This window comes from Scyliorhinus torazame, chromosome 3 (genome assembly GCF_047496885.1).
Source record: "Scyliorhinus torazame isolate Kashiwa2021f chromosome 3, sScyTor2.1, whole genome shotgun sequence".
Taxonomy (NCBI): Eukaryota; Metazoa; Chordata; class Chondrichthyes; order Carcharhiniformes; family Scyliorhinidae; genus Scyliorhinus; species Scyliorhinus torazame.
This window is the reverse complement of record NC_092709.1, coordinates 188,479,166-189,517,114: the sequence shown is the minus strand read 5'-3', so window position 1 is coordinate 189,517,114 and position 1,037,949 is coordinate 188,479,166. Positions and strand designations below refer to the sequence as shown.

General features: G+C 47.8%; 3 protein-coding genes and 1 long non-coding RNA gene across 25 annotated transcripts; 2 read left to right on the top strand and 2 right to left on the bottom strand.

Moving 5' to 3' along the window:
* Positions 1 to 73,645: 73,645 nt before the first annotated feature.
* Positions 73,646 to 80,147, bottom strand: uchl1 (ubiquitin carboxyl-terminal esterase L1 (ubiquitin thiolesterase)). 3 transcript variants are annotated; one of them, XM_072496646.1, is made up of 9 exons: positions 80,019 to 80,145; positions 79,920 to 79,931; positions 79,536 to 79,664; positions 77,224 to 77,374; positions 76,895 to 76,980; positions 76,750 to 76,797; positions 74,611 to 74,680; positions 74,306 to 74,364; positions 73,646 to 74,155 (listed from the first exon to the last, which is right to left on the bottom strand). In XM_072496646.1, exons 1-9 carry the CDS (start codon positions 80,049 to 80,051, stop codon positions 74,069 to 74,071), a joined length of 675 nt encoding a protein of 224 aa, XP_072352747.1. In that variant the 5' UTR covers positions 80,052 to 80,145; the 3' UTR covers positions 73,646 to 74,068. The 3 variants fall into 3 exon arrangements, with proteins under 3 accessions (XP_072352747.1, XP_072352746.1, XP_072352748.1); XM_072496645.1 differs by having other exon boundaries at positions 73,904 to 74,155; positions 79,860 to 79,931; positions 80,019 to 80,147; XM_072496647.1 differs by lacking the exon at positions 79,920 to 79,931 and having other exon boundaries at positions 73,904 to 74,155.
* Positions 80,148 to 204,541: 124,394 nt separating this feature from the next.
* On the top strand, positions 204,542 to 671,209 carry LOC140408851 (amyloid beta precursor protein binding family B member 2-like). Of its 13 annotated transcripts, none has more exons than XM_072496627.1 (16): positions 204,543 to 204,780; positions 290,212 to 290,265; positions 319,297 to 319,399; positions 371,500 to 372,300; positions 440,088 to 440,296; positions 464,532 to 464,591; positions 470,815 to 470,900; positions 471,009 to 471,069; positions 532,763 to 532,909; positions 533,318 to 533,445; positions 652,812 to 652,926; positions 657,236 to 657,323; positions 658,473 to 658,556; positions 664,087 to 664,202; positions 664,611 to 664,790; positions 666,967 to 671,209. In XM_072496627.1, exons 3-16 carry the CDS (start codon positions 319,354 to 319,356, stop codon positions 667,132 to 667,134), a joined length of 2,289 nt encoding a protein of 762 aa, XP_072352728.1. In that variant the 5' UTR covers positions 204,543 to 204,780; positions 290,212 to 290,265; positions 319,297 to 319,353; the 3' UTR covers positions 667,135 to 671,209. The 13 variants fall into 13 exon arrangements, with proteins under 13 accessions (XP_072352729.1, XP_072352728.1, XP_072352727.1 ...); XM_072496626.1 differs by lacking the exon at positions 290,212 to 290,265 and adding an exon at positions 280,631 to 280,897; XM_072496631.1 differs by lacking the exon at positions 290,212 to 290,265 and adding an exon at positions 368,830 to 368,905 and having other exon boundaries at positions 204,544 to 204,780.
* LOC140408853 (putative methyltransferase NSUN7) lies at positions 572,463 to 873,362 on the bottom strand. Of its 5 annotated transcripts, none has more exons than XM_072496644.1 (12): positions 873,052 to 873,358; positions 861,265 to 861,633; positions 830,102 to 830,160; positions 792,270 to 792,403; positions 786,457 to 786,609; positions 768,963 to 769,146; positions 768,607 to 768,817; positions 767,378 to 767,521; positions 766,814 to 766,915; positions 752,244 to 752,361; positions 746,657 to 746,780; positions 572,463 to 572,617 (listed from the first exon to the last, which is right to left on the bottom strand). In XM_072496644.1, the coding sequence occupies exons 2-12, from the start codon at positions 861,572 to 861,574 to the stop codon at positions 572,576 to 572,578; spliced, it is 1,581 nt and encodes a 526-aa protein (XP_072352745.1). In that variant the 5' UTR covers positions 861,575 to 861,633; positions 873,052 to 873,358; the 3' UTR covers positions 572,463 to 572,575. The 5 variants fall into 5 exon arrangements, with proteins under 5 accessions (XP_072352745.1, XP_072352743.1, XP_072352740.1 ...); XM_072496642.1 differs by lacking the exon at positions 572,463 to 572,617 and adding an exon at positions 683,686 to 683,807; XM_072496639.1 differs by lacking the exon at positions 572,463 to 572,617 and adding an exon at positions 683,968 to 688,420 and having other exon boundaries at positions 873,052 to 873,362.
* On the top strand, positions 867,073 to 1,036,760 carry LOC140408854 (uncharacterized). 4 transcript variants are annotated; one of them, XR_011940223.1, is made up of 6 exons: positions 867,073 to 867,274; positions 872,605 to 872,765; positions 893,948 to 894,044; positions 929,194 to 929,462; positions 947,131 to 947,216; positions 1,036,658 to 1,036,760. It is a non-coding gene; the product is annotated as an uncharacterized lncRNA (long non-coding RNA). The 4 variants fall into 4 exon arrangements; XR_011940222.1 differs by lacking the exon at positions 1,036,658 to 1,036,760 and adding an exon at positions 1,033,317 to 1,033,551; XR_011940221.1 differs by lacking the exon at positions 1,036,658 to 1,036,760 and adding an exon at positions 947,501 to 947,564.
* The last annotated feature ends 1,189 nt before the right edge of the window (positions 1,036,761 to 1,037,949 follow it).

Genomic DNA, 1,037,949 nt, shown 5'->3' with positions numbered 1-1,037,949 from the left:
CAGGACTTCCATCCCCTCCGACCAAGCACTCAAGGAGCCCGATGGTAATAGCCACGCTCCGGACATGGTACCAGATGAGGCAACATTTCAGCCGAACCAAAATGCCCACCATGGCCCCCATCTGCAACAACCACAGGCTTACTCCCACAATAATGGATGCCACCTTGAAGAGCAAGGACGAGTGGACACTGACGGTTAGGGACATGTACGCGGACAACAGGATGTGGAAGCCATTCACCAACTTGTTCCAAGATCGGTTTGTAGCAGTCAACCAATAGAGTAATCGGGGTGGACGTGGGGGGGGGGGAGGCGGGAGACACAAGTAAGTCATGGGATAAAGATGAAAAGTAAAGGGGGGGGATTATCATAGATTATCATAGAATTTACAGTGCAGAAGTAGGCCATTCGGCCCATCGAGTCTGCACCGGCTCTTGGAAAGAGCACCCTACCCAAGGTCAACACCTCCACCCTATCCCCATAACCTATCACGAAGGGCAATTTTGGACACTAAGGGCAATTTATCATGGCCAATCCACCTAACCTGCACATCTTTGGACTGTGCGAGGAAACCGGAGCACCCGGAGGAAACCCACGCACACACGGGGAGGATGTGCAGACTCTGCACAGACAGTGACCCAAGCCGGAATCGAACCTGGGACCCTGGAGCTGTGAGGACACATAAGGAAATTGAGAGGGGCAAGGGAGTAAAACTAAATACGCGCCTGGGCCAAACTGGGAACGTCAACAAAGGTACATCGTTCAAAGTGGGGACACGGCCACAGGAGGAGGGATAGCAATTGTATGTGAATATCTGAAATTACTTCTGCCTGTCTTTTTTCCTCCTTTTATTTCTTGCTCGTTTTTGTTATGTTTTTTTTTTCTGGTCAGTGCGGTTATGTAAAGTGTAATGAATAACAAATGAGTTGTGAAGTACAAAATGTGAAAACCCAATCAAAACACTTAAAAAAAAATGTCAGCACAATTGGTGCACATAAATCCATTTTCAACTGGATATCAGCCAGTGGATCTCTGCCCTCAATAAAGGGACCCTGGAGCTGCTGTATTTGGGCAGCACGGTAGCAATGTGGATAGCACAATTGCTTCACAGCTCCAGGGTCCCAGGTTCGATTCCGGCTTGGGTCACTGTCTGTGCGGAGTCTGCACATCCTCCCCGTGTGGGTTTCCTCCGGGTGCTCCGGTTTCCTCCCACAGTCCAAAGATGTACAGGTTAGGTGGATTGGCCATCATAAATTGCCCTTAGTGTCCAAAATTGCCCTTCGTGTTGGGTGGGGTTACTGGGTTATGGGGATAGGGTAGAGGTGTTGACCTTGGGTCGGGTGCTCTTTCCAAGAGCCGGTGCAGACTCGATGGGCTGAATGGCCTCCTTCTGCACTGTAAATTCTATGATAAATCAAAAAATGTCATTTTCTTACCTGTCGCTGATCCCTTTGGGCTGCTGATTTTCTGTCTCCTTTCTTCCGCTTCGACCTCTTACCTCTTTACTGCTTCTCCCCACTCTTTCGCTGTCTTTCTCTTGACCTTTATATTGGGATGTGGTGGATGATGCAGTGGGAAAAGCCATCAAGGGCCTCAGGCTACATTTTGGAGTGAAAAACCTACATTTAGTGCGAGCAAGGATCTGGGGAAAATGCAGCTCTCAACTCTACCCTGTTCTCATCCCCTCCCTCAGTCTCACATGCTTCCCTACATCTACTTTGTCCCACTGTATTTCCAATCCCTTTATCTTCCCGCTTCCCCCTCCCCTTCCTATTACTGCCCCTCTCCCATTGCTAACCTAAACTCTGGGTGGAATTTAATGGAACAATTTCTCAGTTCATTTGTGGTGGGTTTTTCAGGGAGGTGCCCAGCAGCTCTGCTGGCAAGTTCGCCACTGGTATCAACCAGCACTATAGTCACTTTTTGGGACCTTGGGGAGTTTCTCATCGGTTTAGCCCACACTTAGAATTTTTTTCAGCTCTGGGGACCTGAACTCAGAGGTCTGGCTGCCATTTTGAAGGGGTGCCCCAATATCTAAGTGAGCTTGTGGGTTCCCCCACACCCCCCAGCCATGGGTAATGTCGCCCCTCCACACACATGGGCACTACTCTACACCGCCCCAAGTGAGGACTCCCCACTATGTGGCCCCAGGGGGTCGCCCCTCTTCAGCTCCCCCCTCCAGAACTCCCACCCATCACCCCCCCCCCCCCAACCTTCCAGAGGCCTCTATGTACCTGCAAAACGCCCTGCCCCCCTTCAAACTCCACCTCCACCTTCACCTCCACCCTCCTTTCATGGGCATGGCTCCCCTTGGCCCTGACCCTTGGCAGTGTCACCTGGGCACCCTTGCACTGCTACCCTGCACTTGGGCAGTGCTCCTGCCAGCTTGACAGTGCCACCTTGGCAGTGCCATGATGGCAGTGCCAAGGTGCCTGCATTACAAGGGGAGGGCCAGAGAGCCACGCTGCACTGTTTTAAGTACTGTTCCGCCTGGTCCACGTTTGTGTGGACCAGAAGTGCAGCTGGTAGATCTCGGGAGGCCGGTAGATATCGGGTGAACTTACCTAAGTAGGTTTAAACCCTACTTAGGTGCACGCCATTTGGTCACACCCCATTTGGGTGTGCTTCAGATCATGACGCCTTGCGGAACTTGGGTAGATCCCGTGAGGCGTGAAGGCTGCCGGAATCCCGCGAGAGGCCTCTCCTGGGATCTACCTGCCACGTTGTGCTCTCACATGAGATCAGCGCAGCCACAAAATCGTGCCCTCTATTTCTTTGAAGGGTCCACCCAAACCTGTGCTCTCCGCTTCCCCTTCCACAACTATTGCATATATCAGCTTTCACTTCTCATCTAATTTCTACACTCCCATGTTCTCCCCAAGGGTGGATGCCAGGAGACCTGACCATCATTTCCCCTCCCACAGTCAATTAGTTTCTCTCATCCCCTGTCCTTTATCCGTTTCTGTTTGTTCCCTCAAAATTTTGTAAAACATTATCAAATAAGAGGGGGAAATTGCATGTCTTTCTCTCTGTTGAGACTCTCTTTGTGTCTGTGTCCCATGAGTGTCAGGAATTATAATTTCTGGCTCACTGCAATAAGCTTTTCAAACTAGCAGGTGGAGATAATTAGTTGTCTTCTGCGTACAACTGGCTTTTTTTTAAATTGAGGGAGCATTAAATGAAGAAACACCTTTTTCCTTTTTCACATTCTTCCCTAGCTCAAACCTTCCTTTCTCACTCTTAATAAGACCATAAGATGTAGGAGCAGAATTAGGCCATTCGGCTCATCAGGCCTGTTCCGCTGATCGATCGTGGGCAGCATGGTAGCACAGTGGTTAGCACTGTTGCTTCACAGCACCAGGGACCCAGGTTTAATTCCTGGCTTGGGTCACAGTTGGTGCGGAGTCTGCACGTTCTCCCTGTGTCTGCGTGGGCTTCCTCCGGGTGCTCCTGTTTCCTCCCACATGTCCCGAAAGACTTGCTCGTTAGGTGAATTGGACATTCTGAATTCTTCCTCAGTGTACCCGAACAGGCGCCGTAGTGTGGCAACTGGGGGATTTTCACAATAACTTAATTGCAGTGTTAATGTGAGCCTACTTGTGACACTAATAAAGCTTATTATTATGGCTGATATGTTCCTCATCCCCATTCTCCTGCCTTCTCCATAACCCCTGATCATCTTATTAATCAACGAATGTCCTTATTGATCAAGAACACCAGATGCCTGCTTGAGGTGCTGTTACCTACAGGGCTGCAGACCAAGAGCTGGAAGATGGAATTAGAAAGAATAGTTCTTTCTTTGAACACAGGCACTCGGAGCAGGAGTAGGCAAGGTTGCCTCTTGAATATGCTCCACCGTTCAATACGATCATGGCTGATCTCATCATTGCCTCAACTCCACCGTCCTGCCCGATCTCTGTAACCCTTCAACCCATTACTAATTATCATAGAATCACAGAATTTACAGTGCAGAAGGAGGTCATTCAGCCCATCGAGTCTGCACCGGCCCTTGGAAAGAGCACCCCATTTAAGCCCACGCCTTCACCCCATCCCTGTAATCCAACAACTCAACCCAACCTAAGGGGTAATGCATCACGGGCCAATCCATCTAACCTGCACATATGTGGACTTTGAATTAAAAATCTATCTAACTCCTCCTTACATTTACTCACTGTCCCAGCATCCACCGCACTTTGGGTAGCAAATTCAACAGATACACGACCTATGGGAACAGTAGTTTCTCCTTTGCTCTGTATTAAATTTGCTACCCCTTATCCTGAGATTGACCTCTCATTCCAGAATGCCTCACAAGAGGAAGCATCTACTTCATCCATGACCTTTTATCATCTTGTGTACCTCAATTTGATTTCCTATCATTCTTCTACACTCAAGGGAGTATAGGCCTAAACTGCTCAATATCTTTCCATAAAACAAACCCCTCATCTCTGGAATCAACCTAGTGAACTCCCTCTAAACTGCCTCCAATGCCACTACATCTTTCCTCAAATAAGAGGACCAAAACTGTGCACAATACTCCAGATGCAGTCTCACCAATGTCTTGTATATTTGCAACAACATTTCCTTCCCTTTATACTCTATTCCTTTAGTTATAAATGTCAATATTCCATTTGCTTTCTTTATTACCTACAGTACCTGCATGTTAGTTTTCTGTGACTCATGCACGAGGACACCCAGATCCCTCTGCACCGGAGCATCCCAAAGTCTCTCCCCATTTAGATAATAAGTCGCCGTTCCATTTTTCCGACCAAAATGGATGACCTCGCACTTATCCATGTTAAACTCCGTCTGCCATATTTTGGCCCCCTCACCTAACCTTTCTATATCCATTTGTAAAGTTCTTATTTCCTCATTGCAGCTTACTATCCCACCTATTTCAGTGTCATCTGCAAATTTGGCTAGAGAACGATCTATCCTTGTATCCAAGTCCGTTAATATAGATTGTAAATTGCTGGGGCCCAAGGACCGAACCTTGTGGCACCCCACTAGTTACATCTTGCCATCAAGAAAAAGACCCATTTCTCCCGACTCTCTGTCTTCAGTCTCCGTTCTGTCTCCCTCTCTCTTGCTTCCTATCTCTCCCTCAAAAATGCAAAACAATACCATGGGCACAATCCAATGCCCACGCTGCTCCCAAAAAGCAGCTCGCTGCAGCGTAGAGTGGCTAATGAAAGCTGGGAGACCCCGCTCCTAGGATCTACCTGGCTCGCCGCGCGAGATTCAACACAACCTTCGCCACAATGGGTGGGATCACCTCTTGGCGAATCTGCATTTTAGAGCAAGGCAGTAAGCCTCACTCTAATGTGCAGATTCCCCAGGTACCTATGGCTTTGGGATTCATCCCCTTCGCTTCAAAGACCTCGGGTCACTGTTCAGCACTGGTGTCCAGATGGAATGGCACTCGTGAGGGTTCCCGAATGGATTGGAGGCCCCGAGCTGCATGCTCTTTTGGCAGCGTGGTGCTCCGGCACTGCTGGTGCTACCTGGGTACCCTGGAAGTGCCACCTGTGTGCCAGGCTGCACTGCTAAGGTGCCCAGGTGGCATTTCCAGCTGGCATGGGAACTGCCAGGGTACCAGATTGGCCTTATAATGGAATTTGCATTGGGCTTGCTTGAATGCTAGTCCCGCCAGCTCTGCTCCTTCCCCCTTTCGGTTTCACAGGAAAGACTTCAATCTTGCTCAGGTTGAGTTTGTAGTCCAAGAAGGCTCCAAACTCTCTCAGAAACTTCATGATCCCTTCCATGCTGTCTTGCAGGTCTGAGATGTAGAGGAGCAGGTCATCCGCAAAAAGAGACACTCTGTGCTCTCTGTCTCCTCTTCGGATTCCCTTCCAGCTTTTCGCCACTCTGAGGGCGAACAGCAACGCCAGGGGAAATAGGAGCGAGGACAGCGGACATCCTTGCCTTGTGCCTCTGTACAGCTGGAAGTATTCAGAGTTGCTGGGCTTGGTCCATGCACTCGCAATAGACAATAGACACAATACTCCAGACTGCATCTGGAGTATTGTGCACAGTTTTGGTCCTCTTATTTGAGGAAAGATGTAGTGGCATTGGAGGCAGTTTAGAGGGAGTTCACTAGGTTGTACCGGAGTTTCACCCATGAGGTGAACTCTGTCCCCAGTCCAAACTACTCGGGTAGCTCGATGAGGTACTTCCACTCGACTCTGTCGAACGCCTTTTCTGCACCCAGGGAGATGATCAATTCTGGTGTTCTCTTCCCGGATGGGGTCATTAACATGTTTAGCAGTTGCCTGATGTTCGTTGTTAACTATCTATCCTTAACAAAGCCCATCTGATCTTCTGCGACCACCTCTAGCCCGCAGTTCTCTAGTCGCTTCGCCAGGATTTTACGAGTATTTCCGCATCCACTTTGAGCAGCGAAATGGGTCTGTAGGATCCACTTTGGTTGCATCTTTGTCTTTCTTGGGTATCAACAATATAATAGCTTGTGTTAGCGTTGGAGCAAGGTGTCCCTTGCTAGTGAATCTACGAACATCTCCCGCAGGTGTGGGGCCAGTGCTGTCGTGAATGATTTGTAGAAGTCCGTCGGGAACCCGTTGGGTCCCAGCGACTTGCCCTTCTACATGCGGCTGATGCTGTCCATGACCTCTCCCAGTTCTAATGGTGCTTTCAACCCCCTCCTCCTATCGTCCCGAATGACTGGCATGTCAAGTCCATCGAGGAACTGTTTCATCCCCTTGTCCCCATCGGGGGGCTCGAAGATTTACAGCCCCCGGTAGAAGTGCCTTGAATGCTTCGTTAATCTTTTTGGGATCGGCTACCAGTCCGCCTTTGCTATCGTTCACCTGTCTGATTTCTCAGCTGGTGAGCCAGCACGTGGCTGGCTTTGTCGCCATGTTTGTAGAAGGTACCACATGTCTGCACTGCTTTCCTAATGGGCAGCAGGTTAAAGTCCATTTGTAGCTTTTTTCTCTCTGCCAGAAGCTCTACGGTCGGGGCCTCAGAGTATCTTCTTTTTCCTCCAGTATGGAGTCGATCAGTTGTTTTTTCTTTATTTTTATTATTGTCACAAGTAGGCTTACGTTAACACTGCAATGGTGTTACTGTGAAAATCCCCTAGTCGCCACACTCTGGCACCTGTTCGGATAAACAGAGGGAGAATTCAAAATGTCCAATTCACCCAACAAGCACATCTTTCAGGGCTTCTGGGAAGAAACCGGAGCACCCAGAAGAAACCCACGCAGACATAGGGAGAATGTGCAGACTCCTCACAGACGGTGACCCAAGCGGAAATCAAACCTGGGACCCTAGCGCTGAGAAGCAACAGTGCTAACCACTGTGCAACCGGGTCGCCGAGTTCCTAGTCGCCCTCTCTTCCCTGTCCATGCGTGCCTTGTAGGTGATAAGCTCTCTTCTGATTATAGCCTGCAGCGCCTCCCAGAAAGTGGTGAGTGAGACGACCTCCCCACTCCGGTTATTAATAATATGCTCATCTATGGCCTGTGATGATTTCTGGCAGAAGACTTTGTCATCCAGGAGGGCTGTGTCCAGGCTCCATGGGGGGTGTTGGGCACGGCCTGTCTTCAACCTCACATCCATGTAGTCTGGAGCATGGGCAGAGATCACGATCGCCGAGTAATTTCGCTCTTACTGTCCCTGGAAGCACCAATATCCGCATTACAAAGCAGCTGATATGTGTATTGACCTTGTGTGCGCGTGAAAAAAATGAGAACTCCTCACCTGGGTGCAGGTCCACCGCTCAAATCTGCTCCAGAAATGTCCCTAGTTCTCTAGCCATGTTTACCGTTTCCCCGTTTTGGGGTTTGACCTGTCCGTCAATGGGTCCTGTCCACAGTTAAAGTTCCCCCCGCCCCATGATCAGTCGGTGTGTATCTATGTTGGGGATTTCCACCATGATCTTTTTAAAAAAATAAATTGAGAGTACCCAATCACTTTTTTTCTCCAATCAAGGGGCAATTTAGCGTGGCCAATCCACCTAACCTGCACATCTTTGGGTTGTGGGGGTGAAACCCAAGCAGACACGGGGAGAATGTGCAAACTCCACACGGACAGTGACCCAGGGCCGGGATTTGAATCTGGGTCCTCAGCGCCGTTACCCAGTGCTAACCACTGCACCACATGCCGCCCCCGCCATGGTCTTCTTTATAAATTCTGTGGCGTTCCATTTTGGAACGTGCATGTTAACAAGGCCACCGGTGCCCCATCTAGGACACCGCTGACCATGACATACCATCTCCCTGGGCCCCATAACCATCTTCACAACGTTAAATACCGTCCTCTTACTCAGTAGTATGGCTACCCCCCTAGCTCTCGTCCCGTCACTTGAATGGTACATCTGTCCCATTCACCCCTTTCTTACCCGCAGTCGGTCCTTCTCCCTCAGGTCTCTTGGATGAAGACTATATTGGCTTTCATACTTTTCAGGTAGGCAAAAACTCTGGATCTATTCACAGGGCCGTTATGTCCCCTGATGTTCCAGGTGACTATTCTGATGGGATGTTTCTGGCCACCCCCTCCTCCGAGATCAACCATACTTACCTTGTGGATGTGCCGCTGCACTCCGGGGTTTCCCTTTGTTAGGGGCCATCCAAAATGGCCACGGTCAACATACTCACCATGAGGCTGGGCCCTGCATTCCAGGATTTCCAAGCCAGCATAGCCACCAGCTGTGTGTACGCCATGTGGATGAGCCCCTGCACTCTGGGGTTTCCCTCTGTTCAGGGACACTCCAAAATGGCTGCTCTGGTGACATCTTTTTCCACGAGTGGCCTGTTGAAGCTCGTCTAGAGACCTTCTCGCCCTATCCTTTTGTTACCTCTGTGGTTTTGTTCCCCCCTCCTTCTGCTACCCCCTCATCCCACTGTTGCCCCCCCCCCTTTCAATCCGTCCCCCACTTGCCCCCTGGGTCCCCCCCCCAATCGCCAGGCGCTCTCTCCCCGGTGGGAGATGTGACCTCCCCCCTCACTCATACCTCCTGGCACTAGCTTTTCCGCTATTGTGGTGGACCCCCTCCTGGGGTCGGTCTGATCCCCTCCTACGATCGTTATGTCGGTTTCCTCCCTATCTCTTCCTTACCCTCTCCTGCGCTCTGCTGCACTCACCCCTCCTTTCTGCAAACTGGTTCCCTGTTCAGAACGAGTTGGTACAGTCCCGCTCAAATTGTTCATTTGTTTTCTCTGCCTCTGTGTCCGCCTCATCGTTGCCACCCTTGCTGCTTATCCAGTCTGCTCTTTTGGACAAACTCGTCTGCATCTGCAGGGGCAGTACAATAATGTTCTCTGTTCTGGTACGTTACTCAGAGCCTGGTTGGGTACAGCATCCGAATTTGATATTGTTCTTATACAGGACCGTCTTCGCCCTGTTAAATTCTGCCCTGTGCTTTACCAGATTGGCCCCAGTGTCTTAATGGACTCTCACCCAGTGTCCCTCCCAGCTGCAGGCCTTTATTTGTCTGGCCCAGCGAAGGATCTTTCCCCGGTCCTGGTGTCTGTGCAACTTGGCAATGATCGCTCTCGGTTGCTCCCCTGCTTTGGGTTTCGGCCGGAGTGACCTGTCAATCTCCGGTGGATTGGGGAAGCTGTCTCTCCCCATTCGGTTCCCCAGCACCTGGGTCACGTAGTCGTTTGGGTCCCTGCCCTCAATTCCTTCTGTCAGGGCCACTATCCTGATGCTCTGTCGTCTTGACCAGTTTTCCTGGTCCTCCACCTTCCCTTTAAGGGTCCGTTGATCGCTACCAACCTCTTTATTTCGGCCTCCTGGGTGATGATCCGGTTGCTCGGATCTGTCGAAGCTTTCTCCAGTTCCTTTAGCGTGTTCCCTGGACCTCCAACCTCTTTCCCATTTTGTCGCGGGCTACCTGCATGGTGACCAATATCTCCATCACTGCCAATTTGATCGCCGCCTTGATTTCTGCCTTTAAGTCCTCTTTCATCTCTTTCAGTTCCCTAGTGAGGGGGGGGGGGATTAGGAATGCCTGTTTCTCGGGACGCTGGTCTCCCTCTCTCAGGTGTGGCCGGGGACCCCTCGTCTTGTGGATCCACTGATCCATTCGCTCGCCGCTCCTGCCCATTGCCGCCGGTTCTGTTGTCTCTGTGGTCTCTGGAACTGCTGCCTCTTGGCATCTTTGCCATTCTTTGTATTGTTGAGGGTGAGGGGATGTTTTAGTCCTGTTTTTGTGGGCTCATTTTGGCAACAAGTGCCTATTTTCTTGTCTTTCGGAGGAGAACCACCTGATGTGCGACTGATCAGCCTATCCCCGTCATCGGCAGTCCGCCTTATCCATTTTGATGATAGAATTCACAGAGGAAGGAGGTGCTGTCTCTTAGTAACCTCAGTGAATACTGCAGCGCGACATGTAGTACGAAAACACAAGAGCAAAATGCTGCAGCTACTGTGAACCAAGGGTAAATGGGGTGAATATTGAGTCCAACAGGAGGTGCATTGATCAAGCTATTTTATCCTGGCTGGAATCGAGTTCTTGAGCATTGTTATAGCTGCACCCATCTAGATGAGTCACACATCTGCATTGAACTGCTTTAGGACACAGTGCGGTCCTAAAGGATACAGAGATGACCTACTCATGACAAACTATTGAGTTTCTGTCATGCTTTTGAAGCCGCAATGTTGATGATTGGGGGGGGGGGGGGCAAGTGATAGTGGTGCCACTGAAGCTTAGGGAGAGATGATTAGCCTGTCTCTGATTTGAGCTGGCCATTCTCTGGCATTTAAGTGGTGTGTCAGCCCAAATCTCAATATGATGCAGTTCTGTTGGATGTGGCCCTGGGCTGCTTCACTATTGGAAGATTTGTAAATGATGTGTAAATTACAAAATTCACTTCAAACTGACCACTGGGGCCTCCCAATTTTCTCCTTTTGCACCAAGAATCATACTGGTACATTTTAATATGACTAATATTCTAAGACATTGCCTTGTGCCTAGGAAATGACAAATTCAAGATTTTACTTCAGAAGGTTGCTACCAAAGTCATAAAAGTCTTTTTACTACTTGACTTCCCCCCCAAAAAAGTTCTGTTTATCTTTGGAGGAAAAACACAAGTTACAACATGTTTGTGCATAACAGCTGTTTTGTATTTGAACAGTGCAGCATAACACAGGTGGAAACGATTGCAACAGGCAGTTCTAGACCTTTCAAGTGGTATTATTTCTGGGGGGATATTGCATTTCCAATGCTAAGTAATGTGATTTCCACTTGCACAGGCCCACTATTAAAATGTCAGCTTTTAATAGGCCTTTAATTAGTAGTTTAATTAGTGTCAAGATATTTGCTCAACTGTCAATAGCATACAAAATGATCTTGCAATGTCACAGTGACAGATGGTAAAGGACAACAACTGACAGCTTCATGACTGCCAGCTGCACTATGATTGGATAACCAACTGTATTATTAGTCACATGCTGGGGATTGATGCCAACATCAGGTAGTTGGGGTAAGGGTAAAAAAATAACAAGAAAAATTGGAATCTGGGGACTAGAGGAGTGCACTGCACTGATGGTTCTCAAATAATCTATATATAATAGTTCATGGGCAGCCAGCCTTGGACTGAGAAGAAATTAAACTTTGTTCAGTAGTGACTGAGTTGACATTGTCCAAATTAATTTTGTGTCGTACACATCAAGCTTGACTAAATTCTAATAAACATCCCAAACATGAAAGGACAGCGTGCTTCCACAGTGCACTAACTAATCCTTAGCTATTTGATCAGATATAGCCAGGCATGCCTACAACATTCAATCTCTTCCATAAGCAAATGATTCAATATTGTTTTCTGGGCGGTTAATCAACATTACATGATTTTTTAATGGGAACTTATTCAACATATCCCATTTCATTTTAGCAATCAAAACTTAGATTATGTTCCTTCTTAGACTTATTTTACTTATTGCCTTTCAGAGATCAGTTGATCTAATTTTGGCAAAATTGGGAGAAAGAAAGGTGGCCAGGACACTTGGAGAACATCTGGCCCCTTTTAAATGGTGAATGATGCAATTAAGATCACATAAGGAATGGAATTCCAGTGGCAGCCATGGAGAGAGTGGTCGCACATTTGGCAGCTCCCTCTCGAGGCAGTTTTTCAAGTCCTTTTCCTCGGTACCAGCAGATGTTTAGGTGAAAAACGCGTAGAGGTGATGGAGGAAAGTTTTACTTCACTGGTAGAGTCAGTGGATGGATTTGTGGACCAGAAATGGGTGGAGAAGGAAGGAGTTGCGAGCATAAGAAACTCTTCCTGCGGCACAGGGGAAGGTGGCGGAGGGTAAAGGATCGGCCCTACCAGCCCAATGGTCGATGGAACAGCTGGTGGACTTCCTGAATGAGAAGTTTAGCCAGCAGAGAAGGGAGGCTCAGGAGGACCTGGCGAAGGTGGTGGATCCGCTGAAAGCAGGGATCGATCGGGTGAAGCTGAGGCTGGAGACCCAGAGCCAGGTGACCCAGAAAGTGGAAGAGGAGACTGGAGCACAAGGAGCAGCTTACCTCATTGGCGGGCGAGATTGGGAGACCCAGAAGCTCCCCCAGACAAAATTTAGGAATTGTTGGGATGCCAGAGGGCATCGAAAGAGCGGACGCTGGCTCATATGTGGCCAAAATGTTGGAGCAGCTGATGGGAGAGAGGGCCTTCAATCAGCCCCGGGTGCATAGGGTGCTGATGAGGAAGCCGCAGGCGATGAGCTGCCGAGGGCGATGGTGGTGAAGCAGATGAGAAGGTGTACCTGGGAAGTTAATGAGCTCTGGGTATACCTGGGCGCGGAACTGGCCAAGAAGAGAGCCAGATTCAACTGAGTCAAGGCTGCCCTCTTCAAGAAGGGGGTGAAGTTCAGAATGTTGCACCTGGCCCGCCTCTGGGTGACTTACAATGGCCACGAGCATTATTTCAGAACACCAGAGGAGGCAGCGGACGTTTTGAGAGACAATGAACTGGCAGGAGGACATTGAACTCTGGAGGAAATGTGAGGCGTTGGGGGTTTTCTCTGTTCGTTCTTGATCTACTGGTTTTTGAGGCGATGGTTAGCGGAGAACCCCTCTTCTTTGAAATGTTTTGGTGGGGTTCTGTGCAGGGACGTTGAAGGAACATGGAGGAGGACTGCACCTTTTTCTTATTTTATTGTTGTTTGCACTCTGGAAGTGTGCGAGTAGGGGGGAAAGGAATCACTGGGGGGTAGGATATGGTTGATCAGCAGGAGGGGGGATGGGGGTGTGGGGCGGGAGGGGGTGGGGTGGGGATGGGAGGGGGGGATGTCCCCCGACCAGGCTGGTCACATGGAACGTGAGAGGGCTGAGTGGGCCAGTCAAACGGTCGTGTGTGTTTGCGCACTTGAGGAGCTTGAAGGCGGACGTGGCCTTGTTGCAAGAAACGCACTTGAAGATCAGGGACTGGATTAGACTGAGGAAAGGGTGGGTAGGGCAAGTCTTCCATTCAGGATTAGATATGAAGACATGGGGGGTGGCGGTGCTGATAAATAAATGGGTAGCGTTTAAGGTGGGGAATATAGTGGCGGATCCGATGGGGAAGGTTTGTGATGGTGAGCAGGAAATTGGCGGGGATGGCAGTGATCCTGGTGAACGTTTATGGCCCAAATTGGGATGATGTTGAATTCATGAGGCAGGTGTTGGGGAAGATTCCGGACCTAGACTCACACCTGTTATGGGCCAGGTTTTTGAGAACCCTAAAGTGTATGATGGAGTTCACCTGACCCACAACATTTACTAGATTGTGGTATGGGGAGCACACAGCCCACTCTACAAGTGTGGTACAGCAGAAATGTAAAAGTATTTTTTAAAGCAAAACAATGTTTATTCTATGAACTCAAGTTAACCTTTTTAAAACAAACAGTGAACATCTTAGCAACCATCAATTCAAATACAATCCCCAAAGAATACAACACTAAGTAATCCTTAATAACTTCCCAAACAACATCCAGAAGACAAAAGAAACACCTTTTAACAGAAGCACATTAGGTTTACATTCACTACTGAGAACATTTATAATTCTGAATTCACCAAATGCTCAAGAGATAGGTGCACATTAGGCACCTGGAAGGACCCTGTGGCGTAAAACTTCAGGGTGTCCGCCACCTTGGTGGCCACCGGAAGTGGAGTCCTCACCCATACCTCCGTGGTGCCATGTGCGCCATGATCTTGCAGATATGTCACAATGTCCCTCTGCTCAGCCAAAGTCTTCGGTGACATGCCTGGTCCGCAGATCTTCGAATGACAGGCACTGCCGGTACACATGAGGCCACATGTGGTGCTAGCTTTCCACCTCCTCCTTGGCCTGATGGGTGGCTGGCTCTCCATCCTCACCGACAGCCTTCTGTCCATCTGGGATATGCTCCGCTTTTGCAGGGTCCTCCTCAAGCAGCTCCTGCTCGTACAGCCTCAGTGTATCCCGCAGGGTGGTCCATGTATTGCCTTGTTGGCTGGTGGTGGCCGGTTGGGGGGAAGGTGGATGAGTGTTGGTGGTTTGGGAATGTGGTGTGCGGGGGGTGCTGGGATGGAGGGTGGGGACTGGAATACGGGGTTGGTGGGGTGGGGTGGGGGCACCCATACGCCTGTGTCACTCTGCGCAACCACGGGTCACGGTGGGCGGTCAGTTGTTGGAGCAATGTTCTTTGATTGGGCTAATGTTGAATTTTGATATTGTAGTGTGAACAAAGAATTAGATGTTGTTTTACACAAAGTTATTTATTACTAACACTACACTAACGAATTACAATAATATCTAAGATTAATACAGTTGGAAGTAATGGCCTAACATTAACTTACACTAAGATACTACAGAGCTACTCTAATATGCAACTGCTACAAGCTCCTTACTAGAGCTTCTCCTGGAACACATGGGGCTGGATTCTCCATTTCAGTGGATAAGTTACGGCAGAAACGGAGAATTCCTGGGTGTTTTCTGACTCCAAAATCAGCGCCAAACCGTAAGAGCTTCTCATGCTCACGCTGTGCTCACCATATTCGTCAGGATAGTGTTGAAAACAAAACACAACAACCATCGGGAGACATTCTCAGCATGCTGCAAGTTTCTTCCAGCTCCGGTTAAAAACAGGCACACAAAGTTGAAACACGGGTTACCATAACATCCGGCCTATTAAAAAGAAACATGGCTGAAACCGGAAGGAAGCAAATTGCAGAAGTAGTAATGGCCATTTTAACTGGGTTATTAACAGACAACATGGGCTGGTGTCTCTTCTTTGGGACAAAGTATATAATGCATTGAACGTTCTTCCCAACCGCGTGATCCGCTACCAACAGTGGCGGGTAAAACTCCCGACTCCCACGCTAAAAACGGCTAGAGCATGGCTGGGTCCGTGGCCGTGCATGCGCACGGCAATGACCTGCAGCGGTCGTGCCGTACAACATGTTGGCGGGTGTGCAAGGACCCGACCTGCCAAATACAGCCGCACTGGCCAACCCCCACCAGTCCCCCAGCCCTCGCGGAAGCCCCCCCGCCCCCCGGCCAGCAGCACGCCTCCCAGCCGACTGTGGCGATGCTGGACACAGTCCGCAGACACAACGCTGGGTTCCCGGGCTCAGACCACACATCAACCCTGCGGTTGTGAGGGCAACACGGTGGCACAGTGGTTAGCATTGCTACCTCACAGTGCTGAGGTGCCAGGTTCAATCCTGGCTCTGGGTCACTGTCCGTGTGGAGTTTGCACATTCTCCCCGTGTTTGTGTGGGTTTCGCCCTCACAATCCAAAGATGTGCAGGGCAGGTGGATTGGCCACGCTAAATTGCCCCTTAATTGGAAAAAATGAATTGGGTATTCTAAAATTATTTTTTAAAACCTGTGGTCGGGAACCCGGCCCATCGGGGGCTAAGCACGGGGGAGGGCCTTCCGATGACACACCAACGCCGTTCCAACAGCAATGCAACGCGCGAAACGATGACGCCATTTCAGAGACTCGAAAATCGGCGTCAAACCAGCACCGCTCCCGATTTCGGCGCGGAAGGGATTCTCTGCCCAATTGCCGATTATGATTTTCTCCGCCGGGTCGGAGAATCGCCGGGGATCGGCGTGAATCCCGCCCCCTGCCGTCCTCCGAATTCTCCGGCCCCCCAAAAACCGCCCCGGCGTGAATCACACCGCCCGCCTCGGAGAATGGCGGGAACCGGCGCGACTCAATGGTCCCCAGGGCCGCCCGAATTCTCCGGCCCGCGATGGGCCGAAGTCCCGCCCGTTCTTTGCCACCGGCATAAATTGGAGTAGGCCCTTACCGGCGGGACCTGGCGCCGCGGGCGGCCTCCAGAGTTCTTGAGGGTATCTGGCCCTGGGAGGTGCCCCCACGGTGGCCTGGTCCACGTTCGGGGCCCACTGATCCGTGCGCGGGCGGGCCTGTGCCGTGGGGGCACTCTATACTTCCACACCGGCGGCTGTGGTGGTCCGCCATTGCCGGTGCGGAAACGAAGCCCTCTGCGCATGCACGGGTATGACGCCAGCATACACTGGCACTCCCGCGCATGCGGCAACTCACGCCAGCCAGCGGAGGCCCTTCAGCGCCGGTTGGCGTGGAGCCAATCCCCTTTCCCGCCGGCCAGCGGGGCACAAACCACTCCAGGGTGGGCCTAGCCCCTGAAGGTGCGGAGGATTCCACACCTTTGGGGCAGCCCGAAGCCGGAGTGGTTCACGCCACTCCTCGGCGCCAGGACCCCTCCCCTCCCGCCGGGTAGAGGAGAATCCCGCTCATGGTGTGTCCGGGTAATGTGCCTGCATACTCACACCACCTGGTGGTCGAATACTGGAACTACAACAGTTTTACATATATTATTACTTACATTCAGATGATAATACCGATGAGAATGTACTTATCATTGCAAGGTGCACAGAAAGATGGCTGCCTTGCGGGCCATGGCAATGTCGGTCCATGCCTAGACACCCAACCCCACGGGCCATCCCCTGGTCACCCCTTGCTGCCTATGTGACTTAAACCCTCATCTAATCATTTGGGTGTCTCAAGGCTCACCTTCTCCAATGTTGTTCTTTCTGGCCACCCAGAAAGTATACCTCATCCAGAATTCTGGTACTGATATCTTATTTAGCACTAACATTTGCATCCAAACATCCTTGGCTCTCACTGACTTCTATTGTTCATATTCTCCATCCTAACAACTTTCAAATCTTTGTTCCTGTTTTTCAATTTTCTGTTGTCTCATTCCATTCAACTTCTTTCTTTTTTCAAACCCTCCATCCCAGCACATAACCATTGCTCTTCTGTTTAAGATTTTCCATTCATCTTATCCCTTTTCATTCTGCTAGCAGAATTCACAGACATTACTGGCCTATACTTATATACTTTCTCGTGGAATGGTCCAGTCCCGCCAGCGATGGGTGTTATAGCGATCGAAGCAGAAAATTTGGAGGGAGGCAAAAATCGGCTTTCCGCCAGTGGGAAAACAAGTCAGAATTTTCCCCTCAATACTATCATGGGGGCCTAATGGCTGGTTGACTGTCGCTCTGCTCCATGCTGGAAATCCCATTTGCGTGCATATCCAGAAAGGTCAGTAAAAAGAAGCTCGCTGGAATCACCATCTCCCTTCTAATTACATGACATGCCAGTGGGAAATTAGACTGATCTGATCCACGACCAGATATCAGTGGAGTGAAGCTGCTAGTTTGGCAGATGCAAACAGAAGTCAGGCTGGCTGTCCCGAGAAACAGTTTGGAGGCAGGCACAGGGGCTGACGAGTGCCAAAGTGAGTTGTTTAAAAGGCCCCACTCGCTAATTTGGAAGGCAGCCCATCAGCTTCCCCACACACACACACACACACATTCCTCATGTTAACCCATACCACCTCATGCCCCACTACTGATTGCCTCGTACTCCCTCTGCCTACCTGGGTCCCTCTACCCACTCCCATGGCCCTTTATAGCCCCTACACCAACTTAGTGCCAGCTAATGCCAACCTATTTATCCTCAAAACCCTTTATAGCCCTGATGCCAATTTAACACCAATTTATGTCAGCCCCTGCCTCCCCCATTCACCACTCTTTTCCCTTAAACCCTCCATGCCACCTCACCCAGTTCTAACTATCTATTACCAACATCACTATATTAATAATACTCACATAAAACCTACTGAATACACTTCAATCCCTTTAAATACTTAATCCCTTATGAAATAAAATTTCCTTCAAGTGCTTAATCCCTACAAAGGCCCAATATTTGTATTCATAGTCCCACATCAAAGGCATGTAGCCACCCAAATTGGCCAACTCCCGATTTAAAATGGCAAACGGCAAAGGCTGATGGGAAAGTCAGCCAACATAGACAGAAACTAGAAGCTGCAGGTTTGCTGTGTATTTACTTCTGCAAAGGCCAGACAACATCGATACCAGCGACCATCAGCATAACAATGTAGCAGCCATCTGCATACTGATGAGCAATCCCCGGGAACAATAAGTAACATTTTGGACACACAAAGCAAAGCCAGACTCCTCGGCGCCAGCAGGAGCCAACACAAAGGAGGTGAACGAGCACCTCAAGACCGCCCATCGATCAGGGAACCGTTCCAGTATTGGAGAAATCGAACCAAGCGATTGGGACAGAGTCCAATCACTTGGGACCAGGTACAGGGTCCACCCCGAAAGGCGGGAAGCCACTGGGGACTATAAGAGTTAAGCCCCAAGTTCAAATCGCTCTCTTCACCTCTTCTTCCTGCCCGGGTTACCCAGCAACACGAACCAACATTGACCGTGACCGGTGCAGTGACCACAGAACAAAGTAAGTCTTAATTCAACGCTCGCTACGAGATAGGCGCTCCTAGCTACCAATCTGTACCAACTTCGAATCCCGCAGACTCAGAACCCGAACAAAAGGCCATTTGTTCCCCTGACCTGGTGGGCCAGTCTGAAGTTAAGTATAGGCCTGTTAGTTGTAGAAGTAGCTTAGACGTAGAAATTGTGCATGAGTAGCGATTACTGTGCATAATAAATGTGCTTTGATTTAAATCTTACTAATCGGTGTATTGGGTTATTGATCATTACTCGGACTTGAACTTCGTGGCGGTATCATAAAGATACCTGGCTACTCGAGAGCAAAGGTAATAAAACAGAGCAATTGAACCAACGAAAAGTTAGCAACAGACAGCTAAGCTTTTATTATTACTTGGAACTGTCAATTGAATTGTGAATTTAAAGAACTCCCCCCCCCTCCCCAGTGATAATTCCAGTTTATGGAAGCAGTCAAGCAACACTCATTCTGTAATGAAAACCCTCAAACAACAGACTGTATATTTTATTTTAAATATAAAGGGTTATAGATTTAAATGACTTGACCGCTTGCCAATTCCCCAGAGATTATCCATTGTTTCCATTATTCATGACTTCCGCTTGGTTTAGATGTTTTCCTCAAATTTGTAAATCCCACAAATCATATTTCTTAAACCTGGGCGGCCAAAATTGCTTCTGTTTGTAAAAAGTTGAATGCCTCTGTGAACTGGGATGTGTGAAATACATCTAACCACTGTTACCCCAGCATAAATGATGGATACTGGCTTTGGGGGTAGGATCTCCAGATTCAGGGCTCCAGTGCCATTTTGGCTAAGGCACGGAGCCCTTTGACTTTACAAACATCCAGACCCTTAATTCTGTTCCTCTTTCCACATTTGCTGCCAGACCTGCTGAATATTTTCAGTTAAAAAAAATTATTTCAGACATCCAGTATCCGTGGTATTTTTCTTTTTAATTAAGTGCAGGACCTTGAAGGAACTCTAAGGCTATGGTCTAGTTCTAAATTAACAAAAGTTATTACAATTTAGAGAAGAACCAAGAAGGAAAAATAGAGCATGAAATCATACTACAGGATGCAAACATAAAAATAGAAAATGAGATATTGGAACTCGCTCTGCTATTTTAACAAAAACATTATCCGTTTCATATTAAACATATTAACGGCTCAGCTAAAATAGTGGAAAGGACGAACATCTTCAACATTCTAGCATTAATATTCCAGGGCATTACAGGATCATACTGTTGTGAAAGATGCAACTTTTCACAGCAATGGATATATTCAACTATAGAAAGGTTCCCACATTGGGTGACATGCCAAATAATCAGAATGGCCAAGACCAAGACTGCTCCGCTGCGCCATGTTGATCAGCGGAAGTGCATTGTGGGATGATCTCAACACCAGTATGGAATATTTGAATTCCCATTGTTTTCAAGAAATAGATATTAAGATAAGGTGCTACATTTCCTGCGTTTTCATGAACATAATAATAATCTTTATTGTCACAAGTAGGCTCACATTAATACTGCTATGACGTTACCGTGAAAAGCCCCTAGTGGCCACAGTCCGGCGCCTGTTCGGGTACACAGAAGGAGAATTCAGAATGTCCAAATTACCTAATAGCACGTCTTTCGGGACTTGTGGGAGGAAACCGGAGCACCCGGAGGAAACTCACGCAGACACGGGGAGAATGTGCAGACTCCGCACGGACAGTGACCCAAGCCGGGAATCGAACCTGGGACCTGGAGCTGTGAAGCCATAGTGCTACCCACTATGCTACCATGCTGCCCCTCCATGTGCCATGGAAAGGGGGTGGAGTGTTGGGGTAATTGAGGAGTGAACTAGGGTGTCACGGAAAGAACGGCCCATCTAGAATGCTAAAAGTGGAGGGGAGGGGAAAATGCTTTTGGTGCTGGCATGACACTGGAGACAGCTGGCAGGGCAGAGGATGGCCTGTTGAACACTGAGGCTGGTAGGGTGGAAAATGAGGGCAAAAGAAACCGTATTATGGATATTAAGAAATGTCCTCACTTTTTCCCTAGTTGTTTGAACTCCACCACCTTCTTGAAGACTACAAAAGAAAACACAGGGGGCATAAAAAGGCCATCAATCCAAAAAATATTGGGAACCTCTGAACTATAGGAACAACTAATTCTAGAACTCATTGCTATTCACACACTCTTCTCCACCTACTTGTCAAAACAGAATGAAATTGTTCAAGACTGATACTGCACAATAGTTCTGTGACATTATAGCTAAGACACTCTAGATTAATTAAATGCAACTTGCCATCGCCTCCTACTGTTTCTATTTTACACACATTCTCTAACATAACATATTACATAACCTGAGCAAAAAGTCCTTCAGGGAGCAAAAAGGAATGTGTTCATTGCAATGAATACAAGTACATGGAGAAATATGCAAAAAGAGACTCAGGCCTATATTTTCCAGTTCTGCCTGCCAAGGGAATCGTCACGGGTGTGATGGTAAATATGGATAAGTAAAAGGTTCTGCCCTTACAACAAATGCTTAGTCCAGTACTTCATCATTAAGATGACAATCAGAGGAGAGGACGGAACCATAAAAGATACAAATAGACTCAAATCAGAGGACCATATATTAGTAAAAAGGTTTTGTGTTGGTTTTGATAACCTTTGCAAGGCCATGATCCCTCTTTGTATTTCTTACTATGTTTAGCACCCTTTGCAATTCTTTGTATGTTCCTCATTTGCCAGGATCTGTGTTATTTTGCGCACATTTGTAATTCTTTTTTATGTCTCTTCCCTTTGATTTGTCTATGCCAGTCATTTGGGGCAAGTTGAGCTCTTCCCTCATATATACTGATTCTGTATCACGCTAAATTCTTTCCTTCCAAAAGTCAGAAAATAATACATTGGTAGGTTAATATGAAAAGGTTTTATTTATAGCTTAAGGAATAGATAGAAGTGAGATTCTGAAACAGCACAATAATTATTTCAAACAATATAATTAGAATCAGTCCATAAGGGGCATTTTGAGACAGTATTGTATGTGGATTATAACAATTTCAGTTTGTTCGTGGAGTTTGAATAATTACCATCGCTAATGACGACTGGAAAATCCCACAGCTCTTATTCAGTTCAACGGCCTCTGAAGTCTACACTGTCAATGACTCAAGATCAAAAGACATATTAAATCAAGGTGTCTGTGTGTAATGCTAATGAGCATTTCAAGCACATTGCCAGGGTTCCAGACACCTCTTCATGTCCCAGCAATAAAGGCCTAAATTTTACATTGATCGTATGGATGCGCGCCAGACCCGGAATCCTGTAAAATTGTGTGAGAAGCTGTTGGGCTCATACCCCGACATCATCGCCCTTGCGAGCAACATTAGAGTCAGCGTGCCCGCCAATAATTAAGCAGCTAATTAAGCCAAGAGGAGGCAATTATCAGCAAGGTTACGTGGTCAGCCCACTTTCATGGCTGGTTGAAGGACCAATCAACCAGGCGGGGCCTTCAAATTTTCGATACAAACCTGATCCAAGTGGGAGAAAATGTCTGGGGGTAAATAAAATGACAGAAGATGTTTGAGGGATGAAGTGATATGAGGTCTGCTGTCAGGTGCTTTAATTTGCAATATTATCAGAGGTTTGAGCACTTCTTTGCACTCATTTCATTTGTACAGTATTGAAGTCTCCTGCGGTAGCTCCACGGCAACTGTCAGCCGTCAGGGAGTTCAGTGTAAGTGTCTGCCTGCACCCTCACCTCTCTCAGCGCCTGCCCTATTCCTAACCCTACCCACACAGCAGGGGGAGTACCCAATTCGTTATTTCCAATTAAGGGGCAATTTAGTGTGGCCAATCCATCTAGCCTACACAACTTTGGGTTGTGGGGGCAAAACCCACGCAAACACGGGGAGAATGTGCAAACTCCACACGGACTGTGACCCAGAGCTGGGATCTCGAACCTGGGACCTCGGCGCCGTGATGCAGCAGTGCTAACCCACTGCGCCACCATGCTGCCCTACGCTGAGCCTTTTTAAGTGCACGTTTTGGGTGCGATTGTCTGGCTACGTTGTGCACGGCACCCTTCCCACTTTATCCGGTAAATAGCAGGAAAACCCCTAAATAGGGTCCGCACTGGGCACCGAACCGATCGCAATGCTCCCAACCCATGGCGTCCGATATGATCTAGCTCGTGCCCAGGCTCGCATATTTTAAAATTAATTTAAATATGTGCAACCCATTGGAGGGCAGGATCTCCCGGCTCCCAGGAGTCACCAGCCCCACCGGAGCAGCGTGAGACTGGCCTGTATCAGTATTGGGGCACAATTCAATGGAAAAAATTCAAAGTCCTTTTTTGGGCGCCTTTGGTGGGGTGTTTCGTGATGGTTGCGTTGGCGAGATTGCAGCCCATATTCAGGGCCACTTAGCGTAAAAAAATAAGCCCCCACGAGAGTCTCGACATTACTTGCTGCCTCGCCATCTGATTCACTCAACCTGCACCTCAGCAGCTCGCTGTTAGCAAGCGGGGGCTGCTTTTAAACACTCCCTCACCACTCACTCCCAGTCAACACACAAGCATGGCAGCACGCAGACCTGCTCCTCACTTTGGAGATCCCGACCTCACAAGGCTTCTCGACACTGTGGATGAGATGTGGGCACCCTGTGCCCCCGAGGGAGTTGGAAGACCAGCAGCAGGGTCAGCAATGCAGCCTGGGAGGCATTAGCTGTCAGTTTGGGCAGCATGACAAGAAGGACCACTGTCCAATATCCGAAACAGACCAATGACCTCTGACAACTTGCAAGGGTAAGTTGCAACCTCTCTCCTGGCATCAGTTCCGCCTTTCATCCCTCAAATTCACAACCCCTCCCCCCCCCCCAATTCACTGGCTGACACCTCACATCCTTCCCACATCTGATATTCATGCTTGTTCCTCAGCACCCCTCGGCACCCACCAGCAAAACCCCTTTGTGTCCAGGTGTGGTGCACACACATGCCAATTGCTCTACACCCCCTGACCCATCTAATATAGTGGCTCACAATGCCCTCTCTGTGTCCCTGAAGATAGCCAATAATAAACAGGAAAGGGCCAATATGGGGGTGGGGGACAAGAGTCTCTCAGTTTCAAGTCCTCACCCTCTTTGAGGAACGGGCCCTGGAAATCTCAGAATTGCCCGAGGAGAGAGCAGTCACTGACACCAAGTTCTGCCTGCGCCAGAGGGGTGAGGGTCCACTGCGTATATTGTAGACTGCCACAGGGATATGTTAATTCTCCAAATCATTTTCAGGCAATAGTCAGGGAACTGATTAAAGACGATTTGGCTTTAGTATATATCGATGATGTATTAATTGGAGATGACGATCAGGACAAACATGTGGAAAGTGTGGCCAGGATTATTAAGACACTTAGTGAAGCAGGCTTTAAAATAGGACTAAAGAAATGTTAAATTGGGAGAAGCGAAGTCAACTATTTAGGTCATTCAGTATCGAAGGAAGGTAGGGAGGCCAGTATTGAAATGAGGAAGAAGGTAGCTGAAATTACTGCGCCCGTCTCGAGAAAAGCGGTTCAAAAAATAATGGGAATGTTGGGATATTTAAGGCCAGTAATGAAGGACTTCAGTCTTTATGCTAAACCCATTTATGAAACGTTGAAAGGGGATTTTATTTGGACCAGCAAGGACCAGAGGGGGTTAGATCAGTTAAAGACAGCAGTTGCAATATCGGGACCATTAGTTGGGAGGCAAGAAGAGGATGATTTAAGCATTAAATTAGACATATATAAAAATGGATATGGTATGGTGCTCGCTAATCATAGCAATCAGACACCTATCAAACATCTGACAGGTAACTGGTCAAGAGCTGAACAAAAATTTTCAGACATCAAGAAATGTCTGGCAGCTATAACAAAAAGAATAGCAGAGATAGAAAACTTGTCAATTGGTCAGAAAATTTATGTCACAACTGAGTTTTTGGAATTAAAAGAGCTAACTAAGACAGATTTGCCAGCAAGGTGCAAATACAGCTCGATGGGAAAGATGGGGAACCATTCTTCTAAACCCTAACTTAATGTTTATTCGTAACATTAAAAAGGGACAGAAACTTGATGAACCAAGTTAGTAAAACGGAGTTGGTGAATGCTTGGGTATTATATACTGATGGTAGTAAAGTCAAGGAGGACGAAGAACATGCCAGATGGGCGTTCATTTTTCAAAATTCAGGAAAGAAAGTAGTGGAGGAACAGGGAATAATCATTGGGTCAGCTCAGACAGCTAAGGTAGAAGGAATATTGCAAGGGTTAAAGGAGTGTCAGCAGAGAAAGCTGCAGGAAGTAACCGTTGTCACCGATAGCTTTTTTGTGCAGCAAGGATTGGAGAAAGAATTTGAGTTTTGGAAACTAAACGGTTGGACGAACGGTAGAAATAAACTACTGGAACAGAAAAAACAGTGGGAAGAGATAGATAAAATTTTAGCAGATATGGAAATCCAGACAATTCATCAAAAAGCACACACAAAAGGAACTGGGGAGCTGTGTAAGGGGAATCAGGAAGTGGATGAATCAGCCAGACTTAGAACGATAATCTTGGGGTCTCTTGGGAACACAGCGGCTGACCTTCAAATGGTAATTAAGCAAATACATGAAGCCACAGGGCATGGAAGTCATGTTGTAGTTGCAAGGGAGTTGAAAAAGTTAGGAATTAAAATAGCCTATTGGAGACAACACTTAACGGCAGTCAGGAGAAAATGTGAAAGTTGTATGGCCTGTGGAGGACAGAGAGGGAATAAAATATATGGGAGCATAAAAACTGAGAAACCAATGCAAACATGGTCATTAGATTATGCAGGACCGCTTTTTCCTCGAAGCAGCAAAGGTAATTTGTACTTTTTAGTCAAAACTGATAGCTGCACAGGAGAAATTGACCTCAGAGCAACCAGCAAAGCAAATGGAACCACTACCAAAAAGGTATTAGCAGAAATGATGATCTCAAGAGGTAGGCCAGAATCGATCCGGATGGACAATGTGTCGCATTTTAGAAATAATACCATTATTAACTTTTGTGCTGACAGAAGAATAGCAATCAATTGGGCTGCGATCCACGCTGAGGATCGAAAGGCGGTTGGCAGGCACGGTAGAGACGCACTCGCGTGTGGTGATGATGCCCACCCGATATGGAGACTCGAGGCAGTCAGTGTGGATCCTGACGATGAGTGGTGTGCCGTCATCACGGTCAACCAGTCTCGCATCCGATTTAATTTGGACACTGGCGCGTCTGCGAACCTCATATCACAGTCTGACCTCGACAGCATCTGACACCAACCTAGCATTCTTCCACCAGCCTGCCAGCTCCTTGACTACAATGGTAATGCCATAGCTGCCAGTGGGTCATGTCAGCTAGGTGTCTCTCACAAGGCAATCAAGGGTCCGTTGGGCTGTCTGGATCAGAATCCTGCATGCCTTGTTGTACACAGCGGACATGTCTGCGCTGCAGCTGGGATCACTGGCTGTTGTTCGGTGGAGCGGACCTGCAGAAGGCCGCGTAGTGGCCAGGCTTTCCACACTGTAGGCATCGCCTGCCTTTGGCTGGACATTGCCGTTCTAAATGGGCGGAGCCACAATTCAGACACATCATGACGCTGACGTCAGCACGTTCTGTGCGCCATCACGCATACGCAGTGCGGTCGGCCGATGTTCGCGCATGCGCCTCAGGGTCTTTGGCCTCATCGTCCACCCGGTTGTGGCGCGCATGCGTGGTGTTATTGAAAATATGGAAAGATGTGTCATTTGAAACATGGAAGTCTGGCAATATCTGGTCTGAGAGAAACATGAGAGGATACAGGGGAAGATCCCACAAAGGATTAACAGCAGCTGCAAAGAGCAGGATTGTAAAATGCAGATATCCTTGGTCAAGTAGGCTTAGCAAACACACAGGATTTTGAATGAAGCCAAAAACAATGGCTCACACCTTCATTGAATTAACTATCTTAGTAAGCAGCTGGAAAGGAAAGGATGAGGTTCAGTTGAATTTGGTGATATTTCTAGGTGTGAAATTTTGCTCATACCAGGCAAATTAAAGAAAATTGGAGACTATCAGTCTACGAGAAACATAATTTAAAGCTAAAATCAAAGTCAAAATTATGAGCTGGGGACACATTTGGAAAATAAAACTATAAAAATGACAGGAACCAAACCAAAATTCACACCTCTTGAAACCAAAGCATTTTTGAATATCACAAAGGAACTTTGAACATCATAAAGGAAACAATGTAATCAGAGACCTGAGCGGTGAGGTCATGTCAAAATGAATACTTAGTTGTATTAGAATGTTTAGATCAAAGATACTTTTTACAATCAAAGAAAATAAGAGTTACTTTACAATAAAGTCATAAAAACTAGATAACTGTTAGAAAAATATATAAACCCGAAGAAAGGGGACAGCAGCCAGAACCAGAACTCAGAGAGAGGCGGAGAAGAAGAGAGGGAACAAGCAGCTCAGAGTCAGAATACAGTCAGCACAGCCATGGGAAAGGGGCAGGGCAAAGCAGCCGAGCTAAAACAGCTAAAACATCTAAGGAAGACTAGAATTTAAAGAGGAGGCAGAGTCAGCTCAGAGACAGCCAGCAGAGCCAGCTCTCATAGCTCAGTACATGTGAAAGATAGGACACAGCAACCGAACTCATCAGCGAATACATCTAAAGAAGACCAGATTTAAAAAAAGATTGATTGTCAAATTGGGCCTGAAGGTCCCTTCAACCAACCAGAAGGATCCAGAAGCAAGATCTTTTTACTTTTCTGTAAAGACAGTAATTGCAGCTTTTAAAAGAAAAAATATAATAATAAAATAACTTAATTTAACCTGAAATAGTGGTTATTCAAAAGTCTACTTTACTTACTTAGTAATGCGGGACCCAGGATCGATGCTACTAAGTGGTAAGTAGATGACATCTTCGGTTAAGGTCTGGGTTATACCGGGGGATAACTTGCAAACATAGTTTGACCTGAATAGCACCCACTGAAGCCTGCATCGGAGTCAGGGAGTGAGAATCCCTGTTCACCATTTAGAATGTCGGCCCTTTTTGGTATAGGGGGGACTTCTAAGAATAGTGGTGTGCTTTCAACAACATGGCGCCCAACGTTTAATTATAACCCTGTTAATTACACCTAGCGGGTTGCTTTATTTTCTACATGGCACCCGACGTGTTAATACCATGTTAATTATGCCCAGCCGGTTGTTTTGCTTTCTCCATGGCACCCAGCGTGGAGGCCTAGAATATTAGAAGTTTCTAGGTAAGGCGAGGCTAGACTATTAGAAGTTTCTAGCTGAGCAGAATTGGGGCTAGGGTGGGGCTAGAATATTAGAAGTTTCTAGTTCCCAAGAAACAGTTGGAATATTAGAAGTTTCTAACCGGCACAAGGGCTAGACTATTAGAGGTTTCTAGTCTATGTGTGAGTCAGACTTTACCTGCTGAGTTTAGTCTGGAAAGTCATGTGTGATTGACTTTTGTAAGGATATTCTGTGGATCAGGTTGGGTGTGAAATCAGCAGACTCGAAGTTGCTGACCCTGAGAAAAAGTCTGCAAGACATCTTGGTGACAGCACTAAAAATCTTGCATCCATTACTGGTAAAAAAGAGGCCAAAAAATAAATCATTCTTAGAGTAAGGCAGATTGTGAGGAGACATCCTAGAGAAATAGGGGCTGCCTAGAATCTTTAGAGACCAATAACCAATCGACCCTTAACTAAAACGGGAAGATAGTGCCTTAGTTAGCCTTGGATAGGGCCCAGAAAGGGTACTTATTCTTAATTTCAGATTGCAACTGAAAGGGACAACCAGGAACAGAACTTAGAATTCCGAAAAATGGCAATTAGAATAATCCTCTTGCTCTGAAACACGGTCAAGAGAGCTGAAGCAATGAAACAAGAGTGGAAGAAATTAACAGAGGCAAAAAACTCCTGCCTAAGTGAGACTTATCAGCACGGAGGGGTCTCGATTTTTGTTAAGCGTAACTAAAACCCTACAGAATAGACGTCCAAGATCTCAGTGGATAAATGAGTGTGTGTTTGATAAGGATTTGTGAAATCCTACAAATTGGAGATCCAAGATTTGAGTGGATGAATGAGTGTGTGTATGTTTAATAAGGAGTTGTAAATTTCCTTTGGTGTTTATATTTTAAAAAAATGTTGTATTTTCCAAAACCGAGTTTCACATCATTTTGGAAATTATAAATGGCAGGTAGAAATGTGATCAGTATTATGAGGTGGTAAATCAGTATGTTCAGAACTGAATTGGTCTCAGAATAAACAGATAAAGGAGTTTGTACTGGGCAGCAGTCGCTGCTTGCAGACTTTGAAACTGAGCGTTGAAATTGACACTGCATAGCTCCGCAGGGTCCTAGTGCCCGATGTTCACAAGAATGTCACTAGGAAAAATAATGATGTTTAGAATGTTAAATACATTGACGATGGAGCTTTAGAGAATAAAGATATTGGATCAAATGTTAGATTAAGAGAATTACTAGCAGTATCAGGAAATGAGAATCTGATGGCAGGAAAAGATTTAATAACAATTGATGCAGGAAAAATTAAGATATTAAAAACAATTGATAATACAGAGGAAATTTGGGTGAAGCTACCAACTAAAACGACAGGCAAAATAATCAGTGAAGCTGTAAAATGTAAAGACAAGATTGTTCAGAATCTGGGTAAACATACAGTTGAATTAGAGAAGCATGGTGTCTGGAGCAAAATAAATTGTATCACAATTAAAACACATGACCCAATTGATTATCATAGAATTTACAGTGCAGAAGGAGGCCATTCGGCCCATCGAGTCTGTACCGGCTCTTGGAAAGAGCACCCTACCCAAGGTCAACATCTCCACCCTATCCCCATAACCCAGTAACCCCACCCAACACTAAGGGCAATTTTGGACACTAAGGGCAATTTATCATGGCCAATCCACCTAACCTGCACATCTTTGGACTGTGGGAGGAAACCGGAGCACCCGGAGGAAACCCACGCACACACGGGGAGGATGTGCAGACTCAGCACAGACAGTGACCCAAGCCGGAATCGAACCTGGGACCCTGGAGCTGTGAAGCAATTGTGCTATCCACAATGCTACCGTGCTGCCCACTGGCAAATTGGTGGGAAGACAGTAAATTAAAACCCGTTAGCAGCATTGATAGGACAGATGATTAAGTTAAAATGTTATGTTTGGAACTTACCTTCATAAAAATCCGGTCGTAATCAAAATAAAGTAATTAAAGTAAATGCAGTAGCAATATCAGGAATGTATCAGGGTAAGGTTTCGACCAGATTGGATCACTGAGTGAGAAAAAAGGGAGGAGTTTGAGATTCTTCAAATCTCACTCAGGGATGCAATGACAGAAGAAGGAGGCTTAACAGGCCTTAATTGTATGATGCACATCAATGATAAGGAAAATAAACCAGTTTAAAAAGAAAAAGGAAAGAAATGGTGGCAAAAGAAATCCGGAAGTCCTGGAGAGGGCATGTCCGGAGAATCCAAATGAAAATAGAAAGTACAAATTAAAGAATAGGGCCCTCTCCACCCTTGACCTGTTCATTTGATTTTGCAGATGGAAAAAATAAATAACAGACAAACCAGTTCACAAGAAAGAAGAGAACTACACTCCAGAGAAGAATGTTTTAGACAGGATTGGGGGGAAACTAATGATACAATTGGCTACATATTTGAGCGAATTAAATGACAGAGCCCGGAGGAAAACTTTACGGGTTAGAAACAAATCAAAATATCAAATTATTACTGAGCAATGAAACCATAGTCAAACATCTCTAACTGGACATCAGCAGATCGATGATCTGCGGTCTCCATGGGGTATGTACTATACGGTGGAGTTATTAAGGGTTTCGGCAGACAGCAGCGACTGACGAGGAACCCCAACATGATAAATGACAATAGTTTAAGAATTTTTCTAGCTTGGTGCCACGGTGGGAAAATTATTACCAATGCAGCAAACAATATTGCATTGAAGAGCTGTAATAGTTATTAAGGAAGAAATGTCATGTAAATTGGTAGGGACTGTTATGTTATGATAATGGGGATATGTGTGCCGTTCAAGAACTTGATCAGCATCTCTAAACTGTGTGAATGTTTTAATAGAGGGGGAATAGTGGTAGTTTAGAGTGTTTTCTTGATTTAACTGCATAGAAGATCACAAATAATATTGATGTTGTTAACACGCTATATTTAGTATGTAATGACTATTGGTCCCAAAGCAACGAAGGGATGTGTCGATATTGTACTTTATTTGTAGTTTTGAAATTGTGATAACAGTTGCACATATGTAAAGTTGTAACACACAGTCTATTTGTGTGGTTAGGTGATGAGTAATGTGTTAACATAAGACTTAATTTTTTTTTACAGTGTATTTAACAATAGGGAGAATTTATTTGGAAAAAGTGACAGTTCGATGTGGTTTTGCGAATACGGTTGGCATATTATATTGCAAATGTTGTAATGGAAAATATACACTTTCATGTTGTAAGGGAAATGATAACAGATGAAAGGGATTTGAAGGAAGTTTGTCAGAAAGATATTCTCTCATGTACACCAGGGGCTGGCAGACATACATGTTTCAGGACAATGTTAGACATTAATGTGAGGCAGTCAGGAATAGAAGCAGGATCAATTGAACTTTTAAAATTAATGAAGCAAGGGAATCAGTGGGTGGTACATGATATCATAATTTACTATTCCAATGAGAAACGGAAAGCAATTTGGATGATAGGAAAATGGGACAATTAACAGCCAGTGATGGACAAAAGACCTTTTTGGTTACTGGTGGACTGAGTTGTGTGCTGTTTCTAAGGGACATGAGGAAGCTTCTATGGTGCTGCTACCCCAAGGAAGTAAAATGCTTTGGAGGTAGTGGAACACACGGATGTAGCTATTGGGTTACCTTCCTGAGCGGCTGCGGCTATGGTTCACGGTAATTACACTTGAGGAAAGAACGAAAGAAGACACTGGTCTTTGATATGGATACATTTACAAATTGATTTCAGTGCACAATTTAAAATCACAAAACTTGTCCATACAAATGAGAAAGATCGGGGATAAATGTTAGTCAGTACAATTAGATGGGGGGATAATTGACCAAATGAAATAGTTATGTTTCAAATGTCAAGATATGGTGTTACTGAAAATATGGAAAGATGTGTCATTTGAAACATGGAAGTCTGGCAATACCTGGTCCGAGAGAAATATGAGAGGATACAGGGAAAGATCCCACAAAGGGTTAACAGCAGCTGCAAAGAGCAGGATTGTAAGATGCAGATATCCTTGGTCAAGCAGACTTAGCAAACACACAGGATTTTGAATGAAGCCAAAAACAATGGCTCACACCTTCATTGAATTAACTATCTCAGTAAGCAGCGGGAAAGGAAAGGATGAGGTTCAGTTGAATTTGGTGACAATTCTAGGTGTGAAATTTTGCTAATACCAGGTAAATTAAAGAAAATTGGAGACTATCAGTCTGCGAGAAACATAATTTAAAGCTAAAATCAAAGTCAAAATTATGAGCTGGGGACACAATTGGAAAATAAAACTATAGAAATGACAGGAACCAAACCAAAATTCACACCTCTTGAATGAGCAAGAGCTACCGATTGCGCGACCTACTCTCCATGGCCACCACCAGAAGTCCAGATGAGAGATTCTTTAACGCTATCTATTTCGAAAATGTTTGAAAGAGCCGGAAATTCTTCTTTTACATGCCGTTTCAACCAATGTCTTCAACGTTGAGTAAATTTGACATCTGATGCAAGCACTAGTTTCCACAATTAATTACGCATCTTCAGGTATTAACATAAGGCTCGCACCATCTACAAAGTTGAAGTTTGCATCTTGAGTAAGCAGAAGAGTTCTGTGATTTAAAAAAAATTCATTGGATCTTCTGTGCATTTTGATCTTCAGATTTCCACTGATTTTGGGGAATTAGTGCCACCACCATAATTATTGCAACAAATTAGATAGAAGTACATTTAATACCAAGGAACAACCGCAGCAATGGAGCAAGTGCCAAACGCTCACTTATATCAAAAACCTGTTTTAAATCTAGGTCTCAAGTCCACAAACAAATATGAATGCTGATATTTTCATCAATATTCACCACTTTACATCAGTATTCACCAAACAGAAGGAATTGGTGGATGTTGAGTCTGGAGAAGGGTGTGCAGATAGCCTGGGTCACATTGAGATCGAAAAAGACGAGGTGTTGGGCGTCTTGAAAAATATTAAGGTAGATAAGCCCCCAGTGCCTGATGGGATCTACCCCAGTATACTGAAGGAGACTAGAGAGGAAATTGCTGAGGCCATGACAGAAATCTTTGGATCCTCACTGTCATAGATCATAGATGATGTCTTCCGGTGATGTCCGGAGGACTGGAGAATAGCCAATGTTATTTCTTTGTTTAAGAAGGGTAGCGGACAGCACAGTGGAGCAGTGGGTTAGCCCTGTTGCCTCACGGCGCCGAGGTCCCAGGTTCGATCCTGGCTCTGGGTCACTGTCCGTGTGGAGTTTGCACATTCTTGCCGTGTTTGCGTGGGTAACGCCCCCACAACCCAAAGATGTGCAGGCTAAGTGGATTGGCCACGCTAAATTGCCCCTTAATTGGAAAAAAATGAATTGGGCACTCTAAATTTAAAAAAAAAAGAAGGGTAGCAAGGATAATCCAGGGAACTACAGGCTGATGAGCCGTACGTCAGTGTTAGGGAAATTACTGGAGAGAATTCTTCGAGATAGGATCTACTCCTATTTGGAAGTAAATGGACGGATTAACGAGCGGCAGCACGGTTTTGTAAAGGGGAGGTCGTGTCTCACTAACTTGATAGAGATTTTCGAGGAGGTCAAAAAGGTGATTGATGCAGGTAGGGCAGTGGATGCTGTCTATATGGACTTCAGTACGGCCTTTGACAAGGTCCCTCATGGCAGACTGGTACAAAAAGTGAAGTCACACAGGATCAGGGGTGAGCTGGCAAGATGGTTATATCTGGCATGTTTAAGCAGTGGGGCAGCACGGTAGCCTTGTGGATAGCACAATTGCTTCACAGCTCCAGGGTCCCAGGTTCGATTCCGGCTTGGGTCACTGTCTGTGCGGAGTCTGCACATCCTCCCCGTGTGTGCGTGGGTTTCCTCCGGGTGCTCCGGTTTCCTCCCACAGTCCAAAGATGTGCGGGTTAGGTGGATTGGCCATGATAAATTGCCCTTAGTGTCCAAAATTGCCCTTAGTGTTGGGTGGGGTTACCGGGTTATGGGGATAGGGCGGAGGTGTTGACCTTGGGTGGGGTGCTCTTTCCAAGAGCCGGTGCAGACTCGATGGGCCCAATAGCCTCCTTCTGCACTGTAAATTCTATTCTATTCTATTCTATTCTATGGATACAGAACTGGCTAGCTCATAGAAGACAGAGAGTAGCAATGAAAGGGTGCTTTTCTGATTGGAGGGCTGTGGCTAGTGATGTTCCACAGGGATCAGTGCTGGGACCTTTTGTTATGGGCGAGGCATTTTCAGAACCCCAAAATGTATCATGGAGTTCAACCAACCTCCCCCTTTAATGTATTTGTTGCTTTTCCTAGCACACGGCTTGTTGCCTAGGTGTGAAATTACAATTATGGACACGTGGGTTTTTAAATACAAAACAATGTTTATTCCATGAACTCAACTTAACATCTTAAATAAACATTGGATCTCTTAACACCCCTTACTTCAAAGATAACTCCGAAAATATTACAACAGTAAATAATTCCTCAAAATGTTCCTTCAAACTTCCAAGAGATTTAACACCTTTAAACAGAATCACACCAGGTTAAAGGCTTTATTATTATGAGTTTAAATCACCCAAATGATCCAGAGATAGTCTTTCATGGCAGAGATCACAGCAAATCCAGCTCACTGCAAAATCACTGACACTCCCCAAGCTCTTTTTCTCCAAACTGAAACTTCAAAATGGCTGCCCTGAGCTCAGCTCCACCCATTCTCTGACATCACTGTTTCCTTAAAGGTACATTGCTTAAACATCCATGTCTTAAAGGTACTCTCACATGACACTTTGCTGTTCATTGTATATATAAATGATTTGGAGGAAAATGTAACTGGTCTGATTAGTAAGTTTGCAGACGACACAAAGGTTGCTGGAATTGCGGATAGCAATGCGGACTGCCAGAGGATACAGCAGGATTTAGATTGTTTGGAAAATTGGGCGGAGAGATGGCAGATGGAGTTTAATCCAGACAAATGTGAGGTAATGCATTTTGGAAGTCCTAATGCAGGTAGGGAATATACAGTGAATGGTAGAACCCTCAAGAGTATTGACAGTCAGAGAGATCTAGGTGTACAGGTCCACAGGTCACTGAAAGGGGCAACACAGGTGGAGAAGGTAGTCAAGAAGGCATACGGCATGCTTGCCTTCATTGGCCAGGGCATTGAGTATAAAAATTGGCAGGTCATGTTGCAGCTGTATAGAACCTTAGTTAGGCCACACTTGGAGTATAGTGTTCAATTCTGGTCGCAACACACCAGAAGGATGTGGAGACTTTAGAGAGGATGCAGAAGAGATTTACCAGGATGTTGCCTGATATGGAGGGCATTAGCTATGAAGAGAGGTTGAATAAACTCGGTTTGCTCTCACAGGAACGACGGAGATTGAGGGGCGACCTGATAGAGGTCTACAAAATTATGAGGGGCATAGACAGAGTGGATAGTCAAAGGCTTTTTCCCAGGGTAGAGGGGTCAATTACTAGGGGGCATAGGTTTAAGGTGTGAGGGGCAAGGTTTAGAGGAGATGAACGAGGCAAGTTTTTTTACACAGAGGGTAGTGGGTGCCTGGAACTCGCTGCCGGAGAAGGTGGTGGAAGCAGGGACGATAGTGATGTTTAAGAGTCATCTTGACAAATACATGAATAGGGTGGGAATAGAGGGATACGGATCCTGGAAGTGTAGAAGATTTTAGTTTAGACGGGCAGCATGGTCGGCACAGGCTTGGAGGGCCAAAGGGCCTGTTCCTGTGCTGTACTTTTCTTTGTTCTTTGTTCTTTTTATTTACTGAGGTTAGGGTTTATAAGGTTTCCATGGTGATTTTACTATTTTACTATTTACTTTACTTTACAAAGCGGAAGGCTTTGTCAATTGCTAAGACTTTTCTGGAAAGAGAAGACTTATCCCGGAGTGATTTGCAACAATTAACCAAGGCAAGATAAATTATATTAACAGAAAGGTTAGAGTAACAAACGGGGCGAGAAAAGCAGTAATAATTGAGGTAATAGCACAGCATCTGGGACTGGAAGATGAAAAATTTAACTCCAATAGCAATTCAGTTGAGTTAGGTCAAATTCAGTTACAAATAAAACAGCTTCAAATAGAAAAAAAAATGAAAATGAAGAAGCTCCAGTTGCAAAAAGAGAAAGAGTGAAAGAAATGGAAGTGCAAAAGCTTAAGCTGGAGTTTCAAAGAAACTCAGAAATCAGATAGTTTGATCTGGCTAGAGAAAAGCTTATGTTACGGAGCGAAAGACGGTCTAGTAGTTCAGATGAGGAAACAAGTCTCATTTGGAGCTTTGATATAGCAAAGAATCTTTAGGAGGGATTCTCTGTTAGCCGACACCAAAATCACAATTGGGCAGAGAATAGCTTCCGACGCCAAAATCGCGGTCGGTGATGATTTGATGCCAAATCGCGATTCTCTGTCCCCTCGAAAACGGCATCAATACGTTTCACTCTGCACGTACAGTAGACACCATTTGCATATCATTAGTGGGCGCGACCCAGTATTCTCTGGGTCCTCTGCGATTCTCCGCCTCCGATGGGCCGAGTTCCCAATGCGCGGTTCACTTGTGATTTTAAAATTGTGAAACTGGCGTGGCGAAAGTATATTTATATTTCAGTCTTTCAGATTATGAGATAGTTAAAGCTATGGGGCTGGATTCTCTGCACCCCCATGCCGAAATTGCGTTCGACGACAGGGCGGAGAATCTGGGGCGAAATTCTCCCCCAACGGCGGGATGCCCGCCAACTGGCGCCAAAGCCGGCGCAAATCAGACGGGCATCGCGCCGGCAAAAAGGTGCGGAAGTCTCCGCATCTTTGGCGGCCTAGCCCCAACATTGAGGGGCTAGGCCGACGCCGGAGGGATTTCCGCCCCGCCAGCTGGCGGAAATGGCGTTTGTTGCCCCGCCAGCTGGCGCGGAAATGCGGCGCATGCGCGGGAGCGTCAGTGGCCGCTGTCAGTTTCCCAGCGCATGCACGGGAGCGTCAGCGGCCGCTGTCAGTTTCCCACGCATGCGCAGTGGGGAGAGTCACTTCCGCCTCCGCCATGGTGGAGACCGTGGCGGAGGCGGAAGGGAAAGAGTGCCCCCACGGCACAGGCCCGCCCGCGGATTGGTGGGCCCCGATCGCGGGCCAGGCCACCGTGGGGGCACCCCCCGGGGTCAGATCGCCCCGCACCCCTCCCCAGGACCCCGGAGCCCGCCCACGCCGCCTGGTCCCGCCGGTAAATACCAGGTTTGATTTACGTCGGCGGGACAGGCAATTCCTGGGCGGGACTTCGGCCCATCCGGGCCGGAGAATCCAGCGGGGGGTCCCGCCAACCGGCGCGGCCGGATTCCCGCCCCCGCCCAATCTCCGGGAGCGGAGACTTCGGCGGGGGCGGGGGCGGGATTCACGGCGGCCAACGGCCATTCTCCGACCCGGCGGGGGGTCGGAGAATGACGCCCCTGTTTCCCGCCGAAATCAGGACCGGCACGGGTTCCGCTATTCTCCGCCCCTCGAAAAGCAGCATACTCAGGGAGTACGCCGTGCCGAGTGTCCACTGTCTCAGGCCATTGCCTGAGGCCCGCCCCGTTATTCTCCATCCCCGACCGGCCACGTTCTTGACGGCGTGGTTCTTAGTATGGTCCTGCCGTTTGGGAATCTTGCGTGGCGGCTGCAGACTCAGTCCGTGGCTGCTACAGTCGGGGGAGGGCTGATCGGAGGGCAGGGCGGGGCGTCATTCGGGACTGGGGGCTATGAGTGCGGGTGAGCAGCCGATGTGGGGTACTATTTCGCCGGTCCATATAGCTATTAACTCACACTTTGAAGACCGTAAGGTTTCCAGTGTACAATAAGTGGCAACTTTGGCTGATTTTTCACACAGACAGTTACATGTGGGTAAATGGTCATAATGGGAATCAACAGAGAAACTGGAGGAACAGGAAAGAATTTAACTTTAAGGGGAAAGCAGAATATGTTCTAGTCAAGAAAAATGATAGTGTAAAGAATAAAAGGGGTGAAAATGACCCCGTGTGTTTTATTGCCATAGAATAGGGCATCTCAAAGTCCATTGTTGGAAGCTAAACAGTAAATGGTGGCAGTTGTAGGGACGCTTAAGGAACCCTCAGAAAAGGCTGCAACAGAAAGGGAAATGAATTTTAAAACCAATGCAGTGGTACAGAGGAAAACTATTGCCTAAAAATCAACTAGAAAGGGGAATATCTGGATAGTCAAGAGAATTCTTCCTTGATGACTGCTAAAGGGAATCAGGCTACTGGAGGTTCTAGGTGTTTGTCTCAGAGGAAGAATTGTTCCCTTTCTCCTCCAACAAAACAAGTAAATAAATTAATACTTTGAAAGACACGGGGGCAGATCAGTCATTGATGGTGCCAGATGAAATTTGTCTTTCAGGTAGTTTAATGAAGGAAAAAGTTGGCTTTACAAAGGGTGATCTGGACTCGAAATGTTAGCTCTTTTCTCTCCCAACAGATGCTGCCAAACCTGCTGAGATTTTCCAGCATTTTCTCTTTGGACTTATGAACCTGTTCCCTTGTGTAAAGTCAATTTACAATGTGACTAAATAAACAGAATTGTTAAAATGGAAATTGTTCTTAGGTTACTTATGGAGAGGGGAGATTTTCTATTGGGTAATGCTTTGACTAACTGAGACAGTAACATGGCGATGACTGGATTGCAGCAGACATTTGATCATGCTGATCTGACCTAACACTAAAAATGGCTGTGGACAAACATGAAAAGCTTATTGCCGAAAACAGCAATTGAAGGAAACACTGGGTGCAAACGTCCAGCCTCGTTACAGTCACGCTCATGCGTAACGAGGCCGGTGAATAGCGGCAACGATCAAAAGCGAGATCTGCGCCAGGCGGCAAACAGTTTGCTTTGCAACCAGTCCGCTCCCATAGGTGAAATCAGGATCTTGCTGTAGTGTGGCGAGAAACCAGTTATCACTACTTAAGCCCATTTCCATATAATCAACAAGAGTGGCCCCCAGTCATTCCTCTGCCTCCCATCATTCATCGGCCTCCCCAGCAAGAGCTCACACTGGCGCCGATTAGTACTCCTGTGGAGGCTTCTGTGGGGAGCCGAGGAAGAGAGTAACAATCTTTTCTCACAGTCAAAGAGCGCGGGTGTGCTGGGCTTGCCTCTCCAGTGCTCGGAGGGGTGAGGGCCCTCCGCAGGGGTGGGCCGCCATGGGAGGGTGGGGAGAGGTGCTGGGGGAGTAACTGGGGGGGAAACGCTCATGGCACCACCATGCCAAAGCCTGGATCACAACCCCATTCCAGAGGCAACACTGCTCGTTTGCCCCACCAATCAGCCATAGCCCCTAATTAACACTGAGGACTCTGGCTATGCGGCTGAAGGCTATCGCTAATAGGGAATTGGCAATTATGGTTAAATGAGCACCAAACACACGCCAAGTGGACTCTGTGGGTAGGCGGCCATGTAGCATGTGGGAGTCATTGCCTAGCATATCAATCACACCTTGATGCCTGACACTGAGCATTAACACTGCAGGAGGCAGTAACACACATGCAAAATCCGAACACCAGGGGATGGGACACAGCTCCGGCGACACGTTCACGGCCGAAGGGTGGGTGAGTGCCACGGCGTGAGGTTGGGGGTGATGCCTGGAGAGATGGGCAAATGGTCCGGGGATCAGCCCCCATTGCAGAAGAAAGTGACAGAGGCATCATAATGATTGTGCAAAAGGTTGTTCAATGTGCTGTACAATACCCCATTCCTGATAGTGCTGCCCCACCAAGCCCCTCAGCCCCCAACCCCACACCCTCCCCCTGCCCGGTTCCCTCAGTGATGCTCAGCATGCCTGGTCCTCCTAGCTCTACCATTACATCTAGGTGTGTCCCCAGGATGCACATCTGAGGTGGAGGCAGCCTGCTGCTTACCTCGTCCCGTGGCCTTCGATGCCCCTGGCGGGCATCCTCTGTGGGCTCTTAGGCCAGATGGCCCCGGCTCACTTGTCGGCACCACATGCACAGCCGTGACACACTGTCCTGTGTGCTGACTACGAGACGCGGCCTCATCTGATGGGTGGAACTCGTGGGAGCTGATCGCTACCATCGCCACCGGGGTAAGTCCGGGTTGGCATCCAGCTCCCCCTCCTCCGATCGGTGCCCATAGGGCCCTGGGGTTCACCTTGGGACAGTGAGGCAGTTGGTTCGAGCCTCGGCTGTCGCTGCATCGTCTGACTCTGCCAACCCTGGCGGTTCCCCATGGTCCGCACCATTGTGTCGCGCTGTAGCCAGTTAAAATGGCTAACTCCCGATTTAAATTGGCTAACTCCCGATTTAAAATGGCGAACGGCAAAGGCTGATGGGAAAGTCAGCCAACAGGACACAAACAAGCAGCTGCAGGTTGAGTGTGTATTTACCTCTGGAAAGGCCAGACAAGATCGATACCAGCAACCATCAGCATAACAAAACACCAGCCATCTGCATACTAATGAGCAATCCCCGGGAACAATAAGCAACATTTAGACACATAAAGCAAAACCAGACTCTTTGGCGCCAGCAGAAGCCTACACAATGGGAGGTGAACGACCACCTCAGGACCGCCCATCGATCAGGGAACCGCTCCAGCATTGGAGAAAATCGAACCAAGTGATTGGGACAAAGTCCAATCACTTGGGACCAGGTACAGGGTCTGCCCCGAAAGGCGGGAAGCCCCTGGGGACTATAAGAATTAAGCCCAAGTTCAAATCGTTCTTCTTGACCGGGTCACTCAGCAACGCGAACCAACCCTTGACAGTGACCGGTTCAGCCGCTGCCGATATCCAGTAAGTCTTAATTCAATGCTCGCTACCAGATAGGCGCTCCTAGCTACCAATCTGTGCCAACTTCGAATCCCGCAGGCTCAGAACCCGAACGAAAGGCCATTCGTTTCCCTGACCTGGTGGGCCAGTTCCAAGTTAGGTATTGGCCTGTTAGCTGTAGAAGTCGCTTAGACGTAGAATTTATGCACGAGTAGTGATTACTGTGTATAATAAATGTGCTTTGATTTAAACCTTACTAATCGGTGTATTAGATTATTGATCATTACTCGGACTTGAACCACGTGGCGGTATCATAAAGATACCTGGCGACTCAAGAGCAAAGGTGATAAAACAGAGCAATTAAACTAAGGCAAAAGTTAGCAACATTATTTTGCGACATCCTGACGGGACCCGATCTAGAAGTGGAAAACCACTCTGGGAGAACCCAGCATTTGAATTCGAGATCCAATTGGAAACAGAAAACCACAAGTGTTCAAGTAGTTCTGATCAATACTCATAATTCGGAAGTGTGTGTATGCATGCGTAACTAACAGGGCGGATAAGGTAAAACTGACAGATTTTTATTGCGTCAAAACTGTCGGAATATTGTATATTGGAACGTAGCGAAAGCCGTACCCGTATTTACAACACCGCCTTAGGTCCCCTGTTCCAAATTTAAAAGAAGCATTCGGATAGGAAAGATGGCAATGCAGGCAATGCAGCGCCTAATGAACCCAGAGGAATTTGCGGTCGCAGCGACCAGCAGCAGTAGAGTGGGACAATGTCCCATTTGGGAGGAAGAGATCAGGAAATATCTCAAAGGGAAAGGATGGCCCCTTTGGAATGAATTCTGTGACAATGAGGAATCTGGGGCGAAATTCTCCGTTATCAGTGCAAAGTCCGCCGATCGGCGCAAAAAACGGCGCAAATCCGACTTGCGTCACGCCACAAAAATCGTCGCGAAGTCTCCAGCCCGAAATGGGCTAGCAGCGACGTGACGGGATCCGCGCTTGCTCACGTGGTTCACGCGTGTATGACGCCGCACGGTGTGACGGCTCACATCGATGAGCTGCACCCCCCCCCACCCGACCGGAAAACCCGACCGGAACACCCGACCGGATGGCCGGCCGCCGCTCAGCCCCGAGGTTCCAGTCACGGGATGTGGAGGCGCTCCTGGACGCAGTGGAGCAGAGGAGGGAGGTCCTGTACCCCGGGCACGGCCGCAGAGTTGCCCCACGCCACAGCTGGCGTCTGTGGAGGGAGGTGGCAGAGGCCGTCACCGCTGCGGCCCTGACACCACGGACAGGCACCCAGTGCCACAAGAAGGTGAACGACCTCGTCAGAGCAGGCAGGGTGAGCCTCCCCCCCCTGCCCGATATCCATATCCCCCCTCCCCCATATCCCCCTCCCCATATCCCCCCTCCCCCATATCCCCCCTCTCCCATATCCCCATATTCTCCTCCCCCATATCCCGCCTCCCCCATGTCCCCCCTCCCCTATATCCCCCATATCCCCCCTCCTCCATATCCCCCCTGCTCCATATCCCCTCTCCCCCATATCCCCCCTCCCCCATATCCCCCCTCCCCATATCCCCCATATCCCCCCTCCCCCATATCCCCCCTCCCCCATATCCCCCCTCCCCCATATCCCCCCTCCCCCATATCCCCCATATCCCCAAGTGAATCCAGCCCTAACCTTAACCTCTGCAATACACGCGCAACCGATGGCGTGCATTCATATACCTGCCTAACACTGTTGCCTTTTACCCCTGCCACCACCACCCCCCTCCCCACCCCCCCCCCCCCCCCCACTCCCGCCAGAGGAGAAGCGCGCACACAACACCAGGGAGCATGTGAGGACTGGAGGAGGGCCCGCTGATGAGAGGCCACTGACCGTACACGAGGAAAGGGCCCTGGAACTGGCTGGCGGACCTGAGGACCGGGAGGTTGCTGATGCAGAGGTCGGGGGCATACTAGCAAGTGAGCCACCGACAGCCCGTCCCCCCATCCCCCCTCCCCCATATCCCCCCTCCCCCATATCCCCCCTCCCCCATATCACCTGATCACTTCCTGCATGTCTAACCATGCATGCTTTATTGTGTATCGCAGGAGCAAATGTCGAGACACCCATCCCCGCAGATGCAGACTGCACGCAAGATTCCCCTCGGAGGCCACGGGAGACGGAGAGACCCGGACCCTCCGGCATGCGACGCCCGCAGGATGTCCCTTGGAGACCACGGGAGACGGAAAGACCTGGAGCAACAGGGAGACGACGCCCCCGTCACGTGCGGGTGCGTCGGCGCAGGCGTGTGCCACCCAGCGACGTGAGGGGCAGCCACAGGCCCCCGTCACAGCCGAGCCAGGACACCACTACCCGGGACACCCCTACCCGGGACAGCACTACCCAGGAAGACGAAATACCGGACAGTGACTCAGAGTGGATGGGTGGAGACGAAACCCCACCCCAAAGTGCCATGGACTCAGAGTGGGATGAAGAACACGACACAACGCCACTGCTGTCACCAACACCCTCCACCATCGCAGAAACACTCACCTCGGTTGGGCACTTTAGTGATGAGGCGTCTGGTACACTCACTGGTGCGCACAACACAGCTGTCCCGGTACAGCAGGTGGAGGTAGGAGCAGCAGAGGGGCCGGGCGGTCGGAGGGCAGGCCAGCCCAAGCGAACATCTGCCGCCCAGATGGATCCCGGGTTCCTGGAGTTACCACACCCACCCATAGATCCGATGCAACCACCGACCCGGAGACGAGCGAAGAGGGTGACGGCCGGCTTGCCGCGGCTGCAGTCGCAGGTGGAGGAGTCCACCCACGTCCAGGAGCCGGGAGTGGTGCCGGTCATCCGTGCCACCCAGGCCGACACCGCACAGGTGGCGTCCGCGGTGGAGGCAATGGGTGCGACGGTGTCAGACATGGGGAACGGTTTGCGAGGCCTGGGGCTTTCCGTGCAGGCGACGTCTGTGGCCCAGGACATGGCTGCCCTCTCACAGGAGGCCATGAGCCAGTGCCAGCGCCAGATGGCAGAGGCTCTCAACGCCATGGCCCAGTCTCTGCAGGCCATGGCCCAGTCTTAGCAGGCCATAGCCCAGTCTCTGCAGGCCATAGCCCAGTCTCAGCAGGCCATCGCTGAGGGCATCGGCGCCATTGGCCATGTGCGAGCCGGCGTCGCACTGTCACAGACAGGGTTTGCCAATCCCCTGGGCTCCATGGCTGCAAACCTGCAGACCCCTGTCGATACCAGCACGGGCCTCCAGGACTGGCACCGCCAGATGTCGGGGGGGCGTCGGATGGCCAGTCCGTTCGCATCCCCCACCCATGTAGAGGCCTGGGGGCCATCGGGCACCCCGAGGGAGGAGGAGGTGGTGTGGTCCGTCCCGGGTCCCCCTGTAGGGGAGGTCCCGGAACACCGCGACACCTCGGACTCCCCCCCTTCCGTCACAGGTGCATCGGGTGGGCAACGGGCAGGACAGGCTGGCAGCTCGCCATCCTAGTCGCCCGGGCTGCAGCCTGGCCCATCTAGGCCAGGACGCCCCAGGAAACGGTCGCCAAAGGGATCCTGTGTCAGAGGGCAGGAATCACAGGAGTCCACCTCCAGTTCTGCTGTACCGTCTGGGGAACCACATAGACGTAGTCAAAGGGCCCACAAGGCCAAACAATTAGACACTGAGTAAGTTGGCACGGGTGCAGGGCACAGATGAGTTTTAGGGGCTAGGTCACGTGCATGAACTCCTTGGTTATTAAAGTCAATGTTACACCTACAGAAGCTGCCTTTGTGCTCTGTCCAAAGCATGCGGGGGTGTCATGTACGTTGAGCGCAAGTGTGTGTGTGAGGGGTGTTCTTACCTCAGCCCTAGGTGAGTCTGCCCCTTCCCCCTGGGCCGCCATCAACATCCCCCGGGCAGAGGACGGGACCGTGCGCTGCAGTGTCACAGCCGCATGCAGGGATGGTCCGGGTGGATGTTGGTACTGTGGCCATGGGTCAGACATAGTCCAACGATGTGGAGCCAGGAGCTCATCGGAGGCGGGTTGTCATCATCCTCCATGGCCTGCGATAGACACGTGTCCACCCGCAACTGTGGGAGCCCGGCCCGTTGTGCCGCCGGTGGATCGGCAATGGGGGGGGGGTGCATGCGGGTGGGGTGGGTGGGGTTGGGGAGGGGGGTGAGGGTGCTGGGTGGGGGGTGTGGGTGGTCGGCTGTTGCCATGGTGTGCGGTCTGTGGCCGTACTACCCGATTCCCGCGCCCATCTAGTCAGTGAAGCGGGCGGCTATCAGCCTGTCCCATGCCCGCTGGGCCAGCCGATAACGGTGTGTCTAGCCCGTCTGCCCTGACCATTGCCCCCATCCCCCTCATCTGGGGAGGACTGCGCCTCTTCCTGCTGCTCCTCCACTCCGCCCTCCTCTGCCTGCGGCACACCGCCCCTCTGCTGGGCTATGTTGTGCAGGACGCAGCACACCACAATGAAGCAGCCGACCCTATCTGACCGATACTGGAGGGCGCCCCCAGAGAGGTCCAGGCACCTGAAACGCATCTTCAGCACGCCAAAGCACCTCTCTATCACTCCCCTTGTCGCTACATGGGCATCATTGTAGCGGTTCTCCGCCTCATTGCATGGCCTCCGTATAGGCGTCATCAGCCACGATCGCAATGGGTAGCCCCCTGTCGCCCAGCAACCAGCCCCTCAGCCGGGGATGGCGTCCTTCGTACATGCCGGGGATGGATGACTGCGACAACACGTATGAGTCGTGTACACTGCCTGGGTAACGGGCGCAGACGTGCAGGATCATCATGCGGTGGTCGCAGACAACCTGTATGTTCATCGAATAGGTCCCCTTCCTATTAGTGAACACGGCCCTGTTATGTGCAGGTGGCCGCACGGGGACGTGCATCCCATCGATCGCGCCCTGGACCATGGAGAACCCGGCCACGGCAGAGAAGCCCACGGCCCGGGCATCTTGGCTGGCCCGGTCCACAGGGAAGCGGATGTAGCGGTGCGCCATGGCATATAGAGCACGTGTCACTGCCCGGATGCACCGATGCACCGATGTCTGCGATATGCCGGACAGGTCCCCACTCGGTGCCTGGAATGACCCCGTTGCATAAAAGTTCAGGGCCACCGTAACCTTGACGGACACGGGGAGCGGGTGTCCCCCGCCAGTGCCACACGGTGACAGGTGTGCCAGCAGGTGGCAGATGTGTGCCACGGTTTCCCGCCTCATCCGGAGTCTCCTCCTGCATTCCCGGTCCGTGAGGTCCTGGTATGACTGCCGGGGCCGGTACACACGGGGTGCCCTCGGGTGCCTCCGTTGCCATGGGGCCGCGACGTCCTCCTCCCCCTCCTCGTCCTGTCGGTCGGGTGTCCCTCCAGCCTGGGTGGCTGCCGCCTGACCCTCTGCGGCAGCATGCGCCGCCTCTCTGGCACGCTCTTCCTCCTCCTCATCCAGGGCAACATAGACATTAGCGGCGGCCGCCACGGCGGCCAACATCGCTGGATGATCGGAAAACATGACGGCCAGGTTGGGGGGGGGGGGGGGGGGGGGGGGGGGGGGGGGTGGGGAACGACGACATGTCATCATTGCCCATATCCCCTCCTCCCCCCAGCCAGGTGGCATGGACCGCATGGGTCCCACTGTTGGAGGGCTGGCACCTGGCCAGGTGGACCAACTCACTTGCCCTCGCATCCCCCCTCCCCGGCACGAGCCCCCCATCCCCCTCCCCCGGCACGGACGCCCCATCCTCCTCCCCGGCACGAGCCCCCCATCCCCCTCCCCGGCACGGACCCCCCATCCTCCTCCCCGGCACGGGACCCCATCCTCCTCCCCGGCGCGGACCCCCCATCCTCCTCCCCGGTACAGGCCCCCCATCCCCCTCCCCGGCACGGACCCCCCATCCTCCTCCCCGACACGGGCCCCCATCCCCCTCCCCGGCACGGACCCCCTCATCCTCCACCCCGGCACGGACCCCACATCCTCCTCCCCGGCACGGACCCCCCATCCTCCTCCCCGACACGGGCCCCCCATCCTCCTCCCCGGCACGGACCCCCCATCCTCCACCCCGGCACGGACCCCCCATCCTCCTCCCCGGCACGGGCCCCCCATCCCCCTCCCCGGCACGGACCCCCCATCCTCCTCCCCGGCACGGGCCCCCCATCCCCCTCCCCGGTACAGGCCCCCCATCCACCTCCCCGGCACGGGCCCCCCTATCCCCCTCCCCGGCACGGACCCCCCAGCCCCCTCCCGGCACGGACCCCCCCATTCTCCTCCCCGGCACGGACCCCCCATCCTCCTCTCCGCACGAGCCCCCCATCGCCCTCCCCGGCACGGACCCCCCATCCTCCTCCCCAGCACGGGCCCCCCATCCTCCTCCCCGGCACGGACCCCCCATCCTCCTCCCCGGCACGGACCCCCCCATCCTCCTCCCCAGCACGGACCCCCCATCCTCATCCCTGACACGGACCCCCCATCCCCCACCCCGGCACGGACTCCCCATCCTCCTCCCCGGCACGGACCCCCCATCCTCCTTCCCGGCACGGACCCCCCATCCTCCTCCCCGGCACAGGCCCCCCATCCCCCTCCCCGGCACGGACCCCCCATCCTCCTCCCCGGCACGGGGCCCCCCCATCCCCCTCCCCAGCACGGACCCCCCATCCTCCTCCCCGGCACGGACCCCCCCATCCTCCTCCCCGGCACTGACCCCCCCATCCTTCCTCCCCGGCATGGGCCCCCCATCCCCCTCACCGGCACGGACCCTCCATCCTCCTCCCCGGCACGGACCCCCCCATCCTCCTCCCCGGCATGGACCCCCCCATCCTCCTCCCCGGCACGGGCCCCCATCACCCTCCCCGGCACGGACTACCCATCCTCCTCCCCGGCACAGGCTCCCCATCCCCCTCCCCGGCACGGACACCCCATCCTCCCCGGCACGGGCCCCCATCCCCCTCCCCGGCACGGACCCCCCCATCCTCCTCCCCGGCACGGACCCCCCATCCTCCTCCCCGGCACGGACCCCCCAACCTCCTCCCCGGCACGGGCCCCCATCCTCCTCCCCGGCACGGACCCCCCATCCTCCTCCCCGGCACGGGGACCCCATCCCCCTGCCCGGCACGGACCCCCCATCCTCCTCCCCGGCACGGGCCCCCCATCCTCCTCCCCGGCACGGGCCCCCAACCCCCTCCCCGGCACGGACCCCCCATCCTCATCCCCGACACGGACCCCCCAACCCCTCCCCGGCACGGACCCCCCCATCATCCTCCCCGGCACGGACCCCCCATCCTCCTCCCCGGCACGGACCCCCCATCCTCCTCCCCGGCACGGGCCCCCATCCTCCTCCCCGGCACGGACCGCCCATCCTCCTCCCCAGCACGGGCCCCCCATCCCCCTCCCCGGCACGGACCCCCCATCCTCCTCCCCGGCACGGGCCCCCCATCCCCCTCCCCGGCACGGATCCCCCATCCTCCTCCCCGGCACGGACCCCCCATCCTCCTCCCCGGCACGGACACCCCATCCTCCTCCCCGGCACGGGCCCCCCATCCCCCCTCCCCGGCACGGGACCCCCCATCCTCCTCCCCGGCACGGGCCCCCCATCCTCTTCCCCGGCACGGGCCCCCCATCCCCCTCCCCAGCACGGACCCCCCCATCCTCCTCCCCGGCACGGGCCCCCCATCCTCCTCCCCGGCACTGACCCCCCACCCGGCACTCCCCCGGAGCCCAGCCCACTCTAACCACCCCCCCCCCCAGCCGCACACACACACACACACAACCCGAGACACACCTCTCCCCACACATTCAGACTGCGGCCACGCCATCGCCTGCCCAGCGGCCAACCCCCCAGGCCGTCACTCACCTCCACGCTGGTCGACGTGAACCTGGAGCACAGGTTTACGCCGATTAAAAGGAGGTTTGATTTACGTTGACGTGACCCGTCATCACGTCGACGGGACTTCGACCCATCCGGACGCTAGAATATCGGCAGGCCCAAAATCGGCTGCCTTGCGCACACCCGTGCCATTCTCCGACGTCTGCGGCGCCATTAACGCCCCACCGACTTTTCTCCGGCACGGACCCCCCACGGACTTTTCTCCCTTTGGAGACTTCGGCAACCGGCGGGGGCGGGATTCACGGCGGCCAACGGCCATTCTCCGACCCGCTGTGGGGGTCGGAGAATGACGCCCCAGGTCCCGGGAGTATTTGCCTTCACCTTTAAAGCACAGCAGTACACGTGGACATGCCTGCCACAAGGATTCCACAACTCCCCCTCCATTTTCCACCGACAGCTGGCAAATGGTTTAGCCAAATTCTCTCGCCCCGAATGTCTGGTTCAGTATGTTGACGACCTGCTACTGCAGATAGACACCAAGGAAGAGCACATTGAGCTTCTGTCCGAACTCCTGGAACTCTTACACTCAATCGGTTGTAAAGTCAACCCCAAAAAGGCCCAGATTTTGGAAGATAAGGTGATATATTTGGGAACAATTATCACACATCATAAACGCGAGATCGAGCATAAAAGGATTGACTCGATTGCTAAATTGCCCCTTCCCAAGAACGTTTCAGCCCTCCGGTCGTTTTTAGGACTGGTTGGCTACTGCCGAAACCACATTGACGGTTTCGCCAGCAAGGCAGCACCCCTCTCAGCCCTCCTGAAGAAAGGAGCTCCCTGGGAAGGGCTTCCGCAGCATATGGATGCTGTGGACTCTTTAAAACAGGCACTCATAGCAGCCCCCGCACTACAAGTTCCAGACCCACTTTCTCCTTATGCCATAGAGGTAGTGACCACAGACTGCACCCTTTCGGCCGTGCTCCTGCAGGAACGGCACGGCCAGTTAAGGCCCGTAGCTTATGCCTCCAGAATTTTAGATGCTGTGGAGCAGGGATTTTCAGCCTGTGAGAGGCACCTGCTCGCAGTATTTTGGGCAGTGCAGTATTTTTCATATATTACCGGACTGAACCCCATCACAATTCTCACCGAAAACACCCCCACCCAACTTTTACTGGATGGACGACTCAAGGACGGTACAGTAAGCCAGATTAGAGCAGCTCGATGGACCCTTCTTTTGCAGGGACGGGACATCACTGTGAAACGGACAAAGACGCACACCTTTTTAGCCGACAACTTACAGTACCCCGGAACCCCCCATGAATGCGAAATTATCTCTCCACACCACAACACAGGCCCCTTTATCGCTAAAACTCCCCCCAGAAAAATAGGTAGTTCAAACCAGAGCCCCCCGCACATGGACACGTGTGAGCCCATAAAGATCTATGTGGATGGATCTTCACAGTCTTGGATGGGAAGCGCATAACAGGTTGCGGTATCTATGTCGAGGACGCGCAGGGACGCGCCCTTGAGGAAATATCGTTAAAACCTCCAGGCCACTTAGGCGCGCAGGCAGCGGCGCTCGCAGCCATCGCGTATATAGTGGAACACCCAGATTCCTTCCCCAGCCCAGCAGACATATACTCGGACAGCCTCTATGTTTGCAACACCCTCACGGAATTTCTGCCCCTGTGGAAAGCAAGAGGATTTGTTTCCGCAGACGGAAAACCCCTCCCCTCAGCCCCATTGCTCCGTCACATTTTAGAGCGAGCCCAGAACAGGACTTTTGGGATCATCAAAGTCTGCAGTCACCATCGTTCCTCCCCCCCTGGAAATGTGAAAGCCGACGCACTGGCGAAAGCAGGTTCCAGGCATGGATATTTTTGGACACCCCCCGAAAGCTCCCAGTGAGTGCAGGTCAGGTTTCACAGACAAAGATCGACGATCTAGTGGAGGCCCAGAAGCAGGACAGCAATCTCAGGGAGATTGTAAAAGGAAACTATCCAGCACCCTATGAGAAGTTTAGAAATGCACTGACCACACATGACGGTGTGGTGTTAAAAGAAACCCTTTATGTGGTTCCTGAAGAGGACAGGAATCAATTGATTTGTTTGTTCCATGACGGTCATGGACATCAGGGAATCGATCCCACTACAGCCCATCTCAAGCAGCTTTGTTGGTGGCCGAATTTAAAGGACGATGTAAACCACTACATCGAGAATTGTCTTATCTGTGCCCAGAATAATCCGGACAGATATGCCAAAAAGGCTCAACTCAGACACACCCGACCCGTTAATGGCCCCTGGACTAATCTCCAGATCGATTTTATAGGACCATTGCCCCCTTGCAGGAATGACTATAAATATGTACTTGTGGTTATTAACACATTTACAAAATGGGTGGAAGCATTCCCAGCCCGCACAAACACTGCAAAAACCACAGCCAAGATTTTGACCCACCACATCTTTACAAGATGGGGACTCCCCCGCAGCATTGAATCTGACCAAGGCTCTCATTTTATGGGACGTGTCATGCAGAACGTCCTCACGACATTTGGCATCACCCAAAAATTCCACATAGCATACCACCCACAGTCGAGTGGTATCGTGGAGCGCATGAATCGGACCCTAAAATCCACCCTCAGAAAAATGGTCCAGAAAAACAACACCACTTGGGACTCAGTCCTCCCTTTTGCGCTGATGTTTTTGCGTAATACAATTTCTACTTCCAAGTGGGGAAAGTGGGTGGACTGAATGAGTGGGTGGGCCTTATCCACGTAGTTTGGGACACACTGGGCATAGTAGGAGAAGAACCCCAGGCAGCGTTTGAGGGCCTTGGGGCATTGGGGGAGGGGAAGCTCCATGAGAGGGCGCATGCGGTCGGGATCTGGCCCCAGAACTCCGCTCTGGACCACATAGTCGAGGATGGCTAGGCGGGTTGTGCTGAACACGCACTTCTCCTTGTTGTAGGTGAGGTTGAGGAGAGTGGCGGTGCGGAGGAATTTAGCAAGGTTGGCAGCGTGGTCTTGCTGATCATGGCCGCAGATGGTGACGTTGTCTAGGTATGGAAAGGTGGCCTGCAAACCATACCGGTCGACCATTCGGTCCATCTCCCTTTGGAAGACCGAGACCCCGTTAGTGACGCCGAAGGGAATCCAGAGGGAGTGATAGAGATGACCATCCGCCTCGAAAGCAGTGTATGGACGGTCCAATTTACGAATGGGGAGCTGGTGGTAGGCGGATTTCAGGTCTATCGTTGAGAAGACCCGGTACTGCACAATCTGATTGACCATATCAGATATGCGTGGGAGGGGGTACGCGTCGAGCTGCGTGTACCGATGAATGGTCTGGCTGTAGTCCACGACCATTCTGTGCTTCTCCCCAGTTTTAACGACTACCACTTGAGCTCTCATGGGGCTGTTGCTGGCCTCGATGATGCCCTCCCGAAGCAGCCGCTGGACTTCGGACCTGATGGAGGTCTTGTCCTGGGTGCTGTACCGTCTGCTCCGGGTGGCAACGGGTTTGCAATCCAATTAGATTGGCAAAGAGGGAGGGTGGGTTGACCTTTAGGGTCGCGAGGCCGCACACAGTGAGGGGTGGTAGGGGCCCGCCGAATTTGAGGGTGAGGCTCTGGAGATTGCACTGGAAGTCCAGGCCAAGTTGTAGTGCAGCGCAGAGATTAGGAAGGACATAGAGGCAGAAGCCGCTGAATTCTACGCCCTGGACCGTGAGAGTGACGGTGCAGAAACTCTGGATCGGGACGGAATGGGATCTGGAGGCCAGGGAGATTCTTTGATTGGCGGGGTGGACCACGAGGGAGCAGCACCTTACTGTATCCGGATGGATGAAGCTTTCGGTGCTCCCGGAGTCCAGCTGGCAAGAGGTCACGTGGCCATTGATTTTCACCATAGTCGAGGCGGTGGCAGGTTGTGTGGACAAGACTGGTCGAGCGTCATTGAGGCGAGCTGCGGTTGGTCGTTGCTGACGTCTGAAGGTGGAGTGCGTGGGGGGCCCAGGTTGTGGAATGTTTTCAGCGTCCATGGCCCTGTGGGGAGGACAAGATGGCACGCCTGAAGTTCCTGTGGGGGACAAAATGACAACGCCCATGAGCCGCACGTTGCGGGGGATGGACACAAGATGGCGGCACCCAAAGGCCGCACGTTGGGGAGCTGGACAAGATGGCGCCCACTGGCCGCTCGTGGCTCCGGGAGGTGAAGATGGTGGCGCCCATGGACTGCACGTGTCGGGGCTGGACAAGATGGCGGCGCCCATGGTCCGCACGTGGACTGCGGGGGGGGGGGAGATGGCGGCGCCAACTGTCCGCTCGCGGCCCCGGGAGGTGAAGATGGCGGTGCCCACTGTGTGTGGGTCAGGGGGGATGGGGCGATAGCGGCGACTGCACGGGCCTGGCACACCGCGGCAAAGTGGCCCTTTTTGCTACAAGCCTTGCAAATGGCAGCGCGGGCTGGGCAGCGTTGGCGAGGGTGCTTCTGCTGGCCGCAGAAGTAACATCGGGGACCCCCGGGGTGTGCGGATTGGCGTGTGGCGCAGGCGTATTGGCTGGGTAAAGCCCCGGCTGGGGCGGCCATTTGTGGGGTCCACGAGGGATAGGAGGGGTGGGCCGCGCAGCCGGAGCGGTTGGCCTGAGCATTACGTGAGGCGACCGTCATGGAGAGTGCTAGCTTCTTAGTCGTCGCTAGGTCGAGCGTGGCCCCTTCATGCAGCCTTTGGCAAATAAGGTCCGACCCAATCCCCGTTACAAAAGCATCGCGCATAAGAAGGTGAGAATGATCGGTGCCCGTTACGGCCTGACAGTCACAGTCCCGGACGAGTGGGATTAGGGCCCGCCAGAAGTCTTCTATGGACTCACCAGGGAGTTGAGAGCGAGAGGCGAGTACGTGCCTGGCGAAGAGTGTGTTCGCTTTCTGTGCGTAGTTTTCTTTGAGGAGCGCCATGGTGTCCGCCTAGTTCGGGGCGACCTGGATCAGCGGAAACATGCTGGAGCTCAACCTTGAGTACAGGATCTGTATCTTCTGAGCCTCTGTCAGAGGGGTGGTCGCTGAGTTGATATAGGCCTCGAAGCAAGCTAGCCAGTGATTAAAGTCCTTTCTGGCATCGCTAGACTGCGGATCCAGCTGCAGGCGATGTGGTTTGATTCGGAGGTCCATCTTCTAGAAAATCTTACTGCAATAAATTGATGCACGATCAATTGTACAAAGACTTAGGTTGGATACAACTGTGCCTTTATTGTAGTAAGATGTGTGGCCTCCCATAGCAGCTGGCAAAATGGCTGCTGAATACAGGACACGCATATTTAGACTCCTCCTACTGGGCGGAGCCAGCAGGCAGGGGCTACCGGCGAACCTGTAGTACAGGTCCTACCTTACATCCCCTAATACAGGGGAAACAGTGGTTTACCACACAAGTAAAACCTGATGAACTTCAAGTATTCAAGGTCTTTCTAAAGTATTGTGAAAAACACCTTGGGTGGGATTCATCGTTTGTCAATGCTGGAATTGCGAAACGCTATTGGGCGGAGAATAGCTTGCGACACCGAAATCGGTGTAGGCGCCGGTTTCACGCCAAATCAGGATGCTCCGGCACACCAAAAGCGACAAAAATGGGTCACTCGCCACGCGGGGTAAAAGTACAGTAGGCACATCATTAGCGGGCCTGACAACCGATGCTCCGGGGCTGCCGCGAGGGGGGGGGGCCTGCCAGGGCTGGGGGGCAGTGGTTAGGGAGGCTAGGGGAGGAGGGAGGGGGAGGGGGGGGGCGGGCCGAGCAGCCGGGGTACCCCCCCCACAGGACTGGGGCGATGCCCAGGTACCGACCACTGTCTTGCTGAACACCCACTGCCCACAGTGACTGCTGTATGGGTGCAACCCCCCTGCCCAACCACGCTCCTCCCTGGTCCCGAACACCCCGCCCAACCGGCAGCCACCCACCGGGGGACCACCCAGGACCACACCCAAGGCAGCCCTCAGTGCGGGCAGTGCCAGCCAACGGTGCCCCTGGCAGCCGGGACGGGCGCCAGAACCTGGGCACCGACGGGGCCGAATACCGACGGGGCAGGGGTGTGGGGGTTGAGGGGGGGAGATGTGTGGGTGGAGCCCACGCTGCCAATCAGGTCCCCTTGTAGCCCATGGTACCTGGATGGGCAGGAGAGTATGCGCCATGCTAACATGTTGGCCTTTGGCCCCCTGCAGACAATGGCATTCGGACACTAACCTAAGATGCTGGCCACTGTGGTGATGGCCGCAGCCTTGAAGGATAGCCTGCGGCCACATAAGCGAAGGACGCTCAGAGAGGAGGGGGAAACTGCAGTAGCGGAACAGGCTGCAGAGGGGCAGGTGGCGGCCACTCATGCTGGGATGCCGGCCGTCCAACAGGCTGAGGAGGAGGTGCCAAGAAGGTGCCGCATCAGGCCCCGCCTGTACCGGAACAGCATGTCGTTCGCAGACCTGCCAGACCCGGCATGCAGATGGAGACTGCGGCTGAGCTGAGGGACTGTGAGACACATCTGCCAGATGGGGGTATGGGAGAGGCCACCAGCTCCTGGTGACCGTCAAGGTGACGGTCGCCCTCAACGTTTGTGTGACCGGGTCCTTCCAGTCGGCGAGTATGGACCTGTCCGGAATCTTGCAGACATCGGTGCACTGGTGCATCCGCGCCATGACCTTCCTGCAAAGGCAGATCAGTACATACAGTTCTATGTGGACAGCACCCACCATGTTTCCCGTGCAGTGGGGTTTGCTTCCATCGCCGGGATGTCCCGGGTCCAGGGGGTGATCGACGGGATGCATGTCGCCCTATGGGCACCTGCAGATAACAGGCTGCTGTACAGATACAGAAAGGGGTTTCACTCCATGAACATACAGCTGGTCCACGATCAACAGAGGCACATCATTCACGTCTGCGCCCGAAACCCGGGCAATGTTCAAGACGCCTTCATCCTGGCACAGTCGGTGATCCCCGACATGTTCGAGGGCACCCTGCCCCCCCCCCCCCCCCCCCCCCCCGCTGTGGGGTTCGGTGCTGGGCGACAGGGGTTACCCATTGCGGTCTCCACATCATATGACAGTGTCTGACTCATGCCCACAGTAGTGTTATGGGCCAGGGTTTAGAATGTATCATGGAGTTCACCTGACCCACAACTTTTAATAAATTGTGGTATGGGGAGCATATGGCCCACTCTACAGGTGTGGTACAGCAGAAATGGAAAAGTATTTTTTAAAAGCAAAACAATGTTTATTCTTTGGATTCAAGTTAACCTTTTTAAAACATACAGTGAACATCTTAGCAACCATCAATTCAAATACAACCCCAAAGAATACAACACTAAGTAATCCTTAATAACTTCCCAAACATCATCCAGAAGACAGAAGAAACACCTTTCAACAGAAGCACATTAGGTTTACATTCACTACTGTCATGTGAGAGTACTTTTAAGACATGGATGTTTAAGCAATGTACCTTTAAGAAAACAGTGATGTCAAAGAGTGGGTGGGGCTGAGGTCAGGTCAGCCATTTAGCAGTTTAGTTTTGCAGGTTTTTAGTTTCAGTTTTGAAAAGAGCTGGTATGTGTCCGTGTTTTGCAGTGAATTGGATACCTGCCAGGAAAGACTATCTCTGGATCATTTGGGTGATGCAAACTTATAATAGTGAAGCCTTTAACCTGATGCGATTTTGTTTAAAGGAGTTAAGTCTTTTGGAAGTTTGAAGGAACATTTTAAGGAATTATTTACTGTTGCAATATTTTCTGAGTTATCTTTGAAGTAAGGGTGTTAAGAGATCCAATGTTTATTGAAGATGTTATGTTGAGTTCATGGAATAAACCGTGTTTTGTGTTTAAAAACCCACGTGTCCATAATTGTAATCCCACACCTACAGAAAAAGCCGTGTGCTAGGAAAAGCAACAAATACATTAATGGGAGAGGTTGGTTGAACTCCATGATACATTTTGGGGTTCTGAAAACGCCTCGCCCATAACAATTGGGGGCTCGAGGGGGATAAAAGTCTATCTATTGGATTGGCTTTTGTGAACTTAAAGACAGTGAAGGATTGTTGCTTTTCCGGTGTGGTATTTTAGTTTAAGTGGGGAGAGTGTTCTGAACAATGGCTCTTTCAGAGGCTCAGAAGTTTTTCAGGGTGGAGAATGTCACACGTAGTACTTTACGGACAGAAACGAAAAGCAGACTGTTAGACTTGGGAAGAACATTGCAGTTAACATTACCTGATAAAATGCGAAAAGATGAGGTAATTATGGCAGTGGTTAAGCATTTAAAGTTGCCTGAGATAGAGTTTGACGCATTGGAAATGGCAAAAATTCAGTTCCAAATTAAACAAATGGAACATGAGAAAGAATTAAAGCAGCTGGAATATGAGAGTGAGAGCGAGGAAAAGGAAAGAGAAAGAGAGAGAGAGGAAAAGAAAGAGAAAGAGAGAGAGAGGAAAAGAAAGAGAAAGAGAGAGAGAGGAAAAGAAAGAGAAAGAGAGAGAGAGGAAAAAGAAAAGGAGAGAGAAGAAAGGAGAAAAGAAAGAATAGCCCTAGCGGAACAAAGAGAAAAAGAAAGGGAGATACAGATCAGGGAAAAAGATAAAGAGAGGGAGTTTGAACTTCAGAAAATGGCCATGAAACATGACAATCAGTTAAAATTGGCAGACGTAAAAGGAAATATACAGTTGGATGATAGTGATAAGGATAGTGAGAAAGAAAGTCATAGTCAAAGGCTTGGTGGGAATCTATTTAAATATGTCCAAGCATTGCCAAGGTTTGACAAGAAGGAAGTGGAAGCCTTTTTCATTTCATTTGAGAAGGTAGCTAAACAAATGAAATGGCTACAGGACATGTGGGTGTTACTGATTCAAACAAAGCTGGTAGGTAGGGCTAGTGGAGTGTTTGCATCACTACCGGAGGAGGTATCTGGAACGTATGAGGAGGTGAAGAAATCCATCTTAAGTGCATATGGCTCGTGCCTGAAGCTTACAGACAAAGGTTTAGAAATTTAAGGAAAGAATTTGGTCAAACACCAATGGAGTTTGAAAGGCTCAAACAGAGTAATTTTGATAGGTGGATAAGGGCTTTGAAAAAAGACCAAACGTATGAAGCTCTCAGAGAAATTATACTTTTGGAGGAGTTTAAAAATTCAATTCCTGATGTAGTGAGAACTCATGTGGAAGAACAGAGGGTTAAAACTGCGAGATTAGCAGCGGAAATGGCAGATGATTAGAAATTAGTTCATGAATCAAAGATTGATTTCCGACATCAGTTTCAGCCGGTGAGGGATAGAAACTGGGGACATGAGAAATACTCAAGTGGTAAAGGTAAAGGTGATCTGATGGGAGACAATAAAGAGAGTGTACCTCAGATCTAGAAAGAAATCCAGGAGGGTGGAAAATAAATGAAAAGTTTCAGATGTTTTCACTTTAATAAACTAGGCCATGTAAAGTCACAGTGTTGGTAGCTGAAGAAAAGCACTGGGAAGACTGATGTGGTAAAACAGGATAAGTGGGGTTTGTTAGAGTGGAAAAGGAAAGCCCAAGGGAAGCGAAGGAGGTGCAAACGATTGTACAGCTTGTTCAAGAAGTAATTGTTAAGAAGGTGTAGATGTCTTTAAAGAATTACTTGTGTGGGTAAAGTTTACTCATGGAGGAGCAGGTAAAGAAGTCACAATTTTAAGAGATACAGGGGCTAGTCAATCTTTAATGGTAAGTGATGAGGAATTATGTAGTTTGGGAAGAATGTTGCCAGAAAAGCTGGTGATATGTGGAATTCCGAGTGAGAGGAGTAGCATTCCATTATATAAGGTAAGGTTGAAAAGTCCAGTGAAGAGTGGTGAAGTGGTAGTAGGAGTAATAGATAAACTATCTTGTCCAGGAATACAGTTTATCTTGGGTAATGATGTAGCTGGATCGCAGGTGGGAATGATGCCTACTATGGTTGGTAAGCCATTGGAAAATCAGTCAACTGAAGTGTTGTAGGACGAATATCCTGGGGTTTTTCCGGATTGTGTAGTAACAAAGTCGCAAAGTCACAGGTTAAGACAAGAGGAGAAATCAAAGAGCAAAGTTGAAGTTGAAGTGCAATTATCGGAAATGATTTTTGATCAGATGGTCGAAAAAGAACAAGAACAGGTGGAGGATGAGGCGGATATTTTTAGTTCAGGAAAATTGGCGGAGTTACAACAAAAAGATGTAGAAATAAAACGGATTAATCAGAAAGCATATACGGAAGAGAAATCTGAGAGTATACCAGAGTGTTATTACCATAAAAATGATGTCTTGATGAGAAAATGGAGACCTGTACATATGCAGGCGGATGAAAAGTGGGTAGAAGTTCATCAAGTAGTATTGCCGGTAGGGTATAGAAAGGAGGTGTTGCGAGTTGCACATGAGGTACCAGTGGGAGATCATTTGGGAATAAGGAAAACTCAAGCTAAAATCCAGAAACATTTTTATTGGCCTGGACTACATAAAGATGTAGTTAAATTTTGTCAATCATGTCACACATGTCAAGTGATAGGGAAACCTCAGGCAGTGATAAAACCCTCACCCTTAATACCCATTCCAGCATTTGAGGAACCTTTTACAAGGGTCCTAATCGATTGTGTAGGACCGCTTCCTAAAACAAAAAGTGGGAATCAATATCTTTTGACTGCAATGGATGTATCTACTAGGTTTCCAGAGGCCATTCCAGTACGTAATATTACAGCTAAAAGGATTGTGGAGGAGTTACTTAAATTCTTTACTAGATATGGACTACCCACAGAAATTCAATCGGATCAAGGAACAAATTTTACTTCAAAGTTATTCAAAGAAGTTATGGATAGCTTAGGAATAAAACAATTTAAATCAACTGCGTACCATCCAGAATCGCAGGGAACGTTAGAAAGGTGGCATCAGACATTAAAGACAATGTTGAGGGCGTATTGTCAAGATTATCCAGAGGATTGGGATAAAGGAATCCCATTCGTATTGATTGCAATTAGGGATGCAGCTAATGAGTCTACCAAATTTAGTCCTTTTGAACTAATTTTTGGTCATGAGGTAAGAGGACCACTTAAATTGATTAAGGAAAAATTGGTGGGTGAGAAATCGGAAATTACACTATTGGATTACGTGTCAAATTTTAGGGAACGATTAAATAGAGCAGGTGAATTGGCTAGACAACATTTGAAAGTTGCACAAAAGATGATACGGGTAGCGGACAAGAAATCCAAAGTTCGTAGTTTTGCCAGTGGGGGTAAAGTGTTAGTGTTGTTACCAATGGTAGGGGAGCCTTTAAAAGCTAGGTTTAGTGGACCGTATCAGATTGAAAGGAAATTAAGTGAGGTGAATTATGTGGTAAAAACACCAGATAGAAGGAAGACTCACCGAGTGTGTCATGTGAATATGCTTAAAAGGTACTTTGAAAGAGGAGAGAAAAAGGAGGTTTTAATGATTCTAACTCAAAGTGACGAACCAAATCCAGATGACTGTGAATTTGACATACCTCAATTTAAATTGGAAAATGAGGATGTTCTTAAAAATTGGGATGAATTGTTAAGTTACCTTCCAGAGGAAAACAAACTGACCTGAAAGAGTTATTGATATCACATGGGCAAGTTTGCAGAGATAAATTGGGAAGTACTAAAATGGCTATACATGATATAGATGTGGGAAATGCTGTTCCTATCAAACAACATCCATATAGACTTAATCCTTTAAAATTGGCTCAGGTTAACAGAGAGATTGAGAGTATGCTGAAAAATGGCATAATTGAAGTGGGTTGCAGCCAATGGAGCTCTCCCATAGTGTTGGTACCTAAACCAGACGGTACCCAATGGTTGTGTGTGGATTAGCGAAAGGTGAATGCAGTTACAAGAACGGACTCTTATCCTATCCCATGTTTGGAGGATTGCATTGAGAAAGTGGGACAATCTGCTTTCATTTTCAACTTCCAGACATCGAAAGAACATTTTAAACATCGTATGGAGTTCTTCGATCGACTTCAGGTGGCGGGTTTGGTGATGAACCTAGGCGAAAGTGAATTTGGAGAAGCCCGAAAAACTTTCCTTGCGGTGTTTCCGATACCCTTAAGACGAAGGGAAATGATGCGATCTCCTGGCATGAATGAATTTGATCGAACAGTTGTGCAAACGTTTTGTGGCGTGATTACTCCACTGATGGAATTGCTGAAGAAACGTTAAAAAGTTCAATGGACAGCGGACTTTCAACAGACATTTGACTGCTTGAAAGCTGTGGTAACCAATGTTCCTGTATTGGAGAATTGCAAGGGACTCTGTGGTCAGATTGAACTAAAGTATCTGATTCTAAAGAGAAATGCCGAGGAGTAGAGGAATGGATGGATCGTGCAGAAACTTTGTTCAAAGAGACTGTCAAGCGAGAAGGATTTTGGTTGGAGGAAGACGAACAAAGAAAAATGGACTATATTATTATACCTGTTTGCATGCGTTGTTTGTTTTTAAAAACGAAAAGGTATATTTACTGTGCATATTTCTTAGTGGATGGTGCAAAAGTGAAAAATGAAACCATCTTGAAGTTGATGGTTTTTTTTTTCTTGGGGAGGAGTAAACCTTGTTTTGTGTTTAAAAACCCACGTGTCCATAATTGTAATCCCACACCTAGGGAACAAGCCATGTGCTAGGAAAAGCAAAATATACATTAAAGGGTGAGGTTGGTTGAACTCCATGATACATTTTGGGGTTCTGAAAACGCCTCGCCCATAACATAGGTATCAGCGAGATTGAGGCCTGTGCTAGTGTGGGTGGCAGTGAGCCCTTGGCCAGCGAGTCTGTGAACATCTCCCGCAGGTGCGGGGCCAGTGCCGTCGCAAATTTTTTGTAGACGTCCGCTGGGAATCCGTCCGGTCCCGGTGCCTTCCCCGCCTGCATGGAGCTTATGCTGTCCATGATCTCTCCCAGTTTAAGTGGTGCTTCCAGGCCCCGTTTTCTACCCTCCCCCACAACTGGTATGTCCAGTCCATCAAGGTACCGTTTCATCCCGGAATCCCCCCTTGGGGGTCTGAGGTGTACAGCCCTTGGTAAAAGGCCCTGAATGCTTCGTTGATCTTTTCTGGCTCTGTTTGTAATGCTCCTCTAGTATCCCTGATTTGTGCAATTTCTCTGGTGGCTGCCTGCTTTCTCAGCTGGTGTGCCAGCAGGCGGCTGGCTTTGTCTCCGTGTTCGTATAGGGTCCCACGTGCTTGGCTGAGTTGAAGCACTGCTTTCCTGGTGGAGAGCAGGTCAAAGTTCCATTGTAGCTCTTTCCTCTCCGCTAGGAGCTCTACGGTCGGGGCCTCGGAGTATTTACAGTCTACCTCCAGTATGGAGTCGACCAGCTGCTGCCTAGCCGCCCTTTCCTCCCTATCTCCTTGCGCTTTGAAAGCGATGATTTCCCCTCTTAGTACGGCCTTTAGTGCTTCCCAGAACGTGGAGGGTGAGACTTCCCCATTCTGATTGTTTTCCGTGTATTCTGCTATGGCCCGCGATATCTTTTCGTTGAAGGCCTTGTCAGCTAGTAGGGCGACATCCAACCTCCATGTGGGGCATTGGGCCCTGCCGGTTTCCAGCCTCACGTCCATGTAGTGTGGAGCGTGGTCTGATATCACAATTGCGGAGTATTCCACTTTGTCTATCCCCGGAAGCACCGTTTTCCCTACCACAAAGAAGTCAATTCTGGTGTATACATTGTGTACTGGGGAGAAGAAGGAAAATTCCTTCTCCCCTGGGTGGGTGAACCTCCAGGGGTCCACCGCTCCCGTCTATTCCATCAAGTGACCGAGTTCCCTTGCCATATTTGAGGTTTTTCCCGTTTTGGGGTTTGATCTGTCAGTCGTTGGGTCCTGTATACAGTTGAAGTCCCCCACCATGATTAATCGGTGCGTCGCTATGTCAGGGATTTCTGCCATGGTCTTCTTGATGAAGTTCGGGTCGTCCCAGTTGGGCGCGTACACGTTAACTAGTACTACCGGTGCCCCATCCAGGGTCCTGCAAACCATGACGTACCGTCCCCCTGGGTCCGTAACCATCTTTGTCGCCCTAAACATTGTCCATTTGCTGATCAGTATGGCCATCCCCCTGGCCTTCGTCCCATAACAGGAATGGTAAGACTGTCCCACCCAGCCCTTACTTACCCGCAGTCGGTCCTGCTCTCTCAGGTGTGTCTCTTGAAGGAAGATTATGTCTGCCTTCATGTTTCTTAGGTGGTTGAGGACTCTGGATCTTTTCACTGGGCCATTGAGTCCCCTTACGTCCCAGGTGACTATCCTGGTGGGGGGCTTCAGTCCCCTCGCTCCTGTGGGATTAACCATATTCACCTGGTGGACGCGCCCCAGCCCTCCGGTGTTCCCGCTTGTTAGGGGGCCGTCCAGGATGGCCACTGTCGCTGCTCTCTCCATGCAGTCGGGCCCCTGCGCTCCGGGGCTTCCCTCCGTCCAGGCTGTGCAGCCGCCACGCGGGTAGCCCCCTTCACTCTAGGGTTTCCCTGCGCCCAGAGGCCATACTGGGTGGATGCTTGCAGCGATTCCTTGTTCCGAGCCCTTAGTTGCGGCACTCTGTAGCCCTATTGCTGTTCCTTTTCTAGTCTTGTTTGTCCCTCCATCCCTGAGTTCCGCCCCCCCGTGCCCCTCCCCCCAGTCTCTCCCTTTCCTCCCCCTTTCTCCCTCTCTCCCGTATATCCCTCCTTTGTCCCTCTTTCCCCTGTTCCTATCCCCATTTGCCCTCCCGCCTCTGTTGAGTGGTCCACCCGCCCTCTGCCTGGCGCTGTCCCCTCTGTTGGGGGCGCGCTGCGGCCCTGCTTTTTTGCATGTCACCGGTGCTAGCTTTCTTGTTAGTGCGGCGACCCTCCTCTAGGGAGTTACTGTCTCGCTCCTCCCCTGCCCAGCCTCTGCGTTTTTTTGCCCACACTGCCCCTGCCCTACCCTGCGCTCCCCCTTTTTGCCCACCCTTCTCCGCTACTCTCGTACCCTTGTGCTGGGGCCTGGTTTCCCACCAATGGCGGTTCGTTGGGTAGTGGTTTGCTTTTTATTCAGGGTACTCTTGCCATGTTGGGGGTGGGGGCGGGGGGGCCTGGCATTGCTTCACCCCTACCCCCCTCCCCGTCGGCGTGTTGTTGCCCCTTACCAGGAGCCCCATGCTTCTACCCTCGCTGTTGGTTTTCCAGCCCGTGTTCTTCGATAAATCTGTTTGCATCGGCGCGGGCTGTAAAGAAATACTCTCTTTCTTGGTATGTGACCCAGAGTTTCGCTGGGTACAGCATACCAAAGTGCACCTTGTTCCTGTGAAGGGCTGCTTTTGCTCTGTTGAATTCGGCCAGCCTCCTTACGAGGTCTGCCCCAATCTCCTCGTACGCTCTAATGAGGTGTCCTTCCCATCTGCAGTTTCTGTTTTGCCTGGCCAAGCGCAGGATTGTTTCCCTGTCTTTGTACCGGTGCAGTTTGGTTATAACTGCCCTCAGGTGTTCCAACGACTTGGGTTTCGGGCGCAGCGACCGGTGCGCTCCGTCCACTTCTGGTGGGTTGGGGAAAGTTTCCCTCCCCACTAAGTTGCGCAGCATCTCGGCCATGTACACCGTGGGGAATCTACCCTCGGTCCCCTCTGGTAGGCCCACTATCCTGACATTTTGTCTTCTTGAGGGGTTTTCCTAGTTGTCCACCCTGCCATTCAGGCTCCCCTACATTGTGCCCAGTCTCGCCACCTCTTTCTCCAGGGCCGTGATCCGGTCGCTCATGTCAGTCGCAGCCCTCTCCAGCTCCTTCATGGTCGCCTTTTGGGTTTCCAGTTTCTCCTCCTGGGCTTCCAGTTTCTTCTCTGCTCTGCCCAGGGCGAGCTGCACCTCCGCCAGGGCCTTGGCCATTGCTGCCTGTACTGCGGCCTCTATGTCTGCTTTGGTCCCTGCGTTGCTTTCTTGCTGGTGTTCCCTCAGCGCCTCGGCAAAGGCTGACTTCCAGGTCCCCTCTGGCCCAGGGGGAAAATGCTCCTCTCTGCCCAGTTCTTTTTGTTGCGGCGAGGCTTCCATTCCGCCGCTTCGTGCGCCGATTAGCTCGCTGAGTGGGCTTGTGTATTGCCCCGTTTACTTTTGGTGCCCTTTCTCCCTCTGCTTTTTTTTTTCCCCCTCTTCCCCTCTTTTTCTCTCTCCACCCCCGCCCCCCCCCCCCCCTCCCCCCCCCCCCCCTCCCTTCTGAAGAGACTCTTTTCAGGCAAGTTTGGTTTTCTTTTTTGAGAAGCGTGGAAAGAGAGAGGGAGTGTTCTGGCCCTTTAACAGTTTTCTTTTTCTAAGTCTTTCTTTTCTTTTTTTTTCTTCCCTCCCCCAAAAAGGAGTTCTTGTTTTCTTTTTCTCCTCCTCACTCACCCTGGAACCAGAGAGAGAGAGAGAAAGGCTTCTCGTCGGGCAGGGAGTCTCCCTTTGTCCCGCCGCTGCCTGCCTCGTGGTGGTTGCCGGCGGAAGACGGGGACGGGGGGCCTCGTTGCTGGCTCGGACTCTGCTTTGGCTCAGGCTGCCGCTAATCCTGCCCCGCGTTTCGCTGGCCCGCGTAGTTGTCCCGTGCCCCGCTGCCACGCGTGGGGGGTGGGGGGGTGGCTCGGTCCCTGCTCCTGTGCTGCTGCTCCTCGGTCGCCCACGTTCTGCTATGCGGGGGGCGGGGGGGGGGGGGGGGGGGGGGCGGTCAGTCGGGCCGGCTCGCAGGCCCTCGCTCTGATGCGCTGTCTCCGTTCTGGGGGGGGCGGCGCGACTCTCTCCGGTCACTTCCTGGTTTCCGGCCCCAGCTCCTCCCACGCACCTTTCCTACCCCCCGGGTCGCAGCTTACCGCTCCAGTCCCTTGCGGCCTCCTCTCCTTCTCCCCGGGGGGCTCTCCCCTCGTGCTTCTGCCACTCGCTCTGCTCCCAAGCGCCCAGGTCTCCAGCCCCGCTGAGTCTGGGTCACTCCTCTTTCTTCGTCCTCTCCCGCCATGCGGGGGCCCAGTCGGCCAGGCTCGCGCACTCGGGCGCACATTCTTCGTGAGGGAACGGGACGCAACTATGTTCCCCCCTCCGGAGCTCCTCTACGCGCGACCGCTCACCTCCGCCGCCGGAATTCGAAATCAAACATTTCTTAAAGTGACATTCCCATGTCAACGGTCACGGCTCTTTGTGTCCTACCTCCTCTCTTTCTCCCTCATCAGCCACGCGCCGGTTTCACGATTTTTAAAAGCACAAGTGTACCTCACCGTTGGAAATCCGGCCCTTTGGAGGCGGAGAATCGCGGAGGCCCTGGAGAATAGTGGGGCAGGCCCGCTAATGATCTGCCAAAGATGTTTACTGTACATGCGTTCCGGAACACATCGACGCCACTGTCGAGGCGACGGAGAATTGCAATTTGGCGTGAAATCGGCACCCACCGCAATTTCGGCGTCGGAACCAATTTTCCACCCAATCGCATTTCCGATTGCAGCGCCAGCCGGCGAATCCCGCCCTTAGTCTCTGAAACGGAGAGTCCCACCGGAGATGTGTGCTGTGGAAGAGCAAATCCAGACTTTTAAAGTAGCTAAGAAAAATGCAAAGAAACAGATTGCGGTTCTGACAAGTGAAATCAAGAAACCTAAAGAGCAGTCTGTAGCCATGGAAGAAAGATTCTGAAATGGGGATTTTAGGTGGCGACATGTAGAAGTAGGTCGCACATAAAGTAGCTCCTGCTAGGGTCCTTAGTTTTTGTTCCTTTTCACCTGGTTCCTGGGGGTGATTGGTGGACAGATTCGTCCCATTTGATAGCCTTTTGTGAGAGAATGTCAAAAGGCGCAAGAAAGAATACTGTGAAGTTGGGGCAGCACGGTGGCGCAGTGGTGAGCATTGCTGCTTCACGGTGCCGAGGACCCAGGTCCAGCCCGGTGTCCATGTGGAGTTTGCACATTCTCCCCGTGTCTGCGTGGGTCTCACCCCCACAACATAAAAAGATGTGCAGTGCAGGCTAGGTGAATTAGCCACGTTAAATTGTCCTTAATTGGAAAAAAAGAATTGTATACTCTACATTTATTTTTTAAAATAATCTTGGGAAGAAAGGTGTGAGCGGTAACCCTTCTGAGGAGCTGAGCAAGGTGTGAAGTCTTGTTGGATTGAAAATGGTGGAGGCAGACTCATCAAGTGGGGTCGTATCTATTATGGTGAATAAGCTGCTGGAAGTAATGGCTGTCTAATTTGAAAGGCAATTCGGCAAGCACTTCGAGAGGCAAGGGAAGGAGTTGCTGGAGACCCTCAAAAGGTCAGTGCTCCCGATAAAAAAGGCATTGGGAAAGACATTGGAGACAATGCGGAAGCATGGTAAGGTGTTGAAGGAGGTGGACGAGACACTGTCGCGACATAGCGGAGGATGGAGGACAGGAATAAGGGTCTGAGGGCTAAGGTCGAAGACCTGGAGAATAGTTTGAGACAGAAGAATCAGGATTGTGGGATTGCCTGTGAGAGTGGAAGGTCCAAGGCCGACTGAATATTTCAAGTCAATGTTTGCGAAGTTGATGGGCGAGGAGGATAAGAGTTGACCCCCCCCCCCCCCAACGAGCTGCATCGGGCCCACAGTTCGCTCCGGGCAAAATCACAGGCGAATGAGCCGCCATGGACAGTGATAGCATGTTTTCACAGCTATCGGATGGAGGAGGGTCGAGGAGAATCAGGAGGTCCATGGAAGGCAGCAGTCTTCCTATATACCAGGATGTCGCGCAGGATTAACAAGGAGACGGGCAGCGTTTAATAAGGTGAAGTCAGCACATTTCAAGAGTGTTGTGCAATTTGGTATGGTGTACCCAGCAAGACTGTGGGTTACAAATAATGGCAAAGACCATGGACTGGATTCTCCATCGGCGGGATCCTCCGCTTTGCCGGCAGTGCACTCATGCCCGCGGATTCCCCGACGGTGTGGGGTTCCCACAATGGGAAACCCCATTGGCCAGCTGCCAGGACAGAGAATCAGAGAATCCCGCACCATTTATTTGAGACGGTGGAGGAAGCGGTGGCTTTTATTAAAGCTCAGACTTAGACTGAACTGAGGGGGAATGGGACTTTGCTGTTGGTTGGGTTTGTATAGGGACGTTGTTGTAAAGTTGTGTGTATTTTCTTGCATTTTCCTTATTCTCCCTCTCCCTTTTTTTCCTTTTTCGTGAAAGGTTGTTGTTAATTGAAATTGCTGAGTTTTGTTTGGGGGATTTTCTTTTTTGTGTTGTTTGTGGGTTGGAGGGAATATTTGGCTTGGCGAAGGGGGAGAGGTGTTGGGCAGTTTCAGGTTTGAAAGAGGGGTGGGAGAGGTTTGGCTCTTGGGTGTGGTGCTTTGGGTTCTGGTTTCTTTCTTTGATTGTTTATTTCTGTGATGTGGGGCTGGATTCTCCGCACCAACGTGTCAGAATCGCGGCCCACGCGGGGGCGGAGAATCCATGTTCCTGCAAGAAATCGGATAATGACCCCGGGGGGGGGGGTGGTACACAAGGTGTCCTTGTACACTGATGATCTTCTTTTGGATGTTACCAATCCAATCCCCATGATGGGTGATATTATGGCATTTTTGAAGCATTTTGGGGGGGGGGGTTTCTGGGCATAAATTGAATTGGGAGCAAAGTGAGTGTTTTCTGGTCACTCCACCGGGAAGGGTAGTAAATCTGGGGGTGTTGCTGTTCCATTTAACTGACTCACATTTTAGTTATTTGGGGATGCAAGTCACTCTGATTGGGCCCGGCTTTGGAAGTTGAATTTTATGAGCTTGGTGAGGAGGGTGAAGGCTGATTTACAGAGGTGGGATAGTCTCCCTCTATCCTTGGCAGGTAAAAATCAGTTGGTAAAGATGAATGTTTTACCACGGTTTCTGTTCCAGTCTTTACCAGGTTTTTTTTTGGAAGGGCGATTTGTGAGCTTGGAGGAGTTGTCGGAGTAATTTGGGCTCTCGCAGTTGGACACATTTAGAAATCTACTGGTTCGCAATTTCACAAAAAACATCTTTCTGATATTCCTTGTGGTGTCGCCATCCTCGTTGTTGGAGAGGGCTTTATGGCTGGCAGGGAGGAAGGAGAGGACTACCTCGGGGATTTATGGTAGGATTATTACAGAAGATGCTGTGTCTGTGGAGGGGGTTAAGGCTGACTGGAGGAGGAGTTGAGGTTGGAGCTAGTGGATGAGGTGTCAGGAACCTTCGAGTGTGCCAGGATGAAGGTGTCGTGCACGCTGCCTAGGTATCGGGTGCAGACATGCATGATGCGCAGCTGATGGTCACATATCAGCTGCACGTTCATCGAGTGAACTCCTTTCAGTTGGTATAGAGCAACCTGTCATCTGCAGGTGCTCGTAGGAGGGTCCCATCGATCATTCCCTGGACCTGGGGCATGTCGGCAATGGCGGTGACGCCGCTGCTCGGGCATCCTGGTGGGCCTGTCCACATCGAAATGGATATATTGAGCTGACTGGGCATATAGAGCTTCCACGACGGTGCGGATGCACCTGTGCACCAAGATCTGTGAGATACCGGACAGATCCCCACTCAGCATCTGGAAGGACCCCGTCGCGTAAAGGTCAAGGGTGACCATCACCTTGATGGCCAACGGGAGCGGGTGTCTTCCCCCATATCCCCACGGTGCCAGGTGTGCCATGAGCAGGCAGATGTCTCCCTGCTCAGCCGGACTCTTTGACGGTATGCCTGGTCCAATAGGTCCTCGTATGACAGGCGGTGCCGGTACATACGAGGCCTCATGTGGTGCTTCCTTTGCACCTCCATGGCCTGTTGGGCAGACGGCTCTACATGCTGAGCGGCTGCCTCCTGTTCTTTTTTTTTTAATAAACAATTTTATTGAGGTATTTTTGGCATATAAAACAATGACATTGTATAGTACTGTACAAAAAGAAAAGCTAATAACGCATAGTACAAACCACAACTCCATTCTCGCAAGGACCTGCCTAAACCACCCCCTACTCTACCCTAGCCCCCCTCCCCCTTGCTGATGATTAATTATCCGCGAAGAAGTCAATGAATGGCTGCCACCTCCGGGCGAATCCCGATAGTGAACCTCTCAAGGCAAACTTAACTTTCTCTAGACCGAGAAAGCTCGCCATGTCCGATAGCCATACTTCGGTCTTCGGGGGCCTCGAGTCCCTCCATGCCAACATATTCGTCGCCGGGCTACCAGGGAAGCAAAGGCCAAGAGGTCGGCCTCCTTCTCCTCCTGGACTCCCGGGTCCTCCGACACCCCAAAGATTGCCACCTCAGGACTCATTTGGCTGCCTCCTGTTCCTCTGTGGTATGCTCCGTTGCTGCACGCTCTGCTGCTGCAGCTTCCTCCTCGAGCAGCTCCAGTTCATCCAGCCGCAGGGCATCGCCCAGGGCTGCAGCAGCTAGGAGGAAGGCCACCCTTGCTAGTTGTATTCCAACAAAGTGCGTAGCCCCATGCCCAACAAGGTCCACTGGACTACATGTTGGCCCTGGTTGGCACTGCAGGCTCTGCCCCCTAATGTTCCCCCCCCGCAATCCCCATCATTGCCCCACACTGTAGGGGCCTCTGGCTCTGGGGCCGGTCCCTGCTGCCAATGCTGCCCAAGCCAGTGGTAGGCTCCATGGCCCCGCCCAATACCCCCGTAAGGTCTGCAGTGGGCATTGCCCTTCAGTGGGCGATGTGATGCCCTGCTGGCGGGTGGCGTCTGGGTGGGGGGGGGGTTGCTAATGGCAGATCGCAGGGTGTGGGGGCACCTGTACGGCCAGTGTCACTCGTCAGAACTAAGGGGCCAAGGTGGATGGTCAGTGAGGTGCGCAATACGATGGCTGCCTTGCAGCCTGTGGCAATGGTGGTCAGTGCCTGGATGACACCCCCCACCAGCCCACAGTCGCACCTCTCTGCATCCGACCTCTCCTCGCTCCCGCATCAGCCACAACGCCGGTTTCACGATTTTGAAAACCCAAGTGAAACGTGCCATTGAGAACTCAGCCCATCGGAGGCAGAGGCCCCAGAGAATACCAGGTCAGGCCCACTAATGATACGCAAATGGTGCTCACTGAATGTGCATTCCAGACAGCATTGACTGCGCTGTTGAGGTGACAAAAGAACTGAGATTTGGTGTCAAATCAGAACCGATTCTCCGCCCTATCGAGTTTCCCCGATTTCAGCATCAGACAACGGAAAATCCCACCCATGGTTATTGAAGAAAGTAACTCCAATTCTCCATCCCGATACACCAATTAACTTTTACATCCTAGGAGGCACCCTAATTCAGCAAGATTAACTGATCTCGACAGCTTTATACTATTAGTTATCAATTCATGCATCAATACAACAATGGCTCCCCATTCAGGCTAATCATTACCTATGGAAAATTATCGTACTAGGCTTGTTTCAGCTGAAATAAAACACTAAGCAAAGTAAAACAAACATTTCTAATTTCCAACCGGTTCAAAGCTAATGGGAGAGGTATTGGGATGAGCAAAAAAACAAAATCTGAATCTATGAGAACGTGCTGAATCAAAGGAGGAGGTGCTTTTATTTCCAACAGATTTTTTTTGCACGGTCATTTCTTTGATAAGGAATTTGTCCTGCACTGGATCATCTAACATGTGTTTAGTCCCTCCAATAGGAGGAGCATCATAGGGGTCTACAGCAGGGCTGTACAATGGCGCAGTGGTTAGCACTACTGCCTCATAAAGCACAGAAAAATTCCTTCGGCCCATCACGTCAGCACTGGTCAAATACAATTGCCTATTCTCATTTTCCTGCTCACGGCCCATAGCCTTAGTATCGCAAGTGCACATATAAACACTAAATGTGGAGGGTCTCGGTCTCCACCACCCTTCTCAGGCAGGGAATTCCAGACTCCCACGACCCACTGGGTGGAACTGTTTTTTCCCCCTTTACATTCCCTCTAAACCTACCTTAAATCTACACCCCTGGTCATTGATCCTTCCACCAAGGGGCCTTCCGGTCTACTATCTATGCTGCTCATGTCCCCCCCAGGCTCCAAGGAAAACAACCCGTCTCTCGTCATAGCTAAAACACTCCAGCCCAGGCAACATCCTGTTAAAACTCTGAACTCTTTCCAGAGCTTTCACATCTCTCCTCTATAACCCTTTCCAGAGCTTTCACATCCAGTGCGCAGAACTGCACGCAATACTCTGGCTCATGGGCAACATGACAAGTAAATTGCTGTTTCATCTATTTCAAATATACTTTTGTTTGGCAAAAGGTCATTTCAGTGCCATAATATGCACTGTAAGGAATAGAGGGATACACACAAGGAGTTACAAGAAATATTATCAGAGCTGAAGGACAATAACAGACAAGGACCTGATAAGGATGTTCGGCTAAACAGGTGATTGAAACAAAGTAGGGGACGATTGCTATTTGGGAAATGTGGGTTGATTAGCATAATGTTTGGGTAGAGGTGACAACACCTGAAGGAGCTGTGCTCCAAAAGCTAGTGATTCCAAACACATACTTGTATATTAACCTGGTGTTGTAAGACTTCTTATTGTGCCCACCCCAGTATCGTCAAGGAAGGGGATTAAGTCCAAGAAGTTTGGAAAAGGGAGGATGAGACCAATTACGAGTGACTACAGTTAATGGCTGAAGTAGTAGAATAGAAGTACCTCGGTGCACATGGGTGACATAGCAACCAGAGGACCAGAGATTTCAGGAACAAATGGCCTCCACAGTAAAGATGAGGGATACAACTAACAGCTGCATGTGAATATAGAAACAAATCAAATCCAGGTCTAGAGGATGATAAAGAATGCCACTTACAAGAGCTAGTGATTCCACAATCAGGATGAAAATAAAATATTTAGCAGAATTAAAAGTCAAAAGGGGGAGGGAGTATGCACAGTAAAAGGGGACAGAACAGACTTGAGAGAACAGCGAAATGAACAGAGAGAACAGCGAAATGAACAATGGAACAAAGAGGGCAAGCGAGCACAAGAGATTTGTAGCAGCAGAGATAATGGGGAAGCAGACAGGAAGCAAAAAAAAAATAATTGTTACGGAGAATTGTGATTAAAATCTGTTTTCTAAACTAAGTCAATCAGTAACTAAGTAACAAATATTTAAAACCAGATTGAATGGTGATGGTCTTGCAGGTAATGTGCTACAACTGTTGCTTGAGAGCACATCTTCAACAACCCTATCTGCAGTGTTTGTACATTAAAGCAGAGCTGTGGAGCTGAACTAACAGAGCATTTTATTAGGCGCCTCCAATCCAGAAAGCAATAGTTATGCTGGCCTGGCTCATGATCATAGAGCTGGTCACTGAGTGTCACACATGTGCAGCACACAGCCCTTAACCAACAGATACAAGTTTCATACTGCCTGTATGGATGGGGACAAAGTTTAGGTTGGTAACATTGACCATGACACAGAAGCTAATAGTGGAGCAAGGAGGACTATGATGTTTGCAGCCACAACAGTTGGGAGGTTGTTGCATTGGTCACCCTGTACAATGTTCAGGAAAATGGTCTTCCCTGAGATGTGGACATCATTGACAAGGTGATCATTTGCTGCCAAAGCTGTAGCTTGCTAGGCCACTTCAGAAGGCAGCCCAGAGTTAGCCACATTGCAGAAGCCAAATTTGTCCCTAGACCTCTTGATTAGACCAAGATGCTGAATGGCTATCCGAGCTATGTGTAAATTGGCCTAGGGACAAGGTTGGGCACCAACACCGGAGGATACTCAACTTGCTAAATCAAGGAGATATTCAAAAGCAGGAGGGGCAGAGAAAGGTCATTTAGAGTGGAGCAGTGAAGTCGAGGCCTGGATTTACACTTCTCTACGCACCAGGAACAGATTGTTCTATTGCAGAAGCTGGGACTGTTCTAGATGGTGCAGTGTTTTGGAATTAGGTTCAACAAAACAAAAAATCCTTGCTGGGACATGGCAGGGAACAAGAAATGAAAAAGTGCCAAATTAAGTCAGATTTGATGACAATTTTGAATCTTTGGTTTATGAAGTGGTGATGCGCACACTTCCAGCCCATCTACAAAACTGTACCAAAAGGATGGTGCAGTTACTGTTGGTTCAGAATGCACAGACAAATGTTGCTTCACCAGTAAATTTTATTTCAGATTACAGCCAACATGTTACAGGAATAGCTGTAAAATATATAGGCACAATGTGGAACTGAACAAACCTCTGTAGTCAAGCCTTCAATTAGCACAATGCTGTGATCTGGTTGCACAATTAGCACAATGCTGTGATCTGGTTGCAATGTAACACAGGATGGACATTAGGAAACAATTTTTTTTTAAATCTAAAGCAAGTACTAGTTTACTGTCCAAGACAGCACAGGAATGTTGCTACAAGGTCTAGTGCAGAAATGCCATCTATTAAAACATCCACACAGCAGTGTTTTTTTGGTGCCCCAATACACAAACTTGTTAAGCAAAGCATTCTGAAAGCTTTCAAACACCACATTTAAGCAGTGTGGTTTTGTGCACTTGGGATGCTGTTTCTGAAAATATTCAAGAGGCTTTGCAAAGGGCCACAGCAGTGAAGCGAACTTCTCCTTGGTCACGTTCCATAAACTGTCGACATATCTTTGCTGAATCCTGGAAATGTGATACCATGAGTTAGCAGATATCCATTAGTTGCATTAAAAAATTAATCTCCAAAGTACATTATGCAAGACTTGACAAGTCCTCCCTCAACAGGAGGGAATAGAACAAACAGTCAATGTAACAGGAACAGTCTAAACAAACCTGTAATAGTCCATCATTTGATGTTTCTCCTTGGTCAATAGGGAATGGCATTCTTCCATCTTAAAAAAAAAGGTTACATCCAGTTTTTAAGATGCACAGGCCTGAAGAAATACATGTGCACAGCAAGTAGGTCTAGTAACCGACAAGATGTGCCATCCAATATTATACTAAACATTAAAACATTTGTAAAGAAAACTTGCACATGAACAAGTACATTTAAGTTACTTTGGAAGGACAGAGGGAGACTTGGGGACTCTTTGGGGAAAAAAAAAAAAGAGTTTGGTATGGCAGTCAAATAGTATTACCTAGTTCATAGAGATGCCCATCCACACCAACAAAGGTGATAAAATGGAAGTTTGTACCATCTTCATGCACCTATAATGAATGAGATGCAAGATTACTTGTACATTTAAAGATTGAAATCAACAAGTTAAAACTACCTAGGTTATGGTTTTAAGTTTCTCTTGATTGAAGTAAAGCTAACAGATGTTTTCCTAACTAATAGTTACCTGCGTCATTGCAAGTGACAGGGAATCCCTTCCTAATGCACCATACAAGTATGTGAATCCAAATTAAGTTACTGGGTTACAGGGATAGGGTGGTGGTGTGGGCTTGGGTAGGGTGCTCTTCCAAGGGCCAGTGCAGACTTCGATGAGCTGAATGGCCTCCTTCTGCTCTGTAAATTATGATTCACGAGTGCGACAGGAATCTTCCATCCATTGCCCAAAGTGAAGTTCAGCAGCCATTGCTTATAGAAAGCTCTCAACCACCCAAAAGGGTGCACGCTCAGGCTTAACCACCTAGACTCTAGGACAGCATGGTGGCTTGGTTGCCCCAGTGATGAGGCCCCAGGTCACTGGAGTCGAGTTTGCACAATCTCCCCTCCCCCTGTCTGCATGGATTTTCCCCTTTCTGGAAAAGAATTGGGTACTCAAACAACTTGGACTCAATAATCAATGGGTCAGTTGTGTGTAGGACTGCTGCAGTAGTGTTTTTAAAAATCCTGGTTTGCAAAGACAGCTAGGCTTGAACCAGAGGTGTAATTAAAGCATTGTATAATTTGTGCTAATGGATCAGGGCTCCCTGTTAGGCAGCATTTAATTCAATAAGATAAGGCAGCATTTAATTCAGTAAGATAATGAGGGGAGCCGGGGGTGAAGCAGAGTGTGTTTGAGTTTGTTATTGACTGGAGGTAAACAGATTTGGCATTATTCCGACAGGGTCAGGTTTTAAGTCTAAATATCTTCTTAAGTGGAGTATTCAAGACAAAGCATTAGTGAATGCTAACTGTATTAAGTGGATTGGGATGAGTGTTGAGAGACAGAAATCACTGGAGCAAGGTTTAATTTCTGGTCTTTTGGTCCATTATCCTAGCCACTATTTGGGTCTGGTGCAGGACTGTAATAAGGTTGACTTAATTGGCAGGGATTGAGACAGGCTTTAGGTCCAAATGTAAAATAAGCAATCAAATGTACAAACTTGGGTGATGATATTTGAAACCTGTCAAATCAACATGCAAAAACTGGTACATTTAGTACCTCAAATTTACTGTTCTTGATTGTGGGAGCAGGTTCACACTACACATCCTAGTTAGGCATGCTGGATGAAGTTAACAGCTTTCTGCGGAGTGAGACTGTAGGATACATTGTGCAAATGGGTCTTGGGAGGTTACCAAGCAAATGGGTCTGTGCATGCATGTTAGGATAAAATCACAAGGACAAGGTAACAGTAAGCACAAGGTATCAGTAAGGTGGCAGCAATACTGCTGGACTAGTAATCTGGAGACCTGGGTTTGAATCCCATCAGATTAATTTGAATTCAATAAAAATCTAAACCATGAGGAAAACCATAAAATTAATTTATAACCATTTAATTGGCATTGAAGATGGCAGAGAATTCTGGCTTTTGTTGGAGCTGTAAATGTCCCATTTAAATAAGTGGTTCATCAGCACCAGATTTTATTTCAATAAAATGGGGCACTTCCCATACAAATGCATTTACTGGTCATTTGTTGCATTGTAGTTCTTGGATCACAAAGTACTATAGCACATACCCCATCAAAATCTAGAGGTCATCCACCCATCAAAATCTAGAGGTCATCCATTGTCCTAGCTGTTCACCCATCCCATGCACAACCTACAATGTCAATCAAAACCTGGATTCTCAAATCCTTTCTACACCAGCAATCTCTTGTTCCACAATCCCAAAGGGATACCTGCATTCTGAATGTGTTCAGCTATGAAATCTTCCCCAAGCCAACCCTTGGAGTTATAAAGTGTCAGTGGTTATACACAGTTGCACAATGATTAGATTCCCCCTGCCTCCAATGCAGTAATGAAAGTATTTTAACCAGTTGATGAACTAAATTGTTTTAAGTCATAGGCGACTAGGCTATACATGTTTAGTCCATACAAAAAAAAAAAAAAAAAAAAAAAAAATCTTACCTGGCACTCCCCCTCCTCTGCAGTAACATCATGTGCTGCACGAATTTTCTGTGACAAAAAAATTAAGTAACCAAGTGGAGTCAAAAAACTGAACACCAAGAACTAATGTTGAGCACAGAACTAAAAAAAGTCAGATTCCACCCACCTCATTTTTCTCCAATTGTTTGGCTCTTTCCTCTGCCGAGAGATGAATGGTCTCATTCAGAAACTTCTTCAATATAGAGCCTTCCACTGCAAGAGAGGACCAAGATCAGTTGTCCAAGGAAAATGCAAATTGTGTGCAGCAACCAATTCTACAAATAAGACATCCACCTGGTCACAATGAATGTTTACCCAAGACTGTTTACCCAAGACTGCAACTGAATTAATTCAGTAGAAAAAAAAAAGAGCAAGTAGATTGGAAATAGCTGCATAAGCAAAATCTCCTTGTAACATTTTATCCTGTTAAAGCAACATTCTATTCAACTTGCTTACCAAAGTCAAGTTTATCTTGATTGTTGGCAATAGTGTTGATAAGTCCAATAGTTCCACAGGAATTTGAAATAGTCTGTCTCAAGAAGTAGATTTTAGAGTCAATACCCTTTCCACTCAGTTTTGATGTTTGACGCTCTCTGTGGGATTCATGCTGTTGGGGAGGGGTATGGAGAAAGAAAAATGAATATGATATGCACCTAAACAATATAGTGCCTTCTTGTAATGGGCTCAATGAAGGAACCCATTTTACACTAGGAAGTTATTGCACATTTTTAAATTGAAATTTTTTATTTTTTTATTTTTTTTTAAATTATCCATGCAATGACCAGGCTACTCTGACAAGTTAATTCCCAAGTTTTGTACTACCTTAGTACACCATAGTCATAATGGAGGGAAGTACTAGGCCCAAGTTTAAACTAGGAAGACTCTTCCTCCATACCCATTTAACACAAGTTGACATCAAGCAATGCAAATCAATTGTGGAGAGTGTCATGCACCAAGGCAAATTCCACTTGTTGCAACAAATGATCAGAGCCAAGGAATAGAACTTAATATGCAACAATTTGTTTTTAAAACCCAAAACACAATCCAGTAAGGTGTTCATTTTGGTCCATGAGGTCATGTGGAAATAAATTGCTGTCCTTGACACTTCAGAAGAGGAAAATGCATTAGGAATAATGAGCAGCAGGAAGGTTTCTACAAAAAAGTTAGAATGGGACAGCAGAGCAGATAAGTAACAAAGGCAAATAGGATTTTAAAAATTGTTTAACCATTGGAGTGCTGTAGAACTTTGTCAAAACGTGTGTTTCACGAGGAGGTGATCCTTTACCTGTTCTAGTTCAAAAAGTTTCAGATCATACTTGCTAATTGAATGAGGGGTGTTCTGCAAAACAGCCATCAGTGTCTGGTCTCCTCAAATTTGAGACCACAATGAGAACACCAAATGGAAAAGTTGCTGCACAAACATAAAGTCCAGACCCAAGTGTACAAAGTGGGCTGCAATTTTAGACCTCACCCCTACTCAGCCTGGTTTAGTTACCATGGTTTATAGCTTGGGTAGTCCCAAAAAAAATTGCCTCAATGTGCTAGCTTTTACTGAAGGAGCCAAAGTGCTCAAATCAGATTGTAGGGGGTGTTCACTTGGGAACCATGGTTAATTGTTCAATTCCAGAAAGGAATGTTCCATTGTACAAGCACTACACATGCTGTTCATTCGAATAATCACTAAGTATTGAACCAATCTGAAACATAATGGCAAATTCAAGGACTTCACATCAGTTACAGCAAGAGAATTTCAGACAGTTTAAAATCGGTTGAGAAAATATTGAAGCCTCAAAATGGTAGAAGTATCCAAAGATAAATTGGGCTTTTGAAACAGCTTAAAATAGCCAATATGTTTCTTGTGTTATGAACAACATAATGCCAAAATAAAAAATAAGTAGGCAGAATTGCAATACAAGTCAGTTAAACCAAAATATAATGCAGGAGGAGTTGGAAACACCAAGTTTAGTACAAAAGGAGCACAGATGCAAAGAGGTCCAGAATAAAAAAGAAATTGCTGTTTGCCAGGCATGTTATTAGAAAAAATGGCAGGCTGAGAACATGGGACACAAGTACAAGACTCAGACAAAAAAGGCCCTTTGGTGGGGCTGGTTAGCTCAGGACACCTATCCCAGCAGAAGTAGTGGAGAAAGCAATGACAAATTGCCAACAGCTCAGCAGGCATCAGCAATAGTTAGTCAGGGACCTGCCTTCAAACACAACACTGATGCCATTATGGATTATTCTGAGATACTACAGAAACTGAAGGTTCTACTGATGCATAATTAAACTGGAAGATGTCATTCAGGTAGCCTGCTCAGCCTTGCCACAAGGGGCAATTCCCTCCCCATTGAGGCAGATAGAAATAAGATTTAACTGTACAGAATTACACTGAGGAAAGTCAAGGGCAGTATAGAGCTTCACCCCAGCTTTATGTAGGAATAATTCTATACCACAAGGTACAATTCCCTCCCCGTTGATAGAAATAACATTCAACTGTACAGAATTAATTCATTTTAAACAGGAAAATTACAGGAGTAAGCATGACAAAATATGCACACCACCATCAAGATTAAGATTAATGCCTCTTTGAGCTTCACATCAGCTACAGCTTTAAAGGGCCCGACCAAAGCGTGATTCAGCATATTTTAATTCACCAGGAAAAGCAAGGATGTGATACAGGTTAACGTTCACTAATCACCATACAGCATCAATTTTGAGCATAGTTTTAAATGGGGTGAGCGTGCTTCGTCAAATGAATAACTCCCTACCTGTTGACTTAGAGGAAACAGCAACATTAAAGCACACACTGGCGATGGCACCATGGACAGGGATTCGTTTTCTAGACCCAGAACATCCACGAACTTCCAGCTCGATGCCACACCCAGACGCGACAGACACTAACAAAAGAGGCAAGGATTTTATTGAAACGCTATCTCTTATATGCGATCATTTAATCCAAGTCAAAGTGTTTAAAAGCTAATGTAATAAGTCTTTAACAGTGCATTAATAAATCGACATAGAGGGGTGTATGGCCACACCCTTAATCTACTTAAAAATAGAACGGGGCTCGCCGGGGCGTAGAGTAACTTAACTCGGGGGACCATCCAAAGAAATATTTGCTGATAAAAGACGAATCGGCGTTGCGCACTTACTTTGTTCAGCATCTGAAACGAAAATAAAAGAGTGGTTAAAATGGGCCAGGAACGACAGCAAAAGGCCGCTTTCAACAACACAAAGGGTGGGGTTACTACCTCGGGGTTGATTTCCATGGCTTTCCATTCCATTGTTGCAGCGTTTCGGATCGTTTGTGTTTGAGACCTGTCTTCAGCCGCACGCTGTCTCCGTGTGTGGAACAGGCGAGTCTGTCAAGGCCGGGCAATAGGCGGGGCTTTATAATCACCCGGGAGTGAATCCACTCTGAAATGGGGGGCGCGGGGTAACCACCAATCCCCTCATTAAACCATCCCCAAAACACCTGGAGCCGCTCCTTCCGTCAGTGAACTTGCGGGTGAATGGGAACTAGAGAGGAAGGATTTCAGTCAAACCCTTAGCTCCATGTTGAACGCTGGGCAAGATTTACAGTAGCACAGTCCAAGTCTCCTGATCCTGCTGGAAGCCGTCAGCAAACCATTTCAGCAGGTTTCAAAACAGAGAAGTACCTCAATTTAAATATGTTGGCCGATTGGGCACAGGTTTCCCAGAGAGAAAGTTGTAATTACTTTTTCTGCCCCCCCCCCCCCCCCCCCCAGATGTTACTACAACGAAATTACGCAATGCGCAATTTATAATCACTGAATTGAAAGATCTGATAACGAAGTGATGCTGACCACTAGTTTTCAAAATACATGGGATTCACAGTGATTAAAAAGGAGCAGTCAAATGCAAAAAAGCCTTCCTTTGTGAATTAACAATCGCCATTTAACATAACCTGCATTGTAGGCTAGATTGCCCTACAAGTTAATTTCTAAAAAAAATGTTTTATTTAAGCTCATTTGCCACTCCACTGCTCTAGATTCAAATATATTTGAGGCAGGCCTTCAGAAGTAAATGCAATACAGTACCTCTATTGCAGTAATTGAGGGAATTTGCCCATAGCCAGCAGCGTTGCCAACCCTATAGGATAACTGGGCGGGAGTCTCTGGGAATTGAAGATCAATTTCCAGGACACTGCTGTATGCAATCCAGGTAGAAAAATCACCAGGATGGCATATTAAAAATGATAGTTTTCTTTTAAAATTCTTTGAACACTTCTCTTTACCAGATGTAAAGGTACTGGAAATTGGAGAAAAAGGCTGTTTAGGTGACGGTCAAACATCATTCTATTTGGTAATGAGTCTTCTCCTTTTCCACTTGGTGCAGGAAGGCCAAACGACACAAGGATGGATGTGTTGACTAATGGCTAGAGTGTGGGGGAAAATCATGCCATGAAACCGCCAGGAATACATCTAATCATAGTTGGCAATCCTAACAGCTGACATTAAAACTGAATGTATTCAAGTAAAAAGCTGTGACCCAAAAATGTCTGTTTCACGGTAAGTGTCATGTGAGAGTACCTTGAAGACATGGACGTTTAAGCAATGTACTTTTAAGAAAACAGTGATGGCAGAGAGTGGGTGGAGCTGAGGTCAGGTCAGCCATTTTTCAGTTTAGTTTTGCAGTTTGAAAAGAGCTTTGGAGTGTCTGTGTTTGAGGTGAGCTGGATCTCTGACATGAAAGACTATCTCTGGATCATTTGGGTGATTTAAACTCATAATAGTAAAGCCTTTAACCTGATGTGATTCTGTTTAAAGGTGTTAAATCTCTTTGAAGGAACATTTTGAGGAATTATTTACTATTGCAATATTTTCTGAGTTATCTTTGAAGTAAGGGGTGTTAAGAGATCCAATGTTTATTTCAGATGTTAAGTTGAGTTCATGGAATAAACATTGTTTTGTGTTTAAAAACCCACGTGTCCATAATTGTAATCCCACACCTAGGGAACAAGCCGAGGGCTTGGAAGAGCAACAAATCCATTAAAGGGAGAGGTTGGTTGAACTCTATGATACATTTTGGGGTTCTGAAAATGCCTCACCTATAACAGTAAGACATAAACTCATTTCCATGTACATTCTCAATTACTGCAGTCTATGATAAAATTGTACTAAACTATTTAAAGCCAATGCTTTTGAAAAATAATCTGATCATTTGATGCTTATACTCATTGAATGTTATTTTTGAAACATAATCATTTTGTTAAAAAGTTACTGTCACCAAAATTGGCATTTCCTAATGTGAATATTATTTGGAAAAGAAACACTGGCCTTGGCCACACATAGCTATTGCTTTGATCTATGACAAAGCAGAATTTCACTCATAGATCATTGTTCAATAAATTTCAAAAATTACATACCCATTACAAAAATTCCTGAAAATGATCAGACTTCAAAGTATTACAATTAGGTTTTTAAAATGTATTCTTTTATGGGATGTGGATGTCATTGGCACAGCCCCCATTTGTTGCCCATCTCTATTTCCCTTGAACTGAGTGGCTTGAAAGGCTAATACAGAGGGCAGTTAAAAATCAATCACATTAGGGTCGCACAGTGGCGCAGTGGTTAGCACTGCTGCATCACGGCACCGAGGACATAGAACATAGAACATAGAAAATACAGCACAGAACAGGCCCTTCGGCCCACGATGTTGTGCCGAACCTTTGTCCTAGATTAATCATAGATTATCATTGAATTTACAGTGCAGAAGGAGGCCATTCGGCCCTTTGAGTCTGCACCAGCTCTTGGAAAGAGCACCCTACCCAAACTCAACACCTCCACCCAACACCAAGGGTAATTTGGACATTAAGGGCAATTTATCATTGGCCAATTCACCTAACCCGCACATCTTTGGACTGTGGGAGGAAACCGGAGCACCCGGAGGAAACCCACGCAGACACGGGGAGGACGTGCAGACTCCGCACAGACAATGACCCAAGCTGGAATCGAACCTGGGACCATGGATCTGTGAAGCAATTGTGCTATCCACAATGCTACCGTGCTGCCCTTAAGAACAAATAAATCTACACTATATCATTTTCCCGTAATCCATGTACCTATCCAACAGCTGCTTGAAGGTCCCTAATGTTTCCGACTCAACTACTTCCACAGGCAGTGCATTCCATGCCCCCACTACTCTCTGGGTAAAGAACCTACCTCTGATATCCCTCCTATATCTTCCACCTTTCACCTTAAATTTATGTCCCCTTGTAATGGTGTGTTCCACCTGGGGAAAAAGGTCTCTGACTGTCTACTCTATCTATTCCCCTGATCATCTTATAAACCTCTATCAAGTCGCCCCTCATCCTTCTCCGCTCTAATGAGAAAAGGCCTAGCACCCTCAACCTTTCCTCGTAAGACCTACTCTCCATTCCAGGCAACATCCTGGTAAATCTTCTTTGAACCTTTTCCAGAGCTTCCACATCCTTCCTAAAATGAGGCGACCAGAACTGTACACAGTACTCCAAATGTGGCCTTACCAAAGTTTTGTACAGCTGCATCATTACCTCATGGCTCTTAAATTCAATCCCTCTGTTAATGAACGCGAGCACACCATAGGCCTTCTTCACAGCTCTATCCACTTGAGTGGCAACTTTCAAAGATGTATGAACATAGACCCCAAGGTCTCTCTGCTCCTCCACAATGCCAAGAACTCTACCGTTAACCCTGTATTCCGCATTCATATTTGTCCTTCCAAAATGGACAACCTCACACTTTTCAGGGTTAAACTCCATCTGCCACTTCTCAGCCCAGCTCTGCATCCTATCTATGTCTCTTTGCAGCCGACAACAGCCCTCCTTACTATCCACAACTCCACCAATCTTCGTATCGTCTGCAAATTTACTGACCCACCCTTCAACTCCCTCATCCAAGTCATTAATGAAAATCACAAACAGCAGAGGACCCAGAACTGATCCCTGCGGTACACCACTGGTAACTGGGATCCAGGCTGAATATTTGCCATCCACCACCACTCTCTGACTTCTATCGGTTAGCCAGTTCGTTATCCAACTGGCCAAATTTCCCACTATCCCATGCCTCCTTACTTTGTGCAGAAGCCTACCATGGGGAACTTTATCAAATGCCTTACTAAAATCCATGTACACTACATCCACTGCTTTACCTTCATCCACATGCTTGGTCACCTCCTCAAAGAATTCAATAAGATTTGTAAGGCAAGACCTACCCCTCACAAATCCGTGCTGACTATCCCTAATCAAGCAGTGTCTTTCCAGATGCTCAGAAATCCTATCCTTCAGTACCCTTTCCATTACTTTGCCTACCACCGAAGTAAGACTAACTGGCCTGTAATTCCCAGGGTTATCCCTAGTTCCTTTTTTGAACAGGGGCACGACATTCGCCACTCTCCAATCCCTTGGTACCACCCCTGTTGACAGTGAGGACGAAAAGATAATTGCCAACGGCTCTGCAATTTCATCTCTTGCTTCCCATAGAATCCTTGGATATATCCCGTCAGGCCCGGGGGACTTGTCTATCCTCAAGTTTTTCTAAATGCCCAACACATCTTCCTTCCTAACAAGTATTTCCTCGAGCTTACCAATCTGTTTCACACTGTCCTCTCCAACAATATCGCCCCTCTCATTTGTAAATACAGAAGAAAAGTACTCATTCAAGACCTCTCCTATCTCTTCAGACTCAATACACAATCTCCCGCTACTGTCCTTGATCGGACCTACCCTCGCTCTAGTCATGCTCATATTTCTCACATATGTGTAAAAGGCCTTGGGGTTTTCCTTGATCCTACCCGCCAAAGATTGTTCATGCCCTCTCTTAGCTCTCCTAATCCCTTTCTTCAGTTCCCTCCTGGCTATCTTGTATCCCTCCAATGCCCTGTCTGAACCTTGTTTCCTCAGCCTTACATAAGTCACCTTTTTCCTCTTAACAAGACATTCAACCTCTCTTGTCAACCATGGTTCCCTCACTCGACCATCTCGTCCCTGCCTGACAGGGACATACATATCAAGGACACGTAGCACCTGTTCCTTGAACAAGTTCCACATTTCACTTGTGTCCTTCCCTGCCAGCCTATGTTCCCAACTTATGCACTTCAATTCTTGTCTGACAACATCGTATTTACCCTTCCCCCAATTGTAAACCTTGCCCTGTTGCACGTACCTATCCCTCCCCATTACTAAAGTGAAAGTCACAGAATTGTGGTCACTATCTCCAAAATGCTCCCCCACTAACAAATCTATCACTTGCCCTGGTTCATTACCCAGTACTAAATCCAATATTGCCCCTCCTCTGGTTGGACAATCTACATACTGTGTTAGAAAAGCTTCCTGGACACACTGCACAAACACCACCCCATCCAAACTATTTGATCTAAAGAGTTTCCACTCAATATTTGGGAAGTTAAAGTCGCCCATGACTACTACCCTATGACTTCTGCACCTTTCCAAAATCTGTTTCCCAATCTGTTCCTCCACATCTCTGCTACTATTGGGGGGCCTATAGAAAACTCCTAACAAGGTGACTGCTCCTTTCCTATTTCTGACTTCAACCCATACTACCTCAATAGGGTGATACTCCTCAAACTGCCTTTCTGCAGCTGTTATACTATCTCCGGGTTCAATTCCGGCCCCGGTCACTGTGTGCAGTTTGCACATTATCCCTGTGTCTGCGTGGGTCTTACCGCCACAACCCAAAGATGTGTATGGAAGATGGATTGGCCATGCTAAATTGCTGCTTAAATAGAAAAAAAAGAAGAATTGGGTACTCAAACTTTATTTTTTTTAAAAGAATCAGCACATTGCTGTGAAACTGGGTGGCACGGTAACACAGTGGTTAGCACTGTTGCTTCACAGCACCAGGGTCCAAGGGTCGATTCCCGGCTTGGGTCACTGCCTGTGCGGAGTCTGCACGCTCTCCCTGTGTCTGCGTGGGTTTCCTCCGATTGCTCCGGTTTCCTCCCACAAGTCCCGAAAGACGTACTTGTTAGGTGAATTGGACATTCTACATTCTCTCTCTGTGTACCCGAACAGGCGCCGGAGTGTGGCAACTAGGAGATTTTCACAGTAACTTCATTACAGTGTTAATGTAAGCCTACTTGTGACACTAATAAAGATTATCACATGTAGGCCTACGTGGGTAAGGATGACAGATAGCCTTCCCTAAAAGACATCAGTGAACCGGATGGGTTTTTATAACAATCAGTGATAGTTTTCGTGGTCACCTTACTGAGATTAGCTTTCAATTCCAGATTTATTAATTGAATTTAAATTCCACCAACTGCCATGGTAGGATTTAACCCATGTCCCCAGAGAATTAGCTTGGGCTTCTGGGTTACTAGTCCAGTGACATGACCACCACAACACCATCGCCAACAGATATGATGACCACACTTCTTTTATACATAAGCAAACTATAAATGGCATGGATGTGCATCTCTTTCAGGAAACTAAATTTTATCAGAACATATTCCAAAAATATAATCAACTGCTCTAAGTCAGATTGTTCACTGTTGTTCACTTTATACACTAATCATCAAAAATGGGCACATATAGATTACAATGAACTGATATTTAGTGTTCAGAAGGAAAAGTATGTGCACAATTGGTAAAAGCAATGTTTATCATACATACGATTTTCATTTAGTTTTACCTTTTTTGGATGAAATGGGATAAACAGTGCCAAATTTTCAGACATCTTTCATTGAGATGTAACTGAAATGCTACAACAAATTGAATAGTGGCCTTGGTAAGTTCTTCCCTTGGTCAAATTTACTTCAGTAGTTAAAGTTTTTTATGTATATTTGACATTAGAAGAATTTACAAAATGTAACTTTTTTCTTGATAATCAATTTTATCTCACATAAGTGATACAGATTTTTATCACCAGTTACCTGAAGCCAATTCTAATAAATTAATAAGCTTGTAGCATTTTAAAAATGCATTTCTAGAGAATTTGTAGATTTTGATCCCTTGCCTGCATTAAAATGATCAGGTAGGCATCACAACAGATATTGTGCTTACTCAAATGTTTTAGACAGGTTAAGATAAGATTTCATTTCATTTCATAAGAGGCATTAGAATCTATGGAATCAGAAAAGAAAATTGTTGGTTTTAACAATTAGAAGAAATAGAATACTGGGGGTTACCGTGATAAGGAAGGAAAGGAGCTTTTTCTACAAAGGACACATAACTTCTGGCTCCTAAGATAGTGGTATGACATTACTTAAAAGGGAATTGGATATAATTTGCCAAGGAAAAATATAAAATAGCTAAAGTTCAGTGAAATGAGATTAAAATAGATAACTTCAGTTGAAAAGCCAACATGGCATAAGAAAGATGGCCTGAATGGCTTTCTTTTGTGCTGTAAATTCTGTTCCTGGTGGCAGTTGCACCTCCTGTCGACGTTCAAATAGAGATGACTAGATTTTGAAGAATCATTTTCTGATATGTTGATAGAATAGTAGTGGAAGACAATCATATCTGCTCTGAAAGAGTTCCTCATGGAGGTCCATTAACCTTTACACTTTAATTTTTTATTTTTAAATTATATATCAATTTCCCATTTAAAAGCTAGTTGTGTTCTGGTTCAACTGTGTTTCTGGTAGGAATTCCACATTCAAGCAATCTTTTGTGTCTAATAAAATTACCTTAACCTTGCCCTTTGTTCTGTTAATAGTCACAGAGTCATAGTCTAGCGGTTTACAGCATTAAAACAGGCCCTTCGGCCCAACTTGTCCATGCCGCCCAGTTTTAGGCGAGTCCCAATTACCCACATTTGACAAATATCTCTTTATTCACATCTTTCCCATTTAACGGTTGATGATTATCTTAAATTTGTATCTCCAGTTCCCAACTCATTGATTAATAGAAATATTTATCTAATTATCAAGACACATCCTAATTTTGAACACCTCAATAGATAGCCATTTAACATTTTTTCTGGAAGAACAAATCTCAGTTTTTCTCTTATCTTTCCTCCAGAAAGCACAGCATAGCTTCAAACCAGAAAAATATCTCCAAATACTTCAGTGAATTTCTTCTGATGGAGTGCAATTACTGCTAATTGGCAAATGTGTTTAGAACAATGGTTTGAACTCATGAACATGATGTCAAAGGCTCCCCTTATACCGAAGCATTAAAAGCTTGTTTTTTTCGCCTTTCATTATGCCACAAAAACTGTTAATATTCTCTGAATATGTTTTAAATGGTCAAAGGCTCAGCAATATAATGGACGCTAAGGTAAGTTCTAGCTCCCATCAGAAATGAATGGTCGAGACGGTGGACCCACGAGTAGAAGAAGCGCTGCATCCTGACACATCTGGGGTTCCTCACAAGGTTCTCTGAGGGTGAACGTGTATTCCTCAGCTCATCTGCAAGTGCCCCAATGTCTCCAGTAGTTGTGACCACAAACAAGAAAACTACAGCTGTGCAGGAGCTGCTCAGTCTGTCAGGGCTCTCCATGCTTCAGGCAGCCAGAGGATGGCTGGCAAGGTTTTCTCAAGCCAAATAACAGTACAATCAGCAGCCTGCTTCTACTTCAGCTGCTGATTCCATGGTCACATTTTAATAGAGCACTCAAAAACACATTGAAAAAAGCACCTAAATGCACCATGTTGTGTTTCAGTATTTGTGCATTGATTTCGGCATCTTTCATGCAGTCATTGGCGTTATTTCATATGCTATAGTCCCTTATACTCTGAAACAGGAGAATATATAATAGAGATCAAGGAAATGGCAGAGCAATTAAACAACTACTTTAGTTCTGTCTTCACAGAGGAAGACACAAATAACTTCCCAGAAATGCTAAGGAATCAAGGATCTAATGAGAATGAGGAATTGAAGGAAATTAGTATTATTAGAAAAACAGGGTTGGAGAAATTAATGGGACTGAAAGCCAATAAATCCCCAGGGCCTGATCATCTACATCGCACAGTAGTAAAGGAGGTGATCATGGAAATAGTATTTGTGTTGGTTGTCATCTTCCAAAATTCTGTAGATTCTGGAACATTCCCAGCAGATTCCAGTGTGGCAAATGTGACCCTGTTATTCAAAAGAGGAGGGAGGGAGAAAACAGGTAATTTCAGACCAGTTACCTTAACACCAGTCGTAGGGAAAATGCTAGAGTCTATTATAAAGGATGTGATAACAGGACACTTAGAAAATATCCACGGGATTAGAAGTCAACATGGATTTAACAAACCTGCTAGAGTTATTGAGGACGAAACTAGTAGAATAAATAAGGGTGAACTAATGGATGTGGTGCATTTGGATTTTCAGAAAGCTTTTGAAAAAGTCCCACATAAGAGGATAGTGTGCAAAATTAAAGTGTCTGGAATTGGGGCTGTTATATTGACTTGGATTGAGAATTGGTTAGAAGACCGGAAACAGAGGAGGAATAAATGTGCCTTTTTCGAAACGGCAGCAGTGACTAGTGGGGTCCTACAGGGATCAGTGCTTCAGCCCCAGCTATTCACAATATACATCATTGATTTGGATGACACAAAACTTGGTAGGAATGTGAGTGGTGAGTAGGATGTTAACAGACTTCAAGGTGGTTCAGACACGCTGAGTGAGTGGGCAGATGCAATATAACGCGGATAAATGTGAAATTATCCACTTTGGATGGAGAAACAGAATGGCAGGATATTATATAAATTGTGATAGATTGGGAAATGTTGAAATACAAAGGGACCTGAGTGCCTTTGTCCACTAGTCACTGAAAGCAAGCAGGCAGGTACAGCAAGCAGTTAGGAAGGCAAATGGTATGTTGGCCTTCATTGCAAGAGGACAGGAGCAGGGATGTCTTACTACAGTTGTACAGGGCCTTGGTGAGACCACATCTGGAATATTGTGTGCAGTTTTGGTCTCCTTATCTAAGAAAGGATATACTTGCCATAGAGGGAGTGCAACAAAGTTCACCAGACTGATTCCTGGGTTGGCAGGACTGTCGTATGAGAAGAGAATGGGTTGAATGGTTATGTATTGACTCGAATTTAGTAGAATGAGAGGGAATCTGATTGAAACGCATAGAATTCTGACAGGCTTGAGCAGACTCGATGCAGGTATGTTGTTTCCTTTGGCTGGGGGTGCAAGAACAAGGCATCACAGCCTCAGGAAACGGGGTATGCCATTTAGGACTGAGATGAGAAGAAACTTCTTCACCCAGAGGGTGGTTAACCTGTTGAATCCTTGACCACAGAAGGCTGTGGTGCCCAAACCACTAAATATATTTAAGAAGAAAATAGATTTCTAGACTCTAAATGCATTAAGGGGTATAGGGGGAGGGCAGGAATATGGGGTGCGATTCTCCGCTCCCGTGACTAAGTGCCCACGCCGTCGTGAACGCCGTCAAGGTTCACGACTGCGCGAAACGGCCCCGATCTCGACCGATTCAGGGCCCGAAAATGGGCTAGGATCGGGGCTGCATAAAAGCGGCGCCGTGTCATCCGCCGCATAACTGCCGTCACTCGCGCATGCGCAGGTTGGCCGACGCCAACTCGCGCATGCGTGGTTGCCGTCCTCCCCGAGGCCGCCCCGCAAGAAGATGTCGGATGGATCTTGCGGGGCGGCGGAGGAAAGGAGGTGCTCCTTCAGCGAGGCCGGCCCACCGATCGCTGGGCACCGATCGTGGGCCAGACCCCTTTTGAGTGCAACCCCGGTGAAAGAATCCCCCTCCCCCCCCCCACAGGCCGCCCCCCCCCCCCCAGCGTTCCCGCGCTGTTCCCGCCGGCAGCGACCAGGTGTGGATGGCGCCGGCGGGAAGCCGTCATTTTGGGCAGGCCGCTCGGCCCATCCAGGCCGGAGAATAGCGGGTGTAGCGGAGAATCGCCATTTTGGGTATCCCGGGCGATTCTCCGGCCTGCGCCGCGCAGCAGTCGACAGTGCCGTTCCCGTCGTTTGGGTGCATCGCGGGAGGGCGTCGGACCGGCGTCGCGGGGAAAAATGGCTCGCCAGGCGATTCTCCAAACCGGCGCGGGAGCGCAGAATCGCGCCAAACATGTTGAGATAAAGCAGGGGTTTCCAAACTGGGGTTCGTGGAAGCTTCAACAGTCACATGCCAAAAGTGCAGTATTTTGTTTAAAACGCCAAAAACGCGCAAACTAAAATGTGTGCAGAAGTCAGTTGGAAAAGCAAAGATTTTTTTAAAAGTGTTTTTATTCAATTTTTAACATTTTAACATTTAAAAAAATATATATATTTATTAAAGTTTTTTAACAACACAATTTTTTCCCCTTACAAACAATAACCCCCCCCCCCCCCCCCCCCACCCGCCGCCCCGTAACAAAATAACACAAAATCGCACTGAGCAAGATATATACATGGCAAAATGGTATATTTACATAGCTTTATACACTGGCTCTCGCCCGCACGTGCCAGTTTCCCCCACCCTCCATGTTATCTCCCACTCATCCATGCCCTCAAACAATCTCTCGTTCCCCCCTCCCCCCCCCCCAGGGCTGCTGCTGCTGCTGACCGACCTTCCTCTAACGCTCCGCGAGGTAGTCTAGGAACGGTTGCCACCGCCTGTAGAACCCCTGCACAGACCCTCTCAATGCAAACTTAATCCTCTCCAGCTTTATGAACCCAGCCATGTCGTTTGTCCAGGCCTCCACGCTGGGGGGCTTCGCCTCCTTCGACATTAGCAAGATCCTTCGCCAGGCTACTAGGGACGCAAAGGCCAGAATGCCGGCCTCTTTCGCCTCCTGCACTCCCGGCTCATCCACTACTCCGAATATTGCTAGCCCCCAGCTTGGCTTGACCCGGACTTTCACCACCTGAGATATTGCTCCCGCCACTCCTCTCCAGAACCCCTCCAGTGCCGGGCATGACCAAAACATGTGGACATGGTGCGCCGGACACTCTGAACACCTTCCACATCTGTCCTCTACCCCAAAGAACCTACTCAACCTCGCCCCCGTCAAGTGCGCTCTGTGGACCACCTTAAATTGTATCAGGCTAAGCCTGGCCCACGAGGAGGAGGAATTAACCCTACCTAGGGCATCAGCTCACAGACCTTTCTCAATCTCCTCCCCCAACTCCTCCTCCCATTTACCCTTCAACTCTTCTGCTAGGGCTTCCCCCTCTTCTTTCATCTCTTGGTGTATTGCCGAAACCTTGCCCTCCCCGACCCATACACCCGAGATCACCCTGTCTTGAATTTCTTGTGCCGGGAGCAACGGGAATTCCCTGACCTGTCGCCTTACAAAAGCCCTCACCTGCATATATCTAAATGCATTTCCCAGGGGTAACTCAAACTTCTCCTCCAGTGCCCCTAGGCTCGCAAATGTCCCGTCAATGAACAGGTCCCCCATTCTTCTATTTCCCGCCCGATGCCAGCCCTGGAACCCCCCGTCCATCTTCCCCGGGACAAATCGGTGGTTACCCCTGATCGGAGACCACACCGAGGCTCCCACTGCACCCCTGTGCCATCTCTACTGGCCCCAGATCCTTAACGTTGCCGCCACCACCGGGCTTGTGGTATACTGTGATGGCGAGAGCGGCAGCGGTGCCGTCACCAACGCCCCCAAGCTCGTTCCTTTACAGGACGCCATCTCCATCCTCTTCCATGCCGCCCCCTCTCCCTCCATAACCCACTTGCGGATCATCGCCACATTTGCTGCCCAGTAGTAGCTCCCTAGGTTTGGCAGCGCCAGCCCTCCTCGGTCCCTACTGCGTTCCAGGAACCCTCTCCTTACCCTCGGGGTCTTATTCGCCCACACAAACCCCATAATACTCCTACCTACTCTCTTGAAAAAGCCCTTGGTGATCACGATGGGAAGGCACTGAAACACAAACAAAAGGACCACCATTTTGACCGACTGCACTCTACCCGCCAACGAGAGCGGCAACATGTCCCATCTTTTGAAGACCACCTCCATTTGGTCCACCAACCTCGTCAGATTCAATTTGTGTAAGGCCCCCCAACTCCTTGCTATCTGGATCCCCAGATACCGAAAGCTCCCCTCCGCCCTCCTCAGCGGTAGGTCCCCTAGCCCTCTTTCTTGGTCCCCTGCCTGTAGTACAAATAGCTCACTCTTCCCTACATTGAGCTTGTAGCCCGGGAACTCCCCAAACTCCCTCAGAGTCTGCATGACCTCCACCATCCCCTCCATTGGGTCCGCCACGTACAGCAGCAGGTCATCCGCGCATAGCGATACCCGATGCTCTTCTCCCCCGCGGACCACTCCCCTCCATTTATTAGACTCCCTCAGTGATATGGCCAAGGGTTCGATCGCCAGTGCAAACAACAGGGGGCACCCCTGCCTCGTTCCTCGGTACAGCCGAAAGTACTCCGACCTCCGCCGGTTCGTCACCACACTCGCCACTGGGGCGCTGTAAAGGAGCTTAACCCAGCTAATAAACCCTCCCCCGAACCCAAACCTACACAACACCTCCCAGAGGTACTCCCACTCTACTCGGTCAAAGGCCTTTTCCGCGTCCATAGCTGCCACTATCTCCCCCTCTCCTCCGATATCATCATTATCACGTTTAAGAGCCGGCGCACATTGGTATTTAATTGCCTGCCCTTTACGAATCCCGTCTGGTCCTCATGAATCACCCCCGGGACACAGTCCTCAATCCTCGTGGCCAGCACTTTTGACAATAACTTAGCGTCCACATTAAGGAGCGAAATCGGCCTGTACGATCCACATTGCAGTGGGTCCTTGTCTCGCTTCAGAATCAAGGAAATTGTCACCTCCGACATTGTCGGGGGCAGGGTCCCCTCCTCTCTTGCTTCATTAAAGGTCCTCACTAGTAGCGGGGCCAACAGGTCCACATACTTCTGTAGAACTCCACCGGGAACCCGTCTGGCCCCGGGGCCTTCCCCGCCTGCATGCTCCCCAAACCCTTACTCAGCTCCTCCAACCCGATTGGTGCCCCCAAACCAGCCACCTCTTGCTCCTCCACCCTCGGGAACCGCAGTTGGTCTAGGAATCGTCTCATCCCCTCTTCCCCCCCTGGGGGCTGGGATGTGTACAGCTCTTCATAGAAGGCCTTGAATACCTTGTTTATTTTCGTTGCACTCTGAACCGTGGCTCCCCTTCCATCTTTGATTCCCCCTATTTCTCTTGCTGCCGCCCTCTTACGGAGCTGGTGTGCCAGCATCCGACTGGCCTTTTCCCCGTACTCGTAGGTCGCCCCCTGCGCCTTCCTCCACTGTGCCTCCGCCTTCCCCGTGGTCAACAGGTCAAACTCCGTCTGGAGCCGTTGCCTTTCCCCAAGTAATCTTTCCTCCGGGGCCTCTGCGTATCTCCTGTCCACTCGCAAAATCTCCCCCACTAACCTCTCCCTTTCCATGCCCTCTGTCTTCTCCCTATGAGCCCTGATGGAGATTAACTCTCCCCTGATCACCGCCTTCAACGCCTCCCATACTATTCCCACCTGCACCTCCCCGTTGTCGTTGGCCTCCAGGTGCCTTTCGATGCACCCCCGTACCCTCCCACACACCACCTCATCTGCCAGCAGCCCCACATCCAACCGCCACAGCGGGCGTTGGTCCCTCTCCTCTCCCAACTCCAGTTCCACCCAGCGCAGGGCATGATCTGAAATGGCTATGGCCGAATACTCCATTCCCTCCGCTTTCGTGATCAGCGCCCTGCCCAGAACAAAAAAATCTATCCATCCGGGAGTAGGCTTTGTGCACGTGGGAGAAAAAAGAAAATTCCCTAGCCTGCGGTCTTGCAAACCTCCATGGGTCCATTCCCCCCATCTGATCCATAAACCCCCTGAGCACCTTGGCCGCCGCCGGCCTCTTTCCCGTCCTTGATCTGGAGCGGTCTAGTACTGGATCCAGCACTGTATTGAAGTCCCCTCCCATTATCAGTCCTCCTACCTCCAGGTCCGGAATGCGCCCCAACATGCGCTTCATGAATCCAGCATCATCCCAGTTCGGGGCGTATACATCACCCCCCCGCCGACTAGCCATCTCCTTTTCTGGGCCAATCCCGTGTTCGCGTCTCCCTCACCCTCCAGTCCCTCAGCCAGGGGACCTCCGTCCCGACCACCTCTTCTAAGTCCCATTCCCTTTCGGCCAGTGCAGCAGCAACCCTTTCCCCCCCCCCCTCTCCCCCCTTCCCCCCTCCCCTCCCCCCGCTAGATCCCTGTCTAGCTTTTTTGCTCCCCCCATATCACTCCCGTAAGTCTGCTGACTCCGGCTTCCCCCGCCGTCCCTTTGACCCCCCCGTGTGGGAGTCTCCCCATCAATATACGTTCCTTCGTTCCCCTTCCCGCACGCGGGAAAAAAAAACCGCGCTTTCCAAAGCCTGCCCCGCCCCCTCTGGCGCAGCTCCTGTCGCGGCCTTGTCTCTCTCCCCCAGCCCATATAACAGTCCCTGTGCGTGATTGCCCCCCTATATACAACAACCATCATACTTCAACCCTCAAACACCCCCCACCCTCACAAACCCTCAATTAGAGTCCAACTTTTCAGTTAGTTTAAAGGTCCACGCCTCTTCGGGCGTTTCGAAGTAGTGGTGTTGGCCATTATGTGTAACCCACAGTCGCACTGGCTGCAACATTCCAAATTTCACTCCTTTCCGATGCAGCACCACTTTGGCCCGGTTGAAACCCGCTCTCCGCTTAACGACCTCCGTGCTCCAGTCCGGGTATATTCTGATCTCAGCATTGTCCCACTTGCTGCTCCGCTCCTTCTTGGCCCATTTCAGGACCCTCTCTCTGTCCGTAAACCGGTAAAATCTCACCACCATCGCCCTTGGCAGCTCATTTGCCTTGGGCTTCCTCGCCAGAACCCGGTGCGCCCCTTCCAGCTCCAGCAACCCCGGGGGGGCCTCCGCACCCATCAGCGTCCCGATCATTGTGCCCGCATTTGCCGCGGCGTCGGCCCCCTCCACTCCTTCTGGGAGACCCAGGATCCTCAGATTATTTCTCCTCGACCTGTTCTCCAGGTCTTCGAGTCTTCCCGCCCACGTCTTGTGTAGCGCCTCGTGCCGCTCCACTTTCACTGCCAGGCCCAAGAGCTCGTCCTCATTCTCACTCACTTTTTCCTGGATCTCCTGGATCTTCACCTCGTGGGCTTTCTGGGTTGCCCCAAGTCCTTCAATTATTGCCAACATAGGCGCCACCATCTCCTTACGCAGCTCCTCGAAGCAGCGCTTGATGAATTCCTGCATCTCCTTTTTTGTCCCCGGCCGCCGCCATTTTGCTTGTTTTCCCTCTCTTCTCCCGCTGCTCCAATGCCACTTTTTTGGCCGTTTCGCTGCGGGTCCGGTCCATGTAAGTTAGTAGGGGACCTCTCTCCTCTCTTCCCCACGGGTTGACTGTAAAAAGAATTCCGTTGGGGCTCTTCTATCGAGCCCGAAAGTCCGTGTTCGCGGGAGCTGCCGAATCGTGTGGCTTAGCTCCGCATAGCCGCAACCGGAAGTCAACATTTTAACATTTTAAACATGCAACACAACAAAATGAAAATCCCCAAAACTCCTCCCATCCTCCAAAACCGCAGTAACTCAAAACAAACACTCCCTCCCCACCACCCCCCAGAAGCTGACAGTAACCAACTCTTTAAATTGTAATATAAACAGACAACATCTTTTGTGGAAACCCCGCCACCCCTCATAATGAATTTGACCGTCTCCAAAGACCGGCGGCGGGATTCTCCGCCCCGCCGAGTCACATTTCTGCCCCGATCCGCCGGCGGGATTCTCCGTTACGCCGGCCGGTCAATGGGGTTTCCCACTGTGGGGCAGCCCCACACCGTTGGGAAACCCCTGGGCTGCCGGCAAAATGGAGCATCCCGCCAGCGGAGGATCCAGCCCAGAACTCCATCAAGTCCCCAGCCATACCGTGGTACGGGGCGGAGAAGTTGACCTCCAACCCAACAGGATCCGCCTGCGAGCAATCAGCGAGGCAAAGGCTAGAACATCTGCACCCCCTCCAGTCTGCAGGTCCAGCAAGTCTGACAGCCCGAATATGGCCCTCACAGGACTGGGCTCCATGCAGGATCGCCGACATGGTGCTGAAAAACGACCTCCAAAATTTCTCCAACTTCAGGCAGGACCAGAACAGATGTACGTGGTTGGCCGGGCCCCTCCCACACATCCCACAAACGTTGCCAACCCCCTCAAACAACTGTCTCACCCTCAGCTTCATCAGGTGCTTCCTCGACTTCGTCCGGTGCGTTCTGTGTACCACCTTTAATCCCAGTCTCCCTCATGAGGTTGAGGCATTCACTCTCTGCAAAACCTCGCACCATAACCCCTCCTCCAGCGCCATCCCCAGCTTCTCCTCCCACTTGGCTCTAACCCCTTCTAATGATGCCTTATCATCCTCCAAAGTCCTCCCATAGATCGCCAAGGTGACCAATCCCATCACCGACAGCACCCCCTCCAACAACGAGGAATGCAGTACCACCAGAAAAAATGGGAAAACCTTCTTCGCAAAGTCTCACACCTGCATATGCCTAAAGGCCTCCCCCCGCGGATCCCCAAACGTCTCCGCCAACTCCTCCAAACTCGCGAACCGCCCTCCTAGAAATAAGCCCTTCATTTCCATCACCCCCTGCTTCTCCCATCCCCGAAACTTAGCATCCAGCCTCACCGGCTCGAACACATGATTCCCTCGGAGCAGCATCAGCTCTAGCCCGCCCCTAACCTAAAGTGCTGCCAAAATTGCTTCCATAATTTCAACGTGGCCATCACCACCAGACTCCCCGAATATTTCGCTGAGGCAAACGGGAGCAACACCGTTGCCAGCACCCGCAACCCCAACCCCCTACAAGAGCCTGTCTCCATCCTCACCCACCTAGCCTCCGGCTCCCTGCTCCAACCCCTCACCTTCTCAGCATTCGGGCGCAATAATAATATAACAGATTTGGAAGGGCCAAACACCCTGACTGCCGCCCTCTCTGAAGCACCGTCTTCCGAATTCTTGCTACTTTACCTGCCCAGACAAACAAAATCAACTGTTCCATCCCCATAAAAAACGCTTTATACAAAAAGACTAGTAAGCACTGAAATAAAAAAATAAAAATAAAAAACGTGGCAAGATATTCATCTTTATCGCCTGCATCTAGCCTGCCAGTGACAGGGAGGTTGTCCCTTCTCAGCCGAATCGCCTTGACCCTACCCACCAGGCTCGTGAAATTCAATTTATGAAGTTGGCTCAGTCCTGAGCCACCTGCACCCCCAAATACCTAAAGTGGATAGTCACCATCAGAATCAGCAACACCCGCAAGCCAGCTCCCGCCTCCGGAGAAGACATCAAAAAGCACTCACTCTTTCCCAGATTCATCTTATACCCTGAAAAAGCACCGAATCTGCTGAGCAGCAACATGATATCCCCCACCGTGGGATCCGGGTTGTACAACCACAAATCAACGACAAACAAAGACACCCTATGCTCCACCCCCCACCCCCACTCACTATCCCCTTCCACTTATCCAAGCACCTCAGCCCAATGGCCAAGTGCTCTATCGCCAACGCAAACTGGAGGGGGGACATGGGGCACCCCTGCCTCGTTCCCAGATGTAACTGAAAATACCCCAGTATTTAAATCCTACCCCAAAATTAACTGATGCGTAACCAAATTTAAGACATAGGAGCAGAATTAGGCCATTCGGCCCATGGACTCCACTCCGCCATTCAATCATGGATCACTTTTTCTCATCCCCATTCTCCTGCCTTCTCCCCATAACCCCTGATCTCCTTATTAATCAGGAACCTTTCTATCTCTGTTTTAAAGACACTCAATGATTTGGCCACCACAGCCTTCTGAGGCAATGAATTCCACAGAATCACCACCTTCTGGCTGAAGAAATTCCTCCTCATCTCAGTTTGAAAGGATTGTCCCTTCAGTCTGAGGCTATGGCCTTGGATTCAACTTGGCGAACATCTCCTCAAAGTACTCCGTTGGCCTCCGGCCCACCAGCCCCTCAGGCAGTCCCACGATCCGCAGATTCTGCCGCTGTAACCTGTTCACCAGGTCCTCCACTTTGGCTCTCAGCTCTCTATTGCTCTCCTCCACTCTCCACAGCACCTCACCCATCAAGATGAACTGGTTGCTGTGCCGCAACAATGCTTCCTCCACCCCCATCAACACCTGTCCTTGCTTCCGCACTGCCATCAACGTCTTTCCAAGAGCCTCCTTTATTGGGGCCAATGTATCAACTGCTCAAGTGAAGCCAACATCTCATTCCCCTGCCGCTCAAAATGCTTGGTGAACTGCCGCTCATCACCTCTGCGAACTTATCCACTGTAATGGGCGCAGCCCCACCCGGTGAGCTTGTTCCCGCCATATTTCCTCCCACATCACTCCCCACCGAACTCGAGCTTGCTGGCGGACTCTTACTCGCTTCGTTTCATCCTGTATTTTTCCATTGGGTTTTCAACATTCCTTAGTTTCTACAACTTTACTGGAGATCAATCATATGAAATTCCTCCCCAAATCTGGATGAAAAGGGCCAAAAAATGAAAGCTCTCACAGGAGCCACCCAATGAGCGCCCTCCACCTACATCTCGTCACCTGGAGAAGCAAAGATTTGAGAAACAGCGAGGGCCACAAATCAAAGAAAATCAAATTGACCAATCAGAGCCTGCCCTCTGAGCATTTGCTTCTGATATGCTGACTCATTATTGGCCAATTTGATTTTTTTTCTGTTGCTGGGTATAAATGTGGCTGAGTAAGTGAAGCAGAAACCTAGGTGCAATGGAATAGCAGCGGAGTACTCCCGCTGAGAGAAATTGTTAGCAAATAATCTAAATGCTATGTGAGGGGGCCATAGATGGGGGGGCTTTGGCAGGGGATTCATATGTGGTGGGCTTTGGGAGGGGATTCATAGAAGGGGAACATAGGACAAGGGCTTTGGCAGGACTTAGGACAAGGGCTTTGGCAGGAGAGTCATTTGAGGGAGCTAAAATGTATCATTGGCATGATCAAACTGTTTTGCATTCCCTGATGTTCTAGGGATGTCACTAGGGGTTCTGCGGCTGGAAACATTTGAGAAAGTCCAAAGGTGTGCGGGTTAGGTGGATTAGCCATGTTACATTGTCCCTTAGAATCCAAAAGACTAGATGTGGGCAATGGGTTTCGGGGATAGTGTGGGGAGTGGGCCTTGGTCGGGTACTCTTTCAGAGGGTCGGTGCAGGCGCAATGGGCCGGATGGCCTCCTTCTGCACTGTAGGCATTCTCTGATTCTATGAAACCCTAAGGTAAAGGATCAGCCATGATTATGTTGAATGATGGAGCAGGCTTGAAGGGCCAAATGACCTACTCCAGCTCCTATTTTCTATGTTTCTATGCTGTGCGAAAACTTACCACTCTCAACTCCCTTTCTCCAGGGTGGAAGATGGAGCCTGTCCTTCTCCATGTGGAGAAGCAAGGCGATGAACTTTGGTTCTTGGTATCGGTTGTCACTTGATTCGAGTATGATGCCTATTCAGGGTTTCAAGTTTCTGTCATGGATCTTCATGTGACTGAACAGGCCCATTTTTGACCCGCAGATCTTTGGGTACATCATACAGAATGTCCCATGAGATAGTGGGATGCAGAGTGAAGGATTGACTCCCTTTAATTATCTTCTCCACTGCATTCCTGCCACATCGTTAAGGCATTTAGACTCAAAGCATAATGCAACTTGATAGATAAGTTGTTGCAATTCTGAAAGATTGGACGCAAGCTCCTCCTACTCATTAATATAATTGCGTTTCTTTGAAGTGTTTTATTTGTCCTTCCCAGAACCTTGGCCATTTGAGAAGTTGAGAAAACAGTACCTGATGGGGGAAACTATTTTTAACCACACAGTACCCAGAGAAGTATCAACATCCTGGGGGTTACCATTGACCAGAAACTGAACTGGATTACCCATATGAATACTGTGGCTACCAGAGAAGATCAAAGGCTAGGAATTTTGCGGTGAGTAACTCCTCTCCTGACGCACCCCCCCCCCCCGCACCCCCCCCCCGCCCACCCTCCCTCCTTCTAAGCCTGTCCACCATTTACAAGGCATAAGTCAGAAGTCAGGAGTGTAATGGAATACTCTCCACTTGCCTGGATGAGTGCAGCTCCAACAAAATTCACGAAGCTTGACATCATCCAGGACAAAGCAGCCCACTTGATTGCTCCTCCTTCCACAATCATTCAATCCTTCTGCCATTGACAAACAGTGACAGCTGTGTATACCATCTACAAGATGCACTGCAGGACTCACCAAAGTTCTTTAGGCAGTACCTTCCAAACCCACGACGATCACCATCTAGAAGGACAAGAGCAGTAGATACCTGGGACCACCACCACCTAGAAGTTCCCCTCCAAGTCACTCACCACCCTGACTTGGAAATATATCACCGCTCCTTCACTGTTACTGGGTCAAAATTCCTAACAGCACTATGGGTGTACCTAACCCCAGGGACTCCAGCGGTTCAAGAAGGCAGCTCATCACCACCTCCTGAAGGGCAACTAGGGATGGGCAATAAATGCTGGCCTAGCCAGTGATGCCCACATCCCGTAAATGAATTAGAAAAAGTCCATCAAAGTTGATTTTGTATGAGTTCTAAAGATGAGTCACGTTGGACACGAAATGTTAACTATGTTTCTCTCTCCACAGATGCTGCCAGACTTGTTGAGCTTTCCCAGCACTTTGTGTTTTTACTTCAGATTGGCAGCATCTGCAGTATTTTGCTTTCATTTTGATTTTTCAGTTAGCTTGAATGCTTCTGGAACTATCTCCAAACAGGACACTCACATTTGTTTATTGCTCTTACCATTGAATCTGGAGGATGCAACAGAGATTTTTTTTAAAATATTTTTATTGCAGACATTATTCATTGTTAAAAAATCAATACACACTAAACAACAAATACATCAAGGTACAATGCATGAATAGCACAATCAATAATTAACAACCCCACTAAACCCAATCCTTCAACATTTCACAAAAAAACAGACTAATACCATCACTTAACTCTCTGAAAAATGAAATGAATGGCTGTCATCTCAAGTAGAACCCTTCTGCCGACCCTCTGATGGTGTACTTAACCTTCTGTAGATATCAGAACTCCATTAGGTCACCCAACCAAGCAAAGGCAGCGGGCAGGGTAGGAGATCTCCACCCCAGCAGAACTTGCCTCCAGGCTATTAACGAGGCAAAGGCGAGGACATCAGCCTGCAGCCCCATCTGCAGCACCGGCGAGTCCAAAACTCTGAAAATGGCCACCAAGGGACAAGTTCCAGCTCGATATCAAGAATCCCCGACATGGTGTGAAAGAAGGAGGCCCAGAAGCTTACAAGTTTAGGACACAACCAGAACATATGCGTATGATTTGCTGCCCCCCCCCCCCCACCCCCCGGAGAGCAATGTTCGCAATTATCCTCCATCTCCGAGAAAAAACTGCATCTTGGTCAGATGTGCCCTGTGCACCACCTTGAACTGAACCAAGCTGAGCCGAGCACAGGAGGAGGTTCAGTTGAACCCTGTGAAGAGCCTCACTCCACACCCCACCAACAAAAACAGGACCCAGCTCACCCTCCCACTTCCTCCTCACCTCAGCTGACAGGATCTGGCCATAAATGTCCAAAATCTTCCCCACACCCAACTCGGCCAGAAATAAGATCGTATTCAAGAGGGAGGGCGAAGGTGCCAAGGGAAATGAAGAAATTGCGAAACTGGAAACACCTGAATAAATTGGACCTCAGGAGTTGGAATTTGTCCGACTTTCCTCAAAACCAACAAACCTATGCTCCACAAACAGGTCTCCAAACCTCTCCAGACTCTCCTTCCCTCATGACTTGAACTTGAAGTCTAAATCCACTGAAGGAAAGTGATGATTTCTACAAATAGAGGTTGACAATGGCATGGAGCCGAGCTTAAAATGTTGTCTAAACTGCCTCCAAATCCTCCCGGACTCGAGGTAAATTTTGCAGGGAAGCAGAAGCAAGGCAGTTCCCAAGGCCTCCAAGCTAGAACGACGATATGGGGACCATAAGCCACCTCAGTACTTTTTCAATTTTAGCTGCCCAGTAATAAAATAACAAATTAGGTAAAGCTAAGCCACCCGACCTTCTTGCTCTCTCTGAAGAAATGCCCTATAAATCCTTGGGGTCTTGCCTGCCCAAATGAAGGAAGCTAACATCTTGTTGACTCTTGTAAAGAACAATTTGGGGAGAAAATTGGGCAGACACTGAAAAAGAAATAAAAACCACAAAAGACATTCATTTTAATAGTCTGAACTCTGCCCGCCAAGGACAGGGGGAATTTATCACACTTCTGCAAGTCAGATTTAACCCCATTCACCAGAATAGCATAATTTAACTTAAGAAACGAGGCCAAATCGTGGGCCACCCAGATTCCCAGATAACGAAAGCTAGATCATAGAATCATAGAAAAATTATAGCACAGACGAGACCATTCAGCCCATCTTGTCTATGCCAGCCCAAGGACACCCATGTTCCCTTTCTAATCCCCCTTTCGGCACCTGGTCGATAGCCGTGCCATTACTTAAAGTGCAGATCCAGATACCTTTTAAAAGAGTTTAGGGCCTCTGCTTCCACCACCATTCGGGCAGCGACTTCCAGACTTCTACTATCCTCTACACATAAAGTTTTTCCTCATGTCCCCTCTACACCTTCTGCCACTTATCTTGAATCTACGTCCCCGGATCGAGAATTCTCCACCAAGGGAAACAATTTAATCCTGTCCACCCTATCTCTTCCTCTCATAATTTTAGTAAGAAGCCTTACAACACCAGGTTAAAGTCCAACAGGTTTGTTTCAAATCACTAGCTTTCGGAGCGCTACTGCTTCCTCAGGTGATTGAAGAGGTATAGCTCTTCATTCACCTGAGGAAGGAGCAGAGCTCCGAAAGCTAGTGACATCGAAACAAACCTGTTGGACTTTAACCTGGTGTTGTAAGACTTCTTACTGTGCTCACCCCAGTCCAACGCCGGCATCTCCACTCTCATAATTTTGTACACCTCAATTAAGTCACACCTCAGCATTCTTTGTTCCAAGGAAATTAACCCCAACCTATCCAATCGCTCCTCGTAGCCACACTTTTCTAGCACTGGCAGCATTCTTGTAAAACTGTTTTCTACAGGATCTGGCAACGCGAAAGGCAACATACCCAAATCAGCTCCCCTCCCTGTGGGGTTCACCAGAAAATATTCTCTCTTATCCAAATTCAACTTATAGCCTGAGAAGGAGCTGAAACTCCTAAGTAGGTTCATTATCTCATCCATGGTGGAGACTTGATCCGTAATACAAAGAAGCAGAATACACCCTATGCTCCCGCCCTCCCTGCTTTATTTTCCCCACTCAGTGGAAGATCTTAACGCTATGGCCAGTGGTTCGATTGGCAAAGCAAACAGAAGCAGAGACAATAGACGGCCCTGCCTCGTACCACTGTTTAACTGAAAGTAACCCAAGCTCAAGGCGTTTGTTCGAATATTTGTGGTGGGAGCCCTATACAAAAGATTAATGATGGATGACTTTGAACTTTGATTGAGGAGAACTGAACTATACTGTGAAAAACTTTGGGTTTATGTTGTGTGGGTTTCTTTTGTTTTTTTTCACCATTTTTGGGCTCTCGTTGGGATTTGGCTGGTATACTGCGCTTTGTTAAGGGATGAGGGGTGGGTTTATGTGTTCGGACCTTGCGAGGGATTGTTTGTTTCTTTTCACTTCTTGCCTTTGTTTTGAATGTTTGCACTAAGAACGGGGGGAGGGGAATCAGTGGGGAGCAGCTGGCTAGGTGCCATGGGCGAGGGCTGCCAGGCAAGCTGGGAAGGCTAGTTCATGGAAGCAAAGTGGGGGCGAGCTGAAGATCGAATTGGGGAGGGATGGGAGAGGGACTGGGAGTGGGGAGGTTGGGTGGAGGGGGGGATTATTACACAGCTGACGGGGGGGGGACTTTCGAAGTGGAGGAGGAGGAGCGTCGATGACGGTAGTAGCCTGAGGGCGGGGCAGGGGAAGTGCGGGACATGGGCTGCAGACTGCCATCGGAGAGGCTATGGTTGATTGGCAGTGGAGGGGGGCTGGCTTCCCACCGACCAGGCTGGTTACGTGGAACTTTTGGGGACTCAATGGGCTAGTCAAAAGGGCCATGTGTTTGTGCACTTGAGGCAACTGAAGGCGGACATGGCTATGTTGCAGGAGACACATCTGAAAGTGGGGATCAGATTAAGTTAAGGAAGAGATGGGTTGGTCAGGTGTTTCATTCGGGGTTAGACTATAAAACGAGGGTGGTGGTAATCTTGGTTAGTAAGCTGGTGGCATTCGAGGGGGGGAATATAGAAGCGGACCCGGGGGGTAGATATATTATGGTTAGTGGGAAGCTGGAGGGCCTCCTTCGCAACTCCGGATCTCCGGCAACCTCGGCTCCAACTGGAAAGTCTTCAAACAAAAGTTCCTCCTGTACATCGAGGCCTCCGACCTCGAGGCAGCATCGGATGCCAGAAAGATTGCGCTGTTCCTGTCGACTGCGGGGGATCACGCCATCCACATCTATAACTCGCTTACATTTGCCGATGGCGAAGACAAGACAAAGTTCAAGACAGTTCTGCTGAAATTCGACAGCCACTGCAACATTGAGGTGAATGAGAGCTTTGAATGGTACATCTTCCAACAAAGGCTTCAGGGTAAGGATGAACCTTTTCAGTCCTTCTTGACTCATCTCCGCATCCTAGCGCAGTCATGTAATTATGACTCGACGACTGATTCCATGATTCGGGATCAGATCGTTTTCGGGGTCCAGTCCGACTCCCTGCGGAGCAACTCCTCACAATCAAACAGTTGACCCTCTCTGTCGCCATCGAAACGTGCGTTGTCCATGAGTATGACAGAAATCGCTACTCCCGCATCAGAGCAGCAGAAACTGCAAAACTGACCTCCCACGAGGCAGAAAGGGTGCAGGCCATAGCAAAAATGCAAGGCCTGAGCATTGAGGAGAGTGGACGCTTCGCGCGCTTTTCTTGGGTCTCCACGCATGCGCGCCACAACCGGGTGGACGATGAGGCCGAAGACCCTGAGGCGCATGCGCGAACGCCGGCCAACCGCACTGCGCAGGCGCGATGGCGCACAGAACGTGCTGACGTCAGCGTCATGACGTGTCCGAATTGTGGCTCCGCCTATTTAAAGCGGCAATGCCCAGCCAAAGGCAGGCAATGTCGACAGTGTGGAAAGCCTGGCCACTACGCGGCCTTCTGCAGGTTTGCTCCACCGAACAACAGCCAGCGATCCCAGCTGCAGCACATACGTGTCCGCTGCGTACAACAAGGCATGCAGGATTCTGATCCAGACAGCCCAACAGACCCCAATGCTGACTGCCTCAAGTCTCCATATCGGGTGGCATCATCACCACATGCGAGTTGGTACCGTGCCTGCCAACCGCCTTTCGATCCTCAGTGTGGATCCTGATGATGAGTGGTGTGCCGTCATCACGGTCAACCAGTCTCGCATCCGATTTAAATTGGACACTGGCGCGTCTGCGAACCTCATAGCACAGTCGGACCTCGACAGCATCCGGCATCAACCTAGCATTCTTCCACCAGCCTGCCAGCTCCTTGACTACAATGGTAATGCCATAGCTGCCAGTGGGTCGTGTCAGCTAGGTGTCTCTCACAAGAAAATCAAGGCGATGTTGAGATTCAAGATCGTCCAGCATGACAAGGCATCCCTGCTCGGTGCTCATGCATGCAAACTCCTAAATCTGATACAGCGAGTTCATGCCATGTCCTCGACACCGGCGACAGCCTCGCGCAATGCGAGTCTCCAGGCTGAGATAGACAACATTCTCACACAATACCACAGTGTGTTTGATGGGATGGGAACGCTCCCATATCGCTACAAGATATTGCTCAAGCCAAATGCCACCCCAGTCATCCATGCACCACGCCGGGTGATGGCTCCTCTCAAGGATCATCTGAAAACGCAGCTACGAGAGCTCAAAGACCAGGGCACCACCTCAAAGGTCACGGAACCCACAGACTGAGTCAGCTCCATGGTCTGCGTCAAGAAACCCTCTGGCGAACTCCGCATTTGTTTGATCCCAAAGACCTGAATCGCAACATCATGCAAGAGCATTACCCGATCCCGAAGTGTGAAGAATTGACCTGTGAGATGGCTCACGCCAAATTCTTTACCAAGCTGGATGCCTCCCGTGGCTTCTGGCAAATTCAGGTGGATGAGTCCAGTCAGAAGCTGTGCACTTTTAACACTCCATTCGGCAGGTATTGCTACAACCGCATGCCTTTTGGTATCATCAGCTTCCGAAGTATTTCATCGCATAATGGAGCAAATGTTGGAGGGCATCGAGGGGGTGCGAGTCTATGTGGACGACGTGATCATCTGGTCCAGGACACCCGAGGATCACATTGCTCGCCTCAAACAGGTTTTCCAGAGGATTCATGAAAATGGCCTCCAGCTCAACAGGGCCAAATGCTCGTTTGGGCGGTCCGCTATCAAGTTTTTAGGTGACCACATTTCACAGAGATTTGGGAGGCCGAGGAGTAAGGAGTTCTCATTCTATTCCCATGTGCATAAGGTGTATTCCCGGATAGACTTCTTTGTGATGTACAAAACGCTGCTGGCTGAGGTGGTAGATGCTGAATGGTGGTGTCAGACCACGCCCCGCACTGGGTGGACTTGCAAGTTAGCAAGGGAAAGGCCCAGCGCCTGCAATGGAGGCTGGATGTGGGGCTATTAGCAGAGGAGGAGTTATGTGAGCGGGTGAGGGAAGCCAGAGGGATCAATGACACGGGTGAGGTTACGGCGGGGGTGGTTTGGGAGGCACTGGAGGCGGTTATTAGAGGGGAATCATCTCAATTCGGGCCCATCAGGAGAAGGCTGAGCGGGCGGAGTTGGAGAGACTGGTCAGCAAAATTTACAGGTGAACAGGAGGTACGCGGAGTCTCCGGATGATGGGCTTTTGAAGGAGCGTCAGAGGCTGCAGCTGGAATTTGGGCTCCTGTCCACAGGTAAGGTGGGGGGACAGCTGAGGAGGGTAAAGGGGACGGGGCATGAATATGGGGGAAAAGCCAGCAGGATGCTGGCGCATCAGCTGAGGAAAGAGGAGGCAGCGAGAGAGATTGGGAAAGTGAGAGATACGTGGGGGAAGATGGTTTTGGATCCGGCGGGGGTAAATGATGTGTTTCGGGAGTTTAATAGTAAATTGTATAAGTCGGAACCCCCAGCCGGGGGAGGAGGGAATGAAGCGATTTCTGCGGGTGCTGGAATTCCCGAGAATAGACGAGGAGTTGGTGGAGGGTTTGGGAGCCCCAATTGGGCTTGGGGAGGTTGTAGACGGGCTGGGGCGATGCAATCGGGTAAAGTCCCGGGACCAGATGGATACCTGTTGAGTTTTATAAGACGTTTCCAGGCTGTTGGGGCCACTCCTGGTAAAGGCTTTTAATGAGTCAAAGGAGCTGGGAGTGCTCCCCACAACGTTTTCACAGGCATCAATTTCCCTTATTTTGAAGCGGGATAAGGATCCGGAGAGCTGTGGCTCATATGGGCCAATCCCTCTGTTAAAAGTAGATGCAAAATTGCTGGCAATTGACTACACACATGGAGGATTATGTTCCAGGGGTAATAGGGGAGGACCAGATGGGATTTGTTAAGGGACGACACCTGACGTCCAACATTAGGCGTCTCCTAAACGTAATAATGATGCCTGCGGAGGGGCACGAGGTCGAAGTGCTGGTGGCCATGGATGCGGAAAAGGCCTTTGATGGAGTGGAGTGGAAGTACTTGCGGGATGTTCTGGGAAGGTTTGGGTTTGGGCAGGGATTTGTGGATTGGGTCCAGTTGTTTCATCAGGCACCGGTGGCGAATGTGAGGGTTCGATCAGAATATTTTAGTTTGTGCAGGGGGACGAGACAGGGGTGTCCACTCTCCCCACTACTGTTTGCCCTGGCCATAGAGCCTTTGGCAATGGCGCTGAGAGCATCGAACATGTGGTGGGGAATAATGAGAGGGGGGCGGGAACATAGGGTCTTGCTCGATGCGGATGATTTGCCCCTTTATATAACAGACCTGTTGGGGTGAATTCCAGGAATTATGGGGATACTGGAGGAATTTGGCCAGTTTTGCGATCCAAGTAAGGGAGCAGGAGAGGAGACTGAGGGAGATGCCGGTCAAAGTGGTGGGAGGGAGTTTTAGGTACCTGGGGATTCAAGTGGCAAGGGACTGGGGTCAGCTTTGTTGCTCTTTTATCTTTATTAATAATAACCACAAGACGCGAGTATGTTCCGTGTATTGAACAAATGACCACACAACCAGTATATTAGTTCAATTATTGTTTATTATTAAACATAGGCTTGGTTCTATGCATAATAATCTACACGCGTCTACACATTAAACTATACCTAACAGCTTAAATGACCTTCACTTAACTTTCAAGTGACTTGCTCTGTACAGATTCGATATGGCCTTTATCTGATTCCCCACATGTGGCGGCTGGAAGTTGTCAGGTACATCTAGGCTGCGGCTCATCCTTCAGGTAGCGATCGTGGGTCCTTGAACTTGGTTGTTTGATGTGCTGCAGTTAGTGGGGCAGAGACCGGTCCCAAAAGAGACAGAATGTTGGTCGCATTGTGTAGCACCGTCAATATGACACGAGGCAGGTTGAGGTAATGTCAATTGAAGGCTTTATTAAGCAGAACTTTATTCCCAGCAGCATGGTTACAGAATGCAGCTGCTGAGGGAAATGGAGGGAAAAGCTGGGTTCTTATACCGGCATTTCTGGGTGGAGTCCAGTAGGTGGCAGATCCTATCAGGACCTGGCATCCCTCCACCAATAGCCTGTCGACACGTGGTGTACCGTATTACCCCTAATACATACCACCACATTCACCCCTTGTTGAAAAAGAACCCGGCGGGATGGTGGTTCGCATGGTGGTAGGGGTTTACAGAGTCGGTACTGTGCCGTAACTTTGAACAAAACACAAAATTATCGCTTCAACTGGGCCAATGGGCCAAACAGGGTCAGCATGATGCCATAACTATAACAAGACACAATAACTGAAAACTGGGCCAACGGGCCAAACAGGGTCGGCATGATGCCATAACTATAACAAGACACAATAACTGAAAACATTGAGAGTTAAAGTGATTCGATGAGCCAGCTGGGCGCCCTGGTCGTCCTTTCCGATCGTCTCAGGCGTGGTGGTGATGGCGCTGGCTCAAGTCCCGTCGACTCTGGGAGCGTAGCGCTGTCCCCTGTGTCCTTACTCCTGGGCGGGTCTGGGAGGAGAACCGAACCCCCCGGGAAGGGGGTGGCTGCGGGATGAACCGGCGGGAGTGAGGAGGTGGTGATTGGCGTTGGGGGGGTGTGGGTAGCTCCAGCGGGCGCCAGGTCTCGCAGGGAGACCGTGTCCTGTCGGCCATCGGGGTACTCCACATAGGCGTATTGCGGGTTGGTGTGAAGGAGATGCACCCGTTCCACCAACGGATCTGATTTGTGTGCCCGCACATGTTTCCGGAGCAGAATGGGTCCCGGAGCTGCTAGCCAGGTCGGCAGTGGCGTTCCAGAGGAGGACTTCCTAGGAAAGAGGAGGAGGCGCTCGTGAGGCGTTTGACTCGTGGTGGTGCACAGCAGGGACCGGATAGAGTGAAGGGCATCCGGGAGGACTTCCTGCCAGCGGGAAATTGGGAGACTCCTAGACCGGAGGGCCAGCAGGACGGCCTTCCAGACCGTTCCATTCTCCCTTTCTACCTGCCCGTTCCCCCGGGGGTTGTAACTGGTCGTCCTGCTCGAGGCTATGCCCTTGCTGAGCAGGAATTGATGCAGTTCGTCACTCATAAAGGAGGGCCCCCTGTCGCTATGGATATAGTCGGGGAAACCGAACAGTGTAAAAATGGTACCGAGGGCTTTAATGACCGTGGACGCTGTCATGTCGGGGCAGGGAATGGCGAAAGGGAAACGGGAGTATTCGTCAACGACGTTCAGGAAGTACACGTTGCGATCGGCGGAGGAGAGGGGGCCTTTGAAATCCAAACTGAGGCGTTCAAAGGGTCGAGAGGCCTTAACCAGGTGCGTTCTATCTGGCCTGAAAAAGTGCGGTTTGCACTCAGCGCAGATCTGGCAGTTTCTCGTGACTGTTCGGACGTCCTCGACGGAGTAAGGGAGGTTGCGGGCCTTAAGGAAGTGGTAGAAACGAGTGACCCCCGGGTGGCAGAGGTCCTCTTGGAGGGCTTGTAGACGGTCCACTTGTACATTGGCACATGTGCCGCGAGATAGGGCATCGGATGGCTCGTTCAGCTTTCCGGGACGGTATAAGATCCCATAATTGAAGGTGGAGAGTTCGATCCTCCACCGCAAGAACTTGTTCTTGATCTTGCCCCGCTGTGCATTATCGAACATGAAGGCAACCAACCGTTGGTCAGTGAGGAGAGTGAATCTCCTACCGGCCAGGTAATGCCTCCAGTGTCGCACAGCTTCCACTATTGCTTGTGCCTCCTTTTCCACTGAGTAGTGGCGGATTTCTGAAGCGTGGAGGGTTCGGGAGAAGAAGGCCACGGGTCTGCCTGCTTGGTTGAGGGTGGCCGCCAGAGCTACATCCGATGCGTCGCTCTCGACCTGGAAGGGGAGGGACTCCTCGATGGCGCGCATCGTGGCCTTTGCGATATCCGCTTTGATGCGGCTAAAGGCCTGCCTCTGTCGACAGGGGAAAAGTAGTTGACTGGATTAGCGCACGGGCCTTGTCGGCGTATTGTGGAACCCACTGGGCGTAATAAGAAAAGAAGCCCAGGACTTCCGGTTGCGGCGATGCACAGCTAAGCTGCACGTTTCGGCAGCTCCCGTTCTAACGGACTTTTGGGCTCTTTTCGGGAGCCCCAACGGAAATTCTTTTGGACCTAACCCAGTGTGGGGTGACGAAGGAAGGAGTCCCACCGGGTGTGTATGGAAAGGAGCGGCGGTAGTGGCCAGATTGCGAAGGATCCTTTGGAGCAGCGGCAGAGAAGAGAAGGGAGAAGCACGATGGCGGTGGATGGAGCTCAGACGGCATGGGGCCCGGACCAGCAGGAATTCCTCCGACGATGTGTGGAGGAACTTAAGAGAGAGGTGCTGGCGCCAATGCTACTGGCAATCGAGGGGCTGAAGGAAACACAAAAGGTCCAGGCGATGGAGCTCCGTGGAGTGAAGGCAAAGGCAACCGAGAACGAAGACGAGATACAGGGCCTGGTGGTAAAAACGGGGACACACGAGGCGCTACACAAGAGGTGCATAGAAAAGCTGGAAGCCCTGGAGAACAGCTCGAGGAGGAAAAACCTATGGATTCTAGGTCTCCCCGAAGGAGCAGAGGGAACTGATGTTGGGGCTTATGTGAGCACGATGCTCCACACGCTAATGGGAGCTGAGGCCCCAACGGGCCCCCTGGAAGTGGAAGGAGCGTACCGGGTCCTCGTGAGAAGACCAAAGGCAGGTGAAATACCAAGGGCAATAGTGGTGAGGTTCCATCGCTACATGGACAAAGAGGTGGTCCTGAGCTGGGCCAAGAAGGTACAGAGTAGCAAGTGGGAGAATGCGGTGATACGTGTGTATCGGGACTGGAGTGCGGAGGTGGTGAGAATGAGGGCGAGCTTCAACCGGGCCAAGGCGGTGCTTCATAGGAAGAAAATAAAATTTGGGATGCTGCAGCCGGCGCGATTGTGGGTCACGCATCAGGGCAAGCACCACTACTTCGAGACAGCAGATGAGGCATGGACATTCATCCAAGAAGAGAAACTGGACTATATTTGAGAGTTTGATGTTGGGAGAGAAGCAGTGAGGTGGTGGTACAGAAATGTAAAGTGGGGAAAGGGGAGGGCTATTGTACAGCAATGTTGGACGGGAAATTTCTCTCCCCCTGATGAGGGGGACGTGAAGAAATGTGGGCGCCGGTGAAAAAGGGACAGGGAGGGGGAACGAGGGAGCTGCGCCATAGGGGGCGGGGCCGAGAGGAAAGGGCGGGTATTTTCCCGCGCTATGGAGATGATAGCGGGAAAATAGGCGCAGGAAGGAAGAGAGCCCCACACGCAGGGAGGTCAAAGAGTGAACGGGGGAAGCCGAGGTCAGCCAGAGTTAGCTGACTTCCGGAAGCAATATGGGGGGAGTAACCAAGCTAGAGGAGGATCTAGCCGGGGGGGGGATTAACTGGGTTGCTGCTGCCGAGTGCAAGGGGGAGCTGGTAAGAGATGAGGTGGTTGGAACGGGAAGGCGCCGCCTGAGGGACAGACGGGTGCGCGGGACCTGGATGGGGAGATGGCCTAGAAAAGGGGATGGCTAGTCGGCGAGGGGGGGGTCGAGTGGCCCCCCAATCCGGCTGATCACGTGGAATGTGAGAGGCTTAAATGGGCCGATTAAGAGGGCACGGGTGTTTGCGCACTTAAAGAGACTGAAGGCGGACATAGTCATGCTCCAGGAGCTGGTCGTGTCCGGCACTGAATGAGTTCTGGGGGGGCGTGGCAAGGGTAATTTCAAAGATGGTGAAGGTCCGGGTCAAGCCAGGCTGGGGGTTAGCTATATTTGGGGTTGCGGAAAAGCCGGGAGAGCAGGAGGCGAAAGAGGCCGATATTTTGGCCTTTGCGTCCCTAGTAGCCCGGCGTAGGATTCTACTCATGTGGAAGGAAGCGAAGCCCCCGGGCGTGGAGACCTGGATAAACGACATGGCAGTGTTCATAAGATTGGAACGAATAAAATTTGCGCTGAGAGGATCGGCTCAGGGGTTCTCCAGACGGTGGTAACCGTTCCTTGACTATCTCGCGGAACGATAATGGAAAGATAGAAAGACAGCAGCAGCAACCCGGGGGGGGGGAGCACTATTTTGTGGTTTTTTTTCGATTTGCTTTTTGTTGTTAGTTCACTATATTATTTAAATAACGTTATTTACTAGTTAATGTATAATTTTATGTTGAGTTGTAAAAACGGGGAAAAATCTTTGTTTGAAAAACTTAATAAAATATATTTTTTTAAAAAGAAAAGAAGCCCAGGCAATGTTTCAGGGCTTTGGCACAGTGGGGGAGAGGGAACTCCATGAGGGGGCGCATGCGTTCAGGGTCGGGGCCTATCACTCCATTACGCACTACGTAGCCCAGGATGGCTAGACGATCGGTGCGGAACACGCATTTTTCTTTGTTGTAAGTGAGGTTCAGGGCGTGAGCGGTCTGGAGGAATTTTTGGAGGTTGGCGTCGTGGTCCTGCTGGTCGTGGCCGCAGATGGTGACGTTGTCGAGATACGGGAACGTGGCCCGTAAACCGTGTTGGTCAACCATTCGGTCCATCTCTCGTTGGAAGACCGGGACTCCGTTCGTGACGCCGAATGGAACCCTTAAAAAGTGGTCTAACCGCCGGTCTGCTTCGAAGGCAGTATAGTTGCGGTCACCGAGACAGTTGGGGAGCAGGTGGTAGGCGGACTTGAGGTCCACGGTGGAAAAGACCTTGTACTGTGCAATCCGATTGACCATGTCGGATATGCGGTGGAGAGGGTACGCATCTAGCTGAGTGTACCTGTTGATGGTCTGACTATAGTCGATGACCATCCTCTGTTTCTCCCCGGTCTTAACGACTACCACCTGGGCTCTCCAGGGACTGTTGCTAGCCTGGATGATGCCTTCCTTCAGCAGCCTCTGGACTTCGGACCGGATAAATGCTCGGTCCTGGGCGCTGTACCGTCTGCTCCTTGTGGCGACGGGTTTGCAATCCGGGGTGAGGTTCGCAAACAAGGAAGGCGGTTCAACCTTGAGGGTCGCGAGGCTGCAGACAGTCAGTGGGGGTATAGGGCCGCCAAATTTAAATGTTAAACTCTGGAGGTTGCATTGGAAGTCCAACCCTAGGAGTGTGGGTGCACAGAGATGGGGGAGGACATAGAGCTGGTAATTTAGGAACTCCCTCCCCTGCACCTTTAGGTTAGCGATGCAGAACCCCGTGATCTGAACGGAGTGGGATCCCGCCGGCAGGAAGATTTTCTGGGTGCTTGGCCGAATTACGAGGGAACAGCGCCTTACCGTGTCCGGATGAATGAAGCTCTCTGTGCTCCCAGAGTCGATAAGACACGGCGTCTCGTAGCCATTCACTAGGACTGTCGTGGTTGCAGTCTGGAGCGTCCGGGGTCGCGACTCGTTGAGAGTCGTCGAAGCCAGATGTGGTTGTTGAAGTTGAGCATCGTAATCAGGCAGTATGTGGCCGTCTGTGTCGGGGTCCTTCAGCCAAGATGGCGGCGTCCATGGATCGAGCGCGGTCGGGGGTGGACAAAATGGCGGCACCCATCTCTCCCTCGTGGTGTCCGGGGTCCAAAATGGCGGCGTCCGTTGGTCGCACGTGGATCGCTGGGGGGGCTGGGTCTGTGGTCCCGTTTCTTCCCCGGAGATAGCGGCGACCCCGCGGGACTTGCACATCGTCGCGTAGTGGCCCTTCCCGCAGCTTTTGCAGGTAGCCGCGCGGGCCGGGCAGCGCTGCCGAGGGTGTTTCGGCTGGCCGCAAAAATAGCAGCGGGGCCCCCCCGGTTGGTCTGGTGTTTTGGCCGCGCAGGTTTGCGGGGGTGGGGGGGTGTCGGAGAGTCGACCACAGCGGGGGTCCACGGAGCCCAAGGGGCTGTAGTGCGGTCGGGGGTGTAGGCGCGGGCGTTACGCGAGGCCACATCGAGGGATGCCGCCAGGGCCCGAGCTTCTGTCAGTCCCAGAGATTCTTTCTCCAGAACCCTCTGGCGGATCTGGGAAGAGGCCAAACCTGCCACATACGCATCGTGGACCAGGAGCTCTGTGTGTTCATGCGCTGTTACCGCCGGGCAGTTGCAGTTTCGACCCAGGATCTGCAGGGCGTTCTAAAACTCGTCCAGCGATTCCCCCGGAAATTGCCGTCGTGTAGCGAGCTGGTAGCGAGCAAAAACCTGGTTGGTGGGCCGGATGTAGATATCCTTCAGCGAAGCGATGGCACTGGTGAAACCGTCCTCGTCCTCGATAAGGGAGTAGACGTCAGGACTCACCCTGGAATAGAGGACTTGCATCTTTTGTTCGTCTGTCGGTGTGCCGGGGGCCGTTCGGAGGTAGCCCTCAAAGCATGCCAGCCAGTGCTTGAAGATAGTGGCCGAGTTAGCTGCTTGGGGTGCGATGCGCAGGCACTCCGGGGTGATTCGGAGCTCCATGTTCCTACGTCGTTTTCTTCAATTTAAATTCTGCTTAATAAATTGTAGCACCGTCAATATACGTGAGGCAGGTTGAGGTAATGTCAATTGAAGGCTTTATTAAGCAGATCTTTATCCCCAGCAGCGTGGTTACAGAATGCAGCTGCTGAGGGAAATGGAGGGAAAAGCTGGGTTCTTATACCGGCATTTCTGGGTGGAGTCCAGTAGGTGGCAGATCCTATCAGGACCTGGCATCCCTCCACCAATAGCCTGTCGACCCGTGGTGTACCGTATTACCCCTAATACATACCACCACACACAGTTCCTCTTATCCTCCGATCTTCGCGCTCTTTTGAGCGGTCCCAACTCGGGATCCAATAGATCGATAGGATTTTGATTACCCTAATCCATTCTGGCCAATTAGGGGTGGGTACCTTGATAGCTGGGCGGATACTAGTTGTTAATGTCCAAGGCACGGATGCACTCCCAAATAAGATGAATAGGTGCCCCCGAGACTGTTACTACTGCTACGTTTCAATCTGAGTCCCATTGTCCTGGCGAGATAAGTGATTGACCTTTAGCAGGTGCAAGTATCTGTGTAGGTCTGGTTTCCTCTTCACAATACACTGGGGTATTGTATCGTCTGTGTCCCAACCCTGACCACAATTCCCATTATCCTTTGCAGGTGGCCATTTTAGATGGCCACATATCCATCCTCTTGATCCTGAACGTGAAGCGTGGTGGATCACAGACTGGAGCCAATACCTGCCCTGTTTTCCCCAGTCACCTGTCGGGTCAATTCAAGTCCTACTCTACTCTATCCTGAATGTATTGCACAGTTTTACCTAAGTCATTATTACATACAGTTCATCAAAAGTTAATTTGTTGACTTCCGGTTGCGGCGATGCGGAGCTAAGCTATTACGGACTTTCAGGCTCTTTAGAGGAGCCCCAACGGGAATTTTTTGAAGATGTTCCGTGTGGGAAGGGAAGAGTGAGGTCTCCCTTCACCTTTTATGGACCGGACCAGAAGCGTAACGGCCAAAAAAGCGGCATTGGAGCAGCGGGAGAAGCGAGGGAAGAAAAACAAAATGGCGGCGGCCGGGGATAAAGTGGAATGCGGGCTGGAGCTGCAGGAGATAACCAAGCGCTGCTTCAAGGAGCTGTGGAAGGAGATGCTGGTGCCTTTGCTGTCGGCAATTGAAGGACTAGGGATGACCCAGAAGGCCCACGAGGTAAAGATCCAGGAGGTGCAGAAAAAAGTCAATGAGAATGAGGACGAGATCTTGGGCCTGGCGGTGAGAGTGGAGGAGCACGAGGTGCTGCACAGAGGTGGGCGGGAAGATTCGAAGACCTGGAGAACAGGTCGAGGAGAAAGAATCTGCGGATCATGGGTCTCCCTGAAGGAGTGGAGGGGGCCGATGCCGGGGCATTTGCGAGCACGATGCTCGAGTCGATGATGGGCGCGGAGGCCCCTTCGAGGCCTTTGGAGCTGGATGGGGCACACCGGGTGCTGGCGAGGAGGCCCAAGGCTAACGAGCCGCCAAGGACGATTGTGGTGAGGTTTCACCGTTTCACGGACAGAGAGAGGGTCTTAAAATGGGCCAAGAAAGAGCGGAGCAGTAGGTGGGACAATGCGGAGATCCGAATATACCCGGACTGGAGCACGGATGTTGCAAAGAGGAGAGCGGTTTTCAACCGGGCCAAGGCGGTGCTGCACCGGAAAGGAGTGAGATTCAGCGCGATTGTGGGTTACATACAAGGATCAGCACCATTATTTCGAAACGCCTGAAGAGGCGTGGACCTTTATTCAAAACCGAAAAGTTGGACTCAAACTGAGGGTTTGTGAGGGTGGGGGGGGGATGTTTGATGTTTGATGGTTGTTGTATATAGTGTGTCAATCACGCGCAGGAAATGTTACACGGGCTGGGGGAGAGAGGGGGATGGCGATGGGGGAAAAGAGACAAGGCCGCGACAGGAGCTGCGCCAGAGGGGGCAGGGTAGGCTTAGGAAAGCGCGGGGTTTTTCACGCGCTAGGGAAGAAGGCGGGAGGGGGAATGGAGGAACGCACACTGATTGGGAGATTCCCACACGGGGAGGTCAACGGGAAGGCGGGGGAAGCCGGGGTCAGCAGGTGTCAGCTGACTTACGGGAGTGTTAGGGGGGGAGCAAAAAAGCTAGACACGGGTCTAGCGGGGGGGAGGTGGGGGGGTGGGGGGGAAGGGGGGGGAAAAGGGTTGCTGCTGCACTGGCCGAAGGGGAATGGGACACAGAAGAGGTGGGCAGGGCGGGGGTCTCCCGGCTGGGGGACTGGAGGGTGAGGGCGGCGCGGACACGGGACTGGCCTAGGAAAGGGGATGGCTAGTCGGCGGGAGGAAGCCCCCCCCAATCCGGCTGATAACGTGGAATGTGAGGGGCCTGAATGGGCCGGTAAAGAGGGCCTGAGTGTTCGCGCACTTAAAGGGAGTGAAGGCAGACGTGGTCATGCTCCAAGTGAGACATTTGAAGGTGACGGATCAGATCAGGTTAAGAAAGGGGTGGGTAGGACAGGTATTCCATTCGGGGCTGGACGCGAAGAACAGAGGGGTGGCAATATTGGTGGGGAAGCGGGTGTCGTTTGAGGCCAAGAATATCGTAGTGGACAACGGAGGGCGATATGTGATGGTGAGCGGTAAGTTGCAGGGGACGTGGGTGGTATTGGTAAATGTATACGCCCCGAACTGGGATGATGCCAGATTCATGAAGCGCATGTTGGGGCGCATTCCGGACCTGGAGGTAGGAAGCCTGATAATGGGTGGGGGTTTTAATACGGTGTTGGACCCAGCACTGGATCGCTCCAGATCTAGGACCGGAAAGAGGCTGGCGGCGGCCAAGGTGCTTAGGGGGTTTATGGATCAGATGGGGGGAGTGGACCCGTGGAGGTTTGCCAGGCCGCAGGCCAGGGAATTTTCTTTTTTCTCCCACGTGCACAAAGCCTACTCCCGGATAGATTTTTTTGTTCTGGTCAGGGCGCTGATCCCGAAAGCGGAGGGAATGGAATATTCGGCCATAGCCATTTCAGATCATGCCCCGCACTGGGTGGAACTGGAGTTGGGAGAGGAGAGGGACCAACGCCCGCTGTGGCGGTTGGATGTGGGACTGCTGGCAGATGAGGTGGTGTGTGGGAGGGTGAGGGGGTGCATCGAAAGGTACTTGGAGGTCAATGACAACGGGGAGGTGCAGGTGGGGCTGGTATGGGAGGTGCTGAAGGCTCATAGGGAGTAGATAGAGGGCATGGAAAGGGAGATGTTAGTGGGGGAGATTTTAAGAGTGGACAGGAGATACGCAGAGACCCCTGAGGAGGGATTACTTGGGGAAAGGCGACGTCTCCAGATGGAGTTTGATCTGTTGACCACAGGGAGTGCAGAGGCACGGTGGAGGAAAGTGCAGGGGGCGACCTACGAGTATGGGGAGAAGGCGAGTCGGATGCTGGCACACCAGCTCCGTAAGAGGATGGCAGCGAGGGAAATAGGTGGAGTCAAGGATGGAAGGGGAGCTACGGTGCGGAGTGCGACGAAAATAAATGAGGCATTCAAGGCCTTCTATGAGGAGCTGTACAGATGCCAGCCCCCAGCGGGGGAAGAGGGGATGAGACGATTCCTAGAGCAATTGAGATTTCCGAGGGTGGAGGAGCAAGAGATGGCTGGTTTGGGGGCACCAATTGGGTTGGAGGAGCTGAGCAAGGGTTTGGGGAGTACGCAGGCAGGGAAGGCCCCGGGACCGGACGGGTTCCCGGTGGAATTCTACAGGAAGTACGTAGACCTGTTGGTCCTGCAGCTAGTGAGGACCGTTAATGAGGCAAGGGAGGGAGGGACCCTGCCCCCGACAATGTCGGAGGCGACGATTTCTTTGATCCTAAAGCGGGACAAGGACCCACTGCAATGTGGATCGTACAGGCCGATCTCGCTCCTCAACGTGGATGCTAAGTTGCTGGCAAAAGTGCTGGCAACGAGGATCGAGGACTGTGTCCTGGGGGTGATTCACGAGGACCAGACGTGATTTGTAAAGGGCAGGCAACTAAACACCAATGTGCGGCGGCTCCTAAACGTGATGATGATGCCATCGGTGCAGGGAGAGGCGGAGATAGTGGCAGCTATGGACGCGGAGAAGGCCTTTGACCGAGTAAAGTGGGAGTACCTCTGGGAAGTGCTGCGTAGGTTTGGGTTCAGGAGAGGGTTTATTAGTTGGGTTAAGCTCCTTTACAGAGCCCCGGTGGCGATTGTGGTTACGAATCGCCGGAGGTCGGAGTATTTTCAACTGTACCGAGGGACGAGGCAGGGGTGCCCCCTGTCCCCCCTGTTGTTTGCATTGGCGATTGAACCCTTGGCCATATCATTGAGGGAATCTGGGAAATGGAAGGGGGGGGGGGGTCCGAGGGGGAGAGGAGCATCGAGTGTCACTTTATGCGGACGACCTGTTGCTGTATGTGGCGGATCCAGTGGAGGGGATGGTGGAGGTCATGCAGACTCTAAGGGAGTTCGGGGATTTTTCGGGCTACAAGCTCAATGTAGGGAAGAGTGAGCTTTTTGTAGTACAGGCAGGTGACCAAGAAAGGGGGATAGGCAATCTACCGCTGAGGAGGGCGGAGGGGAGCTTTCGGTACCTGGGGATCCAGATAGCCAGGAGTTGGGGGGCCCTACATAAACTGAATCTGACGAGACTGGTGGAGCAGATGGAGGAGGACTTCAAAAGATGGGACATGTTACCGCTCTCGCTAGCAGGTAGAGTGCAGTCAATCAAAATGGTGGTCCTTCCGAGGTTTCTCTTTGTGTTTCAGTGCCTTCCCATCGTGATCACCAAGGCCTTTTTTAAGCGAGTAGGCAGGAGCATTATGGGGTTTGTGTGGGCGAATAAGACCCCGAGGGTAAGGAGAGGGTTCCTGGAACGCAGTAGGGACCGAGAAGGGTTGGCGCTGCCAAACCTGGGGAGCTACTACTGGGCAGCAAATGTGGCGATGATCCGTAAGTGGGTGATGGAGGGAGAGGGGGCGGCATGGAAGAGGTTGGAGATGGCGTCCTGCAAAGGAACGAGCCTGGGGGCGCTGGTGACGCTCTCGCCATCAATGTACACCACGGGTCCGGTGGTGGCGGCAACGCTAAAGATCTGGGGCCAGTGGAGACGGCACAGGGGTGCAATGGGAGCCTCGGTGTGGTCCCCGATCAGGAGTAACCACTGGTTTGACCCGGGGAGGATGGACGGGGGGTTTCAGAGCTGGCATCGGGCGGGGATTAGAAGAATGGGGGACCTGTTCATAGATGGGACGTTTGCGAGCCTAGGGGCACTAGAGGAGAAGTTTGGGATACCCCCGGGAAATGCTTTCAGATACATGCAGGTGAGGGCGTTTGTGAGGCGGCAGGTGAGGGAATTCCCGTTGCTCCCGGCACAGGAAATTCAAGACAGGGTGATCTCGGGCTTATGGGTGGGAGAGGGCAAGGTGTCGGCAATATATCAGGAGATGAAAGAAGAGGGGGAGGCGTTGGTAGAGGAGCTGAAGGGCAAATGGGAGGAGGAGCTGGGGAGGAGATTGAGGAGGGGTTATGGGCTGATGCCCTAGGTAGGGTTAATTCCTCCTCCTCGTGTGCCAGACTCAGCCTGATACAATTTAAGCTGGTTCACAGAGCTCACTTGACGGGGGCGAGGCTGAGTAGGTTTTTTGGGGTAGAGGACAGATGTGGGAGGTGCTCAGGAAGTCCGGCGAACCATGTCCATATGTTTTGGTCATGCCCGGCACTGGAGGGGTTCTGGAGGGGAGTGGCGGGAGCAATATCTCAGGTGGTGAACGCCTGGGTCAAGCCAAGCTGGGGGCTAGCAATATTTGGAGTGGTGGCCGAGCCGGGAGTGCAGGAGGCGAAAGAGGCCGGCATTCTGGCCTTTGCGTCCCTAGTAGCCCGGCGAAGGATCTTGCTAATGTGGAAGGAGGCGAAGCCCCCCAGCGTGGAGGCCTGGATAAATGACATGGCTGGGTTCATTAAGCTGGAGAGGATTAAGTTTGCCTTGAGAGGATCTGCTCAGGGGTTCTACAGGCGGTGGCAACCGTTCTTGGGCTATCTCGCGGAGCGTTAGATGAAGGTCGGTCAGCAGCAGCAGCAACCCGGGGGGGGGGGGGGGGTGTCTTGTGAAGGGGGAGGGGGAGAGGGAGGGAGGGGGAAGGGGGGTCTGCCTAGGGGGTATTTGAGCAAGAGAACACATGAAAGATCTGGAAAACTGGCATGTACGGGAGGAACCCAGTGTACAAAGTTCTGTAACATATCGTTTTACCATGTTTATATCTTGCTATGTGCGTTTTCTTTCTATTTTGTTACGGAGGGGGGGGGGGGGGGTTGTTTGTAAGGGTGAAAAATTGTGTTAAAAAACTTTAATAAATTTTTTTTTTAAAGTTAATTTGTGACTAACTACAATTTCAGTTTTAAATCATATTCATTTAAAGACAGTTCACTTCTAAACTAACCTACTCTCATGCTGCTTGCTCATACATTAAAGAACTTATTTACAACACAATATTAAAAACAGCAGCATCATATTCCATTCTACTTATCCTTAACATTAATACAAAGGCACAAATGGCTCAGTTTAACAGCGGTTGTTTACATTCCTTCATGAGGTATAAGTTCCCAGGGTACCTTCTTATTAAATTCCAAAAAGGGGAGCTCGGACCATGTATATCTGTGGGTGGGAGGCTTTTGCCGGCCATTTGCGGAACTGGAATGTGAGCATGACAATGTATATTACTGCAATCAGGAGGAGGGCCTCGACTATGTCGGAGAGGGGGTTCCAATTTGCCATGTCTTCCCACCAGGTGGGGGTTTTGGTGTCTATTACTAACAGTTGTTGGGTGGTATCCTGACTGGTGGTGGTCTTGATTAGTCGGGTGGTGGTGTTTGGGGCTGGCTTATGTCCTCTCCTGATTTTGTACTGGGCCAAGTTACCCTTAGTGAGTGTCCCAGGGCAATTTTGTCCAATTCCCAATCCTTTCCCTGGGCTTTTCCTTAAACATCCAATTTCGGGACACCCTTCATTAGTAAGTTCCCACCAATCCTCTTTTCTGGTTGTGCTGATGTAGCATTCATATGTGGTCCCTTTGGGCCTTTTGAATATTGCCCTTTGATTGTTACACCCAAATAAGATGCTTATATCAGGGTTTATCCATAAAGTACCGTCCTCACATTCCCCTACACTAGGTGGTGCAAACCATAGGTACCCTGAGTGTAAAGGTAACGGGTATAAATTTAAATTATCCTGTAAGTTGAGCCCGGTGGCTCCGATCATAATGTTGATAAGGAGGATCGTGTCTGGATTCATCCTGTAGTTTTGTCATCTTCCGTGTATTCCTAGGAAATCAAGCATAGTATTGTGTTATTATCTTTGTTAAACATCTGTGTTTATTTCTCTTTCTTTCTTATTCCAATTACCCATTATGATTGTCACCATGTGCGACTCCCCCATTTTGTATTAAATAAGTTCAGGAGAGAGAGCAGAAATGCAAAGTAAAGTGCAGGAAATCAAGTACGCGTGTTTCTCACAGCCTGTCTGGTCGAGGCTTGGAGTGGTCGGGCACTTTCTTCGACCGGTCTCCAGCTTACTCACGACCATGGGTGGTTGAGGCTTAGCTTAACCAGCCAAATTTCAGGGTGGCCAGTTTTATAAAGTTTCGTCCCAGGAGCACAGAGGAATTCAGTGTGGCACAGAAGTTCCAACCTTGTAAGGGCTGAGTTCAGGTCAAGAAGTAGGAGGACAGGCTCCATCAGAAATTGGACACCTTAATTCTTAGTAGGCGTCCGCTTATCATCATCTGGGCACCTCAGATATTTGCTTAGAACAGTGCATGCCTCAGCTGTTCTGTTACATTCCCCAGAAGAGGCTCATCTACTGAATCATCTACCTCTTCAGGCCGCCAGACTCGCGTCTGCAGGTTCATAACGTTACCAGGGCTGTTTGCCGCGTGGGTCTGTGAATTGTCTGATCCGTCAGTTCTTACCAATCTGCGACCAGGGTCACGGTACCATAGTGGAGGGTTGGGGTTTTGGCGTAGCAGAGGGTAGTCATGGTCTGGGGTCATGGAGGTGGAAGCGATGCTGCTAGGGGAGTGCGGATAAATGGGTGGTGGACGCAAGGCAGTCATGGGGCCTAAGTGAACCAAGTCGTTGCTCTGGGGAGGGTCAAGCCAATCATTTGTCTCAAGTGGGTTGGGTGGATCGATGTCCTGTAGGGGATCAAGAACGTTGCGAGGGTCGCTGTCCTCAGAGAGATCGAGCAAGTCACTCGGGTTACTATCAAGATCAAGCAGGTCATCATCTGAGTCACGTTCAAGTGTGAAGCCAGCCTCTGTGGGCGGGGCTAAAGGAAGGGTGTCATCATGAGAGGGGAGTGGTTGGTCAGTGGGCGGGGCGTCGTCCTCTCCCAGTGCCAAGGTGACGTGGTGGGCGTGATTACATTGGGCTCCGTACCTTTTGAGTTGATTGATGTGGAACCAACCAGTCTTGCCGTTAGGGTATGCAATCTTGTAAACGGAGGGGCTTACTTTGTCTGAAATGATGTAGGGGCCAGCTAATTTAGGGGATAGGAAGGAGCTTGGGTTGTACAGCGAGATCATAACTTGCTGGCTGGCCGTATATTCTATGGGGTGGACTATTTTGTCAAAGTAGGCTTTACTCTGCCTTTTCCAAGTGCCTTGACGGACAGCAGCAGCCAGTTGTGCTGCTTTAATCTTCTCTGTGACTTGTTGCACTGCTTTTTCGTGGGTGAGGGCGGTTACCTCGGGGTCGGCCAAATCAAGTCCTAACAAATACTCAATTCCTTTCATGGACCTGCCAGTCATAAGTGTGTGAGGGGTAAAGCCTGTGGAGCTGGAAATCGAGTTCCTAATGAACATGAGGGCAAACAGAAATACTGTGTCCCAAGTGGTGTTTTGCTGCACCGTTTTTCTGATAATTGATTTTAAAGTGCAGTTCATGCGCTCGACGATGCCACTGGACTGGGGATGGTATGCTATGTGAAAATTATGTTTTATCCCAAAGATAGCGATTACATTTTGCATTACCCTGCAAAAGTGTGTGAAGTGTGTGCCTTGGTCTGACTCAATGCTGCGTGGCAGACCCCAGCGCATGAATATTTGATGGGTCAGGATTTTAGCTGTAGCTTTTGTTGTGTTGGAACGGGTAGAAAGGCTTCGACCCATTTAGTAAACGTATCAATAATGACCAGAACATATTTGAAACCATTTCTGCAGAGTGGGAGGGGGCCAATGTAATCGATTTGAAGATTTGTCCAGGGGCCCTCTACAGGACTGATGTGTCTTAATTGTCCCTTCTTTGCATAATGATCGGGATTGTTTTGAGCACAAATGAGGCAATTCTCAACATAATGGGTGACGTCGCTTTTCAATTCGGGCCACCAGCACAAAGTTTTTAAATGGGCAATGGTAGTGTCTATTCCCTGAGGTCCGTGTCTGTCATGGAACTGGTATATTAGCTGGTTTCTGTCCTGGGTGGGGACCACATAAATTCCTTCCTTTAAAACCCAGACACCAGTCCAAGTCAGACTGGAAAGATGACATCAAGAATCGCTACCACAAGAATCGAAAAAAAAAGAGTCCAAATCAGACAACGAAGTGATTTGAACATTTGAACACCTCCTGATGACTTCTTGGTTCCTTAAGCACAGGGACAGTGACGGCGTTCACAAGGAAATGACAACATCAACATCGACACTCCAATAACAAAACAAGAAAGCCACTCGACCATATAAATTCATGAACTTTGGACTCATAAATATTATTTGGTATTGTATAATCATCACTGTCATCATGACTTGTACATGTCATCACTTATCTACCTATTTTGTTCAATTTTCTTTAACCAAGTACAGAAAATATGTAACACGAAAAAAGGGGGGATGTGGTGATATGCATCACTGTAAATACACAAGGGGTTAATGTAAATACACTAAGACTAAGTAAACACGAGAGCGAGCACCAGAGACATCATGACATGCAGACATATAGCTAATGAACACACAGAATAGGACATGACCAATGGGCAGTCAAGACACCCAGAGGTGACACTACCACAAGGGGGCATTACACAACCCATATAAAAGGACAGGGCACACATGCTCTGTCTCTTTCCACAGGCGACACTTAGAGCATAGGACAGGGGCAGATCAGAAGCATCACACCCACCACGTGGCTTAGAGCAGACTGGTTAGTTAGACTGAGTTACAATAGTAAGATTAGCAGGGGAGTCGAACTCATAGAGAACTGTGCTAATGGTTCAATAAATCACATTGAACTTACTTCAAAGTCTGGAGTATCTTTTGGTCAAAGCTGCATCGTGTTGCAGCCTGTGTTATCCCAGAGTACATAACACATCACCGAGTTTTCCTCTCCTCCCACTAAGGGGGCTACAGATAAGGTATTGTCTAAAACAGGGGTCAGGGAGAGGAGGGTCTCGGAAATATACAAGGAACTGTTGGAGTGGGAAGGGGTCCCAATCGGGGAGGTGAAGAGGAAGTGGGAGGAAGAGCTGGGAGAGGAGCTGGAAGTCGGGTTATGGGAGAAGGTCCTGAGGAGAGTCAATACATCCTCGTCATGTGCCAAGCTTAGCCTGATCCAGTTCAAGGTGATCCACAGGGCTCATATGACTGTGGCCCGGATGAGTAGGTTTTTTGAGGCGGTGGAGGACAGGTGTGGCGGTGTAGGGGAAGCCCTGGGAAACATGTACATATGTTCTGGGCGTGTCCGAGGCTGCGGGGATTTTGGCAGGGATTTTCAGATGTCATCTCAGAGGTCCTGGAAGGGAGGATGATTCCGAGTCCAGAAATGGCAATATTTGGAGTGTTGGAAGATCCGGGAGCCCAGAGGGCGTGAGAGGCCGACGTTTTGGCCTTTGCCTCCCTGGTGGCCCGGAGACGGATTTTGCTGGGATGGAGGGACTCGGAGCCTCCAAAGTCGGGGGTTTGGGTCAGTGACATGGCAGGGTTTCTTAAGCTAGAGAAAATTAAGTTCGACTTAAGGGGTTTGTTACAGGGGTTCGCTTGGAGGTGGCAGCCGTTCATCGACTTCTTCAAGGAAAATTGACCGTCAGCAGGGGGGGCGGAGTCATGGAAGGGACGGATAAGGGCAGGGAATCTAATGTATGGGTAGTTAAGGTTTAGGGATGGGGGGAGTTGAGTGCGGTATTGTAGGGTTCGTGCGTGTGTTGGATCTCTCTGTTTAAAATGTTAAATATGTTAAAAGTAGAAAATGCCTCAATAAAATATTTTCTAAAATAAATAAATAAATAAAAGCCGCATCATCCCGATTTGGAGCATACACATCAACTAGGACCACCGAGGTGCCAGCCAAAGACCCCACACACACACACACACCCGAGTCAGCTATTTCCACCAAGAGGGATAATCCAGCAACTACTTAAAAAGTACAGGCTCAAACCCTCCATCAAAGCAAATCAAAGAACAAGCTGTACTCGCCATCAGGAAACTATCCATCCCCCCCCATCCCTCTACTGTCTCACAACAATATCACATCCAAATAAACTATCAAACTGCAAAAAGGCGAACAAAGTCCCCTAACCCCTACCTCAATTACCCCTAATCCCAAACAAAACAAAAACCCTCAGTTCATTACCTAAAACTACAACAAAATGAGTTGTAGTTACCCCCACCACTTCATTCCCGTTAGCTAACACATTGGCTAACAGCATGGCACCTGCCAGAAGTAAAGATAAATAAGTAGCCATAACAACCAGCGGACCACCCAACCCTTCTATAGCCTGTCTGGTCCCTGACCTATAAATGAGTCTCCTGCAGAAACACATTGAATAGAAAAACTATTCAAACTTTTCAGGTGAGCAAATATCCGCAACCTGGCTGTCCAACCCCATTACCAAGTAACCAGCTGAATCGGGGGCCTTCCAACCCACGCGCCCCCACACCCGAGTCAGCTATTTCCACCAAGAGGAGACCACTTTGCAGCCTTCTTACACCTTCACAGCCAGTGAGATTCATAGATTCCTTCGCCTGTTCTCCCAATGAGGACTTTTTGAACTGCACTTTGTCTGGCACCTCCCTCTGACCTTGTTGCCATGGTTGGCCCTGCCAGAGTGACATCTCAATGGCTTCACAAAAGGGATACTCAGAGTGAGCAATCCTCAACACATTAAGGTGGTGATCCACAGAAAAGGGTATATAAGGCTGGTATGTATTAACTGTAAGATACAGTGGCAACATGGCTTGGTGTTCTTACGTCAAGAGCATCTTAAGGGCATCCCAAGTGCATCTCAACAGTATTGTAGCTGTGACGGAGTGCTTCAGAGTCTCTATTGTGCATTTCTCCATAACTTTTGCCTCTGGGATGAGCACCTCACCTGCTGTTTTGCCTGATCTGCTACCTCATCCACATCCTCTTCATAAGATAAGGAGTGTGGCTAATCCAAGTTCTCTAGCTGCAGGGCCTTTCCCCGCTGTGAGCTATGTTTTGCAGAGCACAAAAAAAGGCACTGCCAGGGGCACACTGCAATGTACCACTCTTGGCAACGGAATCCCATCCACAGCTACCCAGTTGTCCACTTGACGGAGCCCAGGCCAACTTGTGGCAGGCATTTTACGGTTACTCAGTTGAAATACAAGATTTCCTCACTGGTACCATGAACCGTGGCCAAATTTTAAAAACTGTTTGTACACTCATCAATTGTGTATTTGCACATCTCTTTTCTGTACCGTTAACAGGGCTAAATCGCTGGCTTTGAAAGCAGACTAAGGCAGGCCAGCAGCACGGTTCAATTCCGTAACAGCCTCCCCGAACAGGCGCCGGAATGTGGTGACTAGCGGCTTTTCACAGTAACTTCATTTGAAGCCTACTTGTAACAATACGCGATTTTCATTTCATTTCATGTGTTATTTTGCCAGTACTCAGCCCATCAGTTCATTCTGATTCGAAGGTAAAGCCAATGAAAGCTGCAGTCCAGTAGGGCATTTGAAAATATGGTGCGCAACAATTAAAAATTCCCGATTGTATTACTGATCCTCTTTGTAACTGTTTTTCTCTGGACTTCCACATTTAATATCTACATATAGAACTTCTGCTTGCAGTTTTACGATAAATATAATTTTAACATATAATTGCAATTTCTTGATCCAGCATCACCATAGCTATATAAGTTGCCAGGAGATTAAAATTTCCATGTCTATCATTTTTCTCAGTATGTTTTGACGCCTTTAACCCATTATTATCTCTTAAAACTGTTTAAGTGGAACATTTTCTTCTTCTTTGCTGCTTTAAAATACAATGCTGTACTATGCCAGTTTTTAGAAGTTAATATGGTTTTATTTATTTTGATATTCATGTCGCTAACATTGTCAAAACTTGGTCTCTATAAGGAGATTTTCATGACCTTTGTTTCTCCATTGAAACAATAAAAAAATTTAAAGTAGGAAAGAAGCCTTCCTTTTTTTGTTTTACTGTTTCCATGCATCAAGGAAGCTAAATAAAGCTATGGGATTTATATCAAAATATTCCTTTTGAACTCTTTGGTTCATAATTCTTTTCTTGTTCTCTTCAGTTCTTGGCAGGCATATATAATTCTTAGGAATATGGGCAATGTTAGAAATCATGCATATAGTTAGAAACATAATCTGTAAATTGATTTTAGGACACAGATAATATAACTGATGTATGTAAGAAAGAGAATGTTGTACATGTCCAGTCATCATTCATTATCCTAGGAAAGCATTAAAGACCAGAGCAGATAGCATGTTGCAAAATGGCTGTGTGATGCAGTGACTCAGCAACCATTGCAGTTCAATCATTTTTTAATATATATCTCTGAGCTGTTCTTCCCAAAAATCAGTAAGATAATGATGTATAAGCATTGCTGTTAACTCACTGATCACTGGTGAAGAACCCCTACCCTATAGATAAATGAAATCTGTTTTTTTTTCTGAAGTGTGCTGTGATGAGGGATACACTTAACTATGTACCATTGAACCTTGTGCAGATGTAAGATATTGTACTCCTGCAAATAGCTACATGCAGGAAAGTCTATACTACACATCGTGAAAGATTTGGGTCTGGACTTTTGAAGCCCAGTTTGGGACAGAATGGAGGTGGGTGTTTGGGAAAAATGGTGATGTCGTGCATCTGGATGTCTCACATCCTTTTCCAGCATCACTAATTTTTGGGATGGCAGCAGGGAACGCGGGCCCGTGAATGTGCCTGCGCTCCTAAACAGGCCAAATAATATCATTAAAGGCTTGTTAAAAACCTGTCTCTGCAAAAGTTTCAGGTTTTCCTGGTTGCAGTTGGCATTCAGCTGCTGCCTGCCTCAAACCAGATGAATGCAGGCGAGTACCATGTTGTGGGTGAGTCAATGGAGGCCAGAAAATTTCCAAAAGATAAGTGTGTACATGCTTATTATCGGTTAAAGGGCACACCCCTTTGGAATTAAAGTTGCAGCAACTCATTACAGGTAAGGAGAGAGGCCAGCATTAAGAACTTTGCCAGTTCAAGGAGGCATAACCATCCTGGCATTGTATGGGCATCAAAGCAGTGGGCAAAGCTGTTTGGAGTCTACCTGTGCATCAGTAAAGGTGCAACAGCATGAAATGGGTGCTACACCCTCAGAAATTGAGGCCACTGGAGGTTAGGAGCAGCAGACTGCAGGGAAGGACAGAGCGCTGAGCATCTGGAGGCAAGAGAAGAGGAATGACGAGCATAAAGGAGAAGGAGATACTACCCTGAGCACAGCATGTCCAGGCAGAGGTGAGGCTACCTAGTCATGACTGAACCAATGCTGATGAGACTTGGATTCTCTCTCTTCTTCTTCAGCAGTTCTTCAGGATTGAGGATTATTTTCTGCTACTCCAGTTCACTGTGTTCTGAGATGGCTGATAAATCCAATGCACAATCTGCCTGAAAGGTTGGATAGATGAGTTGCAGGGAGGTTTATGTGTTCTCTCCAATACTTTGACTTCCCTGTGTGTTCACTGTGAGTTCTCTCCATGTGCTTGGTACCTTCCATAATGAACCTTCTCCATTTTGGTCAGTCACAAGCCAGGGACTTCCATGAGTCTTCAGGGATGTTTCTTGAAATGGTCGAGTGCTGCCTTGCAATACCCTCTTGCAGGATTGTTGCTCATTGTGGTTGTCTGCTGTGCTCTCCATAACATGTCCATCCTGACAGATGTGGACCTTGAGGACAGTGGTGCCGCGAAAGAAGACAGGTCATCAGGAGAGGGGCAGGACCCGTTCAGCCCCCGTGGCGGCCATGGAGTGAGTGGTTGCACACAGGGCAGCTCTGGTTTGAAGGTCTGGATCTGAGCTCTATTTACCCGTAAACGGGAGAATTGTGACGGGAAAGTGCAGTTGAATGTGTGGAGGACAAGTTCCCCTGGGGAGTGGCATATCTGCTGGTTATCAGACCCGGCAGAAGAAGGTTAAAGACCTGCCAAAGGAATTCGAAGAGACTGTGGCGCATAAGTAACTGGAACGATGGCGGAGGGGGAAGGGCCGTTGCAGGTTGGATGGCGTTTATTAAAGAGGAGTTTTGTCAACAAAGAAAGGAAATGCAAGAAGACCAATTGAAGGCCATCGAAGGAGCGATTGCACAACTGAAAGGCTTGAAGCAGAGAGTCGAGAAGTGTTTGGAGGCACAGGGGTCGCATATCCAGGAGATGGAGAGGGTTATGTTGGACCACAGGGGAGATGGAGAGGGTTATGTTGGACCACAGTGATCAGGTTGTGGCAATGGAGGCGGAGGTGTGGCTCCTGGGGGGCCTTCACAAGTTGTTAAGAGCAAAGGTGGACGAGCAAAAGAATAGGTTGAGAAGGCAGAACCTGCATATCGTTGGCCTGCCTGAAGGAGTGGAAGACACGAGTGCCATGATTTCAAGGGTGTTGGCAGGGCTGGTGGTGGAGGAGGTGCTGGACAAAGAGGTGGATAGAGTTCCCAGGTCTCTAGGGCAGAAGCCTAGAGCAGGGGAGCTGCCGCGGGCGGTGATTGTAAGGCTCCACAAGTTTGTGGAGAAGGAAATGATCCTGTGGTGGGCTAGGAAGAAACGGAACTGTGAATGGGAGGAAAACAAGGTCTCAATATACCAGGACATTGAAGTGGAGCTGGCAAAAAGGCGGGCTGGGTTCAACAGGGCCAAGGCGGCACTCTATCGATGGCAGATCAGGATTTGGGTGCTGCACCCGGCGAAACTGTGGGTCACATTTGAAGGCCTGGAGTACTATTTTGAAATCCCAGAGGAGACCAATGACTTTAATAAAGAGCGTAAACTGGAGGAGAACTGAACTTTGGGAGACGGAGGAGTTGGCACAGCGGAGTTCAGAGGACACGGGTAGCATGGGGTTTGGAGGGTGGGGGGCTTTTCTTTCTTCTCGTGTGGGGGGATTTCATTGGCATGACCATTTGTTACGGGGGTAATAAGTTTATAAGAGGGCAACTGCCCCCGCTCCTCTCCTGCCGCCTGTGGTGGTGTTTATTTTTTGGAGGAGGTGACCTGTGGTTTTGGATGCATCTTTGCTTGGGTGGGGGAGGGGGAGGACCACAGGGAGCCCCTTGCACAAATCAAGGAGGAAAGGGTGGGGGGAGGGGTGATAGGAGGAGCCTTCAGGCAGGAGCTGCCACACTGGCAGGTAATGCTGGTGAACGGAAATGGGGTGCGGGAGATGGCCGTGAGGGTTGACCGAGGGGGAGGGAGATGCAATGTGGCAGTGTTGGAGAAGAAGCATGGTCATAGCTGGAGAAGGGGGCACCTTAGATGAGCTCGGTTTAGGGGACAATTAAAGGGGACAAAATCGGTCGGGGAGGATGGCAGACAATAGAGGAGAGTGGAGGCGCAAGACTCCGGTAAGGCTCATAACATAGAACGTGCGGGGGCTGAACGGGTCGGTGAAGAGATCTCAGGTCTTTGCACACTTGAGAAGTTTGAAGGCGGGGTTGGTCTTTCTGCAGGAGACGCACCACCAGGTGAGGGATCAGGTTAAGCTGAGAAAGAGATGAGTCGGTCAGGTATTTCACTCCGGGTTTGACTCAAAGTCAGCGGAGTAGCCTTTTTGTTGAGTAAAAAGACTGGATTTGTAAGCGCTAGGGAAGTGCGGGACCCAGGTGGGAGATATGTGATGGTGAGCGGGGTGTTGGAGAGGACCTGTGGTTTTGGATGTGTCTTTGATTAGGTGGGGGAGGGGGAGGTCCGATGGTGCTGGTGAATGTATATGCACCAAATTGGGACGATGTGGGATTCGTGAGGGGGTTGTTGGGAGCAATTCCGGAGTTGGTTGTGGGAGGGAACTTTAATTATGTGCTGGAGCCGGGGGTGGACAGGTCGAGCCCCAGGTCAATGGGAACACTGCGGATGGCGAAGGAGTTGGGAGGGTTTATGGAAAGGATGGGTATGGTGGAGCCGTGGAAATTTTAAGAACCCGTAGGGAACGGAGTACTCCTTCTTCTCGCACGTGTATAAGGTATACACCAGAATAGATTTTTTTGGTGGTGAGCCGTGAGGAGTTGGTGGGGCTGGTGGGAGCAGAGTACGCGTGAATTGTAATCTCGGACCAACCTTCGCACAGGTTAAAGTTGGACTTAGCTCGGGGTGGGAGCAGAGGCTGGGATGGAGGTTAGACCCGGGGCTGTTAGCAGACAGGGGGTTCTGCAATAAGGTGCGGTTGGTGATTAAGGAATACGTGGAGTTGAACCAAAATGGGTAGATATCGCCGGCTACATTCTGGAGGCATTGAAGGCAGTGATTCGGGGGGAGATTAGCTCATTCAAGGTGCACAGTGATAGGAAAAGGAGAGAGGAGTACGAATGATTATTGGGCGAGATAGTCAAGGTGGACAGAGAGTATTCAAGGGCCCACCGTGGGGGGATTGGTGTAGAGAAAGACGTTACATGGACAGTTTGATAGGCTGATGACGAGAAGGGGTGTTGGGCAGCTGCGGAGGGTGAGGGGAGTGCAGTACGAATATGGAGAGAAGGTGAGCCACATGCTAGCCCACCAGCTACGGAGGCAGGCCACGTCCATGAAAATCTTGAGGGTACGGACAGTGAAGGGGGAGGTAGTGTCGGAGCCGGGGAAGTGAAATGAGACATTCAGGGAATATTATGAGGAATTGTACAGGGCCGATCTGGGGAATGAGGAAGGGAACATGGGGCGGATTTTGGATGGGCTGGAATTTCCAAGGTTTGATGAGGAGAGGAGGCAGTGCTAGAGGAGGCTCTAAGGCTGAGAGAGGTAATGGAAGACTTCCGGTTGCGGCGATGCACTGCTAAGCCGCACATTTCGGCAGCTCCCATTCTAGCGGACTTTTGGGCTCTTTTCGGGAGCCCCAACGGAAATTTTTTTGGACAAAACCCAGTGTGGGGTGACGAAGGAAGGAGTCCCCCCAGGTGTGTATGGAAAGGATCGGTGGTAGTGGCCAGATTGCGAAGGATCCTTTGGAGCAGCGGCAGAGAAGATAAGGAAGAAGCAAGATGGCGACGGATGGAGCCCAGACGACATGGGGCCGGACCAGCAGGAATTCCTCCGACGGTGTGTGGAGGAATTAAAGAAGGAGGTGCTGGCGCCAATGTTATTGGCAATCGAAGGGCTAAAAGAAACACAAAAGGCCCAGGCGATAGAGCTCCGTGGGGTGAAGGCAAAGGCATCCGAAAACGAGGATGAGATTCTGGGCCTAGCGGTAAAAATGGAGACGCACGAGGCGCTACATAAGAGGTGTATCGAAAGGCTCGAAGTCTTGGAGTGCAGCTCGAGGAGAAAGAACTTCCGGATTCTGGGTCTCCCCGAAGGAGTGGAGGGAGCTGACGTTGGGACTTATGTGAGCACGATGCTCCATTCGCTAATGGGAGCTGAGGCCCCCTCGGGCCCCCTGGAGGTGGAAGTGGCTCACCGGGTCCTTGTCTGGAGACCAAAGGCTGGAGAACCACCAAGGGCGATAGTGGTGAGATTTCACCGCTTCACCGACAGAGAGGCCGTTTTGAGCTGGGCCAAGAAGGTACGGAGTAGCAGGTGGGAGAATGCGGTGATACGAGTGTATCAGGACTGGAGCGCGGAGGTGGCGAGAAGGAGGGCGAGCTTTAATCGGGCCAAGGCGGTGCTTCACAAGAAGAAAATAAAGTTTGGGATGCTGCAGCCGGTGCGATTGTGGGTCACGCACCAAGGCAAACATCATTACTTTGAAACGTCGGATGAGGCATGGACCTTCATCCAAGAAGAGAAACTGGACCAGAACTGAGGGACTGATGCTGTGGGGGAGACGACGATGTTGATGTATAGAAATGTAAATTGGGGAATGGGAGGTTCACAGTATCGAGACGATAGTCGGGGTTTTTTCTCTTCTTGACGGGGGGACACTGAGAAATGTGGGTGCCGGTGGAAAAAGGGACTGAGGGGGGGATGAGGAATGGGGGAGCTGCGCCATGGGGAGCGGGGCCAATCCAGGAAAGCGCGGGTTTTTTCCCGCGCTAGGGAGATGATGGCGGGAAGATAGGCGCAAGAAGGATGAGAGTTCCACACACACACGGGGGGGGGCGGGGGGGGGGGGGGGGGTCAAGGAGAGAGCGGGGGAAGCCAGGGTCAGTTGGAGTCAGCTGACTTTCGGAAGCATTATGGGGGGAGTAACCATGCAAGATGGGGATCTAACGGGGGGGCGGAGGTCAACTGGGTTGCTGCTGCTGGGAGCGAGAGGGAGCTGGCAAGGGAAGAGGTGGTCGGGATGGGAGGGCCCCGCCTGGGGGACGGGTGGGTGCGCGGGACCCGGACAGGGGACTGGCCTAGAATAGGGGATGGCTAGTCGGCGGGGGGGGGGGGGGGGGGGGGGGGGGGGGGGGGGCGGGCAGCCCCCCAATGCGGCTGATCACGTAGAATGTGAGAGGCCTAAATGGGCCGATTAAGAGGGCCCGAGTGTTCGGCAACTTAAAAGGACTGAAGGCAGATGTGGTCATGCTTCAGGAGACGCATCTGAAGGTGGCGGATCAGGTTAGGTTAAGGAAAGGATGGGTGGGACAGGTGTTCCACTCAGGGTTGGACGCGAAAAATAGAGGGGTGGCGATATTGGTGGGGAAACGGGTGTCGTTCGAGGCTCGGAATATAGTTGTGGACAACGGGGGTAGATATGTGATGGTGAGTGGTAGATTGCAGGGAAAGGCGGTCGTGCTGGTAAATGTATATGCCCCGAACTGGATTTATGAAGCGGATGCTGGGCGTATCCCGGACCTGGAGGTGGGAAGCCTGGTAATGGGGGGGGATTTCAATACTGTGCTGGATCCAGGGTTAGATCGGTCTAGATCCAGGACTGGACGAAGGCCGGCAGTGGCCAAGGTGCTTAGGGGGTTCATGGAGCAAATGGGGGGAGTGGATCCATGGGGATTTGCTAGGCCGTTGGCCAAAGAGTTCTCCTTTTTCTCCCATGTCCATAAGGTATACTCCTGAATAGATTTCTTTGTTTTGAGCAGGGCACTGATTTCGAAGGTGGCAGGAACGGAGTATTCGGCCATAGCCGTTTCAGACCATGCCCCGCACTGGGTGGATCTGGAACTAGGAGAGGAGAGGGAAAGCGCCCACTCTGGCGACTGGATGTGGGACTATTAGCGGATGAGGGGGTCTGTGGAAGGGTGCAGGGATGTATTGAGAGGTACCTGGAGGCCAATGACGATGGTGAGATCCAGGTGGGGGTAGTATGGGAAGCGCTGAAGGCGGTGGTTAGAGGAGAGTTGATCTCCATTAGGGCTTACAAGGAGATAAAAGAGGGCAAAGAAAGGGAGAGATTAGTGGGGGAGATTTTGAGGGTGGATAAAAGATATGCGGAGGCCCCGGACGAAGGACTATATAGAGAGAGGCGAAGACTTCAGACGGAGTTTGACCTGCTGACCACAGGGAAGGCAGAGGCACAGTGGAGGAAGGCACAGGGGATGAGATACGAATATGGGGAAAAGGCGAGCCGGCTGCTGGCCCACCAGCTTCGCAAGAGGATAGCGGCGAGGGAAATTGGGGGAGTCAGGGATGAAACGGGAACTACGGAGCGGAGAGCAGGGAAGGTAAATGAGGTGTTTAAGACCTTTTATGAGAGGCTATATAGGTCCCAACCCCCGGAGGGAAAAGAGGGAATGCAACAGTTTCTGGACCAACTAAGGTTCCCGAGGGTGGAGGAGCAGGAGGTGGCAGGTTTGGGGGCGCCAATTGAGGTGGATCAGGTGACTAAAGGGCTGGGGAACATGCAGGCAGGGAAGGCCCCGGGGACCAGACGGGTTCCCGGTGGAATTTTACAGGAAATATGTGGACTTGTTGGCCCCGCTGCTGGCGAGAACCTTTAACGAGGCCAGAGAAGGGGGGACTCTACCCCTGACAATGTCGGAGGCGACGATATCACTAATCCTGAAGCGGGATAAAGATCTGCTGCAATGCAGGTCATATAGGCCTATCTCGCTCCTGAATGTAGACGCCAAGTTGCTGGCAAAAGTGCTGGCGATGAGGATTGTGTCCCGGGGGTGGTGCATGAAGACCAGACAGGGTTTGTAAAGGGGAGACAACTGAGTGTCAACGTGCGACGACTATTGGGGGAGATAATGATGCCCCCAGCGGAGGGGGAGGCAGAGATAGTGGTAGTGATGGATGCAGAGAAGGCATTCGATATCGATAGGGTAGAGTGGGAGTATCTATGGGAGGTGTTGAGGAGGTTTGGGTTCGGGGAGGGGTTTGTCAGTTGGGTAAAACTCCTATATGGGGCCCCAGTGGCAAGTATAGTCACAAATCAGCAAAGATCAGAGTATTTTCGGTTACATAGGGAAACAAGGCAGGGGTGCCCCATGTCCCCATTACTGTTCTCGTTGGCAATTGAACCACTGGCCATAGCGTTGAGAGACTCTAAGAAATGGAGGGGGGTAGTTAGAGGGGGAGAGGAACATCGAGTGTCACTCTACGGAGATGACCTACTGCTATATGTGGCGGATCCTGTCGAGGGGATGACAGAGGTTATACAGATATTGAGGGAGTTTGGAGATTTTTCGGGATATAGGCTAAATATGGGGAAGAGTGAGCTTTTCGTAGTACACCCTGGGGATCAGGGAAGAGGGATAGACGCCCTGCCGTTAAGGAGAGTGGAAAGGAGCTTCCGATATTTGGGGATTCAGGTAGCCAATAGCTGGGGAACTCTACACAAACTCAATCTGGCGCGGCTGGTGGAGCAGATGGAGGAGGATTTCAAGAGGTGGGATATGCTGCCGCTCTCACTGGCGGGCAGAGTGCAGGCGGTAAAAATGATGGTCCTCCCAAGGTTTCTTTTTGTGTTTCAATGTCTCCCCATTCTGATCACTAAGGCCTTTTTCAAGAAAATAGACAGGAGTGTTATGAGTTTTGTGTGGGCAGGGAAGACCCCGAGGGTAAGGACGGGGTTCCTGCAGCGCAGCAGGGACAGAGGGGGACTGGCGTTGCCGAATCTGGACGACTACTACTGGGCCGCCAATGTGGCGATGGTTTGTAAGTGGATGAGGGAGAGAGAGGGGGCGGCGTGGAAGAGGCTGGAGATAGCGTCCTGTAAAGGAACGAGCCTAAAGGCGCTGGTGACGGCGCCGCTGCCGCTTTCCCCGAAAAGGTATACCACAAACCCAGTGGTGGTGGCAACCTTAAGGATCTGGGGGCAATGGAGGCGACACAGGGGGGTAACGGGTGCCTCGGTGTGGTCCCCGATCAGGAATAACCATAGGTTTGTCCCAGGAAGGATGGACGGAGGGTTCCAGAGCTGGCATCGGGCAGGAATTAGGAGATTGAGAGACTTGTTTATTGATGGGGAGTTTGCGAGCCTGGGAGCACTGGAGGAAAAGTATGAGTTGCCCCCGGGGAATATCTTCAGATATATGCAAGTGAGGGCGTTTACGAGGCAACAGGTGAGGGAATTTCCACTGCTCCCGGCACAGGGGATCCAGGATAGAGTGATTTCGGGGGTACGGGTCGGGGAGGGCAAAGTGTCCGAAATATATCAGGAGATGAGAGACGAGAGGGAGGCGATGATAGAGGAGCTGAAAGGAAAATGGGAAGAAGAGCTGGGGGAGGAGATTGAGGAGGGGCTGTGGGCTGATGCCCTAAGTAGGGTAAATTCCTCTTCCTCGTGTGCCAGGCTTAGCCTGATACAATTCAAGGTTCTACACAGAGCACACATGACGGGAGCAAGATTGAGCAGGTTCTTCGGAGTGGAGGACAGGTGCGGGAGGTGCTTGGGAAGCCCGGCGAACCACACACATGTTCTAGTCGTGTCCGGCACTGGATGAGTACTGGAGGGAAGTGGCAAAGGTGATTTGAAAGGTGGTGAAGGTCCGGGTCAAGCCAGGCTGGGGGTTAGCTATATTTGGGGTAGCGGAAGAGCCGGGAGTGCAGGAGGCAAAAGAGGCCGATATTCTGGCCTTTGCGTCCTTGGTAGCCCGGCGAAGGATCTTACTTGTGTGGAAGAAAGCGAAACCCCCCGGCGTGGAGGCCTGGATAAACGATATGGCAGGGTTCATAAAACTGGAACGAATGAAGTTTGCGCTGAGAGGATCGGCTCAGGGGTTCTCCAGACGGTGGCAAAAGTTCCTTGACTATCTCGCGGAACGTTAAGGGAAAATAGATCGTCAGCAGCAGCAGCCCGGGGGGGGGGGGTCGTGGGGGGGGTGGGGGGGTGGGGGGGTGGGGGGGGGGGGGAATGGGGGAGGGAGCACTATTTTTTGTTACTTTGTTAGTTCACTATTTTATTTAAAAAATAATGTTACTTATTAGCTATTGTGTTATTTTTTATGTTGATTTGTAAAGTGGAAAAATTGTGTTTGAAAACTTTAATAAAATATATATATTTTTTTAAAAGAGAGAGGTAATGGAAAGCATACGAGAGATGAAGGCCCCGGGACCAGACAGTAACCCGGCGGAATTTTATAAGGAGTTTGCAGCGGAGCTAGCACCACACCTATTGGGGCATTTAGCGAGGCGCTGGAGAAAGGGGAGCTGTCGGAGACAATGACAGGTGATGATTACGATAATACCAAAGAAAGGGAAGAACTCGTCATACAGGCCCATATAATAATAATAATCTTTATTGTCACATGTAGGTTTACATTAACACTGCAATGAAGTTACTGTGAAAAGCCCCTAGTTGCCACATTTCGGCGCTTGTTCGGGTACACTGAGGGAGAAGTCAGAATGTCCAATTCACCTAACAGCATGTCTTTCGGGACTTGTGGGAGGAAACTGGAGCACCCGGATGAAACCCACGCAGACACAGGGAAGACATGCAGACTCCGCAGACAGTAGTCCAAGCCGGGAATCGAACCTGGGACCCATATCACTGTTGAATACATGCTTGAAAGTGTTGGCTAAGTTAGTAGCGGGGAGGATGGAAGGATGCATTCTGGGGGTGGTTGCAGAGGATCAAACGGGCTTTGTGAAGGGCAGGAAACTTTCGAGAAATGTAAGGTGACTATTGAATGTGATCATGACTCCGTCGAGAGGATGGGTACCAGAGGTGGTGGTGTCTATGGACGCGGAGAAGGCATTTAATGGGGTGGAGTGGCGGCACCTGTTTGAGGTCCTGGGAACGTTTGGGTTTGGGCCAAAATTTGTTGCATGGGTGCATCTGCTGTGCGTGGCCCCGGTGGCGAGTGTACGGACCAATGAGATGAGCTCACGGAGCTTCGGGTTGCATAGGGGCACGAGGCAGGGGTGCCCACTGTCGCCGCTGATGTTTGCACTAGCGATAGAGCCCTTGGTGATGGCCCTTAGGGGCCAGCAGAGTGGTAGGGGATTAGGAGGGGGAGTAGGGAGCACCGAGTGTCGCTGTACGCAAATTACCTGCTGTTATATGTATCAGACCCGCTGGGGAGGATTATGAGCCTATTAGAGAGGTTCAGGACTTTCTCGGGTTATAGGTTGTACGTGGAGAAAAGCGAGGTATTCACGGTGAACGAGTTGGGTTGGGGAGCTAAATTAAGGGGTTGCCATTTAGGGTAGCTAGGGATAGGTTTAGGTATCTGGATATCCAGGTTATGGGGGAGTGGGCGACATTGCACAAGTGGAACTTAACAAAGTTGGTGGAGGAAATAAAGGAGAACTTTAGGAGATAGCACCTGACCATGGTGGGGAGGGTCCAAGTGGTGAAAATGATTGTCCTGCCAAGGTTCCTATTCGTATTCCAGACATTCCCAATTTTTATTCCGACGGCCTTTTTCCGGAAGCTGGATGCAGTTATTTCAGATTTTATATGGGCGGGGAAGGTGCCAAGTGTGAAGAGGGCCCTGCTAAATAGGCAGAGACAGAAGGGGGGGTTGACATTACCGAACCTGCTGCACTACTATTCAGTAGCGAATGTGGAGAAAGTGAGGCGATGGTGGGAAGGAGAGGGGTCAGAATGGGTTAGGATGGAGGAAGAACAGGGCGGAATGGTGACACAGTGCTTCGCACTGCTGCCTCACGGCACTGAGGACCCGGGTTCAATCCCGGCTCTGGATCACTATCTGTGTGGAGTTTGCACATTCTCCCTGCGTGGGTCTCACCCCCACAACCTAAAAAGATGTGCAGGGTAGGTGAATTGGCCATGCTAAATTGCCCCTTAATTGAAAAAAAGAATTGGATACTCTAAATTTATTCCAAAAAAAGGATGGAGGCAGTGTCTTGCAGGGGGTCTATCCTCAGAGCCATGGTGACAGCGGTGCTACCGCTGGCACCGAGGAGATATACGGAGAGCCCGTTGTGAGTCCATGATTAGGGCATGGAACCAGCTGAGGAGACACTTTTTAGGATGGTGACGATGTTGGTGTTAACACCGTTGTGTGAGATCCACGGGTTTAAACCAGGGGAGACGGATAGTTTGTACAGGGGACAGAGAGGTGAGGTTGATGAGGGCGTGGGATTTGTATTTGGAGGAGAGGTTTGCAAGTCTGGAGGAGCTGCGGGGAAGGGTAGAGCTCCTGAAGGGAAGTGAATTTAGATCTTTACAAGTGAGGAATTTTGCACGGAAGGTGCCAAAAGGGTTTCCCAGGTTGCTGAAGTATGCCCGATTGGAATGTTGCTGCTTCCGGACCTGGAAGGGATGGGTAGGATTGGGGACATATACGGATGGCTGAGGGAGCAAGTGGAGAGGTTGGGGGGGGGGGGGGGGGATGTAGATAGTTTGGAGAGTGTGGAGTGAGGCATTGCACAGGGTGAATTCGACCTCCTCGTGTGCGAGGATGATTTGATACAGTTTAAGGTGATACACAGGGTACACATGACTTGGGCAAGGGTGAGTGGGTCTTCCGGGGGTGGCAGACGAGTGTGAAAAGTGTGGGCGAGGACCAGCAAACCACGCGCATATGTTCTGGGGCCGTGAGAAGTTAGAGAGTTACACTGCGGGGGTGTTCAGGACGCTAGCAAAGATTTTGGATTGGAGGTCAAGCAGGACCCGATGGTGCCGATTTTGGGGATATCGGAAATGCTGTAGCTGATGGAGGGGAGGAAGGCCGATACCGTGGCCTTTTCCTCTCTGGTTGCCCAGCGAAGAATTTTGCTGGAATGGCGGCTGACAATGCCGCCTGGGTGGCGGCATGGCTGGGGGACCTGTATGACTTCCTCACATTGGAGAAGATTAAGTTTGAATTGAGGGGTTCAGCGGAGGGCTTTGAGGCAAGGTAGGGATTGTTCATGGCCATGTTCGAGGAATTGTTCGTTGCGGGAGGGGGGACGGGGCGAAAAAGAGGGAAGACTTGTACAGACTGTAAAATTATGAGTTGGGGAGAGTGTTCCCCAGATTGTTTCTGTTTTTGTATTTTTGAATATGTTTTGAATAAAATTTAAAAAATGTAAGAACGGAGAGGGGCAGGAGCAGGAATTGGAGGTGGAGGGAGATGACGCAGAACAGAGAGGTGCCCCTGCTGTATGATGAGGTGGCGTGTTGCTGCCACCCTCTGGGAACAGGTCCTCCCACCTCTTCCTCTGGGTGCCAGGCTTCTGACTGTCGTGACATCTCACTTCCCTGTGATAGTGGCGAAGGCTTTGGCATAAACTCTCTCCCTCAGAACAACCAGCTGCCTCAGTGATGCCTGCCATGGGATGTCTCAATGGTCCCCCCCCCCCCCCCCATATCAGCTCACCCACCTTCATTCCTGCTCCTACCAGGTTTAATTGGACAGGAAAACCATCTTTCTATCAATTCTGAGTTCACCCCGACAGAAATCGACCTTCAGTCAATTTCACACCGCAGGCGAGTTTCCGACACAGAAACAAAACAAGCTCCTATTCCCTGAATGCTTGGCAAAAATCCAGGCCTCGATCCTGAAAGGTTTTTTTTGAACAATAAAAGATTTCCTGTTGAGTCAGAATATGCCACTGTTACAAATCTGTGTATGAAAGATGTGGGAGCAATTCTTTATTGTTCAACCACTTAGAGTTTGGCTGAAAAGTGTGTAAAATGTAAGAATAGATTTTTAAAATCTGAATCTTTCTTTATATGTGCAACGATACAAAAAAACATTTAAAAATAAATATGTTTAAATTCAAGCTGTTTATTTAGAACCTCCCCACAAATGAATTGGAACATACGGACAGCAATAGGCCAAGCAGGCTTTTGAGCCCATTTAGCCATTCTAGTAGATCGTGGCAGATCTGTACTTCACGTCCATTTATCCCAATTTGATAAAATATCGCTTGATATCTTTCCTCAAAAACAAAGTATCAATCTTCGACTTGAAAATCTCAATTGACCCATCTACAGGTAGGGGGTGAATTCCAGATTTCCATTACCCTAAATGACCTACCTCCTAAAAGAAAAATGTGCAATTGGGGCGAAATTCACCGGTATCGGCGCGATGTCTGCTGACTGGCGCCCAAAACGGCCGGAGAATCGCGCGGGGGGGGGGGGGGGGGGCGCCAACCGGCGCGGCGCGGTTCCCGCCCCCGCCAAATATCCGGTGCCGGAGAATTCGGCAACCGGCGGGGGCGGGATTCACGCCAGCCCCCGGCGATTCTCCGACCCGGCGGGGGGTCGGAGAATCCCGCCCCATAAAACCATAGAATCCCTACAGTGCAGAAGGAGGCCATTCGGCCCATCGGGTCTGTACTCACCCTCTGAAAGAGCACCCTGCGTAGGCCCACTCCGCGGTCTTATCCCCGTAACCCCATAACCTCACCTAACCTGCACATCTTTGGACTTGGATAGCATCTTTCAGAACCACTGGTCATCCCAAAGCAATTTACAGTCACTTAAGTACTTTTAAGGTGTAGTCACTGTTGTGTTGTAGGAAATACAGCAACCACTGCCTATGCTCTCCCTGACTACTCTACCTCTCTCGCCTCCTGCCCACCTGAAACCCCCACTGACTGTCTTTCCCATTGCCCATCCCCTTCACTGACCACCCTGCCACTGACCACACCTCCACTGACCAGCCCTTTTGACCACCTGACCCCCCATTGACCAACACTCCATGCCATCTGACCAGCCCTCCACTGACCAATCCTTTCAACCACCCGATCCCTCCATTAGCCAACCCCACTGACCACCTGAATCCTCCACCGACCACCACTCCCACTGACCACCCCTCCCCCCACAACTTGACCACTCCTTCCCACCCCCATTCCTACCCATTTACCTTACACACTTACCAAAAATCCTGGCTTCTCAAATGGCTGGACCTTTAAACGTAATTTTATTACAGCAGCTAGTGCCATAAAGATGAGGATATGTCCTCCTTACCTCTGACTCAGATGCCCTCAACAGAAAGCCTTGGAAACCCACAGCATTACACTGTTCTTGTCTGGCCTGAGTTGGAGGGTCGGGCGAGAAAGGAACTGCTGGATTCCAATGTAAAAAATTAGGAGCAGGCTGTCACTCCACAAAAGTTGGGCCCAGCATCTTTAACAGTGATGCATTATCTCAGGACTGCATTGATGTTTGTGTTCAAATCCTGTGTTGGGACCTGAGCCACGATCTTGTGACTCAGATCCAACTGAGTTATATCTGATATATGTCCACTTGTTCTGGATTTCCCCCACCATAAACATTTGTATCAAGCCTGTCAAATGCCATTCTCATTTTGAATGCAGTACTCCAAATGGAATCTGACCAGGACAACTGAAGCATTTCCAGATCCACCAAAGCCTACAATTCAATTTGCCTTTTTACTTCCTGTCCCTATGAGCTCGCACCAACAACATGGCTAAACCACAAATATTTTTTAATCTAAAGTTTGCTCCAGCAATCCTGGTCAAGCAATTAATAGTTTGTTCTGCATTTGATCTTCCCAAGACAAGGGGATGACATTGCTCTCATGGAGGTTTTAATAGTCAGGTTTTTAAAAAAAGATTTACTTGATTTAGCTTTTGTACAGTTTTTTTTTGCAATGCTCAAGTTTGACCAGACGTTTGACATTGAACTAAATTTTTAATTTGTTGCTGGTTTTTTGTGATCCTATTTTAATGGTTTGATTAAGATTCCAAATTTGATGGTCTCAAACGTGGAGTGAGAGTTGGATAACTTTACCCTTAATGGCAGAATCGGGGTCATTTGCAGTCATATTTAATTTAGCTTTTAGTACTTGCCTCAATGAAATTGATTGTCTTATCCAAGTATTGCATGTGAAAAATTGGTTGCTTCAGATGGTATCACATGAACATTTTTGCTGACTACATCATCGTGCTTTAAGGTTTGGTGGATTTGATCCAGCTCTGCAGGACGAGGCAGCTTATTAGAAAATATAGACATTGCCAAGCTGGAATCTGCAAGCATCCATTTTAAACCAGCGCTGCCGAATTTTGCTTCCAATTAGCTTTCAGAAAGAACTAATATGTGTTTAATTACTATTTTGGCAGCTACACTGCTTCATGTCTCTTCCCCTTGTGTGCTGATGAATAAATTATTGATCCCATGACTGGAATGTGATTTTTGCCTGAGATTATTTGGCTGTTTGACAATACAGTTCCATTACTCTTCAATAACTAAGGTTTAAAAATAAACAGAATTAAATCACACAGTATTTTCGAGGGTAGATTACCTCTTGCGCTGAGTTTGAGATGATTGAATATATGTCAACTGATCCTGAAGTGGTGCCACATATTGCAAGTCCAAAATTACTTCTAACACAGGTTATTTTTTTTACAAATTAAATTAGTTTCTCTTTCATTATGTTTTCCCATTATGTACCATTTCCTGGGTAAGCAAATAGGCAGATGATCACATCCCCAAGCTTTCGTAAACACTTCTTCTGCAGCCAATAGGAGATACACAAGGATGGCCTAAGAAAACTTGCTGCTTTTCTCTTTGTGGGGAAGCAGTTAAAAAATATTGACATTGTCAGAAGGGATCTTGCTGAAGCGGCACAGAGAAGCACACAACATCCATGCACTACTCCCTTCTCCCACACCCCCACCCACTGCCAATTACCTTTTCTTTCCTTCTGTACTCTAGCATTCTGACCTAGGTCCACAAGAGGCTGGAGAGCCAGGACGGCTCTACCTGACTGGACATCCTCTGGAGCTACACAATTAGTTGCAAGTGGAGATACAACAGCAATTTGTGAGTTCTGGGTTTTTGGGTGTTACTGGGTCTCTGGAAGCAGTACCCATTCTATTGAAAAATTTGCAGGAGTTTTGCCTACACTTCATGATAATTTTTAAAAGACATGTATTTATATAGCATCAGTTTTGACAATAACGCTTTCATGTAATTTTATATCACCTGGTTCACCAGCTTGTTAACTTGTGTGCAGAGAAGACTCCATGGTTTTTATAGTATGAGCCATAGTATTTATTAGGAACTTATGTTTAAATTTAAGACCTGCCTTAAGTTGTTGGTGGGGCTTCTTCCGTTGAGTATTCTGCAATGACCATGCTTTCCATTATAGGCTGCAGCTTAGTCAACTGTCATGCAACTGTGCATCAATGTGAGTTATGAACATCTCCGTAGACACACAAACTGTTTCGGCTGCTCACCCATCTTCTGGTCTTTGTCAAATGTTCCCAATTGCAACCAACTGATCTCACAGTATATTTACATTTGCCAATGTAGAAGTAAATGTTGTAGGATACTGTGAGAACTCATTTAACATTGGACATTAAGTTCTGTCACCTTCTCTTGGCACTCCAAGAGCAAAAGAATATTGCATGTGTTAAAATGCTGATAATAAATTAACACTTGAAACAGAGCTTGAAAGGAAAGACATTAGCCTGTTAGGCTGCCAGTCAATGGTGTGGGAATCTTCTCCATTCTTTCCATTACCTTTAAAACCAGGTGCGAAATTCTCCGTAATCGGCACGATGTCCGCCGACCTGCGGCCAAAACGGCGCAAATTAGTCCGGCATCGTGCTGCCCCAAAGGTGCGGAATCCTCCGCACCTTGACCGGCCGAGCCCTAACCTTGAGGGGCTAGGTCCGCGCCGGACTGATTTCCGCCCCGCCAGCTGGTGGGAAAGGCCTTTGGTGACGCGCCGGCTGGCGCGGAAATGACATTGCTGGGCGGCGCATGCGCAGGAGCGTCAGCGGCCGCTCACGGCATCCCCGCGCATGCGCAGTGGAGGGAGTCTCTTCCGCCTCCGCCATGGTGGAGACCGTGGTGAAGGCGGAAGGAAAAGAGTGCCCCCACGGCACAGGCCCGCCCGCGGATTGGTGGGCCCCGATCGTGGGCCAGGCCACTGTGGGGGCACCCCCCGGGGCCAGATCGCTCCACGCCGCCCCCCCCCCCCCAGGACCCCGGAGCCCGCCCTTGTCCCACCGGTAAGAGAGGTAGTTTAATCCACGCCGGCGAGACAGGCATTCTAGCAGCGGGACTTCGGCCCATCCGGGCCAGAGAATTGCTGGGGGGGGGCCCGCCAACCGGCGCGGCGCGATTCCCGACTCCGCCGAATCTTCGGCAACCGGCGGGGGCGGGATTCACGCCAGCCCCCAGCGATTCTCCGACCCGGCGGGGGCCGGAGAATCTCGCCAATCTATGTTTTTATGTCCTGTGAAGAGATGTGATGATTTTCTTCTGTCCACCTGCACACTTGACCATAATGTAGAGCAATGTAAAATGGACAATAAGAGAATTGGAAGAAGAGAGACATTGAGCGGGATTCTCCGATCCTGGGGCTAAGTGTTGACGCCGTCGTAAATGCTGGAGTGTTTTACGATGGAGTCATCTCGCCCCCAGGAGCAGCGATCCTGCACCGCACAGGGGGCCATGCACGGCAAGGCCGTCGCGAGTCCGCGCATGCACGCCAAGGCCGGTGCGAGTCCGCGCATGCATGCCAAGGCCGGTGCGAGTCCACGCATGCACGCCAATGCCGACGCGGGTCCGTGCATGCACGCCAAGGCCGGCGTGGGTCTGCGCATGCATGCCAAGGCCGGCGTGGGTCTGCGCATGCATGCCAAGGCCGGCGCGGGTCTGCGAATGCATGCCAAGGCCGGCGTGGGTCTGCGCAAGCACGCCAAGGTCGGTGCAGGTCCGCGCATGCACGCCAAGGCCGGTGCGAGTCCACGCATGCACGCCAAGGCCGGTGCGAGTCCACGCATGCACGCCAAGGTCGGTGCAGGTCCGCGCATGCACGCCAAGGCCGGTGCGAGTCCACGCATGCACGCCAAGGCCAGCGCGGGTCCGCGCATGCACGCCAAGGCCAGCGCGGGTCTGTGCATGCACGCCAAGGCCAGCGCGGGTCTGTGCATGCACACCAAGGCCAGCGCGGGTCTGTGCATGCACACCAAGGCCAGCGCGGGTCTGTGCATGCACGCCAAGGCCGGTGCGAGTACACGCATGCACGCCAAGGCCGGTGCGAGTACACGCATGCACGCCAATGCCGACGCGGGTCTGTGCATGCACGCCAAGGCCGGTGCGAGTCCACGCATGCACGCCAAGGCCGGCGTGGGTCTGCGCATGCACGCCAAGGCCGATGCGAGTCCGCGCAAGCACGCCAAGGCCGGTGCGAGTCCGCGCAAGCACGCCAAGGCCGGTGCGAGTCCGCGCATGCACGCCAAGGCCGGTGCGAGTCCACGCATGCACGCCAAGGCCAGCGCGGGTCCGCGCATGCACGCCAAGGCCAGCGCGGGTCTGTGCATGCACGCCAAGGCCGGCGTGGGTCCGCGCATGCACGCCAAGGCCAGCGCGGGTCCGCGCATGCACGCCAAGGCCAGCGCGGGTCCGCGCATGCACGCCAAGGCCAGCGCGGGTCCGCGCATGCACGCCAAGGCCAGCGCGGGTCCGCGCATGCACGCCAAGGCCAGCGCGGGTCTGTGCATGCACGCCAAGGCCAGCGCGGGTCCGCGCATGCACGCCAAGGCCAGCGCGGGTCCGCGCATGCACGCCAAGGCCAGCGCGGGTCCGCGCATGCACGCCAAGGCCAGCGCGGGTCCGCGCATGCACGCCAAGGCCAGCGCGGGTCTGTGCATGCACGCCAAGGCCGGCGTGGGTCCGCGCATGCACGCCAAGGCCAGCGCGGGTCCGCGCATGCACGCCAAGGCCAGCGCGGGTCCGCGCATGCACGCCAAGGCCAGCGCGGGTCCGCGCATGCACGCCAAGGCCAGCGCGGGTCCGCGCATGCACGCCAAGGCCAGCGCGGGTCTGTGCATGCACGCCAAGGCCGGTGCGAGTCTGTGCATGCACGCCAAGGCCGGCGTGGGTCCGCGCATGCACGCCAAGGCCAGCGCGGGTCTGTGCATGCACGCCAAGGCCAGCGCGGGTCTGTGCATGCACGCCAAGGCCAGCGCGGGTCTGTGCATGCACGCCAAGGCCGGTGCGAGTACACGCATGTGCGTGGGTTGCCATCTCCATGCTGGCCCCCGGGCAACATGGCGGAGCCCTACAGGGGCCTGGCATGGAGGAACATAGGCTCCCCCTGGGATTAGCCCGCCCGCCGATCGGTAGGCCTCGATCGCGTGCTTGGCCACCGTGGAGGCCGCCCCTCAGAGTCGGATCCCCCCTCCCCCACACCAGGACGGCCCCCGCAGCATGAACGCCGAGGTCACGCCGGGTAGGACCACACATGAACGACGTCGGCCGGACTCGGCCAAACTCGGCGGGCACTCAGCCCATTGCGTGGGGAGAATTGCGGGGGTGGGGGGCGCTCAACGCGGTCCCCGACTGGCGCCGCGGCGACCGCACCGCGCCATTGGCACAATTGCCGCCGATTCTCCGGTCGCCGGCACTGGGTCGGAGAAACCCGCCCATTGCAATTCATGAGCGGAAAGGTGTCTGAACATATGACATGCGTTTAGCTTGAGGGGATGGGCAATTGATTAAACCCTCACTTGGGGTCAGTGTGCCAGTTTCCAATGCAAAATCGACAACTTCAAAGATTTAAAGGCTGCAATGGAAGGTGCAAAAAGCAACCCATCCAGGTTGCTTAAAATAATTTGATCAGTTAACCTTCTTAAGGAGCTTGTCAGCTCAGTAAAGAACAATTTTGAGTTGTCTTTTAAAGGTGCAGGATAGAAGGCTGTGGCGTGGATGCGGAGAAGGAGTTTGATTGTGTGGAATGGAGCTCTTTGTTTATGGTGTTGGAGAGGTTTGGGATTGGGCCTACGTTTGTGGCATGGGTGAAATTGTTGTATAAAGATCCAATGGCATCTGCGTGCATAAATTAGATGAATTTAGGGTACTTTCCGTTGCGTAGCGGAACGAGGCAGGGGTGCCCCATGTCCCCCCTTCTATTTGTGCTGGCTATAGAGCCCCTGGCCATAGCACTGAGCTGATCGGATAAATAATAATAATCTTTATTAGTGTCACAAATAGACTTACATTTACACTGCAATGAAGTTACTGCGAAAATCCCCCAGTAACCACCTTCTGGCGCCTGTTCAGGTACACTGAGGGAGAATTCAGAATGTCCAATTCACCTAACAAGCACCTCCTTCAGGATTTGTGGGAGGAAACAGGAGCACCTGGAGGAAACCCACGCAGATACGGGGAGAACGTGCAGACTCCACAGACAGTGACCCAAGGCTGGAATCAGGCTACAAGTTAAACTTGGGAAAAAGTGAGTGTTTTGTGGTATCTTCTCCAGGAGCGGGAGTCAGGGTGGGGGGTTGCCATTTTAACACACTTTAGGTGTCTGGTAGAGCAGGTGGCTCGGGTCTGGGCTCGGCTCTGTAAGTTGAACTTCACGCATCTGGTGGACAGGGTCAAGGCAGATTTACTGAGGTGGGATAGCCTTCCCCTATCATTGGCAGGCCGCGTGCAGACGGTTGAGATGAACATTTTTATTTCAGCCCACCAGTCTTTTGCCAGAATCATTTTTTATGAGGGTAGATAGGTTGGTTTTGCCATTTGTGTGGGCAGGTAAGTGGCGAGGATTAGGAGGCCAGTGCTTCAGAGAGGGTGACAGTTGGGGGACCTGGCCATCCCAAACCTGTTATACTATTATTGGGCGGCAAACGCTCTGAAGGTGCAGGGTTGGAGCAAGGAGATGGAGGCTTTGTGGGTGAGGATGGAGACAGGCTCTTGTAAGTGGTCAAGGATGCAGGTGCTGGCAACGGCAGTGCTCCCATTTTCCTCAGGGAAGTACTCCTGTGGTGGTGGACACACTGAAAATGAGGAGGCAATTTTGGCAGTACTTTAAGTTGGGGGCGTGGTTGAAGTTGATGCCGATCCGAGGGAACCATGGGTTTGAGCCAACGAGGATGGATGCGAGGTTTCAGGGCTGGGAGGAACGAGGGGTGATGGAAATTAAGAACTTGTTTTTAGAAGGGCGGTGTGTGAGTTTGGAGGAGTTGGGGGAAACGTTTGGGATCCCACGGGGGGGAGGTTTTCAGATAGATGCAGGTGCGGGGTTTCACGAGAAAGGTTTTTCCTCATTGCTGGAGAGGTTGTTGTCAGTGATGGGGTTGGGGGGGGGTCATCTCGGTGATCTTTGGGTGGATTTTGGAGGTGGAGACGGTGTCTCTGGAGGGAGTGAAGGCTAAGTGAGAGGAGGAGCTGGGGATTGTGCTGGAGGAGGGGTTGTGGTGTGAGGTGCTGCAGAGGGTGAACGCCTCAACCTCATGTGTGAGGCTGGGGTTGATGTAGCTGAAGGTGGTACAGAGAGGAGAACTGGCGAAGTTGAGGATGAGCGGGTTGTTTGAGGGGGTGGAGGATATTTGTGAGTGGTGTGGGTGAGGCCCAGCCAATCACATACGTATGTTCTGGTCCTGCCTGAAGTTGGAGAAATTTTGGAGGTCGTAGAATTCAGCAACTTCAGGCTCTACGTTCTCCCCCACCTCTGCGCTGCCCTGTTACTCGGCCTTGATTTCCAATGCCATCCCCAAAGCCTTACTTTGAAATTCGGTGGACCCGTGCCCCCCCTCACTGTCTGCAGCCTCATGACCCTTAAGATCGATCCACCTTCACTGTTTGCAAACCTCATCCCGGACTGCAAGCCCGTCGCCACTAGGAGCAGACGGTACAGTGCGCAGGACAGGGCCTTTATCAAGTTGGAGGTCCAACGGCTTCTGCGGAAGGGGATCATTGAGGCCAGCAACAGCCCCTGGAGAGCTCAAGTAGTGGTAGTGAAGACTGGGGAGAAGCACAGGATGGTCATTGACTACAGCCAGACCATCAACCGGTACACACAGCTCGACGCGTACACCCTCCCACGCATATCTGACATGGTCAATCAGATTGCGCAGTATCGAGTCTTCTCCACAGGAGACTTGAAGTCCGCCTACCACCAGCTCCCCATCCGCTTGAAGGACCGCCAATACACTGTGTTCGAAGCAGATGGCCGCCTCTATCATTTCCTCAAAGTTACCTTCGGCGTCACCAATGGGGTCTCGGTCTTCCAGCGGGAGATTGACCGAATGGTTGACCAGTACGGGCTGCGGGCCACCTTCCCGTACCTAGATAACATCACCATCTGCGGCCACGATCAGCAGGACCACGACGTAATCCTCCAAAAATTCCTCCATACCGCCAAACTCCTTAACCTCACCTACAATAAGGAGAAATGTGTGTTCCGCACAAACCGCTTAGCCATCCTTGGCTACGTAGTGGAAAATGGAGTCCTAGGGCCCGACCCCGACCGCATGCGCCCCCTCCTGGAACTCGCTCTCCCCCACTGCCCCAAGGCCCTGAAACGATGCCTTTTTCTCCTATTACACTCAGTGGGTCCCTAATTATGCGGACAAGGCCCGCCCACTCATCAAGTCCACAGTTTTTCCCCTGGCGGCTGAGGCCCGCCAGGCCTTCAACCACACCAAGGCGGACATCACCAAGGCCACGATGCCGCGGTCGACAAGTCCCTCCCCTTTCAGGTGGAGAGCGATGCATCAGATGGATCTCTGGCCGCCACCCTCAACCAGGCAGGCATACCAGTGGCTTTCTTTTCCCGCACCCTCCATGCCGCCGAAATTCAGCACTCCTCTATCAAAATGGAGGCCCAAGCCATAGTAGAAGCTGTGCGACATTGGAGGCATTGCCTGGCCGGCAGGAGATTCATTCTCCTCACTGACCAACGGTCGATTGCCCTCATGTTTAACAATACGCAGCGGGGCAAGATCGAAAATGACAAGATCTTGAGGTGGAGGATCGAGCTCTCCCCGATAACTATGAGATCTTGTATTGCCCGGGGAAGCTCAATGAGCCCCCTGATGCCCTATCCTGCGGTACATGTGCCAGCGCACAAGTGGACCGACTCCGGGCTCTCCACTATGACCTCTGCCACCCGGTTCTTCCATTTTGTCAAGGCCCGCAACCTGCCCTACTCCATTGAAGAGGTCAGGACCGTAACCAGAGACTGCCAAGTCTGCGCAGAGTGCAAGCCGCACGTCTACCGGCCAGATAGAGCGCACCTGGTGAAGGCCTCCCGCCCTTTTGAGTGCCTCAGCATGGACTTCAAAGGGCCCCTCCCCTCCACGAACCACAACGTGTACTTCCTCAACGTAATTGACGAGTACTCTCGGTTCCCCTTCGCCATCCCCTGCCCAGACATGACTACTGCCACGGTCATTAAAGCCCTCCACAGAATCTTCACTCTGTTCGGTTTCCCCACCTACATCTTCATTGAACGGGGATCCTTTCATGAGTGATGAGCTGTGTCAGTTCCTGCTCAGCAAGGGCATCCCCTGGAGCAGGATGACCAGCTGCAACCCCCAGGGAAACAGGCAGGTGGAGAGGGAGAATGGGACGGTCTGGAAGGCCGTCCTGCTGGCCCTTCGATCTAGAACTCTCCCGGTCTCCCACTGGTAGGGGGACCTCCCCGACGTGCTGCACTCCATCCGGTCGCTCCTCTGCACCGCCACTAATGAGACCCCTCACGAGCGTGTATTTGCCTTCCCCAGGAAGTCCACCTCCGGGGTCTCGCTCACAACATGGCTGACAGTTCCTGGGCCTGTCCTCCTCCGGAAGCATGTGAGGAGCCATAAATCGGGTCCCTTGGTCGAAAAAGTCCACCTCCTCCATGCAAACCCACAGTGCGCCTACGTGGCACACCCCGACGGGCGCCAGGACATAGTCTCCCTCCGGGACCTGGCACCTGCTGGGTTCCCACACACGACCCATGACCTGACACCGCTCCTCCACCCCACCGGTTGCCTCATTCACCCCTGCGCCACACACCCTCCCTCCAGCGAACCTCACCGCAGCCCCCACCCCAGCAGGATCCGTCCTCCCACTGGATCCACTCAGGGGTGACGAAGACTAGGACAACACGCTCCCGGAGTCTCAGGTGACCACATCGGTGCCCACATCACCACTAGGACTGTGGCGATTGCAGCGGAGGGTAAAAGCCCCCGACAGACTTAATCTATAATGTTTTCGTCACCCCCGCCGGACTCTTTTTAAACAGTGGGTGAATGTGGTAAACACCACTAGTGATATATTACATGTATTACGGCACTGCCCATGTATTACAAGTACTACGGTAAAGCCCTGCCTGCTGGCTGCTCCCAGCAGGCGGCTTAGAAAAGTGTGTGCTCTCCTGCGCTTCTCCCATTCTGGTTCCAGCTGCAGGAGGCTCAACATCTTGTGCAATAAAGCCTCAATTGTTTCACCATTCTCGTCTCGTGGTAGTTGACAGTACATCATTTCCCATGGCTCCAAGTGTCACCGTGGCCTTGCATTTCTTGGAACTGGCTCCTTCTAAGAAACAGCAACAGACAATTGTGGCATCTCACAGGCAGCAGCACATTGCTGCATCACAGAAATAACAGATGCTCTGTTCAAGAAGGTAAGGGCCTACATTAAATTTAAGTTGGATAGCAACACTCATACTCAAAGGGCAGTGGACAATGTCTCCCTTGCAGGATATCCTCAAGTGCAGGGGATCATCGATTGCATCCATGTGATCATCAAGACACCAGCTGACCAGCCTCATCTGGATGAGATTCTCCTTCCTAAACATCAGACTGCCATGCGGCTAAGGCAAACACTTTACGCAGGTGTGGGCATGTTTCCTGAAAGCTGTGATTGCACCTTTATTCTCTGGCACACGCACATGCCGCAGTTTTTTATGAAGCCATTGGAGATCTGTGAATAGGTATTAGTGGATAAAGCTTATCTCTTGTAGAGATGGCTGACTCCAGTGCATCACCCTGCCATGGAGACTGTGAACTTATGCAACTGGTGCCACCTGAACTCGAGGGTCATCAGTGAGCAGGTCACTGTCCTTCTGATGATGAGGCTGAGGCTTGGGTGCATTGACCAGTTGGCAGCAACTAGTCAGTACACTCCCTCCAGGGTCTTGCACTTTGTGGTGGTCTGCTGCACTCTGCTATTACATTTCCCACCAGAGTGATGAAGGAGGGAGAAGCAATGGGAAATCATAGCTCCTCAGAGGAAGAAGAATAGAAGGAGGATGATGAGGAGGCCGAAGGAAAACTGGACCCCTTGCTTTGAAGGAATTCCACCCTGAGAGGCTCAGGAGATAGAGTGCTCATTTGAACGCAGGACACAAGGACCACTCTATTGTAGAGAAATTGGACTTGTGCAAAACAGTCATCAAGAAATTTAGAGAGCAGCCTCTCCTTCAACTGAGCGAGAACCATCATTGATTCATAGCAAATTTTAACAACTTTCCATTGGCATAATCACTGCAAAGCTGTAGAGCCTTCGCCTACCACACTCTACTACATCACGCTCCATTGCTTTAACAACCCCTACCTCCCATTCCCCTGAATCTTGCCATGATGAGATGGAAACTCATAATCTGTCTGAGTGCAATAAATGTCTCAGCATTTTATCACTTACCAGTCACTACTGTTCACATCTTAAACACTCGAGGTGACCCACAGAGTAACATTACTGACGGTGTGACTACACTCATACCCCTCCTTTGAGTTTCCTCCCCTTTGACCTGTATAAAACCATTCTTAAGAGCCCCTTAGCAGTATCATGAGAATACTGAACATGTGGGCCTAATAGGTGTCTCTGGTATCCAGTGTTCAAATCTATCAAATTGCAGCAAATAATTTGAAGGATATTTTACCATTTTAAAAAATTCATTTGTCATAGAATAATGCTCCACCAACCTGCCTGGGCAACAGGAATTAGATGGCATGTAGAAGGAGGCATGGAACAATTATACAGTTAAATCTGCTGATATATCAATGGCGGCCATGACTTTGAAATCTAGGTTAATGCTTCAGGAGAGAAGGGAAGACATTTTGCAACTATATTCTAAAAATGGAAAGTTTACCATGTAATTTGTGGTGTTACATAACACGACTGAAGTCACCTTGAGTGCTTTGTCAATTGAATGGTTTAATAATCCTCTGTAACTTGAATGATATTGTCATGTAACAGCATCGTGTTAAAGTGCCACTGGGTGGCGCTGTGGAGGAAAACCAGAGAATCCCACTCATGCTGTTTATGAGATCTTTCTTTCTGCCCATTTGATTGGGTGATTTTTGGTGACAAAAAATCGTGAGGAGAGAAGAGGGTGGTGGATTCTCCCCAGTGTGGATGACGACGGGCTATCCGACCAGATTAAAATCAGTAAGAGCCCTTGCCCAGGGGTTGGAAGACCCACGTGGCACAGCAGCAGTGGGCAAGATGGTGGAGGGGGATGGGTCATCGTTGACAGCCAATTTGCGGATGGGGCAGTTAATGAGCTTCATCAAGGGGCGGCACGGTGGCACAGTGGTTAGCATTGCTGGCTCACAGCGTCAGGCACCCGACTTCGATTCCGACTTCGAGTGACTTTGTGGCATTTGCACTTTCTCCCCGTATCTGCGCGGGTTTCCTCCAGGTGCTCTGGTTTCCTTGCATAGTCCAACGGTATGCAGCTTAGGTGGATTGGCCATGTTAAATTTGCCCTTAGGGTGGGGTTACAGGAATTGGGTGAGGGATTGGGCCTAGGTCGGGCGATCTGCACCGACTCAATGGGCCGAATGGCCTCCTTCTGCACTGTAGGGATTCTATGATTCTACGAAGGGGAAATTTAGACAACAGCAAAAGGAGATGCAGGCGGACTGGTCGGTGGCAATTGAGGGTGCAGTGGCACCCCTTTGCGGTTCCCTGGAGCGAGTGGAGAAGCGGCCGGAGGCACAGGGGAGACTTTCAAGGAAGAGGAGAGGATGATATCAGATCAGGGAGATCGAATCATCTCATTGGAGGCCGAGGTGGCGATGATGGGGAGATGTGCAAGGTGCTGCGGGTGAGAGTAGATGACCAAGAAAATCGATCAAGGCAGCAGAACTTGCGTATTGTGGGGCCACCAGAGGGAGTGGAAGGAACGAGTGCCACCAGCTATGTGACGAAGATGATTGGGAAGCTGGTAGACGAAAAGGTCTCCGAGAGGGCCCCTGAAGTGGATTGGGCCCAGCGGTCCTTGAGACAGAAGCTCAGGGTGGAGAGCCTCCTTGGGCTGCGAATGCACAAATTCAAGGAGAAGGAGAAGATCCTGAGGTGGGCCAACGTGTCTCGGGACTGTAGCTGGGAGGGGAATCGGGTCGTAGTGTCTCACTATAAAGCAAGACAAAGAAAAACCCCTGGTCGCCGTCAGCATTCTATCTCTCCACCCCCACCCCCGCTCCTGCTCCCCTAACTACCAACCTGACTTCTTAATGGCAAATAGGGATGGGCAACAAATGCTGAGCTTGTCAGTGATGCTTACATCATGTGAAAGAATAAAAATAAATTGATGTGGAGAGGGAATATATTCTGGGAAGTGGGGGAAAAAAAAAAATCATACTGAGGCAGCCTCAAGGGCTGGCTTAAAAAACATTAATGTGCTCGTGCCAGGAAATCATGTCCCAGCAATTGGGAGATGTGAATTTCCCAGCAGTTTTTAAATTAATAGCTTTAATAAGGTGATATGGAAGAAATATTTTCTCTGCTTGAGGTGCAATGATGAGAGGTCATCAGAGGAGTTAGGCGAAATGTACTTACAGAGAGGCATTAGAGTATGAAATGATATACCAGAAGGACTCCTGAAGGCAGAGTGCATTGCTTTTTTAGAGAAAAAAGTGCATAAACATTTGAGGCAGAAAATATGGGGAGAATATCAGCCAGTGAAGTTAGTTTTAGATTGCAGCCACATAGTCAATACAGGCATAATAGGAATAATGTTGAGGTTCTTTGGGTTAATAAGAAATATCAGTCAAACAGGTCCTTTTGGACTTCTGGTGACGGTCATGGAGCGAGTGGTTGCACATAAGGTAGCTCCTGCCTGAGGTTGGATTTCTGGCCGTTTTTGCCCATTTTGCGGGGCTTTGGCAGGTGGAAAAAGTGAGAATTTCAAAGACTTAGGTATTCTCCTTCAGTGGATAATGTTGAAGAATTACCAAACGAGGAGTGCTACAAATAAGGGGCATCATGGCATGGCACAGCCAGACAGGATGCTTTCTATGGTACATCTGTAAAAGTTGATAAGAGTTAATTTGCCTTCATATCTAACCCTGAATGGTGTTTCATTCAGGGTTAGATATGAAGGCAAAGGTGGTGGTGGTACTGATTAGTAAGAGGATGGCCTTTTCAGCTAGCAGCATGGTGGTGATCCTGGGGTAAGTATGTGATGGTAAGTGGGAGGCTGGAGGGTGTTGGGGAACATTTATGCCCCCAACTGGGATGATACAGGTTTTATGAAGAGGGTGTGGTGAAGGTTCTGGACCTTGACATGCACAGGTTGATTCTGGGTGGGAGGGGGGGGGGGGGATTTTAATACTGTTCTGGATCCTAGGATGGATTGATCATGTTCCAAGTCCTTCAAGGTGTCGGCGATGGGGAGGGAATTGTTAGGGTTCATGGAGCAAATGGGGGGAGTGGACCCATGATGATTTGGTAGGCCGAGGGCGAAGGAAGTTTCCTTCTTTTATCATGTACATTGGGTGTATTTCCGGATCGATTTTTTTTTGTCTTGGACAAGACGTTGTTAGCAGGGGTGATCGGGATGGAGTACTTGGCGATCGTGGCGTCGGACCATGCGCCGCCATGTGGACCCATGTGTGGAGAAGGAGGTACCGAGCGGCTACAATGGAAGTTGGATGTGGGGTTGTTGGCTGAGAAGGAGATTTATGAGAAGATAGGGGTTGCCATACACACTTATGCAGAGCTCAATAAAAGTGAGGATGTCTCTGCTGCTGTACTATGGGAGGCACTGAAGGCAGAAATTAGGCCAGATTTGGATTGGATTGGATTTGTTTATTGTCACGTGTACCAAGGTACAGTGAAAAGTATTTTTCTGCGAGCATCTCAAACAGATCATTATGTACATGAAAATAAAATAAAATAAAAATAAAGTACATAATAGGGTAACGCAAGGTACATAATGTAAATACATAGACACCGGCATCGGATGAAGCATACAGGAGTGGAGTATTTTTTGAAATAAATTTAGAGTACCCAATTATTTTTTCTCCAATTAAGGGGCAATTTAGCGTGGCTAATCCACCTAACCTGCACATCTTTGGGTTGTGGGGGTGAAACCCACGCAGACATGGGGAGAATGTGAAAACTCCACACGGAAAGTGGCCCAGGCCGCGATTCGAACCCCAGTCCTAGGAGTGTAGTATTAATCAGGTCAGTCCATAAGAGGGTCGTTTACGAGTCTCGTAACAGTGGGGGAAAAGCTGTTTTTGAATCTGTTTGTGCGTATTCTCAGACTTTAGTATCTCCTGCCTGATGGAAGAAGTTGGAAGAGTGAGTAAGCCGGGTGGGAGGGGTCTTTGATTATGCTGCCCACTTTCCCCAGGCAGCGGGAGGTGTAGATGGCGTCGATGGGAGGCATGTTCGTGTGATGGAATTTATTTCAATTTGGCCATTGAGGCATAAGGTGGAACGGTTGGAGAGGCAGTGATTGATGGAGGTCATCCTGGCGGTGGATCGGCGGTATTAGATGGCCCCTGAGGATGGGTTGCTGAAGGAGATGGAGTTTGAGCTTATGTCTACAGGAAAGGCAGTTTGGGCAGTTACATCAGGTTAGGGGGAGCGCTGTACAAGTGGCAAAAGGTGGTTCTTGGATGGCCTGGACGTTCCAGTGGTGGAGGAAAGGAAGATGCAGCGATTGGGTGCTCCGATTAGGCTGGGGGAAGTGATAAGGTGAGTAGGTTCATTGCAGTTTGGAAAGGTCCCGGGTCCAGACTGGTTCCTAGTGGAATTCTATATGAAGTATGTCACAGAATTAGGGCCGCTTTTATTGGAGATGTTCAACGAGTTGGATGATATGGGGGAGCTTCCGCCTACATTGAAACAGGCATCAATTTCACTCATTTTGAAGAGGAATAAGGACCCAGAGGAGTGTGGATCGTGGCATCCGATATCATTGTTGAATGTGGATGCGAAGCGTTTGGCTGAGGTGCAGGCGACGCACATGGAGAATTGTGTGCTGGAGGTGATAGATGAGGAACAAACGGGGTTTGTGAAGGGGTGACAGCTGTCGGTTAACATTAGAAGGTTGTTAGGGCAACATGGTGGCACAGTGATTAGCACTGCCGCTTTGCGGCGCCGTGGTCCCAGGTTCAATCCCGGCTCTGGGTCACTGTCCGTGTGGAGTTTGCACATTCTCCCCGTGTTTGCGTGTGCTTCGCCCCCACAACCCAAAGATGTGCAGACTAGGTGGATTGACCATGTTAAATTGCCCCTTAATTGGAAAAATGAATTGGGTACTCTAAATTTATTTTTAAAAACATTAGAAGGTTGTTAAATGCAATCACGATGCCCTCGGGGAGGGGGGGAGCGGGGGTGGTGGTGGCGGTGTCCATTGGCGATAGTCTTTGGCAATGGCACTTAGGGCTTCCGGGTTGGTGGAGGTGGGGTGTTGGGGGGGGGGGGGGGATGGGTATTCAGGGGGGCAGGGGATGGATCACTGGTTCTCACTGTATATGGATGACAGACTGTTGTACATCATGGATCCAGCGGAGAGTATGGATAGGATTATGGGGATATTGACAGAGTTTGGGTCGTGTTCGTGGTATTAGCTCAATGTGGGAAAGAGTGAAGTGTTCCCAGTAAATGCTCAGATGCAGGGGAAGGGTTTCGAGAAGATTTGGCTAGTCAAGCCGAGTTTCTGAGGTTTACAGGTGGCGGCATGGTTGGGCCCGACTACATAAGTTGAATTTTGCGAACCTGGTGGAGGGGGTGAAGGAGGATTCCAAGAGATGGGAGATGCTGCAGCTTTTGCTGGCTGGGAGGGTGCGGACAGTGAAGATGACAATTCTACCGAAGTTGCTGTTTATTTTCCAGAACCTCACAATTTTTGTGCCCCAGTTTTTCTTTGGAAGAATGAATATGATGATTTCGGAGTTTATTTGGGCAGGTAAAGTACCCCGGGTTAGGAGGGTGTTTTTGGAGAGGGACAAGAGGAGAGGGGGGTTGGCGCTGCCAAGCGTCTTGAGTTATTAATGGGTGGCAAATGTTGAAAAGGTCAGGAGGTGGGCTGTGAAGGAGAGGTCTGTGTGGCACGGATGGAGGAGGCCTCATGTAGTTTGATGGCATTATTACTGGCACCTCTTCTGTTCCCGCCGGCTAAATACTCCATGAGCCCAGTGGTGGCTTCATCAGTGTGGAATCAGTGCAGGCAACATTTTAAGATGAAGGGTCATTGTGGGCGCCGATCTGTGGCAATCATAGGTTTATCCTGGTATGGCTGGATTTAATGGTCAGGGTGAGGGGGCAATGTTCAGGGTGAGGGGGCAAGTTTGAAGAAATGGGAGAATTGGAGGGAGAATTGGAGGAGGAGTTCCAGTTGCCGAGAGGTAATGGGCAGCACGGTAGCACAAGTGGATAGCACTGTGGCTTCATAGTGCCAGGGTCCCAGGTTCCATTCCCCGCTGGATCACTGTCTGTGCGGAGTCTGCACGTTCTCCCCGTGTCTGCGTGGGTTTCCTCCGGTGCTCCGGTTTCCTCCCACAGTTCAAAAACGTGTAGGCTAGGTGGATTGGCCATGATAAATTGCCCTTAGTGACCAAAAAGGTTAGGAGGGGTTATTGGGTTATGGGAATAGGGTGGAAGTGAGGGCTTAAATGGGTCGGTGCAGACTTGATGGGCTGAATGGTCTCCTTCTGCACTGTATGTTCTATGTCTATGTCTACTTGCAAGTCAGGGATTTCGTGAAGAAGGATGTGGCCTCGTTTCCGAGGTTTCTACTCCCGTTGTTGCATGAAAAAATTCTGTCTGAGGATGAGATAGGGCAGGCTCGGATCTCGGACATCTACAGAGAGTTGATGGAAAGGGAGAGGGCCTCGGTGGAGGATATGAAGCACAAGTGGGAGGAGGAGTTAGGTGGGGTAGTGGAGGCGGGGTTATGGAGTGAGGCCTTCCGAAGGGTAAATTTGACCTCCTCGTGTGCGAGGCGAAGCCTCATTCAGTTTAAAGTGGTGCGCACAGCATACATGACGGTGTCATGGATGAGTCAGTTTTTTCAGGGATAGAGGATAGATGCGGGCAGTGCTCGAGGGGACCCACTAACTACACCCATATGTTCTAGGCTTGCTCGAAGTTGGAGGAGTTCTGGAAGTCTTTTGCGGGGACTATGTCGGAGATTCTGGGGGTGAGGGTGGCCCTGAGCCAATGGGTGGCGATATTTGGGGTGCAGATGGGGATAGAGGCTGATCTTTGCCTCCCTGGTAGCCCGGAGGTGGATTTTGTTAGGGTGACAGGATCCAGAGCCGTCTAAAGTGGGTGAGTGATTTGGTGGCATTCCTTTATTTGGAAAAGATTAAAATTTGCCATTAGAGTGTCAGAGACAGAGGGTTCTTGTTGAGGTGGAGGCTGTTTCGTGTCTTTAAGGAGTGGTAAATGTCATCTGGGGGTGGGGTGGGGTTCGTTTACTGTGTTGTGGGTTATTTCCTCTTGTGTTTTTATTATAATTGGGTTAGTACATGAGGGGGGTTTGTATTTGTGTCATAGTTTGTGGATGATGGTTACTTGTATTCTGTGCTTTGTAAATAATTTGAAAATGCCTTGAATAAAAATATTATTTTAAAAACAGGTCGTTTTGATTTTTTTTCACATAGAATTTGAGGTGAAGCTTTACTCAGAAAGAGGAACAGCACACCCATTAAAAGCATAACCCAGACTTTATATGACTTATACCGGTCTAAATTTAAAGGAACCATTGTGGAAACAAAAATCACGAAAGATGTAAAACAGGCTATTGATTTTCTACCATCTGATTTACACCAGTGCACAAAGTCAAAATCTACCCGGCAGAATTTAATGTACCTCATGAAGCATGCAGGATAAATCATGGAGCTGACACAAATTGTACTTATTTTTAAGCTCACGGTCACTTTGATGAACAGGTATTAGCTTTGAAAGTTGGTTGAACAATACCTTAGTGTTTACAAGCAATAACGAGATTACCACTTGGTGAAATTTGATGAGTTAGCTAACTGTATATTATCTGGATCTGGGCCAATTAATATTATTGTTCTTTTCTTATTAAAAGCCTGCAAACATCTCCCTGCAGCATATCCCAATTGATGCATTAATAAGCTGGCATATGTGCTCCCTTCAAGAACAGTAAAATAGCTATTTTTCCAATAAAAAAGACTTGTCAAAGCTTTACATTTTGCACTCATCAGGATAGAGGAAATAATGCCAAATTTCAAAGGGAACAACAATTTATACTGCGTAAGAAAGGGGGTACCGATTGGTTGGCAAGTTGGGTCTGATTGGCTGAAATATTGCCACTTTGAATGCAATCGATAGAATCACCTCTAACCTCTACTCATAGCATATTTCTGATATGTAGACATCACGTTTGCTATCTTTGAATCTGCAGTTTATTTCGATCCCAAACCAGACCCCAACATTTAATAGAATACCAGACAGGACCCCAATCACTTTTTTTTTAATTTGTAAAACTGTGAGGAAAGGATACTTTGTTCCAGGAGGGATTCCATGCACAAATAGGGATATGGTATATTAAATCAAATGTTATTATTAACACAGTATTAAACCACCTTAATGTCATAGAAATATAGCTTAGAATTGCCATTTAAACAATGCTTAACAATAAAATGAAGCACTTTAACGCCTAACTGATAACTCCTTTATCTCCAATCAAACAAAACCCATCACAGGTCAAAAAACACTTTTAAATAAAGTTATGAAAACACAAGATTGCTTGAAGAGAGTGAGAGCCTTTCAGTAAACAAACTGCAGCACCCTGTCTGTCAGATTAATGTTGAATCTGACAGCTTTCTGTAAAAGCTGTTCTTTAGCTCACAGCTTCCAGAAACTAACTCAAATCTAACTGCTACATACCTGGCTCCTCCCAGAACTACATCATTCCATTACCTAATTATTTAAGTTTAAATACAATGGGTGCAATTTAACATGCAAAAAACAGAGTTCCGCTTTGGGGGCATAGAGCGGAGTCTTTCTCAGTGCCGCACGACCCCGCTATCTAACAGGACTCTATATTTATTTTTGTCGTCGGCAAGGAACACCACACCGAGGCTGCACTTACTTCACTTCCTGCACTGATGACCCCCCTCGGAATCCACACCGTGACCTCCGGACCCCCCCCCCCCCCCCTCCCCGGCCACTGCCTCAACTTACCTCCCAGTGGGTCCTATAGATCCCCTCACCCCACCTAGAACCACCGGGCCCAATCCCTGGCATGGGCAACCTGGCATCCAGGCACCTTGGCACTGTCAACCTGGCACCAAGGCAGTTTGCTGCCAGCCTGGCACTGCCATCTGGCAGCCTGGCACAGCCAGGGCTGCACTGCCAGGGTTCCCAGGTGGTAGCACCAAGGTGTCCAAGTGCTAGCAGAAGTGTCAGGATACCACCCTGCCCAGAGCTCAACCACCCTGGGGTCTCTGATGGTCTGGGAGACACTTCCCCCAGGTGCTGTTACGCCTGGCCCACGTTTATGTGGGCCAGTGCTAAACGGCACCATGGCGCATTCTTCCAGGTGCGGGCGTTAGTTTCCGGGCCCCGGGAGAGTTGGGCACAAACATGTTTTAAATGAACCTAATGGCTTACTTAAATATGTTGATAAAGATCTATCCTAGCAAGGACGTGATCCAGATTGAAATCTCGCAAGGTATTCCGAGAGGTCATCTTGCGAGAGGTCAAGTCTGGTGCGATAATGCCATTAAATCCCGCCCACTGTCTCTAATTATCTACTCCTCAAAAATCATAACAAAAAAACCATGAGGCCTTTCCTTGTAAACATAAGCATGGTTTGAAAGAATGATGATCTCAAAGTTACAACATCTTAATTGCACTTTCTGCAGCCACAAAGTCTGTCTGATTCTTAAACCAGGATTTTAAAACATATTCTTGCAGCGGCACAGTGGCACGGTGGTTAGCACTGTTGTCTCACCGTGCCAGGGGCCCGAGTTCGATTCCGATCTTGGATGACTGTGTGGAGTTTGTACATTCTTCCCATTTGCATAGGTTTCTGGATTTCTCCAAAGGTTTGCAGGTTAGGTGGATTGACTATTCTAGATTGCCCCTAGGTGGGATTGCGGAGATAGGGCGGGAGTGGGTCTGTGTAGGATGCTCTTTCAGAGGGTCTGTGCAGACTCAATGGGCCGAATAACCTCCTACTGCACTCTAGGGATTCTATAATTCTATAATTCTAGCAGATATATGCACACCGCAACCCAGGCATTTAAAACCATTACTGCACCAGTTGCATTTAATACAATATATATACCAATTTCTTACATTCATCACAGATTACATGCAAGAATTTCCTGACGCAAATAAATGCACTCCAGTTGGTGCTCAGATACACCTTTGAAATGGAGCAGTCTAACCAGTTCTCTTTCTTCAATAAGTTAGTTGAGAAATCCATTAATGGGTCTCTACTACTGTCTACCTCAAGCCTAATTTCACTGATCAGTATAGTAAATGCCTTGGAACTCAAAATTTCCTTGTGTGATTCTTCCAGTCACTATCAGTCTTTATTGCGATTGTAATAATGTCTGCAGTACATTTTTTGCGTGCGTTGACACCAATGGCTGAAATGTTAGTGTTTCATATTGTTATTACCTTCACCATGATATTGACAGAGTATTGAAATTGCAAAGGCATGAAACAGATGATTGTGATTTTTCTTTTTATAATATATTTTATTCAACTTTTTCGGCCAAACAAAACAATACAAAGGTTTTTCCCCTTTTTACAACAGCAAAACAATATAAATAACCATGACCGTATTTTAACAAATAAATAAATAATATATAAACTAAATGGCAACTGCCATAACAAAAATAATAGCTCTCCCAAATAATAAAATCAGCAATTCAATATACATAACCAAGTACCAATATCTTTACAAAAACACCCCTGAGGACCCACCGGGGCCCCCCCTCCCCCGGGGACCCCCCCTCCCCCCCCCTCACCCCCCTCCCCCCTCCCCCCTGGGTTGCTGCTGTTACCTTCCCATTTCCTTTATCGTTCTGCGAGGTAGTTATTGAACGGTTGCCACCACCTGGTGAACCCCTGAGCCGAACCCCTTAGTGCAAACTTTATCTGTCCCAGTTTTATAAACCCTGCCATGTCGTTTATCCAGGTCTCCACGCCCGGAGGTTTGGCTTCCTTCCACATAAGCAGTATCCTTCGCCGGGCTACTAGGGACGCAAAGGCCAAAACATCAGCCTCTCTCGCCTCCTGCACTCCCGGCTCTTCTGCAACCCCGAATATAGCCAGCCCCCAGCCTGGCTCGACCCGGACCCCCACCACCTTTGAAAGCACCTTCGCCACCCCCACCCAGAACCCCTGCAGTGCCGGGCATGACCAAAACATGTGGGTGTGGTTTGCTGGGCTTCTAGAGCATCTCCCACACCTATCCTCTACTCCGAAAAATTTACTGAGCCTTGCTCCGGTCATATGTGCCCTGTGCAAAACCTTAAATTGTATCAGGCTAAGCCTGGCACACGAGGACGAAGAGTTTACCCTACGTAGGGCATCTGCCCACAGCCCCTCTTCAATCTCTTCCCCCAGCTCTTCCTCCCATTTTCCCTTCAGCTCATCCACCATGTTCTCCCCCTCGTCTCTCATTTCCTTGTATATATCTGACACCCTACCATCCCCCACCCATGTCCCTGAGATCACTCTATCCTGAATCTCCTGCGTTGGGAGCTGCGGGAATTCCCTCACCTGTTGCCTCGCAAAAGCCCTCAGTTGCATGTATCGAAATTCATTCCCTTGGGGCAACCCATATTTTTCCGTCAGCGCTCCCAGACTCGCAAAGTCCCATCCAGGAACAGATCCCTCAGTTGCACAATCCCAGCTCTCTGCCATGCACCAAATCCCCCATCTATTCTCCCCGGGACAAACCTATGATCGGGGACCGCACCGAGGCTCCCGTCATTCCCCTATGCCGTCTCCACTGCCCCCAAATTTTCACTGTTGCCACCACCACTGGACTTGTGGTGTATTTCTTCGGGGAGAACGGCAGCGGTGCCGTCACCAGTGCTTGTAGGCTGGTTCCTTTGCAGGACGCCATCTCCAATCTCTTCCACGCCGCTCCCTCCCCTTCTCCTATCCACTTACACACCATTGAAATATTGGAGGCCCAATAGTACTCACTTAAGCTCCGTAGTGCCAGTCCCCCCCTCTCCCTGCTATGCTGCAAGAACCCCCTCCTCACTCTCGGGGTCTTCCCAGCCCACACAAAACTCATGACGCTTTTCTCGATCTTCTTGAAAAAAGCCTTCGTGACCATCACCGGGAGGCACTGAAACACAAAAAGGAATCTCGGGAGGACTACCATTTTGACCGCCTGCACCCTCCCCGCCAGTGACAGGGGCACCATGTCCCATCTCTTAAAATCCTCCTCCATCTGTTCCACCAATCGTGTTAAATTAAGCCTATGTAAGGTTCCCCAACTCCTGGCTATCTGGATCCCCAAGTACCGGAAATCCCTTGTTACCCTCCTCAGCGGTAAATCCTCTATTCCCCTACTCTGCTCCCCCGGATGTACCACAAACAACTCACTCTTCCCCATGTTCAATTTGTACCCCGAGAATTCCCCAAACTCCCCGAGCGTCTGCATTATCTCAGGCATCCCCTCCACCGGCTCCGCAACATACAACAGTAAATCATCTGCATACAATGATACCCGGTGTTCTTCTCCTCCCCTGAGTACTCCCCTCCACTTCCTGGAGCCCCTCAGTGCTATGGCCAGGGGCTCAATTACCAATGCAAACAGTAACGGAGACAGGGGCCACCCCTGCCTCGTCCCTCTATAAAGACGGAAGTAGTCAGACCTCTGCCTGTTCGTGATCACACTTGCCACCGGGGCCCTATATAGCAGCTGTACCCATCCAATGAACCCTTCACCAAAACCAAATCTCCTCAACACTTCCCACAGGTAGTCCCACTCCACCCTGTCAAATGCTTTCTCGGCATCCATCGCCACCACTATCTCCGCCTCCCCCTCTGGTGGGGGCATCATCATCACCCCTAGCAGCCTCCGTATGTTCGTGTTCAGCTGTCTCCCCTTAACGAACCCAGTTTGATCCTCATGGACCACCCCCGGGACACAATCCTCTATCCTCGTCGCCATTACCTTGGCCAGGAGCTTAGCATCTACATTCAAAAGGGAAATGGGCCTGTAGGACCCACACTGCAGCGGGTCTTTATCCTTCTTCAAAAGTAACGATATTGTCGCCTCCTACATAGTCGGGGGCAACTTCCCCCTTTCCATGGCCTCATTAAAGGTTCTCGTCAAGAGCGGGGCCAGTAGGTCTATATATTTCCTATAAAATTCCACCGGGAACCCATCCGATCCCGGGGCCTTCCCCGCCTGCATGCTCCCAATCCCCTTTACCACCTCCTCCACATCCATCTGTGCTCCCAGTCCCGCCCTCTCCTGTTCCTCCACCTTCGGGAATTCCAGCTGATCCAGGAAATGCATCATTCCCTCCTTCCCTTCCGGGGGCTGAGCCTTATACAACCTCTCATAGAATGTCTTAAACACCCCATTCACTCTCTCCGCTCCCCGTTCCATCTCTCCCTCCTCATCCCTCACCCCACCTATCTCCCTCGCCGCTCCCCTCTTCCTCAATTGTTGGGCCAGTAACCGACTCGCCTTCTCTCCATACTCATACTGCACTCCCTGTGCCCTCCTCCACTGTGCCTCTGCCTTACCCGTGGTCAGCAGGTCAAATTCCACATGTAACCTTTGTCTTTCCCTGTACAGTCCCTACTCCGGTGCCTCTACATATTGCCTGTCCACCCTCAGACGTTCTCTCAGCAATCGCTCCCTTTCTTTACTCTCTTGCTTCCCTTTATGTGCCCTTATGGATATCAATTCCCCTCTGACCACCGCCTTCAACGCCTCCCAGAACACTCCCACCTGAACCTCTCCATTGTCATTGAGCTCCAAGTACCTTTCGATACACCCCCTCACCCTTAGACATATCCCCTCATCCGCCAACAGGCCCATATCCATTCTCCAGAGTGGGTGCTGTTCCTTTTCCTCTCCTACCTCCAGATCTACCCAGTGTGGAGCGTGGTCCGAGATGGCTATGGCCGTATACTCCGTCCCTGTCACCTTCAGAATCAGTGCCCTTCCCAGGACAAAAAAGTCTATCCGTGAATATACCTTGTGAACATGGGAGAAGAATGAGAACTCCTTACTCCTCGGTCTGATAAATCTCCAAGGATCTACTCCTCCCATCTGCACCATGAAGTCCTTAAGCACCTTGGCCGCTGCCGGCCTCCTCCCGGTCCTGGACCTCGACCGGTCCAGCCCTGGATCAAGCACTGTATTGAAATCTCCCCCCATTACCAACTTTCCCGCCTCCAGGTCCGGGATACGCCCCAACATACGCTTCATGAAGTTTGCATCATCCCAGTTCGGGGCATATACGTTCACCAGGACCACCGCCTCCCCTTGCAGTCTGCCACTCACCATCACGTATCTACCCCCACTGTCCGCCACTATGGTCTTTGCCTCAAACAGTACCCGTTTCCCCACTAAAATAGCCACCCCCCTATTCTTCGCATCCAAACCCGAATGAAACACCTGTCCCACCCATCCTTTACGTAGTCTGACCTGATCTGTCAATTTCAGGTGCGTCTCCTACAACATAACCACATTTGCCTTTCATTTCTTTAGGTGTGCGAGTACCCGCGCCCTTTTAATCGGCCCATTCAGCCCTCTCACGTTCCACGTGATCAGCCGGGTTGGGGGGCTCTTTACCCCCCCCCCCCCTTGTCGACTAGCCATCCCCTTTTTTCTCCCAGCTCCTCACCCGGTTCCCACGTAACCGTATATCCCACCGACGGTGCCCTCCCGCCTCGACCACCCCGCCCCATAACAGCTCCCCCTTCCCCTTAGCAGCAGCACCCAGTTAGCTCCCTCCCCACCCCCTCCTCCGCTAGATCCCCCTCTAGCGTATTTACACCCCCCATGTTGCTCCTAGAAGTCAGCGAACTCTGGCTGACCTCGGCTTCCCCGTTTGCCCTCGGCCTCTCACTGTGCGAGGCCCCCACCTTCCTGCGTCCCTGTTCCCGCCTTAATTACCATAGAGCGGGAACGAGGCCCGCGTTTCCCACTCAGCCCAGCTTTCCTACCCACCGGCGCCCACAGTTCCTCATACTCCCCCACCCCCCCCCCCCCCCCAACGAGGGGAAGAGAGAAAATTGACAGGATTAAAGAGTTAACAATTGAAAAATCATCCCCCCCCCCCACTTCCTCGTCCCACATAGTCACCCCACCACTTTGTCCCAGAAGCTCTTTCTCTCGCCAGACTATTCCAGCTTCTCGTCCACTATGAATGTCCACGCCTCTTCTGCCGTCTCAAAGTAGTGGTGCTTCCCTTGGTATGTGACCCACAGTCTCGCCGGTTGCAGCATTCTAAATTTCACCTTCTTTTTGTGAAGCACCGCCTTAGCCCGATTGAAACTTGCCCTCCTTCTCGCCACCTCCGCACTCCAATCCTGGTATACGCGGATCACCACGTTCTGCCACCTGCAGCTCCGAGTTTTCTTTCCCCATCTTAGGACCATCTCTCTGTCATTATAGCGGTGAAACCTCACCACTATGGCTCGAGGTATTTCTCCTGCCCTTGGTCTTCGCGCCATAACTCGATAAGCTCCCTCCACCTCCAAAGGGCCCGTCGGGGCCTCCGATCCCATTAGCGAGTGAAGCATCATGCTCACATATGCCCCGACGTCCGCCCCCTCTGCGCCCTCGGGAAGACCTAAGACTCTTAGATTCTTCCTCCTCAAATTATTCTCCAGGGCTTCCAACCTCTCCACACACCTCTTGTGCTGCGCCTCGTGCATCTCTGTCTTCACCACCAGGCCCTGAATTTCACCTTCATTTTCAGCAGCCTTTGCCTTCACGACCCGAAGCTCCAGCTCCTGGGTCCTCTGCGCCTCCTTTAGCCCTTCAATCGCCTGTAGCATTGGGGCCAACACCTCCTTCTTCAGCTCTTCCACACAGCGCCGCAGGAACTCTTGTTGCTCCGGGCCCCATATCGAACTGCCACCTTCTGACGCCATCTTGCTTCGAGCTTCCCTTCCTTGCCGCTGCTCCAAAGGATCCACTGCAATCTTGCCACTATCCTCTCCTTTGTCCATCAACGTCCGGGGGGATTCCCTTCTATTTCACCGCACAGTGATTTTGGCCGTTTAAAATTGCCGTTGGGGCTCTTATCAAGAGCCCAAAAGTCCGTTCCAATGGGAGCTGCCGAAACGTGCGGCTTAGCTGGTCATCACCGCACCTGGAAGTCTGATTGTGATTTATGATGCAAAAATAGTATGTGATATCAGAACAAAAATACTGGCATCCTTCTGCATTAAACAGAAACTGTGATGTTATGCCAGCTATAAACCGAAAATAGCACGTCAGGATACAGCAATGATATTATTAGTTCTGCCTCTTTTCAGAATGGCTGTTAGGATTCTCAAAGAATCTTTGTCAAACAGCTGAACCTCCCTATGGGCCGTGTGCAACTATAACAAACAACAAAACTGACTTGGTCCTGAAAATCTGGGTGGTGATTTTAACGCTACTCGTCCGTGGTGAAAACGGGACAGGTGGGCAGTTAAATTGGGAACTTCACCGGATTCACTGGGCAGACAGGAAGGACACTGCTGAAAGCCAGCAGGAAACTTTTCAGTATCTGCCTGTTGGGTGTTGACGCTATAATTGGACCCAACAGCAATACATACTCTGAGACCTGAGCTAGAAATAGTAGACTTTTCTACCAGGGCAACCCAGTGTGGGAAGGGATCGGAGTCAGGAGAACACAGAAAAGGTAACTTTAAATATTTTGAGAATTTCCTCATAGGACAAAGAGGAACAGTGGTGCCACGACCTTGCCCCTCTGCCCATTGAAATGATCCCCATGGGATGTTCCTCAGCAATCTCACAGGTTTGCTGGGCAACCTCCTGGAAATCGCCTGGCAATGTTTAAATGAGATGCTGCGTAAAAATGGCCAGGGTATCTATTTTTGTTTCAGATTTGAAGCTTTGAGCTGGCATCCATTGAAAACTGGCCTCCAGTTAAAGCCAGTACCAATGTCTCAGAATTAGGTGCATGGACGAAGTGCATAAGAGAGCGATGCAGCAACTAGAGATAGAGACAAGGAACACAAGAGATGGAGCTGAATTGCTGGTAGGTAAGTAAAAGTGAAACATAGTGAGTTAAAAGCATCATGATGGAAGATACTCGGAGAGAGACAAAGAGCAATCTAAATCAAGGTGCAAAAGTACAGGCTGAGGGAATAAAAGTTTAAACTGCTTTTTGATACAGATTTATACATTTATTTCCTGTAATTAGTATTTTGCACACCAGAAATTTAATAGTTACCTTGGGCGAAATTCTCCGGTATTGGCGCGATGTCCGCCGACTGGCGCCCAAAACGGCGCAAATCAGTCGGGCATTGCGCCGCCCAAAGGCGTGGAAGGCTCCGCATCTTTCGGGGCCGAGCCCCAACCTTAAGGGGCTAGGCCCGTGCCGGACAAATTTCCGCCCCGCCAGCTGGTGCGGAATTTACAGCGTTAGCGGCCGCTGACGGCATTCCCACGCATGCGCAGTGGAGGGAGTCTCTTCCGCCTCCGCCATGGTGGAGACCGTGGCGAAGGCGGAAGGAAAAGAATGCCCCCACGGCACAGGCCCGCCCGCGGATCGGTGGGCCCCGATCGCGGGCCAGGCCACCGTGGGGGCCCCCAGGACCCCGGAGCCCGCCCGCGCCGCCTTGTCACGCCGGTAAGGTAGGTGGTTTAATCTACATTGGCGGGACAGGCACTTTAGCGGCGGGACTTCGGCCCATTGCCGGGGGGGGGGGGGGTGCGGGCGCCAACCGGCACGGCGCGATTCCTGCCCCCGCAGAATATCCGGTGCCGGAGAATCCCGGCGGGGGGTCGGAGAATCTCGCCCCTTGTTTCCACATTTACATTTATACAGTCACACTCATTCATTAAAGGGAAAGAATTGGCAAAAATAAAGAAAGAAAATATTTTTTAAAAGTCCAAAGAAGGAGAACATAATTACAGGGAAGACAGAAGCTGTTATTTACTTCATAGCTAAAGCAATGGCCTTATATACAGAAAAAAGACAGACTTTTAATTTACCATTCTCTTGACTAAAATAGTCAGTGTATATTCACTTGTATGTCACATGTATGTACGTGCACAGTGTAGGTTTCTGTCAAGTAATAGAATACAGATTAAGCTCTCAGATGACACGAAATGTAGGAGTGATGCATTTCCCATGTCAAAAATAGAGGCTATGTAATAGGGAAGCCTGTAACATCTATTTATAATTTACTGATGAGGATAACATTTTAACTTATAAGCATTGGTTATACATGAGATATACAGTGGGATTGCAGAATTTCTGAAAGAATTATTCCAATTAAGGGGCAATTTTGCGTCGCCAATCCACCTGCCCTGCACATCTTTGGATTGTAGAGGTGGGACCCATGCAGACATGGGGGAGAATTTGCAAACTCTACATGGGCAGTGACCTGTGGCTGGGATTGCACCCAGGTCCGCGGCGCCGTGAGGCATCAGTGCTAGCCACTGCGCCACTGTGCGGCTCAGGATTGCAGAACTAATGCCGTCAGCCCACTTCAACCTGCAAATTGAGTTACATGTCGCAGAGACGTGTTACACCTATTAGAAAGCCAAGATTATCATCCCATTAGTCTGAACTATTTGTAGTTCTCTCCCACAAAAGGCTGTTTTGGTCTATTATTTGATTAGACCATTCTTGAGTCCACCTACACTACATGTCATCTTAAGGATGGTCTGATGGCACCTTTGACTGCATGAAGAGTCCTTTTGCGCTGTAGCTTGTGGAGCTGCTTTGTGAATGTTCAAATGGGCTCAATTTAATCTAAGATCCCTACAGGCAGCAAAGAGAAAAACATTCTCTCCAACAAACTGGATTTTAAACCAAATTTCAGAGGTGACAGGAGCATTTGTTAAATCACTGTATTTCTTTCTGCATTAGTAGATATTGCCCCATAGTTCACCATTCATGCATTTTTATGTTGTGCTTAAATGTGCTTCCAGCAAGTTAATGGTTAATAGAGATGGCTGAGGAAAGGAAAAGTAGGTTTGCCAAGTAACTCTTCTTTATTAATGGAAGCATTCATAAGATCTACATGTACACTTTTTGTCAATATAATTTTGTCGACATGCATGTTTAAATAGAGATAAGGATATATTACTTGCTTTCATAGGAGGAAGAGGAAATGACAGTATTTGTTTCCTGGGGAAACAATAGTATTAATTTCCCCGATGAAATAAGCGACAGAAATCTTGTGCTGCCAAAATAGACAGCTTGACTTGAAAGTTAACAAAATGAAATTAATGATTCACACAAACTGTGCTGCAAAAATGCACAGTTTAGAGAACCATGTCCACATGGTGACCTTTATGGCCTGGAACAAAACAAAAACAGGCCAGTGATTCCTGTTTTGGGTGAGTTTGTCAGCTCTGATGCAACTTGTATTCCCCTGAAACAGCCCAATAACTCTTCCTGAGGTAGTTTGTCCTCTTTTTCACTACCAAGTTCAGGTGAGCAGGACACAGATGAACAAATCAAAAGCAGTTTACAAAATCAAGGGTGGAGAAGGACAGGCTGTCAATCAGTACAACTTAGACAACAACTTACATTAAAGTCACCATATAAATGCAAGTGTCCAAAGATACTTCATGGGGGCATAATGAGACAATATTTCACACCAAGCCACATAGACATATGAGGACAAGGAATACCTTGGTCCAAAAGATAGATTTTGCACAACATAAAAGTGAGGCAGAGGTAGGGTAATTCCAGAGTTGAACACTTATACAACTGAAGGCATGGCCCTTATTCATGGAGTAATTCAAAATCACCAACATGTAAGAGGCAAGAATTGGAGAGATTTCAAAGGGTTGTCTGGCTGGAGGAGGATACAAATGTGAGCCCATGGAGGGATTTGAACACAAGGATAAGTTTAAAATTGCTGTGTTGCTGGACCAGGAGTCAATGTAGATCAGTGAGACAGGTGTGTGAATGAACAGTCTTAGGGTACGTTCATTAGCAGGGATTTGAATGAGCTTAGCTTATAGGGTTCAATGCAAGTCAACAAATGAGATTTGATGCAGGGACTAGGGGCGAAATTCTCCTACCCGCCCCGCCACATTTCTGCTCCGACCGGCCGGTGGGAGTCTCCGTAACACCGGCCGGTCAATGGGGTTTCCCATTGTGGGGCAGCCCCACGCCGTCGGGAAACCCCTGGGCGGCGGCAAAACGGAGACTCCCGCCGGCGGAGAATGACGCCCCACATTCCTTACCTTAACTGCACAGATTCAGTATGACATGCTATATGTTATCCTAAAATTAGATAACTTTCAAACTGGCTCCAGGAAACACAAATCTCTTGAACAGGCTAGAATGAAAGATAAGGGCCTGGATTCTCTGATTTTGAAGTATGTCCGGAGCATGTGTCTAGTCTTACGACCAAAAATTTGGCGCCACTCCCGCACTGATGCTCTGCCCGGTGGAGGGTTAGCAGCCGTGCCACGTAAAGCCCCCGGCTTTACCTGCAGGTACGGATGGAGAATTGCTGTGTCTGTGGCCGCGCAAGCACACGGTGATGACCTGCGGCCGTCTCATCGTACAACATGGTGCCGGCAGTGTGCTGACTCAGCTTGCCAGATAATGCCTCCCTGTAACACCCCCCCCCCCCCCCTCACCACCCCCGGACCACCCCCCACCTGTCCTCCTGCTGAAGCCCCCCGGCCAGCGGAACGGCTCCCCACTCCCGACTGCTGTACACAGTCTGCAGTCGCCACGCGAGGTACTGAGAGCAGATGCGCCTCACGCTGTCGGGACGTCGGCCCATCGGGGGCTGAGCATCAGGGGAGGGCCTTCAGCTGATATCCTGAGGCCGTCCCAACGGCGCGCAGCGTACTCAGCATCTGAAAAACGGCACCGTCCCCGATTTCGGTGTCAAAATGGATTCTCTGGCCAATCGCCGAATGCAATTTTGGCGTTGGCAATCGGAGAATGCCGCCGAAGGGGGGGAGACCCCTCAGTCGAGCTTAAAGAAAGACTGAAAGTGTTTTTAAAATCAGTGCAAATGTTAACAGCAGTGTTTTGACATTTCTCATGTTAAGTCTGAGGAACATTTCTATAACGATAGGAATATTATACACGATATGATCATATAATGAGTGGAGTGTTGCATTTCAATAGATCCTTCCTAATAGATGTAAAAAGGAAAGCTGCATGCTGCTAAGATGGAGTTTTTTTTATCAACTGACCTTACCATGTAACAAAGTGTCATTTCCACTATTGGCAGCCCTCCCTTCAGCTGTTAAGGCCCTCCGTTCTAGATTCACTCCTGAAACCTCCCCACCTTTCAACCTCTTATTTCCCCCATTGAGACACTGTTTAAAACCTATCTCTTGAATTAAGGTTTTGGTCATCTGCCCTGACATTCCCTTAAATTTGTTAATGCTCCTGTGCCGCACCTTATTATGTATTGCTACATTAACGGTGCTAAATAAATGAAAGTTGTTGTAATAAACAGAAATCTAATGAATCTGCTCAACTACTTCTTGCCTTAAGTAAACACTTCCTGAGGTTAATTAGTGACGAATTGCCATTGCTGCTAAAAGGTGGTCTTGTTAACTACCCCACCCCACCTTAAGTATCAATTTCCCTTGCTCCTTAGTGTAATAAATCGCCTAATAATATACATTGACAATTGCTTCTGTGGTAGAACAGCCCCTTTAAGGGGTGATGCTTCATGAGCAACGTGAAAGGCCCAGTGCCTATGTGATTGGAGCGCATGAATGTTAGTCTATCAGGGGTTTGGGCACGGACCTGGCTGTTGGGCTTTGGTCAGAGTTAGGTTGGGAGTGAAGGGAACAAAACCTGTGTAGTAGTTGCACTATTCTGTAAAGTTCTTCTTATTTAAATAAAGAACTCCCTCGTCGTTTGCCTCACAATACATTGGCAAAGAGAATAAATCAATCTAGTCATAGGAAACTTGTCGGAAATTGGAAGGGGGGGAAAGAGTGGCCTCTGAGTCCAGAAAAGGTAATAATAATCTTTATTAGTGTCACAAGTAGGCTTACATTAACACTACAATGAAGTTACTAGGGAAAATCCCCTAGTCGCCATATTCCGGCACATGTTCGGGTACACGGAGGGAGAATTCAGAATGTCCAATTCACCTAACAGCACATCTTTCAGGACATGTGGAGGAAACGGGAGCACCCGGAGGAAACCCATGCAGACACAGGGCGAATGTGCAGACTCCGCACAAACAGTGAACAAAGTGAGTATTGCGTTGTGACGCCTCAGGTTACCATTCACCAGATCAGTCTGGCCGCCGAATTCCTAACTTTGTCACTGCCGTCGTTATCTTCAAATCTTCAGCACTCTTGAACACACCAGGGGCTGGTTTAGCACAGTGGGCTACACAGCTGGCTTGTAATGCAGAACAATGACAGCAGCGCGGGTTCAATTCCCGTACCGGCCTTCCCGAACAGGTGCCAGAATGTGGCGACTAGGGGCTTTTCACAGTAACTTCATTGAAGCCTATTTGTGACAATAAGCGATTGTTGTTATTATAATGTTGTGTTCAGTGTTCGATATCTAGCAAGGAATCTACCAAACTACTTGACCTGTCCAAACCAGGAACTTTATTGAATTACACGTGGTAAGATAGTGATCTGTTACAGAGCAAGCTATCATGGAGTTTCTTTGTACTCCTCTGGAACTACACCTAACACGACTGTTCACCTGTATGTCTTACCACCATCTCCTGCAACCTTTCTGGTGATGGCCGGATGTGCCACACTTATATTAGAGCCCCTGGTCAGATTACCACTGTCTTGAAACCGCATGGTGTGTCTGCACCGCCACCTACTAGTTGGTGGTTGCACACCATCCATCTATGATATTGCTTACAGGCATATCACCACAGGTTGCACATCAGAGGTGGAGGTGGCCTACTACCTTCCATGCCCTGTTGCCTGAGATGTCCTTGGCGGGTGTCCTTTGGAGGGCTGAAGCCCAGAGGGCCTTGTTCTACTTTTGAGTCGCACTCGTTTTGGATCACCCTGTTCTGTCCACTGTGCCTGAGTTCACTGAGGTCTCAGGAAAGGGGGATTCAGATTAGCTGGGCATTCCCTGGGTCTCTTGAGTGAAAGGCTCAGTTGTGCTCTGGTGGATTCTCCTCCCTCCGGGTGCTCATGGACCCCTGGGTTACTTCATGGGATGGAGAGGCAGCTGGAGCACGTTCCAGAAGCCTCAGCGTCATCTGGTATGTCCAGTACTGGAGGCCCTCCATTGGCCCTCCACTCAGCCATGGTCCTCAGGGACTGAGCCATGCTTTGGAGTTCTCCCACCATGGATCTGACTTTGGGCACCAGAACTTCTACTGTGGACACCACTCTTGCTATGTTGGACTGGGCGCCACACATTGCCAGTATCATCGCCTGCAACAGAAGGCTTTGGAACTCCTCCATTTGGCCTTGCAGTCACAGGAGTGTTACTGACAACCCTTCCTAGTATTTCCGGCTCTACCTTTGCATCTCAAGCAGCTGAGGGATTAAGGTGTCCAGGTGCATGGCACCTGGCTTGGGCACAGCTAAGTCCTACAATCTAGAAGACCTCCGGCTGCCTGATCCCTGGAACGTTCCTGCCTCCGCCTGATGTGCATCAGAATCAGTGTAGTGCCAACCAGATAGTGACCCAAAAGCCTACCCACTAAGATCTCCCACCAAGGTGTGTGTCTCTGTGCTGGTGGATAGTGCCCCGAGTCGTGATGCTTCTTCGGTCTCTTTCTCCGATGTCTCCTCAGAGGTCGTGTCGAGGGTTGGCGGTGGGACCCAGTTGGTGGATGGGCCAATCTGATCAGGTGATGTTTCTGCAAGGAATGGAACATGATATTAGTACACGGCCAGGGCAATGGTCTAGGATACACAGAACTCACATGAGTTTGGTCATCTGGATGAACGCGCAGTGAATCCTCACTTTTCTCTCCAACCTCGTTCTCAACACAGGTTCGCTCCTGTTCCTCCCCTCTGAGTTGCAGGGTTCTCTCCTCAAAAGGAGTCAGGATCTTCAGCTCTGCCACCCCATTGCCCGTCTTCATTCGCTCACGACAGTTATGAGTAGGCTTATCCTGCTGGAATGTAAATGGGGATGACAATCGCTGGACGCCTGGCAGGTCAGATGTTGATGAAACCTGGTATGTGTGGAATTGTGAGGAGAGGAGTCCCAGGGTGTGTGAGGAAGCTTGTGGGAGGTCAAGGGCTGGGGCCCCTCTAGGTGGCAGTGATCGAGGTTACATTCCGAGAGGTGACGGCAATGTGGAGTGCAGGGAAGATACAGGGAGCACTTACCTGGCAGAATGGAGTAGGTCGTTCACCTTCTTGCAGCATTGCATTCCTGCCCTCTTGTGACGGGTACTGGCACTGACTCGTGCTACCATCGTCTCCCAGGCTGGGTTTGTTTTCTTGCTGGAGGATCTCCTGCCAACCTGAGGGTAGATTGTTCTCTTTCTCTCCTCTATGGCATCAAGCAGACGGACCCCTCTGCATGAAGCAGAGAGCTTGCTTCTTCACTGTCAACCTATGGCTTGATGTGGAGATGCCGGCATTGGGCTGGGGTGAGAACAGGAAGAAGTCTTACAACACCAGGTTGAAGTCCAACAGTTTTGTTTCGATGTCACCAGCTTTCGGAGCGCTGCTCCTTCCTCAGGTGGCTACCCTATGGCTTGACTGTGAGCAAGTATTGTGGAGGTGAAATGCAGCACCCCAGTGATAGAACTGGTCAGATGATCCCTGGCAAGGGCAAATCAGATGCTTCATATGGGGAATTATTTTTCCAAAAGCACCTGAAAATTGCGCTTGGAACGTGTCACCAGGGCAAACGGGATTCGCACCTGTCTTTGCACCAAAACTGACACTTAGCCGAATTTTGGGAAAATTTGATCCAAATGGTCAGCTAAATGAGGACAATCTTACCCATTCAGTCAATGTGATCAATGCTACAACAGAAACCTACATAGACCACTGGTTTATTTCACTTTATACAATGTCGAGCTAGATCAATGAGCACATGGAAAAGGTCACTTATCGAAATTTCCTACCCAATGTTGATGAGGTCCCTCTTTCAGAGGTCCTACTGTGAAAATTAGTTGCAAGTGATGAAGCACAACAATCTCTCCAAATCCATTTTGTGCATGTATTGCTCTCTTAAAATACTGAAATTCTGAAGCTGATATTTGCTCAAATATATTTAATTTGTTTGAATTTGAAGCAGTGTATTGCAATGCCCGGTGAAGGGATGTCCTATTCATAACTTCAAACATGAATTATATTCCTGGGGGGAAGCTTTTGGTACTGACTTTTATCATTTAAAATGGGCATTCACAAGATGGCTAAAATACCTGCCAAGAGTCAGACGGCCTTTGCAACTTCAACACAATATATCTCAAGCTTCTTGAAAGTTCTAATTGAATCACCCCACGTGGCGGCCTCCCCCTGGAAAGGACATATCAAGGTCAATGTTATCATTGAATTTACATATGCTGTTGCTTGTGACTTTCCCAAAATTTAAAGTTAAGTAGATCTCTAAACTTCTTGGGCGGGATTCTCCGACCCCCCGCCGGGTCGGAGAATTGCCGGGGGGCAGCGTGAATCCCGCCGGCTGCCGAATTCTCCGGCGCCGGAGATTTGGCTTGGGCGGGATCGCGCCGCGCCAGTCGGCGGGCCCCCCCGGGCGATTCTCCGGCCCGTGATGGGCCGAAGTCCCGCCTGTTCTATGCAGGTCCCGCCGGCATAACTTGGAGTTGGTCCCTTACCGGTGGGACCTGGCGGCGCAGGCGGGCTCCGGGGTACTGGGGGGGGCACGGGTGACCTGGCCCCGGGGGGTGCCCCCACGTGGCCTGGCCCGCGATCGGGGCCCACCGAAACGTGGGTGGACCAGTGCCGTGGGGGCACTCCATTCCTAACCACTGTGTCACCATGCTACCCCTGCTGAAGATTAATCTATTCGAGGGAATGCTACCATAATCTTGATAGCCAACTCATCGAACTACAATTCAAGAGTGGAAAAGATCTTCTGTGTCTGAACCCTAAAGACTGCTTTCCTACAATGAGTCAAAGACGTGACCATTTTTATTGGCACGTGTAGAAATGCACAATCTTCCTTATTTATATCTTTCTTGAGTGTGTGGTGTGTGACTGACATAGCCATGTTTTACGGCGCGACCGCTGCAAGTCGACGCTGTCCGCATCCGCGGCCATGGATCCGGCCATTCTCCAGTCGTTTAAAGCGTGGGAGCCAAGAGTTTTACTCGGCGCGGCTGCTAGCCCTCACCAGTCGCAGGATCGCTGAGGGTTCAGCGCCGATTTTGCCTTCGTAAAACACCAGAGTTCCCAAGCCAGCGTCAGCACTCAGCCTCCAAATCAGTGAATCCAACCCAAGATGTTCCCAGTGAGGTAAGAAGACAGGGGTAAGAAGCAAGAACACATAAAGTTAAGAAGAAGAGAAATAGGCTCCAATAATGCATTTGACATGCAAGTTAAAAAAGCTAAGGCTTTCATTGTAAACTTCTTAAAAGAATGAAAATTGTATAAAATGGTGGCTCGATCTGTTTTTAGGAGGTTTTAGGGAACGAAGGCTTTTGCGAGAGGGCAGTTCAGTTGGAGAAAATAGAAGGTGTGCCTCAAAATTTTTAATTGTAAAAATTGTACCATTACATAAAAAACGTTAGAAACCACTGTTACAACGGGCAGTAAGGGAAGGGATTTAGGGTTGGGGGGATGAAGGGTGGAGTTTCAATTTATTACTCCTCCCCTGTAGGTAACAGTATGAATACTGAATGATGGAATTACTGCAGATCTCCAAGTAGACGGCATAAATAAAATAATTAAATATATATGATTTGTTAAATTTTCCAATGTGATGTCAGAAAAATTAAAACATAAAATACTGATCAATGTGGTCGAAAAACTGCATAGGGAGAGCATTTTATCTGAACAGTATAACGTGTTTGATCCATTAGCAAAGGGTAAGTTACCTTTAGAATTGGACACAGGATACACTATTTTTCTAATTTAAAATATGTTTAAAGAAATGCCATCATCAATGCTGTATTGGTGCAACGGAGATCATTTCTTTTGAGTATAGCAGCATTTAATGCCTTTCCTTTCAACAACTTGTATTTATATAACACCTTTAATGTAGTAAGGTGTCCAAAAGCATTTCACAGTAAGGCCATTCAGGTGATAATGGGCACTTAGCCAATGGAAAACATGAAGGATGATGAAATGCCTGAGTAAAGAGATGGCTTTTAATAAAACTCTTAAAGGAGAAGAGGGAAGGGAGAAGCAGAGGGGTTTAGAGAGTGAATTACAGTCATAGCTCATCCTTAGGTAGCTGAAGGTACATTTCCTAATGATGGGATAAAGGGACAGACTTTTAAAAAGAGGAGGAATGGAGAGGCTGGGGTGATGAGGGGATGTTTTGGGATAGAGGTGGTTACGAACATACAAAATAAGAGGAGTCAGTCAATCGGCCCTTCAAGCCTGCTCCGCCATTTAGTAAGATCTTGGCTTATCAGTTTGTGTTGAGTTCCACATTCCCATCTACCCCTGATTACCTTTGGTTTCCTTGGCTAACAAGAGCCCATCTACCTCCGCCTGAAAAATATTCAGTGACCCCGCTTCCACCACCTTTGGAGGTGGAGCGTTCCAAACAACCCTCTAAGAGAAAGAACTTGCCTCATCTCTGTCCAATAAGGACAACCCCTAATTTTAAAACAGTGCCCCTAGTTCTGGACTCACCTACAAGAGGAAACATTCTTTCAAAATCTCTACCTTGACAATACCATTCAGGATGTTAGATACATACTGGAATCCTTTATTATCCCAAGACCCAGGCGGCAATGTGTGGGAGGCCTGATGTTCATCAGGATTCAGAGATGCCAACCACAGAGCTGATAACGAAGATTAGATTTAATTTATTTACATTAATGTGTAATAGTTTTGAACCTTATTTTGCAGCACACTTGTGGGGCCTTCACTGTGCCGCAGCACACCGATTGAGAACCTCTGTGCTATAAATGCTTTGGAAAGTGAGAATGTCCATTTCTAAGCCCACATTAGAGTTTGGTCAATTTAAAGAACCAGTAGCAAACGTTCATTCGTTTAAAAATAAAGACGAGTATTTGTTCACACCCTTACCCCAAGTCAACCCTCATTCTTCTAAACTCCAGTGGAAACAAGCCCAACCTTTTCCAAACTATCCTCTTAAGACAATCCATTTATTCCAGGTATCAATCTAGTGAACATCCTCTGAACTGCCTCCAATGCATTTACATCCTTTGTTAAATAAGGTGCACAGCACTGCACACGACTTCTGCTGATGGTCATGGAATGAGTAGTTGCACACAGGGCAGCTCTGGCTCAAAGGCGTTGGTTTGGGCATTTTATACCCATCAGCTGGGTAGTTCCAGCAGAAAAGTGGTTGGACGGTGTAGAAGGAGAGGTTCTCCCCAAGATTGGTATGTCTAATGGCCACCAGGCCCGGCTAAAGTTAAAGATCTGGCTAAGGAGTTGGAGGGGACCTGTGGCGCAGCAACAATTTTGAGAATGGCCGAGGGGGAAGGGTCATTGTCAATGGGAAAGCCCCAGATGGAGAGTTGATGGCCTTCATCAAGGAGGAATTTCTCCGGGAAAGGAAGGACATGCATGGCATCTGGTCGAATTGAGAGAGCAGTGGCACCTCTGCGAGGATCGCTGGACCATGTGGAGAAGTGCCTCGAGGCGCAAGGGGCAATGATACATGAGGTGGAGAAGGTGGTGTCTGATCAGAGCTATGGGATTTTGTCTTTGGAGGTGGGGATCCTGGGGGATCAATGCAAGTCACTGCGAGTGAAGGTGGAGGAGCAGGAGAACAGGTCCAAGTGGCAGAATTTGCGAATTGTGGGTCTGCCACAGGGCGTGGAAGGAATGAGCGCCACAAAGTATGTGCCGAGTGATGTGTTGGGTGTTCTGGATCACATACAGGTCACCAACACTTGAAGTAGTGCAATACTATTTTACTAAAAGGTTAACTATTTAAACATACTTGAACTGTGGGTAAATACGATTTCAGCTTTAACTAAAGACCTTTGCCTTGTCCTAACCAGTTGATGCACTCAGCACATGGTGAATGTCTGTGTTGCAGGCTGTAAGCTCTGTGCTCCTAGCTAGCTGCTACTCGAATGAGCGGGAACTCTGATGTCCCCTGTCTTTATAGTGCGTGTGCTCTCACTGGTGATTGGCTGCTGTGTTGTGTATGTTAATTGGTCCCACTGTGTGTCCATCAGTGTGTCTGCACCATGATATAGGTGGAGGAGCAGGAAAACAGGTTCAAGTGGCAGAATTTGCGAATTGTGGGTCTGCCAGAAAGTGGAAGGAATGAGCGCCAGAGGTGGACAGGGCCCACAGGTCCTTGAGGCAGAAGCCGAGAGTGGGGTAGCCGCAGCGGGCAGTGAATGTGTAGTTGCACAGGAGAAGGAGAAGATTCTGAGGTGAGCTAGGGAGAAGCGAGACTGCGAATGGGAAATGAAATGAAATGAAAATCGCTTATTGTCACAAGTAGGCTTCAATGAAGTTACTGTGAAAAGCCCCTAGTCGCCACATTCCGAGTTGGCAAAGAGGCATGCGGGATTCAACAGGGCCAAGGCATTGCTGTACCAAAGGAAAATTTGGTTTGGGACATTGTACCTGGTGAAACTTTGGGTTATGTTTAACGGAAGAGAGTACTACTTTGAGACACCAGGGGCGAAATTCTCCATTATCGGCGGAAAGTCCGCCGATCGGCGCAAAAAACGGCGCAAATCCCACTTGCGTCACGTCATAAAAATGGGCCGATATTCTGCGGCCCGAAATGGGCTAGCAGCGGCGTAACGGGATCCGCGCTTGCGCAGTGGTTCACGCCGTGCAGCGTCATACGCGCTGCACGGCGTGACGGCTCATAACGCCGCGCAGCTCCCCCCCACCCGACCGGAACAGCCGACCGCAACACCCGACTTGATGGCTGGCCGTCGCTCAGCCCCGAGGTTCGAGTCACGCGATGTGGAGGCGCTCCTGGATGCGGTGGAGCAGAGGAGGGACGCCCTGTATCCCGGGCACGGCCGCAGAGTTGCACCACGCCACAGCCGGCGTCTGTGGAGGGAGGTGGCAGAGGCCGTCACCGCTGTGGCCCTAACACCACGGACAGGCACCCAGTGCCACAAGAAGGTGAACGACCTCGTCAGAGCAGGCAGGGTGAGCCTCCCCCATATCCCCCATATCCCCCCTCCCCCAAATCCCCCCCTCCCCCATATCCCCCCCTCCCCCATATCCCCCATATTCCCCCCTCCCCCATATCCCCCCTCCCCATATCCCCCATATCCCCCCCTCCCCCATATCCCCCATATTCCCCCCTCCCCCATATCCCCCATATCCCCCCCTCCCCCATATTCCCCCCTCCCCCATATCCCCCCCTCCCCCATATCCCCCCCTCCCCCATATCCCCCATATCCCCAAGTGAATCCAGCCCTAACCTTAACCTCTGCAATGCACGCGCAACCGATGGCGTGCATTCATATACCTGCCTAACACTGTTGCCTTTTACCCCTGCCACCACCCCTCCCCCGCCCCCAGGAGAAGCGCGCACACAACAATAGGGAGCATGTGAGGACTGGAGGAGGGCCCGCTGATGAGAGGCCACTGACCGTACACGAGGAAAGGGCCCTGGAACTGGCTGGCGGACCTGAGGACCGGGAGGTTGCTGATGCAGAGGTCGGGGCCCCACGAGCAAGTGAGCCACCAACGGCCCGTCCCCATATCCCCCCTCCCCTATATCCCCCTCCCCCGTATCACCTGATCACTGCCTGATGTCTAACCATGCATGCTTCATTGTGTATCGCAGGACCAAACGTCCAGGCACCCATCCCCGCAGATGCAGACCGCCCGCAGGATGCCCCTCGGAGACCACAGGAGACGGAGAGACCCGAACCCTCCAGCATGCGACGCCCGCAGGATGCCCCTCGGAGACCACGGGAGACGGAGAGACCCGCACCCTCCAGCATGCGACGCCCGCAGGATGCCCCTCGGAGACCACGGGAGACGGAGAGACCCGAACCCTCCAGCATGCGACGCCCGCAGGATGCCCCTCGGAGACCACGGGAGACGGAGAGACCCGGACCCTCCAGCATGCGACGCCCGCAGGATGCCCCTCGCACACCACGGGAGACGGAGAGACCCGAACCCTCCAGCATGCGACGCCCGCAGGATGCCCCTCGCAGACCACGGGAGACGGAGAGACCTGGAGCAACAGGGAGACGACACCCCCGTCACGTGCGGGAGCGACCACCCAGCGATGAGGGGGGCAGCCACAGGCCCCCGTCACATCCGAGCCAGGACACCACTACCCAGGACACCACTATCCAGGACACCCCTACCCGGGACACCACTACCCAGGACACCCCTACCCGGGACACCACTACCCGGGACAGCACTACCCGGGACAGCACTACCCAGGACACCCCTACCCGGGAAGACGAAATACCGGACAGTGACTCAGAGTGGATGGGTGGAGACGAACCCCCACCCCAAAGTGCCATGGACTCAGAGTGGGACGAAGAGCACGACACAACGCCACTGCTGTCACCAACACCCTCCACCATCGCAGAAACACTCACCACGGTTGGGCACTTTAGTGATGAGGCGTCTGGTACACTCACTGGTGCGCACAACACAGCCGTCCCGGTACAGCAGGTGGAGGTAGGAGCAGCAGAGGGACCGGGCGGTCGGAGGGCAGCCCAGGCCAAGCGAACATCTGCCGCCCAGATGGATCCCGGGTTCCTGCAGTTACCACACCCACACATAGATCCGATGCAACCACTGACACGGAGACGAGCGAATAGGGTGACGGGTGGCTTGCGGCGGCTGCGGTCGCAGGTGGAGGAGTCCACCCGCGTCCAGGAGCTGGGAGTGGTCCCGGTCATGCGTGCCACCCAGGCTGACACCGCACGGGTGGCGTCCGCGGTGGAGGCAATGGGTGCGACGGTGTCAGACATGGGGAACGGTTTGCGAGGCCTGGGGCCTTCCGTGCAGGCGGCGTCTGTGGCCCAGGAAATGGCTGCCCTCTCACAGGAGGCCATGAGCCAGTGCCAGCGCCAGATGGCAGAGGCGCTCAACGCCATAGCCCAGTCTCAGCACGCCATAGCCCAGTCTCAGCAGGCCATGGCCCAGTCTCAGCAGGCCATGGCCCAGTCTCAGCAGGCCATAGCCCAGTCTCTGCAGGCCATGGCCCAGTCTCTGCAGGCCATGGCCCAGTCTCAGCAGGCCATCGCTGAGGGCATCGGCGCCAGTGGCCATGTGCGAGCTGGCGTCGCACTGTCGCAGACAGGGTTCGACAACCCCCTGGGCTCCATGGCTGCAAACCTGCAGACCCCTGTCGATACCAGCACGGGCCTCCAGGACTGGCAGCGCCAGATGTCGGGGGCGCGTCGGATGGCCAGTCCGTTCGCATCCCCCACCCATGTAGAGGCCTGGGGGCCATCGGGCACCCCGAGGGAGGAGGAGGTGGTGTGGTCCGTCCCGGCTCCCTCTGTAGGGGAGGTCCCGGTACACCGCGACACCTCGGACTCCCCCCCTTCCGTCCCAGGTGCATCGGGTGGGCAACGGGCAGGACAGGCTGGCAGCTCGCCATCCCAGTCGCCCGGGCCGCAGCCTGGCCCACCTAGGCCAGGACGCCCCAGGAAACGGCCGCCAAAGGGATCCAGTGTCAGAGGGCAGGAATCACAGGAGTCCACCTCCAGTTCTGCTGTACCGTCTGGGGAACCACGTAGACGTAGTCAAAGGGCCCGTAAGGCCAAACAATTAGACACTGAGTAAGTTGGCACGGGTGCAGGGCACAGATGAGCTTTAGGCGCTAGGGCACGTGCATGAACTCCTTTGGTTATTAAAGTCAATGTTACACCTACCGAAGATGCCTTTGTGCTCTGTCCAAAGTGTGCGGGGGTGTCATGTACGTTGAGCGCAAGTGTGTGTGTGAGGGGTGGTCTTACCTCAGCCCCAGGTGAGTCTGCCCCCTTCCCCCTGGGCCGCCATCAACATCCCCCGGGCAGAGGACGGGACCGTGCGCTGCAGTGTCACAGCCGCATGCAGGGATGGTCCGGGTGGATGGTGGTACTGTGGCCATGGGTCAGACATAGTCCAACGATGTAGAGCCAGGAGCTCATCGCAGGGCGGGTTGTCATCATTCTCCATGGCCTGCGATAGACACGCGTCCACCCGCAACTGGGTGAGCCCGGCCCGTTGTGCCGCCGGTGGATCGGCAATTGGGGGTGGGGGGGTGGTGTGCATGCGGGTGGGGTGTGTGGGGTTGGGGAGGGGGGTGAGGGTGCTGGGTGGGTGGATGGGTGGGGGGTGTGGGTGGTCGGCTGTTGTCATGGTGTGCGGCCTGTGGCCATACTACCCGATTCCCACGCCCATCTAGTCAGTGAAGCGGGCGTCTATCAGTCTGTCCCGTGCCCGCTGGGCCAGCCGGTAACGGTGGACAGCCACCCGTCTGTGTCTACCCCATCTGCCCTGACCATTGCCCCCATCCCCCTCATCTGGGGAGGACTGGGCCTCTTCCTGCTGCTCCTCCACTCCGCCCTCCTCTGCCTGCGGCACATCGCCCCTCTGCTGGGCTATGTTGTGCAGGACGCAGCACACCACAATGATGCGGCCGACCCTATCTGACCGATACTGGAGGGCGCCCCCAGAGAGGTCCAGGCACCTGAAACGCATCTTCAGCACGCCAAAGCACCTCTCGATCACTCCCCTTGTCGCTACATGGGCATCATTGTAGCGGTTCTCCGCCTCATTGCGTGGCCTCCGTATAGGCGTCATCAGCCACGATCGCAATGGGTAGCCCCTGTCGCCCAGCAACCAGCCCCTCAGCCGGGGATGGCGTCCCTCGTACATGCCGGGGATGGATGACCGCGACAACACGAATGAGTCGTGTACACTGCCTGGGTGACGGGCGCAGACGTGCAGGATTATCATGCGGTGGTCGCAGACCACCTGTACGTTCATCGAATAGGTCCCCTTCCTATTAGTGAACACGGCCCTGTTCTCTGCAGGTGGCCGCACGGCGACGTGCATCCCATCGATCGCGCCCTGGACCATGGGGAACCCGGCAACGGCAGAGAAGCCCACGGCCCGGGCATCTTGGCTGGCCCGGTCCACGGGGAAGCGGATGTAGCGGTGCGCCATGGCATAAAGGGCATCTGTCACTGCCCGGATGCACCGGTGCACCGATGTCTGCGATATGCCGGACAGGTCCCCACTCGGTGCCTGGAATGACCCCGTTGCATAAAGGTTCAGGGCCACCGTAACCTTGACGGACACGGGGAGAGGGTGTCCCCCGCCAGTGCCACGCAGTGACAGGTGTGCCAGCAGGTGGCAGATGTGTGCCACGGTTTCCCGGCTCATCCGGAGTCTCCTCCTGCATTCCCGGTCCGTGAGGTCCTGGTATGACTGCCGGGGCCGGTACACACGGGGCGCCCTCGGGTGCCTCCGTTGCCGTGGGGCCGCGACGTCCTCCTCCCCCTCCTCGTCCTGTCGGTCAGGTGTCCCTCCAGCCTGGGCGGCTGCCGCCTGCCCCTCTGCGGCAGCCTGCGCCGCCTCTCTGGCACGCTCCTCCTCCTCCTCCTCCTCCTCCTCCTCATCCAGGGCAACATAGACATGAGCGGCTGCCACCACGGCGGCCAACATCGCTGGATGGTCTGAAAACATGACGGCCTGGTGGGGGGGAGGGGAACGACGACATGTCATCATTGCCCATATCCCCTCCTCCCCCCAGCCAGGTGGCATGGACCGCATGGGTCCAACTGTTGGAGGCTGGCACCTGGCCAGGTGGACCAACTCATTTGCCCTCCCATCACCCACCGCAGCACGGACCCCCTCCCCAACCCCCAACCTCCACCCCGGCACGGACCCCCCCCCCAACCTCCACCCCAGCACGGACCCCCCCCAACCCCCAACCTCCACCCCGGCACGGACCCCCTCCCCAACCTCCACCCCGGCACGGACCCCCCCCCAACCCCCAACCCGGCACGGACCCCCTCCCCAACCTCCACCCCGGCACGGACCCCCTCCCCAACCTCCACCCCAGCACGGACCCCCCCCCCAACCCCCAACCTCCACCCCGGCACGTACCCCCTCCCCAACCTCCACCCCGGCACGGACCCCCTCCCCAACCCCCAACCTCCACCCCGGCACGGACCCCCCCCCCAACCTCCACCCCGGCACGGATCCCCTCCCCAACCCCCAACCTCCACCCCGGCACGGACCCCCCCCCAACCTCCACCCCGGCACGGACCCCCTCCCCAACCCCCAACCTCCACCCCGGCACGGACCCCCCCCCCCCCAACCTCCACCCCGGCACGGACCCCCTCCCCAACCCCCAACCTCCACCCCGGCACGGACCCCCCCCCCCCAACCTCCACCCCGGCACGGACCCCCTCCCCAACCCCCAACCTCCACCCCGGCACGGACCCCCCCCCCAACCTCCACCCCGGCACAGACCCCCTCCCCAACCCCCAACCTCCACCCCGGCACAGACCCCCCCCCCCAACCTCCACCCCGGCACGGACCCCCTCCCCAACCCCCAACCTCCACCCCGGCACGGACCCCCCCCCCAACCTCCACCCCGGCACGGACCCCCTCCCCAACCCCCAACCTCCACCCCGGCATGGACCCCCCCCCAACCTCCACCCCGGCACGGACCCCCTCCCCAACCCCCAACCTCCACCCCGGCACGGACCCCCCCCCGCAACCTCCACCCCGGCACGGAGCCCAGCCTACTCTAACCACCCCCCCCCCCCCCGCCGCACACACACACACACAAGCCGAGACACACCTCTCCTCACGCAATCAGTCTGCGGCCACGCCATTTCCTGCCCAGAGCCAACCCCCCAGGCCGTCACTCACCTCCTCGCTGGTCGGCGTGAGCCTGGAGCACCGGGTCACGCCGATGAAAAGGAGGTTTTATTCACGTCGACGTGAACGGTCATCACGTCGACGGGACTTCGGCCCATCCGGAAGGGAGAATATCGGCAGGCCGAAAATCGGCTGCCTTGCGCAGACCCGTGACATTCTCCGCGGCAGCGGCGCCATTAACGCCCCGCCGACTTTTCTCCCTTCGGAGACTTCGGTGGGGGCGGGATTCACGGCGGCCAACGGCCATTCTCCGACCCGGCGGGGGGTCGGAGAATGACGCCCCAGAAGAGGCAAACAAGTTTATAAGGGATCATAAACTGGGGGAGAACTGACAGTTGGTGTGGCAGTACTGTCCGCCATCAGCCCCCAATGGTTCCACCTCATTTAATACCGCCCTAACCTGGGTCCAATCAAGATGGCCCCCCAGTAAGCCTCCAATAAGAGTCGTGACCTGGAACGTCTGGGGGCTAAATGGACCGATTAAGAGGTCCCGGGTTTTGAGCACCTGAGGAATTTGAAAGCGGAGGTGATTTTTTTCTGCAGGAGACGCACCTCCAGGTGAAGGATCAAGTTAGGATGAAGAAGGGATGGGAGGGACAAGTATTTCACTCAGGGTTTGTTTCAAAATCACAGGGGGTGGCTATTTTGTTGAATAAATGACTGGGTTTGTGGGGGCCAGGGAAGTGCAGTATCCAGTGGGAAGATATGTGACAGTTAGTGGTGTGTTGGAGGAGGTGCCGGTGGTGCTGGTCAACATATATGCACCCAATTGGGACGACGCATGGTTCATAAAGGGGTTAGTGGAAGTGATCCTAGACTTAGTACGCACCAACTGATTATGGATGGAGATTTTAATTGTGTGATGGAGCCAAAAATGGACAGGTCGAGGCCCAAATCAATGGGAACGACGAGGATTGTGAAGGAATTGGGAAGGTTTATGGAACGTATGGGAATGGTTGATCCATGGAGGTTCAGGAACCCGCGGGGGAGGAGGGAGTGCTCATTCTCGAACGTGTATAAGGTGTACTCTAGAATTGATTTCTTTTTGGTGAGTCGCACGGGGGTGATGGGGGCAGAGTATGTGGGGATTGTGATTTTGGGTGGAGGTGTGGGCTTAGTTAGGGTGCTGTTTCAGGGCCGAATGACCTCTTTTTGCACTGTAAATTCTCTGATTGGCTGGATGTTAGACTTAGCTTGAGGTAGGTGCAGAGGCCGGGATGGAGGCTGGATGCGGGTCTTCTGACAGATAAGAGGTCTGTGAAAAGGTGAGGCTGACGATTGAGGATTAGGAGGGGATTATCTTGTTCAAGGCATACAGGGATAAGAGGAGGAGAGAAGAGCATGGACGGCTGCTGGACGAGGTGGTCAAGGTGGACAGGAGATAATTGGGGCTCCCATTAAGGAGATGTTGGCAGAGAGGAAGAGGTTGCAGGGGCTCTTTGATAGGTTGACGACGCAAAAGGCGGTAGGGCAGATATGGAGGGCAAGGGGTTTGCAGAATTAATACAGAGATAAGGCGAATCAAATGCTGGGCCACCAGCTGCGGAGGCAGGCGGCATCTAGGGAAGTTCTAAGGGTGCAGACAGAGAAGGAAGAGAAGGTGTTGGAGCCAGGGAGGGTAAATAAGGTGTTCAGGGGCTATTATGAGAAGCTGTATAGGGCCGAGCCGGGTGGAGAGGAAGGGGATATGGGGCGTTTTTTGGATGGGTTGGCATTCCCAAGGTTGGAGGAAGGGAAGAAGCAGGTGTTGGTGGAGACACTGGAGCTGAGGGAGGTGGTAGATAATATCAGGGTATGCACTCGGGGAAGACCCCAGGGCCAGACAGCTTCCCGGCAGAGTTTTATAAGATGTTTGTGGCAGAGTTGGTACCTCTTTGTTGGGGATATTTAGTGAAGCGTTGGAGAAGGGGGAGTTGCCAGAGACACTGACACAGGCATCGATCACCCCAATCCTGAAGAAGGGGAAGGATCTGGAGTATGGGTCATACAGGCCCATCTCGTTATTGAATACAGATGTGAAAGTATTGGCTAAGGTGTTGGCAGGAGCTTGGAAGGATGTGTGCCAGGGGTGGTTTCTGAGGATCAGTTGGGTTTTGTAAAGGGCCGACAGCTCTCTAGCAATATCAGGAGGCTGTTAAATGTGGTTATGACTGTCAGCGGGGCAGGTGCCAGATGTTATTGTTTCTAAGGATGTGGAGAAGGCCTTTGATCAAGTGGAGTGGAGGTACCTATTTGAAATTCTGCGAAGATTTGGGATTAGGGCAAAGTTTGCAGCGTGGTTGCGTCTTTTGTATGTATCCTGGGTGGCAAGTGTACATAAAAATGAGATGAGTTCACTGAGTTTTGGACAGTACAGGGGAATGAGGCAGCAGTGTCCATTGTCACTGCTGCTGTACATGCTGGCGATTGAACCCTTGGCAATGGCCCTTCGGTGGTCTGTGGACTGGCAAGGGATTGTGAGGGTGGGCAGTCAACACCGACTGTCGGTATACGTGGACAACCTGTCACTGCTTGTGACAGACCCGCTGGAGAGTATGGGTAGGATCTGAGGACTATTGGAGAGGTTTGGGGCCTTCTCCAGGGACGAGCTAAATGTTAGGAAGAGTGAGGTGTTTCCAGTGAATGAGGCAGGGCAGGAGCCAACTTCGAGATGTTGCCGTTTAAGGTAGCTAGGGAAAAGTTTAGATATTTGCAGATTCAGGTGATGAGGGAATGAGCTACGATGCACAACGTTTGTGGAGGAGATTAGGGGGGATTTTAAGGGGTGGGGTACATTGCACCTGTCATTAACATAAGAACATAAGAACTAGGAGCAGGAGAAGGCTATCTGGCCCCGAGGGCCTGCTCCGCCATTCAATGAGATCATGGCTGATCTTTTGTGGACTCAGCTCCACTTTCCGGCCCGAACACCATAACTCTGAATCCCTTTATTCTTCAAAAAACTATCCATCTTTATCTTAAAAACATTTAAAGAAGGAGCCTCAACTGCTACACTGGACAAGGAATTCCATAGATTCACAACCCTTTGGGTGAAGAAGTTCCTCCTAAGCTCAGTCCTAAATCTACTTCCCCTTATTTTGAGGCTATGCCCCCTAGTTCTGCTTTCACCCGCCAGTGGAAACAACCTGCCCGCATCTATCCTATCTATTCCCTTCATAATTGTATATGTTTCTATAAGATCCCTCCACATCCTTCTAAATTCCAACGAGTACAGTCCCAGTCTACTCAACCTCTCCTCGTAATCCAACCCCTTCAGCTCTGGGATTAACCTAGTGAATCTCCTCTGCACACCCTCCAGCGCCTGTACGTCCTTTCTCAGGTATGGAGACCAAAACTGAACACAATACTCTAGGTGTGGCCTCACTAACACCTTATACAATTTCAGCATAACCTCCCTAGTCTTAAACTCCACCCCTCTAGCAATGAAGGACAAAACTCCATTTGCCTTCTTAATCACCTGTTGCACCTGGAAACCAACTTTTTGCGACTCATGCACTAGCACACCCAGGTCTCTCTCCGCAGCAGCATGTTTTAACATTTTATCATTTAAATAATAATCCCTTTTGCTGTTATTCCTACCAAAATGGATAACCTCACATTTGTCAACATTGTATTCCACCTGCCAGACCCTAGCCCATTCACTTAACCTATCCAAATCCCTCTGCAGACTTCCAGTATCCTCTGCACTTTTTGCTTTACCACTCATCCTAGTGTCATCTGCAAACTTGGACACATTGCAATTCCAAATCATCTATGTAAATTGTGAACAATTGTGGGCAACCTTTTGTGTGGCACCTTGTCAAAAGCTTTCTGGAAATCCAGATACACCACATCCATTGGCTCCCCGTTATCTACCGCACTGATAATGTCCTCAAAAAATTCCACTAAATTAGTTAGGCACGACCTGCCCTTTATGAACCCATGCTGTGTCTGCCCAATGAGACAATTTCCATCCAGATGCCTCGCTATTTCTTCCTTGATGATAGATTCCAGCATCTTCCCTACTACCGAAGTTAAGCTAACTGGCCTATAATTACCTGCTTTCTGACTCCCTCCTTTTGTAAATGGTGATGTCACGTTTGCTAATTTCCAATCCGCCGGGACGACCTCAGAGTCTAGTGAATTTTGGTAAATTATCACTAGTGCATTTGCAATTTCCCTAACCATCTCTTTTAGCACTCTGGGATGCATTCCATCAGGGCCAGGAGACTTGGCTACCTTTAGCCTGCCCATCACTACCTCCTTAGTGATAATAATCATCTCAAGATCCTCACCTGTCATAGCCTCATTTCCATCAGTCACTGGCATGTTATTTGTGTCTTCCACTGTGAAGACCGACCCAAAAAACCTGTTCAGTTCCTCAGCCATTTCCTCATATCCCATTATTAAATCTCCCTTCTCATCCTCTAAAGGACCAATATTTACCTTCGCCACTCTTTTTTGTATTATATATTTGTAGAAACTTTTACTATCTGTTTTTATATTCTGCGCAAGTTTACTCTCATAATCTATCTTACTCTTCTTTATAGCTTTTTTAGTAGCTTTCTGTTGCCCCCTAAATATTTCCCAGTCCTCTAGTCGCCCACTAATCTTTGCCACTTTGTATACTTTTTCCTTCAATTTGATACTCTCCCTTATTTCCTCAGATATCCACGGTCAATTTTCCCTCTTTCTACCGTCCTTCCTTTTTGTTGGTATAAACCTTTGCTGAGCACTGCGAAAAATCGTTTGGAAGGTTCTCCACTGTTCCTCAACTGTTTCACCATAAAGTCTTTGCTCCCTGTCTACCTTAGCTAGCTCTTCTCTCATCCCATTGTAATCTCCTTTGTATAAGCACAAAACACTAGTGTTTGATTTTACCTTCTCACCCTCCATCTGTATTTTAAATTCCACCATATTGCGATCGCTCCTTCTGAGAGGATCCCTAACTATGAGACCATTAATCAATCCTGTCTCATTACACAGGACCAGATCTAGGACCGCTTGTTCCCTCGTAGGTTCCATTACATACTGTTCTAGGAAACTATCGTGGATACATTCTATAAACTCCTCCTCAAGGCTGCCTTGACTGACCTGGTTAAACCAATCGACAGGTAGATTAAAATCCCCCATGATAACTGCTGTACCATTTCTTATTGCATCAGTTATTTCTTTGTTTATTGCCTGCCCCACCATAATGTTACTATTTGGTGGCCTATAGACTACTCCTATCAGTGACTTTTTCACCTTACTATTCCTGATTTCCACCCAAATGGATTCAACCTTATCCTCCATAGCACCAATGTCATCCCTTACTATTGCCCGGATGTTATCCTTAAATAACAAGAGCTACACCACCTCCCTTACCATCCACTCTGTCCTTGCGAATAGTTTGATACCCTTGGATATTTAACTCCCAGTTGTGACCACCCTTTAACCATGTTTCAGTAATGGCCACTAAATCATAGTTATTCACGATGATTTGCGCCATCAACTCATTTACCTTATTCTGAATACTTCGAGCATTCAGGTAAAGTACACTTATGTTGGCTTTTATACCTCTATTTTGAATCTTAACACCTTGATCAGTAACCTCTCCTAAGTTATTTTTCCTCTTAACTTTTCTCCTAATTTTCCTTGTCATTGAACCCATATCTTCATGTAGCAACCTGCCACGTGGCTTTCCATTTATGTTTTTACTTCCCGTTTTATTCCTTTTAGTATTACTGGTCCTATTCACTGAGCTCCCCTCAGTCACTGTACCTTGTACTGTCGCCCTTTTAGATTTTTGACTATGGCTTCTCTGCCTTACACTTTCCCCCTTACTGCCTTTTGTTTCTGTCCCTGTTTTACTATCTTCCGACTTCCTGCATTGGTTCCCACCCCCCTGCCACATTAGTTTAAACACTTCCCAACCGCTCTAGCAAATAGGACACCGTAGGACACTAGTTCCAGTCCTGCCCAGGTCTGGGCAGGGAGGGTGCAGGTGGTAATGCCAAGGTTCCGATTTGTTTTCCAGACCCTCCCAATTTTCTCCCTCAGTCCTTCTTCCGGAAGTTGGAGACCGTGATCTCCAAGTTCATATGGGCAGGGAAGGTGCCGAGGGTAAAAAGGGCTCTTTTTCAGGGGCAGAGAATAACAGTCGTTGATGAATGTGGAGAAGGTAAGGCGATGGTGGGGAGTGAGGGGGCAGAGTAGGTGAAGATGGGGGAGGGATCCTGCAGGGGATCCAATCTGAGGGCCATGATGACGGCTCCACTGCCGTTAGCTCCTGGGAACTACACAGGTAGCCTGGTGGTGCAATTGATGGACAGGGAGTGGAATCAGCTGAGGAGACGATGTCGGTGTTGACTCCACTGTGTGTAACCACAAGTTCAAGCCAGGGGAGATGAATGGGATGTATGAGAGATGGAGGGTTAGAGACTTGTACTCGGAAGAAAAGTTTGCAGGTCTGGATGAGTTACGGGAGAAGTTTGAGTTACCCAGGGGCAGTGAGTTTAGATATATGCAGGTTCGGGACTTTGTGCGAAAGGAGGATATTTCCCAGGTTGCCGGAATACACCTTATTGGAGCAACTGCTGTTCCCAGATGGGTTGGTGGAGGATAGGATTGGAGATATGTACAGGTGGTTGGGGGAGCAGAGTGGACGCAAGTGGTGAGGATCAAAAACAAATGGGAGGAGGAGTTGGGAGGAAATAAGCTGGGGACTGTGGTACGAGGCAATGCGGAGGGTGAACTCAACCTCCTTCTGTGCAAGGATGAGTTTGATTCAGTTCAAGGTGGTGCATAGGGGACATATGGCTCGGGTGAGGATGAGTGAGTTCTTGCGGGGGTTGGCCAATGGGTGCAAGAAGTATGGGCCGGGACTGGCGAATTATGCGCATATGTTCTGGGGTTGTGAGAAACTGGAGAGATACTGGGAGGCAGTGTTTGGGACATTATCGAAGATAGTGGGGGTGGAGGTCAGGCGTGACCCTATGGTAATGATTTTTAGAGTATCGGAAGTGCCGGAGTTTCTGGATTGGAAGGGGGCCGATGTTGTGGCCTTCGCCTCTCTAATTGCCTGGTGACGGATCCCGTTAAGTTAGAAGTTGGATACATTGCCGGGGGTGGCGGCCTGGCTGGGGGATTTGTGTGACTTTCTCCGGTTGGAGAGGATTAAGTTAAAGTTGAAAAGGTCAGTGGAGGGCTTCAAGATGTGGTGGGACTTGTTCATGACGCTGTTTGAGGAATTGTTCGTCACGGAGGGAATGGAGGGGGGAGGGGATAAAAGTGGAAAAATTGTACAAACTGTGGGCTGTGATTTTGTGGAGTGTATTTTTTTTGCTGTTTTACACATGTTTGGAATAAAGTACATTTTAAAATAAAACTGCACACAGTATTCATAGAGTTATAGAATTTACAGTGCAGAAGGAGGCCATTCGGCCCATTGAGTCTGCACCGGCTCTTGGAAAGAGCACCCTACACAAGGTCAACACCTCCACCCTATCCCCATAACCCAGTAACCCCACCCAACACTAAGGGCAATTTTGGAAACTAATGGCAATTTATCACGGCCAATCCACCTAATCTGCACATCTTTGGACTGTGGGAGGAAACCGGAGCACCCGGAGGAAACACACGCACACACGGGAAGGATGTGCAGACTCCGCACAGACAGTGACCCAATCCGGAATTGAACCTGGGACCCTGGAGCTGTGAAGCAATTGTGCTAACCACTATGCTACCGTGCTGCCCGCATGGTCTCACCAATGCCCTGTATAAATGAAGCATAACATCCTTACCTTTATGCCTCATAATAAAGGATTCCACTAGCCTTTTAAAAAAAAAAAATGTAGATTACTCAATTATTATTTTTTTCCACATTAAGGGGCAACTTAGCATGGCGAATCCACCTAACCTGCACGTCTTTGGGTTGTGGGGGTGAAATCCACGCAGACACGGGGAGAATGTGCAAACTCCACACGGACAGTGACCAAGGGCTGGGATTCAAACCCGGATCCTCAGCACGGTAGTCCCTGTGCTAACCACTGTGCCACATGCCGCCCTCCTTGATTACATGCTGCACCTGCATGCAACATTTTGTGACTCATGCATGAGAACACCTAGATCCCTCTGCAGCTCGGTATTCTGCAGGCGTTCTCCATTTAAGTAAGACTCTGCTTTTTTATTCTTCCTGGCAAAGTGAACAACATCATATTTTTCCACATTATGTGCCATCTGCCAGATTTCTGCCCACTCACTCAACATACTGCTGACCTTCTTGGTCTCTGTACTTTTACAAGCATTTAAATAGTTTACGTATCAAACAAATGCTCTACACTGTAAGTTATGATTCAACACAATTTTATTATATACTTCAATACTCTATTCATGCAATTCTTATGCCTCACTAATGACTACAATTGTCCTAAGACTCTCAGATTGGATATTTAGATAGATATTACTCGTAAAGGAACTGGCCAGTTTCTCTTCTGCAGGGTCTTCGATCACTGAGCTTCCAACTCAAGGGAGTTGCATCTGCGGGGTTCCTGCCGGCTTACACTACGAAATGCTCTGAGAGCTGGATATTTATGCCCACTGCATGTGCATCGCGAGGGTCATGCCCTTTGATCTCTATCGATACTTCTGCTCCGAGACCACAAAAGGCCAAACGACTCCATTTTCTAACTGCATCGGTTCATCACGCAGTCATTTGTTCCGACTCTCAGATTATGCTTAGACCTGTTGTTTTAGGTGCCTCTTTTAAGGCGAGCCTCGATGATGTCTGTGATCTAGATGCCACTCTGTGCAGCTAAACCATTTCCTATTTTGAACTCTGTTTTGCACTCTTGCAAGCTTGTCTGAATATATCATTTCAAATGCTTGCAAGGACAACTATTTTCCCATCATGCTTTAAGGGATTCTTGTTGTTAGCCATTTTGTATGAGCGGAGCCTTACCGCTACAATACAAACATCGATCGGCAAACTCCGTATGTCTTCTTCACAACATGCATTCCTACCTATCTTTGTGTTGTCTGCAAATTTAGCTACCATGCCTTTGTCCCCCTCATCATTGATGTAAATTGTGAAAAGTTGAGGCTCCTGTGGGACTCCACTCATCACATCCTGCCAATGAGACAAATACCTCTTTCTGCATGCTCCATTTTCTGCCAGCTAATCTGGGCTAACATGTTACCCCTACACCATGAGTTTTTATTTTTTGCAATAACCTTTAATATGGTACCTTATCAAATATTGCCTGGAAATCCAAGTACAGTATGACTTAAGGCTCCCCTCTGTTCACAGCACATGTTACTCCTTCAAAGAACTCGAGTAAATTGGTTTCTCTTTCATTGACTCTTCTCAATAACCTTGATTGATGTCAAAGTGCCCAGCTACAACCTCTTTAATAACTGATTCTAACACCATACCCAGGACAGATGTCAAGCTAACTGGTCGAAAAGTTTCTGTTTTCGGCCTCCCTCCCTTCTTAAATAGAGGCGTTATATTTGCTACTTTCCAATCTGATGGAATCTTTCCAGAATCTAACAAATTTTGGAAAAGTAACAGCAATGCATCTACTACCTAATTAGCAACCTCTTGTAAGACCTGAGGATGAAGTCTGTCAGGACCTGGGGACTTGTCAACCCGTAGCTTCATCAATTTGCTCAGCACTGCTTCCCTGGTGATTGTAATTTCACCAGGTTCCTCTCTTCCCTTCGGCTCCTGATTTACAGCTATTACTGGAATGTTTCTTGTATCCTCTATAGTGAAGACAGAAGAAAATTATTTGTTAATTTCATCCATCATTTCCTTATTGTCTATTTTTAATTCCCCATTCTCATTGTCTGGAGTACCCATTCTGAGTATTCTTTTTAAAAAAATCTATCTATATGCTATTGCAGACTCTTTGTGTCCTCTTCACAACTTGCTTCCCTTTCAGCCTTTGTATTTATAGCTATTTTGGCTACAATGCACTCAGTCCCTTTATCTAAGGAGTCATTAATATCGATTGTAAATATTTGAGGCCCAGCAGTGAACCGTGTGGCACCCAACTAGTTACAGTTTGCCAACCTGAAAATTACTCATTTATCCTGACTCTGTATTCTGTTAGTTAGCCAATCTTCAATCCATACAAACATATTACTGCCAATGCTATCTATGAGCTTTTATTTTGTGTAGTAACCATTTATGTTACACTTTATTGAATGCCTTTTGGAAAATCATATATACGACATCTACTGATTCCGCATGTTACGTCCTCAGATAACTCTAATAAGTTTGTCAAACATAATTTCACATTCATTTTTTAAAATAAATTTAAAGTACCCAATTATGTTTTTTTCCAATTAAGGGGCAATTTAGCATGGCCAATCCACCTAACCCGCACATCTTTTGGGTTGTGGGGTGAAACCCACGCTGAGATGGGGAGAATGTGCAAACTCCCACTGACAGGGCTGGGATTCAAACCCAGATCCTCAGCGCAGTAGTCCCAGTGCTATCGACTGCGCCACCGTGCTGCCCTAATTTCCCATCGATAAAACCATATTAACTCTGCTTGATTGGACTAGAATTTTCCAACTGACCTGCTACCATTTCCTTTGTGGATTTTAGCACTTTCTCAATGGCAGATGTTCGTTGAACTGGCCTATAGACTCCTGCTTTCTGTTTCCCTCTTTTTTTGACGAGCGAGACGTTACATTTGTGGTTTTCCAATCTGCTGGGACTTTCCCAGAATCTCGGGAATTTTGTAAGATTATAACGAATGCTTCTACAATCTATGCAGTCATCAGGCTAAATAGTTTTTCTGTATCTATCCTATCAAATCATTTTATAATTTTGAAGACAGCACTCGAGTGCTCATGTTTCCTTCCACAGTCCAAAGATATGCAGGTTAGGTGGATTGGCCATGCTAAAATTGCCCCTTAGTGTCCAAAGATGTGCAGGTTAGGTGGCGATAAGGCGGAGGAGTGGGCCTAGGCAGGGTGCACTTTTAGAGGGTCAGTGCAGATTTTATGGGCTGAATGGCCTCCTTCTGCACCGTTAGAATTCTATGGGGTCTTGCCAGGGTTTTGTACAACTGACATGATTTCTTCCCTTTTGTATTCCAGACCCATCATAGGCTAATATTCAGAAACAGGACATTCCGCCCAACATGGCCAGGCTTGTTCACTGAAGGAGTGTTCTCTTAGTCCCATTCTCTCTGGTTTAGTCATGCTGTTTTAGCTTCCTCATGCAAGTATTTTACTTTTCGAAGAGCTATTAGGGAATCTACTTCCCTCTTATTTCTGGGAGGAAATTGCATATCCCAACAATCCTGTGGATAATAAAAGGGAAACTTCCCATCATGAATATTTTCAAGCAAACATTAGTTTAATTTTGTAATCCTGATACAAATACTTTCATAAAAGCAAATTACTGCAGATGTTGGAATCTGAAACAAAAACAGAAAATGCTGGACAATCTCAGCAGGTCTGACAGCATCCGTGGAGAGAGAATGGACTCACGTTTTGAGTCTGGTTCACCAGCTAGAGAGAACTGGAAATAGGGTTAGACTCCAGTTTGCGCTGGACTTCACTGGAACATTGCTGCAGGTCAAGGACGGACATGTGGACATGAAAGCAGGACGGTGAGTTGAAATGGCAAATGACAGGGACGTCTGGGGCCCTGGTTGTTGAAAGCATTCTGCAAAGTGGTCACCCAGTCTGCGTTTAGTCTCTCCAATGTAGAGTAGACTGCATTGGGAGCAGCGAGTGCAATAGACCAGATGGAAGGAGGTGCAGGTGAAGCGCTGCCTCACTTTAAGAGTGTTTGGGCCCTTGGATGGTGAACAGGGAAAAGGCAAAGAGATAGGTGGTAAGTTGCTGTAGGAAAGGATGAGGTGTTGGGGTGCTGGAAGAGTGGACCAGGTATCCTGGAGGGAACAGTCCCTGTGGAATGCTGACAGACGAGCGAAGGGAAGAGGTGTTTGGTGGGACTGGGGAGTGAGGAGTGAAGGGAAGAGGTGTTTGGTGGGACTGGGGAGTGAGAAGATGTGCTTGGTGGGAGAGGAGGAGTGAGGGAGGGGGAGTAAGGGAATGATGTGTTTAGTTGGAAAGGGGAGTGAGGGGAAGATATGTTTGGTGGGACAGTGGGAGTGGGGGGGGGGGGGGGGGGAGATGTGTTTGGTGGGAGAGGGGGAGTGAAGGAACGATGTGTTTGGTGGGAGAGGGGGAGTGAAGGAACGATGTGTTTGGTGGGAGAGGGGGAATGATGTGTTTGGTGGGAGAGGGGGAGTGAGGGAATGATGTGTTTGGTGGGAGAGGGGGAGTGAGGGAATGATGAGTTTGGTGGGAGAGAGTGAATGATGTGTTTGGTGGGTGAGGGGGAGTGAGGGAATGATGTGTTTGGTGGGTGAGGGAATGATGTGTTTGGTGGGAATTTCATGTTCACTGTTGAATCTGTTTCTGTAGAATGAGGATGAAATAATGGTCATAAAAGAAAAAAAGACGCCGAATTGTTAGTTAAAAACAGTTAGCTCAGCGTTGTGTGTTTTAGTTAAATAAGCGGTAGTGATTTCTATTTGGAAGAAAACTGCCCAAACTCCCTGGCGACGAGTCGCTAGTATAGGGCAAAGATGTGGCTGATACCTCCACGTGTCTCTAGCCGCCCAGCTCCATAAACACACACGCTCGGTCGCCGCTATTCCCTGCAAATTCTTTCCCACCGTTTACGCAATCCCAGGGAAAGGGTCACTTCCGCCGGATTGCGCATTGGTTTGGAGGAGGAGGCGGCGGCGGGGGGAGGTGAGTGGAGTCTTGGAGGCGGGGGAATCTCTTCCGGGATTGCGGTGATTTGATTTGGGAGGGAGGCAGAGCAGTGCTGGCGTCAGGAATGTGAGGAATTGTGTGTGCTGGGATTGGGAGCAGGGCGGGGCTGGACTGGTGCAGGAGGTGTCGGGCGGGGCGGGGCGGGGCGGGGCTGCTCACAGCGCGGCGGGAGAGACACAGGGACTGGCACCGGGCTGCTGCTGCTCCCGGGCATCCTCGCCACCGCCTCACAGGGAACAACATCAGCCGGGGACAACCGGGCAAAGGGATTGCGGCAAGAAGGCTGGAGGCGGACCCAGAGACGTGAGTGACTGCGGCTTGCGGTGGGCAGAGTGGTTTGGAGAGCTGACAGAGAGGACCCGCGGAGAGAGCAACGGGAAAGAGTGAGTGCAAAATAGCGGCGGCGGTGTTAATAATAACCCCGGGTGCCGAAGGGAAGGAGATGCAGCGGGAAAGGCAGCAAAACCCTCCCGGAGCAAAACGTTAGTTTACAAAAGGGCCAGAATGCAGCGCTGGGTTTAAACGCTCGCATTGCAGTGTGAAGGTGTTGAATAACACCCAGCGGTACTGCGCCACTTTAAACACTGCATCGATAGCAATCTCACCGATCGGAAAACAGCAGCAGATAGCGGCGAGTCCACAGGCTGATTCCGCACAGCTGACCCAATGGAGAGAGGGAGAGAGAGTGCCGATAACTGGAGTGTGTGTCGGAGACGGAGTTGGCGATGCTGTGGTTCAATAACATTGAGAATGTCAACGCGCCTCCAGCCCCAGCGCTTCCCTCACACCGCCCAGTGCGGCTGCAACCTTGCAGAGTTGGCTGCCGTCTGAAAGATGGGGCCATTAAAAAAAATAATAAAGTTCGGCATCAGGAGGAAGGTTGTCAACTCCATTTAACGGGGAAGGCGAGGCAGTCCGTGCTACGTCGGTTCACCTTGGTTTGGGGCAGACTGGAGCCGGCTCGACAGTTTAGACCGTGTGAACAGATGTGTGCAGAAAGCAGTGGGCTGAATATTTACACCGTGCAGCACGGAGCCAGCAGAGATCTTGTGAGTCCTTCTGGCTCGTTGGTCTCTGCTCGCAATTCGCTCTGTGCTCCTCGGTCTGCTCCAGCCTGATGATCTGTCCCTGCACCTTTTGGGTGGATGGTTTTGTGTTTACCGTCCAAATAACGGATCCATCTGCCTTTGGCTCTGTTAGTCGTTAAGTGCCCCCCTATTCGGTTTAGAGTCTCAGGTTGTCGTGAGGTCTGGTCTATTTTATTACGGCCGCTTGGGTGTTTGTCATTTCTGCACAGTTACAAAGCAACTTGCACCTCTCCTTCTGTTAAAGCCTGAAAATAACGGTGCCCAATACCTTTTCCATCTTTATTGCTCGGGTGGATGAGTGATTCATTTGAAATGTCCGTGTAAATAGTTACGGAAACGGGTCTGAGTTATCTTTTCATTTCTCGTCAATACGCCTTTTCAATGTAGATTTCAGCCTGCGGTAGATGGGTTATTTTCAGATCAGCGCCAATCGGCACTATAATAGTTTGTGTATGTGTGTTTTTTTGTGTGGCCAGAGCTCGAGTTCATTTCATCAACTTAGATTGAAAATCTGATCAGATTTAATTTTGTTCCCCAATACTGAGTGTGTTGCCTCCAATCCGAATGAGCCCCCGCTTCTTTCTACAGCACGGTCATTCTCCATCGCGCGTTCAGACTCCAGATGTCATTGATCTGTGTGAAATTACCTCGCCGGCTCAACTGTAGTAACATTTCGCTTGATTTGAATATCCTTTTATCCACGGCTTTGCAGTAACAAGCCAACGAATTCGGTCATTGCCAAGTTTTACTTTGTGGTGCCTCTTCAGCATTGTAAAATAAACTAAGTTTTGTTCACAGTGATCTGTTTCTTTGGCTTCCTTGTACAGTTAGTAGTGAGAAGTTGGATTTAACACAGTGAATTTGTAAATATCTGTGAGGAGTAAGTACATTTGTAAATGTGGTGAAAACGAAACGTTTTAACCAGTAACTTCGAATCCTATAGAGAGATTTATTGAAAAGCACTGACAATTAGAAGTGGGAATTAAATCCTGCAACAAACCCTGAAATTACAGTAATTGCTTGGAAATTAGCAATGGGAAGCTAGTAAAAAGAAACAATGTGCCCTGTTTGAAAATGTATCATCAGGCTACGATCTGAACACATGTCTGTTAACCAGATCGTAAGTCCTTTCTATCTGCAAAGCCGAAATCAGGATGCTGGAGAGCTAAAACAAAAACTGAAAATGTTGGAAACTGCCTCTCTCCACAGATGCTGTCAGACCTGCTGAGGATTCCCAGCATTTTCTGTTTTTTATTTCCTTTCTATCTATGTTTTTCTTTTGAGTCATTCATAAAATTATTATAGTTATTTCTCAATCTATATCTTTTTGGTATCTTTTATATTACTGAAAAGCCAAATTAATAAAGTTGATAATGGATGGTTAATAGCCTTAATTCGGCTACTCCTGTTCCTGTCTCCCCCCCCCCCCCCCCCCAAACCCCTCAATAAATTATTTGCTTGTGTTGTTTGTGACTTCAGCACAAAACTGGGTGAAACCTCTGTTTGTAAATTGAGAAAACTGGGTTCAGGGGGAGGGGTAGGATTGAATTATTGTATTTCAATTTCATCCAGTTTTTTTTTTGACCAGTGTGTTTTTACAGAATGTGTTTCTTCATTTGCGAGGTTTGAGATCATGCACATCTTACTGTTCTGAATGTCATTCAGTAATCCAGCATGGGCTGTTGGATTGCTGTTTTAGATCAACTAGCTGAGTCTGATCTGGGACTCAACTCTTCTGTGTGGGAGTCAAGTGGTGAACCATTTCAGTTACTGGGATGTCTTTTGCTTTTTTTAAAAGCATTTGTAAAGAGATAATAAGTATTCTGAATTATAATCCGACTATATAAGAGTGAAATGCTGCTGAGTTAGGAATTCTGGTATTTGACCAAACGTTGGTTAGCTAGGTAAATTTCCACGCTGGGCTTGGGTATCCAAAATTAGTACAGAAACTCTAGGATTATGAAAGAACCGTACAATGCAACGTACAGATACTGAGTTTGAATTTGGGACCAGGATAAGCAATTTATTCAAAAATGCAGTAGTTCATGTAAAACAACAGCTATATTTATAGTGCACCTTTAACGTAATCATCCCCAGGCAATATAGTGAATAAAGTAAAGCCGCCATAGTCCCATATGGCCAGAGGCTGCTTTCCCCTTTGAGGAGGGAGAGCTGACTGGTGGTGATTTAATCTGAGGATCACCACACCTCCGGTGAGGGGCAAGGTTGAGAAGGCAAGCCTTTATGAATAGCCAAGACATTATAAGGCTAAACTGCCACATAAGATGACATTGGGGCGGGCAGCCAAAAGCTTGTTCAAAGCGTTAGGTTTTGAGTAGTGTCTTAAAAGAAGAAGGAGAATTAGAGGCTCTGAGAGATTTAGGGAGGGAATTCCAGACCTAGGCAGCTCGAAGCACAGCCACCAATGGTGGAGCTATTAAAATTGGGGATGCTCAAGAGGTTAGAATTACATGAGAGCAGATATCTCTGAGGGTTATGAGGCTGGAGAGATGGGGTGGGGTGAGGCCATGGAGGGTTTTGAAAACCAGGTTGAGAATTTGTGAAATAAGCAGACTGATAATTAGACAGTGGTGGTGAAAACTAATTGGGTGAAGTCACTGAAGAGCAGAATGCAGGGGGCTGAGCAAGATCCTTGGAGGACAGCAGAGATAATGGGTGTGTGAGCATAATCTCTAGCTTCTGCAGAGCTTGTAGTTGGTTGGGTCATCAAATTGGTTTTCTGCTCTGTTCTTTCATCTCGAGTTTGTTCAATGTTTCATTTGAGAATCAACATTCAGTTTAACTTGAATTCCACTAAAAATGAAATGGCTGAGCCCACTGTTTATTAAGGCAGATCCATGTTTATTCTCAAGGACAGTTAGGGATGGGCAATAAATGCTGACCAAGCCAGCAACGCCACATCCCCTGAACGAATAAAACAACATTGACCTGTTTTTGTTCAATGTAAACAGCCAAATATAGGGGAAAATAGGCCAGGAGTTGATCTGAGTTTGCTTTGCTTGATCCTCCTCTTGGATTGATGTGGCAAATGACATATATTTTTATCCTCGAGTCTTTTAGGTGTATCTTGTTTTATGTGGCCCCCTCCTTCTAACAACTCTCACCGCCACGCCCAGAAAAGGGGAATGCATATCCTAAAACGGATATTGCACACTCTTAGTCATGGACACAGTGCGGTCATTACTCTGGAGGCATATCTTGCAATTTTAGATGAGAATGATTTGTGAGTATATTGAAGTGTCGAAAAAGGATAATGAAATCTGAGAATGCAGTTGGTAAAGGTCTGTACTTCATTATGGCAGGATGACCTTCCTGTCTGTTGCCTTTAGCAGTGGTGATTGAAAGCTGAGCAGATAGAAAGTGCCTAAAGGATTTGCCTTTGCATGCTTTAAGTCACACTGGCATGCAGGATTTCAGGCAAAGGAGTTAACTATTGTAAATTCCAGCGATATTGACAGTACTTATGGCTGTGAAATCCAATTAGTGTGAAATCTTCGTTGCCTGAGCATCTTTAAACCAAATGCTAGCATTCCGCTCCGAATCCACAATATTGTTAATTATTTTCCTTTTAATTAAAAACATTTATTTATTCTATCTCCCCCTGTTAAATAATGCTTCCTATTCTTTTTTTTAATCAGAATGTGATGATAGGCAAAATAAAACCTGAAGAACTGAATGCGACCTTGTCTATGCTTTCGTTAGCTTTCGGCTAGAGTATTTCACTCCTGGCCAGCCAGCCACCTTCCACCCTCCTTAAATTTGAAGCCAAATCTGCTGCCTGTATCCTCACACCCACCGCCTTCACATACCTCTGTGCTACATTCGCTATCGGTTAAGCGCCATCTAAATTTTAAAATTTGCATCCCTGTTTTTAAATCCTCACTTCCCTATCACTGTAATCTCCACAAACCCAACAAGCATCTAGGATGCCTGTGCTTCTCTAATTCTGGCCACTCTTTCAATTCTGATTTTAAATGCTTCATTATTGGTGGCTATACCATCATCTGTCAAGGTTGTAAGTACAATAACTTACTCCTGGGACCTCTCTGATTCTTCCCTTTCCTCCTTTAAAACTCCCCATAAAGTCCAACATTTTGATCATTTGCCCCAACACCTCCTTATGTAGCTTGGTGTCAAATTTTGTTTGCTCCGGTAAAGCACCATGTCACACTTTACCAAATTAAAGGCTCAATGTAAATACAAGGCAGTCTCTACAGGACAAGTAAGCACGTTGCTATATCAGGATGGCGCCGGAGCGAGGCGACTCTCTGCAAGCTCTCCCAAACAGATCCACTTTTTACTTAACCTATACTCGTTCTAATCTTTTAAAAATTAATTCTAAAACTAACATTATTACTAACCTCTCTCTCTTATATGTTGTGTTGCCCTATTATGTATTTTCTTTTATTCCCTTTTCTTCTCATGTACTTAATGATCTGTTGAGCTGCTCGCAGAAAAATACTTTTCACTGTACCTCGGTACACGTGACAATAAACAAATCCAATCCAATCTAATTCAATCCAGTACCTTCACCCACCCCTCCAACAGTGACTTCATACATAATATTTACAATTAGAACTGCAAATCCAGATTTGGTTTGACATCACCTCTGAGATGATGCCAGCCTTGATGGTAAGGAACTGGTCTTGTGGAACACTCTTTCATCAAAATGACTGGAAAATCCATGAATAAGTTGCTGATTATTTAACATATATGCTCTACTATCAAACTACAGTTCCACTACGTTTTCTCATTGGTGGGAAAATGATACCTGTGGAATCGTAGATATAAAGGGCTGGTAAACTTCTATCCTCATGTAAAAAGAAGAGTCTGGATATTTAGGAATTCTTTGCCTTGATTTTGCCTAAATTAACCTTCTGTTTCTGCCCCTGTCTCTGCTAATCTGCTACTGAAAACCTAATCTTTGTTGTTATCATTGCCACACTAGTCATTTCCTTTTTTTTGCCTGGAAGACTACCCATCTGTCACCCTATGTAAACCAGTTGATCAAAAACTCTATTCATATATCTTGTTCCATAGCAAGACCTGCTCACCCAAGAGCCATGCCCTCACTGTTTTACACGGGCTTCCAGTCCTTCACATGCTTCAAACTTCAAAATGATCATCCTTGCATTTAAATTCTTTCATGGCCTCACTCCACCCTATTCCTGGAATACCCTGAAACTCTGAAAACCTATCCCCATGCCTCCAAACTCTTCATTTCTCTGACTCTGGTCTCCTATCTGTCCCCCTTCCTTTTTCCCAATCATTCTTGAATCCATATTTTGAAATTTGTCCTCTAATACCTGACATTTCTCCACTTTTGTTTTCTCACTTGAGCCTTTCTTTAAAGCATACTCTTTCATTACGTGAGGCTCCCCACCCGCAAAAGAGTTGTAAGATCTATCACAAAGGTACTTCAACTTTGCAATGAAAATTAAAAATCAGAGATCCAGCTATCCTTGTGTACCTTGGGTTCTATGGCGTTGTGTTAACACAAGGGCCAATATAACTTAGTTTCTCCCTATCTTCATGTCCCAGCTCTAGGTGAGAAGGGCACACATTTGTATCTTGCTTAATGTTGCTGGCTTATTGTTTGCAACTGTTGCTTAGCATTCAACAGCAACTTGCATTGTGTTTTTAACTTGGGTAAATGTCCCACTGAGCTTCATTAGGGTTCTATCTATCAAACTAAATTTGATAGATAGAAAACTATCAAGCAGAGCAACACCAGCAAATTTTGGGGCAGGTGACCTTTGGTCAAAAAGGTAGGTTTTCAGGAATGTCGTCAATGAGGATCGAGAAGTAGAGATGTTTAGCGAGGTAATTTCAGAGCTTGGGACAACAGCAGTAGGAGAGTGATGAAAATCCAGCATGAGCAAGGGTCCTGATTTGAAGGAGTACAGAGACTTTGGAGAGTTCAGGGCCGGAGGAAGCTACAGGCAGTGTTGAGACCATGGAGTAATTTGAAAACAATGGTGAGAATTGTAAATTTGGGGCATTGTTGTAGTGGGAACCAATGTAGGTTGTTGAGCACAGGGGTCATGAGTGAATGGGACATAGTGTGAGTTAGGCAATAGGCAGCAGAGATTTGAATTTTGCCAAGCTTTAAGCAAGGTGGGATGTCAGCTAGGAGACATTGGAATAGTCAAATCTCAAAGTAACAAAGGGATGAACAAGGGCTTCAGCTGCAAACCTGATAAGGCGGGGATGGAGCTGAGTGATGTTATTAAGTTGGTTGTGAGTGGATTTGGTGATGGAGAGGTTATGGGGTCAGAAGTGAAGCTCAGGAATAAGTAGGACATTAAGGTTGAGTAGTCTGGTTTTGGATAGTGGCTGAGAGAGGGATTGTGTTCCGAGTGGTGAGGCCCGAAGGCAATGAGCCAAATTTAAAAAAGATATATATTTTTTCCTCCTTTATCACATTTTCTCCCAAATTTGCACCCATAAACAATAAGCAGTAATGAATATAATGTCAATCCGCATATCAACAACAACATTCCCATCCTCCCACCAACCCCCAAACAACTGCCCGCATGTTAACATAAACAAATAACAGAAAGGAATCTGGAATCACCCATAGTCACCATTAACACATACAGGCCCCACCTCCCCAACTAATGTTTGATGTTATCCAATTCTTGAAAGTACATAATGAATAACGTCCACAAATTGTAGAACCCCTCCATCCTTCCCCTCCGTTTAAACTTCACCTTCTCAAGAATTCCAACAGGTCCCCCTGCCACGCCAGGACAGAGGGTGGAGAGGTTGCTCTCCATCCCAACAGGATCTGCCTTCGGGCGATCAACGAGGCGAAGGCTACAAGATTTGCCTCCACACCCGTTTCCAATCTCGGCTGGTCCGACACCCCGAATATGGCCTCCCGAGGGCCCGGGTGCAGTTTCATGTGCACCACTTTAGAATTGCCCTAAAAACCTCCTCCCAGTAATCCTCCAGCTTTGGACAGGACCAAAACATATGAACATGATTTGCGGGGGGCCCCTTCCCTGCAACGTTCACACACACCTTCTACCCCCTCAAAGAGCCGGCTCACCCTCACCCTTGTGAGGTGTGCTCTAAATACCACCTTCAGCTGTATCAGCCCCAATCTCGCGCACGAGGTGGAGGCGTTCACTCTCCGGAGCACCTCACACCAGAACTGGGGGGGTCCAAAATTTTTTAATGGCCATGGAAGGAAGTCCAGGGGCAGAAGGCTCATAATTTCCTCCTGCTGGCTGCCTCCCATTGTTTTGCCTCTAGATCACTTTCAATCTGTGGGGTGGGGGGGAGCTGTCCACTGGAATGGTTGTCATTCTACAATGATGGCTTGCCAGCTTCAGCACTACTTACATGAAAATTATCACTTCAGAGGGCATCTCCACCTTGAAGCATCTTGCCTTTCTTACCTGCATTAGTAGCTCCCACATCTGATGGTTGGGCTGTCAACTAAATACTAATGGGCCTCCCATTGGCCTCCAGCCTGGGCAATCGGATGGGGAATTTGGCTGCCTCCTGAAAAATTGCCTTCTGGATCAGGATAATGATGTGTGTGTTCCTGCTACGCAGTTCCTTCTGATGGCAGTATTGGGGCCCACAAATGAAAATTCTGCCTTGTCACTTGGTTTTCTCAGTATTTAATTCGAGGAAAGTTTTGACAATTTGTATGACAAACTGGAGATAGTGGAGAGGTCAAGAGAAGTGCTGGGAATATAGAGTTGCTGACTTCATATGTATGGAACCCAACATGTTTTTGGGTGAGGTTCACAATGCCATGTTATCAGCAATGGTGTTACAGAGTGGCACAAAAGCAAGAAAAGATGTGTTTGGTCTGATTTGCAGTTTGCTGGGGGAGTGAGGATGGCGCACGAGGTAAATTAAAGTAGAAAATCCAGTGGAGCTACTGGTTCACCATTAAGCAAGGATGGTCTTATAATGGGAACGGGTTTAATGGCAGAATGCACGGTGTAATTGTCCATTATCCCCTCATCTCTGTTCAACCACTGTAGTGGTATCATTAACTGCAAAATAATTTGAACTGTCTCTGCAGATTTCCGTTGATGAAATGTATTGTGCTTTCAGACATTAACCATTGCTGCATTGACTTGGTTGTGTGTTGAATTGATTCTACAGAAGTTGCAATCTGAAAAATGATCTCTCGGTGTATTCTTTACATTCCTTAATTCAAATAACTTGATAATTCAATGTTTTTGCTCAAGATACAGCTAATTATCAGTTAATCTTGTAATTACTTTCTTAAGGTTACTCTATGACTATTATATAGATGTACACCAATGGCTGTTTACATGTTCCACAAAGCAATTAAATAGCTTATTAATCTGTGATTGGTGATCTTAGTTGAGAGGGAAATTTTGGTCAGGGTGCAAGGAAAACTAACTGCTCTTCTTTGAATATGCTGGAAATGGACAGAAATTGGTGCAATAATTTGGGTGGGACACATACATATTACGGTAGTTTTACTGGCTATATATGTTTTTAAAAAAAGATGCTTCGTTTACTGGAATCGCTGTCGGCATTCTCCTATCTGCGTAAGATGATTGACATGCAGCAAATAAATCCATTGGGGATGGGGTGGCTTCACATAGTGCATATTTGCTGATGGCTGAAGAGGCTGATGTGTGAGAAGGCAGGTTCTGCCGCAAATGCCACGTATGAAATGATTATCAGGTGGCATTGTGGGTTGTTGTTTTGGTGTCGATGCCTGTTGCCAAGCCGCTGTAGCCATTGCTTGCCATTGTGGTGCATGTTGGCCCCCAGGTGATGTTTCAATTTCCCTCTTGATGTGGGCTAGTGTCTCCCAGGTGTGACAATTGATGTTTAGTGCCATTCACAAGAATGGCCTATTCTAACACATGTTCTAAGTATTTCTTTATGGTACAGGCATACAAAGATGGAATGTGAATGAACAAATCCTTTGCATTTCTCTTAACACTCTGATGTTTGTCTTTGAATCCTGTATCTTTGACACAGCAAGTAGAAGTGGTTTGTTTGGTCACATCTGTCTCAGTCACATTGCCGTCTGTATTATTTGTAACCTACCTGTTTTCTGGTCTCCTGTGATTTTAGTTTCCTTTAAATGTTGCATTGACTGGAATTAATTTTTTTTTGAGCTTCTAAGGAACTTGTGACTTTAATGAGAGGGGTGGCTCCAATTTCCCTGCTGTCTCTTTAACAATGTTTGGCACTCTGGAAATGACTTGATTTAATTTGAACTCCTCAAACCAGCCTTCACCCTGGTTGATTAAAACTTAAGGAAATGGAAAACTTTCATTTCATTAGTGTAGTCTCCTATTGTAATTCCTGATTTTGGTTTATCAAATTTTTTAATTCTAAGTGACTCAGATGCTGTGAGAATTAAATCTAATGGGAACAGATGTTATATCAAAATGGTGTTCACAGAGCTCACTTTGGAGTGGTTCTATTCTGTTTGACAGGCTGTGTTGAGTCAACCATTAGTCAACCTCCTTCCTTCTGCGGTTTACAATGACATGCTTTGAGAAAGCACGCGACACTTGATAGTGGAGCATATGGAACAGACTTTATTCATGCACAGTATAGGTGACCAATCTAGTACAAAATAATAGCCTTGGGCTTCCCTCTCTTTTCAGCTTTCCAGCGTTCTAAAAAAACAACTTGCATACCTCAAAGACACATTTCACAGATAAGACCTCATCATTTATCTGTTCATGGGTTCCTTCAAGAACAGCTTATTTACCCAAACATCCAGTCTGTACCGTGGTTATTTGATTCCCCTGCCTATTTTAATTACACTGGTCACCAAAGTTATCATGGTTCATGTTGCAGTCATGTAAGCCTCTCACCATTTCCCTAGATACGTTAGAAAGCCTGTTGCTCTATGACCAGTTATAGTTATGCAGATAAATCTGATTGTTAACCCGTATCTCTCCAGTATGTCAAATAGGTTGCATCTCCTGGTCATGGACACACTATTGAGCAGTTGACTCTGACCAATGGAAGGCTGTTGAATTTCTGTCATGGCCAGGGATTTAATCCACATTTTAATGGGAGGTGATTGCATCTGTCCTTCCTCGGCAGAATTTTGTACTCCATTTATAGTACACTCCGCATCAAGACAAAATTTGATATTCCATTAATTTTCCAGAAACACTTTCAACAGAAGCAGTTTCATAATAAATAGTGATTCTCTTGCTGCTGAATTCTCACCTACAGCAGGATTTTAGCGACCGAAGCAAGGTTTTGTGTTAGTGAGACCAGCTTTCAGCGAATGGTGCAGCAGGAAAAGATAACAGACTGAAACAGAAATTGCTGTAAATACACAGCAGTTTGATGAACATCTGAAAGGTAAATCTGGGCATTATTTTGGGTTTATCAGACTACAGTAGCTCTTGACAGGCTGATCCTTTAAAAATAATTAAGCGATGAAGAATAATTAGTTTACCTGAAGTATGCTGGAGGTTAGCAAAAATGGGTGGTAGAATAGCATAGTAAGAACAGATTTACTCACCTCCTGCTGAACTACACAAATCCACAGGATGACTCTATGTGCTCTGTCAAACAGATGACATTTAAAAAGTTTTACATTCCTCTGACTCACTGAAATGGTACCAGGTCCAAGACCAAGAGATGGAGCCTGCCAAATAGAGTGCAATAATTCAGAAAGAATTCCACAGGCTGGGAAACAATTTTTGAAACTGCTCAGTTGTAGTTGTTCCCAGGCATTTTGAATTGATGCAACACATTAAAACTTAACTATGGCAGCTTGTATTCCTGGCATAAACATAGCCCAGAGCACCACTAACAACAGCTTTCCTTACAGTGCCCAATTCTTTTTTTTTCTTAATTAAGGGGCCAATCCACCTATCTTGCACATCTTTGGGTTGTGGGTTGAGACCCGTGCAGACACTGGGAAAATGTGCAAGCTCCACACCGACAGTGACCCGGGGCCGGGATTGAACCCATGTTTGCATTGATATCCAGCTCTACTTCGCCACCACCCCTCTCCGGTCCTTTACTGCCTCTCTGCTATCAAATTCATTTTTCAGCCTTGAGTGAGTTGCAGTTGCCTCTAGCTAAACATTATAAAGAATGCAGCCAAAGTCTTGTGCTTCCAACACGGTCAGATCACCCTCACCAATGGCTTCATCCTTCTGGTCATGATCTCGGGCTGAACCAGATTTTTCACAATCTCTCGGCCCAGGTTGGCTCTGACTTAACGTTTTGATCCTACGTTTACAATCTACATCATGAAGGCGTACTTCTACATCTGCAACCTCGCCCATCTTCATCCATTCCATAGCTCCATCTCCTGTCGAAACCATCTGTCAAACTTGAATACTTCAGTGCTCTCCTGATTCCCCTCCCATCCCCGACCCTGTTCAGTAAGCTCTGGACTTCCCTCCCTAAACTCCTCTAATTCTCCACTTTCATTAAAAAAAATATATATATATTTTAAACTTGTTTTGTTATCAGAATTTGCAGTTAATTCCTTACTGTTTTGCTGCAACATAGATAAAGTTGCCGTATTCCCAGATGTCCATTGGCTGCTTTCCCCTTTTGGGGGAGAGAGCTGACTGGGAGTGATTTAACATGAGGATCACCACATCTCAGGCGAGGGGCAAAGTTGAGAAAGTGGTATGAATAACCTGTGCAATATAGAGGAGGAACGACTGCCAGTAATTTATTTTCTCCTGACGTGACTTCAGTGGAAACCCCAGAGAAGCGGCGTGAATGACCACTTTACTCTAAGGGTTACACTGGTCTTTTGTCAATATTCTGTCAGGAGATTCCGGAACGGCCGTAAAAATGTTACCCCAAGAAATTAATAACTTGGTACTGTTATAGAAGGACAGATATGAAATGTTACAATAAGATTTATTTCTGGAATTCGGGGGTGGGGGTGGGTGGGGGGGGGGGGGGGGGTGGTTAACCTACCTATACCTGCACTTCAAGGCTTCACATTGGGAGGATGCAGTAATTGTCTGTCATACAGGGCAATTTGTTTCCAACTGGACCAGCCTTTGGATTGAGTTCAATGGATTTTCCACCAATTGTTTGTAATAGGTTGTAGATCAATGCTGCTGCACATTTTGGTGTTGACCTTTTTCGTAATCAATTTATTTAAGAAAATTGACATTTCATCCTTCAGTCTTCTCGTCATCTCCAATGCTTTCATTCTCTCCACGCCAGCCAACTAAGAAATGCCACAATGTCCTGTTCAAGTATCTTTTAATGCATGCAATTTTTATTTGGTTTTATGGCTCTAAATTACCATTACTAGTCTGAGCCTTGATGGTGTGTACAACAGTACTTTAATTTAAATAAAGCAAGTAAAGGGCAGCATGGTAGCATTGTGGATAGCACAATTGCTTCACAGCTCCAGGGTCCCAGGTTCGATTCCGGCTTGGGTCACTGTCTGTGCGGAGTCTGCACATCCTCCCCGTGTGTGTGTGGGTTTCCTCCGGGTGCTCGGGTTTCCTCCCACAGTCCAAAGATGTGCAGGTTAGGTGGATTGGCCATGATAAATTGCCCTTAGTGTTGGGTGGGGTTACTGGGATAGGGTGGAGGTGTTGACCTTGGGTAGGGTGCTCTTTCCAAGAGCCGGTGCAGACTCGATGGGCCGAATGGCCTCCTTCTGCACTGTAAATTCTATGATAATCTTGCCCTTGCACAAAGTCGAAGAGTAGGAATCCTAATCCAGGGTGCTGAAGCCAATTGTAGCATCACTACTCCCAACCTGGGACATTCTTCTGAGCATGGCCTGGCTACTCAGTGGCCAAACATGCCGAACCAGTAAGAGAACTTTGATTTACTGTTTTAAATTGAAGTTCAGAATCAATGATATCTTTTGTTTTTGATTTATTTAGCATGAGAAAATTGAGCTAATATTTAGCTGTACTATCTATGACTATAGCGGAATCTGGCTTGTTTGTATGTACATGACTGCTTGCTTGCCAGCTCTGAGCAGTGCTCAATTACTGGATATTGCAATATAAGTTCTCGAAGTGTGATGAAACTTCTGAGCATTTGACGCTTAATTTCCAGGAGCTTTAAGGTGGTCCATTTCTTGACCATTCTGACAACTTCCTCTGGACCTGATTCCTGATTCATTTCCAGTCATTAACCATTGATGAAAACACTTGAAGAAATCTTTTGTTGCCTGTTGACAACAAAATAAGTCTTGGTTTATATAGTGCCTTTCACAACTTCAGGATGTCCCAAAGCGTTTCCATTGAAGTGTTTCTGAAATATAATCACGGCTGTAATCTAAGGAACACACAGTCCATTGGTGCAAAACGCCTTCAAGCAGCAATATGATATTGGGATAGCCCAGAAATAGAAACTTACCTGATTTTGTTCAGGGGAGTTCAGGAACTCGAGTTCCAACATGCCCCGGTTGGTTTCACACTTGCGTGAATTGGGAGTGGGCTGTGCACGCACAGTTCAGTATTGTAAGACCTTCAGGCTGAGGACAGGTGTCCAATTGGCTTGTGTGGGGAAGAAAACTGCGCAAAATCCTGATCACGGGACCCAGGAGTGGGCTTTATAACAAGAGGAGTCCTGGGTAGGGGACAGGGAGAGATCGTAGAGGGGTAAAGGGAACCCAGGAAGAGGTCCCAGAGAGAGAGAAAGGCCAAGGAATGAGCCACTAGAAGGAGGAGACAACTGGTAGGAATGACTGGAGGGAGAAACATGGGGAAGTGAACAAAGGAAGAGGCTCCAAGCCTCCAACGGCCTGCAAGTAGCGAGGGTGCGGGAGAAGCCTCAGCGTAAAAAAACAGTGAAAGATAGGTGACCATGCTGTGGGCTGTTGGGACAAATCCTTTGTAGTGTTCTGTTTGCATGGCTGAAGAGCTGGCGACGGTGCTGGAGCGAAGACTTTGGAACCCAGGGAAACATGGTCATTGAAGACGTGATTAAAACCTTGGGGTTTGAGCAATCGTTGAGGCAGTCTGCGTAGGAGAGGCTTTGAGGGAATTCAAAGACTCGATTTTATAAAGTGAAAAGTTTGGAATTCCTCATGAGGGAGATGGACACTGATGTTTGGGTGGGTTTGAGAAATTTGTGGGATTTGCCTTGGTTGCATCGGCCATGTATTTTGCAGTGTAGTGTGTTCATCCACAGTTTGCCTGTTAATTCACAACAGCTCGTGTCAATTCTGAATGTTGGGGTACAAGATCAATATTATAAATTGTTTTGCTTTTCCGGCATTGTACGGCTAAGTTTATTTTGTTTGTTCAGAAACCTCGGAATCCTGTGGCTTTATTCTCTTGGTAAATACCTTGGATCTCAAACTTTGTCTACTTTAAACAAAAAGTTACTGGTCCCTAACTGGGTCATACTAGATCTCATGACATCCTTAGCATAAACATAGACAAGAGAGCTGAGGTGAGATACCCTAAATATCAAAGCAACATTTAACGAGTGTGAGACACCAAGAAGCCGGAATAAAATTGAAGTCTGTGTGAGTTCAGAGAAATTGCTCCATTGTGTGGAATCATACCTGTCACAAAGGAAGATGATGGTGATTGTTGGCGGCCAGCCATCTCAGCCCAAGGACATCAACTACAGGAGTTCCTTAAGGTAGGACCCTAAGCCCAATTATCCTTAGTTGCTTTAATGTCCTTCTTTCCCTCCTTTATAAGATCAAAAGTGCAAATGATTGCACATTACTCATTCCCATTTGCAACTCCTTGGATAATGAATGATTGGGGCGGCACGGTGGTGCAGTGGTTAGCACTGCTGCATCACAACGCAGGTTCAATTCGGGCCTTGGCTGACTATGTGGAGTTGGCACGTTCTCCCCATTTATGCACTGTAGGGACTCTAAGAAGCAATCTGTATCCTCATGCAGCAAAAGCAGGACAACATGCAGGCTGAACAGCTAGTTGGCAAGTAACATATGCAGATGGAGTAGGCCATTCTGTCCCAAGAGCCTACTCTACCATTTAATAAGATCATGGCTGATCTGATAGTAACTTCAAATATGCATTTCGCCTGCCCCAGCTAACGTATCACCTACCTATGTCCAAGAATCTAATCACCTCTGCCATGTGTGCTACATGTCAGGCAATTGCCATCTCCAATATTATAGAGTGTAACCTCCTCACCCTTGACATTTCTCTCTCCCCCTCTCTCTCTCTCTCTCTCTCTCTCTTCCCCCCCCCATTATACTCTATTATTCACGATTGGATCTGGTTGGATTGCAGAATTCTGATCTGATGAGTTGGTTGCGTTGTGGGATCAATTGGCTCTGTCTACAATCTGCTGCTTTTGCTGTTTAACTTGCATGAGTTCCTGTGTTGCAGCTTTGCCACATTGACACCTAATTAAGCGCACCTGGTGCTATTTCTGTCACGCTCTCCTGTTGACTTGGCTCGACAATGATGGAGTGAGGGATATGCCGGGCCATGCTGTTTTATTTGTGTTGATAAAATATAATAGGAACACTGCCTATAGTAGGAAGCTCTAAACTGACAAACAGTACTTATTTACTAATTTATTTTCCCTTTAAAATTTCTCTTCATTCCTTTGTACTATTGATGTTTTTTCAACCAATCAGATAAAGTGTAGTATTGGTATTCTCAACCCCTCCCCCCCCCCCCCCCCCCCCCCCCACCCCAGGACAGGGATGAATAAAACTCACTTGACAATCATTTGATCAGAAGCACAATTTTCCCCAGGAGGTTATATTGGAAAGAACAACTCTCACAAGAGTTAATCATGCTCTTTGCATACATAAATCAAATGCTGAAACCTGTGTCTATGGGGATGCGAGCTAAATATCGCATCATAGCACCAGGCTTTTCAAAGGACCTCTTTACATAATTAAGGTTACTGGCTTGTTTCCTACTGGAAATTGCTGTGTTTTGCCACTCAACTGTATGTGACCAGATCACTGCATTGTGCGATCTTTACTGTATTTTTCTGATACACATACACACCCAAAACTGAAATGCCATCAACTAGATTTTCACGTACGAAGGTGTGCAGGTTAGGTGGATTGGCCATACTAAATTGCCCCTTAGTGTCCAGGGATGTGCAGGTTAGGTTACAGGGTACATCGAACATACAGTGCAGAACAAGGCCATTCGGCCCATCGAGTCTGCACTGAACCACTTAAGCCCTCACTTCCACACTATCCCCGTAACCCCAAAACCCCTCCTAACTTTTTTGGACACTAAGGGCAATTTAGCATGGCCAATCCACCTAACCTGTATGTCTTTGGACTCTGGGAGGAAACCGGAGCACCCGGAGGAAACCCACGCAGACAAGAGGAGAACGTGCAGACTCCGCACAGACAGTGTCCTAGCGGGGAATTGAACCTGGGACTCTGGCGCTGTGAAGCCACAGTGCTAGCCACTTGTGCTACTGTGCTCTTTCAGAGGGTCGGTGCAGACCCAATGTGCCGAATGGCCTCCTTCTGCACTGTAGAGATTCTATGATTCCCTGGTGTTGTTCCAAGAGAATGATAATTGCTGTTGAATTATATTCAGCATGAATGATATTTATCACTTGCACTGCTTTTGTTTTGCAATTGTACTGTAGTGATTGACAATATCTAAAACCTTCATTCAAAGATATTGTAGTTGTCTTTCTGGGATATTCAAAATGAAAGATGAGGTGCTAGATATGTGTACATTATTATAGCATTAGTAGCACTTGACACTTTCTCATTTCTTATTTCAAAAGTGGTATCATTCTGTCATTGTTCTGGTTGGTTATGCTCCATTGTGCAAGATAATGCACATTTAATCCTCAAGGATTGTGGTAGAGGGAATCAGGTGGAGGTTGGGTTTACAGTCTGCCTTTTACAGATGGATTTTGTTTTTGCCTCTGATTACAATGCCTTCATCAAAAAATGGAGAGAAAAGGAACTGAAATTGACATGGTGAGAGATGTTGCAATAGAATACCTAAAAGTGATGAGACACATTTCTGAACTGACATCATGATACAGATTTCGAATACTGCACTAATCGGTTGTGACTCAGAATCTTAAAGCAGATTCCTACGCGTTAATTTAAAAAAAAAGTTATTTGTAGAGTCTTTGTTTTGCTTGGAAATGGAGACCATTGTGATTTAGTTAGATAAGTATTTTTTCATGTTTTTGTTGCTGCTTTGAACCCTCAGCACCACAGCACAAAAACAGCCAAACAGCAGCTGTGTTGTATAAATTAAAATGTTTAAAGATGTATATATTTTTGGGGACTTCCGGTGGCAGCCATGGTGTGACTGGTCGCACATTTGGCAGCTCCTGCTCGAGGCTGTCTTTTTGGACTTTCCCCGTTTGTAGGGTGGATATTTTGCGGGAAAAAAAGGTGTAGGGAGTGACTGGAGGAAAGTTTAACTCGGCTGGTGGATGTATCTACGGACCAGAAATGTGTCGAGAAGAAGGGGGCAGTTGGAGCAAGAGAATCCTCATGCGCCGCAGGTCAAGATGGCAGAGGGTAAAGGGTCTGCCCGTTGGTCGATGGAGCAACTGGTGAACATTTCTGCTAACTGGGCAGGCTAGTTAACGGCAGTGCAGTGGGAGGGTGATAAGGTGGTTAGTGCAGCAGAGGGGGATGGTGTAGTTTTGTTTAAGTGAAGGGGGGGGGTGTGGTGTGTGCTGCTGAAAAAGGTGGTGTTGCTGTGGCGTTATATGGGAGGGAGTGGTGACGGTGGTTATCTGAAGGTGTGCCTGAAGGGTCGCGTGGCATGGGCCGGGGGCTGCAGTAAGAAAGGATATGGTTGATCGGCAGGGAAGGGGGGCAGGGTGCCCTCCGACCCGGCTGCTCACATGGAATGTGAGGGGCTGAATTGGCCTGTTAACCAGTCGCATGTTTTCACGCACCTGAGGAGCTTGAAAGTGGATGTGGCCTTTTTTTACAAGAAACACACTCGAAGATCGGGGATCAGACAAGGTTAAGGAAAGGGTGGGTAGGGCAAGTCTTCCATTCGGGATTAGAAATGAAGACGCGGGGAGTGGCAGTGCTGGTAAATGAACGGGTGGTATTTGAGGCGGGGTATATAGTAGCAGATCCGGGGGGTGGGGAGGGGGTTTGTGATGGTGAGTGGGAAGTTGGAGGGGATCCCAGTGGTCCTGGTAAATGTTTATGTCCCAAATTGGGGCGATGTGGAGTTTGAGGCGAGTGTTCGGGAAGATCCTGGACCTGGACTGGCTGATTATTTGGGGGGGGGGGGCGGCAAAGCAGCTGAAGGAATTTGTGGGGGCTGTGGACCCTTGGAAGTTTGGGAGGCCGAGGGCGAAGGGGTTTTTGTACCTTGGGTTGATTTTCTTTTGTGGTGGGTAAGACGTTATTGGCGGGGTGGTGGGTAAGACGTTATTGGCGGGGTGGTCGACTCAGGTACTCGACTGCAGTGAAGTTACTGTGAAAATCCCCTAGTTGCCAGATTCCGGCGCCTGTCCGGACACACTGACGGAGAATTCAGAATGTCCAAATTACCTAACAGTACATTTTTTGGGACACGAGGAGAATGTGCAGACACTGCACAGAGTGACCCAAACTGGGAATCGAACCTAGGACCCTGGTGCTGAGCTAACCACTGTACTACCGTGCCGCCCATTTCAAAGGCCTTCTTTAGGAAGATCAATACATTGATTTTGGGGGTTTGTGTGGGCAGGGAAAGCCTCTCGGGTGAAGAAGGTGCTGTTTGAGCTGGGAGGTGGGGGCGGGGGCGGGCTTTGCCAAACTTAATGAAGTATTACTGGGTGACAAATATAGCCATGGTACGGGAGTGGGCAGTGGGGGAGGGGTCGGTATGGGAGCGGATGAAGGCAGCCTCGTGTAAGGGCACTAGTTTGGGAGCACTGTTGATGGCACCTCTGCCGTTCTTGCTGGCCAGGTACTCCACAGGTCCGGTAGTGGTGGCAGCCCTGAGTGTGTGGGGACAGTAGCGGCAGCACCTGAGTCTGGAGGGGCCTTGGTTTGGACTCAGATTTGTGGGAATCACTGGTATGTTCCGGGGTGGTTGGGCGCGGGGTTCTGGGGGTTGAGTGGAGGGCCTCCTTCCACGCCTTGTCGTCTATTATGGGCTCCAGCTCCTCCTCCCACCTCGTCATAACCCCCTCCACTGACACAAAATCTTCTGACAAAATCTGTCCATAAATATCAGAAGTGCTCCCCTCCACTGACCCTGCGAGTGAAAGAACCCCCTCCATTAGAGATGTTGGCGGTGCCACAGGGAATGACGGGGAAAATCCGTTTTACAAAGTTGCGAACTTGAAGATATCTGAATAAATCTGAACCCAAGAGCTCAAACTGTTCCGTAAATTCCTCTAGATTGGCAAATCGCCCACTCTCTCCAGCCCCTGCCCTTCCCACCCTTCGAATATAGCATGTCATCTCGCAGGCTCGGACAGATGGTTAGCCCTACAGATGGGAGCCAGCTTCGACACTGACCCCAATTTAAAATGCTGTTAGAATTGTTTCCATATCTTCAAAGTGGGAACAACCACTGGATTTGACGAATACCTTGTCAGTGAGAACGGGAGTGGGGCCATCACTAATGCCCCAGACCAGACCCCCGATATAACTTTGATTCTAACTGCACCCACGTAGCTCTGGATAATTACACCAACCCAATACCTTCTCTGCCTCAGGCGTCGAATAATAAAGTATCAGGTTCGGCACGGCCAGGTCCCCTGACGGTCTATATCTTTGAAGGTCTTGCCCACAGATATAAAGGATGACATCAACTTCTCAACTTTCCCAAAAGAAAGATCTAGGAAGTAAACCGGGCAGACACTGGAACACATGGCAAAATGTTCATCTTGATCGACTGGCCCCTGCCCGCTATCACGTAAAATAAAAGGTCATTAGTATATAGGGACACACTGTGCTCCACCCCTCCCCATATTATCCATTTCCACTTACCCAAAGCCCTCAAAAGAATGACCAAGGGCTGTATTGCCAATGCAAACAAGAGGGGAGAAATTGGGCACACCTGTCTCATACTACAATTTAATTGAAAGTGCCCTGAGTTCGTGGTATTGGTGTGGACATTAGCCGTTTTGGACAACAGGCGTATCCAAGGCATAAACTAGGACTCCAACCCAAACTTCTCCAAAACTGCGAAAAGATACATCCCATTCTACCCTACCAAATGCCTTTTCGGTGTCTAGTGAGACGAATATTCCTGGATCGGGCCCCTCAGACGGAGAAAGCACCACATTTAACATTTGCTGCACTTGACGATAATTGCCGGCCTTTGACAAATCCCACCTGATCTTCTCCAATCACCTGAGGAAGACAAGGTTCCAAACTTAGCACTAGCACCTTGGCCAATATCTTGCCGTCCACATTAAGTAATGAAATAGGACGGTATGACCCATGGGGCCCTTGTCCTTTTTAAATAGAAGTGAAATGGATACCTGCATCAGTGTCACTGAGAAAGAGCCCTGCATTTTAGAGTCTTCAAACATCCCTACCAATAATGGCACCAGCTGTCCAGCAAGGTTCTTGTAAAACTACACAGGGAATCCGTCTGGCCCTGGGGTCTTGGCTGTTTGCATCCACTCTATTTCTGCCTAGACCTCCTCTGGATCTAACAGCTCCTCACACTCTTCCTCCTGTAGTTTTTGGAAATTCTAACCCTCCAAAAACTCCATGTCTGCCCCCGCTCCCCCCCCCCACCCCCCCCCCCCTCCCCCGCCTTTTCCTGCGGGGTTGGGTCATTCGAATACTTGCAGTCCATTTCCAAAATGTCATCCACCAACTTTTGGCGTTCCTCTCTAGCCTCCCTATCTATCTGCGCTTTGCAAATGATCTCTCCTTTAATCACTGCTTTCAGGACCTCTCATAGAATGGAGGGTGAGACAGACCCAGATCCATTAAACCCCATGTACTTATCTATGTCCCTCAATGTCCGTCCACAGAACCCCATGTCTGCTGATAACCCCACATCCAGCCTCCATGCCGGGCGTTGATCTGAACCTACTTTGAATACCAAATGCACTAAGTGTAGAGCATGGTCTGAGATGACTATCACTGAGAACTCAGCTTTCCTCTCCCAAGGAAGAAGAGACCTTCCCATCAGGAATAAATCTATCTTCCAATATACTTTTATATACTGGGGGAAAAAAAATGAAAATTCCATATCCCTCGGCTACGGTTCTGTCCCCCAGTCTCCTCCATAAACGGCAACTACACCTTTGTCACCTCAGAAGGGGCCAACAACTTTGGCTTTGACCGGTCAAGTTTTGGTTTCAAAACGTCATTCAAATCTCTTTTTTACCCCCCTCTCTCTCTCTAAATCTGTGTTTTAGAAAGTGAATTTTTTGATGATACAAGATTAGTGATGTGATTGTTATATTTGGATCTAAAGCTTTAATACAAATCATCTTTGTATCATTTGGACAAAAATCAGGCATTAAAACCTTCCCAATTTTCAAGGATTCAAATTGCCTGCTCTAAGAAAATTAGGGGAAAAAAAGGGTAAAAAAAAACCATAAGGCCTATCCAGGTTTACTGCAGACACTAGATGTAAACTGTGTGTAGAAAAAAAAGACAAAAGAAAACTGACCATGTTTTTCTTAATTTATTTGCCCTTGATGTATGAGGTGAACAAAACTATACTCATTGCTTGAGAAGGTGATGGTGGAATGTCTTGAGCTGTTGCGGTCCCAGTGTGAATCCAGAATGGTCGATGGATTATGAATACCAGGGTTTTGAACCAGCGAGGGCAATATATTTCCAAGTCAGAGTGTTCTGTGACTTGGAAAGGAACTTTGAGTTTGTGGTGTTCTTGGGAAATTGCTGCTCTTGTTTTTGGTGGTGCATGCTACAAGGCTTGAGAGTGCTGTTGTAGTAAGCTGGATGATTGCCATAGTGCATCCTGTGTAGTGTACATGCTGCAGCCAAAATATATCGGGTGTGAATATTGAGTCCAGTGGCAAGAGTGCCAAATTATTGAATGGTACATTAAAGGAGGACATTTTGCCCATTGTTCCTCTGCTGGCATCTTGAAAGAGCTGCCCAATTAGTCCCGCTCCCCTGCACCTTCAGCCTAGTCCCACTCCCCTGTACCTTCAGCCTAGTCCCGCTCCCCTGCCCCATTGGCCGAGTCCCGCTCCCCTGCCCCATTGGCCGAGTCCCGCTCCCCTGCCCCATTGGCCGAGTCCCGCTCCCCTGCCCCATTGGCCGAGTCCCGCTCCCCTGCCCCTTTGGCCGAGTCCCGCTCCCCTGCCCCTTTGGCCGAGTCCCGCTCCCCTGCCCCTTTGGCCGAGTCCCGCTCCCCTGCCCCTTCGGCCGGGTCCCGCTCCCCTGCCCCTTTGGCCGGGTCCCGCTCCCCTGCCCCTTTGGCCGGGTCCCGCTCCCCTGCCCCTTTGGCCGGGTCCCGCTCCCCTGCCCCTTTGGCCGGGTCCCGCTCCCCTGCCCCTTTGGCCGGGTCCCGCTCCCCTGCCCCTTTGGCCGGGTCCCGCTCCCCTGCCCCTTTGGCCGGGTCCCGCTCCCCTGCCCCTTTGGCCGGGTCCCGCTCCCCTGCCCCTTTGGCCGGGTCCCGCTCCCCTGCCCCTTTGGCCGGGTCCCGCTCCCCTGCCCCTTTGGCCGGGTCCCGCTCCCCTGCCCCTTTGGCCGGGTCCCGCTCCCCTGCCCCTTTGGCCGGGTCCCGCTCCCCTGCCCCTTTGGCCGGGTCCCGCTCCCCTGCCCCTTTGGCCGGGTCCCGCTCCCCTGCCCCTTTGGCCGGGTCCCGCTCCCCTGCCCCTTTGGCCGGGTCCCGCTCCCCTGCCCCTTTGGCCGGGTCCCGCTCCCCTGCCCCTTTGGCCGGGTCCCGCTCCCCTGCCCCTTTGGCCGGGTCCCGCTCCCCTGCCCCTTTGGCCGGGTCCCGCTCCCCTGCCCCTTTGGCCGGGTCCCGCTCCCCTGCCCCTTTGGCCGGGTCCCGCTCCCCTGCCCCTTTGGCCGGGTCCCGCTCCCCTGCCCCTTTGGCCGGGTCCCGCTCCCCTGCCCCTTTGGCCGGGTCCCGCTCCCCTGCCCCTTTGGCCGGGTCCCGCTCCCCTGCCCCTTTGGCCGGGTCCCGCTCCCCTGCCCCTTTGGCCGGGTCCCGCTCCCCTGCCCCTTTGGCCGGGTCCCGCTCCCCTGCCCCTTTGGCCGGGTCCCGCTCCCCTGCCCCTTTGGCCGGGTCCCGCTCCCCTGCCCCTTTGGCCGGGTCCCGCTCCCCTGCCCCTTTGGCCGGGTCCCGCTCCCCTGCCCCTTTGGCCGGGTCCCGCTCCCCTGCCCCTTTGGCCGGGTCCCGCTCCCCTGCCCCTTTGGCCGGGTCCCCGCTCCCCTGCCCCTTTGGCCGGGTCCCGCTCCCCTGCCCCTTTGGCCGGGTCCCGCTCCCCTGCCCCTTTGGCCGGGTCCCGCTCCCCTGCCCCTTTGGCCGGGTCCCGCTCCCCTGCCCCTTTGGCCGGGTCCCGCTCCCCTGCCCCTTTGGCCGGGTCCCGCTCCCCTGCCCCTTTGGCCGGGTCCCGCTCCCCTGCCCCTTTGGCCGGGTCCCGCTCCCCTGCCCCTTTGGCCGGGTCCCGCTCCCCTGCCCCTTTGGCCGGGTCCCGCTCCCCTGCCCCTTTGGCCGGGTCCCGCTCCCCTGCCCCTTTGGCCGGGTCCCGCTCCCCTGCCCCTTTGGCCGGGTCCCGCTCCCCTGCCCCTTTGGCCGGGTCCCGCTCCCCTGCCCCTTTGGCCGGGTCCCGCTCCCCTGCCCCTTTGGCCGGGTCCCGCTCCCCTGCCCCTTTGGCCGGGTCCCGCTCCCCTGCCCCTTTGGCCGGGTCCCGCTCCCCTGCCCCTTTGGCCGGGTCCCGCTCCCCTGCCCCTTTGGCCGGGTCCCGCTCCCCTGCCCCTTTGGCCGGGTCCCGCTCCCCTGCCCCTTTGGCCGGGTCCCGCTCCCCTGCCCCTTTGGCCGGGTCCCGCTCCCCTGCCCCTTTGGCCGGGTCCCGCTCCCCTGCCCCTTTGGCCGGGTCCCGCTCCCCTGCCCCTTTGGCCGGGTCCCGCTCCCCTGCCCCTTTGGCCGGGTCCCGCTCCCCTGCCCCTTTGGCCGGGTCCCGCTCCCCTGCCCCTTTGGCCGGGTCCCGCTCCCCTGCCCCTTTGGCCGGGTCCCGCTCCCCTGCCCCTTTGGCCGGGTCCCGCTCCCCTGCCCCTTTGGCCGGGTCCCGCTCCCCTGCCCCTTTGGCCGGGTCCCGCTCCCCTGCCCCTTTGGCCGGGTCCCGCTCCCCTGCCCCTTTGGCCGGGTCCCGCTCCCCTGCCCCTTTGGCCGGGTCCCGCTCCCCTGCCCCTTTGGCCGGGTCCCGCTCCCCTGCCCCTTTGGCCGGGTCCCGCTCCCCTGCCCCTTTGGCCGGGTCCCGCTCCCCTGCCCCTTTGGCCGGGTCCCGCTCCCCTGCCCCTTTGGCCGGGTCCCGCTCCCCTGCCCCTTTGGCCGGGTCCCGCTCCCCTGCCCCTTTGGCCGGGTCCCGCTCCCCTGCCCCTTTGGCCGGGTCCCGCTCCCCTGCCCCTTTGGCCGGGTCCCGCTCCCCTGCCCCTTTGGCCGGGTCCCGCTCCCCTGCCCCTTTGGCCGGGTCCCGCTCCCCTGCCCCTTTGGCCGGGTCCCGCTCCCCTGCCCCTTTGGCCGGGTCCCGCTCCCCTGCCCCTTTGGCCGGGTCCCGCTCCCCTGCCCCTTTGGCCGGGTCCCGCTCCCCTGCCCCTTTGGCCGGGTCCCGCTCCCCTGCCCCTTTGGCCGGGTCCCGCTCCCCTGCCCCTTTGGCCGGGTCCCGCTCCCCTGCCCCTTCGGCCGGGTCCCGCTCCCCTGCCCCTTTGGCCGGGTCCCGCTCCCCTGCCCCTTCGGCCGGGTCCCGCTCCCCTGCACCTTCAGAACAGGTAAGCGTTCTCTAAGGCGGCCTTCAGGACGCGTGTAAATGCAGAATCAGCGAGCAGAAAATTTTAGCCAAGTTCCGCACACATGAGTACGGCCTCAACCGGGACCTTGGATTCATGTTGCGTTACATTCACCCCCCACCATCTGGCCTGGGCTTGCAAAATCCTACCAACTGTCCTGGCTTGAGACAATTCCCTCTCCCTTGAGATTATCCCTCTCTCCCGTTGCTCCGTCTGGATCTGTAGACTTAATTACCTGCAAAGACTCTCATTCAAAGTATCGTATTGCATCTTTGACTCTGTCCATACATATGTTTCTGGAACCCACCTCTTCATTCACCTGAGGAAGGAGCTGAGCTCCGAAAGCTAGTGATTCGAAACAAACCTGTTGGACTTTACCCTGGTGTTGTAAGACTTCTTACTGTGTTCACCCCAGTCCAACGCCGGCATCTCCACATCACTTTACTGACAATCGAGAGTAGACTGATGGGGTCCTAATTGGTCCTTCATGGACAGGACCTAGCTGGGCAATTTTCCACATTGCCAGGTAGATGCCACGTTGTTGATGTCTTGGAACAACTTGGATGGGGTCGCAGCAAAGAATGGGGTGCTCTTGTTACAATCTCACTGAGATGAACTGGGATTGAGGGACAGGATTGAAGGTGAGCAATAGTGCTGTAACAGCAACTCTGTCAAAGAATATTTTTAGCAGCAGAAGCTCATCACTACACAGCATCCAGATGTGGTGTAGAAACTAAAATATTTCAACATGCTTTCACTTCCTTCAATGGGGCCTCTTGCCGCATATCTTGATGGAGCTGAGCTACAGTTTTTGTTGAGACTTTTTTTTCCAGACAGGATTTTCAACTTTGACATACTTATGGATTGTGCCAGACAGAATCTAGAATGCCGTTCTTGGTCAAATGGGCTGCCACAGCCCACTCATATCCATCTTATTAAAACCTGTCATCTGATGAAGATGCTCCATAATTTTGCTCCATTTCTGTGGTTAATTCCCATGTGACAATGGAAGTGTAATGGAGAAGGCTCTGCTAAACTCCATGTTTGGATTTATTTTAGATATCTGACTGAGACTTTTCAGCTATAAAAGATTTGTATATTAGCAACGCACAGCCTGTTCACAAAGGCTGATTTACTACTCAATAGGTGTAATTTGAAGTTACATCTGCCAATGGCCACCTCGTTTTGAGAACAGAAGTCGACACCAAAAACAATCACCCACAACAATACCCGATAACCATCTCACTATGATTCTATGAACCTTCCTCTCTGGGATTGGCCTCTTCCGCCATCAGCAAAAGTGCACCATATGAATCTATCCCATCCCCAATGGATATGCTGCATGTCCACCATGCTACATAGATGGAAGGATGTTGCTGCCTCTGACATCTGTCAGGTGTTTGAAACGTTCGATGGTTCTATTGTTCAGATCCAAATTAACCCAACTAAAGAGACTTTTTATATTGACATAGCTTTAGGCCCGATTCTGAGAGGCAGTTTGTGCACCAGCTTCGAGCGATTGCGGTGTCAAATTTGGGTCCCTTATACGGGAGCAGATGTGTATGCTCAGTTCTCTAATTTTTCAACTTAATGTTGCTGGAATAAAGAGACCGCATATAAACATAGCCTTGGGAAGGGGTGTTTGCTGGAGGGAGCAGGAAAGAGAATGTGCTCCACTTCCAGCTTTTGGTATTCTGCCTTCCGATCTGCACATGAACATATGAATGATCATAGAACCCCTACTGTGCAGAAGGAGGCCATTTAGCCCATTGCGTCTGCACCGACCCTTCGAAAGAGCACCCTAACCTAAGCACACTCCCACTTTACCCCCCCTAACCCCACCTAAACTTTTGGACCGTAAGGGACAATTTTATCATGGTCAATCCACCTAACTTGCACATTTCTGGACTGTGGGAGGAAACCAGGTCACTCGGAGAACTCTGCAGGAATTGAACCCTGGTGCTTTGAGGCAGCAGTGCTAACCATTGTGACACCATGCTGCATGCCATTGGAGTGTGATTAGGCCATTTGACCCCTCTAATCTGCTCCGCCATTCAATAAAATCATGGCTAATCTGTGTGCAGCCTCAGCTCCACATTCCTGCCCACCGCTGGCAATCTTTGACTCCCTTTTTAATTGAGAATCTATTGATTTCTCCCTTAAAAATAATTCAATAACCCTGTCCCCTCCTCTGGGGAAGAGGGTTCTGAAGACTCACGATCCTCCGAGAGAATAAAATTATTTTCACCTCTGTGTTAAATGTGTGTCTCCTAGTTCAAGTCTCACCCACAATGGGAAATGTCCTTTCAACATCCACCCTATCAAGTTCCCTCAGCATCCTGGGGTATGACTCAAGTGAACCTTCTCTGAACTGCTTCCAATGCATCTGCTTCTTGAATAAAGAAAATAAAACAGTACACCGTACTCCAGATGTGGTTGTGCGCAACCTTAGCAAAACAACCCTACATTTGTATTCCATTGCTCTTGTAATAAACAACAATATTGTATTTGCCTTCATAATCACTTGCTGCACCTGTATACTGAGTTTTTGTGATTCATGTGCCAGGATGCCTAAATCCCCCTGCAACTCACTCCCTCTTCATTTCAATAATATGCTGCTTTTCTGTCCTTCCTGCCAAGTGGACAAGTTTACATTTCCCCACATTATACTTCATCTGCCAATTTTTCTGCCCATTCACTTAACCTATCTATGTCCCTTTGCAGACTTCTTATTTCCTCTTCGCAACTTACTTTCCTACCTATCTTGTGTCATCAACAAATTTAGCAGCTCCCGACACAGGGGATACAGGACAGGGTGCTTTCAGGGGTGTGGGTCGGAGAGGGCAAGGTGTCAGAGATTTACCGAGAGATGAGGGAAGAGGGGGAGGAGTCGGTGGGCGAACTAAAAGGAAAGTGGGAAGAAGAACTAGGGGAGGAGATAGAGGAGGGTATGTGGGCTGATGCCCTAAGCAGGGTAAATTCCTCTTCCTCATGCGCCAGGCTTAGCCTGATTCAATTTAAGGTGCTACATAGAGCACACATAACGGGAGCAAGATTGAGCAGGTTCTTTGGAGTGGAGGACAAATGTGGGAGGTGTGGCGGGAGCCCGGCAAACCACGCACATATGTTTTGGGCATGCCCGGCACTGGAAGGGTATTGGAAGGGAGTGACGGGAGTGATTTCGCGGGTGGTGAAGGCCCGGGTCAAACCAGGCTGGGGGTTAGCTCTATTTGGAGTTGCGGAAGAGCCGGGAGTGCAGGAGGCGAAAGAGGCCGACGTTGTGGCCTTTGCGTCCCTAGTAGCCCGGCGCAGGATCCTACTCATGTGGAAGGAGGCGAAACCCCCCGGACTGGAGGCCTGGGTAAATGATATGGCGGGGTTCATTAAACTGGAGCAGATAAAGTTTGCCCTGAGAGGATCGGCTCAAGGGTTCACCAGGCGGTGGCAGCCATTTCTCGACTACCTAGGGGAACGTTAGAGGGAAGACAGATGACCAGCAGCAGCAACCCAGGGGGAGGGGGGGGGGGGGGGGGGGAGGGGGGGTTTAGTTTAGGTCAAAGATAAAGGGGTTTTGTTACTTGTGTATTCTTTAAAATTTCTGTATTGTTATTGTTGCGTTTGCTTTGTAAGAGGGGAAAAATTGTTGTTTGGGAAAAAATTTTCAATAAAACATTTATAAAAAAAAAAAAAAAAAAAAAAAAAAAAAATTTAGCAGCCATACATTTGGTCCCTTCATCCAAGTCCTTGATATAAATCCTAAGTTGTTGAGGGCCCAACATTGATCCAGTTGTCATACCTTGCCAATCTGAAAATGGCACATTTGTACCTACTGGGGTGGCACAGTGGTTAGCACTGCTGCCTCATAGCACCAGGGACCCGGGTTCAATTCTGGCCTTGGGTGACTGTTTCTGTGGAGTTTGCACTTTTCCCCCGTGTCTGCGTGGGTTTCCTCCGGGTGCTCCGGTTTCCTCCCACAGTCCAAAGATGTGCAGTTTAGGTGGATTGGCCATAATCCGTTGCTTTTAGGTTAGGTGGAGTTACTGGGTTAAGGGGATGGGGGGGGGGGGGGAGGGGGGTGCTGACCCGAGGTAGAGTACCCTTTCAGAGGGTTGGTGTAGACTTCTTTTAAAAAAAAAAAAACAATTTAGAGTACCCAATTAATTTTTCCAATTAAGGGGCAATTTAGCATGACCAATCCACCGAGCCTGCACATCTTTGAGTTGTGGGGGCGAAACCCATGCAAACACTGGGAGAATGTGCAAACTTCACACGGCCAGTGACCAGAGCCGGGATCGAACCTGGGACCTCGGCGCTGTGAGGCAGCAGGGCTAACCCACTGCACCACCCAGCTGCCACGGGTTGGTGTAGACTTGATGGGCCAAATGGCCTCCTTCTGCACTGTAGTGATTCTATGATTCTACTGTCTGCTTCTAATTGTTAACTAATGCTTTATCCATGCTAATATGTTACCCTCTATAGCATGAGCTCTTATTTTGCACAGCAATCTTTGATGTGGCATCTTGTCATATGCCGCCTGGAAAACAAAGCACAGCACATCCGCAGGTTCCCCTTTTTTCATGTTGTTTGTTTTGTGAACAAAGAACTCCAGTAAATTAGTCAAACATGATTTCCCTTTCACAAAATCTCTGCTGATTCATTGAGATTTTCTAAGTGCCCCGCTATAACCTCCTCAATAATAGGTTGTGGCAATTTTGCTCCTGAACACTCATAGGAATTTTGTTACACTGGTAATAGAGACTTCCGTTACATATTCCACATGCAATCCTATGTTGCTTAAGATTGCATCAGAGGTTTGGGCAATTGTTTTGATCATCGGGAGCATCACAACCAAGCTCAATCTAGTTTTTAAAAAAAAACACACAATATTGCAAATGCTGCAAGTCTGAAATAGAAAATGCTGGAAATACTCAGCAGTCTGGAAGCAACTATTCTGATGAAAGGTCACAGACCTTGAAACTTTAACTGTATCTCTCTCCACATGCTACCAGACCTGTTGAATATTTCCAGCATTTTCTGATTTTATTTCAAACCAGTTCTTTCTTTTTTTTTAATAAACATTTTATTGAGGAATGTTTTGGTATTATAACAACAACACAATAAACAATGTACATGAAACTATAAACATAATGCAAAAGCCGTCTCCCTCCCTTACAGGTCCCACCTTTATTAACCCCTTACTCTAAGCTAAACTAACCCCCCCCCCCTACTGCTGACAATTTTCCGCGAAGAAATCGGCGAACGGTTGCCACCTCCGGGCGAACCCTAACAGTGACCCTCTCAAGGCGAACTTGATTTTCTCCAAGCAGAGAAAGTTAGCCATGTCCGATAGCCAGGTCTCCAACCTCGGGGTCTTTGGGTCCCTCAAAGCTAATAGTATCCATATCCGGGCTACCAGGGAAGTAAAGGCCAGAACGCCTGCCTCTTTCTCCTCCTGGATTCCCGGGTCTTCCGACACCCCGAAAATCGATACCTCTGGACTCAGTGCCTCCCTTGTTTTTAACACCGTGGGCATGATATCTGCAAACCCCTGCCAAAATCCCCTAAGCTTCGGACATGCCCAGAACATGTGGACATGGTTCGCTGGTCCTCCCGCACATTTTGCACACCTGTCTTCCACCCCAAAGAATCTGCTCATCCGGGCCACTGTCATGTGAGCCCGGTGATCGACCTTAAATTGTATCAGGGTGAGCCTGGCACATGTTGCGGACACGTGAACTCTACTCAACGTGTCCGCCAATAGACCAATCCAGTTCTTTCTTGACCAGGGAATGCATACATACTCTCAAGCACGAATCTTTAGATAAAGGTTTGGAGCAAGAATTTGTCTGTTGTCCTTCAACATTTTCCTTTTGTTAGAAATGTCCCTAACCGTTTGTGAATAGTGATCATGTGTGTATGCATGAATACAAAGTTCTGCTTCCCTTGAATTTAAAGGGGCGAGCAGGAAGTAGAACGGTGATTGGATTTTCACCCCATTGTCCAGAAAACCTCCAGGTATTGTTACCATGGCACTTTGACAGCACGGTAGCACAAGTGGATAGCACTGTGGCTTCACAGCACCAGGGTCCCAGGTTCGATTCCCTGCTGGGTCACTGTCTGTGCGGCGTGTGCACGTTCTCCCCGTGTCTGCGTGGGGTTCTTCTGGGTGCTCCAGTTTCCTCCCACAGTCCAAAGACGTGCAGGTTAGGTGGATTGGCCATGATAAATTGCCCTTGGTACCAAAAAGGTTAGGAGGGGTTATTGGGTTACGGGGATAGGGTGGAAGTGAGGGCTTAAGTGGGTCGGTGCAGACGCAATGGGCCGAATGACGACCTCCTGCACTGTATGTTCTATGTACTATCTATGTACTATGTACTTTGTGGAAATTAATTACTGAAGCTAGTATTTAAATTGTTCAATTTGCTTTGAGAAAATTAATTTGGTACACGATGATAGTGGCATTGCCACTGGCTTGTCAACACACACAAGTTCAAAATTGTATCAAATTAATTCCCTACAAAGAAAAGTATAATAGTGCATCACAAAAATAAAGTTGCAAACCAGTCAAATAATTAAGATGATGCTTTTGAACCCTCCAAGGTTTGTTGACTTAGTCAAAACCCTTGACCAGATTTAGTCTTTGCAATTAGTACAATATAAGTTAACATATGGGGTGTGTAGATCAGGTGATTAAATATTGGTAAGGGGAAGATTGGGGTTTTATTAATTGAAGTTGAATGGATGTCTTTTTAAAATATATAACAATATAGTTTGTTAACAAACCTGGCAAAATCAGTTTGTTGTAAATTGGAACATCTGCCACCTTCCAGATCTTTGTACCTTATCCATCTGGACAGGGTTTTGTTGAAGTCCATGCCATTAGCATTTGCCTTGTCTACTTTTCCGCTTCAGTAGCTGTTTTGATCTCTTTGTGCAGTGCTATAAATCTTTGCTTATGTTGTTGCACCTCTAAACTAAGGCAAAGTAATAATTTCCATGACAAAAGAGATGTAATTTTTTTATAAGTGTGAAGCATAACTATGATAATTTTGATCGCTGTACTCAAACACAATTTACTTGGTAATTATAGCCTTCATTTCTTTTATTGTTTGTGGTTCTAATTTGGCATGAAATATTTCTGACTCGGCTCACTAATTACTGCCCTTCTTAATGAATGTCCTTTCTAAACAAACAAGATTCCATTTTTTAATGGGGGAGGGGAAGATTTTGGAAGGATTTACTATAACAATGTGGAAAAGTGCTGTTGCAAAATAAAACGAACCTAGACTATTTGTCATATGGGGAATGTAGTTCACCAATATAAAAAGTAAAAAATTACATTGGCAGTTTAGACCCAAGCCGAAATAACTTGTTGAATAATCTTGTTTTTCATGAAAAGCTAGCAGGGAATGCTTTTGCTTTTTTGCATTGTTGCCAGTGATGTCCCAAAACCCTATTCTGTTATCAACAACTTCCTTGTTACGGACTGTTGATGGACAGTGCGCGCACTTTTAGTTTGACCAAAAAATCTGGATAAGAAACTATCTTCCTTATTTCCCCATAAACTTTAATTTGGTGAATGTTCAACCTTTACTTGTAGAAAGGGTACTGCAGTAACTGCCAAGCTGGCTTGGTGTGATGAACGGTTACTGCCTTATCATCATGTAAGGTGATGTCCCCTTTAAGACCAGGCTTGGAACCCTGGGGACTCCGCCTCTGGCTCCGCCCATCTGGGAGCCATACATAAAGGCCTGTCTCATGGTCTGTATAGCAGTCAGCTCTCGTCCATATCTGTAGCACAGTTATTATCCTAATAAAGCCTTCTTTACAGTTTAATCTCTAGGCATCATTATTGAGGGTACCTCAATTTATTAGGCTAAACTAGATTCAGGATGGACGCAGGCCTAAAACCAGAGAAGCTCAATCTGGAAGCACGAACGCCGGAGGCAAAGGAAATTTTTAAATACTGGCTGCGGTGCTTCGAGGCCTACCTGGACTCCGCAGAGACTCCCATCCTGGGGCCACGCAAGCTGCGTCTACTCCACGCCCGGGTGAGTCACAGAATCTCCGCCACGCTCGAAAAGGCAACGACTTATGAGGAAGCGATTGAGTTGCTTCGCAAGCGGTTTGTCAAACCCGTCGATGAGGTGCACGCCCGGCATCTGCTCTCTACCTGCCGGCAGCGCTCGGGGGAATCGCTCGACGAGTTTGTTGAGAAACTCACCGCGCTGGCCAGGGACTGTGACCATCAGGATGTGACAGGGGAAGTCCATATGAACCTGCACATCAGAGATTCTTTCGTGTCCGGCATCCGCTCGACCTACATCCGGCAGCGACTGCTCGAAAACGGGGCAAAAGACCTCCAGGAGACGCTAACGCTCGCCTCCTCGCTGGAGGTGGCCCGACGTAACTTGGGTACGTACCCCGCGGACTCTGCCAGCCCCCCCCGGACTTCCTCAGACTCGCCCGTATTACAGGCCTGCGCCACGCGGCGACCCGCTCACCATGGGGGCACACCTTGCTACTTCTGCGGGCAGGGCCAGCACCCACGCCCACGCTGCCCAGCCCGCTCCGCGATCTGCAGCGACTGCGGGAAGAAAGGGCACTTTGCGAGGGTCTGCCTGGCCAGACCCACGGGCCAGCAAAACAAAGAACAGCCGGCCCGAAAATCAGGCTCTCAGGCCCGCAGGCTTCGCAATGCTGCTGCGCACCGACCCGACACGTCCTCTTCTGACGCGTCATCAGCCTCGTGCGAATCATGGGAGCGGCCATCTGGTCGGCGGCCATCTTCTCGACCCGACACGTGCGACCAACGGCAGCGGCCATTTTACGACTCCGACTACCCGTGACTGGGTACGATCACCCTCGATCAAACTCGGCCAAAACACCTGCAGAACTCCATGATGCAGGTCCAGGTCAACGGGCACGACACTGCATGCCTCTTCGACTCCGGGAGCGCGGAGAGCTTTATCCACCCCGAAACGGTAAGGCGCTGCTCCCTACGCACTCAGCCCACATCCCAAACCATAGCCCTCGCATCTGGGTCCCACTCGATCCAGGGTGCCAAATACACCCGTTTCAAATTTTATATCCTCCCTCACCTCTGTGCCCCCCTGCTGCTCGGACTGGATTTCCAGTGCAGCCACCGAAGCCTGACACTGAAGTTCAGCGGACCCTTGCCCCCCCTCACGGTGTGCTGCCTTGCGACACTGAAAGTCGCACCCCCCTCGCTATTCGCTAACCTCACTCCCGACTGTAAGCCCGTCGCCACCAGGAGCCGGCGCTACAGTGCCCAAGATATGGCTTTTATCAAGTCAGAGGTCCAGCGTTTACTGGGAAAGGGGGTCATCGAGGCTAGCAACAGCCCTTGGAGAGCGCAAGTGGTGGTAGTCCGGTCCAGGGAGAAGAAACGGATGGTCGTGGATTATAGCCAGACCATAAACCGATTCACGCAGCTTGATGCGTACCCCCTTCCTCGCATCGCGGAAATGGTAAATCGGATCGCCCAATACCGAGTCTTTTCCACGGTCGACTTCAAATCTGCCTACCACCAGCTCCCCATCCGACCAAAAGACCGCCCTGCCTTCGAAGCAGCCGGCCGGCTCTTCCACTTCCTCAGGGTCCCCTTTGGTGTCACAAATGGGGTCTCCGTCTTTCAAAGGGCGATGGACCAAATGGTGGACCAGTACGGTTTGCGGGCTACATACCCGTACTTGGACAATGTCACCATCTGCGGCCATGATCAGCAGGACCATGACGCTAACCTCAAAGTTCCTCCAGACCGCCCGAGCCCTTAACCTGACCTATAACGAGGGCAAATGCGTTTTCCACACCACCCGGCTGGCCATCCTCGACTATGTTGTGGAAGACGGGGTCCTAGGTCCCGACCCCGACCGCATGCGCCCCCTTCAGGAACTCCCTCTCCCCCGCAACCTCAAGGCCCTCAAACGGTGCTTGGGGCTTTTCTCCTATTACGCCCAGTGGGTCCCCAAGTATGCGGACAAAGCCCGCCCACTCCTAAAGACCACCACTTTTCCCCTCTCGGCTGAGGCTCAATTGGCCTTCAACCGCATCAAGGCCGACATCATCAAGGCCGCCATGCACGCGGTGGACGAAACCATCCCTTTCCAGGTAGAGAGCGATGCATCAGACATCGCCCTGGCTGCTACCCTCAATCAAGGAGGCAGACCAGTAGCGTTCTTCTCCCGAACCCTCACCGCCTCCGAGATTTGACACTCTGCAGTCGAAAAGGAGGCACAAGCCATTGTGGAGGCTGTGCGGTGCTGGAGACACTACCTCGCCGGTAGGAGGTTTACCCTCGTCACCGACCAACGGTCGGTCGCCTATATGTTCGATAACACGCAACGGGGCAAAATAAAAAACAATAAAATTTTGAGGTGGAGGATCGAACTCTCCACCTACTCGTACGATATCAAGTATCGTCCAGGGGAGCTCAACGAGCCCCCAGATGCCCTGTCCCGCGGCACATGCGCCAACGCGCAGGAGGACCGCCTGCAAGCCATCCACAATGACCTCTGCCACCCGGGGGTTACCCGGCTCGTCCATTTCATCAAGTCCCACAACCTACCTTACTCAACCAAGGAGGTCAAGGCCATTGTCAGGGTCTGCCAGGTCTGTGCGGAGTGCAAACCGCACTTCTATCGGCCAGACAAGGTTCGGCTCGTGAAGGCCTTGGGCCCCTTTGAGCGACTGAGTGTGGACTTCAAGGGGCCCCTCCCGTCCACCAACCGTTATGCCTATTTCCTCACCGTGATCGATGAGTTCTCCCGTTTCCCATTCGCCATTCCCTGCACCGACATGACCTCAGCCACAGTGATTACGGCACTGCACAGCATCTTCACCCTGTTCGGTTTCCCTGCTTATATCCACAGCGACCGGGGTACATCGTTCATGAGCGATGAACTGCGTCAGTATCTGCTCAGCAAAGGCATCGCCTCGAGCAGAACGACCAGCTATAACCCACGGGGAAACGGGCAGGTGGAGAGGGAGAGCGCAACAGTGTGGAAGGCTGTCCTTCTGGCCCTGCGGTCGAGAAATCTCCCAACCACCCACTGGCAGGAGGTCCTACCCGATGCCCTACACTCCATTAGGTCACTCCTCTGCACGGCCACAAATGAGACCCCTCATGACCGATTGTTTCTCTTCCCCAGGAAGTCTACCTCCGGGGTCTCGCTTCCACCTTAGCTGATGGCTCCGGGACCTGTTCTTCTCCGGAGGCACGCGAGGAGCCATAAAACGGACCCCCTAGTTGAAAAGGTCCGACTGCTCCACGCCAACCCCAGTTACGCCTACGTGGAGTACTCCGACGGCAGGCAAGATACGGTTTCCCTCCGGGATCTGGCACCCGCTGGATCCTCCACCACAGACGCCCCTTCCCACGCCGCTCCCCTGCAGGACCCGTCGCCCCCTACAACACACCCCCTTCCGGCCCTACCACCCGTTGGTGAGCTCCTACCGTGCGCCCCCCCCTTGCGCCCCCCCTTTACACACCCCGCCAGCGCCGGCTCTGCTACCCCCGGCCCTGCCTAGTTCCTCTGCCCCGGACCGAAGCTCCGACCGCTGTGCTCCCGGAGGTGCCCTCAACCGGGACGTCCGTGCCTGCCGCACCACCGTCCGAATTGAGGAGATCGAGGAGGACGATCCGGCCGCCGAGACGGATGGACCTATGATGGCACTTCACCCCCGCCGGACTCCTTTTTAAACGGGGGGTGAATGTGATGAACGGTTACTGCCTTATCATCATGTAAGGTGATGTCCCCTTTAAGACCAGGCTTGGAACCCTGGGGACTCCGCCTCTGGTTCCGCCCATCTGGGAGCCATACATAAAGGCCTGCCTCATGGTCTGTATAGCAGTCAGCTCTCGTCCATATCTGTAGCACAGTTATTAGCCTAATAAAGCCTTCTTTACAGTTTAATCTCGAAGCATCATTATTGAGGGTACCTCACTTGGATATCAGGAAGCATGAGAAGAAGCCATTAGTTTCATTATGGCTGAGCTCAGCTGCTAATTTGAGGTGCGTTGAAGCTCATCTTTGGATATTTTTTGATAATACAGATTCACACCAAAGCCATTGAATATGGCTGGAATAAATGTTCATTTACTATCATGCAGATGTTTTTAAAAGCAGATTTTACTGTGATGTGCGCAGGTATTCTATGGGCAACTTTAAAAAATTCAAACCTTGGTTAGAATTTTAATTTTATAGATTCCTTTGATTTTCTGCACCAGATCAAAAATTACAGCTAATAAATTGTGATGTAGTTTGGTACAAATGTGGCAGAATAATTTCTGAAGAATTAATGCGAGCACTTGAATCATTTTTAATATCTATTGTATCTGTAAAAACAAAAGTGAGTTAATAGTTTTGGAGACACAGAAATAGGTCAATGCGGTGTTGAAAGATTACCCTTGATTGTAGTGGTCAGAAAAAAATGTATGAAGCAATTAGTACATTCCAGAGAACAAGTTTATGCTTCAAACCACAAACTGGCAAGGAAATTAATTGCTGAAGTATAAATTGTTCACAGCAAGTTTAATGCAGAAATATCTTTCATGGTCAATGTTTAGAATCCAATGGCTGTATTTGATCCAGATTTTTTTGTTTTGGACAGATGCTAGTATTCATCTCTGTTCACATGATAACATTTGAAAGGTTGTGAAAAGTAACCAAATATAGGTCTTTTGAAAGCCTGTTTTTGATTTGATACCTCTTTGAGGTACAGTACCAATGGACAAATTGACCATCCCAAACTACTTCACTGATCAACTCTTAGTTTGCTTTTCCTATATAAAATGAAAAGGAATTCAGATGTAACGCATGGGAAGAAGTATCATTTAATAAGGTTATATACTGGCCTTTGAAGTATAGTGAAGTGGAGTGACCTAATCATTTAAAATATCATCAAGAGCAGGCAATAAGCAGATAAATTATGTTCGTATCATAAGACTAAAACCATGAAATCTATTGTCACCTGAAATGTGAACCTATGGTTGTGGCAATACTTTGCTGGTACAGATACGTTTTGCCTGGTGTTTTGTGAACTACAGTGATTTTATTATGGATACTTCAGCTAGTCTAAGAAATTATATGGTGATTTTGAAAGTTCAAAAAATATACTGTTTTGCTATGGGCTAACAGCTGTATGATGAGGATGTTTAATTTTGTCAAGACGTTTGGAAACACTTCTTTCTATAGCATTCATCACGGATGTCTTAGAGAGCTTTACAAGGGAGGGAAGTGACCATGGAAGCATGAATTTGAAGAAATTTAGCGATACATGGTAAAGAAGTGGTTAAAGAAAGATTCTTCAGATGGTTTTAGATAAGTTTTGGAAGAGTTTTCTTGGTGGTTAGTGGCTGAACGATAGATTACCTGTGATGATGCAGTGTGAACAAGGAACATATAATGATCTTGAGTTGAAGATTAGGATGGAAGAAGAGTTTCCAATTAAGGTGCTGCATGGCCATGAAGGATTTGAAGACGAGGATGGGAATTTTGAAATGGTTTGAGTCGGGTGTAGGGAGACTGGAATTTGGTAGCAGTGGGGTGATTGCACGTGTGGGTGGTTGGGGAGTTTGCGTTGGCATGAAAGGTATAAAGGAATGAAGCGAGAGGGGCATAATGTCTTCAACACAACTGGTACGAAGTCCCAGAAAACAGAGGTTGGCCTTCCACACAGTCCACCGTGGCACTCTCCCACAAATAAGGTGGCCACTGACTCTCTGCTTCCTGGGTTGGTGGGCCCAACTCCATCCCGAATTAGCCTTCCATCCACCCCGGAAAAAGGTGTGTCTCAGGCACATTTTACTGAGGTGGGTCCTTTAAGTTTAAGTTATCTGTCTCGGTGGTCAAAATCCAACCTCAACACTTAAGAATGGCTTAGATAGGTCATTGAAGAAGGAAGGGGATTTGCGAATAAGGATGTGCATGGCATTTGTGTTACTGCTCCTGCAGAAGATAAATGCTAACACTGATTAAATGGGTTGCATTTTGATATTTTCATTTTAAGTAGTAACATGATCATTTAGCAAAAATTAAAATTCTCTCAAATGAAGCGTTGCCAATGTTTGGAAAGACCAAGTTTAAGTAGATTACCGTCAACAGCAAGATTAAAGTAAACAGTGATCAAGTAATTTCTGAAGCACCAGAATTCTCTTTCCGAGGAAATTTTGAGAGTTGTTCCACCTGCAGTGTATTACCAGTGGCAAATATAAACAGCTGTCATAGCTAAACAATATTATCTTTTGGCATTTGTTGACTTCTGATGCTTTCTCTTCCATTGGGGAAGGTCCTGCCAGATTGACAAACACATGTACGTGAAGTATGACTTTATGTCTAAATGTCAAATACATGTTGCTGAATCTCCCTTCCTGTGCTTGAGAAAGGAAAGTTGTCTGTTTGGGTTTGTAGAGTTTGTAAAGTAACCAGGAAAATCCCCTTAGTCACCAAGTTAGCATCAAACATTTAAAATGGTGACCTCTCTGCAATGCATACTGCAGGCATTATAGACTTTTGGTTAGGTATACAATAGTTAGCAGTTGTGTTTCGTGCATCACGTTTGGTTGTTTTCATTTTTCATAAAGGACATAGACTGGGTCTGCCACAGGTGGTGAGGGAACCAACAAGGGGGAGAAAACATACTTGACTTCATCATCACCAACCTGCCTGCTGCAGACGCAGAGTCTCGCCTTCACATTGAGGCGACCTTCGATTGCGTTTTGTGGCACAACCACTGTGCTAAATGGGATAAATTTTGAACAGATCTAGCAAAGCAAGACTGGGCAACCAAGAGATGCTGTAGGCCATCAGCAGCAGAATTTTTTAAAAATATGGTTTTATTGGGTTTTCACACCTTATTTGTGGGATTGTTCACGCCAACGGGAAATTTTGGTCCCACGCCGGCACATGGGTTACCCGGCGACGAGGGGTGCTGTCAATGGGAAATCCTGTTGACAATGGTGGAACGGTAGATCCCTCCTGGCGGGCTGTCTCCCCTATCGAAAAACACACGGCAGGATGGTTGATAAATCCCACCCTATATTTCATGGCTCAAGTTACATGTTACAAAACCGCTCAAAAAAGGAAACTAAAAGAGACAAACAGAAATCAGCACATATATTTGCCTGCAATTGTCTTCTCTCCTGTTGTGCCCATGGCCTCCCTTTGTTCTGCATACATCTGTTACAATCCCCCGTTTGTCCAGAGCATTAAAAGTGTCTATTTACAGTTTAGTTTGGGCTTCAGATTGCCCTTTGACTAGTCCACTGCGGTTTTGTCCCTTCTTCCTCTCATTTTCTTAGCAATCCGTCGCCCCCTCCCCCTCTTCTTTTCCTCTTTGTCCCGTGGCTCGTTTGTGCTCCCCATACCCCACCCCCACTTCCCTTTCTCCACTGGTTGCCTGCCACAAACAGATCTTGGAACAAGTTGGTGAACGGCTTCCACATCCTGGAAATTCTCTTCTGACCCGCAGATGACAAATTTTATTTTCTCCAGCCGGAGAAATTCCGCCAAGTCGGCCAGCCAGTTTGTACCTTTGGGTGATGCTGCCGATCGCCAGCTGAGCAGGATTCACCAGCGGACTATCCGGGAGGGAAAGCCGTAGGCCTCCCTCCCCATAAAAGAGTTCTGACTGTTCTGAGACCCCAAAGACAGCCACTTTCGGGCATGATTCCACACTCACTCCCACAACCCTGGATATCGCCTCGATAAAGGTCTTCCAGTACCTGACCAAAACGGGCAGGCCCAGAACATGTGCGTGTGGTTGTCTGGGCCTCCCTGGCATCGGTCACATTTGTCATCCACCTGAGGAAAGAACCCACTCATTCTCGTTGGGTGCGCCCTGTGTAACACTTTTCCTGTGTTTGGCTCAGCCCTGCGCATGTGGAGGTGGAGTTTGTCATGATATTCAGATACACACACAATGATATACAGACAAGCAGCTAATGGACACAGAGAACAGGACATGACCAATAAGCAGGCAGGACACTCAGGGGTGGGATATGACTATAAAAGACACGAGGCACTCACACTCCGCCTCTTTCCACTGATGAACATTGAGAGAGTCAGTCAAGGGTGTTGTTACAATCTCACACCTTCACCACGTGGCTAAGAGCTAGTCTGGTTCAGTCAGACAGAGTAACCACACTTAGGTTAGCAGAGAGTCGAACTCACAGAGAACTGTGCTAACTGTGCTATTAGTTCAATAAACCTGATTGAACTAACTTCAAGGTCTGGAGTATCTTTCTGATCTAAGCTGTGTCCAGTGTACCTAACATGACAGAGTTCACCCTGTGCAGTGCTTCGATCCGGGTCCTCTCCCTATGTCTAAAACTAGTTCCTCCTCCCATTTTTTCCTTGTTTTGTCCAGGGAGGGAGTGTACCTCCTCCAGCAGTCACCCATCTAGGTCTACACAGTTTCCTTTCCCTAGGTCGCCCGTGTCCAGCAGATCTTCTACGAATGAGTGTCCTGGTATCTGGGGCTACGTCGTTGTTTCCTTGTGGAGGACGTTTTTGACCTGAATGTATCTCGGGTTGTTTCCTCTTGGTAATTGGAACCTCTCCATGTGTTCCCCCAGGGTTGCTACTCTATCATTCTTGTACATGTCCCTAACCATCAGTGTCCCCTTGTCCTGACTCCACCTTTTGAAGGTGGTGTCCATTATTGCGGAAGTAGACATGTGGTTATTGCAGATGGCGGGGGGGCATGGTGGACATTTAGGTTAGACCCAAATGCTGCCTTAATTGGTACCATGTCTGGAGTGTGGCTACTACCATTGTGCTCCTAGAAGGTTTGGCCATGGGAGATGGGAGACTGGCTATGGCTCGGGCCCGGAGGTATGTCCCTATGCAGGAACTCTCCTTACCTTCACCCACTCTGCTCCTGGTTCCTTCACCCATCCCTTCAATGTGGTAGAATTGTAGGTTTGGGAGGGCCAGGCCACTCATTTATTTTCCTATGTCGGACCATCTTTTGGATCCTCTGGTTCTTCGCCCTGCACACAAACACCATGATCAATTTGTCGACTGTGTTGAAAAATGCCATGGGGATGTAGATCGGGGGAGATGTAAACAGGAACATGGGCAGAAAGTTCATTTTGATTGTCTGTACGTTCTCTGCTCGGGAGAGTGGGAGAATGTCCTTTTGACTTCCTCCATTGGATCGTTAGGTTCCATTTGTGGATCCGTGTCCAGTCATAGGCTGTTTGGATCCCCAGGTAGCAGAATCCCTGATGCGGATACCACAACATACTCGCTTATACCTCGAAAATGCCCCAAAACATTTTGGCAAACCCATTATATCCCCCACTGCGGAGCCCGGCTCTGAATTGTATAACAACAAATCATCAAATCATCTGCGTACAAGGGCACCCTCTGCTCCCCCCCCCGGCCCACACCCTCATTATCCCCTTCCACAACTCCGAACTCCTCAGCGCAATGGCCAAGGGGTTCTATCACTAAGGCAAACAGAAGGGGGGACATGGGGAGTCCCTGCCTTGTTCCCCAATGCAGTGGAAAATACCCTGAATTCATATCGTTCATGCGCACACACGCCATCGGGTACTTGTAGAGCAGTTGCACCCATGCCACAAACTTCGGCCCAATCTTAAACTTCTCCAACATTGCAATCAAAAATCTCCACTCCATGCGAACAAACGCCTTGGTCCGCATCCAATGCCATCACAACCTCCACCTCCCTTCCCTCTGCTGGAGAAAGCACCACATTCAGCAGCCGCCGCACATTTGCCGACAACTGTCTACCCTTTACGAACTCTGTCTGATCCTCCCCAATCACCCTCCGAAGGCACATCTCCAGCTTTTGCGGCAACACCTTTGCCAGTATCTTAACATCTCCATTCAGCAGAGATATGGGCCTGAGTGACCCACACGTCACCGGGTCCTTTTCCTTTAGCAGCAAAGATATGGAGGCACGTCCTGTCGTTTTCGGCAAAACTCCCCTGACCATTGCATCCTCGAACATCTCCACCAACACTGGTGTCAACTTGTACATAAACTTCATATAGAATTTCACCTGGAAATCATCCAGCCCCGCCACCTTCCCCGTCTGCATCTTTCCAATTTCCGCCTTCATCTCCTCTACGGCCACCGCTTCCTCCAACCCTGCCCTCTCTATTTCTCCCATCTTAGTGCACTCTAACCTCCCCAGAAACTCCCTCATCTCCCTCTCATTCTCTGGTGGCTCCAACTCCTCATATAGGTCCCTGTAAAACTCCTCAAGCACCTTATAAATCCACTCCAAGGCCACCACCAGCTTGCCCGCCCTATCCCTAACCCAAGCTGTTTTCCTCACTGCTGCTTGCCTACGGAGCTGTCCTGCCAACATATGGCCAACCTTCTCCCCATACTCATAGCAGCCACCTTAGTCCTGACGCACCGTTTTTCCCATGGACAACAGATCAAACCTCGCCTGCAACTCCTCCCTCTTCACCAAGAGATCCAGATCCCCTGCATACCTATGTCCACATCCAGAATCTCCTGCATCAACTGTGGGTATCCAGATTCGGAATGTCAGCCAGCATTTTCTTCACGAAACCTCGTCATCCCAATTGGGGACATATATGCTAACCAGAGCCACCAACCTCCCCTCCAACGCACCCACTACAACCTAGCCTCCTGATCTATCACCACCTTCTCCACCTGAAACCGTAGCCGCTTACCCACCAAAATCGCCACCCCAATGGGGCCTATCAAAACCTGAATGAAAGACCGAGCTCACCCAACCCTTCCTAAGAGTCTTATCTGGATTTCACCGTCAGGTGAGTCTCCTGTAACATCAGCTTTCAAGCTCTTCATGTACGAGAAAATTCTCACCCTCCTCACCACCCCACTCCCCCTTCCAACCCTCGCACGTTCCATGTCACTTACCTGACCAGGGGCCTCTCACCAAGCCTGATCCCTTCTATTGACCATTGTCACTGCTCCAGGCCCCAGCCAGCCTTTAGACACTGTTAACCCCCTCCCCCTTCCCAGAATCCTCCCCCCCCCCCCCCCCAAACCCCCAACCACCACCACTTCCTCTTGCAAACACCTCACTCAGTATCGGTTCCTTCACTATTCACACCTCCCAGGTCCATCAAAAGCTGCCCAGCCAGCTCCAACGACCGCAGCCCCTTCCCCCACCACACTTCCTTCACCAGCCAACCTTCGTTCGCTAGTGCGGTGATCCCTGCAGGAGCTCCTTCCTCCTCCCAGAAACACACTCAACCTGACCCACACTCCCACCAACAGTAAACTTCAACCTCCCAGCCATCCAACCAGAATGGGGAGAATAAATTAACAAAGAAAAAACACCAGAAACAAAAGAAAGGAATCGATCAAAAACCAGTGAAAAAACATCAAAGAAAAAATTATCCCAGTCCACATCATCTGAGTCCAAGTGCCAAACCCATCTCAGTCCCAGTCCTTCAACCTTTATGAATACCTCTGCGTCTGAAAATACAAGTCCTTTGAGTTGTGTGTCACCCTCAGCCTCACCAGGGTAGACCACTCCAAACTGCACACAGTTGCTGTACAATGCCGTCTTCGCCCAACCAAAGGCCGCCCGCCTCCTCGCCATAAGATCTTGGTATATATGTAGACTCACTCCTTCCCACTTTGACTCACTCTTCTGCTTCGATAAACTCAAAACTTTCTCCTCCAGCTGGCAGCTGTGGAAGCAGACTCCAACTGCCCTCGGTGGCTCATTCGTTCTAGGCTTCAGCCGGAGCGACCGATGAGCCCTGCCCAACTCCCAATAGGAGAGCTTTTCCCCCTTCGCCCATCAACTTTACGAATATGTCCGCAAAATACTCGGTCGGACTCTGGCCCTCCACCTCCTTGAGCAAGCCCACGATCATTAAGTTCTGTCTCTTCAACCTTTTCTCCAAGTCCCCGAGCTTTGTCCTCAGACCTTTATTGACCTCCACCCTCCACAGCTCCTCGCCCATTGAGGCAAACTGGTCGCTATGCTGCGACGATGCCTCCTCCACCTCCTTTATCTTTTCTGCTTGCTCCTACACCTCCGTCAACGTCTTTGTCAAAGCCACCTTTATTGGGGCTAGCGTCTCCTCAACCCACACCTCGAGCGAGGTCATCATCTCTCTCCGATGCACCTTTCAATGCTTGGCGAACAGCCTTTCAAACTCCCCTGACACCACCACCGTCAAAGCTTCAACCGTAATGAGTGGCCCCACCTGACGACCACACCTGCTATCTTCCCTCCTGTTGGACTCTCAGCAGCACTCGCCAGCAGACGTTTGCTGGCCCTTTCCTCCCCGATCTTTCTTCAGAACTTCAGCATACCACCAATTCTTCAAAACTTTCCACACAGCTCATCCACAAAGTACACTTGAGACTGGGCTTAAAAGTCCAAAATATGAAGACTCCCGAGCAGAAGCCACCCAATGTGCTACCTCCACCTACATGCCGCCACCGGAAATCTCTTTGTAGTAATTTAACAGGAGTGGGGAGGATTGAATTTTTAACACGCTAGTACCGATGTAATATTTTCTGGAATTGATTGCATTAAATTATCCTGAAAATCTAATTGGGTTGTATTACCAAAACATGAACAAATTGTAATCCCAAGAAACATAATTTTGATGGCTTTGTTCCTGTCAGTGTATTAATCAGCTGCTGCTGTAATTGGACTTTTGTATATTACTGGTAATATTAAGCAGTGTGGCCCCTGAGGTAGTGACTGTACTTGCTATATTTGAATGTTCACTAATGAATTATAAAACAGCTCCATAATTAGAATGTGATATGATTTCATCGGTGAAAATGTGCCAATGGTTACTTTTGTTTTGAAATGGAACTTATTTTCCTTTTAAACAGCTGATATGCCCCAAATTGATTTTGTCAATTTACTAAATTTAAAAAAAGTGAATTCATGGGAATGAAAATGAATTAATGGGACATAGTTGGGCCAACATTTATTGCCCTTGAGGGAATGTAAAGGTTAATGACATTGCTGTGGGTTTGCAGTCACATGTAGGCCAGACCAGGTAAGGATGACAGATTTCTTCCAATAAGTGAACACTAGCGAACCAGATGAACAATCATTTCATGGTCATTATTCGACTTTTAATTCCAGATGTTAATTGAATTCAAATTTTACCATCTTGGTGGGGTTTGAACCCAGGTCCCCAGAGCATTATCCTGGGTCTCTGGATTCCTAACACACTGACAATGCCACCATGCCTCCACCTCCCCGTACCTCTTTATTTTTACAATTAGAAAAACAATTCCAGCACTTTCTGCTGAACCTTTAAATGGGGAATCAACGAAGAATGGTAAACTTCAGGGTGTTGGTTAAGTAGCCATTCTTCGTGTTAGTCCAATGTGAATGTTGACAGACTATTCACTCTGGAATGAATTATAGGTGACCTGACCTGATTTGTTTCTATTCTAATACCTGCATACGTATACATCCCAGCAGCGAGCCACTGGATGGCGATTGGGAATGGAAAGTGCTGCTTTATTTTTCCCCATTGACCAATTTGAGTGCCACAACTGGTTCCATAGTTGAGGTCAATGAACATGGGAGAGTTATTGTGCAACTTGTATTTATCTCTGATCCATCTTTTTCTTTAAATTCCACTTCCTCCATTTGGAACCAAGGGTAGACATTTTACTCCCAAGGTTTGACTAAATACTCTTAGCAGTTGCTTAGCAGAGAGACAGTGCACAGTGCCTCTTGTTCCCCTGATGTCTCACTTTTGAGGACAGAGAAAGATATATTTTCTGAGACTAAATTTGACAAATACGGAATGAAACAAAACCTCTACTGGTTTTGTATACTTAGTGTCTGTCTTTAATTTGTCAGTGGTTTATCGAGAATATACTGTCAAGTGCGAAAATATCCCTGTGGACTGCACAGAAGTATCACCATGATTTGCTGACTCTTGGAAAATAATTCCAAATAAGGGATAATTTAGTGTGGCCAATCCACCTAGCCTGCACATCTTTCAGTTGTGCGGGTGAGACCCACACACAGACGGACGAATGTGCAAACTGCACACGTACAGTGACCCGCGGTGGGGCTCGAACCCGGGTCCTCGGCGCCGTGCGGCAGCAGTGCCAGCCACCATTGGGCAACCGTGTGCTCACACTTGTTGACTTTGGGTGTAGTTGATCTTTCTATGGTTCTGATATGAGTTCTTTTGTTCAATTTCTTCTTTGAAGTAATGAATGGACATTCCTGGATATTAATATTTACCTGGGTATTAATCAAATTAGCTTGATAAATATGCTTAGCATCATGCTTATTGAACTCCGATTACTCTCACTATTCAGACAATGCATTCGAAGATGCAGCACAGCATCTTTAATATTGTGCCGCACTGAATATTTGATCACCGGTGCCTGCCTTTTACATATCGTTAATCCCTGTTGTAAACTGATAATTATCCCTGTTTTTTTACAAGAGCTGATTAAACTGCTTTTGCTCTTGTATAAGAAAGTATACTTCTGCTGTTCCCTAATCTTGTTGGCGATCTGTTCATTTTGTTGTTCCTTTGTTATGTTTTATTCTTTGATGGGCTGTGTCACTGACAAGACCAGCATTTATTGCTCATCCCTAATTGCCCTCTAGAAGGTGGTGGTGAGCTGCTTATGATGCTGTTGGGATGGAAGCTCCAGGATTTTGACCCAGCGATAGTGCTGGAGTAGTTGTGTAATTCTAAGCCACGATGGTTTGTGGTTTTGAGGTAATTTCACATGTGGTGGTGTTCCATGCATCTTCTATCCTTGTACTAGGTTGTAGCGGTTGCAGATTTGGAAGTACTGTTGAAGGAACCTTGGTAAGTTACTGTAGTGCAGCTTGTACATGGTATGCATAGCTGCCATTGTGTGTTATTGGTGGAGGAATCTTAATGACTGATGATGCCAATCAAGCAGGCTGCTTTATCCTGGATTGTGTTGAGTTTTTTTGAATGTTGTTAGAGCTGCACTCATCCAGGCAAGTGGAAAGCATTCCATCATATTCGAACGAACCAATCAAACAGAAAAATACATGATACAAAGACCTGTAGAGGGACAGGTAGTATTGAGGAAGCAGGGGGGCTGGCTGTAGAAGGATTTGGACAGGCTAAGAGAGTCGGCAAAGAAGTTGCAGATGGAATACAATGTGGGAAAGTGTGAGGCTATGCACTTTGGAAGGAAGAATGGAGGCAGAGACTATTTTCTAAATGGGGAAATGCTTTGGAAATCAGAAGCACAAAGGGACTTGAGAGTCCTTGTTCATGTTTCTCTTCAGGTTAACATGCAGGTTCAGTCAGCAGTTAGGAAGGCAAATGCAATGTTAGCACTCATGTCGAGAGGGCTGGAACTGTGTTCTTCAAACTTTTTTTCCGGGGACCCATTTTTACCAACTGGCCAACCTTTGGGACCTAACCCGGCCGACTTTCGGGACCGCCCGACCTTCACGACCCACACCGGCTGACCTTCGCGACTGACGCCGGCCGACCTGAGCGACCCACCATTTTCTCTCGCCTTGTTTGCTGCTGATAAAAATGGAGGAAATGGTTTTGCGTCCCTTTGGCCCTCGTACACGCTCCTCTAATGGAACCTTTTGGATGAAGGTGGAGCCTTCCGGTGTCGGAAAGTATGGAGTCTCCATCTGTCCAAAGTTCTGCATTTTCTTCCGTAAAATTTTATTAAATAAAACCCGCCCGGACTTGTAAAATGTTTTTTTTTTTAAATGAATAAAATAAATGAAAAAAAATTACATGAATAAAATAAATGAATAACCCCCCCCCCCCCGAACTTGTAGTTAAAAAATGAATAAAATAAATGAAAAAAATAAAAATTAAATGAATAAAATAAATGAATAAAAAACACCCCGAACTTGTAAAACAAAAAGCTGTGACTGTTTAAAAAAAATAGCAGCCGCACTGCGCATGCGCGCCCGATCATTGGCGCGCATGCCCATAGTTTTGCGCATGCGCACTGATGATCGTGCCACACTGCGGGAAAATTTTTTTTACACGTCCGTGGCCATTTTAAAGGCCTCTTGCAGCCGGCGTTATTAAAAGCCGGCTGCTACACGGGGATTTGCACGATCGGGAGCGCTGCGAAGGACGGCTCCCGACACCCGCCCGCGAACCACCCGCGGGTCGCACCCCCGAGTTTGAAGAACACTGGGCTAGAATACAAGACCACGGATATATTTCTGAGGCTATATAAGGCTCTGTCAGACCCCATTTGAAGTATTGTGAGCAGTTTAGGGCCCCGAATCTAAGGAAGGACGTGCTGGCCTTGGAAAGGGTCCAGAGGAAATTCACAAGAATGATCCCTGGAATGAACAGCTTGTCGTAGGAATGGTTGAGGATTCTGGGTCTGTACTCGTTGGAGTTTAGAAGGATGGGGGGGGGGGGGGGGGGGGGGGGGAACTTATTGAAACTTACAGGATGTCGAGAGGCCTGGATAGAGTAAACATGGAGAGGATGTTTCCACTTGTAGGATAAACTAGAATCAGAGGACACAATCTCAGACAAAAGGGACAATCTTTAAAACAGAGATGAGGAGAAATCTCTTCAGCCAGAGGGCGGTGAATCTGTGGGACTCTTTGCCGCAGAAGGCTGTGGAGGTGAAATCACTGAGTGTCTTTAAAACAGAGATAGATAGGTTCTTGATTAATAAGGGGTCAGGGGTTATTGTAGAAGGCAGGAGAATGGGGATGAGAAAAATATCAGCCATGATTGAATGGCAGAGCAGACTCGATGGGCCGAGTGGCCAAATTCTGCTCCTCTTATGATGTTATGGTCTTAAGATGTTAATGGGCATTTTAATATGAGAGAAGATCTCGTCAGTACGAAGGATAAAGCTCAGTATGAAGGATAGTGCTGAAACAAAGCAATAAAGAATTGGAAATGCACAGAATTGCAAAGAAACCGTGCAGGGTAAATGTGAAGAAAGAAATATAATATTGGTATTTGAAAGTTGCCAAGTTACTTTTGACTTGCAAAAGGCTTGACAGTGATTCATCAACGGTGTTCCCTCCATCATAAGATAAGTGGGACGTTTGCTAATGATGACGTAGTGCATAGTACCATTTGAGAGTCCTCAGATGCTGAAGCAATCCATGTCTATATGCAGCATGTCCTGGACAACATTCAGGCTTGCTTGAGTTGATTGTGGCATGTATTATTTGTACCAACAAGTGTCAGGCAAGGATAATTTCCAACAAGAGAGAATCTAACCACCTCTCCTTGACACTCAATGGCATTACCATCACTGTATTTTCCACTACCAATATCCTGAAGTTACTATTGATCAGAAACTCAATAGAACAGCCACATATAGTGGCTGCAAGAGCAGATCAGAGGCCGGGAACTCTGCAGAGAGTAACTCACCTCCTGAATCCCCAAAGACTGTCCATCATGTACAAGGCACAAGCCTTGTATGTTTGCACAGCACTAGTGTAAAGCAGTGTTACATCATGGCGCCAAACTGTCCAACTTGGCAAGACTGCATCTGAAGACCAAAGCGTGCAATGTCCTCACCTGTAGTTGCGGTTTGCTGACGACATCGCACTCCCATCTCGCACTGAAGATCAAACGCAACAGTTTGTAGACTGGTTCTCCCAGGCGTGCGAGGGGTTTGGACTGACAATCAGCATCAGGAAGACCAAAGTTACAGGGCAGGACTTCGAGAGTTCAGTTCCTTCTTCTAGAATGTATGTTGTGAAAAGTTGTGGTCCCAGCACCGACCCCTGAGGCACATCACAAGTCACTGGCTGCCATCCTGAAAAAGACCCCTTAATCCCCACTTTCTGCCTTCTGCCAGTCAGCCAATCCTCTAACCATGGCATGATCTTACCCTTAACACCATGGGCTCTTAACTTATTTAACAGTCTCCTATGTAGCACCTTGTCAACGGCCTTCTGGAAATCTAAATAAATCACACCCACTGGTTCTCCTTTGTCTAACTTCCTTATTACTTACTCAAAGAACTCTAACAGATTTGTCAGACATGACCTCCCTTTGACAAAGCAGTGCTGACTCTGACCTATTTTATCATGCACTTCCAAGTACTCCGCAATCCCATCTTTAATAATAGATTCTAAAATCTTACCAATGACCGAAGTCAGGCTAACCGGCCTATTATTTCCCGTCTTCTGTCTCCCTCCCTTCTTAAACTGCGGTGTTACATTAGTCTTAAAATGACTAGCTTTCTTTGGTTCAAGTTCAGGTTGGCATGAGACATATACATTTTTAGTCCTTCTGGTTTCAAGTAGCTAGTAACTCTTAGTACTAACATAGGACATGGTTGAGGCCAATTTGTGAGTGGCAGTCCCTTCTGCAGCTGGTTCAGATGAATGATGTTGGCCTGAATCCGACTGATTTTTTTCCTTCCAATGGTCTCTCTTCCACCATCCAGTCATTTCCTTTGTCCTCTTATGTTTTGCATGTCCTTCCTGACTGCATGTCTCCAGGAACTCTGGTCAGCAACAAGTACTTACCACATATTGACTCTGGATCTGGTCAACTTGAGGTCCCATTTCGAAGCAACTTGTTGGTCTTGTGCCGACAGCAAGTTCCCCACGGAGCATGTCTTTGCAGAGGTGGCCGTCATTCATTCAGCTCACATGACTCTGCCATCTGAGTTGCTGCTGCTCCAAGAAACCAAATACGCTGGGGACTGCTGATGCACTTCCATTTGTGGCACTCTATCCTGCCAGAAGATGTCCAAGATTCATCTGAGGCAGCGAAGATGGAAGCTGTTCAGCTGCTTTTCTTGGCTTGCATAGGTCGTAGGTGCTTCATTATTGTAAAAGAGGGTGATGAGAACAGAAGCCTGCTACACAGAGATTAGTAGTTTTGGTTAATTTGCTGTTGGTCCACACTTGACCTCTTAACTTTGACATGACAGCTATAGCCTTGGCAATCCTGGTCCTGATTTCAGCATCAAGGGACAGTTTTCTGGTGTTTGTTTATCCAAGGTATATGAAGCTGTCGATGACCTCCGGGTTGTCCATGTTGGCCACCAGCAGACATGGATCCAAATCTACACTTGAGTGTAAACTGAATCAGATTCCGCCGCGCACATGAAGGCATGGAGTTGGCCTCCCCAGCTCCCCTGATAGAGCAAAAGATTGAAGCTTGGAACAATCCCTTCGAGGGTCCAAGCTTCCATTCAGGTCCCCACCTAAAATAAGCTGATGAGAGGCCAGCAGGGTATTAATAAAATTTGTATTAACCTAGTTGGGGGCATAAATGTGAACCATGACAACCGGGATGCCCACCACGAAGCCACAGACCATATATAATGCATCAACAGTTGGGGTCAGCTATAATCTTGAGGCCAAAAATGGAACCATTTTATTAAAATCACTGCACCCCTGACCCTACCAGCGAAACCCGGATGATAGACATGCACTAATCACCTCTTGCACAGCTGAGATTGGTCTCTGATCTGCAAATGGGTCTTTTACAAAACACCTTGTAGGAGTTTAAACTCTTAAGGTGAACAAATGCCCCTTTTCACTGGGCCATTCAAACCCCTAATGTTCCAGGTGACCAGATGAATTGGAGGTCTCCCATTCCCCCCTTCAATGTAGAGTGAGCCATTCCCACCAAGAGAGATTATTGAAGGGATACTTGAAAGGTACAGCAAACAAATCCGCTCAAGGTGGCCACCAAACTAAGTCAAAAGAATGGACACAGAAAAATCTACAGACACCATCAGCAAACCCCTCGTACCCCCACCCCCCTCCCCTCAATGCCACCACCCTTGATTGCAAGCACACCCAAGTACAGATAGTTTAACACACCCAAACAAAAGAAAAACTCTAAGTTCATTATTTAAAAAGCTACCAGAATGAGTTGCAGCGAACCCTACAAAACCGCTCCCGTTAACAAACTCTTTAGTTAGCAGGAGGTCCATGACTGGAGAAAAAGAAAAATAGATGGAAACAACAAAATATCAAAACTCCATGTACCTTGTGCACCGAATGGTAGCTCTATATTATCACAATAAACAAAACAACACATAGTGTAAAACCCTAAATCTAACTCAACCCCAATCAGAACAAGAAAAAAGCAGAACAAACATGAAACCTCAACAATGTAAGAATTCAACACGCCCGTCGACAGAACTGAAAACCCAATTACAAAGCACCCAACTTGTATCTTTTATTGAATGTGTCTGCCTCTCCCGGCTCTCCAAAGAAATAGTCTTCTCCTTCGGAAGTAGCTCTGAGCTGAGCTGGGTCGACCAAACCAACCCGGACTCCACTCTTCTCCAGGGCGGCCTTGACTCCATTGAATGTGGCTCTCTTCTTTGCTAGCTCTGCACCTATGTTCTGATAAAACCTGATGGAGTGGCCTTCCCACTTGAAGTCACGGTGCTCCTTTGCCCACCGCAAAACCTTCTCCTCAAAGCTGTGGAACATCGCTTATCACCACAAACAGTGGGTCTTCAGGACGAGGCCTCGGCCAAAGTGTATGATGGGCTTGGTCCAATTCAGGAGAGGATGTGAATCCACCCTTGCCCTCCATCTTGCTGAGCATGCCTGAGAAGTACTCTGTAGGTGCTGGGCCTGCCATTCCCTCTGGCAACATATGAATTCCGATTCTAATGGCAACCTCACAATTTGAATATGTTGCCTCCTGGATCTATTTTCCAGGTCATTCATCTTGGCTCTCAACTATGGGCAGCACGGTAGCACAAGTGGCTAGCACTGTGGCTTCACAACGCCAGCGTCCCAGGTTTGATTCCCCGCTGGGACACTGTCTGTGCAGAGTCTGCACGTTCTCCCTGTGTCTGCGTGGGTTACCTCCGGGTGCTCCAGTTTGCTCCCACAGTCCAAAGACGTGCAGGTTAGGTGGATTGGTCATGCTAAATTGCCCTTAGTGTCCCAAAAAGGTTCGGAGGGGTTATTGGGTTACGGGGATCGGGTGAAAGTGGGGGCTTCAGTGGGTCGGTGCAGACTCGATGGGCCGAATGGCCTCCTTCTACACTGTATGTTCTATCTATTCGTTTTGATCACCGAAGACGATTCCGATTCCTGCAAGGCAATCCAATCACTGTGGCCTGACAAGACCACCTCCATATCTGTGATCGTGGTGCCCTGGGATTCAACGGCCTGATTAGTTTTCCCCAGAAACGCTCAAATGGGGGCCAAGGCCTCTTCAATTAATTTTGTGAGGTCTTCCGACACAATTCGTCGGTGCTTTTTGAATTCCTTCGCCAAGGCAGTAGTAAGCACCTCAGCCATTAGTGGAGTGAACGGAGCACCAGAAACTGACATTTTATTTGCCGATGAGCTCCGAGAAGCCTCAGACTCCGGCGAGTTTCTGCTTCCAGCTTTCTTTTCTCTGATTTCCTTTGGGCATTTCCCCCATACGCAGCCTTTATTACAATAACTATGTGGGTTTCCGAGAGTAAACAACCTGTGGGACTAAGAAAAGGGGCAAGAAGTACAGCACTCCAGCGGGAGCCACATGGTGCACATCTTCCCCCTACACCACTAGAAGTCCTGTCAGCTGATATTTTTTGTAACCGTTTAGAGTGAGTCTTTCTCTTCTGAGGAGATAGAAGGTATTGGGGAGTTCTAGGATGGCAATTCAGAGTGGTTGAAGCCGTAACTGCCAAAGGAGAAGACCATGTTCACTGTTAAATACCAGCTCTGAACCTCAACTGGGACTCATGGTAGATGTGTGATGCCAGGGTCTGTGATCTGCTCAGAGTAAAGTGAGCAAGGACCTTCCCTACGATACATAACAAGGAGATGCCTTGGTAATTGCTGCAGTCACTGTGATCCCCATCATTTTTGTGCAAGGTATTGATACACGATATTTACAGCACACACATCGTGAGGCACAAAGGTCTCTGTTTCCAGGAGATGCAAAGGGCAGAGCTGGTTTTCCACATTTGATGAGTTCAGGTGGAATGCCATTGTTTCCTGGGGTTTTATCAGTAGCAAGACCGTCCATAGCTGTGTTGAGCTCTGCTATAGTGAGCTTGCTGTCCAGCTTTTCCATGACTGAAAAGTCTAGAATGGCGCTCAAGAGTTTCTCCAGTGACGGTGTTGTCTATTGCATCGAGCTCGAGATGGTGCTCCACCCACCTTTCCATCTGCTGACTATGTTCAATGATAATCATTCCTGTTTTTGTCTTCAAGGGGGGGCTAGTTTAGTTGCTGCTGCCTGTTTCCTTCACCCATACCTCTAGCATCCCCAGATTCAGTAGCAGATTGTATACTATTTCAGAGTTTCAACCATTGTTGATTGGTGCAGTGCTGAGCAGCCGATTGAGACTTGATTCTGGCAGCTTTGAAAGCATCTAGATTTTGTTTTCTGGAGACTTGCCTGTATTTCATGATGTGTTTCCTCTTATTGCAGTAGCTGACTTCATTTCAGTCAAATAAAGCTCAAACAAGTCAACATTCCTCTCTTTTCCCATACGCAGTAAGTGCTGAGTGATAAATGGTGTTGTGCAGATGATCTAATTTTGACACCACACTCTGGTTCGGGCATTGTCTGATAGAGCCTGACTGAGGATGGAATGTTGAGGAACTCCTGGGTCCTTTATAGGTCAGTGATATAGCAAGTATTGATCGGAGGACAACCTTTCTTCTTGAGAGTGGGATAGTGTCCTTGGCCGAAGCCTGACCTTGCTGCAGAGTGTTGTCAGTGTCACAGTCAGTGCTGCGATAACGATGAGTGACGAGGACACCCTTGAGGCTGGGATGCCTGGTGATGATTTGGCTGGTACCAGTGTTGTCAGTACGCTTCAGACACTTCAACTACTTAACTTAAACTCGTTTACCCAGGTGCCCTTACTCTTGAGACAAGCAAAGGACAAGAGCAGATTCGTAAATCAACCCGAATTTATTACTGAACCTAATGATCCAAGCTCTCTTCACACAACAAACTCTAAATCCTTAAATTAACGTATAAATGCTACAGTCTAGCTGAGACTTATACACTACATGTGCAGTTGAACTTGGGCAGGCTAATTCGTTGGGTATGACTCTTCACTTTGCTCTGATGATTCCAATAAGCCTGCTTCTTGAACTTGGGTCCTTTGTCGCGAAGGTGGGTCTCGCACGCCGTCTTCTGTTGCCGTGGCTTCTCTTTGCCAGGGGTAGCGTCTTCCCTCAAGGTGGCTTCCAGGTGTATCTCCAATGAACTTACTGGAGAGGAGGATGGAGCAGCCAAAGGGATTACTGATTCTATATATGGGAGACATCAGGAGCCCCCTTGGGGTCTATTCTCGGGTGTATGGAGCGCATGTAGCCCTTTCCATATATGGTGTTGAGCTGTTGAGTCTGATACTTGACCTGAAGTGCCTGAGAGTCTGGCCAATACCAGCCAGTACACAGAACGCTGGCCTTAATTGGCCAAGGTCTCCAATGCCGACTTCCCCCCCAGGACAAGTTCAGACTTGCCTCTATTTGCCTCTGATTAGTTGCTGTGTTCATCAGGCCTGGTGATTCAAGCTGTTGGCTGCTGTTTGATTGTCCAATTCTGTATCTGGCTTAGCTTTCTAGGCTGCTGGCAATTTTGTCACACCAGTGATGCGATCTAGGATATCTCCAGCACACCTTGTGGCATGGCTTGGTTTGGAAATAGTTTCTTGCCACAAAGTTCATGGTAACAGCATAGTTCCAGCAGCTATCCATTTTTGTTCACCTTGCGAATTCCTTGATTTCCTATGCACATTGGTCAAGCTGTGTAGTTGGTCCCCAGTCTTGCATTGAAGACCCTGAGAAGGACCATTCCTTTGGTGCTGGGAATCCTGCTGATTGCAGCTTTGTGTGCCTCATAAAGTTGTTCCTTGACATTGAGGGTGGAAGTGAGTGCCAGGGCATAGATGGACATAAGGTGAACTGGGCCTGTGCTTGTTGACCAGTGAAGGGTAAGAGTTCTCTCTCTGCCTTTTCTGCAGGGGTTCAATCATTGCAAGTGGAGTGGTTTTTTTTTTACTGCAAAACCCACTTCATGCTCATCTGTTGCCTCTTAGGGTTTCCCTTGCCAGAGGAATGTGTAGTATATCTCCTGAAGGGATTCACTTGAAGGGAGCAAGCCCAGCTTCTTGTAGCACTGCAATGTCCACTTTGAGCTTTGTAAGTTTGTTGTTCATCACAGCTGGCTTGCTTGCATCCTCAACCTGCAAAAGATCATCGGTAAGGTCCTTACAGATCCAACTTGCAGTGTGAAAGACTGGTGTCGCGTTTGTTGTGTCTGGTGCATATTTTAGCAACCGCCTATCGAGAGATGCCCCTTTAAGGTCCAAGCACTTGTTTGAAGCCAGAAGGACAGGGCAGGACAGCACCTAACTGACTGGTAGCTCTGCAACATAAGGCAGATGGTAGCTATCCAATGAGATGCATTAGTAGAGAAATGGTGGTGGGAAAATTGATGGGATCGAAAGTGGATAAATCCCCAGGGCCTGAGAATTTGCATCCCAGAGTGCTTAAGGAGGTGGCTCTGGAAATAGTGGATGCACTGGTGGTCATTTTCCAGGATTCTATAGACTCTGGAACTGTCCCTGCAGATTGGAGGGTAGCTCGCATCACTTCGATAGTCAAAAAGGGAGGTAGAACCGAGAAATATGGGTTGCCCCAAGGGAATGCATTCCGGTATATGCAACTGAGGGCTTTTGCGAGGCAGCAGGTGAGGGAATTCCCGCAGCTCCCGACGCATGAGGTGCAGGACAGAGTAATCTCAAAGACATGGGTGGGGGACGGTAAGGTGTCAGATATATATAGGGAAATGAGGGACGAGGGGGAGATTATGGTAGATGAGCTGAAAGGGAAATGGGAAGAAGAGCTGGGGGAGGAGATTGAGGAGGGGCTGTGGGCGGATGCCCTAAGTAGGGTAAACTCATCGTCCTCGTGTGCCAGGCTAAGCCTGATTCAGTTTAAGGTATTACACAGGGCGCATATGACTGGAGCACGGCTCAGTAAATTTTTTGGGGTAGAGGATAGGTGTGTGAGATGCTCGAGAAGCCCAGCGAATCACACCCACATGTTCTGGTCATGTCCGGCACTACAGGGGTTCTGGGTGGGGGTGACAAAGGTGCTTTCGAAAGTAGTGGGGGTCCAGGTCGAACCAAGCTGGGGGTTGGCTATATTTGGGGTTGCAGAAGAGCCGGGAGTGCAGGAGGCGAGAGAGGCCGATGTTTTGGCCTTTGCGTCCCTAGTAGCCTGGCGCAGGATACTGTTGATGTGGAAGGAAGCCAAGCCCCCGGGGGTGGAGACCTGGATAAATGACATGGCAGGGTTTATAAAGCTGGAACGGATTAAGTTCGTCCTAAGGGGATCGGCTCAAGGGTTCACCAGGCGGTGGCAACCGTTCGTCGAATACCTCACAGAAAGATAGAGGGAATGGAAAAGAAGAAGGCAGCAGCAGCAGCCCGGGGGGGGGGGGGGGGAAGGAACCAGAAGGAGTCTCAGGGTTACTAATATATATGTATAATATGTATAGGTCGTTGCTATAAATAATTGCATATTGGACTGTTAAATCATATTTTTGGAGAGTGTTTATCTGAGACAAGGCAGTTGCCATTTAGTTTTAGTTTTCGTTTTTGTTAGATATTATTTATTCTTTGTTTATAAAACAGGTCATTGTTATTTATACTGTTATATTATTGTGTAAAGGATACACAATGTACTGTGATGGTTGACCAAAAATGTTCAATAAAATATTTTTTTTTTTAAAAAAGGAAGGTAGAGAGAAAGCAGGGAATTATAGACCAGTAAGCCGAACATCGGTAGTGGGGAAAATGCTTGAATTCATGATCCAGGACTTTATAACTTTAGAGCGGAACGTTTAGAAAGCAGTGGCAGGATCGGTCAGAGTCAGCATGGATTTATGAAGGGAAAATAATGCTTGACAAATCTGTTGGAATTCTTTGAAGATGTAACCAGTACAGTTGATGAGGGGGAGCCAGTCGATGTGGTATATTTGGACTTTCAGAAGGCGTTTGACAAAATCCCGCAGAAGAGATTATTGTGCAAAATTAAAGTGCATGGGATTGGGAGCATTGTATTGAAGTGGATAGAAAACTGGTTGGCAGGGAGGAAACAAGGCGTACGGATTAATGGGTCCTTTTCAAATTGGCAGGCGGTAACTAGTGGGGTACCACAGGGATCGATGCTGGGACTCCAGCTATTTACAATATATATTAATGATTTGGATGAGGGAACAAAATGTAACATCACAAAATTTGCAGATGATACCAAGTTAGGTGCGAGGGTGAATTGTGACAAGGATGCAGGGACCCTGCAGCATGATCTGGACAGGTTGGGCGAGTGGGCAAATCAATGGCAGTTGCAGTATAATTTGGTTAAGTGTGACGTTATTCACTTTGGAAGCAAAAACAGGAAGGCAGATTACTACCTGAATGGTGGTAAATTGGGAGAGGGGAGTGTGCAGCGGGACCTGGGTGTCCTTGTGCACCAGGACCTGGGTGTCCTTGTGCACCAGTCGCTGAAGGTAAGCATGCAGGTGCAGCAGGCGGTAAAGAAGGCTAATGGTATGTTAGCCTTCATTGCGAGAGGTTTTGAGTCTAGAAACAAGGATGTGTTGCTGCAATTATACAGGGCCTTGGTGAAGGCCACACCTGGAGTATTGTGTGCAGTTTTGGTCTTCTTTTCTGAAGGAGTGCAGTGAAAGCTTGCCAGACTGATTTCAGGGTTGGCGGGCTGTCATAGGAGAGATTGACTAGGTTGGGATTGTTCTCGTGGGAGTTCAGAAGAATGAGGGGGGATTTCATAGAGACTTATAACATTTTAATGGGACTAGACAGGGTAGATGCAGGGAAGATGTTGCCAGTGATGGGTCTGTCCAGAACCAGAGGTCACAGTCTGAGGATTCAGGGTAAACCATTTTGGACGGATCTAAGGAGACATTTCTTCACCCAGAGAGTGGTGAGCCTGTGGAATTCATTACCACAGGAAGTAGTTGATGCTATTATATTCGAGAGGTGGCTTGATATAGCACTTGGGGAGATGGGATCAAAGGCTATGGGGAGAAAGGAGGATTAAGCTATTGAGTTGGATGATCAGCCATGATGGTGATGAATGGCAGAGCAGGCTCGAAGGGCCAAAAGGCCTTCTCCTGCTCTTATCTTCCATGTATCTATGTATGTATCTATGATCTCTCCCACCGGTGGAAGTAACCCCTAGCACTCGTGTTTTTGTGTCAATCCAGCGTGAGCCCAAGAAAAGGAATGTTTAAGAGATTTTTTTGGGAGCAGCTTGTGACAGAGCCTTCCAGGGAACCGGCAATTCTGGATTTGGTGATGTGTAATGAGGCAGACTTGATTAGGGAACTTAAGGTGAAGGAACCCTTAGGGAGCAGTGACCACAATATGGTAGAATTTACCCTGCAGTTTGAGAGGGAGAAACTGCAGTCAGATGTAACGGTGTTACAATTAAATAAGAGTAACTACAAAGATATGAGGGAGGAGCTGGCCAGAGTTGATTGGAAAAGGAGCTTCGCAGAGAAGACAGTGGAACAGCAATGGCAGGAGTTTTGGCGGGTTATTCGGGAGGCACTACAGAAATTCATCCCAAGGAGGAGAAAACATGCAAAGGGGAGGACAAGGCATCCATGGCTGACGAGGGAAGTCAAGGACAGCATAAAAGCTAAAGAAAAAGCATACATAGTGGTGAGGATTAGTGGGAAGCCAGAGGATTGGGAATCCTTTAAAGGCGAGTGGAGGACAACTAAAAAAGCAATAAGGGGGAGAAGGTGAAGTATGAGTGCAAGCTAGCTAGTAATATAAAGGAAGATAGAAAGAGTTTTTTTCAATATATAAAAGGCAAGAGAGAGGCAAAAATAGGCATTGGACCACTTGAAAATGTGGCTGGAGAAATAATAATAAGAAACCAAGAAATGGCAGACAAACTGAATAGTTACTTTGCATCAGTCTTCAAAGTGGAAGACACCAGTGGGATGCCAGAGCTCCAGGAGAACCAGGGGGCAGAAGCGAGTGCAGTGACCATTACTAAGGAGAAGGTTCTGGGGAAGCTGAAAGGTCTGAAGGTGGATAATTCACCTGGACCAGATGGACTACACCCCAGGGTTCTAAAAGAATAGCTGAGGAGATTGTGGCAGCATTGGTGATGATCTTTCAGGAATCACTGGAGGCAGGAAGGGTCCCAGAGGACTGGAAAGTGGCTAATGTAACACCGCTGTTGAAGAAGGAAGGAAGGCAGAAGATGGAAAATTATAGGCCGGTTAGCCTCACTTCGGTCATTGGTAAGATTAAAGAGTCCATTATGAAAGATGCGATCGCGGAGTACTTGGAAATGCATGATGAAATAGGACTGAGTCAGCACGGCTTCGTCAAGGGGAGGTCATGTCTGACAAATCGGTTAAAGTTCTTTGAGGCAGTAACGAGGAAGTTAGACAAAGGGGAACTAGTGGACGTGATTTATTTAGATTTCCAGAAGTCCTTTGACAAGGTGCCGCATCGGAAACTGTTAACGTATTTAAGAGCCCATGGTGTTCAAGGTAAGATCGTGGCATGAATAGAGGATTGGCTGACTGGCAGAAGGCAGAGAGTGGGGATAAAGGGGTCTTTTTCAGGATGGCAGCCGGTGACTAGTGGTGTACCTCAGGGGTCTGTGCTGGGGCAACAACATTTCACAATATACAGTAATGATCTGGAAGAAGGAACTGAAGTCACTGTTGCTAGGTTTGCAGATGATACAAAGATCTGTAAAGGGACAGGTAGTGTTGAGGAAGCAGGCGGGCTGCAGAAAGACTTGGACAGGCTAGGAGAGAGGGCAAAGTAGTGGCAGCTGGAAGACAATGTGGAAAAGTGTGAGGTTATGCACTTTGGATGGAGAAATCGAGACACAGACTATTTTCTAAATGGGAGGATGCTTAGGAAATCAGAAGCACAAAGGGACTTGGGAGTCCTTGTTCAAGATTCTCTTAAGGTTAACGTGCAGGTTCAGTCGGCATTTAGGAAGGCAAATGCAAGTTTAGCATTCGTGTCGAGAGGGCTAAAATACAAGACCAGGGATGTACTTCTGAGGCTATACAAGGCTCTGGACAGACCCCATTTGGAGTATTGTGTGCAGTATTGGGTCTCATATCTAAGGAAGGATGTGCTGGTCTTGGGTCCAGAGGAGGTTCACAAAAATGATCCCTGGAATGAAGAACTTGTCATTGAGGAACGTTTGAGGACTCTGGGTCTGTACTCATTGGAGTTTAGAAGGATGAGAGGGGATCTTATCGAAACTTACAAGATACTACGAGGCCTGGATAGAGTGGACGTGGAGAGGATGTTTCCACTTGTAGGAAAAACTAGAACCAGAGGGGACAATCTCAGGCTAAAGGGACGATCCTTTAAAACCGAGATGAGGACGAATTTCTTCAGCCAGAGGGTGGTGAATCTGTGGAGCTGTTTCTTGCAGAAGGCTGTGGAGGCCAAATCACTGAGTGTCTTTAAGACAAAGATAGATAGGCTTTTGATCAATGACAGAATCGGGGGTTATGGGGAGAAGGCAGAAGAATGGGGATGAGAAAATTATCAGCCATGATTGAATGGCGGAGCAGACTTGATGGGCCGAGTGGCCTAATTCTGCTTCGATGTCTTATGGTCTTGTGGAGCTTAGAACTGGTAGCGCTTCCCTCCTATGTTGTGTCATCTAAACCATAAAGCTGGAGTGTACTCTCCAGTGTGCAAGCCCGGGCAAATATTATGAAGACTCTGTGCTGCCCAAGCATCAGGATACCTTTCTTAGCATTGCTGGTATTGTCCAAAGGAAACAATTAAACCATTAACCCCATGATGTTTGGCACTGGCTTTGGCACAGGAATTGCCTGATAGCTGAAGGACCACCAGCTGTGGGACTAGTACTCTGGATTTCCTGTCAGGGCTTACTCCCTTAGCTGCCTTTTCTCTCTCAACACTTGCGGCAGAGGGACTATTTACCCATAGCCGGGGGTCTGTTTCATAGGCACCAGGATGTACCACCCATGTGGGATTGCATGCCTAAGGGCGGCACCTGGCACAGTGGTTAGCACTGCTGTTTACAGTGCTGAGGACCCAGTTTAGAATCCCGGCAATGGTTCACTCTGTGTGGAGTTCGCACATTCTTCCCGTGTCTGTGTGTTTCGCCCCCACAACCCAAAGATGTGCAGGTTAGGTGAATTGGCCAGACTAAATTGCCCTTTAATTGGAAAAAAAATAGTTGTGTACTCTTTTTAAAACCAAAAAAATAAATTTAACAAGTGATTGTATGCGTCTGTGGGACAGGCCTCATAAACAGTTTCTTCCCCGTTGTTACCAGACTCCTAAACGACCCTCTTATGGACTGACCTGATTAACACTACACCCCTGTATGCTTCACCCGATGCCGTTGTCTATGTATTTACACTGTGTACCTTGTGTTGCCCTATTATGTATTTTCTTTTCATGTACTTAATGATCTGTTGATCTGCGAGCAGAAAAATACTTTTCACTGGACTTCGGTACATGTGACAATAAACAAATCCATCCAACCTGTGTCCCCTGTAATTTGCTTGAATCTGCGAGATGCCCAGTTTACATGTTGCTACGGGGAGGTACTACATAGGGCTTGCTAATAAAGAGGCTCTGTACTGGTGGGAGGGGCTTTGGCACTTGGCTCACTTTTTGCAATAGCCAGTGGTGAGAGCTGAAATCGAGCAGCGACGAGCAGACTACTACACAGCAGCCACGAAGGTAACACACTTGACACACCACATCAACTGGAGTTACAGACGCCTGTCATAGTCGTTGGGTAAAACATTTTGATGTGGCATCATGTCTCTTAAAGTTTTCAGAGACCGAGTAGAGAAAAATGCTGTGTTTTTGCCAGAGCTCATAGATTGTACAGTTTTACAGATGAGACAATAAATTGTGTAACATTTATGTATTTTCATTTTTTTTCTTGCCATAAATGGGAGTTGTGCGACTGAGAAATTACTTTTTATGACTTGGCTTCGGTCTACCAGCATCTTTAAAATATCTCATTGACTTCAAAAAATGTTACTATCCCAGAGGAACGGTTATAGTAAAAATGATTGTACTCAATAGAACCATTGGGGATTATTTGTTTGTTTTGTTAAGTGTCGATTGAGCTGCGTTGCAGTTTGTGGACACCTGCCCCTTTGTTTCATTAAAAAGTAGGGACAGAAATAATAAATGTATCCCCTTTTCTCTTTTCTAAGGTTTGACAAGATTATCCAAGGTATAGCTGAGTCATTAATAATACAGAGAGTCCAGGCTTTGAATCCTAGTTTTTATTGAATTAACTGATCCCATTTGGGCTGATATCCGTTGAGTTGTACCCCAACAACTCAATTCAATTCCATGAGGAGGAGAGAAGCATTGATGAGGAATAAGGGCAGATCTCTTGGTCAAGTTTAGTGCTGTGGCAAATCAACTGTTTTCTGAAGACTGGTGATTCTTCCCACTCAGCTGTAAACAATGTTTATTTTTAGGCCCAAAGCCCAAGTGTATTGCATGTTACTTTGCTGCCAGAAGCAGGCAACTTGTTTTGATCCATGATTTTTATTTGATTCCTCTGATTTACTTGGCCTGGTTTTACTTTAAATGTTCATCACTTAGACTTGGGTGTAAAGGGCACAATTTTAAAATGTGCAGATGACATCAAACTTGGAAATATTTTGTGAACTGTGTTGGATTTCAAAAGGAAATGGCAGAAACATGGCAGATGAAATTTAATGTGGAGAAGTGTGAAATTATACCGTTGGTGGGAAGAATTGGTAAGGTGGGAAGAACAAGGTGAGGCAATGTAAAATAATGGACACAATTCTAAAGGGGGTGCTGGGTATCCTGGGGGTACATGTTCACTAATCATTGAACGTGGCAGGGCAGGCTGAAAAATGGTTAAAAGGCGATCAGTATCATGGACTTTATCTATTTGGCATGAATCTGTGATCAACTTTAATTAAACATTTGTTGAGTCTCAACTAGATTACTGTGTTCAATTCTGGTGCTACATTTTAGACAGGATGTGATGGCTTTAAAGAGGGTGTAGAAAAGGTTTACGTGAATGGTTCTGGGCATAAAGGACTTCAACTAGATGGATAGATCGGAGAGGCTGGAGTTTTTCTCCATGACAAACATTGAAAGGGGACGTGACAGAAGCGTTCAAAATCATAGAAACACAGAAAATAAGAGCAGGACTACATCATTCAGCCCTTCGAGCCTGCTCCACCCTTCTACCTGAACACCATACTCCTGTGCTCTACACATATTCCTTGATACTTCAGAGTTTAGAAATCTATTTCTTCTTAAATATATTCAGTGACTTGGCCTCCACAGCTTTCTGTGGAAAAGAATTCTACAAGTTCACCACCTGAGTGAAGAGTTTTTCTTCACCTCAGTCCTAAATGGCCAATCAATATCCTGAGGCTGTGACCCGATTGTTCTAGATCCCTTCTGGCCAGAGGAAACAACATTTCAGCATCCAGTCTGTCCAGTGCTGTCTGAATTTTATACATTTCAATGGGATGCACTCTCACTCATATAAATTCCAGTGAATACAGGCCCAAGGTGAGATGACCAGATTGTTGTTGAGGAGAGATTGGTTCAAACCAATTGGTTCAAACCAGTCTCTCAACAACAATTCGGTCATCCTGCGTTGGTCTAATGAACCTTCGCTGCACTCCCTCTGTGCCAAATATATCCTTTCTTGGATAAGGAGGCCAGCATTGCACACCGTACTCCAGGTGTGGTCTTACCAAGCCCCTGTCCAGCTGCATTAAGACATCCTTCAATGCTGCTGTACTCCAGACCTCTTGCAATGAAGACCAATGTACCATTTGCCTTGCTTGCTGTAACTGCGTGCTTGCTTTGAGTGACTGGTGTACAATGACATCCAAGACCCTTTGAACATCATCAATTTACAATCTAATTGAATTCAATCTATCATAAAGGGTTCAGATAGAGTAGCTGGAGATCAATTGTTCTGATTGGTGGAAGGGTTGCGAACAAGCGAACCCAGATTTAAGAGCCAAAGGTGTCATGTAAAACTGTTGCCTGGTTAGGATTTCAAATGCATTGCCAAAGAGTGCAGTGGAGGCAGATTCAGTCTTGCCTCTCAGAAGAGAATTGGATAAGTACCTGTAGAGGGAACATTTGCAAAGCTACAGGAAAAGAGAGGGGAAGTGGACTCAATTGTTAGAGAGCTGACATGGATGTGAAGGGGCCAAATGGCTGCCTCCTGTGCTGTAACAAGTGTATGGTTCTATGAGTCTATAGTTTTCAATTAAGTAAACTGATTTTTAAGTTGAAAAGGCCACATTATGATTTAGCTTCCAACAATACGGGCAGTAGTTCTGTTGCAGGACTTTTACAACATTGTTCAGTTTTTTTGGAGCAGCAGGAGGAGACTAAAATTCTGAAGCTCAGGGTAAAGTGAGAACAGCATGTGCTGATGAGGAAATGTAAGGTGTGAAAAGATGTCCAGTTTCTAGCAGCAAGACACTAAATGAATCATCTACAAATGTTCGGTCAAAGTCTTAATTCAGTCACTGAGCATGCAAATCACCTCCAGATGGAGGATGCAAACCACCAATGTTAGAGATGGGTGGTGGAAAACAGCAGGAACCTCTCGGGAACCATACACGGGTAGATACGCTAAAAAACAGAACCACCAGTTTATATCGGCAGACTCTTTTGTTTTCTCTCTGTCCTTCTCCTTGTCCTCAAACAAGGCTTTGGAAACCAAAAATAGAATTGATTAAACCAGCATTGAATCCATGCTACATACCCAGTGTCTTGCCAGCACTGTTCACACAAAGCATGCTTCACAGAATGATGTTGATGCTTATATAGTCTGTGTCATGTTGTAAACACTTTCCAGTTTAAAACCGAAATTGTCCCCACTGTTGATTGTCAGAAAAACCCATCTGGTTCACTTAAGTCCTTTGCGGAAGGGAATCTGGCCTACATGTGACTCCAGCAATGTGGTTGACTCTCAGTGGGTAATTCGATGGGCAATAAATGCTGGCCCAGCCAACGGTGCCCACTTCCCATAAAATGACAAGGTTGTCTTGCTCTAATAGTTTTCGCTCTTTCCCGAGCTGCTTTTGCCTTGCAGATCCACAGTCCTCCTGAAAATCTATTGTGTGTGTGTGTCTTCACTGCTTCTTCTACTGGATTGTTTATATGGTCATCTGACCTCCTGCTTCTACTGGATTGTGTCCTCCATCTTGAAAGGAAATGAAAATCGCTTATTGTCACAAGTAGGCTTCAAATGAAGTTACTGTGAAAAGCCCCTAGTCGCCACATTCTGGCGCCTGTTTGGGGAGGCTGGTACAGGAATTGAACAGTGCTGCGCGGCCTGCCTTGGTCTGCTTTAAAAGCCAGTGATTTAGCACAGTGTGCTAAACCAGCCACACCCTTCTCTCCAACCTCTTCTACAGGACATCCCTTGTCCCTTATTTAAGCATATAAACCATGGCATTCAGTTAAAGGTGTTAGGCAAATTAAGCTCTTGTTCTAGATAGTCAAAATTATTTTTGCTTTTAAATTGTGGTCTAGAAACTAGTCAATAGTGAGTGTGTGATACAATCGGAAGTTCTTGTAATAGTCAACAGATCTGGAAACATCCGTGTTGACAGAAACGTTTAAAATCATCAACAGTTCTGTTGAAAGGTCACAGAACTGAAGCATTGGGTGGAATTTAAAGCCCTCCCCTGACGTGAGTTTGGGGTGGAGGTCATTTAATCAGACGCAAGGGTGCTTTCTTGCCTCTTCGATTTAGGTCAGAGGTGCCCTGTCTCCTATAAAGACCAGTTTAGAACCTCTTCCTGCTGCTGCTAGTATTCACCTGAGTGTAGGTAGGGTCTCACCATGTGGGAAGCAGAAAAAGCAAACCTTTTGGGGGTTAAGTGCCAGAATAGCAGCTAATTTGGTGGAACTTCTTGAAAGGACATGACCCGAGACTTCTACCAGCTATTGAACCAGGGAGCAAGACCCTGTAACGGCGGAATAACTAAATAATCACTCAGCACACCGTGGGTCTTCAGTCAGAGTTCAAGTCTCTTTATTCGCACCAGTGGGGAGAACACCCAACTCGTCACACCAGTCTGTTTTCTCACTGATAACTTTTGTTGCTTAGCCCTGATCTTGGGCTTTCTTTTTTCATCCTGCATGCTCTACAGGTGGCAATTTCCTTCGCTGAAGCTGCGATAAAACAGTAGTACTGCCAGTACATGTGAGATTATTCAAATCAACGAGTGAATATTCACGTTTAGTCCCCAATCCCATATTTTTTCGTACCATGTCCTAGGTCTTAGATCGGCTGTAGCATCCTGAATTATCTTATCCACTTCTTGTTGGAGTACGTGGTAATGATGAATTATGTCCCGCATGTCAGTTTTGAGATTTTTCAAATTCTCTGGGAGGTGTGGAATGGGAGCTTCCCCTGATTCCTCATGGTGTTTGAGGGTGTCACATATTTCATCCATTGCGTTGATGACTGCAGGTTCCCGTTTGTCTGTATCAACCAGTCGGGCAAGATTAATTGCTACCAGTATCTTAGGCATAAAACCAAATTTTGGGTTGGTGATATTACACCAACGATCCCTGTGTCAGTATGACTTTTCGATCTACCCTCCTTGTATAAGCCCTTATGGACTGTTTCTAACATGCATCCCACTATTGTATTGAACCCGCATTGGTGCATATCACTCACCCGATTGGATGAGGGCATATGGTGATAATTCCCTCCAGCCACCATAATTGCATATATTCTTATGGACTGCATATGTTTTGACAGGGTAATATCAGAGGAATTTGTTGCCCCAATCAGGCCAATGTTTTCTCCCTGGTATTGTTGGTAGGATCTGGTGTCATTGGTCAATGCAGGCATAGTAAGCAGTAGGCCCATAACGTGTATTCCTTCCATCCTGCATTTCTGTGCTACAGGATACACCTGGGTCATGCCTTTTAGGGTACAAGCATCTGTTTTGCCTGGATGCTGGGCCATGGATCCCAACATGGTATTAATTCAACCTGGTGCCTTCCCTTATTGAATAATTCCACGTGGAGGCTCGACCGGGCCTACTTCAAGATCCGGCCCCAGGAGCGCCCAGGGAGGGAACAGACCACGGGACCCAGCCCAACCTGCTTCAGGAAGCCCCTGCCCACGACCCAGGACCCCCAAAACGGCGGAGACCGCGCACGAGGACCCAAACGCGCTGCAAGGTATTCCCACGCCCGCAGAATGCCGGGACCCATCCAGATCGCAAACATGCCCCTCTAGCAACCCTTCTACCTCATCCAGTGCCCGGGACCCTGCCAGACGCGACCCCAGATACGCAAACAGCGCCCTGGTCCCCGCCAGCGCCCTGGACCCAACCAGACGCAACCACCTACCTTCCACAAGAGCTGACATCGGCCATCGGATCCCAGGATCATCCAGCAGCAGCCACCGACCGAGGAAGCGAGGGAAACGCGGCGGTCTGCAGGTTAGACTGAAGCAACTCGGTTTCAAGACCCCTCTCCCCAGCATACTCCTAGCAAATGTCCAAGCGATCGAAAACAAGCTGGATGAACTTAACGCCAGACTTACCTCGGAGGGAAGTAAGAGACTGCTGTGTGCTCTGTTTCACAGAGACATGGCTCACCCCTGCCTCACCGGACTGTGCCATACAACCTGAAGGCTTCTCAATTCACCGAGCGGACCGCACGGCATCATCAGGCAAAGCGAAGGGTGGAGGGGTTTGCCTCCTCATCAACTCCTCCTGGTGCTTGGATGTGGCGACTCTGGCGACCTACTGCTCCCCAGACCTGGAATACCTGACCGTGAAGTGCCGCCCATGTTATCTTCCACGTGAGTTCACTTCAGCCATTATCACAGCGGTCTACATCCCACCCCAGGCAGTAGTGAGGAAGGTGCTGGACGAACTATACACAGTAATAAACAACTACGAAACAGAACACCCGGAGGCCTTGTTCATCGTGACCGGAGACTTCAACAAGGCCAACCTCGAGTGTACTGCCAAAATTCCACCAGCACATCTCCTGTCCCACCAGGGGCGACAACACTCTTGACCACTGCTACTCAAAAATCAAGGGCGCCTACCGTTCCATCCTCCGACCGCACTTTGGGAAATCAGGCCATAAGACGGTGCTCCTTCTCCCGGCATACAAGCAGAAACTCAAGCGGGAGAATCCAGCTAAGAAGGTTGTGCAGTGCTGGCCCGAGGAGACAGAAGAGCTCTTGCGTGATTGCTTAGAGACAGTGGACTGGTCCATATTTAAGAACTCAGTGACCAACTTAAATGAGTATGCCACCACCGTCACAGACTTCATCAGCAAATGTGTGGACGACTGCGTGCCAAAGAAAGCAGTACGTGCGTTCCCCAACCGGAAACCATGGCTCAATCGCGAGTATGACTCCCTACTGAAGGACAGATCTGAGGCGTTCAAGGCAGACGACCCTGACCTATACAAGAAATCCAGGTACGACTTCCGCAAAGCCATCCGGAATGCCAAGAGAGAATATCAAACCAAGCTAGAGTCACAGACAGACTCTCGGCGGTTGTGGCAAGGACTAAACAACATAACGGGCTACAAAGCGAAGCCGAACAGTATCTCTGGCAGCAGCGCACCCCTCCCCGATAAACTCAATGCATTCTATGCTCGGTTCGAGCAGGTAACCAACAATCCGCTGGCGAGTGTCCCAGCAGCCCATAATTCACCCATACCCACCATCACCGCTTCCAAAGTCAGATTGGCCTTCCTGAAAGTGAACCCTCGGAAGGCGACGGGCCCAGACGGGATCCCTGGTCGTGCACTAAGAGCCTGCGCGGACCAGCTGGCAGAGGTATTCACGGACATCTTTAACCTGTCCCTACTCCACTCCGAGGTCCCCACCTGCTTCAAGAAGACCACCATCATACCGGTACCAAAGAAGAACCAGGCAACGTGCCTCAATGACTACCGACCAGTGGCCCTGACTTCAGTCGTAATGAAATGCTTCGAGAGGTTGATCATGAAGCGCATCACCTCCATACTCCCAGAACGCCTTGATCCACTGCAATTCGCATACCGCTGCAACCGGTCCTCATCAGACACCATTTCCCTGGCCTTGCACTCATCCCTAGAGCATCTCGAAAACAAGGACTCCTACATTAGACTCCTATTTATTGACTACAGCTCCGCCTTCAACACCATAATCCCAGCCAAGCTCATATAAAAGCTCCAAAACCTAGGACTTGGCTCCCCACTCTGCAACTGGATCCTCGATTAACACTACACCCTGTATGCTTCATCCGATGCCAGTGCTTTTGTAGTTACATTGTATATGTTGTGTTGCCCTATTATGTATTTTCTTTTATTCCCTTTTCCTCTCATGTACTTTATGATCTGTTGAGCTGCTCGCAGAAAAATACTTTTCACTGTACCTCGGTACACGTGACAATAAACAAATCCAAATCCAAGAGTTGGGTTGTGTCGGAGCTCCCCAATCACCCATTGTCCATATGGCTGGCTTAGTTCCTCCCTTTGGATGGTGTGACTTTGTTCCCTATTCCTGTCTTATCAGGACATTGATCGTTTTGGCATGTGTTTAAATAACCTGGATGCCTTTTAGCATTGTGGAACTGAATCGCTGGCCTATAATTTCCCACTTTTAGTGGCTTCCTCTGATCTTGATATTAAGTTTCTTATCACTCTCTTCTGGGTCTCCATGCTAGAGTTAACCATTTCTATGCCAAGGGCATTAACCACAGATCCCTGTATGTACCCCGGCGAGGAAGTCAATGATTATGCTCCTATTCTGTCTTTTCATGATTCCCTTTTCCCTAAATCTACATATTCCCATTGCATTTGCAATGTGTCGTTATCTGTCTAGCGATAATACAGTATAGAGCGACTGTCCTTGTCAAGTTACTGCAATTAGTTAAATTAACAATTACTGGTACCAGTTCATGTTCCACATTATCATACAATTGTTACCCCTTTGTATATAACATCAGTCAGTTTGTTCATCTCAAAGTTGTTTCTGGACATTGCAATGTCCTAGGTGGGGTCATCATGGGTTGGGATGTCATTGCTGTGGTTGTAATTTTGGGTGTCTTGGGTTACCAGGGAGGAGGGTCCTGATTGCAACGACAATAGCCCATCTCAGAATATTGTCACTGCATTGCATGTTATATTCTTCATGTATGTGGCCTATTGCCTATGGGTGCCTCTTGCACGTTATCATACCGATGGCATGAGCCACCTCACATGGCCCGCATGATTGTGGGTTCAGGTTTACCCATGTATTATTGCACACACCATGCTCCTTAGGGATGTCTTGCTGCAGTTATACAGGGCCTTGGTGAGGCCACACCTTGAGTAATGTGTGCAGTTTTGGTCTCCTAGTTTGAGGAAGGACATTCGTGCTATTTGGGGTATCCAGCGAAGATTCACCAGACTAATTCCAGGGATGGCAGGACTGACATATGAAGAAAAAATGAATTTACTGGGCTTGTACTCACTGGAGTTTATAAGAATGAGAGGGTATCTCATAGAAATGTATAAAATCCTGATGGGACTGGCCAGGCTAGAAGCAGAATAATGTTCCTGATGTTGGGGACGTCCAGAACTAGGTCACAGCTTAAGAATAAGGGGTAAGCCATTCAGGGCTGAGATGAGGAGGAAGGTCTTCTCTCAGAGTTATGAACTTGTGGAATTCTCTACCACAGAAAGCTGTTGGGGCCAGTTTGTTGGATATATTCAAGAGGGAGCTGGTCGTGGCCCTTGCGGCTAAAGGGATCAAGGGGTATGGAAAGAAAGCTGGAGTAGGATATTGAATTTACATGATCAGTCATGATATTGAATGGTGATGCAGGCTCAAAGGGTTGAATGACCTACTCCTGCACCTATTTTCTATGTTTTCTTCACATTCATAGCTTTTAGACGGGGTGAATCCAACTTCGAGTCACCATCCAGGGAGTGTAACTTGCATTCTCGATTGTTCTACTTTACTGGTGCTCCCTGTGCATTGTCTTGTTGTCCTTTTATGGATGGTGCGATTTTGGTTGATTGCAATCGTAATCCTATCATTAGGTTCAGTAGCACGAGCGCCTTCATGATGGTTAATGGGAGCACATTCCTTCCGGATCTGTTTGGGTTATTTGTTGTCAGTGGTGCGGTGTGTTACTTAGACTGATCATTACTTGCACTAAAGCAGACATGATACTCTATAGATTTAATTCTATGAAGACCCCAATGTCTTACCCAAACCCTTTTTAAGACTACTTCAACTCTGACCAGACCATTTTAGTTCAGATACCTGGCCGGAGAATACTTTGATGGTTCAACCTTGGCCTATCTATGTCTGGAATATTTAATGTATTTCACCTCTACTTGATTTCCCCGTTCGAGCTCGCCCTCCATTAGTATCCTGCCGACTACGTCAATTTATACGGGTGGAATGACTAAATAATCACTCAGCACATCTTGGGTTTTCAGAGCTCAAGCAGTCTTTGTTTGCACCAGTGGTTTTCCAGCCGGTTTTCTCCCTGGTACATTATTTTGGTGGCCTTTTATACATTTCTGAACAACACAAATAAATCAATCGCGAGTGAACGTATGAGTTGCAGCTTTCAATCTTATCTTGAGCCATGTGAGTACAACTCTTAATCACATCCTGTTATTTACAATGTGGTCTTGCTTGAACTGCCTTTTTTGCATGCCACCAATTTGCTTAACCTAGGGCGGCACGTGGCATGATGGTTAGCATTGCTGCCTATGGCACTGAGGTACCAGGTTCGATCCCGGCTCTGGGTCACTGTCCATATGGAGTTTGCACATTCTCCCCGTGTCTGCGTGGGTTTCACCCCCACAACCCAAAAATGTGCAGGTTAGGTGGATTGGTCACGCTAAATTGCCCCTTAATTGGAAAAACATTTGGGTACTCTAAATTAAAAAAATATATACATATTGTTTAACCTGGAGCTTCTTCGACCCCCTCTTTCAACTCTATCAGCACCATTAAATATCACCTAAAACCTCAGTTGCCCTCTTCACAGGAGTTGCCAGACCTGCTGAGTATTTCTTGCATTTTCTCCTTCATTTCCATCATGCGCAATATTTTACTTTTGTATCAATACTGTATGTCTCTTACCGTTCAAATTAAATTTACAAAAAACTCCCAATCACTAAGATGCTCATTTTTGTTTCTGAAGTGTTTCCTGTTTATACTGTGTGGTCCTGCAGCTAATGTGAATGTTGTAGTTAGAAAGATGATGAAGTTATGTGTGGCATACTTCGAGCAATTATTAATAAAGTTCCCACAGAATCCGTTGCTATTTGTGACCCTTACTCACATAACCACCCAAAGACATTGGCTGAAAGCGTTGTTTCATCAATAATTGTGTTGAATTCTCGTTTGCTTAATCATGTATTAATACTAATGATTTTTGATTTTATTCAAGTGACCTGTCAAGTGAGAGCTGAAGAATAATGCCAGCCTATAAATACCATCTTTAAAACAACAAAAAAAGCCTGTAATTTATGTTTAAAAGCTTTCATCCTTTCAATCCCCACCCATATAAAAGCACTGAACGTCTGTGTAATTCCAAGCTGCACTAGATTAAGTGGACTGGTTACTTCGCTTTCATGGTACTTCATTTTGGTTTTTGAAGTCCTCTATTTCTTGACTTATAAACAGCGGGTGATACCTTGTTAAGCAAATCCCTCAGAATTTTTAAACCATTGTCATTCCACCGGAAAGAATTTGATTGAGAGGCTTTAATGTGATTTAAGTGGACAAAATGTTATGAATCAAGTGATTTGTAACCGTCGTCTAGGTCCCATTATAATGTTATCTCCTTGATGTAAATTCAAGGAGGATACATTTTCTTTTACTCTTTTGAAATTCACTGGACTAGTCGAGGGAAAGCTTTGTCTTTTACCAATGTCATTTATTATGGCGGCCACTGACATACAGCTTGATGACCTCCAGACTGAAAGATTAATGTTTCTGATTTAATTACTGCAAGTTTATTGAATGATAATCAATGATTGTGTAACAGGAAATAAATATAGTCTGTACATTTAACTTACTAGTTAATAATACAGGCTGCAGGTTAAGTTATCAATATATTGCCTTAATAATGAAGAAAAGCTCCAGAGATTTCAGTGTCATCTGGACACTGCAATGTCCTGTGTCCTTGAAGCACGCGCATAACTGCATCTTTTATGAATTCGGTATATACCAATAAGTTCATTGGCTGATATTGTGATTAAATTGCATTGTTTGAACTGTGTTGATTTTGGGCTTTATTTCATTGCATTTCAGAGGCGAATGGCAGAAACCATGCATCGTGTATTGTAATATCATTGGAAATGCATTCAGACCCTTTCTTTACCTGAAGATAACTGCTAGCTGAAGTTGCATGGAAAATGGACAGAATTATTTATTACAGACTGCAGTGAATGATGTGGCATTCGGATATACATGTGTACCTGTGCATCATGACAAAATGGTTCCCAAATAATTTTGGAGCAAAACAATAACAACACCCCTCGTTCTTTTTCTTTAAAAATGCCACTCTAATGATTAAAGGTAATATTGACATTTTTTTACAATCAACCTCTGTAACTAAACGTATCACTTTTATAGCGAGCGGAATTTAATGGAAACATTTCTAAGACAGTGGAACAGCAATGGCAGGAGTTTTGGGGGGTTATTCGGGAGGCACAACAGAAATTCATCCCAAGGAGGAGGAAACATGCTAAGGGGAGGACAAGGCATCCATGGCTGACGAGGGAAGTCAAGGACAATGAAAAAGCATACAAAGTGGATTAAGAGGATTAGTGGGAAGCCAGAGGATTGGGAAACTTTTAAAAGCGAGTAGAGGACAACTAAAAAAGCAATAAAGGGGAAGAAGATGAAATATGAGTGCAAGCTGGCTAGTAATCTAAAAGAAGATGGAAGAGCTTTTTTCATTATATAAATGGTAAGAGAGAGACAAAAATAGACATTGGACCACGGGAAAAGGTGGCTGGAGAAGTAATAATAGGAAACAAAGATATGACCGAGGAACTGAACAGTTGCTTTGCGTCAGTCTTCATGGTGGAATACACCAATGGGATGCCAGAGTTCCAGGAGAATTGGGGGGGCAGAGGTGAGTGCAATGGCCATCACTAAGGAGAAGGTTCTGGGGAAACTGAAGGGTCTGAAGGTGGATAAATCACCTCGACCAGATGGACTAAACCCCAGGGTTCTAAAAGAGATAGCTGAGGAGATTGTGGAGGCATTGGGGTGGTGATCTTTCATTATTCACTGGAAGCAGAGAGGGACCCAGAGGACTGGAAAGTGGCTAATGTAACACCGCTGTTGAAGAAGGGAGGGAGGCAGAAGATGGGAAATTATAGGCCGGTTAGCCTACTTCGGTCATTGGTAAGATTTTAGAATCTATTATTAAAGATGAGATCGCGGAGTACTTGGAAGTGCATGATAAAATAGGACTGAGTTAGCACAGCTTCGTCAAGGGGAGGTCATGTCTGGCAAATCTGTTAGAATTCTTTGAGGAAGTAACAACGAAGTTAGACAAAGGAAAACTAGTGGACGTGATTTATTTAGATTTCCAGAAGGCCATTGACAAGGTGACGTATAGGAGACTGCTAAATAAGCTAAGCGCCCATGGGTTAAGGGTAAGATCCTGCCATGGATAGAGGATTGGCTGACTGGCAGAAGGCAGAGAGTGGGGATAAAGGAGTCTTTTTCAGGATGGCAGCTGGTGACTAGTGGTGTACCTCAGGGGTCGGTGCTAGGACCACAATTTTTCACAATATACATTAATGATCTGGAAGAAGGAACTGAAGTCACTGTTGCTAGGTTCGCAGAGGATACAAAGATTTGTAGAGGGACAGGTAGTATTGAGGAAGCAGGCGGGCTGCAGAAGGACTTGGACAGGCTAGGAGAGTGGGTAATGAAGTGGCAGATGGAATACAATGTGGAAAAGTGTGAGGTTATGCACTTTAGAAGGAAGAATGGAGGCATAGACATTGGGGAAATGCTTAAGAAATCAGAAGCACAAAGGGACTTGGGAGTCCTTGTTCACGATTCTCTTAAGATTAATGTGCAGATTCAGTCAGCAGTTAGGAAGGCAAATGCAGTGTTAGCTTTCATGTTGAGAGGGCTGGAATACAAGACCAGGGATCTACTTCGGAGGCTGTATAAGGCTCCATTTGGAGTATTGTGAGCAGTTTTGTGCCCCGTGTATCTAAGGAAGGATGTGCTGGCCTTGGAAAGGGTCCAAGGGCCCAGAGGAGGTTCACAAGAATGATCCCTGGAATGAAGAGCTTGTCGTATAAGGAACAGCCAGAGGCCCCTAGCTGTTATGCAACGCTCCACCCTCCTTTCATGGACTTGGCCCCCGCCTCGGCCCTGACCCATGGCAGTGCCACCCTGACACCTGGGCACCCGTACATTGCCAATCTGGCACCTGGGTAGTGCTGCTGCCGCCTTGACCGAGCTAACTGAGCACCTTGTGCCAAGGTGCCCTCATTCCAGGGGGTGGGCGAGGAAGCCACCCTGCACTATCCCTGACCATGCAAGGGCCTCCGATGGCTGAAGAGACCCCCCAGATGTTGTTTCACTTGTCCGCGTTTGTGTGGACCAGTATTTAATGGCGTCCAACTGCTGCCTCCCTGGGGAGGCTGGTAGATCCTGGGTAAGCGCCTAAGTGTAGGTTTAAAACCTACTAGGGTGAGTGCGGTTTGGTTACGCCCCTTTTGGCATGATCCTGATTCCGACACCTCGTGGGACTTGGGTAGATCCCGTGAGACTTGAAGGCTGCTGGGATGCCCGTGAGAGGCTTCTCTCAGCATCTACTGTGTTCTCAATAGATCGTGCCCGGCTTGTTTGCTTTTCTCAGCAAACTTTAGACATGGTACTGTTCAGCTAGTTAGATGTGCCTCCGTCTCATGGTAGTCATCGCTCTAAATTGTGAGATGTCATGCTGTTCTATGAGTGTTGCTTCTGGTGCTCGGGGCTATGCTAGATTGCTATTTTGGTGTCACAAGTTAATGTTGACCTAGCATTGCTTGTTGGTGATGCTGTTGATGTTTCACTTGTTAGTGATGTGGCTGATGTAGCTGATTACCTTTTTCCGCTTTTCCGATTCACCAGCGGTTAGGTTTGGATCCTTCTGACCCTCACTGACCCAGTGCCACTGGCTACTGACTTGGGTGTAGCCGTTACACCTCACCCCACCATCATCCAGCAATACCCTCAGCCCGGTGACATTTCGCCATCGGATGCCGGGCCCGGTGACACTTCTGCGCAGGCCCCTGTGGGTGGCGGTACGGAGGTGCGTGACCTAGAACCAGAGGGTGCTCTGTCCCAGCCACAAATTCCGGAGAGAATTGAGGGACAAGGAGTCAGCCTGGAGGGGCCTCCGGAGATAGAGGTCTCCCCGGCGTGTGACCTTCTCCCCCGCAAACTGCATCACTCCAGGTTCTTTTCCATAGATGGCACCCCAGTCCCCGAAAGAAAAGAGGCAGGGGGATAGTGAGGAAATCCCTGCAGCTGTCGCTGTCCCCCGAGCAGGGTGCTTCGGGGTCGGACGGGACCCTAGAGGGCCCGTTCCACCCAGTACAATTTAGCGCCCCGGACTTCTTCACTTTCTCAGGGGAGGGGATCAGCGATAAACCCCTGCTTCTTAGCGGGTTATAGTTTGGAAGACCCTCTGTCCCAGCCGCTGTCTTCGGGCATCTGCCACCATCCCGGATCTGTTTCCGGAGTTATTTTCGGGGCCTTCCGGTGACCCTGCGGCAGGGGCGAAGCAAGTATCTGCACCACCGCCTCTCACCGACCCGGGACCCCGGGAGGAGCCTGAGGAGATTCCGCCTGTCGATGATCCCTGGGTTGGTTGGTGGGCCCGTGTCGCCTGCCGCACTGAGTGTGGTGGAGGATTCGAGCCCGGACGGCGACTGACCGAAAGCTGTCAACCACCCAGTGTCTGGAGTGGAGGGAGCACATGAGGCTCTCTGCAGTGGGGTGCAGGTCTTACTCGTGCCTGACAGTGTCGCCCCTCACCCCCTCTGGGGGACTCCCGGAATTTGTCACCTAATAATTGAAGGTTCTTTTGTTTTTCTGCCTCCGGAGATGGTTCAGGCAGTGTCCTATTGGGCCCCCCTCCACCAACACCCCGACTCCCTCCCTCCCCATAACCCTCCTTTCCCTTCTGTTGGTACAGAGGCAAAGGTATCTGATCTCTCCAGCGCAAAGTTTAGTGCTTGTACCATTTGTTTTTTTGTAGAAATATATTGTGAACTGTTTTAATAATCAGAGTATCCACCCCTCCTCCCCGTACATTGGTATTGAGGGGTGGGTACCCTGTTTTCTCAACACAAAATTAGTGTTTGTACCGTTTGGCCTTGTATATATTTTTATTGTTTCAATAAAAAGATATATAAGTGGAATATAACTCTCTCCCTAATTTGCTGACCAGTTTCACTGTTGAAGATGTATGACCTTGGGAGTCAACTTCAACAACTTTTGCTGAGTTCGAGGCATTCACGATTGGATTCTATATGTGCACAGTTTGTTCCCTCAAGAACTTGGGAACTGTTTGGAATGCTTGTTAAGTATTAACTTACTTGTGCATCAGGGTTTGTTGTCTGTCTTCTGCCTGGCCATTTGGAAGATGTATCTTGCTTGAACGAGTTGTATTGTATTTTATACATTGCATATCTCTGGAGGTGATTTTATGTCCGCTTTGAGAGGTGTAGCTTGGTGCGACAGTAAGACAAGATTGGGGCTTTTCTTTGTTGTCACTTTGAGAGTGGGGAGGTGTCCTGAGAATAGCTCTGCTGGGAGAAACCGTGGCAGTTGTACCAACCACCCAGTCATGATGCTTTTCAGAATACAGCTTGTTTCTGAATCTTCTTGGATTTCCACAGCCGAATGGAAGTGTTTAAGAAATTACTAAAGTGACTGCAGCTTTTGCCTTGGGGAATATTATTGGATTTTTATAGTTAAACATCTGTAAGGGAATTGTTACCAAGAAGGTAGTACTTCTCTGGTCTGACCAACCTTTTTGGAGGGATTGGGGGATATTAATCCAAAAAAGCTTGAATGTATTCTTTTTTCTGCAGAGGGCTGGTCCCTGTGTGTGAATGTATGTAACTTCTTGCGGGCATAAGTGAGTCACTGGGTTTGACGGATTATCTTAAAATTGATTGTTAGTGTAGCTATTAGTGCATTCAGCATTGTTCAGCAAATGCTGCCCAATCACAGAATCACATCTGTCAGAAGATGTAATATTTTGGGTTTTGTAAGCACAGGCTGGTCGAGTACGATCAAGCAAAGAAATATGCAGTTTGATTTGACCAGCCAATCTTTGGAATGTACTGCCTATATAGCTCGCATCGCACCTGCATTGAAACTCGTACACAATGTTTCTCAATTGTGTGGTTAGTAGAATGTCTTTTTTTACTGATGGCAGTATGCTGTTCATGGAAAATACCACTCACGTGGCCACTGCATAGTAATAGTGTGAACAAAGAACAGTGCAGCAGGGGAACAGGCCCTTCGGCCCTCCAAGCCTGCTCCGACTATAGTAACTGCCTAAACTAAAACCGTATGTACTTACGGAGTCGGTATCTTTCCATTCTCGCCCTATTCATATATTTGTCTAGATGCCCCTTAAATGCTGCTGTCGTATCTGCTCCCACTGCCTCCCCAGACAGCGTGTTCCATATATTTACCATCCTCTGTGTAAAAAAAACTTGCCTCGCACATCTGTTCTAAACTTTTCCCCACGCACTTTAAGCCTATGTCCCCTAGTACGTGACTCTCCTACCCGAGGAAAGAGCATCTGACTATCTATTCTGTCCATGTCACTCATAATCTTGTAGACCTCTTTCAGGTTGCCTCTCAACCTCCATGGTTCCAGTGAGAACAGACCGCGTTTTTCTAACCTCTCCTCATAACCAATGCCCTCCATACCTCTTCTGTACCCTCTCCAAAGCATCCACATCCTTGTGGTGGTGTGGCGACCAGAATTGTACACAATATTCCAATTGTGAACGAACTAAAGTCCTGTACAGCTGTAACATGAAATGGCTTGTTTGACTTGTTCAAACTTTTGAGATTCTTTTGTTTTCCAGAGTAAGTTAAGGTAGGCCAGGTATTTTTCAGTCCCAAAAGTGGTGGCTTTTGACTAATTTGCAAATTTGTGCAATACACGATGAGAAGTCATCTGATCAGGACAGCCATTCCTGCAGGGAAGCTTTGATACAATGTATTTCTGTGTCAAGTTTGGAAGGTGAGCAAATGGTTAGGGTCCTATTTTTAAGATTCTGATTAAGCCAATCTTCTAACACGTGGCGCTATCATAAGTGCTTTAATAGCTACATTAACAAATTTAAGTTAATCAATCACGCCCATAATGTGGCTCATTTACACTTGCTAGAAGTGACATTTATTGACAGGGATCTACTTTCCGCAAACAAAAGGAACATTCTCAAGCCTTGCACCTTTTTTTGAATTGCCGGAAGCTTGGGGAACCTATTGTTCCCTCTTGCTTTCTCCATGGCAACAAATTGGTCAGTCGACTTTCCAACAAATCAATTAACATTGATTCTCTAGCTTTCCATGCTCAATGGGAACTTAACAATAAGTACTGATGGAAGACTATTTAACCATGGATAACTCCACAGCTGAACATCCTTTGTCAGGAATCTGTGTGGATTTTTAAATTGATTAACTTTTATGTTTGTGTGTTCGTTATTTTACGTAAACTTAAGGTTACATTTTAAGATCCTGATTTAGATCAGGTTTATCAACTTTTTGGGGATTTGCTCATTGTTTTTTGACTTAATTTGAAACCAAGCTTAAACTAACATAATTAGTAGCCTGATGCCAACTGCTAACTGTTTTCCTTTAGGGGCAGGAGAGTGCTGGTGTCGTGTGAGGTAAACTGGGAATTCAGAAGCATGTCAACTCTGACAAATTCAGTAATCTGATACCTAGATGAGGCAAGTTTGCAGTGCCCCTGGGCACCATTAATGATTGATCTGCTTGCCCTTCTCATTAATGAAACCTCAATGGTAAAATAATACCGATTGGAAAAGCTCATTGTACTTGTAGATTTCTCAGCTGGTTTAATAAAAGACTCTTTATCATGGTGATAACTTTTCATGCACGTCACATAACCACAGGCCAGAAATAAGCTACATCCCACAAGTGGCATATTTAGAGATATTCTTAAAATACTTTTTCCTTCATGAACTAAAATATTATAACCACAGTTGGTGAAACAGTGAAAATGATATTATGGTGTGGTTGGGCTCATTTGGTTTAATTGTTGAAGGGGACATGGAAAACTTGTTCAAAAATAAATTTAATCAAGGAATCTGGATTTGTGACACTTGACCTGTACATGTATTTTTAGATTCAAAGAAATATAAAAACAATATTTAAGGGGCAATATGATTTTTCTCAGTTATAAAATCTGAGTTGAGAAAAACAGTTATTAATGTAATAGGTACTGTACTGGAAATACAAAATGGTTAACTGAATTGCCTTTGCAGTTAGGACCTTAACAACTGATCATCTAGTTTAGGAAGACGATTGGATCAAAAATGACATTGTATTTAATTGATTTGTGTTCTCAGTTTTATATGATTAATTAATATGGGTAAGTAGAAATAGCTGTTTTTATCTGTTTATAATATTCAATATGCATTTCATGTCCCCTTAGTATCTATTGCTCCTTTAGGTTGAGCTCAATAGACATAAAATTGAAGCTGTTAGTTTATGAAATCCACAATAGGGAGTTCCAGGATTTTGCCCCAGTGACAGTGAAGGAACGGCAATATATTTCCAAGTCAGGGTGGTGAGTGACTTGGAAGGGAACCTCCAGGTGGTGGGGGTTCCAGGTATCTGCTGCTCTTGCCCTTCTAGATGGTAGTGGTCGTGGGTTTGGAAGGTGTTGTTTAAGGAACCTTGGTGAGTTACTGTGGTGCATCTTGTACACTGCTGCCACTGTTCATCGGTGGTGGAGAGTTTGAATGTTTGTGGAAAGGGGAGCAATCAAGCGGATGCTTTGTCCTGGATGGTGTCGACCTTCTTGAGTGTTGTTGGAGCTGCCCTCATTCAGGCAAGTGGCGAGTATTCCATTACACCTGTGCCTTGTAGATGGTGGACAGGCTTTGGCAGGGGTCAGGAGGCGAGTTACTCGCCATAGAATTCCTATCCTTTGACCTGCCCTGGTAGCCACAGTATTAATGTGGCTAGCCCAGTTCAGTTTCTGATCAATGGTTGTCCCCAGGATGTTGATTGTGGGGGATTCAGCAATGGTAATGCCATTGAATGTCAAGGGGCGATGGTTAGATCCTCTCTTGTAAGAGATGGTCATTGCCTGGCACTTGTGTGGTGCGAATGTAACTTGCAAATTGTCAGCCAAAGCCTGGATATTGTCCAGGCCTTGTTGCATTTGGACATGAACTGCTTCATTATAAAGTGTACATCACTTTATGGCAGTGCAATCTCCATCAACAGATTCCCAATCGCTCAAAATATTTTTAATTTGCCATTTTTTGTTCTTATTAATTAAATATCTTAAGCCGAAAATAATGGGCCGTAACCTCCTTGGAGACGGATTGCAACTCTGTTTCAACTTAACTCTGCTCAAATTCTAAAGTGCCTGTCTCGCCTGACCTTCCTGGCATGGGCCTGGTGAGACTTGGGCAACAAAGCCCGTCCCTGGCTCCAGTAACCAAGTAAAAGGAGCGGATGGAAAGAGGGCACGCCTCCTTTTTACAGCACTAGCTGTCGTAAAGCAGGTTAGTTTGGTTGTCTCTGAAAATAACAGGTCATGGAGGAGGTAAGTTTCTAAGTAACGTGAATGGGATGTGGGAGCACAGGTTCAGACACGGGTGGGGGTGTGGGAGTCAGGCACTGGGGTGGGTTGTCGGATATTTTGGGGAGTGAGGGGGGAGAGTCGGGCATTGGGGGTGTGGGTGTCAGACATTTGGGGGGGGTGGGGGTGGTCTTCAGACATTGGGGTGGGTTGTCGGATATTTTGGATGGTGGGGGGGGTGGGGGGGGTAAGTCAGACACGTGCAGGGATTGGGGCTGGGGAGGTGGAGCTGGGCATTGGAGGGGGGAGTGAGACTTCAGGATGGTGCTGGTCAGATGGGGATCACTCTGGGGTCAGGTCCAGTTGGAGTGGGCAGGTTAAGGGTGGGAATCTTGTGTGGGTGGGGCACACCATGGGGTTGAGGTGGCGGAAGGAAGTTGGGGGTCCCCTGGGGGAATCGGGTATGTGGGGCCTCTCTTGTGTGGGGCTGGTTCTGCATCTTTAAAATTGTTACACTAAAGTTCGAAGTGCTTTTAACACTCTACGAGTGTAAAACCGGCAGAACAATCCAAATTTGGCGATTTAAATTGCTTTGTCGAATGGTTCCTAGAGCAGCCCAATTGTCCTGGGTGCAATGTTCTCTGTTTTCTTGGTATGGTTGGCTTTGATGAGTAGTGTTCAACAAAGAACATCAAGCTATGTTAATTAACAAACCTAATTTATTAGCACTACTTAAACTAGATTTGAATGTTTTCCGAAGTACAAAGGTTGCTAAATAAACTATGTCATAACTCTATCTACAGAACTCACCAATATACCAACAACTCTCCCCCATACAATATCCATATTAGCGGTACGGTAGCACAGTGGTTAGCACTGTTGTTTCACAGCCCCAGGGTCCCAGGTTCGATTCCCGGCTTGGGTCACCGTCTGTGCGGAGGCTGCACATTCCCCCGTGTCTGTGTGGGCTTCCTCCGGGCGCTCTGGTCCTCCCACAAGTCCTGAAAGAAATGCTGTCAGGTGAAATGGACATTCTGAATTCTCCCTCTCTGTACCCGAACAGGTGGCGGAATGTGGCGACTAGGGGATTTCACAATAACGTCATTGCAGTGTTAAGGTAAGCATACTTGTGGCAATAATAAAGATTATTTATTATTATATTGCTACACCGGGGAAGTTGGCGCTTCTGGATAATTTCCGGGTAAACCATTGACTAGAAACTTCCAAGAGGGACTCCCTAGCACCACTTTGGGGTACTCACAAATCCAATACTGGGGAGCCAGGAATACTTGAGGAACTTTTTTTTAAAAAAAAACATATTTCACAATAATTTTGTGCCATTTTTTTCAAATATGCCATTTTCTGTCTTCTTTATAGTTTTACTTGAAAGCCTCAGCCCCTCTAAAAATCTTAAGCTTCAACTTGATATTTTGGGAAAGAGCTGTAACTGTGCTGAAGCTGGATTATATAGTTTTGGATTATATTAGTCCCTTGTGCCTAATTTTGCAGATTTCATCAGTGTTGCTCAGCCAATTGTGCTGTTGGAGTTTTTATCTTTAGCTTCTAATCAGTTGTTCATCTTCAAATAGTTTTGTAAAATAAAGGAAATGTTAAAAGCTTTGTTGTGGTAAAATTTGAGGGTGTGTGCACCTATTATGAAAACTTGTACTTTGTAATTGAACATTGTAAATTGTGTTCTTCACAAAATACATTAAACTAAATCTTGATTTAACTTTCAAGAAACACCCACGCTAATTACATTTTAAAATCAGTTGCTTATTTTTATTTTACTTTGTTGACAATTTAGAAAGATAATTGTTAACTATTGCTTATGAGAGCGAGCAAAAAACTTGATGTTAATTCAATTTTTGAGCAAATAATTACTTCACCGATGTGTGGGAGGAAGTTTTAGGAAATAAATGCCGAGATTTTGTCAACACCGTGTCGTTCCTAGCGTTGTAACTGGAACTGTGTGCCTTTTAGGCTGTCACTTTTTCCCATTCCCCATGCGATTGCACTTAAAATTCTAAATTCCAGCAGTGTCCATGAAAAACTCCTCTGATTCAGCAGTGTTGAATCCACCGTCAACACTTCTGAATCCACCGTCAACTGAAGATGCAGCAGGTACAGGTGGGCTATAGAAGAGCCTCCTGTGCAAACCGAGAGAATCTGCATCATGGCCATATATTTCCTGTCCAACTACAGTTCCATTAACAATACAACTTTTGAGGACACAAAGATGTCACTGGTGTTTTTTCACATACATTTGAAAATATTTCACAATCCATTGGTTTTATTTCATTCATTTGTACATCATGGTTATTTGCTGGGACTAGCTTATTCGGAGATCTAAATGCACTGCCACACCCCATGGTTGGTATACGCTGATGATTATAGGAGATTTAGGGACATTTCCCTTATTGTGGAAGAAACAGTGTTGTGCTTTTGCTCACACTTTATTCGATGCTCATAAAATAAAAAATGAAATGAAAATTGCTTATTGTCATAAGTAGGCTTCAAATGAAGTTACTGTGAAAAGCCCCTAGTCATCACATTCCAGCGCCTGTTCGGAAAGGCTGGTACGGGAATTGAACCGTGCTGCTGGCCTGCTTTCAAAGCCAGCGATTTAGCCCTGTGCTAAACTAGCCCCTAATGTTTGTGTCTTACATGGCTGAGTTTGCAGGCTCAGTGGGCCCTGCTTTGGTAAACTGTAAAGGAGCTTATTAGAGAACACTCTCAGTTGGGATAATTGTGATATTGTAGGTGGGTTCAAAGCCCTGTAAGGACATTGCAAGCCAACACCTTGAGATGGACGTACATTTGGACAGTACCGACATTGCCCTTTAGGCCTCACCTTTTCTTACCTTGACTGCCTTTCCCACCACACACCCAGGGCACTAGGTCCTCCCCACTTCTCCATGCCCCTGACGTACCCTTTGTCCTGCCTTGGTTCCCTCCTCTACTTCTCCATGTCTCAGCCCCCTTCCACAACTTCCCCACACCACTGACTTGACTCTTGCTCATCCTGAGCCTCCATGCAAGCTGCCATTCTCCTGCTCCCCTTCTTTGTGCTGGTGAGTGAAACAAGGCAAACCACGAAACGTATACATTACTGTACAAAGGTTTCTGGTACACCCCTCCTTTAAATGACCATGAACTTGGTGCAAGCGATTCTCGTACACCACTGACTTTATCCCAAGCGCAGAACATTATTTAAAATGTGGGAAGAGAAGAAAAATGACAGATGCAGGAGAGGAGAAACACAGGGAAACCGAAAAAGAGAAGGCTGGGGCAAATGTGACAGTTTCCATGTTCTGCGACTATGGAATGTCTATATACCGAACCCCAGATTGAGTAGCGTTTCATTACTATCAGTATATCTGTTCATTTCTTGAAAAATCCAGTCAGATTCAGTTGTGGGGGGTGGGTGGGAGGTGGAAGAGAGAGTCAGCCACAGGGGGGGAGGGGGGAAGTTGGCCATGGACGGGGGAGCGACGGGGACGGGGAGGCAGAGCGGCGGGGGCGCAGAGCGGCGGGGGCGGTCTCCCACAGAGGGGTTAAAAACTTTGCTGATGTTAAGTGTGAGAGTGTCCCAAAACCCATAAAGGTAACTCGGATCACCGGTTCCTCGTGATGAACCACTGCAGTTCTAATGCACGTGGTGCTGGTGTTTGCCAAGGATTCCAAGATATTGACACAGTATTGTCCACTAAGCATTGGATCAAGGAGTTTCCAATGCAAATATTATTGTTCAAACTCCTCATGTATTAAATTTAAATCCTGGTGCAGTAAAACTCATTGAATTCATTTGTTCAGAGCACTGATTTTGTGAGAGTTGTGCTTTGCCTTACGATAGCTTGTGATCTGAACTGAGACTAGAATCCAGCAAGTTAATTATTCCTGAATATGTAATGGCATTTACCTGATAAGTACTGGCTACGTTGTACACAATTAAAATTTTATGATTTTATGGTTTCTATTCATTTTAATTCAACATCATCTAGCTGTGCATTGTTCCTGACTTCAGAGCTGTGATATGGAATTTAAAAAAAAAAAGAAAATTGGTAACTGTGCTGCAATATAACAGATTAGTCACATTCAGGTTTCATTTATGGGACGACTGTATACGTAGACACTACTGCAGATGTTCCGCACAACAGAGTCCCTTCCCCTCTGGAGGTTTTATTGCAGACCAATGACTCCGCGTAGGCGTTTATGGGGTCGGGGGAGCTGTTGGGAGAGTATTTGTTTTTTAATTTAGAGTACCCAATTAATTTTTTCCAATTAAGGGGCAATTTAGCATGACCAATCCACCTACCCTGCACATCTTTGGGTTGTGGGGGTGAAACCCACGCAGACACGGGGAGAATGTGCAAACTCCACACGGACAGTGACCCAGAGCCGGAATCGAATCTGGGGCCTCTGCGCTGTGAGGCATCAGGGCTAACCCACTGCGCCACCGTGCTGCCCGGGGAGAGTGCTTTAATGCAGAACTTTAATCATTAATTCATTATTTTATGCTCTCTGTTGTTGGACTATTGGGACGAGGAGTCCATTGTGCATATGCACTTTGACACAGGGAAGGAAGGTTGTGCGTTGATTTAACTTGGACAGCTCCTGTTCATGACCAGGCGGCTAGCTACGGTACAGTGCTGAGATCTGGGACAAAATCACCTACATTTTGTGTCCGGCATTGGTTTTCTAAAGAAGAGAAAGGAAAACAGATGATGAATGGGCATGGAATGTTTTTCAAAAAATGCAACCCTAAATCTAATGCCTGACTTTGAAAATGAATTGAAATTGCAAATTCTGTAGAATATGTTTTCCTCTGTCCACTAACATTAATCAAAAAACAGATATGAGTATAAATTGATGTTCCCTGTCTGTGTACTCATTTACATTATTTTGCTAGAATTAATTAACAAGAAAAATGTAGTTTATTTTATGGCATTTAAGTCTCTTGGCTTTTCATTTGTGGGAAGTAGGACAGGATAATTGTGCAGTATTATAACTATTTGTTGTAACTTCATGTGTTGTGATTCATTTTTTTGTGTTGTGAAGTAGTTGTTGACCAGCATACTTGTATTTTTATCTGATAAAGCATCGTCTATTGGTCTCATTTACAAGAATGTTTGTTGTCGTTGGAATTTTCTTACATGCTCTTTTTTGAGTTTCTATCAAGCTTAAACAGAGCCAAAGCTACAGCAGGCAGGTATGTGATGTATGTATAGATAATGCTCGGTGCCATGACCGAGATTTTATCGTGTGGTTTTGTGTGTCTGCTCATCTGATTAGACAATTCACTTATTTCAGTTGTGTGTGTGACAGGATCTTAGTGCAGTGTGCTTGTCTCCTTTATCTCAGGAAGCCTGTTAAAAGGTGAAAATTTGATTATGTTATAAAAGTTGGGATAAATTTGGAATTAACTTGACACAATTGTACTCATCAAAGTAAGGAACTGCAGTACACTTATTGTTTACATTTGTAGACATGTAGCGTTTATAGGTCAGGTACATGGAGCACAACAACTGCAAAATGAAGCTGTTTTTATTCTGCTCCAACACCATGTCAGATTACCGTGTGCTGCTGCAACATTACTATTTTCTCCATTTCCCACACCAAACATTCTTGGCACACTTGCAAACCTAGAAAAAGAACAAAATGCTAACCAACATTTTGAATCTTGCATTCTAGTTAATCTTAAAGACTTAATCATTCACAATGGATAACATTTTAATCTTTTTAAAAACAAGGAAAAGCAAAATGAAAATTAAATTATCAACATACCATAATTTCTGTGAAATCCACCTCAAAACACAGTGGTCCATATTTAAGCCCCCTGCCCCTGTTCACAGCAACATCCTGTTTTTGGGCGCTGGTAAGAGGACATTGCCCCCCCTGCACGGGCTTTTCACACTTTTTGTCTGCTGTAAATCAACTTCAGGCTGGAACTCTTCCTCCATGTGCACTTCCCCCTTGCCCCAATCCAGTTCAAACTGACACTCTTCGACCCAGCCCACTCACACGGTCTCTCCTCCCACTGCTCCCACTTTCATATCTCCTCACTTGAGCCCAATTCATTTTTTTCCCAATTGAGGGGCAATTTAGCGTGGCCAATCCACCTACCCTGCACATCTTTGGGTTGTGAGGGCGAAACCCACGCAAACACGGGCAGTGACCCAGGGCCAGGATCGAACCTGGGACCTCGGCGCTGTGAGGCTGCAGGGCTATCCCACTGCGCCACTGTGTTGCCCCTATATCTCCTCACTTCTAACTATTCTGCCCTTCACCTCAAACTGACATGTTTTTTTCCTACTCCAACTCTACACTCTTTGCCCAGCCTGAATCCTGGCACCCTGCCCCCACTACCTTTCAGTTAAAACCTGCATTCTTCATCCTTTCCTACATTTATATAGTAGCTTCAATGTAATAAATATGTCCTGGGACTTCACTAAGGCATTATCAAACAAACTTTGACACTGAGCTGCATATTTTCACAATTTGTGTGTGTATTCCACTTACCTTTGCTAATACAAGCGATTCCAGCTGAAGAGACTTGGGGCACAATTCTCCGGTCTCCTTGCACTCTTGCTCAAGCGAAACGAGGCCGGTGAATAGTGGGAGAGGCAACAAACTAGAACGGTGTCAGGCGCCAAATAGTTTGCGATGCAACGGCCCGCTCCCATAGGAAAAATCGGAATCTTACCATAGTGTGGCTAGAAAGCAATTATTACCACTTAAGCTCCATTACCATACAACTAACGAGAGCCACCCCATAGCCAAAGGCCTCCCGTCATTCAGCGGCCTCCACAGCAAGTGGTCACACTAATGCCGATTAGTACTCCTTTTGAAAAATGTGAACTTGATGCAAGAGCTCTGAGGGGAGTAGCCATATTTTCTCACAGGCAAAGAGCCTAGGGATGCTGGGTTTGCCACCCCAGTGCGTGGTGGTGGGTGGGGGAACCATCTGCTGAGGTGGGGGACTCGCCACAGGGGTGGGCCACCACGAGAGGGTGGGGGGGTACGCTGGGAAGGCAACCGGGGGGGGGGGGGCAATCGCTCGCAACACCACCATACCAACTCCTGGATCGTGTGTACGCATTCCTGGGGCAACCCTTGTTCTTGCCTGTCTGCTCCACCGACCACCCATAACCCCCACCAACTGCTGAGTCCTCTGGCCATTCGGCTGAAGGCTATTGCTAATAGGGAATTGGCAATCCTGGCTACATGAGCACTTCACACAATCCAAGTGGATTCCCGTGGGTAGGCGGGGCACGTGGCATGTGGGAGTCATTGCCTAGCATTCCAAGCAAACTTTGATGCCTGAACACTGCGGGACGCAACACTGCACAAGCAACAGCCAACATACAAACACCCAGGGGATGGAACACAGCTCCAGGATCATGTCCATGGCCGGAGGGTGGGTGAGTGCCTTGGGGAGGGGGAGATGCCTGGAGAGATGGGCCAAGGATTTGGAGGTCAGCCTGCATTGTGGAAGACAGTGACAGAGGCATCATACTGGTTGTGCACAAAGGTGTTTATTGTGTTTGACAATTCCGCCCCTTCACCCCCACCTAACACCCCTCCCATGGTGACCTCAGTGATCGTCGATGTGCTTTGCCCACCTAGCTCTACCACTATATCTACGTGTGTCTCCAGGGTGCACTTCTGAGGTGGAGGCAGCCTCAGATGACAGACACCATCCCCACTCCATGAGACGGATCTGGGTTGGTACCCCCCCCCCCCCCGTCAGTGTCCACAGGGCCCTGGTTCCACTTGGGACGGAGGGGCAGCTGGTTCGAGCACCAGCTGCCCCTGATTCATCTGGCTCTGCCAGCCCTGGCAGCTCCCCGATGCCTGCACCATCGTGGCAATGCCCTTGCCGATGTACCTCAGTGACTGACTGGGACAAGCTCTGCAGCTCCTCAGCCATTCCCACCTGAGAGCAGGACATGTCTCGCAGAACCTCATCAAGGTCAGCCTGGTACTGGGTCACAGCGAGGCGGACATTGTGTCGCACCCTCAGCCATGGCCATTACCGACTTCACGATGCCTTGGACACCTTCACTAATGGTGTTGATATCGTACATCAGCCTTTCCACTGCGGTCGCTACCCTAGCAGTGTTGGTTTCAGTGCCACGCATTGCCGGCGACATCTCCTGCACCTGCAACCTCTCGGACTCCTCCAATTGGCTATGGATCTGCTGGAGTGTCGCTGACATCTCTCTCTGAAAATCCCGGCCAGTCCCCATCGTCTCCATCAGCTCCAGGTAACCCTGTTCCACAGTCTTAGCATCAGGCTGGGTCGTGGGATTCAGCAGGTCTTGGAATGATGTCTCGCCTGGGGGCTCCTGCATCACCAGATTGTGTCACAGAAGCCTGACCACTAAAGGTGTGTGTATCTGCACTGGTGGATGGTGGTGTGATAGCTGTGCTGTGTCTATTATGGTGCCATCCTTGGACACCTCCTCCTCCGAGGTCTCCTGAGAGGCTTAAGCAGGTGCTGCCTGTGATGGGCCGGCGCCATCAGCTGAAGGACGTGCGGGAGAATGGACATGTGGTCAGTGGGAGGGATGGGTCAGTCTGTATGGCATCAACAACTCACATGTGACGGGTCCTTCGGGTGAGGCCGGGTGGTTCCTCACCACTGCGGCGTCCACCACCCTCCGCATTGGTGACCGCTCTGCCCTCGGCCACCCCAGTCACCTCCAGGGCATGTTCCTCGAAGGCCATGAGGATTCTGATGTCCGGCACACCACTGCCAGTCTGGGCCCTCTCTCGGCGATTGTGGGAGATCTTTTCCTGAGGAGACACAGAGAGGGCATTGTTGGCCACGTGTGTTTACAGTGGTTGGGGGTGAGGGTTATGTGTGTGCAGGAGGGGTTGAAGCGGGAAGGGTTTGTGCTCCTGTGGAGACGTGGGGTCGGAAAGGTGTGTGTGGGGTTGGGGGGGGGGGGGGGGGGGGGGGCTTTGGTGTCTACTCACTTGTGCTGCCCAGTTTGGTCATTGACCTTCTTCCTGCACTGGAGGGGAGTCCTCCTGGTCACACTACCTGAGCTCAGTGCCGCCTCCACCTCATCCCAGGCAGCACTGGCTGCCCTGTGACTCACCCTCCTGGACCCTCGGGGGAACAGGATGCCCCTCCTCCTCTCTACAGCGTCTAGCGGCCTCCCCAGGCCAGCCTCCCCGAATCTTGGGGCTAGTCTCCTCGGCTATTGTTGTGAGCTGGCTGGGATTGGCTGAGTAAGTGCTGTAAATCTTTGTTGCAGTATGCATGGTCAGAATCATTCTCTGAGCAGTTGAACTCTGGACGCTATGGTGATGGAATAATGGCAAATGGGGACACATGCACTGGGCCCTCAGAATGCTGCCTGGCAAAATGAAATGGTGGAAATTTCTCGCAGATTGGTTTCATTTTTGGCAAATTTCGGAAGTTTCGTGCGATTAGCCTTCAGTTGTTTGTCTCTGACCGCTGAAATAGTTTAATTTGCCCCCACCCTCCAACAACAGAGAGGAAGTAAACAAAATAGAAAATGCTGGAAAATCTCAGCAGGTCTGGCAGCATCTGTAGGGAGAGAAAGGAGCTAACATTTTGAGTCCAATGACTCTGTCAAAGTCATTGGACTCGCAACGTTAGCTCTTTTCTCTCCCTACAGATGCTGTCAGACCTGCTGAGATTTTCCAGCATTTTCTCTTTCGTTTCAGATTCCAGCATCCGCAGTCATTTACTTTTATAGCGAGGAAGTAAAATGCCGCCTAGCACTTTAACCTGGGATAGAGTTCGGACCCAGTTTCAAGAGGAAGAAGGGTGTTGGCTGTTGTTTAATGCATAATTTCCCGTTGTCGTCAAAATGTAGTTTCCTAATAAACATCCCTGTTTTGGAGCCGCAAAATAATTATCCACGGTGCCTCTGTTTACTTATTTAAACTCCCAAAGTGAATTCGAGATTACGAGAATGAATTGGAGCCTTAGCTGGAGACTTGCATCGTTTTGGATAAATGTGGCAAGATTGTTGGCCTAATCTAATATTTTCTTGCTTGCTTATCGATTCCTTTTTTGTTTTTGCCTCATGGAGGTTCTGACGACGTTGGGTATTGCAGGCAAGTTACTAGTGTCTTAACTGAGGATGTTAACTCCTGGATATATTTAAGATCGTGGGGGAGGGATTTGTTAAAATACAAACTCTACCACCATTTCTGACACTTTAATGGATTAAGATGTTTTGATTCAGCAATTGTTATGCAGTCTTTCTACGCCCCTTTTTCTGTTACTGACAACCTGAACTAGGACATCTCATGGCTCAGTTGATTTTTGTTTTGCAGCTTAAGGCACCTAATCCCTTTAACAAATCACTTGATTTGTAATAACCTATGAATGCATTGTCATGTGAATACAATAAGAATAGAAATATATACAATGAGAGTGCAATTGTTAATCAGTGGAAACTGATCTTTTCACACCTGTTTTCAGCATGTCTGGAAATGTTGGCTCCCTTTCATTGTACATCCATGTGGAACACCTGTCTTCTCATCTAAGCAAAATACTTATTGTGGCGGTTAAATTATGCATTTTGCTTCCAGGCAAACATTGAGATCGTCTCATCCGAATCTCAAAAGATCACAGCTGCAATCAACCTTTTATGGCTGCCCCATTTTAGTTGATATTTTAACAAAAATGATTGAAACATTGAGTGCTGAAGATAGGGCCATCAGCATGGCGTTACTGAGCCTGATTTTTAGGGAGTAAATTTAACGTTGGGGATAGTTTGAGGATGATTAAGCATCATTTATATAAAGCAGTTTAAATCCTATTCTTCCTGCTTTGCCAGAACAAACTGTCTAATGCTGGGAGGCTGTACTGCAATATTCTAGCATTCTTGTGTAGGTGGCCATTTATGTTGTTTTTCTACCTCCTTCTGTCAATTGCCTTATCCTTTGCTGAAGGTATTAACTTTCTGGAGCATGACCAATTGCCCATTCTTCACATATGTAGAAAAATGGTTCTCAAAGTTCTTTGATTGAAGAACGTCTTTTCAAATGAATTGGCAGTGACAGACCCCCATCTACATTTTAACTAATAATACTCATAATATGGAAGTATTGCCTGTAAAGAGTATTTTAATCATTTAAAAAAAAACTTGCAGATGTCAGTTGATGTGTTGGGTGCACTGGATCTGTGGAACACATACACCAACTCTTAAAATAGTACAACACTATTTTATTAAGTCAGAAACTGTTGAACATACTTTCACTGTGGGTTAACATGATGTTAGATTAAACTAAAGACCTATGCCTGTCCGAACCAGTCTGTGCACTCAGCACATGGTGAGGATCTGTGCTGTAAACTGTAAGCTCTGTCCTTTGTAGGAGGCTGCATCCCGAATGAGCGGGAACTCTGATGCCCCCTGTCTTTATAGTGAGTGTGCTCTAACTGGTGATTGGCTGTGGTGTTGTGTGTGTTGATTGGTCTTGCTGTGTGTCCATCAGTGTGTGTATCTGCACCATGATATACTGGTGTATATAATGACACCCCCCCCCCCCCTTTTTTAAAAGAATGTATGTGTGTGGCAATAAATAATGTATGGTGAGAATGTTCCTAACTACGTGTGGGGTGCAAAGACATATTTACAGGACTACATACATGAGAACTAAGCTATTTACATGGGAAGGTGCCTGGTGCAGAGAAGCAGTATGCAACAAGATCAACACTATATACAAACCAGGGAAACGATCAAACAAAGCAACGAAACAATTCAGAGAGTCTATAAGTTCGCAAAGTTCATAAATTAAGTCTCTGAGGTGGGCGATTAATTCTGGTTCACCGCCGCAAGGGTGGGTCGAGAGCCGCCGGTTCAGGAGCGGGCTGGACTGCGTCAGAGTCAGGGGGATGCAGAGTGACAGGGAGCTCTGCATAGTCCGTGGCAGAGTCAGCAGGAGAGCGAGGCAACAGTGGAGGATCACGTGGCGAGCATGGAACGAGACGAAGGGCGCGTCGATTGCGGTGCAGAATAGAGCCATCCGGTAGACGAACCAGGAACGAGCGGGGGGGCCACCTGCCGAAGGACAACAGCGGTTGCAGACCAGCCCCCATCCGGAAGATGGACACTGACGTTGTCATCTGGAGCCAGAGCAGGGAGATCAGCTGCACTGGAGTCATGAGCCGTCTTGTGCTGTGCACGAGACATCTGCATCCGGCGAAGGACCGGAACGTGGTCGAGGTCTGGGATATGGATGGACAGCACCGTCGCCCTCCGGGTACGACCCATGATTAACTGGGCTGACGACAGGCCAGTGGACAGCGGGGCGGAGCGATAGGCCAGCAAGGCAAGGTAGAAATCGGACCCAGCATCGGCAGCCTTGCATAGGAGCCATTTGACTATTCTCCGCTTTGCTGTTGGATTGGGGGTACAGGGGACTGGATGTCACATGGGCAAAATTGTACCACCTGGCAAAGTTGGACCATTCCTGGCTGGCGAAGCAGGGGCCATTGTCCGACATAACCGTGAATGGGATGCCGTGTCGAGCAAATGTTTGTTTACATGCACGAATGACTGCAGACGAAGTGATGTCGTGCAACCGTATCACCTCCGGGTAATTCGAAAAGTAGTCCACGATCAGAACATAGTCTCTACCCAGCGCATGGAACAGGTCGATGCCCACCTTGGTCCATGGTGACGTGACCAATTCATGGGGCTGCAGGGTCTCACGTGGTTGGGCCAGCTGGAAGCGCTGCCAAGTGGGGCAGTTGAGCACTGTGTTGGCTATGTCCTCATTAATGCCGGGCCAGTACATTGCCTCTCGGGCCCGTCGGCGGCACTTTTCCACACCAAGGTGGCCCTCGTGTAGCTGTTCCAGGAAAAGTTGGCGCATGCTATGCGGGATGGCAATGCGGTCCAGTTTTAGAAGAACCCCGTCTACTACCGCCAGATCATCTCTGATATTATAGAACTGAGGGCATTGGCCTTGAGCCACCCGTCCGTTAGGTGGTGCATGACACGCTGTAGCAAGGGGTCAGCCGCCGTCTCGCGGCAAATTTGGACGAGGCGTTCATCCGAGGCAGGTAGATTGGAGGCTGCAAATGCCACATGGGCGTCAACCTGGCAGACAAACCTCGTTGGGTCACATGGATTGTTGACAGCCCTGGAGAGAGCGTCAGCACTGGTGAGGTCTTTGCCTGGGGTGTATATCAGCTGGAAGTCATATCACCGGAGCTTGAGAAGAATACGCTGGAGGAGAGGCGTCATATCGTTCAAGTCTTTCTGTATTATATTGACCAGCGGGCGATGGTCGGTCTCGACGGTGAATTGAGGAAGTCCATAGACTTAATCGGGAAACTTAACCACACCGATCAGAAGGCCCAGGCACTCCTTTTCTATCTGCGCGTAGCGCTGCTCCGTGGGGATCATCGCACGTGACGCATATGCAACAGGGGCCCATGAATAGGCCTCATCACGTTGAAGGAGCACTGCCCCAATGCCGGATTGACTGGCATCGATTGAAATTTTGGTCTCCTTTGCTGGATCAAAGGAAGCTAAGACCGGGGCCATGGTCAGCTTTGCTTTGAGTTCTCTCCATTCGCGCTCGTGGGCAGGGAGCCATTGGAAGTCTGTCGTCTTCCTGACCAGGTTCCTGAGAGCCGTGGTATGAGAGGCGAGGTTAGGGATACATTTCCCTAAAAAATTGACCATGCCCAGAAATCGGAGGACCGCCTTCTTGTCCTCTGGTGTTTTCATCGCTGTGATAGCAGCTACCTTGTCCGCATCCGGCTGCACATCCAATTGGGAGATGTGGTCCCCGAGGAACTTGAGTTCCGTCTGACCAAAAGAGCATTTGGCCCTGTTGAGGCGGAGGCCATGCTCCATGTATACTTCTGAATACACGCTGGAGGCGACTGAATACACGCTGGAGGCGGGGTGGTGGACCAAATGATTATGTCATCGACATAGACGCGAACACCTTCAATGCCTTCCATCATTTGTTCCATAATCCTATGGAACACTTATGATGCAGATATGATCCCGAACGGCATCCTGTTGTAACAATATCTGCCAAAGGGGGTATTAAATGTGCAAAGTTTCCTGCTGGATTTATCGAGCTGGATTTGCCAGAATCCTTTTGAGGCATCGAGTTTGGTGAAGAGCTTGGCGCGAGCCATCTCACATGTGAGCTCCTCACGCTTGGGAATTGGATAATGCTCCCTCATGATATTGCGATTTAGATCCTTGGGATCAATGCAAATTCGCAATTCGCCAGAAGGCTTTTTTACACATACCATGGAACTGACCCAGTCGGTCGGTTCCGTGACTTTGGAAATCACTCCTTGGTTCTGGAGGTCCTGCAGCTGCTGCTTGAGGCGGCCCTTAAGGGGTGCTGGGACCCTGCAAGGTGCGTGCACCACGGGCATGGCATTCGGTTTTAATAAGATCTTGTAGGTGTATGGGAGCGTGCCCGTGCCCTCGAAGACGTCGTGGTGCTGGTTGATAATGGCGTTGAGTTGCGCCCTGAAGTCGGTGTCCTGCAAGGCAGACGCATCAGCAGGAGAGAGAGAGACAGTGAACTCTCTGAACTAAGTTCAACAGCTTGCATGCCTGCGCGCCAAGCAGGGAGGCTTTCGAGGAGCCCACTATTTCAAAGGGAAGGATGGCTTTGCGTGACCTGTGCATCACTTCAAGTTGATACGAGCCGCTGGCAGCAATGGCATTGCCATTATAATCTAATAGCTGGCAGGCTGATGTGAGGATGGCTGGTTTGACACAAAGGCTCTAGAGGTCAGACCGTGCAATGAGATTGGCAGAGGCACCAGTGTCCAGGCGGAATCGTATTTGGGACCGGTTGACCGTAAGGTGGCACACCACTCATCGTCTGGATCGATGCTGTATACCGGTAGAGGCCTGGGTATACCTTTGCTTCGGGGTATACCTTCGAAGTATACCTTTGCTTCGGGGACACCCTGTTTTTTGTAACTATACCGACTCGAAAAGGTGCCTCTGGGTCCTCGGTGTCAATATTGGGTAGTAGGTCCGCATCGGACTCGGTGACCGTGGGTTGAATGGCCCGGACATTCCTGCGAGGCTGGCTGGAGCGACGACAGTTGGCAGGCTGAGCTGATCTGCATAAAGCAGCATAGAGGCCAAGTTTGCCACAGCTCCGGCATTGTTGGGATTTAGCAGGGCATTGCCACTTTAAGTGGGCGGAGCCACAGTTGCCGCACATTGTAGCGTCAGTATATTTGTGGCACCACCGCCCATGCGAGGTGCGGCCGTACGTGGTGCGCGCCTGCGCAGTACGTTTGTCGACGTCCCCTCGTTCGGCGCGCACAAGCGTGGGAGTCCGCAAAAAGCGCGCAAAATGGCCGCCCTCATCCAGGCTGAGGCCCTGGAGTTGCTCGATTGCTTGAACCCGTTCTGCCTCGTGGGGACCTTGCCGCGCCGTTTCAGCCGCTTGGATGTGGGAATACCGACTAGTGGCGTGTTCGTGTCGCACGCAGGTCTCGATGGCGGTTGCTAGGGTGAGCCGCTTTACCTTGAGGAGCTGCTGGCGTAGGGGGTCCGACTGAACTCCTAAAACGATCTGGTCGCGTATCATGGAGTCGGAGGTAGGCCCGTAATTACAGGACTGCGCAAGGATGCGGAGGTGGGTGAGAAAGGACTGGAAAGGTTCATCCTTACCCTGCAAACGATGTTGGAATACATAGTGCTCGAAACTTTCATTCACCTCTATGTTGCAGTGAGTGTCAAACTTGAGGAGGACCGTCTTGAATTTTGATTTATCTTCTTCATCAGCAAAGGTGAGAGAATTGAAAATGTGGATGGCATGTTCCCCGGCCGTGGATAGGAAGAGAGCGATCTTCCTAGTGTCTGAGGCAACTTCCCGGTCTGTGGCTTCAAGGTAGAGCTGGAAGCGTTGTTTGAATATCTTCCAGTTGGCCCCCAGGTTACCGGTGATGCGGAGTGGCGGTGGCAGGCGGGCGCTGTCCATTTTGCAGGATGACTGTATGCTGGTGGAAGGCAGATCACTTGCAGGTCGGTCTAAGAAATTCTAATATCCCTCAACTCCTGGTATCATGATGTGTTGGGTGCTCTGGATCCGTGGAAAACATACAGGCCACCAACACTTAAAATAGTGCAACACTATTTTATTAAGTTAGAAACTGTTGAACATACTTTCACTGTGGGTTAACATGATGTTAGATTAAACTAAAGACCTATGCCTGTCCGAACCAGTCTATGCACTCAGCACATGGTGAGGATCTGTGCTGTAAGCTCTGTCCTTGTAGGAGGCTGCATTCTGAATGAGTGGCAACTCTGATGCCCCCTGTCTTTATAGTGTGCTCTAACTGGTGATTGGCTGCGGTGTTGTGTGTGTTGATTGGTCTTGCTGTGTGTCCATCAGTGTGTGTATCTGCACCATGTTATACTGGTGTATATTATGACATCAGTGAGGAGGGTGTGCCTGTTTTTCACTGTGGAATCCGTCTGTCCATTTGCACTATCCCTTCTTAGTGAAACAGCCAGCCCACTCTGCACTGCATGTATGGTGGTCTCACTTGGCTCTCTTCTTGCTGCTTCCATTTCACATTTTACTGGGGACCCCTTGATAGTCCCCACGTGAGCCCAGAGAAACTTAATTTGAGAAACATTGCCAAGAAAGTGACCAAAGAGGACATTATATTAGGGACGGAGTAGCCCTGGCTCGGTGGTGGCATTCTTTCCTCCCGAGTCAGAATGTGCTGGGTCCAAACCTGCTAGATTTGAGCATATAATGCAGACTGACACTTCATCATTGGAGTCCTGAAGGAATGTTGCATTGTTGGTGATGCTATCTTTGGAGGGTTTAAACCAAAAACCTCTCTTTGGAGGTTCTTGCTTTCTGTGCAGGAGAGCAGATTGGTCGATATTCAGACACAGACAAATACAGCCCGAGAATCAAAGTTGGGACTCTTCTAGCCTGTATCATGTCTCCGTACCACACCAGGCAGGATATGTACTTGAGTCATCAATGGCATGCTGAAATCCCCAGCATATGGTGTAATATTACCTTTTTGTGCTGTAGCCAGTATTTATTTTTCAGTTTTTCATTTATTTGGAAGGTTTCAAATCTTGCTGTGTATTTTTAAAAATCCAGAAAACTTATAGAAACCTGAATGAACAGGTCAACAATAGTTGACTCTAAAGGCGTGAGAGTTTTGCAGTCTTTTAGCTCTGTTTCTGGCCTGTCCATTTCTTACATTTTGATTAATGTCATGTACTTGGAAATGCGCAAAGTGATGCTCAGTAAATGGTTTACTTACACCAAAGCATAATGATCACTTTTGCATCCCAGATTATAAATTGAAGAAAACTGTTGTTAATATTAAGCCACACTCCCATGGGCACATTGCTGATTCAGAAAACAGAGAACCATTTTTGCACATTTTTTTCAAATTGGTCTTTTTGGAAGGCAGTAATTCAGCACCTGTGAAAGTAGAGTGGTCAGAGATTGGTTTGGCATCACTCTCCAAAACCTTGGGATAAAAGTGGTATGATGTGTAAGTGTTGTCTGGCTGACCAATCTTTTGCGTTTTTGCACAGCATTTCTAACCTTATTGATGGAGTGGCTGCTGGATTGTATACTCCTGCGGTTTTGGTTACTTGATTCACATTCATATACTATAGACTATTAATGATTCATATATGAATGCACAGTTGGCCATCAGTCCAAATGTCAACATTCTGAACGTTCACCATACCAGAAGGATGCTAGATGTGAAAAAAGATTGTGGAAATCATTGTTTCCTGCATTGTTGGTGACTGCAGCTGCTCTGTACCAGTGTGAATGTACATGAGTGTTGTTGTGTAAATCCTTCCAGACAGTAGACCAAAATAGCTCAGTTGGCTCGATGGCTGGTTCGTGATGCGGAGCGACGCCAATAGCATGGGTTCAATTCCTGTACTGGCTGTGGTTATCCATGAAGGCCCTGCCTTCTGAACCTTACCCCTCATCTGAGGTGTCGTGAGCCTCAGGTTAAATGATCACCAGTCAGCTCTCTCTCATAGGAGAGAGCAGCCTATGTTACTCTGGGACTGTGGCAAAATTTACATTTATTAACCTGTAAACATGCATATTTATAAATGTTATTAAATTTCTTCTCGCAAAATTAATTCCGAATAGAATTTTATTTTATATTGGGTTAAGTACAATGTTGGTGCCAAAGCAAAAATGTTTTGCTGGCAAAAAGGAGCTCGTGACACTTCCTGCAAATCCTGTACAGTATAGAATGAATTGTACATCATTACACGTGGTGCATTCCTGTTCTTATGGTGTATATCCAATTGTGTATTAACTGAGTCACTAACTCTGTGTGTAGTAAAATCACATTGTACAATTGGTGCCGCTTTCTTTATAAAGTGCAGTGAGGAGGTTCTATGTGTATGGATGTTACGGAGAGGCACAAATTATTATTTTTCTCACGTAGAAGCTCGATATTTATGTGATTAAAACCATGTCATCCTTCAGTTTTCACAGTTTGGTTAAGTAGAACTAATGGTATGGGGGAGGGGCGCTTTGCAGTTTCAAGGAGCTCCTCCTTTAAGATGCTCCTTAAAACCGACATCTTTGATCACACCTGTCCCACTGTCTCGCTTTTGAACTCAGCATCACTTTTTGACTGATTAATCTCCTGCGAAGCACCTTGGGATGATTTACTATATTGAAACCACCTTATAAATGTGAATTGTTGGTTGCCTGTCACCAGGTGTAGTCAGTGCTTTGGTTGGTTTCATTGGCAAATAACCACACTGCGTACAATGATCAGAGTGAAAATGGGAAAGATTGTTTCACATGATTTATTTTCTGCTTATCTTTATGGACATGAGGAGCCAATGAGAAGGAAGCAAATTGGCTGAACAATTGAGGGCATGCTCACCAGACATGAGAAATTTGATTACATAGATATGGGAGTTGGTGCTTAGATTTTCTGATTTATTTAGCAAAAAGCTTTTAAAAATGAGAGTCCTGCTACAAAGCACAATTAATTCATGCAAAATACTTGCATTTCTACCGTTCAAATTAGCTATGACTGGATGTCTGAGCCTTAAATCCTGTTAATATGTGAGTTGGTGCAAATGAAAGAGTCTCTAAGCTTTGATTTTTTTTTAAATCACAAGGGAATCCTGTGGGAAACCCAGCCTTGGCTTCCTGTGTTTGTATTCTGCACTTCTGCTTTTCTCCATTGTTTTCCCCTCTTTAAGCATGAAAACAATGTTCTATATAACAGTAGATATTTTACTTTGACTTCATTATTTGTATGCAATTCTCAAACAATTGTGACACAATAAATGTCCGTTTATACCAGCCTCCTTTTCACCACAGAATAGGTAAGTTGCCGAGCACTGTAGCAACTCTCTCTCTCTCTCTCTCTCTCTCTCTCTCTCACACAGACATTTGTCTTTTGCTCAAGATTAAACCATTTGCCAGCTGAGAATGAATCCGCATTTGGAGGCTTTTGTTGATTGAGCAGATTTCTTAATTTCCTCTGTTTTGATTTTAAAACGTTTCTTCTCATCCAAGGTGCATTTAAGGATGGAATCAGATGTACTTAATGGAAACCCTACTTCAGCATCAAAAATTGAACTTTCTGTAACCTACCCATGATTGCATCAGTGATTTTTCCATTTCTATAATGCGCTTCCTTACACCCTTGTGACTGACATAGTAAGATTAAATGCACTGTGGGTATCTTGTGAACAGGCAGTAACAACAACTTGTATTTATGTAGCATCTTTAAAACATCCCAAGGTACAAGAGTACATCATGAAACGAAATATAACACCAAACCACATAAGGAGATATTAGGGCAGATGACTAAAAGCTTGGTCAGAGGTGGGTTTCAAGGAGGATTTTAAACGAGGAAAGAGAGATAGCGAGGGAGGGAATTAGAGAACTTAGCCCTTAGGCAGTTGAAGGGTACAGCCACCAGTGATGGAGTGATTAAAATCAGGGACACTCATGAGGCCAGAATTAGAAGAGTGCAGATATCTTGGAAGACTGTGGGGCTGCAGGATGTTAGAGATATAGCGTGAGGAGGCTAGAGTAGCACTGTGGTTAGCACAGTTGCTTCACCGCTCCAGGGTCCCAGGTTCGATTCCTGGCATGGGTCACTGTCTGTGCGGTGTCTGCACGTTCTCCCTGTGTCTGAGCAGGTTTCTTCCAGGGGCTCTGGTTTCCTCCCACAGTCCAAAGATATGAAGGTTAGGTGGATTGGCAATGCTAAATTGCCCTTGGTGTTCAAAAAGTTTAGGTGGGGTTACTGGGTTACAGGGATAAAGGGGATAGGCTGGAGGTGTGGGGCTTGAGTGGGGTGCTCTTTTCAAAGGCCGGTGCAGACTTGATTGGCCGAATGGCCTCCTCCTGCAATGTAAATTCTATGTAATGTGAAGTAGAGCTGGGTGTCATCAGCATACTTAAGGATACTGATGCTGTATTTTCAGAAGATGGCAAAGAGCAGAATGCAGTTGAGCAATAGAGGCTCGTGGGCAGATCCTTGGGGTCACCCAAGATCATGTTGCAGGAATAGGAGGAGAAGGCATTGCAGATTTGTCTCTGAATAGGATGGTTAGTTAGGAATAGACGTGGCTAGATGACAGTTGAGATGCATTGCAGGGGGATGGTGTAATCAACAATGTCAATGGCTGCAGACAGACTCACTTTGTTTCACCCCTCTCTCCTGTCCTTAAAATCATCATTGGCTTCCATCACCTCAAGCCCGAACAGAGTTTCTTTCTAAGTCGGCCTTTCTCTTTTCCTTCCTTAAACTCCGTATTGAGTGATTCCTCGTCCTTGGTGATTTCCATTTGTCTCGGCTCTCCACCTCTTTGAATTTTTTCCCTCCAGTTCAAAGGACATGGATTTTACTGTAGCTGACACACGACTAGTTTAGCCATCAGATCTGGTTTGACTAAAGTATTGGGCTTCATTCTCGAGCAAAACCATCCATGACTAGAGGATTATCATGGCGAACATAGATAACACTCTGTCTTGAACTCCTCTCTTCACCCCCTTTCACCCTCGCCTCCATCCCTTCCTCATTGTGAAGATGGAGACCATTTGTTTAATTGTTTCTGCCATTTCCTTAAATCTTCACCTGCCCTAACCCTGAATTCACACATCTCCAATTCCTATCTCTCTTCATGCATCCCATCTCCCTTGTACCGTCTCTGAGCATATCTCACCTGAGACCCACACCTGCTATATGCTATATTGATCTTGTTCCCTTTAAATTGCTGACCATCAAAGGTATTAGTTGACATTGGAAATGATTTAATCCTCTCTGGTCGTGTAACCCTATCTTTCCGAGCTAATGCTATCCATCACGCTGATCCTCACTGACCCATTCAATGTCTCAAATTTAAAATTCTCATCCCTACCGATACATTCCTTTGTGCCTTCACTGTTCCCTATCTTTCTGATCTCCTCCAGCCTGCAGCTCCTCCCCTCACTGTTCATTTGACTTTCTGTGCATTCCTTGTATTTATGTCCCATTATTAGAAGCTATATCTTCAATCAGCCTTCACTGATTCCTCTTTTCAAACCATATTTAGTATCCATCTCCTTGACCAAGATTCTGGTTACCTCATCGAATATCTCCTTATTTGACTCTGTGTTCTGGACAATTCCACAGAGCTGGGAACCATTCAACAGAAGCGACTTAAGTTTCTAACTTTGGATGGTTCTGCTAGTTTTATCCTGATAGTTACTTAAAGAGTAACTCCCGACCCAACTCCCCTCTGACCCAACCACCTCTTTGGTCCAATCCGAAATAATATCTTTCCCCACACGTTTTTTTATTTCTGTAATTGTGAATTGCTGAAATTAGTGTCTTGTGCCAAATGGTTTGTGCTGTACTGTGTTTACTGATAATTGGTGTTCGCAATTAAATAATCCACTTGCAGGCTGTGAAATAACATAGTACACAGTGATTAACTGCACTAGGAGGAAGATATAACCTACTTGTAAGCCGTTAATTAATGGTACTTCTAAGATAGCCTTGTTCAGGGTGGCAAATGAAATTTAGGCATAGTGCCAGCAGTGTAGAATTTGATGCGATCCGGTAGCTCTCGAGGACTTCCGGTTGCGGCTATGCGGAGCTAAGTCGGACGTTTGGCAGCTCCCGCTAAAAACAGACTTTTGGGCTCTTTTTAGGGCCCGCAACGGCGCTTGTTCGACGTTTCCCGGTATGGGAAGGGGACAGCAACATTCCCCCAATAGTGTATGGAGTGGACCAGGAGTGGGGCATTTATAAAAAAAAAAAAAGTGGCATTGAAGCAAAGAAAGGTGCGAGGAAGGAGGACCAAGATGGCGGCGGGCGGAGACCAGACAGCGTGGAGGCAGTGGGCGCAAGAGCAGCAGGAGCTTCTCCAGCGCTGTTTTAAGGAACTGAAAGCAGAGCTGCTGGAGCCAATGAAGGCTTCAATCGATAAGCTGCTGGAGACACAGACGGCCCAAGGGGCGGGGATCCGGGAGGTCCGGCAGAAGGTCCCGGAGAATGAGGTTGAGATCCTGGGCCTGGCTGTGAAGGTGGAGGTGCAAGAGGCGCTCCATTGGCAGGCGAGGTTCGAGGAGATGGCGAACCGGTCGAGGCGGAAAAACCTACGGATCCTGGGTCTCCCGGAGGGGCTGGAGGGATCGGACATGGGGGCCTACATGGTCACCAAGCTGAATACGCTAATGGGAGCGGGGGCCTTTCAGGGGCCCTTGGAGCTGGAGGAGGCCCAAGCCCAGCGAGCCGCCGCGGGTGGTGCTGATGCGGTTCCACCGGTTTGCTGATCGAGAGTGTGTGTTAAGGTGGGCCAAAAAGGAGCGGAGCAGCAGGTGGGAGAACGCCGAGGTCCGGATCTATCAGGATTGGAGCGTGGAGATGGCGAAGAAGAGGGCCGGTTACAACTGGGCGAAGGCAGTGCTGCACAGGAAGGGGGTGAAGTTCGGTATGCTGCAGCCAGCACGTCTGTGGGTCACATATAAGGATCAACACCACTATATCGAAGTTGCACACTGGGGGGGGGGGGGGGGGGTCGATGGAACGGCGGGAGTGGCCGGGGAGCCCCCTGATCCGGCTGATAACCTGGAATGTAAGGGGACTGAATGGGTCGGTCAAACGGGCCCGAGTGTTCGCGCACCTGAAGGGGCTGAAGGCGGATGTGGCCATACTTCAGGAGACGCACCTGAGGGTGGCGGATCAGGTAAGGTTGAGAAAGGGGTGGGTAGGGCAGGTGTTTCATTCGGGTTTGGATGCAGAAAATCGGGGTGTGGCGATCTTGGTGGGGAAGAGAGTGTCGTTCGAGGCGTCGAGCATTGTGGCAGACAATGGCGGTAGGCATGTGATGGTAAGTGGCAGGCTGCAGGGGAGCGGGCGGTGTTGGTCAATGTATATGCCCTGAATTGGGATGATGCGGGGTTCATGCGGCGTATTGGGGCCGGATTCCGGACCTGGAGACGGGGGGGCCTGATAATGGGGGGGATTTCAACACGGTGCTGGATCCAACACTGGATCGCTCTAGATCTAGGACGGGCAGGAGGCCGGCGGCGGCCAAGGTGCTGAGGGGGTTCATGGACCAGATGGGAGGGGTGGATCCATGGAGGTTTGCGAGGCCGGGGGCCAGGGAATTTTCATTCTTCCATGTTCACAAGGCCTACTCCCGGATTGACTTTTTTGTCATGAGCAAGGCGCTGATTCCGAGGGGTGGAGGATACGGAGTACTCGGCGATAGCCATTTCTGATCATGCTCCGCACTGGGTGGACCTCGAGTTGGGGGAGGAGAGGGACCAGCGACCGCTGTGGCGCCGAGAGGTGGGGTTGCTAGCAGACGAGGAGGTGAGCGGGCGGGTCCGGAAGTGTATAGAGAGGTACCTGGAGGCTAATGACAATGGGGAGGTGCAAGTAGGGGTGGTCTGGGAGGCGCTGAAGGCGGTGGTCGGAGGAGAGCTGATCTCCATTCGGGCACACGAGAGGGGGGAAAGGAGAGAGAGGGAGAGGTTGGTGGGGGAGATGGTGAGGGTGGATTGGAGGTACGTGTAGGCCCCGGAGGAGGGAGTGCTTGGGGAGCGGCGTAGCCTCCAGGCTGAGTTTGATTTGTTGACCACCAGGAAGGTGGAGGCGCAGTGGAGGAAGGCGCAGGGGGCGGTATATGAAAACGGAGAAAAGGCGAGCCGTATGCTGGCACACCAGCTTCGGAAGAGAGAGGCCGCTAGGGAGATCGGGGGAGTTAGGGATGGAGGAGGGAGCACGGTGCGAAGTGCGGTGGGTATCAGTGGGGTCTTCAGGGACTTCTACGAGGAACTGTACCGGTCTGAGCCCCCACTGGGAGAGGGAGGGATGGGTCGCTTCCTGGACCGGCTGTGGTTTCCGAGGGTGGAGGAGGGGCAGGTGGCGGGGTTGGGGGCGCCGGTTGGGTTGGAGGAGTTGGTCAAAGGGATAGGGAACATGCAGGTGGGGAAGGCACTGGGGCCGGATGGGTTCCCGGTTGAATTTTATAAGAAGTATGCGGACCTGCTGGGCCCGCTGTTGGTAAGGACCTTTAACAAGGGAAGGGGGGGCTCTGCCCCCGACGATGTCTTGAGCACTGAATTCCCTGATCCTGAAGCGGGACAAGGATCCCCTACAGTGTGGGTCATACAGGCCGATCTCACTCTTAAATGTAGACGCAAAGTTGCTGGCAAAGATTTTGGCCATGAGAATAGAGGACTGTGTGCCGCAGGTCATACACGAGGATCAGACGGGGTTCGTGAAAGGGAGGCAGTTGAATACCAATGTACGGAGGTTCTTGAATGTTAGAATTATACCGGCGATGGAAGGGGAGGCGGAGATAGTGGCGGCAATGGATGCGGAGAAGGCCTTTGATAGGGTGTTCTCCGTTTTACGTCGGGAGTTGGCCAACCCAGGTGGCTACACAGTCAGTTGAAATGACGGTGCTCCTGAGGTTTTTGTTCCTGTTCCAGTGCCTCCCCATCCTGATCCCTAGGGCCTTCTTCAGGTTGGTTAACAGGAGCGTTATGGGGTTTGTCTGGGCGCAGAAGACCTCGAGGGTGAGAAGGGTGTTCCTGGAGCGGTGCAGGGATGGAGGGGGGGTTGGCGCTGCCTAATCTTTGTGGGTATTATTGGGCCGCCAACGTGGCAATGGTGCGTAAGTGGGTGATGGAGGGGGATGAGGCATGGAAGAGGCTGGAGATGGCATCCTGTGTGGGCACGAGACTGGAGGCGCTGGTGACGGCGCCGCTGCCGCTTCCTCCAGCGAGGTATACCACGAGCCCGGTGGTGGCGGCTACCCTCAAAATGTGGGGGCAATGGAGACATCACAGGGGGGAGGTGGGGGCCTCGGTGTGGTCCCCGATTCAGGGGAACCACCGGTTTGTCCCGGGGAGGATGGATGGAGGGTTTCTGAGCTGGCACAGGTTAGGCATTAGAAGGATGGGGAACCTGTTTGTGGATGGGGAGTTCGCGAGCCTGGGTGAGCTGGAGGAGAAATGTGGGCTCCCCCTGGGGAACACCTTCAGATATATGCAGGTAAGGGCGTTTGTTCGGCGGCAGGTGGTGGAGTTCCCACTGTTGCCGCCACGCGGTGCTGTCGGGGTTTGGGTTGGAGAGGGAAGGATTTCGGCAACATATCAGGTGATGCAGGAGGAGGAGGAAGCCTCGGTGGAGGAGCTAAAGAGTAAGTGGGAGTAGGAGTTGGGTGAGGAAATTGATGAGGGGATGTGGGCGGATGCCCTGGGGAGAGTGAACTCTTCCTCCTCTTGCGCGAGGCTCAGCCTCATACAATTTAAGGTGCTGCACAGGGCTCACATGACCGGGGCAAGGATATGCCGGTTTTTTGGGTGCGAGGACAGGTGTGCTAGGTGCTCAGGAAGCCCAGCAAATCACACCCACATGTTCTGGGCCTGCCCAGCGCTGGAGGACGTTTGGAAGGGTGTAGCGAGGATGGTGTCGAGGGTGGTAGGTTCCAGGGTCAAGCCGGGCTGCGGGCTCACAATATTTGGGGTGGCAGAGGAGCTGGGAGTGCAGGAGGCGAAAGAGGCCGGTATTCTGGCCTTTGTGTCCCTGGTAGCCCGGCGAAGGATTCTTCTTCAGTGGAAGGATACGAGGCCCCCAAGTGTGGAATCCTGGATCAGCGATATGGCGGGGTTTATTAAATTGGAGAGGGTGAAATTCGCCTGAAGGAGATTGGTACAAGGGTTCTTGAGGCGGTGACAACTGTTCCTAGGCTTCCTGGCAGAACGATAGACATTGGTCAATGGCAGCAGCAACTGGGGGGGGGGTTGTTTTTCTTGAGTGGGTGTGTATTTTTGCCTTGTGTTGATGAAGGCTGTTAATTTATTATTTATGTATATGGGGGGGGGGGGGGAGGGCGTTGCTTTTTTTCTTTCTGTATTTTGTGAAAATTTGAATAAAAATTATTTTAAAAAAAAAAAAGAATTTAATGCGATCCTTATGCATGTTATGTACAGAATGCGCAGCAAAGTTAATAACTGGAAACTAGCAGGAGCACCTTGAGATAGAGTATGGTACCTTATTTGTAATTTACAGTGTATATTGGCATTATGGATGCTTGTGTCGGGGTGGGGTACTTTGAGCTCATGTTGGCTATCGGCAAAATGAAAATACAGCGAGAAGCGGAAAACTCGATTCTCACTGTGAGATGGAGTTTCCCCGATTTTCCAGGCCTCTTGCCGATCGCATAACGAGAATCCTGAGAATCTCATTTAAATATATTTTATCATTAACGAGCCCTCCCACTAGGACCGCCCCAACTGAATATTCAGCGGTTGCTGACGTGACGAATTGCAACAGCTGTATAAAAATGCGAACCTGGCGACCTCACCCCCGTACGGGATATTTGAGGCGAGTGCACAGGTTGCCTTTACCCTCCAGGTGCTATTCGCAGTGGGGCCAGCAGAGAGGATGCGGGACTCTGATAAGTTCAACTTTGGGCTGGTGGGGGATGCATGGCGGTGGAGGGGGTGGGATGGCCTGGGTTCAGTATTGGCATCCGGAGGGTCTGGGTTTGCTCACAGACTTCAGCAGCCTTTCGCATCTGGAAGCCTCTAAGTTTAAAGGGATCAGGCGGCTGGTTTACAGGCATCGCCTCCCATGTCCTTGCTGGGTTTGAGTTGATACATCTGCTGAGGGATTGCCCTTCCACAGTGGCAGCTGGAAAGTGGGTAGGAGCAGGTGGATCCAAAGGTCAGCACTGGGGGTACTAGTAGTGGTGTTTGGGGTATCGGAGCAGCCAGAGCTCTTTACGGGAAGAGGGGCAGAAGCCATAGCCTTTGACTCCCTAATCAACTGCCAAAGACACCTGCCCGGCTGGCGGTCGGCAGCTCCACCCAAGGCTGCAGGCTGGCTGTCCGATCTCACAGAATTTCTCAAATTAGAAAAGATAAAATATGCCATTCGGGGATCGGCGGAAGGCTTCACGACTCGTGGAGGCTATTCACCAGTCTGTTCCAAAACCTGTTCGTGAATAGCAGCCAATAATAAAAGTGGGGGGGGGGGGGGGGGGGGGGGGGGGAGAGAACAAGACGGGCAACAAAAGGGAGAGAGGAATGGAGGGTGATAGGGGACAGGCAGGATAGAGGGAGGGAGAGGGAAGGAAAGAAGGGGGGGCCAAAAATGTGTGGGGGGGTGGACAAAACACAGGGCAAGTAGGGAGCCAAAGGGGGAAAGAAGTGGGGATGCACACAACCTCGACCACAACAGCAACGCCAAGGCGGAAGCCAAACATGACTCCCCCGGTATGTTCTCGTACCAGGGGGTGTCAGGGACGTAACCAAAATATTGCTGTTACACTAACTGACCACCAGGGGCACGGAAATAGGAGGCGGGATTCGCCCATCCCACGGCAGAGTGTCCACACCGTCGTAAACGCCGATCCCGGCGTGAACTGTGCGCCGTGGGATCCGCGCATGTGCAGTGGCGCCGGCGCCAACGCGCGCATGCTCAACACGCCGGCCCCGACGCAACATGATACAGGAGTACAGGGGACGGCACGGAAGAAAAGAGGCCCGGGGACAGAGAGGCAGACCCGCTGATCGGTGGGCCCCGATCGCGGGCCAGGCTGCATCGGGGGCCTCCCACCCCCCCCTGGGGTTCTGAGCCCCCCAGGCAGCTACCCGACCCTTCCACGCAGAGTTCCCGCCGGCTGTGAGAAGGTGTGGACAGTGCTGGCGGGACTCCGCATTTTCACTACGGCCGCTCGGTTCATCCTGGGCCGAGAATCGGTGGGCTGGCTGCGTAGAGCGACCGGCGCCGCGCCAACCATGCCAGCGCCAATGGTGCTGATTTTCCGCTCTGCAGAGAATCGCATTACGGCGTCGGGGGCGGGTGGCCCGGTCGCGGGGATTCTCTGGCCCGGCCCTGGGCTGAGAGAATCCCGTCCAGGGACCCCCACACCTGTACATAGATTATTCATTTGTTGTGTAATTTTGGTTCCTTTTGTTTGTTTTCCTTCTTGTATACCCACTTTATTTAAGTTCTTCTGTAGTCTAGTGTGGTAACCCTGGAGAAGGGCACAAAGTATAAAAGCAAAATCAATAAAAATATTATATTAAAAAGACAAAAACCAAGGTAGCCAGAAGGAGCATATTGGACAAACTCGAGCGAAGCTTAAGTGGGCAGTTTCACGCTCGAACAAGTAGGTAAATTTGTCTATTTAGGGCAAGTGATAACAGAAATGGGAATGTGGTGCAGAAGTTAGAAGCAGGATAGAGCTAGCTAGAAGGAATTTTATGAAGATGAAGGATGTGTTAGAAACAAGAGAACATCAAACAAATAATGAGGAGAAAATACAAGTTACTGCAGCCTATCTGTTTTCCTGTATGCTTCAGAAACCTAGAGAATTAGGAAAAACCTGTGGCAGAAAATAGTGGCTTTGAAGTGTGAATGCTAAGATAATATATTTTAAAATCCATATAGAGACCAAAAGGCAAATGAAGGTACTTGAAATATCAATTGTGAAAGAAATCGAAAAATTAACACCCAGAAAAGAAAATGTCAGTATGTTGGCCATTTGATCAGAGCTGAAAAGTTACAGAGATCTCTTCTCGTGAGCAAAGTGGAGGACAGCAGAAAGGGCGGGTCGACTGAGGTACAGTTGGATGATAGATGTTACAGAATGCTTGCAGGCAAGCTACAGTGGATGTGTGAGACAGATGAGTGTGGCATACCATGACAGCACTCTCCAGACAGAGTAGCTACAGGCAGCAGCAGTACAATCTTGAAATTGTTTATTTTTAAAGGGAAAAATGAAACTGTATAGAATGTGGACAAAATCTTAATATTTCCCCTCTGTATTCAGTCAATTCAAATTTCTGTCTATCTAAAAATTCGATTTCTGGTGCCCTAAGATCTTAATTTGTTGTGCTATCTTTGTTCATTGATCTAATTATTGATCAATTCCAATGTTTTTTAATGCAAAATTTGACTTTGAATGTTCCACTCGAGACTGTACTAATTTATCGGTACTCCTTGTCTGTGAGTAATTGGTAATGGCGTAAAATTGCATATCTTACAGATTGAAAGGCAGTTTTATAGTGCCCCAAGTGCTTCCCAGGTTTAACTAAATGAACAGCGACCATAGATTGAACCCAAGATCTTTCTGTTGTGCAGTGATAAGTATTTTAAGAGATCTGTCCATTAAGACACAAAGAAAATTCACAATATGTCTTAATCACTGTTTATACTCAAGAATGGCCTTAAAAATGTAGTGTTGTGCCTCTGCAGAATATTTAACTAAACCTGTGAAGTATAGTTCTTTTTTACCTGACGGAACATGTTCTCAATTGCAATGGTATTGACTGATCCTGACGTTTATGTCCAGTGGATTTGAACTTGAAAGTAGCAATGGCTGTAAATGCTATTGCTCTCCAAGAGAAAAAGCTTGAATTGAAGTTAAATTCATTGCTTAGTCTAACATTCTACTGTTTCAGACTCCTGTCAATTTTGCCATCTATATAAAGATGTATGGTGCTTCTCGGATCATAACTCAGTTAATGCTTGAAATGGCATAACTAATTGCGTCTACGTTTATTTATCCCTTGTGTTGCAGAGATCATTAATATTTTAATGGAGGGAGTCTAGTGATTTGTAGTAAATCTTAAATTCATTTTGTTTTTTCAGGCCTGAAATGTGCTTGAGCAGTGCTTCCAAGATGCTGTAATGTGCTGACTGGTCACTATGGGCAGAAGATACCCAGGGGAATATCATCGTCCAAATATCATATGTAAGTATGGGTAAAACAGTTCATTTTTTTTGTTCCAGTAGCTTAATTGTGGGCAATCTAGAGGTAAATATATAGACGATTTTACTGCATTTTGGAGTTTGGTTATTGAAATACATTAAAAAATTTAAAGAGCAAAATCTAAAGCTAATGTCAATCATTTGTATCTCAAGCTCATGACTTGGAATTGAAGGTTGTGAGCCTAATGGAATTCGCTTTGCAAGAGAACGGTAGAGGGGGGTCATTGAATATTTTTAAGGCTACCTTAAATGGTATAATTGCAGCAGCTATGTTCTTTGAGTTTGAATTCACTTTTCTATGAGGAGCATCACATTAAAATACAGCACATTTGCTGCAGGCGACATTAATGGTGCTGGCACCCAATGAATTGTACAGAGAAATCATACATAATTGCTGAGTTTGCAAAGAGCTTCATAGTTTAGCTCTAGTGACAGGCTTTGCCAAATACTGATGTTAGGTGTCACATCTTGGTGCTTGGGATAGGTCTGCAAGAATGTGCAGATGTGTCATCACTCCAGTTAACTATGCATCAATCCTCAGTTTGCTTCTCTTACCTTCTGATGGTGATGTCTCATCATGGACAAGAATGGGGAGCTCATAATCCCTATTATGCTCATCCCATTTACCAAGAGGAGATAAGTTCTGCATAATCGGCTGTTACCGTTGTGGCTTTTTTCCCTGTCCTCGCCATTGTGCTGCAACCAGTTTCTCACCTGTAATTGCACGAGTTTAAACATTGTGCTCCAACAGTCGTTTTTTATATCAATAGCAAAATATTGTTTGAAGAATTTTGGAGCACAGCACAAATTAGTATAATCAAAAATTTGTGTTTGGTCATGCCTGTTTCCAAATCGGTCTCTTCCTGTAGCTCCATGTTTGACCCCTCCAGCTGTTTTTTCACCTCTGTTACAGCATTAAAATGGCCTATTTCAAAATTGCAAATGACATTCAATGTGACTGTAACAAAGCTGTAGTATCCCTCCTTATCCTTCTCGACCTGTCTGTAGCCATCGACAGAGTTGACCACACCTTCTCCTTCAATGTGTCTGCATCTGTGGCCAGCTGGGTGGGACTGTCAGTTCCTGGTTGCATTTCTAGCTGCCTAGTTATAGAAAGATGTAGAAAGAAAGCATTTAGATGAGCATTTAATGCCATAGCATACGAGGCTATGAGCCAAATTCTGGAAAATGGGATTAGAGTATATAGGTGCTTGATGGCTGATGCAGACACGATGGGCCGAAGGGCCACCTTCTGTGCTGTAAAACCTCTATGACTGTGTAAAGAATGGAAAGATTGATTTGCATGGTGTCTTTCATGGCCATAGGACACTCCAAAGCACTTTACTTTTTTAAATCTTATTTAAATGCAGTTATTGCTTTAATACAGGAAATACAGCAGACAATTTGTAAACAGCAAATGACTAGCTAATTTGTTTTTGTGATGTTCAGTAAGAGGTCAGTATTGGTAGAACCAAACTTTCGCAACTGAGGCGTCATATTTGGCCCTAAGGTGATGGTAAAGCTCCTCTTTCTGCAATGTTTTGGCCAGCTGCATGTACCCTTGCCTCAGTCCATCTGCTGCTGAAACCCCTATCCGTGCCTTTGTTATACACCTAGATTTTTATGTACTTGGTTCTATATATATATAAAACCTATTATAAAGCTTGTATTTAAATTATTGTATTCTGAAGTCTCTGGATGTCGCAACAATCAAAATACTGTATTTTCCATTTCTGGTCCGGATTCAAGTTGTACCACTGGGCTGAAATTTTCAACGACAATAGTTTGTATTTATGTTGCATCTTCAGCATTGTAAATATTTCGTGGCACCTCACGGGAGCCTATCAAACAAAATCTGACACCAATCCTAATAATGAGATATTAGGGCTAATGACCAAAAGCTTGGTCAAAGAGTTCTATTTTAAGAAAGTTCTTGGGTAGGAGGAAAGGGAGGATCATATTGAATTAAGGAGTAGGATCGAGGGACCAAAAGGTCTGTGACTGCTCCTATTTCTTATATTTAGAAGCAAGGAGGAGGGTTTCAGTAGAAGATGAGCTGAGGCAGGGGTGTAGTCAGGTGACGTTCCAGAGATAGAGGTAGTTGATCTTCACAATCTATATCAATGATTTAGAAATGGGGATTAAATGTAATATTTCCAATTTTGCAGATGACACAAAACTAGGTGGAAGTATGAGTTGTGAGGAGGATGTAAAGAAACTTCAAGGAGAATCTTGCCAGAATATGACAAAGTATCAGGCTACACCCAAAAGTGACATGGGCCTCTCCAGTTCCACAGGCCAGTACTCTGACGGAATCTTGAACCACTTTACCAACAAAAACTAAGTGGGCGTGGTTTACACTGTCACTCAGATTGGGTGGGGCTTGTTGGAATCGGGAGTTGGATCGCTGCCAAAGAGATTGGGGCTCCATCTTTAAAGGGGGCATCCACCCCCAAAAAATCTATCACCGTCATTGCCCCCTTACCCCAAAGTTTGCTTCTGGCATTTTCACCCACCAACAATCATCACCTGACCACCTACCACACATCAAAGCCCCCCCCCCCCACCACCCGCTGCCCAATTTGTCTCCCACTAGGGTCTGCCCCTAGCACTGCCCCCCAAGCATGTCGCCCTAGGTAGCAGTGCGACCATGATCTCATTGTATAATGGAGCAGGCTAGAAGGTCTGAAAGGCCTGCTCATTTTTTACCTTGGTGAACCGCATCTGGCACAAATGTAATGCACAGATTGCAGATAGTATGTTTCTGCCTGGGCAGCACGGTGGCACAGTGGTTAGCAGTGTTGCCTACAGCGTTGAGGACCCAGGCTCGATCCCAGCCCTGGGTCACTGTCCGTGTGGAGTTTGCACATTCTCCCCATGTGTGCGTGGGTTTCACCCCCACAACCCAAAGATGTGCAGGTTAGGTGGATTGGCCATGCTAAATTGCCCTTTAATTGGGAAAAAAATAATTCTAAATTTTTTTTTTTTAAAAAAAGTATACGCCTGTCTTAGACAGTTGCCAGGGAAAGTTTGAATCTGTGGTTAGGGAGCAGAGTTTGTGACAAAGTTGAAGATAATGGCTTCAATCTTCCCAATATTTAGTTGGAGGAAATTTCTACTAGTCCAACACTGTATATCAGGTAAGCAGTCTAATAATTTGAAATAGTGGTGGAGTTGAGAGTTTATAGTGAGGCATACATGTGGAAACTAATGCTATGCTTTTGGATGTTGTTGCTAAGGAATGGCATGTAGGTGAGAAATGGGACGGGACCACGGACGACAGTTCCTTGGAGGCTGCCAGAGGTAATGGTGCAGTAAGAGAAATCATAGTTTTTTTCCTGGTTATCACTGGATAGAATGCAGCCTCACCTATGTGGATGACTATTAAAAGGTGTTCGAGCAGAATGTCCTGGTTAGCCATGTGAAAGGCTGAAGGCCGGTCGGGAAGGATGAGGAGGGGTAGTTTATCTCTGTCACAGTCACATCGGATGTTACTTCTGACTTTGAGGACCATGTTGCTGCACTGGCAGGGACAGAAACTTTATTTTGCGGGATTCTGACAAGAGTTCCAGGAAAGATGGGTATGGATTTGAGTAATAGTATGTGTTCAGGGATTTTGGTTTAGAATGGGAATTTGGAGATACGTCAGTAGTTTGGAAAGAGGGACGAACCTTTTTTTTTCAGGCAAGGAATGAATGCAGCAGATGTGAAGGCGAGGGGCAGTATCTGAAGACCGAGAACTTTCAACAATATCAGTTAACGCGAAAGCCTGGAAGGGACATTGGGTGGTAAGAGGCTAATGGGCATAGGAAGGTGGGTCTTGTGGATACAATGAGTTCAGCGATGTCATGGAAGAGCAAAATTGGAGAAGTATGCAATTTCAGAGCTAGGACAGGGGGAACTCAAAGGTAGTTAAGGTCAGGGAGGAAAGTGGCAGAGGCAGCTGACCAGATGGTCTCAGTCTTAATGACAAAGAAGACCATGAACCTCTTACCTGAAAGTGATGGTGGAGGAGATAGGGAAAGATGGATGACTTTAAGAGGATTGTTTGCAGTATAGAAAAGAAGCTGGGGGTTATCTTTGCATTCCTGGGTGAGCTTGAAATAGGCTTTTGACAGATGAGAGCAGGAATCAATGGATGGGCTTGTCCGGCCACGCTTGCCCGGCGATCGGAAAATCCTGCCCGATGTCAATGGACCTTTACATGGTCCGCGTCCCACCCGTGGCTACCTTGCGGTGGGTGGACCAGGTGGAATATTGAAAGTGAAGGTGTAAGAATTGGGAGAGAATTTCTTCCAGATACAGATGGAAGTGGTCTTGGGAGAGGTAAGCGGTAGCACAGTGGTTAGCACTGTTGTTTCACAGCGCCAGGTTCGATTCTTGCCTGGGTCACTATCTATGCAGAGTCTGAACTTTCTCCCTGTGTTGTTGCTAACTTTCCGGTTGGTTCAATTGCTCTGTTTTATTACCTTTGCTCTCGAGTCGCCAGGTATCTTTATGATACCGCCACGAGGTTCAAGTCCAAGTAAATACACCGATTCGTAAGATTCAAATCAAAGCACATTTATTATACACAGTAATCGCTACTCATGCACAAATTCTACGTCTAAGCTACTTCTACAACTAACAGGCCTATACTTAACTTCGGACTGGCCCACCAGGTCAGGGGAACAAATGGCCTTTCGTTCGGGTTCTGAGTCTGTGGGATTCGAAGTTGGTACGGATTGGTAGCTAGGAGCGCCTATCTCGTAGCGAGCGTTGAATTAAGACTTACTTCTTTTGGTCACTGCACCGGTCACGGTCAAGGTTGGTTCGCGTTGCTGGGTGACCCGAGCAGGACGAAGAGAGCGATTTGAACTTGGGGCTTAACATTATAGTCCCCAGGGGCTTCCCGCCTTTCGGGGTGGACCCTGTACCTGGTTCTAGGTGATTGGACTTTGTTCCAGTCGCTTGGTTCGATTTCTCCAGTACTGGTTCCCTGATCGATGGGCGGCCTTGAGGTGTTCGTTAACCTCTTTTGTGTTGGCTCCTGCTGGCGCCGGGGAGTCTGGCTTAGTTTTGTGTGTCCCAAATGTTGCTATTGTTCCCGGGGATTGCTCATTAGTATGTAGATGGCTGCTACATTGTTATGCTGATGGTCGCTGGTATCGATGCTGTCTGGGCTTTTGCAGAGTTAAATATACAGCAACCCGGCACCTGCTGGTTTCTGCCTGTGTTGGCTGACTTTCCCATCAGCCTTTCCCGTTTGCCATTTTAAATCAGGGGTTGGCCAATTTAGGTGGCCACAGTGTCTGCGTAGGTTTCCTCCGGGTGCTTCAGTTTCCTCCCACAAGTCTCGAAAGACATGTTCGTTAGGTAAATTGGACATCCTGAATTCTCCCTCTGTGTACCCAAACAGGTGCAGGAATGTGGCGACTAGGGGATTTTCACAGTAACTTCATTGCAGTGTTAATGTAAGCCTACTTGTGACAATAATAAAGAGTATTACTAAGGGGGATATATGGATGTAAAACAATACAAAAGAAGTGACCTGAGATGGTTTTAACTGATTGATCAGTAAAGTGAGTTTCAAATTCGCAATTTAGTTTCAACTGGACATATTTTTAAATGCATGGGCCCTGTACTTAAGTCTGAGTTTGCAAAGACTGAGGTGTTTATACTTTGCATTCAACACAGAGGAACATAGGAATTAAGAGCAGAAGTAGGCAATTCAGCCCTTCAAGCCTGCGCCACCATTCTATCAGATCATGACTGATCTCTTCCTGGTCTCAAATCCATCTCCCTACCTGTTTCCCATATCCCTTTAACCTGTTGTTTTTTTAAAAATCAGATGTATATCTATCTCCTTCTTGAAACCATTTAATGAGTCCGATTCCACCGCACTATGGGGCAGCGAGTTCCACATCCTCTGCGAGAAGTAGTTCATCCTCATCTCATTCCAAATCTATCACACCTCAACCTATATCTGTGACCTCTCATTCTAGGTTGCCCTATAAGGGAGAACATTTGGTCTATATTTGCTTTATCAATCCTATTTAGTATATTATACACGTCAATCAGATCCCCTCTCATCCTTCTAAACCCCAGCGAGTATAAACTGTTTAATCTCTCCCTATACGTCAACCCTTTCACCCCCAGAATCAATCTGGTGAACCTCCTCTGAATTGCCTCCAATGCCACCACATCCTTCCTCAAATAAGGAGATCAAAACTGGACACAATATCCATATGTCGCTCCACCAATACCCTATACAATTGCAACAACGCTTCTCTACATTTATATTCCTGTCCTTTTGCTATAAACGCTAACATTCCATTTGCCTTTTTAATTACATGCTGTACCTGCATACTGACTTCCTGCAATTCATGAACAAAGACACCCAAATCCCTCTGCCCAGATGCATTTTGAATCTGCTTTCCATTTGGATAATTAGCTTTTCTTTTTTGGGGGCCAAAATGGATAACCTCACACTTATCTACACTAAACTTCATCTGCCAAATTTTGGCCCAATTTCCTAGCCTATCTATATCCATCTGTAAATTTTTTATCTCCTTCACTGCCTGCTTTCCCAACTATTTTAGTATCATTTTGCTTTATTACACTCTGTCCCTGCTTGCAGATCATTTATATAGATTGTAAACAGTTGGGAACGGAGGACTGAACCCTGCAGCACCCCACTAGTTACAATTCGCCAGCCAGAGAAGGACCCATTTATCCCGATTCTCTGCTTTTTGTCAGTCAGCCAATCCTCAATCCAATCTAGTCCTCTACCCTGAATCCACTGGGATCTCACCTTCTGGGTCAGTCTTTTATGCGGCACCTTGTCAAATGCCTTCTGGAGGACTAGATATACCACATCCACAGGTTCCCATTATCCACCTTGCTGGTTCCATCCTCAAAGAACTCAAGCAAGTTTGTCAAGCATGACTTTCCCTTCATAAAACCATGCTCACAATGGTAGATTGAGCTTTTGTCTTCCTCCCACTGTCCCTCCCCCCTCATCCCTCCTCCCTCTTCCCTCCTCCCCATCACAGAGTTCAAGCTAACTGGTCCATAGTTTCCTACTTTTGCCTCTCTCCCTTTTAGAATTGGGGGGGTCCCATTATTGTGTTTCCAATCCACTGGGACCCTTCCAGATTCCAGGGAATTCTGAAATACCATAACCAATGCATCCACTATCTCAGCTGCCACCTCCCTTAATACCTTAGGGTGCAGGCCATCAGGTCCCGGAGACTTATCTGCCTTTAATCCCATTGGTTTATTCAATACCGCCTCCCTAGTGATGGTTAATGCACTACGTTCCTTTGCATCCTATACCTTCATTCGGATATACTTGATAATGATACTGTTAAATGGTTACATTATAGTCACAGACATCTGATTTCTTGTGAAAAAATACTTTAAATTTATTAAATCTGTTAAGAAAGGATACTATATTAATAAATTAAGATACGTGCAGTCATCAATTTAAATTCCTGATCCAGATTCTTACACAACTACTTTTAAATTTAGAACTGAGGCAACTTTTATAAAATTATAAATTTCAAATCCTTTGCTTCCGATTACTTTACTTTTCTCTTTCTAAACTATTCTATAATGTCACTGTGTTTCTAGTAACTGACACAGAAAAGTAACGTTTCTGATGAGATTGGTGCACAGTGGGACATCTATCTGACTGTTGACACACTGCTGTGTGTCACTCCTAGGTTTGGAGGTAATTAAATATTCACTTCAAGCTGTTGCCCACACACAGGGTTGGCTGTGGGAGTGTGCATTCCTGGGGTTGCAGAATTGTTGCAGTAGAAAAGTGAAGGTTGTTTCCTATTTACTTCAATCCACAACTAGACTATCTGACTTTATACTTTGCATAAATTATCAGGACTAAATTCTAATTTTCTGTCGAGCGAAGTAAAAAGGTGGTGATTAAAGTTGCAGATAACTTAGAACATCATAGAATATGCAGAAGGAGGCAATTCAACCCATCAGGCTTTCACCAACTCTTTGAAAGAGCGCTCTACCCATGGCTACTCGCCCGTCTACCCCACCGTATCCCCATAACCTAACCTACACACTAAGGGGCAATTAGCGTGGTCAATCCACCTAACCTGCATATCTTTGGACTGTGGCAAGAAACCGGAGCACCTGGAGGAAACTCGCACAGACACAAGGAGAACGTGCAAACTCCACACAGACAGTGACCCCTAAAGCCGGGATTGTACCAGGGTCCCTGACGCTGCTAGTCAGCAATGCTAACCACTGCCACCATGCCGCCCACTTCTCACCAGTGGGAAAGGTTAAAAAGCGTCACGGACATTCCGTAAGGCAGGGACTCACTTTAGATACCTGGGGGTGCAGGTTGCTCGAGATTGGAGGAGGCTCCGTAGGTACAACATTTCTAGTTTGGTGGGGAGAGTGAAAGCTGATCTGGCAAGGTAGGATGGTCTCCCTCTGTCATTGGCGGTCGGGTACAGGCGGTTAAAATGAATGTGCTGCCGCGATTCCTGGTTATTTTTCATGCCTGCCGATTTTCCTGCCAAAAGCATTTTTTAGAGAGATTGAAGGGATGATTACCTCGTTTATATGGGGAGGGAAGGTTGTCAGAATTAAAACGTTGCTACTACAGACAGGAAGGCAGGCAGGGGGTTTGGGTCTTCCACATCTGATGTATTATTACTGGGCGGCGAATGTGGAGAAGGTACGGAGCTGGGTCAGAGGGGTTGATTCCCAATGGGTCAGAATGGTGGAGAGTTTATGCAGGGGGTTGGGATTGAAGGCGCCAGCAACAGTACCGCTCCCAACTGCCCCGGGGAGATACTCGGGGAGTCCATTAGTAATAGCTTCGTTGAGAATTTGGAGGCAGGTTCGACAGCACTTCGGGTTCGGGGCAGGGTCAAGGGAAATGCCGATTCGGGGGAACCATAGATTTGAGCCAGGGAAGTGGGATGGAAATTTTCAGAGATGGGAGGAGAAAGGAATTGGAACACGAAAAGACTTGTTTCTTGGGGGTCGTTTTAAGAACATAGAACTTAAGAACTAGGAGCAGGATTGGCCATATGGCCCCTCGAGCCTGCTCCGCCATTCAATGAGATCATGGCTGATCTTTTGTGGACTCAGCTCCACTTTCCGGCCCGAACACCATAACCCTTAATCCGTTTATTCTTCAAAAAACTATCTATCTTTATATTAAAAACATTTAATGAAAGAGCCTCAACTGCTTCACTGGGCAAGGAATTCCATAGATTCACAACCCTTTGGGTGAAGAAGTTCCTCCTAAACTCAGTCCTAAGATTGTGTGATTAAAGGAGCTGGGAGCGAAGTATGGGCTGGAGCAGTGGGAAATATAAAGATACATGCAGGTTCGAGACTTTGCCAGAAAGGAGATACAGAACTTCCCAGTAGAGCCGGCTTCCACATTGCTGGAGGAGGTGCTGACGACAGGGAGACTGGAGAAGGGGGTAGTATCGGCGGTTTACGGGGCTATTTTGGAGGAGGAGAAGGCGCCACTAGAAGGGATCAAGGCAAAGTGGGAGGAAGAGTTAGGAGAGGGTATGGAGGAGAGGTTCTGGTGTGAGGTGCTCCGGAAGGTGAACACCTCCACCTCGCGTGCAAGGTTGGGGCTGATACAGCTGAATGTGGTGTATAGAACCCACCTTACAAGGGCGAGGATGAGCCGACTCTTTGAGGGGGTAGAAAATGCGTGTGAACGTTGCGTGGGAGGTACCACAAACCACGTTCATATATTTTGGTGCTGTCCAAAGCTGGAGGATTACTGGAAGGAGGTGTTTAGGGTAATCTCTAAAGCGGTGCACGTGAAACTGGACCCGGACCCTCGGGAGGCCATATTCGGGGTGTCGGACCAGCCGGGGTTGGAAACGGGCTTTGCAAATACATTTGTTTTGTATTCGGTTTATCTTGCTTTGTTGAAAATTCCATTGCTGAAATATCGGGATAATTGGAATGCTGAATTCCATCTCTTAAAGTATGCATCTGCCACTTAGTTCACTTTTTGGCTATCTTCTGCACTTCTGTATTATCTCATCCTTGTTGCTACTCTGATTTTTCAAATGGCATATTTCTTCAATAGTTATGGTATTCATGTTGTAGCCTTTGCCTCGTTGATCGCCCGAAGGCGGATCCTGTTAGGGTGGAGATCAACCTCTCCACCCTATGCCCTGGCGTGGCGGCGGGACCTGCTGGAATTCTTGACGCTTGAGAAGGTCAAATTTGAACTGAAGGGAAGGATGGAGGGGTTCTACAATTCATGGGCGTTATTCATTATGCACTTTTGAGAATTGGATCACATCGAACATTAGGGGGGTTGGGGGCTGGGAAGATTGGGGGCAGGGGGACTATGTGTGTTAATGGTGACTATGGGTGATTCCTGATTCCTTTTTGGCATTTGTTTATGTTATGAGGGCCAATGTCTGTGGTTTGGTGGGAGGATGGGATCGTTGTTATTGATATGGGGATTGACATTACATTCGTTACTGATTATTGTTTATTGTTGGGTGTACATTTGGGAGAAAATGTGAAAAAGGAGGAGAATAAAACTTTTTTTTTTTTTAAAAAGCGTCACAGACAAATTTATAGATAATGCCCTTGAAATACAGAAGTTTGGTGTCCAGGAACATCTTCTCCAGGGAAAAGTTGACTAACGTTGTTGACAGGGTGACTATGTCCTGGTTGAAAATGTGGACGATGGAGGTGAAGAGTGAAAAGGTAGCAAGCTAATGATACCTAAACAGATGTGCAAGTTGTGGGTGGTAGAACAGGAACTATCTGACTGGATGATCGTGGTGCAGATATTAATAACCCAGTACGCCAGGCGATGCAGTAAGAGGTTGGAATTGGCCACTTGCTGCTGCCATTCTAATGTTATTTGAAGAACAGCTAACAGACTAGCCCTGTGAAATAGTGCATCAACTACTTGTTTAGCACATCTGTGGCGCTGCATTGGTTGAAAACTATGATACCTTGCAGAGGCAGAAAATTTGAAGTGATGTTGAACTGGCACAGGCAGCACTGATCTTGTGTTTTGCGGCTGACGATACAAGTCCACAGCTGCCTCCCAACTGAGGAGACCTAAATCTGCAGCTGATGATTCTGCTTAATGACAGGCAGGGACAATCTTTGTTTGGTCTTTCTGGCATGATGTTCTTCATCTTGCCTTCAATTGAGATTTTGTGATGGGAAGCACAGAAAGCAATCCCTAAGTGTTGCATCAGAGGAGTGGATTTTAGAAAATGACTGGACACGGCTCAATTCTTTAATGAAATGAAAATCGCTTATTGTCACGAGTAGGCTTCAATGAAGTTACTGTGAAAAGCCCCTAGTCGCCACATTCCGGCGCCTGTTCGGGGAGGCTGGTACGGGAATTGAACCGTGCTGCGGCCTGCCTTGGTCTGCTTTCAAAGCCAGGGATTTAGCCCCGTGAGCTAAACCAGCCCTTTAGTCCGTATGCCTGCTGGCTATTGGTGAGACACTGAACCGCGCATGCTTTTAAAAGGATTTGTGTTAGCTACTGCAAGAATTGCCTTATCTACATCTGTCACATAAATTGCATATGGAATTTTTTTGTGGTAATTACATCTTGTGAGCAGATGGAATAAGTAAAGGCATTAAAGCTGACATTTGTTTTGTATTGGGTTTATCTTGCTTTGTTGAAAATTCCATTGCTGAAATAACTGGATAATTGGAATGCTGAATTCCATCTCTTAAAGTATGCATCTGCAGTTAGTTCACTTTTTGGCTATCTTCTGCACTTCTGTATTATCTCAACCTTGTTGCTACTCTGATTTTTTTAAATGGCATATTTCTTCAATAGTTATGGTATTCATGTTTTGGTTGAACATGTTGCGCACATTCAGGAATAGTGAGGGGTCCAGCTATGGTCCAAGGATTGTTTTTCAACTCCGGGGGGGACATTATTCATTTGCGAGCTGTTAGTATCACTGGCAAAATCTGGTATTTATTGCCCCTGAACCACTGCAGTCCATGTGGTGTGAAGGTACACCCAAAGTGCTGTTAGGGAGGGAGTTCCAGGATTTTCACCCAGCAGCAGTGAAGGACTGACGATACAGATCAAAGTCAGGATGGTGTGAGAATTGGAGGAGAACTTGCCTGTGGTGGTTTTAGCATACGTTTGCTGCCCTCGGCCGTCCAGGTGGTGGATTTAGGAGGTGTTTTTGAAGGAGCTTTGATGAGTTGCTCCAGTCCATCTTGTATATTGGACAGACTGCTGCCACTGTCTGCCGGTATAGGATCCCTACAGTGCAGAAGGAGACCATTCGGCCCATTGTGTCCTTATCGACCCTCTGAAAGAGCACCCTACCCAGGCCCACTCCCCATCCCCTGTAACACCATCTAAACTTTGGACACTAAGGGCTAATTTAGCATGGCCAATTAACCTAACCTGCACATCTTTGGACTGTGGGTGGAAACCAGAGCACCCAGAGGAAACCCACGCAGACACGAGGGAAACTTTCAAATTACAGTCACCCAAGGTCGGAAGGGAGTGAATATTTAAGATGATGCATGGGGTAATGATTGAACAGGTTGTTTTGTCTTCGGTGGTGTTGTGCTTTTTAGAGTACCCAATTGTTTTTCCAATTAAGGGCAATTTAGCGTGGCCAATCCACCTAACCTGTACATCTTTGGGTTGTGGAGGTGAAACCCACGCAGATATGGGGAGAATGTGCAAACCCGACACGGACAGTGATCCAGGGCCGGGATTTAAACCCGGGTCCTCAGCACCGTAGTCCAAGTGCTAACCACTGCGCCACGTGCCGCCGCAGTGTTGTGCTTCTTGAGCATTGTTGCAAAGTTGCACTCATCCAGGCAAGTGGAGACTATCGATAATACTCGTGGCCTATGTCTTGTAGATTGTGGGTAGGATTTAGTGAGTCAAGAGATGAGCAACTTCCAGCAGGGAACATATCACAGCTGTGACGAGGGAGGATATCTTGGCGGGACCCTGCACTGAGGCATTATGGGTAGAGCTTACAAATAGGAATGGTGCAATCACAATGTTGGGGTTGTAACATAGGCCTTCCAACAGCCAGATGGTTGAGAGGAACAGATATGTAGTCAGATTCTGGAAAGATGTGAAAATAGCAGTGTTGTGGTAGATGATTTTTATTCCCTCCATATTAACTGGGACTCCCTTAGTGCCAGAGGTTTGGCTGGAGAGCAATTTGTTAGGTGTGTCCCAGAGGGTTTTTGAAACAGTATGCTAACAGTCCAACTAGAGAGAGGGCCTCCAATATACCTAATATTGGGAAGAGAACTCGGCCAGTTGACCAAATTTTCAGTTGGGGAGCACTTTGGGAAGAGTGATCATAATTTTTTTAATTTTCGAATATTCATAGATAAGGACAAGAGTGTTCCTTGAGTGAGGGTGCTAAATTGGGGGAAAGCCGACTACAACAGAATTCGGCAAGAGCTGAAGAATGTGAATTGGGAGCGGCTGTTTGAGGGTAAATTCACATTTGATATGTGGGAGTCTTCGAGACCAATTGATTAGAGTGCAGGACAGGCATGTCCCTGCGAAAATGAAGGACAGAAATGGCAGGATTAGGGAACCATGGATGACGGGGAAAATTGTGAGACTAGTCGAGAAGAAAAAGGAAGCATACATAAGGTCGAGGCAACAAAACACTGATCAAGCTTTTGAAGAATATAGGGACAGGATGAACAAACTCAAATGGGGAGTGAGTAGGGCTAAAAGCGGCCATGAAATGTCATTGGCAAGCGGGGTCAAGGAAAATCCCGTGGCCTTTTATACATATATAAGGTGCAAGAGAGTAGCTAGGGAAGAGTAGGCCCACTCGAGGACAAAGGAGGGAAGGTATGCCTGGAGTCAGAGGAAGTGGGTGAGATCCGTAATGAGTACTTTTGCATTGGTATTTATCAAAGAGAGGGACATGACAGATGTTGTGGTTAGGGATGGGTGTGTAAGTACTCTCGGACATGTCAGCATAATGAAGGAGGAAGTGTTGGATATCTTAAAATGCATTAAGGTAGACAAGTCCCCTGGGCCGGAAGGATATATCCCAGGCTACTGTGGGAGGCCCGGATGGGATATATCCCAGGCTACTGTTGGGAGGCAAGAGAGGAAATTGCTGGGGCCTTAACAGATATTTTTGCATCATCGTTGACCACAGGCAAGGTTCCAGAGGACTGGAGTATAGCCAGTGTTGTCCCTTTGTTTAAGAAGGAAAGCGGGGATAAGCCAGGTAATTGTAGGCTGTTGAGCCTGAACCAGTGGTGGGGAAGCTGTTGGAGAAGACGCTGAGGGACAAGATTTATTCACATTTGGAAGCAAATGGACTTGTTACTGATGGGCAACAGGGTTTTGTGCGGGGAAGGTCATGTCTTACCAACTTGCTATGTGACAAAATTAATTGATGAGGGAAAGACTGTGGATGTCGTCTACATGGACTTTGTCAGGGTCCCTCATGGCAGAATGGTACAAAAGGTAAGTCAGATGGGATTTGGGGTGTGCTAGCTAGATGGATAAAGAACTGGCTTGCCAACAAGTCACAGAGTAACAGTGGAAGGCAGTTTTTCAGAATGGAGATCTATAACGAGTGGTGTTCCACAGGGATCAGTTCTGGGACCACTGTTGTTTATAATATATAGAAATAATCTGGTGGAAAATGTAGTTGGTCTGATTGGCAAGTTTGCAGATGGCACTAAGGTGGAGCTGCAGATAGTGAAGGGGATTGTCAGAGAATACAGCAGAATATAGATAGATTGGAGAGTTGGGCAGAGAAATGGCAAATGGAGTTCAATCTGGACATGTGTGAGGTGATGCATTTTGGAAGATCACGTGAATTAGACAGTAAATGTCAGAACCCTTAGGAGCATTGACATACAGAGGGATCTGGGCGTTCAGGTCCATTGTTCCATGAAAGTGGCAGCACAGGTGGATAAGGTGGTCAAGAAGGCATAGGGCATTCTTGCTTTCATCAGCCAGGGCATTGAGTACAAGAATTGGCTGGTCATGTTGCAGCTGTACAAAACTTTAGTTAGGCTACATTTGCAATGTTGCGTGCAGTTCTGGTCACCACACTATCAGAAGGATGTGGATGCTTTGGAGAGAGTGCAAAGACCAGGATGTTGCCTGGTCTGGAGGGTATTAGCTATGAGGAGAGGTCGAATAAATTCTGATTGTTTTCGTTGGAAAGACGGAGGCTAAGAGGAGACCTGACTGAGGTCTACAAAATGACGAGAGGTATAGACAGACTGAATAGTCGGAAGCTTTTCCCCAGGGTGAAAGGCTCAATTACAAGGGGGCACAAGTTCAACATGAGAGGGGGAAAGTTTAGGGGAGATTGTGGGGAAAGATTTTCACGCAGAAGGTGGTGGGTGCCTGAAACGCTTTGCCATTGGAGGTGGTGGAGGCAGGCACGATAGCAACGTTTAAGATGTATCTTGACAGACACATGAATGGGTGGGGAAAGAAGGGATGCACGTTGTTTGGGCAATAAATAGTAGGTATAAATAAGGAATCTGGATCGGCACAGGCTTGGTGGGCCGAAGGGCATGTTCCTGTGTTGCAACGTTCTTTGTTCAGAATTCACAGCTGTGAACCTGCTCTTGTGGCCATGGTATTTATATGACTGATCCAGTTCAGTTTCTGGTCAAAGGTGACCCCCAGAATGTTGGTTGTGAGAATTCAGGGCTGGTAATCATGTTGAATGTCCAGTGAGAGAGGTAGATTCTTTCTTGGTCATGGTCATTGTCTGACACATATGTGACTCAAGTGATTTGCCACTTGTCAGCCTGAGCTGGGCTTTTGTCCTGGTCTTGCTGTACGTGGACATGACCGACAACAGCATCTGATGAGTCATGAATGGTATTGAACAGTGTAATCATCAGCAAATGTCCTCACTTATCTCCGTGTGTTGGAGGGAAGGTCATTGATCAAACGGTTGAAGATAGCTGGGCCTCGGACACTACTCTGAAGAACTCTTGCAGTGATCTCCTAGAGCTGAGGTGATTGGCCTCCAATAAGCACAACCAACTCTCTTTATGCTAGGTATACTTGATGGGAATTGGGAGCTGTGAAGAGGATGTTCAGAGGCTTCAAGGTGATATAGACCAGTTGAATGAGTGGGCAAATATGTGGCAGATTCAGTGTAACGTGGATAAATGTTTAGTTATGCATTTCAGATAGATAAACCGAATGGCAGAGAACTATTTAATTGGTGATAGATCGAGAAATGCTGACATAAAAAGAGACCTGGGTTTCTTAGTACACCAGTCACTGAAAGCAAGCATGCAGGTTGAGCAAGCAGTTAGGAATACAAATGGTATGTTGGCCTTCATTGCAGGAGGACTTGAGAACAAGAGCAATGATGTCTTACTGTGGATGTACAGGGCCTTGGTGAGACCAGACCTAGAGTATTCTGTGCAGTTTTGATCTCCTTACCTCAGGAAGAATATAGTTGCCATAGAGGGAGTGCAGTGAAGGTTCACCAGACTGATTCCTGGGTTGGCAGAATTGATTGTTGTATGAGGGGCAGAACGGTGGCGCAGTGGTTAGCATTGCTGCCTCACGGCGCCGAGGTCCCAGGTTCGACCCCGGCTCTGGGTCATTGTCCGTGTGGAGTTTGCCCATTCCCCCTGTGTTTGCGTGGGTTTCGCCACCAGAACCCAAAAATGTGCAGGGTAGGTGGATTGGCCATGCCAAATTGCCCCTTAATTGGAAAAAATGAATTGGATACTCTAAATTTATTTTTAAAAAGAAAAAAAGGATTGTTGTATGAGGAGAGTATGAGGGTCAACTGTGCCTGAATTCATTGGAACTTAGAAGAATGAGAGGGGATCTAAATGAAACATATAAAATGTTGCCAAGATTGAACAGACTGGATGCATGGATGTTGTTTCCTGTAGCTGGGGGAGGTGGGGTGGTGGTGTTTAGAACAAGGGGGTCACTATCTTAGGCTATGGGGTAGGCCACTTACGATTGATATGAAGTGAAACCTTCACCCAGAGGGTGATGAACCTGTGGAATCCTTTACCACAGAAGGCTATGGAAGCCAAGTTATTGAATGTATTTAAGAAGGAAATAGATTTCTAGACTCAAAAGGCATCAAGGGGTATGGGGAGAGCGCGGGAGTATGGTGTTGAGATAGAGGATCAGCTACGCCATTGAACGGCAGAGCAGGCTCGAAGAGCGAAATGGCTTACTCCTATTTTCTGTTTCTATGTGTGACTTGAGCCAGTGAAGAGTTTCCCCCTGATTCTCATTGGCTCCAGTTTTCTGGGGCTTTTGATGCTATACTCTAGATCAGTCATTCACGCCTCACCTCTTGAGTTCAGCTCTTTTGTCCATGGTTGGACCAAGGCTGTAATGAGATCAAGAGCCACATTGCCCTGCTGGAGCCCAAAGTGGGAAACAGAGAGCAGATTATTGCCATGTAAGGGCCGCTTGAAAGCATCTTTTATGACACCATCCATTACTTTGCTGATGATGGCGAGTAGATTGATGGGTGGTGAGTGGCCAGATTTAATTTGTCCTGCTTTTTAATGGATGTTCCATGTTGTTGGGTAGATGCCAGTTTTGAAACTGTACTGGAACAACTTAGTTATGACTGGACTAAAGTATCTGCCAGGTCACGAGGTTATCGATTGTGGTTGAATAAAATTCTGCTGCAGATGGCCCACAGTGCCTCATGTATGCCTAGTTTTAAGTTGTTATATTTGTTTTAAATCTATCCCATTTAACACTGTGTTAGTGCCACACAACATGATGAAGAGTAACATCAATGTGAAGACGGGACTTGTCTCCACAAGGACTGTGCAGTGGCTAATCCATCCACTGCTGTCATGGACAGATGCATCTGCAACAGGTAGATTGGTAAGGATGAGGCTAAGTAGGCTTTTCCCTCTTGTTAGTTCTCTTACCACCTGACATACCCTCCAGTCTACCAGCTATGTCCTTACCTGACTCAGCTGGCCAAGTCCTAATGTTGTTGCTATTGAGCCACTCTTTGGTGATGGACATTGAAGTTCCCTCCCAGAGTATATTCTGTCCCCTTGCCACTCTCAGTTCTTCTTCCTCTTCGGTGTTCAATGTGGAGGTGTCCTGTTTCATCAGTTCTCCTATACTGCTCATTGAACCAGGCTTTGGTACCTGGCTTTAAGGTAACATGTCAGGCCTGAGATTACAGATTGTAGTCCGATACAATTTTGCTGCTTCTGGCTATCTCGTGGGTGCCTTGGTTTGAGTCGCCAAAGCTGTTCTGAATCTGTTACGTTTAACATGTGGTCGTGCCACACCGCTCAATGGAGGGTGTTCTCGGTGCAAAGACAGGACTTTGCCTCTACCAGGACTGTACAGTGGCCTTTCCTATTAATACCATTGTGGTCAGATGTGTCTACGACAGACAACTTGGTGACGCTGAGGTCAAATAAGGTTTTTTCTCTCGCCGCCTGTAGGCAAAATCTGGCAGATATGTCATGCAGAACCCGGCCAGCTTGGTCAATATTGTTGTATCGAGCCACTCTTGGATGATGGACATTGAAGTCCACTCGCCTAGAGTATATTCGTGCGCTTGCTACCTTTGGTTTTTCTTCAACTTGGTGTTGAACATGGGGAGTACTGCTTCATCACCTGAGGGAGAGTAATAATCAGCAGGTGCTCTCCTTGTCTTTGTTGGACTTGATGCCATGAGACAGCATGGGGTCTGGTGTCAGTGACGAGTACTTCCAGACCCACTCCACTGTCCTGTCACCTCTGGTGAGTCTGTCCTGATTGTGGATGTTGATCGAGGGGTTTGGGACTTTGGCTGTACAGTATGAATCAGTGAGTAACACTTTGTCAGGTAGTTGCTTGATTAGTCTGTGGGACAAATCTCCCAGTGTTGGCGCAACTGTCTAAATTTTGGGCTGACTTTTTTGGGTTGTGCCGTTGTTGTTTCCAGGGCCTAGATTGATGCTAGGAAATCCATCTTGTTATTGTTTAACTTTTCAGTCACGGATAGATACTGATTTGCTTGCCAAGCTAAACTATTTTGGAGAATTGTTAAGAGTTGGTCAGGTTGTTGTGGGTTTAGAGTAACGTAGACCAGAGTAGATAAGGACGGCAGATTTTCTTCTCTGAAGAAAATCAGTGAACCAGATGACTTTATAAAATTGTAATATGACATAGAAAAGGATAACGTGGAACTAGGTACAGTACGGCCCACAAAGTGATGTCAGAGAACACATGACCCGAGTCTAGAGGGCAATCTTGTACGGGACAGTCGTGTGTCGAGGACATGGAGACAGCTCCTAGTCGAGACCTTACACTGTATATATGCATATAGTTACTAGTACGTAATAAACACTGTTAAACTATACTAAACTCTGAATCTCGTCATGAGACCTATGAACTATTCACAACATCCTGCGAAATTTCTGACAATCAGTTTCATGATCATTTCTGAGAATAGTTTTTATTCCAAATTGATTGATTATAAAACTCCACAAGCTGCTGAGTTGGAACTGGAATAAAATGAAAATCGCTTGTCACAAGTAGGCTTCAAATGAAGTTACTGTGAAAAGCCCCTAGTCGCCACATTCTGGCGCCTGTTTGGGAAGGCTGGTACGGAATTAAACCGTGCTGCTGGCCTGCCTTGGTCTGCTTTAAAAGCCAGCTCTTTAGCCCTGTGCTAAACCAGCCCCTTGAGAGCATAAACTCAGTATTAATCCAGGCCTCTGGGTTGCTAGTCCAGTAACATTACTCCTGACCCCCAGATGCTCACTGGTATTTCTACTGTGCTAAGCTATTAGGCAGAAAAATGCTGCATTTGTTGAAGTGTGACGTTAGAGGTCTTAATTGGGCTGTAACAATGAGAGGTGGTAATTCGACTAACTAGTCCAATAAATGCCTTTTACCGGTTTAATGTAAATTTGGAGTACTTGATAAAAAGCAGTCAGTTGCAGGAGAATAGATCTTGGTCACATTAAATGAATAACGAGGCAGCTCTATATGAATGTGACTATTCCCTTCATTCGAATGAAAGCTTACTTTTTGGAAATGCCGTGGGCCCGTTTTGCCTGAGCTGTACAAGTAGCAGTAAGTTTGTGTGGGGTGGTGGGAATCAATGTGCTTATGCTTGGGAAGGTGAAAAGTTGACCAGAATTTCTGATACTGAACACAGTACAGCAATCCCTAATGGATGTACATGTGTGTGAATAGCAGGTGAATTCAGTTATAGGTGCAGTAATTGAGTAATCTCCTGAGACTTATGATCCATGCCAGTACAAGAAGAATCGTCACTTCGACATAGCACTGTGGGTTGCTGTAATTACCTGTGGAATTATAGACTGGTCAGAATTTGTAACATAAAATATATTGAAGGGGTAATTATGAAGAATTAAGAGGAAGTGGTGACCTTAAGGTATGGTAATATTTTTTGCTCCAAGGCATAGAATGATTCCCTTCTCTTCCCATGTCCCCTCTGCCACAAGTGATGATCTAAATTTTCACTCTAGTTGAGTGCGCGGTGCCATATTCTGAAGAGTGTGATTGGTACTCTGTGTGACCATGTAAGGGCTGGTTCAACCACAGGGAAGGTCATCGCAAGAATCCTCCTTCATTGCCTTCTCCCTGTGACTGAAGATCTCCTCCCTTCTGCCCACCATGCAGCTCAATGGACATGATCTTCATGGCATGACAATGACAAGAGAAATGCAGGGAACAGCACCACCTTATGCAGCCTTGTTTGACCTCACAAAGGCCTTCGACACTGTCAACTGCAAGGGATTATGGCGTGTTCTCCATTTCAATTCCCCCCAAAGGTTTGTCACCATCCTCTGCCTGCTCCACAATGACATGCAAGCTGTGATCCATTGGACCCACCACAGAACCAATTCGTGGCCTGACTGGGATGAAGCAAGGCTGTGTCATCACACCGACACTCTTCTTGATCTTCCTTGCTGTAATGTCCATTCTTGCCCTCCCTGTGGGAGTGAAGCTAAACTACAGAACAAACTGAAATCTATTCAAACTTTACCGCCTTTAGGCTAGATCCAAGGTCATCCCATCCTCTGTCATTGAACTACACTGTGCATACACTACTTGTACCTCCACACAACAGGCCAAGCTTCAAGCCATCATCAACACCTTCACTGAGGGATACGAGAGCATATGGCCTTAAGTAAGGTCAACGTCCTCTACCTCTCCCACCCCTGCTACAGAGCAATACCTCCTGGTCGTCAAAATACACAATGAGGCCTTGGACAACGTGGACCACTTTCCAACCTTGAGAGCCTACTCTCAACAAGTGAAGATATGGACAGTAAGGTTCAATACCGCCTTCATTATGCCAACACAGTCTTCAGTCGCCTGAGAAAGAGTGATTGAAGACCAGGATCTCGACCCAGCACCAGATTAATGGTAAACAAAACCATTAAGAGACCTACCCTCTTACCTGGCTCAGAGGCATGGACTGCGTACAGCAGGTACCTCAAAACCCTGGAGACGTGCCACCAATGCTGTCTCAGCAAGATCTTGCAAACTCATTGGCAGGACAGGCACACCAATGTCAACGTGTTCTCTCAGGAGGCCAACATCCCAAGCATTGAAACATTCGCCATTCTTGATCAGCTTCACTCGATGGGCCACATTGTCCGCATGCCTAACACAAGACTTTTGAAACAAGTACTCTATTTGGAGCTTCGACACAACAAGCAAGCCCCAAGAAGGCAGAGGAAACGCTTCAAGGACACTCTCAAAGTCCTGTGATGTAGACAATTGGATATAAAGATTCTGCTATATCATCTCTGCCCTACTTTACTCATGACCTTGCTGTCTGAACTTGTCTTGCTGCCGCTGTGATCTGCAAAGCCAATCAAAGAGGATTGATTCTGGCTTTCCTGCCCTGTGTTAATATCATGACGGGGTTCTGGATCTCTTCAATAGAAGAGAGCTGAAAATCCTGCTGTTGCTAGCTAGTGAACATTTATCGACTATTTACACTACGCACAGAGATGGACTTTAGAAGGACTCCGTTAGAATCAGCTTCCTTTCGTCTCCAGTTACATGTGGTCTGGCATGATTTAACGTCACTGATGATGCTCTCTGCGCATAATATATATTAACTTTACACTACACCTCCCCCAAGTCTTTCATTCTCGTCAACTATTTACATGTTATCCTTCTCATACTCTCCCCCCCCCCCCCCCCCCCCCCCCCCCCCGAGTGGCTTGACTTATCTGCCTGACAGTGTCTTAGTTTCTGTTGGGGGGGTTGGTAGGAACACAGGAGTCCTGAGTAGACGGTGGCGTAGTGGTATTGGCACTATACCAGTGAACCAGAAACCCAGGGGAATGCTCTGGGGACCCAGGTTCCAATGCCACCACTGCACATGGTGAAATTTGAATTCAATAAAAATCTGGAATTAAAAAAGTCTGAGGATGACCATGAAACCATTATCGATTGTTGGAAAAACCCATCTGATTCACTAATGTCCTTTATTGATGCAAGTCTGCTGTCCTTACCTGGTCTGGCCGACATGTGACTCCCGACCCACAGCAATGTGGTTGACTCTTAACTGCCCCCCCCCCCTTCAAGGGCAATTAGGGATGGGCAATAAGTGCTGCCACAGGTCCCATGAGCGAATTTAAAAAAAAAAATCCTGCGAAGGAGGATGTGAATAATCCCTTGAGGTGGTTGGAACAGCTTCCTTTTGTCTGGATCGTCAATTTAGGCCTGTAAAGGACGCCTGCTGATAGGGACCAACACCAATCTGCTGTGTATGAGGACACCAACGTCGGTGTTGACTAAGTCAGAACAAGGACAAACCAAGGGACTCAAAACTCAGCCAGGACGATTCTAAGTCCCTATCCATACAGACTCCCCAGGGCGGAGAGCTGGCCATTCCTGCACCTTATTTATGTAGGGCATTAAAGGTCATAGACTGGCTTGCATGATAGTGATCATCCTCCTTTTCATTTTTCATTTCATTTCCTGCCAGATTGGATGCACCTCATTTTCTGTGAAACCTGGTCAAAGAGTATGCAGGAGAATCTGGAGCCAAGCTTGTAACTTTCTGCCCATTTGGAGCTCCGAAAGAGCCAGACTGTTACACAAAAGTTGCGGACTGGGAACTAAGTAAGGCCAGGTTGATGTTATCTTTTACAGGGCCGTGACTATCTGGAACCCCCCCCCTATTGTGCCTCACCATTGGCATGTGGGTATCTATGGGTAGTGTTACGATCCTTTGGATTTTCTGATCTCTGCTAAAAAATAGTGGTTGATACTAGATACAGGGCAACACGGTAGCACAAGTGGATAGCACTGTGGCTTCACAGTGCCAGGGTCCCAGGTTTGATTCCCCGCTGGGTCACTGTCTGTGCGGAGTCTGCACGTTCTCCCCGTGTCTGCGTGGGTTTCCTCCGGGTGCTCCGGTTTCTTCCCACAGTCCAAAGATGTGCAGGTTGGGTGGATTGGCCATGATAAATTGCCCTTAGTGACCAAAAAGGGTAGGTAGGGTTATGGCGATAGGGTGAAAGTGAGGGCTTAAGTGGGTCGGTGCAGACTCGATGGGTCGAATGGCCTCCTTCTGCACTGTATATTCTATGTAAGCATTTTCTCATGCTTTCAAAGCTGGTGTTGGGAGTAGTGTGCCTTTAGACTTTTGACCTGGGGCTGAAGGTTATTTTTGCAGCAAACTGTTTGGCAGGAGCAGCACTCTGTATTAATAGCTGGACAGGTGTGGCTTCACTGATTGATTCCTGCCACAATGGAAATATCTAACAATGGCTGAGACTGTGCCCTGTCTCTCCCCACTCTTGTTGGCCAACGAGCACTCTGGATAATCTTTATTATTGTCACAAGTAGGCTTACATTAACACTGTAATGAAGTTACTGTGAAAATCCCCTAGTCGCCACACTCTGGCGCCTGTTCAGGTACACACAGGGAGAAATTAGAATGTCCAAATGGCCTAACAGCACGTCTTTTGGGACTTGTGGGAGGAAACCGGAGCGCCCGGAGGAAATCCACGCAGACACGGGGAGAATGTGCAGACTCCGAACAGACAGTGACCCAAGCGGGAATTGAACCTGGGACCCTGGATTCCCAGTCATATCCCCTGTGAACTGGCAGGTGATGACAATGATTTTGGAAGGAATCAGTACTTTGGTTAGCTCTGTTGAACATTTCCCAGACTGTGCCAGAATGGGGTAGCACAGTGGTTAGCACTGCAGCCTCACAGCTCCAGGGTTCAATTCCAGCCTCAGGTGAATGTCTGTGTGGAGTTTGCACTTTCTCCCCGCAGAACAATACTTTTCACTGTACCTCGGTACAGGCGACAATAAATCCAAATCCATGCCTTGACCAGGCACTGGATCAATTGACTTCCACTGCTACAGCACCAATTCCAGATTCACAGAGAAATCAGATATGGATCTGGTGAGTCTGCTGCTATACACAATCAGCAGAGGAGCCCAAGACATTTTAATACAACCGTGGATCAACAAGGAACCCACTGGAAACACAGAAGTGCCTTTGACTCCTCCTTTGGCTTGAAACGTGATAGAATCTATGTGGTAGAATCATAGAATTTACGGTGCAGAAGGAGGCCATTCGGCCCATCGAGTCTGCACCGGTCCTTGGAAAGAGCACCCTACTTATGCCCACGCTTCCACCCTATCCCCGTAACCCAGTAACCCCACCTTACCGTTTGACACTAAGGAGCAATTTAGCTTGGCCAATCCACCTAACCTGCACGTCTTTAGACTGAGGGAGGAAACTGGAGCACCCGGAGTAAACCCACGCAGACATTGGAAGAAAGTGAAAACTCCACGCAGACAGTCGCCCGAGATTGGAATCAAACCTGGCTCTCTGGTGTTGTGAGGCAGCAGTGATAACCACTGTGCCAACATGCCGCCCGTGAATGTAGACCATGCAGTTGAAAACTTTTTGGCTTCTAAACCTGTCCAGAGGCTTGGAAAAGTTAAAGGGGAATGAAATTGACTGTGAAAAAAATACTTCAAAGGTTTTCCAACTTCCATTAAAGGGAAGACTTTCACTATCTGGCAGATAATTGAGATTGCCATGCTGAGAGAGACATCAAAGTGTTTCAAGGCTACAGAGGGTAAACTTTAAACAACAATGCGACATGCTGAAATACAATTTAATGACTTTCAAAGCTACAGAGCAAGGACCTGCCACACGATTCCAATCCTGGGAAACAGCCCCCCGGTTTAACCCAAGCCCCCTGACCCCCATCACCCCTGAAGGACCCACCTCGGCACCCTGGGGACAAGTGTAGAGAGGGTACTCACCCCTTTGTCTCTCTTCCCCCACCCCCTCCAATGGAACCCAAGGTGCCAAGTAGGTACAGCTAATGGTGGATCGTGGGTGGGGGGGGGGGGGGGGAGAGAGAGAGAGTTATAAGGGCGCCCTGATATCTTGTGGGTGGCACCTGTCCACGAGCCTCACCCTGACCCTTTCAAGAAAAGGTTTCTAAGTGCCACGGAACGGCACCTGAGGAGCGCTACCAGCACCAGCAATAAACACTCCCGATTCCCGGCTGGTGGCAACAAACAGTGAATTCGGGAGAATGGCACCCAGTATCATTTGAACCTTCCCAATGGCAGGAGAATTCATTTTTAAAAATATTTTTTATTCTCCTTTTTCATATTTTCTCCCAAATTTGCACCTACCAACAATAAACAATAATTAGTAACAAATATGTCAATCCCCATATCAATAACAATGATCCCATCCTCCCACCAAGCCCCAAATATTAGCCCGCATGTTCACACAAACAAATGACAAAAAGGAATTGGGGATCACCCATAGTCGCCATTAACACACACACTCCCCCCAACCCTCCCACCCACACGCCCCAACTAATGTTCGATGTTATCCAGTTCTTGAAAGTGCATAATGAATAATGCCCATGAATTGTAGAACCCCTCCATCCTTCCCCTCAATCCAAACTTAACCTTCTCAACAGGTCCCCCCCACCTCGCCAGGGCACAGGATGGAGAGGTTGCTCTCAAACCTATCAGGATCCTCCTCCGAGCAATCAACGAGGCGAAGGCTACAACATCTGCCCCCGCACCCGGTTCCAATCCTGGCTGGTCCGACACCCTGAATATGGCCTCCCGGGGGCGTGGGTCCAGTTTCACGTGCACCACTTTCGAAATTACCCTAAAAACCACCTTCCAGTAATCCTCTAGCTTTGAAAAGGACCAAAACATATGAACGTGATTAGCGCCCCCCCCTCACTCAATGTTCACACACATCTTCTACTCCTTCAAAGAATCGGCTCATCCTCGCCCTTGTGAGGTGTGCTCTGTATACCACCTTCAGCCGTATCAGCCCCAACCTCGCACATTAGGTGGAGGCATTTACTCTCCGGAGCACCTCACACCAGAACCCCTCCTCCATCCCCTCTCCCAAATCTTCCTCCCACTTTGCTTTGATCCCTTCCAGTGGTGCCTTCTCCTCTTCCAAAATAGCTCTGTAAACCGCTGACGCTACCCTCTTCTCCAGTCCCCCTGTCGTCAGCACCTCCTCCAGCAATGTGGAGGCCGGCTCCACCGGGAAGCTCTGTATCTCCTTTCTGGCAAAATCTCGAACCTGCAGGTATCTAAACATTGCCCCCTGCACCAGCCCATATTTCGCTTCCAGCTCCTTCAATCTTGCAAACCGACCCCTAAGAAACAAATCATTCCGTGTCTTAATCCCCTTCCCCTCCCATTTCCGAAAATTCCCTGGCTCAAATCTGTGGTTCCCCCGAATCGGCATTTCCCTTGACCCTGCCCCCAACCCGAAGTGTTGGTGAAACTGCCTCCAAATTCTCAATGAAGCTATTATTACCGGACTCCCTGAGTATTTCCCCGGGGCTATTGGGAGCGGCGCTGTTGCCCGTGCTTTCAATCCCGACCCCTGCACAAACTCTCCTCAATTCTGACCCACTGGGAATCAACCCCTCTTTCCCAGCTCCGCACCTTCTCCACATTCGCCGCCCAGTAGTAATACATCAGGTTCGGAAGGCCCAAACCCCCTGCCTGCCTTTCCCTCTGTAGCAGTACCTTTCTAACTCTGGCTACCTTCCCTCCCCATATGAACGACGTAATCCTTCCCTCAATCTCTCTGAAAAAAGCCTTTGGCAGGAAAATCGGCAGGCATTGAAAAATAAACAGAAATCGTGGCAACATATTCATTTTAACCGCCTGTACCCGACCCGCCAGTGACAGAGGGAGCCCACGCCTGTCAACCTGCACCCCCAGGTACCTAAAGTGAGTCCCTGCCCTATGGAATGGCAGGCCGAGACACAAAATGCTCACTCTTGTCTAGATTTAGTTTGTACCCCGAGAAAGATCCAAACACTCTAAGCAGCTCCAATATTCCCCCTATCGACACACTCGGTTCCGACATGTATAACAGCAAGTCATCGGCATATAAGGGCACCCTTTACTCTTGCCCCCTCTTACCCCCCCCCCCCCACCACTGCAGTATTAATTTCCATACCCCCAAACTTCTTAATGCGATGGCCAACGGCTCAATCGCGAGTGCAAATAGCAGAGGGGTCATAGGACATCCCTGCCTAGTCCCACGGTGGAGAGAAAATTATCTCGAGCTGATGTTGTTTGTGCGGACACTCGCCCTCGGCTCCTTATATAGTAGCTTTACCTTCCCCGACTGCAGGCAGGAGAATTCATGATAGAATTACAGTGCAGAAGGAGGGCAGCACGGTAGCACAAGGGGATAGCACCTTGGCTTCACAGCGCCAGGGTCCAAGGTTCGATTCCCTGCTGGGTCACTGTCTCTGCGGCGTCTGCACATTCTCCCCATGTTTGCGTGGGTTTCCTCCGGGTGCTCCGGTTTCCTCCCACAGTCCAAAGATGTACAGGTTAGGTGGATTGGCCATGATAAATTGCCCTTAGTGACCAAAAAGGTTAGGAGGGCTTATTGGTTTACGGGGATAGGGTGGAAGTGAGCTCTAAGTGGGTCGGTGCAGACTCAATGGGCCGAATGGCCTCCGTCTGCACTGTATGTTCTCTGTACTATGTACATTCGGCTATTCGAGTCTGTACCGGCCCGTGGCAAGAGCACCCTACCTAAGCCCAGGCCTCCACCCTATCCTTGTAACCCAGTAATCCCACCCAGAAAAATACTTTTCACTGTACCTCGGTACACGTGACAATAAACAAATCCAATCCAACCCAAACGTTTTTAGACACCAAGGGCAATTTAGCATGGCCAATCCACCTAACCCACACATCTTTGGACTGTGGGAGGAAACCGGAGCACCCGGAGGAAACCCACGCAGACACTGGGAGAACGTGCAGACTCCGCACAGACAGTGACCAAGCAGGAATCGAACCTGGGACCCTGGCACTGTGAAACATCAGTGCTAACCATTGTGCTACCAAACTGGGCCTTCCATTGCTGTAACTTTCCTCTAATTCTCTGCACCTCTGTTAAATTACATCTTCAACAAAATTTCCTCTCAAGTCAGTTATTTCACTGCACAAGGTCAAAGCAGTTGGTTATAAATAGCTAGATTAATGAGTTGACCGTAGAAGACTTGCAACTTGAAGGCATTTTTAGATTTTTTAATTTTTTGCTGCATAGGCCTTTCGCATTACCTGAGTGGAACGCAGAGATTAAAATTGGGCAGCCAGACCATATGCTCTTGAGGAGACCTGCTCCATTGAAATTAATAGATTCAGCTTTATCTGAAAGGTACTGAACTAACTGAATGTTGCTTAATTTGCAGACAGAGCTAGCCGTTAGATAGTCACATATTTGAGTAGCTCTGTACAGTACACTAGAATATCTTGGTGTAAGTTAGAGTCAGACATTTATTTCTAACTGTATTCATCTTAGATATTTAAGTTATTCATTAGTGTAGTGTTCGCAATAAATAACTTTGTTTAAAAAACAAAGTTGAATGTTCCTTACTTGCATGGCAATATAGAGATTCCACCTCAGCCCAATCAAGGCAATTACATGGTATCTTGGACTGGATGGCGAAAGATAACAATTAGGAAAAGACGTCGAGAAGCCACGAGAACAATCGGAGACTCTGAGAAAACCAGCTGTAAAACAAAATACTACTAGGATCATCGAAGCAAGATGGAAGCATTGAAGACTCTCAGCCAACTGCTCACGACTGGTAATGTAGATGCGATCTGCCGTGCTTTCAAGCAACAGTTCACTTTTTACATGCAAGCTCTTGGTCTCGAAGAAGTTTCGGATGAGAGAAAAATGGAACCCCTAATGACAGTAGCCAGTCCCCAAGCAATTGATCTGTATAATACTTTTCATTTTGCTTCGGAGGAAGACTAGAAGAGCTACTCAAAAATAATCGAGCAATTCAATAACTATTGCCATCCGCAAAAGAACGCAATCGTCGAGCATTATGTATTTCGGATGAGACTGCAAAAATCGGGCGAAATATTTGACTGTTTTGTCAAAGATCTTCGTCTTAAAGCGCAATCCTGAAATTTTGCAGACCTCCATAAAAGACCAAATGTATACGGTTTACAATGTGATAAATTACACGAGCGATTGCTGAGGGAAAGCAATTTAAAATTAGCAGATGCCAATAAAACCTGCAAGGCCAAGTGAGATGGCACAAAAGCAGGTCACTGAGATCCAGACCCGAGAATTTGGCGGGAAAAGAGAGGGTGCGAATGACGCCATCTTTGCTGTGTCGCAGCAAAATCAGAAATGTGGCCTGGGTGGTGGCCATTTAAAAACATTTTCAGAGTATGCCATTTTGTGCCGGAGGGGCAGCAGAACACATGGTCCAAGAAAATGCCCTGCATTTGGCAAAACTTGTGCCAGATGTGCCACAAAAAATTTTTATTTTGCGCAGCAATGCCTGTTCAATGAAAGAAGATGGCAACCAAAGAGCGTGAATGTAATAGCCAAGTCTACAAAAACTAGCGATTCATCAATTATGCAAAGTGCAGCCTTGAACAGTCAACATGAACCAATTGGCACTAAAAATTCAGATGGTGAAAACAGCGGATGAGTGGACTACACTGCTCAAAATAAACTAGACCATTGTAAAAGTTAAGTTAGGCACCTGGGCTACGCAAAACTTAAAATTAACAAAGCCAATTTGATGAAGTTGAAAGTAAAACCGAATATCCAAAACACAGGACCCAGGTTCGATCCCGGCCTCAGGTCACTGTCCGTGTGGAGTTTGCACATTTCTCTGTGTCTGCGTGGGTCTCACCCCACAACCCAAAGATGTGCAGGTTAGGTGGATTGGTCTCTTAATTGGAAAAAAATAAATAATTTTAGAAATGGCAGATGGAATTTAACCCGGACAAAAGCGAGGTGATGCATTTTGTTAGATCCAGTTCAGGTGGGAGCTATAAAATAAATGGCAGATCCATCAGGAGCAGAGAGACACAGAGAGATCTGGGCATGAAGGTCCACAGAACCTTAGTGGCAGCACATATGGAAATTATGGTAAAGAAAGCAGGCAGCATAACCAAAGATCCCTCCCACCCGGCTTCCTCACTCTTCCAACTTCTTCCATTGGGCAGAAGATACAAATGTCTGAGAACTCGAATGAACAGACTCAAAAATGCTTTCCCCCCGCTGTTACCAGACTCCTAAACGACCTCTTATGGACTGACCTGATTAATACTACACTCCTGTAGTATGCTTCACCCGATGCCGGTGTCTATGTATTTGCATTGTGGACCTTGTGTTGCCCTACTTTGTGTTTTCTTTTTTTTTCTTTTCATGTCCTAAATGAGCTGTTTGAGTTGCTCGCAGAAAGATACTTTTCACTGTACCTTGGTGCATGTGACAATAAACAAATTCAATCCAACCCTCCAGAAGCTCTGGAAGCAATATTCACTGCCTGTGATGGTTCATTTGGCCATGGTTTCTGCCGGAGCGCCCAAATTATTAATTCATCCCCAACTTCGCCTCAAAAACAGTGCACATCAGGAATTTAATAAGGAAGGCTGTTCCTTTTGAATGGACTGACAGTCAGAAAGAGTGGTCTAACCTGAAAAATGCTTTGACCACCATATCGGTTTCAGCGTTCTTTGACCCTGCGAAGAACACCGATATCGACTGATGCCAGCCAGAATGGGCAAGGAGCTGTTTTGCTATAAGAAAACGCTGACGAGACATGCAGCTGATAGCATATGCATCCAGGGCAATGACAGAAACCGAGAAATTGTATGCCCTAACCAAGAAAGAATGACTCGGACTAGTGGCGGAAATTTAAAAATTCCACAACTACGTTTACAGCCTGCTAACGTTCACTGTGGAGACTGATCATAGACCAATAGTGTCCATTATTTGAAAGAACCTAAGTGAGATGTCACTTCGAATCCAGGGGCTAATCGTGAAGTACGACTTTGACCTTGTGTATTTGCCGGGCAAATACATAGTGATTGCGGATGCAATCCAGAGTAACCAACAATAAGGAGCGGCCAGACACATCTGAATTATTACAGGGACAGGTTGATCTGGTGATGGAAACCCTGCCTGGGTCCCCTTTGAGGACCGTCTTCTGGGGCGACTGGGCCCGGCTGCTGCTTGGGTGCCCCAGGTGGTGTGGTGCCGCTCTGTTCTGCCCACCACATGTGCCGGGAACGTGTCTGTGTCTGTGCCATGTCGGTCAGTGCCTGGGAAATGCCGCTGATGCTCTCAGCCATGGCCCGCTATGACTGGGCCACACTCTGGTGCCACTGCAATGTCCAGATGACTCTGGCACATGGTTGCCTGTGAGACGGCAGCCCTGACCTGGGCCTCGGCCACCACCTGCACAGAGTGCCCCAGGTCTTGGATATGCTGTTCCATGGCCGAAACCTTCGCCTCCAAGGCCTCCACACCGGACATCACCCATGTGTTGTTGGCTTAGGTGGCACACATGGTCTGCACCAGCTCCTCCTGCACGTGGTTGACTCCTCCACCTGCAGCTGCAGGTGCTGGATGCTCGCTGACGACCCTTCATGTTGTCCCTTGCACTGCGACTGCATCTCCACAATCAATGGCACTGTCCGTTCCAGAAGCCGGAAACCCTTCTGGGCACTAGTTAGTCCCTGAGGTCGTCCTGCCCTCCGACGTCCGCCCCTTTGGGAGTTCCTACCTCCACCTGATGTACCGGAGCCACTGTATGGTGAGCACCAGATAGTGTCTCAGGAGCCTCTTCATTAAAGTGCCCAAACGAGGTGAGTGTCTCTGGGATGGTGGAGGGTGTTGGAGACACTGTTACAGGAATTCTGTGTTATCCTCAGACTCTAGCTCCAGGGTGTCCTAGGTCTCTGGTCGAGGGCTCCCGGCTGTGTTGGTGGGGGTTCAGGCTGTTGCTGGGGTCAAGGGACACCAGAATGACCCACCTCATCACCAGCAGCTCCTGCAAGACACCAGACTCATTGTTTTGGGGAAGGAGGTGTGTTTAAAAGGGGGGAGTAGGGGTGGTGGCGATGGTGGAGCGGTTGTGTGGGGGTGGTCTTCACACGTGTCACAGGGATCCTCAACTTAGCGGGGTCTCACTTCCTCGCCCAATGTTTACTTCCACCCTGGCGACTGCCCTTTCCTCGGGGCCCGCCGATCACGTCCAGGGCCCACTGCTCTGCCAGGGTGAAGGGACGCAGGTTCGGCGGTTCCCCTCCAGCCTTGACCCGCTCCCGTCGGTTATGGGCGGCCTTCTCCTGGGGGGAACAGTAAACGCACAGTGTAAGACCGACCGACGCATGCAGCCCAAGGGGTGTGTATCTGATAGTGTCAGTGGCCAGGGCACCCAGCCATGGCGGCCAGTATGGGTGCTGGCATGTGGTGCAGGGTGAGTTTGGCCGCCCTCCTGCGGGATGGGGGGGGGGGGGGGGGGGTTTGGGTTATGGATGTGTTGGTTGGGGGTTGGTGCCAGGAGCACAGTGCTGCCTACTCACCCTGCCCGCCCTGAGGATGTTGCGCAGATGCTTCCGCCACTGTTGCTCGGTCTGGATGGTGTTGCACTCAGCGCGGACGCTCAGGCACGAGAACAGCAGCGGCTGGCAGCCTCCTTCCCAGACGGGGGTATAGGGTTGTCTGCCTCTCTTCCATGGCATCATAAGGGTCTCGTGCTCAGTATCCATAAAATGGGGTGCCCCTCTCCTCACTGCCATCTTGTTGGCTGGGATGGTGTGTGTGGGGAGTGAAGTGTGTATGCGGCAGCAGCTTGTTTGCCTCCTGAGCGTCAATCCAGAATCCGGCAAATCCCGCACCGTTTCTCAGTGGAAGCAATTGTATAGCATGTAGCACCAGTGTTAGCTCCTTAACAGTCGTTGAGTCGGTCTAGTTTTGCTGCTTAGAAGTCCACGAGTCCTGCCCCGGTGTCAACACTTAATCTCGGAACAGAATTCCGCCATTTATCTTTTGACTTCGATTTCTGACCTCTACATTGAGTTCAACAAATTCAGATCATAACATTGTTCTATGTGTCTTGTTTCTGACTTTTATTTGTTTTGCTGGGTCAGTCCTCGTCTTGTTTCTTTGATTATCCCTTAATGTTGCATTCAGATGTTTTTTATGTGGCAATTCACACCTCATTTTACCACTCTCTTGGCTTGCTGTCAGCTTTTTTTTGGTCTTTTATTCTTTAACTGGCTTACGAATCCTCTTTTGACATTTCTGCCCTTTTTTATCTTTCCCAAGTGACAATATAGTTGGGGAGTGGGCTGCATGATTTCAACTAGTGAGGATGGGCTCAATGACATGAAGCTCAATTCTTGCCCTGTTTCTCATGTGTTTGTATGATATGAACAACCTTTTACGGTTAGGCACTGTAGAAATCTTGTTCTTTGGATGATGTATGGTTCCTCTGAGAAAACGTGAACTGGCTGTTGGGCGGAAACTGGATATCCGTCTTGGATGTCAGACTGCTGCGGCAACCTTTATTGTGTTCAAAAGCACAATTTGCGCATTAAGCTTGATTTAAGAATTGACATTTCTATTTCCTGTACTTTGTAACAGGAAGTAAAATACAGAACCGCTGTGGGAAAATTTTTAGAGAGGGAGAAAAGCCAATTCACAAACAAACTTTCAATTTCTGAAAGAACCACCATACATGCTACTTGGTTCAGCCGGTGAAATTATCCTACCATACAATCAAACGGCATAAATGTTCTACTTTTATTTTTTGAAAATATTTTTAAGGCATTTATAAATTTTAAACAATTTTCAAGAGGAAAAACAACAAAGTAAGTAACACCCACCCAACCAACAACCACATCCAGCCAAAATGGCTTACATACGCAGTTCCCCAGTCCTGCTCCCCCACTAACTATTCCCCCCTCAACCCCCCCCCCCCCCCACCACCACCACCACCACCACCACCTCCCTCCCTCCCTTAACCCCCCCCCCCCCCCCCCTTTTGTATCTGCTGACAGCGAAATTTTCCCCAAAGAAGCCGATAAACGGCTGCCACCTCTGGGTGAACCCTAACGTCTATCCTCTCAGGGCGAACTTGATCTTCTCAAGCCTGACAAACCCGGCCATGCCACTAACCATTACCCCTGATTTTGGGGGCTCCGAGTCCCTCTATACCAATAAAATCAGGCTACCAGGGAGGCAAAGGCCAAAACATCAGCCTCTCTCGTCCCCTGGACTCCCGGGTCTTCCAACACACCAAACATCGCCACCTCTGGACTCCGAACCACCCACACCTTTAATACCGTGGATATGACATCTGCCAATCCTTGCCAGAATCCCCTAAGCTTCGGACTTGCCCAAAACATGTGGACATGATTTGCGGGTCCTCCGCACACCGCCCGCACCTATCCTCCACCCCATTAAAGAACCTGCTCTTACGGGCCACAGTCATATGCGCCCTGTGGACCACCTTGAATTGTATCAGCCTAAGCCTGGCACACGACGAGGACGTGTTAACCCTATGTGGTAGTATGCATTAGGGGTCATGTGGGACTGTGAAGCCGTGATGTCATTGGCTGACAGATCCCGGGTACTGGTTGGCTGTTGATCTCTAGCTCCGCCCTGAAGGCGGAGTATAAGAACCAGGAATTCTCCCCGCAGCTCCAGTCTGTTGCTGAACTGCGGGGAACGAGTCACGCTTAATAAAGCCTCATCGACTTCACCTCTATTCGTCTCTCGGGAGTCTTTGTGCGCTACACCCTACTCACGGCATCCTCCCACAATACCAGCTCTAATTCCTTGCCCAACTCTTCCTCCCATTTTCGCTTTACCTCTCCTATCGGGGTTCCCTCTTATTCCATGAGCAGAGGTGCCCTTACCAGCGCCCCTGAACTTGTGCCCCTACATGATGCAGCCTCCAACTGCTCCCACACCAACCCACCCCCCATTACCAACTTCCTGATCGTTGCTATGTTTGCCACCCAATAGTAGTTCCTAAAATTCGGCCAGGCCCCCCACCCCCCCCTCGACCCCACTCCAGCAGCACCTTCTTTGCCCGTACATACGAACCCAGAGATCGCAGTGTTCACCCTCTTTAAAAACAAAAAGCCTTCGGGATTAAAATAGGCAGGCACTGAAATACAACCAAAAACCTCGGGAGAACCATCATCTTTACCGTTTGCACCCTCCCCACCAGTGACAATGGGAGACTATCCCACCTTCAAAAGTCCTCCTTCAACTGCTCCACTAACCAAGCCAAATTCAACTTGTGTAGCTGCTCCCACTTCCATACCCCTGGATTCCCAAATACCGAAAACTCCCTCCCACCACCTTGAACGGCATTTCCCCTTAATCTCCCTAACTCTAATAACCCTAACTGCCCAGCACCTCCCACAGATGCTCCCACTCCACCCAATCAAAGGCCTTCTCCACATCCATGTCAACCACCACCTCCATTCCATTGGAGGGCATCATAATCACATTTAGCAGCCTTCTGATGTTAGCCGTTAGCTGCCTCCCTTTCACAAACCCCGACTGATCCTCCCCTATCACCCCTGGCACACAATCCTCTATTTTCGAGGCCAAGATCTTGGCCAGCAACTTGCCGTCTACATTTAGAGGGGGAGATTGACATAGAGTCTCGCTGTATGCGGACGACCTTGTCTTATACGTATCGGATCCAGGGGCAGGAATGGGCGAAATTATGGCTATTTTGGGGGAATTTGGCTGGTTTTCGGGGTAAAAATTGAATATGACAAAGAGTGAGATGTTTGTAATCCAGGCGAGGGGTCAGGAGGGTCGGCTGAGGGAGCTGCTGTTTAGGTTGGTAGGGGACAGTTTCAGGTACTTAGGGATACACGTGGCGCGCGACTGGGGCCGGATACACAAGTTGAACTTGTCCTGGTTGGTTGAACAGATGAGGGGTGAGTTTCGGAGATGGGATGCGCTCCCGCTGTCGTTATATGGGAGAGTGCAGACGGTTAAAATGACGGTCCTACCGAGATTTCTGTTTGTGTTTCAGTGTCTCCCAATTTTCATCCCGCGATCCTTTTTTAAGAGGGTTAATAAAATCATCCTGGGCTTTGTGTGGGCGGGTAAGTCCCCGCGAGTGAAGAAGGTGATGCTCGAGCGGAATCGGGGGGAGGGTGGGCTTGCGCTGCCCAATTTTAGTAATTATTACTGGGCGGCTAACATAGCCATGATAAGGAAGTGGGTGGTGGGGGCGGGGTCGGTTTGGGAGCGGATGGAGGCAGCTTCATGTAGGCACCAGTCTGGGGGCGCTGATAACGGCACCTCTGCCGTTCCTGCCGGCGAGGTACTCCACCAGCCCAGTAGTGGTGGCAGCCCTGAGAATCTGGGGTCAGTGGAGGAGGTACGCTGGAGCAGTGGGAGCATCGGTCTGGTCCCCAATATGTGACAATCACCAGTTTGCCCCGGCGAGCTTGGATGGGGGGTTCCGAGTATGGTGAAGGGCGGGAATTGAGAAGATGGGGACCTGTTTTTAGAGGGGAGCTTCCCTAGCTTGAGGGCGCTGGAGGAGAAGTTTGGGTTGGCAAGGGGGAACAAATTTAGATATTTACAGGTGCGGGACTTTCTGCGCAGGCAGGTATCATCCTTCCCACTCCTGCCACTAAGGGGGATCCAGGATAGGGTAGTGTCTAGGGGATGGGTGGGAGAGCGGAGCATCTCGGACATCTACAAAGAACTCATGGGGGCGGAGGAGACGCGGACCGAGGAGCTGAAGCATAAGTGGGAGGAGGAGCTTGGTGGTGTGATGGAGGATGGCTTATGGGCGGATGTGTTGAGCAGAATCAACGCGACCACAACATGCGCCAGGCTCAGCTTGATCCAATTCAAGGTGGTCCACCGGGCCCACATGACAGTGGCCCGGTGAGTAGATTCTTTAGGGTGGAGGACAGGTGTGTAAAATGTGCGGGAGGACCAGCAAACCATGTTCACATGTTCTGGGTGTGTCCAAAACTTAGAGGATATCGGCAGGGGTTTGCGGACGTCATGTCCAGGGTATTGAAGACAAGGGTGGCAATGAGTCCAGAGGTGGCGATTTTCGGGGTGTCAGATGACCCGGGAATCCAGGCGGTGAAAGAGGCAGATGTTCTGGCCTTTGCTTCCCTGGTAGCCCGGAAACGGATACTGCTAGCTTGGAAGGACTCAAAGCCCCCGAAGTCGGAGACCTGGCTAACTGACATGGCGAGCTGTCTCGGACTAGAGAAGGTTAAGTTCACCTTGAGAGGGTCACTGTTAGGGTTCACCCGGAGGTGGCAACCATTCATCGACTTCTTTGCGGAGAATTAATCGTCAGGGGGGGATAGGGGTCAATTAGGCGGGTCTTGGCGGGTTGGGAGTCGGTGATTGCACTAGGTTTATTGTTCTTTGTACATTGTTTTTATACTGTTGCTGTTTGTAATGCCAAAAGTACCTCATTAAAATTGTTTATTAAAAGAAGGGGAGATTGGCCTGTATGACCCGCATTGTTCCGGGTTCTTAACCCGTTTCAGGATGAGAGAGATCGAGGCCTGTGAGTACCCCTCACTCCCTAGCCTCATTAAACGCCCAGCACTCCTGGAAATGTTTTAAAACTCCACCGGATACCCATCTGGACCCGGAGCCTTGCCCAACTGCATAGCCTCCAGCCTCTCCACCACTTCAAACAGCCCAATCGAGGTGCTTAGGCCCTCCACCTGCTCTTCTTCCACCCTCGGAAACTCCAGTCTCTCCAAAAACCGCCTCATCCCCTCCACCCCGACTGGGGGTTCAGACTCGTACAACCTACTATAAAAGTCCCTAAACACCCTGTTCACCCCCACCCGGTCCAAGGTCTTATTCCCCCCTCTATCCTTCACTTTCCCTATCTTCCTAGCCGCCTCCCATTTCCTTAGCTGGTGTGCTAGCACCCTGCTAGCCTTCTCCCCATAGTCATACATCGCCCCTCTCGTCTTTCTGAACTGCCCCATGGCCTTCCCTGTAGCTAACAACCAAAACTCCGCCTGCAGCTTCTGCTGCTCCACAACCCCACCTCCGGGGCCTACAAATACCTCCTGTCTACCTGGAGGATCTCCCTCACTAATCTGTCCATCTCCGTCTGCTCCGTCTTCTCCCCGCGTGCCCGTATCGAGATAAACTCCCCCCTCACCACTGCCTTCACCCCCCCGCCCCCCCCCCCCCCCCCCCCCAATACTGTAGCTCCTGAAACCCCCCGTATCGTATATCTCTGAATGGCCTCCCTCACCCGCATACACACCTCCTTCTCCACTGATAGTCCTACATCTAATCTCCAGTGCGGGTGCTGGCCCCCTCCCCCCCCCCTCCTTGCTCATCCGTAAATCCACCCAGTGTGGGGCATGAACCGACACTACTATCGGCGAGTACTCGGTATCCACCACACCCGCCAACAACGTCCTATCTGTGACGGAAAAGTCAATCCAGGAGTACACATTGTGTACATGGTGTGGGGGGGGGGGGGGGGGAGTACTCCTTCGTTCTCGGCACCCAAACCTCCACAGATGTACCCCATCTGTTCCATAAACCCCTTTAGTTCCTTTGCAGCTGCTGACACCCTCCCAGTTTTCGAACTCGACTGATCCAGCCTTGGATCCATAACTGTATTAAAGTCTCTTTTCCCCCCCCCCCCCAATAATCAGCCAATACAAGTCCAGATCAGGGATCTTCCCCAGTACCCGCCTCACAAACTCCACATCGTCCCAGTTCGGTGCATAAATGTCCACCAACACCACCGGCATCCCATCCAATTTCCCGCTCACCATAACGTACCTGCCCTCCCCTGAGTCCAGAACTATACCTTCCACTTCAAACACCACCCGCTTATTAATCAGAATCGCCACTCCCCTTGTTTTAGAATCTAGCCCCAGATGGAATACCTGCCCTATCCACCCCTTCCTCAGCCTAATCTGATTCACCACCCTCGGATGCGTCTGCTGTGTCATTGCCACGCTCGCCGTTAAACTTTTCAGATGGGCGAACACACGGGCCCTCTTGACTGACCTATTCAGCCCTCTCACATTCCATGTGATCAGCCTCACCAGGGTGCATTCCCCCACCCCCCCCCACCCTCCCGTGCCGATCAACCATAGCCATTCCCAGGTCAGCCTCCAGCCTACGTCTTCAGGCCTGCCCTTGGGCGCCCACCGTAATCGACCCTCACGCTGTCACCTTTTGTCCAGTCCCTCCCCTGTCAGCAGACTCTACCCCTCCTCCCCCATCCCATAACAAAATAACAGTCCAAACCCCACATCAACACACTCACCACCTGCTCGCCCCCCCACTGCGCTTCTGTGAACTAGCCCGCCCAGCTAGCCTGGTAGCCCCACCCATGCTGCCAAGCACCCTACTCCCTGCTGGTTTCCACCCCCCCTCCCGCCCGCTTGACCATCCTCTCAGTGCAAACTTTACAAACCCCACCGAACACAAAGAAAAGAGCAACCCGCCATACCCCCATCAAGAACGAAACAAACCCAAAACAGAGCAGCGGCCCCTAACCCTGTGCAAAAATGGTTCATACAACCCAGAAGAAAACCAAAATACAAAATATGAACAGCCCCTCCAGAGTTCAATGTCCTCATTCTCCTGCCAGTCTATTGTCTCTAATAAATTCCATTGCCTCCTCTGGCGACCCAAAGTAGAGTTCCCGTCCTTCGTACGTTATCCACAGTTGCACTGGGTATAATATGCCAAACGTCACCCCCTTCTTAAAGAGGGCCAACTTCACCTTGTCGGAGCTCGCTCTCCTTTTGGCCAGTTCCGTACCAAGGTCTTGATAGACACGCAGCTCGCTGCCTTCCCATGTATAGCGCCTTGTCTGCCTGGCCCATCTCAAAGTCCATTCCTTATCCAGGAACCGGTACAGTCTCACCACCATCGCTTCTCTGCGGCTTCCTCATTGGAAAAAAAAACATATTTTGTTACAAACTTGTATCAAAGCAGGTTACAGCAAATAAACACCCCGGGAAACATGAAGGCCATGACATCGGCCTTCATCCTCTCCATGAGCTCCGGTTTCTCTAAAACCCCAAATATCGCCACCAAAGGGTCCGCATCCATCTCCTCTCCCACTATCCTGGCTAAGACCGCGAATACTGCTGCCCAGAATCTTCCCAGTTTTTTTTTGCAACCCCAAAACATGTGCACGTGATTCGTTGGCCCCCGCCCACACCTCTCGCACTCCTCTGCTACCCCCTGAAAGAACCCACTCACTCTCGCCCGAGTCATATGCACCCTGTGCACCACCTTAAACTGTATCAGGCTCATCCTTGCACAAGAGGAGGTCCCATTTACCCTTCGCAGTGCCTCACTCCATACTCTCCAATTGATCTCCATTCCCAACTCCGCTTCCCATTTCTCCTTGACATTCACCACCCGCTCACCTCCCTGCTTCCCCAGCCACTTGTATATATCCCCAATTTTTCCCTCAACTTCCACATCCGGAAGCAACAGTTGCTCCAGCAGGGTGTATCCTGGCAACCTAAGGAACCCCGTCTAGACCTTTTGTGTAGCACAAGTGGCTAGCACTGTGGCTTCACAGCACCAGGGTCCCAGGTTCAAATCCCCGCTGGGTCACTGTCTGTGCAGAGTCTGCACATTCTCCCCGTGTCTGCGTGGGTTTCCTCCAGGTGCTCCGGTTTCCTCCACAGTCCAAAGACGTGTAGGTTAGGTGGATTGGCCATGATAAATTGCCCTTAGTGACCACAAAAGGTTAGGTGGGGTTATTGGGTTATGGGGATAGGGTGGAAGTGAGCGCTTAAGTGGGTCTGTCCAGACCCGATGGGCCAAATGGCCTCCTTCTGCGCTGCACGTTCTATGTTATGTCTGTGTTAAAGTCCCTAACCTGCAGATACCTGAACTCACTACCCCTCGGCAGTTCTACCGTCTCCCTTAGCTCCTCCAGACTGGCGAACCCTTCCTCTAAATACAAATCCCTCACCTTGACCAGCCCCACTTCCCTCCACCTCCTATGTACATTATCCATCCTCCCCGGCTCAAACCCATGATTCTCGCACAGCGGCGTTAGCACCGACATCCTTTCCACCCTAAAATGCCTCCTCAGCTAATTCCATATCTTCACCGTGAACTGCACCACTGGGCTCCCTGAATATCTACTCGGAGCCATTGCAATGCTGCCGTCACCATAGCCCTCAAACTAGACCCGTGACAAGATTCCTCCTCCATCCTAACCCACTCTACCCCTTCTCCTTCCCACCACCGCTGCACCTTGTCCACATTCGCCGCCCAATAATAATGAAGCAAGTTTGGCAACGCCAACCCCCCCCTGCTGCCTCTGTTCTGAACCTCCGCAGTATATTAATTTTCACCACTTGGACCCTCCCCGCCAATGTTAAGTGCAGTGTATCCCACCTCCTAAGATCCTCCCTGGTCTCCTCCACCAACTTCGTTAAGTTCCACTTATGGAGCCCCGTCCATTCCCTCGCTATCTGAATCCCCAAATACCTAAACCTATGCCTCGCTACCGTAAATGACATCCCTCCTAAATTAGCCCACTGTGCCAGTTCATTCATCGGGAATACCTCGCTTTTCCCTACATTCAGCTTGTACACCGAGAACCCTCCAAACCTCCTCAACAGGCCCATAATGCTTCCCATACTCTCCAACGGATCTGAAACATACAGCAAGAGGTCATCGGCATAGCGTGACACCCGATGCTCTCTCTGTCTCCTCATTATCCCCCGCCACTCTACCGACCCCCTGAGAGCCATCACCAATGGCTCTATGGCCAGCGCAAACAGCAGCAGCGACAGCGGGCACCCCTGCCTCATAGCCCTGTGTAAGTCAAAGCTTTGTGAGCTCATATCATTTGTCCTCACCAAGGACAAATTTGGACTGTGGTGAAAATTAATATTCTGTGGAGGTTCTTGTTCATCTTTCAGGCTCTCCCAATCTTTATACCAAAAGTCTTTTTTCGGAAAGTGGACACGATCATCTCGGACTTTGTATGGGTGGGGAGGACCCTGCTACAGATGGCGTTGCTAAACTTGCGTCCTCACCGTCGCTCTTGGCGCCACATATAGCAACCACACCCATGCCACAAATCTCGGCCAAACCTTCCCAAAACCTTGAACAAGTACCATCACTCCACCCAATCAAGTGCCTTCTCCGCGTCCATGGACACCACCACCTCCGGTACCAGAGCTCCCGAGGGATTCATCACCACATTCAACAGCCGTCTTAATATTACTCGTGAGCTGCCTGCCATTCATGAAGGCTGTTTGATCTTCTGCAACCACCCCAGGGACATAGTCCTCCATCCTCCCCGCCAACTACTCAGCCAATACTTTCACATCCATATTCAATAGTGATATACGACCCACATTCCATCGGATCCTTCCCTTTTTTGGGGATTAGTGTGATTACTGCCTGTGTCATCGTCTCCTGCAATGACCGCCTTTGGTGGAGAGAGCTCGTCAGCACATCGGCTCACACTAGAACAGATGTTTCAGAACATTAAGCAAGAATATAACTGCTTCCAATGTAGGAGACAGTTAGAAGGAAGTCTTAATCAAAGTGCTTCATTAAACTCCCCCAACAGAAGTGGTGCCAAGTCCGCCGCAAATTCCTTATAAAATTTCACCGGGTACCCATCCGGCCCAGGGGCCTTCCTCAACTTCATACTGTGGCTTCCTCATAAGCACCCTGTGTGCCCGATCCACCTCCAAGGACCGAGCAAACGCTCCTTCACCCAACAGCTTCTTGAGCATCCGCGCCACATATGCACCGGTCCGGCAGGCCCACAATCCTCAAGTTCTGCCTGTGCGACCTATTCTCCAGGTCCTCCACTTTATCCTGCTAGCCTCTTCTGTTGATATCCTATCAACCTCATCCACCGCCTCCTCCACCTTCCGAATCGCCTGGCTCAGGTCATCCAACCACATTTCCATGCGGTCGATCCCCGCCTTTATAGGATCCACCACCCTGGCCAGTGTCATAATATACACCAGTATATCATGGTGCAGACACACACACACACTGATGGACATGCAGTGGGACAAATCAGCATACACAACACCGCAGCCAATCACCAGTGAGAGCACACGCACTATAAAGGCAGGGGACAGGAGAGTTCCCGCTCATTCTAGTAGCAGCCAGCTCGGAGCACCGAGCTCACAGCCTGCAACACAGACATTCACCATGTGCTCAGTGCATCACCCGGTTAGGACTAGGCAAGGGTCAACAATTAAAGCTGGTATTGCATTTACCCACAGTTCAAGTATGTTAATATAGTTAACCTTATAATAAAATAGAGGTGCATCACTTCCAGTGTTGGTGACCTGTTTGTGATCCAGAATACCCAACACATCAGCTAGGTCATCCAACTTCTCCTTCCTCTGCTGGGCAAACTTCTCATAGAGAAAGTTCACTAACTGCTCTGTCGACCACTGGGCAGGCAGGCTCGGACCCTGATCCTCCGCCATCTTCCTCTGTGTAACAGGTTCCACACCAGCTTTCAACAGTTGTTCCCTTCTTTCTCGACCACTTCTGGTCCATGAATCCATAAACCGATGGGATACTCTCTTCTTCCACCTCTCCTGCACCTTATGCCATCACTCAGCTCCGCCGTTAGCCGGGGAAAAGATCCAAAAAGTCCACCACAAGCGGGAGCCACCATAAATGTTCTACTTTAAAACTGCCTCATGTTCTCATTTTGTTTTACAAATAAGTGAAGCAGGCTTTGTATGCAAACTTTTAATGTTGTACATTATGTGCCGAAGAAAAGTACATTTATAGTTCAAGTAAAATACTTCCTTCCAGGGACTTCGGTGATGTCATGTAAGAGCAAGTCGCACGAAAGGTGGCTCCCGCTAGGGCCGTTGTTTTTGATCCCTTTTGTCCATTGTTTGGGGTTTTTTGTGTGTATACCCAGCTAGCCAAAGTGGGTAACAGTTAGTCGATGGAGCTATGTTGAAAGTCTCATCGAAGAAGCCCTCTGGAAAGAAATCCCAGGTTGGTAGTCCAGTGAGGGAATCATAGAACATAACAGCGCAGTACAGGCCCTTCGGCCCACGATGTTGCGCCGACCTGTGAAACCACTCTAAAGCCCATCTACACTATTCCCTTATCGTCCATATGTCTATCCAATGACCATTTGAATGCCCTTCGTGTTGGCGAGTCCACCACTGTTGCAGGCAGGGCATTCCACACCCTTACTACTCTCTGAGTAAAGAACCTACCTCTGACATCTGTCTTATATCTATCTCCCCTCAATTTAAAGCTATGTCCCCTCGTGCTAGACATCACCATCCGAGGAAAAAGGCTCTCACTGTCCACCCTATCCAATCCTCTGATCACCTTGTATGCCTCAATTAAGTCACCTCTTAACCTTCTTCTCTCTAACGAAAACAACCTCAAGTCCCTCAGCCTTTCCTCATAAGATCGTCCCTCCATACCAGGCAACATTCTGGTAAATCTCCTCTGCACCCTTTCCAATGCTTTCACATCCTTCCTATAATGCGGCGACCAGGATTGCACGCAATACTCCAAATGCGGCCGCACCAGAGCTTTGTACAGCTGCAACATGACCTCATGGCTCCGAAACTCAATCCCTCTACCAATAAAAGCTAACACACCGTACGCCTTCTTAACGTTTGATAAGGTTCCCCACGGTAGGCTATTGCAGAAAATACGGAGGCTGGGGATTGAGGGTGATTTAGAGATGTGGATCAGAAATTGGCTAGCTGAAAGAAGACAGAGGGTGGTGGTTGATGGGAAACGTTCAGAATCCCTGAAAGTTGCCACCCAGGTTGATAGGGTTGTGAAGAAGGCCTATGGAGTGTTGGCCTTTATTGGTAGAGGGATTGAGTTCCGGAGTCGGGAGGTCATGTTGCAGCTGTACAGAACTCTGGTACGGCCGCATTTGGACAGTTCTGGTCACCGCATTATAGGAAGGACGTGGAGGCTTTGGAGCGGGTGCAGAGGAGATTTACCAGGATGTTGCCTGGTATGGAGGGAAAATCTTATGAGGAAAGGCTGATGGACTTGAGGTTGTTTTCGTTGGAGAGAAGAAGGTTAAGAGGAGACTTAATAGAGGCATACAAAATGATCAGGGGGTTGGATAGGGTGGACAGTGAGAGCCTTCTCCCGCGGATGGAAATGGCTGGCACGAGGGGACATAACTTTAAACTGAGGGGTAATAGATATAGGACAGAGGTCAGAGGTAGGTTCTTTACGCAAAGAGTAGTGAGGCCGTGGAATGCCCTACCTGCTACAGTAGTGAACTCGCCAACATTGAGGGCATTTAAAAGTTTATTGGATAAACATATGGATGATAATGGCATAGTGTAGGTTAGATGGATTTTGTTTCGGTGCAACATCGTGGGCCGAAGGGCCTGTACTGCGCTGTATTGTTCTATGTTCTATATGTTCTATGTTAACAACCCTCTCAACCTGAGTGGCAACTTTCAGGGATCTATATACATGGACACCAAGATCTCTCTGCTCATCCACACTGTCAAGAATCTTACCATTAGCCCAGTACTCTGTCTTCCTGTTATTCCTTCCAAAATGAATCAGCTCTCGCTTTTCTGCATTAAACTCCATTTTCCACCTCTCAGCCCAGCGCTGCAGCTTATCTGTGAGAGAGAAGATGGCTGAGGCAGCCGCGCCTATCACAGTAGACACGCTAGCTCTGGTGATGTCGCAGGAGCTATAGAAGTTTGGGTAGCAGATGGACAGAAAGTTTGATCGGCAAGTTAGAGTTGAAGGAGTCTTTCAAAGTCCCCGTTGAGGAGCCATTGGGCCCAATCCGAGAGCAGCTGGGTAACACTTTGAAAGCTGTGCAGGAGCAAGGCGAGATTTAAAGGGCTTGGAGGAGGCCTTGTCGCGGCATGAGGGGCAGCTCGCCTTGCTAGAAAGAGATGCTGTTTGTGGCAGAGAGCAACAAGGGCCAGAAGGCAAATGTTGTGGACTTGGAAAACAGGTCGAGGCAATTCATGCTCTGGGCGATGGGGTTGCCGCAGGGAGCGGAGGGCCGAGGCCAACTGAGTACTTCTCGGAGATACTCTCTTGGCTGATTAGGTGGGGGGGGGGGCGGATGAATGTTCATCTCTCCAGATTTGGATAGGGCTCATTGGGCACTCCGGCAGAAGCCATGGCCAAATGAACAATCACAGTTAGTGATTATTGCTTCTGGAGGATTGGATTGGATTTGTTTACTGTCGAGTGTACCGAGGTACAATGAAAAGTATTTTTCTGCGAGCAGCTCAACCGATCATTAAGTACGTGAAAAGGAAATAAAATAAAATAAAATACATAATAGGGCAACACAAGGTACACAATGTAAATGCATCGACACCGGCATCGGGTGAAGCATACAGGGGAGTAGTGTTAATCAAGTCAGTCCATAAGAGGGTCATTTAGGAGTCTGGTGACAGTGGGGAAGAAGCTGTTTTTGAGTCTGTTTGTGCGTGTTCTCAGACTTTTGTATCTCCTGCCCGATAGAAGAAGTTGGAAGAGTGAGTAAGCCGGGTGGGAGGGGTCTTTGATTATGCTGCCCGCTTTCCCCAGGCAGCAGGAGGTGTAGATGGAGTCAATAGATGGGAGGCAGGTTCGCGTGATGGACTGTGAAGGAGCAGGTCCTGGAGTGGGCCAAGAATAACCGCAATATTGACTGGGACAAATACAGTTCGGAACCACCAAGACATTGGGACCAAGCTGGCAAAGAGGTATGCGGCCTTTAACAAGGAGAAGGTGGTGTTCTACATCGATCCTGGCCCCGGGCCACTGTCCAGGTGGAGTTTGCACATTCTCCCCGTGTCTGCGGTTCGGTCTCACCTCCACAGCCCAAAAAGATGTGCAGGGCGGTTGAATTGGCCATGCTAAATTGCTCTGTAATTGGGGGAAAAAAAGAATTGATAATATAAATTTTTTTTAAAGTTCGGTTCGGGGTGGTGTATCCAGAGAGATTGAGAGTCCGGATGAACTCGAAAGACCATTACTGGAGCAGGCAGAGGCCTTAATTAAATGGAAAGGACTGGGATGACGAGAGGCGATGGAGGCTTTGTATGTGAGGGATGGGTTTGTTGAAGGTGTAGTATACTGTGTTAAGTCTCTGTTTTTCTAGATGTCGGGAGGGGGCTTTTTCTTAGTGAGGGGAAAGGAGGGACATAGTAAGGACGCTGGAGTTCGGGCATTTGGGTGGGGAGGATGAGCCGGGGGGGATTGTGTCTTTGCATTTTGTTGTCTTTTTGGGCTAAGACCCTGGGTGGGGGCTACCTCACTAGCAAAAAGGAGTAAGCTAGTGAACAGGAGTGGAGTGGGGGGAGGGACTGTGACTTCTTGGGCCAGTTTTTGCAAGGCACAATGAGTCTAGTTCGTTTGTTTAGTAGGGGGAAGGGGATAGCCGAGGCAGCATATTAAACTTTTATCATTTTAACCCCCAAAAAATACAAAGTACAAAAATTACAAACAACAACAGTAAACCAGATTATAAGAACAGTAACCTAGTAAACCCCATCCTGCTAACAGTGACCAAGTACAATATGAACAGTTGCCATCTACGGTGGAACCCTGCAATTGACCGGCGCAAGGTATATTTGTACTTTCTGAGGTGTAAAAACTCCATTAAGTCACCTAACCACGCTGAGGTGCTAGGTGATGTCACATGGGTCTAACTCCGAAGGATGCACCTCCGAGCAATCAATGAGGCGAATGCCAGGGCATCTGCTCCTGCCCCCATCCGCAGATCTGATACCCCGAATAAACCATGAAAAAAGCGATCCAAAAACCCTCCAGTTTGGGGCAGGACCAGAATATGTGCCTGTGGTTCGCAGGCCCTTTCGAACAGCATTCACACCTATCGTCAACCCCTTCCAAAAAACTACTCATTCTGGCCTTGGTGAGGGCACACTAAACACAAGCTTGAGCTAGAGCAGATTCAGCCTCGCACAGGATGACCTCGTGTTCACCCTGCGGAGGGACTGACTCCACACCTCCTCCAGTGTGGGTCACAGCCCCTCCTCCTATTTGGTCTTCACCTTCTCCACTGAGACCAACTCTTTCCTCTCCCCCCTCCCCCCTTCCAAATCCGTCCATGTATACAGGACGAGCTCCCCTCTTCCGACCCCAAGCAGGAAAAAATCCTATCCACTAAGGTTGAAGATGGTGCCAGATGAACATCTTACTGAGGTTCTTGTTCCTATTTCGGTGTCTTCCGGTATTTCTACACAAGTTATTTTTCCGAGGGGGTTGAGTGACTTCATATGGATGGGGTAAACTCCAAGGTTTCGGAGGGGTGTTGTACAGAGGGATAGACAAATGGGTGGGGGGGGTGGGGGAGCCTTGTGCTGCCAAATCTGATATTTTATTACTGGACTGCCAACGCAGAGAAGGTGGTGGGGTGGGGTGGTGTGGGGACCCAGGGTTTACCTGAGTGAGGGTGGAGTCTGAGTCATGTAGAGGGTCCAGTTTGGGGCTGCGTCTCTGCCATTTGCTCCGGTAAAGTACTCGTCAAACCCGGTTGTTGTCACCAAAGATGGGGAGAAGCTTGATTTATCAGTGAGTCAGTGTAAGCTTGTTGTTTTCTGTGAAAGCAGTTGTATTGTTTATTTTGTTCCTGGACAAAGCATTATGGTTACCCTCATATTTAATAAGTTAATCCAGTCCCAGATGGTTCTGTAACAAATACCTTTCTAAATATTTGGAGTCATTGTCTGGTTCACTGTTGTGAATGGTGCTTCCAAATGTTATAATTGTTCATCAAATTCTCAATACCACAGGGACAGAAAATGCACCCAGGATTTACAAGTTGTAAAAATATAAATGAAACCTCCATTACAACTTGTGAATGGATATCATGCTGCTACACAAATTTTGTATTATTTGCTGAACACGTTTATACTACCTTGAGCATGGAAATATCAGTTTTGACTTTTTTTGGTGTTAACAGATATTCAGCTGTCTGCATGTTTTTTGAGTTACACCCTAATGCAATGAAGCTTGTGATTTGGTGCTTATTTTGGCGCCTTTGTTTCTGTGTCTTTTTTTTTGGATTGGTTTTGTTTAATTGAATGATCCCTCTTTCCAGATTTCATATAACCCATATTCCAGTATCCTCATTGTTGAAGCCCTGTGATCCTTATCAGAAGTGCTCCCAAGTCAAAGTAAGATTATTTTCTTTAGAGAGTATTTGACAGAAATGTTCTCGATTGTGAATTTCTAGATGAACCTCTCAAAGGGAGATAAATCATGACACATGGCCGATTTCAACTTATGGGAATTAGTTTGATGGCACAAACAATATTACTAATAAATACAAGCTTTCGGGCTTCAAATGTATAGGATTTATTACCTGGGCTTGCTCTTTATTTAATGCCAAACCTTTCCTAATTGCTGTGCTTCCACTATTAGTGTTTTCTGTTTATATTTCTTTCACTACCATTAACAGTTTCCATGTTTTTATAAATGTTATGCAGTCTCCTATTTTTTTAAAAAAAAGTACTGTTTAGCTTCTCCCAGAACATGCACTCCGACTGTCTGAGAGAATTGGACAGGCAATTTGTCCAATTGTTACTCTCTCCACAATAATTAGGAGTGCGTGACTCAGAGTAACCTCTACAATCACCACCTCCTGTCACACAATATCTGAGGAGAAGTTGAACAATTGGTGAATTGTAGACACGAGTCTATATTGAATAAGCTGTTCCACCGACAGCTTACGACTTCATTGTTGCAATTTAACTGTGCAAGTACTCCACAGCATAGCGCTGTTCTTTGAATTTTCAAGATAGAATGGTGGAACTTATTAGCAGGGCAAATAATTTAGAAGATTGAGGAGAAAAAAGAAACTTGTAGTTTTACTAAGCTAATTGAATAATCAAACCAAAACAACTTTGTGATTCCAACAATTTAAACCGAATCACTGAATGAGTCAGCGCCCCAGTAGAATATTTTAATTTTCTGATGCTGATTTAAGTTAATATGTCACATTGCATTTCTGCAAAAATGATTTCATTATTGGGCTTTTTAAAAATACTTTTTACATTGTGCTGTTACCTGTGGTCATTTCAATTCCTTTCGTAGCACATTGCTACAATAATTCCATTGTTTGGTGTAAGGACTCTGGTCTAGGTTACAAAAAAACCTTTAATAATTTCTTGTAAAGATTTTTAAGGAGGCTGAAGGTCAGTCGTCTTAGCTCCGATTCTAGTCTGTGCATTCCCAGTACAGTGTATACGTATGTACCTTTGTGGAACATTGTGGAATTTGTTGTTGTGATGAATTGTACTTCATATGTGAGAATTTGTTACCTTGAAGAGATGATAGATATCTAATACATTAGAATTCTTATTTTAATTCGCTACACTATACAATGGTAAATTGAAACATTTTAATTTTAATTCATAGAATCCCTTCAGTGCAGAAGGAGGCCATTTGGCCCATCAAGTCTGCACCTATCCTTGGAAAGAGTACCCTACCTAGGCTCAAGCCCCGACCCTATCCCCATAGCCCAGTAACCCCACCTAACCTTTTGGATACGAAGGGGGAATTTAGCATGGCCAATCCACCTGACCTGCACATCTTTGGGCTGTGGGACGAAACCGGAGCACCTGGAGGAAACCCACACAGACACTTGGAGAACATACAAACTCCACACAGATGGTCACCCGAGGCCGGAATTGAACCCAGGTCCTTGGTGCCGTGAGGCAGCAATGCTAACTAACCAGTGTGCCACCGTGCTGTTAATATTTGGATTTTATAACAATTAATATTCCTCAGCTTACACAACACAAATGGCTAGTCCTTGAGACAAAATTAAGATGCAAAAAGGTAAATTTCTTTGTTTGCTTTAAAATGCCATCTTTTAGTGTTCATGTTAGAAATTTCCTCCAATTAAATATTGGGAAGATGTTGCCATCGTCCTCGATCCCTGCTCAACTCCTTTCCCTAACTACTGACTCTAACTGGCAACTGTCTGAGACAACGATTGCAGTGTTGGTATCGTATCTGACCCCAATTAGCCAGACCATTGCTAAGACCATCTATTTCTACCTGTATAACATTGCTTGGCATTTCCCCTGACTCAGCTCATCTGTTGCTGAAACCTTGACTTTACATTATTTTTGAGCCTAGCCTTTGTGTATAGTATTCCAGCCACTCTTGGCTAGTCTGCTACATTCTACCGTTTGTCAATTTGGACATCCTCCAAAACTCTGCTACCCGTGCCCTGGTACCAACTTTGGTTCACCTGGCACCCCCTATGCTTGCTGACCCACATTTGCTCTGGCCAAGCAATGCTTTGATTTTAAAATTCTCATCATTTTCAAATTCCTGCATGGTATTGCGTCTTCCTATCTCGGTAATCCCCTCCAGCCCCACTGCCCTCGAGATATCGGCACACATCAAAGTCTTGACTTCTTGAGCATCCCTGATTTTAATTGATTCGCCATTGGTGGCCGTGCCTTCAGCTGCATAGGCCCTAAACTCTGGGTGGTGCCCTCACTCGTACTCCCATCAGTGGCCACTGGACAATGATTGGTACAGGAACACATCCACTTTACCCTTCTCTCTGATTGACCAGCATTGGGGCCAACTGGAATGACCATACTGCTACCTTGATTTGAGGTCAAATAATCTAATACAGATGTCAAATCACGATTGGGATCTTGTTATTACGTAGTAATGTTATAGTCCAGGATTACTATAAGGAAATTTTCATTTTACTATTGACTTAATTTTTGTTTCCTCCTTTCTGCAGCCGACTCCATTGTGGACACTATGTCAGTGTTCCTTGCAACCACCAACAGCCAAACCGATGTAGTGAATCGCAACAGTTCAGCTACGCCACCAAATACACTTAACCTTCGTTCCTCCCACAACAAATTGGTAAACTCGGAAATAAAGAGCACCGAAATCAAGAACAACACTCCTCCAAAGTGCAGGAAGAAATATGCCTTGACTAATATCCAGGCTGCAATGGGCCTGGGAGAGACAACCGCATCACCAGTTATAGTGAATAACGCCAATTCAAAACTGGCGAAGAACGGAGAAAATCAGCTGCGGAAAGCCGCAGAACAGGGCCAACAGATCATGAACAAAAACATCAGTGCAAATGTTGTTAAAAATATAATCTCAGAAAAATTGGAGGGCAAGGAACCAATCTTGCAAGACACGTCTTGCATTGAGCCTTTGACGTCACAACCGAGGAAGAGTAAGAGCTTCCTGAATTACTATGCAGACCTGGAATCATCCACTCGTGAGTCAGACCAAAATGGTGGCAATAATCCTGTTGATAGTGAGGAAAATGCTGACCTGTCCCACGATAAAACTGCAGCGAATGATGAAGCAACCAGTGACGAGAGTGTGTCTGCTAGTCCTGAAGATTGCCAAATGGCCACAATTTCCTCCAGTCCTGAAATAAAGAAAGACCCACCCAGATTGGGAGGGAAAACTGACACTGCATTAAGTAAAATGCAGAACATGGCTCCCAGTGATGAAGATTCAAGCTGGACCACACTGTCACAGGATAGTGCTTCACTAACTTCACCTGAAGAAACAGGTATGAAAATTGCAAACTTTTCACACATTAGTATCTCAGTTGTGCAGGATTTGGCATTTTATTGTAGACCTTCTTTAAAAAGTAAAACTTTTTTTTACAAATTGCTTTTCAGAAGGAAATAACTGTTTATTGGGAATACTGGGTCGTTTTAAATGGAGACATGTAGTCCCAAAATTCCAGAGGAATAAATGGAGAATGGTGCATGTGGACATTTTATGCTTTAATTCGTCACTTACTGTCGAAGCACTTCTGCATTATATTTGGTTTTACAGCGCTGTAGAGGCAGGCCCGTTAGGTTGCAGCACAAAGTTTCCACAAGACCAACAGCGTGATGAAGCAGCTTGTGACTCTCAATTTCTTTTCATGTTCCCAAAATACTCGGGGATAAGCTGTAAACTCAATAATGTAAAAATCATGCTTGTAGACTTCAAGTGTTCATCCTGTTCACATCTAAGGGTGATAGCTGCAATTTTATCTTTGCTGCTGACAGTATTCTCTCTGGAAGGGCCATTTAAAAAAAAATCTTTCTTGTGTTTATTGGTTTCTTCAGCAGCCATGGTGTCACTGCACACATGTTAAGATGTTGTTGCCCAAGCCAAGGGTTCCATTGGTAGCCTCACTATAAAGCTAAAGGAATATAACCACCTTCTTCCGTCCATTTCGCACAGTGAAAAGCTGTTTTGATCAACTTTTTAAAAACAATTTCTAGGCCTTTTCATATAAACAAACGAAAGCAGAAGAGCAACCAAACTACACATCGGCCTGATCCCCTTCAGGACGAACCTGACCTTCTCCAGCCTCAGGAATTCCGCCAGGTCGTCACTAGGTCGCTGATTGGGAGGTTCTGAAACATGAACAGAAACCTCGGCTGCACCATCATTTTTACTGTCTGCATCTGCCCCACCAGCACCAGCACCTCTTAAAGTCCCCCTTCATTTGCTCCGCCAGCCGAGTCAAGTTCAGCTTGTGCAGCTGCGCACAGCCCCCTGTCTCCTGGATGCCCAGGTATCTAAAACCCACCCCCACTTCCCTGAACAGCAGCTCCCCCAATCTCCTCTCCTGCCCTCTAGTCTCAATCGGGAACACCTCGCTCTTTCCCATACTGAGCTTGTACCGGGAGAACCAGCCAAAATCCCCATTGCCAGTGGTTCTATTGCCAAAGCAAAGAGCAACGCGGAGAGCGGTCACCCCTGCCTCGTCCCCCGATGCAGCCCAAAATATGCCGAACTCACTCGGCTCCTCCATACACTTGCAACCGGTGCCTTGTACAGCAACCGGATCCAGTCCACAAAGTGCGCCAGCACTTCCCACAGGTACTCCGACTCCACCCGATCAAATGCCTTTTCTGCATCCACTGCCACTGCCACCTCCACCTCCTCCCCTCCGAAGGCAGCATAATTACCTTAAGCAGCCTCCTCAGATTCACTGACAATTGCCTCCCCTTCGCAAACTCGTCTGGTACTTGCCTATCCACCCTGGGACGCAACCCTGAAATCGCGAGGCCAACATCTTCGCACATATGTTCAGTAATGATACTGGGCGGTACGACCCATGCTGCTCTGGATCCTTGTCCTTTTTCATATCGGGGAGATGGAAGCCTGCGACAATGTAGGAGGGAGATCCCCCTCTCCCTTGTCTCATTACACGTCCTCACCAGCAGCGGCCCCAGGTCTCTTTCTTCTCTCTCCTTTCTCTTCCCCCCCCCCCCCCCCCCCACACACACACACACACACACACACACACACACACACACACACACACAAGCTTTTTATAGAACTCCACTGGGAACCCGTCCTGACCCGGGGCCTTGCCTGTCTGCATCGCCCCATACTGTTCTACAGCTCCTTCAACCCAATTGGGGCTCCCAATTCCAGAACCAGCTCCTCCTGTTCCTTGGGAAAAACCAGCTTGTCTAACCCCCCCGCCCCCGGCCACAAACACCCGGGTCAGGGGATTCAACTTGCATAACCTTTTATAAGCACATTAAACACGCCATTTGCCCACCCCCTCCGGGCCAACAACACCACCCTACCCATATCATCCTTTACTCTGCCAATCCCCCTTGCTGCCTCTTGCTTCCTCACATAGTGGGCCAGCATCCTGCTCGCCTTCTCATCGTGCTCATATACTGCCCTTCTGGCCCTCTGTAACTGCCCCACCACCTTCCTCGTGGACACTAACCCAAAATCCATCTGGAGCCTCTGCCTCTCCTTCAACAATCCTGCTTCCGGGGCCTCCGAATACCTCCTATCCACCCTCAAGATCTCATCTACCAGCCTTGCCATCTCCGCCCGCTCCACTTTCTCCCTCTGCGCCCCAATTAAGATAACTTCCCCCCTAACTAGAGCCTTAAGTGCCTCCCTCAGCGTGGCAACCATGACCTCCCCCGTGTCATTTAGCTCCACGTACCCCCGAATGACAGCGCTCTCTCCCTCGCACACTTCCTCATCCGCCAACAGTCCAGCATCCAGCCTCCAGTTCTCTCCCCCCCCCCCCCCCCCCCCCTCCCTCCCCCACTTGCAAATCCACCCAGTGCAGCACATGGTCGGCGAAAACTCTGAGGCAACTACCCCCACCAGCAATGCATTGTCCAACATGAAAAAATCGATGCAGGAGTACACCTGGTGCACGTGGGAGAAGTATGAAAATTCCTTCACCCTCAGTCCCTGAACCTCCATGGGTTCATCCCCTGTCCCTATATGCTCCATAAAGCCCTTCAGCCCCTTGTCCACTGCCGACACCTTCATCGACCTCGGGCTCTGCCAGGCGCACTTCCTAGTCCCCTCACCCATCGGAGGACCTTCTCCTTATCCAGAAAGAGGTGCAACCATACCACCATTGCCCTTGGCGGCTCACCCACCTGCAGCCTCATCAATGCCCTGTGTGCTTAGTCGGCCTCCAGGGGCCAGTCAAAGGCCCTCTTTCCCCCTTCAGCTTCTTCACCATTTTGACCACGTACGTGCCAGCCTCCGTACCTTTGATGCCTTCGGGCATCCCAATAATCCTGCAGTTTTGTCTTCTGGAGTCATTCTCCAGATCCTCCATCTTCTCCTTCAGCCTCTTTTGAGTCTCCCGCATCACCCCACCTCGGCCAGCTGCTCCTCGTGCTCCCCCACCGCCTCCTCCGCTTTCTGGATCGTTTAACCCTGGGACTCCAGTTTCTGTTCCACTCTCTCGATCCCTGCTTTGATCAGTTCTACCACTTTGGCCAGGTCTTCCAGGCCTCCTTCGTCTGGTGATAGAACTTTGCATTTAGGAACTCTATTCGCTGCTCCATTGACCACTGGGCGGGCAGGACAGCTCCCTTGCCCTCTGCCATCTTATCTTGCTGCGCAGCGCGAAGATTTACCTGCTCCAGCATTTCTTTCCTTCTTGTCCCACTCGTAGTTCGTGGATCCATCCACCAGCCATACCAGAGGAGTAAAACTTACCCAGGCACTCCTGCACATCTTGCTGTCAAATACTTCACCCGTTGGGTGGGGAAAAGACCAAAAAATATCTCCTTGAGCAGGAGCCACCAAATGTGCGACCGCTCACTCCATGGCTGCCACTGGAAGTTGTTTTCATCAATTTTATCACTGGGCAGACAAATGAGAAGTAAAATGTAATCCTGCAAAATGGGTTGTTGCCCTCTGATGAGGAAAAAGATTGATATAAATGTTATGATATATCTTTCAGAATAACCTAATAGGTAATGAAATGAAATGAAAATCGCTTATTGTCACAAGTAGGCTTCAAATGAAGTTACTGTGAAAAGCCCCTAGTCGCCACATTCCGGCGCCTGTTCGGGGATGCTGGTACGGGAATTGAACCGTGCTGCTGGCCTGCCTTGGTCTGCTTTAAAAGCCAGCTATTTACCCCTGTGCTAAACCAGCCCCTAGACAATATCAAGCCACTGCGGTGTTCGAAATGCAGTTTGATGCTATGTTGGATGAATTAAAGTTATGGAGAGACCAGCTTCAATTTCACCCTTTCTCGTGTTTTTACCTCTGGTTCAACTGCTAAATTGTTGCAACAAAGTACATTTTTGTGTGAAATATTGAATTGATTTGAATTCCTTATTGCTAGTAATAGTACCCACAGAGTTGCTTACAACCTCTGGGGGTTACTACAATGTACTGGAGGTGCGTGCTTCTTTCAGATAGGTAAAGTTGATCCTATTCCTTTTGAATATTTGGTTAATATCGTAACTATTTCAATAGTCAAGTTCATTTCAAAGTTTTTAAACTGCTGCAGTTTCCAAGCTTATTCAGCAAAATATTAACTGATTTGTGCAAGATAAAGAAGTTGATTTAAGGACTTTGAAACAGGGTTTTTGAAGCAGGTTGGTCAAGGAATCTGGTACATATTAATGAAACAAGCCAGCCAGGGTGATAATTCTTTGACAGATTGGGGGAAAGGACATGGGCTGAACCAGCTGAACTGGGCAGAGCCAGTGAAGTTTGTACTTCATTTTGCTGAAAACCTCTATGGCCAAATGTTCAAATTGCAAGTTTCTATTGAGCTGTCTGCACTTAGTTTATTGGTCTACAGTCAGTTTTCAGCCTACAGAAAGTCTGACCAGTTTGATTCAGTGGTTGTGTTTCACTATATGAGAACTGAGGAAATCGTTTCAGGGACCTGGTTTGGTTGAAATGGTACTCAAGGTAAGTGTCTTTGATATGCCGTGAAGGACCATGTAAGTTGTATGTCTGATGCAGAATGCTGTTTATTGACTTGGTTTAGTTAAACAATCCACTGTTGCTTCGCCATAGCCTCAGTCTGGTAGAATTTATGTTTAATCCACTTACTCCACCTACTGAAGAAAGAAGATTTATGTAGCAGGTCATGTTAAATTTAAGTGCAGTAGCAGTTCTGTGTTTATTCCTCAGACTCAATATTGTTTCCTTGAATATTGAGCAGACAAAAATACACTAATCAGAGAAAATGCAAGACAACTTAAAAAATGATTGGTGAAGTAGTCTAGGTTATCTCAAGAAAGATCCAACAATGTAAACTATTCTGCTAATTGATGCTATCCATTTGTATTTCCATCCTTGGTGTTTGGGAGACAAATGAAACCCTTTGAGAAGTGATTTTCAGCCATTCACGTTATTTCTCTGGGGGTTTCTCTGATCACCGGCAGGAGACTCCTCCCCCCCCCCCCCCCACCACACACACACACACACACGCGAGGAAAACCAGACTCTGTACTTTTAATCTTTAACCAGGCTCCCTGAAACTCGATTTTTAATGTACACTGTACGTATTAGAAAAGTTTCATTATTCTTTTCCCTGTCCCTTTTCTCAAGTTCTGACGATTAGATATATAGTAAGAAGTCTTACAACACCAGGTTAAAGTCCAACAGATTTGTTTCGATGTCACTAGCTTTCGGAGCGCTGCTCCTTCCTCAGGTGAATGAAGAGGTATGTTCCAGAAACATACAGATATATATATATATATATATGTTTCTGGAACATACCTCTTCATTCACCTGAGGATGGAGCAGCGCTCCGAAAGCTGGTGACATCGAAACAAACCTGTTGGACTTTAACCTGGTGTTGTAAGACTTCTTACTGTGCTCACCCCAGTCCAACGCCAGCATCTCCACATCATGATTAGATAAATGCCAGGGCTGGAGACTGAACCATACTGCTACTGTGAGTGACTTCAGCCATTCAGATTCCTGCACCAGGTTGCACTGAGTGTAATACAGCCTGTGTTGATCGGTTTCCATCTTTTGTTGCTGGTGTTTTCATTTGAGATCTCATAAATGCTGCACTGGTTCACTCTTAATTATATATTTTGAAAGTTCTTTGATTGCTGTTGTTATGGGCCAGGGTTTAGAGAACCCATTTCTTAAAGGTACTGTCAGATGACACTGTATATACCTGCATGAAGCTGAATTTTGAAGACATTTTTTTAGGAAAACATTCAAGGGTGGTCTTTTACATGGGTATATCCGATATGTAATTTGAATCCCTTTCAACCTTATTGTAGCATCTGCCTGAAATTTGCTCACAAGCGAATAGATAAGTGTACATGATATTTTCTTTAAAGTCCTTTCTTTTTGTTGTTGTTTTATAACCTTGCAATTAATCATTGGCGAATACAGCAACTGGGCAATTGGTAAGTTTGGCTTGATTGACATTACTCTTGGGTTCGGTTTGAATTATTGATCAGAAAGCAGGAAAGGTCTTCGTGTTGAGAGTAGCACTCTAGCTAATAGAAATCTCCCACTAAATCAATTTATACTAGAATTGAAGTGCACCTACAGGGAGCTGAAGGTTAGAAACCCAAGCAGGAATTCTATCCTGCAAGATTAGTGGTTGGCAGTCTCAGAAATTTAGCTGATTCATTCAATTCTACATTTGATTTAAGTGACTAAGAGTGAGCGGTGAGCATTTTTTTCTACCAGAGCTTACTCTTTTATGTCGAAATGCATTGCAGTGACTGATAAATGAATGCCAGTAGTCAAGACGGACAATTTCAAAACGTCAACTCCTCAACAAAATCGGCCATTAAATACGTTATTGTTTTCCTAGTCGGGGATGATACCATACTGACTGCATTATATGGATGCCGTGCTGTTATTTCTACATGGCTGTCTTCTGTCTTATTTAGTGGAATGGAATAGTGTTAATGTTGTGGACAATTGTGTTGTTTTAGGTTTCAAAGCAGCAAGATCTGGTAGAGAGTAATTTTGCGCAGGGCATTTCTGTATAACATTAATTGAGTGAGTCCCTGTTGTGTGTGGTTGGTTACTGTGTATTTTGATGGATGATTTGATGGCAATAATGTAGAATATGGAGTTACTGGGACATGTGTAGACTTAGGTTGAAGGATGCTGGTAGTAGATCAGCAAAAGCTAAACTGGGGAGAAGCAGTTGATAATGGTAAGTACAGTACAGATTATTCCAGTTCATGCTATTGTGCATTACTTCTGACCGAACACGGATATGCCAGGTGCTTTTTGATATGCTATATTCATTAAAACATAAAAGTGTTGATATTATACTATTTTCAAATTATTTTCTTAATATCACATTGAAATTAAACAATGTGCAGCCAAAAGATTTGAACTGTATTGAGAAGCAGATACATTAAGGCAATTTAAATAAAAGTAGAGAATTGCAGCTTAAAAAATAGAGAATCTATTATTTTTCTACTGTGTAAGTAGTTGGATATCTCCTTTTCATTGAAAAATGTGTAACTGCTTTCGCAAATCTATTTTGTCGGGTAAACAATTTTTATACAATGCAGCCAGGTTGATATCATTTCCCATATTTTCTCTGAATGCATTTTGTATGAAATAATCCATTCTCCGTTTTTAAATGAATATTAATGTGTGGTAGCTGAGTGAATCTTTGTGACATTGCCAAGTCGCCAAGTCGCACCGGGGGAGCCCGCTGCTATTTCTGCGGCCAGGCGAAACACCCCCGGCAGCGCTGCCCGGCCCGCGCAGCGATCTGTAAGAGCTGCGGGGAAAAGGGCCATTTCACGGCTGTGTGCCGGTCCCGGGAGGTCGCCGCGGTCCCAGGAGAACAGGGAGCCCTGCACGCCTTTTACGCTCCCCAACCCCCCCAGCGCCCCATGTACGACCCGCAGGCGCAACCACCTTGGGTCCCGGCCACCGCTGTCCCCAGAGAAGAGGGAGTCCTGCGTGTTCCCAACGCTCCCCAACCCCCCCAGCGCCCCATGTGCGACCCACAGGCGCCGCCATTTTGGGTCCCGGCCACCACGAGGGGAGGAGGGGCGCCGCCATCTTGGACCACCCCAGACCTGTACGATGCATGGGGGCGACCATTTTGTCCACCCCCGCCGCCATCTTGTGACGCCCCAGCCATGTGCGATGCATGGGGGCAGCCATCTTGTTCACCCCCGACGCCATCTTGGACGGCAACAACGGACCCCAGCGTCGACGGCTCCACGGGGTTCGAAGAAGACGCTCAACCATTACAACCACGGCTGGCTTCAATGACACTGGACCAAGCACGGCCCCGGACGCTCCAGACGACGACGACAACGACAACGGTGCTGATAAACGGGCACGAGACACCATGCCTGGTCGACTCCGGGAGCACGGAGAGCTTTATCCACCCCGACACGGTAAGACGCTGTTCTTTGACCATCCGTCCCAGCGCACAAAAGATTTCCCTAGCTGCAGGATCCCACTCCGTACAGATCAAAGGCTTCTGCATAGTTACCCTAACGGTGCAAGGGAGGGAGTTCAAAAACTACAGGCTCTACGTCCTTCCCCAACTCTGCGCCCCCACATTACTGGGATTAGACTTCCAGTGCAATCTACAGAGCCTAACCTTCAAATTCGGCGGCCCAATACCCCCACTCACTATCTGCGGCCTCGCAACCCTCAAGGTTCAGCCCCCATCCTTGTTTGCAAACCTCACCCTGGATTGCAAACCCGTCGCCACTAGGAGCAGACGGTACAGCACCCAGGACCGGACCTTCATTCGGTCCGAAGTCCAGCGGCGACTGAAGGAAGGCATAATCCAGGCCAGCAATAGTCCCTGGCGAGCACAGGTGGTAGTAGTAAAGACAGGGGAGAAGCAAAGGATGGTCATAGACTATAGCCAGACCATCAACAGGTACACACAACTAGACGCGTACCCTCTCCCCCGCATATCCGACATGGTCAATCGGATTGCCCAATATAAGGTCTTCTCCACCGTGGACCTCAAGTCCGCCTACCATCAGCTCCCCATCCGCCCAAGTGACCGAAAGTACACAGCCTTCGAGGCAGACGGGCGATTATACCATTTCCTAAGGGTCCCATTTGGCGTCACAAACGGGGTCTCAGTCTTCCAACGAGAGATGGACCGAATGGTTGATCAACACGGGTTGCGGGCCACATTCCCGTATCTCGACAATGTAACCATCTGGGGCCACGATCAGCAGGACCACGACGCCAACCTCCAAAAATTCCTCCAGACCGCTAAAGCCTTGAACCTCAAGTACAACGAGGACAAGTGCGTTTTTAGCACCAACCGGCTAGCCATCCTGGGCTACGTAGTGCGCAATGGGATAATAGGCCCCGACCCCGAACGTATGCGCTCCCTCATGGAATTTCCCCTCCCGCACTGCTCAAAAGCCCTAAAACTCTGCCTGGGGTTCTTTTCATACTACGCCCAGTGGGTCCCCCAGTATGCAGACAAGGCCCGCCCCCTAATACAGACCACGACCTTCCCTCTGTCGACAGAGGCTTGCCAGGCCTTCAGCCGCATCAAAGCGGATATCGCAAAGGCCACGATGCGCGCCATCGACGAGTCCCTCCCCTTCCAGGTCGAGAGCGACGCCTCCGACGTAGCTCTAGCGGCCACCCTTAACCAAGCGGGCAGACCCGTGGCCTTTTTCTCCCGAACCCTCCACGCTTCAGAAATCCGCCACTCCTCAGTGGAAAAGGAAGCCCAAGCCATAGTGGAAGCGGTGCGACATTGGAGGCATTACCTGGCCGGCAGGAGATTCACTCTCCTCACGGACCAACGGTCGGTAGCCTTCATGTTCGATAATGCACAGCGGGGCAAAATCAAAAACGACAAGATCTTAAGGTGGAGGATCGAGCTCTCCACCTTCAACTATGAGATCTTGTATCGTCCCGGAAAGCTGAACGAGCCGTCCGATGCCCTATCCCGCGGCACATGTGCCAACGCACAAATTAACCGCCTCCAAACCCTCCACGAGGACCTCTGCCACCCGGGGGTCACTCGGTTCTACCACTTTATTAAGTCCCGCAACCTCCCATACTCTTTGGAGGAGGTCCGTACAGTCACAAGGAACTGCCACATCTGCGCAGAGTGCAAACCGCATTTTTTCAGGCCGGATGGTGCGCACCTGATTAAGGCTTCCCGCCCCTTTGAATGCCTTAGTCTGGATTTCAAAGGACCCCTCCCCTCCACCGACCGCAGCACATACTTCCTTAATGTGGTGGACGAGTACGCCCGCTTCCCATTCGCCATCCCCTGCCCTGACATGACCGCGGCCACAGTCATTAAAGCCCTGAACACCATATTCACACTGTTCAGTTGCCCCGCATACGTCCACAGCGACAGGGGGTCCTCCTTCATGAGTGACGAGCTGCGCCAGTTCCTGCTCAGCAAGGGTATAGCCTCGAGCAGGACGACCAGCTACAACCCCCGGAGGAACGGGCAAGTAGAGAGAGAGAACGGCACGGTCTGGAAGACCGTCTTACTGGCCCTACGGTCCAGGGACCTCCCGGTTTCATGGTGGCAGGAGGTTCTCCCGGACGCCCTCCACTCCATCCGGTCACTACTGTGTACTAGCACAAACCAAACGCCTCATGAGCGCCTCCTTGTCTTCCCCAGGAAGTCCTCCTCTGGAACGTTGCTGCCGACCAGGCTGGCGGCCCCAGGACCCACCTTGCTCCGAAAACATGTGCGGGCGCACAAGTCGGACCCGTTGGTCGAAAGGGTTCACCTCCTTCACGCGAACCCGCAGTACGCTTACGTGGAGTACCCCGACGGCCGACAGGACACGGCCTCCCTGCGAGATCTGGCGCCCGCCGGCAACACACACACCCCCCCCGACACCAATCACCCTCTTCCTGCCACCGCCGCACCCCGCGACCGCCCCCTTCCCAGGAGGATCGGTCCTCCTCCCAGGCCTGACCAGGAGTGAAGCCCAAGCTGAAACCGTAAGGCTCCCGGAGACGACAACACCGGAACAAGCACCACCACCACCACCGGGGCCGAGGCGATCGACACGGACGACCAGACCGCCCGACCGACTCGTGGCGTCGATCTGACACTACAATATGTGGACTTTTAACGAGAACATTTTGTCTTTTTCTCCTGACGATTATTGTAAATAGTTCGAAACAAAAAAAAAACCTTGTACATACTGTAATAACATGCGAAAGTTTTCCTCCCAGGACCAGCCTTGTAAACCCTTACCACCATGCGAAGCATCACCCCGCCGGGTTCATTTTTAACAAGGGGTGAATGTGGTAGTATGCATTAGGGGTCATGTGGGACTGTGAAGCCGTGATGTCATTGGCTGACAGATCCCGGGTCCTGGTTGGCCGTTGACCTCATACTCCGCCTTCAGGGCGGAGCTAAAGAACCAGGAGTCCTCCCCCGCAGGCAGTCTACTGAACTGCGGGGGAACAGTCACGCTTAATAAAGCCTCATCGACTTCACTCTATTCGTCTCGCGGAGTCTTTGTGCGCTACACCGGCGCTGTTAAGGTACACTGAGGGAGAATTCAGAATGCCTAATTCACCTAACAAGCACGTCTTTCAGGACTTGTGGGAGGAAACCAGAGCACCCGGAGGAAACCCACGCAGACACGGGGAGAACGTGCAGAATCTGCAAAGAAAGGGTTGAAGTGGAGGGAGGGGGAGGAGGGTAGAAGCTCCTGTGGGGCAGAAATGTTGGGGTAGTGGGGGGCCGTTGGGTGTCTACGCACTTGTGCTAACCAGTTTAGGTCATGGACCTTCTTCCTGCGCTGGAGGCCAGTCTTCCTGGTCACACTCCCCGAGTTCACTGCTGCCGCCACCTCATCCCAGGCAGCACTGGCTGCCCTATGGCTAACCCTCCTGGACCCTCGGGAGAACAGGACATCCCTCCTGGTCTCCGGTGCGACTTGCAGCCTCCGCAGGTCTGCGTCCCCGAATCTTAGGGCTGGTCTCCTTGGCGCCATTGTTTTGAATTGACTGGGGTTGGCTGAGCAAGTGCGGCTCAGCGTTGTTAGTAGGCCGCTGATGAGCGCGGTGCCGGCGAGTCTGCTGGCGTGCCTTCATTTGGGGTGAAAAGCCAGTGAGGTCTTGTTGAGTGGACCATTCAATAGTGTTGCCAGCCTCGCTGGGCCGAGCACCGGGAAACTTGCGGCAATTCCTGCTCGCTACAACACTTCGAAATCTTTCCAGTGATTCGTGGCCTTTATTTTTTTGAAGCTCTCTCAATGCCCATGATATGAAAACAACAAAACTGCAGTTTTATCCACCAAGCAAGATGACAGCTTGACCCCTCTGCAACTTCCACCCACAGATGCATCTCATTGGACTGGATGACTGTTCTACTTGGACACTGCCATCCTTTAAAGTACCTCCTTTTTATCTATTTTTATCCTGTCCATTTTCTATACTACCGTCTCCTTTACTATGAAATTCACAACATCTCTTACTTTAGTTAAGTCACAGCCAAAGTACTCATTTATTATCTCGGCCTATTGTCTATCTCCACAGTAAAATCTTCATTTTGGCCTGGAATTGGCCCTGCTCTTCCTTTGTCTGTTTTTTCACTGTTTTAATGTTTATGAAATATTTTTAGGTTCCCTTTTATGTTACTAATTAATCGTGTACAGTCTGTCTACACCCGTATTTCATTTTTCAGTTCTCCGCTTTACTTGTACTCCCCTTTGTTCTTTACTTAGAAAAAAACAGGCTCATGATAAATGTTAAGATCATAGAACTGTTTCATTTTAATTTATATCATTAGTCATTGAGGGCACTTGAACGTTGGATGCCCTGCTTGCAGACCCAAACACTTCTCTTTGAAGACCTCCCATTGTTCATCTACTCTTTTACCTACAAATCTGATTTAAGTCGGCTTGTGCCAAATCCTACCTTGACTCACTGAAATTAGTGCTCCTCCAGTTGAGTATTTTTGCATTTTATTTTTCCCCTCCCCTTTTCATGATGCAATGAACACTTTTTTCCAAATGCGCTCCTACTGAAGCATTTTCCCGGAACTTGATCCAGCAATCCATCCTTCCTCCTTGGGCTGGAAACACTGATTAAGGAAGCTTTCTAGTGCATATTTCAATAACGTCTTCCCCCATTTTGCCCATTACAGTGTTATTTTTCCAGTATATGTCAGGAGATTGAAGCCCTCCGTTGTCACTACATTGCAGTTGTTTCATTTTCCTGAAATTTGCTGGCAAATTTGCTGCCCTGTTCCTTTCCCACTGTTGGTGGCTTATAGTATATACCCAGGAACTTAATAACCTCCTGTTATTTATTTCTAGCTAAATAAATACTGTATATGAACCCTAAAGTCCCTTTCTAATAGTGTTACAATGCTCTGGTCAGTCAATTGCAGCCCCACGTGCTCTGGAGTCACAACACCAGTGAATTAACCAATAATCCTTATGAAAATACCCAAGGCCTTTGGCCCTTGGCTGCCAAATAGTCACAGTCACCAGGTTTGTTAATGTAAATGCAGTTACCGTTTATTTATAACACTAACTATCGTGAAGTATGCATGAAATATAACTGGTTATCGACAAGCTAATACCTAATGTGCTCTTTAACTTGCTCCCACACTGTATGCACATACACACAAGACAGACGAACAGAGGGGTGGAAAGGGGTAAAAAAATCATAAGTGAAGGGAAGAAAGAGTCTTTGGGCAGAATTGAATGGAAACGTTTCTAAGTTCATTTGTGGTGGTGTTTTCAGGGAGTTCCCCACCACTATCCAATGACATTTAGTCACTTTTTTTGGGCCCTGGAAGTTTCTCACCAGTTTAGCCGACACTTACAATTCTTTTCATTACTGGGGAGCTGAACTCTGAGATCAGGTCGTCATTTTGAAAGGGTGCCTGATCTCTAAGTGTGCTTGTGGGTCCCCCAGACCCCCCACCCATGGACAATGTCACCCCCACACACATGGGCACTACTCCACATCTCTTTCTTCCCCCCCCCCCCCCCCCCCGCCTTACAGCACCCAACCTCTTAGATGCCCCTACTTAGCTGCCCTGCACAAATCCACCTTTCAAACCTCCCCTCCTTTCATGGGCATGGCCCCCCTCGCGCCCTGATCCTTGGCAGTGGCACCCAGGCACCCTTGCACTGCCACGCAGTCAGTCCTGCCAGCTTAGCAGTGCCACCCAGGCACCTTGGCAGTGCCAGAGTGTGAGTGCCTAGTTGCCAGCTGGGTGGTGCCAAGGCTCCCACATTCCAGGAGGAGGGCCAGGGGCCACCCTGCATTATCCCTGACTACCCAAGGGGCTCCATTGGCCTGAGAGACCCTCTGGGTGCCGTTCCACATGGCCCTCGTTCTTGTGGGCCAGTACTGATCGGCGCCTGGCTGCAGCCTCCCATGGGAGGCTGGTGGATCCTGGGGAGGTACGTATTATGCAGGTTTAAGACCTACTGGCCTACACTAGTGAGCGCTGTTTGGTTCCGTCCCTTTTGGGCATAGTTCCAATTCCGACACCTCGTGGGACTTGGGTAGATCCCGTGAGGTGCGAATGCTGCCGGGAGACCCGCTGGGAAGGCCATCCTGGGATTTACCGGCCGCGTTGTGCTCTCGCTCGAACAGAACGAGGCCACTGGATCGCATTTTGTTTCAGATATGGTCTTTAGCACACTTTTCTTCACAGCAAGCTTGCAGATTAAAACTTTGGTTTATAGCCTGTGATGATCTTCTTTGTAAATTCATTCATTCAGTCAGGTTCTCTGTAGTTTAGAAATGCATTACTCAGAGCTTTTCCTGGAGAGGCACCTTATTTCTCGTCAAACTGTGCTTTCAGTTTGCGGATTGTGATCAAGCCTCTCATCTCAGGAAAACATCACCCACTAGGCTTTCTGAAGAGAGAGTCAGCCCTCACGGTAGCCTTCTGGGAAGAGTTATCTGAATCTCTTTACCAGGCTGCCAGAATCAAAACTGAACCAAACTCAAACCTTGGACTCACAGTGGGATCAGGTCCAATTACCACATGTTACCAGGCAGAGCACAGCCTTTTGGGCCAATACATTAACCACCACCTAATCAATCAAACCAAGTCCCATCTCTCTGCCACCGATGCCAGACAGTCTGCAGCTTTTGTTTAAACCAGCACAGCCTTCTGGATTCTTCCTGCTTGTATTAAGGATATGTCCAATAATCATCCATGGATCAAAAATGCAACGACAAAAAGAAAGGGGAAATAACGGAATAAACAGGAAGGACCCTTGCAGTACGCAACATTGTCTTTGATCAACACTGCTAAGTCTCCCCCTACCCTTTTGTTCCCCTTGTTATCTTTCCTGAATATATGGTAGCCAGGAAAATTAAGTGCATATTCCTGCCTTAGTTTAGCCAGATCTTCCATCATTGCCGGTATAGCATTAAACCTTGTGGCTGCTTGTGCCTTCAACTCACAAACCTTATTTGCTGTGTTCAGTGTGTTTCCTCACAAATCCATCTTAGTCTGCCTCACATTTTCCCTGTTTGAGCCAACCTGTTTCTAAATTGTTCTGCATTCTATTGCTGTTTGTTTCTTCCAGTGTTAGGGGCTGTTTAGCAAGGGCTAAATCGCTGGCTTTGAAAGCAGACCAAGGCAGGCCAGCAGCACCGGTTCAATTCCCGTACCAGCCTCCCCGAACAGGCGCCGGAATGTGGCGACTAGGGGCTTTTCACAGTAACTTCATTGAAGCCTACTTGTGACAATAAGCGATTTTCATTTCATTCATTTTGTTTTATATCCTCTCTAATGCTTCATCCCAGTGACCCTCCCCAGGGTACTGGTTAACACTGGTTTCAGTTCAGTTAAGGTCCAATCAGTTTATCTTGTACAGGTCTCTACTGCCCCAGAACTGGTTCTAATTGTTTTATTCATTTATGGGATGTTTGTGTAACTGGCAAGGCCAATATTTGTTGCCCAACCCGAATTGCCCTTGAAAAGGTGGTGGTGAATCGCCTTCATGAATGCAGCTGAATGGCTCGCTAGGCCAGTTCAGAGGCCAGAGTTAAAAGTTAACTACATTGCTGATGTGTGGAATCGGATGGGATTTGAAGTTGTGTCTCTGGCCTTTAGATGTAATCTAATATCCAGAAATCTGAAACCTCCCTGCTGCACACTTTCTGCAGTATCATGCAGACATGTCTTATCTAACTGCTCCTATACTTACTGGCCCATGCTACTGGAGCAATCAGGAGATTACTACCTTTGCAGAGATGACTACTAACTTTCTCCCTCATGAAACCTCACTTGGGCCACCTGTTCCCTGTTCCCAGTTGCCCATTGACACACTGCTCACCTTTGTTCTGCTGTTAACACATTCCAATCTCTTTATGCACCCTTAGCCTTAATCGCCTCCATTTACATTCCCTTTGTCTTTCTGTCCATGACATCTTTGTCAATGCCCATCTATCGCTGGCCCTCTATCCAGCCCCACTGGAACATAGAACATACAGTGCAGAAGGAGGCCATTCGGCCCATCGGGTCTGCACCGACCCACTTAAGCCGCATCCCCATAACTCAATAACCCCTCCTAAGCTTTTTTTGGTCACTAAGGGCAATTTATCATGGCCAGTCCATCTGACCTGCACGTCTTTGGACTGTGGGAGGAAACTGGAACACCCGGAAGAAACCCACGCAGACTCGGGGAGAACGTGCAGACTCCGCAGACGGTGACCCAGTGGGGAATCGAACCTGGGACCCTGGCGTTCTGAAGCCACAATGCTATCCACTTGTGCTACTATGCTGCCCATCTCTCCCCCACACCCCACTACAGTATAAATCTGACCCTATTTCCAGTACTCTCAGACAAAGATTCATCCAGACTCAAAATGTTAGCTCCCTTCTCTCTCCACAAACATCTCCAGCAAGTTCTATATTCTAGTCCATCCCTAAGTATTCTTGAGAAGAAAGTTTCTGAGTCACTTGATAGTATTGTCAATGACACCTTCTAACATTCTGCTGACTGAGAACAGCAGTGTTATATGCAGTAATTGGTGGGATTGGACTAGTTTTGCTTTATGTAATCAGGATATATCTGGGCAATTTTCACTTTGGTGGATGCCAATGTTGCAGCTGCACTGGAACAGCTGGGCAAGGGGTGTGGCTAGTCTGAGCACAGATTTTCGGTACTACCATTGGGACGTTGTCGGGGCCTGTAGCCTTTGTAGTATTCAGTGCCTTCAGCCATTACTTGATATGTGGAGTAAATCGAATTAGATGAAGACTGGCATCTGCTCAGAAACTCAGGAGGAGGCTGAGATGCATTATGCACTCGGCACTTATGGGTGAAGGTGGTTGCAACTGCTTCAGCTTTTGCCCTGTGCACCAATGTGCTGGGCTACTCCATCTTTGAGGCAATGATATTTATGAAGCCGCTCCTCCAGTTAGTTTTAAATTGTTTACCGTCGTTTGCGACTGGATGTGGCAGGACTGAAGAGCTTTGATCTGTTAGTTGTGGGATTGCTTAGCTCCATCTACCACATGCTTCTGATGTTTGGAGTTGTTATGACACTCTGGACTAGTGCGTGGTCAATTCCAGCCTCACTTGACCCAGAGTCGCAACACAGGTGAGATTAGATTTTATATTAATACCCATGGCTTTGGTTGAATTAAATTGACTGCAGTCGCCAGGTTTGTAAAATGTAAACACAACTAACCTTTTATTATTCACAGTAATTATAATTAAACAGGCAAAGAAAATACAACTGTCTATCTATCTATCTACCCATCCATCTATCACAGAAAAGGGTGGTTTAGAAATGAAGAAAATACTAATAAAATAAAAAGATAGAGAATCCTTGATGCAGATGTATGTCTTCTAGTTAATCTCTTTCTCAAGGTTAAGCCTTCAGTTTGGTACTTTTGTTTCTTTTACTTTGTAATGATCTTTACTGCAGACACTCTGATACAGCAGCAGAGAGAGGGAGAAACACAGCTCCTCTTCCTCGGAGTGCCAAAAGGCTTCTGGCAGGTTCTCTCCAAAAAACCACATGGCAGGAACAAATCGCTGACGGTTGTCAGGAAGAACAGTGTCCCTGGCCAACCCACTGGTTGCCAGTTGGCCAATTAAACAGACTTCTGAGGAGGCAGTCTTCTCCTTCAAGGCACATTCCTATTAAGGGGCTGTTTAGCACAGGGCTAAATCGCTGGCTTTGAAGGCAGACCAAGGCAGGCCAGCAGCACCGGTTCGATTCCCGTAACAGCCTCCCCGAACAGGCGCCGGAATGTGGCGACTAGGGGCTTTTCACAGTAATTTCATTGAAACCTACTTGTGACAATAAGCGATTTTCATTTTCATTTTTCATTTCAAGGGTCCAAGGGCCACATATAGTAAAATAAAAGGAATGGGAACAAAGGAAATATACATTATACAAATAGTCCTCTGTTGCAGCCTTTCAAAGTTCAATACTTAATTTTGAGGATTGTCTGGTGCTGCTCCTGGCATGGCCTGTTGCATTCTTAATTTACCAAGCATTGATTTCCTAGCTTGATTGTTATGGTAGAGTGAGGTATATGAGGTTACGGATTGTCCTGCAGCACATCATGGATGCCCAGTTTTGAACTGCTGAATATCTTTTGAATATTTCTGATTCGGCACAGTGGTAATGTTGTGTGACATGATGGAGGTTATCCTCAACGTGAAGATGGGACTTTGGCTCCAAAAGAATGGAATACTGGTCACTCCTTTCAGTGCTGTCATGGACAGATTAATCTGCGACAGGTAGATTGGTGAGGAAAATGTCCAGTACATTTTCCATCTCTTGGTTGCATCACTATCTGCCTCCATGCCCTTCACAACTTGGCCAGCTCGGTCAATAGTGGGACTATTGAGCAACTCATGGTCATGGATATTTGAGCCGCACACCCAGAGTACATTTTATACCCTTGCCACCCTCCTTGCTTCCTCCAGTTGGTGGTCAACATGGAGGAGTAGTGATTAATTGGCTGCGGGATGCTGTAGGTTATAACCAGCAGGAGGTTTCTTTGCTCCATGTTTCACTTGATGCCATTAGACTTCATGGGGTTTGGAGTCAATGTGGCAGACTCCCAAGACAACTTGCTCTTGACTGTATACCACTGTACTGCCAGCTCTGCTGGACATGTATTTTTAAAAAATATATTTTTATTCCAAACACAGTCAAAAAGACAAACCATTAACAAAAGATACAGCCAAGTTACAAACATTTCCCTCTTTTTCTCCCCTTAACTGGGACAATCTCTTCTCACCACCACCACCACTTGCAGGAAGAGCCTCCATCTGCCATAAAATCCATCTTCTGACCCTCTTTAAGAATGAACTTAATCGTCTCCAGTTGTAAGAAATCTGCCATACCCCCCAACCATGCCTACACCTTCGGCGGTGCTGCCGACCTCACCTCCATCTCAGTAGGATTCACCTCCGGGCTATCAGAGGGGCAACGGCAACAACATCGGCTCCCTTACCCTATAGTAGCTTCAGCAGCTTCGAAACACCAAAAATCACCACCAATGGGCACGGTGCCATCCTGATCCCACAATCTCCTACATTGTCTCAAATCGATACCCAGAATCCCCCCAACTTGGGGAAAGACTAAAACATATGAACACGATTCGCAGGCCCCCTTGCGCACCTCTCATGTTTGTCCTCTACCTCAGGGAAGAACCCATTCATACGAGCTCGAGTCAAACCACCTTAAACAGTATCAGGCTCATCCTGGCATCGGATGATGTTGAAATCTCCCGGTGCATAATTTCACTCCAGATGCCTCCCCAAACTCTATCTCCAGTTCCCCCTTCCATTTCCATCTTGTCTCCTCCATTGGTGCCTTCCCCACTTTCCAATAACTACCCATAAATATCCACAATCTTCCCTTCCCCTATCTCATCCCGAGTTAGCAACTTATCCAGTAGAGTATACTTTGGCAGCTGAGGGAAGGAAGGGAGTTCCTTTTGAACAAAATCCCGCACTTGCAGGTATCTAAATTCGCTCCCCCTGAGCAGCTCAAACTTCAACCTGCAACTCCTTCAGCCTGCCGAACCTCCCGTCTACGAACAGATTCCTTACCCACTCTACCTATTCCCTATGTCAACTCCTGTACGGCGGTGTCTATCTCGGCGGTATTGGGGCCAGTACTGACATACCTTCAACTCCAAAGGGCCGGCTTAGCTGGCTCCGTGAGGGTCGATACCACGACTGGGCTATTGGTATACCTACCTGGGCAAACATAGATTACATAGAATTTGCAGTGCAGAAGGAGGCCATGCAGCCCATCAAGCCTGCACCGGCCCTTGGAAAGAGCATCCCCATTTTAAGCCCAGAACTCAGCACCATACCTGTAACCCAGCAACCCCACCCAACCCCTTTGGACACTAAGGGCAATTTAGCATGGCCAATCCACCTAACCTGCACATCTTTGGACTGTGGGAGGAAACCGGAGCATCCGGAGAAAACCCACGCAGACGCAGGGAGAACGTGTAGACTCCGCACAGCCAGTGACCCAAGCCGAGAATCGAACCCAGGACCCTGGAGCTGTGAAGCGACAATGCTAACCACTGTGCTACCGTGCCGCCCGTAAACAGGAGGGGGACTGTTGCCAGGGCCCTTAAGCAAACCCCACACAGGAAGTCTCTCCACCTCCATCCATTGATGACCCCCTCTTCTCCATCTCTCTTCCGTCCCCCCCCACAAACTACCTTCTCCACATTTGCCGCCCGATAATGATATAAAAGGTTTGGGAGCTCCAGCCCATCACCTGACGAACTTCTGTGCATACGTGCACATACAAATTCTGAGATTAGTTCACCTACCCTCTGAAAGAATGCCTTTGATAGGAGTATCGGTAGGGACTGGAAATCAAGTGTAAACCTCTTTACGATCTGTACCCTCCCTGCCAAGGAGAGTGGCAGATCATCCCACCTCTTCAAATCCCCTTTTACCCCCTTTACCAAACTGGCCAAGTTCCACTTGTGTGTCGTGGCCCATCATACACATACATCAAAGCCCTATTTTGGCCAGCTTAAACAGAAAGGCTCCCATATTAGCACTCCTATCTTGGGCATTCATCAGGAATACTTCCCTCTTTGCCACATTAAGTTTATACCCAGAAAAAGTGCCAGATTTTCCTCGTAGGCCATTAATTTCCCCATACCTCCAGTGGGTTAGAAACATATAACAGGTCATCTATGTACACGGACACCCTGTGATCCCCCCCCCACTTCAATGCTCTTCCACCCGCTTGGCACCCGGAGCGCAGAAGCCAAAGGCTCAATGAACAACATACACAGCAGTGGGAACAGCAGGCATTCCTGTCTCATGCCCCTATGTAGCTCATGAATCATTGTTGTCTTTTTTTTATTCATTCGTGGGATGTGGGCGTAGCTGGCTGGGTCAGCATTGTTGCAATCCGGATTCACCCTTGTACTGAGTGGCTTTCTGGATCATTTTAGTGGGGGATAGTTAAGAGTCAACCACATCACTCTGTAGGTCTGAACTGACATGTAGGCCAGATCGGGTAAGGACGACATATTTCCTTCCTTGAAGGACAGATGGGTCTTTACGACAATCGGCAATCATAGAATCGCTACAGTGCAGAAGAGTCCATAGTGTCTGCGCCGACCCTTGGAAAGAGCACTCTACCGAGGCCCACACCCCCACCCTATTCCCATAAACCCCACCTGAGCTTTTGGAGCCTAAGGGGCAATTTAGCATGGTCAATCCACCTAACGTGCACATCTTTGGACTGTGGGAGAAAACCGGAGCACCCGGAGGAAACCCACGCAGACACTGGGAGAAAGTGCAAACTCCGCACAGAGATTGATGCCTGTGCCCGCGTGACCGCCAACCCAAGGCTGTAATTGAGTCCGGGTCCCTGGAGCTAGAGACAGCAGTGCTAACCACTGTGCTACATGGTCATCATTAGAATTTTAATTCCAGAATTTTATTGAATTCAAATGCAAATTTCACCAGCTGCCATGTGGGATTTGAACCCAGGACCCCAGAGCATTCCCCTGGGTCGTGGAACAACTTGTCCAGTGATAATACCACTAGCCACTGCCTTGCCATGGGTGTGGCATTCAACAAACCTAACCACAAAATGACCATTGGCCCAAACCCAAACTGCTCCAGGATCTCCGAGGTACCTCCATTCTACCTGGTCAAAAGCCTTCCCCACATCCAATGACATAACCTATGGTGCTTTACTCTTGGACGGAGACATTACCACATTCCGCAGTCTCCTGATATTGCTCGACAACTGCCACTCCTCAACAAAACCTGTCAGATCCTCTGAGACCACCTGCAGCACACACCCATCCTGCTGCCTTGTCAACACCTTAGCCAGCAGCTTCACATCGGTATTTCACAGGGAGATGGGCCGAGATGACCCACACTCTGCTGTGTCCTTGTCCTCCTTCGGGATCAAAGAGATTGATGCCTGTGCCCGCATGACCGCCAACTTCCCCGGCGCTAATGAATCATTTTACATCCCCAAGTGATGGGACTTCAACTCTGCTGAAAACTATTTATAAAATTCTACCAGAAAGCCATTCGGCCCCGGTGCCTTCCCCAACTGCATCAACCCGATGCACTCCATTACCTCCTGCAATCCCAATGGTGCCTCCAATCCCTGCCCCTTCTCCCTCTCCACCTTGGTGAACACCAACCTGTCTAAGAAATGCCTCATCTCTGCATTCTCCCCTCAGGGCTCAGACCTATACAGCCCCTGGTAGAAGGATTTGAATGCCTCATTACATTTCTCCAGTGTCATCACCAATCCTTCTCCCCTCATCCCTCACCTCCCATGTGGCTGCCTGTCGCCTCAGTTGATGGGCTAGCAGTCGACTAACCTTCCCATACTCCTAAATCACACCCCTTGAGCGATGAAGCTGACCCACCTCCTTCCCTGTTATCATTAGATCAAACTCGTCCTGTAGTTTCTTCCATTCTGCTAACAAGCTGGGCAAACCAATAAGGCCGGTCAACTTCTACATTTGCATCCACCAACCTCTGTCTCTCTGTCCTCTCAACCTTGTCCATGTGGGCCTTGTACGATGTAACTTCCCCCTGGACCACCACCTTCAATGCCTCCCAAAACGTGGAGAGTGAGACCTCCCCGTTCCGGTTAAACTTTATCCTTTATCCTCCTTTATCCTCCAGTCCTTTATCCTCCAGGCCGCCTTTTCGCAAAACTTCTTTACTGCCAGGAGCACTGAATCGATCCTCCATGCTGGCCTCGGCCCGTTTCGAACCTGATGTCCACACAATGTAGCACGTTGTTGACAATCACAATCGCTACGTATTCTGCCCCCCACAATCCCGGGAGTATTGACTTCCCCACCACAAAATGTCTATTTGGGAGTATACCTGATGTACATGGGAGAAGAAGGAAAACTCCCTTTCTCTCTGACACCTAAACTTCCACAGATCCAGCCAATGATTTGGGGCGTGACCTATCTCCCTGGTGTCTAACATGCAGTCGAAGTCTTCCCCCATTAGCAGCTGGTGAACCCAAGCACGGGATGGACGCCAACGTCGTCTTAAGAAATTCCGCCTGGTCCCAATTGGGCACGTAGACATTTACTAACACAACCGGCGCCCCAGCTAAGATTAGTTCACCATCACAAACCTCTCTCCCTCACTGACCACCACAAATACGCAGTGGGCCTGTCTTGCCAGATGGTGGCATCTGGTACATTAGCTAAAAGATACTATCCCACGAGTATGACTATATCAAGCTGTTGCATGAGTAGTCTGTGAGATGGCTTGCCCACCTTTGGCATAAGTCCTGGATGTTAGTGAGGAGGGTCTTGAAGGGTCAACGGCGCCAGATTTGACGTTGTTATTTCCAGTGCCCTTAGATGACAGGTTATCTGTCCGATTATTCTTTGTCGACTTTTCTGTAATGATATTGTACAACTGAGAGGTTTGTTAGGCTATTTCAGAGGGCACAGTTGCTAAGTATATTTTTCTTTAACTCCTTACTATTTACTATTTATATGTAACACATTTTAATTTAATGCAATTTAAATCCCTTTAATGTGGTAACTTCTACTTTCCCATTGATCTAATTAATTACTTTGATTATTTCTATACATACTGATTGACCCTTGATTTTAAATTGCTTAACTGCTTCTCCTCTTTGCCCCCCCCCCCCCCCCCCCCACCTCGAATATCCATCCTGCACCAAATTTTCATTGTCATTCTGTTTAACAAATCATTTGCTTAGCAGATTTATCCAACAAACTCTCTCGATGTATTATTGACTTTCACTTTCTGAGCTGCAGCAATTTAGAAATATTGAGCTTTCTTGACTGTTGCTGAGATTAAACTGTTACTCTAATTTGTTCACTCATTTGGCATCTGTGCAAACGGCAGTTGTACCGGCTTGTTCAAAAATCCTGTTTGTACACACATGGTAAGCAATCCTGGCACTTCGAATTGGAGTCTGTCAGCATGCGTTTCCTGTGAGCATTTTAATTCCAAAATAATTTTTGAACTGTTGCTTTTCTTTTCAAAACAAAATAATTCTGACTTAACAGTTGTTTCAATGATACATTAATGATCTAGAAGTGATTTTCACTGGTAAGGTGAACCCAAGACGGTAAAGAATGAAATGTTTGTGTTAATCTAGCAATTTTGCGGACTCTGCACAGCTAATTAAATAACATTTTAGGTGTTTTTGCTGCTGTATTGTAGAAAATATTGTCGTGAGATTCCACAAACAGTGATGAGATAAATGATCTGATGATCCATTTTTTGGTGTTGATTGAGGGATGCATATAGGCAAGGATACCAGAGCACCCTGCTTTTCCTTAAGGCCTTGCACATCCAGATAGCTTAACATCTCTTCCGAAAAGCCACATTTCTGCTGTGCAGCACTCCCTCAGTATAGAGCTGGAATGTTAGTCTACGTTATGTGCTCAACTCACAGGAGCGGATCTTGAATCTAGAAATGTTTGACTCCAAATTGAGAGTTACAACTGAGCCAAGAGTGACATCTAATTACTTTTGGAATGGATATTTGTAATATGGGAAATCGATACGGAAGAGTAATATTGCATTAGGGGCAGCACGGTGGCACAGTGGTTAGCACTGCTGCCTCAGGGCGCAGGGGTCCCAGTTTCGATCCCGGCTCTGGGTCACTGTCCGTGTGGAGTTTGCACATTCTCCCCGTGTTTGTGTGAGTTTTTCCCCCACAACCCAAAGGTGTGCCAGTTAGGTGGATTGGCCACGCTAAATTGCCCCTTAATTGGAAAAAATGAATTGGGCATTCTAAATTAATGAATAAAAAAATATATATATTGCATTGTAACAGAAGAAATGATGTAACTTTGAAGTGTAAGAAGAGACAGCTAGGAGAAGTAGAAGAAGTTACAGCAGGCCAGGGTGGAAAAGAAACTTGGAGGTGTAAAGAAATCACAAAGTGGAGTAAAAGAAAATAAATAACTGTTAAAGAAGTGGAAACAGGACTCCATGAAGATACAGAACAGCACAAAAAGGCAAAGAGGAATGCAAATAAAGTGATTATTCGAGATATCCCTGACTATGAAAGAAATGTCTGAAAGTCTGGATACCTGAGAGGGACAAAATATATATTCAGAATAGTAATGGCTAGAGATAGGTTGACAAAAGAATGTGGGAAATATATGTACAACCATGGATGCAGGTGGAGTATTACGAGTGAAAGGGTATGAAATCAAGGAGAGATGGGGGTCAATACTCTTTTAAAAAAAAAAAAAAACATTCGAGTACCCAATTTTTTTTTTCCCAATTAAGGGGCAATTTAGTGTGGCCAATCCACCTTGTCATGAGAATGTCGCTTTAAGAAATGTTTGGCTGCTCATGTTACTGAAGTGATGTCAGCGTGTGGGTGGAGCTGAGCTCTGGTTCTGCTTTTTAGTTTCAGTTTGAGAAAAGCTTGGGTGTGTCTGTTTTTTTCGGTTTCGTTTTTCAGTTTGTTGCAGCTGAAGTCAGCCAAAGCAACTGTATTGTTGAGCTCTCTGCCATGAAGGACTATCCCTTAATCATTTGGTGAATTCAGAATTAGAAATGTTTTCAGTATTGAATGTATACCCTGATGTGCTTCTGTTTAAAGGTTTGTTAAGTCTTTTGGGTGTAAAAGGACAGCATACATGTTACTTAGTGTATTCTTTGGGGGTTATCTTTGAATTAACGGTTGCTAAGATATTCACTTTGTTTTAAAAAGGTTAACTTGAGTTCATAAAATAAACATTGTTTTGTTTTAAAAAATACTGGTCCATTTCTGCTGTACCATACCTGTAGAGCGAGCTGTGTGCTCCCCATACCACAATCTATTAAAAGTTGTGAGTCAGGTGAACTCCATGATACACTTTGGGATTCTTTAAACCCTGACCCATAAAAACCTACCCTGCACATCTTTGGATTGTGGGGGTGAGACCCATACAAACACTAGAGAGAAAGTTACAAGATTTTTCCCCAGTGACAGGGAAGTATTTCCAAGTCAGGATGGTGTGTGACTTAAGGTTTAATCCTGGCTTGGGTCACTGTCCGTGTGGAGTTTGCACATTCTCTCTGTGTCTGCGTGGGTCTCATCCCCACAACACAAAGATGTGCAGGGTACGTGGATTGGCCATTCTAAAGTGCCCCTTAATTGAGAAAAAAAAAAGAATTGGATACTCTAAAATTATTCTAAAAAAGGATGGCGTGCGACTTGGAGTGATATTTGCAGGAAGCGATGTTCCCAAGAGTTTATTCTTTGCTGTACCAAAAAGAGAAAGAATCAGAGGAGGCACACTTTGAGTTTGTACAACATAATCCAAGGTGTTTATTTACAAAGTGCTGTCCAAGCAGGGTACATTGGTGAACTCCACAAAAACCCGTGAAACGCTCCGACGACATCATTGTGTAACACGTGACATTACACCAGCCAATTGTACTTCTCTGATACATAACACCAAATATCTGCTGCCCTTGTCCTTCTAGGTGTTAGAGGTTGTGAATTTGGAAGCTGAGAGATCGGTTTTGTTATATAGTGCAGGAACTTGGCCAACATCAAGAAGAGAGGAACAATGACATATTAATTGGATGTTGATGCTGTTTTGGAATTGTGGAATAACAAGAAAGGACAAAATCAGCAACCAGCAATCTAGGAGATCATTTGAAGATTAGGGACCATCAAAGAATAAGTGATTGAAATGGACTGGTCAGCTGTTGCAGAGAGAGGAAATGTGGTGAGGCGTGTGATGGAGGTGGGACTGCCAGGAAGAAAGATAAGAGAAAGGTCTAAGTTTAACAGTCTCTCCCCATGCTCCATAAATTGCTTGAATTGACCCACTAATTAAAATGTGAAGTATCAAAATAATATTAGCCCAAATGCACCCTTATTGTTTAAACAATTATCAGATGAGCCGAGTACATTTCTCTGTGAGACTGATTAATGTTGTTGTCCCACTGACTGCGTTTTAACGGATGTTCTCATATTATAGTATTTCGAAACCACAATTTTACAATTTGAATCTGTAACCATTAAATCAAAACTTTGACATTTCGTCAAAGCAACTATGATAGCTGACAACATTTATTCCCCAGAAAATATGCACAAAATACAACTCTTGAATTTAGGCAGTTTGCAAATTTCAGTTAAGAGCAGGGAAATCAGTGGAAATGTCTGCAGCAAATGCTGTTACAGTACATTTAAGGTTCAGTGTGAATGGAAGCTTTATTTATGTTACAGCGCAATGAGTTATATATTGCCTGAGAGAAACTGGATCTCCCTCTTGCCTTTTAAAGCTGCAATTTTTTCTTGAAATATTAACTAGAATATGATTCAGCTGAATTAACTGCCAGTGTTGAATGTCGTTTTGGTTTGGTTATCCAAACCAAATCGTCATGATTCTGTAGCTTCTGATCAAGCTGAATTTCTCAACATCAAATTCAACTTTAAAAAAAACCAAAGTGATATTCTCTTTCTATCCATGTCACATGCCTTTCGTTACCTACAAATTAAATATTTTGTTCAGTGAGATGTGAATGTTTGTTGAAGTCTTAACCATTCAGAAATACATCAAGCCACTGCACTTTGGGAAGGTCCAGGAAATTTGTGCCTGTGTGAAAGACCGATGTAAACACTGAAAAATATCTTGTTTTGAACATATTGAACACGGTAGAATCATGGTTTTATTTTTTTTAAAATTGTACATACTGAAAATGTGAAATGTAGAAGAAAACACTTTGTTTTCCCCTCCTGTTGATTGTTTGTTATGGCTTGCACTACAGCAGGAAGCTCGCTTGTATTTGTGTTGCAATTTTGAGGTACATTTTCAACTTGCTGCCGAGGTGTAAACTGGTGACGTGGAGCTGGTTTAGCACAGGGCTAAATCGCTGGCTTTTAAAGCAGACCAAAGTAGGCCAGCAGCACGGTTCAATTCCCGTAGCAGCCTCCCCGAACAGGCGCTGGAATGTGGCGACTAGGGACTTTTCGCAGTAACTTCATTTGAAGCCTACTTGTGACAATAAGCGATTTTCATTTCATTTAATTTGGATCTGTTGGCCCCTTGTAGAAGCCACCTGATTTTCATTCCTATTGAATGTGTCCTCAGTTTGTAATAGTGTTTGGTTTATATTACAAACATATGATGTGAATTTGATTTTTGAGTGCAATTTCAGGACCTGGACTCCTTTTCACTTGCTTTGCGGCTTTGTGTGTAACCATTTGTTATTGTGGTACCAGATGTAGAATCTGGTGTGGATCAATGCTATTCATCCCATGCTAATGAACAGTGACAATGCAGTCACCATCACTATCCATCTTCAGCATAATTGAATTTTTAAGGTTGATGATCAGTAATGCTGCAATCTTGCAATGAAGTTTATCACAGCGTGAATAATACTGGTGATATTCATTGTGCTAAAGGACTTTCTAATTAATTGATAAGGTAGTGCTATTGTATGTTGTCAGGCTTTTTCCTTAATTAGGTACCAGTCAATTCCCATGATTTTGCTTTTAGATGAGTCTGGATCGTGAGGATAGTTTAGATTCTTTATGTGGTCTTGTGGCCGTGTCTGTAACAGCAATAAATTTACCCAACATTCTAATATAGAACTAACACTGAAGCTTAAATATCCTATAATAACAGTTGCTGGAAAAATTTCAGCAAATTTACTTGACTGCCACGGTAAAAATACAACTAAGGTTGTCGACACTGAAAGCTAGATTTAAGGCCTGACGATATACTATTAATCTGCCATTTTAGAAATCTTCCTTGAGATGCAAATAACTTTGCTTTATCTTCCCTCTTCCCAATTAATTTTCATTTTCAAGATAAATACTTTTGTCCTACTGTCCATAATGGTTTCAGGGTATCATGATGATAGCTGACTGTGTGTGTGGATTTGAATATTAGATAATTGCATAAGATATTATAAGGTACATCCTGTACTATATATGAGCTGACCTGACCTAGGGGAACTTGAAAGTCAGATAGCGCATGTTGAAAATGAAAAATGAAAATCGCTTATTGTCACAAGTAGGCTTCAAATGAAGTTACTGTGAAAAGCCCCTAGTCGCCACATTCCGGCACCTGTTCGGTAAGGCTGGTACGGGAATTGAACCGTGCTGCTGGCCTGCCTTTGTCTGCTTTCAAAGCCAGCTCTTTAGCCCTGTGCTAAACAGCCCATTAGGGAGTTAGGCAACATAGCAGATTAAATTATGTTGTCCCTGCAGTTAAATTTGTGACTTTGAGAGTTGTTCTTACAGCCTGAGATGTGACATTGATGAGGAGGATAGATATGGCGATATGTAATATTGTGTCATGGTATTGGCTGCAGCTGATATGACTGCAATCCGATAAATTGAGCCAATGGGTGTCAGCCCAGCCAATGTGAAATGGAAAGCCTGGCTAGAGGCGCTCGAATGGTATGCTGACAGTCATGTTCTGTCTTTGGACAGGGCTACGTTGATGCAGGAAACTCAGCAATGGGTACTTTTTGTTGTTCAGTATGGGAGAATTTCAAGGTATTGCCTGACATGGGGGAAAAAAAGAACATACAGTGAACGCTTTGAAGGACCATTTAATAGCAGAACACTTGGAAAACAGTGGCATGATCAGATGGAGTCAGCACGGATTGACAGGAGGGAAATTATGCTTGATAAACCTACTGGAATTCTTTGAGGATGTAACCAGTAGAGTTGATCAGAGAAGGTCAGAGGGTGTTATTTATTTGGACATTCAGAAGGCTTTCGACAAATTCCCACACAAGAGATCTGTTTGTAAAATTAAAATGCATGGGTTTGGGGGTAGTGTATTGAAATGGTAGAAAACTGGTTGGCAGACAGAAAATAAAGAGTAGGAATAAACAGTCTTTCTTCAAGTGGTCGACAGTGACTAGTAGGGTATCGCAGCAATCAGTGCTAGGACCCCTGCGATTCACAGTGTATATTAATGATTTAGATGAGGCAACTAAATGCAACATCTCCAGATTTTCAGATGACACAACGCTCGATGGTAGGGTGAGCTGTGAGGAGGATGCAGAGATTTGGACATGTTCACTGAGCAGGTAAATGCGAGGTTATTCACTTTATAGCAAAATCAGGCAGGCATATTATGATCTGAATGGCCATAGATTGGTGGAGGGGAATGTGCAATAAGACCTGGGTGTCCTTGTACACTAGTACACCAGTCACCTGCAGGTGCAGCAAGCAGTAAAGAAGGCAAATGGTATGATGGCCTTCATAGTGAGAGGATTGTAGAGCAGGGACGTCTGGCTGCAGTTATACAAGGCCTTGATAGGACCACAGCTGTAATATTGTATGCAGGCTTGGTGACCTTATCTGAGGAAGGATGCTCTTGCTGTGGAGGGAGTGCAGCGAAGGTGTACCAGACTGATTGCTGGGATGGTGGGACTGACTTATGAGAAGAGAATTAGTCAGTTAGAATTATATTTGGTGGAGTTTAGACGAATGAGGTGGGATCTCATAGAACTTATAAAATTCTATTAGGACTAGACAGGAAGGATATTCCCAATGGCAGGAGGGTCCAGAACCGGGGGTCACGGTCTGAGGATACGGGGTAAACCATACAGGACTGAGATGAGAAGAAATCTCTGCACCCTTTGCGTGGTCAGCTTGTGGAATGCACTACTACAGAAAGCAGTTGAGGCCAAAACATTGCATGTTTTCAAAAAGGAGTTAGATATACCTTTTGGGGCTAAAAGGATCAAAGAATTTGATGGTGTGGGATGGAGAGTAGGAACCGGTTACTGAGTTGGATGATCATAATGAACGGCAGAGCAGGCTTCAAAAGCCGATTGGCCTACTCTTATTTTTTTTTGTCTGTGGTTGTGCCAAATGTTACATTCCAAATCCATGTTTTCCATCATATGAGACAGAGAGGGGGAATAATTTGATCAAGTTGTAACTTGTTGGGAGGCAGGCATTGATCAGATGGACGCATTTATGTTGCGGCAGATCTGAATAACCAGATAATGGATCAGGTGGTCCAAAGCTGCAAGTCTGGTAAGTTGAGGTGTAAACTGTTGGGATTAAGAGGTGACTTAACATTGGATGACACTTTACTTCCAATGTAGCTGCTGGTTTCAGTGTATGGGTAATTTCACAGCATGAAACATGGTCCTACCTGATTCCCTCCAGGAGTGATTACATGAAGAAATGGGGATTTGGTATTTTAAAATTAAGTTTTATTAGGAATGGAATATTAAACCCTTTAACTTCACATTCAAAAATAATAATTACAATTAGTCCTTAAACACAAGTACGTAATTCCCCATTAAACAACAAGTAAGGAAACAGTCAGTCCTCAATCCGTCTTAAAATCAACATGGCATTAGAGTTATTGCTTTACGGAATAGATTTGGCTCCTGTTCGAGCCCTTCAGGCTCTGGCTGAATATCTGCAAAAACTGGTTCACCTGGCGTGTTTCAGCATCTTCCTTGTCCTCAGACAAGACTGTTCTGCATTAAATGTTATTTCTCTTTTTCTAACTATCCTACTGTGAGAGAATTGTTGACTCAGTGTCAGATACATCAGACTTCAACTCCTCTCCAAAGCTTTTCCAAATTGTCTCTGCATCCCTTAGCTCCACCCAGCAATGACATCATCTCTCCAAGGTGCAAAACAACTTAACTCTCCAGGCTGAAAGCACATTAACTCCCCAGGGACTTTCCCCAGTCAAACCATTGTGCATTAACCCAGACTGAGAACCACATTCCTCTGGTCAATTTTGTCTTCTGGTTCCTAAAAGCTCGCAGGCCATGCAAAACAAAATCCTTTTCAAAAGCATGGCCACTGCAGTCGAGCACACTATAACCCCAGGCTTTTAACCCTTAAATTGCCCTAATATTTAAAAGGCAATATTCCTAAAACCTTCCATTCGCCACAGCAGCGAGGCTATGTTGGAGCTGTATAAAATGCCCTTTTGGCTACAGCTTGAGTGTTTCAGCTATGAAGAGAGGCTGGTTAGGCTGGAGTTGTTTGCCTCTGAGCAGAGAAAGCTGGGATGGGGGTGGGGAACTTGATCAAGGTGGGCATAGACAGGGTAGATAGGAAGGAACTTTTTCCCCTTACAAAGAATAATACTGCACAGGAACAGGCCCTTCAGCCCTCCAAGCCTGCACCGGTCACGATACAAACCTTTGCTAAAACCCTCAGCACTTCCTTGTGCCATTTCCCTCTATACCCATCCTATCCATGTGTTTGTCAAGATGCCTTTTGAATGCCGTTAATGTATCTGCTTCCACAGCCTCCCCTGGCAATGCGTTCCAGGCACTCTCCATCCTCTGTGTAAAAAGTCTGCCTTGCACATCACCTCTAAACTTTGCCCCATGGACCTTAAACCTATGCCCCTTGGTGACTGACCGCTCCACCCTGGGAAAGAGTGCCTGCCCATCTAGTCTATCCATGCCCCTCATAATCTTGTAGAACCCTGCCACCCCTCAGCCTCCGTCTTTCTAATGAAAACAGTCTGAGTAGAGGGGTCAATAACCAGAGGGCATTGATTTCAGGTAAAAGGCAGGAGATTTCGAGGGGATTTGAGGAAAACTTTTTCACCCAGAGGGTGGTGGGAATCTGAAACTCGCTGCCTGAAAGGGTAGTAGAGGCGGGAACCGTCACCATTTCAGAAGCATTTAGATGAGCACTTGAAATGCGATAGCATACAAGACTACAGATCAAGTGCTGGAAAATGAAGTTCTGAATAGACAGCTGCTTGATGGCCGGCATAGGTACATATTCTGAAGGGCCTCTTTTTGTGCTGTAATACTCTATGACTCTGACGAGGGTGAGGGCACGAATAGCAATCGTGGGCACATGTTTCCTGGCAGTGGGTGCAATCACAAAAACTTGAGTGATTGTTGGTGATATTGAAGTGAGCCTCATTGCAAATTCAGACAGTGGCAGTAATGTCAGCGCCAGAGCACTGTGGGAGGAACTGAAGACAAAGAGAATCAAGTGTACATCTTGAATATGTCAAAAGCCTCTTTCCTTACACATCCTAAAACCCAGCTTCAAACTGTTGGATGCTGACTTGTGACTGTGATAACTGGGGATTAGAATGTAGAGGCAGAGTTTGTCATGATTGAGGAAGATGGTAAGCCTCTTGCTGCCCAAGTCTAAGGGGTGCTGTACATCGGATTAAAAGTGAATCTGTGAAGTCTTATTGAAGCTCACAGAGGAGTTTGGAGGGAGCAATGTGTCAAGGAATTGGGAAGTTATACAATTGCAAAATGAGATTCACCGTTGACAAGAAAAGGAAGCCTGTCGTTCAGTCTATAGCAGAATGAATACCTGTGGTCTGAAGCGCAAGTTGTAAAACAACAAACCTTGATGCAAAGCATGTGCCCGGATGTGAAGTTTTGTGTTTTGATTGTGTTCAAGACAAAATGGGTGTTGACCGAAAGCTGCTCTGGTGATTTTGAAGTTCCTGTTTGTGACATTTGGAAAGACACGAGAAATTCAATTGGATTGGGTCATTCAGCAGTACCAAATTCCGTAAAGTTGATTATCACAAGGGATGCCACAGCGCAATCGTGAAGAGAAATAACGGTTCCGGAAAGTGAAATACTGAAGAAAAGATTGAAACTATATTGGACTATGGAAGGGGAAACTCCAGACTGACCGCTGCAGGCAAATCTAACTGGGTGAGGGCTTAGGCCAGGTACAGTACTGTTCTGGAGATGGGAGTGCATATGAGCTGTGAGTGTGCGATTGCTGCCGGCGAAGCTCTGGGACCAGCAGCTTCCAGGCTAGAAAGGCCAATGGGTCAGGGGAGGTAATGATGGTCAGCAGCTGTGACATCATCTACACACACTCACTCCCTCTCATTCCTCCCCCTCCCTCCTCTCACTCCTCTTTCTCTCACTCCTCTCACCCCTCTCTCTTTCCCTCACTCCTCTCTCTTTCTCTCACTCCTCTCTCTCTCTTTCTCTCACTCCTCTCTCTTTCTCTCACTCCTCTCTCTCTCTTTCTCTCACTCCTCTCTCTCTCTTTCTCTCACTCCTCTCTCTCTTTCTCTCACTCCTCTCTCTCTCTTTCTCTCACTCCTCTCTCTCTCTCTCTCTCTCTTTCATTCACTCCTCTCTCTCTATTTCTCTCACTCCTCTCTCTTTCTCTCACTCCTCTCTCCTTTCTACACTCCTCTCTCCTTTCTCTCACTCCTCTCTCCTTTCTCTCACTCCTCTCTCCTTTCTCTCACTCCTCTCTCCTTTCTCTCACTCCTCTCTCCTTTCTCTTTCTTTCTCTCTCTCACTGCTGGCTCCGAGGGAAGACCCTACTGAAGAGGACCAGATCTGCAGGGCAGGATCAGGGGCCAGAGGCCGCACCACCTGTGCAGGGGGCATGAAGAACCTGAAGAAGACCTAGGGTCTACCAGGCCCCTGTGTCCTTCATGGAGCTGTCCGAGACCTTGTGCCATCAAAGATTCTTATGAAGGAGACTGTGCACCACCTGAACCATGGCCTTGCGGACTTCACACCACGTGATGGTGATGGATACCTGCTCCCTGTGGCCTTCAAGGTCACAGCAGCAGTGAACGTCTTTGCCACCGGGTCCTTCGAGGGTTCAACAGGGACCACTGTGGTATTTCACAGGCATCTGCCCATAAATGCATCTGTGATGGACGGACTGTATACATGCGTTCTGGACTTCATCCACTTGGACCTGGACAGGCCCAACAGGAGGAGAGCGCGACAGGGTTTAGACAGATAGCTGGTATTCCACAGGTGCACAGAGCGATAAACTGCATCCATGTTACTCTCCACGCCACATGGCACCAGGGAGCACCCTTCATCAACACAAGGGGTTCCACTCCCTTGTGTTCAGCTGGTGTGCAAGTACCAGATGCGTTTCATGCAAATGTGTATCAGACTTCAAGGGAGTGTGCATGACCGCTACATTCTTGGCCAGTTATAGATCCCTGGAGTCTTTGAGGGACACATCAGGGTAGAGGGATAATGGATATCCCCTTTGGGACAATGGATATCCCCTCCGGTTGTGGCTAATGACATCAGTGCGGAGGCCACAGATTGCTATGGCGACCAGGTACAATGTGGCATACGGTGCAATCCAAGCTTTCATCAAGTGGTGCATCGGCCCATTGAAGATGCAGGTCCGCTGCCTTGACCACTTGGGTGCAGCGCAGCACAAAGCCTCCGGAGGGTCTCCTACATTGTTGTGGTTTGCTGTGCCCTTCACAACCTGGCTGGGCAGCGGGGCAAGCCTCTTCCTGATAACGATCTCTAGGAGTAACTTGTGTCCTCTGAGGAGGACGTGCAAAAGGGCGTCGAAGAAGGGCCCGCTGAGGATGGAGGCCTGGTGGGGCCGATGGTATGCATGAGCAGAGGGCTAGAGATGTCCTTACCGCCTCTCGGCAGGATGTTGTGACCCCACTGCAACCACTGGATGAAGGTGGCAGATATATCAATCTCCATGCTGGGGCTGGGGTGCCCATGAGTGTCTGCTTCCCATTCAATGCACGAGCATGATGACGACTCACAGTGAAGAATGATATGTAATGCTCCACATTGACTGCTTATGTCTGACTCCTGTTGGTCTGCTGCCAGCACGCTGACTCCCCAACCCATGTCTGAGCGAGGTCCTGTGCTACATTCTTCTGTCCTTTTGCTCTCGAGGAGGATTAGGGGCAAGGGTCTAGGCTTCACTGAATCATGCCCGAGTCCTATCACTGCGAATGAAACATTTGCACTGAGAGGGTCTAACTGTCTGACAGGGATGGAGTCCCAGTGTGGACAGCTGTGGTCTGATGGGGAGAAGTGCCATTTCACTGGGCGATGGATTTAAAGTTTCTAAAGCGTTGAACGTGGTGAGCAACAATAATTTTGAATTTAGTGATACGTCAACATGTAACAAATGACAGTGCCTCCAACTGTTAGTGCCTAACTTCACCTGCGCCCATGCTGTGCCCGCACAATTCTTTAGGCTTGCGTACCCTTCCACTGCGTATAGGTGTGTCCCAGGATGCACATCAGATGTGGAGGTGGCCTGCAGCAAGCGGCTTTGGGACTCCTCCATTTGGCCTTGTCACAGGAGTGTCACTGATGCCCTCTTCTGTCATTCCTGGTGCTGCCAATGCACTTCAAACAGCTGAGGGATGAACATGTCCAGATACATGGCATCTGGATGGGGCACAGCAGAGTCTTGGGATCCAGCAGAACTCCAACTATCCGATCCCTCGGACGTTCCTACCTCCACTTGATGTGCATTAGAAGCATTGTGCTCACCAGGTAGTGATGCAGAAGCCTGCCTGCTAAGGTCACCCACCGAGATGTGCATCTCTGCGCTGGTGGGTGGTGTGGGTGATAGCCGTGACATTTATTCGGTGCCCTCCTTTAACATCTTCTCCAAGACCGTATCGTGGGCGGGCAGGCCAGGCGGATGTGGTTATATTCCTGCAAGCAAACGAACATGATATTAGTACACGGCCAGGGCAATGGTCTATGATACACAGAACTCACACTTGAGTTTCGTCATCTGGATGCACATGCAGTGACTCATTTACTCTTGCAGGCCCACCTTCCTCTCAGTGCAGGCCCGCTCCTGCTCCTCCCCTGCGAGCTTCAGCGGTGTCTCCTCAAAAGGAGTCAGGATCTTGAGCTCAGGCATCCCACTTCACTCACTCACGGTGGTTGTGAGCAAGCTTATCCTGCACAAACACAAATGGTTATGATGTTAGCTGGTTGCCTGGAGGGTCAGATGTTGATGGTACCTGGGATGTGTGGGCATGATGCATGAGCATGGTAGGGTTGTGAGGAGAAGAGTACCATGGATGGTGAGGAAGCTTGTGGGAGACTGGGGCCCTGCTTGTTGACAGCACGAGGGGTTGAGGTTACGTAGTGAGGGGTGACGGCAAGGTGGCGTGCAGAGAAAATACAAGGAGCACTTACCCTGGCAGAATAGAATAGGTTGTTCATCTTCTTGAGGTATTGCACCCCCCCCCCCCCCAACACACACACACACACAGACACACACACACACACAGACACACACAGACACACACACAGACACACACACACACAGACACACACAGACACACACATACACTCATACTTGTGGAGGTTGCTGGCACTGACCAGTGCTTCCACCATCTCCCAGACGAGGTGCATGATCTTGCTGGAGGATCTCCTGCCGGCCTGAAGGTAAATTGTTCCCCTTCTCTCCTCTAGGGCATCAAACCGACAAGTGAGGACCTCCTCCGTGAAGCGGGGAGCAGGCTTCTTGCTGCCATTCTCCTGGCCTGTCTGTGATCCAGTGCTGTGGAGCTGTTTAAATGTAGTGCCCCCTTGATAGAAATGCTCAGATAACCTCCAGGCTGGGCAAATCAAAACCTAGTTCCATAGACATGGCATTTGTCACATGGGGATCTTTGTTTTATGTTCTATGTTCTTTACGCAAAGAGTGGTGAGGCCGTAGAATGCCCTACCTGCAACAGTAGTGAACTCGCCAACATTGAGGGCATTTAAAAGTTTATTGGATAAGCATATGGATGATAATGGCATAGTGTAGGTTAGATGGCTTTTGTTTCGGTGCAACATCGTGGGCCGAAGGGCCTGTACTGCGCTGTATCGTTCTATGTTCTATGTTTTCCCCCAACGTGCCTCATTATTGCAGTCGGAATGCATCAGCGGGATTCGCACCAGTTTTTGCGGCGGAACAGATGCTTAGCCGAATTTTGGGGAAGTTCCGTCCACTGTGTATCTAGTTCTAAAGACTAGTAATAGAAATGTGTTTGTTCCCATTAACTACTCCATAGTAGAGACCAGACTCGAGGTAGCCTACATCAAGATTTAGTGCAAGTCGGTCCTGGGCAGGTGTCAAGAGGGTCGCAACAGCAATTGGTTGCGGTATTCCTGTGGTGGTCTCAATCGTGGGAGAAGTGCCCAACAGTTACTCCCGGCATTTAAATTGAGGATTGTGGCCGCTACCAGCTTTAAAATGAGAGCAAAATTAGGCTATGTGAAGTCTTCTGGCCATAAGTGGCAGCAGTGAGCAGGTCAGTGCGCCCTACACTTGCACTTGACATCAAGCGACCCCTATGTGCATACTTTTGGCACAAAATTACAGAGGAGAGCCTCTTCCATTTTCTAGCTGCTAAGCAATCAAGGAAGAGGACTGTGAAGATGTATCTTTTTGTTATGAGGAATAGACAGCCAGTGAACATACTGGCCAGGATCTCGCATCTGAATCTGCTGTGGAGAGCTGCCCGGGAGAATCCACGGCAGGACAGAGCAGTGCTAATGCTCGTTCTGTGTAAAGCTCCAGGGCCTTTGATTAGCAGCCTACAAAGAAGAAACTTCACTCGGGAACAAAGCAGTATAAAGATGATTTCTTGAGGTATGGTTTTGTCAATTGTACCAATGTAAATAAGGATGCAACACTCATGTGTGTTAAATGCAGGGAATGAGAGGAGAAGTTTCAGATTTTGAAAGAGACGTGGTGGGCGAAAAATTATTTTTGAGATTGAGACCCAAGAATCAGTTATTAATATATAGCTGACTCCAAATGATGAAACTAAGCTGCTGTACCTGACCTGTGACAGCACATTTAAAACACACCAAAAGCCCATGAAGCTGTCAGCATTCTGGAGTAGCCAGTGCTGAGTAAAACAAGCATTTTGTTATTGTCCTTCACAATGACCTACTTGTATGAGGTTGCACTTTTCGTTCTCACTGTGAATCTGATTGGAGTGTACTTGTCAGGACCAAGCAGGCTCCACTTTCATAATAAAGGTAAGCAAACGTGGTCTGGGTCCAAAAGGTCGGCCGGTGTGGCTCCCAAAGGTTGACCGATTGGCAAAAGTGGGTCCTGGGGAAAAAAGTTGAAAAATGCATCTACGTTGTCATTTTTCACTACATTTTCTTTTCTTTTTTAAAAATAATTTTTATTAAAGGGTTTTCATAAAATATCAATAACAAAATGAAAAAGAAACCCAACAGGGTTAAGTACAGAACACAGTTCAGAAAAACAACCCTCCATACCCCCCTCCCCCCCTGTACATAAATAACAAATTAACATTAACACCCCGACTTAATACAAGTTTATACAACCCCTCAGACCCTTCAGTATAAATAACAAAAACAAAAAAGTAAAGTGACCCCCCCCCCCCCCCCCCCGGTGTTGCTGCTGCCATTGACCAATGTCTACCGCTCTGCCAGGAAGTCTTAAGAACGGTTGCCACCGCCTAAAGAACCCTTGTACCGACCCTCTCAAGGCAGATTTCACCCTCTCCAGCTTAATAAACCCCGCCATATCGTTGACCCAGGATTCCACGCTTGGGGGCCTCGCATCCTTCCACTGAAGAAGAATCCTTCGCCGGGCTACCAGCGACGCAAAGGCCAGAATACCGGCATCTTTCGCCTCCTGCACTCCTGGCTCCTCTGCCACCCCAAATATTGCGAGCTCCCAGCCCGGCTTGACCCTGGATCCTACCACCCTCTACACCGTCCTCGCTACACCCTTCCAAAATTCCTCCAGCGCTGGGCATGCCCAGAACATATGGGTGTGGTTTGCTGGGCTCCCTGAGCACCTAACACACCTGTCCTCACTCCCAAAAAACCTACTCCTCCTTGTCCCGGTCATGTGTGCCCTGTGCAGCACATTAAACTGTATGAGGCTGAGCCTTGCGCACGATGAGGAAGAGTTCACCCTCCCCAGGGCGTCTGCCCACGTCCCTTCCTCAATTTCCTCACCCAACTCCTCCCACTTACTTTTTACCTCCACCACCGAGGCCGCTTCCTCCTCCTGCATCACCTGGTAAGTTTCCAAGATCCCCCCCCCCCGGAGAGTACCCTGTCTGTATTGTGTGTGGCCGTAGCCGTGGGAATTCCGTCACCTGCCATCTGGCAAACTCCCTTACCTGTAAGTACCTGAAGGTGTTCCCCGGGGGGAGCCCGTACTTCTCCTCCAGCTCACCCAGGCTCGCGAACCTCCCATCCACAAACAGGTCCCCCAACTTCCGTATCCCTGCCCTGTGCCACCCCGCAAACCCTCCACCTGTTCTTCCTGGGGCGAACTGATGGTTCCCCCATAGTGGGGTCCCCGCCGAGGCCCACAATTCCCCCCCAGTGCCGCCTCCACTGCCCCCAAATTTTGAGGGCAGCCACCACCACCGGGCTTGTGGTATACCTCCTTGGAGGGAGCAGCAGCGGCGCCGTTGCCAGCGCCCCCAGACTCGTACCCACACAAGACGCCGTCTCCAGCCTCTTCCATGCAGCCCCCTCCCCCTCCATCACCCACTTGCGCACCATCGTCGCATTGGCAGCCCAGTAGTATCCACAGAGGTTGGGCAGCGCCAGTCCCAACCCGCTCCGCTCTACTCCGCTCAAGGAGCACCCTTCTCACCCTCGGAGCCCCTCACGCCCACACAAACCCCATTATACTCCTGTTAACCCGCCTGAAAAAAGCCTTGGGGATAAACACGGGGAGGCACTGGAACAGGAACAAAAACCTTGGGAGCGCCGTCATTTTGATTGACTGCACCCTACCCGCCAAGGACAGCGGCAACGCGTCCCACCTCTTGAACTCCTCGTCCATTTGCTCCACCAGCCTTGTAAAGTTAAGCCTATGCAGGGCCCCCCATCTCCTGGCCACCTGGACTCCCAGATACCTGAAGCTCCTCTCCGCCTTTTTTAGTGGGAGCTCGCCAATCCCCCTCTCCTGGTCCCCTGGATGAACTACGAACAGCTCACTCTTCCCCATGTTGAGCTTGTACCCCGAAAAATCCCCAAATTCCCTCAGTATCCTCATTACCTCCGGCATTCCTCCCACCAGGTCCGCCACATACAGCAGCAGGTCGTCCGCATAAAGTGACACCCTATGCTCCTCCCCACCACGCACCAACCCCCTCCAGTTCCTTGACTCCCTCAGTGCCATAACCAGGGGTTCAATAGCCAGTGCGAAGAGCAGGGGGTATAAGGGACACCCCTGTCTCGTCCCTCGGTGCAACCGAAAGTACTCTGACCGCCTCCTGTTTGTGGCCACACTCGCCATCGGGAACTCATACAACAGCCTAACCCACCTGACAAACCCCTCCCCAAACCCGAACCTCTTCAGCACCTCCCACAGGTACCCCCACTCTACCCTATCGAAGGCTTTCTCAGCGTTCACTACATTTTCTAAACATTGGCATGATGCAAGCTGTTGCATTCTGTCTCAATTTGAAGATTATCCATCATATACGTTTTGCTGTTGCTCATGTTCTTCATTTCTTCACCTGTCAAACCATGAATCAATTTTTCATGAAATGCTTTCCGCTCCCAATAGGCTGCAGTGAATTACAAATGTTAATGGTCCTTTATGTGCAGGATTAATGCAACCCAGAATGATCTTTGGATTGCACATATGTCTGTAATTCATCTCACCATTCGTTATTCCGCATAAATGTATTGAGATTTATAACAATTGCCTGGGTTTCAGTGTTCAAACTTGGTTTTTGTGTTGTTAACTGAAGTAAATGTGTAGGATTTCACTTAAATTAAGTGAGATGGCACTGATTATGGCAGTGTACAATTTTACAATTAAAAATGAAATGTAGTGACAGCTGCATTAAATGTGGCTGTGTGTGAACGTTTCTCAGAAAAGCTTACGGTTCTGTGATGGAGCTGTGACGAAGTCTCCAGTGTACTTTGTCCTAATCATGGTTTTCAGACATGACCGTGATTGCAATTTCTGCATATAATGTAGAAATATTGTTTCCGGCTGCTAACTAAAGTGTTAGATTTTGTGTTTAAAATTACGGATAGAGGAGAGAGTGCGCAAAGAATACTTGAAGGTGACTTGGTGCCTCAGGGAGATTTAAAATTTTCAGAAGTATTGTCCTGGTGCTATGAGTAGATGGGTAATAAACGGGCTGCAGCCTTTTACCTCACTTTAATAACTGCCCACCACACTGGACAAGAACCTTTTGTCCTTTGGTGTGTTTGATGTTTGCAAGTATTTCTAGTTAACCAATAAAAATAAATTGCCTCGCAATACTGTATCTCTTAGGTCACGTGATTGTTTTGCTGAGGAACTGCAGGGAGACGATCCTTTTTGGTCGTCATAGCAACGCGAAGTGCTGAGCGGAAAGGAAGGCGGAATGCACCAAATGATCAGTCTCTATCTTGTATAGTCTTATCAAGAATGAGCGGGTTTCACTAGACATAACCCGGAAGTCTGCTCTCTGAGTATTGTCTAACCATGATCTCTTTCACAAGAGTTCCCATTTATTAACTGAACTGCAAGGGAGGGAATTTACTTGTGTGCCTGTTCACGCAATGATGCTGGGGAAAGATTACAAGCTGGCCATCATTATTGTGAATTATGAGGGTAGGTAAAACTTCAGACATCTTGTTCTGCATGCGGAATGATCTAGAGTTTAATTATTTAAAAACCAGGCTATATTTGTGACGGTGCAGCAATGATGTTAAGTGGGGTGTGGGGAGGAGGGGGAGGGGTGCATGATTAGGGTGGAAAGACTCAAATTGTAAAACCACCTTTCGTCTCCTTGTATATTATGTGGATTTTCAATATTTGAAATATAACTGAAGTGTTTTAATACATGAAATGTAACCTAGGATGACTTGTTACCAGTGGACAGTGAGTATGTGGGTGGAATGTAAGCAGCTGAGAGGTATATCACCTGTATTTTCAGCACTGTTGTGAAATGTTTTTATTAATTTTATACATATCTAAAATTAGGGTGTGGTCATGGCCATTCATTGAAACAGAATCATAGAAGATTTATGGCGCAGAAGGAGTACAATTCAGCACTTCTTATTAAAATAAGGCAGGATCTGGCCAAAATAGACTGGGAACAGCTACTTGTGGGGAAATCTACAGCAGAACAGTGGGGGAACGTTCTAAAACGAAATGGGAGAACAGGCCAACATTAGGGCAAAATATAGGAACAGCAAGCCCAGCGAACCCTAGATGTCCAGAAATATTCAGGACTGGATAAGAAAGAAAAGAGGGACTTTTAGCAGTTGCAAAGGGAGCAAGTCAGTGGAGGCTTTAGTGGAGTATAGAAAGTGTGGGGCAAAACTTAAGAAAGCAATTAAGAGAGCAATGAGGGAGCAGGACAAAGCACTGGTGCGTAGGATTAGGGAGAATCCCATGATATTCTATAAGTATATTAAGGGGAAACGGATAACCAGGGAAAGAGTCGGGCCCATTAGGGACCAAGGCGACAAACTGTGCATGGAGCTGGAGGATATTGGTGGGATATTAAATGAAGACTTCACATCTGTCTTCACTACGGAGAAGGAGAGTGCAGGTGCAGAATTCAGAGAGAGGGACAATGATTATTGAACAGTTTGACGTAGCGAGTAAGGAGGTATTGAAGGCTTTGGTGGGTTTAATAGTGGACAAATCCCCAGGTCTGGGTAAGTTGTATCCCAGGCTGCTGTGACGGTCAAGGGAGGAAAATACAGGGGCTCTGACCCAAATTTTTAATTCCCCCCAACCCCTGGGGAGGTGCCAGAGGATTGGAGGACAGCTAATGTGATTCCACTTTTCAGGAAGGGGTGGTAGAGATGAACCAGGGAATTACAGACCAGTGAGTCTCACATCAGTAGTAGGGAAACCTTTGGAGAAAAGTCTGAAGAAGAGGATTAATCTTAACTTGGAGAGGCAAGGTTTTATCAGGGATAGTCAGCATGACTTTATCAGAGGGAGGTCATGTCTAACAAATTTTGAATTTTTCAACAAAGTGATCAGCTGTGTAGATGAGAGTAGTGCAGTTGACGTAGTTGATATAGATTTCAGCAAAGCCCGACTCTTGACATTATCAGGTGTGGCATAGATTATAAGAACTGAGATGTTATGTTGGAGCTGTACAAAACTTTGGTTAGGCCACAGAAGAGAGGTTGGATAGACTCGGTTTGTTTGCTTTAAAGCAGAGAAGGCTGAGGGAGAATCTGATTGAGGTGTATAAGATTATTAGGTGTATGGACACGGTAGATAGGCAGCAACTATTTCCCTCAGGTGAAGGTTCAAAAAAGAGGGGGCATAATTTTAAGGTGAGGGTACAGGGATTAGAGGAAAACTATTTTCACCCAGAGGGTATTGGGAGATTGGAATGCGCTGCCTGGATGAGTAATAGAAACCGGAAACCCCACAACCTTTAATAAGTATGTTGGTGAGTACTTGAAATGTCTGTACTTTCAAAGCTATGACCCAAGTGCTGGAATGTGGGATTAGTGTAGATTTAACATTGTTTGGTTGGTGCACACTTGATGGGCTGAAGGGCCTCTTCAGTACTGTATGACTGTCTGACTCTTGTACATCATGCCTGTGCCAGTCAAAAAGAGCCGCCCAGCTTAATCCCACTTTCCAGATTTTGGTCTGTAGCCCTGCAGGTTACAGCATTCCTGGAGCAAATCCAAGTTTTTTAAAAATGCTTTCAGGAAGTGAGTTCCAGACCCCCGCTACCCTCTAGGTGAAAACATTCCTCCTTAACTCCTCTCTAGTTTATTCACTGTATTTTTTGAAATTTCAAAACAGTTTTGAAGGTTTCTCTTGAGGGCGTTTTTTTTTTACCATGAATTTGATACAGTTCAAAAATTACATGTGAATACTATGTTGTTTAATATAATTCAATAATTGATAATAGTCCCTATGACCGAGCAAGAATTACATTTTGGATTTGGATGATAATTCAAGCAGATTTCTTTTCTTTTTGCAAGGAAATAAATATTTAATTTGTAAATAATAATTTAGAGCTGGGGCTTAATATTTCTATTCACTCCAGGTGTTTGTTTATATTTTATTTTATTTTAGGTGGGTTGTAATGGCAAGGCTAAATTCATAATTTCTGTAGCATTAACAATAAAATCATATTCTTGATCTTTTGTTTAAGTCAAAAGCTGTCGCAATTCTTTTATGTAATAATCTCCTGCCATTCTGTGGTATCTGTATATGTGGAGCTAAACATCCGCATAGATTAGGTGGTCTGAATACCTTGATTCTGTGCTGTAATGTTTAGCTAATATCTATTGCTCTAATAGTTGTAACTTCCTGCACATCTGAATTCAGCTTCACATTTTATTTTTGGAGGTCGTTTAAGGCAGTTTAACTTTTGCTTTGGGTGAAGTGGTGGATGCAGTGGACATGTACAAGATGTATGGATGCATGTTGTTGGTTATGCTTGGCTGATGGGAGGGAAGATTAGTGCAAGGATCCTTTTCAACTGCCTCCTCCCATTGGGCGGGGAACTCCCTCCAGAGTCACAGTGCAGTTTTCTCCCAATGAGAGATACCACTGACATGATCATCACTGCCCAGCAGAGTGAAGGAAAGGCTTAGATTACCTACTGCAAGCACAGTAGTTTAGGAGGTCACATGGCACCATTGATACACATTCAGACTGCTTATATTTTTTTATATAAATGTTTTTTATTGGGTTTTTGAATAAAGTATATTTACCGTAATGTACACAAAATAGAGTACACACATATATACATAGAAGAGAAGGGAACATGCACAAAAAAACAAAACAAACAACAACAAAAAAAGTTAGAATAAAATAACTGGTAAGGTATTATGTGCTAGTTCAACAACAGCCGCTCTGTACAATTGGCTATATTGTTTTTAGCGCACAAGTAGGCATCTGTTTGGTGGGGAGAGAAACTGGGGGGGGGGTACATATGGGTGCCGGGGAAACAAATACAGAACAATTACAGAGGGCAATACGTGAATGGATCTGGTGTTGGTGTTGTCGTTTGCTTCTCCTGGATGGTTTTCGCTGCCGTTGTTGTCTCGCGATCACCTCCGCTTCAGCCGTTCCTGCCGTCTTTCGCCCGGATTTTCCTTGTTCTCTGCTCCTGTAGATGCCAAGTTTGTTATTGTTTCCAGTACTCTCCTTCCGGCTGTCATTCCCTTCCCCCCCCCCCCCCCCCACCTCACTGGTTCCCCTCTATTGTTCCCTGTCTCCTCCCTCTTCCACCCCCTCAGCCCCCCCCCCCCCCCCCTCCCCTTCTCCTTGTGGTTCACCTTTCTTTTCTCTTCGGTGTAGCTGCCATCCCCCCACCCCCCCCCCCCCCCCCCCCCCCCTCGGCTACTTTCCTCTGATTCTTGGCTACCTGGCTATTCTTCTGTTTGTTCGTTGGTCACAAACAGGTCCCGGGCAGACTGTTTATAAATAATCCAGTAATACTGTTTAGGGACGTCAATTTTTCATACACAACCACTTTGCGTCTTCGGAAAATCTTTCTTTGCACCAATGCGGAGTCATTTTTTAAAATACAGATTTATCAATGATTATTGCACTACCTCTGCATTTCAAGAAAACTGACATCGCAACTTTGCTGCTGCTGGTGGAATACACATAAAAGGTTAATCTCTACTGACCATCTTGCAGGCTATGATGATGTAGGTACAACAATTGTTAGCACCTTAATAAAAATGAACTGAAATGACATTCACCACCTAGTGGTGCATTATAAAACTACAAACAAAATGATGGTGCACTGTTTGTATGCATAGTAATACAAAAATATCGCTCTTGATTTTCGCAGTTCCCCCAAAATGTGTATGAGATGGAAATCACAGAAATGTTACGGTGCAGAGGGAGGCCATTCGGCCTATCATTTTTGCACTGGCTTTCCGAATGAGCATTATGACTTAGTGCCATTCCCAAGTAATCGTCTAATGTCCTCTTGAATACATCGATTGGACCTGCCTCCAACACACTTCCAAGGCAGTGCGTTCATTACATTTGCCTACAGACAAAAAATAACCCCCCATCCCAAAGCACACACAAGAAGTTATGCAGCTTGAACTTTTCCATTTGAGTTGCGAGCCCAAGTTCACGGCTGATTTCTGGGTTGCAAGCCCGGATGTGTGGATTGTTAGACGTTAGCCTCCTAGAAGAGGGCTGCCAATTAAACTATCTTCTGGAGCGCCAATCAATCTGGCATGGCTGGCTGTTTGGAATGCAGGAGAGGCAATCAAGAGTGTTCAAAGTGAATCATAGAATCATCATAGAATCATAGAATTTACAGTGCAGAAGGATGCCATTCGTCCCATTGAGTCGGCACCGGCCCTTGGTAAGGGCACCCTACTTAAGCCAACACCTCCACCCTATCCCCGTAACCCAGTAACCCTACCTAACCTTTTTGGACACGAAGGACAATTTATCATGGCCAATCCACCTAACACGCACATCTTTGGACTGTGGGATGAAACCGGAGCACCCGGAGGAAACACATGCACACACGGGGAGAACGTGCAGACTCCACACAGACAGTGACCCAAGCCAGGAATCGGACCTGGGACCCTGGAGCTGTGAAGCAACTGTACTAACCACTATGCTATCGTGCTGCCCTTTAGGGTGGCTGACAGACTCACTCTGAAAACTGTGTGTTGCTGAGGTGGCAGGGAAGGAGAAAGCAACACAAAATGGTGGCGCCATACAGCTGATAGGACTGGTAATTCCTCATGCTTGGTGCTCTCCAGTGGATCTGCCTGCAGGTGACCAGTAAACAGTTGCAAGCATTTGCCTGCAGATATCCTGAGGATTGACGCTTTGGTCAATCTATAAATCTCATGGAAATCGGCCTCCTGTTCTGCTCTTGCATCCTGTCTGTAGAACTGTAGATTTCCAGCTAAATCCGGATTAAAGACTCGTTCATGACGAATGACAAATACTCTTCGTATAGGTGAGTTGATATTTCATGATCAGTACAAAGCGTGATACTTAACAAAAGCAGTGATGTACAGTCCGTTCAGTTGAACATTAGTCCATGGGCTTCTGATCGACTGCAGCACTGTCTCTTGCTGTGCCCAGTTGACCGTCGTGGTCTTGCTCTCTTGAGATGTGCATCCTGGGGTCTAACGAACTTTTTTTTGTACCCTTTTTGACTTTAACCGTGCGTCATATGTGGTGAAACCCGTTTTTAGTCCACTAGATTGGCTCGCAATTACTTAATCATTCATCCATAAATGTTCAACAAGCTTGCATGTTTTTCAAGACCCTCTAAAGGGGCATTTTCTGCCCTTTGTCTTATGCATGAGAGAGTTAACATCATTAGCTGATACAGCCAACTCTGGTCAACTTTCAGCACAAGAAAAAACATGTTCTTTTCAAGTCTTGACATGTTCTGGGCACAGTTAAAATTCATGCCTTGCTTTCCAAAGTAGAAATCATAGATTGCTTCTCAGCATTTCAAAGGCTTAGAAGGCTGTGCTCTTCTGCCGGAGATTAATCACCTCTGATTTGCACTTGTAGTGGGAGTGGGATCCCAGAGGCGATTACCTATCCCTTGGCTATGTAACTTTATGCATGATGGAGATTGCGTGGGACTGCCATTTTGAGTGGGCAGCCTGAGAGAGAAAGAGAGAGATTGGGCAACTTACCAACCCCAAAATGCAACTCTTTCCCCGCCCCCCCCCCCCCAACCGTGGGGTTTGCTGGGTCGCCCTCCGATCCCACCGTGTGAGGGTGACCCCCACCAACACCAGAGACACACACACCCTGTACCAGTGACACTTCCCCTGCCCTAACCAGGGACCTTTCTCCTCACTCCCACCCCCCCCCTCAAACCAGGCACCCATCCCACCCCCACCAGAGGCCCTCCCCACCACCAGAGACCCTCCCCACCACCAGAGACCCTCCCCACCACCAGAGGCCCTCCCCACCACCAGAGACCCTCCCCACCACCAGAGACCCTCCCCACCACCAGAGGACCCTCCCCACCACCAGAGGACCCTCCCCCACCACCAGAGGACCCTCCCCCACCACCAGAGGACCCTCCCCCACCACCAGAGGACCCTCCCCCACCACCAGAGGACCCTCCCCCACCACCAGAGGACCCTCCCCCACCACCAGAGGACCCTCCCCCACCACCAGAGGACCCTCTCCCACCACCAGAGGACCCTCCCCCACCACCAGAGGACCCTCCCCCACCACCAGAGGACCCTCCCCCACCACCAGAGGACCCTCCCCCACCACCAGAGGACCCTCCCCCACCACCAGAGGACCCTCCCCCACCACCAGAGGACCCTCCCCCACCACCAGAGGACCCTCCCCCACCACCAGAGGACCCTCCCCCACCACCAGAGGACCCTCCCCCACCACCAGAGGACCCTCCCCCACCACCAGAGGACCCTCCCCCACCACCAGAGGACCCGCCCCCACCACCAGAGGACCCGCCCCCACCACCAGAGGACCCCGCCCCCCCCCCCCCCAAACCGGAGACCCCCCCCCCAAACCACCAGAGACCCTCCCATTACAGGGCCCCCTGCCTGGAAGCTAGTCCAGACAGAGACAGTGAATATAGCACTGTTTTAAACTTACCTGTGCCCTCCAGCTGCTGGCACAGGCAGAGAAAGCAGTTATAAGTTTCTGGAAAGTGAAAACACCATCAGCAGGGTTTAAACCACTCAGATTATTGATCTGTAATGTTTTCAATCACATCAATTGTAACTTGGTTTTACGAGGCTGCGATTGAATGCTTGCACACGGCCAACTGTCTGGATTGTTTAATTTGATTTCCCTTCAAGGATCTCAAGTAACCTGCTGTGAAACCAACCAAAATGTTTATAAACATCTATCCGCTCTTGACCACATCAAAAGCAGTTAGGTGTGTCCTGCAGAGAAAGAGGAAGTGAGAGCACCTAACTGCTTTTAATTTGGTCCTAGCGCTTTTTTGACAACCCTGGATTCTCTGCCGCCTCTGGAATGTCACTATTGGCAGAGTGGGGATGAGAAACCAACCTGTGTATTTTGAGTATAATTTTGAGTACAGAGTGTTCTTGTAAGCCTTTTTCCTGAGTAATTGTTTTTCTGGTGTCTGTTGAGGAATCTGAGCATGTGATAACTTTGGGGGGCTTTTCAATCTGCAACAGGATGATCTGTAAGCAAGACCTGTTTGACAAATGTCGCTGTTTACATAGTTATTATTGTTGCTACTAAGTTACTGCTATTGTCAAAACGTTGTTATTTATATAAGGGGGAGGCCCACATGGTGACGCAATGGTTAGCTCTGCTGTCTCATGTTGCCAAGGACCCAGGGTCGATCCCGGTCCCAGGTCACTGTCCGTGTGGAGGTTGAACAGTCTTGCCGTCGCAACCGAATGATGTGCAGAATAGATGTATTGGCTACGCTAAATTGCCCCTTTGGGGGGAAAACTAATTGGGCACATTAAATTTATTTTATAAATATATTTATATAACGAAATTCCTTTTAAACAATGCATTGAACCTACCTACTTTGTGGTCTCAAGTTACCACATCTTTTTGGCGACGAGGAGAAAATGGCAAAAATAAACCCCAACGTTTTCCGATGCTCAGCGTGGAACACAAGGTTACATTCAGGGAGTAGCTAGTTTTCATTGTGGGTTTATTGGACAGAATTTCAAGGTAGCAGCTCCATGAACTTATTCAGGGTGGTTGGTGAGTTCAATGAGAATATGTGGATAGGTTGCAGCATTTCTTTTTAGCAAATGGAATAGAAGATTAGGTGAATGGACGCTCAATTGTTCTGTGTGTACGCGGGGTGAAGTTTAGATTTGATGTGGAATCTGGCCATGCCACAGAAGCCATGGCAGATTTAATTGCAGATTTAATTGCTCTGGCCCTGATCACCATAACCCAAAACTCTTGGTGGTTCAAAGATTCAAATGTTATGACCATTTTTGGAAAGCGTATCAATCGGTAGCTAATTTTGAGGTAGAATGATATCAGTTTTCAGAACACTGTGATTTTTCAAAAGTTTTAGAAGATATGCTCAGAGATGGGTTGGTCTGTGGCATTAATCATGACAGCATTCAGCGTCGGTTGTTGGGTGAAGTCACACTGACTTTTAAGAAGGCGATGGAAATTTTGCAGGGCAAGGAAATAGCTGCCACTAATGCTAAAGATATTCAGAAGGCTAATGTTGGTGCCCAGACGGGAGCGATGCATTAAATGAAGAAAGAGGTTGCAAGCAAAACGGTGAACACTGTTGTGTTTTTGGTGTGGTGGACCATACAATGCAAATCACTGCAAATTCAGGGATGCTGTTTATCACCGGCGCAACAAGAAGGGACATTTAATGGAGAAATGCAGAAAGTTTAACTTGGAAGCAGTGTCAATCAGCTACACATCATTTAGCCAGCTTGGAGCAGGCAGAGGAGCAAGCTTGCAGCATGTTTAATGTGAATGAGGCACCAGCAGAACCTATTTTTACTACAGTGGTGGTCGATGACAAAATCAAGGTGGAGTTTCACACAGGAGCCTTTGTATTTGTGTTTAATGAAGAGACGTACAAGTTGACATGGAACTCTAACCAAATGCCAGCCCCTACTCCAGCAGAGATGAATCTTCAGATGTACACCAGAGACCACATACCTTAGCTTGGGGTGGTGGAAGTCTATATTGCATAATGGTCAAGGAGCAAGGGTACGCCTCCTTGTGGTCAAAGGGAGGGGGTCGGGTTTATCAGCGCGGGACTTGCTCAGCAAAATTAAGTTGAAGTGGGGATGAAGTCGAGCATACTAGGGTGACCGAGGATGCTGTCAGAAAGTATCCGGACATGGTCAAGGATGAACTGAGCGCATTGCATGGTACTGCTGTAAAGTTGTATGTAGATCCTTGGGTTACTCACTTTTTCAAGCCCAGGGCAGTGCCCTATGCCATGAGAAGGATTTAGAGGTATTGGAACGGCTGCAAAGGCTTGGAATCATTGGATCTATTCAGCTTTTTTGTGGCCAGCTTCAATCTTTCCTGTCCTTAAAAATAATTGTAAGGTCCATATATGTGGTGACTACAAACTCATTGTTAAACTGATTTCCAAGGTAGATGCTTATCCATTACCCAAGGTGGCAAATTTGTTTGCAAGTTTTATGAGAGGCAAAATGTTTTCAAAACTGGACATGAGCCAGGCATATCATCAACTCTTATTAGAGGAAGATTTGAAGCAGGAAGTGACCATCAACATGCATAAAGGATTGTTCATATAGACTTGATTGCTTTTTGGCGTATACTCCAGTCCAGCGATCTTTCAAAGGACAATGGACAGCCTGTTGCAAGGCACAACGTGGGGGTGGGGAGAAGAGTGTTAGTGTGTTATTTTGAGACATGGATTACTAGTGCTCCTGTTTTTAAAGTTATTACTGTTACTACTGTTCTGCTGTGTTGCTATTATTGTCAAGCATCATTATTTATTTATATAACAAAGCTGCTTCTTTTAAACAATGCATTCAACTACCTACTTTGTGGTCTCAGGATACTACAAAAAAAATGAATGGTGGCTATTCACACCTGCTAATGATAAACTTATCACTCTGTACCTCTCCGTTTGAGTGTTAAACTTGTAGACCTCGAGTCTGGGGGCTGTTGATTTGGTACTCTTTTCAAGGAAAGACATTTCACCCATAGTCATTTAAATTTTAAGAACTTTCCAGAGAACTGAGTTAATTATTTGTGGCTGCAGAAATCACAAAGGTCACTTGACCCGTGGCAGCCATTTTTCCAACACCGTATCCAATTTTTAAAGTCAATTTCAAAGATATCCTTATCAAAAAATCACATTGTATAAAGTCCATATCCTGATCTATATCTCTACTAGACACTAGACTTTTCTGGTGTCTAGAGACTGTTCCAGGACAGGAAGAATCCACTCTTTTTAATAAGAATGTGGGCGCCCAAATAGAGTAAAGTAAGAACGTAATTTTATTTACAAACAGCATACTTATATTCCCCAGTAGATCTCTACTGGGTGGGTGCCTTACTGGTTGACTTCTGACCTTTTATAACCTTGGTAGTTGAGATATTATGCCCCTTAGTGGGAGAGCTCGTACTCCGCAAGGAGCATGGGCAAGACTAGCAATCCCACTGTGTAGGCCTGTGTGGGATATTACACACTCGACTAAAGTAATTTTGCCACAGAGATAGGATTGGTTCTGCCAATCTTTTCTATTTGTGTGTGAAACTGAGGATTCCCAGACATACTTGATTACTTCATCCCGCCTGCTACCGCTTGTAGTGATTATTATGCTTGTGACATTCGATGTACAAAGCTTCCCTGTCACAAATGTGTTCCACTGTTACTTTGTCAACAGTGCATTATCATTTATTGTCGCATTTGAGCATTTATTCTGAAGTAAATCAAAGTGAGGGTTCTTGACAGCGTGAAGAAAAGATTTGTGAAAACGGTTGCAGGGATGAGGGATTTTAGCTCCAAGGTTAGGCTGGAGAAGTTGGGGTTGCTCTCCTAGCGAAGGAGATTGAGGGAAGATTTGATAGAGGTGGACAAGATTATGACCAGCTTGTCTAAGATAGATAAGCAAAAGTTGTTCCCATTGGCTGATGGCTCAAGCACTAGGGGATACAGATTTAAGGTTTCTGGCAAGAGATGCAGGGAAATGTGAGGAAGAGCTCTTGCACAGTGAGTAGTAATGAATTGAAAGATTACCCCCCCCCCCCCCCCCCCCACACACACACCGAGGGGGTAGAAACAAAGGCAATGAATGATCTTGAAAGGAAATTCGATGGGCACTTGAAGGAAATTAACCTGTAGACTCCAGGGATGGAACAAGGAAATGGGTGTGACCTGGATTGCTCCACGGAGAGCGGGCATAGACTCGCTAGGCTGATTGGTTGCCTCCTGTACCCTGAATAATTCTATAATTGCTGGGTCTTCAACCTCAATTGGGGACTGCCCCCTGAAAAAGACGCAAGGACTTTAAGGACAAGAAGGAAACTGATTGACATAAAAATAGGTTTGGGGGGGGGGAAGAATTTGTATCTAATTTTCCACATCTTTTCGCAGGTGTTGCAAAATGTACGTAAAATACTTCGGTACTTGGAGCAGCGATACCTTTACAAAAGAAAGAATAAAGAAGATTTGTACTCTAAAGTGTCTTATTGGTTTCTTCAAAAAACAATATCCCTCAAAATCCACAAGTTTAGTTTGTGCACGCAGACTTCCTTTGCAAACTTTTAAATATCAAACCAAGACAGAAATTAATTTTGAAATGTAGCAGCCGTTTTGCACAAAGCAAAACACCATGAATACCAATTTAATAAGAATCCAGTCAACCTTTTTTTAATATAGTTTTTCAATAATATTGTCGAATCCTTGTCTTCCGGAATCACAAGAACAAATAGATGAAGCTTCAGTTTGACATCTGATCTGAAGGATGGCTGTTCCAGCAAAGCAGTAGAGCACTGACATTTCAGTGCAAAATATGAGGGTCGCCGCATGACCAGTGACCTTCTCACTCAACTAAACCAAGGCCATATTTTAAGGCCATATTTTATTGAACTATTACTGAATAATGATAGACCCGTACAATGACATCTGTCAGGGAGTTGACTTGTTAAGCAACAGTTCTGGGCACTGAACAGTATGTGGTGATGTTGATCGAACACCAAAGCATTTGTGATGTGGCGTGACCTTTTTTAAAAGAGGAAAGCACAGTAAATTTGGCACCAAAATACGATCTTCTGCATTCCTGATATAGTAGAGAGCTTCTCATGAACAAGCTACACAGGTTGTTGTCTTTGAAGAATATGTTGATGAAGGAACTGGCATGGTTTTGTTCATTCATTTTTAGCAAGAGTTCAGTTGAAAAATTTACAATGAATTGTTTAGAATAAAGCAAAGCATTGTGATATTCTCAAATTTTCAGCAATAATTTCGCCCATTGTTTTATTTTTGATTTAGATTGTAATCTGTAAAATATATTGATGATTAGAACATTCCTACAGCTGTTTAAGGTAAATGTATCCATGAATAACCCATAGATTCACTTCCATAACACCCTCCATGAATGATAATGTGTCCCTTTATAGGGAAATGCTCTTTCCAAAATCATGCAGAGTCACTGCCATGCAATAAATAAATCATGCCTGCTGCTGTATCAAAATATTCACTTCAGTTGCACGACATCAGAGTTGTATGATATTAATTCAGCTTTCATTGTTTGTATCTCAAACAGAGAGAGGATTGTATAATTGGTGTTAAAGTTGAGGAATCGTTCTCTTTTTAAATAAAAATCTAGTCTCAACTATGGGCAAAAAGAAAAGGCACCATAATACATTAGGTGACCCATTAGTTATGGAAGACAGATTGAAGATGTCACTGGAAATCCTGGCTCCGAGTGACATTTTGACTCTTGCCTGTGGTAGACATATTTTGTTATTTGGACAAGGTACTGAAAAATTACCGGAAAATGATTCAGTTGGGAATATACCTTGCGCTGTGGAGTTGGTGGATGTGAAGAAAAGAACCATTTTCAAAAACAGTCTCATTTTGGTCAGTATTATGCTTCCCTCTCTTTAGGCTTGTCTAGACAAAAGGGCAGTGGACTTGCTCTTAGGTCAGTACCAAAGCTTTTGCGACAAACAAACTGCTGGCACATGCAGACGGGGAACAATGGATGACTTTTGTTTCACCCTGAATGCGGCACAACGATTGGCAATGTGCCATTTGAAGAATCATAGGCCTGATTTTCTGACCTTAATTCTACATGGCGTTACGCATATACCATATGTAATATATACGCCCTGTGTGCTGTGCTACTCTGCCTCTGCATAAAATGTATTCTGTATTTTCACATTGAAAATATGGTACTCCAATTACTTGGTCTGATGAACCCAAATGTTGCATATGCAATTTGTTTAAATTCGCTGCAGTCAACATTGGTCAGGAGATTTTACACCAAATTCTCTGAGCAATGGTTTGAAAATAAGATGTGTTAATGATAAGTCAGTTGTAAGGGTGGAAGAATCTACATTTGTAACATTTGATTGTATGGCATTTGCTGGAATATCTGCTCCTTTAATTGCAATGACTGGTGTTTGATTTGCCTCCTGTGATTTAATTTATACATGCAGTATAATTGGACACACAAGTGCATAAACAACATATTTGCATAACATATCAACCGTCAGATTTATTCCCACCCACTTCACTAATCTTATCTCCGTTCAGTCTCCTGATCCAGCTGGTACAAATCCAAATCCCTACTGATTTGGCATTTTGTAAGCTAAAAGTGCAGAGATAAATAACTGAAAACCAATTTCTATCCTTATTTTCATATTTGCTACAGTGCTACATTGTTGTGGACATTTAGAATTTTTTACCTAAAGGATTATTAGATGAACCTTTTTTTTTTTTAGAATAAATTCCAATTAAGGGGCATTTTCAGAAGAAAGTTTGTTTGGGCTTTTGAAAGTTGAGAATTTATTGGGAAGAATAATTTTTTTTAAACCTTCAGTTACACAGGCTGATGCTATATAATTAAGAGGGAGAAGTTGTATTTAATTTTTCAGCTTTGTAAAATTGTCAGAAGATTGGAATGTCTTCTATTGATTATCAGTTGATTTTTCGATTCACCTTCTAATCACAAAGCAATTACTTGAGCAGCAAGTTTTCAAATCTGCTGTGCTAATTACATATCCAGTAACAGATTTACTTCATAATATAATGTGATATTCCTGGTAATTAGCTGCAGACTATCGCTCATACATTCAGTGATTCTATCACAGTCATTAACACTGTTGTGCACATCACCATTTGCCAACTGAGTGTTAATATCTGCCAAATTGTCTAATGGCAGTAAAAACTGATGGAGCAAAACTACTCAACTGGTGGATATATTTTAATCAACAAATATATGTGGGATTGCTATATTCAAATCCGCTAAAAGAAGAGGAAACAAACATTTGTATAGTAACATTACATAGGACAATAAGTTATAAGAACATAAGAACTAGGAACAGGAGTAGGCCATCTGGCCCCTCAAGCCTGCTCTGCCATTTAATGAGATCATGGCTGATCTTTGTGGACTCAGCTCCACTCTCCGGCCCGTACACCATATCCCCGAATCCCTTTATTCTTTAGAAAGGTATCTATCTTTTTCTTAAAAACGTTTAAAGAAGGAGCCTCAACTGCGTCACTGGGCAAGGAATTCCAGAGATTCACAACCCTTTGGGTGAAGAAGTTCCTCCTAAACTCGGTCCTAAATCTACTTCCCCTTATTTTGAGGCTATGCCCCCTAGTTCTGCTTTCACCGACCAGTGGAAACAACCTGCCCGCATCTATCCTATCTATTCCCTTCATAATTTTATATGTTTCAATAAGATCCCCCCGCATCCTTCTAAACTCCAATGAGTACAGTCCCAGTCTATCTGTTCTGTTAAATCCTATCTTTGCGTTTCATAGGCTATTAAAAGTATTGCATTTGTGAAATAGCACTACATAATTGTAAATATCAACACCATGTGCACAGGAGGAAGAAAATGACCACTGCAAAGAAAGACTTGGATTATTAGCACCTTTCATAACTTCAGGATGCCCCAATGTAGTTCAGACAATAGAGTATTTTTTGAAGTGCAGTAACTGTTGTAATGTAGGAAATGCAGTAGCCAGTATACTTTCAGCAACCTCCCACAAACAGCAATGTGATAATGACCGTGTAATCGGTTTGTAGTGATAAAATATTGGCTCGTACGTCCCGTGTTCCTCTTCAAAATAATGCAATGGTATCTGAGAAGTCCAGCTGAGAGGACAGATGGGACCTCGTTTTAACACTTTTTTCGAAAGACAGCACCTTCATAATAATAATAATCGCTTATTGTCACAAGTAGGCTTCAATGAAGTTACTGTAAAAAGCCCCTAGTCTCCACATTCCGGCGCCTGTTCGGGGAGGCTGGTATGGGAATTGAACCCGCGCTGTTGGCATTCATCAGGTGTGTTGATCTAAATTTTTACACTCCCGTCTCTGGAGTGAGACTGGAACCCACAACCTTGTGACTCAGGCAAGATTGTTACCAACTGAGTCATGGCTGACCCCTTGTGGACTTACCTGCTTCCTATTTATCTTTTACATCATGCCAAGCTGAATTATTAGTAATGTTTAGCTAAACTGTGGATTAGAAAGTTTTGGTAATTATTGCATTGAGATCTGCTCCGTTGCTGATTCAGACAATGATCCAACGATTGACTTCCTGTGGTGGTATGTAGGGAGTAGGCGCCCACGAGGTGGCTCCCGCCTGGACACTTTGTTTGTATCCCTTTTCGCCCAGTTTATGGTGGGTGTTTGGGTTAAAACTTAACTAGTTTGAAGAAGAAAGATTCCCACACAAGAGAAATGCCCAGAAGATCCAGGTCAAAAGCCAGCAGGTAACAAGTCGCCAACAGACTTGGAAGCCTCCTGACGTTCTGGCAGAGTCCCCTGCCGTGACTCAGGCCACTTCACTGACGGCTGAAATGCTTGCCGGCATCTTGGCAGAGGAATTTAAGAAACAGCGGCAGGCTGTCTCCAAAGACCACCACAAATCAATAGAAATGGCCTTGGCCCCCATTTGATCAGCTCTGGCGAAGATGCATGAGACGGTAAAGGCACATGGCAGAGTGTTAAGGGGTGTGTAGGTGGCTCTCTCGAGGCAGAGCAATCAGATTGTCTCCTTGGATGCTGAGTTGGTGATGTTGGCCGGTGTTAATAAAGCACTGAGGGCCAAGGTGGACTACCTGGAGAATCGATCCAGGACACAGAACCTGAGAATCGCTGGAGTTAGTGGAGGGCACATATCTGACTGAATACATGTTGAAGATGTTGTGAAGGTGGTGGGGGAGGGTGGATCAACGCCCTCTCTCTACTTGGATTGAGTCCGCCAGTCTCTTATGCAGAATCCCTGTTCTGGTGAGCCACAATGGGCAATCATTGTTTGGGTTCCAAAGCTATCAGGAGAAGGAATGAGCCCTGAGGTGGGTGAAACATCACTGAAACTGCAAATGGGAGGGCCATGCCATCAGGCTCTAAACAGGAGGTGGCAGCAGAGCTGGCTAAGAGGCAAGCGGCATTTGACAAGGACAAAATGGCATTGTACAAGAGCAACGTTCAATTTGGAATGGTATACCCTGCACGCCCCTGAGTGACTTATGGTACGAAGGACTATAATATTGATGCGTCCGAGGAGGTGGATGCTTTTGTGAGGAAGCAAGGGCTGGGGCGAGTTAATTGCAATTTGTATTGGACCTTGATATTGTTGGAGAGGGCATGTGGATATGGGGGCTTCTTGTACCAGTTTGTATTTTCTTGTTCTTGTGTGGGATGGGTGTTTTTTCTTTCTTAAAGTTGGTTTTGGGCCAGTTGTTGGTTGTTATTGCTAGTTATTGGCCACCCTGCTAGCTGAAGAAGTTGACTAACGGGAACAAAGTGGTAGGGGTAACTGCAGCTCATTATCTTATTGTAGTTAGACCATAAGACATAGGAGCAGAATTAGGCCATTCGGCCCATTGAGTCTGCTCCGCTATTCAATCATGGCTGATATTTTCTCATCCCCATTCTCCTGCCTTCTCCCCATAGCCTCTGATCCCCTTATTAATCAAGAACTAAGCTTTTTGTTTTGTTTGGGGTTGAGGTAGTAGAGGTAGGGGTTAGGCCTTTGGTTAACTTTTTGGTTATTTGAGGGTTTATTTGGGTGTAGTGCTGTGGGGAGGCTGGGGGGGGGGAGAGGAGGGCTGGTGTAAGGCCCCCAATCAATTTGGTTGGTCACGTGGGATGTAAAAGGATTGAATGGCCCAGTTAAAAGGTCGAGAATATTCGCTCACTTGAAGAATTTGAGTGCCGATGTGGTATTTCTGCAAGAGACCCATTTGCGGGTTAGGGGTCAGACAAGATTACTTAAGGGTTGGGTGGGACAGGTGTTCCATCTGGTTTTGATAGTAGGGCCTGGGAGCTGCAGTTTTGATTAATAAAAGGGTTTATTTTTCGGCTGCGAAGATCCTGTTTGACACACACGGGAGGTATATGATTATAAGTGGGTCTTTGGCAGCCGCCCTGGTGGTCCCAGTTAATGTGTTGGCTAACTTTGGGGGGTGAGGGGTTGCACTTAAATTGTGTTTTAGATCCTTTATTGGAACAATCTCAGCCTAAACCTCTGATTCTATCAGGGATGGCAAAGGCATTCTTGGCTTTTATGGAACAGATGGGGGAGCAGACCCTTGGTGGTTTTTTGCACCAAGTGATAAGGACTTTAGTTTTTTCTCCCATATCCATCATTTATCATTAACATTTTTGTGGTGGATAGGTTTGAAGAGGGTGGGGGTACTTGGCAATTGTTATATCAGGTCATGCCTCACATTTTGTGGATTTGGTGTTGGAGCCAGTTCCTTCCCAGCACTCAGCATGAAGATTGGACACAGCGTGGTTGGAAGGCAAAGGGTTTTGTGAGCACACGTTCACTGCCAATGGGGAGTGCATTACGGGCTCGATTCAGCTAAATGAGAAGAAGGTCCCATCGCGAACGTGTTTAGCCATGTGTTTAACAGCACTCGCAGCGGCGATAAGCACATGGCGCGGCCAAGGCCGCACATAGCCCCGCTTCATACAGTGGGGAGCTCCGCTCGCCGGAACTCCCCAGTGAAGCGAGAGATAGGGATTTTTAAATGTTGTCCCACCCAATTTCCAAGGCCCCCAAAGCGAACACAACATCCCCACCAACACCAACACAGGGCGCTCTCACCCGATCACACGTCTGCAAAAAATGACAGCTTGCACAAAAGGCATGCAGCTGGGGGCCTCCAGTCCCCTGCAAGACCCTCACGAGTACAGTTCCATCTGGTTCCCGTTTTTGGGGACCAATGCTGAACTAGCCCAAAACCTCAAGTACTTCGGGAATCTCCACATTAGAGTGAGACTAGCTGTCTCGCTCTGATATGCAGATTTGCCAAAAAGTGCAGGATTTACATCGCAACGTCTTGCTAGATCGTATTAGATCGCGCGAGGCGTCGCGAGCCCGGTAGATCCATGGAGTGGGGTCTCCCAGCTTTTATCGGCCATGCAGCACCAAGGCGAGCTGCTTTTCTGGCGCAGCGTGGCCATTGGATTGTGGCCTACGTTTAACAAGCGAGTCTATTGCACCATCTCGTTAAAGGAGGCCCTTAAGACGGTATAAGTTGAATTTGGATAAGAGCGAATACTTTCCAGCGAATTTCCCGGGAGGGGCATGTGGGAGCTGATCTGGAGATGTTGCTTTTTTGCCTTGCCAGATCCAGCTTTCATTATCTGGAAATCCAGGTGGCCCACAATTAGACCTCGCTTCATAAATTAAACTATGCTAGCCTGGTTAATGATGCTAAAACTGACTTGCAGAAGTGGGATAATCTCCCCCTGTCCTTGGCAGGCAGGGTTCAGACAGTTAAAATGAAAGTCCTTCGAGGTTTTTATTTCTTTTCAGTGCCTTCCAATTTTCCTCCCCAAATCGTTCTTTGCTAGAATCAACAAGATGATAGCTTCCTTCATTTGGACAGGCAAGACCCCAAGGATTAATAGGGCATCTCTTCAGAGAGACAGTCGGGTGGCTTAGCCTTACCTAATTTGTAATTTTATTACTGGCAGCTAATATTGAGAAAGTGTGGCGTGGATCAAGGATCTGAATTCCAAATGGGGGCAGGTGGAGGTGAGCTCTTGTCCCGGTTCTAACATGGGGGCCTTGATAACTGTCTCGCTTCCGTTTTCCCTGTGAAACCTACCGGGAGTCTGGTCGAGGTGTCCATACTGAGGATTTGGAGGCAGTTTTGACAACATTATAGGCTTGGCACCATGTCATTGTCATAGGCTGTAGAAAGCATCTCTGCACCAGAGGGTTCAGGTCATGGGGGAAGGAGGGGCTGGAGAGATTTGGGGACCTGTTTGTGGAGCGTAGGTTTGTCAGATTTGAAGAATGGTTGGATAAATTCCAACTCCCGAGGCCTAATTTATTCAGGTATTTTCAGGTGAATGATTCCTTGCATAAGGAGATTTCTTTATTTCCCTTGGCACCTTCGCCCTTCCTCTTGAATAGGATCTTATCCCTGGCCGAGATGAGAAAGGGAAAGGTTTTGGACATTTATGACCAGATCCTGTCGGCAGAGCAGACTCTGTTGGCTGAGGTGAGGAGGAAGTGGGAGAGTGAGCTGGGTCTGGTTTTTGATGGTGGGGTGTGGAGTGAGGCACTTCACGGGGTTCAACTGAACCTCATCCTGTTATTGGCTCAGCGTGATTCAGTTCAAGGTGTTGAACAGGGTGCATCTGACCAAAACGAGGATGTAGTCCTTTTTTTTCTCTGAGATGGAGGATAGGCGCGAATATTGTTCTATGGGGGGGGGGGGGGCAGGTGGTTGCTGGTGAAGCTTACCTATATATTCTGGGCGTGTCCTAAACTTCTGGGCCTCCTTTGTTGACACCATGTTAGGGATTCTTGATCTCAAACTGGAGCCTTGTCTGCTGGTGGCCATTTTCTGGATTTCAGAGTCGCCGGTGCTGCAGATCGGGGTGAGGGTGGATGTCCTCGCCTTTGCCTCGTCAAACAGCGCGGAGGGGAGTTCTGTTGGGGTAGAGAGCTCCTACTCCACCCTGTGCCTCGGCCTGGTTGGGTGTTCTAATGGAGCTCCTATAATGGAGCCCCTATATCTAGAGAATGTTAAGTAGACCATAGGGTCGGTAAAAGGGTTCCACCTGAGATGGCAGCCATTCATTTCCTTTTTCAGAGTTAGCCAGCATGAGTTGTAAAGGCGGTTATTCGATTTTGTTAGTTATATGTCGAAGGGTTGGGGTTAGTGGGGTTGATAATTTTTGATTGTGTTATTCATGTATGTATTCCTTTATAGTAAGAAGTCTTACAACACCAGGTTAAAGTCCAACAGGTTTGTTTCGATGTCACTAGCTTTCGGAGCGCTGCTCCTTCCTCAGGTGAATCAAGCTGAATCACCTGAGGAAGGAGCAGCGCTCCGAAAGCTAGTGACATCGAAACAAACCTTTTGGACTTTAACCTGGTGTTGTAAGACTTCTTACTGTGCTAACCCCAGTCCAACGCCGGCATCTCCACATCATATATTCCTTTATGTATTTGTTGGTTAGTGTGGGTTATTTTTGTAATAAGGAAACATTTCTATGATAAAAATATTTCTGAAAATCCAATAATTATTGTTTATAATAACTTATAAATAAATTGAATAATTTCTATCCAACTTTTAATTGTGCTTTTTTTGGAAGAAGCTACCCGCAACATAGCTCTTTTTCACATTGTTCTAAACTAAAGCTAAGAAAGTGGGGAGATGGCTCCAGTGGATCCCTTTTTAATCTTTATTTTAGAATGATGCAAAGGACAGATATATTGAAGATAGGTTTTGTTGAAATTGGCTGAAAGAGGTTCCCGTGCAAAGCAGTCTGCTGGTTATGGCCATATTTCTGCTCCGAATTCCATTACGAGATTGCCATTCTATGTGCTTGGATGAACCCAGTGATTAGATAAGCTAAATAAGTGAAAGCCAGCAAAATGTTTACATTTGTGATGTTTGTTTCATAGCAAATATGCCTTGTGAACTTGTCTTCACAATTGGGTTCCATTATGTGTACGTTCCAGGTGTCACTTTAAAAAAAAAAAACACTTTTAGATCATTATATTTAAGGTCAGTCTATAGATATAATTAAAAATTACTATCATCTGACTTGCTTGTGTGAGCAGAACTTTGAAGCTGCTGTGAAATAGACAATGGTGATGTCTCAATGATTTCATCAGGAAAGAAAACTCAGGGTCCTGTATTATGCAAAATATTTGCATCCTTTTCGCTTAGCCTGAAACAACCCTCCGAGGAATACTGCATTCGAATAAATGTAAAAATTAAACTATTTCTAAGTAGAATGATGTTTGACTTCATTTTAGCTAACTCCAACTTGCCAGCTGCTTTGGTTTGGTTTTAGTTCCGAGTCAGGTCCCCTGTATTTCCAGGTCCTGACACTGCACCCCTGACATGATTTTTGCAGGCTAGCCAATGAGTGTGAGTGTGCTCGCCATCCAGTTAAGAATGACGAGCAGACTGTAGAGGCTCGTGGGCCAGGTCGGAGCTGCCAATGTATGTGTGAGAGAGAGAGTTAGGGTGTGTCACTGTGGAGCCACTCTGAAGATTATCAGGGGGAAGAAAGTTTTATTCCTGTCACCTGAGAATTCCAGCCACCTTAGAACATTGGCCTTAACTAGCCCTTTAGTTGTGCTATCAGCAGTACCTCCCAACCTATTTTCCAATCTGACCCCATTTTAACATTTGAAAGTTATTGTGACTCCACACACCAACAAAAATAAAACAACAATATAGTAGCATACAGCATCTAAATAAAGTTGCTGATACAGATCACATAATATATATCTATGAAAAATGTGTTTTTAAAGTACTTAGTAAGGGTTTTATTATTTTGAGTTTTAAGTTGATTTCAGACTCCATAATCCCCAGGCAGTGAAGCCACTCTTCTGCTTCCTGGCCCAGCATGACTACATGTGCACCCTGCCGCACATTACTCTCTCAACCCAATAAAGATGGCAGGCTTTAAACACTTGTGCCATCCTGGTGTATCTTGGTGCTGTTTCTAATATGCTTCATGGTTTTATAGAACTTACAATGCAGAAGGAGGCCATTTGGCCCATCAAGTCTGCACTGGCCCTTGGAAAGAGCACCCGACTTAAGCCCACACCTCCACCCCATTCCCTGTAACCCAGCAACCCCACCTAACTGTTGGACACTAAGGGGCAGTTTAGCATGGCCAAACCACCTAACCTGCACATCTTTGGACTGTGGGAGGAAACCGGAGGAAACACACACAAACACTGGGAGAAAGTGCAAACTCCACACCGACACCAGGCCGGAATTGAACCTGGGACCCTGGAGCAGTGAGGCAGCAGTGCTACCCACTGTGCTACCGTGCCGCCTTGTGCTCCAATCGGATATAGCCCCAGCATCTGCAGCTGAGGTGGAAGCAAGGTGGAGGCAGGCTGCTGACCATGCTGCCCCATGGCCTGAAATGACCTTTGCAGCCATCCCATGTGTACCTGAGACCTGGAGGGCTCCAGAATGCTGACAGCTGGGTGCTTCCACTGGAGGCAGTTGGACCAAGGCAGGGGATCTAAGGAACAACTGTACATCCTTGGTGTACCTTGACAGAAGCCCCCAGATCATCTCACCTCTCCTGTACTGGAAGTTCCCAGGGCGCGATTCTCTTGCCATGTTGAGCTTAAGCAAGAGTATCCCTGTCGGAGAATCCTGGGAAAGGCCCCCAGCAGACCTCCCGACAGCCACTGCATCTCGCAGGATTCACAAGTCCTGCGAGACGTTGGAGTCAGAATACTGCCCAAAAGGGGCAGGACTAAACGGCGCTCGCTGAAGTAGGTCAGAAACCTACTCACGACCTACCTTTCAGGGATCCACCGGCCTCCGTCGATTCGCCGGCCTCCCCAGGGATGCTGCAGCCAAGCGCCGATCAGTGCAGGTCCACACAAACGTGGACCAGGCAGAACGGCACCTGGGGTGTCTCCTGGTATATTAGAGACCCCTGGGTGGTTAGGGTAAGTGCAGGGTGGCACCCTGGCCCTCCCCCCAGAACGTGGGCATCTTAACCCTGCCTAGCTCGCACATTGGCACTACCAAGGTGCCCAGATGGCACTGCCAAACTAGCAGGAGCACTGCTTAGGTGCCAGGGTGGCAATACAAGAGTGCCCAGGTGCCAGGATGGCAATGCCAAGGGCCAGGGGGCGAGAGCGGCCATGCCCATGAAATGGGGGTGGAGGGGGTAGTTTGAAGGTGCGGGAGTGCATGGCAGGTAAGTCTGGAAGGTTGGAGGGGGTGACGTGTGGGGGTCCTGGAATGGATGGGTGCTGTAGGAGGATTGGGGGGGGCCTATACAAGGGGGAAACCCCAGGGAGCCCATAGCAGGTTGTCCTCACTTGGTGTGCGTGGGGTAGTGCCCATGTATGTGTGGATGGTGACATTTCCCATGGATGGGGGGGGTTAGCTCACTTAGAGTTCGAGGCACTCTTTCAAAATGATGGCTCAATCTCTGCGTTCAGCTCCTCAGTGCATAAAAAACATTCTAAGGGCGCAATCCATCAGCCACGTTATGCTCTCACCCAAGCGCGGTATGGCCAGTGAATGCCAGAAGAGACGTCCCACGGGTTTCCTGGCAGCCTTCCCGCCTCGCGGAATCCACCCAAGCCCCATGAGGCGTCGGAATCAGAAGCATGCCAAAAAGTCGCATGACCAAGCAGCGCGCGCAAAATCCGATTTTACACCGACCGTGGCATTTTACACCGACCTTGGCAAATTTATCTGGGATCTATCGGCCTCCCCAGCGAGGCTGCAGCCAGGCACCTTTCAGAACTGGTCCACATGAAGGTGGCAGACAGAGGTGTAGAAAACAGCAGCTGTTACTTCATAGAAAGCCAAAATCACATCACAAGACTTTAAACCCCCTTCCAGCCTTTGACCTGCAAGGCTCTATTCACTTTCAAAGAGAAAAAGATTTTAGTACTCTGCATTTGACAGGGTAATAGCTTCCAGGCAGCTAGATGCCTGGATTGTTTATTTGTATTTCGCTTGAATGCATCTAATTATCCTGCCTTGAACCTAACCTCAATGTTTCTAAATATCTGGGAGATAAGTGCTTTCACTTCCTCTTTTTCTCAGCAGAAAACAGGAAACTGCTTTTGATATGGTCAGGAGCTGTCATTCATTGCTAGATGGGGGGAGGGACATGATTGCATTGAGGAGGAAGGGGGGGGGCCAGCCGCCGGACGTCGCTATCGGACCGCCTGCTCAAAGTAGTGGCCTGATCGTGGGATTCGGAATGGAATGTCTTGCGCTGCCCGCCATGCATAAATGTACATGACGAGGGAGAGGGAATTGCTTGTGGGCGCTGCTCCTAGCGCCAGCGCAAACCAGAAGCACTTCAGCTCCGGAGGGAGAACATAATCTCTCAAACGGAGAATCCCACCCCATAAGTTTCAATCACACCTTACCAGCTCTTTCAATTCACTTAGATCTTCGGAACTGGTGAAGGTTTCAGTGGAAAGAAGATAAGATGCCGTGTGTAAATTCCCTTAGTGAGGGAGTTTCAGAGAGTGGTTGGGGCAGAGAGCGAGAAGAGGAATACACCACAGACAGAGACAGGAGAGGATACAAAGATGAGAATGATACATAGAGTGCACAAATTGAACGTTTTGGGGCTCAGGGACTTCCCCAACGTGGGTTAACAAAGAAATGGATGTTGGACAAGTGGGCTTAATTTGGGAGGCCAGTGTGACGGGCAGGATAGAATGTGAACCCAGAGCTGAAAGAGGTTTCAGTTGTTGCTAGACTGAGGTAGCACCAGAGGTATTTTGTGGAGGTGGAAGTGAGCAGTAAGCAATTTTGTTGATACCGTAGATGGGATGTCAGATTTGAAGTATCATTTTAAATGCCGAGGTTTTGCTTCAGTTGATCCTGAGGAAATGGCTAGAAAGGAAGTTACGGTTAGCAACCAGGAAGAACTGGTTTTGATGGCAGCCACAAACGGTTGCAGAACATTACGACTTAGCGCATGGAGCTGATTGTGAGGCTGACACATTTTGAGGATGTCAAATTCTGAGGAATGAGAATTTATTTTCAAATATTTTGTCTCTTGTGAGTTGTTTGTGCTCTGAATACATTTGAAGTCCAATTGGACCAGCCAGGTTTAAAGGAATCTTAACACTCATGTGAATAGAGGTGTTTTTTCATTCTGTCGAAGGATCCAAAAAAAGCCCACTCACCACCACCTGTTCTCTGAACTATGACTTTTTTAATAATCAAAAATGCTAGTGTAATCTTCAAAGGATTAAATCAGTGTTTTAATTTGGTTAATGTTTTTATTCAACTCTGCTTCCCAGCAGACATATGGAGTGATCAATCATTTCAGACTGACCCTGACCTCCCACCAGGATGGAAGAAGATCAATGATATTGCTGGCATCTATTATTGGCATATACCAACAGGCACTACGCAGTGGGAGCCGCCAGTATCTACATCAGCAGAAGACACCGACACACGGAAAGGATCATTAAACTCCATTACCCCTTCTCCCGCTCCAGAAAATGAGGTAATGTTTTTTGGATGCTTTTACTTTTTTTGGAACATTATATATTAAGTTATATTTATATATGTACATTACATTATTTATTTGGAACGCTTTCTGAAATCAATTGTGAGTGCAATTGAAGGATAATCATTCTCACTACCCTTCTCTCCCTCCACTGCCATTCTGCATATCACACATGCTATGTCTATTTGAACGGATGATTTGTCTTCTGAATTCTGCTTTTACGGTTTAGAGCTGGTCAACAGGTGCACCAGATTACTGATGCTGGACTGCTCCTTCCCTTCCAAAAATCTCCTCTCTACTTTGCCTGCAGCTGTGACTATTTACAAAGCTAATTCTAATGTTATAACTTTCATTGTTGCTTTTTTTGGTATCAATGTCTCCCTCTTTTGGTTTAATATTTTTCAATGAATCATGGTGCTGTACAAAACAGGGGAGGCCATTCAGCCCAACATGTCTCCTTCTAGTTTAAAAAAAAATCTACTGAGCTTTAGGCCTAGAATCACGAGGTTTGGTTCATGACTTCCTCCCAGTCTGCTGCTGTTGCCTACATTATTGGCTGCCAAAGACCAACACGAGTCTCCCTCTGATTTTTTTTTTTAAATTCAGCCTCCGCAGGATGTAGTTTAGATTGGGATGTGATTTGAGTGGAATTTAAATCTGTACCTTTCGCAAATCTCTGGAATGGGAAATTGCCACTTTTGTTTTTTAAATTTAGAGTACCCAATTCATTTTTTCCAATTAAGGGACAGTTTAGCATGGCCAATCCACCTAGCCTGCATATCTTTGGGTTGTGGGGGCGAAACCCACGCAGACACGGGTTGAATGTGCAAACTCCACATGGACAGTGACCCAGAGCCGGGGTCGAACCTGGGACCTCAGCGCCATGAGGCAGCAGGGCTAACCGCTGCGGCACCGTGCTGCCCAGAAATTGCCACTTTTATTGTGTTGATGTGTCTGTTTATTTTTTTTTTTAAATTACATTTCTATCTTACTAATAAATGAAAGTCAGGCATCAAAAAAGATGCCCTGAAATTAACAATTTAAATAGGATTTATATTTTATTTTGGCTTTGTTGCTTTTTATTTAAGGGGCAATTTTAGTGTGGCCAATCCACCTACCCTGCTCATATTTGGGTTGTAGGGGTGAGGATCAAGCAGACACGGGGAGAATGTGCAAACTCTACGTGGATAGTGACCCAGGGCCAGGATCGAACCCGGGTCCTCGGCACCGTGTGGCAGCAGTGCTAACCACTGCACCATCGTGTCGCCCCTCTCTTGGCTTCATTTCAAAGTAAATCCGTTTTATTCTGCAGTTTAAACTTTAAATGTTTTCCCATATAGAGTTGTTATCATTCTGATATGCAGGGTCTTGACACAAATGTGTCTTTTGCTACTGGGCTAGACTTTGTACAGGCTGCATGTCAAGAAAACCTTGTTCTAAGGAGTGTTTGATCTTTGTTTGTAGCTGTTACATGTTGATTCAGTGCATACAGCGAAGTTATAATATCCGTCCATGTCGCCATTAATCCTCAACATAAGCAAATGGTTTTACGAATACTTACCTTTTCTGTTTCCTTATCTTTATCCTATCTTCCCTCTATCTGATAACCTTGAATATTGACATAGTTTCTGCCTCAACTCCTAATGACTAAACGTGAATGTCACAGCTTTCTGTAAACCATAAGACATCGGAGCAGAATTAGGCCACTCGGCCCATCGAGTCTACTCTGCCATTCAATCATGGCTGATATTTTCTCATCCCCATTCTGCTGCCTTCTCCCCATAACCCCTGATCCCCTTATTTATCATGAACCTATCTATCTCTGTCTTAAAGACACTCAGTGATTTGGCCTCCGCTAGCCTTCTGCGGCAAAGAGTTCCACAGATTCACCACACTCTGGCTGCTGAAATTCCTCCTCATCTCTGTACTAAAGGATCGTCCCTTTAGTCTGAGATGGTGCCCTCTGGTTCTAGTTTCTCCTGCAAGTGGAAACATCCTCTCCACATCCACTCTATCCAGGCCTCGCAGTATCCTGTATGTTTCAATAAGATCCCCCCTCATCCTTCTAAACTCCAACGAGTACAGACCCAGAGTCCTCAACTGTTCCTCATATGCCAAGTTCTTCATTCCAGGGATCATTCTTGTGAACCTCCTCTGGACCCTTTCCAAGGCCAGCATATCCTTCCTTAGATTCGGGGCCTAAAACTGCTCACAATACTCCAAATGGGGTCTGACCAGAGCTGTATACCGCCTCAGAAGTAGACCGCTGGTCTTGTATTCTAGCCCTCTTGACATGAGTGCTAACATTGCATTTGCCTCCTTAACTGCCGACTGAACCTGCACATTAAGAGAATCGTGAACAAGGACTCCCAAGTCCCTTAGTGCTTCTGATTTCCTAAGCATTTCCCCATTTAGAAAATAGTCTATGCCTAAATTCCTCCTTCCAAAGTGCATAACCTCACACTTTTCCACATTGTATTTCATTTGCCACTTCATTGCCCACTCTCCTAGCTTGTCCAATTCCTTCTGCAGCCCCCTGCTTTCCTCAATACTACCTGTCCTTCTACAGATCTTTGTATCATCTGCAAACAGTGTTCTGCTGCCCTCTGTTCCAAATGACTCACATTTAATTTTGCATTTATAGTCTCTTATTTTGGACCTTAGTTTTGACATTTTTGGCACCTTTGACATTAGTTAAAGCCTTCAAGACAGGAGGGCAAATTTGTGGAAGCAGAGGGCTGGTTTTTGAAGAACATGGATCAATAACACAGGGCACTGTGCCATTGACCTGCCATCCCACCCCTGCCCTACCACAATTTTACCAGCGGCAGGGGAAGAATTGGGTGGGTTGCTGGCCCATGCCCCAGTTGTGTTCTTTAATTGGGCAGTTAATGCCCAGTTAAGAGCCTCATCCAACCATGGCATAGATTTAACTTACGACCGGAGCATTTGAAACAAATCCTGCAGGCTCTTTGCCAGTGAAAGGGGGGAGGGGTTGCCAATTGGTGGTCTCCCCCACAGTTTCTCTCCTCATATCCACCCTCCTACCCCTGCCTGACAACATGCTGTGCCTCTCACCTTGCCATAGCCTGCCAGCCAGCCCTGGCATGAATCCGCCATTCAATCATGACTGATATTTTCCCAGACTTACCTGGGGTTTGGAATATCCAGGCTTCTAGCGGTACTGTCAGTGGCCACCAATCCTGCTGGAACTCACAGTACCGCAAAGTCGCCACCTCCAATTGGCTGAAAACTCTTGAGTTGGAGTGTCCTCGTGGAAGATGGCATTGTGCTTACCCCACTGTAATTAAAGAGCCCATTGACTGTAAAATTAAAGCAGGGACAGCTGCTGAGCGGAGGAGGCTCACCCTGACGTTTATGCTGGGGTGGGGTCATGGTGGTTTTAAAATCAAGTCTGCAGGTCTCCGAGATTCAGACAAATGAAGAGATATATTAGAAGGTGTTAACACTACAAGCTGCTGTGTTACACTGCCCGTTCGCCTGCGCAAATGGCTGATGACATTGCGTGACCTCTTAAAGTGCCCCTGTTCGATTGCAAGGCTGCTAGTGACGAAACACTAGAAATACCATGAATACACAACCTTTGCCTCCCTTTTTAAATCAAACACCCCTGACCCAATAATCAGCATAACATTAACAATCGATCAACAACAGCAGTTTAGCACAGGGCTAATAGTTTAGCACTGTAGAATTAAAATACCAGTGAGCATCTGGGGGTCAGGCGTAATGTTATTGGACTAGCAATCCAGAGGCCTGGATTAATACTGAGTTTATGCTCTCAAGGGGCTGGTTTAGCACAGGGCTAAAGAGCTGGCTTTGAAAGCAGACCAAGGCAGGCCAGCAGCACGGTTCAATTCCCGTACCAGCCTCCCCGAACAGGCGCGGGAATATGGCGACTAGGAGCTTTTCACAGTAACTTCATTTGAAGCCTACTTGTGACAAGAAGCGATTTTCATTTAATTTCATACATCGGGTGCTTTGCAGGTCGTCACTCTTTGTGGGGTTGTCGATGAACCTCAGGTCTGCCTTTTAGTGCTTGCTGCAACCTCTAGTCATAGTCACAGCCACAGAGGTCTACAGCACAGAAAAGGCTCTTTGGCCCATTGTGTCTGCATTCGTCAAAAACAGCCACCTAACTACTCTGATCCCTTTTCCCAGCACTTGGTCTATAGCCTTGTATTCCTTAGCAAACTACCCAGTCTTCAGGACAGCGACCACGACACCACACAACCCTGCCATGGCAATCTCTGCAAGATGTGCCAGATCATCGACATGGATACCACTATTACACGTGAGAACACCACCCACCAGGTACGTGGTACATACTCGTGCAACTCGGCCAATGTTGTCTACCTCATACGCTGCAGGAAAGGATGTCCCGAAGCGTGGTACATTGGCGAGACCATGCAGACGCTGCGACAACGAATGAACGGACACCGCGCAACAATCACCAGGCAGGAATGTTCCCTCCCAGTCGGGGAACACTTCAGCAGTCAAGGGCATTCAGCCTCTGATCTCCGGGTAAGCGTTCTCCAAGGCGGCCTTCAGGACGCGCGACAACGCAGAATCGCCGAGCAGAAACCTATAGCCAAGTTCCGTACACATGAGTGTGGCCTCAACCGGGACCTGGGATTCATGTCGCATTACATTCATGTCGCATTACATTCATCCCCCACCATCTGGCCTGCAAAATCCTACCAACTGTCCTGGCTTGACACAATTCACACCTCTTTAACCTGGGGTTACCCCATCTCTGGATCTGTAAAGATTTAATCACCTGCTAATGGTCGCATTCCAAGCATTGTTTGGCATCTTTGAATCTGGCTATATATGTGTTTCTGGAACATACCTCTTCATTCACCTGAGGAAGGAGCAGCGCTCCGAAAGCTAGTGACATCGAAACAAACCTGTTGGACTTTAACCTGGTGTTGTAAGACTTCGTATTGTATTCCTTGGCATCGCAAATGAACATCTAAATACTACCCTTATGAGGGTCTCTGCCTCCACCACTCTTTCAGGCAGTGAGTTTGAGTCCCACCACCCTCTGGGTGAAAAGGGTTTCCCTCACGCCCCTGCTAAACCTCCTACCCCTTATTTAAATCTGTGCCCCCTAGTCATTGATCCCTCCTCTAAGGAGAAATGTTTCGAGCTGCGTACTCTATCTATGCCCCTCATATTTTTATACATCACAAGCATGTCCCCTCGGTCTCCTCTGCCTCAAGGAAAATAATCCCAGTCTATCCAATCTTTCTTCATAGCTAAAACTCTCCAGCCGAGACAACATCATGGTAAATCTCCTCTGCACCCTTCCAGTGCTATCACATCCCTCCTATAATGTGGATTCCAGAACTGCGCACAGTTGTGGCCTAACCAATGTTTTATATAGTTCCTGCATAATCTCCCTGCTCTTAAACTCTATGTCTTGGTTAATAAAAACAGTCATACATAGGTCTTCTTAACCATTGTATCCACTTGCTCTGCTACCTTAAGGGACCGGTGTACTTGCACACCAAGGTCCCTCTGACCATCGGTGCTTAAGGGGTCTTGCTGTTTATCCCTTTCCTTGTTTGTCCTGCCCAAGTGCATCACCTCACATTTATCCAGGCTGAATTCCATTTGTCACTGATCAGCCAGGTTTGGACATCATCCATGGTCGTTTTAACTGGAGTCGACATAGTGTCCTGAGGTTGATTCAGTGTCTGTTTCTCAGCTGAAGTACTGCTTTCCCCAATTGGTTTGATTAGTGTTAGGTTCTCTGGAAGGTCCAGGTCATCTCTTGGCACAGCTTGATTTGGACTCTCAGTTCTTTCTCTCTGGTAGATTGGTTCTTGTCGCCGAAAGTTGATCCGCATGTTTCCTCCGTATTATATTGCCTCAGGTTTGTAAGATGTAGGAGACTGATTCTGTCTGTGCTAAAATAGCGGCAGGTACCCACTTTTCACTTGTGGTATTGTTCCTTGCCAGAACATCTTGACCCTGGCTTAAAACAGGACATTTCACCTTGTTCTCCCACCTGATTCTGCTACTTTTTCTTCACAATTTCTTTTGTCTTGGGTGGTTTTAGTAAATTGACTGCTGCGTGTAGTTGACATCTAACCATTAGTAACGTTGGAGAAAGTTGGATGGTTAAGTGAGCAGTATTTCTGTACGTGAGCAGGAATTGGCTCAAGCATGTAGACAATGAATCTTGTTTTTGAGTCACCGTTAACGAATGTTTTATCGTCTGTAGAAAACGTCCTGCCAGTACGTTTGTGGCAGGATGCTAAGGAGCGGATCAGCTGTCTTGAATTCCATTCTTCTTCAAGTAGTGTACGAGCTCTTGCAAAATAAACTGCGACCCATTGTCGCACACAAGTTGTTCAGGGTAACCAAATCTGTTGAGAGTTATCGTTGTTATTTGCTCCAAAGGCAAGTAGCATATTGTGGTTGGAGACTTCAACCAGGCCAGCCTCCGGAAGGTCCTACCCAAACTCTATCAACATACTTCCTGCCCCACCAGAGGTCCAAACATCCTGGACCACTGCTACACGAGCATCAAAGTTGCCTCCCGCTCCATTCCCCGACCACACTTTGGCAAATTTGACCACAAGGCGATACTCCTACTTCCGGCTTACAAACAGCAACTCAAGCATGCTGAACCAGTCAAGAAAACTGTCCAGTGCTGGTCCGATGCATCAGAGGACATTCTCCGCAATTGCTTGGAGCCTATGACTGGTCCATATTCAAGGCCGCGGCAGCTAACGTGGACGAGTACACAACCGCCATCACAGACTTCATCAGCAAGTGTGTCGAGGGGGCGGCATGTGATGCAGTGGTTAGCACTGGGACTGCGGCGCTAAGGACCCGGGTTCGAATCCCGGCCCTGGATCACTGTCCGTGTGGAGTTTGCACATTCTCCCCATGTCTGCGTGGGTTTCACCCCCACAACCTAAAGATGTGCACGTTAGGTGGATTGGCCATGCTAAATTGCCCCTGAATTTGGAAACAAAAAAATTGGGCACTCTAAATTTATACAAAAAAGCAGTAAGTATGGCGAGGACTGTGTACCAAAGAAGACAATACGGGTGTTCCCCAATCGGAAACCCTGGCTCAACCAAAGGGTCCACTCCATGCTGAAGTTCCGAATTGAGGCGTTCAAGTCTGACACCCTGCCCTATATAAGAAACCCAGGTACGACGTATGGAAAACCACCAGGGATGCCAAAAGACAAAACCGGATCAAACGAGTCCCAGGCCAACAGCACAAACCTACAACATCTATGGCAGGGCTTACACAAGATCACAGGCTACAAAGCAAGGCCAGTTGGACTCTCTGGTGCTGGAGCATCCCTCCCTGATGAACTGAACAAGTTTTATGCCCACTTTGAACAATCAGCCAATACATTAGTGCTACCCACCCCAGCAGCCCTGGACACACCCATACCTACTATTACAGCCTCAGAGGCAAGAGCTGCCTTCTTGAAAGTAAACCTGCGGAAAGCAATGGGCCCCGATGGAGTCCCTGGGCGAGCACTCAGAGCCTGTGCTGACTAGCTGGCGAGTGTTTTCACAGATATCTTCAACACCTCATTTCTCCGCTCCAAGGTCTCCACCTGCTTCAAGAAGACCACCATATTACCAATACCAAAGAAGTGTTATGGGCCAGGGTTTAGAGAACCACCCCAAAGTGTATCAGTAGTTCACCTGACCCACAACTTTTAATGAGTTATGGGGAGCACACGGGCCTACTTTACAGGTGTGGTGCAACAGGGTTAAAGTACTTTTTAAATTAAAACAATGTTTATTTATGAAACCAGTTAACACTTTATAAACCCATTGTAAACATCTTAACAACTGGCAGCACCAATCATCCCCATAGATACAATATTCTATAAGTAACCCTTAATCTTTCCTTACAACATCCATAAGACAAAAAGATCCTTTTTAAAACCGAGGTCAGGTTTAAATTCCCTACAGAGAGCAGTTATCACTTTGAAATCTTCAAATGATCTGGAGACAGTCTTTAGATTGCAGAGAGATCCTTATACAACTGTCCGCTTTGCCTGCAGCTATCCAGCTCTCAAAATGAAACTAAAAACACACTGTAGCTGCCTGCTCAAAAACGCAAGTGAAAGACAGACAGCCCAACTCCACCCACTCTCTGATATCACTGCAGCTATCTGACAAACGCCCATTTCTTAAAGGTACACCCACTATAGCTATTCGATAAACACCCATTTCTTAAAGGTACTCGCACATGACAGAAGAACAAGGTAGCGTGCCTCAACGACTATCGACCAGTGGCCCTGACGTCTGTTATCATGAAATGCTTCGAGCGGCTAGTCATGAGATGGATCAATGCCAGCCTCCCAGATGGTCTCGATCCATTGCAGTTCACCAACCGTGGCAACCGATCCACAGCAGATGCTACCTCTCTGGCCCTACAATCAACACTCAAACATCTCAACAACAAGGACATCCACGTCAGACTGCTGTTCAGAGACTACAGCTCTGCCTTCAACACCATTATCGCGACAAGACTAATAACCAAAGTCTGCAACCTTGGACTTGACCTCTGCCTGTGCAGCTGACTTCCTCACCAACAGACCGCAATCTGTCAGGATAGGTAACAACACCTCCCCAACAATAGTCATCAACACTGGGCCCCGCAAGGATGTGAGCTCAGTGCTCTACTGTACTCCCTATACGCACATGACTGTGAGACAAGATTCAACTCCGATTCAATCTATAAGTTTGCAGACTGTGGTGGGTCGTATCTCAAACAATGACTCCGAAGTGGAGATGGTCGATAGCTCCAAGTTCCTGGGGGTCACCATCCCCAACAGTCTGACCTGATCCACTCACCTTAATGCAACAGTCAAGAAAGCCCAACAATGTCTCTACTTCCTACGGAAGCTAAAGAAATTTGGCATGTCTGCTGCTCTTGTTTGGCCCTTGTTCTGCACTGTAACCAATCACTATTTGTAGATGTACCATTTGTCAATGTATTCTGTCGATTATTCTTTTGTCTACTATGTATGTACTGTGTACGCTCCTTTGGCTGCAGAAAAATACTTTTCACTGTACTTTGGTGCACCTGACAAATATCAATCAATAATGCACATTAGCTGCCAACAGGCTCAGATGTTACATTTACTGCAGAAAGTGTCGTGCTTGTGTTACTGGACCAATAATTCAAAGGTCTGGATTAACATAGATCAGCACTTATAATTCTGGTACAGCAATAGCAACTTGCATTTCTAAGATAAATGCAAATTATTGCAGCTGCTGGAATCTGAAACAAAAATAGAAAATAGTGGACAATCTCAGCAAGTCTGACAGCATCTGTGGAGAGAAAAGGGAGCTAACATTTTGAGTCTGGATGACTCAAAACGTTAGCTCCCTTTGACAAAGAGTCATCCAGACTCTCAATGTTAGCTCCCTTTTCTCTCCACATATGCTGTCTGGCCTGCTGAGATTCTCCAGTTCTTTGCGTTTCTAAAGCACCTTTAACATTTTAAAAAGACATAAAGGACACATTGTAAAACAAAATTGGGCACCAGACCACATGACACTTTAGGGAAGATGGTCAAATGTTTGTCAAAAAGAGACATTTAAGGAGTGTCTCAAAGAGGGAGGTAGAGAGATACTGATATTTCAAAAAGTAATTCCAGAGCTTAGGATCTTGGCAGCTGAAGGGACTGCCACTAATGGTAGAGCATTTAAAATTAGGGATGCACAAAGGGCAAATTTGGACACGTGAAGGTCTGGGAAGATTTATAGGGCCAGATGAGATGCCACAGGAGGAGGGATAGAGACATGGGGTAATTTGAAACTGAGGATGACAGTTTGTGAAGTTTGTTACCAGTGGGCCAATCAGGCAGCTAACACAGGGTAATGAGTGAACTCAACGGAGTGAGCGTTAGGATGCACGCAACAGTATTTTGCTGGATGTCTTATTGTGGTAGTTCTGGATCTGGACTTGCAGACAATGCTGGAGGTGAGACTGTTGGCAAACTCTCTCTTTTAATGAACATCATGCTAATAGTTACACGGTAGACTCTGCATGAGGCTCTACATAACACTAGCCCTCTACATGCTCTATTATCGTGTGATCCTACATTACTGATGACATAGACCATATATTTACATATTTAACATTAACCCTTTATACTGCAGAATACATAAATTTATGAAGGGTGGATTTTAGGAGGCCATCCAGGAAAGCATGAGAATAATCAAATTTAGTGGTAACAAAAGTATGGAGAAGGGTTTCAGCAGCAGGTGGGATGAGACCGAGAAGGAGGTGGGAAAAATGATGGAGGTGGAAGTGGGCAATTTGGAAACGGAGAGTCTGTAGGGCCTGATATTCAGCTTGGGGCCAAACAACACAAAGCTTGCAAACAGGCTGGATTAACCTCAAACACCAGCCAGGGAGAGGAATGGAGTCTGTGGCTAGGGAGAAGATGCACAGTTCATGAGGGGGACTGAAGGCTTTGGTCTTCCCAATATTTAATTGGAGGAAATTTCAACTGCACAATGGTAAAGGCAGAAATGAGAAACTGACAGAAAGCAGCCAGATAATTTCTCTACTTGTGAAAGGAGCTGTCAATGTAACCTTTATCTTCAGAGATTCTCTTTTAGGCACCTCTACTAACCAGAGTGGGTTATTTATGTTCAGTACGACCCTTTAGAAAGGCAATTAAAAGTTACAACGGCACTTGGCCATCTCTGGCACAGCTCAAAGCTGTGGAATTACAACAGGTATTCACACCTATAACACTCTTCCAAAGACCTGAAGAAATACAATTATCCTGCAGAGCAATTGAGGTGGTTGCTTATAATCACCAACCCGAAATAAGGCACAGCCCTGAAATAAGACAGAGTACCATATCGATCCAAACATGAAGAATTCTAGATAAAATAGAAAATACTTAGCAGGTCACACAGGTCTGTGGAGAGAGAAACAGGGTTAATGTTTCAGGTCTGTGACATTCCACCAGAAAGGTTCAGCATAGTGACAGTTTTCACATTTACACTCAGGACACCAGTTGTACCTGACCGCCTCTTCTCTCAACTCCTTCAGTGGTTTTATCCGACTTCGTGTTTGACATCCAGTTAAATATTGGGAAGAGTGCAGCCATTGTTTTTGATCCTTGCTCCAAACTCCGTTCCCTAGGTACCAACTCCATCCCTTTCCATGACAGCATTTGAGATTAAGTAAATCTGTTCACAACCTTGGTGCCACTTTTAATCCCACAAGAGAGTCCGAATTTATGCTGGTGCCCGCCTATTCCACCAGCCTGTCAATGCCCTTTTGAGGTTTTTACTTTCCTATTCACAATACCCAGGTTTTGTGTCATCTGCAAATTTCACAGTTGTGCCCTGAATATCCAAGCCTTGTCATTAATTTACTTCAAGAAAATCAGTGTGCCAGTACCGACCCCTGGGGAACACTTGGGGAATCCCACTCTGCACCCTCCTCCAGTTGGACAAACAATTGTTCATTGCTCTGTTTCTCCTCGCTATCCGCTAACTTTGTATCCATGCTGCGCTGTCTATTTTATTTCACGAGCTTCACCTTTTCTGGCAAGCCCTTTAAATGGCACTATCAAACTTTTTTGGAAGTTCATGTACATCTCACCAACGCTCGTTGATATTCACCAAACAACGTTTAACGCAATTTGCCATTAACAAATCCATGCTGGATTTCCTTAGTTAAGCCACGCTTGTCAAAGTGACTTTATTTGTCCTGGAATATTATGCCTAAAAGCTTTGCCACTACTGGTGTTACACTGACCGGCCTATAGTTGCTGATTTTATCCTCGTATCCTTTTTTTGAACAAGGGTGTAATATTTGCAATTCTCCAATCCATCCCCGTTTCTAAGGAGGATTAGTAGATTCTGGCCTTTGGCTCCACAATTTCGATCCTTATTTTCCTCCGCATCCTCGGATGTATCCCATCCAGTCCTGTGAACTTATCAACTTTAAGTACAGTCTTTCTGATAGCTCGAGCCCATCAGCTCCTCTTTCATTTTCTCTTTGGCTGTATATTCTTCCTTGGTAAAGACAGATGCGAAGTATTCATTTGGTACCCAACCATGCATTCTGCTCCATGTGTCGGTCCATTTTTGGGCACTAATTACCTCTCTTTCCCCCCCCCCCCCATTCCATCTCCTCTTACAGCTTTTGTGCCGAAAGAAGAGTTTCAGATTCCTGTTTGTGTTAGCTGTCAGTGTCAAATTCTCTTTTAGCCTCTAATTTCCCTTTCCCCTTATCTTACAAAATCAGAGGACCTAAGTCTGCAGTGAGCAAAATAAAAACCATTATCAGAATCTCCTGCATATTAAAAGTAAATTTAATCGATTCTTGCTCCTGGCACAAGAGCCTGTCGTTTTAATTGTTGGAAAATTTGTACTGCATCCATTGACCTGATGGTTACAAGTCTTACTCGATGTGGTGCAATGACATTAATTAGGTTGTGCAGTATCACAATAGTTCCCGGCGTCAGCCTGAAACCAGGCATAACATTGTTACACTGTCGGAACACTTTGAGTGGATTCTAATGGAGCTTGCATAGAGCTGTTTTTAATGTGGTGTCTTCATACTGAAGAGAACCTCCTGTCGGAAAGGCCGTCGAGAAGTGAGACCCCTGCAGGAAGCCCCCTGCTTCCTGTGGCAGACAATTCCACAGGCTTACCACTCTGGTGAAGAAATTTCTCCTCACCTCAGACCTAAATGGTTTACCCCATTTCTTTAGATTACCCCTGGTTCTGGACACCCCCACCATTGGGAACATCCTTCCTGCATCTACCCTGTCTAGTCCTGTTAGAGTTATATCGGTTTCTGTGGGACCCCCCCTTCTAAACTCCAGCGAATCTAATCCTAACTGACTTAGCCCCCCATTCCAGGAATCAGCCCGGTCAGCCTTCTCTGCACTGCATCTATTGCAAGAGTATCCTTCCTCAGATAAGGAGCCCAAAACTGCACACGCTATTAGAGTTGTGGTCTCACCAATGCCTTGTATAACTGCAGCAACTCCTCCTTGCTCCTGTACTCGATTCATCTCGCTATGAAGCCCAACATACTATTTGCCGCCTTTACTGCCTGTTGCATTGAATGCTTATTTTCAGTGACAGGTGTACAAGGACACCCAGGTCTCGTTGTACATTCCCTTCTTAAGTTCTAGCCATTCAGATAATTCTCCTCCTTGTTTTTGCTACCAAAGTGGATAACCTAACATTTATCCACATTATACTGCATCTACCATGCATTTGCCCATTCACTCAACTTGTCCAAATTACACTGAAGCATCTCTGCATCCTCCTCACAGCTCACCCTTCCATCCAGCCACGTGTCCAAATCATTAATATGTATTGTAAATAGCTGGGATCCTAGCACTGATCCCTGCGATACCACACTAGTCACTGCCTACCATTCAGAAAAAGATCTGGTTATTCCTACTCTTTGTTTTCTGTCTGTAAACCAGGTTTCTATCCATCCCAATACACTACCCACAATCCCATATACTTTACTTTTACATGCTAATCACTTATGTGGGAATTTTTCGAAAGCCTTCTGAAAGTCCAAATAAACCACATCACTGGCTCCTCCTCGTCAACTCTACCAGTTACATCCCTGAAGAATTCCAGTAGATTTGTTGAGCACCATTTCCCTTTCGTAAATCAATGCTGACTCTGTCCGATTCTACTACTGTTTTCCAAGTGCTCTGCTAGAAAAGCATTGATGATGGACTCTTGCATTTTCCCCACTACTGACGTCAGGCTGACTGGTCTATAATTCCCTGTTTTCTCTCTACCTCCCTTTTTAAATAGTGAGATTACATTAGATAACCCTTCAATCTGTATGAACTGTTCTAGGGTCTATGGAATCTTGGAAGATGACTACCAATGCATTCACTATTTCTAGGGTCACTTCCTTAAGTACTCTGGGATGTAGATGATCAGGCCTTGGGGATTTATTCACCTTCTATCCCATCAAACCCCCCAACACCATTTCTCTACTAATATTGACTTCCTTCAGTTCTTCCTCTTACTAAATCATGTGTTCCCCAACAGTTTTGGTATGTTGTTTGTGTCCTCCTTTGTGGAGACATGACCAAAGTAGAATTTAGTTGGTCAGCCAATTCTTTGTTCCCCATTATAAATTCCCCTGTTTCTGACTGTAAGGGGCTGACATTTATCTTCAATCTTTTTCTCTTCACTTACCTATAGAAACTTTTACAGTCAGTTTTTCTGTTTTCTGCAAGTTTACTCCCGTATTCTAGTTTCCTCTTTTTAATCAATCCATTGGTCCTCCTTTGCTCAATTCCAAACTGCTCCCAATCCTCAGGTCTGTTGTTTCTCCTGGCCAAATTGTATGCCTCTTCCTTGGATCCAATACTATCTCTTGAAACTCATGGTTTGTCCATCTTTCCCGTTTGACTTTCATGCTAGACAATAATTAACAATTGTTGCAGTTCGCCCATGCAATCTTTGAATGTTTAGCCACTGCCCATCCACTGTCATCCCTTTAATGCATCCAATACATCATAGCCAACTCGCTCCTTATACCATCGTAGTTTCCTTTATTAAGATTCAGGACCCTAGTCTCACAGCAACTACATTACTCTTCCATCTTGATGAAACTTTGTGTCATATTATGGTTGCTCATCCCCAGGGTGTCTCGCACAACTAGGTTGCCAATTGTTCCTTTCTGATTGCACAATACCCAGCCTAGGATGGCTTGTTCTTTGTTGGTTCCTCAATGTATTGGTCCAAAAAACCATTCCGTGTACACCGCAGGAATTCCTCCTCTATGGTATTGCCCAATCTATATGAAGATTAAAGTCACCCATGATTACAGATGTTCCCTTATCACATGCGTCTCTAATTCCCTGTTTAATGCCATTCCCAACATCACCACTGCAGTTTGGGGATCTATATACAAACCCCCACTAACGTTTTTTGCCCCTTAGTGTTTCTCAGCATTACCCATACAGATTCCACATCATTTGTGCAAATATCTTTCCTCATTATTACGTTAATTGCCTCTTTAACCAGCAATCCAACTCCCACCGCCTTTTTCTTTTTGTCTGTCCTTTCTAAATACTGAATACCCCTGGATGTTCAGTACCCATCCCTGGTCACCCTGCAGCTATGTCTCCATAATCTCAACTATATCATAACAGCGTACATCTGTCTGTGCGGTTAATTGATCCACTTTATTGCGAATGCTCCTCGCGTTAAGGCACAAAGCCTTCAAGCTTGTCTTTTAAACATTACTTGTCCTTTTCCCACTATTTTTCACTGTGGCACTGTTTGTTTCTGGTCCTTGGTTTCTCTGTCTATACTTTTTCTTCTTCCTCTTTCTGTATTTTGTTCTTGCCCATGTTTCCGCCGCCTCTGACTCCTTGCATAGGTTCCCATCCTCTTGCCATTTTCGTTTCAACCCTCCCCAGCCACCCTAGCAAATACTCCCATGCGGACATCAGTCCCGATCTTGCCCAAGTGTAATGCATCCAGTTTGTACTGGTCCCACCTCTGCCAGAACCAGTCCCAATGTCACAGGAATCTGAAACCCTCCCCCTCGCAGTGTCTCTTCAGCCACACATTCATCTGATACATCATGCTACTTCTACCCTGACTAGCGCATGGCACTGGTAGTAATCTTGAGATCACTACCTTTTAAGGTCTACTTTTCAACTTCCTTCCTAACTCCCTATTTTCTGCATTTAGGACCTCATCCCTTTTTTTTTATACCTAAAACGTTTGTACTAATGCGTACCACAGCTGTTCATCATCTCCAGGATATCCTGTAACTGATCCGAGACATCCTTGACCCCAGCACCAGTGAGGCAACATACAATGCTGGAGTCTCTTTTGTGGCCACAGTAACACCTACCTATTCCCCTTTCAAGTGAATCCTCTTTAACTATTACATTCCCACACTTTTTACTCCTCCCTTTGCAGCAGACCCAACCACAGCACCATGAGTTTGTCTGTTGCTGCTTTCCGCTGAGAGGCCATTCCCCTCAACAGTATCCTAAGCGATCTGTTTTGCAGTGGAATGGCCACAGGAGATTGCTGCCCTGCATGCCTATTCCTCTTGCTTTTCCTGGTGGTCACCCATTCCCTTCCTGCCTTTGGGTCTGAGCCTGCGGTGTGACCACCTCTCTATACATGCTATTCACAATACTCTCCACCCCAGCCGCAGCTGGAGATGCATCCTACACACATGCTGGTTAGAAATGTTCCCACTTCCCACATTCAGCACGAGGAGCACACCATGGCTTTGAACTCCTTGCCATGTTGTTACCCCTTTAAAGTAAACCATTGGAAGATGCTTAATATCAGATAATATCGATGACTCTAGGGCCCTCCTTTCCTGGTCCTCATTACTACAAAATCTAGCCCGTGCAAACTATAAACCACAAAAAGACCTTTAAAAATATAAGCGATAAAAGTAGTTAATACTTACCCGACCTTACCCACTATTTACCAATTAGCTCTCTTCTTTGTAGCTTCTACTGCAGCAGGGTAAGACTGCTCTCTGAAGAATTAAAAAGTTAGAAAGCAAAGAAAAAAATCATAAAACACCACTTTCCCCTCTGCATCAAATTTACATTCATTTAGTCTCTCATTTATCTTTAAGTGGGTGTTGAAACTGGAGTCATATCCTGCATAAAAATCCATTTGCTTTTATAGCTTCCAGTTTGTTCATGAGGACTGCAATAGATGTTAGGTCTAAAGTAAATAAAGGGGAAAACAAATGGGTTCCCCTTAGACTGGCACTGCTGGTTGATCTCCTGTATTATTGTCACCTGTCCTACATGTTTCACATGAGAGAAATCCAGTCTGTTGCAATTAAGAGACGGACCTTGAAAGCCATTGATATCAGTTAGATCTTTCTGCAATTAGCAGGTACTGTCTTTTTATGTGGATAGGAGCCACATCTGTGGGATACGTGCATGTGTGTTTCAAACAAAATCTTAGTCTCCTGCTTCGGAAGGACCGCTCCAAACAATTTATTTTGCATTTGCATACTTTAGATATTTCAGGTACCACCTATATGCTGCTCTACTGAGGTGCTCAGCTTGACTATTTTTTCAGCTTGTCAAATAATAGGATCCCTGTAGGAGCATTGGCTTATTTTTCTGACGCAGGCATTGCAGAGGATGGGATGTGACTTTTGTGATGTAGGATTGTTCTATCCATGATACCTGGATAATTTAGGACCTGCAATTTCAATAAGATCCTTCAGATATCAAATTAAGAGACAACATGCTATAACTTGTACATGACATTCCTCATGCCTCAGGTGCTCAAATCTCCTAATAGACAACAATTGGTTTGATATCTATATCTGTTGCACTGATTGTGTTGTGTGCATGACAAATATTGGTATGAAACTCTCATGACTGGAGGATGCATTTCTAAAACAGGTAGTTTTCCATAGTTTGAATGTGTTAGGCTATTCAGAACTGTGGGTGAGTAACACGTTGGATATTAATGCTAACTTACCACCAGATAGTTGATTTTTTAAAAAGAGCTTTCAAACTCCATTAGCCCACACATTAAGAAAAGAAAAATGAAATTGTGGTCCTGAAAGCTCTCTTTTGACAATAAAAGTTATATGATGTGTCAACAACACAGAACTAGATTAGTTGCATTTTAGAACGTAATTGCCTGGATTTTCTGGTTGTAATGATACCGAAACTTTCCACGTTGTTTGTGAAAATGTCAACTTTCATGTCATTACTCTGTGAAATTGACAGCAACTTGTTCCAACCGCACATGCAAAGCTAAACACTGAAATCCAGAAATTCTACCATGCTGCTGGTCCTGGTACGAGAGGAGGAGGTTGAGGAAGAAAATGGCGCAGGATCTATAACCACTTATATTGTGGAGGGTAATAATATGGGTATCTCAAACATGCGGCACATACAGCCAGAGTGGGCAGATCATGATTCTGTTAATAATCTCTGAGCACAGTCTGGGTATTAAAAGATTTAAAAAGTTGTCAGGACAATGATTGAAAGATATTTTATTTATTGATGCCTTTTTAGAAAAAAGGGCAGATTGAGTGACCACTTTGCGGAACACCTCTACACAGTCCGCGAGAATAAAAAAACGACCTCATAGTAATGTGCCACCAGTCTCTCCAATTGTGTGTTGCAGTTGGTGATGACCTCCCCATCTTTCTTTACAGTGAAGCCATTTTCTTTGCTGACGGATCTGTTCCTTTTTGATCCCTTCATACATGCCCCGAGCCCTGTGTCAATGGATATTTAGGCAATCTGGCCATTGCCTAGCAGTCTTGTGGACTTTACTTCAAGCAGATCTTAATATATTCCATCTTCTCGCTCAGATCTCTTGTAATTAGTGACAAGTTCCATCAAAGTGATGTTAGACTTGAGTGCCAGTCATTATATTTGCACTCTTGCTTCCCTTTCATTGAGAATGCAGTATAGTAAATTGTGTCTTGAAGTATGTTCTGTTCCACTTCTGCGCTCTGTGGGAATACCAGAGGGCGGCTATTCAATCGTTGAAGAACTGCTGTTTTTTATTGGGGTGGGCAGAATGGCTGATATTGATAGCAGGATGCCATTTGTGCTTTGAATGAAAAAAATATTTGAGTGTTGCATCCTAATCCTGGTGCACACCAGTGAGAGATCTGAATCACAACCAATGTTGTAATAGCTGAATGTGTTAAGAATGCTGTTCAGAGTCACATCTGGTGACTATCAGATTCAGCTGGTGCCAGTGCCCTGATCTTTCATGTCTCCAGGACAATTTGTGGCATGATTTGTTCTGAAAGATGTTATCTGCACAAAGCTTGCAGTAGCAGCAAAACAAAACTAGTCCCTCTCCATTCTGATTTATCTTTTCCCTGACCACAGTGTCTGAGGTGGCAAGGCCATGCCTCATGTTCTGCACTATCTCTTGCACTGAAATCCCTCAGTAGCTGAAGATGTCCTGACTTGGGGATCCTGCTGATAGCTGTGACAAGCTCCTTATGGAGCTAATCTTTTACCTCCTTTGTGGAGCACAGCATTGGAGTATAGATACTGATGAAGTTAACTGACACTGATGGAGAGAACACATTCTGAACCATTTGTGGGACTTCTATCATTTGAGAGTACCGAGTTCTTTTCAACCAAGCCCACACCTTCTTCATGCATTTCCTCTCAGCTCTTACCCTGCTGGATTAATGTGTAATGTTTTTCTTTCAGCGATTCACTCTTGGTGAGCCTGGTCTCTTGTAGGGAGACAATGTCAGTGTTCAGCCTATGAAGTTCCATGTCAATCACAGATGTCTTTCCCAAGTTATCTCACTGCAAGTTGTCTGTCAGCCTCGTGCATTTGGCCCTGACATTCCAACTTGTCAATCAAATAGTTGGCATCTTTTTATTAATTTTGCTTGTTTTTCTCGTGGAATAGATTTTGTCCACTTGTTGAGCAGAGGCTCCAAACACCCAATCAAGCAGATGGACCCTGCAGGTCAGCACCTTACTTGTCGGGGGTTGCTCAACTTGTGGGACAAAATGGCCTCTTGCCCCTGCCAGAGACGGCCCATAGCACTCATTCGCTACCCCAATCGAGTTGGACTTATCACTCATAATTGCTGCCTCTCATGTTGTGTTAATGTTCTGCACTCAAACTGGAGTGTCCTGTCCAAGACTCAAGCCCAGGAAAACTTTATGGAGACCCTGGGTTACCAAAATGTCAGGGTCTTCCTCTTGACCTCCCTGCTGGGTCCGAAGGAATAGCGAAGCACTATGTTTGGCATTGCCTTGATTGAAGGAATTACTGGAAAGATGGCATATTTAGACATCAAGCTGCCTTTGGGTTCAAGTCCAGATCTTTTGTCAGGGTTTACTCGCTTTCAACTCTGCCGAGGCATTCACAACACTGGAGCTGGGAGTTTAGTTCATGAGCGCCAGGGTTGTGCACATGTGTACTGCATGGTTGGGTGCCAAATCTCCTCCAAGTTCCCTGGAAGCTTTAGCGTTGAGCCACTTGGAGCCCAGTTTCTGTGCATCACCATGAGGCGGCAAAGATAAATCATAGAATCTACAGTGCAGAAGGAGGTCACTCAACCCATCGGGTCTGCACCAGCCCTTGGAAAGAGCACTGTACCTAAGCCCACCCCTCCACCCTGTCTCTGAAACACAGTAACCCCACCTAACCTCTTTGGACACTAAGGGCAATTTAGCATGGCCAATCCATCTAACCTGCACATCTTTGGACTGTGGGAGGAAACCGGAGCACCCGGAGGAAACATGCAGACATGGGGAGAAGTGCAGATTCCACGCAGACAGTGACCCAAGCCAAGAATTGGACCTGGGACCCGGGAGCTGTGAAGAACTGTGCTAACCACTGTGCTACCGTGCCACCCGTACCAATGGAGAGGCTGCGTACTGACAGGGCGAGGTTTATACATTTCTCTCTCTATTGCTGCAGCCAATGGTGTAGGCTGAAAATGAATAGCAAACTAGTCACAAAAGCGGAAAACATGTTACCGTTCTTCACCCACACACTACTTAAATTACATTGCCCTATTGGCATATTACATCAAACTGTTGGACACACTTTGTTCATGACAGCTTAATGATTTGTGTTCCTGGACTCCCAAAGTCCTTTGTACCTCTACTATTTTGAAAGTACTCTGTTCTGTTATCCGTTTGTGCCAAAGTGGATGACCTCCCATTTGCCTACATTGCAATCCATTTGTCACAGTTTTTTAAAATAAATTTAGAGCGCCCAATTCATTTTTTTCCAATTAAGGGGTAATTTAGCGTGGCCGATCCACCTAGCCTGCACATCTTTGGGTTGTGGGGGCGAAACCCATGCAAACTCGCGGAGAATGTGCAAACTCCACACGGACAGTGACCCAGGGCCGGGATTCGAACCTGGGACCTCGGCGCTGTGAGGCAGCAGGGCTAACCCACTACGCCACCATGTTGCCCGTATTTGTCACAGTTTTTAATCATTCATTTAATCTGTCAATATCTCTTTGCAATCTTATACTCCCATCTATACTGCTTACCATACTGTTCATCTTTGTGGCGCAGGCATATTTGGATATGTTGTTCCTATTGTTATGGGCCAGGGTTTAGAGAACCTCAAAGTATATCATGAAGTTCACCTGACCCACAACTTATAATAGATTGTGGATGGGGAGCACACGGCCCACTCTACAGGTGTGGTACAGCAGAAATGGAAAAGTTTTTTTTTAAAGCGAAACAATGTTAATTCTATGAACTCAAGTTAACCTTTTCAAAACATACAGTGAACATCTTAGCAACCATTAATTCAAATACATCCCCCAAGAATACAACACTAAGTAAACCTTTAAGCTTTCTTTTTTAACATCCATATGACTTAAAACACCTTTTACCAGAAGCACATCAGGTTAAAGTCACTACTGTTATTAGTTTTAAATCACCAGGATCGATTTACAGTCTTTAGATTACAGAGAGAGATTCAAACACCTTCTGGCTGTGACTGCAGCTATCCAGCTCTGAAAACGAAACTAAAACATACCCTGCATACTGCTCAAAACCAAAAGTAAAAAGCTGACAAACAGCCCAGCTCCACCCACTCTCTGACATCACTGCAGTCGTAAACACCCATTTCTTAAAGGTACTCTCACGACAGATATTTATATACATACCCATTTATAAACACCCATTTCTTAAAGGTACTCTCACATGACACTATCCCACCATTTAAGTCAGTGATGGAGATTAGTTGAGGCCCCAACATAGATCTTTACAGTTGTATTTTTATAATGATATAAAGACAGCTATTGCTCATGAGGGATTACATAAACGTGTTGCGAGTTCATCTATTTCGAATAGGCACATGAGAACATATATACATGGATAGAAAGTTTGAAGAGCTGTGTGCGCTATGTTCTGCTCACAGGCTAAAGTGAAACTGAGACTGGATCACATGACTTTCTACTGATGCTATCCCTTTAAGGCATATTGCAACACTTGGGGACATCACTGGTCACTTTCTGTCAATTAGGCTCCCTGCCCATTGTCACAACTCTGTCTACATCCACCCAGTCAGTTTCTTAACTAGATCAATAATTTGCCTTCAATATTCTGAGCTTCACCTTTAGCTAAGTATTTAGTTAGGGACCATGAGGGATTTTATCAAATGCTATTTGGAAGTCCATTTAAATAACTCTTGCCACCACATCAAAAAGGTAAATCAAACTCATCAGGCGTGGGGCAACCTCTACGCTCTCTGACCAGCCGAAAAATTTCAAGGCGACATTAGTGTTCAGTCACATTATTCTTAATTACAGTTTTACTATTTCCCCTGAAACAGATGTTCGGCTCATCAGTCTATCATTCCCTGGTTTCACTTTCTCACCCTTTTCAAACAATGGATCGATGTGTAATTTTTCAATCAAAATGAACCGTAACCATGGAGATGAAAACCATCTGGGATTTGTAATTCTTTCGGGCCGTTGTTTTCTTTGTTACTGTTATTTTGTTCACATTAATTTTAGGGAATTCCTGTTCGAATTCAGCATTATATTATTTGTGACTTTGGCATGCAGACTTCTTCCTCTGCTGTAAATATTGATGCAGAATTACTCAACATGTCAATGAAAATAGGAAATGGCGGACAATGTCAATGTTATTGTGTTTCAAGGTGTCCACTTTGCTCCTGATCTCTCTCTCTCTGCTGAATTGCAAAAAAAAGTTGTATTTGATATCCCTTGCAACTTTTTTATTCCTTCCTTCCATTAGTGATGATTTGTTTTGTCACTTTGTTTTTTGTATCTTTCCCATTTCCAGAATCTGTGCTGTCTTTTGTTTTTTTGCATACTTTTTCGTCTTAGTCTCCCCTTACCTTTTTAGATGTCTGTGCTATTTTTTTTGGCATGTAGAGGTTTTATCCTTTTAAGGATGTAAACTAGTTCCTCATCACATGTTTGTTTTGAACAAATTTGTTTTGAACACCTCCCTTTGACCTGTCACATTAATAGATTTGTCCCATTTGCAGTGGACCGTTTCTGTCTCTTCCCATTAGAATTTGCCTTGCCTCAATTCAGAATTTGCTTCTCTTGCTTCCAAGCATTGGGTTGAACACTGTCATATTATGATTGCTATTAGATAAGTGTTTATGACCCACCAAGCACATTACTGATTGCTATCTAACATGACATGTCTCCTTGTTGATTCAAAGACAGTTTGCTGCAGAAAACCTGGAAACAAACAAGAAACTCAATACCTTTGTGACATTTACTGGTCAGCTTATCTCAATCCAAATGGAAGTTCAAATCCTCCATTAATACTATTCTGCCTTTTGTTATATGTATGTCTAATAAGATGGACATAAGAACAGATATTACTTCACAACTGCCTATATACTTTATTCAGTCGAGTTTTATATCCTTTTCTATTTCTTAACTCTACCAAGAAAGTTCTTAATCTGTTTCTCAGACAGTTCAATGAGATGCTGCTATCAGAATGCCCGATAAATTTAAAAAAAGGTGCAGGCTGGCTTTAATTAGCAGTGGCCTTGCATGAACCTGGGTCCCCTGCTGAGCATGCAGTCACTCAGTGGTGTGTTGAGGGCTGGGCTGCAAGCAACAATTATGGCAGTGAGCAGACAGCACAATGCCTGAGTGCTGCCTGCATTACTTTCAAGGGGCGTGGTTTAATCATATATCACAGCCCTTGTGCCTATTATTAGGCCTTATTGAATTTTTAGCCCAAATAATCACCAGGCATTATTCAAAGTACATGTTCTCTCAGCATCCTTGTGAACATTTCTTTCAACCATCACCACCAAAAATTGATTAACTGGTAATTCTATCATTACTGTTTTTGGATCATGCGGTCTGCAACGTAACCGCCACATCTGCCTCTATAACAAAATTGCTTCACTTCACCATGTGAAACACTAGGAGATGTTCCGAAGAGATGTAGTCAGGTGTATATGAATGCAAGTTTTTGTTCCTTTTCTTTTATTCGTAGTAAATTGCTCTGTTGTATGTGTGTGTTTAGTTTAGAGTTGGTTGCATGAGATTGTAAACATGGTAAGTTGGTAAGTTGTAAACCACAAATCTTTTAAAATGTTTATTAGAAATGTTACTGTAGCATGTAGAAGCTGATCCACTAACTGCTTTTCTGTGCTGACCTTGTCCTTTTTCTATTTTTATGCATATGTGTTTTTTCCTTTGTGATTAATTGTATATCTAGAAACCATGGACTGATTTTGCTGTACTGAATGGTGGAAAGATAAATAGTGACATTTGGAAGGCAAGTATTTTATGAAATATTAACCAGCTAGCATATTTTATAAAGACATTTATTTTTTTATAATTCCAATAGAATTTCATATCCAAATTAACTTGAGTATATGTACTAAGCAGCAGGTAAAGTAACCATTTGACATAGCACTGACGTGCCAACTAAATCAAAATACCAATGTGGTACTTGTAAATTTTCAAACTTTTACTGGATTTAGGTGCATGGAGATGAAATAATGTGTGATAGAAAAATACTTCCGTTTCTTTTGATTTATATAATGCAATCAACTGTTCATTTACACATTCAGTACATGCTGTGATGGCAGCTGTCACCTTGCTGTGCTTTGAATGGGCAAACAAGTTTATACGAATATTAGTGTCTTGTAACTTTTTCATGTGGCTTTCGCAACGAGGATTTGAAGAATTGTGACTGTATTAATTTGCAAAATATTTAACCCGTTCTTTTTCCTGGATGTGTGCTGTGGCAAATGGTTCAAATAAAAAATGATTGGATACCAAAGTGTTATTACAGGTTGGTGTTTAAAATAAGTTGCATGATTTATGCGTGACTGTATCCCCCTGGAGCTTATATAAAATCAATTCTGTAGATTGAAACACCAGAAAAAAAGCAAAAAAGGTTTGTGCATGAGACAGTATAAAACATCTTCAGGGCAGCACAGTGGTTAGCACTGTTGCTTCACAGTGCCTGGATCCCAGGTTCAATTCCCCCCTTGGGTCACTGTCTGTGCGGAGTCTGCAAGTTCTCACTGCGTCTGCGCAGGTTTCCTCTCGATGTTCCGGGTTCCTCCCACAAGTCCCGAAAGACGTGCTGTTAGGTAATTTGGACATTCAGAATTCTTCCTCAGTGTACCCGAACAGGCACCAGAGTGTGGCGACTAGGGGCTTTTCACAGTAAGTTCTTGCAGTGTTAATGTAAGCCTACTTATGACAATAAAGATTATTAATTTTTTTTAAAGTATAAAACAACATGATGAAAGTAGGTTTTGTAAGTAGCTAACTTATGTTTACGATTCTAAGTTGCAAACAATAGTTACCATCATTTTTGTCTGTTGTGTACTAACGTACAGTGTGATTCTCTCCAAAGAGAACAAAATCCTCAAGCGAGCGCATTTAGCCACGTGTATCCTGGCACTCGCAGTGCTGAGAGACACATCCTATTCAATGTGACTCATGTTGAATAAGGGACCTAAATGGTTAACGTGCGGCCGAGGTCACATCCAGCCCCGTTTTGCACAGTGGGAGCTCTGCTCGCCGGAACTCCCCATTGTAGTGAGAGAAAATGGTGTCCTGATCTCCAAGGCCCCCGAAACAATCCCTAACCCCCCCCCCCAAACGCAATATGGTAGGGCCCCCTTCCCCGCACCCCCCAAAACTCATAGTGTCCAGCCTGAATACGCGGATGTGCACAAAATGCTACTTGGGCACCTTGACAATGCCAAGTTGGCACCCTGGCAGTGTCCATGCAAGCTGGCAGTACCACCTGGGCATCTTGGCAGTGCCAGGCTGGCATCCAGGTTGCACTGTCAGTCTGGCACAGCCAGAGTACCCAGTGGCATCAGCAGTGCCAGGGCACCACCCCGCCCAAAGGGCATGCAGATGGGGGCCTCTGATCCGCTGGGAGAACCCCACAAGTGCCGCTCCGTCTGGTCATCGTTTGTGGGGAGCAGTGTTGAAGGGAGCTCATCCGAGGTCTCTGAGGTGAATTGGGTGAATCCGTTGGATCTCGCGAGGCGTTGCAAGCTAGGTAGATCCTGGTGGTGGGATCTCCCAGCTTTCAACCGCCACTCTGAGCCATAGCGAGTTGTTTTTTGGGTGCAGTGTGGCCGTTGGATCAAGCACTTAAAATTCTATACAGTAACAGGTAATGCAGATTGCAAGGAACCATAGACTTCCTACAATACAGAAAGAGGCCATTCGGCCCATCGGGTATCATTGACCCTCTGAAAGAGCACCATAACCTAGGCCCACTCCTCCGCCCTATCCCCAGAACTCCACCTACTCTGTGCACCTTTGGACACCAAAGGAGCAATTTACTATGGCCAATCCACCTACCCTGCAGAGAAGAAACTGGAACACCCGAAGGAAACCCATGCAGACCCTGGGCGAAAGTGCAAACTCTACGCAGTCAGCCAAGGCTGGAATTGAACTCGGGTCCCTGGTGCTGTGAGGCAGCAGTGCTAACCACTGTGCCACCGTGCTGCCCCGAGAGGCTATCTCAAAAGTACAAACCTAAATTGTTATCACTTTCTGAAACATTTTCCAAAACAAAATGGCCTGTATTGTTTATTAATGTTCAGGCTAACTGGGGAATTAATGAATAGTAAAAAATGTTGATTTTGTCTTTCTAGTTGCCGAACTCCACTTTTTGTTTTTCCACAGTTGCAAACACATTGTTCCAATACACTGCAATCTTTACATTTTCCCTTCATAATCATGGTGTTAAAGTCATTCCTTTCTACTACAACTTAATTTTTTGCCATGGCTACAGTGAGTCTTTTACATACTTGGAAATGGTGCTAACGGCATGGGAGTTAGGATGCCTGTTAGGTTTGGGAGTATTTCTGTTTCTACTGTATCAGGAATTAGAGCGGATACACTAAATTCTGCAGAGTGCACAATGCGGATTTCTAGTTACACAAAACTCCGTCTGAACTGAAACAGTGGGTAAAATATAAAGATCAGTGCCTTGATAGATATTTTTAAGCTCCCTTCCATATTTGAAGAGGTTAGTTTTATATTGATTAAATGAGTGGTTTGGATTAAACCGGAGCATTCAATTTCCTAAAGATGTCCCGCTATTATCCAATTCCTAAAATGCTAAGATTTGTGATACTGCATCTAGTTTCATATATTATGGGGAATTGTGCCAAAGTTAACATTTTGTCACAAATTACACATGATTTATGCCACAGATCCTGGAAATTCGATCCAACCTGTCCACGGCAGTGTTTATGCTCTACCCGAGCCTCTTCGTATCATCTCTTCATCCAAATTTATCATCGCAATCATCTATTCCCCTTTCCCTCATATGCTTGTCCCCTTAAATGCATCTGTACGATTTGCTTTAACCACTTCCTATGGTTTCGAGCTCCATATTCCCACCACTTTTTGGGTAAAGAACTTTCCTCTGTATTTCAGATTGGTTTTTTTTGGTGATTATCTTATATTCATAGTGTCTATTTGTGCTTTACCCCATGAGTGGAAACAGTCTCTTGGTCAAAACCTTTTGTGATTTTGAAATGTCTTTTATAGGTCACCCTTCAGCTGCCTTTTTTCAAAAGAAATGAGACTTGACCTTTCAATCCTTTCCTGATAAGTATACCCACATATTTCAGATATCAACCTCGTAAATCTTCTTGCCACTCTCTCTAGTGTCTCTATGACAACTAGAACTGTATGCAGTACTTGGTGTGATCTACCCAGGGTTCGATACAGGTTTAACATATCTTTCCCATTTTATAATCTTATCCGTCTAGAGGTTAAGGATAATGCTTTGCATTTTTTCAGTGGCCTTGCTCATCTGTGGTGCAACTTTTAATGATTGATGTATTTGTGCTCCAGGATACCTTTGTTCCTTGGAGCCCTGATAGCACAGTCGATAAGAGCACTAGATCTTAATCTTGAGGGGTCAGTCCCTGTCTAGATGTTGCTTTTGGCTCAAGGTGTTAACTCCCAAGGAAAGGAGAAAAATCGAGTACTTTCTGATGAATTCAAGGCGAGTGGAAGCGACAGTCGTTCTGTCAACTTGCAAAAAAAACCATCTAGCCTTGTATCTTCCAAGTAATACGTTACCTCCCTATTCTTCCTGCCAAAATGTCATATCTCACATCTTATCTTTTTTGAACTTCACTTGCCAATTGTGTGCCCATTCAGCAAATTAATAATGTCCTCCTGCAATTTTTTGCAATTCTCCTCAGTGTTGATTATCCCCCAGTTTGGTGTCACTGGCAAACTAAGAAATTGCATTTTTGATTCCAAAGTCCAACTGTTGTGTAAATTGTGAGCAGCAGTGGTCGCAACACTGATCCTTGTGGAACACCCCTTCCCACCTTTTGCTGTGCTGAATGCTACAATTCACTTCCATTCTCTGCCATCTGTCTTGAAGCCAACCAGCAAACTCTTCTACCACCTGTCCCCTGATACATTCTCTGACCTCATTGGCCTGTGTGAGACATCTTATCAGAAACCTTTGAAAATGCAGATAAATTGCATTTACTGCTTTACCGCTGTCATTTCTCTCTCTCTCTCTGACCTCTTTCAAAAACCTCAAGCAGGATGTTCTCTTTTGAAACCCTTGCTGACTATTCATTTATATTTCTCTTTTCTAGATGTTCTTCTATTCCCTCCTTTAGAAGGGATTCCATTATTTTTATCACCACTATTGTTAAGCTGACTGGCCTATCACTCCGTAGACATGCTCTGTCCCCCTTATTAAATTTAGGAATTAAATTTAGTCCTCCGGTACTACAACTTTTCTTAACCTATTAAATATTAGTTCTAATGCCTTTCCTTTCTCTTCTTTACATTATTTCAGATTTGTAATTGCAGTCCATCTGTACTAAGGGCTTTGTCCTGTTTGAGTTTGTTTAGTCTGTTCAATATGTTACCCTTTTTTATTTTAATGTTCTTATCTCATTGCTCATCTCATCATTCAATGCCATATCTACCTGTTCTATTTTCCTGGTAAATACCCAAAGTGAAATAGTTGTTTAATATTTTTGCCATTTCTTTTTTTAAATAAATTTAGTGTACCCAATTCATTTTTTTCCAATTAAGGGGCAATTTAGCGTGTTCAATCCACCTAGCCTGCACATCTTTGGGTTGTGGGGGCAAAACCCACTCAAACATGGGGAGAATGTGCAAATTCCACACTGACCCAGAGCCGGGATCGAACCTGGGACCTCGGCGCCATGCGGCAGCAGGGCTAACCCATTGGGCCACTGTGCTGCCCCCAATATTTTGGCCATTTCTGTCATTACTCAGTATTATCCTGTCTATCCATTTGCCATCACAACTGTCCTATTTTATTATTGGGCCTGTAAAGTATTTTGTATTATATTCCTGGATAATTTAATTTCATAGTTCCTCTTTGCCTTCCTACTTACGCTTTAACTTCCCACCTGATCTCATAGCATATTCTCTTATCCTGCACTCCTCTGCTGTCTAGGCACTTTAATCAATGCCTTTTTCCTCGCCCTCAATTGTTCAGAATTAATCTTTACACTGATGTACTTGGTCTGGAAAAAACCCACAATATCTATCTCAGCAGAGTGAATTAACTAGAGCGGAGGAAAAATATTCCAACTGCATCGGTGTGAATTGTTGTGTTTCACGCATTTTTCAGCCTTGGGGCCTCCCTGAATGAGATTTGCCAATTAATGCCAAAGTTATGAGCAGCCTTGTCTCAGAGATTCATTACCACTGGAAGCTGGTTTAATTTGTTAATTCTCCATTTGGTGCTCTATGTGACTGTGCATTTTTCTTGTGAAAACCACATAACCACATCACCACCTTTTCATTCTGAGTTGGGAACTTTTTAAAATAAATTTAAATTTAAAGTGCCAATTCTTTTTTATCCAGTTTAAGGGACAATTTAGCGTGCCCAATCCACCTACCTATCCTGCATATCTTTTGGGTTTTGGGGGTGAGACATTGGGAGAATGTGTAAACTCCACACGGGCAGTGACCCGGGGCCGGTAAGAGAATATAGTACGATTTGCAACAGGGTAACATAGTGGGCTTATTAGACAATTTTTTCATCACTGTGATTCAGATTGGAATCCAATTCCTACCCTTGTTACAGTTGAAGGTCTCCTATAATTGCTGATTGTAAGGCTGTGTAAGATGAGGATCTGTGTGTACCCAGTAACCATGAACCCACAGCATAAAACTCTATTATTTGACCCTAAATTAGCAATCTCATTCAGAGGCCAGAAGGATGACTGATGTGAAAAGCAGAAAAATGTGTTCCTGGTTCAGTAGGAGAAGCCGTTGTCAAGTTTGTTCCTTTGTGATACGTGCTGTGCCTGCTAGTTCTTGATGCTGACTTTGAATATCAAAATTGTAATAAGGGTTCCATTCCCCAATATTAATAACTTTTCTTGGTGAATGTAACTGACCCCAAAATTTCAAAATTATGGTCACAGTTTTCAAATGGCCCAGATTTTTATTAAATTTTTCTTTAAAGTTAAGACCGAGTTCTCTTGTCACAGGATCTCCATGCTGCCTCCGTGAACCCAGACCCAAGTCTGAAAGAGTTTGAGGGAGCAACTCTGCGCTATGCTTCTCTAAAATTGAGGTAAGGAACAATATTCAATTATTAGCTTAATGAAATTTGCAGTGCATTGATATCTTCCTTTTGCATTGTTTTTTGTTTGAATACTGATACTTCCAATTGCCTCCACAGAACAGTACCACAGTCCGAGGAAGATGGTTCCTGTACTATCAACAGTGACCCAGAGGCAAAGGTCAGTGTTGGTTCGAGCCATTTTTGAACTCTTTTTTGACATCAATCTTTGTGCAAATTGATTCTTTGTCAGGACAATTATTGTGCGAAATATTTTGTTTATTGATTGTTTTTTTTAATGGCAACTATGTTCTATATTTAATTCACTACTATTGCACAATGTAGGGATTGCTGTTATTCACTGTTAATGTGTGCAACCAGTAAAGTTCTTCAGCATTTAGTTGCCTACTAATGGTTTGTGCTGTAACATCACTGTAAATTCTATGATAATGAGATGACCGCCTCTAATTTCATTAAAAAACTCGAAAAAGTTGTAAAAGGAGAATGTTGGTGGATTTCAGGGTTCAGTACAATTCAACCTGTTATCCAGAATGCCCCTTTAATCCTCTTTTAAGTATTAAGAGCTGAGATTCAAAAAGTAAATTTTCACTAATTAGACATTTCTCCTGCTCCTATCTTCAGCTATTTTTAAAATGTGGCTTTGAGTTCGAACAAAACTTCTAGAGCCAATCTCCAGAGTTAATGAATCACGTGACATTAAGAAGTAGATGTGTTCGGACTTCCGGTTGCGGCTATGCGAAGCGGAGTCGCACATTCGGCGGCTCCCGCAAAAACGGACGTTTGGGCTCTTTTCAGGGCCCCCAACGGCACTTATTCGACGTTTCCCAGTGTGGGAAGGAGTTTATAACAGCTCCCCGTCAGTATATGGCTTCAACTAGGAGCGGGGCGACAAAAAAGGTGGTGGTGGACCCGAAGAAGGTGCGAGGAAAGAAGAAAAAATTGGGTGGGCGGAGACCAGGCAGCGTGGATGCAGTGAGCAGAGGAGCAGCAGGAGGGTATCCAGCGCTGCCTCAGAGATATTAAAACGGACCTGCTAGAGCCAATGAAGGCTTCTATTGATAAGCTGCTGGAGACACAGACGGCCCAGGGGGTGGCGATCCGCGAGGCTGGACAAAAGATCTCTGACAATGAGGACGAGATCTTAGGCCTGGCAGTAAAGGTGGAGGCGCTCCACAAGAAATGGCAGGAGCGGTTCGAGGAGATGGAGAATCGGTCGAGGCGGAAGAATCTGCGGATTCTGGGCCTCCCGGAGGGGCTGGAGGGGCCGGACGTGGTGGCCTATGTGGTCACCATGTTGAACTCGCTGATGGGAGCGGGGTCCTTTCAGGGGCCCCTGGAGCTGGAAGGGGCCCATAGAGTGCTGGCGAGGAGGCCCAAGGCTAACGAGCCTCCGCGGGGGGTGCTGGTGAGGTTCCATAGGTTCGTCGATCGGGAGTGTGTGCTCAGATGGGCCAAGAAGGAGAGGAACGCGGAGGTTCGAATATACCAGGACTGGAGTGCGGAGGTGGCGAAGAGGAGGGCCAGGTACAGTCGAGCGAAGGCGGTGCTGCACAGGAAGGGGGTGAAGTTTGGCATGTTGCAGCCGGTGCGACTGTGGGTTACCTACAAGGACCGGAACCATTATTTTGAGTCTCCGGAGGAGGCGTGGGCCTTTGTTCAAGCCAAGAAGTTGGACCCAGATTGAGGGTCGGGATGGGCGATTGGGGACTGCGGTGGATATGTTATGTTTATTTTGTTTCGAGGGGGGGTCCTTTGTATTGCTCCGGGTTTCCTTTTCTGTGTTTTTCTCTTTCGCGTCGGTGAGGGTTGTTGGGGCGGGTTGGGCACTGTTTCGGTTGGGTTGGTCGCGGGGGCTCTTGGAGGGGGGTAGGTAAACGGATCCGGGGTGGTGGACGGCGGTGAGATGGGGGCCCCGCGGGGGAGTGGGAGGCCCGAGTCGGGGGTGAGCGGATCGGGCCTGTAAAAGGAGCTGCGTCAGAGGTGGTGCCGCCGGGTAGGTGGAAAGCGCGGGCTTTTTCCCACGCTGAAGACTGGAGGGGGTGGGGCCAAGGCGGGGAAGTGAGGGTTGTTTCCCGTGCTTAGAATGGAAGGGGGAGGGGGAGAGCCTATAGATGGGGAGTGGGAGAGGAGGGTGTGCCACACAATGGGAGGAGTCGAAGGAGAGGTGGGAGTGGCCGGGGTCAGCAGGAGTCAGCTGACTTGCGGAAGTGCAATGGGGGGAATAAATCAGCTAGGTGGGTCCTAGCCGGTGGGGGGGAATCGAGTTGCTGCTGTTATGGTCAAGGAGCAGCTGGAGCGAGTGGGGGGGTTGAGACTGGGGTATGCCGCTGTGGGGAATGGGCCGGGTGTGGGGTGCGGGCGCGTGGCTGGCCGAGGAGGGGTCATGGCTAGTCGGCGGAAAAGGGGGGCGGGTAGCCCCCTGATCCGGCTGATAACCTGGAATGTAAGGGGACTGAATGGGCCGGTTAAGCGGGCCCGCGTGTTCGCGCACCTGAAGGGGCTCAAGGTGGATGTGGTTATGCTCCAGGAGACACGCCTGAAGGTGGCAGACCAGGTAAGACTGAGGAAAGGGTGGGTCGGTCAGGTGTTTCACTCGGGGCTAGATGCCAAAAATCGAGGGGTGGCGATCTTGGTGGGAAAGAAGGTGTCACTCGAGGCGTCGAGCATTGTGGCAGATAATGGCGGTAGGTACATAATGGTAAGCACATCAGCTTTGGATGCGGGACGCAGCTAGGGAAATCGGGGGAGTTAAGGACAGGGGAGGGAGCGTGGTGCGGAGTGGGGTTGGCATCAATGGGGTCTTCAGGAACTTTTACGAGGAATTGTACCGATCCGAGCCCCCACGGGAGGAGGGAGGGATGGGCCGCTTCCTGGACCAAATGAGATTTCCAAAGGTGGAAAGGGGCTGGTGGCGGGATTGGGGGCCCCGATTGGGCTGGAGGATCTGATCAAAGGGATAGGAAGCATGTAGGCGGGGAAGGCACCGGTCGAATTCTATAAAACATATATGGACCTGTCGGGCCCGCTGTTAGTCAGGACCTTCAATGAGGCAAGGGGGGGGTGGGGGGGGGCTTTGCCCCCGACGATGTCCCGGGCACTGATCTCCTTGATCCTGAAGCGGAACAAGGATCCCCTGCAATGTGGGTCTTACAGACCGATTTCCTTGCTAAAGGTAGATGCCAAGGTGCTGGCGAAGGTCTTCGCCACGAGGATTGAGGATTGTGTGCCGCAGATCATCCATGAAGACCAGACGGTTTGTGAAGGGGAGGTAGTTAAACGCAAACGCGCGGAGGCTTTTGAACGTTATCATGATGCCGGCGAAGGAGGGGGAGGCGGAGATAGTGGTGGCGATGGACGCTGAGAAAGCCTTCGATAGGGTAGAGTAGGGGTACCTGTGGGAGGTACTGAAGAGGTTCTGGTTTGGGGAGGGTTTGTCAGGTGGGTTAGGCTGCTGTACGAGGTCCCGATGGCGAGTGTGGCCACAAATAGGAGGAGGTCCGAGTACTTTCGGTTTCACCGAGGAACGAGACCGTGGTGTCCCCTGTCCCTCTGCTATTCGCACTGGCGATTGAACCCCTGGCTACGGCACTGAGGGAGTCGAGGAACTGGAGGGGGTTGGTGCGGGGTGGGGAGGAGCATGGGGACGATCTGCTGCTGTATGTGGCGGACCCGGTGGGAGGAATGCCGGAGGTAATGAGGATTCTTAGGGAATTCGGGGACTTTTCGGGGTACAAGCTCAACATGGGGAAGAGTGAGCTGTTCGTAGTTCATCCAGGGGACCAGGAGAGGGGGATTGGCTCCCACTAAAAAGGGCGGAGAGGTGCTTCAGGTATTTTGGGGTCCAGGTGGCCAGGAGCTGGAGGGGCCCTGCATCGGCTTAACTTTACAAGGCTGGTGGAGCAAATGGAGGAGGAGTTCAAGAGGTGGGACGCGTTGCCGCTGTCCTTCGCGGGTAGGGTGCAGTCAATCAAAATGATGGTGCTCCCAAGGTTTTTGTTCCTGTTCCAGTGCCTCCCCGTGTTTATCCCAAAGGCTTTTTCCAGGCGGGTTAAAGGAGTATAATGGGGTTCGTGCGGGCGCGAGGGACTCCGAGGGTGAGAAGGGTGTTCCTGGAGCAGAGTAGAGATAGGGGTGGGCTGGTGCTGTCCAACCTCTGTGGGTACTACTGGGCCGCCAATGCGACGATGGTGCGCAAATGGGTGAAGGAGGGGGAGGGGGCTGCATGGAAGAGGCTGGAGACGGCGTCTTGTGTGGGTACGAGTCTGGGGGCGCTGGCAACGGCGCCGCTGCCGCTCCCTCCAGTGAGGTCTACCACGAACCCGGTGGTGGCGGCTTCCCTCAAAATCTAGGGGCAGTGGAGGCGGCACAGGGGGGAAGTGGGGGCCTCGGTGTGGACCCCAATACGGAGGAACCACCGGTTCGCCCCAGGAAGTACAGGGTACAGGTGGATGGGTTTCGGGGCGGCACAGGGCAGGGATACGAAAGTTGGGGGACCTGTTTGTGGACAGGAAGTTCGCGAGCCTGGGTGAGCTGGAGGAGAAGTGCGCCCCCCCCCCCCCCCCCCCCCCCCCCCCCGGGGAATACCTTCAGGTACTTACAGGTAAGGGCGTTTGCCAGGCGGCAGGTGGTGGAATTCCTGCGGCTGCTGCCACATACAGTACAAGACACGGTGTTCTCGGGAGGGGGGGGGAGAGATCTCGGAAACGTATCAGGTGATGCAGGAGGAGGAGGTGGTGGAGGTAAAAGGTAAGTGGGAGGAGGGGTTGGGAGAGGAGATTGAGGAAGGGATGTGGGCAGATCCCCTGGGGAGGGTGAACTCTTCCTCATCGTGCGCGAGGCTCAGCCTCATACAGTTTAAGGTGTTGCACAGGGCACACATGACCGGGACAAGGATGAGCAGGTTTTTTGGGGGTGAGGACAGGTGTGTTAGGTGCTCAGTGAGCCCAGCAAATCACACCCATATGTTCTGGGCATGCCCAGCGCTGGAGGAATTTTGGAAGGGCGTAGCGAGGACGGTGTCGAGGGTGGTAGGATCCAGGGTCAAACCGGGCTGGGGGCTCGCAATATTTGGGGTGGCAGAGGAGCCGGGAGTGCAGGAGGCGAAAGACGCCAGAATTCTGGCCTTTGCGTCCCTGGTACCCCGGCGAAGGATTCTTCTTCAGTGGAAAGATACGAGGCCCCCAAGCGTGGAATCCTGGATCAGCGATATGGCAGGGTGCATTTAAATTGGAGAGGGTGAAATCTGCCTTGAGAGGGTCGGTACAAGGGTTCTTTAGGTGGTGGCAACCGTTCGTAGACTTCTTGGCAGAACGGTAGACATTGGTCAAGAGGGGGGGGGGTTTAACTTTACTATTATTTTTGTTATTTACACTGGAAGGCCTGAGGGGGTGTATATACCTGTTGTGTTAAGTCGGGGTGTTAATGTTAATTTATTATTATCTATGTACAGGGGGGGGGATGGAGGATTGCTTTTCTAGATTGTGTCTTGTACTTAACCCTGTTGGGTTTTCTTTTTTTTTCTCTCATTTTGTTATTGATATTTCATGAAAACCTTTAATAAAAATTATTATTTTAAAAAAGAAGTGGATATGTTGCATTGATATTTGGCACATGGCTATATTAATGCCTACTCTTCGTGAATAACCGTACAAAGACAATGCACTCTAGGAATATTTTATTTTGCACTCCAGATGGATAAATTATTGAAGAATTGTATTGTTACATAGATGAATAATAATGTACCCTGAATAAGGGCACATGCACACATCAGAAATCTAACGCCGTGCAAAACAGGATTAAATGATATCCTATCAAATATTTTATCTTCTCTCACTTCTTCAAAAACAATTTATAAGTTTGAAAAGAGCACAACTTGTCTTTTACAAATTTATGGCGACTAGCTCGGATTAGCTGATTTACCTTTAAGTTCTTACTTCAGACCTTTTGGAATGCAATTAATATGAATTGACCTATAATTTTCCAGCCTATTCTAGTCTTTTTTGAGGAGGGGAGTCACATTTGCTGGCATGTTAATTTATTTGCCGGAAGTTTGAGTAACCTCCATTCTATTTGAGTAGTAACCTTTGCTATCTGTTTTATACTAACTTTTCTACAATTTCTATGTTAACTTTTGTGACGCCTGAAGCAAAGTACTTAGCATTCCTGCCATTCTCTCCCCTTCATTCTAAATGTGCTTCCATCATCTCTAAGCAGCCCATCCGTAACTCTGACTAATAATGTGCCTACAGAAAGCCTACTTGTAGCCCTTTTTTTTTTTTGCCTTATATTGCCTTTGGTTTTGGCCCTCTGCTGGAAATACTCAGCAGGTCCAAAGCATCTGTGGAGAGCTAGCATTTTAGGTTGGTGCATAGGTACAGTCCGTACTCAACAATTTGTGGTGCAAAGGAAGAGCTTAACCTCACTGCCTGGACTTGCTGCTCCTCACTAAGTCCTTCCATATTAGCAATTCTGTGGCTAACAAATGTGAGAGACTTGGCTGGTTAGCGACTCTCCTTCCAAACAATTAATGCCGTTTCAAGTGGTGTTTGCAGTCCAATTGTATGCAATTTTCCACTTCTTGCTATTTGGTATGAGACAGCACAGGAATCTTTAAGTGCTATGGTAGGAGAAGCACTGTTCTTCATTTACCTTGCCTTTCCCTTTATACTATAGAGATTTTGATTGCTCAAAGATGAACCGCAGATTTATTCAAAGACGTTTGGTCTCCAAATGGCACTTCAGTATAGCATGAAACAAAGCACACTAAAGAACAAGTTTAGCAGAAAGATCATATTATGAAATCGTAAATGAGAATTCCAAGTCAAAGTTAAAAGGATCATATTTCATTTTCTTCTGTTTGGCTTGACTTATTCCAAACCCAGGATTGATATTGGTATGATCTCCATAGAGAGCAAAAACTAAATTTGAACTTCCAGTTAATAGCTGAAAGAATGACATGACCAGATGTTACATTTAAAAACTTTTACTGTAAAAAGCCACTGATGGCATCATTCTTTTGTAGGCGACTTGCCCTTTGAGCTGCACAACGGAGCATTTCTTTTTTCAAGTAACACAACTAAGACAAGACTTTGTACATATACTTTACACTGTCCTTCAAGTAGACAGTCAATTCTCCCAGCGCCAGTCCAGGGTGATCCTTAGCTCTTGAAGGTTTACTTCAGTTCTTTCCTTTTACTTCAGTCTGGGGGCTTTAATCTCTGAACATTCTTTCACAGCGAGTTATTTTCTCCAGAGATTCTTCCCCTAGTGCAAGCTGAACAGATCTTACAGCCTTGTTTCAACTCTCCAAGAATTTGGTCTTTTCAATCTAAGCACCCCCTCCCCCAATTCCTCCATGGTGATCCATAGCATCTTGCTGTCCATAGTTGTCTCTCTGGATTGGATCCTAGCAGACTAACCTTGTTACGTTTTCAGGGATATTTTAGGCCCATCCCCTCTCAAAGACCATCTCCATGGCAACGTGATTCACATGTAGGTAGCTGGTTTAGCACAGTGGGCTAAATAGCTGGCTTGCAATGCAGAACAATACCAGCGGCGTGGGTTCAATTTCTGTACCGGCCTCCCCGACCAGGCACGGGAATGTGGCAACTAGGGACTTTTCACAGGAACTTCATTGAAGCCTACTTGTGAGAACAGTTATTATTATTATTATTATTATTATTATTATTATTATTATTATTATTATCCTTTTGTCCAGGTACAAATACAGATTATTCTTGTGACTGCAACTCTCTTTTATCTAGAGATAAATGAACAGTTTAATGCACAACTGTTTATAGCCCAACATTCTCAATACTTCTCTGAAAAGTTAGAGACTTGTAGTCTATCTACTGTTAGCACACTGGCTGCTGTCATTTTATCAAAGTGTAAACACCTTGCACCTTCTTCCCAGTAAAATTATTTGGGCTACCTTTAATTTCTTAACAGTTAGAGCACACAGACTTGCTGTCAGGCAGACTTTAGAATAGGTCACATGACCCTCTTCATTTATGCTAAGGTAGACACAATCCCAAAACACAACAATCTTATAAACCTCATAATTGTAACAATATCTTCAACTTCAGTTTTTTAAATCTTTATTAGTGTCACAAGTAGGTTTACATTAACACTGCAATGAAGTTACTGTGAAAATGCCCTAGTCGCCACACTCTGGCGCCTGTCCGGGTACACTGAGGGAAAATCTAGAATGTCCAATTCACCTCACAAGCGCGTCTTTCGGGACCTGTGGGAGGAAACCCACGCAGACACTGGGAGAACGTGTCGACTCCACACAGACAGTGACCCAGGCCTGGAATCGAATCCAGGACCCTGGCGCTGAGAAGAAACGGTGCTAACTACTGTGCTGCTTCCATTTTTTCACATTTAACAAGAACTAAATTAGAACGGAGAAGGATGAGGGGCGACTTGATAGAGGATTATAAGATGATCAGGGGAATAGATAGAGTAGACAGTCAGAGACTTTTTCCCCGAGTGGAACAAACCATTACAAGGGGACATAAATTTAAGGTGAAAGGTGGAAGATATAGGAGGGATATCAGAGGTAGGTTCTTTACCCAGAGAGTAGTGGGGGCATGGAATGCACTGCCTGTGGAAGTAGTTGAGTCGGAAACATTAGGGACCTTCAAGCAGCTATTGGATAGGTACATGGATTACGGTAAAATGATATAGTGTAGATTTATTTGTTCTTAAGGGCAGCACAGTAGCATTGTGGATAGCACAATTGCTTCACAGCTCCAGGGTCCCAGGTTCGATTCCGGCTTGGGTCACTGTCTGTGCGGAGTCTGCACGTCCTCCCCGTGTCTGCGTGGGTTTCCTCCGGGTGCTCCGGTTTCCTCCCACAATCCAAAGATGTGCGGGTTAGGTGAATTGGCCAATGGTAAATTGCCCTTAATGTCCAAATTGCCCTTGGTGTTGGGTGGAGGTGTTGAGTTTGGGTAGGGTGCTCTTTCCAAGAGCCGGTGTAGACTCAAAGGGCCGAATGGCCTCCTTCTGCACTGTAAATTCTATGATAACCTATGATTAATCTAGGACAAAGGTTCGGCACAACATCGTGGGCCGAAGGGCCTGTTCTGTGCTGTATTTTCTATGTTTTCTATGTTAAATGTCATGTTCGAATGGCTGGCATAGCATGAACATATTGGTCAATAATGCTCTGGAGTGTGCACTGGATTTAAGGAGCAAAGCTAATATGTTGCAAAGAAATCTGATCCAGAAGTTGGGCAATATCATGACTTGGCCCAGTTCACTTCAGCGCTGCAATTTTATGAGGGATGGCATTTCAGGGATGTCTTTGGGTGTTTCTAGTCTATTGCAGGAAATCCATGATTAGTAGCTTTGATGAGTTTCAAAGTGGCATCAGTACTTCAAATGAAAGCAGTCAGGGCCGTTTTTTGTGCTCCAGTTTTCTTAAGGTCTGAACATCTCTGGCAAGGCCAGCATTTGTTTCACATCCCTCATCGTCCTTTAGAGTGGTGTTTTGCTTTAAATTCTTTCATGGGATGTGGCTGTCGTTGGCTAGGGCAGTATTTATTGCCCATCCCTAATTACCCTTGAGAAGGTGGTGATGAGCTGCGTTCCTGAGCCGCTGCAGTCCATGTGGTGCCGGAACACCCACTGTGCTATTAAGAAGGACATTCCAGGATTTTGGTCCAGCAATAGTAAGGGATGTCAATATAGTTCCAGGATGGTGTGTGGCTTGGAGAGGGACTTTCAGGTGATGGTGTTCACATGCATCTGGTGCCGTTGCGCTTTAGGGTGGTAGAGGTTGTGGGTTTGGAAGTTGCTATCAAAGCAGCTTTGGTGAGTGACTGCAGTGCACCTTTATAGATGGTTCACTCTGCTGCCACTGTGTGTTGGTAGTGGAGTGAGTGAATGTTAAAGTGGTAGATGGGGTGCCAATCAAGTGGGCTGCTTTGCCCTGAATGGTGTCAAGCATCTAGAGTGCTATTGGAGCTGCGCTCATCCAGGCAAATGGAGAGTATTTCATCACATGTCTAACCTTTTCCTTGTAGTTGGTGGGTAGGCTTTGAAAAGGCAAGCGGTCAGTTACCCTCTACAGAATTCCCAGTCTCTGACCTGCACTTGGCATCACGGTATTAATATGGCTAACCTTGTTCAGTTTACCATCTCCTGGATGTTGATAGAGGAGGATTCAGCAAAGGTTATAGATTATGGTTGTATGTAAATCTATTGCAGTTGTTGGCCCACAGCGCCTCATGGATGCCAAGTTTTGAGTTGCTAGATCGTCTCAAAGTATATCCCATTTAGTACAATGGTAGTGCCACTTAACATGATGACTGGTGTCCTCAATGTGAAGATGGGATTTTATCTCCACAGGGACTGTGCATTGGTCACTCCTACCAATTCTGTCATGGACATGTGGGACGTAGATTAGTGAGGATGAGATGAAGTAGGTTTTTCCGTCTTGTTTGTTCCCTCACCATCTGCTGCAGTCCCAAACTAGCAGCCATGTCCTTTAGGGTCAGTCCTGATGCTACTGAGCCACTCTTGGTGATGGACATTGAAGTCCCCACCTCGAGAACATTCTGCACCCTTGCCACCCTCCATGCTCTGTGGTTTTCAACTTGGAGGAGTACTGATTCAACAGCGGGGGAAGGTTTCGGTAGGTGGCAATCAGCAGGTTACCGTAACCATATTTGAACTGATGAGACTTCATGGGATCCAGAGTTGATGTTGAGAGTTCCAGGGCAACTCCCTCCCAATGGTATATCAGTGCACTGCCTCACCACCTTTGATCGCTCTGTCTGGTCAGTGGGAACGGACATACCCAGGGATGGTGATGATGATACTTGGGACATTTTCTGTAAGGTATGATTCAATGAGTATGGCTGTGTCAGGCTGTTGCTTGACCAATCTATGTGACAGCTCTCCTAATTTTGGCACAAGCTGCCAGATTTTTAACAAGGAGGACTTTGCAGCATTGACAAGACTGGGTTTGCTGTTGTCGTTTTCGGTATCTATATCAATGTTGGGTGAGCTGCACTGTTCATTCCCATTTGTAGATTTTGTAGCAGTTTTGATACAACAGAGTGGTTTTCTAGGCCATTGCAGAGGGAATATAAGAGACTACCATTGCTGTGGGCCCGGAGTCACATGCCTAAAGGAAATTAGTGAACCAGATGGGTTTTTATAACAATCAACATGATCACTATTGCCAAGACCAGCTTTTTAATTCCAAATTTATTAACTGGATTTAGATCTCACCAGCTGGTGGGATTCGAACCCTTGTCCCCAGAGTATTATCTTGGGCCTCTGGGTTACTAGTCCGGCGGTGAGCCGCCATCTTGAACCACTGAAGTCGATCTAGTGTAAATGCACCCATAGGGCTGATGGGAAGGGTGTTGCAGCTTTTTGACTTTGCAACACTTGAAGGAACGGCGGCGACATAGTTCTGAGTCAGGCTGGTATGTCACTCGAAGGGAAACTTGCTGGTGGTTGTGTTCCTTGTCTACTGCCCTGTACTTGTCCTTATAGGTGGTTGAGTTTGTGGGTATGGAATGTGCTGTCAAAGGAGACTTGACAATTCGCTACAGGGCATCTTGTATATGGTACACTCTGCTGACACTGCACTGTTGATGGAGGGGGTGAATGTATAAGATGGTGGATGGGATAGGGATGGTGAGGAAATTAGGGATTCGCGAGAAGCCATGTTTCAGAGCCAGTGCAGAGAAGGATCAGATTCAGGACATGCAAATAGAGTTCCATAAGTTTAATGCAGGATTTCTGCATTACCTTCACTTTTACATCTAGCTATTTTATCTGATATAACTCAAAATCATTTGAGCAGTCAGATGCGAAGTATAAATCATTAAGCCATCAGTTTTGCATTGGTATCCTTAAAATCCATTAATTTTAGCCACATTCCTAAACTTATCCCCGTAGCCCTTACCTTCATCCCTCTCCCAGGCAGCTGCATGAGGCTGATCCCGGCTGGCCACAACTTTGATTTTATATTTGACACTTGAGATGAGCTTCCAACCACTTGCCCGGTCCATGACCCCGAGATGACCTATTTCTATCTCTATATTATCACCTGACTCTGGCCCTGTATCAGCTCACCTGCTGCTGAAACTCTATCAGTGGTTTTGGTACCTCCGGAAATGCCAACTCAATATTCTGCTGGCCAGATTTACACCTTCCACTCTCTGTAAAATCGAGCACATCTAAAACTCTACTGCTCTATCTGAACTCACACTCTAGTCCCATTCGCCCATTATCCTAGTGATTGCTGAATAGCGTGATTTTAAAATGGTGCAGCAATAGCGTGATTTTAAAATTCTCATATTTGTTTTCAATTGCATCTATGAACCCGGTTCTCTCACTTTGTAACCGCCTCAGCTCCACCACCCTTTGAGACCTCTGGGTTCTTTCAATTCTGGCCTTTTGTGCACATCCTTTTTCAGCAATTCCACTATTTCAACCGTCTAGACCCTAAAATCTGGAATTGTCTCCCGAAACCTCATTACTCCCTCTAATATGTCTCTGCTTAAAGACACTGCTTGAAAGCTGCTTCTTTGGCCATGTTTTTGATTGTTTGTCCTATTCTTGCCTTATGTGGTTTGGTATGTAATTTTGGTTTTGTAACACTCATGTAAAGCACCTTGGGATGTTTAGCTGTGTTAAAGGTGTTGCATTAATGCACATTGTTATGTTTTATGTAGCATTTTCAATATAATGTATTGAGACTCCGATATGCTCAACCCCTACAGAAACGTACTGCTGAATCTAATTATTGCTGCCATAAGATTTCCTTGGGATTACCACAGTATTTTGACCTGAAGTGGTGCAGAAATCTAAAGACGCTGGCCACAGCCCACTCTAAATTCAAGCTGATGAAACAGATGGCTTAGGTAAAACGGTAGCATTCACAATGGGCGGTCAGGAGTTAGCCAGCCATTTCTAGTGAAGATCCTTGTCGAGATTAATTAAATTCTGAATACTTATTCAACAGAAAGAGTCAGAACATACAGCATTCCGAGATGACATTCCACATTCCAAACTGACACCAGAGACAAAGAACAGAACAGAATGTAGAATGTGACTTATTGTTCTGCTTCTTTCTCTTGACAGTAACATTCTTAGGTGCATTTATTATGTAGCTATCGGTCTGAGAGTGACAGCTGCGGGATTGGTTCTGGCTCGGCAATGCATTTTTTAAATTAATTCAAGGGATGTGGATGTCATTGGCACTTCAGCATTTTTGTTGTCAATCTTTAACCATAGAATCCTTACAGTGCAGAAGAAGACAATCGGCCAATCAAATCTGAACAAAGAACAAAGAAAAGTACAGCCCTTCGGCCCTCCAAATCTGTGCCGACCATGCTGCCTGTCTAAACTAAAATCTGTGTCCCTCTATTCCCATCCTATTCATGTATTTGTCAAGACCCCCCTTAAACGTCATTATCGTCTCTGCTTCCACCAACCCCTCCGGCAGCGAGTTCCAGGCACCCACAACCCTCGTACATCTCCCCTAAACCTTGTCCCTCACACCTTAAACCTATGCCCCCTAGTAATTGACCCTTCTACCCTGGAAAAAGCCTCTGACTATCCACTCTGTCTATGCCTCTCATAATTTTGTAGACCTCTATCAAGTCGCCCCTCAACCTCTGACGTTCCAGCGAGAACAAACGGAGTTTATTCAACCTCTCCTTATAGCTAATGCCCTCCATACCAGGCAACATCCTGGTAAATCTCTTCTGCACCCTCTCCAAAGCCTCCACATCCTTCTGGTAGTGTGGCGACCAGAATTGAACACTATACTCCAAGTGTGGCCTAGCTAAGGTTCTATACAGCTGCAACATGACTTGCCAATTTTTATACTCAATGCCCCGGCCAATGATGGCAAGCATGCCGTATGCCTTCTTGACTACCTTCTCCACCTGTGTTGTCCCTTTCAGTGACCTGTGGACCTGTACACCTAGATCTCTCTGACTGTCAATACTCTTGAGGGTTCTACCATTCCCTGTATATTCCCTACCTGTATTAGATCTTCCCAAATGCATTGCCTCACATTTGTCCGGATTAAACTCCATCTGCCATCTCCCGCCCAAGTCGTCAAATAATCTAAATCCTGCTGTATCCTCTGACAGTCCTCATTGCTATCCGCAATTCCACCAACCTTTGTGTCGTCCGCAAACTTACTAATCAGACCAGTTACATTTTCCGCCAAATCATTTATATATACTATGAACAGCAAAGGTCCCAACACTGATCCCTGCAGAACACCACTAGTCACAGCCCTCCAATCAGAAAAGCACCCTTCCATTGCTATTCTCTGCCTCCTATGACCTAGCCAGTTCTGTATCTATCTTGTCAGTTCACCTTACTGAAGTCCATAGAGACAACATCCACTGCCCTACCTGCACCAGTCATCTTTGTGACCTCCTCGAAAAACTCTATCAAGTTAGTGAGACACGGCCTCCTCTTCACAAAACCGTGCTGCCTCTCGCTAATATGTCCACTTGCTTCCATATGGGAGCAGATCCTGTCTCAAAGAATTCTCTCCAGTAGTTTCCCTACCACAGATGTAAGGCTCACCGGCCTGTAGTTCCCTGGATTATCCTTGCTACCCTTCTTGAACAAAGGAACAACATTGGCTATTCTCCAGTCCTCCGGGACATCACCTGAAGACAGTGAGGATCCAAAGATTTCTGTCAAGGCCTCAGCAATTTCGTCTCTTGCCGCATTCAGTATTCTGGGGTAGACCCATCAGGCCCTGGAGACTTATCCACCTTAATATTTCTCAAGACACCCAACACCTAGTCTTTTTGGATCTCAATGTGATCCAGGCTATCTACACACCCTTCTCCAGACTCAACACCCACCAATTCCTTCTCTTTGGTGAATACAGATGCAAAGTACTCATTTAGCACCTCACCCATTTCCTCTGGCTCCACACATAGATTCCCTCCCCTGTCCTTCAGTGGGCCCACCCTTTCCCTGGCTACCCTCTTGATTTTTATATAAGTGTAAAAAGCCTTGGGATTTTCATTAACCCTATTTGCCAATGACTTTTTGTGACCCCTATTATAGCCCTCCTAACTCCTTGCTTAAGTTCCTTCCTACTTTCCTTATATTCCACACAGGCTTCGTCTGTTCCCAGCCTCTAGCCCTGACAAATGCCTCCTTTTTCTTTTTGACGAGGCCTACAATATCTCTCGTTATCCAGGGTTCCCGAAATTTGCCATGTTTATCTTTCTTCCTCACAGGAACATGTCAGTCCTGAATTCCTTTCAACTGACATTTGAAAGCCTCCCACATGTCAGATGTTGATTTACCCTCGAACATCCGCCCCCAATTTAGGTTCTTCAGTTCCCACCTAATATCGTTAAAATTAGCCTTCCCCCAATTTAGCACAATCACCCTAGGACCACTCTTAACCTTGTCCACCAGCACTTTAAAACTGACTGAATTGTGGTTCCTGTTCCCGAAATGCTCCCCTACTGAAAGTCCTACCACCTGGCCGGGCTCATTCCCCAATACCAGGTCCAGTACAGCCCCCTCCCTAGTTGGACTATCTACATATTGTTTTAAGAAGCCCTCCTGGATGCTCCTTACAAACTCTGACCCGTCCAAGCCCCTAGCACTAAGTGAGTCCCAGTCAATATTGGGGGAAGTTAAAGTCTCCCATCTCAACAACCCTGTTGCTTTTACTCCTTTCCAAAATCTGTCTACCCATCTGCTCCTCTATCTCCTGCTGGCTGTTGGGAGGCCTGTAGTAAACCCCCAACATTGTGACTGCACTCTGCTTATTCCTGATCTCTACCCATATAGCCTCGCTGCCCTCTGAGGTGTCCACCCGCAGTACAGCTGTGATATTCTCCCTGATCAGTCGCGCAACTCCTCCACCCCTTTTACATCCCCCTCTATCCCGCCTGAAACATCTGAATCCTGGAACGTTTAGCTGCCAATCCTGTCCTTCCCTCAACCAGGTCTCAGTAATGGCAGCATCATAGTTCCAAGTACTAATCCAAGTTCTAAGTTCATCTGCCTTACCTGTTATACTTCTTGCATTAAAACATCTGCACTTCAGGCCACCAGTCCCGCTGTTTTCAGCAACATCTCCCTGTCTGGTCTTCCTCAGAGCCATACCCCCTAGTTCTCCCTCAATTTTTCCACCTTCCGACCTATTGCTCTGGTACCCACCCCCCTGCCGCACTAGTTTAAACCCTCCCTTGTGACATTTGCAAACGTCGCGGCCAGGATATTTATGCCTCTCCAGTTTAGATGCAACCCGTCCTTCTTATACAGGTCACACCTGCCCAGGAAGAGCTCCCAGTGGTCCAGATAACTGAAACCATCCCTCCTGCACCAGCTGTTTATTCACGTGTTTAGCTGCTCTGTCTTCCTATTTCTAGCCTCACTGGCACGTGGCACAGGGAGTAATCCCGAGATTACAACCCTAGAGGTCCTGTCTTTTAACTTTCTGCCTAGCTCCCTGAACTCCTGCTGCAGGACCTCATCCCCCTTCCTGCCTATGTTGTTAGTACCAATATGTACCACGAGCCCTGCCTGTTTGCCCTCCCCCTTCAGGATGCCCGCTACCCGTTCTGAGACATCCTGGACCCTGGCACAAGGGAGGCAACATACCATCCTGGAGTCTCTTTCATGTCCACAGAAGCACCTATCTGTGCCCCTGACTATAGAGTCCCCTATGACTATTGCTCTTTTGCCCTTTAACCCTCCCTGCTGAACATCAGAGCCAGCTGTGGTGCCATGGCTCTGGCTGCTGCTGTTTTCCTCTGATAGGCTATTCCCCCCAAAAGTATGCAAAATACTATATCTGTTCGAGAGGGGACAACCACTGAGGATTCCTGCACTGACTGCCTGCCCCTTCTGGTGGTCACCCATCTCTCTGTCTGCATCTTGGGTGTGACCACATCTATATAACTGCTATCTATGACGCTTTCCGCCACCTGCATGCTCCTAAGTGCATCCAACTGCTGCTCCAATCGAACCATGCGGCCTGTGCGGAGCCCCAGTTGGGTGCACTTTCTGCAGATGTAGCCATCCGGGACTCTGGAAGCCTCCCGGACCTGCCACATCTCACAGTCCGAGCACTGCACCCCTCTAATTGACATTGCGTTAACTAATTAATAAATTAAATTTAAAAATAAATTTTAAAACGTTACTGTTAACTATATGTTTCCTAGCACTAGATTTCTACTATAAATGTAACTACACCGACTCTCTGAAACAGCACTCTACCCAAGCCAACTCGCCCCGCCCTATCCCCATAATCCCATCACCCCACCTAACCTGCACATCTTTGGACACTAATGGGCATGGCCAATCCACCTAACCTGCAGTTCTTTGGACTGTGGGAGGGAGAAAACCAGAGCACTCAGAGGAAACCCATGCAGACATGGGGAGATGATACAAACTCCACACAGGCAGTCACTGGAACTGAACCCGGGTCCCTGGCACTGTGAGGCAGTTGTGCCAATCACTGTGCCATTGTGCTGCCAATGGTGGTGGTAAACCAGTGCTGTGATCCCAGCAGTTTGTGTAGTGTAGATACTCCCTACTTTGTTTCCCAGCTGCAACTGAAATATTGTCAGGCAAGAGCATGCTCTACAAATGTTTGCTTCAAGTCATGCAGAGTTCACCTTGGAGCCATTGCATTCTACATTGTTCCAGCAAATCTTAAAATAAATTATTTGCAAATGTGTTTTAACATCATTTTGGAATTCTATTTTATGCAATTCCCTCATCAATGAATCTAAACGGATTGCTTTGCTCAACATCTCCATTCTGCCTGCAAGTGAAATCTTCAGCTCCGTGTTACGCCACTTCTCCATCCCACATTATTTGAGTGAAGCTGAAGGAATAGTAGTTAATCTTTCCACAAGGCACCTTTTATGAAATGAAATGAAAATCGCTGATTGTCACAAGTAGGCTTCAAATGAAGTTACTGTGAAAAGCCCCTCCACCTATCCTTAATATTGACTTCAACAACTTAATACCTTTACCACAGCTCTCATTTTCTCTCTTGACGGTAGGTGCTGCAAAAATAGTTGAGCACACCAGTCCTTCCGGGGATGTGTGCAGGAGTGGGTTGGTGCTTGGCATTGGGGTTTGCCATCAGTACATCGACAGCAGGGTGGGCTGCACTCCTGATATTGACTTACCTTTTACTTGCACTAGATTATTGGGCCATGAGTGCCTGTTACATTAGACAGATTTTTATGCTTCTTTCTAAAACTAACCTTCAATTATTCAGACGTTTTCTGGACCCAGACCTGGGGAGCCACCTTTTATCTACAGCTGACATCAATGCAGAGGTGCAATATCATATCCAATCTGCAAGCAATTCTTCAGACGCCTAAGGACGAGAGTCTTCGACGACTACGACATCCGTGCTGACACAAGATCCTTGTGTATACATCCTCCCAACTCTTCAATAAGGCTCAGAAACTTGAACTACCACCCAATGCTGTCCAAGATGGATTCTCTGCATCTGATGGGAGGACTGGCACACTAACACCAGTGTCCCTGAAGGGACCAAGAGCAGCAGTATCGCAGTCATGATCATCCAAAACCATCTCCTTTGGGCCATCCATGTGCTTAAGATGTCAGAGTCCCGACTGCCAAAGCAAATATTCGCCCAGCTCACGGAAGGCTCCCAAATAAGGAGGACAAAGGAAGCACTTCAAAGACACCCTGAAGGCTGACCTCAAGAAATGCAACATAGACCTCAATGCCTGGGAGACCCTTGTTCAGAAGACATCTGCTTGGGCGAACCCCTGATTGAAGGGAATAATTCTAAGAGGAAGCCTGGAAAAGGAGTCTGAAAAAGGAATACCAGCAATCTAGAGTCCCAAGGACCAATCCCACCTCCCTACCACATGTGCAGTTGAATATGCGACTCTAGGATGGGGTTCATCAGCCAAACTGGAACCCACAAAACACACAACCCACTCCTGCACACATCCCCGGAAGGACTGGTGTGCTCAACTATTTTTGCAGCACCAACCGTCAAGAGAGAAAATGAGAGCTGTGGTAAAGGTATTAAGTTGTTGAAGTCAATATTAACACAAAACACATAAGAAACATTGAGTTTCTTAGATGGAAAATCCTACTCCGTAGCAAGTGATTGTCGAAGAAGCTATACAAGTGCAAAATAAAGCTAAATACAGTGGGCACTGGAATCCGAAACAGAACTGAGAATGCTGGGAAAGCTCAGTAGGTCTGGCAGCATCTGGAAGGAGAGGAACAGAGTTAATGTTTCGAGTCCTTTTGATTCTCCGTCAGAACCAGAGGGAGAATGTGTTAGATCTTAAAGTGTAGCTGTGAGATGTATTCCTCAATGTAACACCCCCACCACCACCACCACAGAGCAGTTCTTCTGTTCTTAAAGTTACAACATTTTGTTGGACTCTCTCACAGGGTCGGGGGGGGGGGGGGCAGGCAGAGGGAGGGGAAAGGAGGTAGGGGGAACGGAAAGAAGGGGAGAGGGGTTGGGAGAGGAAGGTGGAGGAAGGGGAGGTGAGAGCGAGGGGAGGAGAGAGAGCGGTTAGTGATAGGGAGGGACGGAAAGGTGAGATAGAGAGAGAGAGAGAGGGAGGAGGAGAGGAGTATAGATGGAGGAGTGGGAAGAGAGAGGGAGGAGTAAGAGGAGAGAGAGTGAGATAGACTGAGAAGTACGAGAAGAGAGAGAGGGATAGAGAGGGAGGGTAGATGTAGGGGAAGAGGGAGACGGGTAGAGAGGGGGAAGAGGAGAGGGAGAGGTAGGAGGAGAGGGGGTAGAGAGGGAGGAGATGAGGGGGAGGGGAGGAGGAGAGGGGGGTGGTGTTCGAGAGGGACGGGGATGTGGGGGTAGAGCGAGGAGATAGAGATGGAGGTGAGGAGAGAGGGAGGGAGAGGGGGGGAAGATGAGAAAGGGGTAGAGAGGGAGGGGTAGGAGGAGAGAGGGCATAGAGAGGGAGGGGATAGGGAGGGAGGGGAAGGAGGAGAGAGCTGATGGTGGCAGAAAATAATGGGGAGGGAGAGAAGAGGAGAGAGAGGGGACGATGCGAGGGAGGGGTAAAGGGAGAAGTCGAGGTAGAGAGGGAGGGGAAGAGAAGGGAGGTGGAGGGGAGAAGAAAAGAGGGGTAGAGAGAAAGGGGGTAGGAAGAGGCGAGTGAAGAGAGGGAGGGGGAGGGGTAGAGAGGAAGGGGGTAGGAAAAGGCGAGTGAAGAGGGGGGAGGAGGAGAGAGGAGAGAGGGAGGGGGAGAGGGACCGGGAGATAGGACTAGAGAAGGATGGGGAGCGAGGGGAGAAGATGGGGCAGATGGGGATGTGTAGGACAACTCCACAAGGGCAGGACAAGAAATCTCTGTGGAAACTGGGGGAATTCTGTAAAGACAGCTGGATTGCTTCATTAAAATATACATTAAAAACATTAGGATTTTGGTTGAAAATTTACTAAAACCGGGAAACAATGACAAGGTGTGGTTACTTTATCTGAATTTGCATCTTCCTGTCTCCTCTCACCTGACTGTCAATGAAGCCTCCGCCCAGTCACACATGTAAGCTGAATTCAAATTAATATTAATTTACAAATTTAAATAATGACATTCAAACATTAATATCAAGTAAGCATGTTTTAATGTTAATCCGGCAAATGAAACTGTTTCATACATTGGATCAAAATCGATTGGGAAATGTAAATATAGAAGAGTTGTTGCAAACCTTTTTTTGCTGTTTAAAAGTGCTCTCTTCATGAAGTTACAAACATGAACAAACACGCTTCGTGTACATGGAATTGGTGATGGCTGTTCATCAAAAGTGCTGGTTACCTCGGGTTATGTGATTTTAAACCAACCAAATCTCCTGGGTAATCTCATGATGATGCGGGCGTTGATATCTTGTGAGAGGTGCGGGAGCACGCTAATCAAGTGAGTGGTGCCAAGACAACATGGTGCTGCATCCAAAGATGTGCAGGTTAGGTGGGGTTGCAGGGACAGGGTGGGGGAGCGGACCTAGGTAGGGTGCTCTTTCAGAGGATCAGTGCAGAGTTGATGGGCCGAATGGTGGTCTCCTGCACAAAAGGGATTCTATGCAGAAAAGTGGGAGACTGAGAGCAGAGTGAGGGCAGGCTGGTTTTTTTAGCAGTGTGGGACTGACTGGGGATGAGTATTGGCATAATTTTATCCATTCATTTTCAAAAGTTGTTTATGGTGGTGGTTTTGGGGGATGGGGTGGTTGAGTGGGGGCAGAGATGTTGGGGAGCAAAGCTGAATGTTCACCTCGGGTGCCAGATACCCTTGCAACCAGCCCTGAGAACAGTTACTGTGATCCTATAGTTAGGTTCGGATTCGAGTTGGTGGGAGGCAGTTGGCGGAGGAGCTAAATTAGCAAAGATTCCCACTCCTGATTGCTCGACAGTGATTCCAGGGAAATTTCACAGGGTTTCAAAATCAAGCCAGGATCTGGCATGGTGACGATAATGATGCCACAGCCTGTTGTAGCTCATGGATGGAAAATGGCAACTTGCGCAAATACTGGAAGATTCCCACTGTGAATTCTTCAGAGAACAAGGGAAAGAAATACCAGATTTGTGTCAGCTTGCTGAATGATTTTGCACCAAAAAATGATTCCCTGTGTTTCTTTTGGTCTTGCGTAATGCCAGCAAAAGAAACATAAAAATCAGTTGTTTGCTCCATTTCTGTACAGGTTATATTGAAGCTACATTTTGAGATAAGGAGAGAGACTCGGAAGTTCTCTTCCCATTATGATTGAATAAGAAGTGCAAATAGGTCTGCTTGTTGCACAGCTTATAAATTCAGAAAATTGCCTCCATCTGCTGGAGCAATGAAGCCATTACATCACGGATGCAAAAATAGTTTTTCAATGTGGAAACCAGTGGCTCATATTTTGCTGGAGCAGGGCTAGCAACAATATTTGCTAATAGTTAACATGCCCTTGCAGGTTTAAGTTTTTTAATATTTGCGAGCCAAATTGTTGAAAGTGCAAGCCGATAGTGTCAGAGGAATGAACAGAAAGGGCCAAAAAGGACTATATAAAAAAATTTACATTTTTAGCATCTCCAACAACTAATAATACCTGATGGAAAGAGTCTTCATTGTGGTAATAAATAATTTTCAGTACCAAGGATGTTTGTCGGCAGTAATTAACACTTGCACATCTAGTCATTTGGTCGTACAGACCTTGAGTATTGCTGTAAAAGAGACACGGAAGACATATCAAAGCTTTTCATTTTGCACACATAAGGACACTTCAAGAATACCAGTATTTGTACGGTGAGAAGAGAATGCCAACTGGTTGGCAAGTGGATTCTGATTGGTATGGATGTTGCCATGGAGAATGTACCAGTTAATGATGACTGATAACTGCCAAGGATTGTTTGAAATTTAAGCCACACAGCTTGACCCTGATTGGTCAAGGCAATGCCCTTGGGAATGAATCAATGAATGGCTGTCACTTATTTTATTTAGCTGAATATCTGTACATGTTCTTTCTGTCTTCAAAAAACATTGCCCCTTAGTGTCCAAAGGTGTGCAGGTTAGATGGGATTATGGGGCTAGGATGGGGTGAGGGGGCTAGGTAGGGAGCTCTTTCAAGGTGTTGGGCCGAATGGCCTCCTTCACTGTAGGGATTCTGTAGTTCTGTCAGGGGCTCTCTACTATTGTCCAGTGCAAACCTACCATGTCAATACTTACATTGGGATTCTTAAAGTTCCACATGGTATAAGATTGGTCTCATCAGCAACCTTGTAAGTAGGGTCTGAGCCATTTGTTCACATACAAGCGTGTTGCTGAAAAAGAGCTCAGTCTACCTATAAGTTTTATTTTTTCTTCTATAAATTTAAAGTACCCAATTCATTTTTTTTCCAATTAAGGGGCAATTTAACATGGCCAATCCACCTACCCAGCACATCTTTGGATTGTGGGGGTGAGATCTACACAGACACGGGACGAATGTGCAAACTCCACACGGACGGTGACGCCGGGCGGGGATCGAACCTGGGTCCTCTGTGCATGAGGCAGCAGTGCTACCCACTGCGCCACTGCCACCCACTTCTAAGTTTTCTTTACGTTAAATCATATCTTAGCGGTTTTTTTGGTTAACCACAGATGACAGTCCCTCCCCTGGGAATTTTTTGTATCTCATCGGAATGTGTCTATTCTGTGTATTCTGAAATATCTTTTTAAATGTCTGTCACTGAATCCTATTGACCTATCCCTTAAACACATTTGCCAGTTCACTCTAGCTAACTCCATTCTTATGCTCTCATAAATGCACTTATTTAAATTTAAAATGTTGGTTTTGAACACACTCCTCTCTCCCTCAAACTAAATGTAAAACTCAGTTATATTATGATTGCTGCTACCTGGGGGGGAGCCTTCACTACAAGATCATCAATTAATCTAATTGCACAATACCCTGACCTCTGGTTGGTTGCAAAATGTGCTATTCTAAGAAACTATCCCAAACATTCTATGAACTGGTCATCTCAGCTACCTTTGCCCACCTGATTTTTCCAGTCAATATGTGGATTAAAATCCCCCATGATTATTGCAGTACCTTTCTGGAAATTTCCCATTATCACTTCTTTTATACTCTGTCCTACTGTGTAATAGCAATTAGGGGGCCTGGACATCATTTCCACAAGTGACTTCTTGCCTTTATCATTTTTCATCTCAATCCAACTGCTTCTACATGCTGGTTTCCTGAATTTGGGTCATCCGTCCCCAATGTGCCAATATCATCATTAATTAACAGAGCCACCATCCACTTTTTCTTAATTTCCTGTCTTTCCCAAATATCACATGCCCTTCAATATTAAGTCCCAATTGATGTTATGCTGTAGCTATGTCTCAGTAATGGCTATCAGACCATAATTAATTTATATTTGCGGTTTCAGTTCACCAAGTGCCAGGTGCATTTAGAAAAAGAGTCTTTAGTTTTGTCCTTGTATTATTTTTGTTGTACCTAGCCTTACCTGCTGATTTACTCTTAGGTTTATATTCTCTGTCCCTTCCTGCCAGGGCGTGGAGATGCCGGTGTTGGACTGGGGTGGGCCCAGTAAGAAGTCTTACAACACTAGGTTAAATTCCAACAGGTTTGTTTGGAATCACTTGCTTTGGAGCATAGCTGCTTCATCAGGTGACTCATCCGGATGAAGGAGCTGTGCTCTGAAAGCTAGTGATTCCAAACAAGCTGTTGGACTTTAACCTGCTGTTCTAAGACTTCTTACTGTGCCCTTCCTGCCATGGTTTGCTTATCATTTTCCATATCAATACCTTCCTCTCTTGCCTTGTCTCTACTCTTTGGTAAACCACATTTTCCAAGATGTAATCCTTTGCCCCAAAGTTTCAAACTTTCTCAACTTGCCTAGTTATGTGGCAAGTTGGAACATCAACTTCAGCATGGCTCAAGTGTACACCATCCCAACGGTGCAGATCCCAGTTCCCCAGTACTGGTGTCAGTGCCCCACAAACTGAATCCCACTTCTCCCACACCCCTCACATTACTGTCCCCTCCTGTCATGATATGCAAACATGCAACCAATGAACACTCAGAATAGGACACAACCAATGGGCAGTCAGGACACTCAAAGGTGGCATCACCACAAGGGGGCATGACATAAACATTATAAAAAGAATGAGGCACTCACACCCTGCCTCTTTCCACAGACAGACATCTAGAGAGTTAGACAGGGTTGATCAGCAGCAACACACCCCAGCACATGGCTTAGAGCAAGCTGATACAGTTCGACTGAGTTACTGCAGTTAGATTAGCAGAGAGTCGAACTCATTTGAGAACTGTGTTAATAGTTCAATAAACATGCTGAACTCATTTCAGAGTCTGGAGCATCCTTTAGTTAAGATTGCATCAAGTAGCAGCCTGCGTGTTATCCGAAGCAGCATAACACAACATGAAACCAGGAGTGACCGTTCAATCTATTTAGTTCAACTCAGCAAGATCCGTGACAACCAGCTACTGCATACAGGCACAATGGAAAAGATTCAGGCTCCTCGTCAGCTCAGGACCACCAGCAATCTTAGTGCTAACTGGCGATCATTCAAGCAGAAATTTCAACTATACGTGGAAACATCCAACCTCAATGGCGCGACCGATGCGCGGACGATAGCTCTTCTAATCACCACTGTGGGTGGCCATGCGATAGAGATCTTCAACTCCTTTCACTTTTCCGAAGGGCAGGACAAAACGAAGTACTAAACCATCCTGGACAAATTCGACAACCACTGCGAGGTGGACACCAACAAAATCTTCGAGCGCTACATCTTCAAGCAGAGAATGCAAGGTAAAGACAAATCTTTCACCTCCTAACTAACTAACCTTAGACTGCTAGCGCCATCCTGCAACTTCGGTGATATCACTGACCCCATGATCAGAGACCAAATCATTTTTGGAGTCCACTCTGATCCTCTGCGAGAGCAATTGTTGAAAATCAAGCACATGACCCTGCCAGTCGCGATTGAAACGTGTACTGTGCATGAGCACTCTAAAAATCGCTTTTCACAGTACAAAACGGCAGAAAGTGAAAAACAAGCCTCCCACGAGGTGGGGAGTGTTCAGTCCATCACCCGGATGTAGCGCCTCCACATTGACGAAAGCGGCCATTTTGCGCGCTCAACACAAAACGGCCGAAAACCGCACTGCGCAGGTGCAGACGTCCGAGAACCGCAACGCACATGCGCAACGATGCACTGAGTGTCATGACGCCGACGTCATGATGTGTGCGAACTGCGGCACTGCCCATTTCAAAAAACACTGCCCTGCAAGAGGCAAACGCCATTTAAATTGTGGAAAACCAAACTACTATGCAGCCTTGTACAGATCTACACCACCAGCCAGGAGCCAGTGCTCCCAATTCCGACAGCAGCGCATCAGAAGTGTGCAGGCTCTGATCAGTCCAATCAATCCTGGCCGTGGATTCCGAGGACGAATGGCATGCAGTGATGAAGGTCAACCACTGCCCCATTCAGTTCAAACTGGACACAGGTGCCTCCACCAACCTGATTTCGCAGGTGGACTTCAAGAGAATTAAGAAGCCCCCCAGAATCCTTCCAGCTGCAAACTCCTGGACTACAATGAAAACGCAATCAAGGCACTGGGGTCCTGCCACCTGCAGGTGACCAGCCGACACACACAAGCAAGCTTACGCTTCGAGATTGTTAAACCAGACAGGGCGTCTCTGCTCGGTGCGCACACCTGCAAGCAACTGAACCTCATTCAAAGGGTCTACACCACAACGCCGTCCCATTCGGATCTTCAGGCCAGCATCAACGACATCCTAACCCAGTACTCGGATGTATTTAGCGGGATGGGCACGCTGCCGTATGAGTACAAGGTTCTACTGCGGCCTGATGCCAAGCCAGTGGTCCACGCACCACGACAAGTCCCTGCTCCACTGCGAGAACGCCTGAAGGCAGAGCTACAACAAAAAGGCATCAGCTCCAAGGTTACTGAACCAACTGACTGGGTCAGCTCGATGGTGTGCGTAAAGAAGCCTTCGGGGGACCTACGCATCTGCATTGACCCCAAGGATCTAAACAAAAACATTATGCGGGAACATTACCCCATCCCGAAAAGGAAAGAAATCACGAGTGAGATGGCACACACGCGCTTCTTCACAAAAATGTACGCATCCCAAGGATTTTGGCAAATCCAACTTGAAGAATCCAGCAGAAGGTTCTGCACCTTCAACACACCTTTTGGCAGATTCTGCTATAACCGAATGCCATTTGGCATCATCTTGGCATCAGAGATTTTCCATCGCATCATGGAACAGATGATGGAGGGAATAGAAGGGGGTTGTGTCTACGTTGACGCTATCATAATCTGGTCCAGAACCCCAGAGGAACATGTGTCGTGACTCAAGAAAGTATTCTGACGCATACATGAAAATGGCCTCAAGCTAAACAGGTCCAAGTGCTGTTTTGGGACATCCACGCTGAAGTTCCTGGGCGATCGGATTTCGCAACACGGTGTGCACCCGGACACAGACAAAATTAAAGCCACCGAGGCAATGAAAGTCCCCAAGGACAAGAAGGCAGTACTGTGCTTCCTGGGAATGGTCAATTTCCTTGGCAAGTTCATCCCGAATTTGGCCACACCCACCACGGCCCTATGCAACCTGGTGAAAAAAATCAACTGCCTTTGAGTGGAAGGCGGAGCACCGAACAGAGTGGCTGGAGCTGAAAGCCAAGCTCACCACTGCACCCGTCCTTGCATTCTTTGGCCCAGACCGAGAGACCAAGCTATCCACAGATGCAAGTCAGAATGGCATTGGGGCGGTGTTGCTTCAAAGAAACGACACGTCATCCAGGGTACCAGTAGCATACGCATCACGGGCAATGGCATCCACTGAGACCAAATATGCGCAGATTGAGAAGGAGTGTTTAGGTCTTCTCACTGGCATCCTGAAATTTCATGATTATGTCTATGGCTTGCCAAAATGGGGCAGCACGGTAGTACAAGTGAATAGCACTGTGGCTTCACAGCGCCAGGATCCCAGGTTCGATTCCCTGCTGGGTCACTGTCTGTGCGGAGTCTGCACGTTCTTACCGTGTCTGCGTGGGTTTCCTCCGGCTGCTCCGGTTTCCTCCCACAGTCCAAAGACGTGCAGGTTAGGTGGATTGGCCATGATAAATTGCCCTAGTGACCAAAAAGGTTGGGGGGGTTATTCGGTTATGGGGATGGTGTGAAAGTGAGGGCTTAAGTGGGTCGGTGCAGACTCGATGGGCCGAATGGCCTCCTTCTGCAGTATGTTCTACTGTTGAGACGGATCATCGGCCTCTGGTCCACATCATCCAAAAGTGCCTGAACGACATGACGCCTCGTTTGCAGAGAATTCTGCGCAAACTCCGGAGGTATGATTTCAATTTGGTGTACACACTGGCAAGGAGCTCATCATCGCCGATGCATTGGCCTGCTCCTTCAACTCACCCAGTGAACCATTGGAGATCATCCAGCACATTGATTTGCAGGTACAACTGTGTGCAAGCACTCTCCCGACAACAGATGAGAAGATCGTTCTCATCCGAGAAGAGACGGCCAAAGACCCCCTGTTGCAGCGAGTCATCCACAACCTCAGCAATGGCTGGCAGAAAGGGCAATGCCCTCAATTCTACAACGTCAAGGACAACCTGACGCTGATCGATGGCATCCTGCTCAAGCTGGACAGGATAGTCACCCCGCTACGTCTCCAGAGCATGGTGCTGCGGCAGATTCATGAGGGACACCCGGGCGTAGAAAAGTGCAGATGCAGGGCCCGGCAAGCTGTCTTCTGGCCCGGCATCAACCAGGACATTACGGACATGGTCCTGAACTGCGAAACCTGTCAGAGGTTCCAACCAGCGCAAAGCAAGGAAACACTCCAACCACATGACCTAGAGACCTCTCCGTGGTCCAAGGTTGGCATTGACCTATTCCACGCGAATGGTCGCGACTATATCTTAATCATCGATTACTTTCGAACTATCCTGTGGTGCTGAAGCTGCCAGACCTCCCCTCACGGACCATCATCAAAGCGTGTAGAGAGATATTCTCACGGCATGGCATCCCGAACACCGTCATGAGCGACAATGGCCCGTGCTTCCACAGTCGAGAATGGTCCACGTTTGCCAAGAGCTACAATTGCAGGCATGTCACCTCCAGTCTGCACTCTCCACATTCCAATGGCAAAGTTGAAAAAGGGGTGCACATCGTTAAGCAGCTCACCCGCAAGGCCTCAGACTCCGCTTCCGACATTCACCTTGCACTACTTGCGTACCGGGCTACTCCCTTGTCCACTGGCATGTCACCAGCTCAACTCCTGATGAACAGGGACCTGCAGACGACGCTTCCAGCCATACACCTGCCCAACCTTGATCACCTCCCGGTGCTGCAGAAGATGCAGCAGCTTCGCGACAGCCACAAGCAGGGCTATGACGCACATGCCACCGATCTGGATGTGCTATCCCTGGCAGACACGGTCAGAATCAAGATACCGGATGGTGGGTGGTCTGCTCCGGCTGTCGTTGATTGACAGGCTGCGCCCAAATCCTATGTCGTATGTATGGCTGATGGCTCCATTGTGCAAAGGCATCGAAGGGCACTGCGAAAGGTTGCTTGCCCACAACCACTTTCTGCCACTCCACCAACCTTGGTGTCATCCGTGAACTTACTAATCAGACCAGCTGCGTTTTCCTCCAAATCGTTTGTGTACTAAAAAACAACAGAGGCCCCAGCACAGATCCCTGTGGAATACTACTAGTCACAACCTGTCTTTCAGAAAAACGCCCTTCTACTGCTACCCTTTGCCTTCTGTGACCGAGTCAATTCTGTATCCATCTTACCACCTCACCTCTGACCCCGTGTGACTTCACCTTTTGTACCATCGGGATAGAGTAGAACTTACCCACTTAGCAGATTCTCGGCAAGCAGCTAGCTCTTTTCTCGATAGTAGAGTAAGAGCGAATGCTGAAGGGTGAGAAAGGTGAAAAAAGTGAAGGGAAGCAATCATCTCCTTCCCCTTCCTTCACCAAACTCCCCCATTTATCAAATTCCAAGCTTGCACTCGGTTTTATTGCTGCACTCCATTTAGCAGTACTACCGTACTAAATGGAATATATTCAGACCAGATCTAGCAGCTCAAAGCTGGGCATTCATAAGGTTCTCCAGACCATCAGCAGTAGAATTGTATTCCTCTACAATTTATAACCTCATGCTTATACATATCATAGCATCATAGAATAACTACTGTACAGAAGGATGTCATTCAGCCTGTCAAGTCTGCTCTAGCCTACCGAAAGAGTACCCAACTTAGGCCTAATTCCTCACCCTATCCCCGTTAGACCAACTATGCATAACATCAACAACTTATGCGGTGCATTGTGTAAGGTCATAATAAGTCGGCCAATTGACCCCTCATACCTGCTCCACGGTTTAATAAGATAATAACTGATCTAATTGTGATCCTAACTCCACTTTCCTGCCTGCCCCCGATAGCACTCGATTCGCTGAAAAAGAGTCCCAAAGTCTTTATCAACACACAAGAAAAAAAAATCCTCCTCCTCTCTGCCTAATAGTGGGATCCCAAATTTTAAACTGCGTTCACCTGTCTAGACTCCATTACAAGGGGACATGTTGTCCCAGTGTGTACTGCTTCTCAAGTCCATTCAGAACCGTAAACATTTCAATAAGATCACCTCTCATTCTTTTCTTTTAAACTCCAGTGAATATGAGCCCAACCTGATCAACTTTTTCTTTTAAGACAACCCCTTCATCCAAACAGTCAGCCAAGTCAAACCTCTCCTGAACTGCTTTCAACACAATTGTATATCTGCATCCCAGAGTGCTTAAGGAGGTGGCTCTGGAAATAGTGGACGCATTGGTGGTCATCTTCTGGGATTCTATAGATTCTGGAACAGTCGCTGCAGATTGGAGGGTAGCTCAAGTCACACCAATATTCAAAAAGGGGTAGAGAGAAAGCAGGAAATTATAGACCAGTAAGCCTAACATCGGTAGTGGGGAAAATTCTTGAATCCATTATCAAGGACTTTATAGTGGAACATTTGGAAAGCAGCGGCAGGATCAGTCAGAGCCAGCATGGATTTATGAAGGGAAAATCATGCTTGACATATCTGTTGGAATTCTTTGAATATGTAACCAGTACAGTTGATGAGGGGGAGCCAGTCGATGTGGTATATTTGGACTTTCAGAAGGCGTTTGACAAAATCCCGCATAAGAGATTATTGTGCAAAATTGAAGTGCATGGGATTGGGGGCAATGTATTGAGGTGGATAGAAAATTGGTTGGCAGAGAGGAAACAAAGAGTAGGGATTAATAGGTCCTTTTCAAATTGGCAGGCAGTAACTAGTGGGGTGCCACAGGGACCAGTGCTGGGACCCCAGCTATTCACAATCTGTATCAATGATTTGGATGAGGAAACAAAATGTAACATCTCAAAGTTTGCAGATGATACCAAGTTGGGTGCGAGGGTGAATTGTGACCAGGATGCAGGGATCCTACAGCATGATCTGGACCGGTTGGGCGAGTGGTCAAATCAACGGCAGATGCAGTATAATTTGGATACGTGTGAGGTTATTCACTGTGTTGCTAACTTTTGCCTTAGTTTAATTGCTCTGTTTTATCACCTTTGCTCTTGAGTCACCAGGTATCTTTATGATACCGCCACATGGTTCAAGTCCGAGTACTGATCAATAATCCAATACACCGCTTAGTAAGATTTAAATCAAAGCACATTTATTATACACAGTAATCACTACTCATGTACAAATTCTACGTCTAAGCTACTTCTACAGCTAACAGGCCAATACTTAACTTGGAACTGGCCCACCAGGTCAGGGAAACGAATGGCCTTTCGTTCAGGTTCTGAGCCTGCGGGATTCGAAGTTGGTACAGATTGGTAGCTCGGAGCGCCTATTTCGTAGCGAGCGTTGAAGTAAGACTTACTGGATATCGGCGGCGGCTGAACCGGTCACTGTCAAGGGTTGGTTCTCGTTGCTGAGTGACCCGGTCAAGAAGAACGATTTGAACTTGGGGCTTAATTCTTAGGAGCTTCCCGCCTTTCGGGGCGGACCCTGTACCTGGTCCCAAGTGATTGGACTTTGTCCCAATCACTTGGTTCGATTTTCTCCAATGCTGGAGCGGTTCCCTGATCGATGGGCAGTCTTGAGGTGCTCGTTCTCCTCCTTTTGCGTAGGCTTCTGCTGGCGCCGAAGAGTCTGGTTTTGCTTTGTGTCTAAATGTTGCTCATTGTTCCCAGGGATTGCTCATTAATATGCAGATGGCTGGTGTTTTGTTATGCTGATGGTTGCTGGTATCGATCTTGTCTGGCCTTTCCAGAGGTAAATACACACTCAACCTGCAGCTGCTCGTTTGTGTCCTGTTGGCTGACTTTCCCATCAGCCTTTGCCGTTCGCCATTTTAAATCGGGAGTTAGCCAATTTAAATCGGGAGTTAGCCATTTTAACTGCTACAACTGGGAAGCAAAAACAGGAAGGCAGATTACTACCTGAACGGTTGTAAATTGGCAGAGGGGAGTGTGCAGCAGGACCTGGGTGTCCTTGTGCACCAGTCGCTGAAGGTAAGCATGCAGGTGCAGCAGGCGGTAAAGAAGGCTAATGGTATGTTGGCCTTCATTGTGAGAGGTTTCAAGTATAGAAGTAGGGATGTGTTGCTGCAGTTGAATAGGGCCTTGGTGAGGCCACACCTGGAGTATTGTGTGCAGTTTTGGTCTCCATCTCTGAGGAAGGATGTTCTTGCTCTCGAGGGAGTGCAGCAAAGGTTTCCCAGACTGATTCCTGGGATGGCAGGACTGCCAAATGAGGAGGGATTGACTAGGTTGGGATTGTTCTTGCTGGAGTTCAGAAGAATGAGGGGGGATCTCATAGAGACTTATAAAATTCTAACAGGACTAGAGAGGGTAGATGCAGGGAAGATGTTCCCAATGGTGGGTGTGTCCAGAACCAGGGATCACAGTCTGAGGATGCAGGGTAAAGTATTTCAGACAGAGATGAGGAAACATTTCTTCACCCAAAGAGTGGTGAGCCTGTGGAATTCATTACCACAGGAAGTAGTTGATGCTAAATCATTGAATATATTCAAGAGGCGGCTGGACACAGCACTGGGGGAGAATGGGATCAAAGGTTATGGGGAGAAAGCAGGATTAGGCTATTGAGTTGGATGATCAACCATGAGCGTGATAAATGGCAGAGCAGGCTCGAAGGCCCAAAAGGCCTCTTCCTGCTCCTATCTTCTATGTATGTATCTATGTATATCCCTCCTGAAGTAAGGAGATTAACTGTACATTTTACTCCGGGTGTAGTCTCACTAAGGCCTTCCACTTGCCTTCCCAGTCACATGCTAGCTTTTTTGATTCATGTGCAAGGACACCCAGACCCCTCTTACCACCGATTTCTGCAATTTGTCTCCATTTAAAAGTAATCTGCTTTTCTATTTTTCTTGCCAAAGTGAACAACCTCACATTTTCCAACATTATATTCCATCTATCAAACTATTGCGCACTCACCTAATACCGATATTCCTTTTCAGAGTCTTTATGCCCTTTTCACAGCTTGTTTTCCTACGTATCTTTGTGTCAACAGCCAATTTAGCTACTGTGCCTTCAGTTCCTTCATCCAAATTGTTAATTTGGGTTGTAAATGGTTGAGGCCCCAGCACTAATTGCTGTAACACGCCTATTCCAGTTTACCAACCTGAAAATAATCCATTTACTCTCTCTTTCTCCGTCACCCTCTCCCACCCCCAACTTTCCCCTTAGTGATGTTACATAAGGGGATTTTCAAACCACTGGAATCTTTCCAGAATCAGGGAATTTTGGAAGATAACCGATGCGTTAACTGGGTGTGATTCCCAGGCCGCTTTGCGCTCAAGCAAGAGCATAACGCGGGCAGAGAATCTCGGAATAACCCTCTCGCAGGCTTCCCGGAAGCCTCCGTGCTTCGCAGGATTCACCCAAGTCCCGTGAGGCGTCAATTCAGATCGCCACCCAAAAAGTGTGGGACCAAACGGCGCTCCCGGGAGTAAGTCTTAAACCTACTTAAAACCTACTCACCAGTGTCACCGGCCTCCCTCAATTCTCCAGCCTCTCCAGGGAGGGCGCCGATCAGTGTTGGTCCACAAGAACATGGACCAGGTGCAATGGCACCTGGGGGGGGGGGGTCTCCTGGGCTATTGGAGGCCCCTGGGTGGTCAGGGTCAGTGCAGAGTTGTCCCCTGGCCCTCCCCTTGGAGTGTGGGCACCTCGGCGTTGCCCAACTGACACGTTTGACACTGTCAAGGTGCCCGGATGGCACTGCCAAGCTGGCAGGAGCATGGCCAGGGTGCAGGGCAGCACCACCAAGAGTCAGGGCCTGAGGGTGGAAGGGGTTTTGAAGGGTGGGGGAATGCAGCGTAGGTAAGTAGGGACCTCCGGGAGGTTGGGGAGATGACAGGTGGGGGTCCTGGAAGGAAGGGAATGCTGTAAGGGGGCTTAGGCGTGGCCTGAAGGGGTGGAGCCCCAGGAACCCCATAGTGGGGTGTCTCACTTGGGGGATGTGGGGCAGTGCACGTGTGTGTCTGAGGGTGTGTGTGCTGGTGACACAGCCCGTGTGTGGGGGGGCCCATAAGCTCACTCATCGGGGCACGCTTTCAAAATGGCAGCCCAATCTTGGAGTTCAGCTCCCCAGTGCGAAAAAAAATTCTAAGTGTGGGCCAAACCATTGAGAAACTCCCCAGGGTCCAGAAAAGTGACTAAGCATGGGATTCTCCATCCGCATCCGCTCGGCGACCGGAGAATCCCACCCGAGGTCAATGGACCTTTCCATTGTCTGCGTCTCGCCCATGGCGATCTTGCGGCGGGCTGGGAGGGGCAGAAAATTCCAGCCCTAAGTGTCATTGAATAACGGTGGGGAACCTAACTCCCTGAAAAACCGGCCACAAGTGAACTTAGAAATTTGTGGGGAGAATCGCACCCCCTATCTCTGCAGCCACGACCCTGGAATGCAGTCCCTTTGTCCCAGGGGACCTGTCAGTCACAATAGCTTTCCCAGTACCTTTCCCCGAGTAATTGTGATTGTTTTAAGTTCCTCTTAATTTTCAATACTATTCTTGGGATGCTTCTTGTGGCTTTTTCAATGAAGACAGATGCAAAATACGTTTAGCACTTCCACCATTTCCTTTTTTCTCATGATTAATTCCCCAGGGATTAATACTGGTTTTATTATTTTTAAATATAAATAGAGAGTACGCAATTCTTTTTTTCTTCCAATTAAGGGGCAATTTAGGATGGCCAATCCACCTACCCTTAATATCTTTGGGTTGTGGGGATGAGACATAAACCAACACAGAGAATATACAAACTCCACATGGTCAGTGACCCGGGGTTGGGATCGAACCCGGGTCCTCGGTGCCGTGATGCAGCAATGCTAACCACTGCAGCACCGTGCCGCCCAATTCTCACTTTAGCCACTTTTTTTTCTTTTTTATACGCTTGTAGAACCTTTTATTGTCTATTTTTATATTTCTAGTTTAATCTCATACTTCAATTTCTCTCTCATTATCGTTTTAGTCATTCTTTTGTGGTTTCTGACCTACCACTAATCTTCAGTATTATACATAGAACCATAGAATTCCTACAGCACTGAAGGAGTCCATACGGCCTATCAAGTCTGCACTGAACCTCTAAAAGAGCACCCTCCCAAAGCCCATTCCCCTGCGCTATTCCCCGTAACCCCAGCTGACCTACATATTGTTGGACACTAAGGGGCAATTTAGCATGGCTAATTCACCTAATCTGCACATCTTTGGACTGTGGGAGGAAACTGGAGCACATGGAGGAAATGCACGCAGACATGGAGAGAAAGTGCAAATTCCACACACAAGACAGTCAGCCGAGGCTGGAATTGAACCTGGGTCCCAGGTGCTGTGAGGCAGCAGTGGTAGTCACTTGCAGCCCCATGTTTTCTTTCAATTTGATACTGCATTTCCTTGTTAGCTGCAGATTCATTCTACAGTGCATTCTTCCCTTCTTTCTCATTGGGATATATCTTTGTTGAAAGGTACAAAATTCCATCATATTAAGATCACTGTTACCTAAAGGTTCCTTTACTAGGAGGTCATTAATTAACCATGTTTCATTACACATTACCAAGTCTAAAATGGTCTGTTCACTGGTTGACTCTAGAATTTCTTGCTGTAATAAATGATCCCAAGGGCACTCAATGAACTCCTCGGCTACCACTGCCAATTTAATTCATCCAGTCCATATGAAGATTAAAATCACCCATGACTGTTGCATTATCATGTATACTCTGTCCTACAGTATAACCATTGTTATGGAACATATAAACTTTCACAAGTAACTTCTAACAAAACTACAATACATAGGAAATGAAGGCAACGCTTTGCTCTTTTGAGGTATATAAGGTAACATTACAGTTCATTATAATCAGAACCGATTTCTGTGCTGTATGAATATTCTGCTTCGAAAAGGTAGCCAGATTTAGTCATGTTAATGTTGGAAGCCACCTCATCAACACCAATCGGTCAAAATGCAACTAAAACAGTTTCTGGACATAAAAAGTAACATCCTTCTCACTGCTGCTTCTGGAGCTCAGGTCACCTTGATAGATGTTTTTTTTACTGCAACATGGTAATTACCACACTTCATTCCTCCTCCTGCCTCTTTCTATCTGTCATTTGGATATCTTTTTTGTTCATTTTTGCTGCTTTGCATAGATGAAGCCAGATCTTGATACATGCAGCAATTTCAACTGAGTTGGTTAAAATCTGTTCTTTGCCAATGTGCATTGATTATCATGTGTTAAATGTTCTGTGGATGACAAATGATAGCTCCTGTAACTGAGATAATGCTCCTCCTGCATGTTTATGTTGCAAGCAATGATGTTGAAAACTGATTATCAAAAAAAGATTCCGCTCGTAACTTTCTGTACTTCATTGCTACCACTGTTTTTCAAGGTACTACATTGTCCCTTTTAAGCATCCTTTGTTTGTGACATTGTTTTGGATTGGTGGCTAGAATTGTAACTTGCTTTTTTCAGGATGGTGTTACTCTATTCTGTAACTTTTGAGCCCTCCAGCATTGGATTGGATTCAAACAGATTCCCAAAATATGCACCGGGGAATCCCTCTCGGATATTCACAGTTACGGGTTGGCACAGTGATGCACGATCAATGACCACTAAAGCGAGGTTTTAGTCCAACTGAAGGCTTTAATAAGCTAGATGTTTCCCCCAGCAGGTCAGGTACAGAATGAAGGCTGCTGGGACGGCACGGGCTCTTATACCCCGCCTAGCAGGGCGGAGCTACCATACATCCTGACCAATAGAAAGCATACAGTTTCCACCAATGGTGCTCCAGCATTACCAGGTACCGTAATACCTCTCTACCACATTCACCCTCTGTTAAAAAAGAGTCCGGCGGGGGTGGTGGCCTGATACTACAAACATGGCAACATGGTAGAATTAGTTATGGAGGTACCGTAATACCTCCGCACAGTGTTTTGTAACTATTTACAATTCTGATAGCTATTTACAATTGATGATTTCAGTTTACAATTTAAAATGGAGCAATCAGTTTACAGTTTACAATTTAAAATTAAGCAATCAGTCGATCGGGGGCCCTGGTCGTCCTCTGTGATCACCGCAGCTTCGGTGGTGACTCCGGTGGAGGCTCGGCCGTCTGTGACTCCGGGAGTGTGGCTTTGATCTCCATGGCAGCTTCGGCACCCTTAGACGGCGTTGGTGGGGAAAACGGTTGACCTGGGAAGGGAGCGCCTGCAGGGGGCGTCGGTGGTTGGGGGGGCCAAACGGGGCCGGCGGAAGGACCGATCCTCCTGTAAGGTGCCCCGGTGGAGGGGAGGGTGGGACTGGTGGCTGGGGTGTGCGTGGGGCTCCGGCGGGCGGCAGGTATAATGGGTGACCGTATCTTGTCAGCCGTCGGGGTACACCACGTAGGCGTATGGGGGGTTAGCATGGAGCAGATGGACCCTCTCGACCAACGGGTCCGAATTGTGCGCCCGCACATGTTTTCGGAGCAGGATGGGTCCGGGTGCTGCCAGCCAGGTCGGGAGTGAGGTCCCAGAGAAGGACTTCCTGGGGAAGACAAGGAGATGTTCGTGAGGTGTCTGGTTGGTGGTGGTACAAAGCAGTGACTGGATGGAGTGGAAGGCATCCGGGAGGACTTCCTGCCAGCGGGAGACTGGGAGGCTCCTGGACCGTAGGGCCAGTAGGATGGTCTTCCAGACCATTCCATTCTCCCTCTCTACCTGTCCGTTACCCCGGGGGTTGTAACTGGTTGTCCTGCTCGAGGCGATGCCCTTGCTGAGCAGGAATTGACGCAGTTCATCGCTCATAAAGGAGGACCCCCGATCACTATGTATGTAAGCTGGGAACCCAAACAGTGCAAAGATGCTATGGAGGGCCTTGATGACAGTGGTTGCGGTAATGTCGGGGCAGGGGATGGCGAATGGGATCCGGGAGTACTCATCAATCACTTTCAGGAAGTGCGTGTTGTTAAGTAATGGGTTAAGAGACATTGCAATTAGTTATCTCATTTATGTTAAGTATCCATTAATTGACACTGATATGTAAAGGAGCTTTAGGTGGCCTCTGTCAGGTGATGGATGGTTAGAGTTTTGTGCAAAGGCTGTTGGAATGAAATAAATGTGTTTGTGAAAAAGGAACAGAACTTTAGACTCTTCATATCACAGCAACTAAAACATCTAACACGTGTTGCAGTCGGTGGAGGGGAGGGAGACTTTGAAGTCCATGCTGAGGCATTCAAAGGGACGGGAAGCCTTTATCAGGTGTGCTTACTCTGGCCGGTAGAAGTACGGTTTGCACTCCGCGCAGATTTGGCAGTCCCTGGTGGCTGTCCTGACCTCCTCGATGGAGTAGGGCAGGTTGCGGGTCTTGACAAAATGGAAAAGGCGAATGACCCCCGGGTGGCAGAAGTCCTCGTGGAGGGCTCGGAGGCGGTCCCCTTGTGCGGTGGCACATGGGCCACGGGACAGGGCATCAGGAGGCTCACTTAGCTTCCCGGGACGGTACAAGATCTCGTAGTTGTAGGTGGAGAGTTCGATCCTCCACCGCAAGATCTTGTCGTTTTTTATCTTGCCCCACTGTGCATTATCAAACATGAAGGCAACCGACCGTTGGTCAGTGAGGAGAGTGAATCTCCTGCCGGCCAGGTAATGCCTCCAATGTCGCACAGCTTCTACTATGGCCTGGGCCTCCTTTTCGACTGAGGAGTGGTGGATTTCGGAAGCATGGAGGGTATGTGAGAAGAAGGCCACGGGTCTGCCCGCTTGGTTGAGGGTGGCCGCCAGAGCTACGTCAGATGTATCGCTCTCGTCCTGGAAGGGGAGGGACTCGTCGATGCCGTGCACCGTGGCCTTTGCAATGTCTGCTTTGATGCGGCTGAAGGCCTGGTGGGCCTCTATCGACAAGGAGGAAAAGCTGTGGATTGGATCAGGGGACGTGCCTTGTCCACATAGGTGGGAACCCACTGGGCATAGTAACTGAAAAACCCTAGGCAGCGCTTCAGGGCCTTGGAGCAGTGAGGGAGGGGGAACTCCATAAAGGGGCGCATGCGTTCAGGGTCGGGGCCTATAACTCACATTTCGCACTACGTAGCCGAGGATGGCTAGGTGGTCGGTGCTAAAAACGCACTTATCCTTGTTGTATGTAAGGTTAAGGATTTTTGAGGTCTGGAGGAATTTGCGGTCTGGAGGTTGGTGTCATGGTCCTGCTGGTCGTGGCCGCAGATGGTGACATTATCGACGTACAGGAATGGTGCCCGTAAACCGTACCGGTCAGCCATTTGGTCCATCTCGCGTTGGAAGTACGAGACCCCGTTGGTGACACCGAAGGGAACCCTTAAGAAGTGGTAGAGCCGCCCATCTGCCTCGAAGGCAGTGTATTTGCGGTCACTCGTGTGGATGGGGAGCTGGTGGTAGGCGGACTTGAGATCCACCGTGGAGAAGACCTTATAATGCGCGATCCTGTTTACCAGGTCGGATATATGGGGGAGAGGGTACGCGTCCCGCTGCGTAAACCTGTTGATGGTCTGACTGTAGTCGATGACCATCCTATGCTTCTCCCCGGTCTTTACCACCACTACTTGAGCTCTCCAGGGGCTGTTACTGGCTTCAATGACCCCTTCGATCCGTATCCTTTGGACCTCTGACCTATTAAAGATCTGGTCCTGGGCACTGTACCGTCTGCTCCTGGTGGCGACGTGTTTGCAATCCGGGGTGAGGTTCGCAAACAGGGAGGGCGGGTCGACGTTAAGGGTCGCGAGGCCGCAGACAGCAAGGGGGGGTATAGGGTCGCCAAATTTGAAGTTTAGACTTTGGAGGTTACACTGGAAGTCTAAACCCAGGAGTGTTGCCGCGCAGAGGTGGGGAAGGACGCAGAGACAGAAACTTTTGAACTCCCTTCCCTGGGCTGTGAGGTTTGCTACACAAAACCCCTTTATCTCCACTGAGTGTGAACCGGAGGCCAGGGAGATTTTTTGATTAACAGTGTGGATGAGGAGAGAACAGCGCCTTACCGTGTTGAGGTGTATGAAGCTCTCCATGCTCCCAGAGTCGATTAGGCAGGACGTCTCGTGCTCGTTAATGAATACAGTCGTTGTAGCAGTTGAGTGTGTTCGAGGCCGGGACTGATCCAGGGTCACCGAGGCTAATCGCAGCAGTTGAGAGTTCTCTTCGGGCAGTGCTTGGTCAGCCGAGCTGGGATCCGGGGGTTCATCCAAGATGGCAGCTCCCATTGGTCGCACATGGCTGGGGGTGCACAAAATGGCGGCGCCCATCCCTCTAACGTGGCGTCCGCGGGACAAGATGGCGGCACCCGGGTTCCGCACGTGGCTCTGGAATAGGAAGATGGCAGTGACCGCTGGCCGCACGGGGCCCGTAGAGAAGTTTGTGGTTGCGGTCCGCATTCGCCGCCGGAGACCGCGGCAACCGCATGGGCCTGACATACGCCCACGAAATGGCCCTTTTTGCCGCATCCCTTGCAGGTGGATGCGCGGGCCGGGCAGCGCTGGCGGGGGTGCTTGGCCTGCCTGCAAAAGTAGCAGCAGGGCCCCCCGGGGTTGCCAGGTTGCCTTGCAGTGCAGGCTTGTGGGGGGATGGGGGTTGTCTCGGGGTCGGCCGCGGAGGGGTTCTACGCTGCCCAGGGAGCTGCCACGCGGTCGGGAACGTAAGCGTGGGCATTCCTGGAGGCCACGTCCAGGGAGCCAGCAAGGGCCTGTGCCTCCTTGCGAACCAGAGTGTCTTTCTCTAGCAGTCGCTGGCGAATTTGTGAGGATAGCATACCTGCCACGAAAGCGTCCCGGACCAAGAGTTCCGTGTGTTCGCTCGCCGAAACCTGCGGGCAGCTGCAGTTTCTCCCCAACACCAGGAGTGCACGGTAGAATTCTTCCAGCGATTAACCAAGGGGTTTGTCGCCTTGTTGCAAGCAGGTGCCGGGCGTAGATCTGGTTTACCGGGCGAATATAATGTCCTTTTAGCAGCTCTATTGCTGCATCAAAGTCTTCCGCTTCCTCGATGAGGGTGTAAATCTCCGGGCTCACCCTTGAGTGCAGGACTTGCATTTTCTGCTCTCTGGTGGATGTGTTTCCAGCCGTCCGAGATACCCTTTAAAGCACGCCAGCCAGTGCTTGAAGGTTGCCCCTGAGTTCGCCGCATGGGGGGCTGAGTTGCAGACACTCTGGCTTGATTCAGAGCTCCATCCTTTAAAAAAAAAAAAAAAACTAGCTTCTTAAATTGATGCACGATCAATGACCGCTAAAGCGAGGTTGTAGTCCAACGGAAGGCTTTAATAAGCTAGATGTTTCCCCCAGCAGCTCAGGTACAGAATGAAGGCTGCTGGGGCGGTACGGGCTCTTGTACCCCACCTAGCAGGGCGGAGCTACCATATATCCTAACCAATAGGAAGCATACAGTTTCCACCAATGGTGCTCCAGTCTATCAGGTACCGTAATACCTCTAATACCACACACAGCAAATACCCAGAAGCACAAACTTCCTCTAGGCAATTGCCCTATGCTGTGAAGAATCTGAAAATGCAATTTAAATCGCAAACTTCAGATGGTTCCGGCTGTTTTGGCCATATAGTTACCCAGAAGAAGTTAGAAGAATTAAAATATCTTGTAACTTCTGCGTAACCATTGTAAAGATGCAGACTAACTCCTCCCCCACACACCAGGCAGGGTTCTCTTCCCCCCCCCCCCCCCCCCCCCCCCCCCCCCCCCCAGCTAACCATGCCCATTTTGGTATCCCCCGCTCGGAGTCCGGTTCTTCTCACCCCTGTCCCTCCCTGAAGTCTTGACGACCCCCCTGCGGGCCCTCTCCCAACTCCACCTCCCCAGTCCTCCCATTTCTCCCACTCCCAAGTCCTATCCACTTGGTTTAGACACTTACCTTCCCCTGGTCTGTCAATGGACATTTAAAGCTACATGGTTTACCTCAGCTAGTGCCATAAAAAAGGAGGGGTTCCCTTATTCAATCCGACGGAGCTGGACTTTGATGCTGGGCCTCGAGGTCTGCTGTGTTTCCTGAATCTCGCTCGGTCTTGTCATGATATGTGGACACACACACAATGATATACAGACAAGCAGCTAATGGACACTGAGAAAAGGACATGACCAATAAGCAGGCAGGACACCCCGGGGTGGGATCTGACTATAAAAGACACGAGGCACTCACACTCCACCTCTTTCGACTGATGAACATCTAGAGAGTCAGTCAAGGGTGTTGTTACAATCTCTCACCCCCGTCACGTGGCTAAGAGCTAATCTGGTTCAGTCAGACAGAGTAATCACACTTAAGTTAGCAGAGAGTCGAACACACAGAGAATTGTGCTAACTGCTATTAGTTCAATAAACCTGATTGAACTAACTTCAAGGTCTGGAGTATCTTTTTGATCTATACTGCATCCAGTTGCAGCCAGTGTTAGACCAGTGTACCTAACATGACAGGTCTGATTTAGAACCTCAGGTGAGATGAACATGGAAGAAATTAATTGGACGTGGAGTGACACTGATGCTGATGGCCATTCTGTGGAAGTTATGGCCCCATGTGTTATAAACTGCTGCACTAAACATAAGCTATGAAATAGGTGCACTTAAAATCATCAAATCTTACAGCATAGAAGGAAGTCCGGGACCTTGGATTCATGTCGCGTTACATTCACCCCCCACCATCTGGCCTGGGCTTGCGAAATCCTACCAACTGTCCTGGCTTGAGACAATTCACACCTCTTTAACCTGTGATTATTTCTCTCTCCAGTTGCTCCGCCTGGACCTGTAGACTTAATTACCTGCAAAGACTTGCATTCAAGTATCGTATTGCATCTTTGACTTTGTCTATATATATATATATATATATATATATATATATATATATATATGTATGTTTCTGGAACCCACCGCTTCATTCACCTGAGGAAGGAGCAGTGCTCCTAAAGCTAATGATTCAAAACACACCTGTTGGACTTTAACCTGGTGTTGTAAGACTTCTTACTGTTCAAAATAATTGGTGAAGTATCTGGGGTATACATGGCAACAATATGAATGTTCCGTTTAGAACATGAGGGTACCATCGTTATATCCCTGGATTATGGCATTATATAAGTAGATAGGGTGGCAGAGTGGCGCAGTGCTTAGCCCTGCTGCCTCACAGCATCAGGAATCCGGTTTGATTCCGGTCTTGAGTGACTTTCTGTGTTCTCCCCGTGTCTGTATGGCCTTCTTCCGGGTGCTCCGGTTTCCCCCCTCAGTCCAAAGATGTGCAGGTTAGGTGGATTAACCATGTTAAAATTGCCCCTTGGGTGTCCAAAGATGTAAAGGTAAAGTTAAATTTGCCATAGCCCCAGATGACCATAGGCTGCTTTCCCCTTTGAGGGACAAGGCTGAAAAGGCGGGCCTTCATGAATAGCCTCAGCTGGTACGGGAATTCAACTCTGCCATCTGGTAGTACCACTTGGGCACCTTGTCAGTGCCAGGCTGGCAGTGCCAGAGTTCCCAGGTGGCACCAGCAGTGTCAGGGTACCACACTGCCCAAAGGAAATGCACCTGGAGGCCTTTGATCCCTTAGGAAACTCCACGAGTACCGTTCCATCTGGTCCCCGCTTGTGGAGACTAGTACTGAATGGCGCTCACCCGAGGTCTCCAAGGCAAGGGAGATTGAACCCATACCTTGGGTAACTCTGGAATCTGCACATTAAAGTGAGACAAGCTGTCTCGCTCTAATAAGCAGATTTGCTAAAAAGTGATTGGGTGGGATTGACAATGTGATCTCGCGAGACGTTGCGTGCTGGGTAAATTCTGGGAGTGGGGTCTCCCGGCTTTTATTGGCCATGCTACGCCGTGGTGATCTGCTTTTCGGGTGCAGCGTGGCCATTAAGGGGTAATTTAGGGTGGCCAATCCACCTAGCCTGCACAACATTGGGATGTGGGGTGAGACCCATGCAGACATTGGGAAAATGTGCAAACTCCACACGGACAGTGACCCAGAGTCATGATCGAACCCGGGTCCTAGGTGCCATGAGGCAGCGGTGCTAACGACTGCACCACCGTGCTGCCCTAGAAAATAGATTATAGGGCGGTAGTGGCATATTGCCTGAGTATAAAGGTAGATATGGTTTATTTCTTTTTCCTTTGTGGCAGTGATTCAGAAGTAGTTTTTGCATATTAATACCCCATGAGGTTAGGACAAAATTGGTGGTGAAATGTTGAGTCACATTTACTGAACATCAACAAAGGGGTGTATTTTTGTTACTGCCAGCTCTCCGTCCTTTTGGCTGAAATGTTGCTGCCCAGGACTGCAGTGGTTTACTCAAAGTGTCGGCATCTGCAGCAGAGTTTTGGCTAAGTGCCAACAATAGCATTAAAATGTCTTTGCTGCCTTGGAAAAGGATTGCAGATAAATAATGCAGTACTTATTTACCAATTCATCTTGAGTGCCTTTTACTTTAGAAAATGTCAGAAGTGATGTACTCATGGTTATTTTATACAATTATTAATTTATGTTGTCATTTTCCATTCTTATATATATCCATAATTTTATACCAAATTTGAAAAAAAATTAGAAAATATACCAAATATGTATTTCTAATGAACAGTATCATGGGTTTTGATTTATTATTGGGCATCGGGGTCACTAGTGGCACTTTGCTGGTAGATGGTTCAATTAGTGAGTCGACCATCCTGTCTTCATTTTGTCACCTTTGATTCCCACTTCTTTTGGTTTTAAAAAGGTCAAATATTTCAGTGGATTCAAGCAACCAGTTTCTTTGGGGGAAAAAAAAAAGTTCATTTCCATAACAATTGTACTTGAGCTGTAGAGCAATTGACCTGTATTAAATTATTGTAAAATATAATTTGGCAGTCACAATACATTCTGTTGGAATGAAAGGTGATTGGTTACCGCAAAAGAGAGGTTCTTCATTCATTGTTGACATAATTACATCTATGTTCTTAAAATTGTCTGAATTACCTAGGAATATACAGATATTTCTTCTGAAAGTTTCTACTGAACAGTACCTCAATTGTGTCCGTGAGCTAAGATATTTTAGGATGGCTACATTCCTATTGATCCCCACCCTGCCAAAGGAAACATTTAGCCGAGATGAAAGGTCTGATAACTACCAATAAAAACATGCTCACAAAGAAAGTAAGTTTTAAATGTCCAGTATTTATTCAGGCATTTTTAAAAAAGTGTACAAAATATTTCTGTGCATGCTCCTTTTCGTTCTCGCTGCAAACTTTGTTAAAAACATGAAAGATACCGGAATATATAGTAGCAGATACCTGGGAACACCACCACCTGGAAGTTCCCGTCCAAGCCACTCACCACCCTGACTTGGAAATATAGAACCATAGAATCCCTACATGCAGAAGGAAGCCATTCTCTCCATTGAGTCTGTGCAGGCCTGGGAAAGAACACCCTCCTTAAGCCCACGTCTCCACTCTGTCCCAGTAACCCCACCTAACCTTTTGGGCACTGAGGGGCAATTTAGCATGACCAATCCACCTGACGTGCACTTCTTTGGTCTGTGGGAGGAAACCGGAGCACCCGGAGGAAACCCATGTAGACACGGGGAGAAAGTGCAAACTCCACACAGACAGTCACCCGAAGCTGGAATTGAACGTGGTCCCTGGAGCTGTGAGGCAACAGTACTAACCACTGTGCCACCATGTATATCACCATTCCCTCACTGTCGCTGGGTCAGAATCCTGGGAAAAAAAACTCCCTTCCTTGCAGCACATTGGATGGACCTACATCTCACAGACTGTAGTGGTTCAAAAAGGCAGCTCACCATCACCTTCTCAGGCAGTTAGGGATGGACAATAAAAATGCTGGCCTAGTCCATGAAGCCCAGATCCCTTGAATGAACATAAAGTTGCATTATTCATAATGCAACCTACCATTTGGATCCTTGCTTTTGCACGACCTGAACTAATATGACAGTGATGAATGGTCCCATACCAAGAATTTTTTCATACTATAGAATTGACAAAAGATTCTTATAAAAATGTAATATGGAAATGTCAAAATCCGCAGGCTAGAGTTTTGAAGTCTGATGGGGGTAAGACCGAAGTTTGGCAGGCCCAATATTTCCCATCGCCGGTTCACAAGTTGGTCTGCTAACATGGCTTTGTTTCCAAGTCATTTTTGTAAAGGTCGGGTGGGAAGTATTGGCTGTCCGATGGAAACGGTAGTTAACCAATAAAGGTAATGAATGTATTAAAGTGGCCTATCGAAGCTGCCCTTCCAAATTTCCCAGGAAGCAGGTGGGCCCTCTGTGGTGGCCAAAACATGGCCAGTGAGAAGAGGCATATTCCAGCGCTGACTAAATGGCCAGCACCAGCATTGCAATGGGCTTTTTGTACCATAACCCTACCTCCCCAACCCCCCCGCATGGTATGACAATGGTATAAGCTGCAGCCCCAGACCACCCTGGGAGGGCAAAGGGGACAGCTGGTAGCTATGCTTCTTCCCATTTTTATATTTAAAAAAATGTTTCATAAGGGGCCTCACAATGGACGGGTTTCTCTCTCTTTGGCTGTTAATCTCTCACATCCACACCGCTTGGACAGGGGCCATTTATTGCCTGCATGGGTCAATGGAGCATTTCCCATTGGCCCTCCAGCGTTGGGAGCCAACATCTGCCCTTTATTGGATGGCCAATGCACCTTCTGCGCATTAATTGGCTTGGCACTGAAGAATTTGGTCGGGGCCTGGTTCCGATGCAGTGCAGAGACGGGGCTCAGAATTCCTCCTAATGTGTGTTTACACCTCCAGAAGGAAAGTGCAACCCTAGATCTTTAAGATTAGGCTTGGGGTAGCACAGTGGTTAGCATTGCTGGTTCACGGCGCCGAGGTCCCAGGTTCGATCCTGGCTCGGAGTCCCTGTCCGTGTGGAATTTGGACATTCTTCCCGTGTTTGCGTGGGTTTTGCCCCCACAACCCAAAGATGTGCAGGCTAGGTGGATTGGCCATGCTAAATTGCCCCTTAAATGGAAAAAACGAATCGGGTACTCTAAATTAAAATAAAGAAAAAAGAAAGATTAGCCTTGACCCTCATTGTAACTGACACTGGGTGCTGTTTTCATGTCAAACAAACCTACCATTCATAGATGGAAAAACGTCCCATTTCTCCAAGCTATAATGTAGGAGGCGGTGGCACAGTGGTATTGTCGCTGTAGTAGTAATCCAGAGTCCCAGGATAATCTCGAATCACAGCAGGGTGGAATCTAAACTCCATAAAACATCTGGAATTAAAAGTCAAATGATGACCATGAAACCATTGTCGATTGACGTAAAAACCCATGTGGTTCACTAATGTCATTTAGGGAAGGCAACCTGCTGTAACCTGTTGTCCTTACCTGACCTGTCCTACATGTGACTTCAGATCCACAGCATTGTGGTTGACTTTTAAATGGCCCAGCAAGCCACTGAGTTGTATTCAACTGCTACATAGAAAACACAAAAGAATGAAAGCGGGTGGAATACTGGCATTGACCTAGGGACCGGAAATAATAAAGGCAATCCCAGCCCTGTTGACCCTGCAAAGTCCTCCTTACTAATGACTGGGGGCTTGTGCCGAAGTTGGGAGAGCTGTCTCAGACTAGACAAGCAACATTGTTGTACTCACAGAATCATACCCATCCCAGACACCACCATTACCATTCCAGCACAGAAGTTTACAGTTGGGAGGGTTGCTCTGGGAGTCCTCAACATCGACTCTGGATCTCACGAAGTCTCATGGCACCAGGTCAAACATGGGAAAGGAAATTTTCTGCTGATTACCATGTACCATTCCCCATTCAGCTGATGAATCCGTACTCCTCCATGTTGAACACTACTTGGAGGAAACACTGAGGGTGGCAAGGGCACAGAATATACCTGGGTGGGGGACTTCAGTGTCCATCACCGGGAGTGGCTCGGTAGTGCAGATAAGAGCTGGCTTGGTCTGGAAGCACATAGCTGTTAGACTGAGACTGTAGCAGGTGGTGAGGGAAAAACATACTTGACCTCATCCTCACCAACCTGCCTGCCGCAGATGCATCTGTCCATGACCACTGCACAGTCCTTGTGGAGACAAAGTCCTTTCTTCACAATGAGGAAACCCTCCATCATGTTGCATGGCACTTCCATTCCTAAATGGGGTAGACTTCAAACAGAACTAGTAACTCACGATTGGGCATCCATGAGGTGCTGTAGGCCATCAGCAACAGCAGAATTGTATTCAACCACAATCTGTAACCTCATTGCTTGGCATATCTCCCACTCTACCATTACCACCAAGTCAGGGGATCAATCCTGATTCAATGAAAAGTGCAGGCGGGCATGCCAGGAGCAACACCATCCCTACCGAAAAAAATGAGGTGTCAACCTGGTGAAGCTACAACACAGGACTAATGTGCCCAACAGCATAAGCAGCAAGTAATAGACAAGAGCTAAGTGATCCTGCAACTGGAGGATCAGATCTAAGCTCTGCAGTCTTGCCACATCCAGCCATAAATTGTGATGGACAATTAAACAAGTCACTGGAGGAGGAGATTCTACAAATATCCCCAACCTCAATGTGGAGGAGCCCAGCACATAAGAACATAAGAACTAGGAGCAGGAGTAGGCCATCTGGCCCCTCGAGCCTGCTCCACCATTCAATGAGATCATGGCTGATCTTTTGTGGACTCAGCTCCACTTTCCGGCCCGAACACCATAACCCTTAATCCCTTTATTCTTCAAAAAACTATCTATCTTTATCTTAAAAACATTTAATGAAGGAGCCTCTACTGCTTCACTGGGCAAGGAATTCCATAGATTCACAACCCTTTGGGTGAAGAAGTTCCTCCTAAACTCAGTCCTAAATCTACTTCCCCTTATTTTGAGGCTATGCCCCCTCGTTCTGCTTTCACCCGCCAGTGGAAACAACCTGCCCGCATCTATCCTTTCCTATCTATTTCCTTCATAATCTTATATGTTTCTATAAGATCCCCCCTCATCCTTCTAAATTCCAATGAGTACAGTCCCAGTCTACTCGACCTCTCCTCGTACTCCAACCCCTTCAGGATCAACCTAGTGAATCTGTGCAAAAGGAAAAGCTGAAGCATCGCAAAGATCTTCAGCTGCAAGTGCCGAGTGGATGATCCATCTCTGCCTCCTCTGGAGATCCCTGGCATCACTGAGGTCAGTCTTCAGCCAATGCGAATCACTACATGTTGTATTAAGCAGCACCTGAAGACACTAGATTATACAATGGGCCCGAACATGATTGCGGAAATAGACCTTGTGCTCCAGAACTTGCCACACCCCTAGCCAAGCTGTTACAGTAGAGCTACAGCACTGGCATCTACCTGACAAGGTGGAAAATTGCCCAGGTATGTCCTGTACACAAGAAACAGGACAAATCCAACCTCGCCAATTACTGCCTCAGCAGTCTACTCAGCAAAGTGATGAAAGGGATCATCAACATTGTTATAAAGCAATACTTACTCAGCTCATGGACACTCAGTTTGGGTTCCACAAGGGTCACTGAGCTCCTAACCTCATTACCGCCTTGGTTCGCACATGGACAAAAGAGCTGGCATCCAGAGGTGAGAGTGACTGCCCTTGACATAAAGGCAGTATTTGACCGAGTGTGGCATCAAAGAGCCCTACGTAAAGTGGAATCAATGGGAATCAGGAGGAAAGCTCTCCGCTGGTTGGGTGCCAAATCTAGCCCAGAGGAAGATGGTCCGCTCCAGGACATCACTGCAGGTTTCTCAGCATTGTGTCCTAGGCCCAATCACCTTCAGCTGCTTCATCAATGAACTTGATTCCATCATTAGATCGGAAGTCGGGATGTCAGAGGACCTCTCCTGCATTTGGCTCGACATTAAATTAAATTATTTTTCCCCAATTAAGGGGTGATATAGCGTGGCCAATCCACCTACCCTACACATCTTTGGGTTGTGGGGGTGAGACCCACGCAGACACAAGGAGAATGTGCAAACTCCACACATGACAGTGACCTGAGGCCAGGATCAAACCCGGGTCCTTGGTGTCATGAGGCAGCAGTGCTAACCACTGCGCCCCCGTGCCGTCCATGGATCCACATTAGAGCAGGCCAGCCTATATAATCCTTTACAGGCCCTGTTGTTTTACAGGTATTTAAAGGTGGGGCCTGTCCAGTACGAAAATCCTATAATTATCAATTCTCGTTAAGAGCTTGAAGGATCGTTCATCAGCTTTTGGGGAGATCAAAATTAACTTCCACTCTCTTCCATTCAGGATCACTCGGATTTCTCATGAGGTCTTATAGACCCTGGATTTGATATCTTGAGGTATCTGTAGGTTGGGCGGCATATTTAGTAGTGTTTCCTTGTCATCTTTTGAGCAGCTGTGTCAACAATTTGATATCCCAACCTACTCCTTTTTCAAATATCTGCAACTCCGAGGCTTTATCCTCAATGAGACAACTATGCATATTGACACTTCTTCCTCCCCGGTGGAAACAATCCTGATATCTGCGGAACCTAACCAATTAATCAGCAAGTTTTATGAGACTTTATGTTCTAGATCCGATGTGAGTATATTGGAAACCCTGCAGTCTTGGGAAAAAGACATTGCAGTGAATATTGAAGAGGAGACTTGGTAATTTATGGAAAAAAGCAATAGAATCTCAGTCTGCAATGGAACAAAGGAGACTCAATTCAATATATTATACCATCTGCATATCACACCAAGCTTGAGACACCGGTTTTACCCTTCTATACCCTCGCTGTGTCAAAAATGCAAGGTAGTCGAGGGAGACTACAGGCTGAATTCTCCATCAGTCAACACCGGAATTGCAAACTGCGACCGGGCAGAGAATCACACGTCAGCTGAAAATCGAGGTCCGCGCCGGGCGCCCAGTAAAATACCATGCTCCAGCGCCTCGATTGCGGCGTGAATGCCTTCTACGCTGTGCGTTGCCGTGGGCATGCAGATTTTACAGTAACAGCTGTTAGCATCTCATTAACGGGCCCGAGCAGGTATTCTCCACCAGGCAGAAGTGACGATGGTGAGGTTCATTTGTATTTAAAAATGGGGACCGAGCGCTGTGGCTGATGAGGGAGAGAAGTCAGGTAATTAAAGTTTCCAAAGGCTCAATGGTGGAATGCTAGTTGTGTCACTGGCTTGGGGGGGGGGGGGGGGGGGGGGAGTAGCGTGTGTCGAACAAGAGAAGGGCAGTGGGGTCTGGGTGTCCCACCGGGGGTGGGTGGGCATTGACGGCCTTTGCCACAGCCTGCAAGGCAGCCATCTGACTGTGCACCCCACTGACTGCCCAGCCTGTCCCGTGAATGTGAAGAGCACCACCGGGATTTGGGTGCCCCACGACCAATCTGGCCACCCCCAGGAACCATCCAACACCAGCCGCCCTTTCAACAAGGCGTGCTTGATCAGGGGCAGCCAGTGGCCGCCAGGTGTTGGCACCCATCCGTTGCACTGCCCCACTGTAGGGGATGCAGGAGGGGAGGGGTTGCAGAGTACACCCTGAACAATGGCCGCATGCACCGTGGTCCCTGTCATGCTCCATGGCACACTGCTCCCCCAAGATGGGTGCTCCATCAGTGGCACTACCAGCCAGCCCACCCCACAGGAACACCAGCCGACATCAGGCCCCACCTACACACTGCGCCCCTGCTCCCATCCACTCTGCCCATGGACACATAGCACAATACAGCTCTGGTCCCAACAGGTGCCCAACCTCTGCCTAGCTCCGTCCATGGACCCTGCCTGCATGCATGCCACCATGCATGGTGTGGCCAGTGGCATGCAGTGCCTCCCCCTCTCTTCGCAACCAGATGCCCCCTGCTGGTGGGCAGCACGTGGCCCACCCAAGGTTGGCCCCACAGGAGGGCGCAAGGCAGGGATTGCAGAGCGTGGTGGGGCAGAAGGGAGGGAGGCAGGCAGAGCCAGGAGCACGGTTCAGAGGGAGGGGTGTCGTGGGTAATGGTCGGAGGGTGGGGCCAGGATTGGGAGTGGAGAGGAGAGGGGGACATGTGGGGGCATGGGCTGCAGTGTAACCCATTGGACCTAGTTGGGCACGGGAGCACTCACCATGCTAACATGTCTTTTCCCCCCCTGCAGACAATGGATTTTGGTGTACAGTCGGGTGTGATTGGCCGCCGCAGCCCTCGCAGATGCATTGAGGAGCTGCTTGGGGAGGACCCTGCAGAACAGGAGACTGCCCCAGAAGAGAGCAGGGGCTAGCCGGCGAGGATGGAGAGCCAGCCACCCAACAGGCTGAGGCATAGGTGGGGAAGAGGCATCACATCAGGTCTCATGGGCGAGGACCTTCCAGACCGAGCATGCCGCTGCCGCCTGCAGCTGAGCAGGGGGTCCATCGGTCATCTGTGCTGGGTGGGTCATGGCACACGGGGTCCTGTCTGGGATCTCTCAGACCTCCGTGCACAGGTGCATCCGCGCAGTGACGGGTGACCTATATGCCCAAGCAGCACAATACATTACCTTCGACATGAACCGGGTAACGAGATTCACCACCATCGCTGGCATGCCTCAGGTCCAGGGGGTGATCAACGGGTCACATTTCCCATTTCTCCCTGTGGGCACCAGCATCATAAATCAGAAGGGATTCCACTCCCTTGGCGCACAGTTAGTGTGTGACCACCGGATGTACATCGTGCGCACGATGCATTCGTCTTGGTGAACTTGTGGTTCCCGACACCTTTGAGGCGAACCCATGGGTGCAGGGTAGGCTCTTGGGCTACAGGGGTTATCAACTGTGGCTGATGACTAGGGAGCCTGGCCACTCCTCCCCTCATGGTCGCATACCGCCCCACTCCGAGCCTCCCACCAGCAGCACCATAGGGTAGTGGCCTCTGGGTCACATGCATCAGCAGGTCTGGTCCATGGCCTGGGGGATGATGACTACCCGCTCCGCAATGTCTGACAACATCTGGCACTTGCTGAAACGTTCCGCTGTCCGCCTGGGTGATCCCTGCATGCATGCTAGCCACTCCATCACACTGGTCCACAGACCTTCTGAGGGTGCAGGGGCAGAGGGGGGACTGCAGTGAGCGGTAAGCCCATCATATGGTCCTCGCCAGGTGATTCTACAAGACAAAAGATGAGACACATGGTTAGATCGCGGGTAGGCGTGCTGTTGGGGAGGGTGGGGGAGGTGGTGTGACTGACATGCCATAGGGACATCGCAACGTACTGGAGGCTCACTTGGTTGTGCCATGCTGACCTTCGCCTCAGCAAGTGACCGCTCTCCCATCCCGCCGTCCATGTCCAACGCATTCTGCTCTGCAACGGTGAGGGCCGCAGGTCCGGTGGACCCCCTCCGGTCCTTAACCACTCTCTGCGGTTGGGCCACCTTCTCTTGGCGGGACAGATAATATACAGTGTGAGACACTCGGAAGCAGGCATCACAGGGGTCCGCGGCTGGTGGCCTCTGTGTGCAGGACACCCGGCCATGGTGGCTGGTTATGGATGTTGGCATGTGGTCCCTTGTGGGGTGCAAGGAGGACTGCCGGCAGGTTGGGTGCAGTTGCCTTCTGGGCGGGGGTTGGGGCAGGAGCGTGTGGAATAGAGATTGTGCCGGGGCAGGAGCTGGTGGCTCAGCACATCTGGCCAAGTGGTTGCCCATCGTGGGCCAGCACTGCCTGCTAATCCACCTGCTGGAGGCCGGGGGGGGGGGGGGCACTATGTGACAGATGTGGTGCCAGAGGGCATGGTGGTGGTGACCCACTCTACCCACCATGAGACGGTCATGGAGTTTCTTCTGGCACTGCTGCCCGGTCCTGGCGCTCATGGCCTCTGCCACCTGCGCCCAGACCCAGTTAACGTCGCAGGGTGTCCTACCTCTCCTCCTTGGCATCCAGCAATGTCTCCAGTTCTGCATCTGCGAATCCTGGGGTAACTCTCCGGGGTGGCATCACCTTGGCCGGAATGAGAGTGTTTGGGGAGTAGTGTGCTTATATGCAACTTCAGCTTGTCAAGCTCTCCAGAGCCGAATCCGACACCGGCATCTGTTGGAATTGCACTAGTTCCACGTGACTCACTGGCTGGCCTATTTGCATGTCATGAATTGCTCCGGCAGTCGCGCCCTCATTGTAGAAGTCCCGCACGCAATTCTGACCTGGCGTCAGCACTGAGTCTCTGAAATGGGGAATTCAGCCCTATGTGTGTGTTCCTGTGTCAAAAATTAAATCCTACTGGTCTGGTGTACTTAAAGAACTTGAGAAGATTCTCAATGCAGCTTTAGAATTTGATCCTTTTTTCCTAATTCTGGGGCTCCCAGATAAGAGAAATATTGACGCTAATGAAGAAAGACTATAATATCCTGACTTGGCGATAAATATCCATCAATTCAGAATTTGCATGAAATTATCTCCCAATCGAGTTCCTAACTTACATATACTGTTCCAAATTGAATGCAGTCTGAAATGTATGGGGCCCTTATCTCGTATTTATAGGTTCCATAATGTCTGACTTGCTCCTAAAAGCTTTTCCATAAGTTATGTAACTGTCTTGAACTCGCTACACATGATGGTGGCGACCATTTTGCCATGTTTTCATGGCTTTATCGTCTTCTCTCCCATCCTCCAGCTTATCTATTCATTGTTTCTCATTGTATAAATGGAGGCTGAATCAACTGTGTTGGTGTTCTGCTGTCTTTTTCTGTATTCATGAATGCAGAAGCGTTTATGCTGTGCTGCACCTGTTTTGAGGGTTTGTTGCATTATTTGTAAAAATGGAAAAGCTAGAATAAAAATATATATATTTAAAAAATTGAGCCGGCATCTGCTGTTAAAATAAGTCCGGCGAATGGGAATTACTAAATGATATTGCAACTTTAGGAGACGCGTAGATGGGTAGTAAAATGATAGCACATGAAGGTTGTTGTCTAAGTTGCGTTGCTCTGCTGTTAACGTGGCAAAATCAGCATTTTGTTGCCTACTTCAACATTGACTGACGTGCATTGAATGGCATGATGTTGCACTTGTATTTGCAGGGTAGATAGAACTAAACCTGCAGCAGATATTTGGGGCTAGTAACTTAGTGCAAGTAGCCTTTTAACACTGTAAATGACTGCTAATCATCCTCTGGCACTGAAAATTAACATTGAGTGTGAAGTACCATTCCTTAAGGTTTTTAAATTTTTTAAATGTTTTTCTTTCCTTTCCTTTCTGCCTCTTCTCTCATTCACATAAACCAATCTTTTTTTGCCTCACTTTATTTATCTTTCTGTTACTGATTTGACACTGAATACATTTTATTTATTTCACCTTCCTTCTTGCTCCTCCTCATTTTCAGCCCACTGACTTTATGGTTAAGGAGATGATCTGTATATGTTGCCCTGTTCATTCAGGCCCCAAATGCCCTGGTTCCTTTGCTGCACCATTATCAGATTGTCGTTTCAGCAACTCTGTGGGTAAAAGTCTGTTGAGGTGAGGATTGCCAGGCACAGTATAACTAATAACAGTCTCAAATTAGTTGCCCTTCTACCTCAAAATCTGGCCCATTCATGTCAACCGATACCCACTTGATGGCAGCATTGTGCAGTCAGAATCTCTGCCATTTTATACTGCCTGTATTGTTTCATTTGAACTTGTGCTTGATGTAGCAGTGTATTGTAGTTCAGTATTGATACTGCAGGCTTTTTACTTCTGATGGCTTTAACTTTTGTATCTTTACTAGCATCTTCAGTACCGAAGCTTTGGCATGACACTAAAATCGGAGTGTAAATGCGATTGTAGAGTTTCATATTCAAAGCACATTTCATTTGCTTGCATTAAAATGAGAACATGGCAGTCTGCTGTGCCCAGCTGTTAATCTCTTCAGTGCAATGGGCGCAATGATTAAGTGTATGACTACATCCTGACTGCAGTACTGATGACCTGTGCACCAGAATTAGCCAATTGCTCACTAGCCAAATTATCGTAGTGCACATATGATGCTGTCTACCCAATTTAAATTGATAATTGCCCAGTATCCATAACTAACACAATGCTTTAGGTCGTTCACCACAGTGTCAGTCATTACTTGGCATTCAAATAACATTCTTGCCTTATAAGAAACTACCATCTTGCCCTTCAACAGCAATTCCATTCATGATTACCTTCACCAACAGCATTTAATGGATTACCATTGCCCAGAAATTTCATTGGGCTCGCCGTATGAATACAGTGGCTACAACAGCAGTGCATAGGCTGGTTGCTTTGGCAAAAGGGTTCACCTGACTCCTTAAAACCACTACTGCAATCTCCAAAGCTCAAGGCAGGAGTGTGATGGAATACTCACCGACTCCTCTGGATTGGATCCTTTACCACTCTCAAACAGCTTGATACAATCTGGAACAGAACAGTTTTCCTGATTGATGGCCCTTTCAAAGGACTTATTTCCAACCTCTTCATTATCAGCAGATTCTGACGATGATATATCATATACAGGATGTCCTGTAGCAACTTGCCAAGAATACTTTGACATCGGCCTTTTCTTCTGTGATCCCTACCTCGAAGAGTGCTGTTCCTCTGCCACTGGATCAATATCAACACCAGTATTGACGTGCCAGGTCTGCAGTGATACAGGGAGGCCCACCACACCTCTGGGCAGCTAGAATGGACAATTAATTGTAGCCTTGCCAGTGTCACCCACATTCCAAGAAATGTGTCAAACAATGATGCATATTGGTGATTAATAGATTAACTGGTTCAGTGAAATCCAAGTGTAATCAAATATGAATCCAATTCTGCATAACCATTTACTGTTTTACAATAAGCAACAATAGCTCCACCAATCTATTCTGGAGTAGTAGCTGCACAGTAATTTACAAGTTCCTGTAGAGCATGGTTTTCTTCCCCACCAACTTTCTCACTACTGCTCCCAAGTGGCAGGGTGCTATTTTAGCATTCTGCACACATTTTAATTCATGAATACTCACATTGTGAATTGTGTCGAGCTCTCTCTGAGCCAATGTAAATTAATTCTCCAGCACAGTGAGCTTGAATGATTTGTTCACATGATTTAACGGGCACCTTCATTTTATACAATGGAACGGCACCCGCAGTTACCAGACATCGTTTTGGGAATTGTACTTCCTTAACAGAATTATTTTTGTTACTGCAATTGCAATCGTAAGAGTATTTTCAGATATGCTCCTTTAGAGAGCCAGACAAACACAGTGGGCCAAATGGCCTCTTTTGGTGCTGTAATCATTCTTTGATATTTAGATACATAGCTACATGTCAAATATAAATGTGTTTAACAAGCATATGGTAACTTCCTTTTCATGATGGAGGAGATGTTGGCCTGGCTGATCTAATTCAGCAGAATTCTATAAATGTCTCACTTTCATTCTGATAAAAGGCTCTTTTTAAATTCTACTGTGAACTGCTTGTTAACTTCTTGCAGTCAGCGTTGAGAAACTTTCTTTTTTCTAATGTCTATATTTAATCATATTTCCACTGATTGACAGCATGTAATGGATTTATTTATGCTATTAAATTATTTAAGCTGCTAGTTAACAAGTTACTGCTTCCATTGAAATAGAGCATAAAAAGAATTCCCCACGAAATGCATGTGATGATGAGCATTTTGGGATCTTGGGGAAATTCCAGTGACCCAGTAACACAAGCCAAACTTAGATTTGGACAATATTTTGCTGTTCTTAAAACAAATTAGTTGTGTCCCCTTATGGATTGAACTGATGTCTCCATGTATCTTCTCTACTGTGTAGCTCTACACTCCGTATGCTTCAACTGATGTCTATGTAGTTACATTGTGTACTTATCGTATGTCGTCTGTTTTTCATGTATGAGACGATCTGTCTGGACTGTATGCAGAACAATACTTTTCACTGTACCTCGGTACATGTAACAATACATCTAAATCTAATCTAATCTAAATCTGTGACTATAGTACTATAAATGTGAAACTAATTGGAACTGTTGTGACAAAGGATCTACACCCAAAGTTTCATCTGCCTCCTTTTACGGGTACTGATGAACTGGATGTGTATTTCCAATATTTTTTTATTTTATTAATAGCTATCAAAAAGTTGGAAGCATTAGCAGGTCAACGTTTGGCTATTTTAATGAAGAGAGTGTAATTTGTCTCCATCACAGGTTAATTGTAAAACCTTTCTTGAATAAAGTAATTTGCCTTCGATACGATTTGTTCACAGTAGAATTGTAAATGATATTCTACTATTGATAGTGTGTCAAGGAGTGAGCGAGATAGTGGAGGTGGGCAGGGAATATTCGAGGGTGCCCATCGTGGAGGGATTGGTGAGGAGGAGAAAGCTGCAGGGGCAGTTTGACAGACCGACAACGGGGAGGCTGGTAGGGCAACTGCGTAGGGCAAGAGGGGTGCAATATTAGTATGGGGAGAAGGCTGGCGCATCAGCTGCAGAAGCAGGCTGAGTCCAGGGAAATATTGAAGATACGGACTGGGGCTGAAGATGTGGTGTCGGAGCCAGGGAAGATAAATGAGGCATTTAGAGAGTATTACCAGGGACTTTACGAGGTGGACCCAGGGGGAGAGGAGGGGGACATGGGGCGGTTTCTGGACGAGCTGGAATTTCCCCAGGTGGAGGAAGCAAAGAGGCAGGCATTGGAGAAGCCTCTGGGGTTGAGGGAGGTGCTGGATAGTATCAGGGGTGTGAAGCCGTTGAAGGCCCCTGGGCCAGATGGGTACCCGGCAGAACTTTAGAAGGAATATGCGGCAGACCTGGCACCACATTTGTTGGAGTCGTTTAATGACGCATTGGAGAAGGGGGAGTTGCCGGAGACAATGACGCAGGCAGTAATCACACTAATCCCCCCAAAAAGGGAAGGATCTGGTGGAATGTGGGTCGTATAGACCCATACCACTATTTAACATGGGTGTGAAAGTATTCGCTAAGTTATTGGCGGGGAGGATGAAGGACTGTGTTCCGGGAGTAGTTGCAGAAGATCAAACTGGCTTCGTGAAGGGCAGGCAGCTCGTGAGTAATATAAGATGGCTATTGAATATGGTGATAAATCCCTCGGGGGTTCTGGTACTAGAGGTGGTGGTGACCATGGACACGGAGAAGGCATTTGATCGGGTGGAGTGGAGGTACTTGTTTGAAGTTTTGGGCAAGTTTGGGTTTGGGCCAATATTTGTGGCATGGGTGCGGTTGCTGTATGTGGCGCCAAGAGCGAGGGTGAGGACGAATGATATGAGCTCACGAAGCTTTGACTAATGCAGGGGTGCCTGCTGTCGCCGCTGCTGTTTGCACTGGCCATAGAGCCATTGGCGATGGCTCTCGGGGGGACGGCAGAGTGGCGGGGAATAAAGAGGGGACAGAGGGAGCATCGGGTGTCGTTCTATGCCAATGACCTCTTGCTGTATGTTTCGGATCCTTTGGAGAGATTTGGAAGGTTCTCTGGGTACAAGCTGAATGTAGGGAAAAGTGAGGTATTCCCGGTGAATGAGCTGGGCCAGTGGGCTAATTTAGGGGGGATGCCATTTACGGTAGCAAGGGATAGGTTTAGGTATTTGGTAATTCAGGTAGCAAGGGAATGGATGGGGCTCCATCAGTGGAACTTAACGAAGCTGGTGGAGGAGACCAGGGAGGATCTTAGGAGGTGAGATGCACTGCACTTAACGTTGGCGGGGAGGGTCCAAGTGGTGCAAATGAATATTCAGCTGAGGTTCTTGGTTATCTTTCAGGCTCACCCGATTTTTATACCAAAGGTCTTTTTTCAGAAAGTGGACACGATCATCTTGGATTTTGTATGGGCGGGGAAGGTGCGAGGGTGGGGAGGACCCTGCTACAGAGGCAGAGACTGCAGGGGGGGTTGGCATTGCCGAACTTGCTTCATTATTATTGGCAGCGAATGTGGACAAGGTGTGGCGATGGTGGGAAGGAGAAGGGGTAGAGTGGGTTAGGATGGAGGAGGAATCTTGTAAGGGGTCTAGTTTGAGGGCTATGGTGACAGCAGCATTGCCAATGGCTGTGAGTAGGTATTCAGAGAGCCCAGTGGTGCATTCCACGGTTAAAATATGGAATCAGCTGAGGAGGCATTTTAGGATGGAAGGGTTCCCGGTGCAAACGCCGCTGTGCCGGAATCATGGGTGAGCCGGGGGGGATGGATAGTGTATTTCGGAGGTGGAGGGAAGTGGGGCTAGTCAAGGTGAGGGATTTGTATTTGGAGGAAGGGTTCGCCAGTCTGGAGGAGCTAAAGGAGAGGGTAGAGCTGCCGAGGGGTAGTGAGTTCAGGTATCTGCAGGTTAGGGACTTTGCACGAAAGGTCTGGAGGGGGTTCACTAGGTTGCCGGGATTCACCCTGCTGGAGCGACTGCTGCTTCTGGATGTGGAAGGGGAGGGAAGAATTGGGGATAAATATAAGTGGCTGGGAAGTAGGGAGGTGAGCGGGTGGTGAAGATCAACGGGAGTTGGGAGGGGAGATCAATTGGGGAATATGGAGTGAGGCACTGCGAAGGGTAAACGGGACTCCTCTTGTGCAAGGATGTGCCTGATATAGTTTAAGGTGTTGCACAGGGTGCATATGACTCGGGGGGGAGAATGAGTGGGTTCTTTCAGGGAGTAGCAGATAAGTTTGAGAGGTGTGGGCAAGGGCCAGCGAATCACGCCCACATGTTTTGGGGTTGCGAAAAATTGGGAAGATTCTGGGCGGGAGTGTTCGCAGTCTTAGCCAGGATGGTGGAGGAGGAGGTGGACCCGGACCGTTTGGTGTCGATATTTGGGGTTTCAGAGAAGCCGGATCTTAGGCCTTCGGAGGAAGGCCTATGTTGTTGCTTTCGCCTCTCTGATTGCACGGCGGCGAACTTTGCTGGAGTGGATTGTGTGATCTGTACGACTTCCTGCGGTTAGAGAAGATAAAGTACGAGTTAAGGCGCTCAGCAGGGGAGTTTGAGAAAAGGTGGGGGAGGGGTGAAACGGGAAAAATCTGTCCAGACTGTATAGTTGATTGTTGGGGAGTATGTTTCCCGGGGAGTTTACTTGCTGTAACCTGCTTTGATACATGTTTGTAATAAAATACGTTTTTTTAAAAATAGTGTAAAAATCAAGGTGCAATTTTATTTATTTGAGGATTATAAATTTTTTTAAATCTCATAAAAGGGAATAATCCTGACATTCCAAAATGCCAGTTGCACAGAGACAAATATGATCACTTTGCCAATCAGATTTAGCTCTACACCCGAACAAGGGAATAGGCTGGGACTGGAATAACTAACCAGCTTAAGGGTGTACCGCCCTAACAGTTTTGCTGAAATTGGAAATCATACATTGCACTGCAGTCTGTGCTCTGTGGCTTTTATTCTACTTGATGGGTTGTACAATCAGTTTGTTAACTCTGATTTCATTACCAAGAGATTTCACACACCGTATTTAGGAGTGTTCTATTCTCGAACAGCTTAACAATGATTTTTCCTGACTCTAAAATGTTGAAGTTGTGATCCTTTCCACCAGTCCCCAGTTACATATATACCCCCCCCCTCATGATTTGACTTATTACAAGCTGGTTCTTTTTTCAAACTGAGCAATTTGAGAATTTATTTACAGACCTTGAATGATCGTCATTGACAATCATTCTTCCAGTAAGTGTGCAAGCCTGAACCAGGCTTGATATCGAGTTCGATATGGGGAGTCTTAAACCATAGTGTATTGTATTTGATGAAAAAAGGCAAATTAAATGGTGTCCATTTGTTGCAACCCAGTGAATTTTAATTGTGTTATTGAAAGTATTCAATGTTGTAATCGTGTATTAATAGAATCATAGAACCCCTACATTAATTCCCAATTATTTAATTGCAGTGTTTCGCTGTGCGTTCCTTGGGCTGGGTTGAAATGGCAGAGGAAGACTTGGCACCTGGCAAGAGCAGTGTTGCTGTGAATAACTGCATCCGGCAGCTCTCCTACTGTAAAAATGACATCAGGGACACTGTTGGAATTTGGGGAGAGGTAAGATGATAAAACTAGTAATAGTTTTTAGTTTCTGGTAACACAAATGTAAACATTGTAAAGAATGAAGAGACATGGACCAAGCGTTTAACCATAGAGAAGAGGGTGGTGCAGAACTGGAAGGGCTTATGGAGAAAATTCATGAGCATGTGATCTGTGTGTCTGCTCGTGGCAGGGCGGAGGGTGGGGTGGATGCACAAGAGGCCGGATACATGGGGAAAAAGTACTAGCATATGCATCACGATCCTGAGAAGGGACAAGTGTGGAATAGCTGGTAAACTGGTTTCCAGTAACTTCAATTATAATTTCTAATTGACCGTAATTTAGCTTTATTAGCGATGCAGTGAGATGAACAACCTGAGAAATGGTAATTGGACATCAGTGATTCATATAGGTGTTGCATTTCAGGGTAAAGACATGTATCTCATCCTGGAAAATAACATGTTGAACCTAATTGACCCCATGGATCGCACCGTTCTTCATTCTCAACCAATCGTCAGCATTCGTGTATGGGGAGTGGGCCGTGACAATGGGCGGTAAGTGCTCTATTTTAGAAATTTAACAAATTATTTAATTTAAATGATGTCTTTTCAGTTTTTGGCTGCAGCTGTTGGACTAAACATTGGTGAGAAAAGATTCCAAACATTGTGACTGTGTTGAATTCTGGCTGAGAAAGCTAGTTTATTAGGATTTTTAAGTATTTCCAATGTCAAACTCTTTAAACATGCCTGAGATGAATGCTGGATGGTTTTATTCGGAGTGTTACATCCCCAGGCAAACGTGCATGGCTGTATTCTGCTGTGGTGAGGTTGATTGATGTTTTTTTTAGAAGTCCGGACTCATACTGCCCCATGATGACTTAGTATGTTCCATGTTATTGTTTAGCTCTTGACGATTAAAGATATGCACGTTTTGTACAATGTTGCTGTTTATGCCCATAAACTAAGATTAGTTTATAAAAATGAAACTGCATGATTTATCCACAGGCAGCAATAATCTTGTTCTATTTGTGGAGCCATTTTAGGCTTGGTAATGAACATTTCTTAGCAGAGAAAAACTAAGGCTACCATCTGTTTTCTGGTGTAACTGAGTGTATGCATCATTTTGGGCTTTTGGTTTTACTGTGTTCCTGAAATGTGGGTGTTATAGGTAAGACATATTATTGCCATCCCTAGTTGCCCTGACAAGCTGATGTCTCCTTGAAAACCTTCTCTTAGAAATACTTACACTCCTTTTGGGGTGTGTCTCCCATAATGGAATTAAAACAGAATTCCAGGATACTGATGTTGGAATATATGTTAAAGACAATATTGCAGCTCATAGTCTTTCTCAAGCTGGAGGTCACCGGGGAGGTAGATGATATCAGAATAACCTTGGTGATTTTCTGCACTACTTTCCTTTGATTGTACATGTTGCAGCCATGATGGCAGGGACATCGTGCAGTCAAACTGTTTTGACCTTAATGGTGTTGAGCTTTTTGAGTGTACTTGCAGTTTGCACATCTAGACATGTGGCAAAGTACCTGTCTGTCATACTCCTCATTTGTGATTTGCAGATGGTGGCAAGGTTTTGAGGAGGGGACAGATGGTAAGCCATTTGACCAAACCTCTAACCTTTTATGAATTATGTTGATTTTTGCTTGTCCAGTTCAGCTTCTGGTCAGTGGTGACCTCAGGATGGAGAACTTGATGCTGAATGGTGTTGTGAAGGTTATGGGGAGATAGCTAGGATTTCTCTTGTTCAGGATGGTCATTACCGAATGCTTGGGTATTGCAAATGATACCTAACATTTGCCAGCCTAAGTTTCAATATTATTCAGAAGCTATTGTAGACTGGCACGGGCTGTTACATAAGAACATAAGAACTAGGAACAGGAGTAGGCCATCTGGCCCCTCGAGCCTGCTCTGCCATTTAATGAGATCATGGCTGATCTTTGTGGACTCAGCTCCACTCTCCGGCCCGTACACCATATCCCCGAATCCCTTTATTCTTTAGAAAGGTATCTATCTTTTTCTTAAGAACGTTTAAAGAAGGAGCCTCAACTGCTTCACTGGGCAAAGAATTCCAGAGATTCACAACCCTTTGGGTGAATAAGTTCCTCCTAAACTCGGTCCTAAATCTACTTCCCCTTATTTTGAGGCTATGCCCCCTAGTTCTGCTTTCCCCGACCAGTGGAAACAACCTGCCCATAATCAAGCTTTTGTCCATCTGCCTGAATATTACCTTAACGTGGCTTGATGTTAAACCTTGCCTAATAAAGTTCCTGTGAAACGCCTTGGGACATCTTACTATGTTGAAGGCACCATATAATGGCAAGCGTTTGCAGCCTTTTGTGTATTAAATCTGCATGCTTGTATATCTTATGGTTGATGAATCCTTAATTATTTTACATTGTCACTGGAGATAAGTTTGGATGCACACCATGTTCCCCTGCTACTACTGAAAGTCAAAAATATCATGCTGAAAGCACACTATACAGATGCTAAAACTATTTCCTGAGATTTATTTCTAGTTTAGTTCACTCCTCGAGCAGATGACGCATAACATAGTCAATCAACATTTTTCCAACTGGGAATAATATATAATTTTAAGAACCTAATGCTGAGAGTTTGATTAGCAGAAATACTTATAAATGATCCTGTCATAATTTGTCTTGATAGAACTTGCAAATGCAGCGCATCATATGGATGACGTGAATTCTGGGGCATAATGTTTAAGCCCCATTGGGGGTGGTGGGCAGATGCTAAAAATGAGGCTGGGCTGCATGCCACTTCCCCAGTTTCATCCCACTCCAGGGTATTTTTGCGGATGCGAGACCGGAGGGCAGCAGGGCTACTCTACTTTCCTGCATGCAGTAATTAATTAACATCCTATTAACAGTGGCCAATTGGGATTTTCAGTCAGCTTCCAGGTTCCCACAAGCAGCGAGGACCAATTGAACTGTCTGGAGATTTTAATAGTAGGAATTATTGCATAGAATCCTGAGAAATAGATGCTCACATGCCATCTGAAGTCGGAGTACTTATGACTGCCTTGATCGTGTACAATTCAATTAGTAGGCAATCGAATAACCTTGAATCATGACTCATTTCTGGTTCCAGAACCTGGTCTAGCCCAATAGAAAACTTGTCTGTCGACATTTATTTTGAAATCTAGTAAGGCAAGATAGTTTCTATTTTAAATCTAGCTATTTCAAAGCTGTATTAGGTTGAATATTAAAAGGACAGAGAAATGTGAAAGAAAATGAGACAAAGAGACAGTATGAGAATAGAATGGCAGCTAAAAGGGTGTTCCTGTAGGCATATTAACAGTGAAAGGGTTGTCAGATGATCAGACCAAGGTGGAGATCTATTGGAGGCAAGGGCATGGCTTAAATACGAAATTAGTACTTTGCTTCAGTACCTGGGGTACAAGTGCAACTGGAAATGTAGTACACGGTGAGAAAGTAAATAATAGACTTTGAACGGACATACATGAGCTGGTGCAACAGATAGACATATTGCAGATGAAGATCCGCACAAAAAAGTGTGAGGTGATACATGTTGGGGGAGAGTAAATACATTTAAATGGTACAATTTTAAAGGCATGCAAGAAACGGGAAAGTTGGTGATGATTGTATGCACATCTTTTAAAGATGGAAGAGCAGGTCAAAAAAGCAGTTAGTGGGCAGCACGGTGGCTCAGTGGTTAACACTACTGCCACACGACACCGAGGTCCCAGATTCGGTCCCGGCTCTGGATCACTGTCCGTCTGGAGTTTGCACGTTCTCCCGTGTTTGCGTGGGTTCTGCCCCCACAACCCAAAGATGTGCAGGGTAGGTGGATTGAACAAGCTAAATTGCCCCTTAATTGGAACAAAAAATGAATTGGGTACTCTACATTTTTTTTTAAAGCAGTTAGTAAAGCACATGGAATCCTGTAAACATTAACATTAAACAATCTTTATTGTCACAAGTAGGCTTACATTAACACCGCAATGAAGTTACTGTGAAAAGCCCCAAGTTGCCATATTCCAGCGCATGTTCGGGTACACAGAGGGAGAATTCAAAATTCTCAGCCGGTGCGGGAATTGAACCTTGTTCTGAATCAAAAACCGGCTGTCCAGCTGACTGAGCTAAACCAGCCTAAATAGAGGCATTCAATCCAAAGGACAGGAAGTTATACTCGAGCTAGATGAAGCATGAGTTTGGCTGGAATATTGTGTCCAATTTTGAATACTATTCAGGAAGGACATATGAAGCCTTTGTGAAAATGCTACGTGAGTTTCTGGAATGGTTCCAAGGATAAAAGATCAGAGTCATGTGGATAGATAGTAGTTGAAGTTGAAGGCAAAATAAGAACACATGAACTAGGAGCAGGAGTAGGCCATCTGGCCCCTCGAGCCTGCTCCGCCATTCAATGCGATCATGGCTGATCTTTTTTGGACTCAGCCCCACTTTCCGGCCCGAACACCATAACCCTTAATCCCTTTATTCTTGAATAAAACTATCTATCTTTATCTTAAAAACATTTAATGAAGGAGCCTCAACTGCTTCACTGGGCAAGGAATTCCATAGATTCACAACCCTTTGGGTGAAGAAGTTCCTCCGAAGCTCAGTCCTAAATCTACTTCCCCTTATTTTGAGGCTACGTCCCCTAGTTCTGCTTTCACCCGCCAGTGGAAGCAACCTGCCCGCATCTATCCTATCTATTCCCTTCATAATTTTATATGTTTCTATAAGATCCCCCCGCATCCTTCTAAATTCCAATGAGTACAGTCCGAGTCTACTCAACCTCTCCTCGTAATCCAACCCCTTCAGCTCTGGGATTAACCTAGTGAATCTCCTCTGCACACCCTCCAGTGCCAGTACCTCCATTTCCAGGTAAGGAGACCAAAACTGAACACAATACTCCAGGTGTGGCCTCACTGACACCTTATACAATTGCAGCACAACCTCTCTAGTCTTAAACTCCATCCCTCTAGCAATGAAGGACAAAACTCCATTTGCCTTCTTACTCACCTGTTGAACCTGTAAACCAACTTTTTGCGACTCATGCACTAGCACACCCAGGTCTCTCTGCACAGCGGCATGTTTTAATATTTTATCATTTAAATAATCCCTTTTGCTATTATTCCTACCAAAATGGATAACCTCACATTTGTCAACATTGTATTCCATCTGCCAGACCCTAGCCCATTCACTTAACCTATCCAAATCCCTCTGCAGACTTCCGGTATCCTCTGCACTTGTTGCTTTACCACTCATCTTAGTGTCGTCTGCAAACTAGGACACATTGCACTTGGTCCCCAACTCCAAATCATCTATGTAAATTGTGAACAATTGTGGGCCCAACACTGAACCCTGAGGGACACCACTTGCTACTGATTGCCAACCAGAGAAACACCCATTAATTCCCACTCTTTGCTTTCTATTAATTAACCAATCCTCTATCCATACTACTACTTTACCCTTAATGCCATGCATCTTTATCTTATGCAGCAATCTTTTGTGTGGCACCTTGTCAAAAGCTTTCAGGAAATCCAGATATACAACATCCATTGGCTCCCCGTTATCTACCGCACTGGTAATGCCCTCAAAAGATTCCACTAAATTAGTTACGCACAACCTGCCCTTTATGAACCCATGCTGCGTCTGCCCAATGGGACAATTTCCATCCAGATGCCTCGCTATTTCTTCCTTGATGATAGATTCCAGCATCTTCCCTACGACCGAAGTTAAGCTAACTGAGCCGCTTTCTGCCTACCTCTTTTTTAAAACAGTAGTGTCATGTTTGCTAATTTCCAATCCGCTGGGACCACCCCAGAGTCTAGTGAATTTTGGTAAATTATCACCAGTGCAGTTGCAATTTCCCTAACCATCTCTTTTAGCACTCTGGGATGCATTCCATCAGGGCCAGGAGACTTGTCTACCTTTAGCCCCATTAGCTTGCCCATCACTACTTCCTTAGTGATAACAATCATCTCCAGGTCCTCACCTGTCATAGCCTCACTTCCATCAGTCACTGGCATGTTATTTGTGTCTTCCACTGTGAAGACCGACCCCAAAAACCTGTTCAGTTCCTCAGCCATTTCCTCATCTCCCATTATTAAATCTCCCTTCTCATCCTCTAAAGGACCAATATTTACCATAGCCACTCTTTTTTTTGTTTTATATGTTTGTAGAAACTTTTACTATCTGTTTTTATATTCTGAGCAAGTTTACTCTCATAATCTATCTTACTCTTCTTTATAGCTTTTTTAGAGGCTTTCTGTTGCCCCCTAAAGATTTCCCAGTCCTCTAGTCTCCCACTAATCTTTGCCACTTTGTATGCTTTTTCCTTCAATTTGATACTCTCCCTTATTTCCTTAGATATCCACGGTCGATTTTCCCTCTTTCTACCGTCCTTCCTTTTTGTTGGTAGAAACCTTTCCTAAGCACTGGAAAAATTGCTTGGACGGTTCGCCACTGTTCTTCAACTGTTTCACCATAAAGTCTTTGCTCCCAGTCTACGTTAGCTAGCTCTTCTCTCATCCCATTGTAATCTCCTTTGTTTAAACGTAAAAAACTAGTGTTTGATTTTACCTTCTCACCCTCAGTCTGTATTTTAAATTCCACCATATTATGATCGCTCCTTCCAAGAGGATCCCTAACTATGAGATCATGAATCAATCCTGTCCCATTACACAGGACCAGATCTAGGACCGCTTGTTCCCTCGTAGGTTCCATTACATACTGTTCTCGGAAACTATCGTGGACACATTCTATGAACATTCAAGGCTGCCTTGACCTGATTAAACCAATCAACATGTAGATTAAAATCCCCCATGATAACTGCTGTACCATTTCTTTTTTTTAATAAATATTTTATTGAAAATTTTTGGTCAACCAACACAGTACATTGTGCATCCTTTACACAATATTATAACAACACAAATAACAATGACCTATTTTATAAACAAAAAAAAAAGAATAAATAATAACAAAAATGAAAACTAACCCTAATTGGCAACTGCCTTATCACAAGTAACACTCTCCAAAAATATAATTTAACAGTCCAATATATAATTATCTGTCGCAACGACCTATACATATTATACAGTATATATTAACAACCCTGAGAGTCCTTCTGGTTCCTCCTCTCCCCCCCCCCCCCCCCCCCCCGATCCTGGGCTGCTGCTGCTGCCTTCTTTTTTCCATTCCATCTATCTTTCTGCGAGGTATTCGACGAATGGTTGCCACCGCCTGGTGAACCCTTGAGCCGACCCCCTTAGAACGAACTTAATCCGCTCTAGCTTTATAAACCCTGCCATGTCATTTATCCAGGTCTCCACCCCCGGGGGCCTGGCTTCTTTCCACATTAACAATATCCTGCGCCGGGCTACTAGGGATGCAAAGGCCAAAACATCGGCCTCTCTCGCCTCCTGCACTCCCGGCTCTTGTGCAACCCCAAATATAGCCAACTCCCAGCTTGGTTCGACCCGGACCCCCACTACTTTTGAAAGCACCTTTGTCACCCCCATTCAAAACCCCTGTAGTGCCGGGCATGACCAAAACATATGGGTATGATTCGCTGGGCTTCTCGAGCACCTCGCACACCTATCCTCCACCCCAAAAAATGTACTGAGCCGTGCTCCAGTCATATGCGCCCTGTGTAATACCTTAAACTGAATCAGGCTTAGCCTGGCACACGAGGACGACGAGTTTACCCTGCTTAGGGCATCTGCCCACAGCCCCTCCTCGATCTCCTCCCCCAGCTCTTCTTCCCATTTCCCTTTTAGTTCATCTACCACAGTCTCCCCTTCGTCCCTCATTTCCCTATATATATCTGACACCTTACCATCCCCCACCCATGTCTTTGAGATCACTCTGTCCTGCACCTCTTGTGTCGGGAGCTGCGGGAATTCCCTCACCTGTTGCCTCGCAAAAGCCCTCAGTTGCATATACCTGAATGCATTCCCTTGGGGCAACCCATATTTCTCGGTCAGCGCTCCCAGACTCGCAAACTTCCCATCCACAAACAGATCTTTCAGTTGTGTTATTCCTGCTCTTTGCCACATTCCATATCCCCCATCCATTCCCCCCGGGGCAAACCTATGGTTGTTTCTTATCGGGGACCCCCCCAAGGCTCCAGTCTTTCCCCTATGCCGTCTCCACTGTCCCCAAATCTTCAGCGTAGCCACCACCACCGGGCTTATGGTGTAGTTCCTCGGTGAGAACGGCAATGGGGCTGTCACCATAGCCTGTAGGCTAGTCCCCCTACAGGACGCCCTCTCTAATCTCTTCCACGCCGCTCCCTCCTCCTCTCCCATCCACTTACTCACCATTGAAATATTAGCGGCCCAATAATACTCACTTAGGCTCGGTAGTGCCAGCCCCCCCCCCCTATCCCTGCTACGCTGTAAGAATCCCTTCCTCACTCTCGGGGTCTTCCCGGCCCACACAAAACCCATGATGCTCTTTTCAATCCTTTTAAAAAAAGCCTTCGTGATCACCACCGGGAGGCACTGAAACACAAAGAGGAATCTCGGGAGGACCACCATCTGAACCGCCTGCATCCTCCCTGCCAGTGACAGGGCTACCATATCCCATCTCTTAAAATCCTCCTCCATTTGTTCCACCAACCGCGTTAAATTTAACCTATGCAATGTGCCCCAATTCTTGGCTATCTGGATCCCCAGGTAACGAAAGTCCCCTGTTACCTTCCTCAACGGTAGGTCCTCTATTTCTCTACTCTGCTCCCCTGGATGCACCACAAACAACTCACTTTTCCCCATGTTCAATTTATACCCTGAAAAATCCCCAAACTCCCCAAGTATCCGCATTATTTCTGGCATCCCCTCCGCCGGGTCTGCCACGTATAGTAGCAAATCGTCCGCATACAAAGATACCCGGTGTTCTTCTCCTCCTCTAAGTACTCCCCTCCACTTCTTGGAACCCCTCAACGCTATCGCCAGGGGCTCAATCGCCAGTGCAAACAATAATGGGGACAGAGGGCATCCCTGCCTTGTCCCTCTATGGAGCCGAAAATATGCAGATCCCCATCCATTCGTGACCACGCTCGCCATCGGGCCCCTATACAACAGCTGCACCCATCTAACATACCCCTCTCCAAAACCAAGTCTCCTCAACACCTCCCACAAATAATCCCACTTCACTCTATCAAATGCTTTCTCGGCATCCATCGCCACTACTATCTCCGTTTCCCCCTCTGGTGGGGCCATCATCATTACCCCTAACAGCCTCCGTATATTCGTGCTCAGCTGTTTCCCCTTCACAAACCCAGTTTGGTCCTCGTGGACCACCCCCGGGACACATTCCTCTATTCTCATTGCCATTACCTTGGCCAGGATCTTGGCATCTACATTTAGGAGGGAAATAGGTCTATAGGACCCGCATTGTAGCGGGTCCTTTTCCTTCTTTAAGAGAAGCGATATCGTTGCTTCAGACATAGTCGGGGGCAGTTGTCCCCTTTCCTTTGCCTCATTAAAGGTCCTCGTCAATACCGGGGCGAGCAAGTCCACACATTTTCTACAGAATTCGACTGGGAATCCATCCGGTCCCGGGGCCTTTCCCGCCTGCATGCTCCTAATTCCTTTCACCACTTCTTCTACCTCGATCTGTGCTCCCAGTCCCACCCTTTCCTGCTCTTCCACCTTGGGAAATTCCAGCCGATCCAAGAAGCCCATCATTCTCTCCCTCCCATCCGGGGGTTGAGCTTCATATAATTTTTTATAAAATGTCTCGAACACTCCATTCACTCTCTCCGCTCCCCGCTCCATCTCTCCTTCCTCATCCCTCACTCCCCCTATTTCCCTCGCTGCTCCCCTTTTCCTCAGTTGGTGTGCCAGCAACCTGCTCGCCTTCTCCCCATATTCGTACTGTACACCCTGTGCCTTCCTCCATTGTGCCTCTGCAGTGCCCGTAGTCAGCAAGTCAAATTCTACATGTAGCCTTTGCCTTTCCCTGTACAGTCCCTCCTCCGGTGCTTCCGCACATTGTCTGTCCACCCTCAAAAGTTCTTGCAGCAACCGCTCCCGTTCCTTACTCTCCTGCTTTCCTTTATGTGCCCTTATTGATATCAGCTCCCCTCTAACCACCGCCTTCAACGCCTCCCAGACCACTCCCACCTGGACCTCCCCATTATCATTGAGTTCCAAGTACTTTTCAATGCACCCCCTCACCCTTAGACACTCACCCTCATCTGCCATTAGTCCCATGTCCATTCTCCAGGGTGGGCGCCCTCCTGTTTCCTCCCCTATCTCCAAGTCTACCCAGTGTAGAGCGTGATCCGAAATGGCTATAGCCGTATACTCCGTTCCCCTCACCTTCGGGATCAACGCCCTTCCCAGCACAAAAAAGTCTATTCGCGAGTAGACTTTATGGACATAGGAGAAAAACAAGAACTCCTTACTCCTAGGTCTGCTAAATCTCCACGGGTCTACACCTCCCATCTGCTCCATAAAATCTTTAAGTACCTTGGCTGCTGCCGGCCTCCTTCCAGTCCTGGACTTCGACCTATCCAGCCCTGGTCCCAACACCGTATTAAAATCTCCCCCCATTATCAGCTTTCCCAGCTCTAGGTCCGGAATGCGTCCTAGCATCCGCCTCATAAAATTGGCATCATCCCAGTTCGGGGCATATACGTTTACCAAAACCACGGTCTCCCCCTGTAGTTTGCCACACACCATCACGTATCTGCCCCCATTATCCGCCACTATAGTCTTTGCCTCGAACATTACCCGCTTCCCCACTAATATAGCCACCCCCCTGTTTTTCGCATCTAGCCCCGAATGGAACACCTGCCCCACCCATCCTTTGCGTAGCCTAACCTGGTCTATCAGTTTCAGGTGTGTTTCCTGTAACATAACCACATCTGCCTTAAGTTTCTTAAGGTGTGCGAGTACCCATGCCCTCTTTATCGGCCCGTTCAGCCCTCTCACGTTCCACGTGATCAGCCGGGTTGGGGGGCTTCCTACCCCCGCCCCCCCCTTGTCGATTAGCCATCACCTTTTTCCAGCTCCTCACCCGGTTCCCACGCAGCTGTATCTCCCCCAGGCGGTGCCCCCCCGCCCATCCCCTCCCATACCAGCTCCCCCCTCTCCCCAGCAGCAGCAACCCAGTAATTCCCCCCTCCCACCCCCCCCCCCCGCTAGATCCCCCGCTAGCGTAATTACTCCCCCCATGTTGCTCCCAGAAGTCAGCAAACTCTGGCCGACCTCGGCTTCCCCCCGTGACCTCGGCTCGCACCGTGCGACGCCCCCTCCTTCCTGCTTCTCTATTCCCGCCATAATTATCATAGCGCGGGAACCAAGTCCGCGCTTCTCCCTTGGCACCGCCCCCAATGGCCAACGCCCCATCTCCTCCACCTCCCCCCATCACCACCTGTGGAAGAGAGAAAAGTTACCACATCGCAGGATTAGTACATAAAACTCCTCTTTTCCCCCCCTTTTTAACCCCCCTCTTTGCCCCCCACATTCGCCCTACCACTTTGTTCAAACGTTCTTTTTAATAACCCGCTCATTCCAGTTTTTCTTCCACAATAAAAGTCCACGCTTCATCCGCCGTCTCAAAGTAGTGGTGCCTCCCTCGATATGTGACCCACAGTTTTGCCGGTTGCAGCATTCCAAATTTTATCTTTTTATGAAGCACCGCCTTGGCCCGATTAAAGCTCGCCCTCCTTCTCGCCACCTCCGCACTCCAGTCTTGATAAACGCGGATCACCGCGTTCTCCCATTTACTGCTCCGAGTTTTCTTTGCCCATCTAAGGACCATTTCTGTATCTTTAAAACGGAGGAATCTCACCACTATGGCTCTGGGAATTCCTCCTGCTCTCGGCCCTCGCGCCATCACTCGGTATGCTCCCTCCACCTCCAACGGACCGGCCGGGGCCTCCGCTCCCATTAACGAGTGCAGCATCGTGCTCACATATGCCCCGACGTCCGCTCCCTCCACACCTTCAGGAAGACCAAGAATCCTCAGGTTGTTCCTCCTTGCGTTGTTCTCCAGTGCCTCCAACCTTTCCACACATCGTTTCTGATGTGCCTCATGCGTCTCCGTCTTCACCACCAGGCCCTGTATGTCGTCCTCATTCTCGGCTGCCTTTGCCTTCACGACCCGAAGCTCCCGCTCCTGGGTCTTTTGTTCCTCCTTTAGCCCTTCGATCGCCTGTAGTATCGGGGCCAACAGCTCTTTCTTCATTTCCTTTTTGAGCTCTTCCACACAGCATTTCAAGAACTCTTGTTGTTCAGGGCCCCATGTTAAACTGCCACCTTCCGACGCCATCTTGGTTTTTCTTGCCTTCCTTGCCGCTGTTCTAAAGGATCCACTGCAATCCGGCCACTTTCTCCTCCTTTTTCCATCCGTATCCAGGGGGGATTCCCTTCTGGTTTACCGCACAGTGTTTTTAGCCGTCAAAATTGCTGTTGGGGCTCCTCTCAAGAGCCCAAAAGTCCGTTTCACCGGGAGCTGCCGAAACGTGCGACTCAGCTGGTCATCGCCGCACCCGGAAGTCCTGCTGTACCATTTCTACATGCATCAGTTATTTCTTTGTTTATTGCCTGCCCCACCGTAATGTTACTATTTGGTGGCCTATAGACTACTCCTATCAGTGACTTTTTCGCCTTACTATTCCTGATTTCCACCCAAATGGATTCAACCTTATCCTCTGTAGCACCGAGGTCATCCCTTACTCTTGCCCGGATGTCATCCTTAACTAACAGAGCTACACCACCTCCTTTACCATCCACTCTGTCCTTCCGAATAGTTTGATACCCTTGGATATTTAACTCCCAGTCGTGACCATCCTTTTACCATGTTTCAGTAATGGCCACGAAATCATAGTCATCATAACCATGAGGAATAATATTTTTTAACAGAAAAAGTGGTTACGATTTGAAATGCACTGCCTGATAGTGTGAGAGAAAGAGATTTAATATGAACTTTCAAAATAGAATTGGATAAAAAATTGAAGGAGGAAAAAATTGCAGAAATGTGGAGTAAGTGGGACTACCTGAATTCCTCTTCAAAACATTCGAATGAAATGAAATGAAAATGACTTATTGTCACAAGTAGGCTTCAAATGAAGTTACTGTGAAAAGCCCCTAGTCGCCACATTCCGGCGCCTGGTCGGGGAGGCTGGCACCGGAATTGAACCGTGCTGCTGGCCTGCCTTGGTCTGCTTTCAAAGCCAGCGATTTAGCCCACTGTGCTGAACCAACCCCTTCGGGCACAGATTTGATGGATCGAATGGTTATCTTCTGTGTTGTACTTTTTATTATTCTATGTTTATTTTTTTTTAATAAACATTTTATTGAGGTTTTTTTTTGGCATTGTAACAGCAGCAATATAAACAATGTACATGAAGATATAAACATAGTGCAAATACCACCTCCCTCCCCAACAGGTCCCACCATTAATTAACCCCCATAATCTATGGTAACCTAACCCCCCCGCTGATGATTAATTCTCCGCGAAGAAGTCGATGAATGGTTGCCACCTCCGGGTGAACCCTAACAATGACCCTCTCAAAGCGAACAGAGAAAGCTAGCTATGTTCGATAGCCAGGTCTCCGACTTTGGGGGCTGAGTCCCTCCATGCTAGTAATATCCGCCTTCCGGGCCACCAGGGAAGCAAAGACCAGAACGTCTGCCTCTTTCTCCTCCTGGATTCCCGGATCCTGCGACACCCTGAAAATCGCCACCTCTGGACTCAATGCTACCCTTGTTTTTAATACCTTGGACATGACATCAGCAAATCCCTGCAAAAGTACCCTCAGCTTTGGACATGCCCAGACCATGTGGACATGGTTCGCTGGCCCTGCCGCATACTTTGCACACCTGTCTTCCACCCCAAAGAATCTGCTCATCCGGGCCACTGTCATGTGGGCCCGGTGAACGACCTTGAATTGAATCAGGCCGAGTCTGGCGCAAGTTGCGGTCGCGTTGACTCTACTCAATGCGTCCGCCCAAAGGCCCTCCTCTATCTCACCTCCCAGCTCCTCCTCCCACTTACGCTTCAGCTCCTCAGTCTGCGTCTCCCATCAGTTCCTTATAAAGGTCAGAAACGCTCCCCTCTCCTATCCATCCTCTGGAAACTACCCTGTCCTGAATCCCCCTTAGCGGCAGGAGTGGGAAGGTTGATAACTGTCTACGCAGAAAGTCTCACACCTGCAGATATTGAAATTTGTTTCCCCCCCGCCAATGCAAACTTCTCCTCCTGCATCCTCATACTCGGAAAGCTCCCCTCTATAAACACTTCCCCCTTCCTCTCAATCCCCGCTCTCCGCCAAATTCAGAACCCCCGCCCATCCTCCCCGGGGCAAACCGATGATTATCGCAGATTGTGGACCAGACCGATGCTCCCACATATCTCCTCCATTGCCCCCAGACTCTCAAGGCCGCCACCACGGGGCTGGTGGAGTACCATGCCGGCGGGAACGGCAGAGGTGCAGTTACCAGCGCCCCCAAGCTTGTGCCCTTGCAGGAAGCCGCCTCCATATACACCCACGCCGACCCCCCCCCCCACTCTCCACTTTCCCCGACTCCGCTCCAGCATTACCCTCCTCACTCCCCCATAAGAAGCCCGCAATAACTTTATTGGCCCGCTTCAAAAAGGACCGCGGAATAAAGATGGGGAGACATTGAAATTGTATTTTAATGTCTCCCCATCTTCATTCCGCATCTTCATTTTGTAACAGGAATCTCGGGAGGACTGTCATTTTCACCGTTTGGACTCTCCCAGCTAGAGACAATGGGAGCGCATCCCGTCCGATCCACCAACCGGGCCAAGTTCAATTTATGTTACCGGTCCCAATCCTGCGCCACTTGGATACCTAGGTACCTGAAACTGTCCCCTACCAATCTAAACGGCAGTTCCCCCAGTCGCCTCTCCTGACCTCTCGCCTGGACCACAAACATCTCGCTCTTCCCCATATTAAGCTTACACCTCGAAAATCGGCCGAATTCCCCTAAAATTCCCATGATTTCTTCCATCCCCTCAATTGGATCTGAAACATACAGAAGCAGGTCATCCGCATACAGCAAGACTCTGTGCTTCCCCCCCCCCCCCCCCCCCCCCCCCCCCCCCCCCCACCCACCCCCGGACCAGCCCCTTCCAGCCCCTTGAGGCCCTCGGAGCAATTGCCAGCGGCTCTATAGCCAGCGCAAACAGCAGTGGGGAGAGGAGGCATCCCTGTCTCGTCCTCCGGTGCAGTCTAAAATAGTCCGAAGTCATCCTGTTCATCCGCACGCTTGCCACCGGAGCCTGGTACAGCAACCTGACTCAGTCAATAAAGCCCCTCCCAAATCCGAACTGCCCCAGAACTTCCCATAAATAATCCCACTCAACCCGGTCAAAAGCTTTTTCCGCATCATCGCGACTACTACCTCCCTACTTTCCGGGGGCATCATGATCAGCCTTCTTACATTGGCCACCAGCTGCCTGCCCTTAACGAACCCCATCTGATCCTCCACAATGACACTTGGTACACAATCCTCAATCCTGGAGGACAAAACTTTGGCCAACAGTTTGGCGTCTACGTTCAACAGGGAAATCGGCCTGTAAGACCCACATAGCTCCGGGTTCTTGCCCCGTTTCAGGATAAGCGAAATTGTGGCCTGTGACATCGCCTGGGGCAGAACCCCTTGTTGCCTTGCCTCATTAAACACCTTCATCAGCATCGGTCCCAATATCCCGGAGAACTTTTTGTAGAACTCCACTGGGTGCCCGTCCAGTCCCGGTGCCTTACCCGACTGCATGGCCTTCAAGCCCTCCATTATCTCTTCCAACCCGATCGGGGTCCCCAGTCCTTCTACCAGTTCCCCGTCCACCTTCGGGAAAGTCAGCCCCTCTGGTCCCGCAGGGGATTCTGACCTGTGCAGCATGCTGCAGAAATCCCCGAACGCCTTACTCACCCCTGTCGAGTCCCCAACTAAGTTCCCATCCCCATCAATAACTTTCCCTATTTCTCTAGCTGCCTCCCTCTTTCTGAGCTGTTGTGCAAGCATCCTGCTGGCTTTCTCACCATGTTCGTAGATCGCCCCGCTCGCCTTTCTGAGCTGTTCCACTGCCCTCCCTATGGTTAACAAGATGAACTCCGCCTGTAGCCTCCGCCGTTCCCTTAAAAGCCCTATCTCTGGAGTCTCCGCGTACCTCCTGTCGACTTGTAGAATCTCTTTTACCTGTCCGTCCTGTCCCTGTGAGTCCGGATCGAGATCAGCTCTCCTCTCACCACTGCCATCAACGCTTCCCAGACCACCGCTGCTGAGACCTCCCCCTGCAGGTAATCTTGTATGCATTTCCTCAGCCTCTCGCACACCGCTTCGTCCGCCAAAAACCCTACATCTAACAAAACCGATCCGAGAGTATACCTTATGCACGTGGGAGTAGAAGGAGAACTCCTTCACCCTCGGCTGCCTAAATCTCCAAGGATCCCCCCCCCATCTGCTTCATGAAACCTTTCAGTTCCTTTGTCATTGCTGGCACCCTGCCCGTTTTCAAGCATGACCGATCCAGGCTGGGATCAATAACTGTATTAAAGTCCCCTCCCATGATCAACTTGTGCCAGTTCAGGTCCGGTATCTTCCCCAACATCCTCTTTATAAATTCCACGTCATCCCAATTTGGCACACATACATTAACCAGCACTACCTTCAACCTCTCCAGCTTACCACGAACCATAATATATCGTCCCCCCACATCCGAAACTATTCTACCCACCTCAAATATCACCCGCTTATTAATCAAGATCACAACCCCTCTAGTCTTTGTATCCAGCCCCGAGTGGAAGACCTGACGGACCCAGCCTTTCCTCAATCTAACCTGGTCCACTACGCTAAGGTGCGTCTCCTGCAGCATTACCACGTCCGCCTTCAATCCCCTCAGGTGCGCGATCAAACGTGCCCTCTTAACCGGCCCATTTAACCCTCGAACATTCCAGGTGATCAGCCTAGTTGGGGGGCAAAGTGCCCCCCCCCCCCATCGATCAGCCATCCCCTTTCTTGGGCCCGCTTCCAGCCCATGCGCCGCGCCTCCTCCGGCCTGGCAGCCCCCGCCACCGACCTCCTCTCTGTCCCTCGACCAAAGTCCCTCCCTCGTCAGCAGAACAACTACCCCCCTCCCCCACCTAGCAACACCACTCTGAAATCTAACCCAAACAATAATCTAAACATATGCACTGCGCTTCTGTGAGCTAGCTCACCCAGCTAGCTTGGTGGCCCCCACCCCCGGTGCCAAAAAGTCTCCCACGTATTGTTCACTCACCCCCCCCCCCCCCCGCATACAAACAAATTCCCTCATCTAACAATCACCATACAATCACCCAGCTGAAACAAAAAACACCGAAACCCAAACAAGCACGTCGCCATCCCACAAAAGTGCACATCAAAGAAAAAAACATTGCTAACATCCACCAAAAAGAAAACCCGAAAACCAAAAAACGTTTTCCCCCTTCTTAAACAGAACTCAAAAACAGAAGAGAAAAAAATTAAAAAGACCCAACATAAGCCCACAAGTTGCCTCAAAGTTCGAGAGTTCTCAACCCCCACCAGTCCTTTTCTTTTCGCGAAGTCCAGCGCGTCTTCGGGCGACTCAAAATAATGATGCTGGTCCTCGTATGTGATCGAGATGAGCTGGATACAGCAGTCCAAACTTCACCTGTTTCTTGAACAAGATTGACTTAACTTGATTGAAGCCTGCCCTTTTTCTAGCCACCTCCACACTCAGGTCCTGGTACACCCGCAGGATACTGTTGTCTCATATACAGCTCTGCGTCCGCTTGGGCCACTGAAGAATACATTCCTTGTCCAGGAACCTGTGGAATCTCACCACCATTGCCCTCGGAGGGTCCCCCGTTTGCAGCTTCCTCGCAAGCGCTCTGTACTCCCTGTCCACCTCTAAGGGTCCGGAGAATGTCCCCTCCCCCAGCAACTTTTCAAACATACCCGTTACGTATGCCCCAGCATCAGCTCCCTCAGACCCCTCCGGGAGCCCGACAATTCTTAAGTTCTGCCGACAGGACCTATTCTCCAGAAGCCTTTTCTGCTGGTCCCACAGCATCCCCACCTCCAGCTCCACCGCTGTTTGATGCTCCTCCTGCTCAGCCAGCGCCTTCACAACCTTCTGGAACGCCCAATCCTGGGCATCCAATCTGTGCTCCAGCCGATCAATCGACTCTTTAATCGGGTCCAGACAGTCCCGTTTCTGCTTGGCAAAGCCGTCCTGGATGACCTGCATCAACTGCTCCGTTGATCGCTGAGCAGACACCCCAGGGGCCCGGTCCTCGGCCATGCTGTCTCCTGCTGCAGCTTCAGCCCAGCTCTTGCCTATCTTTCTATTTTTGCCTTTTCGTGCACTTCTGGTTCTTTTCTCCGTACACCGATATGTGGAAACGGTGCCCAATTGCCCCAGCCTTTGAATTTACCGTTTAAAACCGGAAGAAAGTCGGGGGGGGGAAAGGTCCAAACGTCCGACCAGAGCGGGAGCCACCAAATGTGCGACTTACTCCTTCATAGCCACCATCGGAAGTCCATTCTATGTTTATTTTGACAATCAATGTCACTCTCCAAGAACAGCTTGCATTTATATAACACCTTTGATGTTGTCAAATGTCCCAAGATACTTACAAAAGCTTTATCAGACAAAATCTGACAAGGTATCAGGACAGGTGGCTAGAAGCTTGGCTAAAGTGGGATTAGAGGAGCATCTTAACAGAGAGAGGGTAATGAGGGAATTCCATGAGCCTAGAGCCAAGATAGATAAAGGCATGACTTTCAACTGTGGAGCTGTAAGCATTGAGAACATGCAAAGGGTCAGACATGACGAATTGTAGATTTCTCTGAGGTATGTAGGGCAGGATGAGATTGCCGCAATGGTAAAAACTGAGGCCATGCAGAGATTTTTTTAAATGTTCCTGTGGATTTTAAAATTTAATCATTGTCTGACTGGAAGCCCATGGAGGTCAGGTGGGAATTTGGATGGGTTCAAGTTTATGCAGAGTAGAAGTTATTTGAAGACTCTAGTATAGAGGTAATAACAAGATTGATGAGAGTTGCTTAGGGACAGATAGAGTTGGGCATTGTTACAGAGCTGGTAGTAGGCATTCTGGGTGATGGAGCAGTAAAGTTGTTGGAAGCTCAAACAAAAGGCAAACGTTGCAAACTATCTGTTCCAGCCTTGGACAGTGGCTCAAGAAATAGGTTTGTGGCAGGAACTGAAGACAGTGGCTCTGGCATTCCCTGCACTGAGTTGTTACCTGTGCCACGTGCTAGCGAGGTGAGGAATAGGGAGAGAGAAATGGAAAAATGAAATGAAAGTCGTTTATTGTCACAAGTAGGTTTCAAATGAAGTTACTGTGAAAAGCCCCTAGTCGCCACATTCGACGCCTGTTCGGGGAGGCTGGTACGGGAATTGAACCGTGCTGCTGGCCTGCCTTGGTCTGCTTTAAAAGCCAGCTATTTAGCCCAATGTGCTAAACCAGCCCCATAGCAGTTGAGCAGTTGAACACGTGGCTACTGGGATGGTGCAGGAGGGAGGGTTTCAGATACCTGGATAATTGGGGCTCATTCTGGGTAGGTGGGTCTACACCTGGACCAGAGGGGTACCAATATCCTGGTGGGGAAATTTGCTAATGCTCTTCGGGAGGGTTTAAACTAATTCAGCAGGGGGTTGGGAACCTGAATTGTAGCTCCAGTATACAGGAGGTTGAGAGTAGTGAGGTCATGAGTAAGGTTTCAAGGTTGCAGGTGTGTACCAGCAGACAGGAAGGTGGTTTAAAGTGCGTCTACTTCAAAGCCAGGAGCATCCGGAATAAGGTGGGTGAACTTGCAGCATCGGGTTGGTACCTGGGACTTCGATGTTGTGGCCATTTCGGAGACTTGGATAGAGCAGGGACAGGAATAGTTTTTGCAGGTTCCGGGGTTTAGATATTTCAGTAAGCTCAGGGAAGGTGGTAAAAGAGGGGGAGGGGTGGCATTGTTAGTCAAGGACAGTATTACGGTGGCAGAAAGGACGCTTGATGAGGACTCGTCTACTGAGGTCGTTTGGGCTGAGGTTAGAAACCGGAAAGGAGAGGTCACCCTGTTGGGAGTTTTCTATAAGCCTCTGAAAAGTTCCAGAGATGTAAAAGAAAGGATTGCAAAGATGATTCTAGATAGGAGCGAAAGTAACAGGGTAGTTGTTATGGGGGACTATAACTTTCCAAATATTGACTGGAAACTCTATAGTTTAAGTACATTAGATGGGTCCGTTTTTGTCCAATGTGTGCAGGAGGGTTTCCTGACACAGTATGTAGGTAGGTCAACAAGAGGCGAGGCCACATTGGATTTGGTACTGGGTAATGAACCAGGACAGGTGTTAGATTTGGAGGTAGGTGAGCACTTTGGTGATAGTGACCACAATTTGGTTACGTTTACTTTAGCGATGGAAAGGGATAGGTATATACCGCAAGGCAAGTGTTACAGCTGGGGAAAAGGCAATTATGCTACTGCGTGTCCTTGATAAGTATGTACCTGTCAGGCAGGGAGAAAGTGGCCGAGCGAGGGAACCGTGGTTTATTGAAGTAGTTGAATCACTTGTCAAGAGGGAGAAGGAGGCTTATGTAAAGATGAGACGTGAAGGTTCAGTTAGGGCGCTCGAGAGTTACAAGTTAGCTAGGAAGGACCTAAAGAGAGAGCGAAGAAGAGCCAGGAGGGGACATGAGAAGTCTTTGGCAGGTAGGATCAAGGATAACCCTAAAGCTTTCTATAGGTATGTCAGGAATGAAAGAATGACTAGGGTAAGAGTAGGGCCAGTCAAGGACAGTAGTGGGAAGTTGTGTGTGGAGTCCGAGGAGATAGGAGAGGTGCGAAATGAATATTTTTCATCAGTATTCACACAGGAAAAAGACAATGTTGTCGAGGAGAATACTGAGATACAGGCTACTAGACTGGACGGGCTTGAGGTTCAAAAGGAGGAAGTGTTAGCAATTCTGGAAAGTGTGAAAATAGATAAGTCCTCTGGGCTGGATGGAATTTATCCTAGGATTCTCTGGGAAGCTAGGGAGGAGATTGCTGAGCCTTTGGCTTTGATCTTTATGTCGTAATTGTCTACAGGAATAGTGCCAGAAGACTGGAGGATAGCAAATGTTGTCCCCTTGTTCAAGAAGGGGAGTAGAGACAACCCCGGTAACTATAGACCAGTCAGCCTTACGTCTGTTGTGGGCATAGTCTTGGAAAGGTTTATAAGAGATGGGGTGTATAATCACCTAGAAAGGAATAATTTGATTTGGGATAGTCAACACGGTTTTGTGAAGGGTAGGTCATGCCTCACAAACCTTATTGAGTTCTTTGAGAAGGTGACCAAACAGGTGGACGAGGGTAAAGCAGTTGATGTGGTGTATTTGGATTTCAGTAAAGCATTTGATAAGGTTCCCCACGGTAGGCTATTGCAGAAAATACAGAGGCATGGGATTCAGGGTGATTTAGCAGTTTGGATCAGAATTTGGCTAGCTGTAAGAAGACAGAGGGTGGTGGTTGATGGGAAATGTTCAGCCTGGAGTTCAGTTACTAGTGGTGTACCACAAGGATCTGTTTTGGGGCCACTGCTGTTTGTCATATTTATAAAAGACCTGGAGGAGGGCGTAGAAGGATGAGTGAGTAAATTTGCAGATGACACTAAAGTCGGTGGAGTTGTGGACAGTGCGGAAGGTTGTTGCAGGTTACAGAGGGACATAGATAAGCTGCAGAGCTGGGCTGAGAGGTAGCAAATGGAGTTTAATGCAGAAAAGTGTGAGGTGATTCATTTTGGAAGGAGTAACAGGAATACAGAGTAGTGGGCTAATGGTAAGATTCTTGGCTGTGTGAATGAGCAGAGAGATCTCGGTGTCCATACACAGAGATCCCTGAAAGTTACCACCTAGGTTGATGGGGTTGTTAAGAAGTCGTACGGTGTGTTAGCTTTTATTGGTAGAGGGATTGAGTTTCGGAGCCATGTTGCATCTGTACAAAACTCTGGTGTGGCCGCATTTGGAGTATTGCGTGCAGTTCTAGACAGGGTAGACAGGGTAGAATTTACAGTGCAGAAGGAGGCCATTCGGCCCATCGAGTCTGCACCGACTCTTGGAAAGAGCACCCTACCCAAGATCCACACCTCCACCCTATCCCTATAACCCAGTAACCCCACCCAACACTAAGGGCAATTTTTGACACTAAGGGCAATTTATCACGGCCAATCCACCTAACCTGCACATCTTTGGACTGTGGGAGGAAACCGGAGCACCCGGAGGAAACCCACGCACACACGGGGAGGATGTGCAGACTCCGCACAGACAGTGACCCAAGCCGGAATCGAACTTGGGACCCTGGAGCTGTGAAGAAATTGTGCTATCCACCATGCTACCGTGCTGCCCACTGGTCGCCGCATTATAGGAAGGATGTGGAAGCATTGGAAAGGGTGCCTGGTATGGAGGGGAAGATCTTATGAGGAAAGGCTGAGGGACGTGAGGCTGTTTTCGTTAGAGAGAAGATTAAGAGGTGACTTAATTGAGGCATACAAGATGATCAGAGGATTAGATAGGGTGGACAGTGAGAGCCTTTTTCCTCGGATGGTGATGTCTAGCACGAGGGGACATAGCTTTAAATTGAGGGGAGATAGATATAAGACAGATGTCAGAGGTAGGTTCTTTACTCAGAGTAGTAAGGGTGTGGAATGCCCTGCCTGCAACAGTAGTGGACTCGTCAACATGAAGGGCATTTAAATGGTCATTGGATAAACATATGGATGATGAGGGAATAGTGTAGATGGGCTTTAGATTGGTTTTACAGATCGGCGCAACATCGAGGGCCGAAGGGCCTGTACTGCACTGTTATGTTCTAAGTATTTTTCTGTGAGCAGCTGAAACAGATCATTAAGTACATGAAAATAAAAGAAAATACATAATCGGGCAACACAAGGTACATAATGTAAATGCATAGACACTGGCATTGGATGAAGCATACAGGGGTGTAGTATTAATCAGGTCAATCCATAAGAGGGTCATTTAGGAGTCTGGTAACAGCAGGAATAAACTGTTCTAGAGTCTGTTTGTGCGTGTTCTCAGACTTTTATATCTCTTGCCCGATGGAAGAAATTGGAAGAGTGAGTAAGCCGGGTGGGAGGAAGAGTGAGTAAGCCGGGTGGGAGGAAGAGTGAGTAAGCCGGGTGAGAGGGGTCTTTAATTATGAGTCAATGGGTGGGAGAGAGGTTTGTGTGATGGACTGGGCTGTGTTCACGACTCTCTGAAGTTTCTTACGGTCTTGGGTCGAGCAGTTGCCATGCCAGGCTGTGATGCAGCCAGATAGGATGCTTTCCATAATGCATCTGTAATTCAAACTCTGCTAATGCCTGGTATGTGGAAACTCTGCAAAGTAAAAGTTATTTTGTTCAAATTTGTTTGTTGTGGTGCAATGTGAAATGCCTGCTAATGGTTATAGAGCAAGGAGCATAATAACCAAATAAAATTATGCTGTAACCGTATTACACTTGCTGTGAAGTTGGATGTGCAGGTTACTCTCCCAATTGATGAAGCAATAAAAGCTTCCTTAAAAGTCCAGCATTTACACCAGAATTTGCAGTGGATTTTCCCATGATTGCCAGCCAGACAGTGTTCCCCTCATGTGGCTCTGCTACCAACAGAAGGATGCTGATGCATTGGGGATTTATGGAAGTACAACTTTGAGGTTGAGAACTGCCAGGTGTAAAGGGTTTTGAGAGTTGAACTTTTCAGTAAAGAGGTTGGATAGAGACATGATTCAGGTATTTGAAGTGGTTAGAAGAAGGATGCAAGCAGATTATTATTTAAACTTAGACCGAGTGCAAAATGAAGAGACGAGTGTATGATTAGCAAAACTAAGTTGAAATTTTGGAGGAAAATTGATTGCGCTTGTGAGCAAATAAGTGAATCCCAGCTAAATCAATTTAGCCACGTGCTAACAATATTGAATTATATTTTTAAATAGTGTTAAGTATTTGATTAGGTTTGAAGGATGTAAAAGTGTAGACCGATATTATCAGATTGTCTCAAGAATATGATGGTTCCAGAGCTGATGAGGAAGACATGTATTTAAGGCTGATAAAGCAGAAGCTACATAGTCAGAAATTAGACTTCCATTTACCTGTTCAGCAGCAAAAATAGACTTTGCAGAACTTTTCCTCCGACAACTGAACTGGTCGGACACAATTTGTGCATGGTTCGTACATGGCTGAATTACATCTTTTGTTTTCAGACATTCTTATGTTCTTGTGTCACTCTGAATGATTGCAAACAAAGTTTCTCAGGACTGTGGGTGGTGAATTCTGAGAGCAAGAGGTGTGTTGTTTCTTCTATGCTGGTCCACCACTGTCACAGTGACATTTCACATAATGGTCTGAACCTTGGGCAGGATTCTCCCCTACACAGCGGGGCGGGGGGGTCCCGGCGTGATGGAGTGGCGGGAACCACTCCGGCGTCGGGCCGCACCAAAAGTCTCCGCACCCTTAGGGGCCAAGCCCTCACCTTGAGGGGCTAGGCCCGTGCCGGACTGGTTTCCGCTCCAACGGCTGGCGTGGAAGGCCTTTGGCGCCACGCCAGACAGGGCCGAAAGGACTTTGCCGGCCTGTGTAAGTCCACGCATGCGCGGGAGCGTCAGCGGTTGCTGACGTCATCCCCGCGCATACGCAGGGGAGAGGGTCTCTTCCGCCTCTGCATGGTGAAGACCATGGCGAAGGCGGAAGAAAAAGAGTGCCCCCACGGCACAGGCCCGCCCGCGGATCGGTGGGCCCCGATCGCGGGCCAGGCCACCGTGGGGGCACCCCCTGGGGCCAGATCGCCCCGTGACACCCCCAGGACCCCGGAGCCCGCCCGTACCGCCTACTCCCACCGGTAAGGTAGGTGGTTTAATCCACGCCGACGGGAGAGGGTTGACAGCGGCGGGACTTCGGCCCATCGCGGGCCGGAGAATCGCCGGGGGTGGGCCCGCCGACCGGAGCGGTGCGATTCCCGCCCCCGCCGAATCTCTGGTGGTGGAGAATTCGGGGCACGGCAGGGGCGGGATTCACACCAGCCCCCGGAGATTCTCCGACCCTTGTGAGTTCATATTGTGTTGCTCTATTTTCAGTTGGTACTCTATTCCAAACATCTTGGTTTCATAATCATAGAATTTGCAGCGCAGAAGGAGGTCATTTGGCCCATCGAGCCTGCACCGGCCCTTGGAAAGAGCACCCACTTAAGCCCACACCTCCACCCTATTCCGACAATCCAGTGACCCCACCCAATCTTTTTGGACACTATGGACAATTTGACAAGGCTAATCCACCTAACCTGTACATCTTTGGACTGTGGGAGGAAACCGGAGCACCCGAAGGAAACCCACGCAGACATGTGGGGAACGCGCAGATAGTGGCCCAAGCAGGGAATCGAACCTGGTACCCTGACGCTGAAGCAACTGTGCTAACCACGGTGCTACCGTGCTGCCCACTGTTTCCTGTCTGCCAATTAGTTTTCTATCCACCTCGATACATTACCCCAATCTATGCGCTTTAATTTTGCATGCTAATCTCTTAGGTGGGACATTATCAAAAACCTTCTGATAGTCCAAATAAACCACATCCACTGGCTCCCCCTCATCAACTCGACCAGTTGCATCCTCGATTCTACTAGTCACATCTTGAGTATTGCATGTTGTTAGAGATTTTCACCTTGCGATCATCAGGGCAGGCACAAGAATGACAAATTTCAAAGGGAGCAATAATTTACACCATTTGGGAAAAGGGTGCTGATTGGTTGGCAAGCAAACTCAGATTGTTCAGGACATTGCGATGGAGGGCAGCACGGTGGCGTAGTGGTTACCACTGCTGTTTCACGGCACCGAGGTCCCAGGTTCAATCCCGGCTCTTGATCACTGTCTGTGTCGAGTGTCCGTGTGGAGTTTGCACATTCTCCCCGTGTTTGCGTGGGTTTCGCCCCCACAACCCAAAGGTGTGCAAGGTAGGTGGATTGGCCATGGTAAGTTGCCCCTTAATTGGAAAAAATGAATTGGGTCCTCTAAAAATTTTTTTTTTTAAAGTCATTGCGATGGAGAATGCACCAGGGAATCTTTGTTCCCCATGCTTTTGTTTAATTCAAAAAATGTGCAATGACTGGACACAATCCTTTTGTCTGCAGAGGAGAGATCCCTGCATATGAAGATATGTAGCTTCCAGCAAGTGTAAGTGAATCACACTGTGGCATTAAACCACATTATGTACATAAATCTTTAGCCATTTGGGAAGCAGTCAGTTGAAGTGTGAGATTAATCTGCAATACTGGTGTGAGGAGTTGGGAGGTGCAGAGCATCACTCCTGCAGGGTGAATGTAGTTACAGTGATGTAGTTCACTGGATGGTGTCAGGAGAAAACCTTAATTGTAAATTTGGAGAAAGGAATTTCAAATAGGATAAGGTTTAGAACAACATTGAGAAAAAGCGACATAGAAGGTACCATTTTGTAGACCGGGAATGCTTGAAGATATAAGATTTCTAATGTACTACAGATAAATGTAATGAATATCCAGAGTACTTTGAAAACCCAACTCCACATAGGTAATATCAGTGATTTATTTATTTTTTTGCTTTGCATATTATTCACATGATTATTAGCCAGTTTCCACAGTAACCCAAGTTCATTCAACTTTTTTTGCAAAATGATTATTGTCCCAAGAATTCAGTCAAAGAATGTGCAGTAAGATGTGGTTTAGAACTATAAACTCTCTTACGTGCTAATTTTTAAAACAAGTTGAAAATTTTATTACTTGTGTAGAGTAAAATATTAAAGAGTATGTGAATCCTTTGAATAGAACATTTCTCATTTGGGCCCATCTGACAATATTCTTGGATTAATCTGAATTTATAAGATCGTAAGATATAGGAGCAGTAGTAGACCATTTGCCCCATCGACCATTTGATAAGATTGTGGCTGACTTAATTCAGGTCTTAACTCCACTTTCCTATCGGTCCCCATAACCCTTCACTCCCTTGTCAATCAAAAATGTATTTAACTCAACCTTGAATATATTCAGTGTTCCAGCCACCATTGCTCTCTGAGGATGAGAATTTCAAAGAGCAGTGACCATCGAAGACCGATTCCTCCTTGTCTCTGTATTAAATGGGAAATTGTGTATCATTAAACTCTTTCCCCCTAGTTGTAGATTCCCCTAGTTGTAGATTCCCCTAGTTGTAGATTCCTCCAGTTGTAGATTCCCCCAGTTGTAGATTCCCCCAGTTGTAGATTCCCCCAGTTGTAGATTCCCCCTAGTTGTAGATTCCCCCTAGTTGTAGATTCCCCCTAGTTGTAGATTTCCCCTAGTTGTAGATTTCCCCTAGTTGTAGATTTCCCCCTAGTTGTAGATTTCCCCCTAGTTGTAGATTTCCCCCAAGTTGTAGATTTCCCCCTAGTTGTAGATTTCCCCCGAGTTGTAGATTCCCCCTAGTTGTAGATTTCCCCCTAGTTGTAGATTCCCCTAGTTGTAGATTCCCCTAGTTGTAGATTCCCCCTAGTTGTAGATTCCCCCTAGTTGTAGATTCCCCCTAGTTGTAGATTCCCCCTAGTTGGAGATTCCCCTAGTTGTAGATTCCCCCTAGTTGTAGATTCCCCCAGTTGTAGATTTCCCCTAGTTGTAGATTTCCCCTAGTTGTAGATTCCCCCAGTTGGAGATTCCCCCTAGTTGGAGATTCCCCCTAGTTGGAGATTCCCCCTAGTTGGAGATTCCCCCTAGTTGGAGATTCCCCCTAGTTGGAGATTCCCCCTAGTTGTAGATTTCCCCTAGTTGTAGATTTCCCCAGTTGTAGATTCCCCCTAGTTGTAGATACCCCATGAGAGGAAACCGCCTTTCAGCATCTATCCTGTTAAGCCCACTCAGACATGTTTCAAAAAGACCACCTCTCATTCTTCTAAATTCCAATGCATATCAGTCTAGAAAATCCGGCCTTTTCCCATATGACAACCTTTTCATCCCAAGAATCGGCCTAGTGAACCTTCTCTGAACTGCATCCAATGCAAGCAAATCCTTCCGTAAGTAAGGAGACAGGACTTCTGGTGATGTAACGTCGGTAGAAGTTGCGCAGGAGGTGGCTCTCACTAGAGTACTGTACTATTTACCACTTTCCTTAGTATCAGGGATTGTTTAGTCTCAGAAACCCACAAAATTATTGTAATGAAAATCTTGTAGGACTAAAATGCCCCCAGAAAGTTAGGGAAATGAAGCAAAAGCTCATCAATGGAGTCTGAGGTCTCTCCGAGGTCGTCAGCCTGTAAAATGGCAGAGTACGGTACTGGTGCCCCACCCACTCCACTAACGGCTGAGGTGCTTTGACAAAAGAATTTGAAAAACACCAAAGTATTATGCCGGAAGACTTCAGGAAATCAATTGAAGAGGCCTTGGCCTCGTTCGAGCGACTCTGGAGAAAATTAATCAGACCATGGAAGCCAAGGAAACCACAATCAAAGACAGAGAAATGGCCCTGTCGGACCACAGCGATCATATTGCCTTGCTGGAATCAGAGCTGTTTTCGGTTATCGAAGTGAATAAATTGTTGAGGACCAAAACAAATGGCCTAGAAAATAGTACCAGGTGGCAAAATATTTGGATTATGGGACTGCCAGAGGGGATGTAAGGCTCAACGCCCACTGAGTACTTTGCAGGCATGCTCAGCAAGATGATCTATCCCTGTCTGATATGGATCGAGCCCATCGGCTGAGGGCTCGTTCTGATGATCCACCGCACGTGATGCTAGTGAGGTTCCACAGCTTCAAGGGACAGGAGAAGGTTTTGAGATGGGCGAAGGAATGCCTTGACTTTAAGTAGGAAGGCCACTCCATCAGGTTCGATCAAGCCATGGGTGTGGAGCTGGCGAATGAGAGGGCTGTGTTCGATGGAGTCAAGGCCGCCCTGTATAAAAGGAATCCAGTTCCGTTTGGTCTACCCAGCTCGGCTCAGAGTAACTTTGGGGGCGACAAGACTATTTCTTCAATGCGCCGGAGGAAGCGGACTGTTACATTTTTTTTTTAAAAACAAGTGTGGCGCGGTGTAATTGAGATATTGGTTCTGTTGACGGACATGTTGCAGTGTTACGTTGTTGGGGTTTCATGCTTGTTCCTCTTTTTCTTATTGGAGTTGAGTCTTTATAGTTGTTTGGATTTGGGGTTTTGCACTATGTGGGGTTCTATTTGTTACGGTAAAATAGAGCTCCCTTTCGGAGCGCAAGATGCACAGGCTTTTGGGGAAACGTTTCCTAGTTTTAAGGAGTTATTCAAATTTGTGATTTTTCATGCAAAGCTTTGCTCTCCTTTCCTTTGGCGCCACCCTCTTGTCTGTTGAAGAAGATTCTGTATTTGCCTTTGACTCATTGATAGCCCGGACTCACACTTTGCTTGGGTAGAGGCAATACTCCGTCTAGTGCCTTTGCTTGACTGTGTGATCTCATGTAATTTCTGCATTTGGAGAAGGTCAAGTACACCATCCAGACTTCTGGTGACGGGGATGTGCTGAGCAGCCACACGACAGGTGGGTCTTCTCCTGGAAACTCTAAATTAGGCACTTTTAACCCAAAATAGCCCGCTAAAGCTGGGGAAAAAACCTCACCCTCCTCCAACACCGCCACAATGAAAGTAACATGCCAAGCAACAACAACCTGAGGAGCCGAAGGGATGACAGAGGCAGCGAAAGCTGGGAGAGAAAGACTGAGGCGATGGCGAACACGGCACACCTGAACGGGATGGACCGCCAGAACATATGCCGGCCTATCTCCCAATGAACGATTGGAGGAAATTCCTAACACAGGAACTCCAAGAGCTCAGGACGCCATCAAAATTGAGATGATGGTAGGGCAACACGGTGGCACAAAGATTCGCACTGTTGCCTCACGGCGCCGGGGACCTATGTTCAATCCCGGCCCCTGATCACTGTCCGTGTGGAGTTTGCACATTCCCCCGTGTCTACGTGGGTCTCACCCTCACGACCCAAAAAAGAAGTGCAGGGTAGGTGGATTGGCCATGCTAACTTGCCCCATAATTGACGAGTCTGGTGGAGGAAGTCAAAAGGGACCTGCAGAGGTGGGGCCCACTCCCACTCTTCCTGGCAGGGAGAGTGCTGACCATCAAGGTGAACATACTTCCCAGCTTCCTCCTCTTGTTCAGATCCTTCCAGATCTACATCCCCAAGGCCTTTTTAAACACAGTAGACAAATTAATCATGCCCCCCTGACCAAGCATGAGGGGAGCCCAGAGATAGTAGCCATGCTGGAGACATGGTATCAAATGAGGCAACACTTTGGCCTAACCGAAATGTCCACCATGGCACCCATCTGCAACAACCACAGATTTACTCCCACAATAATGGATGCCACCTTCAAAAGGTTGAGACAGAATGAGGAGACATTGACAGTTAGGGGCATGTACACGGATGTCAGCGCAGCGACCCTTGGGAACTCATGGAGAGGTTCCAATTGCCAAACGGAAATGAGCTAAGGCACATACAATCAAAAACTTCCTCTTTAAGGAAACAACAACATATCCCCAGATACCAGGACATTTGTTATTTGAAAAAATGCTGGACGTGTGCAAGCCAGGGAAGGGAGACTGTGGGGCCTGTATGGGCGACTGTTGGATGAGGAACGCTCCACCCTGGATGAGACGAGGGAAAAATAGGAAGAAGAACTAGGCACAGAAATAGGTGGAGGACTCTGGATAGAAGCACTGCACAGGGCGAACTCCACCTCCACACGCACAGGGCTCAGCCTAACACAGTTAGAGGTGGTGCAAAGAGCACACCTAACCAGAGCCCGGATGAGTAGGTTCTTTCCTCACGGTGCTAGGCCAACCACACCCACATGTTCTGGGCCTGCCCCAGACTTTATGTTTTTAAATAATTTTTATTAAGGTTTTCATAAAATATCAATAACAAAATGAAAAAGGAACCCAACAGGGTTAAGTACAAAACACAGTCTAGAAAAGCAACCCTCCATACCCCCTTCCCCCTGTACATAAATAATAAATTGACATTAACACCCCGACTTAACACAACAGATATATACACCCCCTCAGGCCTTCCAGTGTAAATAACAAAAACAAAAATAAAGTTAACCCCCCCCCGAATTGCTGCTGCCATTGACCAATGTCTATCGTTCTGCCAGGAAGTCTAAGAACGGTTGCCACCGCCTAAAGAACCCTTGTACCGACCCTCTCAAGGCGAATTTCACCCTCTCCAATTTAATGAACCCTGCCATATCGCTGATCCAGGATTCCACGCTTGGAGGCCTCTCATCCTTCCACTGAAGAAGAATCCTTCGCCGGGCTACCAGGGACGCAAAGGCCAGAATACCAGCCTCTTTCGCCGCCTGCACTCCCGGCTCTTCTGCGACCCCAAATATTGCGAGCCCCATGCCCGGTTTGACCCTGGATCCTACCACCCTCGACACCGTCCTCGCTACGCCCTTCCAAAATTCCTCCAGCGCTGGGCACGCCCAGAACATATGGGTGTGATTTGCTGGGCTCCCTGAGCACCTAACACACCTGTCCTCACCCCCAAAAAACTGTTCATCCTTGTCCCGGTCATGTGTGCCCTGTGCAGCACCTTAAACTGTATGAGGCTGAGCCTCGCGCACGATGAGGAAGAGTTCACCCTCCCTAGGGCATCTGCCCACGTCCCTTCCTCAATCTCCTCTCCCAACTCCTCCTCCCACTTACCTTTCACCTCCACCACCAAGGCCTCCTCCTCCTCCTGCATCACCTGGTAAGTTTCCGAGATCTTCCCCACTCCCACCCACCCCCCCGAGAGCATCCTGTCCTGTACTGTGTGTGGCAGCAGCCGCGGGAATTCCACCACCTGCCGCCTGGCAAACGCCCTTACCTGTAAGCACCTGAAGGTTTTCCCTGGGGGTAGCCCATACTTCGCCTCCAGCTCACCCAGGCTCGCGAACTTGCCGTCCACAAACAGGTCCCCCAACCTTCATATCCCTGCCCTGTGCCACACCAAAAACCCTCCATCTGTTCTCCCTCGGACGAACCGGTGGTTCCCCTGTATTGTGGTCCACACCGAGGCCCCAACTGCCCCCCTGTGCCGCCTCCACTGCCCCCAGATTTTGAGGGCAGCCGCCACCACCGGGCCCGTGGTATACCTCCTTGGAGGGAACAGCAGCGGCACCGTTGCCAGCGCTCCCAGACTCGTACCCACACAAGACGCCGTCTCCAGCCTCTTCCATGCAGCCCCCTCCCCCTCCATCACCCACTTGCGCACCATCGTCGCATTGGCGGCCCAGTAGTACCCACAGAGGTTGGGCAGCGCCAGCCCCCCCTATCTCTACTCCGCTCCAGGAACACCCATCTCACCCTCTGAGTCCCTCGCGCCCACACAAGCCGCATTATGTTGACCCGCCTAAAGAAGGCCTTCGGGATAAACACGGGGAGGCACTGGAACAGGAACAAAAACCTTGGGAGCACCGTCATTTTGATTGACTGCACCCTACCCGCCAAGGACAGCGGCAACACGTCCCACCTCTTGAACTCCTCCTCCATTAGCTCCACCAGCCTTGTGAAATTAAGCCTATGCAGGGCCCCCCAACTCCTGGCCACCTGGACCCCCAAATATCTGCAGCTCCTCTCTGCCCTTTTTAGTGGGAGCTCGCCAATCCCCCTCTCCTGGTCCCCTGGGTGAACCACGAACAGCTTGCTCTTCCCCTTGTTGAGCTTGTACCCCCAAAAATTCCCGAATTCCCTTAGGATCCTCATTACCTCCGGCATTCCCCCCCACCAAATCCGACACATATAGCAGCAAATCGTCCGCATAGAGCGACACCCTATGCTCCTCCCCACCCCGCACCAACCCCCTCCAGTTCCTCGACTCCCTCAGTGCCATAGCCAGGGATTCAATCGCCAGTGCGAAGAGCAGGGGGGATAGGGGACACCCCTGCCTCGTCCCTCGGTGCAACCGAAAGTACTCGGACCTCCTCCTGTTTGTGGCCACACTTGCCATCGGGACCTCATACAACAGCCGAACCCACCTGACAAACCCCTCCCCAAACCCGAACCTCTTCAGCACCTCCCACAGGTACCCCCACTCTACCCTATCGAAGGCTTTCTCAGCGTCCATCGCCACCACAATTTCCGCCTCCCCCTCATGATAACGTTCAAAAGCCTCCGCACATTCGCGTTCAACTGCCTCCCCTTCACAAACCCCGTCTAGTCTTCTTGGATGATCTGCGGCACACAATCCTCAATCCTCGTGGCTAAGACCTTCGCCAGCACCTTGGCATCTACATTTAGCAAGGAAATCGGTATGTAAGACCCACACTGCAGGGGATCCTTGTCCCGCTTCAGGATCAAGGAGATCAGTGCCCGGGACATCGTCGGGGGCAAAGCACGCCCCCCCCTCCCTTGCCTCATTGATGGTCCTAACTAGCAACGGGCCCAACAGGTCCATATATTTTTTATAGAATTCGACCGGGAAACCGTCCGGCCCCGGTGCCTTCCCCGCCTGCATGCTTCCCATCCCTTTGGTCAGCTCCTCCAGCCCAATCGGGGCCCCCAATCCCGTCACCAGTCCCTCCTCCACCTTCGGAAACCTCAATAGATCCAGGAAGTGGCCCAACCCTCCCTCCCTCCCGTGGGGGCTCGGATCGGTACAATTCCTCGCAAAAGTCCCTGAAGACCCCATTGATGCCAACCCCACTCCGCACCACACTCCCTCCCCTGTCCTTAACTCCCCCGATCTCCCTAGCTGCGTCCCGCTTCCGAAGCTGATGCGCCAGCATCCGGCTTGCCTTTTCCCCATACTCGTAAATCGCCCCCTGGGCCTTCCTCCACTGCACCTCCGCCTTCCTAGTGGTCACCAGGTCGAATTCGGCCTGGAGGCTGCGCCTCTTCGTCAACAATCCTTCCTCGGGCACCTCCGCATACCTCCTGTCTTCCCTCACCATCTCCCCCACCAGCCTCTCCCTCTCCCACTGCTCCCTCCTCTCCTTGTGGGTCCTAATGGAGATCAGCTCTCCCCTAACCACCGCCTTCAGCGCCTCCCATACCATCCCCACTCGGACCTCCCCGTTATTGTTGGCCTCCAGGTACCTCTCTATACTATCTCGGACCCGGTCGCTCACCTCCTCGTCCGCCAACAGCCCCACCTTCAAGCGCCACAACGGGCGTTGGTCCCTCTCCTCCCCCAGCTCTAAGTCCACCCAATGCGGGGCGTGGTCCGAAATGGCAATCGCCGAGTACTCTACTCTCGCTATCAGCGCCCTGCTCAAAATAAAAAAAGTAGATTCAGGAATAAGCCTTATGGACATGTGAGAAGAATGAAAATTCCCTAGCCCCCGGCCTTGCAAATCTCCAAGGGTCCACCCCTCCCATCTGGTCCATAAACCCCCTCAGCACTCTAGCTGCCGCCTGCTTCCTACCCGTCCTAGACCTGGAGCGATCCAGTGCCGGATCCAACACCGTGTTAAAGTCTCCCCCCATTATCAGGCCCCCCACTTCCAAGTCTGGGATCCGACCCAACATGCGCCGCATAAAACCCGCATCGTCCCAATTCGGGGCATACACATTGACCAGTACCACCCTCTCTCCCAGCAGCTTACCACTTACCATAATGTACCTGCCGCCATTATCTGCCACAATGCTCGACGCTTCGAATGACACCTTCTTTCCCACCAAGATCGCCACCTCTCGATTTTTGGCATCCAGCCCCGAATGAAACCCCTGACCTACCCACCCTTTCCTCAATCTTACCTGGTCTGCCACCTTCAGGTGTGTCTCCTGAAGCATAACCACATCCACCTTCAGCCCCGTCAGGTGCGCGAACACGTGGGCCCGCTTGACCGGCCCATTCAGTCCCCTTACATTCCAGGTTATCAGCCGGACCAGGGGGCTACCCACCACCCTCCCCCGCCGACTAGCCATAACCCCTCCTCGGCCAGCCACGCACCCGCACCACACGCCCGGCCCATTCCCCACGGCGGCAGACACCCGTCTCAACCCCTCCCCTACTCGCTCCAGCTCCCCCTTGACCATAGCAGCAGCAACCCGATCTCCCCCCCCCACCCAAAGCTAGGACCCATCCTAGCTGTTTTACTCCCCCCATTGCACTTCCGCAAGTCAGCTGACTCCTGCTGACCCCGGCCACTCCCGCCTCTACTTCGATTCCTCACATTGTGTGACGCACCCTCCTCTTCCATTCCCCATCCACAGGCTCTCCCCCCTCCCCTTTCTATCCTAAGCACGGGAAACAACCCTTGCTGCCCCGCCCCCTCCAGTCTTCAGCGCGGGAAAAAGCCTGCGGTTTCCACCTACCCGGCCCCGCCCCCTCTGACGCAGCTCCTTTTACAGGCCCAGTCCCCTCACCCCTGACTCGGGCCTCCCCCTCCCCCGTGGGGCCCCATCTCACCGCCGGCCATCCACACCTGTTCTATTTGCTTCCCCCCTCCAAGAACCCCCCTGACCAACCCAACCAAAACGGTGCCCAACCCGCCCTAACCACCCTCACCGACCAGAAAGGGAAAAACACACAGAAGAAGAAACCAAGAGCAAAGGACCCCCCCCTCAAAAAGTAACATATCAACCGTAGTCCCCAAATGCCCATCCTGACCCTCAATCTGTGTCCAACTTCTCGGCCGGAACAAAGGCACACGCCTCCTCCGGAGACTCAAAATAATGGTGCCGGTCCTTGTAGATGACCCACAGTCGCGCCGGCTGCAACATGCCAAACTTCACCCCCTTCCTGTGCAGCACCGCCTTCGCTCGATTGTACCCGGCCCTCCTCTTCGCCACCTCCGCACTCCAGTCCTGGTATATTCGAACCTCCCCGTTCTCCCACCTGCTGCTCCTCTCCTTCTTGGCCCACCTCAGCACACACTCCCGATCAGCGAACCGATGGAACCTCACCAGCACCGCCCACGGAGGCTCATTAGCCTTGGGCCTCCTCGCCATCACTCTGTGGGCCCCTTCCAACTCCAGGGGCCCCTGGAAGGACCCCGCTCCCATCAGCAAGTTCAACATGGTGACCACATAGGCCCCCATGTCCGGCCCCTCCAGCCCCTCCGGGAGGCCCAGAATCCACAGATTCTTCCGCCTCGACCGATTCTCCATCTCCTCGAAACCCTCCTGCCATTTCTTGTGGAGTGCCTCGTGCACCTCCACCTTTACCGCCAGGCCTAAGATCTCGTCCTCGTTGTCGGAGATCTTTTGTCAGGCCTCGTGGATCGCCACCCCCTGGGCCGTCTGTGTCTCCAGCAGCTTATCAATAGAAGCCTTCATCGGCTCAAGCAAGTCCACCTTAATCTCTCTGAAGCAGCGCTGGGTACACTCCTGTTGCTCCTGCGCCCACTGCATCAACGTTGCCTGGTCTCTGCCCGCCGCCATTTTGTTCTTCTTCCTTCGCACCTTCTTCAGGTCCACCACCACCTTTTTAGTCGCCCTGCTCCTGGTAAAAGCCATATACTATCGGGAAATTGTTGTAATCTCCTTCCCACACCGGGAAACGTTGAAGAAGTGCCGTTGGGGGCCCTGAAAAGAGCCCAAAAGTCCGTTTTTGCGGGAGCTGCCGAATGTGTGACTTAGCTCCGCATAGCCGCAACCGGAAGTCCGGCCTGCCCCAGACTTGCCAGGTACTGGATGAACTTTTTTGAGTCCATGTCCAGGGTTGCAGGAATGAGGGTGAAGCCATGCAAAAAAGTGGCGGTTTTCAGGGTCTCAGACCAGCCTTTGTGGGGAGGGGGGCGACACCCGCGCGTTTGCCTCCCTGATCGCCCGCCGGAGAATCCTGCTCGGCTGGCATTAGGTAGCACCACCCAAGGCTGCAGGCTAGCTGTCCAACCTTGCGGAATTTGTCAAACTGGCAAAATTAAATTTGCCATCTGGGGGTCAGAAGAGGGCTCCCCAGGACGTGGAACCCGTTCACCAACTTGTTCCAAGATCTTTTTGTAGCCATCAACCAGTAGAGGGAGGGGGAAAACACAAGCGAGTCACGGGATAAAGATGAAAAGGAAAGTGGGGGGGGGGGGAAGAGGAAAGGAGGGGGGTTTGGGTGAGAGGATTGCGGGGGGGGGAGCTTTTGGACACAAAGAAATGGAAAGGGGCAAGGGACTGAAACTGTAGATAGACATCTGTAAATACACGCCCGGGGCAAACTCGGAACGGCAACAAAGGTACGCCATTTAAAGGGGATCATAGCCACAGAATGAGGGAAAGCAATTGTATGTAAATATCTGTACTAACCTCTACCTGTCTTTTTACCTCCTTTTATTTCTTGCTCGTTTTTGCTTTTTCCCCTCTGTTTGTTGCGGGTATGTAAAGTGTAACTACGAGTTGTGAATACTAAATGTGAAAACCCAATAAAAACACGTAAAAAAAATACAAATAATGTACACCATCAAGGTTCTACCTAAGAAGGCAAACATTAATTTCCTTTTTAAAGGAGATAGTCACCATCAGCTGTTTGGGGGGTTTAGGTTAGTTCTTGTGTTAAATTTAACTAAATGTTGTGTATATTTTTGTTTTTTCTCTTTTATTGTGTATTTCGATTTGATTGTTATGATTAGTATGCAAAATGTTTAATTTTTTTTTAAAAGGAGACCAAAACTGTACACAGCCCTCTAGGTTCAGACTCACCAGTGTCCCAGACAGTTGTAGCAAGATTTTCTTTCATCACCTTGAATTTGCCTTCCTAATTATTTGCATTACCTGCAAGCTAACCTTTTATTATTCATGTACAAGGTCAGCCAGATCCTTCTGTACTACAATGTTTGCAGATGTTATGTTTTTTGTTTCTTCCTCTCCAATTGGACAACCTCACATTTTCCCACATTACACTCCATCTACCAATTTTTTGCCCACTCACTTAACCTATCTACATCCCTTTGCAAATTCCTTATGTCCTCTTCTCAATTTACTGTCCTACCTATCTTTGTGTCATCAGCAAATTTGGCCACAAATGCTCATGAATCCAAGTCATTAATATAGATTGTAAATAGTTGCAACCCCAGCACTGATCCCTGTGGCATTCCACTAGTTACGGTTTGCCAACCAAGTTATCCCAACTCTCTGCTGCTGTTAATTAGCCAATCCTCTATCCATGCTAACTTATCAACCTCCAACATCATGAGCTCTTCTAAAAAGCTCTTCACAAGATGTGCACCTTATGAAATGCCTTTTGGAAAACCATATGTACTACACCTACTGGTTTCCCTTTATCCACCGTGTTTGATACATCCTCAAAGATTCTAATAAATTTGTCAGACATGATTTCCCTTCAGAAAACCATGTTGACTGCCTGATTGCATTATGATTTTCTGAATTTCCTGATATAACCTCCTGAATAATGGATTCTAGCATTTTCCCAATGACCGATGTTAGATTAATTTTCTTCAGTTGAACACTGAACAAACTGAAGCCATTTTGTTTGACCCCTGCAATGTATTACTAACACCTGGCTTCATTCCTTTCCTCAGCTGCTCACTCAGGTTTAACCAAGCTTCAGTGTCCTGGAATTAAGTGTTGAAATTCTTTCCGTCAGTATATTTACATGTAATGCAACATTGTTGACGTTCTCCACCCAACCTCATCACTCTCACTGGAACACTTAGTCATACTTTAGTTCATTCATGGCTCAGCTTCTAAAACACCGGACTCATCGTATTCCAGAAATTCCTGCAACAAAAACGGCATCACACTAATTCTCATTCAGCTTTTGTTTGTGCATGGACTTCCTCCCTGTGTACTATTGCACCCATTTGAAAATCCTTCCCCTTGCTTACAGATTTCCTCTTAGTCTTGTCCTATCCTAACTCTGGCAACCTGTGCCCTACAAGTTTTCAACTCAGCTGTCCAGTAAAATTCCCCTGCCCTGCACCCAGGATTACTCATTTAGAGGCAGAACGTTTAGCTGCAACTTCCTCTCAAACTCACTCTTAAACCTCTTCACCTTAACGCTTCACTCCCTACATTTCGAGCTCTCTTTAAAATATACTTAATCAGCTGTTCTTTTATCGAAATCATACAGCTCAGGACGTGGATGTTCTTTGGCCCATCATGCCTGTACCAGCCTTTTGGATGAGAAACCAATTGTCTAACTCTTTCCCTATTGCCCTTCAGGTTTTTGATTTTGTTATATATCCAATTGCCTTTTGAAACTTCCTATTGAACCTGTTTTTACCATCCCAGAGATCATCATAACTCAGAGTAAAAAGCTTTCTCCACGGCTTTCTGTTTTTTGCTCAATTATTTTACATATTTTATCCCATCACCGAGAAGCTCGTAGAATGAACTTGCCCTTCTTGCTGCAGAACCTTTTTTTTTTGCTCTGAATTCCTCCTCTCTGTTACTTGGCCACTTGACTTTTAATCAGAAGTGCGGAATTATCCAAACATTCTCAAAGGTAGCAAATAGGATCCAAGCATACATTTGTTGACCTGTTTTGAGGTGTATGAACAAAGGCTGGGTTGGAGTTGCTGAAATCCTGTAAAGACATTCACTCGCAGGTGCCAGCATTGCACATGAGTCTGGTATCCAGGGTAAAAGCAATAGGCAATGAGGTGGAAACATTCATAAGTGCAGCTGCTGCCTTTTAATATGTTAAAGATGAATATTTTACAATAAAATACAATTGCATTCATAATGGAGGCACTTTAAATGTAAGCTCATAATTGTAGTTCGTCCTTGAATTACATTGCTGTTGTCCATCATTTTTTTACTTGGGTCCGCCCCAAAAAAATCCTTGTGTTCTGCACAAAAGGAAATGGATAATCAAGCATCAGAATGTACAGAAAGGTTTAGGTATCTGCTGTAAAATCAAGGAATAAACATCTATACTAAATTATAGTGGCTTTTCTAATTTGTGAGAACTATTTTGAACAATTTAAGGGTTTAGAATTGCATGGTGAACTGTCCGGGTCACGGAAGTGTGCAGTTCTGGCTGTATCCACCCAAATTGTGAGATTTCTGACTCTGGAGTTGGGTGCAGGATGAAGTCAGGCAGAAGCTTCGCGTAGGCAGCCATGGTGATGGGTGAGCGCCAGCATGGGCTGTTTAGAAACAGCCTCTGTTCCATGAAACTGTGTCCCAGTTGTTTTGGATGAAGTTAGGCCCACTAGCTCTCCACTCCCAGACACCCCTTCACGCCTCCACTCTCTCAGCCACACATCCATCCGTTGGCCCCCATAACCTCCATGTTGCTCATGCCCCACCCATTTCCCCAAGGCCCTTCATACCTTCCATCACGGTAGCACAAGTAGCTAGCACTGTGGCTTCACAGCACCAGGGTCCCAGGTTTGATTCTCCGCTGGGACACTGTGCGCAGTCTGCACGTTCTCCCCGTGTCTGCGCGGATTTCCTCCGGGTGCTCCGGTTTCCCCCCACAGTTCAAAGACGTGCGGGCCATGCTAAAGTGCCCTTGGTGTCCAAAAAGATTAGGTGCGGTTATTGGGTTACGGGGATAGGGTGGAAGTGAGAGCTTAAGTGGGTCGGTGCAGACTCGATGGGCCGAATGGCCTCCTTCTGCACTGTATGTTCTATGTTCATACCAACTCCAAAGCCACTCACCCAATATCCACCATAGACAGACCTCCAGAATCATGTGGAGATTAAATAAAATAAACTTCTAATAAATAAATTGAATATGGCGCTCACTGTGCAGATTTGATGGTGAGAAAAAGCTCCTATTCATGAAAGCGTCAAAGATTTCAGGTCTCCTCAAGTGGTTAATTTCTTATAAAAACATATTTCTCTTTGTACCCCATATCCTTTAATGGCTTTTTTAAGCTGTCGATCAAATTGTGATCTCCAAACTGCTTGCTAAGGTCATTGTAGATCTTAGATCATAGAATTTACAGTGCAGAAATGGCCATTTGGCCCATCGAGTCTGCACCGGCTCTTGGAAAGAGCACCCTACCCAAGGTCAACACCTCCACCCTATCCCCATAACCCAGTAACCCCACCCAACACTAAGGGCAATTTATCATGGCCAATCCACCTAACCTGCACATCTTTGGACTGTGGGAGGAAACCGGAGCACCCGGAGGAAACCCACGCACACACGGGGAGGATGTAGACGCCGCACAGACAGTGCCCCAAGCCGGAATTGAACCTGGGACCCTGGAGCTGTGAAGCAATTGTGCTAACCACAATGCTGCCGTGCTGCCCTTGTAGTTTTTGAAGTATTCATTAAAAAAAGCCCTTAAAAAGGAGTCAACAGAGAACTCTATTGAAACTGTGTCAACCAGATGCTACAGCAACTGGTCTGTCAGTCAAAGAAGTCCAGGAGAGGATTTTTTAAAAATAACCACCGACATCCTCAGCCAGCATTTCTTACAGTTTAGGGGATTTAAAAAAAAACCTTCAGATCATGACAGTTGGCCCCATTTGGATGGCCCTGCTAAGTTTCGCTCTCTGTCCTGTGTGAATTGCATCCTTTCCATTTCCGACAATAAAGGATCTATTGGAAATGGGGGTGGAACTGCGGTATTCAGGACCCACCTAACCTTTTTAAATATCCATGTAGTCTTCCCAATTCCGCAAAACGTCCTCCGTGTTTACTGCTTTTGTTGTGACAAAAATACTACAACTTTGTTATATGGACTATGGTTTGCAATAAAAGTTGGAACCTTTTATTTAATTGCATTGCAAGAAGTGATTTAATGACTCACACTCATAAATAAAAACAGAAAATGCTGGAAACATTGCTCTGGCAGCATCTGTGGAGAGAGAAATGGTTCAGGTCTTTGAAAGTTCATCGGCATGTGCCATTTATTTATATCCCAGCTGTTTGCCTTTTTAAACTAAGAATCTTCTGCTTCCATCTTCTGTTGATGAGCAACAGATGGAACCTTTCATATCGTCTATCAGTGCATTTCCCATGCCCACACTGGAAAAAGCTGCTCATGGACTAACAGTTTCCCGAAGATGATAGTCAGACAAGGTGCAGCAGGCAGGTAGGAAAGCAAATGGTGTGTTGGTGGTGGCTTTCTGCAGCTGTACAGGGCCTTGGCAAGACCAGATCTGGAGTATTGTGTGCAGCTTTGGTCTCCTTTGAGACAGAGGAGCAGCGATGACCATATTGAATGGTGAAGCAGGCACAAAGAGCCCAATGACTTAGTCCTGCCCCACTTTCTATGTTTCTATGAGTAAGCTTATTGCACTGTGTTGTAAATTAAGAGGCCCGTTTATTTTCTTTGATGGGAAGCGGCCACTGTCTTACCAACATTTGTTGCTTATTCCTAATTACCCTTGAGCTGAATGGTGCTGAGCCATTACAGAGGGCAGTGAAGAGTCGGCCATATTGCTGAGAGTCTGGAGTCGCATGTAAATCAGACTAGGTAAGGATGCCAGCTTCCCTTCTCTGAAGGATATTAGCTCACCAGATAGGTTTTTCCAACAATTGCTCATAGTTCCATGGTCACCATTACTGAGACTTGCTTTCAATTCCAGATTTATTAATTGAACGCAGGTCTCCAGAGCATTAGCCTTTGTGGACTAATAATCCAGTGACATTACCAACATGCCATAGTCTCCCCCAAGGTGAGAGTATCCAGCAGGGTTGCCATCAAATTTTGAAACGGATCAACATTGAGCGCTGAGTGCACACCTGCCATTTTTTAGTGATTTGAGCTGAAGTGGTAAAGAAGCATGATTACTGTTTTTGCCATGGCACTGAATCAGTCAAATGCCATGTGCTGAATTTTCTTGTTGAAATTGAAGTGCTCCCACAGGGGCTGAGAGCAGGGGCTGACCCCGCCTAATTGGGCAGTGGGATCCTGGGTGTCCCAACAAGCTGATGGCCCAACCAGAGGACCAGCAGCTCGCAGCCTCAGTAGAACCATCGCCTGTGGTGGCTCGTGCTGAGGTCCAGCGCCAGAGAGAGGGCACCACAATGGCGGGCACCCTCCAAGAGGGATGAGTTAGGCTGGGGAATATCAGGGTCCTCCCCCCCCCCCCCCCCCCCCCCCCCCTCCGACCCAGAACCTGCAGGGAGGCCACCAGGGTTTATGCCGGTCTCCCCATATGACAGCAGGCACTCTCGACATAGACAAAATGCCTACTGAGGCAGGAAGTGACCCTTAATTAGTCATATGAATAGCTACTGCTGTGCACACTTACTGCTGCTGGCAACATGACATAATGACAGGAAGACGTAGTGCTCCCCCTCTGAAGCCTTCACCCACTATATTGTCAGCTCACCCTACCCAGATTTTCTCATTGTATAGTGCGGCACTTTGAGCACATCTGGGAAGCAGCCCACGGAATCGACCAGCCAGGTCCTCAACTCCATCCCCGACAGCAGCACAAAAGCGGGATTCGCAGCCCCTGATAAAAAAGAAACCTCAAACACACCCACACCCTGCACTAATGCAGAGACACACAAACCTCGGTGGAACCTAGTTCTAGAGTAGCCTTGGGTCATGATCTGGTGAGTACATGACTCAATCAGAGCCACAGGAGGTGGAGGCGGGAAGTCCCAGGATACAGGCACTTGAAAGATTGCTGGAGGTCGGGATGCTGCTGAGTCCCAGTCAGGTGACATACCCTTGGACTCTGTCATGCCTCACTTGCTGGAGCTCCAAAGGCAAACTCAGAAAAAGCAGGAAGAGGATATCTGATACACAAAGAACAATACAGCACAGGAACAGGCCCTTCGGCCCTCATAGTCTGCGCCGATCACATGTCCTATCTAGACCAACCGCCTGTAACCTATACCCCATCTGTTCATGTGCTGATCCAAATAAGTCTTAAAGGTCGCTAACGTATCTGCTTCAACCACCTCACTTGGCAGTGCATTCCAGGCCACCACTGCCCTCTGTGTAAAAAAAAAACGTCCGCCGCACATCTCCACTGAACCTATCCCCCCTCACCTTGAACTTTTTAATTCCGCCCTGGGAAAAAGCCTCCAAATGTTCACCCTATCTATACCCCTAATAATTTTATAAACTTCTATCAGGTCGCCCCTCAGCCTCTGTCTCTCTAGGGAGAACAATTCCAATTTATTCAAACTCTCCTCATAGCTAATACCCTCCATACCAGGCAACATCCTTGTAAACCTTTTCTGAACTCTCTCAAAAGCCTCCACGTCCTTCTGGTAGTGTGGTGACCAGAATTGGACACAGCTGTAACATTTTCTCGATACTCTATCCTATGAGGGGAAACATGCCATATGCTTCCTTTACCACCATTTCCACCTGTGCTGCCACTTTTAAGGATCTGTGGACCTGCACGCCCAGATCTCTCTGTCTCTGTGCTCCTGATGGTTCTATCATTTATTTTATAGCTCCCACCTGAATTTGACCTACCAAAATGCATCACCTCGCTTTTGTCCGGGTTAAATTCCATCTGCCATTTCTCTGCCTAATTTTGCAACCTATCTATATTCTGTTTCATTCTCTGACAATCTTCATCACTACCCGCAACTCCTGCAATCTTAGTATCATCCACAAACTTGCTAATCAGACCCGCTATGTTTTCTTCCAAGTCATTTCTATATATTACAAAGAGCAGAGGCCCCAGTCATGATCCCTGCGGAACACCATTAGTTACAGACCTCAATTTGGAAAAACACTCTTCCACTGCTACCCTCTGTCTTCTATGGCCAAGCCAGTTCTGGATCCATCCAGCTAGTTCACCCCTGACCCCATATGATCTAGTTGTTTGCACCAGCCTGCCATGAGGGACTTTATCAAATGCTTTACTAAAGTCCATGGAGACAACATCCACAGCCCTTCCCTCGTCAATCATTTTTGTCACCGCCTCAAAAAACCCAATTAAATTAGTGAGACATGACTTCCCTTGTACAAAACCATGCCATCAGTCACTAATAAGATCATTCACTTCCAAATGTGCATTGGCTCAGATTAAAATGCTGCATGGAGGAGTCTGCCTGCGTTATGTCTGGAATGATTGTACCAACACTCCAACATAGCCAGGAGACTAAGGGTAAAAATGTTGTCCTCTTCCTGTGACTGCCTCAGCTCCAGAGGCCGAGGAGGGTGGCACTGTGCACAGCAGGACCCTGAATGAGGCCGGGTCCTCCAGGTCTCGGCCCTTCAGAGTATGCCTGCCACGATCATCATGGACAACAGGGCATGGCAGAGAGCAGGCTGTCTCAACCTCCATGGGTATGTTGGGGATGCACCAAGGCGCAGCAACAGGGTTAAGAAGCTATAGTTGCACAGTGTGGGCCTTGGTGAAAAGTACACGTACGTAACATTCACCTCTGTAAATAAACTCTCACTAATTGCACACTTTCTGTGGCTCCTTGTTCTGATAGGTTTGTCATGATATGCGGACACACACACAATGATATACAGACAAGCAGCTAATGGACACAGAGAACAGGACATGACCAATAAGCAGGCAGGACACTCCGGGGTGGGATCTGACTATAAAAGACACGAGGCACTCACACTCCGCCTCTTTCCACTGATGAACATTGAGAGAGTCAGTCAAGGGTGTTGTTACAATCTCACACCCCCACCACGTGGCTAAGAGCTAGTCTGGTTCAGTCAGGCAGAGTAACCAGTGTACTTAACATGACAAGGTTGTGTTCCTATAATCCCGATCTAATAACTTGATAGCTGCACAAGTTAAAGGCAGGGTGCTCAGTCCAGGGCTTCCTCTATGTGCTCTGTGCAAGGTTGGGATCTCTTCACACTGATTGAACACATCCGTTACGCCTGCATCTCGTGGGGAATGAGGATGTCTCGCGTCCCATGAACGAATAAAAATAAAAAATTAGACTAAGGGGCCGGTTTAGCACAGGGCTAAATAGCTGGCTTTTAAAGCAGACCATGGCAGGCCAGCAGCGTGGGTTCAATTCCCGTACCAGCCTCTCCGAACAGGTGCCAGAATGTGGCGACTAGGGGCTTTTCACAGTAACTTCATTTGAAGCCTACTTGTGGCAATAAACGATTTTCATTTCATTAACTGAAAGTAAAGTAGAACAGATAATGCAAATTAGCAGTTACTTAACAGGGTAGCACAGTGGTTAGCACAATTGCTTCACCGCTCCAGGGTCTCCGGTTCGATTCCTGGCTTGGATCACTGTCTGTGCGGAGTCTGCACGTTCTCCCCGTGTCTGCGTGGGTTTTCTCCGGTTGCCGGTCCGGTTTCCTCCCGCAGTCTAAAGACGTGCAGATTAGGTGGATTGACCATGATAAATTGCCCTTCGTGTCCAAAACGGTTCGGTGGGGTTATTGGGTTATGGGGATAGGGTGGAGGTGTGGGCTTAAGTGGGGTGCTCTTGCCAAGGGCCGGTGCAGACTCGATGGCCGAATGGCATCCTTCTGCACTGTAAATTCTATGATTCAACAATGTGGAGGGCGAGCATCACTCATTCCAATCATTCTCCATGTGCGCTCTCTGCACCTTTTGGTGTGAGGCTGCCCCCCATCCCATATCCTCAGTCTCTGGTGGTTCAGCTCATGAAGGATGCTGTACGATCAGGAGAGGTGAAACCTTCCCTGCTGAAGTAATTGAGAGTAAGCTAGCTGCCATCAGCCAAACTGGAGTCAGACATTCACAGATGCTCTGCGTGGATCTATACAATGTCCCCACTGCAAGTCGTCATCATCCTCCTGGAATGTAGGGACCCGCTGCATACCCATGCCAGGAGCCTTATCACAGAGTGAGTGCACTGCCATTAGTCACACAGGAGAGCAATGCTCACAGAAGTCATGTGAGGATATAATGGGATATTCTCACTGGATATCCTCATTCCTCCATGAATCAAACTGCAATAAGCGCAGCTCATGCTCATCTGGACATCGCCATTACCTCATGTTGACATCCTCTCGCTCAAGCACCTTCTCATCCTCGTCCCCTTCAACGTCCTCCTGATTGGTGGAAACATTCCACTGCTCCATTCCCCTTCAGGCAGTTCCTTCCCCATTTGCAGCACCAGAATATGTAGGGCACAGCAAGTGACCACCATGCTTGACACCCTCTGCACTGTACTGCAGGACTCCACCAGTCCAGGCACCAAAACCTCCGCTTCAGCAGCCCTATGGTCTACTCTACCAAAGTGCGAGTTGCAGCATGAGCTTCATTGTACCTCTTCTCAGCAGTACCTCCGCACAGCGTCACCCCCACCTTCTCAATGCGTAGCCCTTGTCGTGAGGAGCCAACCCTGCAGCCACTATAGTCCCTGAAACATGTCAGGTATATGCGCACTCCCTGGGAACCGATTCATTTTGTGCGTTTGCAGACCAGCTGAACATTCGGCGAAAAGAAGCCCTTGATGTTCACTGCTTGATGCCCCAGAGGTCTGAATACCACGCAAGTACATTCGATGGCACCCCGAACCTGTGAAAAGCCAGAATTTGCACAAAGCCTATCGCTCTTGTCTCCTGGGTTGCCTGACCCCGGTTGAAATGGACAAAATTGTGCTCTCACGAAGATTGGGTCCATCACCTGCTGGATGCAGTCGTGTATGGAAGCTTGTGAAATCCTACAGAGTTGACCTGTGGCGGCCTGGAAGGAGTCATTGGCGTAAAAATTAAGCAGCACTAATTTTCAGTGACACTGGCAGTGGAATCCCTCCAAGACCCCGTGGTGCCAAATCCTGAAGAAGGTGGCAGATATGACCAACCATTTCCCTGGACATGCGTAGTCTTTAACAACATTGCTTCTCATATCTGCAGGTATGTTAGGTGCCATCTGTAGAGCCTGGGTCTAGCGAGGCAACTTTGTGCAAAGGCTGTATGTGTCTCATTCTCCGAATACGCAGTAGGCCCTGCTATCCCCTCTTTCGTGGTTTTGCTCCTACCTTTGGTGAGCCAGGCACCTCTATTGATGTCTTCTTCTGTCCTGCATCTGAGGGAAAAGAATGACATTGAGCTCACCAGGCTCCCATGTTTCATTCATTCTCCTCACTGCAGTATCAAAGAGAGAGACTTGACCGTTAGCATTTGTCTCTTAAGGACCATTCTTTGCACATTCATCATCTGAAACTGCCTCTCAAAAACCACTGACTCAAATCCTTGCCACCACATCGATACCCGGTCCTTATTTTACATTCCCAGATAGTGTATACCCATGACAGGGACAACTTCAGCTGCTGCCAGTCAGTCCCACCGAACCTCCCCAGGGCAGAGCCCTGTCTGTGGTACTATGGTGATGGTCACTTTAACTCCCCCTGACCATGGTGGCCTCTGGCTGCACAGCTGATGGTTATTGGCATTGTTAGTAACAAGAGCACTTCACAACTCCCAAGTGGATTGCACTACTGCCTAGCATTCCAAGCAGACTGTGAGGCCTGGACAATTTGCCTGAACCCTGGGGGCATCAACACCACGGAGGCAGCAACCAACAACCAAATACCCAAGAGCTAGGCCGCAGCACTGTGGATAACCCTGCGGCCAGAGGGTGAGTGTGTGGTTCGGGGAGGGGACCTGTGCCCTGTCCAAGTAATGTTCCGGATGGGGGTCTGAGGCCTGAGGTCTGGTGCCCAGGGGCCCCTGCAATGACCAAGGGTGGGTACGAAGCACAACCAGCTCATTGGATGGCATCCTGAGAAAAGGCAGGGAATGTAAAGGCGTGGGAAGGGTTGGGGGACACAAGGGTGCCGGGATGGAAGCCCTAACTGATTGTCGGTCTCTCACTCTCTCCAATGCCTTACAGATATCACATTATGGGTGATATTGTGGACCCCGCAGCAGCAGCTCGAGGTGCTGGTGGCAGGCCACGCGGTCAGGTGTAACAGAAGGCAGCGGCAGTCGACGGAGGCTCGAGGTGACAGCCCATGTGCAGGGGCTTTCCCCGCACCCTTAGGGCCCGCCCTTCAGGCCAGGGAGGTCAGCAACGGCCCAAGGTGTACAGGCGTTGCTGGTTGTTTGAGCAGATGTTGGCTATCATGTGCCGTAGGAGGCTCTGCCTCCACAAGGGAATGTTGTGGCACCTGTGTCATAGCCTTGTGGACATGGCACCATGTAGAGGAGAAGGGTCTACAGTCTTGGTGGCCGCCAAGGTCACCGCAACCCTGAACTTTGATGCTTCGGGTTCATGCCAGAGCTCGAGCGAGGACTCGAGTGGCCTTTTCCAACCTGAAATCATGGATGTCCTGTTTGCCCAGGCAGCTGACTGTCTGAACTGTGACCTGGACCAAGCCGATCAAGATGCCCAGGCAGCAGGATTCTCCGCCATCGATGGGATGCCCAGTTCCAGGGGTTAATAGGTGGCATGCATTTTGCCTTGCACGCACTGGGTGGTCTGGAAGCACTCTTCATGAACAGGAAGGGGTTCCACTCCCTGAACATTCAACTCGTGTGCAACCACGTGCACATGTGTGCACACTTCCACGGGAGTGTGCACGCTTCCCCGGGAGAGTGCACGACAGTCGGGCCAGTCGGAGATCCCAGCAGCTTCAAGGGACACCCCAGGATGACCGGTTGGTTCATGGGGGATAAGGGGTACCCACTGAGGTCCTGCCTAATGACGCCAGGACGGAGGGCGGAGATCGATGCAGAGACCCGATATAACGAGCCCCATGTGGCCAACCTGGGTTGTCATTGAGCGATGCATCGGACTGCTTAAAATGCGGTTTGTATGCCTCGACCGATCTGGTGGGGAACTGCCTGGGGAGGAGCCACAGGAGCAGCTAGAGAATGGAGGACAGGCGGCAGGGAGGGTACGACATGCCCAAAGGACCAGGGAGGCCATCATCCTAGCCTGCTTCTCACAGGAGGGGGCTTCATCTGTCATCTCACCCCCTTCCCACCCAGCATCCGTGAACCCCCCCTAACCATTCTCCGAGCCACCCATTCCCCCTCTCCTCTCTCCCCTTCCTCCCCCATCACCCTGTCCCACCCTCCCAGTGTCTGAGATGCATCACTCCAGGGTGATGGGCCTGTGTCAGCACTGTCAGCGGGTCAATATACAAGGCAGGAGAGTGATGAGAACCCACTGTGAGGTGAGCTCTGGTGCTCCTCAATCTATGCCACAGCCTGACTGCTGACAGGGCGCTCATGGTATATCTCGGGGGGAGAGGGTGGTGCCATATCTAGAAGCACCATGCCCAGGGGGCTGGGGCCGGGGGATGGCGCCGGTTGGTGGAAGGTACAGACTGGTCCGCAGCGCAGAATAACGTGACATAGGCGTCACATGTCTCCTGTTTTAATGGTGAACAATCTTGACACTAACTGTCCCTAGCTAGCGATGGTGCTGCCCCCCACCCCCACCCACCTGCAGTGACCTCTCACTGATCCTCAAACAGAGCCCTCTGTGCTCTGCCACTATGTCTAGGTGTGTCTCCAGGATGCACATCGGAGGTGGAGGTAGACTGCTGCTTTCAACACCATATGATCTTTGATGCTTCTGGCAGGGAGCTTTTGGGCACGGTGCAGGTGAATCAGCTGGCGGGGCCAAAGGCTGGTGTTAGATATTGGTCGCGGTCTTGCCAGGTCGGCCATTGGGAAGCACCTGGTAATTCCCGCTTGCTGCCGCACTTCGTGCTTCTCCCGGAAAATCTCACTCATTGTGAGCCAGTTGATCTATTTTAGAAGTATACAGGAAATTATTATTTGATTCACCTGTAGGCTGGTTCAGGCATGTGATCCAACCCCCCCCCCCCCCCCCCCCGGCCCCATGATACTTCCTTGTGTGTGGTGTAGTGACTCACTCATGAGTTGTACTATGGAGCCCAAAACTTCAACCTGCAGGAACCCCCAATTCAACTAATCGATGCAAAATAAACAAAATTAAAAATATAATTCATTTGGTAAAGTTTAATACTTGTGACTTGTCTTAACTTCTTCGTGTTGAGAAGAATGCAAATTAGCTCCTGGCACTCTGGCTGTTTCTTGCTGTAACCCACTTTGCTGGCAATTTTCCAGTAACTGAAAGATTTTAAGACTCAGTGAATTGATTCAATCCCTTTATTTTCTTTTAAGTGAGAAGTTATGCCGAACTTTCTCACGAGCTACATTTCGATTTGTAAAGGTGATCCGCAGTTTTCACAAGGTCTGAACTGTACAGGCTTGTAACTGCGTTGCTTTAGATAAGGTGATGGGGCAGTACAGGTATGAGGTGCAGTAACAAAAATAGGAGATTGTAAACTGATATGGATGGGTGGGTGGAATGTCTTTGAGAGATTGGGAGATCATGCTTAGTAAATTAATCTATTGAAAAGAGCCAACTCAGTTCAGCATATTGGATGCCCTGTAATTTTGATTATTGACTGTAGAGCCAATAATCATTAGATGATGGATGCAGTTGATAATGGTTAATTATAAAACAAATAGTAGTGGGACAAGATGCTCTGTGGATTATGGTACAGCATGCTGATGAGAAAAATGGCCATATGAGGCCAAATCCATGTCAGTCTGTATCGATTTTACGCTAACTTGGTTTCATCATGCCCCTCATAATGCTAGTGCTGTTAACCTTGATAAATATCTGTAGAATAATTGGGGGAAACATGACCACAACTGCACCTGTTAGAAAACTCTGGGTTAAAAGCCAAATATTGAAAATATTTGCATAACATTTATTAATATTTGCATATTCATTACAGTGAAGATACAATGAAAAATGTCAACACTAAAGTTCTGCAGTTAATGGATCAGGGAGTGTTTTCAATATATATGAAAATATAACCCTCTGGGCATGCAGGAGCTCCCAATATACAGTGTTGTAATTTAAGCTGCCGGTACCTCAGAATGATTCATTGCCAGGTCATCACTTATGATGATGCAGCATTGTTGCCTTGTTCAAGGCTGCTCAAAAATATAATTATCAGAGCCCTTACCAGTTACCGACTGAATAGATAGCCAGTAAGCAAATCCACACTAAATGCTAAATAATTTCTATTTTTATTTCCTAAACGTATAAAAACGGAATTTTTTTGCCACAGGATACCTTCTGCTGAGGAGATTGCAACATACAAGAACAGCCGCTCTGTGTACAGCTCAGACATATTGCTGTCTGAAGGCAAGGGTTATTGTTTCCTGATGCACAAGAAAATGTTTCTTTTTTAGAGTGCAGGACGAGTCATCTTTAACACACCCTGAATCTTGATTTGGGGAGTATATTGCTGATCTAACATCAAGTAGCGGCTTTTGTTCTAAAAATCCTTTGTTAAGACAGTGTTCTCTAGCTGTACGTATTTCTCCAGTTCAGTGTATCTCTGTCTGTTCTGGGATAAAGAAGGAGTTTGTGAAATGTGTGCCCTTGGGTGTCCTTCGCAATATTGTACGAGTGTAATGCTCTTTCGCCTCACATGTATGCCACATTTCTATTGGCAAAAAATCAGTCAGAATTGGAAATGTAGTCTACATGAAACCATTCACCTCCTGCACCAACTACAACCTCCAGAGCAACATCTATAGGCGTGTCAATGCCATAAAAGCTGCATTGTGTGTTTTTTTTTGTCAATCTGCACCACCATCAAAACAATAACAACCTGGAGGGTGGTTTCTTTGCCAGTCTGCTATCTTTGATATCAATTTTTGTTACACAAAAGACAGATACATGGATAGGAAAGGTTTAGAGGGGTATGGGCCGAATGCAGGCAAATGGGGTTAGCTTAAATGGGCTTTTTGGTTGGTATGGACAGTTGGGCCGAAGGGCCTGTCTCCATGCCTCAGATTCTATGATTCTATGATTCGTTTTGCCCGAGAGGTGCGATATGTTGCTTTTTGAGCTTGAAGACGCCTGCTTAATTTTAAATTAATAAATGTTTATTTCTAACACTACCTATATTATGTATTCAACAGAAATAATGGGAGAAATAGATTAGGTGGAATTTTTCTCTGCCTCACTCCAGTTGTCTGCGTTTAGGCTGGTCGCAGTTGTCACTTCATAGTCTTGCTGGGAATGTGTTTCTTTCTCCTAATGTCTTTCATTACAACCGTGGCCAAGTTCGAATCCACATCAGATATTTTGGATATTATCGACTCCTGAAGGCTTCACAACCCATTGAAATGGACTTCAAACCATTTGGGTCTGTGATTATACTGTGTTAGCACATTTGCCTTTGGAGATAGGGAAATGGGGCAGGAGAAGACTAATGCTTAGTGGCCTGATGTTGTCTATGAAGGCCATGTAGGGGTGTCCTTACCTTGCTAGATGAGAGATTCTGACACATTTGTGATCTTATTGAACAGTACTGGTTTCAGAGATCAGTGGATTGAAATCAGCTTTTGTCCTTGGTTGCGAAGGTTTAAGCAGGTTCTCTTCCCCAATTCCCTTGTTAATAGAAGTATTCCACTTCAGCCTACCTCTAAATACTAACTGTTTCTTGTTATTTGGCACTGCAGATACATTTGTGATATCTCACTCTTTGGAATGGCGGAATACCTTGATCAAAACAAATTGATTATTTTCTAATCTGAATTACCTTAATCTGCCATCAATTCTATCTTAACTATGTAGTTTTAATGTTCAGTATTAAAGAGTAACTGTGAAACAAAGTGAAGAGCTCATCCAAAATCATCTTTTTGTACAACCTTGAGATAACGGAGAATTCTGACCCCAGTATTAAATTTGCAGCGCTAAGCCAGATGGATTCTGATGAATAAGAGGAAAGATTAGTAACACTTAGCGTGGCATCAATAACTTTGACAGCTATTGGTGGCCATTCCTTCCTGGAGAGCATCAAGTAGGTTCTGATGTGGGTGCTTAATTAAAAACTTGAGAAATAGTTTTTAGCAGGTTAAGATTTCTGGTGGGAATGTGAGACACGCTATTCTCTGGAGTCACTGAATCTAGTAGCATTATTGCATTGAATGTGAAGCTTGGTGCATACATGGGGTAGATGTTGATAGAGTGATATAGAGGCAGGATGGAAGTGGTAATTAGAGTGGGAGGTGTGTATGAATGGAGAGCACGGCAATTGCAAGTTTCGGCGTATGTGTGGTCTGGCACCAGTTGTGCGTGCACAATGCAGCATTTGAGGTTCTTGGGCAGAGGACTGGGGCTCAGTGCACCTATGCAAAAAGAAAAAGGTGTGAAAATCCAGGTCATGTGACCAGGAGCAGGACACCATATTCAGAGAACAGGAGACGGGGAGAAGTCCCAGTTCGGAAGAAAGAGGATTAGAGAAAGAGGTTTCAAGCCTCCCGAAACAGGGCTGGTGATTTCATGCTATGCGGCCTTTGAGACAAAGATACCCCTTTGGATCAGTAGTATTCTGCTTGAGGTGGCCAAATGGTTGAAGCATGTGAGTTGTTTTTTTGAGTGCATGCTTGGGAGGCCAGATTGAAACCCTGCTAGCTGGGCCATCTTTGATGCATCCTGAGTTAGTGACTTTTGGAGAGAATTTCTTGATTAGATTTTGAAGGTGAAGACTGGGATTCCTCATGAGGGAGACAGAGTTTCAATGAGATTGGTTGACTCAGTGTTTACTGGTATCTGGGTGGGTTACTGAGAAATTTGTGGAATCGGTCTTGGTCTCACTTGCTCCTTGTTGTGCAGTGTGATGTGTTTGAGCACAAGTTGCCTGTTAATTCACATGTGCCACATATTAACCCTGAATGTTAAGAGTGTAAGATAGAAATGGGAAATTATTATATCCATCTGAACTTGCACCATAAAGTTTATTTTTGTTCATTCAAAACCTGTAGAATTTTGTGGCTATATTCAATGAGTGAACTTTGTCTACTTTAAACAAAACATTATTGGTCCCTAACGGGATCTTACCAAAAACCTGAGGGTCTGGTCTAGGACCACAGCAAAACATACAAGGAGAAATAGCATTCAGCTCAGACCAGCGCAAGAACAATCCGTAGATTTGACCCGAAGGTGGTTTAAAGCCATACTTGAAAAGGCAGCTGGCAAAGAAGTTGGGATAATTGAGCATATGTAGTTAGAGCCAATCACCACTGTTTCATCCCCTAGCCCCTCTCCATGTATTAGGTAAATTAAGCTTGGATCTGGAAAGTGAAAATTTCTGTTTGACCAAAATATTCCTAGCTTACATTAATGATATAAACCTATATCATTTTAAATAAGCTGCAGCAACACCAGAGATCAACAGGGATAAGCCGAGGGTTTAGAGACATCAAAATTGCAAAATGCACCACAGGGTTTGAACTGCTTAGGAATGAAGGTAAGTGAAGAGTACTACATCTTATGGTGATAGTGACCTCCATAGCCTTATAAATAGGCAGAAGAAAATGATATATTGTCAGTTCTAGGATACTGTAATAAATTAGATGATACAAAATGCAGGTCACACTTCAAGAAGGATTGGAATTTCCACAGCAGTTCTCTTGATTTTCCTCTATACTTTTGGCGGAAGATATTTGGAGGAACTAACAACATTTTCTCCAGCATTTTGCTAGTTCTTCCAAGATTCGGGTGATTGCAGAAAATGTCACCTTAAAGGCATTAGCACTTTGGCTGCCATTGTGTTAAAATTTAACATGTTCATTGTGATTTATTTTTCAAGGTCTCCGCTGCACTTGATGAAACTATTGCTAATGATTTTTGACCAAATAATTTTTTTGAGAGAGGCTGTAATGAAAGATTGATGAATTATAGGTATCTGCTGATAAAAATGTAATCCTGGAGAATGCTTGCCACTTTGCCTGTGGCAGTAATGTCTTCAGTCATAATTCTTGTATGATTTCCTGCCCTCTGTAGACTTTTTTTGATTTGAAATTGTACTGTGTGATATTCATAACAACATATCAACTGGCTTGTATTAAATTCCTTTTTTTATGCTTTAATCAAAGACTTGGGTCATTTGTTTTAAACTGTTCTCTTTAACTCTTCCCCTGTACAAGTATAGAGCAAGAAAAGATTCCATATTAGCACAAGTATCGTGTTAATTGAGTTTTAAACAGACGTCGGAGCATTGGGTGGGAAATCCTGGGGACTGAGAAGGAAGTATTAGGCTGCTGCTGCAATAGAGTTCTGCCAGGGGAATGTGGTAAGTGGGGCAAAAACATTTCTCAAAACGAAATGGGGTGGTGGCAGAGGTAGAGCACCAAGAGGGTGGGAAGGTGAATGCTGATGTGTTATGTACTCTGGGATAACACAGACTGCAACTCGATGCAGCTTTGACCAAAAGATACTCCAGACTTTTAAGTAAGTTCAATGTGATTTATTGAACCATCAGCACAGTTCTCTATGAGTTCGACTCTCCTGCTAATCTTGCTATAGTAACTCAGTCTAACTAACCAGTCTGCTCTAAGCCACGTGGTGGGTGTGATGCTTTCTGATCTGCCCCTGTCCTACTCTCTGAGTGTCGCCTATGGAAAGAGACAGAGCTTGTGTGCCCTGTCCTTTTATATGGGTTGTGTAATGTCCCCTTGTGGTAATGTCACCTCTGGGTGTCTTGACTGCCCATTGGTCATGTCCTATTCTGTGTGTTCATTAGCTATATGTCTGCATTTCATGACATCTCTGGTGCTCCCTCTAGTGTTTACTTAGTTGTAGTGTATTTACATTAACCCCTTGTGTATTTACAGTGATGCATATCACCACATCCCCCCTTTTTTCGTGTTACATATTTTCTGTACTTTGTTAAAGAAAATTGAACAAAATAGGTAGATAAGTGATGACATGTACAAGTCATGATGACAGTGATGATTATACAATACCAAATAATATGTATCAGTCCAAAGTTCATGAATTTATTTGGTCGAGTGGCTTTCTTGTTTTGTTATTGGAGTGTCGATGTTGATGTTGTCATTTCCTTGTGAACGCCGTCAGTGTCCCTGTGCTTAAGGAACCAAGAAGTCATCAGGAGGTGTTCAAATGTTCAAATCACTTCGTTGTCTGATTTGGACTCTTTTTTTTTCGATGCTTGTGGTAGCGATTCTTGATGTCATCTTTCCAGTCTGACCTGGACTGGTGTCTGTGTTTGCGGTATCGATGCTGTATGTCAGCTGCCTTGAAAGCTGGTCTTTTTTTTGTAGTGGAGCAAACGTGAATTTGTAAGATGCGTTATCATGCCATGTATGTCTGCACACTTGCCATTGTCTTGAGCTGTGCTGTCACAGTTCCTGCATTGGCAGAGTCGTGCCATGTTGTTGTTCCAGTGTTGTTTTTGTCATGCTTGTTGACGTTGGTGCCTTTGGTACGCTTCTTGTTGTTGTCGGTGTTGTTGTTTTTGTAGGTTTTGTTGTTGTGCTTGTTGTGCTTAATGACCACACCGAGTGGAGAATTTGAGTCCTTCACAAAGTTACTTGTGTCAGTGTCCTTTGTGGCATCTGCTGTTTCATTGAGCGTGCCGTCTCTGATTCCTCGGCGCTCCCCGTCTGTAGTCATGTCCGGTTCACTTGAATCATCTTTGACTTGTCAATGCTCCCCATCTGGAGCCCTTTCTGGTTCACCTGAATCACCTTTGGTTTCTTGATGCTCCCTGTCGGTTAGATGAGCTGGGTAGACTGTCAGAGTCTTCTTCTGGTGGCTCAAATAATCTGGGTAGACTGTCATGGTCTTTTTGTTGTTCACATGAGCGTGGTAGACTGTCATAGTCGTCTTGCTGTGCACTTGAGCGTGGCAGACTTGCATCGTCTGCTGCTGGTTCCTCAGATAAGGTGGATAGACCTTCATGGTCTTGTTCATGCAAGGACTGCACTCTGGAGTCTTGCGTTGCTTCCATCGTGGAGTCTGTCAACGAGCTCGCTGTGGAGGCTTGTATCACTCTCTCTGTGGAGTCGGGCATCATTCCCTGTGTGGAGTCATGCAGTGGTCTCGATCTGTGCGTTCTCAATGGAGTCGTGCAGTGGTCTTGCTGTGGTGTCTTTCTGTGTTCTCTGTGTGGAGACGTACAGTGGTCTCGCTGCGGAGTCTGTCATCGCTTTCTGTGTGGAGTTGGGGACTCTTCGTGGTCCGTGAACCACTCCCTTGGCGTCAGGCCGCTCTCTGTGGGCTTGTACCGCTCCCTGTCACTTGGCGTCAGGCCACAGCAGAATCCTGTACTCATGGGTCGGGATGTCTATTCTGGGCTGAGGATCCTCAAATCCGAAGAACTCGTCCATGACTGTGTTGGGTGTCCAAATGTACAACACATCTCGTTGCGGTTTGGATTTGGTACTGAGGTTGCCACATCCAATGATGAAATCATCATCTGAGTCGTAGTCTTCAAGGATTAAATCATCTCTTAGGGCGGTGCTAACTGCTTGTTGCAGGGTTCTGCGGACGGTACTTTCAGCTACAGGTCGAAGTTCAGGCATTGTGCTGTCGTCCCAGGTGAAAGAATTGTGTTTTCTGGCTCTATTTTTTTTTTTTTAATTCACTATTTTGGGACATTTCCCCTTTAAGTGGGCATTGTCCGGGGCCTCTGACATCATGATGCTCGTGACGTAAAGTGTAGGAATGGATTGCGCATGCGCAAATTGCTTTTCCTTTACTGTGCGCTCTTCGCAACTGCGCACGCACGGATTCTCGCACATGCGCAAAACACTGTTTTGCCGGTTCGCGTCTTCTGGGGAACTGCGCATGTGCGGCTCCTTGTGCAAGATGGCTGCCAATCAAAACTGCCGTTTGCCTCTGCTGCAAGCCTACCTTTGCCTCGTGGTGAGTATAGGCGCCAGTTTTACCGATTTCTTTTGTGTTCACCTCGCAGTAGTTTTCAAACTTGTCCAGGACTGTCTGGAAGTCTCTCTTGTCCTGCGCTTTGGAGTACTTGAATGAGTTGAAGATTTCTGTTGCACTTTCTCCCACAATGGTGAGTAGAAGATCTATCTTCTCAGCATCGGCCACGCCATCTAGGTCGGAAGCTACCATGTAGATCTCAAATCTCTGCTTGAATGCACGCCAGTTGGCACTGAGATTGCCGTGGTACCTGAGCTGCTGAGGAACCGGAATCTCGATCATCTTGCCTGGGTGCTGTTGCTGGTAGTCCTGGATCTTGCTGAGTTGAACTATATAGATTCAACAGGCACTACTGGTACCATGATGGGTTATGTACTCTGGGATAACACAGGCTGCAACTCAATACAGCTTTAACCAAAAGATACTCCAGACTTTAAAGTAAGTTCAATGTGATTTATTGAACCATTAGCACAGTTCTCTGAGTTCGACTCTCCTGCTAATCTTGCTATAGTAACTCAGTCCAACTAACCAGTCTGCTCTAAGCCACGTGGTGGGTGTGATGCTTTCTGATCTGCCCCTGTCCTACTCTCTGAGTGTCGCCTATGGAAAGAGACAGAGCATGTGTGCCCTGTCCTTTTATATGGGTTGCCCCCTTGTGGTAGTGTCACCTCTGGGTGTCTTGATTGCCCATTGGTCGTGTCCTATTCTAAGTGTTCATTAGCTGTATGTCTGCATGTCATGACATCTCTGGTGCTCCCTCTAGTGTTTACTTAGTTTTAGTGTATTTACATTAACCCCTTGTGTATTTACAGTGATGCATTTCACCACAAATGCTATTGATGCTTGAGGCAGGGAGCACTGGAACAGTGAGCGACGGTTGGAGAATGGTAAACAGTGGTCGTTTGGGATGGATTGGAGTGATGTATGGGTGAAGTAGAATCCTATCCCTTCCTTCCATGGGAGGTTCAAAAAAGCAAAGGGCTTCCTGCACTAACTGAAAATGCCTCTACTTTCCAAATGGCAAATGGAGCTTATAAACTGTAATATTTTTACAGACCATTCGGATAATCGAAGTTTCCAAGTTTAAAATTGGGAATCCCACCCCCCCACATATCCAATGAAACCACAAACTAGTTTTAAGTGGGCTAAGTGCTGTCAGTGCTTCTAAAAGTGGGACAGTTAAACTGCCGCTTAATCACAGCTGGAATATAACATGTTTTAATGTGGTACTGGGGCTCAAGGATCATGTCAGTTTAGGTGATGGCAAACTGGTGTGGCGGCGGCTGTTTCAAGTTGAGAAAGGCGGCAGGTGTCGGAGAGAGTAAAGAAAAGCACAAGACAAGATTTCAATAGGCATCAGGCAGATAATGTTGTTGAGCTCAGTGCTATCAATCTTAAAGTAAATCAAAACCTGGGTGGACTTAGCTGGACTTAGCGGGGCTGGTTTAGCACAGGTTAAATAGCTGGCTTTTAAAGCAGACCAAGGCAGGCCAGCAGCACGGTTCAATTCCCGTGCCAGCCTCTCTGAACAGGCGCTGGAATGTGGCGACTAGGGGCTTTTCACGGTAACTTCATTTGAAGCCTACTTGAGACAGTAAGCGATTTTCTTTTCATTTCATTTCATTTTATTTGGTCGACAGTTGGTAAATGGTACGTATAGTTTTCAACCTGACTGAGACACACCACAGAAGTAATGTAATGGCAATAGAACTGGCAGAAAGTGTTACAGGAAGTCATTTTGAAATGTTATTTATCATATTCAAGATTGGTAGGTTGCATCTCGCACACTTCTGTCCAACCTTCCCAGGTACAGTGAGATTCACTCTATTGTGTGTGTAAAATTAAAAACAAACACACAAGTGTAAAAATATATGCAGTGTACTATATATGCAGATACTATTTGTGTGAGAGAATATTGAATAGGAGGCTTGAGTTCATTGCTCTAATTTCCCTTAAATGAGATCTGGACAGACAGTTTTATGTATTGGAAGGTTGAATAGTTTGCTGCAATTTTTTTTTTTAAAATTATATTGAGTTTCGAGGTGGCAATTTCCACTTCATTCTACAAAGCTTTGCTGCTGACTGTTGTAGTAAGTTCTTTTGAGGGGAAAATGGCTGATGCATGCTACATTGCAGGAAAATTGGAAAAGAGGATAGATTTTCAAGTGGAGATCTGGCGCTGCGCCCTTCAACATGTCTGTCAAAGGAGGGATTTTTCAAAACACCTTCAAGAGTTATTTCAAAGCATAAACAATGTTCCGTTTGGAAACTTGCAATGCAAATTGAAACTAACTTGTTTGGTTTTATTATAGGTAAGTTTACTTCTGAAATTTCATTCATGCAGTCAGCATCAACCCTTTATTTCCACACAGCCGGAGGTACAATACTGAATGGCGACAAGAAGAGTTTAACTTTTAAGCAATCAGAAGAGCAGACAATTTGTAAAATCATTATTTGTCGTCTTATATCTGATTCTCAAAGAAATAAAGAAAGATAAAACTCTACGATAATGGTTTACTTTAAACAAAAGGGAATTGATAGATTAGAATTAGTTTTTCTAGCATATTCTTTTTGTCGGTTTGTGGGAACAAAGGGCAGATAATGACTATTGCAATACTTTTAACCAATTAATTCTTTAGGCTTGAAATATATTTTTAATTATGTGGTATGGGGACAATCTTTCATGTATATTGTATAAGACTTTTATAAGGCTCTATCTGGGGATTTTCTTTTATTTGAGAAGGAGGGTAGAGAAAGGCTTGCTGTGCTCAATCCTTACACCCCAAAATAAAGCCATAATCATTGATCTGTTACTGTATTTTACTTTATATTAATTTTAGACAGTGGGCAAAAACTCCTGCCATTTTGCTGAACGGCTGAAGTACAGTATTAACTGGGAACTGTGGATTAAGATTGATCAGCAAGGATTTGTGACATATTAAAGGTTTTTGAGCTCGATTTAAACAATTATAGTTGTTACAAAAATAGTATGTCCTTAATTTCTTGTGTTCATTCATCATTCTTGTAATTGAAAAGAATAACAAGAAATAAGTTATAATGACCCATCTAGGAAATTGTATAATTTATTTGTAGCAAGGACATTGCATAATGTAACTTGCAAAGAATGTTATAAATCAGAACTATATGTAAAACATATTAAATGTAGCAATACTGTTGCAAAGGCGCCAATTAGAACATTTTTTTCCTCCTGGATTAAACATGTTAATAATAGGAATATCCCTAGTATATTTGAAAGTGACTACTTGGCTTTTAGTGACAGATTGGTGGAAAATGTGTTCTGTAAAGTGCCTGCAGCATTCAGAAAAGGCATTTCTACACTGATGGCAACTGTTTGTAATCAGTAAGACATCTGAGGATGTAACTAGGCTACTGTCTGATGTGCAAGTGCAGAAGGGCTGAAAGAAATTGGATCACCATATTAATAAATGAATAAGCTGTCATTCTCGGGAGGTTTTCCACAGGTCATTGAAGTACACGGCTATATCAGGAGCACTCAGCATCACCTGATGCATACGAAAGCCTGAGGGAATGATTCCAGTCAGCGTGTTGTCTGTAGTGTGAAGGCATCTGACGTGCTCAGCAATTTAATTCCTTTTCGCTGCAGTAATTGAAGGGGGTAAGGAAGGGAAATTAACAGCAATCCAAGCAGCATGCTACATAGACTGTTTTAGTACCTATTTCGATCTTCTGCCAGATGCCCTGTCCTGGAGTGAAATGAAGATTGTGCTTTCTAGCATAAGGAAATATATTTGTAATCCCTTAGGATGGCAGTCTTCTAATGTAAAGATATATATCTGCAATACTGTAAGTACTTGGTGTTTGTTATTTTTCCACATTGAATGGTACTGGCGATTATAGTAATGCATGATGTAGCTCACATACAGTACTTTTAGCCTAAAAGATCGGTAACTTTCTGGCTATGAATGTACTGCTATGGTGAACGTGTACAAAAGGTTGCTTTTGTTGAATACCATGCTGGAGGAGAATGCATTGGTAAATATGCGCATTAATATGCCAAAGGTTAAATTGTACAATTGCAGTAAATGATCTGGAACACAATTGGGGCAATTGCCAGTACTGTGCAGTTATGTTGTGATTATTTGGGCTTTTGGTGCCAGCATTGAAGTTTGTGAGCTTTAATTGCAGTGGATTTATGAGTGAGGATACTGTGTCTAATACATATGGCTCCAGAATGTAGTGTACTGGAGTGAGAGAAACAAAAGGTCATTTCTATGTGAAATGAAAAGTAAACAGAAACCTGGCAGTAATTGCAGTTGGTTCATTATCAATCTGGTATAAAGTGATGCCTTCGTATTACTAAATATTGAGCTGTAGAATAACAGCACTTTTGTCTAAAAATCATTGGTTTCTTGAAGTGGCTCTTTGGTAAAACTTGCCTCTGCAATGATTGTGTCGAAAGTGGGCCAGCAGAATGAAAGGGCAGCTGTTATGTAATTTAAGCTCATTCAACATATGCTGTATCTTGCTTTGTGTTAGCTCGCTTAGTTGTCCTTCTCAAACTAATCTTTTTTTTAAGAGATGCTCACTAGGAGTTGCAAATAGGTATGAGTGGCAAAATATAACTGAATTTACGATTCAAAATTGTATTCCTTTTGTCTAAATGTGAGTGCTCAATACTGACCAAAGAGTTCTTGCAAAACTTGATGTACATATTATTGTATATTTATATTGTTGAGAATTTTGAGTTCTGTTCAGTGTGATGCCTTTGGGAAGTGCCCTGACACCTATTCTAAATGTTCTGCCAGTTGAGTTGAGGCATTGAGACTTGGCAAAATGATGTTTTATGTTAATGTGAATACTATAGCTCTGCACACATGAAATATTTGTGTAGGTATGGACCTGTGCCTGTACTATTGACTGGATCTATAACTGGGTTTAGGTACTGGTAGAACTCTCAAGCTGTGAATTCCATTTTATGCCAATGAATTTAAAAGCTATGGGAGCATTTTCCTACACTCTGTGGTCTATTTTGTATTAACTTGCACCTATGTTACTCGATAGTTTTGTTTTATTAATGTTTTATATTCACCTTTTGTAGAAATATGAGGACCCGGCCTCTTTTGGGAGGACATAAGTAGATTATTTAAAAGAGGCACTGTGTTAGGCTGTAAAGTAGGTTGCAAAAAAAAATAATGAATAGTTTCTTTAGTCGACTTGGTATGAGGTAGATTAGGATTTAGGGATTTGATAATGTATAATTTTAAATTAAATGTTGAACACTATTTCCTCCAGTACTATATTCTTATTTTTGAATGCACCCTGATAGTGTATGTTTCCCCCTATGCACGCATGCTTCTTTTTCTTATAGTTATGATATGCTCCAGTTGCTCTTAATTACCTGGATATTACTAACTTTTTTTGCAAGTTCTCTCCATATCCCTGAAAATGTTGACATGTTGAGGATAGTATTGTCAACTCTCAAGTAGAATGGACTTTTACTCTCTGGAATTTAGAAAACTGAGCGGTGATCCCATTGAAAAAGAAAGATGGCCAGACTTGCATTTATTAGCATCTTTCACGACCTTGGGAAGTCCAAAGTGCTTTCAAGTCAATGAAATCCTTTCAAATTCACAAATAAAAAAATAACAATCTTTCACATCCACATGACAGTGTAATCATGGCCTCAGTTTAATATCTCATCTGAAATAGTGCATCTCTGGCAAAAGGCAAAGTTTGTGCTGCCTACTCTGTTCAATGGTTGCGCATCAGCCCAGCAAGACATGCTATTGCCTGGCTACATGCTTATTTGAGGTGGGGGTGAAGAGGAAGTGAGAGAGAGAGGGTGGGGCAGGTTTGCAAAAAAAGTCATCTTGCAAGGCCATCTATAATCTCTCCCACTGAAAGTCAGCAGCCTTTCACCAGCCTTGTCGCAAAAGCAGATAGCACCGGTGTAGGAGTACTAGGACAGGCAAAGGCACCCACAATACATGCACCAAAGCAATGGACAATGGTGAATAATTTAATGTTGTACTCATTAAATGGAAATGCTGTTGGTTAAGGTTATTATGGGAAGGTGTTTTGTGCACTATTTTCTTTCAGGATTTGGGCCAAGAGAGTGCAATGATGGTCCATAGCAAAGGCATGGAAATGTGACTGATTGTGGAGCAATAGTGATGTAGGGGTGAAATTATTGGGGAACTGGAGCTTGATAGTTTGCTCACAGATAAACTGTCCAAAGTAAAGGGGTCCCAGATGCTCTCTTTCCCTCCCCCGCCTTCTCCTCTTCTCAAAGCCTGGTAGCAAAGACTGTCCCCTCGCGTGAGCCAGATTGTGGCAGATGCAGCAGACACCAGGACTTCGGAAACACATTACAGCATGCACCAGAGGGCTCCGCTCACAAAGCTGTCCAGGCAGTGGAACCATTGGTTTAGAATGCTGATGGCTTGCTCCATCATGTTCCTCGTGGCAGCTTGACGCTCATTGTGCGCATGTTATTCATGTAATCGTGTGGCGGAGTCACGAGTCACATGTAGAATGGGTAAGCCAGCCTTCTGGTTCATTGTGGTGACTCAAATAGTATGGGTGACTGGCACACGATGAACATGTTGTGGCTGCTATCTGGAGAACAGGTATAGGCCTACACAAGCACACACCAATTGCACGTTCAGAGGATGACAGCTACTTGCAACTGAGGTACATTTCCCTCTTAATATGTCGCATCCACAGAGCCATATGCAGTCTGTGGTGCTCGGCATTTCTGGGAACCCTGCTACCCTGATGAAGCCACACTCTTGATCCTCTAACATTCTCTGGTTAGAGAGAAGACCACTACACTCCCTCTCTTATTGTACTTGGCCTCTTATCTCCCTAATATAGCAATGCACAGCAAATTATGATATGCTGACAATGTCACCAACTCCAGCCTGTAAGAATCTACATGCATAAAAATTGAGAGCAATGGTGATCTTCACGGCCACTTGTACGTCATTCTTGGCCTTAGATAGTTCAGTGACCAGCTCCTTGGTGAAGCTTAGCTACCTCAGAAACAGCTCCTGGCTGAGGTGGCAGCAGGAGAAATGTTCTCTGAAGACTAGATTGATAGGCCCGCCTATTCAGAGTCCTCTTTCTCCCTCTTCCATCAGCTTCCCTCCATTGTTGTCTGTGCTCTGTCTCCCTGCTGTGCAGCAGCTGAATAAGGACTGCAATAAAGCTCCTATTAGAGCGAACAGGTTATCTGCTGATAGATCTTCAAAGTGCTCTGCATTCTTTGGATGTGTCCAACATTTCCTCCTGTCACCAACACCTCATCTGAACTTCTCCAGCAACGCTGAACACACCACGTCCACCCATTCTGCAACAACAAAGGAAAGTGAAAGTCCCATGCTAATGCTTTTAAACAGCACTGGTGGGGCCCTCTGGTGCAATGGAGATGAATTTTGTGGCCAAAATCTCATACCGTTCGAATAAACCATCCAAGACAGTTCAGTTGTTGCAAGACTAACTCACATGTTTGTGCAAGTAAATTAAACTATTAATTTTAATAACTGCCATTTTTTGGTTCAATAGAAAACCAGGTCACAGCAGCTTCTAAATTTATTTTATACTTCATTATTTCAAATTTAATTAAAAGGAAAGGCTTCATCCTACACCTATGGGTTGCTATGCAACACATTCACTGTAAAGGAAAGAATCTGAGTAACAATCTGAGTAACAAAATGATTACAGGTACAAGTGTCTCAAAGCCTCAACTAAGTGCCAAATTTTGGATCTTGCTGGTATTCCAGTCGGGCGTTTTGGAATGGGTCGGTTGAAGTTAGTGGTTGTTTGGATCACCCGTACCATGGGAAAAGATAGCCTAATTACTAGTTGGTGTGCCAACATGCCAGTGCAGCTCCAAGCTGAACAAGCCAGCAAGTTATTTTACTCCTCTAATAATAATTAAAATTCATGCATGACATCATACAAAATAGCCCGTTTTTTTGTGCACCTAGATTAGAGACACTACTACCCGTATGAGGCAAAATACTTAAATTATTGCATTGCTTCAAATATGTTAAGGCTTGGCACTATCTGAGCAAGGTAAGATTACACTTTATTCAAGCAAAACTGAAAGCACGATCGAGATTATTTTAAAGACGTTCCCACCTGTGGTTAAAAGAGTTGCAAAATATTTATTGAATCATTGATTTTTTTACCCCTAAAAATTGTGTGGTGAGATTTTCCGGCTGATCATGCTGACGGGATCTTCTGGTTCTGCCGACGGCGCACTGCCACCGTGGGTTTCCTGACAGCATGGAGTGGATTCAATGGGAAATTCCATTGACAGCAGTGGGACCAGAAGATCCCCCCACCAATCAATGGCAGGCCCCCCCCACCACCGGGAAACAGGCCGGGAGGTCAGAGAATCTCACCCCTAATCTGTATTCAGCAAATGATCATTCTCACTTGCAATGATTGAAGGAGATGGATGCAGCTGTGAATTTCTCCTTCTTTCTCGCTCTGTCCGTTAGTGTTCTCTTTTGTTTGTACCTCTCTTGAATTATCTGCCCCTCCACATGGAGAGGCTTACTGTATAAGCCCTCATTTTTGTGATCTTTTACGTTTCAAGATAAAATCAATTAAGGGGATAAAATAGCTTAATTGCTGGTCCCTTCTGTTGCTATTAATTGATTTTCACTGACATGTATAACTACAATCTCAATGAATTAAATATTAAACACATATTGTTCATTTATTAAACTCATTCAATTGCTGGGGTCATTTGAGTTGTCTTGATCACGCTTTTACTGATGGAGTTAAGGGACAGCACCTGGCTGGATTCTGCACTATTGGTGCTTACCCCAATCTCTCTGCTTCCAGATGCAATCAAAACCATGCCATTTCATCATCGGTTCAATGTCCACAACCAGCATTGTTTTAATAAGTAAAAAATAAATTTGCACCAGTGTATTAGAAACAGAAAGTAGGAGCAGGAGTAGGCAATTCAACCCTTCAAGGCTGCTCTGCTGTTCATTATGTTCATGGCTGACCATCTTGCTCAGTTACCTGTTCCTGCTTTTCCCCCCATAGCCTTTGATCCCTCTAGCCCCAAGAGCTATCTCTAACACCTTAAAAACAGCTTTCTGTGATAGCGAATTCCACAGGCTCACCACTCTGGGTGAAGACATTTCTTCTGTCCAAAATGGTTTACCCCCATCCTTAGTCTGTGACCCCCTGTTCTGGACTCGCCGCCATCGGGAACATCTTTCCTGCATCTACCCCGCCTAGACCTGTTAGAATTTTATAGGTTTCTATGAGAACTCCCTCATTCTTCTAAACTCCATAATATTCTTAATATTAATAGAGCTTTAAACTAAATAGTGGGGGGAAGGTTCAGTTGTATGGAAAATTAGAAAATCAAAGTTAAAGGAGAAGGTAGGAGTACAGATTAATAAACTAGTTAAAGGGGCCAAGGGCTTAGGAGAGGTTCGTAAAGTTTCCAGAATAAGTAACAGAATATGGAAAGTGACAGGAATCTAACTTCAGGCACAGCAGGTAAGGGGACAGCTATGAGAAGAGGGGCAGTCAATGCAGGACTGAGGGTGTTGTATCTAAATGTGCACAGTATATGAAACAAAGTAAATGAGCTTGTAACGCACATAGAAATTGGCAGGAAGGAGTTGTGGGTATCAGAGAGACATGTCTGCAAGGGGATCAGGGCTGGGAACTAAATATCCAAGTATATATGTCCTATTGAAAGGATGGGCAGAGGGGGCGGGGTTGCATTGTTAGTAAAAAATTAAATTAAATTGACAGCAAGAAGTGATATAGGGTTGGATAGCGCATATTCTGTTTGGGTAGAGTTGAGGAATCGCAAAGGGAAAAAAACCCTGATAGGAGTTATGTCCAGGCCTAGCAGTAGTCAAGATGAGGGGCAGAAAATAAATCTCGCGATAGAAAAGGCATATAAGAAAGGCAATATTACAATAATCAATATGGAGGTGGATTGGGAAAATCAGGTTGATAGCAGATCCCAAGAAAAGGAATTAGTGGAATGTCTACAAGGTGTTTTTTTGGAGTAGCTTGTGGTAGAGCCCACGAGGGAACAGCAATTCTGGATTTGGTGATGTGTAATGAGGTAGACCTGATTAGGGAACTTCAGGTGAAGGAACCCTTAGGGGGCAGTGACCACAATATGATAGAATTCACACTGTAGTTTGAGAGGGAGAAACTGTAATCAGATGTTACGGTATTACAATTGAATAAAGGTAACCGCAAAGACATGAGGGAGGATAGATTTTATTGGAAGGGGAGCCTAGCAAGGAAAACGGTGGAACAGCAATGGCAGGAGTTTTGGGGGGTTATTTGGGAGGCACAACAGAAATTCATCCCAAGGAGGAGGAAACATGCTAAGGGGTTGACAAGGCAACCATGGCTGACAAGAGAATCAGCGACAGCATAAAAACACAAGAAAATGCATACAATGAATGTGGTGGTGATTAGTGGAAAGCCTTTAAAAAGCAAGCAAAGGACAACTGAAAAAGCAATAAGGGGAAGGAAAATGAAATATGTGTGTAGTGATATAAAAGATTGCAAGAGTTTTTTTTTTTGACAGATAAAAGGTACGAGAGAGGCAAATGGACATTGGACCACTGGAAAATGAGGCTGTACAAAAGGGGAGCAAAGAAATGGCAGAGGAACTGAATAGGTTCATTGCACCAGTCCTCATGGTGGAAGACACCAGTAGGATACCAGAACTCCAAGAATGTTGGGGCAGATGTGAGTGTAGTGGCCATCACTAAGGAGAAGGTGCTGGGGAAATCTGAAAAGTCTGAAGATGGATAAATCACCGGAACCGGATGAACTACACCCCAGGATTCTGAAGGAGAAAGCTGATGAGATTGTAGAGACATTGGTGGTGATCTTTCAGGAATCACTGGAGTCAGGGAGGGTCCCAGGGGACTGGAAAGTGGCTAATGTGCATCCCCGTTTAAGAAGGGAGGGAGGCAGAAGACAGGAAATTATAGCCCCTTTAGTCTGACTTTGATCGTTGGTAAGGTTTTAGAGTCTATTATTAAGGATGAGATTGGAAGTGCATGATAAAATAGGACTGAGTCAGCACGGCTTCGCCAAGGGGCGGTCAGGCAAGGCAAATCTGTTAGGGACGGCATGGTAACACAGTGGTTAGCATGTTGCTTCACAGCGCCAGGGACCCAGCTTCAATTCCCGGCTTGGGTCGCTGTCTGTGCAGAGTCTGCACGTTCTCCCCGTGTCTGCGTGGGTTTCCTCCCACAAGACCCAACAGACGTGCTTGTGAGGTGAATTGGACATTCTGAATTCTCCCTCAGTGTACCCGAACAGGCGCTGGAGTGTGGTGACGAGGGAATTTTCACAATAACTTCATTGCAGTGTTAATGTAAGCCTACTTGCGACACTAATAAAGATAATTATTATTATTAATGAAAGACTTCTTTGAGAGGGTAACAAAGAAGCTTGACAAAGGAGAGCTAGTCGACGTGATCGATTTGGATTTTCAGGAGGTCTTTGACAAGGTGCTGGACAGGTGGGTGCTAAATAAGATGAGTCCATGGTGTTGGGGCAAAGTACTGCCATGGATAGAGGATTGGCTGACTGGCAGAAGGCAGAGAGTGGGGATGAAGGGGTGGTTTTCAGAATGGCAGCCGGTGACTAGTGGTGTCTCGCTGAGGTCAGTGCTGGGACCACAGCTATTCACGATATACATTAACAATCTGGAAGAAGGAACTGAAAGCCTTGTCGCTAATTTTGCAGATGATACAAAGATATGTTGAGGGACAGGTATTGAGGAAGTATGGAGACTGCAGAAGGACTTAGACAGGCTAGGAGAGTGGGCAAAGAAGTGGCAGATACAATACAATGTGGAAAGATGTGAGGTTATGCACTTTGCTGGAAGAGTAGAGGCATAAACTATTTTCTAAATGGAGAAAGGCTTTGGATATGACAAAGTGATGTAGGGGTCCTAGTTCAGGAATCTCTTAAGGTTAACGTGCAGGTTCAGTTGCCAGTTAGGAAGGTAAATGCAATGTTAGCATTCATTTTGAGAGGGCTAGAATACAAGGGCAAGGATGTACTGCTGAGGCTGTAGAAGGCTCTGGTCCGAACCCCCCTGGAATATTATGAGTAGTTTTGGGCTCCGTATCTAAGAATGCATATACTGGCCTTGGACACGGTCCAAAGGCTACCTTTCCTATCTATCGACAAAGGCCCAGGGGCTGGTTTAGCACAGGGCTAAATAGCTGGCTTTTCAAGCAGACCAAGGCAGGCCAGCAGCACGGTTCAATTCCCGTACCAGCCTCCCCGAACAGGGGCCGGAATGTGTTGACTAGGGGCTTTTGACAGTAACTTCATTTGAAGCCTACTTGTGACAATCAGCGATTTTCATTTCATTTAATTTTTAAGGAGGTTCACAAGAATGGGAATGAAGGAGTGGTTGAGCACTCTGGGTCTGTACTCGATGAAGTTTAGAAGGATGAGGGGGGATCTCATTGAAACTTGCAGAATACTGAGAGGCCTAGATAGAGTGGAAGTGGAGAAGATATTTCCATGAGTAGGAGAGATTTGAATCTGAGGGCACAGCCTCAGATTGAAGGAATGATCCTTTAAAACAGAAATGAGGAGGAATTTTTTCAGTCAGAGGGTGGTGAATCTGTGGAACGCTTTGCCGCAGAAGGCTGTGGAGGCCAAGTCACTGAGTGTCTTTAAGACAGAGATAGATGGATTTTTGTTAATAAGGGGATCAGGGGTTATGGGGAGAAGACAGGAGAACAGGGATGAGAAAAATATCAGCCATGATCGAATGGTGGAGCAGACTTGATGGGCCGAATGGCCTAAATCTGCTCCTATATTTAATAAATAAATAAAAATAAAATATTTTATGTTTTTATTTGCAACAAAAAGCTTGAACAAATTTCCTGGGGTTCTAGTCAGCTAAATGTGGATGTGCAGAACTGAGCATCAGCTTTTCCAGAGTTAGTTGCTTTGATCTTTGAAGTTCTTCTAAAGCAGCGAATCTGCCTTACATAAGTGCGTATTCCAAAGCAGCCTTGATTTGAAACCAACATTTCCACTTGACCATTAGTCCACACCAAGCTCGGACCTTCTGTTTAATTGGCTGACATTATCAGAAACAAATATCTATCCTGCCTGGTCTGAAACACAAGACCGCAGTTGTCCTTTTGGGCGCATCGGTCTAGGTTCTCAAAGGATGATCACTTAGTAAAGTACCAAAATATGATTCCAACTGCAAAACTCATACTCCTGATTTGAGTTGTAGCTTCAGAGAAGGACTGAACTGAAATTTTGAATCCAACTTGAGTTTCAACCTCTACTTCAGGGACATAAACAGGTAAGGAAGGCCGACAATTCAGTGCGGTACTGAGGAAATGCCCCACTTGGTGGTGCCGTCTTTCGCGCGAAACATTTAACTGAGGCCCTTTCAGATGCGTACAAAATGTACCATGGAAGAGCAGGGGGGTTCCTACAATGTCCTGGTCAATATTTTTACCTTAGCAGTAATAAAACCTATGTCTGGTTCTTGCTGTCTTTGGGACCTTTCTATGCACAAATTGACTGCCACATTTTCTACTTTATTACATTTTGATGGCACTTCATTTACTGTCAAGTGAATTGGAAAATCCTGAGGTTGTAGAATGGTGCTCTATCAATGCAGGTTCTCTCCTCCTTTCTTGTAATTAGTTAGAACAAAATTGCAAGAGTTGAGACTTCCCTAAAGACCAGAAACTGTCTCTCCCAAATTGAAAGTGCATTTAATAACAGGATTCTAACAGCCATTCTTTCAAGCATTGCTTGAATGCTTTTATCGTGAACAATCCCAAAGTGATCTTCATTTATTAATAAACCTCCGCCATCATACAGAATAACACATTATTGCTTCCTCTCCTCGTATTTTTGACAGTTTTCACTATGAAGCAATTATTTTTTATGTTTTTTGGAGCTATTTGAAAATAAAAAGACCTCTCTATTTAAAACAAAAATACTACAGCTCAAATGTCCTTTACCCGTGCATCCAGAAAAACAAACTTTTTTGAATACCAAGGCATTAATTTGTATGTTAATCAAGCAATGAAATATTATCGTACATGTGTAATAAGTGTCAACAGGTAAGAAGTAGGGTGTGTGAGAGTTATCGACTGGAGAAACACCTAGTATTTGTAGACTCCAGGCTTAAGCTGTTGCAATATAAGTAGGCCTTAGTCAACCACAAAACCAAACAAATCGGAATACCGAAATGCAATCTGCACCAAGGATTTCGGATAAAGGATACTCGCCGAATATAAGTAAAATCTTAATCCTGCACAGGGGTAGAAAATCAAATTACAGTGCCTTAACACTGAGCACGTGAGCATTTTCTTTTTTTCAATAACAGGATACATAACAATGCTATAAGTAGCAACGCCGTTATTCATTCGCATTCTTCGGCCAATTTAAACAATTACTCCATTTAAACGCTGGGAATTTAAGTTGGGGTGGGGGTAGAGGCTGTCATGTTCCAAGGGCTTACATACTGTTGTGAACTATCAATCGTCCTGTCCATTATTTAGAAAAGTTCTTGGAGATCACATTTCCTTGAATGAGAAAAAGAGTTGAGCAAGAATGGTCATGTTCTGTACAATACTGTATGAAAAAGATCCTATGAAAATATTTGGAAAGTAGGAGTGTGAATGTTTCTCGGGTTTACAGGACTGCACCAATACCAGTGGCAAAATGACCCCCTTTTGGGGTCTCCACTCTTCATCTGCATACATATAATCTTCTAGTTCTTTGAATTTAATGCATAATTGGCACAAAACCAGTAATAAGCTTCTCAAATAAATATGATCCAAGATTATGGTACTGCAATAACATGCATAGATGTCATGTGATCCAATCGCATATGGGTAGAATATTGTGTAATCAAACATTCAGAAAGTTGGAGCCCATGAGGATAAGAAATGATTGATTGATTGATTTGATGGGAGAGGAAGTTGACCATTCAGCCCTCAAACTTGTTCCAGCATTCAAGAAGATTATGCCTGAACATCGACACCAATTCTATGAGCGGTATTTTCCGGACCCCCCCTCCCCCCGGCAGTGGAGGCAGCTCTCCATTGGTTAGCGGTGGGATCTTCCAGTCCTGCCGATGTTCACTGGGTTTTGCGAGGCTTGCATATCCCGCCACGGGAGATCACCTTAGGCAGGACCAGGCCACCCCACCGGCGGGAAGGGCTGTAAAATCCTGCCCTACATTTCGCCCAGTCCCCGAAGTAGAAATTTATTTTCTCAGTCAAATTTGATCAATCCCTGATCCTGAGTTCATTCCCTCTAGTTCTGGCCTCTTCAACCGGGAAAAGCAGCCTCTCAGCATCATCCTTGTTAAGCCCTTGCAGAATCTTATATTTTTGAGGTACCATGGCTCAGTTGGTATAATTCACACCTCTGAGTCAGAAGGCTGTGGCTTTAAGCTCCTCTCCAGGTTTCGAGCACAAAGATCTAGGTTTACACATCACAATCCCCACACCTGCTAACAGGACTAATCAAAACTTTAGCCCAAAACATTCCTCACAAATGTGGTCACCACACTTTAAAAGAAGTAACCTCTATTTAAAGTCACTCCAAGAAATAGTTTTAGCATCATGAAAAATACAGATGAAGGCTGAATGGAGCTTACTGAACTTATTGAAGGAGTGGCACAGTGGTTAGCAGGACCCGGGTTCAATTCTGGTCTTGGGTGAGATTTGCACTTTCTCCCCATGTCTGTGTGGGTTTTGTCCAGGTGAAAATGTGCAGGTTAAGTGGATTGGCCAGGCTAAATTGCCCCTTAGTGTCCAAAAAGGTTAGGTGGGTTTTCTGGATTACTAGGATAGGCCCAGGGCTGGGGCCTAGGTAGGGTACTCTTTCCAAGGGTCCGTGCAGACTCGATGGACCGAATGCCCTCCATCTACACCTTAGAGAAGTGGGTAACACTGTTGCTTCACAGCTCCAGGGTCTCGGGTTCGATTCCCGACTTGGGTCACTGTCTGTACGGAGTCTGCACGTTCTCCCTGTGTCTGCATGAGTTTCCTGCGAGTGCTCCAGTTTCCTCCCGCAAGTCCAGAAAGACGTGCTGTTAGGTCATTTGGACATTCGGAATTCTCCCTCTCTGTACCGGAACAGGCGGCTGAATGTGTCGACTAGGGGCTTTTCACAGTAACTTCATTGCAGTGTTAATGTAAACCTACTTGTGGCAATAAAGATTATTTTTATTGTAGAGATCCTATGATTCTAACTTTTGTGTGCTATTGTTTTAAGCAATTTATAACTGTGTTACCACGGATTATTATCTGTAAGTTGTTATTTTCAAATTGCATTATATTTAAGCACCTGTTAAACAATTGCTAGCTGTCCTGGGGCTTTGTAAATTTACCTAATGCATGCCTCCACCATTGGTAACCATGTGTTCAGTTGTCTGGGCCCTAAGCTCTGAAGTCCTTTCCATCAGCTTCTCCCGTTCTCTTCCTCTCCCTGCTCTTTTAATATGCACCTTCAAACCAATCACGTCCTGAGATCTTATTATGTAGCTCGCTGTCAAATGTTGTTTGCCAACGCTCCTGTGAAGTCCCTTGGGACGTTTCACTGTGTTAGAAATGTTGTATAAATGCTAATCATTGTTGCTTTTTTTTAAAAATCATTTTTATTAGGGTTTTCTCAAAATATCAACAACAGAATGGAAAAGAAACCCAATGAAATTAAATGCAGAAAAAATTAAAACAACCCCCGTGCCGCCCCCCCCCCCCCTATACATAAATAATAAATTAACACCCCGAGTTTAACACAAAGCAAACATAGCAGATATGTACATCCCCTCAGATCCCCCAGGGCAAAAAAACAAAAATAAAGTTGAACCCCCCCACCCCGGGTTGCTGCTGCTGCTGACCGTAGAACGATAGACAATCAGGAAGTCCAAGAACGGTTGCCACCGCCTAAAGAACTCTTGTACCGACCCTCTCAAGGCGAATTTCACCCTCTCCAATTTAATAAACCTCGTTGATCCAGGATTCCACGCTTGGGGGCCTCGCAACCCTCCACTGAAGAAGAATCCTTCGCCGGGCTACCAGGGACGCAAAGGCCAGAATACCGGCCTCTTTCGCTTCCTGCACTCCCAGCTCCCCTGCAACCCCAAATATTGCGAGCCCCAGCCCGGTTTGACCCTGGATCCTACCACCCTCGACACCGTCCTTGCTACGCCCTTCCAAAATTCGTCCAGCGCTGGGCATGCCCAAAACATATGGATGTGATTTGCTGGGCTCCCTGAGCACCTAACACACCTGTCCTCTTCCGCCAAAGAACCGGCTCATCCTTGTCCCGGTCATGAGTGCCCTGTGCAGCACCTTAAACTGTATGAGGCTGAGCCTTGCACACGAAGAGGAAGAGTTCACCCTCCCTAGGGCATCTGCCCATGTCCCCTCTTCGATCTCCTCTCCCAACTCCTCCTCCCACTTACCTTTCAACTCCGCCACCGAGGCCTCCTCCTCCTCCTGCATCACCTGGTAAGTTTCCGAGATCTTTCCCACTCCAACCCCACCCCCCCCCGCGAGAGCACCCTATCCTGTACTGTGCGTGGCAGCAGCCGCAGGAGTTCCACCACTTGCCGCCTGGCAAACGCCCTTACCTGTGAATATCTGAAGGTGTTCCCCGGGGGGGAGCCCATACTTCTCCTCCAGTTCACCCAGGCTCGCGAACTTCCCATCCACAAACAGGTCCCCAACCTTCTTATCCCTGCTCTGTGCCACCCCGAAAACCCTCCATCTATTTTCCCTGGGACAAGCCGGTGGTTCCACCGTATTGGGATCCACACCGAGGCCCCAACTTCCCCCCCCTGTGCCGCCGCCACTGCCCCCAGATTTTGAGGTTAGCTGCCACCACCGGGCTCGTGGTATACCTCCTTGGAGGGAACGGCAGCATGCCGTTGCCAGTGCCTCCAGACTCGTACCCTCACAAGACGTCATCTCCAGCCTCTTCCATGCAGCTTCCTCCCCCTCCATCACCCACTTACGCACCATCACCACATTGGCAGCCAAGTAGTACCCACCGAGGTTAGGCAGCGCCAGACCCCCCCCCCCCCCCATCCCTACTCTACTCCAGGAACACCCTTCTCACCCTCGGAGTCCCTCGCGCCCACACAAACCCCGTTATGCTCCTGTTGACCCGCCCAAAGAAGGCCCTCGGGATAAAAATGGGGAGGCACTGGGACAGGAACAAAAACCTTGGGAGCACCATCATCTTAACTGACTGCACCCTACCCGCCAGGGACAGCGGCAGCGCATCCCACCTCTTGAATTCCTCCACCATTTACTCCACTAGCCTCGTGAAATTGAGTCTATGCAGGGCCCCCAGCTCCTGGCCACCTGAACCCCCAAGTACCTGAAGCTTCTCTCCGCCCTTTTTAGTGGGAGCTCACCAATCCCCCTCTCCTGATCCCCTTGGTGAACCACTAACAACTCGCTCTTCCCCATGTTGAACTTGTACCCTGAGAAATCCCCGAACTCCCTGAGGATCCTCATTACCTCCGGCATTCCCCTCACCGGGTCCGCCACATACAGCAGCAAGTCGTCTGCATAGAGCGACACCCTGTGCCCCTCCCCGCCCCGCACCAGCCCCCTCCAGTTCCTCGACTCCCTCAGTGCCATAGCCAGGGGTTCAACAACCTAGCCCACCTAACAAACCACTCCCCAAACCTGAACCTCTTCACCCCCCACAAGTATCCCCACTCTACCCTATCGAAGGCCTTCTCCGCGTCCATCGCCACCACTATCTCCGCCTCCCCCTCCCTCGACGGCATCATAATCACGTTCAGGAGCCTCCGCACATTTGCATTCAACTGCCCCCCCTTCACGAATCCCATCTGGTCTTCGTGGATCAGCTGCGGCACACAATCCTCAATTCTCGTGGCTAAGACCTTCGCCAGCACCTTGGCATCTACATTTAACAGCAAAATCGGCCTGTAAGACCAACACTGCAGGGGATCCTTGTCCCGCTTCAGGATCAAGGAGATCAGTGCCCGGGACATCATGGGGGGGCAAAGCCCCCGCCTCCCTTGCCTCATTGAAGGTCCTAACTAGCAACGGGCCCCTAATCATTGTTGCTAAGCCACACAGGCCAGGATGTTCTTGGGTTGATATGTGGTCTGTGCTGATCTTGTGGACTCCAACTGCATGGTGATATGGCCAATACAATCAGTCCCCTGGATTATAGAGTGTAAAATTAATGAGGATTCTTGATCCTGATTACTATTCAGTGACCTTGCCCAAAAGTGCAAGTGTGCGGATGTTGAGTAAGGGCTAGATGTAACTTTGCAATAATGTCCCACCCAATCAAATAGATGGTTGACATTCATCATGGGGTTTTAATATGTGTAATGGACTCTTGGATGTGACATTGGGTGGCAACTGGGACCCATGAAATATTAACCAGTCCCTTTAGAAGAGGAGATAGAAATTGAGAGAAAGAATGCTATTTTAACATTTCAGACGTTTGAAGAATGCTTTTTTGTTGCCATTTTCATTTGAAGTTATTGTTTAACTGTGGAATAATACATGTGATGAGGTTACAAATTTCATCCCTTGGCACATTTCATGGCTGGGTGTATTAAAGTGTAATTTTTAAAAGTTTGTTGCCCTTGGGAATCACAAACAACTATTTGGCAGTCTCCTACATAACAAAGATAGAGAATTGAGTCTGTGAAAATATAACATCGAGGTGTTGCCATATATCTGCAAACAAAACAAGATCTGTTTAATTCGAAAAGATAATTTAATCATGAATAGAATTAAACTAATTGATAACTTTATTAACGTATCAGTTGTGTGACGAACACCTTATTAATTAATACAGATGGCACCTTATTCCTGACAGTATGAATGGAAGAACCCATTTGTTTTCTAATAAGAATTATTTAGCTCAAATTGAATCATGTTGCAAGTTTATATTCTGACCAAGATATTGGTGAATGCCTCAGCATTGTGAATTTTACAATCCTATTACACTGGACGAGATATTGGCTTCTGAAGGAATCATACTCCAGAATGTTGTGTTGTAAATTTGCTGCTAATTATTATTCGTTTCATGTCAAGATATGTAATTATTTTTAACATCCAGAACAGTCTCGATAACAGGGGTATTGTGGAAAGTATTCCATGATATAATAATGTGACATGACTACAGTTTTTTTGAATGATTTGGAAAAAGAGTTGACATCCAGATGAAAAGTGTTCAGTAAGTAAATAAAAAAGTTTCTCTCTCTCTCTCTCTCTCTCCCCTCTCCCCCCCCCCCCCCCCCCAAAAAAAAAACCTAAATAATACACAACTTGTTAGCTTGATTTGGTCATCAAAAAACATCTCAAACTTATTGGGTGGGGTTCTGCAGCCATTCACAACAGCGGGATTCTCCGAACCCACTGTAGCGAATGGGAGATTTGGCGAGTTCCAAATTCTCCATCCTCGCTGTCATGATATACAAACATGCGACCAATGAACACTCAGAATAGGACACAACCAATGGGCAGTCAGGACACTCAGTGGTGGCACCACCACAAGGGGGCTTGACATAAACACTATAACAGGGATGAGGCACTCACACCCTGCCTCTTTTCACAGACAGACATCTAGAGAGTTAGACAGGGTTGATCAGCAGCATCACACTCCAGCACGTGGCTTAGAGCAAGCTGGTACAGTTAGACTGAGTTACTACAGTTAGATTAGCAGAGAGTCAAACTCATTTGAGAACTGTGTTAACAGTTCAATAAACACGTTGAACTCATTTCAGTCTGGAGCATCCTTTAGTTAAGACTGCATCAAGTAGCAGCCTGTGTTATCCGAAGCAGCATAACACAACACTCGCTGGTAGCGGGGTGGACCGGCAACGGAGAATCCCAGCCACTGTGTTGTAAGATCTTGGTTTGTGAATGGAGGGAGATTTTTTAAAAACAGACAGAGTGAGATGGGCAGCAAGTCAGATTTTTCATAAGATGGTTGCAAGGGCTTACAGAGACTAAGGGCGCGATTCTCCGGCTGCGTCGCACTCGAGCGAGAGCACAACGCAGCCGGAGAATCCATGGAGAGCCCTCTCGCAGGCTTCCTGGCTGCCTCCGCGCCTCACGGGATTCACTCAAGTCCCACGAGACGTCGGAGTTCGAACTCCGCCCAAAAGAGGCAGGACCAAACGGCGCTCCCGGAAGTAGGCCTTAAACATACTTAAGACCTACTCACCCGGGATACACCGGCCTCCATCGATTCACCGGTCTCCCCCGGGAGGCTGAAGCCGGGCGCCAATCAGTGCTGATCCACACAATCGTGGACCAGGCGGAACAGCATCCAGGGGTCTCCTGGGCCATTGGAGACCCAGGGTGGTCAGGGTCAGTGCAGAGTGGCCTCCTGGCCTTCCTGCTGGAACGTGGGCACCTTGCACTGCCGAGCTGGCATGTCCAGGTGCCCGGGTGGCATTGCAAAAGCTGGCAGGTGCACTGCCCGGGTGGCAGTGCAAGAGTAACCAAGTGCCAGGATGACACTACCAAGGGCCAGGAGGGTGGGGGAGGGTGCTTGAAGGATGGGGGTGTGCAGGACAGCTAAATAGTGGCCCCTGGGATGTTAGGGAGACGACGGGCCGGGGCCTGGAAGGGAGGGGTGCTCTCAGGGGGCTTGAGAGGGCCTAAAAAGGGCGGGCCCCAGGGATCCCATAGCAGGGTGTCCTCACTTGGGGACCCACAAGCTCAGTTAGAGATCAGGGCACCCTTTCAAAATGGCAGCCTGATCTCAGAATATCTTTTAGCACTGGGGAGCTGAACTCAAAGTGTGGGCTATACCGGTGAGAAACTGCCTAGAGACAAAAAAGTAACTAAGTGTCATTGAACAGTGGTGGGGAACTCGCTGGCAGAGCTGGCGGGAAACTTCCTGAAAAACCCACCACAAATGAACTTAGAATTTGTTTGGAGAAACATGCCCTAAAAGGTTAGACATGTTGGAGAACAATTGATATTCATCTAAATTGTACAAGGTGACCCTCATGGGCACACAAAGGTGTGCCCTGTTCTTCATTTTGTAATGTTAAAAGATATGTTTTCAGATTGAATGGTGAGCCTGATCAGAAATGTTCTGTTTTTTCTTATTTGGTCATGGAATGTGAACATTGCTGGCAAGGCCAGCATGTTCTGTGCACCACTGATTGCATTGTGTATGTGGTGGTTAGGTCGCAGATCAGCCATGATCTCTTTGAATGTAGAACACTTGAAGGACAAAATGGTCTATCCCTGTTCGTATGGATGGAATCGCAGGTCGGGAGCCAGACACTCGAGTACCGGGCCTTCCAATTCAACCTTCTGGAAGGTGTCCAATTAGGAATCTGTCTCCAAGATCACTCTCCAATTAAGGATGATGGGTGGGATGATGATTCAGGATCACGATTGAAGGAACACGCGTGGCTTTCACAGTATCTGCACTGAGATGTGTGCTGTGGTGATCCGGAGGTGTTACTTCTGAAGAACGTGGAAGGGTGACGAGAAAAGCCTGCAGCCCCATTTGGGTTGTGAAAGTCTCTTGCAGGAACTGCCAGAAATTTCCTTACCAAGACCATTATCGTTAATAACAGCCTCAATGACATGCTCCAGTTCCTAAAACTAACTGTTGATGCAGGGGGAGAATTCGTGGACTTTCACGACAGCAAAACTGGCGCTGAACCTGGACCAATTCAGCGACTGTGGAGGGGCTAGAAACTGCCAATGAAAAACGGTGCGGGATTCACCAGGCCCGTGAGTGACCCTCGGGAGGCTGACGAGCTGCAGCCGCATTTACACATCACACTCCCCACACACACACACATCCCCGTCAACAAGGTGGCCCTCTCTCTCCCTCAGTAGCCTTGACGCTGGTTTTACGATTTTTAAAAGCACAAGTGAACCGCGCCTTCGGGAACTCAGCCCATTGGAGGCGGAGCATCGTGGAGGCCCCAGAGAATACCAGGTTGGGCCTGCTAATGACATGCAAATGGTATTTATTGTACGTGTGTTCCGGACCGCATTGATGCCGCTATCGAGGTGACGGAGTATTGCGATTTGGTGTCAAATTGATGCCCACCGCAATTTGGGTGTTGGAACGCATTCGCCGCCCAGTCGCTGTTCATGATTTTAGCAGCAGCCGACGGAGAATTTCACTGAAGTTACCAGCATGTAGGCAAATGTACTCAGTCGGCCTCGGGCCCGCCACCCCTTTCAGCAGACCCACAATTCTTAAGTTCTGCCGCCTAGACCTATTTTCCAGGTCCTCTACCTTCGCTCTCAAAACTTTGTTGGCCACCATCACTGCAGCTCCTCACCCATTGAGGTGAACTGTGCTGCGACATACCCTCATCCACCCAATTCAGCTTCTCTCCCTGCTCCCGCACTTCGTTTTTGATACCACCGCCTTCACCGGGACAATCGCCTCCTCCATTAATACCTTCATTGCTGCCATAATTTAATTCCTCATCACCTCCATGTTTTTGGCAAACTGCTTCTCAAACTCCCCAGCGATCACCTCTAGTGTGAAGGGCATGGCCCCACTCAGCTATCCAACATCCGCCAGCTTTCCTGCTGCCTGGCTGTCCCACTCGCTCGACGGTGAACCTTTGCTTGCCCCCTTCTTCCCAATGGCTTTCTTCTGGTTTTTTGATATCCCCTCCTTCCTTATGTCTTCCTGCACCTGCTCGTCTAAAAATTGCCCCTGGGACCGGGCATTAAATTCCGAAAAACTGAGCATCGAGTAGGAGCCACCTTCGACTTTCACCTACATGCTGCCACCAGAAATCTCCAAACCTACATTTTAAAGAGGAGCAGAATATTCGATATTGTGAAAGATGGAGATGGAGAAAATAACATTTGCATTGCCTTACATTTTGACATGTCGGGAGGCAGTGGTGTAGTCATCCAGACATGCAGGGTAGTGCCCTGGGAACCCAGGTTCGAATCCCACCGTGACAGCTGGGAAAATTTGAATTCAATAAAAGCATGGAGTTGAAAGACTAATGACCATGAAAGCATTGTCATAATAATTTTTATTGTCACAAGTAGGCTTACATTAACACTGCAATGACGTTACTGTGAAAATCCCCTAGTCGCCACATTCCGGCGCCTGTTCAGGTACACAGAGGGAATTCAGAATGTCTAATTCACCTAACAGCATATCTTTCAGGACTTGTGGGAGGAAACCGACGCAGACACTGATAACGTGCAGACTCTGCACAGGCAGTGACCCAACCCAGGAATCGAACCTGGGACCCTGGCGCTGTGAAGCAATAGTGCTAACCACTGTGCTACTGTGCCACACGTAAAAACCCATCTGGTTCATTAATGCCCTTTAGCGAAGGAAATCTTCCGTCCTTACCTGGTCTGGCCTACCTATGACTCCAGATACACAGTAATGTAGTTGACTCTTAAATGCCCTCTGAAATGGCCACTCTGTTGTACCAAACCACTAAAGAATAAAAAAAGCAATGGAACTGGACAGTGCACCTGGCATCGAACTAGTCACCAGAAATGATAATCGCAAAATCAGCCGTGCCCACCCTGCAAAGTCCTCCCAACTGACATCTGGGGGCTAGTGCCAAAATTTGGACATAGTCATACTCACAGAATCAGACCTGACAGGCAATGTCCCAGACACCACCATCCCTGGGTATGTGCTGTCCCACCAGCAAGACAGACCCAACAGAGATGACAGCACAGTGGTACACAGTTGGGAGGGACTTGCCCTTGGAGTCCTCAACATCGACTCTGGGCCCCATGAAGACTCATGGAATCAGATCAACACTCCTGTTGTTTACCATGTACCATCCGTCTCATCCCCCTCAGCTGATGAATCCGTCCACATTGAACACTACTTCAAGGAAGGACTGAGAGTGGCAAGGGTGCAGAATATGCTCTGGATCGGGGATCAATGTCCATCACCAAGGATGGCTTGGTAATACCGCTACTGACCGAACTGGTCATGTCCTAAAGGACCTAGCTGCTAGGCTGTGTCAGCAGCAGTTGTTGAGTAAACTAACAAGAGGGAAAAGCATGCCTGACCTCAACCCTCGCCCACGTATCCACTGCAGATGCATCTGTCCAGGACAGTATTGGTAGGAGTGACTACTGCACATCCTTGTGTAGACAAAGTTCCGTCTTCATATTGAGGATACCCTCCATCGTATTTTGTGGAACTACTACCGAGCTAAATGGGTTCGGCTTTGAACAAATCTAGCAACTCGACTGGGCAACCAGACCATGGGCCATCAACAGCAGCAGAATTGTAGTCAATCACAATCTTTAACCTCTTGATCTGGCATATCCCCTACTCTACCATTACCACCAATCCAGGGAATCAACCTCTGTTCAATGAAGAGTGCAGGAGAGCATGTCAGGAGCAGTACCAGGCATATCTAACAATGAGGTTCAACCCGGTGAAGCTACAACAAGGCCTACTTGCATGCCAAACAGCAAGTGATAGAGCTAAGCGATCCCACAACCAACATATCAAATCTAAGCTTTCCAGTTCTGCTACACCAGTCATGAATGGCAGTGGACAATTGGGGCTGCATGATGGCAAAGCAGTTAGCACTGCTGCCTCACAGCACCAAGGACCCGGGTTCGATTCTGCCCTTGGGTGACTGTGTGGAGTTTTCACGTTCTCACCGTGTCTGCACAAGTTTCCTCCGGTTGCACTGGTTTCCTCCCAGAGTTCAAAGATGTGCAATTAGGTGGATTGGCCATGCTAAATTGCCCCTTAGCGTCCAGGGATTTTCAGGTTAGGTTACGGGGATAGGATGGGGTAGTGGGCCTAGGTGAGGGTGCTCTTTCGGAGAGTTGGTGCAGACTCGATGAGCCGAATGGCCTCCTTCTGCACTAGGGATTCTATGGGTAACTCACTGGAGGGAGAGGCTCCCAAATAACCCCATCCTTAATGGTGGGGGAGCCCAGCACATCAGTGCAAAAGATAAGGCTGAAGTATTTACAACCATCTTCAGTTGAAGTGACAAGTGGTTGATCCATCTCTGCCTCATCTGGAGGTTCCCAGCATCACAGATGCCAGCCTTCAGTCACTTTGATTCACTCTGTGATATCAAGAAGCGGCTGAAGGCACTAGATACTGCAAAGGCTATGGGCCCTGACAATATTCTGGCGAAAGTACAGACTTGTGCCCTGAAACTTTCCGCACCCCTCGCTAAACTGTTCCAGTACAGCTGCAACACTGACATCTGCCCAGCAAAGTGGAAAATTAACCAAGTATGAAAGACAGTAGCACAGAGGTTAGCACTGTTTCAGCACAGTGCCAGGGACCTGGGTTCGATTCCCGGCTTGGGTCACTGTCTGTGCGGAATCTGCACGTTCTCCTCGTGTCTGCATGGACTTCCTCCGGGTGCTCCGGTTTCCTCCCACAAGTCCCAAAAGACATGCTTTAAGGTGAATTGGACATTCTGAATTCTCCCTCCGTGTACCCGAACAGGCGCCGGAATGTGGCGATTAGGGGATTTTCCCAGTAACTTCATTGCAGTGTTAATGTAAGCCTACTTGTCACACGAATAAAGATTATTATTATTGAATCCAATCCAGCCAATTACTGCCCCATCAGTCTATTTTCAACAACCTTTTTTAAAAAATTAGGTTTACTGAGGTTTTATTTAATAAAATAACAAACATCCAACAAAAATGCTGAGTGCAAGAAATTACAAGCAAATATAAAACCGGTTGGGTGGATTGGCCATGCTAAATTTGGGAGTTTGCACATTTTTCCTGTATCTGCGTGGGTTTCCTCTGAGTGGGCAAGTTTCCTCCCACAGTCCAAAGGTGTGTAGGTTAGGTGGATTGGCCATACCGCTCCACCTCGTGTTTCTGCCTGATTGAGCGATTTAATATTATTTCTCACCTAAGGGAAAATCAAATTCACCATTAGGGCTTCAGTGGAGAGATTTTACCTGAGATGGCAATCATTTACTTCCTTTTTAAAAGCTCCAGACATTGTCCACTGCTAGAGGGTTTAGTTATAATATTTAAGCAAATGATGTGCTTTTAGAATCATAGAATCACTACAGTGCAGGAGAACATTCGGCCCATCAAGTTTGCACCGACCCTCTGAAAGAACACCCTACCTAGGCCCAATCCCCCACTGTATCCCCGTAACCTCACTAAGGGACAATTTAGCATGGCAATCCATCTACCTACACACCGAACCCTGTCCATCATCTACAAGGCACAAGTCAGGAGTGTGGTGGAATACTGTCCACTTGCCTCGCTGAATGCAGCTCCAACAACATTCGAGAAGCTTGACACTATCCAGGGCAAAACAGCCTGCTTGATTGGCACCCCATCCACAAATATTCATTCCATCCATCACCTACGCACAGTGCAGCAGTATGTATCTACAATATGCACTGCTGGAACTCGCCAAATCTCCTGAGACAGCACCTTGCAAACCCACACCCCTGCCATCTAGAAGGACAAGGGCAGCTGACACATGGGAACAGCCCCACCTGGAAGTTCCCCTCCAAGCCATTCACCATCCTGACTTGGAAATATATCACTGTTCCTTCACTGTCTCTGAAGCGCTCTCTCTAACAGCACTGTGGGTGCACATACATCACAGGGACTGGTTGAAGAAAGCAGCTCACCACCACATTCTCAAGGGCAATTGGGGATGAGCAATAAATGTTGGCCTAGCCAATGATGCCCACATCCTATGAATGTATATTAACAAAATGGCCTAAATGGACCATTTATTTACCTACTGTCCCCAAAGGTATCATTCAAAAACGCACAAGGTCCACATATATGCTCACCACCACTCATAGAATTTTTAAAAAAAAATTTATAGTGCAGAAGGAGGCCATCCGGCCCATCGAGTCTGCACCGGCTCTTGGAAAGAGCACCCTACCCAAGCCCACACCGCCACCCTATCCCCATAACCCAGTAACCCCATCCAACACGAAGGGCAATTTTGGACACTAAGAGCAATTTATCATGGCCAATCCACCTAACCTGCACATCTTTGGACTGTGGGAGGAAACTGGAGCACCCGGAGGAAACCCACGCACACACGGGGAGAACATGCAGACTCCACATAGACAGTGACCCAACCTGCGAATCTAACCTAGGACCCTGAAACAATTGTGCTAACCACTATGCTACCGTGCTGCCCATATCTGACTTATCAGACTGCATGTCCTCCATTCAGTACTGGATGAGCAGAAATTTCCTCCAACTAAATATGGAGAAGACTGAAGCCATTTTCTTCAGTCTCTGCCACTGACTCCATTCCATTGCCACTGACTCCGTTCCATAGCCACTGACTCCGTTCCATAGCCACTGACTCCGTTCCATAGCCACTGACTCCGTTCCATAGCCACTGACTCCGTTCCATAGCCACTGACTCCGTTCCATAGCCACTGACTCCGTTCCATAGCCACTGACTCCGTTCCATAGCCACTGACTCCGTTCCATAGCCACTGACTCCGTTCCATAGCCACTGACTCCGTTCCATAGCCACTGACTCCGTTCCATAGCCACTGACTCCGTTCCATAGCCACTGACTCCGTTCCATAGCCACTGACTCCGTTCCATAGCCACTGACTCCGTTCCATAGCCACTGACTCCGTTCCATAGCCACTGACTCCGTTCCATAGCCACTGACTCCGTTCCATAGCCACTGACTCCGTTCCATAGCCACTGACTCCGTTCCATAGCCACTGACTCCGTTCCATAGCCACTGACTCCGTTCCATAGCCACTGACTCCGTTCCATAGCCACTGACTCCGTTCCATAGCCACTGACTCCGTTCCATAGCCACTGACTCCGTTCCATAGCCACTGACTCCGTTCCATAGCCACTGACTCCGTTCCATAGCCACTGACTCCGTTCCATAGCCACTGACTCCGTTCCATAGCCACTGACTCCGTTCCATAGCCACTGACTCCGTCCCATAGCCACTGACTCCGTCCCATAGCCACTGACTCCGTCCCATAGCCACTGACTCCGTCCCATAGCCACTGACTCCGTCCCATAGCCACTGACTCCGTCCCATAGCCACTGACTCCGTCCCATAGCCACTGACTCCGTCCCATAGCCACTGACTCCGTCCCATAGCCACTGACTCCGTCCCATAGCCACTGACTCCGTTCCATAGCCACTGACTCCGTTCCATAGCCACTGACTCCATCCCTCCCTTGTAACTGTCTGAGGCTGAACCAGATTATTTGTATGCTTTCATGTGGTATTTGAGATGAACTTTCAGCCACATCTGCATCACTAAGACAACCTACTTCTACCTCTTTGGACTTACCAATCTCAGCTTATTTACTTCTGAAACCTTCTTTCATGCCTTTGTTGCCAATGGCCTAACTATTCTGATATTCTTCTGACTGACCTCCAGTCTTCAACCTTACAAAGAAACAAGTTCATCCAAAAACTGCTGCGTATACGCTAACTTGCAAGAAGTTCCATTCACCCTCACTTCTGTTCTTGCTGAACCCCATTAGGTCTTAGTCAGGTAATGTCTCTGTTTTAGAATTCACATTCTTGATTTAAGATCCATCCATGGCCTTGCCATTCCCTTCCTCTGTAATCGCCAATGACCCTAAAGCCCTCTGAGATCGCCCCTGCAATTCTGATACCTTGTGAACCTCCGAATTTAATCACTGCATCCTGCCTTCTGCCACCTAGGCTCTAAAGCTAGGATTCCCTCCTAAAAGTGTCTCCATAAACGCTCCATAAGACCTTCCCCTTTCGCCAAGCCTTGGTCTCCAGTTCTAATATCCCTTTATGTGGCTTGATATCAAGTATTGTTTGATGATGCTCCTGGGAAGCACCTTGGGATGTTTTGAAGTGCAAGTTGTTGTTTTGTGTCTCCATAGAATACATGAAGCAGTGACATTTACAATTGTGTGATTGGAGCTAGGTTTTTCAGTACTAAATGAAAAATCTTATGGGCGGATTTTCTGGCCTTTTATGTTGGTGGGATCTTCCAGCCCCGCCGACGGCGTACCCCTGCTATAGATTTTGCTCGGCGAGGGGTGCATTCAACGGGAAACCCTGTTGACGACAGCAGGGCCACAAGATCCCGCTGCCGGCCAGTGGCAGGCCCCCTCCCACTGTCATAAATCACGCCGCAGAGGGGGAGAAAAATCCTGCCCTTGAATTGAGAAGGAAGACACAATGGGGGAACTGTTCTTTTTGTCTTGCCAGCTGTATACTGTCGTCCAACGATTAGTCCATTCTCTTTGGTTTTAACAACTGCTTACTGTAGATAAGGAAATGTCTGAATGTTCCTTTCTGGAGAAAAAGTGAATGCAGCATTGAGAGTAATTTCCATGTCTTGTTTTCATTTTTCCTTCTCCACCCATTGGCATCGGTTCAATATAAATGGCAAAGTTGGATCTTTATCTTTGTCTTTATGATTGTAGTTTTAATATAACTTACAGCATATATTATTGTATTCCAAAATTGCCAGGCAGTTCCAGGCAAAGTGCTTGGTGTCTGTGAAATACAGAATGCAGTGCTTTGAGAATTCAATTTTGAGAAGATAGACATAGAAATTGAAAAAGCATATCTGGAAATATAAAATCAAAATAGATGTTGGAAGTACGCTGCAGACCAATCAACGTTTGAAAAATGAAAGAATCAATTCAGATAGAGACCATTTGTCAGAGCTGCTCGTGTGTGTACTGTTGAATATTCTCCAAGGTTATAACAGGTCTTTGAATACAACCATGCACCTTGCAGTGTTGGTTTAGACAAACATTATTATCCTAAAATGGTGAAATATCCCTATTGATATTGTTTTTCTCTCATTGTAGTATAGTTCCAGGTATTATGATGTAACATGGCACATACAGAGTATTTGATATGATTGCCTGAACATTGGAAGGAGGCAAATTCATAAACAGTGAAGTGCTTAGTACAGGTAGTTGAAATGGAGGTTACATGACTAAACCAGTGAAAGGAGCAGAATGTCCTTTCACTGATGTTTTTAACATGAATATATAAAAACCTAAGTGGATTACATTTCTGCTGTGGGCGGGATCTACAATATAGGTGTAGATTGCACCAAAAACTCACTACTTTTACCAAGTGTTTTCTTTTCCCCCAAGTTTCCACTCGAAAGCTCAGTTGCATGTCACTGATAATAGGTACAATCAGGCAGAGTTTCACAGCACAATTTTTAAAATTGCTTTGATTGTAACATATGGGACGGGATTCTCTGTTAGCAGACGCCGAAATTGGGAAAGGCGATTGAGAGGAGAATCGGTTCCGAAATCATGGCAGGCACCAATTTGACGCCATATCGCAATGCTCCAGCACCTCAACAGGGGCGTCAATGCGTTCCGGAATGCATGTACAGTAAACACCGTTTGCATATAATTAGCGGGCCCGACCCGGTATTCTCCAGGTCCTCCGCGATTCTCCGCCTCCGATGGGCCAAGTTCCCGACGGCGCGGTTCACTTGTGCTTTTACAAATCGTGAAACCGACGTGGTGGCTGCTGAGGGAGAGAGAGGGGGTTCAGAAAGTGTCCAACATCGCCATAGTTTGCTGACAGTTGTGCCGCTGGTCGGGGTGCTTCTGCCAGGGCTGAAGGTAGTAGTGGGGGTGGTCAAGAGGTGGGCTGTGGAGTCGGGGTGGAAAGGCACTGAACACCATTGCAGCAGCCGACAAGGCAGTCATGCAGCTGCGCACACCACTAACAGCTCACTTTGAACCTAGTGCCATGGGTCGTATAGGTGTCCCCCCAGTTAATGTGGACTGGGAGCAACTACTTCTCGGAAGATCCACATCAGAGCAGTGGGAGTCATTCAGAAAGGAAATAGAGAGAGTACAATGTCAACATGTTTCGTAAAGGTAAAGGATGGGGCCGACATGTCAAGAGAAGCCTGTATGTCAAGAGATATACAGCATTGGATAAAGCAAAAAAGGAAGAATGACGGCAGATTCAGGGGGCTCAGAACAGTGGATGCTCTAGAGGAGTACAGAAAATAGTGGGGGATATGGGGCTGCACAGTAGCACAGTGGTTAGGACTGTTGCTTCACAGCGCCAGGGACCCGGGTTCGATTCCCGGTTTGGGTTACTGACTGTGCAGAGTCTGCACATTCTCCCCGTGTGTGCGTAGATTTCCTCCTGGTGCTCTGGTTTCCTCCCACAATAACTTTATTAGGTGAATTGGATATTCTGCTTGTCAGGTGAATTGGACATTCTGAATTCTCCCTTTGTGTACCCGAACAGGCGCCGCAGTGTGGCGACTAGGGGATTTTCACAGTAACTTCATTGCAGTGTTAATGTAAGCCTACTTGTGACACTTATAAAGATTATTTAAAAAACAAATTAGGTGAGTGAAGAGATGGCATGAAAAAGCACTGGTGGACAAAATAAAGGAAAACCCCCAAAGTAGAGGAATGGCAAGAGGGTAAACAGGAAAAAGTAGGGACCTTAGTGGCAACCTCTGTGTGGAGCTGAAAGATGTAGGTGAGGTATTAAATGAGTATTTTGGATCCGTGTTCACTATGGAGAAGGACAATGTAAGTCTAGAAAGTAGGGTATGGGATGGTGATATAATTGAACAAATTAGCATGGAGAGGGAGGAGGTGCCAATGGTTTTAGTGGGATTAAAAGTGAATAAATCCCCAGGCACCGATGAGATGTACCCTTGGCTGCTGCGTGAGGCAAGAGAGGAGATTGCAGGGGTTCTGATGTTAATTTTCAAATCCTCTCTGGCCACAGGTGAGGTGCCAGAGAACTGGAGAACAGCTAATGTGGTGGTACCTTTATTGAAGAAGGATAGTAGGGAATAAGCAGGTAATTACAGGCCAATGAATCTAATATCAGTGGTAGGCAAATTATTGGAAAAATTCTGAGGGCTAGAATTAATCTCCACTTGGAGAGGCAAGGATTAATCAAGGATAGTCAGCATGGCGATGTCAGGGGGAGATCATGTCTAACAAATGTAATTAAATCTTTTGAGGACATATTCAAGTGTGTAGGTTGGAACCCAAATTGATTTAGTGGCAGGAGGCAGAGGGTGTTGGCCGTAGTCTGTTTTTGTGACTGGAAGCCTGTGCCTAGTGGTGTATCGCAGGGATTGGTGCTGGGTCCCATGCTGTTTGTGGTGTACATTAATGATCTAGGTGTGAATGTGGGGGGAATGATCAGTAAGTTTGCAAAAGACACGAGAATTGGTGGTGTGTTAAGTAGCGAGGAGGAAAGTCTTTGATTACAGGGTGATGTAGATGGGCTGGTCAGATGGGTAGAACATTGGCAAATGGAATTTAACTCAAACAGGTGTGAGGTGATGCACTTTGTGAGGACTAACAAGGCAAGTGAATACACAATGAATTAGATGAGCATTTGAAATGCCATAGTATGCAAGGCTATGGACCAAGTGCTGAGAAATGGGATTAGAATAGCTAGGTGTTTGATGGCTGGCACAGACACGATGGGCCCAAGGGCCACTTTCTGTACTGTATAGCTCTATAACCAACTAAATTTTCAGGGCTTCCTCAGAGGCCTGCAGAAAAATGACATTAGTATAAACATGCAACAGTGATTAATGTAGGCTGGAAGGTCCTGTTTTGTGGGCAGGGAGAGTTCTGGCGCAAGTCTTTCAACTTCTGCAAAAGATTGCTGAAACTCCATTTGTGCTGGACATAATTTGCATATGCAATTCCACAGTCTTTTCCGGTTCGGCTGATTTTTGCGCGAATTGTGTTGAAAGAAACAGTGCAACCTAGAGGATATTCAAGGTCAAGAAGATTATGCAATCTAAAAGTGACTGAGTAACAAGATGAGTTTAGAGCAGCTTGCAAAAGGGGTTTCTGAATGTGGTCATTGTGCACTCCACATGTCACAAGTGAATGCGTGAATGTCTAAATTGTGCAAAATCCATTGTCACACATTCTTCAGATTCTGGTAGCTTTTGTGTGGTGAAAGGAAAGTTATGGAACCGTTTTATTCAGTGGTTTGTTTTGACATTCTGGTGATATTTCAGCAACTAACTGCTAAATTGTGGAAACCTAGCATTTTTCTGCACTCATTTTTGTGCTCAGGACAGCTTTTTTGGCACTTCGACTGATGAATGTGTTTATTGTGATCACCTTTTCTGTTATTTACATGTTCTCCTATTGTTCATTGCATTCTTTCTGATTTCTTTCCTCTGCTTTCCTGGACTCAGAGAGAGGTAATTTTTCTTTCTTTCTTGATATGGTTTATGTTGTCAATATAGAGATTGTGTTACAGTTAAGTGTAATTAGATGATTTTTTAAAGTTGTGGTCAAGTACCGTCCCAGCTTGTCCGCCATGGTCCTAATTCAGTGGTTTGACCTGGCTTCAAGACTCTTCATTTCTGTTTGAAGTGCATTGTATTAAATAAATGAACCCCTCTCCACGCCAAAGTTACAGATTAACCTGTTAAAGGCTCAATTCAATTGTTTGGATAGAACCAAATGTTTTAATATTCTGTAACCTCATAATTTGTGTTAGGAACATTTTTAAACAACTTGGAAAAGCACTTTAATTTCATAAAGTTTACAGGAAATACACAAATTACACCATTTTTTGATGGTTAGGACTTTATTTACCATTAGCAGATATTTGGCAATTGGCATGAGAGTTCACTTTATTTCAAATATTTTGACTTCACATTATGAAACCTTGTACGTATTTTCAGATTTTTCGCCACCATGCTTGAAATCATAGATTCCTTTCTGGGATATGTTTCCAGGACGTGTACCTCATCTATCAGACTGTTCATCTGTGTGCCTAGACCAGGAATGTTGATACACAGCTGGCACTGGATTTTATCTTCGGCCAACCTTCACACATGTGCACTTTGAGCATTAATCACTGAACAATGCCTTTCTCCAGGGCCCCAGGTCTTTTTTTTTTTAAATCTAATCTTTCTTACCTTTGACTGATGTCAGTTCTGACTGTACCACTATGCTCATTTTATTTTGGGTCTCATTTGAATTATCACGGTAGTAATGTATAAATTATTACACTTATTATTAAACTTGTTATTAAAAGTTAAACCGTAATAAATAGCTACAAATTCAAAGTACTTACATTTTTAGAAACGCCAACTTTTCTGTCTTAGATTATCATTTTGGAAAATTGACTTTAATTTGATTTAATCAGCTGGAAACTAGATACTGTCCGTGAATTGTCCAGAAAGTGCTAATTCACATAAATTCTGAAATTTCAGATTTTTCCTTTTGTTTCATAGTCGGTGCATTTTCTCAGCAACCATTCAGTAAATTATGCCTAATTATCTGCATAAAATTGTCAGTATTTGGTTAAGCAAGCTTCCTTCCTTAAACTGCATGTTGCCAATGACGTTTTGCTATAATAGGGGGAGCATATAGTAGGGGGAACATATTGGGTTTGAGGCAGAAGGTCAGCTGTGATTGTATTGAATGGAGGAGTTGGATCAAGGCACCATATGATCTACACCACCTATCTCGTCTTAAAAGCATGGAGGAATATTTCAGTAGCAGACGAGCAGAGGCAGGGCTGAGGTCCCATGATGTTTTGAAGAATGAGAACTGACCTCAAACATACAAAATGATTACAGGGTTGATATAGAAGGGATGTTTCCCCTGATTGGGAGAGGTCTAAAACCAGGGGACACGGTCTCAGAATAAGGGGTAGGCCATTTAGGATTGAGATGAGATGGAATTTCTTCACTCAGAGTGCGAGATATTTGGAATTCCCTGCCCCAGAGGGCTGTGGAGGTTCAGTCGTTGAATATGTTTAAGATTGAGATTGATTGATTTGTATATGTTAAAAACATCAATGAAGACAACACAGGGGCAGCACGGTAGCATAGTGGTTAGCACAGCTACTTCACAGCTCCAGGGTCCCAGGTTCGATTCCCGGCTTGGGTCACTGCCTGTGCAGAGTCTGCACATTCTCCCCGTGCGTGGGTTTCCTCCGGGTGCTCCGGTTTCCTCCCACGGTCCAAAGATGTGCGGGTTAGGTGGATTGGCCATGCTAAATTGCCCTTAGTGTCCAAAAAGTTTAAGTGGAGTGGAGTTACTGGGTTACGGGGCTAGGGTGGTGTGGGCTTGGGTAGGGTGCCCTTTCCAAGGGCTGGTGCAGACTCGATGGGCCGAATGGCCTCCTTCAGCACTGTAAAGTCTATGATTCTATGACGAGGATAGTGAAGCAGAACGATGTTGAAGTAAAAGATCAAACATGATCGCAGTGAATGGCAGAGCAAGCTTAAAGGGCTGAATTGGCGGCTACTCCTATTTCTTATGTTCAAACTTTACATTGCATACAATTTTGTTCATTTCCATCTCCCCCAACAGTTTTGTGCTGCAAATTGTAGCAGGATAAAAATAATTCTTCCACCAAAAGTTGAGACATCAAATCAAAAGATAGGTTGATGGGAATTGAAAAATGAAATGAAAATCGCTTATTGTCACAAGTAGGCCTCAAATGAAGTTACTGTAAAAAGCCCCTAGTCGCCACATTCCGGCGCCAGTTAGGGGAGGCTGTTACGGGAATTGAACCGTGCTGCTGGCCTGCCTTGGTCTGCCTTCAAAGCCAGCGATTTAGCCCTGTGCTAAACAGCCCCTATTGAGAGAAAAGTCCTAAAATAAGACATCTGGAAAATTATATTCTCTAATTTGAAGTAGAGCTAGCAGTTACATTTTTGAAATTAGTATATTTAATATTTTTAGGGCTGTGTCAGAATTACAGAGTCACAAAATTGTTACAGTGCAGAAGGGGGCCATTTGGCCCATCGTGTCTGCTCCAACTCTCCGAATGAGCAATGTGGTACTATTCTCCCACCTCCCCTTAACCCTGCATATTCTTCCTCGTCTTATGAGAAAAGTTCAATTTGTCCTATCAGTACAGCATTCAATTAGTTTCCCCAACTAAAATTCTCAATCAGTTATGTCATCAAAGAAACAAACACTTCTTGCAAAATTATAGAAAAAATGTATTGATATAGAAGGATTAGAGGTACCCAGAGTGCTTATGTATTTCTTCATAGAGCTGCAAGATTCATGTTCATGCAATGATTATCATTAGTCTCTAATCAGTCTTGGTTATGCTGTTAGGGAGAGGTGTAAAATAATGGTGAGATGCTTATCCACTGGGAGAGGGTTGCTATGGTCACAGCAAAACAACTGGAGAGGATTCAGAACTTCCAAAACACAAGAGAAGAATCACAACTAGAATACCAGATCTTAGGCTGGAATGTGAGAACAAATTGCATTTACATAGCACGTCCACTGTTTAAAAGCAAATCCTGAGGTACAAGGAACTATGGATGTTTCTGATTACATTTGTAAACTAACCTATAAAAATCACTTGTGAATTTGACTCTTGGGTCACTTATGGAATATTTATCATTTCCCAAATTTAACTTTAGCTTTCCAATGGCTTCAAGTGGTATTTTTAACATCACTGAAATTGGCAGCTTAAGTTACTTTTTTCTAAGCTCCTCTATTTGCCACAAGAGATGACGTTTTGGTTTTAAATAGTTGCATAGATTCTGATGGAATGATTTGCATATTGTTGCTTGCAGTTCAGACTAAATATCTACATGTACAACAGTACATCGGACCATTCCGATTGAGCATACACCAAGATCCATAAACTTCCTTTAGTGTATATTATGTCTCTTGTGTATATTATAAACCATTCAAATCTTCAATTAATATTAACTGATTGCATAAAATAGTAACCCTGATAGCGTTTAACTGCTATTAATATAGTAGGCGATGCAGCATGAATCATATTCTTGACGATAAAAGATGATTGTAAGATCAAAAGGTCATTTGTTTAAATTGGGTGTATTTCTGAATAATTAGTTGATAGGTCAAATCCCCAGTGCTTTCAATTCACTAAAAACATAATATTAAAAGTAAAGTAATGGGTGTTCATGGCTGAATTGAACACCAGTAAGTGCTTGTTTTATGGGCAGTATTTGAAGGTAGAAACTTTACACTATCAACATATTATGTCCTTAACTACACTTTATTCCAGACTGTCTGAGAACAGCAAACTACCAGGAGTATGGTAGACTGTAAATCACCCACAAAGCCCAAGAGTAACATAAGAACATGGTTGACAGGTTCAGAATTATCTGAAATATAGATGATTAAATAGCTTGTAATGTGACCGTCAGTGGCCACAGTATATCTGTACAGTGTTTAATGATGTAATTCTGTGAACACAGTCTATAGTTTATATTTTTTGATTTGCCTGATCAGATGAATGTTTTCTCACAAATGTTTGCTTTTTCAGTTAACACAATGGAGATGGGTTTGCAAAACTGCAAGAAGGGGGCAGCTAAATTATAGCTGCAAATAGAATTTATATTTTATATATATTTTTTTTAATGAAATATTTTATGACCGGAATGTTCATCACCCATTATATACAATGTAATTTTCTCTTCTCGGGTACCATTTGATCATAACAAAGAGGAAATCTGGTTGGGGTGGGGATGAGGGAGGGGGCTGAATAGACTGAAATAAACTTCTGCATTTAGATTTCCTTTGTTTGAAAGTGTTCAGTCCCTGCCCTGTATCATAGTGATAATCCTGATCCATAATTAATTGTATTCAATGTCCTGAAATGGTAGAAGATTACCTTTAAGTTTTGCACAATATGATGGATTACTTTGTTTGATTTAGCAGAGTTCAAATAATTATTTAATCAATTCTGCCCACGGTTTTGTTTAAAGTTACAGTGGCATCTCATTATTATAAACTTTTTCTGTACCCAATGGAAGCAATATTATGTGCATTCTAAGGCAACAGCATCATAGAATTGTTGCAAGGCGCAGTGTATGTAAGGAGGCCATTCAAACCATTCAATCCATCGAGCCTGGGTCAGCTTTCTGCAAGAGCAATCCAGTTTGTCCCACTTCTTGTTCAACCATAAGACCACAAGATATAGGAGCAGAATTGGTCCATTGGGTCTGCTCTGCCATTCGATCATGGTTGATACGTTCCTCATCCCCATTGTCCTGCGTTCTCCCCGTAACCCCTGATCTCCTTATCAATCAAGAGCATCAGATTTGTGCTCGAGTTCCTGTTCCCTCAGGGCTACAGACCAAGAGCTGGAAGGTGGAGTATTAGACAGAATAGTTATTTCTTAGAACATAAGAACTCAGAGCAGCGGTAGGCAATTTAGTCTCTCGAGCTTGCTCCACCATTCAATATGATCATGGCCTACCATCCTGCCTGTTCTCCGTAACCCTTCAGCCCATTATTAATTAGAAATCTGCCTGACTCCTCAAATTTACTGACTCCCAGCATCCACCACACTCTGGGGTAGCAAATTCCACAGATTCAGGATCCTTTGGGAGAAATAGTTTCTCCTCATCTCGGTTTTAAATTTGCTCCCCCTTATCCTGAGACTGGCCTCTCGTTCTAGAATGCCCCACAAGAGGAAGCATTGGCTCCACGTCTACTTTATGCATTTTATCATCTTGTATACCTCAGTTTGATCTCCCCTCATTCTTTAGAGAGTACAGACTTAAACTGCTCAATCTCTCGTCATAAGACAAACCCCTCATCCCTGGAATTAACCTAGTGAACCTTCTCTGAACTGCCTCCAATGCCACTACATATTTCCTCAAATAAGGAGACCAAAACTGTGCACAATACTCCAGGTGCGGTCTCATCAATGCTCTGTACAGTAACAACAACACTTCCTAACTCTCTTTCTTTAGCTATAAATGGCAACATTCCATTCGCTTTCTTCTGTAAAACATTTTATTAAAGTATTTATAATTTTATAATAATAAACAGTACAAATACAAATGTAAACATAGTGCATAAAAACATCTCCATCCCTCGCTAGTCCCACCTACCCTAAATAGAAAATAGCCTAACTCCTCCACCCCCACCCCCCTTTATTGCCTCTGCTGACAGTTTAATTTTCCCCGAAGAAGTCGATAAACGGCTGCCACCTCCAGATGAACCCTAGTGTTGACCCTCCTAAGGCGACCTTAATTTTCTTAAGTCTGAGAAACCCAGCCATGCCGCTAACCCAGATCTCTGATTTCGGACCCTTCGAGTCCCTCCACGCTAGCAATATCCGTCTCCGGGCTACCAAGGAGGCAAAGGCCAAGACGTCAGCCTCTCTCTCCTTCTGGACTCCCGGATCTTCCGACACACCAAAAATCGCCACCTCTGGACTCGGCACCACCCTTGTTTTTAGCACCATGGACATGACGTCCGCAAACCCCTGCCAGAATCCCCTCAGTTTCAGACATGCCCAAAACATATGGACATGGTTTGCTGGCCCTCCCACACAGCTCGCAGACCTGTCCTCTTTCCCAAAGAACTTGCTCATCCGGGCCACCGTCATGTGTGCCCGGTGAACAACCTTGAATTGTATCAGGCTAAGCCTAGCACATGATGAGGACGTGTTGACCCTGCTCAGAGCGTCTGCCCACAGACCCGCTTCTATCTCCCCCCAGCTCATCTTCCCATTTGCGCTTTAGCTCATCTGTCTGAGTTACCTCCCACTCCATATCCAAAACCTTCCCGTCCCCCACCCCCGTTCTAGAAACTACCCTGTCCTGTATCCCCCGTGGTGGTAGGAGCGGAAAGGTCGAAACCTGCCTTCGCACAAAATCCCTTATCTGCAGATATCGGAACCCATTCCCTCCCAGCAATTCAAACTTCTCCTCGAAATCCTCCAAACAGGGAAAGCTCCCATCTATAAATAAATCTTCCCATCCTCTCGATTCCTGCTCTCTGCCACCTCCGGAACACCCCATCCAGCTCACCGGGACAAGCCGGTGATTATTACAAATAATCTTATATGCTTCCTCCACTGCCCCCAGACTCTCGGGGTCGCCACTACCACCGGGCTTGTGGAGTACCAGGCCGGCGAGAGCGGCAGAGATGCCGTTATTAATGTCCCCAGACTTGTGCCCTTACATGATGCCGCCTCCACTTACTCCCCCATGGATTTCCCCCCCCACTACCCACCTCCTAATCATGGCTATGTTCGCCGCCCAGTAATAGTTGCTAAAGTTCGGCAGCGCCAGCCCACCCTCCCCTCAACTACACTCCAGCAACACTTTCTTTACTCGCAGGATTTTACCCGCCAACACAAAACCAGAAATCACCCTATTTACCCGTTTAAAAAAGGCCCTTGGGATAAAGATAGGGAGGCACTGGAAAACTAACAAAAATATCGGGAGGACCATCATTTTCAATGTCTGTACCCTCTCCACTAGTAACAGCGGGAGCATGTCCCATCTCCGAAAGTCCTCCTTCATTTTTTCCACCAGCCGGGTCAAATTTAGTTTATGTAGCAGCTCCCATTCCCATGTAACCTGGATTCCCAAATAGCGGAAACTCCCTCCCACTACTCTGAACGGCAGCTCCCCCAGTCTCCTCTCCTGCCCCCTTGCCTGGATCACAAACATCTCACTTTTACCCATATTCAATTTGTATCCCAAAAGCTGTCCAAATTTCCCTAAGATTCACATAATCTCCCCCATCCCCCCTAGCAGATCAGAAATATACAGGAGCAGGTCGTCCGCATATAGCGAGACCCTGTGTTCCACCAACCCCTCCTCTTCCTCCCCCCACACCCCGGACTATCCCCTTCCAGTCCTTTGATGCTCTTAGCGCCATCGCCAGTGGCTCTATTGCTAAAGTAAACAGCAATGGGGAGAGGGGACATCCTTGCCTTGTCCCTCGGTGCACTTTAAAGTAGCCCAACGTCAGTTGTGCCTGGTACAACATCCAAACCCAGTCAATGAAGCCCTGTCCAAACCCGAACCGTCCCAACACCTCCCACAAATGATTCCACTCCACTCGGTCGAAGGCCTTTTCCGCACCCATAGAGACCACTTCCTCCATGTCCCTTCCCTCGGAGGGCATCATGATCACATTAAGAGCCATCTAACATTGGCCGTTAACTGCCTGCCCTTAACAAACCCCGTCTGGTATTCCCCTATCACCTCCGGGACACAGTCTTCTATCCTTGAGGCCAAGATTTTAGCCAACAGTTTGGCATCGACCTTCAATAGGGAGATTAGCCTGTATGACCGGCATAGCTCTGGGTCCTTCTTCCGCTTCAGGATCAATGAGATCGAGGCCTGTGACATTGTTGGGGGAAGAACACCCCCTCCCTTGCATCATTAAATACCCTCACCAGCAGCGGGCCCACCATCCCAGAAGACTTCTTGTAAAATTCCACTGGGTAGCCGTCCGGTCCCGGGGCCTTGCCCGGCTGCATGGTCTCCAATCCCTCTACTATTTCTTCAATCCCAATTGGGGCTCCCAAACCCTCCACCAACCCTTCCTCCACCTTTGGAAACTCCAACCCATCCAAAAACTGCCTCATCCCCTTCCCCCCCCCCCAGTTGGGGGTTCCGATTCATACAGCCGACTGTACATCGACTCATGCACAAGGACACCCAGATCCCTCTGCACCACAGCACCCCAAAGTTTTTCCCCATTTAGATAATAAGTCACTTTCCCAATTTTCCAACCAAAATGGATGACCTCAAACTTGTCCATGTTAAACTCCATCTACCGTGTTTTGGCTCACTCACCTAACCTATCTATATCCATTTGTAAGGTTCTTATTTCCTCATTGCAACTGTCCCACCTATTTTTGTGTCATCTGCAAGTTTGGCTATAGAACCTAGTGCTGTATCCCTGTATCCAAGTCCGTTAATATAGATTGTAAATAGCTGGGGCCTAAGGACCAAACCCTGTGGCACCCCACTAGTTACATCTTGCCATCCAGAAAAATAGCCAGTTATCCCAACTCCCTGTCTCCTGTCCGTCAGCCAGTCTTCTATCCAAGCTAGTAAATTACCCCTAACCCCATGTGGTCCAACCTTGTATTAACCTTCTGTGTGGCACCATATCAAATGCCTTCCGGAATTCCAGATATACTACATCTACAGGATTTGCATTATCCACTTGGCTCGTTACATCTTTGAAGAACTCTAGCAAATTAGTCAAAATGGTTTCCCCTTCATAAAACCAAGCTAACTCTGATGGATTGCGTTTTAACTTTCCAAATGTCCTGATATTACTTCCTTAATGAGGGGTTCTTACAATTTCCCAACAACAGATGTTAAACTAGCTGGTCTGTCATTTCCTACGTTCCGCCTCCCTCCTTTTTTGTATAAGGGTTTCACATTAGCATTTTCGCAATCCATTGAAACCGTGCCCATTTCCAGGGAATTTTGGAACATTATAATTAATGGATCTTCTATCTCTGCTGCCACTTCCTTTAACACCCTAGGATGAAGGCCATCAGGCTCTGGGGACTGTTGTTTCACTATCAGCTGACTTTTTTTTTCTGCATTTATCTGATTCCCTTTTGAAAGGCTCAGTTTTAAACTTTCTGTACCACTCTTTCAAATCAATGTTTTCCAGATTATAACCACTTGTTGACTAAAAGCCCTTTCCTCATCCTGCCTTTGGCTCTTTTGCCCATCACACCTTAAATTTCTACCTTCTGATCCTTAACCCTTCCTCCATTGGGAACAGTTTCTCCCCATCTACTCTGTCTCGACTCCTTATGTATGATGCTGTACATCTCGATCAAACCTCCTCACAACCTTTTCTACTCTTAAGGAGGACAAACCCAACTATTCCTGTCTCTCCATGTAACTGAAATCCCTCATCCCTGGAATCTAGTAGATGTCTTCTATGCCCTCTCTGAGGCCTTCACTCCTTCCCAATATATGGTGCTCAGAATTGGATACGCTACTCCAGTTGAGCCCAAATGAATATTTTAGGAATGTTGATCAAAACCTCTTTGCTTTAGTACTTTCTGGGTTGGATTTTCATGTTGGAGGTGGGAATAGGGAGATGAGACAGGTTCTCAAGAATACTGACTGGCGGGATCTTCCAAGATTCAAGATCTTATTGCAGGCAGGCTCGAGATGGAAGTGGAGGTGGGCTGAGTCCAGCGCGGGCAGGGTAAAAGGTCCGCCTCATTTCCCAAGAAGCATCATCTTGGTGCTTCTGACGTAATCAACCTATATGCCCTTTGATCACTTTAAACGTCTTTACCACCCCCGCACTCCGGACCCTCTGACACCCCCTTTCCTGGCCACGCTGATATACCTTTACACTTAATTCCATTCCTGAGCTTCTAGCACTTTGTCCTGTCAGATCTAGTGTCCACCACTCCCAGTGGCGCTGCTGGGACTAGAGAGCTGCCAGCCAATCAGGTGGTCAGCGCACCTCTCTGAGGTGGGACTGCCTCCTGAGACGGGGGCGGAAGCTGTGGGGCAGTCATCCAGAGCAGGGGTGTGTTTCCCAACAACCTTTTTTGTTGGTGGAGTGGGAAATGCCACAATCTGAAAAATCCAGTCATTTGTCTCTATCTATAAAGCCCAGGATTCTGTATGCTTTTTTAAATTGCTTTCTCAACCTGCCCTGCTATGTTTAATAATTTGTCCATTATGATGGGCAGGAAGCACCACATACAACATAAATAGAAAGTTCAGTATAATGTGTTTTTGTTGATTTTAACTGATATATTTATAAAAACTTCCTTTATATTAACTTTTCTTTTCACCTCTTCCCTTGCTCTTTTTGCCTTGGCGCTTGCTAAGCTACTCCGATCTCGCTGATAGGCCTTGTGCAGGAGCATCCCAGTGACAGGCAATCTGCTATTTTATTTCTCCATTGTTTAGAGGAACGGTACTTGTCCTCTGCTGTGGGCTTCCATGCTTGTGGTAGCTGCGTGATCTGGAGAATCAGGAGTGTAGTTAGCTCACTCACTTCCCCATCTGTGCCATAATGGTATGGGAGAGGAATACAAAGGTTTGTGTCTCCTTGCAGGAAGAAAAAGAAAATATTCCATATTGCTTTTGTGTACTTTTCCATTTTTTTTTTATAACAATGACAAACGCCTGTGAGTATAGTTGTATGCCAATTGCATTGCTGAGGGCAAGAATTCTCACTTTCTATAAAGCAATTTCCTTAAATGAGAATGTTTATTTTGAAATGAGGGCTTTCTGCTTCTGGCTATGTTTCTTTCAGGAAAAATGGTTCCTTTCATAACAGGTGCATTATTTTTACCACCATGGAATGGATGTCATTGTAACCTAATAACTGAACCAAATATTTTTCTTTCTATTGTCCCAACCTGTCTATATTACAGGTTACTTTAAATAATAGGGATATTAAAGACCCATGGAAAGCAACGTGGCTTGCAATGTTGGTGGAAATCTTTAGCTCTGACTTCCTTTGCAAGTACATACATCGATACATACATAGAACATACAGCGCAGAAGGAGGCCATTCGCCCCATCGAGTCTGCACCGACCCACTTAAGCCCTCACTTCCACCCTATCCCCATAACCCAATAACCCCTCCTAACCTTTTTGGACACTAAGGGCAATTTAGCATGGCCAATCCACCTAACCTGCATGTCTTTAGACTGTGGGAGGAAACCGGAGCACCTGGAGGAAACCCACGCACACACGGGGAGAACGTGCAGACTCCGCACAGACAGTGACTCAGCCGGGAATCGAACCTGGGACCCTGGAGCTGTGAAGCAATTGTGCTAACCACTGTGCTGCCGTGCTGCCCTAAGATAATGCAAGTTTCATAAAGTTGCGGATGCTGTAAATACTAAGGTTGAAAACAATGGCAACAGTTGGAACGTGAGCACATTACACACTTTTACAATCCCATTCACCTGCGTAAAAACTGTTTGAAAACCAATTTTGGATTTTTAGGTAAAGCAAAATGGAATTAAATATTCAAGCTCTAAGCCATACATCTTTCCAAGCTTTCTGAGAAACAGTATATTGCCCTTTTTGGGGGTATATTACAGACAACGCAGCTGAACACGAGGGCTAAGTGAAGGAATTTATAACATGGCAGCAAAAAATGATTCCAAGGGAGATAAAACTGTCTCCTCTGTGGAATATTAAATTATCATGTGATTTGAATAATCAGTAAAATTATATTTAATATGAACACTTGGGTTCAACAGAAAATATAGATCATTGGAATGGTATTTTGATCCCATTCATTTTTTAAATAAATATATTTATTAAGAATTTTTAACAAAATTTTCAACCATACAAAACAACCCCCCCCCCCCCCCCCCCCCCGTAACACAAACGAAAGAAAGCTTGCATAGCAAGACATGAACATGGCAAGGCAATATGATACAAAGCTTTGTACACTGGATTCCTCCCGTACATATCAGTTTCCCGGATCATTCATGAGTTTTCTTGCTCAAATGCCCCCCCAGAAAGGCCCCCCTTCCCCCTCTTTCCCGCCCCCCATAAAAGATGTCCCCAGCTTGGCTTGACCCGGACTTTCATCACTTTAGATACTGTTCCCGCAACTCCCCTCCAGAACCCCTCCAGTGCCGGGCATGACCAAAACATATGGACATGGTTCGCCGGACTTCCTGAGCACCTCCCACATCTGTCCTCCACCCCAAAGAATCTACTCAGCCTCGCCCCCGTCATATGCGCTCTGTGAACTACCTTAAACTGTATCAGGCTAAGCCTGGCACACGAGGAAGAGGAATTGACCCTACTTAGGGCATCAGCCCACAGCCCCTCCTCAATCTCCTCCCCTAGCTCCTCTTCCCATCTACCTTTTAGCTCCTCTACCAAAGCCTCCCCCTCTTCTTTCATCTCCTGGTATGTCACCGACACCTTGCCCTCCCCGACCCATACGCCCGAAATCACCCTGTCTTGAATCCTCTGTGCCGGGAGCAGTGGGAATTCCCTCACCTGCCGCCTCACAAACTCCCTCACTTGCATATACCTGAAAGCATTTCCCGGGGGTAGTCCAAATTTCTCCTCCAGCGCCCCTAAGCTCGCGAACGTTCCGTCGATGAACGGGTCCCCCATTCTTCTAATCCCTGCCCGATGCCAGCTCTGAAACCCTCCGTCCATCCTTCCTGGGACAAACCGATGGTTATCCCTGATCGGGGACCACACCGAGACTCCCATCGCTCCCCTATGTCGTCTCCACTGCCCCCAGATCTTTAACGTTGCCGCCACCACCGGACACGTGGTGTACCTTGTCGGCGAGAGCGGCAACGGTGCCATCACCAGCGCCCCCAGGCTCGTTCCTTTGCAGGACGCCATCTCCAACCTCTTCCACGCCGCCCCCTTTCCCTCCATCACCCACTTACGGATCATCGCCACATTGGCTGCCCAGTAGTAGCCACCCAGATTCGGCAACGCCAACCCTCCTCTATCTCTGCTACGCTCCAGGAACCCCCTCCTTACCCTCGGGGTCTTGCTCCCCCACACAAATCCCATAATGCTCCTGCCTACCCTCTTAAAGAAGGCCTTTGTAACCACAATTGGGAGGCATTGGAATACAAAAAGAAACCTCGGGAGAACCACCATTTTAATCGACTGTACCCTGCCCGCCAGCGAGAGTGGCAACATGTCCCATCTTTTAAAGTCCTCCATCTGTTCCACCAGCCACTTCAAATTAAGTTTGTGCAGTGCCCCCCAGCTCCTAGCTACCTGAATCCCCAAGTATCGAAAGCTCCTTTCCGCCCTCCTCAACGGTAGGTCGTCTATCCCTGATCCCCCATCTGCACCACTAAGAGCTCACTCTTTCCCACATTGAGCTTATAGCCCGAGAAGTCTCCAAACTCCCTTAGGATCTGCATGACCTCAACCATCCCCTCCACTGGATCCGTCACATACAGCAACAGGTCGTCTGCGTACAGCGACACTCGATGTACCTCTCCCCCTCGAACCACCCCCTTCCATTTCCCCAACTCCCTTAACGCCATGGCCAAAGATTCAATTGCTAATGCAAACAGCAGAGGGGACAGGGGGCACCCCTGCCTCGTCCCTCGATACAGCCGGAAATACTCCGACCTCCGCCGGTTCGTGACCACACTCGCCACCGGGGCGCTGTACAGGAGTTTAACCCAACTAATAAACCCTCTCCCCGAATCCAAACCACCTCAACTCTTTCCAGAGATACTCCCACTCTACCCGATCAAAGGCCTTCTCCGCCTCCATGGCTGCCACAATCACTGCCTCTCCCTCCACCGATGGCATCATTATCACATTTAGGAGCCTTTGCACATTGGTGTTTAGTTGCCTACCCTTTACGAATCCCGTCTGGTCCTCGTGAATCACCCCCGGGACACAGTCCTCAATCCTCGTAGCCAACATTTTTGCCAGCAACTTAGCATCTACGTTGAGGAGCGAGATCGGTCTATTCGACCCACATTGCATAGATCCTAAGGGAGTTTGGAGACTTCTCGGGCTATAAGCTCAATGTGGGAAAGAGTGAGCTCTTAGTGGTGCAGATGGGGGATCAGGGATAGACGACCTACCGTTGAGGAGGGCGGAAAGGAGCTTTCGATACTTGGGGATTCAGGTAGCTAGGAGCTGGGGGGCACTGCACAAACTTAATTTGAAGTGGCTGGTGGAACAGATGGAGGACTTTAAAAGATGGGACATGTTGCCACTCTCGCTGGCGGGCAGGGTACAGTCGATTAAAATCCTTTATCCCGCTTCAAGATCAAAGAGATCGTCACCTCCGACATTGTCGGGGGCAGAGTCCCCCCCCCCCCTCCCTTGCTTCATTGAAGGTCCTTACCAGCAACGGGGCCAACAGGTCTACATACTTCCTATCAAACTCCACCAGGAACCCATCCGGCCCCGGGGCCTTCCACGCCTGCATGCTCCCCAGTCCTTTAACCAGCTCCTCCACCCCAATGGGCGCCCCCAAACCAGCCACCTCCTGCTCCTCCACCCTCGGGAACCCCAGTTGGTCCAAGAATCGTCGCATCCCCTCTTTTCCCCCTGGGGGCTGGGACCTATACAGCGCCTCGTAAAAGGCCTTAAATGCCTCATTCACTTGCACCGCACTCCGCACCGTAGTTCCCCTGCCATCCTTGACTCCACCTATTTCCCTCGCTGCCATCCTCTTATGGAGCTGGTGTGCCAGCATCCGGCTCGCCTTCTCCCCATATTCACATATCGCCCCCTGTGCCTTCCTCCACTGTGCCTCTGCCTTCCCTGTGGTCAACAGGTCGAACTCCGTCTGGAGACTTCGTCTCTCCCTGAGTAGTACCTCATCAGGAGCCTCTGCATATCTCCGGTCCACCCTTAAAATCTCCCCCACTAACCTCTCCCTTTCCCTGCCCTCTCTCTTCATCCTATGAGCCCTGATGGAGATTAACTCTCCCCTGACCACCGCCTTCAGCGCCTCCCATACTATTCCCACTGCACCTCCCTGTTGTCGTTGGCCTCCAGGTGCCTTTCGATGCACCCCCGCACCCTCCCACACACTTCCTCGTCTGCCAGCAGTCCCACATCCAACCGCCACAACGGGCGTTGGTCCCTCTCCTCCCCCAGCTCCAGCTCCACCCAATGCGGGGCGTGGTCTGAAATGGCTATGGCCGAATACTCTGTTCCCACCACTTTCGGGATCAATGCTCTGCCCAAAACAAAAAAATCTATCCGGGAGTAGGCCTTATGTACATGGGAGAAAAAAGAAAATTCTCTGGCCAAAGGCCTGGCAAATCTCCACGGATCTACTCCCCCCCCCCCCCCCCCCCCCCCCCCCATCTGATCCATAAACCCCCGAAGCACCTTGGCCGTCGCTGGCCTCTTCCCCGTCCTAGATCTGGAACGATCTAATGCTGGGTCCAGCACCGTGTTGAAATCCCCACTCATTATCAAGCTCCCTACCTCCAAGTCTGGAATACGCCCCAACATCCGTTTCATGAATCCAGCATCGTCCCAGTTCGGGGCGAATGGACGGACCAATACCACCTCCGTCCCCTGCAACCTACCGCTCACCACCACGTATCGGCCTCCATTGTCCACTACTATGTTCTTGGCCTCAAACGACACCCGCTTCCCCTCCAATATTGCCACCCCTCTATTCTTCGCATCCAGCCCCGAATGGAACAATGGAACACCTGTCCTACCCATTCCTTCCTTAACCTGACCTGATCTGCCACCTTCAGATGTGTCTCCTGAAGCATGACCACGTCTGCCTTCAGTCCCTTTAGGTGCGCGAACACTCAGGCCCTCTTAACCGGCCCGTTTAGGCCTCTCACATTCCACGTGATCAGCCGGATTGCGGGGCTACCCCCCCCCCCCCCCCCCGGCCGACTAGCCATCTCCTATCTTGGGCCAGTCCCGTTCCCGCGCCTCCCGCACCCTCCAGTCCCCCCGACGGGGAACCCCCACTCCGACCACCTCTTCCATTTTCAGTTCCCTCTCCGCCCCCCCCTCCCCCCCCCCCTCCCCGCTAGATCCACATCGAGTTCTTTTGCTCCCCCCATACTACTTCCGTGAGTCAGCTGACTTCTGCTGACCCCGGCTTCCCCCGCCTTCCCGTTGATCTCCCCCATGTGGGAGTCTCTCCTCCTCCTTACCTTCCTCCATTCCACCCCCTAGCGCGGGAAAAAGCCTGCGCTTTCCTGAGCCAGCCCCGCCCCCTGTGGCGCAGCTCCTGCTGCGGCCTTATCCCAGTTCCCCCATCCCCGAGTCTCACCTCCCTCCAGCACCGACGCTCACATTTCCCACCTATCTCGTCAACAGAAAAAAAAATGTAACAAGAACTCTTCCCACATCCCCCTCCATCATCCCACCCATGAAACATTCTTTACCCGTATTTACAACCCCGTATACAGTCAACATCCCCCCCCCCCCCCCCCCACAACCACAGCCCCTCAGTTCGAGTCCAATTTTTCCATTGGGATAAAGGTCCAAGCCTCTTCTGGTGTTTCGAAATAGTGGTGTTGGTTGAGATAAGTGACCCACAGTCACGCTGGCTGCAGCATTCCGAACCTGACTCTTTTTTTGTGCAGCACCGCCTTGGCCCGGTTGAAGCCAGCTCTCCTCTTTGCCACCTCCGCACTCCAGTCCTGGTAGACTCGGATCACCACATTCTCCCATCTACTGCTCCGCACCTTCTTGGCCCATCTCCGGACACTTTCTTTGTCCGCAAAGCGATGGAAGCTCGCCACTGTCGCCCTTGGCGGCTCATCAGCCATGGGTCTCCTCGCCAGGACCCGGTGAGCTCCTTCCAGCTCCAGGGGGCTCGGAGAGACCTCTACACCCATCAGCGAATGGAGCATCGTGCTCACGTACGCCCCGGCATCAGCTCCCTCCACTCCTTCGGGGAGATCCAGAATCCGCAGATTCTTCCTCCTTGACCTGTTCTCCAGGACCTCGAGTCTCTTGGCCCACCTCCTGTGCACCGCCTCGTGCGCCTCCATCTTTACCGCCAGGCCCAGGATCCCGTCCTCGTTCTCATTAGTTTTATCTCTCACCTCACGGAGCTCCACCGCCTGGGCCTTCTGGGTCTCCTTCAGCCCCTTGACCGCTAACAGCATTGGCGCCAGCACCTCCTTTTTAAGCTCCTCCACACAGTACCTGAGGAATTCCTGCTGGTCCGGCCCCCATGCTGCTCGATCTCCGCCCTCCGCCATCTTGTTTTTCACTTCCGTTTTTGCTGCTGCTCCAAAGCCTTTTTCTCCGACGCTCCACCGCTAATCCCCGCCATTCACCATAAGGGGACCTTACTTCACCTTCCCACACGGGATTCAATCAAAAAATTTCTGTTGGGGCTCCTCTGGAGAGCCCAAAAGTCCGTGATAGCGGGAGCTGCCGAAATGTGCGGCTTAGCTCCGCATCGCCGCAACCGGAAGTCTTTTGATCCTATTCATGAGAAAGGGATTTATAATTTGCTTAATGCTTATTAGGTACATCACCTTATGGGATGTTTTTCATTAGCCTAATCGCTCTCCTTTACTTGGAGACTAGTGGCCAATAGTACTAATTAAGTCTGCCTAATATATAATTTATATGCCTCCAAACAACAACATATCAGAGAAGTTCTATATTGCTGTCCGATGCTAGGAAGAGTGAGACATTGTCTGAACTACCTTATGTTAATTGTTCTCTCTTTTTTTTTTTGTCTGAAAACATGGCTACAGATTGATATCCTAGTTCATAGATCCAGCAGAATTAGTTAAAATTTTATTTTTGCTAGTCATTTCTGTTCAGTTACCTAATTTTGTTGGTAGTTTTACGTCAGAAATGAATCTTCAACATCAAGCCACGTGTTAACATGTAAGGGGTAATTTTACAAATTTGTGACCTCAGTGCCAAGCTTTCTGCGCTATGAGCACATGCTCGGAGTTTAGATGCACAGTCCCTGGGATTAAACCTGTACTGTCTCTGGTTTATCATAGTGTTGTCCTGCTTACACTGTCGTTCAGTTAAAAGATTATCGGATTGAGCAAAATATTGCCAATGGTTGTTTGACAGCTAGTCTGTACTTATGGTATTTTTCAAAGGATGTGTTTTGATTTTATTTGGGAAGGTTGGGAGATATATTTAAAGTGCTTTTTCTCAAGGAACACATACTTACATTTTTCCACAATAGGTAGCATGAAGGAGAGAAAGCTCTTCAGTAAATTATGATCTACAGTGCATGTCACCCTGTGACGGAACCTGCAAATACAGCGCAATCTGCTACCAGATTTCGACAATTGAAGAAGCCCTGGAAGTGCAATAAGCAGAGCTGAACAATAATGTTTGACTGTAAGAGATGACTTCAGCGCAGAAACAGAGTGCTTTGTGACCCAAGGGCTAGGTCAGGAATTTGCTACAAGTGGGAATTCCGTGCAGGGTGGGAAGGAAGAGCTTGAGTGTGATTTTGTCTCCAAGCTAGGAGGCTGTGACTTGCTATTACTTTACTAAGCTGGTAATGAGGAGAGGCAATGGTGTAGTGGTTGCCATAATATACACCCATGCACATCATGAGGTAAAAGCAGGCAGTGACAGACACCCAGGTGAGCCAATCAACAAACAGAACAGAACACGACCAATCACCAGACAGAACACCAGAGGGGGGACTTCCAACTATAAAACACACGAGGCATCAGCACTCTGCCTCTTTCCACTGGTGATAACTGTAGTGACAGTCGGGGTGCACAAATCATTCAACACCTTCTATACGTGGATCAGAGCTCGCCTGGTCTAGATAGTTAATGTTCGTTTACTTAGAGTAGTAGAGAGTCAACCCACAGGTAGCTGTGTGCTTCGTTACTGAAGTTCAATAAATCTTATTGAACCAACGCCTACGTTTGGTGTATGCTTGATCATTTAACTGCATCGTGTTGCAGTCCGTGTTACCCCAGGGTGAATAAAGCGACAGTGGTATTGTCGCTGGACTAGTAATCCAGGAGCCTAGGGTAATGCTCTGGGGACCCGGGTTCCTTGTTGCCCTCGGGGGTAGGCAATAAATGCTGGCCTAGCCAGCGACTCCCACATCCCATGAATGAATTTTTAAAAACTAGTTAATGTTGTAAGGTTGTATGTAAGGCGAAGTCTAGAGACGTGTATGGTTGAACAATAACTGTTCATAAAAACACAACTATGTACTTATATACATATTTACAGGATTCCGTCCTGACTAGGTGCTATCTTCATGCCGACTCACTGTTACACTGCTACTCCCATTATGACATCATAATGTGGCAGGACAGTTTCCCCAGTCCCGCATTGACCCTTACAGTCCCGAATGCACTAATTCTACACTTTCCGCCTAGTCTTTACCCGAATGTATTTACAAGAATATTTACATTCTTCCCCCCCCCACTCCTCCCAAACACACACACATACACACACACTGCCCCAAGTCTCTGACTTCGAAGATTCAGATGACCTGGAGGCTTTATGGCTCTTTCAAAATCTCATTCTTTTCAACTTTTGAGGAGTAATAGTTTCAATTACTTTGGGCAGACTTTATTGGCCTGGAGTTAAAGTTGTAGTACTTGATGTTTCAAATATTCCAGTGTCTTTTGTGTTTCTCGTGTTTTATTTTACTTTGTTGACCATCTGTCTTCCTTGGTCAGTAACCACGAGCTTATCCCTCCTTCTGGAGGGAATGTTTGCTCTGTTCATTCGTAGAATGGACTTGGGTTTTCTTTATCAGTGGTGTCTGCCGTATTCTTCCTGGAGGTTGAAGGTTTACCTCCCTTATATTTGCATTTTCCCCATCCTTGAGCTTAATCTTCTTCTGTTGCTCCTTTTCCTCTGCATCTTCTGTTTTACGTACATTGGGGCTCATCTGGAGGTTTGGCTAGTCTGACAAAAGAAGAGTATTTTCGACTGTCTACAAAGTAGCTGGAACAATTGCCTCTACCAAGTGTGAGGGCAATTCTGAACTGAATTCCTAGTTGAGATCATCAGCACTGGTGGACCTCTGAGGAGTGTAGTGACTGTGGCGTCTTCTGCCAACACAGACATCTCTGCTTAGGAGAGAAATAGGTTGATTTCGGATGACATACAGGATTTTGATTATTTGTTTGTTGCCATACCGGAATGGCTCTTGAATCTTGCCTATGGCGGGCAACTGGATTCCTCTGGGACCTCATAGGGTGTGTCTATCACCCGCAGCCAGAGATCTTTTAGCCATAGTTCTCCATCTGCCAGGGCCGTCACACTGGCTCCTGTATCCAACTTGAAAATGTGAATCTGGGATCCTTAATTCCCCCCAAGATGCATTGTTGGACTTCTTGGTGTCGCTCATCTATCTCATGGATTTGTTTGGGATCCTCCGCACAGCGAGGTTTTGGACTTGCACATCTTTTCAAAGGGTCCCGCCCAAATCCAGTGAATGCACTGTACAATGATTTCTGAAAACTGTTCCCGTCTCCGAGTTCATTTGGTGCCAGAGTGCTGACATAATCTGGCACCTGTATTTTGCTTGGATATTGCTTTCCTTGCATGGAGTCTCCTTTCACTTTTGTTGTTTTATGAGCTTGATTGTTGGGGTTGCTCTGTACATCCAATCATGGGCAGGAAGAGGTCAGTTTACATTGCACTCATTTCCCTCTCTCTATCAACCCAATATCAGAAATGTTTTAATTTTATTCTGATTAAATTGTGACATATTTTCCCCAACACTAAAATTTGGAAATGTTCCAATCACCTTAATAACTTGCACAGCAAACTACACATAGTTTTGCAATGTCCACCCTTTTGCACTCAAAAGAATAAAAATACAAATATGGGTTTTACATGTGTCCAGAAGCAAAGGTCAACTGGAATGTCCCTTCTGAGGGGAGGTTGGCTGATTGCAGAATGCTCCGTCTTTCCCAGAGCGAGGCTTGCACAATAGGAGAAGGCATGTAAAAAGAGTCAGTCCGGAGGCATGAGTTCCAAGGTTCCCGCAGTTGGCAGGTTTGATGAGTCTCCGAGATCTTTCTGCCACCACAGGCTTGATGATGGACAGCAAGGCTGTTACCTGGAGTTCTGTTCATGTTATACTTCAGACAGTAACAGCTGGAATTCAGTTCCAACAGCCGATATCACAATGCAGTTTGGGGGAGGTCACGTGACTTACCTCCTCAATGTTGGACACAGGAAGACTAGCATCTTAACTTTTAATTGGAGCCGGGATTCCTTTTGACATAGAAGACACTGACATTGAATTAGCCAACTGATGCTTGCTTTGTTGAAACCATTGTGTTAGGACTGCTAATGCTTCAGCCATTAGCACCATTATGGGAGACTAAGACTTGTGAAGGTTTTCCTTCCAGGCTCCCCGTCCCTGCGACCATTGTTACTTTGAAACTGCTGCAAGACATTGGGTGTCCAATGGAAATATGTTGTTAGCTCAGCAATTTTCAATTTTTAACAGCATAGAAAAAGATTACTTTATAATAGTCCAGCTGATGAATATATATTTCCTTTATCTTTCACTTCTCAAACTGATAATCCGAAGGGGTATCATTGGTCTCACTCACCACTATTCGCTTTTTAAGAGCCACAAATTAAGGTCACCATAGTTACATCCTTCGGCCAATCTGTATAACTCATTTATGAAAAAGTTGCTGGGTTCCCCAGGCTTTGAGTCTCTTGTTAAATTGTGTTTGTTCCAAAATGTTATTGCTTGTTATATTAAAGCAAATGTCCGAGGACTTCATGGCGCCTTCAAAGTTATCGGGAGATTAATTTATTCCTTCGCTGGCAATTATGTCACCTATTAGACCTACTGAATATAATGGTGTATTCACTTGTTCAGCCTCTGTTCTCCTATTCAAGCCTGATGCTATCATATGTCTGAAAAGTCTTCTTCTCCATAATATGCTTGGTCTGGCAATGCATCTGCTTTAATTCATCTGGCATTGTTGACTAAACACCCATGACTGCTTTCAGCGCAGGGGATAAAACTTTTTTTTTATAGTGCTGCAGTGATTTTTTTTTTAAAATTCCTGCACTTGTAACAATTTGGCGGGCTGCTGTTGTGATTGTGGGGCCATTTTAAATTTCAGAATTCTGTAGAAAATCTTTTGAACAAATTGTTTTGGTCAACTAGTTGCTTTCCTGAGCTTGGAGAATTGAATTAAAGTTTTATTTTGCTCTGACTTCTCTTTAAATGTTTTATTTTGGAGTTTGCTCTTCCTTTTGCAATCTGGCTAGATCTTTTGACTCTGTTTCAATTCGGTCACTCAGCAGACCTCCCAGTGCACTGGTGGAGTCCTCTTAATGTTGCACAGTGGAACTTTCTTCTGATCTTCGGTCTCTGCGGCTGGAATGGAGCCTCTTAGGTAATCTCCAGCTGTTTATTTGAGGTCTTGGGTAGGGTGTGTGGACAGTCTAGGTCAGGTTCGCATCGGAAAGGAGGAGGTATTAGGTGTTTTAAAAGACATTAAGGTAGAGAAGTCTCCTGGGCCAGATGGGATTTACCGCAGAATACTGAGGGAAGCAAGGGAGGAAATTGTTGGGGCCTTGACTGACATCTTTGTATCCTAATTTGCTGTAGGTGAGATCCCAGAGGACTAGAGAATAGCTAATGTGGTACCGTTGTTTAAGAAAGATAGCGGGGATAATCCAGGAAACTATAGGCACCCGGTGAGCCTCACATCGGTAGTAGGTAAATTATTGGAAAGAATTCTCAGGGACAGGGTTTATACCCATTTGGAAACAAATAGACTCATTAACGATAGAAAGCTTGGTTTTGTGAAGGGGAGGGTCGTGCCTTACTAACATGATGAAGTTTTTTGAGGAGGTGACAAAGATGATTGATTGGGGAGGGCGGTGGGGAGGGCGGTGGATGTTGTTTACATGGACTTCAGTAAAGCCTTTGACAAGGTGCCTCATGGTAGACTGGTACAAAAGGTGAAGTCACACAAGTCACAGAGGTGAGGTGGTAAGATGGATACAGAATTGACTCGGTAACAGAAGGCAAAGGGTGGCAGGAGAAGGGTGTTTTTCTGAAAGACTGGTTGTGACTAGTGGTGTTCCACAGGGATCTGTGCTGGGGCCTCTGTTGTTTGTAGTATACATAAACGATTTGGGGGAAAATGTAGCTGGTCTGATTAGTAAGTTCACGGATGACATCAAGGTTGGTGGAGTGGCAGATAGTGTTGAGGATTGTCAGAGGATACAGCAGGACATAGATAGGTTGGCGACTTGGGCAAATAAATGGCAAATGGAGTTTAATCCAGACAAATGTGTGGTAATACATTTTGGTAGGTCTAACATAGAGGCGAAATATACCATAAAACTCTTAGGAATATAGCAAGTCAGAGAGATCTGGGGGTGCAGGTCCACATATCATTGAAAGTGGCAACATAAGTGGACAAGGTAGTCAAGAAAGCATACGGAATGCTTGCCTTCGTTGGATGGGGCAGTAAGTATAAAAACTGGCAAGTCCTGCTACAGTTGTATATGAATGAAATGAAATGAAAATCGCTTATTGTCACAAGTAGGCTTCAAATGAAGTTACTGTGAAAAGCACCTAGTCGCCACATTCCGGCGCCTGTTCGGGGAGGCTGGTACGGGAATTGAACCGTGCTGCTGGCCTGCCTTGGTCTGCTTTCAAAGCCAGCGATTTAGCCCTGTGCTAAACAGCCCCTTGGTATGGCTGCACTTGAAATATTGCGCACAATTCTGGTCGCCACACTACTTGTGGAGATGTGGAGACCTTGAGAGGGAGCAGAGGAGGTTTACCGGGATGTTGTCTGCTCTGGCGGGTGTTAGCTATGCGGAGAGGCTGAATAGACATGGGCTGCTTTTATCAGAACGATGGAAGCTTTTTAAAAAATGTATTTTATTACAAACATGTATCAAAACCGGTTTCAGCAAATAAACACCCTGGGAAACATACTTCCCAACAATCAACTATACAGTCTGTACAGATTTTTCCCCTTTTTTCACCCCCCCCCCCTCCTCTTCCGCTACGAACAGCCCCTCAAACACGGTCACAAATATCCCCCACCCATTCCTCAAACCCCCCTGAAGAGCCCCTTAACTCATACGTTATCTTCTCTAATCGCAGGAAGTCGTACAGGTCACCCAAGCTGCTACCCCCAATGGCGATGCCGACCGCCACTCTAGCAACATTCGCCGGCGTGCAATCAGAGGGGCAAAGGCCATGACATCAGCCTTCCTCCTCTCCATGAGCTCCGGCTTCTCTGAAACCCCAAATATTGCCACCAAAGGGTCCGGGTCCACCTCCTCCTCCACTATCCTGGCTATGACTGCAAACACTCCCGCCCAGAATCTTCTCAATTTTTACACAACCCCAAAACATGTGATTCGCTGGGCCCCGCCCACACCTCTCGCACTCATCTGCTACCCCCTAAAAGAACCCACTCATTCTCGCCCGAGTCATATGCATCCTGTGCACCACCTTAAACTGTATCAGGCTCATCCTTGCACAAAAGGAGGTCTCATTTACCCTGTGCAGTGCCTCACTCCATACTCCCCAATTGATCTCCCCTCCCAAATCCGCTTGCCATTTCTCCTTGATCTTCACCACCCGCTCGCCTCCCTGCTCCCCCAGCCACTTGTATATATCCCCAATTATTCCCTCCCCTTCCACATCCGAAAGCAGCAGTTGCTCCAGCAGGGTGTATCCCGGCAACCTAGGGAACCCCCTCCAGACCTTTTGCGCAATGTCCCTAACCTGCAGATTCCTGAACTCACTCCCCCTTGGCAGCTCTACCCTCCTTTAGCTCCTCCAGACTGGCGAATCTTTCCTCCAAATACAGATCCCTCACCTTGACCAGTCCCACTTCCCTCCACCTTCTGTATACAGTATCATCCCCCTGGCTCAAACCATGATTCTCGCACAGCGGCGTTAGCACCAACATCCCTTCCACCCTAAAATGCCTCCTCAACTGATTCCATGTCTTCGTTGTGGAAGAATGGCGGAGGTTGAGGGGTGACCTGATAGAGGTCTACAAGATTATGAGGGGCATGGATAGAGTGGATGGGCAGGCACTCTTCACCAGGGTGGAGGAGGCAGTCACCAGGGGGCATAGGTTTAAGGTCCATGGGGCAAAAGTTTAGAGGAGATGTGCAAAGCAGGTTTTTTATACAGAGGATGGTGAGTGTCTGGATCGCGTTGCCAGGGGAGATTGTGGAAGCAGATACATTAACGGCATTCAAAAGGCATCTCATAATGCATGGAGGGATACAGCACTCGGAAGTGCTGAGGGTTTTAGCTAAGGGTGGTGCCATGACCGGTACAGGCTTGGAGGGGCCAAAGGACCGGTTCCTGTGCTGTATTGTTCTTCATTCTTTGTGTCTTCAAGTTAGATACACTTCTCAGATAAGACTGCATTTTCTTTATTTCAGGTCCTTCAGGTTGACGCAACGTTGTACAGTTGTATGTCCTCTTAGGAAGAGGTCTAGAGGCTTGTATAGTTGAACAATAATTGTTTATTACATATATACCGGGTACAGTCCTGGCCAGGCGCTCTCTTGATGACTTCAACAAGATTCACCATTATACTCTACCACTCCCATGTGACTCTCTACATCATAATGTAGGCTGTACTTTGTCTCCGTAACCCTTCCAGGCCCAAACATTCCAATACTATAGTCAACTAATCAAATGAATGAAGAAATAAATGAGCTTAGATAGACATGGTGGTGTGTCAAACTGCAATGTGTAGGAGTTTGCGTAAAGCACTTCTGGACAACTATATCTGCAGCTTGGGTTTCTGACGAAAAGTTATCGACTTGAAATGTTAACCGGATTTCTTTCCACAGATGTTGCCTGACTTTGAGTATTTCCAGCACATTCTGTTTTTATTCGAGAAAGTTAGCATGCAGATACATCATCAATCTGGAAGGGAAATGACATATTCACCTTTATTGCATGGACATTGGCTTAGCAGAATAAGGATGTCTTGGTACACTTGTTCATGGCTTTGGTAAGACGACACTTGGAGTGTTGTGCACAGTTTGGCCTTCATATTTAAGGAATGATATACTTGCATTGGAGGCAGTGCAACAAAGATTCACTAAGTTGGCTCCTGAAGAACTGTGGGTTGCCTTATGATGAAGGGCTGAGTAAATTGGGTCTGTACTCTCTAGAATTTAGATGAATGAAATGTGATCTCATTGAAACATTCAAGATTGTGAAGGGACTTGACGGGGTAGATGCTCAAAAGGTTGTTTCCATTGGTTGGGGGGGTCAAACACATGGGGGCACAGTCTCAGGCTGAGGGGTTGATTATTTAGGACTGAGATGAGAGAAATTTCTTAATTCAAAAGGCTGTGAATCTTAAGATGGACAGATTTTTGGTGCCTCAGAGAATGAGGGATATGGGGTGTAGGTCAGAAAATGGACTTGAAGCTGAAGGCCAGCCATAATCAACTCAACCGTATGATCTAATCTTCCTATTTCTAATGTTCTTGCGTAAGGCAATTCTCTAGTATAGGTGTTTCGAGAACTGTAGGTGATTTATTCTCAACCTCTGAACTCCGAGATTGAAATTCTGTGTTAACTGAGCGGTAAAATAAAAATCCAATAAAAAACATTTATATTTTTAAAAACTGAGCGGTAAATGTTAGTTTATAATTTACCTTAGACATAATTGCCTTTACTGTGTGCTTTGTTCTTGATGCTATTTCAAGATGCCACACACAGTAGCATTGGAATGATTGCTGCCAGGTGTTTTAGCAAAAATCACACCCATTTACATGAAATATTGCAATAAAATATCTGCAAAATACACAATCTGTCTGGTTTATAGTTTCCTGCTCAATAGGCTGTAAATTAATGTTGGCAATGTCAGTAATGGAATACTTCATGCATTCTAACAATGTTTCTCTCTATGCAATTTTAATGGATTGATGCCTCTGCCAAAATAAAATGAAAATTATACAAACACATTAAGCATTGGCCACAGATACCGTGATCAGTTATTTCTAAACTTATGATGCGCCTGAAAATAATTGTACATTTTACTGTACATCAATAAAAGTTAATTATCACCTAATATTTGTATGATGATACTGGCATCATTATCATTTGTGCACAATGCCCTAGTGTTGGAAATAGCACATGCTTCTTCGCCCTCAATTAATGAGAAACGGCTTGTCGAGCACTTGCGGCTTGCTCCAATGGTGCAACAGACAGCTCAGGTAAATAATTGCAGCTAATATCTCGCATTCTTATTTGTGCAGGGATTTTGCCTATGTAGCAAGAGATAAAGATACACGAATCCTAAAATGTCATGTGTTTCGATGTGATACACCAGCGAAAGCCATCGCAACCAGTCTTCACGAAATCTGCTCCAAGGTGAGAGCAAGTATTCATCAGCTCAAGTCTCCAATACAAATAAAAATAACCATTGTTCACTCACCTTGGATGGTGTTCAGAACATGCACAATTTCTCGGTATTTAATAAATTATGCCACTGCAATAATGACCAGGGCTATATCATTCAGCATAAGAATCTTCAGCTACCTTTCATCCTGAGCTACCATTAAAGGTAAAAATGAACTGTTTTTGTTTAAATAAGGCATTTTATTTTCCATATTTATTTTCCATGGTCTAGAGGGAAAGGCATCACCTTTTAATTAAGGTATTTCAATCAGCGGATGTGAAGGGTTGGGGGCAAAGGAAAGTGGGAAGGTATTCACCTGCTTGCATACCCTGCCTGACCCCGAGAATAAATTATGAACTTGGTAAATGATGAAAATGGAAGGTATAAAAATCAGCAGTCATGTTGGAAGCATTGGCGTTGCAATTTTAACTGAATGGCATACAGGTTTGAACTGCAGTTCTACTAGAACTGCAGTGTTGGTGTAACAAACATTGATGACAAGCTTCACAATTCCATTACTCAAAATAACTCCAGCTCTACCAAGGGCAACTTGCAAATCTTGATTTTTAGGAAGCGGTTCAACCCTGGTGAAGAAATGGAAACTGATGAAATAAACAAAAATTGCCCATGATGTTACTCGTAAAATATTGTGGCCTGTCAAAGCACTCCTTCCTTTACACTGATGCTAAGGTTCAACTGTTCAGTCAAGAGCCAGGGAATCCAACCTGATTCTGCAACAAAACTGAGAAAATCTGTAATCTCCCTGTGCTCCAGATTTAATTACAATGTTTACAGTTACAATTTAGTGTTTGTGTTCAGCAAAAACTGTCCTGTGCTGACACTACAAATAGAACGTAAATGCAGCCTTTACAGACAATGGCTACCTGCCAATAATTGCTGAGCTGTAACCTAATCACCTTATCACAGTCGAAGTTTGAGATTGCAGAATGAACCTAATCCAATTCACAACCATTTGAAGCTCAGGATCCCAAGTCCTTTGATGAAAGGGCCTTCATGTATTGTTATGTAGAGACTACTGTCCAACATTGTGACCAGTCATAATATGCAGTGAATGTGGACAAAAATCTGTGATTTTTTTTTAATGCTGAGTTGATTGTGAAATCAAAATAGAACTTTTGCATTCTGAATATAACCAAATTATGAATGGACATGTAAACAATACCTAAAGCTGTTACGCTTGGTATTTGACCTTTTGCTCAAATCTTCAAAAACATTCTTCATCCAAGATTCTGCAGCTTAGTGATTCTGATCTGTGGCATTCAAATGGTTCAGTTGCACAAACGTTGACCGATAAGTCAGTAACATTTCCCCACTCGTACAATTATTCATTTTCCTTTTGGGTTTAGAAATGAAATGCTCTCAAATGTTTTGTAGCCGCACTAATGTCAAATCAGAGTCTTAAAAAAGTGGTGGTTGAATCTTTTGACATTTGGTTGACTTTCTTGTTCAATCCGACTCCCACTATCTAAATTTCCGCCGCTAGAATGGATCAAGGCAAAGTGGTCTTTAGTTAAAGCTAGTATCGTATTAACCCACAGTCTAGGTAAGTTTAAACAGTTAATGATTCAATAAAATAGTGTTGCACTATTTTAAGTGTTGGTGACCTGTATGTGATCCAGAACACCCAACACATCAGGAGCTAATACAGCTGAAGGTGGTGTACAGAGCGCACCTTACAAGGGCGAGGATGAGCCGGCTCTTTGAGGGTATAGAAGATGTGTGTGAGCGTTGCAGGGGGGGCCCCGCAAACCATGTTCATATGTTTTGGTCCTGTCCAAAGCTGGAGGATTACTGGAAGGATGTGTTTAGGGTAATCTCCGAAGTGGTGCACGTGAAACTGCACCCGGGCCCTCGGGAGGGCATATTCGGGGTGTCGGATCAGCCGCGATTGTAAACGGGCACGGAGGCAGATGTTGTAGCCTTCGCTTTGTTGATCACCCAAAGGAGGATCCTGTTAGGGTGGAGATCAACCTCTCCACCCTGTGTCCTGGCGTGGCGGGAGGACTTGCTGGAATTCTTGATGCTTGAAAAGGTCAAATTTGAACTGAGGGGAAGGATGGAGGGGTTCTACAATTCATGGGCTTTATTAATTCTACACTTTCGAGAATTGGATCACATTGAACATTAGGGGGTTTGGGGGCTGGGAGGGTTGGGGGGAGGGGGACTGTATGTGTTAATGGTGACTATGGGTGATTCCTGATTCCTTTTTGTCATTAGTTTATGTTAACGTGGGCTAATGTCTGGGGTTTGGTGGGAGGATGGGACTGTAGTTATTGATAAGGGGATTGAAATTACATTTGTTACTGATTATTGTTTATTATTGGGTGTAAATTTGGGAGAAATTGTGAAAAAGGAGAATAAAAAATATATTTTTTTAAATCTAAATTTCCTTCCTGATCCCCATGTTGGCTGATATTTACAACAATTCCCCCTACTTTCCTCCTTCCCTTCAAATCTGCTGTCATCGCCACCCCCCACATCCTTCCCATTCATGGATTATTGGCTCTGGAGTCTCCAAGGTTCTATTCTTGGCTCCTGCTTGTTTCTGCTGTCCCTTTTGTGTTATCATCTGAAAGGAGATTTTCTATTCAACTCCAGGTTCCTGCAGGTGGCGGGGTCTAGTTTAGATGCGCTGTAGAGAGCACCCTCAATGGAAGACTTGGAGTAGGGATAACACACCAGGCAGGTTTATATGCTTTCCCTCCCTGCTTGAGTGCAGCAGCAGTCACAAGCCCACCTCCAGAGGTATTCCCTCCCTCAGTGGTGGTCTGGCTGCAAAAGCTGTATAATAATTTGCTCCTTAAAATAAGTTACCTTCCATTGCAACCTGCTGCTTTGAAACTGAAAGGCATCTGCGTGATGGCACCACAATTCATATTGAACTCAGATACCTGACCTATTAGGCCATGCGGCCTTTTAAAATTGGGAATGATGAGAAACACCGGCATTAAACCTGCGTGGGGGGGTCCCACTAGATTTCAGATCCATCACCTTAATCACTCAGCCACGACTAGGTAACATTTTTGAATTCCTCCAATTACCATAGTGGAATTTTAACCTGGACCCCTAGATCATTAGCCTGGGCCTCTATTGTTAATCCACTCAGCATAGTGAATGTTACTGGATTGGAATTCCAGCATCCTGCCTGGTGTGTTATCCCTACTCCAAGTCTTCCATTGAGGGTGCTCTCTGCAGCGCATCTAGACTGGACCCCGCCACCTGCGGGAACCTGGAGTTGAATGGAAAATCTCCTTTCAGATGATAACACTAAAGGGACAACAGAAACAGGAGAAATAAGCGGGAGCCAAGAATATAACCTTGGAGACTCCAGAGCCAATAATCCATGAATGGGAAGGATGTGGTGGATGGCGATGACAGCAGATTTGAAGGGGAGGAGGAAAGGAGAGGGAATTGCGGGTAATATCAGCTAACATGGGGGTCAGGAAGGAAATTTAAATAGATTTTTTTTAAAATATTTTTTATTCTCCTTTTTCACATTTTCTCCCAAATTTACACCCAACAATAATCAGTAACAAATGTAATTTTCCTCCGGGTGCTCCGGTTTCCACCCACAGATGTGTGGGTTAGTTGTATTGGCCATGCTAAATTGCCCTTTAGTGTCCAAACGTTAGGTGGGGTTGCGTGGGATTAGGCCTAGGTAGGTGCTCTTTCAGAGACTCAATAGGCCGAATGGTCTCCCTTCTGCACTATAAGTTTTCTATGAAGGTGGAGAGGAGAGAGAGAAGAGGGAGAAAACCAGAAGACGTTCAGAAGAGGGAGAAAACCAGAGAGAGGAGGGATAAATGAGAGCGAGAGAGAGAGTTAACCGGGGGTCTGTAGAAAACAGGAAAGAAGTGAGTGCGCAGACACGTGGACGAGTCAAAAGCTCATCCTGGAGTTAAGTATGAGTTTGCTTACAGTCTGGTTCAGCTTCAGACAGCTGCCAGGTAAAGGGACAGAGTCAGTGACCAGGGTCCAGAGTTTGTGGTGGGTTCCTTCCATGTTGGATAAGCAATCTGATCATTTACGTCAAGGGACGTAGTGATGAGATAAAGCTGGGTGACATCAGTTTGCATGTGGAAACCGACTTTGTTTCCAGATAATGTTGCCAAGGGGCAGCATGTGGATTAATAGAAGACCAAGGATAGATCCTTGGGGAACAACACCAATGGTAATTAGCTGTTAATACTGTAAGTACTAGCCAGTGCGTGAATTGTGTTTCATCAGTTTACAAAGGTAACCTATTTATCATTTTTGCAGATTATGGCAGAACGGAGGAATGCCAAAGCTGTGGCTTGCAGCATTTCCCAGGATCGAGTCAATGTGAACCTCGATGTTCCTCTACAAGGTAACGTTTTTTTGAATAAACAGGTCTAGTCCATTTTACTAGAATATGGCTTTAAAAACAATCTTTAACTTTGTCATGGTTCAGTGGTAGCATTATAGTGTCTGAATCAGGAAGCTATGGGTTCACTACAAGTATTTGAATACCTAATCTAGACTGGCTGTCCATTGCAGTACTGATGGAGTGCTACTCTGTTGGACATACTATAAAAGAAATTAAACAAAGGCCCCACCTGCCATTCTCGGGTGGTTGTAAAATATCCCATGGCACTATTTCCAAGAAGAGCGACGGTGTTTGTCCCTGATGTCTTGGGCAAATATTTATTCTTCAGTTAACATCACCACAACAGATTATCTGGTCATCTATGTTGTTACTATTTATGAGATGCTGCTGTGTGCAGATTGGCTGCCACATTTCCAACACTGACTGTATTTCCGAAGTGCTTCACTGGTTGTAAAGCACTTTGGGATATACTGAGGTCGTGAGAGGTATGATATAATACCGGACACTTACTTTATCTTCCTCTTTATATTGTCCTATGTGTGTGCCTTAATTGTGTTGGTCACATAAACTAGAAAATTACCAAGGGTTGGCCATGAAACTGAACAAATTAAAGTTCAAAATATTTTGACATAAACTGCGTAATTCTGAGTTTCCGAGAAGGTAGAACATTCATGGATTTAAGAAATTAACCCATCTATAACCATACAATTACCAAATCTCCTATCATAACATTATGATGCATTGAACCATGTTTCTAATTGCATTTGCAGTATTGTCAGTACCACTATATTTTTGCAAATTCATATACCTCTATAAATGGAGACAATTCAGTGTTGTGACGGCTTTATAATACATTATTACAATTTTTATATATATATCATTTTTTAAATCTGCAATTACAGTGGTCCAACAGTATGTTGCCTATGCAAATTTAGATTATCGTGTACTTATTTTAATTTATTAGTTTTCCACTGCCAGTGATTTCCTGTCCATCTAAATTAATGGGGAGGAATCATGGGTTGGTGAGCATGCAAGCAGAGAACTTAGATTGTGCCTAAATAAATTATATCAATGTAATAAAATGGATATTACTAATGCATGCAAGAGAAAATGTAATTTGACATGCCTAAATTTGTTTCTGCTCTGTAGTAGATTTCCCAACACCAAAGACGGAACTGGTACAGAAGTTTCACGTTCAGTACCTCGGTGTGCTGCCTGTGGCCAAACCTTTAGGTAAACCAGGGTGGTTAAAAATATTTACCACACAGTTATTGTTTTTATTCTGAATAAAAACAGGCCAAAATACTATAGATAGGCATAATTCTTTAACACAACATGCCACTAATATGTATTGTAAAGGGTAAAAATCATTCTAATGTCCATATAAATGTGTTGGAAGTGATTCTCCGTTTCTGAGACTAAGGGCTGGATTCTCTGATTCTGCGGCTATGTCTGCAGGATCTGTCTGGTATTATGACCAAAAAGTCAGCCCCGCCACCAATGCTCCGCCCAGTGGGGGGCTAGCAGCCGCACCATGTAAAACCCTCGGCTTTACCTGCCAGTGCGGACACAGAATAACCGGTCCGCGGCCATGCGTGGACCCGGCCAGCCAAAGACTGCCCCTCTGTAACCTCCCTCAATACCCCCGAACAATCCCCCCCACCAGTCCCCCCAGACCCCGCCGAAGCTCCTCCTGCCAGCGGATGTGGCAGTCCGCAGCTGCCAGACGAGGTATCTGAAAAGTGAGAGGATACGCGCCCCACGCCATCGGGAACTTGGCCCATTGAGGGAGGGCCTCAGATGATGTCCTGAGGCCGTCCCAATGGCGTGCGGCGTGCTGGAGTACTCAATTTTTGAGGGGGTGGAGCATCGGGAAAACAGCGCTGCCCCCAATTCCAGCGTAAAAATGGATTCTCCAAGCCGATCGCCGAACGCGATTTCGGCGTTGCCGATTGGAGATTCCAGTCTTTAGTGCTGACGCCAAGGCAGAATTTGTGGACTCTCACGACAGAAAAACTGCTGCCACACCTGGACCGATTCCCTACTGCAAAGGGGCTAGCACCGGCGCCACATGGAACACAATCAATTCTAATAAGAAACGGTGCCGTATTCGCCAGTTTCACGATTGACACTCAAATGCTGACGAGCTGCATATACACACTGCACTCACCACACACACCATACCAGCCAACAAGATGACAGCAAGGACAGCAACCCCAAGGTTTACCGATGCCGAGCTGGAGACCCTCTTGGCTGCAGTGGAGCAGCGGATGCCCTTGTACCCTTGTCCGGGAAGGAGGCTCCCAGTTGCCGCTGCTCACTGTGCCTGGGCAGAGGTGGCAAAGGCCGTGAGCGCTGTGGGGAACACAGTCTGGATGGGCCAGTAGTGCCGGAAAAAACAGTACAACCTCCTCGGAGCGGCCAAGGTGAGTAGGCAGCACTGTGCCCCTGGCAGTAACCCACGTCCCACGCACCCGTAACCCCAACCCCCCCCCGGCCGAACTCCCACGTTGCCCCACATGCCAGTACCCATATTGGCTGCCATGGCAGGGTCCCCTGACCACTGAGGCCATCAGCTGCCCTCTCCCTGGGCTGCATGTGTCGGACTGTCTAACGCTGTTGTTTTCTGTGTGCCCCCTCACCCCCGGAGAAGGCCATGCGCAACTGCTGGGAGCGGGAGAAGACAGGAGGGGGACCGCCGGACTGCGGCCTCTCACCGTGGCCGAGCAGAGAGTCCTGGACATGGTCACCAGCCCAGAGGAACGGGAGGTAGCCAAGGTGGAGCTTGGCCGCGGGCAAGGGAGTGAGACCCCGTTCAGTTGCAGTTCCTTGTGACACATGTGGCAATCTTCCCCCCCCCCCCCCCCACTCCTACCTCCACACGACACTCACACCAACACCACCACCTCCCATGGGGGAGATGGCGCAGTCACTGGCTGATGTGACACAAACCCAAAAGGTGGTGGCACAGTCGCAGCGTGATGTGGCCCAGTCCCAGAAGGTGATGGTCCACTCCGGTGCTCTATAGGGCCGCAAGCGTGCGGATCCTGGTCGAGATCAGAGTGGGCCTCCAGGACTGGCAGTGCCGGGTATCGTGTGAGCCTCAGGGGATAGCTCCCCTCGCACCTCCATCCCGTGGATAAGCCCGAGGGCCATTTGGCATCCGGAGGGAAGAGGAGGTGAGGCATCCCGAGGGAGGTGAGGGGGCCCCTGCCGGTGACTCCTGCAGGGGTGGTGCCGGAACATCGCAGCACCTCAGACACCCCACCCAACACCCCACCCCTCCTCCTGTCCTTGGTGCATCTGGTGGGCAGTGAGCAGAGTGGGGTGGCACCATGCCTCCTGCGATGCCCAAACAGCAGCTGGCCCATCCAGGCCCTGTCGCCCCAGAAGACATCCACCAATGGGGATCCAGGTCGCAGGGCATGAATTACAGCAAGCCGCCTCCATTCTGGGTAACCACATAGATGTTGCGTTAGGGTCCGTAAGGCCAGGAAGTTAGACACCAGTTAAGTTGACATAGGTGCAAGGCACAGTTTAGTTATTGGGGCTAAGGCACAAATCTGTATATATTCATTCACATGAAACAACTGTTGCCACCTTTACCACCTGCCTCCATACTCTGTCTGATGGGTGTGAGAGGAAGGCCGGTCTGGACTGGTGGGTGGAATGGGTGAACGTTTGAGGGGGGGGGGGGGAATGTTTGGACCCTGTGGGGGGCCTGGGCTCCCCGACCGTCCCCACCACCCCAGGGATCCCAAGCACTGCCAGTCCTGGAGGCCCACTCTGATCTCGATGTGACCATGTGATGGAATGGGCAGCTCTCCTGCAGGGATCAACCAGGTGGACGGAGGACAGTGCTCCGGTGGGCAGGAGTCAGACATTGTCATATGATGTGGAGCACCAGAGCTCATCACAAAGTGGGTTGTCATCATTCTCCAACCCATGGACCAGACCCGGTGTTACTGCCAACCTAGGGCCCCCACCCCGTAGTGCGGCAGGTATGTATCACTGAGAAAGTTGCAGGCGTAATCAGTGTCCCATGCTCGTTGGCCCTGGCGCACATGTCGTGCGGCCTCCCTTGCGTGCATGGGCTCCGTGTCCTGCCCACCCTTACACTCGCCCACATCCACCTCGTAGGATGAGGCCTGGCGTTCCTCCTCCTCCCAACACCACCCATCTGCTGTGCGATGTTGTGGTGTATGTAGCAGGTTGCCACGATGCGGGTGACCCTCTCAGCATCATACTGGAGGGCCCCTCCAGAGCAGTCCAGGCACCTGAACTGCATCTTCAGGAGGCCGAAGCACCGCTTGACCACGCTCCTGGCCGCTGCATGGGCTCCATTGTAGTGGGTCTCCGCATCGGTCTGTGGGTTCTGGGTAGGCGTCATCAGCCACAACCGCAGTGGATAACCCGTCACCCGGGAGATCTGGAACATGTCAGGAATTGCTGGGTGTGTTAGGATGAAGGAATCATACTGCCCGGGTACCGGGCACAGACGTGTATGATGTGCATCTGAAGGTCACATATCAGCTGCACACTCATCGAGTGGTATCCCTTTCAGTTTGTGTAGAGCGGCCTGTAAGGGGACATGCATCCCACAGCACCTCGGACTCCTCACCACAACTCCCACTCCCTACCCCTCGTCCTGTCCCTGACGCATCTGGTGGGCAGCCCCTGGACCCGGGGCAACCCGCCGATGGCAGCGAACCCCATTGCTCGGGCATCCTGGTGGGCTCGGTCCACATTGAAATGGATGTATTGAGGCGCCTGGGCGTATAGGGTCTCCATGACTTACCCGGATGCACCTGTGCACCGAGTTCTGAGAGATCCCAGACTGGTCCCCACTCGGCGCCTGGAACAACCCCTTCGCGTGAAAGTTCAGGGCAACCGTTACCTTGACAGCCACCAGGAGAGGGTGTCCTCCCCTTTACCCCAAAGTTGCCAGGTGCTCCATCATCTGGCAGATATGTCGCAGTCTCTCTGATCTGCTGGAGTCTTCGACGGCATCCCCTGTCTGGCAGGTCCTCGAATAACAGGTGCTGCCGGTACACACGAGGCCTCATGCGGCAACTCCTCGGCCTGTTGGGCAGCCTGCTCTCCATCCTGGGCGGCTGCCCCTCTGCTGCATGCTCTGCTGCTGCAGCTTCCTCCTCCTCCTTGAGCAGTTCCACCTTGTACAGCCACAGGGCATCCCCCAGGGCTGCGGCGACTAGCAGGAAGGCGACCATTGCTGGTTGAATTCCAATATCTAATGTCTGCAGGGGGTGAAAGGCCAACATGTTAGCATGGTCCGTACCCTCATCCCCAACCAGGTCCACTGGGCTCCATAGGGACCCCGGTTGGCACTGCGGGCTCCTCCCCCGCGTTTGCCTATCCGCACCCCTGGCTCCGTTGGTGGCCGGCACCATGGGGGCCTCTGGCCCTGATGCCAGGAATACCATTGGCTGGCATTGCCCCTGCCAGGAGTATGCACCGCAATCCCCCTAGTGGCTACTGTGGGTGTTGCCCTGGGTGGGCTGCCGGGGGTGGAGGGTTGGGAGGGGTGGAGGGTTTTGGGGGGGGGGGGGGGTTGCCCATACAGCCAGTGTCACTGAAGAACCAGGGGCCAGTGTGAGTGGTTAGTGGGGTGCGCAGTAATGGTGGTCCATGTCTGGACACCGCCCCAGTCCCGTGGGGGGTCACCCCAGCCACTCGGCCTGTTCCACCCCATTTCCCCCCCCCCCCCTCCTCTGGCCCTGGCAGAGCACCCCCCACCCCAGCCAGTGTCCAGCCTGGCAGACAGCAGTCATTCCTCTCCATATCCTACCTCCCCTCCCTCAGCAACCACCATGTCAGTTTCACAATTTCTAAAAGCACAAGTGAACCGCGCCATCGGGAACTCGGCCCATCGGAGGCGGAGGAACGTGGAGGTCCCAGAGAACACTAGGTCGGGACCACTAATGATGTGCAAACAGTGTTTACTGTACATGGCACCACTGTTGAGGTGATGGAGAATCGCAATTTGGAGTCAAATCGGCGCCCAACACGATTTTAATGCGGAACCTATTCTCCGCCCAATCACCTTTTTCCCCCCCCAATCACCTTTCTCAATTTTAGCGTCGGCCAAAGGAGAATCCCGCCCGTTATTTCCAAATAAGTACAAAATGTAAAATAACTGAATTAATGCTATTTCACCTTCTACTTTTAGTATGTGGAGGCCAAGATTCTCCACAATGTCTCTATTGCTGCAAATCTGCCCTCCTTGATGTTACACTTAACCTGGCACTTAGAAACAAATGAACTAGGAGCAGGAGTAGGCCATATGGCCCTTCGAGTCTGCTCCACCGGTCAATATGATCATGGCTGATCCTCTATCACAATGCCATATTGCCACATTTTCCCCATACTTCCTGATGCCATTAAAAGCTAAAAAATATCACTTTCTTGAATACATTCAGTGACATGGCCTCCACAGCCTTGCGAGGAAGATATTTCCACAGGTTCACTACCCTTTGAGTGAAGAGAACTTCTGCTCCTTGTCTTTCTAGCCTGACAGCCATCCACTTATACAGGCTGACCGCCGGGTAGGAAAGCTGGTGAAATACCTTAAAAGATGTTTTGTGTTGCATGTGGGACACATTTTATTTCCATATTTCCCTTCGGAAAATCCTCACCCCCACCCCAAATTCTGCTCTCTTCCCAACTCCAAGTAAATATCAGCCTCTTGTAATTGGAAGAATGTTGACTAATAAATCTTTCACTTTTCTGCTGTGATTGGTAGGTATAGAAATACTGAATGGAGCAATTGAGAGCTTACTGACCACGACCAACAGGGAAGACTGGACATCTGTTATAATGAATGTTGCTGATGCAACTGTTACAGTGATAAGACAGAAGGTGAGTAATGCACTTTTCTGTGTAAGGGTATGAATTCCTCCTTTTCTCTCAGACAACAGCCTTGGAATATTTGGTCAGTCTGTTTTACATTTGAAATACATTGTAAATTGATATAATTAATTTAAAAGAATATATCAATGAAGACAAAGTGACCATGCTTCCATCAAAGGAGAGATTTTCCCACCAAACATTTGAAGGTATTTTCTAATCACTGGCTATTGGAGTGGCTTAATAGTTTTCAATTGATCTCTTGTACCTTTTAATTGCATTAAAATCTGTATTATCCAAATTTTAATCTCTTATTGCTAAAATATTTTCATTTGTCTAAAATTAATAAGGGACAGTAACCCATTATAGTCCTCTGGATGACAACAGTTTCTGTTATTTTTCTTCACTCACCTGGAGCAGGATGAAGATGAGGTTTTGCTGGAGTGCCGTGTTCGTTTCCTATCATTTATAGGAGTGGGGAAAGACATCCATAGCTTTGCCTTTATTATGGACACGGGAAATCAACGTTTTGAGTGTCACGTCTTCTGGTGTGAACCAAATGCAGGAAATGTATCTGAGGCTGTGCAGGCTGCATGTATGGTGTGTACCCTCTGAAGAGAGATCTTACTTTCATAATTGGACACTTTGTTAAATTATATTTAAAAGCTGCAAAGTCCTTTAAATCACAGTTTACAAATAAGGGGTCTCCCATTTAAGATTCTTGACTAACAAGGGAGCCAAAGGTTATCGGGGGTAGAATATGGAGTTGAGGCCACAATCAGATCAGCTATGATCTTGTGGAATGGCAGAGCGGCTCGAGGGATCAAATAAGACCACCCCACCATTGATGAGATCATGGCTGATCATCTACTTCAACACCATTTTCCTGCATTATCCCCGTATCCCTTGACATTTTAATATATAGAAGTCAATGACTAAACATCCAAAGCCTCTAGAGCAGAGAATTCCAAAGATTCACCAGCCTTGAGTGAATAAATTCCTCCTCATCTCAGTCCTAAATGGCCAACCCTTTATTCTGTGTCCCCTGGTTCTGGAACCTCCAACCAAGGAAGATATCATTCTTCCTGTGTCTAACCTGTCCAACCCCATTAGAATTTTGGATATTTCAATGAGATCACCTTTCAAACTTCTAAACTCCAGAGAGGAAAGGTCCAGTCTATTTAAAATCTTTCCTCGTAGGACAATCTCTCCATCCCAGAAATTAGTTTGGCAAACCTTTGTTGAACACCCCATGTGGCAACTATATATTTCCTTTGGCAAGGAGACCAAAGCTGCACAAAAGGTGCGGTCTCATCAAGGCTCTATATAATTAGAGACATTTTTACTCCTACACTCAAATCTGCTTGAGATAACGGCCAACGTACTATTTGTCTTAATTGCTTGCTCTACCTGCGAGTTAGCTTTCAGTGACTCATGAACGGGAACACCCAAGTCTCTTTGAAGTTCACCACTTCCCAGCCTCTCACTATTTAAGAAATATTCAGTGTTTCTGTTTTTCCTACCAAAGTGGGTAAGCTCACATTTGTCCACATTATAATCCATCTGTCAAATTTTTGCTCATCCGCTTAACCTCCCCAAATCCCCTTGAAGGTTCTTTACATCCTCCTCACAACTCACAGTTCCACCTAGTTTTATGTCTTTTGCAAAAATTCTCATATCCAAATTATTGATATAAGGCAGTTCTGGTTGTCACGCCGGTGGGATCTTGTGGTCCTGCCTAGGGTGCACTCATTCAGTAGGTTTCCTGGCGGCGTGGGGTGGAATCAGTGGGATATCCCATTGACCGTGGCAGGACCAGAAAATCCTGCCACCAGCCAACGGCGGGCTGGCTCCCACCGCCGAGAAACATGCCATAGGGAGGCCAGAGAATGTCATCCAGAGATCATAAATAGCTGGGGCCTGAGCACCATCCTGGAGCACCAACTTTCTGTTTTCTGTTTGTTAACCAGTTCTCAAGTCATGCTAGTATATTCCTCCAATCCCACCTGCTCTAATTTTGCTTGTATGGGATCTTATCAAAGGCTTTCTGAAAATGTAAATGTACCACCACATCTGCCAGTTCCCCCTTATCATTTCTGCTAGTTACATCCTTAAAAACTCCCAACAGATTTTTACACATTATTTCCCTGAAATCCACGCTGACTATGCCCAGTCAGATCATGATTGTCCAAGTGTCCATTTATCACATACTTTATAATAGTTTCTAGCATTTTCCCGACAAAGGATATCAGGCTAATAGGTCTGTAGTTCCCTGTTTTCTCACTGCATCCTTAAAAAGTGCCACCTTCCAGTCTGCAGGAGCCATTCCAGAGTTAATGGGTGTGATTTTCTGCGCAGCCCACTGTGTGTTTTGCCGTAGAAGCCTGCCATTGGCCAGTAGATCCCACCATTGTCAACAGGGTTTCCCCTTGAATGCTGCCCCCCCCCCCCCCCCCCCCCAACGCAGGGATGCGCTGTCAGTGGAACCGGAAAGTGTGAACGGCCAGAAAATTCTGGCCTATAGAACTTTGAAAGATGAGCACCAATACACCTACTATCTCTATAGCCATCTCTTTCAACACCAAGATGTAGATCATCTGGTCCAGGGGACATGTTGAGCCCTGCTGTCTCCTAACTGATTAAAATTGAAAAGATTTAAAAAGACGATTTAAATTTTTCCAGAAAATGATTTAAACTGTTTACATTAAAACCTCCAACTTTTCTTGCTAGGCTAATTATCTTAAGATTAATTGCATTCAATGTTTTTTCTGTGCAGCTTCGGTACCAGAAGTGTTTAGTTGCCAGACCTCCTCCTCCAAGGATGTGCTCTTCTGGTCCTCCAACAGACTCTGTGTCAAGGCGTGTCACAACCAGTGTAAAACGTGGAGTTTTGTCTCTCATTGACACTTTGAAACAAAAGCGACCAGTATCTGAATCACCATGAAGAGGATCTGGCAAGATCCCTTTAGACACTAGTCTAGGAATAACTGAGATAAAGCAACATGATCATGCAGATGTTGAGCCTTCAAGTTATATATGCTGATCCTCTTGTCTTCAACATATATTGTTTATTGTCAAATTTAATGTAAGACGAGCATGTTGTCTCATTCTTCATCATGACATTTTGGAGGCGCATGAATAACTTTCTGCTATCAACGTTTGAATTCACTAACCGATGGAAGGTGTCTGGAATTTCTATAAGCCCTGGATTAAATGGTTCCCAAGCAGCTGGGCTCACTGTCCATTCGGGCTGAAATTCTCACAACCAATCTTACACCAGAAGTATTTACTAGTGCACTTATTTTGTCACTAACACTGGTGTAACATAGTGGTGTTTAGACTATAATAGAACTGTTTCCTTTCAGTCAGTAGTATCTTTTTGGCCATTGCAGTTGTGTGATCATGTGTACCCAACTTATAAGGTGATCAAGAGTGATCCCCTGTTGCTCTGCTGTTTGCTATCTGTGAAGGAAGTACTAATCAAAACGACTTAAACTAATGTTGAAACATAGAGACATGCAGCTCACCAGTTTTGTCAGCTTTCATAAGCTCATTTCATAATCATTGTCCTAGCCACAAGATGTACATTTGCCCTGTAACATAGAACAATAAGTAGCCATAAAGCCATACATTTATTAAGTCCTATGAATATTTTTTTAGAAAACAAAATGTTTAATTAATCTTTAGTTACAGTATCAGCTTTTAATCATTTAAATTTTTACATTTTTAATAATCAGGAGTCATGTGTAGTATGTATTCTTTGTTGCTTAGGCCATTCATTGACAAAACCTGCGTTATTGCTTGATGCAGTTTCATTTGGAAATATGCCAAGAATACCTGGGAGTATTTCATCCCATTGTACAGCGGATTGCTGGCTATTTGTGTTCAACACCATGTTTGATTATGCCTAGCTACACTGTATAATCAAGACGCCAGCAGTTTTCTCCTGCTTTGACACAAAAGGGAATGTGAAGGGGTAAGGGTGAGGGAAGAGACCATGAACAGGATACCTTAATAGAATTATGAATTAATCAATGTCTTTTTTAAAACATTCAGCTCACAGAACAAGGGAAGTTGGAATGCCCACATCTCAATTTCCGTAAAAAGCAATCTGTCAAAACTGCTAGATTTTTTAAAAGTTCAACATAAACATTTCAGTGATGCTTTAGTTTTTATTCACAAAAGTAAAGAGTTAAATTTCTCTTTCCATTTTTACTTCAGGATGTAAGAGATGGATTTAAGTTAAAGATTGAAGGTAATTGAGTAAAAACCAAGAGGAAAGTGATAAATTTCTACCATAATTCCCCTAGTGAGCTGGAGGTATGTGAGATGATCAGAGCAGATAGATTTAACCTGAGTAGAAAACTGCTAACAATATTGCACCCAGTTTATGGAGATTATTGCTATTATGGCGATTAGTGGCGGCAGCAACAGTGGGGAATGAAGATTTCTTATAAGTGGGACTATGAACAAATACATAATGAGTAAGTGACCAGGATGAATAAACCCAAAAAGCTAACATTACAGATTTCACTTTACAATTATTTACCTCTCAGAATGGCACAGGTAATGAATGCCCTGTATGTAGCAATGTTGTTTAAGAAATCCCAATCTCACTTCCTGTTTTAAATGTTCTCCAAAAGGTTTTGCCTGGCTTCAAAATCAGTTAACCCCAATATTTGCTTTCTCTAATTTCATAATGCATCTGAACACAATGTAAATATTTCACTGATTTCTAAGAGTAGTTAAGAAAAGCAAAATCAAATTGCGAACTCCCATTTAATACTCTACCTGCATTTTATTGGTGGGAGAAGGAGGTGTCACAGGTACAGTTATAATTGCATTAAATTAAGCGGTTGCAAACTGCAGATATACAAATAGAATCTGCAGGTTATTTGCAAATAGGGGAAATAGAGGCCACAAAAATCAGTACAGTGCTTTCACAAAATATTTAAAACTGATGAACATTACAGCAAAGCCAGGTGTGTGTTTTAAAAAAAATGCAGGTTAGATTTGACCAAATGGTATGTCTTTGGAGGATTTTTTTTTGTCATTTGGTAAAATGCCCATTACCGTAGCCAGATTTTTTCTTTTTAGTGCTATAAAATACAAGACCTGTAGAAGAAAATCAGTTCTTATTTTTATTTTTTTAACAAGTAGGCCAGCTGGTTGTAACTAGATTACAAACATTATCTATGCATCCATTACAGACAAAATTGCTGTGTCCCTGCTTTGCATGCCATATTACTATTTTAAGCAAGACAGCAAGTGAACTTTAAAAAAAAAGCATATTAATGAAAATATTTTTTATTTTATTTATTATATTTTATATTGAAATATCTCGTAATTAAGTTGTATTATGTTCTACAGTCAGTTCTCACATTGTAGCTAGCATTAATTAATCTCTAAATATTGTAGACTGACAAAGTTAATATTTTAGTTTTTCTTATTCTTTGATTACAATGAGCCAAAGTATTGTTGTGATACAGGAACAAAGCCAGTTTAAAGCTGATTTTGTTTATGATAATTGTAGGTGTTGAAGTAAGTGTCAGGAGTCTGCCAGATAAGCTGTCATTCATACATCCTTTTGTGCTTCCCAACAATACCTCTTTTACTTGTTGGTTTAAATATCTGTGGAAATTATCAACTGGCTAAAGTCCGCTGCTTTGGTGTGTGTGGCGGGGGGGGGAGAGAATGTTATTATGCAGGAGCCCTATAGCTTCAAAAATAATTTCAGCTATCCATGTGTACAGTAACTGATGTTCACAATTCTGGTATTTGTGCCTGTTACACCACATGTAATCTTTCTCATTGAAACCAGGTAAATAATGTGGAATGCAGTCATGGACTTTGTGGACATTCCTTTTTTGAGATCTTGTGTAGGATGTAGCAGCTTCTATTCATCTTGCCCTTTACCTTTCAAAGGTTTGCTCACAAGAGACAAATTAATACAAGGGTGATTCAATTATTCTTCACTTTTAATCAGAAGCACGGCATTTCAGTGAGTATGGGGGAGAATCAAGACTACACTTTGTTGAGTCCAGCATCGTCTCCCTAGAAGCATGACCTGCAGCTGTTGAGTGTGGAGGATGGCAGGTTTGGTCCTCATATTCCAAAAATATGATTGGCATAAAACAAGAAATTCTTAAATTGCAAAAGGATTTTGAAATACATATTCAATACTTTGTTTAATATGTCACTCCTAGGTGTAATCTGACATTTACCAGAGTCCACTGGTGATGGTCAGTCTTGGGCCATAAAAGTTCATTGTATCCTTCTTGCAATTAGAGTGAGCAGCAGCAGTCTTAAAATTATAGGAGGTTGCTATCGCACCCGAGTCCGATATTCTTAGAGCAGACATTCACTGTACGTACAAGCAGAGACACATTTTGAATCATAGCTGCTTGGAGTTCTCTCGTTTTGTTGCACCTGAAAGGAGCACCGATGGCGTTGCCTTAGTGAATAAGTGAAGTGCATTTCATTGGCAGGTCGGAATGTTCTAACTATTTTCAGATCATTAGATGGCCTGCTTTTACAAAGTGCAGTGAGAACCCGTTGAATCAACAAGTCCTTTGTATAATGCAGTGTTGGTGCACAGTAACAGTGCAGAGCAAGTGTGACATATGTTTTTCTTTCTCTCCATTTGGAACTCCTTTTTAAAGCCACTGGCATTCTACATTCCAACAGTTATTACTTAGTTGATATGACTTCTGTGGAAATTGCAAATTTAACTTTGATGTCAACAGCCTTCTAACCTGTCTCATCACAAATTAAGTATGTTATGTTGCTAAAAGACTGAGCTGTGCAGCTCAGCAGCCGGTGAGGCTTCTGATATTTTATCTTTTATTTTAATCCTCATAACTATGTACACTTATTGCTATGGAAAACAATCTATGTTCGAGCTGTATAGTGGGCTATTAAGCAGCTGATTTACAGCACAATAGCTGTTCTCTTCTGCTTCCCACTGATTTTACACTTGTAAATGTAATCCATTGTGAGAATAAACTGCATAAAAATTATGTTCAGCTCTGCCTCTGATCTTGTAATTGATCACACCACAAAGAAAAACTCTACATATTGACAATCAGCGGCATTTTTTGTTATTGGTATGACTTTCAGAAGTCATGGTCTCCAACCTGCACCTGCCTGGAGCCATAAATAATGTATGGAAAAATAAAGTCCGCCAACACTTACCAACTTAGACATTATTCATTTTAAAGAACAATATACAATTTTTACTTCTTTGAAATTTGTGTTTTTACATCAAAAATATAAAGTATAGCTTATTACAAAACTGACGGCCTGAAATGATTTTGTATATTTCAGTATCAACAAAAATGTAGTGTGTTTGTGGACTAGTATGACCTAGAGTCTGGGAGGTGATGCACTGAAAAGTAAGTTTGTATGTTGTGAACTTTCTTACTGTGGGTACATTTTTTACTCGCTGCCTGTGTATAGAGCTAATGTTGTGAGTTAACTGTCTGCTATTTTCATTTCCACACGCATCAATTTTGGAACCTGGATGTTGCAATAAGCTCACTGTTTATCCAATATGACTGATTGACAAAGAACTGGCAAAGTCTTATCTATTAACTTTGTAAAGAGCTATCATAATTTTATTGGCGCAATGTTTAGCACTGCTGCCTCACAGCGCCAGGGACCCAGGTTCGAGTCCGACCTTGGGTGACTGTGTGGAATTTGCACATTCTCCCTGTGTCTACGTGGGTTTCCTCCGGGTGCTCATGTGTCCTCCCACAGTCCATAAATGTGCAGGTTAGGTGAATTGCCTATGCTAACGTGTCCTTTAAAAGGTTAGGTGTGGTTGCAGGTTTGAAGAGCAGTGAACATAGGGAGGGTGCTCTTTCAGAGGATCGGTGCCGACTCGATGGGCCAAATGACCACCTTCTGCATTGTAAGGATTGGATGAATTATTCATAAGTGCTGCACCACAATGAAGTGAATGGTGCGCCCTCAATTATCCACATGCAGCCATGAAATAGTATGCTGGGTCTCTATCATAATCAGGAATTTTCACAATGTAATTTCAGTCTGACCTTGTACATCTTTATTAGCTGCTTTCACAACAGCAATTTGTAGAGGGCTATATCTCCCTTGCAAGTGTGGCAAGTAGGAAGAAAATATATTTAAAAGAAATTAATAGCTGCCCTGTCCCTGCTGAATAAGTCTATGAACATGATGCAGGTATACTATAATTTAAAAGTGGCTGAATGGGACCTACTAAAAGTCATAGCAAAATGATTGGCTGCTGCTTGGACAAGGGGCCTATTTTTAATTGTTTAGCAGGATCTAAAGGTACAAGCCCCAAAGTTAGTCCAGCTCTACCATTTTATACAGTGGCTAATTGATATTGTAGATTACTGGGACAGAATTCTTCCTTGGAACCAACATGGCTGCGATCGCACCGCAAAGAAGCACTCCACATATTTCATAAGAGCATAAGAATTAGAAGCAGGAGTTTGCAATTCAACCCCTCGAGCCCGCTCCGTCATTTAATACAATCATGGCTGATCTCCTCTCGGTCTCAAGTCCACTTCCCTGCCCGTTCGCTATAACCCTTCAACCCATTACTAATTCAAAATCTGTCCAACTCCCGAAATTTACTCATCCGCCATCCATTGCATTCTGGGGCAGTGAATTCCACAGATTCACGAGAGTTGGAGAGTAGTAATTTCTCATCTCTGTTTTAAATCTGCTACAGCTTATTCTAAAACAATGAATTCTTGTTATAGATTGCCCCACGAGAGGAAGCATCAGCTCTACGTCTACTTTTTAAATACCTTTTATCACCTTACTGACCGTCAACACTTTTTTTTATTGGTATGACTTTCAGGGGTCATATATTTCTCCTTGTACTCTGCAACACAAACTGCGACCTGCATCTGGAGCCACTCCCAAGTCTCTTTATATCATTTAGTTTATATTGCCTCTCCTAATTCTTCCTACTAAAGCAGCACGGTAGCATTGTGGATAGCACAATTGCTTCACAGCACCAGGGTCCCAGGTTCGATTCCCGGCTTGCGTCACTGTCTGTGTGGAGTCTGCACGTTCTCCCCGAGTCTGCGTGGGTTTCCTCCGGGTGCTGCAGTTTCCTCCCACAGTCCAAAGATGTGCAGGTTAGGTGGATTGGCCATGCTAAATTGCCCTTAGTGTCCAAAATTGCCCTTAGTGTTGGGTGGGGTTACTGGGTTGTGGGGATGGGGTGGAGGTGTTGACCTTGGGTAGGGTGCTCTTTCCAGGAGCCAGTGCGGACTCGATGGGCCGAATGGCCTCCTGCACTGTAAATTCTATGATCTATGAATAACTTCACACTTCTCTTCATTAAATTTAATCTCCCATGTGCCTGACCGTTTTATAAATCTATGCTCTCCTGAAGCTTGTTTAATATCTTGCTCACTGTTTATTGCATTTCCTAGCAAATGCCCTGCATATTCAAGTTTAAGTTATTAACATGCATCTAAAATAGTGACCCCCAACATTGGTCCCTTGGGAAACATCCCTACACTCTCCCCACCCCAGGCTGAAATACAAATGTTCACTTACCACTCTGCTTTCTGTCCCTTAGCCAAACTGGAGTTATTAGGAGCAACTCAAGGGTCATGCAGGATCTGGCCTTGCCCATCCAATCCCACTATATCTGATTTTAGCTCCAAATCCACAAAGATCATGGATTTTCAGTGCCTTTTTCTCTGAGTCACACCATGAAGATTTTCAGAGATAGCTGGTTTCAGGTTGGTAGATGTTGAGATGCGGCATCACTTGAGGGTAAATTCATCAAGGTTTACTGATTCCTGAGATTCCTGAGATACAAGATTCCTGATCATTATACAGTGAACCTGTTAGATGTGTGTCCACAAATACTGGATCAGGGTGAAGATCCAGAGTCACTTATCCTGGCTGACAAAAAGACAGGTTAACTGAAACCATGGATTGTCTATTAACTTTTTTATTTGTTCATGGGACATGGACGTCATTGACTGGCCAGAATTTATTGCCTTTCCCTAATTTCTCTTGAGAGGGTAGTTAAGAGTCAACTACATTGCTATGGGTCTGGAGTCACCTGTAGGCCAGACCAGGTAAGGATGGCAGATGTCCTTCCCTAAAGGACATTCGTGAACCAGATGGGTTTTTACTACAACCAGCAATGGTTACATGGTCATCAATAGATTTTTTAATTCCAGATTTTTTAATTACATTGAAATCTCGCCGTCTGCAGTGGCAGGATTCGAACCTAGGTCACCAGAGCATTACCCTGGGTTTCTGGTTTCTAGTCCAGTGACAACACCACTATGCCACCGCCTCCCCAGGCTTCCTTGGGCAGGAATGCCTTGGAAGTAGGGCCTTCACTGACAGTTTCTGTGAGGTCTCATTTGGATGGAACCAGTATGTACCTGAAACACAATCACCCACATCAGATGGGGGTATAGCCAGGAACAGGTTACTTCCTCCTTCTTGGCCTGTAATCTACCCGACATATTGAACACTGAAAAGAGATGTACCCGCCTGCAAACTAAGGCTTAATCTGAAACACAAATGGTGGAGGCGGTCAGTAATTGGCCCCTTTACAGGGAACATTAAAGTCAAAAGTCTGGGCCTGAGATAGTTGGGTCACCTCAGAGTAGCATTCTTCAGCTGCATGAGCTGCACCCATAGAAATATATCTCCCTTTGACCCCATATACTCCGGAATATTCTAATAGAGTAAACTTCCATGGTGTTTATTGTTGGAGTGAAAGGTATGCATCAATCTGGGTCAAGCACCTACAGGAGAGGAAAAGCAAACTAAGATTTTTTTTAAATGGTTAACAAAGATCAATAATCATGGCCAAAATATTATCAGTGGGCTAAGGTATCAATGACAGGCCAGAAAGCCAGGAGAAATCCCTCTGCCATTTGTGAGAACCGCAACAACAGTCGTCTAGCAACCAATGCATTGCCAGCATTGGTTGGCAATGCCCGTTCTTTTAAAGGACGGGCACCCACCCCCAGGATTGGTGGCAAAAGCTGGGCCTACATCGGACCATAAGACGTAGGTTCGGAAGTAGGCCATTCGGCCAATTGAGTCTGTTTCACCATTCAATGAGATCATGGCTGATCTTGTATAATCAAGAGGGGAGTGTGCAGCGGGATCTGGGTGTCCTTGTGCACCATTCGCTGAAGGTAAGCATGCAGGTGCAGCAGGCGGTAAAGAAGGCTAATGGTATGTTGGCCTTCATTGCAACAGGTTTCGAGTGTAGAAGCACGGATGTGTTGTTGCAATTGTACAGGGCCTTGGTGAGGCCACGCTTGGAGTATTGTGTGCAGTTTTGTTCTCCTCTGAGGAAGGATGTTCTTGCTCTCGATGGAGTGCAACAAAGGTTTACCAGACTGATTCCTGGGATGGCGGGACTGTCATATGAGGAGAGATTGACTAGGTTGGGATTGTTCTCGCTGGAGTTCAGAAGAATGAGGGGGGATCTCATAGAGACTTATAAAATTCTAACAGGACTAGACAGGGTAGATGCAGGGAAGAGATTCCCAATGATGGGTCTGTCCAGAACCAGGGATCACAGTCTGAGGATGCAGGGTAAACCATTTCAGACAGAGATGAGGAGACATTTCTTCACCCAAAGAGTGGTGAGCCTGTGGAATTCATTACCACAGGAAGTAGTTGATGCTAAAACTTTGAATATATTCAAGAGGCGGCTGGATATAGCACTTGTGGAGAATGGGATCAAAGGGTATGGGGAGAAAGCAGAATTAGGCTATTGAGTTGGATGATCAGCCATGATCGTGATGAATGGCGGAGCAGACTCGAAGGGCCAATAGGCCTCTTCCGGCTCCTATCTTCGATATATCTATGTAATCCTTAACTCCACTTTCCCTCCTTATCCCCATAACTCCTGATTCCTTACTGATCTGGAAGAGAAGACCCTGTGGAAGTGGGCTCAATGGGGGAAAGAGGGTTGCCATGGAACTGACCATTGCTGTTGGGAGGCCACAGTGGGTTACAGAGTGCCCCCAAAGTGGCAGTGGGAAGAGGTTTTAACTGCCCACTGAAGTGGCTCAATTGGCCTTTGGACAGGAAAGCAATGCTCCAACTTGCCCACTGCTGACAAAATGGCCGGGAAACAAAAGGTGCTGCAATGCCATCACCGATCCTTCAACACCACTGAGCCTAGCCCAGAGGGCTGGTAAAATTCAGCTTGATATGCTGTGAAAGAAGTATTAATTTTATCTTAAGCCCACATTATATGTATAATTGCTGTTTTTGTATGAAGACTTGTATGTTTAAAACAAACCAGAATACATGCAATCCTAGAAGCACAAGTCTATGATCATTCTTACAGGGGAGTTAAAATTCTTTTGAGGTAGGATCTAGATTAGTGTCATTGTCAAATGTTGAGCTCTTTTACACTACATCAGCAATTAGCAATAGCAATTAGTATAACGGTTTTAACATAGGAAAATGTCCAAAGCTTTTCACAGAAGCAGGATTAACTAAAAAAATAAATTATTCGAATGTGTAAGAAAAGGTTTGGTCAAAGAGGTGGGCTAAGGAGAAAGAGAGGTGCAGAGAAAGAATTCCTAATCTTAGGGCCTAAATGATTGAAGGTATACCAGTCAATATTTGTGGGGGGCAGGATTTCAGACTACATGCAGCCAGAATTGGAGGAATGAAACAAGAATGTTCGAGGCAGGGATGGGTGGAGGACATCTGGTGCGGCATGTAGGGGGAAGTTGCACATTGGGTGGCTCCTGCTCGGGGCTTGATTTTTTGGAATTAATGCTCAGTCCACGGGGCAGTTTTTCAATGAAGAAGTGAAGGAAGACATGAGGAAGGAGGGGGGTATCCATAAACCAGAAGAAAGCCATCATGAAGAAGGGAGCAACTGAAGGTTCGGCGTCGAGCGAAAGGGTCAGCCCGGTAACTGGAAAGATGGCGGAGGAGGGGCCGCACCTTTCACAGCAGAAAAGATGACCGAGGTGATAGCCGTGGAATTTGAAAAGCAATTTGCGAAGCACATGGAGTTGATGAGGAAGGAGATGATGGTGGCAATTAAGGTACTGGTGGAGGAGGCGATTGTCCCGGTGTAGGTGGCGGTGTCTAAAGACATCAGCCGAGGTGCAGGAGCAGTGTGAGAAATTGAAGGGGTGGAGAAAGTTTTATCGCAACACAGCGATCAGCACACCTTGATGTGAGGAGCTGCAGAGGGTGGTGGAGGCCAACATAGAAGGGCAGCAGGGTGGCACAGTGGATAGCACTGGGACTTCGGCGCTGAGGACCTGGGTTCGAATCACGGCCATGGGTCCGTGTGAAGTTTGCACATTCTCCCCGTGTCTGCGTGGGTTTCGCCCCCACGACCCAAAGATGTGCAGGTTAGGTGGACCTGCACCTAACTAAATTGCTTCTTAATTGGAAAAAAAATAATTGGGTACTAAAAATATAGAACATAAAACATAGTGTAGAAGGAGATCATTCGGCCCATCGAGTCTGCACCAACACACTTAAGCCCTCACTTCCACCCTATCCCTGTAACCCAATAACCCCATCTAACCTTTTTGGGCACGAAGGGCAATTTAGCATGGCCAATCCACCTAACCTGTACGTCTTAGGACTGTAGGAGGAAACCGGAGTACCCAGAGGAAACCCACGCAGACACTGGGAGAATGTGAAGACTCCGCACAGACCGTGACCCAGTGGGGAATCGAACCTGGGACTAGGTAGGGGGTAGGGGATTGCGGCCTCAGCAGGGGTCTCCACACTGGCAAGCTCAAGCTGGCTGGTGAACGGGAGTGTGGTGGGGGAGGGGGTGCAGATATTGGAGCCTGGTCGAACAGGTTTCGATTGGCCTAGGAATTGTGAAAAGTGGGGGGAGGGGACTGATACGGTGTTTTTGAGATGAGGTGGATGGGGATTCTGGGAGGGGGAGGAGTTTGATGGCAACAAAGGGACGGGGTGGGCCGGGCCCAGTGGTGAAGGTGGTGAATAGGAGGGGGGGGGGGGGGGGGGGGAGAGACCCCCGTTCAGAATAGTTCCATGGAACCTGAGGGGTTTGGGGAGGGCAGTAAAGAGGTTGAGGGTGTTTGCGCACCTAAAAAGCTTAAAGGGCGATGTTTTCATGCTAAAGGAGACTCCCCTGAAGGTGAAAGACTAGGTGAGGCTCAGGAAGGGCTGGGTGAGCCAAGTATTTCATTCGGGGTTCAACAGTGGGGCGCGGGAAGTAGCGGTTCTGATGAGCGGTAAAAGAGTGAGGTTCCAGATGGAGAAAGTGGTGGCGGACCAGGGGGCAGATATGTGACAGTAACACATGGAGGGAAGGTTAGTGACATTGGCAAGTGTTTATGGCCTTAACTGGGATGATACAAGATTTGTGAGGAAGGTGCTTGGGGCCATTCCAGACTTGGACTTGCACGAGCTGATAGTGGGAGGGGATTGGAATCTGTTTCAAGAGGCAAGGATGGACAGGGCGCAACCGCACTTGCTTGCCCAGTCGGGGGGGGTTGGGACTGGGGGGTGAAGGCGCTGACTGGGCTTATGAGGGAAATAGGAGGGGTAGACATGAGGGTCCTGCACCTCAGGGAGCGGGAGTGTTAGTTTTTCTCTCTGGTTCACAAGGTTTATTCAAGGATAGACTTTTTTGCAGTGGGGAAGGCATTGCTGGCAGAGGTTAGGGGACAGAGGATTCGGCAATAGCGATCTCGGATTTTGTGCCGCATTAGGTCAACATGGTCCTGGAGAAGGGGGTAACGCAGAGACTGGAGTGGAGAATGGATGTGGGGTTGCTGGGGGACCGAAGATTTTGTTAGAAGATTGGGAACGTGATTGAGGAGTTCGTGGGCTTTAAGTGTACAGGGGATGTATCACAGGCTATGCTGTGGGAGGCATTGAAACTGTTAGTGAGGGGGGAGGTGATATCATTTCAGGCCAAGGTACATAAAGAGGAGAGGGAGGAGCATCAAAGGCTGATAGAGGAGATGTTGGAGGTTGACAGAATGTACATGAGGGATGCAGTTCTGGCCCTTTTGGACAGAAGGAGGGAGCTTCAGACTAGTTTTGATCGGTTGTCTAACGGAAAGGCGGTGCGCCAACTGAGGCGTGCGAGGGGAGAGGTTTATGAATATGGGGAGAAGGTGGGGTGCATGCTGGCAGGCCAACTTCGGCGGGAGGCGGCGGCGAGGAAGATAGTCCAGGTGGGAGATAGGACGGGGAAATTGGTGGTGGCTCCGGAGCAGATTAATAAGGTGTTTGATTGCTATGAAAAGCTGTACAGGTCGGAGCCACTGGGGGAAGATCAGAGATGACTGAGTTCCTGGATGGATTGGAGTATCCAAAGCTGGAGGAGGAAGAAAGGGCCAGACTGCAGAAGTCGTGGGGGAATAGGAGGTGGAGGATGCAATTGAGAAAGGTGGCAGGGTCAGATGGGTTCCCAGTGGAGTATAACAAGAAATTTAAAGACAAATTGGCACCGCTGATGGTGGGGATGTTCGAGGAGGAGAAAGGGAAGGGGGTGCTTCCACAAACTTTGCAGCAGGCTTCGATCTCCCTGCTCTTAAAAAAAGATAAGACCTGACGGGAGTGTGGGTCGTATAGGAGCATGTCGCTACTAAATGTAGACGCAAGGTACTAACAACTAGGTTTGGGGGATGCCTCCCAAAGATGATAGGGGGAAGACTAGACAGGGTTCATGAAAGGAAGTCCGCTATTTTCGAATATCAAGCAGTTACTAAATCATGACGCCTGCTGAAGGAAAGGAGACGGATGTGGTGGTTGAGCTAGATGCGGAAAGGCATTTGATCGGGTAGAATGGGGGTACTTGATGGCAGTTCCAGAGAGGTTTGAGATTAGGCCAAGATTTACAGAATGTGTACGGCTATTGTATAAGGAACCAAGGGCGAGTGTCTGCACAAATAACATGAGTTCGGGGTACTTTGCTCTGCACTGGGGTACCAGGCAGGGGCGTCCTATGACCCCTCTGATATTTGCATTAGCGATAGAGCCATTAGCTATCGCTTTAAGGAGCTCAGGACTGTGGAAGGGAATAGTACGGGGGGGATTGGAACATAGGGTATCTTTGTACAAGGACGATTTATTTTTATATATATCTGAGCTGAATACATCAGTGGGGAATATAATTGGATTTCTCTGAAGATTTGGGTCTTTTTCTGCATATAAATTGAACCTGAAGAAGGGTGAATATTTTGTGGTGTCCATGCCAGGAGTGGCGGCACGGTGGAAGGGCTCCCATTTTGTGTACAGACGATTAAAATGAATGTGCTGCTGTGATTTTTATTTTTATTTCAATGCCTGATGGTCTTTTTTGCCAAAGGCATTCATTAAGGAAGTGGACAAAACGGTCACTTCATTTATTTGGGTGGGGGAGGGGGTGTAGCCAGGGTCAGGATTGTGGTCCTCCAGAGAGGGGGTGGGGGGGTGGGGGGAGGGGGGGGGGGGGGCGGCGGTGTTGGGCCTCCAGAATGTATTATATTATTATCGGGAGGCGAATGTGTGAAATGTGAGGAGCATGGTCAGCCGGAGGGGGGGGGGGGGGGAGGGAGTTCTAGTGGGTTAGGATGGAGGAGGGTCTGTTTAGGGGGTCGAGGCAGAGGGCGCTGGCAACGGTCCTGCTCCCGATGGTCCCGGGCAAATACTCTGGGAGCGTGGTGGTGGCAACACTGAAGATTTTGAGGCAGCACTTTCAACTAGGGCTGGGTATGGGGAGATGCCGAATAGGGGCAATCACAGGTTTGAGACAGGGAAGCTGGATAGAAGGTTTCGGAGGGATGTTTTGCGAGGTTGGAAGAGTTGGAGGAGAAATATGGGCTGAGGCAAGGGGAAGGGTCTAGGTACTGTCAGCTCCGAGGCTATGTTAGGAAGGAGGTTCCGAGCTTGCCGATAGTACCAACCTCCTCATTGTTGGACGAGGTGTTGATGGCAGGGGTCATGGAGAAGGGGGTGGTGCCGGTGATTTTTGGGAAGATTTTGGAGGAGGACGGGGTGTCCATGGAGGGGATTAAAGTCAAGTGGAAGAAGAGCTAGGGGAGGTTATGGAAGAAGGCAAGGACGAGGATCAGCCGACTCTTTGAGCGAGTGGAGGACATATGTCAGCGTAATGGGAGGGCCCCCGCAAACCATGTATATATTTTGGTCCTGCCCGAAGCTGGAGAGGTATTGGAGGGAGGTTTTCAGTATCATCTGAGGGGTACTACATGTGAACTTGGAACCAGGTCCCCTAGAAGCCATTTTCGGGGTGTCGGACAGGCCCGAACTTCAGACGGGTGTGGGGGCAGATGATTTAGTCTTCACCTCCCTGATTTTCCGGAGGCGAGTCTTGCTGGGGTGGAGGTCAGCTCCTCCACCCTGTCCCTCTGCTTGGTGGGGGGACCTACTAGAATTTCTGACTCTTGAGAAGGTGACATTTGAGCTGAGGGGGCTGAAGGAGGGGTTCTACAATTCATTTGGACTGTTTATTATGCACTTTCGAGAACTGGTTGCCCTTGAACAGGGGAGAGGGGAAAGGGAGGGGATGTTGGGGTTATTGTTCTATTGTTGCACTGCTTAGTGATTGACTGTTGACTTTTACCTGGGATGCAAGAGTGGATGTTTTGGACTGTATATTGAGGGGGGGTTTGTTTCTGGGGGATTGTATTGCGTTTGGTTTTCTTTTGTTGTTTATTTGATGAAAATGTGGAGAATAAAAAGATTTTTTTTTTGAAAAAGATAGGGAGGGGTGAGGCAGTGAAGGAATTTGAACACAATGATGATTTTAAATCTCAGCTGTGAAAGACTGGGAAAGAGTGAATGGGGTCTGCAGAATAGGCCATGCGCAGTAAAATTTGGTTAAGCTTAAGTTTAAGGAGGGGATAAAATGTGATGCCAACCAGCAGAGTATCGGAATAGTCAAATCTGGAGTAAACAAAAACACAGATGAGAATTTCAGCAGCAGCTGAACTGCTGTGGGGTCAGAGGTAGATGATGTTGAAAAGGAAGGCGGTGGTTTTCGCGATGGAGAGGATATAGGGTTGGACACTCAGCTCATAATTGATGCTGAGGTTGCAAATAGCCTGGTTCACCCTGAGGCTGTCAATGGGGAGGATAATGGAACAGTATATGTGAAAGGGGCTTAAAAAATGTGGTTTCCCAAGGGTTAATTGGAGAAATTTGCAGCTCACACTCGCCTGGTTGTCAGAAAGCAGTCTGCCAAAACAGGCAGTGAATAAAGGTGTCAAGAAAGCTGATGGCGAGGTGCTGTCAGTGTCCATTTGGACCAAATACCATTCCTTTGGGGATGTTGACAAGGGGCATTCCAGATGTGTAAATCCAGAGACGCCATAAGAAGCCAATGTTGTGCTCCAGTGAAGCAGTAGCTTCTGTATCTTTGCAGCATTTAGGGAGCAGGTCAGGGGATTTTGCCGGGTTCCTCCAGGCAGTCCAGCAGAAGTACTTCCCCGTTAAACACTATTCTCGGTCTAGTGAAATCACAACTATCATCAACCCAACTGTAATCAATTCCAATTTGGCCCTACCACACCCGGGAAGTGATTTTTAAAAATTCTGCTGACTCTTTTTCAGCAGCTGGCTTACCTTCTCTCGGTCTCAGTGCAGCTCCAAGTTCCATGCCTGAAAGTCGGGCTCTCATGTTGTACCAGGGCAGGTGCCTACCACCAAGAGCCACTCCTAGGTATTTGGGATGGGGCCATTGACACATCAAATTGAGTGTTGATATTTACTTTTAGAAGATCCTGTAATTTTCATATTCAGTGGTTTTGATTTTGCACTGATGAAAATAAATCATTACATTTACAAGGTTCATTTCTGGCTTTAAGCTGTTTAAATATACACAATTTCAACTGACATAATGGGATTATAAATATGGGAAATATAAATACATATTAAATATAGAAAGCCTTGTGTAAGCATCTGACACTAAGCATGACCTTTTGGAATTGTCAACTGGAGCTAGAACAATACAGAAAATAGATTTGGTGAAAAAAGTCAATGGCACCTCTCGCGTCATCAAAATGTGCTGGGCTCTCATCAGGGCAGCTGGTGGTTTTAAAGGAAATTGTTCTGAGCTTTTTGGCTCTGGAAAGATCCATTTGAGGTGTTGAAAGCCACCTGTAGCATTGGTAAGGTGTTTATTGTAGGAAATCATAGATACGTAACTTGTAACTTTCCAGTCAATAAATTAATGGGCAGAAAATCTTTAAGTGTAAATTCCCACAATGTTCTGTCCAACTGCCACTTCCCACTGGAGGTGAAAGCATGGACCTCAACTTTGTGTGAAGAATGTTCTGATACTGATCCCGGACTAGTGGTTAGTTTGAAGATCTCCTAGCTTTCAATTCTGCTGTTCTTATCTTAAAGATGCTCAACTCTTTACAATTCCAATGCATTCATTTACAGCCTCATTGAATGTTCCACTAAAATCTATTTTCATTCCCTGTTGACAAGTCTATATGCTTAGTGACTGGAAATATTTAATGCACACAGAAAATTCTGGCTTCAAATCTTTTAATGCACAGAGAAAATCCTGCCTTGACGTCCTTCTTGATGCACATACAGTACATTCTGGCTTCAAGTCTTGCCGCTTTGTGTTTCCAGGAACAGCTGTGATACCTACAAGTTATAAATTTCATTTATTCAATTCCAAATTGAAAAGCTTTGTCAAATAGTGACTTATGTGTGTATTGTGGTGCGGAATCCATTTGTGGCACATCATTTTACTGCAGGATCTTGTTAAAACGTTTGTAGAAATAAAAACTACAATGGAATGAGACATTTGTTACAATTTAATTGTAATTGGAACATTGTACAAAGAATACGTAAATAAGTGCAAATCTATTCAAACTACAAGACTAACAACAAATGTGCAGCAACACTAAACTATTGAAGAAATTATGGGCAGAATTCTATTCAGTATGTGCTGCATAATGGCACAATGTGTGGCTTATACTTTTTTTTTTGCTTTGATATGAATAGGTTTATTCCTCAAATCACTAGCAACAGCACGCAGTCATCATTAGTACAACTTCTAAGTGATTTGAAAAAATAAAATTGAGATTGCACCGGCTCTGCCTTGGAGACACTGATGTGACAGGATATACCACCCTCTTTTGATAAATTCTTCATATAGAAGAAACAATGGCCACAAAAGTACATTTGTTTTCAGTGGGATGGGGGTCATATCTAAATTTGAATAACATAAACATTAAACATTTTAGAAGTGACACCGAAGTAAGGGCATAATTGTGTCAGAAGTAGATGCAAATGTTAATTTATATATGCGCTCAGTGCTTTCAAATTGGACCAGCACACAAACAAATGATTTCATACTGAACCAAAATTGACTTGAGTGCTGAAAATGAAACTATAGAAAAGAGATAGAATTCTGCCTTACACTTGTGGTAAAATAACTCTGTCATGGTACATACAAAGTGTACAGAAAACTTGACAAGTTTTAATAAATCAGAACATTTGAATATAAGATATTCAACCACTCAAACTGACTAAAAAGTTCCCCAAGATTTCACCCCACTACAGTATTATAACACTAAAGTTTAGATATAAAACGTTCTCCACCAGTGGTTCATATTTATATATTACTGAATGTAATTTGAAGATTAATATTTGTACTAATAGACCAATTTAATTGTAATGACATTCTACATGCCATTTACATCAGCAAGTAAATATGGCAAATTGGTCTTCTGCAATTTTTGAACACTTTTGTTATTATGGACAGTAATGGCAATGTATCTTTTTCCTATCTATTTTCTTGTACACAAAAGATCCACAATGCACTTATTCAGGAAAGAAGTAACATTGCTTGAACTATTGATACCCCATTTTATTTATAGATTGTGATTGGTAGTTTTTCAGTTTAAAGTAAGATTTACCAATATTAAATCTTTTAACAGCAGTCGTAAATGTATGTGCAATAGTTGGCGTTAAACACCAGTAATTAGAAGCTATTTGCATATAATGGAGGGAATTTAAACAACAAGCCTGCAACATTCTTGATTAGCTATACTCCAAATGCCATGGAAGATCAGCCAGCCCAAGAAACAAATTTGTACATGTTAGTCCTCTTCAACAAATTCAGGCCAGAACCCCACACAATAAAGACCCAATTTCCTGGACACCCATTAAAGTTTTTTCATCTCACAATCACAATATGGCTCAATCATTTATTCAGCACAAAGTTTGCTGTCTTAATTTCTTTCAAAAATTATAAAGAGTTGCTGGTTTTTAACCTTAGACTAGAAAGATCAAATACCACTGTAATTGATACTTCGTTCAGTTTCATTACTAGTAATAATAATCTGTATTAGTGTCACAAGTAGGCTTACATCAATACTGCAATGAAGTTACTGTGAAAATCCCCGAGTTGCCACACTCCGGTGCCTGTTCGGGTACATGGAGGGAGAATTCAGAATGTCCAAATACACCTAACAAGCACATCTTTCGGGACTTGTGGGAGGAAACCGGAGCACCCGGAGAAAACCCACACAGACACGGGGAGAACGTGCAGACTCCACACAGACAGTGACCCAAGCTGGGAATTGAACCTGGGTCCCTGGTGCTGTGAAGCAACAGTGCTAACCACTGTGCTACCGTGCCGCCACATAGTTTAACTTTATTTTTTTCTTGAAAGTAGACATTGGAGGTTTGACTAGAGAAACACGCTAGTTATTGGTCGATAAAATAAATTAAAACGTATATTGGGGTGATTCATGCAGACATTGTAAACCGTAGGCCTATCAACCACAAAACAACAAATCCAGCAAACAGGCCCAACTAGTGAGGCCAAAAATGGAGATCGGAAGAACACTAAACAGTTTTAGTTTTACATGGTTATGGAGGATTATGGGACTGCCCGCCTCACTCCCTGCAAATGCATGTGGTTATCAAGACTCCTAAATAAGGCTAGATCCTTGATATACCAGACTGCCGTCATTATCTGACCTTTATAAAATCATCCAGAACTGTTACAGCTACAGGATTTAAGCCATGCAAAAGGAAGATTTTTATTACAAGAGTTGATGCACGTACAAGATAGAATGGTAAAGGATGTGTTCGGCAAATATGCTGGGTGGGATGCTAAATATTAAATAAAATATGTGGTGGCTGAAGACAGCCATCAAATGGCTGTGATATGGAGAATACAAAAGGAAAAAGATATTACTTGATCAAATGATAATACTTATGTTGAAAAGAATTCCATTTGATATTGATAGAAGTATAAAAGGGCTTCTAATGTAAACAAACTGCATCTAAGATGTTCTCATGTACTATATTCTATACCCTGGAAATGCATGTTTGCCAAGTAGGAGGAAACCCTCAAATCACCAAAGTGTCCATTCAGACACTCCCCTTTTGTACAGCTGATATTGCAACAAAGTCTACTTTTCCCTCTTCCTTTGCTCCCACCACCCTTTCCCAGACTTTAAAGTCAACAAGGGATTAGGATAGGAGGGACTGAAAGCAGCTGATCTGTTGACAATATGGTACTGCTATGGTGGAATTCAGACTTTACTACACACAGTGCAGGCTGCAAAATAAAAGCCAAAGTTACTTAATATCAGAGATCAGATAGATATGCAGCAAAGCACTTGGGAAGCCAAGAACATTCCATACCCTTTTATTTTCCTAAATCTAAATGAAGCAATCATCTACAGGATGTTATGGGATGATTTAATCTTTGAGGCTCCACTGTGCGGATTACTAGTATGTAGAAACAAGTTAAGGTAATTTAATCACTCCATGCTTGGTGTTGTGATTAAGATTTACTGAATACGGGCATATTCCACATACCCTCTCTTCCGATAAGAGTGGCTAATTCTGTGTCATGCTTTCAGAGGAGGGGTGCGGGAATGAATGCCTCTTCGAGATAGGAAGTTGCTAAACAAAGAGTTTTTCTTTTTTTGAATACTTTTCTACATAGCTCTTGAATTGGTTTTGAACTGGTTCTTTTCACCCTTCTTATTAAGGGTCCAAGATCATTGGGGTTGCATGCTCTCCCCGTGTTTGGTTCTTCAGTTGTTAAAATAACAAAGTGGCCTGGGATGATCTAGAAAGGAATGTAGCGTGGTTTTGACTTAACTTAGTTTGATAGATCAGAGTCACTATGATCTTTTGTGCAGGCTGGCTATCTACCCATAATATATAGAATCTAGCTTCTTGCAAGGAGAAAGCATCTGGAAAGAGAAAACTGCTCCCAAAATTTCCTTTTCAAAAGGTTCTTTCTGGGATTTGATCGAATTATATTTTGGCTAGTGACAGCACCCATATTTTTGGCCTTCATTTTCTTGGCAATTGTTTGCTGTTACAATGCATGTCTAGTGAATGATTAAGTGTGTATGCTTAAATGTTATGATTACTGACTGTGTGTTATTTTTTTGATTCTTTTAGATTCTTTTATTGCTATCAGCTAACCCATTGATTATGTTGCTTGTCCAGCAATGAGTTCATAGACATGTACTTCAAACATATATACTGAAATATTTTTAAAACAATTAGATAAAACATCAAAGCAGTACACATTAAAGACGCAATTCAAATTTCAAAGTATTTTCTACATTTCAGCTTTTACCTTAGAGCCAAGGACGTGGTTGCTTGCGCGGAATAGACATACCTGTATCTCTCTGTTTTTTCACACCAAGTGAAGTCACAAATGCATTACGTGAATAGGGGAATGCAGGTTGACTAGTTAATCCATGGTATTGGAAGAGGTAAGGTTGGTTATAACCATGGTTTTGACCCCCACTAGAATTGAGGTATCGTATTGTAACTGGAGGAAGCAACATCTCTACTGGCTTTAAAACCAACTTCATCTCTTGTTTTGTTCCAGTTGAACTTCCTTTCCTACTAGCAATCTTTCCCACTGAAGAAACATTGCTAATATTTCTCTTTACTCTATTGGGCAAGGTAGGAATAGGCACTCGTTGAGGTAATTTGATACTTGACCCAGTTGTACTGGCATCACTTCGAGAAAATTGCTGGGAGACTGTGGAGTTTCCATTAACTGTAACTGATTTCTGTTCATTTAAATATTCAGTGATCCGTGACTGGGCGCCACTGAAAGATCCCAATTTTGGTGTAAAGACTTTGCTTTTCTTTCGCTTTTCTTCCTTTTTTCGAATTCTAGGTGTCTCAACTCCTTCTAGTAGTCCTTTTGCTGCAGCTCGAGCCAAAACATCCTTTACAGATACTGCTCCTGATGGATCTCGCTTTAAATTAAGAAAATTACACAGGTCAGAATCCTACTCAAAAATTAGTTGCTGGCAATTTTCATAAACAAACACAATGGTCTGGATGCCCTTCCAAAAGCGCAGCAAGTAAGAACTTAGGGTATCTAAATTATTTGGACAAATAATCACTGTTCTTTCTCTGTTATTGGGTCACACATCTGGAATTCCAACCTATCAACATAGTAGGAGCACAATTGAGATAACACTGCAGAGTGGTTTAAGGAGAAGGTCCTTAGAAATGAATAATAAATTTGGCCTGCCATAGTAAATTTATCCTAAGTTCGTTTGAACAAACTCTCACTGGTTGAAGTCATACCTAGCACAAAAGAAGATTGTTGTGATTGTTGGAGACCAACCATCTCAGCTCCAGGACGTCGTTGTAGAAGTTCCTCAGGGTAATTTCCTAGGTTCAACCATCTTCAGCTGTTTCATCAATAACCTTCCCTCCATCATAAGATCAGAAGCGGAGATGTTCACTGGAGTGTTCAGTACCATTCATGACTCTTCAGATACTGAAGCAGTCAATGTTCTTGGGCAGCAAGATTGGGGCAATAGTCAGACCTGTGCTGATAAGTGGCAAGGAACATTCACACCACACAAGTGCCAGGCAAAACCCATCTTGCAGAAGAGAGAGCATTTAATCATTTTCCCTTGACATTCAACAGCATTACCATTGCTGAAACTTCCACTATCAATGTCCTAGGGGTTAGTATTAACCAGAAACTTAACTGGACTAGCCATATAAATACAGTGAATACAAGAGCAGAGCTGGAATTTTTGCTGTGAGTAACTCACCTACTGACACCCCAAACACTGTCCACGATCAACAGGCCAGGAGTGCAATGGTATACTCGCCACGTATTTGGATTATTGTGGCTCCAGCAACACACAAGAAGCTTGAGACCATCCAGGACAAAGCAGTCCACTTGATCGGCACTTCCTCCATCACATTCACTGCCCCCACTACTGGCACACAGTAGCAACAGTGCATTTACTCACCAAGCCTCCTTCAACAGCATCTTCTAAATCACAACCTCTTGCACCTAAAAAAATAGAAGACACACAGGAACACTGCCACCTGCAAGTCCCACACAGGAACATTGCCACCTGCAAGTCCCATACAGGAACACTGCCACCTGCAAGTCCCACACTACCCTGGCTTGGAATTAACTCTGTTCCTTCACTCCTGGTCAAAATCCTGGTGCGCTCTTCCTAATGCCACTTTTGGGTGTACCTAAAGTACATGGACTGCAGCTGTTCAAGCCAGTGCCTCGCCATCAACTTTTGAGAACATACTTTTCCAAACTACCTGTTCCTCCAAATTTATTGAAAAGAAAAAGGTATACATAACCAGAGCTACAAAATGATGTTGTTGGTGTGTTATCTGGAATTTCCTGTCCTCCCTTTCTCTAACCTTTAGGTTGGTGCTGCCTTTTCCTGCCTGCCTGACTATAGAGGCTAAGGGCAGAATTTTATGGCCCCATCGCACCAGATGTCCATTGACAGGGCTGTAAAATCCCACCCTACCTGTTAGTCAATTCTCACTATTAAAACTTTAAAGTAAGAGACCGATGAAAGGTGCCTCAGTTTAATTAGAACACCAACTGTTACCATGCAGACTCATAACTTTCTCCAAGGTACTATGATCATGAGATTGGAGAAGTAGGCCATTCAGCCCATTGAGCTTACTCTGCCATTCAATCAGACTTTGTCTGATCTGATTGTGGCATTAACACCAGTTTCCGTGCCTGCCTCCCGTAACCCTCGACTTCCTTGTCGACCAAAAATTTAACACAGCATGGAATCTATTCAGTGACCCAACCTTCACTGCTCGCTGGGGAAGAGAATTCCAAAGACTAAAGACTCTTTGAGAGAAACCATTTCTCTTCATCTCCATCTTAAATGGGAGACTCCTTCGGTGGGATTCTCAGTTCCTGAGACTAAGTGCTGACGCTGGGACAGGATTCGCGGACTTCCACAACAGCAAAATTGGCGCCGCACCTGGACCAATTCAGCGACCGTTGAGGGGTTAGCACTGGCATCACGTGGAACACAATCGATTCCAATGACAAACGGTGCCGGATTCACGATTGACACTCAGGAGGCTGACGAGCTGCAGTCGCATATACACACTTCATTCCCCACACACACCATCCCAGCCAACAAGGTGGCAGCAAGGAGCGAGGCCCAGAATTAATGGAGCTCGAGACCCTACTCGACTCCGTGGAGGAGTGGCGGGTAACCCTGCGCCCCGGTCTGGGAAGGTGACTGCCAGCTGCCGCCGTGCCTGGGCGCAGGTGGCAAAGGACCTCAGCGCCACCAGCAATAGCATCTAGACCGGCCAGTAATGCTAGAAGAAACTGCATAATATCCCTGGGGAGGCCAGGGTGCTTAGGCAGCACAGTGCCCCTGGCATCAATCCCTGTCCCAAACACCCGTAACCCCGCCCCCCAGGGCACGGCCGAACTCCCAATCTGCACCACATGCCGGCACCCATACAGGCCGCCGTGGCCAGCTCTGCTGGCCACAGAAACCACAAAGTTACCCACTTCCAGGGGTGCATGCATTGGACTGTCTAACACTGTGCATTTTCTGTTCCCCCCCCCCCCACCTCCAACCCAAAGGAGAAGGCCGCTCATAACTGCAGGGAGCAGGAGAAAACTGAAGGTGGACCACCGGACCTGCGGCCCCTCACCGCGGCAGAGCAGAGGGCCCTGGATGTGGTCGGCGGGCCCGAGGAAATGGCAGTCGCATGTGTGGAGATCGGCCTTGGGTGAGGTAGTGAGACCTCGCTGAGTTGCGGTTCTGCATGACCCATGTGTCAACCATCCCCCGCCCCTTCCACAACATCCTTACCCCCACACCACCCAGCTCATGATCTACTCATGCGTCTTGTCTCATGTCTTGCAGGAGTTGCTGGTGAAGGGGAGGGTCCTTCGAGTGTCTCCCACCTCCAGCCACACCCAGAACCCCTCCGAGCAGTAATGATGGCACCAACACGAAGGGGACCCATATGTCCGAGACCCAGGAAATCCCGGAGCTCAACTCCGAGGATGACAGGATTTCCCGTCACAGCAGTCTCCAACACCTTCTACCATCCCAGAGACACGCCCCTCAGTTGGGCACTTTCATGGAGAGGTTCCTGGGACATTCTCTGATGTTCACCACTCAGATGTTCCGGTACATCAGGTGGAGGTAGGAACTCCCGAGAGGGTGGACGGTCGGAGGGCAGGCCGACCCCAGGGATTAGCTGCCTTCCAGATGTGTTTCGGGCTTCTGGAATGGACAGTACCATTTATTGTGGAGATGCAGTCGCAGAGCCAGGGACTCCATGAGAGGTTGCCGGTGAGCATCCAGCACCTGCAGATGCAGGTGGAGGAGTCCAACCGCGTGCAGGAGCAGAAGGCGGTGCCGGCAATGCATGCCAGCCAGGCCAATGTCTGCAGTGGAGGCCTTCAGGGAGAGGGATTTGGCTTTCGATCAGTATGTCCAAGGCCTGGGCAGTCTGTGCAGGCGGTGGGCGAGGCCCAGGACAGGGCTGCCCTCCCTGGATATTGCAGTGGCACATCTGAGTATGGCCCAGTCACAGCAGACCATGCCTAGGAGTGTTGACAGCATCGCCCATGCACTGGCCGCGTGGCACTGACGCAGAGGGAGGTGGCCCAGTCCCAGAAGGAGATGGTGCAGTCACTGGCCGATCTGGCACAGACCCAGAAGGTGGTGGCATAGTCGCAGGGTGATGTGGTGCAGTCCAAGATGGAGGTGGTCAACTACCTGTAATCCAGAGCCGCGAGCATGCAGACTCTGGCTGAGACAAGAATGGGTCTCCAGGACTGGCAGTGGCAATTGGCGGGGGGAGCCTCAGAGGATAGCTCTGCACGCATCCCCACCCATGGAGTAGCCCGGGGGCCATCGGACACCCCGAGGGAGGAGAAGGTGATGGGGCCCGTGCTCGTGACTCCCACAGGGGAGGTGCCGGAACGCCGCAGCACCTTGACCCCCCGTCCCTGGCGCATCTGGTGGGCAGCAGGCAGAACAGGGCAGCACCATGCCACCTGGGAAACCCGAGCAGCAGCCGGACCCACCCAAGCCAAGTCATCCCAGAAGACAGCCTCCAATGAGGACACAGATCGCAGGGCGGGAATCACAGCAGGCCACTTCCACTCCTGATGTACCGCCTGGGGACCCACCCAGACATTGCGTTGGGGCCCGTAAGGCCAGAAAGTTAGACACCAGTTTAGTTGGCTTGGGTGCAGGGCACAGTTTAGTTATAGGGGCTAGGGTACAACTCTCTATATATTTGTTCACCTGTTCACAATGTTACACCCTGCCTTGGTGCTCTGTCAGAAGAGTGCGAGGTGGGCTGGTCTGGGTTGGCCAGTGAGGGGGCTTGGGGGGGGGGGGGGGGGGTGGAGGAAAGAGAATGGGCAGACGTTGTGGGTGGGCTGGGCTCAGGGACCGCAGTTCAGCCAGCGCTCACCACTCCAGTGTCCCAGCCAACCCCCCCCCCCAAAACCATCCTCTGCCACCCCAGGGATTCGATGGCACCATGTGATGGAATAGCCTGCTCACATGCAGGGATCCCCCAGGGGGACGGTGGGAAGCGCTACTATGGGCACGAGTCAGACGTTGTCGAATCATGTGGAGCACAGCTCTCATAGACGTTCATGGAACATAGAATGCAGAAGGAGGCCATTCGGCCCATTTAAGCCCTCACTTCCACCCTATCCCCCTAACCCAATAACCCTCTCCTAACCTTTTTGGACACTAAGGGCAATTTAGCATGGCCAATCCACCTAACCTCTCATCGCACAGCAGATTGTCATCGTCTTCCATCCCATGGACCAGACCCGCTGTGACTGCCAACCCAGGGCCCATACTCTGTGGTGTGGCAGATATGTATCTCAAAGGGGTTTGCAGGCAGGAGGGCGGCCAGTAAGGGGGGAGGAGTTGGGGTGGGGGTGGGGGGTTGCAGTGCGGTGTCCGTGCCCCTGGCCAGTCGGTGAACCTGGAGGCAATCAGAGTGGCCCATGAGCGATGGCCCTGGCACACACATCATGCGGTCTCCCATGCCTGCCTAGACCCTTGTCCGGCCCACCCTCCCCATCAGACGAGGACTGACATTCATCCTCCTCCTCCAGCACTTCGCCTCTCTGCTGAAAATGTTGTGGAGGACGCAGCAGGCTGCTGTGATGAGGACGACCTTTCCAAGGGCAATCTGGGGGGGCCCATCCAGAGCGGTCCAGGCCACTGAACCGCATTTTCAGGAGGTCAAAGCACCACTCGTTCACGCTCCTGGTCACAGCATGGGCGTTGTTGTAGCGGATCTCTGTAGCGGGTCTCCGCATCGGTCGGTGGCCTTTGGATAGGTGTCATCAACCACGACCGCAGTTTATAACCACTATCGCCCAGGAGCCAATCCCCCCAGCCGGGGTGGGCACCTCGAAGTGGCCGGAAATTGCCGAGCGTGCCAGGATGAAGGCATTGTGAACAATCTGGGTATCGGGCGCAGACGTGCATGTTGCACATCTCATGGTCACATTTCAACTGCATGCTCATCGCGTGGAACCCCTCTCGGTTGGTGAAGACTAACCTGCTTGTTGGGCGACATCGATCATCCCCTGGACCCAGGGCATGGCGGTAAACCCCGCTGCCCAGGCATCCTGGTGGGCTCCATCCACATTGAAATGGACGTATTGTGCTGACCTGGGCATATAGGGCACCTGTTATGACACGGGTCCACCTGTGCACCGAGCTCTGTGAGATCCCGGACAGGTATCTACTCAGCGCCTGGAAGGATCCCGTGGCGTAAAATTTCAGAGTGATTGTCAACTTGACAGACACTGGGAGCGGATGTCCTCCCCCATACCCCCACGGTGCCAGGTGCGCCATAATCTGGCAGATATGTTGCACTGTCCGCCTGCTCAGCCAGAGTCTTCGACGGCATGCCCGGCCCGGCAGGTCCTCGAATGACGGGCACTACCTGTACACCTAAGGCCTCATGCACCGACTCCTTTGCATCTCCTCCTCTTCGGCCTGTTGGGTAGCTGGCTCTCCATCCTCAGCGGCTGCCAACTGTTCCTCTGGGGCACCCTCCGCTGCTGCAGCTTCCTCCTCCTCGAGCAGCTCCAGCTCATGCAGCCACAGGGCATCCCCCAGGGCTGCGGCGATGAGCAGGAAGGCCACCATTGCTGGTTGAATTCCTATATCTATTGTCTGCAGGGGTGAAAGGCCGACATGTTAGCATGGTGCATACTCCTGTACCCAACCAGGTGCACCGGACTACATCTGCACCTGCATGCACCCCCCCCTTCCTCTCTGCACCCGGGACCCATCGGTGGCCAGAACCGTGGGGGCCTCTGGCCCTGACGCACTTCCCTGCTATCAGGGGTACTGTCAGCTGGCGCTGCCCTTGCCAGTGGTAGAGTCCACAGCCCCCCGTAGAGGTTACATTGGGCGTGCCCTGGGTGGCACCAGTGTTCAGCCCGGCAGTCCACGGTCGTGCTCGGCGTGTTCTACCTTCTCGCTCTCCCTCATCAGCCACGGCACCAGTTTCACGATTTTTAAAAGCACAAGTGACCCTTGTGGTCAGAAGTTCACCCCAGTGGAGGCAGAGAATTACAGAGGCCCTGGAGAATACCGGGTCGGACCTGCTCATGATATGCCAATGGTGTTTACTGTAAGTGCATTCTGGAACGCATTGACGCTATCGATGCGATGGAGTATTGCGATTTGGCGTGAAACCGGTGCCCACCTTGATTTAGGCGTCAAAACCAATTCTCCGTCAAATCGCATTTCCCGATTCCGGCGTCGGCCTACGGCGAAGCCCTTATTTTTAAATTACCCCTCTAGTTCCAGATTCTCCCATAAGAGGAAACATCCTCTCAACATCCGCCCTATCAAGCCCCCATAGCATCATTTATGTTTCAATAAGATCACCTCTCATTCTTCTAAACTCCAATGAAAATCGGCCCAACCTGCCCAACCTTTCCTCATAAGGAAACAGCTTCATCCCATGGAATCAATATAGTGCATCTTCTAGGAACTGCTTCCAATGCAAGTATATGCATCCTTAAGTAAAGAGGTCAGATGAAGCTGACTATCGAGTCTCGAAAAAAGTATCAGCAACATCAAGACTTAGTCCTGGACCTTAAAAAATGAGCAGTTTGAGCAGTCAAGAGCTGGATCTGACCATCCTTTATGTGATCCAGCCAGATCTGGCAGTGGATGGCAAAACCAGTTGTCCACCATATCTGTTCAAGTGTATGTCCCTTGAACTTAAAGGAGCAAATTTGGGGATCCTGCCAGGGCTAACATCCAGGGTGAGAGGCAGCAAATGCATTTAATGGATTTCCAAGCAGAAATCAGGGTATGGTTGAGTGAATCAATAAATCGGGTGGGGATTTATACAGGAAGTGATCAAAGATGACCACATCTGTGATTAACATGGTGGGTGTAGCAAGTCCATGTAAGTGGGAAAGGACAAATGGTTGCTGTGAACATGTGTTTGGAAGTTTAGAGAGAGACATTTTGGGAGCCTGTGAGCTTCAATGGAGAGAGAATATGAAAAATTGAGGTGGAGGTTGAAATCACTGAAGTTGAGAAGTCACTTGATGTAGCAGCTCGAAGTAGAACAGGTGATCAAAATCCTGGTAGGTTTGAAGGAGCATCTTAAAGGAGGAAAAAAAATAGTTGGAGAGACAGGAAATTTAGGGAAGGAATGACAGAGCTTATGACCTAGGTACCTGAAGGTACAGCTGCTAATGGTGGAGCTTGTGGGGGATGCACAAGAGTTGAAAGTTGTGGTAGGACTATAGTAGGAGGATAGAGATAGGACGTTTACGAGAACAGGGGTGATCGGTGAATGGGTTTTAGACTAAGTTAGGATACGGCAGCTCAAGCTATGGAACATTGAAGATGAGAATCTGACCAGGAATTGATTGCAATAGTCAATTCTAAAGTAACAAAAGCTTGGAACAAGCAAGGCAGAGACGTGTGAAATTATGGAGGTGGAGGTAGGTGGCCTTGGTGATGGTGAGGATTTGAATTTGGAATCTCAGTTGAGAATCATGAGGATACCAAGATTGCAATTCCAGACAATGACCAAGAAGTGAGGTGGAATTGATGACTACGGAATAAGGCTTGTGGCAGGGATCGTAAACAATGGCTTTAGTCTTAATGGGAAAACATTATAGTTCATCCAGGACTGGATGTTGCATGAAATCTGACAGCATAGATGTAATGGAGGGGTTGAGAAATACGATGCTGCAGAGCTCTGCGTCAGCAGCATTCGTGTGGGATCTGACTTGCTTTCAGATGTTGTTGCTCAGAAGCAGCTTACAGATGAGAAATGAGACAGGGTCAAGGTAGGCTCATTGGGGAACTCCAGGGGTTATTATAGTTGTATCGAGAGAACCTCCTGAGATGCGTTATCTTCTATTACACCATCCTCCCAACGCAATATAATGTAACCAACCACGCCATAGACTGCAAATATGAGAGCGGATAGTGCATCATGAGCACAGTAACTTTGGACTGTGATTAAAGTTTATCTCTTAAAAGTAAAGTGGAATGGAAAAGAAAATCAGCCAGTGTTTAAAGTGGGCTGATTTGCTAATGCCAATTTTTGCACTTTTGCCGAAGACAAATTTCACTCCCAGATACACTGAGGTTAAAGTGAAATATATTGAGACAAGGAAGAAGATGATAAAATGCTTTGGCACCGTGTACAGTGTGTCAGGACCTGGGAGACGATGCAAGAAATGATGGCATTCTGAGGCCAGATCAATAGTACCATGTACCAGGTTGAGGTTGCAAGACACCAGGCCACAAAATGCTGCACTTTATTTATCCAAATACAGCACTTGGCCATGTGAAACTCTCCCACAACACAATGGCTGTTTCATTATGCACGCTCAGATTTCAGCAGGACAACTTACAATGGAAAGCTTACTCTACATCTCTCCCTCGAGTACAACACATCGAACTTCTGAAACACAACTATGGTCACTTATATATATATTTTTTTAAATTTAGAGTACCCAATTATTTTTTTTCCAATTAAGGGGCAATTTAGCGTGGCCAATCCACCTAACCTGCACATCTTTGGGTTGTGGGGGTGAAACCCATGCAGCCATGGGGAGAATGTGCACACTCCATACAGACAATGACCCAGGGCCAGGATTCAAACCCGGGTCCTCAGCGCCGCAGTCCCAGTGCTATCCACTGAGCCACATGCCGCCACTATGGTCACTTATTTTTAAAAAAATATATTTTATTAAAGTGTTCAAACACAATTTTTCCTCCTTACAAATCAACAAAAACGGTAACATGATAACTAATAGATAACATTGTTTAAATAAAGTAGTGAACTAACAAAGTAACACAAAATAGTGCTCCCCCCCGCCCCTCCACCCCATCTAGAACAAAAACAATTTACCCCCCCCTCCTTCCCTCCCCCCCCCCCCCTCCCCTCTTTTTGGGCTGCTGCTGACGATCTATTTTCCCCCTAACGTTCCGCTAGATAGTCGAGGAACGGTTGCCACCGCCTGGAGAACCCCTGAGCCGATCCTCTCAGCGCAAACTTCATCCGTTCCAGTTTTATGAACCCTGCCATATCATTTATCCAGGCCTCCACGCCGGGGGGTTTCGCTTCCTTCCACGAGTAAAATCCTTCGCCGGGCTACCAGGGACGCAAAGGCCACAATATCGGCCTCTTTCGCCTCCTGCACTCCCGGCTCATCCGCTACCCCAAATATAGCTAACCCCCAGCTTGGCGTGACCCGGACCTTCAGCACCTTCGAGATCACTCCCGTCACTCCCCTCCAGTACTCCTCCAATGCTGGACACGACCAAAACATATGTGTGTGGTTCGCCGGGCGTTCCCCGCACCTCCCGCACCTGTCCTCCACTCCGAAGAACCTGCTCAACCTAGCTCCCGTTATGTGTGCTCTATGTAGCACCTTAAATTGGATCAGGCTAAGCCTGGCACACGAGAAAGAGGAATTTACCGTACTTAGGGCATCAGCCCACAAACCCTCCTCAATCTCCTCCCCGAGCTCTTCTTCCCATTTTCCTTTCAGCTCTTCTACCAGCTCCTCCCCCTCTTCTCTCATCTCCCGGTATATTTCGGACACTTTGCCCTCCCCGACCCACACCCCCGAAAGCACTCTATCCTGGATCCCCTGTGTCGGGAGCAGCGGAAATTCCTTCACCTGTTGTCTCGTGAATGCCCTCACCTGCACATATCTAAAGATATTCCTTGGAGGCAGCTCATACTTTTCCTCTATCGCTCCCAAGCTCGCAAACGTCCCATCTATAAATAATTCTCCTCCTAATTCCTGCCTGGTGCCAGCTCTGGAACCCTCCGTCCAACCTTCCTGGGGCAAACCTATGGTTGTTCCTGATCGGGAATCACACCGAGGCTCCCAATACACCCTTCTGTCACCTTCATTGCCCCCAGATACTTAATGTTGCCGCCACCACTGGGTTCATGGTAAACCTTTTCGGGGAGGCGGTCGCGGCGCTGTCACCAGCGTTTTTAAGCTCGTTCCTTTACAGGATGCCATCTCCAGCCTTTTCCACGCCGCCCCCTCTCCCTCTATCATCCACTTGCGGATCATCGCCACATTGGCGGCCCAGTAATAGTCGCCCAAGTTCGGCAACACCAGTCCCCCTCTGTCCCTGCTACGTTGCAGGAACCCCCTCCTTACCCTCGGGGCCTTCCCTGCCCACACGAAGCTCAGGATGCTCCTATTTATTTTCTTGAAAAAGGCCTTAGTGATCAATATGGGGAGACATTGAAACACAAATAGAAACCTCGGGAGGCCCATCATCTTAATCGCCTGCACTCTGCCCACCAGTGACAGCGGCAGCATATCCTACCTTTTGAAATCCTCTTCCATTTGCTCCACCAGCCGAGTCAGATTGAGTTTGTGTAAGGTTCCCCAGCTCCTGGCTATCTGAATCCCCAGATATCGGAAGTTTCTTTCCACTCTCCTTAGCGGCAGGCCATCTATCCCTCTACTCTGGTCCCCAGGGTGTATTACAAAAAGCTCACTCTTTCCCATGTTAAGCCTATATCCCGAGAAATCTCCAAACTCCCTCAATATCTGCATAACCTCTGTCATCCCCCCCACTGGATCCGCCACATACAGCAGTAGGTCATCTGCGTAGAGTGACACTCGGTGTTCCTCTCCCCCCCCTAACCACCCCTCTCCATTTCCTGGAGTCTCTCAGCGCTATGGCCAGTGGTTCAATTGCCAGCGCGAACAGTAATGGGGACAGAGGGCACCCCTGCCTTGTTCCCCTATGTAACCGAAAATACTCCGATCTTTGCCGATTTGTGACTACACTTGCCATTGGGGCCCCATAGAGGAGTTTAACCCAGCTGACAAACCCCTCCCCAAACCCAAACCTCCTCAGCACCTCCCATAGATACTCCCACTCTACCCTATCGAATGCCTTCTCTGCATCCATCGCTACCACTATCTCTGCCTCCCCCTCTGCTGGGGGCATCATTATCACCCCCAATAGCCGTCGCACGTTGACATTCAATTGTCTCCCCTTTACAAACCCTGTCTGGTCTTCGTGCACCACCCCCGGGACACAATCCTCTATCCTCATTGTCAGCACTTTTGCCAGCAACTTGGCGTCCACATTCAGGAGTGAGATAGGCCTATAGGACCCGCACTGCAGCGGATCTTTATCTCGCTTCAGGATTAGTGATATCGTCGCCTCCGACATTGTCAGGGGTAGAGTCCCCCCTACTCTGGCCTCATTAAAGGTTCTTACCAGCAGCGGGGCCAACAAGTCCACGTATTTCCTGTAAAATTCCACCGGGAACCCGTCAGGTCCCGGGGCCTTCCCTGCCTGCATGTTCCCCAGCCCTTTGGTCACCTCGTCCACCCCAATTGGCACCCCCAGGCCTGCCACCTCCTGCTCCTCCACCCTCGGGAACCTTAGTTGGTCCAGAAACTGCTGCATCCCCTCTTTTCCCTCCGGGGGTTGGGACCTATATAACTTCTCATAAAAGGTCTTAAACACCTCATTTACCTTCCCTGCTCTCCGCACCGTAGTTCCCGTTTCATCCCTAACTCCCCATATTTCCCTCGCCGCTGTCCTCTTACGAAGCTGGTGGGCCAACTGGCGACTCGCCTTTTCCCCATATTCATATCTCATCCCCTGTGCCTTCCTCCATTGTGCCTCTGCCTTCCCTGTGGTCAGCAGGTCAAATTCCGTCTGGAGTCTTCGCCTCTCCCTATATAGTCCTTCGTCCGGGGCCTCCGCATATCTTTTATCCACACTCAAAATCTCCCCCAGTAATCTCTCCCTCTCTTTGGCCTCTGTTTTCCCCTTGTGAGCCCTGATGGAGATCAACTCTCCCCTGACCACCGCCTTCAGCACTTCCCATACTACCCCCACTCGGACCTCCCCATCATCATTGGCCTCCAGGTACCTTTCGATACATCCCCGCACCCTTCCGCAGACTCCCTCATCCGCCAATAATCCCACATCCAGTCGCCAGAGTGGGCGCTGTTCCCTCTCCTCTCCTAGTTCCAGATCCACCCAATGCGGGGCATGGTCTGAAACAGCTATGGCCGAGTACTCCGTTCCTTCCACCCTCGACATCAGTGACCTTCCCAAAATGAAGAAATCTATCCGGGAGTATACCTTATGGACATGGGAGAAAAAGGAGAACTCTTTGGCCAGTGGCCTAGCAAATCTCCACGGATCCACTCCCCCCATTTGGTCCATAAAGCACCCCAAGCACCTTGGCCGCTGCCGGCCTTCTTCCGGTCCTGGATCTAGATCGATCTAACCCTGGGTCTAGCACGGTATTGAAGTTTCCCCCCCCCATTACCAGGTTTCCTACCTCCAGTTCCGGGATACGTCCCAGCATCCGCTTCATAAATCCATCATCATCCCAGTTCGGGGCATATACATTTACCAGCACGACCTCCATTCCCTGCAGTCTGCCACTCACCATCACATATCTGCCCCCGCTGTCCGCTACAATGTTCCTAGCCTCGAACGACACCCGTTTCCCCACCAATATGGCCACCCCTCTATTCTTTGCGTCCAGCCCTGAGTGGAACACCTGTCCCACCCATCCTTTCCTTAACCTAACCTGGTCCGCCACCTTCAGATGCGTCTCTTGAAGCATGGCCACGTCTGCCTTCAGTCCTTTTAAGTGCGCGAACACTCAGGCCCTCTTAATCGGCCCATTTAGGCCTATCACGTTCCACGTGATCAGCCGGACTAGCCATCACCCTTTCTGGGCCAGTCCCACGTCCAGGTCCCACGCACCCACCAGTCCCCCCAGGCGGCGCATTCCCGCCCAGACCACCTCTTCTCTTACCAGCTCCCTTTCAATCCCAGCAGCAGCAACCCAGTTATCCCCCCCCCCGCTAGATCCCCATCTAGCATGGTTACTCCACCCATATTGCTTCCGAAAGTCAGCTGACTTCAACTGGCCCCGGCTTCTCCCGCTCTCTCCTTGACCCCCCCCGTGTGTGGAACTCCCATCCTCCTTGCGCCTATCTTCCCGCCATCATCTCTCTAGCGCGGGAAAAGACCCACGCTTTCCTGGAACCGTCCCATCCCCTATGGCGCAGCTCCCCCTACAGCCACGTTCCCATTCCCCATCCCCCGCCTATGTCTCTTTTTCCCCCCCCACCGGCGCCCACATTTCTCAGTGTCCCCCCCGTCAAAGACCGTCCCGATACAGTGAACCTCCCTTTCCCCAATTTACATTTCTAGACATCAACATTGTCGTTTCCCCTCCAACATCAGTCCCTCAGTGCTGGTCCAGTTTCTCTTTTTGGATGAAGGTCCATGCTTCTTCCGACGTTTCAAAATAGTAATGTCTATCATGGTAGTGACCCATAATCGCGCCGGCTGCAACATCCCGAACTTTACTTTCTTCTTATGCAGCACCTCCTTGGCTCGATTGAAACTCGCCCTCCTTCTCGCCACCTCCGCGCTCCAGTCCTGATACACTCGTATCACCGCATTCTCCCATCTGCTACTTCGTACCTTCTTGGCCCAGCTCAAAACAACCTCTCTGTTATTGAAGCGGTGAAATCTCACGACCATCACCCTTGGTGGTTCTCCAGCCTTTGGTCTCCTCGCAGGGACCCGGTGAGCCCCTTCCACTTCCAAGGGGCCCGAGGGGGCCTCAGCTCCCATTAGCGAATGTAGCATCGTGCTCGCATAAGCCCCGCCGTCAGCTCCTTCCACTCCCTCGGGGATACCCAGGATCCAGAGGTTCTTTCTCCTTGATCTATTTTCCAGGACTTCAATTCTTTCGATGCACTTCTTATGTAGCGCCTCGTGCGTCTCCATTTTGACCGCTAGGCCCAGGATCTCATCCTCGTTTTCAGTTACCTTCTGCTCCACCACACGGAGCTCTATCGCCTGGGCCTTTTGTATCTCTTTGAGCCCCTCGATTGCCAGTAACATCGGGGCCAGCACCTCCTTTTTTAACTCCTCCACACACCGTCTGAGAAATTCATCCTGGTCCGGTCCCCATGTCGCCTGGGTTCCCTCCGACGCCAACTTGTTTCTTTCTTTCCTCTGCCGCTGCCCTCGAGAATCCTCCGTGATCTGACCACCGCCACCGATCTTTTTCTTGCATACTGGGGGGGACTCCTTGTTGCCTCACCCCACACCGGGTTTTGTCGCGAAAATTTCCCGTTGGGGCTCTCAAAAAGAGCCCGAAAGTCTGTCAGAGCTGGAGCCGCCGAAACGTGCGGCTTAGCTGAGCATCGCCGCAACCGGAAGACACTATGGTCACTTATTGATACACAAGACAGACATATGGTTTTGTTGCAGCAGTCAAATAACAATGGACAACAACAGGAAATCAGACCGAAGTAAAGACGACCCAGACATGCACCAGGTATCTGCTTGATTTATACATAACTTATCAGCCAATATTACAGTGCTAACCAACAGTGGACTACCATTAAAATAATTGAGGAAACATTAACCCCATTGTTGCAATTTGTCTGCAAGGGTGCTTGCTGCGGATTGCAACATTATGGACCGGGCACCCAGTTATCCATAGGAAGTTGAGACACTTCTCCTCAATCACTGACAGAAAAAGATTTCCATAAGCCTGTTAATCTCTGACAACCTCTTCGCTCAACCTAACTCACTTGAAAGCTGGAAATCTAGAATCACCGAAAAATACAGTGCAGAAAAGGCCGTTCGGCCCATCGAGTCTGCAGCGCCGCATGAAAGGCACCTGATCTGCCAATTCTAATCCCATTTGCCAGCACTTGGCCCATTGCCTCGAACATGTACCAGGTGCTCATCAAGTGCTTTTTTTCAGGATGTGAGGGAACTTCACCTTTTCTACCCTCCCAGGCAGTGCATTCCAGACCGCCACCAGCCTCTGGGTAAAACAGTTTCTCTCTGAACCTCCCACCCCTCACCTTGAACTTGTGTCCCCTCGTAATCGACACTTCAACTAAGGGGAACAGCTGTTCCCTATCCACCTTGTACATCTTGATCAGATCGCCCCTCAGTCTTCTATGCTCCAGCAAAAACAACCCAAGCCCATACAACCTCTCTTCATAACTAAAATGTTCCATCCCAGGCAGCATCCTGGTGAAACGCCTCTGCACCCGCTCCAGTGCAATCACGTCCTTCCTATAATGTGGTGAGCAGAACTGCACACACTCCAGCCGTGGCCTCACCAATGTTCTATATAACTCCAACATGACTACCTTGCTTTTGTAATCTATGCCACGATTGATAAAGGCAAGTGTACCATATGCCTTTTCTCCAGTCCTCTGGCACCTCTCCCGTGGCCAGGGAAGAATTACAAATTTGGATCAGAGCCCCTGCAATCTCCTCCCTCGCTTCCCACAGCAACATGGGACACAATTCATCCGAACCTGGAGATTTCGCCACTTTCAAGCCTGCCAACACCTCCAATACCTGTTTAAATGTATTGACTGAGATGTTGAGCTGGAGTTTCATTCTGTGTGCTGGACCCTGTCATTGGGAGTACGTTAGGATCTTGACGCCACACTGCATCGGTTTTCGATCCACAATGCAATTTTGAAGAAAAGGCAACTATTGGCCTGATGCTGAGATTTCCATTCAATTAGGGATCGAGGCGGCGCGTGAGTTGTACTGAGCAGGCCAAACTTATAGAAAAATGTTACCTATTATTGTAGTGGTTGCTTATTGCAGAGTGGAGAGAGGACAACAGCAGTGCAGCGCCAGGTCAGGCACACAAACAAGGGAAGCCCTGTGTTTCCCAGATGCCTGCCTTGAGGTTCTTTTGGAGGTGGTGGTTGCAAAGAGATGTGTCCTGCTTCTTCACAGTGGCAGGGGAAGGCCAGCTAGCCAGATGGCTGACGACAGTTTACACTGAGTAGCTGCAAATGTGTAGAGAACATGAGTTCAGTGCTACAAGCTTTTCAGTGATCTTCTTAAGTCTGACAAGGTGAGTGCAATGTGACACCCAGATGAGAAGCCTCCAGTCTAACATACTGAGAAGCTAAGCAGCTTGAGGGCACAAAAATCTTCTGAACAGAGTAAAGATGTGTGCCCAAGAGCATTACTGAACCCTGAGCAAAGTTCATAACTCTAGCACTATTCTGGAGGAGGGAATGCTGGAATCGATTGCTCCACTGGAAGTGGAGTGGAGATTGCCCCTGAAATGGCGATCCTCGCATTGCATCAGGGAGTGGACAAGGAATGATCTGATTCATTCCTGGGCAGCGAAATGATCTCAAAATCTCCAGGTGAAGATGGTGAAGGGTAAGTCTTCCAGGGCGACACAATGCCAACATATCAACAGTAATGTCATGCTTCAGATCTGCAGAAGTATCTCCTAATAGACCAGAATTTTCATGACCACATTTTTATGTCCCACACTGGACCAGTTGTGGAGGGATTGCCAATGGCTGCAAAAGGAATGTCACTAGCATCACCGTAGAGGATGAGACACTAGAGCCTTTGCCATCACATCATTCAAGCATGCTCTTCACCAACGCAGATATATACTCAGCTCAGTGGAACCTCAAGCCATCATGGAACAGGTGCCACTGGGTGAATCACACTTCATAAAATGAAAATGAAAATCGCTTATTGTCACAAGTAGGCTTCAATGAAGTTACTGTGAAAAGCCACTAGTCGCCACATTCCAGCGCCTGTTCGGGGAGGCTGTTACGGGAATTGAACCGTGCTGCTGGCCTGCCTTGGTCTGCTTTAAAAGCCAGCGATTTAGCTCAGTAAATGAACAGGAGGAGGTGAGTTAAACAGAGGTAGCTGTGGACCGCCACCCTCAGAGAATGAAAGGAAAACACAGCCAGTCTCAACTGGAACAGTAGTGTGAGATGTGTGCCTACATGTCAGCGTTCCCTGAAACAATGCGGAGTCATGGGCTGAGAATGGAGTAGTTTATTCATTATATGTTCTCTGCGATATCTCAAACTTTTGAGGGCATAAGCTCTTCCTTTGATAGAATGGGTAACCTCATGGGGTGGCCATATAGGGCATAATGTGCAGACATGCACAGAATATATGCTACTTTCTGTAACATTGACCAGTCAGTGGCACTAATGACACAAAGATACATGGAGTGGGTACCCGTGCAGGTGGTTCCCAGCTGAGGCAGTCACAGATGACAATGTGGGGGCCATCTCTCACAGGGCACCATCATCTTCATCCACCTCCTTACTCGCTCTGAATGAGGAACCATCTATGCAACAAGTCCCTATGTGCAACAGCCTCTGGAGGCTCTGCTCCGGCAAGGGTGACAGCCACGTGCATCTCAGCACCTCATCTGTAGCCACACGGGCAACGCTTTATAGAGCAGAATTAAGTGTGGGATACCAGATTATCCATTGTACTTGTAGTTCACTGGGTAATATGTTTTGTGGTTGTGCTAGGGGCGGTATAATGGACATGTTGCTTGACATGGTGTTTCCATTCTTTAATGGAAATGAGGCAAAAGAGAGAAATCAGGAAGCAATGCAAAGGTCTATGTTCGGGTACAGTACAGCTGGTGGAGACTTGTATTCCATCCAAGATGGGTAACAGTGGAAGTATTCAAAGTTCTGTGTATTACAGATATGTTCTTTCATTCCGAGGGTGAGGGTTCACACCGCCAGCTGTCCTATAGGATGAATAGAGCTTGGGTGAAATGTACCTCCATCAGAGTAGCCCTCATGTCCCTACCATCCTGATGATGCCTCAATTTCTTAGGTGGCCAGGAGCCTTCCTGTAATTTTCCACTGCATCTTCTTCCTCATCCAGTGAGGAAGTGTCATTTCAACACTTCTTCCCCTTCAAGATTCACACCTCTCTGGCCAGCCATGTTATGGAGAGCACAGCAGACCATCACAGTGCATAAAACATTTGAGGAGCCGTATTGGAGGGCACGACTGGACTGGACAAGGAACCGGAACAAAATCTTCTCAAATCTGATGTCCTGATCGCCGACGGTTCTTGCGGCCAGATGGCATTGCTTATAGTGCCTGTTCCTCCATTGCAGGGTTATGTAAAGTTGTCAGAAGTCACTTAAAGGGATATCCCTTATCCACTAGTAGCTAGCCACAGATGCTTGCTGATACCATGAAAAGCTGTTGCACTTGCGACTGGCGGTGGATGAAGGCATCATGGCAACATCTACACATCTACATGAAGCACTTGTGGTTGCAGACAGCTGAACATTTATGGATGAATCTCCCTAACTGCTCACTCAGTGTCTTGTTGGCCACATGGATGTAATCAATGATACCCAACACTTAAGGGAATCCAGGGATGGAGGCAAATCGCTTTGCAGTTTGTGTCTGCTTATTTGTTTGGAATGTACTCCCCTGCCCTTTCAAAGAGGGTATCTATGACCTGCTTTGTGTAATAATATACTGCCATCTGAGAAATGCTGCCACCAAGGTCCACTGCCGATCCCTTTTTTAAAATAAATTTAGAGTTTCCAATTATTTTTTTCCAATTAAGGGGCAATTTAATGTGGCCAATTAACCTACCCTGCCCATCTTTGGGTTGTGGGGGTGAACCCATGCAAACTCCACACGGACAGTGACCCAGAGCTGGGATCGAACCTGGGACCTCGGCCCGTGAGGTAGCAGTGCTAACCACTGCGCCGCTGTGCTGCCTGCCAATCCTTGGTGTGATCCGACGGTGAAGAAGGTCAAAGTCATTCTGATTTTTTTGTACATCTACTGGCAGGGTTGCCCATGGGATCTGGGAGCCCTGGGGTGATCGTAAACGAAGAAAGATGTCAGAAATCATTTGTCTGGATGAGCATAGCTTCCTCTTGCACTGATTATCTAAGTAGCTTATACTTCGATAGTACACTCTATGCTGAGGTTATCACCTTCATTGCACTCCTACCCCTCGTTCCACACTTCTATGGTCCTCTACTGCTGCAGATGCTGCTTTTCATCACTATTCATCCTCATCTTGGAGTAGCTTATTCCATCCTTGTTCACTATCAGCTCAACTGAGAAGTTCCTGGACCCTGCTCTTACACTTCCCTGATCCCTGCAGGCTCACAACTTCCCACAAGTGCCCCTGTATTTGCAGGCCAAATGCTCGATGCTCAGGGAGCTCTGCTTATGTGATGGCAACTATCTGCCAGAGGGCCTCTCTGACCCTCATCCTATTATGCTACCTTATGCTTATCTCCCTCCACCACAACTGGCATCCTGCTATATTGCCGCTCCTCCACATGGCCATACCTGAGAGGCCTTTGTGATTCCTGTGCCTCCTATCCAAAATCACAATCTGGGGCGAAATTCTCCCCCAACGGCGCGATGTCCGCCGACTGGCGCCCAAATTGGCGCCAATCAGATGGGCATCGCGCCGCCCCAAAGGTGCGGAATGCTCCGCATCTTTGGCGGCCTAGCCCCTCAATGTCAGGGCTAGGCCGGCGGCGGAGGGATTTCCGCCCCGCCAGCTGGCGGAAATGGCATTTGTTGCCCCGCCAGCTGGCGCGGAAATGTGGTGCATGCGCGAGAGCGTCAGCGGCCGCTGAAAGTTTCCCGCGCATGCGCAGTGGGGAGAGTCTCTTCCGCCTCCGCCATGGTGGAGGCCGTGGCGGAGGCAGAAGGGAAAGAGTGCCCCCACGGCACAGGCCTGCCCACGGATCGGTGGGCCCCGATCGCGGGCCAGGCCACCGTGGGGGCACCCCCCGGGGTCAGATCGCCCCGCGCTCCCCCCAGGACCCCGGAGCCCGCCCACGCCGCCTGGTCCCGCCGGTAATACCAGGTTTAATTTACGCTAGCGGGACAGGCAATTTCTGGGCGGGACTTCGGCCCATCCGGGCTGGAGAATTGAGCGGGGGTCCCGCCAACCGGCGCGGCCTGATTCCCGCCCCCGCCCAATCTCCAGTACCGGAGACTTCGGCGGGGGTGGGGGCGGGATTCACGGCGGCCAACGGCCATTCTCCGACCCGGCGGGGCGTCGGAGAATGACGCCCCTGATCTCCAAAGAGCTAATAATTAGTACATTTACTTGAACAATTTGTCATCTATCATAGTTAATAATAATCTTTATTGTCACAAGTAGGCTTACATTAACACTGCAAAGTTACTGTGAAAGGCCTCTAGTCATCACATTCCGACATCTGTTCAGGTACAAAGAGGGAGAAATTCAGAATGTCCAATTCACCTAACAGCACGTCTTTCGGAACTTGTGGGAGGAAACCGGAGCACCCGGAGAAAACCCACGCAGACACAGCGAGAAAGTGCAGACTCCGCACAGACAGTGACCCAAGCCACAAATCAAACCTGGGACCCTGGCACTGTGAAGCAACAGTGCGAACCACTGTGCTACCGTGCCGCCCTAGTTGCATAGGTTGCTAGGTCCCACTTCAGTTCCCAAATCATTATGTATTGGTATCCTGTTTTGAAGCCATCAGCACGTTTGGCAGTGGAAAATTGCTGGTCCACACAAATGGACAAGGTTGCCAAGAAAGCATAGTGAATGCTTGCCTTCATTGGACAGGGCATCGAGTATAAAAACTGGCAAGTCATGTTACAGTTGTATTGAACCTTGGTAAGGCCACACTTGGAATATTGCACACAATTCTGGTTGCCACACTACTAGAAGGATGTGGAGGCTTTGGAAAGGGTGCATTTACAAGTAAGTTAACTGATCTGGAGGGTGTTAGCTATTCGGAGAAGCTGAATAGACTCTGACTGTTTTCATTAGAACGACAGAGGTTGAGGGGGCGACCTGATAAGAGGTCTAAAAGGTTATGAGGGGCACGGATAGAATGGATGGGCAGGCACTCTTTCCCAGAGCTGAGGGGTCAGTCACTAGGGGGCATAGTTTAAAGCTCCGTGGGGCAAAATTTAGAGGAGGTTTTTTTTACACAGAGGGTGGTGAGTGCCTGGGACACGTCGCCAGGGGAGGTTATGGAAGCAGATACATTAATGGCATTCAAAAGGCATCTTGACAATTACATGGATAAGATGGGTATAGAGGGATATGACACTAGGAAGTGCTGAGGGTTGAAGCCAAGGGTGGTAGCAAAACCGGTACAGGCTTGGAGGGCCGAAGGGCTTGTTCCTGTGCTGTATTGTTCTTTGTTCATTTCCCTCATTACCACCCCCCATCGCATATTGGAAATGCAGCCCTTTAACTGTGTTTCTCCCTCTACTTACCCTGCTAGATCTGCTGAGTATTTCCAATACTTCACAAACAGAATTTTAGTAACCTTAAACAATTTTCAAACTTACTTTTAAAACTAAGCATTTAAAAAACCTATCTACCCTCACATTTTTCTGAAATAAACATTAAACACTGAAATCACAAAAATATGGGGAAACTTTATACTAAAATGTAAACGTTCAAAACAAAAACAAAGGAAATAATTCCAGCCTAACCAGCCTGGTGGAAAGTGATATAATTAGATCCACTGCCTCTTTTGGATTCCAACAAAGTCAAGTAAAACTGGCAGTCAATCTGATGGTGTTAGTTTCCCACCATGAAGCTTAGGTTAAAAGTATCCCCAAAGGCTTTTAAATTTTAAGCCTGTACCTGGGGAGATTCTCCTGCTTCAGTTTCAAATGGGCACTGAAGGATAAAAGCACATTATGGTGGTTTGTGTTCATTTAATTAGGTCTACATGTAACCTCAGGCTTTAATAAAGTTTATTCATTCTTGTGAGTAAGCAACAATGGCACCACAGTGCTTTCCCGTTGGCTTGAAAGCACAAGTGCCTTAAGATTTTTGCCCCAGATAATGGCAAAAAAGTGACTGCAAGGCAGGACTTGCACTTGGAATATAGCAATTGTTTTGAGTGGAAACTATTGGTGTTTTGATCGCAAACTTCAGATATTCCGGCAATACTGAACCCACTGGCATTTTAGAGCATGCTCCTGCTGGCTAACTATTTAGATACATTATAAAGCAGACAGTCTCTGCTACATCAGAAATAGTGTCAAATGACTTCTGGTGGCGGCCATGGTGTGAGTGGTCGCACATTTGGTGGCTCCCGCTCGTGGTGGAATTTTTTGACCTTTTCCTCGGCTAACGGGTGGATTGTGTGACTGAAAAAGGTGCGGGAGGGGTGGCGTTAGAGAGTGTCCCACCGGTGCATGGATTTGTGGACCAGAAGTGGTTGAAAAAGAACAGGCGGTGAAGGTTAGTGTGGTTCCTGCGACACAGGTGAAGGTGGCAGAGGGGTATCTTGATCAATAAGGGGATCAGGGGTTATGGGGAGAAGGCAGGAGAATGGGGATGAGAAAATATCAGCCATGATTGAATGGCGGAGCAGACTCGATGGGCCGAGTGGCCTAATTCTGCTCCTACGTCTTATGGTCTTATGGCAGTGTCCGACCTTCCCCACTCTGGTCGACAAAGCAGCTGGTGGGCTCTCTGAATGAGACGTTTACCCAGCAGAGGAAGGAGAACTTGGAGGACCTGGCCAGGGTGGTGGACCCGATAAAGGCAGGGATCGACCGCATGGAGACAAGGTTAAAGGCCCAGAGCCAGGCGATCCAGAATCTGGAGGAGGCAGTGGGGGAGCACGAGGAGCAGCTTGCCTCGATGGTAGCCGAGATGGGGGTGATGCAGGACCATCAGAGATGGCTGTAGGAGGAAGTGGAGGACTTGGAGAATCGGTCTCGCAGGCAGAACTTGAGGATCGTGGGCCTGCTGGAGGGCAGTGAGGGAGAAGACGCCTGCGCCTATGTGGCCCTTGGAAGTGGACTGGGCGCACGGGGCGCTAATGAGGACGCCACAGGGGAACGAGCCGCCGTGGGCGATGGTGGTGCGCCTGCACTGATATTTGGATAAAGAACGGATTTTGAGGTGGGCCAGGCAGACAAGGTGCTGCACCTGGGAGGGCAGCGAGCTATGGATGTACCAGGACCTGGGTGCGGAGCTGGCCAAGAGGAGAGCAAGCTTTAATAAGGTGAAGGCGGCTCTCTTTAAGAAGGGGGTCAAATTTGAAATGTTGTACCTGGTGTGCCTGTGGATGACCTATAAAGGCCGTAACTCTATCGGCCGGAGGAGGCGATGGATTTTGTCAGAGACAATGAACTGACAGGAGAAGGAGGATATTTAACTTTGGAGGACATGTTCCCAATCTGTTTCTTTGGGGTTTGTTTGGCTTACGTTTGCACTGTGTTTGGGGCCATTGTTTTGGGTTTGTCTTTACTTGAAGGGGGTTGGGTGGGTTGCTCTTTTATTTGTGTTTGGTGGGGTGGTTAAGGTGCACTGGGAGTTTGTTTGAGCGGGGGGGAGGTAATCAGTGGGGGGGTAGGATGCTAGGTGCCGGGGGTGGGCGCTACCAGGCTAGTAGGGTGGCTAGTTCACATAGCGCAATGGGGCGTGAACAGGTGGTTCGTGTGGTGATGGGGGTTGCAGTTGATATTTTGTGGTGGTGGGGTGGGGGGAGACGGGACGGGACTGCTGGCAGTGGAGTGGTTTCTAGAAGGTGGCATGGGGAGGGGCGATGACGGTGGGTGCCCGAGGGCGGACCTGAGGAGGTCTGAGGCGCGGGCTGGAGGCTGGGTGGCGATTTTGATGAATAAGTGGGTGGTGTTTAATAAGTGGGGAGTATAGTTGCTGATTCTGGGGGAAGATATGTGATGGTGAGTGGGAAATTGGAGGGGATGCCGGTGGTGCTGGTATATTTATGCTCCAAACTGGGATGATGTAGAGTTTATGAGGAAGGTTTTGGGGAAGATCCCCGATCTGGACTCGCACCAGCTGATTATGGGGGGGGTGGATTTTAATACGGTTCTGGATCCAAAGCTGGATCAATCGAGCGCGAGGCCAGGGAGTGTGTCGGTGGCAGCAAAGGAGCTAAGAGGGTTATGGAGCGCATTGGGGGGGGGGGGGGAGAAGAGGAAGAGGGGTGGATCCGTGGAGGTTTTTGGAGGGCAAAGTAATTTTTGTTCTTTTCCCATGTGTACAAAGTGTATTCCCGAATTGACTTTTTTTATTTTAGACGGGACGTCGCAGGCGAGGGTGGTGGATGTTGAGTACTCGGCGATAGTGGTGTCAGATCATGCCCCGCATTGGGTGGACTTGCAGGTGAGTAAGGGGGGGGGGCAGTGTCCATAATGGAGGCTAGATGTGAGGCTGTTGGCAGAAGAGGAGGTGTGTGAGCGGATGAGGGAGGCCATCCGGGGGTATGTGGAGATACATGATAATCGCTTATTGTCACAAGTAGGCTTCAGTGAAGTTACTGTGAAAAGTCCCTAGTCACCACATTCCGGCGCCTGTTCTGGGAGGCTGGTATGGGAATTGAACCCATGCTGCTGGCCTTGTTCTGCATTACAAGCCAGCTGTTTAGCCCACTGTGCTAAACCGGGGGAGGTCTCGGCAGCCATGGCATGGGAAGCATTGAAGGCAGTGGTGAGAGGGGAGTTCACATTGATACGGGTACATGGGGAGAAGGCAGAATGGGTGGTGATGGAAAGGCTAGTGGGGGAGATCCTCCAGGTTGACAGGAGGTACTCAGAAGCCCTAGAGGCGGGGCTCTTGAAGGAGCGGCAGAAGCTGTAGATGGAGTTTGGGTTGTTGTCTACGGGGAAGGCGGTGGAGCAGTTGAGAAGGGCGAGAGGGGCAGTGTATGAATATAGTGAGAAGGCGAGCAGTTTAGGAAGCAGGAGGCAGTGAGGGAGATCGGGAAAGTGAAGGACAGAGGGGGGAACGTGGTTTGGGATCCGGTAGGGGTGAATGGGGTATTTAGGGATTTTTACAGTAGGCTGTATGGGTTGGAACCACCAGCCGGGGTGGAGGGGATGAGGCGGTGTTTGGGAGGGTTGGAGTTCCCGAGGGTGAAACAGGAGCTGATGGAGGATCTGGGGGCCTCAATTGGACTGGTAGATAGAAGTGGTGGAGGGGCTGGAGGCAAGGCCCCGGGTCCAGATGGGTACCCAGTGGAGTTTTATGAAATGTTCTCGGGGGTTCTGGGGCATTTGTTGGTATGGGCGTTTAATGAGGCAAGGGAGCGGTGGGGTGCTCCCCCCGTCCATGTCACAGGCCTCGATCTCTCATTCTGAAGCGGGTAAGGATCTGGAGCAGTGTGGGTTTTACAGCCCTGTTAAATGTGGATGCCAAGTTATTGGCCAAGATCTTGGCCTGGAGAATAGAGGATTGTGTGCAAGGGGTGATAGGGGAGGACCAGACAGGGTTCGTTAAGGGGTGGTACCTGGTGGCAAATATCAGGGGGCTGCTATACGTCATAATGATGCTCTCTGAGGGACAAGAGGTGGAGGTAGTGGTCGCCATGGATGTGGAGAAGGCCTTTGACAGGGTGGCGTGGGACAATTTGTGGGAGGTCCTGGAGCGGTTTGGGTTTGGGCAGGATTTGGTGGACTGGGTCCAGCTGCTGTAGCAGGCACTGGTGGCGAATGTGCGGACGAACAGGGTGAGCTTGGACTATTTCAGGCTGCACTGCGGGATGAGGCCGGGATATCCACTCTCTCCAATGCTCTTTGCCTTGGCTACAGAGCCGCTGGCGATGGCACGGAGAGCGTCGAGGGACCGGGAGGGGATAGTATGGGGGGAGTGGAGCACAAACGACTTGCTATTGTACACGGGAGTGGGAGCAGCTGCATAAGGTGAATTTGGCTCGGTTGGTGGAGCAAATGAAGGGGTACTTCAGGGGGTGAGAAGCTCTCCCGCTGTCACTGGCAGGGAGGGTCCAGATGGTGAAGATGACGGTACTGCTGAGGTTCTTGTTTGTCTTCTAGAGCCTTCCAATTTTTATCCCCAAAGTGTTTTTTAAGAAGGTGATTTCAGGATTTGTGTGGGCGGGTTAAACCCGTTGGTGAAGAAGATGTTGCTGGAGCGGGCAAACCCTTCTGAACTTTATAAATTATTATAGGGCGGCAAACAGATTGATGGATAGGAAGTGTGTAGTGGGGGAGGGGACGGTATGGGAGCAGGTGGAGGCGGCCTAATGTAGGGACACAAGTTTGGGGGCACTGTTAATGGCGCCTCTGCCATTCTCACCGGCCTGGTACTCCACAAGCCCGGTAGTGGAGGTAGCCCTGAGGGTGTGGGGATAGTGGTGGCAGCACATGGGGCTGGAGGGGGCGTCGTTGTGGGCACCAATATGTGGCCATCACCGGTTTGTTCCGGGAGGGGCTGGATGGGGGGTTCTGGGGGTGGCAGCGGGCAAGCATCGAGCAGTTTGGGGATTTGCTTATAGATGGGGGTTTTCCGAGTCAGGAAGAGTTGGAGGAGGAGTTTGAGCTGCCCGGAGGGAATGGGTTCCATTACTTTGAGATGAGGGACTTTGTGGGGAGGCAGGTATCGACTTTTCCGCACCTGCTGCCCCAGGGGCTACAGGATAAGGTGGTGTAAAAAGTGGGAGTAGGGGAGGGAAGGTATCGGAGATTTATAAGGAGCTGATGGAATGGGAGGGAGCCCGATAGGGGAGGTGAAGCGGAAGTGGGAGGAAGAGCTGGGTGGGGAGCTGGAGGCTTGGATGTGGGAGGATGCCCTGAGGCAAGTCAATGCATCTTCGTCTGGTTTAGCACAGGGCTAAATAGCTGGCTTTTAAAGCAGACCAAGGCAGGCCAGCAGCACGGTTCAATTCCCGTTCCAGCCTCCCCGAACAGGCGCCGGAATGTGGCGACTAGGGGCTTTTCACAGTAATTTCATTTGAAGCCTACTTGTGACAATGAACAATTTTCATTTCATTTCAATTTCTTGTGCCAGGCTTAGCCTGATACAATTTAAAGTGGTCCACACGGCGCACATGACTATAGCCCGGATGAGCAGGTTCTTTGAAGGGGTGGAGGATAGGTATGGGAGGTGTGCTGGTGGGCCTGCAAATCATGTCCATATGTTTTGGGCATGTCCAAGACTTCAATGAATGAAAATCGCTTATTGTCACAAGTAGGCTTCAATTAAGTTACTGTGAAAAGCCCCTAGTCGTCACATTCCGGCGCCTGTTCGGGGAGGCTGTTACGGGAATTGAACCGTGCTGCTGGCCTGACTTGGTCTGCTTTAAAAGCCAGCGATTTAGCCCTGTGCTAAACAGCCCCTTAGGGGACTCTGGTAGGGGTTTGCCGACGTCATTGAACATCGAACAGTACAGCACAGTACAGGCCCGTCGATGTTGTGCCGACCATTTATCCTAATCTAAGATCAACCTAACCTACACCCCTTCAATTTACTGCTGTCCAAGAGTCGCTTAAATGTCCCGAATGACTCAGACTCCACCACCTCTGCTGGCAGTGCATTCCACGCACCCACCACTCTATGTGTAAAGAACTTACCTCTGACATCTCCCCTATACCTTCCTCCAATCACCTTAAAATTATGTCCCCTGTGACAGCCTGGGGAAAAGTCTCTGGCTATCCACTCTATCCATGCCTCTCTTTACCTTGTACACCTCTATGAAGTCACCTCTCTCTTTTCTTCGCTCCAGTGAGAAAAGCCCTAGCTCCCTCAACCTTTCTTCATCAGACATGCCCTCCAGTCCAGGCAGCATCCTGGTAAATCTTCTCTGTACCCTCTCCAAAGCATCCACATCCTTCCTATAATGAGGCGACCAGAATTGGACACAATATTCCAAGTGTGGTCTAACCAGGGTTTTATAAAGCTGCAGCAAAACCTCGCGGCTCTTAAACTCAATCCCCCTGTTAATGAAAGCCAACACACCATACACCTTCTTAACAACCCTATCAACCTGGCTGGCAACTTTGAGGGATCTATGTACATGGACCACAAGATCCCTCTGTTCCTCCACACTTCCAAGATTCCTGCCTTTAACCCTGTATTCGGCATTCAAATTCAACCTTCCAAAATTAAACACTTCACATTTATTTAGGTTGAACTCCATCTGCACTTCTCAGCCCAGCTTTGCATCCTGTCAATGTCCTGTTGTAACCTGCAACAGCCCTCGACACTATCTACAACTCCACCAACCTTTGTGTCATCGGCAAACTTACTAATCCACCCTTCCACTTCCTCATCCAAGTCATTAGTAAAGACCACAAAGCGCAGAGGTCCCAGAACAGATCGCTGCGGGATACCACTTGTCACCGACCTCCAGGCGGAATACTTTCCATCCACTACCACTCGGTCTTCTTTCGGCAATCTAGTTCTGTATCCAGACAGCCAAATTTCCCTGTATCCCACGCCCCCTACTTTCTGAATGAGCCTATCATGGAGAACCTTATCAAATGCCTTACTGAAATCCATATACACTACATCCACTGTTGACCTTCATCAATATGTCTCGTCTCATCCTCAAAGAATTCAATGAGGCTTGTGAGGCACGACCTGCCCCTCACAAAGCCATGCTGACGATCTTTAATCAAACTATGTTTTTCTAAATAATCATAAATCCTAACTCTCAGAATCCTTTCCAATATTTTGCTCACCACAGACGTAAGACTGACTGGTCTGTAATTCCCAGGGATTTCCCTATTCCCTTTCTTGAACAGGAGAACAACATTTGCCTCCCTCCAATCATCCAGTATTACTCCAGTGGAGAGTGAGGATGCAAAGATCATCGCTAACGGCGCAACAATCTCCTCCCTCGCTTCCCGTATTAACCTTGGGTATATCCCGTCAGGCCCAGGGGACTTATCTAACTTGATGTTTTTCAAAATTGCCAGGACATCCTCCTTCTTAATATCAACCTGTTTGAGTCTATTAACCTGGTTCACGCTGTTCTGATGAGCAACAAGGTCCCTCTCTCTCGTGAATACTGTAGCAAAATATTCATTTAGGGCCTCCCCTATCTCCTCAGACTCTAGGCACAAGTTCCCTCCATTATCCCTGATCAGCCCTACTCTCACTTTGATCATTCTCTTATTTCTCACATAAGTGTATAATGCCTTGGGGTTTTCCCTAATCCTTCCCGCCAGGACCTTTTCATGCCCCCTTCTAGCTCTCCTAAGTACATTTTTGAGTTCCTTCCTGGCTACCTTGTAACCTTTTAGAATTGTGCCAGATCCTTGCTTCCTCAACTTTACGTAAGTTGCCTTCTTCCTCTTGACACCAAGCTCCATTTCTCTTGTCATCCAAGGCTCCTTCACCTCACCATTCCTTCCTCGTCTCAGTGGGACAAAACTATCCAGCACTCACAGCAAGTGTTCCTTAAACAACCCCCACATTACTGTTGTGCATTTCCCCAAGAACAACTGTTCCCACTTTATGCTCCTCAGCTCCTGTCTAATAGCAGTATAATTTATCCTCCCCCAATTAAATACCTTCCCATACTGTCTGTTCCTATCTCTCTCCATGACTATGGTAAAGGCCAAGGAGTCATGGTCACTGTCACCGAAATGCTCTCGCACCGAGAAATCTGGCAACTGGCCTGGTTCATTGCCAAGCACCAAGTCCAATATGGCCTCCCCCCTAGTCGGCCTATCGACATATTGAGTCAGGAATCCTTCCTGTACACACCTGACAAAATCTGCTCCATCCAAACCATTTGCAGTAAGAAGGTTCCAGTCAATAGTAGGGAAGTTGAAGTCACCCATGACAACTCTATTACTTCTGCACTTTTCCAAGATCTGCCGCCCAATCTCTCCGCTGCTATTGGGGGGTCTACAGAAAACTCCCAATAAAGTGAATGCTCCTTTCTTGTTTCTGACTTCAACCCATACTGACTCAGTAGACAAACCCTCCTCAACTACCTCCTTTTCTCCAGCTGTGATGCACTCCCTAATTAACAGTGCCACTCCCACTCCTCTTTTACCTCTCTCCCTATTCTTCTTAAAACATCTAAACCCCGGAACAACTAACAACCATTCCTACCCCTGTGAAATTCGTGTCTCCGTAATGGTCATATCATCATAGTTCCAAGTACTGATCCATGCTCTAAGTTCACCTTCCTTATTCCTGACACTCCTTGCATTGAAACAGACACACTTTAACCCATTCCACTGAGTGTAAATTTGCCCCATCAACTGTCTATCCTTCCTCACAGACTTGCTGCATACTATTTCTGCCTGTTCAACAGCCACCCTATCCTTTAATCCATAGCTCTGGTTCCCATCATGTCGGAGGTACTGAAGGTAAGGGTGTTCCAAGCCAGAGGTCGCAATCTTTGGTGTTTCAGAAGACCTGGGAGCCCAGGGAGTGAGAGAGGCTGATGTCTTGGCCTTTGCCTCCCTGGTAGCCCGAGACGGGTTTTATTGGCATGGAGGAACTCGGAACCCCAAAGTCGGGAGTGTGGGTCAGTGACATGGCCGGGTTTCTCCGACTCGAGAAGCTTAAGTTCGCCCTGAGGGGATTGATGATAAGCTTCGCCTGGAGGTGGCAGCCGTTTATCGACTGCTTTGGGAAAAATTAAGCTGTCAGCAGTGGAAGGGGGAGGGGGGGGATTTAAAAAGGGGAGGCATGAGGGGTTGCTAAAGTTGGGAAGGTTAGTGGGGAATTGGGATTGGTGAGTTGTTTATGTAAGCCATGTTGACTGGGTTTTGTTGTTGGGTGGGTACATGTTATTCATCTTGCTCTTTTGATATGTTGGTGTTAAAATTGTTAAAATTATAAATGCCTTAATTAAAATATTTTTTAGAAAAGAAATAGTGTCAAACAACAAACACTGTAGCTCAGAACAAGCTACATGGCAAAACTTTGACCATTTGCTGGATTCTGCCAATGTTAAATCTGGAGAATTTCTTGCCGTTTTCTAATTTCACTGCAGAAATTGGCAGGAATGTCTTCTAATTATGTTGTGCCATTGCCCAAAACATTGAAGCTCTACTAAAAGGGCACAGGTGATGGCAAAATTAAAACCTCAATGAACAGTGTATTAAAATCCTTGTAACATGAGGGACTCATTCTGCACCATTACAATTTAGGCACTTACTCTGTGATGACAGGCCTACAGATACTGTTATTAGAATCAGTACCCAATTCTCACACAAAGGACCTATGATTGAGGAATTTCTAGTGATATTTCCTGACTTTCTGTGACATTACTCATCCAGCATTGGATAATACACTTTTACCAGAGTGTGTTCTACCATTTAAGTGCACAATGCCACAATTATTTTGCTGCTTTGTTGATCTACTTGATCTATGTTTAACCGGCTTCTTGTTTAAAGCCATAAAATCTCATTGCTGTAAACATCCTGAGGTCAATTCCAGGTTAACTGCCGGTCGGTGAGAGGTTTTTGCAGACTGAAGAATGCATGTAAATTTCTACCTTTCTCTTCTATTTGTATATATTTTGAAGCAATGAAGTGTGACAAATGATCTCAAAACCATATTGAACCAGATTTGATGGCAAAGTAACAGTGAAAATAATGCTGTTCGTTGTTAATGTTGCACCAATAATACAGCAATTTAAGCTCAGGACAGCTTTAATATACAAAATTTACTGTTCAAGCTTTGTGAAAACAGCATCCACTATCTGTCTCAGATTTGAAAATGCATTGAATGGAGCGCATTTAACACAATCTAAATTAATTGAAGTTGAGTTAAATCGTTTGTAGTCAAAGTGCCTTTTAACAATGTCTAATGTGTTAATTATGGCTATTCGACCTCTCTGTCACTGAAAATGAGCGATTACAAGCATGACACCTCAGATCTTCATGTCTTACTTGTTGGACATTGAGTAAATTTTTACTGCATTTTGATTTTACTTTGTCTTTCCTTCAAACCAATCTTACTTTCCAGTTGGAAGTTGAAGGGGACAGAAAAAGAAAGAAATGGAGTGCAGAGGGGGCTGATGGTTGGAAAGGAGTGCGAGGGAATATAGAGAAAGAAAAGGTGGGGAGAGAGGATATGACAAATTAGGCTGTTATATAAAATTAATTCAGAAGCAAAACATAATTTATACTGGAAACCTCTATTACTGCACCATTTACAGGCATAAAAGATACTGCATTCAAATGTTTGCACTTTTAACATCTGCCCATCGGCAAAGCATAGGAGCTTCGAATGTGACCCACTCATTCGGTGTTACCACCTAATTAAGTTAGTTGCCTTTTTCAGGATACGATTACATAGTTTACTTGGCTTTTTCTTTTACATTTATGAAGTACTTTAACTTTGACTGGTCAAATTGTCAGAAAAACCATACCCAGTCCCACCTCATCTCCACCGCCTCTTAATTTGTCCTGCTGCTTGTTCAACATCTAGTATTGGATGAACAGAAAGTTTCTCCAGAGAAATATTGGTCAGAAATGATGCCTTTGTCGGTTATCTTTACCCAAACCATGACACTGCTCCAATACCTTGTTATTACCTTATGATATACCACATCTCTTCTTGCATGATCCCTTCACCCCACTATTTCTTTAAAGCCCTTTCTACTATCCAAGTTATTTGACTTACCAGAACACAGGCCCTACCATGGTTCAAGTGAAGACCCTCCCAATGGTACAGTTCCACTATCCTTTGTATTGATGCCAGTGGCCCATGAATTGAACTCCATTTCTCCCACACCAGTCTTTGAGCCAGATAATCCAGATTGTCACCTTTCATCCAAAGATTTATACCTTCTTTCTTGGCCAACCTCCCATTTTGAAACTATTTGTAAATTTGAGCTCATCCAAAACACTGCTGTCTGTCTACTAACACCGCCAGGTTCCAATTCATCCATCACTTGCACCAGGTTCTAATTCAACCAACACTCTCTATACTCATTGATCTATTTTGGCTCCCAGTCCAGGAATATTAGATTAAAAAATTCATATCAAGGTGTTCAAATTTCTCCATGATCTTGCCCCTCTATATCCCTATAACATCCTCTTGCCCTGAAACCTGCAGATTTCTGCACTCCAATTTCAGCCTCTTGCTGATCTCTAATTTCCATTGTTTTATAATTGACAATCATTCCTCCACCTGCAAAGTCCCCAAACGTGGGTGTCCCTCACTAAATCTTTCTGCTTAACTATCCCTCTCTCACTCCTCCAAGTCATGGGCAGCACGGTAGCATAGTGGTTAGCACAATTGCTTCACAGCTCCAGGGTCCCAGGTTCGATTCCCGGCTTGGGACACTGTCTGTGCGGAGTCTGCATGTTCTCCCCGTGTGTGCGTGGGTTTCTTCCGGATGCTCCGGTTTCCTCCCGCAGTCCAAAGATGTGCAGGTTAGGTGGATTGGCCATGCTAAATTGCCCTTAGTGTCCAAAATTGCCCTTAGTGTTCGGTGGGGTTACTGGGTTACGGGGATAGGGTGTGGGCTTGAGTAGCGTGCTCTTTCCAAGAGCCGGTGCAGACTCGATGGGCCGAATGGCTTCCTTCACTGTAAATTCTATGATTCATTCCTTAAAAGTCTCTTTGGCTAAAGCGTTGACACCTGTCCTAATGTCTATTTATGCGGCTACATGTCAAATTTTGTCTGGTAACACTGAACCATCTAAGGATGTTTTACTTTGTTCTTTTTAAACAAACATTTTATTAAGGTATTTATGGTTTTATAGCAACAAAAGATACAAATATAAATGTAAACACAATTCAGTGCATTACACCCCCCTCAATCAACAACCATAACCCACCAACTTGGCCTGCATCCACACTCCCCAAGTCCCTCCGTCTTTTCTCGCTGTTCCCGCCTAAACTAATTTAAACTAAACTAACTCCCCCTACCCTCCTTGTTCCCTAACCCTTATTGTATCTGCTAATAGTTTAGTTTCCCCTGAAGAAGTAGATAAACAGCTGCCGCCTCCGAACGAACCCTAACGCTGATCCCCTTAGGGCGAACTTGATTTTCTCAAGCCTGGGAAACCCAACCATGTCGCTAACTCATACCCCCAATTTCGGGGACTCCCAAATCCCTCCACGCTAATAAGATCCGTCTCCGGGATACGAAGGAGGCAAAGGCCAAAACGTCAGCCTCTCTCGCCCCCTGGACTCCCGGATCTTCCGACACTCCAAAAATACCCACCTCTGGACTCTGTGCCACCCTCACTCTTAGCATGACATGACATCTGCAAATCCCTGCCAGAATCCCCTAAGCTTCGGACATGCCCAAAACATGTGGACATGATTTGCAGGCCCTCCTGCACACCCCACACACCTGTCCTCTACCCCAAAAAACCTGCTCATCTGGGCCACCGTCATGTGTGCCCGGTGAACCATCTTGAATTGTATCAGGCCGATCCTGGCACATGATTAGGACATGTTGACTCTGGTCAGGGCATCCTCCCACAGACCCGCCTCCAACTCCTTTCCCAACCCATCCTCCCATTTATGCTTTAACTCCCCTATCTGGGTTCCTTCCCATTGCCTAAGTTCTTTATAGATTTCCGATACCTTCCCCTCCCCTCTCCCGTTCTAGAAACTACCTTGTACTGTGCCCCCTGTGGTGGTAGAAGCGGAAACCTGCCTTCACACAGAATCCCTCACCTGCACATAATGAAACCCATTCCCTCCCGGCAATTCAAATTCCTCCTCCATATCCTGCAAACAAGGAAAGCTCCCATCAATAAACAGAACTCCCAGTCTGTCAATACCTGCCCTCTGCCACCTCCAAAACCCCCCATCCAACCTCCCTGGACAAACCGGTGATTACCACAAATTGGAGCCCACACCGACACTCACTCCACTCCCATATGCTTCCGCCACTGCCCCCAAATTCTCAGAGCCGCCACCACCACCGGGCTTGTAGAGTACCGGGCCGGCGAGTACGGCAGAGGTGCTCGTAAACTTGTGCCCCTACATGATGCCGCCTCTACCCGGTCCCACACTGACCCCTACCCACTACCTGATCATGGCTATATTTGCTACCCAGTAATAGTTACCCCCCCCCCCCCCGCCCGGCTCCGCTCCGCTCCGCTCCAGCAGCACCTCCCTTACTCGCGGAGTTTTACCCGCCCGCACAAACCCAGATATCACCCTATTCACCCGCTAAAAAAGGCCTTAGGTGGAAAAATAGGGAGATCCTGGAAAACAAACAAAAATCTCGGGAGGACCGTCATCTTTATGGTCTGTACCCTCCCCGCCAGTGACAACGGGAGCATGTCCCACCTCTGAAAATCCTCCCTTAATTTGCTCAACTAACCGGGCCAAATTTAATTTATGCAATTGCTCCCATCCCCGTGCCACCTGGATCCCCAAGTATCGAAAATTCCCTCCCACCACTTTATATGGCAATGCCCCAGCCTCCTCTCCTGCCCCCTTGCCTGGATCACAACAACCTCACTCTTACCCATGTTCAATTTATACCCCGAAAACCGGCCAAATTCCCCGACGATCTGCATAATCTTTCCCATCCCCACTAACAGGTCAGAAATATACAGGAGTAGGTCGTCCACATACAACGAGACCCTGCGTTCCCCCCCCCCCCTCCTCTGTGCTCCCCCCCCCCACCCGGATTAGCCCCTTCCAGTCCTTTGAAGCTCTCAGCGCCATCACCAATGCCTCGATAGCCAAGGCAAACAACAGTGGGGAGAGTGGACATCCCTGTGCTGTCCCCCGATGCAGTCTAAAGTAGTCCGAACTCACCTGGTTCGTCCGCACACTCGCCACCGGTGCCTGGTACAGCAATCGGACCCAGTCAACAAAGCCCTGCCCAAACTCAAACCGTCCCAGGACCTCCCACAAATAATTCCACTCCACCAGGTCGAAGGCCTTCTCTGCGTCCATAGCGACCGCTACCTCCATCTCCCTCCCCTCGGAGGGCATCATGATTACATTCAAGAGCCTTATAACGTTGGCCATTAACGGCTTGCCTTTGACAAATCCCGTCTGGTCCTCCCCTAGTACACAATCCTCTATTCTCAAGGCCAAAATCGTGGCCAGCAATTTGGCATCAACATTTGGTAGGGAGATTGGTCTGTATGACCCGCATTGTTCTGGGTCCTTCTCCCGCTTCAGGATCAATGAGATCGAGGCCTGTGACATTGTTGGGAGAAGAACACCCCGCTCCATTGCTTCATTAAACACCCTCACCAGCAGCTGGCCCACCAGCCCAGAAAATCTCTTATAAAATTCCACTGGGTAGCCGTCCGGCCCCGGGGCCTTGCCTGACTTCATGGCCTCCAATCCCTCTACTACTTCTACAATCCCGATCGTGGCTCCCAGCCCTTCCACCAACCCTTCCTCCAACCGTTAGAAACTCCAACCCCTCCAAGAACTGCCTCATCCCATCCATCCCAGATGGGAGCTCTGACCCATACAACCGACTATAAAATTTCTTGAACACCCCATTCACTCTCGCTAGGTCCAAGACCGTGTTCCCATCTCTGACCTTCATTCTTCCTATCTCCCTTTTCCTGAGCTGGTGTGCTAGCATCCTACTGGCCTTCTCCCCATACTCATATATATTGCCCCTCTCGCCTTCTGCAACTGCCCCACTGCCTTCGCTGTGGATATCAGACCAAACTCCATCTGCAACTTCTGCTGCTCCTTCAGCAGCCCAGCCTCCGGGGCTTCCAAATATCTTCTATCCACCTGGAGTATCTCCCTAACCCAGCCTATCCATCTTTGCCCACTCCACCTTCTTCCTATGAGCCCATGCCAAAATCAGCTCCCCCCTAACTACTGCCTTCAGCACCTCCAATAACGTTGCTGCCGAAACTTCCCGTGTCATTTATCTCCAAATAATTCTGGATGGCCTCCCTCACCCGCCCGCACACTTCTTCACCCACTAACAGTCCTACATCCAATTTCCATTGCGGGCGTTGACCCTCCTCCTTGCTCACCCGTAAATCCACCCAGTATGGGGCATGGTCCGACACAATAATCTCAGAAAACCCAGCATCCACCACCCCCGCCAGCAAAGCCCTGTTCAAAATGAAAAAATCAATCCAGGACTACACTTTGTGTACATGGGAGAAAAAAGTAAATTCCTTCGCTCTTGGTCGTCCTAACCTCCATGGATCCATTCCTCCCATCTATTCCATAAACCCCTTTAGTTCCTTCGCTTCCACTGGCACCCTCCCTGTCCTCGAACACGACCGATCCACCCTCGGCTCCATACCGGGTTAAAGTCCCTCCCCCACATGATCAGTCTTGTGAGTCCAGGTCCGGAATCTTCCCCAACATCCGCCTCATAAACTCCACATCGACCCAGTTTGGTACATTGATATTCGCTATTACCACCAGCATCCCCTCCAGCTTGCCACTCACCATAACGTACCTACCCCCCAAGTCCGCCACTATGCTCCCTACCTCGAATGACACCCGCTTAGTGATCAAGATATGTTTTACTTTGTTAATGATATGTAAATGCAAGTTGATGTAACATGGAATTTAGCTTCCACTACTTTACGATATTTAAATTTGAACACTTCATCCAATATTAATAGGATTTTTGCCATAGAAAATAATGAAAGATTCACAAATGAGATTCCAGTTTGAATGATCTGTGAGTAAAAGAAAGACATGTAACGGAAATAAACATTTAAAATAAGTAAATGCAAAATACTGCAGATGCCGAAAACCTGAAAAAAAAGATGGAAAATGCTGGATAAACTCAGCAGATCTCGCAGCATCTGTGGAAAGAGAAGCACAGTTAACATTTCAAGTCCATATACCCCTTCTACAGAACTTGTTGTTTTTATGTAAAATAAGCTGAGTCCTTCAAATTGACAGGCGGAACTATTAGATTGTTAAAAATGATTAATAATGTTAAAAATATTGTTTGCTTAAGAAGTGGTAGTTGTGGCAGTCAACCTCAGAATGGGTATGGAGGTGGGTTGGGTGGAAGGTTTGCCTCTGTGCACCGGCACTGTGTGGAAGTTTCTTAAAAAATATATAATAAAACACAAAATAACAGTTGCCCCTCATGAGCCATTCATGCCAACCCATATCACCTCATATCCGCTGTAACGCCCCCCCCCCCCCCCCCCATGGTCCCTCGTACTCTCCATGCCTTTTATAGCAATATGCTAATTTAGTGCCAACTCATGAACCTCACACACCACCCTTTGTTCTTAGATCTTCTTCATGCCAATTCACTCAGTATCCACAATGGGCAGACCGCAGGTTCCATGCTACAAATAAATAAAGTTTTACGTGTATTTTGTGGACTTTATTTTTAATATTTTCTTATTCATTATATTTACATTGCTTCAACTGCATAATCACATGGAAAAACAAACGTTTGATTCAAGTGCCTAATTCCTTAGAAAAATACGCATTGGAATTCTTGGCCACATTTCAAACAGGCTATATCCACTTGTAGCTGTCAATCAAACTGTGAAATGGCAGATACCCCATTGTGATAATGAAAAGTTGTGAAAGCACAAATCTAGAAATGGTAGCGCTTAGGCTTACGTCAACAGAGAGGAACAACAAGGATTTTTAAAGAACATTCCACACAGTTTCTTTCAAAGACTTAGATTTAAAGGGCAGAGGTTTAAATGGTTTGACGGCTTGATAGTTGCTTTTGACAGCTCCAATGAGCTGGTGCTCCAAAGAGTGATTCAGAGGAATTAATAATGGAAATCAAGAAATGGCAGAGGCGTTGAACAGGTATTCTGTGTCTGTCTTCACTGTAGAAGACTTGGAAAATGACCCAAAGATACTTGAAAATCGGGTGAAAGGGAAGGATAATTTAAAACAATCACCACCACCAGGGAAAAGGTGCTGGGAAAGCATTTAGGCCTGAGGACCTGATGCCTGCATCCTAGGTACTTGAAATAAGTTGTTGCAGATAGAGATATTGGTTTTAATGCTGCAACATTCTGAAATAGTACCAGCAGATTGGAAAGTAGCAAATGATCACTTTTATTCAAGAAAGGAGTAAAACAGAAAGCAGGAAACTAAGGCCAGTTAGTCAAACATCTGTCATAGGGAAATTGCTCGAATCCATTATTAAGATTATAGCAGCATGCTTAGAAAATCATAATGGGAACAGGCAGAGGCAATGTGAATTTGTGAAAGGGAAATTTTGTTCAACTTATTTAAAGCGAATAAAGCAAAATCTGTATATGTGGTATACTTGGAATTCCAAAAGGCTTTTGACAAGGTGCCACATCGAAGGTTACTGCACAAAATAAGAGCTACTGGTGTAAGGCAGAACATATTAGCATGGAGAAAGGATTGGTTAATTAACAGGAAGCAGACAGTAGGGATACATGGGCCTTTGTCGATAGAAAAGGGAGTTGTCCTGAGGAGGAGTCTACAAAGGGATATAGATAGGTTCAGTGAGTGGGCAAAAATTTGACAGATGGAGTATAATGTAAACATGTCCACTTCAGCAGGAAGAATAGGAAAGCAGTATACTATATAAATGGAGAGAGATTGCAGAACTCTGAGATACAGAGGGATCTGAGCATCCTAGTACATGAATCACAAAACGTTAGTATCCAAATACTGCATGTGATTAGGAAGGCAAATGGAATGTTGGTGTTTATTTCAGGCGGAATGGAATACAAAAGTAGGGAAGATTTGCTGCAGCTTGTGGGTCTTAGTGAGACCACATCAGCAGTATTGTGAACAATTTTGGTCTCTTCATTTGAAAAAGGATATAATTGTGTTCAGAGAAGGTTCGCATGACTCATTACTGTAATGACAGGTTTATCTAATGAAGAAAGGTTCAACAGGTTCCGCCTATGCCCAATAAGATCCTGAGGGGACCCCATGAGGATGTATACTGGGAGGATGCTTCCTTTTGTTGGGGGGAAATTAGGAGACTCGGTTTAAGAACAAGAGGTCTCCCTTTTATGATGGAGATGAGGAGAAATGATTTTCTATGAGGGTCTCTTCCTCAGAAGGCAGTGGAGGCTGGGTCACTCAAATTATTTAATGCTGAGTTAGATAAATTTTTGATTGACAAGCCTTTTGGGGGCAGACAGGGAAGTGGAGTTGAGACCATATTCATATCAGCCATGATCTTATCGAATGGCAGAGCAGGCTCAAAGAGAAAAACAATCTACTCCTGCTTCTAAGTTCCTATATCAGACTATTCAAGTAAATAGGCGGGATTCTCCGTTGCGCCGACAGCGCACTCACGCCCGAGGATTTCCCGACACGTGGGGGTGCCCACTCTGGGAAACCTAATTGGCTGGCTGGCGGGACAGAGCATCTTGCTGCCTGCAGGGGCGCGCAGCACCAGAAAATGGGTGTGGCAGGACGGGGGATCCCGCCCATGCTCATTTTTCATCAAACAGAGGGCCTGAACCTTACGCAAAAGTTTACTAACCACAATTTGATTAAATAGGTTGTAAATGCTGATATTATGTCATTTAAATTGTGGAATTAATACAGAAGGAAAGAGAAATAAACTGTGGAAAGTTAGAAACACTGGGGGTCGAGGTACATAGATCATTCAAATGGCATGAACAGATACAGAAAATAAGCAAATGAAATGCTGGCCTTTACATCCAGAGGAATGGAATTCAACGGGATAGAATTCATGATTCAGCTGTACTAGGCTCTGCTCAGATCACACTTGGTGTACTGTGAGCAAACCTGGGGTCACACTTTATGATAGTATATTGGCCTTGGAGGGAGTGCAGCATAGATTTACTAGAATGATGCATAGACTGCATGGGTTGTTAAGCACCAACCTCAACTGCTTCATCAATGGCCTTCTCGCTGTCATAAGGTCACAAGTGGGGGTGTTTGCTGATGATTGCAAAGTATTCAATACCATTCACACTCCCCAAATACTGAAGCAGCCCATGTTCACAATTAGGAAGACTTCGATAACATTCAGGCTTGGGATGAATAGTGGCAAGTAAAATTTATACCACGATTGCCAAATGAAATGAAAATGAAATGAAAATCACTTATTATCACGAGTAGGCTTCAATGAAGTTACTGTGAAAAGCCCCTAGTCGCCACATTCCGGCACCTGTTCGGGGAGGCTGGTACGGGAATCAAACCGTGCTGCTGGCCTGCCTTGGTCTGCTTTAAAAGCCAGCGATTTCTAGCAAGAGAGAATCTAACTTTCTGCTTGACATTCAATGGCACTACCACTACTGAATCCCCACCAAAGAGAAAATGCTGGAAAATCTCAGCAGGTCTGGCAGCTTCTGTCGGGAGCAAAACGTTTTGACAAAGTGTCACCTGGACTCGAAACGTTAGCTCTTTTCTCTCCCTACAGATGCTGCCAGACCTGCTGCGATTTTCCAGCATTTTCTCTTTGGTTTCAGATTCCAGCATCCGCAGTAATTTGCTTTTATACTGAAACCCCATCACCAATTTCCTGTGAGTTATCACCAACCAAAAACTAAACTGGACCAGTCATATAAACACTCTGGTCACTTGGAATTCTGTGGCGAATAATTCACATCCCAGACAAGCACATTTGCAGCATGTGCCTGCGGCTTGAGCAGCTTCAGCTCAGAGTCATTGAGCTGGACGCTGAGCAGCAGACACTGCGATACATCAGGCAAAGCGAGAGTTATCTTGACGCTTTGTACCAGGAGGCAGTCATACCTGTTAGAATGGGATCTTCTGATTTGGAAGGTCGTCAGGGACAGGTGTGTGACTGCAGCTGAGGCAGGTAATCGGACACAGAGGGCAGGAGTGTCAGCCTCTGCAATTGTCCAACAGGTTTAAGGTTCTTTCAGGTTGTTTGGATGCGAAAGGGGCCTGCAGGGTGGATTAGCTGATTGATCATGGTACTGTGCTACAGAATGCCATCCAAATGGAGAGAGCACAAAGCAATGTAGTGGTAGTAGGGGACAGTGTAATAAGGGGGATTGACACTGTTCTCTGCAGCAAATATAGAGAGTCCAAACGACAATGTTGCCTGCCCAGTGGCAGGATTCAGGGGAACAAGCCGCCGAGGGCAATGGTGGTGCATCTGGACAAGGAGTGGATCATGAGGTGGGCCAGGCAGACTTGGCGCTGCACCTGGGAGGGCAGAGAACTTCGAATATATCAGGACCTGCGTGCAGAGCTGGTCAAGAGGAGAGAGAGTTTCAATAAGGCCAAGGCGGCCCTCTTCAAGAAGGGGGTGAAGTTTGGGATGTTGTACCCGGCACATCCGTGGGTGACTTATGAAGGCCGGGAGCTGCACTTTGGGATGACGGAGGAGGCAATGGAATTTATCAGGGACAATGGACTGGCAGGAGAAGGTGGATATTGAACTTTGGTGGAGATGCTTTGGCACTGCGTTTAATTTGTGTTTGGGGCCATTGGTCGGCTTCAGGTTTGTTTTTTGTTCTTTGTTGGAAGATGGGGGGTGACCCCTCCGACCAGGCTGATCGCGTGGAACGTGCGAGGGTTGAATGGGCCGGTCAAGCGGGCTCGTGTGTTCGCACATTTAAAAAGATTAAAGGCGGATGTGGCCAGCTGCAAGAGACTCACCTGAGGGTGGGGGACCAAACTAGATTGAGGAAGGGATGGGGTGGGCAAGTATTTCATTCAGGATTGGATTCTAAGACGAAGGGGGTGGCGATTGTGACCAATAAGCGGGTGGCATCTGAAGTGGGAAGTATAGTGGAGGACTCTGGGGGAAGGTATGTTATGGTGAGCAGGAAACTGGAGGGGAAGCCGGTGGTGTTAGTGAACATCTATGCCCTGCACTGGGAAGATGTTGAATTTATGAGGCGGGTCCTGGGGACAATCCCTGACCTGGACTCTCATCAGTTAATTTTGGGCGGGGACTTCAATACGGTCCTGGATCTGAGATTGGATCGAGGTCGGAGAGGGTGTCGGCAACAGCTAAGGAGCAGCTAATGGAGATCCATGGAGACCCAGTGCGAAATAATTTTCATTCTACTCCCATGTGCACAAGGTGTACTCACGAATAGAATTTTTTGTGCTTGACAAGTCGTTGTTGGCAGGGGTGGTTGATATTGAGTATTCGGCAATAGTGGTGTTGGACCATGTCCTGTACTGGGTGGATCTACGAGTGAGCAAAGGGGGGGCCCAGCACCCACAATGGAGGCTAGATGTGGGACTGTTGGTGGAGGAAGAGGTGTGTGAGCGGGTGAGGAAGGCCATCCGGTAAAATGTGGAGTTTAATGACATGGGGGAGGTCATAGCAGGTCTAGTTTGGGAGGCACTGAAGGCAGTGGTCAGGCGGGAGTTCATTTCGATTCGGGCACATAGAGAGAAGGCGGAGCTGGCAGAGATAGAGAGGCTAGTGGAGGAAATCCTCCAGGTGAACAGGAGATATGCTGAGGCCCCGGAGGCGGGGCTGCTAAAGGAACGGCAGAGGCTGCAGATGGAGTTTGTGCTATTATCTACGGGTAAGGCGGTGGGGCAGTTGAGAAGGATGAGAGGGGCGGTATACGAGTACGGGGAGAAGATGAGCAGGATGCTAGTGCACCAATTCAGGAGGCGGTGAGGAAGATTGGGAAAGTGAAGGACACAGGTAGAAATACGGTCTTGGACCCGGCGGGGATGAACAGGGTGTTTAGGGACTTCTAAAGTAACCAAACGAGTCGGAACCCCCAGCCAGTGAGGAGGGGATGAGGCAGTTTCTGGAGGGTTGGAGTTGGGTTCCGGTATCTGCAAATGAGGGATTTTGTGCGGGGGCAGATTTCGACCTTCCCGCACCTGCCGCACCCGAGGCTACAGGATAAGGTGGTGTCGAGAACAGGAGTTGAAGAGGGGAAGGTTTTCAGAGATCTACAGGGAACTGATGCCGCACTTTCGGAAGCATGGAAGTGGTAACATCCTAAAAGGATAACATAGACAAACATGGGCCCACAAAAGAAGAGCAGGATGCAGGTCTAACACTAAATGAAACGCAAATCATGCCCCTGCCTCGAAGAGGAATGTGATTCTCTCCTTCGACACTGCAAGGAAACTGCTGACTCGGGTGATCACTTGAATCAGTCCTTCGTCTCTGCCTGCTGAGCTAATGGGAAGAGACCACCAGAAATTTGAATTTCACCTATTCCAGCCAAAAATGCTAGAGGCTTCTACACCACCTTGGAGCAGCCCAGCAACCACTAACACCAAGCCAACCATCTGTAAATGCCAACAAAGTAGTGACTCATCCCCTCCATACGGGAAAGGCGCCCCTGGGAAAGAAGTATTAAAACAAATAAAGACTGAGTGGGGAGCCTCGCAAACACATTGCAATTTCAGAGCATGCCCTGAACTGCAGTTGAATTGGACAACGTGCTGCAAAAATAAACTAAGTTCAGGCTGCTCCGACTATGACAACATTCTTCCCGAGTTCCTCAATCACTTTGGCCCACCTGCCTGCTGCTAGGCTCAATTCCTCACAAGGGTTCGCTGAAGGAAGACTGGGGTGGTACGGTGGCACAGTGGTTGACACTGCTGCCTCACAGCACCAGGGACCAGGCTTGGGTCACTGTCTGTGCGGAGTTTGCACTTTCTCTCATGTGTGCGTGTTTCTTCCGGGTGCTTGCTGTGTCCAAAGATTGTCCAAAAGGTTAGGTTAGGCTACGGGGATTGGGTGGGGTTCTTTCAGAGCGTTGATGCAGGCTCGATGGGCCGAATGGCCTCCTTCTGCTCTGTAGGGATTCTATAAACCTTGGCACATGTCCAAAGCCATCGGCTTCCCAAAACAGGAAAAGGCCCAAACTTGCCTTCAAGCTGCCGTCCAAAATTTCTGTTCATTATGGGCTTCCTAGATCGTATCTCATCCAACAGCGGTTACAGACAAGATGGAGAAAACGTGAAAGTTGAACAAGCTGGCTTCCAGTGAGGGTGAAGCACATGCGACCAGGTCCTTGCCCTGACCAACTTCATTGAAATGGCTTTGAAAATAACCTCAAAACAGGTGACATCTTTCTCAATCTCACTGTAGTATACGACATGGTCTGGAACATTGGTCTTCTTGTCAAAACCTCGAGTCCTCCCTCCATGGGTTACAGACCTAATCAATTACTCCGAGATAGATGGTTCAGGGTGCACATGGATGACGAGTCATGAGCCTGGAGGAAACAGTCCAATGGGCTTCCCCAGAGCTCAACGATCTGCCAGCAACCCAGTCTTGGAAGTTCATCTATGCTGACAATACTTGCTGTGCCTCTCAGGCATGGACGTTGAGGCAATGCTGAACAGGGTGGCACAGTGATTAGCGCTGCTGCCTACTGCACTGAGGACCCGGGTTCGATCCCGGCCCCCGGTCACTGTCCGTGTGGAGTTTGCATATTCTCCCCGTGTCTGCCTGGGTCTCACCCCTACAACCAAAGATGTGCAGCTTAGGTTAATTGGCCACACTAAATTGCCACTTAATTGAAAAAAAATAATTGGGTACTCTTTAAAAAAAAAAAATTAAACGCTGAACAATAATGTTTGCAAAGCTAGCCAACTACTGTAGGACATGGCACCTTCAACCCAGCAGCAACAAAATCATCTCTAGTATATGCCATCTCCACAATGCCAAAACCAAGAGGGAACTCAACATCTCCTTGAATGGCAAGAGACTGAATCACAAATAACATCCCATTTATCTTGGTGTTACCTTTGACCAAATACAGACATACAAGAAACACCTGAGCAAGACAGTATCAAAGATCAAACTGTGAAACTTCCTCAGCAAACCTGCTGGCTCGTCATGGGATGCAGATGCTCAAACATTAAGTACCTCAGCTCTTGCGAGTGTCTACTCGACTGCAGAGTATTGTGCACACTATGGTACAACAATCCCATGCCAATCTTGTAGATATCCAGTTCAACACAACAAAGCGTAACATCTCAGGTACCCACCGATCAACTTCTGATCAACTCAACTCCCTTGTCTCCCAGCCTTGAGCAACATTCCATCTCCTCACATAAGGAGGGAGAATGCAACAAGAAAGTCACTGGAAAATGTTTACATCAACCCAAGCATGCTGCTACACAAAGACTGTACCAATCCACCTACTTCTCGCCTCCCATCATGACAGCCTATATGACTAAGACCACTGTGCCAAGGAATTACAACAAAGGTCCTGTGGCAGTAGGAATAGAACCAAATCATTTCAACCTGCCATGCAAACATTGGACACGCCTCAACCATTTCCGCACTGGCCAAGGCCTTTGTGAAGCAAATGTCACAAGTGGGGCCTTGCAGGAAACGTGGATTGCAGCTGTGGAGCACCCCAAATAATGTCTCACATCACCGAAGACTGCCCCCACCAAAATTAAGCGGAGGGCTCAGAGAGCTCCATTTAGCCACTGCGGAAGCTATTGCCGAGCTTGGTAATTACTGCACATGCTAAAGAAATTGAATGAAAAATGTATATTTGCCAAACCCATGATTAAGTTTCTAGGTCACAGAGTAGAAGCCACTGGAATCACAGTTGATCTGCAAAAAACAAAAGTTATGGGAGAATTTCCACAACCCAGGAACATAACTGAGCTTCAAAGATTCCTGGAGACAGTGAACCAAGTAGGCAAGTTCTTACCGAGTTTAGCAGAGGTCACCAAAGCCTTGAGGCAGCTTTATAGACAGGGTCAATAGTGGTGATGGAACATGGGCAATGTTTTTGAAAGCATTAAACATTTTTACATTTCTCATGAAATTTTGGCACATTACGACCCAGACTAACTGAGGATAGTAGCATTATCTACAGGTCTGGGCGTAGTATTATTTCAAATGCAAAAAGGCACCCAAGCATAAAACGGTCTACTATGTCTCAAGGTCAAAGATGGAAACAAACAATGATATGCCACCTTGCAAAAAGAAGCTCAGACAGGAAAATGGCCATATGAACATTTTTCAGACTATGTTATGGGATTACATTTCAAAATCAAAACAAACCAGAAGTCATCCTTCTGAATATGAAAGAAATTGCGAGAATGCCATCCCAAATCCTTCGGCTCAGGTCAAGATTGATGAGATATGACTCTGTCAAAGAGTATATGCAAGAAAATATCAAACAACAGTGGACACACTGTCACCAGTACCATCAGAAGGAACAGAAAAAGAGGTTTTCGACTGCATCAACGAAGTTTAAGCAAATATGTCCTTAATCACTCAGCGCTTACCAGTCACTGCAGGAAAGTCACAGGAAATAAAGCAAGTCCAGAAATGGGATGAAGAGTGTCTTCAAATCTGAGAATATTGTCTGGAAGGATGGCTCTACTAAATCCCCAGTAATCGGATACTACGCTAATAACTTGAACAGTGCAAAAACCTCACTCTTGTTGATGACATAGTAGTTTTCAACAAGAGATTAGTCATGTCAAAAGTCCCACAGCTTGATACTCTTCAAAGGACATTTCCAAGGTCATTTAAGAATTACAAAGTATTGTGTGAGGGTATAACAATCAGTCTGATGACAAGGCAATACTCACTTTAATGAAGAAATTATTTCTGACTGCATTACTTATGCCATTAACAGCCAGGAACAAAAAGACCCACTATTACCTTATCATAGAATTTACAGTGCGGAAGGAGGCCATTCGGCCCATCGAGTCTGCACCGGCTCTTGGAAAGAGCACCCCACCCAAGGTCGACACCTCCACCCTATCCCCATAACCCCATAACCCAGTAACCCCACCCAACACTAAGGGCAATTTTGGACACTAAGGGCAATTTATCATGGCCAATCCACCTAACCTGCACATCTTTGGACTATGGGAGGAAACCGGAGCACCCGGAGGAAACCCACGCACACATGGGGAGGATGTGTAGACTCCGCACAGACAGTGACCCAAGCCGGAATAGAACCTGGGACCCTGGAGCTGTGAAGCAATTGTGCTATCCACAATGCTACCGTGCTGCCCATTATCCTTTCCTATCAAAGCCATGGGAGCGTTTGGGAATGAACTAATTTGACTTGAAGGGGAAAATCTTTTTCGCTGTTGATTATTATTGACGGTGGACTGAAGTAGACAGACTGCCTAGCATCACAGCAGAAGCAGCCAATCACCCCTCAGGAGAATTTATTCAATGCATGGCATTCCATACATTGTAGTGTCTGGAAATCAGTTGCAATTTGCAAATGAATATAGCTTTAGCAGAGTTATTTAGACCCAAAATATTAACTCTGTTTCTCTCCACAGATGCTCCAAACCTGCTGAGTTCATCCAGCATTTTCTATTTTTAATTTCAGATTTCAGATCGTATTTTGCTTTTATTTATTATGGCTTTATGTAACCAGTTCGCCTCATTATCCTCAAGCAAATGGAAATGTCAAGAGAGGGATACGAACCATTAAGGAGTTATTAAAGAACAATGAAGATCTTAACCTAGCTCGAGTTATCGATTCTCATCACGACAAGATGGTTTCTCACCATCAGAGTTCCTAGGAGTAGAAGATTGAGGACAGTTTTCACCTTGACAAAAATTTAAACCCAACATCACCATAAACGCGTAGGCTGAAGGGCCTGTACTGTGCTGTACTGTTCTAAGAAGGTAAAATGATGTGAGGAAGAACAAAGAAACAACCAGGATTGAAACTTTAATCACAGGCATAAAGCACGTGTTACCAGTGTTGAAGCTCAGGGAGGGATTAAGGGTCCAAGACCAACAGTGGGTAGGTGCGATCATTAAAAAAATTCCACAACCGAGATCACACAAGATTGAAACAGGTCAGTGCATTATTAGGAGAAGCCGTAGCACCTTAATATCCTTGAAAAGAAAGCCAATAGAAACTTGGGCTTACTATTCACATCATGAAGAGGATAGACTTACTACAAACTTGTTCCCAACCAAGGCATACAGTGTAGTCTCAGAAAATCTTGCAACGTACTCTCTCCCTTATGCTGTGCCATTGTTCAGTCTTTCTCAAGTCAGAATCAGTTGTAGAATGCCTTCCACCATCTTCTCAAGCCATTCTGTACCTCCATTTTAAGAGGTGCAAGCTGGCTTTCATTAGTGCAGTCTAGCTTTAATTGGTGCTAGCTGCTCATGAATTTCAACCCACTGAATAGTGTTGTTCATGCTGCTCCAGGCTCCAATCATTTAAATTAACTTTGTGTTATCTGCTTCGGAAGCAATGGGCGCAGGTTCGCATCACATGAAGAAGGATGGGAAGAGGCTGTTATGGAGCCGCATAAATCTGCTGAGCCAAGTGGCCTGCAGAAGTGATGTAATCTATGTAATTAGAATAGAACCATAAAACCATAGAATTACTACAGTTCGGGAGATCATACAGCCCATCGAGTCTGCACAGACCCTCTGAAAGAGCACCCTACCTAGGCCCACTCGTCCACCCTATCCCCGTAACCCCACCTAACCATCACATCCCTTGGACACTAAGGGGCAATTTAGCGTAGCCAATACACCTAACCTTCACATCTTTGGACTGTGGGGGGACACCGGAGCACCCGGTGGAAACACACCCAGACACGGGGAATAAGTTCAAACTCCACAGACAGTCACCCGAGGTCGGAGGAACCAGGTTGCCTGGCGCTGTGATGCAGCAGTGCTAACCACTGTGCAACCATGCCGCCCCATGGATTATCTTTTTACTATGAAAAGTCAAAGATTTCAAAATACCACGCGATGTCAATGAATGTGACATGTCCAAATTTACAATACAGAGCAAAATTCAGTTCACGTCAATTTTCAGGCACCAAATTATTGCTATACATACACAGTTTACACCGAATCACATGGGTGCTGTAAAATAGAAAAATAGCTTTCTGTCGTTCAGTTACATTGAAGAGGTAGGCTGCTAGCACTACTTGACTGTTCAATCACAAGGAATGGGATGAGGCGTGTACGGAGTTGAGTCAGTTGAGTCAAATGGCCTGGAAAAGTGATGTAATCTATTCTGGATTTTCTTTTTACTATGATAAACTTGTTCATTGTAGTTTTCCTACTCTGGGCCTGAAAATGATATGCTCCTGATGCTATTTAATAACAGCATGGCATTTTTGCAGCAGAGGATAATTTTGACTACTGAACAATAAAACATACTTGACAGAGCTGTTTTTCCAAAGTTCTCTGATGTACAGAATCCATACAATGCAGAAGGCAGTCTTCGGCCGATCAAGTCTGCACCAACCCTCTTAAAGAGACCCCACCTAGGCCCTCTCCTCCACCCTATCCACCTAACCGGGATATTAGTGGTTTGAGTAATAAATATACTCAACCAGAGAATCAATAAATATAAAAATCAGATTTGTTTTTATTATCTCAAAATATCCCATTTATATGTAAAACCCAATGCAGTGAAGTAATAAAATCAAACCATCAAGTCACTGAAGGAGTGGGTGTCTCTCACTGCCCCACACTTCACTGCCTTCTACTACTATTCACACATTCCACGCCTGCTAACCTCCTCGCTCGTATTTGTTTCACATCTCCACAGCCCTCTCACCTTTCGGATGTCATCTGCTAATTGTTGATGACAAGAACATTGCCAACATTGTCAAAACCTATCATTAGGCTGCCATTAACATACTCCATTCTTTATTTTAGGTGAAGCAGAAATATCACAAGCAAGCCTTATTTTACAAGATCTACCTTCAGTAATGCAACTCCTTGTATCTTCTCTTCACATAACTCTTATCTGTTACAAAGTTTAACTTGGTCACTAGTTATAGGACTATCCATTATTTATAGAACTCCCATGGCAAACAGTTTCAGCTAATGGTGGAATTTGCATACCTACTGGACTTTACAGCACTCTAATGATTCTCAAATATGAAAATATAAAATACAGTTTAAGTTATTATATTGAATACATTACCTGCTATATAATAATCTCATGGAGCATATAAATTGCATGAAGCATCATAATATCTGAATCACTAATCTGTTTTATAACTTTGAAACACACTATTAATCCACTTTATTTTCCTCAAAATTGGCTAATTGGCTTTCCTCATAAACAGAATGTCAGTAAAAAAGAGTTATTGAAAGTAAAAATTACCTTCTTAAATTCACTAGAATTTCTATTTGTTGCATTGGAAGGCAAAAAGCGAAGATATTTTCACCTTCAGTATCTGATTAAAATGATGTAACAAAATCATCAAGGCTGATCCATTTTACAAGAACAACCACTGAAAAGCAGCCAGGAATAAAAACCCATTAGCAGGTTGGAATAACAAAGCAAAGGGGTGATGTTTCAGTTGTACAGAACCTTGGACGAACCCCATCCGGAGTAGCCCAGTTTTGACACCGAACCTCAAAAGGATGTAAAACAAAAACAGAAAATTCTGGAAATGCTCAGCAGGTCATGCAGCATCTGTCGAGGGAAACATTTAGGGCTCGAGCGAGAGAGTGGTGCAGCCAGTAGATGCAGGGAGAGGCTTCCTGGTGGCTTCCCAGCAGCCTTTACACCTCACAAGATCTATCCAAATGTCACGGGGCATTGGAATCGGAATCCAGCCCAAAAGGGCAGTGACCAAATGGTTTAAACGTACTTAGGCAAGCTTACCCAGTATCAACCAGCCTCCAAGCATCTATTGGCCTTCCCAGGGAGGCTGCAGCCGGGGGCCGTTCAGTATTGGTCCACACAAACGTGGATCATGTGGAACGGCACCCGGGGGGTCTCCCAGACCATCGGAGGCCCCTAGGTGGCCAGAGATAGTACAGGGTGGCACCCAGGCCCTTCCCTCTTGAATGTTGGCACCTTAGTACTGCCAGGCTGGCACTCAGGCACTGCCACCTTGGCACTGCTAAGGTGCCCAGGTGGCACTCCCAAGCTGGCACCTTGGGTGATAGTGCAAAGGTGCCCAGGTGCCAGAATGGCACTGCCAAGGGTCGGGGCCCAAGGGGGGGAACCAAGCCCATGAAAGGAGGGTGGAGGGGGGTGTATGGAGGGTGAGGGGTGCAAACCAGGTAAGAAGAGGCCTCTGGAATGTTGGATGGAGTGGTGGTGGGTTGGGATCCTGGAAGGGATTGACAGGTGAGGGTCCTGGAAGTGGGGGCCTGTAATTGGCAGACACCAGGTAGCAGGGTGTCCTCACTTGGGTGGGTGTGGGTTAATGCCCATGTATGTGTGTGTGTGTGTGTGTGGGGGGGGGGAGAGGAGTGGGGGGGAGAGGGGGGGGGGGGGGGAAGGAGGAGGGGGACCCCTACAAACTCACTTAGAGATTGGGGCCCCCTTTCAAAATGATGGCCCAATCTCGGAGTTCAGTTCCCCAATGATTAAAATAATCTAAGTGTGGGTTAAACCAGTGAGAAACTCACCAAGGCCCAAAAAAGTGTTGTTAGATAGCACTTAGAGGGTACTCACTGGAACTCCCAGCAAAACCCACCACAAATCACACTTAGAAACCTTTCCGTTAGATCGCTCCCTTTACATCAGAACTCAGAAAAGTTAGAAATCCAATAGGTTTTGATTAAGTGAATGGGGGAAGATGGAAGAATAATAAAAGGAAAGGCCTGGTGACGGGCAGGACAGATTAAATGTCGAAAAGTTTAAAGTGGTAATGGGACAAGTGAAGAAGCAAATGATGTGCCTAGCAAATGGTGTGAATGGCTGGATAGCAACGATTCAAACACAAAGTGAAGGGATTGAAAGAAATGAGTGAAAACCGAACCCACACAAAAAAAGCACAGAACAAAATTAGGGTAGATATTATGATTTAAAATTGTTGAACTCAAGTCCAGAAGATTTTATGGTGCCCACTTGAAAGATGAGGTACTGTTCCTCAAGCTTCCACTGAACTCCATTGGAACACTGTAGCAGGCCAAGGACAAAAGATCAGATTGGAAGCAAGGCAGAAAATTGAAATGACAGGAAGCACAGAAGCATGCTTGGAGACTGAATGGAGGTGTTTTGCAAAGCGATCACCCAGTCTGTGTTTGGTCTTCCCAATGTAGAAAGGATAAATTGACTTTGGAAGCAGTGTGACAGAGATTCGCCAGATAGACAGTCGGGTTTAAGATGTTAACAGATTAGAACTGATTGCATAAAATCACTTGCATCTCCATGAATTTAGATGGTGGAAATATAAAATAAAATGCTGTTAAGTTATTACTGGAGTTCATTACCTGCACTTCAATATAAAATTTAAACGATAAAAGGAATTCAAATAGCAGATAAAAATAAACTCTTCCCTCAGGAGGAAACATCATTATAAAATTAGTGTCAGACTTTTTAAGCAGTGAAATCAGCAAGGATATTTTAACAAAGAAATCTGGAACTTTCTGGCTGTGAATGTGAGTGTGCTGATATTGCCAAGACTAAAATCAATAGACCTTTGTGAAGGAACATCAAGGGTAATGGGTGCATATGGGCAACTGAAATTGCAGTACGCATCAGTCAAGGCCTAATATGTTGGAACAAGATCAAAGGCCTGAATGGCCTACTCCTTCCTTTAGGCAAACCAGATTCCTTTTCCATTTCCTACCTCAGAGATGCGGAGGCTGATTGCAGCAACCTAAAGCTTCTTTAACTCAGATTAATAAGCAAAAATGAACACCCGAGTCCTTCCTGAAATGCATAAAGCTATAGAATTATAAAATCTTACAGCACATCTTTGTCTCAGCTCTCTTAAAGAGCTATGACATTTAGCGCCACACTCCCACAGCACTCCAGATTAGTTCATCCCAAATGCTTCTTGATAGCTCCTGTGGGGTTGGATATTACACTCCCCCACCAGGGGATTTGAAGGCAGGTGGGGCGTTCAAAATCCAGTGGGCAGTCTGCCCTCCACCTTCTCGCCTCGACTATAATTTTACTAACACCAGGGATAGTGACAGACAACCTGCCTGCCAGTAGACCAATTGAAGCCCTTAAATAGACAATTAATTCCCACTTAAGTAAAGTGCAGGTAATGAACTCCACAATAATTAACAGTATTTCTATTTTATATTTCCATCATCTAAATTCAAGTAGATGCAAGTGAAATGTATGCAATCTGTCCTAATCAGGAGTATAAAAGTAAAGAGGTGTTGCTGCAATTATACAAGGTACTAGTGAGGCTACATTTAGAATGCTGTGCACAGTTTTGGTACCCTTATTTAAGGAAAGACACAGGTTTACTAGAATAATCCCAGCTATCGAGGGACTGTCATATGAAGAAAGATTAAAAAGGTTAGGTCTGTACTCCTTGGAGTTCAGAAGAATGAGTGGTGATTATGACTGAAACAGGTACGATTCTTAGGGGGTTAAACAGGGGAAATGTTGGGAGGATGTTTCAACTCAAGGGAGAGTGTAGGACCAGAGGACATAGTCGCAAAATAAGGGGGTGCTGATTTAAAACGGATTTGACAAAGAATTCCTTCTCTCAAAGAAGGGTGAATCTTTGGAATTCTTGACCCCAGGAAGCTGTGGAGACGGAGTCCTCCATTTTCAACATTTTCAAGGCCGCAATCAATAGCTTTTTAATCAGTAGGGTAATTAAGGGTTACGGAGATACGGCAGGAAAGTGGACTTGGTGACAGTTAGATCAGCCATGACCAATTTGAATAGCAGAGCAGGCTTGAAGGGCTGAATGGCCTACTTCTGTTCCTAATTCTTATGATATTAAGGGCCTTTCCCCTCTTACACCCCCATGAGACACCCCTACCACCAGACTACCACTCGCCCCCACAATGGGTACTCCTCACCCCCATGGGATTCCCCTCTCCAACCCCCCATGAAGCCTTTCCCCACCATCACAGGGTTCTCTCAACCCCCAGAACTCCCCTTCCCCACCACAGGATTTCCTCGACCCCCACACAGAAATCCATGGCTGCACCCCCCCCCCCCAACAAACACTGTGCCTGCATGGGTTTCCTCCGGGTGCTCCAGTTTCCTCCCACAAGTCCCGAAAGATGTGTTGTTAGGTGAATTGGACATTCTGAATTCTCCCTGTGTACCCGAACAGGCGCCGGCAGGTGGCGACTGGGGGATTTTCACAGTAGCTTCATTGCAGTGTTAATGTAAGCCTACTTGTGACAATGAAGATTATTATTATTATTGTACCCCGCAAGACCAGACTCCCACCTCTACTCTGAGGCCCAACCCCCCCAAACACCAGGAAGCCCAAAACAAACCTACGAGCTCCCCCTCAGTCCTGAAATTTAATGCAAATAATTGTGGTGATTTATTTTGGTGGAACAATGCAATGAGACAATATAAAATATTTGTTACAGTTGGAGATACAGGAGCAGAGGAATCTGGGTGCAGATGTGCAGAAATCATTGAAGGTGGCAGGACAGGTTGAGAGAGCAGTTAATAAATCCAATGACATCCTGGGCTTCATTATTACGGGCATAGAGTATAAAAGCAAGGAAGTTATGTTAAACCTATATAAAACACTGGTTTGGCCGTAACATAGTTTGGGCTACCACACTGTTGGAAGGATGTGAACCATTAGAGAGGATGCACAAAGATTCATGAGAATGGTTGCAAGGATGTGGAACCTCGGTTATGTAGAAAGGTTGGAGAAGTTTTTTTAAATTATTTCCGGGATGTGGGCGTCACTGGCTAGGCCAACATTTATTTTCCATCCCTAGTTTCCCTCGAGAAGGTGGCGAGCTGCCTTCTTGAACCAATGTTAGGAAGAGAATTCCAGGATTTCAACCCAGTGACAGTGAAGGAACAGCGATATTTTTCCTAGTCAGGATGGTGACTAACTTGGAGAGGAACTTCCAGGTGGTAGTGTTCCCAGGTATCTGCTGCCTTTGGCCGTGGGTTTGGAAGATGCTGCCTAACGAGCATTGGTGAGTTCCTGCAGTGCATCTAGTAGATGGTATACACGGCTGCCACTGTTCATTGGTGGTGGAGGGTTTGAATGTTTGTGGAAGGGGGAGCAATCAAGCGGACGACTTTGTCCAGGATAGTGTCGAGCTTCTTCAATGTTGTTGGAGCTGTATCATCCAGGCAAGTGGACAGTATTCAATTACACTTCTGGGGCGAAATTCTCCGGAAACGGCGCGATGTCCGCCGACTGACGCCCAAAACGGCGCAAATCAGTCGGGCATCTTTGGAGGCCGAGCCCCAACCTTAAGGGGCTAGGCCGGCGCCGGACGAATTTCCGCCCCGCCAGCTGGCGGAAAAGGCCTTTGGTGCCCCACCAGCTGGCGCGGAAATGACATCTCCGGGCGGCGCATGCGCAGAAGCGTCAGCGGCCGCTGACGGCATTCCCGCGCATGCGCAGTGGAGAGCGTCTCTTCCGCCTCCGCCATGGTGGAGACCGTGGCGGAGGGGGGTCGGAAAGAGTGCCCCCACGGCACAGGCCTGTCCGTGGATTGGTGGGCCCCGATCGCGGGCCAGGCCACCGTGGGGGCACCCCCCGGGGCCAGATCGCCCCGCCGCCCCCCCAGGACCCCGGAGCCCGCTCGCGCCGCCTTGTCCCGCCGGTAAGGTAGGTGGTTTAATCTACGCCGGCGGGACAGGCATTTTAGCGGCGGGACTTCGGCCCATGCGGGCCGGAGAATCGCGGGGGTTGGCCCGCCAACCGGCGCACCGCGATTCCCGCCCCTGCCGAATCTCCGGTGCCGGAGAATTCGGCAACCGGCGGGGGCGTGATTCACGCCAACCCCCGGCGATTCTCCGACCCGTCGGGGCGTCGGAGAATCTCGCCCCAGATTTGTGACTTGTAGATGGTGGACAGGCTTTGGGGACTCAGAAGGTTTCCATCATCTCCACCACCCCTTCATTGCCACAGGATTCCTAGCTTTTGACCTGCTCCTGCAGCCACAGCATTTATATGGCTCGTCCAGTTCAGTTGCTGGTCAACGGTAACCCATAGGATGTTAATAGTGGGGATTCAGTGATGTTAATGCCATTGCACATCATGAGGCGATGCTTTGATCCTCTTGTAGGAGATGGTCATTGTCTGGCACTTGTGTGGCACGAATGTAACTTGCCACTTGTCAGCCCAAGTCTGGATATTGTCTAGGTCTTGCTGCTTTTGGACATGGACTGCTTCATTATCTGAGGAGTGACAAATGGTACTGAACATTGTGTAGTCATCAGCAAGCATCCCCACCTCTAACTTTATGATGGAGGAAGGACATTGATGAAGCAGCTAAAGATGGTTGGGCCTCGGACACTACCCTGAGGAATTCCTGCAGTGATGCCCTGGAGCTGAGATGATTGACCTCCAACAACCACAACCATCTTCCTTTGTGTCAGGTATGGCTCCAACCAGTGGAGAGTTTTCCCTGATTCCCACTGACTCCAATTTTCCTTAGGCTCCTTGATGCCATACACAATCAAATACTGCCTTGATGCCAGGTCCAGGTTGGATTTGTCCTGTTTCTTGTGTACAGGACACACCTGGGCAATTTTCCACATTGCTGGGTAAATGCCAGTGTTGCAGTTGTACTGGAACAGTTTGGCTAGGGACACGGCAAGTTCTAGACTATTGCCGGAATAAGTTGAGACTGTTTTCCTTGGGAGGAAAGAAGATTGAGAGTAAATTTAATAGAGGCATTCAAAAACATGAGGACTCTGGACAGCTGAGGAGAAATGGTTCCCATTGGTGGAAGGATCGGGAACCAGAGGTCACAGACTTAAGGTAATTGGAAAAAAGAAGGATTAGCGACAAGAAAGGTGCATGCAGCAAGTGGTTAGGGTTTGGAATGCACTGCCTGGGAATGTGGTGGAGACTCATTTGAAGCTTTCAAAAATGAATTGAATCATTACCTGAAAAGACTATGGAGAAAAGGCAGAGGAATGGCACAAGGTGAAATGCTCTTTCAGAGGACCGGCAGAGACGATGGGCTGGATTCTCCGCCGGCGGGATGCTCCGTTTTGCCAGCAGCCCGGGGGTTTCCCGATGGCGTGGAGCTGCCCCACAATGAGAAACACCATTGACTGGCCGGTGTAAAATATCCCGCCGGTAGGGTGAACCTGAGATGTGGCACGGCGGGGCGGAGAATCTAGCCCCATGTTTCCACTGTTTAATATTATGCAATTTAGTCCAAAAAAATAAATATTTTGCTAAATACTCAATTTTTAAATGTACGTTATATAATGAATATTATTACAAAGTCTATGGAAAACATCTGTTTCATTAAAATTCAAATACTCCAACAATTAATGTTGCCCTCCACATTTAGATGGTGGGATGTATTTTATTTGGAACTGCAGTTCAGATGAATAGGCAAAAATGTGCGTAATAAAATCTACGTGAACCCACCTCTCGAGTTAATACAGCAATAAAACACCCATTGACTTGTTCAGATGGTTCAATTTTGAAGAACTTGTCAGCTGCGCACGTTATTTCCGATGGACAACATAAGGGAATAACAGGAGCACTTAGCCTGTAAAAAACAAAAATAGGACAGCTTGAAGCTGGTTTTAAAAATTAGAACATTTGGGCATATGTTGAGGCTCTTCTAACTCATTTGTGGCAAATGTTTGTTTGAAAACAAAGAAAAGGCAAGAACATTAACTGAGGGGATTCACCTGTAATAAGATCACTCCTGGGAAACAGATGCTACCTACAAACACTGACTACCCAAAATGACTACAGATTTTAAGAAGATTTTCCATCCGGGAGATTCTCTATGGATATGCACCCATTAAAAGTAGCAAGAGTGGTTAGCACTGTTGCTTCACAGCGCCAGGGTCCCAGGTTCGATTCCCGGCTTGGGCCACTGTCTGTGCGGAGTCTGTACATTCTCCTCGTGTCTGCGTGGGTTTCCTCCGGGTGGTCCAGTTTCCTCCCACAAGTCTCGAAAGACGTGCTGTTAGGTAATTTGGGCATTCTGAATTCTCCCTCTGTATACCTGAACAGGCGCCGGAATATGGCGACTAGGAGCTTTTCACAGGAACTTCATTGCAGAGTACATGTAAGCCTACTTGTGACAATAAAGATTATTATTATAATGACTTATAAGAAGCGGCAGAGATTAATACTGTAGCAAAGGACCCTCACCAGACAGAGGAGCATTTGGAAAGAAGAAACTGGCTGAGGTAAGATGGTACCCTCAAAAACACTTCTTTCTGGGCTGCAAAGGTTGCCCCCTAAAAATCACAAACATCATGGGCGGGATTCTCTGACCCCCCGCCGGGTCGGAGAATACCCAGGGGGCAGCACAAATCCCGCCCCAACGCCGGCTGCCGTATTCTCCGGCGCCGTTTGTCGGGCGGGGGCGGGACTCCCGCCACGCCGGTCAGGGGCCGTTGGCAGCGGCCCATTCGGCGATTCTCCAGGCCCCGATGGGCCAAGTGGCCGTCCATTATTGGCCAGTCCCGCCGGCGTGAATCACTCAACTCACGTACCGGCGGGACCTGGCTAGTGAGTATGCATGGGCGGTCCTCGGGGAGGTGCGGGGGGGATCCGACCACGGGGGGGGAGGAGGGGGGCACGGTGGCCAGGCCTGCAATTGGGACCCACCGATCTACGGGTGGCCTTGTTCCATGGGATCACTTCTTGCTTCCCCACCGGCCATGGCGGAGTCCTACAGGGGCCGGCTCGAACCCCCCGCGAATGCGGCAAAATACGCCGGCTGGTCTGCGCATGCGTGGAATCACGCCGGCCGTTCCGCGCATGTGCAAGATCACGCCGGCCCTTCGGTGCATGCACAAACTCACGCTGTCCCTTCGCCGCCAGCTGGAGCGGCGCCAACCCCTCCGCCGTCCACCTAGCCCCAGAAAATGCAGAGAATTCCGCACTTTCGGGGGCTGTTGACGCCGGAGTGGTCGGTGCCGGTTTTCCCGCCGGAGTGGGGACTTAGTCCCCAGATGAGAGAATCCAGCCCCTTAATTTACGTTAATTATCACAACCATTGGAAAATTTCGTTTTTAATCTTAATAAACTCAATTTTACTGAGCCCTTGTCTGCCTTAGTTAGCCTAATGCTGCCCTGTCAGGAGCAATTACTCTCACCTCTGGTATTCAGCTCATGTTCCATTTTGGATCAAGGCTGTGGCAATATCTGTAAGTGATTCTTGCAGATCCCAAACTGAACACTCATGATCAGGTATTACTACTGACTTCAATCACTTTGCCGATAATGGAAATAGACTGATCAGGAGATAATTGGCCAGGTTAGATGTATCCAGTTTTTTGATTATTGGCACACAGCCATGCAACTTTCCACACCACTTGAAATGCTATTTCCCAAGGCTCCTCATGCCAATTTAATGGAAGTGTTATGGCTGCTATATGACGTGCATTAAATCACAAGAATTGAGTGCAATCTGTTTGACTTATTTTCTGGCACAGTTTGCAAAATTGGCTTGACGTGACACATGGGGCGGAATTCTCCTTCGGCCGATGCCGAAATCGGGAAAGGCGAATGGGTGGAGAATCGGTTTTGACGCCAAAATCGTGGCAAACACAGGGTTCATGCCAAATCGCAATTCTCGCGTGCCTCGACAGCCATGTCAAAGCATTCCAGTCTGCACATACAGTAAATGCCATTTGATATCATTAACTGGTATGACCCGGTATTCTCTGGGGCCTCTGCGATTCTCCGCTTCCACTGGGGGGAATTCCCGACGCCACGGGTCCTTCCAGACACCGAGTGGGGTCCTGTCTGGGATCTCAGATGGCTGCCTTGCAGGCCCTGGCAATGGCAGTACATGCCTGGACATTGCCCAGTCCCGTGGGGGCCAGCTACTGACCATCCAACTTGGCCCCTGGTTCTGCAGAGTGCCACCAGCCATTAGGGGTGCCCCCACATTACCCGCACCCTATCCCCCACCCTTCACCCCTGTACCCACCCTCCGCCCCTATCTCCCACCAAACCGGTGGCCACCTGCCGGCATGGCATCACATGGCCAATGCCCACAGTAACCCCTACAGGGGTGCGCCGGACGGGGGCCTCCGAGCCTACTACTGGGGGATGCACTGCAGCTGTACAAGCTGGAGTTGTTTGAGGAGGGCGAAGCTGCAGCAGCGGAGCCTGTCCCAGAGGAACAGGGGGCAGCCTCTGAGGATGAAGAGCCAGCTGCCCAACAGGCCGAGGAGGAGGAGGTACAAAGGAGGTGCCGCATTAGGCCTCGTGTGTACCGGCAGCGCCCATCATTTGAGGACCTGCTGGACTGGGCATTCCATTGAAGACTCTGGCTCAGTATTGGGACAGTGTGGTGTAGCTGTTAGGCATGGTGCGCCGGGCGAATGGGGCAGGACACCCGCTCCCCGTGGCCGTCAAGGTGACAGTCGCCCTAAACCTTTACGCCACGGCGCCTTCCAGACACCGAGAGGGGTCCTGTCTGAGACCTCAGAGCTCGGTGCACAGATGCATCCGCACCGTCACGGAGGCCCTATATACCCATTCGGCACAGTACATCCATTTCAATGTGGACTGAGCCCACCAAGATGCCCGGGCAGCAGGGTTTGCCACTATCGCCGAGGTCCAGGGGGTGACTGACGGGATGCTTGTCGCTCTACGAGCACCTGCAGGTGACAGGTCGATCTTAATAAACCGCATCCCATTCTCCCCGGCCACCCAGCCGCCTGCAACCCCTCCATGATACATACCTGCCGCCCTGGATTGGGAGCAACAGCGGGTCTGGTCCATGGGATGGAGGATGATGACAACCCGCTCTGTGATGAGCTCTGGTGCTCCGCATCATATGAGGAGGTCTGACTCCTGCCCACGGTAGCACGTTTCACCTTCCACCTGTGTGACCCCCAATGTCTGCCCATTCTTCCCCGCCCCATCCCCACGTACAGCCAGCCCAGGCCACCAAAGCAGGTTGTAACATGTGCACAGATGTTTCATGTGAAAACATATTTACAGATTTGTGCCCTAGCCCCTATTGCTAAAGTGTGCCCTCCACCCCTGCCAACTTAACTGGTGTCTACTTTTCTGGCCTTACGGGCCCTAATGCTACGCCTAGGTGGATCCCCAGACGCTACATCAGGAGTGGAGGTGGCCTTGTGACCTGGGTCCCCTTTGGCAGCCGTCTTCTGTGGAAACCCGGCCTGGATGGGGCCGGTAACTGCTCGGGTGTCCCAGGTGGTGTGGTGTTCCCCTGTTCTGCCTGTTGCCCATGTGATGCGCTAGAGACAGGAGGGGTGGGGGGTCTAAGGTGCTGGGGTGTTCCGGCACCTCCCTTGCGGGAGCCACCGGCACGAGCCCCATCACCTCCTCCTCCCTCGGGGTGCCCGTTGGCTCCAGGGCTACTCCATGGGACGAGGGTGCGAGTGGAGCTAACCGGAGGCTCCCCCGCCACCTGGTGCTGCCAGTCCTGGAGGCCCGCTGCCATCTCGGCCAGAGTCTGCATGCTTGCGGCCATGGAGCACAGGGAATGGACCACCTCCATCTGGAACGGCGCCACATCACGTTGCAACTGTGCCACCACCTTCTGGGTCTGGGTCGCATCAGCCAGTGACTGCTCCATCTCCCTCTGGGACTGGGCCACCTTCCTCTGGGTCTGCGTCATGTCGGCCAGCGCCTGGCCAATGCCAACAATCTCAGCCATGGCCCACTGTGTCAGCGCCACACTCAGGAGTGCCGCTGCAATATCCAGGTGGCCCTGGTACTTGGCTGCCTGTGTGAGGGCAGCCTTGTCCTTGGCCTCGGCCACCACCTGCACAGAGTCCCCCAGGCCTTGGACATACTGGAGCATGTGTCTGGTACACACCAGATAGTGCCCCAGGAGACTCCTCACCAACATTCCCAACCAAGATGAGTGTCTCTGGGATGGTGGAGGCTTTTGGAGACACCTTTAATGGGAAATGTGTGTCGTCCTTGTTCACGAGCTCCGGGGTGTCCTTGGATTTGGGTTGATGGCCCTCGCCCGTGTTGGTATCATTTTCGTCGGCACCTGGGATTCTGGTTGGGAGGTGGGGGGGACAGGAAACACAGTGTTGGACAGTCCGTCGAATGCAGCCCAGGGGGTGGGTGGTTGGTGGCTTCAGTGGCCAGAGAACCTGGCCATGGCGGCCGGTATGGGTGCCGGCATGTGATGCAGGGTGGGGATTCGGCCGCCCTCCAGGTGGAGGGTTGTGGGGTTACGGGTGTGTGGGATGGGGGTTTTTGCCAGGGGCACAGTGCTGCCTACTCACCTTGGCCGCCCTGAATAGATTGTGCTGTTTCTTCTTGCACTGCTGGCCTGTCCGGGTGGTGTTGCTCACGGCGCTGATGACCTCCGCCACCTGCACCAAGCCTGGCCAACGGCAGCGGCTGGCAGCCTCCTTCCCTGGCAAGGCTACAGGGTCGCCTGCCCCCGTTCCACAGCATCTCAAGCTCGGCGTCCGTGAAGCGGGGAGCTGCTCTCCTCGCTACCATCGTGTTGGGTGGGATGGTGCGCGTGGGGAATGAAGTGTGTATATGCGGTTGCAGCTTGTCAGCCTCCCGAGTCTCACTCACGAACCTGGTGAATCTGGCACCATTTCTCATTGGAATGGATTGTGTTCCGCATAGCGCCGGTGCTAGCCCCTTAACGGTTATTGAATCAGTCCAGGTGCAATGCCAGTTTTGCTGTCACAGAAATCCATGAATCCACGAATTTGTCTCAGGAACGGAGTATCCAGCCAAAGGTATTTTACCAAAAAACTATCGACAATGAATCTCAATAAAACATCAGTTATTGTGATAAGTGCTTGTACAATATATACTACACATTCAGTTTGTTCAATGGTTCTTCTGCACCAGTGAGCAACTATTATGCTGGGAAATTAAAAATGCCATATAAAGTCTGATAATTTGATAGCATATATACATATATTATATATAAATATAGATTCTTATTTTTGTTCTGGCATAATATTAGAATGTTTACAATTTTGTTTGTGCGAATGCAGGTGATGTTTTGTATATAGCGTACCTGTAAGGTTGTACTCTGGCTCCTTCTATTTTCCTTCCCAATACTGGCTTGATCACATCCTCATTTTCTTCAGGGTAAACTGAACATGTGGAATACACAATGGCTTGGACCTTCGGAACTATTGAAAGACACATGAGCTTAATTTTAGAAAAAGATCCTGCAAATATAATTCGGCAAAATCATTACTAATTTAAATGTTCTTACATATATTGTGCACCATAGTTCAAATATTTTCTTAAACCTACAGCTAAATATTTGTTTTTCATCTATCTCTGGCTTATGACAAAAATTTTATGTCAATATGAAGATAAATGGAATGTGATGGAAATAGAATAAGTGAGAAATGGCTAAGTAAATATTTCATTTGTTTATTAAATACAATACATTTATTGGAATCTGTCCTAACATAGGAATATGGAAACAGGAGTAGGCTATTTCATCCCTTAACCTTGTTCCACTATTCAATGTGATCATAACGGATCTATGGCTCAACATCACATACCTGTCCTTGCCCCATATCCTTTAGTATCTTTTGTTAACAATAATTCAAAAATCAGTTCATTTGCAGAAGAAAAGTTCCAAATGTCTAAATCCTTGTGTGAGAAGTGATACCGAGGACGCAATCTAACAGAAAGGTTTCTAAGTGTGGGAGCGAGCAGGAACTGCCGCAAGATTCCCAACGATAAACCCGTTGAGGCCATTACCGGTACCTAGTGTTAATTCGTCCACTTAACGAGGCTCCATGGGCTTCATGCCGCAAATGACCGCTGGGTCCATCCTCACCAGACCCGCTAACGAAGGGGAGCGGCACTTCAATCGATCCCGCAAAGGTAGGCCCACATAGCTTTCAGCCGTGAGCCGTGTCACCAAGTAGACCGGCTCCAAGATTCAGGGATGCTGACCTGGCCCGCTTGCTGGACACAGTGGAGTCGCAACCCTGTTCCCCCGAGGGGCTCTGGGAGGAAGTGTCAGCGGCCGTCAGCACGGAGAGCATGGCCCAGAAGACTGGCACACAGTGCTGCAGAAACCTAAATAACCTCCACCAGGCCACATGGCTGAGTTGGTATCGGCCCTGCCTATCAACTGTACCCCCAGGACAACCATGCGCCTGGCACACCCCCTGCCCATGCCACGTCCCACCCCATGCATGTCCAGCAGTGGTGCTCACGAATGCCCACCAATGTGCTGCGTGCCCCCCCCCCCCCCTCTCCCCCCGCACCCCCCGGTGCATTATGCGTCTGGCTCACAATGCCCTCTGTGTCCCGACAGGACAGGCTGGCCCAGAACAGACGGAGAGGGTCCATGCAGGTAGTGGGGTGCCAGTCATAAGAGTCTTCACCCCCTAGGAGGAACTGCCCCTGGAGCATGCGGTGGTGCCGGGGTCAGAACGGCACCAACGGTCAAGATTGGCCTGTGCCGCAGAGGTGAGTGACCAGCAGCCCCCACCCAGAGGACCAGTCACATATGAGTTGCATATACCGGCATGTTGAACCTGCCCTCCACTGGCCACATGTCCACTCTCCCACAGGATCTCCATCCAATCACGCCGGCCCATCTGGGGTGGTGTCCCCCCCCCCAAATGAACACCACTGAGGAGAGCTCCGAGGATGTCACCATAATAGAGGACACCCATCAAGGGCATTAAAGGCCACAGGATGTGGAAGCAGCAGGCTGCTTCCACCTGGGGAAACACCTAGACGTAGTGGCAGGGCATGAAGGTGTAAGCAGGTAGAGAATCACTGAGAGGACACTGGAATGGGTAAGATGGGGAAGGGGTGGGTGGGGGGGGGGACGGGGGGGGGGGGTGTGGAAGCCAGAGAGGCACTATCAGGGGCATGAGGCAGTAGGGAGTCACTATTGTACAACAATAAAAAACGTTGCACCTGTAACATGTGATGCCTCTGGCACGTTAGTCCGCAATGCAGGCTGGCCTTCAACCACCTGCCCCAGCCCCCCCCGGGCATGGTGCTCCTGGATCTGCCCCTCCCAACCCCACCCAAGGCACATCACATACAGGTGATGGGCACGAGCACCACTTGGCAGACAGGAGTCAGACTATGGCATAGTGAGGAGCACCAGTGCACAGCTCACAGCGGGTTATCATCACCCTCCTGGGTGATGGGGGAAAGGATGTGGCAGGACAGTGGGTGGGAGGGGGTGTGATGACAGACTTAGCCATGTCCTATGTGAAGTGGGCGAGGATGAGGACCTCCCTGGCCCTCCAGGCTTGCCGGGCCCTCACCGCTACCGCCTGTCCTCCATTCTCCGGCTGGTCCTGCAGGTCCTCCCCGGGCTAGTCCTCCAGCCCCTCTTGGTCTGGCGCCTCCTCGTCCTCCTCCCCGGAGGTGGTCGCATGTTGTTCCTCCTCCACCTCCAGCACGTCGCCCTGCTGCTGTGCCAGGTTGTGGTGCGGGCGACCCTCTGGGTGGTGTACTGCAGTGCACCACCAGAGTGGTCGAGGCATCGGAACCCCCACCCCTTTCCCATCTTATCCATTAGTGTCCTCTCAGTGCAGTCCAATGCACCGCTCAATAACAGCCCGGATGGCCTCATGGGCCTCGTTATATCGGGTCTCCACATCCATCACCAGCCTTGGCACTGGCATCATTAATCAGGACCTCAGTGGGTACCCCTTATCTCTCAAGTGCCAAACAGTCACCCTGGGGTATCCCTCAAAGATGCCGGGGATCTGAGTGTCCCTGGATGTAGCTATCGTGCACACTCCCAGGAAACGTGCACACACGTGCATGATCTTCATGTGGTGGCCACATACAAGTTGGGCGTTCATGGAGTGAAACCCCTTCCTGTTGATGTAGGTCACTCCCTGACGTCCCGGTGCGCACAAGGTGACATGCATGCCATCTATTACCCCGAGACCTGTGGCATCCCAGCGATGGCGGAGAATCCTGCTGCCCGGGCATCTTGTGGGGCTTGGTCCAGTTCAAAGTTTATAGGGAATCCGTGAATTAACGGATGCACTTGTGGGCTCTTGGTTGGGAGATGCCACACAAGTCCCCGCTTGAAACCTGGAATGATTCTGAGGCGTAAAAGCTCAGGGCCGCAGTGACCTTGACAGCCACTGGGAGTGGGTATCTTCCTTCTCCACCTGGTGCCAAGTCTGCCTGGACATGGCACTGGTGCCACCCCGCTGTTTGTAAAACTGCTAACAGTTTCATATCACACCTGGGACTGTCCAAGCCCATTCAAAAAGGAAACAAAGGGACACCATTTGCATCTGATAAGTTAACCTTGCTGACAGAGTCAGTGGGTCTAGACAATGGCTTCCTGACACCAGACCCTCAATATGGATGGTAACCCTTTCAACCGCTAATGACTGGGACATTTACAGTCCTGAAATCAAAGCCAGTTCCAAACACTGGATAAACATCCTTTTGCAGTGATTGTGGAGAAAGAAGATCATATGACTCGATGACCATTCTGAAATTTCTATATGCCTTTGAGAACTGAAAAATCCTCAGTCTGCTGTTTTAACATCCAACTGGTGAGGCAAGAAGCAGACTCCTTCAGGCAGAACAAGAGTCTGTACCTCAAAATCTGTCTCTGCTGGTACCATCGCTGCAGAACTGACCAAGTTTCTGTTTTCCTCCTTCACCTTGTGGTCAGCACCAACTGAAAAGCAAACATACAATTCCAGTCTTCAGCCGATTGAACTCGAACTCCTATGTAATAGGATTCCTCATTGGACTCTGACTTTGGACTCTGGAAATCACATGGATCAGTCCTGTGGTTCTTGCACTGTAAACCTCATTTTACTATCCCCCCCCCCCTCCACTGTTTGGAGCATAGGGGCTGTGTGCAAGGGCGTGGGAGGGTTGTGTTGTGTATAGTATAGTGTGTGTGTGATGTGGGGTGAATATGAGTGTCATGTGAGAGTACCTTTAAGAAATGGGTGTTTATAAATGGGTGTGTATATAAATATCTGTAGTGAGAGTGGGTGTTTACTACTGCAGTGATGCCAGAGAGTGGGTGGAGCTGGGCTGTCTGTCAGCTTATTACTTTCATTTTAGGCTGTTTGCTGCAGGGTGTGTTTTAGTTTCGTTTTCAGTGTTGGAGCTGAAGCCAGTCAGAGCAGGTGTACTGTTGATCTCTGCCATGAAAAGACTGTCTCTTGATCATTTGGTGAATTCAGAATTATAAATGTTCTCAGTAGTGAATGTAAACCTAATGTGCTTCTGATAAAAGGTGTTTTAAGTTTTATGGATGTTAAAAGGAAAGCTTAAACGATTATGTAGTGTTGTATTCTTTGGGGGATGTATTTGAATTAATGGTTGCTAAGATGTTCACTATGTTTTAAAAAGGTTAACTTGAGTTCATAGAATAAACATTGTTTTGCTTTAAAAAAATACTTTTCCATTTCTGCTGTACCACACCTGTAGAGTGGGCCGTGTGCTCCCTATACCACAATCTATTAAAAGTTGTGGGTCAGGTGAACTTCATGATATACTTTGGTGTTCTCTAATCTCTGGCCCATAACAATGAGTATGGGAGTGTGTGTGTGTGTGTGTGTGCACGTGTAGTGGAGTAGGAGGTTGTGTAGACCCCTCCCCAAGGTTTTTGAATGTGAAATAAACTAATCTTCTGAGTTAATCACATCGCAAGCTACTGTGAGTTTTTGTTCAGAGGTTGTAAAGAACTATTCAGGCACATTTTCTTAGGTTAAACAAAGATATCTCTCAATTTGAATGACAGCTCAAAGTGGTTATTAATGGATACATGTCTTTGATGTGGGGTTACAAATACAATTGTTTGTTTTTATAAGGGACTGAGCAGTCAAAATTATTTAAATGTATTGAATGGGCTTTCATGAATTAATATCTTTTATGTTGTGAAGCCTGTAATAGATATTTAGAGCTTTATTATATTTATAATATGATCTTTATTATTGTCACAAGTAGGCTTACATTAACACTGCGAAAAGCGGGCAGCACGGTAGCATTGTTGATAGCACAATTGCTTCACAGCTCCAGGGTCTGAAGTTCGATTCCGGCTTGGGTCACTGTCTGTGCGGAGTCTGCACATCCTCCCCGTGTGTGCGTGGGTTTCCTCCCACAGTCCAAAGATGTGCGGGTTAGGTGGATTGGTCATGATAAATTGCCCTGAGTGTCCAAAATTGCCCTTAGTGTTGGGTGGGGTTACTGGGTTATGGGGATAGGGTAGAGGTGCTGAACTTGGGTAGGGTGCTCTTTCCAAGAGCTGGTGCAGACTTGATGGGCCGAATGGTCTCCTTCTGCACTGTAAATTCTATGATATGAAAAATCCTCTGGTCGTCATATGCCGGTGCATGTTCGGGTACACTGAGGGAAAATTCAGAATGTCCAATTTACCTAACAAGCACGTCTTTCGGGACTTGTGGGAGGAAACTGGAGCACCCGGAGGAAGCCCACAGAGTCACGGGGAGAACGTGCAAACTCCGCACAGACAGTGACCCAAGCCAGGAATCGAACCTGGGACCCTGGCGCTGTGAAGCAACACTGCTAACCACTGTGCTACCATGTCTCAACATGACAAGTCAGGTCTGCCTTTGATAGATACTGGGTAAGTCGACATGGAGGATGCAAGCACAAAGGGTGGTGGGTGGGGAGTTGGCATTAACTTAGCATAGGGGCTATTGGGCTGGGGGGCATGGAATGGAAGTGTTGGCAACAGGGGCTAGAGGGGTATGTGGGGGGCATGGGTTGTTATGAGTTGGTGAAGGGGTGCAAACGTTGAGTGCCCAATATTTAACAAACATCTGGAAAATAGTCTCAACGAACCGAGACGGGCCTTTGAAACTCTTTGCCTTTGCACTCAGCAGCCACGGACATTGTCTCTGGGAGTGGTGTGCCGGACCCCCCTCCCCCAAGGAAATATCCCAACCCTATGCATCTGCCTCAGGAGTAAAAATCCAGGCCAACATGTTCAGGAACGATCGGGATAGAAATAAAGGACGTGGCAGCAGTTTTCATTGAGGAGAATATTCCATTCAAGGGTCAAAGAGAATCTATTTGGTTAGAACTAAGACGCAATAGAGGTGTAATTTCATTGCCGGGTAGATTCTATAGTCATCGTACAGCGGGAACGATCTAGGAAAATAATCTGCAAGGAAATTACAGCGATTCTATGATTCTAAGATGCAAGCAGAATACAAGTTATAATTGGGGCTATAATTGCCTTAATATCGATTGAGATTGTAACAGTGTAAAGGGAAGAGAGGGGGAAGAAGTTATGAAGTCTATTCAGGAGAATTTTCTAGATTATTATGTTTCTGGCCCAATGAAGAAAGGTGCATTGCTAGTTCTGGGAAATGATGTGGTTCCGGTGGATTAAGGGTCAATTGAGGAACATTTAGGAGACAATCATCAGTGTCATAAAGTTGAATTTTTAACAGAAGGAGTTCACTGATAGATGGAAGAGTCCATGACCTAACTATTGACTCTTCATTTACTAAGTAATCCAAAGATAATTTTTGTCTGTCTTTCGAGGCAAAGGTGGCCATGTTCATCATCGGGAGTGTTTGGTAAAAGATGATGAACATGACTTAATGCTTCAATTTGATTATAGAAGGGCAGAACGGTGGCACAGTGGTTAGCACAGCAACCTACGGCGCTGATGAACCGGTTTTGAATCCTGGCCCTGGGCCACTGTCCATGTGGAGTTTGCACATTCTCCATGTGTCTGCCTGGGTTTCACCCCGACAACCCAAACATGTACAGATAGGTGGATTGGCCACGCTAAATTGCCTCTTAATTGGAAAAAATGTAATTTAAAAAAGAAATTTGATTATAGAAAGGGATGGTTGTGCATCGAGAGCCTCACTCTCTTACCCTGACATATCTTAGTTAGGGGCAAATTAAGTCTAGATGGCTGGAGATAGATCAGATGCTGTGGGTTACCAAAACGTTTTCTGTGTCTGGTCCAGCTCTACACATTTCACAACGATCCCGACCCATGTATTTTATTCCAAACTTATATAAAAAGGTTACAAAACATAAACAATTCGGGAAGCAAACTCCCCAACACACAATTATACAGTTGGTGAAAAATGTTCTCTTTTTCACCCCCTCCTCACCTCCCCCCCCCCCCCCCCCCACCCTCCACACCCACGATGAACAGCTACTCGAACATAGCCACGAGCATCCCCCACCTTGCCTCGAAGCCCACCGCTGAACCCCTTAATTCCTAGCTTGATCTTTTCCAGCCATAGAAAGTCTTATAAGTCCCCCAGCCAGGCCGCCACCCCCGGCAGCGTTGCTGACCGCCACTCCAACAGAATTCTTCACCGGGTAATCAGAGAGGCTAAGGCCACACGTGGCCTTCCTCCCCTCCAACAGCTCCGGCCTTTCCGATATCCCAAAGATCGCCACCAAAGGGTCCGGCTCAACCTTCTCCCCCACTATCCTTGTTAGCGGCGCAAACACTCCCGCCCAGAATCTCTCCAGCTTTTCACAGCCCCAGAACCTATGTGCGTGATTCTCTAGCTCCCGCCCACACTTCTCACGTCTGCCACACCCTGGAAGAACTCACTCATTCTTGCCCGAGTCATTTGTACCCTGTGTACCACCTTGAACTGTATCAGGCTCATCTTTGCGCACGAGGATGTCGCATTTGCACTTTGTAGTGCCTCACTCCGTACTCCCTGGTTTATCTCCCCTCCCAGCTCCCCCTCCCACTTCTCCTCAATCGTCACTTCCTGCTGTCCTAGCCACCCATAAATGTCTCCGATGTTGCCCTCCCCTTCCACATCCGGAAGCAGCAGTCGCTCCAACTGGGTGACCTCGACAACCTGGGGAATATTTTCCAAACCTTCTGCGTAAAGTCCCTTATCTGCAGGTACCTAAACTAACTTCCTCTCGGGAGCTCTACACTCTCCTCCAGTTCCTCTATACTGGCAACCCCCTCTTCAAGGTACAGATCCCTCACCTTAACCAGCCCCACTTCTCTCCACTTCCTATACGTACCATCTATCTCCGCTGGCTCGAAAACATGGTTTTCGCACAGTGGCGCCAGCATCGACACCCCTTCTATCCTGAAATGCTTCTTCAGCTGGTTACAGACCTTTACTGTGGACGGCACCACCGGGCTCTCCGTGCATTTCCTTGGAGCTATTGGCAATGCAGCTGTTACCATAGCCTTCAATTTGTTCCCCATACAGGATTCTTCCTCCATCCTAACCCATTCTGCCCCCTCTCCTCACCGCCACCACCTCACCTTCTCTTCCTCCAACTGTGGAAACTCCAGTTTGTCTAAAAACCGTCCCATGTCCCCCTCTTCACCCCCGGGGTCTGCCCTGTACAGCTCCTTATAATAATCCCTAAACACCTTCTTTATCTTCCCTGCCCAAACACTACATCCCCTGAACTAGTCCGTACCTTCACTATTTCCTTGGACGTGGCCTGCCTTCGTAGCAGCTGTGCTAATATTCGACTCTCCTTCTCCCCGTATTTGTACTGTACACCCCCTTGCCCTATGCAGATGTCCTACCGCCCTCCCCGTCATCAACCTACCGAATTGCCCCTGCAATTTTTCCTCTTCACCAATCCCTCCGTGGTTAGCGCCCTCAAGTACTCCCTATCTATCTCAACTATCTTGTTCATTAGCCGTTCATATTCCTCCCTCCTTTTCCTATCTGCATGTGCCTTGAACGAGATAATCTCCCCCCCGGACCACCATTTTTAGTAATTCCCAAAATGTGACTGCCCACGCCTCCCGGTTTTGGTTCATTTCTACACAATCTTTAACCACAGCCCGCACTTTATCGCAAGACCCTCTGTCTGCCAACAACCCTGAAGTCCCCCAGATGCATGCTCTTGATTTCATGTTCTCTCTTCAACTTTCCACTCTACAGAATGTTCTTTTGATTCACAGTTGGAACTATTTTTACTGACATGACAACAGTGAATGCACTTCAAAAGTAGTTTGTGTTAAGAACTTTTGCACATTTCCAAAATGCACGATAAGCCACAAAATCAAAAATATTCCTTTTTCTCCTGGTTGGAACTTTTGGAAGTGTTACGGTAGGTTTCTCAAGAATCCATCTCTGTAAACTTAAGAACCACATTTTGTCACCACTTAAAATGATTTGTTGCCCAAATGACGATCTTGGGTAAAAGGTAAAAACAAAGTAAAAATTCTGCAAGGATCTGTTAAATACAGAGTAAATTGTTGCAGAAAATACTTCTGTATCCTCCTGAGAGTGATGCAACATGTAACCTTCCAAACCCACGACCGCTACCATCAAAAGGACAAGGACAGCAGACACATGGGAACATCACCACCTGGAGATTCCCCTGCAAATCATTCACCATCCTGACTTGGAAACGTATCGCCATTCCCTCACTGTCGCTGAATCAAAAACCCAGAACTCCCTCCCTAGCAGCACTGTGGGTGTTCTTACACCACATGGATTGCAGCAGTTCATGAAGGCAGCTCACCACCAGCCTCTCAAGGGCAATTCGGGATGGGCAACAAATGCTGGCCTAGCCAGCAAAGTCCACATCCCGTAAAAAATAATAAAAAAAAATAATAGGTACAACTTCACAGAAAAACAGCAGGGGCCTTGTATCGAAAAGCAAAGAAACAAGCGGTTATTGTGAAAAAACAATATTTTGGGTAGATTTGCAATGATACAAGGCACCTTGATGTTTTTACAGATAGAAGTCATAACAACAGAATATAAATGATCTTATTTCATGGTATCCCACAGTTTATAAATTTATGCCTTATGATCATTGTCCTGATTGCTCGCTGCAAACACAATCTGCAATTTATCATCTTTGAGTCTCCACAGAAGTCGAGAGGCTTTCAAAGTCTGACATCAATAAAATAAAGCCAGTTCCTATGTTTCCTTGTTTGCAATTCAATCATTTCCAGGATCACATTGATATTACATCGCCAATGTATTGCCTTTCAGGAGAGAGAGGACATTGAACATCTTTTGATGTATTGAGTAATACAAAGTCAGTTTTCTTTAACACAAAACTGCAAAAAAACAATTGGCTTTGTGGTTGTGCCAATTTACTGAAAGCACAGGTCAGTCACCTTTTCTGATCACAGTAAGAAGTCTTCCAACACCAGGTTAAAGTCCAACAGGTTTGTTTTGATGTCACTAGCTTTCGGAGCGCTGCTCCTTCCTCAGGTGAATGAAGAGGTATGTTCCAGAAACATATATATAGACAGATTCAAAGATGCCAGACAATGCTTGGAATGTGAGCATTAGCAGGTGATTAAATCTTTACAGATCCAGAGATGGGGTAACCCCAGGTTAAAGAGGTGTGAATTCTGTCAAGCCAGGACAGTTGGTAGGATTTCGCAGGCCAGATGGTGGGGGGTGAATGTAATGCGACATGAATCCAAGGTCCCGGTTGAGGCCGCACTCATGTGTGCGGAACTTGGCTATAAATTTCTGCTCGGCGATTCTCCGTTGTCGCGCGTTCTGAAGGCCGCCTTGGAGAACGCTTACCCGGAGATCAGAGGCTGAATGCCCTTGACTGCTGAAGTGTTCCCCGACTGGAAGGGAACATTCCTGCCTGGTGATTGTCGTGCGATGTCCGTTCATTCGTTGTCGCAGCGTCTGCATGGTCTCGCCAATGTACCACGCTTCGGGACATCCTTTCCTGCAGCATATGAAGTAGACAACGTTGGCCGAGTCGCACGAGTGTGTACCGCGTACCTGGTGGGTGGTGTTCTCACGTGTAATGGTGGTACCCATGTCGATGATCTGGCACGTCTTGCAGAGATTGCCATGACAGTGTTGTGTGGTGCTGTGGTCACTGTCCTGAAGGCTGGGTAGTTTGCTGCAAACAATGGTTTGTTTGAGGTTGCGCGGTTGTTTGAAGGCAAGTAGTGGGGGTGTGGGGATGACCTTAGCAAGATGTTCATCTTCATCGATGACGTGTTGAAGGCTGTGAAGAAGATGTCGTAGTTTCTCCGCTCCTCAGAAGACAGACATGGGACACAGCCGACAGAATACCCTTCGTCGTCCAGTACTTTCCCGGAGCGGCGAAACTACGACATCTTCTTCACAGCCTTCAACACGTCATCGATGAAGATGAACATCTTGCCAAGGTCATCACCACACCCCCACTACTTGCCTTCAAACAACCGCGCAACCTCAAACAAACCATTGTTTGCAGCAAACTACCCAGCCTTCAGAACAGTGACCACGACACCACACAACCCTGCCATGGCAATCTCTGCAAGACGTGCCAGATCATCGACATGGATACCACCATTACACGTGAGAACACCACCTACCAGGTACGCGGTACATACTCGTGCGACTCGGCCAACGTTGTCTACCTCATACGCTGCAGGAAAGGATGTCCCGAAGCGTGGTACATGGGCGAGACCATGCAGACGCTGCGACAATGAATGAACGGACATCGCGCGACAATCACCAGGCAGGAATGTTCCCTTCCAGTTGGGGAACACTTCAGCAGTCAAGGGCACTCAGCCTCTGATCTCCGGGTAAGCGTTCTCCAAGGCGGCCTTCAGGACCCGCGACAACGCAGAATCGCCGAGCAGAAACTTATAGCCAAGTTCTGCACACACGAGTGCAGCCTCAACCGGGACCTGGGATTCATGTCGCATTACATTCATCCCCCACCATCTGGCCTACGAAATCCTACCAACTGTCCTGGCTTGACACAATTCGCACCTCTTTAACCTGGGGTTACCCCATCTCTGGATCTGTAAAGATTTAATCACCTGCTAATGCTCGTATTCCAAGCATTGTCTGGCATCTTTGAATCTGCTTATATATATGTTTCTGGAACATACCTCTTCATTCACCTGAGGAAGGAGCAGCGCTCCGAAAGCTAGTGACATCGAAACAAACCTGTTGGACTTTAACCTGGTGTTGTAAGACTTCTTACTGTGCTCACCCCAGTCCAACGCCGGCATCTCCACATCATGACCTTTTCTGATGACATTAGGAAAACTGCTTACTAGCGAGCTGCTAATTTCTTGTTATATTCATAAGGACAGTAATAGCTCATTCTCGTGGCAATGTCATGACATTTAGTTTTGATACTCAACAATACCAATTCTAAGACCTGGACTAAGAGTGACCTTTAGAAATAAAAGTTAATTACTGCAAATGCCGGAATCTGAAACAAAAACATAAAGCACTGGACAATCACAGCAGGTCTAACAGCATCTGTGAAGAGAGAAGGGAGCTAATGTTTCGAGTCTGGATGACTCTTTGTCAAAGCTAGAGAAAACTGGAAATAGGGTCAGATTTATACTGTTGTGGGGGGGGGACGCGGAGCGGTGGGACTGGAAAGGGGGGCAGCAATCGGTGGAGATAGACAAAGATGTCATGGACAGAAAGGAAAAAGGATTAAGGCTAAGAAGGGTGCTGATAGTGGCACATAAAGAGATTAGAATGTGTGAATGGCAGAACCAAGATGAGTAGGTTGTCAAAGGGCAACTAGAACAGATGGCCCAAGTGGGGTGGGGGTGGGAGAACAATGGTGAGGGAAAAACAGATAAATGGAAGAAATGAAAATAAATAGATGGAAATAAAAATGGGTGAATAGGATGTAACACAGCCTTCCGGACATAACATTGAGTTTAACAATTTCAGACTGTGAACTCTCTCTTCCACCTTCACCCCATTTTTATTTCCATCCATTTATTTTCACTTCTTCCATTGAACTTGCTTAACAAGCACGTCAGAGTTGCCAGCCTGCTACTTGAATGTGGGAGAATGGCACTGAACAACTATTGCTATTCAATTCACAATCTTTTGTGTCTGTTAATCCCAGCCAATATGAATGTTTTAGTACCTTTTGCAACATGGTGTTATTGCCACTTTATGAATTACACAGCAGAGATCTCTTAGACATCAATGACAGATCTATAACTCACAAGCAACACTGAGATTAGCAAATGATAATTTAACAAGTGAAATATATTGAGTGACCATCATGGATAAAACAGTGAACCAGTTGCCCAAGTGTAAAAGTGATGTTTTAATCAATGGATAACCAATGGCAAAACAACATCAAGAACATGCTCCAGAGTTATTTATTTTCTTCCTTGAAGTTTGTTCTGTTACTGGTGCCTATAACCAGGTTGTGAAATCCATGACATAGCTTTTTTCTCTCAAAATGGAAAACTAATTTCTGTTTTCCCTCCATACTATACAAACTGCAACAACTGTCATCCATCAAGAGCTGACGCAAGATAAAATGGAACAGCTTATACACACAAGATCCAAACAAAGAATTTGATTCCAAGCACCCTGATTAATGACTCAAAGTCTGTGGTGTGTCATTTATATTGGCTTTTTATGTCTTATCAGAAATTCCAGCTACAGAACATAGACACATTCAAAGTGATACACAATAAAAATGTCACAGTGCCTTAAAGACATTAAATATAACTGCTAAAAGAAACTAATATTGGTCATTTTATGTGTGGTAAATAAATGTAGTTTTGAATGTTCGTCCAATAATTCTAATGTTTTCGGACAGGGTGGAAAGCAAATCACCTTAATTATTGTTTAGTCAAAGAGAAAACGCATAAATTAAACATTTAAAAAATCCTCTCTACTGTAATGTTAAAAATAATATTTTAAGTATTACTTTCTGGAACACATTTGCAGTAAAGTGTTTCTTTCATTATACTATTTATTGCTAACTTGGTTTGAATACAATATTTAAAATATAAACAAAATAACTTTGCTTTTAAACTGTTGCCAAACAAATAGGCAATCTTCAGAACCACTATTAGGGCACAGTAGTCTCCTAGCAACATAAAGATCATCAGTTCAAGTCTCGAAGTTGTGAGTCAACAAGGTGTGAGCATAGGAGGGATCCATTGAACAATGAAACTGACATGCTAGAAAGCTTTGAAAGAATTACGTTGTTAAACTTGTGGCCTCAGTGAAAGGCTTGTGCTTAAAGGATTTGTTCTGAAAGCGTGATTTCACTGCATTCAGAGTCAGTTCCAACCTTTTAGAAATACTTGCAGTTACTTTGGAGTTTACTCACTGTCGTGTTGGGTGTTCCGCTATACAGACGAACCAACACGGTTGCAGATGGTACAACTCTGTTTTATTACTATCAATAACATCTGTAAACTTATGACTGTGGTTCGTTCTTTACCCTTTAACCTGTGGACCCAGCCCTAACACTATCTTAGAGAGGCACTCAGCACATGGTGTATGTCTGAGTGGCTTGCTGTGAGCTCTGTGCCCTGAGCTGTCTCCTGCTGGAATGCGCGGGAACTGTGGTGTTCCCCGTTTTATAGTGCGTGTGCTCTTGCTTGTGATTGGCTGTGATGTTGCATGTGTGTTGATTGGTCCGGTGATCTGTCCATCAGTGTGTATGTGTGTTTGCACCATGATGTTTATCTGAATATCATGACACTCACCTTCTTGTTAACTTTCCTACTGTCAGCCTTCACTGCAGCATGGGAGTTACATTTGCATGTATCTCTGATGAGAGGCATCACTACCAAATTCTGGCCCAGGTAACACTATCTGTTTTTATTGAGGTGATACACAGATAATGTCCCGAGAGGTATTAACTCTTATTTCACTTTCTGTATTTTTAAAAACTTACATTTAATGGCATGCATCAGTTCCTCTGCTTGTTTCTGGGCCAGTGATCTGAGTTTCTCATCTGAGACTTTCCCCTGAGAAAGTTCTTGCAGCAGAGTTGTGTCTAGAAAAAACAATTTAGAATGTACTGTAAAAAGATTGCAAATAAGTTTGATCAAGAAGTTAAGTGTAAATGAGTAATTATAAATGTCCTCCTGATTGCCTGACCTCATAATAGAAAGAAAGATAGACTTGCATTTATATATTTCACCGGATGTCTCAAAGCACTTTACAGCCATGAAGTAACTTTCTTTTTGTAGTCTAGTCACTGTTGGAATGAAGAAATGCAGCAGCCAATTTTGCACACAGCAAACTCCCACAAACAGAAGTGTTTTAGCTTCTAGCATCTTTTATGTCAATCTAGCCTTCATGCCACTCTGCCTATTTGGCATGATTGAAATTTGCAACTCAGTAATGTGTGGAGACTCTCACTGCTTCCTTCTAGTCTTTCGACAGAACGTTGGCCCTCCAATGCATGATACCTTACCAGTGACAGCAACTTAGAAAACCTATAGGTTAAATTTACCTCCACGTTCATTTAAGATAAAATCCACTGGATTGCTGACTCCTGATGCTGAACACTGAGGCACAAGTAGAATAACTTTAACCTTCTGTAATCGTGGATCTATAGGCTCAACATCAGTGAATTTCTGAGGTATCAGCTTTATGTCTGCAAAGCAATTAGATAAGACATACCGGATAAATTACATTTTCACTTTGCAACAAGCAGCAATTAGTTTTATTACTTAACCTTGAAACCATATAATTTCTTTCCATTTTTAAATTTTAATGCTTGTTAAGGTAAGAATTGTTAATGCTGGGGAATGGAACTCTTCCTATTATAGTCACCCATGACTGTCAGGCCATTGCACAACTAATTGCATAACTAAGCTCTCTTTATATTACTCCAGCATGCCTTCGCAGCGATCCAATTAAAGCAGTGTGATATTTTTTCCAACCCAAGCCAGCCAGTTTATGGTCACTGTGTAAGATCCCAAATTAGTGAGATTTGTATTGTGGTCCCGTATCTACTAAGAACTGGATTGACACTCTCCAATTATTTAATGTAAGAGTTTTATAGCTAGTAGAGAGTTTCATGCCATCAGACAGAGCTGCATTTGAACCCAGGTTGCAGGGGTCAACGGCCAGTGTCCAACTCACTCACTAGTCACTCACTCATTTCCTCTTAATTATAATTTTAACTATTTTATTTATGCTGCAAATTTATTTGCATTTTCTGAGTACTTCTTCTGTCTTGGAAAAATATATAAAATACACCATTAAATAAGCATGACCACAAACAAAAGTAAAAATGAAGTTATGCTTCTCATTATATATATTTTATCTTTTGTATATTTCCTGAAATTAGAAATACTATTGTTGTTTTACTGTTTCTCAAATTATCCTACATTATTAACTGAGCAATATAACAGCCAGATGTACACAGCAGGGTCCAAGCTTCAAAGAAAAGTACTCCGTTTTAAAATAAAGCTTGCACTTCAGCCACAAGCAAACCTCATTCAGTTGAAAGGGTTATTGAAACTCAGACTTCATAGAACCAGACAAACAATTGAATTTAATTAGTCTCTTTTGCTGTTCATTCATGCAAACACAGCTACATTGGCCTTTTGGAAGATGGCAACCACTAAAACATATGTTTTGATATTTTATAATGATTTGTTTAATATACATCTAATCTGTTTAATCTGTGATCTAATGTATGGATAATGAGCAGTTAGGCATTTAATCACGCACTTCTACAGCCCATTTTTTCAAACAGGCTCTTCAGTTCAAGTTGTTGCGATTCTGCTTTCACCCCACAGACAAAAACTTTGGACGTGCTCTGGTTTATTAGAACTGACATATGGGCAACGGTCAACCGTGAACCTGCATTGGTAACAACAATATCATCATCCATGTTCATTAAAACCTTCACCGAGTGTGGTGCGAGGCTTCGACCTTTATCCTAGAGGGAAAGAACACAAACTGGAAATTAACATCACTTTTTGACGTGGACAAACAAGACAAGAAAAACTTTTATTGTCTCTTTTTCCAAGGACAAATTGAATTGTATATTTCTATTCTCATGTCCCATCAATTTTTCCGCTTACCTGGATTACCATCTTGTGACTGGTGACAAGTTCCATTTCATAAAGCCTAGCTGTTAGATAAGTTGGAAAAAGTAGCACATCCTGGCAGTGTCGATCCTCACAGAAAGACAAACCCTCAAGCTCACGAGGACATTTCACTTTCGTAAAGCCATCCTTCTCCAGTAAACTGGTCACATCTTCAAGGCTGTCGTCACAATAGGATGATAATGAGTAGCTTTAACCAATCAATAGTTCATAAAGTGTGATACTAGTGATAACCAGATGTGAGAGACCTGGTTCTACATTTAAATACAATTGGAACACATCAGTAAAAATAATCTCAGGCAATATCAGTGCAGAATCAATAATAATAACAATACTTAAGTTTGTCTGTCCACACTGTTTTGATTGGCCAGTTTAAGGGGCACATCTGTTGGTGGGTTTGTTTTGTGGGTGGTGGCTGGTGCGCACAGAGACACATGGGGCACCCAGAGGACTAGAGCACATGACACACACAAACAGCTGCCAACAGTTAGTGGGATCAGGGGTTTGTGGAGAAAATAAATAACTGAAGGAAAGGGGAGCTCAATGACAGTTACCACAGCTGGAGAGATTGTTTCTGAGAGGATGAGATGGTATTGATGGAATGGGAAGAGAGGAATGGGGATGAAAGGCATGGGAAGGTTGGAATGGCATGGGTTAGCGATAGTATAGGAGGGAGGTGATGGCTTGAGGGGTGGATGAGATAATGGAATTAGGTAAGTGTGGTAAAATGGCAGGAAGAAATAGCTGATATAACATATATGAAATCTATTCTTTGTGCTCAAAATGAAGATCCATTTGATTTGAACAGCCAAGTTTTGGAAAAGCGGTCAGGTGAATTAAATGAATATATCGATGCTGATTCTACAGTTTCTACACATTCTAACTCCAATGGGCATGTCAGCACACAAACAGACTGGAGGCAAAAACAGTTGTCATTTTGCTCCAAAACTTGAAGCCTAAACAAGGATTGTCATGGAACAAATGGATGCTGAAATTATGACAGGTAGAGTGTTTATTCTTCAAATAATATTGAGCTCATCAGCTGTAAAATGAAATGAAAATCGCTTATTGTCACAAGTAGGCTTCAAATGAAGTCCAACGCTCCCTCCACCCTCTTGTGTCTCCTCCACTGCCCCAGATCTTCAGTGTCGCCACCACCACCGTCCGAAATATACAGGAGGAGATCAACCGCGTAGAGCGAGACCCGATGCTCCACCCCCCCCCCCCCCCTCCCCCGACCAGCCCCTGCCAGTTCCTTGAAGCTCTCAACGCGATGGCCAGCGGTTCAATGGCTAGAGCACATAATAATGGGGAAAGGGGACACCCTTTGCCTCGTACCCCGGTGCAATTTAAAATACTCCGACCTAAGCCGGTTTGTGTGCACGCTTGCCACAGGCGCCTGGATACAGCAATCGCACCCTCCGGATAAAGCCCTCACCAAACCCAAACCTATCCAGCGCCTCCCACAGGTACTCCCACTCCACCCATCAAAAGCTTTCTCTGCATCCATCGCTGCCACAACCTTTGTTTCCTCCCCTTCCGAGGGCATCATAACAATTTTTAAAAGCCACCACACATTAGCATTAAGTTGCCTGCCCTTAACGAATCCAGTATGGTCTTCCCCTATCACCCCCGGGACACAAACCTCTATCCTCATGGCCAAGATTTTAGCTAAAGCTTGGCATCCACATTTAGCAACGAGATTGGCCTGTAAGACCCACACTGTTCAGGGTCCTTATCCCATTTCAGAATGAGTGAGATCGAGGCCTGTGACATTGTAGGGGGGAGGATTCCCTTCTCTCTCGCCTCATTAAAGGTCCTCATCAATAGTGGGCTCAACAACTCTGAAATTTTTTTAAAAATTCCACCGGGAAGCCATCCGGCCCCGGAGCTTTGCCCGACTGCATGCCCTCCAGCCCTTTACTAATTTCCTCTATCTCGATCGGTGCCCCCAGCCCCTCCACCAGACCCTCCTCCACCCTCGGGAATCTCAACTGGTCCAGAAATTGCCTCATCCCTTCCGCAGCCGCTGGGGGTTCCGACTCATATAGTTTGCTGTAGAATTCCTTACAAACTTTTCCACAAACACCTTTAATGTACTTCAATAGACTCTGCACAAAACTCTAACATCACATCACCTGACACAAAGACCACCTGAAGCCCCTTTACATATCAGTGTCAATTATTGGATACTTAATATAAATGAGACAACTAATTGGAATGTCTCTTAACCCATTACTTAGCGGTCTCCCCTTCCTTGGAGAAAAAAAATAATTAGGTGAAAACAAAATTACAAGAAATCAAAAACACACGCAATGTCCTCCCTTCTTTTTTTTTCATTTTTGGAAGAAGAAAAAACAGTCACAGAAACATTCATTAACAATATCCAAAAGTTTCTGTGAGCTAGCCCCTCATTTTGTAAAACAGTCTGACAATTGATAGCTGCTGTCAACCTATTTAATATGTTATTTCCCCTCTGTCCAACATCTGCTTCAAACTTGCAATGTCTATCCTCAACCTTTTTTCATTGGCACTTTTTGTAGGGTGCACATTTTCCCACAGGGATTTATTGTCAATGTGACATTCAGTAGGTATATTACCCAAATCCCAAAATTTCTGTCAGTATCTGAGATATATAAAAGGTCATATCCACCGCCTCTACAAGCCTTAACGTCTCAGCAGCCAAAGTGCTTTAAAAAATATATTTTTTTATTCTCTATTTTCACATTTTCTTCAAGATTTATACCCCACCAACAAACAGTAAACGGTAATGAATACAATGTCAATCCCCTTAATAACAACGATCCCATCCCCCCCCCCCCCCCCCCAGTGGCCCGCATAACAATATAAGCCTTGAATAAAACAAAACGTCCTAAGGAGGGGAAAAAAAGAAAAAGAAAAAGGAATCAGGAATCGCCTAAGGTCACCATTGACATATATAGTCCACCCCTCCCCTAATATTCAACTCCATCCAATCCCCGAAAGAGTACCGTGAATGACACCCATGAATTGTAGATCCCCCCCCCCCAACCACACACAAATTCCTCCCCTCCACTTCCTCTTGTAAACTCCTCCTCCCAACCTCGGTTCCTCCCCCCAACTTTTCACTCAGGCTAGACTCACCGAAACCTGTTCTACCAGGCTCCGATGGCCGCAGCCCTTCCCCCTCAACTTACTCCAGTTCACTGGCCGACTTAAACCGGCCAGCGTGGAGGCCCCTGCCCGGGTCTTGTCTGGCCCCAGGAAAAAACAAGAAATCCCCTTTCGCACACAACCCAAGCACACCCACCCAAGCCCCAAATAACCATCATTGCAAATGAAAGTCCCAACTCCTCCCTTGTCCAAATATACAGCCGTCGACTCATTTAGTACATACACCAACATGCAGTGAGAAAATAAAGTTACGTGTGGTTACATCGGTACAAGACCCGCTCTCAGTCCCAATTCTCAATTCTGCCATAGTCCTACTGCCTTCGCAAACACCTCCGCCGCTTCCGCCATCCCAAAATAAAAGTCCTTGGATTTGTAGGTCACCCTCAACTTAGCTGGATACACTATGCCTCACTACACCTTGCTGATGTACAGTGCCTTCTTCACCTTGCTGAAGGCCACCTGCCTCCTCGCCAGCTCCACCGTAAAGTCCTGGTATATACGTATACCAGCTCCAGCCCACTGCACCTCCCACTTCTGCTTTGTCCAACACAGGACCTTCTCCTTCATGCTGTACCTACAGAAACAAACAGTTACTACTCTTGGCGGCTCACTCGCCTTTGGTATAGGCCTTCATAACCCATGAGCCCGATCCAGTTCGTATCGAGAGGGATCGTCCCCCTCGCCCAATAGCTCTGCCAACATCGTGGCAAAATACTACGTCGGCCTTGGGCCTTCCACTCCTTCGGGCAAACCCACGATCCTCAGATTCTGCCGCCTGGATCTGTTTTCCAGGTCTTCCATTTTGGCTCGCAGACCCTTGTTGGTCTCTATCACCCTCCGCAGCTCCTTCCCCATCGAGGGGAGTTGATCACTGTGCTGTGATAATGCCTCTTCCACGTCCTTCAGTGTCTCACCTTGCTCCTGCACCTCCGCCACTGCGCTCGATACCGCCGCCCTCACCGGAGTAATCGCCTCCTCCACCAGCACTTTCAATACCACCGCCATCTCCTTCTTCATCGCTTCCATGTGCTTTGTGAACTGTTTATCAAGTTCCACGGCCATCACCTTGTTCATTTCTTCTGCCGTGAGCAATGCGGCCTCCCCTGGTGCCCCAGCCTCCGCTTTCCTTGCAGTCCCCGCGCTGACCTTTTCACTCCACAGCGGACTTGCATTAACCACTTTTTTCGCCATTTTGTTCCCCAACTTGGACATCTCCCCTCACTGTGCCTTCTTACTGCTTTTGCAGTCTCTGTTGCCCCTCGGCGTTAAGACCCTGAAAATTTGGTTCCCAAACGGGACCCCTCCAGTGTACGGCTGCCTCCTGCCTGCCGTCACCGGAAGTTCCCCCTGCAGCCAAAGTGCTTTTGACCACTCTCCTTATTTTCTTTGTTTCACACACAAGAGGGCAACATTTACCATTGTTCCCCAATAGGAAAATTATAAAACCTCCTGCGCTTGAAACCCCATCACATACATTTGCATAGGACGCATCACTATAAACTGAGTTTCAAGTGCCTACAGTCACCTAAAACTGGGAACCTCAAAACACACGCATTTTTAGTTTGACCAACGCTTTATTTGCTCTTATTGTGTCTTCCATTTTGGGATCATTCATTTTTGTACTCAACTCTAAGACATCAAAACTCACGTCCGGTCTAGTCTGTCTACCTAACCAATTCAGTTGCCCAATTAAACTTTGCAGTTGCTCTTTTTCCATCCTTGAAACCATTGCGTCTTTTTGTGAAACCCGGCCACAGCTAATTGCTATTGGGCTGATGCTTTCCAAATAAGATTGCTGACGTAAAGTTGCCCCTAACTTAGTCTGTTCGATTTCCAGTCCAATATATTTAAATGCTCCGGAAGCCTGACTTCCAACCCTGAATTCTTTTCTCAAACCAGAGATTACAATAGCTTCGAAATCACTCGTCCCACCCCACAAAAAATTATCGACATGCATCACAAAGATGCCAGAAAGATTTCCTTTATAGTGCCAGTAAAACATTCCCGGATCTGCTTTCAACTGGCAACAGCCTAACTTTAACAAAACTGACCTTACCGAAAAATACCAGACTCTAGATGCATCATTTAACCCATATACACATTTGTTCAACTTCCAGAGTACCCCTTCTGTGTTAGCTGACTCTTTAGGGGGACGGAGAAAAATGTCTCTCTGGAGCTGATGCCCCTGCAAGAAGGCAGCTCTTATACTAATAGATTTGCATTCCCTTGCCTTTGTGGCTAATAGAGCCAAGAAGATCTTTAAAATAATCTTTCCTGCCGTAGGTGAATCTACCCTTAAATCCTGATATTCTAAGTTTTCTTCAAATCCCCTTGCCACAAGCCTGGCCTTATGCCTTATAAGTTCCATCCGGAAGAACCATTTCCGTGCAAATCCATCTGTGGGATAGAGCTCTTTTTCCCCGATCCAGTACTCCCTTTTAAACCCCAAATTCACTCCAACTGTGCAGTTCTTGCTGTTTGGCATCTTTGATAACTTTTTCATCTAACTTATTGGAAGCCACCAAAATCTCACGTGCATGTGGGCTTCTACTCCTATTGGTATTTGTAGCCTTGACTTCCGTTTGCGGCTATGCGGAGCTAAGTCGCACATTCGGCGGCTCCCGCAAAATACGGACTTTTGGGCTCTTTTCAGGGCCCCCAACGGCATCTTTTCGACGTTTCCCGCTGTGGGAAGGAGAGTACAATAGTTCCCCGACAGTATATGGCTTTGACCAGGAGCGGGGTGACTAAAAAGGTGGTGGTGGACCTGAAGAAGGTGCGAGGGAGAAGAACAAAATGGCGGCGGGCGGGGAACAGGCAGCGTGGATGCAGTGGGCGCAGGAGCAACAGGAGGTTATACAGCGCTGCTTTAGGGAGATTAAAGCGGACCTGCTTGAGCTGAAGAAGGCTTCTATCGATAAGCTGCTGGAGACAGGGCCTCCCGGAGGGACTGGAGGGGCTGGACGTGGGAGCCTATGTGGTCACCATGTTGAACCCGCTGATGGGAGCAGGGTCCTTCCAGGGGCCCCTGGAGCTGGAAGGGGCCCATAGAGTGCTGGCGAGGAGGCCCAAGGTTAACGAGCCTCCGCGGGTGGTGCTGGTGAGGTTCCACCGGTTCGTCGATCGGGAGTATGTGCTCAGGAGGGCCAAGATTGAGAGGAGCAGCAGGTGGGAGAACGCGGAGGTTCGGATATATCAGGACTGGAGTGCGGAGGTGGTGAAGAGGAGGGCTGGGTACAATCGAGCGAAGGGGGTGCTGCACAGGAAGGGGGTGAAGTTTGGCATGCTGCAGCGGGCGCGACTGTGGGTCACCTACAAGGACCGGCACCATTATTTTGAGTCACCGGAGGAGGCGTGGGCCTTTGTTCAGGCCGAGAAGTTGGACACAGATTGAGGGTTGGGATGGGCGTTTGGGGATTGCGGTTGATATGTTACTTTCTGAGGGGGGGTCCTTTGCTCTTGTTTTTTTTTTCTTTCTGGTTGGGTGAGGGTGGTTAGGGCGGGTTGGGCACTGTTTTGGTTGGGTTGGTCGGGGGGGTTCTTGGAGGGGGGTAAGCAAATGGAACAGGGGTGGATGGCTGGCAGTGTGATGGGGCCCCGCGAGGGAGGCCCGAGTCGGGGGTGAGGGGACTGGGCCTGTAAAAGGAGCTGCGTCAGAGGTGGCGGGGCAGGGTAGGTGGTAAGCGCGGGGTTTTTCCCGCGCTGAAGACTGGAGGGGGCGGGGAAGCGAGGGTTGTTTCCCGCGCTTGGGATGGAAGGGGGAGGTGGAGACCCTGCGGATGGGGAATGGAAGAGGAGGGTGTGTCACACAATGGAGGAGTCAAAGGAGAGGCGGGAGTGGCCGGGGTCAGCAGGAGTCAGCTGACTTGCGGTAGTGCAATGGGGGAAGTAGGGTCCTAGCCGGGGGTGTGGGGGGGGGGGTGTGTGGAGGGGAATCGAGTTGCTGCTGCTATGGTCAAGGGAGAGCTGGAGCGAGTGGGGGGGTTGTGACGGGGGCCTGCCGCTGTGGAGAATGGGCCGAGCATGGGGTGCGGGCGCGTGGCTGGCCGAGGAGGGGTTATGGCTAGTCGGCGGGGGGGGGGGGGGGGGGGGAGTCCCCTGATCCAGCTGATAACCTGGAATGTAAGGGGACTGAACGTGCCGGTCAAGCGGGCCTGCGTGTTCGCGCACCTGAAGGGGCCCAAGGCGGATGTGGTCATGATCCAGGCGACACACCTGAAGGTGGCAGACCAGGTAAGATTGAGGAAAGGGTGGGTAGGTCAGGTGTTTCATTCGGGGCTGGATGCCAAAGATCGAGGGGTGGCGATCTTGTTGGGAAAGAAGGGGTCGTTCAAGGCGTCGAGCATTGTGCAGTCAATGGCGGTAGGTACGTAATGGTTAGGGGTAAGCGGCAGGGAGAAAGGGTGGTACTGGTCAATGTGTGTGCCCCGAACTGGGACGATGCGGGTTTTATGCGGCGCATGGTCGGTCGGATCCCAGACTTGGAAGTGGGGGGCCTGATAATGAGGGGGAGACTTTAACACGGTGTTAGCTCCGGCACTCGATCGCTCCAGGTCTAGGACGGGTAGGAGGCCGGCGGCGGCTAGGGTGCTGAGGGGGTTTATGGACCAGATGGGAGGGATGGAGCCTTGGAGATTTGCAAGGCCGGGGGCTAGGGAATTTTCATTCTTCTCACATGTCCATAAGGCTTATTCCCCGATCGACGTTTTTATTTTGAGCAGGGCACTGATAGCGAGAGTAGAGAAAATTGAGTACTCGGCGATAGCCATTTCGGATCATGCCCTGCATTGGGTGGACTTAGAGCTGGGGGAGGAGAGGGACCAGCGCCCGTTGTGGCGTTTGGAGGTGGAGCTGTTGGCGGACGAGGAGGTGAGTGAGCGGGTCCGAGGAAGCATAGAGAGGTACCTGGAGGCCACCGGTAACGGGGAGGTCCGAGTGCGGATGGTATGGGAGGCGCTGAAGGCGGTGGTTAGGGGTGAGCTGATCTCCATTAGGGCCCACAAGGAGAGAAGGGAGCAGAGGGAGAGGGAGAGGCTGGTGGGGGAGATGGTGACGGTAGACAGGAGGTCTGCGGAGGTGCCTGAGGAAGGACTGTTGAGGAAGAGGCGCAGCCTCAAGGCCGAATTCGACCTGGTGACCACCTAAGGCGGAGATGCAGTGGAGGAAGGCCCAGGGGGCGATTTCTGAGTATGGGCAAAAGGCAAGCCGGATGCTGGCGCATCAGGTCCGGACGCGGGACGCAGCTAGAGAGATCGGGGGAGTTAAGGACAGGTGATGGAGTGTGGTGCGGAGTGGGGTTGGCATCAATGGGGTCTTCAGGGACTTTTATGAGGAATTGTATCGGTCCGAGCCCCCACTGGAGGAGGGAGGGATGGGCCACTTTCTGAACCAATTGAGGTTTCCGAAGGTGGAGGAGGGACTGGTGGCGGGATATGGGGCCCCAGTTGGGCTGGAGGAGCTGACCAAAGGGATAGGGAGCATGCAGGCGGGGAAGGCACCGGGGCCGGATGGTTTCCCGGTCGAATTTTACAAAAAATATATGGACCTGTTGGGCCCGTTGCTAGTTAGGACCTTTAATGAGGCAAGGGAGGCGGGGGGCTTTGCCCCCGACGATGTCCCTGGCACTGATCTACTTGATCCTGAAGTGGGACAAGGATCCCCTGCAGTGTGGGTCTTAATGGCGATTTCGCTGCTAAATGTAGATGCCAAGGTGCTGGCGAAGGTCTTAGCCACGAGGATTGAGGATTGTGAGCCACAGGTCATCCACGAAGACCAGATGGGTTTCGTGAAGGGGAGGCAGTTGAACGCGAATGTGTGGAGGCTTCTGAACGTTATCATGATGCCGGCGAGGGAGGGAGAGGCGGAGATAGTGGTGGCGATGGACGCTGAGAAGGCCTTCGATAGGGTAGAGTGGGGGTACCTGTGGGAGATGCTGAAGAGGTTTGGGTTTGGAGAGGGGTTTGTCAGGTGGGTCAGGCTGTTGTATGAGGTCCCGATGGCGAGTGTGGCCACGAACAGGAGGAGGTCTGAGTACTTTTGGTTGCACCGAAAGACGAGGCAGGGGTGTCCCCTGTCTCCCCTGCTCTTCGCACTGGCGATTGAACCCCTGGCTATGGCACTGAGGGAGTCGAGGAACTGGAGGGGGTTGGTGCGGGGTGGGGAGGAGCATAGGGTGTCGCTCTATGCGGACGACTTGCTGCAATATGTGGCGGACCCGGTGGGGGGAATGCCGGAGGTAATGAGGATCCTCAGGGAATTTGGGGATTTCTCGGGGTACAAGCTCAACATGGGGAAGAGCGAGCTGTTCGTGGTTCAGCCAGGGGACCAGGAGAGGGGGACTGGCGAGCTCCCACTAAAAAGGGCGGAGAGGAGCTTCAGGTATTTGGGGATCCAAGATGGCTGGGGGCCCTGCATAGGCTTAATTTCACAAGGCTGGTGGAGCGAATGGAGGAGGAGTTCAAGAGGTGGGACGCGTTGCCGCTGTCCTTAGCGGGTAGGGTGCAGTCAGTCAAAATGATGGTGCTCCCAAGGTTTTTGTTCCTGGTCCAGTGCCTCCCCGTGTTTATCCCGTAGGCCTTTTTTAGGCGGGTGAACAGGAGTATAATGGGGTTTGTGTGGGCGCGAGGGACCCCGAGGGTGAGAAGGGTGTTCCTGGAGCGGAGTAGAGATAGGGAGGGACTGGCGCTGCCCAACCTCTGTGGGTACTACTGGGCCGCCAATGCAACAATGGTGCGTAAATGGGTGATGGAGGGGGAGGGCGCTGCATGGAAGAGGCTGGAGACGGCGTCCTGTGTGGGTACAAGTCTGGGGGCGCTGGCAACGGCGCCGCCGCCGCTCCCTCCAAGGAGGTATACCACGAGCCCGGTAGTGGCGGCTTGCCTCAAAATCTGGGGGCAGTGGAGGCGGCACAGGGGGGAAGTTGGGGCCTCGGTGTGGACCCCAATATGGGGGAACCAGCGGTCCGTCCCAGGGAGGACAGATGGAGGGTTTTCGGGGTGGCACAGGGTAGGGATACGAAGGTTGGGGGACCTGTTTGTGGACGGGAAGTTCGCGAGCCTGGGGTAGTTGGAGGAGAAGTATGGGCTCCCCCCCCGGGGAACACCTTCAGGTACTTACAGGTAAGGGCGTTTGCCAGGCGGCAGGTGGTGGAATTCCCGCGGCTATTGCCACGCACAGTACAGGACAGGGTGTTCTCTGAGGGGGTGGGCGGGTGTGGGAAAGATCTCGGAAACTGACCAGGTGATGCAGGAGGAGGAGGAGGTCTTGGTGGTGGGGGTGAAAGGTAAGTGGGAGGAGGAGTTGGGAGAGGACATATGGGAGGCTTTCAAGTGTCAGTTGAAAGGAATACAGGTCAGGCATGTTCCTGTGAGGAAGAAAGATAAATACGGCAATTTTCGGGAACCTTGGATGACGAGTGATATTGTAGGCCTCGTCAAAAAGAAAAAGGAGGCATTTGTCAGGGCTAAAAGGCTGGGAACAGACGAAGCCTGTGTGGCATATAAGGAAAGTAGGAAGGAACTTAAGCAAGGAGTCAGGAGGGCTAAGGGGTCATGAAAAGTCATTGGCAAATAGGGTTAAGGAAAATCCCAAGGCTTTTTACACGTACATAAAAAGCAAGAGGGTAGCCAGGGAAAGGGTTGGCCCACTGAAGGATAGGCAAGGGAATCTACGTGTGGAGCCAGAGGAAATGGGCGAGGTACTAAATGAATACTTTGCATCAGTATTCACCAAAGAGAAGGAATTGGTAGATGTTGAGTCTGGAGAAGGGGGTGTAGATAGCCTGGGTCACATTGTGATCCAAGAAGACGAGGTGTTGGGTGTCTTAAAAAATATTAAGGTAGATAAGTCCCCAGGGCCTGATGGGATCTACCCCAGAATACTGAAGGAGGCTGGAGAGGAAATTGCTGAGGCCTTGACAGAAATCTTTGGATCCTCGCTGTCTTCAGGGGATGTCCCGGAGGACTGGAGAATAGCCAATGTTGTTCCTCTGTTTAAGAAGGGTAGCAAGGATAATCCCGGGAACTACAGGCCGGTGAGCCTTACTTCAGTGGTAGGGAAATTACTGGAGAGAATTCTTCGAGACAGGATCTACTCCCATTTGGAAGCAAATGGACGTATTAGTGAGAGGCAGCACGGTTTTGTGAAGGGGAGGTCGTGTCTCACTAACTTGATAGAGTTTTTCGAGGAGGTCACTAAGATGATTGATGCAGGTAGGGCAGTAGATGTTGTCTATATGGACTTCAGTAAGGCCTTTGACAAGGTCCCTCATGGTAGACTAGTACAAAAGGTGAAGTCACACGGGATCAGGGGTGAACTGGCAAGGTGGATACAGAACTGGCTAGGCCATAGAAGGCAGAGGGTAGCAATGGAGGGATGCTTTTCTAATTGGAGGGCTGTGACCAGTGGTGTTCCACAGGGATCAGTGTTGGGACCTTTGCTGTTTGTAGTATATATAAATGATTTGGAGGAAAATGTAACTGGTCTGATTAGTAAGTTTGCAGACGACACAAAGGTTGGTGGAATTGCGGATAGCGATGAGGACTGTCAGAGGATACAGCAGGATTTAGATTGTCTGGAGACTTGGGCGGAGAGATGGCAGATGGAGTTTAATCCGGACAAATGTGAGGTAATGCATTTTGGAAGGGCTAATGCAGGTAGGGAATATACAGTGAATGGTAGAACCCTCAAGAGTATTGAAAGTCAAAGAGATCTAGGAGTACAGGTCCACAGGTCATTGAAAGGGGCAACACAGGTGGAGAAGGTAGTCAAGAAGGCATACGGCATGCTTGCCTTCATTGGCCGGGGCATTGAGTATAAGAATTGGCAAGTCATGTTGCAGCTGTATAGAACCTTAGTTAGGCCACACTTGGAGTATAGTGTTCAATTCTGGTCGCCACACTACCAGAAGGATGTGGAGGCTTTAGAGAGGGTGCAGAAGAGATTTACCAGAATGTTGCCTGGTATGGAGGGCATAAGCTATGAGGAGCGATTGAATAAACTCGGTTTGTTCTCACTGGAACGAAGGAGGTTGAGGGGCGACCTGATAGAGGTATACAAAATTATGAGGGGCATAGACAGAGTGGATAGTCAGAGGCTTTCCCCCAGGGTAGAGGGGTCAATTACTAGGGGGCATAGGTTTAAGGTGAGAGGGGCAAGGTTTAGAGTAGATGTACGAGGCAAGTTTTTTACGCAGAGGGTAGTGGGTGCCTGGAACTCACTACCGGAGGAGGTAGTGGAAGCAGGGACGATAGGGACATTTAAGGGGCATCTTGACAAATATATGAATAGGATGGGAATAGAAGGATACGGACCCAGGAAGAGTAGAAGATTGTAGTTTAGTCGGGCAGTATGGTCGGCACGGGCTTGGAGGGCCGAAGGGCCTGTTCCTGTGCTGTACATTTCTTTGTTCTTTGTTCTTTGAGATCGAGGACGGGACGTGGGCAGATGCCCTAGGGAGGGTGAACTCTTCATCTTTGTGCGCGAGGCTCAGCCTCATACAGTTTAAGGTGCTGCACAGGGCACACATGACCAGGACAAGGATGAGCCGTTTTTTGGGGGGTGAGAACAGGTGTGTTAGGTGCTCAGGGAGCCCAGCAAACCACACCCATATGTTCTGGGCAAGCCCAGCACTGGAAGAATTTTGGAAGGGCGTAGCGAGGACGGTGTCGAGGGTGGTAGGATCCAGGGTCAAACCGGGCTGGGGGCTCGCAATATTTGGGGTGGCAGAGGAGCCGGGAGTGCAGGAGGCGAAAGATGCCGGTATTCTGGCCTTTGCGTCCCTGGTAGCCCGGCGGAGGATTCTTCTTCAGTGGAAGGACGTGAGGCCCCCAAGTGTGGAATCCTTGATCAACAATATGGCGGGGTTTATTAAGTTGGAGAGGGTGAAATTCGCCTTGAGAGGGTCGGTACAAGGGTTCTTCAGGCGGTGGCAACCGTTCTTAGACTTCCTGGCAGAACGGTAGACATTGGCCAATGGCAGCAGCAACTCGGGGGGGGGGGGGGTGTTACCTTATTTATTTTTATTTACACTGGGGGTCTGAAGGGGTGCATATATCTGCTATGTTGGCTCTGTGTTAAGTTGGGGTGTTAATTTAGTATTTTTGTACAGAGGGGAGGGGGGTATGGAGGGTTGTTTTTTGACTATGTTTTGTATTTAACCCTGTTGGGTTCCTTTTTCATTTTGTTATTGATATTCTGTGAAAACCTTAATAAAAATTATTTTTCAAAAAAAAGTATTTGTAGTTTTACTCATGTTCCGAGACCTTGATAAACTACGTCCCCTCTCCCGCCTGGTATCTCGTTCTGTACTGCTACTGCTTGATCTTTCCCTTCTGCTGTGGAATGTCCTTTCAATAGTTCTCGCCTTTTCCTGCGGACCTGTTCACTATCCGATGTACTATCTGAATTGGCACTGTGTTTCTGTTGCCTCCATTTTTGAACTTTGTGTTCCCAATCCATTGTCTTGACTCCCTCCCCTGAATGCTGTACATTCAACCAATGTTTATACTTTCCAGTGGCCTTCCCTGCTCTACGAATAACAGTTGCATCCTGCCATTGACTAGACCCTTCAGACAAGTATGTCACTTTTGTACCAACTTTTGGCAGTTGTCCTTTCTGAAAAATGGCCTGTTCTAAATCATCAGAAGTGTTGTGTTCCTCTCCAGAAACTCTGTCTATATCAGTTAACTGGTCCTCATATTTCTGTAACACATGCGTACCAGATGACTCTGGTTCCTTGTCATGTCTGTCTGCTCTGTCTAAATTTGAAAATTTGTAATCTGTACCTATTATCCTTGATGAATATACCTTAACAGATTGATTGCCATGTTGCAAAATAATTGTTTTGCCATCTATGCCTATGATCTTCCCTGGGCCTTTCCATTTATTAAAATTGTCTCTTTTATAGTTTACATGTCTCCTTGCTGAAAAACGGTATTTAATGGCCGTACATTATGCCTCAAAGCTCTGCGAATTCTTTCAGAGACTTCTGCTTCCTAAAAAGCTTTTCTACTGCTATGTGATGCATTTAAATGCTCAGTAAAGGTAGAGCTAATTGTAGTCCCTTCCCAAGCTGGAGGCTGGTCATCCAAAATGGACGGAATTTTAAGATTTCTACCAAACACTAGTTGATAGGGACTATAGCCCCCAACCATCTGCAATGAATTCTTTGCATGTACCGCCCATGCTAAAGCTTAATTTAGCTTGCAGTTTGGTCTATCTGCCAAAATTTTCTGGAGCATGTCATCTATTACCGCATGGTTTCTTTCTCACACACCATTATTAAATGGACTTTCTGCAGCCGTATTCAGAACTGTGATATTCACGTTTTCACACATATCCTTAAACTAATCATTAGCAAATTCTCCCCCATTGTCCGTATGGAATTTTGCCGGTGGGCCCATTCCTGTCCCTATCCATTTTTCCATGATTTGATCCAGAATTACTCTCTTTTCTTTACTTCGTCCAATCGTTGATTGACTAAATCCGGTTGCTAAATCTACAAAATACAAAATAAATATATTACTGGCTTTATCCCAGATCTTAAGGTCCATGGCCACAATGTTGTTAAAATCCCTGGCCAAAGGCAGGGTTACTATCGGTCGTGCTGGTGTCCTTCTGTACTTCCTACAAACTTCACAGCGATCACTAACTTGTTCTATTAGCTTAGTTTTGTCTTCATCCCTTACCCCTGCATCCTTTAGTAAATTTTTCAGCCTCAGAAGAGACGGATGCACAAATTGCCTATGCAGTTTTAATAGAACAAGCTTTTTATCAGCTAAAGTCTCAATTTCAACTGCCATTAACACATCCTTAAGAACTGTACTTGAAATATTATTTGTCAGTAATGGAATACAACAGTGTCCCAACTGTGTAAATTGTAAGTCCACCGTCTTTCCAAAAACTGTTGCCTTATCCTGTTCCATATCCAGTTTCATGTGTGCTTTCTTCATCGACAGTCTGTTCAGAAGCAAAGGTATCTCACTTGATACAACATCCATGCTAATGAAATGATTCACTCCGGCAATATTGCAAGGGATCACCAGTCTTTTCAGCGACTTCAGAGTGTTATCACCCCCAAACCTGAAACTTGTGGAACTTTTGAGTTCCTTAACCTTGTTACGATTTTCAGCATTCAAGGAGTCCAGGTAACATTTTAGCCAGTCAATTCCACACACAGTAGATGTGCAGCCACTGTCCAATACAGCACAATTGAAGGATTCTGCAACCAACACCCTCATTACCAGCGTAAAACTGCTTGTTAATAGGACAATGCCTTCTTTCTGGTCACTATCTTTTTCCTCTTCTGACTCTTCCGTGTCATGTGTTGCTTCAAACACCCTATTATAACGTGTTGGACAGTTGAAAGCATAATGGTATTGAGAGTCACATCGAAAACATCGATTTATCATGCCCCGTTCATCTTCCTATGTAGGTTCTAACTGGGTCTTTGTCTTCATAATTTACCTGTTTGTAGCCGTACGATTTTGCCATCCTGTTAGTAGTGTATCTTCCATATTATGCTTTATTGCATGCTGACCTATTTGGGTCATCAGAGCCATCGGAATCGAATGTTTCCCCAGAAACGTTTTTAAAGCTTCTGTCATCTGATCTAATAAGGTAGCCTTATACCCAAACTGAACTCCTGTCAAAACCAGGAGCCTATCCATGTTGCTCACTCTAGCACAGTCAAGTAATTTAAAGGCCAACACAGACTGTGGAAATTCCAGGTTGTGTTTCTGCAGCCTTTTATAGAGTCTGCCAAATTCTATTATATAGTCTTCAATGGAGAAATCCTCTATTTTCCGGAACCTATCAAAATCCGACCATGCTTCGTACGCACTTAACAAGTCATCCTTCTTATAAATCTTATCCAACGTAATAGAGTCTAAAGACCTTCTTCTGAGCCTAAGTCTTCCAATTCCAGCTCAGAAACACTTTGCTCCGGATTTTACTGTCATAACTTAGAGAAAGAGCCAATGCCATACCTTGTTTTCTCTTTCCCAAGACAGTTACCTTAGTCAACATAACTACTGCACTTCTCCATTGGTCGTACGATCCCCTTTCAGAAAATAAGGGGGGGGGGGGTAGTCATATCCGGCCATCTTTATCCTAGGTTCAGCCATATATCTTTGGGTTTTTTTCTTCTCACTCACTCCTTGGTTTGGTCTGGAAAATTTGTATCTTTCAACCCTTTACATTTGCACAGCAACCATCCTCTGCTACCATTTGTTAGACGTTTAGCTGCTGTTGTATAAAGAGTCAAATGTCCTGCTCCTTTTCCACAAACACCTTTAATGTACTTTAACAGACTCTGCACAAAACTCTAACATCACATCACCTGACACAAAGGCCACCTGAAGCCCCTTTACATATCAGTGTCAATTAGTGGATACTTAATATAAATGAGACAACTAATTGGAATGTCTCTTAACCCATTACTTAACAGGGATCACTGTTTAGCAAATCTGCATATTAGAGCAAGGCAGTAAATCTGCATATTACAGCGAGAATGGCACTGCTAGTTAGCGGCACTTTGCCGGTTTTGTTTGGCTTCGGCCAGGAACGCCCCGTCGAGGTCATAATTATATCATTTCCTGCAATGATGAGCTCAGCTTGCCAGTGCAGGAAGAGTATTCATGGATCGGGCGCCATTTTTAAATGCCTCTGGACAACACCCCCTCCCTCCCATTGACCAGGGTGGCACTGCCAGGGTGCCCAGGTGGCACTGCCAAGGTGTCAATGGGGAGTGCAAGGGTACCACCCAGCCCAGAGCTTGACTACCCAGGGGTCTCTAATGGCCTGGGAGACAGCACCTGATACTGTTACGCCTTGTCCACTTTTGCGTAAACCAATGCTAAACTGTGCCCAAGTATGGCCGTTTGTTCCAGGGTGCCAGGAGAATACGGCACACATATTTAAATGAGCTGTGAGATCCAGCCTGCAACGTCTCGGGAGATTTTGTTAAATCTCATGAGGCGATTCGTGCGTCACGAATCACATGAGATGCATCTCGCGAGATTCAATGGCTTCATTGCGTCAGCAAGTCAGGAACGACAAGGCCATTAATTTGTGACCTATATGTCTGCTAGGTAAACCTCAAAACTTAGCATGCCACAAAAAAAGTTATTTTTTTCTATTCACTAATTCTCTAATGGCCATCAACAAACAGCTCTTCTTGATACTACTGTACACTTTTTGACTGATAGGACTGTGAGCAGGCCTGAACCACTGTCTTCTTAAAACCCTGTCATTTAGACATAGTCTACCTAAATTATACAATATAATGTGTAAAGAGGGGAATATTCGCCTTTATTACCTGGTCTTTAATCCATTTATCCATGCGTATAGTGGCAAAGAAGAAGCTCGCCGTTCTTGATTTCTTACAGATTCCGGAAGAATTAAATCAATGGAGATTGCATCATTTTTAATCCGACATCGAGCAAGTGCAGCTGCAAGTTTAGTTTTAAAACTATAAAGAAAGGGCATAAATCATGTTAGTTTTCAAATGGACTCAATGAAGTCTTTTTTTAAATTTAGAGTACCAAATTATTTTTTTCTATTTAAGGGGCAATTTAGCGTGGCCAATTCACCTAACCTGCACATCTTTGGTTGTGGGGGTGAAACCCATGCAGACACGGGGAAGAATGTGCAAACTCCACACAGACAGTGACCCAGGGCCGGGATTCGAACCCAGGTCCTCAGCCCCATAGGCAGCAGTGTTAACCACTCTGCCACGTGCCACCCAATAAGAGGGTTCCTCCAAAAAGAATTAGCATGCAGTACCTCTAAGTGCTCATTAGCAGAGCCAATCACCTGCAGCCTATATTAAAGAGCTAATCACCCGCATCCTATGTTAAATTTAAAATCCTCATCCTCAAATCCTTCTGCATCGTCACCCCAGCCTACCTCTGCAATATGATCCAGTACTATTTCCACCTTTACTCCATTTAACTAACTCTAGCCTTTTGTGCACTCCCATCCTTCACATACAATTAGTGTCACAGCCGTCTCCCTTCACCAGAGTCCTACTCTTTGGAATTCTTTCCTTCAAACGCTCCGTCTCATCATCTCCTTTTTTTTTCCCCTCTCGCTCCTATTTTAATCATCAGTTCAAATATAATCTCTTTATCCAAGCTAACACCTTCATTCCTGGCTCACCATCTATTTCTTCAAATAACTGTGAAGAGTTTGCTTGAAGACATTTTCTTTTAAGTGATGACGGGACTATTTTAATACAAGTTTTGACATGAAAATTCTTGCAAGCTATAAATTGGAATATGAAAGTCATTTTCTGGGATTTTTGATGATTTTTCCACAGAAAGGATTTGGAAGAGATTAATTATTATTTTTAAGAAAAAAGAAACTGATTGAATGAACAGATGTGGGAAAAGCACAAATATTCAGTTCATATCGCAAATTATAGTTTGTTAGGCCCCTGGATTATGTTGTTATACAGCTAGATATCAGGCAGTATTTCACTGCAAAGGTGAAATATTCAGATTACTTATAAGTTTGGCCAGTACTGTTATACCCAAAAGGCAGGACCCTAAACTGGTAGCAATGGGACGAATATCCAATCAAAGCATTAGACATTGTTAACAATCTCTTTGAGCCATAGTAAAAACTATATACAACGAGCTGAGTGTGCATTTGTCTACACAAGAAAATGATGGCCTGATGGAACGCTTCTGCAAGAACTATTGAGTTCATTTCGAGAGATGTCGTATTTATCAACATATCAATGCACTCTCAGATAACAGAATGTGGTAACATTCAAAATAACTTTGTATTAATTAATCAACTTTTTCTCGTTAAAATGCAATTTTGTCAGTAAGTAATATTAACCACCAGAATTTAAAATTCACAATTAAAGTCACAGAGCAAAACAATTACTTTGGAATTGAATATGTGATGAGTATCGAATGAAAGGTATCTGCTTTTGTGGCCATTCAATTTGAAGTCATTCAAGTTAAGAGCAGCATTAATCTAACCATATAACTGTCTTGTACTTTTTACCTCAGAGGTTACATTGTAATTGGTAAGAAATTCAAATAATACTTTACAGAAAAATGTAGCTAAAATCAATAGATGAATATCCCTATACTTCATCAAACAAACATTTTTGGATCAATACAAAAAATGAATGGCGGCTTGGATTATATTCTTCCACATTTTAGCCTGACCCCGAAACCCCAGTGTGATGCTCGATCAATAACTCCTGAAGCGAGATTGGAGACAAGTGAAGACTTTATTGTGCTAGATGTTTCCCCCAGCAGCGCAGGTACAGAATGCAGCTGCTGGGGAGACACAGGCTCTTATACTCCGCCTTACTGGGCAGAACCAGCAGGCAGGCTTCACCAATGAAATAGCAGTCTCAGGTACCTCCCACACCAATGGTCTTACAGCATTATTCAGGGTACTGTAATACCCCTAATACCAACTACCACATTCACCCCCTGTTTAAAAAAAAGAGTCCGGCAGGGGTGGTAGTCTCGCGTTATACAGTGGTAGAGGTTGAGGTTATGGTGGTACCCGGTATACATTAGCACAGTGTTTTGCCTCATTACATGTTGCAACTATTTACAGTAATTATTTACAGTCAGAATGAAACAATTAGTCGATTGGGGGCCCTGGTCGTCCTCTGCGATCGTTGTAGCTTTGGCAGTGATGCAGGCGCCGGCTTGGGCATCCGTGGCTCCGGGAGCGTGGCTTCGGCTTCTTGAGCAGCTTCATCACCCCATGATGGGACCAGTGGAAGGACCGATCCACCTGGAAGGGGGCGGCTGTGGGGTGCGCCGGTGGAAGGGAGGGTAGGGTTGGTGGTGGAGGTGTGGGTGGCGATACAGCGGGCGCCAGGTCCCGTAGGGAGACCGTATCCTGTCGGCCATCGGGGTACGCTACGTAGGCGTATTGAGGGTTAGCGTGAAAGATGTGGACCCTCTCGACCAATGGGTCCGACTTGTGCGCCCGCACGTGTTTGCGGAGCAGGATGGGACGTGTTTGCGGAGCAGGACCCAGCCAGGAGCTGCCAGCCAGGTTGGGAGCGAGGTCCCGGAGGAGGACTTCCTAGGGACGACAAGGAGACGTTCGTGAGGAGTTTGGTTGGTCATGGTACTGGTACACAGCAGTGATCGGATGGAGTGGAGAGCATTCGGGACGACCTCCTGCCAGCAGGAGACAGGGAGATTCCTGGACCATAGGGCCAGTAGGACAGTCTTCCAGACCGTTCCGCTCTCCCTCTCCACCTGCCCGTTTCCCCGGGGGTTGTAACTGGTCGTCCTGCTCGAGGCAATGCCCTCGCTGAGCAGGAATTGTCGCAGTTCGTCGCTCATGAAGGAGGACTTCCTATCGCTGTGTATGTAGGCGGGGAAACCAAACAGCGTGAAGATACTGTGGAGGGCTTTTATGATGGTGGCTGCGGTAACGTCGGGGCAGGGCATGGCGAATGGGAACCGGGAGTACTCGTCAATCACGTTCAAGAAGTACGTGTTGCAGTCGGTGGAGGGGAGGGGCCCTTTGAAGTCCAAACTGAGGCGTTCAAAGGGACGGGAAGCCTTTATCAGGTGCGCTTTCTCTGGCCTGTAGAAGTGCGGCTTGCACTCCGCGCAGATTTGGCAATTCCTGGTGGCGGTCCTGCCTCCTCTATGGAATAGGGCAGGTTGCGGGTCTTAATGAAATGGAAGAATCGAGTGACCCCCAGGTGGCAGAGGTCCTCGTGGAGGGCCCGGAGGCGGTCCACTTGTGCGTTGGCACATGTGCCGCAGGATAGGGCATCAGGAGGCTCGTTTAGCTTCCCGGGACGATACAAGGTCTCGTAGTTGTAGGTGGAGAGCTCCATCCTCCACCGTAAGATCTTATCGTTCTTTATCTTGCCCCGCTGTGCATTATCGAACATGAAGGCCACCGACCGTTGGTCAGTGAGGAGAGTGAATCTCCTGCCGGCCAGGTAATGCCTCCAGTGCCGCACAGCTTCTACTATGGTCTGGGCCTCCTTTTCAATTGAGGAATGGCGGATTTCTGAAGAATGGAGGGTGCGTGAGAAGAAGGCCACGGGTCTGCCTGCTTGGTTGAGGGTGGCCGCCAGAGCTACGTCGGATGCATCGCTCTCGACTTGGAAGGGGAGGGATTCGTCGATTGCGTGTATCGTGGCCTTTGCGGTGTCCACTTTGATGCAGCTGAAGGCCTGGAGAGCCTCTGCCGACAGGGGAAAAACAGTGGATTGAATTAGTGGGCGGGCCTTGTCCGCATAGTTGGGGACCCACTGGGCATAATACAAAAAAAAATCCCAGGCAGCGTTTCAGGGCCTTGGAGCAGTGAGGGATGGGGAACACCATGAGGGGGCGCATGACTTGGTTTACAGAGCGAATATAGTATCCTTTCAGCAGGGTCATTGCCGCCTCAAAATCGACCGCATCCTCGATGAGGGTGTAGATCTCTGGGCTCACCCTCGAGTGGAGAACTTGCAGTTTCTGGTCCTCCGTAGGTTCAGTCGTCGCCGTCCTGAGGTACCCTTTGAAGCACGTCAGCCAGTGTTTGAAGGTTGCCGCTGAGTTTGCCACGTGGGGGCTGAGTTGCAGACACTCCGGCTTGATTTGGAGCTCCATTCTTTAAAATCTAGTACAATAAATTGATGCTCGATCAATAACTCCTGAAGCGAGATTGGAGACAACTGAAGGCTTTATTGTACTAGATGTTTCCCTCAGCAGCGCAGGTACAGAATGCAGCTGCTGGGGAGACACAGGTTCTTATACTCCGCCTTACTGGGCGGAACCAGCAGGCAGGCTTCACCAATGAAATAGCAGTCTCAGGTGCCTCCCACACCAATGGTCTTACAGCATTATTCAGGATACCGTAATACCCCTAATACCGACTACCACACAGTGCAAAAAGCAAGATACTCATTTTACTGTTATTGCGCTGTTAATGCACTGTTTGGATTCTATGAATATGAAGAATAATTGACTGCATGAATTTTTAAAATGGAAATCATAACCGTGTGGATGGTAAATTCTCACCTATAGATCACCATTGTGTTTTTTGTGTTTAAAGAAGGTTCTAATCTAGAAAATATCTCAGTACACTGCCCATATCTCTCAGCAAACATCAAAACAATGGCCTATCAACTGGGGCACAAATTGCACAGCATTGGCACTTGTAAATAGGATGTTCTTTTTTAAAAATAAATTAGTCAAAAGATAATGGGGATGAGGGTGAAGCCATGCCCAAATGTGGCAACCTTGGGGGTATTAGAGCAACCAGAGCAACACATGGGGAAGAGGGCCAACGCCCTAGCTTTCGTTTCCCTAATCTCACACCGGAGAATCCTGCTCGGCTGGCAATCAGCAGCACCACCTTCAGCTGCAGACTGGCTAGCTGACCTTTCGGAATCTCTCCACCTGGGGAAGATAAAATACGCCATCCAAGGGTCGGAGGAAGGCTTCCTTACTGCATGGGGGCAATTTGTTGGTCAGTCCAAAACCTGTTTGAGGCCAGCAACAACCAATAGAGGGTGAACTGGAAAGAGAGTGAAAAAAAAGACAAGGAGCAATGCCAGGGACGTACAACCCAGTTGGGGGTGGGGGGGGGGGGGGCAGGGAAACCCCCATAACGACCAAGGAGGATAGCAAGGGGGATGGGAGGGGGAGACTGGAAGGGGTTAGGAAAAGGGGGGGGGGAGAGGGGAAGGACACGCCGAAATAGACGGCAGCAACCTATAAATCAAGTGAAGTAAGATATAAGCCTTTGTGTTACACTGTACAATAAATAAACACAAATGACAATGTACATAATATTGAAAATGGCAATAAAAAGACTTTTTAAAAAAGATAATAGAATCAAAATAATGTTCAGACAGTTTCCACCCGCCTCAATTTTCTTCCATTATGTCACCACAGTGCATCCATACCAGTTGAAGGGAATTTATAGTTTCCAATATTGGTTAATGAAGTCCTCCAAGGAAACGTATTTTAAATACTTATTTTATACAGGAATAAAATAAAGACTGGGGATATCAACCATCAGTACAACTTACCCATCCAGCTACATTCTCCTATTACAAATCAGAAATATAATTTTTAAAACGTGATTACCAATTTTGTTAGAAGTTTAAATAATTTTCACTTTACATACTTTGAAAGGCTCTTTTCGACTTTTCTAACTTCTGGTATTACATCTTGATCTGCTTCAGGGATACTTCGTGGTTGGAATTTCCGATCTTGGTAATCATACAACATAATAATCACCAGACTTGTTGAATCAAGAGACTGGAAGAAAATAAGAAAATAAATGTAAAACATGATAACAAATCAGGGTAAGCAGGAAGCCATACAAATATTTTTTTAAGTTAAATGTTTTCCAGTTTGTAGATTCAACATGATTTTTTTTTTTAATTGCCATTTTTGAGACAACTGAATGATTCTCTGCATCCCTTTCTAGAAAGCTCATTGGGAACTCGCAACTTCAGTTAATATGTTCCCCAGTTAACTTATTTTCTGGGATGTGGGTGTTTTTGGCAAGGCCAGAATTTATTGCCCATCACTAATTCCTTGAATTGAGTGATTTACTTGGCCCTTTCAGAGGGCAGTTAATCGTCAACCACATTAGGATAGATACTGAGAGGAAGTTTCCACCCATGGGGCAGACTAGAATGAGGGGACACAGTTTACTAAGAGGTTTCTCTTTGAAGACGGAGATGGGACAAAAACAATTGTCTCAGAGGATTATTAGTATGTGGAATTCTCTTCCCAAAGAGCAATGGAGGCTGGGTCATTGAACTTACTTAAGGGAGAGTTACTCAAATTTCTGCGAGATAAGGAAGTCAAGGTTTATGGGGTTGTGACAAGAAAGTGGAGTTGAAACAACAACCAGATCAGCTTTGTACAAGAAGGGAGTGCGGTTTGGTGTGGTGTACCCGGCGAAGTTGAGAGTAACATATAACGCCAAAGACTTTTATTTTGAGACAGCAGAGGCGGCTGAGGCATTCATGAGGGCAGAAGGCTTGGGAGAGACGTGAAGAGCGGAACTGGAAGAGAGACTGTGGACTGTGTTTGAGTGGCTGGAAAATGTATAAATCTTACAACTTTCTTTTCACTGATGTGTATTGAAATTTACTTCTCTTTGCATTGTTACAGAGTTCAAGTTAATGGCGTTCTCTGTTGCGACGGTTAAATGTTATGTTAGTGAATTGTAGGGGTTGGATTGTTGGGTTTGTTTTGGTGTTTCTTTCTCTGGGACTGGGTGGAAGGGGGCGAGAGGTCTTGGCGGGGGGAACCACCCGCGCTAGCTAACTAAAGTCAGTTAGTGAACGGGGGTGAGGTGAGAGGAGGACTGCGGACGTTGGAGCCTGGATAGCAGGCTTCAATGGGCCTACGAGGCGAGCAAGAGGGGCTGGAGGGATGGATGTTGGGGGATGTTTTGTAGGGGGGTTCTTGGGAGGGGGGGGAAGGGGTTCGATGTTAACAATGGACAGGGGCGGGTCAGGCTTATGGGGCAGGGCCCGGTGGTATGGTGATGGTGGATAAGAAAGGTGGGGGGGGGGGGGTGAGAGACCCCCAGTAAGGATAATCACGTGGAACGTGAGAGGGCTAGGAGGTCCGGTCAAGAGGTCAAGGGTGCTTGCACATCTTTAAAGTTTGAAAGCCGATGTAGCAATGCTGCAGGAGACTCACTTGAGGGTGAAGGACCAGGTTAGACTTAAAAAGGGCTGGGTTAGCCAAGTGTTTCACTCCGGATTTGATGGAAGGGCTCGAGGGGTAGCGGCGCTGGTCAGCAAAAGGGTACGCTTCCAGATGGAGAAGGTGGTGGCAGATCAGGGGGGTAGATATGTGATTGTGACAGGGGCACTGGAGGGGAGATTAGTGGCGCTGTTAAGTGTATACGGTCCCAATTGGGACGATATGGAATTCACGAGGAAGGTGTTTGGGGCTATTCCCGACTTGGACACGCATGAGCTGATTGTGGGGGGGACTGGAACTTGGTGCAGGAGCCAAGGTTGGACAGATCACGGCCGCGCTCGCTGGTCCCATCAGGGGGGGGGCGAAGGCGCTGGCTGGGCTAATGGTGGAAATGGGAGGGGTAGACCCTTGGATGTTCCTGCACCCAAGGGAACGGGAGTATTCATTTTTCTCAGCGGTCCATAATGTATACTCGCGGATCGACTTTTTTGTGGTGGGGAAGGCTTTGCTGGCTGGAGTCAAGGGGTCGGAATACTCTGCAATTGCAGTGTCAGATCACGCTCCACATTGGGTGGATATGGTGCTGGAGAAGGGGGCAGCGCAGAGACCGGGGTGGAAACTGGATGTGGGGCTTTTGGGGAACCAAGTGTTCTGTAAGAAATTTGAAAAGATGATTAAGGAATATGTAGGTTTCAATTGTACGGGTGAGGTGTCGAAGGCAGTCGTCTGGGAGGCTCTAAAGGCGGTGGTGAGAGGTGAGGTAATTTTGTTTAAGGCCAGGGTGGATAAAGAGGAGAGGTTGGAGTGGCAGAGGGTAATAGATGAGATGTTGGAGGTAGATAGGAGGTATGCAGAGGATGGGGACCCAGCGAAGCTGGAAAAGAGGAAGGAACTACAGGCGAGCTTCGACCGACTGTCCACCAGGAAGGCGGTGCGCCAACTGAGACGAGCAAGGGGTGCAGTTTATGAACATGGAGATAAGGCAGGTCAGCTCCGGAGGGAGGCAGCGGCAAGGGAAATTCTTCAGGTGAAGGATAGGGCAGGGAAGTTGATGGTGGCCCCAGTGCTGATTAACAAGGTTTTTGAGGAGTTTTATGAGAGGTTGTACAAGTCAGAGCCACTCGGGGGAGACCGTGAGATGCAGTTGCCCGGGAGTGGGGGAGGCTTCGCAGGTACAACATTACTAGTTTGGTGGGGAGAGTGAAAGCCGATCTGGCAAGGTGGGACGGCCTTCCTCTGTCACTGGCAGGTCGGGTACAGGCGGTTAAAATGAATGTGTTGCCGCGATTCCTGTTTATTTTTCAGTGCCTACCGATTTTCCTGCCAAATTCTTTTTTCAGGGAGATTGAGGGAAGGATTACCTCGTTCATATGGGGAGGGAAGGTGGCCAGAGTGAGAAAGGTGCTGCTATAGAGGGGAAGGCAGGGTTTGGGTCTCCCGAACTGTTGTACTACTACTGGGCGGCGAACGTGGAGAAAGTGCGGAGCTGGGTCAGGGGGGTTGATTCTCAGTGGGTCAGAACGGAGGAGAGTTTGTGCAGGGGGTCGGGGCTGAAGGCACTTGCAGCAGCGCCGCTCCCGATAGCTCCGGGGAAATATTCAGGGAGTCCGGTAATAATAGCTTCATTGAAAATCTGGAGGCAGTTTCGCCAACACTTCGGATTGGGTTTAGGGTCAAGGGAAATGCCGATTCGGGGGAACCACAGATTTGAGCCAGGGAGGTGGGATGGAAGTTTTCGGAAATGGGAAGAGAAGGGGATTAAGACGCTCAAAGATTTGTTTCTTCGGGGTCGGTTTGCAGGATTGAGGGAGCTGGAAGCGAAGTATGGGCTAGAGCAGGGAGAAGTGTTTAGGTACATGCAGGTTCGGGATTTTGCCAGGAAGGAGATACAGAGCTTCCCAGAGGAACCGGCCTCCACATTGCTGGAGGAGGTGTTGACGACAAGGGGACTGGCGAAGGGGGTAGTGTCAGCGGTGTACGGAGCTATTCTGGAAGAGGATAAGGCACCACTGGAAGGGATCAAAGCAAAGTGGGAGGAAGAGCTGGGAGAGGTTATAGAGGAGGGGGTCTGGTGTGAGGTGCTCCTGAGAGTGAATGCCTCCACCTCATGTGCGAGGTTGGGGCTGATACAGCTGAAGGTGGTATATAGAGCGCACCTCACGAGGGCGAGGATGAGCCAATTTTTTGAAGGAGTAGAGGATGTGTGTGAGCGTTGCGGGGGGGGGGGGGGGGGGGGGGGGGGGCGCGAATCACGTTCATATGTTTTGGTCCTGTCCAAAGCTAGGGGAGTACTGGAAGGAGGTGTTTAGGGTAATTTCCAAGGTGGTGCGTGTGAAACTGGGCCCGGGTCCCCAGGAGGCCATATTCGGGGTATCGGACCAGCCAGGGTTGGAAACGGGAGCGGAGGCAGATATCGTAGCCTTCACCTCGTTGATCGCCCGAAGGCGGATTCTGCTGGGATGGAGAACAGCCTCTCCACCCAGTGCCCTGGCATGGCGGGGGGACCTGTTGGAATACTTGACCCTTGAGAAGGTTAAGTACGAACTGAGGGGATGCTCGGAGGGGTTCTACAAGTCATGGGCACTATTTATTATGCACTTTCAAGAACTGGATAACATCGAACAATAGTTGGGGGGGCTGGGGGGCTGTGTAGATTAAGGGTGACTACGGGTAATCCCTGATTCCTTTTTTGTCATTTGTTTATGTAAACATGTGGGCTGATGTTTGGGGGTTGGTGGACGGATGGGATCGTTGTTATTATGGGGATTGACATATCTTGCTGATAATTGTTTATTGTTGATGGGTGTAAATGTGGGAGAAAATGTGAAAAAGGAGGAGAATAAAAATATATTTTTTAAAAAACAACCAGATCAGTCACAATCTTACTGAATGGAGTAGGTTTTAAGGATCAAATGGCGTACTTCTGGTCCCAGGTCCTGTGTTCCCTATGTCCAGAAGTATGGACTGACGTCACATATATGCCAGGCCAGGTTTGTGTACAGTTTAGATCCCCTTACCTGAGGAAGGAAGTACTTGCCCTTAGAGGGAGTGCAACAGAGGTTCACCAAACAATCTCTGGGGTGTCAGGAATGGCTTACGAGGAGAGATTGAGGAATCTGGGCCTCTATTGTCTAAGGTTTCAAAGAATGAGAGATGATCTCATTGAAACTTACAAAATTCTTACAAGGGGTATTAGAGTAGATGTAAATAAGATGTTTCCCCTAGCTGGTGAGTCTAGAACCAGGGAACACAGGAAAAGGGCAGGCCAGTTAACAATGAGATGAGGAGGGTGCATGACATCTTAGCTGCCTTAGACTGGAATTCAGATAAGAAGCAATTTGGCCAGCAAGAAGCAGCAATCTGCTGTTGAAAGTGAGAAACAGCAGAGGGGTGAAGCTAGCATCAGGACTATTCATGACGCAGGATGTACAGGCAAAGTTGAGCATCCTTCACATGTTGCAAAAGCAGCGTTTCAGAATGCTCAGGTAGTCCCATCAGGCGGTGGCAGATATCCATGGCCTTTGAAAAGACAACCTTCACTCTGGTGAACCTAGCGTCCCAGATTCACCCATGGTTGCCAAATTGACTGCCACCCTCAATTATCTTGCTTCCAGATCCTTCCAGGCTCTGGCAGAGACCATCCAGGACTTCCCAATTAACAGACCACAAATGCATAGGACAGATCACTGATAACTTGTTTGCCAGAATTGTCAATTACCCGACCAATGCCCGCAAGGACATCAGCGAACATCCTATTTCTGACTTTACGCTGGAAGGACAGCCAATGATGAAGCGTTTGAAGATGATAGGGCCTATACCAAGAAATTCCTGTAGTGATATTCGGCGGCTGAGACAATTGGCCTCCAACAACCACAATCGACTTCATGCCAGATAGGACTCAGAGAGAGATTTGCCTCTGATTCACATTGCCAAGACCTCTTGATGTCAAGGGCAGTCACTTCCACCTCACTTCTGGAATTCAGCTCCTGTACCCATATTTGGACCCCAGCTGAATGGCCCCAGCAGAACCCAAACTGAACAACAGCGAGAAAGTTGGTGAGTAAGTGCCGCTTGATAGCACTGTAGACGATACCTTCCATTGCTTTGCTGTTGACTGAGAATAGACTAATTGGGGCTGTAATTAACACAATTGCATTTGTCCTGCTTTTTATGGACAGGACACCTTAAAACCTATCTCTTTGGTCATCTGCCATAATATTTTCTATTCTATTTTGTCAAAGGCAAATTTTTGTGCTCAAGTTTTAGTGTTATATCTGTGGAGTTAATACCAATTTCACTTTAAGCAAATGCAGATTTAGCACTGTGCATTAAACTAAGTGGTGAAATACGTGGAATGATGTTGTAATAATAATCTTTATTATTGTGAATTGGGTGTTTCAAGTTTAATATGAACATACAAATGTGTCCATTGCAAAGCCATTTTGATTGATACTGGTAGTTGCCCTCTGAATACAAGAAATTTTCAGAAGGTGATCGATAGTATTTATTAACTTCGAAACTACAGTAGGAAAGAGGAAAAAATAACTAGCTGATAATTATAGAATAGTAAAGCCCTTTAATCTTTTAGGTGGATTAGATCTAAAGATTATGGGGGGATTTTCAATCCCCATTTTCAGAAGACAGGAATGGCAGAGAGGGCTGAGAATCGAGGGGGTGTTTCAAAACGGCTTTAATGCCAGTGGGATTTCCCCGGTCGATTTTCCCCGGTCGATGTTCCTCGCTCCTTGCCAGTGATTTAAGGGGTTCCCACCATGCAATAATGGGAACCCGATTTGAATACTTTGCAATATAATTAGCATGCCTTTCCGCGCCAATATCACCCTCGCACGTCGGAATGCCCCCCCCCCCCCCCTCCGTGGCGTGACATCACACCAGCGGTGCTTACAGAATGTTTTTAAATGGGGAAACAGGCGAACAGAGCCAGTTGGGGGGACACAGTACAGCTACGTGCAGCCCAGTTGGAGGGGGAGGAGTCCATGGCATGGGACGGGGGAGTCAATAGTGTGGGACGCAGGGTCCATAGTGTTGGAAGGGGGCTCTCATTCTATTTTTATCTTTCTGACATCGGAGAATCTGTCAAGAGCAGAGGTTGTGGGCGGGATGGGGTCCCAGCAACGTTGTGGAACCCACCTTCTTAATGAGAAAATTCCATCCTAAGCAACAGGCTGGAGGTGGAGTGATGGTAATGTCACTGGGCAAGTAAACCAGAGTCCCAGGTTGATGTTCTAGAGACGCAGATTCAATCCTACCATGGTAACTGGTAGAATGTAAACTTAATCAATAAAAATGTAGAAAAGTGAGAAAGGTGCTGCTACAGAGAGGAAGGCCGGCAGGGGTTTTGGGTCTTCCGGACCTGATGTATTACTACTGGGCGGCGAATGTGGAGAAGGTGCGGAGCTGGGTAAGAGGGGCTGATTCCCAGTGGGTCGGAATGGAGGAGAGTTTGTGCAGGAGGTCGGGATTGAAAGCACTAGCAACAGCGCCGCTCCCGATAGCCCCGGGGAAATACTCAGGGAGTCCGGTAATAATGGCTTCATTGAGAACTTGGAGGCAGTTTAGCCAACACTTCGGGTTAGGGGCAGGGTCAAGGGAAATGCCGATTCTGGGGAACCACAGATTTGAGCCAGGGACTTGGGATGGAAATTTTCAGAAATGGGAGGAGAAGGGGATTAAGACGTTAAAAGATTTGTTTCTGAGGGATCGGTTTGCAGGACTGAAGGAGCTGGAAGCGAAGTATGGGCTGGAGCGGGGGGAAGTGTTTAGATACATTCAGGTTCGAGGTTTTGCCAGAAAGGAGATACAGAGCTTCCCGGAGGAACCGGCCTCCACAATGCTGGAGGAGGTGCTGACGACAGGGGGACTGGAGAAGGGGGTAGTGTCAGCGGTTTACAGAGCTATTTTGGAAGAGGATAAGGCACCACTGGAAGGGATCAAAGCAAAGTGGGAGGAAGAGCTGGGAGAGGTTATAGAGGAGGGATTCTGGTGTGAGGTGCGCCGGAGAGTAAATGCCTCCACCTCATGTGCAAGGTTGGGGCTGATACAGCTGAAGGTGGTATACAGAGCACTCCTCACAAGGGCGAAGACGAACCGATTCTTTGAAGGAGTAGAAGATGTGTGTGAGCTTTGCGGGTGGGGGGGCCCCTGTTAATCACGTTCATATGTTTTGGTCCTGTGCAAAGCTAGAGGATTACTGGAAGGAGGTTTTTAGGGTAATTTCCGAGGTGGTGCACGTGAAACTGGACCCGGGTCCCCAGGAGGCCATATTCGGGGTGTCAGACCAGCCAGGGTTGGAAACGGGGGCGGAGGCAGATATCGTAGCCTTCGCCTCGTTGATCGCCCGAAGGCGGATCCTGTTGGGATGGAGAGCAGCCTCTCCACCCTGTGCCCTGGGGTGGCGGGGGTCCTGTTGGAATTCTTGACTCTTGAGAAGGTTAAGTTTGAACTGAGGGGAAGGATGGAGGGGTTCTACAATTCATGGGCATTATTCATTATGCACTTTCAAGAACTGGATAACATCGAACATTAGTTGGGGGGGATGGGTGGGAGGGTTGGGGGGAGGGGGGGGCTGTGTGTATTAAGGGTGTCTAGGGGCGATCCCTGATTCCTTTTTGTCATTTGTTTATGTAAACATGCGGGCTAATGTTTGGGGTTTGGTGAGAGGATGGGATCGTTGTTATTGTTATGGGGATTGACATATTTGTTGCTGATTATTGTTTATTGTTGATGGGTGTAAATTTGGGAGAAAATGTGAAAAATGAGAATAAAAATATTTTTTTTAAATAAAAATGAAAATGTAAAAATAAAAGCTAGTAACCACAAAAGCATTGTTGATTGTCAAAAACCCATATGGTTCACTAATGTCCTTTAGGGAAGGAAATCTGGCATCCTTAACTGGCTTGGCCTACATGTGATTCCAGACCCACAGCAATGTGGTTGACTCTTAACTGCTCTCCGAAATGGCCTAGCAAGCCAAGGGCAAATAGGGATAGGTAACAAATTCTGGGCTTGCCAGCGAAACCCATATCTCATGAAAAGAATCATACAGATTTTACTTTTACCAGGTCAGTGTTTGTATTAACATTACACCCCAGCTATACAGTAAAATCTTAGCTACATGCATCTTCAGATTAATTACAAATAGGAAAGGTCCCAAACTTATACCTACATGAAAACTATTTTAGTAAATGATTAATAAATATGATAGACTTAAAAAACAAACATCACAGATCCGAACAGTTCATTTCAACAGGTGCTCATGTTGACATTAACCAATGTAAGAAAGAACTTGTAACCATTCTGCTTATTTAACTCTAATATTCTGCTGCGCCTACAACAAACATGTCCAAACTTGTTCTGGTTTCTCTCCACGAACAATACCTTTTTGTGTGAATCAAAATAGATGGACAGCAGAATATCGAGACATGTCTGATGGAAAAACTTTCAGCACAATGCTGATAAGTTCTACACCAGATAGGACAGACTGCAGTGGTTCAAGAAGGCTACCACCTCAAGGGTAATTAGGAATGGGCAATAAAAGTTAGCCTTGCCAATGATGCTTAGATCCATTGAAATAACTTTTGAAAATCTAGTAGTTGTCCCACAGAATTGCTCGAAGATAGTCTTGAACCTGAACCATAACCTCGGTGTCAACACTAATGACTTGTATTTAAGTAGTGCCTTTAACAAAATAAACCATGCCGGGGTGCTTCACAGGAGCATTATAAAAGTATGGCACTGAGCCACATAAAAAGATGATCAAAAGCTTGGTCAAAGAGGGGGTTTTAAGGAACGTCTTAAAGTAGGAAAGCATGGTAGAGAGGCTGATAGGTAAGGGGATGGTATTTATTCAAAGACAAAGCATCAAAAGACAGAGCAATTGAACTTAGGGATGGGCAAGACACCAGAATTAGAAGGTTACGGGGCCGGAGGAGGTGACAGAGATAGGGAGGGGCATAGTTATGGAAGGATTTGAAAACAAGCATGAGTTTTAAAGTCATGGCTTTGCTAGACTGGGAGTCAATGTAGGTGGTGATATATGTATACAGGATTTGGTGCAAGTTAAGGATGACCGCAAGTTTACACAAGGTAGAACGTGAGACACCAGGCAAGAATGCACTGGAATAGTCAAATCTGAAGTTAAGGAAAGCAAGAAGTCAAGTGAGTACTTTTGAAATGTAGTTATTGCAATGCGGGTGCAGCATCAAGTTTGTACACAAACGTAAAGGAAATAAAGATGACAATATTTGTTGTTTTTAGTGATGTTGATGGAACATAACCATTGTTCAGGCCACCATGGAAACCTTTCTGCTCTTATTCAAAATAATGCCATGGGATCTTTTCCGTCCATCTGAGAGTATAGGGGCCTCAGTTTGTAACACCTCATCTGAAAGTCTGCACTGACAGCACAGCAATACATAATATCAGCTTAGATTATGTCCTCAAGTCTCTGCAGTGGGACTTGAACCCACAACCTACTGAAAGTGAAAGATCACCACTGAGGTAGAACTGACACTAATCATTAATCTCAGATTAACCCGAAATGGCTAGTAAGGTGTCCCAATGACAGATGTCAGGATCACTTCTGTTCCTTCTATTTTGAAATGATTTGCCTATAAATATATAAAATTTTGATGATAATAACAAAATAACAAGCTTTCTTTAAAATGAATACAGGAGATTATAGGAGGATATAAACATCATATGTAACTTAATTTAAGAAATTAGATTTAATGGGCTGGATTCTCCGCAGCCCCGCACAGAAATTGCGTTTGGCGCGGGGACGGAGAATCCACTTTCATGCCTTAATTGCGTCCGGCGCCAGTCCGATGATTCTCCGGGCCCCGAAAATCGGCATGTCCACAGAGTACACCATGCGGCTGGGTGCCCATTGCCAGAGGCCCACCCAGCAATCCACCGCTCCCGAATGGCTGAGTTCCCGGCGGTGTAGAACTAACCACCTATTGCCAGTCGGGATGCTGGTCGGAGGCGGGGGGATCGGAGATCAGTGGCAGGGGATTAGATCTGCGGGGTTAGATACACGGCCGATAAGGGGGGGGGGTCTCATTTCTCGGTGTGGCTCCACGGTCCGAGTCAGCCATGGAGCGATTTGTAGCATCACCCATTCCCTCACCACCGGAATCCCCAGGTATCTAAACCTGTCTCTGGCCACCTTGAATGGTAGCACCCTGAGGTTGGCTCGCCGACCCAACTCGTTCACCGGGAATACTTCTCTTTTCCCTATATTTAGCTTATATCCCGAGAATGCCCCAAACATTCCCAACAGGCACATGATCCTTTCCATGCTCTCCAGCGGGTCCGAAACATACAATAGTAGGTTGTCCGCGTATAGCGACACCAAGTGCTCCCTGCGTCCCCTCATAAACCCTTATCACTCTGTCCACCCTAAGAACCATTGCCAGAGGCTCTATTAGAGCAAACAACATCAGCAACAGCGGGCACGCCTGCCTTGTGCAGTTCAAAGTTTTGTGAGCCCATGTCGGTGGTCCGCACACTCGCCTTCGCGCCACGTATAACAGGCGCACCCATGCCACAAACTTCAGCTCAAACCCAAACTTTCCCAGCACCTCAAACAGGTACCACCATTCCCCAGGTCAATGCCTTCTCCGCGTCCATGGACACCACTACCTCCAGTACCTGAGCTCTTGACAGGGTCATGACCATATTTAACAGCCTCCTTATATTACTAGAAAGCTGCCTGCCCTTTACGAAACCGGTCTGGTCCTCCGCAACCACCCCCAGGACACATCCTTCCATCCTTCCCACCACCAACTTAGCCAGCACTTTAACCTCTGTATTTAACAACGATATGGGCCTATTAAATCCACATTCCAAAGGGTCTTTCCCCTTCTTTGGTATTAATGTGATTGTTGCCCGTGACAACGTCTCCGGCAGCTCCCCCTTCTCTAATGCCTCATTAAACGCCCCAAGAGATGTGGAGCCAGGTCCATCGAGAACTCCTTTTAGAATTCCCCAGGTAACCATCGGGCCCGGGGCCTTCCCCGATTTCATATCCCTTATACTGCCCAATACCTCCCTCAGCCCCAAGGGCCCTTATAACACCTGCCTCTTCTCTTCCTCCAGCTGTGGAAACTCCAGTTCATCTAAAAACTGTCCCATGTGTCATCCCCCCTGCCGCCCCCCAAAACATCCCGGGTCACCACAAAAAAGTTGCTTGATTCTTGAATACACCCTATACACATGTGAGAAAAAGAAAAGGAATACACCCTTCCCCATGGGTTCTTGAAGCACCATGGGTCCACCATGCCCATCTTTTCCATCAACCCACCCAGCTCCTTTGCCATTTGTATCCTACCCATTGACCTGGGGCTCGATCTGTCTACCTTCAGCTCTAGAACACAATTAAAATCTCCTCTTTGTTCTGTGAAGAAGGCTCCTCGCTGACCTCCCCCTCCCCCATCCAAACAAAGACTCATCTCGAACCACAGGTCATCGTCCCCAAAAACAAACAAAAAGAAAAAACACAGCCACAGGCTCCATCTCCCAAAATTGTTCAGTTCTCCCAAAGTTTATGCTCTTTGAGAAAGTCATTGGCCGCTTCTGGGGTCTCAAAATAATATTTCCGGCCTTCATAAGTCACCCATAGTTTTTCCGGGTGGAGCACCCCAAACCTGATCTGCCACCAAAATTGCACCGCCTTGGCCCTGTTGAACCCTGCACACCGTTTTGCCAGTTCAGCTCCAAAGCCCTGGTATATTTTGATCTTGTTCCCCTGCCATTTGCAATTCCACTTCTCCCTGGTCCACTGCAAGATCTTCTCTTTCTCCACAAATTTTTTTTAAATTTTAGAGTACCCAATTCATTTTTTCCAGTGAAGGGGCAATTTAGCATGGTTAATCCACCTAGCCTGCACATCATTGGATTGTGGGGGCGAAACCCACACAAACACGGGGAGAATGCGCAAACTCCACACGGACAGTTACCCAGAGCCGGGATCAAACCTGGAACCTCGGCGCCGTGAGGCAGCAGTGCTACTCACTGCGCCACCGCACTGCCCTCTTTCTCCACAAACCTGAGGAGTCTCATGATCAGTGCCTGCTGCGGCTCCCCAGCTCTTGGCTTCTGCCTCAAAGATCTGTGCTCTCTGTCCACCTCAGGGGCCTTGTCAGCACCCCCTCCGCCAGCAGCCTCAAAATGTGACACTCGCACCTTCCATTCCTTCAGGAGGCCCACTATCTGCAGATTCTGCCTTTTCGAACTGTTTTCCTGCTCCTCCACCTTTGCTCTGAACATCTTGCAAAGGTCTCCTAAGAGCCCCACCTCCGCCTCCAGTGCCGCCACTCTATCACTGTGTTTAGAGATCACCCTCTCGATCTCCCGGATCTGCAACCCCTGAGCTTCCAGACATTTTTCCACCCTCGCCATCGAGCCCTTCAGGGGTGTCACAGTCCCTTCAATGGTCTTTACTCGATCCTCCTGCATCTCCTTCCTCTGTTGGCAGAACTCTTCCTTGATGAAGGCCATCAACTGCTCCATCTGGGGCTTTCCAACCTGCACTGACCATTCCCCCTCCACCATATTTCCAACAGCTGCTGCACCACAGGTCCCTTCCAAATCTTTCACCTTCTTCTGCCGGGATTGGTAACCAGCAGACCTGCCACTCCTGGGGGAACTTTTCCTCCAACCTTCAGTTACATTTTTCCGTCAAAGTTCCACCCGATTTTGGGTTTAAAAAAAAGCTATTTTCTACGCCTTCAAGCAGAAGCTGCCCTGTGTGCAGCTACTCACACCATGGCCACCACCGGAAGTCCTGTGTCATCATCACTTGGTAACACCAACTGTTTTAAATCTTTGCTCAGATACTAAACATTTTGCTACTTATTACCCTGTCTTGGTATCAATAACTTTCTCAACCCATGGGGATCAGGGCTTGTCTGGCATGTGCCGTCCTCCCCAATTACAGACACAGGAAGATAAAAGCAGAGACTTAACTGAATGATAGACTTTTCAATAGACAGTCTAAAGCAATGCTTCTCAGGTTAGGTAAATTGGCCACGCTAAATTGTCCCTTAATTGGAAAAAAATAATTGGGTACACTCAATTTTTAAAAAAAGTTATTTTTAAAAAGGCAACATTTCTACCAAACTCACAGTTTGTCACATGACTGTCACAGTCATACGAGATATCATCAGCCGGATTCTCCATTCCTATTTTTTCCGCTTTAAAAAATTTTTTTAGAGTACCCAATTCATTTTTTCCAATTAAGGGGCAATTTAGCGTGGCCAATCCACCTAGCCTGGGATGTGGGGGCGCAACCACGCAAACACAGGAGAATGTGCAAACTCCACACGGACAGTGGCCTAGAGCCGGGATCAAACCTGGGACCTCGGTGCCATGAGGCAGCAGGGCTAACCCACTGTGCCTCAGGGCTGGCTTGGGATTCTCCATTCCTGAGACTAAGTGTTGACCCCGGGGTAAGATTAGTGGAGTTCTACGACAGCAAAGCTCCCGCCACAGCTGGACCAATTCAACGACCATTAAGGGGCTAGCACCAGCAACACGTGGAACACAATCGATTCCAATGAGAAACGGTGCGGGATTCGCCGGATTCGGGATCGACATTCAGGAGGCTGACAAGCTGCAGCCACATATACACACTTCACTCCCCACACACACCATCCCAGCCAGCAAGATGGCAGCAAGATGCGTGATCCCGAGATTTAGCAACGCAGAACTGGGGATCCTGCTGCACGCCATGGAGGAGAAGTGGGCAACCCTGTACCTCAGGGTGGGAAGGAGGCTGCCAGCTGCCGCCATTCGCCGGGCCTGGACGAAGGTGACAGTGGTCAGCAGCGCCGTGGGAAACATGATCTGGAACGGCCAGAAGGGTCGGAAAAAACTGCACAACCTCCTCAGGGCGGCCAGGGTGAGTAGTCAGCACTGTGTCCCTGGCACTAACACCAATCCCACATACCCGTAACCCCACCGCCCCCACCAATCAGGAGGTGGCCGAACCCCTACCCTGCACCACATGCAAACACCATACCGGCCGCCATGGCTGTGTGCACTGGCCACTGAAGCCACTAGCCACCCACCCGCTTGGCTGCATGCGCAGACTGTCTAACATGTGTGCGTTTTCTGTTTCCCCCCTCTCCACCAACCAGAAGAAGGCTGCGCACAACCGCCAAGAATGGGAGACGACTGCAGGTGGACTGCTGGACTTGAGGCCCCTCATCGTAGCAGAGCAGTGGGCACTGGATGTGGTCAATGTGCCTGAGGAAAAAGCAGTCACCGGGGCAGCGGTTGGCATGGGGCGAGGAAGTGAGACCCCTCTGAGTTGCGGTTCCCCACGGCACATGTGTCACCCCAGCCACAACCATAACCCCGTGTGTCAACCAGCGACAAGGATGAAACCAACACGGACGAGAGCCCTTGACGCACATCCCGAGTCACCCCGGAGTTCGAGTCGGGGGATAATACTGACTTCCCGTCACGGTTGCCTCCAACACCCTCCACCATCCCAGAGACACTCACCTCAGTTGGGCATTTTAGTGAAGTGGATCCTGGGGCAGTACCTGGTATGCACCACACACATACTCCGCTACAGCAGTTGGAGGTAGGAACTCCCGAGGAGGCGGACGGTCGGGGGCTGGGGTGCGGGTTGGTGGGGTGGGGCACCCATACGGCCGGTGGCTCTCTGCAGAACCATGGGCCATGGTGGGTGGTCTGTGTGGTGAGCAGCAAGACAGTTGCCTTGCAGACTGCGGTAATGGCAGTCCATGCCTGGATGCCGCCTCAGTCCTGTAGGGGGTCACCCTGGCACTACAGCCCATTCCCTGGCCCCCGACCCCCCGACCCCCAACCATCCCGTCCAGTGTCAGGACCGGCATCCCACGATCGCGCCTCTGGAAGGCAGAGAATCGCAGAGGCCCCGGAGATTACCGGGTCAGGCTTGCTAATGATATGCAGACGGCGTTTACCGGATGTGCTGAGTGGAATGTATTGATGCCGCTGTTGAGGCAATGGAGAATTGCGATTTGGTGTGAGTCCGTCACCGGCCACGATTTCGGCGTCAAGACCAATTCTCCGCCCAATCGCCTTTCCCGATTTTGGCGTCAGCCAACGTAGAATCCTGCCCATTGTGTCTTTGATTCGAGCTGTTTCACTACTGCGGAAGGGGCAAAAGACTGAATGGAGAAATTCTAACATGGAGTTTCAGGAGAGATAGACACTTATTTAAGAGGAGGCTACACGTTCAAGGACAAAAGAACAAAGAACAAAGAAAAGTACAGCACAGGAACAGGCCCTTCGGCCCTCCAAGCCTGCGCCGCCCATGCTGCCCGTCTAAACTAAAATCTTCGACACTTCCTGGGTCCGTATCCATCTATTCCCACCCTATTCATGTATTTGTCAAGATGCCCCTTAAATGTCACTATCGTAAAGGACCTTGCAAAGAAAAAGGCAGGTTGGAGATGGAATGGTAGTTTGCAACGACTATAGAAGATATGCTGAGAGCCACTCCACCACCTTGCTCACTCTTAAATTCAGACATAATCAGTCTGTGAGAATTCTTTAATGTGATTCACTGCTTCCTCGCCTTGCTTACGTTACTGCTGCGGAACGCCTTTGACGACATTCTCCCATCTGAGACCAAGACCCATGGCGGGGCCAAAAAGGGGAGTGTTTCCCACTGAGGAGGTCATCTGGTAACCACGGCATATCTTCTGGTTGCGACCTCGTTAATTATGCACTCAGGGGTTCAGCACCGCATTCCATGGCATTGTGGGCCTGATGGTGCAAGTCCTGCCATCATATCTGGGCACCATATTGAAATGGCGCCCAACATCATGTACCCACCATTGAAGGAAAAGGATGGACTTCCTGATAAAGATAGACAGATGTTCAGGAACACCCTGAGACTGGAAGATCGATCTCCTTAAAGACACTGAATCTGGAAGATCCACCTGTAGATGCTTCCCCCCGCCCACTGCTTTCGAGTTCCGGAGTCCAGGGTTTCTGGCGTGCCCCATCCCAAACTCTGGAGGCTACACCAGGCATTGTTCAAGTGATTCCCAACTTCTGCATGCCACATTGTTCCAGACATGTTCTTGCCCACTAGCATCGCAGAGAATTGGGCATGAGTGGAAGATTCTGGTCAGGCCTTCATTCGCATCCCATTTGTGGAATGCAAATCAGTTTCATTCTGGTCTTTAGCATGTTTCCCAATTCGTCATTACAGGCACAAGCAGGAGACCCCGAGGGAATTTCACAGCGGCGTAAACCAAATTTTGGACTCTCGTTGAACCTGCTGGTGGGGCCATGGGTGAATTCTGCTCCTTGATGTGGCATCAAATCAAATTAACATCAGGAAAAGTGAAATCTACGGCACAAAGGTTTCTCGATCTTTGTAGACCATTTAGTTCAAGGTCAGCACCGCGTCAGTATATTACTGCAGACTGCAAACTCTAGGCTCATGTTGCAGAGTTGAAATCTTCAAAAATGGTTAGCCACTGCAAATTTATTAACAAATAAATAATAGCTCAGTGCTAAAAAAAAATGCAACCACTATATACTGCAACGAATGTTGAACTGTTGATAATGAAGCAGTTTTAATACCAAGAAATATTTTATGCGTATGGCCTACCTTTGTGCAATGGATTTCACCTCTTCTGATGTTAATTGTATCTGACATCATATAAAGATATCCAGCGTCAGTGATGCCTTCAAGCAGGGTAAGCAACCATTTCACCATTCCAAGGATATTCCTTGAAAAAGAAAATCCACTAACAGGATGGTACCTTCAGTCCAAAACAATGTTCTGTCTATCAAACAAAAAAGTAATGTCATGTATGAATATCATTGCCCGTGCAATACCAGGCACATTGGCCCAAATTTGCACTTGCAAAACCCAAACCAAAATGTTTACTCTTAGGGGCTTAGTGGCTAGCACTGCTGCTTCACAGCTCCAGGGTCCCGGGTTCAATTACAGCCTGGGGTGACTGTGTGGAGTTCGCACTGTGGAGTTCACACTTTCTCCGGTGCTCCGGTTTCCTCCTACAGTCCAAAGATGTGCAGGTTAGGTGGATTGGCCGTGTTAAATTGCCCCTTAAGAGTCCAAAAGGTTAGGTGGGGTTACTGGGTTGTGGGGATAGGGTGGAGGCATGGGCTTGAGTGGGATGCTGTTTCCAAGGGCCAGTGCAGACCCGATGGGTCGAATGGCCTCCTTCTGAACTGTAGGGATTCTATGATGTGGTTCCACAATTCGACAAGACTTTCTGAACAATCCTGAGCATGCAACAGCTTCTACCCCGCTGTTACCAGACTCCTTAAATGACCCTCTTATAGACAGATCTGATCTTTTCACACATCTTCTCTCCTGAGTAGTACTGCACTTCTGTATGCTTCACTTGATGCCTCTCACTATGTATTTTTAAATTGTGTATTCCCTATGTTTTTTTTAATGTTTGGAATGATCTGTCTGGACTGTACGCAGAACAATACTTTTCACTGTACCTCTTTTCATGTGACAATAAAACAAATACAATACAAATAGTTACACGAACAAGAACACATACATTCATATGCAGAGACCTGGGGCAAAATTCTCCGTTATCGGCGGAAAGTCCGCCGATCGGCGCAAAAAACGGCTCAAATCCGACTTGCGTCACGTCGGAAAAATGGTTTGAAAGTCTCCGGCCCGAAATGGGCTAGCAGCGACGTAACGGGATCCGTGCTTGCGCAGTGGTTCACGCCGTGCAGCGTCATACGCGCCGCACGGCGTGACGGCTCATAAGGCCGCGCTGCTCCCCCCCACCCGACCGGAACACCCGACCGCAATACCCGACTGGATGGCTGGCCGCCGCTCAGCCCCGAGGTTCGAGTCACGGGATGTGGAGGCGCTCCTGGACGCGGTGGAGCAGAGGAGGGACGCCCTGTATCCCGGGCACGGCCGCAGAGTTGCCCCACGCCACAACCGGCGTCTGTGGAGGGAAGTGGCAGAGGCCGTCACCGCTGCGGCCCTGACACCACGGACAGGCACCCAGTGCCACAAGAAGGTGAACGACCTTGTCAGAGCAGGCAGGGTGAGCCTCCCCATATCCCCCCTCCCCCATATCCCCCCTCCCCCATATCCCCCCTTCCATATCCCCCTCCCCATATCCCCCCTCCCCCATATCCCCCCGACCCCATATCCCCCCTACCCCATATCCCCCCTCCTCCATATCCCCCTTCCCCCATATCCTCCCTCCCCCATATCCCCCTCCCCATATTCCCCCCTCCCCCATATCCCCCCTCCCCATATCCCCCCTTCCCCCATATCCCCCCTCCCCCATATCCCCCATATCCCCCTCCCCCATATCCCCCCTTCCCCCATATCCCCCCTCCCCATATCCCCCCTCCCCCATATCCCCCTCCCCCATATCCCCCCTTCCCCCATATACCCCCCTCCCCCATATCCCCCCTTCCCCCCTCCCCATATCCCCATTCCCCCATATCCCCTCCCCCATATCCCCCTCCCACATACCCCCCTCCCCATATCCCCCATATCCCCCCTCCCCCATATCCCCCTCCCCAATATCCCCCCCTCCCCCATATCCCCCCTCCCCCATATCCCCCCTTCCCCTATATCCCCCATATCCCCCCTCCCCCATATCCCCCCTCCCCATATCCTCCCTCCCCCATATCCCCCCTCCTCCATATCCCCCATATCCCCCCTCCCCCATATCCCCCCTCCCCCATATCCCCCCTCCTCCATATCCCCCATATCCCCAAGTGAATCCAGCCCTAACCTTAACCTCTGCAATGCACGCGCAACCGGTGGCGTGCATTCATATACCTGCCTAACAGTGTTGCCTTTTACCCCTGCCACCCCCCCCCCCACAGGATAAGCGGGCACACAACAATAGGGAGCATGTGAGGACTGGAGGAGGCCCCGCTGATGAGAGGCCACTGGCCAAACACGGGGAAAGGGCCCTGGAACTGGCTGGCGGACCTGAGGACCGGGAGGTTGCTGATGCAGAGGTCGGGGGCGGAGTAGCAAGTGAGCCACCGACAGCCCGTCCCCATATCCCCCCTCCCCTATATCCCCCTCCCCTATTACCTGATCACTGCCTGATGTCTAACCATGCATGCTTCATTGTGTATCGCAGGACCAAACGTCCAGGCACCCATCTCCGCAGATGCAGACTGCCCGCAGGATGCCCCTCGGAGGCCACGGGAGACGGAGAGACACGGACCCTCCAGCATGCGACGCCCGCAGGATGCCCCTCGGAGGCCCCGGGAGACGGGGAGACATGGACCCTCCAGCATGCGACGCCCGCAGGATGCCCCTCGCACACCACGGGAGACGGAGAGACCCGCACCCTCCAGCATGCGACGCCCGCAGGATGCGCCTCGGAGGCCACGGGAGACGGAGAGACCCCGACCCTCCAGCATGCGACGCCCGCAGGATGCCCCTCGCACACCACGGGAGACGGAGAGACCTGGAGCAACAGGGAGACGACACCCCCGTCACGTGCGGGAGCGACCACCCAGCGACGAGGGGGGCAGCCACAGGCCCCCGTCACATCCGAGCCAGGACACCACTACCCGGGACACCACTACCCGGGACACCACTACCCGGGACACCACTACCCGGGACAGCACTACCCGGGACAGCACTACCCAGGAAGACGAAATACCGGACAGTGACTCCGAGTGGATGGGTGGAGACGAACCCCCACCCCAAAGTGCCATGGACTCAGAGTGGGACGAAGAGCACGACACAACGCCACTGCTGTCACCAACACCCTCCACCATCGCAGAAACACTCACCTCGGTTGGGCACTTTAGTGATGAGGCGTCTGGTACACTCACTGGTGCGCACAACACAGCCGTCCCGGTACAGCAGGTGGAGGTAGGAGCAGCAGAGGGGCCTAGCGGTCGGAGGGCAGCCCAGCCCAAGCGAACATCTGCCGCCCAGATGGATCCCGGGTTCGTGGAGTTACCACACCCACACATAGACCCGATGCAACCACTGACCCGGAGACGAGCAAAGAGGGTGACGGGCGGCTTGCGGCGGCTGCAGTCGCAGGTGGAGGAGTCCACCCGCGTCCAGGAGCTGGGAGTGGTCCCGGTCATGCGTGCCACCCAGGCCGACACCGCACGGGTGGCGTCCGCGGTGGAGGCAATGGGTGTGATGGTGTCAGACATGGGGAACGGTTTGCGAGGCCTGGGGCGTTCCGTGCAGGTAGCGTCTGTGGCCCAGGACATGGCTGCCCTCTCACAGGAGGCCATGAGCCAGTGCCAGCGCCAGATGGCAGAGGCGCTCAACACCATAGCCCAGTCTCAGCAGGCCATGGCCCAGTCTCAGCAGGCCATGGCCCAGTCTCTGCAGGCCATCGCTGAGGGCATCAGCGCCAGTGGCCATGTGCGAGCCGGCGTCGCACTGTCACGGACAGGGTTTGCCAACCCCCTGGGCTCCATGGCTGCAAACCTGCAGACCCCTGTCGATACCAGCACGGGCCTCCAGGACTGGCAGCGCCAGATGTTGGGGGGGCGTCGGATGGCCAGTCCGTTCGCATCCCCCACCCATGTAGAGGCCTGGGGGCCATCGGGCACCCCGGGGGAGGAGGAGGTGGTGTGGTCCGTCCCGGCTCCCCCTGTAGGGGAGGTCCCGGTACACCGCGACACCTCGGACTCCCCCCCTTCCGTCCCAGGTGCATCGGGTGGGCAACGGGCAGGACAGGCTGGCAGCTCGCCATCCCAGTCGCCCGGGCCGCAGCCTGGCCCATCTAGGCCAGGACGCCCCAGGAAACGGCCGCCAAAGGGATCCAGTGTCAGAGGGCAGGAATCACAGGAGTCCACCTCCAGTTCTGCTGTACCGTCTGGGGAACCACGTAGACGTAGTCAAAGGGTCCGTAAGGCCAAACAATTAGACACTGAGTAAGTTGGCACGGGTGCAGGGCACAGATGAGTTTTAGGGGCTAGGGCACGTGCATGAACTCCTTTGGTTATTAAAGTCAATGTTACACCTACAGAAGCTGCCTTTGTGCTCTGTCCAAAGCGTGCGGGGGTGTCATGTACGTTGAGCGCAAGTGTGTGTGTGAGGGGTGGTCTTACCTCAGCCCCAGGTGAGTCTGCCCCCTTCCCCCTGGGCCGCCATCAACATCCCCTGGGCAGAGGACGGGACCGTGCGCTGCAGTGTCACAGCCGCATGCAGGGATGGTCCGGGTGGATGGTGGTACTGTGGCCATGGGTCAGACATAGTCCAATGATGTGGAGCCAGGAGCTCACCGCAGGGCGGGTTGTCATCATCCTCCATGGCCTGCAATAGACACGCGTCCACCCGCAACTGTGTGAGCCCGGCCCGTTGTGCCGCAGGTGGATCGGCAATGGGGGGGGGGGGGGGGGGGGGGGTGGTGTGCATGCGGGTGGGGTGGGTGGGGTTGGGGAGGGGGGTGAGAGTGCTGGGTGGGTGGATGGGTGGGGGGTGTGGGTGGTCGGCTGTTGCCATGGTGTGCGGTCTGTGGCCATACTACCCGATTCCCACGCCCATCTAGTCAGTGAAGCGGGCGGCTATCAGCCTGTCCCGTGCCCGCTGGGCCAGCCAGTAACGGTGGACAGCCACCCGCCTGTGTCTACCCCGTCTGCCCTGACCATTACCCCCATCCCCCTCATCTGGGGAGGACTGCGTCTCTTCCTGCTGCTCCTCCACTCCGCCCTCCTCTGCCTGCGGCACATCGCCCCTCTGCTGGGCTATGTTGTGCAGGACGCAGCACACCACAATGATGCGGCCGACCCTATCTGACCGATACTGGAGGGCGCCCCCAGAGAGGTCCAGGCACCTGAAACGCATCTTCAGCACGCCAAAGCACCTCTCTATCACTCCCCTTGTCGCTACATGGGCATCATTGTAGCGGTTCTCCGCCTCATTGCGTGGCCTCCGTATAGGCGTCATCAGCCACGATCGCAATGGGCAGCCCCTGTCGCCCAGCAACCAGCCCCTCAGCCGGGGATGGCGTCCCTCGTACATGCCGGGGATGGATGACCGCGACAACACGTATGAGTCGTGTACACTGCCTGGATAACGGGCGCAGACGTGCAGGATCATCATGCGGTGGTCGCAGACCACTTGTATGTTCATCGAATTAAGTCCCCTTCCTATTGGTGAACACGGCCCTATTATCTGCAGGTGGCCGCACGGCAACGTGCATCCCATCGATCGCGCCCTGGACCATGGGGAGCCCGGCCACGGCAGAGAAGCCCACGGCCCGGGCATCTTGGCTGGCCCGGTCCACGGGGAAGCGGATGTAGCGGTGCGCCATGGCATATAGGGCATCTGTCACTGCCCGGATGCACCGATGCACCGATGTCTGCGATATGCCGGACAGGTCCCCACTCGGTGCCTGGAGTGACCCCATTGCATAAAGGTTCAGGGCCACCGTAACCTTGACGGACACGGGGAGAGGGTGTCCCCCGCCAGTGCCACGCGGTGACAGGTGTGCCAGCAGGTGGCAGATGTGTGCCACGGTTTCCCGCCTCATCCGGAGTCTCCTCCTGCATTCCCGGTCCGTGAGGTCCTGGTATGACTGCCGGGGCCGGTGCACACGGGGCGCCCTCGGGTGCCTCCGTTGCCGTGGGGCCGTGACGTCCTCCTCCCCCTCCTCGTCCTGTCGGTCAGGTGTCCCTCCAGCCTGGGCGGCTGCCCCCTGTCCCTCTCCGGCAGCCTGCGCCGCCTCTCTGGCACGCTCCTCCTCCTCCTCCTCATCCAGGGCAACATAGACATTAGCGGCTGCCGCCACGGCAGCCAACATTGCTGGATGATCGGAAAACATGACGGCCTGGTGGGGGGGGAGGGGAACGACGACATGTCAACATTGCCCATATCCCCTCCTCCCCCCAGCCAGGTAGCATGGACCGCAAGGGTCCAACTGTTGGAGGCTGGCACCTGGCCAGGTGGACCAACTCACTTGCCCTCGCATCCCCCTCCCCGGCACGGACCCCCCCCCCCAAACTCCACCCCGGCACGGACTCCCCCCAACCTCCACCCCGGCACGGACCCCCCAACCTCCACCCCGGCACGGAACCCCCCAACCTCCACCCCGGCACGGACCCCCCCCAACCTCCACCCTGGCACGGACCCTCCCCCCAACCTCCACCCCGGCATGGACCCCCCCATCCCCCTCCCCGGCACGGACCCCCCCCCCCCAACCTCCACCCCAGCACGGACCCCCCCCAACCTCCACCCCGGCACGGACCCCCCCCAACCTCCACCCCGGCATGGACCACCCATCCCCCTCCCCGGCACGGACCCCCCCCCAACCTCCACCCCGGCACAGACCCCCCCAACCTCCACCCCGGCACGGACCCCCCCCAACCTCCACCCCGGCACGGACCCCCCACAACCTCCACCCCGGCACGGACCCCAACCTCCACCCCGGCATGGACCTCCCATCCCCCTCCCCGGCACGGACCCCCCCCAACCTCCACCCCGGCACGGACCCCCCCCCCAACCTCCACCCCGGCATGGACCCCCCACCCCCCTCCCCGGCACGGACCCCCCCCAACCAACCTCCACCCCGGCACGGACCACCCCCAACCTCCACCCCGGCACGCACCCCCTCCAACCTCCACCCCGACACGGACCCCCCCCCCAACCTCCACCCCGGCGTGGACCCCCCATCCCCCTCCCCGGCACGGACCCCCTCCCGGCACTCCCCCGGAGCCCAGCCCACTCTAACCAACCCCCCCCCCCCGCCGCACACACACACACACAACCCGAGACACACCTATCCTCACGCATTCAGACTGCGGCCACGCCATCGCCTGCCCAGAGCCAACCCCCCAGGCCGTCACTCACCTCCACGCTGGTCGGCGTGAACCTGGAGCACAGGGTCACGCCGATGAAAAGGAGGTTTAATTTACGTCGACGTGAACGGTCATCACGTCGACGGGACTTCGGCCCATCCGGAAGGGAGAATATCGGCAGGCCGAAAATCGGCTGCCTTGCGCAGACCCGTGACATTCTCCGACGGCAGCGGCGACATTAACGCCCCGCCGACTTTTCTCCCTTCGGAGACTTCGGCAACCGGCGGGGCGGGATTCACGGCGGCCAACGGCCATTCTCCGACCCTCTGGGGGGGTCGGAGAATGACGCCCCTGTTCTCTGCAAGCAAAAGGAATATTTTTGAATTAGTCAGGAGCTTTGGAGAGCCTTTAGTGTCCCATTTCTTTCGCCATGGCAATGCCTCGGCCTGAGTTGACTTACCAACCAGTCAGCACGCTTTCCTCCTGTAGTATAAATTGTTGTGACAGTTTTCAATTTAAAATTCTTGTGTTTGTCCTAATGAGTCAAAGATGCAAAGCTTTCGCAAAATGCGTCCTTTCAACAATATTAAAAATAAACATTCCAAACCAAAATTATAATGAAAGTTCATCCATATTGCATACAAAAGTTAACTCTTCACCCAGCCCATTTTAATTTTTTTACAGCCTGTTTGATTCTCCCAGTGCTCTTACAACCTGTGTGTCTGCAGCTTGGCTGCTGGAAGGCTGCCGACTTTCGATGGATAAGACTATAGATGGACTGAATGATGACTTTGAACAGTTCTGAGCCCAAAAGGCCTGGTTACAGGCTACACCATCCTGACACAAGGTGCCTCCAGTGTAGGTTGACTAATTGACAGGTAATAGCAGGAACACGGGGGGGGGCGGGGAATAGCAGTGGACCGATGTCTCTTCCACCCCTGCCAGGGGTAGGTGTAGGGCAGCATATGAATGTGAGGTATGAATTTTGATTGACAGACATCATTGGTAGTAGAAGTGACGTGGGTGTGGCACATTGAGCAGCACCTGAGGGTAGTAGTCCGGTTAATAGGAAATGGTATTTGATGATGTGTTTACTGATCTTGACTATTCATGCAGGGTCATTAAACCTCTTGTGATGCCGCATCCAGGCCCTCAAGCCTCGACTCCTGCTGTTGACCTCCAGGATATCTGTTCCTACGGCCTCTCAATAAGAGTATGGATATCCCTTTTTCGATACAGGATATTACTTCTCCTCTGCACTTCTTCCACCAAGCCTTCCAGCGCAGTGTTCACAAAACTTGGAGCCAACTCTCTCCTGTGTTGTACCATTCTTCTGTCTTTCTCAAATCAGATTTGGTTTCCAGAGACTGCCAGCATTTGCTCCATCCATTGAACTTTGGGCAGCACGGTAGCACAAGTGGATAGCACTGTGGCTTCACAGCGCCAGGGTCCCAGGTTCGATTCCCCGCTGGGTCACTGTGTGTGTGGAGTTTGCACGTTCTCCCCGTGTCTGCATGGGTTTCCTCCGAGTGCTCCGGTTTCCTCCCACAGTCCAAAGACGTGCAGGTTAGGTGGATTGGCCATGATAAATTGCCCTTAGTGACCAAAAAAAAGGTTAGGAGGGGTTATTGGGTTACGGGGATAGGGTGGAAGTGAGGGCTTAAGTAGGTCGGTGCAGACTCGATGGGCTGAATGGCCTCCTTCTGCACTGTATGTTTATGTAATGTGCATTGTGCCTTTTAAAAGGTGCAGGCTAGCTTTAACTGATGCTTGTCACACATGATATTGGCATCCTGTTCGGACATGCAGTCAATCAACAGCATGATTAGTGCTGGCTGGATACCAAAATAATTCAAAAAGCAGGCAGCCAATGTTCGCATGCTGCCTTGCGTTGCAGTGATCTAGTGCAAGTTAATCTAGCGTCAGAATCCCTGCACCCTGTTTAGGGGGCTATCAAATTTAGTCGTCTATAACTTTTAATGAACAAAGATGCATAGTCTGTCAGTACTAATTAAGTGTATAATTAGAGGTTTGACTAATCTACCATTTTAATTTTGCCTGTTAATGCATATGCAATATTCGGAGTATTAAATTAAATTTCATTGAAATATAAACCTGTCAAACAATCCACAGCAAGACAATAAGGGCATTCACTGGAGATTTTTCTTCAACACAGGTCAGTCTACCTTTTGAAAGCATGTTGATATACTTATGCTAGTAACATAAGTGGTTGAAAAGTACATGACTTCAACAACAAGGTCTTTGTAGAGTTTTGTATGATGGGCTGGCTGGTTCTCAAACTAAAATCATGTTTTTCTTCACTAGGAGGAGTTTTCATAGTTCTCATGTTCTGCCTAAAAGGAGTAGAAGGAAAACTGCCACTGTCTCAGTTCATCTAAACACAAACTAGGGTTCGGACTTGGAACCGTTATCCTATCTGACCTTCACGCACAAAGTGGAAAGACCAAAACTGGACACTATTCTTAAGGAGGCCTAACCGAGGTCTTGTACAAGGACAAAATATAACCACGCATAAATGATGGACAGGAAAATATCTGCTTATTTGTATCATTTAGTCTGCCCCAGACAGTGGGGTGTATGTCCATATACATCATGATAGACACGCCCCTCGCACCTGGTGCCATTTTCTGGGAAAAGACAAGCCTAACATCCAACCTAGCTCTGCCCTAACGTAACTTAAGTGTGATCCTTGGATCCATCCCTAATCTTTCCTGTTAAAGTAGTTTGTCCACATAAACACAATCTAGTCCCTTCATTATTTTATAAACCTCAACCAACTCAGCATGAGTCTACACTTTTCTAAAGATGATACTCTTACCCGTTTTAGAGTCTTCAACTTTGTTGGCAACAGTCAGTTGCTGATTGTTGAGAAGTATTCAAGAGTAAAGATTGATGCAAAATAATTAAAGACTCCACCATACCCTGCAAGCCAATTTAAATCTCTCCTGGGAGCCCTTCAATGAATCTTTACAGTCTTGAACACTCCTCCAATGAACTTTTCCATTGTTACTGCAACTATCCACTATCCTCCGCTGATCTTTTAGCTCTAATGAGCTGCTTTTATTTCCTTAAATTGGACATAATAATACGTTTCAGTGTTTTTATGATAATTATAATCTTTCAATCTGTGAAAAGATTTATCAGACTAATCTGCCTGTGCACATGACTTTCAGCCAGCTGTTGAAGACTTCTGGTTTGACCGCACCCAATATCCTGTCACATAATTCCTGCTCCTTCTGGCTGCAAAAACATTATGTTATGGCCTTTTCTGAGTAGCCTCCAACGATTCCTTTAAGTACCATTGACTGATAGGCCACCCAAAAACCTGGCATTGCACATGAATCTTGGAACTGTGTCCCATAATAGGAGCAGTGGTTAACCTCTGCCTAATCAGACCAAATGATCCCTCTAAATTCTTTTCACCCGACTCTGCTACTTGACAAAAGCACACACATAAAATTCAGCATGTAGTCCATGTGATGTTTTGTTCAACTGAGTGGTTTGCTAGGCCATTTCAGAGGACAGTTAAGAATCAAATCATTGTTCTGGGACGAAAAGTCATGCACAGGCTAGACTGGATGCGGGTGGGAGGTTTACTGCATTAACAGGAAAGACACAATGAATGGGTTAAAGTTTTATAACAATCCAACAGCTCCATGACCTCTTTTTACTGATACCAACTTTTTGTTTCCAGATATTTTAAACTGAATTCAAATTCTCAGTCTGCCATTGTGGAAGTCTGTCCTGCATTCCAGAACAGAAGGTAGATATAAGTAACTTCATCTTTCAGCACCATGTAATTTTTTGATGAATATAGGAAACATTATAAAGTTGTTATGAAAATGGATAAAGCCACAACATTTTCTTTAAAGAGTTAAATAGCTACTATATAGGACAGGCAGTGTGGCATTTCCACTTTTTTTCAAGAAAATAAGAGTCTTTATAAAAGTTATTAATCAATGGAAGATTGAATCCTGCCTGGGCAATGAGCACCTCTCACCACTTCTACTTGTTACACTGGTGTTGGTGAATTCAGCCAAGTTAGCAAATAAGATGATTAATTTGAGAGAAAGGTTTAACATGTCTAAGTTCTTAATCTAAACAATACAGTACAATTCAAAGGAATTCATACTGAAACCATATAGCACATTATCTGAATCATACCTTGCATTCCAGTGATAAGAAACAAAGATACGCAAATCCTGGGGGACATTTCAGAGAAAAGCCAGTGACTCAGTCAATGATCGTCAGTGCCTCAAATGTCTTTCCCCTAGTTTCCTTTTGTGCTCTGGAATAAATATCATCTACCACTGACGATTAATTTGCATCAAATTATTTTACTATCGCTCCTATACCATCCGCCACTTGCTTTCCAGCCTCACTTCATACTAAAAGCATCAAATTAAATACCATCAATGGAGAATGTGAGGAAAACTTGGGCTGCTCCATGTTCAGTGGAGCAGTGAGGCTGAGGGATAACGGGCTCTCACAGAAAAGTTAAGGATTTGAGAGAGTGAGTAAATAGTGAAAAAATATTTCTAATGGTAAGTTAGAACATAGAACATTACAGCGCAGTACAGGCCCTTCGGCCCTCGATGTTGCGCCCACCTGTGAAACCACTCTAAAGCCCATCTACACTATTCCCTTATCGTCCATATGTCTATCCAATGGCCATTTGAATGCCCTTAGTGTTGGCGAGTCCACTATTGTTGCAGGTTGGGCATTCCACACCCTTACTACCCTCTGAGTAAAGAACGTACCTCTGACATCTGTCCTATATCTATCTCCCCTCAATTTAAAGCTATGTCCCCTCATGCTAGACATCACCACCCGAGGAAAAAGGCTCTCACTGTCTACCCTATCCAATCCTCTGATCATCTTGTATGCCTCAATTAAGTCACCTCTTAACCTTCTTCTCTCTAACGAAAACAACCTCAAGTCCCAAACAGTACGGAAGGAGGCCATTCAGCCCATCGAGTCTGCAACGGCCCTTGTAAAAAGCATACTACTTAAGCCCATGCCTCCACCCTATCCCAGTAACCCTGTAACCCCATCTAGCCTTTTGGATTCTAAGGGGCAATTTAGCATGGCCAATTCACCTAACCTGCACATCTTTATACTGTGGGAGGAAACCGGAGCACCCGGAGGAACCCCACGCAGACACTGGGAGCAAGTGCAAACTCCACACAGACAATTCCGAGACCGGTATTAAACCCAGGTCCCTGCAGCTGTGAGGCAGCAGTGCTAACCACTGTGCTGCCCATAAATTCCATCATGCAGAATGGTTAGAACACAAAACAAAAGGAAGTGGCTATTGTAGCTAAAGAATTCATATATTACATTTAAGACAAAATTAAGTAAAACTTCAATAAATATTGAATATTACAGGAAAAGTGGATTAGAATAGACAATTCATACTGAAATTTTATAGCATCCCATGTCACCATTTAGAAAAGTGAAAAGGAAGTTTTTCTCCCAACCCACCCCCACGTAATCAAACTACAATGCTGCATCAACCATAACTACCAAAGACATTTAACTGGTCATTTTGCTCTTGGCGGTTTGTAGGGCCTTTTTGTGTACAAATGACTGCTGTGTTCATCTTAAAAGGCTACCACACTTCAAAATAATTTGTTCTATGCAACGTTATTTTTAAGACAATCCCAAAATCAATTTTGTTCACCACAAACTATCTCTAATAACCATCCATTCCAGTGGAGCTATGATATTGGTATTGATCCGACAAAATTGGAAATTACCCAGGTATGCCCTATTCATAAATTGCAATGAATTATCATGGCATAAGCATCATTCATCCTAATAATCAAAATGATGGAAAGAGTCATCAACCGTGCTACCCACATAGCTATTTGACTCCTCTGGAACTATACAACTCAAATCTCATCACTGCCTCGAACCAGATGTGGATTTTGAATAAAACTGAGATTAATGGGGTTATTGTCTTGGGTCATATCTGACAGAGGAACAAACTGCATTTACATACTCCTTTTAATGTCATAAAACATCCCAAAGAATTTCACAAGAACATTGTATCATGCAAAATTTGACATAAAGCTGCATAAGGAGCTGTTAGGGCAGATGACCAAAATGTAGTCAAAGATTAGGTTTTAAGAAGCACCTTTAAAGGAGGAACCAGAGATAGAGGCAGAGCAGTTTGTGGGGTAATTCCAGAGCTTTGGGCCTTCACAGCAGATGATACGGCCAGCAAAGGCGAAGCAATGAAAATCAGAGATGCTCAAGAGGCCAGGATGAATGCAATGTAGATGTCTCAGAAGGTGGTGGGGCTAGCGGGGATTACAAAGTTAGAGAGGTACAAGATCATTGACGGATTTGAAAGCAAGGATGGCAATTTTAAAACTTGATGCATTGCTTCACTTGGAGCCAATATAAATCTTCAAACACAGAGGTAATTTGGTGAATGATTGGATTGGATTGGATACCGAGGTACAGAGAAAGGTAGGGCTCGAGAGAGAGAGAGTTGGTGTGTAGTAGAGCTGGGTGCTATCAATGTGCATATGAAAACTGACACTGTACAGGTGATGTCATTTGAGGGCGTATGTAAGTCAGCAATAGGAGGGAATCAAGGATAGATCCTTGGGGGAGGAAGGGCACCAGAGGTAACAGCGCAGGATCATGAACAGAAGGCATGATTGGTAATTCTCTGGATCCTTCAATTCTAGATTCTCTGTGTTCGATGGATAAGAAAGAATAGCACCAGGCGAGCGGAGTCCCAGCCAGCTTAAGTGGCGTTGGAAGAATATGGTGCGGTTAACCATGTACAAGCTACAAACAGGCTGAGAAGGCTGAGGAGAGGAAGTTTACCTTTATCACAGTCACATGGAATGTAATTTGTGACTTTGTAAAGAGCCATTTTGGTACCATGGCAGGGCTAGAAACCTGGGGCGAAATTCTCCCCCAACGGCGCGATGTCCGCCGATGGTGCCAAAAACGGCGCCAATCAGACGGGCATCGCGCCGGCCCAAAGGTGCGGAATGCTCCGCATCTTTGGGGGCCGAGCCCCAACATTGAGGGGCTAGGCCGGCGCCGGAGGGATCTCCGCCCCGCCAGCTGGCGGAAATGGCGTTTGTTGCCCCGCAAGCTGGCGGAAATGGCGTTTGGTGTCCCGCCAGCTGGCGCGGAAATGCGGCGCATGCGCGGGAGCGTCCGCGGCCACCGACAGTTTCCCGCGCATGCGCAGCGGGGAGAGTCTCTTCCGCCTCCGCCATGGTGGAGGCCGTTGCGGAGGCGGAAGGGAAAGAGTGCTCCCACGGCACAGGCCCGCCCGCGGATCGGTGGGGCCCGATCGCGGGCCAGGCCACCGTGGGGGCACCCCCGGGGTCAGATTGCCCCGCGACCCCCCCAGGACCCCGGAGCCCGCCCACGCCGCCTGGTCCCACCGGTAAATACCAGCTTTGATTTACGCCGGCGGGACAGGCAATTTCTGGGCGGGACTTCGGCCCATCCGGGCCGGAGAATTGAGCGGGGGGTCCCGCCAACCGGCGCGGCCCGATTCCTGCCCCCGCCCAATCTCCGGTACCGGAGACTTTGGCGGGGGCAGGGGCGGGATTCACTGCGGCCAACGGCCATTCTCCGACCCGGCGGGGGGTCGGAGAATGACGCCCCAGATTGGAGCCATTCAAACATGAAGTAGTTGGAAAGATAGGCATGGAATTGGGAGGCAACAGTGCATTCGAGGGCCTTGGAGAGGAATGGTAAATGAAAATGAAAATCACTTATTGTCACGAGTAGACTTCAATGAAGTTACTGTGAAAAGCCCCTAGTCGCCACATTCCAGCGCCCGTTCGGGGAGGCTGGTACAGGAATTGAACCGTGCTGCTGGCCTGCCTTGGTCTGCTTTAAAAGCCAGCGATTTAGCCCTGTGTTAAACAGCGCCTTATTGGAGATGGGCAGTAATTTGTCAGGGTTTGGGGTCAAGGAGATGATGGGTGATAACGTAGGGGTCAAGTCAGGAACTTTGTTAATAAGCAGTTTAATATGATTAGAGTCAAGAGAGCAAGAGGTCGTCCTCACAGGTCAGATGAGCTTGCAGAAGGTATATGGGAAAATAAGACAGAAATTAGAAAAGTTTATAAGTTCAAGGGCAGGAGAGAGCTTTAGAGAAAAATTGGTCAAATGGACGATTTGAAAGGACAGAAGCAGCTGATCAGATGGTCTCAATCTTAGTAACAAAGAAGCTCCTTGCTAGTTGCCAGAAGGGAAAGTGGAAGAAACAGGGTTGAGAGATTAAAGAAGGTGGTTTGCCGGAAAGAAACATAGCCAGTGGTTATCTCTGCATTTCATAATGATCCGAGAATAATGAACAGTTCTGGAAGATTGCAGTGGGACCCAACAGTGCAACATGTGGTCCAGCAAGATTTGCTGTTGAACGGCTAAGCCAGTTGATGTCCTCCATATCCATTCAAGTCTGCATTCCTTGGGCTTAAGAGAGCAGAGATGAGGACTGTACCAACAGCAACAACCAGAGTGAGTGTGTGTTTAATGGGGCCCATGCATCAAACATGAAGGTGAGGGTGCAGCTAAGAAAATCAGTAGTTGTGGAAATCTTGTAGTAAGCAGAGGACCAAAGGAGAAAGAACAGGGGAGTGGGGCTAACTTGATTGTTCTTCAAAAAACCAGTGCAAACTGAATGGGCTAAATGGCCTTTTTCTCGACTAGTCTTGTAATTTATAAGCATCAATTGCACCTACCCACATCCACTCGCTCTGTCACTCCATCAAAGAACTCAACTAAGTTAGTCAATCAGGACACTTCATATTGCCACATGGCTACTTGCTTTGCAGCTCACTAGCCTATTAGCCACTTTATGCATTTATACATATGCACTTTAAATCTAACTTTCTATGATCCCATTATTTCTAACTCTAATTAACTTTCCCCAGTCCTCTGTAGACCTTGTGCTGGGTTCCCTGCCCCGCCGCGCCACATTTCTGTTCCACTCTGCCAGCAGGATGCTCCATTACGCCGGCCAGTCAATGGGGTTTCCCAATGTGGGACAACCCAACGCCGTTGGGAAACCCCCGGACTGCCGGCAAAGCGGAGCATCCCGCCGGTGGAGAATCCAGCCCCTTGTTTCTATTTTTTAATACTACCCAAACCCTTGCTGAATTATTTCAAACCCTCACCCAAAGCATGGGTGAACACATAAAAATATTTGTCCCAGCGCTGGTCATTAAAAACACTTATTTTCACCATAATAACACCAACGTCCTACAGCCACACACTTTAAACCACATTAATTTGTCAAATTCAAGCTGACTTCGGTGGCACTCTCAACAGTAACCTGAGCATCATTTTATAACTTGTGCAGTACTGTCTTCTTAAATACTGCTCAACAACCAACTCCATTTACTGACCACCATTGGCTTCTCTCCCCACATGCATGGATTTCTAAATCCAAATTCCTATGTATAATTCTACACACAATTTAACAGCACTCTAAATTCTGCAATGTCTGCAGTCCTATATCCCAACCTGCACACCACACTCTTTTTGACTAATATGCCAGGGACCCGGGTTCAATTCCAGCCTTGGGTGACTGTGGAGTTTGCACATTCTCCCCGTGCCTGTGTGGGTTTCCTCCGGGTGCTCCGGTTTCCTCCCACAGTCCGAAGATGTTCAGGTTAGGTGAATTGGCCATGCTAAATTGCTCCTTACTGTGCAAAAGGTTAGGTGGGGTTACTGGGTTACTGGGATAAGGTGGGGGTGAGGGCCTAGGCAGGTTGTTCGTTCAGAGGGTCGATGCAGACTCAATGGGCTGAATGGCCTCCTTCTGCACTGTAGTGATTTTATGATTCTATATTGGGCCTCCAGCCTTCCTACCATTCCATTAGTGATGGAACCTTTGGTCACTTTGCCCATTCACTCTGGAATTCTTATTGCATGCATTCAACTTTTCTTCTTCAAAAGTGCCTCCAACCCAAACTCTTCAAATCACACCTTTGGCTGCTTCTCCTAATATTTGTTCATTCCTATCTTGCTTACATTCAACTCCTCTCCCTCCCGTGGAATGACTTGGATGATTTTATTATAGTGTCACAAGTCAAAAATGTTAAAACTAATGTTGCAAAATGGCAAAAGCTAGGATTTCTGTTGAACCAGTTAACTTCCTCAAGGAATGGAAAATACCAGAATTTACGTGTGTTTCTCTTATCACAATAGCAGCGCAGTAGGGAAGCATGCTCATCATCAACTCCATTTCCCAACTGTATCAATGAGAAACTAAGTGATGTTCTTTTTCTCATCATGCCTTAGAGTGATTGCCTAAAAGTGAAACAGCAACAAAATTGTAACAAAGAAAGAAAATTGAAAAAAGTTTAATTTTGAGACACTAGGAAAGGAAAGAAAACGCTACAATATTTCTTACTCATTTTTTAAACTAACGAGCACTTTTCAGCTACATCCTTGCCTTGGTAATTAGACTCAATCTCTGCTGCAACAAACAAAGAGAAATGGTATTGAGCAAACTGTCAGAAGAGAAATCGGGTTCTGCAAGAAGCCTTCCCCCCTCGATAGTCAGTATCATCAATAATGTAGAAATATATACAATGCACTGATTTTAGTGGCCCATCTCACCGGTCAGCCTTCAGGGAGAAGTGCTCTAGCTAAGTAAATCAGAACATACCAAAAAAGACAATTTTCTCCATTTCAGAGTCCACGATGTATGGCATCGGAATTGAGAAAATATATTGTTGCAAAGGCCAAGGTTAATTAGATCTTTTTTCCAACCTGATACCATCAAATAGAAGGACCTGCAAAAACCATCTGCTTGCTGGGCTTATTAAGACTGATAGATGTGCAGATTTCTCAAAAAATTGAGGTTTTTCAGGTTGCTGTTAAGCTAAAGCAACACACTCCTATTAAGAATAAGAAGTACTACAAGTAAAACTTTAATATTATGCACCGGTTCAAGAGGATTTCACGGGAGGGGGAGGGGGCGCACGAGGGAGGGAGCACGCGCGCGAGGGAAGGGGGCGCGCGCGCGAGGGAAGGGGGCCCGCGCTAGAGAAGGGCACGCGCGGGGGAAGGGGACTCGTGCGAGGGAAGGGGGCTCGCGCGAGGGTAGGGGGAGCGCGCGCATGAGGGTAGGGGAGTGCGCGCGCGAGGGAAGGGGGCGCGCGCGCGAGGGAAGGGGGCGCGCGGGAAGGGGGAGCGCGCGAGGGAAGGGGGGCGCGCGTGCGCATGGGAAGGGAGCTCGCACGAGGGAAGGGGGCAGGTGTGCGTGGGGAAGGGGGCTCGCGCGAGGGTAGGGGGAGCGCACGCGCGCGAGGGAAGGGGGCGCACGCGCGAGGGAAGGGGGCGCGCACGCGAGGGAAGGGGGCGCGCACGTGAGGGAGGTCGGCATGAGCGTACGAGGGAAGGGGGGCGCGCGCACGAGGGAAGGGGGCACGCACGCGCATGGTAAGGGGGCTCGCACGAGGGAAGGGCGCCCGCGCGCGCGAGGGAAGGGTGCCCGCGCGCGCGAGGGAAGGGGGCCCGCGCGCGCACGGGAAGTGGGCTCGCGCGCGGGAGGGGGGCTCGCGCGAGGGAGGGGGGCTCGTGCGAGGGAGGGGGCGCGCGCGAGGGAGGGGGCGCGCGCGAGGGAGGGGGCGCGCGCGAGGGAGGGGGCGCGCGAGGGAGGGGGGCGCGCGCGAGGGAGGGGGGGCGCGCGCGAGGGAGGGGGCGGCAAGGGAGGGGGCGTGCGAGGGAGGGGGGCGCGCGCGACCGAGGGCATGCGACCGAGGGCATGCGACCGAGTGCATGCGAAAGAGGGCGTGCGTCAGAGGGTGTGTGAGATAGCGGGCACTTGCGAGGGAGCGTGTGCAAGGGACTGCGAGTGAGAGAATGCGTTTGCGAGAGAGCGCGTGAGAGAGAGAGACAAAAAGAAAGAGCCAAGAGAGAGCCTGCGAGTGCGAGAGAGAGCATGCGAGAGGGAGCACGTAAAAGAGTGCAAGATAGTGAGAGTGAGTGAGAGCGTGAGTGAGAGAGTGTGAGAGTGTGGGCACGATTTAATGGAAACGTTTTCAAGTGTGGTAGCGAGTGGGAACTGCCGCGAGCTTCCCGACACTCAGCCCGGCAAGGCTGTCACTGCTGTAAAACATTAATTGATCCACTTAACAAGGCCCAACGGGCTTCAAGCGCAAATGCTCCACCTGCTGATTCACTGCGACCGCACTCGCCAGTCCCCCACTAACAAGGGAGGGTAGTACTTAAACCACTCCTGCACAGCCAACCACACTCAGCTCACAGCCACACCTCCGAGAAAACCAGCCGCAAGATTCAGAGATGCCAACCAGAGAAGATCTTTAAGACTATTAGATGCGGCCGAGGCAGATGGGATGCCCTGTTCCCCATCCTCCCCCCACCCCCTCTGGTTGCACACCCGACTCAACCCACAAACCCTACCCCCAAAGCCCCAAATCACTTATAAGGAGGTCCTCGGGCAGCCCCGCACCGCACATGCACAGGGTCCCCAGAGTCCAATCCCACCAAGGGAAAAATGCCAGCCTGGTACTTTGGCAGTGCCCGGCTGGCACCCTGCCCAGAGTGCAACCACCTAGGGGCCTCCGACGCCCCCCCACTGTGAATCCCCCCCTCCCTCCTCCTCTTCCCAGGAACACCCTCCCCCTTCCTCCCCAAGTGCCATTCCGTCTGGTCCCCACAACTGAAAGGCGCTCTCCTGAGGTCGCTGAAGGGAACAGGTTAGATCTCAAGGCCTCGGTAGAGTGCATACTGGAGTGAGACTAGCTGTCTCACTCTAATACGCAGATTTGCAAATATTGATCTCAGATCTACCAGCCGCACCACCTTTCGAGTGTAACACAGCCAACATCTTTCTAAAGAAAGATCGCGCCCAACCTCTTTCTAACATTTCTCATTGGCCCCTTGAGTGAGGAAAAAAATGAAAATGTCACCCCCATGCAAAAGATTGGACAAGCCTGGTAAACACAGTTGGAAATAAACTCAAGAAGCAAAAATTACTCTTTCTCTAGGAGAAAATAACATTTCTCAGCAACTCTTTCCCCTTTTAAACTAACAACAATGTTTCTTTGCTAAGGTATGATTCCATGGGTTCAAGTATTTCTCCAATATCTAATCCAAAGAGCGATTCTTCATTCGTGAATCTGAACAAGGGCTATTATCTCAACAGCTGAATAACATACCATCAAAACTGAACTAAAACCCAATGCCTAGATACACACATTCCTGCACAGGCTGCAGGATAACTGTAGCAACAAAGCTTTTACACCACTAATGACAGGTTGCAAATTCCACCCAGGATCTAGTGTGTACAGCTCAAAGGTGTAGCAACCAACCAAGTCACCAGAAGAGACATAGCTATTTCAAAACTGCAGTAAATACTATTGATCTTGTTTGGATTGTAAACACCACAATACACAATACAATGATGGCGGGTATATTTGTCTTGCAAGAAATGCTTCAGTTTGAAAAGTGCGTACTTACAATTTGTTGAGTTGGGTAAAAACAGCTGTTAATCAATATTTCTTCTAAGACATCTTGGTCTGTTAAAAGGGGGGGAAAATGACAAATAAAATCATGTTGCTATGACTGCATAACGTTTACCCAATCCAAAATAGCTCATCACAATATTGAAAACAAATCTCATTTTTCCATTTGTGGTTTTTGATAGAACAATTTTCCTTTGCCCCCCCCCCCCCTCAAACCCCACACCACTTTTGTGCGGCCTTTTCATGCAGGCCTTTGGTGCAAAGCATACATGCACTTCTACAAAGGTTGGCATCTCCATTGTAGGACCAAAGGAAAACTGTATATCCTCCCACATACTATTTTTGATTGCTGGTGTGGTGTGATGAACGGTTACTGCCTTATCATCATGTAAGGTGATGTCCCCTTTAAGACCGGGCTTGGAACCCTGGGGACTCCGCCTCTGGCTCCGCCCATCTGGGAGCCATACATAAAGGCCTGCCTCATGGTCTGTATAGCAGTCAGCTCTCGTCCATAGCTGTAGCATAGTTATTAGTCTAATAAAGCCTTCTTTACAGTTTAATCTCTAAGCGTCATTATTGAGGGTACCTCAATTTATTAGACTAAACTAGATTCAGGATGGACGCAGGCCTAAAACCAGAGAAGCTCAATCTGGAAGCACGAACGCCGGAGGCAAAGGAAATTTTTAAATACTGGCTGCGGTGCTTCGAGGCCTACCTGGGCTCCTCAGAGACTCCCATCCTGGGGCCACGCAAGCTGTGTCTACTCCACGCCCGGGTGAGTCACAGAATCTCCGCCACGCTCGAAAAGGCGACGACTTTTGAGGAAGCGATTAAGTTGCTCCGCAAGCGGTTTGTCAAACCCGTCAATGAGGTGCACGCCCGGCATCTGCTCTCTACCTGCTGGCAGCGCTCGGGGGAATCGCTCGACGAGTTTGTTGAGAAACTCACCGCGCTTGTGACCATCAGGATGTGACAGGGGAAGTCCATATGAACCTGCACATCAGGGATGCTTTCGTGTCCGGAATCCGCTCGACCTACATCCGGCAGCGGCTGCTCGAAAACGGGGCAAAAGACCTCTAGGAGACGCTAACGCTCGCCTCCTCGCTGGAGGTGGCCCGACAAAACTTGGGTACGTACCCCGCGGACTCTGCCAGCCCCCCCCGGACTTCCTCAGACTCACCTGTATTACAGGCCTGCGCCACGCGGCGACCCGCTCACCATGGGGGCACACCTTGCTACTTCTGCAGGCAGGGCCAGCACCCACGCCCACGCTGCCCAGCCCGCTCCGCGATCTGCAGCAACTGCGGGAAGAAAGGGCACTTTGCGAGGGTCTGCCTGGCCAGACCCAGGGGCCAGAAAAACAAAGAACAGCCGGCCCGAAAATCAGGCTCTCAGACCCGCAGGCCTCGCAATGCTGCTGCGCACTGACCCGACACGCCCTCTTCTGACGCGTCATCAGCCTCGTGCGAATCATGGGAGCGGCCATCTGGTCGGCGGCCATCTTCTCGACCCGACACGTGCGACCGACAGCCATTTTACGAGTCCGACTCAGCTGACGACTCCGACTACCCGCGACTGGGTGCGATCACCCTCGATCAAACTCGGCCAAAACACCTGCAGAACTCCATGATGCAGGTCCAGGTCAACGGGCACGACACTGCATGCCTCTTCGGCTCCGGGAGCACGGAGAGCTTTATCCACCCTGAAACGGTAAGGCGTTGCTCCCTACGCACCCATCCCGCATCCCAAACCATAGCCCTCGCATCTGGGTCCCACTCAGTACAAATCACGGGGTACTGTATTGCGGATCTCTCGATCCAGGGTGCCAAATACACCCGTTTCAAATTTTATATCCTCCCTCCCCTCTGTGCCCCCCTGCTGCTCGGACTGGATTTCCAGGGCAGCCACCGAAGCCTGACACTGAAGTTCAGCGGACCCTTGCCCCCCCTCATGGTGTGCTGCCTTGCGACACTGAAAGTCGCATCCCTCTCGCTATTCGCTAACCTCACTCCCGACTGTAAGCCCGTCGCCACCAGGAGCCAGCGCTACAGTGCCCAAGATATGGCTTTTATCAAGTCAGAGGTCCAGCGTTTACTGGGAGAGGGGGTCAACGAGGCTAGCAACAGCCCTTGGAGAGCGCAAGTGGTGGTAGTCCGGTCCGGGGAGAAGAAACGGATGGTCGTGGATTATAGCCAGACCATAAACCGATTCACGCAGCTTGATGCGTACCCCCTTCCTCGCATCGCGGAAATGGTAAATCGGATCGCCCAATACCGAGTCTTTTCCACGGTCGGCCTCAAATCTGCCTACCACCAGCTCCCCATCCGACCAAAAGACTGCCCCTATACTGCCTTTGAAGCAGCCGGCCGGCTCTTCCACTTCCTCAGGGTCCCCTTTGGTGTCACAAATGGGGTCTCCGTCTTTCAAAGGGCGATGGACCAAATGGTGGACCAGTACGGTTTGCGGGCTACATACCCGTACTTGGACAAAGTCACCATCTGCGGCCATGATCAGCAGGACCATGACGCTAACCTCAAAAAGTTTCTCCAGACCGCCCGAGCCCTTAACCTGACCTATAACGAGGGCAAATGCGTTTTCCACACCACCCGGCTGGCCATCCTCGGCCATGTCGTGGAAGACGGGGTCCTAGGTCCCGACCCCGACCGCATGCGCCCCCTTAAGGAACTCCCTCTCCCCCGCAGCCTCAAGGCCCTCAAACGGTGCTTGGGGCTTTTCTCCTATTACGCCCAGTGGGTCCCCAAGTATGCGGACAAAGCCCACTCCTAAAGACCACCACTTTTCCCCTCTCGGCTGAGGCTCAATTGGCCTTCAACCGCATCAAGGCCGACATCATCAAGGCCGCCATGCACGCGGTGGACGAAACCATCCCTTTCCAGGTCGAGAGCGATGCATCAGTCATCGCCCTGGCTGCTACCCTCAATCAAGGAGGCAGACCAGTAGCGTTCTTCTCCCGAACCCTCACCGCCTCCGAGATTCGACACTCTGCAGTCGAAAAGGAGGCACAAGCCATTGTGGAGGCTGTGCGGTGCTGGAGACACTACCTCACCGGTAGGAGGTTTACCCTCGTCACCGACCAACGGTCGGTCGCCTATATGTTCGATAACACGCAACGGGGCAAAATAAAAAACGATAAAATTTTGAGGTGGAGGATCGAACTCTCCACCTACTCGTACGATATCAAGTATCGTCCAGGGGAGCTCAACGAGCCCCCAGATGCCCTGTCCCGCGGCACATGCGCCAACGCGCAGGAGGACCGCCTGCAAGCCATCCACAATTACCTCTGCCACCCGGAGGTTACCCGGCTCGTCCATTTCATCAAGTCCCGCAACCTACCTTACTCAACCAAGGAGGTCAGGGCCTGCCAGGTCTGTGCGGAGTGCAAACCGCACTTCTATCGGCCAGACAAGGTTCGGCTCGTGAAGGCCTCGGGCCCCTTTGAGCGACTGAGCGTGGACTTCAAGGGGCCCCTCCCGTCCACCAACCGTTATGCCTATTTCCTCACCGTGATCGATGAGTTCTCCCGTTTCCCATTCGCCATTCCCTGCACCGACATGACCTCAGCCACGGTGATTAAGGCACTGCACAGCATCTTCACCCTGTTCGGTTTCCCTGCTTATATCCACAGCGACCGGGGTACATCGTTCATGAGCGATGAACTGCGTCAGTATCTGCTCAGCAAAGGCATCGCCTCGAGCAGAACGACCAGCTATAACCCACGGGGAAACGGGCAGGTGGAGAGGGAGAACGCGACCGTGTGGAAGGCTGTCCTTCTGGCCCTGCGGTCGAGAAATCTCCCAACCACCCACTGGCAGGCGGTCCTACCCGATGCCCTACACTCCATTAGGTCACTCCTCTGCATGGCCACGAATGAGACCCCTCACGACCGATTGTTTCTCTTCCCCAGGAAGTCTACCTCCGGGGTCTCGCTTCCACCTTGGCTGATGGCTCCGGGACCTGTTCTTCTCCGGAGGCACGCGAGGAGCCATAAAACGGACCCCCTAGTTGAAAAGGTCCGACTGCTCCACACCAACCCCAGTTACGCCTACGTGGAGTACTCCGACGGCAGGCAAGATACGGTTTCCCTCCGGGATCTGGCGCCCGCTGGATCCTCCACCACAGACGCCCCAACGCCCCTTCCCGCGCCGCTCCCTTGCAGGACCCGTCGCCCCCTACAACACACCCCCTTCCGGCCCAACCACCCGTTGGTGAGCTCCTACCGTGCGCCCCCCCTTTGCACACCCCGCCGGCACCGGCTCCGCTAACCCCTGCCCTGCCTAGTTCCTCTGCCCCGACCCGAACCGAAGCTCCGACCGCTGTGCTCCCGGATGTGCCCTCAACCGGGACGTCCGTGCCCGCAGCACCACCGCCCGAATTGAGGAGATTGAGGAGGACGATCCGGCCGCCGAGACGGTTGGACCTATGATGGCACTTCACCCCCGCCGGACTCCTTTTTAAACAAGGGGTGAATGTGATGAACGGTTACTGCCTTATCATCATGTAAGATGATGTCCCCTTTAAGACCGGGCTTGGAACCCTGGGGACTCCGCCTCTGGCTCCGCCCATCTGGGAGCCATACATAAAGGCCTGCCTCATGGTCTGTATAGCAGTCAGCTCTCGTCCATAGCTGTAGCATAGTTATTAGTCTAATAAAGCCTTCTTTACAGTTTAATCTCTAAGCATCATTATTGAGGGTACCTCATGTGGGTTTTCAAAACCCTCAAAAAGATTTCCTTGGAAAAGGTGTGACCAGTATAGGGGAACGGGTGCCCAGTGAAGAGACAGCAAAGTTCTGAAAGGTAAGTAACATTTTTTCATAGAATCATTGAATGATTGCAGCAAAGGATTAGGCCATATGGCCTGTCATCTCTATGCTGCTCTTTGAAGGAGCAATTCATCTATTTTTATTCCCCTGCCATTGACTCATAGACTTGCAAAGTTTTCCTTTTCAGATAATGGTGGAATTCCCTTTTGAAAGTCCCATTTCTGTGGGCTTAGGAAACAAAAGACCCACTTGCTCAATGGCATTTGGCAAGGTGTGCTGACAGACGCAAGTAAAATCGAGCAGTTTACCTTAATAGTAGAGCCCATACAAGTTCAGCTGCAAGCCTTGGCTGCGAAACAGTTCAGTATTGGCAAATATTTCACATATACAGTTAATACAATGTTGTACTTTGGCTTATGAATACTGCTAAGAAACCCTCCCCAATGTCACTCTCCCCGGGTCCAAAGTGGTGCACTCGGAAACATTCAAAGCAAACTGGCAACATATATGATGTGGCTGAGAAAACCTTCACAAATGGAGTAGCAGCAGGGAGGGAGGGAAAATATCCAACAGATTTGCTAACTTATATCAAGAGGGTCGAGAAATCATTTTGACAGGGCTCTTCCCTGATACGTCACAAACTGAGTTTTAAAATAACGGCACATGTGAAATATCTACTCATGCTTAATCCACATCACTGTCTAAATGAAAGCCAACCAAATTATTAATTTCTTCCAAAGAGTGCCATAAGATATTTTTAGACTCTTAGAACAATGTAGGTCAGACATGATGAAAATGCATCTAATTTACTGAACCCAAGTCCCGCAGAGCGTCAGGATCAGGAACACGTCCATTGTGGGCAGATCCAAGCTGCACTCACGCAAGTAATCCTTAAACCTACTTACGGCCTACTTACCCATTATCTACCAGCCTCCCAGGGTCTGCCAGCCTCCCCTGCGAGGCCGCAGCCGGGCGCAGTTCAGTACTGGTCCATACAAACATAGGACAGGTGGAATGGCATTGGAGTCCCCTAGGTGGCCAGGGATAGTACAGAGTGGCCCCTGGCCCTCCCCCTGGAACACGGGCACCTTGGTACTGCCACCCTGGCACTGCAAAGGTGCCCGGGTGACACTGCCAAGCCAGCGGGAGCACTGCCAGGGTGCCAGTGCACAGGTGTCCGGGTTCCAGGGCGACACTGCCAAGAGTTAGGGCCCGATGGGTCCATGCCCACGGTGGAGGGGTGTGTGAAGGATGGGGATTGCAGGGAAGGTGAGAAGGGGCCTCTGGGAGGTTGGGGGTGGTGGCTGGTGGTCCAGGAAGAGAGGCCTTATAAAGGGGTATGAGGGAGCCCGAAGAGGGGGGGGTCCCCCAGGGACGCCGTAGCAGGTTGTCCTCACTTGGTGGGGGGTGGGGGGGTAATTCTCATGTGTGTGGGGGGGGGGGGGGGTGATACTGCCCATGGTGGAGGGTGTGGGGGACCCACAAGCTCAATTAGAAATCAGGGCACCTTTCCAAAATGTTGTTAGATAATGGTGGAGAACGCACCGGCAGAGCCGGCGGGAAACTTCCACCAAAACCCACCACAAATGATACTTAGAAACTTTTTTCCATTAAATCATGTCCACTAGGTCAGATTAATAGGACAAGCAGACATCTATTTAAATTACTAAAAGGCAAATTTAAGACTTATATCAGGAACACTTGATTGCAGAGGTCTGCTGCAAAGACCAAGGTAGATAACAAAGGACACATGCTTTCCTTATCTGCTTCTATTGTGAGATCGTCAAGAAAAATGTTATTACCTAGAAGAAGCCAGTGTGAAACCCAAGTATGATTCATCACTTTCTACATTTCAGGTGAAAGGTGGGGAAAAGAAAGAAAATGAAAAAAGGAATCCAGATTCAAGTCTCCAACAGTACAGTCACATTTCATACAATGAATCTTTACTGACTTGAACACTCAGCAAATTATTGGTGTAATTTTCTTCAAATTGGTTCTACTTACAATACAAACCACCGTACTAAAAATTTCTACTGCATGCTACAAACATAAAAATGTCTTACTGTTAAAATGGTATATTCTCAATTCAGGCACATAATTTTGGTGTTCATGAATGCTAGCTGGCTTCATGAGAACATCAACAAAACACTTGTGAAAAGGCAACACTTACTTGCAATAAGATATGGATTTAGTGAGAAAGATGTCTAATGGATTTTACGTTCTTTTTTTAAAATAGATTTAGAGTACCCAATTCATTTTTTCCAATTAAGGGACAATTTAGCGTGGCCAATCCACCTAGCCTGCACATCTTTGGGTTGTGGGGGCGAAACCCACGCAAACACGGGGAGAATTTGCAAACTCCACATGGACAGTGACCCAGAGCCGGGATCGAACCTGGACCTCGGCGCCGTGGGGCAGCAGGGCTAACCCACTGCGCCACCGTGCTGCCGGATTTTACGTTCTTAACCCATCTCTCATTAGGCCCCATATGTTTGCCCTTGCTTAATCAGTGCTTTCATTTTGGTGTTAGATGTGACTTTTTTCATGGCCTAAATTTTGCACCCGTTGGGCGTTTGGACTCAGTGGGCATGAAATGCGCTTCCAGCCACGATTAGTCCAAGAGCAAGTTTTCATGCTGGCTAAGAACTGCTCAACGCTAGCGGGGAGTGTGGCTGCAAAAATACAGCAAATTATGTCTAGGCATCATACTCAAGCACAAACCACAGTTCCAAGACACCTTTATTAATTTTATTTTAGCCCTGAGATTTCATCACGCACTCGATCAAGGTTGAAGCTAAAAAGTAACGGGCGCCTGACCAATCGCTCCACCTGCCAACCATAAAAGTAGACGGGCCACGTAAAATAGTTTTCAACTGGCCATTGAATGGGCTCAGTTAATTGTCAGTGGGTACCCTTCCAACTCTCGTGATCGCCCACCGACTGAAATATCACACAAGTGCACAATGACATCAGGACATCGGATCATGTGCTTGACATCGCCCAGTGTGATTTCATCCGCTCCCGGGTGAGAAGCGTGTGCTTCCGAGCAACGTAAAAGTCTGGCTCATGTTTCACAGGCAGAAAAGAATTCTGCACCATCTTTCAGCATTACTTAGCTGCAGCTAAAAATATTAAAAAGGAAGCATATCACATACTGGTCAGTCCATGTCTTAATAAAATTGGCTATGCCAATTTGTATGGAGCAACCTTTCGCCAAAACAGCATGTCTTGCACAACTTCCTTTGCCAATTTTAAATATATATTTTTATTGAAAACATTTTCATTTATAACAATATAATACAAAATGGATACTACAAATGACAAAATACAACACCCAACACCGAACGATAAACTAAAAAAAATCTTAACAACTGACGGTGACTAACTCTTTGAAAAGGAAATGAATGGCTGCCATCTGAGGTAAAACACATCTACCGAGCCCCAAATGGTGTACTTGACCTTCTCCAAATGTAAAAATTCCATGAGACCACCCAAGCAGGCCGATGCTGAACTCCCCTCCGGGCGATCAATGATGCGAAGGCAGGGACATCTGCCTTCACCCCCATCTGCAGCACCAGCAAGTCCAAGACTCCGAAAATGGCCAACGATGGACAAGGCTCCAGTTTGTCGTTAAGAATCTCTGACATGGCGTTAAAGGTGACCCAATAGCTTAACAACTTGGGACATGACCAGAGAATATGAGTATGATTAGCAAGCCCCCGCGAACAGCGCTCACAATTGTCATCCACCCCCCGGAAAGAATCCACTCATCCTCGCTTTGGTCAGATGAGCCCCATACACAACCTTGAACTGGATCAGATGAGGTCAAGCACAGGAGGACATGGAGTACACCTTGTGAAGAGCCTCACTCCACACCTCATCCAAAATAGGACTCAATTCACCTTCCCACTTTATCTTCACCTCGTCCAATGAGGCGGACTCTGCTGATAAGATTTTGCCATAGACACCCAAAATACTACCACCGTCAGACCCAGCCAAAGATAAAACCCTCTTCAACAAGGAGAATGTAAGTGACAAGGGAAATGAAGGAAAAGTCTTCCGCAAAAGTCCAGAATCTGGAAATAACGGAGCTTGTTAGTCCCAAGAGCTGAAACTTTACCTGCAGTTCGTCAAACCTGACAAACTGTCCCTCAACGAACAAGTCCACAAACCTTTCTAGATCCTTCCCCTCCCATGAGCTAAATGGTAAAGTCTAAACGCGCCGGCCAAAGATATGATTACCACATGCAATGATGTGATGGTTGCCAGCAACGACATGGAGCAGAATTTAAAATTTGTCTGAATTGCTTCCAAATCCTCAGGGGGACGCCACCACCGGATTCAAAGAAAATCTTACAGGAGAGAACGGAAGCGGGGTAATTACTAAGGCACCCACACTAGTGTCCCTGTAAGAACTCACCTCCATTTCCCCGCCCCCCCCAAGGCATTTTAAATGTCCTCCCCTTTAAATATTAGGAAAACTGTCTACAGTGATGAAAAGAAAACAGTACTTGAAATTTCACTCGGTTTGTTGACATGAGCCTGAGGGGTATCATTACAAGATTGGTGCTGCATGATTGATTTCACCATCTATTATCATTACAATGGGGTGCCTGTCATTTCAGTGTGATTGACAGTTCCAAATGTTTTTAAGTCTTTTAAGGGGCACTCTGAATACAAATGGTTGTTAGAAGGGATTGAGCTGTTGGTTGAAGGAATTTAATTGTAGTGAATAGGTTTTTATCAATTAGTGTTTTTTTAATTGTAAATAGTGATTTTATTAATGGGCACTTAGAATTTGATTTAATTTCAGCATGGGTCCTGACGTCTTCCCACGGTGGGTATTGGGTGAGTTAGCATGGTAAGTGTAAGGACAAAGGGTGGTGCATTGGGGGAATAGGTTGGCATAGAGACTATGAAGGGCTCTGGGGGTTGGTGGAAGAACATAGGCTGTCATGCAGAATATTAGAGGCCAAGGAGTACATGAAGTGGTATGGGTTTACATTGGGAGTGTGTGTGTGTGTGTGGGGGGGGGGGGGGGTGCACAGTGAGGTTGAGGGCTGGAGAATTCTTTTTGTTTTATTCATTTTCTAATATATTTTAAAAGGTGCCAGAGCACGGACGCAGGTTTTCCACCCATCCAGCCTCAACCCCCAGCAGCCTCAGAATTCTTTCTGGGGTCACCCACCACAACTCCCGTTTTCACCTCTCGTCACTTCAGACTTAAAATCAGAAGTTCCAGGGCACTTTTTCACAGGTCGGGTTTGCAGGGCCAGCAAATTTCAAAGCTCGGAAGAGGTGGTAGTGGGGAAATGAGGTTGAATATAGGAGCTCGGGTGATTGGGGGGGGTGGGGGGGGGGGGTTGGAGTGGGAGAATCTTTGGTAGTCAGGTGGATGAGGTATACCTTGGGGTGGGGGGTATTAACAATAGTTGCCAAGAAGTTAGAAGAGATTTTTATTCTTCTAACTATTTCTGGGTAACTATTGGTAACCCTGGAGGAACCGTGCAGTGTTTGTGAGTCACATTTTCGGGTTATTCCCAGTGTACATCAATTGTCCAGAGGAAGTTAGCACATCAGGGCAAATGCCGTACAAACCTTACCTGGGAACCTCGGAGGGATTCGCGAGCACAGCTTTGGGGTACCCCACAAATCCAACACTGGGTAGCCTGAAAGTTACGTGACAATGATGCTGCAAGGCAAGGTGAGCATACATTCCACACCATTCATGTCGCCAAACACACAGATGCCATTACTCCATCAGGAGGATTTGCATATTCTTTTTCATTCATTCATGGGATGTGGGCTTTGCTGGCTAGGCCAGAATTTATTGTCCATCCCTAATTGCCTTTAAGAAGATGGTGGTCAGCAACTGGCTTGAACCACTGCAGTCCATGTGATGTAGGTACACCCACAGTGCTGTTAGGGAGGGAGTTTCAGGATTTTGACTGAGTGACAGTGAAGGAATGGAGATATAGTTCCACGTCAGGATGGTGTGTGGCTTGGACGGGAACTTCCAGGTAGTGGTGTTCCCTGTATCTGCTGCCCTAGATCAGTGTTTTTCAAAATTGTTTCCGGGGACCCATTTTTACCAACCGGCCAACCTTCGGGACCCAACATGGCCAACCTACACGACCCAGGTTGGCCGACCTTTGCTACCCACGCTGGCCGACCTTCACGACCCACGCCGGTGAACCTTCGCAACCCACGCCGGCCGGCCTTCACGGGCCATGCCGGTCCACCTTTGCGACCCACGCCAGCCGACCTTCGCGGCCTACGCCAGCTGACCTGCGAGACCCACCATTTTTCCTTACCTCGTTTGCTGCTGACAAAAATGGAGGAAATGGTTTTGGGTTCCTTTGGCCCTCGTACACGATCCGCCAATGGAACCTGTTGGATGAAGGTGAAGCCTTCCATTGTCAGAAAGTATGGAGTCTCCATCTGTCCAAAGTTCTGCATTTCTTCCCCTTAAAATTGTGTCAAATAAAACCCCCCCAAACTTGTAAAAAAATAATAAAAATTAAATGAGTAAAGTGAATGAAAAAAGTAAAAATAAAATGAATAAAATAAAATGAATAAACACCCCCCGAACTTGTAAAAAAAAAAAAATTTATAAAATGAATAAAATAAAATGAATAAACCCCCCCCCGAACTTGGAAAAAAAATAGCTGCGACCGTTTAAAAAAAAAAGCGGCCGCACTGCGCATGCGTGCCCGATCACTGGCGCGCTGTGCATAGTTTCGCGCAGACGCAGCAATGATGCGCAGTGCGGCCGCATTTTTTTCATATGTTTGCGGCCATTTTGAAGGCCGCTTGCAGCCAGTGTTATTAAAAGCCAACTGCTGCGGCTGTTGCGCACGGATTTACACGCCCCTGGTTTGACAATACCTGCCCTAGATGTTAGAGATTGTGGATTTGGAAGATGCTATTTAAGGAATCTTGGTGGTTCCAGCAGTGAATCTTGTAACTGGGACACACGGTGTACTGGTGCTAAAGGGAATGACTGTTTGTGTAAGGGCTGCTAGTTAAGCGGGCTGCTTTGTCCTGGGTAGTGCCCAGCTTCCTGAGTGCTTTTTAAATATTTTTATTTTCCTCCTTTTTCACATTTATCATCCAAATTTGCACCCACAACAATAAACAATAAACAGTAACAAATATGTCTATCCCCATATCAACAACAATCCGATCCTCCCACCAACCCTCAAAAAACTGCCCGCATGTTAACATAAACAAATAACAGAAAGGAATCAGGAATTGTTATGGGCCAGGTTTAGAGAACCCCAAAGAGTTCACCTGACCCACAACTTTTAATAGATTGTGGTATGGGGAGCACGCAGCCCACTCTACAGGTGTGGTAGAGTAGAAATGGAAAAGTAATTTTTAAAGCAAAACAATGTTTATTCTATGAACTCAAGTTAAACTTTTTGAAACATACAATGAACCATCAATTAAATACAACCCCCAAAGAATACAACACTAAGTACTCCTTAATAACTTCCCAAACATCCAGAAGACAGAAGAAACACCTTTTAACAGAAGCACATCAGGTTTACATTCACTACTGAAAACATTTATAATTCTGAATTCACCAAATGATCAAGAGATAGTCTTTTCATGGCAGAGAGATCAACAGTACACCTGCTCTGTCTGGTTTCAGCTCCAACACTGAAAACGAGATTAAAATATACCCTGCAGCAAACAGCCAAAAACGAAAGTAAAAAGCTGACAGATAACCCAGCTCTATACACACTCTGACATCACTAATAAACACCCATTTCTGTTTTTTCACATTTTCTCCCACATTTACACCCATCAACAATAAACAATAATCAGCAAGATATGTCAATCCCCATAACAACAACGATCCCATCCGCCCACCAACCCCCAAACATCAGCCCGCATGTTGACATAAACAAAGGACAAAAAGGAATCAGAGATTACCCGTAGGCACCCTTAATCTACACAGCCCCCCTACCCCCCACCCACCCCCCCCAACTAATGTTCGATGTTATCCAGTTCTTGAAAGTGCATAATAAATAGTGCCCATGACTCGTAGAACCCCTCCGAGCTTCCCCTCAGTTCGAACTTAACCTTCTCAAGGGTCAAGTATTCCAACAGGTCCCCCCGCCATGCCAGGGCACTGGGTGGAGAGGCTGCTCTCCGTCCCAGCAGAATCCACCTTCGGGCGATCAACGAGGCGAAGGCTATGATATCTGCCTCCGCTCCCGTTTCCAACCCTGGCTGGTCCGACACCCCGAATATGGCCTCCTGGGGACCCGGGTCCAGTTTCACACGCACCACCTTGGAAATTACCCTAAACACCTCCTTCCAGTACTCCCCTAGCTTTGGACAGGACCAAAACATATGAACGTGATTCGCGGGCACCCCACCCGCAGCGCTCACACACATCCGCTACTCCTTCAAAAAATTGGCTCATCCTCGCCCTCGTGAGGTGCGCTCTATAAACCACCTTCAGCTGTATCAGCCCTAACCTCGCACATGAGGTGGAGGCATTCACTCTCCGGAGCACCTCACACCAGACCCCCTCCTCTATAACCTCTCCCAGCTCTTCCTCCCACATTGCTTTGATCCCTTCCAGTGGTACCTTATCCTCTTCAAGAATAGCTCAAACACCCATTTCTTAAAGGTACTCTCACATGACACCTCCCCCCAAGAAAAAAAAATAAACCATCAACTTTTAAGATGGTTTCATTTTTCACCTTTTCACCATTCTTTAAGAAATGCACACAGTGAATGTACTTTTTTGTTTCAAAAAACACACACAAACAGGTATAATAATATAGTCCATTTTTCTTTTCGTTCTTCTTCCAACTGGAATCCTTCTTGATTGACAGTCTTGTTGAACAAGAAGGTCTCTGCACGATCCATCCATTTCTCTACGCCTCGGCATTTCTCTTTAAAGTCAGATACTTTAGTTCAATCTGATCACAGAGTCCCTTGTAATTCTCCAACACATGAGCATTGGCTATCACAGCTTTCAGGCAGTCAAATGCCTGTTGAAACTCTGCTGTACATTGAAATTTTCGACGTTTCTTCAGCAAGTCCATCAGTGGAGCAATGACGCTACAGAACGTTTGCACAACTGTTCGATCAAATCCACTCATGCCAAGAAATCGCATAATTTCCCTTCGTCTTGAGGGTATTGAAAACTCCTCAATACCTGTTGGTTTCACATCCCATGTGACCATTCGACGCTGTCCGTTTGTATGGCTAAGGAAAGTGACTTGGGCTTTTCCAAATTCACTTTTATCACCAGACCTGCCTCCTGAAGTCGATCGAATAACTCCACCAGATGTTTTAAATGTTCTATCCATGTCTGGCTGAAAATTACCAGATCGTCGCTGTATACCGCACAATTGGGTAATCCTGAAACGACTTTGTTAGTTAACCGTTGAAATGTGGCTGGTGCGTTTTTCATGCCAAATGGCATAACTTTGAATTTGTATTTACCATCTGGAGTCACAAAAGCTGAAATCTCCTTCGCCCTTTCGGATAACGGTACCTGCCAGTAACCTTTAAGTAAATCCAGTTTGGAAATAAAAGTTGATTGTCCCACTTTCTCAATGCAATCCTCCGTAACGTGGGATAGGATAAGAGTCCGTTCTTGTAACTGCATTAACCTTTCAATAGTCCACACACAACCGTTGGGAACGGTCTGGTTTAGGTACCATCACTATGGGTGAGCTCCATTGGCTGCAACCCACTTCAATTATGCCATTTGTAAGCATACTCTCAATCTCTTTGTTAACCTATGCCAATTTTAAAAGGATGTTGGATGTTGTTTGATTAGAACAGCCTTTCCCACATCTACATCATGTATAGCATTTTAGTACTTCCCAATTTATCTCCACAAACTTGCCCATCAATAACTCTTTCAGGTCAGTTCGTTTTTCCTCTGGAAGGTAACTCAACAATTTTTCCCAATTTTTAAGAAAATCCTCGTTTTTCAATTTAATTTAAGGTATGTCAAATTCACAGTCATCTGGATTTGATTCGTCACTTTGAGGTAGAATCATTAAAACCTCCTCCTTTTTCTCTCCTTCCCTTTCAAAGTACCTTTTAAGCATATTCACATGACATATTCGGTGAGTTTTCCTTCTATCTGGTGTTTTTAACCACATAATTCACCTCACTTAATTTACTTTCAATCTGATAAGGTCCACAAAACCTTGCTTTTAAAGGTTCACCTACCACTGATAACAACACTAAAATTTTACCTCTAATGGCAAAACTACGAACTTTGGATTTCTTTTCTGCAACCCGTTTCATCACATTTTGTGCAACTTTTAAATGTCGTCTAGCCAATTCACCTGCTCTATTTAATCGTTCCCTAAAATTTGACACATAATCCAATAATGTAATTTCCAATTTCTCACTCACCAATTTTTCCTTATTCAATTTAAGTGGTCCTCTTACCTCATGACCAAAAATTAGTTCAAAAGAACTGAATTTGGTTGACTCATTAGGTGCATCTCTAATTGCAAACAGTACGAATGGAATTCCTTTATCCCAATCCTCTGGATAATCGTGACACTAAGCCCTCAACATTGTCTTTAATGTCTGATGCCACCTTTTTTTTTTAATAAACAATTTTATTGAGGTATGTTTGGCATATCATAGAATTTACAGTGCAGAAGGAGGCCATTCGGCCCATCGGGTCTGCACCGGCTCTTGGAAAGAGCACTCTACCCAAGGTCAACACCTCCACCCTATCCCCATAACCCAGTAACCCCACCCAACGCTAAGGGCAATTTTGGACACTAAGGGCAATTTATCATGGTCAATCCACCTAACCTGCACATCTTTGGACTGTGGGAGGAAACCGGAGCACCCGGAGGAAACCCACGTACACACGGGGAGGATGTGCAGACTCCGCACAGACAGTGACCCAAGCTGGAATCAAAGCTGGAACCCTGGAGCTGTGAAGCAATTGTGCTATCCACAATGCTACCGTGCTGCCCGTATAAAACAATGACATTGTATAGTACTGTACAAAAAAGAAAAGCAAATAACGCATAGTACAAACCACAACTCCATTCTCACAAGGACCTGCCTAAACCCTGATGCCACCTTTCTAACGCTCCCTGCGATTCTGGATGGTACGCAGTTGATTTAAATTGTTTTATTCCTAAGCTATCCATAACTTCTTTGAATATCCTTGAGGTTAAATTCGATCCTTGATCCGATTGTATTTCTGTGGGTGGTCCATATCTAGTAAAGAATTTAAGTAACTCCTCCACAATCTTTTCAGTTGTAATATTACATACTGGAATGGCCTCTGGAAACCTAGTAGACACATCCATTATCGTCAAAAGATATTGATTCCAACTTTTCATTTTCGGAAGCGGTCCTACGCAATCAATTAGGACCCTTGTAAAAGGTTCCTCAAATGCTGGAATGGGTATTAAGGGTGCTAGTTTTATCACTGCTTGAGGTTTCCCTAACACTTGACAGGTGTGACATGATTGACAAAATGTAACTACATCTTTATGTAATCCAGGCCAATAAAAATGTTTTTGTTTTTAGCTTGAATTTTCCTTATTCCCAAATGACCTCCCACTGGTACCTCATGTTCAGCTCGCAACACCTCCTTTCTATACCCTACCGGCAATACTACTTGATGAACTTCTGCCCACTTTTCATCCGCCTGCATATGTAAAGATCTCCATTTTCTCATCAAGACATCACTTTTATGGTAATAACACTCTGGTATACACTCGGATTCCTCTTTCGTGTATGCTTTCTGATACACCCGTTCTATTTCTATATTTTTCTGTTGTAACTCCGCCAATTTTTCTGAACTAAAAATATCCGCCTCATCCTCCACCTGTTCTTGTTCTTTTTCAACCATCTGATCAAAAATTGTTTCTGATAATTGCACTTCAACGTCATCTTCACTCTTTGATTTCTCCTCTTGTCTTAACCTGTGACTTTGCGACCTTCTTACTACACAATCCGGAAACATCCCAGGCTATTCGTCCTTCAACCCTTCAGTTGTCGGATTTTCCACTGGCTGATCAACCACAGTGGGCATCACTCCCACCTGTGATCCAGCTATATCATTACCCAAGATAAACTGTATTCCTGGGCAAGATAGTTTCTCTATTATTCCTGCTACCACTTCACCACTCTTCACTGGACTTTCCAATCTTACCTTATATATTTGAACACTACTCCTCTCCCTGAATTCCACATATTACCACCTTTTCTGGCAACATTCTTCCCAAACTACATAACTCCTCATCTCTTACCATTAAAGATTGACTAGCTCCCATATCTCTTAAAATTGCGACTTCTTTATCTGCTCCTCCTGATACACACGAGTAAACTTTACCCACACAGTAAATACTTTAAAGAGATCTGGCACCTTCTTATCAATCACCTCTTGATCAGGCCGTACAATCTTTTGCACCTCCTTCGCTTCCCTTGGGCTTTCCTTTACCACTTTAACAAAGTTTATCCTGTTTTACCACATCAGCCTTCACAGTGCTTTTCTTCAACGACCAACACTGTGACTTTACATGGCCTAGTTTATTACAGTGAAAACATTTGATATTTTTCATTTCTTTTCTACCGTCCTGGATTTCTTTTTTAGTCTGAGGTTCAATCTCCTTATTATCTCCAATCAGATCACCTTTACCTTTACCACTTGAGTATTTCTCATGTCCCCAGTTTCCATCCCTCACAGGCTGAAACTGATGTCGGAAACCAAGCTTTGATTTATGAACTAATTCATAATCATCTGCCATTTCTGTTGCTAATCTCGCAGTTTTAACCCTCTGCTCTTCCACATGAGTTCTCACTACATCAGGAATTGAAGTTTTAAACTCCTCCAAAAGTATAATTTCTCTGAGAGCTTCATACAATTGGGCTATTTTCAAAGCCCTTATCCACCTATCAAAATTACTCTGTTTGAGCCTTTCAAACTCTATGTATGTTTGACCAAATTATTTCCTTAAATTTCTAAACCTTTGTCTGTAAGCTTCAGGCACTAGTTCATATGCACCTAAGATGGATTTTTTCACCTCCTTATACATCCCAGATACATCCTCCGCTAGTGATGCAAACACTTCACTAGCCCTACCTATCAGCTTTGTTTGAATCAGTAATACCCACCTGTCCTGTGGCCATTTCATTTGTTTAGCTACCTTCTCAAATGAAATGTAAAAGGCGTCTACCTCCTTCTCATCAAACCTTGGCAATGCTTGGACATATTTAAATAGATTCCCACCAAGCCTTCGACTATGACGCTCTTTCTCATTATCCTCAACAGTAACATCCAACTGTACGTTTCCCTTTACATCTGCCAATTTTAACTGACTGTCATGTTTCATGGCCATTTTCTGAAGTTCAAACTCTCTCTCTTTATCTTTTTCCCTGATCTGTATCTCCCTTTCTCTTTCTCTTTGTTCTGCTAAGGTTATTCTTTCTTTTCTCTATTCTTCTCTCTCTCTTTCATTTCCCTCTCTAACTCTTTTGTATTTAAACTGCTTCAATTCTTTCTCATGTTCCATTTGTTTAAGTTGTAACTGAATTTTTGCCATTTCCAATGAGTCAAATTGTATCTCAGGCAACTTTAAATGCTTAGCCATCGCCACAATTATCTCATCTTTTCGCATTTTGTCAGGTAATGTTAACTGCAATGTTTTTGCCAAATCTAACAGTCTGCTTTTAGTCTCTGTCCGTAAGGTACTGCGTGTGACCGTCTCCACCCCCAAAACCTTCAGAGCCTCTGAAAGAGCCATTGTCCAACAACACACTCCCCACTGAAACTAAAATACCACACCTGAAAAGGAACCATAATATGCTCACCCCTCACTGTCTTTAAGTTCACTAAGCCAATCCAATATAGACATTTAATTCCCTCGAGCCCCCAATTTGTTATGGGCCAGGGTTTAGAGAACCCCAAAGTGTATCATGGAGTTCACCTGACCAACAATTTTTAATAGATTGTGGTATGGGGAGCACACGGCCCACTCTACAGGGGTGCTACAGCAGAAATGGAAAATTAATTTTTAAAGCAAAACAATGCTTATTCTATGAACTCAAGTTAACCTTTTTGAAACATACAGTGAACATCTTAGCAACCATCAATTCAAATACAACCTCCAAAGAATACAACACTAAATAATCCTTAATAACTTCCCAAACAACATCCAGAAGACAGAAGAAACATCTTTTAACTGAAGCACATCAGGTTTACATTCACTACTGGAAACATTTATAATTCTGAATGCACCAAATTATCAGGAGATAGTCTTTACATGGCAGAGAGATCAACAGTACACCTGCTCTGTCTGGCTTCAGCTCCAACACTGAAAACGAAACTAAAACACACCCTGCAGCAAACAGCCTAAAACGAAAGTAAAAAGCTGACTGACAGCCCAGCTCCACCCACATTCTGATATCACTAATAAACACCCATTCTTAAAGATATTCTCACATGACAGAATCACAATTAACACATACAATCCCCTCCCCACAACCCTCCCAACCGCCCCCCCCCCGCACTAATGTTCGATGTTATCCAATTCTTGAAATTGCATAATAAATAACACCATGAATTGTAGAACTCCTCCATCCTTCCCCTCAGTTCAAACTTAACCTTCTCAAGAGTCAAGAATTCAAACAGGTGCCCCCGCCACACCAGGTAACAGGGTGGAGAGGCTGCTCTCCATCCTAACAGTATCCGCCTCCGGGCGATCAACGGAGGCGAAGGCAACAACATCTGCCTCCGCACCCGTTTCCAACCCCAGCTTGTCCGACACCCCCAATATAGCCTCCCGAGGGCCCGGGTCCAGTTTCACATGCACCACTTTAGAGATTACCCTAAAAACCTCCTTCCAGTTATCCTCCAGCTTTGGACAGGAACAAAACATATGAACGTGATTTGCGCTTGCGCCCCACCCCCCCACCCACAACGTTCACACACATCTTCTACCCCCTCAAAAAGCCAGATCATTGCCCTTGTGAGGGGTGCTCTATATGCCACCTTCAGCTGTATCAGCCCCAACCTCGTGCACGAGGTGGAGGCGTTCACACTCCGGAGCACCTCACACCAGAACCCCTCCTCCATATCCTCTCCCAACTCTTCCTCCCACTTTGCTCTGATCTCTTCCAGTGATGCCTTCTCCTCTTCCAAAATAGCCCCATAAACCGCCGACACTACCCCCTTCTCCAGGACCCCTGTCGTCAGCACCTCCTCCAGCAATGTGGAGGCCAGCTCCACCGGGAAGCTCTGTGTCTCCTTCCTGGCAAAATCTCGAACCTGCAGGTATCTAAACATTTCCCCTGCTCCAGCCCATACTTCGCTTCCAGCTCCTTCAATCCTGCAAACCGACCCCCAAGAAACAAATCTTTTAGCGTCTTAATCCCCTTCACCTCCCATGTCCGAAAATTTGGGTCCCACCTCCCTGGCTCAAATCTGTGTTTCCCTCGAATCGGCATTTCCCTTGACCCTGCCCCCAACCCGAAGTGTTGGCGAAACTGCCTCCAAATTCTCAATGAAGCTATCATTACCGGACTCCCTGAGTATTTCCCCGGGGCCATCGGGAGTGGCGCTGATGCTCGCGCCTTCAATTCTGACCCCCTACACAAACTCTCCTCCATTCTGACCCACTGGGAATCAACCCCTCTGACTCAGCTCCGCACCTTCTCCACATTCGCTGCCCAGTAATAATACATCAGGTTCGGAAGACCCAAACCCCCTGCCTGTCTTCCCCTCTGTAGCAGCACCTTTATAACTCTGGCGACCTTCCCTCCCCATATGAACGAGGTAATTATTCCTTCAATCGCTCCAGAAAATGCCTTTGGCAGGAAAATCGGCAGGCATTGGAAAAACAGAAATCGCGGCGACACATTCATTTTAACCGCCTATACCCGACCCGCCAGTGACAGAGGGAGACTATCCCACTTTCCAGATCAGCTTTCACTCTCCCCACCAAACTAGAAATGTTGTACCTACGCACCCCCACCCCCCCCCCCCCCCCCCCCCCCATATCACCCACTTCCGGGCAATCTGCACTCCCAGGAAACTAAAGTGAGTCCCTGCCCAATGGAATGGCAGCCCCCCACCCCTGCCCCCACCCCTGGCCGTGTCATCACAAAATACTCACTCTTGTCTAGATTTAATTTGTACCCTGAAGTGGGAAATAGTTCAAAAGGGCACTTGGCACAGAAGATGGCTGCCTGACACACAAGATGGAGACACAGAGAATAAAGCAGACGTAACTGATGCCTGGAGTCCAGCGGGGTGCCAGTACGACAGGTAAGAACAGATCCAGGACAAAGGAAGCCAGACAGGAAGATTAAGAAATACATAAATGCGGGACACCACTTGAATAAAGCTGACTTCAGCCAAGGTGTACACAATGATATGCTAATACGAATTTCTTGGGCCATTTCTTAAAACAAAGGGACAATCGATACTACCTTCCTGCTGCCTGTAACCTGTTAAACCTCTTTGACTGTGGCCATGTGTAAATGGCAAAATGCTTACAAATAGCGATGTATAATCTATAAAATGTTTAAAGATAACAAGGTGATAATTGTTTTGTATCTGGGCTCATTGTGAACCCAAAGTAAAATGAATGACTGCCATTCAAACCGGGAGAAAGGCTGGGTACTGTACCGTGGGGTACATACGCTTTCTCCCGAAGCTTTGTGTAATAATAAAACTGCATTTATCTGATCACAGCCAGTCTGACTCTTGAAGTGGTTGATTTTTCCCACAACATACCCCGAGAAAGACCCCAACACCCAAAGCAGCTCCAATATTCCCCCTATTGACACACTCGGTTCCGACACGCGTAACAGCAAGTCATCAGCATATAAGGACACCCTATGCTCTATCCCGCCCACCCCGTCACCCCTACACTATCCCTTTTCATACCCCCGAACCTCTTAACGCAATGGCCAACGGCTCAATCGCAAGTTCAAACAGCAGGGGGGCATAGGACATCCCTGCCTAATCCCAAGGTGGGGAGAAAAGTATTTCGAGCTGATGTTATTTGTGCGGACACTCGCCCTTGGCTCCTTATATAGTAACTTTAACCAGTCTACAAATCTTGCTAGCTTCTGGGGTGTTGTTGAAGCTGCACTCATCCAGGCAAGAGGAGAGTATCTCAACACACTCCTGACTTGTGCCTTGTAGATGGTGGGCAGGCTCTGGTGAGTCAGGAGACGAGTTACTTGCTGCAGGATTCCTAGACTCTGACTTGCTCTTGTAGGCACAGTATTTATTATTTCAGTTTCAAGTCAACATTAAGACCCAGGATGTTGATAGATTCAGACCATCTGTCCTCAGAAAGTTGGTGAACACTCAGTATGGACACGGGACAAGTGCCAACATACTATATCTGAGATTTCTACAAGCAACATACCCACAGGACTGGATTGCCATGGCAAAACCCACTGCTGTGATGCTTTTAGCATCTAATGAATCAATAATTTCATGTATGGGATCCATTGTGCTAGAGTGTAAATACAAGCAGTCATTCCACGTGTAACAGATATTCTAAGTGCTAGAAATCAAAGGCCTAGCAATTGTAAGTCTACCGGCATGTTGAGATCTCACACTGGTCACCATTCATGGGTCAGCCAGATACACAAGGCTGGAAATACACCTACAGTGCTGTTAGGGAGGGATCAGAAAATACAGCTATCACCTCAGTTAGTGATCTGACATTGCAATAGTCCATGTTTCGTTAAATCAGCAATTTTCAGGGAGATTCAGAGAGAGAGAGAGAGAGAATGCCTTACCATCAAATGCAGCAAATACCAGGCAAGTGCAGCATCCACATGCAGGCCAGGTTGAAGGTCAAGCTGGATAAAATGGAAATGGATGGAATAATTTGGAAAGTACAAGAGTACAAGGACTGGTGCAACTCAATCATGTGTGTCAGCAAGAAGGACAAAGGGTCACTAAGAGTCAGCCTTGATCAGAGACATTTGAACAAAACTCTAAAGGATTGTCCACATAAAATCCCTATTTTGGAAGAGCTCAATCCAAAATTTGCAGGAGCAAAGTTCTCTTCAAAACTTGACACCAAACACGGGTATGTGAAGTCCCAAGAGCTGACTATATTTTTTATGCCATTTGAACTGTCATTCCAAGTGAAGGCATCCTTTTCATGACTTCAAACATTACTTCAAACATGGACTGTTTCTCTCTGGAAGCTTTGGAACTATTTTTCTGTTTTAAAAAGGACACTGACGAGATGGCTAAGATAGCTGCCAAGAGCCAGGTGACCATTGCTTTTTCAACAGTGACAGTCTTAAGCTTCCAGAAAGTTCAAATTGAATCAGCCTGGGTGGGGACCTCTCCCTTGAATGGACACGCTTAGACAGCAACTTTTTGACTATGTGGGCAGAATTCTCCGTTTTTGAGACTAAGTGTAGTAGCGGGTGGCTCTGGCAGCACCTGTTCGCTGGCCAGAATGGCGGGATCCCGCACCAGATTCTGCACTTGGAACCTCATTAATTCCGCACAGGCAAATTTCCTTCCGATTCATCTAGCGAGCCGGCAGCTGATTCGTCCGCCTGTTGTCAGCTGGGCAGTTTGACGGTACCGGGGCCACATTTAAATATCATCTAACACAAGCATTGTCAAACTCGGGTGTGTCGCGGGCGGGTGTCGGGAGGGTCGTGGAGCCGTCCATCGCGGCGCTCCCGATCGCGCAAATCCGCGCGCAACAGCCACCTTTTAATAATGCCGGCTGCGAGCGGCCTTCAAAATGGCCAGGAAGAGATTTTTTAAAGTCTGCCGCACTGCACTGCAAAATGCACATTCACACCGATGATCGGGCATGCATGCGCAGTGCGGCAGCATTTGTTTTTATATGGTCGCAGCCTTTTTTTTTCCAAGTTCGGGAGACAAAGGGACCATTGGGGCCAAAGGGATCCAAAACCATTTCCTCCATTTTTGTCAGCCACAAGCAAGGTAAGAGAAAATGGTGGGTCGCACAGGTCGGCCGGCGTGGGTCACGCAGGTTGGCCGGTGTGGGTCGCAAAGGTTGGCCGGCGTGGATCGCGAAGGTCGGCCGGCGTGGGTCGCGAAGGCCGGCGTGGGTTGCGAAGGTTGGCCGGCGTGGGTTGCGAAAGTTGGCCGGCTTGGGTCGCGAAGGTCGGCCGGCGTGGGTCGCGAAGGTCGGCCGGCGTGGGTCGCGAAGGTCGGCCAGCGTGGGTCGCGAAGGTCAGCCGGCGTGGGTCGCGAAGGTCGGCCGGCGTGGGTCGCGAAAGTTGGCCCGTTGGTAAAAATGGATCCTTGGAAAAAAAGTTTGAAAAACATTGGTCTAACACACTCGTATTACTCTCTTCAGCCCATCTGCCTTCAAGAGATCGCGCAGGGTGTCAGCAACCCATAGGAAAATGGCTAGCAGCTTCAAGAGGTCTGTCTCTCGACTCAACTGTACCCCCAAGCCCATCATCTGTGGGGTGCCCAAGCCCCACTTGGACCTCTATCCACTCATCTGGAGTATTTGTGCACCCCTTCCAGTGAACAATGTTGTCTTTTAGACCCCCTTGTTTGTAAGCTATTCATGCAGTCTCATCGGGGCACAGCTTCCTTCTCCTCGGCCTTCCCTCTGCCTTAAATTGTTCATCTTCAACCGCCTCCTCGCCCTTATTCCTGCCATCATGAGCCCTCACCCTCCCCCCGCCACCCCCCCACACCCCATCTTGCAGTGCCATCCTTCCACATTGCTTCCTTTGTCTTCATCATGCCATGCCCCCCCCTCCCCACTAGATTTTCAACTCCCAACTGCCACCAAACCCCAAACCTCCTGCAGGTGGGATCATAGAATTTCCCCTATGGCTCCAAGTTGGCAATATAACCAACAAGAGATGATGAGACCAGTTATCCACAAGTTAATCGTGAAAGACCACCATCTTTCTCCTTTTGCAAATGATGGGTTTGGACTTCTAAACCATTCGGGTTAGATGATACCAGTACTGGTCATATGACCAAAAGCAACTTGAGATAACAAATGTTATCGAAAGACCCAGGAAGAGACCTGAAAAACACAAAAAAGACAACAGCTTAAAAGGCAGTGCCACTTTTGCCTTTCAAGAACCTAGATGATATAAATTCTTTAAAAGCCTTCAAGCCTGATTCCTAAATCCAAATCCGTCTGTGAATAAATTGGACTTCCTGATACGAAAGCCACAAGTGCCTAACTTCATGACCTGTTGAATATTCATGTTTTGGAGGGGATCCTACAATAATCCTGATATCCGACTCCAACTGTCTGAATTCATCCAAACTACAACTGAAGAGTGGAAATGACTTCTTTCTCCACCGGACCCAAAGAGACTGTTTTCATGCAACAAGTTAAACATGTGAACTACGAAGTATTCTTTTATTTTCAACTTGTAAAATTGCTTTATTCTATTCAACTGTGTTTTTTCATATGTGTGCACATGAGCGCTGAATGATTGACATAGCATTTAGACTTGGTTGAGTGTGTGAATAAATTGTCTTCTTTATTTTTTAACCCATAATAGTCTGCCGGTGAACTTTTAAATTGATTACATGCTAAAGGTGGCTTAGAAACACCTGTATCTACCTTTCCAAAACAATCACATTGATTGCAGACATGAGGGAAGGGGATTGGGGATTTCAGTTTATCTCTCCTTCCCTGTCAGTGATGCAAACCTATTGCTCTTGACGATCGCCTTTTGGGCTATCCATTAACCAGGATCTCTTTCAGTCACACTTGGATTGCATTACCTGCACAATACCAGTATTCATAGGCATGCAGGTGGAATAGTTAGCGTGGGAATTATAAAACAGGAATATGAACAGTACTTACATCTGCTGATGCAAGCAGCAGATAAAGAAGGGCTGGGGTTTAATAGCCACAAATGCGACATTAATTTGCAGCAAATCATTTTCTTTGGGTTCATTTATTCAAGTGCTGATATCTGTCCTGATCTAAGCAAAATGGAGAATACCCATGCACAGTTAATACACCAAGATAAGGAGGGTCTTCAACAATGCTTGGGTCTCCTCACCAGTCCAAAGATGTGCACGCTAGGTGGATTGGCCATTGCCCCTTAGTGTCCAAAAGGTTAGGTTGGGTTACTGGATTATGGGGATAGGGTAGAAGCCTGGGCTTAAGTAGGGTGCTCTTCCCAAGGGCCGGTGCAGACCTGATGAGCCGAATGGCCTCCTTCTATACTGTAAATTCTATGATCTATGATCCTTTTGTCTCCTTGTATTTCTACCAGCATGCAAAATCAGTTTTACAGGAATTGTTGAAAAGGTGCCTTTATTTGACATTAAGACCACCAACACCTCGTTGAGGCAGTAAAGCAGTCATTGTCAGGATGTCATGATTGCAATTCTATGTTCACAGAGAAGTACCACTATAGAAGTGGACACATTTCTGAAAAGCTTAGGAGTATGCATATCACAGAAAGGTAAACCCATTGCATTTAGTTCAAAATCCCTAGTCTAACATTGAGCAGGAGACATTAGTGTTTGGAATTTGGTTTACACACCTACTTATTCAGCAAGAGATTTATGGTAGAACTGACCATTAGCACACCACTGACACTCTAAAATCTGCTAGTAAAGAACCTGGGCTGGGCAGCACGGTGGTGCAATGGTTTGCACTGCTGTCTCACAGCGCCGAGGACCCAGGTTCGATCCCGGCTCTGGGTCACTGTCCGTGTGGAGTTTGCACATCCTCCCTGTGTTTGCGTGGGTTTCGCCCCCACAACCCAAAGATGTGCAAGGTAGGCGGATTGGCCACACTAAATTGCCCCTCAATTGGAAAAAATTAATTCGGTACTCTAAATTTTTAACAAAAAGAACCTGGGCTACGACTGCGAGGTTTGGTACAAACTTGAAGGTCACACCCGATACACTCAGCAGATTGTCCAATCCGACAAAGACCATAGATGTGTCCATAGATCTGCTGCTCGATCTGACCTACATTGAACTTGAAGATGTTCTACACGGTCACCGGATGAATTTTGTAGAACATTAGAGTCAGCAACTATTGGAGGAGGTAGCAAAAGACTTTCTGCTGCACGAATTCTAAAAAACAATTAACGAAGGACAGCCAGACTCCATTCAGCATGTCCATGAGCATTAAACAGTTTTCGGCATCCCAGGACAATTTAGGTATAACCTGGGGAGCCATCTTTAATAGCAAGCAAGTCATCATACTAAAATCATTGCGATATGACATACTACAACAACTTCATAAGTCATACCTGAGCATAGAATATTTGAGGATACCCGCGAGAGTAACAGCCGATTGGCCAAGTATGAACAATGACATTAAATTCACAGTTAAGTATTGCAAAGTATTTCAGGAAAATATGTCAAATGAGCGCACAAAGTTCCTACTATTCTTGGACCAAGATTGCTTCTGACCTCTTCCATGTCTGCAGGAACATATTCTTAGTAGTCCTGGATTATTTTTCTAAGTATCCTATCATCCATCAATTGTACGATACATCAAGCACAACTGAAGCCGCCGATCTTAAGTGTTATTTTAGGTTTAAGAGGGGTACAAAGAGAGATGATCTTAGATTAAAGTCCTCAATTTACAGATAAACCATTCAGGACATGTGTGAGAATTGGGGAATAAATCACACTACTTCTTCTCTGCACTATCCCAGATCTAACTATGACCAAATATGTGAGTCAAAAACTTTAATTCTAAAGTGCACATAGACCAAACAAGATCTAAACATTGCAGTGCTCTACCTTTGAGCAACACCTCTAGGTGCAATCATTCCATCACCAGCGCAACTTATGTTTGGCAGACTAATGCAAATAATTCCACCTAGTTTCCATCCATCTTTCAGAAGCTGGAAAAGAACTTTTAAAAAGAAAGGATGAAAGACATTCATGACAGAAAAGCAGGCAAAGAGTTGCCAAGTTTAAAGATACAACAATGGGTTCGAGTTTAGCATCCCACAGAACGTGCATTGTAACCAGCCAAAGTGACGAGGATCTATCAAGAGTGGTCATGCAAGACCATCGCCCTCAATATCACAACTGGGACGAAACAGAGGACAAATCAGGGAAGTATTGAAACCTCAACTATTCTGTAACTCAATTGTATCCTGGGCAAGATCCAAGGCAAAATCCAAAGCAACATCTAAGTGTGACACTCCCACAGACCACGGTGGGAAAATTTAACAACTTCAAGCTAACATTACTAAGTTGGGCATATAAGAAGACTACCGGTATACTTCACGGACTTGTATGTTTATGGGTTTCTGAGCCAGTAACTCTAATGTGCAAATAAACATTTCCAGATATCGCAAATAGTTATGGCTCTTTATAAGAGGAGTTATTTATTGAAAAGAAAGAGGATATTATGTTGCACCTTTAAATCGGTGTGGTTATGGGCCGCACAGTGGCGCAGTGGTTAGCACTGCTGCCTCACGCCAGCGAGACCCCAGGTTCGATCCCGGCTCCGGGTCACTGTCCTTGTGGAGTTTGCACATTCTCCCCGTGTTTACATGGGTTTCACCCCCACAACCTAAAGATGTGCAGGCTAGGTGGATTGGCCATGCTAAATTGCCCATTAATTGGAAAAAATAAATTGGGTACTCTAAATTTTTTTTTTTTTTTTAAATCGGTGTGGTTATGTTTTACATACAAATGTACAAATTAGGAGCAGGAGTGGATCACTGGGATCCTTCAGCCAGCTCCACCATTCAATAAGATCACGGTGGATCTGACTGTAATCTCAACTCCACATTCCTGCCTACCCCCGATAACCTTTCACCCCCTAGCTTATCAACCCCTAGCTTATCAAGAATCTATCTAGCTTTGTCTTAAAAATATTCAAAGATCATGCTTCCATTGCCTTTTGAGGAAGAGAGTTCCAGAGACTCACGGCTCTTGAGAGAAAACATTTCTCCTCATCCGTCTTAAGTGGATGACCTCTTGTTTTTAAACAGTGACCCCTAGTTCTAGACTCCCCACAAGAGGAAACATCCTATCCACATCCACCCTGTCAAGTCTCCTCAGGATCGTATATGTTTCAATCAGGTCGCCTCTTACTCTTTCTTCTAAATTCCAGAGAATACTAGCCTAGCCTATCCAACCTTTCCTCACAAGGCAACATGTCCATTCCAGGTATTAGTCCAGTAAACCTTCTCTGAACTGCGACCAATAAGGAAACCAAAAAAAGTACTGTACACAGTATGCCAGATGTGGTCCCACCAATGTCCTGTGTAACTGAAGCATAACTTCACTACTTTTGCATTCAATTCCCCTCATAATAAACACTAACTTTCTATTTGTTTTCCTAATTACTTGTTATATCTGCATACTAATGTTTTGCGACTCATGCACTAGGACACCCAGATCTCTCTGCATCACAGAGCTCTGTAATTGTTCACTATTTAGATAATATGCTTTTTAATAATTCTTCCTACCAAAATGGACAATATCATATTTTCCCAATATATGCTCAATTTGCCAGATTGTTGCCCACTTACCTAATCTATCTATACCCATTTGTAGCCTCCGTATGTCCTCTTCATATCTTACTTATCCTACCTATCTTGGTAGCATCAGCAAATTTAACAAACATGACTTCACTAACTTCATTCAAGTCATTCATATAAATTGTAAAAAGTTGAGGCCCCAGTCCTGTGCCATACCACTCGTTACATCATGCCAATCAGAAAATGACCCAAATAATGCCTATTTTCTGTTTCCTGGTGGGTAGCCAATCTTCTATCCATGCCAATATGTTACCCTCTACACCATGAGCTTTTATTTGATGTGGCATCTTATCAAATGCCTTCTGGAAATCTAAGGACAGTATATTCACTGGTTCACTTTTATCCACAGCACATGTGACCCCATCAAAGAATTCCAATAAATTGGTTAAACATGTTTTCCCTTTCACAAAACCATGTTGACGCTGCCTGAATACCTTCAATTTATCTAAGTGCCCTGCTACACCATCTTTAATAATGGCTTCTAACATTTTCCTGATAGCAGATGTTAAATTAACTGGCCTGTAATTTCATGCTTTCCTTGCTTTCTGAATTTAAAAAAAAGTTACATTTACTATTTTCCAATCTAATAGAACCTCCCCCAAATCTAGGAAATTTTAGAAAATTAAAACCAATGCATTGGCTATTTCTCTAGACACTTCTTTGAAAACCCTGGGCTGAAGTCCATCACAACCCCGGGGACTTGCCAATCCTCAGCTCCAATAATTTGCACAGTACCACTTCCCCGATGATTGTAGTTTTCTTGTGTTCCTCCTTCCTTCCATTTCCTGATTTACTGTTATTTCTGGGATGCCACTTGTATCCTTTATAGTGAAGATCGGGTTTGTTCTTACCAAATCAGACAAGTGCACAAGTTCTCCAATTGTGCAACACTGCTACCAACTTCTCAAATCCTTAATAAATGAATCTAGATATGTTTGCGTTAACCTAGATATGTTTGCGTTAACCTTGTGTGTGTGGTTGGTGACTTGGTATTTACCTAAGTACAAGGAGAAGAAAAACACAATACCCCCGAATTCCATCTTTCATAACATTTTGTTCATTTTCTTTCCTCTTGTTTTTATTTACACAGCACTGTCCATGGTATGCCGCTATCCAACTTTGCCATTCTTCTTCAATTAGCAATATAGAAGCAGATGTTTTGGTAAACATCTTTGAGCCCTTTGTGCCCGATCTAGAAGTAGTCATTATTCAAAGTCATTACTCTCCTCTCTCATTACATTTTAAAATATTTTTTATGCAGATGTTTACTAAATTTTATGTTTATTTAATATTCATGATTGGGGTTATGTATTCCATATCTGAATCTTTTGTATGAAAAAGAAAACTCCCTTTTGTACTTCTGGTGCTATAACAATGTTTATATCTCCTTGTTTATAGTTCATTTTTAATTCTCAAGCTTTTGCATATTTTGAACGTAGTATTAGATCTCGCAATAGCCTCCTCTGGTGCAATAACTGAAATTCTAACTTGGAACAATATTGCCATTCTTCCTCCCAGCACTGTGGGAGGACCTGCACCACATGGACTGCAGCAGTTGAGGACGATGACTCACCACCATCTTCTCAGCAGTACCCACATCACAAGAACAAATGTTTTTAAATCCTAAAAATAAAAAACCCTCGTCATGCGATTCCATTTCATCCATTACATCATCCCAGTGATTCTACATTGTATTTATGACATGGTTGCAGCTGAACTAATATTTAGGTATTGATCTGGAGGTCTTTCACCAATTGTAATTATTTTCCCTTTCCTCTTCGTAATTTTATTTCCTTTCATTTATACTTCCTAACCATGTATTTTCTTGTATTTTTCAACCTTTCTTTTTTAAAAAATCCATCCGTTTTACTTACATTTCAGAGCACTGAAGGCGAGCTCATACACCCAGCGTTGGAATTTCTCATCTTTGATTTCTGGGATGGCCAATCCTGGATCCTTTTCATAGTTTATGAGCCTTCTAGAAGGTGGTTTCTCAACATGTATACTCTGAAATATATCCGCTGAAACCTTGTATATGTAATCAGGGTAGCCGTTCTTCTCACCGTGCAAAGCAGCATCCTTCTCAATGGCAAGTGGCTTACGTGAGATGGTCAATTCATCAAGATTTGCGATCTCAGAAGTAATTCCAATTAAAGAGCCTGTTTCACAACTTGCATGCGGCATTTCAGGATTCCCTTGTAATTGGATGACAGACTGAAATATTCAAACAAGTTCCTGTTTCCCTGCAGAGACCAAAATGTAAGTTCACACCAGCAGATGACAAATTCTCTGAATTAAAACTAAAACCACTCAATACCCAATGACCATACAAACTGATAATTCAAGTACAAAAACATCACTTTCCAAAACCTTGCCCATAAAAAATGAGCTGCCACAATCCAAAATTTTATTTTCTCTATATTTTTGAACTTTCACGATGAATTACTGTTTTAGTTTTAACGCTTATTTCTCTTTTAAAACTTACCCTGCCCCCAAACCTGGCCAATGTTATCTACTAGATTTTCCTGTCTCTGCTCCTGCAGGCGTTGATTTTTGATTAAAGTATAGCTCCATTGGTGCTAACCAGCAGGTTCCTGCCCTCAACTGAGCAACCTTTATTCATGAGAATCATGGTGGTACCAACAGGTTATTTGACTGCTAAATGTATCAAAGATCCAAGCTTATTTTAACCTCACCCAATATCTGTGCATACAAACTAACAGCAGCATTCAATGGACACCAATTAGAAATGAAATACTAGACAAATGTGCCATCCATAATTTGTGAATATTGAGTTCAACTGCAATGTGACCAGTGCCTCCACAACTCAGATCATTTACCAAAGACAGAGGGAGGATCGAATCCAAATGGTTCATCTGTTTATTATAATGGTAACACTTTCAACTTTAGGTGCTGGGTTCAAGTTTCACTCCAGAGACTTGGGCATATAATCCAAATTGATACTTTATTGCAGTGTTAAGGAAATGTGGCACTGTAGGGGGTCTTTCAAATGAGATGTTAATTAAACCTTGGCCCAATTTACTCTCTCTCAGGTCAATGTCAAGGAAGAGCAAGGGTATCCTTCCAGATATCTGGCAATTATTTATCTCTCTCCCTCTACCAAAACAGATTATCTGCACATTGCCTCACTGCTGCTGGTGCAGCCTTGATATGTGTAAATTAGCTGCCATTTTTCCGACAATTAATAAACTTTTATCAGCTGTAAAGTGCTTTGGGCCAACCTCGGGTCATGAAAGATGCAATATAAATCTTCTGTTTCTGTCTTTGCATAAACTCAAGCACGGAGGGAACTTGCATTTTTGTGTTTTAAGGTCATTCAATCCTCAGCTATTTCATCACCTCCATACAAATTAAAAAGGGGGTGCAAGAGCAATGGGGCCTGTCGACGTGTGCACACAAATCCGTGAAGGTGGCAAGGCAGATTGAGAAAGCAATTCAGGATCCTGGGCTTCATAGAGGAGTATTCAAGAGCAAGGAAATTATGCTAAACCTTTATAAAACCAAGTATTTTATTTAATTCTTGGCACCACACTTTTCAGATGTGAAGAAATTCAAATAGGTCCAGAAAAAAATCAAAAAAATGGTCCCAGGGATAGGGAGCAGACATGAGAATAGATTGGAGAAGCTGAGGTTGTTCTCTTTAAAGAGAAGGTTGAGAGGGATTTGATTGAAGTGCTCAAAATCATGAGGGTCTGGTTAAATAAGTTAAGAGCCCATGGTGTTAAGGGTGAGATCCTGGCATGGAAAGAGGATTGGCTGACTGGCAGAAGGCAGAGAGTGAGGGTAAAGGGGTCTTTTTCAGAATGGCAGCCGGAGACTCGTGGTGTGCCTCAGGGGTCGGTGCTGGGACAACAACTTTTCATAATATACATTAATAATCTGGAAGAAGAAACTGAAGGCACTGTTGCTAAGTTTGCAGATGATACAAAGATCTGTATAGGGACAGGTAGTATTGAGAAAGCAAAGGGGCTGCAGAAGGATTTGGGCAGGACAGGAAAGTGGGCAATGAAGCGACAGATGAAATACAATATGGAAAAGTGTGAGGTTATGCACATTGTAAGGAGGAATTTAGGGATAGACTATTTTCTAAATGGGGAAATGCTTAGGCAAGCAGAAGCACAAAGGGACTTGAGAGTCCTTGTTCACAATTCTCTTAAGGTTAACATGCAGGTTCAGTCGGCATTAAGGAAGGCAAATACAATGTTAGCATTCATGTCAAGAGGGCTAGAATACAAGACCAGGGATGTGCTTCTGAGGCTGTATAAGGCTCTGGTCAGACCCCATTTGGAGTATTATGTGCAGTTTTGGGCCCTGTATCTAAGGAAAGATGTGCTGGCCTTGGAAAAGGTCCAAAGGAGGTTCACAAAAATGATCCCTGGAATGAACAGCTTGTCATATGAGGCACATTTGAGGACTCAGGATCTGTACTCGGAGTTTAGAAGGATGAGGGTGGATCTTATTGAAACTTACAAGATACTGAGAGGCCTGGATAGAGTGGACATGGGGAGGATGTTTCCACTTGTAGGAAAAACTAGAACCAGATACACAATCTCAGACTTAAAGAGATGATCCTTTAAAACTGAGATGAGGAAGACTTTCTTCAGCCAGAGAGTGGTGAATCTGTGGAACTCTTTGCCGCAGAAGGCTGCGGAGACCAAATCACAGAGTGTCTTTAAGACAGAGATAGATAGATTCTTGATTAATAAGGCAATCAGGGGTTATGGGAGGAGGCAGGAGAATGGGGATGAGAAAAATATCAGCCATGATTGAATGGTGGAGCAGACTTGATGGGCCGAGTGGCCTAAGTCTGCTTCTATGTCTTATGGTTTTATATAGAAAACTCTTCCCATTGGCAGAAGGGTTTAGAACGAAAGTACACAGATTTAAGATGAATGGCAAAAGAACCAAAGAAACATGAGATAATTCTTTTTGCACTGCAAGTGATTAGGATCTGGAATGCATTGCCTGAGCCATTCAGCAATAGTTTTGAAAGGGTACTTGGTAATTGTCTGAAGAGAAATAACTTGCAGGACTATGGGGAAAAGGCAGCAGAGGGAGACTAGCTGAGTTGCTCTTGCAGAGACCTGGCACAGACACGACAGACCCAATGGTCATCTTCTGTGTTGTAACCATTTTATGATGTTTACATGTTCACGGCTATTTCTTAAAAGTAATTATTTGACACAATTTATTTACTCACCAGATTAATGGAAATTCCCCCTCAACGTGCAAGGCTGGAACTTGTCACCCCGTATACATCACCGTAATACACACGGCCTGGGTCGAGACAGGCAATAGGGTTTGTTCACTTAGACATGAGATATTCGGGGTAAAAATGAGAAATGGCGAGACTGAATGCTGCTTCCGTATCTCATTAGACCAGGGGGCAACTCCCACTAACGGAACTAGGAACGACAAGGCGGAGGAAGGACAGGGAGTCAAAATAATTGAAGTAAAAGAGTTAGAGCAAGCCTTTGAGATAGAAACCGGCTATGAGGGACAGAATGCGTGGATTGAGTGGGTGAGGTATTCGGCCCAGACGCTGAAGAAAGACAATTGTTATGCTTGCGCATCAGGTAGACCACAGGCCCATCTGGAGCCCTTTCCAATGCGATGGAAAGAAAATAGAGGGAGCATGGAATGCATGATGGCCTTGTACCAAGATGAGACAGCCTGGGGCAACAAGATCTGCACTGCCCTATCTCTGATGTTTCCTCCTGTTAACAAGAAACCATCAGCAAACCCTCCCTCCTTCTTGGTTACCATGATGCATCACAAATCATGTATAAATCGTTCTGATACGGGGCTAAGTAAAGATATGGGAGAACTCAAGACTTGTATTGAGACTAAGAACGTGGCAACCCAGGGCAATTACTCATCACTAAAAATACCACGTGCGGATATATGGTGGTATTGCGGAGGAAAGATTCTAAGACCCACTCTACCCCCCCCAATGGAAAGGGACATGCGCATTAGTTCAGCTCGCCATTCCGTTCAGTATAGCCTATGAAAGGCAAGAGGAGCGGGGGAGTGTAAAAGGGGAACGATCTAAACGGGGCATACCCACCTCATTTGATGACAGGATTTACCTGGACTCCCTTGGCATTCCCAGAGGATTACCAGATGAGTTCAAAGCCCAAAATCAGATTGCAGCTGGGTTCGAGTCCCTCTTCTGGTGGGTTCCAATCAATAAGAATGTGGAATGGATAAACTATATATACTATAATCAACAGAGGTTCATCAATTATACCAGGGACGCCGTGAAGGGCATAGCAGAACAACTAGATGCAACCAGAATGACCTGGGAGAATAGATTGGCTCTGGATATGATTTTGGCAGAGAAAGGTGGTGCATGCGTTATGCTCAAGGGACAGTGTTGCACGTTTATCCCCAACAACACGGCACCCGATGGATCGATTACCCGTGCGCTACAAGGATTAACCACTCTGGCTGAGGAAATGGCAGACAACTCAGGGGCAGACACATCCATGACTGAGTGGCTTGAATCAATGTTTGGGAAATGGAAAGGGTTAATTGTATCCATCCTCACCTCCATCATCGTGGTGATAGGAGCATTGGCGGCAATAGGCTGTTGCATCATCCCGTGTGTAAGAGGCTTGGTGCAGAGGCTCATCGAAACAGCCTTGACTAAGCAGATGCCATTACCCCTGGGTAAGGGAGGCCAGGATACAATTTGCCTACTAGAAAGAGGGAAGACTGAAAGAGAGGACAACCCCATAGAAAAGGAGGTTGAGAGGATGTTGGACAATTTTGGGGTAGGTTAGAAGGGGCTACATAGTGTAAAAAGCAACAAGAGTAAAAAGAAAAAAAGGGGGAATTGTGAGAAGTGACCATTTTGTGTTGTCTTTACATGTATAAACTCTGGTTCACAATTAAGATGTCAACAATAAGGCCTGATGGGAAATTAACATGTCAAGTTCTGTGTACGCTACAGTGAGCGAGTTGTTGTAACTATGTACAGGACTGACCTTCGGGAAGACAAAATGAACATAACAAGTCCAAATAAGGAATCACTGATAAGGGAACTGCCCTTTCTGCAGTTTGTGGGATATGTTTCTCACGGATTGTATTCTCACGGATTGTATATAACAAAGTGATGCTGTGTGAATTCTTTGTGTCTCCTATTGTTTACCGGCGGCACCCGTTCTTGCAAGATCGATTGAAATAAATACTTCTTCAGAATTTGACTAAGTGTAAATTATTATCAAGTGAGCGGTGTTTCTCACACTTGACAATGCACAAGTTGCCTACCTTGTTTGAATTGTCAGGAAAATTACCAATTTACTCCATTAACTTCAATTTGTATTGCAAGTTGTGCATCTTTTCTTGAAAACATCTGATGAAACTGAATAAAAAACTTAATGCCTCAACTACTTTCATTGGAACCTCTGGGCCCGGCTCTAAAGCTGAAATTGAAACTAAAATACCTCGTGCCTTAATTACCTTCACTGTGCCCTCATTCTGTTTACATTTTCATTAATGTGTGGTATTCAGTAACTCAAAGCTGTTTTTTGTTAAATAACTACAAAAAAAATTATTTCCCATGAAACATCAGTTTGTCTGTGAGGTCACAATAACCACTTTTAGTAGCAGTTTTTCCATTACATCACCAGTCATTAACTGGCCAACATCTCATTGTTTTACACACTTAAAAAAGCCAGAGAAGCAAAGATAGAAGAGGCTTGTACGACTGGAGGATGTTAGCAGTAGAAGGGAAAAGACTATGAAACAATTTTGTAAAAGTTTAATGGGAGATTGTAACTCAATGTCGGGCAGCAACAGCAAGGGTGATGATGAACAGAACATGGTGCAAAATAGGATACAGGCAGCGAAAAGTCTGGGGTGAGCTGAAATTAATGTCTCATGGAGAATGGGATGTCAGCCATGAAAATTTGGTAGTCCGGAGGCAACAAATACATGCAGCCAATGTTGCAGAGTTCGTAGCTGGGGTAGTCATTCTGAAAGACAATATGGGTGTCAGAAATTCAGAGTAAAGTTTAATAAGAAGTGGTTATCAACACTGTGATTTACTCTAAGGTATGGCAAAATTTAAGGGAAGGAGAGAAATGATGAAATTGGTGACTGAGGTTTGAAGTACGAAGGGATAGACAAAGACTTCAGTATTTCCAATCTTCAGCTGTATAAAATTGGGCTCACGCAAAATTGTGCATCAGTCAAGCAGCTGGACATGGGAGCATCAAAAGTGAGGATGGAAAGGTGTGGTAATCACCACTGTTGTATATATTAGGAGATGTGTGGTAAGGCCCTGTACTACAGGTACGGGGGTAGTCCCTGCCTACTGGCTCCGCCCAGTAGACAGAGTATAAATATGTGTGTTCCCCGTACAGCAGCCATTTCGGCAGCTGCTGTAGGAGGCAACACATCTTAGTGTAATAAAGCCTCAGTTGTATGTAACTCTCATCTTTGTGCAATTGATCGTGCATCAATTTATTACACTGAAGTTTTCAGAAGATGGACCTCCGCATCAAGCCGGATCGCCTGCAGCTGGATCCGCAATCAAGCAACGCCAAAAAGGACTTTGAACATTGGCTAGCTTGTTTCGAAGCTTACATCAGGTCTGCACCAGACCCAATCCCGGAAGCTCAGAAGATCCAGATCCTCTACTCGCGGCTGAGCTCCAACGTTTTTCCACTTATCCAGGACGCGCCGACCTACGATGAAGGTATGGCGCTACTGAAAGAGAACTACGCCCAGTGGACGAACACGCTCTTCGCCAGCCACATACTCTCTACTCGTAGTCAGCTCCCTGGTGAGTCCGTAGAAGATTTCTGGCGCGCTTTAATTCCCCTGGTCAGAGACTGTGACTGTCAGGCTGTCACGGCCACGGAACATTCGAACCTCCTCATGCGGGACGCTTTCGTCACGGGGATAGGGTCAGACCACATCCGCCAGCGACTTTTAGAGGGGACCACGCTCGACCTCACAGAAACTAAAAAGCTGGCGCTATCGATGACAATTGCCTCGCGCAATATCCAGGCCTACACCCCCGGCCGCGCGGCCCACTCCTCCTACGCCTCGTGGACTCCGCAGACGGCCGCCCCACCGGGGACCCCACTCGGCCAACCCTTTGCCTCTGCCACACGCCAGCCAGCCAATCTCGGAGCCCCAGATGTTACTTCTGAGGGCAGCAAAAACACCCCCGCCAACGCTGCCCGGCCCGCAGCGCCCTTTGCAAGGCCTGAGGCAAGAAGGGGCACTTCACTGCAGGGTGCCAGGCCCGCTCAGTCGCCGCAATCTTCCCCTCCTCGGACCAGGTGCGGCCAGTGGGCGCCGCCATCTTCCCCTCCTTGGACCACGTCCGGCCCATGGGCGCCGCCATCTTTTTCAACCCCCGCCACGTGTGGCCAGTGGGCGCCGCCATCTTGTCCACCTCAGGATCTTCAGTCGCCGCCATCTTGTCTCCCCCACGGCACATGGGCACCACCACCATACCAGGACCCTTCCATCCGACACCAGCGACGACCGGGCACGACTCGCCTCGGTCACAATTAACCAGTCTCGCCCGCACACTCTAGCCGACGCCTCGACAAGCGTGAATATCGATGGGCACGAGATCTCCTGTCCGCTGGACTCCGGGTGCACCGAAAGCTTCATCCATTCCGATACGGTAAGGCACTGCTCCCTCACAGTACACCCCGCCAATCAGAGAATCTCCCTGGCCTCCGGGTCCCACTCCGTGATGATCCGGGGATACTGTATAGCCACGCTTACGATCCAGGGCGTAGAATTCAGTGACTACTGCCTCTACGTCCTCCCCAACCTCTGCGCTGCCATGCTACTCGGCCTGGACTTCCAGTGTAACCTCCAGAGCCTAACATTGAAATTCGGCGGGCCCCTACCACCCCTTACTGTGTGCGGCCTCGCGACCCTAAAGGTCGACCCACCTTCCCTATTCGCAAACCTAACCCCGGATTGCAAACCCGTCGCCACCAGGAGCAGACGGTACAGCGCCCAGGACAGGACCTTCATCAGGTCTGAGGTCCAGCAGCTGCTTCGGGGAGGCATCATCGAGGCCAGCAACAGCCCCTGGGGAGACCAAGTGGTAGTGGTTAAAACTGGGGAGAAACACCGAATGGTCATGGACTATAGCCAGACCATCAATCGGTACACGCAGCTCGACGCGTACCCCCTCCCACGCATATCTGATGTGGTCAATCAGATTGCACAGTACTGGGTCTTCTCAACTGTAGACCTAAAATCCGACTACCACCAGCTCCCCATCCGTAAGGCGGACCGCCTATACACTGCCTTCAAACCAGATGGCCGCCTCTCACCAACGGGGTCTCGATCTTCCAAAGGGAGATGGACCGAATGGTTGACCAGTACGGGCTGCGGGCCACTTTCCCGTACCTAGATAATGTCACCATCTGCGGCCACGATCAGCAGGACCATGATGTCAACCGTGCCAAATTTCTCCACACCGCCACTTTCGTAAACCTCACCTATAACAAGGAGAAGTGCGTATTCAGCACGAACCACTTAGTCATCCTCGGCTATGTGGTCCAGAACGGAGTTCTGGGGCCCACCACGACCGCATGCGCCCCCTCATGGAACTCCCCCTTCCCCACTGCCCCAAGGCCCTCAAACGCTGCCTGGGGTTCTTTTCTTGCCTCGATTTCCGAAATTCGACACTCCTCTGTCGAAAAAGAGGCCCAGGCTATCATTGAAGCTGTGCGGCATTGGAGGCATTACCTGGCCGCAGGAGATTCACTCTCCTCACTGACCAACGGTCGGTAGCTTTCATGTTTAACAACACACAGCGGGGTAAGATCAAAAACGATAAAATCTTGCGGTGGAGGATCGAGCTCTCCACCTACAGCTACGAGATTTTGTATCGCCCCGGTAAGCTCAACGAGCCCCCCCGATGCCCTATCCCGAGGTACATGTGCCAGCGCACAGATGGACAGACTCCGGACCCTGCATGACAACCTTTGTCACCCGGGAGTCACAAGGTTGTACCACTTCATAAAGGCCCGCAATCTGCCCTACTCCGTCGAGGAGGAACGAGCAATCACCAGAGACTGCCAGGTCTGCGCGGAGTGCAAACTGCACTTCTACCTGCCGGACCGCGCGGGCCTGGTGAAGGCCTCCCGCCCCTTTGAACGCCTCAGCGTGGATTTCAACGGGCCCCTCCCCTCCAGCGACCATAACACGTATTTCCTCAGTGTGGTCGATGAGTACTCCAGATTCCCCTTCGCCTCCCATGCCCCGACATGACGCCTGCCACCGTCATCAAAGCCCTCAACACCATCTTCACTCAGTTCGGCTTCCCCGCCTACATCCACAGTGACAGGGGATCCTCATTCATGAGTGATGAGCTGCGTCAGTTCCTGCTCAGCAGAGGTATCGCCTCCAGCAGGACTACCAGCTATAACCCCTGGGGAAACGGGCAGGTGGAGAGGGAGAATGGGACGGTCTGGAGGGCCGTCCAGCTGGCCCTACGGTCCAGGAATCTCCCGGCCTCCCGCTGGCAGGAGGTCCTCCCCGATGCACTGCACTCCATTCGGTCGCTCCTATGCACTGCGACTAACGACACACCCCATGAACGTCTCTGCCGTCCCCAGGAAGTCCACATCCAGGGTGTCGCTCCCGACTTGGCTCGCAGCTCCAGGACCCGTACTCCTCCGTAAGCATGTACGACTCCACAAGGCGGACCTGTTGGTTGAAAGGGTGCAGTTACTCCACGCTAACCCCCAGTATGCCTACGTAGCGACGGCCGCCAGGATACTGTCTCCCTCAGGGACCTGACACCAACAGGTTCCCCCCACACACACCCCTCCGGCCCGGCGCCACCCTCCCCTCCCCCGGCACACCCAGCAGCAACCCCCCCCGGGACCATCAGTCCTCCCCCTGCCCACGCCCGAGGATGAGGAGGATTTCGGCACACTCCCTGAGTCACCAAGGACTACATCGACACCGGAATCGCCGCCACCACTGCGTTGCTCCCAACGTCACATCAAGGCCCCGGACCGGCTAAATCTGTAATTGGTTCGGGACTGTTCAAGCACTTTGTACTGGACTCAAACATTTTTTTTGCCTCTATATATTAAAACTTGTTCTGTATATAGTCTCCGCCACCCCCGTCGGACTCTATTTTAACAGGGGGTGAATGTGGTAATCACCACTGTTGTATATATTAGGAGATGTGTCATAAGGCTCTGTACTTTACAGGTACGGGGGTAGTCCTTGCCTGCTGGCTCTGCCCAGTAGGCGGAGTATAAATATGTGTGCTCCCCGTACAGCAGCCATTTCGCCAGCTGCTGTAGGAGGCCACACATCTTAGTGTAATAAAGCCTATGTTGTATTCAATTCTCGTCTTTGTGCAATTGATCATGCATCAAAAGGTAGAGCTTCTGGGTATCTTTTTGCATAAAGATGTAAGCTGACTTTACCAAGGGACGGTATTTAGGTATGGACATAGGACTAAGGATGGATATTTGAAGGACTGCCAAAGTGATGGCACGGGGCAGGAACAGAAGCTTTTGGCAGAGAGCTTCTAGCAGGTGGCACAGTAGCAGTGGTTAGCACTGTTGCTTCACAGCGCCAGGGTCCCAGGTTCAATTCCCGACTTGAGTCACTGTCTGTGCGGAGTCTGCACTTCTCCCAGTGACTGCGTGGGTTTTCTCCTGGTGCTCCAGTTTCCACCCACAAGTCCCGAAAGACTGCTTGTTAGGTTAATTGGACATTCTGAATTCTCTCTCGGTGTACCCAAACAGGTGCTGGAATGTGACGACTAGGGGATTTTCACAGTAACTTCATTGAAGTGTTAATGTGAGCCTACTTTTGACAATAATAAAAGATTATTAAAAAGTAATGTTCAGAGGAGGACCAAGTAAGAGAAAATTCACCAAGTTGGAAAACGAGTGTTGAACGAGGCCAGAATAACTGAGGTCAAGGAGGGATAATGCACCCTCAAAGTCATAAAGATTGGTATTTCTGATTCAAAAGAAAAATACTGCAGATGCTGAAAATCTGAAATATAAAAAAATGTTGGAAATATTCACCAGGTTAGGCAGAATTGCTGGAGAGAGATGGGGAAATTTATTCACCGTTGTCCCCACACCCCCTCACCTTATTACACCTCGCTACATGCTTAAAGACCGAACTATCCAATTCTGGTGAAATGTCACTAATTCTGTTTCTCTCCACAGTGCTGCCTTACCTGCTGAAAATTCTCAGAACTTTTTATTGTAATTTCTAATTTTGGTTCGGGCTGGTTATGAACTGTGAGAGGGTGAGGACTATGAATGGAGAGATTCAAACCCAGAGTTGCCAGATCGGCACCGATTGGAGATCGTTCGCGGCGTGAAAGGTAAGGCAGGTTGAATGTGAGGCAGTTGTTAGAAGGCAAATCAAGGATAGGTGAAACCTTAATGCCACACGTTTGAGAATTGAGCAGTTTTCGAGGCAGTGGGAAGACAAGAATTCTAGGAAATCACCACTGAACACAAGTTCAATCTCAACCAAGTTCACACATTTCTTACATAAGCATTTAACTTTTACAACATCGATTTAACACTACATCTTGCATAAAATAGTACATTTACTTTCAAAGTAAAAATGCAAGTTTTACAGAAGAGTAAATGCTCCTGCCCCACCTCTCGTTTTGATGCAGTAACAGTCGAGTAAGCTTGCCTTTGATTTAATAGTTGTGGCTGTTGCTAGAGGTGCGCAGAAAGACTGCTACAATCGCTGAAATCATTACCGTGTCCAGTTTCCGCCAAATCTCGAGATGTTTGCAAGTCGCGGCGATGTGAATTGGGCAAAGGAAGGGGAGAGCAGTGTTGTGCTGAGCGGTGCTCCGCTCGAATCTCTCTCCCCCAATCCGTGCTCTTCGACACTGATGCTCCTTCCTGTACTAAGTTAATGCTCTCTCCTGTACTGAGCTAATGCTCTCTCCTGTACTGAGTAAATGCTCTATCCTGTACACGGTACTGAGTAAATGTTCTCCCCTGTACACTCTGTACTCAGCTAATGCTCTTTCCTGTACACACTGTACTGAGCTAATGTTCTCCCCTGTACTGTCTGTACTGAGTAACTGTTATTTCCTGTACTCTCTGTACTGAGCTAATGCTCTCTCTGTATTGTCTGTACTGAGTTAATGCTCTCTCCTGTACCCTCTGTACTGAGCTAATGCTCTCTTCTGTACACTCTGTACTCAGCTAATGCTTTCTCCTGCACTGTGTACTGAGTAAATGCTCTCTCCTGTACACTGTACTGACTAATGTTCTCCCCTGTACACTCTGTACTGACTAATGTTCTGCCCTGTACACTCTGTACTGAGCTAATGCTCTCTCCTATATTGTCTGTACTGAGTAACTGCTATCTCCTGTACTGAGCTAATGCTCTCTCCTGTACACTCTGTACTGAGTAACTGCTATCTCCTGTACTGTCTGTACTGAGCTAATGCTCTCTCCTGTATACTCTATTAAGTTAATGCGGTCTCCTGTACTGTCTGTACTGAGTTTATGCGCTCTCCTGTACACTCTACACTGAGTTAATGCTCTCTCCTGTATTGTCTGTACTTGTGGGCCAGTTTTGAGGGCCGGGTTAGCTCAGTGGGCTAGACAGTTGGTATGTGATGCAGAACAAGGCCAGCAGCGTGGGTTCAATTCCCATACCAGCTGAGATTGAAGGCCCATCTTCTCTCCTTGCCTCTTGCCTGTGGTATGGTGATCCTCAGTTTAAACCACCACCAGTCAGCTCCCCTCAAAGGGGAGAGTAGCCTATGGTCATCTGGGACTATGGCGACTTTACCTTTACTGTCTGCACTGAGTTAATGCTGTCTCCTGCACTGAATCACAAAATTGTTATCATAGAATCGCTCCAGTACAGCAGAGGCCATTCGGCCCATCAAGTCTGCATCGATCCTCTGAAAGAACATCCTACCTAGGCCCACTCCCCCACCATATCTCTATAACCCCATCTAACCGGCACATCTTTGGACACTAAGGGACAATTTTGCATGGCCAATGCACCTAACCTGCACATCTTTGGACTTTGGCACAGAAGAAGGCTATTATGGCACAGAAAAAGACAATTTGACCCATCGTGTCTGCACCAGCACACCAAATGAGCTTCATGACTTAGTGCCAACCTTCTGCCTTTTCCCTGTATCCATGCACAGTGTTCCAGCAGCCATCACACTCTGGGGTAGTGAATTCCACAGATTTATGACCCTTTGAGAGAAGTAATTACTCCATATCCCTGTTTTAAATCTGCTACCCCTTATCCTAAAACCACAATTATGATTTTTATTAATTTTCTGCTATTACATCCTATATAATGGACCCTAACATTTTCCCAATGACAGAAATTAAGCCAACCGGCCTGGAGTTACTTGTTTTTCTCTCCCTACTTTTTTGAATAAAGGTATTACATTGGCAGTTTTCCAATCCTCTGGGACATTTCCAGAATTTAAGGATTCTTGGAATTTACTAACAGTGCATCCATTATCTCTGCAGCTGAAGCCCGGAATATTATATGCACACCCTCTCCCGCGCGACGAACAACTCCTCAAACATGGTCACAAGCATTCCCGACCTCACCTTGAAACCCTCCGCTGAACCCAGTAGCCACCTGGGTTGGCCAACTCCCGACGTAAAATGGAGAACAGCAAAGGCTGAAGGGAAATTCAGCCAACAGAGGCAGAAACTAGTAGATGCATGTTTACTGTGTATTAAACTCTGCAAAAGCCCAGACAGCATTGATACAAGCAGCCATCTGCATAATAATGTAGCAGCCATCTACATACTAATGAGCGATCCCCGGGAACAATCGAAACATTTGGGATAAACAAGGCCAAGCCAGACTCCTCGGCGCCAGCAGGAGCCAACACAAAAGAGGTTAACGGACAACTCAAGACCGCCCATCGATCAGGGAACCGCTCCAATATTGGAGAAATCGAACCAAGCAATCGGAACAAAGTCCAATCACTTGGAACCAGGTACAGGGCCGCCCCGAAAGGCGGGAAGCCCCTGGGGACTATAATGTTAAGCCCCCAAGTTCAAATCGTCCTTCTTGACCGGGTCACTCAGCAACGCGAACCAACCCTTGACAGTGACCGGTTCAGCTGCCGTCATAAGACCGTAAGTCTCAAGTCAACGCTCGCTACGAGATAGGCGCTCCTAGCTACCAGTCCATACCAGCTTTTGAATCCCGCAGACTCAGAGCCCGAACGAAAGGCCATTTGTTCCCCTGACCTGGTGGGCCAGTCCAAAGCTAAGTATAGGCCTGTTAGTTGTAGAAGTAGCTTAGACGTAGAATTTGTGCATGAGTAGCGATTACTGTGTATAATAAATGTGCTTTGATTTGAATCTTCCTAATTGGTGTATTGAGTTATTGATCATTACTTGAACTTGAGCCTTGTGGCGGTATCATAAAGATACCTGGTGACTCGAGAGAAAAGGTTATAAAACAGAGCCAATTGAACCAACCAAAAGTTAGCAACAACCCCATAACTCGTATTTAATCTTTTCCAGCCAAAGAAAATCATATAAGTCACCCAGTCAGGCCGCTACCCCCGGTGGCATTGCTGACCGCCACTCCAATACAATTTGGCGCTGGGCAACATCAGCCTTCATCCCCTCCATCAGCTCCGGCTTCTCCGATATCCCAAATAACATCACCAAAGGGTCCAGCTCGACCTCCTCCACCACTATCCTTGCTGGCGCTGTGAACACTCTCGCCCAAAATCTCTCCAACATTTTGCAGCCCCAGAACATATGTGCGTGATTCGCTGGCCCCCGCCCACACTTCTCACGCTCGTCTGCCATCCCCTGAAAGAATCCACTCATTCTTGCCCTCCTCATATGTACCCCATGTACCGTGAACTGTATCAGGCTCATCTTTGTGCACGAGAAGTTCGCATTGTTATTGTCACAAGTAGGCTTACATTAACACTGCAATGAAGTTACTGTGGAAATCCCTGAGTCGCCACATTCCGGCGCCTGTTCGGGTACACGGAGGGAGAATTCAGAATGTCCAAATTACCGAACAGCACGTCTTTCCGCACTTGTGGGAGGAAACCGGAGGAAGCCCATTCCGTCGCTACCTGAATCCCCAGGAACCTGAACCTGTCTATAGCCATCTTAAATGGCATCCCTGCTAAATTGGCTCACCGACCCAACTCATTCACAAGGAACACTTCGTTTTTCCCTACATTCAACTTATACCCCAACAACACCCCAAACTTCCCCAACAGTCCATGATCATCTCCAAGCTCTCTAGCGGGTCCGAAACATACAACAGTGGGTCGTCATCATAGAGCGACACCCGATGCTCCCTCCGTCCCCTCATAATCACGTGCCACTCTGCCTTGTTCCCCTGTGAAATTCAAAATTCCATGAACCCATGTCATTGATCCACTCGCCCTCAGTGTCACATATAACAAGTACACCCATGTCACAAACATCAGCCCAAACCCAAACTTTCCCAGGACCTCAAACATATTACACCACTCCATCCAGCAAATGCCTTCTCCGCATCCATGGACACTACTACCTCTGGTACCTGAGCTCCCGACGGGGTCATAATCACATTTAACAGCCTCCTTATATTTACTGGAAAGTTGCCTGCCCTTTACGAAGCCTGTTTGGTCCTCTGTAACCACCCTAGGTCACAACCTTCCCACCACCAACTTAGCCAGCACTTTCACCTCTGTATTTAACAACAATATGGGCCTATGCGTCCCACATTCCAATGGGTCCTTCCCTTTCTTTGGTATCAGTGTGATCATTGCCTGCGGCAGCTCCCCCTTCTCCAATGCCGCATTAAACAATCCCAAGAGATGTGGTGCCAGGTCCATCGCAAACCTGTTATAAAATTCCACCTGATCGCTATTGGGCCCCCGGAGCCTTCCCTGACTTCATACCCTTATACTGTCTAACACCTCCCTCAGCCCCAATAGCTCCTCTGGCACCTGCCTCTTCTCTTCCTCCAGCTGTGAAAACCCCAGTTCATCGAAGAACCGTCTCATGTCCCCCCTCTTCACCCCCCCCCCCCCCCCTCACCCCCCGGGTCCGCCCTGTACAGTTCCTTATAATAATCCCTAAACACCTCGTTTATCTTTCCCGGCTCCGATACCACATCCCCTGCCCCAGTCCGTATCTTCAATATTTCCCTGGACACGGCCTGCCTCCATCGCTGATGGGCTAACATTCGACTCGCCTTCTCCCCATATTCGTGCTGCACCCTTCTTGCCCTTTGCAGCCATCCTACCGCCCTCCCCGTTGTCGGCCTATCAAATTGCCCCTGTAAATTTATTCCTCCTCATCAATCGCTCTGTGGTGGCCACCCTCAAGTACTCCCTCAACGATCTCATTCATATTTCTCCCTCCTTTTCTTATCCGCATGAGCCTTGAACAAGATAATCTCCCCTGGGACCACCACTTTTAGCGCTTCCCAAAAGGTGGCCACCGACACCTCCCCGTTTTGGTTCATTTCTACATAATCTTTAATCACAGCCTGCAGTTTATCGCAAGACCCTCTACCTGCCAACAGCCCCGAATCGAGCCTCCACCCGGCCTCTGCTCCCGTCCCGATCAAAGCCGAATCTCCAGCCAATGGGGTGCATGGTTCAAGATTACTTTCCCCATGTACTCTGCCCCCTCCACCACAACCAAAACCTCCTGGCTGACCACAAAAAAGTCAATTCTGGTGTACACCTGTAAACATGCGAAAAAAAGGAATACTCCCTTCCCCCTGGGTTCTTGAAGCGTCACGGGTCCATCATAACCATTCTTTCCATAAGCCCACCCAGCTCCTTTGCCATTTGTATCCAACCCATTGACCTGGAGCTCGACCTATCCACCCTCGGCTCTAGGACAGTTAAAACCTCCTCCCATAATTAACTGGTGCTTGGCCAAGTCCGGGATTGCTGCCAGCAACCCCCTCATAAAACCTACATCATCCCAATTCAGTGCATACACATTCACCAACACCTTTGGCGTCCCTTCTGTCATGTGAGAGTACCTTTAAGGCATGGATGTTTAAGTAATGTACCTTTAGGAAAACAGTGATGTCAGAGAGTGGGTGGAGCTGAGGTCAGGTCAGCCATTTTGCTGTTTAGTTTTGCAGTTTGAAAAAGAGCTTGTGTGTGTCTATGTGTTTCCAGAGAGCTGCAGTTTGGAGAAAAAGAGCTTGGGGAGTGTCTGTGGTGAGCTGGATCTCTGCCATGAAAGACAATCTCTGGATCATTTGGGTGATTTAAACTCATAAGAGTAAAGCCTTTAACCTTTGTGGCGTGATTACTCCACTGATGGACTTGCTAAAGAAACCTAAAAAATGTCAATGGACAGCGGACTTTCAACAGGCATTTGACTGCCTGAAAGCTGTGATCACCAATACTCCTGTTGTGGCATGATTACTCCACTGATGGACTTGCTAAAGAAACCTAAAAAATGTCAATGGACAGCGGGCTTTCAACAGGCATTTGACTGCCTGAAAGCTGTGATCACCAATACTCCTGTATTGGAGAATTGCAAGGGACTCTGTGGTCAGATTGAACTAAAGTATCTGACTTTAAAGAGAAATGGCGAGGAGTAGAGGAATGGATGGATCGTGCAGAGACTTTGTTCAAAGAGACTGTCAATCGAGAAGGATTTTGGTTGGAGAATGAAGAACAAAGCAAAATGGACTATATTGTTATACCTGTTTGAGTGTGTTGTTTTCTTTAAATGAAAATGTATATTTACTGTGTGCAATTCTTAGTGGATGGTGCAAAAGTGAAAAATGAAACCATTTTGAAGTTGATGTTTTTTTTTCCTGGGGGGAGGTGTCATGTGTGAGTACCTTTAAGACATGGATGTTTAAGCAATGTACCTTTAAGAAATCAGTGATGTCAGAGAGTGGGTGGAGTTGAGGTCAGGTCAGCCATTTTGCAGTTTAGTTTTGCAGTTTGAAAAATGCCTCGCCCATAACACTTCTTTTTTTTTTATAAATGTTTTATTGAAAATTTTTTCCCAAACAACAATTTTTCCCCTCTTACAAAGCAAACGCAACAATAACAATACAGAAATTTTAAACAATACACAAGTAACAAAACCCCTTTATCTTTGACCTAAACTAAACCCCCCCCCTCCCCCCCCCCTCCCCCTGGGTTGCTGCTGCTGGTCATCTGTCTTCCCTCTAACGTTCCCCTAGGTAGTCGAGAAATGGCTGCCACCGCCTGGTGAACCCTTGAGCCGATCCTCTCAGGGCAAACTTTATCTGCTCCAGTTTAATGAACCCCGCTATATCATTTACCCAGGCCTCCAGTCCGGGGGGTTTCGCCTCCTTCCACATGAGTAGGATCCTGCGCCGGGCTACTAGGGACGCAAAGGCCACAACGTCGGCCTCTTTCGCCTCCTGCACTCCCGGCTCTTCCGCAACTCCAAATAGAGCTAACCCCCAGCCTGGTTTGACCCGGGCCTTCACCACCCGCGAAATCACTCCCGTCACTCCCTTCCAATACTCTTCCAGTGCCGGGCATGCCCAAAACATATGTGCGTGGTTTGCCGGGCTCCCGCCACACCTCCCACATTTGTCCTCCACTCCAAAGAACCTGCTCAATCTTGCTCCCGTTATGTGTGCTCTATGTAGCACCTTAAATTGAATCAGGCTAAGCCTGGCGCATGAGGAAGAGGAATTTACCCTGCTTAGGGCATCAGCCCACATACCCTCCTCTATCTCCTCCCCTAGTTCTTCTTCCCACTTTCCTTTTAGTTCGCCCACCGACTCCTCCCCCTCTTCCCTCATCTCTCGGTAAATCTCTGACACCTTGCCCTCTCCGACCCACACCCCTGAAAGCACCCTGTCCTGTATCCCCTGTGTCGGGAGCAATGGAAATTCCCTCACCTGTTGTCTAGTAAATGCCCTCACCTGCATATATCTCAAGAAATTTCCCCGGGGCAACTTATACTTTTCCTCCAATGCTCCCAAGCTCGCAAAAGTCCCATCTATAAATAAATCTCCCACCCTCCTAATTCCCAACTGGAACCAGCTCTGAAATCCTCCATCCATTCTTCCTGGGGCGAACCTATGGTTGTTCCTGATTGGGGACCCCACCAGGGCTCCCCGCACCCCTCTCTGTCGCCCCCACTGTCCCCAGATATTCAATGTTGCCGCCACCACCGGGTTCGTGGTAAACTTTTTAGGTGAGATCGGTAGCGGCGCCGTCACCAGCGCCTCTAAACTTGTCCCTTTACAGGACTTTCTCTCCAGTCTTTCCCACGCCGCTCCCTCACCCTCCATCATCCATTTACGTATCATTGCCACATTGGCGGCCCAATAGTAATCGCCCAAGTTCGGTAGTGCCAATCCTCCTCTGTCCCTACTACGCTGAAGGAACCCCCTCCTTACTCTCGGAACTTTCCCTGCCCACACGAAGCTCGTGATGCTCCTGTCTATTTTATTAAAAAAGGTCTTAGTGATTAGTATAGGGAGACATTAAAATACAAATAAGAACCTCGGGAGGACCATCATCTTAATTGCTTGCACCCTGCCCGCCAGCGATAGAGGCTGAATGTCCCACCTCTTGAAGTCCTCCTCCATTTGTTCTACCAACCGTGTCAGATTAAGTCTGTGCAAGGTTCCCCAGCTCCTAGCGATCTGAATCCCCAGGTATCGGAAGTTTCTTTCCACTTTCCTTAGAGGCAAGCCTTCTATCTCTCTACTCTGGTCCCCTGGATGTATCACAAATAATTCACTCTTCCCCATGTTTAGCCTATACCCCGAGAAATCCCCGAACCCCCTCAAAATTTGCATAACCTCTATCATTCCCCCCGCTGGGTCCGACACATATAACAATAGGTCATCCGCATATAACGAGACTCGGTGTTCTTCTCCCCCTCTAATCACCCCTCTCCATTTCCTGGAGTCTCTCAACGCCATGGCCAGAGGTTCAATTGCTAACGCGAACAACAATGGAGACAGCGGGCATCCCTGTCTTGTTCCCCTATATAGTCGGAAATACTCCGATCTATGTCGACCTGTAACTACGCTTGCCGTTGGAGCCCCATAAAGAAGTCTAACCCAGCTAATAAACCCGTTCCCAAACCCAAACCTCCTTAACACTTCCCATAAATACTCCCACTCCACCCTATCAAATGCCTTTTCTGCGTCCATTGCCGCCACTATCTCTGCCTCCCCCTCCACTGGGGGCATCATTATCACCCCTAATAGTCGTCGCACGTTAACATTCAGTTGTCTCCCTTTTACGAACCCTGTCTGGTCTTCGTGCACCACCCCCGGGACACAGTCCTCTATCCTCGATGCCAGTACCTTTGCCAACAATTTGGCGTCCACGTTCAACAATGAAATGGGTCTATAGGACCCGCACTGCAACGGATCTTTATCCCACTTCAAAATTAACGATATCGTCGCCTCCGACATCGTCGGGGGTAGAGTCCCCCCTTTCCTGGCCTCATTGAACGTCCTCACCATCAACGGGGCCAACAAGTCCACATATTTTCTGTAATACTCCACCGGGAACCCGTCTGGTCCTGGGGCCTTCCCTGCTTCCCAGTCCCTTAATAACCTCGTCCACCCCAATCGGTGCCCCCAGGCCTACCACCCCCCGCTCCTCCACTTTCGGGAACCTCAATTGGTCCAGGAACTGCCGCATCCCCTCCTCTCCCTCTGGGGGTTGAGACCTATACAGTTCCTCATAGAAGGTCTTGAACACCTCATTTATCTTTCCTGCCCTTCGCACCGTGTCTCCCCTTTCGTCTCTAATTCCTCCTATCTCCCTCGCTGCTGCCCTCTTTCGCAATTGATGAGCCAACAGGCGACTCGCCTTTTCCCCATATTCATACCTCCTCCCCTGTGCCTTCCTCCACAGTACCTCCGCCTTTCTGGTGGTCAGAAGGTCAAATTCCGTCTGGAGTCGTCTCCTCTCCCTGTACAATTCCTCCTCCGGGGTCTCTGCAAATTCCCTATCCACCCTTAAAATCTCCCCCAGTAATCTTTCCCTTTCCTTGGCCTCTGTTTTCCTTTTGTGGGCCCCAATGGAGATCAGCTCTCCTCTGACCACCGCTTTTAGTGCTTCCCATACCACTCCCACAGGGACCTCGCCGTCGTCATTGACCTCCAGATATCTCTCAATACACCCCCGCACTCTTGCACACACTCCCTCATCCGCCATCAGTCCCACATCTAATCGCCAGAGTGTTCTCTGCTCCCTTTCCTCTCCTAATTCCAGGTCCACCCAATGTGGGGCATGATCCGAAACCGCTATGGCTGAGTACTCAGCTTCTTCCACCCTAGAGATCAACGACCTTCCCAAAACAAAAAAATCTATCCGGGAGTACACTTTATGGACATGGGAGAAGAAGGAAAACTCCCTAGCCCTTGGTCTAAGAAATCGCCATGGATCCACTCCCCCCATTTGGTCCATAAACCCCTTAAGTACCTTGGCCGCTGCCGGCCTTCTTCCAGTCCTTGAGCTGGATCTATCTAGCCCCGGGTCCAGCACCGTATTAAAGTCCCCTCCTAAAATCAAGTTTCCTACCTCCAGGTCCGGTATACGCCCCAGCATCCGTCTCATAAATCCCGCATCGTCCCAGTTTGGGGCATACACGTTAACCAACACGACCTCCATTCCCTCCAGCCTGCCACTCACCATTACATATCTACCTCCGCTATCTGCTACGATGTTCTTTGCTTCAAATGCGACCTGTTTCCCCACCAAAATGGCCACCCCTCTATTCTTTGCGTCCAGTCCTGAGTGGAACACCTGTCCCACCCATCCTTTCCTTAGCCTAACTTGGTCCGCCACCTTTAGGTGCGTCTCTTGGAGCATAACCACGTCTGCCCTTAGTCCTTTCAAATGCGCGAGCACTCTGGCCCTTTTTATCGGTCCGTTCAGGCCTCTCACGTTCCACGTGATCAGCCTCACTAGGGGGCTACCTGCCCTCCTCCCGTGTCGACTAGCCATTACCTTCTCTAGGCCAGTCCCATATCCCGCCTCCGCGCTCCCACTCGCTCCCCCAGCGTCGCACACCATCCCCGCCCACCCACTCTTTAGCCATTTCCTTTTGGATTTCCGCAGCAGCAACCCAGTTGTCCCCCCCCCCCTTCCCCCTCCCTCCTCCCCTCCCCGCTAGATCTCTTTCTAGCATGATTGCTCCCCCCATATTACTTCCGTAAGTCAGCTGACTTCAACTGACCCCGGCTACTCCTGCTCACTCCTCGACCCCCCCCATGTGGGGAACTCCCATCCGCCTTGCGCCTGTCTTCCCGCCTTATTCTTTCTGGTGCGGGAACATCCCTTTACCTGACTCGCCTCTTATGGCGCAGCTCCCTTTCCCCTCCCCCTCCCCTTCCCCATTCTCCAACTATGTCCCGTCTTTCCCCCCTCACCGGCGCCCACATTTCCCCAATGTCTCCCCCCTTCCCTGTTTACTTCTCAATTAACTTCCACCGTAACATTAACAATAACATTTCCTGCAGCATCAGTCCCTCAGTTCCGATCCAATTTCTCTTCTTTGATGAAGGTCCATGCTTCCTCCGCCGTCTCGAAATAATGGTGTCTCTCCTGATACGTGACCCATAGTCTTGCCGGCTGCAGCATCCCGAACTTCACCTTCCTTTTATGCAACACCTCTTTGGCTCGGTTGAAGCTCGCCCTCCTTCTCGCCACCTCCGCACTCCAATCCTGGTATACCCGTACCACTGCATTCTCCCATCTGCTACTCCGCACCTTTTTAGCCCATCTCAGGACCTCTTCTCTATCCTTAAGGCGGTAAAATCGCACGATTATCGCCCTGGGTGGTTCTCCCGCTTTTGGTCTTCTCACCGGAATCCGATTTGCCCACTCCACCTCCAAGGGGCCCGTAGGGGCCTCAGCACCCATCAGTGAGCTCAGCATCGTACTTGCGTACGCTCCACAGTCCACTCCTTCCACACCCTCAGGGAGACTCAGTATCCGAAGGTTCTTCCTTCGCGCTCCATTTTCTAGGGCTTCGATCCTTTCAGTACACTTTTTATGAAGTGCCTCGTGCGTCTGTGTCTTAACCGCCAGGCCCAGGATCTCGTTCTCAATATCTGTCACCTTCTGCTCCACCACACGGAGCTCTGTCTCCTGGGTCTTTAATGTCTCCTTGAGCCCCTCAATTGCCTGTAGCAACGGGGTCAGCACCTCCCTCTTCAGCAGCTCCACGCACCGTCTCACAATTTCATGCTCAGGCCCCCATGTCGCCTGCGCTTTCTCCGCCGCCATCTTGTACTTCTCTCTTTCTGACCCTTTGGTCGACGATTCCTCGCGCTGCAGCCGCCGCCGCCGGTTTTTTCCTCCTTCGTTTGGGGGGGACTCCCTTCTCACACGCCCCACACCGGGTTGCATCGTCGAAAAATTCCCCGTTGGGGCTCTTAAAAGAGCCCGAAGGTCCGTCGGAGCTGGAGCCGCCGAAGCGTGCGGCTAGCTAGGCATCACCGCAACCGGAAGTCCCTTCAGTGGCCTTGATGAGGTCTTTTCACAGTTGTTCCCTCTGCTGCTAGAATTCACTTTTGATACAGGCCCTCAGGTCAGCTTGCAGCTTTAAGCTTGCCCTTCCCCCGCCTGCATGCTGGAAGAGGCCCTGTTTATCCTGCAGTTGCAGCCAAATCTTTTACTGTTTCTGCGTGTGTCTGGCAACCAAGAGACATACCCTTCCTGGGGGACACTGTCGGGGGAATATTGCCGCCTTCTTCCCACACCGGGAAATGTCAAACAAATGCCGTGGGGGCCCTGTAAAAGAGCCCAAAAGTCCGTTCCAAGCAGGAGCTGCCGAATATGCAACCTAGCTCTGCATAGCCGCACCCGGAAGACGCCCATAACACTTCTAATACCGCAGTCATGATCACTTTTCTCCCACCCGGGTCCCTCACTTCCTTTGCACTGACCAACCTTGTTTTCTTATTCATTATAATTGCCACTCCCCGTGACTTTGAATCAAACCCCGAGTGGAAAACCTGACTCACCCACCCCTTCCTTGGCCTAACCTGGTCCTTCATGCGGAGGTGCATCTTCTGCAGAAAGACCACCTCTGCTTTCAAGCTTCTGAGGTGTGCAAAGACTCGAGATCTTTTAACCGGTCCATTGACCCCTTTTACGTTCCACGTTATCAGCCTTACCGGGGGCTTACGCCTCCATTCCTCTCTACCATCTGCCATCCTCCCCTTTTGGCTCTAGCTCCGTTAATTTCATCCTATTCCTGGCCCATCCAAGATGACCCCTTCTCCGCCCCGACTTTGTCTCTTCACCCACTTCGCCTCGTCACGTCACCCTCCCTATCCTTCCTATCCCACCCCCCCACGGCCACCTCTCTCGGCCTTCTCTCCCACCTCACTTCCATTCACCAGCATTACTGGCCAGTGTGGCAGCTCCTACCAGCCCAAAGGCTTCTCCCATTGACCCCCTCTCCTCCCCGCCCTCACCTCTCTGCTCAGTGAAGAAGGCTCCCCGCTGACCTTACCCTCCCCCACCCAAACAAAGACTCACCTTGAGTCACAGGTCACCTTCCCCAAGAACAAACAAACAGAAAAAGAAACTCACAGCCGCAGGCAGTAGGCGGGGGTATGGGGACATCCATCCCCATATAAGCTTTTCACCCCGTTACCCTTTGTCAACCCAACAGTAAATTAAAAAAACAAGAAAATAAATCCTCCTTATCGGAGGAAAAGTAAAAACCCCAGTCCCTACCCCCACTCTGACCATATTACCAATTATTTAAAAGTGCCAACACCTCAGTCTCCCAGAATTGTTCAGTTCAGTTCTCCCCCAGTTTATGCTCCTTGATAAAGTCAACGGCCGCTTCTGGTGTCTCAAAATAGTATTCCATCCAAAATAGTAGTACATCACTCATAGTTTCGCCGGGTACAGCACCCCAAACCTGATCCGCCACCGATATGGCACGACCTTGGCTTTGTTGAACCCAGCACGCCATTTTGTCAGCTCGACTCTAATGTCCTGATATATTGTTCCCCTCCCAATCACAGTTGCACTTTTCCATGGCCCACTGCATAATCTTCTCCTTCTCCACGAACCTATGGAACCTCACGATCACCGCCAAGAGTGGCTCCCCTGCTCTAGGATTCTGCTTCAGGGATCTATGTGCTCTGTCCACTTCAGTGGCCTTATCCAGCACCCACTCCACCACCAGCCCCGCCAGCATCCAAAACGTACTGTTATGGGCCAGGGTTTAGAGAACCCCAAAGTGTAACATGGAGTTGACCTGACCCACAACTTTTTTTTAAAGAAATATTTTTATTCAAACTTTTACATATTTTCAACAAACCCCCCTTACAGAAAAAAGAAAAATAAAGAACACATAAATAAACATCTTGCAACTACATCACAAATCGCCCAATATACAAACCCCCCATTAAGCAATAATAAACACAGTAGAAAATACAAAGTACACCGCCGCCCCCCCCCTCCTCCCCCCCAACCCCCCCCCCCCCCCCCCCCCCCACCCCCCTCACCCCTCTCCCCCCGGGTTGCTGCTGCTGCTGCTGACCACCTCCTAACGCTCCGCTAGAAAGTCTAGGAACGGTTGCCACCGCCTGAAGAACCCTTGCACAGACCCTCTCAAGGCAAATTTTACCCTCTCCAATTTAATGAACCCTGCCATGTCGCTGATCCAGGCTTCCGCGTTCGGGGGCCTCGCATCCTTCCACTGTATCAGAATTCTCCGCCGGGCTACCAGGGACGCAAAGGCCAGAATACCGGCCACTTTCGCCTCCTGCAATCCCAGCTCGTCCGATACCCCAAATAGTGCTAACCCCCAGCTCGGCTTAACCTGAGTGTTCACCACCTTAGACACCGTCCTCGCAATACCCCTCCAGAGCCTATGCAGCGCCGGGCACGCCCAGAACATGTGGGTGTGATTTGCTGGGCTCACCGAGCACCTCCCACACCTGTCTCCCACCCCAAAGAACCTGCTCAACCTCGCCCCTGTCATATGCGCTCTGAGAAGAACCTCAAATTGCATCAGGCTAAGCCTGGCGCAAGAGGAGGAAGAAGGGGCTGTTTAGCACAGGGCTAAATCGCTGGCTTTGAAAGCAGACCAAGGCAGGCCAGCAGCACAGTTCAATTCCCGTAACAGCCTCCCCGAACAGGCGCCGGAATGTGGCGACTAGGGGATTTTCACAGTAACTTCATTTGAAGCCTACTTGTGACAATAAGCGATTTTCATTTCATTTCATTTTTCAATTAACCCTACCCAGGTCGTCCGCCCACGCACCCTCGTCTATCTTCTCCCCAACCTCCTCCTCCCATTTACCCTTTAGTTCCTCCACCGAGGTCTCCTCCTCGTCCTGCATCTCCTGGTAAATCGCCGAGACCCTGCCCTCTCCAACCCACCCCCCTGAGAGCACCCTATCCTGGATCCTGAGTGCTGGAAACAGCGGGAACTCCCTCACCTGCCGTCTTACAAACGCCCTTACCTGTATGTACCTGAAGGCATTTCCAGAGGGAAGCCCGACTTTTTCCTCCAGCGCCCCAAGGATCGCAAACGTCCCATCAAAAAACAGGTCCCCCATCCTTCTAATTCCTGCCCTATGCCAGCTCAGGAACCCTCCATCCATTCTCCCCGGGACGAACCGATGATTCTCCCGGATCAGGGACCAAACTGAAACCTCTACCTCACCCCTGTGGCGCCTCCACTGACCCCAAATTTTCAAAGTCGCCGCCACCACCGGAATCGTGGTGTACCTAGTCAGCGGGAGCGGCAGCGGTGCTGTCACCAGCGCTCCCAGACTCGTGCCCACACAGGACGCCATCTCCAACCTCTTCCACGCCGCCCCCTCCCCCTCCATTACCTACTTGCGTATCATCGCCACATTGGCAGCCCAGTAATACCCACACAGATTAGGTAACGCTAACCCTCCTCTGTCCCTACTCCGCTCCAGAAACATCCTTCTCACCCTTGGGGTCTTTTTCGCCCACACAAATCCCATGATGCTCCTACTGACCCGCTTAAAAAAGGCCTTAGGGATCAGGATGGGGAGGAACTGAAATATAAAAAGGAACCTCGGGAGCACCGTCCTCTTCACCGACTGTACCCTACCCGCCAAGGAGAGTGGCAGCATATGCCACCTTTTAAACTCCTCCTCCATCTGCTCCACCAGCCTCGTCAAGTTGAGCTTGTGAAGGGCCCCCCAGCTCCTGGCCACCTGGATCCCCAGATACCGAAAACTCCTTTCCGCCCTCTTCAGTGGAACCTCGTCTATCCCCCTGCCCTGGTCCCCTGGGTGTACCACGAAGAGCTCACTCTTCCCCACGTTGAGCTTATACCCGGAAAAGTCCGCAAACTCCCTGAGGATCCGCATCACCTCTGGCATCCCCCCCACTGGGTACGCCACATACAGTAACAGGTCATCGGCATACAACGAAAACTGGTGTTCCTCCCACCCCGGACCAGCCCCCTCCAGTTCCTGGATTCCCTTAGAGCCATAGCCAAAGGCTCAATTGCCAATGCAAATAGAAAGGGGGATAGGGGGCACCCCTGCCTCGTCCCCCGGTACAGCCAAAAGTATTCCGACCTCCTCCGATTCATGGCCACACTCGCCACCGGGGCTTCGTAAAGTAGCCTAACCCAACTAATGAACCACTCCCCAAACTGAAACCTCCTCAACACTTCCCAGGGGTATCCCCACTCCACCCTATCGAAGGCCTTCTCTGCGTCCATTGCCGCCACTACCTCCGCCTCCCCTTCCATTGCAAGCATCATGATTACGTTAAGGAACCTCCGCACATTGGTATTCAGCTGCCTTCCCTGAACAAAACCCGTCTGGTCCTCGTGAATCACCCCCAGGACACAGTCCTCAATTCTGGTAGCCAACACCTTCGCTAACAGCTTCGCGTCCACGTTGAGGAGAGAGATTGGCCTATACGACGCACTGTAATGGGTCCTTGTCCCGCTTCAAGATCAGCGAGATCAGCGCCCTCGGGCGTCGTCATCGGGCGTAGGGCCCCTCTCCTCCCTCGCCTCATTGAAAGTCCTCACTAATAGAGGGCCCAGCAGGTCCATGTACTTCCGGTAAAATTCCACCGGGAGCCCATCTGGCCCCGGTGCCTTCCCCGCCTGCATTCTCCCCAGCCCGTTAGTCAGCTCCTCCAGCCCTACCGGTGCCCCAAACCCAGCCACCTGCTCCACCCTCGGGAACCTCAGTCAATCCAAAAATCGACGCATCCCCCCCCCCCCCCCTTCCGTCGGGGGCTCAGACCTATACAGCCCCTCATAAAAGTCTCTAAATACCCCATTTATTCCCACCGCACTCCGCACCGTGTTCCCCCCTTTATCCCTAACTCCCCCAATCTCTCTCACTGCCTCCCGCTTCCGAAGCTGGTGTGCCAACATCCGGCTAGCCTTCTCCCCGTACTCATACACCGCCCCTTTCGCTTTCCTCCACTGCACCTCTGCCTTCTTGGTGGTCAACAGGTCGAACTCGGCCTGGAGGATTCGTCGCTCCTTGAGTAGTCCCTCCTCGGGGACCTCTGCATACCTCTTATCCACCCTTAAAATCTCCCCCACCAATCTCTCCCTCTCTCTCCTCTCCTTCTTCTCCTTGTGGGCCCTAGTGGAGATTAGCTCTCCCCTAATCACCGCCTTCAGCGCCTCCCAGACCACCCCCACCTGCACCTCCCCATTATCGTTAGCCTCTAGATAGCTTTCAATACACCCCCGGATCCACCCGCTTACCTCCTCATCCGCCAGCAAGCCCACATCCAGGCGCCACAGCGGGCGCTGGTCCCTCTCCTCCCCTAGCTCCAGCTCCACCCAATGCAGGGCATGGTCTGAGATGGCTTTGGTCGAATACTCCGTGTCCTCCACCCTCGGAATTAGTGCCCTGCTCATAACGAAGAAGTCAATCCGGGAGTAGGCTTTATGGACGTGGGAAAAAAAAGAAAATTCCCTGGCCCCCGGCCTGACAAACCTCCAATGGTCCACTCCTCCCATCTGGTCCATAAACCCCCTCAGCACCTTGGCTGCCGCCAGCCTCTTACCCGTCCTGGACCTGGAGCGGTCCAATGCTGGATCCAGTACCGTGTTGAAGTTCCCTCCCATTATCAAGCTCCCTGCCTCCAGGTCCGGAATCAGGCCCAACATGCGCCGCATAAATCCGGCATCGTCCCAATTCGGGGCATATACATTCACTAATACCACCCGCATCCCCTGCAGGTTACCACTCACTATCACATACCTACCTCCATTGTCAGCCACGATGCTCAGCGCCTCAAACGACACTCGCTTCCCCACCAAAATCGCCACCCCTCGATTCTTTGCGTCCAACCCTGAGTGGAAACCCTGCCCTACCCACCCCTTTCTCAGCCTAACCTGATCTGCCACCCTCAAATGCGTCTCCTGGAGCATAACCACATCTGCCTTCAGTCCCTTCAGGTGCGCGAACACACAGGCCCTCTTGACCGGCCATTCAGGCCTCTCACATTCCAAGTTATCAGCCAGATCAGGGGGCTCCCCCCCCCCCAACCCGCCGATTAGCCATACCCTTTTCTAGGCCAGCCACGTGCCCGCGTCACCCGCACTCTCCATTCCCCCAGCGGCAGACCCCCGCCCCGACTCTCTCTCCGAGCTCCAGCTCCCCTTTGGCCAATGCAGCAACAACCCAGTTCCCCCTTCCCCCCTCGCCCCCCCAGCTAGGTCCCCCCCTAGCTGCGTTGCTCCCCCCATAGCACTCCCGTAAGTCAGCTGACTCCTGCTTACCGCGGCCACTCCCGCCACTCCATCGACCCCCCAGTGTGATAATCTCCCCCCCCCCTCCTGTCCATCAGCGGGCGCTCCTCACCAACACTGCCCTTCCCCCCCCTGCTCCTGCCCCCTTCCTTCCCTAGTGCGGGAAAAAGCCCGCGCTTTCCATCAGACCGGGCCCGCCTCTCTGGCACAGCTCCCTTTTGCGGCCAAATCCCAGCTCCCCGACCTCGGGCCTCCCATCTCCCCTCCCCCAATGGAGCCCCGTCCTTCCAACCACCGACGCCCACACTTTCACAAAACCCCCACTTCGAACCATTTCACCCTACCCCACCCAGCACCCAAGGAAACAATACAGAATAGAACAGAACATCCCATCAACATCCCCCAAAGCACAGTAACCACAGTAGCCCCCCGCGGCCTCCCCTCACAACCGACCCTCAGTCCGTGTCCAACATTTCGGCCTGAATAAAGGTCCACGCCTCCTCCGGCGTATCAAAGTAATGGTGCCGGTCCTTAAACATGACCCACAGTCATGCCGGCTGCAGCATCCCGAATTTCACCCCCTTGCGATGCAGAACCGCCTTAGCCCGATTGTACCCGGCCCTATTCCTGGCCACCTCCGCGTTCCAGTCCTGGTATATACGGACCTCTGCATTCTCCCACCTGCTGCTCCGCTCCTTTTTTGCCCATCTTAGGACACACTTCCTGTCCACCAAGCGGTGGAACCGCACCAATACCACCCGCGGCGGCTCGTTAGACTTGGGCCTCCTCGCCAGGACTCGGTGGGCCCCATCCAGCTCTAGGAGCCTCGGGGAGGCACCCGCGCCCATCAACGTGTTCCGCATTGTGACCACATATGCTCCAGCACCCGACCCCTCCACTCCCTCCGGGAGACCCAGAATCCGCAGATTCTTCCTCCTCGACCGATTCTCCATGTCCTCGAACTTCTCCTGCCATTTCTTATGCAGTGCCTCGTGCGCCTCCACCTTCACCGCCAGGCCCTATATCTCATCCTCATTCTCTGAGGCCTTCTACCGCACCTCCCGGATCGCCGCCACTTGGGCCTTCTGGGTCTCGACCAGCTTGTCGATCAAAGCCTTCATCGGCTCCAGCAGCTCTGCTTTCAATTCCGTGAAGCAGCGCTTGAGAAAATCCTGCTGCTCTCGCGACCACTGCGCCCACGCTGCCTGGTCTCCACCCGCCGCCATCTTGGCTTTCCTCCCTCGCACTTTTCGCTGCACCAGAATTACTTTTTTCACCGCTCCACTCCTGGTCCAATCCATACAGTGCCGGGGAAATCATACTGTCACCTTCCCACACTGGGAACCGTCAAACAAATGCCGCTGGGGCCCCTAAAAAGAGCCCAAAAGTCCGTTTCTGGCGGGAGCTGCCGAACGTGCGACTTAGCTCAGCATAGCCGCAACTGGAAGTCCTGACCCACAACTTTTACTAGATTGTGGTATGGGGAGCACACAGTACACTCTACAGATGTGGTACAGCAGAAATTGAAAAGTATTGTTTAAAACAAAACAATGTTTATTCTATGAGCTCAAGTTAACCTTTTAAAACATCTTAGTGAACATCTTAACCACCATCAATTCAAATACAACCCCCAAAGAACACAACACTAAATAATCATTTAAGCTTTCCTTTTAACATCCATAAGACTTAAAACACCTTTTACCAGAAGCACATTACATTTACATTCGCTACTGAGAACATTTATAATTCTGAATTCACCAAATGATCAAGTGATAGTCTTTTCATGGCAGAGAGATCAACAGTACACCTGCTCTGTCTGGTTTCAGCTCCAACACCGAAAACAAAACTAAAACACACCCTGCAGCAAACAGCCTAAAACGAAAGTTAAAAGCTGACAGACAGCCCAGCTCCACCCACTCTCTGACATCACTGCAGTAGTAAACACCCATTTCTTAAAGATACATTTCTTAAACACCCATTTCTTAAAGGTACTCTCACATGACAGTACCTCGAGGCACTCACACCTTCCACTCCTTCAGGCAGGCCAACTATCTGCAGATTCTGTCTTCTTGAACTATTTTCCTGCTCCTCCACCCTTGCTCTCAATGTCTTGCAAAGGTCTCCTCAGAGACCCTCCAATGCCACCACCCAATCACTGTGGTCCAACATCACCCTCTCAATCTCTTTGATCCATGACCCCTGTGCCTCCGAGCATTTCTCCACCCTCTCCATAGAGCCCTTAAGGGATGCCACAGCCCCTTCGATGGCCTTCGAGCGATCCTCCTGCACCTCCTTCCACTGCTGGCAGAATTCTACCTTGATGAAGCCCATCAACTGTTCCATCTGGGGCTTGCCAACTTGCACAAGCCCTTTCCATCTCAGCCATCTTTGTACTGGCTGCTGCGCCTCAGGTCCCTTTGGCCAGGTCTTTTACCTTCTTCTGCCGGGTTTGGTAACCAGTGAATAAACCACTCCCGGGGGGAACTTCTCCTCCAACCTTCAACTGCACTTTTCTATGCTTTCAAGCAGGAACTGCCCTATGTGCGACCACCACACCATGGCCGCCACTGGAAGTGTCACAATTCTGTACTGATTTAATGCACTTGCCTGTACTCTCTATACTCAGGTAATGCTCTCTCCTGTACACTGTGCTGAGTTAATGCAATAGAAGAAACAAAAAAAACAAAAGCATGTATTAACTTGCACACTAAAAACTAGACTAAACCCCTTAACAGCTGACGGTGACTAGCTCCTTAAAAAAGGAAATGAATGGCTGTTATCTTAGATAGAATGCTTCCACTGACCCTCTAATGGTGTACTTAACCTTCTCCGAATGTAGAAAAGACATCTGGTCGCTCAACCAAGCCAAGGCACCAGGCGGAGTAGGAGGCCTTCGCCCAAGCAGAACTCGGCTCCAGGCTATCAACGAGACAAAGGTGAATGCATATGACTTAGGCGAGAATGAGTGGATTCTTTCAGGGGGTAGCAGATGAGTGTGAGAAGTGTGGGCGGGGGCCAGCGAATCACGAGCACTTGTTTTGGGGTTGCGAAAAATTGGGAAGATTCTGGGCGGGAGGGTTGGCCAGGATAGTGGAGGAAGAGGTGGACCTGGACCCTTTGGTGGCAATATTTGGGGTCCCAGAGAAGCCAGAGCTCATGGAGAGGAGGAAGGCCGATGTCTTGGCCTTCGCCTCTCTGATTGCACGGCGGCGAATTTTGCTGGAGTGGCAGTCGGCATCGCCGCCGGGGGTAGCGACTCGATTGGGAGACCTGTACGACTTCCTGCGATTAGAGAAGATAAAGGATGAGTTAAGGGGCTCTTCAAGGGGGTTTGAAGAAAGATGGGGGATGTTTGTGACTATGTTTGAGGGGCTGTTCGTCGCGGAGGAGGGGGGGGGGGGGTGAAAAAGAGGAAAAATCTGTACAGACTGTATAGTTGATTGTTGGGAAGTATGTTTCCCGGGGTGTTTGTTCGCTGTAACCTGTTTTGATACATGTTTGTAATAAAATACATTTTTTTAAAAACAAGACAAAGGTGAGGACATCCGCCTTCACCCTGACTGAAGCACTGGCGAGTTCGACACCCCAAAAATAGTCACATACGGACATGGATCCAAATCTACATGGAGTATCTCCGACATGGTGTTGAAGAAAAAGGTGCAGAAGCTTATCCACTTTGGACAAGACCAGAACATATTTGTGTGGTTAGCCGCCCCCCGAAAGCAACTCACACTTATCCTCCACCCCAGAGAAAAATCCGCTCATTCTCATATTAGTCAGATGTGCCCGATGCAACACATTGAATTGAATCAAACTTAGCCGAGCACAGGAAGATTTGGAGTTGACCCTGTGAAGAGCCTCACTCTACACGTCACCACCCAGAATGGGACCCAATTCACCCTCCCACTTCGTCCTCAACTTGCTCAACACAGTGGATTCCGTTGCAAGGATATGGTCACATATGTCCAATATAGTCCCCCGTCAGACACGGCCAAAAACAAAATCTTCTTCAATAGGGAAGAGGGTGGCACCAAGGGAAAGGAGGGGAAAGTATATCTGGACTTCCGATAGGTGTTTGATAAGGTGTCGCACAGAAGGTTAATACACCAGGTTAGATCACATGGGGTTAGGGGTAATTTGTTAGCTTGGATAGAAGATTGGCTGAGAGACAGAAGACAGAGCTATGGGATAAATAGGTCTTCTTCTGGATGGCAAGATGTAACCAGTGGGGTGCCACAGGGTTTGGTCCTTGGGCCCCTGCTATTTATAATCTATATTAATGATTTGACCAAAATATGTCAGACAGTAAGTTGCAATGAGGAAATAATAACCTTACAAATGGATATATATAGGTTCAGGGAGGGGGCCAAAATGTGGCAGATGGAATTTGACGTGGACAAGTGTGAGGTCATCTATTTTGATCGGCAAAATGGAAAGGCAACTTAATATCTAAATGGGGACAGTCTTCAGGGTGCTCTGGTGCAGAGGGATCTGGGTGTCCTCATGCATGAGTTACAGAAAACTAGCATGCAGGTACAGCAGATAATAAGTAAAGTGAATGGAATGTTGACATTTATAGCTGAAGGAATAGAGCATAAAGTAAGGAAATGTTGTTGCAAATATACAAGGCAATGGTGAGACCGCACCTGGAGTATTGTGCACAGTTTGGTTCCCTTATTTGAGGAAAGATGTAGTGGCATTGGAGGCAGTTTAGAGGAGGTTCACTAGGTTGATTCAAGATCTCTTATGAAGAGAGATTGAGCAGTTCAGCCCTATACTCTCTGGAGTTTAGAAGAATGAGGGCAGATCAAATTGAGGTATATAAGATGATAGATAAAGGTATGGATAAAGTAGATGTGGAGTGGATGCTTCCTCTTGTGGGGCAGTCTAGAAAGAGAGGTCATAGTCTCTGGATAAGGGGAAGCAAATTTAAAAAAAGAGATGAAGGGAAACTACTTCTCCCAAAAGGCTGTGAATCTGTGGAATTCGCTATCTCAGAGTGTGGTAGAACCTGGGACAATGAGTAAATTTAAAGACGAGTTAGACAGATTTTTAATTAGTAATGGGTTGAAGGGTTACAGAGAACGGCAGGATGGTGGTGTTGAGGCCATGATGAGATCAGCCATGATTGTACTGAACAGTAGTGCAGGCTCAAGAGGCTAAATTGCCTACTCTTGCTCCTTTTACTTATGTTCTAAAAAATAACTATTTTGTCTAATTCCACCTTCCAGTTCCTGGTCTATATCCCTGTAGGTAACAACTCCTCAAACATACATCTGGTGTTCTTGATTAACAAGGGGATGTCTGAGGGCAGCACGGTGGTGCAGTGGTTAGCATTGCTGCCTAACGGCGCCCAGGTCCCAGGTTCGATCCCGGCCCTGGGTCACTGTCCGTGTGGAATTTGCACATTCTCCCCATGTTTGCGTGGGTTTCGCCCCCACAACCCAAAGATGTGCAGGGTAGGTGGATTGGCCACGCTAAATTGCCCCTTAACTGGGAAAAATGAATTGGGTACTCTAAATTTAAAAACAAAGTAAGGGGATGTCTTGATTAATATCGGGATCAGGGGTTATGGAGAGAAGGCAGGAGAATGGGGGTGAGGAACATTTCAGCCATGATCGATTGGCGGAGCAGACTCAATGGGCCAAATGGCCTAATTCTGTTCCTATATCGCATACAAAGCCTTGCGCGAAAAATCACAAATTTGAAAATACCTAAAAAGACTGGAACCAAGCAGTCAGAATATCTCCGCCAACTCCTTAAAACTAGCACACCTCCCCTCCACGAACAGATCTCCATACCTCTCCAGACTCTTCCCTTCCCAAGACTTAAATGTCAAGTCCAAACCCGCTGGCAGAAAAAGGTGGTTGTTGCAGATGGAGGCGAACGAAGATGGGGATCAGAGCTTGAAATGCTGCCTGAACAGCTTTCAAATTCTCAGAGTGGAGATCATCACTGGATTAAGTAATATCTCACCGGGGAGAAAGGCAACTATGCAGTAACTATTGCGCAAAGACAAAAAAAAGTGCAGGCGCTCAATTCCATTTGTCTGCATATGAAACCAGGATCGCTAAACCACAATAATATCTTCTCAATATTGGCTGCCCAAAAGTAAAACAATAAATTGGGTAGGGCTAAGCCCCCCGATTGTCTGTCTCTTTGGAGGAACCCCTCCCCTCCCTCCCCCCCCCCCCCCCCCCCCCACCCCCCCAACCCCCTCCTGGATTCTGGGAGTCTTACCTGCCCAATTAAAGGAGGACTTTAATTTGTTGACTTTAACAAAAAAGGACTTGGGCAGAAAAGTGGGGAGGCATTGATAGAGAAATAAAAATCTCGGGAACGCATTCATTTTAATAGTCTGAACACTAGTCGCCAATCATTTTTTAAAAAAGTAAATTTAGTGTACCCGAGTGATTTTTCCCAATTAAGGGGCAATTTAGCGTGACCAATCCACCTACCTTGCACATCTTTGGGTTGTGGGAGCGAAACCCACGCAAACACGGGGAGAATGTGCAAACTTCACATGGACAGTGACCCAGAGCCGGGATCGAACCTGGGACCTCGGCGCCGTGAGGCAGCAATGCTAACCACTGTGCCACCGTGCTGCCCTACTCGCCAATCATAGGGGAGGTTATCCCACCTCTGCAAGTCTGTTTTGATACTGTCAACCAGATTAGTGTAATTTAATTTATGAAGCCAAATCCAATTGTGGGCCAACCAGACCCCCAAATAGTGAAAGCTAATCTTGGCAAGGCAAAACAGTAACGTCCCCAGTTGGGTTCCCCTGTTCAAGGAACTGAAGGCAAATGTTCGTACGAACGAGGTGAGTTTGGGGTATTTTCAATTACATAGGGGAGCGAGATAGGGGTGCTCCATGACCCCCCTCCTGCGCTGGCAATAGAGCTCTTGGCCATAGTGCTGAGGTACCCAGAAAATGGAAGGAGATGGGGGGGGGGGGGGGGGGGGGAGAGAGAGAGAGAGAGCATACAGTGTCTCTCTATCCTGATGATCTATTGTTGTATATCTCCAACCCAGGCTCTTCGGTGGGGAATATCATGGGACTGATTGGGAGATTTGGGGCTTTTTCAGGCTGTGAATTGAATTTGGAGAAGAGTGAGTGTTTTGTGGAGTCTTCTCCAGGGGCGGGGGTATGTTAGGGGGGTTGCCATTTTGGGCAGTAACTACCCACTTTAGGTACTTGGGAGAGCAGGTAACTCGGGATTGGGCCCGGCTCCTTAAATTGAATTATAAGAGCCTGGTTGGTAGAGTCAAGGTGGATTTATTGAGATGGGACGACCTTCCATTATTCTCTCGCCTTCCACTATCCACTAGTGGGCGGCACAGTGGTTACCACTGCTGCCTCACAGTACCCAGGTTCAATTCTGGCCTTGGATGACTGTCTGGTTGTAGTTTGCAGATTCACCCAGAGTCTGCGTGGGTTTCCTCCGGGTGCTCCGGTTACCTCCCAAAGTCCAAAGATGTGCAGGTTAGGTGAATTGGTCAAAAGGATAGGTGCAGTAATTGGGTTACGGGGATGGGGTGGGGTGCTCTTTGAGAGGGTCGGTGCAGATTCGATGGGCCGAATGGCCTCTTTATGTACTGTATTGATTCTGTGGTACCGTTGGCAGGCCGGGTGCCGGCGGATCAGGATGAACCTTCTGCTGCAGTTTTTGTTTCAGTGCCTACCAGTACTTTTGCCTAAAATATTTTTTATGGGGATGGTTTTGTCGTTTGTGTGGGCAGGTAAGATGGCAAGGATTAGGAAGTTGGTGCTTCCGAGAGGGGGACAGTCAGGGGCCCTGTCCCTTCCGAACCTGATGTATTATTATTGCGCGGCGGATGTGGATAGGGTGCAGGGCTGGAGCAGGAAACCGGGGGCTTTGTGGGTGAGGATGGAGGATGCGGGCGTTGGCAATGGCACCGCTTTCATTTGCCCCAGGGAAATATTCGGGGAGTCCAGCGACAGTGCCCACTTTGAAAACATGGAGGCAATTTCGGCAGCTCATTAGGTTAGGGGCGGGGTCGAAGTTCCGAGGGAACAATGGGTTGGAGCCAGTGAGGATGGATGCTAGGTTTTGGGGATGGGAGGACCGAGGGGAGATGTAAATGAGAATCTATTTCCAGAATGGCAATTTGTGAGTTTGGAGGAGTTGGGAGTGAGGTTTGGGATCCCGCGGGTGATCATTGTATTTTTTGAGGTATATGCATGTGCGGGATTTCATGAAACAGGTTTTTCCGGTGACACCACCCTCCTCGTTGTTCGGGTGGGTGCTGTTGGTGATGGGGCTGGAGGGGGGGGGCAATCTTGGCGATCTGTGGGAGGATTTTGGATGCAGATATGGCATCTCTGGATGGAGGTAAGGCCAAGTGAGAGGAGGAGCTGGGGATTGTGCTGGAAGAGGGGGTGTGGTGTGAGGTGCTGCGGAGGGTGAACGCCTCAACCTCATGTGCGACGCTGGGGTTGATACAAATCTAAATCTGAAGATAGCACAAAGAGCGCACCTGACAAAGTCGAGCATGAGCCGGGTGTTTGAGGGGGTGGAGGATATTTGTGAGCGGGGTAGGAAGGGCCCGGCAAATCACATGCACATGTTCTGGTCCTGCCCAAGCTGGAGAAATTTGGGAGGTCGTTCTTCAGCACCATGTCAGCGATCTTGCACGTGGATTTGGAGCCCAGTCTCTCAGGGGCCATATTTGGGGTATTGGACTTGCCGGAGCTGCAGACGTGAGCAGGGGCAAATGTTTTAGCCTTCGCCTCACTGATTGCTCACAGGCGGGTCCTGTTGGGGTGGAAGTCAGTTGCTCCACCCTGCGCCTCGGTGTGTGGGAGATCTAATGAAGTTTTTGTATCTGGAAAAGGTGAAAATATGCTTTGGTTGGGGTGGGGATGGTGTTTGTTTGCACGACATTTCAAGAGCTGATTACCGTCTACTGTTAAGGCGGATGGCAAAGTAGGGTGTTTAGTTGAGGTTTCTGGGGTGGGGGGTTATTTTTTCTTTGCCTTGTTGTGTAATAAAATGTTAAAATACCAAAAACTTGAATGAAAATATTTTCAAATAAAACAATGATCTCAGCCATGGAGAGTACTGGGTCCATAATATAGAGAAGTGGGTCATCTGCATAAAGGGACACCCGATGCTCCACTCCCCACCAATTTATTCCCCTCCACTTATTAGAGGACCTCAGCGCTATAACGAGCGGTTCTATTGCCAAAGTGAACAGGAGCGCGGAAAATGCCCATATACATCGGAAAATGATCCATAAGACCATAAGACATAGGAGCAGAATTAGGCCACTCGGCCCATCGAGTCCGCTCTCCCATTCAATCATGGCTCATATTTTTCTCATCCGCATTCTCCTCCCTTTTACCCATAACCCCTGATCCCCTTATTAATCAAGAACCTACCCATCTCTGTCATAAAGACACTCAGTGATTTGGCCTCCACAGCCTTCTGCGGCAAAGAGTTCCACAGATTCACCACCCTCTGGCTGAAGTAATTCTTCCTCATTTCTGTTTTAAAGGATCGTCCCTTTAGTCTGAGATTGTGTCCTCTGGTTCTAGTTTTTCCGACAAGTGGAAACATCGTCTCCACATCCACTCTATCCAGGCCTCGCAGTATCCTGTAAGTTTCAATAAGATCCCCCTTCATCCTTCTAATCTCCAATGAGCACAGACCCAGAGTCCTCAACCGTTCCTTATACGACAAGTTCTTCATTCCAGGGATCATTCTTGTGAACCTCCTGTGGACCCATTCCAAGGCCAGCACATCCTTCCTTAGATACGGGGCCCAAAACTGCTCACAATACTCCAAATGGGGTCTGACCAAAGCCTTATATAGCCTCAGAATTATATCCCTAATAACCAGGGTTCAGGACATTTGTACGGACACATGCAGTGGGGCCTTCTACAGTAGTCAAATCCAGGAAATACATTTTTGGCCAAAGCTGAATCACCCAAGAATGTCAAACAGATACTCCACTCTATCAAATGCTTTTTCGGCATCCAGGGGAACAATTACCTCTAGTTTGGCCACCGGGGAGGGGAAAAGGACAACATTTAGCAGACGATGTAAATTGGTCACCAATTGTCGACCCTTAACGAAGCCTGTCTGATTCTCTGAGATTACCCCTACGGGTTCCAGCCGTAATGCCAACCCCTTGGCACATAACTTGACATCCGCATTAAGGAGCGAAATAGGTTGGTACGACCAACTCTCTGTTGGTCTCTGTCCTTCTTGAAAATCAAGAGGGTAGAGGCCTGTGTGGGTAGAGAGCAACTGACGCCAGGATAAGGAGTCATGAAACATGTCCAGAATTAAAGGCATCAGCTGTTTTGAGAATTGCTTATAAAATTCCATTGGAAAGCCATCCAGATGAGGGGTTTTGCCAATCTGAATAAACCATTTTATAATTTCCTCTGGATTTAACAGGGATTCCAATTCATCGTTCTTGTCCACCTCCACAGCTAGGATGGAGAGGCTGTCCAAAAGGTAGTCATGCTCGATCCCTCTGTCGGAGGCTCCGATCTATAAAGACCATGATAGAACGATTCAAAACCCACATTAACCTGGGGAGAGGCGGATACCGGCTACCACTCAAAATGCCTATTTGTATGATTCTCTCTGTACAGGAAATGCTCTCTCCTGCACACTCTGTACTGAGTTAATGCTCTCTCCTGGACTCTCTGGACTGAGTTCATGCTCTCTCCTGGACTCTGTATAGAGTTAATGCTCTCTCCTGGACTCTGTACAGAGTTAATGTTCTCTCCTGGACTCTCTGTACTGAGTTAATGCTCTCTCCTGGACTCTCTGTATTAACTTAATGCTCTCTCCTGGACTCTCTGTATTGACTTAATGCTCTATCCAGGACTCTGTACTGAGGTAATGCTCTCTCCTGGACTCTGTACTGAGTTAATGCTCTCTCCTGCATACTCTGTGCTGAGTTAATGCTCTCGCTTGGACTCTCTACTGAGTTAATGTTGGCTCCTTGTCTCTGTACTGAGTTAATGCTCTCTCCTGCACACTCTGTAATGATGATGTGGAGATGCCGGCGTTGGACTGGGTGAGCACAGTAAGAATTCTTACAACACCAGGTTAAAGTCCAACAGGTTTGTTTCGATGTCACTAGCTTTTGGAGCGCTGTTCCTTCCTCAGGTGAATGAAGAGGTATGTTCCAGAAACATATATATATAGACAAATTCAAAGATGCCAGACAATGCTTGGAATACGAGCATTCGCAGGTGATTAAATCTTTACAGATCCAAAGATAGGGTAACCCCAGGTTAAAGAGGTGTGAATTGTGTCAAGTCAGGACAGTTGGTAGGATTTCGCAGGCCAGGTGGTGGGGGATGAATGTAATGCGACATGAATCCCAGCTCCCGTTTGAGGCCGCACTCATGTGTGCGGAACTTGGCTATAAGTTTCTGCTCGGTGATTCTGCGTTGTCGCGCGTCCTGAAGGCCACCTTGGAGAACGCTTCCCCGGAGATCAGAGGCTGAATGCCCTTGACTGCTGAAGTGTTCCCCGACTGGAAGGGAACATTCCTGCCTGGTGATTGTCGTGCGATGTCCGTTCATTCGTTGTCGCAGGGTCTGCATGGTCTCGTCAATGTACCACGCTTCGGGACATCCTTTCCTGCAGCGCATGAGGTAGACAACGTTGGCCGAGTCGCACGAGTATGTACCGCGTACCTGGTGGGTGGTATTCTCACGTGTAATGGTGGTATCCATGTCGATGATCTGGCACGTCTTGCAGAGATTGCCATGGCAGGGTTGTGTGGTGCTGTGGTCACTGTTCTGAAGGCTGGGTAGTTTGCTGCAAACAATGGTTTGTTTGAGGTTGCGCGGTTGTTTGAAGGCAAGTAGTGGGGGTGGGGATGACCTTGGCAAGATGTTCATCTTCATCGATGACGTGTTGAAGGCTGTGAAGAAGATGTCGTAGTTTCTCCGCTCCGGGAAAGTACTGGACGACGAGGGTATTCTGTCGGTTGTGTCCCATATTTGTCTTCTGAGGAGGTCGGTGCGTTTTTTTGCTGTGGCGCGTTGGAACTGTCGATCGATGAGTCAAGTGCCATATCCCGTTCGTACAAGGGCATCTTTCAACGTCTGTAGATGTCTGTTACGCTCCTCTTCATCTGAGCAGATCCTGTGTATACGGAGAGCTTGCCCATAGGGGATGGCTTCTTTAATGTGTTTAGGGTGGAAGCTGGAGAAGTGGAGCATCGTGAGGTTATCCGTGGGTTTGCGGTAAAGCGAAGTGCTGAGGGGACCGTCCTTGATGGAGACGAGCGTGTCCAAGAATGCAACTGATTTTGGAGAGTAGTCCATGGTGAGTCTGATGGTTGGATGGAACTTATTGATGTCATCGTGTAGTCGTTTCAGTGATTCTTCGCCGTGGGTCCAAAGGAAAAAAATGTCATCGATGTATCTGGTGTATAACGTCGGTTGAAGGTCCTGTGCGGTGAGTAGGTCTTGTTCAAACTTGTGCAGGAAGATGTTGGCGTATTGGGGTGCGAATTTGGTCCCCATGGCTGTTCCGTGTGTCTGGATGAAGAACTTGTTGTCGAAGGTGAAGACGTTGTGATCCAGAATGAAGCGGATGAGTTGCAGAATTGCGTCTGGAGATCGGCAGTTGTCGGTGTTGAGTACTGAGGCTGTTGCAGCATTGCCGTCGTCATGGGGGATGCTGGTGTAGAGTGCCGAGACGTCCATTGTGACGAGGAATGTTCCTGGTTCAACTGGTCCATGGGTGCTGAGTTTCTGTAGGAAGTCCGTCGTGTCGCGACAGAAGCTGGGCGGACCTTGTACGATGGGTTTCAAGATGCCCTTGATGTAGCCAGAGAGGTTCTCACACAGGGTCCCATTGCCTGAAATGATAGGACGGCCTGGTGTGTTGGCCTAGTGTATTTTTGGGAGGCAGTAGAGATCTCCAATGCGGGGAGTACGTGGGATGAGAGCACGTAGGTTGCTCTGAAGATCTGGATCCAAGGTCTTGATCAGTCTGTTAAGTTGGCAGATGTGTTCCTTGGTCGGATCTGCGCGGAACTGTCTGTAGTGTTCTTGGTTGTTCAGTTGTCGGTATACTTCTTTGCAGTAGTCCGTTCTTTCAGTATGACAGTGGCCCCTCCTTTGTCTGCTGGTTTGATGACGATGCTGCGGTTGGTCTTGAGAGCGCAAATGGCATTGCGTTGTGCTTGGGTGACGTTCGGGGCTATCTTGTGAACGCGGCTGATGAATCTGGCATTGACGCGACTCCTGACGGCTTGAGCAACATGTCGAGTCTAGGGCAGCGGCCTTCCGGAGGGGTCCAATTCGACTCTTTCCTCTTCGGTTGCCGCACCGCAGATCTCTCGGTCTGCTGTTCTGGTTCATTGGTAGTCTGCTTGGGTTCGCTGTTGGCCTCTTGGGGTCTGTGGAAGAATTCCCAGAGCCTCATTCGCCTGATGAATTCCTCCGTGTCTGCCGCGTCTCCCCACACCCCCACTACTTGCCTTCAAACTACCGCGCAACCTCAAACAAACCATTGTTTGCAGCAAACTACCCAGCCTTCAGGACAGTGACCACGACACCACACAAGCCTGCCATGGCAATCTCTGCAAGACGTGCCAAATCATCGACATGGATACCACCATTACACGTGAGAACACCACCCACCAGGTACGCGGTACATACTCGTGCGACTCGGCCAACGTTGTCTACCTCATGCGCTGCAGGAAAGGATGTCCCGAAGCGTGGTACATTGGCGAGACCATGCAGACCCTGCGACAACGAATGAACGGCCATAGCGCGACAATCACCAGGCAGGAATGTTCCCTTCCAGTCGGGGAACACTTCAGCAGTCAAGGGCATTCAGCCTCTGATCTCCGGGGAAGCGTTCTCCAAGGTGGCCTTCAGGACGCGCGACAACACAGAATCGCAAAGCAGAAACTTATAGCCAAGTTCCACACACATGAGTGCGGCCTCAACCGGGACCTGGGATTCATGTCGCATTACATTCATCCCCCACCATCTGGCATGTGAAATCCTACCAACTGTCCTGGCTTGACACAATTCACACCTCTTTAACCTGGGGTTACCCTATCTCTGGGTCTGTAAAGATTTAATCACCTGCTAATGCTCATATTCCAAGCATTGTTTGGCATCTTTGAATTTGTCGATATATATGTTTCTGGAACATACCTCTTCATTCACCTGAGGAAGGAGCAGTGCTCCGAAAGCTAGTGACATCGAAACAAACCTGTTGGACTTTAAACTGGTGTTGTTAGACTTCTCACTGTACTCTGTAATGAGTTAATGCTCTCTCCTGGACTCTCCGTACTGAGTTAATGCTCTCTCCTGGACTCTCCGTACTGAGTTAATGCTCTCTCCTGGACTCTCCGTACTGAGTTAATGCTCTCTCCTGGACTCTCCGTACTGAGTTAATGCGCTCTCCTGGACTCTCCGTACTGAATTAATGCTCTCTCCTGGACTCTCCTTACTGAGTCAATGCTCTCTCCTGGACTCTCCATACTGAGTTAATGCTCTCTTCTGGATTCTCTGTACTGAGCTAATGCTCTCTCCTGGACTCTCTCTACTGAGTTATTGCTCTTCTTCAGGACTTTCTAGTGAGTTGATGCTTTCTCCTGGACTCTCCATACTGAGTTAATGCTCTCTCCTGCACTCTCCATACTGAGTGAATGCTCTCTCCTGCACATTCTGTACTGAGTTAATGCTCTCTCCTGGACTCTCCATACTGAGTTAATGCTCTCTCCTGTACTCTCCATACTGAGTTAATGCTCTCTCCTGGACTCTCTGTACAAGGTTATTGCTCTCTCCTGGACTCTGAACTGACTTAATGCTCTCTCCTGGACTCTCTACTCAGTTAATGCATTCTCCTAGACTCTCTGTACCAAGTTAATGCTGTCTCCTGGACTCTCTGTACTGAGTTAATGCTCTATCCTGGACTGTCTGTATTGACTTAATGCTCTCTCCTGGACTCTCTGTACTGGGCTAATGCTCTTTCCTGTACTCTGTCCTGAGTTAATGCTCACTCCTGCACACTCTGTCCTGAGTTAATGCTCTCACCTGGACTCTCTACTGAGTTAATGTAGGCTCCTTGTCTCTCTGTACTGAGTTAATGCTCTCTCCTGGACTCTCTGTACTGAGTTAATGCTCTCTCCTGGACTCTCTTTATGGAGTTAATGCTCTGTCCTGGACTCTCTGTACTGAGTTAACGCTCTCTTCTGGACTCTCTTTATGGAGTTAATGCTCTGTCCTGGACTCTACTGAGTTAATGTTGGCTCCTTGTCGCTCTGTACTGAGTTAATGCTCTCTCCTGAACTCTCTGTACTGCGTTAATGCTCTCTCCTGGACTCTCTTTATGGAGTTAATGCTCTGTCCTGGACTCTCTGTACTGAGTTAACGCTCTCTTCTGGACTCTCTGTACTGAGTTAATGCTCTCCCCTGGACTCTCTGTACTGAGTTAATGCTCTCTCCTGGGCCCTCCATACTGAGTTAATGCTCTCTCCTGGACTCTCTGTACTGTGTTAATGCTCTCCCCTGGACTCTCCGTACTGAGTTAATGCTGTCTCCTGGACTCTCTGTACTGTGTTAATGCTCTCAACTGGACTCTCCGTACTGAGTTAATGCTGTCTCCTGGACTCTCTACTCAGTTAATGCGTTCTCCTAGACTCTGTACCAGGTTATTGCTGTCTCCTGGACTCTCTGTACTGACTTATTACTCGCTCCTGGACTCTCTGTACTGGGCAATGCTCTTTCCTGTAATCTGTACTGAGTTAATGCTCTCTCCTGCACACTCTGTACTGAATTAATGCTCTCTCCTGAACTCTCCATACTGAGTTAACGCTCTCTTCTGCACTCTCTTTATTGGGCTAATGCTCTCTCCTGTACTCTGTACTGAGTTAATGCTCTCTCCTGAACTCTTTGTATTGAGTTAATGCTCTCTCCTGGACCCTCCGTACTGTTGATGTGGCGATGCCGGCGTTGAACCGGGGTGAGAGCACAGGAAGAAGTCTTACAACACCAGGTTAAAGTCCAACAGATTTGTTTCAAACACTAGCTTTCGGAGCACTGCTCGTTCCTCAGGTGAATGAAGAGGTATGTTCCAGATCCAGAGATAGGGGTAACCCCAGGTTAAAGAGGTGTGAATTGTCTCAAGCCAGGACAGTTGGTAGGATTTCGCAAGCCCAGGCCAAATGGTGGGTGGTGAATGTAATGCGACATGAATCCAAGGTCCCAGTTGAGGCCGTACTCATGTGTGCGGAACTTGGCTATAAGTTTCTGCTCGGCGATTCTGCGTTGTCGCGCATCCTGAAGGCTGCCTTGGAGAACGCTTACCCGGAGATCAGAGGCTGAATGCCCTTGACCGCTGAACGGACATCGCGCGACAATCACCAGGCAGGAATGTTCCCTTCCAGTCGGGGAACACTTCAGCAACTGTCCTACCAAATCCTACCAACTGTCCAGGCTTGAGACAATACACACCTCTTTCACCTGGGGTTACCCCTATCTCTGGATCTGTAAAGACTTAATTACCTGCAAATGCTCGCATTCAAAGCATTGTCTTGCATCTTTGACTTTGTCTATATATATGTTTCTGGAACCTACCTCTTCATTCACCTGACGAAGGAGCAGTGCTCCGAAAGCTAGTGTTTAAAACATACCTGTTGAACTTTAACCTGGTGTTGTAAGATTTCTTACTGTCCTCCGTACTGAGTTAATGCTCACCCCTGGACTCTCTGTACTGAGTTAATGCTCTCCCCTGGGCTCTCTCTACTGAGTTAAATCTCTCTCCTGGACTCTCTGTACTGAGTTAATGCTCTCCCCTGGACTCTCTGTACTGAGTTAATGCTCTCCCCTGGGCTCTCTGTACTGAGTTAATGCTCTCCCCTGGACTTTCTGTACTGAGTTAATGCTCTCCCCTGGACTCTCTGGACTGAGTTAATGCTCTCCCCTGGGCTCTCTGTACTGAGTTAATGCTCTCCCCTGGGCTCTCTGTACTGAGTTAATGCTCTCCCCTGGACTCTCTGGACTGAGTTAATGCTCTCCCCTGGGCTCTCTGTACTGAGTTAATGCTCTCCCCTGGACTTTCTGTACTGAGTTAATGCTCTCCCCTGGGCTCTCTGTACTGAGTTAATGCTCTCCCCTGGCCTCTATCCACTGAGTTAATGCTCTCTCCTGGACTCTCTGTATACAGTTATTGCTCTCTCCTGGACTCTCTAGTGAGTTGATGTTTTCTCCAGGACTTTGTATGCCGAGTTACTGCTCTCTCCTGGACCGTTTGCGCTGAGTTACTGCTTTCTGTATGTACTGAACAGCTCGGTTCTGTTATTGTTCAAATTAGGACTGCTCCGCTGCTCTATGGGGCGTTTGAATGTGCAGTCATTCCACTTACGCACAACTCCGAATAGCTCTCCTTGCCCCACAAATACCGTAATGTTGATCTGTACAGGAAATCACTAGTTGACCTCAGTTATGTTATTTGGTGCGGTGATGGATGGGCGCTGCTGTCTGTACCGCTGTGCACACTCCCTCCTCCCCGGCCGGCCTAGTGGCAGGACCGGCCGTCTCCATGGTAATGGGGCTCGCGGCTGGGTGAGCGGAGCTGTGTTCCAGATCATCGGGAGTTTACTGATTCACTCAGGGGACAAACTTTTATTTTGTTGTTTACATTGGATAATTTGCGACGTTCAAATCTATTTAAACAGAGCGTCTGGTGTTTTCAGAGCAGCTCAGACTGACAGTGATTGTTTATAATATATAATTATGACAGTGATTGGTTATAATATATAATTGTTGCAGTGACTATTTAATATTATAGAATTGTTATATGCTGAGTATAGTGTCTAATGTATGCTTTTTGGGCTGGAGGAAAGCTTGTCGACGACTTCCCCAGGTGTGGATGTTGGGACTTTTGTTTTTCCTGATACATAATAATGACCTGGACCATTTGAAGTTGATAGTTCTATTAATATGTCAATGATTGAGCATTTTCTATAACTAATGAAATATTTGGCACGCATTAAATATATTTAATCTTATTCGTGAGGGTCATGGTTAGTGACCAAGTCCGATTTCAATCTTGCGGCCCACTGAGATGAAGGAGGGCCACTTGTGGCCCACTCACAAGCCTAGGTTGCCCATCACTAGTGTAGAACTTCAAAAGGATATAGAGGAGTTGGTGGAATTGGCACACACGTGGAAGATGATGTTCAATATAGAGAATTGTGAAATGTTTCATTTTGATAAGAAGAACAATATAAAATAAAAGGTACAACTCAAAGCAGGGTGCAGGAACTGAGGGACCTGGGTGTATATGTGTATAAGTCATTGAAGATGGCAGGACAGGTTGAGAAAGCAGTTAATAATGCTTACGATATCCTAGGCTTTATTAATAGGGGCATAACATCCAAGACCAAGGAGGTTTTGTTGAACTTCTATAAGAGGAAGTCTCAACTGGAACATTGCATTCAGTTCTGGGCTCTGCAGTTTAGGAAGGATGGGAATGCATTAGAGAGAGTGCAGAAATGCTTCCATGGATGAGGATCTTCAGTTTTGAAGATATATTCGAGAAGTTCGGGCTGTTTACCATGGAGAAGTGGAGGAGATTTGAGAGAGATATTCAAAGCCATGAGGAGTCAGTACAGAATAGATAAGGAGCAGCTGTTCCCACTTGTGAAAGAGTGGAGAATAAGAGAGCACAGATCTAAAGTAATTGGAAAATAAGTAAAAGCAACATGGTGAAAACTTTCGCACAGTGAGTGGTTACGGTTTGGAATGTTCTGCCTGAGAGGGTGGTGGAGGTAGGTTCAACCAAGGCATTCGAAAGGGAATTAGACCTGTCTAAAAAAGGAAGAATGTGCATGGTTACGGGGAGAAGGCAGGGCAATAGTACTAGGTGAATTGCTCATTCAGAGGGTAGTTGCAGACACAATGGGCTTTATTGCCTCTTACGCTGGAACAATTCTGTGAAATTTACCAGTGTAAATATCACACTAGTGGGCACATTTGTTTTGGTTGCATGTTGACACATGTGGTATCAATTGCAGTTAGCAGTTTCTTTAGGCAATAAAGAAGGAACTACACAGGCATTAGGTTGTACTAGATCTTATACGTTGTGTCAACATTCCCTATATCACCAAAGCCCATTATGCCAACCTATGCCACAGAGACAAAGGACTGGACAAGTAACAGAGGCAGCGTCTGACTCAGAATAGGAAAATATACAACCTGTACTGAGACATCCTCACACTAACCATAAAAATGTCGGATGGAAGTTGGAACATTTGAAACCAAGAAGCAAATTTCAGTCATGCCACAGCAATCTTGGGCAAATTTGAATTTAATCCGGAGGCAAAAAAGGGGTGCTCTTGAGTGACATCAATAATAAAACACAAAGAGCACAGACTGCAATTAAAAATTTGAAACCATTACTGAAATTGGTTAAAAAAAAATCAATTCCCAAATGCACAAACTTTGATACCAAAAATTAATTTCAGTGAATAGTTTCCACATACAAAAAAAGGACACATTCCAAGGGTTAAATTATTCCAAAAATACCCATCCGTGGCACATTGCAGGAATAAAGGGCATATCCTTCAAAATGTCCACTGGACAGAAGATAAAAGATAATAAAATAACAGGTACATATTAAACTGAAGGCAGCATTAAAGCAGAAACCTAAACGTTTCAAACTCATCAGTATTCTCCAAAGTCTAAATACTCTGGATGCTAGGAATTATTATTTACCAGCTCCTTGCTCACACAGGAAAGAGTTTAAAGGAAATTATTTTTTAAGGCTTTCATTTCATATAGCACTATTCATAACCACAGAATATCCCAAAATACTTCTGGATTAATTTAGGAAACACAGCAATTAATATATGCACAAGATCCCACAAACAGCAATGCGATCATGACAAAACAATCTAGTTTAGTGATGTTGATTGAGAGATAAATATTGGCCAGGATACAATGCAGTCCCACCCCCCTACCACCTTGCAATCTGACCCCACACCATCATCCTCTTCAAAGTAGTGCCATAGGATCTTTCATGTCAACCTGAGAGATTTAAAAAAGCCTTGGTTTAACATTTAATCTGAAAGACAACACCTATGATAACACAACACTTCCTCAGTACTGCATTGGAATGCCTGCCTTTTTTTTGTGCTCAACTCTCTATGAACCCACAACTTTCGAACTTAGAGCAAAGTGTGATACTAACTGAGCCATGACTGATGCTGTTGCCACACTGTACATGCCAAAGAACACATTCAGTGAAACCTAAATAGGTTTCACTGACAAATAAAACTGATTGCTTTAATTCCCCACCAACAGACAAATGACATTCCACACCATCAGAATTGACTCCAGACAATAACCTGATCAAGAAAAACAATAAAAAAGTAGAACAAAAACACTAAAATTAAAATATAATCTTACAGGAAAATAGTGGACTGATAGAACCAAGAATCCACATTTCATCATAAAACCAACAGAGAAGGGAAGAAGTTACAATGAGCAGACAGCATACTTGATTAAAGCAAACGGACAACTAAATAACACCAACCGCTCACTAAGTTAATAAAATCAGTCTGTGAAGAAATAGATGTGTGCTCATGTTCAATAAATATTATTATCTGGAAGTGGGGAAGGAAAAGAAAGAACTTGCATTTATATGGCACTTTTGCATCCTCGGCACATCATGAAATGCTTCAGAGTCAATGGAATATTACTCTCGGGAACACAGCACCAGTGCACACAGCAACACCCTAAAACAGAAATTAGATAAATCTGTATTTAGTAGCTTTGATGCATAAATGTCAACCAGAATATCATGATGACTCCTTCAGTCTTCTTCAAATAGCCTAATGGGGTAATTACATCCACCAAAAGCCTCAGTTTAATGTCCCATCCATAAGTCAATGCCTCTGACAGTATAATGTTCTCTTATTGCTGGACTAGACTGTCAGCCAAGATAATGCAATCCAATCTAAGAGCGGTTCTTGAATCTACAAACTGCTGACCTGGATCAGGAAAGCATTGTCTCTGGGTATAAATTGGCTGATGGTGACTATTCAGGAGCAAAATTCTCCATCCCGCCCCGCCACATTTCTGCCCCGGCCCGCCGGCGGGATGCTCCGTTACACCGGCCGATCAATGGGGTTTCCCATTGTGGGGCAGCCCCACGCCTTCGGGAAACCCCCGGGCGCCGGCAAAACGGAGACTCCCGCCGGCGGAGAATGACGCCCGTGGTGCTGGAAGATTGTTCCTGGGAAATTAGAAACAAATATAACCTATGACATGTTTGGTGAAAGGATTACTGAGCCAGACAAATTCTAAAATTCTCCAAAGAGCAGTTCATACCTATGCAACCTGGATGGGTGGATCCATCAGTGAATAATTTCGTTCTTTGGTTAAAACAATTTTTAATTGGAGAGCTCAGAGTTAAAGGAACCCAAGGTGATTAGTAAACAGCTGATGATAACATTTTCTTTGTCCAAATCAGGACAAATTTTAAGTTTATTTTTAATAAACATAGCTAGTTGTTGAGTAAAGGCCAAGGCCAACCCATCAAATGCATATCCTGCACCATGAGGGAACTGCAGGCACTTCTCATGTCCTGGCTGATCAGCTATGCAAGGAGGGTTTTGAAGCTTGAGTAGCATCTGGTGTCACTGCAGTGCATTTGTGAGACTGAGAGCAACACGGACAACATGCTCCAGGAGGTATTAACCTGCATCTTAAGAGGTGATTGCCAGACAAACAAAGAGGACCTGGCAGGTAGTGCAGGAGTCCCTCGACTGCATCTCACTCTCTAAATAGTATTCAGTTCTGCATGCTGGTGGGGACTACAGCCAGAGCCAAAGCCATAGCATCATAGATGGCTTGATTGTACAGGCAAGGAGGAGAAAGATCAGGTAAACAATAGTACTAGGGCAGGGGTTCTGCGGGAGCCTCTCAGGGATTCCACAGCAGGCCAGGCTGATTGATACAATTTAAGTTTTGTGCTGTTTCCAGTTCATCCAATTAGAAGCTGAATCCAGAATCCAGCCTCTGATTGGACAAGCTGGATACAGCACAAAACCCAAATTGTTTCTATCAGGGTGAGCTTGCAGAAGGAGCGATGGAAAGAGTGGGTCCTGTGAGAGGGTGAGCGATGGGGAGAGCAGGACCTTCGAAAGGGTGAGCGATGGGGAGAGCGGGGCCTGTGAAAGGGTGAGCACTGGGGAGAGAAGGGCCTGTGAGAGGGTGAGCAATGGGGAAAGCAGGGCCTTCGAGAGCGTGAGCAATGGGGGAGTGGAGCCTGCAAGGGGGAGGGGGTGGGGGAATATACCATCAGAAATGGAAGTATTTGCCATTGCAATCATCTGATGTGGACTTGAGGACATGTACCGAGGTCATGCTGCTAAAGGGCTTCAACAAGGTGACTGTGGAACTTAATGAGCAGAAAGTGGAATTGCCCCTTCACATTGTTCAAAGAAACTTCCCAGCATTGCTTGGAAGATCTTGTTGAGGAGGATTCAGCTAGACGGGGTCATTGTGAAGCAGATTGGTGATTCTACAGACAAACTTCAACCACTTCTGAGAAAGTATGCAATGATATTTGAGGAAATACTTGGATCAATGACTGTGATCAAATTGAAACTCAAGATAAAGGCAGACATTGTGCATAAGTGCTTGAAAGAATGTACCGTGCCCTATGCTTTTCAACCTAAAGTGGAAGATGAACTCGAGAGGTGACTGAAGACAGGAGTCATTGAGCTTGTTTCCACCAGTGATTGGGCAATCCCAATCATCCCAGTCTTAAAGAAGGCTGCTTCAGTATGAATATGCAGGGATTTCAAAATTACTATTAACCCTTGAGTGGGCTATCTGGCGTGCATTGTTACCTGGACAACATTTTGATTACAGGTTCCAACAATGTAGAGCATGTAAAGAACCTAGAAGCTACTTTTGCAAGGCTGCAACTACATAATCTCGAGAAGGAGAAGTGCACATTTTTTAAATCTTCTATTCACTATCTTGGACACATCATTGATCAAGACGTTTTTCACAAAGAACCTAAGAATATGTTGAAGATCCTGGTTGCTCCATGACCATAGAATGTGACTCAGTTAAGGTCATTTCTAAACACAGAACGTAGAACTGTACAGCACATTACAGGCCCTTCGGCCCACGATATTGTGCCAAACTAGTCTGAAACTAAGATCAAATCAACCTACTCCCAATCATTCTAGTGCACTCCATATGCCTATCCAATAACCGCTTGAAAGTTTCTAAAGTGCCCGACTCCACTACCATAGCTGGGAGTGCGTTCCACGCCCTAACCACTCTCTGAGTAAAGAACCTACCTCTGACATCCCTCCTATATCTTCCACCATGAACCTTATAGTTATGCCCCCTTGTAACAGCTTCATCCACCCAAGGAAAAAGTCGCGGAACATCCACTCTATCTATCCCTCTCATCATCTTATGCACCTCAATTAAGTCACCTCTCATCCTCCTTCACTCCAATGAGAAAACCCCTAGTTCCCTCAACCTTTCCTCATAAGACCTATCCTCCAATCCAGGCAGCATTCTGGTAAATCTCCTTTGCACCCTTTCCAATGCTTACTAAAAGACTATGGAAAGTTTGTACCACACTTAGCAACAAGTCTAAAGCCATTACACATGTTGCTTTGTAACAAACAGGCTTAGCTCTGGACGAAAGATTGTGAGGATGCTTCCCAAAATGTGAAACAAATTTTACAGGAATCTGAATTATTGGTCCATTATAATCCAAACCTGAAGTTGCAGCTTGCTTGTGATGCACCATCCTATGAGGCTGGAGCACTTGTCTTCACCCCAGGTGAAGAGCGACCAATAACTTTTGCTTTTAGGACATTGACTAGCACTGAGTCCAACTATGCTGAACTCAAGAAATAAGCTCTCGGCATTATCTTTGGTATTCAAAGGTTCCACCACTATTTATTTGGTCGTCAGTTTAATCTGTTGACTGACCATCATCCCTTAACAACAATCTTTGGGCCACATAAAGGGATCCCTTCGCTCACTACTAGTCGATTACAACATTGGCCGTTAATCTTGTTGTCAGCACACGATTATGTCATTGAATATCGTAGGTCTGAACAGCTCCTGAATGCTTTGTCTAGACTGCAAGATCAACAAGACCAAAAAGATAAGCATGAATCTGCTGAACACTTCAACGACATATTCTATCTGTCTCATGCAGAAAATGTTCTGGTTAAGTCTTCTCAGGTGCAGATATTTACCAGAACAGATCTGGTGATGGGGAGGCTTGGACATGATTCAAAAAGGCAGTCTAACACACGAGCACAGAAAGAATCCAGATCTTAAAACTTTATCTTGAGTTGACAGTACAAAATGGAGTATTGTTGTATAGTATTAGAGTAATCATTTTGCTGTGTCAACAAAATAGAATCCTGGAACAGATGCACGAGGGCCATCCCGGTGTAGTCAGAATGAAAAAGTTGGTGAGAAGCATCTTCTGGTGGCTCAGGTTGGATGCCCAAATAGAGGAGAAGGTGGGGTAATGCCAATCTTGCACTGTGTTGAGAAACATACCTCCACTACAATCTTTGCTTCCATGGTAATGGTCTACCAGGCCATGGCAAAGAATCCATGTCAATTATGTGGGACTAGTCAAAGGCACATGTTTTTGATCGTGGTTGATGCGTATTGGAAGTGGCCAGAGTTGCCATCATGAAATCGACAACTGGACGGCACGGCAACGCAGTGGTTAGCACTGCTGCCTCATGGCGCTGAGGACCCGGGTTCGAATCCTGGCCCTGGGTCACTGTCCGTGTGGAGTTTGCACATTCTCCCCGTGTCTGCATGGGTTTCACCCCTACAACCCAAAGATGTGCAGGTTACGTGGATTGGCCACGCTAAATTGCCCATTAATTGGTAAAAAATAATTGGGTACTCTAAGTTTATTTTTTTTAAAAGAAATTGACAACTATGGAACAGACCCTAGAAAGGGTTGAAGAGGTATTTGCAGAATTCGGGTGACCTGAACAACTCGTGAGCAATAACGGTACACTGTTGAATTTGAGGACTACCTGAAAGGGTGTGGTGACCCATATCAAATCTGCTCCCTACCATCCAGCTCTCAACAGCTTAGCTGAAATTTCCGTACAATTGCTCAAGCATGCAGTGAAGGTTTCGAGGGATAATGGCTTTTTACCTAAACATGTCATTAGCTTTCTAATGATATACAGAAACATTGTGCATTCAACAACACAAAGCTCACCAGCTATACTGATATTAAGGGACTTCCAGTGGTGGCCGTGGTGTGAGTGGTCACACACAGGGCAGCTCCTGCTTGAAGGCAGAGAAAAGAGCTCTTTTTACCCGATATAAGGTAGAATTTTGATGAAAAGATGTAGGTGAAGGTTGGAGGAGTAATTTCCCCTGGGAGTGGTATGTTGGCTCATTACCAAACCTGGCAGAAGAAGTTGCGAGACCTGGCTAAAGAGTTGGAGGAAACCTGTGACACAGCAGCCTGTGGGAAGATGCCTGAGGGGGAATGGCTGGTGCAAGGTGCGAAGTCCCAGATGGAGCAGTTGATGGCTTTTATTGAGGAGGAATTCCGCCAACAGAGGAAGGAAATTTGTGAGGATTGCTCGAAGGCCATTGAAGGAGCTGTGGCACCCCTGAAACATTTGATGGAATGGGTAGAGAAGTGTTTGGAGGTGCAGGGATCCCAGATTCGTGAAACCGAGGAAGTGATCTCAAACCACAGCTATCATGTGGTGGCTCTGGAGGTGGAGGCGGGGCTCGTAGGAGACCTTTGTAAAATGTTGAGGGCAAACGTGAAGGAGCAGGGGAATATCTCGAGAAGGCAGAACCTGTAAATAGTGGGTCCAAGGGAGGCCTTACCCATTGGTGGTGGGGTGAGGGTGAGGTCCAGGGTCTCAACAAGGTTGGCGAGGTGAAGTGGGGGTAATAAGGCAGGGGAAGGCCTGAAAGGAGGGAGGGGGGAAGATCGGGGCTGCCATTCAAAAAGGCGCCCCGATCTGCGAGGAGCGGTTCCAGGAATTTCACTAAAGTGTGGCCTTGCGATGAACGGTTACTGCCTTACCATCATGTAAGGTGATGTCCCCTTTAAGACTGGGTTTGTAACCCTGGGGACTCCGCCTCTGGCTCCGCCCATCTGGGAGCCAGACATAAGGGCTGCCTCATGGTCTGTAACAGTCAGCTCTCGTCTCTAGCTCTAGCATAGTTATTAGTCTAATAAAGCCTTCTTTACAGTTTAATCTCTAAGTGTACCTCAATTTATTAGACTAAACTAGATTCAGGATGGATGCAGGCCTAAAACCAGAGAAGCTCAATCTGGAAGCACGAACGCCGGAGGTGAAGGAAATTTTTAAATACTGGCTGCAGTGCTTCGAGGCCTACCTGGACTCCGCAGGGACTCCCATCCTGGGGCCATGCAAGCTGCGTCTACTCCACGCCCGGGTGAGTCACAGAATCTCCGCCACGCTCGAAAAGGCGACGACTTATGAGGAAGCGACCGAGTTGCTCCGCAAGCGGTTTGTCAAACCCATCAATGAGGTGCACGCCCGGCATCTGCTCTCTACCTGCCGGCAGCGCTTGGGGTAATCGCTCGACGAGTTTGTTGAGAAACTCACCGCGCTTGCCAGGGACTGTAACCATCAGGCTGTGACAGGGGAAGTCCATATGAACTGCACATCAGGGACGCTTTCGTGTCCGGCATCCGCTCAACCTACATCTGGCAGCGGCTGCTCGAAAACGGGGCAAAAGACCTCCAGGAGACGCTAACGCTCACCTCCTCGCTGGAGGTGGCCCGACATAACTTGGGTACGTACCCCGTGGACTCTGCGAGCCCCCCCCGGACTTCCTCAGACTCAACCATATTACAGGCCTGCGCCACGCAATGACCCGCTCACCATTGGGGCACACCATGCTACTTCTGCGGGCAGGGCCAGCGCCCACGCCCACGCTGCCCAGCCCGCTCCGCGATCTGCAGCGACTGCGGGAAGAAAGAGCACTTTGCGAGGGTCTGCCTGGCCAGACCCAGGGGCCAGAAAAACAAAGAACAGCCAGCCCGAAAATCAGGCTCTCAGGCCCGAAGGCCTCGCAATGCTGCTGCGCACTGACCCGACACGTCCTCTTCTGACGCGTCATCAGCCTCGTGCGAATAATGGGAGCAGCCATCTTGTCAGCGGCCATCTTCTCGACCCGACACGCGCAGCCGGCGGCGGCCATTTTACGAGTCCAACTCGGCTGACGACTCCGACTACCCGCGACTGGGTGCGATCACCCTCAATCAAACTCGGCCAAAACACCTGCAGAACTCCATGATGCAGGTCCAGGTCAACGGGCACGACACTGCATGCCTCTTCGACTCCGGGAGCACGGAGAGCTTTATCCACACTGAAACGGTAATGCGCTGCTCCCTACGCACCCATCCCGCATCCCAAACCATAGCCCTCGTATCTGGGTCCCACTCAGTACAAATTACGGGGTACTGTATTGCGGATATCTCGATCCAGGGTGCCAAATACACCTGTTTCAAATTTTATATCCTCCCTCACCTCTGTGCCCCCCTGCTGCTCGGACTGGATTTCCAGTGCAGCCACCGAAGCCTGACACTGAAGTTCGGCAGACCCTTGCCCCCCCTCACGGTGTGCTGCCTTGCGACACTGAAAGTCACCCCCCCCTCGCTATTCGCTAACCTCACTCCTGACTGTGAGCCCGTCGCCACCAGGAGCCGGTGGTACAGTGCCCAAGATATGGCTTTTCTCAAGTCAGAGGTCCAGCGTTTACTGGGCGAGGGGGTCATCGAGGCTAGCAACAGCCCTTGGAGAGCGCAAGTGGTGGTAGTCCGGTCCGGAGAGAAGAAACGGATGGTCGTGGATTATAGCCAGACCATAAACCGATTTACGCAGCTTGATGCGTACCCCCTTCCTCGCATCGCGGAAATGGTAAATCGGATCGCCCAATACCGAGTCTTTTCCACGGTCGACCTCAAATCTGCCTACCACCAGCTCCCCATCCGACCAAAAGACCGCCCCTATACTGCCTTCGAAGCAGCCGGCCGGCTCTTCCACTTCCTCAGGGACCCCTTTAGTGTCACAAATGGGGTCTCCGCCTTTCAAAGGGCGATGGACCAAATGGTGGACCAGTACGGTTTGCGGGCTACTTATCTGTACTTGGACAATGTCACCATCTGCGGCCATGATCAGCAGGACCATGACGCTAACCTCAAAAAGTTCCTCCAGACCGCCCGAGCCCTTAACCTGACCTATAACGAGGGCAATGCATTTTCCACACCACCCGGCTGGCCATCCTCGGCTATGTCGTGGAAGACGGAGTCCGAGGCCCCGACCCCGACTGCATGCGCCCCCTTAAGGAACTCCCTCCCCCCCGCAGCCTCAAGGCCCTCAAACGGTGCTTGGGGCTTTTCTCCTATTATGCCCAGTGGGTCCCCAAGTATGCGGACAAAGCCCGCCCACTCCTAAAGTCCACCACTTTTCCCCTCGCGGCTGAGGCTCAATTGGCCTTCAACCGCATCAAGGCCGACATCATCAAGGTCGCCATGCACGCGGTGGACGAAACCATCCCTTTCCAGGTAGAGAGCAATGCATTTGACATTGCCCTGGCTGCTACCCTCAATCAGGCAGGCAGACCAGTAGCGTTCTTCTCCCGAACCCTCACTGCCTCCGAGGTTCGACACTCTGCAGTCGGAAAGGAGGCACAAGCCATTGTGGAGGCTGTACGGCGCTGGAGACACTACCTAGCCGGTAGGAGGTTTACCCTCGTTACCGACCAACGGTCGGTCGCCTACATGTTCGATAACACGCAACGGGGCAAAATAAAAAACAATAAAATTTTGAGGTGGAGGATCGAACTCTCCACCTACTCGTACGATATCAAGTATCGTCCAGGGGAGCTCAACGAGCCCCCAGATGCCCTGTCCCGCGGCACATGCACCAACGCACAGGTGGACCGCCTGCAAGCCATCCACAATGACCTCTGCCACCCGGGGGTTACCCGGCTCGTCCATTTCATCAAGTCCCGCAACCAACCTTACTCAACCAAGGAGGTCAAGGCCATTGTCAGGGCCTGCCAAGTCTGTGCGGAGTGCAAACCGCACTTCTATCGGCCAGACAATGTTCGGCTCGTGAAGGCCTCGGGCCCCTTTGAGTGACTGAGCATGGACTTCAAGGGGCCCCTCCCGTCCACCAACCGTTATGCCTATTTTCTCACCATGATCGATGAGTTCTCCCGTTTCCCATTCGCCATTCCCTGCCCTGACATGACCTCAGCCACGGTGATTAAGGCACTGCACAGCATCTTCACCCTGTTCGGTTTCCCCGCTTATATCCACAGCGACCAGGGTGCATCGTTCATGAGCGATGAACTGCGTCAGCATCTGCTCAGCAAAAGCATTGCCTCGAGCAGAACGACCAGTTAAAACCCGCGGGGAAACGGGCAGGTGGAGAGGGAGAACGCGACAGTGTTGAAGGCTGTCCTCCTGGCCCTGCGGTCGAGAAATCTCCCAACCACCCGCTGGCAGGAGGTCCTACCCGATGCCCTACACTCCATTAGGTCACTCCTCTGCACGGCCACGAATGAGACCCCTCACGACCGATTGTTTCTCTTCCCCAGGAAGTCTACCTCCGGGGTCTCGCTTCCACCTTGGCTGACGGCTCCGGGACCTTTTCTTCTCCGGAGGCACGCGAGGAGCCATAAAACGGACCCCCTAGTTGAAAAGGTCCGACTGCTCCACGCCAACCCCAGTTATGCCTACGTGGAGTACTCCGACGGCAGGCAAGATACGGTTTCCCTCCGGGATCTGGCACCCGCTGGATCCTCCACCACAGACGCCCCTTCCCGCGCCGCTCCCCTGCAGGACCCGTCGCCCCCTACAACACACCCCCTTCCGGTCCTACCACCCATTGGTGAGCCCCTACCGCGCCCCCCCTTTACACACCCCGCCGGCGCCGGCGCCGGCTCCGCTACCCCGAGCCCTGCCTAGTTCCCCTGCCCCAACCCGGACCGAAGCTCTGACCGCTATGCTCCCGGATGTGCCCTCAACCGGGACGTCAGTGCCCGCCGCACCACCGCCTGAATTGAGGAGGTCGAGGAGGACGATCCGGCCACCGAGACGGATGGACCTATGATGGCACTTCACCCCCGCCGGACTCCTTTTTAAACAGGGGGTGAATGTGATGAACGGTTACTGCCTTATCATCATGTAAGGTGATGTCCCCTTTAAGACCGGGCTTGTAACCCTGGGGACTCCGCCTCTGGTTCCGCCCATCTGGGAGCCATACATAGGAGCTGCCTCATGGTCTGTAACAGTCAGCTCTCGTCTCTAGCTCCAGCATAGTTATTAGTCTAATAAAGCCTTCTTTACAGTTTAATCTCTAAGTGTCATTATTGAGGGTACCTCAGGCCTCAATGGGGAGAAACTCCCTGCGGCCCAAAAAATTGGAAAGTGCCGGTGAATAGTGGGGTGAATCTTGGATCAGCAACCAGCAAGAAACACCTCCCAAATGCCCCAAAGCAGACTTGTATGCACCTTCACAGTATTTAACTGGTCACAGAGATGATATTTAAGGTAGAGTACCAGTCACGCTGAATCAACTTTAATTCAAGAAGAAATTCTGAAAGTCTGTGGAGAATGTTGATCAGGGAAAACCTTAAGGCATTGTGTGACCACCTAGCAAATAATTATAATTGATTATGACGTTTCACGCACTGATTCCTGTTCTAAATCAGCATGGCAGAGCAAATTTTGCCCAACAGATGCATGGCTCACGAAATATCTTCCAATCTTACCTCAATTGAAAGCTTCGTGTTAGGACACATTGTGGGCTGGATTTCCCTCAATTACTATAAATAATTGTTCACCACACATTACAGCATCAATCTACCTTTGAGCTCTGACTCAATGTTAGCACTCTTGCTTCTGAGTCAGAAGGTTGCACATTTCTAGTCTCACTGCAGAGACCTAAACACACATATCTAGGCTGACACTTCAGTTCAGTGCAGAAGAAATGCTGCATTGCATTGCCTGAGGTACCTAATTTGATATGAAGTGTTAAATTGAGACCCCAGTCTCAGGTGATAGAAAATAAACCATGGCAACATTTCAAAGCACAGTTGAGTTCTCCTCAGTGTTCTGGCTAATATTTTACCCTCAATGTTAGGTGAATTGGGCATTCTGAATTCTCCCTCAATGTACCCGAACAAGTGCGAGTGTGGCGACTAGGAGATTTTCACAGTAACTTCATTGCAGTGTTAAGAGCAAGCCTACTTGTAATACTAATAAAGATTATTGTTAAAAAACAAAAACAGTAAAACAGATTAACCTGTCTTGTCACATTGATGTGCACATATTGGTTGTCGTGTTTCCTACATTAGCTCAGTGATTATATTTTATTCGCAGAAAAGAACTGTGGAATGTTCTGGGGTAGTGGTTGGCACAATTTAAATGCAAAATCCTTCTTTGTCTCTTTCCCTCTCTCTCTCGAATGGTCTCTCCTGCTCTCATGCACACACTCATGGGCTCTATCTTGCTCTTGTATAGCGATGAGGACTGTCTGAGGATACAGCAGGATTTGGATTGTCTGGAGACTTGGGCGGAGAGATGGCAGATGGAGTTTAATCCGGACAAATGTGAGGTAATGCATTTTGGAAGGGCTAATGCAGGTAGGGAATATACAGTGAATGGTAGAACCCTCAAGAGTATTGAAAGTCAAAGAGATTTAGGAGTACAGGTCCACAGGTCATTGAAAGGGGCAACACAGGTGGAGAAGGTAGTCAAGAAGGCATACGGCATGCTTGCCTTCATTGGCCGGGGCATTGAGTATAAGAATTGGCAGGTCATGTTGCAGCTGTATAGAACCTTAGTTAGGCCACACTTGGAGTATAGTGTTCAATTCTGGTCGCCACACTACCAGAAGGATGTGGAGGCTTTAGAGAGGGTGCAGAAGAGATTTACCAGAATGTTGCCTGGTATGGAGGGCATAAGCTATGAGGAGCGATTGAATAAACTCGGTTTGTTCTCACTGGAACGAAGGAGGTTGAGGGGCGACCTGATAGAGGTATACAAAATTATGAGGGGCATAGACAGAGTGGATAGTCAGAGGCTTTTCCCCAGTGTAGAGGGGTCAATTACTAGGGGGCATAGGTTTAAGGTGAGAGGGGCAAGGTTTAGAGTAGATGTACGAGGCAAGTTTTTTACGCAGAGGGTAGTGGGTGCCTGGAACTCACTACCGGAGGAGGTAGTGGAAGCAGGGACGATAGGGACATTTAAGGGGCATCTTGACAAATATATGAATAGGATGGGAATAGAAGGATACGGACCCAGGAAGTGTAGAAGATTGTAGTTTAGTCGGGCAGTATGGTCGGCACGGGCTTGGAGGGCCGAAGGGCCTGTTCCTGTGCTGTACATTTCTTTGTTCTTTGTTCTTTGTTATTTGTTTGTGTGTTCTCTCTTGTTCTCACAGTCTCACTCACTCTCTCTCTTGTTCTCATTGTCAACCTCATCCTCTTCATGTGAACCTGTTGTATCTCTATTCCTCATCCTTGATGCAGGATGCGGTAAACGGTTATGATTTTCGAGGCTTAGGCCGAGATTTTGCTGATCCGTTTCAGGTCCGCAGAGAGTCAGGATTTAGAAAAAGGAAAGGCTGCTGAATGGCAAAGGCAGAATCCCACCTCCGTCTATGGCCATTTTCCCATTCAGCAGAGTGGGAAAGGGCGCGGCCACGATGCTGCACACTCTGATTTAGAAGTTTCTGGCAACATTATAGAAGTAGGCATTTCAGAACTTCTGGAATCTTTATTGAGGCAACTGTTTTTTGGAAGCCTTCCTAAATCACACCTGTAGAGTAAAATCGTGAACAATAGTTTGGAGATGGAAAAGGAGAATAAAAACAGTGTTGCCTCCTTTACACTTCAAATCATAGAATCCCGACTGTGCAGAAGGAGGCCATTTGGCCCATCGAGTCTACACTCACCCTTTGAAAAAGCACCCCACCTAGGCCCAAACCCCACAATATTCATGTAACTCCACCTAGGGCCAATTTAGCATAGCCTGTTCAACTAACCTGCACATATTTGGACTGTGGGAGGATACCGGAGCACCCGGAGAAAACCCACACAGCAGTGCTAACCACTGTGCCACTGTGTTACCCTCATCATGAAATATATCTATGCTTACTGAAGTGAGTGATGACAGTGCTGTGATTGGAAAAGGTAAATGACCATTAAATTATATGGTTGCCAAGTTGTTATTTCTGACAACTGGGAAGCTGTCAAATGAGAGAACAGCTCTGTAAAAGTGGAAAACATTAGAATAGATTATATTGGCAAAAATGCTCTGCTGTATTGTACAATATTGAAAGGCTAGCCCAGTGTGAGAGCCAGAGATAATTGTTTAAACTGCCCCGTTGCTTTCACTCATTCTTTACGGATCGAGGTGGCTCAGTGGTTAGCACTGCTGCCTCACAGCGCCGAGGAGCCGGGTTTGATCCGGCCCTGGGTCACTGTCCGTGTGGAATTTGCATATTCTCCCTGTGTCTATGGGCGTCTCACCCACAGCCCAAAGATGTGCAGGGTAGGTGGATTGACCACGCTAAATTGCCCCTTATTTGGAAAAAAAAAGAATTAGGTACTCAAAAAAACATTTCAATTCTTTACGGATCAACTCAGCCATCTATTTGGCTGTTTGAAAGCTTTGAAAGATGCATAAGTATTTGACTGCCTTGAAAATCACTAATGGATTCTGTGGTGCAGTGTTTGTTTATTCTGCTGTCCTGGGAAATGTGAATTTGATGGTTTTGACAGATTAACAAGCTTTTGAGGGTAAAATGTCTGTTCAAGTTGTATTTCTTCACATAGACAAATTTATGAACTATACAAGAACTTGCATTTTTTTTAACAGAGCTTTGAATTCTGCTTATACATACACTTCAGAAGAATTTAATTGGCTGTAAAGTACTTTGAGGTATCTGCTATTCATGAAAGGCAGGTCTTTCTGTCTTTGTTTCTTCTTGTCACCTCCAGCCTGACAACCCACCTTGCTGCCCGTGTTCCACCTTTAGTGACCATCAGTTGCCTGGTTCAAGGCTCTGGAATTAATACTGTAAATCTTTCCGTCTCTCTACCTTGTTTTTCTCGTATAAGTCACTCCTTAAATCTTCTAAGTCTTTTTAATCTTCTCATGGAATGTGAGTATTTGACTACATTAAAAATTCATTGGAGGTGAAGTGCTTTGGGACATGCAGAGGATGATAGAAAAAGCACCATATAAATGCAAGTGTTTCCATTTTCCTTTTTAGGTCGGCCAGAGACTCTCACTTTGTGCAGATCCTTCACTGCCTTAATTAGCGATCTGGTAATGAAGTTGGAATGAGAGAGACTCCAGTGAATAAATACTACCTTCAGACTGCTGATTTTAGTAACTTGAAGCCAGCGGTAGTGGAACTAGGATTTATTAAACTATGTACAATACTCTGCCCATGGCAGTAACTCTCTCCCAATCCAGTCCTGTTTGGGACAGCCAACAACTCTGGGTCCTTCTTGGGCTGGCTTTCATGTGTAGGACTTTAATGAGCACCAGCTGGGTTGCCTCTGGCCCTGCTGAGAAGCTCGTACGCTACGAGTCCCACGGGAGATTGACAATGGTTTCCCTGTGGTCCTCTTGGAGGTTATAACAACCACATACCCCCCCTCAAAGTCTGTAAGCTCCCTTTTAACTGCCAAAGGAGGAGGCCATCTGCACCGCTCTGCCCGAGGCTGTGCTTCAGCTTGCAGTGGTTCTGGGTCGGCTGGTGTATATCGGTTCATCGATCGCCTTTTTCTGGCCAACCTCCGAAGTGTTATCACTGGGAACCCAGTCCTGGACACAACTTCGTCTGTCTGCAAGGATAGTTCCGTGTCCATTTCCAAGCTTGATTCATCCTCCTGCTGGAATGGGTGCTGGCATATAGACGGTTGGGTCCCCTGGCTGAGGGACGGTTCTTGGCATGGAGAAATGTCAGTGCTGCTGGTTAGGCACTGTGTTATGCGGGCTCCAACTTCTTTAGGTGGTCCAACTGCTTCTTCTGTACTCTCCCCTGAATCTTAACTTTGTAGGAGAAGGAGGAGTCCCCTGCATTCCACTGCTCAAAAGCATGTGGCAGGGTTTCACCAGTTTCGGAGCTCGCTGCATCCAAGCTCGCACCTGCAAAGCCGTTACTGGCAAGGTATCCATAAAATTAGGAGTTGCAACCACTTCATCTGCCACTGCCGAGAATGGGGAACTCATGGCAATGGTAGACAACTGAGAGTGTTGGCATGGGCAATCTGCATACCCGGGCGGTGCTGAAACGGAAATTCATACGTGGCGAGTAGAAGCTCCCAACGCTGAATTCTGGCTGTTGCGATGGGTGGAATTCCCTTATCTTTTCTAAAAAGGCTGAGCAGGAGCATGTGGTCAGTCACAATAGAGAAGCGCCTCCCGTAAACGTATTGGTTGAACGACTTGACTCCAAGCCCTCCTTCTCGATTTGAGCATATTGTTCTGCAACCGCCAGTGTCCTCAAGGCAAAAGCAGTGGGGGGTTCAGTGCCATCGTCCCATCTGTGGGCCAGCACCACCCTAATGCTGTAGGGGAGGCTCGCATGTAAGGATTAGTGTTTGAGCTGGATCATAGTGAGTGAGGAGCTGTGTGGGCGACAGAAGTTCTTTTACCCCAGCGAATGCTTTGTGTTGCGTGGCACCCCAGAACCACTTTGGGGTACAGGGATGTTCTTTGGGGTCAGGGCCCTTTTTATGGCCTGATCTTGTTCTCTACTGGATATAGGCCATCCCTGTCCATCCACCCTGTATCCTAAATAGGTCACCACTCTAGCGGGAAACACACAATTGCTCCTCTTCAGCCAGGTGCCCACTTGGGAATACCACCTGAGCACTTCTTTGCATTGAATTGCAATGCATTGGTGAGTTGCCCTTTGGGTTCAAGGTTGTACTGTTGTGTAAGTTCTGTTTGTTCTATAGTTACTCTTTATGTTTTCAAGATCAGTTCCTTTTCGCTTACCTGATTCATCTTTGAACATTCTACAATCAGTTCCCTTTAGATAATCTGACTTATCTTTGATCTTTTTAATATCAGTTCCCTTTGGATTATCTGACGTCTCTATGAGCTCTTCATGCTTCTCATCTGGAGTCAACATTTCCAAGGTGTCGGCTGTTCACAATTGATGTGCTCTCAATTGATATGTTCACTGTTGCACTTCCATTGTCAGCCTCTGTACAGTCCAGCTGAGATCGGTCAGTTTTGCTGTTGTCCTGCACAGCTTGTATGCTACTTGTGATCACGTCATCACTACTGGCAAATAAACTAGATAGACCTCCATAGTCTTCTTCTTCTGTCTCATCATCTATTTTACCACAGTCCTCATCGGATGATTGTGGCATCAAATCTCGTGGCCAGTTACAAGGATCCTCTGTCTTCACGCTGTCTGGAACATACAGTCGCTTAACAAGGTTCAGGGCTTCACATGCTTTTCGCTTCAAATATGGAGTCTCGTTCTGTGTCCACAATGGCGAATTGCACAATGTGACTTTGATTGTGCATCCATACTTCTAGGTCACATACCCCTAGAGTTTTCAATCAAATTCCCACTGTAGGCGATCAGCCATTTCTGTTTATCAAAAACTGTCGATTGAACTCTCAGGCGGTTCAAATCGGAGAGGCTGAGGAAATTGTCACTTGTTCCGGTGACAAACTTGCATTTGATTAATGTGGCATTCAGCATCACTGGAATCGTCCATTCATCTAAATTTTGAACAATTGTGATTGGGTTTGATTTTCAGCTTCTGAAATGTCCTATGTACCTTTGTCTACACTTTCAATTATATCTATATAATTTTTTCTTCCAAATCTATTTAATCTTCTGTGATGTTGAGTTTATCTTCTTTATTTTTAGATTTGTTAAAATGTTCTTCTTGTTTCATGCTGAAAACTGCTTGTTCGATGCTGCAAACGTCTTGTTCAGCTATTTGTTTAAATTTCATCCCTGTTCTGCATTGCGAGGCAAAATGGTTTAGTCTGCTGCAGTTTAAACATTTCTTTCCGAATGCCGGGCAATCTTTCTTTAAGTGGGCGTGGCCACAGCATGTACACGTCATCACGCTAATGATGTCATGCGCAAACTACTCATGCGCATGCGCAAATTGGTTGTCGTCCAGAGTGCGCTCTTTTTCCAAATGCTCATGCACAACACTGTTGTGCGCATGCACAGAACGGTCAACTTCCAGGTTGCATTTTTTCTTCAACTGTGCATGTGCAAAATGTCTGTCTTCCGAACTAATTTATTAACACCAGTAAATAAGATTCGTACGTATTCCTAAAGTACAAATTTTGCTATCTCTAACTACAGAACTCTAAATACACAACTGATCTTTCTCGTGCCTAACCATTTTCTACGCCTTCTACCCAGAATCCCAGAAGTCACATGATCTATATATATATTACTGTTCTGTGGTTCCCTCTAGTGATAAGAAGCATTATCATTAACTTAACTCTTTACATCCCAGTCAATATACATATCATGATGCCGGCCTCTTCCAAATGTGCACTAATTGTAGTGCATACTTTTGGTGCACTTAGTTGTAACGATGAACCTGCCTCTCTGGATTCGGGTCATTTAAATAGTTAAGACATTCCCCTGGTGCAGACCCACTCCTGCTGCGACTTAGCATCTGGAAGTAGGGCAGAGTCAGCCTCTGCTCGACTGCAGGCCTGAGATGTCTGCAGTAGTTATAATGCATGTTGGCTGCAGAGTCTGTGGCCATCGTCTAATGACTGTAGTTGGATATCCCCAGCACAGATTCTGTTCAAGCTCCTTTTTGAAAATCCAGGTGCACCTATCACCCACTCTACCCCCTTTTACCCTCTCTGTTACCTCATCAACAAACTCTTATATTGTGCAATTTTCACAGGAAAGTTTGAAAATGTTATTTCCTGATACTGCTCCGTTCATATTTAAATGTTGAAACGTTTATATTTTAACTTAACTAACCTTGTATAACTTTTATAGAACTCCTCACCAGCTTGCAGTGAATGCCCATTAAGAGTAGCGGCAAGAAAAAAATCAACAGTTGCAAAGTGCATTGATCAAATTGTACTGTGAAGTGACTCAATCACCGTGACCAAGCTGTACTGCAAACCAGACTGAATTCATCAGACAACTCTGAGTTGAAGTGACTCACTTGAGATCTAACAGCACTGTGGGCTGAAATTATTCACCCACTAGACAGATTTACGGGAAGCAGGAGAAGCTTGATTTCTGCCATATTGAATTTCTGGGTAATTACCTTGTGATGAATATCTGTTACATTACCTCAGCCAAAGCACTGGGGCCATTATCTAAAAGCATTGACGCATTTTCAGCTTCATTTCCCATTAAATATATGGAGGCCAGGCAATTGAAAATAGGTAGGTGACAGCAGTGGAGAACAGCACCACTGTCGTACATGACTCACCTGATCTGATTTTTAGACTGACCTGTACAATGACAAGCATTGCACTTCCTGAAATGGCCAGGAAACTTCTTAAATGTGCAGATCAGAGGTCTGCACTGGTCAGAGTAGCCCAGTTGCAATTCTTTTTCTTCCAAGCTAGTATAAGAGCAATCTTCAGTATCAGTTAATACATCACCACAGTAGCATCAAACAATTTACTGATACTTTGGTCATTAGTATGCTGATTACTTTAAAAAAATTTCCACTGAATAAAAACAGCAAAATAAATGTCACTCTGCTGCAGTCTTTCTCAAAATAGAAGTTTGTAACCCACCGTATGAGGTTGCTGCTAACCAATCATCATTCATTTAACCTGGGAAATGGTGCTTGGGCGAGGTTAAGATCAGGTAGAATACTTAAGGCCACACTGATGTCACCTGGTGACACCTTCACCAACTTTGAAGCTCACCAAGACTCCGCAGGTAAACATGGCCTAATTCAAATGTAAAAGTTGCTTCCCATTATTGGTGCACCCATGTGATGTTCACAATGACATTCAATGTCAAAGCTACCAGAGAAATCTAGGGGGATCTAGCAGAGTGATCAAAAGTGGCCAAGGTAAGGAACATTGAGAAATTCTCAGGCTTTTCATGCCGCAGCCCTCTTTCTTTGTACAGGAATATATTTGGGAACCCACCCCCATCCCAACACCTACCTTATGTTGAGGTCAGTTCCCTTAAGGGGGGCTGGCTCCGGCTGAAATTTCTGTTTCCTACTGCCAGCCACACAGTGGAACTGGCCGAGCTCAGATGGATGGCTCGGTCATACAGTTGTTAGCACTACTGCCTCACAGCGCCAGAGGCCCAAGTTCGATTCCGACCTTGGGTGACTGTCAGTGTGAAGTTTACATGTTCTCTCCATGTCTGTTTGGGTTTCCTCCGGGTGCTTTGGTTTCCTCCCCAGTCCAAAGATGTGCAGGTTATGTGGATTGGCCAACTTGCGCCTTCGTGTCCAAAGGTTCGGTGGACTTACGGGAAATGGCAGGGGAGTGGGCATAGCTAGGGCGTAGTAGGCTTCTCCACAATATTGTCACCCCACATTTGTAATTCGCCCTCGCAGATGTGCGTCACATCGGCGAGCTTTCCAAAAACAGGAACCAGGCGAAGGGAACCCGCTGGGGGAGCACAGTTAAGTATAGCCCCCGGGAAGAGAGGGACATGACAAGACTGTTCCCTGGAATTGCCCCCTGGCACCAGGGGATAGTGCCAGGGGTGGTGCCAAGGAGCTGTGCCAGGGGGCAGTGTTCGGGGTTCCCCTTATCAGTTGGGAAGGGAGGTTCCCCTTATGAGAGCGGGTGGGTTCCTATTGTGTGTGTGGGTGGACACCCGTGGGGGCGGGTCTCCGTGTCTCTAGTGGTCGAGGGGTGTGGTCTCCTTGTGCATGTAGAGGGGCTGCGCTTTTTTATATCGGAGATTGGGGTGCCATTTAAAAATGGCACCTCAACTGCCGGAGACTATGGGACAGACATCCATTTCTCTGCTGCTGGAAAAGGATAATGACCCAGTAGAATGAGGGTCGTACAGGCCAATATCGTTAATGAAGGTGGGTGCCAAGATTCTGGCAAAGGTGTTGGCACTTGGGTTGGAGGAGTGCCTCCCGAAGGTGATTGGGGAAGGGCAGGCAGGGTTCGTGAAGGGCAGACAGGTGTCTAATGTGCAGCATCTGTTGAATATTATGCTTTCTCCAACAGAAGAGAAGGAATTGGAGGTGGTGGAGGCGCTGGATGCAGAGAAGGCGTTGATTGTGTGGAGTGGAGCGATTTGTTTGAGGTGTTGTAGAGGTTTGGATTGGGCCTACGTTTGTGGCTTGGGCGAAACTGTTGTATAAGAACGCGATGGCGAGTGTGTGTAAACAAGATGAATTCAGGGTACAGGGGAATGAGGCAGGGGTGCCCCATGTCCCCTCCTTCTGTTCGCGTTGGCAATAGAGCTCTTAGCCATTGCGCTGAGGTGCTCGGATAAATAGAGGGAGATAGGGAGGGGATGCGGAGTATAGAGTGTCCCTGTGTACGCTGATGATTTGCTGTTGTATATCTCCAATTTGTTAGTGAGGGATATCATGGGACTGTTTAGTGTTGTGCTCTATGGCTCCCCTGATCATGAAGACATGCATAGAACATGTATGTTCAGCCAGTACAAGTAGTTATTATTAAACACGTGGGTAGGTAACCAACAGACCTATGTATAAACAAAGATATTTAAGTTCCTTGAGAACTACTGTAAATGCGACTGCCCTACTATCCGTCCTGCTACCAACTGCCGAGTCTCGTCAGTCACATGATGTATGTCTGGCCCACCCACTGGCAGATCATAACCATCAGTACATGCACTGATGACCAGCTTTATACAATTATATAGGTTTGTACAATTATATACAGTTATATACATTTATACTCAGATATGCATGTATGCATATCACCATACTTAGGAGATTTGGGGCTTTTTCAGGATACAAGTTAAACTTGGGAAAATGTGAGTGTTTTGTGGTTTCTTTTCCATGTGCGGGAGTCGGGGTGGGGGGTGCCATTTTGGGTGGCACCAACTCACTATAGGTATCTGGGAGTGCAGATAGCTGGGGACTGCGTTCAACTCCACAAGTTGAACTTCATGTACCTGGTGGGCAGGGTCAAGGCAGATTTGCTGAAATGGGATAGCCTTCCCCTATCTTTGGCAGGCTGGGTGCAGGCGGTTAAGATGAACATTTTGCCATGGTTTTTATTCATGTTTCAGGGACTGCTGGTCTTTTTGCCAAAAATGCTTTTTATGGGGGTGGGAGGCCGATTTTGTCATTTATATGGGCAGGTAAGCTCGCAAGGATTAGGAGAACGGTGCACCAGAGAGGGAGACAGTTAACGGGCTTGGCGAATGCGGAGAAGGTGCGGGGCTGGAGTAGGAAGGCGGAGGCTTTGTGGATTAAGATGCAGACAGGTTTTTGTAAGGGGTCAGGGTTGCGGTGAAGTATTTGGGGAGTCCCGTGGTAGTGGCCATGCTGAAAATGAGGAGACAGTTTCGGCAGCACGTTAAGTTGGGAACAGGATCAAAGTTGATGTTGATTCAGGGGAACCACGGGTTTGAGCCTCAGAGGATGGATGCAAGGTTGGACAGGGTGGTAATCTCGGTGATTTATGGGAGGACTTTGGAGGAGGATAGGTGGCTCTGGAGGAGGTTGAAGCCAAGTGGGAAGAGGAGCTGGGGATGGAGCTGGAAGAGTGATTGTGGTGTGAGGTGCTGCGGAGGGTGAATGCCTCAACCTCATGTGTGAGGCTGGGGTTGATCCAGCTAAAGGTGGTGCACAGAGTGCATCTGACGGAATCGAGGATGAGCCGGTTGAGGAGGTGGAGGATATTTCTGAGTGGTGTAGGAGGGGCCCAGCCAATCAGGTACACATATTCTGGTCCTACCTGAAGTTGAAGAAGTTTCAGGGATCGTTTTTCAACATTATGTCAGCAACTTTACATCATAGATTATCATAGAATTTACAGTGCAGAAGGAGGCCATTCAGCCCATCGAGTCTGCACCGGCTCTTGGAAAGAGCACCCTACCCAAGGTCAACACCGCCACCCTATCCCCATAACCCAGTAACCTCACCCAACACTAAGGGCAATTTTGGACACTAAGGGCAATTTATCATGGCCAATCCACCTAACCTGCACATCTTTGGACTGTGGGAGGAAACCGGAGCACCCGGAGGAAACCCACGCACACACGGGGAGGATGTGCAGACTCCGCACAGACAGTGACCCAAGCCAGAATCGAACCTGGGACCCTGGAGCTGTGAAGCAATTGTGCTATCCACAAGGCTACCGTGGACTTACAGCTCAGTCTTCTGGGGTCCATATTTGGATTTGCCGGAATTGCAGACAGGAGTGGGGCCAGATGTTTTAGCAGTTGTGCAGAGAGTGAAAAATTCCACCTTTGTACATGAGGGGATGATTCTGCCTCCATAATAATTCTACCTTACATTGAAATTGAAAGGAATTCCACTGCCTCAATATCTAGCCAGTGTGTCACCATGGACAGGTTCTGGTACAGTATTCTGACAGCAATCATAATACCTTCATTGTACAATAGCCCACTGTGCCTTTGAGCCACCACAGGAATCCCAAAGGTCTCTTTTGGGTGACAAAGGCTATCCATTAATGGCATGGTTGCTGACTCTAGTTGCAACCCATGGACACACATACAGGATGCATGCAGGGTGAAATCTATGCCCCCTTGTGAAATGAGATAGAGCAGACCAATGGTATACTGCTGAAACAGAACTTCTGCTGCCTTAACTGCTCTGGGGAAACAATGCTGTACTTGGCAGAATGGATGTCAAATTTCAAGATGGTCTGCTGCTTAAATTCACCACCATGAGGAGCTATCCCTTGCCAGCATTATACAATGAAAAGCTAAGTAGAAGGAAGAGGAAGGGAGGAGGCAACTTAGGCAACCACTTTCTGCCTGGGCTGTCCATGAGCAACTCTTTCAAGCGCTATGCCAGTTACTCTACTTCCTCATCCACCAATGGTCCCTTACCTTCCCTCTATTGTTCTTGACAATGTCTGCTTGACCACAATGCAAAAATGAAAGCCAAAACAAAATAAATATTCCCAACCAATTTCATGAATGAAATCATGCCATATTGCATATAAAAGTCAATTAATCATCCTGTCAGTAGTGCATGTCTCTGTATGCCTTTGCTGTGCTCATGTTCAGAAGCAGAACTGCCCCAGTGGCTGAGTAAGGCTGGTGGAAGGCTTCTGACTTTCAGTGGAGTAGATTGCAGAGAATGGCTTCAAGCAGCTCTGGGTTTGCAAGACTCGATTGTGGACTGTACCATCTGGGTATGGGCAACAGCAGTTTGGGCTGGCTCAATGACAAGCAACAGCAAAGGATTGCAGGGGTGTGATAACGAATGGTGTCTTCTTGACAAAGGACAATAGGTTCATGCATCATTGAGGCACGGCTACCTCCTTAGGCTGCCCCTCAGCAATTCTAGTAATCTTTTGGAGTACAACATTTCTGGACTAGTGTGCCATCCTGAAAGCCCTTTCTCACACTGAAATACAACAGCATGATAGCGAAGTCTGAACTTGCATTGTGATTTTGGATGGCTGCTGCTTATGTTGCAATGAAACCATTGGCCATCAGACGCATCATGGTTGGATCCACTGTTTTGCAAACAAAGTTGGCCAGCACTTCCATGCTAGAAAGAATGACCTCTCCCAGCTCTACATGACAAGTTGACGCTGGACTCCTTCATACACTTTTACATTGACCACAGGTTTTCTGGCAGTGCTCCAAGCATTTAGTTGTGCTTCTCCATCAGCCTTCTTCTGTAGGTTGTCCCCTTAAGGAGCCCATCTGAGTTTTCTACTATGAAACCCATGCGTGATGTCGCATTCAGACAAGCTAGCATCTTCAATAACCTTGCCCCCATCCTGGCATAAGTTCATTCATGTCCTGTAGCTCACCAGGTTCAGATCATGTCTCTAATAATGTCTCAAATATGCAGAGGTGTAGGGGTCCAAGTTGATGCCTGCAAGTGACAGTGTGTGTCTTCATCAACACCATCTTCCTGGTGTTCCTCTGCTGCCTGGCCAGGTTGCATCTCTTGTGTATCTTGAAGACAAAAGGCATAAAAGAAAGGTTATGGTATGGGGAGAGGGTGAAAGTAAAAGGTACGCACTTACACAATCTGCAACTTGTAAATCAGAAGAGGCAGTGGGATGTGGGAGAGTGAATGTGAAAAGGGAGGATACTGTGGGCGGGATTCTCCAGGATGGGCGCAATTCACGCGACACTGCCCCGACGCCCGTGACCGGAGAATCGGCGCCATTGGCACCGGTGCGGTCAGCGCGGCGCTGGTCAGGGGCCGCTCTATGCGCCCCCCCCCCGGCGATTCTCCACATGGAATGGGCCGAGTGGCCGCCAAGATAGCCCGAGTCCCGCCGGCGCCATTCACATGTGGTCTTCCCCAGCAGGACCTCGGCGTCCATCCTATGGGGGCAACCTGGTTGGGGGAGGGGGGATCCGACCCCGGGGAGGGGCTACTCCATGGCCTGGCCCGCGATCGGGGCCTACCAATCGGTGGGCCGGCTTCTCCTGGTGGGGGCCTCTTTTACTCTGTGTCGGTCCCTGTAGCTCTCCACCATGTTGCGTCGGGGCCGGCGCGGAGAAGGAAGCTAGCGAGCAGGCACGGGTTCGCGCCGGTCGCAGCGCGCATGCGCAGACCCGCGACGCCCGTTTGATGCTGGTAAAATGCTGCTCGCAAAGGCAGATTACAGATAGCATCCTGCACCAAATTCAGGAGCTATCCAATTTTGACTCCCAAAAGACTTTGAAGGACGTTTAAGAACTTATCAATGAAAAACATGCAGATCATAGTAAACTGTGACATATTTGCCTTTATTGAGTTCAGAATTAAGAACCATTATATTTTACAGTATGGAGCTTGATGTTCTCATTTCTTTATCTAATGTATCAAATGTGGAATTCTGTTTACAACATGTTACCATGTTACAAGCACAACACACAAAATACAGCCTACAGCACACAGTGATGACTAATTCATGATTTAAATAATCTCAAGCTTTCAAACAGGTAATGTACATTTCCGAGGTCAGTATGACCAGCTTGATGCCTGCTGTGTCTTTTTGAAGTTGCCCCCAGGAAACCTCTGTGAAACAGTGCTTCAATGAAGAAATGCATTGCCTGCTGTAGGACTGAATCACATAAATTGGGAAGATCCTAGGTTCCATGGTGGTCTAGGCAGAGTTAGTTCATCTCAGCTAGGGTAGTGGTGAAGCTCTGAAAGGCAAAGGATGAAATAGGTCTGCCTAGTGTTAATAACAGGTGAAGAGTGGGGTTAAACATTGGAGTCTCCATCATAGCACATAAAGAAAGATGATAGAATTTTATACAACAGGAAGAGTGTACAAATGGTAACTTTGATCAACCCAAAATAAAACGTTATTGACAAACATCAGACTACTAAATGTAGTACAAAACTGTTTGCTGACAGAATGCGGGGAATTTGCAGGCAAGCTTCATAATATGGAAGTCTAAGTCCGGGTACAAGTGACCTGGTAATTAGCTCCACAGCTGAGAAATATAGGCCCTTATAATAACTCTGAGGAGAATTGGAGGTGAGGGTATGGGGGAGGGGGTATCCGATATCAAGTGGATGTAAACATGAAAGTAAGTTCAATGCACCTGTCTGTGACATTTTAATGCAAGTACCTCATTATAATTTTACTGCCACATTTTGTATTGATTGCGCAGCAATGGTCATGGTGGAAACCCACATGAAGCTATCTCTTCAACTCCAGTATTTAAAGGGCCAATTTGGAAGAGTTGGGTGAAAGCAAGGAAGAGCTTTGACATTGGATTCAGGACAGTTAAAGGCTGCACACTACTTTAATGATGCCTCCTTTTATGTGCTGCTGAGGGAGGTGGGGAGCAACACTGGAAGGAAAAACATGCTACAGATACAGGCAGTCAATGGTTATGGGGGACCAGATGGCAAAGTGGAGTTAAGACAACAACCGGATCTGCCATAACCTTATTGAATGGCTGAATGGCCTACTCCTGCTCCTAATCCCTATGTTCCTATGGAAGGCATGACTGCTGGTGGCCCAGGAGATCAGCAGCAGCAACATTGTACCTCACGCCTGGACTTAATACAGGAGGCAGTTTAATGACTCAAGCATGTCAGGAAATTAAACAGCCCTTTCACATTTACCTTCATCCTGCTGAATGCATCATTTCATTCCCTCACTTTGTCTTGTCCAGGCTACTCCATCACATCACCACTCTCACCCATTTACTTTGCAAGCACATTCATCTTTCTCTTTCAATGCACTTTGTCATGCCCCCATTTACCACTGCCTTATCCTCAGGCAATTTGATGCCTCTCCTTTATAATCACATTCACCAAGTGCATTCAATGTGTGAATACATTAAGCCACTCAAGTCTGTTCCTTTCTCTGTTGGAGGAGAGAGTGCAAAACACTGAACCTACAGCTGCAAAGTAGAAAGCTCCAGAGATTAGTGATGTTTTGGCATTCTTGACCTTTGGATATGGCAACACTCCAGCTACCTGGTACAGAATTAAACATGCCATACAACAGTCATACTGACATGATTTCATCATCAAATGAAATATGTCTTCATAATCATAAATTGCAACATTCTTCACATCTTTTCACTCTGCTGGAATCTTCACGTGTGCAGCAAGAGTGGATGGACCTCATGGGTAACAAAGCCTCAGGAGAGCTGAGTCCTTCTGGCGCAGTCCACTGGCAGTAATTAACAACCTCAAAATAATAAGAGTATCCCTTGCCTACTGGGGAGCTATTTGAGATGCTGGTACAGCATTGCCGTATCGCCATCCTCCAGCACGGTAGCCTTGTGGATAGCACAATTGCTTCACAGCACCAAGGTCCCAGGTTCGATTCCGGCTTGGGTCACTGTCTGTGCGGAGTCTGCACATCCTCCCCGTGTGTGCGTGGGTTTCCTCCGGGTGCTCCGGTTTCCTCCCACAGTCCAAAGATGTGCGGGTTAGGTGGATTGGCCATGATAAATTGCCCTTAGTGTTCAAAATTGCCCTTAGTGTTGGGTGGGGTTACTGGGTTATGGGGATAGGGTGGCGGTGTTGACCTTGGGTAGGGTGCTCTTTCCAAGAGCCGGTGCAGACCCGATGGGCCGAATGGCCTCCTTCTGCACTGTAAATTCTATGATAATCTTCAGAGTCATTCACAGACAAATCCACTCTGCACCTTGTTGTTCCTGCTCCTCGAAATGTAGTGCACCAGGATCTGATGGCTTACATTCCAGGGTTGTAAAAGAGACAGCTGCAGATGTAGTGGGTGCACTGGCTATGATTTTCAAGAAGATTTTCCCTTGATTCTGGAACAGTCCCAGCACATTGAAAGTTAGCAATATAACACCACGATTCAAGAAAGGAGGAAGAGACAAAACGGGGAACTACAGGTCAGTTAGCCTCGCATCAGTCATTGAGAAAGTGCTGGAATCTATTATTAAGGAAGTCTTAACAATGCATTCAGCAAAGCAGAATATGAGTAAACCAAGTCAATGAGGGCAGAGATTGCAGCGGCAAGGTGGCACATTGTTTAGCACTGTTACCTCACAGCGCCAGAGACCAGCATTCAATTCCAGCCTTGGGTGACTGCCTGTATGGAATTTGCACTTTCTCCCCATGCCTGCGTAAGTTTCCTCCGGGGGCTCTGGCTTCCTCCCACAGTCCAAAGATGTGCAGGTTAGGTGGATTGGCCATGATAAAATTGCCCTTAGTGACTTGGGATGTGCAGGTTACATGGGGTGAGGGTGGGAAGTGCACCTAGGTAGGGTGCTCTTTCAGAGGGTTGGTGCAGACTCAATGGGCTGAATGGCATTGTACGGGTACTATGTTTCCATGAATGTGACTTAATGAAAGGGAAATCCTGTTTGACAAATTTCTTAGAGTTTTTTGAGGATTTAACTTGTAGGGTAGGTAAAGGAGAACCAGTGGATATGGTACACTTGGATTTCTAAAAGGCTTTCAATAAAGTGCCACACATGGCTGGACAGCTGGTTTGTGATGCAGAGCAAGGCCAGCAGCGCGGTTTCAATTTCCGTACCTGTTGGGGTTATTCATGAAGGCCCACCTTCTCAACCTTGCTCCTCGCCTGAGGTGTGGTTGAACTCAGGTTAAATCACCACCAGTCAGCTCTCCCCCTCAAATGGAAAGCAGCTTATTGTCATCTGGGACTACACAACTTTATTTTTACAAAGTACTGTGGCTCTCCCCGTGTCTGCGTGGGTCTCACCCCCACAACCCAAAGATGTGCATGTTAGGTGGAATGGCCTAAATTGCCCCTTCATTGGAAAACAAAATTGGATAATCTAAATTTATAAAAAATACTGTGGCCATAGAGCAGATCAGAGGCTAGGAATCCTGCGGCGAGTAACTCACCTCCTGACTCCCCAAAGCCTGTCCACCATCTACAAGGCACAAGTCAGGAGTGTGATGGAATACTGTCCACTTGCCCAGATGAGTGCAGCTCCAACACTCAAGAAGCTCGACAACATCCAGGACAAAGCTTGATTGTCACCTCTTCCACAAACATTCATTCCCTCCACCATTGAGTGGCAGCCTTGTGTACCATCTACAAAATGCACTGTAGGAACTCACCAAGGCTCCTTAGGCAGTACCTTCCAAACCCTCGACCACTACCACCTAGAATAACAAGGGCAGCAGATACATGGGAACTCCACCACCTGGAGATTCACCTCCAAGTCCTTCATCCTGACTTGGAAATATATGCTGTTCCTTCACTGTCACTGGGTCAAAAGCCTGGAACTCCCTCCCTAATAGCACAGTAGGTGTACTTACATGACATGGACTGCAGCAGTTCAAGAAGGCAGTTCACTACCAGCTTCTCAAGGGCAATGAGGAATGGCAACAAATGCTGGCCTAGCCAGCAACGTCCACATCCTGTTGTTCTCTTTGGTTGGCTCTGAATATGGCGGTCAATATGGTCACCTTCCTTAATCCTAATTACGTCTGATCAAAGACTCGGTACACCAGTTAGTTAGTTCAAAGTCAATGCTTATTTATTTGAAATGAAATGAAATGAAAATCGCTTATTGTCACAAGTAGGCTTCAATGAAGTTACTGTGAAAAGCCCCTAGTCGCCACATTCCGGTGCCTGTTCGGGGAGGCTGGTACGGGAATTGAACCATGCTGCTGGCTTGCTTGGTCTGCTTTAAAAGCCAGCGATTTAGCCCAGTGTGTTAAACCAGCCCCTACCACACAGTTAAATCTACTCATGCACGAAAACTCTACAGGCTAAACTATCACTACTGCTAAAGCCTATACTTAGCTTCGGGCACCCACTCAGTCAGAGGAACAATGGCTGTTGTTCGGTTCTGAGGCTGCTGGAGTCGAAGTGGTGAAGGGGAACAGCTAAGGTCGTCCGTCTGGTAACGAGAGTTGACCTTGGACTTACTTGCTTCTGGTGCAGCTGGTGGGTGGGTCGCTCCGCTGTGAGAGCTAAGTCCAAGGGAGCGATTCTCTCTTGGGGGCTCCTTCTTATACCCAAAGGGGCTTCTCGCTGTTTTGGGCGGGCCTTGAACTTGGCCCCAATCAATTGGGCCGTTTCTTGATCATTCCTATTAATTTCATCCAATAAAGGGGTGGGTACCCTGATGGCTGGGCGTGTCCTAGGTGGCCGTTGGCCTGCTTTGTTTCGGTCTCACCTGGCGCCGAGGTGTCTGCCTTAGTATCGGTTACTCAAATGTTACTCTTTTGTTCCGGAGATGGGCCATTAGTATGCTAATGGGCCTACAGTTTTGGTCTTGTCTGGGAGCTGCGGCTCCAATATACAGACAAGCTCTGAACCTGCTTGTTTCCTCAGCAATGTCCATTTTCCCTGCAATCTTTGCAAAGTGTCCATTTTGTAATTGGGAAGTGGCCATCCCAGATGGCTACACGCCCTCCTTGTGATCCTCAACGCGAAGCGTGAAGGATCACATCACTGCGTCGTCTTCGTTCTCTGACCAAGCTGGGCATCCATAAGCACTTCACAGGCTCTTCACTGCCCTATCCTATGAATTGCAACTTTTACCTAAAATTATTTTATATACATACATCATTATTAAATTCTACGGGGCGCTATGGCATTCAGGCATGCATTAAAAAAATGTAAAAACTGGAACCTCTAACAATCCACGATAAACTATCCTCACTTAAACAATCAAGAATAATCTACAACATTTTAAACTGTACAAATAGCAGCAACACAAGTCTCTCTGGCTTGGCAGTCAAGCACAGAGGTTTACATTTCTTTATTAAATGAACAAAACACACACAAAAAAACGGATGTTCTTTAATTCACTTAAAGGGGTTGGGGGGTTTGTTGGAATCCAAAGATAGGGGATCTAAATGTGTATACCGGAGTGCGGTTGCGGGAGGCTATCCTCCGCCATTTTCTGAGTCTAAGTGTCTGCACGACACTGCAGAGTATCGCCAGTACTAAGAGTGCTTCTACGATGTAAGATAGTGAATACCAGGTGATAAACTTATCACACCAGGTCGGGGGGTCGGTAACCTTTGGGGCAGCACGGTAGCCTTGTGGATAGCACAATTGCTTCACAGCTCCAGGGTCCCAGGTTCGATTCCGGCTTGGGTCACTGTCTGTGCGGAGTCTGCACATCCTCCCCGTGTGTGCGTGGGTTTCCTCCGGGTGCTCCGGTTTCCTCCCACAGTCCAAAGATGTGCAGGTTAGGTGGATTGGCCATGAAAAATTGCCCTTCGTGTCCAAAATTGCCCTTAGTGTTGGGTGAGGTTGCTGGGTTATGGGGATAGGGTGGAGGTGTTGACCTTGGGTAGGGTGCTCTTTCCAAGAGCCGGTGCAGACTCGATGGGCCAAATGGCCTCCTTCTGCACTGTAAAATTCTATGAAAGTGTCTCGGGGATAACTATCTCGGGGTTAACTATCTCGGGGTCCAGTGTATGGCGGGGGTGGGAATCATTCACAGCCTGTGTGGTAGGGGTCAGGGGGGTAGCGCCCACGCGCATCTGAAGGGATCCCGCTAAGATCCAGGTGAACATGAAGGTTGTCATCATCTTTCCCTCTTTCTGTCTTCTTTTTCTTCCTCTGGGGTTCCTGAGGTTCTGGAGTTCTATGGACTCAAGCATAATATCTGTTATTATCTTGCTTAAGATCTTGTATGTCTGTCTGTCTGTCCTTTGTTGCCAATTACCCATTATAGTTGGTCACCATTATAGTTGTGACTCCCTCATTTAAAAAAAAACGAATATTTGGACAAGACATCCGAGAAAAATACTGACACAGTGCGAGCCGTCTCGCAGCCTGTGCGATCTACCATCCTAGTGTTTGAGGATGTAAATAGCATACGGAAGCAAACTAAGGGTCGTCAGAAACAAACAAACAAAAAGTTTCAAACTAAAAGTGCCAAAATGGGGTGCGTCTGTGCTGCAGCGGGTAAGATTGGGTGGAATCCCCTGGTAGGATGGTGATCAGTGCCGTTTGTGCTCTACCCGAGCGTGGCTGACCAGAGGGGGGTCCTCAGGCAGGGCGGGGACCAGTGCCGTTTCTCCACTGCCTGAGCGATTGGCAAGAACGGAACGAATATGTGGTCGTCGTGGGGGCTGCCTCTCATGATTACCTTCAAATCAGGAGAGTAGCTATGATTGGTTGCCTGCCGACAAACTAGTTCCTCTGAATGGTTGTCTGTCGACAAACTTGTTCCATTAATTGCCAGTGGGCATTAAAAGAGTGGTGGCGTGGGGCCATGAAAACTTTCAAATTCACAAACAACATTTAACATGTACATTAAACGAATAAACATACGACAAACATGGTGCAGGTTCCATCAGGAAGGACACCGTATCTCTCCATCATGTGGACACCTCATTGCTCAGTAGCGAACAGGGTCGCAAAGGGATTTGTTTGATGGGAGTCAGACTCTATGTCATCATCTTCTCCCGGCTGCCATACTCTTGACTGGAGTAGTTTGGCTAAAGCTGCTTGGGGCGAATTGGGGTCCATCACATCATTCTGGATGAGCCTGAACGAATTGTCTCGGTGCCAGAATCGTGTGTCGATGTTGGAGCTACTAGGTTTTAATCCGTAATCATCGGACGGTGGGTCTGGGTCAGGGGCTTTGATGTACGTGATTTCGAAGGGGTCACTGGAATCATGCTCGGATTCGCTGGGAGTGGGGCCTGGTGCAGGGGTGTAATCATAATGTGGTGTGCTGTGGCTGTCGTCATTGCTATCGCTATCACTGTCGCTGTCGCTGCTGGTTGAAGGAAGGGAGAGGCGGAGTCGTGCCTCCTCCTACATTCTGTGGGTCGGGAAGGGCTGCCACGACTGAAGGGTCGAGGCTTAAAACTGTGAGCTTCACTTGCTCCTTTTCGTCCAGGCCGTACATGGCAGCCTGCTGTTTAACTCTAGCGAAAAACTGGTGGGGGTCTGATGTGAGAAGGAACGGTGTAATTTTACCATATGCATCCTGTAATTGGGTCACGGTTAACGGGATTGTATATAGGAAATCTGCGTTTCCTTCTGCTGCAGCCCTGCGGTGTGTGGTTACAGGGTTCATGGGATGTGTTCTGCCTGTTCAGTCGGGGGTTGGGGTGCTTTCCTTTTCTGGGGGTTTTCTTGCGTACATGTCCCATGTACGTATCTGTGGGCAGTTTCATTTAACTCCTGCCAATCGGGGCCGTTTTCCTGGTCTAACTGGGGTCCAAACGTACTTTGAAAACCATTCTGGACAGAAAGCAGCGATTGCAATTCTGCAATTTGCTTCCGGCACTTTGCGTGATCTACGGAGCTCTGCCTTTGTTCCGTCATGGAAGTATGGAGCGCTCATAGGGCTGCTTTTAAATCATTGCACTGTTTCTGCAATTGCTCTACCTGTTGCTCGGTTTCTTGTCTCACCAAGACCGCACGTTGCATGTCCTGGTAGGCCTTATCGTACTGGGTCTGAAAACTACTCAAATGGGCGAGACAAGACTGGTGTGCCCTCTTGGCATCATCCACCTCTCTGTCCCTCGCTGCTAACTGTTCTCTTAACTCCTTATTCTCCTTCTCAAATTCGCACACATCTCCCTCACTATTTCTGTCTCTCTCCTCAATCTCTCTACGGAGCATCCTAACGATCTCCTCTGTGGCTCGCAATTGTGCCAAGCAGGACACGATTGCCATCGGCCTGCGAGCTTTACCCAAGCTCTTCTTATGAATCTCTGACAGGTTCTCCCAACAAGTATGTCCTGTACTCCCGGGACCTGTTTCGTCAGAATTCACTCCAAGGGGCCATCCTTTCCCTTTGAGATATTTTCTGACCTCTTCTTCCCATACGGGACACTGTCCTATTCTACTGTTCGCTGCGACCTCGAATTCTTGGGGGTTCATAAGGCGTTCCATTGCCTTCATTGCCATTTTCTCTCTATCTCTGGTTTCTCTACTGAATTTGGAACAGGGGGGGTGATAAAGTGTTGATGTAAACACAGGTACGACTTAGGCTATTTTCCGGCCTACAAAACTCCCGACAGTTTTACGCAACAAAATCTCTCAGGTTTACCTTATATCCCTGTTAGTACGCATGCATTAACACACTTCCGAATCTCTGAGGTTTGATCAGTATCATTCTCACACTTGTGGTTTTTTTGTTTCCAATTGGATTCCAATTCAAATTTAGGTTCTCTCGGAGTGACGAAGCCACTTCTAGGTCGAGACCCACCAGAGTCGCCAGTAAATGTTGCTCTCTTTGGTTGGCTCTGAATATGGCGGTCAATATGGTCGCCTTCCTTAATCCTAATTACGTTTGCTCTAGAGGTGCCAGGTATCTTTCGATACTGCCACAAGGTTCAAAACCGAATACTGATCAAAGACTCGATACACCAGTTCGTTAGTTCAAAGTCAATGCTTATTTTTTTACACACACAGTTAAATCTACTCATGCACGAAAACTCTACAGACTAAACTATCACTACTGCTAAAGCCTATACTTAGCTTTGGGCGCCCATTCAGTCAGAGGAACAATGTCCGCTGTTTGGTTCTGAGGCTGCTGGGGCCGAAGTGGTGAAGGGGCACAGCTAAGGTCGTCCATCTGGTAGCGAGCGTTGACCTTGGACTTACTTGCTTCTGGTGCAGCTGGTGGACGGGTCTCTCCGCTGTGAGATCCAAGTCCAAGAGAGCGATTCTCTCTTGGGGGCTCCTTCTTATACCCAAAGGGGCTTTGCGCTCTTTTGGGCGGGCCTTGAACTTGGCCCCAATCTATTGGGGCGTTTCTTGGTCATTCCTATTGATTTAATCCAATAAAGGGGTGGGTGCCCTGATGGCTGGGCGTGTCCTAGGTGGCCCGTTGGCCTGCTTTGTTTCGGTCTCATCTGGCGCCGGGGTGTCTGCCTTGGTGTCGGTTACTCAAATGTTACTCTTTTGTCCCCGGAGATGGGCCATTAGTATGCTAATGAGACTACAGTTTTGGTCTTGTCTGGCAGCTGCGGCTCCAATATACAGATAAGCTCTGAACCTGCTTGTTTTCTCAGCATTGCCAATTTTCCCTGCAATCTTTGCAAAGTGTCCATTTTGTAATCGGGAAGTGGCCATCCCAGATGGCTACACTGTAAAAATGAATTTTTTAAAAATTAAGGTCAAATCACACACAAGTTTTGGTCCTGCCCCAGACTCGTTAGCTTCTGGGCTTCCTTTTTTGACACTATGGGCGAGATTCTCCACTCCCGCGCCGGTTGGGAGAATCGCCTGGGCCGCCACAATTTCCCGGGACACCGGTCCTACGCCCTCCCGCGATTCTCCCAAGCGGCGGGAACGGCCCCGTCAAGTTCCGCGGGCCACAGGCAGGAGAATCGCCGGAGACACCCAAAATGGCGATTCTCCGGCAACCCCGCTATTCTCAGGCCCGGATGGGCCGAGCGGCCAGGCCAAAATGGCGGGTTCCCCCCGGCGCCGTCCACACCTGGTCGCTGCCATCGGGAACAGCGCGGTAACGCTGGGGGGGCGGCCTGCGGAGGGGGAGGGGGGATCCTGCACCGGGGGGTACCTCAAATGTGGCATGGCCCGCGATTGGTGCCCACCGATCGTCGGGCCGTCCTCTCTGAAGGAGGACCTCCTTCCTTCCGCGGCCCCGCAAGATCCGTCCGCCATCTTCTTGCGGGGCGAACTCAGACAGGACGCCAACCACGCATGCGCGGGTTGGCGCCGGCCAAGCCGCGCATGCGCGGGTGACGTCAGTTATGCGGCGCCGGCCGCATCATTTATGCGGCGCCGCCTTTACGCGGCGACAAGGCCTGGCGCGTGTAGATGACGCGGCCCCGATCCTAGCCCATTGTCGGGGACTGAATCGATCGGGATCGGGGCCGTTTCGCGCCGTCGTGAACCTCGATGGCGTTCATGACGGCGTGGGCACTTCGCCGCGGGAGTGGAGAATCCCGCCCTATGTCTCTTATTCTCCGATTAGAATTACAGCCATGCCTGCTGGTAGCCACATTTGGGGTTTCGGGCTGTGCAGCAGTTCACTCTGGGGTAAAAGTGGACATTGTCGCCTTTGCCTCATTGATAGCCTGGAGGCGGATATTGCTCGGTTGGAGGTCTCCCGCTCCACCTAGTGCCTGGTTAAGGGACTGAATGTCTTTTTTGCATTTGGAGGAAATCAAACTTACAATCAGGGTTTCTGTTGAGATGGTAACCGTTTACTTTTTCAAAGATCTAGAAAACGCCAGTGGTTAAGATTGTTAGGGATAGAGTTCAAGTTATTTGCTTTTTCTTTGTTTTGTTTGTATTATTGGGAACATTTTCTTTTCGTTCTTATATTTGCAATAATTCTTGTGCCCCTGTACCTGTTTTGTATTGAAAATGTGTTTGTTGCATTATTTGTAAAAAATTTAAAAAGCTAATAAAAATATTTTTTTTTTAAAAGAGAGAAGATGAATCAGGGAAAACTCCCTGAAAGAACACAAAGTATTACATGGGTCAGGAAAGTTCTGTTTAGAATACTACTTCAAGGTAAGTCAGGCGAACAGGACATAATTTCTTATTCAGTAAAATAAATTCCAACCAACACTAGAAAGAAATCCCTAATCCAAAGATAATAAACATTTGGAGTCATGGGTATGACAAAGCCATTGTTGGAAATGCAGCTGAATATTCATCTGAGTGGGTTAGAGAACTATAAAGGTGAGCTTTGATGGACGAAATGGAGCTTTCACACCCTTAATTTGTTTTTGCGTTCTTAATTGGTCTCAGGAAGGGAAAAGATTAGCTAAGTTTTTCTCTCCTATTGACCTCAGTTAAAATATGTGGATATGTGGACATCAATTGAAAAGTCAGCTAAAACTCATTCCCTGGGCTCACACATGAAGAATGGATACTTGGACAAGATATCAAAGTACAGTCAGCATCTATTGAATTGGAGCCCATCACAAATCAGGTCAGAGAAAAATTATGGCAAAGGGAACAAAATGTTTAATTATCGAGTAAATTTCTCTGGAATGTGTCCATCTCTCGCTGCCAGAGAAAAATTGATTTTAACTGAGGCAGCAGAGTTGGTCCAAGCTCAGCAAGGCAATCCACCACAGAATCACAAGGAATTATTTTAACCTTAACTCACTCATCATGAACTGGACATGTTGCCAGTTAAAATCGACCATGTGGATCCCCTCAACCTTCATTTTGAGCTGCTGCTCCCTGAATGCAACTCCCTGCAGCCAGTGGGGGGTCTTCCTTAAATAATGGGCCCGATGAGGTCATTAGATCCCAAATAGAATTTTAACCGTACCCACGCTGAAACCGCTGCTGTTTTCCTGCCAGGTGAAGACAGCGGGAAGTGGATCTGAGACAAATGGAGGACATTTATGATATGCTTTTTTATTTTCATTATGGATCTAGGATAAAGACTGAGTGTCAAAATCACCTCAGCCTTATGCTGCTGAGGTTGGGCCCCTTCAGCACTCAGCCTGCCTACCCACTCACTCCCAGTTAAAACTTGCCCCCAGAAATTTAGAGATGATGCAAAACTTGCATGCAGATCAATCGAGGCACTGAACAAGTATCATACTCAAAAATGCCTCAAACAGGAGGAATTGTAGGAGAAGGCAGAGTAAAACAGGCCATTCTGGGCTTGAGAACATTTCCGTTAATTCATGACAATCTTGAGCATAACTCTTGCTGATTCTTGACACCTCATTCAATCATGGAAAGTAAAATGTCGTTGAGTTGCTCAATATATAGCCTCAAGATGCCACCCACATGTCATCCTACCTCATTTCCTGGATACCAGTTGGTATGATAACAGGCAGGTTTGGCTCACTGCCACGTTGAGAATGCCAGATGCCAAGTTTAGATAGAGTAAGAGTATAGGAAGGCAGAGTAATGAGTTTCTTCTATAATCGTATCAGTATGATCTTGGAAATATGTTTCCTTACAACAGTCCAAAGATGAGGGGCTGGATTCTCCAATCCCTGACCCCAAAATCGCGTTCGGCGACGGGGCGGAGAATTCCCGATGATGGTGAAATCGGGGCTGCGGCGCTTTCGCGATGCTCCGCCCCTGAAAAGCAGCGTAACCACGCCCTCCTTACGTTGGCTGAGGCCCGCCCCGCGATGCTCCGTCCGCGACCGGCCAAGTTCCCGACGGCGTGGGACATGTGTGGCCTCATCCACCGGGAACTCAGCGTGGCGACTGCGGACTCAGTTCAGTGCCGGAGGAGGGCTGATCCGTGGGCAGGGGGGGGGGTATTATTCCGGGCTGGGGGCACTGAGGTGGGGTGGTCCAGGGCGCACGAGCCGACCGAAGGGGGGGACTCTATTTTTGCAGGCCGGGGGGGCCACGAGCGGCATCTGCCATGAAGCACGCCTGGCCGCTGTAGACAAACCTGGCAATTCTCCAGGTGTATCGGCAGCTAAAGCTGGGAGCTCGACGCTGCCTGGCTACTAGCCCAACCCTGGAAAAGGGAATTGGTGGCCATTTTGCGCCAGTTTTCCTGGTGTAAAACACCACCGTTGTGACGCAGGCGTGGGGACTTAGTCTCCAGAACGGAGAATCCAGCCCGAGAAATTAGATTACGTTAAATTAACCTATTTTATTTGTTAAATAAAACATCTTCCCTGTGTCGTCCACCCTCGCCTCCAAAACCATGTGTGGAACGTCTTTGTTATTAAGATTCAGATCATCTGATCAGCTGCAGCTGTGGGAACCAGATGAAGGCACAGGTGCTCTCCTTCGAGGAATGGACATGTGGACCTGCGAGGTAAGCATTACAGCTATAATGCTTCCCACTGCCCCTTCTGGACTGCTCACTAGCTTCCAGGCAGGGGTGCCTTTTCTGGAATGGGGGGTTCCATGTGTGTTTGTGGGGGATGTGGGGGGGCTCTTTGGAGGGGGTTCCTTTAATTAGGGGGTCCCCTATTACAAGGGCCCCTGAGGGGAGTCATAGAATCATAGAATTTACAGTGCAGAAGGAGGCCATTCGGCCCATTGAATCTGCACTGGCTCTTACAAACAGCGCCCTACTGAAGCCCACGTATCTACCTTATCCCCGTAGCCCAATAACCCCCACTTAACATATTTTGGGCACTAAGGGCAATTTAGCATGGCCAATCCACCTAACCCGCACATCGTTGGACTGTGGGAGGAAACCGGAGCACCCGGAGGAAACCCATGCAGACATGGGGAGAACGTGTAGACTCCACACAGTTACCCAGCCGGGAATCGAACCTGGGACCATGGAGCTGTGAAACAACTGTGCTAGCCACTATGCTATTGTGCTGTCCTATAGGGGTCCCCATATTACAAGGGCCCCTGAGGTGAATCACCCTATTAAAGGGGCCCCTAGGGGGTCCCCCTATTACAGGGGTTCCTGGACGTCCATTACCGGGGTCCTGTGAGTGTCCCCCTTATTACAGGGGTGCCTGTGGGGGGGGTCCCCCATTACAGGGGTTCGGGGGGGGTCTCCCTATTACAAGTATCTGGGGGATCTTCCTATTATAGGGGTCTCTGTGGGGTTCCCCCTATTACAGGGATCCCTGAGGTGCTCTATTACATGGGTCTATGTGGGGGGTCCCCCAATTACAGGGGTCCTTGTAGGGAGTCCTCCTGTTACAGGGGTTCTGGGGAAGTCCCCTATTACAGGAGTCTCTGGGAGGGTGGGTCAGATCACCCTCGTACTTGGGGGTGGAGGAGGGAACCCAGGAAATCCGGGGTTGGGGGGCTGTAGTGCTGTGTGATGTGGGGGGAGAGGGAGCTCAGGGCCGATTTGCCGGCCATGGGATCTCATTATTGGGCAGCCCGCTCAAGATGTTGACCCGATAGTGAGGTTCCCTGGGAATCCCTTGTATTCCATGCCACGCATCAATCTGGAAGCCGTTGAACACTGAATTGCATCCCGCTTTCGGCCCGCAAGAGGATCATGAAACCGGTGCAATTCAGCTCCGACGGGAGAATATGGGATGGGATTCTCCGTCGGCCGATGCTGTAATCGGGAATGGTGACTGGACAGAGAATCAGTCTTGGCGCTGAAATCATGGTAGGCGGCGGGTTCACGCCAAATCACACTTCTCTGGTGACTCGACAGCGGTGTCAATGTGTTCCACTCCACACGTACTGTTAACACTGTTTACGTGTCATTAGCGGGCTTGACCTGGTATTCTCCGGGGCCTCCGCCTTCACCAGGGGGAATTGCCGGCAGCAAGGCTCACTTGTGCTTTTGTTATGGACCAGGGTTTAGAGAACCCCAAAGTGTATCATGGAGTTCACCTGACCCACAACTTTTAATAGATTGTGGTATGGGGAGCACACGGCCCACTCTACAGGTGTGGTACAACAGAAATGGAAAAGTATTTTTTGAAGCAAAACAATGTTTATTCTATGAACTCAAGTTAACCTTTTTAGAACATACAGTGAACATCTTAGCAACCATTAATTCAAATACAACCCCCAAAGAATACAACACTAAGTAATCCTTAATAAATTCCCAAACAACATCCAGAAGACAAAAGAAACACCTTTTAACAGAAGCACATCGGGTTTACATTCACTATTGAGAACATTTATAATTCTGAATTCACCAAATGATCAAGAGATAGTCTTTTCATGACAGAGAAAACAGCAGTACACCTGCTTTGTCTGGCTTCAGCTCCAACACTGAAAACGAAACCAAAAAGACACAGCCACACCCAAGCTTTTCTCAAAGTGAAACTAAAAAGCAGAGCCAGAGCTCAGCTCCACCCACACTCTGACATCACTGCAGTAACCTGAGCAGCCAAACATTTCTTAAAGTGACATTCTCATGACACTTTTAAAAATTAGGAAACAGGCACCGTCCTGTTATATTCCTTGTCTTGTTCTCCAAGATAGCCAGATATGTACTGTTGACAAAGAATATAAAACTAAGAAGTTTAAATAAAACAAATTTATTTTACACCACTTAACTTGATTAGGTTCGCACGCGTTACGGAGTAACAGATAATAAAATAATAGTACTGAATCTGTGATACAGTAATTGATAACCTCTCTAATTTATAAACTACTCTATAACTCAACCTCACACTATACTTCTACATTGAAATTTCCATCAGCTTCCCCCAGCATGCTTAGAGACGCAGCCTTTTATATGGTCACTGAGTATCACCATCTGGTGCTGATATACATGTAATCTCTCTTGTTAACCCTTTACTATACTTGTACTACTACTACTAATAATCGCTTATTGTAACAAGTAGGCTTCAATGAAGTTACTGTGAAAAGCCCCTAGTTGCCATATTCCGGCGCCTGTTCCAGGAGGCCTGTACGGGAATTGAACCCGCGCTGCTGGCCTTGTTCTGCATTACAAGCCAGCTGTTTAGCCCATTGTGCTAAACCAGCCCCAGTATACTATACAGATCATTACATCCCCCTTTTAATAGACATTTTTATACATGACAAAAAGGAAAGTATGAATAACATTAGTACATGATACATTGATATGAATACTAAAGTTAACAGGTGAGTTATAAAGAATTCTTTAAACAGTTCATTTGTATTTCGTCACAAATTAAGTATGTTGGGTTTCTTTCTGATTCTGGATGATCTTCTCATTCCAGTCAGTGAATTGGTAGATGTCTTTAATGACTTCTGGAAGTCATCTGCTATCTTGTTAGAGGTTGTTGTAGATTAAATAAATTCTCATTAAATTGAAGACTAGGGAATAACGTACTAGAAGATTGAACTTTCAGAAGAGCCCGACGATTTCATCTAATGATAGAACCATCAGTCTCCTGAATGATGTATGAACAAAGTGTTGCTTGACATATGACCTTAGCTTGATCAGACCATCCTCCAGTGGGAATATGAATTCTCACTTGATCACCTTGATGAAGTGGTTCCAGTGATTTTGCATGTTCATTGTAGTATTTGCCCTGAAGATTCTTTTGATGTTGCATTTTCTTGACTGGTTGAAGATCTGGATCAGGTAGTAGTATATATGGAAGAGTTATACACAACATTATGTTCTTTAACACCTGAGCAGGAGATAAACCAGTTGAAAGAGGAGTAGCTCTGTAATTCAATAAAGCTAAGAACATATCTGAATCAGAATCAAGAGTTTCCTTGAAAAGTTGTTTCACAATGTGAACGCCTTTTTCAAACTTGTCATTGGATTGCAGATAAAGAGGACTAGAAGTTATATGAGTAAAATTGTATGCACGAGCAAATTCTGTCCACTCATAGCTATCAAAACAAGGTCCATTGTCTGCCATGACTTTGCAAGAAATCCCATGATGAACAAAAATCTCCTTTGTTGCTTTAATCACAGATTTGGAGGTAGAATCAGGAATTTAGTCACTTCGGGATAGTTTGAGAAATAATCGATGATTAGAATATAATCACGACCATGAAACTGAAAAAGATCTATGCTAACCTTCGACCATGGAGTCTTCTCAAGATCATGAGGTGTAATTATCTCTGAGTCGATTGATTACGCTGGCAGGTCTCACATTCTAGAATCAGATTGGTTGTGTCATTATTTATTCCTGGCCAATATACTGCCTGTCTCGCTCTACGTTTGCATTTCTCTATTCCTAGATGACCGTCATGTATTATTTTTTGTGGTATCATGGGTCTTAGTGTCATTGGAATAACAATATGATCGAGACGAAGTAGAAATCCATCGACAACAGTGAGGTCAGATTGAATGTTTCTGAATTTCGAACAGTGTCCTTTCGGCCAACCATTTTTTATATGGCTGATGACTCGTCGCAATATTTCATCTTTTTTTCTCCTCTCTGATAAGCTTGAGGTTTTCATCAGAAACAGGAAGCGTTTCAGCTAGAAGCTACACTTGAGCTTCAATTTGTTGAACAATCTCTGGTTGTTCTTCTTCTGTGTTGGTAGAATGAGATAATGCATCAGCAATTATAAGATCTTTACCTGGAGTATTTTGGGCCAGTAGAGGCGGCCTGCCATTGGCCGGCGGTGGCATCTCCCAGTCCCGCCATTGTCAACGGGGTTTCCAATCGTTCAACAGTGGGACCGGACGATCCAGTGATCTTTTTCACACGGCCAAGGTAAGTCTGCCCCCCTCCCCCACCCCCCCGTCTCCTGCTGCATCCTCTCACCCCCCCCCCCCTTCACACCTCCAAGGTGATCTTTCACCCAGCCACCATCTCGCGGGTTGCCAACATCTGTCTCAAGACCCTCCAACCCCCCACCCCCAACCCCACCCCCACCCCTCCCACCGCTCAAGTCCCATGCATGCCACACACCATCACCATCTGAACTGGCAGGATTCCTGCATACACTCCTCCTATCTGTCTCATTGCAGGGCAAACTCAAACATAATAGGCTGAGCAGGCACAGCCATCCAGAGTCATGTGCAAGCTCAGATGCCTCACCCGCTTTGAGTAAAAAACCCATGAACCTGGCCAATGAGGAACAAGACCGTGCCTGTGCAGAGGGTGAAGTAGGGGCTACAGGCAAAAGTGACAACCCTCAGGACACACGTGAGTCTCCACAGGCTTTTGTGCCCTCCACACTGGCATCATCAGCCACCTCCTGAGTGTGTACCTCTGTCCCCGATGAGCCATTCCTCCAGCCGCTATTCTCCCTCACAAATGTCATGGATCTGAGAATGCTCCAAGATGTAACTGTCATGGACGCTTCCCAGGAAATACGCACATACCTGCATTATGTGTTCACAAACGCATTGAACACTGAGGGAGTGGAATCCCTTGCGGTTCATGAATGGTGCCGTATGACGCCATGGAGATCACAGGGCCCTGTAGTCTATCACACACTGCACCTGGCGAAGCCCATGGCCTGGTGTCCTGGCTTGCTTGGTCTCAGTCTAAGTTTATATACATATGGGCCCTCGCATAAATGTCATCTGTTGCCTCCCTTATGCATTTGTGTGTGGAAATGTCACAGAGATCACCAGTGCTGCCCTGAAAGGAGTCACTTGCATAGACGTTCAGAGCGACGGCAAGTTTAAAGGCCACTGGCAGTGGGTGTCTTCTCATTCCGTGTGACACAAGCTCTTGCAGGACCTGAGAAAGGTAGTCCACCGTCCCGGATAGCGGTAGTCCTCTCCGGTACTGAAGCTCCGACATTTGCAGGTGGGATGTCTAATGTCGGAAGATCCTTTGCCAATAGTGTCTCCTACGAGGTTCCACCATCTGTGGTGCCGTTCTCAGAACTGCTATGAGCCCTGTCTCCCTCTCCTCAGCAAGACATTGGTCCTGGCCACATACAGCGGCACACAACTGTCTCTGCTGCTGCTCGATCACTATGAGTGGAATAGCCAACTCAAATGCTCCATGAATAGAATCATGCATTGAAACGAAGAGAAGACCAAAGTGAACGTTGAGGGTTCCTGACAGAGCCGGGACCCTCAGCCCTCCACACCTCTAGGAGATCCACCCATGCACTGCCCCTTACTAAGTGCCTCTGCAGTAAGGCTCACACCCTCCCCTCTCACACTATGTCACTTGCTAGATTATCTAGGTCCTACTTGACCTTACTTTCATTTGTTCATTTGAGACTTTAACCAAAAAAGGCAACAGGAGACAGTCCGGTGAAGTTATAAATGGATGCTTACCAAGCAGGGCAGCAAATTAACAGGTGTACTACGGTTTTTGCTTTCCTGTTCAGCTTAGGGCACTAGGTAACACTCAGCTTCCATTCTCTTCCTGTAATCTCTTTGGCCTTCTGCTTTCCTCGGGACAGCAGGCTCTGCAAACTTCACTTTCAAACTTAGTGCGTGCCTTGCTCACTGAAAGCTGCTGTTGATTAACCCATTCCAAGCCACAACCTACAGCGTGATCAATCAGTGATTGGCCTTGGCGGCCATGATCAGTTTTTAATTGGGTGCTCAAGGGTGATGGTCATCTATTGATGTCATTTCCAATAGTCCTCTGATTGGCCCTTTAAGATGTCAATTACTCATGGGATCAACCCTCTCATTGAAGTTTGTTTCTGTCACCTCAAGATCAAAGGATGTTTTATGGTATCGTCCTTGCCCATTTCTTTAGGATGGGGAGGAAGTATGCCTTGAATGTGTCATCTCGGGATTTGCTTAATTGGTTCAAGCTCCTCATTAAATCAAATCCAGTTGTTAAGTAATGGGTTAAGGACTTCCGGGTGCGGCGATGACCAGCTAAGTCGCACGTTTCGGCACCTCCCGTTGAAACGGACTTTTGGGCTCTTATTAAGAGCCCCAACGGCAATTTTTAACGGCCAAAATCACTGTGCGGTGAAATAGGAGGGAATCCCCCCGGATAAATATGGATAAAGGAGAGGATAGCGGCCGGATTGCAGTGGATCCACTGGAGCAGCGGCAAGGAAGGGAAGCTCGAAGCAAGATGGCATTGGAAGGTGGCTGTTCGGTATGGGGCCCGGAGCAACAAGAGTTCCTGCGGCGCTGTGTGGAAGAGCTGAAGAAGAAGGTGTTGGCCCCGATGCTACAGGCAATTGAAGGGCTAAAGGAAGCGCAGAGGACCCAGGAGTTGGAGCTTCGGGTCGTGAAGGCAAAGGCTGCGGAGAATGAGGATGAAATACAGGGCCTGGTGGTAAAGACAGAGACGCACGAGGCACAGCACAAAAGGTGTGTGGAGAGGTTGGAAGCCCTGGAGAATAACTCGAGGAGGAAGAATTTAAGAGTCTTGGGTCTTCCCGAAGGCATAGAGGGGGCGGACGTCGGGGCATATGTGAGCACGATGCTTCACTCGCTAATGGGATCGGAGGCCCCAACGGGCCCTTTGGAGGTGGAGGGAGCTTACCGAGTTCTGGCGCGAAGACCAAAGGCAGGAGAAATACCTCGAGCCATAGTGGTGAGGTTTCACTGCTACAATGACAGAGAGATGGTTCTAAGATGGGCGAAGAAAACTCGGAGCTGCAGGTGGGAGAACGCGGTGATCCGCGAGTACCAAGTTTGGAGTGCGGAGGTGGCGAGAAGGAGGGCAAGTTTCAACCGGGCAAAGGCGGTGCTCCACAAAAAGAAGGTTAAATTTGGAATGTTGCAGCCGGCGAGACTGTGGGTCACACACCAAGGGAAGCACCACTACTTTGAGACGGCAAAAGAGGCGTGGACATTCATTGTGGATGAGAAGCTGGAATAGTCTGGCGAGAGAAAAAGCTTCTGTAATAAAGTGGTGGGGTAATTATGTGGGACAAGGAAGGGGAAGGGGGGGGGGGTTGGGGGGGAATTTTTTCAATTTTTCAAGTTTGTAACTTTTCTCTTTCCCCTCGTGGGGGGGGGGGGAGTATGGGGAACTGTGGGCGCTGGTGGGAAGGAAAGGGGAAGGAGAAGGGAACTGCGCCATCAGGGGCGGGGCCGAGTGGGAAACGCGGGCTTTGTTCCCGCGCTATGGTAATTGTGGCGAGAACGGGGACGCAGGAAGGAGGGGGCCTCGCACAATGAGGGGCCGAGGACAAACGGGGGAAGCCGAGGTCAGCCAGAGTTTGCTGGCTTCTGGGAGCAACATGGGGGTGCAACTACGCTAGAAAGGGATCTAGCAGAGGGGGGGGGGGGGTGGGGGAGTTAACTGGGTTGCTGCTGCTAAGGGGAAGGGGGAGCTGTTATGGGGAGGGGTGGTCGGGGCGGGAGAGCACCGTCGGTGGGATATACGGGTACGTGGGAACCGGGTGAGGAGCTGGGTTAGAAAAGGGGATGGCTAGTCGACATGGGGGGGGTAAAGAGCCCCCCAACCCGGCTGATCACGTGGAACGTGAGAGGGCTGAATGGGCCGATTAAAAGGGCACAGGTACTCGCACACCTAAAGAACTTAAAGGCAGATGTGGTCATGTTGCAGGAGACGCACTTGAAACTGGCAGATCAGGTCAGACTACGTAAAGGATGGGTGGGGCAGGTGTTCCATTCGGGCTTAGATGCGAAGAATAGGGGTGTGGCTATCTTAGTGGGGAAACGGGTACAGTTTGAGGCAAAGACCATAGTGGCGGACAGTGGGGGTAGATATGTGATGGTGAGTGTCAGATTGCAAGTGGAGGCAGTGGTTCTGGTGAACGTATACACCCCGAACTGGGATGATGCAAAATTCATGAAACGCATTCTGGGGCGTATCCCGGACCTGGAGGCGGGAAAGCTGGTAATGGGGGGAGACTTCAATACGGTGCTTGATCCAGGGCTGGACCGGTCTAGGTCTAAGACTGGGAGGAGGCCGGCAGCGGCCAAGGTGCTTAAGGACTTCATGGAGCAGATGGGAGGAGTAGACCCCTGGAGATTTATTAGGCCTAGGAGTAAGGAGTTTTCATTCTTCTCCCATGTTCACAAGGTGTATTCACGGATAGACTTTTTTGTCCTAGGAAGGGCACTGATTCCGAAGGTGACAGGGACGGAGTACATGGCCAGAGCCATTTCGGACCACGCTCCACATTGGGTAGATCTGGAGATAGGAGAGGAAAAGGAGCAGCACCCACTCTGGAGATTGGATATGGGGTTGTTGGCGGATGAGGGGGTATGTCTAAGGGTGAGGGGGTGTATCAAAAGGTACCTGGAGCTTAATGATAACGGAGAGGTCCAGATGGGAGTGGTCTGGGAGGCGCTGAAGGCGGTGGTCAGAGGGGAACTGATATCCATAAGGGCCCATAAAGGGAAGCAAGAGAGCAAAGAAAGGGAGCGACTGTTGAGAGAACTCCTGAGGGTAGACAGGCAATATGCAGAGGCTCCGGAGGAGGGACTGTACAGGGAAAGACAAAGGCGACATATGGAATTTGACCTGCTGACCACGGGCAAGGCAGAAGCACAGTGGAGGAGGGCACAGGGAGTACAATATGAGTATGGAGAGAAGGCGAGCCGATTACTGGCCCAACAACTGAAGAAGAGGGGAGCGGCGAGGGAGAAGGTGGGGTGAGGGATGAGGAATGTGAGATGGAACGGGGAGCGGAGAGGGTGAACGGGGTGTTTAAGGCATTCTACGAGAGGCTGTATAAGGCTCAGCCCCCGGAAGGGAAGGAGGGAATGATGCATTTCCTAGATCGGCTGGAATTCCCGAAGGTGGAGTAGCAGGAGAGGGCGGGACTGGGAGCACGGATTGAGGTGGAGGAGGTGGTAAAGGGGATTGGGAGCATGCAGGCGGGGAAGGCCCCGGGACCGGATGGGTTCCCGGTGGAATTTTATAGGAAATACATGGACCTACTGGCCCTGCTTTTGACGGGAACCTTTAATGAGGCCAGGGAAAGGGGGAAGTTGCCCCCGACTATGTCGGAGGCGACGATATCGTTACTCTTAAGGAAGGAAAAAGACCCGCTGCAGTGCGGGTCTTACAGGCCTATTTCCCTCCTGAACGTGGATGCTAAGCTCCTGGCCAAGGTGATGGCGACAAGGATAGAGGATTGTGTCCCGGGGGTGGTCCACGAGGATCAAACTGGGTTCGTGAAGGGGGGACAGATGAACACGAATATACGGAGGCTGCTAGGGGTGATGATGATGCCCCCGCCGGAGTGGGAGGCGGAGATAGTGGTGGCGATGGACGCTGAGAAAGCATTTGACAGGGTGGAGTGGGACTACTTATGGGAAGTGTTGAGGAGATTTGGTTTTGGAGAGGGGTTTATTGGATGGGTACAGCTGCTATATAGGGCCCCGGTGGCAAGTGTGATCACGAACAGGCAGAGGTCCGACTACTTCCCTCTTTATAGAGGGACAAGACAGGGGTGTCCCCTGTCCCCGTTACTGTTTGCATTGGCAATTGAGCCCCTGGCCATAGCACTGAGGGGCTCCAGGAAGTGGAGGGGAGTACTCAGGGGAGGAGAAGAACACCGGGTATCATTATATGCAGATGATCTATTGCTGCATGTTGCGGACCCAGTGGAGGGGATGCCTGAGATAATGCGGACACTCAGGGAGTTTGGGGAATTTTCGGGGTACAAACTGAATATGGGGAAGAGTGAGTTGTTCGTGGTGCATCCGGGGGAGCAGAGCAGGGGAATAGATGATTTACCGCTGAGGAGGGTAATAAGAGATTTCCGGTACTTAGGGATCCAGATAGCCAGGAGCTGTGGAACCCTACATAGGCTTAATTTAACACGATTGGTGGAACAGATGGAGAAGGATTTTAAGAGATGGGACATGGTGTCCCTGTCACTGGTGGGTAGGGTACAGGCGGTCAAAATGGTAGTTCTCCCGAGATTTCTTTTTGTGTTCCAGTGCCTCCCGGTGATGGTTACGAGGGCTTTTTCAAAAAAATTGAGAAGAGTGTTATGAGCTTTGTGTGGGCTGGGAAGACTCCGAGAGTGAGGAGGGTTTTTTTGCAGCGTAGCAGGGATAGTGGGGGACTGGCACTGCTGAGCTTAAGTGATTATTATTGGTCCGCCAATATCTCAATGGTGTGTAAGTGGATGGGAGAAGGGGAGGGAGCGGCGTGGAAAAGACTGGAAATGGCGTCCTGTAAAGGAACCAGCCTACAAGCATTGGCGACGGCGCCGTTGCCGTTCTCCCCGAAGAAATACACCACAAGTCCAGTGGTGGTGGCAACGCTGAAAATTTTGGGGCAGTGGAGACGGCATAAGGGAATGGCGGGTGCCCCGGTGTGGTCCCCGATAAGGAATAATCATAGGTTTGTCCCGTGGAGAATAGATGGGGGATTTAGAACATGGCAGAGAGCAGGGATTGTGCAACTGAGGGATCTGTTCCTAGACAGAACGTTTGCGAGTCTGGGAGCGCTGACGTAAAAAATTTGGGTTGCCCCAGGGGAATGCATTTCGGTATATGCAATTGAGGGCTTTTGCGAGGCAACGGGTGAGGGAATTTCCGCAGCTCCCGACGCAGGAGATTCAGGATAGAGTGATTTCGGGGACATGGGTGGGGGATGGTAGGGTGTCAGATATATACAGGGAAATGAGAGACGAGGGGGAGGTCATGGTGGATGAGCTGAAGGGAAAATGGGAAGAAGAGCTGGGGGAAGAGATCGAAGAGGGGCTGTGGGCAGATGCCCTACGCAGGGTAAACTCTTCGTCCTCGTGTGCCAGGCTTAGCCTGATACAATTCAAGGTCTTGCACAGGGCGCACATGACTGGAGCACGGCTCAGTAAATTTTTCGGGGTAGAGGATAGCTGCGGGAGATGCGCGAGAAGCCCAGCGAACCACACCCACATGTTTTGGTCATGCTCGGCACTGCAAGGGTTCTGGGTGGGGGTGGCAAATGTGCTTTTGAAGGTGGTGGGGGTCTGGGTCGAGCCAGGCTGGGGGTTTGCTATATTCGGGGTTGCAGAAGAGCCGGGAGTGCAGGAGGCGAGAGATGCTGATGTTTTGGCCTTTGTGTCCCTAGTAGCCCGGCGAAGGATATTGTTAATGTGGAAGGAAGCTAAACCCCCGGGCGTGGAGGCCTGGATAAACGACATGGCAGGGTTTATAAAACTGGAACGGATAAAGTTCGCACTAAGAGGTTCGGCTCAAGGGTTCACCAGGCGGTGGCAACCGTTCATTGACTATCTCGCAGAACGATAAAGGAACTGGAAAGTAGCAGCAGCAACCCAGGGGGGGGGGGGGGGAGGGCTCGGGTGGGCCCTCGGGTGCTTTTGTATGGATATTTTTGCTTGGATATGTATATTGGCTTGTTTGACTTTATTATTTGGGAGAGTTAATATTTTGTTATGGCAGTTGCCATTTAGTTTATATATTATTTATTTATTTGTTAAAAAACGGTCACTATTATTTATATTGTTTTATTGTTGTAAAAAGGAAAAAAATTTGTACTGTTTTGTTTGGCCGAAAAAAATTTGAATAAAATATATATTTTTTAAAAAAGTAATGGGTTAAGAGACATTCCAATTAGTTGTCTCATTTATGTTAAGGGTTCAATAATTGACACTGATATGTAAAGGGGCCTTTGTGTCAGGTGATGTGAAGATAGAGTTTTGTGCAGAGACTGTTAAAGCGAAATAAAGGTGTTTGTAAAAGGAGCAGTACTTTTGACTCTTTATACAACAGTAGCTAAACATCTAACAAATGATAGCAGAGGATGGTTGCTGGGCATATGTGAAGGGTTGAAAGATACAACTTTTCCAGACCAGACCAAGGAGTGAGTGAGAAGAAAAAAAAAGGGATATATGGCTGAACCGAGGATAAAGATGGCTGGATATGACTACCCCCACCCCCCACCCCCACTTATTTTCTGAAAGGGAATCGTACGACCAGTGGAGAAGTGCAGTAGTTTTGTGGACGAAGGTAACTGCCTTGGGAAAGAGAAAACAAGGTATGACATTGGCTCTTTCTCTACCTTATGACAGTAAAATCCAAAGCAAAGTCTTTTCTGAGCTGGAATTGGAAGAGTTAGACTCAGAAGAAGGTCTGGAAACTCTATTACGTTATATGGATAAGATTTATAAAAAGGATGACTTGTTAAGTGCATATGAAGCATGGTCGGATTTTGATAGGTTCTGGAAAATGGAGGCTTTCTCCATGGAAGACTAGATAATGGAATTTGGCAGACTATATAAAAGGCTGCAGAAACACAACCTGGAATTTCTACAGTCTGTGTTGGCCTTTAAATTACTTGACTGAGCTAGAGTGAGCAACATGGATAGGCTCCTGGTTTTGACAGGAGTTCAGTTTGTGGATAAGGATACTTTATTCGATCAGATGACAGAAGCTTTAAAAAAGTTTCTTGGGAAACATTCGATTCCAATGGCTCTGATGACCCAAATAGGTCAGTCTGCAATAAAGCAGAATATGGAAGATACACTACAAACAGGATGGCGAAATCGCACGGCTACAAACAGGTTCCAAGACTATAGAAGGAGATGGGGACCCGTAAATTATGAAGACAGAAACCCAGTTAGAACCTTCAATAGGAAGATGAACCCCAGAAATGCACGGGGCATGATAAATCAATGTTTTCGATGTGACTCTCCATACCATTATACTTTCAACTGTCCAAAACGTGATAATAGAGTGTTTGAAGTGACACATGACACGGAAGAGTCAGAAGAGGAAAACGATAGTGACCAGAAAGAAGGCATTGTTCTATTAACAAGCAGTTTTATGCCGGTAATGAGGGTGTTGGTTGCAGAATTCTTCAATTGTGCTGTATTGGACAGTGGCTGCACATCTACTGTGTGTGGAATTGACTGGTTAAAATGTTACCTGGACTCCTTGAATGCTGAAAATCGTAACAAGGTTAAGGAATTCAAAAGTTCCATAAGTTTCAGGTTTGGGGATGATAACACTCTGAAGTCGCTGAAAAGAGTGGTGATCCCTTGCAATATTGCCGGAGTGAATCATTTCATGAGCACGGATGTTGTATCAAGTGAGATACCTTTGCTTCTGAGCAGACCGTTGATAAAGAAAGCACACATGAAACTGGATATGGAACAGGATAAGGCAACAGTTTTTGGAAAGACGGTGGACGTACAATTTACACAGTCGGGACACTATTGTATTCCATTACTGACAAATAATATTTCGAGTACAGTTGTTAAGGATATTTTAATGGCAGTTAAAAATGGGACTTAAGCTGATAAAAAGTTTGTTCTATTAAAACTGCATAGGCAATTTGCTCATCCACCTCCTTGGAGGCTGAAAAATGTATTGAAGGATGCAGGGGTAAGGGATGAAGACTATACTAAACTGATAGAACAGGTTAGCGACCACTGTGAAATTTGTAGGAAGTACAGAAGGACACCAGCACGACCGATAGTTACTCTACCTTTGGCCAGAGATTTTAACAACATTGAGGCCATGGACCTTAAGAACTGGGATAAAGCCAATAATATATTTATTTTGTAGATTTAGCAACCAGATTTAGCCAATCAACGATTGTACGAAGTAAAGGAAAGAGAGTAATTCAAATCGTGGAAAAATGGATACGGACAGGGATGGGCCCACCGGCAAAATTCCTTACGGACAATGGGGGAGAATTTGCTAATGATGAGTTTAGGGATATGTGTGAAAACGTGAATATCACAGTCATGAATACAGCTGCGGAAAGCCCACTTAGTAATGGTGTGTGTGAAAGAAACCATGCGGTAATAGATGACATGCTCCGGAAAATGTTGGCAGATAGACCAAACTGCAAGCTAAATTCAGCTTTAGCATGGGCGGTACATGCAAATAATTCATTGCAGGTGGTTGGGGACTATAGTCCCTATCAATTAGTGTTTGGTAGAAATCCTAAAATTCCGTCCATTTTAGATGACCAGCCTCCAGCTTGGGAAGGGACTACAATTAGCTCTGTTTTTGCTGAGCATTTACGTGCATTACATAGCAGTAGAAAAGCTTTTTTTGGAAGCAGACGTCTCTGAAAGAATTCGCAGAGCTTTAAGACATAATGTACGGCCATCGTTTTTCAGCACGGAGACATAGTATACGATAAGAGAGACAATTTTAATGAATGGAAAGGCCCAGGGAGGATCATAGGCATAGATGACAAAATAATTATTTTGCAACATGGCAATCAAACTGTTAGAATACATTCATCAAGGATAATGGGTACAGATTACAAATTTTCAAATTTAGACAGAGCAGACAGACATGACGAGGAACCAGAGTCATATGGTACGCACGTGTTACAGAACTATGAGGACCAGTTAACTGATATAGACAGGGTTTCTGCAGAGGAACACAACACTTCTGATGAATTAGAACAGGCCATTTTTCCAAAATGACAACTGCCAAAAGTTGGTACAAAAGTGACATGAAGGGTCTAGTCAATGGAAGGATGTAACTGTTATTAGTAGAACAGGGAAGGCCACTGGAAAGTATAAACATTGGTTGAATGTATAGCATTCAGGGGAAGGAGTCAAAATAATGGATTGGGAACACAAAGTTAAAAAATGGAGGGCACAGAAATGCAGTGCCAGTTCAGATAGTGCTTCGTATATTGAACTGGTCCGCAGGAAAAGGTCGAGAACTATTGAAAGGACATCCAACAGCAGAAGGGAAAGATCAAGCAGTAGCAGGACAGAACGAGATACCAGGCGGGAGAGGGGACGTAGTTTATCAAGATCTCGGAACATGAGTAAGGCTACGAATACTAATAGGAGTAGAAGCCCACTTGCACGTGAGATTTTGGTGGCTTCCAATAAATTAGATGAAAAAGTTACCAAAAATGCCAAACAGCAAGAACTGCATAGTTGGAGTGAATTTGGGGTATACACGGAAGTACTGGATAGGGGACAAAGAGCTATATCCCACAGATGGATTTGCATGGAAAAGGTTCTTCCGGGTGGAACTTATAAGGCAAAGGCCAGGCTTGCGGCAAGGGGATTTGAAGAAAACTTAGAAGATCAGGATTTAAGGGTAGATTCACCTATGGCAGGAAAGGTTATTTTAAAGATCTTCTTGGCTCTATTAGCCACAAAGGCATGGAATTGCAAATCTATAGACATAAAAGCTGCCTTTTTGCAGGGGCATCAGCTCCAGAGAGACATTTTTCTCTGTCCTCCTAAAGAGACAGCTAACACAGAAGAGGTACTCTGGAAGTTGAACAAATGTGTATATGGATTAAGTGATGTGTCTAGATTCTGGTATTTTTCTAAGGTCAGTTTTGTTAAAGTTAGGCTGTTGCCAGTTGAAAGCAGATCCGGCAATGTTTTACTGGCACTATAAAGGAAATCTTTCTGGCATCTTAATGATGCATGTTGATGATTTTTTTGTAGGGTGGGACTAGTGATTTCGAAGCTATTGTAATCTCTGGGTTGAGGAAAGAATTCAGGGTTGGAAGTCAGGCTCCGGTGCATTTAAATATATTGGACTGGAAATCGAACAGACTAAGTTAGGGGCAACTTTACGTCAGCAATCTTATTTGGAAAGCATCAGCCCAATAGCAATTAGTCATGGCCGGGTTTCACACAAAGATGCAATGGTTTCAAAGATGGAAAAAGAGCAACTGTGAAGTTTAATTGGGCAACTGAATTGGTTAGGTAGACAGACTAGACCGGACGTGAGTTTTGATGTCTTGGAGTTGAGTACAAAAGTGAATGATCACAAATTGGAAGACATAATAAGAGCAAATAAAACGTTGGCCAAACTAAAAATGTAGGAGTGTGTTTTGAGGTTCCCGGTTTTAGGTGACCTCAGGCACTTGAAACTCATAGTTTATAGTGATGCGTCCTATGCAAATTTATGTGATGGGGTTTCAAGCGCAGGAGGTTTTATAATTTTCCTATTGGGGAACAATGGTAAATGTTGCCCTCTTGTGTGGGAAACAAAGAAAATAAGGAGAGTGGTCAAAAGCACTTTGGCTGCTGAGACGTTAAGCATTGTAGAGGCGGTGGATATGGCCTTTTATATATCTCAGATATTGACAGAAATTTTGGCTTTAGGGGATTTGGATAATATACCCATTGACTGTCACGTTGACAATAAATCCCTGTGGGAAAATGTACACGCTACAAAATGTGTCAATGAAAAACGGTTAAGGATAGACATCGCAAGTTTGAAGCAGATGTTGGACAGACGGGAAATAGCAAAAATTAAATGGGTCGACAGTAGCTATCAATTGTCAGACTGTTTTACAAAAAGAGGGGCTAGTTCACAAAAACTTTTGGATATTGTTAATGAAGGGTGCCTGTTTCTGTGACTGTTTTTTTTCTTCCAAAATAAAATGAAAAAAAAGAAGGGGGGAAATTGCGTGTGTGTTTTTGAGTTTCTTGTAATTTTGTTTTCACCTAATAATTATTTTCTCCAAGGAAGGGGAGACAGTTAAGTAATGGGTTAAGAGACATTCCAATTAGTTGTCTCCTTTATGTTAAGTATCAAATAATTGACACTGATATGTAAAGGGGCTTCAGGTGGCCTTTGTGTCAGGTGATGTGAAGATAGAGTTTTGTGCAGAGTATGTTAAAGTGAAATATAGGTGTTTGTAAAAAGGAGCAGTACCTTTGACTTTACAACAGCAGCTAAACGTCTAACATCAATGACTGTTTAGAGGCTCTATCCTTCGCTCTGTATATGTTGGGGCTTGGAATGAGTCACTTCAATGTCAGAATAAAGTGGTAAAGTTGCTTACAACTTAAAACTATGTATATCTAATTTAAAAAGTTAATAATGCAAGTTGTACTTATGCAGAGTAAATATACCATATAGGTACATAGCAATAGTCACTGTTTAAAATGTGACATTCTAAAACGTCCATTGAGTTCATTGAATCCCTACTGTGCAGAAGGAGGCCATTTGGTTCATCGAGTCTGCACTAGGCCCAATCCCCTGCCCTATCTCCGTAACCCCACCTAACATGCACATCTTTGGACTGTGGGAGGAAACCAGGGCACCCAAAGGAAACCCACGCAGACATGGGAAGAATATGCAAACTCCATACAGTCACCCAATCGAATCTGGGATCTGGTGCTGTGAGTTTAAGTGTTAACCACTGAGTGACCATGTCGTATAAGTCTCAAAGAACAAAGAACAAAGAACAAAGAAATGTACAGCACAGGAACAGGCCCTTCGGCCCTCCAAGCCCGTGCCGACCATACTGCCCGACTACATTTAGTTAATACATAGTGTTGAATAACAATGATCTAAAGAATTGTATCACAACTAATCACATACTGTCACAAAGTTTAACTCTAATACAAAGTTGAAGCTAATTTCTTCTTCTTAAAACCTATGAGCTAAACTAATGTAAGGAGCATCTGCTGATATACTTCCCTCCCTTGCACCCTTAAATTCCTGCTAACCTTCCTTTTGCTGATAACAAATATGAAATGCTCATTCAACCTTGGAGGCTACAAACGCCTGCAGTAATTTACAACAGGAGCTTCTCCAAATGTTATCTGTGATTAACTTTCTGTCTAAAATCCCAAGATGCAACGCCCGGTCAAGTGGAGCTAAGAATAGTCACATGGTGCTAAAACTAAAATTCATTACAAGTTTAATCAGAATCATATAATAGTATGTTGATTGATTAGTACACTAGACTAAAACTATTCATGTCACACACATTTACCTACACACTTCCCCACAGTTGTCGGTCTCAACTCAACCTGGATGAGGCGCATGGACAGTCTCAGTTTGGTTTGATTTGATTTATTATTGTCACATGTATTAGTATACAGTGAAAAGTATTGTTTCTTGCATGTTGGACAAACAATGCATACCGTATATCGGGAAGGAAGGCGAGACTGCAGAATATAATGTTACAGTTATAGCAAGGTGTAGAGAAAAGATCAACTTAATACGAGGTAGGTCCATTCAAAAGTCTGGTGGCAATAGGGAAGAAGCTGTTCTTGAGTCAGTTGGTTTGTGACCTCAAACTTTGATATCTTTTTCCTGACGGAAGAAGGTGGAAGAGAGTACGTCCGGGGTGCATGGGGTCCTTAATTATGCTGGCTGCCTTTCTGAGGCAGCGGGAATTATAGATAGAATCAATGGATGGGAGGCTGGTTTGCATGATGGACTGGGCTACATTCACAACCTTTTGTAGTTTCCTGCGGTCTTGGGCAGAGCAGGCTCCATACCAAGCTGTGATACAACCAGAAAGAATGCTTTCAATGGTGCATCTGTAGAAGTTGGTGAGTGTCGTAGCTGACATGCCAAATTTCCTTAGTCTTCTGAGAAAGTAGAGTCGTTGGTGGGCTTTCTTAACTATAGTGTCGGCATGGGGGGACCAGGACAGGCTGTTGGTGATCTGTACACCTAAAAACTTGAAGCTCTCGACCCTTTCTACTTTGTTCCCATTGATGTAGACTAGGGCATGTTCTCCACTACGCTTCCTGAAGTCGATGACAATCTCCTTCCTTTTGTTGACATTGAGGGAGATATTATTGTCGTCGCACCAGTTCACCAGATTCTCTATCTCATTCCTGTACTCTGTCTCGTCATTGTTTGAAATCCGACCCACTACATTGGTGTCATCAGCAAATTTGAGAATTGAGTTGGAGGGGAATTTGGCCACACAGTCATAGGTGTATAAGGAGTATAGTAGGGGGCTGAGGACACAGCCTTGTGGGGCACTGGTGTTGAGGATGATGTGGCCTGTGGGTTAGAAAGTTCAGGATCCAGTCGTAGGGGGAGGAGCCGAGGCCAAGGCCATGGAGTTTGGAGATGAGTTTCGTAGGAATGATGGTGTTGAAGGCTGAGCTGTAGTCAATAAATAGGAGTCTGACATCGGTGTCTTTGTTATCTAGGTGTTCCAGGGTAGAGTGCAGGGCCATGGAGATGGCATCTGCTGTGGACTTGTTGCAGCGGTAGGCCAACTGTCGTGGATCATGGCAATCGGGAGGCTGGAGTTGATTCGTGCCATGACTAACCTTTCAAAGCACTTCATGATGATGGATGTCAGAGCCACTGGACGATAGTCATTAATGTGATAGTCAGTGGCACTTTGCCCCCAACCATTCCCCCACCTCCCCAACCCTGCCATTAAGTGAAAGGGCAATCGAGTGGATACATGGGACCAGCGTCTGCATCCTTCCAAGGGACCTCAAAGATACCACCCCATCCCGTTATCAGCTTGAATGTGGTAAGTGATGATAGACATCACCGCCACTACTTGCACATGGGGTACACATCAGTGTCATCTGTGCAATGTAAATGATGGAATTAGAATTGGAGTTCAATGCTTGGGGCCAAAGTGTCAACAGGGTTAAGAACTTGGCTCCAATCTGTGGTACTGATATTTAGCTCTGCAGGTTTCATTGGCACAATTGACTAGTCAAGGAAGGGTGAGGTAGGACTTCCGGTGGCGGCCATGGAGGGGTAGGTCACACATTTGATAGCTCCCGCCTGTGATGGACTTTTGGACTTTTCCCCCCCGGTTTTTTCTGGATTTTATGGGATAAATCGGTGAAGAGTGAGACAGTGAGGAGAAATTCCCCTCCAGTGTATGAAGAATTGGATTAGAAGTGTGTGGTCATATGTATTAGGGGATGTACGGTACCTGTGATGCCAAGAGGCTATTGGTAGACAGACACTGGGTCCTGATTGGATCTGCCGCCTGCTGGTTCCACCCAGTAAGGCGGAGTATAAGAACCCGGGTTCTCCCAGCAGCCGCATTCTGTAACTGAGCTGCTGGGGAACAGGTCTGCTCAATAAAGCCTTTGATTGACTTCATCTCTTCTCGTCTCGTGAGTAATTGATTGTGCTACAATTTATTAAGCAGACTTAAAAAGACTATGGAGCTCCGGATCGCCCCGGAGTGTCTGCGAATCAGCCCCCATGCAGCAAACTCAGCGGCCGTATTTAAACACTGGCTAGCGTGCTTCGAGGGATACCTCCGAACAGCCCCCGGCCGGATCACAGAAGACCAGAAAATGCAGGTCCTGCATTCCAGAGTGAGCCCGGAGATCTACACGCTCATTGAAGACGTGGAGGATTTCCCGACGGCGCTCACCATGCTGAAAGGAGTTTATATACGGCCCGTAAACCATGTCTACGCATGTCACCAACTTGCGACGAGACGGCAAATCCCCGGAGAATCGCTGGACGGGTTCTACAGCGCGCTGCTAATATTGGGAAGGAACTGCAACTGCCCATCGGTGGCCGCAAACGAACATACGGAGCTCCTAATCAGGGATGCTTTTGTGGCAGGTATGACCTCATCCCAAATCCGCCAGCGACTGCTGGAGAGAGACTCACTAGGGCTCATGGAGGCACGGGCCCTTGCGGCCTCCCTCGATGTGGCCTCACAAAATGCCCACGCTTACGGCCCCGACCGCGCGGCAGCCCCTTGGGCTCCGTGGACCCCCGCTGCGACCGACTCCCCGGCACCCCCCCATCCCCCCACAAGCCTGCGTGGCCAGAGCACCAGACCACTCGGGGGGGGCACCGCTGCTATTTCTGCGGGCAGTCGAAACACCCTCGACAGCGCTGCCCGGCCCGCTCGGCCATCTGTAAAAGTTGCGGCAAGAAGGGGCACTATACGGCGGTGTGCCAATCCCGGGGGGGTCACCGCAATATCCGGGGGAGAACGGGGACAGCAGACTCAACCCCCCCAACGATCCATGTGCGGCCAACGGGCACCGCCATTTTGGGTCCCGGACTCCACGCGGGGAGAATGGGCGCCGCCATCTTGTGACCCTCCGGACACGTGCGATCCATGGGCGTGGCCATTTTGTCCGCCCCCGACCGCCATCTTGGCTGATAGCCAAGGGCCCCAGCATGGACGGCTCCACGGGGTCTGAAGAAAACGCCCCGATGCAGCAACCACGACTGGCTTCGGTGACCCTGGACCAGTCGCGACCCTGGACGCTCCAAATGGCAACAACGACGGTGCTGGTTAACGGGTACGAAACGCCATGCCTGATCGACTCTGGGAGCACGGAAAGTTTTATCCATCCGGATACGGTAAGACGCTGTTTTCTTTCAATCCATCCGAATACCCAAAATATTTTCCTGGCAGCGGGATCCCATTCCGCAGAAATCAAAGGGTTCTGCATCGCGAACCTAACAGTGCAAGGGAGAGAGTTTGAGAATTATCGGCTTTATGTCCTCCCCCACCTTTGCGCTCCCACTCTCCTAGGGTTAGATTTTCAATGTAACCTCCAGAGCTTAACGTTCCAATTCGGCGGCACTATATCCCCACTCACTATCTGCAGCCTCGCGACCCTCAAGGTTGAACCGCCTTCCTTGTTTGCAAACCTCACCCCGGATTGCAAACCCGTCGCCACTAGGAGCAGACGGTACAGCGCCCAGGACCGAACGTTTATCCGGAGGAAGTCCAGCGGCTGCTGAAGGAAGGCATAATCCAGGCCAGCAATAGTCCCTGGAGAGCCCAGGTGGTAGTTGTAAAGACCGGGGAGAAGCAGAGGATGGTCGTAGACTATAGTCAAACCATCAATAGGTACACGCAGTACCCTCTCCCCGCATATCCGACATGGTCAATCGGATTGCACAATACAAGGTCTTTTCCACCGTGGACCTTAAGTCTGCATACCATCAGCTCCCCATCCGCCCGAGCGACTGCAAGTACACGGCCTTCGAGGCAGACGGGCGGCTCTACCACTTTTTAAGGGTCCCATTTGGCGTCACTAACGGAGTCTCGGTCTTCCAATGGGAGATGGACCGAATGGTTGACCAGCACGGTTTGCGGGCCACGTTCCCATACCTCGACAATGTAACCATCTGCAGCCATGACCAGCAGGACCACGACGCCAACCTCCGCAAATTCCTCCAGACCGCTAACGCACTGAACCTCACCTATAACGAGGAAAAATGCATGTTTAGCACCGACCGTCTAGCCATCCTTGGCTACGTGGTGCGTAATGGAGTGATAGGCCCCAACCCTGAACGCATGCGCCCCCTTATGGAGTTCTCCCTCCCCCACTGCTCCAAAGCCCTGAAACGCTGCCTGGGCTTCTTCTCTTATTACGCCCAGTGGGTCCTCCACTACGCGGACAAGGCCCGCCCGTTAATTCAGTCCATTACCTTCCCCCTGTCGACAGAGGCCCGCCAGGCCTTCAGCCGCATCAAAGCGGATATCGCAAAGGCCACGATGCTGCAATCGACGAGTCCCTCCCCTTCCAAGTCGAGAGCGACGCATCCGACGTAGCTCTGGCAGCCACTCTCAACCAAGCGGGCAGACCCGTGGCCTTTTTCTCCCGGACCCTCCACGCTTCAGAAATCCGCCACTCCTCAGTGGAAAAGGAAGCCCAAGCCATAGTGGAAGCTGTGCGACATTGGAGGCATTACCTGGCCGGCAGGAGATTCACTCTCCTCACTGACCAACGGTCAGTAGCCTTTATGTTCGATAATGCACAGCGGGGCAAAATCAAGAACGACAAGATCTTGAGGTGGAGGATCGAGCCCTCCACCTATAACTATGAGATCTTGTACCGTCCCGGAAAGCTGAACGAGCCGTCCGATGCCCTATCCCACGGCACATGTGCCAACGCACAAGTAGACTGCCTGCAAGCCCTCCACGAGGACCTCTGCCACCCGGGGGTCACTCAGTTCTACCACTTTGTGAAGACCCGCAACCTCCCCTACTCTGTTGAGGAGATCCGAACAGCCACCAGGAACTGCCAAATCTGCGCAGAGTGCAAGCCGCACTTTTTCAGGCCAGATAGAGCGCACCTGATAAAGGCTTCCCGACCCTTTGAGCGTCTCAGTCTGGATTTCAAAGGCCCCCTCCCCTCCACCGACCGCAACACGTACTTCCTAAACGTGGTGGACGAATACTCCCGTTTCCCTTTCGCCATCCCCTGTCCCAACATGACCGCGGCCACGGTCATTAAAGCCCTCTGCACCATCTTTACACACTTCGGTTTCCCCGCATACATCCATAGCGATAGGGGGTCCTCCTTCATGAGTGACAAACTGCGTCAATTCCTGCTCAGCAAGGGCATTGCCTCGAGCAGGACGACCAGTTACAACCCCCGGGGAAACGGTCAGGTAGAGAGGGAGAACAGTATGGTCTGGAAGACCGTCCTACTGGCCCTACGGTCCAGAAGTCTCCCAGTTTCCCGTTGGCAGGAAGTCCTCCCGGATGCCCTCCACGTCATCCGGTCGCTGCTGTGTATCACAACTAATCAAACGCCTCACGAGCGCCTCCTTGTCTTCCCTAGGAAGTCCTCCTCCAGAACGTCACTTCCGACCTGGCTGGCAGCCCCAGGACCCATCTTGCTCCGAAAGCATGTGCGGGCGCACAAATCAGACCCGTTGGTCGAGAGGGTTCATCTTCTCCATGCAAACCCCCAATACGCCTACGTGGCGTACCCCGACGGCTGACAGGACACGGTCTCCCTGCGGGACCAGGCACCCACCGGAACCACACACACACCCCCCCAACACCAATCACCCCCTCCCTCCCGCCGGCGCACCCCATGGCCGCTCCCTTCCCGGGTGGATCGGTCCTCCTCCCGTGCCCACCCAGGAGTAGTGAAACAGGAACAAACAGCACGATGCTCCCAGAGACGACAGTGCCCGAGCCAGCACCTGCACCACCACCGGGGCTGAGACGATCGACAAGGACGACCAGGGCACCCACTCGACTCGTGGAATCCGCGTGACAAAGCAAAACCTGTAAATAATTCAATAGCCCAGTAAAGCGGCCGTGTAAATAGTTCACTGTTCAGATCGATGCATAGCACTGTGTTAAGATAATTCCAGTACCAGCTTTGTAAACCCCTACCACCATACGACCCACCACCCCGCTGGGTTCGTTTTTAACAAGGGGTGAATGTGGTGGTATGTATTAGGGGTAGTACGGTACCTGTGATGCCGAGAGGCTATTGGTAGACAGACACTGGGTCCTGATTGGATCTGCCGGCTGCTGGCTCCACCCAGTAAGGCGGAGTATAAGAACCCGGGTTCTCCCAGCAGCCACATTCTGTAACTGAGCTGCTGGGGAACAAGTCTGCTTAATAAAGCCTTTGATTGACTTCATCTCTTCTCGTCTCGTGGGTAATTGATTGTGCTACAAAGTGGCCGTGTGAGAAGACAAAGTCCTACAAGGAAGACACGAGTAGAGCTGGCAACACGGGAAAGCATGGCAGAGGGTAAGGGCCGCGGGGAGACGGCACAGTGGTCGACAGAGCAGCTGGTGAAGTTTTTTGAAGATTGCTTCGCCAACCTTAAGAACGACACGCTGGACCCAATCAAGGCTTTGATTGATCAGATGGTGTAGAATCAGGAGACCCACGGACGAGTGATCCAGGAGGTGGAGAAAAAGTTGTCCGAGCACGAAGAATACAGAACCGTGCGGGAGACCAAGGTGGAGTTGATGAATGACCGCCAGAAAAGAATGAAGGAGAAGCTGGAAGACCTGGAGAACAGGTCCAGGAGGCAGAACCTGAGAATCGCCGGCCTCCCTGAAGGCAGTGAGGGATCGGATGCGAGGGCCTATGTGACGAACATGCTGGAGAGGTTGATGGGGGCTGAGGCGTTCCCTCGGCCCCCTGGAAGTAGATAGAGCGCACAGATAACTCGCGAAGGACCAGATGGGGAGAGTAGACCCATGGAGGTTTGCAAGGCCAACCTCACACAAGGCAAAAGAGTTTTCTTTTTTCTCCCATGTCCACAAGGTATACTCTCGCATTGACTTTTTTGTTCTGAGCTCTAATACCGGGGGTGGTGGATATTGAGTACTCAGCAATCGCAGTGTTGGATCATGCCCCACATTGGGTAGATCTACGGGTTAGTGTGGAGAGAGGACAACGGTCGCTGTGGAGGCTGGATGTGGGGTTGTTAGCGGATGAAGCGATCTATAGGGAAAGCGGTGGAACAGTTGAGGAAGGCAAGGGCGATTTATGAGTACGGGGAAAAGACAAGCAGAATGTTAGCGCACCAGCTCAGAAAAAGGGAGGCGGCCAGGGAGATAGGGAGAGTAAAGAGTAAAGGTGGGAATACTGTCCTGGACGCAGAGAGGGTGAATGAGGTGTTCAACTACTTTTACAGTAAAATATATGAGTCGGAACCCCCGGCGGGGGTGATGGGGATGAGGCAGTTTTTGGATCAGTTAGGGTTCCCGAGGGTTGATGAGGATCTAGTGGAAGGGCTGAGAGCCCCAATTGAGATTGAGGAAATAATCGAGGGGCTGGAGGGCATGCAGTCGGGCAAGACCCTAGGGCTGGATGGCTACCCGGTGGAATTCTATAAGAAGTTTTCAGAGATATTGAGCCCACTGATGGTGAGGACATTTAATGAAGCAAGAGAGAAGGGAGTCCTCCCCCCAACAATGTCGCAGGCCTCGATTTCATTGATCCTGAAATGGGAGAAGGATCCGGAGCAATGCGGGTCATACAGGCCAATCTCTCTGCTGAATGTGGACGCCAAACTACTGGCTAAGATACTGGCCACAAGGATAGAGGATTGTGTCTCGGGGGTGATAGGGGAAGACCAGACGGGATTTGTAAAGGGCAAGCAACTCAAGACCAATGTTCGAAGGCTTTTGAATGTTATTGTGATGCCCTCGGAAGGAAGGTAGGTGGAGGTAGTGGTAGCGATGGATTCGTAGAAGGGGTTTGATCGGGTAGAGTGGGATTACCTGTGGGAGGCGCTGGGAAGGTTTGGGTTTGGTGAGGGCTTCATTGACTGGGTACAGTTGCTCTGTCGGGCACCATTAGCGAATGTACGTCCGACCTTCCCGCTGCTGCCGCCACAGGGGATACAGGATAGAGTAGTCTCCAGTACCTGAGTGGGAGAGGGGAAGGTATCAGATATTTACCAGGAGCTCTTGGAGGCGGGTTAGTGACATGCCTGGGTTTCTCAGTCTTGAGAAAATAAAGTTTGCCTTATGAGGGTCAATGGTTGGGTTCACCCGGAGGTGGCAGCAGTTCGTCGACTTTCACGGGGTAAATTAAAATGACAGCAGATGCAGTATTCCAAAGGTGGGGGGGGGGGGGGAGGGAGGGATGGATTGTTGTTTTATGGTTGGGGTGTGTGAAGATTGGGATGGGAGTGGGAATGTTTATTATACCATGTTTATGTCATTGTTATTGTTATTATTATAAAAACTTGCAAATACCCTAATAAAAATATTTTTTTTAAAAAAAGAAAGGGTGAGGTTGCATTTCAGGAAAATGATTGCCCCTTGTGGCAGGCGAGGCACAACTGATTCGAGTGAAGCCTGCAATCAGTATGAGAAGCACATTGCTAGAGGGCATCTTCGTTCTTCCGGGTCACAAGGGGTGCAGAGTTGCCAAGCCTTCCATTACCAACAATCACCCACTCAATACTAATTCCCGGCAGTCAAATTTTCCTGACAAGTGGATTTGAACTTCCAGGCAGCTTAACCCCTTTGTCCTCCGAGTGCTGCCCGAGTGTGAGGTTCACCTGACACTGCAGTCGGCCTCCCCACAGTGAGAGGGTCTTCATTCCTCATGAGGCAAGGATGCAGCCCAGTCCTGAGTCTCCCACTCTGCCTTTACAGCCCAACCTCACATGGAACTCCACCCAGAGACCTCACAGGTCATCCCTGGTGCTGACCCTCTGTATTCACCTCCTCCCACCCACTTTCCAGCTCCCACTAAGGAAAGGCATTCCCTCAGTGGGGATTTGGGTACAAGCCCAGTAAGGAGGACACAGGAAGCAATGCCTACATGCCAGCCTCCAGACCCCCTTAAAGTAAGGGACGCCCCGACATGAAGGGAAGGTAAGGCCTGTGAGCGACCTCTCCCCCCAAGATAGAGAGACTGAACCCACCCCCACTCCAAGTTGAACTTATCAATGTCTCCCATGTCCTCTCCAGTACACCCAGAGCATTTAACACCGTGGAGGGTGTTGGCTGACAGAGCTCACCTCCGAAATCCCCTTGGGAGGGGAGGCCACCAGGTGCATGTTTATATAAATCTGTATATGTATGGCACCGGTGTGAATATTCAATGAGAGGGGGGGGGGAGAGAGAGAGAGAGAGAGAGAGAGAGAGAGAGTCCCGGAGTGAGTGCACGCTAATTACATGCTAATGTATTAAAATGAGGTTTCCTGATGTTTCGCCCTACGTCCCTGATGAGGGGGGTGAGAATGGGGTTTTCCGATTCCCTGCGGAATTTGTACCATTCCCATGACGGCTAACGCAGCCTCACAATTGGCCCCCCCCCAGGATGTTTCTTAAATAATAAAATTAATTAAATTAATTAATCACTGAATTAATTCATGAAACGGCATGTAACTTTGCATCCCTGATATACTTACAGCAAATTGTAGTATAAGAGACATTAAATAATTATGGTGAATTCTCATATAGTAGTATTACATAGTTACAGTGAATTCCTGTGACTTTGAAATAATAATTTTTATATAATCACATGAAAATCCCATGCAAGTAACAATTTTCATTTAAGTAATATCATCCAGCTACAATAAAATCTTATGTAGGAAATGCCAAGTTTGAGTGGTGCGTTTTTCCAATGGTTTTCTGCTGGAGCCACAGTCAGACAGCAGCCACACCCCTGCAGACTTTCAGGTCCAATGTATGCCCTGTTGCACCTGCGATGTTTTCACAAGTTATGGGGACCCCTAGTGCTCTTTCTCAAGCATGGCACAGGTCGCACATACTGAGTACTTCGCTGAATTTATTCTGCAGTTTTCCATTTGTCTCTATGTTTGTGTGTGTCAGGGGTGGAGAGGAAATTTGTGGGGCAGATTGTAGGTCGGGGGGTTTGTTGTTATAAAACCTGGAAGACCTATGAAGATTCTAGTTTTAAAAAACTGATCAAGGGGGGACACGTGATGTGAGGGCCGGAGCGGTTGCATTTTCGCAAACTCCAGCTCTGCTCATCTTTTAATCCCTCTTTTCATCCTGGTGCACATTTCTCGGCCCATGTCACTCCTCCTCACATTCGCCGTCAACTGCCTCCCCTTCACAAACCGCGTTTGATCCTCGCCTATCACCCCCGGGACGCAGTCCCCGATTCGGAACAGCTTGGCGTCTACATTCGGTAACAATATCGGGCGGTATGACCCGCACTGCTCCGGATCCTTATCCTTCTTTGAAATCAAGGAGATGGAAGCCTGCGGCAATATAGCGGGGAGTTCCCCCCTCTCCCTTGCTTCATTATACTGCGTCACCAACAGTGGCCCCAGGTCCGCATCAAACATTTTATAAAACTCCACCGGGTACCCATCCCCCCCCGGGGCCTTCCCTGCCTGCATCGTCTCCATACTGTCCATCAGGTCCCTCAACCCAACTGGGGCCCCCAATCCCTGAAACAGCTTCTTCTCTGCCTTTCCAAAACCGCCTCATCTCCTCCCCTCTGGCCTGGGGCTCAGACTCGTTTGGCCTTCTGTAGAACACCTCAAACACGCCATTCACCTCCTTTGGGTCCCCCACCTTACCCTTATCATCCCTCAATCTACCACATCCCCTCGCTACCTCTTGCTTCCTCAACTGGTGGGCCCACATCCTGCTTGCCTATTTCTCGTACTCATATACTGCCCTGTTGGCTCTCCGTAATTGCCCCACCGCCTTCCCCGTAGACGCAAGCCCAAACTCCACCTGGAGCCTCTGCTTCTCCTTCAACAAGCCTGCCTCTGGGGCCTCCGAATACCTCCTGTCAACCCTCAAAATCTCATCTACCAGTCTTGCCATTTCCGCCCGCTCTGCTTTCTCCCTATGTGCCCAAATTGACATAAACTCCCCCCTGACCACTGCCTTGAGTGCTTCCCACAGTGTGGCGGCCATGACCTCCCCATATCTTTTAGCTCCAAATACCCCCGAATGGCAGCCCTCACCCGCTCAAACAGCTCCTCCTCCGTCAACAACCCCACATTCAGTCTCCACTGCGAGTGCTGGCGCCCCCCCCCCCTCCCCCCCCGCCCCCTTCCCGGGCGACGCGCAAATCCACCCAGTGCTGTGTGTGGTCAGAAACCACAATCGCCAAATACTCCGAGTTGGCAACCCCCTCCACCAACGCTTTGTCTGACATGATCCGGGAGTACACCCAGTACACGTGGGAGAAGTCTGAAAATTCCTTCACCCTCAGCCTCCCAAACCTCCACAGGTCCACCCCCTCCTCCCACCATGTGCTCCATGAAGCCCTTCAGCTACTTCGCCACTGCTGACATCTTCACCAACTTAGAACTCGACCGTACCAAGCTTGGTTCTATAGCCATATTAAAATATACCCCCCATAATCAACCAGTGCGAGTCCAAGTCAGAAATCCTCCCGAGCACCCACCTCATAAAATCTACATCATCCCAACTTGGGGCCTAAACGTTTACCAGAACCACCGGCATGCCCTCCAATTTTCCACTAACCATCACATATATGTGTCCCCTCCCCTCCCCCCCCCCCCCCCCCCCCCCCCCCCACCCCCCTCCCCCCCAGATTGGCCCACAATACTCCAACCTCAAATGCCTCCGCTTATTCACCAACACCGCCACCCCCCTCGTCTTCATATGCAGTCCTGAATGAAACACCTGCCCCACCCATCCTTCCCTCAACCTCGTCTGGTCCCCTATCTTCCAGTGCGTCTCCTGGAAAAAGGTCATGACCGCCCTCAGACTCCTCAAATGCACAATCCCCTATGACCGCTTGACCGGCCCATTCAGCCCCCTTACATTCCATGTGACCAGCCTGGTCGGGGGGCCCCCTCCCCTGCCAATCAGCCATATCCCTTCTTGGGCCAGCCTCTGGCCCATATCCTCCATTATCCTTTTCCAACTGCACCACACCAACCACAGTATGCCAGCAACGCCCCCCCCCCCCCCCACCCTCAAACAAAGAACCAGCCCCATCTCCCCCTACCCCCACACCTGCCTCCTAGCAATCCCCCACTTCACTCCCGTTAACTAGCCCGCCCAGCTAGCAGAGTGGCCCCTGCCCAAGGCCTCCATTCTCCCTACCTCCTCCACTCCCGTGCCCCCCAACCATATACCCTAAAGAGTAACAAAAGGTGCACTCACCCTCGATGTTATCCCACGAGAAAACCTGCTCTCCAAAAACAACAGATAAAAGACTTTAAAGAACACACAAACTCCTCCAAAGTTCAATGGCCTCACTTTCCTCCCAGTCCGTTGTCCCTCATAATCTCCATTGTCTCCTCTGGCATGCCAAAATAGTACTCTTGCTTCTGGAAAGTCACCCACAGATGGGCCGGGTACAATACTCCAAACATCACCCCCTTCTTAAAAAGGGCAGCCAGGTGAATTCAGTTGAACCCAGTCCTCCTATTCACTATGCTCCCAGGTCTTACATCACCCACAGCTCGTTCCCTTCCCAGATAATTTCTTAGTCTGCCTCGACCATTAAAGAATCTTCTCTTTATCCAGAAAGCGGTGCAACTGCACCACCATCACCCTCGGTGGCTCACCGGCCTGCGGCCTTCTCCTCAGCGCCCTGTGCGTTAGGATCACCTCCAGAGGCCAGGCAAAGGCCCCCTCCCCCATCAGCTCCTCCAGCATCTTAGTCACGTACACACCGGCCTCCGCACCTTTAATGCCTTTGGGCATCCCAACGATCCTAAGGTTTTGTCTCCTGGAGCGATTCTCCAGATCGTCCACCTTCTCCTTCAGCCACTTTTGAGTCTCCCGCATCACCCCCACCTCAGCCAACAATGAGACCAACTGCTCCTTGTGCTCCCCCACCGCCTCCTCCACTTTCTGGGTCGCCCGGCCCAGCCTCTGCTCCACTCTCTTGATCCCAGACTTAATCGGCTCCACCACCTTGGCCAAGTCTTCCAGGGCCTCTTTCATCTGCTGCCAAAAGTTTCCATTGAGGAACTCCATTAACTGTTCTGTTGACCACTGGGCAGGCAGAGCAGTCCCTCTGCCCTCCACTATCTTATCCTGCGGTCCGCCACCAAGGTTCTCCTGCTCCAGCAGCCCTTTCCTTCGTGCCCCACTCCTCATCTGTGGATCCATTCACCAGCCACACCAGAGAAGTAAAACCTTCCCCAGCCACTCCTGCACCTCTTGCACTCCAATACTTCGCCCTTCGGGCGGGGAAAAGAGTGCAAAATCCACTTTGAGCGGGAGCCATCAAATGTGCGACCACTGGCCGCCACTGGAAATCCCTGAAATGTGACATTGATAGTAAAAATTTGAGATTCATCCAGAGCCTCTATTTGAAACAAATAGCAAGTATCAGCCTAGTAAATGGACAATGAGGTACATTTCAAATGAAGACAAGTACGACAAGGCTGTGTACTGTCACCAAAACTATTCAATCTGTACACAGAGCAAATATTCGTAGAATTGTATGTAGGAGGTGTAAATTGGAGGCACGATCAGCTCTACTTGCAGAATCAGAAGAGGCCCGAAATATATCGATCAAGTAAAAAGTAAAATCTAGCAGTTTAGCACGTGGATGGAGTGTGAACACCAAGAAGACAAAAACAACATTAGAAGGAATATATTCAGAAGCAACCAGACTGAAGGTTGAAGTAGCTGGTATCACACTGGAAAAAGTAGATAAGTCTGTATGTTTAGGACAAATTATAACAACAGATGGCAGATGTGATGCTGAAGTGAGAGGAAGGCTAGAGATAGCCAAAGTAATTTCATGAAGACAAAGTTTTGTTAACAACAAAAAAGCTCATGCTTGGAACAAGGAAAAATCTTATAAGATGTTACATTCCACCTGCCTTCCAGTGTGCCTCAGAAACTTGGACTCTAATATTTGTGGAAGAAAATAGAGGCCTTTCAAATGTGAATTCTAAGATATATACTAAAAATTCTCTAAAATCAAGTCTGTATGATTGCTCTTCAGAGCTAAAGCTCCAGAGCTTCTAAGGAGCTCTGAAGAAGTGTCATCTGAACTTGAAACATTGGGCTGGATTCGTCGATCCACATCGCCGAAATCGCGTTCGGCAAGGGGGCGGAGAATCCCCGACGATGGCGAAATCGGGGGCGGCGCCGCTTTCGTGATGCTCCGTCCCCTGAAAATAGGCGTACTCTCCGAGCCGCCACAGTCGGGGGAGGGCTGATCCGCGGGCAGGGGTGAACATATTTGGGACTGGGGGTACTATGGTGGGGCGGTCTGGGGTGCGCGAGCCGACCGAAGGGGGGCGGACTATTTCACGGGCTGGGTCCGCACGAGCGGCATCCACCATGAAGCAGGGCCCGGCAACACTCCAGGCTGTATCGGCAGCTAGAGCCGGGTGCTCTACACTGCCTGGCTGCTAGCCCCACCCCCAGAACAGGGAATCGTGCTGCCAGCCCTGCTGGGTTTTTCCTGCACTTTCTGTCTTTATTATAGTAACATTTCAATGATGACCTAAGTCCATTTGACATATTTTTTGCAGTATGTAGGTGACAATGGCAAGGCTGTGCTTACTGCCCATCCATCTGAGAAGGTGTGCAGTGAGATTTCCTCCTGAACTGCTGCAGTCCTGCTGATGGTGCCCCCACTATGGTGTTAGATAGGGAATGCCAGGACTTTGGCATGATCAGCAATAAAGGAACAGGAATATATGTCAAAGTCAGGATGGTGTACCATTTGGAAAGCATCTTAGAGATGATGGTGTCTGTATGACATTGCTGTTCTTATCTGTCTTGATGGGAGATGTCGTATGACTGGCAGTTGGATGATGTTGAGCTTGCTGTTCATTTGTCGTTGTGCCCACATTTTTCTGTACATCATAATTGTATCACATCCTCCTGATTCCCCAAAGTTGGTCCACCATCTACAAAGCACAAATCTGAAATGCATTCCAGTTGCCTGGATGAGTGCGGTTCACAACGCACAAGAAGCTCTACTCTAATCCAGGACAAAGTACCCCAATTGATTGGCCCTCCATCCATGTGTGGAGGGGCAGACGAAGCCTGTGAAAGGGAGGTGATACTTGTGAGGGGGGGGGGGGGGGGGGGGGGGGGGGGGTGATCGCTGTGAACGGGGAGCAATGCCTGTGAAGCGGGGGTGGGGTGATGCCTGTGAAGGGGGAAGAAATGCCTGTTAATGGAGGTGAGATGGAAGCGATGGCTGTGTAGCAACAGTGCCTGGGATGCTGCCGCAATGGTGGGGAGGGAAGACCTCTATACCTCTGTAATGGGGGGGGGGGGGGGGCGATGCTTATGGGGGATCCTCCATGTCCGTGGGGGGAATTTGATTCCAGTGCTGATCAGGGCACCCCTTCAAGATTGTGCCCCAAATTCTGTGGAGTCGTCCTTGACGGCTCGATCAGGCATCATCTTGACCACGGACACATTTTGGTAAAATTCCACCCATCTCTCTAAAATACACATTCTCTCAGACACAAACACTCTTTCAGACACATTCTCACTCTCAGATGCACAGACTCTCTCTCCTCCTCACACACACACACTCGCTCCCTCTCGCACACTCTCTCTTGGGCGCACGCAGACACTCTCATGTGCGGGCACACACATTCTCGTGCGTGCACACACACATTCTCACGTGCAGACACACACGGCGGAATTCTGTGACTCCACAGATTTGGGGAGTTGGTAGTAAGTCGTACTAGAGAACAGTCGCATTAGAAGTAGCTTCAGGAGAATTCAATTATTCGTTACCGTTTGTATTATAGTTTGTTAGTTATCTTTCCACATGTTCATTTTGTTAATAAACTATCTAACTGGTCAAAGAACTAGATGTTCTGTGTGCATCTTTACCTTCGCCATAACACAGAACATAACACCACCCCCCAACCATCCCCACCTTCACCACTCCAGGAATTCGATCGGATCATGTGATGGCATGGCCAGCTCACATGCGGGGATCACCCAGGTGGATGGTGGAAAGAGCTACCGTGGACAGGAGTCAGACATTGTCGGACGATGGGGAACACCAGAACTCATTGTAGAGCGAGTTGTCATCATCCTCCATCCTTTGGACCAGACCCACTGTCACTGCCAACCCACCCAGGGCCCGCACCCCGTAGTGACGTAGGTAGAACCGCAAAGGGGTTGGAGGTGGGGAGGTGGCCGGCGGGAGGGGGGGGGGCGGTTGGGGAGGGGGGTTAGTGAGGGAGTGTGGGGGGGTTGGGATACAGTGTCCGTGCCTCTGGCCAGGTCCCCCACCACCCATAATCATTGAACCTGGAGGCGATCAGATCATCATTGCGCATTGGCCCTGCCGCAAACGTTGTGCGGCTTCCCGTGCCTGCCTGGGCCTCGTGTCTGTCATCATATTCAAAAAAACATCATGGTGCAAACACACATACACACTGATGGACAGATCAACGGACCAATCAATACACACGCAACATCACAGCCAATCACAAGCAAGAGCAGACACACTATAAAACGGGGAACACGACACTTCCGATTCATTCCAGCAGGAGACAGCTCAGGGCACAGAGCTCACAGCGTGCCACTCAGACATTCACCATGTGCTGAGTGCCTTTCCAAGTTAGTGTTAGGGCTGAGTCCACAGGTTAGAGGGTAATGAACGAACCACAGTAACCAGTTTACAAATGTTAATACTGTTAGTAATAAAACTGAGTTGTACCTTCTGCAACCGTGTTGGTTCGTCTGTGTAGCAGAGCACCCAACACGACATAGTACCAGGATTGGAACCCAGTACCTGGGAGACCTACCTATGCATCCTCAAGAATCCGCCATCCTGCGCCATGGACACCATCAGTCCACCACAGCAGCTCCAAATCGCTGGAAATCTCGGCGTTAACAGGAAGTTGTTCAAACAGCGCTTCCAGTTCTTCCTAGAAGCCACAGAAAGGGAGAATGCTTCGGACACCAGGAAAATCGCCCTCCTCCTCTCCACGGCAGGGCAACACGCCATCCACGTCTACAACTCCCTGGTGTTCGCGGAAGGTGAGGACAAGACGAAGTACAAGACAGTCCTTCTCAAACTCGAACAACACTTCAGCGTCGAGGTGAACGAGAGTTTCGAGAGGTACCTCTTCCAGCAGCACCTGCAGGGTAAGGATGAACCTTTTCAATCTTTCCTTACACACCTCCGTATCCTTGCGCAGTCCTGCGGTTATGAGGCCACCTCCGATTCCAAGATTCGAGACCTGAGGCGGGATTCTCCGATATCGGCGCGATGTCCGCCGACCGGCGCCAAAAATGGCGCAAATCAGTCCGGCATCGCGCCGCCCCAAAGGTGCGGTATCCTCCGCATCTTGACCGGCCGAGCTCTAACCTTGAGGGGCTAGGCCCGCGCCGGACTGATTTCCGCCCCGCCAGCTGGCGGGAAAGGCCTTTGGTGCCCCGCCAGCTGGCGCGGAAATGACATTGCCGGGCGACGCATGCGCGGGAACGTCAGCGGCCGCTCACGGCATCCCCGCGCATGCGCAGTGGAGGGAGTCTCTTCTGCCTCCGCCATGGTGGAGACCGTGCGAAGGCGGAAGGAAAAGAGTTACCCCACGGCACAGGCCCGCCCGCGGTTCGGTGGGCCCCGATCGCGGGCCAGGCCACCGTTGGGGCCCCCCCGGGCCAGATCACCCCGTGCCCCCCCCAGGACCCCGGAGCCCGCCCTTGCTGCCATGTCCCACCATCCCAAAGGTGGTTCAATCCACGCCGGCTGGCATGGGTTGACAGCGGCGGGACTTCGGCCCATCCGGGCCGGAGAATCACTGGGGGGGGGGGGCCCGCCAACCGGCGCGGCGCGATTCCCGCCCCCGCCGAATATCCGGTGCCGGAGAATTCGGCAACCGGCGTGGGCGGGATTCACGCCAGCCCCCGGCAATTCTCCGACCCGGTGGGGTGTCGGAGAATCGCGCCCCATATAGTTTTTGGGGTCACCTCGGGCGCCCTACGCCAGCAGCTCCTCAAGATAAAAAGTTTCACCCTACGAGAAGGAGTGCATGGGCTTGTTGACCGGAATAGGCAAGTTCCACGATTACGTGTATGGTCTCCCCCAGTTTACCATGGAAACCGACCATCGTCCCCTGGTCAGCATCATACATAAAGACCTGAACGAGATGACCCCTCGCCTCCAGCGCATCCTACTCAAGCTCCGGAGGTACGACTTCCAACTGGTCTACACCCCGGGTAAGGACCTCATCATTGCGAATGCCCTATCCAGAGCAGTAAGCACACCGCCCGATTCGGAGGGGTTCGTCTGTCAAGTCGAAGCGCATGTGGCCTTCACATCGGCCAATCTGCCAGCTGACGATTCAAGTCTGGCCCGTATTCGCCGGGAGACTGCGGCTGACCCCCTTCTACAACGTGTGATGCGCCACATGACGGGAGGGTGGCTCAAAGGACAGTGCCCGCAGTTCTACAATGTCCGGGACGGCTTGGCCGTCATTGACGGTGTCCTCCTAAAGTTGGACCGGATTGTGATTCCACACAGCATGCACAAGCTGGTCCTCGACCAACTGCACGAAGGCCATCTGGGGGTTGAGAAGTGCAGACAGAGGGCCCGAGAAGCTGTATACTGGCCGGGCACCAGCGATGACATTGCCAACATGGTGCTCAACTGCCCCACCTGCCAAAGGTTTCAGCCGGCGCAACCCCCCGAAACGCTTCAGCCCCATGAGTTGGTGACGTCCCCCTGGGCGAAGGTGGGTGTGGACCTCTTTCATGCACTTGGCAGGGACTACGTAATCATCATAGATTACTTTTCAAATTATCCAGAGGTCATACGCCTGCACGATTTAACATTGTCCGCTGTCATAAGGGCATGCAAAGACACCTTCGCTCGCCATGGCATTCCGATTACTGTCATGTCGGACAATGGGCTCTGTTTTGCAAGCCAAGAATGGTCTTCTTTTGCTGCTTCGTATGGCTTCACACACGTGACATCCAGCCCTCTGCATCCCCAGTCAAATGGCAAGGCGGAAAATGGCGTTCATATCGTCAAGCGGCTCTTCTGCAAGGCTGCTGATGCCGGATCGGATTTCTGCTTAGCCCTGCTGGCCTATCGCTCGGCCCCACTAGCTACTGGCCTCTCACCAGCCCAGCTGTTGATGGGTCGCGCCCTCAGGACCACTGTGCCATCCATTCTTGTCCCTACACTCAACCACATTCCAGTACTGCGAAGGATGCAACAGCAGCGTGCTCAGCAGAAGGTGGCACACGACACTTGGGCAACTGATCTTCCTGCCTTGGCGCCTGGAGACAACGTCCGCATCCACCTGCCGGAGGGTGGCTGGTCGCCAACTGCCGAAGTTCTCCGACGCGTGGCTCCCCGCCCGTTCCTGTTTCACATGCCTGATGGCTCCATTCACCGGCGCAATCACCCGGCTCTTCGCCTGCTTCCGCGCTCGCTACATGATCATACGCTGGTGCCACGCCCTCCTGTTATTCCTGATGTCAAATTTGTGGAGCTTCCTGCCACCATGCCCATTCCTCTGCTGCCTGTGGCCAGGCCCATTCCTCAGCCGGTGGTTCCTGACCCACCCTTGAGGCGGTCAACCCGAATTCGTCGCCCACCTACTAGGCTGGACTTATGAGCCTGTTTGAACATTGGACTCACTAAACGTTTTATGCCACTATGTTAATAAGTTTCTCTTTTGTCGTTACAGGAGTTCGTTTTTGATGCCTGATGTTTACACTTCTTTTGTTAATGGTACAACCTTGTTGTTATGTTGCACCTGACACCTTCCTATGTATATAGTTTAGCCTCATGTACATGTTGTAGGTATTGCACACACACACATTCAGCTGCACTCAGTACACATCCATATTTATTACCACATAGGCACATATTCTTGTAAAAAAAGGGGGGATGTCATGATATTCAGATAAACATCATGGTGCAAACACACATACACACTGATGGACAGATCAACGGACCAATCAATACACACGCAACATCACAGCCAATCACAAGCAAGAGCAGACACACTATAAAACGCGGAACATGACACTTCCGATTCATTCCAGCAGGAGACAGCTCAGGGCACAGAGCTCACAGCACGGTAGCATTGTGGATAGCACAATTGCTTCACAGCTCCAGGGTCCCAGGTTCAATTCCGGCTTGGGTCACTGTCTGTGCGGAGTCTGCACGTCCTCCCCGTGTGTGCGTGGGTTTCCTCCGGGTGCTCCGGTTTCCTCCCACAGTCCAAAGATGTGCAGGTTAGGTGGATTGGCCGTGATAAATTGCCCTTAGTGTCCAAAATTGCCCTTAGTGCTGGGTGGGGTTACTGGGTTATGGGGATAGGGTGGAGGTGTTGACCTTGGGTAGGGTGCTCTTTCCAAGAGCCGGTGCAGGCTCGATGGGCCGAATGGCCTCCTTCTGCACTGTAAATTCTATGATAATCTATGACTATGATAAGCCACTCAGACATTCACCATGTGCTGAGTGCCTCTCCAAGTTAGTGTTAGGGCTGGGTCCACAGGTTAGAGGGTAATGAACGAACCACAGTAACCAGTTTACAAATGTTAATACTGTTAGTAATAAAACTGAGTTGTACCTTCCGCAACCGTGTTGGTTCGTCTGTGTAGCAGAGCACCCAACACGACAATGTCCTGCCCATCCTCACCGTCCCCTGCATCCGCCTCCTCCAGCACGTCGGCCCTCTGCTGCGCGATGTTGTGGAGGATGCAGCAGGCCGCTACGATGCGAGCGACTCTCTCAGCATCATTATGAAGGGCTCGTCCAGAGCAGTCCAGGCACCTGAACCATGTTTTCAGGATGCCAAAGCACCACTCGATTACACCACAGATCATAGCATGGGCGTCATTGTAGTGGATCTCCATATCGGTCTATGGTTTCTGAATTGGCCTCATCAGCCATGACCGCAGTGGATAACCCATGTCACCCAGGAGCCAACCCCACAGTCGGGTGTGCGCCTCAATTAGGCCAGGAATCGTTGAATGTGCCAGGATGAAGGCGTCCCCCCTGCGACCCCTCTGTGGCCAGACCTGACAAATCCACCCCACGCACCATTCTGACAGAGTGCCGAAGCAGGTAGTAACATTGTCACAGGGGCTGCTTTAGCACACTGGGCTAAATAGCTGGCTTGTAATGCAGAACAAGGCAGCAGCGCAGGTTCAATTCCCGTACCAGCCTCCCCGAACAGGCGCCGGAATGTGGCGACTAGGGGCTTTTCACAGTAACTTCATTGAAGCCTACTTGTGACAATAAGCGATTATTATTATTATGCACAGGTATTTAATGTGGAAACATAAATATTGATTCATTCTCTAGTCCCTATCGGTAAACTGCACCCTGCACCCATGCCAACTTAACTGGTATCTAATTTTCTGGCCTTACGGGGCCTAACGCTACACCTAGGTGGCTCCCTAGATGGTACATGATGAGTGGAGGCAGCCTGCTGTGATTCCCGACCTGCAACCTGGGTCCATTGTGGCAGCCGTCTTCTGGTGCACTGAGCCTGGATGAGCCCGCCTGCTGTTTGGATGTCCCGGGTGGCGTGGTGCCGCCCTGTTCTGCCCATGGCCCATGTGATGTGTCAGGGACAGGAGGGGGGGATGTCCGAGGTGCTGCAGTGTTCCGGCACCTCCCCCTCTCTTGGGGTGCCCGGTGGCCCCGGGCTACTCCACAGGATGGGGATGCAAGCGGACCTAACCCCTGAGACTCCCACGCCACCTGGTGCTCCCAGTCTTGGAGGCCTGCTGTCGTCTTGACCAGGGTCTGCATGTCCACAGCCATGGAGCACAGGGAGTGGACCACCTCCATCTGGGACTGTGCCACATCATGCTGTGACTGTGGCCACCACCTTCTAGGTCTGTGCCACATCAGCCAGTGACTGGGACTTGGCTACATCCCTCTGTGTCTGCGCCATGTTAGCCAGTGCCTGGGCAATGCCGCGAACGCTCTCAGCCATGGCCTGCTGTGACTGGGCCATTCTCAGGAGCGTCGCTGCGATTTCCAGGTGGCTCTGGCACATGGCTGCCTGTGATAGGGCAGCCATATCATGGGCCTTGGCCACCACCTGTATGGATTGCCCCAGGCCTTAGACATGCTGATCCACGGCCAAAACCTTCAACCCCAAGGCCTCCAAAATGGACATTACTTGGGCGGTGTTGGCCTGGGTGGCATGCAAAGTCGATACCACTTCCTGCTCCTGTACGCAGTTGGACTCCTCCAACTGCACCTGCAGATGCTGGAAGCTCACCGACAACCCCTCATGCAGACCCTGCCTCTGCAACTGCATCTCCACGATTGATAGTCGATAGGATCATCCAATCCAGAAGCCCAAAACCTGTCTGGACAGCAGCTAGTTCCTCGGGTCGGCCCGCCCTCTGACAGTCCGCCCCCTCAGGAGTTCCTACTTCCACCTGCTGTACCAGAGCATGTGTGTGGTGCGCACCAGATAGTGTCACTGGAGCCTCTTCACTAACATGTACAGCTGAGGTGAGTATTTCTGGGATGGTGGGCTGTGGGGAATATGGTGAGGAATAGGTCTCTGGTCGTCTCTTTACCCTTCGGTTGTTCAAACTTCATTTCAACGCTTCAGCACATTGCAGTACTGAGGGAGTGCTAATTGTTGGAAGTGCTCCCTTATAAATCAAGGCCCTGGCTGCCTGTACTAAGCTATGGCTCTATTTGAAGAGCGTGGATTTGAAATGCATCATTGAAATCAACACATTCATTCATGCGATAAAATTCTCAAAAAAAATCCTGCACCTTTTACAGCTTTAGGTTTTAAAATATGGCCACGTCCAGGGAAAACACTGCAACCAAATTGCACGAAAGATCCCATGAAGAGCAATGAATTACTGACCAGATGATCTGCTTTAATGGTGTTGATTGCAGGATAACTGTTGGCCAGGGCACCAAGAGAAACAGAAAATCTGCACACATCATCATGCCATTTGGCCCATCAGGACTATGCCAGCTGGTGAAGCTATCAAGCCCAATGCCACCTTCCATCTCTTGGTCTGTAGCCCTGTAGTTCAATGATTATCCAAGTAGCTTTTTAAAGGCGATGAGGGTTTCTGCTTCTACTGCCCTTTCAGGCAATGAATTGCAGATTCCCACCATGCTCTGGGTGAAATAAATTCTCCTTACCTTTCCTCTAATCCTTCTGTCAATTACTTTTGCCCCCGGGTTTATGATATCCCAGCTAAGGGAATTAAATTCTTCCTATCCACAGTATCGAGGTGCCCCCATATTTTTATACACCTCAATTAAATCTCCCCTCAGCCTCAGCTTCCTCTGTTCCAAAGGAAACAACACCAGCCTATCCAGCCTTTCCTTATAGCTAGAATTCTCCGTTCCTGGCAAAATCGGCCTCTGCACCCTCTCTATTGCAATCACATCCTTCCTGAATCGCCCAAGTGATGTCCGTTTTGGAGGCCTTGGGGTCGAAGGTTTTGGCCGTGGATCAGCATGCCTAAGGCCTGGGGCAATCCATACAGGTGGTGGCCAAGGCCCAGGATAGGGCTGCCCTATCGGTGACCAGAACTGTGTACAGTATTATAGCTGTGGCCTAAGTTGTCTTTGAACTCCTCTGGTCTTCTTCAAATGCTGCCATCGACTTGAGAAGGTAGACATTAGTTTAACGTCTCACCAGATTATGTGCCCTCAAATCTCTGGAGGGGAGCATGAGCCAACAACCTTCTGACTCGGAGGCAAGAGCCATTGAACTAAAGTTGAAGTTAATACAGCAGCAGGATTTGGATGTTTAATCAATCACTGAAATGTGTTGTCACTGATTTGCCATGGAATGATTGAATAGTCAGATCGTTGCAGTATTAAAATTAATGTGTAATTAGTTTTGAAATATTTTGCCTATCTGAAATAATTCAGCCATGCTTTACCTGAAATCCTGAACTTTGTCCTGCCTCTAGTTAAATCAATGTTAATTAATATTATGAATCAATCTTATATAGTAAAGAATTACATTTAAATCGCTGAGAAGTGTCAAAAAGTGAATATCTAGGCATTGGATTTCCCATGGCTGCAGGCCACTTTCCACTGAAGCATGCTCAAGGTCAATGACTGCAACGCAATACAGCTGCTTTAACAACAGCCATTGGAAAGCAGGCCCACTAAGGGTTATATCTTCCGTTAACTCAATAGGGGGATTATACCTTCCCTGTACCAGCTAGGCCCTCATCAACATTTGCTCGTGTTATCCTCATCATCACTAGTGGTCCCTTATCATTACTTCATAATCAGCATCACAATGATGTGTCATATCTGTGCTTGAATTATGTCAAGAGAAAGTCATGGCATGTATAGCTAAGATGGTTTTGGAGTGTACACACTCAGAGAGAGCACATAAGATGTTATTGATACACAAACATTTTATATACTGTATTCCAATTATCCAACCTACTGTAAGTTTATGTGTATGGGCATACTGACGTGACATGTCATGGGCTGAATTTTCCCAATGGAGGTGAGTTTGGAGGCCGTTTAAGGCACCAATTAAGGGCTATTTTCCCTCAGTGCTGAAAATTTCCCAGCGTCACATTGGGAGTCTGGCAATGCTACAGAGACAATCTCTTACTAGGAGCTCATGAGGCCATGGGTGGTTGAACCAATTGGTAGCATTGGGGGACTGCAATTCCCACAGGGGTTCAGGAGTAGCTGCAAATAATTTTCTGGAGATGTCAACCCTTTACTCTGAGGACCCTAACAGTTCTACCTTTATAAGTACCTCCATTTTGAGGTGCCATCAGGGACGACCCACAATCCCCCCCCTCCCCCCCCCCCCCCCCCAAATAGCGCTCACCTCGCCTGGTGGGGCTACCACACGGACATTGATGTGGGCCTTCCTATTGTTGTGCCTCCCTCATTTTAGATCCGCCCACCATCCTTAGTTTGAATGGGAGGCAGCCAATCAGGAAATGCAATGTGGTTGTTTCTTCTGAAACAGGCAGCAGGCAAAGGCCACGCTGCCTGCTTATTTAGATGTTTGTAGCATGCAGCCAGTGCGAAGTATGGTGGACGGTAACTCCAAGCTTGAGCAGTGAGTGCAAAATTGTGAGAGGCCTTTAAGCCATCTGGCTTAAAGACAGCTTAAAGGGGAACTGCATTTTGGTTGCATGGAGCAAGTACTGAGTCATTCTGGAGGTCACTTTGACTTGCGAAAGTCACAGGAATGGCAGAGAGTGGGCTCCAGGATTATCTGATGTACCTAGAAGTGGACAGAAGGAATGAGGTCCTGCATCCAAAAAGGACCAGAAGACCCTGTAAACAAACAGAGAAGCCAGTGAGAGCAGATAATCTCCGAGATGATTGCCAGCACTGTGGCTCCAAGGATCTAGATACAGTGCCAAAAGAAGTCCAATGACCTCACGCAAGTGGTCAAGGTCAGTGACTCCATATTCAGATGACATGTCCCACCAACTGCACCACCAGCCAAAAACACTGCTCAATGCAACACATTCCCATCACCCACCTACCAATAATTTCTATCAATCACAATTCATATCCAATATTCATAGCTTCACTTCACACTCACACACTCATTACTGCTGCAAGTCCCACAACTTGTATATGCTGTTCGCTATTCAATGACAGCCATATCAAACCAGACACATTGCACCACACTCACCGACACTCTTCCCTCTCTCCTATAGGATAAAGCAGCACATCACAGCATGCAGTAGCAGCTAATCAATGTTGACCAGCAATCATGCATATCCTCACCCCTATGGAGGAGACTGTACTCTCCACATGGGGTGGCCATAACTGAGGACATGATCAACAGCAGAGCTGAAATGCTGAAGCATGCTCCAACTTCATCCTCTTTCTCACAGGCCACTTTTCCCTCATCCCACCATCTCTCTTGATTGCCAAACTGAAAATGGCCTAAACAGACACCTTTTGTTTTCCAACCTCCATTCTGACGGAAACCCTACCTTTGTGGCTTTCTCCTTTCAGATACCCAAAATCTGCAACTTGTCAAGGAGCGCTGCAGGAGAAGGAAGTACAATAGGAGGAAGAGACTGATGATGATCTCACATGTGCATATACAGGGATCACACTTACTTTAGAGGGTAGGGTAGAGGTGAGATCGGCACATATAATTAGTCGCCTGGCATGAACGACCTGCGGACATGGAGAAAGAATAGCTCAGGTGCCAACTCACCGGAGGACTTAGAAGGGGCAGTGTACTCTGAATTCTCCCTCAGTGTACCCGAACAGGCGCCGGAATGTGGCGACTAGGGGCTTTTCACAGTAACTCCATTGCAGTGTTAATGTAAGCCTACTTGTGACAATAAAGATTATTTACATTTTACATTTACATGATGGGCATGTACTAGGGCAGCATGGTGGTGCAGTGTTTAGCATTGCAGTCTCACAGTGCTGAGGTCCCAGGATCGATCCCGGCTCTGGGTCACTGGCGTGTGGGGTTTGCACATTCTCCCCATGTTTGCATAGGTTTCGCCCCTACAACACAAAAGATGTGCAAGGTGGATGGATTGAACACACTAAATTGCCCCTTAATTGGAAAAAATGAATTGGGTATTCTAATTTTTTTTTTTTAAATGATGGGCATGTACTCAGAAAGACTTGGTACATTGGCAGCTATGTCATGAAGACTGCCATCAGGGCAGCATGGTGGCGCAGTGGTTAGCACTGCGACTATGATGCTGAGGACCCGGGTTCGAATCCTGAGTCACTGTCCGTGTGGAGTTTGCACATTCTCCGCGTATCTGCGTGGGTTTCACCCCCACAATCCAAAGATGTGCAGGTTAGGTGGATTGGCCACGCTAAATTGCCCCTTAATTGGAAAAAAATAATAATTGGGTACTCTAAATTTATTTTTAAAAAATAGGAAGACTGCCATCACTGTCAACAAGCACAAAAGAGTCCTGCACCAACTTGGAACATGGTATTTTGCAGAGTTTGGAGCCCATTTTTTCCAATGTGGAAATGGTGGCCAACTCGTTTACTGCACGTGTGCACTCAACCATGATGGCCAATGTCTCTGCTTCGGTTGCAGCACACAAGTAGAAGCCACCAATGTCAAAATGCTGTAGTGGAAGTTTAGATTGAAGTCATATAGCACACGCATTGTGCCAAGTGTGTTGCTTCCTGCCAGAAAGATCAGGCTGCTGTCATCATAGGTACCAGTGATTAGAGAGGTTTGCAGGGCCTCACAGCAGTCCAGCAATGTCCTCCAGCAAATTGGAAGATTTCCAAAGCGTAGCTCTAGGGGACTGGAGCACAAACCTTCTGTCCTCTCTCAGAAGTTGAACATGTATGCTGTGCACTGTCACTCTGCTAGTTCCCTTGCTGCTGCCTGTAGCATATTACTGATGTCCATGCTGAGAAGGGGCTGTCCAAATCCAAGTCTTCCAGGGCCAGAGTGCAGAGATCATCTTACACGGCCATCTGCAATCTCATACAATGAAAGTCAGCAGTATTCCACCAGTCATGTTGCAGCTTCTTGGGCAAAGGCACTCACAAGACAGGCACTCGGAGAATGGACAAGAATTCTAGGTTGACTTTTGGATTTTTGGATGGTTTGTTTGATAAAGTTTGAGCTATTTGTTTTGTAGTGGCTGTTTTTTCAGCACTGTGACACTTTGATTGTCTACTGGTAGGTAAGGAGTATTGGGGAATAGGGAATTGAGGTTGTGATCAGGTACTGCTGAAGGATGAATCAATCACAGACAGCCTAGCCAGAAAAGGGAAGTGTTGGTTGCTTCCTCCCTTCCTCCTCATTTTCCTCGTCCTCCTACATCTCCTCCCTTGCCAGTTGTAATCTCCTGTGGCACGAGTAGCTATGCCATCATGATGTAGAGGCTGTGCAAAATGCAGCAAACCATAGTAATTATTTTATTCTCATGGGATGTGGGCATTGCTGGCAAGGCAAGCATTTGTTCCGATTCTCTTCCCACACCTAATGGTGCACTAAGACAGACTTTTGCCAGTTTCTACAGCTTGCAATTACTGGAATAAGGCCGCTCGTCCTTTGACAGAGGCTTATAGCTTGAGGGGCTGCAACTCCACATCAAGCAATGCTGAGCAGGAGTCTCCCCTGCTCTTACCGTCAGCCATTAGTGTTTTGTAAGGATTTGCAGGTTGGCAGTCAACCTATTTGGCTGCGTTTCGTGCGCACTTTCCTTGGCCATCATGTCCTGGGGTTGGACTTGAACCTGGAGCTTCTGGCTCAGAGGTAGGGATGCTACCCACAGTGCCACGATCCCTCCTCCAGTATTTATTTTCCATTCCTAATTGCACTTGAACTGAGTGACTTGCTAGGTCATTTCAGCGTCAGCTGCATTGCTGTGGGCTTGGTGTCACATGGAGGCCAAGCCAGATTAAGTGAGGACAGCAGATTTCATTCCCTAAAGAATATTAATAGGGCGGCACAGTAGCACAGTGGTTAGCACTGTTGCTTCGCAGCTCCAGGGACCTGGGTTTGATTCCCGGCTTGGGTCACTGTCTGTGCAGAGTCTGCACATTCTCCCTGAGTCTGCATGGGTTTCCTCCGGGTGCTCCGGTTTCCTCCCACAAATCCCAAAAGACGTATTGTAATGTGAATTGGACATTCTGAATTCTTCCTCAGTGTACCCGAACAGCGCCATAGTGTGGCGACCAGGGGATTTTCACAGTAACTTCATTGCAGTGTTAATGCAAACCTACTTGCAACCATAAAGATTATTATTATTAATGAACCAGATAGGTTTTTACACAATCAATGATAATTATTATGTTCACCATTACTGGGACTAGCTTTCCAAAAATAAATGAAATTGGGCAGACCACCTGGCATCAGCTTACGCACAGGAAACAACAATAGCAAACCTAGCCCTGTCAGCCTGAAAAAGTCCTCCTTACTAACATGAGCTTGTGCCAAAATTGGGAGAGCTGTCTCACAGACTACTCAAGCAACAGCTCGATGTAGTCACACTCACAGAATCATACCTTACAGTTAAAGTACAAAACACTGCCATCACAATTCCTGTGTATGTCCTGTCTCACTGGCAGGTCAGACACAGCAGAGGTGGCGCCACAGTGGTATACAGTCAGGAGGGAGTTGCCGTGGATGTCCTCAACACAACTCTGGACCTCTTGAAGTCTCATGGCACCAGGTCAAACATGGGCAATGAAACTTCCTGCTGATTACCACATACCGTCCCCTATGAGATGATGAATCAGCACTCCTCCATGTTGAGCACCAGTTGGAGGTAACACTGAGGGTGGCAAGGGTACAGAATGTACTCTGGGTGAGAGACTTCATGCCCATTACCAAGAGTGGCTCAATAGCACCACTATTGACCGAGTTAGCTGAATCCTAATGGAACACAGCTGTTAGATTTTGTCTGCGGCAGGACGTGCGAGTACCAACAAGAGGGAAAAACATCCTGACCTTATCCTCACCAATCTACCTGTCACAGATGCAACTGTCCACGATAATATCGGTCAGAGTGACCACCGCACAGTCCCTGTGGAGATGAAGTCTTGTCTTCACATTGAGGACACCCTCGATCATGTCATGTGGCACTACCACTGGGATAGACATTGAACAGATCTAGCAACTCAAGACTGGGCATCCATGAGGCACTGTGGGCCATCAGCAGCAGCAGAATTGTACTCAACCACAATCTGCAACCTAACAACATTCTGGGCCAATCCACGGTCAGTTCCAGCTCCATTTGATCCAAAGTCACAGCACAAGTAAAGTAAAAGTAGGTGTTATTTTAAAATACCTGAGGTCCTTGGCCACCCGAAAAACTGCAATCATCAGGTTTGTAACTTTAACACAAGTAACCTTTTATTATGTACAGTATTATAATTAAACTGACAGAAAAAGCTCATTATCTAATACGCCTTTCCCGAACCCCCCTCCTTTCTAACTACCCCACTCTCTACACAGCCACACACAGACAAAAAACTCAGAGGAGAAAGGGTGGTTGAGAAAATAAAAGGATAAAGGATCTTTGATGCACTGGGATGACTTCTAGTTAATATCTTTTTCTTTGGTTCAGCTTTCATTTTGGTACTTCTTTCTTCTCGGCTTGGAGATTGTTTTCTCTGGCAAGGTTGTCTATTTTCTCAGTAGATTCAGGATTATTTAAGTTTGCAACAAAGATGTTCCAGGTACTCACTGGCTTTAGAACAATAAAACAGTTTTTTTGGCAAGTGAAAGAGAGAGAGAACTTGTTCTTTTCCTTTCAAGGTGCAAACACTTCTGCCAAGCTCTCTCAGGAAGCATGCAGGAACCAATCACTGACTGTTGTCAGACAGAACACTGAGCCTGGCCAACTCGTAGGTTGCCAGCCAACCAATTAAACCAATTTCCTCCAAAGCTGGCACCAACAAGTCTGACTTCTCCTTTCCAAAGCAAGACCTGGGAACACAATGTCCTGACAAGCAGGCTTCTTCAGCTTGAGTCCTCTGCTAAAAGGCACACTCCAATCATGGACCCACGTATCAAAAATAATGAAATTTTAAAAATACAATGGGAACAAAGGAAATAAATGGGAAGCACTTTTACAGTAACCTCATGGCCCGGCATATCCCCACTCTACCATTATCACCACCAGGCCAGGGGATCACCACTGGTTCAATGAAGAGTGCAGATGGACATGCCAGGAGCATGCTTAAAAATGAGGAGTCCAAATGACCAAAAGATAAAGGAACAGAATTGTGCCACTCAGCCCATCGAGTCTGCATCGTCATTCAATCATGGCTGGTATGTTTCTCATCCCCCATTCTCCTGCCTTCTCCCCATAACCCCTGATCCCCTTATTAATCAAGAACCTATCTGTCTCTGTCTTAAAGACACTCAGTGACTTGGCCCCCACAGCCATCTGTGGCACTGACTGAAGAAATTCCTCCTCATCTCAGTTTTAAAGGATCGTCCCTTCAGTCTGAGGCCGTTCCCTCAGGTTCTGCTTACTCCTATTAGTGTAAACATCTCCACATCCGCTCTATCAAGGCCTCTCAGTATTCTGTAAGTTTCAATGAGATCCTCCCTCATACTCCTAAATTCCATTGAGTACAGACTCAGAGTCTTCAGCCGCTCCTCATATGACAATCCTGGGATCATTCTTGTGAAACTCTGCTGGACCCCCTCCAAGGCCAGCATATCTTTCCTTAGATATGAGGCCCAAAACTGCTCACAATATTCCAGATGGAGTCTGACCAGAGCCTTATATTGCTTCAGCAGTACATCCCCGCTCTTGTATTCTAGCCCTCTCAAAATGAATGCTAACATTGCATTTGCCTTCCTAACTGCCAACTGAGCCTGTATGTTAACCTGAAGAGAATCCTGAACTAGGACTCATAAGTCCCTTTGTGCTTCAAATTTCCAAAGCCTTTCCCCATTTAGAAAATAATCTACGCCTCTATTCTTCCTACCAAAGTGCATAACCTTGCTTTTCCACAACCTGGTGAAGCTACAACATAGGACTATTTGCATGACAAATAGTGGAAGCAGCATGCGATAGACAGAGCTAAATGATCCCACAGCCAATGATTCAGATCTAAGATATGCAATCCTGCCACATCTGGTTGTGACTGTTGGTGGACAATTAAACAACTAGAAAGAGGGGGAGCTCCACAAATAGCCCTATCCCCAATAACCCTCTTCCTGGGGCTGTGTCCTCTCTTCTCCAGCAAGGTTAGAAAGCTGATCATTGTAAATGAGAGACAGATTGTGTGGAAGGGAGGGGAGGACAGCATTCCTGGAGGGTTATTATGAGACAAAGATGAAGTTGAATGTTAGTGTTGGCTGTATAGTTGGGGTTGTGAGGAGATGTCCAGAGAGAGAGGAATGAGTGGAGCTACAACGTTGTGTTGGTCTATGGAAGGTTGTGCAGGAGAATGCTGGGAAAGTCAGTGTGTGGGAATTGACACCTGAAGATTCTGTGCCACTCATCTCCCCTGCCATTCAGAGGTCCTTGAATCTCAAAGACAATAATGTCTTCTGTCCTAACATGCACGGCCTCAGTGACATAGAACATAAAACATACAGTGCAGAAGGAGGTCATTCGGCCCATCAAGTCTGCACCGACCCACTTTAAGCCCTCACTTCCACCCTATACCCGTAACCCAATAACCCCGCCGAACCTTTTTGGGCACTAAGGGCAATTTAACATGTCCAATCCACTTAACCTGCTCACTTTGGACTGTGGGAGGAAACCGGAGCACCCGGAGGAAACACACGCAAACACGGGGAGAACGTGCAAACTCCGCACAGACAGTGACACAGCGGGGAATCGAACCTGGGACCCTGGCACTGTGAAGCCACAGTGCTAACCACTGTGCTACCTGATGCAGTGATTTTCGAGTCTGGAAAAATACTGAGGCACAGATATTGAGCACCACAGTGGCCTTGATGACCATTGTCACCATTATCCTCACCTTACTCTGCAACTACAGGTCTGGTTAAAAGAGGTAGCGTAATCTGTGACTACCTCCTTGGTGAAGCAAAGTTGCAGCAGATGTTGTTCCTGGCTGAGGAGGAGAAAGGAGAAATGTGCTTTGAAGACTCATGGTTGGTATGGCCTTCTGTTGAGTTCCCTTCTGCTCCCTCCGCAAACAACTTCTCTTTTTTGCTGCCTCTGCTCCATGTCCATGTCATGCAGCAACCCAAGGGGAAATGCAACTGCAGTCTCAATGCATCAAAGCAGGTTTTCTGCTTAGAGAACATTCAAAACTGCACTACTCCTTTCAAACGCTCAATATCACTTCCTTCTGACTGAAATAACTGGTGCCCACTCCTGCAGTAAGACCGTACATGTACTTCCACTAGCTCTGCGGCAGCAAAGGAAAGTCCAAAAAAACACCTCACCTGGAAGTTGCATTCTAACCCCTTTAAATTGTAGGGATCTGGGTGTGAATATATTTGGCCGGGGGGGGGGGGGGGGGGGGAAGAGAGTTGTTGTTCCTGTGGCTGAGTTAATGTTCAGCTATATGTCTATATTTCTGTATGTCTTTAAGAGAGGCGCCTTTGGGCACCAGAAGAGGGTTAGATGCTGACTGACATCACAATCAGCCTCCTCCTGGTGCTTCTAGTTCACGCACAGCATTCTCACGCTACCATACTTCCAAATATGGTGGCCAGTGTGGACCATGCTGGAAACTATCAGGAATCGGCCACATCCTCCCCATTTTTCCTTCTCTGAGCTCCTGTGATGCCAAAATGAGCTGTAGCATGGAGCCAAAGTTTGCGGCCTTAGAATCTACCCTGCATGGAGCATTTTGATATGGAGTGCCAAACACAGATTCAGTCCAATGTGGCCTGGTGAGAGGAATTAAAATATGAAGGAAGACTTTAAAAATTGGCATTATTTTTCAAGATAACAAATTGCAGTTCCTCTTGGGTTGCCGCATGACATGGACATGGAGCAGAGGCAGAAGGGAGCAAAATTATAGAAATGTTTAAAATTATGAAAGGTGTTTAGATAAAGAGGGTATATAAAATTAATTGTAACATATTTAGAACAGCGGACTGGAGAATTTTCTGTACGTGAGGAGTTATGAAGTTGTGGAACCCACTTCAAGTGGTACTGATTGAGACAGAACTTATGTCAGGATTTGAGATGAATTTAGATAGATGGAGGAAGGAAAAGGAGATTGTTGAAAGGATGTGGAAAGGATATTTCCCCTTGTGGGAGCGACTAGAATCATACAATTTACAGTGCAGAAAGAGGCCATTTGGCCCATCGGGTCTGCATCAGCCCTTGGAATGAGCAGCCTACCTAAACCCACACCTCCATACTATCCCCATAACCCAGTACCCCCACCTAACCTTTTTTGGACACTAAGGGCAATTTAGCATGGCCAATCCACCTAACCTGCACATCTTTGAACTGTGGGAGGAAACCGGAGCACCCGGAGGAAACTCACGCAGACACGGCGAGAAAGTCCGGGAATCGAACCTGGGACCCTGGAGCTGTGAAGCAACTGTGCTAACCATTGTGCTACCATGCCCCCCCCCCCCCCGGTAGAACTAGGGGATACAGTTTTTTTAAAAGTTGGGTGGGATTTTCTGCCCCCCCCCCCCCCCCCCCGGGCGGACAGGGATTTGCCATTGGTGGGAACGGAAAATCCCAATGGCGGGAATGGCCAGAAAACTCCCCCATCCCCGCCCCCATTGTCTCCCATTTAAGATGGATGTGAGGAGGCAATCGTTTTCTCAGGGGTCATGAGCCTATGGAACTCTCTTCACCAGAAAGCGATGGAGGGTCATTTAGTATTTTTAAGGCAGTGGTAGTCAGATTCTTGACCAACAAGGAGTCAAAGGTTATCGGAGACAGGCGGAAATGTGGACTGGGGCCACGATCATTTCAGCCATGATCCTATTGAATGGTGGAACAGGTTTGAGGGCCAAATGGCCTACTCCTGCTCCTAATTCATACATTCATCTGTTTATATGTAGATAAAGCGATACAGAAACAGGATGGCTATATTGCTCCCTTGTATAGTAACCACTGACAGAAACTATTTTGGACAGATTGCCTGTTTTTGGGTTGTAATTTTATTTCTTGACAGGACAGCTCTTTCATTTTGGACCATCCGTTTTGGATTCTTGTATTTCTTGACAAGATAGCCCTTTCATTTTGGATCCTCCCCTGCCTCTTAACAACACTATATGTCAGGAATGGAATAGCAGGATGTTAAGACTGAAATATGTCAAATTATGTCTTCCCATCATTAACCCATAATTTCCATACGTCCTTCCAAAATCTCTAATGGAAAATTGTAGAAATGTCAGAAGCCAATAAGGAATTGGTGCAACATTTCCCCATCATGATTCCCATCCTGAGAGATCCCCAAAATTGGTGAAGAAAGTGAGGAAACCTGGGTTCGGGTGTGCTCTTTATTCATTTCCTTATGTTTTTTCTATCTAAATTACCCTTCTACCTTAACCGAAAAGCCTCTGTTGCAATTCAGTTACGATGAGCCCATGTGGTTAGTCTGCTCTCAGACTACCAGGACCCTTTCAGGCCGCAACCAAGCATGACTCTTCAATTAAATTTTGCCTCCTTTTTGCAGATAGTGCAACTTACATTCGCTTCACCCAGATCAAGAACTGAGCAGTGTGTGATTTGAATATTCACAGTTCACATTCTCACATCTCCGATATTCAGCATCTCTGTGACACCTGGTGATTAAAGTTGTGCTATGTTATCCTTCCTGTCGTGTTATGGCTGTCTGTCCATAAAAACGTGGGATCCAACTAGAAACTAGATCTGTGCCACAGCAGGTCAGAGCAGTTTTAATCCATTGTGATTGACACTGACTACTGGGTGAGGTAAATTGTGAAATCTCTTGAGTCGTATAAATCTCTAATGGTTGTGCAAATAGTTTGGAAATAATTACTCACCTAATAGATTCCTACTGTTTGGGAGTGTTGCTCTGTGTTCCTCCTTCTTCCTCATCCTGCACACGTACATGTTTTTCGAGTTATTTCAACATTTCAGTTTGAAAGCTATCAAGCTGGGTTATTTGAGGTGCGTAAGTTAAATTTTCTTGCTATTGAAGTCTCCAACAATAATTAAAAATTGCCCATTTTTTGCAGTTACGGGTATAGCATTACTGGAACATGAAGGTATGAGGTAGGGGATAATTGTGTACACTTTGCAGTACAATGGGAAGAATCTTACCATTTATTTAAAAATTCAGATATTGGTGTTAATAATATATGCCGACCCCTCTGGTGATGCCTGGATGCCCACCCGCGTGATCTTACTCAAAGTGGTCAATAAAGACCCTACCTCTGGGATGCCACCCAATTAAGGATGGCAGGTGGGGCCTGCATCCAGTTGGGCCAATGGGAGGATCCTCAGCAATGTCCTTTTGGCATCCAACTGAGCGAGGTGGGTGTTGCTGCGGCAGGCAGCAGATGGAGGCATGCTCCTAAAAATTGCTAATTATTTAGAACAATATGTAGCCACAGCTGCCAGAACATGGGCCCCCTGCCTACAAGATGATCTGCAGTCCTAGCTTTGGCCTGTGTGGTAGGGGGTTGCAGGGGACATGTGCAGGTGGTTACATACAGGAGGCTTTGCTGTTTCCCCCAATCACTGCCGCCACATCACCCCACCCCGCCCCCTGACATTAACCATGTCTGCTGCCGGTAGACCTCCTCCAAGGATATTACCAGGCTTTGCCTGCAGTGTGAGGCATGTCCATTAATAGTAGATCCCAGGGACGACCCCAGATGGGCCCCCACTTTGTCAGCTAATTGGCACCAATTGGCTATCCATCACTACCTGGTGGGTAGCCACTTCAGTTACTCACCAGCTTCTGGCAAAGTCAATTGGAGGCAGGAACACATCACGTAGTCAACCTAAAACATCATTCCCAAAAACTCTCCCCTCCCCCACACACCACCCAAACCATCTCCTCATGGTTGGTAAGATTCAACCCAAAGTGTCAAATAATTAAAAGGCTTGTTTGCTGAGTGACTTAGTTTACCACAAGTGTGCTATTAAGACAATATTGTGGGAAAATGCTGACAAACTAATTTCAAAACATATTTTGTTACTAATTAGGTTCAGTTCCATCCTCCTCCACCCTTGCTTCCCATAAATCTGAACATTGCAAATGCTTTTCCAGAAAGAAGAGGACAAATCTGGCAATTGCAGGCAAGCTAGATTAATGCCAGTAGTGGGGAAGCTTTTCGAAACATTGGCCTAGATTTTGAGGCAGTAAAGACAATGGACGGGTTTTCCGCCCCCATTTTCACAGAATGGCAGCAGGGGTGAATAATTGAGGGGGGAGTCCCAAAAAGGCTTTTAAACCAGTGGGATTTCCTCACTTGATTATCCCTGCGCCTCCCCCCCCCCCACCCCATTGATGTAACGGGGTTCCCGCCATGCAATGACCCCATTTGAATTCATTTAAATATAATTAGTGAGCCTCCTCGCTGGAAACCCCCTCACATACGAAAGTCACCCCACCAAGCCCCCCATCCCCTCGGCCCGGTGGCAGAGATTTGAAGGATCTTGCGAAGGCACCACTGGTGGTGCTTCTGCAGTGCTTTGAGGTGCCTGCTATAGGTTGGAAAAATCTCCGAAGCATGAAAGAGCGAGGGGATCACTGGTGACTGGTAGACCATGCCCTTCGTCTCAGGTTCGAGATCCTGGTCCTCAAATATTATTTTCCTCATTGAATTGAAGGATGAGCTGGCAAATTGGAGGCAATGATGAATATCATTGTCAATGTCTGCCTTTGATTAGAGGACGTTTCCAAGAAAGGGAGAATGCCCACATTTTCCAGGATCTTGCCATTGATCTTAAATGATGGGGGATATGTTGTGTTGTGGGAGATCATTGGAAGGGGACCATATTGGACATAAAGCAAGGCAATTTGTGTGGATTTCTCGATGGCTTAGTTTGAAGGCTCCTAATCATGCCAGTGGATTTATATACATGTTTATATACTAATTGGACCGACCACACTAAAATCGTGAACATCATTAGTGCACTTCTGCAATAAGCACTGTTCTACTTTCTAGCCCTAAAATTGGTTGAAATTCACTGGTGAAAGGCTTAACTATAAAAATGGGCATAAGGAAAGTGTATTTTATTTGTTTGAAATGTAGGAAAGAGCCAGAAGTATTCCACATTACATGCTTGTGATACTGTGGCAGGCTTCACTAATCCATAGAATCCATAGAATCCCTACAGTGCAGAAGGAGGCCGTTCAGCCCATCGAGTCTGCACCGATCCTCTGAACGAACACCATTCCCCCACCCTATCCCGTTAACCCCACCTAATTTAATCATAAGGTCACAGGCTGTAATGAAATGAGAAAAGGTGAATGAAAATCGCACCTTTAATATTCACTTATTGCCACCACAATATGGGGACCGTAAATGATCTCACATAAGAACATAAGAACTAGGAACAGGAGTAGGCCATAGATCATAGATCATAGATCATATAATTTACAGTGCAGAAGGAGGCCATTCGGCCCATCAAGTCTACACCGGCTCTTGGAAAGAGCACCCTACCCAAGCCCACACCCAGTAACCCCACCCAACACTAAGGGCAATTTTGGACACTAAGGACAATTTAGCATGGCCAATCCACTTAACCTGCACACCTTTGGACTGTGGGAGGAAACCGGAGCACCCGGAGGAAACCCACGCACACACGGGGAGAACGTGCAGATTCCGCACAGACAGTGACCCAAGCCGGGAATCGAACCTGGGACCCTGGAGCTGTGAAGCAATTGTGCTAACCACTGTGCTACCGTGCTGCCCCCATCTGGCCCCTCAAGCCTGCTCCGCCATTTAATGAGATCATGGCTGATCTTTGTGGACTCAGCTCCACTCTCCGGCCCGTACACCATATCCCCAAATCCCTTTATTCTTTAGAAAGGTATCTATCTTTTTCTTAAAAACGTTTAAAGAAGGAGCCTCAACTGGTTCACTGGGCAAGGAATTCCAGAAACTCACAGGTGATAAGCACTCCAGCAGATACAAAATGGCCCTTCCATGTTTTTGTTCCTAAGCTACTTTGTTCATTCCTTTTCTTTCGCTTATAACTCACAGTAAACCAGATTCACACCAACCTTCTTGTTAGAATATTATTGGGGCTTCTTGTCCTGATAACAATATATCCAGCTGGTAAAACATCAATTAAAAATAGAAAATGCTTCAGACACTGAGAACATTAACTAAATTCTTGTATCGATGCTGCATATGAGAATAGCCCAGATTTTCCTGTATTTCCTGTGACAATGCTGACAGGACGGGGAAATTTGATGAGTGGCCAAAGCCCATTCATTGACTTTGGGCAGGAATTTCTGGTCCTTCTGGAAAATCTCGCCCGACATTTCAGGTCAATGACCTTTTGTAAGGAGGTCAACGTGGAAATCATCTGCATTACAGTTTGGAAAAGACGGTGCCAAGGTCCCAGGTTTGATCCCGGCTCTGGGTCATTGTGCATGTGGAGATTGCACATTCTCCCAGTGTTTGCGTGGGTTTCGCCCCCATAACCCAAAGGTGTGCAGGGTAGGTGGATTGTCCACGCTAAATTGCCCCTTAATTGGAAAAATGAATTGGGTATTCTAAATTTATTTATTTTTTAATTGTTTGGAAAAGACTGTCGACCCAGTTTTCAGATAGTGGCCGTGCTGACTTTAGCAAGTATTTTGTCATGCTTTCCTATTTTACCACTAAGAAGACATGTCATATCCACCTTAGAGTCTGCTTTCATTGGTTTTAAACTGAAATATAGCACCAGATAATCCAAATGGAATGCCCCCACATGAAGGATTCAGCCCACTCATTCCCGAGAATCGCACTGGGAGGGAGATTGTGAAATCAAGTGGAGAGGCATTGCTTTCTTCCCCCAGAATTTGTAATATGATTCTGGCTGCATATTTGATAAAACATCCACAAAACCTCAGTTTTTGAACACACAGATTTAATCTCTTTTTAATTAACAGAAAAGTTAGATCTGACTTACACGTTTACACCGCTTGCCAAATGCACTATTTTTACAATTTATGTCCCTTTTACCAGCAAAGTGGTGTCTTTGAATTGTCTGATTAACAATGGATTTGGTGAATTAAATGTTTCACCATAATTATGGTAATTGAAATTAATTTGGCTCGTTGGCATGAAAGACGATCTTATCCCAAGTATTCCTCGAACAACAAGGTACCTTAACAGGGATTCTTTAAAATGATTCCTTAATGTATAATTTCAACACATCAACCTCCAGTTGAAGTCTTGTGTCACTGCCTGGTGGGTATAATACCTACAGTGCTGTATCCGTTGATTCACTCACTGTAGTATGATCCTGCAGGTGATAGTTGCTTTAGTACTTTGTCCAAATGGCCATTATGTAACTATAAAAATGTACCGAGTGCCGGCCAGATAATTTACTTGTATATAACTTCCACCAGAGGTCACTGTTCAGTGATTATTAGCCTGGCTGATAGTTCCTTTTGTAAAGCCATGACGCTACTGGCTAGTCAAACTGCCACCGCTGCTGCCCCACTTGATATCAGCAAACGTAGCTCACCATGGAACCCTCCTGGGGTTTGATTTAGTTTGAAGAATGTTCACCTTTATTACATGATCTCAACGGAATGAAAATTGGGTGGGTCCTATGTTGGGTGGGCAATTTTCCCTGCCAGACTATTTGGTCATGCTTTATTTTTATTTCCCATTCCTAATTGCCCTTGAGAAAATGTGGTAAACCGCCATCTTGAACCGTTGCTGTCCATGTGATGTAGATACACCCACCAATCTGTTAGGAAGGCAGTTAAAGGATTTTGAACCAAAAACAGTTTGAACGGATTAACAAAGAACAAAGAACAAAGAAATGTAAAGCACAGGAACAGGCCCTTCGGCCCTCCAAGCCCGTGCCGACCATGCTGCCCGACTAAACTACAATCTTCTACACTTCCTGGGTCAGTATCCCTCTATTCCCATCCTATTCATGTATTTGTCAAGATGCCCCTTAAATGTCACTATCGTCCCTGCTTCCACCACCTCCACCGGTAGCGAGTTCCAGGCACCCACTACCCTCTGCGTAAAAAACTTGCCTCATACATCTACTCTAAACCTTGCCCCTCTCACCTTAAACCTATGCCCCCTAGTAATTGACCCCTCTACCCTGGGGAAAAGCCTCTGACTATCCACTCTGTCTATGCCCCTCATAATTTTGTAGACCTCTATCAGGTCGCCCCTCAACCTCCTTCGTTCCAGTGAGAACAAACCGAGTTTATTCAACCGCTCCTCATAGCTAATGCCCTCCATACCAGGCAACATTCTGGTAAATCTCTTCTGCACCCTCTCTAAAGCGTCCACATCCTTCTGGTAGTGTTCAATTCTGGTCCAGAATTCTGGACCAGAATTGAACACTATACTCCAAGTGTGGCCTAACTAAGGTTCTATACAGGATTGTTTGAAGTCAGGATGGTGTGCAACTTGGAGGGGAACTTGCAGATGATGGTGGCCCATGAGTCTGCTGCCCTTGTTCTTTTAGGTGGTAGTGGTTGCAGTGGTGAAGATATAAATGTTATCCATGTCTCTACCCAAAAGGCATCAGGGAGCCTGGGATCAGTCATTTGTTTAAGAATGTTCACTCTTCAGACTTAAACATGGTGAAATGAGCAAGCCTCAGATTTTATGATTAAGATTCAACTGTAATTTTATTTTGCTATCTTAAATGTGCTACATAACTACAAGTTGTTGTGGAATCAGAAGCTTGGGAGGGCAGAGGAAAGAGAAGAAAATAGCACAGGAAAATTGGATGACGTGAGGTAAAAACAATCCCTGTATGTGAACTTTGTTCCCAATTGCAACATAGGAATGAATTACATGAACAAGTAGTCAGTGTATCTATGTAATGTCAGATAAGTTTCTCTTGGTTACAGAGTAGAAGATTAATGACGCAAGGAACATGAATCATTTGAAATCATTGTTTAGGTCACCGCTTTTGATACATTTATGTTGCATGTGAGCATGTATTCCCTCCATGGATCGCCGCAGTGACATGTTGGAAAGGCTTGTGCGCTCTGCCAAGCCTACAGTTGGGAGTTGCTTTGTCAGGAAAGCCTTGGTGGCAAGGTCAAAGGTGATGCAGTCCAAAAAGTCCTCAATGGCGCTCAAGGCATCACACTGGTTGCAAAGGCAGATAAATGTTTCAGTGGCAAGATGGTCCTGGCCATTATGGTTCAACATGTCATCAAAACCTGAACACCAATCTGTCAATAACGTGTGGATAATGAAGGTGCCCCAAGCTTCCCAGGCTGAACATGACGAATGTGATATAAAATAGTTACTTTAGAGATACTAGTTAATGTAATGTAGAAATAAGCCACTTTGATTCTGGCAGTTAGGGACAAAGGGATTTGAGACCGCATGGAAAAAGCAGGAAGAGGTGTGTCTATGAGAGTGATGCTGCATTGATAGGGGCCAGAGAAAGGGATTGGAAGTGAGCCAATCAGAATAGATCAAACAGGTCAGGAGGGATATAGGCTGACCTATGGGCGTCGAGTATGTGAAACTTGATACCATTTGAATTGATTTGCAGAGATCCCTTTGTTTCTTTGTTCATTCGCTTTCTGGGATATAGGAAACTGGATGTCTATTATATGGGTTCAGGGGCTGATGTGACTTCAGTAATGAAGGTTCAGTCTATTATATGGGTTCAGGGGCTGATGGGACTTCAGTAGATGAAGGTTCAGTCCAGTATAACTGTTTTTAAATCTGAAGATGGTTCAACTCTATGTGTGAGTGTTTTAAATATATAGTTGATTAAGCTAAAATTGTCTCCTTGGACTGTATTGGCGAAAAGCGCAGTTCCGAGGTCTAGTTGAGATTGTGAGGAATGCTGCATATTGGTTGAAGCAGAAGTCTCTCAAAGGGTTAACAGCAGCAGGCGAAGTTGAAAACAGACAGTGCTTCTCACTCAGGCTTTGAGATAACAGCAGCAGCCGTAGTGTAATCGGATACCTTTCCTTTGAGTCAGTGAACACCAGCAAAGTTACGTTTTGAATTAATTAAAGGAAACCAGTGGGTTTCATAGAACATATAGAACAATACAGCGCAGTACAGGCCCTTCGGCCCACGATGTTGCACCGAAACAAAAGCCATCTAACCTACACTATGCCATTATCATCCATATGTTTATCCAATAAACTTTTAAATGCCCTCAATGTTGGCGAGTTCACTACTGTAGCAGGTAGGGCATTCCACGGCCTCACTACTCTTTGCGTAAAGAACCTACCTCTGACCTCTGTCCTATATCTATTACCCCTCAATTTAAAGTTATGTCCCCTCGTGCCAGCCATATCCATCCGCGGGAGAAGGCTCTCACTGTCCACCCTATCCAACCCCCTGATCATTTTGTATGCCTCTATTAAGTCTCCTCTTAACCTTCTTCTCTCCAACGAAAACAACCTCAAGTCCATCAGCCTTTCCTCATAAGATTTTCCCTCCATACCAGGCAACATCCTGGTAAATCTCCTCTGCACCCGCTCCAAAGCCTCCACGTCCTTCCTATAATGCGGTGACCAGAAATGTACGCAATACTCCAAATGCGGCCGTACCAGAGTTCTGTACAGCTGCAACATGATCTACCAACTCCGGAACTCAATCCCTCTACCAATAAAGGCCAACACTCCATAGGCCTTCTTCACAACCCTATCAACCTGGGTGGCAACTTTCAGGGATCTATGTACATGGACACCTAGATCCCTCTGCTCATCCACACTTTCAAGAACTTTACCATTAGCCAAATATTCCGCATTCCTGTTATTCCTTTCAAAGTGAATCACCTCACACTTCTCTACATTAAACTCCATTTGCCACCTCTCAGCCCAGCTCTGCAGCTTATCGATATCCCTCTGTAACCTGCTACATCCTTCCACACTATCGACAACACCACCGACTTTAGTATCGTCTGCAAATTTACTCACCCACCCTTCTGCGCCTTCCTCTAGGTCATTGATAAAAATGACAAACAGCAACGGCCCCAGAACAGATCCTTGTGGTACTCCACTTTGACTGTACTCCATTCTGAACATTTCCTATCAACCACCACCCTCTGTCTTCTTTCAGCTAGCCAATTTCTGATCCACATCTCTAAATCACCCTCAATCCCCAGCCTCCGTATTTTTTGCAATAGCCTACCGTGGGGAACCTTATCAAACGCTTTGCTGAAATCCATGTACACCACATCAACTGCTCTACCCTCGTCTACCTGTTCAGTCACCTTCTCAAAGAACTCAATAAGGTTTGTGAGGCATGACCTACCCTACACAAAGCCATGCTGACTATCCCTGATCATATTATTCCTATCTAGATGATTATAAATCTTGTCTCTTATAATCCCCTCCAAGACTTTACCCACTACAGACGTGAGGCTCACCGGTCTATAGTTGCCGGGGTTGTCTCTGCTCCCCTTTTTGAACAAAGGGACCACATTTGCTGTCCTCCAGTCCTCTGGCACTATTCCTGTAGCCAATGATGACATAAAAATCAAAGCCAAAGGTCCAGCAATCTCTTCCCTGGCCTCCCAGAGAATCCTAGGATAAATCCCATCAGGTCCCGGGGACTTATCTATTTTCAGCCTGTCCAGAATTGCCAACACCTCTTCCCTACGTACCTCAATGCCATCTATTCTATTAGCCTGGGGCTCAGCATTCTCCTCCACAACATTATCTTTTTCCTGAGTGAATACTGACGAAAAATATTCATTTAGTATCTCGCCTATCTCTTCAGACTCCACACACAATTTCCCATCCCTGTCCTTGACTGGTCCTACTCTTTCCCTAGTCATTCGCTTATTCCTGACACTCCACCTCTTTGATAAAAGTTATTATTTTCGAAAGCAATTGATTGAAATTGCCAGAATCTTAAGTTTTACTTACTTGAAATAAGGTTTATCTCATTTTATCTGGAGATTAATAGAAACTTAAAGAAGATCATGGACACCATTTTAAAAAGTGTCAATCTGGAGATGATAGTTGATTTTGCTAATACTTATGTGTATGTAAAAGAAAAAAAAACTTGTTAAAAGAAAAATTGTTAAGATAAAGAAATAATTAAGTTGTAAATGTTATACAAGTTTGTGTTAAGCAAATTGTAAATTTAGTTCTGAGTTGAGATCAGAGCTAAGCTTGCAAGTTGCAGTAATTCAATTTGAATTTTCAAACATTTTTAAGTTTTAAAAAAAAAAGAGCAAATAGAGAAAAGAAGGACACAGATCTTGAATGCGTTGAATAGCACATTTCAAAGGCCCATAAATCTTTCTGTTATCTTAGACCTAAAACCTAGGAAAACTGAAGAGCCAGGGGAATTTCTGGAGCGTTTTAATGAAATCTACCGGGGGCAGTCAGGCGATTTGCTGTATCAAAATGGTCAGAATTCCCCTCAATACTGTGCTATGTTAATGCATTGCCTACCACCTTCTGTGGTTACTGCTGTGAAATGTAATAACATGAATTGGACAGAGAACGACCCTTCCCAGATGGCAAGGGCAGTCAGATTTTACTGGAAGGAGGGTGTAGGCCAAGAAGGAGGCTCAGTTACAAAGGTTAAGACTGAGTATGTAATGAAAAAGGATGATCTGCGACCCCCAACAAGCGGCAGAAATGGTAGTTTACCAGCAGGAGCCCCAATATAGTGACTTTGGGTGGGTGGATCAGCGAAGAGGAGGATGAGACAACAGTGCTATATTTCTATCACCCCCCAGTGGTGGACGTTAGACGTTGAACAGTCACTGCATCACGTTACCCTGGCCTATGACAGAACTGGACGAAACAGGGAGTTGGAGGACAAATACTGGCCATTACTTGAGACCGAATGGCCAGTCAAGGTTACAGCCACAGTCACGGGAAAAGAAGTGCTATTTTACAGGTGTGGAGCATGATGGAGTGGCTACGCATCGTCTGTCTGATATTTGGCCTCACTTCGCTTGGCGTGTTATTGGCGATGGACATGGAAAAGGGGAATATTATGTATCTGTGTAGCCCCAACCAATCTACAAGGATACATCACCTATGCAAAGGTGATGTTCTTCGCTGCCCCCATATACGAGGACATGGTATCGACTCATGGAAGGTCATCAAAGTTAAGGAGAATGCAGGAGTCATGAAGCAGTTGCACCGGTCCCGACGATGGGAAGGGAACATTATATGGACATTGCCTGGTTTTCGGAATACATGTAAATTTGATTTTGGATGTGTTAAGAGTGGTACAATAAAGGTGAAATCAGGCTGTCAGAAGAGTGTAGGAAGAGGCTATGAGAAAGAGAAAGGGACTAGAGAGAGGACGGGACGTATGAGAAGGGAAGTACAGCTAGAACGTAGGTTACCGGGAGATACACTTAAGTTAATTAAAGGCCAAACTGGGGAAAACCCGGGTAGTATGAATCTCTTCTACCAGATTTACCACCGTCTGTATGGCCAGGGACGGGTTGTCTGCTACCCAAACCCCGCAGCGGTGTCTAGGTTATTTTCTGTTTCACCGCTTTGGGGCACTCCCCAAACGGTGGTTCATTGTCAGCATTCCGAACCACTGCCCGATCAGGTCACTCTTCCTTACGATCCGGGTTCAGCACCACCGGCTATTTGCCTTGCCCTTCCTCGGGATAATTCCCATTCACAGTACGATAGGCTGCGACGGTGGAGGGCGTACATACCTAGCCACTTCACTCCCAATAGGGATTCCCGGTCGTACGAGAATTGCTTCAGCAGTGAAGGATATGGCTGTTTGCTGGTAGAGGTGGACACAAATATAACATGTCTGTTTCCCACCTGTACGGACAGGAGGTGCCATATCACCCAGGCGTCTGGCCAATGCATTTGTTACAACACCACTTGCGTTCCATTGAACGCCGGCCTCCAGCTCCTCTGTGGCTGGGCGAATGTCTCTCATATCACTGTTGGGACTAGGGCTTTCCGCATTGCTGGGCGGCCCGAATGGCATTTCAAAGTTGGATAAACTGGGAGGTGTGGGGGGTTCCTTGGCTGTCAGTGATCGGAATTATTTTATTTGCGGCCTTACCATCTTGGGAAATGAAACCTTGGGAGCCCTCGGGGCAATAACCAAGGAGTTGTCTCAGCTACGGTTGTTTGCAATGCAGAACCGGTATGCTCTTGACTATCTTCTGGCCCGTGAGGGTGGGGTATGCACCATAGTACAGGGCAAGTGTATCATGGGAGTTCAGGACTTGACCGCTAACATCACTAAATTTATGGATCGCATGCGGGATCACTTGGACGGGATGCAGGATCCTGGCTCTTGGGGTAACTGGGGATTTGGAGGATGGAAGGACTGGTTGATAAATATGGCCATGTATCTAGTGGTAGCTATCGGCTGCATCTTTGTGGGCCTGGCCATCCTTAAATGTGTGATGGGTAGAATGCGGGGTGCACTGGATCAGATCACCGCCCCAATCACCGAAAAAAAATTTAACTGTTAAAATCCATGAGGGTGAGGCAGATGAAGGGGGGCTAAGACAGGAATTGGAAATGCAGCGACGGATCTTTTAGATGAGGAACCGTAGCTATGGATTGGATAGTTTGGTTATCATGGAATGATAAAAGGAGGGAATGACGAATGTGATATAAAATAGTTACTTTAGAGATACTAGTTAATGTAATGTAGAAATAAGCCACTTTGATTCTGGCAGTTAGGGACAAAGGGATTTGAGACCGCATGGAAAAAGCAGGAAGAGGTGTGTCTATGAGAGTGATGCTGCATTGATAGGGGCCAGAGAAAGGGATTGGAAGTGAGCCAATCAGAATAGATCAAACAGGTCAGGAGGGATATAGGCTGACCTATGGGCGTCGAGTATGTGAAACTTGATACCATTTGAATTGATTTGCAGAGATCCCTTTGTTTCTTTGTTCATTCGCTTTCTGGGATATAGGAAACTGGATGTCTCTTATATTTCTATGAAATGAATCAAGCTTGCAAGCTAAATAAATAACTTCTTTTTACGTCCGAATCCATCTCAACTTTTATTGAGGCCAGACTGACAGAGAAAGAAATTTGGGAATCAACAAACAAAGACGTGCAGTTCCCTATTGCCCAAAGATCTGTGGATCGAGAATCGACCTGTTCAATCACATGAAGACCTATGGCTGAAACTTGCGACCTTGACTGGACAGCACCTTCAAATCATGGGAGAGCTGATGACAACACGTGAAGTATTGCAGAAACCTCTCAGCAATGTTGTGGGCATTGAATAAATAACTTAGTGTATATTTTTATTTTTTATTTAGGTATTCTTTCTCCCAATTGCTTGCCTTTCTCTCTGAAGATGCTGAATTCTACAGTTCCGTAGGTGCAAGGAGACCCCTGGTACTGTGCCCATGTGGTCTTTCATGTGTCATATCTGACATTAGTGGTCTGTTTCTCTTCAATGGGCACTCCTGGTCAGGAACACTGCTCACTCACCACTGATTTTCAATCCAATAATTCTCCAGTGAGTGTCACTCCATGTGCGGAATGCCCAGTTGAAAAATGAGGTCCTTACACTCACAAACATTCATTTTTTAAACACATAATATAATTGTAGTCAGCAGTGGGGATTTTTTTCCCCTTCTTTACTTAGGAATACTGATTACAAACTCAGCACAAACTGAGGCTGAAACTTAGAAACCTCCTGGCCTGCGTGGCTCTTTAACACGCTGGCAGTACATTCATCCAATGATATTCACCGATAGTGAACTCGGAACTTTTTGTACATCATTGCTAAGTAATTATTAATATCTCAATCTGACTTGGTCGCTGTTAAAAAAATTCTATTCAATTCCAACATATAAAGAAAGCTCGTAGAAGATAAATATTTTGTTTTCAGACAATTCCCTCAGAACTCATTGCAGTGGACTTCTCATTTTCCAGTGGTTTATGCAGATGCTTGCAATGGTTAATCAGAAACAAAAGGCGAACAGCATCTGAGCTGTCTTGATCTTTGTCCTTCCATAAATGGGTGTTAACAACTCAACTTAAAGTAGACCATTTTGAATTGAACAATAAAAAGATGCTTTACAAGTGCATTTTTGACCTTCCATCATGGTAATAATTTGCCACATATTAACTTTTTCAATTTAATTGCTCAGCCAATTGTCCTGCAAGGGAAATAATTATTTAAGTCTTTATGATTTCATTTCTGTTTAGTAGCAAATTGTAGGATGTATATTACACACATTATATTAGAAAAAATCTGTAATTAGACAGAAAGAAATGAATTACTTTCAAATGATTTCAATAGCACAAATTTGTTCAAAACTTACACCGATCGACAGCAGAGCCATTGCAAGGAATATTGGAAGTTCTGATAATAAATGCACAGGCACTCAAGTGTGTAAAGTTTAGTTTCTGAGAGAGAAGCAAATTGCTGCACACTTAGAAATTCTGTTTTGAAAACCAAATCTGTTCTTTGCCCCCATTAAAGATATTTGCCATTCACTGTTCATTTCCGTTCCCCTCCTCCTCCTGTTTTCATAACCCTTTTCCCCTCCATTCCTGAGCAAAGAAAAGACCTGCATTAATATAGCACCTATCCGGAAGCTGAGGGGATTTTGGCATGGATTCTCAGATGTCATGTCAGAGTTCCTGGAAGGGAGGGTTACTCCGAGTCCAGAAATGGCAATATTTGGAGTGTCGGAAGATCCAGGAGCCCAGGGGTGGAGAGAGGCCGACGTTTTGGCCTTTGCCTCCCTGGTAACCCGGAGACGGATTTTGCTGGGATGGAGGGACTCAGAGCCTCCAAAGTCAGGAGTGTGGGTTAGTGACATGGCAGGATTTCTCAGACTAGAGAAGATTAAGTTCGTCTTAAGGAGTTCAATTCAGGGGTTCACTCGGAGGTGGCAGCCGTTCATCGACTTCTTTAAGGAAAACTGACCGTCAGCAGAAGAGGGAGGGTGTGGGGAAGGGTGGTGGGGGGGGAGGGAGGCATGGCAGTGAAGAACACAGGTAGGGAATCTAACATATGGGTAGTCAGGAGGTAGGGCGGGGGGGAAGTTGGGTATGTTACTGTGAGGTTGTTGCGTGTGTCGGATCGCTCGGCTGTTTAGAGTGTTCAAATGTTAAAATTATAAATGCTTAAATAAAATGTTTTCTAAAAAAAAAATAGCACCTATCAAGAAATATAGGCCATCTGAAAGCACTTTATAGCCAATCAGGTCCTTTTGAATTGTAGGGATGATTATAATGTAGGAAATGCAACAGTCAATTTACACACAAACTGCCACAAGCAGAAAAGTAAGAATGACCATATAATCTACATTCATTATGTTCATTGAAAGATAAAGATTGGCCACGTCACCATGGTTAACTCACCCGCTTTTTCTGGAAACAGTTCCATACAATCTTTATGTCCATGTGAGAGAGAAGTTGGAACCTCTCTTTAATATCTGATTTCAGGGAGGCACGGTAGCACAGTGGTTTGCACTGCTGTCTCACAGCTCCAGAGTCCCAGGTTCAATTCCTGCCTTGGGTAACTGTGTGGAATTTGCACTTTCTCCCCGTATCTGTGTGGGTTTCCTCCGGGTGCTCCGGTTTCCTCCCACAGTCCAAAGTTGTGTAGGTTAAGTGGATTGGCCATGCTAAATTGCCCCTTAATGTCCAAAAAGGCTAGGTTGGGTTACTGTGTTACAGAGATAGGGTGGAGGCGTGGGCTTAAGTAGGGTGCTTTTTCCAAGGGCCTGTGCAGACTCGATGGGCCGAATGGCCTCCTTCTGCATTGTAGGGATTTTCTGATTCTATGATTTGAAAGACAGCACCTAGTTAGTACTGCAACGGAGTGTCAGCCCAGATTTTTGTACGTAAGGGTTTAATTTTACTGAGCAGGTGGGTGTCATACCCCAACATTAAAGTCAGTGGCAAGCCCACTTAGGCTTGGCCAGTTTGCCCCAAAGCCATTTAACGGCTATCCAGCACTCTATCAAATGACTGGCAGCTCTTGTCCCAGTAGCACCAGCAGAGGTGGTGACCACAGCTGGGACTGAGGTCATCCTCAAAGAAAAGGGTCCATGGAGTTCGGATATATCTAAGTCCAGGGTCTGGGGATAGGCTAGCAGGGCTTGATATTCAAACAGAAAATGCTGGAAAACCACAGTGGGTCTGGAGCATCTGTGGAGAGAGAAGCAGAGTTAGCGTTTTGAGTCCGCACGACAGACTGTTCCTCTGTCCACAGCTGCTGCCAGACCCGCTGTGTTTTTCCAGCATTTTAACTTTTTATCCCAGATTTCCAGCATCTGCAGTATTTTATTTTTATTATTATGGTAGGGTTTGGCGATGGTGTCAAGGGGCTGGGATGGCAGGGAAGGAGGAGGAAGGGAAATGTGGTGTGGGGGAAGAATACCGTGGGGTGGGCCACCAATGGCATTGCCAATCAGGAAGAAACCCTCCTCTGACAGCCTTGACGCTGGCCTCCCCTCCATGGGAAAAATCCCAGTGGCAGCAGACGAAAGCTCTTAAGTTGACATTAATTGGCCACTTAAGGGTCTTAATTTGCCCATGGGTGAGCCAGGCCGCTTGATATCTCGGCCTAAATTTTTAGAGTGGAATTGAACCTGCAACCTTCGAACTCAGAGTCAGAGTGTTACCAACTAAACCATGGCTTATGGCTCCTCTCCAGTAGTTTTCTCAATTGGCCATTTACCTTATGGGAACAACCACAAGTGAGTGTTTAAAGTTGGCATCACATATGTTCCTTGTCTTATTGTCACCCAACATGGAGTCATGTAAATATTATAGTACTGGCCAGTGGACAGCAATGATAAATGGGAAACAGGAAACGTTGATAAACATGGTTTGCCTTTCTTCAGTCCAAGGTGCCAAAGCCAAGTGTGGCACGCCTTTCACTGCCCCAGCTGACATCAGCTAATCCAGTAAAGTTCAGGAAGCTAACCTGAGGTAATTCCTGGTCTGCACAGTGTAGTGTATGTGGTGCAATGCATTTACCACACAAATACTGGCAAAGCTTGCTCTTTTCATTTTTAAGTAACTCCTCCCTGGTTAAGTGGGAGAAGAGACAAACTGCTCTCTAACTACTGTCAACAATCTTGAAGAGTGCCGCCGGAAATTCATCTCCTGGCCTGAATTAACCTCATCAACATATCCTTCTGTTATTTTCCTCCTCATGTTTGTCAAGCTTTCCCTTAACTGACTCATCCCAGCCAACAAGAAGGCCTGGGTGCGCTGGAGCATGCCCATACAGCTGATGGGTCGGCTGGGGGGACACGTATACGACCAGTGGCACGAAGTTCAAAGTGGGCTGTTAGCAGTGTGCCAGCCAGCCCGACCCCACAGACCACCCCATGGCCACCGCCCACTACTCTTCCAGCCCTGGCAGAAGCCTCCCAGCCAGCGGCACAACTGTCAGCAAACTATGGTGATGTTGGACACTTTCTGAACCCCCTCTCTCTCCCTCAGCAGCCACCACGTCGGTTTCACGATTTTTAAAAGTACAAGTGAACCGCGCCGTCGGGAACTCAGCCCATCGGAGGCGGAGAATCGCGGAGGCCCTGGAGCATACCGGATTGGGCGCGTTAATGATATGCAAACGGTGTACGTGCGTTCCGGAACGCATTGACACCGGTCGAGGTGTCAATGCGTTGGAACTGCTTCTCCATCCAATCTCCTTTCCCGATTTTGGCGTCGGCTAACGGACAATCCCGCCCAAGATCTTTCTCCTGAACTAACCACTGGATTTATTAGTGACCACATTAAATGTCTTGCATCTGCAGCAGTACCTCTACGTTATTTATATGGAATAAAGTTAAAGTCACAACTGTTGGTAGTACTCAAGTGTGGTTAACAAAGGTTCTATGCAATTTTAACATAAATTCTCTGCTTTTCTATTATTTTCATCCGTAAGTGCTATTTCTGATTTGTTATGACCTTATTAATCCACATTGCAGTGATTTGTGTATCCATGTTCCCCCTAATCCTTCTGTTCTTCTACTCCATTTAAATACTTTGTCCTGAATTTTCGCTGATGAGTTGGAAAAAGTCCCAGCTCCGCAAACCATCTGATTTTGGAGAAAGTTTCAGATGGTCTTATTCTTGTGTCGGGGGAGCAAATATTAATGGGAGTTGGACATGTAGCTACAGGAGCAGCCGGGTACAAAACACCCACCTCGGATATCTGGGACTTAGTTAAAAAACGACAAAGAAACAAAATACAGCCCTCACTACTCACACGCTCTCACTGCCTGACACCCCTCCCATGCCCCATCCAAGCCAACCCATGCCACCTTATGCTCCCCACCAATCCCCATGGCCCTCATATTCTCCATGTGAATCTATGCCACTCTACCACCCCATGGCCCTTTATAGCCCCTGTGCCAACATAGTTCTAGCTCATGTCACCCCATGCCCCCGCTATCCTTTACCCTTAACATTTCATGCCAACTCAGCATCCAGCAATGGCATGTATGAGGGCCTTGAGTGATTAAAAAAATTATTTCACAGGATGTGGCATTGTTGGATAGACCAGCATTTATTGCCCATCCCTAGTTGCCCATGGGAGGGTGGTGGTGAGTCATCTTCGTACACCGCTGCAGTCCATGTGGTGTAAGTACATCCACAGTGCATTAGAAAAGGACTTACAGGGCAGCACGACGGCACAGTGGTAGCACTGCAGTCTCACGGCGCCGAGGTCCCAGGTTCGATCCCGGCTCTGGGTCACTGTCCGTGTGGAGTTTGCACATTCTCCCCGTGTTTGCGTGCGTTTCGGCCCTGTTGCTCTCTTTATTTGGTTCTAAATATGGCGGTCAATATGGTTGCCTTCCTTAATTCTAATTACGTTTGCTTTAGAGTTGCCAGGGGTATCTTTCGATACCGTCACAAGGTTCAAACACGAATACTGATCAAAGAGCCGGTACACCAGTTAGTTAGTTCAAAGTCAATACTATTTATTTACACACACAGCAATATCTACTCATGCACGAAATACTACAGACTAAACTATCACTACTGCTAAAGCCTATATTTAGCTTCGGGCGCCCACTCAGTCAGAGGAACAATGACCGTTGTTTGGGTCTGAGGCTGCTGGGGTCAAAGTGGGGTACAGGAGAACAGCTAAGGTCGTCCGTCTGGTAGCGAGCGTTGACCTTGGACTTACTTGCTTCTGGTGCAGCTGGTGGAAGGATCTCTCCGCTTTGAGAGCCAATTCCAAGACAGCAATTCTCTCCTGGGGCCTTCTTCTTATACCTGAAAAGGCTTCACGCGCTTTTGGGTGTGCCTTGAACTTGGCCCAATCAATTGGGCCTTATCTTGATCACTCGTATTGATCTTGACCAATAAAGGAGTGGGTGCCCTGATGGCTGGGCGTGTCCTAGGTGGCCGTTGGCCTGCCTTTGGTTTGTGCTTTCAGTTTGGGGAACTGGCGCCGTGAGGTCTGGAGCCAAATCGATTACTTGAGTATCTCCCTTTGTTCCTGGAGATGGGCCATCAATATGCTAATGAACCCACAGTTTCAGTCTCATCTGGGAGCTGCGGTTCCAATACACGTACAGGCTCTGTGCCTGCTTGTTTTCTTAGCATTGTCCATAGTTCCCTTCAATCTTTGCAAACATCCATTTTGTATTCTGGAAGTGGTCATCCCAGATGGCCACACACCCTCCTTGTGATCCTCAACGCGAAACGTGAAGGATCACATTACTGCGTCGTCTTCGTTCTCCTCCCAAGTCGGGCACCCATAAGCACTGACAGGCTCTACACTGCTCTGTCCTATGAATTGCAACTTTTACCTAAATTATTTTATATACATACATCATTATAAAATTCTACGGGGCACTATGACATTCAGGCATGCATTACAAAATAAAAAACTGGAACCTCTAGTGGTCACTAATAAATCAAAATAATTTACAACATTTTAAACTTTACAATAGCAGCAACACAGGTCTCTCTGGCTTGGCAGTCAAGCACAGAGTTTTACATGTCTTTATTAGAACGAACCGAACACACAAAAAAAAACAGATGTACTTTAATTCACTTAAAGGGGTTGGGGGGTCTGTTGAAGTCCGAAAATAGGGGATCTGAAGGTGTTTACCGGGAGGCTTTCCTTTGCCATTTCCTGAGTCTAAGGGTCTGAACGACACTGCAGAGTATCGCCAGTCCTAACAGTGCTTTCACAACGTAAGACAGGGGATACCAGGTGATGAACATGTCACACCAGGTCTGCGTATCGGTAACTACCTCGGGGTACAGTGTATGGCAGGGGTGGGAAACATTCACGGCCTGTGTGGTAGGGGTAGGGGGGTAGCGTCCGCGCGCAACTGGAGGTATCCGCTAAGATCCAACTGTAGAGCATGATGGTTGTCTTCATCTTTCCTTCTTTCTTTCTTCTTCTTGAGGCTTCTGTGGTTCCGGAGTTCTATGGACACAAGCATAATTTCTGTTATCTTGTTTAAGATCTTGTGTGTCTGTCTTTTATTGCCAATTACCCATTATAATTGGTCACCATCTGTGACTCCCTCATTTTGTAATTAAAAAAAAATAATATTTGGGACAAGACATCCGAGAAAAATATTGACACAGTGCGAGCCGCCTCGCAGCCTGTGTGATCTACCATCCCAGTGTTTGGGGATGTAAATAGCATTTGGAAGCAACTTAAGGGTCGCCATAAATAAACAAAAGAGTTTTGAACTAAAAGCGCCAAAATGGGGTGCGTATGGGACTCGGCGGGTAAGAATGGGTGGAATCCCCGGTTAGGACGGTGACCAGTGCTGTATGTGCTCTACCAGAGCGTAGCTGACCAGAGGGGTGTCCTCAGGCAGGGCGGGGACCTGTGCCGTTGCTCCACTACCTGAGTGACCGGCAAGAACGGTAAGAATCTGTGGTCGCCGTGGGGGCTGCCTCTTATGATTACCTTCGAATCAGAAGAGTAGCTATGATTGATTGTCTGCCGACAAACTAGTTCCTTTAACTGCCATTGGGCGTTAAAGGAGTGGTGGCACGGGGCCATTAAAACTTTAAGTGGACCAACAACATTTAACATTCACAATAACAAACAAACATACATTACAAACATGGTGCAGGTTCCATCAGAAAGGACACCGTAAATCTCCATCAGTTCCTTTTTACCATCATCTGGACACCTCATTGCTCTAAAGTGAACAGAGTCGCAAAGGGATTTGTTTGGTGGGAGTCAGACTCTATGTCATCATCTTCTCCCGGCTGCCATACTCTTGACTGGAGTAGGTGCACTAAAGCAGCTTGGGGCGAATTTGGGTCCATCTCATCATTCCGGATGAGCCTGAACGAATTGTCTCGGTGCCAGAATTTTGTATCGAGGTTGGAGCTGCTAGGGTTTAATCCATAATCTTTGGGCGGTGGGTCTGGATCAGGGGCTTTAATGTATGTTATCTCGAAGGGGTCGCTGGAATCATGTTCGGAATCGCTGGCAGTGGTGCCTGGTGCAGGGGCTTAATCGTAACGTGGTGTGCTGGGGCTGTCGTCATCGCTATCGCTGTCGTCTTCGCTGCTGGTTGAAGGAAGGGAGAGACGGAGTCGTGCCTCTGGGGGTGGAGTCGAAGTTGTGTCTGAGGACGGGCTGGACAGGTTGGGGGAGGGTAGGAATACGTTGTTCGTGGGCGGGGCCTGCTCATCTGCTGCTGCAAGCGAGATGTGGTGTGCATGGTTGTTCTGCGAGCCATAAGCCTTAAGCTGGTTTATGTGAAACCACGCAGACTTGCCATTCGGATAGGTGATCTTATACACAGAGGGGCTGACTTTATCTGAGATGGAGTAGGGTCTGGAAAATGGAGTAGGGTCTGGAAAACTTTGGGGAAAGGAATGAACAGGGGTTGTATAGGGATAGCATCACTTGCTGCCCGACTGCAAACTCGGTGGCGAGTACTGTTTTATCAAAGCAAGCCTTGCTTTGTTTCTTGCGGGTTCCAAGCCTGACGGCTGCTGCAAGCTGGGCGGCCTTCACATTCTCAATAACCCGTTGTACTGCTTTCTCGTGCGTGAGGGTGGTGACTGCGGGGCTGGCCAAATCCAGTCCTCATAAATATTCTGTCCCTTTCATGGGGCGTCCGGTCATGAGGGTGTGGGGGGTGTATCCTGTGGACGTGGATACTGTGTTTCGAATGAGCATTAATGCAAATGGGAGAACTGTGTCCCAGGTGCTGTTGTGTTGTTGCACCATTTTCTGAGGGTCTTTTTTAAAGTTCTGTTCATCCTTTCTATATGCCGCTCGATTGGGGGTGGTACGCAATATGGAACTTTTGCTTTATGCCAAAAATTGTGAGGACGTTTTTCATCACTCGTCCTGTAAAATGGGAGCCTTGATCAGACTCTATACTGCATGGGAGTCCCCATCGTGTGAAGATGTACTGGGTTAGGATTTTAGCTGTCGTTTTGGCTGTGTTTGTTCTGGATGGAAAAGCTTCCACCCATTTTGTGAAGGTATCGATGACCACCAACACATACTTAAAGCCATTCCTGCAGTGGGGTAGGGGTCCTATATAGTCGATTTGAAAATTCATCCAGGGGCCATTAACAGGGCGGGTGTGACTTAGCTGAGCTTTTTTTGAATATCTGTCCAGATTGTTCTGGGCACAGATTAAGCAATTCTCGATGTAATGTGTAACATTGGCTTTTAAATCAGGCCACCAGCAGAGAGGACTGAGGTGGGCTACGGTGGGTTCAATGCCCTGGTGTCCATGATTGTCATGGAACTGACAAATAATTTGATTCCTGTCCTGGCTGGGGACTACATAAATGCCGCCTTCTAAAATCACACCGCCATGTGTGGTTATCGCGTTTTTAAACTTATCATAAGGGGCTGGGAAGTTGCCTTTTAAAACTTCCCTGAGCTGCTCATCTTCCTTTTGAGCCTTTGCCAAATCTTGAATGTTGGTCTGTGAGACCTGACCCGCGTGGGGGTTCCAAAAGTGACCATGTCTGGAACCTGCTTTCGCTAAGGCGTCGGCTTTAACGTTGCCAGGGGGGAAAGAACGATGATGACTTCGAACTTTGATGATTCCATATTTACAATCTTTGGCCGTTTTTAGGATATGCTGGAGTAATGGGGCTGAGGGTAGGGGCTTTCCGTCTGCGGAAACAAATCCTCTAGTTTCCCACGGGGGTAGGAATTCAGTAAAACTGTTGCAGACATATAAACTGTCCGAATATATGTCGGCTGGGGTCGGAAACGAGTCGGGGTGATCTACAACGTATGCTATGGCTACCAGTTCTGCTGCCTGCGAGCCTAAGTGTCCTGGCAATTTTAACGAAATCTCTTCTAGGGCGCGTCCCTGCGCGTCCTCTACATAAATACCGCAACCGGTAATTCTTTTCCCGTTTAGAGGAGCCATCCACATAAATTCTCAGGGGTGCGCATGTGTCTGTGGGCTGGAGTCTCTGGGGCGTAGTACCTGCTTTCTAGGGAGCTGACTTTGGTATAAAGGGTATTATGTTTAGTGCAGATGATCTCACACTCATGTGGGGTACCTGCATATTGTAAATTGTCGGCCAGGAAAGTGTGGGTCTTGGTTCTCTTAACTAATATGTCCCTTCCCTGTAAGAGAAGGGTCCAACGGGCTGCGCAGATCTGGCTGACTGTGCCATCCTTAAGTCGACCATCTAGTAGTAGCTGTGTTGGGGTGTGTTCTGTGAGAATGGTGATGAGGTTGAGTCCTGTAATGTAGGCGAAGTATTGTACTGCCCAAAAGACTGCGAGCAGGTGCCTTTCGCAGGCAGAAAATCCTTGCTCGACTGGATCTAATACGCGTGAGGCGTATGCCATGGGGCCTAAGTGATCATGTTGTTCTTGGAGGAGTACAGCCAAAAGGGTTCGGTCGGTAGTTGCAACCTCAATTGCGTACGGGGAAAGTGGATCTGGGACCTGTAATGTGGAGGCTGTGCTGAGGGCTCTTTTTAAAGCATCCACGGCATCCGTGTGCTGTGGAAGCCATTCCCAAGGTGCTTGTTTCTTGAGAAGTTCGGATAGGGGCGCTGCTTTTGTGGCGAAACCGTCGATATGGTTTCAGCATAGCCAACCAGTCCTAGAAATGACCGGAGGACTGAGACATTATGGGGCAGGGGTAATTTGATGACGAGTCGATTCTTTTCTGCTCGATCTCGCGTTTGCCATGTGTAATTACTGTACCTAAGTAAATCACTTTTTCCTGTAAAATCTGGGCCTTCTTGGGGTTCACTTTACAGCCAATTTGTTGTAGGAGTCCTAAAAGTTTGGCGTGAAGCGAAATGTGCTCTCCCTTTGTGTCCATCTGTAGTAGCAGATCATCTACATATTGGACCAGACAATCGGGTTGGGAAAATTTGGCTAATCCATTTGCCAGCTGTCGGTGGAAAATGGAGGGGGAGTTGTGGAAGCCTTGTGGAAGGCACGTCCACGTATATTGCTGTCCCTGGAATGTGAATGCGAATTTATATTGGCACGCCTTATCCAACGGAATGGACCAAAAGCTGTTGCTAATGTCCAAAACCGAAATAAATTTTGATTGTAGTCCCTGTTTGAGCATGGTCTCGGAACTCGTGGCTATGGTGGGGGCTGCTACTGGGGTTACTTTGTTCAGTTCCCGGTAATCAATGGTCAGTCGCCATGATCCATCGGGTTTCCTGACGGGCCAAATTGGTGCGTTTTTCGTGGAGGCTATTGATCGGAGTACGCCTTGATCAAGCAAACTCTGGATAACTTTTGAGATTTCTCCCTCTGCTTCCTGGGGAAAACCGTACTGCTTTTGGGGTCTGGGGTCAGGACCTGTAATATTCACTAAGCCAGCGATCTTGCCAAATCATGCTTGTGCTGTGCAAATGCTGCTTTGTGTCGCTGCAGGACTTCCCTAACTTGTTTGTTCTGACTAATGGCTCGAGGGTCGAACCATAAGTCTCCTACTCCACTAATCCTGTGTGCATAGTCTCCAACTGTGAGCGCGGTGGGGGCTCGTGCTGCCTTTTCCATTCTCCACACACATTTATTTACCGGGTCAAATGAGAGGTTGCTGGAGCTCATGAAGTCAATTCCTAGGATGTGTTCGGATGTCTGGGGTAGATCGACCAGAATTACGGGATGTTTAGTTTTAATGTTCCCTATCTGGATTGCTACAGGGGCTGTGATGTGTCCCTGCTGTAAATGCCCTGTAAAACCGTTGAGTGTAATGGTGTCTGTCGTGGGCCACGTGTCTCGCTGAAACATCGTGGAGGAATTGAGTGTAGTGCGGAACCCTCCTGTGTCCCAAAGGAATTCTGCGGGGTGTCCCCGGACTGTGCCTGCCACTACCGGTCTACCGGACTTGTCCCAAAGGGTGTCGCAGACCCAAGTTGGGGAGCCCGAACACCGTCAGTCGGTGCCGTTCATATCTGTGTTCTCAGAACGGGCACTAACACTGTGAATTGGCTTTGCCCAATTCTTATTTAGGGTGCCTGTCTGTTGGTTTCTCTGCTGCTTCTGGGGCGCATTGCACTCTCGTGCATAGTGTCCTAATTGTCCACAATTATAACACTCCTGGGATTTGGGTTGCTGTGGGCTGTTCCTGCCCTCATTTACCCATGCGCGGTTCTGGGGCGTCCTAACTGGATGCATGTCTGCCTGTTCTTCCTCTGTTTTAACAAATATGGTTTCGCCTTGGATGGACTTTTCCCAAGTGCGGGACAATCTTTTCAAAACCCATTTCTCGTTGTGGGCCTCGTCTGAGGGGTCGTAATTTGCGCAAGCTCTCTGTCCTGCCTCTGTCGCATGAGATACTAGGATGCAAGTCCATTTGTCCATATTATCTGGGGACAAATGGGTGTGGGCTAACTCTCCGAATACTGCCGTGAAATATATCCAAAAGCGTCCAGCAAACGCTGTGGGATGCTCTGTCTTCTTTTGCCTACACTTCTTTAGGCCTTCTACGGGGTCTCCTTTGTTATAGCCGATCGCATCTAGGATCGCTGTGTGCATTTCTTGGAGTGTGCCTCCTCCTACATTCTGTGGGTCGGGAAGGGCTGCCACGACTGAAGGGTCGAGGCTTAAAACTGTGAGCTTCACTTGCTCCTTTTCATCCAGGCCGTACATGGTCACCTGCTGTTTTACTCTAGCAAAGAATTGGTGGGGGTCCGATGTGGGTAGGAACGGTGTTATTTTATCACACACGTCCCGTAATTGAGTGACGGTTAATGGGGTACTGGATAGGAAATCTGAGTTTCCTTCTGCTGCGGCCCTACGATGTGTGGTTACAGGGTTCATAGGGGTGTGTTCTGCTTGTGCAGTTGGGGGTTGGGATGCTTTTCGTCTCTGGGGTTTTTCCTATGTACATGTCTCATGTGCATATCTGTGGGCAGTCTCATTTAACTCCTGCCAATCGGGGCCATTTTCCTGGTCTAACTGGGGTCCAAACATGCTCTGAAACCCATTCTGAACAGAAAGCAGAGATTGCAATTCTGCAATTTGCTTCCGGTACTTTGCGTGATCTACCGAGCTCTGCCTTTGTTCCGTCGTGGAAGTGTGGAGTGCTCGTAGGGCTGCCTTTAAGTCGTTGCACTGTTTCTGCAACTGCTCGACCTGTTGTTCAGTTTCCTGTCTTACCAACACCGCGCGTTGCGTGTCTTAGTAGGCTTTGTCATATTGGGACTGAAAGCTGCTCAAATGGGTGAGACAAGACTGGTGTGCCCTTTTGGCATCAGCCACCACTTTGTCCCTCGCCGCTAACTGTTCTTTCAGTTCCTTGTTCTCTCTCTCATATCCACTCACATCTCCTTCACTACTCTTGTCTCTCTCCTCAGTGTCTCTATCGAGCGTCCTCACGACCTCCTTTGTGCCTCGCAATTGTGCCAAGCAGGTCACGATTGCCATCGGCTTGCGAGCTTTCCCTAAGCTCTTCGCATGGATCTCTGTCAGGCTCTCCCACCAAGTATACCCTATACTTCCGGGACCTGTTTCATCATTGGCGCAGAATTCACTCCAAAGGGGCCATCCTTTCCCTTTGAGATATTTTCTGATCTCTTCTTCCCATATGGGACACTGTCCTACTCTACTGGTCGCTGCGACCTCAAATTCTTGGGGGTTCATAAGGCGTTCCATTGCCTTCATTGCCATTTTTCTCTATTTCTGTGGTCTCTACCGAATTTGGAACAGGGGGTGATAAAGTGGTGATGCAAACACGGGTACGGCTTACGCTAATTTCCGGCCCACAAAATTCCCGACAGTTTTACGCAACAAAATCTCTCAGGTTTACCTTATATCTCTGTTAGTACGCATGCATTAACACACTTCCGAATCTTGGAGGTTTGATCAGTATCGTTCTTACACTTGTGGTTTTTCTGTTTCCAATTGGATTCCAATTCAAATTTGGGTTCTCTCAGAGTGACTAGGCCAGTTCTAGGTCGAGTCCCGTCAGAGGTTGCCAGTAAATGTTGCTCTCTTTATTTGGTTCTAAATATGGCGGTCAATATGGTCGCCTTTCTTAATTCTAATTACGTTTGCTTCAGAGTCGCCAGGGGTATCTTTCGATACCGCCAAAAGGTTCAAACCCGAATACTGATCAAAGAGCTGGTACACCAGTTAGTTAGTTCAAAGTCAATACTATTTATTTACACACACAGCAATATCTATTCATGCACGAAATACTACAGACTAAACTATCACCACTGTTAAAGCCGATACTTATCTTCGGGCGCCCACTCAGTCAGAGGAACAATGGCCGTTGTTTGGGTCTGAGGCTGCTGGGGTCAAAGTGGGGTACAGGAGAACAGCTAAGGTCATCCGTCAGGTAGCGAGCGTTGACTTTGGACTTACTTGCTTCTGGTGTAGCTGGTGGAAGGGTCTCTCCGCTTTGAGTGTCAATTCCAAGAGAGCGATTCTCTCTCGGGGCCTTCTTCTTATACCTGAAAGGGCTTTGCATGCTTTTGGGCGGGCCTAGAACTTGGCCCCAATCAAGTGGGCCGTATCTTGATCACTCGTATTGATCTTGACCAATAAAGGGGTGGGTGCTCTGATGGCTGGGTGTGTCCTAGGTGGCCTGGCTTTGTTTGTGCTTTCTGTTTGGGGAACTAGCGCCGTGAGGTCTGGAGCCAAATCGATTACTTGAGTATCTCCCTTTGTTCCCGGAGATGGGCCATCAATATGCTAATGAACCTACAGTTTCAGTCTCGTCTGGGAGCTGCGGTCCCAATACACGTACAGGCTCTGTGCCTGCCTGCTTTCTGAGCATTGTCCATAGTTCCCTTCAATCTTTACAAACATCCATTTTGTATTCTGGAAGTGGCCATCCCAGATGGCTACACCCCCACAACCCAAAGATGTGCAAAGTAGGTGGATTGAATATGCTAAAATGAATTGGGTACTCTAAATTTATTTTTAAAAAGGAAAAGCATTTACAGGATTTTGTCCCAGTGACAGTGAAGGAAAAGTGATATTTTCCAAGTCAGGATTGTGTGTGGCTTGGCAGGAATGTGTAAGTGGTGGTGTTTGCATGTGTCTGCATGTCCTTGTCCTTCTAGTGGTAGAGATTGTGAGTTTGGAAGGTGGTGTCGAAGGAGCCTTGGCAAGCTGCTGCAGTGCATCTTGCAGATGGTACACACTGCTGCCACTGAGCCCTGGTGGTGGAGGAAATGGATCATAGAATTTACAGTGCAGAAGGAGGCCATTCGGCCCATCAAGTCTGCACTGGCCCTTGGAAAGAGCACCCCACTTAAGCCCAAGCCTCAACCCTATCGCCCTAACCCAGTAACCTCACCTAACCTTTTGGATACTAAGGGGCAATTTAGCATGGCCAATCCACCTAAAATGCACATCTTTGGACTGTGGGAGGAAACCGGAGCACCCGGAGGAAACCCACGCATACACGGGGAGAACGTATTGATCCCGCACAGACAGCGGCCCAAGCTGGGAATCGAACCTGGGACCCTGCAGCCGCGAAGCAACATTGCTAATCATTGTGCCACCGTGCCGCCCGATAAGTCTAAGCCTACTGCACTTCCTCCCACTTGCGCTTCACTTCCCCTATTGGGGCTTCCTCCCAGTACATCCTTGTAATTTCTGGATGTTTGTGGATGGGATGCCATTCAAGTGGGCCGCTTTGTCCTGGATTGTGTCCAGCTTCTTGAGTGTTGTTGCAGCTATACTCATCCAGGCACAAGGACAGTATTCCATCACATTCTTTACTTGCATCTTGGAGATGTGGACAGGCTTTGGGGAGTCACAAACCTCTGAGCAGGAAAAGAGTTGGCGCACTGAAGGACAGGGGAGGGAAGCTGTGTGCGGAGCCAGAGGAAATGGGCGAGGTACTAAATGAATACTTTGCATCAGTATTCACTAAAGAGAAGGAATTGGTAGATGTTGAGTCTGGAGAAGGGTGTGTAGATAGCCTGGGTCACATTGAGATCCAAAAAGACGAAGTGTTGGGCGTCTTGAAAAATATTAAGGTGGATAAGCCCCCAGGGCCTGATGGGATCTACCCCAGAATACTGAAGGAGGCAAGAGACAAAATTGCTGAGGCCTTGACAGAAATCTTTGGATCCTCACTGTCTTCAGGTGATGTCCTGGAGGACTGGAGAATAGCCAATGTTGTTCCTTTGTTTAAGAAGGGTAGCAAGGATAATCCAGGGAACTACAGGCCGGTGAGCCTTACATCGTGGTAGGGAAATTACTGGAGAGAATTCTTCGAGACAGGATCTACTCCCATTTGGAAGCAAATGAACGTATTAACGAGAGGCAGCACAGTTTTGTGAAGGGGAGGCCATGTCTAACTAACTTGATAGAGTATTTCAAGGAGGTCACAAAGATGATTGATGCAGGTAGGGCAGTGGATGTTGCCTATGTGGACTTCAGTCAGGCATTTGACAAGGTCCCTCATGGCGGACTAGTACAAAAGGTGAAGTCACACGGGATCAGAGCTGAGCTGGCAAGATGGATTGGAGGGCTGTGACTAGTGGTGTTCCGCAGGGATCAGTGCTAGGACCATTGCTGTTCTTGGTATATATAAATGATTTGGAGGAAAATGTAACTGGTCTGATTAGTAAGTTTGCAGACGACACAAAAGTTGATGGAACTGCGGATAGAGATGAGGATTGTCAGTGGATACAGCAGGATTAGATCTTTGGAGACTTGGGCGGAGAGATGGGATGGAGTTTAATCCGGACAAATGTGAGGTAATGCATTTTGGAAGGTCTAATACAGGTAGAGAATATACAGTGAATGGTAGAACCCTCAAGAGTATTGACAGTCAGAGAGATCTAGGTGTGCAGGTCCACAGGTCACTGAAAGGGGCAACACAGGTGGAGAAGGTAGTCAAGAAGACATAGGGCATGATTGCCTTCATTGGCCGGAGCATTGAGTATAAAAATTGGCAAGTCATGTTGCAGCTTAGTATAGTACCTTAGTTAGGCCACACTTGGAGTATAGTGTTCAATTCTGGTCGCCATACTACCAGAAGGATGTGGAGGCTTTAGAGAGGGTGCAGAAGAGATTTACCAGAATCTTGCCTGGTATGGAGGGCATTAGCTATGAGGACCGGTTGAATAAACTCGGTTTGTTCTCACTGGAACAAAGGAGGTTGAGGGGCAACCTGATAGAGGTCTACAAATTTATGAGGGGCATGGACAGAGTGGATAGTCAGAGACTTTTTCCCGGGGTAGAGGGGTCAATTATTGGGGTGCATAGGTTTAAGGTACGAGGGGCAAGGTTTAGAGGATATGTACGAGGCAAGTTTTTTTCACAGAGGGTAGTGGGTGCCTGGAACTCGCTGCTGGAGGAGGTGGTGGAAGCAGGGACGATAGTGACGTTTAAGGGGCATCTTGACAAATACATCAATAGGATGGGAATAGAGGGATATGGGCCCCGGAAGTGTGGAAGATTTTAGTTTAGACGGGCAGCATGGTTGGCGCAGGCTTGGAGGGCTGAAGGGCCTGTTCCTGCGCTGTACTTTTCTTTTTTCTTTGTTTCTCTTGTCGTCACAGTATTTTAATGGTCAGTCTAGTTCAGTTTCTGGTCAGTGGTAATGCCCAGGATGATGATAGTGGGGAATCAGTGATGGCAATGCAATTGAATGTCAAGGGATGTGGGTTGGGTTCTCTCTTGTTGGGGATGGTAATTTTCTGGCACTTGTGTGGTATAAATGTTACTTGTCACTTCTCAACCCAGCCTGAATGTTTTCCAGGTCTTGCTCCCTGTGGGTACGTATTATTTCAGTTCTATAGAGTCACAAATGGTGTTGAACATTGTGCAATCATCAGCAAACAACCCCACTTCTGACCTTATGATGGAGGGAAGGTCATTGATGAAGCAGCTGAAAATGGTTGGGCCGAGGACACTACCCTGAGGAACACCTGCAGTGATGTCTTTGGACTGAGATGATTGACCTCCAACAACAAATAAAGCAAAATTGAAGTGGATATTTGTGACTTAACTATTTACGAAAACACTCTCATTTATAAAAACCTATTCATTCCATTTACATTCCTCAAGTGTTTAATCCATTATAAAAGCAAACATGTCATTCGTGCCTAATCCCTTATAAAAACATTCACAGCCCCAAATCAAATAATTTATAACCACTTGGTGTTGTCAACCAGACTGTGAACTGAGAGGCAACCCACTATTTAATGATGGGTTGTTAAGTCGGCAATGCAGGAAACATCCTATTATAGTCACTTGGTAATACAGAGTATTGCTGAAGAAAGAAACAAGCTGTCAGAGCTTTTCGTCTTGCACTCATCAGGACAGGCATAAAAATACCAGAGCTCAAAGGGAATAACAATTTGTACTGCATGAGAAGAGGGTGCCGATGGATTGGCAAGTGGACTCTGATTGGTAGAAGTGTTGCCATGGAAAATGTGCCAGGAAACAGTTAACTGCCAAGCTTTTATTTAAATTGAATTTTTTTTCGTTCATGGGATGTGGGTGTCACTGGCTGGTCCAGCATTTATTGCCCATCCCTGAGGGCATTTAAAGGTCAACCACATTGCTGTGGGTCAGGAGTCACATGTAGGACAGACTAGGTAAGGATGACAGATTTCCTTCCCTATGGTATTATTTTACAATTGTCATAAAAACCCAACAATCGACAATGGTTTCATGGCCATCATTAGACTTTTAATTCCAGATTTTTATTGAATTCAAATTACACAAACTGCCCTGGCAGGATTTGAACCCAGGTCCCCAAAGTTTTACCCTGGATTATTAGTCCAGTGGCAATACCACTACGCACCGCCTCCCCGACATCCAAGTTGACTCTGATTGGCCAAGGCATTACCAGGAATGAACGAGGGAACTGTTGTGTACATCCCTTCAGCTGCTTGTCACAGGCAAAGTCCTGACTATACTCAACCAGCAGGTGCTTTCAAAATTCAGAACAGTTTCCAATATTAGATACGATTCCATGTTTGGACAACAGTTACTACACAATCCCAACTGTACTAAGAATTACATTAACAACCAATTTAAGATTATCAGTTGGGCTCACGGTGTGGCTCACTTGTGCAAGAAGCTGTATATATTGACAGACAGGGCCCTGTCCTTTACGAACAAGAAGAACATGTCCATGCATTGTGTATTCTTCAACTAAACAAAAGCTTGAGACGCAGTGATTCCTTGTTTCTCTCCACCTCTAGCAATCAAAGTTCACTTACCAATCAATTAGCACCTTCTTCTCTACTTTGAGATTTGGAATTCTTGCATCTATCCTGATGAATGCAGGATGTAAAGTTTCAACAGCATGTCTCCTGTTTTCAGCAATATTCACATCCTAGAATGATAATCCCCAGACATATGCCAACAAAGTGAAATGACAGTTCCACTGAATGAATCCACTTTTTGCACACATTCATGTCCAGTTTTAACAACAGGACGAGACATGAATGAAGCTGAACATTGTGCAATCATCAACGAACATCCCCACTTCTGACCTTGTAATGGAGGTAAGGTCATTAATTAAGCAACTAAAGATGGTTGGACCTAGCACACTATCCTGAGGAACACTTGCAGCAATGTCCAGGGGTTAAGATGATTGGCCTGCAGCAAGCACAACCATCTTTCTTTGTGCTAGGTATGACTCCAACTGATAAAGAGTCCCCCCTTCCCCGATTCCCATTGATTTCCAATTTGCTAAGGCTCCTTGATGCCACAATAGGTCAAACGTTTGATGTCAAGAACAGTCACCTATTTTGAGTTCAGTTCTTTTGTCCATGTTTGGACTGAGGCTGTAATATGGTCAGAAGCTGAGTGGCCCTGGTGGAATCCAAACTGAGTGTCAGCGAGCAGGTACTTTTTTATGTAAGTGTCATTTGAAGCACTGTTAAAGATGCCTTGATGATTTATAGTGGGCCAGAAATTGGCCCAATTGGATTTGTCCTGCTTTTTTTGTGGACAGGACACACCTGGGCAATTTTTCACATTGTTAGGTGCATACCAGTTGTAGCTGTACTGAAGCTACTTGGCTTCAGGCATGGCTAGATCTGGAGAACTAGTCTTTGGTACTGCCACCAGTGTGTTGTCAGTGCCTTTACAGTATGCCATGCCTTCAGCCATTTCTTGACATCACGTGATTTGAATTGGTTGCGGACAGGTATCTGTGATCTACAAGTCATTATCTAAATGATTCAGTGATCCCGACAAATATTTTCCCTAAACTGTTTATATAGTAGCATCCTATTATATATGTATAAAGGGTGACCAGATTCACAAAAAAATAATTAGGCACACCACTCTTCGCAAATAAAGTTTGCAAATGCCATGCCATACTCTGAAGAAGAGTCATACAGACTTCAAGCATTAACTCTGATTCTAGGGCAGCATGGTGGCGCAGTGGATTAGCCCTGCTGCCTCACGGCACCGAGGTCCCAGATTCAATTCTGGGTCACTGCCCATGTGGAGTTTACACATTCTCCCCGTGTTTGCGAGAGTTTTGCCCCCACAACCCAAAGATGTGCAGAGTAGGTGGATTGGACATGTTAAATTGCCCCTTAATTGGAAAAAATGAATTGGGTACTCTAAATTTATTTTTTAAAAACTCTGTTTCTCTCTCCACAGATGCTGCCGGACCTGCTGAGTTCATCTAGCATTTTCTGTTTCTATGCCATGAAACATTGGCTCTTTAGACCTAATCTTGTGCAAACTGTGCAAGGTTGAAACTATGTGCGGGATTCTCCGTCCCGCTGCACCAGATATCTAGTGCGGCGTGCCCCGGAATTCTCCGTCTCACCAGCCTGACAATCGGGTTTCCCATTATAGGCAGCCCCATGTCATCGGGAAATCCCAGGGCTGCCGGCGCAATGGTGAATCCTGACAGCAGAGAATCCAGCCCTATATACTTGGTACTTGAGCTTGTAATAGTTGGGAGTTCAGTGGATGAATGTTGACAAAGTTCTTTTTAACAGTAAATTGTGAACATAAACATGCTCAGATTCAAATGCAAAAAGTCATTTATGTCAATAAAAATTATGCTGTGTAACTATCTCATGTTTCGTCGTTATAGTGACAATGATAATAACTATTTCCCAGCATAAAGCAAAAGCAAAAACCGTGCACTGGAAACTGGAATAAAGTCAGAAAATAGCAGAAAAACTCAGCAAGTCAAGCAACATCTTTGGAGAGTGAATCAAGAGTTCAGGTTAGTGACCATTCCCCATTTCTATGTAACGTTCCTTCTACTGTCTGGGATATTATTACTGTTTCTCTCTCCACAGATGCTGCCACCGATGTTACCATTGCCAGCACTTTCTGCCTTCATTTCCCAGTCCAAATCCAATTTGTAAAGCACATGGATGTACTGAGGTGAAGCTGGTTACAAAACCCTTCATTTAAGTCAGGCTCTGATAAAAATTGTGAGATAATAAATGCGATTGCAGAAATACAAAACACAATATTAACAGCAGGTTAATTCCAATCATATTGTTATATTTGGAAGGGACTTCTGGTGATGGGATGTGCTGAGAAGTCACACATCAGGTGCCTCTCCTCCCATGAACCTGAAAAATAGGGGGCTGGATTCGCCACTGTCAGGATTCTCCATTGCGCCTGCAGCATACCCACGCCCGGGGATTTCCCGACTGCGTGGAGCTGCCCACAATGGGAAATCCCATTAACCGACTGGTGGGATAGAGAATCCCGCTGCCAGCAGGGATGCGTCACACCAGAAAACTGGTGCAGCGGGATGGGGAATCCATCCTTTTTGCCTCAAAAAGCCTGCTGACAAAAAAAAACATCCCCACACCAATACCACAACACAACAAGAGTAACAAATGGCAGATAGCAGTCATTCCAGAGGATGTGTGGAAACCAGGAGCGGAAAAAGTCTGGACAAACAAACGAACGAGCTGTCCGACGCATGAGGCGCCGCAACTCGGGCCACACCAGAGGGACCGCCCGCCACACGAGAAGCCCCCCCCCCCCCCCCCCCCCCCCAACGCCAGCGGATGTGTGGAGGATGTTTCTCTCAAGAGAATCGAGAGAGCATCGGGAAGAGACGAAGTTGGACATTCAAGCTGCAGTGAAAGGTGCGGTCGCCGAAGCTCTGGCGACCATGCAGGTGGCCCTAGATAAGGCGGAAAGACGACTGGAATCCCAGGAAGAGACAATCAAAGAGCTGGAAAAAGCTGAAACAGACCAGGGTGACTGGAACGTCACCCTGGAGAAAGAGGTGGCAAGGCTGGTCGCAATGCAGGGGAATTTGAAAGGGAAAATCGAGGAGCAGGAGAACTGGTCAAGGCATCAAAATCTATGAATCGTTGACCTTCCGGAGGTAGGAACCCCACAGACTATGTGGCCCAAATGCTGGGCAACCTGGTGGGAAG

Coding starts and splice junctions, on each gene's coding strand:
- uchl1 (XM_072496645.1), bottom strand. CDS start 80,051: ATGGAATGGAAAGCCATGGAAATCAACCCCGAG. Junction 77,375..79,535: donor TGTTTCCTCTAAGTCAACAG/GTAGGGAGTTAT, acceptor CCTCCCCAACAG/CATGAATCCCACAGAGAGCG. Junction 76,981..77,223: donor TCAAGATAAACTTGACTTTG/GTAAGCAAGTTG, acceptor CCTCTCTTGCAG/TGGAAGGCTCTATATTGAAG.
- LOC140408851 (XM_072496628.1), top strand. CDS start 319,354: ATGGGCAGAAGATACCCAGGGGAATATCATCGTCCAAATATCATAT. Junction 471,070..532,762: donor ACAGTGACCCAGAGGCAAAG/GTCAGTGTTGGT, acceptor ATTTAATTGCAG/TGTTTCGCTGTGCGTTCCTT. Junction 658,557..664,086: donor GCCTGTGGCCAAACCTTTAG/GTAAACCAGGGT, acceptor TGTGATTGGTAG/GTATAGAAATACTGAATGGA.
- LOC140408853 (XM_072496639.1), bottom strand. CDS start 861,574: ATGCCGCATGCAAGTTGTGAAACAGGCTCTTTAATTGGAATTACTTCT. Junction 792,404..830,101: donor TTTACCCAACTCAACAAATT/GTAAGTACGCAC, acceptor ATTTTCTTCCAG/TCTCTTGATTCAACAAGTCT. Junction 767,522..768,606: donor TGAAAAAATGGGCTGTAGAA/GTGCGTGATTAA, acceptor ATTGCTTTGCAG/ACATAAAGCTGATACCTCAG.